The sequence below is a fragment of the Stegodyphus dumicola genome, chromosome X2 (assembly GCF_044657685.1).
Source record: "Stegodyphus dumicola isolate Sdum_Otavi_A_Nest chromosome X2, ASM4465768v1".
Classification (NCBI taxonomy): Eukaryota; Metazoa; Arthropoda; class Arachnida; order Araneae; family Eresidae; genus Stegodyphus; species Stegodyphus dumicola.
In genome coordinates, this window is record NC_140781.1 from 38,847,612 (window position 1) to 40,001,044 (window position 1,153,433).

Below are 1,153,433 nucleotides of genomic sequence, written 5' to 3' on the forward strand. Positions count from 1 at the left end.
GAAGAAGACCTTCGCTACAGGTTTTTCTCCCTGGCCTATTTCCTATTTTATAAATCAAGCCCTGAAAATAATGCCCTACTATATCTGTTAATAGCTTTATAAAAGCAGTTTGCTGCGATGTGATTATTTGCCAGGTGCGAACGTTTTGTTTCGACTGGGTATACCCCTCTTTATAATTACAAGCACAATATTTCATAATAAAATTCTATAAATCAATTTGTGATGCATATTTTAACAATTTTCCACTCACAAAGTATTTGTCAGACTTTTAATGGGTAGGGAACTCGCTCTTGCAGGTGCTCGTAACTGTGAACGTTAATTGTTTAAACACCGGAGGTAAGTGCACAGTTTATTACATTCTACTTGGGACGAATCTTAAGATTCATATTACCTTTTAGCACCAGATGGCGGTGCGTAAGATTTGTTGCTTAAATCGACTTGTTGCGCAGTCCACCGAAAGCTGATACGAAACACGTTCCCATATGTAAACTGGAAAACTAGGTGTTTAGGCCGTTAAACTGTTGCTGTGGTAACTAAATTTGTGGCTTAGTTAATCGCTGGTATACTAACTCTCAATTCCTTAATCAACGCAGTTGAAATATGTCATTCTGGACGTAAATACATAGGTATGTAGGCATTTCATCATATATTAATTTAGAAAGCAAAGTTCGAAGATCTCATAGTTAATCTAGAAATGTTAATAGTATAGTTTTTATGCAATTACATAGACGGACATGCATTCTGATAATCCATTGCAAATGCTGAAAAGGTTAACATGCGCAATATTGTAAACCCTTTCAGGTAATAAATTTAGTACGTTTACATGCACAATCGAGATTTTTGTCCTTTGGAATAGGGTTGAAGGAAGAAATTAGTTTGCTACATTAAATAACAGGATTGTGTATAGAAGATTTAAATGTTAAGTCTGCGTAAGTACCAGTATTTTAAATTTTGGAGTCCATTTAAACTTTGCCAGGCAAAATCAATTTTTAATTTAGAAAATGAGAACTATTTGAACCATGCTTTTCACTTCTTTTAAGCTGATTTAAAAAATTTTATGTGATTACGAAATAAAATTTTTAAACCGCAGTGAGCTGCGAACGAAAAATAGCAAATTTTCATTTGAACCCTACTTCTTTTCCGTTGCTGAATACGTAAATATCCTAGCATTATTTTTAGCAATTATATATATATATATATATATATATATATATATATAAGTAAACAATTTAATGAATCGTAATAAATTGCCTAATACTTGTGCAAAAGCTGCAAGGTAATAAAATAACAATTTATTCACTAATGAGATTATTTAATATATTATTTCCTTCGATAAAGCCGCCCAGTTGGTAATAGTGGTCAGGGAAGCTGACTGCGATGCCGAAGGCCTGGGTTCGAATCCCGTAGAAGGCATGGTTGTAACTGTCCGTCCCTTCATAGGAAAGGCGATGGTGAATGGCCCACCTATTAGGTGCCTGCATAATAAATCATTCGGCCTTGTATAGATTAATGGACTGGGTTGTAATTGTTCACAATCTGCCATTGGAAAAAAAAATCTCCTTTGATAAAGGTAGTTAGAATTCTGTTGAAATAAAGTAACTTATAAGCATATTTAAAAACTGAATCTTGAAGAAAAAATTTAAAATGGAAACGTCAAAAATGAATCTTGAATAAATTGAAAATGGAATTCTTTTCTAAAAGATATAATTAGAATTGAAAATGTAATTAGTAAATCAAGTAACTATCGTCATTGATCGGAAATTAGTTGACTTTTCAAGAGGAGTAAATCAACTTTCGATCAATTAACAATAATTAATAAATGCAAAAGTGTTTCGTCTTAAGTAAGAATTATTATACCGAAAACCTTTTTTAGGAAGCCTATGATCTACGCTAAAGCTGCAAAGTAATAAATAAATAATTTATAACAAGAAAACTTTTCATGTACCATCTCTTAAAAACATAAAACTCTGCAAAGAAAAATAATTGAAAAAAAAAATATATATATGTAATAATAAAATTCCATAGTCAAGAATACACTTCAAATTCTAACTGTATGTTCTTTTCATTTTTAATGGCGACGGTCTCTTATTTGAAAGTACGTGGAATTAAATCCACAGCCCCGTAGTCAAGTTGTTTTTCCCGCCTTTTCTACACGTACAGTTATAGAATGATCTGGAGATATTTAAAGCGAACTGGAATGGCTGACGTCATTTCTTGGAAGCTTCGCCTTTCCAGAGGCTATAAAAGGACTCGCAAAAGAATATCGGAGGCTTTTTCTTAAATGTCACGATGCAGTAAACTTCATACAAAAAGTCATTAGTAATTCTTTTTATTTACTCCGGATATCTGATTTTGTAACTGCTATTTCTCCTGAATAATAATAAATGGATCCTGTTTTTTTTTTAAACTTATCGTCTGATAATTTAACTATGATTAAAGCTGGTACATCATATATATATATATATAGATAGATCTATCTATCTATCTATCTATATATAATTTCTATACTTTCCTATAACAACAAGCACTTTAAAAACACAAATGAATAAGAATGGAACAAGAAATGTTCAAAAATTCCAAAAACCTAAATACTAAACAATTAAATGATTTAAAAACCTAAATACTAAACAGTTAAGTAATTAAATGCAAGTACCAAAACTGTAAATTAAAAAAGTAGTAAAAATTGAAAATTTACCAGCCAAAAATAAAAATCTTAAAGCTAAATAGTAAAATAAAGTAAGATATATAATATATATCTTAAAATATTGGTTTTGGGAAAATATAGAAATTTGAAAAGGGTGTTCTTTTCTTTTTTAATAAAATTACTACGTTGTAATTAATGCTGCATTGTGTTTTATTACGATTTATCAAATAACTAAATTAAATTCAGACCTGGTAATTTTTTTAACCTAAAATTTACAATTAATTGATTATATATATATAAATATTGTAACGTCAAAACCCCCGGGTTGGGTGAAAGAAAAGACAGGTTGTCTTTTAAAATATTTATTTTAAATAATATTAAAATATTTATTTAAAAAACTTAATAAGAAATTCTTGAATAAATATTAAAATAATTGGACCATTTCAGCCATAATTCATACAAAGGCCGCTGACGCGGCTACGACGCTGGATGCGTCTGCTTTCTCTCGTTTACAGCATCAAAAGCTTTTTACACAAAGCTCTCTCCTCGTTTTGTTAAAAACTTGGAAAGAGAATAATTAGTTCCTTATGTCCGGAAACCACACCAGGGGAGTTTCCGCTGCACCTTTCTTCCAAAGGTCTGCTGTCTATTCTGTCGCTGACAAACAGATAGTTCTCATTAAGCACCTGGAAGTCCGAGGGGTGCATATGTCTGAACGTCAGAATTCCTACCCTCCCCGGGGGTGGGGGTTCAGAACTCCAATTCCTCGTACTTTACCACAGAAAGTCTTAATAATAAAAACTAACTAATAATTATTAGCACTAATACTTTTTTTCACAACGCTGGGCTAAGTACCAAGGATAAATATAACAAGAACTATATTGAGGCCAGTAAAAAAAAAAAATATAATCAACATAATACTGAGAACTAAAACTTAATTATACACATACAAATAAAGAACGTATAGTTCTGAAATATGTAACATACATTCCAACTTTTATTATGTTTTTAGCCAGGCTGAAAAGGGAAACTTTGCAGATTTTTAATTTTCAGTTTGTGGTAATCTCTCAATGGTAACCCAACACCTGAAAAAGAACTACAACGTTTGACCTCAAGATAATCCTTTTCCAAAGAATTACTGTGATTGTTTAACGCGACCCAGTCAAAAGAAGGGTTTACGCTACAATATTGTAGGCAGTGACAATTCATTCACCTTCGTTTCAGGCAGAGAGAGATTGGTTTACTCCATCCTTTTTGTGTGAGACAAGACTTCACCCCTTTCTATAATGAGGGAAGAAACTTCGCTTGAGGGTTCGAGTTCGCCGCGTTCAGACTCCAGCGGACAACTTTTCTCGATTTCATTCTTTGATTGACTCGGAGCTCGAGTACCTGTTTTTACCGGAAAGGAAAGTTTATCGTGTTGATCTACTGTTAATTTTTCGGCGATTTTGTTTCCTAACAGATAATGACCGGGATCCACTTCATTTTGAATGATCGCTGCTTTTGTTGTTACTTGGCCAAAAGTTCCTTCTATTGTAACGTTTGCTAAACGTAAACAAATTGGGTCCTCTTCAAACGGGTGTTTTACCCAAACAGTCTCGCCCGTCAGCATCGGAGGAGTGAGATATTTTTTGCATATTACGTCAATGGATGACCCGGTATCTCTCAAAACTGGAAGATCAAAACCGTTCACTTTAGCCATCGTTAGATACGGGGCTAAACAATCTTCTTCAATCTCCTGGACTCTATTTACAATAAACGAATTTTTGAGATCCTTTTTGACTTCCGGACACTTAAGTGGTCTTCTAATATCAAATTGACGCTCATTCTGATTCCGGAGATTTTCCTTTTTCTCAGAGGCATATGCGACTCTTTGGAATTTAAATGATTTTTATTGCCCCTTTGCGACTCCGAGCTATGAACAAGAGATATCTTCTGGGGTTCACGTACGTTTTCATACTCTTCTAGCATTTCCGCTAATTTATCTGGAGTCGTTAAACGACAGATAAATTAGCTCCAGATAAACTCAGATAAATCAGATAAATTAAATTGGACTTCGTCAATGAAATGCTGCCGCACTTCGACATTTACGTGACGCTTCATTTGGTCTGTTATCATGAGATCTTTTAAAAGTTCAAAATCTGTAACTTCCAGATCTGCGATACATTCTTCAAAATAATTCCTTAATTCAAAGGCAAAATCTCTCCAAGTGGTTTGAATGTTTTTCTGGGATTCTGTAAATTTGATACGAAATTTTTCTGGGCTAAGCTGAAACCTTTTAAGCAATATCCTCTTTACGTAAACGTAGTCATAAGCCTGCGGTTCTGGTTCTCGCATAATCAGCTGAACTATGTCAGTTGGCAAAGTTGTCAATAAAACAGAAACCCATTCTGATTGGTGAAGATTCGCACGTTTTGCTTGGCGCTCAAACATAACTAGATACAAACTAATACCGTTTTCTTCAGGATCAAATTTTGGAATAATTTTTTTCAGATCGTAACGGCTTTTTTTAGTCATTTTCTTCATTCCCACCATTTACAGAGTCATTTCTGTTAGCAGCTAGTATTCTTAACTTCGATAATTCAAATTTCATTTCTTCTCTCCTAATTCTATCTTGCTTCTCTTCTTCTTCTCTCCTTATTCTTTCTTGCCTCTCTTTTTCTTCTCTCCTAATTCTTTTCTGCCTCTCTTTTTCTTCTATCCTAATTCTTTCCTGCTCCTTTTTTTTCCTTCTCTCCTAATTCTTTCCTGCCTCTCTTCCTTTTCTATCCTAATTCTTTCTTTCTCAAGCCTCGTTGAAGTGATATTTTCTAACAGGCCTTTCAATAGTTCCTTCTCATAGGATTCATTTCCCATAATCAGCTGTCTTAAATCCAACATCCTAAGTTCAGGGCTAACTTTTTCCCCTAACTCTTCAGCCAAGGATTTAAGATCCCCTTTCCTAACTTTTGCTAAGAATTCCATGATATGAACAAAATTATGCTAATAACCTAACAAGTTTAGCTCCCTCACACTACATCTATATAAAATGGATTTAAACAAAAATCATTTTCACAAAGAGAGAGTAAAATTGAACCCTTAATTTTTTTTCACGACATTTTTTTTACAGATCTTAAACAAAAACAGGACAGTGTACACTATAATATGCACATTATGCGTTCAAATAAAAATTTGTCTACTTGAGGACTTATGATACTACAGATAATATTACCTCTTAAAAGCTTTAAATTCAGTTGCGTTAAACTCGCTTGCTTATAATACAATATACTTTCATCAAAATTTGAGGTATATTAAAATATGCATTCAAAGGTTAATTATAAAAAACATATATCTACATGCTCATAACTAAACATTAATATGACAACCGTTAAAATGAAAAATACTGGGGATTTCTAGCATTCCCCTTTTACTCATTCAATAGAAAAAAAATTTTCTCAGTTCTTACACAAATGTTTGGCACAACTGAAAATTCTAATATTTATAATATTCAAGACGTCTTAGAAATGAATGTCAGAATGCCACCTATCCTCAGAACCTTCAAAGTTACAGTAATTCTCCTTTACACATTCAATTATATAAGCTTAAATTGAACACACACATTAACATTTCAGGTATAAAAAAATCTATTAAGTCAGATTTAAATTCTACAATTTATACTTTCTTATTGTAACATAAAACCCAAACAGTACATTTCTTTAAGCTTTACAGAAAACGAAGTTGTCTTAAAACAGTTATGTGAACTTATATACTAAATTACAGAAATAAATTAAATTACTTTACTGCCTCAATATAAAAATACAAGGTACTTACCCGTCTGGATTGTAGACTCTAATGGTTGATACTTGGAAAAAAGAATGCTGTCACAGCTTAAGATTTTTATGGACGCTGAAGATCCAGGCACTTATATCACAACACACTACAACTTTCACAGCATTTCACCTCACTAAATTTTCTTGAGCGCAAAGATGATCACACACGTATCATTTTTTCCCCCTGACTACACTGTACCTTCACAATGATCTAATGATCTTCGGACAAGGCTTGTCCTCACACTTCTGCACTAATTTTTCTCGAACACAAGATGATCGCACAATTTATGCTGCTGAAGATGAGCTGTATTCAGGAGACTGTCGTTCCTTTTTGTCTGGACTGGTGTCCGTAAACTTCTTCGTGGATTCTATCTCACTGCTTCGAAGAGCTGTAAATCACTTTTCCGAACTGATGTTCGTAACTTTTCGTGCTGCACTTCAGAACCTGACGGTCTGTAATATCTACAAAACACTGATGATGTTCGGACAATGGCTGTCCTACAAACTTGAGATGAATTTCAGAGCCTGACGGGCTGCAATCTCTGCATGGATTTTCTTGTTTCACCGCTGCCACCAATTTAATAAATCTGTAACGTCAGAACACCCGGGTTGGGTAAAAGAAAAGACAGGTTGTCTTTTAAAATATTTATTTTAAAAACTTAATAAGAAATTCTTGAATAAATATTAAAATAATTGACCCATTTCATCCATAATTCATACGAAGGCCGCTGACGCGGCTACGACGCTGGATGCGTCTGCTTTCTCTCGTTTACAGTATCAAAAGCTTTTTACACAAAGCTCTCTCCTCGTTTCGTTAAAAACCTGGAAAGAGAATAATTAGTCCCTTATGTCCGAAAACCACACAGGGGGGGGGTGTTCCGCTGCACCTTTCTTCCAAAGGTCTGCTGTCCATTCTGTCGCTGACAAACAGATAATTCTCATTAAGCACCTGGAAGTCCGAGGGGTGCGTATGTCTGAACGTCACAATATATATATATATATATATATATATATATATATAAGGTAAAAAGGAAATTCTTCATGCTATTGCTTTAAAGCAAATGTAATACTGTGGTTCCCGTGAATAATTTTTAACACTAAGTTAAAATAAATTGCAATTAGATTTTTAAATACAAGAAAAATGAAATTACGAGAAATTACAAGAAAACTGACAAATAAAAAGTTAATGTTAAACTCAAATCAAACTGGAAGTTAAAAAATGTTGATTATAGTTTTAACAATCCTAAAACATTTTAACATAAATACAAAAATTATTTAAGACATAAGCAAAAATACTAAGAAGTGGTAAATAGTAAATTAGCCTAATTCGAATCTCATTACGGACTCTTCAGGGTAAATGATCTTCGAATCCAGCTAATTCCATATCGCGTTTCGTCAAAACAGAAGAATTGAGACTGAACACGAAATAACGTTTTGAATATTTAACCGACAAAAAAAAAACCTATTAAAACCGCACAGCTCTTTTTAGGTTTGGTTAGTTCTTGTTTCTTAAATTTTATATATATATATATTCTCTATTTGTATAAAGCAAATATAAAATTCTCTATTCGTATGAAGCAAATATAAAATTAAAAATTAAAATTTAATTAAGAAATTTTAATTTCAAAGAAATAAAAATAAAACTAATTATTATTGCTGCGAACTAATTTACAGTATCATTTAAATTGTAAGAGCATATGTAAATTAATTGCAGTTATATAAAACCATGAAAAATATATTATTCTAAAAAATTAAATTTATTATTCCTAAAAGTTGCATAAGTGAATAATTGTTGAGCAGGCAGGAGACAGACTTATCAAGAGGAAGTTACCCGCATACCTAACTCTTCAATTACTCAATTCGTGTTTCTCCATCCATATAGGCATGGGTAAAAGTAAAATTCAAAACCAAAAGTAAAATCAAATGTTGTGAATTAAGGAAATTTAAACAGTGGAATTTTGAGGAAATAGAAAGTAAATGTCTGGAGTTAAAATTAAGTAAATTAATAAAAAGTCAGTTAAGAGTAGAAAACCAAAGTACCAAAGTACCTCGTAATTTAGAAATTCTTGCCTACAGTAAACTTCCCCTACACGAATTATGCATGTAAACCTAAAATAAACTATATACAACAATTAAAACAAAAATAATAAAAAGGCAAGTAAATAGCAAGTGTTAATTTAACTTATAAGTAAATATATAAATTAATCGTAATAAATTGCCTATATCTATATAAGAAAAGAAGGGAAAGAGGCATAGAAAATACAAATGTTTTTTTCAAAAACTCGTTAGAGAACATCATGAAACAGTTTTATACACATATACACACCCCTTCCTGTAGCAAAGTTAATTTGTTAATTTTGTTATTTAAAATAATTTTTTTCCTCTCATACACACATGTGTACCATAATATGTTTTAAATTTTTTATCTAAAATAATTTATATTTTTAAAATTGCGATTTTACAGTTTGTGTGCGAGAAAATATCTATTTGTTTGTTAATAACTTATTTGCTGTCTTTAAAAAATTCGAATTCAAAATTTTGATTTGTATTGTATTTATTTGTATAATGTCGTATAGGTAAAATGTAATTGTATGCTGGTTATATTACATATTGATAGCTATGACGTTATCTAAGCGGAAGAGATAAAATTGCAAGGATTATTCTTCCAAAGTAGATGGACCTCGCATCAAGGACTCAAAGAGAATTTCTATCTCAATTTCGTTGCGTAAAAACAACGAAGTCTTTGCACACAGTTTCCCGGGAACAGAAACCCGGGATTTTAAACGCCCACGGGTTTACAGGTGCGTCGTGCATCCGTTTAACTAGATGCAGTATTACTGCTCATCGATCTGTTTTTACAACAAGCTGCTGAAAATTAATTTTCACTTTATGACCAGTACGTTTACATATATAACTGATATCGATAAACAGGGTATTCAGGATTTTTTAATTATTCGTTATTTATTCCAGCGGAATAATATTTTAAGTGATCATGTGTACATTATTTTAAAGATAACATTTATTTTAAAAGATTATTCTTTAATTTTGTACCTTTTCTGTAAGTATATAATGTACAGTATGGATAGAGTTACCAGACGTCCAACGAATAAAACGAATCCAGGACTACAATACACGAATCCAAAAGGATTATGTCCTGAATTGAAAAAATTGCAGGATGTTTAAATGAGTGGCTAAAAGTTACAGAAGAATGAAAGAAATTACAGAAAGGGGATATGGCCGAGAATCCTGAGTAATGTTTCTTCTGGAATGCCGATATTTCCAGATAAAAAATAAGCAATTTTTGGACCATAGGGAATAGTTTTATTAACACACCTTCACAGCAGACCCAGCGTTAGGAATTATTACTTGTGTCGCCTTCTGTTTGGCAGAACTACTTCCTATTTTTTTCACTTCTTTTAGTTCGAACCGATTGTTTAAAGTACGATATTTATTCCGTCCCTTTATCACGGCGTATTATAATAGTTATTTATTGTTTGCTTAAGGAAGCGAACCGGTTCTTGAATTATTTAAATCCTACCATTGCCGAGACTTGCCGAATATATTCACTTTGCACCGCTCGTTATGTCTTACATACTTTTTTTTTTTCCATTTTAATCTGCTGTTTTCATTGTTTCATTCTTTTGAGTTAAGTACGATTTATAAAGAAAATGAGATCGCAGTTTGAGGAAAAGAGATCTCAGATCTTTAAAAGAAAATAACCCCAAATAATAATAAAAGATCTTTTGACAAATCAATAGAAGGGTTCTTCTGTAACCGGAAGCTTGTAATAAAAATCTGCAAATACTACTAGACTCGTAGCAAATTATTACCGAGTCTGAAACAAGTCACATAATATTGAAGCAGGTCAGAGTAACCCTTTTTATTTAGTTGTGAATTTAACAGAACAGACACAACTTTTGCTACAGACAAACCTTCCAATACTTGTGGGTATTTAAATTAACATAAGTTAAATTCAAAAGTATACATCGTAGTAGGCTACACATAAAATAGATTGCGTAAGCTGGCTCAGAATTTTACCGGAGTGTATTAAACAAGACGCTGAAGCTGGAATACTTGTATAACTTCAAGCAGAGCTGACAAGATTTTTGTGTTGTGTGTAAATAACAGAAAGACACGACTGCCAGAAGCTCGAATCTTTACATTCAGTGTTAATGCACCCAGACCTAATTTGCATTGTGGTGAGGAACACGGAAGGGAGAAGTTATAGTAAAGGCTTAAATCATAATAATTGATAATTAAAATAAAATACCTCGCACAGTAATAAAAGATATTTCAAGTGATGCCTAAAGAGTGAAGTATGAAATAAATATCTCATTTGGAGATGATTTTTAGTATATACTTTGACAATAAATTAAATGAATAAAGATGTGCAGTAATCTAAAAATAGTTAGAGGAAAGTTGCTAAATTTCTGAAAATGGTAACATAAAAAATTCCTGGAACTTAATAAAATTATTTTGCAATATATGCCAAGTAAATTTTTGTCATTCCTAAAGAAATTTATTTACGGCCGACAAATGTTAATATTCCAAGAGAGTATTTCTGAAACTGAAAAATTTCTGTTATATGATATGAAGAAAATTATTAAACTCATTCATATTTTGATTTTTCATGTTATTTTTTAATATTCATGTGTCATAAACTATACTTCAGTATTACTAGTTTTCATGATGCACTTTTCATTCATAGGTTCAGTAATTTAATTGATAACTGTGATAAACATGAAAATTGAACTTTTTTATAATTATTAATCCAAATTATGAACTTTATAATAATAATTATCTTTTATAATTTTAATAATAAAAAATTTGAAAGGGTATAAGGAATTATCACAATTCTGAGTGAGTGGTGTAAACGTGGTAGCATGCCCAGCTGGCAGATGGAAAATCCGTGGTTCGTGTCCTCGTAAAAGGACAGTTTATATTCAAAGAGGGGAGACGAAACCCCAATAATCTTATGGTCTCTATAGTGGCACACGAAAAGGGATAACTCTCACCACTGGGGTTTGATCAGCTACCGCAGAATGTCTAATACCGCAGTGTCATGAGTTAATCCCTATTTTGCAAATTACGTTATAGAAAGCGCCCATGATAGAGTATTAAGCCCTTACAAAGGCGACTGGAGAGAGGCACCAGACCCAATCGACCTTTAAGTGGGAGAGAGGGAAAAAAAATCTGCTGAGGTTAAAAAAGTAAATAAATAAAAAATGACATATATACAAAAATGAACCGTTCCCCTTTCTTTATAGAAAAAAGTTTGATCAATGATAATTCGAAAAAATGTATTTAAGGTATTTTCTCTTTTCTTTCCGCATGCCTTCGTGATGTAATTGGAAACATACTGGACGTAGAATATTCGGAAAGTCCGGAGTTCGAATCCCGGCGAGGGCATAGCTCATTTTTCACGTCTCCAACATCAAAAACCCTAATGACTCTACAGTGGCACCCGAACTAAAAAAAGGTAGGGTAAGGTATCTTAGGGAGTCTACCCCCCCCCAAGATTTGGCAGTTAGGTCCCCTAATCCGCACTCGCCCATTAAAAGGGGGCGTATACAAGGAATTTTCTCCCTGCTTTCCGCATGCCTTCGTGGTGTAACTGGAAGCATACTGGACGCGTGTTCGGAAGTTTTGGAGCTCAAATCCCAGAGTTAGCTCGGATGAGCAGGGCTCTGTGGGAAATGAAGTGAAACTTCCCTGAACTAAAAACATCCACGGTTTTAGACGATTTTTGGTCTTTGTTGTAATGGTTATTTTAGTATTGATCTTCAGTGTGTCTGTTATCGTGAAAGCGTTTCAGTTATTCTATAGAATATATAGTTATTTCACGAAATAACTGATCAAGTAAGTTAAAGTGTGTAATTAATTAATATCTAGTTATTTATAACTTTTAACTAGTTATTTCATAGATTAATTAGTTATTCTATAAATGAAGTAATGCTAGACCGTTAACGTATGAAATAAACAATTTAACTGAATTGTGCTGCATACCTAATGCTATTTATACCTCCCAGGTTTTCGTCAGTCGTATTTTATTTAAACGAAAATTATTTCCACGAAATAAAATCTAAACACTTCCTTTTTTGGCAGGAGAGGGAGCCAAATTATCCAAATAAATTATTTTTCCTCTTGCTTGAACGCAACCCATTTCTGCTTCAGTGAAAATGAAAAAAAAAGGAAATTATATTTACGCAGGCGAAGTTTTCCAAGTCCATTTGTAGTAGCTCAAACATCAAGCAAAACTTTCGAGTTTATCTTCAGTAATTCTCGGCGGTTATTTGTGCTTTTTTGTAGACATCTTCTGTCACTTTGTCGGTAATATGCTACGTATAATGACTAATAACACAATTTGGTGGTGGCAGGGAGATAAGAGCTCTTAAGGATTACGTTACGTCAATCTCACGAAATACGCAATATTAACCTTATGCTCATAGATCTTCCCTTCAGCTAAGGTTTAGGAGGTTCGACCTCTTCTTCCGAGAGATGTAGAAGCTCCATTCTTCACATGTGATGATGAAACTGAGCTAGCCCTCCTTGCTATTAAGACAGCACGGAAGCAGAGTCTTTCCTACGAGCTGTCAGTGAACTGATCATGCTATTGCTGAAATTTGTTCTTCAAACTAAGATCGTACTAAGTGCACACAAATAGTCTATCACAGCGGTTTTCAACCTTTTGACTAATGCGTACCACCTAAACAAAAATTGAAAAACTTTTAGCACCACCATTACATTTTACAGTGATTTTTTAATTTCTCTATAGAAATATTAAAAAACTAGCCGCTCAGTCGTTGTAGTGGTTAGGGAAGCTAACTGCGATATCGAAGGGCCTGGGTTCGAATCCCGGAGAAGGTATGGTTGTAACTGATGAGGCGATGGTGGCCCAACTATTAGGTGCCTCCGTAATAAAGAGACCACCACACCTGGCCTTATATAGATTAATGGACTTGGTTACACTGTAACTGTTCACAATCTGCCATTGGGGGGGATATTAAAAAACTATATTTTGCCATTTGTACAACCTATTCGCTATTTGTGTTAAATATGTACAAATAAAAAATATTAGATTAATTGGTTACCATTTTGATTATCAAAATTCAAGTTATAACACTTTGATTTTAAACTTTAGTGTGAAATTTGGGCCTATTTAAGTGAGATCAATTTCTTTATGTCTGGTCTTATCTCACTTAGTTTTAGCCGTAAATTAGGGTCTACTTTTAACTGTGTGCTGTATTTTTTTTTTTTTTTTTCAAATATAACATGGAAGAAAATTGTTATTCACACAAATAGGTTCTGCGAAAAGGCAATCAAAAATTAAGAGCTTTATTTGAAATGCCTTTAAATTCTTTTTCTCTGTTCACCAAAAGTTAACAAGTGTGTAATTTTTGAAATCGTCAGTGAGAGTTTGATCATAGGAAACTTCTGTCAATTGTTAATTTTTTTCACGAGATAAAATTTCAGATACAGTTTAAGAAAATGGATTTAATCGAATTTTCTTTTTCATAATCCACGGAAAAATACATGTTGAAATTATTTATCAATGAAAAATAACGATTTTTACTGTCGGATGCTACTTCTTCTTTTATTTTCAAATTATTTTCAGTTAGAAAACTCTCTCTAAAAGTGGTAAAAAGCTTAAAATATTATTATCCAATTCTTCGATTATTAGCTCGAGTTGTTTTATCATTGCACTTATTTCATCTCTAATATTAAACAAACTAACACTTTGCCGCTGTAATCCTAAATTTAATTCATTTAACTTTTCAAAAGTATCAGCTGAATATGCTAAACGCTCCAACTATACTTCACTAAGTAAACATTTTTAATCGTAAGTATTCTTGAATTTAAAGCTCGGGTTTTAATAAAAATTAGCAGTTTTCACAGCTTGATTCAAAATGATTTTCAGGTTTTCGGGGATTGTTTTGGCTACTAAAGCTTCATGATGAATGGAGCAGTGAGTAAATTTAGTTTTAGGTGCGACTTTCTTTATTTGAGAAATAACACTGAAATGTTTTCTAGTTAAAGCCCGAGTTCTGTCACAGCATACGGCAATGCACTTATTCCAAGGAATATCATTCTCAGATATAAAATAAAATCGTCAATTACCTTGAAAATTTCATTTGCATTTTCTCTATCATGAAGAGATTCACAAAATAATACTCTTCGGCAATTCGTTTATGTTCTTCGAAACGTGTGTAAACTAATAATTGAACAAATTTCGTTATATCGATACTTTCATTCAATTGCAATGCAAATTACTCACTGTGTTTATTTTTTGAATAAGTGTCTCTTTTATGGAATTAGCCATTTCATGAATTCGTCGACTTAGTGTACCATTTGATAATGGAATGTTATTAAGTTCATTAGCCCCTTTCTCGTTGAATAAGAAAAATATTAGATTAATTGGTTCTTAATCGTGTGTAGCACTAAGAAAAACGTTATCTTTCGCTGCTGGTAAAATAAGGTTTTTTTCCAAAACTGTGAGCCTGCCCACTATTGGCAATTCTTAGGCTTGCTAAGTAACTAGCTTCTAAAGCTTTCTCAATTGGAGTAACAAACTATTCATTACTTGTTTAGTATTTTTGAACTCCGATGATTTCCTCTTAAAATATTCTTCAGATTTATCCTTTAATTGGCGTGCTCAGATTCAAGATATCTTTTAAAAAAACGATAGTGCATACTTTGATTGGATAATAGTTCACCGCAAACTATATATTGAGGTTGAGTATCCATTTCAACTACTTTCAAAGTAAAACCAAATGATAGTAGATTGTCCTCGGATCCATCACCTGGTGAATCATCACTTTTCCTCTCAGTAAGCAATAAGAAGACAAAATACTTGCTGTTAGAGACAGTAGTTCGACGTAAAAAAAAAAAAAAAAAAAAAAAAAAAAAAAAAAAAAAAATTTCTAATTGAAAATAGAGCAATATGAGCGCGGAAATAGTGGTGGCATAAAGTGCAAACATGCTTCAATCGATCAACTCTAAAATAATTAATGAGATACTATTATCTTTTTATAGAAACTTATTTTTTATTTCCTATTAAATACAACATCTGTTTCTTTTAAAATCATCATTTATGACAAATTGTGTTATGTCTATGGCTAAAAGAATATTTTGTGACAATAGAAACGGATTATTTTGCTAAAATCTATAAGCGGCTATTGACCCTGAACAAAGCTTACATCGCATAAATTTACGAATGTTAGGGAAACTTAAACAGGATATTGTGGTATTTAATTTTTGAATTTAATAGTTAAAAATAGTCTGTTTCTTTGCGTGCCACCTATTTTTCTCTTGCGTACCACCGGTTGAGAATCGCTGGCTCTATCACATTACATATGTGTAGCACTAAGATTTTTACGAACTTTTTTGCACACTTACGCGTTTTTTTTCTTTGCGAACTTAAGGCTTAATTCATCTTGAATTACGCCGATCTTCAAGGAAGCTGACGTTATCGTTACGATAGTGTGTGAAGCCGTAACCTGTGCTGCTTTATGTCGAATGCAATGCTAACGCGCGAATGTAATGCCACTTAAAAACGTTGAACTCATATTTGAAGTTGTAGATCAGACAGCCGAGAACAAAAGATTTACACTAAGTCGTATCAGAACTCATGCTTAAAGGCTACATTTAATCTACTTGCATTTCTTGCTTCTTACTGTCCGTTTATATACTCCCACAGAATAAATTTTGAGAAGGATCCGTTGGATAGATTTGGTCCTAAGTTCTAAACTGTGTAGAACTTTTCCAGCAAACCTAATCCATAGGTTTGTTAAAATTCCGAGAGCTATTAAAAACGCATGCGTGTATAGCATTTTTTAAATCTATGTCATTTTTCATTTCTACCTTCGTTAATTATAATTCAAAAATCAGTTAATTTGATTTATAACGTCTGAAATATAAGTAAAGTGTTTGCTTTGGAATAGGTCATCCGATCTAATATGAAAAATGTAGTAAAATCATATGAAGTAACAGTTTTTTTGTTCGCTGTTTAAATAACGAATTAGTTGTCAAAATTTCCTTCTCTCAGTTTGAATTATACGAAAAATGTTCCGCTTTATTGTAATTTTATTTATTTATTTTCAGAGCTAAAAGGAAAAGCTATAAAATAATGGGCGCCATTGTTTCGTTGAAATTGCCATTCAGTTTATTCGTCTGCTCCCAGATTGAGTTATTTAACCGTGAAATCTTTTCTTCCGTGTTTAAGATGGTACAATTTGCGTCATTTTGCTTGCTAATGGAATAATATTTTCATTATAGTCAGTTTTATTTGGTTAATTTTATTGAAAGAAGTCGATTATTACAAAAGACTTAATTTTTTTAAACTATATTTTATACTTAAATAATTATAAAAATTGCTTTTTTCTTCAACTCAAGCATTAAATCAAATAAGCACGCGTGAACCGAAATGTTCTTTGAGATTTTGAAGTACTGTATTTTTAAATGCTTTAGAGATTCGTGAACTGCTTTTATTAGCACTTGAGAAGAGTGATTGCGGATATTGATATAAGTTATTTATGATTAATTTATGTTATTTCTGCAATAATTTAATTATGATGCTTTTTATTTTACTTTTGCTTTAAGTTATATTACTTATATTATCAGGTTCAATGTTCCGTCTTAACTTCATCGGGAACATGCAAGGACCTGAGTCGGAAAAGAGAGCTTACTAAAGCTATGTTCAATAACTGTGGGAAGTAGACAGGATACACAAGAAGGGTATACAAAACCCTTTATTTTTCTCTATTTACAATAACTTCCGTACTTCGGAATACAAAGACCCACTACTTGTGGTCTAAACGTAAAAATATAAAAATAAAACTAAACTCTAATTTGACTTTGAAATAATAAACGTGGAAGATTGGCCTTATATTAACAGGAAGCCGTATGTAGTACAGAGAACTGTGAACACTACAATACGTTTAAAGTTATCGAGAGGATTAAACCTCTGGCCTGGAAGGCAACCAGCAACTGAGTAAAACTTCTAAGGTAAGCGGCCTGCTTCGACTAACTGCTTCCTCTCTCTCGCTTGGCAAAAAGCCACAACTTAAATACTTGGCGTTCGCCAGACAAACTTTGCATAAATACTTTAACGCTTATAATTCTGGCCGGAAGTAGAAAATAAGAAGTGATAGTAAAGATTTAAAATAAAATAAACGTTAGTAAAACTTAAGATCCTTACATACTTCCCGCCAGAGTTAATTAGTTTGAAACTGAGGTCTAAAACGACCTTGTTGAAAACTTTTAGCTCTAGAATCTAACGCGAGGCCAATCTTTTACAAACATTTTTCGCTAGAAACTAGAAATTTAAAAGAAAGAAATTTGTTTTTACAATAGCAGCTCCCAGGACACACAATTTTTTCATCTGTACTGCATCTAAACAGGAGCTTTTATTCAAATCTGGTTCCTTCCAGAGATCTGGAAGGAAAACTAGTTTAATGAAATGTTACACAATGAAATGGCAAGTAACATGTATAATTATTTTTCTCTTAACATTCTTATTTCATTCATAACTATTTTAATTATCTCTCCCCGTGCTCTCTGACATGTGTTGTAAAAGAACACCAAACACGAATGTGTTTATGTCTATGTGTTCAACACTTCCTCCTACAATCAAAACACTAACGTGTTAAAATTCAACATACCAAGACCTCGTAACACACCCTAATTTCAACTCTAAACCCTGAGGTACTATTCTGAAAGTGGCTAACTCTGAAGTGTAGCGTCAGAGAGCCTAACTACATCATTCAACCTTTAACACATATTCACCATGATTTAGCCTTTTTACAGTCACACGAATAAAAAAAAATTTTTTTAACATTACTTTCACTTTTACCATATCACGGTATTTCTTAACATTTAAAATAACAGTTCACTTTGTATATAAGAACATATTAACATGCCGTTAATTTTACACATTTGAAAACATACATTAGTAGTGCATTGTTAACTTCTATTCTTTTCAAAGCAAGTGCCAATTCTTTCTACATTGAAATAATACATTTCAAAAAGTCTTTCAGACTAAAACTTCTTTCTTGCCAGAATGTTTTAAATAATATTTATACAATAACATTTTACAATATTTAAGTCTTTACACAACGCTATTATACATCAACTTTAGTTTTACGCACGAGTACTTTAAAAACATAATACCAAAATCGGTAACAACTCATTTCTCGCCCTTTTGGCGATAAAGGTAGACCTCGCATGAGGTAAAACTTCTTGAAATCTGCCACTTGCAGTAAGAATGAAAGATTAACTTAAGTTTGCAAAGTAACATAAAATTTTACTTTGTGATATTCGGACATTCTTTTCTGGGCCCAGTCCTGAAAGGTAGTGCAGATTGTTGTTTGATTTATCCTCCTTCTTGTACGGGCTCGCCCTTCAGTGCCTTCCTCTAGATGCTTTTTTTTTTCTCCAGTTTGGTCACCCTTGAATACCTTCTTTTTCGCCTCTGCCTGTCGTCTTGGCCGTTTGATGGCAGCTGGTCTTGGCGGAACCGGGAAACTTCTTTCGTGTTCCTGCTTGGACCTCGTTGCTGGCCGTTCGAATTTTCCTTGTAACTTTTCCTCCGCCGCTGATGGCCCTTCCGCAGTTCGGCAACATTTGCTGCGGAGAGTCCTGTCGGATGAGTAGATCTTCCGTTTTAGAGCCGGGTTATAGTTGCCGTCATTTCTCCTGGCTCTCTTTGCATTCGTCGTCCTTCTCCCTTCTTCATTCTGGGGGTGTTCGTGAGCTCTCTTTTCTGGACGGTGGAACGGCTTCTTTTTCTTGCTACCTTCAATTTTCCCGCGGGGAAACTTTCTTTTCACTTGCTCCTGCCTCTTAATGGCTTGCCCTTGTACTTGTCGTTGTTCCACCTCTGGAGCTTGTGCCTGCGGTGTCTGCCGTGCCGGATCCTGCAAAAGATCTGTAAATATTTGCATTTTATTACGATCATAGTAGGGTTTGATTTGATCAATGTTTGCGGAGCAGGTTTCACCATTTCTATCTTTTAACACTACTACAGCGTGAGTTATTTTTTCTATGACATATGGTCCTTCAAATCGTGGAAAAAATTTGGCAGTTTTATCTTCTGGTGCTGAAGAAAGTGAATGCTTAATTTTTAAAACTTCATCCCCTACTTTATAAGTTACTCCCCGTCGTTTCAAGTCGTAATACAGTTTTTGTTTTCTCTGTGCTACTTCAGTATTCTTCTTTCCTTCCTTAATTAGTTTTTCTATATCACCCATTTTAAATTCTGGGGCTCTTTGTTGCACATAAAATAATTTATCTAACGGCGTTATAATATTTTTCCCTAAAAATAACTCAGCAGGAGTTTTGCCCGTTGTATCATGTTTTGCGGTCCTAAGGGCGAAAGCAAATTCATTGACATAGTTATCCCAGCTTTTATGAAAATTTTTAACATAACTACGGATAACTTTCACTATATTTCTATTGACCCGTTCCGCTATATTTGATTGCGGCCGATACGGGACCATTTTTAAATGACGTATGCCCAGTTTTTGGCACATGTCTTCAAATACATTACTTACAAATTGAGGACCATTATCCGATATAACTTTTAGGGACGCCCCGTATTTTAAAATATATTTATTTAAAATAGAATCAGTAACTAATTTCGCGGAGGCTTGTTTTAAGGGAACAATTTCGGTCCACTTACTAAAATGATCAACCATAACAAGGAGATAGCGACTTTTATTTAACTGACTTTTTGGGAAAGGGCCCAATAAATCGATGCCAATTATTTCATTTGGAAATTCGGATTTAATACTATTTAGAAACCCGGCCGGGCTGAAATTAATATAATTAACTGCTTGACATGTTGGGCAGGACTGGACATACGCCCTTGTTAACTTTTGCAGTTCAGGAAAATAGACTGCCTCGCGTACGAGTTGGATAGTTTTTCGAATACCAGCATGAGAAGCTAAAGGGCTGTCATGGAGCTCCTGCAGGATATTTAATCTAAGACTAGCTGGGATAACAGGTCGAAATTCGTTGTTGGAATTCGTAGTTTTTGTATAGAATAATAGACCATCATTAGTTCGTAATGAGCCGACCTATTTCTTATCGCCACAATATCTTGGTGGCTAAAATTTTCAGGATCCTTTAAATACTCATAAATGCTTCCAAACTCAGGATCCTTACCCAGTTCGGTTATTACAGTTTCTCGGAAATTTATTGTACATGCTGTGAGCTAACACTAGGCTATCTATTATGGTTTGGGCAGGCAATTATGTTGCATTGTTTACACACCCCAGCATTTGTTTAACATAGGCGACCTGACTGCTATGAGGTATAGACAGGAGAACTTAAAGCCCTGTTTTCGACTTTTAAGGGGCGCAGTTGGTCCGTGGTTTCTGTTAATGGGCGACAACCCTCGTCCACATCAGGTTTAAGTGGTCGACGATTACATTTAAAGTTGAAGTATTCGACGCATGAATTGGCCAACCATATCTTCTGACTTTAACCCTGTATAGCATGTTTGGGATGCTCTTAAGAGGGCAATTTCATCTCGCGACCCTCTCCGAGAGCCATCCTTGAGAGTTGAAAACTGCCTTGCTGCAAGAATGGGATCGACTGCTGCAAGGACTCCTCAAGTGCCTCCTTTCCGGTATGCCGTTGCAGTATGCGACCTGTCTGGCTGTGAGAGCGAACCATACTTCATATTAGACTCATTTTTAGTTCGATATCACAATGTGGTCTTTGGACATCCCTGAACTATGAGTTTTACTGATAATCATGCGTACATAAAATGACTTTTGAATGGTACATGTCTTTCTCTGTTATAAATGCATATTCATACCAAATTTCATTAAAAATATGTTTATTCGTTTTTCAAAAATAGGGTATAATGTGCAAATTCTCTTAATTTTCCACACGAGTATAGATCGTGGCGTGCATTCTACGAAAGTCCCTTTCAAATGATTTTTTCTTAATAAAGCTATTGATTCATTCCAATTTAATGGCACGAATTTCGAGATATGCTTCACTTCGAGACTTTTTATAACTAACTATTCAAGAGAATGAATTATTAATTCACTGAGGGTCGAAGCTTGTTTTGTATGCTTTTTTTCTTGTATGGCGCTGTAAGTACAATAAGCGATATTTAATCAAAGGTCGCTTAAAAGTAACATTATTCAACATGCAAGTAAAGATTCTTGTGTATTTCTTCTGCCAGTGTTGTAGCATAAATTATTCCCAATAAAAAAACTAACTGAACTTTCAGCTGTAAGATTAACGTGTGATTGAAAATGCTGAAAAAAAGTGTTGGTGACTGGTAGGAATCCTTTTTATTGGTGAATTAAAAAGAACCGTTTTTGTAGGTTACAGTATTTCTTAAAACTTAATAAATTGTTTAGTTGCTTTCAAAGCAGTCTAAATATTTAAGTTAGCTATGTGAAAAGGGAATTCTGTCTACATCTAATGGCTTTGATACTTGAGGTATGGTTTCAAGACTCCTATTTTGCAAGATTTTTTTTTTTTGGGCCATGAGTGATCTTTCTATAAAACGAATTATGTAGCTTTCTTTTATAGTTTTTTATGATTAATAATGTGCGTAAAATGCTGTTTTTTTAATGCTTTTTTTTTTTTTTTTTTTTTTTTTTGCAGTTGCCGAAATGAACTTGACTGTTATGAATTTAAGCCGTCTTCGTGATTTGTCCTCGAATTTAGGATGGAAAAACGATGATAATACTTACGTGATTGGACATGATTGTTTAAGTATGTTTATGTCATTTTTTTACTCTTTCTGTATTTTATTTTAATAGCATGCGTATGGCTTCTTGTATAACTTTGCAACATATATCCTATTTATTTATTTATTTATTTTAAAGAGAAGAAATTTTTCCTTCTTTAGAAGGTACGTTCCTGTATACTGAAATTTCGGCACCGCGAAGGAACGTATTCCTCTTCATTGGCCGAAAATTCGGAAGTATTAAAAAATTAAAAACTTTTGTAATTAACATTTTAATTAAAATCTCTAGTAATAAACTAAGATAATTTTCAAAGTACTAAAAATTCCACTAATTCTGTTCTTGAACTCGACGTGTTTAGTGCTGTTAGTACATGAATATCCTCGATTGCGAGTCTAAAGGTTCAGCTGACAAAGCTTGTAAGATTAATTATTAAGAATTGATACTGTATTATACAGTAATATTCTCTGCCGCATGTCCCTATGAAGAGCTTAAATATAGTTATGGTTACGTAGAAACAGTGATTAGATGAAGGTTCTACATGCTGTCGTAAGAGCTGTGGAGCTGGAATATTCACATCAGAAAAGGTGGGGGGGGAGATTTGCGTTTCATGGTAACCTGGACTTTTATAATGAAACATACAACACTGGCGCAGTCATCCGTAATATAAGCATAATCGTTTAATGGTATAGAATTTCATTCATGCGTGTACGTATCGCAAGAACAGTTAACAACACATTACAGGCATCGTGGAAGGGTGAAGCTATACCTTTCCTTCAGTTTATCGTTTATACTCTCTTTCAAAAGGGAAAAAAATCGTCCCTAAGGTTGGCGGATCTCTAAAGTGCGCAATATTTACTGAATGCTCAGTATCTAACTTTTCTTTTTGGCAGGCTTACTTACCCGATTTACGATCGACGGAGAGCATGCAGAATATGATTTAGGGATAAGCAGCCTACTCAGGCAGCACTGTAGTCATTATTAAATAATAGTGGATGCGTATAGAAGCTATAGAGAATGAGTGACAGTTACAGAGCTGCATGTTTAACCATTTATGCGAGTGGTTCTCAACACTTTAATTAATGATTGTTTACTTTGATCTAGCTAAGAAGTCGAGATATCTCTGATTTAGCGAAAGATTTTTCTCGATTTAGTAATAGCTTTTTATAAAACTAATTGCTTCCTAAGTCATATGAAGCTCGTCAGTTCTACTGAAACACGAGGTAAATTCCATGTAAAATAAGTTTCGCTGTTTTGAAATTTTGTTAGAGGTTTTCTTATCTCTCACGTTTGTAGGAGCTTTTAAGAAAGACATGAAGCGATAAATGCACGTGTAGCAACACATTCTAGTTACGAAAATTAAGTGCATAAATTTTGATTAACAAGTTGAAATTCGTGTCTCAATCCTTGGAAGCGATTTTTGGTGAAACAGCAGTGAGTCCGCAATCATTTCGAGTCCGAAAGTGAAGGTGGGATAAAAGTGTGGAAGTCACATCAGTAACAAATAGAGCCTTACAATCTTGTAAAAAACATAGGATGAACAATGATGTGGTGGAACTTTGATTGGATGAACATTGTTTCCAACTCATTCTCTACTGTTGATAAGTCAATGGCTAAAAAAGGCAAGATGAAGCAGAGCTGTATTAAAAAAATTTATAAAATAATATTTTCGACGTATGTATGCGGTTAAAATAATTACTACAAATAATGCATAAAAATATTTGTAGTGACTACTCATTTGCCTGACAGTATCCTCATATCAAGTCCACGAATTTTATCGTGACCAGGAGCGCAGGATTGTGTCTGTCATTGGATGGGCTTTGAGCAATTTACAGGTGACAGTGCGAATTGGTTCATCTCTGTACCAATTTTGAAAGAGAATTCCCAGGAGAACGCATCCATCCTCCCATTTTTCCTACTACCAAACTCTCTCTTTCAACTTGACAATATGCTGAAAATATGCTATTTACTGTACTGATCAGGGCGATACATAAAAATATAGAAGAACTCATAAGTAAGGAAACAAAAATTAGCATTATTTAATATAATACTTTAAATTAAATTAAAAGGCATCCTTAATTTAACATTTTAAAATTAAATTAAAAGGCATCCTTAATTTAACAATACTCCTGATTTAACAGCAATTTTCGTTATTACTTGAAAATTGTAAAATATAATGAGAATTTATGTATTAATATAGATTCTCTGTATATTTGGTAAATATAACTAGAGAGAAGTTTCCGTCAGTTTCGCTGCCCTTAACGGTGCCTACGTTTAGCATATACATTTGTTCTTTGTTAGGATTTAACCATTTTTGCCGTGAGCCTTTTTTTTTTTTTTTTTTTTTTTTAATTGTGGTAGTTGGAATATACCAGTGTGTGATCGAGTATTAATCTCCTTGAAACCATGAAGTTATTCTCTTGAAGGAAATTCACCTCCCTTGAGTATTTCTGATTTATATTTTGTACCACAGTTCATCTCGCAAATAAATTTCATTGCTATAAATCAAGTGTTTTTACAATTTATTTAGTGTTTTTACAATTGCAGCGAATAGTGGTGTATTAATAAGCTCACGTCGACACACATCATCCCAGCACTGGTGAGGAATGCAGATGTCTTATCTGTTGACAGAATAAATTTTGTATTTTGTTAACAGAATGAAACACTTTACGTAAATCGCGTATTGAAGGGGAAGACTTCTGATTGCATAGAATGCTGAAATACCGAATCTGTAATGACTAGGCAGCCGAGTAATACTAAATATTCATTTTTATTTCAATTGACATTTGCGGCTACAATTTACTTGGCAGTCTAATCATGCCAATTCAAGAACATTTACATTTTTGATACTGACCGTTGCGATAGGAAGAGAGCACAGCGAAACAGCGTCCAAGCGGCAACAAATGTAGAAGCTAAAGTGCGCTATTATCTAATATTGCAGTCTATTAAAAGAAAGGTTTTGGTTTTGGTCGGAAAAGTTTCAGTTCTCAAAATTTTGAGTTCAAGTTCCGAATACGTTACGTCATCCGCTTTACGTAAGCTCTGTTGCATAGCTTAATCTAGAAATGGCGCAGTCAGAGAAGTTATTACTACTTTGAGAATACAGAGATTAAATACCCAAATTAAAAATAAGGAATTAAGAAGCTATTACTAAATTACATTATAAAGCTGATTTACGTATTTTTTGTCTTACGTATTTATGTAACCTCTTTTTATATGGATCATAAAACTGATGTTTGCTCTTTGCTTCCATTAAAAAATTGTTCAACTCGCATAATTTTGACAAATTTTTAGCCCAATTTTACATATTACAGAATTTGTTTTAGTTAAGACTTTTTTAGTAGGATAAAGAGCTAATTAAAGACTTTCTAATTGAAATTTTCTTTACAAAAAATCCGTGTATAAATATAAATTATCCGTGTATAAATATAAATTGTGTACATTTTTACTGAAAGGTCTTCATATGACCAAAGCTGTTGCAGTATGAAGGAAAGGATACGTTATTTGATTCTTTTCTAATATCTCATGTAGGCTTGGATCCATGTGATCTAGAGATATTAGGTATACAAAAAATAGATCATGTTGTTCATGAATTTACAACCAACCGTGCAAGAAGTATTTAGTCAGGCAATTTTTCAGGGCACGCTATATACTCAAGATGTAAAACAATATAAAACAAAGTTGAAATTCCATCTGTTGTATATGTGTAAAGCTGTAAAATTTGTATGTACATATTGTGTTATCCGTGGTCATTCTCTGATCGATAATAGAAGTTCTACTACAGTGCTAAAATCATGTGTATTGAATATTCAGCTGTTCAAAAAGGCAGAGGAGTAACTTTAGAAAAAGTAAAATATTCAGGGAATCAGATTTCTGTATTTGAACATATTCCGCGCGTAACATAGCAACCATGACGCTCATCTATTGTATCTTCGTATAGTAGTTTTCTTAGAATTTTCCTTCGTTTATTGTTACAGGTGCCTATTTTTAGTATTTCCTTGCAGTTCCTGATTTCTGTGTATCTCAAATAAGAATATTGTTGTCACCGTCGTTATTTATTGGGAGAGATTTAACGTCTGATCGAATCCGGATTTAGCGAATCGCGATGCAGTTTAACTACGAGGCATATAAAATTCCTTATAACGTGATTATTCGTTAAATCTGAGGATACGGAAGGGATAAAGAGTTGTTGAGCGATGCAGGAAAATTGGGTACGTCATCGGTATGGAGATCATATTAAAGTGAATTAAAGTGAATAAATGGAAGATAGCGTACGTAAATAATCTGAAATCGACGTCGGAACCTACACTGACATGAAAAGTTAAAGGAATAATGAGTAAATAAATAAAAGGCATAACTAAAGAAATTAGAACTTTCATAAGACTCTATGACTTTCTGTCTTAACTTGCCTGATTTAACATCAAAGCATAACTGATTTTTAAAAAATTGTTTTTAAATATAATAACGGGACCTCGGGTATAAACACAATATCATTAACATTCTAGTCATTTTATTATTATTTAATTTTCCCCAGTGATGCGTAAATTAACTTCGATAAATAAAGTAATCTGAAAACTTGCTAGTTAAACAAATTCTGTTTACCATCTGGTAATGTTCTCTTCTGTGATAGACATCAGGCTGCACCTAGTATTAACAGTCTTGTTTTTATTAAAGTATATATACAGCGGTGGCCAAAATTGTGGGCACTTTTGGAAATTTTTATGTTTTTGAACTTTGTATGCTTATAGAAAATGTTACGTTTCGCAAAATGCAAACTTGTATATATCATTTTAAAGAGAATTTATTACTGAATTCAATACAAAACACAAAATTCAATTATTTGCAATACAAAAAAGTTATATGTACTTTATTATAAATAAAAAACACAGTTAGGAAGTGGTTTGTAATGTCTAGCTTTCCTGGCCAATCACTGTTCTTGTTCTGAGAACCAATCAAATGTTAGTAACTGCCAGTAGAAGCTGACATCATGTTTACACTTGAAACAATTCATTATTTTCATTTAATCATTTGTTCTGTAGAAGGAGGACCTGTTTCTTATACACTGCAATTACAAGTAGGAATTTTTGTAAAAATTTTTAATATTTAGTCAAGAAGCAATGACATCAAATAAAAGAGTAGATTGGACACCTAGAAAGAGATGTAATATTATTGTGTTACGAGAAAGTGGTCTTTCCTATGCTGAAATTGCAAGACAGGTGGGTGGTTCAGTGACTACATCTGGAGTCTGAAAGTTTTGTTTATAATATCAGGAGACAAATTCAGTAAAAAACAAAGCAGGTAAAGGCCGAAAAAGGTGCACCACATCTACTGATGACAGAAGAATAAAAAGACTATGTCTCCAAGATAGAAAAATGTCATCAGCGGCCATCAGAAGTGATCTGAATGATGCTGGTGTTTCTGTCAGTTCAAGAACAATCGGAAGAAGATTCCACGAAAAAAGCCTTATCTTAATTTTCAGCAACGAAAAAAGACTACAGTGGGCAAAGGAACACATTAATTGGACAGATGATCAGTGGTCACAAGTTATATGGAGTGATGAAACTAAGATATCGTTATTTGTTAGTGATGGGCGAAAATATGTAAGACGTAGAATAGGAGAAGAGCTACATCCTGACTGCATTCAAGCAACTGTGAAGAACCCAGTTAGTGTTATGATTTGGTCATGCATGTCAGCAGATGGTATTGGTCGCCTTCATGTCATCGATGGGACACTGAATGCCAGGAAATACATTGACACTATTCTAGAACCAAAACTTCTACCTTCCATCAGAGATCTCTTTTCCAACAATGCTTCTTTTATTTTTCAGCAAGATTCTGCTTCTTGCCACACGGCCAAAATATCAAAAGAGTGGTTTCGTACAGAGAGCATTAAATTGTTGTCATGGCCAGGAAACAGTCCTGACCTCAATCCTATCGAAAATTTGTGGCACCGTTTGAAAACTCTTGTCCGAATGAAGGCGCCCATCAAATAAAAGGGAACTAATTGAGGCTATAATTGTTTCCTGGCATCATGTAATAACGAAAGAAGAGCTTAAAACTCTTGTCAGCTCAATGAAACATCGATGTGAAGCTGTTATCAAAAATAAAGGGTACCCTACTAAGTACTGATAATTCACTGCAATCATCACTGTCTAATGTATATCGATAACTATTATCGTTTAACTTTTTTTGTATTGCAAATAATTGAATTTTGTGTTTTGTATTGAATTCAGTAATAAATTCTCTTTAAAATGATATGCACAAGTTTGCATTTTGTGAAACGTAACGTTTTCTATAAGCATACAAAGTTCAAAAACATAAAAATTTCCAAAAGTGTCCACAATTTTGGCCACCACTGTATATTACTTTTTATAAATTTCTTTACTATTATTATACACTTATTGAAAATACCTGATATCACTTCGTTCCTTAAATCGCAGACAAATCTAATCGCACCAAGGATTTAAGTGCTGTAATTCTCTTCGTTCCGTGAAATAGTGGACAAAGCTCATTGGACCAAGGGCCAAGGCGCTGGCTTACGGAGTACCTTTGCTTAATTAAGCAATTACCTCCACATCGTCGTTAAGAAATATCAAATGATTCAGAGTAAGCAATAGCTAAATAAACGAAAGAGAACCGTTACGGGTTTGAAGAATAGAGGAGATGAATAAGAAGTAATCACAATGGGACGAGAATAGTCTTTCAACAGCTCTTTTACCTGAGACGAGGGTAGGAGAAACCTTCGCTGAGGCAAATGAGTAGCGGAAGAGGTGATAATTGAGGCAATGAGTTCGTTGACTTTAAATGTCATAACTTGAGAGTTCATTACTAAATCGTTCAGTATTCTTCTGACTATTAGTCAGACTTACTAAACGATTCCAGTCTTTATAGTAAGTAATTGTATAATATATTAGAATAAAATATTCTATACTTTATTCTAAATAATCGAATATTCCGATATCCAGGAGCCAATTTACATTTTGCAAAAGAGAGAAAAAAAACTTTAATAAGATATTTAATTAAATTATATTTAATTAAATTAAAACTTTAATACAATTTTAATAAGAATTTTTTAAACGATTAAAATTTTGGCATTTCATTAAATTGGGATAAAATAATATTTCTTTGCTAAATTCTTATTGGCAAACGAATTCTTTAAACAGCGAATTCTTTAAACAGAAAACGAATTCTTTAAACAGCAAAAATCATTAAATCCATTTGTACTTCCGACGAATGAAGCGAGTTCTAATTTTTCCTGTGCTCAAAAAAAGTTTATGAAATTTAAAACGTCACTGCCGAATAAAGCATCCAAATTTCGAATTTACAGAATTACTTCATGTGATGAATGTGTATCATCCTTAAGACTATCTTTCGCTTTCCCGTTTAAGAAAGTCCCTAATAGTATCCTCTTTTTTACAAGTTTTAACTGTGCACTTGAAAAAACATGTTTGCGTATAGGGAAAAAGTATAAAATTTGTTTCCTGTTTAGTTTAGTCACTGTTTATTTTTTTATTAAATTGTCGATTTTAATTCAGTTATTGTAGCCATCTTGTTAAAAACAGAGTAGCACATCTTTTGTTATAGTTCTTAGAAAACAAAACGCTGTATTAAAAGAAGAGCCTGTTTGGAAAAAAAGAGCCTCAATGAAGTGGTTTTTAAAAGAAGAGTTTCAATGAAGTGGTTTCCGTTTGCAATTTGTGATTAACTAATGAACATTTTCCCAATAAATTATCAAGTATTAACTGTCATTTACTTTGTTCCAGATGCTTTAAAGAGTCTGGAAGATGAACTATTAAACGAAGATGTTCTCAACCGAAATGTTCGACTTGGTCTACATATTTGCAACACTGTCAAAGAAGTAAGTAGAAATTTTTATCGTTATTTATTTATTTATTTTTGATTTTTTCCCGTCGAATTTTTCTTTTGTCTTGCTGGTATTCCACTCATTGCAAATCTTCCCTTTTTGAGGGGTATAAGATGTATGTTTTTTTTTCTTTTTTCCCCCTAAGGTGGAAAGAAGGTAACATTTACTTATAGTTAAATTTTGTGAATTATTAACGTAGCAGTACTGGCCGAAAGAAAACATTTGCGAAATTTATTTTCACGTGTTAGTGCTTATTTTACCAACGTGAATAAATTGTTGCCTGCGATGCCGTGCAATTGCATTTTATTCACAAAAATTGCAAAAGAACAAAACACCGTAATTAATTTTACTGTCCAAGAACTTTTAATACATTTTCGTAGACTATTGCTGGCCTTCGTTAGCACATCTAACAGTATAGTAACTTACTAATTATTGACGGTAAATGTGCAATAATATGCATAGTAGCAAAAATATTTAGCCCTTCTTTAACACTTCCAACAAGTAGTTTTTGTATAAAAACTGCATGAAAAAATAGAGCACCATAATGGATTTTAATGCAAGAAAAATTCCCAAGAACTGCACATTTGCCCAGATTATTGCTGCTTTTTTTCCAGTTCATCTTACAAGCATATTTTAACTTGTTTGACAGAAAGTCTAGGAAAATATGCTTGTTGGCAGAGTATTTAGACTTTCATTTAACACTTACAGCCAGCGTACTTTGTCTGACTCTGCGTTCACAACATATGAAATACTTCTTATTTAAAGTAATAAAATACGTATTTGAATTATGGCATTGAATTGCAGAAAAATGAGTGATATGTAGTAGCATGTTTTTACTCAATAGCGGTCGTCACCATTGACCATCGTCCTTCATTGGCTGAGTGGATAAGATTGGATAATTCGATCCGGATTCAAACTGTGGTGAATGGGCTGATTGCATTGGTGTTTTCTTGTCCGCCCCTCCCCACGTGTAGCATAAATATGATCCAGTTTCTCTTCGAAAACCCTTCACGAAAAATTAGGGGCACTTTCGCACACATGATTTCCGTGCAAATCGAAAGCAGGAACATTTTCGCACCAAAGAAATAGTCATTGATGGAATGAAATATCGTAGTTTGTATAATTTAATGGCATTTACGCACAAAACCGCAGCCCGTAATTGTCTTTTGATAAACTTGGGTTATAGTCGTCGTAGGTATGCAAACCATCAACGTTACGCAGTAGTCTCGTGTTTTCTTTAGCTGATATAATGCAAATTCACTCGGATGGGTCGTTAGACGTTTCATGCATATCTATTAAGTTAGACAATCTTATGATTTGACTTATAATACGAGGCTGATTAGTAGACAGGACTTACAGGGGGAAACTAGGTAAAAATAGCATGATGGTTCAGCGTTATGTTTAGATATGCTAAAGGAAAGTCTTTAACTCTTCATATGGTGTCTGGAGCACGAAAAGTGACTGCCGAACGTAATGAAGTTCTGGCATTCCTAATGCTTTTCTGACAATTGTCAGACGATTGGTGATATCATGACTCAATCCATCACCAGGCAAACGATTTTTACTTGCCTTGGGCCAGTTGTGTCGCATGCTTGTCCACCTCTTCATAGCTTAAAATAATCGCTTACTTTTGGACTGGTGCCGTGCGCGAGTGACTTGGAATGCAGAGTGACATCAAGTTATCCTCAGGTTATCAAGCGAATCCGGTTTTTGTGCTAGTTCCGACAATGGACAAATATGCGTGTAGTACCAACGTGATGAATGAGATTATCCAGCTGTATATATCAAAGGTACACAGCTCAGAACAAAGGGTATGATGCTGTGGGAAAACATCTTATAGATTATCTAATCTCCTTCGGTGCTGGCTTGCATACCACTTTGCATGGTAATTTACAACTACTCATTAGAATATTTTAGAACGTATAGATTCCTTTTCATAATCGGTGTAATCAGCCCTTGCATTTCAGCTGGGGGAGACAGGTCCATATCCAGAAAACCTCTTGAGAAATATATAAAGGTACCACCATGTTACCATAGCCTGTCAGAGCGCTAGATTTATCTCCTATTGAAAACTGTAGGATATCATCGCACCTATGTAAAAGGCTTAGATAGAACGTCCTGAATAAGAGCAAATCTTTTTCAGTGGGTTGAGGAAACACTGTACGACATTTAGATGCTTCAGGACAGTGACAGGTACCGAAATGCATTGTTAAAAAATAATTTTGTCTGATGTACTTTTTTTTCGGGGAAAAATTATTTTTTTTGCTACACATAAGTTTGTTTTGGTTTGGTTTATTTGTTTACGGTAAAGCACTCGAGGGCTATTTGCCTAAGAGGAGAGATGCCTTAGTATGACTTTTCTAAGGGAAGGCTCGTATACAAATTACGGGGAAAGCCACGAAAACGCCCATGCAGCCAGCCCATTCGCAGGTTTCGAACTTCGGACAGAACAACGAGTATTCAGCTACTTTACCGCTCGGCTGGTGGTGGGCCCTTGCTACCACCGGCCGAATGGTAAAGTGGGCCCTTGCTGCACATAAGTACTGATGCCCGTGAATTTCCGGAATATTACTGTTCCCTTTGTTTGTTTTGCATTGACCTTAATAGTATGTTTGTAGGCTGCTGCACACCTTTAGGCTGTTTGACACAGATCTGTGCCAAGCGCAGAGAGTTTATTCATTACTTTCGTTAGTTTGTATATGAGATGACGTTGCTTTATAAGAAATTTACAGAACGCTTTGCGATTGGTCTGCGGGATAGGTATATGTAGTCTAGTTGTTAGTGGACATGTTGTGACTTAGTGTTCCGGAGTTCAACTCCCTTTGTTTGTTATTGTTGCAGTTTTATTCGGTTGTAAAGTGTCGTTTAGGTTTCTAACCAGTTATTTTATGTTAATATTCCTTCCTATCGATCTCATTCCCATTTTCGTGTCAGAATGTAATGTCGCGCAATATTCAAATGAGGTAGAAATGAGAGACTAGTTAAAGCAAGGTTTTAGAAGGTAGATTTAGAGCCTGTTCTGCTTGCTTGAGAGCCACGTTGCTCTTGCGCATAGTATTCTTCCATAACTGTTAGTTGCTGTAAGCACGAGTTGGTGCCGTCTGTTTAACTTTAATGAGTTAATGAAAGGGTTCTTTACGTCCTTTCCCTGTCTCTGTGGTACTTAGCGATAAATCGCCACTAGTTTTTTAGAATTTAGGTCTAGTTTATGCTCCCTAAGAAGACGGAACTGTATACGGTAGACAATGTATATTCTATTATTATATACTTTTTCCCTTTAATGAATGATTTATGCGGGGCGGAACTTATCCTTGAGTATAATTGCTGAATCCGCATCATAAAAAGTAATGTTATCATAAAAAGTAATGTTAATATTAACGATATTTAATATAAGTTTCTTTTAAGAATTTCGAAAGAGAAAAATTATTGTTATCTAGAATCTTCTTAGACGGCCGAGTGACTGGTGGGTTCATCGGTAAGTCCCAAGTGAATGTTTAAGCAGAAATTATCAAGCTGCTAAAAGGGAGGGTATTAAATATATACTGGGTGGGAAGATGTGATCGCTGAAGACTACATTTTGTGCGTTCATTGCTTTATTATCGAGAACTCCATATAGTTTATTTTATTATTTGTATTTTAATTTTATACTTCCGAATGTTCCTTTATCTGGCTGAGCAGAAAGTTTTTTTCTTTTTTTCTTTTAAAGATACGAATATTTTTTATGTCCTTAATTGCATCACTGGCATATCACAAATTGTTTTCAATGAAATGATGTTTTAGTACTGCATGTGAAGATCTATTTTCATTACTGTTGCTAAATATGATTCACTGGATCTACCTTCGCAAAACGTAATGATGGCATTGTTTGTCAACTTTATGTGGATATTTTTTTTTTCTGAATTTGCAGCGATGTATCAAAAATGGTCTTTTAACATATATAAAAAAGTTTAAAAGAAGGCTAATTAACTTTCTAAAATTTTTCTTCTAAATGTTTCGGAAATATTCCAAATTTTCCTTCCGGAAATTTATACTTACATATTTTATGACGTTGCACTGATCCTTAACGTTTTTTCATATGTTACTCATAATAATATTTAATACTTTTAAAGAGATAGGTCCAGATTTTTCGTATTTGTGAATTTAGGTAAATTTTCTCTTTGAATATGGCAGCGTTTACTGATTCAGTAATAAAAAGCAGGGATAAATAGAAAGGGCTAGCTCATTTCTTTGTTCGACTCCTCGCCGACGCGAGCCTAATGGGGGGACTTGACAGGCAGCAATCTGACGTCACTGTGATGCCACCTGTTCTGATTTCCCGCGTTTAAAACTGTAGTTTCATTCAGCTGCGAGACGATTTTCTAGAGGTTACATATCCCAAATTAATTTTAATCATATATATATCTGTTTTCTAATAATGTATATATTTAAAATAATTTATATATATGTAATTTTAATCAGTTTTTATTTTAAATTCTATATTGTAAAGTATCGTTTACGTAATATGGCTTTTTGCGCTGTAGTAACGTGCTGTAGCACTCACAAAAGTATGAAAGGATGAGATATTTTACTTCATGGGACCAAAGGATCCAAATGAGATTTTGCTTTTGACGAAAGAATGGATACACAAATGTCAAAGACAAGATTATATTAATGTGAAGAGCGGAAAAATCTGCAGCGAACATTTTCTATGCAGTGTTTATGAAGATGATATGAAAAATCGCTTGTTTGGATAGCCACAAAAAGAAACTGTTGAAGTGGAATGCTGTGCCGAAAGTAAATTATAATGACAATAATAAATCAAACTTTAATGATTTTGAAATAAAACTCACAAATGAAAATGTAGATATTCTTGAATACCCTAAGTTTAAGGATAAACAAAAATGCATTGATAATTTGAAGAACAAAATAATATCCTTAGAAAATTGTATTAAAGTATTGAAAAATAGAGAAAAGAAAAATTTTAGAATGTTTGTTCAGCGGCAAAGAAGGTGGAGGACATCTAGACAGAAATTGGTATCAGAAATTAAAATCTCAAAATAGCGAAATTTTGGGGGAGGGGAAGCACAAATCCTCCGAATTAGGAAAAATGTCTAAAGTCTATTTTTACAAAGACGCAGATTAATGTATTACTGAAAAAGAAGGAAAAAATCAGGTGGACTAGTGAAGACATTTCACGTTGCATTGTCATAAGAGCTCTGTCATCTTAAAGCTATGATTTTTGGAAAGAAAAAAAATTAAGAAAATATTGGAATATCTTTACCTAGTATTAGCAAATTAAAGAAATGGTGCGCTAAATTTTAGTGTAGTCCGAGAATTCAAAGTGATGTTCTTACTCTAAAGAAGGAAAGAGGCGAATATTTGTATTCTGTAGAAAAAATATGCGTTCTCAGTTTCGACGAAATGCATATAGATTGAAAATTCTTCTATGACTCTAAACTGGACCAAGTTCTCGGTTCTTTTCAAAATGTGCAGTTTGTTTTAACCAGAGGTCTCATTTCGCGCTCTGCCTCAAATTACTGAGAAACCACGTTTTAGATAAAGGATTTGTTTTAGAAGATGGAACTGTTTTAAATTTTGATATTATTAAAGAGGTTTTAAATAGAGATTGAGAAGAAATCAAATTGTGTCACAAACTAAAACCGAATTATTTTATGGTCAAGGGAAACGAGAGACAAAAGGTCGCTCCAGAGAAAACATTATTTTCAAAAAGTACCGCAAAAGGTATACTCCACCCCACAGGAAATCAAAAAACATCTGACTTCTATGAGTTAATCGATAATATCTTCGGTATTATGAATAGTACCAAAATAGTACCAACAAGAATAACAAGTATTTAACAAATTAATTTTGTTAAGTACTTGTTAAAGTTATTCTTATTGTATCTTTTGTAACTAACTATTGATTAGATTTTGTGCTAGATTAGCATTCTAGATAAAATATAATAGTGTAAAACATCAAAGTAATTGGCATAAAAAGAACTGCTTCCTTTACTCACGCTTTTTAAAAATTAAATAATTGTATTAGGTACTCTGAGTAAAGCTATTTTGTCAAAATTAAGGTAACAATCTTGCATACATTTATTTAATTGTAATATAGATATAAGTATAAATTACAAAATTATTTAAAAATATCTATTATTATATTGAATCGGAAGAGAATTATAAAAATGTAAAATTTACAACTAGGCAAAATATCAAATGTAGGTTAGCAGAAATTTTGCCATATATGTCATATATGTTTAAAACTATGTCAATGTAAAATTGTTTTTTGAGTAAATTTAAACAGCTGCTAATATTATAGTTATCTTAGAAGCAGTATAAATATTCTCTCAGTTAACATGCAGATAAAGAAATGATAAGAAATAAACGTGCATTAAATAAAAAAACCTGCAAATAAAAATAAAAAAAACCCACGGAACTTTATGTTAAAAGAGTAGCACATTTTATCAATTATTTTAAAATTGAGTAAGTATTATTAATTTTTTTAATGGTTCAGTCTAAAATGCATAAAGCAGTAACACTGTTTCTTCCAAATTATAGCTATCTTTCACACACAGCTCATTTTAAACGCTGGTTCAAAAACGCTAATTTCCAAGCTATGAATTGCATCTGCGCGCTCAGTGTCATCATGACTACGTCATCACTTCTCACTTTCTGCTTCAGGGGGAAACGCTCTATGAGCTAGCCCTTCTCTTCTAAGTCCTGAATAAAAAGTAGGGGAAGAAGGGTAAGAAAGCTTATTTATTAACGCTGAAAACTGGAAAATAGCATCGTAATAAATTCTGTATTTTAAAATATTAAGATTGTCTTTTGCTCCTTTAGAATGCTTTTTCCTAATGCAACTTAATGCAATTCGAATATTAATATTGCTCTGCCTTATTAATCGCCCACCAGCGGCCGAGCGGTAAAGTCGCTGAACACTGGTAGTTCGGTCCGAGGTTCGAATCCCGCGAACGGGCTGGCTGCATAGGCGTTTTCGTGGTTTTCCCCATGTGTAACGTATATACGAGTCAGTTTCCCTTAGAAAGTCCTCCACGAAGGCATCCCTCCTCTTAGGCAGATAGCCCTCGAGGCTTTGCCATAATCACACACACACACACTGCCTTATTAATCATCTCATAAAAGGAAACTTTCGGAGTATTTTGTATGTTGGATGAGCTAGGCATTCACGTGATCCCTGCCTTTGGCCACTGGTATTTAAAAAGGCATATCGGAGCCATGCCAATGGTGGGACGAGTGAGACGCTTGTCTGAAATAGGAAATGAGGTACATCTCAAAATTAATATAATAAATTAAACCTGGAAGGTGATCAGGAGCCTATTTTCTTTAGAAAGTTCTCTGCGAAGACAATCATCTCCTTAAGTTGATGAGCGTGCCTTACAGCCGAGTGGGCCGTCCAGACGAGATAGTTGTTAGTGACTGAAACTCCACCAGGAGTGACTACTAAACATTTTCAAGAAAGGTTTAACAAGGTAATGTCACTTTGGCAGATGCTGTCAACTGTAAATAGTCCAACCCTGTCTCGGGTTAGGCCAGTAGTCGCGAAGGCATTTATTGAAATTCAAAGTTAAAAAGAAATAGATTGGAAAACGAGGCCTATTTAAAATACATAGTAACATATACAGTTAAGTTGCGTAGGCAATTAAGCTACATACCTCTTTTATTATCATAATAGCATAGAGACACATAATTATTGATTTTATATTGCTAGTGTAGATAGTGTTACTATAGCTTGCAAATGCAATACTAGGTAAATTTCAGGATGCGCGCGTGCGCCTATGTTACACTCACTGTTGTACCAAAGAACCCGGGTTCGAATCCACGAAAAGTCATGAATGTTTATAAATGTATAATGTATGTGTGGCATGAGGGCATTCAAAATACATGGCGAGCCAAAAATCGTCTTGAGATGTTTGGTGGTAGGGTAAGAGGGGTGGCAGATCCTCGGATCAGCCGCCCCGATGTGCTCTCCTTCAAAACTCGGGCGGAACTAGACAGAATCGTACTGTCTCCTATATGGTGCTTAAAGCTCATGCCAATAACAGACGCAGTCTTGTAGTCTTTGCCACGATAAAATTCGTGCGCTTGTTCTGCTAAGTAAGACAAGTGACATTAGAAACAACATAGTCGAGCGGACGAACGCGGTGAGTATTAATAACTTGAACTCGTAACTAATAGCTCATGATTTTCCTCATATCTTGGTGAATGGGTTAGCTACATAGCAGCAGTCTTCAGGATTTTCTCCATGCATAACCGCAGGGTATCACAACCGTCGGAGGTTTCAAGTAAATAGCTTTCTGCTGCACTTGTGACATTGGGTATTTGGAAGCTATTGTTTACATTATATTTCGCATTTGTTTTGCAGGCATGTATTTATATTCCTTTCAGATTCTTTCTACCTGATAATAAAATTATCATATCATAATTACATGTATTTGACATTGGAAATCTTCACAAGAAATCCATGATGTGTAACTATTAATTAATTATTTTATAGAGGAAACTGGACTACAAAAAAATTCAACCTTCTTGCCCTAACTGCGGCAAAGTCAGTGATACAACAGAAAGTGCTCCTGTAAGCCCACTGGTCCATACTAGATCCCCTTTTTCAAATGCGATACCAATGTGCACTAATGAATTCTGCTACCGGGGCCTTCAAACAGCGAAACAGTAAAATTGCAAAGCACTGGTAGTTCGACCGAGGTTTAAATCCTGTCGAATGAGCTAGAGGTATAGGAGTGTCTTGATTTTCCTCATGTGCGAGTCGGTTTCCCCTAAAACGTTCTTCACTGAGGCATCTATTAACACTTTGCGGCACAGTGTGTCCGGTCTGGACACACCTAAAAATTTCTTTCTGTACGCACAGAAAAATTGAATGAGAAAGGATTTATAGGTTACTCTGAACCTTCTTTATTTATAGTAGATGGCAGCTCAACACAAACCAGTCCATATATTTTAGCCATTTTTAGTTTTTTAAGACCCTCATTTTTCAAAGTTTTAGTTTGTAAAGTGGTTTCATATTGATTACATTCAAAAAATAAAATTAAAAATTTTACGTTTTATGGAACTGCAAAACTCTGAGAAGTGTTTTTGCACAATTCGCCTGAAAAATGAATTTAACGCTGTATGTTAAGCGCAGTAGTAACACTTGCCAATGTGAGCGGAGGCTAAATCCATTGTATCATAGCGTAACGTAACCTTACGGTCCAAAACGCGTAGAAAGACTTTGCTAGGGACGTTTCTATCAGTGTTCTGCCGTCAGTGGACTAGAGGGACTAGGCTAATTCCGTAAGATTTTAGGCAATAACACTTTCGAGTAATACTTATTTAACATTCGAAAACGTTAAAAGGAACATTACGAAGGACTAGCTAGCTTTCACACCTGTTCACATAGCCCCTTTAAACATCCTCTTAAGTATTAGCGGTAGGTCTTAAGAAATTTTTAACCTTTTATGACTCTTATAAGCGAAATTTATTATAACTTTTAGTCGCGATATTTTAATTAGTGTTCATGAAAGTGTTCCTGTGATATGTGAAATAATTCGAAATAAAATATATCGACGTAGTAATTCTGAGCTGAAATTTTGAGAGGGAAGCGGAATAAGGATCGAACCCACACAAGTGATCGCCAAACCAGCGGTCGAGTGGTAAAGTCGCTGAACTCTGGTAGTTCGATCCGAGGTTCGAATCCCGGCGAACGGGATGGCTGCATGGGCATTTTCGTGGTTTTCGTTAAAGTCCTTCAAGAATGCATCCCTTCCCTTAGGCAGATAGCTCTCGAGTGCGTTACCACAATCAAATAAACCAACCAACCCAAACAAGAGATCATTACATCAGTTAAATCGTTTTATGATAACTCGCTGATCCGTTATCAGCATCACAGTCCTGTGGTCTGGGTGACCTGTCCATTATATGCTTTGAGATATTATATTTTGAAAGAAATAGGAAATAATCGCGAAAGATAGGCGATAACGATAGATAACGATCCCCCTTGTATGTTTTCATTTGTACAAACTTGAAACATTATTAAATACAGTTGCGAAATGATTAACGATGCGTAAATTGAGAAGAGTCTGTTTACTGGTCTTGTGTTCTTTTTCCAATAAACTTTTCTTTAATTAATTATGTATTTTTATGACATCCATCAAGTTACAAATTATTTATTTATTACAGCATGATGGCATTGCTTTCTCTACCTCATATGAGCTTAGAAAATTTACTGGAACATATATGCATTATTGTACTCATTAGTCATTGCATTCAAAATACTGTAAACCCTATAGTGGCGACCACGTCTGTAAGGTGATCACCTCTGAAAGAGACCAATATTTCTGGGAACATAAATATAGGTACTATTTCACCTCTTCAAGATGATCACCTTCACTTAAAACCGTAGTCTTCGGAATCGTAGTTGGGAAAGAGAATGAAACTTTTCTTCTTACCTACTCTCCTTTGATACATTTTGTTCACATTACGAAATTTCGCTGTCTGTAGCACTTTGTTATTGAACGCCATTAATAATAAGCATTGTACCATTAATAATAAGCATATCATAATGCTTATTATTAAGTTGTACCATTAATAATAAGCATTATGATTTCTGTTTGTTGTGGATTAGCATGAAATAGAAGTATGCGTAGTAAAGAGTGAAGCACAAAAGTGTCTCTTGCTAGCATTTTTTCCCCCGTGGAGAACAAAAGGAGTTGCGCGAATGTCACTTTTCAGCAACAGGTTATAACAATAATAGGTTTGCTACGCAAAAAGGGCATTCATCTTCATCTTTCCTGCTTAGCGTTCCATTTTCGTTGATTATCTGCAATCGCAAAAAAGACTTTCAATGCCGCGAACTTCAGGTGCTCGATCTGGAATAACCGGTAAATGTTGTGGAATTCGGTCGCAACCCTATAAGAGTAGAAGACTAAGAGAAATGTTTAGAACAATATTAATTTTACTAAGAACCAAGTTAGCTGATTCATAATCAACCCTTTCAGCAAGATGTTCGAACCTCATAGTAGAGGGTCGAGAGTAATTCAGCTAAAAATTTTTTTTATCTAGAGCAATGTTTCTTCAATTTCTTTGGGTCATAGTTCTCTTATTTGAACTTTCCTTTTGGAAATGTTCTTACCCATTCTGCATGTGCGCATATGTGTTATATATATATATATATATATATATATATATATATATATATATTATATATGTATATGTAATATATTCAAACTCAGGAGCAGAAACAAACTTAGAAGTAATGACGAGCAGGAATTTGGATTGCGTAGAAGTGTTGATCCATTATAATGACTATTAAATCGGAGGGGAATGCATATTAAATCTTCAGTGTTATTTTCGGCACATGTTGCGGCTACACACAAGTCGGCACAATAAATGTGCCTGTTCCAAAAGGCTTACATTTTTGATAATTTTGTAGCAAGAAAGCAGATCAGACAGACAGCAGTGTAGCTAGGGCAAAGCGTGGAAAGCAAGTGTGTAATGTTCACAATGAAATCTCAAGTCAGACTGAGTTAGTTTTGGTTTTCAAAGCATTCTGATTGGATGGTTAATATTGCTGTAAAATTATTATTGGCTGTTAAGAGTGTTAGTTGCGTTTACGTCATCAGAATTATGTAAGACTCATATGACATAGAATAGTCCCGAAATGACGTAGTGCAGAAAGAGGTTACTATTTTTAGAAAGAGGAGGGAAATTTACATTGTTAATTTAATAAGATTCTTTATTTTTCTTACACACACACACACACACACACACACACACACATATATATATATATATAAAATATAATACGATGTAATTAAATTTATTAATGCAATTACACTAAAATTATCATCTCATATAACTTTTATTATTCTTGTGTAAAGCGGTACCAGTACAAATAATTTGTAACATTACTTTATTTTTAATAATAATTACATTTAAATTCAGTCATACAAAAATGATAATAATGCAGTGTAATATAATAAGTACTATTAGTTTTAGGATAGGAACCGTAAAATTCAAATACATGGTGAATTTGATGGACAATCAATAGCTTTACAATATAACAATTAAGATTTGTTAGTTAGGAGTCTTAAATCGCCATTTTAAGCAGTTTGGAGTTAAGTTCATGTATTTAGTAAGAAACTAATATATAGAATTTAAAACTTTTTTCTGCTAATATGGCGCTACGAATGAAACTTTTATTAGGGACATGTCTAAAGCGTAATGTTATTTTGTATAAAATATGTTCAAGCTGCTGCATTAATCATGTTTAATCATATGATTAATGTTTATAAAATTAGTGCCATTACTACTTTCTTCTTGAAAACTTAAATCCTTCTGAGTTCCTCCTTATTTTTAACGTTCCTTTGGGTAACAGAAACGCCTTCAAGAGGGTTGTATGTCCTTCTTTAAGAAATATTATTTTAAGGATATGCTATAGACTACTTATTTATTTCTTAGAAATGAAATCGTTTATTTCATAAGATTTAAATCTTTCATTTTTTGTCTACTTATTGATATCGCGCATATCAAAGGAAGTTTCGGTAAATGATAATGTATGGCGCAATTTTCATCACTGATTAGACATATACACTTAACAGTTTGATACAGAATTTATATTGCGTCACAGAATTGTTCCTTCGTTTAGCTAAAGTGTTTTTCCCTTATGTTTTCGTACTGAATAATCATATAACTTTAATATGTTTTCTCGCATTTTAAATATATATGAAGTGTGTTTATTATAACTGTGTTAATTATTTCTGTTTTGTCTTCTTAAATATGATCATTATCACTTTAAACGATCAAGAAAATAAGTCCTTGTTTCGTAATTTTTGTATTTAAAGCAGGATGGATGTGTGCTTTGTTATAAGTGATTACTTATTCCTTTTTACAGGATTTGATTCCTATTCTGACAAATGGAAAAGATGCGAAGGTTCTCTCTACTGCAACCAGGTTAGTTTTATGGAGTTTCTTAAAAGTAATTTTAGATTGATAAAGCTATTATGTATGTCCAGGAGGCTGCGTAGCTTATGTCTGTTATAAAGTTGCTTTTGATAAACTTGCATGCATTTATCATGAGCAGTACTCTAAATCTGTATTTAGTTATTTAGTTTTCGTATGTTTTTTCCATGTGTAAAACTTAAACTACAAGCTGTACGAAATGATATTTAGTTTCGAGGAACGACTTAAAAATTTTACTTAAATATTGCAACCAAATTTATTTATATTGTTAACCGTTGTGATAATTTTCTTATCATCGTAGAACTTATTCAGCTTCATTTGCATAAATAAGGACATACTGAATAATTTTAATACAAAGGGGGGATTTATATTTTTTTCGGAACAGCTGTAATTCAGTAAATTTTAAAAAAATCACAAAAACAAACAAAAAGTAAAAAGAAGGAAAGTAGTTTTTCTTATATTTGTATTTTATATATTCTTTTTTGTATATTCCTACTGCTTCTTTAGTGCTTCTTTCAGCTCTTTCTTTAGTTGGTGGATTGTGTTGAGCTTATTTTATTCATTAGTTTTTTAGCGTTGTATAATTTTGAGGTATAGAGTTGGTAACATTTTCCCTGTTAGATATTTTTTTAATTTTAACATAAAGAATGCACTTCTAGCTTGGTTATAGTACGAAATCAAAATTATTAGTCATTGTTTATTTCATATCATTACCATTTTTAGGAATATTCACTCGTGTATTTTTTTAAGCTTTTAAATTGTCATTTAATTCTGTGATAAAGTTTAAAATTGCGAAGTATGGAAAGAGTCTGCATTTTATTAATGATTTGGTATGGTTTATTTGATTATGGCAAAACACTAGAGGGCTATCTGCCTAAGGGAAGGGACGCCTTTGTGAGGGACTTTCGAAGGGAAACTAGCTCGTATACACGTTACACACGAGAAAAACTACGAAAACGTGCATACAGCAAATCCGTTCGCCGGGATTTCGAACCCCGGTAAAGTGTTCAGCGACTTTACCGCTTGGACGCTAATGGGACATTTTATTAATGATGAGGTAATTGCTGTTTACAACAATATCTTCAGTACACCATTTCTGAAGTTTTCAGTAATTTTTGGTCGGCTTTGAATTTTATATTATGAGTTTTACAGCTAAAACAGTTTCATTCTTTTCTTTGAAAAAGGAATGATAGTCTCTCAAGTTACAATTCTGATATGATTATCATTTCAATGAGTATCTTATTTTTTATTCATGATGATGTTTCGTGCACGATAAAAAATGTAGTTGAGCAATTTCCATCTCTTATGTAGTTGGTGTTTAAATAAATGAAAATATAAATATTTTTGGAAGATCATTATCTTTTAACTTTTGGACTGTGATAACAAAATGCAAAATGATGCTTTGACTCATATTCATTGTATAACTCAGTTAGCATATAAATTATGTTAAAATTGTAGAATATCTAGCTGCATTCTGTCTGCAGTACTTTTCTCTCTCTCTTTTTTTTAAGGGATCTTTGGAACATATTAATGCATTAAGCTTTAAACATGAAATCGTCCAGGAAATGATTGTCATGAAACATCCTGTTTCGTAGTTTTTGCTCAATAATTTGAGATCGTTTTTATTGTTTCTTCCTGCTATGTGATTTCAAGATCATGTGGCTTCTAAGCTACGAAAACATCTACAAAATCAAAGTAACTAAACCGTTTAAAATCGCTCTTTACGCATTTTTTTTTTGTCATTTACAATACTATGTAATTAAAAGTACCTTGTTTTGTGCCACGTTGGTTTATTGATCATAACACACATTCTATTTATTTAGTTGACAATTATGTACGATGAGCATCGTAAGTATCACAGTTTCGGTAGAGAATTTAAAAATATAAAACTTTTCCTAACAAATTACACACGGCATTTCAGCTCTTACATTAAAACGATAGCTTACAGTGTTTTGTTTCTTGATAGATATCTTGCTTTTTTTAAAATAAAACTTATAAACGTGTAATTAAGATTCTTTTGCGAAAATGAATTGCTGCTTTTAAACAGCTGCATCAGCAAATAGTTTAAGGTTAAGTAAGGTTAAAGTGTTGGAGCTATTGTTAGACCTAGAAGATGTCCAAAAATTAGTCAGTATTGTACATATCAAGTAATAGGGTGTGCCCTAGATATGTGTGTAGAATGCCTCAGCATAATTTGCTAATATTATAAGATAAATAAATTATGTTTGTAAGTAGAAAATACTAAAAGTTGTGCATGAAAAGTTTGTAATGAAATAAATACTTTCAAAAGAGACAATATTAAAATGCATAGATATTGATAAATTATGCTTTTATAAATGCAAGTTATAGAAGTGATTATGTTGGCAAATAAGCATAAGGAAAAAGAAAGCAGTTAATCGGACAAACTAAGGCATTGGCCAATAAATGTAGACAGAAGTCATTCACTGTCATGGACACGTTAATCATTACTCATGGGTTATGATGCAAAAATATTGTAGACTATAAGAGACTCTGCAGCTTAATATTTAACTATTATTTGCAGTTTAATGTATAAAATGCCAATTAGGGAACGAAAACAAAATTAGCAAAGAAAAAGGCTAATTTTATTTACATTACAAAATTGTTAAAGGCCTCGTCCCAGAGTTTATCATTAATACAGAATAATGTATAGTACTGTTATCCGATCAAAGTGCGTTTACTTTTTAATCTCCATAGTATGTGGATAGTATGTGAGGTAAATTAAATCAGTCAGTCCGAAAAGCAGTCAACTCTAGCCTCTTTCTCTCCCCCCCATTATTTAGATGTAACTGCGATGGAAAAATGTTTTCTTTTAAAAATTATAATTTTTTTTTTGTCTGGTTATTCATTTTTTGATGTATTGCTCTCTTATTCTCTTCCTCCTTTTTTTTTGAGGTGCTTATCTATTTTAAGTACAGAATTATTAATTTTTCACATGCTTTATTTCCCATCATTATCATTATGACCAAAGGATCAGTAGTTTTAATACTCAGCATAAAGTTTAACAGGCGGCATTTTGAAAGTATATTAAAAATTGATTTATATATTATTTCCATTTTAAAAGTAAACGAATGTCTTTAAATTTGGGGAAAAAAATTAGTATTTTATGAAGAAATTTGTTTTCGGATAAACGAAAATGTTATCTGAATCGCAAAACTCAGAAAGAAATAACTGTGCATGTTAATTTAGAAATCAAACAACTGTTCATGTGTTATTCAATATTAAAAAAATTCAGCCTTGTCTCTTCCCCCCTCCAAAAGCCCATCAATCTAAATAAGTCCCAATGGATGAACATGCTGCAAATTGTTTTCGTAGTTTTCCTTACGTGTAACATAATGAGCTGTTTTCCTTAGCAAGTTGAACTTTTTCGACCTAAAGAGACAATTTCTGCCTTTCCGATTTTCATTCTCAAATTACATTATTGAGTTCTTTTTATTTTAATGCTTTTATTTTATTTTTTTCAGATTAGTATTTTATAATTTTTTCCCCATTTGTAGTACTATTGTAGGTTTGTTTATTTAATTTGTTATTACAATAACATACTTGTATAAACCTTGTGGATCACGAGGAGTTAAAATGAAGTTAACAAAAAAAAAAAAAAAAAAAAAGTCCTTTCCTTTAACCAGGTAATTCTTGTGTTATTTGCCTTAATCAATTTAGAAACCAGCCATCTCTTGTAAAGTTAATTTTTATAAAGGTGTCTAGCTTTTAGACTAATTAACTCGTCTGAAGTGAAACTGACAATAAAATTTAAAAAAATGTATTTCTGTTACGACAAGAGCAATTAAAAAAAATCTGATGTGTAAACCACATGACTTCCTTGTACGGAAAATTAAATTATACGCATTTTTTCTTGCATTTTATTTAAACTTATTAGATTGAATTAAACCTACTTCGCCGGCAGCGCATAAACCACAATAGAATAAATGCATTCTTTGAAATTCACTTTGTTTACCATAGCGACACTCTGGCGCTAGGTTTACTTAACAGTATTACATTTTATTCATATTATAACTCAGAATGCACAAAATGTATATCATTTAAAGAATTATCTAATCGTTGCCACATGTTCTATTCAAATACTATAATAAAGCTCGAACTATGTATAAAAGAAATTAAGTAAACAAAACAAAAAAGAAACAGTTTTTCACAGACGATTGAGTATTTCTCATTTAATTAATTCAGTTCTCACTTCGCGAGATGGCAAAAATACATAAAAACTCAAAATATCTGTATTAAAAATTACGAAGTAAATCTCAAACGCTTATTTCCTCGAAAAAATTCCAGAAAGAATTAAGCATGATTTAATTGGCAATAATAAATGAATGCGTTATCTTTGTTGTTGCGAAGCTAAGTTTCTCTAGATTGGCAACAAATCCACTAGTCTCCTGTTTCAAATGTAAACATCAATGGCCGCCATTATAAACAGGCTTAGCGGCAATTAAACAACTTTAAAATTGCTGATAATTCTAAAAATATTGCACGCAGATTTACTAAAGGCATAAAATCCTTAACCGGAAGATAAAAACAACATAATTCAATCATTTTTAAAGCAAAAAATGTACAATTTACAAACATATAAGAGTAAAGAAACTGAGATTACTGAGCCGGGTAATAGAGTGGATATATATATAAATATATTTATATACGTTTGGTGCGGCCGATTGCAACCAAAATACGAGGTGCACATCTACACGTTATAGCAGTCCTATATGCAAAATTTCAACGTTCTGAGGCTACTCTGTTTTGAGTTATGCGAGATACGTACGTACGCACGAACGTACGTTCGTAGAGACGCCACGAAAAATTCTCTTCAGAATTAATTTTAAAGCAGTTTTATAATTTTTTTTGAAGGAAAAGAGTATTTTATTCTGTCGTTACGTACAGATATCACGCAAAAACATCGTTAAATTGCATTCGATAGCGGTTAAAATGGATATTTTCGTTGAAATATGCTGCCTGAGACTTTTCGCGATTACAATACTTCCTTTTTACTTCGTACAAGGAAGTAAAAAGGAGACTGCTTGAGAATATTCTGTGCGTATTCCTTTTATCTTAATTAACTGTTTTCGTCATTTCACACTTTTTCGTCCCTCCCTCCGGTTTATGTAGAATACGGATATCGCTGTATTGTAAAATTCCATGAAACCTATATATAATCAGCCGAAAAAGTTCTGTCACATGTTTTAGCGCATGACTTTACGCCTGAGAAAACATTATTAGATGGTAAGACTTATCGAATAAGTACGCGGTCACATTGTTAGCGTATTTTTGCTGATCTCTGGAAATCGTTGACAGGTTATAAGTAGATTCCCTTTTTTTTGGGGGGGGAATGATTTGAATAACTGTTAAAGCTATACCGTGATTTCTTGCATACATTGAGGGGAAAAAAATTCTCGTTTCAAAAGCGCGAAAATGCCAACAGGTATTTTGCGGTTTTTCATCTGTTATATCATAGGGTGTTCAATCTTTCAGAGCTTCTGGATCTCGTGTCTCAGCGAAGATATACTGAAGGCTTTAGCGCCGGACAAAATTATTCCAAGGACTACATACAAAACTGAATTCTTTTTAACTGTTACTTTATAATACATGTTATTCTTGCATCTCATGAAATTATATTCACTTTTTAACCGAAATTATATTTATTTGGAAAAAAAATTCTAAACATAACATCTTTTAGTAATCTGTATGAATTTCTAAAGGTAACAGCAGCTCAGCAACGGCCATCAGGAACATTTTTACTGTATATGGAAGCGTGTTACATATCCTCCTGAAGTGTCAACGATGTTTTGATAAATTCCTGTTGTGGAATTTTGATCTCACATATATCTGTCATTCGGAGATACCAGTTGAGCTGGTATCTCCGACTGCTGCTTTTAGTTGTTAAACGACTTACTGCTTTTAGTTGTTGAAAAAGATCCTCAGCCGAATGTCGTTGAATTAGACGATGCAAGATTACTTAAAGAAGATTGGGAATGTCTTTAGATATGGAGTTTCGGTACCACATGGATTGTCATGTACGTAACGTATTCGGAAACTAAGTACCGTTCCATTCTAGCGCCGTCGCAGCGCTGTGGTAGGCGTCCCGCGCATGCGCACTAGTCTTTCTTGTTCACTGACTTTCAATTGTCGCTATTTTGGTTGCTCTATGTTGTGTTTTCAGTTTGCTGTGCACATTCAAAATGTTTAAGACAATTAGTTCTCCCGCTGACTGTGAGATTCGTGCCGTGATTAAATTTTTGAAAGCGAGGAATTTTAAACCGGCCGAAATTTATCGTCAAGTGACAGAAGTTTACGGTGAATACGCGATAAGTGATGGAATGGGGAGAAAGTGGGTAAGAATGTTTAATGCAGATCGAACAAATGCCCACGCCGAGGCTCGGAGTGGTCGGCGTTCTGTTATCACCGATGATTTGGTAAGGAAAGTTGATGAAGCAATTCATGAGAACAGACGCTTCACAATGACAACTCTTTCAGAGGCATTTCCACAAATTTCACGTACTGTTTTGTTCGAAATTGTGTCTGACCGCTTGAATTATCACAAACTGTGGTCCCGATGGGTTCCAAAAATGCTCACTGATGTTCACAAAACAAAGCAACTTGGTAGTGCCCTGACATTTCTCACGTGGTACAGTGATGAGGGAGAAAACCTTTTAAACCAAATTGTGACAGGTGATGAAACTTGGGTGTGTCATTTCACACCAGAATCGAAACAACAATCGATGGAGTGGAGACACACTCATTCTCCGAAAAAACAAAAGTTCAAAGTGGCAATGTCATCACAAAAAATCATCTGCACTGTCTTCTGGGATAGGAAAGGCGTTTTGCTTACTGAATTTCTTCCCAGAGGTGAAACCATTAATGCGGCACGTTATTGTGAGACTTTAACAAAACTAAGGCGTGCCATTAAAAACAAACGAAGAGGAATGCTCAGTAAAGGAATTGTGTTGCTCCATGACAATGCTCGGCCCTATACTGCTGGTGTCACTCAATCGTTAATTTGACAGTTTTATTGGGAGCAGTTCGATCACCCGCCGTACAGCCCGGACTTGGCGCCGTTCGACTATCACTTGTTCCTGCACATGAAGCGCGAGCTTGGTGGCAAGCGCTTTGGATCTGACGATGACACGAAAAATGCTGTGGAGTCGTGGTTATCGAAACTGGCGGGAAGTTTCTTTGACGATGGTATACAAAAACTGGTCACCCGCTATGGCAAGTGTTTGATCATTGGCGGAAACTATGTTGAAAAATAATTTAAGACATGTATTTTCATGTAAAAATAAAATTGGATTCGAAAAAGATTGTTTTACTATTTTTTTTTTTTTTTTTTTTTGAAAACGGTACTTAGTTTCCGAATACGCCTCGTATTTAATAAGACCCATCTTTTCTTCAGCTGTAATACCTTGCTCAGTAAGCAGCGAAAAGAACCATTTCTTCATCGAGCTGTTCTTTGGACTAGAAATATGGGTTCTGTACATTAGCAATCAAATGCAAACAAGTTTTCACGATGTCAGACGCCTTTTGTAATACAGAACACCCAAAAGGTTTGTTGTGTCTTTGGTGGAATACAACAACCATAATTTACTTCGAAGTAATTTAATTTCGTCAGATTATGATTGCAGTCTTCTGTTGTCAGTAACTTGATTGTCTGGATCAAGCTGTTCGTATCAAATATTTCGCAATGGTCAATAGCAGATGATATCAACAGCAATGTTATCCCATTCATGATTATATCAAACTGCATACGTCGCCGAAAGCCCAATCAAAGAAGATGAGGGTATTAGACTAATAAATTTGTCACATTCATCCCATGTTCAATAAACATTCATCCGACAGATTATAATATGTTACGAGTTATAAAACAATTTCTGTAGCTCCCTCGTTCCGAAATATTGACCAAACGAAAGCAGATCACACGGACATTTGCATATGAACTACCTTTGATATAATAAGGAAGTATTAAGCGACATGGCGAACCGTTATGATGATTCTGTAAGTGATTAAGATTTCAAATATTTTTTAGTTACAACTGTTTTTCGTTTACCATTTCAAAACGGCATTGCCATCTGATACAGCTAATATTTTGTTTTTTGTATTCTTTGTAAGAAAAAAAATGTCTTAAAATATACATAGTTTCGAGATGCCATAAGCAGAGACTATTTTTTAAAGATGCAGAATATTTTTCAGAGGTATATAAAACTTACAAGAATCCCCTTAAATCTTTATATAGCGGATATGATTGCAGCACTAGGCAATCAATTTCTGAATTCTCCGATCGCAGTCTTATTGGGCGAGTTTTTTAAAGTTTACAGGGCTGTATCTACAGAGATCCAGGGTGAGTTAATCTGAATTTGCCAGAGTTTCAATTGAATTCCGTATAATGACCTTCTGTAAAATCCATGATTTAATCCCTTCTATGAAAAAAAAAATAGTTTAATGCTTTTGATTTCAATTACTCATTTTTTATTTATTTACTTTTTTATTACTTTATTTACTTAACATTCATGTTCGCTAAAAGTCATCCAGCAAGTTATCATTTTCAAATGCAGCGTGTTAAATATTCATCTTTTCACTTTATGAGTGTAAAAGGTGGGGCATTAACGGGCTATTACTCTAAAACTGTTTAGTATCTGTGTCTCAGTATTTCGTAGTTATGTTGCCTACGTCCTTCTTCTTCGTTAGTTGTGATTTGGTCCTTTTTGAGCAGTTATTTTCGCGAAAATTATTGTATTTGCATTTGCGGTTGCTTTGTTGATTGATTAGAAGGCCAAAAAATTCACGGGAGTACTGATTATTGCGCAAGTAAGGATTGTACATGATAAGTACGGGATATGATTTCCATGGTTTCTAGGATAAGATCTGACTTCAGCTTATCGGAGAGGAAAAGTATAAAAAACAATTTCAGCATCATTTAAAAATGTTTGACTAAATAAAAATTTCCGAATTAAAGAAATTCGACTTAATGAGATAGGTCAACATTAATTTTTGAGGTCTTTTGTGCATGGGAAACATTCAGATTGGCGTATCGAAAATTTCGAATTGTCGAAGTAATCGAAATTCTTTTGTGGATTCGAAACTTGTTGGAAACACTGCTCATTTTCATATTGTTCTAACATGTGCATATGAATGTAGTAATTGTGGAACTTTTTTAAGCAAAAAATTATTTTTAATTGGAAATAAACCATTTCCTCTAAAAATGTTTCGTCGTTCCACTTTAATTAAAAAATAATCAAGGAAAATTATAGAGGTGTAATAACTTCATTACTATTTTCCAGGATTTGATTTTTCAAATACGAAATGTTATTTCTACCAGTGCTGCCTAACACCGAAAAAAGTTAGTTTTACATCGCTTATGATATTTGATGTCAGGCAAACAAAATAACACTACCATAAGGTGTGCAGTGGAGTTACGAGTTCCCCAAGCATATAAGGTCTAGATGTTGTCCTTTATTATTGGCCTCTTTAGAAAAGCAGCTACCAACCCTCAAAATTGTATGTAATCAACCTCGAATCGTATCGTAGCTTACAGTTTACCCTTTCAGTATGATAGAAAGCATACAGTGATACTTCATATTCGAATCTGTAGATTAAGGTTATACAAACATAACAATATAAGGATAGGCGGGGTTAAGGATAAGGATGTTAAACATAACAACATAAGGATATACAAACTTAAGGCCTTTAACATTGTTTTCGAATTTATATCAGCAGTTATTCCCTGGACGTAGTTTAAATTTTCAAACTTTTTTCCGTTGTCGTTCTTAGTTTTCTTCAAGCATATCTACTTTTATAGGTAATAGTTGCGTTAAAATTTCTTTTAGTTGCAGGAGTATGGTTTTCCATTAACTAAATGTGAAATACAAAGTAACTTTGCAGAGTTTCATCTTGTTTTGTCTAGTGTCAGTTTAGTTGCCGCATTCCAGTTATTTATGTTCTTAATGCAGATTTCGTATTAAAGCTTCTCAGATCGTGCTGGAAAGCTTTAGCCGTTTTCAGTATTTGAATTTTATGCTATTTGAACTCTACCCTCGCTCTCATTTAATTTTTTTGACTTTACAAAAATGAATTGTTAAAAAGTACTGTCATAAGTATTGTGTGTTATCTCTGCCCCCTTAACAAAACTGAATACATATTACACTTAAATTTTAGGTTTTCTTTTGTAGAAGGGCATGATGCATTTTTAATGTTTTTGACTTGTATTTGTAGCTGGTAGTTCTGCCCCCCAGCATATTTCCATATACCTTTCTGGTATATTTATCGATATATATTTCTTCAATATTTACCAATATTTCTAATGTAAAATTTGAATTAAAAGGTCATTGTTATGTAAGTTTTACTAAGTCTACTGTGTATTTATAAAAATCTCCTTTTCTTTTATTTCTAACGTTGGCTTAAACTCTTGGAGGACAAGAGGAATCTTTTAAACCGCTTTTCAGTGTTTTTGACATCAGTACTAGAACTAACTAAATGACGTTCATTGTTTGTATTTATTTAACCTGATTTAAGCTATTGTCATTTAAGCTTTGAATAGTTTATCTATATTGCATTAAGTAAACAAAATCTTTAGACCTTAGTGCTATTCTCATTTTCTTCTCGTTAATAATGAATAATTCTGTTTGAAACGCTTTCATGACAGGCACCTAGTTCGCACTTTGATAGTTCTCGTTTAGTGTGGTATCCGTCAGATAACTAAACTAACTAAATTCAGATATCTGTTTCGGAAATTGTTCATTAGAAACTTTCCTCTCAGAGATAAGCGCTTTGCATTCATTTATTAACATCAGGTTTGCAGATAACTACGCATTTAAGTTAAAAATACGCGCTTCAAAGGCCTTTCGCGAGAAAAATCTCTTTTATGCAGCTGATTCTCACTTCACTGAGAATTCAGATAACTACCAACTAACCAGTTTTAGACATTTTCTTAAAAATGTGCACCGCAAGGGCATTGCTGCCTTACAGAAGAATACTTTGTTTGTTTAATTTTTTGTTCAACATAACCTGCTAGTCAGCTTTAGATTATGCATTCCGTATCCTCCCTTCCCAATTTCTTTTTTACATTTGAATGAAGCTTAGAATTATATGCCTTTTTTTGTGTGGGAGGGAGGGATCTATCTTTTAATTGAACTGATCTCAGAATTTTTGTAATTGAAATCATTTACAGACCCTAAATTCTGGGCAATAGAGGTTTCTGTTTATTTATCTACTTATTTTTAAATGCATGATATGAAGGAATATATTCAATATAACAGTTTTTAAGTAGCTTAATACAAAAGTAGCAGTGCGTATTTGAAGCACATTTAGGAGGTTATGCATTGAAAATTTCCGAAAAGATATCCTTTTATGATTATTTTTGGTAACTGGTGAACTATTCATTTATGTATGTTTTATATACTGGTAAAATATTTTATTAATATAATGTTTGATTTAATTTTATGCAGGAATTACAATATAAAAATATGGTTATATGAGTTACAAATATAGAAATAAAATATGTTAAAAATGAAGAAAAACAAAGTGGAAGCGTTAGTGATAAAAATTAAGGAAAATAAAACCGAAGGTTAAGCAGAGAAAGCTAAGTTTTAAATGAAATAAGTGGGACATTTAGTCGGAACGCCTGGCAGGGAGTAAGCTGAGAACTAGCTGAAATAAATTTTTATAATAGAGCGAAACGGAAATAAAAAGTAGTCAAATAAACTAGTTTCAATTTTTCAATGTCGAAGAAACTAACTCAAATCTCGGTCGTAACATTTAGTTGTAACTCTAAATGTAGGGCAGAGATTTAATAATCGTAATGGAATGAAAGTTCTCATACTATTAATACGAATATTGTTTGATGGCTTCTGAACAGTAGCCAAAAACACAGATCTTTATAATAAAATGTCTGTAAAGTATAATTATGAAAAAATTAACGATAAATCTGGGTCTAGTCAGCTTTACTTTTTAGCCAATGGGCTTGTGATGTTTCTATTTAGGTGCATCCATAAAACTGAATAATATAAATTACCGTGTTGTCGCGAATATGACTTTTTCCTCCTTGACGTAACATTCTAGAAAAAAGTCATAACTGTTTTTATATGCGCAGTAAAAAGTAATAAATAAATATAAATTAAAGTAAAAAAAAATGGGGTTGTTTATCCCTTAATTTTTGCGTTAACAGTAGGTAGGGGGAATCACCTCAAGGCATAATTGTCTAGTCTATTGAATTATCTGTCTCGCAGAATACCTGCAACGTATTAAACTCGAGCATGGGAGACCATCTTATATTCAAGTCCTCCCTTCCCTCTTTTAAAATACTTCAAAAACAGGGCGTCGTCTTACATGTGAGGCCATCTGCTGTTGCGGTCAATACGGTAATTATTTTCCAAATTTTATGTAGCTTATTTGTGTCGGTTATTACTTAAGTAGAACAGATTTTTAAAATAATTTGATTTCAGTAAAAAAATTATATATTTTTATTTATAGAAAATGGACATTGGGATGTTCTAATCTCATTTACATTTTTTAATCTCCGCAGAAATTTGAGATTATAAAGTTTAAAATGCAAAATAATTGCTTAGTAATTAATTTATGATTACTAGAGAATTGTTCTAGATATAGAAATCCTATTAGAAATTAGTTTGAATGATTTCATTAGTGAAAACATAACAGTATATGTGTACTGGATGTGAAAAGGAAAAATATATCCTATGCGGATTGGGGACTGCGTTTACAGAATTCCTCCCCCTTCGCATTAAAGTATATTTCCCTTTAATTAGATGGGATGAAATAAGGAATAAATTAATGAAATTTGAAATGCATTCTGCCGAATAATATTTAAAAGCTTAAATTATGAAGTATCTGTAAGCTTTTGCCAACATGGCTCGCCTTGACCATACAACTAATAGTTTAATTTTGTGGTGTTCTTATAATAATAGGAAAAAAGATTATTTTAATTTTCTTTCTAACCTTCAGGGCAAATCCTTGTCGTTGCAGCTTCGTACAAGGAAAAAATAAGTAGTTTATTCTGTTACGCTGCGGTAATCGCTCAGCATCTTCCTAATGTAAACTCTGCTAACAGGAATAGGTAAATTGGCGTATGCGCGGAATACCAGTGACGTATTTCGGTTTGTCATCCGTAGCTGGCATTGCACGTGTTTCTCGCTCACGTGCCGATATTCTTTCAGAATGAACTGAATGGCCCAGTTTTGTTTTTGCTGTTATTTTATCTCCGTGGTTATCACCGTGGTAGTTACTGGTTTCTTTTCTTTTTTCTTCCCCCCCCCATCTACCTTTCTTTCCTTGAAACGTTTTATGCGGGATGAGATATGTTGCATTAACTAGTAATATTAAATAGATGCGATTTATGTGCCATGATATAACTTACAAGGGGGGAATACATGTTTATTGTTGAAATTGACATTTTGCATAAAAATAATAAGTCTCTAGCTACCTGGAAAAATGCTAGTTAATGTTCGCAACAGAGTTAAAATTGGTTTGTGATCGAGGTGCTAGCCGTAGCTCGTTCAGAGTTGGTCGAGATAATGGCCGTTATAAGGAATTAACTGAGCAATATATGCTGAATGTTGTGAAATTCTAGGAGTCAGTTGTAAGAAAGCTGCGTTCTGATTAAACAACTGTGGCAATGTAGTTTAAAAGCAGAATTTGATATTTATGCGATTTGAAATGATTCTTACTTTCTAAGACTGCCGAAATTTCAGTACAAGAAAACCTCGCTGTGACGTGATTAACCATCGGTTTATTGCACGTAAAGCTAGTAAGTTGAACTATAGAAGCAGTTATAATATAACCGTTAGTTAGCGTAAGCAAATAAATGAAAAAATAAATAAAATAACTAGATTTTTACTATTCGAAAAAAGCAACCTTATTAGTGTGACGTATATTTTGATTAAAACTATAGATTTCGATGACAGTCAGACACAGGTCCCTCTTCATCAGGAGCAAAATTTTGCTCTTGAAGATGATGAATCTTTGACTGCTCAAAGCAAAAAGCATGGTTCTTTCACTCATCTTTTTAGCTAATTATATACCGCTATCCAGAAGTTAAAGGGCAAAACTCTGAAGACATATAAATAAAACATTTGACATGGATGTAGATAATAGGATAATTTATAATGCAACAATTGTACATGTTGCACTTCTGAAAAATTATAGCGTTGTTTTTGGAAAGTTCACATAAATGATGAAAGGACGATAAAAGTGCTTTGTTAAAATAACTGAAAAAATAAATTTTAAATAGAATATGTCAACCCATGAAGGGGATGCAAACTTGAGACTTTGAATCCATATCGTCAGTTAAGTTGTCAAACATTTCATTTGACAAAGGTTTTGGAGAGAGGGACGAGGCAAGTGCTTGTCTGGTAAATGGCCTTGTATCTGTTCAATCAAACGAAAGTGTAAATACGAGCCATTTTCCTTCAAAAAGATCTCCACGAAGTTATCTCTCCCGTTAGATAGACTCTCTGATGTGCTTACGGGAGGGGGTATTTAACCGAGGTCTAATGTCCATTTGGCCAGTCCATTCTCTGTATTCTGTGATCTTCAACATATAAGTTGACTGCAAGCAGACATTATCATCCATTAAAATAAAATTCAGTTAAAAAAATAAAGAGAGAAAATCCCTTCCCATAAAATCAAATATATCTCATGCTCTTTTTCGGAATCAGCTGTAAACCATTTTTTGTAAAAATTCACGTTCAGCATTTTCAACCGCAGACCGTTTCTTATAACATCCCATATGTAAGACTTCGTCGTGCACTGGAACTTTGATAATATTGAAGGTATTTTATTCCATCAAACTTTTATTCGTTTAGACTGTTTGTTTCTGATAGGCGTGAAACAGGCTTTTGCAAATAGAGATCTCCTGCAGTTGCGCGGAGTTTGGGCGAAATCACTGATAAGGTCGTGTTTTCTCTTGTCCATGTTGGTATTTAACTTTGAAACGAGAATTACAAATTTGGGATTGAGAAAAAATTCTTGTTGAAAGCTGTTTAAATTATGTTCATTTTTTATAATTTATTTCAGCTAAAGATAGCCGAAAAAAACAGACTAGATATTTTCTGTAGTTATCCACCAAAAACTGAACCTATGCTGAATATACTTGAAAAATCAAGATTATAACCTGCTTAAAATCTACAGAAATGCCTACAGAATAAAGAGACTTACTTGCTACTTCAAAATCAAGGGAACCATTTGTTATTGTATCTGCAAAATCTTGACAATAATTTATTTGGGGGAAAAGTTTAATTCTTCAAGCCTTTGCTGACGTTTTCATTTATAAATTCAAGAGAATAAATAGCTTAAGTTGGTTGGTTAACTGAATAAAGCAAAGTATACGAGCGCTATCTGAAGAGAAGGATGCTATCGTGGAAGATTTTTTTTAAGGTAAACTAACTTGAATTCACTTGAAAATACCCATTCAGTTATAACCCATGCATCGATTTGGTTAGCTGAGGAGGAAGATCTTAGCTAACCTAAAACACATGTAGTGAATTTGATTATTCTTGCATTTTTAATTTTACTCCTAAATTCTAAAATTGTATTAAAATAAACCAAATTAATAATTTTTTTAAATTTTATTTAAAGTGAACTTTTATTAAAATTACAAAATATAATTTTGGATTATTCATATTTTCGTACTCCAGACCGACTTCTTAGGCGGTTATAATCTGAAACATTAAAACCTGAATAATCCTAGAGAACTGAATCACGTTTCATTCCGCATGACTCATTGAGCAATTAAGGATAAAAAAAGAAAATTAAAATAGAAAATTTAAGAAACTATACGCCATATTTACACATTATATGCAATATAATACAATATTTACACTTGTAAATATATATAAATTCATTTTACCACAATTTTAGTTTAGTGCTTTATTGTCAAATAGTAAATAGGCGGGTGAGGACTGTCGAAATACAAGTTTGTAAAACAGAACCCTAGTTTAGAAACCTTGAACTTAACCAACGCCTAGTTAGAGATGTTGATTTAAATATCTAACTCACGTGATAATCGAGTTGAATTTAAAGCATGTGATATTCGTGTTTCGGAGGCCGTCTGTTTCACTTGTTTATTACCTGAAAATTGTTGAAATTCTTAGTATCTGGAAATTTAAAATAAATGATTGAACTTTCATGTTCTAGATGATTATCGCCATACCGTAACTGCCGTCGATGAGTTTATTCATATTTTCAAAATAATGTAAGAGTTGAATCAATACTCACTGTATTCGAAAATAATTACTAGCTAGCAGAATTGTTATTAATTAGTCGCTAGCCGCTCGGTGATTGTGGTAATGCCTTATGATGCCCTTAGTGCTTGCGTGTATTGTCATTATCTCATTTGCTGTTGCTTGTTTCCATTGGTGTAACTGACGACTTTTCATCATGAAGGTTGACTCTTTGAAATATTTCTCTAGATCGCATTGTTTAAGTAATTTTAAAGCATTCGAGAGTTATTTCCCTAAAAGGAGAGGTTCTTGCGTGGAAGGTTGTTTTAGGGAAGTGTCGTATAATGCGTTGCACATAGTGAAAACACGAAGAGCTCTCATGCAGCAAGCCCATCGCCAGAATTTGAACCTGAATCGAATGTACCACTTTTCAGCGTTCTTACCGCTTGCCAAGTAGTGGATCAGTTAAAAGATGGAATATGCCTTAATGGTTCTTAATGTGTCCCTTTAGAGAGTGCATATATAAAAAATACGATTGCTTTGCTCTATGCGAACAGACAACCTGTAATTAACTTTCCGCAATTTCAGGATTTCAGGATCCCTTAGACTAGTACTTTCGAGAACATTCGAGCATGTTACGTAACCGCTGCTATAAATGAAGAGTTCACACCACTTTTCATGAGACTGCACCCTGCCATCGCTGCCATAAGAACTTGCAGTCGCTTCTTCTTCTCTTTGTTCGAATAGTTATGAAGTTGAAAGCTTAAATTTAACCTTATCGTAACTAACGCTTTTCGAATGGAACATTAAAAACGGAAGAACGTTTTTTGGTTACCTTGTACTTTATAGATTAAATCCTTTTCAACATGCACTTGAAAATTCGCTTTGCACTACCTAAATCACCGCCTTCGTTTTAGAAATGTCCCTATATAGAGTTTTAGTTTTGGAAATGTCCCCATTAATTTTCGCGGTTGTTTGAAGTATCGCTTTAAGGTGGCCCTAATTATTAAAAATATTTATTAATTCAAAGTAGCTACAGATAAAGACAGACTTGTTGCCTTAACATCAAGGGGAAGATTGAGTTTGCATCTCCCTAACCAAGGAATCATAATTAAGTGTATATCCTGACAAAGATAATAATAATGAGGCTTCAATATAAGAATCAGTCAGGACAGAACGTTGTTTAGTCTTCGTTAGTGTCAAGTATGAAAATGCCGATTCGTATAGGTATGTAGATCCGAAACAAAAATAGATATATTCGCTACATTTGGTGATACTGGAATATTTTTCTCGGTTGATATATTTCCAAAATTCTTCTTCCAATTTTCGGGCTTGTAAGATTATGTCAGTTTGTAAAATTAGAATTTATTTTCTAATGTCTTTTGACCAATATGAAATATGTCTGAAATTGTTTAGCTAATACGTCTTACACTTAAATCTTTCTTAAAAGGAAAAGATATGAATTCCACAATTTCTTTAATTTTTCAAAATCCTGGAATCTTATCTCAAAACCTTGAATTACTTTTTGGATTTCCACAACATATTTGTCGATCTTATAATTAATACTTTTATGTTTTTGTAGGTTATTCGCCATATTTGGAAAATGATTCAGATTATTTTGTTGCAGATCTTATATTAGCAAAATAATTTTTTTATATGCGTCTATGCAGCTGATCATATCAATTACTGTTTTATTTTTACCTTGTAATTCTAAATTTAAATGACTTAATACTGAAGTAAAATCGGTAAGAAATGCTAAGTCACTAAGCCAAGTTTCATCATTTAAATTTTCACAGCTTCCATCATGTTCGTGAAGAAAATCTATAATTTCTGGCAATAAATCACAAAATCGCTGCAAAACTCAGGGCTGTAGAGTCGGAGTCAGAGTCATGGAGTCGGGCAGATTTTGGGCTAAAAGGAGTCGGAGCTGGAGTCGCTAAAACAGGTCGACTCCGACTCCAGTTTTCGTTGGACAGTTTGAATTTGAAATGAAATTTCAAATTCAAAATGAAATTTTGGACAGTTTTGGAAAAATGAAATTTTGGACAGTTTGAATTTGAAATGAATTGAAAAAAATTAATGACAAGCTGAGTTATTATTTTTATTTATGGACTGTATACATTAATAAATAGTTATTTTCTATTTTATTGACTTATTAATAAATAAATATAAGGGAGGAGGATGGATGTGATATTTGCCATTAGTGATTAAACTGATTCATTTAGTTACAAATCTCACTGATAAATTTAGGTAAGCACTCTTAAAATTGATGCCTTTCTTAGAAAACGTGCAGGAAAAGGAGCAATTATTGACCAAGCAATGCGATAAGGAAGTACATATTTGATGATAAAAAGGTTTTTAGAACTAAGAACTTTTTTAGATGTAGATAACCTAAAGTTTCACTAACAGAAAGACTGTGGAATGATCTTGCAGAATTGTAAACTCATCTTTCAATACCGTATATAGCCACAAAAAAGCTGCAATCTGAAGAATTGACAGGAGGCGAGAATAGGATGTTTGTTCTTTCTGAAATGGGGGGTTTATTGCAGAAGGAATCATTTCTTCAATGAAGAAAAGAGAAACTAGTTTGCTAGGCAGTGATATCTTGCTGGGTTGAATACATGGAGATCCGAAACACCGAATTTTCTTGGATGGCGAACAAATTAAAAAGGCAAAGAAAGTCATTTATGAACTTTATTAAGAATGAAATTCTTCTCAGAACAATTGGAGAATTAGAATCAGGACAGTAAAACTGCAGACATTGCAATTGAGTCTCTATCATCCTTTCCCACTGATGAATTAGATTTTGAGAAATGTTTTTGTATAATACTGAAAAGGCTAAGACAAAGCGAATGAAAATAAAAAACAAGAGCCTTTAGATATAAAAATGAAAAAAATGCAAACAAGATTTCTACATAGCCTTTGAAGAAATAGAGGAATACGATTTCTCTTGCAAGACACCTCTTTTAGAACTTAAAAATCTGTTCTGAAAAGTTAAAAGAAGTAGCCCTAACAGTAACAGCTCTTCCTCCTACTCAAGTTAGTGTGGAAAGACTCTTCTCAGCTCTGAAGTTTATCAAAAAATAAGCTGTAACCCATGTGTATATGTTTACACACACACACACACACACACACATATATATATGTGAAGGAGTCGGAGTCACATTAAAATTCCAGGAGTCGGAGTCGGTCATTTTTCCTACCGACTCCACAGCCCTGGCAAAAATTTACCTCTGCGTAGCCATCTGACATTGGTATGTAGTAATAATTCAGGTTGGCATTCATCGAGCTGCAGTTGGAAGAGACGCCGTTTGAGGGAACTTCCTCGAATTGAATTAACAATTTTAAATGCTATGTCCATTACCTCTTTTGTGTTTAGTCTCTTGCTAGTTAACACTTCCTGGTGAAGTATGCAGTGATAGCTTATAAAGGCAGTAAATTCATCTTCCTTTTGACATTAGAGTTATAAATCCATTTGTGCTACATATCATTGCAGCTGCGCTATCCGTTGTTATTGAAACTAATTTAATAAGTAGTAATTTCAAATCACTGAGCAAGTTTATAAAGGCTTTAAATATGTCTGCACCTCTAGTCCTTTCCTTCAAAGAAATTATACCCAACAATTCTTCTTTAGATGTAAAATCCTTGAAAACCATACTAACGAAAACAAGTAATTGTGCCGTATCACTTATCTCTATCGATTCATCACACTGAAGGAAAAAATAAGAAAAATCTAATAATATCATTATATAAGTGCTCTTTTACATTCCCACTCATCCTTTCAATTCGTCGCATCACTGTGTTTCGAAACAATTGTAGATCTTGAATTGCAGCAACAATTTCATTCTTGTTCTTAAAATCGTTAAAAAGTGAATCTGACAAACAAAAAAAAAAAAAAAAAAAAAAAAAAAAAAAAAAAAAAATTCATCTCCAAATTCACCGTCGGAAAATGACTTACATTTATTTGCTTACATTTATTGCTTGCTTGAATGATGCAGTAGTTACTGCTTGTGACTTCAACCTTGGCTTTTTAAAAACGCTTTGTTGCTTTGTTAATTGAGTTTTAAGATCCCTAACTTTGTTTTCTCAGTTCAGAATTTGGTGGATAATCTGTTTGATACTTGGTATGTGAAGCTAAAAAATGTTTCTCCAGATTACCGTTTTTAGCAATGGCTACTGAAGTAAGGAATATTAAACAAAAACATTTATAATTAAACATTGTAAAAAAGTAATCGAGTTCTCCTTCTTCGTTGAAGTGATAAGTTTTCGATTTCTTCGGTTTACTACTCATGTTCATGGGTATACTGGAATGCAAAGAAATATGACAATTTAAAGAAGAAATATGGAATTAATATTTTTCTAGAAAATTAAAAACTCATGAACTGCGGCCATTATCTTTCTTACATTGAGAGCAATGATAACAATACTGCATACTACGATATCGGATACAGCAATACAAGTGTATTAAAATCTAATAAAGATGTAATTTAATATACAAGAAGTATGTTAAAGTTATAATATATTTATTACGGTTTAAATACTGAAATCTTAATTTAAATATAATTACTGTTATTCCTAAATATATTTGTAATACTGTCCCTTATTTTTCTCTCAGTGTAATAACCGTAGTTTAGAGACCGGTTGCCGAGAATGCTCACTTATCAAGTAAATAGATATGTAAGAAAAGCAATTTGAATTAAAACAAAGAAAAGGTACTTACATTTTAAACATAAGAAAAATTGAAACCCAAAGTGGTCACTGAGGATAAATAAATTGATTAATAATAATACTGTTAATACAAAAAAAAAAGAAGCTACCGAATGACACTACCAAATATTCAAGCTAATTGACTGTGTTCTTCGATGAGACGAACTCTAACAGTTGCGTTCATACGCAGTGCATGAACGCAACTGTTAGGGTTGTTTTGGTGACAAGTGTAAAATATAAGTCAAAATGTATTGTAATGGACGGGAGGAGTGCACAGTGTCAGACTGTCAGAATTCTAGGAATTTATGACCTCGGCAAATTCCCAGAATGCATTAAACTATTGCTAAAATGTTTTGTCTTCTACAACATCTTCAAAGTATACGGAATTCCACTCCAGTCATTGCGAGCGATCGACGAAAATTAGCTTCGAGGTCTACCGGTCGATCGCGATCGTCTTGTTGGCCACCCTTTTTCTATAGGGTTATGGTCAGGAGAGCTGGTTGGCCAATCCATGCGGCGAATATCTTAGATCAGGTAATCATCAACCGGCTGCGCCTATTGTTAACGAGCGTTGTCGTCCATTAACAGGAACACAGGACCAACTGCGCGCCTGAAAAGTCGAACGTAGGGCTAGAAGTCAAGGATCCTTTGTCAAACATGCTGGGATGTACAGCCTTCCAACGTAATGCCTGTAAAGATCGTGAATTATAAATAAAGAAAACAGAGTTATGCTTTGCCGGAATGGCAGCATTAGAAGAAGTTCAACCGATCTGATGTAAAAATCTGTACGAGTAGTTTTTTTTAAGCTGGAGGAGTCATATGGTTGTGCTTTCAAAAGACTAAATAAAATTTAATATTATCAAATATGGCTTTTTATTGACGAGAATAAAATATTTCACGTTATTAAAATAAAGTGCGAACAGATCAGTATGAATTTCCTCCCCGGTAGAACGGTGTACCTTTACACCCGAGTGCCTGGGCTGATGTCCTATTCCGTGTAGAACAATTATATTCTTGCGAATAATGTCAAAAAATAACTAAACGAAAGTCTCGAACTTAGATAAGTTAAAATTAAAGATTAAGTTAAAAAGATTAAGTAAGATTTAGGTAGACAAAAATAATTAATTTAAAGAAAAACAAAGGCAGGCAAATTTTCTAATAACTGCAGGTCGGGAAAGCCGTCGAACTGGTGAACAAGAAGTAATGATTACTGAAAATTAAAGTTAATAAAAACATGAAATTACTCACTAGTAGCACATCCCATGAGCTTCTGCACGGTTTGGAGTACGGATCGTAACTGCTCTGCAATGTTTGCGTTATGTAAGAAACTAAAGAGCTCCAGAATAATTTTGGCAAATTCTTGTATGTTCGGATTATAGAACCACGATAAATGTCCTGTAAGGATTATGTTAATTTTATTAACAGTTAAATTTTAAGTTAAAGTTCCTTTCCTGTCAAATTCTTAACTTCAACTTACTACTTCCGGCCAGAACGTAGTTTTGGAATTTGCTGAATATTTAATGAGAAGGAGGGGTATTTAAACCACGAAGTTACTTACTGAGACAGAGAGAGAATCAGAGTTTCTGAACTACGCGTGTCTGCCTTTTTGGCCGCTCTCTCTCTCAAAGCTGTTTTACGCTCGTCCGTACTCAGGCCCTTGCTAAGCTTCGTAGTCCTTGCTAAGCTTCGTAGTAAAATAAGTTAAGGGGCCAACTCTCATTGAACCTTGATAGCTTTGGCTATACTTAGTTAGTTAATCTTAGTTTTAGTTTAATTCTTAGTCTTTTAAGTTCAAGTCCAAAGTGCGGACTTTATTTGTTCACTCCCAGGCGGAGTTTTGTTAAATCTTATAGAAATAATAAAGGGTTATTTACCCTTCTCTCTTGTTGTTTCCTGTCTTCGAACTCTAGCGATTATTCGCTTATCAGTTCCTAGGTTCCTCACTTCCAACATTAACTTAGAATTTCAAGTAAGGGACCTTACAGTCCTTCTATGATGTTAGGCACTGGAGTTGATTTGTTTTTGACTTTATCATTATAACGGGGGCATATGGGTTGGACGACTGTCAGCCCTAGGTAGTTCTGGAAAGTTCGCGTCAATACTTCGAGAGCAGGTTTCGGTTGAGGTCTCGGTTGATTTTTCTTTCCAAATCTTGCCTTGTAGGCCTCACACCTACGACAGCTGCTCGGGTGTTCTCTACTGCAGAAGATACAGCGAGGTTTTTTGCCACACATGTTTCTTCGATGGGATCCTCCACATTTCACACACCGCTCGGGGTTGTTACACAAATGCTGAGTGTGACCGTAGGCCTGGCAACGAAAACATTGCACAAGCCTTTTCTTGGTTTGTATTCTTCAACTCGCACGTCGAAACTGAACAAGTTGTTCAGTTGAAAGATCTGACTTCCTGCGGGATTACGTTTCAGCACAGCAAAAAATATCGGAAGCTTCATCTGGATACCATTCTTGTTTCTCGCAAACTGTTTGACTTTAACTGCCGGGAATTTCTGTCTGGTCAGGTCATTAAGAATAGCTTCTTCTTGGATAGAAACAGGAAGATCTTTGATAACCACCCTGATGTTTCTCTCACTCTGCGGCTGAAATGTGTGAAAAGCGATACCACGGACACTTAACAGTTTCTTCATATTTTTAAAGTCTTCAGAGTTCTTTACGTACACATGAATAGATTTCATCTTAGCACTAGATTCGTGCGTTTCAGAACAGTTCTGTGTAAACACTGTATCTACTTCTAACCAATCCGGTGTGTCGCTTGGGAATACAGTGGACCGGGGCGTGTCGACTGCTGGCGCTCCTTCTTCATCACTTGCACTATTCAACATCTGAAAGCGGTTCGCTCGGGTCATGTCCATCGGCTCGGCAGGTACTGGGATCTTCGCTGGGCACTTTGGTGATTTCCATTCCGTATCCGTCTCAGATTTACCATCATTAATTTTATTCCCTCTGGGATTTTTCGTAACATTTAGCATCTCCGTCTGGAGCGTCTGCTTGTTGCTTGCACGAGGCTCGATTTTCTGAGCTCTTCTGTTCTCCTGCAGTGTCCTTGCGGCTTCCATCATATTATCAGCACCATGCTCCTTTATCAGTTCAACAATTTCCTTCCCCGTAACGTCAGGAAACATAATCTTGAGCACGAGATCTTAAGAAAGTTTCTGACGGGAATCATCCTTTCTGAGCTGCGGCGGTAACGATTTTGTAGATTGAAATGATTATACAGAATCAATCTCACTAAGCTCATCATCCGAGAAATCGTTGGAGGACATTTTGAAGTACCCGCAGGTACCTTAACAATCAGAAATACTCAGGACAGCAAAAAGTATCCGGATACACTCAAAGAACAACCGTGACCAGTCACTCAATCAATGAATCCCTGTTTGTGTGAGTTCAGATATCCACGTTGGTTATCCGACTTTTCAGATATCTACGTCGGATTATCCGACTTTAATGACGTAAGTCTTTGTTGTGGTGATCAGTGGGAGCTCCCATATTCTGTTTGGGTTTGTCGTCTGTGTATGAATTTCATCTCAGTATGGAATTTTAGGAAGGAGAAAGTTTTACTATGCCTGTCCAATCCATTTACCTCCACCACCATAATGATCCTTTTGCTGCTCCGCAGACACTTATGTATACATCAAATACATAAGCGTATATAAGTACGCTTATGTATTAGACTCTGAATATTTATATAGCTCTTTGGCAGCATAATTAATACCCTTGGTTCAATACTTTTTGTAAAAATAGACATAACTTTTCAAATTCTGTTAATCTTGCACAGAGTATATATGTTTCGAATCGCAATTTTACAGTTTAAAAGTATAGTATTGTATTTAGTTGATCTGCTTGTTTAAATCACAGCTCCAAAATTACAGCCACACGAAGAAAGAATAACATATTCCATGAGTTCTAAAAACAAATTAAAGAAGAAAAGCGTTTCCAAGAAGCAAGAAGTTCCGTAGAATTCCACTTTGGTACTTGTAAGGCGGTAATAGTGTACTGGATATTATCCAAATGACACATCTTATACCGAAAAGTTATTTTTTTCCTTCTTCCTCCTCCCCTTTGTTTTCTTTGGGAAGTTCCATGAAGTGCCTTCTGGTCCTACATTCTCTGCAACTGATGTTTTCAATGAAGATGAGTTTGTGCCCTTTACTTCATTACTTCAGAAGAAATATTTGGCCGAAAGCTTCGTCTTTTCCTTTTTGAAGCTGTGATATACCTGCAATACGTCACGATGGACAGTGAAATAGGAAGTAGTTTTGTCATTTACAAAATCAGAGTAGCTCCGCTGAAGAAGCTGTCCCTTCCAAGATTAGAGCTGATGGGGGCGCTCATCGGAGCAAGATTAGCCTCATATGTGAAAGAACAGTTAGAGAAAAGGCTCCAGATGAATGTATATTTTTGGTCAGACTCTTCTATGACGTTTCTTTTGGATAAAGGGCGATTTAAATAAATGGAAACCATTCATCCAACATCAAGTAATGAAAATACGAGAAAAAACATCACCTGAGTCCTGAAATTATTGCCCTGGAGATGAAAATCCGGCTGATATGCTGACCAGAGGAACGAAGACAAATTCCACGAAAGGAATAACTTTGTCTGAACTACGAAATAGTGACATGTGGTGGCATGGATCTAAGTGGCTATTACAGAGCATCGATTCGTGGCCCAAACTTGCAGAATCAGTAAGAGATTTCAAAGATAATGAAGAGCTTGAACTTCGAAGGGGAGCTATAGTGAACTCAACAGTCACAGGTGAAAATTCCATTGAGAACGAATTCATTAAAAGGTATTCGTCATTTAGCAAATTGATTAGAACTACTGCATGGTGTTTAAGGTTTGCTAACAACTGTAGAACCAATCCACCATTAAGAAAAGAAAGTTTCTAGTCAAACCGGAACATCTTAATGCTATTTTCATACTAAGGAATAAATTCCTTAGTATGAAAATAGCATTAAGATGTCTTAATGCTATCAACATCTTAATGCTATTTTCATACTAAGGAATAAACTCCTTAGTATGAAAATAGCATTAAGATGTTCCGGTTTGACTAGAAACTTTAAATTCGTGATTCGACTTCTTTCATCATGCTAGAAATTATTATCACGTTAGAAATATGCAACCGTATTTATTATTTTTTCAGACAGTATTAATTTTTGTTGAGTAGTAATGGACATTTTGCGATATAAGCGGGAAAAATCACTTAATACCGGTTACGTCCGTCGTGAGGGGAAGGAAAAATATATCTGGGGACATATTTGAATTCGAGTAAAATTCTTTAATAAGCACCATTTGTTTGGGAGTTCTTGATATGAACATGTAATTAATACTTATTTAACACTGTGTCTAGGTTTCTGTTTACGGTAGTGGGTCATGGAACATTTAATTTTGTTTTTCTACTTGTGTGTGATGTTTTTGCATTTAGATAATTTTATTAATTATATGTTTAGTGTTTACTTGCAAGAGGGGAATTTTTATGATATATTTTCATTTCAAGGCCATAACTGGTAATTTTTTGATGCTTTCAGAGTCCTTGTGAACCTGAGTTTGCCAGTAGAGTGTCTTTTACCCAGAGAAGATATTCTAACACCAAGAATCCGGAATGTACAAAAGCAACTTGTGTTATCTTCTTTGGCAATAAAGAAATCATTTCTAGATGCTGCTGCGACTTTATCTCTTGTCAGTATGTTAAGGGAATCCATGATTAAATCAGTAAGTTTTACTCTTTTACGTTTGCTTCCCAAACGAAATAATCATTTGAGATTATACGATGTATAATCTCGTAGTTATGATTTTTGTAAGGACCAAAATTTTAATTTTCAGTATACTTGCAATAAAGACCGTCTTTATGTTGGAAATAAAAGTCCAAATAATAGATGAATATATGTATGATTTTCGTTACACTATCATAGCCGAACATGAAATTACTAAAATTTTAAGAACAGTGATACTCTTCAAGAGAATATGAAAACTGTTTGTAAAACATTAATAATGAACAGTAATTTTCTGGTAAATAGACTTTTATTCTGTGTCTCTATATTTGAAGACTTAATTTCGGAATTGATTGGATTGGATTATTTATAAAGGGAGGGATGCCTTCGTGGAGGACTTTTTAAGGGAAACTGGCTCGTATACACGTTACACATAATTTCGGAACTGAAAATCGCTGGAACCCAATATAAAGAACGCCACCAGGAACCGCCAAAATTTAAATAAAAATTTATTAAACAGTGAACCGTTAATGTTGAATAAATCATTAAGTATATATTAATAAATAATGTAATAAAATAAATTAAATTCATTGAAACATCCAAGATGTCTCTCCATTATTCCGTAGTTTACTCGTACATTGCCCAATCGCCTTAGGTAGCATACATTATTCACGTTTGTGTCCTATGGAATATTTGTTACTTATTAGTTGTCCTCTGTCGAAGGTAGCTGCTATGAGAGATTTCACTATTTATCATAAAATTTGAATGAAATAATATACCAAATGACTGTGTAGATTAATGATAGTAAAACACAGTGCAAAGGAATAAAATAAGTGTCCTCTTCTCCGTTATACGATAAGATAATGTTAAGAATTTTCTAAACGTAAAAAATATGTTATTTAATTAGTTTTTCAAAAACCAGAAAGGTAATAAGTATGACACACTTTAAAAATTAATTCTGTGTTTTACTTTTAAGTCAAGAACGCTATTGTAAGATGGCAACACTTTTAATTTAAAGGGGGCTAATGGGCAGCAGTATCGGCTGGAATGCCTGTTTTCTTCATTCCATTATTTCCATATGAACTCACATAAATAAGAATAAAATATAGAGTCAGAAGTATCCTGGCGCATATATTTTTCTATGGAAAATTATTTGATCAGTAACGGAAAAAATCCAAGAATTGACCTGGATAATTAAATTTAGACTAAATACAGGAGATATTAAAAGAGAAATATTTTGTATAGTTTTTCATTTTATTTAAGATAATAATGTTTGTTTTTAATACAAATATTTCGTGAAAAATCTAGCCATAAATGGAAAAAAACTTATCAGGAAGAATTTAGTATTGAAATAAAAACCATTCCAAATCTCAATCCCTGAAATTTGATTTTTGGGCCTTCCCTAAGTTTACATTCTGTGAAACTTACTGTGGGCATTGTATCTTCCTCCATGCTTCTGTTCTTTAATAACATATCACGAGATAACTATCAACAGTATATCAGTAACAGTATGAACAAACTTATTCAATTCCATCGGGCACCTGGGCCTGGCCTTATCCCAGAGTAACAGCAAAAGCATTTTCCGAATATTAGTATAGCATTTCTAAGGACGAGAGGCAATAATGTTGAACAAAAACAATAAAAAGTTCAGAATGGTTATATTGGCATTATTGAATCAGAAATTATATGGTGCTCAAACGTAACATATGGGTGAAATGGTAGCAAGTTAATTTATTTGTAAGAATTTTAAAGTCCCAAAACTGCATTTCTATCATGAAGGTGGTCGGAGCATAGAGCTGTGTTAGCGTCGTCTATGAATACACGTAACTGCACTGTAATGATGTTGAAATCATCTGTAAGCCAGAGCTAGGAGGAGTAATTGGTCGGATTATAGGGTGAACTTATATTAGTGTGCTAGTATGGGAAAGGAGAAGGCTGTTTTCAATCCATACAAAATTTGCAGGGATACCAGATGTAAATGGGGAAGGGGAATTTTAGAAGAGTTGAAATTAAAACTTAGAAGTACAATACGTACAAAATGAATAGAAAAATAAATTGTCATCATAACTCACATTAGTTTATTTATATCAGAGCTCTATAATTCTTCAGAAATAAGAAATAATATGTACAGTTTTTCAGCTTGCGTGTTCGCATTTTAGAGTTGTTCAAGGTTCTTATGTATTAGGTAGGTTAATTTAAAAATTTGTCCAAAGTCGAATATTTTTTCTATTTCTTTTAACGCTTTTAAACAGCTACATAAAACCAGAAGTAGCATTGGCGTAGGAGTATTTGCCATTCATTTTAGATTGATTAGCATGTGAATTAATTAATTTTCCTGAAGTTCTGCTTAGCACGGGGGTTGTTTAGTGGTTGAGGGACATTATTCTCTGCAATTCCTTTATGCAGCAAGAACTGCAGAGTACGATTTTTTTTTTTAGGTTTGAACATTATTAGTTTTATTTCTGGGGAACTTTTCACACACTCTATATGAAGGCGGGTGAGAATTTTTGAAGTTGGCATATAGGGGATTTTCAATACATCCTATATGCGGGCAAGGAATAGTTTTGTGTTCTGGCGCATTTCAGGCAATGGGAGGCCAGGAAAAGAATTATCCGATGAGTAGTGTCATCTTTGGCAATTATGGCATTAAGGTATGAGGATTTTATTAACATGTTTTTCCACTTGAAAACTAAATAGGAATAAATGCGTTATTTCTTGTCTTTTTTCAACATTACGCGATAGGTATATTTGGTACAAGGGCATAGGTTGTCCGATTCGGCTCCTAGTCATTCGAACTACTTTATGTATATTAAAGCCTTGGTCTGTAAGAATATCAAGAGATCGCCTTCTCATCTATATCTCTTGGCAATTCTCTTATTACAACTTTGATGGGGCGTTGATTCCTAGCGTTTACTAATAATGTTCTATTGCATCATAACGTAGAAGTGTGGTAAGGATGCGATGATCATCTGGCGGGTTAAGGAGATTTTGTTTTAATTCCCCTCCCCCAACTTCACACAAAAATTTTGCTGTGGTTTGCATAGAGAGTTTTTTAAGATAGTAATTAAATTGTACATTTTCCTCGGGTTTAACCATTAAGACTGGGACATTGTCTGATGCTGTACAAGAAGAACCTGGTTCATTCACAATATTAACCGAAGTTTGTGTACCATTAGCAGAGAAGTACAAAGGACTGAATCTATTTTTCACAATAATATAACTAGAAATATCCTTAACAATCGTTAAGTAATTTTTGCCGTTCTAGTTGGTCTAACAAAATCATTATCATAAACAGCATTATCGTCAGAATTTACCCATTCTAGTCGGCTGAACAAGATAAATATCACTATCAATATAATTATCGGAATTATTAGAATTTACATTTCTCTTAATAATTTTTAATGTTCCAGTTGGTTTAACAAGATCAGTATCACAAACAACATTATCATCAGAACTGTCAGAGTTTACATTTTGCTTACGCTTAGCACTCAGGTTACTAGAATATTGAACAGAAATAAGTTTGCACTTACCTCTTAGAAATTCTAATTGTTTCATTTGGTCCCGTATTACTTTGGCTATCAGTGGAATACATTAATCCGTGTCCTAATCCGCACGTGTGGCATCCGTTCATCTAGGCCTTGAGTTCACCAGTACTATAAATTTTCTTTTCCAAGTCTTCTATTTCTTTCATGAGTTGATGAACTGTATTTTCCATCAAAGTCCATAATCCACAGTAGCAGTACCCATGTAATCATAATTATTCACAGGCACACTCTAGTCTACAATATCACGTGATATAGCGTCGCCAACCGTCGTTTGCCTCGCTCATAACAGGAATTAACGAAAGAGAAACCTTTGCAATCTACGACAGAATGCAGAATGCTTTTGTTCCAATCGAGACTTTTTTCCGTATAACACAAACCAACCAAGGCAGCAAAGTTTTCGATATTTTTCCGACTGGTCGTCGGTTGGACACGAATAGCCTCTATGCTATGCTGACCATCGCGATTTTCCTGGATTTTCAGGAACCGCTGAAGATTTTCAGACAGGGCCGACCCTAGCGGAGGGCAAGATGGTGCACAGCACGTGGGCGGCCAAATTTAAGGGCGGTGAAATGATCATCAAACATATATTACTGTAAAAAAAGGGTGGCTAATTTTAATTTGCATCTATAGTCGGCTTACGGCCTTGGAACGGCACTGCGGACACTAGCCATTTTAGGCTTTCGCCACTACTAGGGCCGGGGAGTGGCGGTCGTTTTGGAAGAACCTAACAGGCGGCCACCGTTGCCTCCTATGAAGGGATGGATAGTTTATACCCATGCGTCTCCAGGATTCGAACCCGAGTCCTTCGGTGTTGCAGTCAGAGTCACTAACCACTTTCCCGTCTGGGCGGCCCGCTGAAAAAGTTTTTCATCTGGCCAAAATGTCATTGCTCTAAATTTACTGCTGTAATTTATAGCAAACTGCTGAATGATATCTGTCGACATGATTGCATGGAGTGTTTTTATTACTGCAAGTTTTTATGAAAATGCTGTGTCACTTTGAAAATATCTAATAATAGGAAGAAAACTTCATTTTGCGCCATACAGAGGAAAAACCTACGAATACGATGCGCGCAATAATAAGCTCTCACAGCAGAATGAAATGATGTTCTTTCGTGCCTTACCTAAGCTATAAATTCAGTTAAGTATTGTTTCCATTCTCACAGTCCTTATTCGTTCCATCGTTCGAACAAGCGGATTCGCAGACGAACGAGACCGGTCACACTATTGCTGTGGATATGTCACTGTTGCTGCGGATCCGTGTCACTATTGCTATGTCGTAATAAGACATTACGATAGTTCAGAGATTATTTGCATTTACTGCTACCAGATGTCCCTGTATTTATTCACGGGATTCAGATAACATAATGGGATATTCTTGAGATATTTAAATTTTTCAGTTTTTAATGCATATTTTGAATCGCTGTGATGGCTTAGAAGCTTACTTATTTCAAAAATTTAGTCGTTCTAGTAAACTTAAATATTTGTCATTAACTAAAGTATACTATAAATGTAAAACAAAAAAAAATCACTTCAGCAGTTTAGAAATAGAGTTTAGAAATTTTAAAAATACAGAGCAATTATAACGAAAGACTCGCACAGTTTTCACTGTGAGTGCATTAACTGCACGGTATTTGCTGTCCCCTCCGTTATATACGATTGACTGCCAAACTAAATTGTATATTTTTAAAATATGCCCTAATTTTGATACAAAATGAAACTGTTTTAATGTCATAGCTTGATATTTTATTAGAAATTTTGTGTTTGCTTTGAAACGCACCGCACGCAGTTATATTTTGTACATAGCTCATACAATATTATTTTTAATATATGAATTTGAAATTCATAGCCCTTTTACTTAAAAAGTTATTAAAATAAGTATATATATATATATGTATATATATATATATGTATATATATATACACACATACACAAGGATCATCTGTGCATAATAAATTTTCACAAGTGTTTATGCCATGATTTAAAATATTCCTTCTGTACGAGATAAATGAAAGATACCTCAAGTAATTGCTCATATGTGTACATTTATATATATACATAATTTAAGAAAGGCGAACAAACTTAAAAAAGACCTTTGTGGTCAAGAATTTTGCGCATTGAGCTGCAAAAATTAAAAAACAAGGTAAAAAGAATATTCTTCATGCTTTTGCTTTGAGGCAGAAGTGATACTGTGGTTCCGGTGAATAATTTTAACACAAGTTAAAATAAAGTGCAATTAAAATTGTAAGTACAAGATAAATGAAATTATCACTAGAATACTTACTAATAAAAAGCGAATTTAAAACTCAAATCAAATTGGAAGTATAATAGATTGAAGTTAAAACTATCGTAAAACATTTGAACAGAAATACAAAAGTTATATAAGACATAAGCAAAAATACAAAAAGCGGTAAATTGTAAATTACCATAATTCGAATCTCATTATGGACTCTTCAGGGGAAATGCAATGGTTTTCGAATCCATCTAATTCCATATCGCCTTTCGCCTAAACAGAATAATCGAGATTGTACACGAAACATTTTGATTATTTAGCTGATAAAATAACCTAGTGGGATATGATGAGTCGGATCTCATGCTAGTGCATGACACGTGCGACGCCTGATAAAATAACCTAGATAAAAACTTTAGTCTCAATTTCTCTGTTTCATTCCTCGACGCGTCCGCTTGTTAAAAGTAAATGAGAAACACATTAATGGTGTAAGAAAAAGCTATACAAACTAGCCTGGTTAGGCAAATGTACAAAATAAAATAAATAGCGAATTGTTATTAGTCAATAATACAAGATTTTTACCTAGTTTAAAGAGTTTAAACTTTGTAAAAGAAGGGAAAAACTTTAAAATTAAAACTAAAAGCGAATTAATTTCGGTCTTGCTATGACCAAAAATTAAAACGGGAAAGAAAAGAATTTTTTAAAACAGACCTTGATCGGCGACTTCTGCTGCGAAAAGCCATGTGTTAAAAATGGACGTTTGCCTCCAGAAAAGATAAGAAAGAAGCTCACCATCGAGGTGGAATGACGTAAAAGGGGAAGAAATGTCATGAAGCTACAGCCGATGAAAAGTGACAGACAGTTGGCAAAACCTGACTCAGATAGTGTGGGGGGTTAATTTGTTCAAGAGGGCGTCTTCGTCATCGTAATTTCTAGAAAGTTGGGAAGGGGTGAAATTCAAAATGGCTTATTCCAAAAAATGGTAAAAATTGGCTAGACAGCAAATAGAAATTAGAAAAATACAGTAAATTGTTAATTAAAGTCGGAATTCTTCAAGCTAGAGGGCTTTCAAGCTTCATGAAACGAAAGAGGCCCATAAAATCAATAAAAGGATAGGAATGGCCAGAAAAAGCTTAACCATTCAAGAATAGAATTTGAAGTACTGAGCCAAACGTGGAGAGTAAAATTGAAGTTGTGAGAAGCATTAACTTTATATTTTTACATTAGATCGTTTGAATTAGCCATCCATTAATCACCTTCCCAATGGGATTTAAGTAAAAAATTTCATTATCTAACTCAAAAAATCTAAAAGAACAGGTAAATGCCAGCTTTTTTTAATGAATTTTTAATGACTTTTTTTGGAATAAGGTTGCTATGTCACAAAGACGAAAATTTTGGAAATTCATAAATAATAAATTTCAAATAAATATGTATGTGATATTTTAATTGCGTTAGAATATGGATGCATAAACCAGAAACTTCTAGTCGTAGCCATTTCGAAACATAATTTTTATTCTATGATAATTCACATCAGATAATTTTGGTAGACAAGATATTTATCCAATCATATTTAAATACGATAATTTTTATGTACACGAGATTTAAAGTACGTCGTCATCTTGGATAAGTAAGCATAGCAGCAGAGGTTTTGGATGGCAGGAGAAGTTAAGAAGAAGATGCGATGTAATTGATCGTGGAGCAGTATTTATACGTGGTAGGTGAGCTAAGCTGTGATTGTTTAATTTTAGGTTTTAGTTTTCATTTCAAGCAGTGTTATGTAATTTGAAAAGATCTCGAATTCGGGAGAACAGATGATCTTAGGGGGGACAACATAAAATCTAGTACAGTCAGTTTTGAAGTTAGCAATTATTTCTTAACATAGCCATCGTATTTTATTATATGTTACATGTATGTATAGGGAACTGCTTTAAATTCCTGTTAAGTTAGAATTCTTTAAAAAAGTAATAAATTCTTAAATCTAAAATTAAAATAGGTAAATAAAAATATAAACAAATTATTAGACAATAGCATACACCAGTTGGAACATAAAGCAAAGACAGTTTTACAAATGAACTCTAGAAGTCAAAACTCTAGAAGCACTTCTTGCTTTACTTCCATGCTACTGACATGCACTTTCAGTTTATTCAGATTTTATTTACATTGAACGATTTAATAAATGAGTTTTTAGACTAAGTTTTTTTTTTTTTTTTGTCTCATTTATATGCGTCATCACCTGAACAAATTCGTTGTAATTTGCTATTGAGCTTTTAGTGCATTTCCGCACAAAAACGAATTTAAAAACAGCGTTTCGATGGAAGAAGGAATAAGACTTCCAGAAAAATGTATTCAAAATAAAAGATATAAATATGTGCAAACTAAAAAAATGTAATTAAAAATAGAAAAATACAAATTTAATGCGTTATTTAATGACATAGAATCCGTAAAATATCTCTAAAATTTATTTTCTGAAACACGTTATCAACATTTTACCTGCTTCAAAAAATATTAATGCCATATCACATTTGCTACTTCCAAATCGCAATTTGCATTTGAACAACACAATATTATGAGACGAGCTTTCATTGGCTTGTCCCGCCAAATCCTTCTCTTCTGCTGTTATATAAGTTCGCTTCGGCATTTTTCCAGAAGAGACACGGCTCATCACAATTAAAAACCTGCTGAGGCAGATAACCTTTAGAATTCATAAGCTTCTTTAATGCTCTGATGAAGTTCTCAGCTGTGTTTATGTCTGAGCTTGCTGCTTCTCCGTGGCTTAAAGCGTTGTAGATGCCGGTTCTTCTCTTAAACGTCTGGAACCATCCACGGCTTACCTTGAATGCTACTTCTTCGTCTGTTGATGATCCTGGGGTCTTCTTAACGAGGACAGCAAAAATTAGTTTCGCCTTCTTACAAATTATGATTTCGTTAGTAGTGTTGCCTTGCACTTGCTTCTCGATGCTGAAAGATTCCATATGAAAAGCAATTTTTCAGCATCGAGATTACGTGGGCATGCAAATTCTTGTGGACACCCTCTGAAGCATCAATCTCCTTCACCTTATCCTTATTTTTGATGATAGTGCAAATCATTGATTTAGACCGATTATATGTGCGTGCTAGGTCAGCCACACACATACACCTCTTTATCGCTTCTCAATGCTTTGGCTTTTTACCGATATGAATTTGTGGCATTATCTTTGAGGACAAACATGTAAGCATACTTAAATTTTATACTTATAAAAATACGCAATAATGTGTCTGAATACAACTTTCACAAGCGACAGTAAGATGCTACCTGAACGAGCGCTTAGCTGAGGTGAAAGCACGATCCTGCATGTGATATCACGATGTCTCCACGTCACTCTTTCTACTATTTTTTTTTTTTTTTTTTAACATTTTGTGTCGCTTGTTTTGCGAATCATTCGTTATGGAAGGTGTTCGTTAAGCAAGGTTTGACTGTATTTCAACTAAAAAAACTTCAGTTGCAGTCTTTAGTTCAACTCCAAGCGGAGTTCGTTCGCTGATTGGAAAGCCACATATGCAATGCATATGGGTCGCACTAATGGAAACAGAAATTTAGTGCGATTTTCTTAACGTTACATGAGAGTTTTTGCTTTCTATTTGCCGTAAGTTAATTTATTCTGTATCCAGTAATGTTATTAAAACAATAAATGATAAAAAAAGCTATATTGAATTGAAGAATTGCCACTAAAGCATCGGAATTCAAGGCGCGAAATCGGGGTCGCGGTTTATCAATAAATTGTTTAAACCTTACCCATTTTAAATGATTATTTAGCTTTAAGATTAATATATTTTATTAATAAGATGTTTTAAGCGTCGCATAATATTTTAACAAATGAAACAACATTTGTTTTAACAAACGAATTTTCGAAAAGTGTCCTTGAACGTTATGAAACATTCTGCTTGAATCTTTTCACTTGTAATATAATAGTTGTTGGATAAAGCTCTCTTTCCCCTGAAAGTGTAAATTTAGTGTCTGAAAGCTTTAACTCACCTGTTTGCATTTCAGTACGCATACAGTTTTAAGTACTTTTCAAAGCCTGTAGTGTTATATGATCACATTTGGCCTTGGGCAGTGTATAAAAAATCTTAAAGTTTTTTTTTATATCTATGAATATGAGACGGAAAAAAATTAGCTTGAAGTAATGATTCGAGTTTCTTTTTCTGCATACAGCGTTCAAAATGTTCTAAGCAATCTTATTTGTAATTTCACCTTTGTTTACTTTTCACCTTTGTTTATTTTTTTCAAATTATTGTGAATGAAAATTAAAAAATATATGAGCCATACTGGTAAGTAATTGCGTTTAAGAAATAACTCATGCCGAAACTGGAATTGTATGAACATTCAGTTTTATTTTATAATAAATTGCTAATTCTAGTATTTTTTTTCTATTATTCACAATTGATAGTGAATGTTTTGTTATTTCAGGAGAAACATATGATACCTTTAAAAGATGAGGACTGCAATCATTTAAAAAACTGTTTGAATCTTATGCGAAATCTTTTGCATTTATCAGAAGACACTACATCTTATGAGAAAGGCCTGACACAAATACATTCTGAATTCCTGGCTACTCAGAGCAAATTTATTTGGTAATATTATGAATAGTTTTTATTTGAAAAATTAACAATTCCTTCTATGAAAACTAGGTGGTATTAAGCCTTTTGCCTTACTTTTCGTGTATAGATTATAAATTATTTTCTTCATTGGCAATTTTCAATGTATTAATTTTTATGTATACGTAAATTATATAACTTAAGCGTTTCTTCACAGTTTTGATTATTTAAAATTTAAAAACTGTATAAGTTCAACAATTCCTATTAGTATGTAAGTAGATAAATTGGTTTTGAAGAAATAGAATTTTGCAGAATTAAAACAGGTTTGGAAACTAGATGAAATTTAGGTTTATTATTCTCATCATATAATTTGCATCAACGTTAAATATTAATGTGTGTCATTTGCGCATTTTCACTGAATACAGGCAAATACACATATGTTGTAATTTCTACTCGAGAACCACTAATTTTTAATACCTCAGAAACTGAAAGGAAAATAGAAATATGTAGCTGCTGGATAATGTTAGGACATTTGCAACTGTATTGTTACAAAAATTTGTAATTTTTTAAAAATTCTCTATTAAGTCATAACTTATTTTCAGTTCAGAACATAATTAAACTATTAACTGTCTTCATATTTCAGCTGTGTTAAGAATATTCACAAAAGATAAAATAAATGTGTTAATTATATAAAAACATAGATAATGGCATATTATGCTACAAAAAATAGTGATAAACATCAATACAAGCCAGCTATCCTTAAAAATACTCCATCAAGGCATCCCTTTTCTTAGGCTGATAGACATTGAATGCCTTACCTTGAATGCCTTTAAAGAAAGAAATATTTAATGGTTAGTACTTTTTATAGAATTATTATTGTGTACTTAATTTATTTCATTGGGGGTGTTCAAAATCAGCTAGATATCATATAAGAACAAAATATTATTATTCTAGATTTCAAAAATGTATTCAAGAGCCACAGACAACAGTATGGAAACCAGAGTGATCTGAAATTGTCTAGCTAGTTTTTATCTCCTTAAATAAGATGTATAAATTCTTCAGTTTCCCTGTGTCAGTTGTCTTGTATGGCATTTATATGGTATTTAATTTATTCAGTTCAGTACATTTTATTGATCTTTTATTAAATTTTTATTGTTTTTATCTTTGTTCCTGAAAATATTGTATTGTATCGGTTTTATCAGCTTTTTCCCTCTTTCATCGCAGTTAAAGTTCAGTTCTAAAATTCTTTATTATCCCATAACTCTTAATTATCAGCAAAAAAACAAAATTTAATTTTCCTCTGTGTCTATCTAGATATGTAAATACAGAGTGTTCCAATAAGGTGGAACAACAAATTTTATTTCCATAACTATTTGTCTTGAACATTGTACTTCCATTTACGGAGTTTTTATTATCTCAAAGTAAAGTACAGAATTTTATGAAATAATTTTTAGCATGACTAGTGATGGATTTTATAAGTACAAAGTTTAATATTTTATATGGGCAGCTTCAATATATTCAGTTAACATAATTTTGTCTATGTATTGATGAGTTAAATTTTTTTTTTAAAAATGCCAGCCACTCAACTGTAAAATGACATTACATTAGGCATGGAAGAAGGTTGTTTGGGCTAAGTCAGTACATATATTCAATACGGCATTAGAATTTTTGTGCCATTACATTACACAAAGAAGTACTATAATGAGTTTTGAGTTTCTTTAGCGGCCCCATTCCCTCCAAAAGAGGTTATGAAAGATGAGTTCTTTAATAAAAAGTAAGGGAAATAAAGTGCCAGAGATTTACACTAAAAGAGAAGAACTTAGCCAGGTACTTTTAGAAGGAAACATATTTCATACTTCTTGCCCAAAATTCAAGGAAACTGCTTTCAAAGATACTTAATTAAATTTTATCATTAAAATTTTTAATGATTTTTCTCCCTTCAGAAGTATTGACCACCCTTCCATAAAAAAATATATTTTATTTTCAAATATAAAACCAGTTTTTGCATCTTGTTGATTTGACAAAAAAATTATTACTGTGAATGCTATGCAAATTATATATAGATTCAGTCTCAGCACATCAATTTATATGTCAAACTTTAATTTTGTAATCCATAATCCTTCCAAATTGGATTCTGCTGTGGGAAAAATAAAATATGGCATTTAGATATAAATATCTATCATAAATTTCAGAATTTTAGATCATCTACTTTTACTCGTATAAGATTGACATGTTTTACTTTTCATCATGGCAAGCTTTCAAAACATGTTATGTTACCTGTACACTAAAAATTTTAATCTTTATAATGACCAATTATATTTTTAAAAAATTGGCTGTGATGGAAAGCATTTGAATTGAATTACATAAATGAAATGCCAATTTTATTTCTTTAATTTGCATTGGAATTTTGTCAGCTTTATGATTAATTCCATAATTTTCGTTTTAATTTTGTCAGCTAGTATTTGTAATAAAGTTTTTGACAGAGTTATGATGAAATATAAACAATATTCTTATTCAAATATTTTAGAAATTTATAAAAATTTTAATTTGTTGTAAAGTTTAGTCCAGAAAAAAAGTTTGCTGTTTGGTGCAGTCTGTTTCTTAGAACACTTTTTTTGGTTGGTATGTGTGTCTTGCTTATTAGCCTAATTAAACACTATGTCTACATGATATATTTAATGTAATATATACATGTAAATTACATAAAATGCATAATGGGGAAATATATGTAGTTATACATCCATAAAATTTGTTATTTCATACTTTAGTTTGTCTTACAACTTAATTTTTTTCCCTTTGCTATGCACAATTTAAATTATTTCTTCTAAAGGATTTATAATTTTTGCAGATCTTTTTCATGACTTTCATTTTGTTGTTACAATGCAGAAAGTTTTCTATTTTTATGCGGGTTAATTTTAATAGTTTTCTGTCCTTTATAGATTCACGTTATAAATAAGATTATATAGGAAAATTTTTAAATAATTTTTATTTCTTAGTATTATGCATTTCATTCTTAGTATTAGTTAGTATTATGCATGTATTATTTAGTGCTTTAATTGTGTTGCTTTTCCCGAGTTTTGTGCGTCAAGAAGCATAACAGTAGCTGGAAAGAGCAATTTTGGCATATTACGTTGCTTTTAAAAATCAGCTACAACTTTAGCTGGAAAACAGTGGGTGTTTCTGAATTTTCTTAGCTGTGCTAATTTGAAGGAAGGAAACAGTTTTGGTTATGTGCACATTTTAATGATGATCAGTGTTCTGATGTGAAAAGAATAAGGATATTATGTATGTTTTCTTAACACAGCTGTTCATTGTACAGATGATTCTTCATTTAACATTTCAGTATATTTATTAAGAATTTCTTACTTTTAGGAACTTATTTGTTCAAGGAGTAGATGGTGCACTTTTACTGATGCTCAACAGTAAATATAGAGTAAGGATCTAAATCTGCATACTTATGTTGAACTGTTGAATGCAACTTTAGTTTGATTTAGTCTTTAATGTATTAATTTTTTCCTCATTACATAATTAAAATATTATCTTTATACTTTCAGGCTTACTGGACAGCTCCTTTAGCTCACATAATTGCTCTACTATATAGAGGCCAAGTAAGTTTGCTTTTTTTTATTCTAACAAAATATCTTGATTGCACTTTCTTTCTAACACTTGGAAAAAATTAATATCATAAGGTATCTTGCCTTTAGAATTTTTAAGACATAACTCCAAAATCTTAGATCTGCAAATTTTTCTAATTAAGGGGACTCATATACCTTAAAACACATAAAATGTTCGAATAGGTGACTGTTGCAAGAATTGGGATAACTTATTTATTTTAAAAGCAATTACTACCAACTTTTTACAGCTGACTACATAATATAGCTGCTTTCTGAAATAGCAATCAGAAAGTCTGTGTTGCCACAAATATTTTTATAATTTAATCCGCTTTGTGACAAACTTTTTCGTCATGTTTCCAACTTGCGCGCACAGTTTAAAACATTCTGTTTCATAATTTAATTCCATATTTAATATATAGCTTTTATAACATTTGGAAACTACTGTGAACCTAAAATTCTAAAAATTTCACGTTAAATTTTTATTTTATTTTGAATTGAGTTTATAAAATGCATTTTATTAACAAAATTTGTAATGTTTTCGTCCATAAAATTTTTCAGTATTAAAATATTCATCAGATTGTTGGTTCAGTTAAAAAAGAGTGCTCATATAAAGAATTCCATCGAATTTCAAGTATGTACCATTAGCCATTTTTAAAATATCATGCGCGCAAGGTAGAAACATGACGAAATATTTTGTCGCAAAGAGGATTAATTTACAAAAATATTTGTGGCAACACAAACTTTCTGGTTACTAGTTTCCAAAGCAACTATATTATGTAGTCAGCTGTAAAATGTTGAAAGTAATTGCTTTTAAAATAAATAAAATATCCCAATTCTTGCAACAGTCACATATTCGAAAATCATGAGGGGTTTAAGGTGTATGAGTCCCCTTAAATTTCCTATATTATCATTCTGAAAAGTACTTTTACCCTAAACCGTTGCTACTTTTAAATAGGAAAAGCTGTTGTTATTGATAGTGATGTGCGGTTTAATCACATTTGTTCTTAAATGCATCATATTATAGTAAAATATTAAATTCTAATTAGAGTTATTAAATTCATCAGTAAATATGAGTGAAACAAGATGTATTATAAGCCAAGCATCTTGTGTTTTGAACATATTCTTTTTCATTTTACTTTTAGTAAACATAGTATTCTATATCCTGTACTGTTAAAAAAAACAGCTTATTAAGAGTAGAAATTAAATAGCTGAAGATGAGAAAATAAGAAATATTTTGTGCATTTTTTTTTTTTTTTTTTGCATTTCATTGAAATTACAGTGTGCTGCGTAGTAGTATTATTAGTATATAACTGAGAGGCTATTCTTTCCCGTGTGCTTTATTTCATATTTTACATCATACATTTTTACTGTCACATTTCTTTTTCAGATATGTCTTAATCTATAAAAGCATTGAACTCCGGTTCCTTATTAGTTCTAAATCTCAAATGTTAGATGTATTTTGGCTATGATATGTACATGATAAAAGTATTAGATACTTTAATTTTAAAATAATTAACTTTTTAGTTAACATAGGTAATTGTTAGTAATAACATAGTTAATATTTATGTTAACTTTTTAATGACGAATTTCTTTGTTACAACATTAATTTCATGAATAGTTTTTTAATGAAATAAATATTTTTTTATAAACCTTGGCAAGTTTTCTGCTGCCACATACTTCACTGGCTGTGTATAATTTAAACTGGGCTGGTTAGGTTAGGTTATTTAATTATGGCAAAGCCTCGAGGGCTATCTGCCTAAGGGGAGGGATGCCTTCGTGGAGGACTTTCTAAGGGAAAATGGCTCGTATACACGTTACGCGTGGGGAAAACCACGAAAACACCCATGCAGCCAGCCCGTTCGGGGGATTCGAACCTCGAACCGAACTACCAGTGTTCAGCGACTTTACCGCTCGGCCGCTGGTGGGCTAAACTGAGCTGGAGTATTTAGAATAGGATTGCGTTAAATATAGTTATTGAACTTCCGTAATTCTTTTAAATTACCTTTCCATATTTTAAAAATCTGATACAATGAAACTAGAACTTGGGTGATTTTCTTTCTTTAAAAAACACAAACACGTACATAAATAAATACTACAAAACAAAAAAACTGTTAATCATTCTGTAAAGTTTATCCTTTTGATACTAGAAATGGGAAAAAATTTGCTCTATTTTGCATTAGATAATGCGAAGGAGAAATTTGGTGAAGCTTCGGAAATGAATTGGGTATTTGAATATAATTAATATTAGAAGCCATTTTTTGTATTAATGAATAACTAAGAATAATGAAGTGCTATGTAACATTTTAATGATGAAATCTTGAAGAAGTTCATGAAAATATATGATAATCACATATTTTTTAATACTTTATGAAGGTTTCGTGCAAATCAAGTTTGTATATGTGAATGTTTTGTAATGTTATGCAACATTTTCAATTAATGAATTGCATTCACCAAATGGAACATTTTAAATTTGTTTAAAGCTATAAATAAAAATTGCAGAGTTTTGTTATTTCAGATATGAAACGTAAACTGCATTAGGATGGTTTCAGTCCTTTTAAATACAGATCCTAATAAATTTGCTTTTTAGTGGAGAGATAGTAGCAAATTTTACAGTTGATCTCAAAATGGAAGGGAGCGACAGTTCCCTAGTTCTTTAAAAGTTCTTTAAAAGTCCTGTATTCCTTAAAGAAGTGCATAAATATCTCTGCATTTTTTGAACATAAGAATTTCTCTAGAAACACATGCAAATAAAACATTAAACGATCTGTTGATAATAAGCTCGTGTTAAAAGTATTTTTGCAGTGTATCAAAAATTGCTTTAGTAATATCAGTACATATTTATAAGCAGTGCACTGTGAAGTAACTTCAAACTTTTGCACAAAATGTTAATTTTTTAATCATGAAAATACAACATATATATTTTATTACATGTCTTCTACAGATTATAAAAGGCTTTCATCATTTGAATTCTTGGCTCTACTCTTATATGCGCCCTAATATCACCAAATGTGGCGATATGTGTTCTGCGCTAGGTTTTGGCGCGATTGCGTGTTGTATGGCAACGTTGTTGACGTTGAAAAAGCTTTTCCTGGGGTGGTTTAATTGCTCGTTGGGTCATGTCGTGCGTGTTTTGAAATGGCCTATGTTGCAATGATAGAAGCGGTGGCAAGATTTCAGTCGCGTATTTTAGATTGTGTGGAAAGTAAATTTAGTATTAAAAGGTACGATGTCGGAATTGTTAACGAGTCTTTTGTTCACGGGTGTGTTTATGAAGATTGATTTTTGGAATTTCTGTGGGACTTTTAAAACGGAGTCGGAAATGCGGAGCTGCTATGAGAAATCGGACGAAGAAGGGCGTTTCTGATAGTTCTTGTGTGGATTTGCAGTTAAATGGTTGCTGGTAAAGTATGTGGCTGTCAGCGGAGTTTTAAGATTTGGATTGTGGTTTTTGTGTAGTATGTTAACTTTGGAGGAAGTTATTATCGTTAATTTCGAAATTCTGAATCTCAGAAAGACATGTGATATAGCAAAATCGTGGCACTTTTGTTCAGAGACGTTGTGTGACTGGCGAAATTTTTTCAGGGTTGTATTTGTTTTTTTTTACTTACCTCGGTAAGCCTTGTGTAATACTATGTGGTGCACAAGGATTTAAAATTTTCAATTAAAAAAAGTATTATGGTAAGTGCATTTTATTTTACTGTTTTTATTTTGTAGAATGTTATGTTTATTGTTTTTTTACTATGAATTTCTGTTGTTATTGTTAAACAGCAATAGTTGAATTGTTTGTAGTTTAGTTTAGTTTATTTGGTTGATTTGTGCGCAATGCCTAGACTGGTCAATTGGTAGATGTTCTTTTCAGTTTAAACAGAATGCTGTGTACATGGTATTCTTTGAAATTTATTGTTGTTATGTTAATTTATTGAAGCGAGGTGTGCGTAGCTCGTAGATTCCTTTGCTGCCTAGAATATGAAATTCGTAGATGTGTTTTGAAGTTAAAACGTATCGCTGTGTACATGGATTCTTGTCAAATATTTTTGGTTAGAAACTTTACGTTTTTGTATCTAAATTTTTTTGTTTTTGTTTCGGATTTTTAGCTTAAATTGTGTCTTCAAAACGTGTTTTTGCATGTGCGAAAACCGCGTTTTTGGAGACATTTTAGGCTTAAAATTCGTAATGTCGACAAAAAATTTAGGTAGTAATATGGCGGAGTGGTGTTTTTCGCCAAAAATGTTTGTTGAGAAATTTGGCGACCTGAGGGCGCATTTAAGAGTAGTTCCGAATTCTTTAAAATATTGTTAAGAAACACCTGCCACTTTAATAAGTAACAAATTAGTTAAAATTTATCAGTTCTTTATACAATGGGGCTTTGTGTAAAAAATGTTATCTCACATAAAGAATGTCCTACGTAACAAATGCTCAAATGTGTGCATAGATTAGAAGATATCCTGTATTACGTTAAATATGGAACTGCTTTCCCTGTTCTAAGGGCGTTGCATCAATAAACACCAGAAACAGAGATTGGAAACGTAAAAAATTGTTTTAATGTTATTCTTTTACCACTGCAGATTTGCAAGACGTTAAAGCACGAACATGAGGAATGTCTAGAAAGCAGTTCATTCTGTTGAGCAGAAGGAGAAGGCTAGGGAAAGCTGTATCACTGTAACCATTAAGAATGGGAAGAGAATCATGCCATGCTGGATCAGTGATATCCCCTTAAATTTTAGATAAACAAAACAGCAGATCTGTTTGGTGACAATGCCACTACTGTTTCGTAACTATCCTGAAAAAGACGATACTAATCACTTCGGACAACTTGAAATCTGTACTCCCCAGAAAACTAAAGGCATATGAGCAAGAATATCAAAGAAGACTGTAGCTAGTACTTCTAGTAGTAAATTAGGAAAGCGGAGGCTAAACTAAACTGACAAACTGTTGAGACTGTATACATACATAATGTACATAAATATTTTTAATAACTAACAAAATGTATTAGGGTTTTAAACACTGTTGGTATTTTTAATACTCTCTGAAATTTTTCAGTGTTTCTTGATGTTTGACTGGGCTGGGGTATAAATGAAATTTATTCATGTAGTAAGCAACACATGAGAAATAATCTGTGTCATAATGAGAAATTCACCTAATGAGCAGATTGCATTCATTATGCAAGGCACTACTGTACTTGTTAAGAACTTGATATACTGAGTTCATGAGGTGCAGCATCGAAAGTTAACTAGTTTTTGTTACTCGAAATTTTCTATTTTGCGTCTTAATGCGAAAGAGGATATATCCACTTGCTTTAAGTGCTTCTTTATCTATATACTCTTCTAAAGTATGCTGTTTGACTATTATAAGTTTATACCTGTTTAAAAATCTTAAATAACTTATAATTATGAAATTTATTTCATTGTATTTTCTGTAAATAGTTCAAATCTTTTACTGTGTTAGTTGTTAAATGATAAAATGCTTTTTGATTGTGTGTGAATAATTGTAGTAACTCATTTTTTTATAATGAAATTCAAAATATTTAGTGTACTTGATATTTTCTAGTGGTGTTCATTAATTGATGATCAATTTTAATCTAATTGTAATTGGCTTGATTTACAGAGTATATCAAAAGTTCATCTGGCACTAGAATTAGTATCTTCAGCTTCAGAGAGCTCTGGTGATGAAGAAAGTGATGGTTCAAAGAATTCATCCTCATCATTAAGCAGTGAACCTTCAAAAAGTAATGGATTAAGTGATTCAGGATGTCCTTCAAATTCTGATGTATCTGTTATATTTTCTGATGAACGAAAAGACTGTCTTGAAGAATCCAAAAAATGTGGTAGTTTAGATATTCATACTGAGCTTGAAAAAGTGCAAATCTGTGATGATGATCCAAAATTTAACATTCAAGTGAAACGAATAAATAGTTCAAAAAATGGTGAGTGTAAAATGAAAGTCTCTTCTTATCGGGATAATGATTCTGAAAGTTCAAGTTCATCTGAATCACCTCATCATAAAAAAATTAAAGGGAGTAACAGTTCATCTGATGGGATGAAGTTGAAGGAATCTTCGGAGGGTCCTTCAAAATATGATTCCGCTCTGTGTGAAAGTATGGATCATAGTTCACCTGACATCACGGAAAGTAAATCCTCTGATGATGATCTTTTTGAAGACAAAAAATCAAAAAATCTAAAAGCTGTACATAAACTGAGATGCTTGCAGATCCATTCAAAAATATTAGAAAGTGATTCAAGCAATGAGGATGTGCAAGATGTAAAAGTAAAATATCGTAGCCATCCACCTGCTGGTCGAAGAGGTAAGAGTCCTAGGAGAAATAATGGTTGTATTCCATCAGTATGTATGGATTCTGCCTTTGCTGTATCATGTGTTAGAGGAAGAATGAGGTATCCTTTGTGGGAAAAAAGAAATAGTTTTTCTGCTTTAGTGGATGCCTCTTGTCCAACTCCAACAGATGATGATATCGGGTAAGGACCGTTCTTGGATATGTGTTGATTTTTTAATGAATAAACTTGATGTATACATTGTCATTATTTTGCTTAATGTTTATACAAACGTTCGTGTGCACGCCTTCCTTCTGTTACAGATATATCATAGCTGCTCCATGAGATGTTTGCACAAAAGAGGAACAACAAGCAGTGATCTGATTCCTCTGGTCAGAGGGTGTCAAAGGGTCAGACATGAATAGGCGAATCACTATTGATGAGGTAGCATCTGCTTTGAACATCAGTCATGGCTCTGCCCATCAAATCATACACGACGAGCTCGGTTTTCATAAAGTCTGTGCAGGGTGGGTACCAAGAAAGCTTACTGCAGAACACACGCTCACTCGTGTTAGGGTCTGACAATGGTTTGTCAAAACCATTGTCAGACCCTAACGTGATAGTGCACTTTTCCCATATTGCGATGATAGTTTGCGATGCATGTCTGACCCTTTGACACCCTCCGACCAGAGGAATCAATCACCGCTCATTGTTTCTCTTTAGTGCAAACTTCTAATGCAGCCCCCATGATATATCTGCAACAGATGGAAGAAAAATGGAAGAATTAAGATCAAACTTTCACAGCATTACCACAACAGTATAACAATAAAATATGCGAGGACAGAAGACAATGTAACAGTGTAACAGAACAATGGACAGAAGTGCGCAATGTAAGAAAAGTTATGACAAAAGTGTAGATAATTTTTGACTTGCCCTCGTATAAAATTTTGCATCATTTCTAATAGTAGAGCAGGGCTTTAAATTCTTTTTATGTTTTAAATTGTGTTTTTGTACTACTGTGTTATGTTAATTGCATTGAATTTTGGACTTGGTATATTTTAATGAGAACTTGGTTATCATTTATGCTGTAAGGTCAACATAGAGCTGCGTACAGTAGGTTTCCCCGGACATTCTGTAATTGCCCTAAAGTCATACTTGATTGAAACGCATTAATGTATAGTTGTTCTCATATTCACAAACCACGAGAACTGCTACGATGTTGAATAAACCGATATCATATGAAGAAGCAAGTTGAAAAATAAGAAACGTATCTTTTCACATTTTTTATTGAAACTTAACAACACGTGCACAACATTACAACGGCATTCATAGCTCGCACGCAGAGAAGAGACTTGGTGTTGCCAATATGGTAAATATAAATGTACCAAACTAACAATAGTTACTAGTAGTGTGTATTTAATCATGATGAAAATTTTATTGCATACAGTTTAGTAGGTTAAAAACAATCTTTTATTAGATACAAAAAAATCTTTTACTGTTACATATCATATAGAAGGAAAATTGAAATATCAATGTTTTTTTGTAAATGTAATTAATTTATGTTTTTCATCATTTTTGCCTTTATGTTTCTTCTGCTTACATTGCTTTAGTTATTATTCATACATTTGCTTAAAATTAATTTAATAATTTGTTTGCTACACAGTCCTTTATTATATGTTTAGAAAAGTACTTATTATTTAATGACTTGATTTATACTTTTCAGAAACCTCTTAAAGGAATTTACCTTAAGTTTTATGCATAGTGGTTTTTCCAAGTTAGTTTTGGAGATAAAGGTATGTTTCTGTTTAAATTCAGAAAGCTCTATGATGTTTGAAATTTATATGAAATGTGTTAATTTTAATTCTTTGAGTTAGTTTTTTGCAAATGTGAAATAGTATTCTAGCTTTAATAAAGTCATATTCCTTTCAAATCGTAATTTATTTTTTTGGATAAAATTAAAAATTTTTTAATATTTTTTGAGAGGCAAGAGCATAGCATATTAAGGATTTTTCAAATTAAATGAGTTCATTATGTGAGAAGATGAAAAATTCATAAAAACTAATTTCAAGTTCTAGTAATTTTTAAAATATCATTTAGACACTGAGAGCCTGATTGTATTAATGGAAATGATAGTCAAACAAAATTTCAATATTAAAGACATACTGACAAAATTCATAAATGTAACGTTATTCCATTTCAGAGAAAGATATCATCTCAAAAATTAAATGAAATTTAAGATAGAAATTATAGAATATCTCTTAATTTGCCATTGAAGAAAAACTTGAAGAAAACAATAGTGTCAGTTGTTAACGCTTAGAAAATAACAGAAAATAATCCATAGCATTAGGGCACACAAGTATTTTAAATATAGAGCTCTCTTGTTCTCTTTGCTTTATGATGAAAATATAAAGTTTTTAAGCCATTATTTTAAAATATTATTTGCACTATCTAAAAATATCACTGGAAGAACTCTGAATTCATGTTATTCATTCTGAAAAAAAAAACGTTTAATATTGGTTTTTACCTCTTAAATCCAACAATCTTATATTAGAACCTGCCAGTTGTTAAACCTCAAAAAATAGTGGAAAACAGAAATTGACTACAGCTCTTGTGTAACTATAAACACATACCTAACATCTAGGCCTTCTGAAATACTCCACATTTGTAGACAACAGTTAAGCTACTGGTAGCTTAACTACACCAGTACCTTAACTTCTGTCTTGAAGTAGCTTAACTACACGAGTAGCTTAAATTCAGTCAAGCCATTCTTATCTTATCACCCTATCATACCTCAATCATTTAAACTTAGGCAGCTGAGGATGTTGGTTCTATAGTTAAACCATTGAAACTAGTCCTGCAAAATTTACAAATATTACTCTGATTCTTGTTGTTTGACTTATAACGTTGCGCGCCTCTAACTTGCACGCAACCAAGAGGTGACTGTGAAAGCTTGTATAAACCCCAGAGTCTTATAAAGGGTTTAAGTCCCTTTTTATTCAACGTAATAAATTACAATGGCGTCCTCTTGACGCTTACAGACTGTGCCCACTAGGCAGTCAAATAAAAATAAAAACCTGAAAAGAAAGTAAAGACAATATTCTAACTACGAGGCTCTCTAAAATAACTAACTCACCGCGTTTTACAAATACCGCAGCTAATTCAGCAGACTTGAAGCTCACTGGAACAATTGCAACTACTTCCCGCCAAGCACATAGGCCGCAACGCGGGGTTCTTCAATTCTCGATAACTACCTCCGCGCTCGCTAAGTAAGAATAAATTCTCTCACCGAACTCGTTTCCTTCTATTTAAATCATACTACTTCCGCTGATAATTTGAATGCTTGCGCGTTCTACTCAAATTTACATATTCTGGCATTGGCAGTTCCAGGGGAAAGTAAGGATTGACAGGAAAGATAGTTTAAACTTAAAATAAATGTTAGTTAAAATAAATATAAACCCTACATTTGCCGCTGTCAGAATTTGGAAAACTTGGAAGCAGGTCCTACAAACGACCTGTTGTAAGTTTATCTAATTCTGAACTAACTGGCGAAAGCCTCGTTTACACAAAAAAAATCTTATGTAACAATTATATATTAAAATTCTGTTACTTTTTACAAAGCTTTCTTCTTACAGCAACTTTTCCTGGACTTCATCAATCAATCTTGGTCTTTCCTTCCAGCATCTGGAAGGAATAAGTATCAGTATCTTTCTACATACATTATAATTTACACTTTCTTGATACAATAAATTTTTGTTTTTAGCGTTTCGTTTTTCTTAGTTATTGCTTACTTCACATTCATTCAATTTTTCAAGCATTAATTTAACTTTACCCTGGCTCTCCACCATGTGTGGTGTCAAACGGGAATATTCGTGTTTTAGTCTTACAACACTTCCCCTAACCACCATGATTTGTTAGAATTCAGCAACCAAATAGACACACCTTACTCGACATTCTACAACTCAATAAGCTACTTTAATATTCTTAAAAATTCAAATGTAGGTGGAGAACCCTACAAAACACATTCATTCTAACTTCCCCCTCATTCGTCTTTAAACATGCAGGCTTTCGCTCTAAAGCATGACTTTACAGTTTAATACTTAAATTTTGACTTCATTGCTTTTAAGCATTCACTTTTAGCATCTACAATTTTATGCTTCTAGACTAAATTCTACTTTTACATAACCTTCAAGGATTTACGTACATTTACAAAATTTTAATACATATGCTTTTTACAATTTACCATAAAATGAATAAGAGAAAATAAATTTTTACTTTACTCATTCTTCGCCAAGCTGGCGGCACTGAAACTAAAATTCTTATTAGTACAAGAATACGAAGTTATTTTTATCTTCGGCCAAATTTTGGCTTTAACATAACAGAATTAGTCTTTCGACCAACAGAAAATGCTTGTTTTTAGCTTTTACACTTAAAGAAAATAATACTTTTGCCTTAGCTAAATAAAGTAAAACAAAACTAAGTCTCAACCGAGACATATTGACTTTCGTCAAAACATAGAACTTCGTACTTATGCATAACATTTCGGAACAAAACAGAAAGAAAAATTTATAGAAGGTTTTAACTTATCTTTGTGTTTTCGATGCTTGAAATTCCGTCATCCGTTTTTGGCAAAATTGATCCCAAGTTAGAGGTTTCATGGATGTCAATCTGCTCCTTATTGATCTCCGAGTGTCGTCCCCGTTGCTTTTTCTTTTGCGTCCTCTACATGCTGGCCTCTTGACGGAGTAATCGTCTGGTTGTTGGCCTTTGCGTTTCTGCCTGGGACGGCTGGTCTTGACGTCCTCCGGTCTGGAGTCCTTGAATTTCTTCTGTTCCTCGTACTTCTGTGCCTCCTGTTGGCGTTTCAGTTTCCGGAACGGCGGCCTTGCTGGCACCTGACTCTGTGGCCGTGTGCGCGTTCTCCTTGATGTGTAATTTCTCCTGCCATCTTTTGTAGGTGGTGTTTTCGTCTTTACTACGGTTTCTTTACCCGGTTCATCTGTATTTTTGTTTTTCTTAAACGCCGGAGTTTGAAAATCATTTTTTCTTTTTGATACCGACGTCCGGGTTGTAGAAGTGCTAGGTCTCTCTTCAGTTCTCCGTTTCTTGGGTGGTGGAATAGTTGTTGCAGTCTCTGGCCCTTCTATTTCGTTTAGACTTGAGTCCTGCAAGAAACTTTTAAGGATTTCAAAATCATTTGGATTATAGTATTTTTTCACCTGGTCGGGACTTGCTTTACAGATTTCCCCTCTCTCGTTTTTAAGATATAAGACTACTCCTTTGATTTCCTGAATTACATAGGGGCCTTCAAACTTTGGAGCTAACTTTGCCATAAAATTGTCTGGGGCACTTGATAAAGAAAATTTCCGTTTCAATACTTTATCCCCAACTTTAAAATCTGCTTCACGGCGTTTTCTATCATAATATAATGTCTATTTCTTGCCGTATCCGAGGTTTTAAGCGCCTGATCAATCAACTTTTGCACGTCTTGTTGTCTAAATTCCTGCTCTCTTTGTTGCACAAAGAATAATTTATCTAAAGGCGTAATTAACTTTCTGCCTAAAAATAATTCTGCTGGAGTTTTTCCCGTAGTATCATGATGTGCCGTTCTTAAAGCATAAGCTAATTCATTTATGTAGCCATCCCAGCGCTTGTGATGTGTGCTAACGTAACTGCGAATTATTTTTACAATGTTTTTATTAACTCTTTCTGCTATGTTAGCCTGTGGTCTATACGGAACCATTTTGATATGGCGTATATCAAGTCCATTGCATATGTTTTCAAATATTTGACTAATGAATTGTTTTCCGTTATCGCTAATGACTTTTATCGGTGCACCGTATTTTAAAATGTATCTGTGTAAGAATGCATCTGCGACTGTTTTGGCTGACGCGCGTTTAAGTGGAACAATTTCTATCCATTTTGAAAAATGATCTACTATTACTAAAAGAAAACGATTTTTATTTAACTCGCTCTGGGGGAAGGGACCAAGGAGATCTATGCCTAAAATTTCATTCGGAAATGTAGCGCGAATGCTATTTAAGTACCCGGCCGGGCTGTAATTAATATCATTTATTAACTGACATTGATTGCAGGACCTGACATACGCCGTTACTATTTTGTATAATTGCGGGAAATATACCGCCTCGCGTACCCTTTTTATAGTCTTTCTGACCCCGAGGTGGCCCGCTGTTTTTTTTTCGTGCAACTCCCTCAAAATGCTTAATCGAAGCGAGGCTGGGATGACTGGCTTATACTCAAGATTTTCGTTTGTTGTTTGCGTATAGAATAATAAATTATCTATTATTTCATAGTTTGTAAGGTATTTCTCCCGCTTTCCAAGCGTCCTTCGTGGTGTAGTGGTTCTGCACGCTGGCCGGTATTCCAGAGGTCCGTGGTTCGATTCCCGGCGAAGGCGTTGTTAATTTTTCATCTCTCCGGCCTCCAAAAAAAATATCCTAATGTCTCTACAGTGGCGCCCGAACTAAAAGGGTTGTGGATGATGATTCTCCACACCCAGGATTTGGCAACTAGGTCCCCTAAAACCCTAGTCGCCCTTTAAAAAGGGGAGTATGTAAGGTATTTCTCCCGCTTTCCAAGCGTCCTTTGTGGTGTAGTGGTTCTGCACGCTGGCCGGTATTCCAGAGGTCCGTGGTTCGATTCCCGGCGAAGGCGTTGTTAATTTTTCATCTCTCCGGCCTCCAAAAAAAATATCCTAATGTCTCTACAAGTTTTTTGCTCTATTTCTTATCGCATCGATATCTGTGTGCTCGGAGCTTTCGGGGTCTTTCAAATAAGCATAGATATTTCCAAATTCAGGATCAGCTTTCAGTTCAGTAATAACCGTATCTCTAGAATCTAAAATTTTTGAAGTCAACACAGCGCATTTAAGTTCATTACCTTCATCGTCCAGTTTTATACGAGAAAGTGCGTCAGCTACATTGTTTTCCTTACCCGGTTTATATTTTATTGTGATATTATATTCTTGGAGTTTTAAAGCCCATCTTATTAACCTGGGCGTTAGGTTTTTTCCCGAGTAAAGTCTACCAACAGCCGCATGATCCGAAAAGACTGTTACTGGCGATTTGCCGAAATAAACTCGAAATTTGTGTACAGCCATTAATACGGCTAATGTTTCTCTTTCTGCAGCTGTATAATTCCTTTGTGTTTGATTCAATGTTTTACTAAAAAATGCCAGCGGATGGTTATTTTGCATAAGAACCGCACCCACCGCATAGTCTGATGCATCTGCCGCAATTTCCAGGTTTTCGTCCCCCTCAGGGAATTTTAAAACAGGGGCATTAATAAGCGCTTCTTTTAATCTTTCAAAAGCTGTGTTAGCTTCAGCTGTCCACGTAAATTTACTCTTTTTTCTTTTGATTACTAAGAGTGGTTCAACAATATTAGCGAAATCTTTTATGAAAGATCGATAATAAGAACATAATCCAAGGAAAGACGAAAGTTTCTTGGCGGTGTTGGGCGGTGGGAAATTCTTAATAGCTTTTATTTTTGAATCTTGCGTTTCTATACCCTTTTGCGAAATTTTATAACCGAGATATTTAAGTTCTTTAGTTGCGAACTTGCATTTTGAGGCGTTAATTGTAAGACCGGCCTCTTTTAATAATTTAAAAACTTGTTCGAGGTCATTAATGTGTTGTTACAACGTACTACTCGTTATAATTATATCATCTAGATAAATTAAAGTTGATTTTCCTAGGACAGGCTTTAGAACAATGTCCATAGCTCTCTGGAATGTTGATGGGGCCCCACACAACCCAAAAGGCATGCGTAAAAATGCATAAGTGCCCGATTTTGTTATAAACGCGGTTTTCTGTATATCTTCGGGTCTCATAGCTATTTGATAGTAGCCAGACGTTAAGTCCAAAGTAGACATATATCTCGTCGATTTGATCTGTCTAATGATCTCGTCTATAACCGGCAAAGGGTAAACTGGAAATTTAGTTATGCTATTTAGTTTTCTATAATCGATAGCAAACCTCCAAGCCCTTTTATCCGAAGGAGGAAACTCGTTCTTTTTCCTACATAGTACGACTGGACTCGCGTATTCACTATTTATGGGCGTTATTATTTTATTCTTTAACATCTCCTGAATATGTTCTTCGATGATTAAGTCTTTTTGTTTATCATAGCGATACGGTTTAGTCCTACAAGGTTTTTCGGCATTTAATTGAATCTTGTGAGTCACGATCTGACAGTTTCCCGGTTTTTCTGAAAACAATTGAGAAAAATTACTCATCACTTGCTGTATTGCTTTACTTTCCTGGTCATTCAAATGGCTAAGGTCCAATTCAGGTGTCTCCACCGGTTCCACCACCCTCTGGTCCATCTCCAGCACCATGGAACTATCTTGAAAATTTAATTTGGCCCTCGCGGCCCTTAAAAAGTCCATACCTAAAATAAGAGAGTGTTGGAGGTCTTTCACCACAAAAATTAATACTTTGAGATTTTCCTCTTTTACCTGTACGTTTAATGATACTTTCCCGATGCAGTGACATGTGTTTCCTTGCGCCGCTATAATTTCCGTATTTCTGGTTTTAAAGAGTCGTATCCTATAAAAATTCTTTTTGAAGAACTTTTCACTCATGAAATTTCCTTCTGCCCCTGTATCGATGAGGGCTTCTACTGGTACATCGCCAACCAGGACTTGTATAATTGGTAGCTGTGAGTTTTTTACGATGACTGTATTTAGATGTCTATTTGAGGGTTTTTCTAAAACTTCCGGGGTCTGGACCCTCCCTTTCACAGGCCCCTCTAGTCGTTTAAAGCTTTCCTTTCAATCTGTGTCTTCTGGGTACGCGGATGCTTATTTTCAAATTTTCTTTTTGGGCCTTGACCTTCGAGTTTCGATGCGTTAGCTTGATAGTTCTTTCCCCCATATGAGCGATTTCCATTTCTTGTTTCCTCCTTCCTTCTGGTACTTTGAGAATATGTTTCCCCTCTCGCTCTTTCCGCTATTCTGCGATTTTGAAATTTCACCGCCAATTCGAAAAGTTCCTGCAATGTGGTTGGGTTTCTAATTTCAAAGTAGTCTTGGACAGCGGGTAACAATCTTGGTAATATTATTTCAATTATCTCCGCATCGGGTTTTTTCCCATACAACATATCCGTTAGTTTGATTTTTCGTAAAATAAAGTCCGTCAATTGTGCTGTATCCCGTTGATAGAAACTATATAGCTCGGCTTCCAGCCGTGCGCGATCTTTCACTATGGGGAAGGCCTTTACTAACGATTTTTTGAAATTTTCAAATGTATACGTCGGGCTTCCAAATTCACCTAGTAGAAATTTTCCTATATTTTTCCACCATAGCGCGGCCTGTCCTCTTAGTGCTGATGTGGCGATGGCGACTTTTTGTCTTTCAGACACAGGGTAGAGCTGAAAGTGGTTTTCTATACCTTCTAAAAATACGGACACCGAATTTTTTCCGTCGAAATAGACGTTTGGCTTGATTGATGCTCTCAAAGTCTGGACCAGGTATCCAAATCCTTCTAACTGCGTTGTCATTTCTTGGTGTTGTCCAGCGGCTTCCATCCAGTTTTCGTCCATTTCAGTTCGATAAGTGTTCGGGCGCCAATATAACGTTGCGCGTTATATTGGATGTTGGTTCTATAGTTAAACCATTGAAACTAGTCCTGCAAAATTTACAAATATTACTCTGATTCTTGTTGTTTGACTTATAACGTTGCGCGCCTCTAACTTGCACGCAACCAAGAGGTGACTGTGAAAGCTTGTATAAACCCCAGAGTCTTATAAAGGGTTTAAGTCCCTTTTTATTCAACGTAATAAATTACAATGGCGTCCTCTTGACGCTTACAGACTGTGCCCACTAGGCAGTCAAATAAAAATAAAAACCTGAAAAGAAAGTAAAGACAATATTCTAACTACGAGGCTCTCTAAAATAACTAACTCACCGCGTTTTACAAATACCGCAGCTAATTCAGCAGACTTGAAGCTCACTGGAACAATTGCAACTACTTCCCGCCAAGCACATAGGCCGCAACGCGGGGTTCTTCAATTCTCGATAACTACCTCCGCGCTCGCTAAGTAAGAATAAATTCTCTCACCGAACTCGTTTCCTTCTATTTAAATCATACTACTTCCGCTGATAATTTGAATGCTTGCGCGTTCTACTCAAATTTACATATTCTGGCATTGGCAGTTCCAGGGGAAAGTAAGGATTGACAGGAAAGATAGTTTAAACTTAAAATAAATGTTAGTTAAAATAAATATGAACCCTACAGACTTCTCCAATAGTCATTATTCAGCATGTTATTTTAATCTCAAGTATATGAGCTCAGAAGAGGCTTATTTTTTGCTTATGTTTTCCATATGTTGAGTTCGCCATTTTTTTATTGTATGAGTTTCGGTAGGTTTTTTCCAATTTTTTAAGTTTGATTTATGGTTTACACCTTTTAGTTTTTTGTTTGATTTTGTCCTTTGCTTATCTGATATCATACCTACTAGTTGCAAATATTTTATTTTATATTCAGTTTCAGTCTGAAATTGTTCCAGTGTTTTGAGCTTTACTATTGGTTAGTTAAGTTAGGTTGATTTTCTTCATTGTTTATCATGCCTTCATCCATTAATCGTTTCATTGGCCCTGAAGTGACAGAAACTTCTGAATCACTGTGACTTTATACTAAAGTATAAACGTAAAAAATAGATCCACAATTTCATTCAGATTAAATCGAATCAAAAATCTTCCATTTGTGTTTAAAAAATTTTCTTAAACTGCAAACTAGCTTTGTATTGGTCCATTATCAGGGATACACGTCAACAGTTATCCAAAATTGAGCTATATAAGCTTCATCTGGAACTTGCTGATTCATGTCCAGAATTTACTGCCATTGAACGAAAGTCCTAGTGTAGAACTGACAATGTAATTAACCACCATAAAACACCCTTGCTTTTAAACTCCACAATCACCTTTCACAGTCTTCCAATTTAAGAAATTCAAGAAAATCTTCCAGTTGTAAACATTAAGCCAATAGTTAATACAGTCAAAAGTCGTTAATTCGGACTCGTCGGGACTTCGGCGATTCCGGATTATCGATTTTTCCGGATTATAGATCATCAGTTTAAATCTGGTAAGATGGCATGCAGAAATTATAAAATTAAAAATATCAAAACGTAATTTATGAAATAAAGAGCAATTATGAACTAAAGGGTATCAAAATTTACAAAAAGAAAAAGCTAAATATTTATTTGTTTACTTTATTAAACATTTCTTTCAATGTAAGTTGTTTAATTTGCTCCGTTTCATGTGATAATGCTTTCTCTTTAATTCTATTAAACAGACATAATTTCTTGTTTAGTTACAAAGTTCCGCTGTTCAAGTCCTATAATTGCTGTGTCGAGAGTACCGACTAATTTGTCAATCGAAATTTTTTCGTTTTCAATAACCTCTGAGTCACTTTCTTCACTATCGGAAGCGAATTATAATGACAAGGAACTTGATTTAAATCATATCAAAGACAGAATACATCGAGATGAAATACTGCATTTAGTAAAGAATTATAAGACAAATAAAATAAAAACATCTGCTCTGAAGATAAGGATAGTGCTGACAGATCAACTTCCAATTCATTGCGCGCCCTGTCGTTTCCCTCCCCCCCGCAGAGCAGCGTGAAATTGATAAACATATTTCGAAATGATTAGATAATCAAAGGATATATGCCTTTATCCATTTTTTGCAGGAATTCCACTTTCTGTTTAATGGATTTCGAAAAATACTTTCGCTTTGCAGATCCTTTACGTATTAGTAAATATATATCGGAAATTCTATTTGACATAATCGGAAGTTCAAGATTACTTTTATAAAATTGCTCTAACAGTCTGCAAAAAATAATAAGCCGGATCCAATTCGAATATTAAGGAACAACGCAATCTGCAACATTAACTGAAATAAATAATTAGATAGTTTTAGCTTATACCGTCCGTTATACATTAAACGCGCATGCGTAAACGTATTATGCGCATGCGCACATGTATATTCGCAGCCGTAAAGGTCTTACGCGCACGTACAAACGCCTATGCGCATGCGTGAACGTGAACGCCACGCATGCGCAGAAAGTTTTTAGCTTTGAGGTCCGGATTATAGATAATTCCGGATTATGGGTGTCCGAATTAACGACTTTTGACTGTAATTCTATTGTTAATTTATATTGTTAATTTATATAATTAGACAGAATTCTGAAAAATAATTCTAACTTCTCACAAACCTCAAAAACTTCGATTGCAAAGATTTTAGTTCCTATCGAAAATGTGATTGGCATCTTACCGCCTATAATCTGCCGAACTGTGCCACATTATATGCTCTTCCCAAAATTCATAAAAGCGGTATTCCTTTTCGCCGTATTGTATCAAATTTAGGCACTGCCTTGTAACCGTTTGCTAAATATTTTGTTTCTAAATTTTCAACTTTATTAGATAATAATAGGGGGCCGGAAAGTAATGTCGCTTTCTTACATTAAATTCAAACGAATACATTTTTACAAAGTTTTTATTTTTAATCAGTTATATAATTACCCTCGTTATCAACAACCTTTTGCCATCTAATGTGCAGATTTTCAATCCCGGACCGATAAAAATCAATTGGTTTTTGAGTAAAATATCTCGAGAGGACATTTTGGACATCATCCAAATTTTCAAATTTTTTGCCTCTAAGAAAATGTTGTAGGGATCCGAATAAATGGAAATCCAATGCTGCGATATCGGCCGAGTATGGTGGGTGAGTGTGGCAGTACCTCCTACCCCAATTCATTAATTTTTTCCAGTGTTCGTCTTGCACAGTGCGGTCTTGTATTGTCGTGTTACAGAATGACGCCTTTTCTGTTGAAAATTGATATTTTTCGATTAAAGATTGGTTCACTCCATCCAATAGTTCACAGTAAAGGTCTGCATTAACAGTTTGTTCAGGTTTCGGCAATTCAAAATGAACAATTCCTCGAATACTCCATCAAACACCCAGAAGCGCCTTTTTGGGATGTAAACCCTTTGTAACCCCTATTAAAACTGCCTTTTGAGCTTTGGATTATCATATAGAACTTATTTTTTTGTCTCCACTAATCAAACGATCAAAAAACGGTTCTCTATGGTGCCGTTGAAGCAAAACGTTGCATATGATGGATAGGTTGGCTTTGTTCTTTTCGGACAGATTATGGGGGACTCAAACACCTGCTTTGCTTATTTTTCCATTCTGCTTTAAATATTCTTGGATGGTTGACCGTGGTTGGTTAAGAGTGTTTGACATGGATTTGCTTCCACTTCTGCCCTTAGCATGTTGTTGTCGACATGCGCAGAAATGACATTACTTTCCGGTCCCCCTATTAACAGTGAGACCATAAACATTTCAATAGAGTTTATAAAAGAAATTAAAAGCATTTCTCCTAGAAATATATTCATGGTTTCTTTTGATGTAAAATCATTATTTACCAGTGTTTCAGTGGAAGGTGCATTAAGATGTCTAGAAACCAGACTTTGTGTATTTCATTTCTCCCGCATCGAAATTGTTGAACTAATTTCTCTTACTGAACTTTGCTTGAAACAAACACCTTTTTCCAAGATAAGTAGTACAAGCAAACTGAGGGATTAGCCATGGGAAGCCCTCTTAGTCCCATCTTTGCTGATATCTACATGCATTGTTATGAATCAGAATTTTTTGAAACTTTAAACTTCCTGCCATGGCTCCGCTATGTAGACGATACTTTTACCCTGCTTGAGAGTAATAAAAATGATTTAAATAAAGTTTTTTCAATAGTGAATTCCATTGATCCTGCTATTAAGTTCACTTTTGAACTTGAGATATCCAATTTTCTTCCATTCCTCGACAGTTTAGTCATAAGTAACATGTTCAACTTCAGTACTACTGTTTACCGTAAACCTTCATCGGTTTGCCTTCCACCATACTTCATATCATTTCATCTTATTAAACAGAAATTAGCTTCATTTTATTCCTTTTTTTTCCGTCCATTTGAAGTTTGCTTCTCCAAACTGGTTCTTGATCAAGAACTAAATTAAAAAGGATTTGCAAGTGCTTTTCACCCAACATTATTAACGAAACAGTTAAAAAATCCTCAACATATCAACGTTTTAGGAGATAATGCGAATTCTATTGTCATTCCTTTCTTTTCATCGATTAGAATTCATAAAACTGCATGTATTTTACAGAAATTTAACTGTCAGGTCGTTTTTTCCTCCTATCAATAAAATTCCCATTTCCATACTTAAAAGGACGCCATTCCGGATATGAATTCCTGTGATAGTTACAGGATTCCTTGCCATTGTGGTTTAATTTACATTGGTCAAACTAAGAGAGCCTTAAAATTTCGTGTTAAAGAACGTGAGGCATATGTTACGAAAGAGGAAACAACACTTATGTTCCAAAAATGACACTTTTCATTTTTATGTAGATAAAATTATTCAAAAAACATCTTTTCTTGGTGCATTAGATTTTGTAGAGGCATTTCACATTCAAAAAAAGTGTTTCTGTTCTACTGAACGACCCTAATTCTAATCCATCTTTACCTTCAGCCTTTAAGGAAATTATGTTTTAGTTTTCTTGTTTCATAAATAAATGGCGCCAGTAGCTGTGTTTTCTTGTTCAGTATTAAAATAGAAAAAGAATGCTTAAAAATTTTAATTATTTAATCAAAATTCACAAAATTTTTACACTACTAAAAGTACAGTACATATTTTTAGGTTAAAATAACATGGAGCTTAACTCCTGTCAAGCCATTCTTATCTTATCTTTTTGCTGTATCGTATCTCGTTGATTTGCAATTAGGCACCTGAGAAAGATGGTTCTATAATTCAACCATCGAAGCCAGTCTTGCAAAATTTGCAAATATTGCGCTTATTCTTGTTGTTTTACTTCTCCAATAATCATTATTCTGCATGTTATTTTAACCTAAAAATATGTACTGTACTTTTAGTGTAAAAATTTTGTGAATTTTGATTTAAATAATTAAAATTTTTAAGCATTTTTTTTCTATTTTAATACTGAACAAAGAAAAACAACAACAAGAAATTTAGAAGCAAGTTTCTTAGATTCCCACAGAGAGAGCAGTTTTCATCTCTTCCTTTTTTAATCAATAATCCCTTTTTTAATTCCGTAAATTTTATTTTTTCAGTTTTACTCATCTTTTTTATAATTTATCAAAAAGATTTGCGCAAATTAAGAGTTTGAGTGAATATTTTCTAAAGGTTGTGATAAAAATCCTACACTGTAATAAAAATAGATTTTCATCAACATAAGAAAATGTTATTTTTCTTGATTACCTCAAATAAATAGCTTTTGTGGCGAGATCAAAATATGTCACTTATCAAATCATATCAATCAAATATATCAATCAAAATATCTGCCATTTCAAATATGTCATAGCTGAAATTTTCTTCAGCTCCTGGTAACTAACTGCTATCAGAGAGCAATTTAACACATTGTTCAACCTCTGGCATATTTTAAATGTAAACTTGGTTGTGATTAATAAAAAACGTAGTTATTGAAATTTTTTTTTATATGATCAAAGAGTTAATACTTTTAACAGTAAAAACTGTAGAATGCATATGCTGTTTTAAACAGTTATTAAGGTGCTATAAAATGTGCAGATATAAACATATAAGTGAGATATGCAGATATAAACATGTAAAGTGAGATATGCAGGTATAAACGTGTAAGTGTAACACAGTTTATTAGTGAGCATTCTGTGATTCTTTATATCTTATTTTTCAGGTATTTGTCTCAGACTTGTTTTAAGGAATAATTTTATAGTTCAGTGATATTTATCTATGAATAATTAAATACTGTTTCCAAAAATAAACTTTAAAATAAAAGCACGACTGAATGAGCCTCAGAAGTAATGTTGTACGGAAGTAGGTAAAAAAAATTGCCATTTGAAGAAAAGTTTTATTTCTGAATCTGATTCCTGTATGAAATTACCAAAACTTAAATATCAATTGAGAATATTATTTAACTCAGAGTAATTGATTCAATAATGCAATTGGTGAGTTGTTTAAAAAGTAAAATTTTTTTAAAGTACAGTGGAACTAAAAATACCAAGACTAAATGCACCGCAGTCATTCAGGTGTTTTGGTTCCTGTGCACCATGTGTGTATTAAATTGATTATAAAAAGTTTATGTGTCACATGTTGTTTTCAGCGAAAACTTTGCAATTTAAAAAATTAACATTTTTCCAAAATGGAAAATACATTTTCATTGGAATTATGCAACTAAAGCAAAACAATCAAGTTATTTAATTTATAAACTCTGATACTAAATACCAAATTGTACTTTTATTTTTCATGTGGTAAAATTAAGCAAAGAAATTTCTTTATTTGGATGAAATAAAAACTCAAAAGATATTTTTAAATAAATTAGTGACTAATTAGTTAAGTAATGAAATATGTTATTTAATTTTTGTTAAGTTTGATGTTTTATAGGTTTCAGTTTAATATGTATAGGCTGTAACAAAAAACTGTAAGGCATTCTTATATATTGCATGCATTCATCCAATTCAATCACTTCTTGAAAAGTATGTAGTATCATATTTTTTATTTTATTTCATTCAACATAATTACATAAAAGCAAGTAAATAAAGTAGCATTCCTAATTTAATTGGCTTTGAAAGAGCAAGTGATCAGAAATTTGGGTAATCCAGATAGTTGGAATTTTTGCTGTTTTATGAATGTTTCTGTTTTTTCAAAACTGTAAATGAAGGAGAGTAATGTTTTTTCTTCCCATTGGCAGGATTTACTTCTTCAAGGGCCATCTGCTGTCATTGACAGATCACTTTTTTTCTGGCTTTTGAGTTACTTCTTACATCTGGCAGCCTCAGTGAATATTAGTTTAGATCATATAAGGTAATATGGTAATAAATCATCTTAGAATATTTAACCAAGTGATTGCACAAAGTGTGTTGATATCTTTGCGTTAAAAATGTTTGTAGAAAAATCGGTTAGAATGGACTGAACGGTACCCCTTGTATTATCGCGAAGTTGTTTCTTCATTTATCGGCAAGTTGTTTCGTATTATCGCCAAGTTGTTGTTTCATTTATAGTAACACGAGTAGTTGAATATTCCGTAAATATATTTTTACCCAGAACTGGGTGCTCCTTTGACTTTTTAATTGAAAATATATCGATTTGTACATGGACAAAGTCAAGGGAGTATGCAATGCCAAGTTTATGCAATTCTCTGATTTTTTTTTTTAGTGAAAATAAGCCGACGTGTACATGGCTAAAGTCAAGGGAGTGGGCAATACTTAGTTTGTGCAATTCTGTGATTTTTTTTTTTAAGTGAAAATTGGTTAGTGTGTACAATTTGTGCAATTCTTTGACTGTTTTGACTTGTTATTTTGTCTTTGTGTAGTGGTGAGTTTTGGCAAATCGGCGCTACACAAAGGCAAAATAACAAGTCAAAGAATTGCACAAACTGGCTATCCATGTCCCGCCTAAATTGCCAATTTTCGCCACGGGCTACCCGTAAATATACTTTTACCGAAAAATCATATCATGTGCATGAATATTGCATTATTTGTGAGAGTTTCATTAGTGAACTGTGTGAAGTGACATTTTCTGGGTAGCATAGTTCATGGTGTAGTAAAAATGTAAATAAAATATCTTTCAATTGCACAGTCTGGTACTCTATTTTACACAAATGGCATCTGAACTAAGAAGCTTGAGATTTGATCAGACACAAATCCCTATCATGCTATAATTACCTAATATGCCAGATTTCTTACCTCTAATCCAACTATTTTGTCTTAACAAGATGATTCTATGGGTTAACGTTTTTTGGCAATTCAAACAAAAGAAATACGATCATCTTATGACATAATAAAAGAGGTATTCTGTCTGTGCTTTTGGGAATGGCGGAAGTGCTGTGTGTTTTGATAGTTGTTACTTCTAAGACTGACTGCGTAATAGTTATTTACATTTCAAATAGAACTATTTTATATGCATTTTTGTAAGCTTTTTAAATATAGCTTTATGTTTTCAAACTTAATATAAATATCAAATATGCATATGACAGTTACATCAGATATATTTTTAAGTTAAATATTAAACATATACTGATTACCAAATGTAAGGTCTTTTGACACTATTAAGCATTCAAAAGTTCATTAAAACAATGACGTAACCCCTTCCCATTTTATTATAATGCTTTTCTTTTCTGTAGTTTATCAAATTTTTAAGCATTCTCAGATTCTGTGCCCATTATAAATGAAATAAAAAATGCTTTAAAATCAGATTATGACAGTTACGTCTCATAATTGCAACAGAATTGTTAAAATTTTCAATAAGATGTTTGCTGATTTTTCATAAAACATTTTTTAGAAACAAAGTAGCTTGTTTCCCTGTAGCTTAAATATATTAAAGAAGTATTCCTTTTCAGTGCATGCAAATTTTTGTATTATTGCAAATTGTGTTGTGTGAATCTAGTTTTTAATTTTGTCACCTGCATATTAGCAGCACGGTATTATATATATTTGAGAGTAACCCTCATTTTAATAAGTGTTGGGGGACCCTATGAACTCGTTTACCATTTAATTTGTATAATCTATAAACATTATTGCTCATTCTACTCAGAAACGGCGATGATGATTACAGTAGCCTTAAGTGACAAGAAAATATATAATTTTTATTTCAGTATCACTTAAAATTGTTTTGTGAATTTCATTTGAATAAGATGCATATATTTAATAAAAACTTCTTTAGGACAGCAAATTACCAAAAATACTGCCATTAAATATATGTGGAACGTAAAATGTTTCAGAGGACAGCACATGCTCTGCTCATATTATATTTACTGTGTCTAGCCTTCCCCTAGCTTATTTTGATTATACATCATATATTAAGGAGACAGCTGTTTTAGCTCGTTTATAATGCATTCTGCCATTAACTATTATTATTAAGTTTACCTTCATAACTGCTGATTTTTAAAATAAAATATGTATAACTTTCACAATTAATTTCATCCTTGCTTTATCAGATAATTTTGATGGTGTTTTCTATTTTTATGATTTTAGAAATACAGGACTTATGCAACTAAAATATAAAATTTTATTGTAATAAGAATTGTGTGGTTTGTTTATTCAATATTATCAAGAATATTCTTTTTCTTCCCTCTTTGAAAATTTGTATTGGGGTTTTCAAATTACTGTCAAGAAATATGTGTTGCATGATTTTTAGCTTTTCAGCTTTAATATATAAAATGGTATTAGTATGTATGTAGAGACATTAGGATTTTTTGGAAGCCAGAGAGATGAAAAATTAACAATTGCCTTCGCTGGCATCGAACCACGGACCTCTGGAATACCGGCCCAGCGTGCAGAACCACTACACCACGAAGGACGCTAGAAAAATGGGAGAAATACCTTATATATAGATTTAAGGTCACGCATATTAAGAGTTTGAATGAATTATGTTTGAATGAGTAGATCAAAAAGTAATAAATGCAGTAATTTTTTACGTATTGTAATGAATTTTTTTATGCATGAACACATCAAAAAGGAGCAATCCTGCTCATTCTCATTATCATGTGTTTTATTTCGCATGGTAGAAACTGCAAATTACTCATGAATTTCTTTTTCAGTGCTATCCTTAGCGTTGAAGTTATTTCCTTCTTGGTGTATGAATGCGTCACTGCTTGTGAAAATATGGAGTTACATTGTAATGCTACTGAAAAAATCTGCAAGTATTATTCAGTTCAGTAAGTATTACTCACTTATTACATCATTCATCTATTCACTCACATACAGTGCGATCCAGAAGTTCCTGCACGCTTATTATAAATTGCATTTACTTTAACAACGGAAAATATTCATGAATATTTTTTTGGGGGGGAAATCTGTTCAGGGTTAATGCTAGGCTTTTTTAGGGCCCAGTGCAATCGCTGTGTCTCATAAATTATATTGTGTTACAATCCTTAGAAATTAGGCGTAGAGGTTGCGCCTAATTTTAATATGTTTGTTTGGTATTGTTCAGTGAAGTGCTTATGCACATTTACAGAATACCAGACACGATGATCAAGAGATGGGAAGAAAGGAGAGTCATTGAGCGATGAATTTTATGCAGGAAGAGGGAGAGAAGTTAGCTGTGCTAGAAGTACCAGAAGTTGAAAGATCTGTGGAAACATCATTATACACAACCATACATCATGCACCACTTTGAACAAAGTGCCAAAAAAGCAGTTGTATGTTTGTAAGGATTATGTTAATTTATCTAACAGTTAATTTGAGTTATAATTACTTTCCTATCCTTTCTTAATTTCAAGCTTACAACTTCCGGCCAGAACATATTTTTGGAATCGCGTTTGAATGCAAATGAGGAAGAGTTTTTAACTGTGAAGTTCTACTGACTTCGTTAGAGAGCCAGAGATTCTTAACTAGCACGCGTTGGCCCATTTCAGACTACTCTCTCTCTTAAGCTATTTTTAGGCTGGGTCGTACTTTAGGTCCTTGATAGCTTCGCCGTTATTAGCGTTAAGGGGTCAACTCTGTTAGAATCTTGATAGCTTCGACTATATCTTTTTAGTTAAGTTTTGATTCTTAGTTTCCTAAGTTCAAGCCTGAACGGAGGCTTTATTGTTAACTCCGAGAAAGGAGTCCTCTGTTAAAATTTTATTGGAATAATAAAAGGTAGTTTCACCCTTCTTACATTTTGTTCTCTGTCTCACGAACTCAAGTGATTATTCGCTTATCAATTCTTAAGATTCTTCAACTTTAACTTAGAAGTAACCAGGTTAGAATCTTACATGTGTAGTGAAAAACATAGGGGCATTAAAAGCATCCTCTGTAAAAGACTGCGTTTTGTTCATTTAATGTGTGAATGATTAATCGTACTGGTTAACATTGTAGTCATAAAATAAATTAAATCAATAGTAAAAAGAAGATAGGCTAGAGTTTGGGTCCTTTTAGGTTTTTTTCAGAGTATCTTATTAGCCTGGAGTTTGGGATCTTTTGAATCGCCCTGCCTGTGAAACACTTTGTTTTACTTCTTAGAATGGAGCAGGAGCACTAAGAGAAATATATTCTTTATGTATTTCTTTGGGAACATAAGCCATCTGGTGCTGTGCTACATTACTACATTTATTATACGCATGATTTATACCACATTGTTTTATATTTTCTCTTTAAATTTCTTTTTAAGAGTTGTTTTAAATTGTGTTAAGTACATAAAGACCAACAATGTTTCATTGTTTTCTAACATTAGTTTGATAATATTTTGTGGAACACTTAGTGACTGTTTATGGAACACAGTTTGTGATACACTGCACTTGTAAAGATGAAACAGTGAAGTGGAAGCTTAGGTCTAGTTTGATAGAATGGTTCTGAAACTGAAACGAAAGGAAGAAAAACAGAAAGTGGAGCTAGAGATGGCTATGAGTTGTAAAGAGAGGTTGTATATGAAGCAGAGTACAGGAATGGAAAACAGAAATTAAAAAATAAATTTTTCTAATTTTTCTGTATTTAGAAGTTTACCTGTTCAGTTTTTTAATTCATTTTTTAATCATTAAGTTTCATCATATTAAAGATTTTTGTGTCATGAAAAATTTTCTAAATGGTCTGTTATTTCATTTTCCTTTTTTAATGCTTTTTTATTTTAACAGGTTGCCGTTTTCAATATATATTTTATGTTGTTCATTTAAAATGCACTGAATTTTAAATAGTACTATGCTTTGCATTTTTTTAAAATTGCTAACTTTTAGTCTTTCCTCTTTTCCAGATATTTTTGTTTGTTTGTTTGTTTGTTTGTTATTATGTAGAATTTTTTTTATTTCTAATTACCTTTTTATACAATACAGTTCACTGAGCAGTTATTTTTCATTTTTTAGATTGGATTTACTTGTAAATGCATTGAAAGAAATACTGAATACTGTTGATTTGTACACTCGAAAACCTAGTTCGCAGAAAGATAAATCACATTTTACGGAACTTTGCAGTAAGTTTTCTTTCTCTAATTGAAAAATGATTTTATCATTATTATTTGATTTACATATCCACTATGATTTACACAGAGATTGTTCAAGTATTTTCTTTGCAAGTTTTTTGTGTTTACTCTGTCAGTGTGTCACTTCAACTCTCATTTAGCATTATAAGGCAACCATTCATATAACAAAGATCATAATTGATTGGTTTGAGGAAATAGGATTGAATGAACTCAACTTGAGAACCAAAAGCTCCATTTTTAACTTATTTGAGCAATTTGGGGGTAAGTTGGAGCACCGGATGTGAGCCAAACCAAAGTGCCGCAAAATGAACATGGATCTGTTCACCATGTTACTGGATAAAAGTCTAAACCATCTGCAGATATTTACAGAAACTTAGTAGAAAATCTATGCTGAATGTAAGGCCTTCATTATATTGATACTAACCTTCAAATAAGCATAATCATGTAGATGTCCAGTTATCATTGGCAGTATAGTGTGTGTTTATTAAAAGCATTTTGTGTCTTTTTTTTTAAACTAAAAAACTATTCATCAGGAGTATTGGTATAAATTAAATAATTAGTTTTTAATATGTATAATGTGTACGTAACAATAACTGATTATGAAAGAGACACCAAAAGTTAAAACAATGGTAAACAAATTAGCAGAGTGCAGTTCATTTATTGCTGTATAAGATCATTGCCAATTCAGTTACTTTCGTAGTGTGTGTAACTGTTGATTTGTGTTGTAGTGAGGAAAATGTCATAATTTTTTAATTTTTTTTCCTTTTAAAATAGCTAGAATGTGATGGCTGATACTATGCTAAGAGGTATGGCTGCAAAATTTTGCGAAAAACTAACTGCCGACTTTTTGAAGGCATCCAAACTTTCACAGTTTGATCAGTATTTTATGATGCAGCAGAGGCGTTTTCTGGATTTTTCTACTTGCCTTAACTGAGCCTTAATTTATAAGGAACTGAGGCTTAGCAATTCGGCCATTCTTAGATGAATCTTCCTCGAAAACATAGTTCGGTATTCGCCGAGCGATGAGAAATTTTAAAGTCTGCATTTTTCTCCTTGAAATCGTTGCTAAACTTTTGAGTGTGATTTCGATTTTTTTAATGCTCGCAACATGTTCTACTGAATAGCAAGGGATATTTTTATGTTTAGAAATGTTTCTCATTGTTTGTTTGAAATATCACCGAAGTTAGTACAGTTGTGTGATAATTTTTAATTGATTATTTTCTTTCAGTTTGCATAGTCAAACTGATGAACATTAATTTGCCTTTAATTCCCCCTTCAGCAAACGTTTATTTTCATTTTCAAAATAATTTTTAGTTTCTTTTTTTTAATCTTTTCCATTATATGAATAACGTATAACACACAATTTTCTGTAGGTAATCTAGTATGACCGCATATGCCATTTTGAAGAGGGACAGTACCGAATTCTTGACATTTTCGGCTGTCCCATCTTTTTATTAAAAATGACCATTTTTCCCTGTTATTATTAATGGCTTATCACATCTAACGACACATGAGTCTAGGAGAAACTTTTGCGAGAAACGCTCTTCTCCTTCTCCTACCCGCCGAGACATGTTTCTTGGAACCGATGTTCTAGCTAGCTACATGGCAAGGTCCGTCCATTTCTTTTATGGATCTTGTCTATTTGGGACATTTCTGAACAGAAAATGCTTCACTTGAAGCATTGTCCATCATAGGATTTCTTCGTAGAATAGCTTTTCCCGTAAGTCAACCAATCAGATATACCACAAACGAAAATGCCGAGAATTGTTTTTTTGGTTGTGCTGTTGAGGGTAGCTTATGGATGCAATACCGGTTTAAAGGCTTTAAAAAATATCCTTTTCTAGGCAAACATAAATTATTGTTCAAAACCTGTATTATGAATCAATATTATGAATGCCAAGATAACTATGGAGTTGGATTATTTGATTAGTATCGGTAATTGCAGAACTAGCATTATAGAAATAGTAATTATAAAAATTGTAAGCATTTGAATGCATTGAAAATAAAGAATATTGCTATAGCTGATAGACAAGAGCAAAATTTTTTTAATGAAAAACACAAAAGCTTTCATGTTAAAATGTTCTGAAATGTGGAAAGAATATATTTTAATATGTATTGTATGTGGACAGAGGAGAAATTTATATTAAGCAATAAAACAGTAAAATGTTGTGATCCTAAACTGTATCCTGAAATATGAGAATTATAATTATAACGTGTAGAAGGCCAAACTGCCATGTAAACTCACCAGAGAAATAGTCAGAGCAAATTCATGGCCAAGTATAGTTCACTGTTAGTAAGTGTGCCTAAATATTTTTGTGGATTTTCATACTGAAAAATAGGGGTAAGTTCAATATTTTAAAGTTATAAAGCATTTTATGGCATTTTTCTTTATCCTAATTTATTCTTCCATTACTTCCCTATTTCGACTCATGGAAATATGGTCAATGTGTATATATGGCAACTTAAACCGTCTTGCAAGAAAACATTCTTTTGTTATCAGTTTATTTGAACTGTTGTTTCACTTTAACTGTGGTAAAGTTTTCTTTTGAAACTTTTTGTTAAGAGCACTTACTTTAAAAAAGAATACTATTGTAAAGGTAAGAAAAATACAATTAATTTAATACTTGCAAGTAGGCAATATGAATGCATTTATTTTTTCTGTAGAAAATTTGTTTATGTTATCTTGCAACAAAAAAAAATCCATTTCCACTTTAGTCTAAAGTTTAAAAATTATTAATTTCTATTAATTAGTTATATAATTTCAGTTTGATTTGTAGACAAAAGCGGTGGGAAATTCTTCGCATATTTTTAGCATTTGTATCATAATCCGAAAATATATCAGTTTAGACCTTAAAAGTGTTCCTGGAGTACTACAAATGTGTTTTGATAGCTTTATAGATATTCCTCATGTATCTGTTTGTTACTGTATTTTCTTTTATTAACTAAATTAATTGCTTATTAGCAAAAACTGTAGCTTAAACTATTAAACAACTTAAATTTCAAGTAATGTACTTATTCAAGAAATGTTTCATAATTTTACAGATTACATTATTTCATTTTTATAAGTTGAAATCCACCAGAATATCCAGAATATTTCTCGACTCTTTTTGGATAAATAAAAGATGGTTTCATTTGTCCGTAATTTCTTTTTTTAGGCAAATTAGCTGAGCTTCAGGATCTCAGACTTACTCCTCTCCTTCTGTTTCAAAGTGCAAGAAATAGTAGTAGAAGATGTATGGAGGATATTGTTATTCTTAATCACCAGATATTGACAATTGTAGAAAGAGGATCAGAAAATTGTATGGCACTCAAGAAGATGAACATTGTGACGCATTTAAAGCAGTAAGTTATCATGGAATGCATTATTTTAAAATAGTACTTATCTGAAGCAAGCTGAATGATATATGTTAAAAAAATTTGTTTTTGAATATTTAGATCTCCGACTTTCTGTTTCTCATTGGAAGCACTTTTATAGAAATGGTGCTGTCTGTAATTGGAACAGAGAATATCTGGCTTCACAAAAAGCGCAAAAGAGTTTTTTCCGTATAATTTTTCACAGATAAAAGTCGATCAGTTTTGAATAGATTTTGAATCAATTAAATTTTTGGTTGCACATGGCAATTTTAAAAGCTATTTAAAGCGATCTGGACTTGCCTCAAGGGCTTTATGCAGCCGTGGTATCCGCAGATGAATTCTTCTTAAGTTCATTCATCATGTCCAGCAGAGGAAGATACTTCAGGCAACTTTGAAGCACCTGTCTGTATCTTGGCTAAAGAGACAATTTCTGCTAATTTAGATTACTGAGTTGTCATTTTAATACTTTATTTTTCTTCAACTGTTTTTCTTTCTTTATTATTTTAATTTATTTATAGTTTCTTAATAATTTTAGTCATTTGCAGTGCTATTGTACATTTGTTTATTTTGTTAATGGCATAACTTACTTGTGTAAACCTCGTGGTATACGTTGTGTAATATGAGGAGTTAAAAAAATCAATATTAGAGGGGAAAATGCTCAAATATAAACTACATAAGAGCTATATAGTTTTAGTTCAAGTGGATAGTGCTCATTTTATGATACTAATCTATGGAATTCTGCCATTCATTCCTGTTTATCAATGTTATATGCAAAAGTGAATGCATGATTTCCTAACCTTCAGATCGTTTTATTATGCATTATTACAGAAGTTTCATCTTTTTGCATTTTGAAAAGTTGTCATAGCAGTTAATGAAGCTAGTAAGTGATACTTACCCTAAGTTTTGTTTTAAAATATATGCATAATTAATCTGACGAGTCTAGTTTTATCTCATAAAGAAATAAAGATAACTACCATATTCATTCACATATTTCTTCCCCTATCATTTTCTGTCATTATCTTGATTTATGGTTACATCCTAAATGTGTGCACTGTGAAATCATTGACTTTGAACAGTTTTTATTTCCTTCTTCATTTATTTCACGTAATATATATATATATATATATATATATATTATATATATATATATATATATATATATTGTATATATATATATATATATATATATATATATATACTGCTCTTTGCGGTTATTTTTAAATTTTTTCACAGGAAAATCTCTTAACTTCTCATAACTCATTCATAGGTCACATGCAAGCAAAATGTTTCAAAATAATACTTATTTTCTTGAAAATATCTCTTGAAAAAGACTCATGAAAATTTCACAAATTCTTGTTTTGAGGGAAAAGCGAATCGAAAACCAACTCTAAAACATAAAAGAAGAAGAAGAATGCAATCTCTTGCCACAAAGTCCGAAAGGAATTATTAATCAAATCAAACCAAAGGGGGTTTCATTTTCCCCCACTCTCGTTAATAGATAGCTAGAGGAAAAGAGACTGTAATTCCCAACATGCACAGATGAGAAATTGTATAATTTAAAAAGATGGTACTGAAGTTAATAACTTTAACTAACTTCTTTAAAATGCAGAATGATGTACTATCTGTATGTCTATTCGTCTGGGCTTTTTAATGTGTTATATTCTTCATTTAAGTCTTTTCCTCAAAACCTCTTTCAATTTCAATTTTCAAAGACATAAAGTAAGTAAAAAAAAAGGGGAGGAAATATGTGAGCAAATATGGGAATTTAAAATTTAGGCTACATTTATCTGTGCTCAGAATTTTCTGTCATTAGGTTGACTATTCTGAAGCTGTTTTAAAATAGATATATAAATGCAGTCAGTCTTAACTTTCTTAGTAACATAGCATTAATTTAATCATGAAGTGGGTCTAATTACTTTATTTTGTGAAATATTTTGCTCTTATATTTTGAATATTTATTCCTGGTACATAAAATTATGAATGTTAATATTAAAGAAACATGCTGTCTGAAATAAAGTATTTAGCACAATATTAACAATAACATTATATGATTAACAAGAAATTGTTAATATTCTTACCTTCATTCAAAAATTAATCTTGAAAAATGAAAAAAAAAATAATCATGATATCCTCCTTTTAAAATTTTTGTGACTTTTTAGAAAATTACCGTTTATTTCATCTACATTGTACTATTATTTATTTAGCTTTTGTTGTGGCTATTGCAGTTAATGTGCTGCAAGGTAACTATTATAATTTGAAATAAAAAGAACAATTAGATTATTTCTAAGTACATTATCAGTCAAATTTAGAAGTTCAGTATCAGAATATAGCTTTGTGGATGGATTTAGCTAAAGCTAAATGGACGATATTAGTTTATCTAAATAGGTCTTTTGATGTTTGAAGTAACTGAATAGAATTGTATCTAAGAATCCTAATCATCATTTGTGTTTTGATAATTTTAGGTATCAAATTTAATTAATGTTAAATCATATATATTTTTATCATATTTTTCTCAAAGATATTCTTATTTCTTAGATTTTCTACGAGAAACGTTATGAACTGCTATGGAAATCTGCTTGAAAATTTCAAGACTAATAGGTAATCTGTGTGAGCTAAAAGAAGTTTATATTTTCAGGGTGTCTTGTAAATTCAGTCAGTTTTTTAATATGTAATATAATTGAGTATAGTTGGTGTTCTGCCTCCTTTTTAAATTTAGCTGTAACTTTATTGTTTTTTTCAGCCACTTTTTGAATGAATGTGTGTTCACAATGATGCACCATATAGCTGGAGATGTTCATTCATCACAGTTACTTATTGAACCATCAGTTCTGAAAACTTTTTCCAGCATTCTAAAAGAAGATATGGAGCTTGAACAAGTACGTCTATCATCTTATACAATGTTTCAAAGTGGTGTTTCTGCGTTTGAGCCCGAATGCAGAAATAATATTTTGAATATTTTTCTTGTGTTGATCATATTCAATATATATGTTACTTTCTATAAACTGAGGAAAATTCTGAAACATTTTTATAACTCAACAAATATAGAAAGTGAATCGAAAATAATATTTCTTAAATCTTTGAAATCTTTATTATAAATTAGAAACATTCTACAAAACATGTCTCATCAAAATTAAATGGGCTAAATTGTTAAGTGTAGTACCTGTCACAGCAGTAAGAATTATCGCAGTGATGTTACATACTATTATTAATAGTGTTTAGGAATTCATTTTCTAAGTGGTGGTTCCCAAACGGATATTTAAATATTGCCAAAGATTCAGAAAGGCAGGTTAGAAGCATCACTGGTAAATGCAAGACCAGGAAGTTGGGAATGGGCAAACCATGTATATAGCAGCCATTTCTTGCTATTGTTCTGCCAGCCAATGAGTGTCAAGCGACGCAGCATTATCTTTTAGATAAGGGGAAGATCCTGTTCACTCCTTAAACTGCATGGGAACCCAGCTCTGGTATTTTTCAGTTTTTGAGGTAAATCATAAATCTAGCCAGAGTGCACCAAAGCCATAACTAAGATGTAATATGCTGTGCCACTTCTCTTTACGAACCTAAACCATGATATCAGACGAATATAATTTATAACATTCTGTTTTAGCAAAAAACTAAGACGTAAAAGTTGATATTAATTTCTAAATTCACTGATCTTTCTATAAACCCATAGACAGAAGTTGACACACACACACACACACACACACACACACAAAAAAAAAAAAAAAAAAAAAAAAAAAAAAAAAAAAAAAAAAAAGAAGAAGGCCAAGTGCCCATCCACATGTCAAAAAATTATAGCTTAAGCATGTTTGGGGAGTGGTTAAAATTTAATGGTCATCCTGATCATGCCATTGAATTTATTGATTTGATGTCACTGGTTTTAGTTATCTGCTATTCACCACAGGATGAGGAAGGTAGGAACTTCTATTTATATTTCTAAATGGGCACCAATTTACTGCAGCTTTATGTAATGAAATGCTAAGATACATGTGTCAAACACATTCAACACTAGTGATTTCTCTCAGAAAAGAGTACATACTGACTTTTCAGATCAATGTAACCAAATATGGGACGAAAATTATCATTTGGACATTCAGGGACATATTCTTTTCGCCTGTTTTTGTATCCGTCTTTCTCGATTAAAATCTTTTAATTTTTTTATGCATTGTTTCAAGCATTCTCAGCACTTTCATTAGTGAGGTTTTAACTGTTCTATTTTTCTAATTATTGTGCCAGTGAAAAAAGGATTTGTATTCTATAAGCTTTTGAAATAGTAGATACTGTTTATTCAGAGCTTAAATTCGGTGGGGGATTAACAGAGTCTGACCGCTGTATTCTTAGATTTTGATTGAAACTGTAATTCCATTTAGAACCCCAAATAAGATGAGATTCCGTATTTTATTTTATGATTTAGCTATTTGCGATTAAATTAAATTTTATTTAAAAAATTTTTATTTTATCTATTTATGTTTTATATAATTATAATTGTGTATTTATTTATATTTTCATTTTTCCTGATGAATTGCAATAGGGCTGTGATACTTGTAATTTTAGAAATAATGCTCTGCACATGTTGCATATAAGTATAATGGCCGACATAGAGATGGAAAGCTTCATGGTTATATCTGCTTGTAGTTGCATGTCTTGGAATCCTCATATAGCTCTTCACTGTTGCCAAAACCAATGAGTTACTTCATAAAATATAACTTTCTCAGCTGTTAAAAGTATAATTCTCTTTCTCTGTTGATCTTAATACTGTACGAATCACTCTGTGATGTGAATCTGGACTTTTCTGTTGCAGCAGAAATTTCCATCATTCAAACTGACATGGAATGTAGCTTATATAAAGTTGTTATTTTTAAGGGGGAGAAGGCAGGAGGTACATACATTGCTAGTCATATGGTGTAATAAAAAGAATATATATATATATTCCTTTTTAAGAAATCCTGGGTGCACGGTGGCGGTGGTAGCTGTTATCATACACCTGCTGCTTTTTTATGTTAGAGTAACCATTATAGAGCATTAATTGTGTAATAAAATAAACTGATTATCCACTACATTTGTAACTATGAGCCATTTTTCGCTGTTGAGGATTCTGTTTGAGAATTTTAAAATAAATTTCAAAGTTCACACAATGATTTTTATTATACACTGGTGAGCAAAAATTAAGGACGAAGTCGAAAAATTAGCATATCAGCTGAACGAAGAGGCAGAGCGGACAGAAAGACCACTCAGGAGATTAAGTAAGGTGATGTACGGTAGCACATGCGCAGATATGCAGGTAGACGTAATGGGGGAGTGTCTGAGTAGTATAAAGCATGTTGTCGGTGTAAGATCAGTATTTTTGGCAATGAGATTGCACGCCGTATAGCAGTTAAAATCACACCGAGTTGCTGCCTCAGCGAGAAATGGCGAATAATCAATCTGTTAGACGACATATGGATGCTTTTATCCGAGGTCGAATCATTGGGAAGTTGGAGGAAGGACGCAGTGTGTCAAGTGTGGCTGCAGAGGTCGGAATTGCTCACAGCATCGTTTCACGACTTTGGAGACAATTTCAAACTACAGGAACAGCTATCCGGGGGTTTAGTAGTGGTCGTCCACGAGGAACCACACCCGCAGATGACCGGTATATTGCCTTACAGGCCAGAAGAAACAGGCGGCAGACAGCGGGAGAAATCGCTAGACACACGATACAGGCGACTGGACGACCGATATCGCGTTTTACCGTGGCCAGAAGACTGCACGGTGGTAGTCTGTTTGCACGACGCCCTGTACGGTGTGTACCTCTAACGCCTGCCCATCGGAGAAGGCGTTCTCTGTGGTGCCGGGAACACTGGAATTGGAGAGACAATGAATGGGGACGAGTACTCTTTACAGATGAGAGCAGATTCAGTCTGAGTAGCGATTCTCATCGCATACTCATCTGGAGAGAGCGGGGAAGCCGCAATCATCCCTCGAACATCATTGAAAGGGACAGGTAGGGAGGTGGCGGTGTTCTCGTTTGGGGAGGCATCATGCTTGGTAGTCGTACAGACCTTCACATCTTCGGCGCAGGTTCAGTCAACGGAACCCGTTATTGCAACGAGATTCTTCTTCCATATGTGCGTCTTTTTAGAGGCGCTATGGGTCCGCAGTTCCTTTTCATGGACGACAATGCACCATGTCATCGCACAGTAGCTGCCGAACAGCTCTTAGAGAGTGAGGATATTGAATGTATGGATTGGCCGGCACGATCTCCGGATCTCAATCCCATCGAGCATGTATGGGATTTTCTAGGCAGACGCTTGGCAGCTCGTACCTTACCACCAGTAACGATTCCGGAGCTTCGATTGGCGCTGGAAGACGAATGGGCAGCAGTGCCTCAACAACTCATTGACACCCTCATTCATGTTTCTTGCTGGACACCCATCACAGGGATGTTTCGGCCTTCAGTCGCATTGCGCTCCATGCTACTTTTTCAATAAAGCTTCTTCTTATCTCTCTGATTTCTCTTTTAGTAAGTGTTGCTTACATTACTCATGTCCTTACGTAGTGGGGATCTTACGGTATTAAATGTGTTGATTTGGAAAGCTTTTGTACAAAGTTATATTGAAAAAACCGTCTCGTCCTTAATTTTTGCACACCAGTGTATGATCTGGTTATTTTGGCCTGGCATTAAGTGGTCTCTTATATACAAATAGTGCCATAGCCAGGGCCGTTCCTAGTGGGGGGGCAGCGCATAAAAGTGCGCTGGCCGTGAAAATCAGGGGTGGCCAGACTCTCGTGATACCATGACTAAATATTTTAAATTCATTGTTTGTCGTATGTGAGTACTTTTTATTTGTCGTGTGTAAGTACTTAGTATGAAATAAAAATTAATATTCATGCCGGTTAAAATTATACTTTGGATAAATACATGCAGAATAAAGTTTAAAAAATATGTGTTAGCGTTGTTGAATTGAATTCACAAAAAATTAATTTTTTTCCTCCTCCCTGATTAAATTCCATCTCTTTCCTCTGTACCCAACTTTAGTTGAAATAATCAGGAACTCTTTTAATTATGTGTAGTATAGGGAATGGCGAAAGTAATGATACTCTATGAAGCAGCAGATAAATTGCTAAATGAAGTAAAATTGCGATCCTTATTCTCATGAAGCATTCAAATAGCCCGAGAAAAACTTATCTCATTGCAAGTTGATTGTTGATTTCAAAAAGCAGTGAGTAATATACCATTAATTTAGAATTACTTGTTTAATCCTGTGTTTTCTAAATGTCCCAGCTACCATATACCATTAGTCTTCATATGCATTACATATAATTCAAAAGTTTATAGCTAATTTTATGTGCGAGGAAGAATGAAAAGGTATAATTTTACTAATATATGATTTTAATCATATTTAAGAGCCTTATTATTTATTCCAGAAAGTTTCATCTGCTAATTCTGGTGTAAGCCTTATGGTCTTTTATTAATATGAGCGAAAATAGATGTTAATGTACTTTATCAAATAACTATGTAAACTTTTTTGATATCTGTAAGCAAGAAGTTTTGGAAAAACTAGTTTTTATAAGTTTGAGATGTCTTTGAAATGTATATTTTTGTTACAAAATCCTGAAATAATGTACTATTTTTTTTAATGAATTATGTTTGGTTGTGTATTTGGCAATGTAAATTAGGATATACATGGTGAAAATTTATTTAAATTATTCATGATGTTCTTGACTGAAGAATAACGAACATGCTGATATTTGCTGTATGTATGCTGTATGTTAGCCAGAAAAAAAACCGTCATCTTTTTAAAATTTGAATTGTGTAAAATGGCTGGCTTCTTTTATAATATTGTATAGATATTTGAATTACAGTTATGCATATCAGAGTGCACTTCATCTGCAAAAGAATACAAAATACTTCATAAGAAATGACGATTGGTGTGGTCATCATTATTGAGCACTCCATAAAGGCTTACCACTGGTCAGATGTAAGTCTGCCGGACACTGGGATTCAAGCTGGGTTCGAATCTTAGCAAATAAGCTGTTAGCATGAGTGTTTTCATGGTTATCCCAATGCATTCTGTAAGCTATTTTTCTTTAAAAAGTTGACCCTCAAACCATTCCTTCCCTTAGACAGCTAGTTATCATGTGCTTTTCTGTATGCCAGTAAACAAATAAAAAATATTCCCTTTAATATGAGTTAAGACTTACAAGCACCAAAAAAAAAAAAAAAAAAACTCTAGGCAATTAACCGTAGTATGTATTTGATCAGTGTTTGCTACTCGACCAATGTTCATACACTGGCATTGTAATTTCATAGTGATTGCTTCTTAAGTGTTGACTTATTACTCAAGGACACACTGTTTTTTGTCACTTTCTTAAAAATTCTGTATCTAACCCTGATTGGGAACCCCTGATCTAGGTACCAGATTACAAATCATGAAAAATCAAAATGCAAATATATAGTAATTAATATCCATTCCGTGAATGTATTATATATTTTGTTACTGTGAACTTAATTTTATTTTATTATTGCAAATGCTTTATTTTTATTGTAAATTATATTTTGATATTATGAATTTAGTCATTGTATAGCATTTGAAGATGCTTACAGAGATCATAATTATCTTTTCTCTTTTTTATGAAATAACTTTAGTATCAAGAGGATTTGATTATGTATATTTTGAACAAGTTCAGTATGCAAGTCAAAAGGGAGAGCTTAAGAGTGAGAAAAGCTGAGAAAGTTGATGAAAGTGACTCAAGGTACATTTCAGATTTAAAATAAACTGTGTGATTTTTAGGGTGCTAGTAATAAAAAATAAATTTAATGTTTGAGTGCTGGTCATAAGTTAAAAATAATCATTAGGAGAATAAAGAGTATATAGCATTAAGAGAATAAAGTGACTGAAGCATTGTGGTCGCAGCAGTGTTTATTCAGACAAATACTGTCTGCCATTCAAAGCACCAAATTCATTTGCTAGGGAACTGTGGTTTGTTGCTTGATATTTGGTTGATCATGTCCAAACAAAAATGTGTTTATAAACTAAACCGGACCTCTACAAGGTGCCTCTACAAATATGGCTTCTACTAACTGTAAAGTAAAATCTGACCTGTCATAAATATCGGGTCAATCCATAAGTTCGTGCGCGTTAAGAGTATGTGTGGAATTCACTATGACACATTTACTAAAACAATACAATTTCATCATACAAAAAGTTGTCATCATTTGACTAACATATTATTCAGTTCATCACCAAATTTCGTAAATATCGAGCGCATTTTAGTACCTATAGAAGATATAATATAGATAATCACTACAAACGTGCTGTGCTACATTTTTTATTTTCGTGTGATGAATCTGCCAGGTTTGCAGCGATAAAAATTAATAGTGTACATGGTGAACACACTATTAGTGTAAGGACTGCCCCGAAATGGTTTAAAAAATTTAAAGTTGGAAAAAGCAGCATTGATGAAGAAGCCCGTTTCAGGACGTTTTGAACTGTTAGAACCAAATCAAACGATTAATTCAGAAGTTTATAGTGAACAACTTTGCCGTCTAAACTCAGAATTGATCAAAAAACGCCCACGATTGGTGAATATCAAGAAAGTGTTGTTTCATCATGATAATGCTAAATCGCATACGGCTCGAACAACGCTGCAAAAAATTTGTGAATTTAATTGGGAGCTTTTGCCGCATCCTGCTTACTCCCCAGATATTGTCCCAAGTGATTTTCACTTATTTAGTGCCTTACAAAACTTTTTACTGGAGGAAAAAATTAAATTCTAAACAAGATGTACACAATGAACTTTCAAGTTTTTTTGCATCAAAACCAGTAGTCTTTGTACAGCAATGCCATAAAAATGCCGCCTGTAAGGTGGCGAGACATTGTAGATAATTGAGGAAAATATGTAATTGATTAAAATTTTAAATTGTATTTTTTTATATTATTTCAAAATTTACCAAAAAATGCGCACGAATTTATGGACTGACCCAATAGATACTTTAATTGTGTTTGGACTTTGATTGGAGTCATATCTTGCTGGTATCTTACATAGCACAGCTTACATATACATACATGATACACGTTTGAGTCAGATCAGTTATAATGCCACACATTTGGAGACATTGTAATACAATATTTTTATTTAAAACGTTTGGGGCTTCAAAAAACTAATTTTACACAGCTGTTTTATCATCAGATTCCCTTGGATCTCTTTCATGCAATTATCTTAGCGCAAAAACTTTTTCTTTCACAGCATATTTTTCATCTTTTCTGTTACTAGAATGGATCTAAGATTTTTTTAGCGCAAATACTTTTTCTTTCACAGCATATTTTCATCTTTTCTGTTACTAGAATAGATCTAAGATTTCTTTTATATTCGATTTTACCAGAAAATTATTATCTAAATCGCTAATTTATTTCCAACTAATGTACATTATTGCAGTTGATGTAAATGGGGCTGTATGACTTTGGACAAAATTTTCATATAATTCCTATATCCTTTTTCATTTTTCAGATTTTCCCTTTTACTCATTTTCTTATTTATCTGCTATCTCTGGCACCATTTTAATATTTAACTTATTTTATTTAATTTTTTTAAGTATACTAGTGTAGCAGAAAAATTCCTGTTTTAGAATGGTTATTTGAATTTGCACTGGAATAAGGTTTAGATTGGTTATTTGAACAAAGATAATTGAAAGAGCATTTCTTTTTACGCATTGAAGTGGTACTGGAAAATTTAAATAATGTCACTTAAGCATTTCTCAGCTCTAGACTGATGCTACATGTATTATATTATGACAAATATTTTCAACTTTTGATTGATTGACATTCCAGCTTTTAGCTGTACATTGCCATGAAATGTGTTAATGTATTCTGCTTCAGTGTCATCTTAACAGCATTATGGGCCTGTGGGCAAAATAGTGTCCTAGGGACTGTACAACAGCCACTCATATAATTTCAGTGTAAATGAAATGTGTATGGATTAGCATGGGCACCTGGTAAATGCCCAGCTGGATCATATGTTAAGATGGCCCTTTTTATGCTGTCTTTAAATTACTTTTCAAGCATGCATGCACAGTTATTAGCTTTGAGTAATTGTTTAACTAAACATTCGTGCTAAAACTTGAAATATCACGTATTTTTTTAGTATCTTCCAGCTTCATATCAGTGTCATAACATTGCTATATTTTAATGGCATATATTGATTTTTGTTCAGTGAAAGACAGATACAAACAGTTGTAATTTTTGTTGGATGTGTTTTCTTGAACTGATGATCATTCATCTGTAAAAAGCTTTGAACTTGACTATCCAAGTCCTTGAGCTGCCTGTTTCATTCCATAGTTCTTTTCATAATGTTTATTCTTCAGTTCCCATGAAATAAAACCCAGCACAAATAAATGTTTTTAAAAAATATTTCTCTTAAAAATTAAAGCCCAGTTTTCAGTTATGAAAGTGTATTTACTTAGCTATAATTCCTCATTTTTATAACCTGCACTGAAGGCAATTAAGTCAGGAAAATCATTTTTGGGCCTAAAACAAAAGTTCAATTGATAATCAGCTCAAATAAAATATTAAGTTCTTACCTGGTTCTAGATCTGATGAGCTTCTGAGAAGAAATTGGTGATAGATATTAATCTTTTGTTGCCACAATATAATATGGAACAAGTTACACATTTCTACAACTTACTTCTTTAGCATCAAAGTACTTAACTAACTAAAAAAAATAATACTTCTGCTATATTAATGCTATCTAGATTCTGAAACAGGGCCTATGACCCATAATGTCATAAGTATTAGTCATTGTGTGCCAATAGTGTAGCCATCCTAAATCTTTCATGAGCAGTAATTCCTTAAATATTGCTTCTTTATCTAACTACTTTAAGGATGAAGTAAAATATAACTTTGTTGAAAATCATAGATTATGACCCTTTGACTTTAAATTCTTAATTTAATGTCATTTTTGTGTTTCTAATTTAGACTAGACAATAGAAAGTCTGAAAAGTTTTAAATTAAGATAAATTTTGAAAAGAAATACTAGAAATGTACATGCTTGAATAGATTTTGTTAGATTAATAATTTCAGCAAAAAATTTTCCATCATTCTAGAAATTATTTTAAGCAGTTAAAAAATTCATAAAAGTGTTCTGTTTTGTTCACTCAGTTAAAGAAAGATTCGAAAATCTACAAACTATGGGGAGGGGAAATAAAATTTTTTGCTGATTACAGTTGTGTGAATGTACTTATTGTTATTGTAGTAACTATTGTTTGAGTTTTCAGTTTTATTTTATAATGCTGTTGCTTTTAATTGCACAGTGATGACTCATCAAGCAATAGCTCTGTTAGCAGTAATTGTTTACTCTCTGAAGATGATGATGACTTATTTTGGTGGTATCTGCAATTTGAACAAGATAAAGATCCAATCTCCAGAATTTCTGAACATATTTCAACATCCAAACGAGATGCAAGTAGTAAAAATCTGAATTTGAAGTGTCACGAATATTTTAAAATGTCATGCTTTAAATTTTTTAATTCATAATCTAAATTGTTGCTTGCATTTCTTTTATGTAGTTTTCCCCCATTTTAAAATTATATTGATTATTATTGAAATTTGTTACTAATTTATTAGAGGTAGGTTAATACCCATTAATAGAGGTAGGTTAATTTCATCACATTATTTCTTTAATTACAACATTAACATATTAACATAATTTTTAATTATGTTACATTTTAATTTCAGCTGTAGAAGAAAGCAGCAGCAACTATGTATTAGGGCTTGACATTTTATGAGAGTATACTTTTTGCTCTTTTGTTTTATGTATATTTTTGGCTTAAACTAATTTGATTTTGTATTTCTTAGTCTTGTCTAATGCATTTAGAGAAAAATACTTTTTATTTCCCAAAAGTTAACTTGCTAAAGAACGTCTTCTCTCTCTCTCTCTCTCTTTCTTTTTCTTTCTTTCTTTTTTTTTTTTTTTTTTTTTTTTTATTTTTTTTCAAAAGTAACAGATATTTAATTTTTGCAGGGTGTTTTCTCGTGGGAAGCTCCAATTTACTGTTTACTACAGACAAAATGTATGTGTTATATAAGGTGGGAAAATTTAATTGTGGGAGTACATGTTTTTAAAGAGCTCTTCAGTCTATGCATATGACAAATGCAGGAAAATTCTCACCAAGCTGAGTGTTTTGGGTTCTTCAAATTGCTGAAGCATTTTTGATCTCTCTCATATTGTATGTAGTTTATTAGCAGAGATAATTCTTTTCTCCCTTTAAAAAGAGTCTATGCATTAATATGTGTAGACTGTGGTGATTTTAGACTTAGATTTTAGCATCAATGAAAACACCTTTTATCAACAGATGGTGCTAAGCCTTTGCACTAGTGGTTTGGCCTGGTTATCACTAGAGTGAGTTAAATCTAATGAGTGGGTAATCGTAGTGACATCACATTGGGAGAGCAGACATACACTGGTGTGCAAAAATTAAGGACGAAGTCGAAGAACGAAGAGGCAGAGCGGACAGAAAGACCAATCAGGAGATTAAGTAAGGTGATGTACGGTAGCACATGCGCAGATATGCAGGTAGACGTAATGGGGGAGTGTCTGAGTAGTATAAAGCATGTTGTCAGTGTAAGATCAGTATTTCTGGCAAAGAGATTGCACGCCGTATAGCAGTTAAAATCACACCGAGTTGCTGCCTCAGCGAGAAATGGCGAATAATCAATCTGTTAGACGACATCTGGATGCTTTTACCCGAGGTCGAATCATTGGGAAGTTGGAGGAAGGCTGCAGTGTGACAAGTGTGGCTACAGAGTTCGGAATTGCTCACAGCATTGTTTCACGACTTTGGAGACGATTTCAAACTACAGGAACAGCTATCCGGGGGTTTAGTAGGGGTCGTCCACGAGGAACCACACTCGCAGATGACCGGTATATTGCCTTGCATGCCAGAAGAAACAGGCGGCAGACAGCGGGAGAAATCGCTAGACACACGACACAGGCGACTGGACGACCGATATCGCGTTTTACCGTGGCCAGAAGACTGCACGGTGGTGGTCTGTTTGCACGACGCCCTGTACGGTGTGTACCTCTAACGCCTGCCCATCGGAGAAGGCGTTCTCTGTGGTGCCGGGCACACTGGAATTGGAGAGACATTCAATAGGGACGAGTACTCTTTACAGATGAGAGCAGATTCAGTCTGAGTAACGATTCTCATCGCATACTCATCTGGAGAGAGCGGGGAAGCCGCAATCATCCCTCGAACATCATTGAAAGGGACAGGTATGGAGGTGGCGGTGTTCTCGTTTGGGGAGGCATCATGCTTGGTAGTCGTACAGACCTTCACATCTTCGACGCAGGTTCAGTCAACAGGACCCGTTATTGTAACAAGATTCTTCTTCCATATGTGCGTCTTTTTAGAGGCGCTATGGGTCCGCAGTTCCTTTTCATGGACGACAATGCACCATGTCATCGCAAAGTAGCTGCCGAACAGCTCTTAGAGAGTGAGGATATTGAACGTATGGATTGGCCGGCCCGATCTCCGGATCTCAATCCCATCGAGCATGTATGGGATTTTCTAGGCAGACGCTTGACAGCTCGTACCTTACCACCAGTAACGATTCCGGAGCTTCGATTGGCGCCGCAAGACGAATGGGCAGCAATGCCTCAACAACTCATTGACACCCTCATTCTCAGCATGGGCAGACGCTGTGAAACCTGCCTAGCCAGTCAGGGCAGATCATATCCCCTATTAAAGACCGGATGTTTCTTGCTGGACACCCATCACAGGGATCTTTCGGCCTTCAGTGGCATTGCGCTAAATGCTACTTTTTCAATAAAGCTTCTTTTTATCCCTCTGATTTCTCTTTTAGTAAGTGTTGCTTACATTACTCGTGTCCTTACGTATTGGGGATCTTACGGTATTAAATGTGTTGATTTGGAAAGCTTTTGTACAAAGTTATATTGAAAAAACCGTCTCGTCCTTAATTTTTGCACACCAGTGTAATATGAGGGGCTTAGGCTTTGAAGACTATCTAGAGTATAAAAAGAGAATGGACGAAATTTTTTATATCTTTAGGCTTTTTTGAGGCAGAAAAACGTACATTTGAAGGTTGTCTTAATATTTCCATGCACCTGTGAAATGTTAAGCGTGGCTATCAATTAATATTTTTGTTTGTTGTCTGAATGATGGAATGACATTCTCTGCCTTGTGTAGATTTAATGAATTTCAACTGGAATATTTAAAGATGCTGATTTTCTTTTTGATAGACTCTAGGATTATAAGTTATTAGCACACAAGAACTGCTTGCATCATGATTCAGAAGAGTCATAGAGCCTATATTTTACAAAAGATGGTGAAAACCCACATGCCTTGAAATTAACTAAATGCTTATGGCTTGTCAAAGTGTTCAGATCTTGGGACAAGACAAAGCCAGTAAGAACACATCTGCTACTGTTGGCAACATCAGACACAGTCAGCTTATTAAGATGTTAAAAACGAGAGCACCTGACTGCCAGGTGAATGAAAAAAAAATGGGGAGTAGTTATTTTCAGCATTTGTTGTCATGCAATATGCTGCCAGAGTTCTACAGTTATATTTTCCTATCTTATACATTATGCTTGTAGCAAGTAATAACTAAGGGCTTTCTACTAGTATATTACCCTGCATGAGAAATTCAAACTTTGAGTCTTATTTATATCCTTTGGCTAATAATTTCCTAATTGTTCAATTTTATTATGGATAAAATCTTTAGGACACTTCTTGTTGATTTTTCCAACTTTAACATACATGTGTTATTCTGCTACAGCATCATTCATTGTTGCTTTTTGGCTTTATTGAAATTTTGTTTTGAGTAATTACTCTTCATAGCATACATAGATGAAATTAAACTTAGTTTGAAATTTTGCTTTTGATGAACATTTTAAAACTTACATAAATATATTCTTTTTATTATAAAAGAAAATAAAAGTTTTTAAGCCTTCAATGAAGAGTATAATTTTAAATATCTGTGTATTTAACTCATATAGCATTCATTTGTTTTTATCTTTTAAGAATCTTTTGTAATTTGGAAGCAGATATAACCAAAAAAAAAAAAAAGCAAATAATAATTTACTTTAAATATTTCTTAATAATAAATTGCTTTCCCAACAGAAGTATTAAATTTTTTACATTAAAGTATAACTTAGTGTTTGAGCTATAATGTAAATAATTTAATGGTTTATTAAATTTTTTGAGTATAATCATCTTTACAGCTTTATATTTTATGATAATCTTGTAGCTTTTGTTGCTTGTTATGTTTCCTTGCAAAAGAATCAGGAAAAATATTTTCTTAATAGAATTTTAAGCATTGCTTTATTAATGTAAGTGTAAATATTCAGCATCTTGCTGAAGTTTTTTCTCATTTTAGATCCTTTCAAAATTGCAATTAAAGGGTATAATATCTCCTGAGAAATACCAGCAATTAGAGGCACAAATGGTAAGCAAATCTTCCTCAATATTAGTATAATACTACACATGTAAAAGTTGTTCTTTGTATATAACTAAGTCCTTATTAATTATCTAAAATTAGCTGTCATTTAGTTAGTCTTTTTTTTCATGTGATTTACATAAAAAATATTAATTTTCTTATCATTTTTATTTCTAACCTGGAAGAGTTGCTCAAAGTTTTGATTCATGTTGCACATTACAAATGTTGGTCGTAGAAAGTTTTATCAGAATTTTTAATCTGGGCATAGGTAAGGAAATTCAGCTGAAGTAAGAAATCAGATTTGCGAAACATACTATAACATAACCCTACATCATATCAGTTTTAATAGATTTTTTTCTTTTTCTGCTATGTTTTTTGATAGCCATTGCTTATTGTTTAAACACTATTCTAAGCACTTGTTTTCATTTAATGAATACTCTCATTTTATCTGTGTCTCTTTTACCTAGCTGGATAACCAAAAACAGATACTTGCCCATCAGATTTTGATTTTTAAAGGAATTTAAATTATTCTTATTATCATTAATTTTTTGAAATCGTATTCCATTAATAAGAATAACAATTGACTTCATTCTCTTCTTAAGTTATTAGAAATAGGAATATGGATTTTGAATTTGAACATTAAAAAAATAGATGACATTATTTAGATTTCATAGTATTACCATCTTCCAATAATCTCATACAATGTTTTTTATTGGAGTGATCTTCAACCTGTTGCTTCTTTCATTATTAAATGTGCAATTGAGATAGGATAAATTTAGTTATTTTGATCATTGGCATCCTCACTGATTATAATAAAAATGGTGATTGAAATCATAATTTATGCACAAGTGTGCAGTTTCAAACTTGATAAGTAATTTGTATATCAGAAAGTTATGCTCATTTGCTTAAAATTAAAGTAGTGCTATTTTAACAAATTATAAGAAAAAAATGATGGCAAAATTCTCATAGCTGGTATAAAAGTATCACTTGAAAACAAATTAGTGCAAAAAAAGTTAGCGGAAATAATTTTTCTGCTTATTAATTATTTTAACGTGGCTTCTTTAATAGTTTCTTTAATGGTTCATTATTTTAACATATGAACTTTATAGGGGGTCGAGCCAAGCTTCTTGAGATTTTGTTTTAAAAGAAGGATGAAAATAGTCGGCTTTTAAAGAGAACCGGGCATTGATATTTTGTATGGGGTCGATTCTTCTTGTCTATTGTTGTTATTATCATCAGTATCAATAAATGTCTGGAATTTTTCTAATACAGACTTTATTTCATTTTTTTTTTACATTTTGTTGACATTGTTGTTCATGTTATTCATTCTGTTTCCTTTTGAAGTTTTGGCACATTTATAGACAGTACTCGTATGTTGCATCTTTTAAGATTTTGTCAAGTGGTATTCCCAAAAGCTCACTTTAGAAATCTCTTTGATCTTTAAAATGCATTAAACAAATGGTTGCGTTTTAAATTTTAAACTTGGCTGCTGCTTTGCAAACAGCTATCAAAAGCTAGTCCATTATTTATGAAGTATACAACAGACCTTAACTGCCACAATTTCTGGTCACTGAGCTGCATCCTTGAAAGATATTCCTTCATTAAGGAAGCCTAAGTGAGCTGTCAGAGAACGTGAATAGGATTTAGATGTACATTTTAGTTCTTTGCCTCTAAATCAGTTCATTATCTTCCTGAATATTTGCAGAACGTCATAAATGCAGATGATGGGTAGTTTTTCGAAATGATCGACTTTTGGGTTTTCACAAATGTTCATTCTTTGCTTCTAAGGCATTCAGAATTAGCAACCAAATTAATAAACAAGTCATAAAAAAGATAATTTTGAAATGTAGTGATGTATATTTTCTTAAATTTTGCTTGTAAAAAATAATTGTTTCTTCATTCAATCTTTAAATTAACTATGATGAATTTTATAAGAAAACATTTAGTTCTTTGAATTGCATAAAGATGAGTATGCTGTTTTTCTCATAAGTTTTGGTAAATATTTTTATTGAAGAGTTTTCGTATGCACAGTTCTGTTAGTTAATAAGAGAGCAATTCGGAAAGTAACCTCCATTATGATGTTGTAAGGTTTATCCTAAGTTACTAACAGTTATTTTTAGTTAAAGCCACTGTCCTATCTCTCCTAATTTCATCTTACAATTTCCTGCCAGAGCGAGTTTTCAGAATCGCGGTTAAATCCAAATGAAGGAAGAGCAAGAATTTGAAGTTCTACTGACTACGTTAGAGAGCCAGAGATTCTGACCAGAGCGTGTTCGCCTTTTAGGCTACTCGCATTCTAAAGCTATTTCTACGCTCGGCTGGCTGCATGGGCGTTTTCGTGGTTTTCCCCATGTGTAACGTGTATACGAGCCAGTTTCCCTTAGAAAGTCCTCCACGAAGGCATCCCTCCCCTTAGGCAGATAGCCCTAGTGTGCTTTGCCGTAATTAAATAAACCAAACCAAACCAATCTACGCTCGGCCGTATTTCAGGCCCTTAATAGCTTCGCCGTTTAGTTAGCGTTAAGGGGCCAACTCTTGTAGAATCTTGATAGCTTCGGCTATATCTCTTTAGTTAAGCTTTTTCCTTAGTATTCCTGAGTTCAAGCCCAAGTGGAGGTTTTGCTGTAAAATCCAAGAAGGAGTCAACTGTTTAATTTATTTTGAATAATAAAGGGTAATCAACCCTTCTTACGTTTACGTTTCTATTTTTCTGAACTATGCGATTATTCGCTTACCAGTTCTCAAGGTTCCACACATTTAGCTGTAAATAATGGGTTGGAACATTATAATGTAAATAAAGAATTCCGCGTAGCTTCAACCAATTTTTTATTTACATCTGAAATGTACGGCTGCCCTCTAATTTTCAGCATAGTCACCATGTTTATTCAAGCACTTGCCACAGCGTTTTACTAACTTAATTATCCCTTCATAAAACTGAGCTGCCTGCGACCTCAATCAACATCTCACAGTGGTTTGAAGTTTCTTATCATCAGCGAAGTTCTGTGCCCCGAGCCACTTCTTCATTGAAAGGAACAGATGGTAATCAGAAGGAATCAAGTCCTGTCTGTAAGGGGGGATGTTGAAACATGTCCCATTTGAATTGGCGCAAAAATTTTGTTCATGGAGCACTGTGAGGACGAGGGTTATCGAGCAGGAGTGTAACTCTAAATGTCAGCAGACTGCGACGTTTGTTATTGATGACACTTTTCAGTTTTCTCAAAGTGTTGTAGTGCATTTTAGAATAGATTGTTGTACGCGCTCCATGAATTCGATAAGCAAGATTCCATTAACATCCCCAAACACGCTGACCATAACCTTCTTAGCTGGCAAAGTTCGATGGTCTTTCCTCAGTCGTATCAAAGAACCAGCATAACTCCATGCCATTAACTGTTGTTTAGTCTCAGCATTCATGTGCGCCATCCAGATTTCGTCGCTAGTCACTATTTTGTTAAAAAAATTCCTCATCTTCCTTGTGGTATTGGGAAAAAAAGACTAAGGCATCGCCCATTCAACTAGTTTTGTGGATCTCTGTGCGAATTTTCGGCACCCATCAAGCACAGACCTTTCTGCAGCTTAATTTTCTGGTGACTACCTCATACAAAACAGTCCGGGAAATGTTCGAAAATTATTGTGAAATGTCATCAGTTTGTTTGATGAGATCATCACTCACTACAGACGCTCTCCCGCTCCTTCATTCATCATGAATATTTCTTCTTAATTTGAAAAATCTCACCCACCGACACACTACACCTTCAAACATATAATTCACGATGAGTGTCTGCCAATGACAGATTTTTTTGCCTAAACAAATCATACATCTCTTACCTCGCATTTGGCGGGATTTTCAATAGCAGTGCACATTTTGTGACGTTATAACCAGCACACGCGTGACAGTAGGAGACTCTCACTGAATCACAGATTGCTTGATGTAACAATGCCTCTCCACCCACTAGTACTAGCGCCACACCGCAATAGAGGTTATTTTCCAAATTGCCCTCGTATAGTTAATAACAATGCACCTATGAATTATGGATCAAGTGAATAATATATAATACATGAATTTATTTACATCATGATAGATGTACTGAACCTTATTTAATTAACAAAGGAAGCACTTATAAGAGCATTTTTTAGTAGCACATTTTTATTTGTTTTTCCATGTTCTGTTATGGGTAAGGTGAGTGCTTTTGGTGTCTAGAACAAAATCCTACCTTTGATTGGAACATGTATGTAATTTTCTTTCTTATTTTTAGTATTGTTTTCAATATATTTTATACTGTATTGTTTTATGTAATTATTTTCATTCTTGAGATACCTAACTATTATATGAAATTCATAGAATAAGAGATATTCATTGATTGTCTGCTTACTATTTTCTTTCTGTTAGAAGACTGGTCAGGAGCCTTGTTTGGAACTACTCCCAAATGACAATTTAGCTCATATGACTAATTTTGATGATGATATCACACACCTGATGCGTACTATAGTTCAGGCTGGTGAACGACAGCATCTGACTTGGTTACAAGATGTTTTGCTTGAAACATGTTATGTCAAATTAGGTAAGATCGATAAAAGTAAAGGTTTGATATTTTTTTGATAATTAAGGTATTTTAATTATATAAAATCTTGAAATTGGGAAATTTTACATATTTTATTGCTAAAAATACTATTTGTGGTCTTGAGACTATTTATTTCGCATAAAATGTTTTGATATAATTATTTAGTGCTTATTTTTTATTATATGTTAGCGTGAAAAACTTTACGTTAGCAGTGTTACCTGCTGTTTGGTTTCAATCTCTTTTTGCCTGCAAGGCGATATAACGGCTATCAATCACCGTTGTTTTCCTTGGAAAATGTCTTTGAACGACAATAACGATGGTGATCTGGTGTATTCCAAAATACACTGCCCTTTATCCTGCATGGATGGTGCCATTTAACAGTGCCTTGAGCAGCTATCTTGGAACTGGAAGATTTTTCGATGCTGCCAGATGGAACTTGTATAACTGTGTTTTCAGAATTAATTTATTTCTGTGTAATTGTTTCCACAGTTATATAATTTGCACTATGCTATTCTTTTTGCCCATTCAGTATGAAACACTCTGTATAATTTCTAGAAAGAGTAAAGGTTGTACTAAGGGTGCCTAAAACATGCATTTGAAATATATGTACATTCATCTGATTAATTGTTTTTTTCGTCAGTACTCATTGCACATTATAGGTAGATATTAGCTGGAAGTTTACCTTGTGAAAGGTTAATTTTTTATGTCCCAAAATATTTTTTATTTGAAGCAGTGTGCATTTTCTTCAAGACTTATAATACTTTTATGAACTTTCCGTCAATCCACCAAAGCATTTTAATTAATTGTTTCCGAAATTACAGATTTTTTACTATGCTATTCTTCTTGCACATTCAATATAAAACACTATGTATAATTACTAGAAAGAACTAAGGTTAGCCTTTTTACTAAGGGAGCCTAAAACATACATTTGAAATATATGTACATTAATCTGCTAAATTGTGTTTTTCTTCAGTATTCATTTCATGTTATAAATAGCTATTAGCTGGAAGTTTACCTTGTGAAAGGTTAATTTCTTATGTCCCAAAATAATTTTTATTTGGAGCAGTGTGCATTTTCTTCAAGACTTGTAATATTTTTGTAGACTTTCCATCAATGGACTGAGTCAGTTTTCTGTTTTTATCTTGGCTAGCCAAGTCACAGAAGGCTTAACTTGCTTGCTTATGTTCCCAAAGATTAAAAGTCTATTATTAAGAGTTTGAAGTTCATTTTTCACATACATATCGAGTACCTTCAGTGTTTAAAACATTCAGTATTATTTCTAAATATTATATTATTTCCATGTCAACTAATATATTTTAACTGTTTTCACAGGCTTGAATACATATTTGCCTGAGCCTGTACCATTGTATTCCATTAGTAAGTATTTTAGATTTCTTTAACATATTATGTCTTTAACATATTATGTCTTTAACATATTATGTTTATGCATATTTGTTTACATATTTGTTTTCAGGAACATATTTCAGGTCTTTTACATATTTGTTTTCAGGAACTGAATTAAAGTCACATTTGAATTTTTGATTTAATTTCTTCAAACATGATAAATATCAAGCTTATATCAATGTTACAAAAATTAGTATACATATATAGATAATCATCCATCATCTCAGGGAGCTTTTGATTACCCAGATCTCTAGTATAGTTTGTATGTGAGATGTTGCTATGTATTTCATTAATGCTGCACCTCACATACACACAATACTCAAGATCACTCATACAATTAGTGTTTGAGATTATGTATGATGCTGCTGCATGTGATTAAATAGTATACATGTAGATAATCATTCATCATCTCAGGGAGCTTTTGATTACCCATATCTCTAGTATTGTTTGTATGTGAAATGTAGCTATGTATTTCATTAATGCTATATCTCACATACACCATAATACTCAAGATCACTCATACAATTAGTGATAGTATGATGCTGCTGCATGTGATTAAATAAATTTGAATGAATCTGTGTTCATTTTAAGATAAATTTATACTGTAAACTTGATGTAAATGAATGTGAAAAGTGTAGTTATTTATAATATAGGATTATAGCAAATGAAGGAACTGCAGTAATATGGGCATTATAAATCTTAATCCTGAAGTTTGTAGTTTATTTCTGAGAGATGTATGATACACATTTACAAACACATTAAAACTTATTATGGCAAACATTTCCCAATCAGACAATCTTCTGTAGGCACACCTGTGGAAGAGACTAGTATTTTTTAGAATATAAATAAACATTGAATATCACCCCTCTAATGTGCTGAAAATGTTTAAGGCTACTAATTTCATGGCAGATCAAAGTTTTTTGGAATCATGGAAAGTTTTTTTTAGGATATATCACTGTATATTCATTTTAAGAATCTTTATACAAAATTTATGAAAAATCTATGAATGTGAGGTTCTGCATTTCCTTTATTAGATTGTTGAATTTTATTTCGAATTCTGTTTCACCATAAACATGGTGCCTGATATCTAAAACAGGTGAATGAGATTTATTTATCTGTCATATGCAGCCGTTTTCTTCAGTGCCACTGATTTCATGTTTGTATTTATTAGTTGCATGATATTTATCATCATTAATGTAATTAGTCCAAAAGAAACTCTTGCAGTCATTTTGCAAAAATACTTTATGTTGAAAAACAGGTACTCCCATATAGTGAGAGTGCCATTTCTTAAGAGCATGTTTTTGTACATGTCAGTGATATCATCAAACTTTGGAATCAATCCTACATAAGGATTGCATATTATGTATGATACCCAATAATTTAAATTTTACACATAAATGTAATGATATTAATTGCTCTTATATGTTTATTGGAATTGTCCTAGTAAATTTATGAAATATATTATATTATTTTACATAAAATCTAAGGTTCTGAAAATGTGTACATCGTACAGCTTTTGTAAAACAAAAATAGCAGATGATTAAGTTCTATAGGAAATACTTTGAATGTGTGTTTGGTCAAGTAGTAACAAGGCCTTTGCTTTGCAACTTATTAAAGAGTTAACTAGTTTTCAACTTATTAAAGAGTTAACTAGTTTAGTCTTTGATGATGCATTTTGGACTGGGTTTGATTAGACAAAAGTTATCTACAAAATCTTCAACCACAGTTCGAATCAAGAGAAGTCCCGTGGATTTTTTGCAGTCCAGTAGTTTTGCATCCTTTTCCCCATAATACGAGCTGCCTTAGAGGACTTGATTTTACGTGTTCCTGTTCTGCGTACCAGGGCTTTTTAACTGCAGAGGAAAATTTTCCATTTCAGATAGCAGTTTTTCAGCCTCTCGTTGTAGGTAAGAAATATAACAAGAATTTCTTGCCATAGAATTTGATGAAACATGGTTGAAAACACATGACAAAAAGGACAACGTATATGAAAATTTAAGCATTATATAAGAAGAAGCAGAATCAATTGAAAAATTTCTTTAATTATATCAGAGCCAATATAAGAAATTTCGGGATGCCTTGCAAGCTACGAGTTGGGGGCACCCTAAGAGGATCCCTTTTAATCTTATACTTTCCGTGGCATGATCAGACCTTTCCATAAATTATTATCACTAATCATTTTATTTTGAAAGTTTATTAGAAATTATGTAATATTTTTTGCTTGTGAATAGTTTTCAGAATAATAGAATACAAACATATTAAAAAACTGTAATGTAACACGTAATATTACGAAAGTGTATATATTAAAAAGCCTAGAAGTCTATATTAAAAAGCCTAGATGTCCAGCGTCTTTATTTCCCTAAACTCAAAATTGTGAAACATTTAAGAAGTCCTATGGAAATTTTAAAAATGTGTAAAAAATTAAGCTTACCTTAGTTTATTATATTTTATAGCACACTTCTTTTAATCCATTTTTGTTTTTACAATAAATACTATAATGCACACATTTACTTAAATAGTCAGTTTGATTCAAATTTAATTTTTTATCACATTTCATTTCATTCCTCTTACTTTCACAATATTGTCACATAAATCACATAATATATAATTTTTGTTTATAATATGTGATTTGATATTTTATATTGTTACGTTATTTTTCTTCCCTCACGTTCGTACGGGGTTCATAGATTTGAGTGAATAACGACGACACTTGATGAAGTATCGAAGCACACTTTATTTAGCCAATGTTAATCAGGACAGCTTCAAAGTCACTTTTTACAGTCGTTGAAGATCTACTATAAACACGCTGGAACAATCAGTGACACAGCCTTCAGGCTATCACGTTGAAGACAGCTTCACGGCAAAGCACTAGAGTACAGCTCCTGACTCTTCTCGGTTGTTCTCGGAACTCTACGTACTCTCGAGATTCTCCACGTTACAACTCGCAGTGCACTCGACGATACACAAGAGTACAGCTATCGACTCGGTTCAATCGTTCCCGGAGCTCACCACACTCTAAGACAGAACTCGACGATGCCCTAACTCGCAATACACTAGACTCTCTTGGCACCAACTCGCAATACACTAGACTCTCTTGATGCACTTGACGACCAACTCGGCGCTAGACTTCGCATGGACTGACTAACTCGAGACACTCACTCAATGACTGACTGTTAGCTCGCTAGACGAGACACTAACTGACTGCGGACCAGCAGGTCCGCTTGCGTTCGAAAACATTCTGGGCTAAACTGGTAAGAATTCGTTCCAGAAGGATTTCCATCTGTCCATGGTATATCGCCTATTTTGTCGCTAAATAGGCGATTTCTCGCCAAATGGGTAATCCCGCATTTCCTTGCCATATTGTGGCAACCCTAAACCTGCTTTGCGGGGAAGCTATTTCACCGCGCATGTACATTTCATAACAATATTTTGATACTTTCTGATTTCTTTGTATGGAGAGCATTGTTTTACACATTTGCATAATTTTAATTCTCTTCCTACGTGGTATGCATCTCGGTACTGCTGTTTGTGTGCCATAGAAAATTTGGGCTTTTTTCTTTAGATGCTGTATAATTGCAAATTAGAAATGCTTTATTTTATGGATCTTACTGACGATTGTTAATTCCCAATGTGCAACAAAACAAATGTGAATTTTAATGAGTATGATTAGTATAAGAATTTTTATAAGGCAAAACGAATGAAAAAAAGCAAATGATAATAATTAAATTCATTGGGATATATCTATATATATGTACAGGCTATTGGCATTAATAAATAAAGAAAGCAAGTAAAGTTTATACAAGAACTGTGTTTTGAAGGTATTCAAAGCATGGGTCTTCCATGCAGGAAATTATGACGTTAGATACGAAAATAGTAATAATAAACGTTAGTCTAAAAACTTAAAGTCTGTAACACTTTAAAAGTTATCTTAGCATTTTAAAGTTTTAAAAATGTGAAATATAAAGTTTCATTGAAATAATCCACCGCTTGACATGAGATCTTAATTTTTTGGAGGGTTATTTTCATACGTTCTTATTTACATCATTTTACGTTCAGTAACATGAACATATTATATCTGGTTGTAACGAAAATTTTCCGCCAAAAAATGTTTTTATTATAGTTAGGAAAAAAAATGAAACCAGAACTTTTAGTGCGGGTAATAATCACCACCTGAATCTATGATTTTCTGCCAACGTTTTGGTAGTTTTTCAAGGTATTCGGCCCAGAAACTTGGTGGTTGTGAGTCTAAAAACAGATCAACCTCATTTTGGACTGTCTGTGCAGAATGGAAGAAAGCACCAGTAAGATGTAGCTGCAGGTAGCGAAAAAATGTAGAAGTCCGAAGAAGCGATGTTGGTGCTTATATGGTGGGTGTGGCAAAAGATCCAATTTGAATCCGTACAGAGTCCAGCCAGTGAATGCAGATACATGTGGTCTTACATTATCTTGATGGAACATTATCTTTTCGCGTCGGAACTCAGTTCAACATTTTCCCTTGATAGCAGCGTCAATACGGACTAGCATCTCGCTGTACACCTTACTGTCGAGCGTTTCACCTTTTTTCTGTATAACCTTTATGGATAATACCACGGCATTCCCCCACATGCAAAGCATGGTCTTTTTATTATTCAAATTGCGCTTTGCGACTCTGCCGATGGGCTCACCGGGTGCAGATCATCCCCTTTTCGGGTTATGTTGTTGAGTTGAAGCAAAACCATTTTTCATCACAAGTGACGATCCAGTCCACTCTCCCGACGGCCTCACCGGGTGCAGATCAACCCCCTTTTCGGGTTATGTTGTTGAAGTAAACCCATTTTTCATCACAAGTGATGATCCAGTCAAGAATTTTATCCTTGCGTTGATATTCGAGCAGATTAGTGCAGGCATCTGCTTGAATCAGCTCATGCGGCACTCAGCGATTGAATTTGTACGTTAAGTGCATGCGATGCATAGCGCGAGTAATGGACATAGCATTAACGTCTAACTGCTTAGTAAGCTGTCGAGTGGTTTCATAATGATCTTCTTCCACAAGTTCTCGCAGGTGGACCCCATCAATATCAGTAGGCCGGCCAGAGCTCTGCTTCTTGAAAAGTCATAATCTTTGTTTTTGAACTTTCGGTACCAAACCTTCTCAGTGTCATATGATACAACATTTGTACCTAAAGCTGTACACATGATTTTGGTCACATTCTGTAGCTGACTATTTGCAATAGAACTGGATGTAAATGATGGTTCTAATCTGGTAGCATGATGGTTTTATTTCAAACACCTTATACTTAATGATAACGGTATTTTTTTACAAATTTTACAGCGCAGTGTTATAAAGCAAGTCTCTATCTTTGAAATGCCAAAAATGTTTTGACAAAATATGATTAAACACGCCAACGCGCATTGATATTTAAGGTGGCGGGAAACTTTCGTTAAAACCCGATATTTAGAATTATAAGTCAGAAAAGGCAGAAATATTATAAAAGTCAACTAAATATTTATCATTTTCTCTTAAACCAAATTCATTCATCTTACCACCAACTGAGGAAAAAAACTAAATCTTTACTATCAAATAAAGTAAAAATTCAATTAAAATTAATTTTGAGAAGCTGTACTGTATATATATATATATATATATCTTTCTCTTCTGAATGTAAATTAGTACAAGTAGGATAAAGAGAAAATATTTATGTCAAAAAACGGGAAAATGTGAAAATACCGCATCCGTAAGCAAATTGAAGAAATCAGACATTTACGATTGTCTAGTGCTTAAAGATAATTTGTTCTGCATTTTTATTCTGATACTAGAGTAACTATATCCATCGGACTTTTGGGAATCTTCCACCTGAATGGGGCAATGGAAGTCATTTATGGAGACACCCTTATCGGACCATTGCGTCTGAAATAAGGAGCATGAATGTGAGTTTTAAATTTTTTGGTTCTGAAGGCAAAAACCAGCATCAGTTTGATTGCAAAATTCAAACATTCAGACAAGCATACATTTTTTGCAGTGTTATTTTTGAACTGCTGAGCTGGAATTTCAGTGCATGCAAGACTTCAAAAATTTAAAGTACAAACGTATTGTTTAAGTGAGAAATTCAGTTTAGTTTTATTAAAATTTATGCATGGCTTGGCCTCCAAAACTAGCCCTGATTATATTTATTATATATAAACGAGAAGTAAAAATGCATCAAGTAATTAATATACATACAAATTATACATATTTATTAAAAGTAATAAACCTTAAGTTCATATATATCAGTATAGCATGCTAAGATAAAAACTTTCAATTTTTAGCTTTACCTTTTATTTAAAATGCAGAACTAAAATAAAATTCATCTTATAGTGCATGATAGCAAAGATGCCTTTTAATGCTATGTTTTAATTTGCAGCAGAGAAATTATTTGAAAGACTTCTTTTTATTTTTTATTTGTTTTATTCATTTAATTAATTAATTAATTTTTGTCTGATATTAATTTTAACTAAAATTTTCAACTTATATATAAATAGCTTATTATTCAGTTTTTTTTGCCTTGTTGTATAATTTTTTAGAAAATGAGAGTCTAACATTGCATATCTAAATTTCCTTGTAAAAACAGGATGCAAAATGTGTGAATTGATACAGTACTGTTATAATTATTATTCCAGCACTGCTGCTTTAGATTAGTGTTTCTCAAACTTCTTTTGGTTCAGAGCTAAAATGTTTAAACATTTTTTTTTGTCTGTTGTAACCTTTTCTCTCTGTATTTTTTTGTGTGTATAATTTAATTAATAAAAGTTCACTGTATTTCTCTTATCATTTGATTGCTATAAATATGTTTAAATACCGTCGAAAATAGTAATATTAGTGATAATAATGGTGATAATTCAATGCAGCATTAGTATAGTATTAGTATTACAATAGTAACAATAATATCTTGATATTAAATCAGTAGAAAATTGAGCTTGGCAAAAGGTCTGTTAATAAAATAAGGATTAATATTCATTAAAATATATAGATCATTTCAACAAGGCATTTTTTTTCCTTTTGTCACTTTAATATAAAGCGCTAATACTTTTATGAATGTGATAAATGCAATATTAATAAACAATTACTTCTTTTAACTAAATATGAGTATATTTAAGGAGAAATATAAAACATGGTGCTAGTCTATATGCAGTATATACAAGCTTTACCGTTTTAGCTTTACCTTGATTTATAAATTATGCCTAGTCATCTTATTTAAAACAGTTGGCCCTTTAAGCCCCCTTAGACCACAATCTCATCTCACTTCTAATGTCTGAGTTCTTGATAGATAATTGAAATTTTTTCAAGGGCATAGCGTAGCTCACTCTGCAGAACACTGTTTAGAGCAAGTCTGTGCTGCAATTGTTAGACCATGATTTTAACTAATTACTTAGAAATGCTGACACACTTGTAAAGTAATATGTGGAAATGTTTGTAAGAGAAAAGCTTTTGCTCTTACGAAGCTTCATGCTTTTATTTTAGAGGAGGCAACATACACTGCCCTTCAAAATTTAAGGAACAGTGTGTTTTTGTGTCTAATTTGAGAATGAAGCAACATAGAGACAGGAAATTCAGAGTGCATGTTCACTAAACAGTTATTTAATGCATATGACATAGATTGTTTTCTTAAGTTCAACAGAAACACGAATAACAACAAAAAATTGCACTCATGGCAGAGAAATACAGTCCTCGAGAACATGCAATATTCCATTCTGTCAATTATGAGTCAGTGAAATGGGAAGCAACGATTAGACACGGAGTAATCCTTGGTCAAGTTCACCTAACGACCTCAGAGGAAGACTTAAAAGCAGCAACATGTCTCCCAAAATAATTGAGCTAGTCATTCCCTCCGCTCTATACTCTAGTTATTCCGTAGTAGCTGCTCTACGGAAATTTCGGACTTTGAAGAGGATTGCAAGAATTCCAATGAATGTTAAAAATCTTCGGAAAATGATAACGAAATTGAAGAAACAGGATCGAGTTCATCCTGAAAGACGAAGAAAACCTGTTTCTGTAGAAGCAGTATAAGAGGTTGCGCTTCAGGTCGTAGAGGCCACAGCTTCTAACTTTTAGGTTAGCACCATTTGTCCGGCGTATAGCACGGGCGCTGGATAGACCACGTTCAACTGTCCATAAGGATCTTGCGAAATATCCTCCGATATTATCCTTACAGCCTTTCACTAATGCAGCGGTTGACACGCAGCACATGATTTTAACGCTCGACTCTCAAGATATACTTTAGAAGCCCGAGCTTCCTGCAGTCGCGCATAGTTGTCCATCAGAAGAAATACAGGACCAGTAACAGCGGCATATGGGCAGACGTATTAATCAAGGATCTTGTCTTCATATCTCATACCGGTCAAATGTTCCTGCATGTATGACCACCAAGACCAAACCCAAACCCTTTTGCACCGCCTTTGTAACTGTGTATTTATTTCACCTTGCTGTAATTTTGAGTAAGAGAATCTTAGTTCAAACACCCTTCCTTTAGAATTTTTTTTGAAATAACAATGGTTTTATAGTGCGACCCAAGGACATTATTAAAGGCACATAGTTACCTGGTGTTTTTTCAGGCATATCAGTGACCAGTATAGTGGATACAGGCTTAAACTGATCTTACTCAGCTAGACATAGCCATTACAATTAGCGGTAGTTATGCAATTTAGATTTACAATAATTACCTTAAAAGGTTTATTTAGTATTTAAACAGTGTAATTAGAGTATGACAACTAAACTCCTTCTTCTAAATCTGAAACTACATTTTTAAAATACCTGTTTTTATTTTTCAGCAACTATGGTGTGTTTATAATCCATTGCAGTTTCACTGAAAATACAGGGTGTCTGAATTAAATAAACCTATTTCAAAGCTGCCTACAAGCAAAACCAACAATCAGAAAATTGTGAAATTTTGTGGCTTAATGAAGGGAGTATGATTTCTCTCAGCGGAAAACAAATTAGTTACGAATAGCATTAGTAGAGAGCGAATGGATCCGAAGGATTACCCGCCGCTTCCTCCGCCCGAGATTGTGAACGTTAGTAAAGAAAATCTCTCTGGTTTACCCGAGGAGATATGTGCGTTTGCAGACAAGGTGTTAGGAAAAGGTTGGAGTCAGCTATTAAACAAGGATTGTTACGATGCGGAGGATTATCAACTCGCGCTTCAGCAAGTTCTGCTTCTGAATGTTGCAGTTCATGTAAATGAGCAGTTAACGGAAGATGATCTCAATACATTATCCAGTGAGGAGGATAAGCAAAAACGTCTGGATATACACCAAAAAAGGAGTGGAATAGCCAAAAGACTGACTTTGTTATTTCAGGGTAAGTGCGACGTTTTTAGTGCCCAAAATCCTAGTATTGTAAATTTATCTTGTGATAAGTTGAATGTGAATGTTGTTAAGCATGTCCCTAAGATGCAGGTTATATCTACTGTTAATTCTGTTAACTGTAATGATACTATATCAAGTGTAAAAAATGTTAGTGATAAATCTGGTGCAATTGCACAAATTCCTAGCGGAGAAAAAACAAAAATTTTGCTTAAACGGCCTTCGAAAAAAGGAAAAAGATGTGTGAGCGAAATTCAGGATTCAGAAGGCTCTACACAGCCGCGTAATACGGCTCGGCCTGCTAAATTAGTCAAAGCTAATGCAGAAATTAATGTTAGCAATAAATTTGATAAGCTAGGTGAAAATGCTAATGCAGATAATACTGCCACTAATAATGATATGGAAGTTAGTGAAGAGAATGAGGTTATTGAAATGCAACAACCGAAGGTGAAACCGATAATGGTGAAGCCTCCAATTAAATTTTCGGATTTCTCTAAAAAATTGAGGGCTGAAACTAATTTAGACTTTGCAGCTAAAGTTACTGGTGAGTTTTTATAAGTTTTTCCGAAAACGGAAAATGATCACCGTCAGATAACAAAATATTTGGATGAAAAAAGTGTAGATCATTATTTAATTACCAGAAAGATGGATAGGCCCATCAAAATAGTTATAAGAGGTTTACCTATCGATTGCCCCTCAGATGACATTTTTGAGGAGCTGGTTAATTTAAAGTATAAACCTCGAAAAGTTACCCAAATGCACAGAACCAAATCTAAGGCTCCTATGCCTTTGTTTCAGGTTCATTTAGAGAATGTACCAGGGGTGCAATCTATTTATGATGTTAAAAAACTGCTATGTTTCTTTGTTGAAATACATCCTTATAAAGTGCGTGGAAATGTTGTGCAGTGTCACAACTGCCAACACTTCCATCACAGTAGTGAAAATTGCAAACTACAACCAAGATGTGTGAAATGTGCGGGTGCACATCGTACTGATAAATGTAATGTTAAAAAATTAGACTCTCCTATTTGTTGTAATTGTCTGCAAGAAGGACACACCGCCAATTATCGCGGATGTCCGAAATTCCCCCGACGCATAGTCGGAAATAAAACTGTGAATAAGAGTGCAAACTCAGAAAATGTAAATAATGGTGTTAAAATGCCTAGTACTTCTAATGCAAATTTGAGTTATTCTGCTGTTGCCTCCGGGCGCAGTTATGCTAGTGTAGCCAAGGGTGACGTTCAAAGATCTGTAAATACTGTTAATAATTTTAATGTTGATATGCATAAACAGACTGTCAGCAGTGGTGGTGCTGCTAGTGCTACTGTTGGTTCGGGTATGTTTATGGACTTTCTCAAAATAATCAAAGAGGTGTGTGATGTTTTTAAAGGCACCACAGTTATGAATGTTTTTCAAAAAATCTCGGCAGCCATGCCTGAACTGCGGGCTGCGGAGCATTCAATCGATAAGTTGTTTATATTATTTAATGTTTTTGACAGTGTGTTTTCCAATGTTGAATAATTATGTATAGTGTAAACAATAGGTACTTAAGTATTATTACTTGGAACGCAAATGGTTTGTTCCGTAAGATTAATGAATTGCGGGATTTTGCAAGTGAGCACAGTCCCGACTTATTTTTCCTACAAGAACACAAGCTTGACCCTAAAATACCATTGTGTGTGGCAAATTACTATACCTACAAGTCGCACAGAAGTACTACCGCTCCTCGCCCACGTGGAGGTGGCACTGCACTTCTTGTCAAACGCTGCATTCCCCATTATCACGTGAACATTCCACAGCTCTCAGCCGTAGAGGCCACAGCTATCTGCATCACAACAGACACTAACACTCCATACACTTTTGTCTCCACCTACATTCCTCCCATGAGACCTGTGGCTGTCGTTCAGACAGACCTTGAAATTCTACTCACACTTGGTACACATGTTATTATTGGTGGAGACTTGAACGCAAGACACCGCGCATGGAACTGCTACACTTCTAATGCAACAGGCAGACTGATTTATTCCTTGGCCGCGTCGGCACGGTTTAAATTGGCAGTTCCAAGTACCCCAACACGGTATGCTGCTGGGTCCACCGCAATTATTGATTTTTTCTTGTTGCGGAACACCAGTTCTCCACTGGATATTTCCGTACTGGACGAACTTTCAAGTGATCACAATCCTGTTAGGATTATTCTGGACCTCAGCAGATATACTACATCAGACACCAGGGCCTTTCGTACAGACTGGCAGGTCTTTGCCAAAGCCCTCTCCAACACCCAGTACACTTTACCCACGATACACAAGGGGAGTGACATTGATAGTTTGGTCAAGGACCTCACTGAAAATATACAAAATGCTTATGCGAAAGCACAAGTTGAAGTTAAACCTGGTATGAAACACAAGCCTCAAGAGCTCAGATTATTGATTAAAGAGAGAAATGCTGCAAGACGAGCGTATCAACGCACCAGACACCGTGATGATAAAAGGAACTTCAATCGCCTGTGCGAAGCGGTCAAGTTTCTCACAAATAAACTCTCACAAGATCGCTGGACTAACTATCTCAGATCTCTTTCTGCAGAGGATAACTCCTTATGGAAAGCAGTGAAGAGGTACAAAAAATGCTATAACGCCATTCCGCCCCTTCACGGCCCTCAACGGATCCATTTCACCGGAACTGAGAAAGCAGAACTTTTAGCTCAGCATCTGGAATCTCAGTTCTGCATTAACAACATTTCAGACTCAGACACTGAACAGCTTATTGCTGACTTCCACTCCAATTTTACAACACAGCCATGCACAGACAACATTATCTCAGCCATGCCATCGGAGGTCTGTCTCTATATCATGCGAATTGCGAAAAGGAAGAGCCCTGGAGTAGACGGTGTCACAAATGAGATGATCAAGCACTTCCCTGTCAAGATAATACTCTACTTCACCAAGTTAGTGAATATCATACTACGATGGCAATACTTCCCAACTTGTTGGAAAACTGCCAAGATTGTCCCTCTGCTAAAGCCCAACAAGCCTGCGACTGCTCCTGAGAGTTACCGACCAATCAGTTTGCTAAGCTCAATTAGCAAAATCGTGGAAGCAGTTATTCTACATAGACTAAACATCTTCCTGGATGAGCAGAAGATCCTCATACCCTATCAGTTTGGGTTCAGGCGTAAGCACTCGACAACGCATCAACTCTACACAGTTGTTGAGTTAATAAGCAGTGGGATGCAACAACATCGTGTCACTGGTGGACTTTTCTTAGATGTCGCCAAAGCCTTCGATAGAGTATGGCTGGATGCCCTCATATACAAATTACACAAGCTGGGATTCCCAGGCTACATCACAAACATAATTAAATCCTACCTAACCGGTAGACACTTTGTCGTTCATGTTTCTGGTTCATTATCCACAAACCGGCCCATACGGGCTGGTGTTCCACAGGGATTCCTTCTGGGCCCTACCCTATTCAATATTTACGTGAACGACATCCCCACTACACACAACACAACACTAGCCATGTATGCAGACGACACAGCGATCCTTACGCAAAGTGCATTTGTTAGTTCAGCAATACAACAGCTACAACACCACATCCACTCGCTAGAGACTTGGCTGACCAAATGGAAAGTCAAAGTGAATGTCGACAAGACACATGCCATACTGTTTACTACTAAGAAGAATTTCCCGACTCACCTGCAAATGTATGGTGTGGACATTCCCTGGGTCAAGCAGGTCCCTTATCTTGGGGTGATCCTCAGTAAATCTCTTACATGGAACCCACACATTACACATATTCTCAGGAAGTTTCGAGCTAGTAAAGCTTCACTCTTCCCCTTAATTGCTCGAAACAGTGTTCTATCTATTGATAATAAGTTGCTCATTTACAAAACCATGTTGCGTCCAATTCTTAGTTATGCATGCCCCGTCTGGGCATACTCGTGCAAAAGTTTGAGAAGGCAGTTACAAGCTGCCCAAAACGGGGTATTGCGTATGATATGTAATGCCCCCTGGTACATTCGGAATAGCCAAATTCGTAAAGAGTTAAGAATAGAGGATCTTTGTGATTTTTATTGCCGCCTATCTAGGGCATTTTATGATAAACAGGAACTTCTGGACAATCCTGTGGTTGTTAACTATTGTTATGATACTAGGGACCCCAATTTCAGTAAGCGCCCAAGGGCGATCCTAAATGTTAGTAATGTGTAATTTTGTATATGTGTTATGCAAATTGTTGCTCAAATTCTTTATTGTATATTGTTCTTTTTCTTTCTTTTTTTTTTTTTTTACTAGTGGCACTAAGGCGTCGCACTTCGTATTTTGTTTCTCTTGTGTGTACATGTATTCTTCTGTGAAATAGTTGTTAAAAAATAGTTAATTATGTATGGATTAGTAATTAGGTACTTAAGGAAAAAATATGCATTTAACTATTAGCAATTATGAATTTAAACTCTTGCTCATTTAATTATTTAGCACATTCAGTTACATTTCTCATAATTCGAAACTTTTATCATGTTATTCGATGAGGGGTAGGGCTATGGCGCCCAGGCACCCTGGTGGTTAAGCACCGCAGTTCAACTCTTAGTAGAGAGCGTTTTACTTTGTAATCCTGTGGTAAAAATGTAACTCTTTGTCCAAGTCATGCAGCAGCTGTTATAAAACCTAGAAACCTTTGCGGAGACTTTGTTTTCAATGAGCTTGTTGCTCATATTGACGACAAGTTAACGAGATAGCGCTTTGTTAGTAAAATTGTTTGACAAAACAGTTATTCCGTAGTAGCTGCTCTACGGAAATTTCGGACTTTGAAGAGGATTGCAAGAATTCCAATGAATGTTAAAAATTTTCGGAAAATGATAACGAAATTTGAAGAAACAGGATCGAGTTCATCCTGAAAGACGAAGAAAATCTGTTTCTGCAGAAGCAGTATAAGAGGTTGCGCTTCAGGTCGTAGAGGGCACAGCTTCTAACTTTTAGGTTAGCATCATTTGTCCGGCGTATAGCACAGGCGCTTGATAGACCACGTTCAACTGTCCATAAGGATCTTGCGAAATATCCTCCGATATTATCCTTACAGCCTTTCACTAATGCAGCGGTTGACACGCAGCACACGATTTTAACGCTCGACTCCGGTTCTCACTTCAGTTTCCTGCTTACTTTGAGATACATTCAGAATGGCCTTGGAGTATCCTCTGCACAGACGAAGTGCGTTTCATTTGGACGGTGCAGTGAAGACTCACAACTGTCGAATTTGTCAGAAAATACGTGCCCTGTTTTGCAGTTTCCATCACATTAATCAAAAGTGAAGGTATGGTGTGATTTTCTACGTCATTTTTCTCGGCTCGTACTTCTTCGAGGAATTAACCCTTTGCGCTCGAGGCGCTTTTCTGTGCACACTGTCCATTCTGAAGGTTCAGTCTCTTCTGTACAATCACTTTGGCTTCCAGATTCACTATCTATTATTCGGATTTTTCGTCCTCTTGCTCCTCTAACGTCGTCACTATCTTTATCACTATCTTTATTGGGCTCAGTAACTTTGAAAGAAATACTGCGATCGGCAAGAAGGTTGAGTTCGAACTGATGTCGAAGACAGAGTCCTACCCGCGGTCGCAAGTATTTTTGAGATAAGACATTTAATCGCATAAGCATCGCAAAGACAACCTTTATTTGAGATAAGACATCCTTATAGCTATTCAGACACCTCGTCATGTGATCTAAAAAAGGCCAAGTAGATCTCTCAAGCGATATTCCTTAGGTCAAACACAAATAAACACATCGATTCGAATGGTGCCTCTCAGGCACCGCTCGAGTTATCGCATCACATGCAGTGGTGCCTGAGAGGCACCGCTCGAGTGCAAAGGGTTAAGTTCCGCAGGTCCAGTGATATGCTTGATAAGGATCGCTGTTAGAGAACGAAATTGTTCTGTCTCTGCAAGCACGTCAGTGCCTTGCACACACAATCTTTATGCAACATGGAGCTCCTTCACACACTGCACGGTGTGTTACGAATGTTCTTAAACGTCATTTTACAGAAGAACATGTCATTAGCCGACACTTTCGTATTGTATGGCCTCCCGGTCCTTAGACCTCAATCCATGCGATTTTTGGCTTTGGGGACATACGAAACATCTGGTAAGTCTTGACAACCCAGGAACTTTACCTGCTCTTTAAGCCACGCTACGTGCTCATTTCCCAGCACACACTTCGGCCAAATGTGGAACATGCTATCTTGCAATTTCAGATGGTAGCTGCAAATGATGACCATCATGTGGAACATGTTAAAACTATTGTAAAGGTGTGGCTAATTGTATAATTTAAAAGTATAATGCCCTTTGGTGACGCTATTTGTAACCAATATTTTTTTCCTCTGAAAACAATTCTCATCCTTTCATTAAGTCCACTACAAAAATTTCACAATTTTCTGATCACTCGTTTCGCTTATAGGCAGCTTTGAAATAGGCCTGTTTAATTATAGACACCTTGTATACCCACCAAACACCTTGAAGAGATATTATTGTTTTCGGTTAGTGATAAAATTTTGCCGATTAGAAACATTAGTATGTGTTATTGCCATAGTATGATACGTAAGACTACTTATTTATCTTTTAAGTTTATGAAAGTGCATCAGAATGAAAAAATGAATCATTTAAAACTTACTTTATCTTTAATTCTAAATAATATCATGTAACAATTTTTATATTATGTTGTAAGTCTGGTTAATAAAATGCATGTCTAATATGCTATGAAATATCAATTTCAAAATTTCTAATCTGTGCATCTTCAGCATTCAAAATAAAATCGAAAGGTACTGATAAAATTTTACAGTAATGTAGATTCATCTTTCTGTGTATTTCTTTTTTTTAAAGAGTATTCAAACTCTATACTTTTTTTAATATTTTGATTTTTTTCTTCTTATGCTATTTCTTGTTAAAAAACGAATTGTAGAAATAAATGAAACTTTTAAAAATAAAAATTCTTTTAGTTTTAATTTCATCTTTATTTTTATATTTTACCGTATTTTTTTTTTTTTTTTTTTTTTTAGTTTGAGTAAGGATTTAATTTTTTAAGTTGGAAACTTAATGTATGTTTTTTTATTTAAAAGGCGAAGCAAAATATTTGTATGTTTTTTCAAAATACTTTTTGAAATTAAAAAATTCGTAGTAGTAATCTCATCTTTCAGATGTTAGAGTGTAATCTGTAATTTTTTAATGGCTCAAATGTATTCTATTAAAATTTAAATATTTTATTTAGGAATGATGATGTCAATTCCATTAGTACCATACACTGAAGAACAAAGGTTGATTCTTCGCGATGAAGTATTTTTGCAATTGCTGCAAAAGTTAGGTTTGCACCTTGGTTTAGGTGATAGTCAAATGTATCCTAGAGTACCATTATTTTGGAAGGCTGATGTACTTTTTGCTATTGCTGCCCGCCTTGGACCTATGAGAAAAGGTATATTTGTAGTTAACCCTTTTTATCATAATCTATAATACTTATGATAAGTATTTTTCATATAGTTAAAATGTTCATAAATTTTTATATAGTTTCAGTGTATTAAAAATAGTGAAAGAGGACAAGTTTTTTTTAATGCTTCTGAAATACAAGAACCATATCATTTACAGTGCATAATGTTTGCATGCTTTTCTCTTTCTAATGAAAATCAAGTTTTAATATAGGTTTATGTGATTATGACAAAGCCTCGAGGGCTATCTGCCTAAGGAGAGCGATGCCTTCATGGAGGTCTTTCTAAGAAAAACTGGCTTGTATACACATTACTCTTAGGAAAACCACCAAAATGTCCATGCAGCCATTCTGTTCGCGTAAAAGTTTTAATATAAAAAATTTTGTTTGAAATTATTTAAAGCTATTTCCAATAGGTATTAATGTCAGTTTTGTCAAATTTTAATTTTATTACTTTAAGAAAATATTTTCTAAACTTTGCATTTGCAGACGACTTACTTTTAATTTTCCAAGGAAAGATTTTGAATAATATTCTTTTGAGAGTAGGGGCAGTGCCGGATTTTGTCTCCAGTTCGGCAATCTTTCATTTTCAATCCTTCAAAAAGTAAAACTATGATTTTTTCCAGAACTTTTGATGAACAAAATATTGCTCCTTTGATACTCGATGATTCTCCATTGGAATTTGTAGAAAGTGTTAAGTATCATGGTGTTGTACTTGGCCAAAGATTAACATGAGCATATCGAATTCTTTTCTACTAAATGTGAAAAAATTATTAATGGTTTCCACTGAATTGCCAGACTACTTTTGGACTTAAGCTATGAAGTCAAGATGCTTAAAGAAGGTTAACAAAAGAAATTTGAGAAAGTTTCAACAGAGAATTTATCTTCACATTATTAGTGGTTATAAAGCTTGAGTAAAAACTTTAAGGCCAGTAAAACTTTTTGAGAAAATGGAAACACTTAAACTGAGGAATTAAAATACCATTTGATTGATAATTATTGAACTTAAATAAAAGTAAAAATAGTAGAAAAAATAATTTGCAAATATTTTATTATTAGAAAATATTAGAGAACACACAGATGAATATTTGAGCCTGAGTAAAACTTTAAGGCCAACATAGAAAATAACATATAAGAAAAAATTACAAATTCTTAGAAGGTTGTGTAGGAGCCATTTCTTCAAATATTCTTGTTTTCATGGATGAAACGAGTTTTTGACAAAGGGTGGGGTCGGTTTTATACCATTCGTCTTCGATAGTAGATTTCAGATCTGTTGTTGATGTAAAATGTCTCCCATTTGCATAAACTCTTCTTGCTAAGTCACTCCAAAGGTTCTCGATTGGGTTGAGGTGAGTTGATCTAGCTGGCCATTTCACAGTTTCAACATTGTTGACTTGGAACCAATTTTTTGTGCTGTTTTTCGAATGGACCGATGCATTGTCTTGCTGATATTTCCAATTTTCTCTAGCAAGACATTCAGCATTTGGCAAAAGATGATTTGTTAGGACATTTTGGTATCCTTGTGAATTCATTCTGTCTGAAACGAATGCAATTGAGCCCACACCATTGTAAGCTAAACAGCCCCAAGTCATGACAGACCCTCCACCTAATTGGCGCTTGGAGAATATTTCTTTTTCATTTCTTATATCATGCCAGTAGAAATTCCAGCCATCTGGTCCATCCAAATTCCATTTTTTTTCGTCAGAAAAAATAATTTCTGTCCATTGGTTGTCCCAGGTCATGACTTTCTGGCCAAAGTTCAAACGTTCTATTTTGTGTCTCTGCAGTCACCGAAGCTTAGTCAATTTTGCTGTATAAGTGAACCTTCCAGAACTTCTAATTGTGTTATAAATCGTTTTTTGACAAACTTTTAAACCTGTCGTCGGAATCAGTTTCCTGTTTGAGTACTTTCCAGTAGATACAAGTTGGCAAACTCTTCTTTCTTCACCCGAGGACAAAGCTTTAGGTCTTCCCCCAGTATTCTTTACCATAATTGTCTTTCAATGTTAAAAGATTTTTTACTACAGTCTTTGATCTTCCTATCTTTATCGCTATAGCACGACTGCTCATTCCTATTTAAGACAAAGCTTTAATCTCTCCTCTTTCATTATCAGTTAACTTCTTACCCTTTGCCATTTTCACAAAGATCACCAATACTTCGAAGAAAAGTATGACAAATATGAAAATTGCAGCGTTGTCACAAGCTAGTAGTTGCAATGGTAATTACACGATTATATTATACTTATTTTTAAAAAATGACTGGTGGCCTTAAAGTTTTTACTCAGGCAGAAATACTAACTTTGTAAATAACCAAATGTTTCTCATAACTATGTATTTACAAATTATGTTTATAGCATTTATTTCTTATCAATGAACTTTAATAATTAATATTATTTGAATCCCTTTTATTTTATTTTACATTTTCTCAAAATTTTTACTGGCCTTAAAGTTTTTACTCAGGCTGTAGAACCCTAAGGTATGAGGCTACTTTTGTTCTTGCAGGAGTTCGACCTATTGGTTTCAAAATTGAATATAAGAATCATATTTTTGAGGCATTGACAACTAATACTTCGGAAGACTGCATAAATGGAAATATCTCCTTCGCCGATACTTCTCATCCAGCTACCAACATAAATTTCTGCGATTAGGAAGACAGTATTGAAAAGTGTTTTCATATGGTTTGCTTTACAGATATCAATAAAATGAGCGATAAGGTTTGTTTAGCATTTGTTCTTTTTGAAGACCAATCTGAGGTTTGCTATTTTAAGCACTGTATTCGAAATGAATGCGCACTTTTTAAAGCAGAACTTGTCTGTATTATCTTGTCGTCAAGTGGCTGAAGGATAATGGGATAACATCCTCAAGGTATCTTATATGTTCTGATTCTCCTTCTTCTCTTCACCATTTGAATAATATTACCTGCAGCGACAAATTAGCATTCAAAACTCCCTTAGCTGTTAGTTCGCTTAGAAACAGGAGAATTGATGTCCGTTTTGGTTATGTGCATAGTCATCATAGATTCTGTGGAAATGAAAGAGCTGATTTCTTAGCTGAAGATGCTTTAAATTTACCCATTGATATAAATATTAGCATATCAGATATTATTTGAAGTCCTTTTGATATTTCATTTTGTAATGCAGAGGCACCAAAAAGTTCCTACCTTCTGTTTACCATAGACTGCATTGAGTCTTTCTTCTGTATTAATTTTAAGGTATTTTGGTCTTTATTTGGTCATCGTAAAATTGCAAATTACCTGTTTCGTTTCAATCTAAGATCAAATAATTTATGTGAGTGTTAAAAAAAAGTACCTCAAGATGTGGAAAATTAAATTTTTTCCTGCCCTACCTTCAGTGGATTATGCTTGCACAACGGTTTGGAAAAGCTTGGCGTGACTTGGCCAGTGAACTTATCTGTTTTTGTGAAGTCCAGACTGCTGTTCTGTATTTTTGTTCATTTAATTTGTGCATGTAATAATTAATGTTTTAGTTAACTTACTTTTGTAAGCCCCATGTTGTGCATTTGTGGTGCACAGGGAGATTGTATGCGTTAAAAAAATGTTTAATTAAAACATTTCAATCGAATTTTAACAGATCGCTTCAAAACATTCATTATGTTGTTATACATAAACAGCGTATTTGCAAAATTTGAACTCGTTGGTTTACCAGGTGGTATAAAACTCGATGCCAATTTTTTAGTGATAGCAAGAAAAGCCGTAAGTGAGCTAAATAAAAGCTTATAAAAATGATCATGCCTGTTGAATGAACTGAGCATCAATAATATCATATGTGATTGTATTGGGACTGCCTGGTCCTTTTTTTATAATGTGTTAAATAAAAATTGAATTTTACTGGTTATGCTTATATTATAAATTTTATGCTGAACTAATAATGTTTTTAATTTATCTCCATCGCTTTCAGATAAGCTGAAATTTACGTATGAAGAACTTATGCTGGCTGATCCAAATCATGACCCTATTCTTAGAAATACTTTATGTCCTCCTCTTCCTCCATTATCTTCATGTTGCACTTTGAGGTAAATCTAAATATTTTCAGAAATTACATATTGTGTGCATTATATACCTAAATAACCCATGATTAGTTTTAATAAATATTTTTCTTCATCTAACTTAGATATTAAATTTTTTTATTAATTTGTAACTAGAAGGAAGCTAACTGCTTCACTAATAAGCAGATTTCAATGGGTGCAGTTTTAACAGTTCTTTAGCTCAGATTTTAACTTGTTTTGTGTAGTACATATGTATTAATATGACGTGATAGTCGACCTGCTGTATGAATTGATGGGAAAATTTGGAAACTTTATTTTGCATAATGACTAGAATTTTTAATTGTAATAATTAAATAATAATTGAATTTCAGTTCCTGCCAAATGTTATCCTATATATATTGCAAAATGATGTAAGAATTATTCAAGGTTTGTTTGTAAATATTATAATTGCTTATCTATTTGACTAATTTTTAAGATTTAAATTAATCAAGCTGTCTGCCAAGACATTTTAAGACATAAATTCCTGGCCACTATAGCTGGCAGTAGGCATGCTGTGGCAAATGGCATGATGACTAGTAATGGCTGTGATTGTGCTCCTTGACAGAAGTGTTAAGCAGCTATACTTTTAAAGTTTTAGCTTTCAACTTTGGAAGTACAATTTAAATAATCAAGAATACAGTTTAATATACGTGAAGTAACAACAATTCTTAAAATAGTATTTAAAATGAACTTAACATCATGAAATCCTTTATGCTTCACTTTCATTGCTGTAAGATCTTGTATTCAAATTGGAATTATTTTCTTGTTTTGAGATTAATTTTTAATCTTCTGCAAATAAAGGTATCTAAAATATTTTAATGAAGTGTGCTATTTACTTGGAAGTCATTTTTTAATGATTATTCCATAAAAAATATTATTTTTAAAGATTTTGAAGTTTCTTTATTTAGCTTTAAAGAGAACATGGTCAGTTCATACCCGTTCACCTAAAATAAGAGTGATTTCATTCAAAATTTGAAAGTTATTTTGCATAAAAAAACTTAATTAGTTGTTCTTTCTATTGTATTGAATATGCTGACATTTCATATATATATATTTCCATTCGCAATTATAAAGGCATTTTAAATTATTGGATTAGAGCAATGGTTCTTGACTTGTTTTTCCATACACATCCCTTTCTTCATTGCTAGAAGATCATTCCCCCATCATTTCCAAAACTGGAAAAGCACACACGCATATATTTAGATTCAGATTATTTTTTAAATTTTTAACGTTTATTATAAATTAAACTACAAAAAGTACAGAAAGTGTTGATAAATTCCCAAAACCTGAATAAAAGTACTTTAATATTTATAAACTAAAACTGAATACTTAACAGCTAAATAAAATTCTGGTTGCATTTCCCCCTGAAAATATGATCACAGGGTAGACTTCCTCCTCTGAGAACCCCCGCATTAGAGAATGATTAATACATTAAGAAAATGTGTGTATTGTAAGAATATATGAGTCACTCAGAAGTCAATGTGGTTAAGTCCAATTATTGTTATTTTCTGATTTTTGTAAATCTTGATGAAATAAATAGTATTCTTCTTAGTTACTAAAGGATTTACTCGTTGCTTCCTTTTTTCTACGTCAGACAGCCCTTTTTTTATAACTTCTAAAGCCATTGGGAGCAAGTCCACCTTTTATCAATATTTTTTTATATAAACTTTGAAACAAAAATTAAATTATTCTTCTTCTTTCGATATTTGTTGACAACACAGAAAAACAACAAATTCATAGTAATTGTAACTGTTACTTCTACTATTTAGAATTGTTCGAGTTTTATGTATGTGCTTTCTTTTAATTTGAAATATCTAAACTTTTGTTAAAACATAAAAATATTACATTGAAGTGTTTGTGAAAATTATTGTGTTATCAAAAACATTAAATAATTTTTTTAATAACCATAAAAACTCTGACTGATAAAAATGTCAAGGAAAAAATGTCGAGGGAAATTTCTTATCTTTTTCAGCTACCAAAAGATACAGGTCCTAAAATTTTTAAAATGCTGTCATTAAGACTTTTTTGCACTTTTAAATGCTGAGGCTGAAAATAGGAAAACTAAAGCAATAGTCATGATATTGTTAATACATAAGTATTTACAAATTATCTTAATGTAAAGTGTATCTAAGAGTGTAATAATTTCTTCTGTGTAATTAATTACTCAGGTTCTTCTTTACAGCTATTTTGAACTGTATTGCATATGAAACAATTGATATATTTTGGATTTTTGAAATTACCCTTTGTCCCTTTAATTTTATTTCAAAGTTCCTTTAATTTGATTTCTTTGTTCATTTAATTTAATTTTATTCTTTGTCCCTTTAATTTAATTTATTTTATTCAGTCCCTATAATTTTATTTCAAGTTAGTTATGATTTGCCAGTTAACATTTAAATATTCCTTTTTTAGCTCCTGGTTAACAGCTGTACAGCAGAGTAAGGAATACTACAGAACTTCTAATATAAACAAAACAGCTTTTTAGTATAAGAAAAAGTTTTTAATTTTTAAATGCCTGCATCTCTTTATATCTCCAAGGAACTTTATATTTATAATATAAAATTTAATCATCTGAGTATCATATTTCTGTGGAGCATTTTCTGCCACGAATGTTGGATGTCAAGTAATGTAAGTCACTGATTAACGCTTTTTTTGTTTATCAGTGAAATTTGTAGGTTCTTTTGCTTTTTTTTTAATGTTTTCATATTCATCATTCTTTTTAGGCATGGTGTGATCTTTTGCCATTTCCATAAGTGCTCAACTTTAAATGGTTGTTTTTTAAATATATATATGCAGTATTTAACATGGATGATATTTCTACAGCTGGAAGATGTAACATATTTGGCTTCAACTGGATATTAGTTTTGTATAACAAAAATAAATTAAAAAAATTAAGTAAATCTTTTAGAATATATAAAAGAGATTTTCATGCATTTTTAATGATTTTAAGTCAGGTAGATTAATATTTCCCACCTTGAGGTTTTCTATTTAGTTTTTTTTTTACTGAGTATTTTTTATTTTAATGAAGCTGCATATTTTGAGGAAAATATACTTGTCATGAAATTTATGTAAGCTTTCGACTTGCTTAACCACTAAAGTAATTTTACAAAAGAGATGTTGTACAGTGTTTTTAAATAAGCATACATGTGCATAAAGTTTCAATTAACTAATCAGAAGACTATAATAACTAATTAATAATATATTGACTATAACAATATTGTAATGGTTTGACTTTCTCATTTTTGACCATACCTTAATTATTTCTGAAACCATTAGAATATATTTCAATTACATCATGACTTTTAAATACAAAAGTACATCTATTACATAACTATGTAATATACAGTTGCCCTTCAGACTGAAAACTATTATTAGACTGAATAAATTGGTTGATACTGTAAACATCAAGGATTATGCTTAATAGATTTTGTTAGTTATAACAAAGAAACATTTTTCCATCTATATGTTGTATTGTGTTAAACTGCATTGTATTGATAAAAATTTTCAGTAACTGTATAAGATCACTAAACTGTCTGTTGATCATGAAAATTTGTTAACTGCTCACTTAAATAAGCAGCAATGTTATATAATTACTTGGCAAAATCAGCATAACAGGAGGGTATTTTTTATGTACAAATATTTCTTTCTTCCTGTTTTATTTTAAATATGTATATATAGTCTATATGGATATATTTTATTGTTTTAGGAAAAGTTTTTCTGTTATATTTTGAATCGAATGTTATGAGTTTATCCTTTAATGTTCATGTCAGCATTTAGCTTCAAACTGTAAACTTATGTGTAATGCATTGTAATGTAATTTGTATGTTAATTCATGAAAAATGTCATTTCATTGTAAAGTTAAAATTTTAATTTTTAAATGTGTAAAATTTGAAGCAAATATCTTGCTAAACATTTAATGAGCATTACATTTTTTACTGTAATTCTGGTACATATGTTATATTAATGTATAATACTAGGAATTTCCCTACTTTGCTTGTTAAATCTATTAAATGATTGTGGAGTTGTGTCTATTTTTCTTTACAGAAATATGTTTTAGTATGCTTGGTAATTTATGGTGTTATATTTCAATGTTACGTGTATGTTAATGATATAGAGTTCAAATAATCAATTTCATTTGATTAGTGCTATTTTCAAGCACATGTTTTTGTGTTTATAAAAAATTCGTTTTGTATGAAGTTTAATTGTTATGTTTCAGTGGAAGGTTGTGAAAGGATAGAATTATTTTCTGGTTTTAATGTTATTCAATAATATTTTTACTCATGCTACAACTAAGATTTATGTGGGTTAGTATTACAGGGTAATTTTTAATCCTTATCTCTTTTTTTTATTATGGGCATGTGATAAATTTTATTTTTAATTTGCTATTTTGTGATGTGTATGCAAAGATTTTTATTCAATGTATCATTCATAATGCTAAAATATTTGTATTGATGAATTTTACTTCTATTTTCCCTAATAATCACCCTCCATAACCACAGTTATGTGATGTGTACAGTTGTGTGTGTAATCACATTACCTTTAATTGTATATATGTATGTGTGTACATATACACAAGCAGATGCAAACTATATATATGGTGGGATGTTGTGTTTAGTGAAATAGAAATGTCATTGAATAAGATTTTGAAAATTCAGGATCTCAAGATAAAATTCTTATAATTTTGAAACTCGATTTTATTAAGTTTTAATTACATTTCCTACAATATGCATTCATAACACTTTGAAAATATTTTGGGATTTTTTCTTGTAGGAAGATCAGATTTGATCTTCAAGGCTTATCCACTTTATCGTGCACATATATGCATTGCTGAAAATTAAAATGATTATTTTTTCTGAATAGGGAGTTAACTTTCAGGGCTATTTCTGCCTATTGTTTAATTAGTAAACGGCAAAAACTTTAAGTGTACCCAATGTTATATTTTTAAAGTGATTATTATAATAAAATGTATCATAGGAGTGCATACAAGGGTTTAAGAGCACCTCAAAATTTTATATCTTCTTTTTTACAGTTATATATATTTAGGAGCACCTTGTCTTTATGAATTTAATTTGTTCCTAACAGTGATTCATAAAGCAGAGTGTAGTTGTAGAGTTTGACTATTAATAAACACTTTAATGAAGTAGCAGTGTTATGGCAATCATTCACTAATAAGCTATATTGTGCACTGCTACAGAAATCTGGACAATTTTTTTTTTTTTTAAATTTAGCTTAATTTTTTGTGTCCAAAAATTTAATTATCATTCCAAGGTTTCATAAAGCTGAGGTTTCCAAAGTGAAGTATGACAGCATATGTGTCAGTTTTTCTTCTTACTAAATGAATAATATTTTGCTGTTAGTAAAAATTTTGTTTTTAATAAAGCTTCTTGTAATTTATAAAACAGGATTTATTATTCATCATTGATACTATGTAATTGTTTAATTGCATGCAAAATATTATCCTGTTTAGCAGTGTTTGACTAAATTTAACTTCGACCTGCCCTTATATCAATGTACAAACTTGTTAGAATTGATTGTTTTGCATATGTGAACTGTATATTTTTTGTAATAAAAATTTGTTTTTTTTTTGTACCTGTATCATAATTATTTCATTGTTATTAAGCATATGAACTTGTAAAATTTTCATGATATATAACTGAAATGCTGAGACATTTTATTAACTGCAATTTCATTTTTTATAACTGAATACCTGTTTTAGAGACTTTATTTAAGTTATAAATCTGCCATAACCTGTTTTAGAGACTTTATTTAAGTTATAAATCTGCCATAATCTTTTTAAGCTAAAAATCTTTTTTTCTTCCCTCTACTTGTACCCAACATTTACTGTTATGATCGCAGCCTAGCCGATAGCTTAGCCTATCTTGAGTAGTTGATCATCCCTGACTGCGATGGAGGATGTTGATGACTGCGATGGAGGATGTTGATGACTGCGATGAGTTTCGAGGCCCCTTTAGGCATTTTGGCTCATTCTTCTTGTAGCTCTAATCATTGCTGATAGCTGGTATTATGCTGCCAAATCAGTTTGGGAAGTGCCCTAGAGATGTCCAAGTTTAGTAGACAGACAAAGTATGCTCTTTGGAGGTCAAACCTTACTCTTCCTGATCTCAAGACAGTGGTGTATCTCATTTATCTTCTCAGTGATGTCACTTTACTCATAGAAGTGGGAGAAACCTGGCTTTTGAGCAGGACGTTGACGTCACCACTGGTTTCCCTTCATCGGGAAGAGCAAATCTTTTAGTATAGTAGCCATAGGGCTGTCTCGTGAGTGCCGGGCGACAAATCCAATTGAACACATATGTAGCTGATAGTACATCAAGTGTCTGATACTGTTCAGCTAGTTTAGATCTGGGTACTGTGCGGGATATTCGTTGCATGGAACTTGTCGCCATTACAAGCACTAGAACTCACTAACAAGCCCTTTATATGTACTTTAACTACCCATGTAGATGTCACTTTCCATCTACTTTCAGTGGCCTCTGTGACCTAGCACTTAGTTCCAGTTTGGCTTCTGTTGATTAAATCTAGTTGCGTGAAATATTCTTGGTTTTTATGTATAATATGACTGTAAACCAGTTACTCAGGCAAAGTTCTGCTTATCTCCCCAAGTCATCATTCCTAAAGAAGTCGTTTTTCATAATTTATCTAATCTAACTTAATAATCTATTTTTATGTTAGTCTTGCCTCAGAATAGAAAGTTGTATCTTCTACTTAATATTTGATCAAAACAATTCAGAAAACTGCAATATTAAATTTTGTAATCTTTAAGATGAAAAATACTTGTGTTTGTTCCCAGGCTTTGAATGTCTAAAAATGAAGTATGTAATTTTCTCGAGGCAATGAAAGCCTGGAAATGGAATAGAACAGTTACAGTCCTGAAGGGATGTTAATTAGAGCTACATAAAGGTTTCAAATGAGATTTAAGTAGAAACAAATTTGGAAAAATAATTAGCTTGCAAGCAGTGTCAAAGTGTTTGAAAATTTGAATGGTCGACACATAAATTCATTCACAAAATATTCCAAAATAAAGAACAATTTTAAACTAATGCTTATTAGAAAGTTTTCAAACTGAAATGATATTTAGTATTCTCATCTTTGTAAAGAGGCTTATAAAATCGAGACTTCAAATGCAGATTTCGGATTTGTGGTGAAATAATAATTTTAGCCTTAAGGTAAGAAAACAAAAATTTTGTATAACATAACTCTTCTTCCTTTCACCTTTTCTTAATCATGGAAAAAAGTTTTATCTTGGCATATTATTTTTGTCCACTTTCTCGTAATTTGGGCTAAAAACAGTTATTTTGGATATTGGTAAAGTGCTATATGTAACGAATGAAACAAACTAAGGTTGGGGACAATTTGAAATGAAATGAAACAAGCTAAGGTTGGGGACAATTTATTCTGAAAATGACCAATTACAAGTCTCGGCATACTTTAAATATGCTTCGATTCTTGTATAAATAAAGGTTTAAATTTCTTACATACGTCAAAAACCAAAATAATGTTGTAGTTAGATAACACCATCGACATCCAGAAAAAAATTGTTTGATAATGCTTCACGTGAAAAGTGAAACATCTTTTCTTTCCATTTCAAACATTGAAAACAGTTTTTAACATCCAATTTTCATTTTTAAAACGACAATACTTATCAACAATACTTATTTGACTTCACCAGTTACATTGGTCCACAGGAACAATACATCACGACACCAGATGAATTTGTGCAGCACGTTCACAGGAAGAACGACGCGTACAAAGAAAATACATGCATTAAATACCGATAGTACAACGAACAGTATCATCAAGAATGCTTTCGCTTTTCTTGGCGAAGCAGTTCCATCGCTTCCTTGTCCCAAGTTCTAACAGCCAGTGTAGCCAAGATATCAGCTAAAAAATACGCATCCAAGTTATTGAGAATGCATATGCTTTTCAGAATATTCATTTATATTACATTATAGTATATTATATGTACATACACGCAGGGTTGGCCACAAAGACAATATCACTTAAACGGACATATTAATTTTGCATCTAATTTACATATGTGCGCATTAGATATGGGAATGACACAATGTACATCGCTCGGAGGCAGGTAAAATCATTTCAGTTAAGTTAGTAAATCCGGTACTAATTGATTTTTACGCCCCCCACGATAAATTGCCAAATTATGTAAAAAACGGTACCCAAACGAAGGGCAACCATAAGCACTTTCGACTTCTGTTTGCCGAATGAATGATAAAAAATATTCAATGCAATAATATACCTGAAATAAATCCAGCAATAAATAGTAAATATAATAAAAAGTAGCCGAAATAAATGCAATAATGTAATTGAAACAGACAAGGGTTTGTTCGCGAGGTAAAGAAACAGCGTTGGCAATTCCCCAATAGTGGATATACAGCGGGTTATGCCGTGAAAGTGGTGAGTGCTTTCTTGTTAAGGTTTCAAATTGAGAAGCGAGCACACTGATATCAATGATTGTAGACCACGAAGAATCGACATTATATTCAGATTGTTGACGAGTCTATAAAACAGACGAGCTTGAAAAGGCTGGTCATAGCAACTTAATTGTGAATCACACATTTAATTGTTGCATCCTTGAGCGCCGCACTGACCCATTTCATCCCGCTAAGCAGGTTCAGTACAACAATAATCAAAGGCTTCGTCTTATCCGCACGCTACACGGCGGCCATCATCATTCGTGATATCACGCTGTTGATATCATGGACCTTATAAGAAACAGGCCAACTCAAATGGCTTTTCTCCCTCTTCTGACGCATTCCCGGCTGTCACCTTGACCACATCCGGAGGAGTAGGGACTACTTGCAAAAACTTACAATTGTTGTCTATTGCAGTGTGTATAATTGTCAAGAAAATGTTGGTTGTAGCACCTCATTTCACAAATTAGAATTTTTAGAAATTTTTATTTTTGAAATTGAGATTGATTTTTAAAAATTTAGCATATTTATCAAGCATAATTAACGTTCCAAATAATTATAAAGCTGTTGCATGGTTTCAGGCCTGGCTATTTTTTTAGCTTTTCCTATGCTGTAAGGAAATTTGTAACTACTTCTTTTAGAAAATATTATTTTAAATCTGAACTAATAGAAAATTTCAAACAAAGAATTTTCTCTTGTAATTTTTATGCTTTTTATTTAATTAAATAAGTAAAAAATACTAAAATACCTAAAAATGAATCTTTGAAAGTTTTGGCTTAAAATTCCTAGTTGTGCTGCTTTTTTAAGATTATAGATGAATATTGTAGCATATTTTTTATAAAGGAGTTTTATTTCAATTATATTTCACAATACATCATAGTGATAATCATAGTGATAAACACTTTGTACATCATGGTGTCCATCATAGTGATAAATACTTTTAACACTTTAATAATTTTTATACATTTATTGTAATGTCAAAATTGCAAACTGTGATAATTGATTGTGCTAACATTTTATAGTGATTATTTTTTTAAATTTAATTCTAGTTCTGCATAAGATTTTTTTATTTACTGTGAATTTAAATTTATTAGCCCAAAGGGGCGGGAGCCCAGAAAGGCTATTAGTTTCGAAACGGCATTTTATGCTGTTTCATTATAAACGTCCGTTTCACTTTGCAAATTGTTGCCACTAAATATTATCGCCTTGTATTATATTTAAAGAAATTTAATAATGAATAATATACATGAATACATGTATGCTTCTCGCACTGTGAAAAAAAACGACGGTATCTAGAGCCATCAAATTTTGAATAACGTAATCCTCCACTCGAACAGCCAAATTTCGAATTTGTTTTAATGCATTTCATATTTTGTAAAACTTTAACAAATTTTTTATTAAGAAACTCAAAGAGTTCAAAGCGAGCAATGGCAACACTGTACGGAAAATAATATTTTTATTTTCAGCGCGGAAATTCTAAAGATATATTGTTTTCAAATATTTTATGATACTGCTGATGAATTGAATTTTGTGTGGTTTACGTGCGAAGATCATGATATTCAATAAATAGAGGTAACACACAATGCGTTAAAAACTTCCCTTTGAGCGTAACATAAAAATCTGAGTGCTTCCAGATTTTATTTATTTATTTTCATTACACTGAGAAAAATTTATGCTCCGAATTTTATGGATTATTAAAATAAATAATCATCTTATGATGTTAATAATTAATGATCTATGATCAAATAAATGATCGTCTTGTAATGTTATGATAATTTTAAAAACCACTGCCTGAAAATGCTCATAAAATTTAAAATATATATCAAATTTTCTTTAATTTTGCTTTATTTGTTTCAAAGCTTCATGTAATATCATTCTTATTTAATTTTACTTTATCTGTACTCAAATGTAAATTCATAAATTTTGTGTTTAGAGTTCTTACTGCTTTATCAAAGTAATGATGTTTGTAGAAGAATTACCCGTGAAAAGAAAGCGCAAAATGCAGTAAAAAGTGCTTTAAAGAGATATTTTTAAATTTTATTTGAAAAAACTGTGACCTTCATACTCTCATCACTTATACAACGTATCACATTTAATAATTATAAAAAAATTATTTGATTCAAACGCCATAGGTTTCAGTGTTAAGGTAAACCAGATCGTCCCTACTCTTTCTTGAGGACATGTGGGTGACGCGCGGCCCGCCCACTGGGTTACTCTATCTCTTATAAGGTCCATGGTTGATATTTCCTCGGCTTCAGTTTTGAGTCTTTTTGCTTACTCCATCTACTGTAACCTCCATGGATCCAAACGAAAACCCGTCAGCTGCCTCTTTTGTTTTAGAATAAATGGCCTTAGTCTATACATCTTCGGTCTATCTCTAATAAAGTATGCAAACTAATTTTTTTTAAAACTTATTGCAGCTCCACTTTGCAGAGACTTAATAATGCTATCAAATCTGTCTCAACAGCAAAGCAAGGATGGAAGAATATGGCTAATTACAATATGACAAACCATCACTTAATAACCTCCATGGATCCAAACGAAAACCCGTCAGCTGCCTCTTTTGTTTTAGAATAAATGGCCTTAGTCTATACATCTTCGGTCTATCTCTAATAAAGTATGCAAACTAATTTTTTTTAAACTTATTGCAGCTCCACTTGGCAGAGACTTAATAATGCTATCAAATCTGTCTCAACAGCAAAGCAAGGATGGAAGAATATGGCTAATTACAATATGACAAACCATCGCCTAATAACTGTGCATCAACACAAAGAAATGTACTGAGGTGCAATAACTAGCTGTTACCGAATATAAATTGGTAACTAAAACGCATTGCTTTAAATATAGTTACAAAATAGAGTCAAATGACCTTTCTGGCCCACTTTTCCAAAACCCTGAACGATTCTCTCATATCTCAAGCTTTCTTCAATAAAATATGTCTGTAAACCTCATTAGTTGTAACTGAAATGTGCTAGTACAGCACTACTCTTTTTAAGACTTGAATTGATTTGTGTAACAACGCTTAAGTTCCACCGCAAGTTGTCGGTGCTACCTGTAAAGCACGAATTACGTGCATTTCTGTTCATTGTTTAAAATAATAAAGGGTTATTTTAATCCTTCTTCTGTCCTGATATTATTTCACGCCTGTGCGAGAAGTCGCGAGGTTCATAAGTAGGATCTAGATTAGTTTATGTGGCCAAAGAGAGTTAGATCCTATAGAGGTACGTAAGAATTTTGCTTTAGACCCTGTAGAAAACGATTCAGAATCACTGTTTTAAAGAAATATTTTTTTCATTCAAATCATCAAATTTTTATACTTGGGGTTTAGCATAGACGAATGCATCGGTAAACTGATTTCATAAATTATAAAAGAAAATTGTTTTTCCAAGGGCATAGTGTAAGCGTTTTTGATAATATATAGTGAATTTAAATTATTCACGTGTTTTAACAAAAAATTATCATTCCTGAAAAAGGTGAAATTCCTTTTTGATACATATAATTTAAAAATTCCGAAATTAAATTATAAGTATGCACGTCTAATGTTAAACATGCAATGTGAATTTTCATTTTCGAACAACTAGAAAAAGAATAAGCCACATTGTTACTTTGTTACTAGGAAAAATCAAATTCAAAGAAATACTATTTTGATTCTTCTGAAGTTAAATAGCTGCAAATTTAAATTTCAGGCATGAAGGATATTTTGCATTAATTTAGCATTTTAAGGAATGTTGGAAAATATTGGAAGCTCAACATATTTATAAGGATTACATTTGATATTTTAATTCATTTGACAATGGAGATGCAACTTAAGGTAAACTTTTCTCAATTACTATGTTTTTCAATTATAAATTGTATTTTGTTAGAGAAGAAATATTTATAGCTTCTTACAGCATTCAATTTAAAGATACAAAACATGCATACAATTCAATTATTTAACCTGTCAAAATTTGTAGCAATATAAACATTTCATTTAGCTTCGCAAATGTTCAGAAGAAATAAGAAAATGTCGCATAAAACTTACATTTATTGCTAGGGCTCATGAGAACAAGCTCTAAAGGGTCCGATGTTCTCTCTTCATCCGCACCAGCCAGAGCATGAAGAGCCAAGTAAGCCTCTCCTTCGAAATCATTTTTTCTCATGTAATCGTAATCCATCACCACAAAATTTACGGCTGCAGAAATGGCACCACATATTTCCCATTTCACGGGCCTGGAATGAGCATGAAATTACATATCTTATTAAACTACTACTAAACGAAGAATACGGAGTAAAATCGAAATAACAAACTACACAAAGGCGCTTTCTTATTACGGCGCCAATTTTTGATTCAGAAAAACGTAAAAACTTACATAGCAAACATGTCCACTTTTTGCATACAATTTACGGCCGCATTATTTCCGCTATTGCTTATAATATATAGTCAAAAGTATTCTCACCTCCAAAGGATTTCCAACTTGCAACCACTAAATTTACAACTTTAAATCCATTAGCCTTCAAAATGGTAACCCAACCCAATGCATTTCTAGTGACAGGCAATCTATTAATGACCATGGTTATTACCGACCGTTTGGCAACAATTTGCAGGGCATAGTGTCAAAGTTTAAATAGCGGCGGCCGTATTTATAAGGAAGTGCCAGCACAAGTAATAATACAAAAAGTTTTAAATCTCTTGAGAAGGATGGGACAAACGAGGCTTAAATAGGATGTAATACGATGTAATTTCAAATAAATGTATAAAATTCAGAGATGGGAAGCATCTAGTGTTTGCGTGAAAAATACGCACTTATAATGTAAAAGAAGTGCACATATTATGGAAACATAAGTTTATTAACATATCTTTCCAGCAAGCGATATAATCCAATTAGAAACGAATAAAGATTGCAGTCTTTCAAAGTAAGAGCCACACAGTCACATAATTTAAAACATAATCATTTTAGCTCTTTTTAAGACAATATTTTCTTTCTTTCTAAAAAAAAAATTGTGTTACATTAATACCGCAAAGATATTTCATGAAATCAGAATAACTTTGGACATTTCTTAAAACAGCAAGTTTATTAAATGGCAGTATCTGCGTGAAAAGTCTTTCTGAAAAGAATTAAGTCAATTGGAAATTTATACTTTAAAAGCACGTGAATAAATCTTGAGCGATTTAATGTAAGCATAAATTTTGTCCTTTGATGATCATTAATGAGAACATTTGCAGCTACGAAAGGGGATTTCTTGAAAGATTTTAATGGTAATGTAGTAAATAGCTTCAGGCACTAAAACGCTAATGATAGCATGGAAATTTCTGCTGCCATTTTGCTAACCATTTAAGGTAAATTGATTTAGTAATGAAGATATAAAATATCCCGTGGAGTTTAAACTATGATGTATTTACGAATAACCTCGCAGCCAGTGATTAGACGCCTTATCAAAATGCTTGCCGCTAGAGCACCGAAATGTTAAATTTACAAAAAAGGTATTACAATATACACTGGTGTGCAAAATTTAAGGACGAGACGGTTTTTTCAATATAACTTTGTACAAAAGCTTTCCAAATCAACACATTTAATACCGTAAGATCCCCAATACGTAAGGACATGAGTAATGTAAGCAACATTTACTAAAAGAGAAATCAGAGGGATAAAAAGAAGCTTTATTGAAAAAGTAGCATGGAGCGCAATGCGACTGAAGGCCGAAAGATCCCTGTGATGGGTGTCCAGCAAGAAACATCCGGTCTTTAATAGGGGATATGATCTGCCCTGACTGCTAGGCAGGTTTCACAGCGTCTGCCCATGCTGAGAATGAGGGTGTCAATGAGTTCTTGAGGCATTGCTGCCCATTCGTCTTGCAGCGCCAATCGAAGCTCCGGAATCGTTACTAGTGGTAAGGTACGAGCAGCCAAGCGTCTGCCTAGAAAATCTCATACATGCTCGATGGGATTAAGATCCGGAGATCGTGCCGGCCAATCCATACGCTCAATATCCTCACCCTCTAAGAGCTGTTCGGCAGCTACTGTGCGATGACATGGTGCATTGTCGTCCATGAAAAGGAACTGCGAACCCATAGCGCCTCTAAAAAGACGCACATATGGAAGAAGAATCTCGTTACAATAACGGGTTCCATTGACTGAACCTGCGTCGAAGATGTGAAGGTCTGTACGACTACCAAGCATGATGCCTTCCCAAACGAGAACACCGCCACCCCCATACCTGTCCCTTTCAATGATGTTCGAGGGATGATTGCGGCTTCCCCGCTCTCTCCAGATGAGTATGCGATGAGAATCGCTACTCAGACTGAATCTGCTCTCATCTGTAAAGAGTACTCGTCCTCATTGATTGTCTCTCCAATTCCGGTGTTCCCGGCACCACAGAGAACGCCTTCTCCGATGGGCAGGCGTTAGAGGTACACACCGTACAGGGCGTCGTCCAAACAGACCACCACCGTGCAGTCTTCTGGCCACGGTAAAACGCGATATCGGTCGTCCAGTCGCCTGTGTCGTGTGTCTAGCGATTTCTCCCGCTGTCTGCCGCCTGTTTCTTCTGGCCTGTAAGGCAATATACCGTTCATCTGCGGGTGTGGTTCCTCGTGGACGACCACTACTAAACCCCCGGATAGCTGTTCCTGTAGTTTGAAATTGTCTCCAAAGTCGTGAAACGATGCTGTGAGCAATTCCGAACTCTGCAGCCACACTTGCACACTGCGGCCTTCCTCCAACTTCCCAATGATTCGATCTCTTGTAAAAGCATCCAGATGTCGTCTAACAGATTGATTATTCGCCATTTCTCGCTGAGGCAAACTCGGTGTGATTTTAACTGCTATACGGCGTGCAATCTCTTTGCCAGAAATACTGATCTTACACCGACAACATGCTTTATACTACTCAGACACTCCCCTATTACGTCTACCTGCATATCTGCGCATGTGCTACCGTACATCACCTTACTTAATCTCCTGATTGGTCTTTCTGTCCGCTCTGCTTCTTCGTTCAGCTGATATGCTAATTTTTCCGCTTCGTCCTTAATTTTTGCACACCAGTGTATTCTCCTTTCTATAAGAAGCAATTAGTTAGCTTGCGTATGGTATAAGACGGAAAAAATTTGATAATAAAATATGATGACAAAATATAAATGTTTTTCGATATTAGTTCATCTCTTTTCATTTAACAAGAACGTACAAATTTTAAATTCGAATACTGTAAGCTGAACATTTTTTTTTTCAGTTATCAGAAAGTAATATACAATTTCAATATGAGTACAAAACAGAAAATTAGGCTATCAAATGGAGAAATACGAAGTCTGTAAACAAATTAATCGCGCTGGTTGCATAGTGCTCAACAGGGAGGATCAGCGCGGTTGCCCTTTACACAGCACTGATATCAATCTCTCCTACAGCTTTAGTTCAAACGACAACATCCCGCAGAGTTCATATCTATTCCTTAACTGCGTTTATCATGAAATGAGTTTTCTTTGTGCATCACGAATATGATCCGAATGATCTGAACTTGGAGGAAAGATGCGCCATAAAGCTCTGTTTCAAGCTGGAGCGCAAAGCTACCGAAACTTTTGCAAAACTTCAATTGACCGAGATAAGTAGCAGAAAAGTTAAGTTTAAATCACACGAATGTTCAGCAAATTTTAATGAATGCAACTTTATCATGATAATGCACTCTGTCACGCGGCATTTTTTGTAAATGTGCTTTTGGCTCGAAACTGCATCCCCGTTATTCACAATCTCCGTCTTAGTCCGACCTCAGTCTAATTATTTTTCTTGTTTCCTAGAATGCAAATTCATTTAAAGGGAACCATTTTAGAACCAAAGGAAACAATAAGGAGACTGTGAGATTGTGATTGACCAACTGTAGGCCATTTCAATTTCGGAGCTCCAGTACTGCTATGAAGATTGTCAACAAGAAAATCTACACCTTCCCATAGGAACTATTTTGAAGGAGATCGATAAATCTGTGATTTAAAGTGAATAGGATTGGATTGGATTATTTAATTATGGCAAAGCACACGAGGGCTATCTGCCTAAGGGGAGGGATGCCTTCGTGGAGGACTTTCTAAGGGAAACTGGCTCGTATACACGTTGCACATGGGAAAAACCACTAAAACGCCCATGCAGCCAGCCCGTTCGCGGGATTCGAACCTCGGACCGAACTACTAGTGTTCAGCGACTTTACCGCTCGGCCGCTGGTTGGCCCGATTTAAAGTAAATAAAAGGTGCTCTTAGGAAAAGTCTCAACCGAGGTTTTTTTTTTTCACAATACTCAGCAATTTGTTGGGTGAAAAAAAAAAATAATAACTCAATTCAAGGTCAGCCCGGCCCACCAGCAGCCGAGCGGTGAAATCGCTGAACACTGGTAGTTCTGTCCGAGGTTCGAATCCCTCAAACGGGCTGGCTACACCGAAGTTTTCATGATTTTTCTCCATGTGCAACGTGTATACGAGCCAGTTTCCTTTAGAAAGTCCTCCACGAAGGCGTCCTTCCCCCTATTCAGATAGCCCTCGAGTGCTCTGCATAATCAAACACACACACGCAGGGTCACTCCTTGGTACTTACGCATTATCGGAATCACCTTAGCGCAGTTTTACGAAAGGGAAAAAATACTTTTTTGTAAAAAATGATGTGTTAAATATTTATTTTATGTTTCAACTATATATTTCTTTCAAAAGGCCGTTAGTAAACCTAGTTATAAACGGTTTTTTTTTTCTTTTGTTGCGGTGGACATTTCGTAGCGATTGGTTTGAGAAAGAATTCGAAGCACTGTTCGTTTAGCGATTTTGTGGCAAAATAATGTATTCCTGCAGAACTGTCACCTATTTATTTTCTATTATAGGAAAATCCTACTAGCGCAAATTTTAAAATCTAGTTTAAGACAAAAAATAATCATATTTTTTCTATAAAAGCTGTTGGAACTTGGAATACAACAAAAAGAACACATAACGAAAATAGCGACGTTGGAAACTGAATATTTGTCATCCGCCATGGTTGCCTGAATAATTGCTTTGCGCGTGGTCACCAGTTTGTTGTGTTCTAAAGCTTTGGTGATGTTTTACCAAGGTGGTTGCGATAGTACGTAAATACACATTCCTTTTAGTCTCGATTGCTTTAAATCGTAATTAGCGATTGAAAATTATACCCTAGGTTCACAAATTAAAAATTTACAAAATGAATCATTCATTTCCACAAGTAAGTTTGCTGCTGTCTTTAACACTAATATTGTAAATTTGCTTAAGTTTCTTCTTTAGTGCTTTGACATCATTTTGAAAAATGAGCAAAAACTAGAATTTCGAGAAACTGTCCAGTTTGAAAAGTAAAATAGTGTTTCAATCAGTAGCGCCATCTGTGGATGCAATGTTGTAACAAAGTAGTCAATATTGTTATTTCAGCCGAAACCCCAAATAAGATGAACCCGGTATCTTACTTTACTCATTAACTCTTTGTCAGTAATTTAATCACGATTTCCTTATATTTTATTTTATTTTAATAATCTTTATTTTATTTATTTAATTATGTCTACCTTTCCTGACGGTTTTCCCTTGGGCTCCGGCATTACTAATTTCAGATATTGAGCCCTGGATTAAGTAAGGAAGGTACGCAGATGGTTATTCCAGGATTAAAATTACAAATATATTACCACTCGAAATATTCCTGAAAAACAGGATGAAGAGTCCTCATATGAGTTTTGGTTTTGAAAGTGCTGCTATTAGGAAACAAGTGCTTAGGTACCAGCTGCAGAATCACGAAAGGATCACTCAAACCTGAAATAAACAAAGTGAAATCAAAATAACTTTTCACGGAAATAAAAAAATGTTTACATTTTTGTGAAAGATAATCTCATACGTATAAAAGAACTTTCCCATTTCTTGTGACATTTACGTACTGAGTGAAACGAATGTACATTTTTGCAAATTATTAAAATAAATACTTTCTTCATTTTTAGCTTTTTTCTTTTTAGCAAGAGATAAAAATTTTAGAACTGAAACTCAGGTTAAAAGTATAGTGGCGCCATCTATTGACAAACATAATTGCAAGATGAAGAACGGAATTTTATGTGAATCATGGTTATAATCATGAAATAGCGAAGTGGAGAGAAAATTTTATGTTGAGCTTTTTGTTCAAATTATAACAATTTAATAAAGGACCTCATTTAAATAAATTTCATTTAATGTATTTAAATACTAGATTAGGCTTTATTAAATTTTCTCGAGAAATTCTCGTAGAGCTGACGTAACTGGCAGGGTCGCACCGCGCGGCAGAATTTAGGGGTGCAGACTTTAGAGAAGAAACGAGAAGCAAAATTTTTAGAATTTAGGGGAGTCACCGGACAGCGGAAATTAGCTGTGGCATGATTTTTAGAATTTAAGGAGATGACGGAGAACTGAATTTAGTACCCGCAGAGATTAAACTGAATTTAGGACCTCAGGGATTAAATTGACAGAGAATTTAGAGGCGGCAAAATGTTTAGCGGTGGCCCTGGTCAGAATATGGAATGATATCACGTAGCTTATATCAGAGGAAAAGTTATTTTAAGTTCATGCAGTCAGTCTGAATACTTTATTTAATTTTTTAATGGAAGATAAGGTTTGAAACTCAAGAAATGAAGAAGGCGAAAATCATAGTCATAGGATGAAAAGATGGAAGATAATAATGATCTTAAGATGAAAATCATAACGATAAGATGGTTGAAAAGTATGATCAGTAAGATTATAGTGTTGCGAGGCCCCAACTTATCAGCAACAGTGGTAGTGACTGGTATGAACTGGAAATTACACAAACTCGTAAGAAGGGTTTAAATCCCTTTTTATTCCACTTTAGAAATAACAGCTGCGTTCACTTGACGCTCACAAACTAAGCCGACCCGACGGTTTAACAAAACAAAAATGTGAAACTAAAAATAAATGACAGGAGGAATAAATAACGAGATCCCTACCTACGAGGCTCTAAAATCGTAACTAACTTAACCGCGTTCTAAAATACAGCTGAGATTCAGCAAGCTTACTAATTAAGCAGTTGAAGATTCAACGAACTGCCGAAATAGGCACACAGGCCGAAACGCGCGGTTCTTAAATTTCTACCTAGCAACCTTCACGTTCGCGATTCAAGAAGCACACATACAATCTCGTTTCCCTTCTATTTAAACTCAACTTACTTCTGCTAAAATTTGAATACTCTGCGCGTTCTACTACAATTTACATACTCTGGCATTGGCAATTCTAGGGAAAAGTAAAGGCTTGACAGGAAAGATAGTTTAAACTTAAAATAAATGTTAGTTAAAATAAATATAAACCCTACAAGATAATCAAAAACAGTCTGATAGCGCTCGAAAGTCCAGTTTCTATTATACTTACAATATGGCCTTACTTATCCGAACTTACTAAAACTCATTGGAGAGAAGATGGCTAAAATTCCGAGAAAAGATTACGCAGTCTCTTATGCACCATAAGCTTCCATAAGCACCATAAGCATTCTGTATTTTTTACTTTTGTTTACTGACGCCTCTGAGTTTTACGTACAATTATATTTTATGCCTATATTTTTTTTCTTATGAAAGTATTTGAGAAAATACAAACTGAGTTTTTAAATTCTTCAGAAATACTCATCCTTAAATACTACAAATTATTTGACATTTCTTACCATTTGGGTCACAAGGTATTAGGTCCTTGGCACTGATAACTGGAAAAAAAAGTTCTATATAGTAAAAAGTTCCAAATTATATTAAACATTCATATTAGAAATTTTATTAAAAGACATGCACATTTTAAAACAATGTGTATTTCATAAAAAAGATTAGCATATAAGTAAGAATGTCCATAGGTATTTACTAAAACTGATGCACTTGAAAAAAATGTTTTTGAAATTTACTGATAATTTTCGTGGATTTAAAGAAATCAGTTTTTATCCCTCTTTGAATATTCATTCATTACTTTTATAATTGAGTTTATGCTGATAGTACGTTAAAGGAAAATTTTCGTTTGGAAGGTTTAAATTAAAACTGAAATTGCATTATTCCTTAGCATAAGCATTAGCCAATAAATTAAATCAGTAAATTAAATAACCAGTAAATTAATTAATAATAAGAGTAACTAATCGTAATCCAACTTAAAGAGCACAACTTTCGGATATCAGAGAGAAGGTAATAGTATATTTAATTAAAAGCGATTAAAAATAAGGATTTTGAAACCTTACAGAAGTAAAAATAGTACGAAATAATAGCAACAGAATACTCTCTTTGCCGAGGAGGAAAATTTGACCTAATGCTAACAGTTAACTTCTGGCAGTTCGGCAGATTTAAGTCATTAATGGAGAAAAAAATAGTATGAATATCATGTTCGTTTGTTCTCCTCAAAAGGCTGGTTTGGTTCATTTGATTACCCCAAAGTATTCAAGGGCTATTTGCTTAAGGGAAGAGCTGCCTTCGTGGAGAAATTCCTAAGGGAAACTGGCTCGTATACACGCTACACACGGGGGAAATAATGAAAATGCCCATGCAGCCAGCCCGTTAGCGGAATTCAAACCTCACACCGAACAAATAGTGTTTAACTATTTTACCGTTCGGCAGCTGGTGGTCCTCTTGAAAAGAAAACAGTTATAGTGATATAGAAGTAGTGCAATCACATAAGATAACATTTAGGGCGTCTTTATTAAAAGGCAGATTTAACAAGAAAAATTAGAAATAATTTAAAATACATTGCCTGTATGGTGGGCAATTCTTAAGCTTTGTGCAAAATGAAACTTTTGGAGAAACGCTTTTTAGTTTAAAGAAGCGTTTTCAATCTTCTTCAAAATAAAATAATGGGTTGATTGGTTACAGCGAAAAATGCAAGAATAAAAGCATCGAAGAATGCCTTAGCTTTCTACCAGCTGAAGTGACGAAGTTCATAAAAAATAAATTGGAAGATTATTTCGATAAAATAACGCATAACTGGCAATTGAAAATACACACTTTGCAGAGAGGTATTTTGCAACATTTGATGTGAAATTTTGTGAAAATTTGGAAGAACATTCTGTTTATTTTCAAATCGATCTTACGTATATATGAAAGCCAAAGAATCTTCGCAAATAGTGCACTAACTGTTACAAATTTTTCTGAAGAACTTTATATTCTGTTTGACTTTCGAAACTGAGTTTTTCAATATTTGCATTTATGATGAGGGAACGTATTTGAGATATTGAATTTATCGTAAACATTAGATAAATTATTAAAATGAAAAACTTGAGCTACGAAAATTGATTTTACTTTGAGTTTTACAGAATTTCATAAGATCTTTCCGAGGAACATTTTATTGAAAAAAAAAAAAAAAAAAAAAAAAAAAAAAAGCTGCTTTAGCTTGCAAAGTAAAGTAATATTTAATATGCGCAATGTCGCATTTCTGCAGTTCTCTGATTTTTTTAAGAGAAAACAGATCTCCGAGTGCATGACATATTAAACATTATTTGCATTATCACTGCACAGCTTTTCATGACACGATAACAGGCTACCATATTTGGCGCTTTGGCTCACATTTCGCTCCATTAATAGAAAAGTGTCGTTTCTTTCTTTCTTTGGGTTCTAAACCATGATTACCTCATTACCTTGATATTAGCGTTGAAATGTACAATGTTAGATTAATTAGTAGATTCCTGCTTTACTGAAACTTTTGCAAATGAATTTTACAGAGACACCTTTTACCTTCATAGCAAGATAGTTTCCTTTTATACTTGCCAGTTCTGTTGGCATGAAATAAAACAAAAAACTCATAAACTCAACTTGCATAACTCATGAAGGGATGCACAATATCCGAAAAAAAAATCAAATTCCATTGAATAATGAAAATGATTTTCAGTGCTACAGTTTCCCGTTAATAATATGATCTTTGAAGCAGTCTTCTGAAGATCTTCAGTCCTGTAAGTTTACAATTTGAACAACAGAAATTCATCTATTTTTAAGCAATTTGTTGTCTGGTATACAAAGCAACTCTTAGCGCGAGTCTTTGCTGCTTATTATTATTACTCTTTGCGTTTTATTATTATCACTCTCTTGATTATTATTATTACTCTTCTTTATTGCGACTTTTATTAATTACGTAAATATCACTAAGAGCAGGCACGTGAAACTCATGGCCGCAGGGCGCATGCGGCCTTTGCTGCCCATGGTTCATCCCGAGAAAATAACAAAAGGTATATAATTATAATACAGAGGGGGTTTACGCACTTTTAGAACGATTTCGATAAAGAACTTAAAAAAAGCAAATGTCTTAGAATAAAAATTTATTGTTTAAAATGAGAATATTGTTTGCTTTTTAAAAATTTATTCGTCTTTTAAAATGTCGCATGTAAACAAGCTGTGGATTGAAGGATATGGTTTTGCACTTCTGAACATTAAATATTCCTTTTCCGTAATTCAGAAACACCGTGTAATGCATTGTTTTAAAATTTATAAGCGCAAAGTAAGGAACATTATTAATCGTAAAGGAAAAAACCGTCAGTCATTACTTCTACGTGGAAAGAAGACTCCAAACGAACATCCGAAAAGCTACGGACTGTTTCTAGTATTTCTAAAGTTAAATCGTTGGTAACAGAAAATCCGCCACCGGAAATTGCAGAGTTTTAAATACTCTGTTGCGGTTACAGGCAAATACGCCGCGGAGGAAAATGTCTCGGAGTAAACAACGCAAGATGAAAAGATGGTCGGACAAAACATCGCGTGAAAGAAGAAAAGAAAGCAAGGAGAAAACATCGCGGTTCTGAAACATCGTAATACAAAACATTGTCGTCAGAAAAAAAAAAAAAAAAAAAAAAAAAAAAAAAAAAAAAAAAGTAGTTCACAAACTTCGCAATTTCAAAACATCGTTATCGAAAATATCGTCGTAAAAAATAAAGTACCTGTAAATCATAACATGACGATAACATTGCAGCTATGCATTTTTCAGATTTTAAAAGTTGTAAATGCATATTCGAGCAATTATCTGTGAGCGCAAGTAGGAGTAACCAATATCTTTATTTTGTATTTTATATTTTTCAATGAACTAATGAATTTTTCCTGATAAAGTAAGAAAGAAACTTAATCAGAAACTGAAAATGAGTATAAAATAAAATCAACTTGCATCAATTTAATAAAATATTTAAGCTTACATAGTTAACTAATAAAGGTCATTAATTAATTAAACTCTTTTATAAAGTTTTATTAATATTTTATAATGAGAAAAGTAATCTAAAATTGATTAGGAAAAGGAAGATGAGGTTACTTCGGTTAAAATTTTTCAGTTACTTATCAAACTATCAGATTATTTTCTTTCCCCTTTGTTAATCTGACATTCCTTCAGTGAAAAATTAAGTCTTGTTTTGTTTCATATCATTCGTATTTTTAAAGTGTCATTAGCATTTTCATGCAAGGAGTGTAGTTAATTGTTTGGATGCTGAGTCGTTAGTTATGACGAAACATATCATCTACATAATATTTCAGTAAGGGCTTATGATTTACTGAATTATGGCGAAGCACCCTAGAGCTATCTGCTTAAAAAGCTATCTGATTTATGGAGAACTTTCTTAGGAACTGGTTTAGACCGATGTTATACTTTAGGCAAACTACGAAAATCTCATGCAGCCAATTCACTCGCCGGATCGAACTACCAGTGTTCAGAGATTTTACGGCTCGATTACTCTTGCTGGTTAGTTCAGAAAGGAACATTAACGGCAATCTGTTCGCTTTTAGCATCAGTCACTGGATAGACTCGAATTTAAAAATATACTTCATTCCTCCTTCTTGCCGTCACAAATCATTATGTAAACACGCTGTTACAACTTTTTTAAAGCCTAAAAAACGTATGTCTGCGATTTTATAGTCATACGATGATTTGTAGGTGCTTTATTTTTTACCACGATATTTTCGATGACGATGTTTTAGAACTGCTATGTTTTATCTTTGCCTTTTTCTCACCTTCCTACGATGTTTTATTCGACGACATTTTCGCCCTGCTTTATTTTCTCCGCGACGTATTCCTCTGCGATGTTTTTGGCGGACACCATCTGTAGCAGCAATAAATAAAATAATAAATCAAGATTTCTAACTTAAAAAAGCTAAAAATACATAATGTTCACCAGCTTTTGCTGAGGATGCGTCTCAACGGAGAACAATTTGTAGAACCCCGTATGAAAACTATTTAGGAATTAAATGGATATACATTGTGACATTTGATGAAGCTTGAATTAGCCTAAATGAATGCAACAACAACAACAATAAAATATATATTTATTATCGAAAACAGAGAGAAAAAAATGTACGTACCTGGTTATGTGAATGCAACGAAAGTTTCAGTAAGGAGTTTATGATTATTGCAGGATTCTCTTACAATGGCAAATTAAAAAAAAGAAAAAATGTTAAAATCAACTCAACCTACTGGCAAGAGAAAACCTTTCGTCCTATACTTATACAAAAAATGTTCCATTTCTTTATGACATTAATTTCACAGAATGAAACTTCATCAATCAAAGCAGCAATTCATACTTTGGAAAGTACCGCTATATTTCTTGAAAAGCGAAAGACTGGTATAGGTACTGCATTTATACCTTTTAAACATATTCTTGTAAAGTCTTCCCATGATGTTTCACCTGTGTACTATTGGCTCTTTGGTCTCTTGATAATAGATCTTTCTAAGCGTAAACCCGCCACGATTGATAGACTCTGGAAAGTAGTGGAAGAGGAATAGAAATCAATACCCCTTGACATTTTTATGAAAAGCCCATCTATCATCGAAATCGCAATGCAGACCTATAGTCTAGAAAAAAGGTTATCAGATCGAACATTTCAAAAAATATTCTTTATATTTTAACACTAAACAGCACTGAAATCCTTCTAAGAATGTGTAAACACCTTCTGTACGTTAATAAAAACCAGAATTCCATCCCATAATTGAGGCGCATATACAACATTGGGGGATAAAAAGGTCTCTTAACAAAAATATTTTCTCAGCCGACATTAACAAGGTGCTACACCATTTACAGATGGAATTTTTAATTACTTTAAAGCAAAAATTCAGTGAATTCAAAGGCCAGTATGTAAGGCATTTCTCCTGTTTTCTTAGCATGTCTTCGTAGTGTGGTAGCCTGCGGTGCCCGCCGAAAACGTCGCGGAGAAAACAACGCAAGGAGAAAACGTCGCGGTACAGAACATCGCGGGAGAAAATATCGCAAAGAGAAAACATCGCAGTTCTAAAACATCGTGGTACAAAATATCTTGGTCGAAAATAAAGCGCTTCAAAAACTTTACTGTTTAAAAATATCGTGGTAAAAAATAAAGTACCTACAAATGATCACATGACGATAAGATCGTACACATGCGTTTTCAGGTTTTGAAAGTTGTAAATACATGTTCGTATAAAGAACATACAGCGCAAGAAGAAATGAGAGATTCTTTTCTTCTATATTTCATATATTTGAAGGAATTAATAATTTTTTGGTGAAAAAATAAGAAGGAAACTTAAGCATTTAAAAATTGAAAATGAGTAGAAAATTAATGCAACTTAAAAAGTTTAATAGAATATTAAATTTATATACTTAATTAAGTATATAAATTTAAAATTCTATTAAGCTTTATGTCATTAATAAATTAAGCTTTTTTTATAAAGTGATAATATTTTATGAAAAATGCTTAGAAATAGGAAGATAATGGTGTATTTAATTATGGCAAAGCACACGAGGGCTATCTGCCTAAGGGGAGGGATGCCTCCGTGGAGGACTTTCTAAGGGAAACTGGCTCGTATACACGTTACACATGGGGAAAACCACGAAAACGCCCATGCAGCCAGCCCGTTCGCGAGATTCGAACCTCCGACCGAACTACCAGTGTTCATCGACTTTACCGTTCGGCCGCTGGTGAGCCTAAATAGGAAGATAAATAACTGCATGAGGTTCCCTCTAAAAAATTGCTTAGTTCATGATCAACTTATTTTCTTTCACATTTGTTAATCTGATATTGTTTTAATGAAATTTACAAATTGTTTTGTTTCCGTTTATTCTTAAAGTGTCGTGAACATTTTCATGTATAGCGTGCAACAAATGTTTTGGATGTCGATTTGTTAGTTATGACAAAAGTCAGTTACATATGCGATGTGAAAAACGTATGTATGCGATGTTATCGTTATGCGATGATTTGTAAGTACTTTATTTTTTACCAGGATATTTTTGACGACGATGTTTTTAAACTGCTTTATTTTCGACCACGATATTTTAGGACTGCGATGTTTTCTGTTTGCGATGTTTTCTCCCACGATGTTTTGTACCACGACGTTTTCTCCTTGCGTTGTTTTCTCTGCTACTTTTCGGCTGTAGCCGTGGTCTGCACGCTGGGCGCGTATTTCAGAGGTCCGCGGTTCGTTCCCCGGCGAAGGCGTTGCTCATTTTTCATCTTGCCTGCTTCCAAAAATACCTAATGTCTCTACAGTGACGCCCGAACTAAAAGGGCGATGGATGATGATTCTCCGCACCCAGGATTTGGCGATTGGGTCCCCTACCCAAGTCGCTTTTTAAAAGGGGAGCATATAAGGTATTTATCCCGCCTTCTTAGCATGCCTTCGTAGGGTGGTGGTCTGCACGCTGGGCGCGTATTCCAGAGGTCCGTGGTTCGATTTCCGGCGAAGGTGTTGCTCATTTTTCACTTCTCCCTGCATCCAAAATACCTAATGTTTCTACAAGTAAAGCAAAAATTCGTGTTTCTCCGAATTTTACAAACACTTGCCTGCGAGGCGATCAGAAACTAGCAAGTTCGTATTGTGCGTGATATCCATGTTCGGAAATATGTATTAATGAGAACAAAGTTTCTTATTAATGGAAAGGAACAAATCTCCCAACGAGATCGAAGTTAACAGGCGTTCATCTGACTTCTAAAAATCGCTAATGCGAGCAGCATGTCTCCAGACATCTGAAAGTTAGTTACAAGAAAACGATGCCAGTTGTCAGGAAAGAAACGCTAGCTATAAATCTACCTTGAAGGTCGTTTTCATGTACCTCCTTCTTTTTCTTCTTTGAGAACTACAGTATTAGGTAATATTTTATGCATTTATTTACTTTTTAAATTTATCATTAAGTGTGAAAATAGCCTTTTCCCCGATCTTTGCGGCCCGCGCTCTTGTAACTATGAGTATTTGGCTCACTAGCGGCAGTTGGACATGCCGGATTAAAAGAACAAAAACATAATTTTTAGACACTTCATTTTCTCACCTTCAATACAAACACTTTGTTTCATTACATCATAATACGCATTCACCGTCAAACTACCAAAAGGAGCATGGTGCAGTTTATGCTGAAAATAAAAAACAATAATTATAAATAAATTATAAATCAAAGAATTATTTTGCAGAATCAACATGCTTGGAAAAACAGGTGTTTGAATTTATTAGCTGCGCAGAAAATTATAATCTTTAGCTAAGTATAAGATTATTTAAAAGATTTGGTACAAGCTAGGTATATACTTACTTGGCCTATGAAAAATAACTTAGGAAAGTTTGTCGATCCCTTTGCGTGGAAATGTGTTTTCACATAATTTTAACTTACTCTCACATACTTTGGACTTACTTCTTTATTTTAATTTAGAGATGATGGTGAATAGTCTGCATTTAGAGATAGTCAGGAAAATCAATATACATGAATTAATCTTCCCATACTGGAGACACAAGAAGATTCAATCAGAAGCATGATTTGTAGATGAAAAGGCTGCATTCTTCGAAAAAGAAGAAATATTTAACAGAAGTCATACAAAAGTGAGATAATGAAAGAAGAAAGTATTACTTAAGCTTAATTCTATGTCACAAAACTTTACAAATAGGTAACAACCCTATTCGCTTGTTTATATCAGTGAAAAGCACCGTCATTCAAAGTTTTAAATCTTTTTTGCATATTTACGTTTACAAACTAATCTATTTGAAGGAGCTATCAATGGTGAATTTACTGCTTTAAGCGGATCTCAAAGACCGTTTAGTTTTGGGGTGAGCTTCGTAGTTCATAAAATTTGTTCAAATAATATCGGCAAACATTGATTTCTTGTCGATTTATAGTTCGCTATCTCCGTCTAAGCACTTGTTTGACTTTTCTAATTATATGGGATGTTTATTTGTAAGATTTCTTACTTACATTTACAGTCATAGTTTAAATTTCTAAACTTATTTATGTTTAAGTCCTATAATTTAATGTCTTGATAACATACTTTAACAGATGCATGCGTGGAACTAATGGGACTCAGTCAGTATCAACAGATACTGAGTTTTGATGCTATGCTTGATTCAAGTGCCTTTTTGCATTATTCAGACTATCTGTGCATTGAGACTACGTGGAATCACTACGCATTTAGACTATCTGTGCACATCTCTCCGAAATTTATGAATGTTATTTTATTAATATTTTTGTAACAAGCATTTTATTTCTGTTTTGGAAAGAATCTCAAATTCCTGTTTACGCTTTTGGAAAATTCAGACGTATGAAATTAACTACGGGTATGTACACCTCTGCGGCTATATATTGTACTTCTGTAGCAATTAACAGGTACATTATAACAAGTAAATAAGGTAACAAGATAAGTATTTTGCTTATTCTTGATCCAAATATCCTGTAAAATACTTATCTATCTATGGTAATAAGTTAAAAAATGAGATAATGAAACAAGACAGTATTACTTAAGCTTAATTCTATGTAACAAAATTTTACAAATAGGTAATGCAAGTCTGATTACCTATTTGTAAAATTTTGTAAAACAACAGATACATGCGTGGAACTAAAGTGACTCAGTCAGTATTAACAGATACTGAGTTTTGATGCTATGCTTGATGCAAGTGCCTTTTTGCATTATTCAGACTATCTATGCATTGAGACTATGTGGAACCACTACGCATTTAGACTATCTGTGCACATCTCTCCGAAATTTATGAATGTTATTTTATTAATATTTTTGTAACAAGCATTTTATTGCTGTTTTGGAAAGAATCTCAAATTCCTGTTTACGCTTTTTGAAAATTCAGACGTATGAAATTAACTATGGGTATGTACACCTCTACGGCTATATATTGTACTTCTGTAGCAATTAACAGGTACATCATAACAAGTAAATAAGGTAACAAGGTAAGTATTTTGCTTATTCTTGATCCAAATATACTGTAAAATACTTATCTATCTATGGTAATAATTAAAAAAATATTTAATTCCTATATTTATAAATCATGTCTTCCAAATGGGTGGCTGATCCAACTAAGCCGCGGGAAAGCGGAATGCATATCAGGAAACTGACGAAATTAGCTTCCATGTTGAATTTAGCCAGCAAACATTGCTACATTGTCAGTGCAAAGTCTGGAAATCACAAATTAGATAATCTCAATGACGACTGGTCGAATTGCGCGTTTATCTTTATTTCAAACATTCAGTTACATTAATCTTCAAGAGTGGCACGATATGTGTAGGAGATGGAATGCAATTCGAGCATATTATCTTCAAATTGATCTAGATATAGAGTAGCTCTGCTTAACACCTGACAAGTGACATCTCATACTGGCAGGATATGCTATCAATGTTGGGTATTTCTCCTTCAGTAGTAATTTATGTATAATTGGTAACTAATTTATAAGTTTATAACTAAAACTGGCTTAAAAGCACATTTTGTACCTGTCACACTTCCTTACATAGATGTAATTTTTTTTTTCATTTCTTAGTGCTAATTACCTAGCAGACACTTGATCTTTTTTCCTATGGGTTAAGTATGAAACCTAATGTTGCTGAAGATACAGATAATCTAAAGTAATATATAACTTTTAACAGATCAGAAATCTATTAAAAATAATTAGCAGTCATCCGCTTAAGTAAGAGACACAAAAACCTGAAAGAAAAAAAATTGAGAGCACTCAGAGTAATACTCATTCAATGGGGCTGTAGATTTCTTAGCTGCAGAAGCTAATAAGCATTAAATGCCCGATTTATTTACGAAAATTAGGCTAGATTTGAAATCATAACTGATTTATCGTAATGCTAAACTACGATTTGAAATAAACGCAATGATTCATTTTATTTGTGGAAATGATCTCAATGATTATCTGTTTTCTCCCCTTTTAATTACCACAAGGTGTCGCTCGATACTAAGGTTGTAATACACCAGATGCCTGGAATGTCCTTTGAGCTAAAATGAAATGAAACTAAATCATAACTCACAGTCATACTGTTTACTACTGACACTGAAGAAAGTATATAATTTTTCGCATAATTAATTAACTTGTTGAATTAACAACAGCAGTGTAGTTTTCAGAAAAGTGAAACTGGAAGACTACCTGTATTATTGAAATGAAATACACTAAATTATCATAATTAGATTAGTTATATCTGCGCCGAATTGGTGCGAGCTTCCTTTGCTGCTACTATCGCGTGGCGCTACCTGTTATTAAGGTTGGAATATGAAACGCTGCGGATGCTTCAGTATCCCTGAGAGTGGTAAGTAACCTTGGAAGTGATACTGAGGCCTGCTAGGTAGAAATGAAGTATCGTACCTACAGTGAAAGAGTACTCTTACGCATTCGCTGCCAATATTTGGATCAGTTTCCTGTTGCGAGATTTGATTAGTCGCTGAGCAACTGCAGTTACTTTTAGCATGATTTTACGTAATAGCTCGAATATTCATACTGAGCAGGAAATTTGTTTAAATGTTACAGTTTTGTTATATTATCTGGGTTATTAGTCTTATTAAAAATATCTATCTACCATCAATCTATGTGCTTGCTAGTATATAGTTTTCTCAACCACCTCTTCTACTACATAAATTAAAAGTTAAACTTCGGAAGAATGTTTGGCTGACACCTTCCCTTCCTTGTTTTCTTTAACAAAATTTCATACCTGGTCTTCCATTCTTTGAAGATAATACATATCTATCAGCTGGGTTGTCTCCGCTTTTTGAAGACTCAATTCTTTTTCAAGCCGCTGTAAAGAGAAATAATTATTTAGTATAAGAATTTATTATCCTACATATTTTTTACTATATACTTCAAGTATAGATATCAAGCTTTCTATTTTTCTTCTACAGATACAATTTTTAGAGGAAAAAAATGATCTTTTAGTTTCACAGTCAGAGTACTTTCGAAGTTTAAAATGTCTTCAAAGATTCATCCGCTTGAACATGTTTCTGAGATACACTCGAAATACTTAAACAGTGACAGTCGTAATGTAAAATGTATGCAATGTAAACAATGTAAGTGCAAACAATGGCGTAGCTGCAGGAGGGGACAAGGGGGGCATCCAGAGTGCAACATCAAGAGGGCGCCAAATTGGTATTACGGATTTTTAGAATGAAATTTTTCCATTCTTGGCAAACAGGAAGGGGAGCGAAATCTTCAGTTATCCACGGGTGGTTGACATCCCTTTCTATAACTATGAGTGTAAACCTAAAATTGGGTATTAATATGTAATTCTCTGGCATTAAAAATTGTAACAACTATTCAAACGTTGCACAGACCACAATAATTATGCATATCATAGAAAACTATGAACGTAATCCAATGCAGCAAATAAAAGCCGAAGTTATATGAAAGATAGGTAGCTATTTCATTTCGCTTTCATTTAATTACATTAATTTTACTTTGTGTAGATTGAGACTGAAAAGATGGAAATTAAAAGAAAAAAAAAATTGAAAGACGAGTTTTTATAAACTAAGATTTTATTTAAAATTCATAAAATAATCAATAAAATAAAAGTAGAAAAATAATTCATCTTATCGTTTAATGGTGTCAAGTGATTAAATAATTTGCAGCATAAATTGATCCACAGTTTTATGTCAATAATTAAAGCATGGTCGCCTATGAAATCGAGTTTCATTATGAAAAGTATAAAAGCGTGGGACGACACTTTGGTAAATTTCTAAAGTATTATCTTTATAAATTTGTTAAGGCTGGCAAATGCTTTTGTAATCGTGATATAATATTGTATACAAAAAATTGATTTCTTGTTCCCATTAAACTAGACAATAAATTATTTTTTTACTTTTACTTCATTTATTATCTTATGAATTTTAAATAGAAGCTTATTTTATAAAATCCTTTTCTTCATTTTTAATTTAAATTTAGTGTCTGAACTTTTTAACATTTCCTTCAAACTCTGCCTTTTAAAAAGTTATATCACTTTTTATTTTAAAAATTTCTTTTACACTACGCTATTCACTATACATAAGTATCATAATGCATGAGTTTTTATGTACTTATAAAGTTTACTAATCCTCTTTGCTATCATAAACTGTAACCAAACTTTAGACAGATTCAAAGTGAATTATCGCTAAGTCTAAAATAACAATTGAAACTTGAGAAGAGTGTAAAAGTACCATTTATTTTAAACTAAGAACAATAGAAGGCGTACGTAGTGCTTACAAGCTCAGCCAGCCAGCACTCATGACGAAATAACGTAAAGTTACAGTCAAATACAAAATTTAATTTCAAGTAAATTAGAAGCAGAAGGCTACACAGATCAGTTTAAAGCCAAGTTAGCTGAAACCTAGCCCGCGTAGAGATTAAATATTGGTAATTATAACGAAAGGTCGAAGACTACTCATCTTATCTGAGCTCGCAACCTAGTAACGTGGTCTCGAGAGGCAAAACACTCTCTGTCTTACAATTTACTTAAAGACACCCGAGCTAATTTGCATTCTGGTGTGTAAACGGAAAGATGAAGAGACAGTAAAGGTCTAAATCTTAAAATAATTAGTTAATTAATGCTAACAAACTCTATATGCTATCTATACACTACGTACTATATAAAGTTGTATACTATTTAATGATATCACATGAATATACTTTTCTTGACATTGAAATGCCCAATCCCAGTGTTTGATCTTGATCCGGTGATCCACCTAGTCATACACTTATACAGATCAGATTTACTTCTTAACCTAGTGTTTGGTCTGGTCATATATTTATATAGAAGAGTTGGCGAATCTATGCTAAAATAGCATTCAGTGCAAGAAAGAACTGCAATTTTGTATAAATTAACTGTAGATGCATCGTATTTCCTTGTTAGTGCAAGACAAACGGAGAAGCTTTTAGAAATTCGTTAAGTACTAAAAATTTCGTATATTAGCAATTTGAATTAAGACACAGGGAAATATAATTTTGACTACATCATGCAGTTTAAAACAATGGCATTTTTTGACAATTTACCAAGATAGCACTCACTACATCTTAACATTATCTACAAGGCATTCGTATAAGACATTACGCTTTTCACTAATTGAATTTGCGTAGGATCCTATTGAATGTCGTTAGCAAACTATCCTAATCCGTTTTAAATAGCTAAGCAATGAATGCCCGAGGCACTGATTAAAAAATACTGGATTAATAGCATTAATGCAGAATCTTCAAGGGACAGATTATTATAAGATAAGCAAAATGACTTCACTAAGCAGCCTGTGAATGGCTGTGTCTTAAACTGAAAATCAAAACATATGGCGAATTTGATGAGATAAATAAAGTGATTTCACACACTACATTCGTTCACGACTACTCTTTCTGTGTATGAGAATTTCATTGTCAAGAAGAGCATTCAAGAAATTGAAATAAAAACGGTGTTTTTGTTACTAATTAACAGAAACCAAATAAAAAGAATACCCGATATATTGGACTATGCACTTCGGAGATAGGTAGCATATATTCATCTCTGTGGAAGAATTCTGCTAGCATATGCAAGGAGGTAAACAGTCGACGGAAGAAAGGTGATTTTTCTTTCTGTATAAAAAGAAAAATGCATCAAGTTTAGAATTAATGATTAGAAACTACATTTAAAAACTTAATTAACATAAATTAGTGAGGCTTTAATAACTACTAATTACTTACCAGTTTTATTAAATCAGTTTCGCAGTTATTATTAGTTTTAAACAAAAATTAAGCCTCATTTGAGTTAATTTCACTGAGGAAAATAGAATTTTATCATCTTTTAATGTTTAAATTGGATATACTGAATTTACTCGAGTATTTCCCCCCCCTTAACAATTTTTAGCCTACGAAAATAGAGAGGGGGAATTTGTGCAAGTAACTTAATTTTTGAAGGACGTGTTTAAAATAAGAACATAAGAAATGAAAAGTATTCATGGATAAACAAACTACTGGTAACTCTGAGAATACTATTTTTTTTCAAAATCCTATATTTTAATAAGAATACATAGTAATATTAACATTACCAGTGTTTAGTTATATATTCATTTATACTTTGCAGCGTGAACTTCGCTTGCTGTTATTGTTGTCCGCTGCTATTATCCTAAGTAACAAACCAAGTCTGTCTTCTTCCGTGAAATGATCCTCAGACCATGATGAACATTAGACATTCCCATAAGCTCTTTAAGCTCTTTATTATTCCTTCACCATTCAGAGCACATGCACCCAAAATCCACAAGCAAATCAATCAGTAAGACGAAAATAATCACTACATAGTCAACCCATTTTAAAATTTAGGAAAGCTTGCTTTCTGAAAACCCCGAGAAAGGGCAAAATTATGTGAATAGTTAATAAATTTTGAGAACCTTACGCTAAAAAGTTAAGTGGAAAAATACGGCATTTCTTCACATCTATTACACAGCTTCGACGTGCGTTTCAAAAGCATTTTGAAAGATTAATAGCAAGGAAAATTATTTGTACTACAAAATATGATGTGCTGTAAGATCTTTCTTACCCTAAATATGCATTTCTATAATAATATAGTGCAAAAATAGCATTATTTGACACAAAAAATAAAAATTAATACCCCAATGTTTGATTTGGCCGTTGCAGATATTTCTGAAAGTACTTGATCCCAAATAGACAGCAGCAGCCTTTGGAAAGTAGACTTCAGAAAATTCGAATTCATCTCTCTGAAAGTTTTTTCCAGGTACTCCAATAATGGGGCAACACACTATGTGAAAAAGACATAAATTAAAAACTATGCCATAAAAAGATACTGGCATGAAGAGTAAACATAGTCAAGCAGTTAAATACTATGCTTTAAGTTTTTCCAACTTTTTTTATCGTTATAAAGACTTTTCAACTAATAATCTTGGATATTAGAATAAAAGTTGCTTAAATCTTGTGTGAAACTTCATTAAAACTGATTTCTTATTAACACACATAAAACATCTGTTGATTCTAAAAATAAGTTGTGCATTTATTTTATTAATTTATTTAAAAGACTGCATAGTATTATAAGCTAATAAAATAAGAATGGAAGTGAATTTTGTAGTGAAATGTTTTGTAGTGATTTGAGTTTATTTTCGTTGAGTTAAAATAACGTTTAGAAAAGATTTATAAATTTAAATACAAAACACTGGGACAGAAAGTACACAGGAAGGATTAGTGGATTTTACACAAACTCACATTATGTAGGAAAAGACTGTATAAGAAATTATTGTGAAAGAAAACTCTGTTTAAACCGTCGACACACATGTAGGATAGATATTTAACCCAGCCATCCTGTTTTATCAAAACATTTTGCACCAGTCTTAATTCTCTCTATGCCTTTTAAAGCCAAGAAAGTATTGTTAAAAGTTCTTTTAGTAAACAAATGAAGACATTCAATGTGAATTTAACATAAGTAAATGTTTCGTTTAATGTGCAGTAAATATTATGCTTATTTGTTGTAATTTTACGCTCAATTTCTTCATTTGTTTACTATTCGCATAGCGCAAAGCTATGTACCTCCTAATAATCGTAAAACTGGTTTTGTTCGTCTGCTTCTTCGCCATTTTTGTATTTTTGATTCGGGACTATTATCTTAATCGCGCACTAAGGTAGCAAACTAAACTACAGAACAGAGCAACAATGGCTTCATTTTCAAAGAGATATACCGTATTTGACGGCATATAAGACGCAGTGGCATATAAGACGCACCCTTATGTAGACGGCCACACAAGGAAAAAAAGAAGTTTCAATAGCGTGGTTTCTTTTAGTTCTCACGTTTCGTAAAAGCCAAATAAATAATTATTGAATGCAATTACCTTCACGTATAAGACTGTATCCTTCACGTATAAGACGCAGGTAACTTTTTTGAGACCAAATTTAGGAAAAAAAGTGCGTCTTATATGCCATCAAATACGGTATTCCAAAATTACTTTTAGTTTGGGAAAAATGAAAAAAAAATGGAATGAATATATTTTTGAAAAATATAAGATGAACATCTATGCGACTCATTAGACAGCGTCAAAAAAAGAATAGAAAAAAGTCTGATGAGCCTAACGAAATACTTGCTTTTTGATGAGGTTATAAGGAACAACCAAATGGTCCCTACCATTAGGTTGTATGTTGAAAGAAATGAGAAGAATCAGGTATGTTCTCTCCAGGTTTGAGCCTCAAATCTTTCAATTATAGCTGGACGAACTAACCACTTAACCACAAGAGCACGCACAGGGGAATGCAATAATTTTTTACAAGTTAAATTAATATTTATACTTTATTAATTAAAGAACTTCATTTTGAAACGCGATGCGGTATATATTGAAGTTACTTAATGAGAATGAGAAGCGTTAGCTGTATCACTTTACTATGCTGGTATGTTGACATAGAGAATGCACAATGTTAGACTCGACAGTGTTTCCAAAACTCTTCAAACTCCTGGCTCACACCTCTCAGAAATAAGCAAGGAAATCGAGTCTAAAATTCTAAGCAATATTCATGCTGTTCAGACTCCTCAATTTACTTTGTCTCCAACAGCGCGGTTTGGAATGAAAAGCTCTTTTTTTTATCATTGTAGATGATTCATTTCACTTTATTTTATTTCGAAAGAAGTTGAATTCACGTGGAACATTTTTAGTTAGATAATGGAAAAAAATGAAATTAAGTTCTTATGAATATTTGGTTTCATAAATCTTATAATTTTTTCTACTAGTGTAAGTACCGAACAAAAGGATTTTATTCATCTCCAGATTTGAGACCCCAGAAAAATCACGAGATATAATACCTGTAAATTTTGTCACCATCTGATTCCCTTAATACAGGGGTTGCCAACCGGTGGTCCACGGACCACTGGTGGTCCGTAAAACGTTTTTGATGGTCCGCTGAAAAATTGGGACAATATTCATATTTTTACGAAAATTCAGTTTAAAAAATGACGAGTAACAAAAACCTATTATGGAATATGGATTATACTTCTTTTTTAATTTTAGTGCTACTTTTAGCGAAATTTCTTCTGAATTTAGCGACTTTTAGCTACTTTTGCAGGTATATCTAGCGACATTTGAAAGTGAGAATTGGCATCCATGTATGCCTCTATTATCAATAATAGCGCGAACAGGAATTCTCTTTCCTTTTCTCCGTGTCAATAGGCAACTTAATGGATTTTTATGAGAACCATCTGCATTCTTGTTTATAATTGCATCACTGGAAGTTTCCGTTTTAGTTTTCTCTAACTGTTGATCGATTGCACCACTGCTGAGCAAGAGATGATTATTATGTTTACAATAATTAAAAATTGGCCTCATAATAATATCAGCTTATTGATACTGATTTGCGTTTGCCGGTTTGTTCTTGCTTTTTGTGAAGTTCCTTTTCAGTAATATAGAAATATGAAGCTTTCTGTACAAGAAGGTAAGATTTTTTATACTTTCATAGACACTCTTTGACCAAAAAAAACGACACACCAAGAAAGAGTCATCTGAATGAAAATCTGTAGAAGTGATGCACATGTACAGAAAAACAGATGATTACAGTTTGAGAAAAGTTAGATGATTTATTGAAGTGATAGAGCTTCACAAAGTGAAAAGGTCAGTAACGCGTTTGTCCACTTCTGGTCCTTATGCAAGCAGTTATTCGGATTGGCATGAATTGATAGAGGTTGCGGATGTCCTCCTGAGGAATATCGTGCCAAATTCTGTCCAGTTGGCGCGTTAGATCGTCAACATCCCGAACTGGTTGGAGGGCGCTGCCCATAATGCTCCAAACCTGCTCAATAGGAGAGAGATCCGGCGACTTGCTGGCCAAGGTAATGTTCGGCAAGCAATAAGGCAAGCAGTAGAAACATGTGCTGTGTGGAGGCTGGCATTATCGTGTTGAAATGTAAGCCCAGGGTGGCGGGATTTGAAATGCAACACAACGGGCCTTACAACTTCGTCGACGTACCTCTGTGCTGTAAGGTTGCGACGGATGACAACCAAGGTGTCCTACTATGAAATGAAATGGCAGCCCAGACCATCACTCCTGGTTGTCGGCCTGTCTGCCGGAAGACAGTCAGGTTGGTATCCCACCGCTATCCAGGGCGTCTCCAGACTCGCCTTCGCTGGTCATTGGGGCTCAGTTCAAAGCGAAACTTATCCCTGAAGACTATTCTACTTCAGTCAGTAACATTCCAGTGCGAATGAGCCCGTCACCACTGCAAACGAGCTTGACGTTGTACAGAGGTCAATGGTAGTCGGCGCAAGGGGCGCCGTGACCTCAGCCCCCTTTCTGTGAGCCGTCTACGAATGGTCCTTGAGGTCGCTGAAGCAGTAGTTGCACGTACAATCGATGATAATGATGCATCTGGGGCTGTGAGTGCCGCTCTGACGATTGCTCGGTCTTCGGGTTATGTCGTTTTTCTAGGCCTACCGCTTCCTTCTTGACGCTGTGTGCGGCCATGGTTCACCCATTTCTCCCAACATCGTCTAATAGTGGCATCGCTACTGCTCAAATGTCGAGCTATTCGCCGATAAGACGCCGGCTTCTTTGAGCTCAACTACACGACCTCTCTTTAACTCTGACATCTGCGGATATCGTTCGCGCACCTGTATGCGAGACATAGTTACTGTCTACCAGAGTACATGGAATGAAATTCGTGAAGAATTTATGACCTGGAATGGTAATTTCTCCTCTTAAATATCCTGCCAGTTGCGCAGATTAGATGCGCTGTAGCGCTGTAACCGTTCATTAACTGGCAGCCAAAATGTAAAATTTTGCATTTTCCGTCGAAACCTGTATGCATATCAATTTGTGTCTAATTTGCTTCATATCTTCTCGGTGCGTCGTGGTGCGTCGCTTTTTTTGTCTGAATGTAATTTTTCAATGTGAACGAAATATGTGTAGTTTGCTAATTATTACTGTATAAATGCATTTACCTTTTTTCTTTTTTTTTAAAATTCCTATTCGTGGTCCGACAAATATAAAATTATATATGTAGTGGTCCGTGAAGTTCTAAGGGTTGACGACCGCTGACTTAATATGTGAATTCGCTTTTCTTCTCCACTCGACCCTCAAAGATTTATTTTGACTCTCGTACTTTGAAAGTTTAGAAGAATATTTTTTTTCACTCCTGATTTCTGTCACCACTTGACTTTCTTCAAACTAACTTCTCTTTCCTTCTTTTCCGACCTTCAAGCATTTTACTTTACCCTGAGAAAGTTCACATGCAAATTTTTTATCATTCATGATTTCTCACATAAGACACACAGTCGATATCAAGGATTTTTATGTTTTATGAAACCATTTTTTCCGTTATTCACTTGATATACATACGTATTTCTGAAGCACATAAATGCTGTGCATAAAAATAAATGTCTATCTAATTTGCCATTTGGTATTCCATTTAGGTTTTCGTATAAAAACTTTTATAAATATAAACGAAGCGTGCTTTTTCCTGGAAATTAAAAAAAAAAAAAAAAAAAAAAAAAAAAAAAAAAAAAAAAAAACGTTGCACCCAAAAATTAAATTATGATAAACTGTTATTTATTGCGGAGTGTCAATATGTAATTCTACGAACATTTTATGACAAATTACAAAGGCTTTTACAAATTTTTAGAACATGTTTTTGCAATAAAATTGGCGTTTTAAACAACAAAGTTATATTAAAAACTTTTTCTCTGATAAACCTTACTCTAAATTAACAAACTTCATTTTAAAAAACATGAGATCTTCAATTAAAATTAGGTAAGTTATCTTTTGAACTTCTCTTCTAGCGCTTTCCAAAGAATATCCAGTTTTTTAGGTTTGACTTTTAAAAAGCCTTTTCTTTTGCTCCAGAAGCACAGTAATCTATTGGTGAAGCATTAGGGTATTTTGGAAGCATACAAGTATACGAACAGCAGATATAAATTTAATACCAGATTATTTTGATAGTTTGTTATATCTATTGTTTGATTTAATACCAGATTGTTTAAGAAGATTTACCATGGTGGAGTTTTATTCGCTAAGCAGATATATATAAGAAGATCGTATTACTTTAAAAGAACTAGGAATTCTGCAGATTTATGTTAAATTTAAATCCCTTAAATATAAGAATTTTTTAAGTATGGGAATCTTACATATTTATCATCTACATAAGTCTACCTATCTGTCTGTATATATCAATATATATATAAATATTTTTGTCAATCTAAAACGTTAATTTTAAACATTTTTCTACTTTTCTTAATTGGAGTTTTTTTTATAGCAGAATCCCTTTACTGAAGTGTCATTTGAGTTCTTAATGCAGAGTTGTTTGGTTTTCCATAGGCTTTTACATAGTAATAGGCATGAAGAGTCAAATCTTATTTCCATTTGTTTTCTACTAAAGGGTTTTATAAATGAGTTTTACAACACATTATATGTTTAAAGCGTAGGCAAAAGACGATGAATATTATGCTTTTTAATTGGTTTAAAAATCTTTGCTGAAAATTCTTTATTACATTGCACTGATTCTTGTTGCTAATTTTTATCGTACTTTTAATTAAATTAATTGTTTATGAATTATTTTGCTTATATATGATACAGAAATACTGAACGCACTAAAATCGGTTTTTTTGAGTGGAAAGATTTCTATTGAGATTAGAGACTTTATATTTGAAATAAAAAGAGTACGCTATTGCTTTGAATGACAGTTCGTTGCTTTTTTTTGTAAAATATTAATTTAGTAGCAGATACAGAAATTGGAGACACAGAAATCGACGTTTTCTGCTTTGCTTTAATTGATCATGAAGTCAAAAGTGGCATTCGTAACGTTTTTAGCCTTAAAGCGAATGATAAGTTAGCTGAACTGAGAACATTATTTGAAGTCGAGTTATAAGTCCATTCTAAACTACGAGTTTGTGTAAAAATCTTGATTTCGAATTGAAGCAAGAGCACAGCTTAACTAAAATAATAATGAAAAAATTAGTCCAAAATGCCATTCAGGTAATGCTTATAATATATTTCTGTTAATGCTTTATAGAAAGCAATTCTGCAATAGCAATATAAGACGGTAAATGCTTAATATTTCGTAATGTTGGAAGAGAAAATCATAATAAATCTTGTGACTAAAATAAATAAAGAAAGAGTTGAAAAGCCTAAATGTTCCCAACTATTAAAGTATCGCTGAAACGTTTAACTCAAAACATTTTTTAATAAAGGAATTACGTTTAGTTGAAAAGCCTAAATGTTCTTTACCTATTGAAGTATCGCTGAAACGTTTTACTCAAAACATTTTTTAATAAAGGCATTACGTTTAGTAAAACAAATCATTTTGAAAAATGCTCAGTCAGTTTTAGGCTTATGAATTATTACGATTTTCTGTCGTAAAATATACAATTCAGAGTACATTTCAAGCAAAGAAAAGCATGCTTTTAGTCTTTAAAGAAATCTTTAGAATAACTGTTGAGTTAGTTTCCGTTTCTTAGGAAATTTCCGAAAATATGCTATTCTTAACGTTTTATAGGGATTTTAATTGTATAGAAGATACGCATGTGCTTATTTTCTTCTTACTTATATCAATTTACCATATAACATATGAATTTTTCAGTCTGCTGCATAATTATTGCAGACCGCTGAATGGCATTTTTATAAGCAACATGGCTGTGAAAATACATGCATATTATTGGTATATAAATGTATTATACACGTTTCCCATTCATAATATACATATATTTTCGAAGCCGGGTTTAATTTAAAAATATCGTTTTTTTATGACATACAATCTATTGCAGTAACAAAGAAAATATGCTTATTCTCTGTTAAATTCAGGATGAAAACATCTTAGATACAGAATACAGTCTAAGAGAATTATACTTTAAATACCTTTTCAGATTCCAGCTTCTCTGGAGCCCAAGCCAAATGGAACATCAACTTTTGTATTGCAGGTCTCATCTAAAAAAAAATATTAAGGACTAAGTAATAAACACTGAATATAAAAATTATAAAACTTCACATATGTTACATATTTCAGATGTCATAGAAGGGAAATAAATCAGCTTGTTGAATGCTGTATCCAATCTAACATTTTCAGAACTTTTAATGACAGTTATTTTCCATTTTATCATTCAAATTTTCAAAAAACGAAATAATTTACGAACCAAACTTAACCAAAAAGGCATTTTGTTTTAGGGTCTTGGAACAGATATTGTATTTAGCAGACTGTAGCTCCTAAATTATTGTAACTGAAGTAGTTCCAGTACTGTAAAAAGGCATATATAGGATGTTTCGAATGTCATGGGCAACAATTTAAACGTTGATAAAGGTGCGTATTAGAAATGCTTTCACGAGTAAAGGTGCATTCATCCGTGAATAACACATGTGCACTGAAATCAGGCTGCGCTGCTAGCTGTTGCAAAAACCAACTTGCAAACTCGACACGTGGCGCATAATCTGCTGGTATCAAGGCTTGCACTTACTGTACATGACAAGGTTGTAATGCTCCGACCCTTAATACTTGCCAAACAATTGAGTGGAGCGCATTTACGGCAAGGGAAACCTCTCGCGTGCTAATATCCGGACGACAATCTTCCACTCTTTGTAGAATGTCCCCTACAACTTAAGGCGTCAGCACACTCCTGCCACGCCATGTATCATGCAGGCCGCTGACAAAGCATTCTGTTTCACACAGGCATCGATGGAATCGCTCGAACATTTTTCAGTCTGCCACTTGGCTTCTCGGGAAACGCTGCCTGTACAGTCGTTCGGCTTCCAGAGCATTCCCATTGGCAAGATCATACATAAAATTCATGTCCACCTTTTCCTGATTACTGCACGTCGACATGCCTTACGAAATCCACGCTAGAAATGACAATGTGAAACAAACTCACACTCAGTGGGGTTCACACTCAGTGGGGTTCATGGAAATTTGCAGTTTCTAAGTTTGATACATTATGAACTATGCGTCTGATATTTCTTTCTTCGAAAGTAGGTGGAATTACTTTTAAGATCGTGTCAAGTTTTATTGCATATCAAACTGTATTATTATATATCACTAATACTAATCTCTGCATTTTATTATTTTATTAAGTAGATAATTTAATACAATTTCATAAACTGTGCGGTATCTCTAACTAATTTTCTGTGAGTGGAAGATATCGTTAGCGTTGAATAGGCTTTCTCGAAATACTGATTACTGTAGATAATGGTAATACATCTTGAGATCTGAATTTAGTGTTCAGAACTTCTATTTTAGCATTAAAATGCAGCAAAGTTAACTATGAGTTACAGATAAAAAGCATAAATTAAATTTTGATACATGAAATACCTTTTTTCTTCACTTGAAGCATAATCTTTCTCTTCCTTCATTCAGAACCTGAAGCACGTTTCTGAATTTGGTGGGTGATTTCTCTTCACAAAGAAGAGTGGATGGTTCGAAGTTTCCAGAGAAGAGGATGAAAGAATAAGCGGCGATAAAAGATACCAGGTAATTGATTTTTATTCTTTTTGACTCCATCCGGTTACTTATTATTTCTAGAATAATATTTGTCGAGTTCGACATTTTATCTTTCTTTGAAAGGAAGTTTAAGATCATCGAAAAATATTCCCCCCTTCGAAATTGAGTTTACTTTGAGTATAATAATAGTTCTGAACGTAAACATACTTTCGGTGAAAGGCATAAAGTGACTTAATACTAAATTATAATTTTTATTTTGTCTTAAAACGAAAAGTTTAGTAAACATAGTCACATCGCTACAAAACGCAGATTTAAGGACAAGAGAATCTGTGAACAATTTCCTCTTTTTCTTTTTTCCCCCAGAAACGAGATACTTAATTAAGTTGCTACAAAAATGAAGGTGCAATATCATATATTAGAGGTAAGTAAATAGAGAAAAATTAAAAATTTTCAAGTGATAAAGGATATTGAGGCATAAAAGGGGTGTTCAATAAGTTCTAATCCTTGAGGAATGACGATGCAGAGTGAAGCGATTGCATCGCCCTTGGAAAGTGGGAAACGAAAACATACACAATAAGCATTATTTGAGTTTTAAGATGCTGTTAGATGTTGTCCGTCAGTTATGCTTGCTAATACTGAAAATACAAAACATTTTTATACCATTCAATTCTTAATAAAAGACTTTATAACACCGACAAAATACTATTGAACGCATGATATCCGTCTTTGGCGATGCGGCAATTGTCTTTGCCAATTTTGCAAATTTTGAAACCCTATATATGATTGATTCAAAATTAAGATAACAGAGCATGAATATTATTATTTCAATGTTAGCAGATTTGACCAAATTAGAGCATATTTTAAGATTTCCGTGTTATTCTTAACCTGATCAAAAACTGAAGAAAATAAAAAAGAGGGCCTTTTTTAAAATGCACTATACAATTTAATCGCATGTTGCTTAAAACTGTACCTGTTAGAGTTATTTCTGCATGAAAAGTTCTGGTTTGTGTTGGTACCTTAACTTCCTTCTTTTCAGTTACTAGATTGATTTTATTTTGACGGAAAATGAAGAAAAAGAGATTAGAACTAACTTTTCTCTATTTCAGAACAGCCAGTTTTGCGATTAGAGATGATTAGAAAATGACTCAGTTTCAATTTTCCAATCTCTATGGATCAAGAATGTTTACAAAAGAAATTAGAAAGAAATTTGGATAATTTGTTGGTATCTGGAACCTAATAAACTAAGTAAAGTGTTTGAAATGGTTAATTAATTTTCAGAGGTTATATTCCCTCATGTCAGCATTTCTTAAATTATGACTCGCGAAAATTTAATTTAGATAAATGAATTTAAAGAAATATTAGTCTCAATCCATCTTTAATATGTAATTTAATTTAATATGTAACATTTTCTGTAGAGCGCAATGGTAAAATCGTAATACTGACCACTTTCAATTGCACATTATATTTACATATTCAGAAATATCACTAAGCACATCATAATAACAGTGTCATTTTGCAATTTCAGAATTTAAGTTATTTCAGAATCAAAATATACCCCAAACTTACAATAGTTTACGCTTTGTGCCACAGTTCTGCTGAGAATAAGTTCGGCGCCGCTATGACTAATGCAGTAATAACGCTTTCGAGTAAACTGAAACAAGTCTAGACTTAATCGCTACAAATATGTGCATCGCAAGGACAACACAAAATTGGATTGAATGTTGCTCGACTATTGTTGATATTTATTTGAATAATTACTAAAATATTTTTTAAAATTTATATTTTAGGATAAAAATATTTTTTACTCATGTATAAATGGCTGAACTTAAATAGCAAAAACAATGACACACATAGCAGTGCTACAAAATCTCTTTAAGCAGGATCTGGTAACCATTACGAGGCATTTAAGATACAAAAACAAAATAGGATGAGACATATCTCCTATTTGGTTTTACTTTCAACAGTCGTGGTAGTAATGAACAAACTCTTTGTTTTTAATTTGAAAGTGTTTCTCTTATAGGAAGTATGACACTATCAAAATTACAAAAGGCATCCTCAATCCAAGGATCCTTCACACATCATTAAATCAAAAGAATATTTTGAACGACTGTTAAACCTTTAAAAAAACAAAACGCTATTTCGAGAAATTTATAACAACTAGCGAAAAACATTTATTCGCGTCATACGGATTTCCACATCTGATTCTTAAAAATAAAAAGCCATTGCTATTATTGAAATGGCAGAAATACTTCGAAGTAAACAAGGTGAAAAAATTTGGAAAATTTCTTAATCATATATCATTGTCGATAATATAATTTTAGAAATTAGTAACAACAAACTGAAGAGCTTATTATCAGACGTAATGAAAGCCCACAGTTTGCGATTCAGTTGGACGAAACAACTGATAGTTTAAAAATAGCTCAGCAGTTGTTAGTATATTTCAGATAAATTTACCAGGAAAAATTACATTAGAGTGTGCACAGATATTGCAAAAGCAATGATGGACGAAAAAGTTATTTGATAAAGCTGATGGTAATGATCATATAACTTTTATACAGTTCTCTGTTTCTATCCATCGGGAGGTCCTCGTAGGAAAAACATAGTATCAGAATTGAACGATTTGAACGATCTGCTTTGGGATGCAGTCAGAATTATAAACTTTATTTAATATTATGCACTTGTAAAGTATATGTCTCTTTGGAAACATATGAAGTAGACTTTAAACGGGACTACTGAAGAATTATCTTCTAGCCTTGTGAAACAAAAACAGAAATCAGAAGAAGTGTGTATTCCCTTTCATTCAAACATAAAATTAACAAATAAACCAACTTGGCTCATTTGCTGAAGAAGCCCAGCCTTTATGGTTTGACAGAATAACGTAACAACTAATAATTTCAAACTGTGGTAGATTAGCCTAACGGCTCACAGAAAATTTTAACCTGCAGGAAGAGTTCTGGTTTGTAGTAAACCGGCGAGACAAGGCTAATTAATGCCTAGAACACAAAACGCCGCTAACGCAAGTCGCTAATAATCACAGCACAACATGGCCTGGAATAGGCATACCATTTACATTCTGGTATGAAAAACGTGGTTGAAAAGAGAATAATAGGAAAGTGCTAACTTAAAATGAACAATTAGTTAAAAATTAACCGATAAACCTCCCACACTTAAAAGCTGTTTATTTTTAGATCTTTGAAAAGACACAGACTTCGAATGCAAACATTTAATATTGCATTCAGAAGTAAGATGAATATTAAGAATACGAAATTTAAGAAGATTATTGTTATTAAAATGGAAAAATATTTCACTTTTAACTGAACAAAAATTTAATCTTGCTGTTGTTTTTCAGAGTGACTTATAGCTACATATATATAGCTTATGCTGTTTAATCAGATATTTTTGAGAATCTAAACGATCTCAACTTGTCTCTTCAGAGGAAAAAATGGCAATATATTTACTTCGAAGGATAAAAGTGAAGGTTCACTGAAAGGATTAATAGTTGGAAGATAAAGTGGAAAATGATTTCTTAGAAATGTTTTTGACCGTCGACAGATTTTATAATTGAATTTTTATAATAATTAAATCTTATTATTTAAAAAATATTAAAAATTGTCTTTATAGTTTTATATTTGAAAAAAAAATATTTTATAAATAAAATTATTATAAACGTTTAATGATAAAAATTATTTCAAATCACATTAAAAACCCTAGAAACAGGTTTTTGCAAATACTTAATAACGAATTTTGATTTAATAAAGTTACCTTGGATTCGAAAACCTTTTTTTATTGACATCAGTTAGATTAATCATTTTCCATATACAGCGCAAGAGGAATTTATAGAGCTGTTCACTAAGTTAAATATTGCTCCAGGATTTAGTGTCAAGACTTAATTTGTTATGCAGAAAAAAAGCAAGCATACCCATCTCATTAAAACATGATTTTATTTTATTAACTTAATTAATACTTGAAATAATTCCTAAAACTACTTTTTTCTATACTTATATTGTTTACCAAAGAAATAAATTGTTGTGGGAAGATATTTATAATTTTATCTTTATTCTATATTTAATATCTGGGATCGCGAAAAATATCGATGAGGAAAAGGTGTCATGTATGAAAAAAGTTTAAGAAGCATTGCATTATGTCATTATTTAATCTAATCAATTAAGCAGCTAATGTTGAACAGTAAAGTAAAGTAATGTTAAACAAGCAAAGTAATGTTAAACAAGCAAAGTATTGTTAAACAATTAAGTAAAAAATGTTAAATTGCAATAAAATAATAATTATAAAATGGTTATTGAATTAAATATAATAAGTTTTAGGGAATTAAGTAAGCCATGAAACTGAATAACACATAACTGGGCATACATCCAGAAATTTATATAAGCCGTATTGAATGCCGCATTTAAATGCAGCTCACAGCGGACTGAAGATTTTGCCAAGAATTTTAAACGATATGCTTCAAAAGAAGAAACAAACCTAGAAATTCGAAATTGATGATAGATCTCTAAAACAATGAAAAATCGCATGGAGAAATGTGCCATGAGTTGAGCAGGTGCTCAAACAATAAATTACAAATCTTCGCAAAATTAATTTTAGGACTCTGGGTTCGTAATCCCAATAATAAAGCCAAAAAACTGTGCAAACTAATTCCAAAATAAGAGTTCCAGGTTGCTTGAAAAAATCCAGCAATCTAAGGACAGAGTTCTTCATGATGAAATCATTAGGTGACTTTTAAGATTTGCTTATCATTTTAAGATAAAAATTGTTCTTAGCTTGGAAAATGAAGGTAGAAAACGAAAATAATTGTCCCCAGGTTGCCTGACAAAATTCAACAAACTAAGGATAAAGTTCTTCATGTCGAAATCTTAAGAAGATCCTTAAGATCTGCTTATGATTTCAAGATGAACATTGTTCTTATAAAATCAAGGTAAACAAATCCTTGATATCTTCTTCAAATTAATTTAGATTGAAGTGTTCAAAAGAGGACATATAAAAGTGTAAAGTTTTAGATAACTGTTCTTTTCACAAATAAAAGCAAATTTGATATATTCATTTGCAAAAGTCGGGGGAAAATATGAAGGAAAACAAAAGAAAACATGAAAATTGAAAATGTTTTGTTTACAGTTAATCGAAGTGGCAGTCTAATATTTTAGGCTTTATTAAATATAATATGGATTCAATATAATGTTGTAAAATACTACGGATTAAACAACCATCATGTGTTTAATCAACTTAGAAATATCTAATAAATTTTTTAATCAACTTAGAAATATAGACGATACGGTATTTCAACAGCATAATAATAAACTGCATGAAGCTTTGCATATTTGCTTGTGAATGGTGAAACAAGTTTAAAATTAGGCTAAAAAAAGCAATCTTAGATTGACATAGATTTCGAAAAAAACCTCATTGATTTCAAAACCCATTGATATATATGTACCTCTTATTCAACAACAAACATAAAAAATTCAAAGTTGGGAGGAGTGATTCATAAGAAAAATATTAGGCAGACTAAAGCACAACAAACATAGAGCCATCTGTCAAGGAAAATGTAATGAAAGGTGAAAAAGATAAATAATTGGAATTTTGAAAGGCCTTTATGATTAATATCTCAATCTAATGAAGATAATCTTTTGGGAATGTGAAAGTAAGGAAATTAATTAGCCAAAAGAAGAGGATTTGTGGATGATTTTAACAGAAAAATTGTGGTTAATTAACAAACTCTGATATATTTATCTGATGTTTTTTCCTATTACTGAAGATCTGTTTATTTCATCTTTTCAAATATAGAATTCGTATGTCTTGTCGCAAATTTAGTTTGGCCGATATATGTCAAACTACGCTAATAATATACACTGTAATTTTCCAAGAATTAAGATCAAATATGGAATCTTTTAGAATCGAACAACTAATATAACTGATAGAGAAAATCACATGAAAGTTTATCTTTTTATCCGAGAAGTTTTTTAACTAATAGAAGCATGAAATGGGATTTCTTTTCGATACAGATTGAAAGAAATGATATCTTAAACCTACACTGGTGTGCAAAAATTAAGGACGAAGCGGAAAAAATAGCATATCAGCTGAACGAAGAGGCAGAGCGAACAGAAAGACCAATCAGGAGATTAAGTAAGGTGATGTACAGTAGCACATACGCAGATATGCAGGTAGACGTAATGGGGGAGTGTCTGAGTAGTATAAAGCATGTTGTCGGTGTAAGATCAGTATTTCTGGCAAAGAGATTGCACTCCGTATAGCAGTTAAAATCATACTGAGTTGCTGCCTCAGCGAGAAATGGCGAATAATCAATCTGTTAGACGACATCTGGATGCTTTTACCCGAGGTCGAATCATTGGAAAGTTGGAGGAAGGCCGCAGTGTGACAAGTGTGGCTGCAGAGTTCGGAATTGCTCACAGCATCGTTTCACGACTTTGGAGACAATTCTAAACTACAGGAACAACTATCCGGGAGTTTAGTAGTGGTCGTCCACGAGGAACCACACCCGCAGATGACCGGTATATTGCCTTACAGACCAGAAGAAACAGGCGGCAGACAGCGGGAGAAATCGCTAGACACACGACACAGGCGACTGGACGACCGATATCGCGTTTTACCGTGGCCAGAAGACTGCACGGTGGTGGTCTGTTTGGACGACGCCCTGTACGGTGTGTACCTCTAACGCCTGCCCATCGGAGAAGGCGTTCTCTGTAGTGCCGGGAAACCGGAATTGGAGAGACAATCAATGAGGACGAGTACTCTTTACAGATGAGAGCAGATTCAGTCTGAGTAGCGATTCTCATCGCATACTCATCTGGAGAGAGCGGGGAAGCCGCAATCATCCCTCGAACATCATTGAAAGGGACAGGTATGGAGGTGGCGGTGTTCTCGTTTGGGGAGGCATCATGCTTGGTAGTCGTACAGACCTTCACATCTTCGACGCAGGTTCAGTCAACGGGACCCGTTATTGTAACGAGATTCTTCTTCCATATGTGCGTCTTTTTAGAGGCGCTATGGGTTCGCAGTTCCTTTTCATGGACGACAATGCACCATGTCATCGCACAGTAGCTGCCGAACAGCTCTTAGAGAGTGAGGATATTGAACGTATGGATTGGCCGGCAGCATCTCCGGATCTCAATCCCATCGAGCATGTATGGGATTTTCTAGGCAGACGCTTGGCAGCTCGTACCTTACCACCAGTAACGATTCCGGAGCTTCGATTGGCGCTGCAAGACGAATGGGCAGCAATGCCTCAACAACTCATTGACACCCTCATTCTCAGCATGGGCAGACGCTGTGAAACCTGCCTAGCAGTCAGGGGAGATCATATCCCCTATTAAAGACCGGATGTTTCTTGCTGGACACCCATCACAGGGATGTTTCGGCCTTCAGTCGCATTGCGCTCCATGCTACGTTTTCCATAAAGCTTTTTTTTATCCCTCTGATTTCTCTTTTAGTAAGTGTTGCTTACATTACTCATGTCCTTACGTATTGGGGATCTTACGGTATTAAATGTGTTGATTTGGAAAGCTTTTGTACAAAGTTATATTGAAAAAAACCGTCTCGTCCTTAATTTTTGCACACCAGTGTAGAAGTGATACGTCATTTTAACGGGATTATGATAAGCAGCATATCCTCCGAAATTTTTAATAAACTTTTATATCATGTTTCTTATCAGATCAATTCAGCTTTGTAACCATCCGAACTGAGATCGGTATTTCAAATATACATGGATATTAAAGGGCGTAAGCAGGGTTGTGAAACCATTTATTTTAATACAGCCAAACAAAGACACATGTCGCCTGTTATATGTTAATAAATTTCACGACTAATTTTATCGTGCTAGGGCATAGATGCCGTAATATCAAATAATATCCTATAAGCAGTGGAAATCGCTCGATATAAACCTTGTGAAATATACAGCATGTGTATAACAATCTCACGCGGTCTTTATTTTCGCAACTGTTGGTCGTATGCATGTATCTCCAGTTACAAAAATGTTTTGAATGAAGCAAATATTCATATTAAGGCCTTTTTTTAATTGTGAAAACTACGAAATTTAGCATTTTATGCGGTCCCTTTGTCCATATAATATATAAAATCTTATTCTTACATGAACATGTAAAAAAACGTCGCATTGCCGTTTGATGAAAATTGGCTGAATTATTTGATTTTTAAATGTCATTATTTTTTAAAAGACTTTTCACTGCCAAAAATCCAATTTTTCGGCGTTTTTGAGGGCTTGGTTGAAAAATAATCTGAAACCGTTTTACTTCTTTAATACCATTCAGTGATACTCCTTAGTGGTTTAATAGCGAGAAGTATTCACTAATTCATTATTTTGTTACTTTAGTGATATCCAAAGTATTTGTATGCAAGCAATATTCGAGGTTTTAAATGCTGGAAATACGTCAATGCAGTCACATGCAGTTTTTTTGGATAATAATCAATAGCCATAGAAACTCGTAATAATACTCTAATAGCCATAAAGACTAAAAATATTTTTCAACTTTAATTTATGCGAATACTGTTACGAGTTGGCTATTTGCCAATACTTTAAGCCTGCCATCATTTTCTAGAATACGAATTCCATAAGAATTTGTGAATAAGATCTCTTTTTTTTGAAAAAATATGTATGGCTTAAAACAACGTTCCTTGACCCTCTACTTGTTAATGCTTGTCATTTAATCTATTATCACGAGACATGTTTTGTTAAACTGATATTTTATTTCTAGTTGTATGCAAATTTATATATTTCTCTTTTCAGTTTGTGTACGGCCCTTAAATTCCCAAGTAACATGATCTCAAGCTTCAGAACTAAATTTTTCAGCCAAATGTTTCTTACAGGAATCAAGTTTTAGAATGAGTATGAATTTTTATCAAACATAACAATATGAACCACTGGAAGAGAAAAGAATCGGTTTCGTAAGTTTTAGAAAATTGGGTTTTCACATATAAAAATCTAATAACACGAATATTTGCTTATTTAAAATAATTTTTCTATCTGGAAGTATATATCTACGACAACGGTTGCGAAAATACGAGTAAACCACAGAATAAAGGCCGCGTAAGGTGTGTGTGTGTGTGTGTGTGTGTGTGTGTATTATGGCAAAGTCTCTAGGGCTATCTGCCTAAGAGGAGGGATGCCTTCGTGGAGGACTTTCTAAGGGAAACTGGCTCGTATACACGTTACACATGGGGAAAACCACAAAAACACCCATGTAGCCAGCACCATGTAAGTGTAACTGGCTCGTATACACCTCACACATGGGAAAAACCACGAAAACGTGGATTCGAACCTCGGACCGAACTACCAGTGTTCAGCGACTTTACCGCTCGGCCGCTGGTGGGCCTAAAAGGCCGCGTAAGAATGTATACTTTATAAAGTTATTATTTAAATTAACCGGTTATTTTTAATTTTAGCCTATACTGTAACTTCTCCTTTCCGTTTTCCTCACCAGAATGCAAATAGGTAGCCAGTATATAATTGAGGTTTTTGGAATTAAAGACAGAGAGAGTATTCTGACTTTGCGTGCATGATACGCGTAAGTCTCTGCCAGCTCTGATAGTTGTAATTATTTGATTATTTGGCTTTGCGTTAGGTCGCTGCCGATACTTTGGTTTTAACCCTGTGGTAGAGTTACTGAGCCAGCTTATAGCAATATTTAATTGTGTAGTTTTTGACTATAGTTTCCCATTTGACTTGACTTTGACTGTTCTTTTATTTGCAGCACTACAAGCTGTGGCTGATACTATTAGCACAAGAAAGTGCGTTTATGTTGTAAATTATGTTTAAAAGAAGATTATTTAAACCTTCTCAAGACTTTGCAGTTACTTCAGACATAGCAATAAATCGCTTTACGTCCGTTGGAGCTAAGGGACTAATTATCAGCTTAAGATTAAGTAAAACCCCACAACTAGTTGTATATGAAAAAAAAAAAAAGGGATTTATATGAGGAAATTAAACGATAAAAGAGAAATTTTTCAAAAACATTACACTGTAAACTAACAAAATATTGTTTATTTAGATACCTAGAATTAAAAAAGAGAAACCCGGTGGTGCAGTGGTTAGCGCATCGCGCAGCAGCACCACAGGTCCGGGGTTCGAACCTCGGGCTGGGCAAGGTCGACTCAGCCTTTCATCCCTTGACTTCCATCCATTGGGTCGATAAAATGCGTACCAAGTTCGCTTGGGGACTAAACACTGGGGGTCCGGCGACAAGCTGACCACTTGTTACGCACCCCGGGGCCCACGGTCAAGAAAGCAGATTTAGGGCACTGTAGGCCTTGGCCCATTAGGGTTGTTTGTCCCACTGAGTTTTTTTTTAGAATTAAAGAAGTTATACAAAATATTAGTCAAAACTATTTTCGTTTTTTACACAATTAGTAAGAAGACTTCTAAATATTATGCTTAAAATATTTTCTTTTTTTTTATAATTCCTGATGGGTATTTTAATTTTTTAATGAATAGATTTTATATATATATATAATTACTCTTCTATAGCCCTTTCTTTTTTCAACGCTGAATGCTTAGACTGAGCACATAGATTTTTGCGACCGTACAGATATGACTACTGCTTGATTTAACTACTGCGTTTTGAAGAACTTATGTTAAGTCAAATTGCAGACAGTTCCGAATCTCCTACAGTGCTTTTCGATAATTGTCATCATGAGTTTATCTTATCAATGAAGCGAATGAGAAATATTTAAACTTATAAATTAATATTATTTAAAACCATTTTTTTTTCTCTAGCAAATGGTATCTTACTAGTAGTTTAAGATCGAGTAAAGAAAATAGGTAATAAAAGCAATTAGTATTTAGTCTAATTTCAAGTAACTGCTCAGTTGTTTATCACGCAGTATTTTAAAATGAGTTATTTAATCCATAGTATCTTCGATTAAAACCACTTTTCGAACCTCGTATTCTCAAGCCACTCCGTAATCTCTTCCTTGCGTAATTGCAAGTCCGCACACATCATTGCACTCCTTTCTAGCTAAAAAATGCTTTTTTTTTTTTTTTTTTTTTTTTTTTTTTGTAGTTTCTGGCAGAATTAAAGTCTCTGAATAAGGCTTAGCTTACTATTGCGACAAGATTTAAAATACCATCTTAGTGAGATGTAATTTATTTCACCTGATGGATTTAAGAAATTGATTTGGCATAGGAAATAGTTTTATATTTAGAAGTACTTTCTCTTATTACCCTTTTCTACAAATTATTTTTAGAAGTACATCCTCTTGTTACGCTATTCTAGATTCATTTGGTTTGACTGAAAATAAAGATTGAGGTTCCCTTCGTTGAAATTTTTTAATCACAGTTACTCAGGTTTATGAGATTTACTTTTATGATTCGAAGACGGAAGAAATTAAAAGCTGAATATACTCAGTTTTGGATTTATTCAGTCTTCGACTAGGTTTTACAAATGATGATAAACAAAGATTATTGTCTTTGGTTTTATAATCTGCAAGATTTTAAATGATCGTACATTACTAGAAGCTTTCTAGATTCTGTGTTAAGATACTATAAAATACTTATATCTATTCATAACGTTTAATACATTTTAAAATATATTTAGCTCTGGGTTCTTATCGGAACTGTAAATGGAAAAAGTTTAATTATATTAAGCTGAGTGGAATATGAACTCATCTCCTTTTAAAGTTATAACTGAAATACATCGTTATTTCTGCAAATGTAAGAATGATTTTCTGTTTGCATTTCTTGTAATTTGTGGTAAGAATTACCCAGGGCTAAAATTTATCTGGCAGTATTAATATAAACCAACTCTGTTACATTTGAAGGAATTCATATTAGCTTTAGTTTTAAACTCTACTCTTTTGTTTAAAATATCAGTTATATTTGGAAGAGATTATGATAGACAATATATTTATTTTGTTAAATGATCTTTTTTGAACAGATGAAGCAAAATCTCACTTGATCAGCAATGTTGTTGACAACACTTTGTATCTTGTGATGCACGTGATCTTGGGCATCGAAAAGCAGATTTTCGAGTTCGCACCGACAATTCTGCGACACCTTCTGGCCTTCTCGCATTTCTATAGCTTGAATCAAGGCTTCCATATCCAAATCTTTATCCAAATTTTTAAGACCATCAAGTACGTATTCCATATTGTTGATGTACAACAGCACCTGAAAATAGAAAATCTTAAGAAAGAGAATGAATTTTAGAAATATTTCAAATTTAGGTAATAATAACAAGAATATACTTTTAAACTGAATTCAATAAAATGAAGGAAAATTAATTGTAGTTTGCAGTAGCTTTTTTTGAAAGAGGCATTTGTCACATAAATCTGGCTAATGGCAAAACATCTTTGTCTAAAATAAACAATTATTATCCTCAAGTATGTATTCATTTTTGTCAAAAAGTTAAAAAAAAAAAAAAAAAAAAAAAAAAAAAAAATTAAATTTTGCAGTTGCGACCGTTTTCAAATTCTGAAATCTAATGGAACTGAAAAACTAAAATAACATGTAATTATCTAATTAATGCCCTGAAGGGTGCTTTAAGCTCATGAATCATGATAATTTAATTAATAACCCCATTTAAAATTATTAAGACGGAAACCTTTGCATGCTATAAATAATGATACCAAATTGTCTGCTGTCTGCGAATGGGTTGAGTCCTGAAGGTTTATGTGATTTTTCCCATGTGAAACTTAAATATGAGCTAGTTTTCCTTAAAAAGGACTCCAAGGAGACATCCCTTTTAAGGCAGATATAGCTGTCACATGAATCGCCTTAGTTAATCAAATAACTATTCAAAACTTTTCCGTAGGTTGAATGCCTAGCAAAAATAATTCAAGTTCGTTAGCATAGATTAATTAAACACATGCACACATGTGTACATACATATATATATGCATGCGCATCTTTGAGTTATAACCTTGAATACCAACTACTAGACGTCAAAGCTTCCGGAATTTCTCATTCCATTCCTTCAAAAATGCATTACAGCATGCAAAAACACTCAAATAACATTATTTCAGAGCTTTATTATTTATTGTGTGCAGAATAGTATAACGACTTTCAAAATACTGTTTGGAATTTGAATATGCAACCTTATTATCATGCTTCGAATCAAATACCTTCAACTCCACAATCTCACGATGTAAATATTTTTGAACATATATGCGAAGGAATAGAAAAATGTGTTGGAAAACTTGGCAAACAAACCAATATTCTTTGAAAAATGCTTTGTTGAAGGAATCTTTGAAAGAATAGAATTTGAAAAAAAAAGAGTTGAATGTGGAAAGATGATGAGGAACTGCGTGGCGATTTTATAAGAGCTTTATAAATTGAAATACTTTCTCCTAAAAAAGCATTCCATTGCAACACAGGAAACAACCTTCAGTTAATGTTGTGGTTTTTATTTGCTGATAATCAAGAGAATTTCTGGTTTGACTGATGAATGTTTGCAGATGTGACAAAAATTACACAGAAATTTCATTTTTCAATAATTTTTGCATTCAATGCAATCGAATCGCTTGTCTTCATTTTAAAATTTGTATTTACATCGAAACAATGAAACAATAAAATAAATTGATTTAAAAAAGGAAAAATACTTGTTTTTGGATTCATTGATGAAATGTCATTTTTCTTCACCGCTTTTGGATGCGAAAAATTCAATTAAACATGATTTTCCTGCATTTACATTTTTTACACAGTAAAATATTATCTATGTATGATAACACATCTAAGATCAGATTTTGCATTATGATATTATAAGAAAAATTAACCTATGAGAAGAAAAGCGTGTAATTCATTTCATAAAATCCTAAGAAATATGACCAAAGAATACAATCTTATCTCAGAAATAAAAATATTATCATTCACATAAATGGATCCAAATTGGTTCTTTGTGTGGACAAACGGTGAAAGAAAATAATAATTTATGTTTAAAGTAACATCAGTTTTTAATGCCTGATATTTTGCATTTCATCAGAATATAAACAGGTACAGGGACAAGCACGCAGGGCATCAGTTAGTTAATCAGAAGTATTCCAAGCAACAAATATAAATCTTACAGAGGTATTTAAGCATTATGCCATTTCACTTTTACGAATGATCTACATTAATAATAAAAAAGAATCTGGAGAGGTTTTTCATTTCTTAAAAAAATTCTGATGTGTACACCACATGACTTCCTTGTACAGAATATTAAATTATACGCATTTTTTCTTGCATTTCATTTAAACTTATTGGATTGAATTAAATCTACTTTGTCGATAGCGCATAAACCACAATAGAATAAATGCACTCTTTAAAATTCACTATATTCGTTTACCATAGCGACGCTCTGGCGTTAGGTTCACTTAACAGCGTTACATTTCGTCCATATTATAACTCAGAATGCATATAAATTTATATCATTTGAAGAATTATCTAATCGTTGCCACATGTTCTATTCAAATACTATAATAAGTCTAGAACGTTGTATAAAAGAAATTAAGTAAACAAAACAAAAAAAGAAACAGTTTTTCACAGACGATTTAGTATTTCTTATTCAATTAATTTAGTTTTCACTTCGCGACAGGGCAAAATTACATAAAAACTAAAAATATCTATATTAAAAATCACGAAGTACATCTTAAACACTTTTTTCCTCGAAAAAATTCCAGAAAGAATTAAGCATGATTTAATTCGCAATAATAAATGAAGACGTTATCTTTGTTGTTGCGAAGCTTAGTCTCTCTAGATTGGCAACACATCTACTATTCTGCTGTTTCAAATGTAAACAAATATGTCCGCCATGATATTTAAAAATTAGTCTTAACCACACTTAAACAGCTTTTAAATTGTTGATAATTGTACAAATATTGCTTGCAGATTTACTAAAGGCGTAAAAACCTTAACCGGAAGATAAGAACAACATAATTCAATCATTTTTAAAGCAAAAAATGCACAATTTACAAACATACAAGAATAAAGAAACTGAGCTCACTGAGCCGAGTAACAGGGATTTGGATTATTCAATTATGGCAAAGCTCACGAGGGCTATCTGCCTAAAGGGAGGAATGCCTTCGTGGAGGAGGCATTCCTCCCTTTAGGCAGATTCTAAGGGAAACTGGCTCGTATACACGTTGCACATGGCGAAAAACACGAAAACGCCCATGCAGCCAGCCCGTTCGCGGGATTCGAACCTCGGACCGAACTACCAGTGTTCTTTACCGCTCAGCCGCTGGTGGGCGGAGCCGAGTAACAGAGGGGATAAATATATATATATATATATATATATATACTTTTGGTGTGGCCGATTGAAACCAAAATACGAGGTGCACATCTACATGTTACAGCAGTCCTACATACAACATTTCAACGTTCTGAGGCTACTCGTACGCACAGACGCCACAAAAAATTCTCTTCAGATTTCATTTTAAATCAGTTTTAGAATTTTTTGCAGTCCTTTAATCTGTCTTTACTTGCGGATGTCACGCAAAAACATCATTAAATTACATTTGATAGAAGTCAAAATCGATATTTTCGCTTAAAGATGGTACCCAAAATGTTTCGCGATTATAATATTTCCTTTTTACTTCGTACAAGGAAGTAAAGAGAAGGGTTTTTCAGATTTTAACGGTCGCCCAAAAGGGTTTGTTAAGGTTTTTATACTCTCGCTGAGCTCGCAGTCTACCAGTCTGTAGTTGCACTCATTTCTGCTAACCCATTTTTTTCTCACGTCATATGCAGTTCAACAGCAAAATCACAAAAAAAAAAAAAAAAAAAAAAAAAAAAAAAAAAAAAATTAAAACCAGTATAGCAGCATGTACTTAGAGTTCTCGATGCAGTGTTAAATGTTGCCCTACATTTTTATATTTTTTCAGTCTTTTCTCAGCTCATCATATCATTGTTCAGTTTTCTCAGTAAGATGACTTACAAAATTTTTCTTTCGTCTTTTTGTTATTAATATTTTCTCTGTTAACTTTATTTATTAAATATCACTTTCCAACTTATGCCACATAAGATTCAATTCAAAAGCAAAATCACAAAGTATTTAAAAACAGCATATCTTTAGAATTTCCGATAGACATTCTCGCGGGCTGGAGTTAAAAATATTTTATTCTGTACAGTATTGCCACAGCACTCTTTTAAATCGTTGAGTTGGTTAATCAAAAATTCATTAAAGTTTTACAAAATCTGAAATAAATGGTAAAAGAATATGTAACGTTTTTCCATGAAAATATTGAATATTTTTAATTAGATAAATCAGAATTCAATACGTTTTTATTATTTAAAACAATCCGATTCAAAAGTAAGAACTGAATGTTCTTAAGAATTGCCTCTATTGCTTTCACAGAGCTTAGTGTTTTCAATCTACAACAGACAGATTCAGTTTGAAAGACAAATATCTCACATTTTGCGTAATGACAACAGACTCGAATGAAAAGTGAAATAAAGCATTTATAGTGATTCGAAGCAAAATCCCATTTCGAGACTATTCCGTTTGGGATAAAGAAATGGGGTAAATATCGTTCATATTTGGTTTTATGGAATATCAGCGGAAGATTTATTTATGAAAAGCAGGCAGATTTGAGGGTGCTTCGACTGTCTACAGAGATGGTGAAAAATATGCATCAGGTTTTAGAAGACAGGCATACTGCTGCACATTACGACTTTTGAATCAGTTAGAGCAAGATGAAAAACCTCGAGCTTAAGTCTAGCGCTTTGACTATTTTAATATGTACAATACTGTGTTCGGATTGCTGCAATTAGATGCTTTTAGAAAATAATTAATATTGAAAATTTTTTAACTCTGAACAGCAGGAAATAATAATTATTATAAATAGTTTATATCTAATAGCTTTCTATCAAGCCTTCAGGTTTTAACAGGAAGTATGTCTAGTAACTGAATGCCTGTGAGATTCTTCCGAAATCTGAGAGTTACACATTTATTAAAAACTGCAAAACACATAACTGTTGCTCTCGTCTATGGCATTTTTGTGGAATCAAGGTATTGAAAAGTAATTAATACTGCTCTGAATTTAAGCGAATATAAGTAATTTTACTGTAAAGATCTCATTTTATTCTAACCAATTATTTTTAGTTTGACTTCCCTTTCCTTCCTGATTTCAGCTTCCTGCCGGAATGTAAATTGTAGTGACGTAATATGCAAAATCTATAGAAGCAGTATTTAAGCTGTTCAGAACCAGTATTTAAGCTGCAGTTTCAAGAGTTCGTGAGCAGTAGTAGTAGCGGAATTAGTTCCGAGTTTTATGCCCCGCGTGTTTGAAATAGCTCTCTTAATTGGTGTTAACCATCCTCTTCAGATTATATTGATAGTCCAGGCTCGGCTTTGCAGTGTGCGGTCGATTTAGCGGCTTAGATAAACAAAGAGCCAGTCGTTTAGCCATAAAATTTAGCCATAAAAATAAAGAGCCAGTCGTTTAGCCATTTTTTAGTGCAATAATTCCTACTTTTTCTTATTTTAATTTTAATTTATTGAGATTTTACATTTTTATTTTCTGTTAAATTTATTTAGCCACGAGTGGCGGGGAATTGTGAACACCGAGCGAGTAAATCTTGTTACGTTTAGGTCAAATAAAAAGGTTATTTAAACCTTCTTCTGCAGTATTTCTTCTTCAAAGACATTGCGAGAATTCGCTACTTCGTCTTTAGTAGAGTCTATAATTTATGCTCGCAAAAAGACATAGACTCTACATTACTACAAACAGTATTGTAACTTAGAAAGACAATTTTAAGAAGCCAAAAGTTTCTTTCTAAACGAAAGGAATTGCTAAGTGGAAATTATCTAATCAAAAATAGATGATAAATTTTTCATTCATCATTAAATCCTGAAAACGAATGCTTTCCGTGCTATTCATTTTAGGAGTTGAAAATCCTTAAAATCTTTGGAAAACGAAGTTCAAAGAATCGGGGATTCTATTTAAACAAAAGGAAATGCCTAGTTAACTGAAACGAAAGGCGGTGCAAAGTGGAAATGCTGTAAGCGAACGGAGGTGTTGAGTCTCTCATTTATCATTAATTGGCAATAAATAATAATTGTAAAAAAATGAAAATATTATATTCAGGGTAACTAGCGAACTAGTGAACGTCGGGCACAAACTGCGGAACTTCAGTAAAATCTATAGTAACAATTTGGTGTGGGCTCTTACCTACGCGGAGAGTCATAGCTCAGACATAACTACTTTTCTTCCGATAGCTTTTGTCTGAGAGATTGGCTGTCATTATTTCATGCTGCTGAAGTAGTTTTGAGAAAGAGAGTAGATACGACTGAATACTGTAGTTTTGCTGATAAAAATTGAGGGATTTCGCTAAAAAATTCTTGAGTGCAATAGTTAGTACTTTTTTTTTTTTTTTTTTTTTTGCTTATTTGTAATACCGCTTTGAATCAAATGAATTTGTCGAGACATTAGGTATTTTGGAAGCAGGAAAGATGAAAAATATGCAACGCCTTCGCCGGGAATCGAACCGCGGACCTCTCAATTACGCGCTGAGCGTGCAGACCCCTACACCACGAAGGCTCGCTAAGAAGGCTGAAGAAATACCTTATAACTAGATAGAAAATTTTTTTAATGCTAAGGAATACAATGAAACATCATTGGATATTCAGAGTCATGAAACGTGATAAGTCAGCTTTTCGCACTTTCGAGATTCGATCCACGGATCTTTAAACTGTTAGCCAAAAATAAATCTCGAGGGCACGTATGACGGAATGCGATAATTCCTTACATTTCTCTCTATTAAGAGGGAAACTGGGGAGAGGGACGAAATCCGGTTAGTTATCCGGTTGTCATCAACCACAATTTAGTTCGGTTGTCACTATAGAAATGTTTTAATCCTTTTTCAATGTAAGAAGCATGAAAAAAGTAGCTTATGCCCTCTCCGGAATTCTAACCACAAAATATCCGATTACAAAGCCAGACGAGTTATTACAAGAGCATTCAGGAGTGAATGCTGCTGTTCAGTGTAACAGAGCACTGTGTGTAGTATAACAGTGAATTCAGTGCATAGAGCATTGAAAAAAGGTTGAAAGTTTATTAAGTTCTGAATTTAAGTCATCAATCTTACCTTTTCGAAGACTTAGAGGTTCTACTTTAGGACTATTGCGACAACTGGATTTTAAAGAGAACTTTTTGGAAAATTAATTGTGTCTTTGCTTGGATTCGAACTTTGGACATCTGACTTACCAGATAAATGTGCTGACGTTAACATTACAAAATCATATACGAGTTATTACTTTAAAACTTACATTGCTTATCTTTCCTCCTTCTTTAAAGATTCTTACCGGTCAAGGAAATTAAAATGGATGAATTTTTACGTACTCTTTTTTTAATTTGAATTTAATGTGGAAACACAAGAATTTAAGAGAAAGGTCACTTAAAAATTGATCCTGCTTTTGCTGAGGTTAAATTTGAGAATTAGGTAAATATAACTGACAGATTCGCTGACCTGCTGCAACACAAAACAGGTAGGTTAGAATGCGTTTAAACTCCTTATAGGAAATACACTCATGTCCATAAATTAAGGATAATTCGGAGTCACGCGGAAATCAAACTCTAAAATAAATATATCACCTTTAAAATCACTACACACATCTTCAAGAATCCTATGGAAATTTCAGGAAGTAACCAGATGACACCGATGGTACTTCACAATGACGAGAGTGTAAGGGAGTGATATATAAGGAATACAGGCAAAGAAGTAAAATTGTTCGCAGGCGCTTTATAAGCATTTCAGTGCAATAACCGAATAGTTACGACACAAAGGACGCATTTGGATGATTTTTTACGTGGTAGAATTATCGGCCGTCTGGAATGTGGAAGTATCAGACGAACTTGGAATTGCCCAGAGTGTCATCTCCAGGCTTTGGCAACGATTCCAAGATGATGGTAATGTGAGTAGACGTCACAGCACAGGTCGCCCCAGAGTTACAACGCCGAATGAGGACCGGTATTTGGTAATTACTGCCAAAAGAAACAGGCGGAGCACAACCTCAGACCTGTCTCGTCAGCTCTCTTCAGCCACTGGTACGACAATTTCAAGGCAGACCGTGTACAGACGCTTATAGCAGATTGGTCTATATGCTCGTAGACCTGTCAGATGCGTTCCACTTACTGCAACTCACTGTCGCTTGCGGTTAGCCTGGAGTAGAGAGCATGCATTGTGGACACCGCAACAGTGGGCTTATGTGGTGTTTTCCGACGAGTCCAGGTTTAGCTTGTAGTCTTATTCTCGCCGGAATTTCATATGGAGAGCACCAGGTACCCGTTACCACCAACCAAGAAAACATCATTGAACGACACCCTTACACGGTGGTGCAGGAGTGCTCGTTTGGGGTGGAATTATTCTGGGTTCCAGAACTGACCGGTATGTTCAAATTCGAACCATGACAAGCCAAATCTATCGGGACGTCATTCTGGGACAACATATACGTTTGTTTTGGGGCGCCATGGGCGCACAATTTGTGTTTATAGATGACAACGCCCGTCCTCACCGTGCAAACATCGTAAGCGAATGCCTTCAATCGGAGGATATCACGCGTATGGACTGGCCAGCATTCTCACCGGACTTGAATCCAGTAGAGCACATGTGGGACATGCTTGGTCGACGAGTTGCAGTCCGTCAACCTCCTCCTACATGTCTACCGGAACTTCGGAGAGCATTGCCTTTTGAGTGGTGTAATATCCCCCAAGATCAGATCGATAATTTGATACTCAGCATGCCTAGGCGTTGTACGGACTACTCTGGGAGACATACAATGTATTACCAATCATACCAACCATGTAATATTGTTTTTTTGTAAATAGTTTTTTTTTGTAATTTGCTCCAGGGAGAAAAAATCGCTATTTTTTTAATAATATCAAACATATAGCATCTTTTTTTGTTCTTTACCTTTCGTTTAATAAATAAGCTTTACAAATAAGTCAAATTTGTTTTACTTTTAACTCTTCCTTTGCCTGATTTTGCACTATCCTTAATTTATGGACATGAGTGTAATAGCAACAATTAGTTTTAAAAAACTTATTCAGGTACCTCATAAGAATAGATTTCTTCCTAAAATCTTCCTTTTTTTCCTAAAATCTTGAAATTTAATATCTTGCCCATATTGCTACGAAACTTGAGAAAAGGAATCATGTAATTCTACATGTAGAGAAATATTTCGTAAGAGCTAATAGATTGTGGATACAATACGTGTACAGTTGCCACGCAAATGAGAAAACAAATTTTGAGAAGAAAAAACAATTCCGACTAAAATTCCATCTGAGCAGTTACAATAGGCGTTTTATTAAATGTTAAAGGGAGACAATTACGAAAACACATTGCTTATACTAATTAACGTCATTTATATGCATTTATGCTTATCGAATAAGAGCTTGTTTGTTTTAGGTAATAATTATTCACGTTTCCTTTGGAGAATTAACACATCTGAGGGGAGAAAACAATTAAGAGTATCCATACCGTTTTTAAGGGTAATGTTTTTCTTTTTTTTTAATTCTCGTTTCAAAAGACTTTCCATTCATTCTGAAGATCCTGCAGTCGTTTGTACTGCAGAAAATTAGCATCCTTAGTGAGGTTTTATGGGTGTATTATTGTTGTTTTAAGAAGTCATTTAAAGAATAAACTCATTTATATAGTATCCTGAATCTTTAATATATTGATTTTAATGAGCTGAACATTTTATGGCATGACTGGCGAAAACATTCCCCGTTCGTATACGAATAAAAGATATGAGAGAGACAAAGTTGGAAGAAATTATGCTTATGAATAATCATTGCTGAAATACTTTACTTCAGTTAACATAATTAAAAGAATTCTGCAAAAATGTCATTGCATACGCATGAAAAGAGTTCCTTTGTCGAACCTTAACTACATTTGTTTGAGAGAAAACCATTTAATAAAACATTCCAAAAAATTCAATTTTAGCTCATAAAATATGCAAAATTTAGCCATAAAAGTTTAGAATTCACTTTAATTTATACAATGATATGTAATTTTTGCTTAGCTATTCTTAATGTATAGCATATTGCGAATAGCTAATATTGCGACAACTGTTCTAAAGTTTTGAGTTAAATTCTATCCCATCTCTCTTCGTCGATGACATAAGTTTCATTCAGATAAAAAAGCTCTGCATGTTCAAAGGCATGCGGTATAATTTGTAGTGTAGTGTTTAACCTTAACTGTGGCGTACTGGAGTGTTCGCCACTGTGTCAGTGAGTAGCAGTTCCTGCAGAAATCGTAGAAGGCCAAATGCTGAGCTGTTGGTAAGCGATTTACATGATTTTATGTAGCATATGCGTAAAAGGTATTCACTTTTGAATTAAAATACCGTCTTTTAAATCAGATGATTCAGCTCAAGGACAAATCAGCCTCATAAATGTAATAATTTTATTACAATTAGCCATCGCTTTTGTCTACGTAGTAATTTCAGTTGTAAAAATCCAAGAATAGCTTAATATATTTTGTATGGATTTTAATTTACTGGGTTTAAAATTAAATAGTTGTTACAAGTGATAGCTCGCGAACATGTTCACAACTGGAGCATTGCGCATTAGCCATTAGACTGAGTGTTTACTTTAAGCTAATTTGATTAGGTTAAAGTAAAGAATTTATTTTAATCTAATTTTAGACAGTGATCTAAGTGATGTAATAATCACTTTAGATTATTATCTAAAGTGATATTTAATGATCACTTTATTATCTAAAATGATATTTAATAATCACTTTATTATCTAAAGTTATATTTAATAATCCCTTTAGATTTACAAAGTAATAAAAAAGATCACATTAAGCAGGTTATAATCTATTCAATTTTTAAAAATGCAGTGCCTAATAAAAATCATAAATCATTTGAAATGCGAAAACTAATGGTTCGAAAAACTTTTTTTCTCTGATGCTTTTTTATGATACATCAGAATGCCAGCCCCCAGTACATTCTAATTCATGTCTGTATTCTAATTAACAAGTGAAAATTTTATGTTGTTAAGATGTAAATTAGAGTTTTATTGCATTTCGTAAATTCGTATTTCCATACATGTGCTGTTATACAAATTATTATATTTAATAAATGCAAATAAGGAAACCTTTTCTTTTGATTTTCTCTTGCTCACAGAAGGCTTACGTTTAAGCTTTTTAACAGATTTAGGCCAAATTGTAAGAAATTTTTTCCCTCTTTAACTCTGCGGTCTAAATGGAAGTATGTCCGGCTAGTTTCCGGAGATCCGGAGCTCGAATCTCGGCTGGAGCATCACAGATTTTTAGTGTTTCCTAACCCAAAATAAAATTTTGCCGGAAAAAAAAAAATGTGGTAGACGATAATTTGTCGACACCAAGAACTGGCGACTGGGCCCTTTCCTCTCCAGTGATCCTTTAAGTGAGGGGAGGGAGAAATAAAGAGTTTCTGTCTTCTTATCGCATGAATTCGTGGCGTAATTGGAAGAATGTCCGGCTAGCAAGTGGAGATCGGGAGTTCGAATACTGACGAGGTGATAGCAGATGTTTCGTGTTTATTGCCTCGAAATAAACCTAATGACTATACAAAACGATTCAAAAGATACCGCAGTCGGTCTTTGATCTGAACAACCTTTTTTATAGTTTGAATCAAACAGTCTGAAATCGCGCAAATCTTTTCAGAAACTGGGGAATTCTCTTCTTCCTGGTTCAGAACCGTTGTATAATTCGTTTTACAAAATTAATTTGGAAACAGCAGAGCTTATATTGACATAAATTTAAAATGTAATTCTTGTGGGGATATAACTGTCAAATTTTTAATTTGACATGCTACAGTATCAAATAATACTGACTCATAAATATAAGAAAGGTACAGATTAAAACATACCTAAGAAGAAAGAATTTTTCATAAACCTGGAAGTTTTCTAAGTCTAAAATTTTAGGGTTTCATCCTATCGCTGTATTTCAAGTTTAGAATAGTTTCCCTTCCTTTCGCTCGAATATATATATATATATATATATATATATACTTTGGACATTTTATTTACCGTCAAAATTGTAATTAATATTAAGAATACTTAACAGTAGTAAATGATGATTAAATAAACAACGCAAAACTCTTTGGAAACCACAGCTGATATCCTTTTACATGTGATAGTTGTTATGAGTTTCTATCATAATGACGGTTGGCTGGTTAATTAATTTCATGACAAAACACTCCATTACTGTGTGTCTTCACAGAAATCTTTCCTCGAGACTTTGCTTAAACTAATAATAGTTGCAGAGCTAGATTATCTTCATTACAATAAATTATCTTCTTCATAGTGCTCCAGGGTAGTTTTGCATAATTTATTTTCAGCTATATTTTATAAATAAATATCTCGATAGAAGAATTTTTCTCAGTTTTCTGAATAATATTAGAAGTCTGCATCTCTTCAGATATCAGAGCTTATAACCAGTTATTTTGTTTGATTTTATTTTTTGATGTCTCCGTAACGACGCATTTTTCTTAATTTTTTTATCTGAATACTTTCCAAAACTTTTTAAACTTTTGATTAAAATTTATGACGGCAATATAGCGATTTAATTCTTTAGATAGTGGCCTCATTATAAATAAACTTCCTATTTCCTTCATCAATTTGCTTTTTTAACTCGCGATAAATTTACCACAACGTAAAAATTGATATTCTCATAAAAATGGCTTAGAAGTATTAATTTAGCAATAAGTTGATTAATTAATTTCCTTCCCTTCCTAAACTGTGCAAAAATGTTTCTTTTTATATTGCAAAAATAAAAAAGCAACCCGATTTAATGATTATGGGAACTGCTTAATGTTTTACCAATCTATGTTTTAAAAAAAGAAGTCTGATGAATATATATGAGCACTGGAAATATTACTAAAAATTAAATCACAACATGAAACAAAATTATACACATTTTTAAACGAAACGATAAAAGTTTATTAGCAAACCAGATTAGAAAAATCGTCTATCTCTTATTTTACTTTAAAGGTTATAGTTATCTTAATAAATGACAGTTATTTGATAATATTCTAATAAATGTTTTATCTGATACTGACACTAACGCTATACAAATAAATGTAACTAAACTTCCTAAAAACGAACCCTGATTACGTAATATCTGTGCGCTACTATATGTTTAAAAATATTACAGGAAAAGTATACAGAGACAAAACTAAAGTAAGTGGATAAAAGAATTTCTGTATGCAATCTGTTTTGCGGTGTAAGTTAGCACATGCAAACGACAAATGGTAGACCCATGGTTCGAATCCTTACGAAGGTACAGGTCATTTTTCATGTTTCAAAAGTTAAAAGAATAGCCTGAGGAGAAGTGATAAACAAGAATTTATTCTTGAGAATATTGAATCAGATTATATGCGTAGAAAGTCGTAATATTTTAGTTGGTATTTAAGAGCTGGCTTACTTACAATGATTTCGTCGATTTTTTCCTATGTACTGATAAAATATTAACTAATCATACACAGGCATAGAATAAAGGTAATAAATTTATACATAAAAACAAAAATTCTGTTAGTAATAACAACTATGGTCCAGAAATTACAGCCAAAGCTAGTTATTAGTATTAATGATAGTACAGGTAGTAAGTTTCTAAAAGCTTGTAGAGTCATTAAGGATTTTTTGATGTTGGACTCGCCGGGACTCGAACCTGGACCTCTTGAATGCGTGCCGAGTTTGCTAACCATTACACCACGGAGGCATGCCAAAAGGAGAGAGAAAATACCTTATATACTTCCACTTTAAATGGGAAATTGGCTATTATTTTTCGTTTCTTTTGACCTTTTTGCAGTTACTGACATATTCTAAAATTTCCTGGTAAAGTTTCTCTCCTGTATAAGCAAATACATTAATTTCGTTACAGCAAGAGCATAGTGCAAGGTTACGCCGAGCAACAGCGAAATGGTACTCGAAGACAAAAACACTCAAATTTAGTTTATCTGGTTAAGTTTAATTTAGTAATTAAACAACCAAGTTTAATAAAAACAATAAAGCATATTCAAATTTGAATAAAACTTGAAATATGATAATTGAAGTTGCTTGTTAGTTCAAGTTCAAGATTGATCAGAGAGTATTTAATAGAAGATTGAGATTATGTTGCCACGAATTTCGTATGTTTTGTCTTTTTTTTTAAATATTTTTTTTTACCATAATTTCTCTTGCAAATAATACTGCAGATATGTCATACATTCTTATGTCATTTATTGTCTTATTTTATGGGAAGTATTTCTTATAGTACGTCAGAATGTTAATTATACAAGGTGAAATACTAGTAACACTGTAACAATTTCGGGACAAAATTTATCGTTCGAATTATATGTCCAAAACTGATTTTTGAGTAATTAATTTATTTCAATTGAATTTGTCCCCAAGACTGAAACTTCGGCAACTTAATGAAGTTTATCTTTTAGAGTTATTCCTTTTAAAGGCCACAAATTCCGTAAAAATTAAATTTAGCGTCGTTTGGAGTAAAGCATGGTTTATACATCTTTCAAGGTATCATTTTAGTTTGTTTTGTGATACTCGTATATTAGCTTTCAAATTTTAATGCTAATATACAAATTGAATTTTATTAGCTAATTTTTTAATTTGCTTAAAATGCTATCTGAACCTTAAAATATCTCATTTTTAAAATCTGAATTCAAATTGTATAAAACTTACCATGCAGATGAGAATGATCGTACGTTTTTCAATTGCTTACCTTAAAATAAAGCATTATTTCTTCCAGAAAGTTTTGAAGATAAATGCGAACTTTTAATTTAAAAAAAGATACCAAATGACAGTTGAAATACCATTTAATTTTCAGCCTTAATCAAAAGTACTGTAAATCGAATTAAGTTCCTGAAAAGTTTCACACTGAAGAAAGAAATTTCTTAGTGTGTCAATGTAATGCACTCTGTGTCTCGGAAAGAAGGTGGTATTAATATTAAGTTTCTTTCTAAATCCCCACTACGTAAATGTTCGTACGGAAATCTGTTTCCAATCAGTTCGTTACCTGTGCATAGTTCTGACATCATTAGATTGGCACCGCAATTCAGATTTTGCTGAAAATTAATATTTGTTTCAAAGAGTTTCTAGTCCCCTTCATCTATCCCAGTTTCATCAGCACGTTTGCTGTCAACCATTTTTCCCGCTTTTTGGATTTTAAAATCATCCTTTGATAAAAATTTTATTATTATTTTTTTATTTTACTTGAGTCTCAAACAGAGAAATGATATTCATAGCCCAAAGTACGTTTATCTTTCTCTGGCAATGGTCTGAAAGGTTATAGGAAAAAATGCGTATTAATCCCTTTCTGTAGAACATTTAAAAAAAGTTCTTGATTATGCCCGGTACGACTGCAATGTATTTGCACAATGTAGTGGGAGGATAATAAAGTAAACTTGATTGCAGATCGTCGTTACACTGATCCAAGAAAAGAATGGATAAGTGTTCCGTTGATCCATGAATCAATAAAAATATTAGCACAGTATTTTGCAGTTTTGCAGTTTCTCATAATTTTTGCAGTTTCTCATAATTTCCAAAATTTCCTTCTATTGCATAAAAGTGTCTGCAGTCAGCGCCAATTTTTTATTTGTTTCATATGACGTTGGCAGAATTTTAATATATTTGTAAACGCTTCAGTTTTTGTGTTTATCTTACATCTAGAGGCATAATGTTTCCCGTTTCATCAGTATTTGCAATCGGTGAAAGTATAAAACTGCTTTTCTCTTTCCTCTATATATTACAATGATTACCTTTAAAATTAAGGTTTTTCGAAGGCATGAGATGAAAGGAGAAATCACTGCCATCAAAGCGAAAATTCTTTTTAGCTAATATTTATCGATTTCTTTAAATAAATTCTTGAAATAATCTTTAAGAATTCATCTAAAAAATATCTTTCAATTTTCGACTGATGACACGCCGTGGCGCAAGCGCATGGCGCAGTTTAAATTAAAGTAGACATGTAGTTTAACTCTTTCATAACCAAGTCCCCGTTACGTCCATGCATACGCATATTTGGGAAAGTTTTGTACTAGTTATGAAAAAATAATATTAAAAGAAGAATGACTGCCGCATTACAAAAAAATGACCAGGATATTTAATTTAAAATAGTTGCAACTTTTTATGTCATTTTCAACTTGCTTTAAAAGGTCGTTTAAATTAGAATAATTTGAGGAAATAAGTTTCAATGAAGGGCAGCAAAAAATCTCTATAATTTAACATGCCGTAGAAGGAAGTCACGTGGCGTCCACATCGGATTTTTGACAAATGTGAAAGTCACAAATAATTTTTTTAAATAATAAATTCGTTAGACTTGATTTAACTATAAAATTATAAAGGAATAAATATTGAGATGCATTGCATTCGTACGTTTTTCTGTAAAGTGAAAACTTCATCGAAAAAAGAAAATTTAGAAGTTGGAGGTAAGGACTTAAAAGAGCGAAAATCAAAACAGTAAAATGGGGACGTAACACTCAAATTACATCATTCGAAGGGCAAATAGCACCGTGTTAAGCATCTGCAATGACTAACGCTCTAAAATCTATTTAACAATATTTTTATGAAATTTGAGGGCTACCAATTCTTAAAAGAATTTTATGTGTATATTCGATGACTCTTTGATAATAGTCATAAATAAACATCAATATCAAAACAAACATATCTCATATCAAAACAAACATATCTCATATCAAAACAAACATATCTCATATCAAAACAAACATATCTCATATCAAAACAAACATATCTCAAAAAAATTTAGTAACCTTGTAGAGACATTAGGTTATTTTGAAGCAGGAGACGTGAAAAATGCGCAATGCACTCGCCGGGACTCGAAACTCTAGACCTCTCGTATACGCGCCGTGTGTGCTGCCGTTACACCACGAAGGGATGCTGGAATTTATATACTCCCCCTTTTAAAGGACGACTGGCGATTAGGCCAAATCCTGGTGATGACGAAATACCATCCACCACCTTTCAGTTCGGTCTCCAGTGGTAAAGCCATTAAGGTTTGTTTAAGCAGGAGACGAGAAAAATATGCACTTCCCTCGCCGGGACTCAAACCCTAGACCTCTAAAATACACGTCGGAGATGCTTCCAGTTATATTACGAGGGCATGCGGACAGCAGGGAGAATATACCTTATACACTCCCCTTTTAAAGGTAACTGGGGACAAGGGGACCCAATCGCCAAATCCTCGTGGTGACGAATTATGGCCCGCAACTTTTATTTCGGGCGCCACCTGGTCATTAGGTTTATGATACTGGAGTCGTGAAAAATGTTCAATCCTTCGTCGGGACTCGAACCCTAGGGTTTCTCGAATACGCGCTGAGTGCGCTACCGTTACACCACGAAGCATGCTAGAAAGAGGGAGAAAATAACCTTATAACCTCACTAACAAAAGTCAAAGAAAGGGTCGCAAATGCAACACTTTGGATTCACGTTTAAAGACCCTACAGTGACACCTCATCTCACCGTATGTGTAATGACCTTTCTCCCCAAAACGTATCTGGGATAACCGCATGTAAGCTGATACAAGAGTTACAGATGAAGTCTGGGCTTCATGAGTCACTGAATATTCCTTCAACGACTTAGCTGTGTTTTAGGAACTAAAGATTAATCTCTGTTATTATAGGTGTACAGATACCTTGTATTTCCATTGTAAAGAAATAAAAGCATCCTTCTCAGGTGTCATTCTGGTTTCGTGGTTAGCACATCCAGCTAGCTATAGGAAAATTATGAGTTCCAATCCCAGCGAAGGTTAGCTTTTCAAGATTAAAACCGAATGATTCCATACCGTTACCTCAACTAGTTAATGATTTTAAGCTTTCTAAGCCACTTCCAATATCTCTTTTTGCTACAAATTTCTGAATAATGCTTATTAATTCTTCCTTGTTAATATTCATTCATTTTTTACTGGGACAGATATTATTAATAATTTTTATTATTATTTCAAAGTGAAATTCGTAATATTATACACAGACAGCCTGTTCTGCCATTAGAGATTAAGAACTTGCAGGGTTTATATTTATTTTAACTAACATTTATTTTAAGTTTAAGCTATCTTTCCTGTCAAGCCTTTACTTTCCCCTAGAATTGCCAATGCCAGCGTATGTAAATCATAGTAGAACGCGCAGAGTATTCATATTTTAGCAGAAGTAAATTGAGTTTAAAAAAAGGGAAACGAGCTTGTAAGTGTGCTTCTTGAATCGCGAGCGTGAAGGTTGCTAGGTAGAAATTTAAGAACCGCGCGTTTCGGCCTGTGTGCCTATTTCGGCAGTTCGTTGAATCTTTCAACTTCTTAATCAGTAAGTTTGCTGAATCTCAGCTGTATCTTAGAACGCGGTTAAGTTAGTTACGATTATAGAGCCTCGTAGGTAGTGATCTCGTTATTTATTCATCCTGTCATTTATTTTTAGTTGTACTTTTCTATTTTGTTAAACCGCCGAGTCGGCGTAGTTTGTGAGCGTCAAGTAGACGCAACTGTAATTTCTAAAGTGGAATAAAAAGGTATTTAAACCCTTCTTACGAGTTTGTGTAATTTACAGTTCAAAGCAGTCACTATCACTGTTGCTGACAAGTTGGGGCCATCGCAACATTATAAACTATTCGATTGACAGGAAATAAACAAACCTCAAGGATAAAAGTTCTCCCAAAAATTCAATAAATCAGAGACCTTTATTGGAAATAAAAAGGAATTATTTTAGGTAAGATAAGTACTCATTGCTCGAATATTTATCGCATACATAGAAAATATGCTTTGCATTCTATCAGACATCGAAAACTGAATGCACTTCATTCGAATATTGCTGAGATTTTTTGCTGAAATCTAATCAGTCAGATGAAAAGAACCTAATGAATACTGGAAATTTTGAAAGCGATTTAATCCTTCGGCGAAATCAATGCCAAACATCATCAAAAGTAACGAATGATAAAAATTCTGTTATAACTAAATTTGTTATGTGGATGAATGCATTTCATTTTAAAAGAATGTTGTAAGAAGCCGAATTAAATTAGCTCAGCAACTCTTTCCTAAGTGCGTACTGTAATCATGCATAGTTTTCTTTCCTAAAATATTCAACTGAAAAGTATTTCGCCTTCACATTAATAAGCTTATAGCTGCTATTGAATTTTAAGAAATTTAATTTTCATTTTAAATTTAAATAGCTTATATTGAGAGAAAGAAATTCTTCTGGATAATGTTTTTCTTTTTTAGCTTCAAGCATTTTAGTGACACCAGCAACAAAAATTGCATATCACTAGTTTCCTCAATACTGGTATGAAATATCAGTATAGAGTGAAACGTTTAAATTAAGCCTTAAAAGCTAAAATCTTAGAAAAATAAAAAAACATGAATACAAAACATCATAAACAGAAAACATTTCACTGTAATGAAACCAATACATCGGGAAATAACTTTCCCCCCATCCACTCAAGTCTGCGATCTTGATGTGATGGCATAATGATATTTAAATTTTTAAGTGGCATTAAAAGTTTAATTTAGACTTCCTCCATTCTTTTGTTTTCTGTCCAATACTGTCTGCCTCCGAAGTGCTCAGATTTGTTTAGGACAATGAGTGCATCACTATATAGAAGTTTACAGTTAGCATTTAGCGGCTTTCAGTGAAGCTGTGAAGGATGGACTTTACAGCAAATCGTGTCCATACAAAAGAAGTTACAATACACACTGACACACACAAAAAACAATCATTATGTCATAAACTATTTTATTTCCTGTTATAAAAATCTTTAATATATAAGTTAATGGAGTTCAGCTGAGAAATATAATTCATTTACCTTATTTGAGAGCTCAATGCGTCCTCTGTCACTGAAACAACTGCTATCATCCCGAAGTCGCTTCCATACTAAGTTGCAGTACAATACTACTCCTGATGCAATAGCCTAAAATATAAAATAATTAAGATAAATACATAAAAAAGCAAAGTTACCTAAGTTTATACTGTCACTGATGTATATGGGTGTGACTTTCATTTCCAGTAGTACAGAACTTCCAAGGCGAAAGAAAACGAAAAACTAATATGTAGTTAATTGTTTTCTTACAGTACTTCTAATTTGTTTTTTTATAAGAGCAATGTACTTACGATTTGGAATAATTTTCTCCCTGTTTACGTTACACATATATCGGTTTCTTAGGCAGAAGTGAATAAAGTGGTTTTTCAGAGACGTAGTATTTATCTAAAGAAACTTTTTTTTCTAAAAGACGTAATTTATGATCATAGAAATGTGACAACCAAAGAAAGCTTTCTTTTTTACATCCGAGCGGAAACGATAAGCTGAAATTTTCACACAAGAAGAGTAACGATATACAATTCACTCAAAAAAGGTAGCTACAAGTTTTAATTACTTAATAGATACTAGACATGTGCTTCGATTGTAGAGACATTAGGTATTTTTTGGCAGCAAGCGAGATGAAAAATATGCAACGCCTTCGCCGGGAATCGAACCGCGAACCTCTCAATTACGCGCTGAGTGTGCAGACCACTACACCACGAAGGCTTTCTAAGAAGGCGGGAGAAATACCTTATACGATTACGAAATTTGTCAAATCGAGGCAAAAAGTTTTAAAAATAATTTTAATATTTGGGAGGCGTTTTAAATAAATACAAAATCTAGCAATTTACATGTTCACCGACGATTAAAATTCCAACTTGTAGAAGAGCATTTAACAAAATATATGAGCAAGAAACAACTCAGCGTAAAATTAAAAAAATCAAACTTTAATGGGTGCTTTCTTTATTCAAAGCGCTATCGATTTCAAGGTAGCCAGGTAACGAAGCCCATTTCCTTGAAGGAGCAATATTTTTAGTTCTTCGTTGTTGCAGCTTTGATTGCTCATTGAAAAAGAGGGACACCTTTGCCTAATTTTCTTGAAATCTATATTGTTTTCTACAAAACAAACGGCAACTTAAGAATCATTTTTGCTTAATTTTATAATTTTTAATATGTTAAATATAAAAATTCTGAGATAAAACTTAAACATTTCGCGAAAATATTCAATAATTAATTAGACCGCATTTCAGTGTAAGGATTATACAAAGTTTCTGTCATGTGTAATGCAAATATGAAGCAGTCTGACGTTTAAAAATGTTCTCTTTTCCTTTACGGAGGTAGGTAGCCATTGATAGTTTTGCCTAAACCAATCAACCTTATTTTAGTGCCTATTACTAAGATTCTAATTAAAATATTTTTCATGAACTGTACTTTGTAGAAGTTCATTCAGCTCACAAATGATTGAAAGGATAAAATCCTCGAATACTGATTATTTATCAGGGGTTCGAATTCTGGGAATGACGAAGCTGGGCTGCCTGGATTGGCTTTCTGGAATTTTTCACATCTTCGTTCTTCTAACGAATGGTGTCTAATGGGTAACTTATGTTTCTGCATATTTTTAAGCTGATCTGTACTAAGATCAGTGCTAACGAAGATGAGAGCTTTGCTGAATTAAGTGAAGTTCGTCAGCCCCTTCCCAGCATGCTGCATCAATATCACTTTTGTGGAGGAGAGTAATTTATTTCCACAAATACTTCCGAAGAGCCTTGTCTTCAATGAATGCGGGTTTATAAAGCTACATGATTATATCAGAGAAGGACAGACTGCTCGTAAACCTCCTCTTTTTGAGTTACATGTCACATTTTACATGTCACATGAATTACATGATATTTAGGGTATCTTTCGTGAAATTTTCTTGCCGCAGGAATTTAAACTTCTGTATTTAATTTCGTAGTGCTGTAGGGACTACTCCTGGAATAAAGCATTTTTGAGCCAGATTTAAACGAATTCATCAAGTACTTTTTAAGATACTGCGTAGTTTGTGTTTACACCTTAATTTAGGTCACCAGTGTCTTATAATTAAACATTTTGTTGTAGTACAATATAAAATTCCACTCTAATATTAGATAGGATCGACTCATTATCTTTGGATCAAAGCCTAATGGTTCACTGACGCTATTAACAATTTACACAAATAAATTATAAAATATTTTTTACTGTATTTTACAACGTGCTTCACTAATTACCTGAGAAGAAAATAAACAGAGGGGTTAAAGCGATACTACCCTTAGTGCAATTTCAGTAGGCATGGAAATGAAAGTTGAATTTTGGTTCTTGAGTTATATTTGATGCCTACATACTAATCTGAAGCAGTTTACTTTATTTGATGCAATTTAGATTAGCGTTTTGAGTTTAATACCTTTACACAATAGACTTTAAACCTAAGAATTTAAATGGGAATATGTATTACGTAAACTCATATATAGGCGCTATTTTAATAAAATTTCTTGAAAGGGTATATTATTTGATTTAGGTTTTCTGTGATGATAAACTAGCCTATGTAAAATGCCATAACTTCATGCAAATGATTCCTCTAACTCTGAAAAGAGTATCAGATTATCAACGATAAATGGTTGCAATATTTCTGAGCGAAAGATCATGTAGGAAATGTTACAAGGCTAAAGACATGTTAGCTTAACAAGGCTATACATTTTACAGATGAAAAATGCTTAAAGCTTTTGCTGTGTTACGTATACTCTTTCACATATGCATAATACACAGGGCGATGCATACATATGCATAATAAAAGCCCAAAGGAATAACCCAGAACTTTTTGTTTATAACCGGATTCCATTTATATACTCGGTATGTGGTTTGTTTTTTACGGCTTGAGGCGTTGCGTTTTATATACTTTAAAAGTAAATTTGTGTTTGCTTTAGTGTAATTTTATCTATTACATAATAACGTGATGATGTCGTGTCTATGACAAAGTGCAATTATATAGCTCCGAAGCTGTCAAAGACAGCTTTTGCAACCTCGGCAGCTCTATCAGTATAAAGTAGGTCCACTGGGTCTTCAATGCCGATGTTAAACAGTCTGGCCTGGATTACTGGGCAGCTGGAGATGTGATGGCAATACAGTGGGATGTCATCTTGGCAATGAGGACAAATGTTGGTGTAACTACGCTGTCCGTCTGCAGAAATCCTCATCCCTTTCGACATGGCTCTGTCACAGTTCAATTCCGGGATGGAGTTTCCTTTAACTTGACCGATTTAGTCTTTGGCTGGCAACTGCATTGGCATCAACGAGGGTTAGGCAGTTGGATGGCTGAGGAGAATCACGGGATGCCTTTGCAAGCTCATCGGCCAACCAGAAGTCCAACCTCTTTGAGGCTCTGGCAGCTTCTTTTTCTATGAATTGTCCAATATCTGCTAGACATAATAACGTGTTACGTACTATTTGTTTTTAAAATTTATATGCAGTGTTATTTACGGTTTTCCTCCGCCAAGATGCATTTAAAATTTGAAACACAGTGAGCTTGCATTTTGACTGCTTCAGTTAGCTGCAATATTCCTGTCGCTTTTCGATGGTGAATTGACGATTTCGGTTAATTGAAGTATTCTTACTAAATCAAGTAAAAGAGTGTATAATAAAAAATTTTAAAAAGAAAGCAAGCGAAACATATTCTAGAAAAAAATTCATTCTATTGTGTGGAAAACAAACTAGCTCAGTCGTCAATATAAATTTACAATCAGCTGCAAAACATAAAATTTAAATTTTAAAAATTAAAATAGGCACTGCTATTTTAAATCCGTTGGTACCAACAGAAACCGAGAAGAGCGTTTGGGCTTTTTGAAAGTAATTCTTGTTTTTTCCCTCAGAGGATAAAACTATTTTGGAAAAAATATTACATTCTACACAAATAGAAGAGTGTTGATCCATTCATGATTCATCATTTATACAGACAAATAGTTAACTTTTTACGCTTCTGCAAATTGTAGTGAAATCATTGTATAAAGTACACATGTCTTCTGAAAGATACTCTGCTTCGGACATTGAATTAAGCAGTATCGGATTAAATTAAAATTTTCAGTTAAATTTATTAGTCTTTAATCTATAAGGTGTTTCTCCCACTTTCCTAGCGTGTCTTCGTGGTGTAGTTGTTCTACACACTGAGCCGGTATTCCTGAGGTCCGTGGTTCGATTCCCGGCGAAGGCGGCTCCTAAGTTTTCCTCACTCCTGCTTTAAAAAAATACCTAATGTCTCTACAAACCTAAATCGATTATACAGATAATTTTGTAATCATATGACATATATTTACTTCTTCTCAACTAAACAGTTTAAAACAACAGCACGATCTTCATTTATGTCTCATGTAGTACAGTAATGTTTATATATATGCTCCAGTTTAATTTCGTTTCGTAAAGTTAAAGTTTTCTCTGCTGTCTTCATTTTGTTTCAATGAAATCAGCTTGCAACTCAGACATTAGCCGAAAAGCTTACAGAGAATATCATAGGTTATATGCAGTCTTCATCTTACATTTTTATTATTCAGTTATTTTTTAATAATAGATTAGTTAATAAACATTAATGGATATCTTATGGCAATATAAACAATTAAACGTAGATTTTGTAAGTTTGTAAGGATCTTAAGTTTTACTAACGTTTATTTTATTTTAAATCTTTACTATCACTTCTTATTTTCTACTTCCGGCCAGAATTATAAGCGTTAACGTATTTATGCAAAGTTTGTCTGGCGAACGCCAAGTATTTATGTTGTGGCTTTTTGCCAAGCGAGAGAGAGGAAGCAGTTAGTCGAAGCAGGCCGCTTACCTTAGAAGTTTTACTCAGTTGCTGGTTGCCTTCCAGGCCAGAGGTTTAATCCTCTTGATAACTTTAAACGTATTGTAGTGTTCACAGTTCTCTGTACTACATACGGCTTCATGTTAATATAAGGCCAATCTTCCACGTTTATTATTTCAAAGTTAAGAGTTTAGTTTTATTTTTATATTTTTACGTTTAGACCACAAGTAGTGGGTCTTTGTATTACGGAAGTTATTGTAAATAGAGAAAAAATAAAGGGTTTTGTATACCCTTCTTGTGTATCCTGTCTACTTCCCACAGTTATTGAACACAGCTTTAGTAAGCTCTCTGTTCCGAGTCAGGTCCTTGCATGTTCCCGAAGAAAGTAAGACGGAACATTGAACCTGATAGTGGCGCCCAACGAAGAAGAATAACCATGGCCGAGTTTCAAGAAGAACCTGTGCTGCCTGCAGAAGCGGCTCAGAATCCAGAAATGCCAGCTGCCACCCTGGAAGGATTTGGTTACATCGTCCAGACCATGCGAACTTCGATGAAACCAGAAGCAACATTTAATGGAAACTCACCGGTAACCAGTTTTTTGGAAAAATTGGATGACCACTTCATACCCCGTGCACGAATTTCAAAAAGTTACCTTAGCTACCAGCGCTTTGAGGGGCCAAGCGCTTAATTGGTTCAAATGTATAGGCAGAAGTCTCTTGGGTCAAGCAGGAAGTCCCACCTATACTTACGAAAATTTCAAGACTGCCCTACTAAAAGCCTTCCTTGTTGTAAGGGATCGTGCGAAATTAGAAACGGAACTTTTTAGTATATATCAGCAAAGAATCGAAAATCTCTCAAGCTTTATTTTAAGAAAAATTCACGTCTTCAAACTCTTGTATGGAAACCGTCCGGATCCTGAGATAATTCAAGTGATTTTGCCTAGGTTACTGCCCCAAGTGCAAGACTTTATAGAATTAAGAAATCCGACTACACTGGAAAAGTTATTTGAGCTAGCAATCCAGTTTGAAAGTAGAAGAACGGCGGACATTGAAAGAAGACGCCAATATCAACAGCGAAACCAATCTGGTGCGCCAAGACTACAGCAAACTCAAGCACACGGCTACGGAAGCAAAGCGAATCAGTGGGCAAGGAAACCCGAGCATTCAAAAACAGCCGGCGAACGTCGACAGTTCAATAGCAATCCAGGAAAAAAGTCTCAAGGCCAGTGGAAAAAGAAGGAAAGAACGGAAATGAAAAATAATTTAAACTAAAACGGATTTCTGCTGACGGGAGGGTGCGGAAATCCGAAGGTCACGAAAACCCCTCTTCCTTCAAGTTAAATACAGTAATGGTGAAAAATTTGACTCTTCCGAAGATTGAAGTGTTGGTGAATAATATCCCAGCCACCGCACTCCTGGATACAGGCGCGCAGTGTTCCTGTGCGGCAGAAGAATTTTTTAGGAAGTATTTTCGGAAATACCGCATATATAATTCGGATAATACGACAGTGTTAGCGGCGCAAGGAGAAAAATGTAAGTGTATAGGTAAATTACCGCTGTATGTCCGTATCAAGGACGAACAAGTAAAGGTGATGTTTTTCATAGTAAAGAATCTGCAAGCACATATTATTTTAGGAATAGATTTTCTTTCAGAGGCACAAGCAACGCTGGATTTTAATGAAGCGTCCCTTAAGCTGACAATGAAACGAGTTCGTGGAGAAAAGGCTGAACCGCCGATGTTAAATTTGACCACCTGCCTAATGAAGAACAGCGAAGAATCCGACAAGTGGTAAGTGAATTTGCTTCGGTATTTAGTGATATTCCAGGATTTACTCAGGTTACTAACCATAGTATTGACACCGGAGATTCAATACCAGTTCGCCACAAAGCATACCGGTATGGTAAGAATAAGGAAAAAATTATAGAATGGCATATCACCGATATGCTACGTAAAAAGATCATAACGCCCAACTCAAGTAGTTATGCTAGCCCGGTGGTTTAATGTAAGAAAAATAATGACTATCCTTTGACACATCCAAAAAGGTGGAGATTCGCAATTGACTACCGTAAATTAAACACCATAACTAAATATCCGGTATATCCGTTACCTATTATTGAAGAAATTCTAAGGAACATAACATCCACCAAATATATGACGACTTTAGACTTAACGACTGGTTATTTTCAAATAGGGGTTAGGCCTGAGGACGTGCCTAAGACTGCTTTTATAACCAAGTCTGGCACTTATGCATTTTTGCGTATGCCGTTTGGCCTTTCAGGGCACCGGCAACATTTCAGCGATGTATGGACATTGTGTTAAGGCCTGTTCTTGGAAAGTCCACATTTATCTATTTAGACGATATCATTATTACTAGTGATAATCTCGACCAACATGTACAGGATTTAAGACAGGTGTTTTCTTTATTAAATGAGGCCGGTCTAAAAGTTAATGTAGAAAAGTGCAAATTTGCTGCCCCTGAATTAAAATATTTAGGTTACAAAATATCTCAGAAAGGAATCGAGACAGACGAATCAAAAATAATTGCTGTACAAAAGTATCCGTCTCCAACCACGGCGAAGAAGCTCTCTTCTTTTCTAGGACTTTGTTCATATTATAGGTCCTTTATAAAAAATTTTGCAGCTATTGCTGAACCATTGTTAAAATTAAAAAGGAAAAAGGCAAGATTCTCGTGGACGGCCGAAGCCAATAGTGCTTTCGAAAAATTAAAACAAGCATTAACGCAAGCCCCTGTGTTGAAATTTCCTGAAAAGGATGAGAATTTAGAAATTTCAGCGGATGCTTCGGATTATGAGGTAGGAGCGTTACTTCCGCAAAATCAGCAGCCCGTGGCATTTTTTAGCCGAACTTTAAATCAAACACAAAGAAACTATTCCGCGACCGAGAGAGAGGCACTTGCAGTTCTGTTAGCAGTGCAAAAGTTCCGAGTCTATTTTGGAAAGGCGCCAATAACAGTGTACTCTGATCATGCAGCGGTAACTAGATTGTACTCAAGGAAAAACTTATCCCCAAGGTTAATAAGATGGGCACTCAAGCTACAAGAATATAATCTGGTAATCAAGCATACCCCCGGAAAGGAAAATATCGTAGCAGATGCCCTATCCAGAATTAAAATAGATGAAGAATGTAATACCGTAAAGGTGGCAATGCTCACAGCATGTACAATAAATTCCCGAGAAACTGTAATAACCGAACTGGGTAAGGATCCTGAGTTTGGAAGCATTTATGAGTATTTAAAAGATCCTGAAAATTTTAGCCACCAAGATATTGTGGCGATAAGAAATAGGGCGGCCCATTACGAACTAATAGATGGTCTATTATTCTATACAAAAACTACGAATTCCAACAACGAATTTCGACCTGTTATCCCTGCTAGTCTTAGATTAAATATCCTGCAGGAGCTCCATGACAGCCCTTTAGCTTCTCATGCTGGTATTCGAAAAACTATCCAACGCGTACGCGAGGCAGTCTATTTTCCTGAACTGCAAAAGTTAACAAGGGCGTATGTCCAGTCCTGCCCAACATGTCAAGCAGTTAATTATATTAATTTCCGCCCGGCCGGGTTTCTAAATTGTATTAAATCCGAATTTCCAAATGAAATAATTGGCATCGATTTATTGGGCCCTTTCCCAAAAAGTCAGTTAAATAAGAGTCGCTATCTCCTTGTTATGGTTGATCATTTTAGTAAGTGGAACGAAATTGTTCCCTTTAAACGAGCCTCCGCGAAATTAGTTACTGATTCTATTTTAAATAAATATATTTTAAAATACGGGGCGCCCCTAAAAGTTATATCGGATAATGGTCCTCAATTTGTAAGTAATGTATTTGAAGATATGTGCCAAAAACTGGGCATACGTCATTTAAAAATGGTCCCGTATCGGCCGCAATCAAATATAGCGGAACGGGTCAATAGAAATATAGTGAAAATTATCCGTAGTTATGTTAAAAGTTTTCATAAAAGCTGGGATAACTATGTCAATGAATTTGCTTTCGCCCTTAGGACCGCAAAACATGATACAACGGGCAAAACTCCTGCTGAGTTATTTTTAGGCAGAAAGATTATAACGCCGTTAGATAAATTATTTTATGTGCAACAAAGAGCCGCAGAATTTAAAATGGGTGACATAGAAAAACTAATTAAAGAAGCAAAAAAGAATACGGAAGTAGCACAGAGAAAACAAAAACTGTATTACGACTTGAAACGACGGGGAGTAACTTATAAAGTAGGGGATGAAGTTTTAAAAATTAAGCATTCACTTTCTTCAGCACCAGAAGATAAAACTGCCAAATTTTTTCCACGATTTGAAGGACCATATGTCATAGAAAAAATAACTCACGCTGTAGTAGTGTTAAAAGATAGAAATGGTGAAACCTGCTCCGCAAACATTGATCAAATCAAACCCTACTATGATCGTAATAAAATGCAAATATTTACAGATCTTTTGCAGGATCCGGCACGGCAGACACCGCAGGCACAAGCTCCAGAGGTGGAACAACGACAAGTACAAGGGCAAGCCATTAAGAGGCAGGAGCAAGTGAAAAAAAAGTTTCCCCGCGGAAAAATTGAAGGTAACAAGAAAAAGAAGCCGTTCCACCGTCCAGAAAAGAGAGCTCACGAACACCCCCAGAATGAAGAAGGGAGAAGGACGACGAATGCAAAGAGAGCCAGGAGAAATGACGGCAACTATAACCCGGCTCTAAAACGGAAGATTTACTCATCCGACAGGACTCTCCGCAGCAAATGTCGCCGAACTGCGGAAGGGCCACCAGCGGCGGAGGAAAAGTTACAAGGAAAATTTGAACGGCCAGCAACGAGGTCCAAGCAGGAACACGAAAGGAGTTTCCCGTTCCGCCAAGACCAGCTGCCATCAAACGGCCAAGACCACAGCCAGAGGCGAAAAAGAAGGTATTCAAGGGTGACCGAACTGGAAAAAAAAGAAAGCTTCTAGAGGAAGGCAGTGAAGGGCGAGCCCGCACACGAAGGAGGATAAATCAAACAACAATCTACGCTACTTTCCAGGACTGGGCTCCGAAAAGAATGGCCGAATATTACAAAGATAAGTAAAATTACGTTACTTTGAAAACTTAAGTTAATCTTTCATTCTTACTGCAAGTGGCAGATTTCAAGAAGTTTTACCTCATGCGAGGTCTACCTTTATCGCCAAAAGGGCGAGAAATGAGTTGTTACCGATTTTGGTATTATGTTTTTCAATTACTCGCGTGTAAAACTAAAGTTGATGTATAATAGCGATGTGTAAAGACTTAAAGATTGTAAAAGTTATTGTATAAATTTTATTTAAAACTTTCTGGCAAGAAAGAAGTTTTAGTCTGAAAGACTTTTTGAAATTTAGTATTTCAATGTAGAAAGAATTGGCACTTGCTTTGAAAAGAATAGAAGTTAACAATGTACTACTAATGTATGTTGTCAAATGCGTAAAATTAACGGCATGTTAATATGTTCTTATATACAATGTGAACTGTTATTTCAAATGTTAAGAAATACCGTGATATGGTAAAAGTGAAAGTAATGTTAAATTTTTTTTATTCGTTTGAATGTAAAAAGTATAAATCATGGTGAATATGTGTTAAAGGTTGAATGAATGTAGTTAGGCTCTCTGACGCTACACTTCAGAGTTAGCCACTTTCAGAATAGTACCTCAGGGTTTAGAGTTGAAGTTAGGGTGTGTTACGAGGTCTTGGTATGTTGAATTTTTAACACGTTAGTGCTTTGATTGCAGGAGGAAGTGTTGAACTCATAGACATAAACACATTCGTGTTTGGTGTTCTTTTATAACATATGTCAGAGAGCACGGGGAGAGATAATTAAAATAGTCATGAATGAAATAAGAATGTTAAGAGAAATATAATTATACATGTTACTTGCCATTTCATTGTGTAACATTTCATTAAACTAGTTTTCCTTCCAGATCTCTGGAAGGAACCAGATTTGAATAAAAGCTCCTGTTTAGATGCAGTACAGATGAAAAAATTGCGTGTCCTGGGAGCTGCTATTGTAAAAACAAATTTCTTTCTTTTAAATTTCTAGTTTCTAGCGAAAAATGTTTGTAAAAGATTGGCCTCGCGTTAGATTCTAGAGCTAAAAGTTTTCAACAAGGTCGTTTTAGACCTCAGTTTCAAACTAATTAACTCTGGCGGGAAGTATGTAAGGATCTTAAGTTTTACTAACGTTTATTTTATTTTAAATCTTTACTATCACTTCTTATTTTCTACTTCCGGCCAGAATTATAAGCGTTAACGTATTTATGCAAAGTTTGTCTGGCGAACGCCAAGTATTTAAGTTGTGGCTTTTTGCCAAGCGAGAGAGAGGAAGCAGTTAGTCGAAGCAGGCCGCTTACCTTAGAAGTTTTACTCAGTTGCTGGTTGCCTTCCAGGCCAGAGGTTTAATCCTCTTGATAACTTTAAACGTATTGTAGTGTTCACAGTTCTCTGTACTACATACGGCTTCATGTTAATATAAGGCCAATCTTCCACGTTTATTATTTCAAAGTTAAGAGTTTAGTTTTATTTTTATATTTTTACGTTTAGACCACAAGTAGTGGGTTTTTGTATTCCGAAGTACGGAAGTTATTGTAAATAGAGAAAAAATAAAGGGTTTTGTATACCCTTCTTGTGTATCCTGTCTACTTCCCACAGTTATTGAACATAGCTTTAGTAAGCTCTCTGTTTCGAGTCAGGTCCTTGCATGTTCCCGAAGAAAGTAAGACGGAACATTAAACCTGATAAGTTAGCCTCTAACCCACACTCCATACGCAAAAGTTAATGTTATCACACAATTTATATATGCCCACGTATTAGATCGAAAGTTTTAAATATATATTAGACCTCAATTATGCATATATCCACTTTTATTTACATATACATGTATACATATATGAAGAGAGAGACAGAGAAACAGGGAGTAATATACATATACATATACATATATATATGGTTAAAGAAGAGCATGTATGTAAGTTTAGTATCTTTCTGACATGGAGAATTTAAAACATGTCGAGCCGAAAGTCCGTTCGAAAGGTTGAAGGCAGGGAAAGAGCAGCATGAAGCCCTTGATCAAAACTGCGATGAAGATGAGGCAGATACCCCTTCTGTGCTTGCCTAAATCCAATCCTATCTAATCCTCTCTCTCCACTTCTCTCTCTATATATATATATATGCATAATATATGCAGAAAAACGGATAAAGAATATGTACTAGGCAATTATTTTGAAAATTCAAACATATAAGCGAAATCTATTTAAATTATTTTAAATCTATATTGTCTTTTGCTTTAAAAAGGATTATATTTTCAATAATAACTAGATAACTATAATTTACAAAAAAAAAAAAAAAAAAAAAAAAAAAAGATCGCAACTGATTTCTTCTTTACTAGCCTATCTTAATTTTAACTTTTAAAAAATTAGACATAATACGTCAAAAATTGTGGATATATTAATAATTGAATAATTTTGAATCATCACAGTGATGAGGCTTTATAAAAACGTATCTAAATTACCTTGTTATGGGGGGGGATAATTAAAAAAAAACCCAAGGTGATTATTTGACATGTATCTTACTCAGAGACGATTAACTTTTGGAGCATGTATCATCCTTATTTAACATTGCCTTCCAGGCTTTTCTTAAAGGTGAGAAAATATTCTGCTTTCTTTTTTTACAAGCATAATTTGTTTAATTAAAATCTCTAAAGAATTAGATTAATTATGAAAGACTTGTTGACGGCATCAACTCAGCAGATGATTAAAAAGGCTGCCCTTTGGAAAAGAAATCTGTATTTCGGGTCATTAGTGTATTGATACCCTTATGTTTTTCTCATTATTGCATGCGAAATATTTAATTTATGCAAAGTTTAACTATTCTTTGCAAACTATAACAGTCAAATTTCCTAAGGAAAGAAGGAAAAATCAAGTAAATTTTTAATTCTGATACTTTCATATTTAACAGTTTCAAATATTTCTGTGATTTATACAGTCACATTTCAAGCAATAAGGGCAAAAATAAAATATTCGAAATTCTTTTGTACATACAGGGCGTTCCATAAATATTAGTTCACACTTTAAGGGAAGGTAATAAAAGTTAAAAGGATTGAGAATAGCCTGGGAAAGTGGTTTCAAAGGTACAAGAAATGAAGGGATATAAGGCATTTCTCCCGCCTTCGTAGTGTAGCGATCAGCACGCTGGGCGCGTATTCCAGAGGTCCGTAGTTCGATTCTCGGCGAAGGCGTTGCTCATTTTTCATCACTCCTGCTATAAAAATATCCTAATGTCTCTACATTGGCAGCGGAACTAAAAGGGTAGTGGATGATGATTCTTCACCACCTGGATTTGGGGACAGAGTCCCCTAAAACCCTGTCGCCCTTTAAAAAGGGGAAATGGTATTTCTCTCGCCTTTTTAGCAAGCTTTCGTAGTGTAGTGGTCAGCACGCTGGGCGCGTATTCCAGAGGTGCGTGGTTCGATTCCCGGCGAAGGCGTTGCTCATTTTTCATCACTCATGCTTGCAAATAACCTAATATCTCTACAGGGATACAAGATAGACAGTACTGTAATTACTTATTGCTTCTTAACACAACATGATATTGTAGTAAATGTTCATTTCAAAATGTTACAAAACTTATTCAAAGTTTTCACCATTAATAAGCGATGCATGGGTGACACCGACAGATTATGGGCTGGCGAACACGGCCCAAAACATCTGGATTTACTTGATAACTGCAGCAGCGCAGGCGATTCTTGCAACCAGATCCATTTCAGACTGAATAAGTGTTTCATACACGACAGCTTTAAGTGTTCAAGAAAGAAATAAAAGCTACTCAAATCCAAAGCGTGTGGGGCCTAGGCAACAGGTCCATCATCCGCAATCCACCGTTGACCAAATGACACACTCAAATGTCTCCGAACACATCTTTCATAATGGGATGGCACTCCATTATGCCGAGGCCGCATGTTGCGTTTAACACTTAGTGGCACAAGGTAAAGTAAGTCGGGTACAGCCTGTTCTATAAAGATGAGATCTAAGCAATCAAACCAGTCCAACAATTGAGAACAGTACCTCCTGGGGATGTACGATGAATGTTCTGCTTTAATGTTTGTACCAATACTTAGGGTTCACCCTGTATTAATGTCTGTTAGAATATACAGTTGAATACAGAATTTTATTTTATGTTTTAATATCTGTTAATGTTTTTTTTCATAAATTTTGAAAAATTAGATGAATATCCGGCGAATAATTGAGTGCTGCAAGAGTGAGTGAGTGAGTGAGTGCACCGCTATGATGGCTTCCGAATACGGATATGAACCAAACGGAATTATATACCATCACGGCGGGGAAGACTCCAAAGTAACAAGGTTGAATATTAAATACTAATAACAGTTTTTACATATTGATAACTGCAAGGCACTAAGCGTTATTCTGGTTATCTGCTTTAAGTTCTGAACATTTAAAACATAATATTATTCACGGTTGTTTCTGCTTAGGCAGTGTCTTGAGATTTTCTCTATTTTATCAAGGGCTATTCTGTTTTTGAGTGTGTTAGACGTCCACATTGCCCAGGCACAGTCCACTGGTTTCTTCAAGTGCCAGGTTCTTGTATGTACACAATGGAAATAATAATGGTCCGTGTCGCCTTCCTCTCCGCATTCGCAGAAAGGAGTATCCCTAAGTCTGAATCTGTTCAAGTATACTGGGAATGGTCCATGACCTGTCAAGAACTGTGTTAGGCTAGCACAGTGGGTCTTTATTTCTATGTTAACTTTTGGCAGTAAGCGAAATGTTCTTCGTCCTACCCCTTTGCCTCTGTCCATCTACGCTGCCAATTTTGTAGCAGACTTGTCAAAGTTGTTCGCTTAATATGAGACCAAGGAAGTTTAGTTGGTCTTTCTAATATATCCGTGCAGTTGGCTGCCTGCTTGGCCAACAGGTCAGCGGCTTCATTGCCTTGAATCCCTGTGTGAGCGGGAACTCATTTTAAAGTGGGTCTTTGCGAAATAGGCATTGTCAGAAGCTGTTTCTGAATTCGGTATACCAATGGACTCCGGTTGTTTTGACTTGCGATAGCCACCAGACTTGATGCCGAATTACTGAGTATGGAGAATTTCTCCTGTTGACATGTGTTCGCATATCTAATTGCAGCACTGATAGCTAGAAGCTCTGCTTGGTATACCGAGTTGTTCAAGCCTAGTTTCCTTTTCCACTCGAATGTTACAACTCCATGTTCCAGTCTACAAAAGGTGTTGCCCGTGCCGTTGTCAGTTTTGGAGCCATCTGTGAAAAGGTTATTACTGTTCCTCTGAATTGGTTGGTCGTTTATGCTGATACTGTCCGAGAGATTAAAAGCTGCTGGATGAAAGCTATTGCAGTTGTTTTGCTCCTCGTAGTCCGAGTGATGAAACGTTGGGTATTGCGGCAACAGGTAGAAGTCTGAGAGTTTGTAATTAACGGTGTAGATTTGCTTCAATTTGATTTGTTTAAGAATAGTGCAGATACATTCGGTTTTAAAGATTTTTGACTATTTTATACCAGTTAATGATAAATTAAAATGATAAAAATGAATGAATTCATTATAAATGTAATGTAAATAGACGCAAAAAGATAAATTAATTTATTTTATACTCATATTTTTTGTATTAGATTTAAGCAGAAATAAACCATAATATATTATATTCTGAAAATAGCGCATAAAATTTACCTGAACTATTGAATGGACGTATGGGTATGATGAACATTTTTCTGGCCATGCTAGCTGATGCCAGAATTCCTTCAGCTGAAATTACAAATAAATCTTTTAAATGAACTGTTTGCTTGCGGAAACTGATCTGCAATAATTTACAAGCATCAAAATATTAAATTTATCTCAAAAATTAATTCTTAAGAAAACTCTTTTCAATTAGTTGTTAATCAGTACGACATTTTTAATATTAGAGATTTCATATTTAGGCAATAGTATAAAAGATTTTAAAGGAAGATAAAAAGTATTGTATTTTGCTACAAAAATAACATTTAACAGAAATTTAGCGAATAAAATGCTAATGAGATACTGACAATGAATCCCGAATTTGTACCTCTAATTCTTGTCTCGCATTAGTAAAATCGAAATATTAGATTGCACAAGTATGACTATTATCTACATAATTTTGCTAAATAGCAGGTCAACTACATGCATCTTTCAGACGTAATCTTTTTAGGAATGTTTGGGAAGTTAGTTACCTGTCAATTTATTATGACTATTTTTCTATACTTTAAGAGCATTTGATATGGTTTGTGCCCTCTTCAAGATAAAAAAAAAAGCTTCTTTCCGATCTTGAATCCTTAATATTTCAAAATATTAAATTCAATAGTTCTTATTTATTCCATTAATATACTCAGCTGAATGTTACTGCAGCGTTACTAATGTCCTGTAATTTGAATCCGAACAGCTATAGTGAGAAAGAAATTGAGAAATTAAGAGGCATCAGGTGTCTCAACTTTATAGATATAACTAAGAAAACAGAGCAATCCAGCAACATCCCGACTAACCATAGGGTTCATGATAGGTAACAACCCGAGATCTTGGCACGGTGCTCTCAAACCACGGCTGCTCTCCATAGTCACCTCCGATACTCACTGAAACAGAAACTTAGTGAGCAGTTCGCCAATACCGACTAATCTAAAAACAAAACACGTAAAATACCAACGACAGTGGATTTACGCAAAGACTACATAGACGGGATTTCACAGAAACTAACAAAATGATATAATGTTTTTAATACAAGAAGCTATGACGGAACATTCTTACTGCAGCGAGCATATTCACAAAGCCTACAGACCGTTTCCTCCACTGTTTGCTCCGATTGGTTAAAACAGAGTAATGTGAGAATTACAGAAACTTGTGATTGGCAACTTTTGCTTTTACCAACTGGCTATTTGATGATAAAGTGCAAGATTTTCTAAAAAACATTATCATACTTATTGAAAGAATCCGCAAAGCCAGGATTGTTACTGATAAACTTTCTGCAGGTTTCAAAGCTGTTACGTACCTTATGAAGATTGCGGAAGAAGAAAATTGAATTGTTCGGAGTATGTCACATTCTTCCTTAATTTCATGATTTATCCAACTGTCATAGGAATATTACCACCAGCTCGTCGGTTTACTGACCTGCAGTGACTTATAAACTTAAATTTGTGTCACGTACAGCTTTCCCATTTCATATTCCATCTTCGATGCTTAGTTTATCATATGTTATTACTACTCTTCAAAACGCATTCAAGATAATCACCAGGTTCTTTATGCATCAACGTTAGAACTTCCTAAACTGTTCTTTCCCATTTCATATTCCATCTTCGATGCTTAGTTTATGATATGTTATTACTACTCTTCAAAACGCATTCAAGATAATCACCAGGTTCTTTATGCATCAACGTTAGAACTTTCTAAACTGTTCTTTCCCATTTCATATTCCATCTTCGATGCTTAGTTTATGATATGTTATTACTACTCTTCAAAACGCATTCAAGATAATCACCAGGTTCTTTATGCATCAACGTTAGAACTTCCTAAACTGTTCTTTCCCCTTTCATATTCCATCTTCGATGCTTAGTTTATGATATGTTATTACTACTCTTCAAAACGCATTCAAGATAATCACCAGGTTCTTTTTGCATTAACGTTAGAACTTCCTAAACTGTTTTACAAGGGGTAGGGCCTTTGGCCCAGGTACCCTGGTGCACCGAAGCACCGTTCTACTGGAGGCGACTTTTGCTTCATCGCCTTTATTCTTTGTATATGAGCGTGCCGTATCGAAAAGTGTGTGAAAACCTGCGGAGAACTGCAGCTCAGCGGTAAGAGCACGGCAGAAATTCTCGGACTTCTAGATCGCCGGTTCTATCCATGCTCGTAACTTTTGCAAACCCTGGCCTTACACGGATTTATTTCTATCCTCACTTTATTGAATTGACTTTGTCATTATTGGTCTTTTCGCCTTCGGGTGCGGTGTTAAAAATTTAACACCTTTATTTTCTCAATTTTTGTTTCTGCTAATTTTCCTTACCGTATTCACTGGTTTGTACTCTTTGTAGTAGGTACCAGCAGCAAGATCACGATCCAGGATCCCGAAAACCGTTTCAATGGAAATAGCGCATAATGGAATAAAATATAATTTTAGTCATACTTGCTCATAATTTAGGTAATAAGATAGCCGATGAACTTAAATGCTTATTGAATGTTTTCATTTGGTTTATCTTTTTAATATTTCTTTATTTGTATAAATTAATGCGCTATGAAAATTTACACAACAGACTCTTTCTAATAGAAATGACGAAAACATACATGTACCATTTCTATATAAACACTTTTTCTTGCAAAATAATATCGTACTTTTAACAGTTTAAATTCAAATACAGATATACTATTAATAAGATCAGTATGTTATTTAAAATATACTCCACACAATTCCCCATTCACAAAATAAAAATTATCGAATGAAATAAACGCTGTTTTTCCTCGCTTTATTGAAAGCCTACAAGGTTTGTTTGGCATTAATTACCACGCCTACAAGGCGATAACTCGCCATTCCAAATATGACCGCCAAGCATATGTTTCATCCAATGAGAGCAGACCGTAGAGGACATGGTCTGTAGTCTTTGTGAATATGCCTGCAGCGAGCTGGGATATCCATTTTTGTTGCGCTATGCGCGTGTGCGCTCATCATAGTGCGCCGCATAAAAGATGACAATCTGCGCAATTATTCTTTAAACATATAATCAAGATTTATTATTGATTTTCATTTATTTACTTTGATCCTGTAACTAAAATGCATATTTAATGCACTATAACTTGTAAGGAAATACCATTATTGTTTTGCAATGGAGGGGTTCTGTTTTGCATTCTCAACGCCTCTCTCTTTGGATAATTCCAGGGGACGTCATTGTCATGAGCTCATGGGGCACCATCTCAACGGAGCCCGAACACGTCACAACAAACGTGTGATATTCTCAGCTTACAGAATAACTTAGAATTATTCTTTAAATATCTGCCACTGCTTTAAGCTATCTAACTACAGGTTGAAACATAAAGGTTATATGCCTATCCTTGCAGTTCGACTTTCTCATCGCCCCCTATAGATGGCGACAGCGAAAGGTGCGAGAGAGGAGCGTCTAGCTTTAGCATGGTTTATGCTTCACGCATGCGCAATAGGCATATTTTCAGCATGGTAATCTTCGTTGCTTAACCAAAGAACATCTATGTATGTTTGGCTTGGCGATGAATTCACAATTCCTCCGATTTCTCTTCAGAGATTTTCCCACGTCCGGAACTTTATACGTCATGTGCCTTCGGTCTTTAATTCAAGAACCGGCAAAGTTACTCCCTGCAATAGTTTAGAATATTAAAGTATCTAAGTCTAAGAATTCACAATTCAGACTCTGCGATGCGTAAGTGAAGTGCTGCCGAATGTGTGAAATTTGATGACTTTGTGCCCAATTATGCGAGCAATTATTTATTGGGGACTTAAAAAAGCGTATGGGGTGAGCTTTGTGCCCAAATATTGGAGAATTTACTTACTGGGGACTTTTATGCGGAAACAGACTTTATTCTTTTTTCATTTGTGTTGAACCGCTTAAATTAATGCTGTAGATTTTTTAAACGTGCAATAATCAATTAACTTAACCGTATTTTACATTTATTTTCAAATATATTTTTGTTTGATAGCTCATCTTATATTTGCTGTAATCAAAAAATTTCTTTTCAAATTCATGCTTTCCACAAAGGCCTGTCTCATCAAATAATCAATTAATTTAACCTCATTTTACAATTTCTTTTTATTTCATATTAGCAGTTATCATAAAGGTTCATCTTTTAACAGGCATTCAGCAAAATAACTTACTTTGGTCCTCTTTTTTCGTATTCTTGATTACATTGTCTTACCTTAGTGGTAATTCAAAAGGTAATCTAAGATAGATCTTCGAACATTCCAAACACACAATATTGCCTTTCATACTAATCATGCTGAATATAAGAAATCAGTAACAGATTAACTTCTTCCACGCTTCAAGCTTCTTATACAAGCTTAACTTCTGCACCGTGACTAAATTTAGTGGAATAACAACATGTCTTTACTTGCCAATCTCATGATACATCGCCAATTCTGTACAACGGACGCCAACCAATAACGCTAACGAAGCTCGTCATTGCGCATGCGTGAAGCATAAACCAAGCTAGGGCTAGGGCTACTGGTGCGAGAGCACTTCCGTTTTTCTTTTTGGAGAACTTCTGATACTACTTATCAAACTTATGTTATTTCACGGTATTTAAACATAATGCTTGACAGTAAAAATAAATAAAAAACATAAATCACAAATTATATAATAAATAACAATATTACAAATAGGCAACTTGAATAATTTCCATGTGCTTAATAGTTTTACAGTAAGTTATTTTTTATATCGGAGCATTCCTTTTGATAATTTTGACATTTCACTTTATGGCATGCACTAAGAACTAAGAAATAAATTTAGCATTGAAAATTAAAGAATATTAAAAAATTAAAATAAAATAAAAAAAGGCAAAGATAATACAGGTTGACATTCCAGTATATACGGGGTGTAAACAGAAATTCTGATTGGAAAATATTGCAAAAAAGAGAAATGAGACACTAACCTGAATGAAGGCCAGAACAGTATCGATGGCCGACACACTGTATTTGATGCGTAAAGGGGCAAGTTGTAACTGCAACAAGCCAAAATTTCAAATAATATTGAAAACCGTTAGAATAGTATACATGCATAATATGCTTAAATCGTTTGTAAATAACACTTAAAGATTTCACATACATTAAGAATTTTTGAGATTTTTATGTACTGTACAGGCAACAATATATATGTAATTATATACTACATATAGTGCATCACATAACATGCATATTCACACGCTCTTGTACAGTGAATGAAGAATCAATGTGCAAAGAGCCAATCAGAAAGGATATTAAAATAATACTTGATCAAGAAATTATGACACGTATAAACAGGGAATTAAAATTATAAGGAAATCATGTGAATTTTATGATTTGGAAATATTTCAACAATACGCAAAGCTTTTCTGCTAGTTTTTAACAATCAGTTAAAAAACAATTATTGAATGAAAGTAAAACAAAGTTTGTATAAAAGAATTTGAAAATTTGTTCATTAATAATAATTCATTAAATTATCAAAAGTTGGAATAACCAAAAATAAAGATATATTGAATATAATAAGACCAATACAGAAGTTTTTGGGCTTACATTTCAAAACATTCACTAATAAAAAAATTTAAAAATATTTATTAATATGATTTCTTTCTGGAATTTCCAAAAAAAAAACTGCAGTAATTAAATAACTACCTGTTGGCTTTTGTCAGTTGGTTTAAACTCTTTTGTAGGTGATTTATTTTCCATCAGGGCCTGCGAATATTAAATCGATATATCAAGATATAATTATAAATCTTATAAAGCATAATGCATTCGATAAATTCATTAACTCGCAGAAGGACATTTTTGAATTCTAATTACAATTTATTTTATTTTAACGTGCGTGCTCTAAATAGATAAAGACTACTTACATTTGTTTTTGAAATATTTCTGTCCTCTATCTTAATAATTTCAAGCACGATAGCTATTACAGCTTAATTTTTTATTTTTCTAAGTCTAATCTACAAAATAGACTACAACTATAATAAATTGAAATTTGTGGCTTCAGTACAATTTTCTACGAAGATACGTACTTTGTCGTGTTCAAAGGCGTGGTAAATTCTACCACGCACTTTAGTTTTGGCGACGGAAAACCATTGATTGACAGCATCTGCGAACCACACGTGACAATTAGCGACGATTAAGTTCGATTGATCCCTGAAAAGAAAAGAAAACATTTAAGTGCAAATTAAAAATTATTTACGGACAGCAAAATTAAAAAATAGTTCACTTTAATTTGTTCAGCAGTAAAAGTAATTACTGTGGAGTTTTCCTTGCATTAGCAAACACGTAAACAAGCAATAAGATTTAAAAATTAGGGCATATAATTTTTTTTATAAAATTGCCCTTTTGCTAATATGCGGGGCTATTCAAAACGATTCATTACATTTCAAATTACCTATATGTTTGAAGGTTTACAATCACAGAGTAATTACTGATGCATCAAAGAAAAAAAGAACGAAATGTTTAAGAAACTAATGAAAAAGCAACAAGAACTGTACTAAAGGCTGAACAAAAACCTCCGCACGTAGTTAAAAGGAAGATTCTATTTCACATTCTAAAGTAAAATTTTACCCATTTACTCCCGTTATGCTCGTTCTTCTTATTTTTTATTAGGTTCTTAAACATTTAGTTTCTCAGTGTGTTCTTTCTGTTATAAAAGAAAGTCCAAAGTTTTCACTTCACCTCATAAGAGCCGCATTTAAATTCCGGCTATAGGAAACATCAAGGCGATTATTACGTATTCACACTACCGTTCATCGTTATTACATATGAGTAATTATGTGATTTTCGAGCTCATCTAAGATTATGGTATAGCATTTGTTGCGCATATATCATCCTTTCCCGCAATTTAAATGAACTCAAAAATCGCAATTTTATTCTAGGTGAGAAGTTTGTGAAGATAGCCACGTTAGCGCAGTTAATGGGTTGAATTTTGACATTGTTCATGTAATTATAGTGTAATATCCTAACATAATTAGATTTCCTTGTAAGCTAGATTAATAATGAATTATGTAGCGACTATTCGTTGACTTCTTGTAAGTGACAAGTCCAGAGAAGGGTTAAAATTACTCTTTACTCCAATTCAAAATAAATGAACAGGGCCCCCTCTTAAGCATACTATAAGCCTCCACTTGAGCTTTAACTCAAAAGAGAAAATTTGAAACTAACTAATCCTAAATAGAATTAACCAGCCGAAGCTGCACAGAATCAGCTAACGGAGTTGGCCCTTATTTAGTGATCATCGGCCTATCCCAGCAGGGACGTAGAAGTACGGCCGTAGAATAGTAAGCTTAGACTAATAGCAACAACGTGGCCGAAAGGCAGAACACTTTCTTCTACTAAAGTGACGCAGTTTAAATACGCGTTTTTAACTCATTTACATAAACCATAAGCCTGAAATTCATTCTGGCAGGAAAACGTAGGTGGAAAACGAGAAGGAAAGGCTTGTTCCCAAATAAAAATAACTATTAGAAAAATAAAGTAAATCCTACAGTGGGAAGATATATAAGACTGGTTTTGATTTATTTGATTATGGCAAAGCACTGGGAGCTATTTACCTACAGCATATAGGAGAGACGATATACTTGCTTATATGAGTCAGAGACAAAAATTATTTTTGTCTGATACATCATTAGTCTCTTTAAGTTTTAATTGCAGTCATTAAAACCTGAATAAGATGTTATGAAGAAAAATGTACTATAAATAGTGAAAATTTATCTTTCCGAATTTTTTTTAACATTGGCATTGGTAGAAAAGTGTTAATAATTTCATTCGGATTCTAAGAACGGAATAATCATAAAATTTGGTATTATGAACAACGTAAACGTAAGTATAAAAATAAAACGCTGGAAAGATCTTAAAACTAAATTGGCTTAAAACATAAACAAACTTAAAATTTGTTTGTAAATAGCTATGAATATATTTAAGCAATGAAACATTTTATCTAATTAAAAGAAATACATTTCAACCTATAGAGATATTAGGATTTTTGGGAGCATGCAAGATGAAAAATGAACAATCGCCTTCGCCGGGAATCGAACCACGGACCTTTAAAATACCGGCTCAGTGGGCTGACCACTACACCACGAAGGCAAGCCAAAAGAAGGTGGGAGAAATACCTTATAAACCTAGTTCAGCTCTTTCAAAATAAAGACCAGTTATGCTTTTAGGAAGTTTCTCTGATTAATTTATGCAGTAAATTTGTAATAACTCAATATAATGTAGATGTACTAAATGCGCATATGCACATTTATTTAATCGAATACTTGGTAGTAATGCGATACAACGAATCATCTGAAACTTAACAAAAACAATATAAAATGCAACTATGTCTTGCGTGCAAATACTACAATATATTAAAAGAGGTTATATATGCTCGCCGAAATTTACAAATATAGTATTAAAAATTGCACTATCCTAAAAGTGAGGACAACTGGTCGATAAAATGTGATCCTCTGGAATGTTGACGCAGATATTTTATAGTTGATTTTATGCTACAAGATAACAAAGATTTAAATAAAATATCTGTAAGATGGGCACGAAAGAAAACCATCTTTTAAGTTCCTTTTGGCATTAAGGAAGGGTGCAAAGAAGCGAAGAAAAGAAAGCGTTTCTGAAAGATCATTCCACACGCGGATTATTCCTTCAGGCCAAATATAAACGGAAGATTCCGCCCGCAGAAACATACACATCTGTTTATGACAGTTTGATTAAACTGTATCGGTATTCTAAAACTTCAAATCACAAACTGGTTGACGCTGAATCATTGAAAAATCTTTATAATTGTTTTGATGATTTTTAATCTTCAATCGTCTAACCGAAGATTCTTGACATTTTGTAGTCACAGAAAAAGATACGATACCAGATTATTCTTTGACATTTTTAAAATTTGGTAGAAAATAAAGAGAAAGAGGTTTAGTCATGTGGTTTCGTGGCCTTTTGCATGGAATGTTAGTACTATTTTATTGATTATGAGTGTTATAAAATAGCAACTCAAATACGCAAATCTTTAACGTTTCATTAAGTATTATACATAAATTTGTGGTTCATTTTATGTACCGTAAATGTCTTTTTCATCTCATGATTTCATATAAATTTCTCTTTCTATATATGTATATTTTGTATAACTTGTAAATACGTATTCTTAATATATTCTGCTTCCAATGTAGGAAATATATTGCATAAAAATGAAGAAAAGCCAAGACATATTTTTAAAAAATGGAGAATAAGTCTTGCTTCCAAGAAGGGAAAACTTCTGAAAATATTTATGTACTAAATGTAATAACTTATCTTGCAAAGTGCGAGGAAAGCTATATAAAAGACCTAAGCTTAGTGTTGTGGGGTTTCCCATATTTTGCATAGCAAATTTATTTTAAGTTTGATACCTTTTCTGAACTTCACAACACTCCCTCGCATTTTCTCGTCAGGATGTAAGTTTAAAGTTAAGTGAATGAGTATTTAAACGGGTGAATCTCTCAGTTTATTCAGAGCGTATTTTTGCTAGCCAGCGCACAGTTTGTTGCTATTTCGCTGTTACGCTAGTAAGCCTTTTGGCAATTTCGGATAATTGTCAGGCCTGTTAGGTTTTTGTAGCGTCAGCCTGTTAGACAATAACTTAACGTGCTAATTCCAACATTATTCTATTTTACAATTGAATTGATTTATATTCTACGTTTAAGTTTCACCGCTAGTTGACGATGTATTTGTAAAGCACGAAGATCGCGCCTTTCTGTTCTCATATGAACTAATAAAGGGTTATTTTCACTCTTCTTCTGTGCTGGCAATTAATTCATGCCTGGGCGAGAATTCGCCAGGTTCATTGTAGAATCTAATTTAGTTTATGTGTAATAGAAGAGACAGTTTTACAGTGTAACTAAAAGTTTGGGAAATGAAGCTGGTTTTAGCTGCAGTAGAGGATGAAGGCACCGAAGAATATTGGCAGAGGGTAGAATGGAATTGAAAGACAATGTAAGATGTGAAGAAAGAATCTCTATAGATAGTCTAGAAACATCATAAAAACTGCAAAAATTAACGAATGGTAGTAGATAAGTAACGACATGAAAAGGAATCAACAGCGAATAACAGAAGTTTGGTACTAACATTCCGCGCAAAAGGGCACAAAACCACAAGATTGAACCTCTTTTTCTTTATTTTCTACCAAATGTTAAAAATGCCAAAGAATAATCTGGTATCATATCTTTTTCTGTGACTGCAAAATGTCTAGAATCTTTGGTTAGACGATTGGAGATTAAAAACCATCAAAACAATTCTAGTGCTGCTCGAAATGAGAAGAGTTTGAAAGAGAAAGTATATTTTATGATGAAATGAGATATGCTTGTATATACATACATATATGTAAATTCAAACGTCAACACAACATCTTTGTGAAACCTCGAGAAAAATAATTTATATTGAGAAAAGCTTTCGTCAAATATTCTAGAAATAGTTATCAACAGATGATCTGAAAACATAACAGGAAAACATAAAACAGAACACACATACATACACGTCCGTATGAAAAGAGTCTTAATATGCATGTTCATAGCAGCAACAGAAAACATAAACTTCTGTGATCTAAAAGAAAAACGTGAAAGTTAGGAAACTACACTTGCCCCCCCCCAAAGCGAGCTATATGGCTATATGTATAGACTGCCCTAAAAAGCATTATCAAATTCTAAAATATTGATAAAAACTTGAAAAACGTTTGTATCAAAGAGAAATATTTTACTGAGAAATGTTATACTGAGTGAAAAATGCACTGTTTTTGGGCTTCGTTTAGGCAGCTTTTTCTCCGAAGAACGCTGTATCAGAGGAAATGCAATATAGATCAGTTGTAGTCTAAATACAAGGTCGTCCTCCAGAATCACAAGTTTTTCTGTATATTTGCTGTTGGTACTTATGATCCCTTGTCTGACGTAGTCAGCCCAAGCTTATGACATTCCTCGTGGCAAGGAGCGCAAGATTACGCCTGCCCTTGGCAACAGCCTTGAGCACCTTACAGGTTGACAGTGCATTTTATGTATATTTACTGCTTACCATATGTCTGCTTTTGAATATCACGTTCTTTACTTTATCATCGGTCTGGTTTTGAAGATTACGTTTTTTACTTTACCGTCGGTCTGCTTTTGAATATTACGTTTTTTACTTTACCGTCGGTCTGCTTTTGAATATTACGTTCGCTTAAAGAGCGTTGCTTCAACGGCTCCTCTCCAATTGCTCATCAAACGGCTATGTTATAAAATAACGCATACGGAAAAGGCTCAATGCGACTCCAATATTGAATTAGACGCAGATGGAGCCGAAGAATTAAATTCGGCTGTTGTTTCAGAAAGAAGTGATGAATAATATTCTGATAATTCTTGTTAATAATCGAATTCTGTTATAACAAACATATTTTCAGACCTGATATAGTTTTCTTTTCAACTTCTGTAGGATGGAAATACTTTTCTTTTGTTGATGGCATTGAAATTAAAACACGTGTCTTCCAATTGACTACATCTTCGAATTTAAGTGTGTGTGTGTGATTATGGCAAAGCCTCGAGGGATATCTGCCTAAGGGAAGGAAATGCCTTCGTGGAGGACTTTCAAAGGGAAACTGGCTCGTATACACGTTACGCATGGGGAAAACCACGAAAACGCCCATGCAGCCAGCCCGTTCGCGGGATTCGATCCTCGAACCGAACTACCAGTGTTCAGCGACTTTACCGCTCTGCCGCTGGTGGGCCCTTCTAATTTAAGAAATATGATTATGGCAAAAGGTATAGAAATCAACATAAATATATCTTCTCCAAATATGAACATTGTAAGTTTATTAAAATATATACTTAATTAAAAATATATTGTTCATTGCTAGCAGTACACTTGTTACAGCATGTAGGAAAGCAGTTTATTTTACAAATAAATGTGATCGCCCTAATGGAAGGCCATCTGACTTAAAAGATGAAATAATTAAAGATGCAAATTTAAGATGCGGAACATGCATAAATCAGTAACTCGAGGATTCGTTACCTACAGCAGCAGCAGCTGTATTAAGGTTTGGTCGTGGAATCGAATACAGTTTGGATAATAGCTACGGGTATTGCAGTTCATGCGGCTTCAGTTCGATGCGAAAATTTATTTGCCGTACTAAGTGTTGGGTGCTTAGTGCACAGGCCTGATCGACTTAGGGAGACATTGAGGACAGAACCTCCCAACCTTGTGCCGTCCAGCAGCCCAGACCTCCAAAGCAGCTGGATTACAGCACCACGCCACCGGTGCCGGTCACTAAGTGTTGGGTGTTGGCATGCTTGTCTCTCTTCAGCCCTTGATTAGATTTTATCAACTATTGAGTCATCTTGAAGACGCGACGGTCAAGAAGATAGACGAGAGCCCTATGTAAAGCAAAGGAAACATTGTCCTTGTCCTGTTAAGAGGTGAGGTGATTGAAAACCAAAAACTATGTCAAAGTCATGTGTTTTAAAACCTCAGTAACGGTGGCCGTCCAAATTATCACACATTTGCACTAGATGTGAATGGAATGTACATCCTATTGCACCCAAACTATCAGTCCAGTTGGACCGGTAAGGCAATGAAGAATAATAGCTTCCAACGTTTGTTCCTGTCGATCCCTTTACACATGGCTGTCATGAAGAAACTTCTATTATGTGCTATTGGCCGTACAACAGCACTGATTACTGAGCTATAGCATCAATGGAAGCCGAATCATTTCTCACCTTGCTGACACTTCACGGTGCGTCATTTATCTATACATGCAGACATTTGGCACTGTGCTACATACCCAATTTTCTGACCCAAGATATGTGATGTGGCTGCACAATCTCTAACAACGATGAGAACAAGATATCTGTTGTCCTGGGCATTGGTGACCAGAGGCCGATCCCACAAATTGCCCTGTATATCCCTCTTTGATGAACTGGACGATTTTAAAATAGACAAATGAAACAATGGTTTTGGTTTACTTAATTATGGCAAAGCTTACTAGGGCTATCTGCCTAAGGGGAGGGATGCCTTCGTGGAGGACTTTCTAAGGGAAACTGGCTCGTATACACGTTATGGGGAACACCACGAGAACGCCCATGCAGCTAGCCCGTTCGCGGGATTCGAACCTCGGACCGAACTACCAGTGTTCAGCGACTTTATCGCTCGGCCGCTGGTGAGCCCCAAATGAAACAATGAAAACCAGAAGAGGGAATTTAAACTCTTCAGGGAAATTTAAGAATTAATTTTATAATTCTGTAAAATTTGACTTGAATTATTCTACAAATATTGAACAAAGAAGGAAATGAAAACAAGTGTTTGTTTGAATGATAAACAAATTATTTTGAAGCAAGTCAGACAATTTACCTGGAACTTCTTTATTTTTCTCTCAAAGAAAGTAATTAATTCTTTTGAACCATAGCAGATAAAAGAAGAATCCGCACAGCTTTGAAATTTTATGGTTGCACCTGCTAACTTCAGATGATAGCAGGGCAGATTATGGATGGACGGGCGGATCTTTATTTTTATTGGACTTTGGAAGCAATTAGCAAGGGCGTCCTTTTCAGTTATGTTCTGTATGTTAATGCATATACTGTTCACATACTAAAGTATGTTTGTATAATAATACTGAATCCGATGTCAAATTTCTCCTTGATCGTTACGTTGACACAATTCTACTACCTAAATATAGTTACTCAAAACACACTGTTGGGATTCATTTAATTTATCTAACAGTTAATTTTTATTTTAAGGAAATTTTCCTTTGGTACTTATTTTCACCCACACTTTCTTTCCAGAATGTTAGCAAGCTAGCGCGCATGTATTCAAATGAAGAAAATAGAAGTAGTATTAAGGTTTTAGAAGGAGATTTTAGGGAGCGTGTTTTGCATGATTGAAAGTGCTTGGCGTTGAGTTCTTCTACCTATTAGGCTTGTTTATGCCGACTTTTATGAGTCAGAGCCTTCTTGCGCGTTAAATTATCCTGTGAGCCGTTAGGCTAAATTTACTACATTTAATTTTGAGTTCATCGTTACGTGTTTCAGATAAACCAGAAGTGTTGGTTTTAGTGTACTCCCAAATAGGGCCATCAGTAAACTTATATTAAGTGAATAAAGGATTCTTTACATCCTTCTTGGGACTTGTCATAGTTAAGACTTGAGGATAGTTCCTAACACAGTCTTCTAGGTCTTGTTAGTTTATGTTATCGAAGAAAGCGAGACTGTATGACACTGTGTTATATTTCTGAATACTTCGTATGCATTAGCTCCAAATCGCGGTTATTATCCTTTGAATACCTGAATAGCTGCGAAGTAATAAATTAAGGCCAAAGAGTTCCCTGCCACTTCTTAAACTTTCTCCATGTACTTGATTTTAATTAGGAGAGCAAATGACGTCATTGTACATGTTCGAAAGAAACTCTTAGTAAATTAATATTTAATAATTCTGCAAAATTAGGAATATGATCCTTTTAATTTGCAACTTAATATAAGGTCAGTTATATGATTGATCTGAATTAAAGATATCCAGCAATCTATATGAAAGCTATGTTCAGTGCTATCTTGTATGCTATAAGCTGTATATTCAGTGCTATCTTGGCTAATGATATGAGCATGGACACATAATTCTTAGATGAAATGAAACAATGAAGTTTCATGTTGTTGTTGTTGTTGTCATATGCATATTATATGGAACAATGGTTGACAGAGCCTACTCCGAAGAGAAGTTGGACTTCTATTTTCCACAATTTTTTATTTAATTTTGAAGGGGAGCACCCCCGGGGGAAGAAGTTTCAAGTTAATTATACAATATGTAAAGTCCATTAGGCTTCTCGAAGCAAGAAACGCAAAAAATCTGCTGAGATTTGATTGCGGAGATATTCTCCGAGATTTGAACTCTGGATCTTTTAATTGTTAGCCGGATGTGCTACCCACTACGCTCCGAAGGAGCGCAGGGAGGAAGGCAAAATCTCTTACCTTTTCCTCTCCCCAGATATGAATAAGAAGGGGGATAGGCATTTTGGAGCGAGAAACGTGTGAAAGTCAGTTTTGCTTTCGCCGAAATTCCAGTTCTGAATCTTTGGATTTCTAACCGGATGTGTTTCCAATTACATCCCGAAATCTTGCAGTGAAAAAGAATAAAAGTCTTTGTAAATTCACCATACCATCTACAACGTACAATAAAAATTTGCCTCAAATGTGCAATCACATTTCTGACTCCCTGTTAAAGAAATGGCCGAATCAATCATTAGTTGCACATTTTTCTTGCCATTTACTTTCTTTTTCGTTTTGCTTTTAATACAAGATGACGTATTAAGAAACACGATGCAAATCTACCTCTGTGTAAATACAGTTAAATAATTTGTCAAAGGTATGAGAACTAATTTTTAATAAAAATAAAAATTGTTAAAAAATAATTTCGGCAGACTTCTCAGCCTCTGCAAAAACGGAGAAGTAGAAGAGACGCGTTATTTTTGCCTGAATATTCTCAAATGCGAACAGCGTAATTACTTCTTCCTATGGATGTAAGCGATTATACATCCCATCTAAGGCAGAATATTACTATTATTACTATCTGAATATTACTATTATTATATACAAGGTGCTTCACAAATCAGTACATATTTTAAAAAGATCATATAAAATTAGCAGTTATGCAATAGAGTGCTGTTTTCTCTTACAGACTGATAAGGCAGACTTTTTTTCATAATGTATATTTAGTGTAAATATTTATCGATAGATGGCGCTGTATCTTCATTATCGGAAAAATTAGCACATTTAAATCTTTTTAAAGAAAACGTGAAACTGCGAGCTGTACATGAACTGCTGTATTTAAAAAATAGTATAATTTTCCCGCAAATGCGAACAAACAAGTGCTAAGTAGTTATAGTGTTATCTTTCTGTTCTTATATTGGATACTAACAGTGCCATTTATGCATAAAAATTTCAACCAAAATACGAGTATATCTTACGGAAAAAAAAAAAAAATCCGCATCAACTTTTAGTGCAAACTGCACTCTAATTTTGCTGATGTTATACGTTTTTACTAACAGCCTGCGTATATAAACACATAGATATGCTTATCCTCACGCCACTATGCACCATTTTAAATTTTGATTAACTGTTACAGAATTACAAAAGCAGGAAGGGGAAAGCAAATAAGTGCTGTCTAGTCGTAACGTTTATAGTTTGTAGCACACAGGCAGAGCCATTAGGTTTGTCGAAGCATGAAACATAAAAACACGTCCAAAGCCCTTACCGGGATTCGAACTGATGACCTCCCGAATTCCTGCTGGATGTGCTTTCTAATTACACCCGAAGCATACAATAAGGTGGTCGAAAATACCTAATAGTCACCCCCATTCATGGATGACCGGGAAGAAGGAAACCCCAACCTTGAAGCTCTAGTAGTGACGAATTAACATCCATCCTTATTAGTTCGGGATGGTACTGTAAAGTCATTACATTTGTCGAAGCATGAAACATTTTCATTTTTCTCACCGGGATCCGAACGCCGGATGTGCCGATTGCCAGTCGGATGTGCTTTCCAATTACACCCCAAAGGAAGGAGGGAGGAAATACCTTACACATGTATTACCACTCACTAAATGAACCTTTCTTAACATATTTCTTCCCTTATTATACAGAAAGAAAGATAAATGAAAATAGAATACAGTCACTTTATGTAGATCCCTTTAAATTAGTAAGTACTGAGTCAACGAAGCAATTTGTATCTGTATTCAATGCAATATTTATTATTTATTGCTGACAAAGTTATTTTAAATGTATTAAAATTAGCTTATTACACGTATGCCACTTGTTTAAAATATTTTAATACTAAGCGAACAATTTGGGTAATTAGAGCACTTTTCTCAGTCAACCATGTTCAAGATGTGTTTACATTACACGCCCTTCCATACTGAAAAGAGAAACCTCGAAATTTTGCAACTGAAAAATTTTGCCTACCTTGGTTTGTTTCTCATATAGGAATTTTAAAGTTGTCATTCCGTCGCTAGAGGCGCTGCAGTCGATGGTCGCTTTTGTATTATTAGATATCTTTGCATTTCACTTTCATTGCACTTTCATTGAAAGTTAAAGGGGAATATAAGTATTTAAGGAGGAAGTCAATGTATATATGCAAGAGCAATGAGAATAATTTCTTCCTCGAATTAATTATTTTCTAAATAAATCCAATTTTTTATGAAAGAAGCCTCTTTTAAACTAACCAAAAGAAGACGGTTACCTTCATCGTCATTACCTCTAAAAAAAGTAAGATTCGAGAATAAATTTTTAACTCATCATTTTATGCTATCGAAATTAAATAAATACACAATTCAGAAATTATTCCGTTTTTAAGAGGCAGATTTCAAACTGAAAACACAACTTGTTTTTAAAAGAGAAAACTATTCATAAAAAGGAAAACAAAAAGACAGATAGATAATCCTGCCATCTGAAGAAAATGATCCAAAACTACTAAATGAACAAACAGATTTGATTGCAGAAGTCAAATATTTTCATTTAGGAGCATTTTTAAGGAATCGTTCTGAGAAAAGACATTTTTTATAAAGCAATTAAATTTGTTTGTCCGCTAAATTTGTGAGGCTTACTTCTCTTAACATTCCTCTTCAATTATGCAGAATGAGTTCGATATTAATCTTTAAAGATAGTACGTAACATTTTATGAATTATTGAGTAAGAAGTGGTTTCATCGTCTGAATTATTAAGAGAGGTTTCTTCATGATTAAATAAATTTCAAAGTAATGATTAAATTAAATGCTCAAAAAAGTTTATAAAGTTATTTTAAATAATCAATTGGATCTTAGTTTTGATAACCAAGTACTTCAGTTTTATTTAGAGCAATCTTTTAAATAATAAAGTACTAACATCAGAGAAAGATGTAAAGCATTTGCATGAATGAGCTTTACAAAGTATTTTATGCAAGAAAATAGCATTTTAGTAGCATTAATGATTGTTAAATTTCAGGGTTTACAATTCATATATTATAATGTAGATAATTACTGAGAGAACTAGATTTTTGTAGCGTAGTTTACGTGAGATGAGATCACTTGGGGTCACGTGATATGAACCGGCGAATCAGGATGTTGAATCATGAAAGCATAGTAAATTCTTAAATTAAAATCTTTTTACAAATTTATTGTCTTTATTTATTGGCTTTTTACAAAATTTTAAACTATATTAAAATGTTTATGCCTCCAAAATAAAAAAAAAAAAATTCTTAGAACTAACTTTTGTTATAATTTTTTTATGTGTATACTTGTATACGGTATGTTGTCGCCAATAAAGTCTGCTTGGCGAGATTTGCGCCGGCGAAACGGAAAAGTACCCAAAATTGTTAATAACCAGCATCATATGATTAATTGTTCATTTAATAGTTGATTTAATCGCTTTTAACTTATTTCCTGTCTAAATGTTCTACACAGAAATAACTGGTAAAATTTATTACGTAAATTAATAATTACAAAATTTCGCTTACTAGCCCTTACATTTAATCTTCCGTTCCAGTTTTTCGCTTCAGTAGTTTCGGTTTAGTTTATGCATCTGAGCTGCAAAAGATGATTACTTCGAATCTCCTCGCTATTCCCTTTTTCCTTTTACAAGGATCATTTGATGCATATTCTTTTGCATTTTCGTTCTCTTGCTGCTAAAGACTTTTGTTGTTCAGACAAGGTGAGTAATTTCAACACTAAGCACTTGCAATGATGTATATTGGAAACGTTATCGTCTATTAGCTGCTTCTACGTGTTCTCTTTCACTAATATTTACTCAATGAATTAATGAGATACAAGCCCTTCGAGTAATTGTACAACCTACTTATTACTCAAAATACTACTCGTTTGCGGTTGAACATGCTCGTGATCTGTATCATATTACTCAAGTAAAAGTCACCGTCAAACAACACGAATATCACTTGCAAAAAAGCACTTTATTGCATTAATGCGTTGTTACCTCACAGATATATTACACTTGTTGATATATGGTTGTAAAGATGCGATACTGTAGTTATTGCAGCCATAGATTTTTAAACACCCTCTTCTAGCATTTGCGAGCGATTGGAAAATGCCACACTTTACAAAGTTTCATAGCAAAGTTTGATATATTTCCTTGGGAATAATTTTAATTAAAGTTAAAGATAAACGAAAGCTACAGTATAATACTTAATTATTATATTTATTTTTATTAATATCAAATTTGTCTGAAGTTTGTCTGAATTTTGTACAGAGCATAGTTGTCATTTATTCTTTGTAATGAAGCTAATGATTTTTATTTCGAAATTTCCATCCAAATTGAGTACATGGAAAGGATGTCAACCCTATATTAATCTTTAAATAAAATAATGTATTACAGCACCTTCCTCAAGGTTATAAAAAAAGCAATTGTTACATCTTCAGTTATTTAAATAACTTCGTTTCTTAGGTATTTATTTAAAAAGGGGGGCAAAGTAATAATGATAAAAAAGTAAATAATGATAAAAGTGTCGGTTTCATCACCTTGTTTAATATTCATTAACTCCATTATCATTTAGATGAAGTGAACGATATGTTAAATGAAAGTAATTATCCTAATGAGCTACAGGTGAGCATGCCAGATTTAAGAGTGGAGAAACTAAAAATCGAGATCTAGAAAACGAAATAATTTTCTTAACATCTGTAAAGGTAACAGTATAAGGCATTTTCTCCCTTCTTTCCGCTTGCCTTTGTAGTTTAATTAGAAGCATACTCGGCACATATTCGAGAGATCCAGTTCGAGTCCCGGCGAAGACAATGCCCATTTTCCATCTCTCCAGTATCAAAACTCCTAATGAATCTAAAAGTGGCGCCAGATCTAAAAATTGGTGGACGATAATTCGTCACTTCTAGGATTTGGCGTTTGGCTTCTTTCATCCCCAGTCAACCAATAAAAGAGGAAGTATATATGATGCTGTCCGCATGCCTTCGTAGATTAATGGAAAGCATCCGTGACGTGTATTCGAGAAGCCCAGGGTTCGAGTCCCGGCGAGGGAAGTGTTTTACGTTATTTTTTACGTCTCCTGCTTCAAAAAGACGTAAGTAATGACTCTGAAAAATGAGAGAAGTCAAATACGATTGATTATACGGAAGCCTACATTTTGATATAGAACGAAGAAAGCATCTCTCGCGCGCCTGCATTCGAAAATACAAAAATCAGAATGGTATGTGAAGGGAGTAGCACAGAGAGTATATTAATTACAACTCCCCCCATCTGGGTAGGGAATACATAAATTACAATACATGTTAATATAAACTGGCAAAGTAAACCCAGTGCGAGTTGTGTATCGCATTTCAGACATTACTATCTGCACAGTTTTAATATTTTTGAGAAGTCAAATTTCATATGGCTTGAGTAAATCTTTCAGAGTTCAGTCGTTTACCTGAAAAGATTTGTCTTAATTACTTTAATTATTGGACCTCAGAATTTTACATCCTCTAGTTACCCCACATTTTTTTATAATTTGCCATTTACAATCTTATGCTAATTGTTTACACTTTATATAATTATAATTGCTCTCATGCTTTGACTTCAAAGTATAGCATCAATGTTAGTATTAACCCGGATTATATAGCGCTGCGTTGTTTTGCTGCACTATGTATCATTATAGAGAGCTGCATTGTTCTTCAGTTCCAGCTATTATTGGGAAAAAGATTTTGCGCAGAAAATTGGCATGGTATTGGATCACTCATTGTGTATTTTCTCCTTCTTTACGGAGTTTTTTCATGGTGTAGTTGGACGCATGTCCAGCTAGTAGTCGGGATACTCAGAGCTCGAATCCTGGCGTGGACACTGTAGATTTTTCATGATTCCTGCTTCTGTAGAAACCTAATGACTCTATAAGCTGATCTCTAATTAAAATGTGGTGGAAAATAATTTATTACCACCTGGATCTGGCACGCAGTTTCGCCTTCCTCAGTGACTGAGGGAGGAAGAATATAAGGAATTTTCCCCTTCCTTATATCGTGCCTTCTTATTGCAAGTATGTCTGGCTGGCAATCGAGATTTCCTGACTTCGAATACCAACGAAGGTACTGCTGACTTTTCGTATTTCCTGTTCCGATACAAAACTAATGTTTCTACAACATAAATTTCTGATGAGGACCATAAAAGCTTCACATATAATTGAAAAGCTGTAACTATACTACGAAATTATAGTAATTTAGTAACATTTTCAGCTTTGGAAAATGAAAGAAAATATTCATTCCACGGTGTCGTGATCTGAAATACAACTAATAAGTCACTGCTGAAAGAGAATTTGTAAAGTTAGCTTTTGTGATGTTTTGGCATTTTGCAGCGCCAGTGGAGAGGCCGATCCACTGAGGTGTTAGCACATCGTCCAGAAAGGCTGCTGCGACGCAGCTATCATTATTTCCATGACAGAGCTGCATGCTTCTAGTCGCTGTGTTGGACAACGGCGAATAGGCTGATGACGAAGGACGTGGTTTCAGCGTTTTGGATTTTAGCTAGATTATATAGGGGAACATGGGTGGCGCTGTTATTAGGAGTAAACAATATGTCTTGCTTTTATGAAATTTAATGTAAGTTGTGATACAGTGACCTTAAACGTAATAAAATTATGTGATTGAACATAGATTCGTACTGAAGTACTTAGAAAATAAAGGATGCTTTTATATAACGGCATTTTAAAATGCCGAGTGTCCAATAATCACCAAGAACACGATGAACTTAAATCCTAGCGAATGGGCTCGGGTGCAGTGGCATTTTAAAAGTTTTCCCCATGTGTAACGGGAATACGATCCACTTTACCTTATAAATTCTTCCACAAAGACATCGTTCTTCTTAGGTTGATAGCCCTCAACTAGCTTTACCGTAATCTATTAGCGTATAAGGTATTTCTCCCACCTTCTTGGCATGCCTTCATGGTGTGGTGGTCTGCACGCTGGGCGCGTATTCCAGAGGTCCGCAGTTCGATTCCCGGCTAAGGTGTTGCTAATTTTCATTTTTCATGCTTAATTAAAAACTCCTAATGTCTCTACAAGCGAACCAATTAAAATGCCGATGTAAGCAAACCTAGCCGTGTTGCTGTGTGCCTCATGTCGTGAAGACTGATAGTATTCTTCCCTATTCTCCATTTCCAGATGTAATGCTAATGAAATGGAATTATTGACACGGCCGCCCAGACGGTATAGTGATTAGGAAAGCCTGCTGCTGTAACGAAGTGCCCGAGCTCGAAACCTGAAGAAGGCACGGATGCTTGTAAATGTATAGTGTATTTGCAGCATGGGGGCCCTCTAAATATATGGCAAGACGAAAGTCCTCTCGAGAGATTGGTGTTAGGAAAAGAGGAGTGGGCGATCCTGGGACCTGTTTTCTCACGATGTTCGCCATCAAAGTAGGGGGCGAAACTCTGCGAAGTTGCGCTGTCACCTGTATGGTGTTCAAAGCTATTGCCAGCGACAGGTGCACTCTTGCTCTCCTTGCCAAGATGAAGTTCGTGGAGTTTTTCTGATGTTACTGTTATACAACGGAGATAAGTAACAACAAAACAACAACCATTAACACCCGATAGCGTAAATGAAAGGACACACTTTAGCACATCAATATTTAGATGTTTTTATTAATAAACGGTCTTTATACATGGGAAGTCTTTTCTCAGGAGCAATGAATATGCACCGCATAGCAATTTGCTGCTTAGTATATCCTAACTTTGAACGTAAATTTATGATTCATATTCAAATATGTATATAGTCAAAAAGTGTCGTTAGCTTAATAACGTCGGGAAACGAAGTATATATACATTTTCTGGACAAGATAAATTTTAAATCATTAATAAATTGCGTTTAACATTTTTTTAAACATTTAACAAAATTTGGTTTTTTTTTACACAGGTAAGAAAACTTTAATGAAAAGCAAATTCCATAGAGTTTAATTAATTATTATTTTCATTAATACTCAAAGGAAGTATTCATTTTAGGAGATTAATTTGAGTTGAACAATTCAGAAGAATATTATTAAACAATCGATAGGGTAAGACATTGGTAAAGTGTTATAAAAATGCAGTCAAATAATAGCGCAGATTTTTATTTTAGTTTTTGTTTTCCAAAGTTATATTTCTTACCTTGAGTATCTACCGCCAAACCAGGATAGAGGTTAGTGAGTCTGACTGCCGTACCAAAGGGCCCGGGTTCGAATCCCAAAGGCATGGATGTTTGTAAATGTATAGTGTTTGTGCGACATGGAGGCATTCTAAATATACGGCGAGTCGAAAGCTCTCTCTAGAGGCTGAGGTAGGGGAAGATGGGAGACGTTCAGATTCGTCCCTCCGCTGTGCTCTTCCTTCAGAACTTAGGGCGGAACTGAGCAAAGTTGTACTTCACCTGTATGGTGGGTCCCCAGTGCTCTTGCTAACGACAGGCGCAATATTTCCACTTTACCATGATGAATTTCGTGGGCTAGTTCTGATATCAGACAAGCGTAGCAACACAACAACCTTGAGTACCTACCATATGAGTCATCATACCAACAAATTCTCCTCAAGGCTTAATCCTAGCTGGGGAATGTCTCACCCAAATGTTGTGAAATTGTGTTGCAAGAATATTTTGTGTTTGTATTAATTTCTGACTTGAAACATACTTGAAACATACTTGAAAACAATTCACCCTATACCTGTACTGAAGGTCACTGAACTGTTACTTTTATCTCATCTCTTTTCAGATCGTGCTAGATTAACTATCTGGTCCATAAAGGTCAAAAGTCTCTGGAGGTAAGGGAAATTATAGGTTTAGCACATTGTAAGAGAATTTTTTTATCATTACTCTTTAAGTAATCAGAAACTATAAACATTAGTCTGCAAAGTAACTTAGAAACTTGTCATACTGAGTTTTCAGAAGTTCTCAAAATAATGCAAATGTTTCCTACCTTTTCTGCTTTTTTAAGCGATTCATGAAGAGTTAACGAAACTAATAACAATGAAATCGTTGCATGTGGTATTATAATGAATCTACTCAACTAAATATGTTTTCTTGTTTTAAGTGTGAATGTGCATATTTGTAGATAAAAAATTCATTCTGTCCAAATAAATGAGGTAAAAATAAACAATGGAGAAAGTATCTTTTTCCGTTTACCACATTAAAAAAGTCCTCGCCGGATATTTGCTTTTTAAATCCTGATGGATATCTTTCCTGGAATGAGGCAGAAACATCGCATATGATGAAAAGAAGAGTGATAATGTAATGTAAATATGAGTGTGCTGCAACTCTTCTGGCCGATAAAAGAATAATGGTATCCAATGTCATTTTTCATTCGATTAGGATAGGTTAGGTTATTTGAATGTGGCTAAGGCAGTCAACCTATTGTTCTGGGTTCTAACCCAGATAGAACTATCAGTATTCAGCAGTTCTAACTATTCGTCCACTGATGGGTTCTTCATTCGGAAAATCGAATTTTTTTGTTTTGGATATTACATTATACCTCGTGTAAACAGAAGGAGCTCATCCCAGTTCGTCTCAGATTACAATCGTAGAGTAGCTTACTGAGACTGCGGATTATCTCATTGCGTAGTTGCTGTTGCGTTGATCGAGATCTAATCACTAAGAATTTGAAAACGACGAGTCTAGAAGGACCACACGGAATAACGTGCGGATATCAATGGCCCTCCCTTACCAATGCCCGAAATGCCAGACATCTTGGTTGCATCAGGGTTAGAGATCGTTCAACAACATTACGTATCCTTAATCGCTGCAACAATGTCAGTAAAGCAATCGATTGTCGGGAAGTCGACAATAACTTCAGCTTTATTTGATGCTATGTTAATGAAATAAGCGTCTACAGTGGTAATTCCAACAATGCACATAGATATGTCAATGACGTGAGGCCATCTTTTCTAACGAATGGTTTCTGCTTACAGCATCAAGATGACTACACTCAAGAGCCAAAACATTATGACCACCTGTCAATAACGAGTTGGGCCACCTTTGGCGTGCAACACAGCTTCAAGCCGCCTTGGCATGGATGCCACAAGTCCTTGATAGATGGCCGGAGACAGATTGTACCAGATGTTGTAGCAACGGTCACGGAAATCCGAGATATTGCGAATTGGTGGTCTTTGACCTCTGAGCTGCCGTCCCATAACATCCCAAATGTGTTCTATCAGATTGAGATCCGGTGAGTTAGGCGGCCAGGACATTAACTGGAAATCAGCATCATGTTCCTGGAATCACTCCAACACAATTGTAGCCTTGTGACACGAGGCGTTGTCCTGTTGGAACATTTCATTTCCAGCTGGAAAAACAGAGGCCATGTATGGTTGCAACTGGTCCGCAATGATGTTCAGATACCCTGTAACATTCATGGTCTGCTCTACTGCAACCACGGGTCCCAGAGACGCCCAAGAGAACGTCCCCCAGAGCATAATACCGCCACCACCGGCCTGTGTATGACCTACTGTTCATTGAGGGAGCAACTGTTCGCCTGGAAGACGGCGTATCCTGACACGACCATCGGCGTGATGAATGACAAACTGTGATTCATCTGACCAGGCAACTCTCTCCCACTGATCCATGGACCAGTCGCGATGTTCCCGGGCCCAGCGCAGGCGCAGTTGGCGATGACGCTTGGTCAGCAAAGGCACACGAGTGGGACGTTTGCTGCATAGCCCCATATCCAACAGCGTCCGCTGAACAGTGTGCTCCGATACTTTTTTACTTGGCCCTGCATTGTATTCGGCTGTCAACTGAGCCACTGTCTGATTCCGGTTTTGCTTCACTATGCGAGACTGTCTCCGACGACCTTTTTCTTTGATAGCGTGTGGACGTCCAACACCGTGTCGTCTACTGCTGGTTTCACCGTCATTCATCCACTTTTCATACGTACTAACAAGTGTAGATCGCGAACAACCCACGAGTCGTGCAGTTTCGGAAGTACTTGTTCCGAGCCTTCGAGCCATTACAATCTGCCCTCTATCAAAGTAGCTTAGATCCGCAGCCTTTCCCATCACACACAGAAGTAAGTGAAAGAATGATTCTTCAGACTCTCCAGCAGCAGTTAAATACCACTTCCACCTGATCACGTGCCTTCCACGTCATCCAGGCGCGTTCATCGCAAAATGTAGGGCTGGTCATAATGTTTTGGCTCTTGAGTGTATATTGGAGTATGGAAGCACCGAGGAGAACAAGTGTTGGAAGCTTGCATTCTTCACCGTCAAAATGGACAAACATCTGGATTGATGGTATAGAGTGCCACAGTTTAAAACATCGTGTTCTTCTGTCTCCTCACTTTTGAACAGGACAATGCCAGACCGCATATCGCCGACGGTGTCTTACGTTTCTTCAAAACACAGGCTGGATACACATGGAGACTCCTGCTTTGGCTAGTGCCTTTTTAAGAGCAGTACCCCAAAACTCACAATTCAGCACGACAGATAAACTTTGGTGTAGACCTGAAGCCACATGGACGTCACTAGTTGTAATTACATTCCGAGGTCCTTTTGACTTTTGATTTCCAGCCGTTTAAACAGCTGCTAGTTGTAGCAGCGTGGTTACCGATTTCCCCAAAATTTTAACAATTTAATTCTATTACAGTGTAATTGTATAGTAATTATGAGCCTATTAACTTCTTTCCTTGGTGCAGCAATTTTATGACCAAAATGTATTTTCATAAAAGTAGTTTACCTTATTTTAAGAAACTTTGTAATTAGAACTACATCACTAAGATGAATATTTAAAAGATATTAAAGGCCTTTTCCTAAAGTCCAGTGAAAAGTCGTATTTGAAAAAGAAATAAGAAAAGCTGCTTCTAAGTTTTTGTTTATTATATTTAGTAACTTTAAGCTTTTAGTGACTTTAAGATTTAGCTGAGAAGTTAATAAAGGAATAACTTTAATAGAGAAACAATTTTACTTTTGTATTAGTTTTATTTTTTTTTGGGGGGGGCATGCTGTTTATATTTATTATTCAGAAAAAAATATTTTACTTCCCAACTTTATAGAGCTTATTACTAATATTTCTATCAGCACAGAATCCCATATAATTAAAAAATCAATAAAAATTTACTTACTCTTTCGGCAGACAATCTTTGAAGCGGCTAAACTCCTGAAGGACTAAAAATAACTCAAAGACATCAGTTTCCGACATTTTCGACAAGAATTTATTGATGTAATCACGATTTTGTGCTGTTACTACTGACTGAGAATTGTTGATCTCTTGAAGGGCCTGAAAGGAAGAAATTACTGCAATGTATTTAAAACGTTTATTGTATTTTATTAGCATATTTAATAAAGGAACGATTAGAACTTGAAGGAATATGTTACACTTTCAAACTAGCTTTACTTTTTATGCAATGAAGAAAATGTTTATACTTTTCTTCAATATTAAGAGATCTGCATTCTAATATTTATAGTTAACGAAATTTAATTTATTATTGAAAGAAATATATGTTTGGATTCAGTTTAAAAACCCTATTTAAGTAAGCTTTGCTTAACTGAAACAATGGATAAACTAACACGAATCAGTGAAGTCCAAAACAGTGATCTGGCAGTGCTTTTAAGACTAACTCTTTGACATCATTTCATTCTTCAGAGATAAGTATGTACTTTTACTCTGAAAACGATTGATCTCTATATGTTGTAAACGACATTACTTATACACATTGATGGATTATGTCAATTTAATGATTCACAAATATTGCTAAACTATCGTAAACTAAAACATCAAGGATTTCAACAAATTATAGAAAACCATTTTATAAATCGTCGTCTCAAATGAGTTTTTCTCTTTGTATAAAGAAACGTGTCAGCATATAGTTGCTAGTTCATAACTGCTATTCACATACGCCAGGAGAGGATTTCTTAAACTTGAAATTTAAGGATTCCTGAACTGAAACTGAAATTCGTCAATATACAAGGGATGTTTTCTGCAATCAAAAGCTGGGTTTTAAAAAAAAAGCAAAGATAGATCACTTATTTAAAACTAAGCACGAACACAACCTTACACTTCATCACTTTCAAGGACGACTTGCCGCAGGTCTTTCATCTTCAGCAGAAAAGATATTTTACTTTTTTGTCTTATTTCCAAATTAAAAAAAAGTGTTACATTGGTGCGCTCTTCGTCTAGCATCAGTCATTATTTTAATTGAGTAACGCTAAAATGCAACAATATCATATAAATCGTGACTCATATAAATCGTCAATCAATATCATATAAATCGTGAAAAAGAAATAAGTCGATTTTGTAATTTTTGCCTATAAGTTTGTCTGCCAACGCAGTTTGACAACCACCACCACTCTAAGGTAAATGTGAAATCTCTTACTTCTGTTGTGTCCTACTAGTGGTGTAGCTACAGAAGAGGAGGGCGGAAGGAGCGGTCAGCCCCGGGGCGCACATTTTTGGGACGTCATTTTCCCCATGAAATATAGTATAGGCGATATCTATATGGATCTCCAGAGCAGAAAGACATACTAAAATTTATTGAATTATATCAGAGTTCACTACGGTTATCTGTCTAAGAGGCGGGATGTTTTCGTGGAGGAATAAAATTCTCCGTGAAGGGCTTAAGAATGAGAAATGGCTCATATTCAAGTTACGAAAAGGGCACTGGATTATATTCATGTCATTGCATGCGTGAATACAGTTTTACTTACCCTACGTTACACATTAGTTAAACACCAAAAGGCAGCCAGCCCGTTGTTGGGATTTGACTTCAAGACGAATTACAGTATTCAGCTATCTCACCCACTCGATCATTGACTAGAGGAAGAACGACTAGATGCCGAACGGTGATATAAAACTGATTTGAGGAGAGAACTTTTTTACACCGGACAAAGTATTTCAAGAAATGACAAACAGGATTCAGTAACTTCATGTTTTTGCTATAGCTGCCTTATTCCATCAAAACCTTTGAATGAAAAATACGAAGAACATTAAATTATTATCTTAATGACGTAAATAAGGAGGAATTCCACAGTGAGAGAGGAATATTTCAAAATTTTATCTCTGTTACTTCTTAAAAAGACAAAACTGAGAAGTGAAAGGACAGTTACTTTGAATTTTTACATCTTATTCTAAACCTACAAAATCTACAAAACGAAACTCCAAATGTTGTAATTCTACTTCCTCACACTTGCTTAAGTATAACTTGTCGTAATTTCTATGTGAAACCTAAGACCTAAGAACCTACCTAAGACCTAAAAAATAAATAAGTGCCATTAATAAGTATTTAACAATACTGTTTTGTCAAGAAAAGAGCAACTGCTCCAAACTTCCTGAATGTCATCGAAGACTTTGCTAAAAGAAAAAAAACAAGCAAAATAACATTTAAAAATGTCGGAATTAAAGTTTCATTTACTATATAAACACGGAGCTTTTATTTATTTACTAGTACGTCGTTTTAATATTTCATAAATATTATGTTTTGGTGTGCATTGAGAAGGGCGGTAAATGGACCTCTCCGGGTGCAAAAGTTCTCCCTACGCCACTGTGACCTACTATACGACGAAAGGCAAAGCTAACAAATACTCTAGTATTTGTATCGCAGATCGGTAGAACTGGATAGTTCTATGGTTGTTCTTCCGTGTTTAATCTCTACGACAAATATATGAAACATTTCCCCTAAGAACATTGTAATGTTCCCTAAGAACGTCTTACATGAAAGTATTCTTGCTTCAGATATAATCCCTTACACTGGTTTTCTGTTATTAAATAACTTAATGTAAATTTTTTTCAGGATTTACATCAGACAGGAGACAACTGATTAGTTTGAAGATCACGAAATAAAGCACCTGGGATTGATAAATCAGTGAAACAAAGCTTCAAAGTTTACTTTTTATGATGTGGAAAATGAAGATCCACTAAGCCTATACAACCTTACAGTTTCTGAAAAACAACGCAGCATATTTTTTTTAAAACCGAACTATGTTCGAAGTTTTTATTACCTTAAGTCTTGATTTATGAAAGTGTCCGCTTTCATCTGTCCAAGTGGAATCGAGTCTGAGAAAATATAGCAGTTTCTGCACCATCTGCTTAAGTCAATATTAATAACCACTTACCTTTGGAAACATTTTCCGCATAGAGCTTATGTACGGTAGATGCGAAACTGCACCCCTCATTGTAAGGATTAAGATAATCCGATTTGCGTTTGCCAAATTGTGAGCTTAATCATTAATATGAGATTTTCAGGTCCATTCCAGAAAAGACAACATCGACAGCTACCGTCGCTAGATCATTCAAACGTCAAAATCTTATAAACTGGAGAAATTTTAACTCTTCAGAAGCAATTTCAAGGATTAAAAACCATTTGTACTGAAACATTGTAATAGTAACCACTGTGTTTTGTCACTGGTTATCGATATCATTTATGAGGTATTATAAACATGTACACGTATAGTGTCACTAAATACATTCAAAAGATTCTAGAAAATAAATTCCTAAGTAATTTGATGAAACTTCTTTCCCTATAACAGTTTTGAAAGCGCTTTCTCTTGATTATGGTTTAGGAAACGAAGTTACAGAAGACTAATTCCCATCCATTTTTATTTCACTAATGAAATGAAATTCGTTTTACTTCAAATAAGTATAAAAAAACAGACTATTTTATAAAAAAGTATCAAAAGTTTTAAAATCTGAGAGTATTTTCAGACAGTATTCATCACATTCTAAAAAATTTGGGATTTCTTCTATTTGAATAAATAAGGTAAAAGAAAAAATGCTGAGAGATTTTCTGACAGGAAATTAACGTATTATTTTGCAATAAATTTAGCTAAATAAAAAAAGGATTAATTCTATGCGTTTTTACGGTACGTATGAAAAAAAAAAAAAAAAGAACATGAAATAAGTATTATTTTTTAAAATTTCTCTTATAAAAAATACGTCAAATATTTTTGCACGACAGTGCGCTGCTTAATATTCTTCCCTACCTACATACAGAAAGTTTTCATTCCATTTTTATCATGAACACCTTTATGAAACCAATTTTTTGTCCCTTCTTCAAGCATATGAAACAATCAATGAAATGTTTCGTTTCCGCTTATTTTTATATGTTTTCCTGCGGTTTTTCTATACGAGTATCGGAGCTTCGCAACTAAAGTTAGATGACAGTAGAGAACCTGGGGAACTTCAACAAATTTAAAATATTTCATTCACAGGTTAATACTTTTTGATACTTACTTTTCTTCCAATTCTTTTCGATATTTCTTCATAGAGCTGAAAGAAAGTAATATCAATGAGAAACCAGAAGAAACTGAATTAACTGCATGTGCATAATTGATGAATAAAAATATCTGAATGAATTTTTTTTGTCGTTTGCATGTGACTTTTGTTCTTGCCGTGACTAATCTCGCTTGTCTGATATCATAGCTTTCCTCCCATTGGCGGGCACTTGGCAGACTTAGGCTTGGCCACAACTAAGGCCGGAAGCGGTAGCCACTTGTAGAGGCACCTAATAGGTGGGCCACCGTTACCTCCTATGAAGGGACGGACAATTACAATCATGCCTTCTCCGAAATTCGAACTTGGGCCTTTCGGTACAGCAGTAGGCTTCCCTATCCACGACACCGTCTGGGCAGCATACGATATCAGAGCAAGCTCTCGAAATTCATCGTGGCAAGGCAAGGAGGCAAAGTTTGCGCTTGTCGTTGGCAAGAGCCTTGGGCCCCAAACAGGTGACAGTACGAATTTGCTCAATTTCGCCCCCCCCCCAGTTTTGAAGGAGAATAGTCCGGAAGGTCGGGTCCGAGGGTCTCCCACCCTCTTGAGAGAACGCATATCATTTTTATAAAGTATAACCTTATTTTACGCTCTTTATTCTCTTTTGTATTCACATGTTTGAATTTTCTCTATGTAAAGAAATAAGATTTATCTCACAATGAGATTATTTTTTCTTAACCCGCCGGAAAGCGCGTGGGGTGTATCATACCCCAGCCCTACATAAAAGGGAATATCCCTAACTTGTGAAACTGAAATTCTGTGCTGCTTTCAGTAGCTGAGTGTCTAGTTGTGGCTGACGTTCAGAACCGCTTTTTCTTTGCCTGTGTGTTTCAGAAAAAGATTTATCGGTATTTTGTTGGAACTGGGGATGACACACCCCACGCGCCTGTCCGCGTAAGTGTTTTTATGACTGAATATTTAGTTCAGAAATTTATTTCTAGAGTGTAGCAGTAAATATTTCTACTCGAAAGTGATTTTAAAGTACTTGACATTAAATTCTTAAAAATTTCTAACTGCATTATGATGAAAAGAATGACTCCCTATGAATAGAAGATACAACGCCTGTGAGATTTATTAGAAATATTTGAAAGCGATGAAGATTGCATTTCGGAAACTAAAGATGAAGCTAGGAATAATTTCTACACTGTTTTGGTTTCGAAAAAGATAAAACATTAATTCCTGATGTTCCTAAAAAAGTAAAAACTGTTCTTTTGCTTTCAACATTATATAACGATAATCGTATAGATGATACTATTGGAGAAAATAAAACGTCAGGAATTATATGTTTTATAATATGACTAAGGCCCACCAGCGGCCGAGCGGTGAAGTCGCTGAACACTGGTAGTTCGGTCCGAGGTTCGAATCCCGCGAACGGGCTGGCTGCATGGGCGTTTTCGTGGTTTTTTCCCATGTGTAACGTGTATACGAGCCAGTTTTCCTTAGAAAGTCCTCCACAAAGGCATCCCTCCTCTTAGGCAGATAGCCCTCGAGGCTTTGCCATAATCACACACACACACGCACACTGTATAATATGACTAAATAAGCAGTGGATATGGGGGATGAAAATGTCAGCCAATTATTCAATTGCCAGAATAACAAGGTGGTGGCCAATGGCAATTTTCTTTCCTGCACAGAATGTTGCTGTAATAAATACTTGAATTATATTACATTCAACCGCTAATCCACCAACCAGAAAGAGAAGTCTGCCTTTGAAGGACTTAGCATTACAATTAATGAAGAAATAGTATTGAAAAAAGAACAGAGATTGATACTTTATGAAGAAACTGACGTACTGTATGCAAAACAAAAGCAGAAGTTTCGACGAAGAATTAAAACGAATATATGAAATTCGAAACAACTAAGTATGAAAGATGTTATAAATTTTTTGCTCTCGCGCCAAGGACAGAAAAACGTGAAATCAATGTGTAAAATGTGAAAACATTTTGTGCGAAGAACACATGAATGTATTTCGTTTAAAGTGTGAAGAAATAAAATAAATAAGCATTGTGTAAGAGATGCAATGAAACTTAGAGGCATGATGTTTATTTTTTTATTATTTTCATTTATCTTAATTTTAAGTCTAAGATTATTTTGGAAATTAATTTTTTGAAACCCAATTATTATTCATGTATTTATAATACACGAGAACAAGAAAAACAGCTTTAAAACTAAATAAAACTATCTTTATCGTATTTTAAATATTGGGGTATGTGATACCCCACGCACCCGCTCTAGTAACTTTTCTTGGTGCGACTTCCGCCGGGTTAAGTGTTTTAAAATCAGCTCTCCTAAAAATTTATCAGCCGTTTTAATGCAGTTTTAGTCAAATAGATTGTACATTTTATAATTACACACATAAGAATGTTAAAATTCTAAATTTCAAAATTATACATTCTTTCGCAGGATTCTGTTCTAATATTGGTAAAACTTTATATAAGATCATAAAAGTTAAAATAATGTACGGCAGATTTCGGTTATTTAAGTATATTGAAAATTCAAATACAGTAACTAAAATTTAATTCTATAGATAATTCAACATTACATTATTTATAATATTTAACAACACAGTTGATTAACATTGGCGGAATACTCTAGAGTTACATGCATAGGGCTCTTTAAAACATCAAGCTTATTAATGAAGGGGAAGAATATCTGCGTTTAATAGCCCAATAAAGTTATAAATTAAAGTGAGATGTTTGAATTATAATAATCAGCTCACTTTATGTAATAAATTACGTCATTATCTCTCTTTATAATTTTTCAGAGTCATTAGAATTACTTGTTTTCGAGCAGGCCTAGCCTAGCCTGCGTGATTATGGCAAAGCCTCTGGGCTATCTGCCTAAGGGAAGGGATGCCTTCGTGGAGGACTTTCTAAGGGAAACTGGTTCGTATGCACGTTACACATGGGGAAAACCATGAAAACGCCCATGCAGCCAGCCCGTTCGCGGGATTCGAACTTCCAGTGTTCAGCGACTTTACCGCTCGGCCGCTGGTGGGCTGTTTTGGAGCAGGAAACAAGAAAAATGAGGTAAGCCTCGCCGGGATTCGAAATTTCCGATTGTTAGCCGGATCTACTTTCCGTTACGCAATGAAGGCACGTGGTGAGGAATGAGAAAATTCCTTACAACTTTAATTACAATAAAATAATTAAGATATTCGTCCTTACAACATGCAAAGTTTTACAATAATTTTAAACCAATACTACAATAGTTTTTATAAAACAATGGAAGAGTGTACTTTTATTGATAATTTTTAGTTATTAAAGTCTACTTAACCGAAAATTTAACACGCATTTTTAGTAGAATTGACTTACATAACCTGCTTTCCACTTCCATCTCATTTACATTTTTAAACCACTTTAAAAAACAACATTTGAAAAGTATTTTTAGACTTTCCATTCGCCTTTTAAAAATAAACCTTGAAGAACACTTAAATTCAAGGGTTATCATTTTTCTCCACTATTTCACAAAATGTTTCGTTTTATGTGTTAAATGCTTAATATCACAAAAGTAAAAAGCTTTTATTTAAGAACATCATTGATCGTATTTAAAGGAGCTTTTTGAATGATTTTTAAGAACCGTGAATTCTAATTGCAGTGAAGGAAAAGGGTACTTAAAAGGGATTTCGGTTAATCTTTTTACATAAATTTTATTTATTATTCGGAAGGAAGAATTCATTACCTGTTTTTCCATTTGCTTGAATACGAGAGCTGAGTAGTTCACTCTGACTATGCTGTGAAAGGAAAGTAAAAGGCATTTTAAAATCATTGACACAAAATACTTTTTAGAACTTGATTGAAAAATAATTAGGTTTGAAGCTTTTATACAGTTTATAGATAGTGAAAAGCTTCACTGCAGAGAAGAGAATAGATATGAATTTTTAAAACATTACACTCTTAATTACATTTTACAGATTCACAACTGTAATAATAACAAAACACTTTAGATTCGGCACATATTTTGCTATAATATTTACACCAGATGAGGCAAATTTACTTCCAGTGGAAGAATTTGCATACCAAAAGATGATCACTGAAACTACCTTCGCGTCATGCTAATTTCACGCTACTGGAATCAAAGTTGGCACGTGCTAAGGTTAAAAGCGATGCAATTAATACCTGAATAGGAATTTTCTCAGTGTTTCATTTTATCTCAAGAAAGTTAAAGGTTTTATTTAACTTTTGAAAAGATACATCTGGAACAGCGACATTGGTAAGCTATTTACGGTTAAGTAGTTAGTACACGTAAACCATAATCCGAAATAAGTAACACTTGGAGCTTTCCACAAAGAGTGTTTCAGTCTCGTTTTATTGATGCCGGAGTTGGCTCATTTTATTCAGAGATCTAAAACAAATATTACAGCTGATATTACAAGTATTTTCAATGTCAGTAATGGGTAGATCTGCTCGTCATAGCTTTATTTTTCCTTATTTGTGTGTCTATTCTCTTAATCTTGCGTTTGGTAAAGTTCAGAATAGGCACTAGTTAAAATTAGATCACTGATAACTGTATAAAGGTTACTAGGAAAATGACTTTTCACTTATTGTAACAAAACAACAAGTAGGAATTAAGACGCAACCAGTTGAATGGAGAGGAGTAATATTTTCTTGGTAAACAATTGGACACATTATCTATATTAAAAAAAATTCTCACATCTTATGTTGTGGTTAGATAAAGTACACACCTTTACAATAGAGAATGTCACCCTGGGAATAGAAGTAGAACAATATCTGTTATTTTCAAAAAAGACCCAGTTCTTAAGGTATATATATATACTGCAAGAAAGGCAGAAGAAAGGACATTATTTTTCTAAAAATGTTAGGGTAAGTTTCCATATATGTGAAAACGAGCTCTTATTGGAAAAAGCGGCTAATTCACTGATCATGAGTATAATCGAGAGTTTGATGATTCAGTTTAATTGAGAGGCTCAATCTGAGCTGAATCAAATAATCAAGTCAATATATGAGGAATTTTCGGTTCCAGTCCTGATACCAAATATCATGAGACATCCATAAATACATTGTTGAATCAATGTGCCGTTGAGTGGCGACTAAAGAAAGACCCATATTACATCATCCACATAGTTTATTGGATGATAATACATATAACATACATATAATAATTTACTATAAGTATGTAATCAGCATTTAAATTTATTTTCCTCTTTTGAGTAATCAATAAAATAGGGAAATAAATAACTTAAGTCAATCTTTTTAAAAATGTGTTTGAAAAAAAAAATGAAATCATGGCGCAGAGTCTGTCGACAAGTTTATTACTTTAATGCATATTTTACTAGTTTTATTATTAAATTTGAGCCAAACGCTTATTTTAGCAGTTCTTATTATTTAAATATGAACAAAGGCTCTTACCATCTGGAAACAGAAGTTTTACAGTCAACTATATAAATGTTATTAAAGCATTAAAACTACTCTTGTACTCTGTAAAGTGAGCAAGAATAGGTACTTCTCGCCAAACAGAGCCGGGACAAGGGTGAGGCAGGTGAATCAATAGAAAGGGCGGGCGCCAAATTGGCCATACGAATTCAAAAATTACTTTAATTATGTTTTTAAATTTGTCAGTTATTATTAGGAGAAATAAGCTTCAGCAAACGTAAATTAATAAAACAATAGGAAAAACTGCAAGAAAATCTGGAAATTAATGCAATGTGCATTTCGATGTTATTTTTTAGTTATCAAAAAAGAATTTTTTAACATTTTCATTTGAAAGTTATAAATAATTGACTATATTATTTTTCTGAATTTATAAAGCTACGATTAAAAATACTTTAAGAATTATTATATAATTATGCTATAAGAATTATAATATTTTGATTTAATAAATTTACTTTTGTTTAATACAAATATAGCTATTTTGATATATATATATATATATATATATATATATATAATACAGAGGAGCGCATTTACCTTTTTGCCTCAGGTGAAAAAATATCTTGGCACGGCTCTGTCGCCAAGTAATATTGTCCTTCGCTGAGATTCCTAAGCAAAAAGAGCTAACAGCTGAGTGAAAAACAAAAAAATAAGGAGCTCAAAAATGTATTATTTCGCTGTTGTTCATTTTTCTTTGGATTTGACTTTCAAAAATTCAGATTTAATTATTTTCACATCTTAAAGCAAGAAGATTTAATACATAGATTTAATTGTCATTGGTTGTTACATACATTAAAGTTGCATCAATACATTTCACTATCGTAATTGCAGAATATGAAACGCAGAACTGCTAAGTTGAACCTATAATGCTTTGCCAAGTAAATGATAAGAATGGTGGTCCATCAAGTGTAGTCTGTTACTGTTGACGAAAAGAATGGAAGAAGCACATTGTCACGCATCGCAATGTCTGTTTTATTCACTCACAGAAGTGCTACTGCTACTTTGTGTATACTGTAGCGTAGCCGGAAATGTTGTTGTGAATGGTCGGTTTGGTAGCCATCGCTTCTTTATCACTATCGGTATCTCATCAAATAACGTAGGCATGTAACACATTCCTTTCAGTAGTGGCTATTTATAATAACAGTGAACCAAGCTATAACGCCCTTGAACAGAACATGGTTCTTTGATGCTATTAAATAGTATAAAGTAATCCACATAAATAGTCCAAATTATTCAAATAGTTATATATTCTTAAGGATATTAATTGAAGTTCCGGAAATTTATTTATATATTTTGCGATTAAAATTCACTTACCTTTCAAATAAATGGCAATAATGAGATGTAGCTTTCTGTAAGTCAATATTCAGCAAATCGATAAATTTAATAAGTGCGCGAATAGAATTCCCTCCAATTTGCTGAAAAATGAAGAAAATTACAGTCAATCTTTGTATGAGGCATAAAAATGTGAAAACACTGAAGACATTGGAGACCTACGGATCTTTGACGTTGATCTAGAATAAAAATAATAATGCATCTATATTTCTGTTTATTAGAGTACATCTTACTTACATATGAGGTAATCTTAATTCCGTTTAACAAGATACTGAAATTTGGGAGTAACGGAGGTGCATGGAGGAACCCTTGCACTCCTCTAAACAAATGAATGTTTTTCCTTGCTCAGATATTAACCAGCAAAAGCTGCCGAAAAATTTGTTCTCTTATTATTCTGTTAAATGTTTTTGTTGCAAAAATTCAAGGATCCCTGGACCGACAATCTTTTCCTTAACCTCACAATTTGTCGTGTAAATAATCAACAGTTGGCTTCTCGTTTGTTATCGGGATAGCCTTTTATGTTATCTCATTTTAAAAGCTACCAATTAGTAGCGAGTAAATTGGTTGTTATTTCAGGAGATTTCTGTTGATACTATTGGCTTTTTGTCATTAATATTAGCTGACAAATGCGTACATAATATCCTCAGTAGCCTTGGAGGTGGAAGGCCAAGGGAAGCCTGTCTTTGAGAAAAAATAGGGACTATGCTACTTGAGAGTCTCAGATCTCTTTACTGCGTTAATGAGAAGGGGAGAGAAAATATCGCAATATTACCTTTAATTTCAGGCCTTACGACAATCTGAGTACAGAATCCGCCTAAGTAGTTAGCTTTAAATAGTTGTAAGAAGCATATGCTATACAGTATAGTTAACTCGTTGAATCTATAGAAAAGCATTTGCACGTGGAGCTGAAAGATTTTTCATCAAACAATCAGAATACAAGAGTGGTCATATACGCCACGCAAGTCACTGATATAGCCATGAATCTCAATTCTCCAGGCTGGTATTTGCTCTAGGAATGTTTATTCCTTATTACTCCAAACTTTTATATTATGGAAACATATACAAAATTAGTGGGATTTGTTTGCCTTTCTACACGTCAGAGATCTCCCGTTAGCCACCTTAGTCACAGACTTCTACCTGGCAAAGGGGGTCATCAACATAATCATCGATGTAAACACAAGGACGGACGTCATAGTCGAAGCATGATGTAACAGGTCTGCGAACCTGGTCAAGACCAAGCAGTAGGACATGACCTACACCGTAATGTAAATAGTATTGTAAATAACAAATAGTGTCCAACTAATGTAATAACTAACCCTTAAACAACGGACACAGTTGACAAAGTCTTACACTAACCCATCTAGATGTATGTAAAGTGTTTTGTATTGTATTGTAAGTGTTATATAAATAAAGGATAGTAAGTGCACACAAAGCAGTAATAGGCGGCCTAACTGCCTAGATTACTAGCGCAACGATCAGGATGATTTCAAGCCCTTCTGTTTGAAATGGCAGAGCTGGTTAGTGTCACAAACACTAATTACCCTTCAGTAAAATGTAAAGTGACTCAGTTTAGCGTAATTACTGATTTTAGCGCTGTAAATGATATGGTGGTCATAAGAAATATTTTTGGAGATAACTTTACCAGCTGTAATTTGTTTTACCAAATTACTGTCTGTAACTACGGCAGGTGCAATAACTAACTTCTTCGGCTTAGCCCAGTATCAATTAGAATAAATGTCAATTATTGCTCCCGAAGCCCAATTAACACAGTCTTATGCTTTCAGTGTCTCCTAATTCCCTTCAGGGTCACTTTCGTTTTATGCAAGAGAAAGGTAGGGTCATGAGAAATTTGGGACCCACCAGCGACCGAGCGGTAAAGTCACTGAACACTGGCAGTTTGGTCCGTGGTTCGAATCCACGTTTTCGTAGTTTTTCCCATGTGTGAGGTGTATACGAGCCAGTTACCCTTAGAAAGTCCTCCACGAAGGCAGATAATCCTCGAGACTTAATAATTTAATATCACATAAGCCAAATCAAACCATGAGGAATTTGGGCCCTTTTAAAACGTGAGCTGAAGCTTGGACCTTGTATCCTAGATAGTAATCAGGTCCTGCTGCTCGATTATTTGTGAAACACTCTAAAAATACACGCGTACTTCTTGTAATTAATATTTAAAAATCACTTTAAGTCAGAAAATAGTTGAACTTAGCGATTTTGGAATAAATTGAAATAATTTATATGGTCAAAACCATTTTTATGAGTCTAATATATACGGGGAAAAATAATGGAGCGTAAAGGCGTTTACTGAACCAATTAATTTTACTAACCAATTATTTTTAGTTGTGCAACTTTCTTTTCTCTTCTGATTTTAGTTTCTTGCCATAATGTTAATTTTAATGACGTAGCATGCAAATTCTAAGTGAGTTCGGAATCAGTATTTAAGCAGCGCTTTCAAGAGTAGTAGTAGAAGCGTTAGTTCCAAATTGATGCTGCGTATTTAAAGCAGCCTTGTACGTGAATAGTTGGTGCTTAGCCACTCTCTTTAGATCATATTGATATCCTAGGTTTTTCTTTGCTGTGTGCAGCTGATTTAGTGGTGTAGATAAATAAAGAGCCAGTCGTGTAGCCCATCTTAATTTATTGTGATTTTACATTTTTATTTTTTGTTAGAGTTAGCCACAAGTGGTGGTAATTTGTGAGCACCGAGTGAGTGCAATCTTTGTTAAGTTTAATTCAAATAAAAAGGTTATTTAAACCTTCTTCTTCAGTATGTGTTCTTCAACGACATAGCGAGAATGCTACTCAATCTTTTCGGTAGAGTCTACCCGGAAAAGAGCAAAGAGATTCTACAATCTTTTACTTTTCTATTACTGACACAATTTCATTCTTATTTTTAGCTTCTTGAAATGAAATCTCAGATGATGCAAGTAATCATTCTTTAATTATGTTGCCACCCTCGAAGGAGTTTTTGTAAATTGCATGCTTATCAGCAACCTTAAATGATGCAACACTACCAACCTTCATTTTATTTGTGGACTTCGTAAACATTGCTTGTTGCGCGGCCAATATGCTTTTCAAGTCTTTCGCTTTACATTTTCTTAGATTGTTGTTAGTGGGTTGTTAATGTTGTTTTTTTCTTTCAGAAACTGTTGAACCACAAATAGAAGAAGTACTCTTGCTCATAAAATGAATGAAAAATAATTCTTTCCCCATTCATCGTTAAAATTATAATGATAGTTTTTATTTTTTCAGCTCGTGTTATGACATGATTAGGACAAACATAAAATCATTTATATCTAAAAAACTAATGATCAACGTGCATAGACGAAGCGAATATTTTTTATACTTGTATTATGAAACCACCAGGTGACAGGTGAAGGCAGGGCCCGGACACCCGGACGGATATGACAAATCGGGTGTCGCCCGGTATCCGCACCTATTTAGAACAACACAACCCTGGCGGCTTCCTGCGAGGGCTGCATAGGGAATATATTAATGGGGAATATGAGGTATTGACGTGGCCAAAGAAGGGCGTGAGCATATATGCTTCAATACACAATTAATAAAAAGTTTCCTACACAGGTAAATTGGCTGGTATAGGTACATTGGATACATATGTATATTGGTCTAAGTGTTTAATGAGATAGGCAAACAATAAGCACTTATACATTAAAAGAAATGATACACTGATAATGCAACTGGCGCATTAATACAGAAGATGACAATTAATGAACAATTAATGAAAATTAATGAGCTGTGTGTAGAGTAGTTGATTTGGTATGAAACCACCAAATCAACTACTCTACACACAGCTTCGAAAATGTGTTTTGTGTTCGCTGGTGGGCGTTTCATGCAGGCTACGGCAAGACATTGTGGCGCTGTAAAATAACTAGACGTTGCGTGGCAAAGGTACTAATAAGCATCAGAAAATTAAAATGCAATATACAGTTAAATCTGAAGCAACCCACCACAGTATCAATCCTGACGCATGGAATACAATAAACAATGCTGCTGCCCAACCTTCAAAGTAAAATAGCGTGTCGACTGCGCTTTTGAGTGTATGGCGTAACTGCAATTTGTCTGTTCCGTTTCCTCTCTTGGCACTTGACTTCACAAGACTGAGAATGGACCAGATGCACAATACGAACTACATTAAAAGGTTCCGAGAGCCACATGTGGCTCATGAGCTAAGGGTTGGGCATTCTTGCATTTGAAATATTATTTTCTGTTCTATGCAATGGTACAAAGACCAAAATTCTGCGACAATTAAAACATGGATATGAGAAAAAATATCATTAATAAATAATCAAAACATTCCTTCAATGTTGAAACCTTTCTTTGGAATAGTGTACAATCATAGCAAGTAGGTGAAAAATTTCAAGAAAGTCCGGTTGGTAGAAGAATCAAAATTTGATTTCAAGATTTGATCCAAGTAAACAGAGAAACCAAGTAAAACATAACTTTGTCAAAAAAATAGTTCATAAAAATGAAATTTAATATTTTGATATGATTTGCTAACTATTTGTAAGGAGTTTTCTCTTTTCTGGGGATGCAACTTTTAAGCAAATTCATCTGTTTTTTTCCTTCTGGTTTTCAATTTTTTTAATGTATTTGGTTTCCCCAGTGACCGAATAGAAAAGACAAAATTTTAGGTAATTTGACTCGTTTGGAGTTCTGAAGCACTCGTGGTCTTGTGGTTTTCCCCATGTATACGGAAAAGAGAAGCCAGCTTCCTCTAGAAAGGCATCCACGAAAGCATCTCCTCCCATTGGCAGATTGCCCTTACTTACTTTACTGTCATCATATAAATATAAAAATTCAGCGCGTTGTATGCTTTGTTTAATTATTTTGTGCGAATGAATTATGCATGATTTTTTTTAAGAATCTTCCTACCATGTAAAATTAAAATTTGGCGAGCTTATAGATTTATTTTTAGAGTTTCAATATTTTACAGCCCTCCGTCTATCTTTGTTTGTTTACGTTTCTATAGTAGTTAATCATCAATCTTAGCCAGATAGAATACCAGTCTCACATACTAATAGGGCTAATAATAATAGCAGACGTAGCAATATTATTATTGTGCTAACGTTAATACATTAGTTCTTCCTTTTATGTCATATACTATTGATACGAATCTACCATTACTTTATTCCTATGAAAAAATATGCTATCATATCCTGTTAATTTCTACTTACCTATTTCAAATTAATTTAAGCTCCCCTAAAAAAGGAAACAGTTTTTCGCTGATAATTAAATTTTCAAAATCTTTGTACATTTTTGGCTATTTCAGTCTTTCAAATCTAAAATAAATCTTTTATTCAAAATTTTGGAATGATTAGTAGTATTGACGTCAAATAAAAAGTTCCATAGAAAATGTGGCTGCTCAAATTTAATGGACTTGTGTCAATCACCTCGTTGTCGCTCCAGTTGCACACTTCTTTTTTTTTTTTTAATAACTTGTTATTTCATGTTTCTGTTTATCTACATTAAATCTTGAAATAATGACTTGCTTTGATATTAAAAAAAATGCAAAAAAAAACTATTACTTGAATTATTTTTGGACCAATGCATTCATTAAATTTCCTATGTATGTTTTTAATATAAATTAATATTCAGAAACTGCGTTATAAACTCGTTTTTAATAAACATAACGCTTCGAAATTTTCCTTAACTACTAATTTTAAATTTTAGGAAAAACTATCTTTTTCGCTTTTCCTGTTATTAAACTTTTTATGAAAGATCTGTGAGATACGGAATTCAGAAAATTCGAGGATTCAAAAAGCTTTGGGATTCATCCCACTAATTTTTATTTTCACAGTTTAAGCCCGCATCTCGAATCCAATACTTTTCTTTAATACTTTTTTTGCCTACTTTTTTGAGATATTAACGAATTACCCAGACGTTTGTGATCGATCAGTGTAGCGGTACTTTCTGATCAGATACAGTTCTGATAATTTCTGGGGAAAATAGGAATATTCTGGTTAAGTGGCTCCTGCTACTGATGTGGTTACAAATGATATTAAAATTACCTCCAACATTTCAGAAAAGGTAATCGGAGTCTTTGCTGTTAATGATAATTAGTTCAGCATAGCAGATTGGTAGTATAAGTAGAAACCTCACTAAATTTAAGGCATTTATGAAAATTGTTCTGTCAAGAGTTATAACACATTCGTTAAATATACAAAAATATATTCAGTATTTTAACTTTTAACGAGATATAAAAAAATATCTCGTTAAAAGTTAAAATACTGAATTGTCTGAAGTATTGAATATGGTTTTATGAATTTCGAAAAACAAATGTTCAGGTCAAGAAATAAATAATGATTTTTAAATAAATAGTAAAGCATATATTAATCGAAAATATAATGATAAAGTTAAACTCTAAGTTTGAAATTTAAAAAACGAAAAAGATTATAAAGAATGGCTGGAAGTTTTTTGTAATGTCGTACTCCCTTTGCTATCATCAAATGTACTCGACTTTGAAGGTTGTTTGGTGAATTATCATCAAGTCTTTTGAAGTACTACAAAGTAAGGAGAAGGAAATTATTATTAACTCCAATAAGGTTTACAGTCGGCACCAACTCGTGCTTATAAAAGCCAGCAATTTTAGGTTAACTCAAAAGGTAATGAATAACTTAAAAAAATTAATGAAGTTAAGTATAACCTAACGGCTTCCCAGTTTAACTATGCCGCAAGCTAGCTCTGATTCGAAAGTTCGGCGTAAACCAGCGTAATGGCAAGAACAACTGAAAGCAACATAAATCTAATCGCTAGAGAATCAAGTTTTGCAACGTGGCCTTCAAGCAGGCAGAATACGCTCTGATTTTACCTTCCAAAACCTTCCTTTAAATACTTCTTTTCTTCTGCTTAATTTGAATACACGAGGGCTAGTCAATTTGCACTCTGGCAAGGAATTATGAGTTGAAAGCAAGAGCGATAGGATAATTGATTGAATATAAAATAACTTTTAAGTAAATTAAATTACCCCCCACCCAGTTTAATACCCATTTTTACACAATTACACTTTCAATTTCAAAATTGCAATCTACACGTATAATGCGGAAGATTTATTGAAGTATAAATTGGTTTTTAAAAACATCAATAATCATTTCAGGCTTTAAAGTAATTATTTTAAACTTCATAGAATACTGATATTATGCGTAAGCTTGTTAAAACGTTTTTAGACCAATTCTTTTGTTCAAAACACGATCATTCTTGGGTCCAAGTACTTTTTTTTAAATATAACTTCTTCAGACTAAATTATTCTTTTGACAGAAACACGCGCAGAAATACAAAATAAATTTTTCCGAGGCAATCTATTTAGCCCTGCGGGTGCAGTGATTTTCACTTCCTCGAAATTTGAAAAAAAAATCTCTCCTTCACTCCCATGGAATTACCTTTTTAGAAAATGCAGAAATCATTAAGTCATTATATGTAAGCTATATGTAGAGTATTCTAAGAGATGACAAATCAATTTCACTCGGTGCTGCCTATATCACAGCAAAAGCGTGCATTCGGGCATTTTTCTGGAGCAAAATCACTGCTTCAAGAGCAAACTCGGCCAATTTTTCCTCGGGTGATACCTCTTTTACCGGCGAAATATTGAAGCATTTTATCCCTATATACATACAGTAATCTTTCAACTGTTTCCCTAGGGATCTTCCCGATTTAAAAAAAAATTCAATAATTTATTTCCGTTGAATTTTCACAGTGATACTGAAAATAGAGAGAAAGTATATACTGGATATTTCCACTAGCTGCGACCAAGTACAGAAGGTCATGGCTGTCCGACTATAAATCCAAACACGTCAATGTATAACTTTCACAAAAGTCAGTACTGGGCTACTGTGAATAATATTCAGAAAGAGAAATAGAGGTAGATACAGAACTTTTAAGTAAGCCCCATAATTAGTACATTTGGAACAGTTTAACACTTCTAAAATATGATCGGTTGATTAGTTAATTTAACGATGGCGAAGCACACGATTGCTATATGCCAAAAGAGGTATGCCTTCATAGAGGACATTTAAGTGAAACTAGCTCTTATGCACCTGACACCATAAAAACGGCCGTATAGCTAATTAAGCGTTAAGATGGAATGTTTTTCCAAGGGTACTTCTAGGAAAAGTATTTTAGAGGAAACACAATTCTTCACTGACGGAAATAATTTTCCAGCATCTTACGCATTACTGATTGAAAACGAATTAAGGAATATTTTTGTAAAACAATTATACATATTAAAAATATATAAATGGTTACTATTACGGTTTTGACTCATCTTTAAAGATTATCCTTAAGGTCATCTTTAGGGACAAAAAATGTTTCTTTTGGAATCTCTTCTATTTTTGCATTTATCGTTGTAAGGAGTTAAAAACGTTATGTTTTACAGTCATAGTCACTTACGGAGTAGTGGACGGCAAGTGGAAATTTTTTGTAATTTATCGGTTCAGTTTCAGGATGTCTGCTGAACCTATTCATAGACATGTCAATTCCTGTGTTGAAGATATCTGATATTCCAGATTATTAGATACTGTAGTCAGGCTATTTCCGTAGTCAGATCCTTAGATGAACCCAATGCTGTGTTCTCTGGTTCCAAAGAGATGAAAGTTTTCTGTGTTTTAATTTTGCTCCTGCCGATAAACACTCATGAACTATGAAAGTTCTTGCTTTCATAGAAGTATCGCCTGTAAAATTATATCTTCAAGATTGTAATATAGAGGGTTAAATAGGTTAGGTTAATTAACTGAAACAAAGCATATGCGGGGCTTCCTGCCTGAGAGAAGGGATGCCTTCATGGATGACTTTCTAAAAATAACTGATTCGTATTCATCATAGCATAGAGGGAAGCCTTCGATAATCACTAATTTGAGCAGAACAAATTTCGTTAAACTGTTTCGTTAAATCACATATAACTTATGGACTATTTGTTAAGGAATAATAAACATAACGCACAATCTACCAGTTTTCTTTTCATAATTCATTAAACTTACCTACATTTCAGTTAGTTACATATTATTTTCTAAATCATATCTTAGACAGAAAACTTAAAGTAAAAAAATTATACACGGCGAAAATTCTAAGTTAAATTTCAAGCTTCTGCGTGTAAGACGTGTTTGGATTTTGAGATACATTTTTTAGCGAAAATATCCGGTCTTATTAGCTAAAATAGGATACATAAATCAGTTTAATAATAATTAAAGACTGTAAAATTGACTTCATCTGAAATTCATACGATACAGCACAACAAATCTGTTTCAGACGAGAATATATATACAATATTGCAGATTTTCGACTTCAATCGAAGAAATCTTTGGACATTGATAATATTTTTGTACATTATGTTCCAGAGAATCTATTAAGAGATAAAATTATCAAGGTACAGTCATAGGTCTGGATATTCCGATGTTTCCCTAGTGTTGCAGAGAAAATATTAGCCATTTACTCTTAGAAAAATTTTTGAAGGTACTGTAGGACATCAGTTACCTATAGTTATTACTATATATCGTAATATACTATTTCAAACAAATCACGAATTATAAAAAAGAAAGGAAATAAAACTGAATAACCAGAATTCCTAATTTAGGGAAAAATTTTATTTCGCCCTAACTTTATTTCGCCTGATTTATTTCGCTTTTTTTTAATCTGTTGAAACTTAAGGTCAAGTATTTTTTTTAATTAGGAGTTCTGTGTTATTTTATTTGAGAGGTAATTCTTGCAAGTCTTACACGGTAACGAAGTTACCGAGAGAATCGGAAAATTTAATAAGCACCCCCTTTCAAGAATAAGTGCTAGCTTGGAATTTTTATTGAGATTAATTACACTAGCCTCACTTCCTCAAAACTCTAGTTTAAAACAATTAAAATGAAATGAAATGCTTATTGTTTCGATGCTTTATTTGATGTTTTATTCCGAATGATATTCAGAGATTTTCATCATTTTCTCACGCATAAATAATTTTTATGGCACTATAAGAATTGAAGACACTGACAGGAGATTAATCTTGACCTCATAGAAAATACAAGCATTATCTTCTTTCTAATAATGAATACATATTAAATTTTTCGTAAGAAACGTTGGTAAGTATTGCAAAAATATTTCTGAAAATTACTGAAACAATTGATTTAATTTACGTACCGGATCCCGACGGAATCTCTTTTGGATTTCCTGCATCCATTCCATTGTACCTCTCTGCAAAAAAGATAAATTTATAAGCTTTTTATTTTATATTTGATTTTTTTTATTTATAAGACATTTGAGCTGATTTGTAACAAAGATGCAAATTCTTTATATTATCATCTACAGAAAGTAATGAAGGGGAGAAATGTAATTCTGAAAACTATAAAACTGTTTTATTAATTTTATTTTAAAATAGTTTTGCAACTAATTTAAAATTATTTTTCTAACTAACTTGTTTAAAACTGCTTTTATAACCAGTTTTTCATTACTTAAAAATGCAGAGAAATAATTCTAAGTAAATACAAAACTATTCTTATAAACAACTTTAATGAACATAGTAAGGGTTTTAATTTTATACAAGAAATGAAATAATTTTTGAGCGTATACGTTTTTATTTCATAACTTCTCAGAAATGAAAATCAGGATTTTTTCTTTCAGCTTAAATTATTTGTGAGTTGGAATAATGCAGCATTTTGCCTTTTGAAATGTTACATTAAATTTTTATTGAAGATTTCAATCCTGAAACAATTAAACTGCTATATCTTCGGCACTAGAAAAATGAATTGGTTTTACTCTGCATATTATTTCACATTAAAATTATTACATTACTAACTAGTATTCTACGATAAGAATCTTCCTTTAACTGAGAAATATTTTAAGGTTTTATTTTAGGTTGTGACAGCGCCAACTGTAAAAGGTCATCATCCTGCTATTAATGTTCATGAGATTCGGTATGTGAAATAGTGTCAAAATCTATAGAGCTAGACTATTCAACTACGGTAATACTGAGCCCATACTTGAAATCACGTCAAAAGCTATAGAGGTAGACTACTACGGAGAGAATGAATTTATTATTGAAACCACGTCAAAAAGTATAGAGCTTGTAAAAGTTGAGATTTTAAAAGGTGTATTCAGTAAGATCGCACAGAACTTGTATAAGTAGGTCGTACCAAGTTTTATTCGACTTTTAATCCTTAAATGTGGACTGCTATCGAAGTGCAGGCTTCGACAGCAGATAACTTCATCAGGAATACCTATTTTCGCAAAGAAGAACCTTCAAATTCCATACTCGAAGTCTTTAGAATGTTCATCTTCACTTTACGTTTGCCAGTGTTCAACGTTTCATTCCAGATACATTTAATATGCACTGAGTACCTTACATTGCCAGATGACTTTTCGTCCCGTCTTGACTTAAGATCCTAAAGCCCAAAATAATAACAAGAACCTTATAGAAACTATTAATATATTAATTGGTACTTTAATTTGAAGATTATACCTAAATAAAATAGTCAACTAAAGTTCGGTTGCTTACGGCTTGATAGTAGAAAACAGCTCATATTTACAAATTAAAATATTAAAGACTAAAATCCCAGCTTCTGTGTTAATGCGGTAACAATTAAGTGAAAAGTTTACTCACAACAAGCAGTAGAACACTTCTTCAGGAAGACACAAAATCATCAGGCTTTAAGTCTAAGTTGCCAAAACTCTTTCCCTAAATTTAATTAATTCTCGCTTGTTAATTAAACTCACTTAATTTACATTTTCTGGAGGAATAGATAAGGGAAGGAAAGTTTCATCACATGAAATAACGTATTAATTAAAATAAACTTAATTAAAATAGCAAACATTACTGTCTGTTATTTTTGTTAGCCGGTATACAAAACCATATTACGCATTTAAAAGTTATAGGAAATGTTTATGATATTCGATAGCATGGACATGCAGATATCTTCATGGATGTCTGATTTCCATTCTTAACATAAGACCACTTTTAGTCATTCAGAGTGCCAGAGAATTTCGTATCTAAATTGTTTCTTTAGATGAGACTTTAAAACAGATGTTTTATTAAAACAGTGGAGTAGAGTTAAGTTGCTTCATGTACCAACGATGTACATGACATAATTATGAAAGCATGCCAGTGGAGTTCATTACATTAAATCACGAAAAGTTTGATCAGAGTACGGAAACGTCCGGGACGCACTGTATATTATCTAAATGTGCGATGTGAAACGATGGTAGGTAGTTCAGCTATCCCTCCAAAAGTTTTGTTCCTTTGGACATAGTTGAAAAGATCTAGGCTCCAAATAGATCGAACTAAGAGCCTTTTCTCCCAAGACCAGCTGTTATACAATCAGAGCTATTTAAAGCTCTTAAACGCTTTCGAAATAATTTCTTCTGACTTATAAAGTCTCGCGTTAAGTGACCTTTGCAAACAGATATAACCATGATGTGACTGGGAGTGTTAATCAGAAGCCTGCCTGTTTATTATATAAGGTGATAAGAAAGTAGTATACAACTCAAATTTTCAAACATTCTGGAAATTCTAAAATTAATATTAATGGCAGATTCTTTCAATGGATAACACACTTATGCTATTACAATTAATATATAACTTAAAACTTCAGTTGCAGCCTATGCTGTTAACTTTAAAAACCGTTTGATTGTATCAAACGGAGATGAGTTTCTAAACAAAATAAATACATTTGAATATCGGATCACGAACGCATTTCATCGCCAACTATTTGGTTCACGAACAAATTATCTGAACAAAATCTGTCTCTGATGACGAACGGTATCTCGAATTACGAACATGCAAGTCTGCAATAAGTGGTTTTCAGAGGGGTTTTAAGATAATCTATGGCACGGATTTAACATGCAGGGATTTATGGATGCATAATTTCTAATATTTCTTGTTGCTTACATCTCCTTAACAAAGCCTGGAAGAAAGTGATGAACGAGATTATGGATTAGGCTTAGTGGAAATTATGACAAAATAGCCTGTAGACAAAATAGCAATTTAAAGGCAATTATTAAATTATGACAAAATTAATTACAATTAAATTATGACAAAATAGCAGTTTAAAGGCTTCGACAACTTAACGACTTATTTACCTTTTGATTATGTGTGATATTATGCCTGTATCTCAATTATGGAAATTTAAAATGAAGACTTGGAGAAATTACTAGAGGACCATAAAATAACAACAAAGAAATAGAATATTTTCTAAAGCAGCAACGAAAGATGATTGTGGAGCAAATAGCTTCAGTAGAAAGGAAAGGAAAAAATGATGATCCCAGTTATTTGATCATCAAAGTTTGTGCAAAACGTGGTAAGATTCAAAGTTTTCATTTAACTATATCACACCTTGATAAAGCAGAAGCAAGTTACAGCATCCGCATTTTCAATGATAAATGATGTCTTTTACTTTAGAAACTATTAAAACGTTGACAATGACAAACCATCCTGGACGAAATTTGAATAAAATAAAGATGCAGTGAGGCTCAGTCTGAATTGAAGGGCGCTAAGAAATACTAAATAGGGAAACGCTTTATCCAAACAATAACATATCTTACCTTTCTGTTACTCATCACTTTTGACTCATGTCATTGACGACTTATGTCGTACACGTTACGATAATATTAAATTAAGCCATTTTATATTTTACCTTCTTAATTGTGCTGTTGCTATAGTTTAAACAAGCAGTTATCTTTGTTTCAGGAATGAACTAATCCATTTTACATTAATTCTTATTGGAAATATATTTTCCTGTTGGGAATGGTTTAGTTGACAAATGGCTTAGATTCGCAAACCGAAGTTTTGCTGTACATAAATATTAACTTTAGATCCGGGTTGATGAAGATATAATATGATATGAATAGGGTTTTTGGGCTTAACAATTTTCTGTATTTCGAAATTAGCCTCAAGGGAACAAATGCGGATGTGACATTGATGCATATAAAATGCAGCACTTCTGCATTATTTTTATGCAAAAAAAACTTTGAACTGCACAAGCTTTCTTCTGAAATAAAAATGTGTCTAATTTTTCAACACAGCTCTGAGTACGAAAGCGAATATCTTTTTGTGTGGGTAAATAAAATGTTTCACACAGGTAGGTCATACACTAAAATCTATGTCAACCTGTGTGAGACATAAATAAAACGTCTCACCTAGATTGACATAAATTTCTCCCTCTCTCTCTTTTTTTTTGGTTTGCTATTTAGTCTTCCAAATGAAAAACTCACTGGAATTTATCCTATTATTTTTTATTAAATTCTTTCCTTGGAGTGGTTTATTTTAGATAAAACTACTTGTATAATGTAACATAATTTATTAAATTTCTATTTCTATTTCTATGTATTTCGTTATTTAATATTTCGAATTATCATTTTGTTATTGGACAAGAAATACGGGACCAGACCTTAATATATACGTTAAAACTTGTGAAGAGTGGACCTTTATTTACTATACAGATAGAGCAGAAAATTTAACAGGTTATTTCGTCACATATAGAACTTTTATAACAGGCCATTTAAATAGAAATAAGTACTTAGACATCTATCCGAGAGAAGAAGGAAGTAAAGGAATCAAATGCAGTCTGAGATCAATTCTTCTCAAGATTACATATAAATATTCATGGAAAATATCATATAGGATTATGACCTATGTATTTATAAATAAATATTTAGATAGATGCATTAACGAATACAGATTGTTCTTGCACTGAGGGGATTGTTAATTGTACTTTTCATTTCAAAAATACTATTCACTGTCTCACGCATTACTAATAAATTTAATGCATTACTTAAAAGAAAACACAAATTTTAATGCTTTACCTTTAGATTGCCTGTCACTTCAACATGCAGCTCATTCCTAAATGGAAAGCATGACTTGAAGGCGTTCATCGAATACAGAAAGGACACACATCTAAAGGAAAAAATTATAAGAGAGTTTGAGCGCCTTTGTGAGATCCATTAATTTTTTTAATGGTCTCAAATCCTTATTTTTTATGTTTATCCTTAAAATCTCTTTTATTTCATTTTGTGCTTCTGTAAACACACAAAACGTTGGCAAGATCAGTCCATTAGTGTTCTTTTCGTTTCTTCCATTAGCAATGTTCTTAGTATGATTTATACCATAATTTAAAACAAATATTTGTGTTTTTATTGTAAATTTTATTAAAGATTTTATTTAAAGATTAAGGAAAATACATACATCTGGAAATTTAATTATACCTTTCCATACATTCCTGTTTTAAATCTATGACAAAGTTACATTATAACCAATAAGCAAGATATTTTCTCCTCAAGTTTTTATTTAAAATATGAGAAATAAAAGCATTAGTTTTCTGATTATAATTCAGTTGCTGAGTTGTTATTCTTATTTTAGCTGTGAAAAATTTAATTTCAAATATGTGGCAGCAATTTAGTAATTGCGAAAGTTATTTAAGTATGCCAAAACATATAGTTACCTCTAGTAGCTTCTAAAGAAAGGTTTAAATGTTTACCTTAAAAACAGGATATTTATGTCGTATTAAATTTATATATTCAGATGAAACAAAAATATTTTACATGGGATTACAAAATAGGTAACTAAAAGCACTGCAGTTTCTAAAGATAAACAACTGTTAAAATTTATACTTATCTAAACTATATGTATACCTAAATTACATTAAAGTCTACGCAATTATTTTTACTTCTTTGTATAAAGTACAGGGTATATTGCAATCGCGTAAAATTTCGGGTATCATATTTCAACGGAAATATCCAATTTGACTGCTCCCGAATCCATTTGGAAGATTTTTTTTGCATTGCGCTTGTCCGTACGCACAAAATAAAGGACTCTTTTTTTTTTTTTTTTTTTTTTTTTTTCCAGAACGGATTGAAAAATGGATTTAAGATGGATTCCAAGGGATGTTTTCTTGACCGTGTGTGCGTACGTACGTATGTATATATCTCGCGTAACTTAAAACCGATTAACCGTAGAACGTTGAAATTTTGTATACGAAATTGCTATAACATCTAATTGTGTACCTCCTCTTTTTATTACAACCAGCATTACCAAGAGTATATATATATGTAAGATATAATAAAATACGATGGTTGTTTTAAGAATACTTGGTGACCTAAATTCATCTGTTCTCCCAAATTCGAGATCTTTCCATGTTACATAACAACCTAAAATTAACCAATCATAGCTTAGAGTACTCTCTCCATCATACATAGTATAAATACTCTTGGCACAACAACTACGTCATTCCGCTTATGCCGTCCTGTCCAAAATACTTACGTCATACTGTTAAAACCAGTGTTTATGAAAATTATCGTACTTAATTATGATTGGATAAATCTCTACTATGATGGTTTGATGCGCGTGAAAATAAAGATGGCGTTACTTCAAGCTCAATTGTGTTAACTGCGTCACCCTAAGCCACTACTGTCTTCTCAGTCATGACAGATATTGAAAGCTGTTAAAAGATCCAGTGTTTACTTCTACGCATTAATATATATATATATATATATATATATATATGTATATTTATATGTACCCGCTTTCCTTATCCAGCTTAAAAGTTCGTACCCGGCCTTTGTTATCGTAATCGTTGGTCATAATCTATTACAAAAGTGTTTTGAATAATAAAAATATTTATGTTTTGGTAATGTCAAATGTAAAAAAAATTATTTTGGACAAATAACGAAATCTAACTTTTAATGGCCGTCTCTTGTTTCCTATACTTACACCTGGAAAAGTTTTATACTCGTTATAAGAAAGTAAAAATCCAAGAAATTTAACTTCTTTACGACAAAAATTGGCCGGGATATTTAATGAAAATTTGCAGTTTTTGATATCATTTTCAACTTTTCTTGAGAGATCGGTTAATTAAATTAAAATAATTCGAATAAATAAGATTAAATGAAGTGCAGGAAAATGTGTGTATAATTTAATAGGCCGTATAAGAGTCATGTAGTTGTTTACTTCAATTTTTTTTATAAATTTGTGTTTCTAACATTTATTTAATATACCTGAAATGCGTACCATTCTATGAAATCCTTCGTTTATAACCCAATATTTAAACTAGTAATTAATACACATGAATATAAATACCAATATGTCATAAAAGTATGAGAATTAAACTGAATTTATGACCATATTTATTGATATAATCAACTTCCATAGAACTCTTTCCGTATTTTAACACTTTGCACCCTATTGTGTCTCTATATATACATACAAGATAAGTCCTTTAACACCTTACGAAAGCCTGATCAGAGATAAGAAAAGGTTTTCTATTGAAAGGCTATATTTTAGTTAACCACGATGTTATTAGGACGCATGCTGAGAATTTAATACACGAAAAATAGATAATTTCGGTTGTTTACTGCATAGCTTCGAACTTAATTGTATAAGGAGAATGATAATAATGTTAACCTAGAAAATGACAAAATTTACCTTAAAATATTTTTTATTCATTGTCTTACTATGAAATAAAAGGCAGACACTGTATTGTTGAGGTTTCTGTTAATAGACGTTCAGAAGATAATGTGCGTTTTTAAATATGCAAGAAAACCTCATTTATGGTCAATGCAGCAGTTCTGCGAGAGAGATTGCAACCATATTCTGCACAAAATTGTAAGAGAATACTATTAACTCGAAAAATGAAAGACTGGAAAATTTATTAAGATTCTGAAAATAGCGGAAATTAAAATGCGCGAACTGTAAATTATATAAAGACATCATTATAATATAAAAGAAGGCAGTTAAAGTAATTATGATGCCGAAAGCATTAGTAATTGTAAAGATGTAATATAAAGAAAAGAGAAATATTTGAAGAAAAGAAAAATATTGAAGTAAAGAAATATAAAAAATAAAACTATTAGATATAACGAAAAGAAAAGAAAAAAAAAACTGAAGACGATTAAAATATAGTCTCGCTAAGCAAAGGAAGTACATGTGCAGGTGATATGATAAAGATGACAATGATTAATGAGATGATATTACACAAAAGAAGATATATTTTCCAGGTAAAGTAAATTTTATAATAATGCTTAAAGTCACCGAACCCTAAGTTTTCTCAAACGTAGTATTATTTTATTTATTTTTTGTATTAAATGGTGGATAAACTCATAAAGATAAAACGTTAAAACCTATTTAAGAAGGTATTGCAAGCATTTATGAGTACCGTATATTTTGGCGTATAATGCGCCCTGGTGTATAATTTCAAACTACATATTTGAATTTTTAGGTATATTTTCCGTATAACGTGCACCGTTTTCTTTATGCTCTAATCTTCTGAAGTCATTCATGCGAACATTTTCCCCAGAATTTCGAACAAGGGCATACGGAATGGACAAGCGCTAAGGGAAACGATATGTATGTGGGGGAAATGCTTAATTAAATAATTCTACAAAGAGGATGGGTTGTATTCAGTGCAGCTGTGTACAAGAATATTAGTTTAGGGTTTCGCGATAAGGGGGACATAACACGGGGTAAGAACTTCGGACGCGAATGAATTCGCGCAATTAGGAGTCATATGTTTTCTCTGAATGAATGAAAGCACAATAATTAATATGCTTTATGTAAAGGAAATAATTTGATAATGAAAATTTTTAAAGGTGCGTCATTTCTTTTAAATAAACAACATTTATACAGATATAGAAATCTGATTTCTGTATACTCTTCTTTTCCTAATTTTTATATATATATTTATTTATATATCTATATTTTTATATCCAGGCACCCTTAAATTTCAATCTTATTTTTTGTATTAAAAGTGCGCTTTGTGCTCCGGAATATACGGTAATTAGAGTGCTAGTTGTTCATCATAAAATGTCTCGAAATGCAAAATTAATATTATTCTCAGTTAAAAAAAATATAGAATTTTACTTCAGAGCATAATTTTAATAATAATGATAAAGGGTATTGAGTTTATTACCATCATGCGTTACTCTATTTGTCCCATAATGCGTAATCCTGAAAGATGCGACTTAATTTGAAATAACTGCACATTCCAATTCAGAAGTAAAATTTACAGTCGACCTGCCTTTTAAAAATTGGGGAAAAAAACATTAAGAAAATTTTGAAATTTAATTTCCTATTTGCTTAATTAATTCTTATTCTATGGCCTCTGTCCGCCCCTTCCCCGGTGTACTGTTTGTAGCTTAAAAGTTTCATAATATGGAAATCTGATGCAAAGCGTGGAAAGTAAGGAAAGGAGGAAAAACACGTAGACAGACTTGTATTTTTACGTCAGAAGGTTATTTATTTAGTTGAAAATTACTTTCAGTTGTCTTTGTAAACTTTCAACACAGTAGCTTTTTGGATATTTACGTTAGAAAAGAATTTTATTTCCAAGATGAAGTACGAGCAACTTAATAACTCTTCCGGCCATAAAAGTCTGGCGCTTGTGTCAAAATCAAAATCCAGAATCGTTTTTGCCCTACGAATTATTTTCAAATGATTCCTTTCGCTAAGTTCGCTTCTATCCGCAAACTGAGTTAAAGCGTCTTTCCAGCGTTCGGTTCTAATTCCCATTTTGATCAGAGGGCTTCTCAGTAAAGAGGTTTGAGTTGTCCTTGTTATGCCACGGTTCCGTTATTTCTACGATTTCTCCCTCTTTGACTTCTCAGTCCTTTCTTATCAAGATGGTTTTACGAGGTCAACGTTTTCAGGCAACTAAACTAGTCAAAATGACGCAGAAATTACTCTATGGAAAATTGCCGAAACTGGCATTCTACTACTACTTCTAGAACTACCAGAAGCGATGGAGCAATTGTATGAGTTTTAATAAGTATTACTTTGAAAGTGATTAGGTAATAACTTTTTACATTTCAAGCAGAACTCTTCTACAGCCATGCTTTGCGAATGTTTTGAACACAAAGCCTTTTCTAGATTGTTTGGTTTTAAATCAAAATTTTAATCTGGTCATTTTGCAAGCGAGAAGAAAACCGAATTAAGTCCCTTTGCCTTGCTGTAAGACTTTAATTATTGTAAATTCAGTTATTTGAATAGCTCTTTTGCAAGACCAAACATGAATATAGTCACTTCGGGGGAAAGTACATACAACGCACATTTAATATTCTGCGTAGCTATCTTCTACTATTTGCTGTTGGTACTAAGTTATTCTCTGGTTGGTGAAAAGAGGCGATTCAAAGTCATTTCTTTTATCTTGTAACCATTGTAATGTCTACCGCTAACAGGGTTGAAGACATTAAATTCCCTTTATATCCATTTAGGTTGGGTGTTTAGCGCATACGGATAAAAGAAGACTTGAAATGAAATCTCAGATGAAGTGGCGAAGATCATTTCTTGGAAACAGCATAGCTATGGACGAGAAAAATCTCATAGTCTTGGCTTTGGCATAGGGAATCAATACCATATCACTGTTCTGGATAAACTGTACAAAATCTCCATATTATGATTCTTCATGCCGGTATTTAAACTCACGTGAATGCAATGGTCACATTTGGGAGCTTTACTTATTCTACAAAATAAAATATGATTATTACTGTAAGAGAATAAAATGCCACTTCTTGAACAGGAAATTCTTATAATTCTTTAGAAGCGCAACAGGACGCAAGTAGAAAGTTTGCAGCTCACGTATAAGCTTAAAAATCCACGATGTGGCTGCAAACAGTTCATGCGGTACGGCCCTGTTTATTGATTCATAACAAGGATTGTACACAATAAGGATTATATGCAACATACAGTATGAGGGAATATATATGCGCATATTCCCACACTACAATTGGTACGTTTTCCCTTTGCGTTACTTTTACTAGAAATAAATTTATATATATAGAGAATATAGTTCTACAGCATGTGGCTCAGAATTTTACATAACTTAGTTTATCAGTATTTCGTGTTTATTAATTTCGTACGTAAATAATTCTTTTAGTTAAAAAATTATTTTAACCCTATCAAAATCCATTATAAATTTTGAAAGACTAATAAACTTTTGCACAATATTTCTTACGCAACATGCATTGATTCATATCTCAGAGTTTTCCTGTAAAATTATGTATCAACAATAAATTCTGCTTCCCTTGAGTTTTGCATGAGAAAAATGTAAATTTATTAAAGGAACAATAAAGAAAATTAAACAGCCGTCTTTTATTTATTTCTGAACGATTTACGTATGAATTTCATAATCCTATGTCCACAGATGTAGATTTATTGAGTTCTAGAAACCTTTACATTTTTCTGTAATGTTCTCTTGAACATAACAATTATTAATAATTAAAGTGAATGCAGGAAATTGGAATATGGTACTACAAATTAAAACAATATGTAGTCCCTTTTACCTGCCTGTTAGAATGATTTGGTATTGTCATTAAAAAGTACTGATAAAATCCTGTATTATTGTAAAATGTATTATTGTATCTTATTGTATCCTGTATTATTGTATCTTATTGGTTTTAAGTTGACAAAAAAAATACCAGCATTGATTATATATTTCTACTGATATACATGATTTTATGTCCTTAGTTTTTAAACAGATCTTTTTGTTCACCTAATTTTATTCAATAAATAATTTAATCTGTGCAAAATAAATTTTATCAGAGCAAAATAAAGTACCTAGAGATCTAATCACATTTTATGGAGAATACAGCATGGAAATATGAGCTTTATTTAATAGATAATGGTTGTGATAAAGAGATAACTTGAAAAAAAGGAACACATACTTCAGCAGGAATTTCAACTTGTGCCAGGCATGAGCGTTGTGAGGAGGAAAATATTTACGATGTTCACGCAGTAACTCAATACAACGTTCTGAAAACTCGTTGAAGATATCTGCCGTATCAGTTTCCTAGAGAGGAAAACCACTAAAGATTTATTCAAATATGATTTCAGCACATGAAATACGATAATTCCAGAAAACAGTAAAATTATTTATACCCGTGCAAAAATAAGAATTATCTCTCTTAAAAAAAAAAAAAAAAAAAAAAAAAAAAAAAAAAAAAAAAAAAAGATTAATTCAGACAGCAAACAAGTATGATTAACACTGTTTAATTTATTTCAAGCTCAGCTTGGATATTTTTGTTTATTAATATAAGAGAAAATTTTTGAAGTTTGCAGTCTGACAGTTTCACAGAAATATTTACAGTAATAACAGTAAACGAACTGAACCTCATAAAATGTATGTCCATGCCCACTTAAACATCTTTCTACTGACACATTTAAATGTAAATCAAATTCATTTCTAGGCTGTTTCACTTTTGGATGATTCCTAATTCTTTCACAGGAGAACTCTTATTAACTACTATAGTCTATTATTTTAAAATAGGAATTTCAAGTTGTTTCCGACGTCCGACTAGACTCGAAACCATTAGAAGAACAACAGCTAAGAAGAAGAGGTCGAAGCACTTTTTCCCACCCATTTTCATTTCCGTGTAGCGAGTTTTGCTTCATGAAAAGCACGCGAATGAAGGCTGACTTGAGTTACACTTTGAAATTATATACAGAAAATGCTGTGTGGTGATGACGACAGGGGTTACGATAGTAAATGGGGAGGGAATTGGCAACGGTCTTGAAGTTCCTATTTTAAGTTAACAGATTATAGTGGCAGTCAATGATTAAAGGAAGTTATGAATAGTCCCAGCTAATCTCAAATTAATAAATTACATTTTAAAATAAGTTATACCTAAGTCTATATTCTAACTTTTTGAATTTCATTCATCCTTTATGTCTGGAATGAGTTGGTGAAAACATTCATGCGAGAACATGAAACAAAACGCTGACTGATTAGAAAATACAAAAATGTTCCTTACAATAATTTTATGAAACGAATTTAGTCAGTTTTCTCGTTTACATTTTGAATAAAGCGAGAAAAATTAGTCTGAAAATGTTTTAGATTATTTAAATCTCATTTTCTATACAAGGTATTCATTTTTATCTGCGGTTGTGAAAATTCTGTGCATATAAGACTCGAAACAAAAATGCGACTGATCAGAAAATAGAAAAACCTCTTTACAGTAACTCTACTGCACGAAGAAATTTGTGTTTCGTCGTCAACAGGCTTGATAAAGTTGAGATACACTAGTCATAAAATTGTCGATGTTATTTTACTATTACTTTCATTTTCAACAAAAGGTGTTTCATTTTTTGCACCTAATATCTGTCCTTTGCAATAAGGTATTTTAGCATCAGGACTTCCAGTAGAAACTTGTAGAGATCGATCATTTATCTCGCTTAGGTAGTCCTGTTCAAGATAAATGAAGAAGCGAAGAATCTGAGCTATCCTATCGCTAGTGGCATCTGAAGAAAGCAAGTATTCAGTGGCTTGGTATTTGGGCTTAAGAAACATAAAGTCCAAGCGGAAAAAAGGTGTAATGTATTATCTGCAGAAAAAGAACAAAAGCAATCACCGAGGGAAATCAAAAGTGTTTTCTTAGAAACATTATGTGAAGGTGAAAATTTTCGTTAAAGACCATATGTAATTTAAAAGTTTGGTTGAATCCATGGCTCCAAGTTAATAAATGCATTGAATATGTTAGGGTTTCAAAGTGAGAAAAACGTGACCTAAAGATTGTGATATTATATGATTTTTCTTGTTTAAAAAATGGCCTGAACAGCCCATTTATACGGACGTAAAGCACTTCAATTATGTTAGATGAAATTTTTTAACTATAGCATTTCTAGGAAAAGATATTTGTAAACCATATATAGCCAGGTTTTTCTGTAGCTCTTATAATTTTAATTCAGGAATTTACTGGCGTAGTTATCTTTAATGATATTTGCATATTATCTTCAATTTATGTTTGTAGCTGGGAACATTTTTCGCTTTAGAGAATGAATACTGTTTCTTTGATTATTTTGACTATGAAAAACTTTCTTAACATTGATTTCTTTTTTCTACGGCTTCCGAAAAATATTTAAATTTTGAATGTTTTTTCTTAAAAAATATAAAGCAACAAAAATTGTAGAAGCCTGAAAACTTAACTTATTACAATTCATTTGTTAAGCTATAAGCATAGGTTTGTGACCAACCATTTAAATGATATTTAATCCTGCAAACCTTTTAAAACAACCAGTACATATTTGTATTTTACACATGATTATTAATATTTATTGTTGTTACGTAGTTAATGTAACCTACTTTCAAGCTGGTTTTTATTATTAAACTGCTAAATTATTTTAATATTAAACTGGTTTATTATTAATTAATTTTTCAAGTTGGTTTTATTATTATTACTATCAGTTTATATTTTCAGAAGATTCTCTTAGTTAGCCAATTACTCTTATGATAAATTTATCCTAAGAAAAGATTCAACCAAAATCAGGGCTAGACTATTCTACTAATTGTAAAGTTTCCCATAAATTTCTGTAGTGAAACACGTAAAATATGCAAGGTGTATAAGTTTAAAGCGGACCGCACTTGTATGGAAATTCCATAAACAAAGTAACGTGTCTTTTTATAGGGGCATTTTTGTTTACATCTAAATTACAAATCCACTCAATCTCCTTCAAAGCAGTTCTCTTGGCAAGTTGCATGTTGCCCGAGACGTGAAGCCGACACTTCATTGCAGTGCTGATACTCCAAACTCAAAATATCCTTCACTTTGTCGATCACGGCCTCTTTAATATTTTCTATGGTTATTAAATGGTATCCTTTTAAATGGGTTTAAGTCTGGGGAATAAGAAAAGGTCATAGGGCTGAAGTCAGGCGAATATGGGCGCAGAGGGTCATTTTGAGCCAAAATTCCTGCTACGAAAAGCGTCGTGTGAAGGGTATATTGTCATGAAACATCTTAGTTTATTTGTTAACTTATAAGGCATTTCTACCACTTCCCTAGCGTGCCTTCGCGGTGTAACGGTAGCACGCTGGGCCGGTATTCCAGAGGTCTATGGTTCGATTCTTGGGGAAGGCGGTTGCATATTTTTCATCTTTTCTGCTTCCAATTAACCTAATGACTCTACAAACTGACCTCACACAAACCACCCGCTTTTGTAGTTCACGATTTATCATACAATCTGTTCGAAAAAATCCCTCACTGTGTTCACATTTTAATGTGTTTTTTTAGATGATGGCTTTTGAAGCAAGAAACGTCTTCAGTTGATTCTAGGCCTTCTGAAAAGGCCTCTTGAATTTTTCAAAATCGCGTTGTGCCCCAATATGAAATGAAATTCCACAGTGCATTGTTGCTAAAACTTTATATCACTCGTTTTAGGACGCATGATAAAATTTCGTTTCTTGAAGAAAGCAACAATATAGCACATGTGAAATCTGCGAAGTTAAACTAGATGTGAACCTGAATAAAACATTGGCCTGAATGTTTTTTAAGAGCAACAACTTTCATCTGCTGTTAGGGCACTATATGACTATTGATTTATTTATAGACCTCGTAATTTTATGTTTTTTCATTGTTTGCAGTTAATCTTTGATTGTTGTATTTCTCAGTCATCTGTAGGAGGTTGATAAATCAATTTTGATGAGTATGGGGGACGGAGAATTTCTCAAAACTGGAAAAGGGTTAGATAACGTTTATAGTTTTAAAACTATAAATCCTTAATAATAATAGTTAATAGACACTTCCAGCTAATATCAGGTGTTTTTTGCAGATCAGCCATGGTTTCGTTTAAGTGTATACTATATCTATAGCAAAAATTATACAATATGGGACTATGGAAATCTGAATCTATCGAGTTTCCTTTGCATTTTGTAAAACTGATGTTTGATATGCCATATCAAGACGACAAATAATCGAGCACCTGTTCTTGACAAACACGGGACACTAAGAACTACGAAGATATCAACTAGAAGCTCGTTGCTTTACTGCAGAAAATGAGCACCACTTTTGGTTATAACTACATTATGTTACATACTACATAACAGAATCTACCTTGAATATATTGGAGGAGCCTTTTAGCAACAGAGGCTGTGGCCTTCAGATCTTACCAGTTTAGATCATTTTTTGTAGAGTCATTTTGAAACAAAAAGTACGCAAACAAGCACATACTTTGAAAAAAGTGAAAATGAACTTTATCTATACTTGCTCTTTTTTCTAAGCTTTACTTTATCCATACTTGGTTTCATCCAAGCATAGATAAAGTAAATCTTCGTGAAGGTATTAGGAACATGGTGAAAGGCTTAGAAAAAAGGATTAGAATAGAGAGACGTCATTGCCAGCATACGCTTTGGTAAGGTATTATGTCTTATAAATATTTATTTGTCTTATAAATATTTATATATAAGGTATACCCATCGTTTCCGTGAAAATTCCACTTTTAAGCACTAGAATATACTGTATGAGTAATGTTTCCTGTTCAGAAACAAGCTACTTTTTTACAAGAATAATTTCGTTCTTTTTATTCCATAAATATACCTTTCTTACCTCTTCCAATGTAAGAGCTTCTTCATTTCTATCCCAGCTTGTATTTAGCTCATCAAGTTGCTGGTGTATGAGGGCATAATCAAGAGTTACTTCCCGGTGTTTCCGATAGTAAGCAACCCACTGACTGCAGAAGCGACGATTCGTGTATTGAAAACACATAAGAAACAAACATGGAATTTTGTGTTAGTTTAAAAAGAGAAATTAGGGTTTACGTAATTTTAAAATAAAAGGCTTGAGTAGTAATCTAGTAAAAATACTTCTTGATACAGTAATAAAATTCTAAAATAAAATCAATAAATAATTCCAAAATAAAAGGCTTGATTAGTAATCTAAAAATAATTCTTGATAACATCACAACAAAATTCAGAATAAAAGAATAATTAAATAAAACAAAATTAAATTTCATATTCTCTTTTCTTAATAAAAAAGAGCATAAATTTGTTTCCCTTTTTAGCCAATAAATGTATTTCGCACTTTATCGATCACTGGAAAATTTAAGGCAATAATAATTTTAAAAATATGAAAAATTTTTATAATCACTGAAATCAAACAATGAATAAATATGTTGATAAAAATTAGAGCATACAGACCACCAACGCAACTGGCAGCTGGAGGACTGGAGTTCGATTTTCGGAGAAGATATTACTCGATTTCTCATGTTTCTTCAGTCCAACAAATTCTAAAACAATCTTTAGTGGCACCCGCACTGAAACATTGCATACAATAATTCGTCGCCACCAAAATTTGGCGACTGGATCTCCTCCTCTCCAGTCACCCTCGAAGTGGGAGATAATGTAAGGAATTTCCTCTCTCCTGTGTGGTGTCGTGTGGATTCGTGTTGTAAATGGAAGCACGTCCAGCCAGCAATCGGGAAGTCCGGAGTTTGAAGCCCGGGGAGGGCATTAATAATTTATCGTGATTGCTACTTCGACAAATATCTACATTATGAACAAAGCAGATCTAAAATTCCATAGTGAAAGGAGAAGTTACTAAAGAGTGACTTTAACCAAAGCTGCCTTACAGGGGATTCGGGATCCACAAACTCTTATCTAAAATAGTCACATTTTTATTTCATCTATGATTTATTTTGTTTTAAGTACATAGTTTTAATCCTTAGAATTTTAAGTTGCAGTGCAACTTAATAAAGAGTATCCGTTTATAGCAAATAATGGAAGTGACAATCATAGTTTTCAGCATGTTCTCACTGTGACTAATCGCTAATCCTTCCACCTAAGCTTCATCCAAATCAAGTCTAGGAAATTTTATCGTGGTCAAAGGGGGAGGGGTAGCGCTTATCGCTAGTATAGACCTAGAATATTACAGGCGACAGTATCAGTTTGCCTAGCTCCAGTTTTTAATGGGGACCTCTCGGAAGACGAATCCGAATGTCTTCTATCTCTCATCATCTGCCATCATCCTCTCGAGAGGACTTTCGGATAGACAATATTTTAAGTGTGCTATGCTGCAAAGGCATTACATATTCACAAATGTTTATGTCTTCTGTGGGATTCGAACCCAGTCCAAGGCTATAGCAGTGGACTCTTCTATTACTATGTCAACAGAGTGGTCTTCTATATATAAATACATTGATAACATAGTACGTTTCTCTCCATTTTGTTCAGGATATCAACTGAGATATCATGCAGAGCTATTTATGATGATGCTCCTACATCCCCCCTAACATAGCAAATTTCGGTTTTTGTGTGAGACTCATGCTATACTAATTGTTACCTTCTTCCCTTCCGCTCACCGTTCTTGGTATTCCGCCCTGTTAATGATCGATGACTCTTGAATAGCACTGGAGAAAATAAAGAGTGTTAGCGTTTTTCTCAAGTGAGAAAAACTACAAATACCATTTCGGATTCACTACTAAATTATTTTCCTAAATAAATTTTTAAATACTATCAATATAATTTAACTTGGCTTAAGGTAACAGGCTTCATATTTCATCTTCAGTAATTTAATATTGCAGAGAACTAAATAATTAACTTTTCTTACCAGAGTGACTGTTGTAATTCGGTTATATCTCCTTGTATAGCATGCTGATGCAATATAGTGAGTGCTTGTTGGGGTAAATCACCAGGCCACTCATAACTTGGGCCCTGTAAGAAAATTATTTATTAGATTGGAATCCAAATTTGGGAAAAATGATCCTTATAATTTGAAGACAGTTAGCTGTATTTCATTTCTTAAGCCTGTGTTTGTATCAAATTAATTATCTTTATATGACCTAGACAGCTCTTTTAATACAGACTCTCCTGCAAATAACTGCTAAATAGTGCTGAAGGCATATTAAAAGCGTGTGATTCGAAATAACATTCCGGTTTGAAGTTTTACTTTTATTTATAAGCATACTATGATTAGTGTAAGCAGTAATGGATGGCTTAACACAAGACAACTTAACTTCAATCTTTAGATTACAGTAGAACAGCTTACCATTAAATTTCAAAAAGTTAGAAAAATATTAAAAAAAATAAAAACATAAAAATCTTAATGTATAAAATCGCAAATGGATTTTAGGACCCAGATTTCAGTTTAATACCTGATGCAATTTTAGACAAAGTAGATATGATGAGTTAAACTGTTTAAAAATCAGTCATCTAAAAATTAAAGATATGGAAAAATAAATATATTTAATATAAGCTGTTCAAAATGCCATAAATAAATGATATAATCAAACTTGTTGCGCTGGTATTTCATCCTAACGTAATGCCACATGGAGACTTATGCGCTTATTTAATAGCAAATGACTGATTTCGCTGGGTCTCTTGTGCATAAGGCAGCCGACAAATATTCGGTTGTTGCAATGGAAATGATCACTGAATTACTAATTACTGAGTCTAAAACTAAGAAAATACCGAATTTAATGCAAGTTTTTTATGTCATATGACAGCGTTTCCCGTTGATGATGCAACTGTAGTTTTTGTTTCATTCAGCGAAAATTAAATAGTGAATATTAACGACATCTAGTCAATCATAAAACGAAATCCAGTAAACAAAGGCTTCTATACATTTACGAGCTCAACATGGGAAATTCTTCAGAGACTGTGTGCTTAGTGGAAGAACAACTAATGGGAGATCAACTCATTGTTCGTTAGCAAAATTTCTTTGCAAGAGAAGGAAAAATAAATTCGAGGCTGAAAAATTAATCTCGTGATTATCATCCTTCATCCATTGATTCGAATGAATTAAAGGATTCAGTCTAATCATATCCATGGTGAACTGTACGGGGGTGTTACCTAGGCATGAGGAAGCTTAATCTGTGTGTGCTTCACGAATTCATTGATGTAATCAAAGTAGTAGTTTGGTAGTGCGTTGTTCTCTCTTAAGGAAAAGTAAAGAAAGAAGAAAGATCTCTGCAATGAATTGTGAATGTGGATATTCTAGAACAATCTCACATGTTCGTCATACTAAATGGAAGCTAAGGGCGGACCAAGAAGGACTACGAAGGCGTCTTTGCTTCTAAAGAAGACAATGTCTACTGCATGGTGGTCTTCTTCTTGAGTTACTCACCATTAATTGCTTCCACTAGGTCAAACGATAAATGCACCTCGATATTGTACAGATATCTGGCAAATATACGATAAATTGGGCCTTAAGCAATCAATATTTGTGAACAGATATAAAAGCGTATTGTCCTAAGGTAACGTCCCGCCACATACGACACTGTCAACCATACTCTCCTGATATTTCTCCAAATGATTACCATTTTTTAGACACTTGAGCCATTTTTCTCTAAGAAATGTTTCGTCAGGGATGCATCAACGTATCTCGCAATGGAGGATTTCATCACTTTTAGAGACACTGATTTTTATAATCGTGGTATAAATGACTTTGCCATAGGTTAGTAGCAATGCAATGATGTTGTTGGAGATTTTTTATAATCTTCTTTTTCAGTCGTACTTAGAATCGACCATTATCTTTGCAACAACCCAATACTTTGTTCAAGAGTACTACTTCCTAGTTCGCAAAATCCTCAGAGCCTCCAATTGAAAATATTAAACACATTGAAAAAGCTTCCTTTGAGATGCATAAGAAATGTACGATGATGCCAATATACGTGAAATGTGATTTTGCTTCCCCAGTTTACGTTCCAGTTTAGTACGCAAACTTCTGATTTACCTTTTTTCGCTCTATTGATGAAATTAATATGAAGCAATTAAGCCAAGAGCCAGGAGAAAGAGTTTAATATTAGTTTATTCAAAGCGCAGTCCATGAAATACCTGAGCGATACAGCAAATATTCTGAATAAAATATAAATTGACATGCATGTAACTCGTATAACTTAATTTAAAAAGCAAAAGTACTTAATTTAATTAAAAGAAATAGATTCTAAAGCGAGAAATTTTGATTTATATTAAGCTCATTCAGGATAAGCGTCTACAAGTAAATCTCGACAACTCGTGACCGAAGGTAAAAGAATTAAGCAGCGAAGCGGTAGAAATTCTTAACTGCAAAGAATTATATGAAATAAGCAGTAGTGTGTGGTAATTCGTTTTAGTTCACCTTTATTGTCTTACCTTTATTCCTGCCATTTAAAATACTTTTAATGGCTGAGAGTACCGGCGCTAAAATTTAATAAGAATGATTCAATTGAGGTAAATTTGTTTGAAAAGGAATAAAGTGAATTGAAGAATTTATTTTCACTTTCTCCGATATACTGGGTTTCTTTTTTATATTATCATATGAAACTCCAAATGAATCCTAATATTTTGAAATTGTAAAGCCGTTTTTTTTCTGACAGAAATAAAAGGATATGAAATATTTTTTAATCATTTACACTAATAGTGTTGCGTCAACATTATGTTAGCTGTCTCAGAATATTACATGCATTTAACCCTCAGTTGCATACTCTTGTACTATGCAACATGATTTTATATTATAAATACAATGTGTTATATAATTTTAGCACCATATTTGGTAATATGAGATAGTCATATTACAGAATAATGTACAGATTGATAACTGCAGACTGAATGCACAAGTCCGATAATAGGTTAATAAAATTTATCCTTGTCAAAAGAAATATATCAGAACGCTTGAATTCTTCTCAGAGATATTTGTACAGGTGGACACAGTATTGAGCAGTATAATCAGTAGCTATACTTCAAACTACTAAAAACGTTAAAACACAACGTAATGCAAAGAGTTATCTAAAGAGAAAGCTAACTCCAGATTATCTCAGTTTACGCGAAACTGCAAATCGCAAGAAGAGTAAATAAGCAACTAACTAAACAACTGAGATGAGATGTCTCTCTTCGACTTTAAACAGTTTTCGACAGGCGGCGTGAGGTAGTTTTAGCATTTTCTGCTTCTCGAGATTGCTGAAAACCACTAAGAGGATGGAATTACTGTTACAGCTAACATAGTGGTCAATTATATTGATTCAATTTCAATACAGATTACCGAGATATCCATTTAGTCAATGTTAAATGCATGTTCTCCTATATTTTTACTTTTTCTGCATTGCTTTCTCTTAAAATTAGTCTCGCTGTACATTGCACGGAGAAATACAACAATTTTAATTATAATTCTACTAAAATTAGTCATTTAAATACAAAATTCGTAACAAGCTTTTCGTAGCAATTGTAGCAATCTTTAGCTGCGAGAAATTTTCTGTTTATCCGCACTCTTTGAAGATGTCTTGCGTTTAGTCGAACATTTACGTTTTTAGAATAAAGGATGTTCTTAAAATTGTATCAGCAACTATAATAATAATATCATCAATTTAAAGGAAATATAAAAAAATGAATGCTTTCACAACCAATTATTTTATTTTGTACTTTGCAGTCTTATCTTTTTTGAGAAAAATATTTGAAATGCAGATGTTCTGGCTCGAAAATTTCAGACATCCACGAGGAAACATATTCAATAAAGAAACGATTTTCCCCTAATTTATGGAACAAGAATATATTTTTATTTTATGGTTATTTTCTTTTCTTACTTCAGTAAGTTCCGTCACACAAATTTTGCATCATTATGAGTTTTAAAAGACGTTTAGAATTTCTCTTCTAAAAAATGAATTGCAAAAATCAATTCAAAATTTCCATCTGCAGATCCTAGCGGACAAAAGAAAAATGGCGAGCAAAATAATTGAAAAGAGCTAGTCATCCGAACTTAAATAAGACCCGAAACAGGATTTCTGAATTGAATTTTTTAAATTCATGTCATAGCATAAAAGAGTAAATAATTAACTCCCTGAATATAATAAAGGTATTTCATTTCCTTCTCACTTTTTAAGGAATTAATTACTCAGTCCTTTATTATGCGACAGATCTGTGATTACTTATGATTACAAGCAAAATGATAAATATTGCTGTCATTATTATAAGAGAATAAACATTCCTTAAAATGAAATATTTTGGGGTAAAAATGATAATAGTTTTTGAAATCTTTTGATTATTTCTTCTTTGTACATCTTGCCGATTTTTGAAGGTTATTTAAAATATATTCAAGGCCAAATTCAGCGTTTTCAGTTCTAAAATACGAGCGATACACCTGGATTCTGCTAGAAGAGTTTTAAGATAACCTTACATTTAAACTGTAAATGAAATGAGTTACTGAACTAAAAAGTTAGTCGAAAAATGTACAAATATGTACATACGAAACATGTACAATGAGTTCAGCTACTAGCACAGTGTAAATATTACCCTTTGAAAACTCTAATACTTATTATTCTAACGTCGATGAATGAGTCACTTTATGTCTATAAAAGCATTTTACCAGAGAAATTGGAAATCATTACTTAAAAGAATAAGTAGTTTTCAGGTGTTGATTTCTCCCATTTTTGCCCTGTCACACAATTTAAGTAAGCTGCTGGATAATGATAAAGGATAAGAATTAATTTCAAAGAAATATCCCCGAGAGACTCTTCGTAGCAAGTAATCATTTAAAGTGTTTAGTTACTGCGTGTTTACTTTTCCTTTTAATACCTGTTCTGACCTAAGAAAGGCAAGGAGGGTAATTTCAGAATCACAGATGGAAAATTTGATTGACTAGAAAACATTTGTCGTACTTTAATGCCTTTATTAATGTTACAGTAGCTGATCTAACTTGCTTTTCATAGTCTAAAATGTGAAGTAAGCATACGCTTCTTAATAAGGTTATTAATTCTGAAAATATGAGGAAGAAGCACCTGATTTTTACCAAAAGCCAGCTTTAGTTACATATTTAAGAACAAACTGCCTCTGCAGATAAATGAGAAATTGTGCTACATATACTAAAGTTAGTATTTTTTTGATAATGTGCATCGAAAATCCTTTGGCTTGGATACTGTGAGAGAAAACTAACGTCAAATAGCATATTGACTACAGACAAAAGATTTGGCCTAAATCAAATTTAAGTACATTTTCCCAACTTCAATCAGTGGAATTCAACTTAAGAGAAACATCGAGATAAATTGACTCGAGAAATAAAATCAAAAAATGCTTAAGAATATTTTAATATTGTAGAGTCTCACTCTTTTTGGCAATATACATTAAGTCAAGACTCTAAGTAGAACTAAGCGACTTATCGCTAAGTCTAGAACGCAAACAGAAACGCAAGAAGGGAGTAAAAGACTCTTTCATTAAGAACGTAACTAAGTTTAACAGAACGCACGCCCGGTGCTTACAAAACCAGCCAGCGATTAGAGCGTAACTCAAAAAAGTAGAATTTCAAATTTAAACTAAATCTAAGTCTTCGGGTTAGCTAAAGGCTATGCAGAAATATTTAACACGCAAACCTACACCGGCGTAACAGCACTATTTGCAAGATTAAAACAACGCATTAGACAGGAATGCTGTTGTAGAATTTCAAATAGTAACGTAGCCTTCAACAGGGGGTACACACTAATCTCAAACCGTCACTTAAATACGCGGGAGCTAAAATTTGCATTCTAGCAGGAAAACGGAAAGGGAGAAGTGACTGTCTAGATTCGGAACATAAAATAGCTGGTAAATAAAAATAAATGAATACGTTACAATATGTTTAGTTTAAAATTTGTATCTTAGTTTTAATCGAAATAAATGTCTGTGTAGCATGCTGTACAAAAAATTGTTTAGACAAAATTAAAACTGAAGTTTTGAGCCCCTCAGAGCTACAGTCCCGAGTTAAATATGGGTTTAAGGTAATAGAACATATTCTTTAATACAGTTTTCTACAGTAGATAGTGTATGTATAAATAAACGTAATGTGTATAAGTAAAAGATTAATAATCATACATAAGGATTGGTTAATATAACAACATGGCGCTTCTCAGCCAAGTTACGAAGATTTTTAAATATACATTAGCAGTTGAAGTACACTAGTACTAGATAAACACTAGCAATTGATATACAATATAGTATATTTGAACAATTCTTGTAAACATCAAATAATGATTCTTGAAAATATCCGTGATTGCAACGACTTCGTAATTTGTTTTCTTTAGATTTACTGCGTTTCCGAGTTTGCATTCCATCACATATTTTGTTACAGAAAGCTTTACATTTGCCAAGTTCTATAACCGCTTAAAGTTGTGACCATCAGTCTGTTACACCCTGTATTACATATAGAGAGAGGGATATGAAAAATCAATACTAATCAGCTATTAAATATTGCTTAGTTTTAAATTTTAAATTTATAACTTTATCTTTAATTTATTAATTAGTCAGTAAACTTCTTTTCCTCTGTATTGAATGAAAGAACAGCTGTAAGAGTTTTATTTATTTTCATTTTAATTATTCGTTTTATTCGTCGTAAAATGAAAATCAATTTATATCTTTTCTTCGTTTTTTGTTGAGTTTGAATTGACTACATTGTGAAAACTATTTGCTTTTAATTAACTAAGAAATTTCTGATTTCGTTATCCGGCCATATCATCATCGGTCAATTAGTCAAGATCAAATTATTTTATACGGCTATGTTTGTAAATGTAAAGGTCAACTCACTACTTTTCAATCGTAAAATATTAACGGACGTCGTTTCGTCCAGTCAATTTCTGATTAAATATATCATAACCAAAGCAAACGGCAAGAAAAAATATTTATTATTTCGTCAATCTGATGATTACACAAACTGAAAAACATAACAAGAGCATAACTTCCCTAACTTAAGCTAACACATATTCTAGTTTAATCGAATGTGGTGTATAACGCAAACCTTTGCTTCCTAAACCTTTGCATTTGGACTAATAATCGTTTGCGAAGAATCACAGCAAGCAAATCTTTGCTCGTAAGCTAAAGAGGAAAATTGAAAATTCAAAGTAGAGTAACAAGCAGTCTAAACTGCGAAATAATCTTCTGACGGACTTTGAAACGACATGTATTTATACTTTAAACTAATTTTCATTCTGGTAGAAGGAAAGGAGCATATAACTTTTCAGTTTATTCTACCGAAAATCTGCTTACCACCATTCTTCTGAAAGTTGACAAAAATATCTGTATGGAAAAGCCAAAACACTAAGATAATTGCTTTGTAAATATAAAACCTTCCAACTTGAGTCCTGCGTTGTTAAGAGGAAACCAGCTCCATATACTTCAGCTGGTAAGAGCATCTGTCAGTGAAAAAGAGCTTCGATTCGATTCTCAAGCGACTCTAAGGTCTCTGAAAACTTACTTTTATATCACTTAATTTTGATCCCGACAATGACAATATGAACTAATTAGTAAATTTTAAATTTTAACCAATATTGTTTGACAAAAAAGATAATTTAATCCTAGGCTCTCAATATTTCTGAAAAAAAAGTGTGGATGAGACGATTAATGTAAAATTACCTAATGATAAAAATAGCTGCTTGTTGATAGACATAAAACGACAAAACACAATAATTTGCGAATGCACCACTGTTTTGCGATTTTCAAAAATTTTGAAATTCTGTTTCCCTAGTTAAGTTAAACGAATTTTGAAAAGGAAACGTTTAAATGATGAATGAATAAATTGAATTGAATACATACATGCGAAACTTTTAACTTTCACATATTTATCCATTTACGAATTTATTCATTTATATTGCATTTATTATTTATAGTTGCTAATATATTTGTTTTCCGTCAGAGCATACTCAAACTTTTACAACAGCTGATACAAGAAGCCATGCATTGTTTTCAGTAATACGATTTCATTTAAGACTGCAAACGATTCCGATCAATTAAAATTCTTAGAATGTTAAAAAAATCTGACGAGGACACCATTTGACTGAAATGAATTTTTTGATTTTTTGCTGCATTTCACTTAAACTTATTTTCTCGAATTATTCGAACTTAATTAGACGTCTCTCAAGGAAAATTGAAAATGACATCAAAAATTGCAATTTTGAAATTAAATATTTTGGTCAATATTTGTCATACGGGAGTAATACCGTGTCATACGGGAATGGTCTGAATACAGCCAATCCCCTCGAAGATCTTTTTAATTATATCCACCATGTAGCGCAGGACCACAACCAGGAAAGCCGACAAGACAGTACCATATGGTCCCTACCGAGCCTGATCATACCATCGGCGAGCGATGATTCTAGTCCTATGAAGACTGATTTTATACTAACGATGCCGAGGCTGCCTAGGTACCTATACCAACCAGCATGCAAGAGAGTTCTCTCCGTCGACACCCGAGGACGATGTCCGTACGTACAGATAGTTTCTTTTTGTATGGCGTCTGTCCGCACTTGCAGATTTCAAGCAAAGCAAAACGTTCAAATGGATTCGGAAACGGTCAAAATGGATATTTATGTTGAAATATGATATCCGAAATCTTTTGCGATTACAATACTTCTTTTACTTCGTACAAGGAAGTAAAAAGTAGTTACTACAATCAGTGCAAGCTAACATACGTAACTATAACTCTATTTGGCAATGCAATGCTCTATTACGGTTTCTTAACATTAAAATGTGCTGCTAAATATTGTCTCAAAATACGCCTTTTGGGATAAGAAACATCACATTTAGTAATTTTTCTGTATTATCTCTTGTGATTTGGTAGCTAATTTTAGCTAATTCCCTTTGTATAGCAGGCATGGTATCTGCTCTAATTTTTTTTAAAACCAGTTCGAAGTTGAGGGTTGTAAGACTTGTTTTACATATATTAAAGAGAGAGATCTTGCTGTTCTAGCTCTGCTTGTAATTTATGTAGTGCATATTTATGAAACATTATTTACGTTAAATTGTTATATTGGAAAAATGCAATACAATTTTTAAGAGCAGTAAACATTTACACTGGAATCTTTCTTACTTCGAAGAAAGTATTTGAGCTTTTCCCTTGAAATATCAGTACCTTTAATTTTAAGATATAGATATCTTAAAATTTATAGGGTTCCAACCTCTTCTCTTAAGCTATGTGTGTGGAAGCTCGAGAACTGGTAAGCGAATAATCGCTTTGGCTCAAACAGAAACGTAAACTCAAGAAGGGTTAATTACCCTTTATTTTCCAAAGTAAGAATTTACAGACGGCTCTTGTCTTAGAGCGTACAGAAAGCCTCCACTTGGGCTTGAACTCAAGAGTACTTAGAAAGCAAACTTAACTAATGCTTAGCTAAAAAGATATAGTCAAAGCTATGACAAGTCTATGGAGTTAGCCCCTAAGTGTTAACTAAACAGCGAAGCTATCCAGGGTTTGAAATGCGACCGAGCGTAGTAATAGCTTAGATAGAGTGTAGCCAAAATGCAAACGCGCGCTAGTCAGAATCTCTGGCTCTCTAACGAAGTCAGTGGAACTTCGACATTCCTGATTGGCATTAACCGCGATTCTATAAACACACTGTGGCAGGAAATTGTAAGCTGAAATTAAGAAGGGACAGAAAAGTAGCTTTAACTAAAGATAAATGTTAAAACTTAGGATAAACTTTACAAATTAATAAACGTAAAAGAAATTGAGAATATTTGCAGAAATTTTGAAATATTTCTTCTCTAAAAGACAATTTCAGGTATTCAAACGTCGGATATAAATTCAACCTAATATGATGATTATTTTAAAGAAGGGATCAGAAGTTTAAAAATATTTGAAGTTACTGCAAATTTTCGTGTAAGAAAAGTACAGATTTCTTATATATTTAACAATTTGTTTCAGAAAGACTTTTTCGCTAAGATATTTGTTTTCAAATATATTTCACATATGAAATACTTAGAACATATATTTCATAAATTTTATGCATGTTTATACTTCGACCATTTATTAAAGTTTCTCATATACCTTCAAAAGCCTATTAGATTTAAACTTTCATATTATGAAAGAAATAAAGACCTTTTTTTCCAATTCAATTCATAATTCTGAATTGCTTTCAAAGCACGGAATGCGTATAAAAATAACCGAAAGGAAAACTGTTACGAATTTATATTTTCAGAATTGAGACATATTTCACCTGGCAAATAAATCAAGACATGTTTGCAGATTTCACGAATTCACTTGTTACAGAAGTGTGACAGTCAAAGGGAAAGCTATCTCAAAAGGAAAAAGAATCCATTTACCGAAAAAGTAAAATCCGGAACAAATTGTAGATAAAAAAACTAAAAATCTTTACCATAAAGCGCGTCAAATCTTCACTCAAAAGGCGTGCACTGGATTTTTAGATTTGAGAAATATTTAAAGAAGAAAAACGACGTGAAAGAGTCTTGTGCGAGGCGAAAAGAATTTTAAAGACTTTAACGTTAGAATCTACTACTATTGAAGAAGAAAAAGAGAAAGGAGAAATGTCTGAAACGTGATGTATGGAAAATTGAGAGAAAGAATGAATAAAATAGAGTATAAATTTAACGTGGTGGGTGTGATCCCACTCAGCTGAAGGAAGAGGACAGCAGGAACGTGGTGGGCCTGGAGGAAAAGACGCAAGTGCCGAATAGAATGAGACAGTGCGTAACTTAACAGTGGGTATTTGTTATATGAGTGTATTTCCTAGAAAATTTCCTGCTGCAGAAGGAATTGACGTGAGGTATGTTTTCCTAGGTAAACGAAGCGAATGAGGCTTGAATATTTAAAATTCACCCGAGAGAAATTTGCTACGTAAGATAGAGTTCAGTTGAGAGAATGTGTAAATGTGAGAGGTTGCATGAAAAGGAAAGTTCGCGAAATTCTTAATGATGTAATGAATGAGACGTTCAATGGATATTTTTAATAGTTGCACATCGCTAAAATGTGTCACATGCTCGAATGCTGAATAAATATATGTATAAACCGCTTTTATGCGTATTTTGACTAAAATGTGTTACATGCTCGAATATTGAATAATTATATACATGAAATCGTTTTTATGTATTTCGTTTGATGCTTGCGCTTGGATTGGATAGGCATAAAGACCAACAGGGCAAAGACCAAACTGAAATAAGCAGCTTACTGTAAGAATTCATTTACAGTCAGCATTTTACAAACTTTACTATTTACTACTATGAGAGAGTTTACTATTACGAAAGAGAAAACATTCAAACAGTTCCTTTACATTAGGGAAATAAGGGAACACAACACATCTTGCTGACTATCAGAAACATGTCAACACCTACATCTTGCACGCATGCATACACTAATTAATAAAATCATAAGAACTCGACATTTATAATTCTAATGTTTTGAGCGTGTTAGAGTTGCTATTGTATCCGGAAACTAAAGTTTTAAAATCACGCAGACCTTACTAGACTAATAATGAGTTTTCGCTACGTCTCAACAATTTTCGAATCTAGGAAAAGGTTTTAAATAACCTTTTTATTTTAGTCGGTATCTGAACATAAAGGCACAACTTGTGCTACAAACAAACTACCACTTGTGGCTGTTCAAACAAAGCAATAACAGACAATTAAAGTCAAATGCTGATAACATAGTTTACACATCCAATAGAATAAGAAATGAGTTGGCTCGGTTTGTTTACCGGCATATAAGTTTAAGGCTAGCGAGAATACTAGCCCCGGAATATCACTTTTAAATAGAGCTAGAGGAAAGTAACAGAAAACGCGAGTGGCGGAAGCTTCTAAACTTCAGGCCTAAATTCAGTCAAAGCTAATTTGCATTCTGCTAAGGAATACGGAAGAAAGGAGCTATAGTAAAGATCAAAATCATAATAACCTGCTAATTAACATAAAATACATTATACATGACATTAGCTTAATATGAAATATGTATTTTTAATTTTTAATCTAATTATTTTTAATTTTTATAGCTTCCACATCCGGAAATTTATAGTAAATGAGAAATTTTCCAAAGCTTTTACTTAAAAATATGATAGTTCTAAATATAAGTTCCATTTAAGTAATTATTGGAATAAACGAGTTACTATGTAAAATATAGAAAATAAATAATTTAAATAACTTTTCTGCATACTTTTTCTTTTGGGAATATTGGCGGATTTAAAGGAAACCAATGAACATTTAGTTAAGACTTCGTATTTTGTCTTTTTTTCTGTACAATCATTGTCAATTAATTCTTAAGAACAGTGCTTCCTGACCAGTAAAACTTCTATCGCAACATGTTAAGAAACGTGATTGGCCCACCAGCGGCCGAGCGGTAAAGACGCTGAACACTGGTAGTTCGGTCCGAGGTTCGAATCTCGCGAACGGGCTGGCTGCATGGGTGTTTTCGTGGTTTTCTCCATGTGTAACGTGCATACGAGCCAGTTCCCCTTAGAAAGTCCTCCACGAAGGCATTCCTCCCTTTACGCAGATAGCCCTCGTGTGCTTTGCCATAACTGAAACGTATAAACGTATATCTCGTTCTTCGTTTTACATGATCCATATCTCAACGGACAAAAAGTTTTAGAATATCAGGTATTCTTTCAATATTTTTACAAAAACGAAATATTTAGGAAAACTTTCATTTAATGAGTTTTCAAGTGAAGAACTAATGTTGAAAGTCACTGCCCCGAATATCATAATTTTTATAGCTGTTCCATTTATTATAGCTATTCCATTTATTATAGCTATTCCATTTATTATAGCTATTATTTATAGCTATTCATTAATATGCCTGTGTACAAGCACTAAGACAAAAACAGTATATTAGAAAATATAACAAAACAAACCCCAAAACAGTATATCTAAATATCACCCAAGGTTTTAGTCATGTTTACAAATAACTAGGATCATTTAATCAGCAGTACTAAATTTTGAAACTCCAAATTTTGCTGCTGTAAAATAAATTAGCTCTTAATATTTAGAAGTGACTCTATTTTAAAACTGTTCAGTTACTTCTTAACTTTAAAAAATCTGTTTATATAAGCTATAATATATGCGAATGAATTATCTATCTATCTATCTCTCTCTCTCTATATATATAATTTAATTAGTAACGTATTATTTAGTATATTATCTGCTTTCATAAAGGCAGTTAGAATTCTATTGAAATGAAGAAACTTATAAGCATATTTAAAAATGAATCTCGAAAAAAAGTTTAAAATGGAAACATCAAAAATGAATCGAAAATAAATTCAAAACGGTAACTTTTAAGAAAGTTATAATTAAAATTGAAAATGCAATCAATAAACCAAGTAATTATCGTCATTGACTGGAAATTAGTTAACTTTTCAAGGGAATAAAACCAACTTCCGATCAATGAAAAGTAATAAATGGGAAGATGTTTCACTTTTTACTCAAGTAAGAATTAAAATGCCGAAAAGGTATTTCAGTAAGATCAGCTAAGTTTAAGCAAGTAGTTTTTAAAGTAAAATTAATTTATTTAAGTATTTTAAATATATATATATATATATATATATATATATATATTATATATATATATATGTATGTGTGTGTGTAAGTATGTATTTGGGAAAATATTTTCTCTGTAAAATCATACGACTCGAATGCTAGATTATAGTACTTATGTTCTTTTTTTGCTATTCCAACTATCCGCTGCACACATTCATTTGGGATACAGTGAATATCCCTACGGGAAGTGTTTTACGATACCAGGGGATAAATTTCTGGCGTAATCAATCATACGCCTGCCTGCAAATACATCTAAGGTGATACAAGAGCGTTAATAATATACCTGAAAGATGGGGAAAACAATGATGATCGATACGATCATGATCCTAAGCATTTATAAGCAAGCATTTCCCTCCTTTGTCTTTTCAATCGAGACGTTCCACATGTCTGAATGTTGTCTTCCATTATGGAGAAGTACTAGGTTGCAGAAAATATTAAGCAGTAGAAATAAGGTACTAACCGAGAGACAATGTAAGCAGATGGTGGGCGAAATAAGCTCGGTAAAGTAAAGACCAGGATGCAAATAATGGAACTCCCTCAAATCCTTATAAAAATTTTGGAGTTATTTAAGATAAAAGAAACCAAAGAAGAAATATAGTATGAAAAATTCCATTAGATTACATTTTTCCAGTCTCTAGGTTGCAATATCATACATTTTTATAGAAGCGAGAAGTGCATACAAAAATGTATATATATATATATATAAACTATCATTTGCATTTGTACATATTTGAATATATACCGTATATATTCTTTTCTAAGCTGCATCACTCAATTTCAGTATTGCCATCAGAAACGGATTCTGATTCTAAGTAAATGACATAGTATATGAAAGATGTATCTTGAAAATTTAAATTAGATAAAATATCAACATTAGAGTTATGTAGATTTCAATTAAAACGATATCTTTTTCGATGGTGATCAGATATAGGTCTTTTTTGTAGGGGCAAATATATTTTTGCAAAGGTGGGAGAAGCGACAAACATTTTACATGGAAATGAATAGGTGAAACAAAATGAAAATGAACGTAGAGCAATCCGTTGAGAAAAATAGTAACTAAGCATGAAAAAGCTAAAATATTAAAATTTATAATATCTTAGCTTTTACAGGTTAATTACTATTCTGATATCTTAAAGTTTTTACGTTTAATTACTACTTTACGAGATAGGTTGTGGTATGATCATTTTCACTTTGCTGCGCCCGTTTTCCTTATAAAAATGCTGTCGTTTCTCATATCTTCGTAAAAATTTGTTTTGGCCTCTAAATAAAGGGATTGATTGCTCTTGAAACTGACAGAGTTTTATTCAGAATCCGAGTAGCTTTTTTTTGCCTAATTCAGAATAAACGTTGTCTTTTTTGCCTAATTCAGAATATACGTTATCCAGTTATATTTAGCAAATAATTATAATAATAGACCTTGGTTTATTAACAAAGTAATATAGCTATTTAAATCGGTATTTTGGAAAAGCATATTTTCTACCTTCTTCCAACATGCTTTCGAGGTGTAATGGTAGCACACTCGGCGCGTATTCGAGAGATCCAGTTTCGAGTTCCGGCGGGGGCATTGCACATTTTTCACATATCCTGCTTCAAAATAACCTGATGACTCTACAGTGGCGCCCAAACTATGAAAGGTGGTGGGCAAGAATTTGTCAAAACCAGGATTTGGCAATTGGGTCCCTAATCCGCAGTCGTCCTTTAAAAGGAGGAGTATATAAAGTATTTCCTTCCTCGTTCCAGCAGGTCTTCGTGGTGGACCTGTAGCACATTTGGCGCGTATTCGAGAAGTCTAGGTTCGAGTAACGGCTAGAGCTTTGCACATTTTTCACATCTACTCCTTAAAAATAACGTAATGACTCTACAAGTTAATTATTTCGGAATTACTATCATTTCGGAAAAATTTATTCCAAGATGCCATCGATTCTAAGACATACTCCGTTTTTATAGGTAAAGAAAAGTGGGCTTGAGAATCGAAGACTTACGGTATGCGAGTTCTATGTACAAAGAAAAGGAATGCAAAAATTATTAATTGTAGCATTTATTTCGTATGTAATTCTATTTTAAAATCACTTGAATCGTAAGAAACAAATGTGTGAAGTATACATTTGAGGATATTTTTCAGTTTTCGAAGAACAAAAATTAATTGGTCAAACAAAAATTTCACCTTTTATTACCCATAAACTGGATTTTATGATATTTTATGCTTGATATGCGGTGGTCTATAACAGGAAGAGAAACATGCCAAACGATGTAAATTTTAAAACTGAGGAAAAAAATAAAGCAGTGTTAAATTGGCTTATTTTGAATAAAAATATTTTCATTTCTATGGCAGTCAGACATTGATGGTAAGATTTTTTAAATTTTGAAAACTTTTTTTCTCCCTGCTGAGGAGTGCGGACTTGTATCTGATCGCGATAGAAATATGAGTTTTATTCAAAATTCACACTAGTCCAAGTTTGCGTTTCTGCCTGTTTCCAGAGTTAGCCGTATGTTCTTAATGTTACATAAAATAAAACACTTAAAATAGAATAATCATTCTGAATAATATCAGAACACGTTTAGTTACGTAAGTCTAAAAAAAGGCATGAACATAAAGGGGAAAAAAGAAGCATCCTTATGGCTTAATAAATAAATGATGTGATCCTTCACTTCAGGGATACAGACCTTCACAATCTCACCTCATATTTTCCGGAAGGCTTTTAAGGAGTTCCGAGAGCCATATATGTTATGCTGTCCGTAAGAGTTCTCAAAGTCAGGAGGCTTTTGAAGGGCGTCTGAAAGCTGTCTCCATAAACGTTTAATTGAATTATGGCCAGATGATCGTTTTGGCAAGTGCGTAAGTTATACACTTTCATTTTCTGGATATTTCGCCATTAGATGATCATAATCAATCGCTAACATAACGTATGGATTATTACACCTAACAGTAAATAAATATAAGATGCTATTGATTTATTATCAGTACTAGAGAGCTGTTAGATAAATTCTTTCGATCAAACGAAACTCGAAACTTTTGATAATGTGAATGCTTTCTGTAACTCTTGGGTCATAAAAGGAACATGAATGCTTTCTCAGAAAATATTAAAGAACAATATGCCTTTTATATGTAAGTTATCGTGAAAAGTCTGATGAAAGGCTTAGGGTCATGTTTGTTTGTTTCTTTTAAATACTAAAATAAAAAATACATTCACTTCTTTACCATCTTTTCTCAAAAAACTATCCTCTTTTAAATTCTAGTTGAATGCCCCATTTGTTTAAATTTTCTTCATTTATAAAGAAACGAAAACAATAAAATATAGAATTAATTTTATTAAGCTTCTGTTTTTTGTCTTACTTCTTTTTTATATTTTTGGTTTCGTGCGTTTTATGTCTGTCAAATCGGACGCTCGACTGAACAACCATTCTAAATAAAAACGGGGAGCGAAGAACTAACGAGTTATGAAACTGAAGAACACAACAACTGAGAAACGAAGAAAGAAATCTGATTATAAAAAGAAGTAAATGGACTCGTGTGGGGACTGTTTATTTACAATGGAATGGAAATACGTAGATAAGTTTGTGCTAGTGTAAACTGAGTGTAAAAATTGTTAGTGCAAATTATGGAATAGTAAATGGGATGACAATAAAAGAATTGCATGGATTGGGTGAAATAGTCTCATTTGGGTCCTACAATCTATGAATTTGTAATTTGTGTGAACATCTCAAAAGTATCGTTTACGAGTCGCCATTGAAACTTCTGATAATTTCGTCGCTAGAATTAGTGTTACTTTTGCAACTGGGCACGAGATAACTGGTTATTCCAAAATGTTCACAGTTCACTCCGTCTATGTTACGAGTGTGTTTCATCTATGTTACTATCTTACTAAGTGCGGTTAACTTAGTTACGGTTAACTTTTAAGCTTTTAAGAATGAATTACTATAAATATTCATTATTAAGATTCTTTTATATGTTCTGTGTCATGTGTTATTACTGTGTTCCATTTACTGTATTTACGCGTCAGGACTTCACTTTCGGGCATACACTCTTATAATGAAGAAAGATTATTTTTGTGTACTCTACCACTTACCTTTTTTTCATTCCTTCACACAGCTAGTGGTATTTGTATTCTAAGTTAGTTTAGGTTATTTGAATAAAGTAAAGTCCACGAAGTATCTGTTTAAGGAGATGAATCCCTGATAGAGGACGATCTAAAGGAAACTGGTTACACATGTAGAAGGCCACAAAAACCAACTATGCAGCTCGTTCGCCTCGTTTCGAACACGAGATAAGCTACCAGTATTGAGTGATGTTCACCACTCAACCACCGGTAAATCTATATATATATTTAAATCTCCTAAACTTTCTATCTTAAACCGCATGTTTAAATACAAAATTAGTTTAGTAACAAATAATTCTGTTAGTATGATAAATATTACGGAAAATACGTTCGTCATTTATTAGTAGTTACCAGCTTCATTTCGTAACTTTTACCAGTGCTTGAAACATAAAACGGTTTATTACGTACATTAGAACAAAACTTTCGTTCAGTGTTAGGTTCAAATGAAATGTATCCTTCACACAGAAGTTTTTGATACTGTTTATCTTTAACTGCTTAAAAAACACAAGTTATGTTATTTCCTTTCAGAAAAACTTAGGAAAATATATATGATACGTCAAGATTTTTTTTAAGCGTGTTGCAATTTGCTTCTTTTATATACCTTCTGACTTAGTCGTGCAGTTCCTTTCCTACAGATGGTTATATAGATTTTTGGAGCGAGAGGGCTGTCTGAAGTATGTCAGCCGAGTCTGGGTTTAAGTGTGACGGAGACCCTAGAAAGCAGTATCTGCTAATTATTGATGTTTATTTCTAGCCGAAGTAGATTATTCAGGAGAAGTCCTGATTAAATATCATTAAGTTAAAGTTTGAAGGTTAGCACGATAAAATTAATTAAAATTAGAATTGGGGTTCCTCTTAGAATAAAACTGAATTGTGAATTTTAGCATAATCATGTGAAATGTTATCTGTATAAATTTTGCAAATTCTCAAGTACAGACGTATTAAAGTTTTAAGTTAAATGGTACTGAGTCTTTATCTGCGTAGAACTATCTCTTTGCAGAGAGATTAGGTTATTTCGAAGCAGGAGAGATAAAAAATGAGCAGTGCCCTCGCCGGGATTCGAACCACTGACCTTTCGAATACACACCGAGTATGCTGACCACTACACCACGAAGGCGGGAGAAATACTTCAACCTCGATAACTCGAGAAAGGAGCTCAGTAGCACATAAAATGGAACACACAGAGCTATCTAAACACACTCAAAGTTAACAGCCAAGGTGCAATAACTTAAATACTAAAATTAAAAGAAATACTTATTTTTTAGTTTAAACATTACTTATAGATACTTGTACTATACTGGGAAACAAACTGCACATGGTACTATCCTATAATACGTATGTAGAAAATTTAATGAAGGTAATATTAGAAATCGTTAATGGCGCTAACTAGTCATGACATATTAAGGTGTGATCTATTTCGTAAGTTTTAGCAGTTGTCATGTAATGTGTAGAGCTTAAATTACGAAGCATTTCTAACCTTTACTTCATAGCTTATTTTAAAAAAGTGGAGTTTCAGAGCAAATATCAACAGCAAAAGCAAGAATTAGATGACTTTCATACATTAGACGCACATTTTCTCGGAATTGGCAAAACTGTTGTTTCACTGGTATAAATTCAGCATAACGTTCGACCTTAATTTTAAATACCAGTGTACAAATATTTCAGTTAATAGAACTAAGTTACTTTACCTGAAAATTTCTCAGTTCATAATCCACGAAAATATATATCAATTGTTGATGCTCCAAAACCTCTCGCAAATTATCGTCTCCCGAAGTAATTCCTCGATCTTCTCTAGTACCAAGCTGTAACTTCAGATGTATTTGGCCTTGCACGTTTGAACGGTGACTTCGGCCATGAAGAGTAAACCAACGATCCACTCCAGCTGCAGAGATTTCCTAAAAAACAGTTTATGGTTTTTCTGTCCTTTAAAATGGAACTCTTATTATTGTCAGTAGATAGAAATTAGGGCAATGATTTATTATTTTTGACGGTTCTATTTTGAATTATGCATACTGTTAGAGCCAGTCAAGAGCAATACAGTTAGCCTTTCAAATACTTGAATGGCTGGCTGTACTGCTCTCGAATGACTAGCCGTCAAATATTTCTTGAGTGAGTGGTTATAAATAGTTTGTTTCAGTTTCAGAAATGAATCAAATAAGGTAGGCTTTCAGACCTCGACAATGTTAATTATTGGCACCTTTCACTAAAATATGTGAAACTTAAACTTTTGATACGGACTCCGTAGAAGGCTAATGAACAAAATGATTTGCATAATTTAATTAATCAAATGAAGAATCTGTTCTCATTGCATCAAATTTACCTAAAATATCTGAAAGTTATTGCAGTCTCTGTATAAGCACTACCATAGACAGCAACGCTTGTGAGATTTCGATTGGAAATGTCTAAATTTAAAATTCTGCATTAAAAAACACAGATATAAAAGGATAAATTCCAAAATAAGGGAATTCTTAGAAAATTAAATTCTTATACAACCTTTATGATCAATGCTTTGGACGATGTTCCTCTGCAGGGTGAATGCGGCTTAAGTTATATAATTTCGGCACATTTTCAGGGTCAGTTTTGCTTTTTCAGTGTCTTGTTACTGTAAAGATTATACGTAAGTTAAGGAACAACTTACTAATCAGAATATTCTTTGTAGAACGCTCCCCTCCTCCTCCCCAAAAGTGTATAATTTTACTGTACCGTGATCAAAATTGACATCGATCGGAAGATTACTTTATTTGATTTATTTTTTCCCTTTGAGCAATAAGCCTACTAAAAGATGAAGAAATATTTACCACTGCAGCTTCTGAAACTTTCATATACTGTGCATGAGATTTGAACTGATTTGGCTGTGAAATTAGAATGCAGGGTATTATAATAAAAAAATTAAATGTCTTAGATGTCTTGTACTTATATAATGTAGAAAAAAATATGCTAATTTCAAGCGCAATCAAATAACAAAATAGATGATATAGTAAAGTACAAGTTATTTAACTTAAATTTTGTCAATAAAAAGTAAATAATTTAGCTCTACGCGATAAATAATTTAGATTCTGTTATATATTATTTTTATCATTTAGGAAGTTTTGTAATAGTATAGGTAAAGTATCTATAGCAGTTTGTTTTTAGCAAAATTATTTTCAAAGTGCTGCAAATTATTTCAAAGAAAGAGTCAAATATAAATTTACTTTGCTGTGTCATTGTAATTACGTAACACGTAAATCAGCATCACAGAGAAGAGTGATGTAATCATTTGAAATACATTTATTAGAAAACTTACTGACGTCAAAACTATGAGTGCTGTTTTTGTATTTAAAGAACTGACTCACTTAACAAAAACTCAGTTATTGCTTTAATAGATTTCAAGCATAATTGCTTCCCATTGGACCTCGGGAAACAAACGATGTCATCTCCCAAACATGCATTTTTATTTGAAGCCAGTGCTGAAATTTTTGACAGGTTTGAAAGTTCATACTGACGAACAAATCTTGTCTTCTTAGGAAATTATTTGAAAAGCAATTAAATGATAAGAAAAATAAGTTTTTATTAATTTGCATTTATAAACATCTCATAAGATTTATGTACTTAAGAAAATAAAGAATTAGTTTTTAATCAATTTCTTGGCGAATTATCTTTTACTTGAAATACGCAAATAAGTTATATGGGAACATAACTTGAAAGTGTGAGATTTATCTATTTATTTTTAGCTAATAGTTATTTTAAGTTGAAAAGCCTTTCCTATTTTACTCTCTTTTCAAACACGCTTTTCATGCTAGAATGTAAATCAGAGAGCGAGAGTTTATTCATTTTAAGGTAGAATGAAGTGTTATTTAAGCAAGAGTTTCGGAAGTCAGTTTTCAGAGCGTGTCTGCCTATTCTAGGCCACGTTGTGCTGTGATTATTCGAGACTTGCGTAAGCGGCGTTGATGTGTTCTTGACTTTAGGCTTATCTTGCCGGTTACTTTAGACCAGACCTGCGCGTTAAAGTATTATGCGAGCCGTAAGGCTAACAAACCTTGAAATTATTATTTGTAACACATTTCTGTTAAGCCAGAAGTGTTGGCTTCGTGTAACCCAAGTTGGGTCATTTGGTAATTTTATGATTGATTATTTGTTAATTTTATGATTGATTTTTATGAAAGGGTCTTATACACCCTTCTTCCGACCTCTGTTTAGTTTCACACGTCTAGACAAGATAGTTCTTCAAAAGACCTTAAAAGTTTATGTTCCCAGACTTTTAAAGGTTTGATTTCCTCAGAAAGATTTAAGATTTTTCTAAACTGGCAAACACTCACATTACAAGTGGGAAAAACCAAGGAAAGTTTTTCTGAGCAACTAATTCAGGAGTCATAAGCAAAATCAGGACAAACTACCCCTTTCCAATGGGCCTGTCAACTCATTTGTTGTTGCGACATATTTTATCTTAGTACCTAACCTTCTTTTACCTTAGTATCTTAGTTTTATCTCAATACCTTTTATATTAGCACAAGAAAGTGTAAAAAGCACATTTATTAAGTTAGGTTACTAGACCTAACTTAATAAATGTGCAATAAATAGCATTTAGTTACCTAAAACACATATTACTGTTTGAATGTTAAATGTTGAAACTAATTTTATTATTAATAAGTGAAAATGAATGTAAAGAGGTGAATAAAGAAGAGAGAATAAAAATGCAAAGAAAATGTCTCATTATTAGGCAACACAAAAGATGATTTTTATGTAAAAATAAAATAAACGGAAGATGTATAATACACTGTTATTTTGTTTGGGGAAGTATAATTAATGTAGTGATTATTACATATAAAATATTTTAATCTTCTGAAATTTATATTTAATAAGTAAGATGGATATATAAGAATAATACTAACGTCCAAAGGTATATTGACGCATCCCAGAAAATCATCTTGGTTTTCTCCAATACTTGTCCTAGCTGACTGCGCAACTTCTTTAAAATATCTGAAAAATAAATGTTTTATAAATCAGACGAAACCAGTTCCCAAAAATTGTACATCAGAAAATAATAATTCTTAGTTTAAGGTATTAAAGGCTGTCTCGGTGGCCTGGTTGATACGGTAGAAAATATAGTTAACACGGCTATAAATAATACATCCATACATTCGCGTCCGATTAAGACGTTTACGTTCTTAATAGCCATGTGCAGAGATTGGACATTGTTGCTGTTGAGTCGATCGCACACTTCATCTTGCGTAATCCTGAATAAAATATCATAAGGTATCCATAGGAAAGGACCATATTAAAGATTAGGAAGTAAAATATATTTTACGCGGCTTTTGTTTTCTCATCGAAATGAAAATGTAAATATCTTGAGTTAAAAATGCATTTTTCTCAGCGAATGTTTCTCATTCTTTCATACATAATAACATTCCGAGCGCAATCGCACGCATCGTAATCAAGAAATTTCTCGATATTAGAGTATTGGACGACAGTTCTTGCCAACTGAGCTATTTTTCTGTTAGAAAAGGTGCCTTTCTGGAGGATTTTTTAAATAAGCTCTTATGTTACAGATGGGTAAAGTCATGAAAACACATCTGCAGCTATCCCATTACTCAGGGAAACTTACTTTTGATAACACAGACCATTTCAGCGATTTGAAAGAATTCCTTTAAATTGCCAAAATCAACTTATAATTTAATTAACTAATCACGTTTGATATAATTTTGACAATTTCAAAAACTCTTCTGTGAATAAGCAATACACATGATCGTTATATGTGGGTTTGTCGATAGTATTACGTGTTTTTAAGCAGTACGAAGCCGCCCAACCGGCATAGTGGTTAGCGTCGCTGACTGCTGTACTGAAAGGCCCGGGTTCGAATCCCGGAAAAGACACTGGATGTTTGTAAATGTATAGTGTTGGTGCGGCATGGCGGCACTCTAAATATGCGGCTAGCTGAATGTCCTCTTGTTTGGTTTGGTGGAAGGAAAGAGGGTTGGGAGACCTTCGAACCAGTCCCCTCCCCCCCAAAAAAATCAAAATTGGGGGCGGAACTGAGCCAAATCGCACTGTCACTTGTTAGGTGCTCAAGGCTGTTGCCATCGACAGGCGTAATCTAGAGCTCCTTGCCAAGAGGAATTTCGTGGGCTTGGGCTGATTACGTCAGACAAGTGATCATAAGCAACAACATCAAGTAGTACGAGAAAACATGTTTTCCTGGTAGCGCTTCTTGTAAAAGAGTTTTCTTTCCAGGAGTTCCTTTCTGGTAGTGAAGACCTTTTCATGGTTTTTTCTAATCAGTGAGAATTGTGGTCACCGATTTCATTTCTCCAAATCCTGCAACACTTTCCATTCATTATTAAAAAAATACAAGATTTTAAAATTACCCCCGTTCAGGATATCAGGATGAATATTCCGTCGCCTCCATTTTTCACATGTTCTTTAAATAAAGTCTATGCGAGACAGATATGACACCCAACTCTAGGAGAGTGAAGATACATTAAGCATATCTTAAACAGCATACATGATGACTCTCATTCCCTTCAAATTCCTTGAATGAACTACCAAATGGACCTCTATTCAAGGTTCATGCTGGGATGGAAATTTTAGACTTTTCGCTATTCAGGGAAAGAGGAAGTAGTGAATTAATGAATTTGCTGTTTTACAGTTTATTGTTATTTTAGGGAATGAAAAGTTTGTTTTGTTCGAGTATAAATGCTGTCAAGTTCTATCCTACGATTATAGGTTTTGTGTTCTTTAGTTATTTTGCAAGACATAAGATATGTTTTAGAAAGATGTTTAAATCTTTGCATTACAATCTTACATATCTTGGCGCAAATGATTGTATTCACTTGTTTTAGTAGAGGTGAAAATGGTAATAAGTTTTTTCCTTTATTCATCATGTAATTTTGCACATTTTTGTGAGATTGTAGAGACATTAGGTAATTTTTTGGAAGCAGGAGAATTGAAAAATTAGCAATCGCCTTCGCTGGGAATCGAACCACGGACCTCTGGAATACCGGCCCAGCGTGCAGAACTACTACACCACGAAGGCACGCTAGGAAGGCGGGAAAATACCTTATATACTCCCCCTTTTGAAGGGCGACTGAGGATTTTAGGGAACACAATGGCCAAATCCTGGGTGGGGAGAGTCATCATCCACAGCCCTTTTAGTTCGGGCGCCACTGCAGAGACATTAAGGTAAGAGGAAAAATATGCAACGCCTTCGCCAGGAATCGAACCACGAATCTTTGGAATACCAGCTCAGCGTGCAGAACCACTATACCACGAAGGCACGCCAGGAAGGCGGGAGAAATACCTTTTAAGATAATCAGTTTTCTTATCGGATCGGATACAGCGAACAAAACTTCTGGTTCCTTGAAGTTTGATGTAATGGTGTTCGACTGTATTCAATAAAACAAATAACTGGAAGTCATCAAACAAGATATTTCCTGCAGGTATTCTACCTTTGCTCAAATTTATATCATCTCTCATTTAATAAAATTAAATCATACATGATGGCACAAAAATCTTCGAACTAGTTTTCGTAAATTCCAGTAGCTTTCAGATTTTACATTACGCCAAAGGGACGTTTTTCTAACGTTTTGTGTGTTTACTTTATTTATCAAATATCCTGTTGTTCGCACTTAAACCACATAAAATTAAATTTAACAGCAATATCAAAAAATACTTAAAAACAGCATATCTTTAGAATTTCCGATAGAGAGTTTCACACGCTGGAGATAAATGTTTTTTTTCGTATAGTGTTGCCAATGTTCGCTTTGAAATCGTTCAGCTTGTTAATAAAAAATTCCTTAAAAGTTTATAAATATGAAATAGGTAATACAAAAAAAATCAAAATTCGGGCTTCCAGGTGCCCATGCTCGGGTGGAGATTACGCTGTTCAAGATTTGATGGCTCAAAGTACCGTCGCTTTTTCACAGTGCGAGAAACATACATGCATGCACACAGATTCTTCACTATTTAATTCCTTTCAATACAATACATGACGGTAATATTTGGTGGCAGCAATTTAGAAAGTGATAAGCCATTTTATAAGGAACCGACGCAAAATCCCATTTCGAGACTAAAAAAGGTTAACGCGTGGGCTAACGTTGTGGGCTAACGCTTCTTTAGGCTAAAAATATTTGATTATATATGTTGTAATGAAAAAGCACAAAATGTTTAATGTAACAATGTGGTTCTAGTCTCACACTTGTACAGAAATATGGACCAAAAAAAAAAAAAAAACAATGTAAACAGTGTAAGCTACCATATGAAAGAAAAAAACGTTTCACACAGTTCTTTAGTAATGCAAAAACGATTCTTTGGATTTCATGTCTTGTTTTACTCATTTAATAACTAATGCACATATTAAATAGTTCAGTGTTTATTTAATTTTGAAAAAGTTACCTTTTAATTCGGCGAAATGTAATTAGCCCAATTTTTAATTAGCCCATCATAAAAAATATTCCTTCTGCCCAATCATATCATATTAGTACTAGTCGAAAAATTCAAAATTGGATCATGCAAGAACTTTTTAAGTAAGGTTGTAGAGTCATTAGGTTAACTGGAAGCAGAAAAGATGAAAAATATGCAACCGCCTTCGCCGGGAATCGAACCACGGACCTCTGGAATACCGGGCCAGCGTGCTGAACCACTACACCACGAAGGCACGCTAAGAAAGTGGGAGAAATACCTTAAAAACAGCAAAATACTTAAATACTTAAAAACAGGATATCTTTAGAATTTCCGATAGAGAGTTTCACACGCTGGAGATAAATGTTCTTTTTCGTATAGTGTTGCCATCCGCTTTTTAAAGGGCGACCAGGGTTTTTAGGGTACCTAGTCGCCAAATCCTGAGTGCGGAGTATCATCATTCACAACCCTTTTTAGTTCGGGCGCCACTTGTAGAGTCATTAGGTTAATTGGAAGCAGAAAAGATGAAAAATATGCAACCGCATTCGCCGGGAATCGAACCACGGACCTCTGGAATACCGGCCCAGCGTGCTGAACCACTACACCACGAAGACACGCTAGGGAAGTGGGAGAAATACCTTATAAGGTATGCCAAATTTATTAGCACATAATATTCATATGATAAAACATCTACATCAATAAAGCTTTAAAAAGTGCTTCTAAATTGTAATCAATAAAACACAGTTTCAGTAGAATGCAAAAAATATGCTTGTCCATTTTCTGTAACACACTTATCCAAATTATCAAGTCTAAAATATCACTTCAGTCTTTAAGCACATTGCTTCATAGGATAAAAGTAAAGATGGTATATCAAGTTAACGCATTAGGTTTTTAATGCTAGAGAAACTCCATTTCAGAACTGTTCAATTGCCTGTAAAGTTCACTGAAACGTTAAACTGGATTACACGTGCATGGCTGTACTGGAATTTCTTTGCAGGTAATTTCATATTCACAAGCAATGCAGCTATTTTACTATTCGTTATAAACATCCAAAGAGTAAAATATATTAAAAATATTATTTATTGCGTTACCGCAGCGTACCATCCATCAAGACAATAACACAAACATTCGATAACAACATTAACAAGAAAGGCACCACGTTGCTTGTTTCGCAGTTTCTATTTCTGAAAGAGGAAAGAGGAGAAATTTTTTTCACAGTTTTTCAGCGTTAACACGGAGAAAAATAGTTTTACATTTATCAAGCTATGAATGAAAGTGATGACGTTAATCAGATGATGTCAATACCAGTGCTTATTTGCACTCTCCGAAATGTTGATATATGGGTATATGTGTGCGTTGCGTGTTATATGTGTGTATTAAGAGAACCAACTAGTGACAGGACTACCTCCCTAAGGTGTCCGCCTCTAAAAGTGACCGGTATTTCTCAGAACATAAGTATATGTGGGTTCTGAAGATCCTCTTTCTAAGGCGTTCATCTCCAAAGAAAATTCTGGAAGTGTGGCTGGTCGCCTTAGAGAGACTCATTTCATGGAGGCAAATTTCCCCAAGACGATCACCTCTAAAAGATAGAAATATTTCTGAGACTTTAAGTATATATTTGTAATGAATATCACCAAGGCGACCGTCAGCAAAGAAAATTTTTTTATGTGTGGCTGGTCCCTTTCGAGAGACCTCATTGTGTGTTATAGCTCAATACAAAGATCTCATTATATATAATTATTGGTGTTTTTGTTGCTTTTCCTCCGGATTCTGACGCAGTCAGTCAAGGTCCAAAAGATAGTTGACTTTAAGAAAGTCAAGTAGAAGTAGAGGATTGGTATAAATATTCTCACTAGAGAGGTCCAAACAGACCAATCCAAAGAAACCATGATATATACTTATGTATGTAAGTACCGATTACTGTTATTGTTTTAGACAAAATATTTTAAAAACAAATAAATGAGCATATATAGTGAATCCTTCCTTAAGACGACGATCTACGTTTCTGGGTTACTCTGATGGTCTAATGGGTATGGGAAATGGTGGAGACAAGAAGGTTCACTGTAAGTTTTTTAATTTTAAGCGTTCCTATTGGTGAGAAAATTGAAATAATCTTAATCTCAACAGTATCAAATAAATTAACAAAATGAAAATAAGTAACTAAATAATTTAAAATAATCATTAGACAACAAGAATATCAACGAATTTTGGTTTAATAAAACCAGTATTATTTTTATTGTTTACAAGAGCACTATAGACATCAGTTAGAAAATTCGTATAAACCCATAATTTTGGTTGCACTGATATCAATATCTATTGATACCAGTAAGAAAAACAGTATAGGTCATAATAAACCGATACAAACCAGTAGAAAGTTCTCACATTGAAATGTTGAATTGTATAGGTGCCAGTTAATGCCAATAAGAAAAACTCACAGAGATCAACAGAAACCATTAAAGGCAATAGAAACCAAAAGAGTTCTATGGATGCCAGTAAGAAGATTTTACTGGCTATTGTTGGGCATTTTGATACCAGTAAGAAAAACCAGTAAAGGTCAAATTCAATAGAAAACCATAGAAAATTTTGCTGTTTCTATGGGGCATTTTTAGCAGGGTGTATTGTACAGCATTAGGTATTCGAACGATGACTTTAGTATCAAGGTTATTAGTCAAGTGAATATTGATTCTGTTTCTATTGGAATTGCTGCACAAGAATTAAATTTTATAATGGCGAGTTTAACAACATACGTCAACGCATCACTATAATGACATCGTCTTTTCCGACGAATCCCGCTTTGGCTTACAGCATCATGATTTAAATTTTCAGTTGGAGATATGGAAGGACATTGAAGGGAATGCTGGAAAATTGCATCTCTTACTGTTACATCGACCAACACCTAGACTGATGGCATGAGATACCATTAGGAACACACTTCATTCACCTCTAGTCTTCAAATCCAGTAATTTGAACGCGCGACACATTACTCAGTCTTTTATGCTCGTGTTTGCGTCATATATTCAGGACCTCCGTCACCTCCTTTCAGGAGGACGAGACAGCATTGCTGCCCATGACGTCCTACATTTCCTCAATATACCTTATGTTCGACTCCTACCTGGATCGGCTTCTTTTCCATATCTTTTACTAAATAAACCGTCTGATCAACAATTGCAGAAAGGATGGCACGATGATACCCGCCAGCAAATGAGACATATATTGCTGGCATAGAACTGAAGCCGCAAGAACTGCAAAGCCCGGAACTGTAAAGTTTGCTTCACTATATAACAGCATCTATCGGTACCAAAGGCGGATGCACGGGGTGTTGATTTGTCGGACCTCGAAATTACCTGACATTTTAAGTATTTCATTTTCCATTAAAATGCATTTATAAGATAAATATGGTTCCACTAGCTACTTTCCCTTATGGTGTAGTAATTTTAATGGCCAGTAGTGTATATTCAAAATAGAAATTGTCAGTGAAAGTTTTGACTAAATGGATTCAAGGTTAGTAATTAAGAGACTACAGAGGATTGTTCAGTAATAATTACCTGAAGACACAAAACTTACTCATAAACCTACATTTATACTACATTAGTAGACACAAAACTTACTCATAAACCTACATTTATACTACTTACGATAAAGAAACATCTTAAATGGGGACGAAAATTAAAGAATTTCTCTGAAAATGACTAAAAAAAGTCAGTGAAGCCTTAATTTTTAAATCAAAAGTTTTGAATACCCTAGTTCTTTTAGTTTTGTAAACAATTTTCGATAATTTATTTCCATTACTTTTTTTAGAACTAGGTGTCCTAGATGATGATTAAAAATTCCAACGTTTTAAGATGAGGAATCAGAGATGAAAATTTCATCATGAAGGTATTGTTGCGTGCGTACGGGTTCGTTATGAAATGAATGCACAAGTCCGATGAAAAAAAATGAACAAAAATTTATTATTATCACAACAAAAATGCTTAAATTTTCTCAAATTATCACACAGTATTACAATATCTCACAGTAGTTTTCTTTTAACTACTCAAATGTCCAATAGAACGTAATTCAAAACAGCTAAAGAACGCTAATCCACGAATTCGCTACAATCAACAACAGTAGTTTTTTTAAACAACAACAAACTAAGCAACTACTACAAACTGAGATGTTTTCCTCCTTTTATAAGATTTTAAAATCACGCGCTAGAATTTTCCAGTACTTTCTCGAAATCAAAAAGAGATATTTATTTATTTAATGCACGCGCTCTTGTATTTTCAATTTTCCGGCTTAGCTTTCTTTTAATATTCGTCACGCGCTGCACTGCGCGAGAAATAAAACCAATTAATTTATAATTGAACTAATATTAGCTTTTTAAATACCAAATTCGTAACACTGCCCCCTTCCCAAGGACTGCACGTCCCGGGCAGTACAATCCCTGGACAGGAAGCTAAATTTACAACTGTGGCATAAATGCAACTGAGGCATAAACATTACATTACAATATCAAACAATATAAACAATAAATGCAATAACTAACTTGAACAAATCAAATGCTATCAAATACTAAATACAAAACAAATACTAAATACAAATCAAATACTAAATACAAATCAAATACTAAATGCAAATCAAATACTAAATACAAATCAAATCAAATACACATTTATAAACAAAAAGGACCATGGTCTTATACTATTTACAATTATTTACATGATGTACTATGGCCATAGTAATGTGCTAACCTGTCGTAATGAACGACTTTAGGTTTAGAGTTCGAAGACTTACGAATCCGAACCACGACGTCATTCAGCCTGTTTAGGACTGTGTACGGGCCATCCCAAGGTGACTGTAATTTCGGACAAAGTCCTTTCCGTCGAGTCGGATTCCACAGCCACACCTTGTCTCCTTCGTGGAATTGATGTTCAGTAGCTCTTGTGTCGTATCGGGTCTTCATCTTCTCCGTCGCCAAGTTGACTCGCTCTCGTGCAAAGTTGTGCATCACTTCAAACCGGGCCTGGAGATCTTGAATATATTTCTCAGACGATGAAGGAGCATCCGGAGGGCGGCCAAACAATAGATCACAAGGCAGACGAAGATCACGACCGAAGAGCATTTGTGATGGAGAATAGCCGGTAGTGTCGTGGACAGCACTGCGGTAAGCCAGTAAAAAGAGTGGTAATTTCTTGTCCCAGTCCTGTTGGTTTCTGGAAACCACTAATGAGAGGTTATTAAGGATGGTTCGATTGAACCTCTCTACCATGCCGTCCGATTGGGGATGCAATGGCGTCGTTTGAGTTTTGTCAATGCCGAGTAGTTTGCATAGTTCTTTGATTACTGCCGAGGTAAAATTCCTTCCCTGATCGGAATGTAACTGAAGAGGCACTTCGAACCTGGAAATCCAGTGCTGTATCATTACCTCAGCTACTGTAACAGCCTCTTGATCAGGAACAGGGTACGCTTCAGGCCACTTGGTGAAGTAATCAATGACAACGAGTATGTATTTGTTGCCATCAGCAGTTCGTGGCAGAGGTCCTAAGATGTCAAAGGCGATACGTTCAAAAGGCGCCCCTACGTTGTAACGTTGCAGCTTGCCTCGGCTGCGTCTCTTCGGTCCTTTCCGACCTGCACAGGCATCGCAGGATCGGCACCACTTTTGCACGTCATCCTTTGCATTATTCCAGTAAAAGCGCTCACGAACTCTCTGTAAGGTCTTCATTATTCCAAAGTGACCTCCCGTAGGGCTGTTATGTAGTTCTTTAAGGACATCAGGAATGCGGGATCTTGGAAGTATCAGCTGCCATCGGAACCTCTTCCCATCATCCGATTCAAATTTCCGGTATAAGACGCCGTTTCGAATGTGAAGTGAATCCCAGAGTGCCCAATACTGTTTGGTTGTAGGACTACAGATAGAAATGTCCTGCCAGGTAGGTTTTCTGGTTGATGACTTCATTAAATCAATTATCGGTTTAATGTCGCGGTCTTCCAGCTGGTCTTTCCTGACTTCATCATCACTCCACGGTTCTCGATCAGCCGATGTTGATGTTGTAATTTGTCTTGCGACCGGAGTCAGCAGCTCGTATTTCGCTTCCACCCTGGAACAATATCGGCAGCTTTCTTGGCAAGATCTTCTAGACAGGGCGTCGGCGTTTCCGTGTGATGATCCCTTACGATGACGGATAGTGATGTCATATTCTTGGAGTCTCTGTATCCACCTGGCTATTTGACCATCAGGATTCTTGAAATTTAAAAGCCAGGTCAATGATGCATGATCGGTGCGGAGCAGGAATTTTCTGCCATATAGATAGTGATGGAACTGTTCTACGGCTTTGACTATGGCGAGCAACTCTTTCCTGGTGACACAATAATTCCTCTCCGGTTTAGACAGGCACTTGCTCCAGTAGGCCACTACACGTTCTTGGCCGTCTATTTCTTGGGACAAAACAGTACCGACACTTTCATTGCTCGCGTCGGTGTCAAGAATAAATGGTCGGTCGAGCTGAGGATACGTCAGGATTGGAGCAGATGTTAAAGCCTCCTTTAAGTTGTTAAATGCATCCTCGCATTCTTTTGTCCACAAGAATCTTTGCTTGCTCTCTGTCAGCTTGTGAAGGGGTCTTGCGATGAAAGAAAAGTCCTTCACGAATCTCCTATAGTAGGTGCAAAGCCCTAGGAAGCTTCTCAGCTGATGGACATTTTCAGGACGTTTCCAGGATTTAACCGCTGATACCTTTTCAGGATCAGTGCGCACACCTTCTGCAGAGATGACATGTCCCAGGTAAGTCACTTCCTTTCGGAACAATTTGCATTTAGCGGGACTCAGCTTCAGATTGGCTTCTTTCAGTTTCTGAAGCACCTTCCTAAGATTTTCTAAATGTTCTTCAAAACTCTTTCCGACGATGATGATGTCGTCCAGGTATATCAGGCAGGCTTCGTAGGAAAGACCTTTCAAAACAGTCTCCATAAGACGTTCGAATGTTGCCGGCGCATTACACAGTCCAAACGGCATCACCTTGAATTGCCAAAGCCCTTGTCCCGTAGTAAATGCCGTCTTTTCTCGGTCTTCAGGCTGTATTTCTACCTGCCAATAACCACTCTTTAAATCAAGTGTTGAGAACCACTTGCTTCCAGAAAGAGTGTCTAGAATGTCGTCAATTCTAGGAAGAGGGTAACTGTCTTTCTTCGTAACCTCATTCAACCGGCGATAGTCAACGCAAAATCTTGTTGAGCCGTCTTTCTTTCTGACGAGAACGATGGGAGATGCCCATGGACTCGCTGAAGGCTCGATGACATCGCCTTCTTCCATATCTTTTAACAGTGTTCGCACCTCTTCCTGTTTAGCAAACGGTAGACGTCTTGGATGTTGCTTGATCGGGGGATGATCGCCGGTATCTATTCTATGTTGTGTCAAACTAGTTCGACCCACGTCAGAAGACGAGCAGGAGAAAACAACTTGAAGATCTTTGATGACGCGATCGGCAGCATTCTTCTCTTCATCGTTCAATTGCGCATTCTGCAATAACTCCGATGTAATGCTCTCTGATGAGGACACGGATTCTTGGATATTGCTCTTTCTTTCAACGCTGGTTACTGGAGTACATGCTGCAACCACGTCGCCTTTCTTAATAACTCTCGCCTTCTCAGTTACATTGGCAACTCTCACCGGGATAACCATTCTCGATAGGTCGACGAGTGTTGAGGCTACTAGTACTCCTTTCGGGCTATTACAGTTATTGGGATATTCTATGATGCCGTAGCGGAAATCTCTGTTTTCGGCTATAGATCCAGGGAGTAAAATTTCTGTTCTAGCCGGTATTGTGATATTGTCTTGTGCTATGATTCTGTGGACAAATTTAACTTCTTCATTATTAATTCCAAATAATGTTATGTCCTCAGACGCAGAATGCAATTCGTTATTTTTAAAGTCCAAGGAAAAATTGTATTTCCTTAGAAAGTCCAATCCGAGTATGCAAGAATCAGTGATCTCTGCTACATATGCCGTGTGATGGTAAGCGGCACTTCCAAACGTGATGTTAACATTTACTTTCCCATTGATGTCGATCTTCTCACCGGACACAGTCTGTAGGGTAACGCAGGGCGGCGTCCAGATAAGTTTGCTTTCCAGTTGTTGAGCCAAATCTTTTCGGATGATGGTAACGTTGGCTCCTGTGTCTATCGTCATATTGCAGGGGACTCCGTTAATATGTCCTATTATGAAAAGTCCATTACTGCCGCCTCTCACTGCAGAAATCTGAAGCGCTTTAAACTGGGGCTTTTCATTATCTGGCAACCTCCGCCCCGCGAGATGGCCACTAATTAGTTTCCCTGCTGCTTGTTAGAAGCGGTCTTAACATCCGTACCCTGGGGTATTCTGCAGTTTCGTCGTATGTGTCCTTCAGCACCGCAGTTCCAGCACTTAACGGTCGGTTTCTTCTCACCAATATTCCGTCTCAAGGCGTTCAGTTGTCTAGTTAAATCGTCTAGACGAGCGGTGACTTGATCCCCTGGCTCCTGGACTTGAGCAGCTCTGACTGGGTGGCGGTCTCGACGAGTGGCTTGCTGGGCTGCCTCGAATTTCATGGCGTACACTAGAGCGCTTTTTAAATCTTTTACATCCGCCATTCGTAGAGCTTTTTGTATTTCAGTATCCCGGATGCCATCGATGAAATATTGCAGGGACAGGATTTCCCTTGTTTCTGTCGGGCACTCCGAAAAGGCGTGATGTGACAGCCTTTCAACATCCGTGGCGAGCTCCTGAAGTGATTCAGTGGGCTTCTGTTGACGGGATTTTAATTGAAGCCTACTGTAGTCTTTTAAACATTTCTCGCCAAAGCGCCGGACAGAGCTTCGAAATCTAACCTTTTGTTTTCGGGAAGAGTCTGAAGGATATCCGCTGCGTCGGCTCTTAAGGGGTCTCACGACCTTTAAATCTTCAAAAATATCGATTTTTTGAAAAACATATATGTTTTAGTTTGAACATTTCTGCGCACTTTAAAAAAACCGTGTTAAAATATTCCGTGTAGTTTAGGAGATATCATTAAAAACGTAAAGGTCACTGACACGAGAATCCTTCATCACGTATGTAAATAAACATTTAAAGGGACACGTCATTTGTTCACAGCTGTCATAGCCGTTATATAACTGAGTGTTGCTACATTCTAGCCTACAAGTCTTATTTTTATTTCGTCAGCAATCAGTAGCAATGATTCTACTCAACTTAGTACTTATTCTGAATGTTTACATCGTGTTTCCGTAAGGTATTACTACGTTGTTTGATTCTGCAAAGTTGTATTGACGTTTGCAGCATTTATTTTGTGTATATTGAATTTTTGATGCGTTAGTCTTTTTGCTGCAATAATAAGTATATTTATATATTATATTTGTGATGGCAAATAATAAAAGAGCTTCTGGGAAGCGAGCTAAAAAACGTCGCTTCCACGGCAACCGCTACACGAATATCAGATCTGAACTTTCTGATAAAAGCTTGGTTTCATCAGGTGATGACCATAATACTCAAATTGAACATGTAAAAAGTGCATCCGAGAAAAAGCTTAACAATGCATTATTTAATGAAAGTGATACTGACATTATGAATCGTTTTCATGGCTATATAATTATGGATAAAGACATATTGTTTACATTTTTGAAAGAGAATGTACTGTGCAAATTGTGCTGTAATTCTGTCAATATTTCTGAGAGAAAACCCTTTGGATTATTTTCAACAATTTCTTTGAAATGTGAAAAGTGTAGTTTTAAAACAGAATTCAATAATTCAAAGTTGATTGGTGAACACAAAAATGTTCCTGAATTAAACAGACGAATTGTTTATGCTATGCGATGCATTGGTCAAGGTCTGGAACCTCTAGAAACATTTTGTGGTGTAATGGATCTAGGTAAACCTGTCACACAGAATGCTTATGACAAAATCTGCAAACATATAAATGCAGCTTCAAAAACTGTCGCCATTCAAAGTATGAAAATTGCTGCAGAAGAAGAGGCATGCAAAACTGCATCAAATTCTGTCACCGTAAGTGGTGATGGAACATGGAAAACGAGAGGACATACTTCACATATTGGAGTATGTTCTGTAATAGGTGCTGAAACAGGGAAGGTTTTAGATGTTGAAGTTCTCTCGTCCACTTGTAAAGGATGTGATCTATGGAAAGCAAAAAAATCTGGGAAAGCTTTCGAAGAGTGGCAAATGAAACATTTGCCAAATTGTCAGAAAAATCATATCGGTTCTTCAGGAAAAATGGAAGTCGATGGTATGGTAAAAATTTTTCACAGATCAGAAGCAGAAAGAGGTCTCAAATATATTAATTATATTGGTGATGGTGATTCTAGAACATTCCCTGCTATACGTGACAGCAAACCATATGATGATGAAACTGTTTCAAAACTTGAATGTGTTGGTCACGTACAAAAAAGAATGGGAACTCGACTGAGAAAGCTAAAACAAGACTATAGATGTAAAAATCTGGAGGACGGTAAACCTTTATCAGGCAAAGGACGACTGACAGACACCATGATAAATAGGCTGACTCAGTATTATGGAAATGCAATTCGCTCAAATGCTTTGTCAGTTGATGAAATGCGTAAGGGTATTTGGGCAGTTTATTTTCATACGAGATCAACTGATGCTGAACCATTACATACATTTTGTCCTGCTGGTGCAGACTCATGGTGTAAATATCAACAAGCAGTTTCAAATGGCTCAGTGGGTAAATTTCATCATAAAGTGACTTTACCATCTTCAGTCATGGATGTTATAAAACCTGTTTTTAAAGCTTTATCAAGTCCAGATCTTTTGAAACGATGCCTTGGTAGCTTCACTCAGAATCCGAATGAATCTTTTAATTCCCTCATATGGCAGATGTGTCCGAAAACTTCTGGATCTGGGAAACGAATTGCAGAAATTGCTGTATATGAAGCAGCAATTTTATTTAACTTGGGAAAAAAGGGTAGGCTATCTGTCATGAGGCAAATGGGTATCCATCCAGGTATAAATGCAATAAAATCTCAACTTCGCAGTGATATGAAACGTGTAAATACTGCTAAGAAGAGAGCAATGCAAAACACTATAGAAGCACGAAAAGCAAGGAAAAGATCCAAAACAAGTTTAGAACATCAGCAAATTGATCAAGAAGGAATAATGTATGAACCTGGAGGTTTTTAATTTGTGTATATAAATATTATAAATAGTAACAGTATTTTGTGATAAGTTATGTGTGTCGACAAAAATTTAAACATCTTGTTCAAGAAACTGATTATTAATATATTTTTATTCTCAGAAATATTTATAGGTTTATAACACAGTTTGCACATTGCATTCTCTTTCATGTATGTGAAAAATATATCTTTATCTGCAATAATGTATCCTTGATAACGGTTGACTGTGTCATCACTTTCATTAAACAATGCATTGTTAATTGTTTTTCAGATGCAGTTTCCTTATTATAAATATACATTCTGTCATTAACTTTATTCAAAACACAAACAAAAAGCATAAAATACAAATTAGGTACCAAATAGTACGAGTTAAGACTCATTAAGTCACAATGTTACTCATTTTTATAGCGATGCAAACTTTACAGGTCTTTATCTCAAAACGTATTTTTTTAATGCGTCGCGCATGATATTTCAAAAACTTTTTAATGTATCTTTCTGAAATTTGTACCATAGTATTATCATGTTACACTAAATTAATTAAACTAAAATTTTGGTATTTTAATGAAATGTTTCAATTTTATAAGGTATGTAAAAATCAAAATATAGCAAAAAAAATTATATTTAATATATATATCATAAAAAAATTAAAAATGCATGAATTGTGTAATATTTTTAGTTCAGTTATATTCTCAAACATTCTTCTGCATAAAAAAAGAAAAATTAAACATTTTGGTACAAAACATTTCTTGTACATGTGCGCGCAGTGTGTGTACAGATTAATTAGATGTGAAAAATGTCTTATAATTTAACATTTGTTTTTACAATTTTTATTATAATTTTCAAATTTCAAGTACATTTAATTAAAGAATAGACATTAAATTAATAATGAACAAAATATTGAGTATTTTTGATAAGAATTAAAAAAGTTGCACAAGATTGAAAAAAGGTAAAAAAATTCATCTTTCGACTCATTCAAGGGTCGTGTGACCCCTTAAAGAAGCGGCGAGATGACAGGCCTTAGCTTGGGAATCCCATCCATTCGCATCCGCAACGATAGAAAACTGGGTCTTGTACACTTGCCAGGATGTCTTCCCATCATATGTGGATAGCTTCAGAAATGGACGAGCAGGCATCGGTAAGAATTTAAAATCATCATTCTTGCTCCCTGCCGTCGCTACGAATTTCTTTAACGTTTCCATTTCTTTGGCAACTGCAGAAACTCTCTCATCAATTTGTTGTTCGACTTGGTGTTGGACGGCACAAACTCTTCCTTCAATTCGTTCCTCCACAGCCGAAACTCTCCCATCTATATGTTCTTTTACAGAAGAAACTTTTTTTTCTATTTCTTCTTTCACCGAAGAAACTCTTTCTTCAATTTGATCTTTTACGAAAGAAACTTTTTCTTCAATTTGTCCAACTTTATTTTCAACTGTGTCAATTCTGCCTTCCATAGCTTCAAATTTATTTTCTATTATGCAGGTAATTTCTCTTTTCATTTCTTCTTGACATGCTTCAATCTTTTCTTGACCAGCTTGAACGGCTTTCATTTCGTCCTTAACGGATTCCTGGCCCAATTTCATTTCTTCCTTAACGGATTCCTGGCCCAATTTAATTTCTTCCTTAACGGATTTGACGGCCCCTTCCATCTTTTCTTGGAAAGCAGCAAATGCAGTCATCATTTGCCTGAATTGTTCTTCCATCGCTCTTGTTATTGGCATTCAAATCCCACTTCTGACACCAAAAATTGTTCGTGCGTACGGGTTCGTTATGAAATGAATGCACAAGTCCGATGAAAAAAAATGAACAAAAATTTATTATTATCACAACAAAAATGCTTAAATTTTCTCAAATTATCACGCAGTATTACAATATCTCACAGTAGTTTTCTTTTAACGCTAATCCATGAATTCGCTACAATCAACAACAGTAGTTTTTTTAAACAACAACAAACTAAGCAACTACTACAAACTGAGATGTTTTCCTCCTTTTATAAGATTTTAAAATCACGCGCTAGAATTTTCCAGTACTTTCTCGAAATCAAAAAGAGATATTTATTTATTTAATGCACGCGCTCTTGTATTTTCAATTTTCCGGCTTAGCTTTCTTTTAATATTCGTCACGCGCTGCACTGCGCGAGAAATAAAACCAATTAATTTATAATTGAACTAATATTAGCTTTTTAAATACCAAATTCGTAACAGTATTGTCTATGCTACCGTTTTATTTTCATAACGGTGTAGCCGCTAAACAAAGGCCACAGAAGTTTATTTATGAGGAAAGAAACTACAATATTTGAAAAATACAAGAAGGTTTCGCAGGTACAGCTGCTTATGAAAATGAAGTGGGTGAGCTGGACAAAGAGGAAACCCCATTTAGTGCATAATAATATGTCTGCCGCAAAACCAAGATTATAAGCAAAATATCTAGCCAAAACTAATTCTGCTGCACTTGATTGTCTGAGGAACTCTCCAGATACTAATTCTGTAGAGAACATCTGGAAGTTTGCCAAAAAATAAATTGGTAAAACTCTTCCTATTACTATAATGGATCTTATAAAGGCTGTTAGTCAGACATTGCACCATAGACAATTCATCAAAAGTAAAATGGAAACTCAGTATAAAGCATACGGCTTGTTTATAAAAGTATTACTAGCTGGAAAGAATGCTCATGCAAATTATTATATTCATTTGTTTATTTTTTATCTTATTATTTAAAACTCTTTACATGAAAAGCACGAGATAATAAAGATTAATATTTTAATGTGACTAATTACTTTTACATGAGTTATAATTTTAAAAACATTTATTTCTGACAAACAAAATTACTAACCAAAAACAAATTACTAAAAACAAATGAAGAACTTTCTAGTATGCATATGCTAATTTGAAAATTTCGTACATTTTCAAAAGTCATCAATGTACTTCCTGGTATTTTTTCACTTCATCATTAAATGTAAAATGGAGATTACTGAAACGATAATATTTCAGTTTAAAAAATCTACATCTTTCTAAGAAACTGGTTTCCTTCCAAAGAAATCTAAAATGCCTGATCTGGATGGGGTATTTAAGGTAACAACACAGCACTTATACAACACATTGCATTAATTTATGCAACAGACCACATAATTTTAATAGTAATTATTGATCGTTCAAAAACAGAAAATAATATTCACTGTGCGAAAATCATATCAGTAATACCAAACGTTGTACTCCTGCTTGAATTAATTACAATTTTGAAAAGCCATTGAATATTTGATAACTGAAAACTTCACTCAAATAATCATTTATATGAATGTAAGTCATACACTTCACCCACGAAACATTTAACAAATCCATTACCAATAGTTAGATTGATTAATGATGTACGCGGGTGGGAATCCATTTATAAATCTATCATTATCCTGGATTACATTATTCTGAATTTCAATATTCGGATTGTCACAGATGACGAATTTGCAATAGGAACAGCGCGAGATAGAATACTACTAAAAAAAACCAAATCTTTAATGTATTGACATTTACACTTTAAAGACAAGTACCACAATTCCGCAAACAGAGTCGTCATAACGAAAATGAACTCTTATGAAATTTCAACACTTGGAATTTATTATACAATCCTCACCTGAATAGAAATATTTATAGAGTAAACCCTCTTTTCTATACATTCTCATAGACATCAACTCTATATATGTTCACTGTATATGCAAGGAATGGGAAGTTTCAATTATTATTTACTTAGCTAACATTTAGCAGTAATAATCGTCTTAAATAGCCAAGTCCTGAAGCCCCATATTTCAAAAGATAACAACGCTAGTTTTTCCAAAAATTTCAGAAGTGTTAAGAAAGTTAACACGATAGATATGTTTTAGTTTTACTGATTTCCAATGGAGTTTTTCAACAAATTTGGCACTGTTTAAGTGGATATTCTCAAACTTCAATAATACACTGACAACAAAAATTTGCCCTTCGTCAATATTTGCTTAGCTATATAACGTGATAATAAGATGACTTTACGGTACTTTCGGACACTGCTAAATTTGATTGAAAAACCACCTGAAATACTATCACATTTGTACCGGGAAAACGGGCAACAAATTATTAAAACTCAAAAAGATTCCAATAATTTAATTTATTTATCTTTTAAGTAGGAATTTAAAAAAATGTTTCATATTTATTTGGATATAACATTTCTTTTATTGAGAATCGTGGAAGTACTCATTCCAGCAAGACCAACATCTTAGTTTTAGATTCCTCGGACTATCATTCCCTGCAGCAATAATCACTGGAGCAAAATGGAGCAATATCATTGGACCAAAAATACTGCTTCAGTTATTTAATTTAATCGGAATTACCAGTGGAAGGGTTCCTTCTGAAAAACAAATAGAAATTTGTGAGTTTTAATATAACAATGGGAAAAATAAAAAAAGGTAATCATGTTCAAAGGTAATTATCTAAAAAGTCTGTACGAAGTCAGAATATCTAAAGCACGTCAAACTAAAGCAAAACCAGCTCTCAATGAAGCTTGCACATACCTTATACAAATCACAGCACGCTATTTCACAGGAACTGTTGAGGAGAAGTTTAACGTTGAAGGGCCAGATAATTATTCGCATAGTTGGCGCTATCTGTTGCTAGAACTGAACTTTTAAATCAAAAGACAATTTCAGTGCCATTTCAGTGATGATACAGAGTACTTTGAATACGAATTTGGTGTTTATGATTGAGCTGAATGCAAGAAAATATAAAGCAATGCTTGAAGAACATACCTTATAAGAAGAAGAAACTTAAAATATACGGAGAAACCAGGACTTTCCAAACGGACAAGGACTTTTCGCCCAATTTTTTCTCTACCACAACTTGGTTTCGGTTTCACAGTATTAGTATGACAACGTGATTACCACATAACCTAGATCTGAACATTATTGAAAATTTGTAGGAATGGTGAATTGATATGTTCAGAAAATCTATACCATTTTAGATATTTTTGTAAAATTTTGATCCTGTAGTTTTACAAACTTGTATAAATTCTATTATTTTTGAGTTTGTTTTCCATAGTCTGATAGGTAACATTTTATGAACATAGATATACACAAAGTTACAGCACGCCCTCATATGTGGATAATTAATAAATGGCTGATAATGTATATCCAACTTTTCTAACTGACATTGTTCTGGATGTTATGCGATTGCACAAAGCTTGTAGAGTATTTACATTTTAATTAATACTGTACTTCTAAGCTTAATTGACACTGTACTTAGCCCATTCTGTTATATCTAATCAATACTGAAGTAAGTGCCTTAAAATTTCTAGCAACAAATACAGCTGGCTATAACTTCTTAATTGTCGACATGTAGAAGATAAACTTAGTACGTAGTTTCTATGCATGTAGTATGTAATTATGTAATTATATAATACTGCTTAATGCAGGTACTTGAGCCTGTCGGAACAAAAGGTTGTAGAGACATTAGGCATTTTTGGAAGCAGACAAGATGAAAAGTCAGCAAAAGCCTTTGCCGGGAATCGAACCACGGACCTCTGAAATACGAGTTCAGCGAGCATGACCGCCACACCACGTAGGCATGCCAAGAAGGCGGGAGAAATACCTTATATACTCCCGCATTTAAAGGGCGACTAGGTTACCCAATTGCCAAATCCTGGTTGTGGAGAAACATCATCCACCACCCTTTTAGTTCAGGCGCCACTATAGACACATTAGGTATTTTTGGAAGCAGGCAAGATGAAAAATGCTCAAACGCTTTCGCCGGGAATCGAACCACGGACCTCTGGAATACGCGCCCAGCGTGCAGACCATCACACCACGAAGGCATACCAAGAAGGTTGGAGAAATACCTTATAAGGTAACGAACTCGTGAACATCACAGCGACAGAAGCTTTAGAAATGTCCAACCGACTCATCTCTTTTGGTGATACGTAGTAGTATCGAGAGGAAAGTGTTTAATAATTGGCTACATGAGTGGGACATTCAGATCAACAATAAAACTGAGAATGGTAAAATCGATCAGCAGTGAATTGAGAACTCGAATGATGAAGTTTCCTTGACTCGTACGAGAAGCTGTCATTCTACAGTGATTCATCAATACCTTTTAAAAGCCGAGAATAACCTTTTAAGCACGTACTGTAAGACTGTGTTATCTGCTCTTCCTATTTTACTGATTTGTTGATATTAAGAAAATCCCATTTGAACCATTTTAAAGGCGATCATATGGCTCTTATTTGGCTATATTTTAATTTATTTCCTTACTTAAAAAGCACTATATTTTAATTTATTTCCTTACTTAAAAAGCACTATATTTTAATTTATTTCCTTACTTAAAAAGCACTATATTTTAATTTATTTCCTTACTTAAAAGACATTTAAAGACATTTAGCTTTACCATTTCATACGAACTGCATGTCAGAATATTTTATTGAACATATTTAACATTGTATTTTAATATATATGTACGTAGTTTAAGTATTAAGGTTTTAGCTAATTTGTAATATACTCATCTTGCTTATTTGATTTACGTGTTTGTATCATGCATGTTCTTTCACTAGATCATTATGGCATGGTTTTATTTTAATGTGTATACTAATATACAGATACACCGTAAACTCCGGCGTATAACGCACATCTATAATTTCAAACTACATTTTTTTAATTTTTAGATATATTAGCCGTATAATGCGCACCCTTTTATTTACAAAGAAAACTGAAAGATATAGGTGAGATCCTCTTATCTTTAAGCTATTCATTCGAATATTTTCCCCAGGCTTTCGAGCAAGCGTTCAAAACGATCTCCTGCCAAACGGGATAAAAACAATACTGGATTCAGATGCAAAGTCATTCAGTTTTCGAAAGAAAATAGAAATCGTGCTGCAGCAAGGATATTTGGCGCTGGTGGAAAGCTCTACACATGAGTGGAAGAAAAATGAAATGGTAATAATTAATAAGCTAAAGATTAAATGTCCTTTGCGTAAAGGAGTATCGAAATGGCCTATCCTAGAAGATTATGTTGCGAACTAGATCCTAGAAAATTATCGGAATTAATTAATTTTAACAAAAAACAGCGTACGTTTATTTGCCTTAATGTAAGTAAAAACGAATGCAAATGAATATGAAATTTTAACGCAACTTTGAGTTGATGTAATCGATTTGTGACACGCAATAATTTAGTTCTACAGGAAGAAACAAACGTTTGTAATGGCTTCTGAATGATTTGGACAACAAGTTCATAAGTTTTCAAAAGTATATTATTAATCTGGAAGGCCAAAAAAATCATTTTCTGTCACATATTGGAAAATTAGATGAAATTACAGCAATGTTCCTGTTGCCTTAAAGAATCCAGGAAGCTTATCTGTTGCAACATGCTCAGATTCCATCTAGCGGATAATACAAGAAACTGTTTAAAGAGGGTAGCAAAAACATGGCAGTTATTCCAGACGGATTACGCTGTTAGTTCTTCAGCCTTTAGACGTGTGTATCAATACACCAAATTCAAAAAAACATTTAAAACGGAAGTGGAATACGTAGATGTCAGAAGTTTGAAAAAAGGAAACCAAATGCGACAAACCAGTCTAGAAACAGCGTGTGAGTGGATAATAAAATCATGGAATGAAATTAAGGCTGACATAATTCAAAAGTCATTTAAATATGTAGTATGTCTAACAATTTAGATGGAACGGAAGATGATTATTTATTAATGGATCAGAGTTATCCGATGATGAGAAGTTTTAATTTCGTAAGGTACGTCATTCGTTTTAAATAAATAGCATTTAAGTATGTGTAAAATATTTGATTTTTGTATGCTCTTTTTTTCCTAATTTTAAAAACTATCATTTTTATATGCGACGAATAACGCGCAACCGTAAATATCGAACTTATTTTCGGTAATAAGAGTGCACGTTATACGCCGGAATATACGATATATATATATATATCGTATCTTATATGCACGTCCGGCGTATAACGTGCATATAAGATTATAAGATTGTATACACATGGCCAATTAAGCACACAATATGTATATATGTATATCTATGTCTCTCTCTCTCTCTCTATATATATATATGTTACAGTGAAACACCAAAATCTGGAGAATGTCGACTTTCCCCGGTGAATGTCAACATTCACATAGTCTCTTGGTGTATGTCCGAAATATTTTCCTAATACTCTTATTTCTGACTTACACCGGTCAATGTCGACATTCACCATGTACTAATGGTGACTGTTGAGCATATAACAATATTATATTTTCTTCTCCGTAATTCAGTCGCGAATAAACGCACTTGAAACTTGAAATAAGAACTTAAGAACACGAGAACCTAAAACACACAATAAATTCAAAATGAGAAAGGAAGATAATAGAAGTTAAAAACTTACTTAATTATACAGTACGTTCTAAATGAGAAAATAAAATAACAGTAATAAAAAACTTACTAAATTATGTGATTCAGATCTTATTTATTACAACAACTTAAACTATTATGGCACTTTATGACCTCTCTTTTCGACTTTCACCAGGGTATATCTGTGATTGTCGACATACACCGGTGAGGGTCCGAATATACAAGAATGTAGTGAAATATTCGGTCTTTCACCGACGTATTTGGTGAATGTTGATATTATCCGGTTTATATGTTTATAAGTCGGTTTATAAGTTTATAAATTTATAAGCCGGTTTGTAAGTCGACATTCTCCAATTTCGGTCTTTCACGGTAACATATGTTTATATTGTGCACTATATTGGAATGTATTTAGATCAGGATAATTCGTTAGGCTAAATGAGAAAAACGTGCATCAACCAGCTAAGCCTTATCTCAGTGAAGCCTTTATTGGTCACCAAACTCAGATATATGCTTTGGAACTAAATACTATCGGTATGAATGTGAAAAGGTAAATATATTCAAAAAGGAACTATTGAAGGATTATTTCATAAAGCTATATGATTTTATTTTAAAGAAATTACTTCTTTGGATTATATGTTTTATATATTAATATTATAAATGGTTTTAACTACTGAAATGAAATTTCATGATGGATCAGAAGAAAGTGCGGAACGCATCTTTATTTAGTTATGAATCCACCAACAATATAAACAGTAGATATGATACATATGTATGCATAGTGCATTCGTTTTGTATAATGTACATTATGTTGACAGACGTTCATTTCCCGGTAAAACTTTAGTGGAGAGATCACAGAATATTAGTTAATGTACAGTACAGGCGCCTCTTTGCACTTCCGCCCATTTACCCTGTAATATTTCTAACTACTTTTCCTGTGCTTAGTGAGAACCTTGTTCAACTATGTAGCGACTTATCGCTGAGTCCAAGTGGGCAAATGAAAAGTACAGAGAAGTGGTAAACCCACCCTTTACTATCTCAAACTAAGAACACAGATGGCCCCTTTCTCGGGCTTACAGAAAAGCCTCCATTTGGGCTTTAACTCAAGATAAGAAAATAAGAAACTAATCTAATGCTAAACTAAACTGAACTGAGCCGAAGCTGAACATAATTATCTAACGTAGTTGGCCCTAAGGAAATTAACCAGCGAATATCAGCAGGCGCATTCAATACGGGCGAGCGTAGTTAGCTTTAAACAGCGAATTAGCCTGACGGCAAACACTCGCCACTAAGCTCTTCTGCTGAAGTAAGCGAAACCTTCCTTTAAATACTTTTCCTATCGGATTTATATTCAACACGATACTAAAAACTTATTCTGGTAGCGAATAGTAGGTGGGAAACGCTAATAAACAGTAAAGCATGTTTAAAAATTAAAATAACTGTTAGAAACTTAAAATAACTCCTACAGCCAACAAAGTTTACCAAATGACATATGAGATATCCAAAGGAAACTTCTTTAATTTTCTGTTAATATTATACCAATAAATAAGAAATTTGATTTAGGCTGTAAATAGTTCATAAAAGCACAGCAGAAATTTCTAACCTAATTTATCGACCAATCTATACATCATTAAATTAAATGAACAAGTTGGTAAAACAGTTTAATTTTTACCATACTTCTGAAAACACCATTTTCTTCGGTTTACTGTTTCATTATGTTATTAAAGATATAGTTTAAAAATGTAAATTTTCTTTTTTTAAATTGATTTCACTGTTAGCTTAATTTTACTTTAGATATCAAATTTTCAATTAATATATATATATATATATATATATATATATATTTTAAAAGATAAACATTAAATATAAAAAAATGTAAAAGATATATAGGATCTTAAATATTTGTAAAGAAAGTAGGTTTGTTCGGTTCATGTACCTGCGAAAGATGCCGGGTGAGATAACGTTATAGGAAGTCTTCAGATAGATGATAAGGCAATAAAACTTTTGACAGATATTATTTCTCGATTAAGGGTCCAACTTCCAATCGAGAAGGCATTTTTCTTAATTTTTTTACTGGATAACGTTATTGTTGCGTGATAGCGTCTTCTTTGCGTATTCAGCCAGAATGTCGTTACAATAAAAAAATAACACCTGCACTTCAGTGGACAGCCTAAATAACATTAAATATGTAAGAGTAAATGTTAAAGTAACACGCAAAACAGAAACTTAAGCGATCAATAAAACGATATTCGGCTACAAGACGAAGGGAAAGAGCATTTTTATGATTTATCATTCTTCAGAAATATATTAAAAGTTATAGCTGAATTATTAAAAAATTGCCAACTACTCGTGCGTATTCCCAACTCCTCCAGCATATATGATACATTTAATTTCAAGAATATGTTCCCATAAAGGTCCCGGATCTCTATTCGATACAAGATGCCAACTATACAATTTATTTTATGGTTTTAAGTCTAATTTTTATGATAAAAGATGGGATGCAAAGGAAAAACGGTTCCACTTTATGTAAGAGCCGCACATGAATACTAAGCGATAAAAAATTATTATACTAAAAGAGAAAATGTTATGTTTTAAAATATTTTTGCTATGCTATTTAAGAAATTCATCTATCTATGTATGGGTTTCAATAAATGAGTAGACCAGAGAAATAAAAGATGCATCAATGATATATGACAGTGGTTAATGTGGTAGGCATACGTTTTCACATGGTCGGTACAGCTAGTTAAGATCAAACTAACCGAGTCTCATGGTTAAGTGGAGATAACGAGGCACTAATTAAAGACAACGACGTCTGATTTGACAACAGCACTAGTCAATGGAAAGAAGATTCTGTGCTCAATCCTCAAACTGGGCTAAACTTTATAGTAACACATAGCTGAAGTAGAACATTTCGGGGCCCTACATTCTTCTTCCACTATTGTTGCATTTGGCTAGCCATGTAAAAATAGAAGAAGGGATTGTGCCGATTGATTTTAACTTGGTTTTTCAAGAACGATCAACTATGAAATCAATGTTTAATTTTATGACTAAATAGGAATATTTTTATGGTAAACTTAAGTTAAATTGTAAGGTATTTTCTCTTTCACTACCGTGTGTTTTCGGGGTATAAGTGGAAAGCATGTCTGGACAGCATTCAGAAGGGTCAGAGTTCGAGTTGTGGCAAGGACACTGCACATTTTTCATGTCTCTTGCACCAAATAAACCTAAAGACTCTACAGTGGCGTTCGAACTAAAACGTGGTCCACGCAAATTTGTTACTACCAGGATTTGGTGATTGGGTCCCGTCCTCCCCAACCGCCCTTTAAGTGCAGGAAAACGAAAGTTATATTCTCCTTCTTTATCTCATGCCTTCGTGTTGTAACTAGGAAGCCTCTCTGGCTAGCATCGGAAGGTCCGGAACTGGAATCTTGGGGTAAGGCATTGAAAATTTTTCATATTTTCTGCTCTGAAAATCCTAACAACTCTATAAATTTATGATAGTGATTATTTTTCTTATTATGTAGGAATAATCCGGAGCATTTTGTCGCTATATATCAGATGAAAAGAGCACTTCTCCGTGGAAATGGGGTCCTGAGTTCAACACAAAGATAATTTCTATATATAGGAATAAATAAATATTGACTGCTGTCTATTACAGAAACAGTAGGAAAAGCTTTTAAAAATTTCATGAAGTTTTTTTATACTGAGAAGCGTTTTAAGAAATGTTCCAAGAAAATTATATTAATGCCATTTGCCATTTAGACAGCTGTAGTTTGCGGTAGAACCTGAGTTTATAAAAGTTGAGGGCAGTTTTGTCAATTGAGGTATTTCGAGATAGAAACTATAATATGACGCTTCATTTGTTTCTTAAATGAGTGATGCGACTTCAATTAAAATTTCTTGAATAATTTATAAGGTATTTCTCCCGCTTTCTTAGCATGCCTTCGTAGTGTAGTGGTCTGCACGCTGGGCGCGTATTTCAGAGGTCCGTGGCTCGCTTTCTGGCGAGGGCGTTGACCATTTTTCATCATTCCTGCTTCCAGTAAAAACCTATTGACTCAACAGTGGGGCTCGAACTAAATGGGTGGGGGATGATGATTCTCCACACCCAGAATTTGGCGATTGGGTCCCCTGAAAATCCCAGTCTCCCTTTAAAAGGGGGAGCATATAACGTATTCGTCCGGCTTTTGGTATGCCTTCGTGGTGTAGTGGTCTGCACACTGGAAGCGTATTCCAGAGGTCTATGGTTCGATTCCCGCCGAGGGCGTTGCTCTTTTTACTCCTGCTTCCCCCCCGAAAAAAAACTAATGATTCTACAACTTTTAAAAAATACTTTCTTTTTAATATGTGAAGAGAAATTAGAGAATCTTAAAGAGAGAAATTACGCAACCACAATCAGCAACCTCTTTTCCATTAGTAATCACTGTACGTATAAACACTTTCGTATTGCACAGCTGAAATTCCTTTCTGGGAGAAAATGTTTTCTGATCTGCATTTGAATGTTGCAGGGGTCATCAAAGAAACATCAAAGTTTTCATTTCATAGTTTAATGACCTTACTAAGATTGAAACTTCTACCATATTAAAGGAAAAGTTAAAAAAACAAACAGTGTATAAAATGTATTATTGTCCAGTACAGTAATGCATCCAAGTCTAAGACTGAAAAAATAATAACATTAAACCATTAGACATATGAACAAATTATGATGAAAACTGTATCTCTATAAAGTATTTGCACTGAAATCCTAGACTTACGTTCAGAAAACGCATTTGATGAAAGCGCTGATAATTTGTAATTTCTCATACGATTTCAAAATACAAGATGCAGATGGTAAATTAAATACGTAGACTTTTGTTATTTAATGTGCTTTATTTATACTTCTAATTCATGCAGAAATTAAGAAAAGCACAATGAACAAATTTCAAAACGAAGACCAAAACAACAACAACGAAGAGCTGAAAATATCAAGACATAAACCATCGCCATGGGCACTTAAGCATAATTCTAATGAAACTTTAAACAAAAGGATGCGGCAGAGAAGATTTTCAGGAATTGAGCCTGAAAATCGATATCGAAAGAAAATGAGAATGAGCCTATGAAAGAAACGTTTGGAAAAGAGCAAGTAATTGGTCAGGGAAATTTGACAAAGACCAGAACAAATAAAGTAAGAGATTTTTTAATAGCAAATCAAGTCAGGCGAAAATGAACAAAGCCAAAGAAAATTTTTACAATCTGAATTTATAGCTACTAATGGACACCTTGTATAACTTTATAAGGTATTTCCTCTCTCCTTCCAATATACTTTCGTGGCGTAGCGCTAGCACACTCGGTGCGTATTCGAGAGTCCTGGTTCGAATCCCGGAGAGGGAATTGCACACTTTTCCCTTCTCATATTTAAAAAAAAAACCTAGTTACTCTGCATGTCCTATAAAAAAAAGCAAATGATTTCCTCAAAAATGTCTTAGTACAATTTTTTAAAAATAAAGTACTGTTGAATAGCTCTAGTGTAACGATCGAGAAGAGACAGGATGTGGCATATTGTACTACAAAGCGTCCACGAGTATTGAGGCATGGGTTTAGAAAGAAATAACTTAAAAATATTGAGAATTAAAAATGAGTTTACCTAAATTAAAAAATTAATGTGTATTTTTCATATACACGTCGGTATTCTGTATCAGTTTCCTTTGGTTGGTGTCTAAAACCACAATATCTTTATCTTCAGGCATTTGCTCTACCATTGCATCACCGAAGCCATTAACTACGTTTTACTAATGCCTAGTTTAGCTTCCGTGGACAAAAGGGCCCTTGCATACTCTCTTTTGTTTCAATCTATTCGAACTTCTTTAGACGAAGTCCTTATAAAATCTCTCTTTTGTTCAGTGCTGGACCATATCCAGTTCTACGAGGTTGTGACATTCCTTGGTATATCAGGGGTGATAGTTAAACTTTACTTTTATGAATTATTATTGATTTTATGATATCTGGAGTTTTCAAATATGCAAGAAATATGTGTATTTTCTGGCATTTGATACTGTAGGCTAGCCACTAATAACTTAAGATTACTTTTGTTTGGATACTTAAGGCTAGTCACTAATAACTTAAGAACAATATTTTACTAAGTACATATAATTCCTTTTTTAAAGGTATATGTTTATTTTTTAATAAAGCCCTGTAAACGGTAATAAATACAATGTAGCCTTCGACAAATAACATCTTTATAAATCTGAAAAAACTTCCTGCATTTTGAAACTGCAATTCAGTTTGAGATCATCGGCACTTAAATAAATGTGGATTTAGGTATGTTTTATGCAATGTGAATCTCTCACACTGGCCAAGCTCACATGCGTTTGAGGATAGCAAAGCACTTTACCAGCATAAATGCGATAAAACTTTTCACAACAAGTCTAATGACAAAAAAGTGTTTATTTGCTTATTCAAAATTTTTCTGATGGAGTTCTGTTGTGAAACATTCTTAAATCTAGCAACTGTTTTTAAATGTTCCTTAGATATAATGTGGAACAAATTCACCGGAAGAGCAGTTTGGATAGAAAGTTTATTTGAAACATAGAATATGAAAGGGAAATATGTTATTTATAAAGAACTTATAAAGCTATTGGTTAAAGGTTATGCGTGTCACTCTAACTCTGTGAACTAATGGATCAGCAGAACAGACCATAAACGAACGCTTAAGGAGACTTTTAAATACAGACGCTTTGTTGCAATCACGATAATGGTTGGTGAAAGCAAGATATACAGAGGATTTTTCCTAATAATACGGGCGGTTGGAGAATTCCTACTATAGCAAAAAGTTCTGCATATAAAAAGCATATATGATGATTGAAACTGCTGAGTTAATTTCAAAATTTGCTAATTTCATAAGCATTTAAAACAATGATGTATCACTGATGGTTAACGTTTTCAATTTCAGCAGTAAGCAATGGATACTGAATTGCTCAGCAATTATACTTGCAGCTACATATAATCCCGGGAAATCCATGGTATTGCCAGAGCCTGACTAAGGCAGGGGCATAAGGCGCAGTTATCCAGGGCCTCCACATCAAAGGAGAGCCCCAAATCGAATAGAAAGTTTATTTTACCTTTCTTTCTTTAAATAACGTATTTTAAACAAAATATCAGTACAATGTAAAATCCATCAATTTTATGTTAGCTTTTTCATTAATCTATCGTATGAACACAAAAAAATCTATATTTCGTTAAAGCCATTGATTTCTAAGGCAGAATTCAGCTAAAGTTTCGCAATTACGATGGACAAATGTGACCAATCAAAAGCCTGTTCTTTTACATTTTCTAATTACAAATTTAAATAGCATTTTTGTCAAATTTTGGCTCTTCAGATGTTCTGTCTCATTTTAATGATGGAATAACTGTCAGAAAATCAATAAAATGGATAGCACGATATTTCGTCTGACCATTGGGAAGGAAGTGACTTTACAGCTATTTTAGGTTTAGTCAATTTTCTTGTTATATATCTATAATGAGGTGAAAATTTTAAATACCTCTATAAAGTTCGGTTCTTCATTATTTAAGTAGTGAAGCAAAGGGGAAGCCCCCAAAGAAGTTTTTGTCCCGACCTCTAATTAGGCTAAGTCGGGCGCTGGGTTTTGCCAAATTATTAGATTAAAACATAAGTGAAGAAAAGCTCCACAGTGCACAAAATATTAGAAGCATATATGAAATGTGAGGAAATGGCAAACTGAGTTTAGATAAATAACGTGTTTGTCTTTTCGGTTTAATTTTAGCCGAAGCTGCTTCAGTGGTTTTATACTATCACCTTCTTTAACTCCAAGTAAATGAAAGGCAAGAACCGCTAACGGAAAGTCAGATTAATGCATTTTCAATAACTTGCTAGTATTTAAAGAACAAATAGAATGAAATGTATGAAAATTTAGTTGCAGCTGAAGAGACGTTGATATTTGAAAGCGATTCTGCTAAACTAAAATTGAACTTCAGAACATTATTTATTTATACCCAATTTTAATTGGCTTTTTATTCTTTCCAATTTCCCTGGTGAATACCTTTTGAAGAAAAATATATTCTGCGCCCTAGAGAAATATGACTGGCGGAAGTTCTGCAGCGATGATAAATAAAGAAATGGGAGCAAGAAGTGAAACAGAATCATCAAGAAGATCTAAACAAACAAAATTTCAAGTGCGTGAAGTTATTTGGAAGACACTTGAAAATTAAAATTGTAATAACAAGAGGTAAAAGAATAGAGTGAGATACTTTAAGGAATCACCAGTTATAGAGCAACACGTACTAATAATAGGAATCAGTCTGAAATTGAACTTTGTAAACTTTGAGAAGGGAATAGAGGCATAAAATACCATGCTTAGATTAAGTTCTATATCAGATTTGTTTATTTGAGAAGAGGGAGAAATTAATATTATTTTATTTTAATAATTTAATTTAAATATTTTGAAAATTGTTTTTTGTATATTAATAGAAACATAATTTAAGGAATTTCGATCTAAAAATAAATTTTTTAGACTAAGCTTTTTCTAGCTTTAATGAATTTTTAAGGCTAATTTCTGGTCATCAGAAAACCTAAAACTGGATTTCAGTTTTATTTAGAATGCTAGGAAATGAATTAATATCTGAGGTAATATTAGGATTTAAAAAGATTGATGAGATTTAGATTAAAAGTGATCAATTTTTTCTGTGTGCTAATGTGTGCAAAGAAAAGATAACATTTAAACCTAAATTTAAGACACATAGAGTTTATTTAAGAAGTTAATGAACTGTTTCTTATAAATATATAGTTCTTAATATAAGAATTTTAAATCTTGATTTAATGGGAAAGCTATGCGTTTGCATACATCCCTCCCTTACTTCCATTAATAAGGTTTCCAGCTGTTAACAGAATGAACGTAACATCACTCCCAGAATTATTAGGCATAAATGTTTAAAGAATAATTGAGGAAAGACTTAGGAATGGAGCTGCTATTGAGAGTTTGAACTGCTAAAGTTAAGCCTTCATAAACTGATGCATGTATTCACAAATGCTCATTACATAATCACATCAATTTTAGAGACATGATCCTTAATTCGACTCCTGGCTAACGCTGCATAGATATCTTCCTTAGCATATGTATCATTTAAATAGATTTATTACAAAATAATTAAACCTCCCTCTCTACTCTTCATTATACATGAATCATAATGAATAACGACAACATTATATTTTTATGAATCACTACAGTATTACAAGACTGTAGTCACTTTCAAACATAGAAATGTGATAGACCTCTAAACAAACAAAAAACCTCGAATAAACGAAATAACCTCTTTAGTATACTAATTGTTGACTAATATTATCAAGATCTGTTAACTGTCTTAAATTTTACGAACAGTTAGATTTGTGTTAAATTTTATCCTATCCTTCTTAGCTAATATAAAGATATTCGCTCAGCACAGAAAGGATGGAAGCCGTCGCTGTTGCCTCACCAAATATAAGTTATTGCTGTGCTCGAGAACTGCTAAAGTTTAATCAGCTGTTTTGTCGTTGGCATGTGCTTTACGAATTTGGAGATTTTGTAACCGACCAGATGCTTAAGTTTGAATTTAGAAGTTTGTTTGTAAATAACTGAACTTTAGAGACCAGGCTAAGTAACTAAATACTGTAATATTATTTGTAGTTTCCGGTTTAAGTTGTGAAAAATTTTGAGTTGTCATCTACGAGGGGTGGTTAAATAAATTTTAAATTGATCATAATTTAAATTGTGATCACATCTAGAGGATACAATATGTCGAGCTTATAGAACAATTTATCTCTTAAAAAATTTTAGCGGGTTCCAACTGGAGCTGCCCAAGATCTACTCTAAACACCAGGTATTGTACCTATTTTTGACATATTGTTGTTAACCATTAATCGCTTCCTCTAAGCAAATTCTCAATAATCCAGAAACTCTCCAGAATCAGGTACTGCGTTTAATTACAGGTGCAGCGAAAGAAACTAATATTGATTGCATGTAGTTATGCACTAATAACAGACCTTCCGGTACTTCCTTTTACTTCCTTGGGCGAAAATTATTAGAACACAGGGATGCCTGTCCCTTTGCGCCTGAGTGGAATCTAAAGACATAGAGCGCTTTTATCCAAGAAGTTTATGAAGTGATTTCAGGTTTAAGCCTAAATTTTGAGGTTGAACATTTCTTACTATCTCGTAATTTTGTTAAAAACAAGGGTTTCTCCCTTCGTCTTGGGCTTGATCAAGAGGTGTTCAAAACCATGACTAATGAAAATGTCCTCAAAGCTTCTGTTTTTATTTAATAAAACGAAGACAAACTCCTCGTGTTCCACGAAATCTTCCACGAGGCTTAGAGATATAAGTAAATAACTCATTGCAACACTTTGGCATATGAAAATATAAATGCTTGCTACCCGGAAGAAGAATGGTTACGAGTGTATACTGATAGCCAGTTGGTGTATGTGCGTGGAAGGGAGAGAAAACCATACGCAAATAAATGCATTTTCTTATGGGCTCTTGTAATGTAATCGCCAGTACATACGTTTTGTAGTTCGAAAGTCCAAGCTCGAAGGAGTCTGAGGCTAGTGAAATGTTTCAATAACACCTGGTATTCAAATTAGTTTTCCTTCACGGCTTATATTATTTAAAAATATTTTTTGTTTTTCTTATAGTTTTTACACATGTTATTATTATAAATTCAGTAACATGCTATGTAATATCTTCAAGAACTGAAATAAAACTTTATGTACTCTTTTTGCAAATTGAAATAAAATATAATAATACAAGTTTGAAATCACGAGAAGTAAAGAAACAATTTATGATCTCTATTCCTTTTTTTTTTTTTTTTTTGTAATTGCATAAGAATATTTTGATTTTTGATATCTCTTGTTTGTATAAATTTCACTTTTAGACATTTTAGATTTTACAGGGCTGTTTCTAAATATAGCTTAGTTGTTAGGAACCTGGCTGCACCAAAATTATAATTCAACATCCCTCAACTCTATTTTCAGTTAATCAGGTAAGATTAGATTAGCTTGTTTAGATACGGAAAAACACACGACGGCTATTTGCCTAAAAAGAGAGATGCCTTCGATGCGGACTTTGTACGAAACACCGGCTCGTATTTATGTTACACATATAGAAAAACACGAAAACCAATCATGAAGCCAGGCCTGTCGCCCTGGGTTCAAGGGCCTGAGTCGAACTACTAGTGGTCAGGGAATTTAGCCACTTTGCCATTTGTAAGTAAAAAACAACATTTTCTTCGTTAAAACATTAATAGTCAAATTCTTAAAAGTCATATTTAAAGTCATTTTTAAAGTCATATTCTTGGTTTCATTTAAAGGTCACAAGAAGTTACTTATTCATCGCCTAGTAGGCTAATAAAATGTACAGGCAAAATATTTACACTTACATTAGTTGAGAACTTGTACAGTTCCTCACTGGGTAATTTTAAGCTACTGTTGAAAGTGAAGGATCTTAAGAACTAGTAAGTGAATAATCGCTTCAGTTCGTCTGACAGGAAACAACAAGAGGGAAGAGTAAAATAATCTATTATTATTCAAAATAAGATTTGATAGAACTCTGTCTTAGAGTTGTACAATTGAGCCGACACTTGGGCTTGAACTTAAGAGACTAAGAATTAAACTAAACTAAACTAAAGAGGTATAGCCAAAGCTATCAAAATTCTAACAGAGTTGGACTTAATGTTAATAGACTGCGAAGCTATCAAGGGTCTAAAATACGGCCGAGCGTGATAATAGATTACGAGAGAGTAGCCTAAAATAGCGGACGCGTGCAACCAGAGTACCTAGTATCTCTCTCACTAAGATCGAAGAACTTCGCGTTTAAATACTGCTCTTCCTCATTATGTATTCAGACGTGATTCTAAAAGTACGTTCTGGCCGGAAATGGTAAGTTGAAGTTAAGAATCGAAAGGAAAGGAAATTTAATTGTTAATAAAATTGACATCATCCTTACAAACTTTAAAAAGCATTTTGAAAAAAAAAAAAGTGTTAATTCTGAACCGTAAAATTGATATTAAAAGTATATTTTAAGTTATTTTTTAAATATCAACATATTTCCTAAAAGTAAAAATATTTTTTTTCCTTTGAAATGAAGGGGAAATGTTCTGAATTTTTATTTCCAATTAAAGGCATTTACCTTATGAAATATATTAGAAGGTCATGATTAATAACGCATAGCTTCGATTCCTACATACATAGGTGGGAGTGGAATTAATTGTAGAGCTTTAAATTTAGAAACACATCCTTCGTTGATGGATACATGTATTATAACACACTTATCCTAAACCGAATAAAGGTGCTGTTGCTATTAATTTAACATTTGCAAAGGCAACAGAGATATGCTCTGCTTCATGAATACTTACGGGTGAGCTTAAATAAAATGCTCCTGTAGTTACCTGCAGCCCTTTAGAGTAAATGACAATGTAATTTTACTCCTCTCTCTGCAAGGGTTTTCCCATACTTTGTCGAGAAATGAAATTTTATAGCCTTTTCTACCACCACCAGTCTTTGGAGAGAAATTTCCGATTGATGGGTTTTAAGCATTCATATCCAAGAATACAGTTGTTGTGTAGCAAATTTAATATAATTAAGTGAATCATAAAAATCAAAATTTTAATTTGTAAATATTCAAAATTTTAGCTACACAACAAGTTTGGATATATTCATTTATTTGGCTTATTAAGTCTAGTGTAATCTATTTCGGTTATTTGGTTTTTCGCGAACAGCGTCTTCAATCTTGTACACTCAGACAATGGATATAGGTGAATTTTCATGTAATAAACTCAGTTTTTCATGATAAAAATTAAGTCGATTTCTTAGTATTTAGTATCTATAGTTGCAGAAAATTAGCTCTTTAATTTGATATAACTTTTGTTTTCCTAACTGTAATTGCATTTTAGTTATGAGCTTTAATTAATAGATTTTTTTCCGTTGTCATTGTGATTTCTATTCTGGGGGAAAAAGTGTTCTCTTTCCGGTAAAATAGTCGTTTTTTCGAGTTTTCAGCGCTCCTTCGTTGGGACTGCGTACAGGGTTGTTGAAATTCCACGTTCTCCCCTTTCGCGAGGCGTGGCTGATTGGCGACGGCTTAGCGACTTAGAATTTCCGTTGGGGTTTCAAAGTGGTGGTTTTGGCGAGATTGTTAACATGAAGGAATGCTGAATTTGCAACTGGTTTAATTTTTGGCGGGGAGTGAGCAATGCCAAGTTGGTATTCCAGCGGTCCCCTTTTAACGGGCTGTTTTGAGGGACGAGGTCACTTTTTGGACTTTTTTCACTTGCCACTTGATGTTGTACTAGCCGGCAGCTGATTTTTCGGAATCATGTTCGTGAGATTTCCACTTTTGGAAGGGCCATTGTTGGGCCGTTGCTTCCTGAGGCTTACCTAATGATTGTCAAAGTAGCGGATTCTCGTGGCCTTCGGCCCGATAAATTTTTCTGCGTCCGTTCGCCAGTGAAACATCGGGATGAGATAATATATTTTTTAATACCTTAAACATCGATACTAGCTAAAACTTCCATCGTACTACTCATTTTTTTTAATATGTCATCAAGTACTTCCAACCCTGGGTTTAACTGCCTTGAAGAAAACAAATAATACACCGTTCCCTGAGATAAGTGAAGATCCTCATATAGTGCCATCAATTTCTTGCTCCTCGGAGTTCAAGGAACTTTTCATCTTATATGTTGCTTCTGGAATGAACTTTCCTCTTAAGCGTGGGTCAAGACCCACTTCAGGTTCGAATTTAACTAAAATATTCTCTGGGATCATCTGAGAGTCATCTTAATGGAAGTATGCTTCTACTCAACTGATCTTGCTGTGATGTCTACCTCCTTAAAGGATGGGTTTCCTGCGGTCCCCGTCGCCCTCCCGAATTGATTTGTCACGCATCTTGCAAAGTGTTAATGCCACTCTCAAGAACTTTTCCGCCTGCTTCTTATTAAAAGTTGTTGCGTCTAATTCAATATCACGACGTCCTTTTGCTTCACCGAATTCTTCTCATTGATATGGTTTTCATCTCTCCCATCCCACAGCTGCCCGTCTGGATTCTTCAGCTAAGTTTTTTTTTCTTGTTTGTTTTAATAGTCTAATGCAGTGCTCCACAACCTTTTCTCACATGTGACGCACAAAAAATCTTTCTGGAATTTCATGGCACACCAAAGAGTTCCGAGTTATCAAGGAAGTGCCAAAAAAATTCAAATGCTGACACACTTATAATCACACACACAATCACACAACAGTGAAATATATAAAAACATTTAAAATAGACATTATTAAGGGAAAAATTGTCATTGTGTATTAAATACATGATAAAAAATTGCAAAATGTCAAATACATGTATTTGATTGCGGCACACCTATATCCTACTCATGGCACACCAGTGTGCCGCGGCACACCGGTTGCGGAGCACTGGTCTAATGTTTATAGAACTCTGCAGTTAAAATGATTGAAATAATTTAATTTGTTGAATTTCTAATTTTTGTAGTTGATAAATTTAACCTAACTCCATTGAAATCATTTTTGTGTGTCGATTAAGTAAAATTATTAGATTGGCTAAGGAACTATAACCTATTTTAAATTTGTAACTTAGTTAAATTGGTTAAGGAAAAATAAGTTCTTCATGAAATTATTTAATTGAACTTGGGGATTTCTTTCTTGGTGAGGATTGATTTGTAAAAGTGTCATTATTTGAGCTTCTTTTCTCCTCTCAGGGATTAACCTTGCTTTTAGGATGTAATAGCATGAATTAAATTAATATTTTATCCTGTTAAACTATACTTTTAAAAATAGAAAATTATTATGTGCAATAACTCAATTCCTTTATTTTTAATTAATGTTACTAAGTGCAATAATCTGCAGTATTCTTTTAGTATTGATTATTCTGTGTGAAGTGTTTCTATTTTTTTTTTTTTTTTTGGAAAAGTGTAATTTGTTAAATTTTTTTTTCTCCCCCGGGAGGGTATTATTCATTTATTCAAAGTTTTATTCTGATATGTTTACTTGATTGTAATAGTAATTATAGCTGATATTATAAAGGCTAAAGTTAAAAGTAATATTACTCTGTAAGAGTGGATTTGTAAAACTCAATATTTTACAGTACTGTTTGAATATAATTGATTTTCTAAGTAATGGATAAAGTAATTGCAGAAGAATTTAATAAATTGGTTCACTTTTTCTAGATCAGTCAAATGGTTATTTTATTTGTGTGCTCATGATTTTCACCAGTCTACTTCTCAAATTGATTTCAGGGTTAATCCGGAAAACACAACGCAAATGTTTGATTTTATTGATACTAGTATATTAATGTTGTAAGAGAATTTTAAGTGTTACGGTCAACTAGTAGGTTACCTTACAGGTAGATCAAAAAACTACATAACACAGTCACAAAAGTAAGTGACTCACTTAAGATTCCGTCTCGAGCTCAAAGGTGTAAACTTCAGCTACCGCTAAGCTCTGTTTCATCCGAGGCGACTTTTTAATAAGTTTATTTAATCGGGATTTGAACCTGACAACCACGATGTACTGGAAGCCTCCGCTAATCACATATCAACCGCGGCGGGTAGAGGAAGTGAAGAAATATCCGGTTAGAGCTGTGAACGAAGAACGTTAGGGTGCTGAGAATAAACTGAATGAACACACAGATTTTTAAAGCCTCATTTTTGAGTAAACAAGCTCACGTTCATTTTTGGAAGCTTATAAAGAATGAAAAAACATTTACTGAAAAAGTTGCGATTATGTGATCCAGTTGAGAAGTTTGTAAAAATTCAGATGCTACTTAAAAAGCAAGCGTTTCACATGTATCACAAAATACGTCTAACATTAATATATGCAGAAGCACTTTTAAAAATTTGCATGCTTTTAAGTATTTAACAAGCGCTAATTTATCTAACAATAAATGATATACTGGCAATAGTCGGCCTCTAAATATAGAGGCCGACTAATTACGATAATTATTACCTAAGTTATTCTCACTACAAACTTATCAGTAAAATTTTAATTACTTGAAGAATTAATGAATGCGTGTTATGTCCTAGTTTTATCAATAATGCGCTTGTTTTCCTCTACGCCCGCATTAAAAATTTGCTCTGAGAAGGAAAATGCAAGAGATCCATTTGCGATATTATTTCGTGCTTTTAAGACCATGAACTGCTTGCTTCGCTTGTTATAATTTCAAGGCTGAAAACTGCGCATGTTAGTGAGCCCTCAAGACATTCATTTCAACTCAGACAAGTAGTCCAAACTACAAATATTTACTTCGGAGCCGACAGAGATCACGAATTCATTTATTCAGCTCTGGCTTATGTTTACCGTACTTAAACACGATGGAGGTCTTTGGACACGCCCTTTATAAGTCTTGCTTATTTTTTGCGAAAATTAAAAAAAAAAAAAAACAAACTGGAAAGCATTCCTCATAAAAAGGGAATCTGTTTTCTATTCAAGTTATTCTTATTGTTCACGAAGGAGAATTTCAATTTTAATCATAAGGGGCAGATTTAGAATTTTAGTAATCGTTATCATTTAAAACACTCTATTAAGGTATCCAAATGAATATGTTATAACATAAAACTGTATACAATGGTTTATGAATATGTAATATTTAAAATAATTAATCAAAGTAACAGAAAAAAAAATGAGAGCATCTGATTTACAAAATTCTTTTCAAAAATAATTTAGGGAAATGGAGCCAATAGACACTGATGGATAATTCTGAAACATATTTAAGAATCCATTAAAATTAAGTATGAAATACATATTCTATTTCATGAGTTTTTGCGTCCGAAGCCCATTTAAAAAATAATTCGAATAAAGATAACAAAAATGGATTATAATTCTTACCGTCCGAGACCTTTCAAATTCGACACTTCATTGAGCTTCTTGGCAGCATCAAAGACAGATGTTTCATCATCATGATCCCTGCAAAAGCAATATTTGTATATGTTTAGCTGGTGCACTGAAACATGGAAGAATATATTACATTAAACATAAAATATATACATGAACTTTCTTCAAACAAAGAATAAAAAATTGCTTGATGTAATTAAAAGAATGGGAAAAATTTCAAAGTTCTGTTACACAATTGTATTAATGAAACAGTTACAATTTTACACTTTTAATATTCTATTATAGGAAAAAAAAACTGAATATTGTTTTCTTTCTTTTTTGGGGTGGGGTGTTGAAGATTTTACTTCGAGTATTATAAACTATTTTGAATAAGCTAACTATACCGAAATACTGCTATACTTCTATATAATTCTGCAACATTGCCTTCACGAAGTTTCTGGACATAGCTTTAATTATGTTTTCGTTTAACTTCTGTGCCAATATTTTCAAGTGTTGTTGCAGTTATGGTTTCTGTTCGGAAGTAAATCTCATTTACACACTGTTTAAACTGAATTTCTTTTCTCCTAAATTCCCCCATCGTTCGTTTCCTGAAAAGTTTCAAAACTCATCCTTTTCAGAGTGTGACGTAGATTATTGAATCAATGAACGCGTAGATTGTGAATTGAACTTCAACCTTCCTTTCTCTATACGTTATGTTCCGTACAAACAGACGATATACCAATTTTTTTAATTATTCAGCAGTAATTTTTAAAAATTAGCTAGTGTTAGCCAATGTGTTGTTGCGGATATTAAAAATAACCAGACGCTCGTAACTTAATGAATTTTTCAGAAATGACCAACATTCTTTCGTCATTTAGCCATCGCGTCACTACACAGAATTGGAATTCCCATCCCAATTCTGAAGGAGAACACCTCGGAGAATGCATCAGGGAATCCCTCATCCTCCTTCCCTGCCTCCAGACCTCTCGAAAGAACTTCCGGCTTTCCAGTATTTAAAGTGCCCTAAATCTGCACAAACACAAAGACACATACAAACAGAAGCTATACTTTTATATACATCCAAGCTTTCCCCGCGACTCGAATTCTGGATCCAATATATAGCAGCTAGCAGCGCTAACCACCATATCAATTAGAGTGTCAAATACGTATGTTATTCTGAATATAACATATGTTTGCCAGTCATGTACCTATGTCACGTCCATATTACTGATTAAAAATGGCGACTTATTTATTACAGATCAGAAACCTGCTATTACTTATTTAGCTTTTAATTGTCTATTGATAATTGTCACTGAGAATTGCTAGTTCGGGGCTTCAGACGCGATTTGGCAATTTACAACCAACAAGACTATTTTTATTATTATCAAGGCTTACTGGCAGTCAGTTTAGATACAGATAAGCTGCCCTACCAGTGAAATAAAGTAAAATTATCTGTACATTATTATCAGTACGGAACTCACCTCAGATATCACATTATAAATTATTCAATAATAAAATTTTACCTATTAACCAACAGCTTCTTTTAATTATTTCTTAACATTCTTCAGTAGTTAAAATAATTTCTCTCTGTAAAGTTTAGGAAAGCTTTAGTTTCTGGTGCGGCAACGTATAGAAAATACCGTTTCTATCATCAATGGAATAGGTATCACTGGCTCAAAATCTAAGTGATATTTTGATCATTTCTTTGATTTATGTTTATTGCAATACTAGGCCATTAACATTCTTTTCGCCATGAAAGTTGTTCCAACTTCAGCAGAAACTTTCAGCGTTTTTCATCTTTAAGAAGCATGACAGATACTTTAGCTACTTATAGCCTCGATTATGCTCAAAATTCTGCCTTGTTTCATTTAATTTCATCAGTCTCATTTCATTTCATTAGTAGAAATTATTTCAAATAATGAAACTAAAAATAAGTAAGGATGCCTTTTTTAGCTTAAATTTTAAAAATCTGTTGATGTATGCCAGATGTATGCAAACAAGGATTTACGATGACTGAAATTTCTCTCTTTCGTTTTCTCCAAGTACATTCAGTCGTTCTAATCATATTTGTAAAATTAATTCACGCAATTTCTTAAAGAATGAGAAACAATGGGAGAAAGGTCGTGCATTCTGTTATTCTATATAAAGTACTGAAATGCAGCCCGCTTTCATACAGTCCACCTGTGGCTAATTGTGTACTATTTTAAATTCGACCCAGTTCAAATCTTAGCGAACGGAATAGCTTCGTAGGCGTTTTTGTGCTGTTTGCACATGTAACGTGAGCAAATGTCCCTTCAGAACATGCCCTAGGAAGAAATTAGGCTTTTTAAGCAGATAGCCATTCAGTGATTTGCCATAACTAAAACAATGCAGTCCTTCTCCATAAAAAAGGAAGAAGGCTAATGCAAACTGACTGCCTTCACGAATTCGCTCTAAATGGAAACAAAATTAGTACGCATTAATACCACAGCTTTGCAGTCAGTCTTAGAGGAACAAACCAAGCGTCTGTTATCAGATGTTCTGAGACAGTCTTAGAGGAACAAACCAAGCGTCTGTTATCAGATGTTCTGAGATATTTAAGTTATGATGTACACAATACAAATTTCATTTGGAAATAAGCCCACCAGTGGCCTAGCGGTAATGTCGCTGAAATCTAGTAGCGCGGTCCAAGGTTCGAATCCCACGAAAGGGCTGGTTGCATGGACGTTTTCGTAGTTTTCCGCTTGTATAACGTGTATACGAGTCAATTTCGCTTAGAACGTCCTCCATGAAGGCACCCCTTTCTTTACACAGATAGCCCTCGAGTTCTTTTCCATAACTAAGTAAGTAAACCAAACCAACCATCTGAAAATAAAACAAAAACAATCAAAGGGCCTAAATTGTTGTTTATAGGGTTGTTTTTTAAATTCTTGCGCTTATTTACTAGGTATATTATCTGAATTTAAGCAATAAAATATGAAATTGTTTGTAATATGTTAATGTTTGGAAATTGTATGTCGTGTTCTGAAACAGTACTTAGTTGAAATTTCACTCCTTTTCAGAATTTCTTTACAAAATAGGCTTCTTTTCTCCTTTTTACTTCCTTGTACGAAGTAAAAAGGAAGTATTGTAATCGCGAAAAGCTTCAGGCAGCATATTTCAACGAAAATATCCACTTTGACCGCTTTCGAATGCAATTTAACGATGTAAGGACAGAATAAAAGACTCTTTTCCTCCAAAAAAACTAAAAAACTGCTTTAAAATGAATTCTGAAGAGAATTTTTCGTGACGTCTGTACGAACGTATGTACGTACGTATCTCGCATAACTCATAAACGATTAGCCTCAAAACGTTGAAATTTTGTATATAAGACTACTATAAGATGTAGATGTGCACCTCGTATTTTGGTTTCAATCGGCCGCGCCAAACGTATATAAATATATTTATAAATATATCCACTCTGTTACCCGGCTCAGTGATCTCAGTTTCTTTACTCTTATATGTTTGTAAATTGCACATTTTTTGCTTTAAAAATGATTGAATTATGTTGTTTTTATCTTCCGGTTAAAGTTTTTATGCCTTTCGTAATTCTGGAAGCAATATTTGTACAATTATAAACAATTTAAAAGCTGTTTAAGTGCGGTTAAGTTTTAAATAACATGGCGGACATATTTGTTTACATTTGAAACAGCAGAATTGTAGATTTGTTGCCAATCTAGAGAGACTAAGTTTCGAAACACAAAAAATAACGCCTTCATTTATTATTGCGAATTAAATCATGCTTAATCCTTTCTGGAATTTTTTCGAGGAAATAAGTGTTTAAGATTGACTTCGTAATTTTTAATACAGATATTTTGAGTTTTTATGTATTTTTGCCTTGTCGCGAAGTGAAAACTGAATTAATTGAATGAGAAATACTCAATCGTCTGTGAAAAACTGTTTCTTTTTTGTTTTGTTTGCTTAATTTCTTTTATACATCGTTCTAGCTTTGTTATAGTATTTGAATAGAACATGTGGCAACGATTAGATAATTCTTTAAATGATATAAATTTTGTGCATTCTGAGTTATAATATGAACGAAATATAATACTGTTAAGTAAACCTAGCCCCAGAGTTTCGCTATGGTAAACAAAGTGAATTTTAAAGAATGCATTTATTCTATTGTGGTTTATGCGCTGTCGGCGAAGTAGGTTTAATTCAATCTAATAAGTTTAAATGAAATGCAAGAAAAAATGCGTATAGTTTCATATTCCGTACAAGGAAGTCATGTGGTGTTACACATCAGATTTTTTTACTGTTACGATAGCGAACCGGCTTTCCATAGTCATGGCATAAGTGTAGTTACTTTCTATATCCGTGCTGTATTTAATAGTGTCTTGTTTCTTCTTAGTTAGTTGCTAAGTTCAAAGAGACAAATCTAATTTAAGATTCCTAGGCCAACGGCACAATTTTAGAAGCGCAGTTCCTGTACAAATGAATTGAATAATAAAAATTGACACTATAATTTAGACTAAAATTGGGATTTCTAGTTGCGACAATTACAAATTATTAATGGAACAAGAATTACTTATTAATTATGACTATCCATGAAATATTAAAAGATTTAATTAGACCATTGTTAGAAAATACTAGACACATAGTGAGGGCAGTATTTAGTTTCATTACTTCTAAATTCCCCCGCTTTCTAAATCTAATCATGTCAGTTACCATTCTAATTTTTAATACAACTACTATTTACAAGCCATATATGTTTTTTTTATAGATACAAAGATACATTCTAAACGAAGGCAATAGTATGGTTGACAATAAATGCAGTTATAAGATAAGGTTCTATTATACGTTTGAAGACGCATTAAGTATTCTTTTGAATTCCGTTTGCAGCTGGAAATAAGTTTGTTCTTGCTATTGACTCGTCAAGAACTCGTGAAATGAAGTTCCTTAACTTTTTTTTTAACCATCTATTGTTTCGCGAGCTTTTAAAGTTAGTTGAATGATCCAGTTGAGACCTGCGATTGATTTTTTGGAGCAGCAGATGGCAAGTTTTATTCTTTAGCTGTGAATACTAATGCGGGTAAGGCGGATGCTTTTAAGTGATGTTACTTAAGCTCTCTCCTACTTTGTATCTGAAACGGAGCTGTTCGTATAACTCAACAGCTTGTTCGAAAAAAATAGCTACGAACTCTACTTTCTTAAATTTTGGTCATAGACATATCTACAGATAAAAACGTCGAATGAATAAAGCGTTCATTAAGCTTCGATAAGTTAAATCCTAAATTTTTAGCAGCAGAATGCTCAAAGATATTACAGATATCTTCTTGATACCTGCTTTTTGTTAACTTTATTTCCTCGAGTATACTCCACAAAGTATACCACGAATCTTAAGTAAGCTATAGCAATAACATAATAAATAAATAAAGCACAATAAACATTTAAAAAAAGAATGGGTGAAAGAGTTTAAACAACAATTCAACAGAAAAAAAAAACCTTTTTAAAAATCTGAACTAAAGAGAGGATTTCGGAAACGAGGAAGTTATTTCTCTATTCCGTAAATAATCATATTACGATCGAATTTTGATCAGATTAAAAGAAAATTTGCTTATTTTTATTGAACATATTGCATTTGACAGAAAATAAAATCAGTATTTTACTAAATTAACTTTATGCTTTCTGATAATTATATTTGAATACCCATCTACTCATGTGCTGAAAGTGCTTTTATAAAATTCTGTGCTTTTTTAGGAGAAACGTCATCCATGGTGCATGTTTGGACTAATATTTAAGAAAATAAAACCTGTATTCATCTTTTATGAGTACCTTGCATATTATATACATATTTGCGTTTTTACTGCAACTTTTTCCTCCCTGTTTTTAAAAATGAGAATAATGTTTGAATATATAAAACTGTGAATCGCACAAACCACAGTTATAGAAAAAAAAAAAAAAAAAAAGTCATCCTGAAGTCAATTTTTATATGAAAGCAAATCTTTTCAATAACGAATATCGTACGTGTTACTAAGGTATGGAATTAAGATCAATAAGTACCATCAACAACAAAGGCAGTGTGATACTTTAGGAAGAAGGAATAGGAAAAAGCATGTAAAGATATGCTTGCTAGAGGTTGGCGCATGGGACCACTATCAAGAAGATATGATTGGTAACGTATGATCCACTGCCAACATTACCGATATCTTTATATTACGTAGATATTAGGTTGATATTTACCGATAACGTTGAGTTGTTCTTCATAAAAATGGTTTATCTTTACAGTTTCCGATACTTGAATGTATTGGGTTCTTTATATAAATTGGATTCTTTATATAAGTCTTACACTTTCGACTTTATTAACACTCGGCAATTCAACATTTATTGTGTAAGTAGTACTTGCAAAAAATTCATCGTTTTCATCAAATGTATCCGTTAATATTAATTTAATTTCTCCTTTTTATTCCTATTTTTTATTAAAAACTTGGATAAATTTATTGAGTTTATATATTTGATAAAAGCCAAATGAACTATGAAATCAACACACCGAGATTAAGTTTATGAAGGATTGCCTGATTTTAGGGCTTTTCTGAAAAATGAGATGAATATAAATCTAAAGATGCTGCATGTTTCTTAAAGTGCAAATTTACGCTTTTGCCTTTGGAAGTTCAAATGTTTTGCATAAATATCAAAAGCGAGAATTTTAGTGCCTGGAGAGTCCTAGGAAGGTGCAATGTCATGTTCATTGCCTAAGTCATGTAAAATTGTGTACTGGGCAGCACCAGTGTTTTTAGAGCATCTTATACTTCTGCCTTTGAAAGCTCAGACAATTTTCGTAACTATCAAGGGCTACAAAATTAAACTGCACCATTTCTGGTACGTGATTTGAAAAACTTTATTTCAGGTAAGCTTTTGAGATAAATTTTGAAACAATCTTCATTACTACAACATGTCAAAAGTTTAAGTTACCGTAAGAATTTCTAGCCACACTCTAGTTACACTTCCAAAGTTTCAATATGTGCTTAAAACTTCATTCCGTGTAAATTAATGTATCAACAATCATATTTCATAAAATAATTAAAAAAATTTCAAATATTAAAATTTCATCGTAAAAGATTAAAATGACTTCAGATTACTTCAGTTTAAAAAAAATTAAAAATAAGTTTCAAAATAACACAAAAATATGAAATATTACAAAGGGATAATTACTGGGGTATGATAAGGACAGTATTTTTATAAGTTAGCAAGAGATTACATTATAGCAGCATGACAACTTATTTAACAACGAATATAGTACAGGAATTTTTATTTTTCAGAAAGTTTCAGACTACGAATGGTCTCAGTAGTGTCAGAGCGGTTAAACCGCTGAACTCCGGTAGTTCTACATGAGTTGAAACCCCGAAGAACGAGCTGGCTACACAGTGGTTTCGCGGATTGTCCCCAAGAATAGTTCACAAATCCTTTGAGGGTTACGAACGTAAAATTCTGCATGGAAGGATTTCTTTCCGATTTGTTATACATAAAACTTTCTGCCAGCTCCTGATGTATAGATTTGGGGTTGGGTATATTGGAAGAAAAGAAGTCAAGGGATAAATTAAGGGTGTCATTTTGAAATTATAATTAAGAAAATACTACTTATATATCACCAGGTTCAAATCCGTAATCCTTATGAGGGTTAAAGCGTAAATCACGAAGGGAATCTCTCTTCTTAAGCACGCGTGCTCTGTCGTAATCCCTCCTCGCGTGCTTTGTGGTAATCCAAACAATCCAAAGCGGACTACGCGTAGCTGTCGAGAAAATAATCATATTTGACACATTTTTGCGAAACCTTCAACATGTTGTATCTCTTCGCTTTCCTCTTCCACGTCCAAGAATTTTTATTTACAAATTTACGATAAATATATTATTCTTAACTTTACATTAAAATTTATGTATATTATCTGCCGTATAAAATCTTGCATTTAATCTTAGATTATTTTGGGAAGTATGTTCGTATTATCTTCATTTCCGCTAACACATTATTATTTTACAGCGTTTTCCCAGTTAGCTCTGAGCTATCGAGCTTCTGAATTTTAAGTCCTTTTTCTGACATTTTTATTATTCATAATAGAAAATTGAGTTGAATGAGGTTTTTTATTAAATTTTTTAGGAGTTTTAAATAAAATATTACTTTATAAAAGCTTTAAACATTTTTCCAGTTCCAAATATGTTTCAGGTTTAACCGCCCAGATGGTAAAGTGGTTAGTGACTCTGACTGTCATACCGATGGGCCCGGGTTCGAATCCCGGAGAAGGTACGTATGTAATTTGTCCGTTCCCGCATAGAAGGCAACGACAGTCCAGCAATTACGTACCTCCATAATAACGAGACCAGCGTTTCCGTTCTTAGCAGTGGCCAACGCTTATAAATGTCTAGATCCCACCATTGGAAAAACTTAAGTGTACCTGAGCAGTGCATAAACCTGAAAACCAGGTTTATGCACTGCTTAAGTCATAACTGCCATTCAGTGCCACTTTATCGCAGTAGCACAAGTTACGGACTTTCAGCTACTCACGGACCCACGGTACTGTTGCGGTAACAGTTAGTTTCGTATTATGCTGAAAACACTGCAGATTTAAAGAGAACTATTTTAAAACAAAATTTAGAAGAATAAAAAAGTAAGGAAAAATCGCCACAGATGGAGGGAGAAAATAATGTTAGAATTTTGTGCTTAGAAAGATAAGTGGATGGTATTGAAAGAATTTCGTTCATCAGTAATCATCAAGCAAGAAAAAGAGTATTCCCATGAAGTGACGTTTTCTTGTACTGAACCTTCTTTGCAACAGAAGTAGTAACAATAACTGTGGCGTATTATTTCCGTTCGAATTTTCTATTTAATTTCCACCGAAAGTTAGTATTTCTATATTTGACCTGTAATCAAGCAGAATGTGAAAATGGCACTAGGTTTTTTATAGCCTGGATTTCCAAAGACAGAACGCCAAAACCAAATAGTGTTACAGTCTATAGAAAATCTTTAAACCTGGCTTTATTAGTTAAAGGATTATCCAACTTCTCTCGTGATGTAAGTGGACATCTCTCCTGTAAGCAGCAGAGTCATGATTTGAATCTTGCCTAGGGAACTGTTGATTTTTTACATTTCTCCTTTCGAAAATCCTAATAATAGGATGAAGCTAGTGTCGATTGTAGTGTAAAAGTATGCAGAGTAAAACTTGGTGTTTATTGCTTTTAGTACTAATTGCAGTGAAATTTTAATTTCGGAAATACAATTTAGAGTTTTTTCTACTTAAAATGGAGAATTGCATGAAAAAGAGAGAAATTTGACAAAGTAGAGTTGTATTAAGCTAGTGGTTCCCAGTCGATGTTTTAGAAAATTTATAATTTAAATATGCATTTTATTCCATTACGAAAAGGCACTGCTTAATTCTTTGTCATGTTTATCACGAAACCATTAACGCAGTTTATTTTGAGGTAGCTTAAGAAAATATCAACACTGCGCAGCTGAAAAATGTTGAGAATCATTGCAATAAACTCATTTTTATTCAACAGCTATTTTAAAATGAATGGAAAATGAATGAAACAATAGCAAAGAAATGATTTCTGATGTGATTTGACATAGGTCCAACAGTTCTTTAATATTTAACGTTAATACAAATGTTTAAAGTTATCAGGATTTGTCTATTTTTAACTAACCAGTTATTTTATGTTAATTACCTTTACTGTCTTTTCCTCTTTCCTTTTGCCTGCCAGAATACTTCTTTCTAGCTTGCGCGTATTCAAATGAGGTAGAGATAGAGAGTATTTAAAGGAATGTTTTAGACTGTAGAATCAGAGCGTGTTCCGCCTGCTGAAGGTCACGTTACTAGCTGATTCTCTTCAGAACAGTTATCTGTTGCGTTGTGTTATTCTCACCGTTAGGCTTGTCAAGTCGATATTAGGTTTGAGTCAACTTGCGCGCATTCTGTTGTGTAGCTTTTGGGCTGGCTGACTTCGAGTTAACTCAGTCAAGTTAAATTCTTTGCTTTTGATTTACTTCCTAAATGCTAGCTGGTTCTGTAAGCACAATCTATGCTTTCTGTTAATCTTCTAATTATTCTATTGTTAATCTGCTATTACAAGCTGTGCCTTGTGCTACTGATCCACAGAGACAGGGAAAGGTTCTTTTACACCCTTTCCAAGTCTCTGTTGTAATTTCCAAGACACAGCGAGAAGTTTCTTACGTCTTCCTGACTTCTCATATAGTTTATGTTACCAAAGAGGATGAGACGTTAACACCTTTAGTATAAGCTTTAAACAAAAACATGTAGTCAAAACTTTTAATTATTACTTACTGAACCACTATATCTCCTGTGATTGTATTGAAGTTTACTAATTATATTAACTTTAGGACCAATTTAGATAAGTTTTTTTGATTTATTTTATTTGATGAAAATAATATTTATTTTATATCGAACTATTTTCTTCTGCTGCGTTTTTATTATTGTGTTCATAAGAATAAATCTCTGTCTCGTTTATAGTTGTTATCCTGTTTATATGATTCCGCTCTTTACAATGCCATAGCAAAGTATTATTTTTATCTGTAAAAATGTACAAATATGTTATTATAAGAGTTATGCCTTTAGCTTAATGAAAAGAAAAGCACTTTTAATATCACATTTATCTTGTATCTTCCGCCCCTAAATTCCTTTATTCTCATAAAAGACGTCATGGTAGTAAAGTGATATGATAATGAGCAATATTTAGTACTTTTCATCATTATTACTAATTTGATCTCTTTTAATAAAATGTATGCTATGTATTTAAATAAACTGACTATGACTAGCAATGGTAAAATAAAAAAATTATGTTATACATTTGTATTTAGTAATTCTTTTAGGAATAATTTAATTATTTATCCAAATAACTATGAGGTTTTAAGAAAATCGAAGAAATTATAAAAGCATTTAATATTGACAGAATTTAATTCTATCTACTTATTTAGCTTATAATCAGAGAATTACCTATGATAAAACTGACATTACATATTAAAAACTAACATTTATTTGAGATTTTGGCTAAAGTAGGTTAACTTAGTTTAATTAAATTAGTTCATTTAAACTTAAAAAAAACCTGAAAAAGTAACAAATCCTTTATTACTTAATTCTATAATCAACGAATAGTATTTCCAACTTAAATACACATTGGTACATTACTCTAGCGTTAGAAAGAAATATTATATGAAGTCAAGAAAAATTTTCAAAACAGCTTAATATGTAGCAAACCCGCACATATTATCTGGTAGTAATAGCATAATAATTTTCAAATTTTCCAACATGCAATGAAACTGCAATTTTAAAAGTTGTTATTATAAATTAAGAGCGCTTTCAGAATCTTCCTTATTAAATACTGACGATGATTTCATCTGAAGTGTAAAATATGTAAACCCTGTTTATGTTTCTAACATTCAGGTAATGCTTCTTTGCCATATTTTGGAGAATCATTAATACGCGTAAACTTCTACAATTTTAAGCTCCTTTTAATAAATTGCATTTGCTTTATGAAGTATGTTAAAACGATTAAGTAGCAATTTATTCTAACACAAATCATGTTTAGCATAATATTTTAACATGATGTGATATACGAGGAATTTTATGTTGCTCTTGAGAAAAATACTCGATTATAAATGCACTATCAGGATTATGAAGAAACTGATCTTTTACAAATAGAAGTTATAATGCTTATATTGGTATTAATGGCCATGGATTTCGATATAGAGACACTTTTATATGACTGGTACGTTTAAATGTGAAGCATAGTTGTAGATGTGACTAATCTTGCTGGTCTGATACCGAAACAAGATTACGAAATACGTCGTGGCAAGGAGGCGCCTGTCGTTGGAAAGAGCCTTAGATACCATACTGGTAACAATACCACTTTGCTTAGTTTAGCTCCCAATTTTGAAGTAGAACACCCAGGGGACGGGTCCGAGGGTCTTCCTCTTCCTCCCTTACCACCAACCTCTGGGAAGGACTTTCAGCTCGCCGCATATTTTGAGCGCCCCCATTCCCCCCAGACACTATACATTTACAAGCATCCATGCCTTCCCCGGGATTCGGATCCGGGCCTTTCGGTATGGCAGTCAGAGTCCCTAACTGCTATCCCGGTCGGGCAGTGAAGAATAATTTATATCACCATCAAGAGAAACTTTGTAATACACACGATTTTCTTTAGTTAAATTTTTTAACTAAAGAAGTTAAGTTTTAACTTACTTAAAGAAGTTAAGTTTTTACCTTCTCAAAAAAACTTAAAGTTTTTTTGAGAAGTTTATAATTTAACTTATTTTTATAATAAATGTCATGCAAATAGATTTAAGGGGCTCGTACACCTTAAACCCCTTAACACCCTTCGAATATGTGACTGTTGTAAGAACTGGGATATTTTATTTATTTTAAAAGCAATTACTTCCAACTTTTTATAGCTGACTACATAATATAGCTGCTTTGGAAGCTAGTAACCAGAAAGGTTGTGTTGCCACAAATATTTTTGTAATTTAATCCACTTTGTGACAAAATGTTTCGTCACGTTTCCACCTTGCGCGCACGATATTCTAAAAATGGCTAATGGTACATACTTGAAATTGGATGGAATTCTTTATATGAGCCCTATCTTTTAACTGAACCCAAAATCTGATGAATATTTTAATATTAAAAAATTTTATGGACGAAAACATAAAATTTTGTTAATAAAATACATTTTATAAACTCAACTCAAAATAAAATAAAAATTTAACATGAAATTCTTAGAATTTTTGGTTCACAGTAGTTTCCAAATGTTATAAAAGCTATATATTAAATATAGAATTAAATTATGCAACAGAATGTTTTAAACTGTGCGCGCAAGGTGGAAACATGACGAAACTTTTTGTCAAAAAGCGGATTAAATTATAAAAATATTTGTGGCAACACAAACTTTCTGATCACTATTTCAGAAAGCAGATATATTATCTAGTCAGCTGTAAAAAATTGAAAGTAATTGCTTTTAAAATAAATATAAAAATTGTAGTAAGCTCGCCTAAAAGTTACCAAGAGCTGCTGCTCCAAAAGGTTCAACACGTTTTAAAAAAACGTTTTCTCCCTCCTACCAGCATGCCTTCGTAGTGCAACTAAGGGTGGCACATTAGGCGCATATTGGAGATGTTCAAATTCGAGTCCCGGAGAGGGCACTGCTCATTTTTCCCTTCTTCAGGATCAAAAATCCTAATGACTCTACAGTAGCGCTCGAGTTAAAAAGTGGTGGACGATAATTCGTCACCTTCAGGATTTGGCGATTTGGTCTCCTAATTGCCAGTCGCCCTTTAAAAGAGGGGTTTTCTCCCTCCTTCCAGCATGCCTTCGTTGTGTAACGGTAGCACACTCGGCGCGTATTCGAGTGGTTCAGGTTCGAGTCCCGTCGAGCGCGTTGCTTATTTTTCACTTCTTCAGCATAAAAATTCCTAATGACTCTACAAAATAAAATTTAACTATGCTGCATTGCTTAAAACTAGATTCATAATTTGAGAGAAGTAAATATTGTAATTGACTCTTGGACAGTCTTATGCAATAACGAAACAAAGGTAAAAATTATATGTTTGTGCATTATGAAGAATTAGACGCTTCCGAGAAAGTAATTTCTCTCACGAGGAATGATACATTTTACTCACAATAATATCAATGTTATTGCAAATTAGGAACGTAGCGGTTCAGACATTATTTTTCTGGCTTTCCAATATTTCTGAACAATGCAACAGGCATGTCAATACGCTTCTCCTTTATAAGTTTTCCACAGTTAAATGCGGTACAGATACGAAAATCCTTAAGTTTAATCTTAATCAAATGGATATTAAAACAATCGTGCCCAGTTAACATGCGAAACAAAGCGAGAAGAATTTGGATTATTTGGAAAGCTCAAAGCAGTCACTGGTCTTAGCCTCATTCGAAATGTTAAAAATGACAAAAGTTTTTAAACCGCAACTGTATTAATAGTTTTATCGAAAGAAATGGAATTAACTTGTGCGGCCTTAAATGTTAGTGGTACCTTTCTTTTATTAAAATTCTAAAACAACAGGTGTTTATTACTTAAGATTATAATTTAATATCGTACTGCAGTGCTTTATAGTATATGTACCATGTATATAATGCTTATAAATCCAATGATTACTGCGTGCCTAATAATTGTATATACGTGTTTTAGTATGTATATAACTTAATCCATGGCTCCGCGCATATCATCCTATAGCATGGCACTGTACCACACAGCGTTAAACTAGGATCTTACACTAAAACTAACAGCACCAATGAATTGTTTCCGCATTGTACTAATCTTATGTGTACGTATATGCATAGTGCATCTAATTATTATGTACCCTATGTTAATTATGCACCTAATATTTGTATATTTTTATATATATAGTATTAACAAGTAGAAATATTACTGTATTCATGCGTCAGTATTTAACACTGTGTAACATCGTTTCGTAAAGTCGTTTCGCATAGTAATAGGTAAGCATTGTAAATAGGAAAACGGTATAGCATTGTATACAGGAAGCTGTACCCATGCACCCGCATACATTTCTACGTAACGTGACACAATAAGGCAAAATATCAATCTAGTGTCCTATTATGAAATTAATAAGCACCTATTACTAGTTATAACATTATTTTATGGATCTAGAGTTTAAGTATATGAAGTAAGTACCAAATGTTTAAGTCACCAATGACTATTATGTACCAAATATAAGCGTATATACGCTTTTGTCTATATGTAATTGTGTATGTCCTTGTATATATGTAATTGTACCCATGTATCTACTAGTGTTATCACATATCTTGGCACTGTATAGTTAATATACATCTATTACGCACTGAATAATCATGTACCTAATGTGTCTGTACACAAAATGTCTGTATATATGTATATGAATTTATGTTCTGTATACAAAATGTCTGTATATATGTATATGAATTTATGTTCCGTATATATGATAATGTAACTATGCATCTGCGCATTTTATCCTGTAACACGGCACGGTATCGCAAAGAACTAACTAGAGCCCCACTCTAAAATTAATTGCACCAATTATCTGTTCAGCATTGTATTAAGTACCTATTGTTAATGTATGTTAAAGTAGCACTTACCTAACGCTTGGGTATCCACTAATTACTGTGTACCTAATACACATGTTTTAATATCTTTGTACATTGGTTAATGTACTTAGGAAACAGTACAAATAATTCAGTAGCAAGACACTGTACCACACAGTACTAATCTAGGGTCTAAATTTTAATTCACTGTACTAATTACTTATTCCAGCATAATATTGCGCACCTAATATTTCAGCATGTACATGTCTTCTGTAATCTAATGATAATGCTTCAAAGGATCATAGTGTACTCAACATATGAGTACACACGTTATGTATATATGCTACCGTATCCATGCTTTCGCATACACCTTGTAACATGGCAATGTATTATCCAGTGTCTAACATTAATTAGCTTTAACGCCACTGTATGAAGTACCAATTTGTATGTATGTTTATATATTAATATATTAGCACAATGAACACGTATGGTTATCTAGATAAAGGTGGACGTGCCGCTATACCGATTAACAGTATTGGTAGAGGGGTGGTGCCCATGTCCTCCGTCGCACGTCGCATGCAGTGCTTTATATACGATGACTTAAAAGAAACTTGTGCAATGAAAGCTGAAAAGAATATTTTTGAAAGTAATGAAAGTATTTGAAACTAATAAGATCAGTTTCATGTTGAATCAGAAAAAGGTTGTAAAAATATTTAAGAATTACTTAGCCTTACTACCATTCTGTGTGCTTGATTTTTGAAATTTATGATATACAGTTTTTCATTGTCTCATTGAGATGCGTTCTGTTATTATGAGTCCTTAGTTCTGTATAATCCATGCTGATATTATTAATTCTTCGCAACTACTAACCCCGCGAGCACGCGCGCCAGGTTATCTCATATACGGGGACATATTTTTTGTTGATCATCTCTAACCCCCTTTCTGGAAATGGGCTAAACCTTTTGTAACGAATTCAAGGTCACATTCTTGAAGCTGGGAAGTCCGTGGAGGGATTCTTGGAATACTTTTCTCAGAATAGTACCGTCGGGGTATGTGACACCCGCGCGTCATCTCGCGTACCTGAGATTTTATCTTCACTCTCTTATTTAGTCAGTATGGTGTGGAATCCTATGACAAAGAAAATATGTGAGAAACCATTTCAACAAAAGATGAATCTTTAGCAAAGAGGAGGAAGAATTAATATATGAAAAATACAACAACAATGATAATTCATCCAAAGAGCAGTGATACAGACACTGAATTAGATAGTGAATGAGAAAATGAAAAAAAGTTCGGAAATTATATTGATAAAATGGCCTGATATGAAAGAAAAGTAAATTCCGAACGCATGTTAGGACTAGTTTTAAAAAGATTATCTTTAAAATTCCAAGAAATACAGGTTATTCAAGAGATGCATCAACACCGTTGGATTCGTAGTCTCCGCTCATCGACAAAGACACGAGAGAAATGATAGTTCCAATGTATAAATATTTACATTAATTCTATTCAGGAGAGGTTTGCACTTGAGCTCGATGCAAAGAAAACCGCCGAATGTGAAATCAAAGCACTTTTGTGTCTTCTGTACATATGTAGTGTTCGCAAATTTTCTCAAGTCAGTGTAAAAGATCTGTGCGCAGCAGATGGAGATGGAGATTTTCCACAAAAAAAGCGATACGTTTTCTACAAAAGTGCCTTCGGTTTGATAATACCCGAGATGGTCCGAGTAGAAGACATGTGGATAAATTGGCTCCCATAAGACAGTTTTTTGAAAACTTCTTTGAGAACTGTCAGAAAGCCTACACTGAAGGTGAATACATAACAACTGAAGAAAACGTAGAGTCGTTGAGGGGACGATGTGCATTTAGGCAATATATGCCTAAAATAACCTGCCAAAATGAGGCATAAAGACACTTGCGTTGGATGGTTCCAGAGTATTTTATGCATGGAAAATAGAAATATATGTCGGTCAACAGATAAAGGAGCCGTTTCAGTTTGATAACTATGCAAGCACTTTTGAAAAGCTTTTGTGGAACCATTGTAAATTTCTGGACGGAATTTGACTATCTCAAGACCTGCTAAGGAAGAAAATAACTATAATCGGAACTGTGAAAAAGAATAAGAGTGAAATTCTGACCAATTTTCTAACGAAGAAACGGGACATATATTCTTCAATTTTTGGTTTCTAGAAACAGCGATTGTTTCTTATGAACCAAGGAGAGAGATAGAAGCTTTCTTCAACAGCGCCTTGATTACCATTTTCTAACATTTCAAAAACATTTATTTTTTTTTATTTCTGTTTTCTTGACCGATTCTTTTTCCAATTCGTAATTTGTATTTATGAAGTATTTCTTGAAGTTTGAACTTCTTTCGGTGGAAAGAGTTTTACTCAAAAATTCGAAATCAATTTCTAGGCCAAATACATGACTTGGTACATGTTTTTATGATAAAAGTTTGCATATTAAGGCGGCTTTCTAACAAAAGTTTTATTATTATCACTTTTCACCAGATAAACGCCTTAATGTTTTCTTACATACTAGACTTAACCTTTTACTCTAATATACGCTTTACCACTTATGGCTAGAATTTTAACGAATTTTGGACAGTTTCCACCCCCCTTATGTTTGGTAATTCATTCTTGTATATTTTTAGTTCTCACAAAATTAAATTAGATTAACTGGGAGTAAATATAAAAGCAGCACTTAAATAAAATGATACAAAATACTAAATAAAGTAGAAGCGAATCACACGCTTTGAACTGAAACTACTCCATTTACTGAAAGCTAGTTAAAATGGCGAGTGAAAAAAGATATACACTATTGTTTTACGCATTTGTCTCTGGGGTTATCCCGGATTCTGTCGAAATCTCGATGATGAAAATGGCCTTTGTGCATTCTTTTATGTTATTTCATTAATTATTCCTTTCCGTGCCACGAGTGATTTAAAGCGGCAATGGAAATTTAATGCTTTCTAAGCTTTTTTATATTTATTTTATTAACTTCAAATTTCGTGGAACTATAAAAGACAGGCTTAGGAAAAAAAGTAAAAAATAATTATTTTCTAGAATTTATTTCTGTAATACTTCCGTTACATTATTTCGTGTCTTACGAAAACCTTTCAGCTGCTTAGCTAGAATAATTATCACTACAGATTGATATGACGGAGTTTCGAAACCAAAATGTGCTAGAATAAACTACATCATAACGTGCAGCAGCATATTACATCTGGGAAAAATGGCAGATCTATTTATAGCGTGCTGAGGCCTTGAATCAGGGCCTCTAAGGATTAAGATTTTCCAAAGGGATAATAAATTTTGCATACCTTTAGAGGAGCATCTAGACTATCTCAAATTGCAAATAAATTAAAGGCAGTTATCCATGGAATTAAAAATTAGGATAATGAGTTGAACGTACAGATACGTACAGCTGTCTCATTCTTTTTGCGATTTGAGAAACATTAGGTGTTAAATTCGTGTGCAACATCGCATACTAGAAATTAGGGTACAGAAAGAGTTGTTTCAAAGTTATTATTTTTTACAAATTTATTAGAGAAAATAGAAACAAAAAATATGTCTTATGGCTTTAATTAATTTACAATTCACCGAACAGAGAAAGAGATTAAAAAAATAAGACAGCTATGTTATAATAAACAAATGAAACGTAAACGTAGGGCTAATATTGTTACAAATTTATACAAGCTATCTGTATTTCTTTTCTGTTTATGTAACTGATTTTTTAAGTTTCAATATAAGAAATATCTTCTTAACCATTTTAAGAGTGTAAATAGTTCTAGTAGGAATACGACACCATTTGGAGACATTAGAGACAAATTTATCAATGGAGTTAAGAGGAATAATAGGAAGGGAAATGTAGAAATATCTAGTTCTATCACCTGAATATTACCTACAGAAGGAGGCTAACTATGCTGCTGGACAATTTGCTCAAACTAATTTTTTAGTTAAGTAAAGTGCTCTTTCATTATGAGATTTTAGTTTTGCTTTGGTCACATTATATGGATTTAATCCAAAAACGTATTTTCAAATAATTTCCGCTTGGAATTCTCGATTTATATAGTTTATTTTAGAAAAAGTTATTGTATAACTTACTCGTATTCTTCAGAAATGTTTTGGCAATTGTCTCGTGATAATAGAATAATGAGTTACAACCACTGGTTTAGATCATAGGGAATATTCTTTTTCTTCCCTTAAAAACTTCCATAATGGTACAAAGCATTTTCTCCCTCCTTTCTGCATGCCTTTGTGGTGTAACGGTAGCACACTCGGTGCGCATTCGAGAGGTCCAGATTCGAGCCCTGGCGAGGGCATTGCATATTTTTCAGCTTCGTGACATCGAACATAACCTAATGTATCTACAGGTTGAAAGGTGGTTGATGATGATTCTTCACCACCAGGATTTGGCGACTGTGTCCCCTAATTCCCAGTCGCCCTTTAAAATGAGGGATATATAACGTATTTTATCCTTCCTTTCTGCATACCTTCGGGGTGTAAAGGCAGCACACTCAGTGCCTATTCGAGAGTTCCAGGTTCGAGTCCCGGAGAGGCCATTGCCCACTTTTTCCCGCATCAAAAACACCGAATGACTCTGCTGAGTTAGCGATCAGTGAGATCATCCTGTTCTCCAGAATAGGTAACATTGTGTATTTCGTCTGAGGATGATTATTCAGAAAAACTATTAAATCTACATAAATATCGCAACTGAAGCTTATACAGTATCTTCAAAGATATTTTTCTGTATATGTATCATCATGTATGTGTCATGCAATATTTAACGTATGAATATTAATTAAGCACTTTTACGTGTTTAATCCAATCATTAATCGGCTCACTTTGTAGTACTGCGCATACTCACTTGGAAATTTGTTTCAATAGTTGTGAAAAAGAGCTAAGAAAGTGAAACGAGGTATATAAGATTCTGTTCAACTGAAAATTCCTTTCCACCCTGGAAATGCATCAACTTGCACTAACAACAATATGTTGGGGAATTAAAACTTTTATCTTGTTTAAATTGAATGCTAGTACTTTTGGATACAACTGCAAACTTGAAATCAGCTATTTGATTTCTATTGCAATGTCTAGAGGTAATAAATATAAAGAATTGCGCTAGATAAAAAATTCAGGTAACATCTTTGGCTATAACCGTGAACTCAACATCGGTAGCTATACTGGGAATTTCGTCACTGAGAAAATTTAAAAGCAATAAATATCATCTCGAAATTTGTGTGTATGTAAGACAGAATCAGGAAATCTATAGAAGGAACGAAAGAGAAAAAAAAAGTCTTAATAAGGAAGAGAAAAATAGAAGCCAGAGAGAAGTAGATAGAGTCATGAAAGTAAAAGCTGCATTGTGAAAAAATACCATATGTTATGAAGCTGAAGCAGTGGCTGAAGGCAGAAACATGCAGATAAGTAGCTAATATTACATAACGAAACGCATTTAGTAGGCAGGCAAATGTAAATTGGCCGCTAGAGAAAAGGCATGTATCTATATCCAAATGTATACCTTCGAGTCTAAATCTGTTACACGTACACATATGTTCAAACTGAAAATCGGGAACTAATAATGTGATAAACACTCCAGTAAATTCAGTAGTTGTCAATTTTTAGTTAATTTAAAATTTTTCGATTTTTACTCAGCAGTATTGCTTTCTTGTTGCATTTGTTCATTCTATATATATGCTGCTTTGGATTGTTCATTCGTTCATTCTATCTCTCTGACTGACTATGTGTAAAATAGCAGTTATGTATAGTGCAACAGTATATGTGTGTAACGCAACGGTGCATTGCAACTATGTAGTATATTCTTTAACTGAAACAGTATTTTGTTTCATATTCCGCACTGAATAACCCAATATGAGTGAACTGCGATCTGAATGTTGCCATATGTACAATGTATTATGCAATTGTGTATCATATTAATGTGTAAGCAGTATTTGTCAGTATTTGTATCATAATAATGTGTAATTATGTATCAAATTAACGTGTAATGTAGCATGTATATGTAACCGAGCATCATATTAATTAATGCACCATATTAATGTAATCATATTAATGTAAGCAGTATTTCATGTGTAAGCAGTAATTTATGTGTAAGCAGTAATTCAGGTACAAGCACAAGCAGTAACTTATGTGTATGCGATAATTTACGAATAAGCAGAATTTATATGTTATCAGTAGGCAGTAATTTATGAGTAAGTAGTAATTTACGTTGAAGTATCGATAAACTCCCGGTGCGCCCTTATGGGGCCACAGGGAGTTGTTGCGTCTGGATAGGGGAGGGTGTGGGACATATGCCTGTTTACCTCTGTTAGACGCCAGGCGTCCCCGTCCTCCGTCACCTGTCACCTGCCAGTCTGTTTTTTGTCTGTCTCTCTTCCTCTCTATACATGCGTGGGTGTGAACAGAATTTTTAATTACCTATAGTATGCGTACAGGCTATTTTAGAAAGATTACACGAATCAGTTAACAATTGTCTATAGACCCGAATTTCCGGTTTAAAAAAAGAAAATCAAAGAAAAAAAAGCTGTTTTTCAAAACAAAGAAAAAACATTCATGACAAAATTTACTATAAGTTTAGGAAACCGTCACAAGTAATTACTTAAAGCATCTACGCATGTAAATATTTGAATACAAAATTTAAGAAATACCTTCCGAATCAGAAAAACATAAACAAAATGGAATGTAATCAAAATAACGTCTAATATCCTAAAAATGATGGATTATGAAATGGATAATATTTATATCAGAGGGGAAATATGTGTATATTGCTTCACTTATTCCGCAAACGCTAATACCAATCTCTTGGTTTATGTGAAAAGTATTTCAAAAATTCTTGCGCAGCACTTTTAGCTAATCCAATCAATCCTGTAACGAGTTCCCTTTGCTTTATTGCAGAAATATAGGTGAATATCATAAAATAGGACGACGTAAGAGTCGCTAAAATAGCTTTACTACACACAAGCAATTTCAGTGACGGCGAAGTAATGATTCAAGCCGAGGCATTTTTAGCTAAACTGAAAGCAACGTCGTAACTTCAAGTAGATGTTATGATCAGCATTCGCTTATATGACCCGGAATTTACATGCATTTAGGCCAGTGTTATTTTTGTTCCTTGAATATGAAATCCGTAGCTCTCTAGGTACTGGCAGGTAATTGAATATAGTGTAGGGATCATATTTCTATCATTATACGAGTAGCAGGGGACACATAAGATGCTTCTTAAAAGTCTAAAAATATGAAACATCATTATAGCCAACACCCGATTCACATACGGGAGATTAACCGTATTGCTGATTAATCAGGTCCTAACTAAGAAAAATATTTTAAATTTGTATTATAGAAAGACAGGGAAAATTACCTCACAAACCAAAAAAAGGTATCTAACAATCTTTTTATATGTGAGTTAAAACTCACTGACAGTTTCCAAGTTCTCTTATAAATATTACTCTTTAGTACCACATATAACTAAATTTCTTCGCTTCTGATGATGTTTATTCTTACGTTATTTACAGCATTTCTTCAGCGTTTTCAAATCTGATCTAAATTTATGTAATTAAATTTACTTATGCTCCAGATTAGACTATTTAAAAGTACAGATAAATTGCTAGTAGTATTTTTTAGCTAATTATAACAGTTGATTTTCTTTCTTGCGCTTTGTAACTGCCCTCAGATTAACCACAATTTAGAGTTAATCGTGGACACTGTTATCGAAAATTTCCCAATTAATTGGGATTTGACTGTAGTTTAATTTTAGTTAATCTTCCATCTTAAGCGGTTGTACGAAATCTCAAATGCAAAACAGTCAGGGAAAATGCAAAATTTATGGAATTCGTTCTATTCTAAAGATAAATTAATAATGTACACAAGTTGGGTTTAGCTTTGCAATTTGATAACAGTGATTAGAAGTATACGGAGATAAGTAAAAGCAGCGCTGATGTTTGCAACACGCATTGCCGACTTGTCTATTTGAACATTTATGCAGTAACAAACATGTAAGCAAAAAGTATCAAAAAACAATTAACACCATAAAGACTTGTATAGCCTTTCGTAGGCAAGAATTCTTGGTAAAGTAACCGTCATATCTCCGGTACTCGAATCCAAAACATTCTAACTCCTGGATATACTCAGTGCTACTTCACAGAAGGAATACCTTTATTTCCTTGCATTTCCCTCCCTGAAGAGCAGTTGTGTTAAGAAGGCGAGCCTCAGTTGACCAAATCAAGTTGGAGACTAATTATCGTCAACAAGATCTTATTTTGAGTGCTGCGATAGTCTCATTAAATTTTATTTTCTGAACAGGATTTTGAAAATAACAACAACGGTTTTCTTACCATTAATCGAACTCGACTTGTATTTGGATGCAGTGATTACTGAACCAGAAGGAATGCCCAAGTATTCAAAATATAAAATAATATAATAAATGAATGATAAATGAGTATAAATTATATGAAAAATTAAGAGCAACTTATAGTTTTAATGCACTTCTGTGTTGTTGCTAACTCTTGCTTCTCCTTTTTACGTCGTAGCTACCTCTTTTTTATAGACTTACTGAAATTCAGCAATTAAAATCTTGTTTAGTCTAATTGCAATAAATTGAATCCAAATGTTGATTATCAAGTGTTGCACCATTGTTGGAGAGCTGACTGATAAATAATTGCTTCCATATGCAAATTAGTGCGTTGTTAAAATGTGATAGTTCATGTAGTTTGAGGAACCTGTTAGATACCCAACTCTAGAGAAAGCTGGCCTCGGTAGTAAATTTTCAAACAATTTAAGGATGGTCCCGTTTCGTATTCCAAGCACTTTTAAAAGGCTAGTGAAAGAGGTGATAACAACAGCCTCTGCTATTAACCGAGAAACTCGACGACTCCCAGTTGAACGTACTGGCAAAAAAGGTTATACATTTCTCATTTTGCATGATCGTTTGCATACGAGATGCGTCTGTGCAAACTCCTGAACAGAAGAAAGTGCGGGTGTATTGAAAACTTTCCAAGCCTTGCAGCGGAACGTAGCGAATCATGCTTTAACTCCACCTTTACTGTAGATGACTGTTTTAGATGCACCTCTTACTGGCCAGTATTAAGTGACACTTCATGATTATGAGGGATGATCATGACTGAATAAGTCTAAAGAAAACGACTTGAACTGCATGCATCTGGCTGGCGCATATATCAGGATAAAGCACACCGCCCCATTTCCAACTTTATTGTTTAATATTTGGCTTGGGAAAAATGATTTAATATGTATCGTACACTCAGTGTATAACTCGAACCTATTTCTTGCGATTAGTATCATTTCCTTGCCTAAATCCAGAATTTCAAAGCCACTGTCTCAATTTAGCAATTTGGGGCTGTTTTGAAGAAAATGGAGGTGGTTTTAAAGACGATAATGAAAGGTGGGTTCAAGCATGTATTCCAAGAGTGACATGTTGCGACAAGTACATAGTAGTTAATGGTGACCAAACTGGACTTTGTCTAATAAATTTTCAGATTTTACTTTAAATGAAAGGCCATAAACTTGCTTGGAATCATTTGTCGGAAATGGCCGAATATAGTAATCATTTAGTCATCTTTTTACAAGAATGTTTTCCAGGACACACCACAGGGATAAACTGAAATTACATTCCCAGCAGGGTGAAAAGACACACATGTAGAGGCAAGACTTGGGTAGATGTCGAACCCGCACCTCTGGTTTTGGGTTAACACGCAACCTTCAATAACCACTGTACTCTCCACACAGAATTATATTTCAAGATAAATATTATTTATTCTCCTTTTTAACAAAAACTATTAGCTAAATCATTGATCATTTTATAAATGTTGCCTTTCTATCCCATAAGTACTCACCAAAATGAGTGATTAACTTTCTGTCTTCACACATAGTTATCCACAATAACGCACAGTCAAAATATTCATTCATAAGATTCTTTCACATAATTGCTTATAGAACTCGAAATGCACCAAAGGCTATTTACAAAGAGTGTACAAAAAATAAGTTATCGCCATGGTGTTTTCTTATGCAAAAAATGGATACAAGCCACATAAGCGAAGAAGACATTTTGAAAAAGAGCATTAAAGCTTTTGGCTGCCGGACATTAAATCGATGATTAAAGACATAAAAATCAATATTCGTAACGCTCATGAATGTTGAAAAATATATACCAGATTGCAGAGAATGGCAAAAGCAATTGTTTTTAATAATCTACTGAGAATGAAAAATCTCTAAATACTATAGATCTTTTTTCATAAATAATTTTTTCCTTTATACAGCAGCGTAATGAAATAAAATATGTAGCGCTGTGCAAAAATAGAAGTGTAAATATCGAAATGCATAGGCAGAATTATAAATTATAAGCTATGATTTAAATAACTCCTTAAATATAAAAGCGGCTGGAATAATCTATTTATATAAAAAGAACGATACGCATAACGTTGGTTAAATTACTTCAACAAAATAGATAAAATCACAAAGAGCAGATATTTTTAAAGGCATATTCTTCTATTAAGAGAAGTCGAAATATTTTCTTTATTTTTATGCGATAGTGCAGTGTATTCGGCCATTACATGCGTATACTGCAGGGAATAATTTTTGCAGTTATATAAGCATGTATAATGAAATAAGATATATCAGAACAGGAAATACGATATTATTTTGCAAAGATTACCAAATGCAATGCACAAAACAATGATATGCAAAGACTACACATTTTTATAGAGTTTACACATTATTATAGAATTTCATGAAGAAATCGAAATTACTTCGAAAGAATTACTTGGCAGTAGCTTACTGATCCAAACAGTAACTGTACAGTTTAATTAGAATTTCTGAAGCATGAAAGGTCCGCAAAGCCATGGCCGGGACCTGCAGATTACTAGCCGAATTTGCTTCCAAATACACCACGAAGCACACGGTAAGAAGGAAGGAATTATTTTTCAGGCAAAATGACTTAGATCATTTAGAGAAAATATAAAGAAACTACCAAACATTACTTTCATATGGGCGATAGACAGCAAACTAAGGATACAAAGGAAATGGCGCAATTTTACAATTGTTCCAAAAGTGAAGCCATTAATCCAAAAACTAATCGCTGCTGCTTTAAATCTCTATCAATGGTAAAAAAATAGTAACTCAGATGACGGCGAGAGAGATTTTAGCCTTAAAGCTAAAACGCATTTAAAAGAAATTAAGTTTAAATCTTAAATTTTCTTTTAAGATGCTTTTAAGAATAAATATCGGAAAAATATCTTAAAACTAAAAAGAAAAAAAAAAAAAAAAAACTCCTCGTCATTTGTTTAGTAATGTAGCTAAAAGCGTAACATGTAGAACATTTTATAAAACTCATTTAACTGGAGATCAATGGCTTTTTTATGATTGTTCATGAAGCTTGAATTTATATGGATCAATAAAAGTCTGATTATTCAAAGGATGGTATATGATTGTTGCTTCTTTCTTGTACAGGCTAAAATTTATGAAATTAGTTCACAAAGTTACAAGAAGTCGGAAGCGATGTTAAAATCAATTCTTTGCATTACGGAAATAATATTTTAAATCTATCTGAAAATTACATTCCATCTTTTTAACTGCAAGAACAGTTAAGACTACAATTCCATCAAGATTAAAGAACGAGTTACACGTCCAGATCTACCGATATAGGTCTTGACAACATAATAAAAGAGACAGATAATAAATCAACATCTCTTGTTCATATTCTGTCAAAGTCTTATTTTTTCCCACTTATTATCGTGCCTCTGGAGTCATAGAAAGAGCCCTTGTTAAATGGAGACTTAAAACACTGGATGGACTATAGAAGATAACGGGAGGGAGAGCCACTGCTAACTGTAAGATGAGGTTTTTTATGTTGGAGACGTGAAAAATGTGCTAGGCCCTAGTCGGGACTCGAACCTGGAACTCTCGAATACGAGCCGAGTGTGCTACCCGGTACACTATGAAAGCATGCTGGAAGGAGGGAGAAAATATATTATATACTCTGCTTTTTAAAGGGCAACTGGTGATTAGCGGACCCAATCGCTAAATTCTGGTGGTGACGAATTATCGTCCACCACCTTTTAGTTCGGGCGCCACTGTAGAGTCATTAGTTCTTTTTGATGCTGGAGACATGAAAAATATGCTATGATCCTGGCCTGGACTCGAACCTGGACCTCTCGAATGCGCACCTAATGTGCTACCGTTACACCACGAATGGATGCTGGAAAAAGAGAGAAAATAGAGAAACAGCCATTAAAACAAATACTCGAGAGAAGTAATTTTTAAGAAAAATAATGATTATAATGCCTCGGATTTATTTTAAAACTATGAAATAGTATCTGCATTGCTTGTTACACAAAAATATGTTTTTTGTGAAAACTATTTCTGAATCACCTGTAAAAAAGTGCACATGAATAATTGCTCCACATTTCGGGTTTAGTATTTCTAAGGATTTCCTTTTTATATGCAAGCATTGTTTAAAAATAATGCCAAAAATCCCTTGAACAGGTGGTAATTTCCTCCATTCAACAAATGCTTACGCTTCATAACATATTCAAACTTAAATGATTTTTTTTTTTAATTTGGCAAAACAGTGATCTAATTTTGGAGTAGATTTTGACAAATTAAATAAATTCTGCAGAATATTTTGCTTTTGAAGAAAAGCCACCTGTATCTGACCATCCTCAGAATCGTCAGAGTTTTAAAACTCTACAGGAAAATGAGATTGCTGTTTTGCTAATTTTAAGTTTTACCGTGGCGTACTTCTCTTCCTGTTTGATTATTTGATTTTTATCGAAGCTTCGTGTGAGAGCAGCAATACTCTACAATCAGATTTGTAGATATATAGCTAGTTTTAGTATATAAAACGGTATTTACAAAGACGGAAGTTACAATTAAAAAAAAGGAAATCCTTGAAAAGTTTTCGTTCCGAAAGTAATCATCAAAATGGATAGTTGTGTATTATAATACCTGTTACTGATATGATGTTCTCTGAACGAAGTAAAACTTTTATACAAGAAGGACCAAATCCATCATTTGCGATCTCTTTCAGCTGTGGTGTGAATTTTAAAAAGAACTTAATTTTGAGAAGAAAATTTCCATGAAATCTCAGTTTTCAATTTAAAATTCTGCAGGCATCTAAAGAAAACTAAATAAAGTGTATTATTCTTGACTTCAAGGTGCTCATAAAATGCTCTGCTGAATAGTACATTATGCCTCTTTAAGTGGGCCTTCCATAAAAAAAAAAAAAAAAAAAAAAAAAAAAAAAGGATTATATGATTTATAGCAGAAGACGAGTCGCTAAATTCACAAAATAGTTCCTGCTTCTTGGAAAGCTAATAAATCCAGTTAATAATTTACCACAAACACGTAATGGTCATACTCGTATATCCAAACCAAATCACATTAATCACTGAAGTGGTTAGATGATGGATCATGTGTATTGCTCACCTAAGCTGACAGGGTTGATCTGGGGTTTCTGGTTTTTGAACGGGTGGAGTCGTATTACAAGAAATTGCTGGCGGAAGTTAAACTGGCTTATTTATTTAAGGAAAGAAGCTGGAAACAGGGTAATTCGAAAGAGAGGAGAGACTACAAAGCAACTCGCGTGACAGGTCAAAACTTAGCTTAATATCCTAAATGATATCTATTACATGGAATGCTGTTGAATAGCTGATTTCATTAGTAATGTGCAAAGTTTGGCTTTTGCGCACCTCTTAGCAGTTCATCAGATATGTCATATTCTCAGAACCAACAAAAAATAATCTAAAACACGCAATTTATTTTTAGTAATTAATTTCAAAACTTGAAATTACTTTCGAAGTGGAAGCAAAGAAAACATTTAGGATACCTCAGACAGTTGCTTGTTAAAACTCCAGATATTTTAGATTTAAGACTCGCAGATTTGAGTGCCATTTTCTTCATATTTGAGTGCGTAAGGGGCCGAGTCGAAATAAACACTAAACGCTGGTAATTTGTTCTAGGTTCAGTGTATGGGTTCAGCTACATGGAGCGTTTGTGGAGTTTCTTATTTATAACTTAGAAATGAGTAAGATATTCCCTCAGAAAATATGGGGGGTCTTGATGATTTTGAAACTTTGTATTAATGTGCTTCAGACCTTACTAGACCGATGCGTGTTATCTCTTAGTCTGAAACAAATTACAAAGTCTAAAAATTAAAATAATCTTTTTAAGTTTTTTACACTTTTTTTAAAATAACTTTTTTGACTTTGTTTAAAAAGGTTAAAATAATCTTTTTGTTTAAGTCAAATGAAACGAAAGGAAAATAAGTAACAGCAAGACTAGGCTGCCAGAATCTCTCATTAAACATTCAAATCCCTCAGCTTAAATACACAAAGAACTAATTTGCATTCTAGTGAGGACTACGGAAAGGAAAAGTGACATTAAATGTTTAAATCATAATAATTATTAATATAATATTAATATAATTATGGTGAAATTTAACCCTGAACTAATCAAATATGAACAGGAAATGTATTTTATATTATGCAAATTTGTTTCTTAGTTTAACTGATTATTTCTTTAACAAAATTTAAAATATGGAATTATTTTACGTTTTTACTCAGTTATATTTAAGAATTCATATATATATTATATATATTTATGTATATATAAGTTGTATTTATTTATTTTAATTTATATGAAAATCACTTAGTTTATTCATTTATTCACTACATGAAAGCATTCGATTGGGTCATTTTCGAGAATTTCAGTATATTTTTGGAAAAATGAACATTCGATTGGGTCGTTTCTGCAAAGTTCAGTTTTTGCCAACTTCAGTTTCAGAATATTGTAAGCTTACATATCACAGAATAATAGAAAATGCGCAAGTTGCCTGGGCTTGTTGGTAAATATTGCTGATTGGTATTAATCATAATTACTAGACTCTGATTCCGTATCTGATAATGTCATTTTATCATTTATTTTCTTTGTTAGCAGATTATACGGTCAGATTACGCAACTAGAATATTCAAGTCCACATTTCATATCCTCAAGAGTGAATAATCTAAATCTCATTCTTAAATGGAAGTTACCCTAAGCGAGTTATCATATTTAGAAATTCAGTAGGTAACCAAAACCTGACAGTATTGAGCAAGATATCGTAGCTCAAACCCAAGCAGAAAACCAAGTCTATATACTTAACTTCATGCAATTTTAAGCACAAGAATTGAAGGGAACCCATGGAATAATTCTTGCAATTATCTTCTTCCGTCAAGAATCGGATATCAGATGAAATTATCCGTATTCAGAAATTTTATCCGACTGGCCATGGTGGTACTTATTTCTTCTAACATTATGAATAAATTATTACCAAGCAGTCAGCACTAGCAAAGAAATGTTTTTGAGCATTATCTATACATAAATTTTAAATATTTCAGGTGCATTTTATATTTCAAACTTTTCTTAGCTTTAAACAGTTGTACTTAAAATCCGAAATTTTGAGTTCACTTGTATTTCACATAAAAATAGCATTTGAAACGTTTTAGTGTGTATTATGTTAAATAATCAGATGTCTTGTAAAATCATAAAATTTAAATTTCGGAGGAGGGAGGAGAAACATGAAAAATTAAGAATGATTCGAGCTACAGACTTCTCGATGCTAACCGCACGCACGTACGTTCAGTTACATTACAAAAATCAAGCCATAAAGAAAATTGGTTTGGTTTATTTGATTACGGCCAATTATACGACGCCGATTTGCCTAAACGGTACAGAAAATTTGGTTTGGTTTAGTTGATTATGGCAAAGCACCCAACAGCTGTCTACCTAAGGAACCTAAGGGACCTTGTCTGCCTTCTGGAGGATTTTCTAACCGAAATTGGCTCGCATGTACGTTAGACATGAGGAAAACCACGAAATTCCCCATACAATCCATTCGATTCGAACCCGTTAAGCTGGAATTGAACTCATGTCGGAACTACCAGTGTTGGATGATTTTTACCGCAAGCCGCTGGTGGACACACGGTAAAGAAAGAGGAAGTTCTTTTCAATCATATGATTTGGTCTGTGCTTTTTCTTCTACTTTCGCCGGCCACTCAATGCAAATCAGTTTATGTATTAAGCACGAAATTCTTGAGGTCAAGGAAAGTTTGCTTTTTCTAGCATACATTTCGCGTATGCAGGGCGCAATTTATCTTTCTCACTTTGTTGAAAAAATTGCTCGGTATTCATTTAGAAAGTAATAATGAGCTTGTAAAAATGTTTGAAAAAAAAAAAAAAAAACACCAATCTGTATTCGTTGAAGTAACCGATGAAGCTTCGTCAAAGCAACTGAAGAAGCTTCGTCAAAGCCACTGAAGAAGCTTCGTCAAAGCCACTGAAGAAGCTTCGTTGAAGCAGCTGAAGAAGCTTCGTTGAATATATCTCATATAAAAATAGGCTCAAAGTACTATTTTACATTAAGCTGCACGACTATACGAGGACCCATTAACAGCATGCAAATTATTACTTTTATATTATAAAACAAAAAAAGCATGAAAAATGCCGTTAACAATTGTATACCTTGGAAAATAATTAAAAAGGAAAACCATCCGAATAGCCAAATTCATAATACTAGACAAACCCACCAGCGGCCGAGCGGTAAAGTCGCTGAACACTGGTAGTTCGGGCCCAGGTTCAAACCTCGCGAACGGGCTGGCTGCATGGGTGTTTTCGTGGTTTTCCCCATGTGTAACGTGTATACGAGCCAGTTTCCCTTAGAAAGTCCTCCACGAAGGCATCCCTCCCCTTAGGCAGATAGGCCTAGTGTGCTTTGCCATAATTAAAATACACACACACCATAATACTAGACACGAATTATTTCAAGTTTCGGGATACAACTACCTTACAAATATCACGTATAAAATTCAGCATCCTTTGGGATTTTAATGCCAAAAGCATGTTCGATTTTATAAGCTTATATGTATTCATGGAAAGCCCAAGATATATTGAATTATCTGCAGGTGTGATTTCTTCAATTGGCTTCTCCAATTTAGCTTTTTAATGGTATGTCCTTTTTTATGTTTCTTTTTAGTTCAATGCGTGTTTTTAGAAACACAAGAAATCGTATATAAATATTGCTTTAATTTGCTTAACTAAATTAAGAAAAATGTAATTCTAATAAATCTATTTAGACTATGTGCGTTTAAACAGTTAAAACATCTTTTTCGTAGAAACGAGTGTTTCAAGAAATTCTAAGAATTAAATATTTCTTCCAATACTAAAATAGCCAAATTAAATTTATGTTTTAAAAATAAGTAACGTAAAAATTTAAGAATATAGCAAAAATAATACTAACCAAAACTTACAACTAGAAGCTTAAATAATATGACAATTCAAGTAATTATCCACCATGCTTTGAAAGGCATTTTTCGACTCATTTTTCATTCTTTTCTTTTCTTTCCCTTTTTTTTTTTTTTTTTTTTTTGAAGTTTACGAAAATTTAATCTGATAATTCACATGCGGAATAGTACATGCCAGAAGAAAAAACATATCAATAAGTTTAAGATTGATAATTACATCTCATATTTAATTTGAGATTGAAATAATTTATTGGTTATTGCAGTACATAATGACTCAAATTTGTACACTGCTATTTGGTACAAGTTTCAGCAGTATCAGCTTAATTTTAGTGTGCAAATCCAGAAGAGGCTTAAACAGTTTTAAGATATTTTGATTTTATATAAAGCGTATGTGTTTATTAAAATAATTGAGCATCTGAAGCAATAATTCGCTAAAGGCAAGTCAAGACTACAGAGTTAGTGGTGAAATTTGTAAGGTCGTCTTGAAATTACAAAAACGCTATTCGTGGCTGATAATGCAACGGTATTTCAATAATTTATGAAAAAACATAGAATACGAACCTGGCTGCTATACTAACTCCCTTTCCGATGAGCTAAAAGAAAAGTCAGAAACCATACCTCATTAATAATCAGCAGAGTTCTATGGATTGGATTGGATTATTCAGTTATGGAAAAGCACACGAGGACTATCTGCCTAAAGGGAGGGATGCCTTTCGTGGAGGACTTTCTAAGGGAAACTGGCTCGTATACACGTTACACATGGGGAAAACCATGAAAACGCCCATGCAGCCAACCCGTTCGCGGGATTCGAACCTCAGACCGAACTACCAGTGTTCAGCGTCTTTACCGCTCGGCCGCTGGTGGGCGGAGTTCTATGGAAGAGTCACAGTGCTTCTAGCAGAAGGTGCCAGCAAGCTTTCACTTATATCAAATTCTCCCTCATTTTAAATTAATTTATTTGGCATTTCTGGTGAAAGTGACGGAAAGCAATACAGAATGGGTTTAACATAACTAATATTTTAATTAAATCAACCTCGAAATTTAAAACCCAAATTTGGTTTTATTTACTCAAACATACAGTAAAGCAAACTTTTATCAGGTTCTTATGTCAGTTTTTTATTCTTAACTTGCGTTTCATAAAAAGTGTTTTTGCTATCAATTAAATGTTCTTAGAACTCTTCTAGGAATGATGGTAACGCAAAAAATATGCTGGCAAAAAATGATAAAAAATAAAAAAAAATTAAGCTTTGCTCGAAGTTTAATTATATTACCTTTATAAAAGTGCTTAGCATTCTGTTAACAGATTTCTCAACGATTTTGCTGCACAGAAAAGTTTTGTCACTTTATAAAAAAAATAAGGATTATTTTCCTACGCCTCTCTGCGCTGCAGTTGTCAGCGCTAGTAACTGAAAAGTTTCGGGGTCAATATCCATCGAGATACATTTGATTTTTCAAGATTTTTGTTCCTAATGAAATCTCCAAAGGCCACCGAACAAAAAATATGTTGTGATCCACAATTTGTCATCACCTTGATCTAATCGCCTATGTCTCTCCTCTTCGTCCCAGAGGTCCTGTAAATATGTTTGTGCATATGTCAGGAAATAGTAAATAATTTGTCATCACCTTGATCTAATCGCCTATGTCTCTCCTCTTCGTCCCAAAGGTCCTGTAAATATGTTTGTGCATATGTCAGGAAACAGTAAAGAATCAAAACCATTGCCCACATATGTCCTCTGGATGACATTTAATGGTCAGCACATTCAGCTAGCAAACTGAAAATCACGGATTCGGCTCTCGGCAAAGGTGTTCCCGTTCATTCGGGTTTCCGTTCAACAACTCAGGCAACCCTTCATCTGGGTTTGAACCCAGGTCAAAATCCCGGTATTCAGCAGCCTTAACCTTCGGCAATTTGTAGGCCCGAGTTATTATAATTCGAACAAGATAAAATGAATAAGAATTTTTCTTACATATTTTTTGGTACCAATAATATATTGTTATGGTCGAAATGATATCCACAGTATTTGTATTCATCTCAAAATGTTATTTAATGCAATATTAAGGAGAAGTAAATAGTCTTGTAATAAACAGGTAATCCATTAAGTCATTTTCGATTTTTCTTTCATTTTGTCTCCCTTATTGTCTCTAGAATTACTCCAAAGCTTTATCTATTTTTACTCCTAATGAGTTAAAGCTTATACGGTGAATGCTTTACTCAGAGACAAGGCCTGAGACTCTTTCTCCCCAGGCGAAAAAAAAAAAGAAAGAAACAGCAAGTTAATTAAGATGAAATCTGTAATCTTAAATACTGCTAAATATGATCTTCATAATTAAGTACGTGCTTTGGAGTAAAAGACCGTTAAAATAACCTGAGCTTGAGGCTATTTAAGTAATTTGCATTTTTTAGAGAATATTAGTTTATAGTATATTCAAAACGCGATCTGGATATCGAAATGCATATCTTTATAAAAAAATTCCCATACGCATAAAATAAACAGGGAAGATGACAACTTTGTTGATTTAAGTTTTTGTTATAAAAGTATTATAAACATTAATCAAGGGAAAATGTGAAAAAATAACAAATAATAGGAATTATTTCCCGGAGGAATTAAGAAAGTAAATATTTGCAAAAATAACAAAAAACAACGTGTATTAAATATGAAACAACAACCCAAAATCTTGAATTAAAATATTAATTTTTCAAAAAAAAAATATTTTAAATGAATATCCATCTCTTTGAATTCTGCGCCGACACGCTAATATTTTCTCTCGTAGTTCTGTTCAAAGTAATGAGATAAAAACTGCGTTCATAAGGAAAGAGAAGTTCTGAGCTGGATTAAAACACTGTTATTTATAGCAGTATATACTAAAAAGGAAATTTATTTATTATCTGAAATTTATCACAAGTGACAAGTTCCCTTTAATTTTAGACTTATTGAACTGTACTACACTTTTTAATAGCCAAGTGGATTCAGCATTATGTTTTACTTTATTTCCAAATAAATGTATTATTTTTTGCGAATATTTAGCTAAAAATGCTTATGCCAAAATATTTCCTATTTCCAGTTATGCTTTAGAAAAAATGAAATTTGAAAGGAAAAGTGGATCGTTAACAGTTAAAGTTTCAACGGAGTAGAAATTGTAGAGACTATTGAGAGGTTTTTAGAGCTGGGAAGTATGAGAAATTAACAATAATCTCGCGGCGTTTCGAACCTCAGATTATGAAATTGTCAGCTAGAAGTCCGAACTACTTACAAGAAAGCAACTAGAAGAATTACTCAGAAGAACTAACGACTTAGAAGAACTAACTACTAAGGGGACTCATACACCTTAAACCCCTCATGATCTTCGAATATGTGACTGTTGCAAGAATTGGGATATTTTATTTATTTTAAAAGCAATTACTTCCAACTTTTTACAGCTGACTACGTAATATAGCTGCTTTGGAAACTAGTAACCAGAAAGTTTGTTTTGCCACAAATATTTTTGTAATTTAATCCTCTTTTTGACAAAATATTTCGCCATGTTTCCACCTTGCGCGCATGATATTTTAAAAATGGCTAATGGTACATACTTGAAATTTGATGAAATTCTTTATATGGGCACTATTTTCTAACGGAATCAACAATCTGATGAATATTTTAATATTAAAAAATTTTATGGACGAAAACATAAAACATTTTGTTGATAAATACATTTTATAAACTCAACTGAAAATAAAATAAAAATTTAACATGAAATTTTTAGAATTTTAGGTTCACAGTAGTTTCCAAATGTTATAAAAGCTATATATTAAATGTGGAATTAAATTATTAAACAGAATGTTTTAAACTGTGCGCGCAAGTTGGAAACATGACGAAAAATGTTGTCACAAGGCGGATTAAATTATAAAAATATTTGTGGCAACACAAACTTTCTGATTACTATTTCAGAAAGCAGCTATATTATGTAGTCAGCTGTAAAAGGTTGGTTGTAATTGCTTTTAAAATAAATAAGTTATCCAAATTGTTGCAAGAGTCACCGATTCGAACATCTTATGGGTTTTAAGGTGTATGAGTCCCCTTGAAGTATGAACAACTTCATTACTTAGAACTACTTAGTAGAACTTAACTACTTAGAACTACTACAAGTATGAACTACCTAGAAGAAAGCAAGAATACGCGATAATTACTTACACTTTTCTCCTCTTATAATGCGATTAAGAAGAGATTCGACACCTATTTGTTTAAATTCAGATGGTGACGAATTACTTTAATTTCACTACTTTTCCAAATGCATATTAGGATTGTCGGAAAGGAGGAAAAAGGTATAAGTGCCTTCCCCAGGATTCAATGCACGAATCTTCCAATTGCAATTTGGATATACTAGCCACTTGCACTAGCAGAGAACGCACAGGGGAATATGATAACTCCTCGCAAAATGATATGAGCACTATGCCCACCACAAAACTTCGCTTATCGACCTGGCTCTTGTAATCGAAGGTTACTGTTCCCAAGATCCGCCGAAAAGGTTATTTACTTCTTGAGGGTTTCGTCAAGCCTTGTCGCAAAGACGACACGTTTTGACAAATAACCAGATTTCGTAAAAGAATTTCCTTTGTGTTCTTGGAGCAAGCGCGCAAGATTCAGCTATATTAGCTCCCTATTCACGAGCTGTTCTAATAACAGATTAGCAAAACCAATAAAATACCTTGAAAATATACTCACAAATCATTTAACGCGTAAACTGATGTTCAATTGAAGAAGCGTTTTTTAAACTGTCAGTAAAATTACTTTGACAAGTGTAAATTCCTGAAGAAATATAAAGCAGGAATGAAATTTTGATAAACTGTGTGTATTGTGAAATATGACTTTGCAAAAGTTTAAGCATTTTTAATACCTTATTCATGCATTGAATTTGATTATTTAAAGAAGAGGGACCTTGTGTCAGTTTCTACCGGCTTGGTTTATAAAAGCACCGTAAATCTTGGGCTGAATCTGGCCTAAACGTTTTTATATCATGTGTCCGTGATAAAAAGTAAAGTAATTATTATACCACAATTTAAAAATGGATTATATTAGAAACAGTACTTTCTCCTAAGAGATTTGCTTCTCGTTTTGCTAGAAGTTTCCTCAACTTATTTAAAGAAAGTTCTGCATCATATCAAAAACTGCAGTTTCTTATATCTTAGATTATTTTACATTATGAAGAAATATAAAACCAAACGGAAATATGTCCATTAATTTCCATGGTTTTGACCCAGTGCTTGATATTTTGTAGTAAAGTTGAGCTCTCTGGCCGTTGGTAAAATGCTTAATACTAGTGTCCTAGTGGATAATTCTAACACATCAAAGTAAATTGATTGTAAAATACAAATAAAGTGTTATTTGTATTGCCATTTATCAATGACTGTTGATTATATGCTGCTAAATGAATGATATTATTTAACTGCTTTAATAAGAAAATGGGAATATGAATCTTAAGTAAATCAAAAGTAAATGCTTTGCTAAGAGTAGGTATATTGATAAGACAATGTTCTCTTGCGTTACAATAATGCAAGGAAACACTTATGAACTCTTTTTACATATGGGAATATGAAACTCTCCTGACATCAGTGACTATCTAGTTAATAGTTGCAAAATAATGTTTACAACATGCACGAAAATAACGCCGAGCTGTTCTGTTTTAAATTTAGAATCAAATTACAGAGTAAATGGAACTTTGTACCATTGTGACATCTTTGTATGCAGCTGACATATGCCTGCTGATAAGTATGCTTTAGGCATTATTGCGATTTTATTTAGTATAAGTTTGAAACTTTGAAAATCGAGTTTGAAATTTCCATAGCAGTTGTGACAACATTCTGAAAACAAGAGCTAAATGCCTTTTTTAACGATTTCAGAAGTAGTCAATAATATTGTTTCATACGATGTGTTGTGTAGAGAATTTGTCTGATAGCGGTATAAAAACTATGTGAATGATTTTCTGATTTATGGAAATCTTAATTTTTATTTGATTATGAATTATTTATTTTAAGGCTTTAATTTTGGGGAAAAACAGATGCTTCTGGGAATATTATTTAGTTTAAAAGAATATTATTTATTTTATTTTATTTGCAAATTTTGTACAAGCTTTGATTCATTGTGAAAGAAGCAGGGAAAGGGAGGCAATTTTTTGCCAAGTCATGATTTCGCGCGCTTTGTCCTTTAGAATGTTCTAGAAGAATTTTCATTGTGTAGTTGACCTTAAGAGATGAAGTACGTGACAAAAAGGTCAAAGGTTGCTACTTGTCTTTCAATGTAAGTCATTCAGGTTTTTGGCGATTGAGGGTCCGGTTGTTGGCCGATCACCCTTATTTCCGCATTCAGGGTTGAAAACGCAAATTTTGCCAAAATTAAGGGGGCGATAAATGAAGCCATAGTGGGAGCCCGCGTTTGTGAAGGAGACGAAGGAAATTCGAGTTGGACTCTCTTTCGGGCTTGCTGGACTTGTGGACGTTACTCTTGAAAACCGGCTTGAAAGAGATCGACAAGATGTAATTCACGACGAGAGATGTTTCCCGGCGGGGAGCGGCAAATATGCTCCCCGGCCGCGTTTTGGGTTAAGAGGCGAGACTCTCTTACTGACTGGCGTGTGGAACTTACTTGGGACGTTACTCGTGAAGCTTGCTCTTGGGATGAGTAAGAACAGGCGGCCGTAATTGCCTAGAAAAAACGTTTCTGGCCGGAAGCTGCAAACACGCTCCCTTGCCGCGTTCTGGTAAAGAGGCGAAATTTGAACGAGTTACCTGCGTGTTGACTTAGGGCTTTCAGGACCAAGCGGATAGCCGTCCTGGCCAGCAGTGCTCCTGTTTCTGTTTTACAGAGGTAAAATTAGTTTCGTCACTATGAAAACCAGTTACCTGCGTGTTGACTTTAGACTTTCAAGACCAAGCGGATAGCCGTCCTGGGCAGCAGTGCTCCTGTTTCTGTTCTACAGTGGTAAAATACCGTCGACAGTATGAGAACCAGTGTAAAGATGAGCCCGGCGGACGTCAACGCTTATGAAGATACGAGTCCTCCACTTCAAGATGTCCAACCAAGTTAAGTGCTATGTTTTTTGTGTTTGAACCTTGAGTGGGTTTTCAATAATTTTTCTTGGAATGTAAAAACAGCGTCGACTCTTAAATTAATTCTCAGGCCTTAAATTGTTTCCCTTTCCCCTTTTAAATTACCAGACAAACCTTATTTTTTTTTATATGAATTTAAATGAAAAAAAAAAAAGGGTAAATGACAAATTGATGACTTCTCCTTAGACTCTCAGATGAGGTTAAGATTTTTTTTATTGTGATGTAATTGAATAAACTGATATTTAATCTGGAAACCTATTACAGTATGTTTTCTTTATATATTTAATATGTTTTTCCTATATATCTTGTATATGTTTTTCTTATGTTTTCGATCCTCTCACGGCGCGGTCCCGGGATGCATTTTTTCACAACGCAAAATGCTTTACCGTTTCACTATACGATCACTAAAAGTTTGGGTAATTAGCAAAAATTCTTAAGAGTTTAGTTTCCTCCCTAAGGGGAAGTAGAAACCTTTCACGGCAAGTAGTTTCATATTTAACATTTAACATATATGAATTTAAGATATAACATTGGTGCCAGACGTCTTTACCAGATAAGTAAATTAAAAAAAAAATTTTTTTTTGGATTGAATTCTCACGGCAAAGCTATATAACAGATGTTCCAGGCTTTCACATATATGGGATGAATATGTCTTGTACTTCACTTATTGGCGTCAAAAGGCTAAAATAGACATGAAAAAAAAAAAGGTGATGTGCTTTGAGAAAGGAAAGCCTGGAATATTAATTTAATAGTAAGAATTATTATTAATTTATATGATAACATAAGATAGCTCAAACATAATTTTAACAGCCTCTTTAGCTAAATTTTAGTTTGACAAAAATAATGAATTTTTTGCCGTAAAACATAATGCACTTTCGAAAGAAATATTGACGAAGTTGATCTTATCTTAATTTTAATGCTGTGCTTTACTGTCATTGACAAAATTGGAGAAAGCAACTTTTGTTGTGCTAAGAAAAAAATATCACGTTAACAGCCGATATAAAGTTAAGAACGATGGGGTTAATTACTGCAAAGTTAATATCTTAAAGCAATTTGTTGGTTGCGCCTTAACGTTTATGTTAAAAGGAAATATATTAGCTGCTTCTTATTCGAAACTGTATTAGATCATTTAATCATCGTTTTTAGAGAATAACCCATCAGTCTCTTATGTTTTAGATCATCCATTATTTAAGGAATTTTTTTCCTCTTTTAAAAGAGTTTTAAAACTCAAGGCCATCTCCTATAGATCATTTTATATTGAGAGCATCCCAGTACATATTTGCTTTATTTTAAAGGCTGCAAATCTAATCAATTGCTGCGATGAGAGTTTCGATTCGCTCTCTCCGGACAGTGTAGATATTTTTGGTGAATGTATATGTGAGAAGTTAATAAGAAAATATCCCGAAATCATTTATGATTTCCTCGCAACAGCTTTCAAGATAAATAAAATATTTAATTAAAGTTTCATGAGGTTGATGTTGGTAACAACTGAGCATAATGTGATAAAGTTTTATTACTATATTTATATGCTAAGTTAAAAAACGTGCTTTCTAAATCTTCAATTAAAAATGCAAATTATCACTTTATCTGTTCTAACAAAGGAATCTTTTATATTGTCAAAAGTGCAGTTATATTATTATGCAGATTCGCAAATCTGTTTTGGGTGAATTTTAATTAAAGAGATAATATGCAAAGATTTAGAAGAATTTTACTAAATTTCTTTTGACAAAGAAAACTTTATACCCATTTCTTGTATGAATCTTACATGAAAATTGAAATTTATCGCTCCAACTATGTAATAACTATTAGGTATCTGAGTGAAGAAAATGTTAAAATTTAACTGTGACAAGTTCAAATCTTCCACTTGCTGGCAGAATGTTCCAGACGTTTATAAGCAAACAGCAAACACAAGAAAATGCGGAAACTCTTAACATTCCCCCTATTTAAAGGGAGACTGAGGAGAGACACGTGTTTTAATCAAGCCGAGCACAGGAAGCTCACCATAATTTTATCTCAATCGTTACTGTAAAGAGTATTAACCTTTTCGGGATGGAAAATGTAAAGAATCAACTATGCTCTTACCTCTATTCAAACGACGAATCATTCAACTGCTTGATGGCAAAGTCGATATTAAAGAAGTTCTTTTTAGACTCCCAAACCCAATTTCCTTGTTTTCGTGAAAGACGAAACTGGATTAGGAGGAATTATAAAAAAAAATTGAAGCTCCTGAAACTTGAGGTTTTAGATTGAGAAACTTGAGGTCTTTTAGCCTTAGGTAATAAACAGCCCGTGTGAGCTCGATGCTCTAATTATTTACACCACAACATTCCTTACAACTATCCATTATATTTAATTGTCAAATGTATATTTTTTTGCGTGTGAAATGTTACTGGAATCAAACATAGCCAAAGACGATGGGCGAGAGTTACTGACCTGCAGTATAATTCCACTTTAATTTAATGCCCACTGTTTCGCATATCTGTTCAGAATTGGCAGATTTACAACTATTAAATCATAATTATTGACCACTTAATCATAATTATTGATTTCAATTCAAGCACTAAAAATATCGTATTAAGGTATATGTTCATGACCACATCCAAGAAATTTTGGTTTACCGTGTTTTACAGAGCGTATACTTTATAAAGTCGGAAAATTTGAGGCAATATATGGTATTCTGCAAAAGGAAAACTAGCCTCAGGTTCAGTTAAAAGAATTTCAGAATTAAAAATATCTCCAAAAGTTTTATTTTTTCAAGCTGCTTTTTAAAACACCTCTTTAAAAAAAGCTGTCGAAGTTCATATTATGAAGAGACATTTTCATGCTATTTTTATTGTTTTTACATATAAATACAGAAAAAATATTTTTAACGCATAATAAAAACCTTTGTATAGGTAACTTATCGTCTTTGATTTGTCACATAGATAATTTTTAGAAATGAAAAATAAATTATTTGGCAGTTAAATTCTAATGAAATAGTTAAAAAAATAATAAAAGCAAAGATAATGCAACGTAAAATTGGAAAAATACCTTGAAATGAATTCCTTTTTTTATAACTGAGAGATACAGCAGAACTAGGAAACAGCGTTTCATGGGTGTTTATCAAAGTAGTATTTTAGATTGCAATAAATTATTACATAGCTCTTAGGTGGAGATTCAATGCTGAAGAAACAAAACACTTGAAGTTATAACTGCATTTTTTTTCGTAATGTTTTTTCTGTAAATGCGAAATTCTCACGTTAATTGGCTTTTATTAATTAAGGAACTGTCAAAATATTCACAGTACTTCTCTAAAATTTCTTCCGAAATAATCAATGAAATCCGAAAACAGTCATTTTATAGGAATTATCTCAATACATCGCATGGTAAAAAAATTTCCACGAATGTCATCCGCCGGCTCTAGATATACTAGAGTAATCTGCCTCTTCTATTATTCATAAATTTTGGAAACATATTTTTTTAACATAGATTCCTTTTCCGGAAGGTTCAGATAAACAAGTCCTTCGGATGACACCTCCCGTGTAAGACCGATATGTGGGATTACTTAAAATGGAGGAGACCATCATTATTTCTATGGGAGTTATCGGGAGTATTTTATTAGATTTTTCTGAATGCATAAGGCTTCTTGATGGAGGTTTCTTTCCTAGGCGGCTAATAATTTATGCATTGCTTATCTCATATTAAAGGAAAGTGAGGTTGCATAGGGCAGGGTATAATGTAAAATAGGCTGAAGACGAATGAAAATTCGTACGTTTCACTGGTAACTCCAGATATTGACTGAAAATTATTACAAGGCTTCCTAGACGTAAAGAGAGATAGTCATTCTTTATCATCCCAATAACATACCTCAAAGAACTTGTTTCGACAGAGGATATATGGATGTTTCTGGTGTCATTCCGTTAGACCAATCATTGTTGAGTGAATGACTGACACCTCAGTGCTCGAAAACAAATTTCTAGAACTTTTATGAATATACCTTTCTGCGAGTTGAATAGATGAAGCATTCGTATAACAAGTTGATACCTCTTACTCAAGCCACTCTCGCAATGGAGAAATACTTTCAAGAGGACCCTTGTGCGCAAGGTTTCACAGAGTTCATTTATAGACATTAATTCGATCGAGCAAATATGGGATATTCGAAAGAAGCAAGTTATTATCGTTAAATTAATAGTCGATACCGATACCAGAGGATACTTTATACATTTTCGAAAGAAATAGTAGTAATTATTCCTTACTTAACCGTTTACGTCATCATAAGTACTATAGAGCCTCTTTGTTAGTCTTGGATTTCTGTAAGAGGTTCTATACCAAAGTACCATTACCACTAACTTGTGACGCCTCATTCCTTAGTAAGTTCCAGTTTGTGGCGTCAAATATTTTTGGTATTTTATCCAGCTTTTTATTTATCATGACATATTTGATTATTCCTAATTTAAAGTAGCCAGTAAAAATTTAAGGCTTTATAATTTTAATTGAGTTGGAAATACTCACCAAATATCAAGATGCAATCTGTCGGAACGAACATCATCAATGTCCCTAGAAAAGAAAATATGTAGTTAAAAGTCTGTTACTTGAAATACAGGTAAATTCTAAAACAAGTCCTAAAATATGCGTAATGATACAGATCGCGAGAAATTTCTTTCTCTTATTCTGGCCTTTTATTTTCGGATCTGGTTATTTGTTTCCACGAGTTGTTTTCTGTAATCGCATAAAGATGTTATAATATAAAAATTTCTCTTTCAAGACAATATATTTTGGTTTGCACTACTGAATTTTTCGATGAATTTACAGAGATAGCACTTGACCTATCATGTCTGTACTTAAGTTTACTAATAGTTGGATTTGATTAAAAATTTTATCTTAGCCTATTTTTCCAGGCCCATGTCACAATATTCGCGAACACTTGACCTATCATGTCTGTCTTAAGTTTACTAATAGTTGTATTTGATTAAAAATTTTATCTTAGTCTATTTTTCCAGTCCCATGTCACAATATTCGCGAACACGTGACCTATCATGTCTGTACTTAAGTTTACTAATAGTTGTATTTGATTAAAAATTTTATCTTAGCCTATTTTTCCAGTCCCATGTCACAATATTCGTTAACACTTGACCTATCATGTCTGTACTTAAGTTTACTAATAGTTGGATTTGATTAAAAATTTTATCTTAGCCTATTTTTCCAGTCTCATGTCACAATATTCGCTAAGACCATAAACCTATGCAAATTTAACGGAATGCGTGATAGTTTAAAGGTAGACGATTAATCTTAACTGGAAAACTTGAGAATTCGGCACGTTGCCGCTTTGTCTTACATAGGATTAGTTCCTTGTACTCGTGAAAAGCTAAAACTTAGTAAATCGTTGAAGTCATCTGTAACTGCCTTATGAGCTTAGAATTAGTAAAGACAACCAGGTATTTAGTTTGAATCTAAAAACGTTTTTTGAAAATAATTGAATCTTAACTACCAAGCCAAGTACCATCGTCGGAAAATATTATTTGTAGGATACATCCACGGTTTACTTAGTTTGGATTAATATTTCCGTTGAATACTCATGAGCAATGGCTAAAATAAATATTTGCTTGAATTTTAATTATACGTTAATTTGAGCTGACAGTTAAATAGTTGTTAAAGGTGACAACTCACCGACAAATTAAGATAAATTTTTCCTTCCGTAGTTGTTATGTGCAACATTCAGCTTAAGTAAAATTTCATACCAACAAACGCACAAACTGCAAAATAAAAACATTTTTTAATTTTTCAGGTTATGAATATTTTTAAATTGTAAAAAGAGGTCAAGCGTTGTTTTTAGTTTGATGGCCTTGGCCATTCATCTCTTGTTTGGCGTTCTCATTCTTTCATCCAACTAATTCCTTTCTCTGCTAATCTGCCTACTCTAGAAATATGTAGACATAAGTAAATGAGGTTTAAGAATACGTCTAAATATGTTCTTGATTTAGATACTGATTATTCAAGTTCGGCCCGTAGAAGTGCTTTAAGTTAGATTACTATTTATGGCTAATTTGTATTAATGAGATATTCTTGCGGAAAAGTAAATTTAATCAGAGTTTAATGTTTGAGAACTGTAAAAAACTGGTGCATCTATCCATTTTCTAATAATTCATTTACTGTGTTACATGAACTATATCTCATATATATTACGAATTTATTGTTGCAATGAAAGGTTTTCTTCCTACTTGCGCAAAATAATGTCACTTATTATTACAAAAATTCGACTGACTTTTATTTGGAGATTATTATTTTCAAAGCAAGCAATGATTCTGGAAATATAACTTACAAACGAAACTTTTCTCTCCATTTTGGATTAAGAGTTGCATTTTTTACCGACGTAGTTCTAATGAGCTTTGCAGGAAGCGTCTCGCTGTTTAGTGCCGGATTTTTGCGGTCTCGTTTCTTGAAAGAAGCACCGAATCTCTTCAGACTCCGCCTTGCTCCACTCTCATCCTCTCCTTCAGCCCGCCGTGCCTCTGCATCTGGTTGAATTCCAAGCATGCAGTAGGGATCGCTGAATCCTAATAAAACAGAAAAGAAATCCTTTTGAGATTATGAGGTTATTTAATCTTCACATGTTTCCTCCACCTAATCAATTCAAAGTACGTGGGACGATCAAACAAAAATTCTAATACTCTTTATGTAAAGAGTTCAGTGCAATTTTACTCGTTAGGTAAAACATTTGTATGTGTGAATTTGCCAATGCTAGTTTCTATTTCCATCACCCCTGTCAGTTGTTATTAACATGTTGGAACAGAAAATTCACAACAATGTCTCGCAGCATTAGAGTTTTGACAAACGAAGTTGTCATTCTGTTTCGCATTTCTGTCATAAATATGTTTGAAGGTAAGGATATCTCTAGGTCTATAGCGTATGAATTGGTGTAGGGCGTTTTAAGAAGGCAGGATGGCAGCTGGAAAAAACCCCACATGCTGTTCGGCAGAGAATCTCAGTCGATAAAGTCGAGCTGACTGTCGTTGATGCAGTAATTCCGGCTTACCATCAGAAAAATCGCTAAGAAACTTAAAAGAAGTGTTCTTAGAGTGGAAGCATTAATTAGTCAAAGATCGTATTAAATTTAACAAGGTGAGTACATGGGTTTGGATCTTTTGATTTCTGAACACGAAGAAAGAATATTAGTTGCAGTATACAACTTTAGCAGAATAGAGGAAAGATCGGAGAAAAGGTTTTCACACTAATAACCTGCAATGAAACTTGAGGAAAATACTTCACTTAAGAGAGGCCCACCAGCGGCCGAGCGGTAAAGTCGCTGAACACTGGGAGTTCGGTCCGAGGTTCGAATCCTGCGAACGGGCTGGCTGCATGGGCGTTTTCGTGGTTTTCCCCATGTGTAACGTGTATACGAGCCAGTATCCTTTAGAAAGTCCTCCACGAAGGCATCCCTCCCCCTTAGGCAGATAGCCCTAGTGTGATTTGCCGTAATTAAATAAACCAAACCTCACTTAAGAGAAAAACAAACAAACATACATTGTCAAAGAAATCCAAGTCTGATGAGCAGGTTATTGACGATATTCAGGAAGAGATGAACATTCAGTCAAATGGCATTTATTCTTCTGTGTCTAGGTACAATAAATGTTTTTATTAAGAATGTCTATAAAATATGTAGTTAAAAGTTATATAGTTAACATCCACTTTAAAGCAGACAACTTTTGCGTGCTTTGCACTAAATGATTGATTAACTATCATAAAAACGCTTGTCAAATCAAAAATCATTTGGTAATATAAACCGTAAATTCGATAAAACTTATTTAATTTAGCCCGTTTTACCGCAGAAAATACAATGAGAAACAAACACTGCAATCGATTGAAAGGGTTAATACTTACGCAAAATAATTCATTAGAAATATTGCTTAACTATTTTTTCAGATAGTATATATTTCGTTTCCTTATATGCACAAAGAATTTTATCACTGGGGCTTTATTTTGAAATTTCTAAGTTTTTCCCCGAGTTTAAATGTATTGATTGAGTTCAAAGTGAAGTGGTAATATGGTAGCAATCACAATAACATTATTATAAATCTGTCTTGCAAAGCCCCTTATAAAGGTAAAGAAAATTAGTTTCGCATTTAGAGAAAATATTTCAGAATTTATCCCAATTACATTTCATTCCTTGTGTTCATAAAAAAAACTAACAACATGCGTTTAAAAGGAAAATTATAGTGATCATAAAATGTAGTGAGGAATTAGTAAAAATGCCATATCTTTTAAAAATTTCACCATTAAATAAAATAAACATTTTCAATGAAAAATTCAGAATTCTATGAGAATTATTAACTAGGTGCACAAAAGGAAAAGTTGGTATGGTGTTTGAGGTGTCCAATCAATTGAAAAATTTGATATGGTATTGGAGGAATCAGACTAGTTGTTTATCTATGGGAATTACACCAACAACTACTTTCAGTTTTGATTTGTGGTCTGTGATGCAAGGATTCAAAGTATCAGCTTGATTGAGAATCGAGTATACGGTTTCTCTTGTTTCTGCTTCCTTCCTTTACACTGTAAGATTCTCACTAGTGTATTTCTCAGTTACTGTAGAAAGTGACGAATCTTAAAAACTAGTTAGCGAATAATCGCTTAAGTTCGTGTAACAAGAAACAACAAGCTGGAAGGGTAACTAACCCTTTATTATTCCAATAAAATTTAACAAAACTCCGTTTTGGAGTGTACAATCAAAGCCGACACTTGGGCTTGAACTTAAGAGACTAAAAATTAAACTAAAACTAAGATTAACTAAAGAAATATAGCCGAAGCTATCAAGATTCTAATCGAGTTGGCCCCTTAACTCTATTTGACTACGAAGCTTATCAAGGGCCTGAGTACGGCTGAGAGTAATAAAAGCTTTGAGAGAGAGAGTAGCCAAAAGGCAGACGCCCGCAAATCAGAAAATCTGATTCTCTCTAACTCTGTAAGTAGACTTCGCGGTTTAAATTAAATCAGAAAGATTCCAAAAATACGTTCTAGCCAGAAGTAGTAAGTTAAAGTTAAGAATTTGACAGGAAAGGAACTTTAACTTAAAATTTAACTGTTAATGAAATTAACATAATCCTTACAACAAGAAAAAGTTTTTTCCGCTCTAAATGTATCATGTCACTCTCTAGCTACACATTGGGTACACTTTCTAGACTACTAGAACTAATTCTTATTCCATCATAAAATTCAGTAGCACAAAGACATCACAACAAGTGTAAACGCAACTAACTATAATATTTATTCAGCTTGAAGTTACAAAACCTAAATTGTTTAACAGAAACTTTCGCTTCCTGCCGCCTGAGTACAACAGTTATACAATTATTTATAAAAATTAAATTAAATTAAGGACGCAGACCAGGATCCTATCCTAACGCGGCTTCTGATGACACTACAAATGAAAGCTATAATTCTCAGCTAGCTCATATAGCTAGAACTATTAACACAGTACATCAGCACATAGAATCACAGGTACACTGCTCCTGAACCAAGTTGCCAAACTCTCGCTAGATTCCCACTCGCTATTTAGACATACTTTATTTTCCTTTCTGGTGAAGTCGATGAGAAGAAGACGTGCAGGAAAGATTTAACATAAAAAACGCGCTAATTAAAATGTACGTCAAAAATGCTGTTCGATTAGGAGGAAAGATGTCAAATGTGACGTAGAATAGGATACACTGTCTCACAAGCAATACCTTACACTTGCACATTGGCTAATTGTAAGAGCTTCTGTTCTGTTGAATTTAGTTCTAATGTTTTTACTCTACCCTAAATAAAAAAAAATTGTCCCCTTTAATCACAACGTATACTTTACCCTCTGAAATATCCTCAGAGTTTCATAAAGCTTTGTGCGTTCCCGAGAAAAGCAACATGCTTGAAACAAATTCTTGATTTTTGCTAATGCTACATTTAAGATTAGCATTGCCAGTTACGATATTTATTTCAATTACAGATAAAGCTGCTCGCAGATAGATACGAAGATAAAAAAATCAAATATTTGTTGCTTTATAAATTGCTTCTTAGTAAAGTAAAAACATTTTTACACTTTTAACATACGTGGAAAAAATAACACATAAATGTATGTGCAAGTTTGCATATATATTTAACAGTAAAAATGTAGATGTTTAGCCAATACTTTCTTTTAATAAAGAACAGCTTGGTGGAGTATAAGAAATATGTGACAAAAATTGGAGTATTACCATTTTATAAAATAAACGCAAGTATTTTGCGATTGACGTTTTAAAGATTACAAGCTTATTTAGCTGAATAAAATGAGAAGAAAATTTATTTAGCTAAATAAAACTGGAAACGTATGACACCTGTCCATGACAGAAGTACAAAACGAGATAATATGGTATTAGACACTTTTATTCTCACCTCATTCTTTTTACTGTATTATACATAGAGGAAGAATAAAATCACTTTGCGACAAACTTTCTCAAAATATTGAGCTTTTTGGCTTTATGTTGCGAGTAGATTAAAGGGTACAGATATACTCATTTCAGATATATATATATATGAAGCAGAAGAAAAAATCGAAAGTTGAAATTTCTATAAATATTTACTGCCAAGTGAAATATAAAAATAATAACTAGCATTTGACAACGTATACAAAATTTCGGAGAAAGTTAAAGCTATTGTTTCCTTACTAACTACGCCCTACTTCTTACTTTACATTTCCTAGCTACTATCAAAGCATTTCATAAATCGATACAAAATGATATCTTATTGATTTTTTTTCTGTAATTACAGCTTTCTTGCATTAATAATTCACACTTTTACTGTCCCATAGATGCAGAAGAAACGCATATTAGAGTTTTGTCCTAGTAGACGACAAAATCAAGCTAATCATCATACAAAAATCCATAAAATCTTTGTTGGCTATAGGCTCATGGACAGGACCGCCCTTTCCTGGAAAGTGGTAGGCGGGGCGATGTGTCATTGAGAAAGAGATAAGATGATAGGATCAAAGAGAGCGATGCCATCTACTTCGGTGTTCATACTCGCTGGACTCAAAGCTCACATACGCTCTTCGGTGAACTCAAATGAACCAGGCTGTGCTGCTTCCTGATGTCGAAGCGTCACGCAATGCCATCTGTTCAAGGATAAGAAATAGAAAAACAGTCGAAGCAACGTATTTTTCTAGTTTAAATTTATCGGAGAACATTCAGAAAAGTTTATTTACATCAATGGTTTCAAAACATTAATGTATTACGAAAATTTCTATACGATAACCAAAACGCTCATGGAAATTGGCATTCCTTTCACAACGTACATGCTCAACATGCATGAAAAATCTTAAGAATCAAACCAAAAAGTCTTACTGCCCAGTAAGCATACTTTAGAAATAAAATTTTGCGTAAGATTTTCCGTATAAGATAATCTTACATGTAGCATTACTCAAATATTCATAATAACAGTAATACCCGGGTAAGAAGTTGCCCTTCTAGAAAACCTGATGTTTTAAGGGTCTCAAAAGATGTAACTTTTTACGGTTATGTTGCTTTTGCTTACAAAATTTTTCCGCTTAAAGAAATTTAATTCTGTGATACGAAAAGTCGAAATTTGTACGCAATTTTACTAGTTTAGTGAGCTTTAAAATTACGCAAAGACAAAATATACTTTAGCTGTACATGCACATTTGCATATCTGGAAAATTCTTTTGCGTTTTGCCTCTGAACTTCAAAAAAAGTTTCAGTCGATTTACTGATTTCTAACAGTCTAACTATTCAACGATCGATATATGCTATAATACAAGATGTTTCTGCTTACGTGTTCGAAAGTCAAAATTTTCTGAAGTTTTCCCGCGGTTTTTAGTTTTATGGAAAACTGAGTTTCAAGAAAAATGAGCTCTTATAATTTTCATGGAGGCTGGATGTCCCTTGCTTTCCTTGCTGGTTGAATAGTTGGCTAAATGGTTTTAATACATTAAAAATAGTCTCTATAACCCATGCGAAAAGGTTAAATCAATTACTTAGCTCATATAATTAATAAATAGATATGGCCCACCAGCGGCCGAGCGGTAAAGTCGCTGAACACTGGTAGTTCGGTCCGAGGTTCGAATCCCGCGAACGGGCTGGCTGCATGGGCGTTTTCGTGGTTTTCCCCATGTGTAACGTGTATACGAGCCAGTTTCCCTTAGAAAGTCCTCCACGAAGGCATCCCTCCTCTTAGGCAGATAGCCCTCGAGGCTTTGCCATAATCACATACACACATACACACAATAAATAGATATGTATTAATGAGTAATACACTCAGTATAAGCTTCACGAGTGGCCCAGCGGTTAAAAAGACTACTGAATACTGGTAGTTCACCCTGGGTTTGACGCGAACATTTCACCTGGATTCAGGCTGGAATTCAGGCGAACGTGCTGGTAGCATGGTGGGATTTCGTAGGTTTCCTCATGTACAACGTGAATACATGCAATTTCTCTTAGAAAGTCCTCCACGACAGTTTTCCTTCCTCTCAGGTAGATAGTCCTAGCGTGCTTATCCATATTCAGATAACCATGACCACTCAGTATATATCTAATGGTTACAGCAAGCTATACCTTAGAAAATGGCTGGAAATGTGTTAATCTGTATGTGCTTAAACACGCTCCTTCTGCAATTAGTTATACGAGAAACGAAACGAAAAGCTGTTAAAGAATATTATGCATTTTGGAGAGCGAAATGTGTGAAAACAACAGCAATCTTGCCTTGAATCGAGTCATGGAATTTCCAATACTAATGGTAGTCAGGGCACTACAAAAGCGTACATAAAGGAAGTCTGCAATTCTTTACAAACCTTTCCTCCCACACTCTCACACTTTGTTTGGCTGATAGTTGGCTTATGATATTATGCCGAAGCACTCGAGGGCTATCTACCTAAGGGGACGGATGCCTTCGTGTTTTCTAAGGAAAATCTGGCTCGTATGCACGTTACACATGAGGAAAACCACGAAAACGCCCATGCAATAAGCCCATTCGCGGGATTCGAACCTCAGACCGAACTACCAGTGTTCAGGAACTTTACCGCGCGGCCGCTGGTGGGACCGCACTAAGAAGGAGAAGAGCAAAACGCCATCGGCCAAATCTAGGTGGTGACCAGTTATCGTCAATGCTTGATTTACAAAACTGGAGGTCCAGACAAATCTTAAAAGAAATCTTACTTCTATTTTTTAATTTAGTAGATATCACTCATAAAAATTAAATTATTTTTAGAAATAGCCCCCTGATTTTCTATTTTTACATTTAAACAAAAGTTCTTTTTATTTTGCTATGAATTTTAGATATGAATTGGTTTCACGGTTATGTACTGCTTGAATTACGGTCTATTTTATGTGTTTTTCTTTCGGAAACATTAGGATGACATAAAGAGTTAGATTGGGTTGGATTATTTAATTATGGCAAAGTACACAGGGCTATCTGCCTAAAGGGAGGGATGCCTTCGTGGAGGACTTTCTAAGGGAAACTGACTCATATACACGGTACACATGGGGAAAACCACGAAAACGCCTATGCAGCCAGCCCGTTCGCGGGATTCGAACCTCGGACCGAACTACCAGTGTTTAGCGTTTTTACCGCTCCGCTGCTGGAGGGCCATAAAGAGTTAGAAGAACATAAATAGGGTTTACTGATTTTATTACACACAATATTAATATACACAAGTTAGCTTTTAACATATAAAACGGTAAACGAATGTTTAATTTTTGAAAAAAAGTCATTGAAACTAAAATCTGAAATTTAAAATTTTGTTCCTCTTCTAATTTTACATTTTTAAAAACTTCGAATTAAAACAAATTGCTTAAAATTTTACGCATTTTAAACAAAGGGTCTTTTAGTAAGAATAATATGATTTTAAAATGAAATAAAATAAAAACTATTTCAGATGAAACCACATTTTGTTATTTTTTTCAAGTACAATTTACGATATTGTTTTCAGTAGAGCTTCGTTTAAGCGTCCATCTCGACATAATGCACAACAGCGAATTTGATGAACCCACTTTTCTATGACTGCATGCAATAACTCGGGTCTGTTGTCACGAATGTTGTGTTTCATGTTTATTCTTTCATGGTTTGTTTGTGAGGATCATCGATTTCAAATTACCCTACAAAATGGAAATAAACATAAAGAAAAACCTAAAGAAGTTAAATCACAACTTCTGGAAGGACAACGAATAGTTGCATTTTATGAAATTATCTCTAAACCAAACATTTCTTGCAATAAGTCGATAGTAACGTTAGCAGTGTGACATGTGGCCCCCGCCTTTGTTGAAACAACATGTTTTCCAAATTCGGCCGCAAAAAATTTGTTAAATTACACTGTAATTGCATCCCCTCCCTCGTCTTAAACGAGAGAGAGAGAGAGAGAAAGAGATTAAAGGGTCCTACGATGCCATTATGCCATAAACGACACCTTACAGCGACCTTTTGCGAATACAAAGGGTTTCTTGTGGATTGTTTTACACCAAAAACGATAGTTCTGCTTGTTAACACATCTATTCAAGCGTAAATGAGCTTCACCCGAGAAGATACATTTTTATCCAAAATTGCGTTCTTGAAGCTTTAATTTAACCATAATGAGCTTCTAGAGCATATTAAATACAAATAAAAATTAGTGCTAGTGATAACATTTTAAAGATGCTAATTTCCTATCTTGTTCATTTGCGGTTTTGCAGCTGAAGATGATGGTTCGGTAAAACCATCGAAACTAGTCCTGTGAAAATTTTGTAGCGGTTTTCATTTGCGGTTTGCATTTCATTTGCGGTTTTGCAGCTGAAGATGATGGTTCGGTAAAACCATCGAAACTAGTCCTGTGAAAATTTTGTAAATTAACGCTGATTTTTGTTGTTTGACTTCTGAATTAGTATTTATTCGGCGTGTTATTGTGTCTTATTTTAAAGATGGTTGTCATTTTGGCTTAAAATTATATCATTCTTATTGGAATGCCCCTTATTTTTAAAAGCATCTAAAAGCCTTCTGAAAGTGAATGCCTGGGCCACACGCTGCTTTAGATTTATACAAACTGGGCTTTGACTATCGAACAACGCATTTTTCTTGGAAAATATTTTAAAGAAAATTATGCATTTTGAAAATGCAAATGTGAAATATTAACTGCATTCTCAGCAGAAATCGAAAATATTGGAAGTATATGACTACGATCAACGATTGCAAAAATAAAGGCCGGATAAGGAAATTTAAGCCGGATAAGATGGATGGATATAGAAGTATTGTAGTATTATAGTGCTAGGATGGATATTTTAGTATTGCCAATTGCAATGAAAAGGAAAATGTCCAACTGGATGATACAGCCAGTCTCATATACGAAATTTTATCGCTCTACGGATAGCCGTTTTTGAGTTATTTGAGACACATAAGGCACGTACATATAGACTGCACAAAAAAGTCCACTTTCAATCAATTTTACAATACGTTTTTGAACAGAATCCTTTATTCTGTCAGTACGTATAGATGTCCCGCCAAAAAATAGTCAAAATTGACTCGGGACTGGTCAAAATGGATATTTACATTAAAATCTGATGACCGAAATATCTCGCGATTGCAATTTATCCTTTAGTTCGTACAAGAAACTAAAAATTCATGAATGATAGAAACTTAGTGATTCTAATCGATGACATTACGTCGATCATGTAACTGTGAAGAGTTTTTTTTTTATTTAATCAACTGTGACGAAAGACATGAAGGCTATCTTTCTGATCGAAGAGACGGTTTCATGGAAAGCCTTTCAAGGAAAACAGTTCCATACTCACTTTACACTTAAAAACTATGGAAACGTCCACGCAGCAAGCCCTTTAGCTTGGATTCGATCCGCTGACGATTTCAAAATATTCTGCCCTCTTATTCACCCCGCCATTAGATGGCAAAAGGGAAATAAAAGAACGCGCAAAGAATATGCTGCAAATTCAAGTTCTGTACAAAAAACAAGTCATGTATAACAGGTTCTTTCCTTTTATATTACACTTTCATTTTTACATAACTTTCAACGTTTCTGAAATGCTATGTCGCAAATAATTTTACTATTGATTGTTAAAGCATTTTTACCGGTGGAAAGATTGTCTTTGACATATTTACTAGATACGTTATCCTTAAGTCAACTTCCGTAGTCACTACGATGGAATTCTCTTCCCATGTTTCCGTTGAGCTTCAGATAATCTCAAAACAAACGTAGAAAATTTATTGAATTGGACCCCTGTCAATCATTTAGCATTTCGATATTTTTTTCGGAAAGACATAAATTGATGACATGACAATTTTATTTATGTCAAGTGAATAAAGCTTAAAAGATGGATTAATTTAAGCAAACAACAGTTAAGTTTTCTATGCCAGCGTACTGAAGAGCTCATTCGCTGATATATGAACTATATTTCTTAGCTGTCCATTGTATTATTAAATAAATACAAAAGCTCCGTTTAAATATAAATCTTGTAAATTACATAGCTCTTGAACACGTAAATAACAGTTAACATTATTGTAAAAATTAAATCAAGAGTTAAAATATAAATTAAAAAATATAATTCTTTAATTTTAATTAATCATCAGCTACATTTATTTTTTTAGTGAAACCAAATCTTTTCTCAATGATTCATTGACATCTTTCACTGCTTTAAAAATTCATAGTACGTTTCAAGAAAAAGGCCTCATTATGTTCATTAAAATACAATTATGTCCGTGATAACATTCATACGTGTAAATGTCATGTATAAATGCACTTAAAAATGAAAATGCCTGAAAAAATAGCTATCAAAATAAGAAATATGAACAGCGTCATTCAGCAGTGTCATGTTCCCATTTGAAATTCTAATTTGAGATAGGATATTGTAAATTTCGAATCCACCGAATCTTCGAAAACTCTGAACTTGAGATTCGAAAGCTCTAAACTTCATGCATTTCCCATAATCCGAATCTTCAGAATCCTAGCCTGAAAACCGTGAAGCCTGTTGTTGTGTTGTGTTGCGACTTATCTGCCTGACAATAACATTAGAACAAGCCCTTGAAATTCATCGGGGCAAGGAAAGCAAGATTGCGCCTATTGTTGGTAACAGCCTTGAGCACCATACAAAACTCGCTCAGTTCCGCCTCCAGTTTTGATGAAGAGCACCACGCGGGAACGATTCTGAGGGTCTCCCCCCCCACTTTTCCTATCATCAACCTTTCGAGAGAAATTTCGTCTCGACATATATTCAGAGTGCCTCATGCCACAATTACACTATACATTTAAAACATCCATACCTTCTCCGGGATTCGAACCCGGGGCATTCAGTACCTCAGTAGGCTCCCCTAACTACTACACCGCGAAGTCTTATTACTTAAACCTTTGGGAAGACTATTTTTACTGAAGTTCAAAAGACGCGTTTATTAAAAAACGAACACGATTGGTAAACATTCATTGGTATCTAGATCAGCGGTTCTTAACCTTTTGACTAAGCAATATTAATACTTAATAGCAATTAAGTATTTTTTCTTCGCCTTTCAAGGAATTCGGATTCGAGAACATGTCTGCTTTCCCAAGAAGATCTGAGTTAATGCAAAAATAAAAGCAAAATTTGAGTTAACGCTTCCTAAAAAAATGTATGAAAGAATGTTTGTTATTTTAAATTTGCGATATGTAGCAAAATGTACGCTGACGTATCTCAATCTGAAACGGTTGGTTGGATGTAATGATAGGTTGCCTGTTAGCAAAAAACTTACGAAGTGCAGGACTGAAATTTTGTTTTGAAACAAACACTGCTCTAAAGCAGCTGGTTACACAAAAAGGGAGTTTTAATTTATGTAAAATGAGTGAATTATTTATTAAGTGAATTAATACAGTTAAAATTTTAATATTAAGCAAAATTATTTTTATCAGTTTTCTTATTTAAAGAATTCGAGGACTTTTAAAAAGTTCGAATTCGAAGAAATTTGGTGTTCGTGACCTTTCGGGTTCTAATGCTCGGAACAGAAGACATGAGTTATGAAACCTGCAAGCTCACACTTGCATTTGCAGAATAAAGTCAAGATTTCAGTTAATACTTCTATAAAACAAAAGTACGCAAGCATATTCGTTGTTACTGATATGCATATTTATTGCTTAACAGCCAAAACATGATAGCACATATTTTTGTTTGCCTTACAAGGCATTTCTCCCTCCTTTCAGCAGGCCTTCGTAGTAGCACACTTGACGCGTATTCGAGAGGTCCAGGTTCAAGTCCCGGCTAGTACATTGCACATTTTTCATGTCTCCTGTTTCAAAAAAATCTAGTGAATCTACAAGTGGCGCCCGAACTGAAAGGTGGTGGATGATGATTTTTCACCACCAGGATTTGGCGACTGAGTCCCATAAGCCCCAGTCGCCCTATAAAAGAGGAAGTATATATGGTATTTTCTCTGTCGTAGATATATGCCTTGTTCATGTAATGGTAGGACACTCGGCATATATTCGAGAGGTCTAGGGTTCGAGTCCCGGCGAGGTCATTGCACATTTTTCACATCTTCTGCTTCAAAAAAAAAAAAAAAAAAAAAAAAAAAGAAAAAGAAAAAAAAGAAACCTAATGACTCCATAGTCTAACCTAGATGATCCACTAAACAGAAGTAGGCTTATTGCAATAGTTTAAATATCTTATATATTGTCTTCGAATTAAAAGATTCTGTATCGTAATTTAATATTTGCATAATTTTGAAATTATACACTGGTGTGGAGAACTTAAAGTTCAGATACTTAATCTGTAGCATACTGAAGACTATTTGCTTAGGAGAATGTCAAAGCAAGCCAATATTCGAACACTTCATTTGAATTTAAGCGACTCAGCCCTCATGTACTTTGACATAATCATTTAAGCTACTTTTCTTAGTGATAACATAAAATCAATAGAAAACCCAATTCTCTGTATCTATGACGTAAATAACTCAACTTCTACCCAAACTTTATGTATTGTCAGGGAAGACAATGTTCGATTGGATAGTACCTGACACGAATCCAATTAAAAGCTTAGGGAATAACTTCTAGAGATATTGTTATACTCAAGCCTGCTCGCAGAAATCCAGACTCTAGCTGGGTTCTTGACAGACGGAGAATAATCATATTTCTTGAAACTGGTAGATACAATATGAAGAAAAGTCGTGAACTATGTTGGGAAGCAGCATATGTCTTACTATTTCTTGTTATGGCTCCTTATTATTTAATGCTTCTCTGCGTTAGCATTTTATATTTGCTTTATATAAGATTGTCACATTTTTTTACTACGTCATTTGATTCGCTTTTATTACATATCAATCAATTTTCAGAAAAGACAAATTTTGCAAATATACTTTGTGTTTCTTTAAAAATTGCTAAACACATTTTGAAAAGAGGAAAGTTATTAACTTATATTTATTTAAAATTTAGTTAGTCATACTAAAAATACCTCATTTTGTATTAATCAATTATTTTTTTACTTTAAGTAACTCTCCTTTCTCTTTTAATCTCAATTTACTGCCAGAATGCAAATTTAAATGACATATATACAAATCTGAATGAATTCGGAAATAGCATTTAAGTAGCAGAATTTAAGCTTCCATAGTAGAAGAGTTAGTTACGAGTAGAACGGATTACGCCGAGAATGAGTTATACCGCGTGTTTGAATATTTGTGCTAGCCACTTACTTTAAATTATGTTGATATTCTAGACTGGGCTTTGTTGTGTGCAGCCGATAAAGTGGATTTAGATTGAAGTAGGAGCCAGTCGTGTAGTTAAAATTTAATTAATTTTGATTGTACATACAAGTTTTGTATTAAGTTACTTAGCCACAAGTGGTGATTAGTTGTAAGCTTCGAGTGTGCATGTTCTTTTCAGTTTACTTAAAGTAAAAAAAAGGTTATTATATAATCTTCGTCGTCAGTCATGTGTTTTTTTAAGACACAGCGAGAATTCGCTCAGTAGGGTCTACATTTTATACTCCCCAATACTTTATGCAAATTTCTGACTATTTTCTAAGTAATGTAATTCTCAGTAGTTAATGAAATTTACCATGTACTTGTTAAAAGGGATTGAAATTGCTTGATAATGTTAAGAAAAAGTTAGTTTCCTTTATATGCTTTTTATCTTTTGCAATTCATTATCATAACATTGTCATAATAAGTCCGTTTTCTCAATCTAAACAATTTTACCCTCAGTAGGATGGAACTACGGTGTTAAAAACAGCTATAAAACTTAGCATGGAAAGAGATCATTCCGAATTCAGCAGAATCTCAATTATCCAACCATAACTTTACCGACATATTCTAAGGTATTTTCTCTTTCCTTTCCGTATGCCTTCGTGGTGTAACTGGAAGCATCTTTGACGCGCATTCGAGAGGTCCAGAGTTCATGTCTTGGCGAGGGCACTGCACATATTTTATACGTCTCCTGCTTAAACAAAATCCTAATGACTCTACAAGTGGCGCCCGAACTGAAAGATAGTGGGCGCTAATTCGTCACCACTAAGATTTGGCTATTGGGTTACTTAATCTCCAGTCACCTTTCAAAATGAGGAGTCTATAAAGAGTTTTCTCCCTCCTTTCCATGTGTCATCATGGTGCAATTGGAAGCATCCTCGACACGTATTCGAGAGGTTCGGGTTCGAGTCCCGGCGAGGGCAGTGCACAATTTTCGCATCACCTTCTTCAAAAAAATCCCAATGACTCTACAATATCATGAAAATGTAATTCATTACATAAAATAATAATAGTAAAAATATATTATTTTTTATAACTCTGTTGAGTGTTTTATTCAAGATATAGTGCTCATATTGCATATAAGTTAGTCACCGTTTTGAGAGCAGCGACCTTCGATATTACCAGTAATCCGATAATAAGGATACAAACTAGATTTCCTGCAATGTAGTTTGCTGAAATTTGCGAAGTATATCCTATTATTTCCTTTGCATCCATTGTGATATATAGTAACAGACGTGCTCGTATATACGAGTGGAGTACTTTTTTTATTTCAATGTTTAGAAATTACGTTTGTATTTGTAATAAAAAGCTATTTTCTATTCCAAGAGGTTAGATCACCAACCTATTTTCGGTAGTTTCTCTTTATCTGACATTACCAATTATCCATCATTCATCCTCATTTAAATTGAAAATCAGGATGCAGCACAAAATTGCTTAATAATGTTAAGAAGCATTTTAGTTTCAATGTGTTTTTAAAGCATTCGTTTCACAAATGAATTTTATATCATAATTAATTATTACTACTAAAGCTAGCTTAAATACAGGTAAAACTCAACCACAGACTGTTCTTAATTTTAAAGGAACACTGCATACTTTTCGAGATATTTTGACATGTATATTTCCTCTTTCAATAGCAAGTGTATGGTTAAATTTTACCACTTTTTGAAACAGTAGTCTTTTAACATTTTTCGGGTATCATCAGTGGCAGCCTCTTCTTATTTTTAACCGCAGCTGGCTAAAAATTCAGAACACAGTTTCACAAAGAACAAGCGTTTTTGTTTCGACATTACGTTAAATAAAAATTGTTCAAGGTGCTTTAAATGGAGCTCAAATGATTTCGTAGGAGAATACAATTATGACTAATTTATTATTATTATTTACGTGTTCCGCCCTAAGGCACAGCATGGAAAGGAGGGATGCCTTCGTGGCAAACTTTCTAAAGAAAACTGGCTCGTATTAACACGTTACACATGGGGAAAACTACAAAATCTTCCATTCAGCCAGCCCGTTCGCGGGATTCGATGCTCGCACCGAACTAGCAGTGCTCAGGAACTTTAACACTCGGCCGCTAGTGAATCTATGGCTAAATTGTTGTACCTTGTTTTAGAACGAAACAGAATAGCTTTAGAGTCTATCTGAATATTACCGAATTAATATTTTTAGATAACCCCAATGAGCTATTTAAATTATTCCTTTCTTTATTTTTCTATTTATACTGCTAAACGTTATTACAAAATATTCATTAAAACGATAAAATATTATTCTAATATAATGCATCTCGGAAACCAAAAATACTCACTTGACGAAGTATAACTTTATTAGTAATCAACATTTCTCATGCAAATAAAATTGCACCCTTACGAAGAAATCACTAAGATTAACGCACTCTGGTGTTAATGGAGTTAATTTAGGTGTACAAGTTAAAGCCACGCGATATTAGGAAATAACGAGAAGGATAATTATTAATGCCTCTCTTGTGAGATCATAATTAGGATACGTAGGTGAGTTAATTCGAACACAGACAGAATAACGGATATGGGATCAGAGATGACACCAGAACTGACTCCTAAAATGTAGAAGCCAATATAACTTCGCTGGAGTACGCACTAGACAAGGCTGCCAGTGTTTGGATTTGTACGAAGAACCTGAAAAATCATGTAATGGATTATAATCATAGTATTGTCTGAGATGGAACGAATCCCAAAAAGGTTTTTGAGCAAATAAATAGAATTGAGGTGAGTCACTGACACCTACAAACCGCATGCTTACGCAGCTAAATTACGAAGACTTTCATTACTGAGATTATTACTGCTAATTAACTCTACTAGCAATAGCTAACATAAAAGATAACATATATCTTCCTTTGTAGTGATATCGCAATAATAGATAATAATATATTCAAAATATATTTATATTATTTTATTATATTTATTTTATGTTGTGAATCTGACATGCTTAAAAACTAAGTCTAATAAACAGCGTTATTAATGCTGGTTCAAGGACTGTTACTGATTTTACGAGATATCTTACCAATTTACAATAGCTTTTAAAAGAAGCATGTGTTATTCTTTCTGATGGACCACTACTTCAGACTGCCATCCAATTCCTTTCGCGTAATGATAGATTATGTTTTCAAAATTAATATACTAATAAAAATAATTAACACAATATTGCAATTAAAGATGATAAACACAGTATCTGCTCATGCTGTTAATTCGCTCATAAATCTTCTGCATTGAATATTGACAAAAATGATATCCTACTAGTTGACAAGAAAGAGAGAGAACTGTAATTTGTCATTTGATGTATAAGTATTCAGAGATTAAAAATAAATGGCATTCCCATTAAAGCACAACACTTAAGACTATGTCCGCTTAAAAGTGCATACAGGGTGTCCCAAGAGGTCATTTACAAACTTATCATGCTTGTCTGTCAAACCATGACGAACAAGTTTTACTTAAGATCTAGCGTCCGAAAATTAAATCGTGCCATGCTGCAGCAACATGATCTACACGCAAAGATAGCTAGTCGATAGAAGCCTTAATAAGACTTTATTAAAAAAAATATTCAGATGAAGGATATAATCATGGTTACAAAAAATGTTGTTTAAAAGTTTTCCGTCCACCGCAACGTATGTTTCACAACGTCGACGCATGGATTCACAGAATCGTTCAGATCGGCCAACTGTGTCATGAACATGTGACGCGGCTTCCACGATCCTGGTGACGAGGCAGATGTGAGATATTACGGGTGGTTTCGTATACTATGGATTTCGTGCACCCCCACACGAAGAAATCCACAGGAGTGAGGTGTTGAGATCGTGGCGGCCTCTCAGTTCTCCTAGCACAGCTTCCTCTACGGCAGGTGTACACGTAGTATTTTTCTGACTCCATACACAGCCTTTTCCCCATACACGTAATGTATATTAGCCTATTTCTCGTTACTGAGCTGATGTGTACTTTTCCTGCAACATCCTCGCCTGAAATGATTCCGTTTTTCTCTCTCCAATATATATGCGAACATCGCATCCTAGCGGCAGCTGATCATGTTTTCGAGCACAATTTTCTAAGTAAAACTTATTCGTTATGATTTGACAAACCAGCCCATAAAGTTTGTAAACGGCATTTTGGATCACCCTGTATATTCCGTGAAAATACTTTCGAGAAGATGAGTTTGAATTTAATTAACACGTGGTGAAAGTTACGAACAATTTTCTTACATAATGAAAGATGAAGATAAAGCGAAGCGATAGATTACTTTGAAACGATCATCAGAGTTACATATTTTTAATAATTCAATACGTCTGAGTATAATGAGTGGCACAATGTTAAATGCAAGATATTTGGAAACCTTATTTAAAACAATTCTTATAACTTAAGACTTATGTTACAATGTCAAGGAAAAGGAATCAATCCAATAGAAGTCTCTTCGTTAATATCTGTTTAGGTTGTTCTCAAATATGAATTAACTCCCGTCATTTTCATGTATTCCTATAAATATCTTCAAATTTTCTTGCGTTTTAGTTTCTCTAATTTCGCACAACCATTAAAATATGACAATATTAAGCAATTTTAAAATCACATATTTTTTAATGATAGATTACCGAAAAATCATATCAATTACCCAGCAATAGGATTCATAAATCTTTTGAATTGAATGATAATAAAATTAACTCAATTCTTCACAGATAATCGTAAAAAATTTTATATTCTATCATCAGGCAAGTTTTCTTAAGCTATTTATCTAAACGATTTGTGAAAATAAAATTTAAAAAAGGTATAATCTTACCATTTGGGTCCTTAGCTTCGAGTCCTTGAGCTTCTACGACAGTCACATTTAAGACAGGTATTGGAGGCTGTGTGCACAGAAAGAAAAAAAAATACCTTTTTATATTTTGATTTTGTTAACTTTCAGTAATCAATTTAAAGATAAATACATCGCTGAAAAATAAAATTAAACTTTAGTTAATTAAACTATATGTAACCTTATAAGTAAAACATGTTATGCTATTATAAACACCAGAAACGTAAGGCCCTGAAATATTTTATACAAATAAATCCGATTCTATAATTAAATAATAATATTTTTATATACGAGAGAAAATAAAAATATTTGAAATTAAAGTACCTTTCTTTGTAAAGGATTACCGCAAATATTAAGGCTGCAGTATAGAGCTTTCTAATACTATGTATTATTTTCAGATAGATCTCTTGCACCACATAGCACGGTACGAATAGAATATGCTGTATTAAAAATGTTTAAATTTGAAAAGTTTATGTTAAAATTTTGTCCCAAAATTTTTATGAATTATAAAACATAAATATATACTTTGTATGAATACTAATAATTTGCAAAATTCAGGTTAAGATGATGCAATTTCATTTAAAATCAAGGCTTTCTGTAATTGAAGTGGTTTGAGTAACTGAATTTACTTTAAGCAACTGAAAAGATTTCTTGTTAATTGCATATGAAAAAACTGGAGACGCTAGGAAATATAAGTAAGTTTAAAATTGGAAAAGAAAGAGTTTGTTATTTTTGAGTTCCCTATGTCTTGAAATAAGACAGTAACTGTTTCTGTCAAGCCGGATGCCGCTTTAAATATTTGAATAACTTTTAAATTCCTTTTAGATACTTGGCGTCTTATGCATTTCCATTTACTTTTTTCTTTGATTTTTCATTAAAAAATCGCTGATGCACAAGGAAAGGCATTTAATGTTACTTTTATAAAGTCTAAATGTATTTATTATTCTTAAAAAGCTTTAAATATTTTACATTCGATAAAATTTTTAAATGCCTTTTTTTCTGCTTTTCTACAAAAGAGCTTTCACAAAGGAAAGCTAAATGTTTTATGAATTGCTGTATATAGAAAATGAATACTTAAATTTGGAGAGTACACTCTACCTGGGATTTCTTTTATGTCATAAGTATGTATATATATGAGATAAAATAAAATGTAAATGACATATGTTTTAAAATAATCCATTTCATTAAAACATTATAACGTTTTAGGCTATTTTGTGTTGATGATCTTACTAAAGATTAAAAAATTATAGAATCCGATTTGAGAATAGAATTATTTTGAGGTTATACATAAATTGAGACACACATAGTGAGGGATTTAAAAAAAATATACCAATCTCTGAAATATTTGATCTGTTACTTTACACCTGTTTATACTGAGATTAATTTATACCACTGTTAAGTGATGTAACACCATATATCAGTAAGGAACTGGTTAAGAAAATTATCAATAAAAATCGCTAGTCGTGGCAAAATAATCAACCCTCTGAAATATATTAGAAATATAGTTTATTACGTTACTCATGAAAAAAAGGTTCATTGCATCTCTTAAGTGCAGTATAAAGGTTATAATCAATGGCGAGCCGTGGTTTTTATCTAAGGAGATTAAGTATGAAGAAAAATTGTAATTCTCTCTAAAACGACCGCGCACGGAGAGTAGTGGCTATCATCTTAGAGAGGTGAAATTCAGTACTAGTATTTATTTATGATGTCCGAAACACTGGTCACATTCAGAAGTGGTGATCTGAGGGAGGTGGTCATCACAACACGATTTATTGTACTTTGAATGCAAATATTGATTATATAATTTGCCTTATGAGTACAATAATGATTAATATGACCTGATAAGTTTTTGAAAATCACTCGGATAAAGAGGGAAAGCAAAAGGATCATACCATTTTTAATCTGATAGATGTCACATAAAAAAGCAATTAGTTAAAATGTTTTTATCTTAAAAAAAAGGAGTACAATGGCTTGCGAAATGGATCACGTCTTTGTCTGCATATCATTAATCATACATGTTGAATTGATCTACCTTTGTCGTTATTTTTTGTGTCTTTAGAAAATGTATGATCCCCTCCGCAAAATCTCTGTAGACCAGCTAATTAGACCACAGATTTGTGATACCGACAGCTGATGAGCGCGTTGTTATAAGACGGCTACAGAAGTTGCTTGCGTATACTCCGTAATGATCTGTTGATGTGAGAGCTAGTTTTAGTACTGCTTTTCTCTCCATAGTTTAAACTTGAAATTACTGCATCAATATATTTTACTTCGAATTTTTTCATGGACCATAAGTTTCGATTTTCGGTTTACTTAATTATGGCAAAGCACACTAGGGCTATCTGCCTAAGAGAAGGGAGGACCTTTCAAAGGGAAACTGGCCTCGTATACACGTTACACACGGGGAAAATCACGAAAACGCCCATGCAGCCAGCCCGTTCGCGGGATTCGAACCTCCGACCGAACTACCAGTGTTCAGCGACTTTACCGCTCGGCCGCTGGTGGGCCCTTTGGACCATAAGAACGCTTTTATTTAGGCGAACTAAAATGTAATACTTAAAGGCTAATTAATTTCGCTTATAAGAGTCACGAAAAACTTAGAATTTCTTATGATCTAGTATGCCCAGTAGTTTACAACATGTCTGCGGCAGCAATGAGAGCAGATGATAGCGTGCTAATCTTCACCCTGCAAAGCAGTCGCAACTCGAGCTCCTTCCGTTCAGGCGAAATCCCGACTATCTCGACCGAAGCGTGGTTTCAAAAAGAGGTAAAATTATGAACCTTTTAAGGTTTTTGAATGCTAGGTAAAAGAGCGTTAATGTCTAAAATGTTAGAGGACTAACCTATTCCTCTAATTCAGGGGTTCCCAACGCTATGCTTGCGAATGTCCCAAACGGAAAGTAGGGATCCGGCGTATTTGTTAAATTTTTTTAAAAAATATCAAATATGATTGTTTTCAAAAACCGAATATCATAATTCAGTTGTTAATTTTTTTTTAAAAATGTCAACTATCATTGTTTTCAAAAATGAATATCACAAAATAGAAGTACAGGCTTTTCGATTTACAGAACATCTTGATGATTGCTTACGAGTAGGAACATCATCATGCTGTCTTAATTATGAAGCAATGGCCTATGAAATGTATTGCCAAATACTACATTAAAGTGACGTATTATGAAGAATTTTTATGCCAATAAATTGGAAATCAAGGAATTTGTGATATTTTGTCTTTACTATTTAGTAATTATTTACTTCACATAAGCATGCAATAAGTAACTGCTAGTTCAGAAAGACTATTAATTTTGTTTTGGCATTTTGCGTTGATTTACTATAAACGGCGAATCACTTTTTTAATTATTGCCACCAAATATTAGAAACCTTTATTATATTTAAAGAAATTAAATAATATAGAATCTGCATAAATGTATGCATGTTTCTCGCATTGTGATAAAACAATGGTACCTAAATCCATCCAATTTTGAATAACGTAATCCTTCACCGAATATGGGCATCTGGAAGCCCCAATTTGGAATTTATTTTAATATTACAGATTTCATATTTCGTAACACTTTAACGAAATTTTGATTAACAAACTCAACTATTTCAAAGCGAGCAATGGCACCACTGTACAAAAAAAATTTATCTCCAGCGCGCGAGATTGTGTATCAGAAATTCTAAATATATGCTCATTTTAACATTATTTTGCTATATTGCCGTTGAATTGAATTTTATGGTTTAAGTGCGAAGAACATAATATTTAATAAATAAAAGTAAACACAAAGCGTTAAAAAACGCCCCTTTGGTCGCAACGTAAAATTTGAAATCTTTCTGATTTTTTTCCCTCTAGGATTTATTTTTTACATCTAAAAACTATGCTTTTTTGGATCAATACTTTTTATACGTTACGTATTTTATTAACTACGGCAACCTATAAAATTTACTTTGAAAGAATAGACATATCCGCCACCCCACCGATAAGTGTAAAAGATCGCACACTCAGTATCTGGCCAATGACTTTTTAGTATCTATTGCTGACAGGATTAACCTAGTAATTAAAAGAAAAAATCGCTTTTGATTTTACATTCCAAACAATGGAAGTGCTTACTACAAATTCTGAAAGCAGTATTACAACGTTTTTAGTAATACAAAGCTATCAATTGGAATACACGCCATAATTGAATAAATAAATAATAAATTTATTTAATGTGAGTGCTATTCTAATTCTATGATTGAAACAATTACTGCATACATTGCCATGTTATGAATCCTGGAATTTAAGTTTAAAAGCAAATTATTTGAATGCAAAAGCAAATATAGAAACTCCAGTGTCAGTCCAAATAACTTTGTTTAAACTGACTCTTCGGTTTTAACCAGAATTAATTTTTCGCTTTTCTGAAATCATAAATCTTACCCAAAGGTCTTAAATAATGTTTGATTTCCTCTACAATGTATTTCCAGATTATTTAACATTATTAATCAAAGCCAGTTAAAATCATTTAGCAAGTAAATTAAATTTGCAGCGAAAAATTGAAACAAATACGTAGCGATTTCATTTTAAATTGAAAAATTTACATGTAATTAAACTGTTACTTAGAAACAGTTCATCTTTTTAACTAGTAAAAATTACATTTCAAATCAGAATTAACTGCACAGCATATATCCGTAGTAACTTATTTGATAGCATCACATAAGCTTCGAGATGGGCTGAAATGGTTAAATCCATGTAATAAATATATGCATTTCATTACTTCTGATATAGATACGTATGGATTTAAAATAAACTTCAGCAAAGTATTTAGAATATAGTCAACTAAGGTGAAATATAATCTTGTAAATAATGAATAATACTTCGATGAATAAATAAAAAAAAACCATTGAAAAATGAAGAATAGTAAATAAACAATTATTTTCAAGCTCCCAAAATCGTTGTCGGACTTTTCTCTCATTTTGAAAACCTTTTGGTTCCTAATGCCATGTTTCTGTGCATAAGGAGCAAATAAAACAAAATTAAAGATGAGAAAAGAAATAATTACATTTTAATTGTGTACTTTATGTGCAATCAAATTGTAATCTGCCCAAAACAATATTTAAAATTAATTTAAGAAATGTTAATAATCCTATTGTGGGATTTTTTAGAGTTTACGTTTTATTCAGCACAATTATTTTTGTAGAATTGTAACTTTTTTAGTAATGTAGTAACAACCGGATGAAGAGATTAGTAAGATGAAACATTTCTTCTGTAGGAGAATATTTCCAATTGAAATACCTCGCGGGAAAAATTATCGCAAACTTTTACGTCAAGATATGCTGTATAATTAATCCTCCTTTGAATTGCAAAGCTGATAATAAAAATTTGTAGCGCTGTATTCTCTTTGAGACGGAATGCTGTTTATTCTCGAGAGATTCTTAACGTCGATGATTTTTATAATTATGCAAAGACTTTATTTTTCTCAGAAACTGTGCTATTTTCGTATGCAGATTATTATTGAGATGGGTAATAACAGAATTTCAAAATTATCTTTCTTTTAACATCTTTGCTCATGCGACCAGAAATTTATTGGATTCATTCAAGAATCATGCTATTAGAAATTCACTTATGAAGCCGTATATGCTTATTTAACCCTAAAATGTTCTCTTGCTCTTACCTGTAACAACAAAAAAAAATTGTTATTTTATTAAGCAAGTTTACAATGGTTACCCGCTAATATATATTTCGAATCCCTCCCTGTGCAAAAGCAAGTAGCAAAAATAATTAATATTAGAATTATTGATTCTATGTTCTGGATTCTATTTGCGGTGCTTGAGGGGATTAACTGGACAAAAATTTTCTCCTCTTCTCCAGTGGTTTCTAATTCCAGCAAGTTTTTAGCAAATCCTGACAAAGGTCTTTCTTATAAGTTAGGTAGACCCACCAGCGGCCGAGCGGTAAAGACGCTGAACACTGGTAGTTCGGTCCGAGGTTCGAATCCCGCGAAAGGGCTGGCTGCATGGGCGTTTTCGTGGTTTTCCCCATGTGTAACGTGTATACGAGCCAGTTTCCCTTAGAAAGTCCTCCACGAAAGGCATCCCCCCCTTAGGCAGATAGCCCTAGTGTGCTTTGCCATAATTAAATACACCACACCACTATAAGTTAGGTAGAATCCAAATGCTTTGTAATAATATATATATATATATATATATATATATATATATTATATACTTAATGTACTTTTCCTACTAATGACACTACCTAAGCAAGCCCTTACGCTATCATTTGCATTTTGAAACTTTCTTTTTATCTTTTTGTGAAATGATGCCAGATCTTTTCTTCCTTGCAGAGGTACTAGCTAAGAAAGTGTAAGGAATATTTAGTAACCCCCAATATCTTTCCTAATTTTAAAAACTTAGGTTGTAAAGACATTATGTTATTTGGAAGCAGGAGACATGAAAAATGTGCAATGCCCGCGCCAGGACTCGAACCTTGGACCTCTCGAATACGCGCCGAGTGTGCTGGCCATTGCACCACGAAGGCACGCGAAGAAGGCGGGAGAAATACCTTATATACTACGCCTTTTAAAGGGCGACTGGGGATTAGGGGCCCAATAGCCAAATATTGGTTGTGGAGGAATCCTCATTCACCACCCTTTTAGTTAGGGCGCCACTTAGAGTCATTAGCTTATTTTGAAGCATGAAACATGAAAAAAATGTCCAAAGCCTTCGCCGGAACTCGAATCCTGGACCTCTCGAATACGCGCCCAGCGTGCTGGTAAACCTTAAAAATGAGTCTGGCTTAAAATCTAGCTTTCTTAGAAAATTTATTACAAGGAGAATATTTCATCATATTACTTTGTGACTGTCCATACTATCGATCCTACTTAACAGCCATTACGATATTCTATTATACGAGCCATATTCTATTATTGTAAGAGGCTACAATCGAGAGATATTTGCTCATTTTCCTTTATGTTTAATTTGCATTTGAAAGACTCAATGGTTTTTGACATTCCAAATAACTCGTTATTGTGATGAGGTGTTAAAATATGGTTCAGATAATTTTTGTCTCAAAATCAGTTGTTAATTACATATTTTAATTTTGTTTTCTTTTAAAAAATCACGAATGCTCATTGGAATAATTCTGACAATATATCTTTTATAACTCTGTTGTAATAATGAAAAGTTTTATCATCATAGGGATTTCTTATCTTCTAATAATTAATTTTTTATTAGAAAATCAGCTTAAGAACATTAAATTTTGGATTACATATTTAACATACTGTTACGGATTTTGTATTAAGTTGGTTATTTTGGTAGTAGAATTACAATTAAAATTGTTTTATATCCTCGTGCAATGCAGCACGAGACTTATTTTAAGAGTAAGCTGCGACAGAAAAGTACAAATACATGTGCACGCACACTTAACATTTAATAAATAGATATCTCGTAATTCTGCTCTTTTACTTTGCAGAAATCTCGAGAAAACGGAACTTACCAGAACATTCTCGTGCACTATTAAAAAGATTTAAAAAGCCGGAGAGAAACATCTCAGGTCAGTTGTTTCCGTGAGCTGTTTTTGTTTACTTAGCTGCTGCAATTGTGATCGGATTAGCTTTATTTGCGCTTTGGATTGCGTTCTATTTAACGTTTTAGTAGTTTAAAATATAACTACTGCGTGATACTGTGTTATATTGTGATATTGCACGAATATCTTTGTGGAAAAGTCCAGCGTTTAGTTATATTTCTTGTGATAAGAATAAATTTTATTAACTTTTTATCGGACTTGTGCATTCAACCTATTACGAACAAGTACGGACGCAACAATATGCAAACAGTTGTTTAAAAAAAATTTAGTAAATAAATTTAGTAAAGATTTAGTAAAGTTCAATGATTTCTATTACATCTAAATTAAATTTTTTTGTTATTTGACGAATTTTATCAATAAATTAAATTACAGTGAAACACAAATAGTGAATGTTTCACCATTTTTTCATTAGTAGAGAAAATATTGCAAAATTCTCTTTACATTCAAATATGCAGGAATGAAAATATGGTTAATTTCATTGATTATTTATTTAGACATTTTACTAAAATATCCCTATAACAGAAACTGTAGGCGGATTTATCTCATTTCGTCATTTCTATGAAATGAAATGAGGGGGTTCAGATACATTTTATTATTAATAGCTTGTGTAAACACTGGAAATAATTTTGCAGTGCTTCTATAATAATTCTGAATAAACATGAGAGATAAATGTATATTACTCTTTTATGCAATTTAATTTTATTCGAAAGAATTTTAAATTTATTCAGAATATTGTTTATTGCTGCATTTATTATCTGTTATATGTGCACACTTGTCTTATGCATAGATATATAAAGGAAAATAAAATTTCCATTACAAGGAAATGCCTTAATAGGATAACGTTAAGTCATATGGCTATGAAGTCCATTAAGAAAATTTAAAAATGTCGATTAAAATGTTAAGGTTTAAGAGCGTGCTATGCGGACTACAACTTACTTATTATATTAAAGGATTCAGCTATTAGAAATGCGTTGTTGTTTTTAAGACTTTAGAATACCTTCTGTATAAAAAATGATGTGTTTTCTTTTTACGAACTGTGCTTGGGCATGATAAATTGAAAAAACCATTTTTAGGAAATTAAATTATACACGTTTATGGTTTTAAATAAATACATTTGATTTATTAATCTTCCTTAGATGTAGACTCACTTAATTCTTCGGCAGAATAAAAGTCTGCTCGTCTTCTAACCAATTCCGGAATTACTGATTTTTAGTTCTTGGCAACTCTACTAAAACACGTTAGAGGTAATTAATTCAATTTAGTTTCAAGAAGGATGTCATACAAAATTTGATTTCTGTTTTCTGTCCATTTTTCCATTCTGTGTAAAACAAATTTTTCATGATTGAAGTGAAAGAACGAAATATTTTCATACTCAATTATTTTACTGTTAGTTCAAACTGTATTTAATTATCACTGATTTGTTAAGGCTGTACGGATGGCAATCATGAGAGAAAATAAGGAAGAAGAAGGGATCGTCCAAGTGTTATGAAAACTGGGAAGGGTAATATACTAAAAAAGTAGTAATTAAAATCCCGGAACTCCGGAACCATTTCATCGTTTAAAACAGGTACTGAAGTGGAAAACGTCAGGTATGGTATAGTCGTCTGTTATTAATGATAATATTTTGAGTTATAATTTAAATCTATAGAAGAAAAAGCGCAAGCTGGAGAGAGGCCTATCATGTAAAAATGCTAATAAAATCAGTCTGAATTCCCTCTGAAATAGGATTTCTCCCCCCCCCAATGGCGGGCATTTGCCTACAACAGCATTGGCCACTACTAAGGCCAAAAGTGGTGGCTATTTTATTGTAAAGGCACCTAATAGGCAGACACCGTTACCTCCTATGAAGGGACAGACAATTTTACCTCCATGTCTTCTCCGGGATCGAGTGTGGGACCTTTGGTATCGCAGTCTGGCGACCCTAACCCTTACACCGTCTGGGCGACCAACAGGTCTATCCTACCTTAAATTTTTGAAAATCTGTATGCACTGAAATTCTATTTTGGCGATAGATCGATGGCAGTGAGACAAAATCTCGAAACAGATTTGCACATTGCTATACTTCGGGTTCAGTTCCTGACTTGTTACGAAGCTAAGATCGCGTAAACTACAGATGGTTTTACTTTGGCACAATGTTTAGGATTCTACCATGAATTTGCCGTTCTGCAGTTGCTTTTAAACAAAATGGATTGTGAGCGATATTTCGCTTTTATTGCTACAAACGAGATAGAAGATCTCCAAAAATCCATCAGATGCCGCTGTAGCGTTAACGATGGAATTCTAAGCCTTCAGGCTATCCTCTCTGATAACATGAACAAAGATCAAACAACTAAATTATGAAATTTTGCTTTGTTCTTCAAGTTACCACCCCACACACCATCCATTTGTAATGTGTGATTTCTTCATACATTACGTTAAAATTATACCTTACGTTTACTTTAAAAATTAAAGTTAATGACTTAAAACTGCAATAGTATATTATAGTACAAGTGAAGAAACTGAAAATTTCACTCACGAATATGTCGGATTTGCTCAATGCTTATAGGGGTCCCACAAAACTTTCGTACATATTATGGAGTCCCTACATCAAAAACGTTTAAGAAAATCTGATTTAAATTACGGTACAGCACGCGAGGGCTCTCTGCCTACGGAAAGGGATGCTTTTGTGGAAGATTTCAAGGAAAATTGACTCGTATTCATGTCACATATGACAAAATACCGAAACCTTCCAAGCAGCCAGTCCTTTCATCAGTATCTGTACCCAAATTGAAATGCCAGTGTTCAGCAGTTTTAGATATATGGTAAACTAAGAAAAACTAGCGTATCCAGTTCATTACACAGGACTCAAACCTTTTTTCGATACAATGTTCAGCGGTCTTAACACTCAGCTATTAGTCAATTCAAATTATGTTAGAAATTGTTGTTTCATTTTGTTCAGTTAATCGGCAGTTTATTCACTCTCTCTGTGTATACAAATCAGTTAAAGGTAATATTCGTAATTATTTGTTCGCTTGCAAAGGGAAATAACTATTTAAAATAAAATCGGAATATTGTTATCCTTCTCTTTTGGTTTAGAAGGCGTTTAAAATACATTTTCTCACAAGAAGTAAAATACTCTTGACAATCTCCTCATGATCTCGTCCCACAGATGATTATCTCTGAAAATGGCAGCATTTCTTATGGCATAAATAAACATAGGTATTCATTATAATGCTATGTTTTTAAAAAGATCGCTTTATAATCCGATATAGATTATTAAATATGATTTATGGAGACCAGTAATATCTCTGATTTCACCGTCAAGTTAAATTACCACGTAAGTCAAAGAGTAGTATTTTCAGTTTTTACTGTATCAGCAAAATTACTGTTATGGAAAAAAGTAGTTAAATAATTATAAATTCATCAGCAGTTTAGCGGTAAAACCGCCGAATACTAGTAGTTCGACTGGGATCCAAATTTTCAAACTTCAGTAGATCAATTTAATTAGTAAGGATAGTTTTGGAGTTATGAAACAAAATTTACGCTTTAAGTTTTGTTAAATATTATTTTTTTGTTTTACACACACACACACACACACACACACACAAAAAATCTGTGTTATGTATTTAAAGCTATAATTTCTCAGAGCAGCGGTGTTAAAATTTTATGACAGTGCGACCCAATAAAAATGCAAACAACGCCAAAAAATAATTTCTTAACCCTAATCAGAGCACCAACTTTAGTTATACACCATCAAGTCATAATTTTAGGACTTTTATCCACCTTGCTTTTTATCCCCCATATTTATATTTTATTCACTATATTATTTGTCTTGCTTTATATCCACTATAAATTTTTGCGATCCCAAATTTTGTCGCGACCGATAGTTTGAATAGTTTGACTTAGAGTAATTTAGAAAAACTGAGCATAAAGTATTTTTTTATTATTACTAGAATATTTACTACTTATCTTTGAGATTAATTTGAACGAACTATATTCTGGTTTATTATTATAATTGAACAAATTTAAATTAAACTTTATACCTAGTTAATTTAAAGTTATTTCGATGACATTTTTCATGACTAATTATCATATAAAGGTAAAACATAATAGTAAAATTGGCAATTTTTAATTCAATCAGTTATTTAAAATTTCTTATATAAACATAAGACATAATAATTATTAATGTATAACTGAAGTGGATAGTTTTGGAGCTTTTATCAAAAAGGAGAAAAAGAATAACATTTGGTTTTGCGAGTTAAAGAAAAAATATGTAAGCTTTGTAGTTTCTGTCTGCTTAGGAAGAAAATTAAAAGGTAAAGCACAATAGTCTTTAATTCAATCTGTTATTTAAATTTAGTCTGTTATTTATATTTTACCTTATGATCTCTGTTCAATGTAAATTGCGTAAGGTGTATCAGTCAAAGCGTATATCCTAAGTGAATGGAATTATTTGTGGTATATTCATAGAAGAAAGGGTAAAAGGCATTTGTTGAAGAAAATTCACGCCAGAATTGCATATTAAATAAACTATTTTTTTAAATACTACAAGATGACAGTGTGATATACAGTAAATAATGTGATCATAAGGGAATAAAGTGAATAACAATAGTGAAACTGATATAAACACAACCTAACTGATTCTGGAAAAAATAATATATCAATTGTAAAGAACAAGGAAGATAATGTTGTAGAGCCTGTAGCTGCAGATTTCTTTGCTCCTGATAAAAAGGGATCTGTACCTGGGTGCCTTCAAAATCGGTAGTCTTGACTAAAATCCACGCCAAGAACAAGGCTGTTGTTTTGCCTAATTTTATATAACACAAGCCATTGAAGAAAACCATTTAAGAAAGAATGTAAACACAGAGAAAAGAGTTGAAATAGAAGCAACTTTATATTATATGACTAAAACTATAGTTCGCTTAGTTTCTAACTCCAGGAAGTAGACGAAAAAAAGAAAACGTTAATTCTTTTAAATGCATAGTGGAGTTAATGGGAACTTGACAGAAGATGGAAACAATAATTTAAGAATAAGTTAAATTAAGTAATGTCTTATGTAACAGTTATTTATAATAAGAGCTTCATTTCCCATATCCAAAGAAATAAAATTTGCTTTAGTTCTGTCACTGTTTTCGTCGGCTTTCATATAGGAAGAAGAAGCAATGTTGATTCACATACTTAAGGAAAATGGTCGCTGTTTATTTATATTGTTACAAATCGTTCAGTTTTAGTAGCGGTTTTCTTATGAGACAAAGGTGGAGGTATTAGAAAGGACTCTTTAAGCTTTTCTCTAATCATGAAAGCAGATAATTTGAACAAATTTAAAGAATTATCTCTAAAAGTCGTAAAGTTACCCTTATTTTGCATTAACCAGCTAATTATATTTACAGCTTTTACTATACCATCTCCTTTCCGTTTCCTCACGAGAAATGTAAATGAGTTAAAGGGTATTTTTCGGATTGTAAGAAAGAGCGTGTTTTTGCCTCTCAAGGCCAGGCTGCATTAGTTTTGCCAAATCTGATAAGATTGTAATTCTTCGGATTTGCTTTATAACTGTCATCTTTTAAATCATTACGCCGGTGAGAAGTTCTGAGCCAACTTAAACGTAATTAAATTGTGTAGTCTTTGACTATTAGGCGAAGATTTAAATTTTGCTCTCTATCATTATGTTTCTAGACGAAAAAAAATCTTCGTTTAAAAGGTAATTCAAGACGAGCTGTGAAAGGCAAATAATGATAACCTTCTTGGACAATTTGAGTTTATGGCCGATTAAGACACTATGTGTAATGAAGATACATGTTTAATGAGTAGCGAAACATAGTAAATTGGTTACGTACCCTAGCAAGGACATTCAAAATGAAATACGTGCAGTGATGTCTCATGAAATTATCTCTAGTATGTAAAATAGTATAATAAGAAACAAATACTATTCTATAGTTCTAGGCTGAAAATCAGGTGTAAATCAGAGAAAAGAGCTGTATGTGATTTAAAATCACATACAGCTCAGAGTTCAACTTTAGGGGGTGTTGTTATTGCCAGAGTTGTATGTGATTTAAAATCACATACAACTCTGGCACCTGGTGTTCTAGACCAGTTACCAATGAATATACATATTTTGTTTTAATCGAAAAAAAGATACCATTAGTAAATATCGCAATGACTTATTGCTGACGGTTTTTATTTGATCTTAGTATACCTCATGCAAACTATCGTGTCAACCACATGATGATGGAAGTAATATGAAAGGAGAAAAAATGGATCATAGGCTCGTATATTTCAAGCAAACTCAAAAGTCTTTATATACCTCGTTCTGCTCACAGCCTTTCTTTTATAACGGCCGGTCTTTTACAATGGATAGTTAGGCATTGATCGGGAAAGGCACGAACTCGTGGTTATTTGTTATGTTGCTCAGAGTGTACCACATGTGCAGCCTATTTAACACCCTTGAGAAAGGGGATGCTTCAGATTAATTTTAATAGAGAATACCCAAAGGAACAGATCTATGGGTCTTCCAAGCTTCTTTTTCAGCCACAGTCCTCATGAGACGACTTCGGAAGAACTTTAACAACCGCTATGCCACAAAGACACTACGCACTTAAAAGTATGCTTTTTCTGAGATTCGAGCCCGGGCTTAAGGTTATGGCAACCTGTTCTCCTACCACCATGGTAACAAGGCAACTCTCTCCTCACAGCATAGATTTAGTTATTTAAATGACACAGTAAATTGCTTACTCTGCTTATTTTCTGCATTTGTGAAACGTTAGGAAATTTTGACTAGTCATATGCACTTGTTGCTGAAACGAGAGATTACAGTATCTAATGCAACGTTAGTTATTATTGAAAGGTTACGGGAAAATAAATATTAAAAAAGTCAAAAAGAAGCAAAAGAACTGAATATATTTTTAGGAGGTGTTGTTCTCTTTATTGATTTCGGATGTATGTAAAAGAGTGAAATGATAGGTTTCTTTAGAACAGAAGGATGAGTCCATTTTAGAAAAATCTATTACAAGTAAATTTTTTCTATGTTAACGGTTGTAAGTAGCGTGCAGATACTCTAACTCAGGTATCGGCAGCCGTTTTCGTGTCAGTGATGTTTTCGTTTTAGAACAGTTTTTCTTGGTGAATAATAAGATAACTGTATCGAGATAGTAATTAAAATATACTTTAAACATAAAAGTTAAAAGCATAATTATAATTATTATAACAACAGACATAACTGAATGAACTTTATTTTCCTCTTCGATATCAATAGCTCTCCTGATGCTGAAATTCTGACGTCACCATAGTCAAGTCTAGCTTCTAGGTAGTCGTCTTAAAATGAATACAAGCATCTGAATTTTCGGCAGTTGAGCTGCTTCTGTTTTTACTTAAAATAAACTTCATGCGTGAAGATATTTGTTCGCACTTTTAAGTTGAGCTGAAAGCGGACAAAGCGTGAAGCCAATTTATTTTTTACTTACGGATTGTGGATTGGGTTATGCAAAACTATTCTTCGGGTATTTTATAACTTATTTTTATATATTAAAATTTATTTTCGGAACTCAAGTAGATCACCTGAAATTATGAAATGCAACATAGGTTGCGAAATTATGTAATGGGTTATTTGATGATCCCTGGATCACAGGTTGCCGAGGCCCGCTCTAATTTATACAAAACAAAACTCAGAAGATATTAAGTGCATCTCATCTCATTGCTGAATTAGAAGCTAGATTCTTCATGTAATCGCAGACTGCCAATAGCTATCTGACAGCATTTCAGTACATATACGAAATGAAATTGAAAGACATTTTCCCGGATGGGAACCAAAAATATGTTTGTACATGCTCATTTCTGCTGTTTCAAGGGAACGCACGTTTTCAGAGTTGAAGTTAAAAGTTTTTTATGATCTTGAGAGAAGAACAATTAGGAGTCTTTTTCTATGATAATGGAGAAAGGCAAAGTGCACGTTCATTAAATACTAATAAGTTACTAAAATAGTTTGCTGCTCTAAAAGCAAGAAATGTGAAAATTTAAGTGAGCAATGTAGACAAAAATGATCTAAATGCAAAAGAAGCCGAAAAGTAAAGAAAAGAAGTTTTGTAATTTTATGTAATAAAACTGTGAGAACATAAGAAGCATTTTATGAGAGGCTATAAAAGGTAATTTTAAAACGTATAAGTCCGAAAAGGACTTAAAGAACAGTCTGTAAAATGTTAATATATTAGGCTAAACTCGTTTTTATATGTTTAAAAAATTCTATATGTTAATTGTCTTAATTTATTGAAAACATGTTAAACACTTCAGATTCTGTTAGGTTTGGGGGGTTCTACTGTGTTTTAAATTGTGAATAAATAAAAAGTATTCTATTAAGTTCCTCTAACTTTTGTTTTAGAAATAAAAATTATTAACGGTAATAAATTATGTAATAGTCTGACCAAGCCATAAAAAGTATAATTTTTCAAGCGATTCTTTTAGAGGTCGCACTTGTTCACACTTGCGGGGACCCCCAAAATTCCTCAAACCTACCTTGGTTTCACATAATCTCCGTCCTCTGCTACAAATGCTCTTGTGCTTGAGATTTACTCTTCAGCAACTGCTTAGAGCTTTTAATAATCTGCCGGTTTAATCCCGAAATATTAGCAAGCGGAATTTTATCCAGATCAAACGGGGTCTTCAGTGTGCTGTGTAATTTGTTTCTTTGGTTAAAGAGTACATGAAAATAATTCAGGAGTGAACAGTTTTGCGAGTATGAGTGATTGCGATATCTGTATAGAATCTAAAAAGTATTGCAGTAGTCCCATAGAAGCCTAAATTTGTTTTAAAACAAGCCATCAGAAATTCTAATTCATTGCAAAAATATGAAATATATTTTATCTGTTGACTGTACAGATTTTCAGTATTATATTTCGTAATGGTATTACTTTTATAAAAGAAGATACGCGAACGTAATTCCTAGAAATGATACATTTTTAAGGGAAAGCAATTACTATTGTCACATTTTGTAAGATTCTAGGTAAATTAAAGTAAGTTACTTTGTTCGCTAGATCTTTACTTGAACTGTGAAGCGACGACTCGCTAAGTTCCGCTGTATAATTAAGAACACATAGGAAGGGTAGAAAGTCCACTTTATTCAACTCAAGAACATTATGTACAGTTGGCTCTCCTAGTACAAGGGCATTGCCAATACTTTTGGCGGCAACGTAAAATAGAAACGTAAATATTAAAACTATACCTAAATTGAATAATCAGGCAAAGCTGCATAGGGATATTTTAACGCGTAGTTGGCTCTTAGCCCTACCACCGACGTAGACTTAACAGGCAATTAATACTCTTGGCCATAAAATATCAAGCTTAAGTAGCAGAGAAACAATATGGCCGAAAGGCAGAATATGCTTTGTCTGAAGTAACACAGCTTAAATAGCAGCTTTATACCCTATTTTCCATAAGGCGCGAAACTGAAATCTCATTCTGGAAAGCGTGAATTAAAAACAAGAGATACAGGAAAGGTTGATTCCAAAATAAAATTAACTGCTAATAAAATTAAGTAAAACCCCACAACTTTATAACTAAATTATTACATTTAAAAAAAATGCATATCAAACATACAGCTGATTAAATTATTAGAAACTAATCCTCTACGCTAAAAAATTATGTCACTGTTCATATGTCCGATGAAATGGTGGAACACATAAAAATTAAATAAATTAAAAAATTAGATTCTGTCTCTGAAGTTAAAGTTTTTACTATGATTACGGCAAAATCCACAGAGAAGTTTAATTAAAACTTCATGATGAATGAATTTTCATTTTAAACAACAGTGAATTTAGTTTTATTAATATTTTTATGGAAAACAAAAGGATTCAAAATTACCTTCTCTTCTTGAGCTACAGCCATAAATTTAGCATGGTCTTCGTCACTCATCTGAAAGCTTTCCCTCGCATATTCATACATATCTTCAGTGTATGCAGCATAGTTACTGCTGTTTGCCCCTAGCTTGTGCTTTATAGTGTATAGCACTTCGACGTACAGTTCCTCTTTCTTAAAAAGAAGTTATTATACTAAGGAAAAAGATTTTCAGTACACATATGAAAATAAGCATAAAATATAGTTAACATCATTTCTTTCCAGTATAAAAAGTCATTATATAGCACAAAGGGATACATCAATGAGAACTCCCTATTCTCAATAAGCGTCGTATTATTCGAGCATTATTATTTCGGATCAAGGGATGTTTCAAAGGAAAAAATAAAAAAAAAGCTTTATTTCCTGGACCTATGAATATAATAATGTAATTTATGGGCCTATAAAGTAATGCAGTAATGGACCTATGAATATAATTTGTAGCGAATTTGTAGCGATATGTTTCCTAACACAACTGCATGTGTTGTGTTAGGAAACTTGAAATTTTTATTAATTATTATTAAATCTTTTATTTGATAGTTTAACCGCAGTAAATAATTATATTATTATTTATAACTCTAATGAACATTGTTATACAAGGTACACTCATGTCCATAAATTAAAGATAATTCAGAATCACATGGAAGTTGAACTCTAAAGTAAGCATTTTACCTGTAGAATTATCGACACATCATCAAGAATAATATACAAATTAAAGGAAGCCATCAGACGACGCTGATAGTAAGTAACAATGACGAGATTGTAAGAGACGTATATATAAGGAATGGGAACAAAGAAGTAAATTGTTCCTAAGCGTTCTGTAAGCTGCTCATTGCCACAACCAAATAGTTATGACACAGAGGACACATGTGGATGATTTTGTTACGTGACAGAATTATAGGCCGCCTGGAATGTGGCCTTACTCAGATGGAAGTACCCGAAGAACTTCGAATAGCCCAGTGTCATCGCTAGACTTTGAAAACGATTTCAAAATAATAGAAATAACAGTAGCCGTTACAGTGCAGGTCGCCCCCCCCCGAGTTACAACGCCATATGACGACCATTATTTGACAGTAACTGTCAAAAGAAGAAGACGGAGCAAAGCACCAGACCTGTCTCATTAGCTATATTCAGCCACGGGTACGAATGTTTCAAGGCAAACTGTGTATAGATGTTTGGGACAGATTGGCCTACATGCTCGCAGGTCTATCAGATGTGCTAAGCTCACGGTAACTCACTGTGGCCAGTGGTTAGCCTGGAGTAAAGAACATGCAATGTGGACATCATCACAGTGGGCCTGTGTGATGTTTTCAGAGAAGTCCAGGTTTAGCTTAAAGTCTGATTCACGTCGGACTTTCTTGCATTTGGAGAACTCCATATACCAGCTACCACCAAGACAACATCATTGAACGACACCGTTACGGTGGTGAAGGATTGCCTGTTAGAGGTGGAATTATACTGGTCTCCAGAAGAGACCTTCATGTTCAGATCGGGACCATAACGGGCCAAATTTATCGGGATACCATTCTGGAACAACATGTACGTTTGTTTAGGGATGCCAAGGACGCCGAATGGGCAGCGAATGGGCAGAACATGGGCAGAACCTGTGACAAAAAAAGCAAAAATAGCTTCATGCAATCCAGCGGCCCTTCCTTCTCAACTTCCCAGGAAGCTACAGCACACCATACGCAGCCCTCTTTCAAACTGCTAACAGCCCACCACATTCCATAAACAAGCAAAAGAATTCCACAAGATGATATCATTCCATCTATCAAAATATAGTAAGTACATCTCCTTAGAATCTATAGCAGAGAAATAAGAATCTCCCGCCCACCTATAAGAGCATATAGCACCTATAACACAGGAAAATAACATCACACTAAGCATGAAGAGAGAAGCAAACGAAAAGAAATTCTCCCCTCTGTATACTACTGTATAGTAACTGGTTCTGGCCTAGAAGAAAGTAAATGCAGTGCAATCAAAATCTACCTAGGCACTTAGTTGAAAACTGAACCACCAGTCAGAAAAACGAAAGAATGTATTCCAGGCAGAATCAGTAGCTTTCTGGAAGCAACAAAATGTAGCATCACAAAACTCCCTAAAAGCAACATATATCTTCACAGATAGTCTTTCATCGATTCACGTCGTCGCAAACCCGCACCAATGGTCAAAATTAATCCAAAAGATTACAAAAAGAACTTAAAAATCACAAAATTAGCACTTCTTTGTTACCTAGCTGAAAGTAAATGCAGCTGGTACATGCTGCAAAAGGTATCGATGAGGCTGACACTCTAGCGAAAGAAGCAGCAAGAGCTCATATTGCATAACATTTATCAGTGCTAGGACCTTGCTCGCACCTCAAGAAACTCGTAATCAATTAATCTAAAGCTGAATGGCAGAACTGGTGGGACAACACCGAACAAGGGAGAAGACCTATCACCTGTTCTCCAAAATAGACACTGCATCCAGTTCAAATCAATTTACATAATCAAGATCTTACCACACAGAAACGTTCCTGTTCCAGCCGGAAACGTGCTCATAATCGTGGCATTGTTCCTTTCCCCACTTATTTTTATGAAAGGAACTAAGCTACATCAGATCAGTATGTGGAGAGAGAGACAATCTCGAATACTACTTATTTAAGTGATCCCTCACAGCTAAAAATCATCTAAAAATTCCGAACTCAAAAAGCGAAATAAATCGTTTTATAAAATGTTCTGGTAGAAACAACTATCTCAGTAAGGAAATTACAAACATGATGAACTTCCTGTCAATAATAGGCAGAGATACGCAACGCAGTCTCAAATAGCATAACAAATGTACTACCTGAATAAAAACTGAAACAGAAACAATGTCGTGTTTTCAGAAATTTCACAATATTTACTGTAAGAGCAAACTACGTATAACTACAAACAATCGAGCAATACAGCTAGCAATGAGACTTTTAACAATAGAAACCTAATGAGAACCTTCTAATTAATCAAATTCAAAAAGTTCATCACAAGAACAGATGTGTGCAAAAAAGTAGCAATTGCACGTTGAATTGTGAAATGCAAACTCAAACCTCGCACTTAATCATAGTAATTGAGTAGACTGCAAATAGAACTGGAACTGCTTTCCTTAGTATGTAAGTGCGAAAGCCACCAACTGTGAAAGCACCAATGTATAAAAAAATTTTAGTTGTTTTCTTTTTGTGATCTACCTTACCAAGCAACAGAGTTCTAGTACCCACTAGAACTAGAAGGAGCAGAGCTGTGTATAGCAGCAATTCTCAGAAAGAGAAATACTGTCTATAGTATATAGATTTAGCATGGTACTCAACAAAGTTATAGACACAGGTGTCCATAAAGCCTAAGATATTTAAAAAAAAGCATAAGGTTTATAATTTCTTTGATGAATTTACTATTTGGATTTTCACAGACTATTAAGAATTGAAATCATTTTACCTTTTTAGGTGTCAGAACTTCAAAAAAGGATGGTGATCTCTGGCCATCCTGCAAGAAAAAGCGCACAATGTATCTTGGCGTTTTGAAAATAAATTTACTGAAACATGAAAAACATTCCAATATAATATTGATTTTTTCATCCATGTAACGGCAGTGAATCATCAGTGATATTTACGGAGACAACATCAGTGCGGGTAAAGGAGAAAAAATGCTGAAAAATGAATATTTAAAAAGCTTCTGACCATGCGTTTCAATTATTTGCATGTAGCTTCCCAATAGTTTATCTACATTTCCTCCACACATAAACTCTATATTTGATCATTTTCTAAGTCTAACAGTATAAGATATCATATGTATGTTCTAAAGCGATAAAAAAGAAAAGAGATTAATACACTTTCTCTATCTCTATATTATTGTACATTTCTTTCGAATGTGTATCGTTTAACTTGCGTGTCATAAGATTTTGTCAAGTTAGTAAGAATTTACTGGCTTGAGAAATAGAGCTTTATGTGGTGAAGAAATAGAGAGTTATTGTCACTAACAGGTGAGCCTATTCTTAGATTCGGCGTTATAAGAAGAAAGAAATGCAGCCAAACCCCGCTGCAGCGAACCTGGTTTATAGAGATCCACGGATAAAATGAGCGAATCTTTTGGTCCATCCAATTTCCTATATGTTTCGTATTATTTTATACGGTTATAGCGAACCTCTAAAGGTATAAAAATCGGATATAAAGAACCTTATGGATATCTTTGACTGAAATAGTTTTTTCACCAAATTTTGGCAAGTTTTAATTGATTAATCTTTAAAAATCGCTCATACATTATTCATTTTTTATCTTCACCTCCATATTTTCTTGTGTTCTAAACGTAGATTATGTAAAGCAGGCGTAACAGTCAATTCTTGGAAAACCAGGACACACAATCAAAGGTTAGCAGTTCGCATAGCTCCACGGAAATAATTATTCATAATTGTAAACTTTGCAGGGAGATAGGTATTCGAGAAAAAGGTTTGAACCGTTTTTTTTGTACTAGGTAATTTATCACATAAAATTAGTAAAACATATGGTGAAATTAAAACAGAACGAAAAACAAATTTACTGACAGCACATAAAGTTATATAAAAAAAACACAGCTTTCTTCTTTTAATTAAACTTATCATTCGTATTTCTAGTAGTAGATGTAAGAATAGTAATGGATAGTAGATGTGAGAATGCTAATGGATGTTTTTACTCATAAGTCAGCTTTTATGTTTTTGTGAAATAATCCATTTTCTTTTTGAATCGAATATAGCGATTCACTGGTAACAGCGAATCAAACTGAAGTTCGTTATAGAGAGGCTGGATTGCTTTCTAAAAACATTCAGGTTGGGACGTCTGTAATCAGATGAGTTTACATTTATTTCGTTTATATTGTATATAGTTTTGTATCGTCGGTTGATTATTTGGTAATTATTGATTAAAATAAGGAAATATTTTTGTTTCTAAAACGTATTGGACTATACTATGTGTTCATATACATCTTCGTGAATGAAATAGCCTTAAAATATTAAAATACAATGCAGAATTAAAATCAGAAGAACAAATCCAAAATTAATCTTAGACAACTGAAATAAATTAATTTAGAGTAGACATATTTTGAATTATCAACCTTTGTTTTCTTGTTAAATACCATATATCGCCATCTTCAAATATTACATTTCTAAACTATATACTATATATAAGTTAATGGTAATTTGAAATATTGACCAGTTAAATATTCTGTATCTGCTATTAACGAAATGAAAGCTGTTGATCATGAAACTTTTGATTTCTTTAGCTGAAATTTGTTGTATTTTTAAGCAGTGCTCCTTTTTTCAGAATTAATAAATTAAAGAACTTGCCACGGATAATAGTTAAAGCTATAGATAAAACAATAAATTCGTGTAACATACAAAATTGCTGTTATTTTAATGCAGACGTGTAAACAAACTATGATGTGGCTGATTGTCTGTCGGAGAAGCGTTCTCGATAAATGCGTGCAGTGGCTTAGCACTCTCCTGTACAGCACCCCCTGGCGGCGTACAGTGGCGTGTATGAGCATGGGTTCCTATGAAATTCTTAATCCTTATGATGTGCCCTACCTCCTTCAGAAGTTTGTCGCAACATTTACGGGAACACCCTGTATGTATATATATATATATATATATATATATATATATATTAATCATAGGGTGTTTCAGCAAATCGATTAGAAACTTTTAGGAGAGTTAGAGTACATCTGGGAGATGGAAAAACACATTGCAATGCATGGTCAACGCTTTCTAGGCGTGGTAGTGACGACACAACGCACAAGAAACGAAGGACACGAACAGGGTGAGAATAATGTTTATTATGCTTTGTGTAGCGTAAACCAAGAAATGAGAACAAAAACAAACGATCGTCATCGAAGGTGTACGAAAACTTGGACCTGGAACTTGATGAAGGAGCCGTGCGTCATGCATCTTCCATACGATCTTCCATGCGTGATGCAGATCTTCCATGCGCCGGAGATGAGAGGCCTGCATCAGGGTACGAGGTCCTAATTTCGAACACCTTCTTTTAAATGACGATCGTTGTCTGTTTTTGTTCTTATTTGTTGGTTTCTGCTGTATTAGACGTAATAAAACATGTTTCGTCACACTGTTCGCGCCCGTCTTTTTTGTGTTTTGTGTCGTCACTACCACGCAAAGAAAATGTTTCCGACCATGCATTTTTATGTGATTTTTCATCGTCTAGTTATGCTTTATCTCCTCTGAAGGTTTATAACCGATTTGCTGAAACACCCTGTATATGATAGAGGAACATCTGGAAAATCCAGCAACTTTTTTTCCAACAGCTGGCACTTGCCTATAACGGCATTAGACACTCCTAAGGCCAGAAGTGTTGGCCATTTCATTGTGGAGGCATATAATATGAGGCTACTGTTACCTCCTATGAAGAAACAGATAATTGTTACATCCACGCCTTCTCTAGGATTCGAGCCCGGGCCCTTAGGTATCGCAATCAGGCTTCCCTAACCCTATACCGTTTGGGCGGCAAAATCCAGGAAATTATCATCTTCGTATAGGAGGTCTGTTTCTGAAATTATGGAGAACAACGTAATATTTCGTTAGTACATAAAAAGCTCCTAAAAAGTAGGAGGGATGCTAGAGTAAATAAGGTAACTATGCTTATAATGAAAAGCAATATTTATAAAAGCAAAGATAGGAAAAACAGAGATATATTGCCTGTTTTAGAAAAGCACTCCGTGCCCCCAATTCTTCTTTTATTTACAGATTATTATACAGGTATTCTTTATTTGTTTTTATTTTACTAGTTTACAATGATCTAACATCAAAAACACCATAACTGAGCCTTGAGGAGAAATGCACTCTTTTGTCCTATAAAAAATGCACTATAATTTTGGGCTATAAGAAATAAAAGTTTCACAAAATTTAAAAGGAATAAATAAAATTAACTGTTTTTAATATTCTTAATTTATTTCGTTTAATAAAGTTATTATATGTAGGCTTTCTACATGTGTCTAAAATTGCTGCATTTAATTTCAGAGGTAAGAATGAGAACTGAAGCACATTAGTTTAGTTAAATGTTTATACATTTTGGTGGAATTAAGTTTATTTTATCAGTGGCGTGCAGAAACTTTTAAACACTCAAATAAATGCAAATTTAAATGTTTGGAAAAGAAGAAATAAAATACAAGGAGAAAAACAACAAAAAACAAAACAAAAAACAGCAAAAGAAATTATGACAAATTACTTTCTAAATGAAATCTTGTTTTTAAAACCACATCAAATTTCAACACTATTAAAGAACACTGAACTTGTTTGAATTTTTTCATGTCCCGTCAGCCTATATACATAGGTAAGAGAGGTAATGTTTTCGGTTCAAAAGTTCGATAGTGAATTTGCAATGAATAATCCCGAATTAGAGTCGCTATAATATGTTTTTAATATTTTTACAATGGCGTCTGCATGTGTGTATGTGAATGACCAATTTTTCGCGCACTATAACTCTTACTTCAGAACTCCAAAAAATATTATTTTTCGTATTTAAACATATGAAGATTTGATTACATTTTGAGTAAACTTACACAGCTGGATGTTGTGATTTTGAAAACCATAGTAGTTATTAATGGACAGTCGGAAGTGGTATTTTAATTGAAGCTAATAATAGCTATGCAGCAATAAAAACTTACTGCTGCATATAAAAACCATAACATATTGCTGCAAATGAACGAACATTGTTTATCGATACCTAAAAATCGCGGAAATACACGTTGAGATCAAAATGAATTGAGATTTGTTGGTACTACAGAAAGGGAAGAAGAAAATTAATCATTTCAAAATATTAATTTTAAATGTATTATAAAAATTTAATTTTCTTTAATTAAAAACCAATTACATTTTGTTATTTAACAGGCCAATAATATACAGTTTTCAATAAAAACTAAAGAGGCAAACATTTGATTACTCAGACAGGAAAACCAGTTTTTACACATGAACAGTTTTTACCTAGTATAATGTAATCCAAAATTTCGTATTGCAGATCTTTCTATTTAACGGAACGAGACACTAGGATTTTGTTTGCAAAGGATACTGAAAGTGATAAATTAATTAAATCCTTTCATTATTTAAAGCATGGAATTGGCAGGAGGTTATGCTTTGGCCCATCAGATCTTTTAATAGCTATTTAAACAAGAAAAGCGTTTGCACTTTTTAAAAGTTCCTTTCTTGCACGCATGCTCATTAAGCAGGGAAGCTAACTGAAAAACAAGCAGTAGAACTTAAGTATTCAGACTAACTGGAATCACAAGCTATCCAGATGTTCGAAAATTCTTAATAATAGGGTTGTCTTTTCCTATGAGGGAAATGCGTATTTACTAAAAATCAAGGAACTGTATTTATTTATTTAGTTATTAAATAATGAAGGAATATTGTTATAAATTTGTTTGAACTTTTATTTTTAATTAATATAGGAAATTTGTTTTCACCTTTTTGCATTTTACAGTTAAAAATAATTTTATTGTATTCTATTTCAACACAGATTTTACAGGTCAAAATATTTACACTTCGGGAAAATAAGAACTGTAAACTAAAAATCAATTAGTTATGGTAACCGATCAACATAGGGCAGTCTTTTATGACAATAATCACGAATGGCCATGTATTTAGACCGCAAAATAAATAAATCATTATTAAGGAAACGAGAATGATCCCACCTATTAATAATCCAGGTGCAAGAAAAGCTGTTGATACCTGGAAAACAGATATAAATGCATGAGAAGAGCTGAATTTAATACCGTTATTAATGGAACCCACTTAATATACCCTTATTCCACTCTCAATTTATATACGAAGGCAAACATATTGGATGTCAGTGATTAAAAGGAAGGTATTCAATAAATTGCGTTTTCTTTCTTTGGAAAAGAAGTAAGATTTAGTTTTAATTTCATTAAATTATAAGTACATTATAAGATTGTATTACTATAAGCAATATGAATAAAGAAACGAGCTACAAGGTCACCTGTAAGGAGATTTTTCAGTTTTTAACTACTCTAACATTTGAGTTGAGGTGAAATAACATTGCGCTAGAATTAGTTCCATTAGCATTAGACTTACATGGTAAAGATTTTTACTAAAACAGTTATTTAAGCTACGAATTGGAATTAATAACTTTATTTTGTACGACTTCCGACTTTCTTCCTTTAAGCCAAGCTCACACTTTTAGGTCTATTCTTCAGAAGACAACTGTTTCCCACAGAAAATGCCCTGAATTACTATTTTCTGTCCCAGTATGAGGCTACATGGTTCTTTTTATTAGCAAGAAAATGAAGTCAAATCTTGTTTTGCGTTACTTTGGTAAAATCTGATATCTAACAATCAATTAGAGTAAATTAATGAAACAGAGTTTATATCAGGATGACGAGACATAGTTTTTGTTGAATGATTTCAATCTTTTGTTTAAGGCCATTTGCATTTTGGATAATTTCTTTCTCAAGTCCTACGCAATTCTGATATGCTTTCTAAAATTAACTTTTTAGTATTCAGAAAAATACTACTGATATCAGCTTAGGAGTACTGCCGGAAAATCGTCGATGTTAAACTTCTAAGAAATACTTTTATCTATTAAATATTATTTTAAAACGTTTTAAACATATATTTATTCTATAGCAATATTAGAGTCATTTGTATGAAAAACCTAAAAGTAACTTTGAAATAGCACTCAAAAAGTAAATATATACATGATTGGAAATACATGTGTTATTACAGTGATAGATTTCTCAATCATACTTTCGAAGCAGCTATATTAATTTATGTGACTACAACATTTTACAACCGAATGGTCGAGATCGAAAACGCAATAAGACTTTGTAATAAAAAATAAAAAAAAATAGTCATTCCTTCTACCACTAATGCAAAAATTTAGTTTGAAATATGTATTATGTGGACGAAATTTACTTGTTTGGGTGTCATAAGGGATTTCGGTACGGGAGGAAACTTCGGCTCTGGTGGAGGAGGCTTGTCCTTTTCACTTTCTTCCTGCAAAAAATAGTACTGTAGATAAGTATTAAATATTTTTACTTCAAAAATTTGACAAGCATTAATGAATAAATGTTTAATTTTTAACAAAATAACATGATAATAATTTAAGTACATAAGAGCTAAAATCCAATATTTATATGCACAAAGGAACAGGTTTCTAATTTGGTGTCCGCCGATAACATCGCGGCAAAAACATGGCGGACGAAAACGTCGCAGAGAAAACAACGCAAGGCGAAAACGTCGTGCTACAAAGCATCGTGGGAGAAAACATCGCAAAGAGAAAACATCGCTGTTCTAAAACATCGTGGTACAAAACATCGTCGTCGAAAATAAAGCGGTTCAAAAACTTCGCCGTTTAAAAACATCGTCGTCGAAAATATCGTGGTAAAAAATAAAGTATCTACAAATCATCGCGTGACGATAACATCGCAGACATGCTTTTTTCAGACTTTAATAACTGTAAATAGATATTCCCATAATAATTTGTGAGCGCAAGATAGAAAGAAGGATAATTTGTTTTTCATATTTTATATTAACTAATAAATTTTTGCTGAGAAAATAAGAAGGAAACTTAAGCATAGAAAATTAATGCAACTTATAGCACTTAATAGAATTTTAAACCGGCATACTTAACTAACAAAGACCATTAATAAATAATTTTTTATAAAGTTTTTACTGGTAATTTTTCATAAAAAGTATAATCTATAAGTTGCATTTAATTTTCTATGCTTAAGTTTCCTTCTTACATTTTCCGCAAAAATTTAGTTAATAAAAAAATGTGAAAGTAAAAATTATCCTTCTTTACATCTTGCGCTCACAAATTATTATGGGAATATCTATTTAGAGTTATTAAAGCCTGAAAAAAAGCATGTCTGCTATGTTATCGTCACGCGATGATTTGTAGATACTTTATTTTTTACCACGATATTTTCGACGACGATGCTTTCAAACTGCGAAGTTTTTGAAACGCTTTATTTTCGACGACGATGTTTTGTACCACGATGTTTTAGAACTGCGATGTTTTATCTTTGCGATGTTTTCTCCTACGATATTTTGTAGCACGACGTTTTCGTCTTGCGTTGTTTTCTCTGCGACGTTTTCGTCCGCGATGTTTTTGCCGCGATGTTTTCAGCTGTAACCTTCTAATTTAAGCCAATCAGTGTAACGACTGTTTGCTTAAAATTTAAATTTGCTCTAACACTGCATTTGATAATTTGTCTGTAAAATTATAAGCCTTTTTTAAGTGAAGGCATATAAGCCTGTGTTAAGTAAAAACGTTTCACCAATAGTTAAGATGCGGTCATTATAGTCATAAATTTCAGCAGCATTAGAGTGGCACCACGGAAGACAGATAAAAAATACATCCTTAGTTTAGTTCCCCGCAGCTGAACGTGCAATAGCTGAATTTTTGTGGTGCTCTGTAGGTATAATGTAAATAACAGTCACCAAGTAGAACATGACTAAGTATATGGGCAGTGCACCAGTGCGAACCTAGGCAAAAGTAGCCCATAAGCAGTTTTAATGGTCTCACACATCTAGAGGCGATCCCGAGAAGCCGAAACCCCCAAGGACAACTTTTAGCAATATTTAACTAGCGATCATACAGCCTGAGACAGACGTGACAGTATCCTACAGCCTCTGTCAAGCCTTTACGATCACTTTAGAAATGGAGGCAGGCAGCTAATCTCCCCATACTGTTCACTTCAAGCATATGGACGTTACAAGTGACCAGCTCATGGAGAGTATATGGGGAAATAAGGCTTTACCGTCAGGGGAGCTTGCAAGGTGTTTTTTCGCTCCTTACCGCTTTACTTCGTAGTTTAAATGGAAAGCACGTCCAGCTAGTAATTGGAACTTCTGAAGTTTCAGTCCCGGTACAAGCATTGCCCATTTTTCACTTCTCCTGAATTGACAAACCTAATGACCCAACAAGCTGCCATAGTTCCATTATTGATACTGTAATAGAACTATTCAGGCCATACTAGAGCCAATAAATAACACTCAGGAGTCGTAGAACTTCCCATTCTAGCAGCCGAGGCTCAGCGTTCACCATAACTGCAGAGCTCAAGAACCACCATCTGGCTGCGACTTCCATTCCGGAATCTCAAATGCAGATGTCCAGACCCAGATAACGCTAGCCGGTCTTTTGTTGATGTCGTTGAAATTTGTTATATTTTGTAGCTATCATTAGATACTAGAATACATATGTTTTGTTTGTGTTTTTTAACATGGTAGCTCTAATACATTTGTTTATGCTTACCCTTATATAAGCATTACATAACATTTATGAACATACATTTCATACATTTACAACCTGAGATAAAACTGATTAAAACTTCCATGTATGCTAACAGTAAAAAGAGTAAAATTTTGGAGCAGTGACCTGTAGCATCTGAAATCAAAAGCTTGAAAGTTTACGGAACATATACAGGTTTAAAATATGGAAGAAAATAATTCACAAGCTTCGGTAAGCCGCCAGTCGAAACACGAACTAAATAAAGTATGCATATTCAGAAAGTTTAATAAAGAAACAACCGGAATAAATTTCATTATAAGACATTAAAGTATTTCGGGATTTCTCTGGAACGTTCTCAAGCGTCTTTTTAGGTTAATTTATGAAATACGTTATCAAATTAAATTTAAAATGTTTTCAATATTCTCCAATTAAAACGAAACCAATATAAATCATACGCGCAGTTTATATAATCTTTAATATATGTAAATTTAATCAGTGTAAATATATTTGCTTTTGTAGCAAGTTGAGTTCAAATATTTTACTTAATAATTTAAGGAAATTCTTGATACACTAATAAATTTTCTTTTAATTTTCTTTAATTTGAAAATTTTTCCTTTGTACAAAATTGTTGCATTGTAGTATGAGGATGGATGAAAAAGTAAAATGAAATGATTTGAAGAAAGAAGCAAAGTGAAGTTTAAACTAATGGTGACAAGAGCTGAAGCAATAATGGATTTTTAAAGGATGTAATGAATAAAAGAAATTTATAAGCTTTTCTAAGGGGTGTCAGTTATCAGGTAACTGAAGCATGGAAAAATGTAACTGTATTCTTGGTCCTTTTTTAAAGGTTTCAGGAATAATATTAATAATGGATGTGAAGAGCAAAATTAAGGCTTTGGAAATTCAAATAAGGCTTTTCTACATATCCTGACAAGACATATTTATTAAATTCCCAAAGAACAAGTTGTATATTCATGTCGTTCATTATATTTAGGTAACTATATTTAATATATGAGGAGTTTAAGTGACACAAATAATGATTAGATTTAAAGCTAAAAATATGCGTTAACATTCTGTCTAGAGATATCTAAAATCAAGTCTGACAGAAAATTCAAATACAGGTTATTATTAATATTGACAAGATCTTAATTTTATTAAATTTCCAAGGGACAATTTGTAAGCATACATCGTTTCATTATATGTATCTAAATCTCAGACATAAAATGAATATGATTAGATTTAAATATGGTAAATATACATTAATAGCTTCTCTGAAGCTGTCTAAAATAAAGCTAGAAGGCAAAATTTAAACTTTGAAATACATGCAGGTCATATATATTTCACACACAGATCACATATTTACAGCAGTGCACTCGAGAATATCATCTTTAGCAAAGTATCTTCGTGCAGGACTTTGAAGATGAACTGATACTTTTCTGTAATATATTAAAAAAAGAAAGAAAGCCAAACTTCATAATTTATTTCCTTAAAAGATTGAAATATTATAATGGCGTTTGAATAACACCTTGTTATTCTTAAATGAAAGCTCTAGTCTTTACAGAACTGAACCTTACCTGAACATAATTTCAGGTATAACAAAAAAAAAAAAAATCTCAAAGTTAGGTACCAGGCAATTGTGGTAATTGAAGCTATGTCTCTTGGTTTTGCTTTTTAGAGTTTGAAGCGAAGATGAAGAAATCAAAAGAAAAAATCTTGGATGTCAAGAAACAGCCGAAGCGAACTATACAAAGATTCGAGTCCAAGTTGAGAACTTTTATCGCCTCCAGACATCGCCAAACCACCAGAAAATCTCCTCGTAATAGCGCAGGATCAGCCCGATGGGGAAAAGATTATCATAATGGAAATTCTTCTCTTTAGTTCCACTGTGACAGCTAAAGTAATTGAAAGCCACGTATTTCTGCCTTTTTCCTTTGCACAAAGAGATAGAACTAAAAGTGCTTACATATTTTTCTGGATATGTATAAACACTCTCTCTTTAGATATCTTTAATCTTCTTATGAGTATAATTCCAGGAAAAATAGCCATACAAATTTGCATTTTATTGGAATATCTTTGCTCAATTAATTAACTTTTATTTTTACTCCCAACGAACTGTTACGTTACATTTAACGTTATTTTTATTTCTTATGAAACAATTAGATAAACTCCTTCTGCTTTTATTTCATAACCAAATTTGCTTTGCTTTAAAATGAAAATACAAGTAATACATTTTTTTACTTCATCTATTTGAGTTCATCTACTATCTATTATCTATCTCATACTTCATCTACTATCTATCTCATAAAATATGATAGCATTTTTGTCTACACCATATATTTTAAATCTGTAAGGTAAACATATTAAAATAAAATAATCAACTTTGTGGTGAACTTAGGCAATTCAGAATAATTTTTAAATCAGATCGAAATGAAAAGTAGCTAATAATTTCTTTTTAAAATTTTCAAAATCTTTTGTTCCTGTAGATTGGACTTAGAATGAAATACTTTTGTCGTTTTACTTCTGACTTGTTTTAAAACTATGAATCATCAAGCGTTTGCTATAGAAGAGACAGTCAGGCCAAGGCTCGTAGACTAAAGTACACTGAGACTCATTATAAACAGTTACACTATAAACATGATTTCAAATTTAGCTCTAGAATGTATGGACAGTATCCCTAAACCACTGGATCGTTACTAAGGGAATCGCATCAGGTAATTTTAGAGTCTTCAGAAAGTCTTACATTTGGTACTTAAATAACAGGTGTTTACCGAGTGTTTCTCTTACAGCATTTGCTTTTTTTTTCTAATTTATTAAAAAATGCATACTCGATCATTCAGTCAAATATACATTCATTTGATATCGAAATATGCATTTATTAAGTTAGTGTTTTATTGATTCAGGTTTAAAAAAATTAAAGAAAGTTTGCAATATTTCGAATTTTTATTCTGAAGGTAAAAGTTGTTACATTAGCATGTGATTGCAGTTTCTATAGTTACTGTATATGCGATGTCAGACATCTATTTGATTTTAACCTATAATCAAAATACAGGTTTAAATTAATGCTTTTGAAAAAAAATGGGCAGAAGCTGGTTTAACTCTTCAAAGGGCAGGAAAAGGCATTTAACATTTTCAGCAAAACTCTTGTTTTATTTACTATATTAGGTGTTACAATGAAATTATTTGCGTCAATTACACATATTTTTTCTTCTAAAGTACACTAAACTGAAACACTAATTTGAAAAAAAATTGTGGTTAGTGTCAGTAACCACCGCTCACAGAACACATCCCTATAAACCAGTCTCTATGGTACTCATGGAATTTTTCTTTTTCAATCAGAGTGCAACTTTGCATGTGCTGCATTCCCACACTGTTCTTGCAGGCTTTTTCTTGGTGCTGCAGAGCGACATTGTCGTGATGTTGTCTTCTATGGCTGATGATTATTTTCTTGAAAAACAATTGCTGCATCAACTACTGGCTTATGTTTCTTAATTGGAATGGGCTACAAGGGAGTAGTGAGCTCTAGTGAGCTATAAAGGGCCGTTCCTACTGGGATTTACCTGAGCTAACGGACACAACTGACGTAACCGACACATCTTCAAAACCAGTTTTTTTTCCCATAGCACAGCAAGTTGAAAAATCTGAACTGAAGGCATGGCGGAGCTAGTCGACACATGGAACTGACTCCGTTAGCTCAGATAAACCTCAGTGGGAACGGCCCTTAAGGGAACTTCGGAAACGGTCAGTCATGACAACCACTCACACGAGTGAGTAAGACGTTCAATAGAAAAGGTGGTTACTGTAGGTAACCCACACCCTTCAAAGAGTTAAATCATCATCTTATACTTTATGATAGCATATGTTATAGTTAAGCATCTTTTAATCATGCATTACAAGAGTACTAAGGATTATGCTCCCGAGTTAATTAAATTTTTGATTAAAAGTAAATGCTAAAATTTCCTGCTAACGAAATTCCTTTGGCATCACCTTTAGATAAAAACATTATGATGAAGCCAGAGAACTGTTGAGGGCCTTAACTAATATTATCCGAAATGTGCGAGCCGTAACTCCCCGTCATAGTTCTTCATTCAATAAAACTATGAGAAATGCCTTTCCTCACAAAATTTATTCATTTTTTTTATAATATATCATGTTTGTTTTGCTAAATGCACGCGCGTTGTTTTACCATAGTGCGCAACAAAAGTTAATTTCATTGGATTTATTTTATTTTTCAAAAATATTTCTAAAAAATAGAAATACATTAAAAGATACATGTACTACTTCTAGTTTCAAGTATGCCTTAATTCCGAAGACTAATTTAATATCTGATAGTATCAAATAATTATAAAATATTATAGAACTTTTTTAATACCTCCCCAGCAATTTTGAGTTTAGGTTAGGTTGTTTGAATATAGCAAAGCTACGAGGACTATCGAATAAGAAGGTACACCTTCGTGGAGGACATTCTGAGGGAAACTAGCTCATATTTACGTTACACATAGGGAAAATAGCGAAAAAAAGCACATAACCATCCGGTTCGTCTGGGATGGAACTACCATTATTCAATGGTCTCAACCATCCAGCGGGCCCACCAGCGGCCGAGCGGTAAAGTCGCTGAACACTGGTAGTTCGGTCCGAGGTTCGAATCCCGCGAACGGGCTGGCTGCATGGGTGTTTTCGTGGTTTTCCCCATGTGTAACGTGTATGCGAGCCAGTTTCCCTTAGAAAGTCCTCCACGAAGGCATCCCTTCCCTTAGACAGATAGCCCTAGTGTGCCTTGCCATAATTAAATACACGACCACCACCACCTTAACCATCCGGCCACTGGTGGGGCCAGCAATTTTGAGACTACTTAAAACTTTAGAACTTTAAAATTCAAATAATATAATATATAGATAGGCAAAATCGAGTCACATCGATAAAGATAATGAGGTAAAGATTATTCGGATTATGGAAAAGCACTTGAGGGCTATCTGCTTTATAGCATATGCAAAGCAAATAAATATTTAAAGTGCCTTAATCAACTGAATAAGAGCCGTTTTAGTTTTTGAAAACAAAATAGGAAAATTTTCTTTTATTTTAAAATATTATTTTTCATGTCTTTTCTGTTCTTTCCCATGTATTAAAAATCATTTCTCTAAACAGATATAGATACTAATAACAAAATATAAAGTCGTGCAGGATGATGACTTGAGAAAATAACTGAATTATATTTCTATGGTGCGTAAGAAAACGATTAAAATTGTTGGTGGGCAAGAATTATAAATTTTTAGTTTGATACACTTTGAATCAAACAGTGATTGATTGAATAATAATCAGAATTATTAAGCAATCGACGACATTATGTTTAAGCTTTTATTTTCGCGTAGTATATCATGTAAAGTAAGAATTTTATAAGCATGTTTATTTACAGCAACGGAAATGTGATATTTTTGCAAGTTAATTCTTTTTTTGCATGCGTTACTGCAGGTTATTTATTGCATACGAGCCTCTTAGCAAGTATTCATGCTACAGGAATTACTTGGAAATTTCCGTGAAAAGAATTAAACGCTAGAAGCATTTAAGACACCTAAATAATCTTTAAATTCTTAAAAACCCTAAAACATCAATAAATTTCTTGTGTTTGCAAGCTGAAAACCCTCCAACAAATATTCATTTGGTAGGTAAACAAGTGTACTTACCAGACTGTAATAATTTGGGATTGCTTAATTATTTGAGCTCTAAAGATTAAAAAATCCTATTCAATTGTTTATCATAGACAGAACGTTTTGGACATTAGATTTCCATAATAGAACTTTTTATGATTTTCACTGTATTAAACAGATGCATATTGACTTGCGATAATTAGTTTTATGTATGACTTTTATCGATAATTTACGTGTTCATTTTGTATGTAAATATTCATAAGAATGTAACTAGAACATAGTTCTTTCATCGCGTGTTTTAGGATTTCCAGCCTGTTTTGCTCGCTGCGCTACGTCGTGGAAAGAATTTTAATTATAACAGTATCAGAAATTGCAAAGAATAAAAGTCTGCATTTCCCTACTGATTTGAAGTTGGAAATACTGTGTCTATTTCTGATAAAAAACAAGGGTCAAGGAAATAATATGCAAATTTAGGGAGCATAAGAGCACAAATTATTGTCACAAAGGATTTAAAAATAATCAGATTTTGATTCATAAGTCCTTCATATTAGATTATAGCTTCTGATACTTTTTTACAAACATAGCTAACAATGCGTTAATTACATATAAATTCCTAATGCATTTTATATTTCCACTAGAAGACATATTAACTAAACCTGAATTTAGTACTTACAATTTTGTGATTAAGCAGGATACATGTTATAATTAGGATCTCTGTTTTGATTCATTTAGACTGAGAGAAAGTTAAGCCTCATTCTTCTCGGCAATATGACAAACAAAATTAGATTTCAGCTGTTAAGGTCTAAAAATTAGTTATTTTATTTGACATTGCTATAGTTATTTGGAAACTGGCCTTGTTTCTCAAATCCGTTGTTAAAACTTCCATCAATAAGCCAAATAGATTGATCTATTTAAATTGCATAGGTTAGTAACCTTGTCGTTATTCAACATTCAAGTAAATCTCATGTCGCAATAAAACAGCTAAATTATAAGCTCAAAAATGTGTTGATTACAATGTGTTATATTTAGTGTCCTTCATAGTTCTTTTGTGATTTCTCAATACTGATGGAAATTTCATATTAATACCTAGCACATACGAAAACTTGTATTACTTCCAAAAGGCATCATTGCAGATTAGGTTTTCGTAACTCATATTGCTTAATATTTTAAATGAAATGGTTATAAGTAGGCGCTGTACCTTTTAAAATCTTTTTCGTTATAGGACAGCATGCGCTAAAAAATATTCTCTAGAAAGGTTTATGCGTTAAAAGCGGAAAAACACACCTTGCCATTAGCTCATTGTAAAATAAGTTTAAACACACGTATGTCTTAGGTTCGCTATTTTGGTAAACAAAGAATCATAACAGAATAGCACATTTTAAAAACATTTTATTGGGATTTAAAATTAGGCAAAACAGCAGTCTTAGTTTGGCACAGATTTTGAATAAAACTCTATCGATTTCAAGGGCGATCAGACATAAGTCCATCTTTTTTAAAATTCTCAAAAACAGGATGAGCGCCGACCGTATTTATATTCAAGCAAGCCTCCTAGATGGTATAGTGGCTAGAGGAGCCCGACTGCGATATCGAAGAGCCCGGGGCCGAAATTATCGCTTATCGCTTATCCCACAGCAACAAAATGAAGTCTTCTGGAAAACTCTTCTTCCCAACGTTTCCCAAAATCTTTGCTTTCAAACTTCAAACCTATTTATTAATTAACCACTCTTCTCTAGCAATCACACCCTCTTTTGAATATAATTGGTCAGTCTGTCTGCCTCAACTGTTTCTGAACCAATTATATTCACGAAATAATTAAGTTCAGGTCCTGCACATTTTTTAAGAAAGACGATATAGGTATTCTCTCTTTGGCTGGCTATGACAATTTTTTCGAGATAAAATGCACCTCAACAAAACGTCCCGCATGAAGCATTAAAGACTTTTTGAAATGCTCGTTTTGTCGGTCCCCGAGGTTTGCTTCTCATTAAGGGACTGAAAATGCATTTTCTCTTTTTCTGTAACAGACGCAAGGACGAAAAGGATCCTTTATGCTATCGCAATCAGTTTCACTGTCGTCTATCGCTCATTACCTGTCACTAGTCTCCGATAATTAGGAAAACCCTTGAATGCAAAATCTGTACAATACCCGCTAGTTGTAGTTCTAGATATATGCAGTTACATATAAAAAAATTCTGCATTTAAAGCAGGCCAAATGATTTATTTTATCATCCTGGAACACATTTCGTAAAATTTAAGCACTGTTAAAATATCTAAAGAGAAAACTAAACAAAAAAAAAAAAAAAAATACGAACAATTCAATTTCGTTTGCGGTCTAAATGACCGCTTCCGTAATTCCAGGCCCACCAGCGGCCGAGCGGTAAAAGTCGCTGAACGCTGGTAGTTCGGTCTGAGGTTCGAATCCCGCGAACGGACTGGCTGCATGGGTGTTTTCGTGGTTTTCCCCATGTGTAACGTGTATACGAGCCATTTTCCATTAGAAAGTCCTCCACAAAGGCATCCCTCCCCTTAGGCAGATAGCCCTCGAGGATTTGCCGTAATTAAATAACCTAACCGTAATTCCAGTGTTAATATGTATCGGGTGCCAAGAGCACTTTCTTTTGTGAGTTGGTATTTACTGAAGTTTCTCAGTATGTAAGCAACATATATACATCTTTTCAGGGCCACGAAGCTAAAATACTTTCATCGATATAAGTCAGTGGTCGCCAAACTTATGGAGCTAATTTGTTTATGAAACTAATTTGTTTTTAAGAGAAGTGTCTCAGTACTCTCTCTAATTAAATTTAATTTGTATTAAATTATTTTATAATTTCCGATTGGTCCAGAGAACAGAAATTGGAATTCAATCCTAATAAATCTAAAATTATGATAATTAAAAGAAAGCATGTCATCTATGCAAACCAATAATTGTTCTTGAATAATACCTTACTCGAAACGCCTTGTGTAATAACTATGTGGCGCACAAGAAATTTAAATATTCAATTAAAAAAACTTATGAAGCTTCTGAGCTACCATACCGTGTATTTAAATCCTACTGTGAGCTACCTAAAAGAACTACCAACTTATTTTTAAAAAAATCTTATATGTTTATTGCTTATAAACTTGCATTTCTAGAAAATTTCAAATCAATTTTAGTTAAACTGTATATAAAAAAAATAAATTGAAATTGGAGTGTAAATAAAAAATAAATTGAAGAGTGCAGTTAGTAATAAATAACAAATGTAATAATAGGCTTTTATATTAGATTGATTAGCACTAATGAGGAGGATGGAACTCTTTTTTTTGTCATCAACAAGTTTTTTAATGTTGAGAGAGTCGGTAGTGTCTAACATTCAAAATACAGCTGTCCAAGTGTTCATCAGTGAGTTTGTTTCTATACTTATTTTTAATAAATTTCATACTAGGAAAAGAAATCTTACATAGGTATATAGACCTGAACATTGCCTTCACATTGAGACAAACCTGAACCAAGATTGGGTATTTTTCTTTTTCTTACGGAAAAAGAGGCCAAATATTTTCATAGCTTGAAGAAAGCGATTTTACAGATAGATCATTTTGAAAATCAATCATTTCCAACTCCACTGCAGCAGGGTTTTCTTGTCAGCGTCAGCACAGTGGAGGAATCAAGGTTAGATAACCGAAGATAGTCAACGCGATCTACCGAAGATGTCCCCGCAAGCTACTGGTAGCTTGCGATAGACGGTTTGGCGATCACTGAGAAAAATGAATTGGAAATGATCGCTTTGTTCAAAGAGACGGATATCAGTATTTTTGCTACATTTTAATGATCAATTTGAAACTCTGCTGAACTTCCACGAGGAAATAAACATATGTTTTCAAATAGAAATTCAGTTTAAAATTTTATGTTGTGATGATACGTAATTTTGCATTTAAAAGTTTTCTAAAACTTTCAATTATTAAAACGTAAGTTGTTTTCTACCAAATCTAATGAAAGTTTCCGAAGACTCCATTGGCGAATTATCCGGCAAATGAATGAATACATGATTTCGGCAGCAATACCTTTTGCATTTATTAATGGATCTCGTGCATTTTAAAAATGGCAATATAATGATACAGTATTAATTTGGGGTTACAGTCATCTAAGAACAGAGCGTTAGTGTACGGAATCCGCGAATAATACTGCTAGTGACATCGCTGCTTCCTTTCGTTTGGTAGTGGAAGAAACGCCATGCTGTTTGCTTCATTATTAACATCACGAATTCTAAACGACTCACAATGACTCGCGTCGCGTGCTTAAAGTAGATTTGAAATTCTCTCTAAGGAAAAAAATCGATGACATTTTCAATTAATCATTGCTTAAATACATTATTCAGTAAAATAAAAAAAATCTATAAATCGCATGTTTGTCATTAAAAGGCATATGCGTAAGTACAGAAAAAATCATGTAGTGACATTCGTGAGGTATAATTAGAAGGTCAGAGAATCAGGTTAAACTAACGACATGGCTCGTAAAGTTAACTTTTGTGAATCATGGCTCATTATCAGTTGTCAATGCTTATTATTGAGATTATTTAGTTTATTGTGAAGAAAGCTCATTAGCTCGCTATTATGTTTTCGTCTGCGTTTTGGATACCTCGAATATAGACTAAAAAAACTTTTTAGGTTAAATGTAACAAATTATATCTAGTGAGCGTTTTTAGAGATTTTAACACACTTATCTAAATACGAATGGAAGTACAAACTTCGCAATGACAGATTCTTTTGGGGAAGGTTATTTAATGATGACAAAGTACTCAAGAGCTATCTGCCCAAGAGAAGGAGATGCTTTCGTGAAGGACTATTTAAGGGAAATTGGCTCGTATAACACCTTTACAGTATATACAGAATAATTCTGAGCCACGAGAAAACTCGGATTTCAGCTTCTGAAATCGCAATAAAAAATTATGGATACGGCAAGACTAACTTTCTATTTTAGTACTATTTTGGTTGTATCGTATGTAAGATAAGGATAAAAATAAGATCGGAATCATTCTGAGCACATATACTCACAGAAATGTATATAGATATAATGATTCAAACGTGCTTTGTTATTATCGCAAACGGCTTGGCACAATTTGTCGATTGGTTGAAGGAGAAAAAGAATGGCAATTTCAAATCGGAGAAAGTTATTTATTTCATATCGTGCATGTTGTTAGGTACATATTTTAACTTTAGTTCGATGTTTATCCCGAATGTTCTATGTTTATTTATAAAACTACTTATAAATAGGCTTTTTGTTTCTTCTTTGTTCTGCATATCCCCCACACGTAATTACTCCAGACTACCGCAGTCTTACCAGGTCTTTCTAACTCTTCCAAGTAAAATTTTATGCTTTGGTGTTTTTCCTGGCATTCAGCAAAATAATTCGTTCCTGCTCTTGCCAGTATCCTCAAAGAATCCTGACTGGGCCTGACATATGATGAAGTCCGAAGATGAGAGTTCTCCATACGAGGTTTCCTTCATTGAGAATTGTGGTGCTCTTCTGTCATCAGGACCGGATTCAGAAATATAATGTATGTATGCACATGTGTTTGTATGCATGTGAGTGTATACATACGATATGTACGTATATACGTACACATACAATACATATATACAACATACGTACATACGTAAATGTATGCATGCATGCATGAACACATAATTCATACATACATGAATATATACATAAATTTTTGAACTCTGTCCCGATAAAGAACAGTACCAAAATTGTTTAGTGTTGTTAAAACAAAGCGGGCAGATGTCTGTTTGGTCAGTGTCGCAAAAACCTGACAAATTCGGCACAAAATGGTGGCTTTTAGCTACTTTCTTTCTTTCCACCGACAGCGAGGCAGCCGGTCCACTGGGTAGTTAGCATATCGGCCAGGTAGCCCCGCTGACGGAAATAACTTGAACAAAATAACACACTTATAAATACATATTGTGCTCAAGACGACTGCTGGGGGCAGTGCAAACAAATGCTGGACGAAGACGATAGTGCATGATGGAAGAAGGGTGCATTGCGGGTGTGCAGAACAATTTCAGTTACAAATTTACAGAGTTATGGATAGGTGGTTACAAATACTAAAAGTAATAAGAAGTAAAATACTAGAAAGTAAAATAATACATAAAAAAAAGGCAAAACAGTGGAAACAATACATAAAATAAGGCAAAATACATAGTTCAAAGTTCATAATTCAAGGTTTACAGTTCAAGGAGATAAATATATACAGGGAATAAGAAAAGCCGAATAAGCTAACTTAAGATAAAATTAAGTTCATTACAGGTACAGAGCATACAGGGGCTGTGCTGGTGACGAGGATGGCTTTTAGCTACTGTAAAACCAAAATACTTTACGAATGGATATCCTTGCTTAGTGAAAGATAAAAGCAGACCAGCTGAAGAAACTGTTAGACAGCTTGTCGTTTATCGGTTGTTTGAGCCCTTTTATAACACCGAAAGAAGTGCTAATGCCAGCAATATCTTTACTCTTTTGAATTTAGTTAAAAATTTGAGAAATAAAACTACGTTGACATAATCTTGCAAAATAAGACAGTTCTCTATCGTTCAATACTATGAAAGATTATTCTAGTAAAACTGTTAACTATGAGAACATATTTCTCATTTCATATCGGAGAAAAAAACATCCTTCTCGTGAGATCATTTTTTCCAACTCCGGAAGTTTCATAAGAAAATAACACCCGAGGTTGGGAGATTTTACAATGCAAACAAATATGCTATAGATATTTTGAATCAAATGGACCGAAAACACTCTGTCACATCTTTAAGCTGACGTTGGTCAGTAAATAGGGTTTATAAAGTCCTTGATATATCCTTGTCCTTGATAATTACTTGAATATAAGGAAACTGCTGGCAATGTAAACATCAGTCGTCTGGATTTTACTTTAGATGTGGCCAGACAGCTGCAAAAAAATTACATTTCCTCAAAGAAGAATTCTTTCGCCCCATTAGAAGTTTAAAAGATGTTACTTCTGCAAATAGGAACAAACAGTTGTGTGATTCTCACTTGTGTATTTCTCAGTTGCCATACAAAGTGAAGAATCTTAAGAACTAGTAAGCGAACAAGTTTGTGCAACAAGAAACAACAAGAAGGTAGGGTAAATAACCCTTTATTATTCAGATAAGATTTAACAGAACTCCGTTTTGGAGTGTAGAATAAAAGCCGACACTTGGGCTTGAACTTAAGTGACTAAGAAGTAAACTAAAACCCAAAAGCGGACGAGCGTTAAAATCGCTGAACACTGGTAGTTTGGTCCGGAGTTCGAATCCTGGCGAATGGGCTGGCTGCATGGGCCTTTTCGTCGTTTTTCACGTGTGCAATGCGAATGTAAACAAGTTTCCCTTAAAACGTCCTCCACGAAGCCATCCCTCCCTCTTAGGCAGATAGTCCTCTTGTGGTTTGCCGTAATCAAATACACCACACCTCTAAAAGCGTGTATAAATACCGGTGGCCCTAGTGAAATATTGTCTTCACATCTCGGCTAACTAATTATTCCAAACTTAAATGAAATATGGTATTTACGATGTTCTTTTCTTATTTGATATACACTATAAATGCGTAAGCCAAAGCAAATGTGAATTACCTGATTCAACAGAGGTACACGTTCGTGAAAGACTTTTTAAGAGTTCATAACAGAGACCAAGATATAGAGATATAAAGTGCGACGCAAATCATTCCTCTTTTTTGGAACGTAAATCATGCATTAAGAAGTAGTTAACATATACATATTCTGTTACTCTCTTAAAAAATTCCATCCACCTACAGCATTAAATCGCACTTTATTTCTCGTAAAATAAACAAATAATAAGTCACAGCATTTTTTAAAGTTAAATACAGCTATTTTAAATTGCCAAACAATAGCAAAATGTGCGGTTTCAGAAGTAGAATGCATTAAGAGATTTAGTATACTTAATGCTTCAAGACTGCATTTTAATATCCGACACAGTTTCCGTAGTTTTTAAACAAGCGCTTCAGAGAATGCATTTGTATAAATTTCTTATAAAATTTGCATTTTTTATACCAATAAAATTGTGTGTATTTTTTACATATGAGATAAAATTTGTATAAGAAGTTTTTCTTTTGGCTGTCCTAAAAATGTATTTATTTTAGGCAATCTTTAAAATGCCAACCAGTGTATTAACAATTTAATTTTATATTTACACGCGCTTGAGCAAATTAGCGATTATTTGAGTTATTACTAAGAGTATTATATTAAATGTTTGGTTGAATTTAATCAGTCTAACAGTTGTTTATATTACTGTAAAAATTTATGACTCTCGCCTGAGTAAGCGTTGAACTCACTTTAATAGTTCATAATGCTGATATATACCAATTTGAATTAGAAACGTCATGCTATTTTAACAATTTAAATAGATTTAGTTGGTTTGGTTTATTTAATTATGGCAAAGCACACGAGGGCTATCTGTCTAAGGGAAGGGATGCCTTCGTGGAGAGTTTTCTAAAGGGTTATGGGATATGGGTTATTCAATTATGGCAAAGTACAAGAGGGCTATCTGCCTAAAGGGAGGGATGCCTTCGTGGGAGACTTTCTAAGAGAAACTGGCTCGTATACACGTTACACATGGGGAAAACGCCCATGCAGCCAGCCCGTTCGCGGGATTCGAACCTCGGACCGAACTACCAGTGTTCAGCGTCTTTACCGCTCGGCCGCTGGTGGCTCTTATATACGTTTACGCATGGGGAAATTCACGAAAACGCTTATGCAACCAGTCCTTTCGTGAAGATTCGAACTCCGGACCGAACTACCAGTATTCAGCGACTTTACTACTCGGCCTTAAATAGCTTTAATACCTTTAAAATTAGGCCAAAAAATAATCTTCGTTTCATGCAGATTATGATTAAAAATATATTCATTTCAAAAGCGATCAGATACAGGACCTTGTCTTCAGGAACAAAATATTTTTTGTATTTTATTGTTTCGTTTACAAAACATGCAATCTCATAGCTTTTAATAGCATATAAGGTACTCCTTCCGCCTTCCTGGCGTGCTTTTGTGGTGTAGTGGTCCTTCCAATTTGAGCTCTACTATCATTTTAATAATTTAATCGTATTTTATATTTGGTTTAATCTCAAATCTAAATAAAGAAGCTAGAGCTATGATTGCTAACTTTGAGCTGAAGCTGAAGTTTCTAAGAATGTACTCAAGAAATAAAAAAAGTTCAGAAAGAACTGCTTCTTTCTTAGCTGTTTGTACAGAATGACTCAAGAGTTAAACGAATGAAATTTCTGGCAAAATATGTATCTAGGCGTGAGTTTAATTCGATTTTCAACTGTTTTTCTATTTAGAACACATTTTTAATGAGAAGTCTCTTCTGGAAGTAACCTGAATTTATGTTTTCCGCCATTTTCTTTTTTATTTAACAACAATGTACTCATTTTGAGATATTTTTACAGACAGAAATGACAGTTTAATTAATACGTAATAAGCGAAGGAACACAATGATTAAACTTTTAGTAATGTATTCAGTAAATAATATTAAAGCAATCTAAACTGCAGAGAATGTTTTTCCAATGAAACGTAATTTAAAGGTTCATATATTTAACAACATAAGCGTCCGCATTATTTTCATTATACCTGCGAACATTTTTGCTTAATTCGTTGAAGTGTTCTCTGATGCTAATTTTTATTTAATTTCGTAAGGAAGCTGTAAATGAAAGGAAACTAATTATTGCTACTGGAAGGAATAACGTTCTAAAGCAATGTATCTAAAACAAACAAAATTAATCGTAACAAGTTCATTTTTATTCCTCGAAACATAAGATTTATAGAAACTAAATGAAAATGATTAACAAATTGAGATGCGATTTGTTGTGAGGAATTTTGAGCTCATCATATCCAAGCATGTTAGAGTTCGAAATATTTTGTCCTAGGAGAAAATATAATTACGGTAGCAATTTTATTCAGGGGGAGAGGGAGAAAAAAAAAAGAGGGGAGAAATTCTTGGTGGTGCCAAGATGTAAATCATTAGGATTTAAAATATTTTGTGTCATAGGATTTACTACAACATTTTCGTGAAACTTTCTCTGCCGAATAATTACGTTAAATCTTTCAAAAGTGTTTGCCACTTCGAAATAATACCACAAATGAAACGCAAACAATTAATAAACGTTATATAAGACCATTTTAAAATTGATACTTTATAAACCAGCCAGACTCCAGTAATGAAAACCTTTATAAAGTAGTAAACCTCTAGCAATGTCACTTAAGCTATTATATGAGATCAAGTTTTTCATTTAAGTGAAAGGTGTAACATACACATATGAATATAGTTATACCTCTCACCTATCCTCATGCTTTCGTGGTGTGATTGGAAGCACGCTCGACTTGTATTCGGGAGGTCCGGATTCCGAGTCCTGGGGAGGGCATTGCATATTTTTCCCGTACCTGCATCGATATAATCGCATGACTCTTAAGTGGCGTCCGAACCAAAAGGTGGTGAACAATAATTAATCACCTACAGGATTTGGCGACTTGCTCCCCTAAACCCCAGTCCGGTGTTCGAATCTCTACGAGGACATTACATATTTTTCATGTTTTTGTATCTGTATAACCTAATGACTCTGAAATATATGTATAAGAAGTATAAAAAATTATTTGTCCCGCAATCTTTTATATATATAAGAGATTATATATATAAAAAGGAAATTATTCTATTAATTATAATAGAATAGTTAAATTACATTAGAGTAATGACTTATATATTTTTAATATGCATAAGTACATTTTATATGTACTTTACAGATATATTTACACACCTTTCGTTGCAACACCCGCTTATGACGATGCGGCGAAAGATGCGAATTTCTTATTTTATTTTTGGCATGTTTTCCCTGCTTTATCTTGCAATTTTCCACTGTGTTTCGGGATTTTCACAGGGTTTTTTTCCCAACTGAAAATGGGACCAGTTTTAAACGTATTATTTATTTTAATTTATTATATACACACACACACATATATATCTTGATGGTATTATAATTTATTTACTAAAGAAATATTGATTATATTATCTCCTAATATAAATTTAGTAGAATGTATCAAAATGAGGGAACCCAGAAGTAGGAAGTTTAATTCCGAAAATTGTTTTTTAAAAGGAACTTGAATGTAAATCGTGAAAAAAACTTTTTAATGGTACTTGAAATTAAATCATGCATAACAAAAATTCAAACTTTGAAAAAGAAATTTAATAAGCCAAGAAATTATCGTCATTGATCGGAAATTAGTTGACTTTTCAAGGGAAACAAACCAACTCCCGTTAAATGAACAATAATTAATAAATGCGGAGGTGTTTCGTCTTTTACTCAGCCCACCAGCGGCCGAACGGTAAAGTCGCTGAACACTGGTAGTTCGGTCCAAGGTTCGAATCCTGCGAACGGGGTGGCTGCATGGGCGTTTTCGTGGCTTTCCCCATGTGTAACGTGTATACGAGCCAGTTTCCTTTAGAAAGTCCTCCACGAGGGCATCCCTCCCCTTAGGCAGATAGCCCTAGTGGGCTTTGCCATAATTAAATAAACCAAAGCAAACCAAATGGAACGTCTTTTACTCAAGTAAGAATGATGATGCCAAACTGGCGAATTAAGTTAGGCTAAAACTGTAGTTCCGTTACGTAACTGGATTTTTATAAACCTTGAGACACTAAAGCCAAATTAGAGTAGCAAAGAACTATATTTGCCATCTTGTTACATGGTAGTGCCACAGCCTCCTTGCACATGGACTGGAATCCGGGAAATGGCATAAATATTTTTAAGTATATAGTCTCTTTGCGGCTTGGCATTTCTTGAAATACAGCGGAACAGAACATCCTCTCGAGAGAGTTATGGTAGGGCAATAGGGGTCGTTTCCAGGGTTTCTCCAACAAAATTGGTGTGGTGTGGTGTTTGGTGTATTTAATTATGGCAAAGCACGCGAGGGCTATCTGCCTAAAGGGAGGGATGCCTTTCGTCTCCACGACTTTCTAAGGGAACTGGCTCGTATACACGTTACACATGGGGAAAACCACGAAAACGCCCATACAGCCAGCCCGTTCGCAGGATTCGAACCTCAGACCGAACTACCAGTGTTCAGCGTCTTTACCGCTCGGCCGCTGGTGGGCTTCCAACAAAATTGGGAGGACGTTTATCAACTGCTCAACAGATACCTATTAAAACCCATTTGCCCTGTCGGTAATGCATAAATATTTTTTTTTAATTTATTTCATGTAAATGATTACATTTTTTGTTATTCTTGATTTATTTTTATGTAATACAAAATTAATTTATTATTGTCTTCTTAGATCATTTATATCTGTTACGGTGAAACACGGAAATCTGGAGAATGTCGACTTTTACTGGCGAATGTCAACATTTACATAGTTGCTTGGTGTATGTCCGAAATATTTTCCAAATACTCTTATTTCTGACTTACACCGGTAAATATCGACATTCACCATGTATTAATGGTGAATGTTGAACATATAACAATATTATATTTTCTTCTCCGTAATTCAGTCGCGAAAAAACGCATTTGAGACTTAAAATAAGAACTTAAGAACTTAAAACACACAGTTCATTCAAAATGAGAAAGGAAAATAATAGAGGTTTAAAACAGAGATAATAGAGGTTAATTATACAGTACGTTCTAAATGAGAAAATAAAATAATAGTAATAAAAAACTTACTAAATGTGATTCAAATCTTATTTATTGCAACAACTTAAACTATTATATTATGACACTTTATGACCTCTCTTTTCGACCTACACCAGAGCATATCTGTGATTGTCGGCATACACCGGTGGGGGTCCGAATGTACAAGAATGTAATTCAATATTCAATCTTTTACCGACGTATTTGGTGAATGTTAACATTCTCCGGTGAAAGTCGACATTCTCTAATTTCGATCTTTCACAGTAACATATCTATTATATTCAATCCTTTGCTGTAGCAGCTTTTAAAGGCTAAGAAATGTATTACCTTTATCTAAAATATTTAATAACTGTATACACACACGTATATGTATTAAGTGATAAAGTTGATGAATATTAAAAAAAATAGGAGCACCTGTATAAAATGGCAGGGCCATCATAACAATTTGACTTGAAACTTCAAATGTTTATTCGAAGATATTGTGAATATAAGCGGACAGATGCACGAATCATTTCAGACAGACACTTTAGCAGAAGACGAAAACGCACATAGACAGTTGCGTCAGTTTGTGCTTAGCGTGAATTTAAGATCTAAAGCGAAGTTCATCTAACGTGATATCCTTATATAGGCTAGTTTAGATATTGCCACACACAAGGATTTAACAGTGGATTATTCTAATGTAAAACAAGAAATGTTATAAGTTGGCTACTGGGTGAAAATTCACTTCTTTACAATGTTAATATACGTAAATTACCATGAAAAACGTATAAGCAAGTAATTAATGAAAATATAAAAACGGATGTAAAAGAAACTTGTAAGAATTAAAGTGTGTTAAAACGATAATAAATTTTCGTATTATACATGTGCTTTCTATCTGTATGTGGATAAGCATTCGGTTCGAGTCTCGGAAAAGACAGAGTTGATTTTTCATGCTGCTTGCTCCGAAAATAAAACGGCCCACCAGCGGCCGAGCGGTAAAGACGCTGAACACTGGTAGTTCGGTCCGAGGTTCGAATCCCGCGAACGGGCTGGCTGCATGGGCGTTTTCGTTGTTTTCCCCGTGTGTAACGTGTATACGAGCCAGTTTCCCTTAGAAAGTCCTTCACGAAGGCATCCCTCCCTTTAGGCAGATAGCTCTCGTGTGCTTTGCCATAATTGAATGATCCCTAACCCGAAAATAAAACCCCGGTAATCTCTCTAGTAATGCCCGAGCTGAAATGCGGTTGATGATAATTCGTCACCACTTGGTTTCGTTCGACTGGGTCTCGTCTTCTTCCCAGTAGCCATTTAATTAGAAAAGAATACAAGGAATTATCCGATGTGACCCTATCCGTTCTCGTAATGTAACTGGGAGCACGTGTAGCTAGTATTGGAAAATACGTGGTTCGAATCCCAATGAGATATAGTTGACTTTTACGTGTCCTACTCTCCAGAAAAAGAAAGAAAGCAAACCTACCGCCTTAAAATCTCAGGGAAGGGGGATTCGGATACTTTTGTCTTAAAAATGAAACGTAAATTGGTGAATTTTACGGTAATTTAATCAGTTGTGCCCTTTATTTCCCCCCTTCTCTTATTAGGAGGCGAACGTGTCTCAGTCGGTTGAAAGAGCATTAAAAAGTTTTTTACCTCTTCTATGTAATGCCTTTCGAGGGAGAAAGAATTTTTTACACTAGGATTCTGTCTGTTTGTTTCCAATCTTAAGATACCATTATAATGCCTTAGATTCGAGTCCACTTAACTTGCTTAGGTATGAGCAGTCGGCGAACAGTTTCGGTAGATGAAACACGAAATATTTAATTTGCTTGACAGTATTCTTTCTCAGAATGAGCCTAATTACTAAAAATATTTTTATTATATAAACACATTAAAAGCATGGAAACGTGTACTTCACGGGGGGATTAAAAACAAGAGCAAATAATTGCTTTTACAGGTCGACGGATCAATATTGAAAAGATTTTATTGAAAGTCGTGTGTTTTCGTTCGTAAAATTTCTATTCCAAGGAATTCTAAGAATTCTTGAAACTTTTCGACTGTTTGCATTGAACATTTTTCGCTTCATATCATTTAAAGATTTTCGGCTCGTAAATTTTTACCAATGCTTCTCGTAAGTGCAAAAGAAAAAAAAATTCTTGTTCGAAAGGTTTATTTGCTGACCTTGAGGTCCAATGTCAATTTCAAAGAACTGAATAATCTTCTTTTAAACCTTCAAAACCGTCAAGACCAGACTTCGATGGAATTCTGAAAGCATTTTGAAAAAAAAAAACCACTACGTAGTCATCCAGTATATTAAAAAATCCACTTGCTTGTCGGTGTTATTATTCTTATATCTTTATAGTTTTATCAAAAACCTTATGTGTAATTTTTTGTCTGGTAGAGGTAAATGAATAGTGAGCGTTAATTAACATATCAATGACACAAAAAATAAGGAAAATTCGAGAAATGATTCAGTATTGATGATTGTCAGCTGCATATCAAATGGATGGTCTTGATTTCGACTGCAAACTGAGATGGTATTTTACAGTCCACCGACTGAAAATACAGGAACACAGAAATGGGGAGATAGGAAAAATATATTTATGATAAAGGTATTGTTATTCATTACGGTAAAGAAGTTGAATGCTGCATGCCTTACATGAGTTACTTTCATGCAGAAATTTTGTATTTCAATGCTACCTGTGTTCGCAGTACATAAGAAGGAAACCCTGAAAACCTCATTCAGGCAACACGTTTAAGGGGATACGGGAGTGTTTCTCAGTGTTCAAAGGCCACCGTCAAGATCATCCAATAGACTATGAGCAAGACATTTCATTAAGATCGTAAGAAAGAAGAATTATTCTAACAGCAATATAAATGAATAATGAAGTATTTTAAATATCTCACGGTCCAATATTTAAGATGCAAGAAAGATAATACTAAGTTTGAATCTGGCTATGTTTGGTTTATTTATTTACGGCAAAGCACAAGAGGGCTATCAGCCTAAGAAAAAGGATTGGATTGGATTGGATTATTGTAATTTGGCACAAAACCTGTCAAGGTTATCTGCGCCAGACAAATGGTAACAATGCCCTAAGGGAAAGGATGCCTTCGTGGAGGAATGTCTAACGCAAACTGGCTCGTATACACGTTACAGATGGGGAAAACCACGAAGACGCCCATGCAGCCAGAGCGCGCGTCTAAATTAGAACCCAGGTCGGAATTACCAGAGTTCAGTGATTTTTAACGCTCGGCCGCTGACACGAATCTCACTAGAGCAATAAATTTAGTTTTAAATACCGTAAAATAACATTTACAATAAACTTTATTTTATGTTTCACTGGAATATCTAGTGTAACTAAATAAGTAAAATATAAAAGTAAATTGAAATGGTGATAAGAAATATTGAAAAATAAAACAATGGAAAATTAAATATTTCGTAATAGAACATGAGTTATAATTCCAACTGATTCAAATATCCATTACTTTAAAATTCCAACTGATTCAAATATCCATTACTTTAAAGGACAGACTTAAAATGCATTATTTAGGGAAAAAAATAAAGGCAGACTGTTTATTTATGAACTGTTTTATGACAGCTGTGAGAAATCACATAGACAGTATGCAGTTTCATGCAGCTCTTTTATCCTTTTGTTTACAGAGCCTTTTCTGACGACATTTAACTACTTCAAGACAATTCTGAGATTAAATGACTTTCGGCGAAATTTCTCAATTTCTCCCAGTCTGAAAAAGGAGATTATATTCTCTCAGTGAAATAATATGCTTGTTTGAAGTCCAGTACATCAAAGCTAAATCTCTCTTTGAGCCGCCGGTAAACGTTTTCCAAAATAGGTTTGCATTTATTGCGAAATATTATTATATTATTAAGAATCGATGCACATTTATTACGAAATGCATTTCTTAAGCAAAAATCGCTGATATTTTGGGTGAGACAGGCTCAATGAATTAAGACTGGAAAATATCTATAGAAATGAATATTAATGGTCTAAATTTTTTCGTCAAGTTAAAAATATTTGAACTCAAAAGTCCCTTCTTGTAAAATTTAAAGTAATTATTAACTGATGCAAGTTTTTAACTTTGTTTTTTCAAGAGTTAGAAATAAAAACTTAATGCAATAAATAAATAACGCCTGAGGTGAGTTTCAATTAGTTTAAAGCCCAACTTTACGTATTTTGGACAAGTTAGATCCTCAACGGTTGCAATAAGTGCTAACATAGTAAACTTATGGTGGGGGACTCTAAATTAAACAACCTGAAATTTATTTCCCCAAACTGAGTTTACATACTTCAAGAATGACAAATAAATAATTTTCAAACAATAAGAAATAAATTTCTATTTGTAGACTGATAATACAACCGATAACTTCCAGTTTACTTGAAATTAATGACTTCGTTACCAAACTTGAGTTTAACGCTAACTAAAACCTGGAAGCAAACACTTTTGTGGATGTCAGTCAAAACTGTTAACTTCCCCATGCAGAACACCTTTCGGAAAATTAGCAACGACAATTCACAGCGCAAATCAGCTTGGGCAGTTAATCACTTGGGAACTCTGGTAACTAAGTGTAGATTGCTATTCTAAACCAAATATCTTCTCTTAGTAAATTCTAGTCAAAATTTCCTGCACTTCTTCCTACATGTTTTCATATCTAAATTTATATTCGCATGTTTGAATAGTAAGACAGTTGTATAAATATATTAATCATGAGAAAGAAAACCGAAATATTATTTGAAAGCAAAAGAGTAATTTTCAATAAATGTAGTCATTTTGCTCAGTTGAAAATAATGATTCGTTTAGTCTTTATGCAAACTTAAAAATATGTACTTTTATTTCTAATTCGAGCTAGAGACATTATATAATTTATACTGATCGAAAAGGTATCACCTATCTTTGCTTTGCGAAATAAGGTAATATTTTACTTGAAAACCATCAACAAAGCTGTTACCTACAACAAATGCTTATTACTTTTAACATGAAAGTAGAAAAACTCAGCATTCTGTTTAAGAAAAGTTCTAAACGTTAAAAGACACGGAATTTGAAATTTACCTTACATTTCTTTTCGAAAATTTTAACCCAAATATTATACTTCCTGTTTGAAAATGAATTATTCATATATGTTCTTCATAATTTATTTATTCTTTCAGAATTCAAATTTGAGCCAGCGGAAACTTAATCCTCTCTTTCCGACTATTAAGGAAGTCCGAATGAAACGTTTCGTTAATACTTTCGGGTAAATCTTCTGTATGTTTAAAACACGCAAACAAAAGATGAAACTCAAAAGTATTTCAGTGTTATCGCACTTCACAAGTCTTTTATCATAAAAAAAGGACATTTCGTAATAAATGCGCAGAGTTTCAATTTTTCCCCTCTTATTTGCGTCCCATTGATGATATTTTGAAACAACCTTTAGTTAAAAATTTGCATTATGCGTACAGTTTCATCTGATTAGCTGACAAATGTATATATTATTAAGAAAATTATTAAGGGTATTTTTAAAACTTTCAAAAGCTTATTAATGTCTCTATTTTATTTAATTTTCGAACCGATAATTTTATCGTTACTTAAGAATAAGCTTTTGTTCAAACAAATTACGCGTGTCCATTAATAGTCGAGCAGACAAAATTACCAATAATTCTTTTAAGGTTCAAATTCCGGTGAACGGGCTGATTCCATGAGGTTTCCACTGTCTCGTATTTATGTAAACATAAATACGAGACATTTTCTCTCAGAATTTCCTCCACGAAGGCATTCCTTTCCTTATACAGATACCGTTGCTTGCTAATGCAATTACCTAACCATTGCCTTAACCTAAAGTAGTATTATAAAGTCAAGGAAAGTAATTTTTCAACTGGATTACATTCCATACCATCGATTTTAATGTTTTAATTTATGAATTATGAAAGTATTTAAATATTTGAGACTTATTTTGAGACTGAGATCACTATGAAATGATTTATCTGTGTTGCCTAGTAATTGTTCTTATTATTGATACCTTGATACTCATTATTCTAAAAGCATAAGTTTTTTTAATAAATCCCTAGCTAGAACTTAATCCCTTTTCCGTAATTACGTTTTAGGTGCTCTTAATTTCATATCTGAATTTTACGCCTGAGATTTATTTAAGTAATTACACATTTCATTGAACAATTGGTTAATTTTCTGAAGCTAGACAATTCATGGTGAAATAAATGGAAGTATCTAAATTTAAGACGGATTAGTGAAAAAAAGGAAATCTTCTTAGGCATATTATTCTCAGCTCAAGGACAGAGCTTAATGCAACATTTCCAGTTACTAGGTTTGTGTCGTGGCTGAGATTATTTCGGCTGCTATGGCATGGCATTTGAGATGGAAAGCACTCGTATTCTCGACTTGGCATTCCCTGCAGCATTAGCTGCTCATATCTCACATTAGTTTACTCTACGATTTAATGAGTTCACTTCCGAAACTATTACTTCTCTCGAACCTCACTCTCATAGTCTCAAATATCAGACAGTCTGTGTAACTTATTAAATCTTTAGATAATGCTGGGGAAATGGGGATAGTCACTCAATTTTAGAGATTCTATAGCTGTGAGGATGAATGAAATATCTTGAACAGAATTCATCGATGCCAGTGGAACGGCAATTTAAACCAGATAAATTAATATAAGTATTCCCGCCAAATATGGTGTAGAAATAAATGCATTGCGTATTGCTAACATTAATGTTGAATTTCTCAATTTTAGTACAAAACCTTGTTTAAAGATGATTTTCTGAATTTGAATTAAAAGACACTTCCTCTACTGAGCATAGTGAATAATCACTAAACTAGTATAATGTTTTCTTCGCATACGACCCACCTTTTAAGCTGCTTACCATATGCTGTTTTTTTCCGGTGTGTTTTCTGGTACTTAGGTACTATCTCAATCACCTTAGCATGAATCGCCAAAGCTTCAGATACACCAAACTCTGCGCATGTAACCCTGAGCATAACAATTATTCAGGCAAGCATGAGCATGACAAATAATTGTTTTCCAACGTCGCCCTTTTCGTATGCTTCCTTTTTGTTGTATTCCACGTTCCAACGGCTTTTATAGAAAAATTATGATTTTTCTTTTGTCTTAAGCTCGATTTTAAAGTTTTTGCTTGTAGGATTTGCCCACAGTAGAAGAAAGAGAACTGGAATTTCTGCAGGTATACATTATTTTGTCGCAAAATCGCTAAAAGAACAATGCTTCGAATACTTTCTCAAAGCTATCGGTACGAAATTACCACCACTACAAAAACAAAAGTCCGTTTGTAACTAGGTTTACTTTTTGTCTTTTGGTATAAATATATCACTGAAACTTAGATTATGTATGTATGTAATATACAGTTTTTACAATAAAAGTAATTGCTCTTTTTCTTCCGTAAGATTCGCCAAACTGCGCCAAAGTGGTTACGATAACACCTGAAGTTAAATGTTATTATATGATAATTACCTGAAAACATTTCATAATAAATGTTATGATAATCACCTGAAGACGTTTCATAATAAATGTTATGATAATCACCTGAAAACATTTCATAGTCTCACATGTATGTTTTCATTTCATTTTTTAAATAATGTATTCTATATTACAAAGATTTAATTATTACTATTTGCACTGTTATGATATGTACGTACTATTATGTTATACTGCTATGCGATAAAGAATTTCTATTATTTTACTGATTAATCTTAAACAAAATGTTTTTCTTCAATAAGAACGAAACAGCACCCTTAACAAGTTTCCGAAAAGCATTTTCATATTATATTTTTACAGTATGAGTTTATTTTATGGATCGTTTAATACCAAATAACTTTTAAAGGTGCCGAAAATGTGGTTTAAAAAGAATTTCAGTGGTTGAGGCTAGATTAATTGATTGCGGGAAAGTAACTCGAGGGCTGCATGCTTAATGCTTATATTAAAGGATGCCTTTGTGGACAAGTTATAAGGTATGTCTCCCGCCTTCTTTGTGTGCCTTCGTGGTGTAGTGGTCTGTATGCTGGGCGCGTATTCCAGAGGTCCGTGGTTCGATTCGAGACGAAGGCGTTGCTCATTTTGCATCTTCCCTGCTTCCAAAAATACCTAATGTCTCTATAGTGGCGCCCGAACTAAAAGGATAGTGGATGATGATTGTCCTTACCCAGGATTTGGCAACTGGTTCGCCTAAAACCCCAGTCGCCCTTTAAAAGAGGGAGTATATATTTCTCCTGCCTTCTTAGCGTGCCTTCGTGGTGTAGTGGTCTGCATGCTGGGAGCTTATTCCAGAGGTCCCGCCGAAGGCGTTGCTCATTTTTCACTACTCCTGCTTCCAAAAAATACCTAATGTCTCTTTAGGATAACTGTTCTTTTCACAGTTTTTAAGGTTATGGTTCAATGTTTGCATGTTTTAAGATTATAAATGTTATAAGTTATTTCTCCCGCCTTTTTGGCATATCTTCATGGTGTGGTGGTCTGCGCGTTGGACGCGTGTTCCAGAGGTCAGTGGTTGGATTCCCAGAGAATGCGATGCTCGTTTTTCATGACTCCTGCTTCTGAAAAATACCTAATGTTTCTATAAAGTTGTTAAGAAAATTCTCTGTATTGAGGTTACATGTGGGAAAATCCCTAAAAACTTTCATACAGCTATTCCGCTCGACAGGATTTGAAACTAGGTCTAACTCTCAGCATTCAGCGACTTTACATGCTTGGCCGTTCGGTGGGGGGCTAATCGGATAAGGATAAAATTTTTAATTAAATTTAATCATTATTTAACTTCAATCATTTGAAAAACTTGTTATTTCTTACAAAGATAACGCTGCAAGAAAAATCAAAGATGATTGCCTTAAGTTTCCCACTGGAGCAGAAATTGCATGTTAATGTAAATATTGACTATTAAAAATTATTTGCAGCAGTGACAATGGATAATATTTCACGTAAATTCATGTTAACAATAGATTTTTAAATTTTAATTTTAAAATAATATTTGTTTTATAACATTTTTAGCTTCTGAATGACGAAGTGATCCTACTGAATATTTACAGGCTTTATTAGGTTAATTCAGAATTTAAAACTTTTTAAGTCCCACAGCCAGCTCTTCATATTGTAAAAAATCGAAATTATGTGTACAGGGGGGATATTATTCATTTCAGTAAACTATAGTCACAAACACTATAGTTGCCGAACGGACCAAAAAAGAACAGAAGGAAGTTGGAAGTGGACACAAGTTTCATTAATTATTCAGGCCGAGCGGTAAAGTCGCTGAACACTGGTAGTTCGGTCCGAGGTTCGAATCCCGCGAACGGGCTGGCTGCATGGGCGTTTTCGTGGTTTTCCCCATGTGTAACGTATATACGAGCCAGTTTCCCTTAGAAAGTTATCCACGAAGGCATCCCTCCTCTTAGGCAGATAGCCCTCGAGGCTTTGCCATAATCACACACACACACACATTAATTATTCACCGTCTGCGCTACTTCTGCGTTCTGTGTATCATACACGAATTTTCATTATTAAAGTATTTGTATTCTACTAACCGGCCATAAATACTTTTCTAAACTACGAAACTTGAAACACTCTACTTTTGTTTACTTTTTTTGTTGCTTTTGTTTCAAAGTTTATGACCTAAGTTCTCTTCAGTAAGAATTTTGAAGATATAATACTGAAAACAAGGTAAACTGTTTTATGCTAAATATTATGCTGTCCCTCCATTAAGATTCTTTCATACTAAAAATTTGATCCTATTGAATATTTACAGGCTTTATTAGGTTAATTCAGATTTTAAAACTTTTTAAGTCCCACAGCCAGCTCTTCATATTGTAAAAATCGAAATTATGTGTACAGCAGGGATATAATTCATTTCAGTAATTTGATATCATAAACACGCTTTAGCATAAAAGGAAGTTACTATGTATTTTATTAACAAATTAGGCGAATAGCTTCATTCCCAATTTATTATTATTCTGTAGGTAACTATACTAAACCAAAGGCTTACATTTCTTCCAAGTTTGGCCCACCAGCGGCCGAGCGGTAACGTCGCTGAACACTGGTAGTTCGGTCCAAGTTTCGAATCCCGCGTACGGGCTGGACGCATGGGTGTTTTCTTGGTTTTTCCCCATGTGTAATGTATACGAGCCAGTTTTCCTTAGAAAGTCCTCCACGAAGGCATCCCTTCCCTTAGGCAGATAGCCCTCGAGCCTTTGCCGTAATTAAATAACCTAACCTATCTTCCGAGTTTATTTAAAAAAAACTTCGGTTTTAGTTCCAAAAAACATTTACACACTATAATTCAGATTTATTATGCTCATGTAAACGTTTTAAGAAATTTATCCCAAAGCATAAAAATTTTCGAGAAAAGCTCACACTTGTAAAATGTATTTTAGTTTAAATTATAAAGTTTTATTATAAGAAATACGATTTCACTCTCTTTATTCTCCTTGGTATTTAAACAAAATCCGTCCTTTGTCATGTATCTGCAGGCAGGTTTAACCCTCAGAGAATTGTATTATTGTTATCAATTGTATAAGAGTAAAATAATTAGATCCTCTCCAATAAAGTCGAACAGAAACCCTTTTTTTTCCTGCCTTCAATAATCCAGTTTCTGAAAAAGGATTTTTCGTCTTATAGGAATAAGAATTTATTGCAGATACAATTTTCTGTTGCTTAACTTAATATTTTTTTCCCGTTTTAGAAAGAGCTATTATATTGTATGTGTTTTACCGCAAGGTGAAGGGCGATGTTCGGTAAGATTCAAAAAACAGCTCTCAAGTTTTCAAAGGATTGAGAAAAATCTTTATAGAATTTATTTTAAGAAATAAGTTTCTGAAATGCTATATGAAAGCACTTAAAGAATAACTGAGCTTTGAATCTGCCGACAGTGCTCTGAATGGTATGAAAATAAACGATGTGAAAATATGAGCTTATTTTGCGTCACACGATAAGACGGTATGTTCCGATAACAAAATTATTCTTGTTTAGAGGTTGCAGTTTCATTTGAATGAATATTATAGATGAAAAAATGTCACACCGGATTAAAATTTTTCATTTTAAGATATTTACTTTTATCTCGTTTTAGGAGAGGCTAATTTTCTAAACGATTAAAAAAGAGTTATTGAAAGGAATAAGATTTAAATTTTAGGTTTGAAGGATACGTAAAATAAAAAAATGTAGCAGTTTCTTTGAAATACAGATACTCTGACTAGTAATAAATATCAAATTTTTAAATAAACTTATAGAACAATTATCCATAAAAATTAGACAGTATTAAGCTTATTGAATACATCAGTGCTCGGATGACATTTAAAATAAACCTCCTTCGTATTTACGATATACTTCCATGCAACCAGCTTGGCTGTCCGTTTAAAAATTTATGTATGTGGAAATGGGAACTCGTTTCGAGAATTTATTTTTAGTTAAAGGTATAATAAGGACCCTCATAAATTAAATAATTAAATGATTAGAATTAATAAACGCATATTTAATATACATTTAAACGAAATATTTGTTTTTATAATACAGCTGACGCTCGTTATAATGCTTCTCGCGACTTAAAAATACGGTGCGTTATATCGGTTTTGGTTTGGTTTATTTTGATTATGGCAAAGAACGTGAGGTCTATCTGATTAAGGGAGGGATGACTTCGTGGAGAATTTTCTTAGGAAACTGGCTCGCTTCTACGTTACACATGAGGGAAAACGCCTCTATAGCCAGCCTGTTTGCTTGAAATCGAGTTCAGGTCGAACTACCAGTGTTCAGCAACATTATAGCTCCGACGCTTGTGGACGGGCTTTATATCGAGTATGCGTTATAAGGAAAATGGTTTTCAATATATTATATTATGATGAAACGAAGACGTTCTGCACCAATCGTTGCAGTGGAACAGTCACTATGAGGAGTAATCATAAATCGACTGTAATTTTTCTTTGGGTCCTTTTTCATGCAGGACTTTGTAACAATTAACTTCACTTTTCATTGGGCCAATAACATTTAAGTATACCAATAACATATACCAGTGCTATCTGCCGTAATTGAGGGATGTATTCGGGGAAGACATTTTAAGAAAAACTGGCTCGTATTCTTTACATACTCGGGACAAACCTCTATGAAACCTATGCAGCCAACAGTTCACTAGAATTAAAACCTGGTTTCAGTTTTCAGTGCTTTATCCGTTCAGCTACTGGTAACCGAAAAATTTAGAAAGCCTTTTTATTTGTTCTCGATTATTTCACCAACAGTTCGGAAAAAAGAAAACGAATACGAGTGCGTTTTTTAAAATTACAAAAGCCACCTACACCTTGCTTTAAAACTTCACTGATCTTCTAACCATCATTTTCCGGCTTTGAATTCCTTTCGCATTATTATAAATCCGCAATGTTTGTACTTCAATTTCTATTTGCAAAATTATTTTCAATTTACATGGATAAAGGGCCGATCGTATTTACAATACGAGAACTTCTACTTCTGCAACGGTCTTCAGTAAGTATGATCAGTAAGATGCACTTTATGATTTAAATTTATAGTGCTTTTCAGTAAATTTTGGAACATCCATTTCATTCTCATGGTCTATTTTAAGGAATAATACATCTTCTTCGTGAAACTTGTTTATATCGAATTTTTATTCTGATAATGGAATTTAAATTTCTGAATTATCGAAACACTTTGATGCTCCTCTTCCTACTTAAAGGGTTTCTCAAGAAAAGCGCCGGATTTAATATACCCAGTAAAATATTTTATTTTTAGAAAGAGAAAAACATTTTTTGCGTTCTTACAGCAAGTACATTTTCCGATCAAAGAATGAAATATAATGTTTGGCATATGCTCTCTACGACTTGTTCTCCAGCACTGCTCTCTTTCCATGAAATTCGTAATCAATTTTTCGCATATCTGCCTATTGAGATGGCCAATCACATTTAATTTCCTGTTTAAGTTCTTTTGTTGTTAGTCTTTCTAGGACTCTAAATCCGGATCTTTTGAGACTTGTAATAACATTGTCATGCACTATTTTCGGTACACCGGTTGGATCCGCAGTGTGATCACTTAATGTCTGCCGACAAACCTGGGTCCTCAAATTGCGAAATTCTGTTTCATTAGGTAAAATGTCAACTCCAAAGATTACATGAAGCGTCCTAATAGTCTGTTCATAACACTCCGCGATTCTTGCCGTGAGGTTTCACAATCTAAACTCGCCAGTCCTTTGCGTAATTTTACATGTCAGCTATTCTCTAAGTTCTCCATGTCTACTAAGCTATAATACAGCTGCGAAATTAACGGACCGTGATAAAATATTATTAATGTCCCCAGGTCAAATTTAAATCGGTATTCTTGAATAGGAACATTTACTTTTTTTTTTAAGTATGTAAAAATATTTTCCATTTCCTAAAAATAAAGAATTTTGTGAGGCATATTGAATCTGGAGCATTACTGAATCTGGAGCTCACTGTCTAAGTGATTAAAGAAAGACATGTTTTATATTAATTACTAAATTTTGCCTTTAATTCGAGTAAGAGAATCTCCTCTAATTTAGTAGCTCCCAAATCAATACTTTTATACCTTCCTTTCATCGCAAAAATCACAAATCTTTAATTTTTTTCCTGTTTTCAAGGGCGTCCAATTTCTGTTTTACTTTTCAACGTTTAGCAATATTGTTACGTGCGTCCGCGTTCGTAATAGATTGAACGCACACAGAACAGATGAGAGTTTGATAAAATTTATTTTAACAAAAAACACTTCACAGTTTTGGAACTTCCCGCAAAAATACTCGAACAGCCCTTTGCGGTATCACAGAGTTACACTTCAAACTACTAATAACAATAAAATCAATGTAAAACGCATCTGAAGAGCGAAGCTAACACGGAGATATCTCAATACTCCGAACTCATGCTCAACTAAACAACTGCAACTGCTGCTCTCATATAGTTTCATGTAGTTTTCTCCAAGGCGGAGAGAAATTTCTAGTACCTTCCTCTTTTTGAAATTATTGGAAGGCTAGAGCCGGATACGATTACAGTTACATACAGGGATCAATTACATTTATTCAATCACAATACAAATTACAGCCATAAAGATACCGGGCCAAAATGTCTTCAAATGGTCGCCAAGTTCGGAAATTTCTCACCAAATTTTGGCATAAAAATTAGTCGCCTAACTTGGCGATTTAGCCAGATAGCCATTTACTCAATGGTAAATAGACTAGACCGATTTTGTGTCATGATACCCAGGTTAGAACAGTGCTATATATAAATCTAATGTATATCCTAAGCCGCGTTTCCGAGACATGAAAACGCCAATTCGTCAATCGGCCCAGTAGAACGGGGAATATCGAACTGTCCCCCCTTTTTTTTTGTACAAGGTGTACATCCTACATTCCTCAATATGCAGCTTAACAGTAACTTAATTAATTACATATTTAATACCAGGTCAATTAGCACTCATTCTCTTATTATAAAAAATTAAGTGGTTGATAGTTTAAAGAATCCGAATCATCTAAAGACACATGCTATTACTATTTAAGAAAACGTTGCCTAAAAGAAGAAGTAATGCTGTCACGAAAGTTTATTTTGCTATAGACAAAAATAAGCATTGCATTCCTTTTAATAAGGGGCCCACCAGCGGCCGAGCGGTAAAGTCGCTGAACACTGGTAGTTCGGTCCGAGGTTCGAATCCCGCGAACGGGCTGGCTGCATGGGTATTTTCGTGGTTTTCCCCATGTGTAACGTGTATACGAGCCAGTTTCCCTAAGAAAGTCCTCCACGAAAGGCATCCCGCCCCTTTGGCAGATAGCCCTAGTGTGCTTTGCCGTAATTAAATACACCACACCACACCACCACCTTTTAATAAGGATCAGTTTCTTTACAAAAAGGTATAAATTCCAAACATAGACAGTCGTAATACTATGCATTTTTTTTCAAAACTGCATTAAAAACCCTTTTTTCAAAAAATAAATATTGCATACTTTTTAATAAGAATCAGTTGCAATCACAAAAAAATGCATAAATTCCAAATATAGACGGACGTATTACTATGCATTTAAAAGGTATGTAATGTTTATTTTTTAAAAAATAAACATTGCACACCTTTTAATAAGAATCAGTTCCTTTACAAAAACTGTATAAATTCCAAATATAGACGGCCGTAATACTATGCATGTTTTTCAAAACTGAGAACAATAGCATTGAAAAAAGTATATTTATTTTGAGAGGATAGGGAAAGTTTAAATATTTGAATGAAATTTTATGTAAGTAAGCACAACACACAATAAGTAGAGTCAGATAATTTATGATTTTCCTAAAAATAATCAATGAAATATATGCAGGAAGAATACAGTTTAATAGGTCAAGAAACTTTCGCCTTCTCCTCGGTGTGTTTTCGTGGTGTAACTGGTAGCACGTCCGTCTAGCAATCGGTAGATTCAGAGCTCGAATACATCCTGGAAAACGCTTAGCTGTTTATTCTCTTGTTTTCATATTCTAAGTATATAAATACCTAAAAGATCTGCAGAGTGTTTTAGAATTTTTCAGAAAAATAAATGTGAGACATCAGCTATACCCCGACCAGTATTTAAATACCAGAACTTCCAGTTACTGTCCGATCCTACTAGCCGTTTAGGCCCCCCAGCGGCAGAGTCGCTGAACACTGGTAGTTCGGTCGAGGTTCGAATCCCGCGAACGGGCTGGCTGTGTGGGCGTTTTCGTGGTTTTCCCCAAGTGTAACGTGTATACGAGCCAGTTCCCTTAAAAAGTCCTCCACGAAGGCACCCCTCTCCTTCGGCAGATAGCCCTAGTGTGCTTTGCCGTAATTAAATATACCAAACCAAACCAACCCACTAGTCGTTACACCACAAGAGCACGCAGTAGGGAAGACTAAAATGCCTAATAAATTTTTAACTAGTGGATAATTACCTAGCTCTTTTTTTATCTAAAAGAAATAAAACGCAACTTCAAAGAAACTTGATAAATATTTCATCACTTGTAGGTCAAGTCTAATAGTGATAAGTTTGTCTGCGTTCCAAGATTTTCGTTCAAAGTCTAGAAACTGTCTCATCCTTTTAAGTGGGAAAACAAGTTTTATGTTAAATTGTCTAGCGTTAGATCTTCGGTCCTATAAGAGTTTCACCGATAGCCATCGAGTATTAGATTTCGAGAAGAAGATTTATTTGATTAGTACTTTACGGAGACCTACTTTCTCAACTATTTAATGCCTTATAGAATTTCTAAGATCCTGTACTGCTGTTAATCTCAGAAGCAAATTTCAGTAATTGGATTTCAGTATAAAAGGCTGAAATCTGACGATGTAACGTGCTAATTAATATTTAAAGAGAACCTGTTCTGTGAATTAATTTATCATTAAATTTCCAAATTTAGTCGAGGTTAATTTAAGATTCAGACTTTTAAGTCTCGCCTTTCAGTTTAAGTTCGGTAAAATTGAAAGTTGACTTTTCTGATGTTTTTCGATGTGTAGCCTTAGAAAAATTTTAACTTCCGGCAATAGTTTCTGTTTTTGCATTCAAGTTTACATTCTTTTTTTACATCACGTTTTTACATTCACCATACGGGGGTATGTTGTTTTAAGAATTAGAGCATTTATAATGAAATCCTTATTTTGTAGAGACACTGGAGTTTCCTCTGAGCAGGAAGCCGTGGCCGGAAATACGTTCCGAATATTATAGTTTGCTAGATTGCGGTGTTACCACTTATACCACAAGAGCACACACTAGACAATTAGATAATTCCTTATATTCTCCTCCACATAAAGCTAGTTGAGAAAATCTGGTAGTGACAAATTATCGTCCACAATTCATTAATATGAGTACAACTGTAGAAGCTAATAGATTTTTTGGAACAGGGAACGTGAAGGATCGACTATACTTTCTTCAAGATTCGAACCACGGGTCCTGTAAATGTTAGCTGGACGTGCTACGACAGGTCATGGAAGAACGGAAGGAAATACGTTAATTCTTTACATTCCCTGAATATAAAGGTGACTAGGAAGTGAAAGACTCAGGGGACCAAATCGAGATGATGATGACTTTTCCTACACCAAATTTTACTTCAGGCACTATTATGAACACTATTAAATATTTTGGAGCAGGAAATTGTTACATCCTCACCGGAGCTGGAAGCTAGTATCTTCCATTTACTGGCTGAATATCTTACTCATTTACACCTCGAAAGCATGCACGGGGGAATGAGATAAAACCTTATGACGTATTCATCTTAATTAAATTTTTTAAACTAGGTTCTCAAATCTAAAGGTCCTTAAGGTTTAAATTGTATTTCGTTGAAGAGTTTAAACTTTATTCAGTACTAAACTCCAGAAACTAATGCAGAGTCATTCATAATGATGCATGATCTTTAAAATAACACTCAGTATATAAAAATGAAGTATGTGTTTGCAGTTTGAATGCCAGCAAAACGAACTACGTATCTGGATTAATTTTATGTTTTTCTTCGTTAGTTGAAATCATAATCTGCAAGCTGAGCTGTGATGCTAGAAATTCTGAACTTTGTGGCTGTGCTCGTTCATAAACCCCAATTTCAGACGAAATTTAAAAAGCATAATTTACAGTTTAAAACAATCTGTTCGAGAAACCTACTCTTTTTGACAAATTTAAAGAGTGGATGTATTCTATGCTTTCTGTTTAAGTGAAATCCTAATCTGCGAAATCAGTTATAAAAAATTATTATACTCAGTAGCTGTGCACATACATAAAGCCCGATTTTCTATTTAAAAATTTTAGGAGAGTTTTTTAACATGCTTTCCAGTGTATAATATTCATATCTAGAATCGCCCACCAGCGGCCGAGCGGTAAAGTCGCTGAACACTGGTAGTTCGGTCCGAGGTTCGAATCCCGCGAACGGGCTGGCTGCATGGGCGTTTTCGTGGTTTTTCCGATGTGTAACGTGTATACGAGCCAGTTTCCCTTAGAAAGTCCTCCACGAAGGCATCCCTCCCCTTAGGCAGATAGCCCTAGTGTGTTAAATCAACCAACATATCTAGAATCCTCCTCTTACAGATATGAACTACAAATACGAGCAACTGCTAAGAAAGGACTACGGTGTGATTCGTGAAACAGATCCAGGTCCATTTAAAAAAATACGCTTTTAAGTCTGGTAAGCCTATAAGTTCAAACGTTAGTGAGTTTAAGATGCCAGAGCCTAGTTTACTTCACAACAGTTTTTAAGCCATAAATAATGACCTACAATGTTCTTTGAAAACGTTATTACCTGTGTAAAAATGAAATATGGTTTTGCAACTTATCTGAAGCAGGAATTTGAGATACGTATGTGGTATCTTGTTTAGGTGAAATAATAATTCGAGAAAGACTTATAAGACTAGAAAATCTGAACTTAATAGCTGTCTTCGTTCAAAAACTCCAATTTTCTGTTTCACCGTTTTAGAGAAAATTTAAATCATATATCAAGAGTTAAAATAACATAAAAAGATCTGTTTGATAAATCTTATATATATTGTGACCGATCTGAAGAACAAGCGTGACCCAACTGCCGAAAACGCGGCTTGGGTTTACTTCCGCCTGTTTACCAAAACAGGTTATTAAAACAGTTTCGCTTTTTTAAATAAACAAAGCTTTCATTTATAAATACATTAAACTTTGATTAGTCTAAGACCTTTAAACTTTAGTGAGTTTTCGATTCCAGACCCTGTTTTATATCAGTTTATTCATAAAGCCATAGATAATGATGTATGATGTAGGTAGGATAATGAGGTAACTGCGTCGTGACTGCGTAAAAACGAAATGCGATTTTGCGAGTTAGAGCAGCCGAAATTTGAAATACGTATGGGGTATGTTTTTTGTTTAAATTAAATCCATGAGCTGAATTGTAAGGTTAGAAGGTTAGAGACTCTGAATTTAATATCTATGTTCATTTATAAATCTGAATTTTAACTTGCTTTTTTTGTGTTTGTTTTTAATCGAACGGCCAGAAACTTGCTTCTCACACATTTGTCACGAATGGCCGAAAGAATTGCTCATTCAACAATCTCACCACCGAGAACGTTGCCCAAGGCATAAACCAACACAACAGTCAAGAGAAGGAGGGGAAGGACACGCATAAATATCGATGAATTCTCAGGATTCGGGTCTAAGGCTGTAACAGTCCACTTCCCGTATCATCATGCCAAGAGGACAGTCCGTTACAGCGTAAAAAACCATCCAACAGTCTGTTAAAAAACTTCTCTTTATTGACAAATCTGAAAGCGGTAAAGAGGGAAAAAATACTTTACATTCTCTCTCACTAAAGGGTGATGGGGAAAGCGCGGACCCAATCGCTAAATACTTATGGTTATGAATTATCGCTCATGACATTTAAGTTCAGGTGCCACTAGAGGGTCATTAGGACGTTTATCGTAGCAGGAAACATGAAAATGAGCAACTCTGTCTCTGGCATTCGAACACCGGCCCTCCCGATTGCCAGTCGGACTTTTTTGCCATTACACTGGCGGGATAAGAAGAAAGAAAATACATTGCAAACTTAAATGAGCTTTGGCTTCATTTTAACTTTCGGCTTTTTACTTCCTTGTACGAAGTAAAAAGGAAGTATTGTAATCGCGAAAAGTTTCAGGCAGCATATTTCAACGAAAATATCCATTTTGACCGCTATCGAATGCAATTTAACGATGTTTTTGCGTCATATCACTACGTAAGGACAGAATAAAATACTCTTTTCCTTCAAAAAAATTATAAAACTGCTTTAAAATTAATTCTGAAGAGAATTTTTCATGGCGTCTGTACGAACGTATGTACGTACGTATCTCGCATAACTCAAAAACGAGTAGCCTCAGAACGTTGAAATTTTGTATATAGGACTGGTGTAACATGTAGATGTGCACCTCGTATTTTGGTTGGAATCGGCCGCACCAAACGTATATAAATATATGTATATATATATATATCCACTCTGTTACCCGGCTCAGTGATCTCAGTTTCTTTACTCTTATATTTCTTTACTCTCAGTTTCTTTACTCTTATATATACTTATCTTATATGTTTGTAAATTGTGCATTTTTTGCTTTAAAAATGATTTAATTATGTTGTGTTTATCTTCCGGTTAAGGATGTTATGCCTTTAGTAAATCTGTGTGCAATATTTTTAGAATTATCAGCAATTTTAAAGTTGTTTAATTGCCGCTAAGCCTTTTTTAATGGCGGCCATTGATGTTTACATTTGAAACAGGAGACTAGTGGATTTGTTGCCAATCTAGAGAAACTTAGCTTCGCAACAACAAAGATAACGCATTCATTTATTATTGCCAATTAAATCATGCTTAATTCTTTCTGGAATTTTTTTTCAAGGAAATAAGTGTTTAAGATTTACTTCGTAATTTTTAATATAGATATTTTGAGTTTTTATGTATTTTTGCCTTCTCGCGAAGTGAGAACTGAATTAATTAAATGAGAAATACTCAATCGTCTGTGAAAAACTTTCTTTTTTGTTTTGTTTGATTAATTTCTTTTATACATCATTCTAGCTTTATTATAGTATTTGAATAGAACATGTGGCAACGATTAGATAGTTCTATTCTTTAATTGATATAAATTTTGTGCATTATGAGTTATAATATGAACGAAATATAATACTGTTAAGTAAACCTAGCGCCAGAGTGTCGCTATGGTAAACAAAGTGAATTTTAAAGAATGCATTTATTCTATTGTGGTAAAATGCGTATAATTTAATATCCCGTACAAGGAAGTCATGTGGTGTACACATCAGATTATTTTTACTAGGCATTTGTGTAATGTTGTTCTCAAAAGAGAATCTTGCTTTCGTTTTTATTACAAATGGAAAATAAGTGTATTGCATTTGTATGAGTAGTTTCCCACGATAAAACTAGTTTTCACTCTACATCGTTATTCTTCTCGCAATGTTTAAAACTAGTTTAAAAAAAAGAAACGTCGCATGTACGTGCCAGCTCTGTAAATAACATACTCGCCCTATTTCTCTCTCACACTTACTGTGCAATAGAAGAGTAATACCTCATTTACTGAGTGGATTCGCTTCAAATGAGATCTGTCCCACGTCTGCGATCGAACTAAACAGGTAGTCTCTGTTTTCGGTTCGCTTTCGTGTGATCAATCTTTTTTCCCTGTTGTTTGTGAGTAAACGCACTCTGAAGGGGAGTTCATAAAACATAAATTGAGGTTAGGTTTGAGTGATGAGAATGTGCACGCACTTTAAGAGGGTCGTTCCATATTCTCATATCTCCGAATTTATTTTCGCTCCGGCCACTGTGTTTGATATACAATACATAGGAGGATCTGAAACGAATTAGCACCTAAATTAGAAATTATTTAGAGGTTTTTAATCCTGCCTTTCATCAATTATTCAATTTACTCTTTATTTTCGTAGTTTCATTCAGAACTCTTAGGTGACAAAATTCTTTGTTCAATAATAATTATTACACTTTAATTACTAGAACGTTCTGACAAAGTTCTTATTCTTTATGTTCTGAAGAATATGTTAAGATCTGGGCTTCAACTCGGATTTTCGGCTCAAGATTTCTAAGTTGCGAATGCAGACCGAGCTTTCCATGTGAAGTACCAAATTTGGTGATTTCTTCGATAGCTCATTTTCTAAGAGCAACTCAGTAATATACTCTGTAAAAAACACGGAGCATGGGTGTAAATTCTTTTAAGGACGAGACTCGGACGATTATATTTTGACGTCGTAATTGTGACATTAGTTCTCTAGCTATGCAGTTTGGCCCGACAGTTTCATACATTTATTTTAAAGCAGATCATGTGTAGAGAAAAATGGATTATAATGTTTTAATGATTACAATCATGGAAATTACCGTTGCAATTACATTTAACAGAATATTTAAGGAAGTTAAGCGTTTCTTTATATGTGTCTTGCACTTTTAGTGGTTAGCCCGTCTAATTAGCAACCGGAAGAGCCAGGATTCAAATCTTGGATAAGGTGTAGCTGGTTTTTCATGTTTCCTGTTGCGGAAAAGACACAATAGTTCTGTAATGACGATCGAAATAAGAAATGTGAAACTCTTCGACTGCTGCATTTGATCGACTGGGATTCCTGTGTCTCCCCCGTTATCCTTCCTGTGGGGGAGAATATAAGGAATTATCGCCAATCACCGTGTGTTCTTTCGTGATGCAAGTGAAAACAAGGGTAGCTAGTTATTAGAAGGAGGCCGGTTTGAAAGTTGGTAAGAGCCTAACAGATTTTCCTTGTGTCCTGCCCTGAAAAAATTTATGTCTACAAGGCGATGTAGTAAGATACTGAGTTTAAATAAAAAATATGAATAAGCAAAAAATAAAATTAGAAGAAAATGAAACTGTTAAAAAACATAGCGATCTACATAGCGTGTTACATTTATTTTTATTATACAAATTTGTAAGCTCATTTAAATTTGTAAAAGCTATAACTGTATATTTGTAGAAGCTAAATAATTTGTAGCTTGCTATAACTGGGCGAGGAGATTATTTCGGCGTGAACCTGAGTCTTTTGTACTCTTGCTCAATTCTATTTTATAAATATGATGTGATTTCTTTTTTTAAAATAAAGTGAGATACCTACAACGGAAAATGAATTATAGGCAGACAGCTTCATAAAGCGACCTTCAGAATTCGTTTATAGAATGCTTAACGAAAAGCTTTATGTATCATCTGCTTTAATACTAGGGGGTACAGAGCTCCCTCTCTTTCTACTTAGATTTAATTCCAACATATTGTATTTGCTTAGATCAAATGGCAGCAAAAGCAGATTCAGATTTTCACTCTCAGTGCATTTTGGAGTATGATGCAGCATTTAATAAGGAATTTTAGGCGTTTTTTTTAAATGCAACTGAAAAACCAACATTTGATTAGACATGTATCATCAGTATACTAAAGTCATTTTATTAAATGAAACAGCTATACATATAGGCGTAAATTTTTCTAGTATGAAACATTTTCTGCATTATTGTACTAAGATCTAATCCCTTTTGCTATCATACAGAGTGTTTAGATCTCTGAGTGCAATCTGGCGACTTCTCTCACAGGCGTGAAAATTAAAACAGCAGCGAAAGTGTGTAAAAGCCCTTTTTATTTATCACAACTTTTGAACGGAAAAGCACGGAACTTCGTCTTCACAAAAACCACCAACTACTTAAAGATAAATGAACTGGTGAAAGATGAATGAAAGGTGAGAACTTCAAGATATATGTAACAATAAATCCGAAATGTAAGAAGGAGTGCTAGACTGCACAATTTAATTTAACCTAACAGGCTGACTCAGTAACCTACACCGACGATAGACTAACTAAACGGCCAGAAAGCGTACCCGTTACAAAGTGTAATAGCTGGAGGACAAAATAACAAACGTGTGTTATACTAGCAAAAATAACGCTCTGTCTAAACTATTCGTTTCATCCGTTTAAATACCCGGTTAATTTGCATTCCGGCGAGGAAATGGTAGGGGAAATAGAGAATTCAGAAAAGATACCAAAATTAAAAAACCTAGCTAGTGAACTAAGAGAAACCCTACATAATTACTTGGAGATATCACATATGGATTTATATCTGCATATATAAAAATTATCGTCTCATATTATATGAAATTTCATCCGAAACTGCCCTAAAATTTGAAAAAGCAATATTAGAATTATATGTTTTTTAATAGGAACTTAGAACTCAAATTTGATTTTTTAAAACCGTACTCGTACGCTGCTGCTTGAAAGCCCTATACCGACAATGTTAAATTGGCCATTTTCGATGTACCTTTTCTCAAAATCTGCAGTAGATACAAGTTTGAAATTTTTTCTGTAATTAAAGTATACCTATGTGATTATACTGAAATGAGCTTTTGAAACATTTTGAATTTTAGAGTAAATTACAGAATATTTTGTTAGGCATAGTAAAATTTAGAACTTTTCTCACACAAAAAAATTAAAAATTTTTTTTTTCTACGTTTATTAAAAAAAGCTCATTTCAGTAAATATTAGAGAACCTAATAAATAAGCCATAAAAAGTTTAGATAACTGTGAGCAGTAGTTCCTGAGAAAAGGTACATCGAGTATAAAAAAATTACTTTGGAGAAAAACGCGTTTTTATGTAAAAATCCTCATTGATCAAAGCAGTAGATGACAAATTAAAACTAGATTTTTTTTACAGTTCTAATTTTCGTAGAGATTAAAGAATGGTGTTTTTAGAAAGATAAAAGTGTAGAGAATTTGAAAATGCAAAAATCCGAAATCACAATTTTTTGAAGATTTTGGAGTTCCAACACCCCTTAAAGACGGCAAATGCAGACTTCTACGAACATTAGAAGTGGGAACCATGAAAAATTAAGTGCTTCCTTTTCAGGATTTTAGCCATGGATCTTCTAATCCCATTTTGTCTTTTAACCACACATATTATGAAGAATATGCGCCGGGAAACAGTAGAACTCTTTATACTCTGCCCGTTTGAAGGTGGCTGGGAAAAGACAACAGACGCGAGTCGACCAAATCCATAAGGTCATAAAATTACTATCCATAACATTTTACTTCAGGTGCCACTGTAGAAAATATAGGTATTTTTGAAGCAAATAAACCCATCGGGACTCGAACCATGGCTCTTTCAATGGAAATTGAACATGATGACACCGTACATCACGAGGACACGCTGGGAGTCTTGAGATAATTCCTTATTGATTGTAGTCAGAAATTTATCAGAGATTATCAGAAAGGAGAGGCTTTAAAATGTCTTAGTTTATACGTATAAAGGTATACGAAACGTTTTATTCAGTTATTCAGTTAAGGAAAATATTAGTAACTGATTCTCTCTTCTTTAATGTCGAAAAAATAAAAAATAAAATTATTTTCTCCAATGATGTTTCCGGCTTAGAAACGCAATAAACATGGTACCTTCCAAAACATTCACACTGATATTGTAGAAGAATAAAGAGCAAAATTAACAGTAATTGAATTTGATTTAATTTTCTGATTGCGATGGAGACGTTCATTGTGACAGAGGAGTCGAAGAATAATTTTTGAACGGATTCTAACTTCAGCAAAAAAAAAAACAAATAATTCCTCCTATATTATTTGTAGCGATATTTTAAAGTTTGGTGAGATAGAAAACTATAATAATGAAGTATATCCTCACTGAGATTTGAATCATGGGTTTTCGAAATTCCTAATTGGACTCGCTTCTTGCACTACAAGAGGAAACGCTGGGAAATGCAGTAATTTTTTATAGTCTCGCCACATGAAGGGCAATTGGGAAGAGACCGGAGTTACAGTCTACCAAATTCACGGTGATGAGTTATCGTATACCATATTTTTCAGTTAGAGCGAGAAACATTATTTTTTGGGGGGGCAGCAGGAAACAATAAAATTCCAGTCACACAATTATCCGGGTTCTGATTCCATTTGCTAATTGGACATGCTAATCTCTTACAACACCGGAATACGTGTGAGGAAATGCGATAATTTATTATACTTTACATTAAGTGTGATTACAACAAAATTTTGATAACTTTAATCATTTTGCTAAATATGATCTTCGTTTAAACGAATTCCTACGGGAATACTTCTGTAGTTAATTTCTAAAGGAAAATAATTAATTAAAGATTTGGTTTGGTTTATTTAACTATGGCAAAGCACACTAGGACTATCTGCCTAAGGGGAGGGATGACTTCGTGGAGGACTTTCTAAGGAAAACTGGCTCGTATCCACTTTACACATGGGGAAAACCACGAAAACGCCCATGTGGCCACCCCGTTCACGGGATTCGAACCTCGTACCGAACTACCAGTGTTCAGCGACTTTACCGCTCGGCCGCTGGTGGGCTAATTACAGAAAGGTTGGTGTTGGTGTATTTAATTATGGCAAAGCACACGAGGGCTATCTGCCTAAAGGGAGGGATGCCTATCGTGGAGGACTTTCTAAGGGAAACTGGCTCGTATACACGTTACACATGTAATTACAGAAAAGAAGAGAAGCCTTTGAAAGCATTGCATTCATTATGTATTTTCATAGAAAAATTCGTTTACGTTTGGTTTGGTTCACTTAATTATGACAAAACACACAATGCTATCTGCCCAAGGGGAGGGATGCCTTTGTGAAGGACTTTCTAAGGGAAAACGGGCTAGTATACTCGTTACACATGGGGAAACCATGAAAATGACCATGCAGCCAGCCCGTTCGCCGGGATTCGAACTCCGGAACGAACTAACAGTATTCAGTGACTTTACCACTCAGCCGTTGGTGGGCTCGTTTACGTTTTAATTGAAAATTTAGGAACACCACGAACAATCCGTATAATGTCTTTTATTCTGCCAGTTGAGTCTAGAAGAAAGTACCGTTTTTAAGGAAAGGTATGTACTCATTAATACAAAATCAAATGAAGTTATCAACCAATAAGAAAACATTTATGTAGTTTTGATATATTTATTTTTCGTTTTGATGAATTTTAAATAGTCCTGTTCACCCTTTTAAAATTAATCGTATGGAACTCCCGCTCTTTTGGTTTTTTGTCTTAGAATACCCTTTTCGGGGGGCGAGGAGGATAAATCGGTATCTTTATTTCCAAGAATAATACAGCCATTTACTTTATTTAACTGCAGAATGTATTATTACATTGTTGCTGAAATTACAACTGAAGCAGCAAATTCGGTTTAAATTAAAAGCAAAATACTTTATGGATTGGACTGGATTATTTGGACAATGGTAAAGTAAATCACACTAGTACTATTTGTCTGAAGAGATGATTGTTTTTGTTGAGGATTTCCTATGTGAAACTGGTTCATATTTATATAAGACAGAACCAAAGTCACCGAAACTCCTATGCAGTCACCTGATCATAGGTCACCGATCACTAATCCTAGAAGAACTCAACTCTAATTACCTAGTACTGAACGATATACTTAAAAACGGTAAAAACGGATGTGGGCTTAACAGTTTTATGAGAAAGTGGAAACTATCACTTATCCCACAGAAAGATAACAATGTACAAATAAGCAAAAAACGTAAGTCAAGCTATTCATACAATTATTCTTTAATTAATTTTTTGATACATTTGAAAAGTTCAGTTTATGGTTAATGTCAGATAAAACTATACTTATTATTTAGATTAAATATCACATTATGGTTGCCATACAACAAATTATAAAATGCTAAATTTTAGAATATAGAATATTTGATTGTGCAACTTGCAATAGTAAGTAAATATAGTAGTGATAAGATATAGTTGCAGTATTATTGATCATATAGGTATAATTATTGAGTATGTATTCAATAAATAATTACTCACTGAACATTCTGTTGAAATACATATATGCATGTAATACTTATGCGCGGTAGAAACTAGCATCCAGAAACATCATGACGATTGTTACAGTTCGTAAGTAGAGCTGAAATTAGCAGTTTCTGCATGAGGATCACGGATGCCTAAGACATTATTGCAGAAGACCACTGAGTATGCATAAAATGTTCGTAATGAAGCTATGTATTTCGCATATCGTCAAAACGAAACTTTAATAATCCGTCAACGTCTAGCATAAAAACATCGCTTAAAATTTGTAAAGGAATAATTTTCAGTTGATCCGCTCAATTATTTTAGCTGAATATTTTGAGCCAGAAAACTTAGAATACTGATGGAAAAATATGGCGAAGTAGCTGCCCGTAAAAATGACTTAATTTTCCGAATTTCAAGTCGTAAAAACTGCTAGAAGTAGATGTAATTTTGAAGAGTTTTCACCTTGGGTTTGGAGCTCTTTTTTGTTTAGTGCATGAAACGCAGTCGAGAATTTTCTAGTGCCGTTGCAGCAAATATGTACCTGGAATAAAAGAGAAGCGTTTAGCCAAGGTAACCAGGAGACGACAACATATCACTCCCGCTCCTAAGCTCTTTTGTAAGAGTCAGATCTGTCATTCCAGCAATGCTTAAGAGTGGTGAAACGAGTTCCATGAATGCGTGTATCAAAATGTGAGGCTTATCCTCACAGTTAATTATGTAGTTAACTCGTCTAAGAGCTGGGAGAAGACCTATCATACATATCAATACACGTAACTATATTTGTATTTGAATATATCCCAGTAAAATTATTTTCGTAATCCAAATTTCTTAATGAATAAGCAAATTCAAACATTCACTGCATTTATGTTTTTAAATTAGTATGCACACATATTGGTTTTCTGAAATTACCTTACTTTTATTAAATTTCAAGATAACGTCGCTTAAATTTCTTCATTATTCTTATTAAATTTCAGTTTTTTTTTATCGTTAATGTTGATAAATGTCATTATCATTCTAATTAAATTTCCTTCCTTCTACTTTAAAGAAGAGACTTTTTTTTATTATGAAGAAAACCTGTATTTCCTCTAATTCAATTCCCCTTGATTATTCTTAAATATCAATTTTGCTCATATTATACTTCAAACTTCTTTTTTTTTTGTACTCTCTTTTTTATTCATATTTTCCTTTCTCCTTAAGTGCTATATTATTTAGTGTTTCTTTTCTCTCGTCCACTTAAGTACTATTTTTCGTCGACGTCCTCGGTTTTCTTTTTTTTTTTTTAATATCTTTCAATATCATGATCTCTCTTTATACTCCATTTTGCTCCCAGTAACCAGGTTATCATGGTCATTAAGGCATTGTCGTAAGTATTGAGTCGCGGTTCACCTAATAATCTAAGGCAAAATGAAGCATATTAGGTACATATTTCTTCCTCATTAAGTCTTATTCAGTTAATGGAAATCAAATAATTTAATTTCTTTTAACATCAAATGACAAGAGCAAAAGTATTATAAAATGAGTAATCCCTTTAGCTTTAAACGAAAGCGAAACATTAACAGATTCTTCAAAAATTAAAATTCTGTTTCAGGAACTTTATAAAGCAAATATGTTTTGGAGTAATTTCTTATCCGAATATTTACTCCTGCTTTTAATTTAAAACACTTTGTTTTAGGTTTCCAAATTAAGAATAAAAACTACAGTTTAAAATCAGTCGTTATTTACCTAAATGAAATTATTGCAGAATAATTAGTAAATAATAAATGGAGTTTTACTTGCAGAAACAACAATTCTCAAAATCGTTAGCAAGTATTATACGAAGTAAAAGAAATTTAATTAACGCATTTCTCTCTTTTGTTTTGTATACAAGAGCTGCTCTACGTTTATGTGTAGCTCAAACATCAAAAGCTCAATAATTCCGGCATAAATTTAAACCCTGCATTTTGAACCTGAATCTGAAAACTACACATGAAAATTTTCCTGAAGATGTAAGATTAACATGCTTTTTTCCTTCCCGCATTTCTACTGTTTTGTATACTCAACCAGAATATATAAATGACGTGCGTCAAAAATAACGAAAGGAAATCAAGTTTAGAGAGAACGAGTTTTGCCCTATGTGCAATGATCCCAATTCTTTTCGCTTTTATGCTGACAGCTGGTGAGTTAATTTTGCACTTGTAGTTACTCGAAAAGACAGTTATCTCAGGAACCAGGTTCTTAAGCTTCATATTTTGATTTGTAAATACATTTGCAAACTACTGTTGTATCATAAAGACTTCAAACACCAGACATTTTATTATTTTATTTAGCTGTAAACTTCAAGTTGAAACAGCAATGAATATTTAGTCTGCTTATACACGTGTTGTTGTCAGTTGTACTGCAGTAGACTAAATAAAGATACGACAAAAAATCATCCGGTTATCTAGTAAGGGTTTTGGTTTATTAAATTATGGCAAAGCTCAAAGATTACTAGGGAAAAGATGCTTTCGTACAGGACATTCTAAGGAAACGTGGCTAGTAACACCGTTACATATGGGGGAAAGCACGAAAACTCCCATACAACCAACCCATTCGCCGAGAATTAAGACCAGATCGAACTACAATTTCAGCGATCTTATCCTGTGGGGCCGCTGGTGAACAGTTTTGTAAAGATTATCAATTTAGTTTAAGTAAAATAAGAGTGTAACATTATAAGCGAGTACAGCATTTGCAGTCTCACTTTGCTCGACATAAATAAAAGACATATTTCCAGCTCCTTGTTTTGTTTAATTCTAATTGCATTTTAATGAAATTACTTGTTTGTATTTTGTTAAATGAAAATTATGTATTACTAATTATCTGATAAAATTAACTTTTCTTATCTTTTTGTGAACACCTTGCCTATGTAAGATGTTGCAGGGAAACCATATCATGCATTTGTATTTTCTTTAAAACTGGAGTTAAAAAATTTCAGTTTTTGAATAAAGTTATATCTCATTTCGAATTGAAAACAGAACAATCACATTTCGAATCGCAGACGTAACAGAATTACTCTTGTATTTGAGAAAATGAAATACAATACGCTTTTAGGTTTCCATAAAAGCTTGTCTGTGGAAGGAATTTCTCATGCTTAAGATTCGGAACAGAGGTGACATGTAAGTCTCATGAAGATCCTAAGCCCGTCAGACTGCATGTTGTTTTCAAAGCCATCAGTATTTGAGAATTGCGTTGATACAATATTGGATACGGCCAGATATCTTCTTGAGTTCGACAACCTATAGCAAAATGGGATGACTGCATGGTTGCATTCGTGATTTCTCCGGCATACAACTCAAATATAAGCCAATTTTCACTAGAAAGCACTCCACAACGGCATCTCTTCAAACATAGATGGGTATTCGGTGCTGAATCATAATAGTTTGTTTATTTTTTGTAAGTTGTACTCTGTTCTATTGATCAGACGTTTCGTTTCAGTATATTTTGAGAGTTTTTTCTGAGAACTTCAGAATTCTTAGGAAAGTAATCTTTTGATAAAAGTCCCAAGTTCTCGATAACAGAAAATTTTTGCTAACTTTCTACATACAATATTCATATATATATTATCCATTTTGAAAGGGTATTTTCTTTCGGTGTTATGATGAGTTTTACCCGTTTGCAGTTTTGATCGTATCTTCGACTGATTGCCTATTTCCACCAATTACTGCTGTGTTTTACAGTTAGTGTCGAAATTTATAAAAAATTACTCTTCGACTTTCGAATGTACATCTGCTTTATGTATTCGGAAGCGGAAGTCATCATTGTGAATTTTCTATCAAATAAATTAACAAAATGAAATATTAAAAACATGTGCAAACTTTCCGCTACAATAGCAACTCTTATACCAAAAACACTTGACTATATAATAAAACAAAATGCAGCCTTCCAATAAATGTTTCTTTCATAAAAAATAATTCCTTTTTAATAAAAATTGAATTAAAAAATAACTCAGCCGTATGATAAAAAGAGGGCAATACATTAAAATAATGCGTAGGTGATAAAGTGTTTCAAAACAAAAACGTGGAATATCATTTTTGCCCTTGCCAGGATTCGTATCCCGAATCTTTCTGTTACTAGCGGAACGTAGAATCTCTTACATTACGAAAGCACACACGGAAGGAATGAAATATATTTTTATTTACTTTCTCCTTTCGAACTATGGAAAGGCATGAAAGCCTGTCGGCCAAATTCATGTGGTGACTAATTATTGCCCACCACATTTTAAATCGTTCAATATGTAGAGTTTACTAGGTTTCCAAAGCAAAAATCATGAAAAACTAACTTTGCCCTTGTCAGGGCTGAATCTGCAGGTCTTTTGATTGCTAGTTAGATGTGCTACTATACACGCCATGAGTAAACACAAGGCGAAATTATATAAATCCTCATATACTCCAATTTTACATATTGTAAGCGCCAGAAGTTGTCCATAGATTACATATTTCAAAGTGCACTCTAGAAGCAACATGCAGAGGGCCAACATAAGCATTAATCCTTGAAAGAAAAATAAGAAAATCTTGTCATTTCGTTTTTATATGAAACTTTGAAAAATTTCAAACAACCTTATTTAAAATCTTCGGAGAAATAATACTTTAAAGCCCCATACAACTATTCTAAATTCTCATATAGTTAGCTTTTAAATATACTAGACTACACTGTCTACCAATAAGTATTTGGACACCTATGCAAATGACGATATCTACGGTCCTAAGGTACGTCACAGATTCCCCCGGTATATATCGTGTAGGAAACAGCATCGGCTTTAGTCGCATGCAAGATGCCTCGTAGTTTGGAAGCTCTCTGATTTCGAGAAAGGTATAATTATCGGTTATCACAAATATGGCCGAACCTTAAGGGACATATCTAGCGATCTGAAGTACCCAACATCGACAGTGGCCTATGTGATTAAGAAGTGGAAGGTGAGCGGTGACTGTCGGAATGTGCCCCCAGTCGGCAGACCAACGAAACTGGGAGATAGATACCGACGAGTGCTGTCCAGAGAAATTCGGAAGAACCGCACCCAACCGATGGCCCTCATCCGCGAGGAGTTTCAACAGACATCCGGGAGTATTGTTTCAATGAATATCATCCGTAAGGAAGCACATCTGCTTGGTTTTCATGGTCGTGCTGCTGTCCATAAGCCTTTGATCATAAAGTCCACCCGCGCTGCTCGGTTAATGTGGTGCAAAGCACATCGAAATTGGACCGTAGATCAGTGGAAACGGGTTCTTTGGAGTGACGAATCAAGGTTCACCCTTTACCGTTCGGATGGCAGGATCTGGGTCTGGCGTCTACCTGGAGAACGTCTCCTGCCAGAATGCATTGTGCCAACAGTCAAGTTCGGCGGAGGTGGAATTGTGGTCTGGGGGTGTTTATCCTGGTATGGGCTGGGACCCTTAGCCCCATTCATGGTAAGCTCAACTCCGATGCCTACTGCACTATTTTGGATGACAATGTGCTTCCTACGTTGTGGCAGTTTTACGGGTTGCACCCCTGTTACTTTCAGGACGACAATGCCAGTTGCCACGTTTCGACGTTAACCAAGGTTTGGTATGGTGCCATTGGAGTTCATTGAATGGACTGGCCTGCCCAGAGTCCAGACCTGAACTCTATCGAGAACCTCTGGGACGAGTTGCATCGCTGAATTCAGGGTGCACTACTTGTGGAAAATCGGTGAAGGAACTCCTATGTCTTCTCCAAGCCGAGTGGAAGAAAATACCACTAGCTGTCATACAAAGACTTGTGGAAAGTATGCCCCGGAGGGTCCACGCTGTAATTACCTCTCGTGGAGGCTCTACCAACTATTGATTTTGAATAAAGTTAGTTTTTCTTTTCTATCACGGGTGTCGAAATACTTATTGGTTGTCAGTGTATTACGCAATTTTTGAATAACCATGCATAAAGTACCAGTGTTTTACGCGCATCTATTTTAAAGTTTTTTTAAAAAGATTTTATGCAGTTTTTAAAAATTTCGCATAACTTTATTTAAGAACCTTTGGGAACATAATACGTTAAAATCCCCATAAAACTGTTCTAAATTCTAGTATACTTAGTTTTCTGTCTATTAAAGTATGTCTAAAGTAATCTATCTATAATGTATAACTATGTCTATAACTAATAACTATCTATTTACTGCACGTCATTTTTGAATAACCATGCATATGAAGTACCAGTGTTTCATGCGCATCTTCTCTTATTTCGGTTATACCAACATTATGCTTTAAAGAATATTTTAACTTATTGCTGGTGAATTTTTTATATGATTAATTTCTTTAGACATAACAACAACGTATGATTGTTTTTCATTTTTGCCACATTTTATACTTTTCCTGTCATCATACGAACCGAAATAATCAGTTGATACACTGATCATTTGAGTTCAACTGATCAGTAGATCAGTTGCAAAACGAAAGATGATACCCAGCATCAGCAGATAAATGGCATAGCACTTTTATGCTCCAAATAACACATAAAATCCTATGAGAATAAATTGATTTTTTGAACGAAACTAGAGGTACACATAATCAAAGAAATTATCTTAAACGAAAATTTAAAAAGTCTATAAAGCAAAGGAACTCTTACCAAATTATTAAGATTTGACGTTTTAAACTAGTGATCTGAAACTCGAATTGCCAGCGTACCCCATGCATGATCTAGAAAGAGAAGACCGAACAGAAACCTTTTAGGTTAGGTTATTTAATTAGGGCAAAGCCTCGAGGGCTATCTGCCTAAGGGTAGGAAGCCTTCGTGGAGGACGTTCTAAGGGGAACTGGCTTGTATACACATTAGACACGGGGAAAACCACGAAAACAGCCATGCAACCAGCTATTCGAACCTCGGACCAAACTACCAGTGTTCAGCGATGTTACCGCTCGGCCGTTGGTGGTCCTCCAAATAGCTGGAGTGAGTGGTTTTGAACATAAGATTTTTCTAACTGTTTAAGTATCAGCTGATAAAGAAGACTTATTGATTACTTGTGAAATTCTGTATCAATAAAAATCAGAAAACACAGGATTTTTACAAATTTCTTCTTTAGAATAATTATTACTGAAAGGGGCACTTTTGCATTTCTTATGAAAACAGTTTTATATGAAATGGGGAAAATAAAATATAATTTTCACTTACGTTTAAATAATCTTTATCATCAAACAATGAAATTTTAAGGTAAACCCATTTTTCTTTCACTCGTGCTCTCAAAGTTATGAACAATGCTCTAATTTCAAGTCCATATCACATATAATTCAAGTCCATCATAATTTGTAGTCCATATCACAAAAGAGGCAGGATACGTACATCCTCCAAATGGTATACTTTAATTTAAAATCGCGACTAATAAAATTATCAAAACGTTTATAAATGAATAATATTTTTTTTCAAAATCACGAAATAGTATATTAAAATATTTCGTTATTTCTTTAAGGTAGTCTTCCTAAATTCGGAAAAGGAAGATTCTTCTGAAGAACTGTTGAAACCTGCTTATCGGAATTAATAGAGGTTGAGCGGTTTTTAATTACAACGTTAAAAAATACTTTGGAATTTGAAAGCACTTAAATACATATAACATGGTTAAGCAAAAACATGTCTGTGGCAATATACAAGTACTTATTAACCTATGTTTCTTAAAACGGTAGTTACTAGACATTTTTGCTTTACATAGTTTACTTGCAGTTATGTAAGATAATTGTTTGACAAATAGCATACCTAAAAGTTATCTATCGGAGTGATATTATGAAAGAAAGTTGGATAGCAAACTAAGCAATGCAGCTAAAGATAATAATGAAGATTTAAATCTCAAACTAATGATTCAATTTGATATAATTTTTTCCACACATTTCGTCAATCCAGTCTGCGTTTAAGCAAATTTAATTAAAAGGAGTTTAAATTAGAAACTAAGCATTTATGTATTCTATCATTTATGCAAGATTGGGTTATAACAACATCACATTTAAGAAGTTAATACTAACCTATTCATATTTGCTTTTATTAAATAGCATTACATTTTGCTCAGAGTGTTACTTCAAATTTACAAATTTCAAGTTAACATAACATATGCAATTAAATGAAAGTTATACTTATTTCCACAAAATATGAAGCCTTGAAAAATTTAATATTTCTTCAACAAAAAACAACAGTGTTAGTTTTATTTAGATTTTCAGCAAGTTACATATTTCAGATAACATCATTTAATTGAACATTAATTTAAGCCATACTGCAGCAGTTATTCCTAACAATTATATTCAAGTTAATTTCTAACTTACTTCCTTTTTGCAGTGTCCAACCAGTGGCCGAGTGCACGCAAAATACTGGTAGTTCGACCCAAGTTCGAATCCAGGGCTGACTGCACTGTAGATTTTCGTGCTTTTTTCACCACGTGCAACATGAATACGGGCTAATTTCTTGACGAAGACATTCTCTCAATTAAAATAGCTCTTCCATGCTTTGTTATTATGCAAGGAACTTAACGTAACCTCTTCTTAAATCTTCACTATATTTGTTCAGACTAGGCAGATTGCATAGTTTTACATAGTAAAAGTAGCATATTAATCTTAACCGGAGCTTTCACCGCGTAAGTCTGTTTCCATCTTGCCTGCGTAAGTCGTTTATAGTAATTTTTAAGCACATACCAAGATATATTATACATAATCGGTAAGATGTTTAAAGTAGTTAAAAAAAGTAGTTATATCGGGTCCTACTTATATATTGTAGGCCTGAGATACAGGCTGTGAAAGCAAATAATTGGAATCTTATCATCGAGGCAAGTCGTGTAAATATTTATAAGTTTTGTAAAGACTCATTTTAGTTTGCATCATCATTTTTTGTTTTGTAAAACCCACCAGGAGGGGCTAATAAACTGAGATGTTACACTTGAGTTGTATGCTGTGCTACTAGTTAAACAGTATCTACGGAGATAACTTTGCCAAGCGTTGAAAGCTACTTCTGTTTTAAAGCTGCCACAGAAATTAGTTATATATCCTTAAAAAAATATTTTCATTTTTTTTCCGAAATATTTGCAATAAAATAATATTCGTTCAAAAACTCGAATTTTTGTCACTATTTTTTAAAGCACGCGTGCCACTCATTTTTAATTTATTCATTTTTACTCATTTATAAATTCAAATACTATTTTTCATTAAATAACCGATTTGAATAGTAAAAGGAGAATTAAATAGCAACTTTTCTGAAAAATGGAAATACCAGATGGGTACTCTTCTGTTTTGAGGGCCGTAAAAAAATTTCAGCGAAAATGTATGCGCGAAAGCGCCAAATCTAGCAAACGCGCCCATTTAACAGCGCGCCAAATCTAGCGTACGCGCTGGTTTCAGATTGCGTAAGTTTATATAGTTCTATATTTCTTAAGACGCCATTGAAATACTAGTTTAATTTTTAAATTCTTTTTTGATTTTAAATCCTTTTTTGATATCCTATGGATTTAACAATTTGGTAATTGCCCATAATGAAAAGTCGGCAATAGAATTTTGGGTAAAGTGCAGACTCACTAACTGCTTGCGTAGACTAATGCATTTTTTAACTATTGAATTCATTACAGAAAACAACCATAGAAACCAAATTTCATCTTTCTTATATGGTCTGAGACTGAAAATTTCAATAAGTTTCAAATGATGTAATGAAAATCCCAGCTTCGGAAACTTTAGCAACTCGAAATTCCGCTTCTATGGCTTGCTTGTAAAATTATTCATCGGAAGACTAAAGTGATCAATACCCCGGTTACAGCGTTAATCTGGCGAAAGCTTTTCTAAAGTTTATTTGCTTGAAGGTGAGGGAAATAAAGAAGTTAAAGCTTTAATTTCTTTCGATATCCTAAAAACACTGTATTGCGTATTGCTGCTTCAATATTAGGCATTTTCAAAAAAAAAAAAAAAAAAAAAGGCTTATTTGAGAATTAAATTTTAGTATACGGTGCTTCTTTTTTTAATCTTATCGTATGAATAACTTCTACTCTTTTCCTCGAATCAGTAAACCTGAAACAGAAAAACCATATAGGATCACAATAAAGGCTAAGGGTATAAAATTATTTCATAAATCGTTCAATATCACAGTGAGTGCAGAAAATTTCAAAGTTGGAAATTGAGTTTCCCCACAATATTACTATACGCGATAGGAGGGCGAAAACCATTCGCTGGAATGCTATCCCATTTTATGAAGAAGTAATATTTTTGTAATACATGTTCGAAGAAGAAATGAAAAAAAAAAGACATTAAAAATATTTTTACTGAATGTTGCTCCATTATTTGCATTTAAAGCTAATAAAAGTATAAATAGTCACCTCTCCTTGAAACGGAAAAGAAAATATTTAGAAAGCACTTCTTCGTTGAAGTGAGTTCACTGCGAGTGTCTTGTTTAGATAACGTGTTGAATGAAATTTACATGGATCACTATTATTTGTCTTGTAGGCAGAAATATAATATTTACCACACACAAATAAACCAAATATAATACATACTACCCACATCAATAACTGATATAAATAATGCAAATTTCGGGAGCTTTTCTGCTGCATACGAACAGCGGATAATCAGTCATTTGTAGCATATTTTTCCTCTTTCATCTAAAAGACAGCTTGAAATAACAGGAATATTTAACAACATACATGAGCATAACTAGCAAATCTGTAACAGGTAATGTTGTGTTCTGTATATCTTCAGTTTCAAAGTAAAATAGGTTTATTTAGCTGCGAAAGAGAATAAATACGAGAAGAGTAGCTTTAAAACGTTTAATTCAAAACCTTATTAACAGCATATAATTGAATTCATTAGACTCGGAAAGAAGATTTCATAGTTCCATTGTATAAGCTAACATATAAAAACTCATTTTCAAAATTTGCCACTAAAAGGAAAATTTTGGCACCATGTCAAAGGATTGTGAATATATTACCTCTTTCCCAAATCAATCATCACAAAATACAAATGGTTGCTACAACGACTAGTGATTAGATGCTTAAAAGTGTATGCCTGAAAGTCGATTTTCATTTTTAAGTCTGAAAAGCCACGCTTTAAAGCCTTATATAAATATCATAAAAGAAATAACTCCAGAGTTTTCTGTTAAAAAATAATGTTTTGTGTGTACCTAATAGAACAGTGTACATATAATATACATCAGAGTGTACATCTAATATACTCCTTTATGCGTATCTAATATGCAGGATTATTTTTAACAGTTTTCCGTAGGGTTTTCGGAATTGTGTTATTCTTATACGAAATTTGGTGTTTACCTTGCCCTCTTGAAAATTTTATTATGCACTCTTGGACATATTTGCAACGTCATGTATTTGATACTTTCTTATTCTAAAAAAGATTTATTAATGAAATTGTTTTATATATTTTAAGATGTTTTATCTCAACAGGATCATAAAAATGAACCTAAAATGCACATTAATTGATATGAAGTTACCGCAGTTTCCTGTCATTCAAACAAAACCTAATTCATTGTAAGCTGCAAGCAGCTTCTATTTGGCTTGATTGAAATTAAAGAAGTAATTACGGAAGATGAGGCAACGGAATGAATCAATAAAGTAATAAAGAATTTGAAGGAAAGAAATGAAATCTAGATTGGGAACTGTATAAAAATTCAACTTCTAAATAGAGATACATTGAGATTACTAGACTTAGATTTGTGTGTGAGGTTTAAAATTTTATACTTAATTCCAGAATGTTTCGTGATAAAAGGGTATTAATTTATTAATCCAAGTAGTAGTACTCAATTCATTTTCAAGAAAAAACAACCACCACATGTGGCTCTGATTTACCCCATAGAAGGCTGCGGGGATTCGGAATCAATGAAACAAAATACCCAACAGCGTCAATCCACCCCATTTTTGAGTGGGTATCTCTAACTCGCAGTTAACTAAAATTTCTCGGAAAAGCTGACGCAATTGTAGACGGAAGATTTAATCGTGAGAGGATCTAGTAGAAAATGCTTAAATCCTATTCACCGATAAAATATATGTTCAGAAGAATCTATGGAATCGTGGTTCTTTTGAAAGAAGTATATCTAACATTACTGTATGAAAATAAGAACGTTCTACTCTCATTCTGTTATAATATTACAGCTAGTAAACCGACATACAACTAAAAAATATTTTGGGGTGAGAAAAATTAGACAAATTTTTGCATCATATTTGGTTCTACTTAAAAAAAGATGTTTTAAGTGCCTAAAGAATTTCAAATACACAAAATGGAAAATTTACGTAAGAAAGTGATGGACTACCGTTAAAAGAATAAAAAACTTCAGAAATAATAGCTTAAATTGAAATGTAAACTTCTTAAATTGAATAATACTCCTTGAATATAAATGAAGCGATGGATGTTTTACAGATAAAATTCTAAACATCATCCAGGGGTAAATATAAGTCTAGTAACTTATATTTCTATTCTTATATTTCTAGTATATCTCGATTTACGAATTGAATTTTTTACTGCTCTAAACCTAGATTACATTTAACTTTCCTTCAAATTCTTTTATTCCTTCTTTATTTTATTCCCTTGCCTCATAATTGGGGCCCACCACTGGCCGAGCGATAAAGCCGCTGAACGCTGGCAGTTTGATCTGGGCTCGACTTCCAGCAAACGGGATGGCTTCATGGGCAGTTCCATAGTTTTTTCCACGTGTAAGGTGAAAACAAGCCAGTTTTTTTTTTTATTCTCCCCGACGGCACCCCTTCCTTTGTCTTGGTTAACCTTCATGTATTTTGCCATAGTCAAATATAGCAAACCAATCATCCCATCCTTGGTAATTATTGCTTTAATTTCACTCCAGCTAAAAAGAAGGGTACTTACGTATTATCGCAACCAGGTTGGCGCGATTTGTAAGTTTGAGTAAAAAAGTATGAATAGAAAGAAAATGTACATTTATTAATTACAGATAATTTTTAATACAGTTATTTTATATTATTTTGTTTTAAAATATAAAATAGCAATTAAACCCCTTCCGGTTTCGAATTTGAATAAGTTGCAGAATTATTTTTTCGGCGGAAATCTTTTGGCTATTGCTTTTAGCACTGATTGAAAACCGTCTTCGCCATTAACAGCCTGAGCTTGGCGCCATATAAATTCGATAAGGTACGAGTCAAGATGATGACGGGCTGTTCCTCTCTGTTTTTTGTTGCGCCATTTGGCTGAGCCCCACATGTGCTCTACATGTTGTGTGTGAACGCCCGTGTTGGGATCCACAAAGTTATATTTGTGATCAACAGTTCCATGCAGAAATCCAGCATTTTCGAACTCACTTGTATTGTATCCTTTCCAGCAATCCGAATAAATGATGCTTCCTTCCTTGATAGTTTTGCAAATTTTTTCAATGAGGGTAACGGAGCTTCTGTTAGGTACAGTAACCAAAACAGTCTCTTTCTTTTCTTGGCAAATTCCGCCGAATTGCTGCCCATTGCTGTGGTAGTACACGCCCAGTGTTATTTTTTCTTTTTACAAATAAACTTTCGTCTAAACACGTAGGGTCGCCAAATTTGGCGATTTATGGGAATTTTGGCCTGGTTGCGTTAATACGTAAGTACCAAAAGAAGCTTCTCTCTTCTCCTCTCTTCAGTGAAACAGATCTCTTTGGATAGCAGAAAGCAGGTGGTAAATTTCATTAATCAAATAATGTGCATTTTTGCTAAGTTTTTATGATTCTGTTCAAGTACAAAATCTTGAACTATATAAAAGAATTTCATACACAAACATTTCTGAAAATAAGAAGATACCAAACGCATAACATTACAAATATGCTATAAAAATTTCAAAGAGAGCGAGAACAACACCACCTAATTTCATGTACAAAATAGTTTAGCGAAATTTCGATAATGCGGCCCATTGGGAACTTTAGATGCCAAATTACCAAATATACTGGGGTAATTGGACTAAAAGTTGCGTAATGCCATAAATTCTTTTTTCATTATTGAATGTACTGAAGAATGAAAAAGAATTACATATAGTAATTCGGCAAATATATTTAATGAATTAAATTTATTAATAAATTAAATTTATTAATAAATTAATTTATTCATAATAATTATATTTAATCATTTTTATTTTGCTTTAAAACCATCGTTATTATAAGTGTCTGAAGATTTTCCAGATAAAATTTCAATGTTTCATAACTTACGATCTTCTTTTTCTTTAATTTATCCTATAGAATGATGAATTTTATTATTTCTGAAATATTATATTTTTTCGGTGAATTTGAAAAATGCATTTTTTGCTTCATCAGCCTCAAGTCAAAAGATCTCAACTGAATCTTCTTCGTCACTATCAATTTCTTTTACTACCTGCGAATGCAGCACATTTTGCATTATGATGTCAATGCCATGAAATTTTAGTGAACTGCAAAATCATATAATTCCCTTCTGTTTCCTTATCAACATTTTTGTGAAGTTTGGGAAACGTTCTAAGTAAATAAAGAAAAAGGCGACATATAAATTCGAAGTTTTAGATAAAAGGTTAACCAAAAATTGTAAATAAATGCAATGCGATTACTGAACCTTTATGAATATTGCCAAATGAAATACTAGTAGAACCATTTTACGGTAAATATGTCGGTAGAAAAAGTGACGGATTATCGGGTGATACGAACAATTGTATAACTAATTATCGGATTTCCTTGAAGTAACAGACCCATTCATTTGAGTAATATTATACATAAACCTCATTTTTATTTACGAAAATGGAAGCTAGTTTACTTCAATCACGCGAACTTCCTATATAGATATATACTTTATATGATTTAAAAAATTGCAAAAAAGTATTTTTATCGTTAATAGTATGCAAGCCTGGAAGTGAAAGGATAACTTGAAATAATAATAATAATAATAATAATAGATATTTTAATATTAACGTAACCTCCTTCGCGCAATTTGGCGACTTTTTACAGATGAAAAGGTAAAAGGTTACTCATCGGATGCAAACTAGTAGTTTTCGCGCCTTTTTGTTTTCAGAAAGACTCCCAAACTATGGATATTTATTGTAATTTGATAAACATTATAAACATATGAAAGTAAAACGCACTTTAGTAATTTAAAATAAAATATGAATTATTAAATAAGGATTAGGTGAATTACACGAAATATTAAAAAAAACCATATTATTCTTCAAATCTTTCAGTAAATTTTTTGCGCTATTTTTCTCCCGAGGTACACAGCGATCTGCTTTTGCTTAAAAAAGCATCAGAGAAGTGCGCAGACTCAGCTTCATGAAACCCTCGACAACAGAGGCTGTCTATGAAACGCATTTCCCCGTTATTCCAATCAAAATATTTTCAGCAAAATTCTGTATTCCTCTAGAAATTTTATTGCAGTTTCTTCCATTGCTGACAAGCCCATAAGCTCATATTCTAAAATTACGTTTAAGGCCACAAAAAATATCACGATTTGTTTATAAAAGAAAATTGGAACTCAGAATACTACAAAAAAGACCACATACGAAAACGGTGGCGTTGCTTGTATGAACGATTGTTATTAGCATAGTTGCCAAAGTTTGACATATTCTAAAAATTTGGCTACTTCTACTAATGTGATTGCGTTAATATGTAAGAACCTAGTAATGATAAAAGAAAAAGAAAGATGAAGATTGCAATCGCAAAAAATTAGAGAGAGTATGAGCTCTTCGTTAGAGAACACCAATGCTTTTTATCAATTTATTGCAGGAATATTGTAGACAATTTTAGTTCAATAATCCAGACCATATTGAAATCTATGAAATGTCAGCTTACGCAGATACAGTTACAATTTTATAAACCACAATGAAAATGCCAAATTTATATAGACCACCACGAAAATGTCTATTTATATAGACCGCCATGAAAATGTCCATTTATATAGACCACCATAAAAATGTCGATATATATAATGACATTTTCTGGTGGTCTAATTCACATAATTCTGGCAATGTTTTTTCAAAGCCAGTTTGACTCATTACAGAGTTCTTAAAACGTTAATAGGCTAAGAAGCAGTTTAATAACTGAAACGTTCTACATTGAGATTTCTCATAAAAATATTAATTTCGTGTATTTTTGCTGAATGGTGAAACATGATTAACATCTTCACAGAAAACCTACTTTTTTCTTAAGCTAGAATGAGGAGCCGTTTTAAAATATATTCTATATATAATAACTGATTGAATAAAATATTAGAAAATGATAAAAAAACGTATAGATTTTATTATTTGACCTTGTGCAATTACTAATATAAGTGATTGAACAATTATCTTCGATACATAAATGTTTTCTGTGTGTATTAATATGTCACTAACGTAGCAGTCAGTATTAATAACCACACATATTGAATGTAATTAATGTATGTACAATAATCATACAAAAGTTAAAATACGTGCTACTCCTTTGTATTCGGTCGTCAAACTTGTAAAAAATTATGAGTAAGTGTCTATTAAAGGAACAGCGTAGTGGTCTATACTAACCCATTTAAAGCATCCAATTTTAAATTTTTATTTCAAAACTACGCATTAAAAATTGAGCCTATATGCCTGCCATTCAGAGGCTTTCTGTTTTATGGATTCCAGTGCCGCTCCAGTAGAAACGCTCATTCACACTGCTTTTGACCTGTGAAAGAAAATCTTCGAAAACGTTTTGAAACCTCTCACACGCAATGTATCACAATCTCGGTTGAATGGTTTTGAAATGAGTAATAAAATTCAATTTATGGATAAAGAAAGCATAAAATCTTTTATTAATAAAAATAAAGAAATAATCTTACGCATCTCTAACACTTCGCGATTCTCAATCAAAAGACTTTTATGAAAGTATGTTCCTACAGGGGAAGTAATAAATTGCTTTCTACAGCTTTATTGCAGCTATGATTAGGTATATATATAGAGAGAGATAGATAGATAGATAGAGAGAGAGAGAGAGAGAGCTTGTTTTAAAGAACCAATTTTCTTTTACCAATACCGAAAAAGTCGCAATATTTTCGAGCGATGTTTCATAAAAAATGTTTTAAAGTGTTTTTGAAGAAATTTTACTCCGACTACGATGTGCATTTGGTGAAAAGAATATAATGAAAGAACAAAAAAGTGAATTCTTGTTCAAGGAATACCGCAATTCTTTTCTGAAGGTCTAAAAATGGAAGAATTTTCGCAAAGGAAACTGAATTATTCTTTGCGAAGGATTTTCTCCTAATTAGGTCCCTTGCAAGTCTCTATTGAGTTTTCTGAATCTCTTTTGAGCGCAACGCCATGTTTTCGTACTGACGTCTTTTCATTCTTCTTTCTGAAATGAGGTACCACAGGAATTACATTCTTCGGGTTATTTATAGATTCTTGAATTTTCTTTATGCAGTTAATATTATGATAGACTATTTGTACAAATCATTTGGGCTCCAGAGTTCTTTTGAATACTTTGTCAGGTGTATAAGGTTACTTAACCTGTCTTGAGGCTTTGCTTTTGCATAAATCTGAGAAAGAATTTTTAATGATATTAAATGTTTTCATGCTATACAGTTAACTAGAATTGACGTAAATATGTTTTGTTCGAAAGGCTGACAAATATTGATTGCAGAACTAAGTTAAGAAATAGAAAATTAAGAGATTTAATTTTTAATTATGCTAAAGTATAATGGAAGCCAGTTTCCTTTAGAAGTCGTGCAAGAAGACATTCCCCCCTTAGGCAGATAGCCCTCGGGTGATTTGCTGTAATGCTGGTAGTTCGACATGGTTTGGGTTCGATCCCAGGCGAACGGGCTGACTGCATGGTTGGTTTTTTTAATTGGTTTTTCCCTATGTACAACTTCAATGCTATCCAATTGTCCTCACAAAGTCCTTCGCGAAAGCAGTCCTCCTCTTAGATATCTCTTGCGGATTTGCCATATTCGAATAACCTAACTTAACGTAACCTAGGAGACACTGGCACTTTTTCCTTAAGAAAACCAACCCCTTCAAACCCTTCGCAATAGAATGCCAGAGCGAACTAGCAGAGTTACGCTGGTTTGGTCACTTGGAATTAAATTGGAGGTCGATGCGTTTTGACCGCCCGGATCTGGTCAGATTAAATTGAAGGGAAATACACTTTTTGCAGCATGTCTATTATATCGCACTTAAGATAGTTTAATTATTATTGAAATGTGGTTTTAAAATAAGTGCACACATGCAAATACAAGTACGCATTTATATAAAATGTAAATGCAATAACATTAAACCTTTTTAAGCCAAATGAATTTTTTATGTTAGTGAATATTTCTAACATCCAAAAAACTAATTTCATTAAAGTACATCCTATAAAAATGATTTTAAGCTGTGTGTTAGGAAACTTTGCCAAGAAATTGCCTTTATTATCTCTCGGACTTCGAAAAAAGGAAAAGTAAAAGATAGAATTTTAAATTAAGTTCATTAGAAGCTTTTCCTTTGAGGCGTCATTTGAAGAAAGAATAAAAAAATCTGATGTGGCCAGTAAGTGACCTTCCGCCAATTCGATGTTTTAAATAACAACGAGCTTTCAGTGAGGTATCACCTCCGGCTGATCTTCTATAAACAAAATCTAATTTATTATTCCAATGAATGGAAAAGGTTTAAGAAATAAAGCAATATGTGTTTTCTAATTTGCTACTTGCTCTTATGCCTAGTCGTCATCAACAATGCAAAAGTGTGCACTTTTTGATAACATGCTTCCGTTACAGGAGCGGAAGGTCTGCGAATGAAACACTGTTATAAAAATCATTCTTTTCTATGCCTTGATATAAATAAATGTCATGTCTATATATAATATATTAAATAGCTTTAATATACGTTGCTTTATTTTAGATTAAATTTTTATTATAATGACTATTTTCCCACGAAAAGCTATTACGAGCTACAAATAAAGTACCACTTCTGGTCCATAATATATAGACAAAGTCTAATATGTTACTTTCAGTCATAATTATATAAACCTGGTATATGCATATGCAAATTTTAAACACCAAATCTGAGAAGTTTAAGATTATTTCATACTATATTTTTGTCACGAAATCTGTTCAAAGCTTCAAGTATCACTTCCGATTTATCAGTTTTAGCCAAAAAATGTTGTTCCCGTTGAAACAGAACAACAGTTTTATTATTTAAGACTTAGATTTATACATAAGTTTTAAATAATAAAACTGAAAAGCTTTGGGTTATATTTTAGTGCAATTTTTTATTAAAACTGCTGTGGGCATCAAGTAAGGTACCAATTCAAGTTGCCCAATTTTCCTGAAATATATTCAATTCTTTGTGTGAAAGCTGAAAGCTTAAATGCGAAAAACGGAAACTTTTGGGAGTGTTATATAAGAGTTATCGTAGACGAACATATCTTCCCACACGTATACACAGGCAGACGGATATTGTAAAAATTAGAAAAGTCGTATTGTCGGAATAGTAATTTGTGCTCATTCACTGAAAACACACTGTCCAATTTTTCGAAACTATTAGATATATAGAAACAGCCTTAATATGAGCTGCATTCTGTTAGATCAAACTCTTATTATTGTGACAATTTTATCACTTTTACCCCCAAACCTAATACGTTTCCAATGAAATAAATGTTTTAAATAATTAAAAACTCTTACGGGCTTCATGTAACGTTACCTGGGCTTTATCGGTTCTTCCCACGTCTTGATAAACGGATAACACTAACAGTTTGACATGCATTACAGAAATTCTGTTCATTTCTCACTTAAGTGTTTTGCATTCTATTGAGTACGAACGGCGATAAATAACGCCCTAGGATAGATGTTTGAACACTGAATGGCTAATTATAGCAAAGTCAAGGTTACTGTGGCAATATCTGAAATGCTTCTTAAGCGTGAGCACTCTAAACTCCCTATTCTAATGACTCCAAACTAAGAAAGCTAAAATCAATATGGTTTGGTTTGGTTTGGTTTAGTTTAGTTTATGTGACTACGGCAAAGTCTCGAGGGCCAGCTGTCTAAGGAGATGGATGTCTTCGTGGAAGACTTTCTAAGGGAGAATGGCTCGTATACACGTTACACATGGGGGAAAAACACGAAAACGCCCATGCAGCCAGCCCGTCAGCTGGATTCGATCCTCAGACGGAACTACCAGTGTTCAGCGACTTTACCGCTTCCACCGCTGGTGGGCCAGCAGTATGGTAGGGTGAATTTCTTCAAACTCAATTTTGTTTATATAAATGCTTTTGTGCCATTAAATACAGTAGTAAATTTTACATCAATAATACCTGATACTTCTCTTTTATTTCTAACTGCGGTATTATCTTTTCTCAGGCTGGAAAGTGAGTGACAGCTATGGAATCTTAATGTTTTTGATTATACACTCGTGTACAAAATTCAGAGAATTTACAAATTATGTCTATTTTTACGAAATGTTTAGAACCAAGATCCTAATTGCATCGCCGAAGAATCGTGCAAATATTCAGAGTCGAATAGGTAAGCTCATACGTACGCTTCTGCGGAGCTATGATTGAGGAAGGGATATAAGAGCACGGGCGATTTTTGGCAGTTCCTGATGATTCGTCGAAGGAGCACACCTGACCAGCTGCCAAGCTTCCTAGTCTGATTTCAAGAGACAAAGTGCTCCAAACTTCTTCTCCGACAAATTCACCTCATATAGAGGATATATTTAATTTCAGATTTGACAAAAATCAGGCCTTAAACTGGAATCTCTAAGGTACTGGTAAGAGCAGGGGAAAATACCTGCTGCTGGTATCGACGAAAGTATCAAAGGTAGTTTCTGTGCTCATAACTCCTTCATGTATCAGGTAAAATGAGAAGCCACGAACGTATGGATGACGAAATGAGATGGAGCATTTTCGGTAGGTTGGAGGCAGGCCAATCACAAGCGCACAAGCACCCAATCACAAGCGCCAATTACGAGCGGCTATGCAGCTCAATGTAACGCCTAGCGTCGTTTGCGATTTATGGAAACAGTTTCAGAACACTAGATTCATCTCGAGAAGACCTGAACAAGGTCGACCAAGCCAAAAATGACGAATAAGAACGAATAAGGATCGTTATTTGGCACTTCCATTCCGGTCACATAGGATTGCTGCAGATTCACAGCTCTCATGTCAGCTGTATGCTGTCAATGGAACCCAACTTTCACGGTCTAAAGTTGTCCGAAGGCTTCATGAGACAGGGCTGTATGCCAGAAGAACTGCTGTTTGCAGCCCGCTAACAGCAACACGCAAGAGAGTGCACTTAGCATAGTGAAGTCAACATGCGCCTTAAACCAGACTTCAGTGGACATTTATTCTCGGCATACCTGTATCTTAAAAGAGCCTTGAACACGATACTATCCGTCAATTTGAAGAAAAATAATCATTACGGTTACTGAGATATAATGGTTTGGGAGGCATTATGTTGGACAGCCGCACACTCCTGCATGTGTTTGACAAAGACTTCCTGACTGCTACTGATGTATAGGGGGAGATCGTAGAGCTCTATGTTCGATGTTACAGGGGTGCAGTTCGTCCTGGGTTTCTGTTTAATGAAAGACAGATCTCGTCCATATAGGGCTTTTCTGATCAACGGTTACTTGGAAAGTAAGCATATTTGTCACATGGATTGGCCATCCAGAACTTCTGACCTTAGTTTTATATAGCATGTCTGGGACGCTCTTGGGAGGATAATTTTAGCTCTCCATCCTCCTCAGAGAACCATCTCGGTTTTGAAAATTTTCTTGCTTCAGGAGTGCGATAGATTGCCACTGGGACTCCTCAATTTTCTCTCCAGTATGCGGTCACGATTGCATGACCTGTCTGGTTGTGAAAGGGAAATACCATATATAAGACTCATTTTCAGTTCGATTTCACAACATGGATTTTGGACATCCCTGCGCTATGAACTGTACTGCATACATAATCATGCGTACATAAAATAACTTCGGAATGGTAAATCTCTTTTTCTGTTATGAATGCATTTTCCTACCAAAGTTCCTTAAAATCTATCCCTTTAGTTTTTTAGAAATTTGACATACTGTGCAGATTCTTTTAATTTTGCACACGAAGCTAATTACAAATTCATTTGCTCTGAGAAAAAGATTAAATTGATGATAGGTACCTTACCCATACGTCCCTGTGACTTTGTCGCTTCAGTTTTCTTGTCTTTGTTTCAAATATTTTCTATGCTTCAGTGGTAGGTAAGTACAAGTTTCAAATCAAAATTGCATGAACCTTCCAAGATTGGCCTCGGAATTTCGTAGCATTAAGATATTTACCAATCGAAGATGCAGTGCAAGATTTGTATTTAACCTAGCTGTAGACAGTTGATGATACGATAACATAAGAATGAGCCTTAGAAGTTTCGACAGACTTAACATAATTAAACTTTCTTCAGCGAATACGCATGAAATGCAAAGATATGCTTGTCTGTCAGTAATAAAGAAATAGAAAAGCATGAGATGCAAAGCAATTCTGGTCTGTAACAAAAAAAGCATAGCTGCTTGAATATCCAAAATTTCTACTTGAGAGAATATATCATAGAAATGCGTATTTATTTAAATTTATAGTATTTATTTAAAATATATTTCGCGCTACTGAAATACAAAATAGCAGCTGGGATACTAAAAAAATTAATGTAATATTTAAAAGAAAAGCAACATCGATTAAGAAAGGAATAAAATATTCATTTTAAATGCATAAGAATAATTGTAATAATATTTTTGATTTTAGATCACATGAATGTAGGTGTCTTACATTTTTACGTTCACCTAGAAAAGACGCAGGTAATTTTATAAGAGACTTATATTTTGCATATCCCCTGAGGTGGATTTATAATCAAGAAGCATGTAGGATTTTTGTTCCTGTTAGTTTTACGTATATTTGTTCTAACTTGTTTTAATCAAAGACAGTTGTTTGGTGATTAATAAGGGAATTATGGAACTGATGCTTTTAAGAGAACACACTTACACTACATCGGCTTCACTGATCATGGTTCCTAAACAGTGACCTAAAGTCCTACGCAAGGGAGCAGCGACATCTATACATTCACCGGAATCTCTTATCTCTAAGCCTTTGACAAAGTTACTAAAAACCAACCGACTGACATTAGTTCGGACAGCTAAGTGCTTTCCGTTTATCTGAAGCAGAGGCCAAAGTAATGTACTGGAACAGTACCTCATCCTTCAATTACCAGGCGCTGTCGTTCCAAAGATACGGGTCTCCATGCATAGAAGGTGTAGGTTGTGAAATTGGGAGAAGATGCTGAAGTATATGAGCGAGACGGGGGAGGGGGAGATTATCAGTAGCATCTCGAATGACCTTTCAGTTTCGAAGAAGCACAACAACAAGAAAGGAGATGAAAAGATAGCTAAAAAGGCTTGAGAAAAATTGGTTAGCGTAATTAAAAGCTGTGGCGCACATACTTACAAATTAGTAAACCCCAAAGAGTTAAACAGTAAACTAATAACAGTATAATTTTAAATATTTACCTGCTTCTCTGCTTAAACATTACTTGCTTTCATGTTATTTTATATAATGTCAATGAAACATTTTCAAGTAAATATTCGTAAAATGATTTTAACAGTCTTTATCAATTATTAAATGTATGATTTACATAACGCATGCATTTGTTTTATTTAAAGTAGCATGTATTTTATATATCTGCGGTAAAATTTAAGCTAAGTTTAGTATAAGAGCAGTATTACAGACACGTATATGTCATTTTTGGTGTTTACTAAAATTTCTGATTGCTACTGCAAATAGTTGTTTGATTTTTTAATTAAGGCGATGCGCACGAGGGTTTTGTACCTTCTGGATTATTTGTTATTCTAATGATTCCTAATAATTTTCTTGCTACACATGACGAAAATCACGAAAACGCCCATACGGCCCGCACTTTCGCTGGGATTCAAATCTAGGCCGAACTACCAGAGGTCAGTGATTTCACTGCTAAACCACTGGTGGGCATCAAAGCTAAAAATAACCTCATGGCAGACGTGTTCTAGGAAACTCGCTTTTATTTTTCTTATACACATTATACGCGGAGTAAACCGCAAAAGTGCTATTCGCTGAATGAGAATTATGAAAATTACAAAATTTAAATATTTATATCTATTGACCTTAGTTTTCGTAAAGTTTAGTTTTCGTAAATATATTTTTATGAATTTGGTATTTGAATAGCTAATGTTAGTTGAACTATAAATTAAATTGTTTTATTCCCCGTGCAGTGTAGAGGGTGACGAATATTAAAAGAAAGCTAAGCCGGAAAATTAAAAATACAAGAGCACGTGCATTTAACATTAAATAAATAAATATCCGTTTTTGATTTCGAGAAAGTTCCAGAAAATTCTCACCTGTGATTTAAAATCTTATAAAAGGAGGAAAACCTCTCAATTCGTGGTTATGTTAGTTAGTTTGTTATTGTTTAAAGAGTTTGTTTAGAAAACAGCTCTTGTTGACTAGCGAATTCGCGGATTAGCTTTGTCTAGCTGTTTTCAATTAAGTTCTCTTGAACGTTTGAGTAGTTAAAAGATAACTACTGTTAGATATTGTAATACTGAACGAATATCTGAGGAAAATTAAGCATTTTTGTTGTGATAATAATACATTTCGTTCATTTTTCATCGGACTTGTGCATTCATTTCATAACGAACTCGTACGCACGCAACAATTTTTGGTGTCAGGAATGCCAATCACAAGAGCGATGAAAGAACAATTAAGAAAGTTGATATCAACCTTTGCCTAGTTTAAAGAAGAAATGAAAGAAAAGATGGATGCTGGTCAGGAGTGGGGTTTGAATGCCAATCACAAGAGCGATTGAAGAACAATTAAGACAGTTGATATCAGCCTTTCCCTCGTTTAAAGAAGAAATGAAAGAAAAGATGGATGCTGGTCAAGCAAAAATGAAATCGGGACAAGAATCCGTTAAAGCAGAGATGAAAGCAGTTAACGGAAAGATGCAAGCTGGTCAGGAAAAGATGGAAGAATCCGTTAAAAAGGAGATGGAAGCCGTTCAAGAAAAATTGAAGCAGGTCGAGAGGAAATAAAAAAAAAGAGATTACTTGTATAATAGAAAACAAATTTGAGACTATGGAAGGCAGAATAGACACTGTTGAAACTAAAGTTGGACAAATAGAAGAAAGAGTTTCTTCGGTGAAAGAACAAGTAGAAGAAAGAATTTCTTCTATAAAAGATTATATAGAAGAGAGAGTTCTGCCGTCGAACAACAAATTGATGATAGGGTTCAGCAGTTGCGACAGAAGTTGATACTTTAAAGAAGATCGTAGCGACGGCAGGGAGCAATTCGAATAGTTTTAAATTTTTATCGATGCTCGCTGGTCCCGTTCTGAAACTATTTACATATGATGGAACGACTTCCTGGCAGGTGTATAAGACACAATATTCTATCGTTGCGGATGCGAATAGATGGGATTCCCAAGCTAAGGCCTGTCGTCTTCCCAAGCTAAGACCATTTCTCAGCAACAAATTAATGACCATATTGAGGAACGGAGGTTGCCAGATAATGAAAAACCTTGTTTTAAAGCACTCAAGATTTCTACAGTGAATGGCAACAGTAACGGACTGTCCATCAATGGGCATATCGAGGGAGTTCCTTGCAATATGATCATTGACACAGGAGCTAATGTTACCATCATTAGGAAAGATTTCGCTGAACAGTTTAAAGATAAACTTATTTGGACGCCATATTGTGTTATCCTTCAGACTGCGTCTGGTGACAAGATCGACATAGCTGGGAAGTTAAACGTGAACATCATGTTTGGAAGTGCCGCCTACCATCACATGGCATATGTGGCGGATATTACAGATGCATGTATACTCGGATTGGACTTTTTAAGGAAATATAATTTTTCCTTAGACTTCAAAAACAATAAGCTGTTCTCAGCATCTGAGGACATGACGAGACATCTTCAAAAAGGATCATTGCCTGGAAACGCCGACGTCTCATGTGAAAGACCCTACTTAGAAAGCTGCCGAAATCATACTAGGATCGGAGAGAAATACCAGACAACCGGCTATTCTCCATCTTCGGTCGTGACCTTCGTCTGCCATGTGATCTCTTGTTTGGCCGTCCTCTGGATGCTCCTTCATAACCTGAGGATGTGTGATGTGATTATGGCAAAGCCTCGAGGGCTATCTGCCTAAGGGAAGTTATTAAAATAAATCGATTAAATGTGAAAAATAATTCCTAAAGTTTGATAAAAAGAATTACAATTAACATTTATTGAGCTAACACACAGAAGCGACTTCAGCTATCGCTTAACCTTTACTGTCGACGCTTTTCTTAATATCTTCTGAATCAGAGATATTCATTAAACTTTAATCGCACAGAAGCTAATTAAATAATTGAAAAATTATTTCTGGGAATGCAATCTGTTTTGCTGTTGAAAGATTTGTGGAAAACTAGTTCAAGATATAAAGACGAAAACGAGTTAAGATGATAAAGAAATGAAATTCCGAAAAGGCATCTAATCGGCAATTAATTAAAACTCCTTTAACTTACTTGTCGAGCAATCTGCAGCCGGTTGTTCTCCCGTCTCCATGACAGCACAGTGAAATTCTCGAAAAAGTTTTCATCGGTAAGTTGAATCCTAAGAAAAAGAAAATTAATTAACATCGCATAGAATAAATTTGTCATTTCACTTGAGTAATTAACTATTTGTGACACCTTAAACCAAGAATTTTCGCTTTCAAGATTACATGGAAGACGAATTGTTAAAAAAAAAAAAAAAAAAAAAAAAGATTCAAAGATCATTTAAAAAATTGGGCTTATTCCGGAAAGTAATGGATGCAAATTGTTTACTAATTTGTTCTCATAGTATTTGAAAGCTCTACAGAATGTCATAAAATGTCTTCCTCGCGTACAAATTTCATTCTTTTTATGCTGTTTCTGCAGATAATGAGAAATACTCCATTAGAAAGTGGCGTATTTAAATGCTTCTAATCTTTTTTTATCTTTAAGGAATAATGGGACAAATATGCAGTGATAAAACGAAACTGTGGAAAATAGAAACTGATTTAAGACTAAAAATCTTTGTTTCCAAAATGATGACATGGCTTATAGCTTTTTATTTCTTTGTCGCGTCTTATCTTTGTTGATTCACGAAACAATTTGTTTGTTCTTGTTTACTGAATAGGCAATGTTAAGTATATTTACATACGTCAAACATCATATGTTTTTCATTGGTTTACACAACACTTGTTTTATTTAAACCAGCTTTAAAATCTTCATTTTAAATTATTTATTTCTTTTAGAAAATAACTTTCATTCTTACATTGTTAATCATAAATTAAAAAGAAAATTTTAACAATGGTCTGGCTGCTGCCAAAGCGAAACATAGTTGATTAAGAAATAAAAGAAAAATCCATGAATAATAATTTCTAACTAAAACAAATGTGGAACTAATGGGCAAGACAGGCGAAAATAATTTTTGACCACTTCGCTTCAGGCGTTTCTATTAAAAGTGCTCGCCTTTTATCTATGAGATAATGATGTTTGTTTGTTTTATCGATTATGGTAAATTACGTGGGAGCCGTGGGTCTAAAATAGGATGGTTTCTAAGCTAAACTGGCTAATATATATTTTACATTCAGAAAAACTACGAAAATCCAATGCAGTCAACCCATTCTGTGAGAATCGCTCGCAGATCAAAATGCCACTTTAAAACAGTCTTAGTATTTATAGAAATCGGTTTTTAAGAGGTAATGTTGTTTCAATTTTTATGAATGATATCGATAACTTTAGTAAGTACAGTTTTATTGTACCTCACTTCTACTAATATGTTTATTTCAAAACTTATGCATAGAGACAAAGGAAGCAAGCTTATAAAATGCAAACATATTCATTAAGAAAAATTTACTTATATATAAGTCCATCAATCAATTAAACAGCATGTGTTTTTTATAATTAAAATACCTGATTGATTTTAGTTTTTCGTTCTAGAGCAAACCAGTTACTGAATAGATAAGGCTGTTGAATATGAGTAATAACTGCCGGGGAGGTCCCCAATGAATAGAGACGCTGAATGAGATTACACTTATTTCCCCATGTGTAGTGTGAATGCGAGTCAGGTTCCATGAAGCTCTCCATGAAGGCATTCCTCTTAGGAAGAAAACGTCAAACCGTTAGCTTATGTAAGCTTGTACATTTTTATTAATAACATCACACAGTTGACTATATTCAAGACTACGACTTCAAGATCTAATTACTTCTAAAATGAATAAAATAAACTCAGATGGATAAAACGTTACTTAAAACTGTTCCAATATACAATTGCTTACTAATTTTCTTGGTGCAGTTTTCTACGAGTACGTGAAAACAAGATAAGTTAGGGGCACTAAAAATGCATCAGTTCACCACTTTTTGAATTTTTATCATCTAAAAATAAAATTTGTCAGCTGAGTGATTTAATACGAAGTTTACATTCAAACCAATAAGAGCTTCAAATCAAGGAATAAATCCTTACAAATATCCTCATGTTCTTATCATTTTGAGGAAAATAGCATGTATAACAAATAGAAATTCTGATAAAAGTTTAGCAGAAACTATATAGTAATAGTCTGAGAAAATTAGTGAAATTCTGTCGTAAAGGGCGTGAAAAATTAATGAATTTTAAAATTTATTTAAAAAGGACTTAACACGTAAAATCCTTCGCTATTGCTGCAAAGAAAAAATTTAATTTGATAGAAGAAATATAATTGAAAAATTATCTCCTAGGAAACTTGAAGTGTAATTTAGAGAGTAAACTCGTACTGTTGTATAAATTAAGAAGTGGAGTTTGCAAATAATTAAATTAAATACAAAATTAAAAAAACATACATATATATATATAATTTAATTTATATATACACACACACACACCCACACACCATATATATACCGCTGATTCTTAGTGAAGACGTTTGACTGTTATACATATTATCTTCTATTTCCTTGGGACTTTCAATCATAGAATATTAATTTTTATTTTTAATATTTATTCATTTGTTTAAATCCAAAATAATTTATTTATATAATGGTTAAAAGGAGATAAAAACGTTCGCCTAACACCTTTACACTTACCTATTTCGAATGTCGTTGTCTACGACTAATCAGTGAGCTTCTTTCGAATTAATTTCTCAATAATTTATATGTAAAGAGTTTACCTCTCTCTCTCCCAACTTTTCAATGGTAAATCTAAGCGTCACTCAAGCGTTGGTTCCAACATCTATTTCGATTAAAAATTCAAAATTACAGCCATGGAAGTTAAACTGTAAATTTGGATTCAAATTATATTTTTGTATATGCATGCAATTAAGATCTTATAGTTATATAATAGTTTTAATTGTATCATAGTCTTACCTGTTTTTATATATGTTGCCAATTTTTAATTTATTCTTCTAAATTCCCCATCAGTTTTCATAACAATATTTTCACATATATGTTCTTTTTTGATCGAGAAACTATCGTGTCGGGAAATTACGTTCATATCTGAATAATATTGATTTATTTCGAAATTCGTTACATTAGTTTTACGCGATTAAAAGAGTTTGTTCAAACATACTAAGGAGACGAAACGCGATCAGTCGCAAATTAACGCGAATTTTTTCGAGAAGTGCTGATTATCGTTAGTAAAATCTAGGAAATCGCCAGTAATTTACTTGCATTTTTATATATGAATAGTTGTACCGTAATTTCTTATGTATGTACTATACTTTTTCTTTTATTTTAAAATGAGGCATGCCAATGCAAATTTTCAACTTCTTTTAAGTTAGTTATAAGCTTTTAAAAGTTTTATCTTAAGCCTGAGTTTTAATATTCCCTAATTTCAATTAGCAATAGATTCATACTTCATTTCCTGGGATATAATCATAAATAAAAAGTTTATAATAAAAATTTATATATATTCGTGATCGATATTGGCCAAAAAATATAGGGCAAAAACATAATGAAGTAAATATCAGAGTTTCTTTATACACACACACACACATACATATATTATATAGTATGTATATATAGTATATACATACATGTATATAGTATACACATACATATATATGGTATGTATATATAGTATATACATACCATATATATAGTACACACATACATATATATTGTATACACATACATATATATAGTATACACATACATATATATTGTATACACATACATATATATAGTATACACATACATATATATTGTATACACATACATATATATAGTATACACATACATATATATTGTATACACATACATATATATAGTATACACATACATATATATTGTATACACATACATATATATAGTATACACATACATATATATTGTATACACATACATATATATAGTATACACATACATATATATTGTATACACATACATATATATAGTATATATTGGCATTTCAAACAATGCACTGGTCCTCAGTCTGCCGAATAAGTAGAAGAACCCTCTGTGTAATAAATAAATGTATCGTGAGGTTTGATAACGAGTTTTATAAAGATACTCAATAAGAAAATTGTAACTAAGTGCAGTTCGTAAGCATTATTGTTTAAATTGAGTCCTTTAAATAGATTATATTCCCTCTGAGCCACATATAGAAATTTTGGTGGTTGCTTTTGAAGGAATAAAAAAGGGAAACCAATTAAGAAATAAGGAAACATTTAACGTTCATGTACTAATCTTGATTCAAAGGGATGGTTCTTAATATTCATAGCTTTGTTTTCCTTACTAATTGCTCTTCCTTAATCTAAACGAGAGACTAGAGTTAAAAATTAATGGAAATCGCAAGATTAATATTTTTTAAATTAGAGAAGAATAAATAATTACAAGCGTTAATTTTATTTTTACTTAGAAAGTAGTTATATTATATTAACCACTGCTAACTTATTTTCATATACTATAAAATATGAGAATTTTATGAAGATCAAATATCTAAATGCATTTCTGTAATTTCTTCTTCAGCTATTCCGTAACTTCCTCGCAGATATTTTGGAGCCGTATGCGAAGAAATGTTCTGAGTTAGAAACTTAAAATAGCTCATACAGAACGAAATAGTTTTCTTCTCCTGTTAAAAAAGCATTTAGGAATGTTAAAAAACGTATAAAACCAAGTTTAAAATGGAATTAAATCGAATAAAAGACCTCAGGGGAACAGTCGTTGGTAGAGGCACTGAAACGCTTTTGCATTTCAAGTAACTAATACTCTTTAGAATAGTTTCAGGTACGGAGTTAAAATATGCTAAAAGTTTAACTCTCTAAAAATACTTTCTTTGGCTGTGCAAACAGTCATTTAGTCATTACTTAAAAACATGAGTTAACATAGGAACTTAACTTTTAAATATGTTATCAATTCTAAAATTTCAGTATTTTGGAATTAATTCTGTTTCACAGAATGATTAAGTTTTAAAAATTTTATTTAGATTGAATTGTTTAAATTACGGCGATGCATCCGAGGGCCGACTGTTTATATTTTTGGTTTGGTTTAGTTTATGATAGCAAAGTACGCTAGGGATATCTGCCTGAGGGACTTTCTAAGGGAAACTAGCTCGTATACACGTTACAAATGGAAAAAACCACGACAACACCCATTCCTTTCGCCTGGATTCGAACTCAGGTCGGAACTACCAGTGTTCAGCAATTTTTTCGCTCGGCCGCTAGTGGGCCCCAACTCTGCCTATGGAAAGGAATGCTTGCGTGGAGGACTTCCTAAATGAATTTGGCATGTAAACGTATTAGCGTTACACATTAGGAAAACTATGAAAACTTCCATGCAGCAGTGGGAGTTTTCATAGTTTTCCTAGTCTTTTGCCCGGATGTGAACCCAAGTAGAATCAGCAGTGTTCACGAACTTTTACCGCTCGGTCACTAGTGGGTTGAGTTTGAGTAAAGAGTAATTACTTTTTTAGTCTGATTAAGATAAATCCATTTTGGGGGGAGGGTTGTATTTTTTGTTTTCTTTCGTTTTCATTTTTAATGATACTAGATGTATAATGATGAAACATGCAAAAAATTGTAGAGTCCAGTATATAAACTGCTTTATGGAAACAGGAGTAGCAGGAAACTACACAAGAGAAGGGTTAAGGTAACCTTTTATTAAATCTTTGAAAACTTACAATGCGTCAACTCGACGCTAACAAACTTCGCCTCTGCTTGGGCAGTAACTGAAAATTAATTAACGAAACTAAAAATTTGAAGATATTAGCAAACGATAGAACTAGACTACAGGGCTCAGCGAGATCCCGTAACTTAAACCCCCTTCAAAACTAGTGGCCGCAAATAAATGCAATTAAGCCACTTGAACCAGCAATAAGCAAACGTGCCCACGGCAGAGACGGCGGCTAGAGCCTATCTCTCTCTTTCTCCTACCGAAACTCGGCTTTTAAATACGTTTTACAAAGTAGACAATTTGCATTCCGTCAAGCGCGCTACAACATTTAACTATTCTGGCACTGGCAATTAGGGGAATGAAGGCTTATAGGAAAGTCTAAACTTAAACTTTAAATTGTTAGTTAAAATAAATATAAATCCCTACAAAGTAACGAAGCTTATTCGCTGTAGGAGTTCTTGCTATCTTTCTTTGTGACAGATTTACCAATAAACGAAGAACCTTTCTTCCTGCAACCCTTGTTCTTCCATTTCATGCCGGGGAATTAGTAAGTGACTAACACGTTAACACAGCGCCTGTAATAGTAAGCTAATAAGTCAAATAAACAAAATTTAGGCCTTAAAATGGTGATGTTTTTATTAAAAACTCTTTCGATATCAACCAATGAAACAGAGAAGGTAATGTTTCTTCAACGAGCAAAAGTATTCTGCTTTTCCTTCAAAATGTAAAATTATTTTGCTTCTTGGAGAAGAGGAAGCTTCGTTGCTTGACTCCTTCCATATCAATTAGTTTGGTTTTTGGTGGTTATGGCAAAGCGTCCAGGGCTACCTGCCTAAGGTGTGTGCATTTAATTACGGCAAAGCACGCTAGGGCTATCTGCCTAAGGGGAGGGATGCCTTCGTGAAGGACTTTCTAAGGGAAACTGGCTCGTATACACGTTACACATGGGGAAAACCACGAAAACACCCATGCAGCCAGCCCGTTCGCGGGATTCGAATCTCGGACCGAATTACCAATGTTCAGCGACTTTACCGCTCGGCCGCTAGTGGGCACCTGCCTAAGGGGAGGGATACCTTTGGGGAGGACTTTCCAATGAAACTGGCTGGTATGCACGTTACACACAGGGAAAACCACGAAAACGCCCATGCAGCCAGATCGTTCTCGGGATTCGAACCTGGAACTAGTGTTCAGCGATTCTACCGCTCGGCCGCTGGTGGGCCCCGTTCCATATCGATAGAGTTATTAATAAAAGGAAGTCAATCTTTATTTGGATTTTTGCTTCTTTTACCTTTAATTTCGGTTCTGTTACTTAAAAAATTAATGAGCTCTGAATTTTTAGTATAAGTTGTGATTTTACGATTTCAAAGACAGTTTCGTTATTTGAGTATTTACTTCTATACTAGCTGAGAACGAAGAAATTCGTTAAATCATAGGTAAGAACTATCTTTACGAAATCAAATTACTGACATCGTAATTTCTTGCTTCTTTAATTTGCTAGTAAACTTGTGGGTAGGACATGAGTTGAAATGTTTTGAGTTAAGAATTGAAAAATAGCGTATATGAGACGAAAAAGATCATTTCAGTTTCCTGCACAGCATCACGGATGAAAGCCTTAATTTCACAAAAATAATAATATAGTCGATGAATTACTTATGTTATTTCATTGTTTCTTTACTTTGCTAATAAACCTATAGCTAGGACATGTGGTGAAATGTTTTAATTTAAGAATTAAAAAGCGCCAAGACGAAAAGATCATTTCTGTTTTCCGATGAAAGCCTTAATTTCACAAAAACGGTATTATAGTCACGAATTTCTTCTTTCATTACATTGCAAAATTTTCCATTTGTAACTTCGGCATTTTTAACGTATTTGCAATGCAAGAAGTAATATAAAAAGATACCCTTATCGGTACTATTCCGTTTTGAAGACCGTAAAAAATTTGCAGCGAAAATGTATGCGCAAAAGCGCCAAATCTAGCTTACGCGCTGATTTAAAATTGCGTAAGTTTAGATAGTTTTATATTTCTTAAGATGCAATTGAATTATTAGTTTAATTTTTAAATCATTTTTTGATATCCTGTGGATTTAACAATTTGAGAAATGCCCATGACGAAAAGTCTGCAATAGAATTTTTTCAAAGAAAAGGCATCATTCATTATAGAAAATTATGTCTGAACAACCAGTGAGATGAAATTATGCTTTAGCGCTAACTCGGTAGCGAAATAGCGATGCAAGAATCCATTCAGTTATGTTTAGCCTTTTTTTATATAAATTATAATAATGATCTGAAACAGTTTTTTACTTTTATGCTTCCATTTAGTTATGTTTAGCCTTTTTTTATATAAATTATAATAATAAAAACATATTATATGAAATTAACCTTTCATCTAAATTAAAACAATTATCTTAGAATATTTATTTCCTATTATACTTCCTTTTTTGCGTTAGGGTTGCTGCAATTATTTTTGGCAGCACTGGCATCAACAATAGTTTGTCGATTTTTTACGGTCCTCAAAACGGAATAGTACCCTTTTATCTTCTCAACTATAACATGTCTCACTGTTATCTCGAAGTATGAGAAGTTTAATATCTCAGTATTTAATAGAATTTTCCTTTATAATTTAGGAAAACACCTAAGCATTCAAGTAATCCTATTAACACTCTTTGGTTTAGATAGTTTTCCTAACATTGCTTTTTTGCAAACATAAAAGAAAAATAATACAGTTTACTTAATACTTACATTTGTTATGCATGCCTATTCAGAGAATATAAGATATCTTATTAAATGTTCTTTCTTTTATTATTAGACAGTTACAAAATATTAAGTTGTATTTTACTGCTTCTTTTAATTGCCAGGAAAATATAATTTAGACCTTTCTATTTTACTCTCAGTTCCACACTGCAGAATTACATTCATTAATCAAACACTTAATTTCACTAAAGTAGGGCACTCGATAGAAATTCTAATAGATCTTGTTTGTTAACAATTATACTGTTTAAAAATTAAGATTAATTTGTCTAGCAAAATTATTACTCCCATCACTAATTTATGTCTTTCCTACTAACATTTAGCAGCTCCTGTTTTTAAAAGCAAAAATTATATAGCTGGTCTTGTAATTATCATTATTTAAATTTGAAAGTGTCTTCTGCTTATAAACTGTGTTCGCCCATTATTGTTGTATTATTAAAGATTATTATCAGAGAGAAAACTACTAATTAAAACATCAGAAGAACTTCAATTATGCATACTCCCTGTTCTGGAATTTAAATTTTCCGTACTATTTGTTCCTTTGAGTTCAAATAGTATTAATATTTCTATTAACTTATTTAAGTGTCTTAAAATGTTTTATTAATTTAAATCATGTAAAAAGATGTTTCAAATTACTTTATATCAGTTTGAGTTATTTATGCATTATTATTATATTATTATATTAATGTAATGTATTCGTTCAGTTTTAATTACGAACAAATAAATTATGCGATTTGCTTTCCTTAAAGCAAAAAAAAAAATCTTAGTTTAGTTTGCTGTAATTAAAATTAAACACGGTTACGCGATTAGGTTTTGAGCCTGTGTAAGTTTATATTTATTTTGCTGCTTTTATTTTAATTCAAATAGACACGTGTTGTGTGTTTAGCAAATAAAAAATAACTTCATTACCTAATTTTGTGGCAAAAAGCGTTTTTATTTTGCTTTACAGAATTTTTTATATTTACGCAGTCTTTATTGAGATAAAATACAGTAAAAGAAAAACAAATGTCTATATTTGTGTGACAGTAAATACGAAGCTGGCTAACAGGGGAAAAAACTAACAGGGAAATACCACGTATTTTTCTAATACGCGGATGGGCTGTAATCTCAGTTAGTCCAAGTACTTTGAGCTGTACTGTATGCTCCTAAGCTTTATTGCTTTTTATGGTTAATAGCACACGGTACGTCAAAGATAATACAACATTTGTTGTTATTGCTAGTATTGTTAATGTTACAAATGATTACAGCAATTTATGCAGATGGCACATATTTGCTTGCGATACCATCAAATAAAAACTTTTATAATGCAAATTTCTTGACACACACTACAAATATTCTGAATGAGATACATTCATATCGTAGCAGACATCCAGTCTGTAGTCTAAAGAAGAAATGGAAATGTATTCTTTACCTGTTACCCAAATATCTACGAGACATCAATTTTTGCAATTTGTTTTTGGTGTATATTAAGGGTACTGCTTTTGTGCCTAATGCCATCTGACCATGGTTAATTCAATATGCATCAACCATGTTGCAGCGTCAGTCACAATTGATATGTTGCAACGTGTGTTGAGTGAATAAGCTATAAATTAAATGTCTTGTCTTGCAACAAAAGGATCTTACACAGAAAATCTGCAACGTGGGATGAGAAACTTTGACACTCAAAGTGAAATTGGATGTATTATTATTAAATAAATGTTTGCCACAACCATTTATTGTTTGATTGTTTTTGGCTTACCCTGTGTAACTACGTGGCTAATCAGACAATAAACAATGCAATAAAAACTGCCTTTTCATTTCATAAATTGAATGAACCAGAATTAATTAACCTCACGATAGTTTTTGAACCACTCTGAAATTTTAAACAATAAATTCGAAGGGTAACCTGTTGCATATAATATTGATTCCGTTTACGTTATCCCTTCTATAAATTCCAAAACTTTTCCGTATTCTAGCTGTTTTTAATGGTATGTTTTGTTACCAGGTACAAAAGTCTGCGTCTGAGGTTAAATAGTTTTATTTCGGAACTGTTCTTTCTCGCTTTTCTGTAGTGAAGCAGATAAGGCAGTGAGGCGCTTAGAGTTGACAGACACTCTAATCCCGCGATGTCAATAAAGTTGGTTTAACCTGTCCTTGCTTTTCTGAATCCATTCTTCAGGAAGCTTTGTTGTTCTTTCAAAGAGTACCACAGCATAAAACGATTGATTTCAATTAATACAAAAACAAGGAAAACTAAAACCCCACCTTTGAGTAAAGTTAGATTTGTTTACAGTGCATTAGGATTTAATATTCATAAAGAGAAGAAAAGGAGAAAATCTCATTTCTATAGAAACTAATTTAAATTATATATGAGTTAAAAAAAGAATATTTTAAAGAAATGGCACAAATGTGTTAGATAGTATACTGCGGATGCGAATTTCAATCTAAATATCAAATGAGTTTATTTAGGAAGAATTAAATTCTTATTTATGATCCTAAATTTGCAATACGATTAATTCACAAGCAAATCTTCGTATTAAATTCAGGTCAATAATAATTTATAAATTATTTTACTAATTGAATATAATAAAAATGAAAGAAATTTAACAAAAATATATTGAGCTATAAATAGGATAATTTAAGTTAAACTTCGCCCATTAGAAATAACTTTTCTTAGAAATGCTGTTATCACATGCTATTTATTGTATTGAACTGCACATATTTGTGTTTTGAAAAGTTTGTTGCTGAAAACACTTATGGAAAAAATACTCACTTTCACCAACTTATCGCAGTTACTTATTTCACGCAGGTTAGGTTATTGGAATATGGGAAAGCGGAGGGAGCTATCTGCTTAAGAGGAGTTATACTTTCGCGGAGGACTTTCCAAAGAAAACTGGAGAGTAGGCACAAAGCGAAAAATCGCGAAAACCCTCTACTCACCAGCCCGTTCGCCTGGATCCGAATTCAAAGTAGGTCGAACTACTAGTATGCAACGGTCTTAATATCTCGGCCATTGGTACGTCTGTTAATCATTTGAAAGAATGCATAAAAATTCAATTTCTGAAAGTCGCTTACATTGTTTTTAATTATGCTTTTTTTATTATAAATCCACATCGGAAACATTATTGGAACACTTTTGGAGAAAATAATTCTTTTGATTAAGTGTAAAATCATTTATAACTCGTTTTAATATTAAACATTTCAATATTTCTAATAACTAAACATTTTAAGTTGTGCATTTTGAAAACAGTGGAGTAATGAGGCATCCATTACTTCAGCTTGTTTTTTGCTTAAAAAATAAAATACCAGTATGTTCAGAATAAATGCTTAGCGAGAAATTTTAAGCTATAAAGTATGTTATAAATGTTCAGTCGTTTTAACATTCGTTTATAAATTTTACACCACTTTAATACTTTTTTTTTTTCATTTTAAGTGAATATAAAATGATTTAACCACTCGTTAATTCTGATAATTAGTGCCATAGAATTATAAATAACATTTGTATAAATATTTGTAAAATTGTATTATGAATGTTCTGTTGTAAATTAATGAATTATTTCGAAACTTGCCATCATTAAGCTTTTCAAGTAAATACTATTAACACATTTTAAAATTAAATTTGAGTAGTTATTTCTTCTTCTAGTAAAATAAATTCATTTAAAATATTTACAACATTAATATTCATTTTTGTTTAGCTGAATAAGCCTACCCTTTTTTTTCCGATTAATCATTAAATTTTCTATTTTGGGAAAACTTAAGAGTTTACTCGGATCCTCAACAGTACTGAACTTTTTAATCATTGATTTATTTTTTTTTTATTTCCTATCACTCCAGGTTTAAAAAACGTTATTCATTTGGAGATTATATGATTTTGTTTTTGTTATTAGCGATTATTTGATTCCGTTCTGTTGGCGACGTTTTCCCTTATTGCCTGGTGTTTATTTGATTCTATTTTTTTTGTTAATGCTTTTATCGATATTGTTTGATGTTTATTATTTTCTTTATTATCGCTAGTTTTTTATTTTTTTTTTCTGTTACTGCTATCGTTAAAATCTGCATTAGTTTTGAGGGATATATACATTTCGTTCTACTGTTACTTTCAAATCTTTGTTGATTTGAAAGCTATTTGATTTTTTCCGATCACTTCTGCTTTTTAAATCTTTGCTAAATGAGTATTAAGAAAGATTGTTTCCAGCTTTGCTATTTTAAAAATCTTCGCTTCTTACTATTTTAGTCCTTTATTGCATCTAGAAGCTAAGAAATGTTAAATGAAGGAATTAAAGAATTATCATAAATAGGGTAAAAGTAACTTGTTTTTCAAACATAACATAAGAAGATACCGATCTAAGAAACGCAAAGAAAATTAAGTTTAAGATTCAACGACTTCGGCCAATCAGAATCCGAGTCGCTGAACTGCGGCACTTCAAACCGGGTTCAGATTCCAGGGATCGGGTTGGTTGCGTAGTTACCAACAGTCAATTGCTTAGTAGTTACAAAGCTGGTTGCGTTTCGTGGATTTCATCATGTGTAACTTGAGTACGAGCCAGTTTCTCAAAGGAGTTATTCCTTTTCTTAGGTTCACATAGCTTGCTTTACCCTAATCCAAATAATCCATTCCAACCCAACACAAAGATTTCGAATACGCAGAGAAGGTGCTTTTTCTAGGCAATGAGAGTTCATAGGTTCGATTACTGGTCAAATTAACACTAATCTATTGCTGGATTAATCATTTTAGGGCCCCTGTGGGGCCGAATAATTAAAACCGCTGAATACCTGGCAGTTCGACCCAGGTTTGGACCCAGATGAACGGATTGGTTGTACGGTTGGTTTCTCGTGGTTTTCACCGTGTGTAACACTAGTACGAATAACACAAATACGAGTCAGTTTCCCTTAGAAAATCATCCCTTCCCTAAGTAGATAGCCCTCGTATGCTTTGTCATATTCAAGCATTCATTTCAAAAATGCCATTTACCTATATATATATATATTACTTTATTACAAAAGGTTTTTCGTATATTATCTCCAAGGAAAATAAATTTAATTAAAGCGATGAATTATTGGAATAAATTTCAGTCAGTGTTTTAGGTATAGATTAGTTAGATTTCTATTGTAGAAAAAATATTTTAAAAACTTTATAGAAATATTATTTTGAACCGTAAAAATTCCAAATAATAAAATTAAAAGTACTATAAGGGTAGCTATTCCTTTTGACTATAGGGCCCACCAGCGGCCGAGCGGTAAAGTCGCTGAACACTGGTAGTTCGGTCCGAGGTTCGAATCCCGCGAACGGGCTGGCTGCAGGGCGCTTTCGTGGTTTTCCCCATGTGTAACGTGTATACGAGCCAGTTTCCCTTAGAAAGTCCTCCACGAAAGGCATCCCTCCCCTTAGGCAGATAGCCCTCGTGTGCTTTGCCATAATTAAATACACACACACCTTTTGACTATAGATTATAAAATATAAAAATACCATTTCACACTGAGCATTTCCTGTATTTACACTGCCAAATGAAATTTTTATAATGCAGCATTTAGCAGTATAAATACATTTTTGACACAGCCTTATACACACACAGTTAAAATAACTGTCATTGCAATTAAGCGGATATAGCACATATAACTACATTTGTTTTACAAAAAGATTTTATCTACATTAATAATATCTATACAAACAAATCAGTTTAGTGCAAAAAATTGTAACTACCATTTCCGCAGTATAACTAATGAAAGAAAATAATGCTTAAATATTACTCTAACTATAAAGTATGTTTAAATTTTTACTTTTGTTCCAATGTTCTTTTATTCCGATTCTTACTTGAAATTTTTATTATATATCATTGTTCTTATGCGATACTTGAGCTATTTTATATGTTTGAATTGATCCTTCCAATAAAGCCGTATGTAACAACATATTTGAAAGTAATGCTAAAATAGTGACCTTACAAGACTCATTTGAAAAGCTTTAGTTTTAATTGTCTTGTAAAACTTTTCAATTACTTCTACAAAATTCATACCCACATAAAAATTACTACATCTAAATCAACAAGTTATACAGTGAAGCTTTCCTAAAACAATTCACCCTAGAATTCTAGATAATGCCAGTTTCTTGTAGCCCTACAAAACTATCAGTGATTTTAAGTATTGTTACTTAATTACGTTCCTGAAAAATATGTCACAGTCAGAGGTGGTCATATAAGAAAATAACCACTATATGAGGTTTATCTTAACGTAGTTTTTTTCAAATGAATAACTCATATTTCTATTTTATACTTCCAAGTTTAACACAATTTGTATTACTATATACACTCTATTAACTATTCACAACTCTTTTTTTATTATAAAAGAAATTAATGAAAATAACCATTTGAAATTTTCTTTATCAAAGTAATAATGATGATAATTAAAATATGCATAAAAATGTTTATGTGTTTTAACAAAATAGCAAAAAATATTTAATGTAACAATGTGGTTCTAGTCTCATACGTGAACAGAAAAATGGACCAAAAAGAAAAAAACAATGCAAAATATGTAAGCTGATCATCTAAATTGTCACGCAATTTTAGTAATGCAAAAAAATTCCTTGGCTTGTATGTCTTGCTTACCTCATTCACTAAGTAACACACACATAAAATATTTCAATGTTTACTTCATTTAAAAAAACTTACCTTTTTTATTCGCGAAATATAATTAGCACATTTTTAAGACATAAACAAATATTCCTTTTGCTCAACCACATCACATTAGTCGAAAAACTGAAAACTGAATCATGCAAGATCTTTTTTTTTTCAAGTAAGGTATGCTCAAATTTATTAGTACGTAATATACAAATGATAAACCATCTACATGAATAAGCGTTAAAAAGTATTTCTAAATTGCAATCAAAAAACAAGTTTTCAAAAATACAGTTTCAAAAGAATGCAAACATATGTTTGTGCATCTGATGTAGCGACACTGAACCAAATTATCATGTCTGAAATTATCACTTTTCAGTCCTTAAGCATATTGCTTTTTAGGATAAAAGTAAAGATGGTAAATCAATTTCACACACAGAAACTCCATTTCAGAACTATTCAAATGTCAGCAAAGTTTGCTCAAACATTAGACTCGATTACACGTGCATCACATTACTAGCATTTTCCTTCATATCATATTCACAGTCAATGCTGGTATTTTATTTTTCATTATAAACATCTAAACAGTGAAAGATAGTAAAAATATTATTTATTGCGCTACTACAGCCTACTATCCACCAAGACTATAACACAAATATCCCATAACACTATTAACGACAATGGCGCCATTTTGCTTCTTATGGAAGCTTCTTCTTCTGAAAAAGGGAAGGGGCCATTTTTCCATTATCGTCAGCGTTAACACGGAGAAAAATGGTTTTGCAATTGCGAATGAACGTGGAGAACGTTAAAGAACGTTAAAGAAGAAAGAGATGATAGCTGATAGCAGTGATTATTTGCACTGTCAGAAATGTTGATATATGCGCATGTGTGCATGTGTGTGAATTCAGAAAACCAACTCGTGGCAAAACCACCTCCCTAAGTCGAACGCCTCTGAAAGAGACAAGTATTTCTGTATAAATAAGTATATGTTGGTATTGAACATTCCTTCTGTAAGACAACCACTCCGCAAAGAAAATTCTGGAAGTGTGACTGGTCACCTTAGAGAGATTCATTTCGTAGAGTCAACCTGTCCAAGACGACGACTTCTAAAAGACAAACGTATTTCTGACAGCACAAGTATATACTGGTATTGAGTATCATCTCTAACGCGACCACTTGCAAAGATGCATTTTTATGTGTGGCTGGTCGCCTTAGAGAGACCTTATTGTGTGTGGTGTATACGATTACTGTTATTGTTTCCGACAAATGTTTTTAAAAACAAATAAATGAACATATATAGTGAAAACACTCTCTAAAACGACAACCTTAGTTTCGAGTTTACTCTGATGGTCTTAAAAAGGTCATATTTAATGCTCATATTTGTTTGTAGTCTTTGAAATACTGATCGTCTTACAGAAGAAGCGGAGGCGAGAGCTTCACTGTATGTTTTTTTTTTTAATTTTAAACCTTTTCTTGGTTGCAAAATAAATCAATAATTTAAAATAATCGGTAGACAACAAGAATACCAATGAATTTTAGTTTACTGATACCAGTATTAATTTCATTGTTTACAAGAAGTCTATTGACGTCAGTTAGAAAATTAGTATAAATCCATATAAATTAACAGAAGATTTATTTCGCATCTATTTCCATTATACTGATACCAGTAAGCAAACCAGTAAAAGTCAATATAAACCAATACAAACCAGTAGAAAATTCTGACATTGATGTTGGTTGCATGGGTGTCAGTTGATACCAGGAAGGAAAACCCACAGAGATCAATAGAAACCAGTAAATGTCAGTAGAGACCAACATAATTTTATAGGTACCAGTAGAAAGTTTTACTGGTTTCTATGGTGCATTTTGAGACCAGTAAGAAACACTCACAGAGACCAACAGAAATCAGTAAAAGTCAGTAGAACCCCACAGAATTTTATGGGTACCCACAAAGTGTTTTACTGGCTTCTATGGGGCATATTTTAGCAGGTACAGCAGTACCCCCATCACTTATGGTACTACAGAGTTTCTAGTCTAGCTTCTACTTGTATGTTCAACTACTACTAGTGCCATGTTACCAAATACTAGTCTACTACTTGTTCTGTGCTGCCATGTTACTAAAATAACAACAACAAGCCCTATCTTTGCAAATTTTTGAAAGCCAATAACTCGTAACTGGTTAGAGCAACTGTATGAAGCTGTCATTCGGTGAATAAAACGTATGGCTCTGTATTCCGCCAAACTTTCTAAAAAACACTTCATATATGTACCGACTAATGTGTAAAGAGGTCACATATTATATGGAAGGCAGTGAGTCTTTACACAGGTATTGCTATAGCTGTGGCGCGATAAAATCGTTTTCCATATCTCAGTTCTTTTATGGTAAATGATCAGATTACTGAATTAGACTAGTTAATTCTTTCGAAGGTAAATGGCCCAGTGATTAACAAAGTTACTGAACAATAACAACTGATGAGAGTAAATAAATTTGAAATTTTTATGCTAATTTTTCGTAACTAATATGATACAATAACTGATGTCTACATCTACATTCAAGTTAACACGAGTCTCATCGCCTAGAAATCAGATATCGCCACGTATCATTTAAACTGTGTTAATCGATCCCTCAGGCAAAACTTCTGATATATTCATTCTTTCGACACGCAGAAGTTTTTGTAGCATTTGTCAGGACGGTTGTAAACTCATTGATATATTCTGATACATGTAGTGGAAAAATCAGCAATGTTATTCGCTAGCTACTACGTGATGCCTTCATTCTCTGCGTGAGGAAAACGTATCGATTTGAAACCCCGTACTAGGTCTTACTCACAATTATACGTTTTTCTTTCAAAACGACAAATCATTTACTGCAGGATACATAAATTTTGACACTGATAAATAGTCCTCAAATATTGTGCAATGCTTTCGAATGATATAAGCCTGATATTTGAATTTAAGTTGCATTTATCTATGAAAATGAATATTAAACTATTCAGAGTATTTTTTCGAGAGAAGCGTTAAATGGCTTTGAAAGTTTGAAATAAAACACACCCCAAAAATTACAAATTTAAATTATTTGCGCTTTCTTGTTTTTGATTTGGAAGTTAACTTATAAGGTATTTCTCCCGCCTTCTTCGCATGCCTTCAAGGTGTAGTGGTCAGCACGCTTGACGCGTATTCGGGAGGAGGTCCGTGGTTCGAGTCTCGGCGAGGGCATTGCTCCTTTTCCATCTCTTCTGCTTCAAAATAACCTGATGTCTCTACAAACTCGTGGTGATATAAAATAAATTTATTATTATTTCTTATATTAAAAGAGTATTCTCCTTTAGAAGAAATTAATAGTCAATTTATAATGTTTAATGTATTATTTAGAGTATTTATATATAGATTATCAGATTCCTTTGCGGTGCTGTTCATTTGAAAATAAATTAATACATAATCGTTTTAAAATAATTATTTAGTAAATTCAGTCATTTTTGGCTCTTCATTCGATTGGAAGGATTCAATGAATTTTCAGAGCTAGAAGATCGGTCTCCCATTTTCAGGAAAATTATGAACAAATTTAAGACATATAAATGTAAATTCTCTTGGGAGTTATGACTAGAAAATGTTTTACTAAATTTGAATTATTATCATTATACCGACAATATCACATTTCTAGGAAATCTGCATTAAGAAGCAATGTTATTCTTTATTATGTGTTATTTTAAATTGTTATTTTTAAATACAAAATCCGATTTGTTGGAACAGCGGTATGACTCGAAGATTATTAGCTCATCCACTAATGTAAAAATAATAGCTTTAGAGAAAGTTTTAAAATAAATTGACGTCTTAGCAACATTTTGAAACATAAATAACTTTATAATTTCAGGAATTAAAGAAAACTTTAGAATTTCGTACAAACTGTGAGCGCTTAAGTAAATTAAAAATTATGTAAACATCCACTAAAGCGAGATCAGAAAACATTGCTCTAAGGCAATTCTACATGCCTCCCACATACTGTACCTTATTTGTTACTCTTATTACCTCAATTTCAGGCAATTTTCCTCTCGCTTAAATGTATTCTTAGTGGCAAGAACAAAAATATTCGAAATAATAACAAAAGGAATTAATCAAATCTTTTAAGCTTGCCTCGAGAAACGATAAAAATAAGCATTTCGAGCATTTTATAGATGACAATGCAATTTTCCAGTTTGATCAAGAGTGGGGAAAATAATGCTGGCTGGAATTATTAGCTACTAAAAGAATTGAAAGAATTATTCTCTATTTTATTGAATTAATTCCATTGTATTTGAAGTTAAATTTATTAACTTAGAACCATGTTTACTTTCCCCTATTTCTATTAAAAAACTCGAATCTTCTTCACCTAATAATTCTGCTCTACGCACGTACATGCATATATAAATATATTCTGTAAAATCTTATTTAATGCATTTCAATCAGTTTTTCTAGGACATAATATTATTCTAATTATCCGTTGAAATCATGCTGGTGCTCATAAAATTCATAAATAATTCCTTTTTAAATTTAGCTGGCAGTAGAAGTAGATAAAAAATAGTATCACAAAAAATTTTTCCTGCAATAGAAGCGATATAATAACTTATTGAGTGATCCTGGAAGAGTAAATAAAGTATCTTCAAATCTGCGAAGTTTTAAGACTGATGGAGTCAGTCTTGGCAGAACTGCCAATTACTGACTTAATGATTACTACAGGGTTTAACATGATTACTACAGTGATGATAATGATTTCTATAGGGATTAATATGATTACTACAGGGAAGATACTGATTACTACAAGGATTAACAAAATTACTGCAGGGATGATAATGATTACTACAGGGATTAACATTGTGTTTTCAAAATATCGTCATTGCATTGAAAGTAGTTTAAGTGCACGATTGTAGTTAAATTTACGCAGCTACTGCTAGTACTTTACTGAAGTGACAATAATACGAATGTCTTAAATAAATCTTTCTTAGTGGCGAAATCTATTGTTTTACTTATAAACCAAAGACAAAGTGATAATTATCTGGCAACAGAAAATTTGCTTCGAGACAGCTTTGGTACAGACATGTAAAACTTTAGGTACAGACATGTAATGAAATTTCATTAGCAAATTTTAAAGTTCTTATATTAATTTACCAGGTATTGGGATTTGGATCTTCACTGCAACTTCTTTCTGTATTTCTCATCAAAATGAAAATAAGCTTCTTACAAGCATTAGAGCATTTAGAGCATACAAGCTGAAAGTTTTGAATCTTAGATCTTTTGGCACTTGTATCGCGCGGTTAGAACTCTTTTCTAGCTCCGTCTAAATGTATTATTGCGACTTTTGTATTGTCTCGCTGGTGGATACATTAAGTTTAAGCGCAGGTAAATTAATTGAGCGAGCTTATAGCTTATTTCATTGAATAAGCTATAAACTGTCTTAGGCTGCGTTACCAAATTTTGAAATGAATTGGCTGTTATCGCTTAATTTACATCACTACAAGTGGTGGTTTATCTGTAACACCTTCTCAAAACCTCATTTAAACCTTCTCAAGACTTTATCACAATATTTCAGACGTAGCGATGACTCGGTAACTTGTCAGAATCTGCAGAACTTAACATCAGCTTTCAGGTGAATAGCAGCTTCGCAAAGTAACTATTCGCTTTGAAGAGAAAGTCATTGAATTCTTTGCTCTGCAAGGAAATTTTACACCTAAATTCTGGAAAGAATTCGTTCCATTAGATCAGCAAGAAGTAGATTTAGTAATGGAATTTTGCTGGCTTTCGTATAATGCATTTATATTCAAGCTTTATACACTACAAAGAAAGATGAACCTTTTATTAATAATGTCTTTACTTATCAGTTTTCAATTGAGCGGACATTTTCGTTAAGTAAAGTGAAGCATTACCTGATTGAATTATTTAATTATGGCAAAGCACACGAGAGCTATATGCCTAAAGGGAGGAATGCCTTCGTGGAGGACTTTCTAAGGGAAACTGGCTCGTATACACGTTACACATGGGGAAAACCACGAAACCGCCCATGCAGCTAGCCCGTTTGCTGGATTCGAACCTCGGACCGAACTACCAGTGTTCAGCGTCTTTACCGCTCGGCCGCTGGTGGGCCGATGCATTACCTGAAGGCTACAATTTTTAGAAACGTTTTTCGAATTTCGTTAAAACACATTGAAAGAATGAAAGACTACTTTAACAGTTAAATCTCGCCAAGATCTCTAAACACTACGAACGGATAAAAGATACTGTTCCTGCCGAAGATAGCTCGAACTTATTTAATGAAACTTAACTTCAGTAAGTGGACTGTAATATTAACAATAACAACATTATTGAATATTAGCACACGCACGTGCTTATACCTATGTAACTTAGCTAAAAGCGAGCAACCATATGCTCTTACATCAAGTCAAAAACCATACATAAGGCAAAAACGAAATAACTTTAGGGTTACACTAAAGCCAAACTCTGCTTGGAGTAAAACAATGCTGCCAAGCAATACTCTTTCAGACACCGAACAGATACATAGCATTAGAATGACAGCATATAGCAAACTAAACCGTAATGAATCTCCTTTCATAAAATATAATTTTTCTTATAAATTCAGTTCTAAAACTTCCTAGAGTAGATGAATGATTATTATCTAGAATTATAACAGGAATGCAATGAAAAATATTATAGATTTCAGCAGCACCGTATATGAGCTTTTATTCATGCATGTAGGATTATTCATGCATATTCATTTATTCATACATGTTTCACGCATTGAGCATAGGCATGAAACACATCGTGAAAACATTCTTATTTTAAAAATCTTTCATTATTTCAAATTTGTAACTTTGCGTTTTCTTTAAATTTTCCCGCTATCAATAAGTCTAAAAAGTTCTAGTTTTGTAGGAAATTCAAACAGGTAATGGACTTCTGACATTGCGTAATCTGTAGTTTATCTGTACGGCTTTAGAAGTCATCTTTACGGTAAGTCGCTTTCAATGATTTACCTACACATTTCTGAGATTTTAAATTGAAGTATTAATAAACAGCGCTGTTTGACATTTAAGATGATGATGGCAATTAACTTCAATCGAAAATATGCAGAAGCGTCTGAAAGATCTGCGGAGCCATCCTAATTTGGATGACAACTTTGGCAATCTGACTGATCATCCCATCCTACTTTATGTCGTGGTGATTGCTGACAAGCACAGGGAACTTTGACTAATGAATTACTCATGCAAAGCGCGGAAAACTTCCTAAATTACTTGTTTTCAATAAAAGTTTATGAAGCACTTTACCATGGCCAATCAGATTTGTGAATTATAAAATAAATTTTAAACACTAATAGTAAACAACAGAACCGTTCCTATGTACGTTTTTCGCCTGAGACAAAGAGGTAAATACTTGCCCTATAGACGATTAAATTAACTATATCTGTACACACTTATACTTAGTAAAGGTAACTCTTTTTATCCTGTTAATTTTTCAACGGTTAGAAATTAGAATTCAGAAGTTATTAAAATTTTCACGTCTCCATTTAGTTGTAATATAAGATTCTAAGTAGTTATTATAAATAACTGTAAGTAACTGTTGTCAGATAAAGCATGTGTCACGTCTTTAATTTATGTGAAAAATGCTTTTTTAAAAAGTGAGTTCTATTACCAACTGATTCTTGACAATCTAATTTATCCCCTTTCATTTTCCCTTCTTTTTAAATTCTGTTGAAATACTCATCTTTAAATAATAAATTTTATAATTTAAATAATTAAAATTTTCACATTTTTCAAAAATATATTCTCTCATTTTCTGTAAACAAGTTAATCCTGCTACTATATTTGTTTGTTTTATTCAGTACAATAAAGCATGCAAACGCTATATGTCTAAATCATGGGATACATTTGAAAGGACTTTCTAGCACTCTCGCGTATTTACAACACATAAGGGAAAATGCTCATTTAAAGGGATTTCAACACCGTTCTAATTGCCAGAGCTGAGAGAATTTATCCACTCAGCTATCTGAGAGGTAAATAGGTTTTGATCACAATTAATGTCTAAGAACTTTAGATATTACTTAATACCAATTATTTTGTAACTTGGTTTATATTTGAATAAACATATTTATAAAGAAAATGTTCTTCAAAACAATGTTTGTTTACGGAGAGTAAACGGGTAGTTTTGAATGTTTGTTTACTGATAGTAAACTGGTACTTTTGTTTACTACTGGTAGTAAACAAAATCGAACACTGCTTTTGGAGGGGTAGGCGTATATTATTGGTATTGGAAATAAACAATGTTTTACTATCTCTAATAATATCAATTATCTTAGAATTAGTCGAAATGATTTAATTTAATTCTTCCATAGCAAAAATCGAAAATTTCAAACCTTCTTTTTTATGCTAAAACACTCAAGAACTTAATAATATTTCAGCTTATCTTTTTACATTAAGTCTTGAGAGAAAATCGAACTAAGATGCAGATTCGCTTAATACCTCTAACAATAATTGCACCTGTTCCATGAATAAATGTAAATGAAATCAAATGTACGTTGAAAAATTAAACAAGATGCAAAAGAGCAAGATCTCAAACTGTATGTCTTAGACAATGCAATTTTATATTAAAAAATGTAGCAAGAAACTGATAATATGGTACATTTTATTTTCAGATATCCTTGTTTAATCTCTTGATGCCAGCCTCTCAGACAGAAAGTGATTAGTGATTACTCTGATTACTCAGACAGAAAGTGATTAGTGATTACTGCCGTACGGAAAGGCTCGGGTTCGAATCCCGAAGAAGGCATGGATGTAAAGTGTCAGTCCTTTCATAGGAGATAACGGTGGTCGCCTATTAGATGCCTCCATAATAAAATTCTAGAGACATTAGGTTAATTGGAAAAGCCGGAGAGATGAAAAATTAGCAACGCCTTCTCCGGGAATCGAACCACGGAACTCTGGAATACCGGCCCAGCGTGCAGAACCACAACACCACGAAGGCACTCTAGGAAAGCGGGAGATATTTCTTATAAAATGACTATCGCTTCTAACCTTAGTAGTAGCGAAAGCCTAAAATGGCTAATGCCCACCATTAAAAAAAACTCTTGATGCCATTTTAATGGATATAAGGTTTGTTGAAATAAATTTTAAGCAGTTCTGCGCTCTCCAACCCTAACTCATAGAGTCTGTAAATCTTGTAATGGCGAAGTTGTCTGAACTTAAATGGATTTTTTTACAGCAGAAATGCAGTAAGAGCTACAGTGTAGACTAATTAGAAGTCAGTACAGAATCAATGATGCTGGTGGCATGGTGTTTGGCTGGGCAAGTTCAGTCTACATATTTCAACTCCACAAATCTAAATCGGCAGCAATAATTTAGTTCCAATAATAAGTTTAATGTTAACAACAATGTATACATTACTTCGGAACCGTAGAACTTTGAAAAAGGAATTAATGTAATTAATTCTTCTCTTATTTCAGCTAGTTAAATTTCTAAAACCAATTTTTCTCAACTTCTTTTCTTGGAATTAATCTAAACCAAGCAATACAAATGCGTGTGAAATTAACCTGATTGCAACAAAATAAGTCATTTAATTCGGTGTTTAACTACCTTTGCTCTTTATCGCTTACACATTAAGCTTTGACATATATAAACTAACCTTATCGAGAAGATAATTATGAAATGTGTAGAAATTAGTCATCCAGCAATATAACAAGAAAAAAGCCATATAGAGAAAAATTATGCTATTAAATTATCGTAAATAGCAGTAATAATGTGTCACTAGTTTAAAAATGTGTACATGCAAAGTGTTTATTACTTTAACACTTTAAAAAAATCTTTAAAACTATGCTTCTTGATGCTATCCGAAGGCTAAGGTTATTAAAAGTGATTTCTTTCTTAAAATGAATTTCTAACTTTTCGTAGCTAATTTGGTGCCCTTTTACAGTTGTTCATACGAAACAGCTGCCTCGTCTGCTTTGTTGGTTTTCCTTATTGAAAAAGTTACAATAAGACAAAAAAATTAAGAAGACTTGATTTAAATTTGCATGCGTTTCCAATTGCTAAAAGTTGCAGTTAACACCAGTATATGAGAAGGATTTAACTTGCATAAAAAGTAAAGAAAGTATAATGATAAGTAGCCCACCAGCGAGAACAAACAATATAAAAAACCATGGCATCTGTACGAACAAGATATTACGGAAGCTACCATGTTTGAAAATTTTGAAAACTAATTATAAACAATAAATTTCCAGTAGCCTGTACCTTTAGTTACATTTAGCGAAATTACATTCATGTATTTTTGCTCTGTAATCTAGATTAATTTTTATTAGTTTCCCAAGAGATGCAGCTACATTAAAACTTCGTATGCTTGCTTTTACCATATGTTTCTTCCTAATAATAATCATCGGAAAGAACGTGATCTTGAGTTTTAAATATTCCGTAATATTAAGGTGTTATAGCAATTGCTTTGGGTTTTAAGTCGAAATTTCCATTGTATATAACATAATGAAGCAAACTGCGTTGTTCTCTATTCAATCTTTCTGATCTCATATTTTACCTGCCCACATTTGAATGGAGATAATAAAATTCTGTTTTTAAGTGGATGCAAGTGGAGTAACTAGACAAACGCCTTGCATTAACTAATTATTGCTAAGTTGCAAAGATGTTATCGCTCATTGTGTAACACATCCCATTTTCCATTCCAAGCATTTCATTACATTTGATGCCATTTTGTGATAAGAATGTGAAATTGCTATTCTATATTTGGTGGTGAATTTCATAATTCTTTGCTTCCACGGAATGTCGCAATTCGCACAGACGCATAGATCTGAGAATCAAATGCTCCAATACTAAACGATTAATTACCCACTATTATATTAAATTCCTTATTATCATCATATGATGGAAGTACCAAAGGATCACTAAAGTAAATCATTCGGATGAATTCTCTCAGTTGAAACTGAAAGATATATTTCAATTAAACGCAATTGATTGAAGGGAGGATCATGGTTATATAGACAGAATGGTTATATAGACAAAATGGTCATGTGAGCAGAAATTTCAATTAAAATTTTAGAATTTATTAAGAAATGTTAATTCGTAAACACTTTAAGAAAAGAAATTGATGCTTTTAGGAAGTGCTTCATCCTTTTTCCAATTTACATTACTGAGGGCTTGAAAATCGCAATATTGCACTATAATGTGTTGTGAGTGTACAGAATATGTTTTAAAAGTCATTAGCGGAAAATTGGAGTTGCCAAAGTAATATTCTTTCACTGATAATTCCAGTCTTTAATTTAAAGTTTTCTGCTTCCTGATTTTCAAAGCTAAATGCGGATCGCTTCTGCTAGACGATAACACGCACCAAACAATTTCGCCGCCAAAAAAGATATTTGCGCTAACTTATACCTTTAGCAGAAAACACATATTTTTAAACAGCTCATTTAAACTGGAAATTTGGGGAAGGTAACTATTACATTCTGTTAACCAGGCTTCAAATTTAATAGCAGTGAGAAATTATAAATGGAAAGTAGCTCTTGACTTGCTAGCTTTAAAGATTTCTACTATACTATTTAAAAAGGCTGAAAGTTTGAGTTACTATTTAAAACTACTTTATAAGACATTTTATGTTAACTAACTCTTTAATATTTGGATCTGTACTATAACTTTACCTTTCATTAACCTTCACCAAGATGCAAATGATTTTTGCCTACTTAAGGCGAGACTTTTGAATGTTTTCGTGATAGAGCTTATGTTAGCATCGCTGCATTAGTTCTGCTCTACTTAAGTTGGTTCAAACTTTCATAGCACTAGGCGAAGTTAAATTGCACCCCGAGACTTTGAACCAAAGACCAAATTGTTTAGTCTCGTACTACGAATTCGTTTTAAACTGTAAAGTGTATATCCTGTTATTTTAATACCCTCGAATGACGGAATTTCGATTGTACGCGCAAGCTGTGCCTTCTATTAAATACAAATTTTAATTAAAGGTTTGTTTAAAACTTTTATACAACTTTGTCGTATTTATACAGATAGACCAATAACTCGCTTGTAAGTCCAATAGAGTCAGAAGGACATTTAAGTTAGAATTACGCAGTTCGGATCGTATAGCTTTTAATTTCACTAAACAGTTTGCTACTACTGAGAAGAAACATAACGGAGATATTTCAGTTTTAAAAAGCTCGCATTATGATTGTTTCAATAATAATTATTGTTTCAGTGTAATAATGAAAACTTGTCAGCAATTTTAAGGATTAGTCACTTAATTAAAAATTTTAACCACGAAATTATCCATGCAGCCAACCTTTTCTTTCAAATTTCCACCCCTGATTTCAGTTATTCACATCCAGTTGGCTACACTGAAATGTATATGTAATACTATTATCTTGAAATAACTCGCGTTTTTGGATGTGCGCAATCCTAAAACAAAAGATACGTGGCTTGTGGTGCCAACACACGCTTCAAAGTGTTGTAAATACATGCAAATTTATATGCACTTATGTAGGTTTGTATGTATTTTTGTATGTTGTAAATATGTATTATTCTAAGCTGTAAAGTCGTAGCATCTGAAGTCTGTCTTTATTATTTATTGTCAGCATTGCAATATTTAAACAAAACAAACAGGTAAAAAGAAAAATTACTGTTCTAGAGAGGAATAAATGAATTTAAAATTATAAAAACAAATATTCAGAATGGCAGAATAAAAGTAACTGTGGTAAAAGTAGGGCTTTTATGTAGTGATGGCTACTTCCAAGGTCCAACCAAAAAAATTACCATGTGTTTATTATGGTATTCGGGGTATGCTTCTTTAGGTCGGCTTAACGAGCATTGAACAAATTAAAAAATGTTTTCAAATGAAGCATTAAATAACATGATTCAAATAATTCCATCAATAATCGTTGTGAGTTCTACTGAAACTATCGCAGCCTTCCTCCCAAAACGCTTTTCCAAGTGGTGTGTTAGATTCCTCTGAATTGCTTTGCATGCACCAAAGTAAATTTAATACTGCTAATAGTTTCCAAAACAAACCGCTATATCAAAGAGTTACTAGGCCTCTTATTACATATTTTGTTTTAATATTCTTTCCCTCAATAGATGGCGTTAACTTTTCGCTATAGTACATACTTAAAGCGAATCAACAAATGTGAATTAGTAGAATAATTATGTCTTGAAGAAGGGTAGCAGCATTCGTTTGTGTCTTGCACAGCAGAGAGCCTATTCATTTAAAACCAACGCCAAATTAAACTTGACTTTTGCCAATTATTAATGTTCAAGTTGGCGTGCAATTCTTGCATCCATCATCAAACTCACAGCGTCCGTTAATTTGACTCTCTTCACGGGTCATTCGCAATTTCACACTCGATCTTTCGGAAAATATTAGATGATCAGAGAAATATTCAGCAACTCCTTCATTATACAACGAATAATGAAATAAGGAACAGATTAAATTAAGGGCATATTAGGATTTTGAAATAGAGACTAATATTTTAGCAGGAATATTAGCTTATGATATTTAAAAAGCATCCGTTGACATTGAGCCAAACTCATTTAAACTACATTTTTTATTAGTACTTAGAAACTTTTATGGGAACAATAGAAAAGAAAATAATTTAAAACTGACACATAAGGGAAATTGACGCATAAATTTTGTATTTACATAAGAATTCCTCATTTATTCGACAGGTTAAAGAACACAAAATTTAAGTTACCAGAAATCGTTGAAATGTAAACCTAGTCTGTTTTAGCTTGAATATGCATTCTGGCAGTCATAAAATGTATATAACGTACAGCGTACCACTTACGAATGTGTGTAAAAAATTAAATACCTTATTTTATACACGCATAAATTCAGTCAAAGAAGCAAAAACGTACCCTATACACTCGCAAAAAACGTGTTCCAAAGACTACATCCAGGCTTATACCATATAAATTAAGGAATTTTATGATGAATGAATAAGTTGAATACAGAAAAAAACTACCTTAGTGGAAGTCTCCAAATTCTAGCAACCATGCGCATAACAGTTCTTTAGGCAACCATATCCACTGTAAGTTGCAATCCAAAAATTCACCGAATTACCTTTTTCCTTCTGTAAAAAATCGCCAAATGCGCCAAGGCGTTTGCGCTAATACTCAAGTACCGAAAAAAAAAAACCTCGCACCTCGAAGCACATGCATTTAGAAAGTAAATCGCGGCGACTAGCGGAACCTGGAACACTTCGAAGTGCGTATGATAAAATGATAAATAAAGAGAATGAGGTTTCAGGGTCACCAGAAAATAATTAAATATAATAAAATTTTGAATGAAATTTATTCTAAAGTAACTTTTTGAGTGCTTTCTAAAATGTGTTTTATTTTCAGTTTGTTTGATAATATAAAGTTTATATTTCAGTTATTTTTTTACAAAATAAAGTTTACTTATCGTAATTTAAAAATTTTTAACACGGAATTTTTTGTACAAATTTGTATTTCGTAGCTAAGAAAAATAATAGTTACCTACATAATCTAGGCACATATCTATATAAAAATCATACAAAAAGTTCAAGTATCGCATTTTTGATTAAGCATTAAGCGTAAAATTCGTGATTTTAGTTTATGATCGATTGTTGAGTTTATAGATCAACGTTCACACGAGATACGGCACTTTCAAGTCTAAAAACAGTAAAAAGCAAATTCGGAAAAGCAAATTACTTATCAAAAGCATGGGTTTTGTTCATAAAAGGAAAGAGTCGAAAAAGCCAATTATTGAAAAGCAGATTATCAAAAAAAAAAGAAAGGAATGACTGCAAATTGAGCTATTTCCATTCATAAATTTCTCTAAAACAGATGACATAAAAATCACATTGTAACAGATTTAAGCGCAATACAATGGGAATTGTAATCCATCTATGAAACCTCTTCAACCTCTTTTCATCCATTGCAATATCAGTAATCAGAATCGATGAATAACTCCATTACTCAAAATTCATAAACATGGCGTACTAATAGAATATAATAGAGCTCTAGGGAATGTGAAATCGGATTCGTGATCAGGCCTCGCATTTCATACTAAAGGCTCAAGGGAAAATGGAAATGAAATGGCAAGCATACCATGTGCATGTTAGGAGAAAAGCATTGTGGAGATTACCTATGAGATTTATGCTTGACGATCGTTTTAAACCTCTTCTAGAAACTCTCTAAAATATTGATATATGTGGTTTCATAATTTCCCTTCTGGCATTCGGGAAAGGAATTTAACGCCTCTTATTATCATTGAGCAACGCACGAAAGGATCTCACCGTCTAAGAAAGTCTTAGACGTCTAAGTAAGCCTGATAATAAATGTAAGCTTCTTACTTAAACCTAACGACTGTGTAAGCTAAAGGATTTATACGGATTCAACTGCTTCTTGGTTGTTATTTTTATAAGTTTTGCTAGAATTTGAACGAAAGTTGTTGCAGGGAAATTAGAAGTATGCAATCATTTCGCGAATTATTTTTTCCCTAATAGTCAGCACTAGGCTTATTGGTCGGAATACTAGTGGCCGGTAATGGCCAAATCCATGAGTTATTTATCCATCTCATCAGTGAGAATATAGTTTTGGAGAACTATATCTTCTTCATTAAGTGTTTTAAATCGAAGTATTTACTACTTTTATTTCCTTTAATTTATATTTAGTTGCTTCGCTTATATACGCAAAATCAACAACTGGAAAATATTCGTTAAAACTGCTAAGGCGAGCAAATTCGTAAGATGTACGTTAAAATTGTAAATGAACTCTGTGAAATGTAAGTGATAGTTTTCCCCCAAATACGAGTGCTTAATTGGTATTTTCACATGCATTATTTCAAGTTAGGTTTTTTATTCCGGAAAATATAAGTTGACCATAAAAATATCCGTCGATTCCTTCATATACGGTAAATAAGGAAATATAGAGGATAATAAATTAAAGCGATATTAGGATCATGAAACAAAGCTTACGCTGTACCATAAGTGCATATATTTCCACATACTTTGTTGAACGCTTAAATGAATCACATATACTTTCGTGGCGTTGAGCTGGATTGGATTTATTTGATTATGGCGAAGCATAGTAGGGCCACCTGCGAAAGGACAGAGATGTCTTTCTAAGGACAACCGGCTCTTTTTTCAAATTATATACGAGGAGAATTCGTCTTCATCACGTATTCGTCCGAAGCGCATCACGTACATATTCCATTTTCATAACATATGGTAATGTATGAAGCATGAATTAAAATCTGCAACGAATTTTTTACTTGGTGGTACATTCTAAATAATATAAAACAAACTCGGGGAAAGTTGAAGATTTCGAAAATTAATGAGATCTGGGATTTGAGTACTTTACACCAAACTACCAGTAATAAAACTCAGTCACTCTCACTGTCTCATATTTTAGTTTCCATTTAAATTATATGACAGCCATAAAATGCGAGTTTGTTTCTTTTTATTTTGAAATAACTTAAAGCGTATCGCAAAGTATATTAAAGTATTAATTTTGACCGTTGATATTTAGACGATAATATCAATGTCTGTTAATTTAAATTTGTTTTAAAGTTTTCATTTTACTTCCGTAATATGAGCGTATAGCATGAAGTTACTTCGGCTACATGAAAATTACCAGTGCATTCACAAGGATTCGAACTATGGACCTCCCAACTACCAGCCGAACATGATTTCAATTATACCAGAAAAGCATGCGCTTAGAAAGTAAAAATTTGCTTACGATCTTCCCCCACATAAATGGCGACCGAAAAAGAAGGGAACTAGTCACCAAACCAGGTGATTACGAATTATCGTCCACCCCAATTTAGTTCGGGTATTGCTTTCATTTAAAAAGATCTTTTTGAAGCCGAGAAACATGAAAATTCAGCGATGCCCTCGACGACATGCTTCCAGTTCCATCACGGAGGCATTCAGTCAGGAAGAAGAAAATTCCGTATAAGCATTCCTGTTGTTATAGAAGTCAAATGTATGAAAAGTATCTGCATCTCTATGCGGAAGATGAAGGAAAGCAATTTTGCTGTTCCTTTAAGCGTAAGATTAATCTAAAATTGGGCTCTTTTTGTTTTAAAAACTATTTAAATAATATCCTTCTCGAAACAAATTAAACTGTGATTAACACCATAGCCAGAAAATGTCGAGCTTACTAATAGCGAAATAATTTCGTCTACTCTAGGGAGAGTTAGAAAAGAAACAAGATCTAAATCTGTATCTTCCCCTTAAATAAGTCAGGAAATAATTTTGAGATCAGCAAAGGTATTTTTATGTATTAAACTTTCTCCTAAGACTATTCGTATAGTAACTATACGAATTCATTCTATGTCATTGTTAACTATTGCACTCTCTGTTCTTCATTAAGCAGAAACTAGTCTTCAGAAAATTATTCTGATTTATAAATCTGTTCGAATACAATACAAGATTGCTTGTTAAATTATAAATTCCCCTTGGAGATCATTAGTGAGTAGCCATTGCACATGTAAGTATTAAATGTTAGCTCGTATATCTTTTCTACGAATTACGCATTAGTTGTAGAAGTCATTACGCCTTAGGCCTTTCATCTCTGAAATGAGTTTTTCTCCATTAATACATAATGTCCTTAAAACGCCCTTGATTAAATTACTTAAAATTCAGATCATACGTACTAGTTTTTGATTTATATAAAAGTGTGAAATGTTAGAGCAAAAGCGTTTATTAAATGTTTTTGCTTTCATAAACATTCCTGAACTTACTGAAAAGTTTTGATATAAGTATAAACCTGAAGTACCTAATTACTACGAAGCGAAGCAAAGGATGCATTATTCTGCCCGTTATACCAGATAGTATCTAACGTAATTATGAGATACTATTATTGCATAAGATGTTATCTGACTCTGTTTGAAAGCGTTAATTGTGTTATGTTATTATTGTTTCTCGAAGCAAATCATAAATCTTAGGTTAATAGCTTCATTCTAAAAAAATGACGTTTAAACTCTGATTTTTACATGCACAAAATGCATTTAGCGATATTGTAAATGTCCTGTATTTCAAGATTCCTTAGAACTGGAGAACTGATATAACGTATAAAATAAAAATGTTAGCACTAGCATTTGAAAAATAATATCGAAATTTGAGATAAGAATGGAGAATCAAGTAAAGAAACACATCATATGCAAAAGGGAATCTCCTTTTCTAAAACATAGAAATAGTGTTATTAAAACAATTTATTTTCTAATTTGCATTAAACCTCTAATATTTAATACCAGTTTCCATTCAAGGACCGTAGAACATATATTTTGTACTAAAGTGTGTTCAGTTGCGACATTTATAAGAACTAATATTTTTTGAAAGAAACTACATCACGTTATTCATATATTTTATTAAATTATTGTTATTATAAGCTCTAAAAATATTTCAAATTAGTCTCTATTTCGTATCTGTTACTATTTTTTCTGAGCAACTAAAATTAGTTGCAGTTTTTTTATGAAAACGTTTTATCTCTTGCTTACATTTTTATTACAGTTTACATCCCAGTTTCACATATTTGTATCCATATTTTATTTCTCAGAGATAATATTTGTGTCATGAACGATTTTTAAACATTATACTGAAGTACCTTTCCACAGTAAGAAGAATCCACTCTGCGAGGGTTGATCAATCTTTACTGTTATTTTCTCTTACTTTATTACAAAATTCGATGATTTTGCTATAGCATAGTAGAAAAATATGTTTCAATGCTAACATATTTATCATTTGCTGAAACATATTAGTAGGAGTATAGTAAAATGGGTAGGTCTTTCAAATGGGTATGTTAAAATAAAAGAGATGAATTTTATTACCCGGGGCAATTCAGTAATTCTTTTCTTTAAATCACGCATGTTATAAATTCACTCCCGTATTAGAAACATGAAAATTTCATAATTACCGAGCATTTCAGACAACCAGTGTACTTTCCAAACGTGCTAAATGTTTGTACAATTTTAAGTTTTCTGCAGTTATTACAGAATAGATAACTTAAAAATTAAAAACTTGAAAATACTCCTGACGATCTCACATATTTATTGACATACCTATAGATATACTTAATTATTAACAGTTAACGTATTTTGATTAACATTAGATTAGCATATAAAGAACACTGCATAATTTAAATTTATGTGTTTTGAAATTATTGCTTTCTATTAATGCCGAAGTTAGAAAAACAAGAGATTCCAACTACGCCAAATTATCTGTGTAAGGAGTTAGAATAAGTCAAGGAAAGCCTTCCAGAGAAATGAGAAAATCCTCTTTCATGGAAGTTAAAATAACATATGGTTTTAAATATACTCATATTGCTTATTTGATCCCATTTAGCTTCATTCCTAATAAATAATTATCACTACCAGTAAAAATGCATCATATCTGGGGTTCTCAGGCAGGGTGGGAGAATTAGTTTTACCTTATGCATATAAAATCTGTTTTTATTTAAATTTTGATATTTATCAACATTATCTATACTTTTTGGTGCCCAGTTTATAAAAAAAGCTGAAAATAATCTAAATCTAAATGTATATGTATTGTTCAATTTTCGTTAAGAAGCGAGGATGATCTTCTAGCGAGAGGGATGCGGGGGGGAAGAGAGGTTGAGAACCACTGTGCTACAAGGTAAAAAGGTTCAGCATAGCATTCAGAGCAGCAGATAGAAATGAAGTAAAACTTAAGGGGAGTTGGAACTCCAAAATCTTCCAAAAATTGTGATTTCGGATTTTTGCATTTTCAAATTCTCTACACTTTTATCTTTCTAAAAATACCATTCTTTAATCTCTATGAAAATTAGAACTGTAAAAAAATCTAGTTTTAATTTGTCATTTACTGCTTTGATCAATGAGGATTTTTATATAAAAATGCGTTTTTCTCCAAACGTGATTTTTTTATACTCGATGTACCTTTTCTCAGGAACTACTGATCACAGGTATCTAAACTTTTTATGGCTTATTTATTAGGTTTCAAATATTTACTTAAATGAGCTTTTTGTAATAAACATAGGAAAAAAATTTTTAATTTTTTTGTGTGAGAAAAGTGCTAAATTTTACTATGCCTAACAAAATATCCTGTAATTTACTCTAAAATTCAAAATGTTTCAAAAGCTCATTTCAGTATAATCAGATAGGTATACTTTAATTACAGAAAAAATTTCAAGCTTGTATCTACAGCAGATTTTGAGAAAAGGTACATCGAAAATGGCCAATTTAACATTGTCGGTATAGGGGTTTCTAACATAATTCTAAGTATCTTAAATGGAAGTAAAGAAAGAAATATTGCACAATTTCCACTTCTAAAGCCAATAAAATGTTTCTTGAAATTCAGCAATGTATATAGAATCAGTCAGAAGTTTGTTGTTAGTTTAGCTTTAAATAGTGGGCTAATTTAAGCTATTTAGAGTACTACTGCAATCTAAATATTCACTAAGTATACTTTAAAGAAATAACAGTTATAGTTTGAATATATAATAAAATGTCATGAATGAGTAAGGATATTAAGTTTTCTATAAACCTCTGCTTTAAGTGATAAATTTAAAGAGTTAGAATATGGGCTTCACTTTAGAGTTATGTTTACTGAGTACAGTTAGAAACGTATCATGATAACAATAGATTAGAAATAAAGAAACAAATTAATTTTATCGTAATTTTGAGTATATGTGTACTATTTTCATCTCTTTTACAAAAGTGAAAACTTTTCCTTAACAGCCATAAAAGTGCAAATTTATCTGCCTAATGGCACACGCAAAAGCACCAGTGATATTAGGTTGTCCGGAAAATAATGCAGGTTTTTAACGTATATATTTAAAGTACCATAACTCAACTCGAAAACAATTTTATTAATCACAGTAAGCACCAGCCGAATTAATGCATTTTTGCAAACGAGATATAAGTCTATTTATGTCGGTAGAATAAAATTCTGGAGTTCTGGACGCGGTAAAATTGTTAAAAGGTTTTGGGCCTCGTCTTGATTCCTGAAGCATTTCTTCTGCAGAATGTTATCTGCAGAAAAAGTGGTAATCGGTTGGCGAGAGCTCAGGCGAATATGGGGAAAGAGGGAGTGTCTCGTATCCCAATTCGTTCAAGTTCTGTAGGGTCAGTTGCCTGACGTGCGGCTGAGCATCGTCATAGAGAAGAACTGGCCTCTTTCTGTTGATTAATGCCGAGCACATGCGTAGCAATTTTTGGTGCATTTCGTTGATTTACTGAGAGTACTTACCTGCCGTAATCGTTTCGCCCACATTTAGGAAGCTGTGATGGATGAAACCGGCCGCAGACCACCAAACAGTCACCATAATTTTCTTTTGGTGCAAATTTGGCTTTGGAAAGTGTTGTGGTGTCTGACCGCGGTCCAACCGGAGCCGAATGTCACCAGTTGTTAGGGAGAATCCACTTTTCATCGCACGTAACAATTCGAGCAAGAAAAGGGTCATTTTGTTGCGGAAAAAAAGAGCAGGCGACACTTCAAAACGGCGTTTTTTTTTATTTTCGCTCAATTCGTCAGGCACCACACCTTCTTTGACTTTCCTATACTATTCAAGTGATCAGAATTGTTGTTTTGCTTACGTCAAGCTCCTCCGCAAGCTCTCGAACAGTTGTGCATAGGTTTGTTTCAACTAAAGTCTTCAAATCTTCGCCATCAACAGCTGAAGAGTGTCCACGACGCTCTTGATCTTGCAGGTCAAATTCTCCCCGACGAAACGTTTGGTACCACAGTTGAACTGTCGATTCATTAACACTTTTCTCGTCCCATACTTCGTTGACATTTTGAGCAGTTTGTGCTGCGCTTCGGCTTAGCTTGTACTCATAAAAGTAAATTTGCCGAAAATCTCGTTTTGACATCTCAACAAAAACACATCGTAAATATTTTTAAAAATAATTTTGGAACAAAATGGTTATTATAGGAATATAGAGCGAAAATAGAGCTTCAAAATGATCTATAAATCAATGTAATTCAAAATGCTTTTGTTGCTAAAAATGTACAGGAAAGATAAACAATTGCAAAAACCTACATTATATTCCGGACAACCCGATATCTCCATTTGAAGGTGAGGACCGTCTAATTTACAGTCGTATTGTATATTGCATAGCATACAGAAGACAAAGGTCATTAGGTGGCACGGTATCTCTAGAACCCTCAAAATTTTTCTCCATCCAAATTCTATTTTGATGTTTTTCCACACATATCCTTGCCTATGATAGAATCTAACAATCTGTACTAAATAATTAACACAGTTATTCTATATCTGGCTGTGAAAAATCTACTATTGGCAATTTTATTGTGACTCTTTAATTTAAACCATATTAATAATCATACTGTAATAATTATTTAACAAATGAATTTTTGAAGAATCAATTTCGAACTACTACGCGAAACAGAAATAAGGCACAGATAAAATAAAATAAATATTATTGAACATAAGAAGTTTCTTTGGATAAAATAATGTAGTTTGTTACCGAAGCTGAGATTTTCGGAGTTAAATCTGACGCTTTTGGTAGTAATGCCCAACCAAGTTTCCGAGGCACGTAGAAATTTCCGATAGTTCACAAAGAAAGGGACTTGAAAGCAATCTGTCATTGGAAAGCCTCTTATTTTTTAGAGAAGTCTCAAAATATGTCTAAATCCACTACGTTGGTCTATAGATTGAACACGTCAGCCATCATAATACATGTTACATGTTTCTATGATAGCTGTTTTCGTAAGTGAAATTTAGTCTGAGAATCTTTATTCAATAATCTTTTTTATTCTTACTAAACTGAATTAGATCTGCGTTAATATTTTCGAATCGTTCCCAGTAAAGCATACAACAATAACTATTCATAACTTAAAATAATGACCCATTTTCGAAAGATTGTATAATACAAGTTGCAAGATATATAAATTACCAAAACCTTTGAAAGAAACATATTTGTTGCATAAATTTTTAAAGCGTACCTGCTAACATTACATACAACATGCTAAAGGAAAGCAAATTAAGCATTTTATTAATAACTTAAAATTATAAATGCATGTAATTAGTTTTCCTAGTAGAATACAAATATTAATGAAAATTTTATCAGCTTATGACAATCTGTTTGAATTTCTAGCACACTGCATATGTTTATGAATAATTTATAAAGAACACATTTAAAGGCTTTTCTCGAAATTACTTTTTTTCCACTAAAGACCATGATTTTTCCTGATCTAGATATTTATTAAAGAATGCAGTTCGTAAACAATAGTTCTTGTAAGCATTATTAAATGAAACTATTAGACAAGCTAGTAAATATAGCTTTAGAATTATTTTAAGTTTCGTTGCATGTAAATGCTATTAACAAGTTCTAAAAATAAAGGTAATTTGATTTATATATCTAAAGTTATACCTCTCTCACGTTTAACTAACTTGGATTGCTTGTCTTCAACACCTAACGGATATCTATATGTAATGGTTGAATTTATATGTAATGGTTGGTTTGTTAATACTTAACTACTAGTACACAAGATAAAAAAAATCTGACATAAACTTTTATTAGCCACAGCTTCTGGGCGGTACATTTAAAATGGAAACAAACTAAACTATTAAACCTCTCGTCAACCTGAAACAAGAGATGCTATCAAAGATTTAGAGATTATTACAACGCAAAATCTACCCGATTTACCCTATACTTCGGGTTGAAATAGAAAACTAGCTAACTTCTTAACACTTATCGCGTACCGTGAAATTTTTGATAATTCTAATCATTACTCTGCGAATGGCTTCACGGCAAAAGGATAGGATCGAGGAAAAAGTTTCAATAATCTAATGGTAAGATTTCCATCCTAATTTTAACTATCAATTTCGAACATTTGTTAACAAAGCTGGCATTCTCCTGCTCAAACCATTGAAATAAATTACTTTATCCATTTCAAAATAGGCCAGCCAGTGGCCGAACGGTAAAGTCGCTGAACACTGGTAGTTCGGTTCAGAGTTCGAATTCCGGCAAACGAGCTCATTGCATGGGCATTTTCGTGGTTTTCCCCATGTGTAACTTGTATACGAATCAGTTTCCCTTAGAATGACCTTCACGAAGGCATCCTTTTCCTTAGACAGATAATCCTCGAGTGCTTTGGCAAAATTAAATAAATTAAACTAAACCAGACCATTTCAAAATAAAGTAGGGAAGATAGAAAGAAATTAAACAACACGCATGAATTAAAAACCTCATGCTGGATTGAACCTCATGTTGGATTTTATGGGAAAGAGAAAGCTGATAAAGCAGGCTGCACTTGGAGATGGATCTTTTATTAGTTACACTTCACAGGCTCAAACAAAAAAGGCTCTAACACAAACGATAAAATAAATTGCTGGAGAATGGCTTCAAAGCTGGTAACTGTCCAAAAAATATTAATTATTTGACACTCACATCATTTCGATAAAATATCAAAATATATAATGACACTGAATTAAATTAAGTGATCAGGAACGGTCTCAGCTTATTTAGGCTTGATTTGAAAGGTTCTTATCTATGCAAAGAGTGTAATATTCTAGGAGATAACAACAAGCACTTGTTGTGTCTTTTAACACAGAGCTCAAGAAAATCTGTAACATTTTCACGAGAAATGATGAAAAAATTTATTAATAATAGAAATATAGCAAGATTGAGATATGAGCGGAAAATTTTGTGTTATCGATTTACTTTAACACGAATTATTTTCCGTTCACATTATTTATAGATTAGTGTGTATGTGGTCAGATCTAATGAGTGAAGGGGTTCTCTCTTTAAATCTACTTCATGTAATACATTTTGGTAATTCTTATTTTTAACCTCTTTTGTTATTCACTTCCTGCACCCTAGCTTTCTTGAATATTTAAAATGATTTCCATTAATCAAATATGAGATAATCTGTATCCCTTTCTATAACATGTATAAGCACTTTCCTATGGCTACTTTCCTATGGCTGAACATCTGTTTTGTTAGATGGGTCACCCTTAAATCCGCTCAAATTAAATCAAATGCTAGTTTTAACTAAGCTGCTTGCCGTAAAATTTGTATAAACTTCTATTCTGTGCAAGTATCTTGAGGAGACAAAGAACATAGGATTGCAGTTAACGTAAAACTATTAACTGGAGAAGAAAAATATCATAAGGTTAGATAAAATATCATCTTCTCTTAAACAAGTAACTGTTAAAAATGAAAGTATACTTTTTCAATATTCCAACAATATGAAACTAGATTTAGCCTCCGATTTCTAAATTTTGATTATTAAAATTTCATTATCTGCCATGACCTGTTTTAAAGATAAAATGTCCTTTTATTCGGAAACAACTGGTTTGGTTTATAAATTTACTTGTAGGTAAAAACTATCAATAAAATTCAAACTGAAACATAGAATAATTACTTTAATATATTAAATATATTACTTTAATATATTAATAATTATTTTAATATGTTAAATTTTGCTGCCCTTATTTGTTTTGCTCGAATTCTTGTATTATTAATTATTAATTTCCCTGTCTCTTCAAAGACTTCTCGTTAGGAAGGGTTACATTATAATACGATCATAAATTTAACAGTGTTCAGCTTGTGCTTCAACATGCTAGTTTAAGCTGAAACGATAATTGCATACTGAATTATCAGTCGAGTAATGCCTATTTAAATATAATTTTCACGACATTTTAACTAATAAATATCAAAGATAGTAGCATATCAATCTATTAATGCCGATGATTGCGTTACTATCCACAAGAGATTACTGAAATCGAAATGCATTAGAACACGGAGATTAAATAAAGAGGAAAGGTGACGTAATGATGAATGTAAAAGTTAATGCTCTATTTGGATCACAAAAAGGCTGTTATGAGCAGTAGGATAGCATAAATTACTGTCACTGTGGCACAAATAGGTGGAAATATCACTCTTTATGGTCATATAAATAGATGACCTGCATTTAGATTGCCTATTGATTCAAACTGTGTATTGTAAGAGACCAGTAATGGAAATAAGAAGCAACAACAGTCAGAATTCAAATATAATCTTAATAACAAGCAGAAACTGAGCATAAATGATCAGCATTTTTGTAAGCAAGGAATGTGTCTGCTAAGTGGCAAATTCAAAGTTAATTTCTTAGTACAAGAAAATAATTTATAGGTTATATTTTGAAGCAGCCCGTTTCTTACATTGATGTTATAGCTGGATTTGAACTCATCCAGTTACAAATTACAAGAAACACACGACCATCTAGAAGAAAGATAAATTAGAAAGCTTTTTTTGGCATATAACCATTTTAATTTACAGAGATAAAGTACTCGGGTTCAGTTCCAGTCGAATAATAAATTCTGTATAAATTTCAAAAGACGGATGTCAGAAGTAAAAGCGTGTCATAATTTTAATGCGAAATTATTTGATCTCCGAGGGAACGAATAAAAATTTATGATTTAAATTTAATTGAGAATTATCTATACAAAAGCCACATCAATTAAATTTCAAGTTTAGATATTTGAAAATATATTTATTCTCAAAAATAGTTTTAAGTGGGTTAGCAGATAAATGGAAAAGTATAAGGCAAACCAAAAGAAAAGAAGTCGCAAACATTAACCTTTCTTCTTAAATTAAATACTGCTCTCGCGCTGCTTTGATGTGAAATATGCTAATATATATTCTCCCTCCCTCCCATTTTGAATTTTTTTTTCGGGGGGGGGGAATTACGAAACCTAGAGGTCATTTAGATGTCTCATGACTCATGACCAAGAGCATTTTCTAAAGTGCATTAAATGTGATGATTGATATTACACTCGCGAGAAGGGGAAAGGGCCAAAATATAGTATACAACCAAGTTTTACGCTGGAGTCAAATCCATAGTCTTGATTTCGGACTAGTAGTCAACCTCCGCTATCCACTACCATCCACAGTGTAAATAACAAAATTATTAAAAATGTTGCCAAATAGTTTAACTGCATAATTAAAGAACAGCTTCTGTCTGGTCTATATTGGGGACAATACTTATTTTATGATGCACTGACTATACTGCATGCGCATAAATTGAATTTCGTTTTTGAGGCCCTTCATTATTAAAAATACAATTTTTTCAAAGCAAAGATAACTCCATTTATTAATTTCTATTAAAATTAAGTTGCGTTATATATCTCAAACCTTTTCACTTCCGATAGCTTTTGAACAGACTAAGATTCTAGTAAGTTCTTCTCGTCCCATACAGAAAAGATTTAATTAGTTAAAAACATCTTACGCAAACAATGGCTTATTAAAAATTAAGGTTTTTTTTTAATGAGTTACGTACGGGTAACCAAAAATTAAATTAAAGAATAAGGAGTAATCTTAAAATATTTTACATCATACAAGTACTAAACGAAAGATGCAATATTACTAGTAGAATTTAAAATCATATTTACCTAATTATTTATGAAAAAATAACTTTTAACGTATTTGTGCGACTTCTAGTAAATTTTATATGACACCTAGTAGGTTAAATCTCCATTTTGAGAACTCATAATATAAAGCCAAAAAAGTTTAGAAAAGTCAAAGATCAAATGCATCACTAAAACACGTTATATTCATCTTGTATTTATTTCATTTCAAATGAAAGCTGATTTTTTTCATTCTATCTTTCAGAAAATATTAAACTCTGCTTTAAAATTTATAGATTTACAGGAATTTTTAATTTGTCACAGTAACTTGCTATGAAAGCAAGGGACATAAATCAAGTTATCTGTAAAGAAGCCCCACAAAATAAAATAAAGTTTACTTTAGCTATTCTGAGGTCGAACATTTATCCCCAAAACAAATTGCGTTAAATGAGGATTGGGCAAAGAAAGGCTTCTCTACTTATAGAAAGACATTCATATGGATTCTTTAGAATGAACGTTCGTTGTTAATCTGCACAATTCATTCATGTTCTGTAGTAAACGAAATCGTAATTCTCCAGTTCCTTCTTTGTTATCTTGAACAAATATTATGTTGAATAATTTTTGAAGTATTTGCCCACAATTTTAAATGAGCCTAGTAATTTACATTTTCCACTTAATTATTGATATAAATTATTCGTTATAGCTTCGAACATTACCACCCTTTAACTCATTATATGCTGCTTGACAAAATGAAAGGCTAATTTGAAAACGTACTCACTGAGTAAAGTTTTCAGTTAATACCCAGTAATGCAGTTATTTATGTCAATTACTCAGAAATGAACTGAAATTGTATCTTTATGCATAAGTCAGGACATGATGTTAGGCGATTGAGGACGTGTTGCGTAATGGTCGCATATTGGAATTCAGATGTGTAGAGCTACTTAAAGTTAATATAGTTTCAAACAGTGATTAGTAATCGTTAGTTATGACTGAAAGGCATCATTTAGTTTGGTTTATTTGATTATGACAAAGTACTCAAGGGCTAGCCTTCGTGAGGGACTTTTTAAGGGAAACAGGCTCGTATACACGTTACACATGGGAAAAGCCATGGAGACGCCCATGCAACTAGCCCGTTCGCCGGTATTCGAACCCCGAACCGATATACCAGTTCAGCGACTTCACCTCTCGGCCCCTGGTGGGCTCCAAAGCATCACTTAACACGTTGAGCACGGCGCCGAATTTGTTGTTCTTTCCGTTCAGCCGGCAGCGAGCTAAGCTGTAAAGCTAAGCCGTATTTTTGTTTAGAATGTTTCAATACATTTCATTAAAAATATTGATCACATTTCATTGAGACTATATTTATTTCTTAACTTTAATGCTGTTGGTCTCGCGAACTGACGCCAGTCAAACGAGAATTCCAGTGCCGGTTCCCCAGGGACCGACGCCGGCCACACGGAAAGTTCACTGCCGGTCCCCAGGGACCGGCGCCGCGCTCAACGTGTTAAGTGAAGAGAAAAAGTTGCGGTTAATTGGTAGCTTCAAGGAGGGAAGAGCCAGAAACAAACCGAATTTGCCCAAGATTTGATTATTCCCGCAAAGTATGTAAGGAATTTTCTCCCTCCTTTCTCCATGTCTTCCTGGTGTGATGAAAGCCAACTCGGCGCCTATTCGAGAGGTCCAGGTTCGAGTAACGGCGAGGGCATTGCTCATTTTTCATAAACTCTGCTTCAAATTAACCTAATGACTCTGTAGTTTAACCCGAACTAAAAGATGATGGATGGTGATTCTTCCTCACCAGGATTTGTCTACTGGGTCCTCTAATCCGCAGTCGCCATTTAAAAGGGGATTTCTCCCTCCTTTCTGCATGCCTTTGTGGTGTAGCGATAGCACACTCGGCGCGTATTCGAGAGGTCCAAGTTCGAGTCCCGGCGAGTGCATTGCTCATTTTTCATGTCTTCTGCTTCAAAATAACCTAATGTGTCTACAAATATTACACCAGGAATATGGAATCGATATTTGAACATTGAATCAGTTAATTAACTGTCTGTCCAAGGACGGTCAAGAGCAACTACTGCATTCGAAGAAAGTTTTCTGTCCTTGTTGGCTTAAAGAAACTGCAAAGCAGCTATATGGAAATTGGTTTAGGTCTTGAGGCTTACATAACAACTGGAATCAACCGAGCTACTGTAACGAAGGAGTCGCGAGGTAAAAACGGAAGAAAACCAGTGCTTTGTATCTCATTCACTTCATCATTCAAAAGGCTCTATTTAAGGGGGTATCATAATCACGTTCAATGATACCGAAGCAAATACCTAAACGATATAGGCAAAACTGTGTTTATAGACGTCTTTTAATCTGAAGAAGGAGTGGGAAACAAGTAACTTGCCTTCCCCTACTCGTGAACGATCTTATTTTCACCGGAAGAGGTTTCATATTTATGGGTAGAATCATCAAACATTTTCGCACCGAGTTGCATATCTTTGATGGAGATTTTATAGCTGATCACAAATATGTGGACATGATCTCGTAATTTCATGTAAGGCTGTTTACGTAGGCCCAGAAGTTTCGTTATGCTCATCTGCATAGAGTATGCCTGGTGTCCAGATGTACAAGATGTCTTAGACTGCACAGCTGCACCCTCCCCGAAATTCTCAGCATCTAAAAAAGTGCACTTTGATAAGAATAGAGTGCAGTTTGACAGGAATGGATTGACAGTTTGATAAATTCCATGAAATTAAAAAGCAAGGTTTTAGAGGTGACTCCGAATTCTTTTTTTAAAGGAAAGATGAGACAATGAACTATGCCTTTGCGGGATTCGATTTCTAGACCTTTCAACTAAGTTAGGTTATTTAATTACGGCAAAGCCTCCAGGGCTATCTGCCTAAGGGGAGGGATGTCTTCCTGGAGAACTTCCTAAAGGAAACTGGCTCGTATACACCCAACTACTCTAAGAAGGCCCACTGTAAGAAGGAGGAATATATATTACATTTACCCCCACGGTAAAGAATGATTGAAGAAGCGGGGACTCTAAATGCGAAGTCCTGGTGATGACGAATTATCACCCAACATATTTGGGTTTAGGCGCCACTTACAGAATCATTAGGTTTATTGAAGAAACATGAGAAGAGAACAAAGCTCTTGCCGAGATTCAAACTCAGGACTTTCCAACTGCAAGCCGCACGTGTTACGACACGAACGCACTCGGTAAACGGGGAACAACTTACAAGAAAGATTTATTGCAAAACACGGGAGCTCATTTTCCCATCATTTATAAATTTCTATTGATTTAATTTTAAGTTCAATAATCTGAGATTATCAACTGGTGAACATAGTATTTTAAGTTAAATCATGCTTTTATACAAAATAATTAAGTTACCATTTGTTTATGTCAGCATCTATTAATTTTGATGAGAACTGATCATAATAAACCCAGGAAGATAAAATGTTAGCCTGAGTGGCTAAAGCTGTGAAATCCAGGAAATGCCATCTGAGATTTAATGCCTAAGGATATGAAAAGGCTGCAGAACTACCTCCGTGGCTTTCTGCATGTGTACCATAAATACATCATAAAAAAAACATGTTTATTATTAAGCTTTATTATTTTCACCAAAGATATTCCGTTCAAGTCTTAGGCAAACTCTGAGTGTTTTGTAAAGGCTAGTTAATACAATTTAGACAAAGTGCTGCATCAAGACAAACATAGATTTTGAAGCCATTTATAACTAATTAATTTTGATTTTTCTTGGGAAATTAATTATATTTGGATTTATTTGTAGTATAACGCTCCAAGCAAGATGGTTTTTCACTGTAATTTTTTAATTCAGTGTCAAAAGACAAAGGAAATAACTAATAAAGAAAAAAGTACACAGATTGTTTTATAATTGCTTAGCACAGTTTGATTACGACATTCGCGAGCATGAGGAAGAACATGCATGCGCCAATTTATTTACGAAATAGGGTAGATGGGAGCGATTCACGAAGAATAAGAAAATAAATAAGATCCATTGAGTTACTGCGTTAATCCCTGCCTGTGCTGTTTCTTAGCTAACGCTATTTTATAGGACTAGTCGAACTGTTTTGGCAGAGCACCACCAAGGTTGCGTTAGCCGTGGTCAGACTTCAGAAGCTGATTAAATATCATCCAGTTTGTTTCAAGTCTGTGGAGTCGTAATGAAGTTTTTAATTTTATAGACCTTATTCTGCGAATTTAAATACTACGTCCAATAATAGCTATTAAAATCGTAGATGTAAATAATAGAAGCTACCGTCAAAATTATCTTTTGCAATATTGAATCGATGAACGAAATCTTTAAGATAAGCTTTAGAAAACTTCGATCACAATCCATGGCATATTTATCTTCTTTTAGCTCGCTGGAAGTTTTCAGGTTCAAACGAAAAATAAATTCCTAGCCTCAATTTTGAAAACATTTAATTTTTTCCCTTTGATGGGAGTTTTATTATTGAAGATGAAGAATTACATACTCAAGGTTATTTAAAATTTAGGATCATAACATTTTGTTGACAAAATTAACGAAAAAGAATAATTCCTGAATTATATATAGACTTATGACGGACATTTGTATCTAATTTGAAGGGTGTTTATTTTTGTTAATATTTTATAAGGGATTATTCACTTTTGTTATATTTCACGGAAAGGTTATTTTAAGCGAAAGTTAATTTACAATCCTTATTTTATAAACTTTAATGTACTTTCTTTTTACTATTAGCTGAATAGTTGTTCCAGGGGTTAAGTATTGCCTATATAACTCATAATCAAATGTTAGCCCACCGGAAACATGTCGCTGCCAGTTTATTTCTAACGTTTCAGGTACTACTCTCATTTTATAAATTAATATTTTTTTTCCAAATTTCATAAATTAAGCACTTTTGCTTACGTCTTGAACGTCTTCTGTAAAATGCTTATTATTTTAATCCAAGGAGACAACTCTCTTCAAGAAGATTTATTCAAACATCTTTGTTTGCAGACTAGAATATAGCACATACAGGGTGTCCGGGAAGTCCCCAAAGTTATAGTTTGGCTATCACAGAGAAAAAATGTCAATATAATTTTAGTTGCAGTATTAGCTACTAGCAGCATTGCTTTCGTGTTAACGAATGAACAACTTTATTCGCAAATGTTGTAAACACGTTCAATACCTAAGCTGCAAAAGAAGGGAATCATGGATCATGTGTGGGTATGGGTGCAGATACGAGTGAGCGGAATATAAATATTTCACCATTGGTCGAATAAATGTAGTCCCGCTGCATTAACTGTACGGAACTCATATGTCTGGGCGTAGAGCACGATGGGGCATATACAGATCCACTAGATACATAGTTCATAGATATAAATACCTTAATATGTACTAAATAAATGAACAAAAATTACATAGCCATTGTTTTTTGCTCAAAGGTAGGGGATTTCTTGGACGCCTTGTACATTGTTAATGCTTCGGAAACAACTGGAGGAATATAGTAGGTATGTGATCTGCTATAGGTACGGTTGAGAACGAAGTTGTTATTAATGTAAAAATTTTATTAAATTGGTAAAAGAAAAATAAAACTGGTATGCCTAAGTTACATTACATATGCTATTAAAAATCTCTGTGCTTATCGAAGCATTTCGCATTGCGGTTATTCTTACTAAATTAATACTGTTTAACTTCAATAAGGCAAAACTGAAGGGAACAGAGGAATATCAAAATAACAAGACTTTCTTAAATTTACACTTAAAACGTATCTGAAACACGTAACACATGACTGTATTGACGAGAGATAACATACTTATTTATAATGGAATTATACAAGTATTTATAAAGAAGGCTTTATTGTTCGGTCCTCTGAAGTAAACTTTATGATCTGACGACCCTCGATCAATTTTAGTTCTCCATCAAAAGTCTGGTTGCATTCTCCATGTAACTGCTACGGTGAAACACCGTAATCTGGAGAACGTCGACTTTCACCGGTGAATGTCAACATTCACATAGTCTCTTGGTGTATGTCCGAAATATTTTCCAAATACTCTTATTTATGACTTACACCGGTCAATGTCGACATTCACCATGTACTAATGGTGAATGTTGAACATATAACAATATTATATTTTCTTCTCCGTAATTCAGTTGCGAATAAACGCACCTGAAACTTGAAATAAGAACTTAAGAATATGAGAACCTAAAACACACAATACATTCAAAATGAGAAAGGGAAATAATAGAAGTTAAAAACTTACTTAATTGTATAGTACGTTCTAAATGAGAAAATAAAATAACAGTAATAAAAAACTTACTAAATTATGTGATTCAAATCTTATTTATTGCAACAACTTAAACTATTAAGGCACTTTATGACCTCTCTTTTCGACTTTCACCAGAGCATATCTGTGATTGTCAACATACACCGGTGAGGGTCCGAATATACAAGAATGTAGTGAAATATTCGATCTTTCACCGACGTATTTGGTGAATGTTGATATTCTCCGATGAAAGTCGACATTCTCCAATTTCGGTCTTTCACGGTAACATAACTAAAGCTAAATGAAGAAAACATGTGAGATAGCTTCATATTCTAACTTCCAGTCATGAGATAACAGAATCAATAAAACCTAATTAGTTTTTGCTATGAAAAACAAAATAACTTAAAGTAATAAAAAATTATTCTCATTTGATGCATTTCTCTGCAACATTTAATTACAGCGTTCAAAAATCCTTCATGCCATAAAATGAAATCAGTAAAAGTAATTGAAAATCATATCCTGCTGACAATCGTATAGTCCGGAATTCAAGTTCTAGAGAAAATATGGCACATTCCTCAATTTTCTGGCTTCGAAAAAATCTAAATCGCTCTACAGTAAAGCTTGAACTAAAAGGTGGTGCACAATAATTGGTCACCACCAAGGGTTGGCAACTGGGCCTCAGCCTGCTAGTCCCTCTTTAAATGGGTAAGGATGTAAGACTTTTCTCTTTCCTTACCTTGCGTCTTCGTGATGTAACCGGGAAGCACTTTCTGTTAGCAGTCGGAAGGTTTGGAGTTCAAATCATGGCGAAGACACTGCACACTTTTCATATCTCCTGCTCTAAAATAAAATGCCTACTAGTCTTTACAACCTTCATATTTAAATAGTATTCCACTATTAATAAAGTCACAGAAATTTGTAATCTGGAACTATAACTACATGTATTTATTATTATCTGAGCCATTATGCGAGAAATCTAATCACTATAATTGCCTTTATAGTTCTAATAGGAAAGGTATCAGTTTTCTTAGAATAAACAATGTAAAGGTCAGCTGCTAAGTCATAATAAATAACAAGCACCGTGTAACATAACTTTAACACAAACAAAGTCTTAAGAGGAGGAAAGAAATTCTAATCCAAGATTTACGTTTGTTTTTAGGGAACCTGTAGAGATGTTTATAATTCTGGAATCTTGATTTGTTCTTATTAAAACTGTTCGGATTTTTAAAAACATTTTTGAACTTGTTTTTCCATTTTAATCTTGTTTTTCAAATCTTATTTCGATAGAGAGAGACAGGTATCGGATTTAAGTTTCAAGTCCTGACTAGGAATTCCAAAAAAAGAAAAAATGAAATGATAGATTTAAGAAAAAGAAAAGCAAAAAATTATTTTGTGGCTTTTATTCAAGGAAAAACGTAGGTATCACTTCCGCATCTATCGGACTTGATTTCCTGTTTACGCAAGACCTGGGCAAGGATCAGAAACTCGAAAATGGTGTTTGACCAGGAAATGTTGTTCGACAATATTTTTCTTTGAATTCCAGGTTGTTCAGCGGCAAAGTATTTCGCTTTCATCTTCGTTAATAAGATATAAAATACTAACAAAATATATTTCACTTGCTTTTGATGTGAAACAGGATATAGATCTTGCCATACGTAATTATTTAATTCATTCATTTAATTTAATTTCATTAATTTCTACTAATTTTAAGATTTTGAGTGCTTAAGTTTCTATCTGGCTTCTTCAGCAAAAATTTATTAATTAATCCAAAATTGTAAAATGTGGAAGTAAAAAGGTTATCCATTTCTTGTGCTCAAAAATCCTTTTTCGAACATGCATTTGAGACTTTCATTGTCAGAAAACGTATATATGCGATAATATATTCGTGAAATGATCTGCATGTGTCACGTCCTTTTTTACCACGTTATTTTCACGACGATGTTTATAAACTGCGAAGTTTTTGCAGTTTTATTTTCAATTATCATATTTTTAGAACTCTTCATGCTTTCTCGTTGTTTTCTATTTTCTCACAATGCTTTATACAACATCATTTTGCCCTTGCGTTGTTTTCTTCCAGACGTTTACTCTTATGCGAATTTAAAGGCAATTTTAAATTAATTTAGATGAATGCATATGGCTTGATAACACTGAACCATAGCAAGTGCTCTCTTTCTGAAAATATGATAAAACATTTCGTGAAGTTACGTAAATACATTTTTTAACCTTTTTCTAATTCAAAAATGCATTGCAAACTCTGCGTGCAAAAATTTAGTAATATGTTAACTTACTATTGTTTTATTATTTTGCGTCATTGCAAAATAATGTATTAGCTTAAATTTAAATTAAAAAAATAGATAAAGCGGGTTTTTTTGGGGGGACGGGAAGGAGGATCATATGTTAACAAAAATGTATTTCTTTATTTTAAAATATAAAAGAAATTATGTTTCATTTTAAGGGTGCATATTAATAAAAATTAATTCAACTGCTTTATTTCAATTGAAATAAAAATAGGGTATACGACTAGGCAAATAAAAAATAATTTTATTTTTTTAATTTGGTAGATAAGCATTTTTTTACTTGCATATTTTAATTTATGGAAATAAAGTATTTAATATTTAAGGTATATAACCTTTGGTGAAAAGTAATTTTTAAATGTAAACTTTTCATTGAAAGTATTTCGTTTTCTAAAATGTATTGTTGAAATTGAACAATTAAAAAATAAAATTTATTACCCTTTATTTACTCCCTATTCATTTTTCAGTAAATACGTATCTGACGTGCAGAAACAAAAATAGTTCACACAATAATAATAATAATAAAGACAGAAGAATACCGAAAATGGAAGCCCATTTGTCCAGATTCTTTTTAATATCCGAATAGGCTTCGGCCGTACTTAGATTCTCATTTGGAATTCTATCATTCTTAAACAAGTTTCGCTTGCTAAACCTTATAACTGATCATCAGAGTAAAGCTTTGAGAAATTTGATAGTCATTTCTATGATCGCAAATTGAAATTTTAGATAATTTAACTGTTTTCATTAAGAACATTTTCAGTTTTCATGAACGAACATATTAAGAGTCAGTCATATAAATTCTGTTTCTTGAGTGATAAACATCTTCCATGAAAGGGATGAATATTAACTTCAATCCCATTCTCGTAAAATTTCACATTATATCTTCTGAAACGAAATTTTTACTTCATCTTCTTTCTGGGATTTGATGCTATCGACCAATCATTCAGTTCCTTTCTTCGTCACATTTCAGCCGAAATTACTATTTTCCCATATGTTTGCTTTACACAGTTCGACCCTCTTTATGTAGGTTGAACACTGTTGCGTCTTGAAATGCAAATGTTAACTTTAGAAAATTACGTTTTTGGAACTCAGGTTTGAATATAAAGCTAAGGAATTCTCAGATTTTCTATGTAGGCTAGAAACCATTAGACTAGTAACCCTTTAAAATTGCAGTTTACATGCAGGTAGGTTACGTCTAGACTTAGTGGAACAATGAAATTAGTGGAACAATGAATGCCTACATGAATTGGATGTTTAGAAGGTTAAGAATTTATGAATGCTATGCTGGATGCAGTCCCTTGTATCCTTGTATTTTTAGATTTCTAAATATTGAAACAAAAAGTGCCTGAATTCGGAAAACCGAGTTAACTTTGTAGAACTTTGTTTTATTATCACTTTAATTCAAAGCCTCTATAAAAAGTTCAAAACATATAATTCAAACAGAAATTAACAAATATAAGAAAGACCTGTCATTGTTTTCACTCTGAGGAGAAACAATCGCCTACAGTGAAGAAAGGAAACTATTGCCAACTTATACACCATAAAAAATCTTTCGTTTTTACTACAAATCATAGCAGTATATTGCTTGCAGAGTAAGAATTTCTCTAAAGCTCTTGCTTGTATACTATTAAACCGTCTTCTACAAAAATAAAAACACAAATATAATAATAAAATCAAGTCTTTTAATCAAGTCCATCAATGAAGTGCATTTATCGTAATCATAAATTCCATTGGTAATCGTAGGAATTTCTTTTAATAAAAAACCGTTCTAATTTAACTATCTAAAGACTAGCAATATTTAAGCAGTTCAAACTAAAGAAGAGTATAATACTAAAACAAATATGCCATATTTTGTATTTAATGAAACTGAAATAGAGTATTTTTAAGGGCTAATCCTTGGAATATGGTAACAGATAGTTTGGCGACATTTTGGTAAGGCGATAAAGGTTACTAGCTAGGACTTTAGCAGTGTACATGGATAAAGTCAAGAGTGTGCGCAATGTCATTTTTGTGCAATTCTGGGATGTTTTTTAAAGTGAAAATAGGTCGACGTGTACATGGATACCGTGTATGTGCAATTCTTAAAAACGCGGCAAGCAGTGGGCGATTCTGCACTTTCTCCCAATTTCGCACCTAATCTTCGTCATGATTAAGCACTTTTGTTCCATAAAAGTTCTAGCATAAGCGTAATTCGGCTAACAGATTGTTGTAAAAAAATGTTGAGTTAAAAAAAAATGCCTTTATTTCGTGAAAACAAAATGGCGTCCAAAAAAAAAAAAACTAGCAGGTTGCTGTAACAGGGTTGGTCGCCAAATTTTCGTCAAAAAATCGCCAAGTTACCATAATCCGAAGATTAACCTTTTTAAGTATATTGTTCAGGTAGAATATTTGTAACAACCGGATATTGTTTCAAAACACATTCTTATGAAATTTAATGAGCTGACCCTTTTTGCTTAAAAAATATGATTACACTGAAACTGTTGCTAATACTTTTTTGTTTATCCTTATTTTTCTCTCAATGCATTTGATTTTACCATCCTTCATTTCATGTTTCAGTCATTTAAAAAATATTTCAGGTGTCTCATTACTGCATTGAAACCGTTTCCAAATTCCATTATTTAAAATTATGTTTTAAGGAGAAAACATTATTGAGTAACGCAACACAAACAAGGAATATTATTCGAGCTAAAGTACAAAAGAATTCTCAGGAACAAAGAAATAAAGCTAAGAATGCTATCGGCGTCTAAGTAAACTTAATAAAATACTAGAGACTTTCCAAAGCAACTACGCGTAGAAAATACGATAATTGCAAGCATATTTGTTAAAATAAAACCACATAATGCAGACAAAATAAAACTTTTAAGATTCAGAATTGAGAGATTTTTAAAACTTGAGGAATTGAGTAACTGAAAAGGTTTAGAATAAAGGTTTTTTATAATTTATTAAGATTCTGTGGTATCAGAGATCGCTGATGGAATAATAAAGCATATTTGGATTTACAATTTCTAATTTTGTATCTATTTGAAAAGTATTTGAATCCAGAATTAATTTTATTAATGGAGAGTATGGCAATCTCATATGTATAATTACCAATTGATTTTGATATATAATTTCGGGCAAATGTAGCCTTACATAAAGGAATTATAAACCCGTCTTTTTTATTGCTGTAGCAGGCAAGTAAAGTTCTTTCCGGGTAACAAAGGATTAGATCAAATAGCAGATGTGTCAGCTTTCGCTCACCTTCTGCAAAAAGATTGTAAACTTCTAGATTATATTTAACAGAAAAGGAAAAGAAGTCTTTATTAACCTACGTACAAGACGCTACATGCTTTACTTCCTTAAATATTCATTTCGGACATGTACTTGAAGGGCTCTGTTTAATTAGAACTTCACTATTTATCTAGAGCCTTCAAAATAAAAAGGCTAAACACAAACGTTCTCATTACGATGCTAACTTCGATATATTTATGTGAAAAACTTATTAAGATATTCGGAAATGAATTTATTTACTTAGGCGATTTCTCTGTAGCTATTATTCACATAAATCGAAACATTTGAGAACAATCTTACGGATCAACCACAAGTAGAATTGTGTGTTGTTTAATGATTTTGTCTAAAACAAACCTTTATTACATTCTAGCCTCTTAAAAGTATTTGATAAATATATGCGAATATTGCACATAAATTCATAAACAAATTCGCTTTATCTGACCAAAGGATAATGAATATTTTACTCTTTAGAATTTTTGCCCTTTAAGGACAAAGATAAAGTAAGGTTTTTGTCTTTACTGAACCTCTAAATGATTCTTTTAAACGATTGAGTACCTAAATATGAAAGACATCTTATGGGGCAGCTTTATTCCATAAAAATTATACTAATTGTTAAACATTAATTAAGAAAATTTCACGTTATTCTTATATTAATTATTTCCTGCAATTTATATTTTTTCCATTAGGCTAATAAACTTGAGTTTAAGTAGCGAGGGAATATGCAGTGTAAAAAACAGAGAGACTGTCGTAGGCAGTTAGCTGTATATTTCATGAGTGGTCTACTTGTGTGCCGACTGTTTTTGGTCGACTAGTGACTGTTTTCGTATGGGACGAACACTTCAGTAGGTCACAAGGCAAGGATGTTTGTAAAGGTGTAGTGTTTTTTCGGTATGGGGGCACTCTAAATAAATGGCCAGCCGAAAGTCCTCTTGTGTAGTTTGGTGGTACGGTAGAAGGAGATGGAAGACCTTCGGATCCCCCCGAAGTGCTGTTCTCAAAACTGAGGTGAAAGCAGAAGTCCAATCACCTTGAGGCTCTGGCAGCCATTCTTAGATGGGATATATGGACAAGAAAGACAACATGAAACAATCAACGTTAAACTGCGTTTTTAAAATTATGCTGCATGCTTTTAAGTTGTAGAGCTATTAGACTATTTCGAAGCAGGAGACGTGAAAATGAGCACTGCTCTCGCCGGGACTCGAACCTCGGACCTCTCGAATACGCGCCGAGTGTGCTGACCACTGCTCCCGAAGGCGGGAGAAATACCTTTATACTCCCCCTTTTTAAAGGGCGACTGGGGATTGGGGGACTCAATCGCCAAATCATGGTAGTGGAGAATCATCATCCATCATCTTGTTTTCAGTACGGGCGCCACTGTAGAGACATCAGGAGTTTATTGAAAGCAGGAGAGAAAAAATTAGCAATACCTTCGCCGAGTCGAATATTAGATCTCTCGAATACGCGCCGAGCTTGCTGACCATTACATCTTGAAGGCAAGCTAAGAAGGCGTGAGAAATACCTTATAAAGTTTGCAGAAATATTTCTGAGCTAAAATGGTGACATGAACTAAGAGAAAAATGATAAGGTTTAATTTAAAATATAATTATCAGTAAAACTTAGGATTAAGTGTCACAAGTGTAATGAGAAAAAATATATTTTCTTTCTATAAGTATTTAACGAAATTTGAAAACAATAAAAAGTAAATTTATGAAAATACCCTTAGAATATTTGAATACTTCAAACAAAAATGTCTAAAGGAATATTAAATTTAAGCCATAATAAAAAATTCTTGACTATAATGGCTAGACGTAAGAGCTCACCGCTACTTTATGGCCCAAGCCGGTGTAATGGTTAGTAACCTGACTGCTGTAACTAAGGCCCGAGTTCTCATGCCGGAGAAGGCATAGTTGTAACTGTCCTTCCCTGCATGAGAGGCAACAGTTGCCACATATTACGTACATGCTTCCTTAAATGGCCACCACTTCCGGCAATTGTAGTGGCTCAAGGCTAATGGCTATTAACCTAAGCTCCCGGCTTTAAAAAAACATTATTATCTATAAATTATACTTATATTTGTACTCGTACTGGATATTTACTTTGTGTTTTACATTTCCCATTTGAAGCAGAATTGTCGGGTACGTTTCTTTATATCCTGAAAAGATATCTTTAACGATGCTTTACGTTTCGAAGCTTTGTTCCTTAAAATAAAAAATTTTAGGTTTTTCAATCATTTATAAATATATATAAATTTTTAAGTTATAAATCATATATAAAGTTTTAAGAGATACTGTTCATCAATACTTAGTTTAACATTAAATGCTACTCTTAACACCTTTCTTTGGCTCTTCCTTTTCTTGCATTATTAATTATTTATTTCATCTGTCATGTGCCCATCTGTCAACAAAGAGACATCGATTCTTTTATTGACTTCCTATTTCAATATTCTCTCAATATTTGCAATTGTCTTCCTTAATTAGTTGTGGTATTTATTATTCATTGGGTACAAGATGTTTTACGTTCTTAAAATGTGTAGAACGCAAACAATAGATTTAAGGAAAAATAATGTAGCCTTGAAATTTCTTCACCTGTCAGTTTTGTATTTTAGGGAACTTTATTAACATTGTTTAAATTACAATTTTTTTTTATTTCTTTGGAACTAACAGTACTCTTGATGCTTAAGAGGAAAATGAATCAAAATATATGACGCTAGTCAATGCAGACGAGTTAGATAAGTATCAAGATTTAAAGTAAGCATTTAAATTGTTAACATGTAGTTTGAGAAGTGTGTACAGTTGAAATACTTTGTAGAAACATTAGGATATTTTTGGAAGCAGGCAAGATGAAATCTTAGCAAGCGCCTTCGCCGAGAATCGAACCACGGACCTCTGGAATACCGGCAAAGCGTGCAGAACCATTACACCCTGAAGGCACTCTAGGAAGGCGGGAGAAATACCTTATATACTTCCCCTTTTAAAGGGCGACTGGATTTTTTTTAGGAGACCCAATCGCCAAATCCTGGGTAAGGAAAATCATCATCCAACACCCTTTTAGTTCGGGCGCCACTGTAGAGACATTAGGTATTTTGGAAGCAGGAGAGATGAAAAATATGCGACGCCTTCGCCGGGAATCGAACCACGGACCTCTGGAATACCGGCCCAGCGTGCAGAACCACTACACCACGAAAGGCACGATAGGAAGGCGGGAGACCTTATAACTTAACTGTTAAATTTTGTTTTAACAATGTTTAGTATATACTAAATACCACTTAGATAAATTCTGCTTAACTGAAACAGTGAAGAAAGAGAATAAAAGTAAATAAGTATATTCGAAAATCAGTCAAGTAGTTTTAACGTTTAAATTAAAATGTTATTTTATTTTATTTTTACTTTATTATTTCCTAGGTGTAAATATATATTTCTTAACGGAAACAAAAGTTGTTATAAGGTGAGCTCATGATCTTTGACTAGCAGATTTCGCGAAAACTCAGCGCAGTTTTAAAGTATCTTAAGAAATATTTAGCTTTGAAATTAATTTATCTTCGATATTCTTGCTTATGCAATGTCCTCCAAAAGTTAAGGAAAAACATATATTTCAGTTTGTAACTTCGGATAAGATATATAAGCCTAAATTTTAGCACATGTAAAGATAACACAATAAATTTAACCTTGCAGTTTTAAAATAAATTGTGTGCTGTTTTATTACAACACACAATTCAAAATTCACACGAGTGATGAAAAATTAAAAAAACGTGTTTTCTAAAAGCAACTAAATCAACTTTAATGCGAAATAAGTTTATTCTTTGTGTGAATGAAAGTTTGCTGCATTTTCTATATACCGTCAATCAAATTATCAGACATTTCCTTTGGAAGCAAAACCATGCACGACTATCTTCCGCTGCAGTTCATTCAATAATCTTAGAGGAAATACTTTATGAAAAACAGCAAGAAGTCAAAATGTATAAGAGATAAGAAAATAATTTTTCATCTTTTGTATCTCTTTTATTGGCCGTAGACTAACACAGTAAATTAGTGATGTATCATAGTTAACTGCTAAATGAGCATCAAGAAAACAGTGGAAATTCCAAATTAAAGTTTAGAACCTTGCACCTCAAAGAGTGCTAAAACAATTGTTACACCTCACGAGTGCTAAAACAAAAGTATTGAAAACTACATTATTGAAAAAGTTTTTTGTTCCTGTTACCTAGAATGCAAAACCTGATAATACTTTGGAAATAAGATAAGAAAGCTGTGAAGTTAACTAACAGTAAACTAACTAATAAATAAACTTCCATGTCTTTCACTCAGATCATATCAGAGGCTGAAGCAAAATAAAGCTTTTAAAAGTCCCTGCACAACATGGTCTTTCATTCTTCTTTTGTATTGCATTATTAAACTCTATACGTTGGTGTATGTGAGACAGAGAGTCATTTAGAAGTGGTATTTATCTTTTTAACAGTATTTTGCAACAAGAGCGTTTAAGGTTTATGTTGTTAACATAACAGGTAATATTTCTAATCTTAGTGCATTAGGTACGTACTTAGGAAAACATTTGCATTTTTGTGTGGTGTGCTTTAAAGATAAAACCATATGATACTTGTGGCTTCTTCAGGAACATAAAACCTGTATAAACAGCCAACGTTATTTTTATTATTACTAGATTTTTATAACTATTCTCAAGATGATTCTGACACGGCTGAAAAAGAGCAAATATTAATTCTGCAATTAATTCAGTTTCACCAATAGCAGAATATTATGTTTAATGTGTAAGTCAAATTAAAACATGGTTTATTGCAAATTATTTCGAGTGAATGATAAATTTTTCATCCAAATAACTAATAATGGCTACACATGCAGTCCTATTCCCCTAAAGGAGGAATGCCTCCCAAGGGCCAATTTTGGAGGGAAATTAGCTCGTATCTTCGTTATGCATGGGGGAAAAACACGGAAACTTCAATGCAACCAAGCTATTCGTCGGATTTCGAACCCGTGTTCAACCATTAATTTTTAGCTTCTTCACAGTTCAGCCACTGGTGGGCCAAAGGCACTGGGTTATTAACAGCAAATCTTTTGTTTACATTTAAGTTTGACGATATCTCTAACGAAGGTGAGAAAATGCTCAAATTATGAATGAATCAAAATCATTTCCAACTACCAGGAAGGAATCCAAAATTCAGAATGAAAGGTAGTTCATTATCATTATCACATAATTTTTTATTATTGTAATGGTAGGAAGAGAAAATGTTTGCTCATTCACTTTAAGCGTCTAAATTACAAAATTCTAAAGTGAAAATAATGTTCATGACATAATGCTCTCGTAACGTTTTGAACGAATTTATTGACACATATCCATTTTCCAGAAATAATTAAGATATAGCCATTTAACGTAAAATTTTTTTGCATAATTTTTTGCAGGATAATTATTTACAGCAATTGAAGCTAGAAATGAATATCTGGCTGAAGGAGTTTTCTTAAAAAACATAAATAGCTAAGTCTTGTAACTATCATCATTTTCGATAATACACTTTTCATATACTATGATTTTTAATAATTTCTGTTTCAAGCATTTTATTTTCATTAAAATTGCATAAAGGAAATGGCAGTTAATGACGAAAAAATAAATATTGAATTTTAATAGTTATTATAATTATTGCTTTTTATTAAATTCCTGAAACGATGTCTCGTGAATGAAAGTGGAAATGATACAAATATTGTTGTAGCTTAATCATATGAGTATTTAAAAAAGTACAATTTATAAAAATATGAAATTGAATTGAATTAGGACTTTACTTGTAAAGAAAGAAACAAAAATTATAACGCGCCATAAACAATTGTAAGTGCTTAATTTTAAAAAAAATCTCTCCTGGAGTTTCGTCATCAGTACCTGTCAAAATAAACACTAACTAATAAATTTCCTCACAGAAAGGAGCAAATCCTTTTAAGCTATATTTCAAAATGTTTTTCTGCTAATTTATTGGCATCTTCAACTTTTGGTTTTTGGTACCTCAGAAATCTTCATGCAACAATTTCAGTAGCCTGTAAAATTAAAACTTAATGATTCTTAATCCATAAATAAATGTTTAGGTTTGAAATCATATTCTGAGCTGATATTTCATTCACCGTTTGCTTTTCTGCTTACAATACACTGTAATGTCTCATTTTCATTATAAAATACGTATTTATCAGTGGAGAAAGAAATGTTGAAAACATTCTAGAAAATATTCCGATGTTGTTGTTGTCTTGTCCACGTAGTTCATGAAAGAATGGTGTCCAGAGCCTCAAGAAGGTTGTAATTTTAACCCCACCCCCAATTTTAAGGAAAAGCATCCGGGAGGGTTCGAAGGTTTCACAACCCTCTCTCCTTCCGCCAAACCACACGAGAAGACTTTCGGCTCGCCATATATTTAGAGTGCCCCATGCCGCAAAGACACTGTGCATTTACAAATATCCATGCCTTCTCCGGGATTCGAACCCGGGACCTTAGGGGCCGCAGAAGGTTCCCCTAACCACTATACCGTCTGGGTGCAAAACATGTCTGATGATAACTGTTTTTTCACTCAACGATTTCCTCATCTGTTTTTCAAAGTTGAATTTAGCGGTAACTTACAATGCAATGATATATTACACTGAGTTAATTGCCGGATAGCACTCTCTATCCCACTGCTTTCAAGTCCGTGGTTCAGCTTTTCTATATTCTACTTATTTCACTTCTTTTATTATTCAAGATTTCTATCTGTACCTTATCGTTAATATCTGTGTCTTTACAACTGATCACTGAGGTTTCTAATCGTTACATTAATTTAAAGTAGAATACAAAGACCTTTTATTAGATTAAAAATATCCTTGCTTTTAAGCAGACTTCAGAAATTTCGTGTCTTTTTATAATATCCAAGGTGTTCCTGTCTTTACAGGATGTTAATGACAGAAGAATTGCGTGATTAGAGGACTTGTGACGCAGTTAGGAAGCAAATTTGTAACCAAATTATCTTTCCCAGAAACTTGAAGAGAGAATTAATTAATTTGTAGCTGCGCTTAATAAGAATAATGCTTCATTACACACCATTTAAACATCTTTATCTTAACTGATGGAATTCTTATGTGTGACAACAAATCACAAATTGGTAAGTGTTATTTCCTTTTAACTGAACATGCAATCTTGAATAATGGTTTCTAGGCTTACGCAATGGTTAATTTGTTAGAGCTGTTTGAAAATAATTACAATGGAGAGAAAATGGAAAGTGCTGGAAACTATTGATTTAAAGTTATTAACTGCATTTTTCATTTTGAGAGTAGCTATTTAAATTTAACAGCGTAGCTATTTAAATTTAAGAGATCACCATTGAATGAAGAATAACACATCGACAGCAAAATACCTGAATTTGTTTTCCATTATTCACACTCTATGTGGGAAGCTTAACTTCGACGAAGAGGTTATTACAGTACTGACAAACATTTATGTTTTAATTTTATGACATTATGAAACTTATAATACCATAAAATTAAGTACTATTATCTATCTTAAGCGCTTATTATCAGTATAACTTAGTAAATGCCACACCTCTAAACAATAATGAGCGGAAGAAGTTATCATGATTGTGGGTGAATCATATTGCATACACCTGCATTATCTCTTAAAATTAAATTTAGATTTATTTGTTGCTTTTCCTTATTTCTTTGTACTAAGGTAAAACTCAAATAAAAAAAGAATTAAACAGGAAAAAAGCTTGTTTGACATCAGAAAAGTGCTAACCATTTGAAATAAAAACCTCAAAAATCTTGAATTTAAGAGAGAAATATAAATATAAATCATATAAACATAGATTCAGTTCTGTCCATATAAATGCATAAAAGACCCAGAAATGTTGCAAGTAATATAGCTTGAAATGAATTGAGAAACTATATCAAAGTATCAACAAACCTTCTACAAAATATGGAAACATATTAACTTGTAAAATATTACTTTGTGCTGACCCAGACTATGATATGTCATTAGAAACTTCCTGGATTCCTGGCTGAGTGTTCAGGCTACCGTTATACACTGAGCTACTGAAAATAGCAGTCGGCTTTGGGTATTTTCTGTTTAAATATCAAATTCAAAACTGAGAGCTGAACTTAGTAGCATACTGACAAAAGCAGCAATTTTACTTTGTAATTCGACTGTTCGTTTATTTCAACGCTATTTATTTTTATATTGCTCAAGTGCAACAACAGAAGGAGGCCTGCATATTCCTAGAGCTTTTCTTTAATCAAATGCAACTGCTAAAATCTAGGCTTGACTGAAAGTTGAACCCATAAAATCTGGCTCCATGAAATTAGTTAATGTTCTTATTTTCAAATAATTTCAAGAAACCAATGTAATATATTAAACATACCTAAATCCAGGTATAAAGTACCAGGGATATTTTGGCATGAAAATTTTTAAAATAACTCTTTATCATGGCAGTTTTCGGAAAATTGGCTTTCTTAGTGAAACCTTCGGGTTGGCCAGTAGGTTACGATATGTTTATAGACTAGTTTAGAAACATTATTTAATATGAATCTAACTCTACTGAGCCCTGTCAAGCTTAAAAATATATTAAATTTCATTTTACTGTCCGCTATAAGTTTTAAAAATATCTTATTAAATATTAGTTCATAATTTCGAGCATGAGATCACCTGCTTGTGGGTAAAATGGTAAGTAACATAATGAAAAATTCTTTTGTTGTTATTTGTATGTCAGGTAATGTTTCAGTTTACTCTCATTCTCATAAAATTTGTTATTTACTATTTTAACAGGATTAAATCTTGATAAAAGCGAATATTCCTTTTCCTTTTTCCCCAGTTTTATGTTATTTTACATTTTAGCTGAATCCAAAATCAATCTTATTGAAAGCAAATGCTGAATATGATTACTAAACGATATACAAAAATATACACCACTAAAACTTAATATAGAAATATCATATTTATTAGAAATTAAAGTATCCATTAACTAAGGAACTTCAGAATCTACTGCAAAAAGAAACCATTCTTTGCGCAGCAATGGAGCAAATAGTTAATATTTCCTTCTTGCATTAACTCACTAATAGGCATGGTCCTTCGAGTCTTCTAACATAATCCTAAACATCTCTTGAGAGAGACTAATGCAACTCATATATATAAATGTACTAGTAGCTGCTGATTTTCTGAACATAAAAGACAAAAAGTGTATAAAAACAATATATTTCTTATTGTTTCACCATATCTCCTACTTTGCCCGAAAAAAAAGAACAGAGAAATATCTGGTAATCTTGCATCCTATTCCTCTGCTTCCAATAACTCTTCTTTCACGGTGTAATAAATGTGTTTCTTCTTCGAAGGATTTTTATGTGATCTGACTACAGAACCCGTTTAGTGATGTGAGTAATGTTTTACACCATCGCACAACGTAGACAGTAAGCACATATTTCGCAATGACTGAAATCCTTGATGATAATGGAAGGAAATCAGAAGAGTCCCAACAGTAAAATGAAGCTAAGTGGAGATGTGTAATGAAAGTGTTGGGTAAGAGGCAAAGCTGATACATACACAGAAAATTACTAGAATGCTTTAGCATAGTACAAACTTGTGAAAACAAAGGAGTAGATGAATTTGCGATGACAAAGACAATTTAAAATTCGTCCTAATCGTGGCTTAAGGTATTGTTGTATGTATTTTCCAAAAGATAACGAAGGTAGAGGACATAAATACAGTCTGGAGAGCAGAAGAATTAAAACAAATATAGTCAATTAAAATATCCTAGAAGTCAAAGCAACAGTATGTAAGGAATTTGTAAAATAGAATGAAATGCATTTTTAACTTTGGAACAGTTTCTCTATTTCGATGAAGAAATGTGAATGAAGATTATTCCTTATGTTCCTCGTGTAATATTATTCACAGCTCTTCAGTAAAATAAAATTGTTACTAAAGGTGCCTTTTAGTGAAATAATATTTTGACTCGATGTACATTCAACTTCAGTCTTTCATTATTCGCGATGTGAAACTGTACAGGAATTTTGTAAAGAGAATTATTTAATCTCCTGTTAGCATTAAACTACATGATAAGTTCTCTTTCTCATTTTAGTTTATTAATTACGAATTTTATATAAAAGCTTATTTTATAAAAAAACCTTTCTTAAAATCAATTTTAAATCAGTATTCTCGTAATCGGTATTTGAGTTTACTTTCAAATCTTTAGCGTAAGGAAATGTTGCAAAATCAATAAATACAAGTATGTTTCTTCGCAATAAATGTTCCTTATATGCAGATAATTTTTATCACAGATATTAATGCCTTTTCTATGTTTTAATTACCCTTAATTTGTAAAAATAGGCCATTACTTTATTGATTTATTTATTGCAAAATTTATAAAGTAGTCTGTCAAAGAAAATTTAAATACTCTTGTTAATGCTTAAAATATTGTCAATATTCGTGCATTAATGTTTAAATGGATACTTGGTATATTTGCATGCTTTGCAGGAAAACAATCATATTCAAATTACCAAAGGAAAGATAAGTCTTTCATACCGAAAATTGTTTCCGAGTACCGCAAGATAATTTACCAATACTTTTAAACTTTATGGAAATTTCTATGCAAATTATTAACTTAACTCATAGTATAAGAAGTCTGAAACTCCTAACGTATACAATATCTATTTTACCAAGCAATGTTATTGGTAAGTTTAGTGTTGCTACCTAGTTTCGCATTATGAAGGAAACAAGCACCTAATATATGACATAATTTCTTGAAAAATTTTCTAGAAGTCTTTTGTAAAAGCATATTTCACTCTTTTGGGCGAAACATCTTAGTATAAAAAGGATGAATAAACATCATTATATTTAAGCATTTTTCTCCACAAAGATACGAATGAAATCATTCAAAATTTATTCTTACATACATTTTTTTGTGTGCTTAGGAACAGTAAATAAACATGAAATGGCATTTTTCTAGCATCACGAAAGCGTTGTTGTATGTTTGATCAGCAACAGTCAAATAAAGAAATTCTGTACACAACTGTATAAAAGAAACGAAGTTTTCATTTTCCCAAATTGGTATACCATGACGGTTTCTGAAGTAAACAAAAGTTTCTGATTTAATTTTTTTAATTTTCGTTTGCTCTGCCTCAAAAGCTTCCTAAAAGGACTGATGGTAACGTTTTTGTTTGCGATGCATTAAATGTTCATTTATGCTTATCAAACATTTCACTTTGATCTCGCAGAAAAACCAGATAATATTGGTGTATAAATAATATAAAAAATTCAAAGTAAAAACTAAAATAGAATTCTTCTATCTAGTAGTTAGGTGAAAGAATTCCAGTATATGCAAAACTAAATAATGATATTTACTGTAAAAAATTCCTAAGGTATGATTTTCAAAGAAAGGATTAGTAAGAAAATAATAAGAACATATAAAGTTTTGAAACATCTCAATTTCTTATGAAAGAAATAAATAAGAATGAAATGAAGACTAAGAATAAATGAAATAAATAAATCAGAGAAAATGGTAATAAAAGAAATAAGACAAGAATAAGAATAAATATAAAAAGAATAAAGAAAAAAAGTAAAAGAAATAAAGAATAAATCAGAATAAAATAAATAAATAAGAATAAAATAACCAATAAAGGCTTTTAATGTTCATAAACTCAATCATATGTTTTTGCTGGAATAAATTTTATTGCTACAATAAAGCTTAAAAATACGTTAAATTTCATTCATTTAATTTCTCACCGTATCTTAAACAAACTCAGCAGTTATTCGTAAGACAGATTCAAGAGAAATTTACTTTCAGTTTGCTTTGGAACTTTCTTAATTATGAAAGCCTGAGAATATATTTTTAATTAAGAAAAAGAGAGCTTATATATATATATTTAAGGAAATCCGAATTCTTGAAATAAGCTTTTAAATGAATATTATATTATATTTTTCAATAAGTACATTAATAGAATTCATCTTAAAATCCCTTTACTTTATCAGAAGCAGTTACATGCATTAAAAATTTCATGAACTATTTTGACATCTAAATACATACGATTGATAAAAATGATTTGGAAAAAAAATGATATTGCAAAACATTTTAAAAAGGATTAAATTATTGTAAATGACTGAAATCCGAATGAAGCTTTAAAAGCGCTCAGGTGATTACGAAGCTTTTTATTCTATTTTGTTATTGACTTTTTTACTTTTCGGTATCTGGAAACATGTAAAAAAGCGGGTATATTTATGTTGTCAACATAATTATGAGCGTTTCTTAATTGATGTGATATTTATGACATTTATGTAATCTTATTTTTTAAGTAAGTATGTTATGTATTTTAATTTTTTATTTTATGTAATCTTAGAAATAAATAGAAACGTAGAAATACATTCCGAGCAACTGTTGATTGATTTTATTTTCGCGTTCCTGCTGTAAACAATGGTGTCTTTTGTTGTTATTATTATTATTATTATTATTATTATTATTATTATTATTACTATTATTATTATTACTATTATTATTATTACTATTATTATTATTACTATTATTATTATTACTATTATTACTATTATTACTATTATTATTACTATTATTACTACTATTACTATTATTATTACTTCTATTATTACTACTATTATTATTACTATTATTACTATTATTACTATTATTATTATTATTATTATTATTATTATTATTATTATTATTATTATTATCATTATTATTATTATTATTATTATTATTATTATTATTATTATTATTATTATTATTGCAGATTGGAATGTTCATATGTCATGGTTCTAATGACAAAGTCTTCTAACAACGGTGAGATAAATGGGTTAAAATACAAACAGATCCTCTCGCCTCCATATATATGATAAAAATACTCTGAAAGCTATTTTAAGTTATGTTGAAAATTAACTGCTATTAAGACAATAAAGCCATGAAGCATAATGTTTGATTACAAAAGTACTCTTAATTATTCCTGTACTACAGGAATACAATCATATGTCAAAAGAAGTTTGCAATTTATGTCTACTATCCAGAATGCGCATTGAAAGTTAGAGTTATTATAATGAAATAATATTGCTGTGAAAGCTATAATTAGCATTTATTAACTAAGTAGATTAGTAACCAACCCTGGAGGGTGAAGATTGGAAAATTTAATTCTAACTTTCCAACTTCATTAGAGAGCAATGTTAAATGCAGAGCTGGACGATGCAGCGAATGGCCTCAAAGGACAAAAGCAATATATGCATAAATTTTAATAATGCTGCTTCATTTCTTATTTTAAAACCAATTTTAAAAACGAGCTGTTTGATACCAAAGTGTTTAGTTTCTAGAAAAACAGCATTTATTTTTCAAATCTCAGCAATGTGTGACTTTCCATTGGCTTCCCTTTCTTTTCAAACATTTTATTTAAAATTCCCGCATAAAATACTTGGTTTTTATAAATTTGCTTCAGTCTAGTAATAGATTATATAAAGGCTTTAAAGTTTCATTTAAATGTATATTTTGAGTGAGGCTGATGTCATATCCTGTTCCCAACTTATGAAATAATTTAAATGAATCTTTTTTTCCTGTTACAATTCTATACATCGATGTCCTGAATACATCAGTTAAGTAGCTTTATTGCATAAAGCTATACATTAAAAGTAACCATATGAGTACTTTCTAAGTGGATATATTGGAGACGACGTGAAAACTATAATATTTTGCTACAGTTAGACATTTCTGTACTTTACTTTCTATATTTATTTCATGCTCACTACAGGAATTTCAAAATCAGTTATAATAGAATAGGTTAAAATCAATATTTGAATGGAACGAAAGACGTTTATATTAACCTGTAAGGATTTCACAGGAAAGACAGTCCCTTGATTTTACAGTGGAGGTTTAACATTCTTTCTGCTAAGTCTGAAGTTAATTTACCAAAAATTAGGACTGAGAAACAGACTTTTCTCTTTATGTTTCAGTTAGGAGTTGAATGTTAAATTATTTTTTTACAGTCTGAAAACAACACTTTCCATCTGTTCTTATATTCCTTCATGAACCTAGTTGTGATAAAAAAAAATTTAGCAGTATTTCTGTAAGGTTAAAAAGAGTCATAAGACTTGAGAATTTAAATGAAAGATTGAGTATTTAAGATCAATAAGAAGCATCCACTCAGATAATCATTTTACTACAGGAAGATTTTTAATTTCGTTCAGTGTGGCATGTGAGTCATCAATTTAAATCAAACTGCTTCTACGAATCTAAAATTCACTGCCAGTTTAACAGGCACCTATTTTGATATGAAGTGTTATTTGTTTGAATAAAATACAAATAACAAGCAAGTTCAAAAACCTAGTACTTGGAATTTGAACAATTATTGATAACTCGGGCTGCAGTAAAAAGCTACAAATTAAGGAAATAAATTTTTCATCTTGTATGAATGTGTATCTGTTTCAGTATTTTTGATATTATTCTAAACGTATTTAAGACGGCTGTCTCAAAATAAACGGTAAATAGATTTTGTTGTAATAATGATCGAAAAATCGAGATTCTGAAGGAATTGTATGTCAGAATTCCATTCTGGGAAACAATATGTAACATACTCGTGGAGACTGTTAACTCACTCACACGAATTATTATTCCGCAGAGCCTTCTGTTTGCAACCGTTGCTTACTTATATGTCGACGCTTTCCAACTTTCCAGGGCCCACCGGCGGCCGAGCGGTAATGTCGCTGAACACTGGTAGTTCGGTCCGAGGTTCGAATCCCGCGAACGGGCTGGCTGCATGGGTGTTTTCGTGGTTTTCCCCATGTGTAACGTGTATACGAGCCAGTTTCCTTAAAAAGTCCTCCACGAAGGCATCCCTCCCTTAAGGAGCCTCGAGTGCTTTGCCTTAATCTAATAAACCAAACAATCCAACTTTCCAACTTACAAATTTTCTTGATTTCTTATAGTTTCAAATAAAGTAATTTTAATTTTCAAAGTTAGAATTAGAATTATTAGTTTTCTTCTGAACATGAATCTTGAAAAGCAATTAAATCCTTCGAGGATTTCAAACCAGAGGCATTACATTTCTAGCTGAATTGCTGAACAATACACAAGAATACACGGAAGAAATGCATTTACTCCCTACAGTATTAATTTTATGTAATTTTATAATTACTTAATGTCTTTGTAAAGTATAAATGCATATTCTAAGTATATTTAGTAAGTATAAACTATCTAAGTATATTTAGTATTTATAAGTATAAACCCATATTAATATATATTTATTATATATTTTAAGAACATTTTAGGAAGAATTAAAATATTATGTATTCATTTATTTTAATTATATTGATGGCTGACATTTAAATTTATAAATCAAAACGGAAGAAAATGTTTCTTAAGAAACATATGTAAAATATCTAAATTTTCTGAAACGGATGTATTAAGGTAAAAATATAAATATTTTACATTTCTTCCTTCAAAGTCGTGTTTAAAAATATCACGCATCCTGAAAGAGCTTTATGAGCACTATTAAGTTATTTATAATTCAGATTACGTAGATAGAAGTTTTAATGCATATTTCAAACGCTCTAATTTAGAATTTACTAAAAATATTTTACACGATCCTGAAAGTAATCTGTTTGTTATACTGATCTCTGTAACGAAATTTAAACTAAGGATGTTTTCGTTTTACTGTTACCTGTTATACATTTTGCATACCATTTTGAAAACGCCTCTCTTCTTTCATTAAAGAATTAAAATGTCTAGCAACGCACAGGATCTTTTCAACTGCTATTCGTTGTAGCGCTTTCGATTCAAAATGTCATTCATTTTTTGTTCATCTCCATCAGTATTCTGATATACTTAGAAAGCTAAGTATATTTCCTTAAAGTATGAAAAATTTCGAGTAACGGTAGCTCTTAAAATTTAAATAAATTAAATATGGATAATATCGAGTTCGCCTTTCGAGTGCAAATAAAATCTAAAATAAAGCGAAACACTTTAGAGAAATGTTTTAATATTGCATAAATATTATACAGCTTTGTTATTTGGTTCACACTGACAAAGATTTCAGAATACAATGTCTACGCTCTTACTTGCTAAAGTTCAGACGAACATTAATTTCTATCTCAGAATTCGTTCTGAAAAATCCTTTTTCCGACTGATACTATTTATATTAATTATTATGTAAGGTTTTATGTTAATAAATTAAGAATTGTACGAAACAAGATCATGCCGTACAGACGGTCTACGCATTTCAATAAATCCTGATATGGATGACTTGAAACACACAAAGATTTTATACAAATCCAGCATCAACTTAAGTTTTAACTAATTTTGAAATTCAGAGTTAATGCTAAGTTATGTGACCAGTTTTACACGAACTTACCGCTAGTTCTTCCATATTAATATTATTATTGTTGTTATTTTAATGGTAAGAAAGCTAAAAATAAATGTTAATTCTGCTTTTGAATTTTTTTAGCAGAATTTAAACCAACCAAATTATTACGCAAGTGCAAAGATGAATTTGTGTCTAATTTCATTATTATACTCTTTCCTTTTAAACAAAATGTAACAATTTCAGATACTTGAACATATATTTACTATGGCCGGTTTCAACGCTTCTACAACTAAAAGCTTCTTATTGACAAATATTACTTTTTACCGTAAGTTATCAACAATTATTTCTTCTCTTATGTCATAACCGTTCTCCTTTTTTATTTTGTCCGCCTTCACTCATGAATATTAATAAGTCTTTTTCACTTTTATAATTACTAAGCGCGTTCTGTTTTATTATGGATGAGTCTTCTCGTCAATAGGATGCTTCATCATAATTGTCTGTTTTCCTGACATGGAATAATGTAGTTGCATTGGGCTAAAGTAATCGCAGAATTAAATAAATTGTGACATAAACGTGAAAAAGCTGTCGGAATTATTCGGTCAGATGTTTTCATTTATTGCGAAAATAAACATCACATTAATTACATCCAGGATTAAGTTCCGCCGCTTAAATTCTCTTACGCTTATTGCATTAAACTTACTAAATTCATTAGCAATTAAAATTTGATAAGAATTTAAACTTTGATTTCTCGTGCTTTAGTGTAGTTAAATAATAGGAAAAGTTTACAGAAAATGTAACCTGAAACCTTTTGTGAAAACAAGTAAATAATTTAATGTTTATGCATAAAATGATGTTTTTTATAGTTACGGAAAATATCATTAGTAATCTGCTTGTACCATTTTAATGTTTTCAAAGCAGCTTGTTGACATTAAACATGTAAAAATAAGAACAGATACTGAAACAGGAACTTTCTAATGCAATGCGGGCTCGTTTCTTTTGTTGTAAGCAAATCTCATTCAAAAATTACTGTTCAAGAAGTAAAAGGGCAATCTGAAATAATTCCAAATAAAAGAAACTTAGTATTCTGCTTAAAAATTCTTATGTAATTGCGCTTTACTTTTTGTTAGTAAGTTAAATAATTTTTAAAATGTTAAATGAGCTCCTAATAAACAACAGAAGTGTAATATTCGCGGGCGAAATTCACCTAATGAACTGAAATAAGTATAGTGTAGTTATTAATAAAGTACGAAATAGTGTTTAAAAGGTAACAAATTCTAAAGATGTGTTAAAAAATTGCAGAGTGTGCAAGGTTAAAACATAGGATGATAATCAAAATGCGCATCGCTCAGTAAAAGAAGGAAACTTTAAATGAATGCAGAAAACTTCATAAAAGTCTTATCCATCATGTGAAAACATTCTTGATGACTTCAGGAGAAGAAAAATTAAGCCCCGATTCGAGAGGCTAGGAATTTCATTATATGTACGGAATAAATTCAAGGTAAACAAAACATTACTTCAGTAGTTTCTAAGCTGACGTGTGTTGTTTACCTTAAGATCTGAGAAGTCATTAAGAACGCAAATAATCGGATTAATAAATAAGCTGTTACAATAAAAAGCACTTGAGTTTAATAGAACTAAACCGCTTTCCAGCGTAACATTTGAAACCTTATCATTTTATGCATCAATAAGTACTGAATTTAGATAACAGATGAAACTGTGTCTTTTTCTACATCACCGGAATAACATTTTCATTGCATGCCTCCTTGAGTATCGAAACTATGAATTATAAAATATAGAAAGCAAAATCTGGAAAAAGTTGTAAATTAACGTTTAATTGATTGCATTTGTGTTCTTACGTATTTTTGTCATGTAAATTTTTGTTTTTATTTACTTATTGAAATATACGTAATAATTTACTGTTTATTTTTTGTCAAACATGTAGTAATTTAATAGTGTATAATGACGTATAATAGTGTATAATGTATAATAGTGTATAATGACGTAAATTCTGTAATTCTGAATCGATCAACACTGCAAATGTACAAATACCTTAATCAGAAACTGCGATATAGGCAGAAAGTTTCTTGAAGGGACTTTGGCGACATTTAACCTCTTTTTCGGCCAACTTGCCGACATTGTGGACGTTTACTAACACTTATAGTATATAAGACTTTAAAAAAAATCAGGAATATGAAATATCAGTCTTGCACTCGACAGGAATCGGAGTCCAAATCTTGCGATCGCCAGTCGAAAATGATACCAGTTACATGACCAAGCCACGATGTGAGGAAAATTATTTGTTTTCTGCCATTTAAAGGGCGACTGGGGAGGAAGGACGTCCAATCGCCAATTCCACGGGGTAACAAATTCACATTTTAGTCCACCACATTTTAGTTCGGGAGCCCCTATTAGAGCTATTTGAATCATATGGAGAGAAAATGTTCAGAAGGAAGCTATGTCCTCAACTCGATCTCCGAATCATCCGATTGCTAGCCAGATATGCTAACAATGACATCCCGATGGTACGAGTGAGAAAAGAGAGAATTCTTTATAAACTCATTTTTGAAGCCCTAGGAGAGATTTTTCCCAATGCTTCCAAAAATGCCCTGAGTAATGTTATAAATAAACTAATAGCCATCCAAAATGCAGCATCATGAAGGAAGCATGTAAATAGTATGAAACTTGCATCTATATACTGCGATGAACTATATAAATTATTATATTTCAGCTCACGTGCTCCTTATGGGCGACTGCAGCACTCCTTACAATCCATATATAAAGGAAGAAAGATTGCCCTTTTGAGTAATGTGAATTGTTCTCTCGTGTGATTGTTTTGTGTATGCAGCTTCAGTATGCCTCACAAAAAACACGAGCGTCATTCTAGTACGATTCTGAGTTTGAACAAGAGAGAATCTTTGCATACAGAGAGTGTAGATGATATCTTTCCGGGGAATCGATTATCTTGTTGGACGTAGCCAAGCAAAAATCATGCGAATCGGTGGATGTACTAGAGAATGACTGACCGACAGGAACAATTGCAACCGCCTCGCAGCCCCACTTTACGGGAATACAGACATATTGTGCAAATGGCAGTGGTAAAGCGCACTGCCATATGTGCAACCATATCGCAACGAATGCAGTCCATAACACTGCATTCTCTGCAGCATCCCACGTTATATGTAAACTGATTGACATATTACGGAACTTTTCGGACCGCTGCGCCTATAATAATGCAAACTTTTCTGCTTCCTAGTGTCACACTAACACATTATTGTTCTCAACATCAGTGTTCCTGTCTTATTGTATCATATGTAACTGTATCTTCTGTACTGTATCATCTGTAACATTTGTGTTACTGTATCATCTGTAGAATGTATCATCTGTATCATCTGTATCATCTGAATCATCTTCTGTATGAAACAATTTTAAAGCTCAATGCACATATTATGCTCCCATTGTATCTTAATTATTTATGTCTACCTTGAACCTTATGCCTATTGTCATTGCCATTGATATAAACCTGATTTTTACTGATTTAATATTTGCACATACTGTACTATTCTCTTTGATAACTAGTCTGTACATAATTTGTTATTGTATATAGTATTTTTGTATATTGACTGTATTATAAACTTTCTGCATGTATTTTGCGTTATGGCAAAGATGTCTATAATACTACTATACTGCCAATGTCTCTGTACCTTTTGAAATATGCTCAATAAATGCCCGACTGACCTGTCTCCACGGACTGAACAATTCTAATAGGAATTCATAGGTCAGAAGTTCAGCCCGTGGCGCTCAGTACGCTCAGTCCATAACACTACAGTCGTTGTCTGCATGAACAATTTGACTTCGTTTACAGTATAGTGGACTGTCCGCTAAGATTCATTGCTTCGCTTATCTGTACCTTTAAACCTTTTAAACCACAAGTGTTTACGTCTAAAGTGGAGCACTAAAGGCAGAGATGGACATTCGAATGGCATGGCATTGTGTTTTCGGACGAATCATGCTTCTGCCTTCAGTACCAGGATGGTTCGATTAGAGTTTAGAGACACCGTGCTGCTCGACAGTTGTGTTTTTCATCCTCATATTAATTCTTCTTCTGGTGTTATGGTGAGGAGTGGTATTTGATTCCACTCCCACACCTTCCTAGTACACGGTATCGGTAAATTTACCAGCCAACGCTATATCCCTAAGATTTTGCATCCTGTTCTCTTTCCTCACTTTCAGGACATGCCTTGAACTACAATCCAACAGGGCTATGCGCGGCCATACGTTGCAAGCAGTGATCAAGCATTTCTTAGCTCACTGTATTGCATTATTACCCTTGCCTGTCCGTTCTTCAGAATCTCTAAGCCAGCATGCCGCACCCTCGGGAAAACCAGATGAATTTTGGTTATGTGTGAAGGCAGCATGGGCTCCACTCCCAACAGCACATCCAAAGTCAATGCCGCGGCAAGTAGCAGCTGTTATTGACAAACGTTGGCACAGCACTCATTACTGATTTTCTCATCTTCTTCACCTCAGAAGAAGGCTGTATTTCAAATCAGTTAGTATTGATACTATGTGTAATCTCTGAAATAAATTTGTCTTTGATATATTCTATCATTGTTCGTGTTGTACTTTGGATAACTAGCGGGATACATCTGTACTGGATCCATGAAGGTAAGTAGTTTTCTTCTTATCTTTATGGCTGCAGACGTGAGTCAGTCGAATCAATTATTCTTGCCAAATCGGACGACTAAATGAGCTTGTGGATAGTGATAACTGCTTGAAACTTTGTTCTGCGAGTGACTGTGGTAATCTTCAGTGTTCTTCATGTGTTAAGGAGACTTTGCTTTACATAAGTTACTCTCCTTGAGATATCTATAGCTGATTATTTGCTGAACGATCTGTTATTATTTAATAAAATATTAAATTTCTTGCTGCTCATCTGACATAATTATTAAAGAGATCTTTACGACGTCACAGTTGGAAAAAAAAATCTGTGCTTAAGATGAAAGCATAATACAACTATTTAATAATGCTGTAATATCATGAATTTGAAAAGTGTAGTTTTTATGAAGCAGCGTCTCTTTTGTGTTTACTAAAATCACCACTACGGACTAAAATTATATTTTTAATATTAGTATAAAAATTTTGAAAACCTCATTGAATTCACATCAGTGAGCAAAAATGTCTTAAGCTTATAACTGTTTTTTACTTAAAAGTTATATATGACTAACAGAAAGAGTTAGTCTGACAGGATTCTAAACCTTAAATTTGTCAATATAAAATAGTTTCGTGATTTTAATAAAATTAAAAGTGTCAGATTATTTATTCTGCTTCGCTTTAACAAAAGTCTAGTTAACAGAATTCAGTTCAAAATGCTAAAAATCCGCTTTTTATAGTCTAACATTAACAACCTAATGAAGTTTTAACAGAACTTTTGGCTGAATTTACTTAAATCACCGCTCATAATCCATAATTTACAACATAATCTTTAATTACTTACAGACATAAGAAAACCATAAATTTAAGCAAAGCAATAGCCTTGTATGTGGCGTAGATGTTTCGTTATGACTTCATCGATTTCAACAGAAGAGAACCATAAAGTTAGGCAAAGCAATAGCCTTATATGTGGCGTAGAATTTTCTTTAAACCGTGGCTTTCGGTGTATCAACAATGTCTTTCCCTTCGTTACACATTTCTTTGCTCCTGATGAGGAAAGATCTGCACATGTTTGCCCTTGAAATCGGAGTCTTGACTAAATCTAAGCCAAATAGAAGGTTGTGATTATTTGAGTCAAAATATTAAAACACTATTCATATTTAGAAATGCTAAAGGGACAGTAAATGACAATGTGTAGTTTTAAATTTCTAACATTAAAAGAGCGTCTGACATACAGTTTACTAATAAATAAAAAATAATAGTAATAAGTATTAGGGTAATCGCAGCACTTCTTTGCCATCTGAGCTGTGTTCTTTAAGGATCCATTCCATCGAAAACTTAGCTCGAGAGCTGATTGAAAAGTTCTGTCTGTTAACAGCTGGTACGAAGCAGAATGCCCCATGCAGTCTCGGCAGAGTAAGAAACCTTTACACTGAACCATTTCCAAGATTTAGAAGTGGGCATATTAGAAACTTGTGTTTCTCTTATGGTATAAAGCTTTATCCGACTTGTCCTTTTTCTTTTCTCGAATCTTCTGAACATTTTATTAATTACATGGGCGAGTCTAAATGGCAGCTGCTGGATGAGAACAAAATTAACTATGTAGGTATCAGATTTGATGAAATCTTGCCTTTTCTTAAAAAAATAAAGAACAGAAACGTAATTTTTGAAACGTAAACAAGGGCAGCAGCTTTATAGCATATTTTCATTAACGGAATGCAATGGATGGCATGAACAAATATATGGCGAATAACAAAGCATTTTTTTCGAATCACTCTCATTGTGTTTATTCAAGATGAAATTCTAAGCATCAGGTTTTCACTTGTTTCAAGAATAACGAGTAACTGAAACTTATTTGAAGAATAACGAAAACCTGAAACGTATTTCAATCATAAAGATTCTATAGGTACATCTCCCATATTTTCCAGAATGACAATTTTCCATCTTCCTTAATTTTAAGAAAAATGATTCTGTAGTTTCATATTCCATATTTTCAAGAATAACGATTCCACAGTTTAAGTAATTTCAAGAAATATTCTATTGTTTCTTACTGAAGGAATGGCGGTACTTCAAGTAAGCAATTTACCAAATATTTACGTAATGTTGAAATTAAAAGATAGCATCCAAGCTATCGCCACCAGTATCCGTAGCGATATTTTACGCCTTGTAATGCACAAATTCTAGAATCATAGATTCATTCAGATGAATGTGTAGCAAAAAAATACCTGTCATTTCGTATGAATGATATGCAAATGGTCACTGATAAATAGCAATTGGATTTATCTATGACTTCCAGAAATTTACTTTGTCTCGTATCAATTATCTACTTATCACATCATGCTTTTGAACTAACCAAAAGTCTTTGTTAGGCAGATATTGATGTGGCACATCGCCCAAAGGCACGTAGTTCTTTGCATTTAGCTTATAACTTAATCAATATTCTGATAACTGGGATTTTTCTTTCTTTCTGCGGGGATCATATAATATAATTTTAAATTAAAAGAAAATTTCCTTCTATAGAGTCAAACTGTTGTCAGTATTTAAAAAGATTAAGCTCAAATAATTTTCATACCTTTCGTATAGTACCTACTTTCCATTAGCAATACAAGATCAGTAGAAAGCCGCTCATATTGTTCAATCAGATTGCACTCACATAAATCCTTTTGTATAATACTGTACTATATATCCTCTTCCACAGGAAAATGAGCCGAAAGCACTTGAAAATTGTTAAGAACACAAAGTTTTATTGCTTAAAGAAGCAATGTATATATTAAAAATTCTTGGATTGCTGAAAATTGTTCAATAAATACTGTTAATGGATGTCTCAGTATTCTGTCTCTTAATTTTAACAAAGTAATTACATAACCAAAATATTCCTCAAATTAATTTGCGAAATTTGAATTAAATATAATTCTGTGTCTCTGACATTCCTAAACATTGCCTTCTAAATATTAAAAAGCAATTACTTTTTAAACATTTTCCGATACAAACTGAATATTTTCTTCCTGTTAGGAGTTCTACAGTATTTTAGTCATGCAATAAAGTTTACATTGCTCCTGAAATTCGTTATTTCTTTCGTTAACTCTATTCTAGTTCATCTCGTATATTATTAATAGTTCATCTCGTCTATTATTAATTTAAATAAAATGCCTAAAGCATTTATATTTTTCACAAACGTATAACAGCTGAAAGGATTCATTTTACAACTGATAGAAATAACGATAGATATCTGATAGAAATAACGTATTCTTAAAATATGATTGCGTGTGAGTATAAAAATTTATACTGTTACTAGTATTTTATTATATCCTTTTTATTTTTATTACTTAAGTCAGGTATCCGAAGCTCTCAGATATTTCTCAAATCAGAAGTTTGAGACAAATTTCTGTTTAATCTTCCATTTAAATGTACCTTGCCTCTTTCACCAAACGCTCTTAACTAGGTTTGGCAAGAATTGTCTGAGCTTGCGCATATTAAAGGCTTAAAACTTTAAAAATGTCAAACTTTTTCGTAATTACTTTATGTTCTCTTTCGTTTGAATCTCTTTCATGCTTTCTACGATTTCTATTCCTTCTCCTCTTTTTCATTTCTTTTATGTGACTGAAAAAGCGTTTTTAATGTCTGCTGCACTTTACCCTCATTATTGGACATAAAAGTTTCTCTAGAAAAGGAACTTGCGCTACATAATTACTTTAAAATATTTTACTTAGAAAGACATTGCGCATGAAATATCAATGCAGAAAGCTGTCTAGAAAACACGAGACGAAACCTTGGAGTTTTATTACGTTAGGTCTGTATTTCCAGTTGTAAAATGCATTTATTCCCCGACTGTAATTTCATTCTTGATTTACATACACATCACTTTAATTCTCACAGTCCTAAAATCTGCATGACTGTCTTTTCATACGTGATTTCAGAAAGATATATGACTATGTACGATAATCATATATCTAAAAATTTAATCAAATATGGTCAAGAAATTATGTGGTTTTGTTAATTTTGAAAAAGAAAAGTAAAAAATATGATGCAGATACTACATGACTTCATCCTATGGCCTGTTAAATTAGACATAATTTTGCTGTACTTCATTTAAACTTCCTTCTTATAATTATTCCATCTTAATTAACCGATAGCTCAAGGCAAGTTGAATATGACATCAAAAACTGAAAATTTTGAAATTAAATACATCGTTTAATTTTTGTAGTGCGGAAGTGAAACTTCTAATAATTTTTTCATAACGAGTGTAAACTTTTCCCAAATGTAAATATAAGACCCGGGAGATAGCATTAAAAGTTAGATTTCGTTATTTGTTGAAATTTAATTTTTTGTAAACTTGACCGAAACACGAATATTTTCTCCATTTAAGAAGCTTCTGTGATAGCAGTCCCATATACAAAATTTGAACGTTCTACGGTTAATCATCTATGAACTATGCGAGATACCTGCAGCTGTCACGAAACAAATTCTTTTTTAATCCATTTTTAATATATTTTACGATCGGTCTTGGAAAAAGGAGTCCTTTATTCTGTCCGTACCTACAAACATCATGCAAAAAAATCGTCCAAACAGGGACTCTTGAAAGGTTAACATAAACATCTCCGTTGTCATGATTCCCGAAATTTCTCGCTGTTGCAATATTTCTTTTAGTGCGTAGAAGGAAGTAAAAAAGTAAAAATATGCTATTGACTTTGATAGAAAAACTGAAGACAGTCTTGAATATACTTACTGCTACAAACGTTTGCCAAAAATCATTTGTAACTGGGAATTTATATTTGGCAAGACTGAGTTTCCGTTTTAATACATTATTTAATTTCCACTGTGGTATCAAACAAGTATCGGTTATGATAAAGTATATTTCCTTTGAAGAAAGAAGAGAAACAGGTGACAGGTGAGAGCAGGTCCGGACACCCGGAAGGCTTTACATAGACTAGTCAGGTATTGTCGGGATCCCGCAACTATCTGAAACTACACTCCGAAAACAATACAAGGGCAAAGTACATGGCCATACAAGGGCAAAATATAGATTTTTCTGCATGCGAAATTAAACATTTTCCTGGCTACATGGCATGTTAACACATTGCTACACATACTTACTACAATAAACATTTCATAATATGCATTGCACTGTACTTAAGGCACATTTGCAACTCAATGCTACACTTAATACACTATACTTTGCAACATATTACGCTGAACATTATTCTTGACAATTCAACATAGATAATAAACAATGTAATTGTTTAAATAAGACATAACTGGATTATATAGTACATAACTTCGTTATATAAGACAGACTTAAATAAATAACTTGATACAACAGATAAATAAATTAAGAGCTCTTAAATAAAGAGCAAAATTGCACATTACAAACAAATTACACATATTGCACACAGAAATCCTCTTTGTTTACTTTGTGCTGTACTTATAATATACAAAATACAGATTTAAGGACACAGTACAGCCCATATTACTTTTGATTAAATAACATGTTAAAAGTTAACTGTGGCATAAATTTTGCTGTATTCTTGAAACATACCAAAAATAACTTTGTAGTTAAACATTCCACTGGTTACATTGCACTTTAACATACTGCTATATATTGTAGGGTTTATATTTATTTTAACTAACATTTATTTTAAGTTTAAACTATCTTTCCTGTCAAGCCTTATTTTCCCCTGGAATTGCCAATGCCAGAGTATGTAAGTTTTAGTAGAACGCGCAAGGATTCAAATTGTCAGCGGAAGTAATCTGAGTTAAATAGAAGGGAAACGAGTTTGAAAGTGTGCTTTCTTGCTTCACGAGCGTGGAGGTGGCTAGTTAGAAATTGAAGAACCACGCGTTTCGGCCTGTGTGCTTGCCTCGGCAGATTGTTAAATCTTTCAACGTAATATTCAGAAGTTTGCTGAATTGTCAGCGGTATCTTAGAACGCGGTTAGGTTAGTTACGTTTAGAGAGCCTCGTAGTTAGTCACTTGTTATTATTATTTTTTAGTTTCTTATTTTTATTTTACCGCCGGGTCGGCGTAGTTTGTGAGCGTCAAGAGCACGCATCTGTAATTTCTAAAGTTGAATAAAAAGGGATTTAAACCCTTCGCAAGACTTTGTATACTTTCCAGTTCATAGCAGTCACCACTATTGTTGCGTGCGGGTTGGAAGCGCGCAACATTACAATATAAAACACTCAATACACTAAAATTTTTATAACACATATTACATTGAACACTGCACTATATTTAGGACACCTTACAAAACTCATTTCTACACTTAATGCACTGTGTGTATTGGCTACTTATTGCATTGAACATTACTCTTGATTAAATAATATAGGCAGTGGTAGTAACTCTTTGTTATCAACACAATTCTTAATACAAAAAGCTTAAACAGGTCAAAGTAAAATATAAAATTCGACAAAGTGACAGCCTTCTGATTGGTGTATATTTTAACCAAGACTCTATCCATTTCGAGGGCGAACAGGTGTAGGTTTCACATCATCAAGAGAAAAGGATCATGCATCTTGTCATCCGTTTCTCCTGATGATGAAAGACCTGCACCTATTCTTTCTCGAAGTCAACAGAATCTACGTTAAAATATACGCCAAAAAGAAGATAATTGCTTTGCCTAATTTTGTACGTTTCCTTTATTTTTAAATGCCTCGTAGGTATTTTATAAGAAAAACGTACTTTAACATACTGCTATATATGATGTATTTTAATACCATTTTGTAATATCCTTTGTATTCATATTTGTGTTGTTATTTGTTTATATATGAGCATTTGATTATGCAAGAATGTATGAACCCAAAAAAGAAAAAATCAACACCTTTCTTCCTTTGTTTTTGCAAAATTCTCAAAACATGTACACATAAAGCTAGAACAATGGACTAAAATTTTCTGAGGATTGCGCAAGTAAGTATTACTGGGATGCATCACACCGTAAACTGTCGCTGTCGGTACAATCCAGAGAGCTCAGCTTTATCCGGAAAAATAGAAAGCTGCAGCGAAGGAAAAGAAACTAAACCCACAATGCTCTGCAGAATAAAAGAAAAAAATAGGAAGTGTTACGTTGGGTTGATTCTACAGGGAAATCATTGTATCCGGTTAAAAAATGTTTTCGTTTTCGAGGGAAATTGAAGCCTATTATAGCTTGCTATTCACGCGACATTTTATTTCTTTCTACCTCTGGTGATTAAGGCGTATTTGTACTGCAATTTCTGAGGTTTCTCTTTTCCTTTTTAACGTACTTTTTTGTGCCTGAAAACAAAGAACTCATTCAAAATTGCACATATGAACTACAATAAAAATTAAGTAATTCATATAAAAAAACCTTTCACGTGGCAGTCAACATTAAATTTTATTCTTATCTCAAGCATTAAAAGTATGGTTCATTTACCTCTAAAACCTTGGAGAAATAACACTAATTTTAGATTATAAATTTCGTAAAGAGTATGTTTCGGAATAAAAAACAATGTTTTAAAAATATTGGAGAATATATTATGTAAAACGAATATAACAGAAATAAACTTTCACAAAAGATTGATCAAAAGTATCTCTAGCACAATAAATTTTTACGTAAAATGCAGATACTTTGAAAAATTTAAGGTTTAATCCTTTAGTTAGCCTTTTCGATACGCTGTCTAGACTAGTGAAATGAACCCCATTGGCTGGCATATGGTTTATGTAGGTTACTCATAATCTGAGAAAGCTTTAAGAGGACTCATACACCTTAAAACCTATAAGATCTTCGAATATTAGACTGTTTCAAGAATTGGGATAACTTATTTATTTTAAAAGCAATTTCTTCCAACTTTTTACAGCTGACTGCATAATATAGCTGTTTTCTGAAATAGTAATCAGAAAGTTTGTGTTGCCACAAATATTTTTATAATTTAATCCGCTTCGTGACAAAATATTTCGTCATGTTTCCACCTTGCGCGCACAGTTTAAAACATTGTGTTGCATAATTTAATTCCATATTTAATATATAGCTTTTATAACATTTGGAAACTACTGCAAACCTAAAATTCTAAAAATTTCATGTTAAATTTTTATTTTATTTTGAGTTGAGTTTATAAAATGTACTTTATTAAAAAAATCTGTATTGTTTTCGTCCATAAAATTTTTCAGTATTAAAATGTTCATCAGATTTTTGGTTCAGTTAGAAAATAGTGCCCATATAAAGAATTCCATCCAATTTCAAGTATGTACCATTAGCCATTTTTAAAATATCATGCGCGCAATTTGGAAACATGGCGAAATATTTTGTCACAAAGAGGATTAAATTACAAAAATATTTGTGGCAACACAAACTTTCTGGTTACTAGTTTCCAAAGCAGCTATATTATGTAGTCAGCTGTAAAAGGTTGGAAGTAATTGCTTTTAAAATAAATAAAATATCCCAATTCTTCAACAGTCACATATTCGAAGATCATGTGGGGTTTAAAGGTGTATGAGCCCCCTTAACTTTAGAAATGAATTATTTACCTGAAAAGATAGAAGCCAGAAAATTTTTCAGGCTCAATAAATGAGAAACTATTTTCCTGAATATGCAGTCTAAGTTACAGCATGGTAATCGTATGGTGAAAGGGTTTATGGTGAAACATATCCTTTGACTTTATTCTGGTTTTTAATTTCGCCTTCCTGCTCAACTTGCTTCGGTGTTACCCAAAGAAGAGTAAGTATAAAAATAATTCTAAGAGCTCTGAGAGATTTTTAGCTCTATATAATGCGTGCAGTTCAGAAATGTTGTTCCTTGTAATGTTGCAACGCATTAATTCTATGGTTCAAGGACATAATTCTATGGTTAATTTTACGATGAATAAAAATAACTATAAATATACTTTAGTGTAATCAGAGATATTCCTCTTACATTGTGTGAGGTGCAGTAGTCAGCAAATCTTGCAGGTAAAAACGATTTTTAAGATCTGTTTATTTTCAGGTTGAGTTTCAAGATTGATTTTTCAAGCTCCAATCTTACAGAAACCTAATGGAGTTACATTAAACTGCATGTTTTTGGCATATCTGAGTATAAAAGAGTATAAAAATGTGAGGTCATATTTTACTTCCTTCTGAGCATTTAGCCATATTCGGATTTAAAATTTATATGAAATTAAATAATTTAATTTTTAATTTTTATGTTTACCAACTAGTTTAAATTTGACTTACCTCTTAAATTTTATTTCTTTTCAATTTTAGCACGAACAATCATTTTGTAAATGAATTTACTCACATAGAGGTAAATGCTTGGTCATAATATGCTGGTTTTGGTTTTAGAAGCTGTGTTATTGGAAGCAATGAGAAATAGCTATACTTTTAAGTTATTAAGCTATTAATAAATATACTATTAAGTTTTAAAATCTTACGAAGCTTTAGTATTGCTCAAACCAAAATTAAAAATATAAATAGTCTGTTAAAACTGGAATAAAATTTTCAAAAACAGGAAAATTAAAAATTTGCAGAAATCATACAACAAAATCTCTTTTTTTTTCACGTTTAATAATAAAACGCTATTAATCTTTACTTACAACAGAAATTATTATAGCAGAATACTCTTCTACATTTAAATAGAAACAAGCAGCGACGTTAAAAACTAAAAAACAGTTGCATCGTTGCTAACATTTAACTGTATTAATAGCTAAATGTATTCCAATATTTCTTACATTATGCTTTTATTGATCGAGTCTTTTGATACAAATGATTAATTCCCTTTTATTAATTTTAAATTTAATGAATTACATACTAAGATGTACTTTCATTCAAAATATAGAGTACTTATCGATCTATAATCCTAAACTCTCTTTTTATTATTGCTTACATATCAAAATAGTCAAAATAAGAGTAAAATAAAAATTAAATTGCATTTTCTAATTTTACAAAATTTTAAATTTGAAACTTAAAATAAATAGTAATTTTGAATTGACAGAAATGTATTTACACACTCCTTTTATTTCGAAATAATAGTGCTGCACTGTAGTCATTAGGCCTGTCTGGAGTAAAGTGGGCGTATCCGATCAAATAACTGCTCTTAGAGAAAAATATGATAAATTATAAATCTAATTTTACAACGAAGCGATTTAGAAGGAAATTACCAATTGCAAATACATCATCTAATTATTACCAGTCTACATACAGAAATACAGTAAAGGCCAGTAATTACCAGTTAAGCATCTTCGAATTCTAACTAACTAAGAAACGGATTAATTTGACGCAAGCCTTTCTGTAGAAGAAATTCTGCCATAATTGATAATGTTTTTATCCTTTGTGATAACGACCATACTATTATAAAACTCTCCTTACATATTTAGATGATAATGTGCGAGCCTGACGCATCGCCTATGTGCTCAGATTTGGAATGGCGAAGACAAATCCCAATACAGAGTCTCCGGAGTTAATGAAGCCTTATGCCTGCCCAGCTGTGGACTTAATAACCATATGTTTTGTAAAGCTCAGTATATCCGATATCAGATCTGTAAATCTAAACATTTCTAATCTAAACAATCTAAACATAACGACTCTAAACCCTGTGAAGTTATAAAACTTCATGGAGAGTGTACTAGTGATGGCAGGTATTATCACAAGCGCTATGTACAGCGTCTTTATCTGTCCACTTACCACTGACAACACCACTTCTAATTCTTTTTTTACTGCCCCAGAGAAGTGAGTAGAGTAATGTTACACCTACTACCTCGCAAGCATTAGATATTCGCAAGTTCTGAGTGACTAAGGTGGTTCTGCCTTGGAGCATGACCTAGCTCACTGAAAACCTGAATGCAAAGGCGACGAAAGTGCTTGGTAAAATTTAACTTAGGATTGTACTCATCCTACATCCTAGAGATGTAATTAAAAATGAGACTAATTTATCTGTAATCATGTATCTACTAAAGTGCTGCATGATGCAAGAGTTTCATGTTCAATAATATGTAAATGTTAATTAATGCGTATTAAGCTTACTTCGCAATGTCAGTTTGCAGCCATTTGATCAACCTGTACTGTACATTTGATCAACCTGTACCAAACTGTACCAACACTTATTTTCTTTATGATTAGGTTAATTGATTAAGACAAAGCAACTCGAGCGCTATCTGCCTATGAGGAGGGATGTTTTCGCGGAGGATTTGTTTAATTTATTTTTGATTATTGCAAAGCACAAGAGTTCTGTTTGCATTAAAGGAAGAATGCCTTTATGGAGGTTTTCTGAGAAAAACTGACTCGTATCCAAGTTAAACGCAGGGGAAACCACAACACATCAGCCAGCATGTTCGCCGCGATTCAAACTTCGGTCAAACTGCCAGTGTACAAAGATTTTGCCACTTGGCCACTGATGGAATTGTAACTTCATAGAGGGTATTTTATCTGCGTTACGTATGGGAAAAATTACGAAACCATCCATGCAGCGAGAGCTCTTTTTCGGGACTTCATCCGGAGTCGAACTAGCAGTGTTGAGGGATTTTTACCATTCAGCCAATGGTGGGCAGTTTTTATTTTTTTTACCTAGTTTTGTTCTACAGTCAGATTCGATAAGGTTCCGGAGGTTTCTTCTGAAGAGTGCTAGAGTAATTTTTATTCCATCGGACATATCCACTTTAATAACGACAGAACTGTGGAATAGATTTCTAACCCGGTCGTTAGAAAACAGCAGGGATACACGGGGATTTGGGAGGGGTTGTACTGTAGGGACATTAGGTATATTTTGGAAGCAAGCAAAATGAAAAATTAGCAAACGCCTTCGCCGGGAATCGAACCACGGACCTCTGGAATACCGGCCCAGCGTGCAGAACTACTACACCACGAAGGCACGCTAGGAAGGCAGGAGTCGCCAAATCCTGGGTGAGGAGAATCGTCATCCAGCACCCGTTTAGTTCGGGCGCCACTTTAGAGACATTAGGTATATTTTGGAAGCAGGCAAGATGAAAAATTACCAAACGCCTTCGCCGGGAATCGAACCACGGACCTCTGGAATACCGGCCCAGCGCGCAGAACCACTACACCACGAAGGCACGCTAGGAAGACGGGAGAAATACCTTATAGTGCTGCATAAGTATGGCCTCATTTACAGGGTGGGCCCATAAAGTAATTGGACAAATTAGACCAAACGATAACATAAAAGATGGATGTTTAGAAACAGTGACAGCTAGACTCTTGTAAAAGCCACTTTAAACTGGTTATTTTGGCGTTTGCATATGAAAACACCGAAGTCATTTAGTTTTACTGAGAAGACGTTTAAATTTGCTCCAAGATACAATACCATTGTAACATTCAATTTTGTTACGAATTACGAAAATCTGCTATCGAAACATTACAGATGATTAAAACAGTATATGGTGATGCACCGCTATTAAGAACACAAGTGTAGAAACGGCAAAACTGTTTAAATGTGGGCGTGAAACAGCTAAAGATGAGCGAAAGATAAGGCGATTAAACTTCAGATGTTACGCATATTTTGCAAACTGTTAGCTGCAACGCCTATAAGCAGTGTCTCATGGCATAAAGGAGGTCCATCAGCGGCCGAGCGGTAAAAGCCGCTGAACACTGGTAGTTCGGTCAGGGGTTCAAGTCCCGACGAAGAGGCTGGCTGTATGAGCGTTTTTGTGTTTCTCACCATGTGCAACGTGGATAAGAGATGTCAGTTTACCTTAAAACGTCCTCCACCGGGCATCAATCCATTTCCGTGTAATCTCTAAAGGCGGAGCATGTAATAAGTTAAAAGATGACGTGAAGAAATGTTGAAAAAACTAAATAAACTTCTCTCTCTTATTTTAAAGCAGATAAATTTATTTGAAGGTTAGTAATATTTTTCTTATTTATAAGAAATTTTCCGTTTACTTTATGGACGCATCTTGTATATAGAAAGTTAAAGGACCTTTATGACATTTATTTGCGATAACTACTCTAAAGTACTTTTTTATTAATTATTTTGCACAATTCTTTCTTTGATGTATAAAGACTCTCTAGAACCGTTTCCTTCCAAGTCCTAACCATTATTATCCCCTTATTCATCCGTCTATCACGCAATCCTAAGATGTATCGAAGCTCATTTCCAAAGTAATTGCGATGCTATTAGTTAAATTCTGCTACCAGACTGAATGAAAGCTAATCCAAGAGGTTCGGCGGCAGGCGTTGGTTATCGATGTGCTTAAACACCGGATAAGGAACATTCCTAGCACCTCGTTAATTTCCATACCAAACTTCCCCCCACGCAAACTGCTCGAACAAAGGCGTTAAAACACAGAAGATGGAAAGGAATTGGGAATTTAGCGAGAATGTTGTGTTGCTGATAAACTTTGAAAGGCACTTCTATACAAAACCTATGTTATTCATAGCCAAATTTATTAGAAATCACGGAACATCTGAAGCTAAGGAATTCGGAATTCCTTACCAGCATATTCCCTCATAATTGCTAAGTAAGACGACTTTCGAAGAAAATTAATTTAGAAGAGATGCAAACAAACATTTTAGAGCTTAGAGGGCAAAAGTAAGCAAAACTTAGAAGTTCATAACAAATCTGCAAATATTAATTACGTTGATAAACGACTACAAAACCAATCAAATTAAAATTCCTCGATTGTTAATAAATTTTGCAAGAAAATAAGTACTTTCACAGAAAGCTTAGTCTCAGACTTATCCTGTTTATGCAATATCTACAAAATATCATAAAAACGGTTACAGGTTATGTTTAATAAACATGTAATTTTATCTTTCTTATAATTAACAAACACACGAAAAGGACATTTAACTGTCAAAATGAATAAGATAAGATTCAAAATAATTTTGCCTTTAAGTTAGTTGCTTTTATCCTTTATTAAAATTAATTTTTTATTAGTTGCAGTGTGCTTCATCTCAAAAAGCAGTAACATATACTTTCTAGATGGAATAAAACTTCTAAAAACTATCGTATTATCATTCAAAAAAGGAAATGTGAAGTTGAAATTGTTTTGCTGCAGTACATTGTTGAGACCTTAGGTTTCAATACGTAAATGGAACAGCAAAAATCTAACTTCAGTGAACAGAAATGCATATTCTGGACAAAAATTTTAGGATAAGTTTTCTTTGTATCTGCCGTAACAGAAAGCTAGGACAATGAAAATAAAATGCAATGTAGTCTTTACGTTCCCTTGGGAAACGAAAGAGAGATATCTCAGCTTTGCTAACGGAAACGTATTTTCCCAACCGAGTAGCTACAAGCGCTTTCAACTTTCTTTTATTTCTTTCTATACGTAGAGCACCAAATGCCTGTATAAAGCACATAAATATTACATTTCATTAAATGCTACAATTCAACTTATTTTTTTATTCTCAATTAATGGGATTATATGGGGATATGGGAAAATAATTTTAAAATATAACTTTTTTACTAAGTCTTTTGTTTCTGAACTTGGTTTTTGTGTGAAATGTAACTCACGTGAATATTTGTGGCATCTGAAGCAGTTTCAGTTACTTCTACAATTTTAATTAAACGAGAGCTGCAGATTTATTTATAAGCTTTGCATTGTAAGTAATAATTAGCTTAAAACCATTTAGAACAAAAGAAAGTAATTGCAATTGTCATATTCTTCGGGCACATTATTTAAATGTTTGTAATTTTCACGTTAAAATAGGCTTTTACTAAAAGCTCCAAAGTTTTATGTTACTATCATGTATGGATTTTGTCATTAATTAAACTACGTTACTGTCGTGAATGTAAGAAGATATCAGATGACTCTAAATATTTATAACTGCTTTGAGAAACAAACAAATAAACAATGGGTTTAATTAGTCACATAAGAGAATCACACATATCAGCTTAATGTGCTGAAGATGTTAAAAAAGGCACTTTTTTTTTCAATGTAGGGTACCAACGGTAGGCGTTGGCCACTACTAAGGCCAAACGTGGTGGTCATTTTATTGTGGGGTACCCAGTAGGTGGTCCACTGTTGCCTCCTGTGAAAGGAAAGAAAATTTACATCCACACCTTCTCCAGGATTCGAACCCAGCTCCTTCGGTACGGCACTCTTCCTTTTGGAACCACTTTTCCTTTTGGACGGCTTCAAAAGGGCAGTTGAAAGGTCCAGAGGTAAATTTTAATAAATGCATTTTCTTGAATGTAATCGGAAATCTAAATTGGTAAACTTTCTTTTGATATAGTAAGTTATTAATGTACTCGCATTAGTAAATGCGTTTTCTAATATAATTTATTAATATTTCTAATATAGGCTACACATATAAACTGGGTGTGATTTTTCCAAATGTGTGACATAAGGTCTGAAAAATGAACATCAATCAGGACGCTCAAATACGTTTTCCAGAACATTTACTTCTACATATAATTAAAAAATTTAAAAAAAAAGAATATTTTCAGATAGGATATTTTTACTAAAGGTTATAATAAAATACCAATTAAAAACATTCACATATTAATTTTTAGTCAGTAGAGCACTATAATAAATAACTTACTTATTTCAGGGGATTCACATTTTTACGTATCTCCAATTTACGAACTGAACTTTTTCAAATTCACTGGTATCGAAAAGTCTCATCGGCATGATTATGATTTATGAACGACACTAATATTGAAGTATTTCTGAAGTTTTAAAAGCAATTTCCTTTTGAGAACGATTTTATTAATTTTTTAGGTGTTCCTACGAATTTGTAAAATTAAGAGTTCCTCTATAAGTTAGTAATCTATAATATTAGAATCGCTACGTTTTTCATAGCTCACAAATGTAACTTCACAACTACGGTTCATTCTCAAAGTGATATTAATTTCTTTCTCTTATCAGCTAGCTAAAGTTCTTAGAAAACATATAAAGACCTAGATCCCAGCTTAGATTTGACTGAGCCCAGGCATTTTATGTTTTCTCGTCGCTTTCTATCCGAGGTAATTTGAGATGATAGTCAGGTTCAGATATTTTTTACTTATCGATCAAACTTTAAACAGCAACCTTGACGTCGTGACTTGAATGGCGTTAGATTATCGCTTTAGCTGCGTAATCTGTGACAAACACGGCATTTTTAAAGTATGAAAATACGTTAAAAGTTAATTGATTACGTGATTAAGCCGCATAGTGAGCAATCTAACGATTACATGGCGTTTTAGTAAAACGTTTTCCTATACGTATAGATTGAAGTCTGTCAAAAACGTTAATTATATTTCTCTGCAAAAATAAAAATTCTTCCGGCATTTATTTCCGGTAGATAATTTCCTAATAAATATTTATTTATTACTTCCTAATAAAACTGTGATATATTCCTTGCATAACTGCTTAAGGTGCTTTGGGAAGTCTTATCAAGTTAAGTCTTAGAACCTTAAAACATACCTTTTTGCTAGAAATTCAAATGAGGAAAACATCGAGTCTTCCATGTACCGGAAATCTCGGAAAGTAAATACGAACTTAATGTAAAACTTTTTTGTTAGAAGTAAAGGAGTTATCTCCCCCAGAAAATGCAATTAAAATTCTAAACAGAATTCCCAAGTTCCCGAAGCAGCGCATACTAATGCAAGTAGCATTAATCTTAAATCAGAGTGAAGGACCAGTCGCCTGATTTAAGTAAGTGAGTTCATTTTTTGTGAATAATGGGAAGAGTACAGATTTCGTTTTTAGAGTGACGTAATATATAAACGTAACAAAAATCTTTGCAATTTTTTTTCCTCGATCTGGAGTAAAATATCCATCCATACTAAAATAAATTAATACAAAGCTTTCTACTATTAAAAAACTGACTAAATACTTTCTGCATAGTGTTTTAGAAATACATTAAAATGTTGCCTTCAGTTACTTTTGGTCACTGAAAACTGGTGGTTACACCTGTCCGGAGCGTATCAGGAAAAGCCCATTTCTGGTCTGACATACATAAAAAGATCATAAATAAGATGTACGATGACGAGGTTAAAAACCAATTTTCTGGTTTGGTTGAGATATGGACTATTGTCTAGAGAGGTAAATTAATCCGATGTAGTATCGAGAAAACATGCACAGTTTTATTTAATTTCCTTTTTTAATTTACAGCGTGTTTTACCCACGCTTTTAGTTAAAGTAAACAAGTTACATTTGTATTAAATTCTTCATCAAAATTGGCTTCATAGATTAATGTTTATTTTTCTCCACAATTATGCAACTATATTAGCATAATTTTATTACACTATTTTCTTACGTGTTCGAAACACGAAATTACACCACAGCTAATTAAAGCTTTACAACTATAAAGTTGTAGAGACATTAGGTTATTTCGAAACAGGAGACATGAAAAATTAGCAATGCTCTAGCCGGGACTCGAACCAACGACCTCTCGAATACGCGTCGTGCGTGCTGACCACTACACCACGAAGACATGCTAAGAAGGCGGGAGAAATTCCTTTTAAAGACATAAATAAATTGTCTCTAAAAGGCTATAATGAACAAGAAAATATGCCTCAGGAACGCATTTAAAAGATAAATAAGCAGTATCACCACTAAAGAACAGCTGTTACAATACCAGGTCCCAAATAAAACTTAAGAATATATTTAAACATTTGTCCAAATCTTAAAATTAGGCAAAACAACAACCCTGTGTTTGGCGTAGATTTTAACTGAAACTCTCTCGATTTCGAGGGCGAACAGCTGCAATTACCTCGTCAGAAGGAAACTGGAAAAAAAGGAGTATACTGAGCAAAAAAAAAAAAGAATTTTTTATTTGTGAAGAAGAAGACTTGAGCATTTTAGCCCTCGAAATCATACAGTTTCAATTAAAATCTACTCCGAACACAAGGATGTTGCTTTTCCTAATTTTAAGTTTTACTCTGGCGTGTTTCTCTTCTTTCTGAATTTCTTTACATGTCCATAACCTTTGTAATTGCGCCTTCTATAACCTTATAATTTCATGCATTAACGTCAAATATGGGCTAACAAAGATTAAGCTTATAATGGCGGGGGTTATTTCATCCCATGTTCTATTTCCTCAGGGGCCCACCAGCAGCCGAGCGGTAAAGTCGCTGAACACTGGTAGTTCGGTCCGAGGTTCGAATCCCGCGAACGGGCTGGCTGCATGGGTGTTTCCGTGGTTTTCCCTATGTGTAACGTGTATACGAGCCAGTTTCCCTTAGAAAGTCCTCCACGACGGCATCCCTCCTCTTAGGCAGATAGCCCTCGAGGCTTAGCCGTAATTAAATAACCTAACCTAACGTAACCTATTTCCTTAGGATGCAAGAATATCTTTCTTATCTGTTACAAGCGTAATTGTATACTGTTTAGTTTTCCTTAAAACGTACTCCCCGAAAGCACTTCCTAAAGCACGCGATCATACGTGTTTGGCCAAGTTTGATAGCTAAACAACCAACAATATTAAATACGCATTATGATAACAATAATAATTCGCATTATGATAATAATAATAAATTTATTTGATTAATTTGTAAACAAATTATTTCATTGGACAGATAAGAATCTTAAATTATTATCAAAGGCTACGTGGTATAACTCAATGCTAAGAGGTGCAATGAGAATACAGATAAAACTCGTCGCATTTTTTTAATGATTTGATATTTTTGTCACGTACAGACTTTCCTATACGATGAAAACTGACGAATCCAGTTGCTGTTTCCTTGTTGAAGTGCGGTGGTTTGTGTTTTGAAGCTTTCATTCTTAGAAACAGATCAGAAAATTTCCTTTGCTACAGTATTTTATAAATTGTTAGATTTTCTTGGATAATAGTTGCTAGAAGATAAGACTGTTGAATATTTTGTCATTAGCGGTGTTTCTAAAATGTTTTGTAAATGAATATTTCATGTAGGATGGAACTATAAGCTCAAAATGCAAAATAAATAATTCTTGTAAGGAAATGACTGTATGGAAATAATATAAGAATCATTATAAAATTAAGTTGCAAATCTATATATAACTTCAATTACTTATTTTAAATACAAACACCCGGACGTCGCTCAGAGTACTAATTAAGAGATAAGGATAATTTTTTTTTTGTTTTCTAAAAGTATAGGAACATTTTCTTATTCTACACGTAATCCAGTATAATCTCTAATAATAGAGGCAGTGTTTATTTAAATATTCTTATTATTCTAAAATATACAGCATGGATAATGCAAACAAGTTTTATCAAATGTCAATAAAAGAGAAATAGTTCGCATTGTGCTTGAATTAATCTTACTGAAGATTATAAAGTTGCAGTCGTGGTATACATGAATAATGCAACTTAAATTAAAGAAAATAACGTTCCTGTTTTAAAACAAAATGCAAGGAAAGAGCAATAATGCGTGAGAACGAATGTCAACTTACGACAATAGGTTGCAAATGTGGTTATAGTATAATTTGACTTTATCTTTTCTGTTTTTATTGCCTTTAGCTTTCTGAGGTGCTTAGTCATTTGTTAATTGACATATGTTTATTTAGAAATTTTGCCTATAGCGCTCCTTTGATATTAATTATTTTGTGTAGCATATTCAGTTTGTTATTTCAGCTGCTCTTGTTGACGTACTTTTATTCAACTTTCATTCTCAAATCCTGTTGTATCTTTCCTGTTAAATTATGCTTGTGTATTGGGTTGTCTGAAAAGTCATGACGCATATTTTCTATGTTCTTCAAATGTACTTTATATGTACACTGAAAAATCAATAGAGTATTTCCCGTTTAATTGGATAGCGTTTTACTTTCTTTTAATAAGTTTCATAATTCCTCAATCACAAAAGAACTAAGCTTTATCGGCGAAACGCTCAACAATGTGGTGATTTATGGTTTCGTCTGAACTAAATGTTATACCACGAAAGAAATTTTGAAAAGAGCAAAACAAGTGAAAGTCTGAGAAGTTCAGCTCAGTATGATATGCATGCCACCGCTTTCATCCAAACTCCAATACTTTTGTCAGTGATCAAACTTGTGTGTGATCTCGTTTCCAAACTCCTTCCAACCTAGCTTATTAATCAGTTTGAGTATGTGCTGTAGACAAATAGACAGTGTCGACTAATTCATCTTCCAGAAACTTTGAGAGCTTATAAATTCCATAGCATTCCATCCCGATAAAGCGAGACCACACACAAGTTTGATAATCTGACAAAAATTATTGGACTTTTGATTAAAAGCGATGCCACACGTTTCATGCTTTTCAATTATTTCGCTATCTTCAAAAATATTTTCATGGCGTCACATTCAATTCAAATGAGGCTGTAAATCAGCACCTTGTTCAGCTTTCTCCGATAAAGCTAGGTTCTTTTGTAAATGAGGAATTGCGAAGCTCATTAAAAGAAAGCAGACAGTTATCGAACAAAACGGGCAATATGCTATTGATTGCTTATTGCTCTTTATGAAAATAAAAGACCTTTGAAGAACATAAAAAAATGTGTCATGACTTATCAGACAACCCAATAATATGATACAAACGTCAACAAAATGTACATAAAAGGGAAAGAAACGTAACAGATGAAAAGATAAATATTTCTGTGACTGGTATATATAAGCATCTTTTATTAATTAAAATAATGCTGAAGACTTTAATTCAGATTATTAGTTGGATGTATTATAGATTATACTTACTTAAATTTAATCCAATTCAATTAAAAATAATCACTGTTCAGCGATAATTTTCAATACTCTTTTGATAGTCATTAACGTGGAACCTAACTCCAAATTAATAACTATCTGCAAACAGAGAGTTCCCCGGAAGTAATCTTTCATACTTATGTAAGATTTGGGCTTCTACTGAAATCGAAATTCATATCTTGCTGAAGCAACTAGCCAATTTTCAGCAAATCTGTTTGAAAAACCTGAAAAAAGAAGTTTCTTCTTGAATTTAGATTTTATATGGTATGAAATTCACATGTCCGGCCTTCTGTTTGAAGAGGAACGAGTCCTGATGAAATACAACACAGACAGAAGTCCCATTTTTAGTAATTATGATTATATCATACATTCCCGTACCCATTCATGGAAATGGGTTTCTATACCAAAATTACTTAAACTAAAACGTATTCACTTGCAAACGATCAAAATTATCAGAGATTATCATTAATTGAAACTTTAATACACCATATATAAATATTTTTCAGTACAAAAGTAAAGTTTTAGATTGCAGTTTTTAAAGCATATCTTTTAATATATTAAACAAAAATGAATATCTAAGTATTGGTTTTAAATCAGTTAATTTTTAGAACTGCTGGAATTCGAAATATATTTTCTAGCAAACAAATTCCTATTTCATAAGGCCCTGAAATCGATATCTTGACGTTTCTGTTCTTCAAGCAAAGGGGATGTCAGTTTTGACAGCTTTTTGAGGCACGTTTTGTATATATAAATTTTGAGAAATCTTTTATAATGAATTACTCTCTCTAGCCTTTATAGTGAGCACGTATAACAATTTAAATTTTACGAATTTCAATTAAAACTTTTATGGGCGACCAAAACTGTTTCAGTCTAAACACTTCTGTCATTAATTTATAACTTAAATTGGAAATATGTATGTCTACCTCTAACATTCAAGCACATGTCATGCAATCCCTTTCAGCTACCTTGTATGATTAAATTAACCAAACGCCAATTTTTTCTCATTCATTTTATAGAACGTTTTTATTGTCTAGAATACTCTTACTTCTTGAAAAATATTCTATCTATTAAGAATGATATATATTTTTTGTCTTTGAAGAAAAAAGAATTTCTCAGAACCTCCTCAATTTTCCTCAAAATTAATAAATTAAAACAAGCGCTAATTTAAGGTTGAATTTTTGTCTTATTTTATTTCGATATATATATATGCTTCTTTTCAACACATTTAGTACGCACAGAGGGTTCAAAATACAAATTGCAATTATCGGCGTCACTTGACAGAGTTACGAAAAAAGAAAATACCCCGCGCACTCAAATAAACTCATAACCAAACCTTCTTGTAGAAAAAATTTCACTGTTAGCAGAAACGAAGCACATATTAGGCATTACAGCAAAATGGGAAATTAAAGTAAAATTTACTCTAAATCTGAAACACATGATACAGTACAAGTTTTGAAAACAAACCTTTCAGCTGTATTAAGATTCATCGTGAAATTACGTAGCCATATCAGGCAAAAACAAAGGATCCCACCCACAGATAAATAATGATGTTGTCAGTTCAAATCCCACAGCTGCGAAACGATTAACACTGATCAGAAAAAGAAAGACACGAACTTTGATTACATAAATAATTTCTAGAAAGCTAATGAAATATTTGACGACAATTGCAAACTGACAGAAACCTGGATGGACAACAATTTTCCGACGACGAAAAGTTGCAAAGCGTATTTTACGATAGCTTCTTGACCAGTCGCAGATTTCTATCGTTAGGGAACTGAACGTTTAAATGAATTTTCAGACAAGCGCTCCCGGAGTATAGGTGATTGTAGGGAGAGGCGGGGAACAACACTATGTACACTTGTCATTCTCTATTGCAGAGTGTAGTTCAAAAAAGTATTCTTGACCTGCAGTAAGAAAATGTAACTAACTATATGAACTCTCCTTATAATTTCATTACGGGCAGTAAGTGTAGATAAGCTTAGAAAATATTTTAAAAAGAGCAGTATCAAATTTAATTCTTAGATATGATCTTCAGAAAAGAGAGAAAAAATGCTAAAACAATAATTTGAAACTACAAATCAGGCTGTGTAGTGGATGAGCTGTGTCTTACTTCTTGCCATTTTTGGGTCCCCCCTTAAGATTAGAAAGCAAAGCTTCTTTCACCACTGGTGAAACTCGTGATCAGATTGAGTTTGCTCTGCCAATGATCTCTGTAAAGAATGTTATAGAAACTATTCTTCCATCATCGTCTATTGTGTCGCCTGATTGTGATTCCTTCTTTTCGTGTCTAAGATGTTTGCTTGCATTCGGAGAGGTTCACGTTGGTCACGTGACATTTGACTCAATTCTAGATGGCATTTTTATGTGACAAGGGAGAGGGGGGGAAATGGAGTTTTCTTTCTTGCACTAGACAGCGGGGTTTGTCTTACCGTTTAAAATGGAAGAATAATGGGACATACTTTGCATCATTCTATTGGTTTCGCTTTATTGCTGAGTATGCAAGAATTCATAATCTTCATATACTTTCAAAAGCATCTTGTACAATGTTTTAGAGGATCCCTGAATGACAACTAATCTTCCACCAATTTTGTTTTTAATTCCATTTCTGAGAAAACAGGTTTTTAGCACAACATTTCAGCTGAGTGTTGCAATGTAGTAAATAATTTCATGTGATGTTTTATCAAATAAGCAACATGTACTCAATTTTCATTGTCGGTATCGAATACTCGTCTATGTTTTTCTTACAAATCTCTGATTTAAGAAAACTCGAATTTAGGATCCTCCAAGTCCCCTCTTATCTTTATATTAATATCGAAAGATCTGAAAATTTAAAAAAAATTCGCTTTAAGTTTAAAGACTAAAATCGAGAAGTAACTCAAAAATTCCGCCTTCAAATTGAAAAGCCGCATTTACACCAACAGAAGCAAGCTAATTAGAAGATAAGGCATTCTTCTAGAAGATAATGTATTTACAGTTTAAATATTGAATAAACAAAAATTTTTTTAGACAACAGATTTGAATGTTGTTAAAAATTTATTCTATACTTCTCATCAAAGTTTTTAGCAAAGCTCAGTAATCTACGCTAATTGCATATTCAGATTCAGAGTCGGCAAACAGTAAAACAACCAAAAAAGTCTGTTGGTGAGTACGTATTCAGACTAGGAAACAGCTGTACTTCATAAAGCACAAAATGCAAATTTGCACAGCATTATCCTCAATAAAGGTAGAGTACTTTGCAGCAGCCAATTAGCGTAAGCGGTACAATAGATGATAAATTACGTGAAGATTTAGAGTTTAACCAAAATTTATCAGTTACACTCTGTTGAAGATAACAAGTCATGCATCAAACTTTCACAATCAGCGAAAACGAATTTTATTTTTATGCGTTGACTATTTAATCAAAATATCTCATTTGTTTTCATTCAATCGCATAAAAAATGGCAATTTTTCCTTTTAATATATATGATGCGATCAAAATATTCAGAGACTGTACATTTTTTACTTTAAGGTAAAAAAGATTCTGAGGTTTGTTTCACTGCATTGCTAATTTATTATTAAAATGTGCTTTCATGTGATTTAACTTTCTTTCTTATTTACTTTCTGTTCAGAAAATAAAAGTAATCTCAAAATGATGCTTCTCTCAATATCTTTATGGAGTGAAGAAAAATTCCATTTCTGCCTTTTCATCATATCATAGCAATATGCAAAGTTCGGAACGTTGAATGGGATTAAATTGAGTTCCCTTGTTTAATTTAAAAGAAAGCAAATCAAATCTGGTGAAGCATAGACCTTCTGTTACAGATAAGAAATGTATCCCTATATTATGATCAAATTTGTGCAATTTTTATGAAATTTAAAAATGAACTGTAATAACTCGGAACATATCTTAATCTAAATGAGCAACTTAAAAGGAGATTTTGTGAATCAAACATCTATGTTTTACAGGTATTTCTTAATCCATTACAGTTCAGATGTTTGAACACAGTCCGAATTCTAATATAACACCCAGAAATATTAAATGCTTGCTTTGCTGTACAGATTACGGATGCATTTCCTGAAAATCGCCATATAATTTATCAAAGAAAGTTTAGAATAGTTTTCTGGAAACATTTTTCAGCCTTAGTGACTCTGTGGAATGCGTCATGTTTATTATAATTCTTGAAGGTCTCATTATGAATTTAAACTGCTTAAGTTCTTTAATTTGAGACTGCTTTAGTTCTTTAGTTTAGTTGAGAAAATTACAACAGCTGAAAGCGAACAGACACTTTCACTCATTTCCATTTTTGTGAAATTCTAGTCAAGGAAACTGCATTTCTTTTTCCTTAAACTATGATTCCGGCTTCTATAAATCAATCTCCAACTCTGAAGTTAAACATTCTTATTTTTTTCCTTTTCTTTTCAGCTTCATGTGTCAGTGTCGGGAGAAAAATAAATAAAAATTCTCTTATCCCGCGGCACTTCCCCGGAATGTTGTTGTTCAAGAAAACGAGAGAAACATCCATCTCGACTAACGCTTCATGCCTAAGGATTCAAGAACTTCTGTAATGTAGCCGTTTGCCACAACAGTTGTAAAAAAGCTACGCTTTTCCTAAAGCATTTGAAACTCCGATATTGTATATTATGTAGTTGGCTGGTAATTCCTATTTAAATTTAAAGGTTCATTTAAAAGGAATTCAATAAAATTCAGTTAAAAGAAATATTTAATTTTAATTATGTCCCTCTTTAATACGTAAATAATACGTAATACGTATATATACATATATATATATGTTGCGGTCAAACACCGAAATCTGGAGAATGTCGACATTCACCGGTAAATGTCAACATTCACATAGTCTCTTGGTGTATGTCCGAAATATTTTCCAAATACTCTTATTTCTGACTTACACTGGTCAATGTCGACATTCACTATGTACTAATGGTGAATGTTGAACATATAACAATATTATATTTTCTTCTCCGTAAATCAGTCGTGAATAAACGCACTTGAGACTTGAAATAAGAACCTAAGAACATCAGAACCTAAAACACACAATAAATTAAAAATGAGAAAGGAAAATAATAGAAGTAAAAAACTTACTTAATTATACAGTACGTTCTAAATGAGAAAATAAAATAACAATAATAAAAACTTACTAAATTATGTGATTCAAATCTTATTTATTGCAACAACTTAAACTATTAAGGCACTTTATGACCTCTCTTTTCGACTTTCACCAGAGCATATATGTGATTGTCGACATACACCGGTGAGGGTCCGAATATACAAGAATGTAGTGAAATATTCGGTCTTTCACAGACGTGTATTTGGTGAATGTGGATATTCTCCGGTGAAAGTCGACATTCTCCAATTTCGGTCTTCGACGGTAACACACACATATATATATATATATATATATATAACAAAATGTTTTAAATTAGGGTTTATTTAATTATGATTCATAGATGTAATCATATTTATAATCATTTATGGTATCTGTATAAGAGTGAGATTTTGGGTTATAATCAAAATGGATGTATTAGTTCGGGAAGATTCCTGAACAATTATGAATCGCACAGCTTCTAGACAAAACGAATTTTCTTACGTGAGAATGTAAAGCACATAGTTCATTTGAACACAAAATAAATCAAATAAAATAATCAGTAATAACTTTAACTAATAATCAACTTAAATAGTCTTAACAAGTTCAATAATTTCATTGATCTCTGTCGCACTAGTGGTAAAACAGTACTATTAAGGATATAACCTTAAATTATCTTATGAAATGTTTAAGTTCATGATAGATATCTATCGTTTAATCCCTAATGAATAAAATAATTCTTAAATTTTAAAATAAATATAGCATTATCATTAAAATGCATTTGTTTTGAAATTTGATAAAACTCAAAGTAGTGTTAATGATTGAGTTTATGATAGCTTTTAGGTTGTCTAATGTTTAATGTATGGGATACTTTCTAAATTTAACTTTTAGAGCAAAGTTCCTCAAATTATGATACGGTGATTTGTGTACAATAAGAGACAAGTTGGTCAAGGATCTTTAAGTAATTACAATAGTTAAAGTTATTTAATAAGAATATATTTGTGTTATATAGCATCCCAAATTCACAGTTTTTGTTTTCTTGAATTTTTCGCATATTTATTATCATGTATTTTTCTAATAGTAAACATATTATGAAAAGTTGAAATTCTTAAAATAGTTAATGTAAAATGGAAATTTTTTTTAAATGTCAACAGAATGTGAAATACTTGATGCAATAAGAAATGAAACACTTTTGGAAATAAAAGAGATAATTTATAGCTACTCTAAGCTATCCGCAAAATAGTTTTTTTCATTTAAGAGAATCTCCCTAAAACGAATTCTAAAGAAACACTGACTTTAAGATATAAAAAGAAAGCCAACTCCTCGAGGCGTGATGTTAAAAAGTTTCTATTAGTTTGCTTAAAACTTATTTTTTTATTTCTAAAATAATTTTTTGTATGTGTCTACCATGAATTTCACATAATAGTATTTAGACCTCAAATTTTGAAGAAGGTGATGTAACTTAGGAGAGATTATTCAACATTAGTCACAATCTCATAATTTAAAAAATAAAACAAAACTAGCTTTATTTTAGAGTAAAAGTAAAAATAGCTGTGAAAGTTTTTCTAATAATGCTTTTAATGCAGTGAGGAGAAAGAATAATATTTACCTAGTATAAAAATAGTACTACGCAATTATCTGCAAGAGGTTTATTGAATAATTATTTTATTACTTTTATATAATCAGCCAAAAGGTAAACATTTTACACATTATGAAATTATTATTTTTTCATAATTATAATTTATAATGAATAAAGATATAACTTTCAAATGTCTTTTTAAAAAACTGTTCTTGCATTTTTCCCAAAAGAAGCATTTTAGATCAGTGTTTTCACAACGTTTATTTTAAGAATTAAACCTAATTGGAAATAATTCGCATAATTTAAAATTAGAACGCATGTACCAAAATTTACTCTTAAGTACGAACGTAAGTTACGAACGACATATCTGGATTTATTTGGTGCTGAGAAAATATTCATTTTTTTTTAATTGAACGAACGTTGTTCTTTATGGGAAATATCCCTTTTCATATTATACAAACAAAACTGAAGAAATTTATTTAATAATATAACCACATTTCTATCAAAAGTGCATGAAATACACGCTTATATAGAAATATAGTTAGCTTAATTGATTTAGCTTTAGGTACTTTTCTGTTAGTCGTAATAGCTAGCAGTAAAGTAAATTACTGCACTGAAATATTGAGAACTATTCTCCATACGAATGATGATTTCGTGAAGGACTTGCTAACAGTATTTGGACTTGCACTTATTTTACATATGAAGAAAGCCACGAAAGTAAAGAGTGACTATCATATCTTTTTTGATTTCATAGCTATTCCAATTTAAAATATTTTAAACCATCCTTTTATCGGATGAAGTTGGAATCGTAAGTGAAATTTTATCTCAACTATTATATTTCTGCACCTTTTACTATTACATACCTGTTTATCTGACATTTTTGGATTTTATAAGCTGCTTCTCCCCGCCTTACCATCAAACTCTAATGTTCACTATATAATGATAACACTCAGCTACATCTAAAAATTTATTAATTATTATCAAATTGATTTTCTTAGAATATTTCAAGAATATTTTTGTCACAGTTATCATTGTTACAGGCATTCTGAATGAATTCCATTTTGCTACTCAAGTCGCATATAAAATGTCACTTTTGTACTATAGAATTCTGGCCTTCCTCAGGGTCGGGACACTTTTCATGAAACGCTGAATGGTATTTTAAGGAACAATTTAAATAGAAATATGTATCTAGGATCAATACTTAAAGCAATATAATTCATAACAACACTTTCTCGAACACTCTGTGCACGTCTACTTTTTATAAATAAGCTTGATATTTTGTCAACACTAGGATTTAGCAATTGGGGCCACCAATCCTCCGTCGCCCTTTATTTATTCGAGAGGCCAGGAGTTCGATTCCCGGAGAAGGCACTCACTGTGGATTTCTTCAGTTTCCTGACATCGAAAAATTCTAAATGACTCCACAGGTGGTGCCCGAATTAAAAAGCCGGAGAATAATTTATCACCACCAGGATTTAGCGACTGGGCCACCTGAACCCCAGTCGCACTTTGAAAGGGGGAGTATTTTCAACCTTCTTTCCTCATGCCGTGATGTAATTGGAAGCATACCCGCCGCGTATTCGAGAGGTCCAGGGTTCGAGTCCCGGCGAAGGCATTGCAAGTATTTGAGTTCTCCTGCTTCAAAAAATAATCCTAATGACTCTATATATATTTATTGCTATTTTTAACATATTGTACATAAATGCAAAAGGAGAAGTATCAAACCAATACTCTACTAGCTCCAAAAATTTCATTTTAGGGATAGATGTTTATAAATAGCGAAATGTTAGCATTCTAGTCTGATTGGAATCCTTAAAGAAGAAAACACGTTACATTCTGTTTTAACTCATAATATTTGCCGAAAAGATTTACTTTCGAACGACATTAAAAAAATCCATATTTCATTAAATATTAAAAAGCCTGCACTGGCGTTATTCTCTTTCCAGTATTCGCGAAAGAATTTGTATTTAATTCATGAAGATGTAGGAAGAAATACAGCAGTTGTAATGGAGTGAAGGTACGACGAATGGTTAAAAGAGCACTGTTTTACTAAGCAAATTAAGTATCAAATCAGCTGAAGAATTTCTTTGGGTAACAGCTGTGTTGTAATTTATTAATAAACAATATTCAAGAAATCTAAAAACTAAAAATTCAGCGATATTTGATACTTACGATGTAATGAAAAATACAGATAGATTTGCTATATTATTAGATTTTTGTCACCCATTTTTTGCGATTTCTTAGATATGTGAATATTTTCAATCTCGTCTTCTTTAGCAGTTTGAAATGAGTTTGTTGACGGTCCCAAAATTCAGTTCTTTTTTCCTTAGGCAAAGCTAATGTCAAATAGAAATGATTTAAAGTCACGTGGCAAGAAGCTTTTGGAAAGAGATCCTCTCCCCGAGAACTGTTTCCCTAACTCAAAATAAAGAAAAATAAAGAAATGAAGCATAGCTATCTCAGAAGATAACAAATTAGTGTTACAGAAAGAATAAAAAAAACGACATGAAAATTGCAGTCTGAAATATTTGAAATACATAGCATGTAACTCTATTATTAACGCACTCAGTTTTGGGCTCACGAAGATGAGATAAAAAAAGAATCGTTTTAATTGATTTCGCTGGAATGAACATTTTAGCTGTAAATGTTCCAAGGACTTCTTTTTCCTTCTGTCGAACGTAGAACTAAATGAAGTGTTTTGATTCCAATTGTTATGCTAATGTACATTTTTAATTAAATCCTAATAAATAAGATTATAAAATCTAGACAGACTTTGATAATACTAAAACAGACTTTGATAATCTGTTTTCGTCTTTCGCAAACTTACTTTGAACTGGTATAAAAATAATATTTTTTAATTTGCCCGAATAAAATAAATCAGCTATATAAAGTCAATTCTTTTTACTGTTTAATGCTAGGTAATTACTAACTCCCAGAATTTAACGTTGAATAAAATTTCTTTTTGGAGAGCTGGGCCCAGTATAGCATAAAATCCATATCCTGAGTTTGAATTAGTAAGTCAAGAAATATTTTTAAAATATGACTATGTTTTTACTAAATTTGTATTCTATTAGTTAATGCAGGTTTATTTGATTCTATAAAAACAAATATACAAATTTCATATAATACTGTAAAACTTATCAGTCTTACACTTGATTATTTTACTTCAGAGCAGTTAACGTCAGAAATACAAAATCTAGTCTTATATTTTTTGCAAAGTTGTCAGACAAAAAGGATTATCCCTTATTATTAGTATTCTCTTCAACTTTTTATACCAGATAACTCAATAGATATGTTGATCTTTTTAAGCTTTATATGTAATACATAAAGGCCTTTTACACAACTGCAAACATGTACATCTTTCAGGGTTACACAAGAACTACAAGAAAGGAGCAGATCTGAAAAACAGTACATACGTCTCTCTTTTATACATATGTCTCTCAGTACATACGTCTCTCAGTACACTAGTAGCGGAATAGTTAAAACCACTGAATATTGGTATTTCGACCTAGCTTGGGTTCGATCTCAGGAGAACGGGTTGTCTGCATGAGTGATTTTCGTAGTTTTCCTCATGTGTAACTTGAATATGAGCCAACTTCCATCAGGAAGTCCTCGACGAAGGCACTTTTCCTCTTACGAAGATAGCCATTGCGGCTTTATCATGTTCAAACAAGCTAAAGTTACTTTTGTTGAATAACAGATAAATTTTATTTTTGTATATGTTTAAATCAGTTACGTTGACAAATCTTACCCAATTGTTTTCGTTATTTTGAAAGAAAAAATGAAAAGGAAATTATTTTAATCGAAAACATAATAACACGAGAAATGCTAGAAATTCTTTTAACTATATGCGATTTTTAGTGCATATTTAAATCTAAAAACTTTAGTATAAAAATTAAACTTAAAACGATCCAGTTAATTTACGTGTCATTGGCTACTAGAATCTTGGGAAGGAGTCTAGCGACTATTCACTGGTCTTCTTACAACTATAAGGATAAATCCAAGGAAAGGTTAAAATACCTTTTCATTCACTCGAAAAATATTTGACAGATGGCCCCGTTTGAGCTTACAGGAAAGCCTCCACTTGGGCTTTAACTTAAGACAGAAAATAAGGAACTAAACTAATTCAAACTAAAACATGGTCAAAGCTGTACAGAAATAACTAACCGAGTTGGCCCGTAATTAAACCTCACTGGCAGATACTAACAGGCACATAAGGCCATAGCCGAACGTATTAAGATACGCTTAATGCCACGGCATGGCCCGAAGGCAGAATACTTTCTAAAGAGATTTTCTGATCTATTCTATAGAAGAGACTGAACTTCTCATTAAATACCGATTCTACCTCATTTAACGCGATACTGAAAATTCATTCTTCCAGGGAGTTGTAGGTGGGAAACAGGAGCTTAAAGGAAAGGGTTTAAAATTAAATATAACTATTAGAAAATTGAAACAATCCATACAAACTTGCTGGGTATTTTAAAATTTTTTAACATTTAGTTATGAATGGGTGTTTTACTATTTTTACAATATATGTATAACCTAGAGCAGGATTTACTGAGACAGACGCATTCTATAAATATAGTACTTGGTTGCAATTTTTTTTTTGCTTATACGTAGCACTGTTTCAAACCTTTTGCGACTGTCTCGCTAAATTTAGGGACAGGAAAATATTTTATATATAGCCGCCTTCAAAATAGTAATCTTCCCTAGTCGTATTCCTACCAGTGCTTTTAAAACGGTCTTCATCCAATGTACTATTTCTTCTTACAATGCATTGCTTCTTTTTTCAACCTCACACCGAACACTGTTAAACTCGTGATTTTCAGTGCTTACATTTAGTAGATCCATCTTATTTATAATAAAATGCACACACAACATTCGTATGATATTTAAAGCAATTTTTACTGTGCCAAATAAATACAAATCTTGTGTTATGGAACATGACATAACACTGAAACATCAACTTCTATGAATGACTGTTAGTAAACATATAAGGTATTTCTCCCGCCTTCTTAGCCTGCCTTCGGTATGTAGTGGTCAGCACGCTCGACGCGTTTTCGAGAAGTCCTTGGTTCGAGTCACGGCGAGGGCATTGCACATTTTTCACTTCTGCCTGCTTCAAACTAACCTAATATCTCTACAGCGACGCCCGAACTAAAAGGTGGTGAATGGTGATTCTTCACAACCAGGTTTTGGCGACTGGGTTCCCTAAAAACCCCAGTCACCCTTTAAAAGGGGGAGTATATAAGGTATTTCTCCCGTCTTCTTAACATGACTTCGTGGTGTAGTGGTCAGCACGCTCTACGGGAATTCGAGAGGTCCGATGTTCGAATCCCGGCGAGGGCATTACTCATTTTTTCTATCTCCTGCTCCGAAATAACCTAATCACTCTACAGAGGCGCCCCAAGTAAAAAAGATGGTGGATGATGATTCTTTATCACCGGGATTTGGCTACTGGATCCCCTAATCCCCAGTCGCTCTTTAAAAGGGGCAGTATATAAGGTATTTCTCCCACCTTCTTAGCATGCCTTCGTGGTGTAACAGTCAGCACGCTCGACGCGTATTCGAGAGGTCCGTGGTTCGAGTCTCAAGGAGGGCATTGCAAAAAATTCCTAATGTCTCTACAAACACATATTTGATAGCTCCAGATAACCCAATTTAAACAATTCTTATCTGCGAATATTTAGTGCGAATTAAAATTATTCATTAACGTTAATTCGTACCTTTTTATAAATAATGGTAACTTTACAAGAAATTTGAAGTTTTTAAACGCTTTCTGAATTTTTTATATGTCACCATTCACTTAGTTTAAATTTCCCATATTCGAGACTAAACGTTTGTAGAGTCATTAGGGCTTTTAATGCTGAGAGACGTGAAAAATGAGCAATGCCCTCGCCGGGACTCGAACCTTGGACCTCTCGTCACGCGCCGAGTGCGGTGGCCATTACACCACAAAGGCATGCTAAGAAAGCGGGAGAAGTACTTTATAAGTTGATGACCATAAATCTCAGAAAAGAAACTACATTTAAGACACTTCATCATTACAGTAATTTTCTTATAGGTGAAGAGGCTATTTCTAATACAAAAAAGTTTAGATTCTGAAAATCACTGACATAAATGCTATGACTTATATGATGTCATACGATGTATTCGGAGAAAATGAGCTTTATAACCTTGAGCATTTATTTTTACATACACCTTTAGTCCCAAAATTTCTCAAATAAAATCTTGGTTGACAAACTATGCGATATGTAAAGTATTCATTATGTTCTGATAAGTAAAATGGTCCCCTGATCGGTATGAGGGTTAGCAATGCCGACTTCCAAATCACTGGTCCCGGCTGGAATCCTATACAAGGCGCTGATATTTGTAAATGTTATGACTCCTTGCGATATGGGGCTCTTAAGTACTATGCAGCCTAAAGTCCATTCTAGAGGTTGGTTGTAGGGTAGCATGAGTAAGAGATCCTTGGGTTCTATTCCACGGAGTGTTCATCCTGAAAATTGGGACAGAGCTGGGTTAAGTCATTGTACACATTATACAGGTGCAAAAGAGCTTGGCTAACGACAGCCTTTACCTCACTTCCTTGCCAACATAAAATTTATGAGCATAATTAGGAATCTGTTCTAGATCAGATATATTAAAAATCAGCAAATTAAGTTATATATTAAATGTCCATTCTTTAACGCGCAAAATTCGAGACGATATTCCATAATGAATTTATTAATTTAAATCATATTTCAGTGCATCTCAAAGTATAAATTTATTATTTGACCATTACTAGTACCGCTTTGGTTAAAACAAGATATTAACAAAAAAAAATATATAAAAACAGGATACATAAAATTATACTGGCCCACTGAATCTATAAAATACGCGTATCTGTGCGTGCGAATTTTGCACGTAATGGTGTTGAAAGTTTTTAAACTTCTTACGGAAAAATGCGCATTTATTTAAGGAAGTTTTTGGTATATGGAGACTTATATAAAATTATATGCTATGTTTTCAAATCCATCCTATCAACCTAGTAAGAGACTGTTTTCAAAAAATTGTGTATCTTCTTTTGATAGATTTTATAACTCAAAATAAATGCCCAGGTTCATTGCTTAAAAAATAAATCAAGTCTCTTTTCACCTTTATTTTTCTTTTTGTCAAAAAAAGTAATAAATAAAGTTTGGGATTTTTTAATTTTTATAATATCTGAGTAAAGTATGCAACCACAGTTTCAATTTGCTATACTATCTTTTGGTCGCCTAATTCGCGAGAAGCCAGTTTTTTGTGACTTCAGTCACAAATGCTTTAACTTCAGTTTAGGCACTGTAAGTTATTTTTACCTTCTTTTTAATTATTATATTCCAATTCCTGTACTAAGAAATCTTTTCTTTATTTTTCTGCGAAGGCCCACCAGTAGCTGAGCAGTAAAGTCACTGAACACTGACAGCTCGGTCTTAGGTTCGAATCCTGGCGAACAGACTGGCTGCATGGGCGTTTTTTGTAGTTTTTTCTATGTATGCTAGCCACGTGCCTTTAAAGCGTCCTCCACGAAGGCATCTCTCTCCTTAGGCAAAAAGCCCTCGAATGCTTTACCATAACTAAATAAATCAAAACTCTATTTTTCTGCGAGTATTTCAATGTGTGCATAGCATATTACATTCTTTTTTGTGCTACCGCACTTTTTTGTATAAAGAAGCCACTACAAAAAGAATACCTGATCCTTAAATCTTTGAGTCTGTTTAGTAACTGAGAAATTTACAGCTTTTTATGAGAAGTAAAACATTCAATACGACGCTCTAAATAAAATCTTTACTTTGAATTCTCCAAAGACCCAGTTCTTTTACTTTGACGTAGTCACTATTATAATTAAACCATTGCTTTGGGATCTTTAGCATTAAAGACACTTTGTGTGGGAAAGAGCCCGCAGTTATCCCTCAACGATTGAATATTATGTTATTCATCATGACTTTCAATGGAAGATAAGAGCTGATGATGCTCCAATGTTTATGAGTCTCAAAGGCACCAAGTTCCTTTTTATTATTTCCAGACTAGCCTGAAGTGAAAATACTGCAAACACTCCATTCCATACCTACACATATAGTGTTATTTCGTTTATTCAGCTTACTTCATCACCGTTAGGTACATCATTATGAATCTGAAAGCAGATAATATGCGGACAAAATAATTCGTTTTCCTATGCAAGCAGAAACTTCACTCCTTATGAATGCAGTGATTGAGAGAGAAGGAGTGGATTTATTAATTATTTGAAGGTTTATTTTACAGCACGGCAGGGCTTCAGGCTACTTATGCCTTGAAATTATTTTAAAGCATAAATGTAGTTCGTTACATAAAGCCCAAAACTGTCAATTGATTTCAGGATTTCGGTGCAAAATGTCAGATGTACTCCATTTTAACTGAATCATAATCCAAAATAAGTATTTCAGGAATTATAAAAAATCTCCACAAACTTCCTTTTATCTCTGCGTATGTAGATAAAAAATGAAAAACTACTAAACTGTATGTCAAACATTGTGGAAAAGAAACAATATATAATAATAAATAGTCTCAAAGAATACATTCTGAATAATTAGTATACATAAGGTTTCTGAAAGAGAGATTTAACTTGTAATTTAAATGTTACTCCTATGCAGGGTGTCCAGCAAGGGATCCCTGTTTGTAAAATTAGAAATCTCGAAAACAAAGAAGAATACAACAAGCGGTATAATTATTGTGAAAGGTGTAAGATTGTTATACAGAATTTTCCAAATAATATTTACAAAGGCTGCAAATAGATGGCGCTATAATCGTAATACACAGTGGGTATTTATACCCACTACGCTTAAGACACTCCAAAAGACTAATTAGAGCTACGGATTCCGTAGGAATATTTGCACTACAAAGCAACTGATGAAAACTGCGGAATTTGCGGGTGCCGCAATTCTTAACAAACAATGTGTCGCTCTACTTCCCTTGAATGTTTTCAGAGCCTTCGACTGTGTATTGTACAACGATCTGGTTTATAAATTAATTCAACTAAATTTTGATAATGCAATTGGGTAATTAATACACTCCTTCCTTAATCATCGCAGCTTCATCCTTAAGCAAGGAAGAGAATATTTATCTCCTCGACCAGTCAGAGCGGGCAATCCACAGAGTTTGATCCTCGGATACCTGTTTTACGTTCATGATTTCCCCAAACCGGGTGATGACTTAAACTCATTTCTCGCATGCTAAGCATATGACACTGCACTAGCGATTAATCCACGAGCCTTAAAGATGCCATTCAAAAAATTCAAATAAGGATTGTGGATATCGTATTCTGGTGCACACAATGAAGGATCTGCATCAAGGCCTCTAAATTATAACGTCTTCTTATACAGAGACATAAGATCAAGAAGCAGATGATTTGTAATATCAAGTTATTTAATGGAAATGAACCTAAAGTACGTGTAGTAAATTACCCTGCTTTATGATTAACCGAAAACTCACCTGCTCTGGCCATACGAACATTATTCGCAGCAAGTTGAAAGCAATCATTCACAGCCTCTACCCATTCCTTGGGAAATACCCGGCTTTATGATTAACCGAAATCTCGGCTGCTCTGAACATGCAACATTCATTCGCAGCAAAGTGAAAGCAATCATTCACAGCGTCTACCCATTGCTTGGTAGGGATTTGGTAGGGAGTTTTGGTCACAGGAAAACTAGTTTTTCCTGAAAATGTTGCAACTAATTCTGGAATAATTCAGCAAAATCCAAGGAAAGCGTAAGAATTGCAAAAGAGACTAGTTTGAAGCATTCCAGCACGCAGAAAATACTAGGAAATAGCCTAGATATTTTTCGGCTCAAAATCCAAAATCATCATCGCCATTGTTTGGCAGTTTTTGTATCTATTACTTCGAAAATTCTACATAACAATCTTACAACTTTCCAATAAATATACTCCTTGTTGTATGTCTCTTTTGCTGAACACCCTCTAGGTATTATAGATTATGCATGGGGAAGTTTTGCTTAGATGCATGAGTTTATTTAGATGCGGAAAAATTACTTATAATACAAAATTATTGATCCGATTCTAAATCAGCATAACTTCTTACTAAGCATTATTCTTCTTACTGATCTTTAGCATCACTTCTTGCTGAGCATTGCAGTGTAATAATATCATTTTTTTATAAAGCAGGAAATCTCCAAGGTTCAAAATATCTCTAAAATATTCCACTCTATGAATACATCATTCTAATAAATTACCACATTTTTTAACTAAATTATCCTTTTACTTACACGCGCTAAAATACGTTGCAGTGGATATGATGGTTTTATAATCCGTACCTGCTTCTACGTCCTCGGTTCGTCCTGCGTGAAGTAGATAAGAATACCATGTGTCAACCGAAAACATCGCGGATGAAATCCTCGCGGGGAAAACAAGGCAAGGCAAAATCTGCGTCATACAAAACATCGTGGGTAAAAAGAAAGCAAACAGAAAACATCGTAATTCTAAAACAAACATAGTCGTCTAACAAAACATGGTCGTCTAAAATAAATCGGTTCAAAAACTTCGCAGTTTTTAAAGAGCTTCGTCGACAATATCTTGGTAAAAAATAAAACACCTGCAAATCATCATACGGCAACATCGCAGACATACATTTTCTCAGGCTTTAAAATATGGCATATCCGCATAATGATTTGTGAGCGCAAGGCGAAATGAGAAATGGTTTTAATTTTCAAATTTCTGAATTAACTAAAGAATTTTTTCTGAAGAAGTGAGAAGGAAACTTAAGCATCCAAAAACTGAAAATGTATCGAAAAGTAATACCACTTATAGGAGTTAATAAAATTTAAATCCTCTACTGAAATATTATTAAATAATATATTTCATCAAAACTAACAAATCGCCATCCAAACGAGTAACTATACGTTGTACACGAAAATGTTAGACACTTTAAGAAGATACATAAACTGAAACACAAAAAGATTTTATTTTCATTAAAAGAATATCAGATTAACAAAAGTGAAAGAAAATAATATGACAGACTGATAATTAATTAAAAAATTTTCCTAAAATGCAGTTATTCATCTTCATGTTTCTAATTTAATTTAGATAATATTTTTAATGAAAAATTAACAATAAAACTTTTTAAAAGAGATTAATTATTTAAGGACATTTATTAGCTAATTATGTAACTTCAATATTCCGTTAACTGCTTTAAGTAGCATTAATTTTCTAGTCATTTTCAGTTTTTGAATGCATAAGTTAGTTTCTTACTTTTTCAGAAAACCATTTATTAGTTCATTGTGAAATATGAGATATAAAAATAAAAATATTCGATATTCCTTCTTGCGCTCACAAATCATTATGCGAACTTGTATTTGCAACTTTCAAAGCCCGAAAAATGCATGTCCGTGATACTGTCGCCAAGCGATGATTTGTAGGTGCTTTAATTTTTACCATGATATTTTGGACTACCATGGTTTAGAGCTGCGATGTTTTATCTTTGCTTTATTTTCTCCTACATTGTTTTGTCCGAAGACGTTTTCGCCTTGCGTTGTTTTCTTATCGATGATCTCACCTGTAACCTTTACCAATGTATTTAAAGGCTCTGCAAATGAGTTTTGCAGCGGCGTATTTTCTCTTGTTACCAATGATTTGAGTTTAAAAATATTAGAAACACTGCGTCACTTTTTGGGGTATTTATTTGGACATAGAAGTAATGATTGACGATTTTTCCTTGCTTTCCTTCCTCTCATGATGACTGCGTTTCTGTCTTGCGTTGTTTTCCCTGCGATATTTTCGTCCACGATACTTTTGCCCGTAATCGAGTAACAATAACTGATAGTTTGCTTCTGGTTAAAATTTTCATGAAGTTATTGGCTGTGTGGCCTTTCTACTTTTCCCCATGTGTTACGTAAATGTGAGCTATTTCCTTAGAAATTCCTTCATGAAAATGCCCAGTCCCTTAAATAAATAGCCCTTGCGGGCTTAACCATTTAACTAACTTAGATCATGTGGTGCGATTTTTAATTTTGATGATGCGTTAAAAATGATGCATTCTTTCGTCTATAATCACATGATATTAAAATCTAACCTAGGTTTTACTTGGAAATTAACCTAGGTTTACATTGTTACTGCTACACGGACAATTAACAAAGAAAATTCTGGGACAAGTATGAAATTAAGCCAATGATAAAAATTAATAAAATTAGTTTTATTTTCACCTTGATAATTATTCATGTAACCAAAGTAAATGATCCAGAAATCTTACAAGTAAAACTTTAACAGTTTTGATTCAACTTTTGACTTTTTGCCAAACATTTTAAATTTCTCTATAATTCAGTATTGATATTAAAAGTGTTTCCTTTATCATCACACGATTTTATAAATCGCTTTATTTTGTACTGAATTAAATGTAAAATATGGATTATTTTAGACGGTGATAACTAGATCTTTTTTAGAATGCAGTCGAATATTTCCAGGATTTTCTGAATATCATCGGCAGGGCATAGCAAAACGTTATCATTTTCAACTAGATTCGCCTCGAAGATTTTGGGCAATGGTCATGCGATCTCGGAAGCAATATGTATAAGTCTGGTAAGAAGGCTAATTGAATTACTTTATTTTAAGTCCGTTTTTGCATACGTTTGCATTTTGTCATGCTTTGATAAAGTTACTATGAATTACTGTTTCTCTGTCGGTAAGTAATGCCTTGTTTCGTATACCTTTATTAAAATAATTCTGTAGCCAGTTAATCTAAAAACGTTGCAGGAAATTAATAAAATCAAGCTACAAGCATGAAAATCAACGTCATTTAAGAAATGTTTACAACTTTATGAATTAAACTGATTATGCTCTGAAATATTATAATGTTAAATATGCGAATATCTATAAAGGTAAATTTTTGCATTCGAGAACTTTCTTAAAGTAAAGTTACTTTTCATATTTTATCTTCTCTTCGATTAACAGACATCTTCAGAAGAAAGAAAAATACCACACCATATACTATTCATAGACACTAATATTCTTTGTTCACGAAATATCAGCAGATATCATTACCCTTAAAATTAATGCATTAATAGGAACTTTAAAAAAAGTGTTTTGTTTTTCCGTTCGTGTGTTTAGTAATTCTTTTATAAAGCCCTGCTCTGTTTTGGATATAAAAATCCTTCTTCAAATATTTTTCTTGTTCTCTAAAAGGAAAAGAGCTTTTAGCGAGTTCTGTGAAAGAAAAGAATTTTATTGCGGAACTCCTTGAATTAAAAGAGAGTGTAATATAAATAGAAAACCTATTTTGGAGCTTTAGTATAAAGCGTGTTTTAAAGAGCTGGTAAAAAGCGTATTTGAACAAGCAGTAAATGGATTGTTATGTGTTCTCAAACATTACATTCAATGCAGTTGCAATTACTGCGATTAAATAAATGTACAGTCTGTGAAAGCCATCCAAACTGGCAGGGTTTGCTAAAGTATTGAAAAGCAGACACGGTATTTTCAGTTTTGTATTTTGTAGTTAGAGGACTAAAGCTATTAAATCTCGAAATGCCTTCAATTAGAAAACAGGATTCCTAATATTGAACTCACATTTATTGAAATACAGCAAGAAGAATATTTCACACAATACTTTATGTTCAGTCTTTATGGCTCCGTATAATTTTCGTAGACATAACGTGAGAAAAGGCTGTGTTCTTGTATCCCTAAAATTGTATGCATATTTTTGGACGCGTGCAGATGATCGAACATGACTTTAGTTAAATATGTTGCACCAATTCTCTGCATTTCTGAAATTGTACCGTAAAATTAGGTCTAATTAAAACTTCAGTATTACTAATTTAGTCACTTTCAAGTGTATTTTATAATAAATCCTACTTATTTTACGAAATTTCTTTGAAAGAAATTTCAAAGAAAAGTACTTTTCTGATAAGAGTGTTTATTTTTCCTTATATTAAAAAACAATATAAATCTAATATATTCTACATGTAGCAGAGATAATTGTTAATCTATAATATATGCATATAATTTAACAAATCAATCAATTTATGCCTCCTCTAACCGCACTCAAGTTTAAATTTCGACGAACAAGATGGCTGCATGGGGTTACGACGTTTTTCTCAGTGTATACAAGCTAATATCTTTTAAAACGTCTTCTACGAAAGCATCACTTCGTCTAGGCGAATAGTGCTTTCCTATAATTCAGATAATCTTAATATTAATTTTAACGTGACCTTGGTTTGGTTTATGTAATTACGGCAAAGCCTCCAGAGCTATCTGCCTAAGGGGCGGGATGCCTTTGTGGAGGATCTTCTAAGGAAAACTGACTTGTATACACATTACACATGGGTAAACCTACGAAGGCGCCCATGCAGCCAGCACGTTCACTTTAACATGACATACATGAGGAACAGGTTACTGTTTTAAATATGTGGTTTATTCTTGCTCTTAACAGAAAAACAAGAGAAGCTAAAAGCTTATCACACACACACGCGCGCATATGTATACGATAAAAATACGTTAAGGAAACTTTAAATTGCAATAACCCCTTAATTATATATTTTAGTTCTGGTGTTTCTCTCTGCCATCGTTTTCACAATGCTGGTGTTCGCTTTGTGTTTCTTTTGCTAACTAACCTGCTGCTTCGTCTAGCTTCGAAAGTATATCTTACAATTTTATGCAATTAATTCAAGAACAGACACGCCTTTCTTAAATATGTAAATTAACTTCCTTTCAGTATATATATATATATATATATATTTGTATATATATATCAGTATATATATATATATATTTGTAATAATAAAATTCCATAGTCAAGAATACATTAAAATTTCTAACTGTATGTTCTTTTCATTTTTAATGGCGACGTTCTCTTATTTGAAAGTACGTGGAATTAAATCCACAGCCCCGTAATCAAGTTGTTTTTCCCGCCTTTTCTACACGTACAGTTTTAGAATGTTCTGGAAGTATTTAAAGCGAACTGGATTGGCTGACGAGTCTGACGTCATTTCTTGGAAGCTCCGCCTTTCCAGAGGCTATAAAAGGACTCGCAAAAGGAATATCGGGAGCTTTTTCTTAAATGTCACGATGCAGTAAACTTCGTACAAAAAGTTATTAGTAATTCTTTTTATTTACTGCGGATATCTGATTTTGTAACTGCTATTTCTCCTGACCAATAATAAATGGATCCTGTTTTTTAAACTTATCGTCTGATAATTTAAGCTACGACTACATTTATGATTCTTCAACAGTCTATTTATTCCTGACAAAAGCTGGTACATCACATACATATCTTGGGTACATACATGCTACTTTGCAAAAGATATGGCATAACTAGAAGAATATTACACTTTATTCTGTGAGCTAAAAAATAATTAAAAAATCCTATACTTTTCCATGGGAGGGAGTCACAAATTTACTCACAATTTCTGTCTTGAAAATTCAACCTTTTTAAAATTTTGCACTCTTTGTGAGTACCTTGAGTTTTCTTACCCAGGTGACAACATTATAGTTCTTGATTTCATTTTCTTCAAACATATTGCTTATTAAGCTATATTGCTTATTAAGGCTATATTGCTTATTAAGGCTATATTGCTTATTAAGGCAATGAGAGAATTTGATGAAAGCTACTATCGCATACTCTTACAAACAGAAAATTACATTTCCTCTTTATTTTTCTTAATTAACATTATGTTAATATACGTAAAAAACAAAACTCATCATTTGAAAACTTCCGTACATTCTGACTAACGATAAAATATATCAGCTGTCCACTGTTACCCTAAAGAATTATCTAAGATCTATTTATTTGCAACGAATAGATTGATCGTATTTTACAACAAAGTGGTATTTGAGCCATTAAGTAGCAAGCAACTCTTTTTTACTTATTTTATTATCGCTAAGAGAAGAATTACATATCTTGTAACTCAGCAATGCTTATAACATAGCATGAGAAGAAAAATTGTTTTGCGGCATTTAATAACTCGCAGGTGTTTTGTCACGTGCCGAAACTAAACAAACATTGAAGAACAACTTGGCAAACCTTTCTCCGTATGATGGCTGTTGCTAGGTGCTAAACATTAATTTTTTTATCAAAGGATGTATCTAGTCTTGTGAAAAAGGTAACAGGTTATTTTCTTCAGTATTTAATAATTATGATACAGTTTCAAATGAAAATCTTAGCATTCAAAGAGCATTCATTTGCAGATTTTATCATTAGCATGTATTTTAATAGTATAGTTACTGTGCTATAACATATATTCACTTATTTATTTATTAAAATGCTTTCACTTAAACACACAAGCCATTAGCATTCCTGCTTCCCAGTACTTCTGGATGGCAGAATTAAAACTATTAAATGCAGAAGTGAGGATTTATTGTCCACCAGGTTTTATTTCGGGCAACACTTGTACAGTCATTTAGAATTTTTTTAATGTCAGAAAATTGAGGAAATCCGCAATGCTTTCTCCGAGAATCGAACTCCGGACCTCCCGATTACGTGTCAAGCGTACTTCCAACTACATTACTAAGGCATACAGACAAGAGGGAGAAAATAGCTGATAACTATTCAAAACTTGCTTACAGGCACCAAGTGTTAAATTTTGCATAAATATGTAGGAATAATTATGTGCATATTTTTAGTTTAAGTTATTATGATTTTCTTTAAATGCACTTAATGTAAACTCTATGTAGCCTTCGCAGACAGCCAGACGTAAAATCCAATAATATAAAGTGATTGCAACAAACATAAATGCTACTGCAACCTACTCTGGCGTGAAGTTACCAAAACTAAGCTGTTTAACAGAAACTTCACAACAGCTTCCTGTGAGTTGATAATGCAAGGGTATTTCAGTTATTTATTAAAAAAATACCAGATTGTAGAATAGGAATCTGGTTCCTATCATAGCGCTTCATCTAACTAACGGACAAGCAAAGTCGAAAGCCAGAACTCATCAACAATCAGGAAAGCACTAGGAGGTAAAATCTGAGACTTACGTCGAAATTCCAGGATCCTTCCACTTAACTTAAAACCTAAATCGTTATATTAACTCACTTAATTTCTATTTCTGGTGGAGTAGACGAAGAAATAAAAATGCAGGAAAGTTTCAACATAAAAATAAAGTGTTATTTAAAAAACACTTGCTTACTTATCTACTTCTAAGTACATGAGGTATCATGTTTACTTACTTAAAATTACTTACTTAAAATTATCATGTTCATATATAGTTAAAACTATTGCCTTTTATTATTTTTATCTATACTTCGACATGCCTGTTTCTAACACTGCTCTTAGAAATCTAGTCAATAATTATAACACATTTGAATTAATTTTAATAATAATCCTCTATTCGGTGCACCATTTTATCAATTTTATATTATGTAGGTTCAAGTTAATTCAAACGACTATAGTTTAAGTAACAGAGGTAGAATAGTACAAACATGAAACATGAGCGACATTACAATCTAAAGCTAGTATTTGAAACTTTGTATGAAATATTTAAAATTGAGAAAGCGATAGAGAATTTCATGATGCGTGACATTTAAATACCTTTAATCTATGCTCCATTTGTACTCCGCCCACGTGCAAGAATTTTGTTGGTTCGTTGATTTGTTTCTCTACAATTATTTTTTACCCTCGAGAAATGAAAAGACGGGAGCTTGCTGCTTTACATTTTGCGTGAGAGTGGGGAAGATAATTTGGAACAAACCCACAGGCTTGTTGTACTGAAAGGTACGTTTAACGATGATATTTAGCGATAACAGTCATTACGGTATGAATGCCTCGAATAATATCATAACAGAATAAAATTTTATTGTCGCAAAATAGAATTAATTATGAAGCAATGATATGATGGCGGTCTCTCGAGCATAAACTTTCTCGAGATTTTCTCTGGCATATTTGCTTAGTTCTTGCTCTTTATATTTTTTACTTCGTTATTAATCTGAGCTACAAGATTAAATAATGTCATAGAGTTCTATGAATTCTTGTGATACATATTAGAATAAATTTCTGGGAGTCATTCAAATTTTTAATCAGTAAAGTCACTACAATTATATATGAAAGCTGATAGAAATGACTAAACAAACTTGAATATGTCTTCATAATACTACATCGATGTAACCGAATAATACTGCTTTAATTCTGGAGTAAACGCGCATGTATTTGGAATCGTATGGTAGTTAATGTCACCCAATCGTATAGTAGTTAATGATTTTAACTGCCGTATCGAAGGGCCCAGACACAAATCCCAAAGAAGGTACCGATGTTTGCAAATGTATAGTGTCTGTGAGGCATGAGGGCACTCTAAATATGCGACGAGCCAAAAGTCTTCTCGAGAAGTTGGTGGTGTGGGAAAGGGGGAGACTCTTGAACCCGTCCCGTCGGGTTGCTCTCTCTCAAAATGGGGGGGGGAGAGAAACTGAGTTAAAATCGGGATGTCACCTATATATCAGTTACTTTTGATAACAGCACTATTATTAAGCAGAAATCCACCATTTAAAAACATTATTGTATCTAACATTATGTCTTGGGTTTGGAAGTGTCGAACTCACTATAATAATAAGCTTCCTTATAATCTGATACTATGTTATGACGAATATTCACAATACTGGGATTTCAAGCTTGATTTCGGATATATCGTTTCTTCATTGGCAATTGTTCTATCATAACTCCTCATAAGTGAGTAGCATTCGGCATAATGAGGACTTTTTAGAATCAAATTTTATGTTAAATTCTGAAAGGGGAAAGTGAAAAATAAATAGTTCTGAGATGAGCCTAAGCAATTGTGTAAAATCATGTTACTTAAGTATTTAAAATAAAAATTACAGTAACAATCTGGACTAAAATATGATATTTAAACCTTGAGAAAAAAATGATACAGCTTACCCCATTAGCCGCTGGTGTTGCGTTGACGCAACGGTCAAAATAAATGCGTATATAAATATAACTACCTAAGATATTTTATGCCAGCAGATGATTTTGTGTAGGGAATATTATGAAGATTATTTCTGTAAAACAATATTTGCCTTCAACAATTATTTTGTTTATAATAATTAATCTCATACTTTAAGAAAAATTTAAGCAAAATTTGCGACCGGGTATTTTTGCTAAAAATATTTAACAAGAAAATCGCCGTCTTTATGAGTGATCTATTTTTTGTCAAGGTCACCTTTTATCAGAACATTACATCAGTAAGATGTTTATATTTGTGTTGGGAAGGAAGGGAAAACAGGTGTTGCGCTGACGCAACGTCAGCAGGAAACGGGTAGTCAATCTCCTTTTTCACTCATTCCTTTCTATGTTCTGGTTCATGTTCTGGTTGTTTAAAAATGCCTAGAACGAGGTATCTTACAATAGAAGAAGGCCTTCAAAGATTTTTTGATGAAGAAACAGATGATGATAATGTTAATAATGACCAGAATGAAACAGATATTGTTGTTGTTCCCCCAGAAATTGCAGAAACTAGTGACGAAGAAGAAAGGAATGGCAATGTTTTAAATAATGATAATGATATTTTACCAAATGATACTGCTGGGGAAGTTGAAATTCACGTAAGAAGTCAGTTTCAGCCTTCTAAAAGCAGTTATAGTCATACTAAGTTTAAAAAGCAGAAGATTGAAATCTTGAAGTGGCAGGAAAAACATGAAAAGAGATAGAAGAAAAATTATAAAAGACAAAATACAAGGTAAAATTAGTGCAAAGATTTTCGATTTTTTTTTTTTTTTGGTTTAGATATTTACTCTCTGATATTTTAACAGTTTATATCATTGTATTTCACGGGTCCTCATTGAGTCATGAAAAACGGGAGAAGCGTTTTTAATAAATCCATTTTATTGTAAGACGAATTTCGAAAAATGTTTATTTCGTGGATAATGAAACATTCTTCCCTTGTATGCACCTAAATTACATTTTTTCCTAATTTACTTAAATTCACGTTACTACTATTTTACTAATCTAAATGTTGAAAATCTATACTTACGTCAAACGTTGAGGTATTTCTCTTAAAATTTAGATATTTAGCTCAAGAACTATATACACTTCTAATCAATTCGTTAAAAAATTTCAAGTGGAAAGAAAAATACATTCTTTGACCAAAGTAATTCATTTTTCTCCTCATACAGTTAAATTCAACGAAAATAATAAACTGAAGCTCAATCTAAATTTTTCACATTTTAAATCGTTTCACACAAAACCTTAAAGATATATTTACTGCAAGTACTTTATCAAAAAAGTGTATTTCTTATACTACTTCTCAGTGAACTACTTGGAGTTTTTACCACCTACTGAAGTTCTAAAAGTATTGCATTTTAAGGAATAAAATAGAAATCGCATGGGTTGTTTCTTTTCATTGTAGCGAGCAAGCGTTTCGTTCTTACTTATTTTTTACGAAATTCTGAACAGAAGTAGAGAAAAGAAAAAAAAACTTTGCTTTTCAATTTCAAATGCCAGACCAAAACACATTCCAGCACCGAGTTATACTCGTATGTTTTTAAATCGGGCTTTTACGCATTTAATTCTCTTTTAAATTTCTGCAATGCTGTTCAAAACATCTTTTCAGGCTAACTGAATTAATGGCATGAAGTACGGAATTTTAGAGATTATTTTTAGTTTTGTAATTATTACTTAATGAATGCTTTGGATCTATGAGCTAAAAGTAATCTGCAACAGCATTACAATGTGGAAATTTACATAAGTATGAAACATACCTGTATGTTATTCTCTTCAGTTTAACAGAAATTTAAACTATGAGAAATTAAATTTTGCAACAGTTAGTTTACCTGAAGATGGTAAAGAATACGAGGGCTACGTGCATATGGAAAGCGATGCCTTCGTGGAGGACTTCGTGAGAGAACTGGCTTGTATTCGCTTTGCACAGGAGGACACAATGCAACCAGCCCGGTCGGTTTGGGTTTTTGTGTCGAAGTTTCAGTCTTCAGCTGTTTTAACCGTTCGGCCCACTGCTAGGGATAATTTTGAAATGTTGACCAATTTGCAAATAAAAATTTTAGTTCTCTCTTTAAGTTGTCTTCTTCATTAATAGACTTTAAATACACTCTTTTCTATAAAAAAAATATCGAAGCACCATGCAGGAAGCGATTATTTTTGATGAAATTGAATATGTGTATAGTTCATACACAGATTATTAAATGATTAAAAAATCAAGGTCATAGAACCTATTCACGGCTCACAATCACCCATTGAGTGTTCAAATTAGTAGTTGGTCGAACCGCCGCTGCCGGCAATACATGCTTGAATTCGCCGAGGCAAGGAGTGGTAGAGGTTCCTAGTGTCATCCTGCCAGGCATTCATGAGATGTCTCTCCAGATTTGCGATATTTTGTGGTGTCCGAAACTGGCCGGCCACCATGCCCCAGACATGCTCGATTGGTGGAAGGTCTGGTGACCTTGCTGGCCAAGGAAGAGTATCAACTGCACGGAGACAGTCCAGCGATATGCGAGCAGTTTGTGGCCTGACTTTATCTTGTTGAAAAATGGCCACAGGATGACGAGCCATGAAGGGTAATGCAACCGGCCGCAGGATGGCATCAACATATCGCTGAGCTGTTAAAGATGTACGGAAGATAATTAAAGATGACGTGCTTTCATAAGAAATAGCGCCCCACACCATCATCACCTGTATGCCTTTGTAAAAGAAAGCCTGATTGGGACCACTGGCTCCGTTCTCTCCACACGCGAACTCTGTGGTCATCTGCTTCAAGAGTGAAGCGGGATTCATCGCAGAAGACTGTACGATGTCAGTCTGATGGCAGCCATGATGATCAGCTACGACACCACTCCAGACGACTCCCAAACGACTTAAAGGCCTCTGCGAGCGTAGCCCCACCTCGAACAAGTGCCATGAGATGGTGGACGGTACCACGGGTGGTATACACATGGCTGTAGTACGTTGAATTGTCGACAATGATACCGTTGGGGCGGTTTGAGCCTGACTAATAGTCATTCTATCTTGCCTCGCATTTGTGCTCCTTGGTCTTCCAGAGCCTTCATTTCGTCGGCAATTTCCTTGTAGCAACCATTGCTGCCAACATCTTTGCACAGTAGTGTCTGTACGCTGCAGGTGGCGACCTATTGCTCGGTATGACCACCCAGCTTCACGCAATCCTACAATGCGACCATGTTCCCAATCCTACAATGACTTATGACTTAAGTCGTTTAGTTGTCTGTAAGGTTTTAGATATCGTCGTAAATGCATCTTCAGTTGTTTCTTTACGGAATTACAACGGCAACAACAACAAAAAAAGTTAAATTTTCCGCCTCTGTTGCTCGTTGTATACTTTGCAAATATCGCACTAGAAATGCGTGCTATGATCGCAATTCCTGTTCATTTGCCTTGAAACTTTGATCATTTGCATGTTTGTTCAAGATGTTTTTGCATACCAAATTTCGTCACGATCGCAAACTTCTTTCTTGGCGCTTCGATTTTTTTTTCCAAAAGAGTATAGTAGAAAGACGGCATCGCCTCTGTAAGCTTTAAAACGTAGGAACAAATTTGTAGTATATCTTAAATATAATAAAAAAGCTTAGGAAATCGAATATTAGAAGATAAGTTCCTTTAAAGTTTACAGTTATCAGAGTTAAAGGCGAACTAACTTTAGTTTTTAGATAACTGGAAAGTAACAGAAAGTATTAACCATTACGAGAAATCAGTAGAATAACTGTTTGCAAGTAACGTAAATTACATTATCCTTAAATATTAAAAATGCAAGTTATCAATTAAAAAAAAGCTACACCATAAAGTTTTTAACTACTAAGCACCATTCTGTTTTGCAATTATAGAAGAGTATTTAATTCAGTTAGAAAATATTAATGTAAATCATCGACGTTTATTAAGAAACTTTATTATATTAGAATGATTGATACATATTTAAAATTTTCCAATTATTAATTTTTACAAAAATATACATGCAAATTATAAATTTTAACAATTAAACGTTTTTTAGACATGCTCTTGAAAAGCACTGCTAATAAATGTTTTTAAATTTATTCTTAAAATATTTATAAAGTTTGCATGCTTTACAGGTAAAAAAAAATACACTAGTTTCTTTGCATTGTCTTCATCCGATTTTTTTTTTCTAATTACTATTTTTTATGACATAAAAAAGGATAGTATTTTTTTCTTTTTGGCAATAATCTTATTCATCGGAATTCTTACAACTATGAAGTAGGCGGAGTAAGAATGCTCTTGATGTAAGTAAAAAATACACCTTCAGCTAAATACCTTTCAATGCAGCTCCTGAATTTTCTCACGCATTAATGCATTTAATAGATGAATAGGAATTCCTTTTCTATAGATAGTAAAAATTCTCTGATAGATAAAAATAAGGGCTTAGCTTCAACTTACAAGAAAAAAACCAGGAATTCTAGAATCGTTCTGCATCGTTCATAGTAAAATTTCAGTTCCAGAAATTAATCGAAAACATTAGAAATTTATGCAAATTTAACGTAAACTTGTAAATACAACTCTTAACTTTTTTATCTGATAAAAGAATAAAATTCTCTGCAAAATCTTGTTATACTTCAATTTTTGGATAGTTAATAGCAAGTAAATAAACGATTAAAGAAAAATCTCAAAAGACATCTCTTCTGCTTTTGGAATTATTTTTAAGCCAACACGATTTTGTCAGTTACCTTCAGTCCTAGATAAGAAGTAAAATTATGAATTACTTGAAATTCTTGCCCTTTCTGGCATTTTTATACTGCCAACTGGGCACAAATACCAAATCATATTTTCGGAGGATGACAATGCTACTTTCTTGATATCAAAGTTTGTAGTTTGCTGCTCAAAGCTCAATTTCATTTGCCTAGTTAGTGGCGGTTTTGAATGCAATACTTATTTAGGTTTATGAGAAAGAAATATTAATATTGTAATAGTATTCGACTTGCGTGTAACATATTTACGAGTGAAATTTTGTGTAATATTGGTAAGAGTTCTTTCAAGACATGATGTCGAAACTAAGGTTTCGTGACCTGAGTTATAGCGACATCATTTGTTTGTCATTATTGCTCAGCTTTAGACCTGTTGAACGAAAAGTAAAAATTCAAGAAAAGTGTAGACAATACCACAATGACGTTATCACAAAAATGCTCAGAAAGGTACAAGTGGATGTTGCTATTCAAGAATTTCGAAATTTTCCCTGTGTAGAGTCATTAGGTTTTTGATGCAGGAGACATGAAAAATGAGCAATGCCCTCGCCGGTATTCGAACCTGGACCTCTCGAATATGCGCCGAGTTAGCTACCGTTACACCCCAAAAGCATGCAGAAACGAGAAAAATATGCCTTATACCACTTTTAAAGGGCGACTGGGGATTAGGGGAACCAGTCGACAAATCCTGGTGATGAAGAATCATCATTCACCACCTTTTAGTTCGGGCGCTACTATAGAGTCATTATGTCTTTTATTTATACTGGAGATGTGACAAATGTGCAATGCCCTCCCAGGGACTTGAATCTGTACCTCTGGAATTTTATTTTGTCAGAATTCTTATGAGAAGTAAGCCTTCACTTTTGTATGAAGTTTTAATTCCAAAAGCAGATTTGAATTTTTTAGCTTAAAATTGCAGTTTTATTGAAATGTGACGAAATCAGCTCTAAGTTTCAAATTCATGATAATTTATTTTCGGCTTCCGTTAGCATTCGTACCATCAACGTAAAATATTCACTTTTTCTTATCCATCGCTTAGAGTTATTGACTTCACTCGCAAATTAAGCGGTATATAGTGTCAGATAAATCAGATTTATGGGTAGATATGCAGTCGTAACAACCATTTAACCGATACCAACTCTAACACCTGATTTACTGATCGGAGCTCTGATTCGTGAGGAACCACTTCACTTTCATAAATTTGTGTATATTTCAAAGTATGGAAAGGAATCGATCTGGACCCAGAAATATCTTACACAGAAAAAAATAGATGAAATTTATCTTTCTGGTCGATTTCAAGATTCCTGGTAAGTTTCTGTGCTTATAGAAAACAATATTTTCTCACATTTAAAAAATAATGTTCACAAATTGAAGGCAAATTTAAATAAAATCGATGCGTAAATTATTTTCAAAGGCCGTTTTAATGATACAGAAACATAGAAGTCTATATTCGCAAGTTTTGAGGGCAGTTGAACATAAAGTATGCAATGAATTTTAAACTCTTGATTAATTCATTACGAAATGCAAATTACCTGTCATTACAGAGACATTCTTAAATAACTCATGCATTAGGGAACTAATATCCATACCTTGGTACCTACAAAGCGTATTAGTTAATATCTTAAAAGTGCTTTTCAAATATGAGAGATAAAACTATTAGAGTTTGGAACTTTGATTCTGCTTACGGATTCAGTGAGCGTTAATAGAAATATTTATTTCGGCGTTTGCTTGCGTTAATGAGTAATCTTAAAGAAGAAAAGAAGCTGAAGTTGAATGGAAATGAAGCCTAGGAATTTATTTTTAGTGACTTAAAATTACATTCTATTTCTGCAAAATTAGTTTTCTTTATAAAAAAAAGGAATACAGTTTACAAAATAAATCAGTCCTAAGGGATTGGTTGACCCAAAGGATGTTACCACAGACATTTTTAAACGCATAGAATAGTTAACGAAGCAATTTTATTTCAAAGACATGAATAAAAGTACGCACCAAGTAAGCAATCTCTTCGCTTGTTTTGTCACAAGCAATTCCTAACTTATAAAAGCTATATTCTAAAATTTTAACAAGGCTATTCAAATGCAAGCCCGCATCCAATGCTGAAGATATATCTAAACAATAAACTAAGATATACTTTATAGTGACTGAGCTCACGCATGCTTGGTAACTTTCGCTTGGTAACTATGTGTTTGGTAACTTTCGCAGTTTCAGTTAATCGGAAGGTATCATTGGCTGCGATCTAAATTCATTTTTATTACTTAAAATTTTACATACCTTTTCTTCTATTTTTTAACTTACTTAGTTTTGTATGTTTACTTATTCAATATTATGTAAAATTATTGTCGTTCAAGAAGAGTCTATATAAATAAGAGATTAAAGTAAATATAAGTAAGCAGTTAAAATAAATGGAATTGTATTGGATATAAAGAATTGTAAATATAGTATATTAAAGTAAGTTTATCAAATTGGAGAAAATGTTTTAAAAATAAAATTAATTTAGAAGATTGTGCAAAATATATAAATTCTTTTCCGATATATCAATAAATACTGAAAATGCGATGAGTACATTTTTATGTGCGTTAATGATATATTTGGAAATTTCAAGGACAGTGCATGCATTTTGTATGCAAAGCAAAAGAAACTTCTCCCGTTGTATTGCATTGCAAATGAATGGCAATTTGTGCTATATTCACATTATTCAAAGAAATATTCAATGGTAAATTAAAAATGAAGCTCTGTATCTCAGAAAGCTTTTAGAAGATCTGATATTAACTAAGAATTTCGAATGTACTGATAATATTCATATGCCATTTGATAAAAGTGAGATAAGAAAACCAAAATGCTGTAAAAAAATTTACAGAAAAAAAAGGGGGGAGAAATACAAAACTGAAAATTACAATATTATTTTTCCCTATTACTCTAAAAGTTGCGTGAAAGAAATATACTTAGACAAGTGATTTTCTGCTATCTGCGAATAATGTTACTTTTCTAGATTTAAATTCTAATATATGGCATAGAACATTTTTGTTAAAAGTCTGAAAGTGCAGAAACGTAGTGGTTCACTCTGAGGTTTTTACTATTGAAGGAAAATACCTAGTTTTCACGCGATTGTGTCATGAAATAAAAATTCTTATTTGACATATTTTCTGATATGGCATTTATCCAAGTATGCTGAAGTCTCATTAATCATTTTTCATATAGCATTTATCCAACAGTATCAAAATACATGAAAACTAGAATTGCTAATTAAAGTAATATATTTCCCTCCGAAACGCAAAAAGGTGAAAAAAAGCGTAACGTAGGAACTTTACGCTTCAGAAACGTAAAAATCTGAATGCTTTCAGATTCTACATTACGCCCCAAAACGCGTTTTTTCATGTTTTGTGTGTTACCTTTATTTATTAAATATCATGTTCTTCGCACTTAAATCATAAAATTCAATTCAACAGAAATATTTCAAAGAGCATATATTTAGAATTTCCGATACACAGTCTCGCGCGCTGGAGATAAATTTTTTCGTACAGTGCTGCCGTTGCTCGCTTTGAAATCGTTCAGTTTCTTAATCAAAAACTCATAAATGCTTCACAAAACAGGTGTGGTGTGGTGTATTTTATTATGGCAAAGCACACTTGGTCTATCTGCCTAAGGGGAGGGATGCCTTCGTGGAGGACTTTCTAAGGGAAACTGGCTCGTATACACGTTACACATGGGGAAAATCACCCATGCAGCCAGCCCGTTCGCGGGATTCGGACCTCGGACCGAACTACCAGTGCTCAGCGACTTTACCGCTCGGCCGCTGGTGGGCCCTTTATAAAATAGGAAATAGGTTTAAAGCAAATTCCATATTTGGGCTGTCAGATTGCCATATTCGGGTGGAGACTTACGTTATTCAAAACGTGATGGCTCTAGCTACTGTTGTTTTATCACAATGCGAGAAACACTCATACATGTATGCAGCTTCTTCATTATATAATTCCTTTAAATATAATACAGTGAGATAATATGTGGTAGCATACAATTTAAAAAGTGATTCGTCGTTTATAGTTAATCAACGCAAAATGCGAAAATGAAATTAATAGCCCTTCTGGGTAAATTGTCCCTTTGGACTACAAATGACTAAACTCAAGCAAAAATAAAACCAAAATAAGAATATTAAGGTTTAATATATAAATCTTAAAGCTTAAATTATTCATTATTTTACTTTATACATTAACATCCACTTACATTAGTTGTTTTAATTAATGCCTTTTCACCAAAATATTTTTGCGAGTAATATTACTTGATGAATGTATACCGCTTATTACATTTTCCTTCAATCAATTTCATGCAAGCTCTCGTGTAATACAGAAGTTTAACCCATTTCTACGCTCAGAAATTATTACTATGAATACAGACGCAATTCACAATACATACATTTTAAGTTCAAAACTATGTATGATAATGCCTTTGATAAAACAATATGCTTTTAATCTGATGATTCTAACATAATTATATTTGGAATATTTCACAATATACTCTTTCAAATTACAAGTAATAACAATAATGCGTTAAGTTACCGAACATAACACTTAAGTGTCCAATATTTCACAAATATCGTAATAAAGTCATTACCACTTCTCGTCCGTAATAATCAACTGTAGAAGATACTTTCTTTAATAAGGTCAAATGGCAATAGCCCTGATAAAAATAGCTTTCCTGTACTTTTTTCCAGTATGACAATCTGGGTTTCCTGCGGGTGCATCATTAATCAAGCAACAGTCGATTTCTGGAAAAGTTACAATCTCCCACACCTTTCATTTTTATCCAGATATAACACGAGATTCACTTCAGATTTTCGCAATGGGAAGCTTATTTTTATAATTAATTATTAAAACACATTTCCCAAGTTTCAATGGATTTCATACGCAGTTTAAAAATGTAAGAATGACGCACATAAGAAATATTTATTTATAAGAAAGAAAGTTCTAATGCTAAGCTTCAAAATACATACTCTTAAAAATTATGCTGTAAATTGGCTAAAACCTAAGTCACAATATCACAATCGTCTAATACAACATTAAGCGAACCGATGTGCATTTAGTGCGAAAATTAATGCTCCCTGAGGAAGTTGTAAATACTTTTATGAAATTATTTTTCTAATTACAGCTTCGAATTTTTCTTGCTTTTTATAGTCATATGTTTTATAGTCTTCTGATAAGTTTAATAAGCTATGATTTCCGATTGCGTGTGGCTTGTAAATGTATTCTAACGGGAATATTCCAGCCAGAACTATTTCTATAAGACGTCAGAGCTCGTAGCCACAAATACATTAGAATATTATGGTTTAAACATTTAAATTATAAATTACTAAATATTTCGTAAGCGTATGAAATGGGATATCATGTACGTAAATTCAAGTAGGTTTCCATATCAAGTTGTGATGATTTAACCTTTAGTGCTACGGAGTATGTGATTATTACTGTTATTAATTAATTACCACGAACAGAAGAGGGAAATATTACAGACGCATCCGGTCATATCGTGGTCAAATATTAATGGCTAATAAAATATATGTCCACTGGCAATACGATATAGGGTTCGACTTCTAGTTCAAGTTCAAAATTCGTTTAATAATGCTACGTAGCTAAGGAACTTAGCCCCCCTGTTTGATTATTTCGTTAAAAAATTCGCATATAAAAGCCTTAAATTTCTCTCTGCATATAGTTACGTCATTAACATTTTGCAGTTTATTGTTAACATAACAAAATAAATGTTTCACTATGCTCCTGAATGAATCAATGAACTACCCCAGGGTTTCCCAAAGGAATCGGTATGGACCCCTTGAGTGTCGATGAAATTTTAGACGGAGTCAATGATAATCAAAGGGGACGACCGAAGGTCGATAGCTGAATATGCACCGCCAAATGATAGGCATAATAAAGATATCATTTATTGAAATAAAAGTACTAATTAAATTGGTAAATATTTAATTATTAATGTAAAGCTATATCATGATTATCTTTCGGTTTTGTTCTAAAATTGACTTGTCTATATCAGCACTGAATCGAAAAGCGTTCTATTATTTTGATAAATTAAACTGATTTTCCTCTATTGAAATCTGTTTCCTCAGAAGATATAGTGTTATATACAAATCACTTGCAAAATTTAAAAGAAGATTTCAGTGTTCGCTTCTAAGACATTGAAGATTTGAATGTGCCAGTATAGTCATAGAACCGCTGAACTGCGATGCATCTAATCTTTATATCTTGATACATTAATAACTGATTGCACTGAAGGAGACATTCAAGCACAATTTCTTATTTAAAACATACAGGTACACTAAGGTTTCGTATTTAAAAGTTATCCGATAGAAATATCGCCAAATCAAAGTTGTTACGCAGCCAACATTCTTGACTTTTCCATTTTTTATAACCTTTCCGTTACCTTTAACCTATTTACGTTCAATTATTTTATTAGAGTTATATTGCATGCTGTATGCTATAGAGAAAAATTTAAGAGTTTCGATGAAGAAAACCGTTCTTATAAAAGAGATCGATTGAGGAAAAGATTGAAAATTCCTGAATTAGACTAACTTCACAGCCACCATAAGTATGCAGCAGAGAAAACCGATTTACAGTAATAATAATAAAGCCCCATAAGTAAGTTTTAATAAATTCTGAGTTCGCACGTTAAAACCGTAAAAATGTACTGTTAAGTAAAAGTAAACGACAACTAAATCATACTAAGTAAACTTTTTTAAATCTCAAACATGCGGAAGATGCTGATGATAATCCGCACATAAACGTTCAGTTTTCCCAAAAATATATTTCATTTTTTTGGCAATGATATGATATGATACAGTCAGATAAAAATGATAAAGTATTTTCCATTTTATTATCACGAATGCGTAGCAAGGGAATTTAATATCTATATTGCTAAAAGCCGATGCAGGAGAATAGGAAACACAGAAAATTTCTGAAATTTCTGAATTCACAGAAAATTTCTGAATGATTCAATTTCTTTTTATTATTATTTATTTATTTTTTTATCTGCTCGCGAGAAAAAAGGGAAATGCGAAATTTAACTCCAATACATAGTCCTGCGAAAAAGGTGCATCTGAACAAACTGCCCCAAAAATTTTAGATATTTTTGGAAATCATGTTTCCTGAGGAAAATAAAAGTCAGATAGTAGTAAAACGTAGATTGTAATAAAATTCCTCTTTCATCAAAGAAACAGCGATATAATGCAATGCGCGTTTCTTTTAACAATAACGCGTGACCCAATTATACTATTTGAGACATGGGGGAAGTGTTTTATATTACCAAAATAAATTAATTCATTATCCAGTTACAATGCCTGAAACAATGGAGAAAAAATTATTTTTATCACGCATGAAAATGTTGGAGGTGAGACTGGAAGATTCAAATACATATTTTTAATCCTGCGTATGTAATTTTGCTTAAGTCTTTGAGTAATAGAAAAAAATCTCGTGTGTACATTACATGACTTCCTTGTACAGAATATTAAATTATGCACATTTTTTCCTGCATTTCATTTAAATTTATCGAATTCTAACTCGTCGGTAGCAAATAAACCACAATAGAATAAATACACTTTCAAATTTAAAATTCACTATATTTATTTACCATAGCGACACTTTAGCACTAGGTTCACTTAACAGCGTTACATCTCATTCATTTCATAACTCAGAATGCACAAAAATTATATCATCTGAAGAATTTTCTAATCTTTGCCACATTTTCTATTCAAATACTATAAATCTAAAACGATGTATAAAAGAAATTAAACACAAAGAGAAACAGTTTTTCACAAACAATTCAGCAGCGCTTACCAAATGTTCATGTACTACTCGTAAATATTCTTCTCTGACAGAGTAAGACTGGCGACAGTATTTGCTGGTAATACGAACACTTATTTCCTCGAATTTCGTTAGATATATATTTCTCATTCAATTAATTCAGTTCTTACGGCAAGGCAAAAATACATAAAACCTTAAAATATCTTCATTAAAAAGTGAAAAATATAGACAACATAAAACAACAAATACAGTTAAAAGAATTAGCAAAACAATTTTTACAATTAAAATTAGAGTTTAATTAGAGAAACAAGCTTTTTCGGGGCACCAAACTGAAAGTTTACGTTTTCGGTGCACCAAACTGAAAGTTTTTTCGGTGCTTTTTCGGTGCACCAAACTGAAAGTTTACGTTTCGTCTCACTCGGCAGAAAGACACTGAAGGCGTAGAAACTGATTTAATTTGTTGTGGACGCTATACTGAGTCAATATATGGAATAATTTAATAACTTAAATGAAAATTACAGAATGGATTAAGCATAATTTAATTCGCAATAATAAAAGAGGACGTTACTTTGTTGTTGCGAAGCTTAATTTCTCTAGATTGGCAATAAATCCACTATTCTGCTAATTTTCAATTGTAAACAAAAATGGCTGCTGTGGTAAAAAATTAGGCTTAAACAACTTTCAAATTGTTGATAATTATACAACTATAAGATGCAGGTTAGCTAAAGGCATAAAAACCTCAACCTGAAGATAAAAACAATAATAATTCAATCATTTTAAAGCAACAAATGCACAATTTACAAATATATAAGAATAAAGAAACTGAGCTCACTGATCCGAGTAACAGAGCGGATATATATATATATGTGATGTACCAGCTTTAGTCGTAATTTAAATTATCAGACAATAAGTTTAAAAAAACAGGATCCATTTATTATTATTCAGGAGAAAGAGCAGTTACAAAATCCGGAGTAAATAAAAAGAACTACTAATAACTTTTTATATGAAGTTTATTGCATCGTAACATTTAAGAAAAAGCCCCCGTCAGTCTTTTGCGAGTCCTTTTATAGCCTCTGGAAAGGCGGAGCTTCCAATAAATGACGTCAGCCTTGTCAGCCAATCCAGTTCGCTTTAAATATTTCCAGAACATTCTATAACTGTATGTGTAAAAAAGGCGGGAAAAACAACTTGACTACGGGGCTGTCGATTTAATTCCACGTACTTTCAAATAAGAGAACGTCGCCATTAAAAAATGAAAAGAACATACAGTTAGAATTTTAAGTGTATTCTTGACTATGGAATTTTATTATTACAAATTTATATATATACAAATATTTATATACTTTTGGTGCGGCCGATTGCAAAAAATTTGCATGTTATAGCAGTCCCACATACAAACTTTCAACGTTCTGAGGCTATTCGTTTTTGAATTATGCGAGATACATACATACATACATACCTACGCATGTACATACGTACGTGCAGACGCCACGAAAAAGTCTCTTCTGAATCCATTTTAAATTAGTTTTATAATTCGTCTGGAGAAAGAGGGTCCTTTATTCAGTCCTTACGTACAGATGTCACGCAAAAACATCGTTAAATTGCATTCGATTGTGATCAACATGGATATTTTTGCTGAACTATGGTACCCAGTAATTTTCTTGATTACAATACTTCCTTTACTTCGTACAAAGAAGTAAAAATAAAGCTTAAGCAGCAGTATTTAACTGGCTTTGAGTGCAGCTGTCTAAATCTCTTGATAGGAGACTTAAAAAGGCTCAAGCAAATTGAATCATCTGAACTGTTATTAAGGTTTAAGTAATAATTTTCATATCACTTTAGATGAGAAATTTGAAAACAGTAGTTAATTTTTTCTTTAAAGATAAAGAAATTTTGAATCGAGGTGTTTTATTTTCGAAGCTAATATTGACCAAGTTAATGATTTTTTCTTGTAAGTATTTTCGACATTGTTGCAAATATTTTTTATTCAAACAAGTTGAGTGTGGTATTAAGTATTACTCTTTTGGAAATACTGGAGTGTCAAATGGATGAGTTTTATAGTAGGGAAGCCAAAATCCCTTCTTTTGTCATTTTTAATATCTTTAAAATTGATAATTAGCAAATCTAAGTAATTAATATCTTCTTGTTGAAAGTTAGTTTTATTTAGTTTCACACATGGAAGGATAAATACAATCGTATTCTGTTTGATACTAGTTGTTGAATGTAATAATATCATCCATGTATCTGTAAACGTTAGAGTAATATAAACGTTGTACTTGACATAACTGTTGTTGGAAATGAAATTCCTTGTTGAAAATGTACAAATTACAGATCGCGGAGCTCGAGCAAGTCCCCATCGTGATACCGTTGATTTGTTTAGAAAAACATTATTAAATGCTATGTATTTATAAATAGAATACTTTTTAAATACAGTTGCCATTCTTCTTTGGAAATAACAACAATAATAACTTGTGGAAATAAATCTGGTAGAGTGTAGTGATCTGGAAGTTTTTCGAAAATGTGTAGGGAAAATTCTAGTACATTTGAGATTCGAGTTTTCGGTTTTATATGATTTCTTAAGTCTTTAATAAAAATTTGATGAAATATTTTTATGATTTTTGATCTCAGATGGACCAGGAGAATTAAACAAATTTTCGAAACATATTAATCGACTTTTTTCATTTTCCCCTGATGAGTTCTAAATTCGAGTTTCAATAAAAAGGGGATTAATTTTTATTTGTAGAACTTTGTATATTTTTTCTTTTGCATTTTTATTTTTCGAAATTGTTTTACTATGAGTTCTTTCTTTAATTGAATTAGTTTTGATATTGTGTTAAACCTCTTATACACGGTTGCAATTATTATATTATAGAGGAATTACTTTTCTTTTATTCCAATTTACTAATTAATTTAGATGTTATAAATTCAATCCTGCAGCTATAGCGCAGGACGGGTTTAATAAAATGTTTTTATTCTAACTATTTAATTCTAATTTTTAGCCTAATTTTATATTTAGTTATAAATATATATAATTAGTTCGTAGCAATAATTAATCATTTATTTGTATGCAATTGAAATTTCATAGTTTAAAATTAAAATTTTAATTAACTTTAAATTTGATTTATACGAATAGAGAATGTTTGTTAAATATATATATATATAAACATATACAAAATTGTTTCACAAAAAAAATAGTAAAGTTAAATTAAATTTAAATAATTCTCTTGCGCCATTGCTGCAAGGAATGAAATTTGAATTTAATAAATATTCTCTATTCGTATAAAGCAAGTATAAAATTCTCTTTTCGTATAAAGCAAATATAAAATTAAAATTTAAAATTTGATTAAGAAATTTTTATTGCAAAGAAATAAAAATAAAAATAATTATATTTGCTGCGAACTAATTTACAATATCATTTAAATTCTAAGAGCATATATAAATTAATTGCACTTATCCAAAACCATGAAAAAATGTATTATTCCAAAAAATTTAATTTATTATTCCTAAAAATGAATAATTGTTGAGCAGACAGGAGACAGACTTATCAAGGGGAAGTTGTCCCCAAACCTAACTCTTCAATTACTCAATTCGTGTTTCGTCATCCATATAGACAAGGGTAAAAATAAAATTCAAAACCAAAAGTAAAATCAAATGTTGTTAGTTACAAAAAAAGAAATTTAAACAGTGGAATATTGAGAAAATAGCAAGTAAAGGACTAGAGTTAAAATTAATTAAATTAATTAAAAGTCAATTAAGAGTATAAAAGCAAATTTTTTAGAAAACCAAATTTTAGATTTTAATTTTATATTTGCTTTATACGAATAGAGGATTTTATATTTCCTTTATACGAATAGAGAATATTTGTTACATACAGATACACATATATACATTTTATATGCAAACGTAATTAACCCAAAAATATTTATACTAATATTATGAGCCTAGAGATGTAGTGAGATGTCGTTGGAGATATCTGAAATGATCTTGTGTTTAACATGTAAATGTTTACGTCAAACAAATTCTAAAATGTAGCAAAATGTAATTCTAAAATGTAAACAAATTCTAAACTTCCTTTGAATTTAATTAAATATCGAATTGTTGATGAGAATTTGATAAACATAAAAGGGAAAAATAACAGAAAAGTAAAAAATAACTCTTTAAATAAAATTAAACTAAATATTTCTTTCAGTATTCTTTTTTCAAAAACGCAGTTTCAAGGATTATATATTTGCAGCGCTCTAGACTCTTCTCTCAGCCGATGGACAGCAAAGATTATTTTACTCTGAAAACCATTCGCTTTGTTGAGACATTTTGTCAGTTTCGTAAAACCTACTACGCGACAGGTTAACCAGGATTCGTGCACATACATAATACCGTACATTCCTGCGGACAGCAAAGTTATCAGGAATAAGCTAGCAACAAAACTTTCTTTTTTACTTTTCTCTCAACGTTGAACCTGAAAATTTCCATTAGTGTATTACAGATAACATTTCATAAGTTAAATTAATATATGTCGCTAAATGAACTCTTCATGTACTTGGATTAAAGTTTCCGTAAAACATGCATACGGCGATATTTTATTGTGTTATCTATTTTACTTTATTTTGTTATCTGTGTTACTTTATTGTGTTTTATGGAGATATTGTATTGCTTTATCCTTAAAGGTTAGCAATTCATTTCTAATCCAAAGCAATAAATGCTATTTCTATACTATTTCTTCATACTGCGAGGGATATTTTATCTTCAAGACCCAATATTAACTCCGATGTGATCCGAGAAAGATTTTTCTTCTTAAATAATCCCGGTTTTTATCTCCGGTGGTCTCTTTTTGATATTCGGTGGGAACCGTTCTTCCCTTCTTAGCAATCGAAACTCGTATTGTTTGAAAAAAAAGCCAATAACTGCGACACTGATTCTCTCTTCGTAATTACTTCCGTCATCTTTTGGGTAAAGGAAAGGTCGCAGAAGGTCAGTACCAGAATATGGTTTTGAAAAGAAAAAAGAAAAGATCAGATGAAACGATGACTGGACTCCTTTAAATGTCTGTGGAGCGGAATTCCGGTCCGCGAAGTATTTTAGCTAATACTTCCCCCGTTTTGGAAGAAAGTTCCGCGGTCGCTTTCAGAAGTTCTCCATTTTTTCCCCATGACCAGAATATCTTTTATAATATATGCCAGGCCTTTGAAAGCACAAAACTTCAGCACAGAGTTCTGAGATTTCGCTTCAGTCGGAAGGGGTGATAAGTATTACGTTGAGATCATGTTCGTTCAATAGAAAAAATAATCTTAATATTTAATTTTGTTTGTTTTTCTCTTTGGTACTAAAACAACAATAGGATAAACAATTGAGACGCTGAAAACTATCTGAATATCGTTATTACGCAGAATATTTATCCTGAACTAAATTTAAATTCTTTACGAAATGCATTAAACTCCTGGACGGTAACCAAGTAGAAACACACACACTAGTTAGAAACGTTGGAATAATAAATCTAGCTACCATTTTCCTCAAACAAATGAAAGCCAAAAAGTAAATGTTTACTATTAGGAGAATAGTGAGATTCGCCGTAAACGACTAAGCAGCTATTCATACTGAAAACTGTATTCTGCCCCAAAGCTGAATAATAAATATCTTCTGCTTAAAATTCAGATTAGTTCTTACTACTTCTGTTAACTTTTGATTTTATTTATGTAAATTATACTTTGCGAATAAAATCAGCTGAAAAGTGTTCAAGTATTTAAGAATAATGCAGGCAAATTTTTTAGTTTCTTGGAAGCTTTACATTCTCTGCTCATCACGTGAGAAATATTTACTTGGCGCAGTTTTACATACTGAATTCGCAAGTTTTAGGTAGCAGTGCAAATTTGCCGTCCATCATAAAATAGCTTTGCTTTACTAAAATATGTTCAAAATATTTATTTTAAAACGTATTCGCTGAAAATAAACGCAATTTTAAAACCAAGTCTGAAATCTTTGCCGCCCAGACGGTGTAGTTGTTATTGAGCTTACTGCGATACCTAATGTCCTGGTTTCGAATCCCGGAGAAGGCATGGCTGTAATTCTCTGACCCTTCAATAGGAGACAACGGTGGCCCATCTATTAGGCACTTTCACAATAGAATGGCCACCACTTCCAGCCTTATTAGTAGCCAAGCCTAAGACGACATTTTTCCCCACTGAAAGCTTAAAATCTAAAAATGGCAATTAGAAACTGGAATGGCTTCAGAGGGGAAATTTAATCACAAAATTGTTTTGTTGCCTCGCTCCAAATTTCCTCAGCATAAGAGATTAAATCATTCAAGAAATATTTAAACATGCAATCGTTTTAAGAAATCCTGCATCTCCTATCTATAATTTCAATATTTGCAACACATTTGGACCTGTTGTAAGGACAAGCCTCGGACTTCGATGCAATTAATTTATTAGGCTCCTGTCACCCCGCGTGACAACTACTGGTTCGACGAATTTGACTTCGCTCCAGGCAATGTGATCTGAAAGCGGGTACGACGAGCACGTCGTATTCGATCTCTCACCACTCAACCTCTTTGATCCAAGCTCAGTGAATTCTAACATACGGTAATAATTGCAGACTTCAGTGCTTATTTTTCTACAAAGTATTCGTTTTAATTTTGGGGCTAAAACTCATTCTCCCAAGGGGTAAACAAATTCTCCTGTATTATCAGGAATTTTGATTATTTTAATGCAAAATATTTTCGGAGTGGATTTCACTCCATTTTCATAGGATTTTAATCAGCATTTTTATGGTTTTGAACCAAAGATTGTCTTAAAGCAAGAAAAGAGGAATGATAAGAAAAAAACTAAAATAAAAACAGTGACTGAATAGTCACTTTTTTCCATGATCATTTCTCCAGGAAATTTTCTCTGAATTTAATATTAATGCTTAGTGAGTAAGATCGAAGAAGCTTCTCCTCTCTTGATAGACTGCATCTGTTCCTATACTTTAGTACTGCTATCAGAAATGCCATATCATTCAGATAAAATATGCGATGTGCAGCCTTGCCAACGGACAGTCATCATCACTATGTTATATATGTACGAAATATTGCATGGAGTCATCAATCATATACTATCAAACCCCAGTAGCCCATAATGGTAAATGCGTATTTTTGTTTAAGATCGCATATGACGTACAACTATAAAATGCTTATTTCTAATGGTATATGAAATATAAAAAAATGTTATAATTTTGTTTAATATTTAAGTAAAACTGTGTATAACGCTCTTAAAATATGCTACCAGTTATAGGAAATAAATTATTATATATATATATATATATATATATAATAATTTATTTCCTAAACAGTATTGATTAATTGATTATATTATCTCCTAAGTTTAATTAAAGTAGAATTATTTTAAAAGTGTGCATCCATACTGGTAAGTTATATTTTGAAAGATGTTTTGAAGTAATTTGAAAGCAAAATGTTAATAATGTTTTAACGGGGACTGGAGTTAAATCATCACGAAGAATAATATTACAATTGTAAAAGTAAAAATTAAAACATGTAATTATTGTCATTGATCGGAAATTAGTTGACTTTTCAAGGGGAACAAACCAACTCCCGTTCAATGATCAATAATTGAAAGAAATACGTAAATATGAAAGTGTTTCGTCTTTACTCGAGTTATAAGTTAAAGCCAAACCGGCAATATATATGACTTACTATGTCAGCATATGACTGAAATTAATAAGCGCTGCATAAATATGATTAAGCTTTAATCATATATGTATTTAATCTACTTATAGACAATACTTCCATTTGTAAGTAAATAAAAGGTATCATATAAGCCCGAAAGTAAGACGCATCTCAATTTATAAAAAGGCTATTAATTTTTAAGGTGTTTTATCGGGAAAAAAAGGTTATAAGGCGAACACATATATTCTTAGATTGGTATCTAGAAGTTTTTTTGCAAGGACCATAATTAATTGATTTAAATACCATATTCTAGAGTAAAGCTAAGTAAATGTGTTTTGTTAAAGGTAAAAGTTAAAAGATAAATTAGGCACCTGTGCATAATTTTGCAAGACACGCTGCATATATAAAATAGATATTATTTCCACAAAAGCATTTAAAAAAATTGTGGTCTTATCAGTAGTTTACTTTGCAACCGAACTTAAATAAATGCTATATTCTAGAGGAATTTTTATTTTAGTAGATTTGAAACCCACCCCTTAGTAAAGTATAAGCCCACACATAGTGTGACGCACAAATAAAAGACAGGAAAAGAAATAATCTCGTGAGTCATTTCTCTAGATAACATGGAGGAAGGAGGAGAGAAACTCAAATAGTACCGTAAGAAGGAAACACGCATCTCAAATCTGTAAAGGAAATGCATAATACAAAAGCATAAAACGTGCAAAAATGTTTTTTCGTGTATGAGATCTCAGGTAAAATAAAATTCGGAATTTCAGTGGACGGGGAAAATGTCAGTAGTACTTTAAAAGCATTGAAGGAAATATTGATAAAAATTAAGGAAATAAAAAATTACATTGAGAAGGCATTTCAAGCCTTGTAGATAAAGGATTTATAGAAATGCATGCAAATGATCATAGCTTTCTTAGAAAATAAATATTTCATGTTAGAAAAAAGGCTGATGTTTTTCATATGCTTGAGGCTCTATTTCACATGGCATGTTCAATCAGCATTTTCGTAAAAGTTTCTAATGTTCATCAAATGAAAGTAAAAATAATTTAACAATAATGAGAGAAAATTCCTCTCCGTTTTTATGTTTATTCTTTTTCTGATATTTCCAAATAGTTGTAACAGGTACATGATAACCATTTTCTAATTATTTACCTGGCCTTAAATTTTGTATAAAGCGATATGATTTTAAAACGAGACAACAAAATATGTTCTATTTATCTTTCGGTGGGTCTTCATATACTCATTCAAAGAGGGATAATCGATCAAAAACGAAAATGAAAACAATAAATAAATAAAAATAAAAGATAATGCTATATTCCATGTTGTTGTGACTATTAATATTAGAAATATTAGTCGGGTTCCTAAAAAGGATTCTAGAAGCCATGAAAGCACTTTTTCTTTTATGTTAAGAATTTCTGAAACTTAGTACGTATTAAGTAATAAAATGTACTTCAAATAGTTCTTGACTTTTTACTCAATGCTCATTCAAACCTCTTGATCGGTAGATAAGGGTCAGATAAACTAATTGATCTGCTTATCAGAGCTATGTTAATAGACTTTGCAAGAAACAAGGAATCTCTTTTTTTTTTCTTTCTTTCCAAATAGCCGGATGCTTGCTTCTCAAGCATTTGTAGAGAATGGACAGATCAATCTGTCATTTAACCTTCTTACTACGGACAGATTGGCCCGGGATACACTATAGAACGACAGAGCGTTATTATACATGCAAAAAAGGGGGTGACACTATGCGAAAGTTGAACACGCACTGTGGAGTTCGAATTAGTAGTCATCCTGGAGTTCAGACTGGCAGTCATGGAAAGGGTTCGGTACACTCTAGATACCGTCTTAATTAGTGTGTATTTCACTGTAATAATTTGACTTTTTATTACTACATATGTAAAGACTCATTTTAAAGTATCCCATAGCAAGTACTGATGAAGCTATAGAAACAGTTAAAGTAAGGGGTATTTAAAGTTGAAGTAAGGGGTATTAAAGTAAGGGGATAAGCATTTAAAAATAAGGTACTCCAGCCTTAATATAGGGTGGAACATTGTAGAGTTTTATTTATTTCTACTAGTAGTTTAATTTAATTAGGTAGCCTTTGCTGTTTTTTCTTATTCTCTTCGCGTTTCTTGGCCAGTATGTAAATTAGTTAGGGTGAACGATTGTATTTAAACTGATGTAGCGAAAATTTTAGTCAGAGCGTTGTTCCGTTACTGTTAGCGCATGTTTTTATTTCTACCAGCTGTTATCCTTGAATATCGGCTTCGCATTCTTGCCTCCAAATTATTATCTTACCGGTTTAGGTTCTGAGTCAGCCTGTTAGATTATACTGAACTGTGCAGTCTTGCACTACTCTTTACCTTTAAATTTAGTTTTACATTATCTTTTGAGGTTTTTGCCGCAAGTGGCCGGAGAATGCAAGCACGTAAGTTCATGCCATCTTTAAAATATTGTATTCAATAAAAGGACCTTTTAGACCCTTCTGGTTGTATTCATCTTCCGTTCTTTTCTAGAAGTAGCAAGGATTAACACTTAAATAGATCTAGTTATATTGCATGATAGCGATGAAGACTAGATTCGGCAACATTATCTTCATTTACTTTACAGGGCTTGTTTACCACTATTTAACTGAATGTTCACCAAATAGAATACGAATTTTACTGACAGAGTTAATGTAATTTTTTAGCCTGATCGCAAATTCTTACACCAATACTATACGGTTACGACGTTTTTATTTGTAATAATTTACATTTAATTTCATTTGAAAACGCTCTATAACATTTGTCTGTGTCAAACTACACTACAAACTACTTTTACTAACTGCTCACCCTTAAACGTTAACTTTTGTGTGTCAGCAAGATATCGCCTTTACTTAAAATTATAATCTGACTATAATATTTAATCTGACTCAGGATATTCATTGTCTCTCATTTTAACCTACTGAGCACTTACAGCAAGAAACGAAACATAAGGGAAAGAATCAATATAATATTATATGTTAGTAACCTTAAGGTCAAAGCATCACAGCTTTTTTTAACCTGTAAATAGCAGTATTTACTTCAGATTTTAAGTTTACGTATTTGAATTTAGAGAAATGTTGGAATTCTTTAGAAATAAGAAATCATCTAGGAAATATATGTAAATAATTGCTGATGAGCTTGGAACATGGTTAAAGGATTTTTATATGCAGCTAAATTTCTACAGTACCCCTGCATACAAATAAATTATTAAGCATTGAAGAATTCTAAAGTGAAGAGAGGCCAAAATCTCATAGTTTAATAATTAAAAAAATATGAGTACTTCCGATGTGATATGATATAGTGTTCTCACAACAGCAAATATTACTAACTTAAAAGTACTTTAACAGTCTAAAATCAACTTCCGAATTGCAATAAAATAAAATTCTTAGCATTTTTTCCGTTTGAGTAATCTGTTTCTTTCATTAGGAAAAAGACAGAGAAAGAATTTTCAAGGTATTCGAAAACCTAAAAGAAATATTCATTTTCTTTCCAAAGACTAGGTATTTGGCAATTTTGCATTCATCAACATATGGCCAAACTGATCGATCACTTTACTAAACATTCAGAACGTTCCTTAAGGGAGCACAGCATGAAGGATTAATATTACATCAGCATCAGTGTAATAACATCACAAAGAAAAACATATTAGAGTATTACATAAAAGGGGAGAGATAACCTCTAAGACTTACTAGAGTGTCAAAATCGAGTCTTGCAGCATCGAAACCAAATTAGTATATTCTTTAAATATCCAGAGAGGTCATTCTAAGCCGTGCACATTTTTTATCACGTATGAAGTTGTTTATATTCAATGAGAGCTTGAATAGTCAGAATCATTCACTGTTTAATTTCAGTGAGAGCTTGAATAGTTCATTGAGAGCTGAACTATGAAGACCGTATCATGCATTCAAAATATTTCGGAAGAACAACTGGTAAGTGGAACTTTCCTGCTTTGTCTCGTCATGTACAGCAGCCAGTCACCCATATCACTTTGGGGTTACCACGTGAATGGGAAGACCGTTCACGATTACAATCACTGAGACTACTAACAAAGACTTTCCATTCAAGTTCTTTAGTTCGATGCTAATTAAGGGAAAGCGTACAAACTATAACATTTTACGGAAAGGAGAAAAAATTCTTTGGTCTTTCTTTCAATGATAAAGTCGGTAGAGAAATTGTTTGAAAAACTTAATAATCCGAAATAGCTCCGTAACCCTAACGTCTTGAAATAATAAAATACTTAACTACTTGAAATAAAACTGTCCTTCCTGTCAAGCCGAAAACGAGATTGATATGCCTGATGTGTATGCAACTATGTTTTACAGAAGCATTCATGGGGAGATGTTTCAATTTGTTTCAACATAACTACAAAAATAAACTTGACAGGAGTTGACACTATCGGAACTAGAGATGAAAACATAGTGAGATGCGAATTTAAATTTTATTCGACACACTTTCTGTGTTTAAGTTTAAAGGAAAAATAACAAAAGTATTTTACAAATAATATTTTACCTTTTGCTTGAAATGAATACTACCGAGTGGTTCTCTGAAACTTACAATATTTAAGATTATTGAACTTGTAAACAAAATTTCTTCCGAACTGAGAAACTAAATGAACTCATTTCCTTTTCTTCCATCCAGAAAAATATTAAGCTCATCACAAATGTACTACATGGATATAAAGCGCAATTCTGGAAATATTGATTAACGATTTAGATCCATTTTAGGAATACCACATCTTGTCCAATATTAGGCCGAGACGAAGTATAGGTAGAGTCGACCAACAGAAGTTAATATTCAATATCATGTGAAAAGTATTGATGTAGAAAGTTAAAAAGCGGACCTCTCTTGAGACAGAAAAAATGACATTTCTAAAGTAGAAGAAACGTATACCCTGCATTTACCGATATTTCTCACGTATATCTCACATCGAATAGCAAACAATAGAAAATGACTCGTAAAGCATTAATATTTCAGTACTTGCCATGCTCGGAATTTCTTTTGTGGGTTATTCAATGCAAAAGTACTCGTAAAACCTCCAGTTTATGAAATAAAAGGAGATCGAAATTTTTTTTTCAATTTTTATGAAAAACATGGGTAATAAAAAATCACGAGAATTTTTTGGAGAAAATATTCTGTCTTTCTATTTGTTTGTACACTGTACACGCATACATATATATATATATATACATATATATGAATGTGTGCGTAATATTTTTATAATAATTATTATAAATAATATATATGTATATATATAAATCATTATTAACAATATTATTTTTGAAATTTGTTTATACTTCTTAATTTTTTTAATTTATTTAAATTTTAGATGCTATAATTTTGCCCATTTTTACACTGCTTGCTTAATATTTTTTTCGTATGAGGGAATTAAAGGCATTTTTTATTTTAATTCATTTTGCGTTATTACTGCCCCATTATGCTGCTTTTAGAGCTTAATTGGATCAGGATTTGAGCTGCTTTTTCCTTTGTATTTATTCTTAATTATGTAATTTAAAAAAAATGCTAAACCTTTGACATATTGTCATATGTTTTCCTTTAGAAGGATAACGTACTTAAATGTTTTGTCAGGACAACCAAAGATTTTGCATTATGTATGATTTACTACTTCTTTCTCAAAACTTAAAAATTCTGCGATACAGATCCTGCACACCACGAAACTCATCAAGTATAATTTATATGATCTCAGAAATTCACAAATCAGAAAGATGAAAAATGCTGTGTTATGTATGTGTATGAAAGGCTTAAAACTTTCGGTCATTTACGTAGCGTCGGAGAAATAAAGTATTATGAAATGTAAACTTTTAATACTTTTAGTGATTTATTTAATAAAATCAATTTAGGATGATATCTGAAAGAGTTAAAACGTTCGTGTATTAAATATTCTGGGCTTAATTTCTGCTTGGTCAGTTTCTGTCTCCACTCTTTCAATTTCAATAAAATGCCCACCAGCAAAATTAAATAAAAATGCAAATATTTAATTTTAAATTAATAAATGATTTTCTATGCCTGAGATCTTAATAATATTGAATTTAAATAATATTTGTTATTTCTTCAAAATAGAAATAAATTGCTGAAAAAATTTCAGTAACCCGTATTTCTACTAAATTTGAGCTTTTATTTCCAAATACGCTTCTATAACAATCTTCCGTTTAAATATCAGTGGGAGAAGTGACGCTTCGTTTAACAACTCATTATGCTAGTCACACATCATTTTATCATCATGATACACTGATTTTATCATTAGGTCTTGGAATTCATCCTCCTTTAATGCTTAGGAACTAAAAATGTCTTGTTGAACAATTCCTCTTCTCCTTTCACAAGTGTAGAATCCTTTTTTTTTTCGCTCTGGGTTTAATGTTACAGATACACTAGTAATTAGAATTGAATAAGAATAATCTGTTTCGCTTGTAATAAATCTGCTCTTTAATGTTTTACTAACTGAAAAAAATCGTAACTTTACACAAATAAATGATTTATTGGACGTTAGTGTGCGGTAACTGTGGTATACTCATTATCATTTATTATTCTGTGTAAAAATGAAGACATTGTATGATTTCAGTTGAATCCATGCAAGTATTTCAGAGACAAACAATTAATAAAAAATTGGATAGATCGCGAAATAGATATTAATAAGTTAAGGAATGTATGATAAAAAATTAATGATACACTAACGAAAGCTAATTAAAATCAAGTATGAAAGACACATTGAGAAAAATAATTTAAAATCACTGCTAATTCCTCTTTCTCGTATTTTTCCTAAAATATGTCTGACATGGCGGATGTATGATTAGTATATCATCTATGTAATATTAATATACATAGTGTTTCAGATAAATCGTAAGATTAAATATTTTTTGATGTGTGCGGATAGACAGATGTTTCCAATTTAAGGAAAGGATCGCATATGATAGTTTTTCAGATGTTACGACTCCTCAAGTCACATGACAACTTTTAGTAAAATTATACGAAATTAGAACTTTTACAAGAAGAAAGTTCTCATTAATAATTTATTTCCGATCTAATAAAAAATTGTTTATAAAAGCAATTGCTTCTGTTTTATGCAAAGCTAGGCTTTAAAAAGCTGTCAAAATTATATAATAAAAGATTCATTAACCCAATAAAATGAAAACCATTTTAGATGCCCGTAAAAATGCATTTTTGTTATACAAAAATATTTAAATTTTAACATTTCTAGGAATGGAAATTTAAAATTAATGCTTCCATACTTATTTTTCTCTGACACAAAAGGCATATTCTAAAAATTACTATTTAAAAATTTAACATGCATGTTGTTGTCTTGTCCATATTACATGGAACAGTGGTTGCCAGAGCTTACTCCAAAGAGAGGTTGGACTTCTATTTTCCACCCCGATTTTAGCGGAGAGCATTCCAGAGGGGATAAGAAGGTCTCCCAACCCCTTCCACCAATCCACACAAGAGGATTATCGTTTCGCCGCATATTTAGAGTGCCGCCATGCCTGACCCCATTTACAAACACCCACTTAAACTTAACATGTATAATTGCCCTTATCAATATTTGTATACGGTCTTTAGAAATTTTAATAAAAGGTATTTGGGATTAATGGTATTTTTCCGCCTGTTCGACTAATTATGGTTAGTTAATTAGTAAGTTCTGAACACTGTCTCCCAGCCACTTCCAGTCACACTTCCAGTCAGGCAACAGTCATCGACGAAATGCTTTGAATCTCCGGATTTATTACAAACTTTACATATATCATTTACATATATCATTACATATACCTTCCATGTGCAGTGAGAATTTGACTGACATCTGGATCTCCTAAAATTCCCATTTTTTGTTAAGTTTTAAACATTTTAGATAGTTTTTGTTTCTTTCAGAGAGATCCCATAATTTTTTCCAGTCTCTAATAAGCTTGTCATGTATACACTTGCCATACATACCAGCTTGTCATACTAGTACATGTCTTCTTTTTCGAATCTTCAATAAAAAACTTTTCAGTCCCAACCCCCAGAGCGGCTTCTTTTGCTAGAGCATCCACTCTCTCATTCCCATAATGACCAGCGTGAGCTTTGATCCAATGTAAATTCAAAATAGGCATCTTTCGTTGTTCTAAATATATATTCTTAATTTCATTAACGATATTATTCTTTTGAAAGCGGCGGGAGAGCGCCATAACACCAGATAAGGCATCTGAGTATAAATTAATGTAATACCCCACGTATAATTTCTTGATCTAGGATATAAGCTATTTTAATTGCCAACAATTCTGCTTGATAAACTGAATTTCTTGGTTTTAAAGTAAACGTTTTGTAATCAATTTCAATATCGTGGAAAAATACAACAAAGGCACAGCCGATGCTCTCCGCAAACCCTGATCCATCTGTACAAATTTCAATTTCTCCAGCTGAAATATAGTCTTTATCGTAGGATATACCGTAATATTCGCTAGGATGGCTAGAAGTCAGATCATGTTCTAAAAAAAGCCTCGCTGGTAATTACTTTATCTTCATACATTATTTTCTGTTTTATATTATATTTCAGACAAAATTTGTCATAAGTAAACTTAAATTGTAGTGAGCGAGGCGGTACACCAGCCAGTAAGCACGCAACTTCTGTCGGGACTGTTATAAATGATCTTGTAATTGCAAGTGTCCAGGCCTCTGCAATGAGTCTAATTTCTGCCTTGTCTTGACCATCTCCCCTGCTCGATCACCCCATGCGCCAATACCATAAAGAATTTTCGGTATAATAACATTTTTGTAAATATCCCTCAGGGTAGAGCTTTTGTCAGAAAGAGGGATTGGAGTAAAAGTATTTTTATAATAATTTAATATTTTTTCTATCTTTCGTTGTATTGACTTAAATTGCTCTATAAAATTCAACTTATCATGTATCACTACATCCAGCTATTTAAAGGTATTCACAAATTTTATTATTTTTTTATCATATTTCAATCTGGGGGTTCTAACATTTCTCCCTCCCCGAGGTAAAAGCATACTATTTGTTTTTTCAATATTGAATTCTGTATTTTGCGCAGTATTCCATTTCTTAAAAACATTTTCAAGCAGGTTAAAAGTAGCCTCTATTTTTCTGAAGGAGTCTCTTGTAATAGTTACTATAATATCATCGGCATACAATGCGACCATGTTACAATGCGACCATGACTTTTTAGAATTTGGAATTGAATCCAGAAGTGTAGTAGCAAACACGTCCACAAACCATCATACCAATCAAATTGCCAGAAAAACAATCTGAAGCAATTTACTGAATTTCTAATGTGTTATATGATAAAAAAAATTAAAATACCACTTTGTTTCATGGATCATTGATATGTTACTGCCAGTTTGATTGCTGGTGCTCGTTCAATGTTTAAACCTATGCAGCTTTATCATGAATATGAAATCATGAAGAATTCTCACGTACGGTTTCTTGGAAAAGGAGCAAAACCGATTTAAAGCATTAAATTCTGATGTGTTTTTCAGTCAGAAATACGTTTTGTTCACTCCGCTGCTTGCTTAATTTGGATTCACCAAGTGGCAGTTATGATAGTAGGATCCACTCTCATGTCATTCGCAAGAGGAGCATTAGCTCCATTGACTGCCGTGGTCTTTTCTAAATGTATTGCTAATGAAAGCACGTGGGCGCCACGCCCACCCCCAGCATGTGTCTATTACTCAGACGCTTGGGAATACTCTGGTATTGATTTTTTTTTCACGCGGCTAACATCGATTGTCTCTTTTCTTTTCTTTGTAGATGATGGAAACTTTGTTTCACCCTTTACAGATTCCATGACATTTAAGGAGTGATCAGTTAAGTTGTATTGCATCATTACTTTTGTTCACAGTACATTCTGATTAATGTATGCATTTCGAAATATTTAAAGAACAGCTGACTCTTCCTTTTATGTCGTTCGGCTGTTATTTTCCATTAAACGCGTGCAGGTGTTTTTTGTGTTTGACTTGAAAAGTGAAAGAAAATAGTTCTGTGAGTTCATAAAAATGTTCATTAATTCTCTCCGATAGAATTTAGGAGTTTTGAATATAACAGATATTAGAGATTTAAAAATTCAGATTTTCAGGCTTTTTTTCTCACTCGAACCTATCGAATCCTAAGCTAAAATCCTGATAAATGCTTAAACTCAAGCTTTGGGAAGATCACTTTTGTTTACATCGAGTAGAAGTGTACATTCGCGACTGTTGCAATGTCAGTAACATCTACAATCGATGTCACATCGTAATGAGCCTGGGTGTTTCACGCTTTGGTATATAAGCGTTGCGAAACGCGCATTACCACAGCTGTCTATTACTGCCATTAGTACAATATTTGAAAAAGTTCGGCAGTTGTTTTACGTCTTTTTAGCATTTTCAGTTATTCTTGCTTGATATTGAGTTGACATGGTTTATTTTTTAGCTTTATTTACTTTGAGTATTTTCGAAATTTGATAAAACTACTGATAACAAAATCCAGTGGAAGCGTATGACTTTAACAATTCACCAAAACTAGATATTGTTAATTGGCAAGAAAAATGCAACTATAGTAGTATTATAATAAAATAATTTGGTATTATATATTTTAACTAACATTTTTAATGTCAAAAAGCAAAAAAAAAAAAAAAAACCTACAAACTTCATAATCATTAGGGCCCACCAGCGGCCGAGCGGTGGGCCCTAATAATCGCTAAAATCGCTGAACTCTGGTAGTTCCGACCCGATTTCGATTCCAGGGAAATGGGCTGGCTGCAGGAGCGCTTTCGTGCTGTTTTCTGTGCATAACGTGTATCCGAGCCAGTTTTCCTTATAAAGTCTTGCACGAAGGCATCCCTCCCCTTAGGCAAATAGACCTAGTGTACTTTGCCATAATCAACTAAAGCAAACCAATCATAGTCATTAATGTTTCCAGAAATACTATATCAATTTTTTCTTTAATTTATTTAATAATGCGAAAAATCATTTTGCAGAAATATACAACTTTAGTCAAATAATTCGGTATTGATAATGTGCCAGATTACCGGACGTTTGCTATATACCTGGAACATATGAGATGCATCTTTTCATAACAGACAAAATACAGTCTACAGTTAATTCCAAACAAAAATAACTGCTCAAAAAATGTCAAATAAAAATGCCTGTCCAAAACCATACAAAATATTTTCTTTTTAATGTATTTTTATTTAAAACCAGTGCCTCACAAAGACTAAATATTACAAATCATTAAAATTCGATTTCTCATGCATTACTTAATCGAACGCATATCTTTTAGAAATTTCCAAGAAGAAATTCTTACAGAATACGAATACTTATGCTAGTCGGAAAATTGGTAATAATAACCTTCCGAAATTTCAGCAAAGTACAATTCTTCTTTCCTTCTACTTCGAATTAAGTAAATTGCCGTCTAAAACAACAATTACATTTTTCCACAATTTATGGTTAACTCATTATTTCTTCATCATAAATTCACAAAAATAAGAACTGCTCTTATTTTTCATTTGAGAATATATTACGGTTTCCATTAAAGAGAGAATTATAAACTGCATATCTTATAGATTATATTTCTTAATTGCTTTCGAAAGGAGATCTGAAACTCGCTCTCTTTCTCTCTCTCTCTCTATATATATATATATATATACCGTCTTTTTCCGAAAATAAGACACTGTCTTACTTTCTTTTTTGGTCCAAAATTCACGCTAGGGCTTATTTTCGGGGAAGGGCAGAAATAAAAGTATATTTATATATTTTTATTTAATATTTATATTACACAGAATACAGAAATTTAAATTTATTCAATTACAGTCATGTCATCTTCTTCTGGAACATCGTCATAAATAAAATTCTGAATTATATTCTGATTTTCTTCTAAATCCATTTCCTGTTGAATCATTGGTTCGAATCTCTCATGTCTTGCGATATAGATATTGTTAAATGAATACTTCTTGTTTAAGTAGTCTGTTCGTAGTGCATTGGAAACATCACTATCAGTTATTTTGTCCCATGGAATTTTTTACCCACCAATTACCCCTTTTGATTTTCGACTCATTCTGTGAGGGTTGGAAAAAGGTCGCTGCGTCGTATGTGTCTCGGGGGTTACGGTTCAGCCCAAATTTCACCTCGACGAGAGTCTGCCGACGCTAATGGATGACGATGCCTTTCCTGTGAACGTATCTCTCGGGGCAAATGGTTAACTGGTTAAGATAAATTCCAAGAATTAATTTGAAACGAACTGTAGAGGTAAACAATTAATTTCTCGGAATATTTTGTTTCAAACATTTCTCTGAAATACGAGTATTAGGAAGGCTAAACATATTATTACTTATACTTAATAAATCAACAGCATTTTTTAACGAATTCTTTTTGTCACATTATTTTAACTAGGGATTATTTCCGAAAATCACAATAGGGCTTATTTTCAGAGGATGTCTTATTTTCAAAAAAAGACGGTATATATATATAGAGAGAGAGAGAGAGTTTTATTTTATAAACTTTTGTGGTTGATTCCGAGAAAAGTGGTATTAATAAAAACTAATTCTTTCTTTATAACAACGTAAATGTATTTTGTCTGTTCAGGGATTTCTAAGCTGAAATTTGGGCAATTAGCTCTCCAAAAGTATTATTTGAAATCCAGAACAATGCGTCGAGTTACCGTTTTATTCATAAAATCATAATTAATATTTTGCGAATGAAGGCGGCATGAAAATTTTTAAATAACAATTATCCAAAAATATTCCAAATTATAACATTAAAGGAATCTAATTCTTCATCAATGAAATGCATTTTAATAACCCACCAGAAGCAAATGAATTTACTGCATTTACATCACCGGCACTATGGAGATCTATCTAAATGGAATGCAAATTTCCGACATTTTGTAAATTACTTTTTTTTATTTTGTTAATCTTGTAGGATTTTTCTTGATCTGGTAATCATTAATCAGTCTAAAACCCCTAATAGACGTAAAGCAAATTTTGTCTGAATGTAACTACAGAGACTTGGAAAGGGTTTGAAATATTTTTTTTTTTGTTTAAACATGAACTTAGAACATAAATGCACGTTCCTATGCTAACAAAGTCAGCCACAACACATAGTGATCCAACTAAACTAATAGTCAAATTCAATTTAAAACTTATAATAGTAGTCCAAGACTACACAATTAAATTTTAATCTTTCTAATCGGTGCATATAATTCAAATGTAGGCAACAATAGTGGCAAAGCTGAATAAATACAACTTATCAGAGCTGGCAGAGCTACATTAACGCGCCCCGGAAAGGCAGAAACATGCTCTGTATTACTATCCAAAAACCTGAACTTAAATATTATCTAACTGATTTGCATTCTGGTGAGGAAATAGAAAGAAGAAGTTAAAGTAAAGGCTGTAATTAAAAATAACTTCTTATTTTAAAATATGAATCTGGTTGGTTGATTGGTGTCGTGTCCTTTGAGAAGTCGAATGGATCCGATCCATGTGAGGAAATATCAGCTTTTGAAGAAGTGTTCTGGAGAAAGCTCCGTTTCGGGACAGTTTCTCCAAGCTCTATATGATCTGGTACCATCGTTTCTACAAGTTCTATATGATCTGGTACCATCGTTTCTACAAGTTCTGTATGATCTGGTACCATCGTTTCTACAAGTTCTATATGATCTGGTACCATCGTTTCTACTTGAACTGCCTAGTAATAATTATTGAAATTATAGTAATATTAATTATAGTAATATTAATATTATAGAAATTATAGTAATATCAAGTAATATTATGATTACTTGAAACTGCCTAGTAATAATTGTATAATTATATTTAACGATCCGTATTTTATAATTTTGCAATAAGCAAATGAACACATAGTAATGAGAGGCATATTTTTCTGGCCTAATGATTCTATTTACTAGAGTAAAAGCGGTAAATACTAAAGCTTCTGAAGCCTATTCAGCAGAAGTGTTGAGATATATCATGCAGTTTATTCAGACGTATTTATATAATAACTGCTGAATTAAGAACGTGGTTGTATCCTAGGAAGCGAAAGAGTGCATGCAATTGCTTGGGAACATAACTATACTTTTTGTGGGCTAGAATTCGTTTAAATTATTATGCATACTTTAATAATTTATTTTGTTTTAACAAAGTGTATAATCTTCTGCTTCTGTCACTTCCCGGCGCATTTAATATGCTTCACTTCATCCTAGCATTTTGTAATTTATAACACTAAAAGAAAAGCTTTAGTTTCTGCAAAAAATTATAAGATACATTTTTATTATTTACATTCCTCCATATCAATGTTTGGTATAAAACTAAAGTGCTTTTGATTAAATTATTTAACTTTTGGTATCTTTATAGCAAATTATGAGTAACGTGTGTGCCATCTGTTACCTCAAGAAGGATAAAGTGTAAAAAAAGCGTTCGTGGAGGACTTTCTAAGGGAAACAGTCTCATATACGCGTTACACATGGGGAAAACCACTAAACCCTCATGCACAGCCAGCCCATTCGCGGGATTTGAGCCTCCGACCGAATTGCGAGTGTTCAGTGACTTTTCCGCATGGCCGCTGGTGGGCCTTCGTTAGTCGAATGAAAAGAGTTGCTATTTTTGGAAAACCACTCTATCTCTTCTTTTGTTTTTACTATACTATACTTACTGTACCTCTATTAAAATAAATTGGTAATTAAAATCAGAAGAAAATATTTAGTATTATACCTGAAGAAGACGTGTTCAGTACAACGTAAGAAAGTTTAAAATTTGCAAAAATATACTTTCCTGAAGGTCAGCCAGATGGGAAAGTGCATAGTGACTATGACTGCCAGCACAGGTTTGAATCATGGAAGGTGTGGATAGAATATATATGTCCCTTTACAGGGGACATCGGTAGCCCACCTATTACTTGCTTCTATGATAAAGAGACCACCGCTTCCGGCCTTTGTTGTGGCCAACCCCTATAATGGTCAGTGTCCACCATTGGAAGAAAAACTTGCCTGAATGCAGTACAAGAAGAATTATTTACTTATATCTATGCTAAATTTTGGTTTCTTTAGATTGTAGAGACATTAGGTTATTTAGAAGCAGGAGATGTGAAAAATGAGCAAAACCCTCGCCGGGAATCGAACCACGGACCTCTCAAATACGCGCCGAGCGTGCAGATCACTACACCACGAAGGCACGCTAAGAAGGCGAGAGAAATACCTTATTGTATTACGTCAAATGTATTAAAACTATCTGTCTCAGAGCAAGGATGCTATGAAGGAGGACGTCCTAAAGGAAACGCTCTTGCTTTCACATCAAACAAGAGGAAAATTTAAACAAAGGCTCATGTAACCAGCCTGTTTGTAGGGATTTTAATCCGAGGCGAGCCACCAGTGCTCTTCGAACCTATCTAGTCAGCTACCGGTGCACCTAGATTTTTCACTAAAAAACTGTATTATAAAATGAGGTATTAGTTTTAAATTGATTGAGATATATCTTTCTATCAAAACCATTGTACTGATAAATTTATAGTATAAATATCTATTTGAGGTGCTTGGTAAATTGACTTTCAGCTTCAGAAATTTAACATGCGGCTTCTATTGACATGAAGTTTGGCCACCAAGGTTTTGGATTGTAGTTGGGACTGTATCCTAACGTCTTTCGGATAATGCTTTAGTAAGGCACATTGCACATTGCACAAACTTGACAGTGGGAGTTCACTACCTAATTACCCATCCCCCTAGTCTGAGTCGTATCAAAGCTAATCCCACTTCAGTCACGTGTGTAGAGGATGAATCGTAGCTTTACGGATATCATTATTTCCACCATTCAATTTTTCGGCCCCGTATGAAAACATAATATTGAACGCAGAAGTAGCTTTCAACGCTTCAGTTATTTCAATAACAAGAACATAACTCCCACTCACTGTATAAAAAGCTATGCAACAAAGTAATTCTTTGAACGCGTTTTTGTTATTTTCGAACTAAAGCAAATCCCGGTTTTCACTTTACGCGCTGCACAAATATAGAGACTTTGCTTCACTGATTTTTTCTCCCATAAATAGTTTTCTCCTGCAATTTTTCATAAGGGAAAAAATGTATTTGATATTTTGAAACTTTTCTTGGACGTTATTTGATGTAAAACAGAATAAAATGTTTGGAATTCAATAAATGATCAAAATATAATCATGTCCGTATGCTCAATAGGATGAGAAGGACTAGAAATTCTGAGGACAAACGTCACAAAATGCCGTGAAATGCTATTCAACTTTGTGTAGATCAATAAAATGATGCTTTGAATAAAAATGCCCCTAAAAGTTATTATTCTTAGAATACAGGTTTTTCTGATGCATAAATAGTTCAGACTTTTACGGAGTGATTTCAGAATATCTAGGTTATAGCTTTGTGCTTGCGTGAACCGTCATTCCCCGAGCGGATTTTGAGGGGTATGCATCGCTACTCAGACGCAGAGCTCGCCAGTATGCATTAAATCCAAGGAAATAAAACGAAACAGCTACTCAAAAAAAGTACAAAGAAAGATTCCCGAGTACCGTCACTGAGGAGGTACTCCGGTTCCGTTCGCAGACCCATATATAAAATTCTTACCGGTGAGCTCTGCGTTCGTGTAAAGATTCTCACTGTTAATGACGATTTACGCCAGCAGAATGCTGCTCAATAGTACCTCTCACCAACCCAAAGCGCCATTTTCGCATACACATTCATTACAAAAACTTACCTATTTCACTTCCCTATTCCTGCCTTTACATTTCCGGCAGGTGTTTTTGAATCAGCCTGGATATATGTACAGTAGCATAAATTAGATTATTTCTATTTTGCTTTAAATATGAGTACACAATTTGTATTCTATCACGTGCATATTTATTACTGAACAATACAGAATAAGATAGAAATAAGATCACACTTATGATCGCGTCGTGTTATGGTTAAGAGAACTTAGATACTGCTGCTCGAAAACGAAAACTTCAGTGTAAAGAACATTGCACACCAGTATAATAAATTATCTGAGTCAAAATTCTGTCTCTATTTTGTGTGATTCTAAACTATACTGATGTTCCTATACCATTACTATTGTGAGTTATTTCAGGAGATTTACTTTTCTGGATGTTTCTCACCGTAAGCAGCCGTTTCTCCCGTTTCTCATAATCGACGACAAAATCAGCTCTCCAATCTCACGGCCTCGTTACCATTCTGAGCAATAATCAGTTATTAGCTAAACAATTGCCTCCAGTGAGCACGGAAATAATCATTTGTAGCATGGACTATTGAAAATACCCATATTACAGCTGTGAGTTGGTGCTATATACATATTAAGCACCATCATAGTTAGTGCCATAAGCTAGCACAAGTGAACTCTTGTTTGAAATGAAAAAATAAATAAGCAAATAAAATAAATGTTTCAAATTTAATGCATTATTCGCCATCTCCTTTTATATTACTCAGTATCAGACTGCATTTACTTCAAATGAGAAGTTATTTTTCTGATTCACCCTATGCCGTTCTTAATTCAATTAAGTTTCAGATCATTTATCTGTCCTGTGCAGTACCCTCATCGAGACTTGAACCTTATATACCCCCTTTTAAAGACCGACTAGTGATTAAGGGACCCAATCGCCAAATCCCGATGGTGATGAGTTATTGTCCACCACCTTATAGTTCGGGCGCCACTGTCGAGTCATTAGGGTTTTTGAAGCAGGAAAAAAAATGTGCAGTGCCCTTGTGGCGACTCGAATCCTGAACCTCTTGAATACATGCCGATTGTGGTAACCGTTACACCTTGAAGGCATGCTGGAAGGAGGGAGAACATACCTCACAAGGTATTAAAACATAAACAGAAATAAAAGTAACTTTTACTTCCTGTAGTCGAGAATAGAGACAAATGTCTAGAGAAAGTGCATCTGATGATATTTTTCAGCTATTCGCTTAATATTTACGAAACTCATTTACATTAGGTAGTCGCCCTGACGGTATAGTGGTTAGGGAAGTAAACCGCTGAGTTGGCTTCCGACCCAGGTATAGATATATCCATGCAGAATTGGTTACCAACTCAGCGGGAGTTAACCACTAGCTGCCAGGCCGCAGCCCTGGGCAGCCCCGACTGAGCAGACGATATTTATAAAATGCAAAAAAGAAATATACATGTGCATGCATGGCACTTGAAGAAGAGTACAATCAAAATATATGTATATACATATAAATACCCACTCAGATACATATACATATACGTTATCATGATATTTAAAGTTTACATGAAGCATGCCATTGAAGTACGCGTGATCGTTAGTATAAATTAGGTACCATAAATAAACGATATAAACATGTTCAGATACAGTACAGCATTCAGATACAATACAAACTTTGTGTATGAAAACCTGTCACAGCATAAATACAAAATTACATGTTGAACATACATTTCACATACTCTGTTGCTTACATATTAAACTAACGTATATAGTTCTAACGGGCATACTGCTATGCTTTGCAGAGCAAGTAATCCGTCTTCAGGTTAATAAATGTGCCAGTGGTTAGGGAAGCCTACTACGGTATCGAAAAGCCCGGGTTTCAATCCCAGAGAAGACATTGATGTTTGTAAATGTATAGTGTCGGTGCGGAGGGCGGCACTCTGAATATGCCGAAAGTCCTCTCGTGTGGATTGGTGGAAGGGAAGAAGAGTGGAAGACACCCCGGATCACCCCGGGTGATCTCCCTCAAAACTGGGGGTGGGGGGAAGTAGAAGTCCAACCTCTCTTTGGAGTAGGCTCTGGCAGCCATTGTTCCATGTAATACGCACAAGACAACATTTATATTAGGTACTTGCAAAATTTCGTTGGAGAGTAAATAAACTGGAGTTACTGGAAGATGAAAGGTTTACTTTTATAAACATATGCAAATTAAAAATGTACTTACGACCTTAAAACGTACCAAAGAAACTCTTATTAGAACTAAGAAGCATAAACCGTTTTTATTACATTAGAGGCGAGTTTATTCACACTTATTGCGGTGGAGCCATTTCGGATAGTAGTTATTTTCGGGTAACCCTTGGGGACTATTTTCATCAGTTAAAAGAAGTAAATATACTTTTAAGTGAATATGTTATACATGGCTATAGTGATACTTCTCTTGTTAAAATATGTCAAGTGATGTTTCGCTTTTATTATGTGCTATCAGAAGCCCTGTAACATATGGAGGCAACAGAATTTTTATATTTCTATCTGCCTTAACAAGTGCATTGTTGTGTTTGCAGCTCGTTGCAATGAGCTTTCAGACTCTTCGCTTCAATGAAGCTTTAAATTTTTTTTAGAATGAATTTTCAAATTTTCTTTTGCAGTAAATTTCAAAATTTGCTTAGAATGTTTTGAATAAACTACATAAGAAATTCAAGATTTTTTATCTTCTCATAATATTTTACGCTTTCAAACGCCATTAAAAGTTTAGTTAAGGTCAAGATTCTTCTCCTGATTTCTCAAACTTCCCAAACCTGTAAATAACAGATCTTAAGCTTTTTTTCATTAATTAAGATGCAGGAACTATGTAAAGAGTAAATAATTTTTAATGTAATGTAAAAACCAATTTTTCATTTCATTTGAATGATTGTGGAGAATGTCAAACAAACAGAAAAAAAAAGAATTACCGTACTTCAAAGAACATATCTCCTACTTTCTGTCGCCAAATTGCTGCAGAATATTAGCTATTTAGAGCAACAAATTCTTTTATTAGTCATTAGTTATGTCTGAAGCAGGAATCAAGAAAAATCATCAGCTATGCTCTCTTCGGGATCTGAATTGCTAGATGGAGGAATTTTACACCACGAAGTGCACCCCACGAAGTACGCGGTAAGGGAGAAGAAATTTCGTTAAAAGTTCTTATTAAAATTAATAAGTCTAAATGACTATCTGTAGCTTTCTCTCTTTCTTTGATACAAGATAAAGGATTAGGATTATTTAGATTGTCGCAGACCACTCACGGGCTACCTGTTTAAGGTTTAAGGGAACCATTCCTTCGATGAGTAGGGCCCACCAGCGGCCAAGCGATAAAGTCGCTGAACACTGGTAGTTCGGTCAGATGTCCGAATCCCGCGAACGGCCTGGCTGCATGGGCGTTTTCGTAGTTTTCCCCATGTGTAGCGTGTATACTAGCCAGTTTCCCTTAGAAAGTCCTCCACGAAGGCATCCCTCTCCTTAGGCAGATAGCCCTCGAGGCTTTGCCATAATCACACACACACACACTCCTTCGATGAGGACGCTTTGAGAAAAGCTGAGTTCTATTCACGTTACACATGGCGAAAAGCTCGAAATCTCCCGTGCAGTTTACCTCTTCGACAGGACTTGAACCTGTGTCGAACTATATGGATTAGGAATGTTACCACTCGCAGACTGGTGGACGGCAAGAAAAAGCAAATGTCAAGCATGAAGTTAATGTAAATTCCTAGTAAGTGTTAGTAATTCACCAAGGTTCCTGTAACGTTTTAATATTTTGCTTCAAGCAGTCCTTCTTCGTTTGATGTCATCGAGTTTCAGTAAAGAATTTAAAACATTGTTCTTAATACATCGGAATATGAAAATATTCCGTCTTTTATCAAGCAATATATTTGTATATTGAATATTAATAAATGTATTTTCCTTATACTGATCTTAATTACGTTTACGATACGATAAACAGACATACTTTCAATTTAAAGGAGAAATAAATGCCTTTTACTTCCTTTCCAGTATCATTTTACTCTAAATTCAGTTCTGACACGGATTTGTTTATTGTTTATTTTAAGCAAATGCTTAGTGTGATCAGAAAGTCATCAATTATTGCAAACTGTAAAGGTTCCTAAAATTATTACCAATAAAATTTTATCAGCTTTCTAGTTATGTTTCCTGATATTTCTCATTAACAAAGTACAGGGGCATTCGATTTCATTTCTAAACATAGTTTGCCAGAAAAGAAAATTGTCCGACATATTCTGCTGTAAAAATCTATTTCCAACAGCTGTATTTAATACATCCCTCTCATGCAACTCTCCAGCACGCGATTTTTGGTCAGTTCCATGAAGTTTATCCTTGATTTCCATCTGATAATTTCCCATAAGTTAAAAATATTTCTGTCAAAGTAAAGTTTGGAGTTTCAGTGAAAATGAAAGCAGGAGTTGAATTACATTAAGAGAAACGTAATTGATGCTACAGAAAAGGAACATAGAACTATATTTACAGATTAATCTTCTCGGTATTTTTATTTGTTTTACAATATGTAAAGTTTTACTAACGATGACTTTAAGTTAAAACATGTTTTCGAAGAAACACTTTTAAAGATTAAATGTCTGCAACAGAGTAATAACAATTTAAAATAAAAAAACAGCTTGATTTGAAAGTGAAGCAAAACACGTGGTCATGAATAAGATGCTTTAAATCAATCACTAACGACTTTACTAAGCCTTGAAATGTTCAGGATGCATAAAATTTAAGCATTTCTTCAGGAGTTATCGATAATACTAAAGAAGCCCGAATTTTCTCATTACTGTTGGGACTTAGCCATTATACATGGTTAACACTGTATAGGAACCACATGAAAAGCATTCGATTTGAAACGACGTGCTTTATAATGATTTACTGTGAGCGGTATTACCTATTTTGAAAGGAGACTTAAGAGTCTGTTACTTTAATTTAAAATTAGAATTTTATCTTATATATTATCGTTTCATATACTCAGCAAAACTCGAAATACCGTTTATTGATATAACGTTTCTCACTGTGCTATGTTTTTCCAGAAAGGTTTCATTGAAACAAAACCAAAACCCGTATATTTTTTACTCGATATAACTCTTCTCGTTGAAAGAGCATTTTTTTCTTGTTCCCGTTGACATTTTCTAGTTTTTCTTGTACATTTTGCAGTGGGAAGGCAAAGTAACCAGACAAGTGGATGAGTCATACTTCTAGCTGCAAATAAACACGGTTGGAAACAACGGAAATCAGTTTCCGAGAAACGTTCTGAGATTTCCTAGAAACGTTCTTCTTCAGTAACACTTCCACGTAAACATTCTGCTCTTTTTTAAATTCTGTACTTGCTTTCTTTCTCAAAAATTTCGCTGTGTTACCCATTCCTAAAGGTTTGTTCAAAAAGAAAACGCTTTTGTCATTCGACGAAAAGCTCAAAAGTCTTCAAATCGATAAATATCCGATGAGGAAAAAAGTTGAAATTGCCAAGCGTTGAACATTCCTGTAACAAATCTCCTAGCCACGGTGAAGAGCAAAAGTGAAATTAAAAACTTTACTCCTGTTGCTGGGAGAAGAAGAGAAGAGTTTAAAAGAATTGAAGAAAAGACAATTTTCGGATATGAAAAAAGTTTTAATAGCAGAGTTTCAGAAGATATAAACGAGTTGCAAGCTCCCTGATTTTGAGACCAATACTTCAAGAAAAAGCTACGATTCTGAGAGAAATATTTAACATAATTTAAGAATTTGAAATATTTTTAATTGACTAATTTTAAACTGCTTTGTATTCTTACCACGAAAGAAATTATTATTGAATCTAAAGCAGTGCACAAAAGATGTAGTTTTGGGAAAACACGCGTTACTACTCTTGTTTTAGTTTTTTCAATTGTAAGGTTATTAGGTTATTTTTGAAGTAGGAAACGTGAAAAATGTGCAACGCCCTTGCCGGGACTTCAACCTGGACGCTTCGAATATGCGCCGAGTCTGCGACCGTTACACCATGAAGGCATACTGGAAGAAGTGTGTTAATACTTTATATACTCTTCCTTTTAAAGGGCGATTGCGGATTAGGGGACCCAATCTCAAAATCCTGGTGGTGACGAATTATTGCCCCTCATCTTTTAGTTCGGGTGCCATTCTAGAGTCATTAGGTTGTTTTTGAGACAAGAAATGTGAAGAATATGCAGTGTCCTCTCTGGGACTCGAACGAGCGCCACTGTAGAGTCATTTGGTTGTTTTCGAGACAAGAGATGTTACCAATGTGCAGTACCCTCTCAGGGACTCGAATCTGGACACCTCGAATATGCACCGAGTGTGGTACCGTTACACCGTAATGCATACTGGAAGGAGGGAGCAAATACTTTATAAGGTAACAGATGGAAAGCATACGATGAGTATCTTTTGATAAGTTCGATTATTATAAGAATCCAATTCTGTTTCATTTATCTTCCTTTATTCTAATATAAAATACTGTATATATATATAAAACATAATAAAATATTTATAATATTAATTTTGAAATGAAAAATAAGACAAAGTCTGTAAAAACATATAAAAATATAACACATTTTTAAACAAATGTACTAAGTAAATAAATAAAATAAGATAAAATGTCCTTTATACTTTTATATCAAAACATCCTTATAAATGTTTGTTATCGCCTCAGTGGTAAACAAAGACAACAAATACTGAGACTTATTTCAGTTGTCTGACAGTAACATCAGATCAAGTCCACAAATTTTATCAGGGCAAACAGAGCATAATTACGTCTACCATTGGAATAGGCCTTGAGTTCCTTATAAGTAATAGTCGACTTTGCCCATTTCTGTCCCAATTTCGAAGGAAAATCCTCGGGGTAGGATCCCAAACATCTCTCACATCTTTTCCCTTACCATCAAACCACTCGAGAGGACTTTCCGTTCTCTGTGTAGTTTAAGTAGCCCCACGCGGCAAAGACACTATTTATTTACCAAACATTCAAGCCTTCTACGGGATTCGACCCCGGGACTCAATGATACTGCGGCTACCAACGCTAACCACTATACTCATCAGAGCTGTATGACAACAAAATTAATGTGCATTATTTTCTTTCGTTTCCTAGACGACATATTATTTTATGCCTTCTGAGAAAAAAAAGTAAATTTTATTTTCTGATTAAAAACAAATTTAACTTTTCTACTTCTGTCTATTTTATGTTCTCCTTAGCACAAGCGAATCGAGCCTTTATATCGTCTTGCAATAGAAAAGGACTTTTAATGGGATACGTCTAATCAATTTCGCTTATTTCAAAAGACGCATTTTAAATACAAAGCTTAGACTCAAATCTTCGTTTTCATTCAATTTATCATTAATTTGCTTTGATATTCCAATAATTGGGAGCCAGTCGCTTTTTGATCACTTTATCAGCCTGATATGGAGGTCTTCCTATCGTTTTGGCATACTTATTATTATAAACATGTTCCCTTTCTTATCATTTCAAACGCTTGTAGAGACATCAGATATTTTGGAAAAAGGAAAGATGAAAAATTAACAATGCCTTCGCCGGGAATCGAACCGTGGACCTCTGGAATACAGGCCCAGTGTGCAGACCACCACACCACGAAGGCACGCCAAGGAGTGGGAAAAATACATTATATGCTTACCATCTGATCTGATAGTCCGAAACCGAGAGCAGCTTGAATTTATGTACGATCTCCTTTAACAATAAATAAAATCTTTCCTACAATTCAACAGAGTCCTACGCTAAAATTCAACAGAATACTCTCTCTGTTCTTGAATTCTTATCTTAACTCTGAAAGGTATCTTACGCTGAGAAGAGCAATACAGTTACTTCAAAATGAGTGTTCCCTAGACGGGAAAGTGTTTAGTGACTCTGTTTGTGGTACCAAAGGACCCGGGTTCGCGTCTTGGATTTAAGTTGCCCGTCCCTTCTTAGGGGGCAACAGCAACTCACCTATTATCATGTGCCTCCATAAAAAAGAGACCACCGCTTCCGGCCTTAGTAGTGGCCAACGCCTATAATTCTCTACAGCCTGCCATTGAAAGGGGGAACTTAAATGCTGTTTATACAACTAAAAGCCACACAAATCGCGGAAACTGCGAGCAGTTAACATCAATGAAACAAAGATTTTAAATTTACTCACCAACTATATACACGGGACAGTACAATCATACAAAATTAGTGTAAAATGGCTAAAGATTTACGTTCAGGTCTTCTTTTTCAGTCTCTAGATAGCAAATTTAAAGCTAACCTAAAACATATTTTAATCATTGAAATTCCTTTATGAATTTCCACATGTGTGATACAAAGACATGTAAATTTAGCTACCTGCATATTTGTAATTTATTTCGAGACTGGTTGTGGAGGTACTTGTAATACATCCTAGTTTGATAAGTAATTTGAAATTTTAATTAGTAGTTTAATAATCTTAAAATAAAACTGGCATAAACCATCTCCTGGAAATACTGAGAATCCGCATTCATATAATGAAGGGAAACTGCGCGCGTAAATTGTGGAAAGAGAGATTAAACGCATGAACAGATACGAGAAATCTGAAGAAGGATATGTGAATTCGGATACCAGAATTCTGGCTTGGGTGGGTGAATCTCAGAGGCGAAAGTATTAATCTCATTTTTACCAAGAATCAGTAAAGGAATCGTAGTCGAGAATCCAGCCGTGATAATCTACTTAATTAGAGAACTCATGGTAGCTTAACAGAAAGTGATTTAATAAATACTATTCTTCAGCTCAAACCCCCTTCAGCTACAATTGTTATATTTCGATTCCAGTAGTCAGGTTTGGTTTCAGTGGTAAATGTCAAAGATTTTCGTTGTGTGGAAAGAATACATAAAACTTCTCAAATGCCGTCAAAATTTTAACATTGTCCATCTACGCAAAACCGAAACTCTCAAATGCAGTCCAAAAGGTCGTTTTAACATGTTCCTCATATTTTATACTAAGATATATTTCTGTCCTTTTATGTGATTTCTGCACGGATAGTCACGTTTGTTTTTCTGTGATGTTGCAAGTGAAATAACAATCATCTAAAGCATATATATTAAGAAAAAAATAGGAACTTGATAGTTAGTTATTTGGCAAATAACGTGCCGGAAGATGTGATACTTCAGATTAATTTTATCTCTGAGCATACAACTGAATTGTAGGAAGATGTGATACTTCAGATTAATTTTATCACCAGCGGACTGTGCCTGGGCAATGTGGACGACTAACACACTCAAAAACAGAATAGCCCTTCATAAAATAGAGAAAATCTCAGGACACTGCCTAAGCAAAAACAACCGTGGATAATATTATAATGTTTCAAAAGTTCAGAACTTGAAGCAGATAACCAGAATAACGCTTAGTGCCTTGCAGTTAGCAATATGTAAAAACTGTTATTAGTATATAATATTCAAACTTGTTACTCTGGAGTCTTCCCCGCCGTGATGGTATATAATTCCGTTTGGTTCATGTCCGTGGTCGGAAGCCATCATAGCGGTGCACTCACTCACTCACTCTGAGCATACAACTGAATTGTAGGAAAGATTTTATTAAAAAAATCAAATATTAAAGTAATAAGCCTTCTGATCTTGTTAGAATTCGATAAAACGCAAGCAGTTTTCTCAAATCAATTTAATAACTATGAAGCTTTCATTTATATTTAAAACTTTAAACTTTATTTCCTATCTTCAGATAAACAAAGGCATTCCAGTGATAAATAAAAAGAACATACTAAGAATTATTCAGTATAAATACAAATATGCAAAGGAAAAATGTATAAAATTTTCTGTTTCAGCCTAAATTTGCAATACCTATAAATTGCTTAGTTGTTCTCCCCTTTCTGCCTCGTTTCCAATTCAGCTCACTTCAGAAGTATACAATACAATCTTAATTATTATTTAACAAGTTACGAAGCGCATGATTTAGCAATCAATGAGAAGGCTGTACAAATCTCTGCTATTCGGGACCTTATAGTATATTAATATATTTGCTAGAAAGGTAAAAACACTTAAGTGCTTAGTGGTATTAACACAACTCGTTTAACTTATAAATTGCAACTGGGAGAAAGATAAAAACTAAAGTTGAAATTCATACCTCACATCGGTTAGTCATTTCAACTTTTAAAGGATTCTTTATTGCATTACTTAGATAGTGAACAATCAGAATGAATGGCATGCCAAGCAAACGTGATTCTAAGAAAATCAACAATAATTGGGGCAAATTTTATTCTAAGAGAAATACTTTCAGTGATTCAACCTTATCGCTTTCTTCCGTTGCAACTACTTGCACCTGAAAATAAATAAAACAAAATCTCCTCTGCAATAAAATAAAATCTAATCTGTTAAAATAAAACCCACGTCAATTTTCGTTCATTTCCTTAGAATCAATTCTAAAGGTAATTGAATCAATTCTAAGGTGCGTAACTTTTGTCTGGATTTTTGTCTGGATTGGAGATTTTGAGCTGAAAATTATTTTAGTTGCAGAATTAAGAATAAGTACCAACAAATAAGGGTTAGATTAAGCTATTGCTTCTTTCTGTTTGTATTACTTTAAATGTCTTCAAGTTTTATAACTCGTCACGTGTAGTTTAAGATTAGATACGTCAATATAAGGAAGGGAAAGACTTCAAAGAACTAGACCTTGTAGAATCGCATGAATTGCGATGGAGGTGGATATAATTAAGTAAAGATTTAAAACATTTGTAAAAATCTAAATTAATCAACTTAGTAAAAATTTTCGCTTTGACGCATTTTGCCAATGGATACAAGAAGTTTGTTGCAGAAGAGACTTATTCAGAGATTTGGTTCTAGCATTATAGAGCTCATTGTTCTATAAAAAAGCTGAAAAAGAATGAAAAGTCAAGAAAAATTCTCTAATATGTTAAAGATTCCGTTCGGTAAACGAAAGTAAAAAGTCAGAAATGGAAAATGTAACTATGAGAAATGTTGTTGAATTAACTGGGATCAAAGAAATTTTAAAAGGAGATAACAGAATAAATGAATTGATAATGAGTTACTTGGACAGAATAGAACTTGTCCGATTGCAATGAATTTTTTTAAAGAAAAATATTTCCCTGCTAGAAAAATAACTTCGTTCATTTAAATTTATAAAATGTCTATAAAACTGTTACTTTTCCAAATAAACGTATCTGCTCTCTTTAAGTTATTATATTGTTATAAACTTATGAATTTAATTTAATTGGCTATGCAATTATCCCTGTTTAAGCCCTTGTTTGCTTCAATGAATTTTTGCCTTCGCACTAAACATAAGACTAACTAAACTTCAATAACGCAGAAAAGAGTAAACTTTAACTAAAAGGTTTATTAAAGCTACGTCTAATACAAATAAAATTTAATAGTTATCTAAGGGATTTCAGAAACTCATATGTTTAAAGCAGCAAACCAGTGCACATCGCCTTTCTCCAGTGCACATTAGCTAACTACATTATTACTTTAGACCACTACTACCAAGCTGAAGCAAATCATTCAGACTCTAAATAAAAGCAACAATTAATTTTCTGAAAAGTGCAATATAAAGTCCAATTTAAGCTAACAGAAGAAACGTTTTTAGAACGAGAAATAAAAATGACTCTTCTTAATGATAAAAAGTCGAAGTTGAATCATTCGCCATAACGAATCAAGTAACGTGGAGGAGTTAACTTTCTGGAATGATTCTCTCTCAGTTTTTTCAGTTATGTAGCATGTTCAGCATATAATTTCTCTTCGGTAATAAAAAAGAATAAAAGAAGTTATTTGAGCACGCTTTTCTATTCCGAAAGCATATATCTTGGACTATTATTATTCTAGATGGATATTAATATCACTGAAGCACTTAACGTACCACGAAACGAGTATTTGTATCTGCGGTCATTGTCTGCTGGAACTCTTCATTCTCTTCGCAATGCTTTTCTTCCTAAAACTCCTTTAATTTTGGGAAAAGATGGCCATTGCTGGATGGGAGCTCGGAATAGTCCGTCGGCTGATCCATTAGTTCCCATTGAAAGTTCTGACGCAGATGTTAAGAAGATGATGTGACTACATGAGACTGGATTTTCTCCTACAGGATACTGAAATTACTGGTTGAAACCATATTGTTACGAAAGAAGAGTTCCAACTGTCAAATCATTAGGTTATTTTGAAGCAGAAGACAAGAAAAATGTCCAATGCCCTCGCCAGGAGTCAAACCCTGAACCTCACGAATACACGTAGAGTATGCTTCCAATTAGACCACGAAGACATGCGGAAAGGGGGAGAAAATACCTTATATACTCCCACTTTTAAAGGGTGACTGGAGATTAGGGGCCCCAATAGACAAATCCTGCTGGCGACGAGTTATCGTCCACCAGTCTTTTAGTTCGGGCGCAACTTGTAGGGTCATTAGGTTTTTTTTTTTGAAGCAGGAGACATGAAAAATGTGTAGTGCCCTCCCTGGGACTCGAACTTTGGATTCTCGAACACGCGTCTAGGGTGCTTCCATGCACCACGAAGGCATGCAGAAAAGAGGAAGAAAATACCTTATACAATAAAAATGATAACAACTTTTCTCAGTGGACAAGCGGCGTTACTGTCTGATGACAGTACACAAACCTACTGTCTTCTGGTGCTATAAGGTCGTTAGTGGCACGGATGCTTATGTAGAATAAAGCCCAAGGTATAATATAGCCCAAGATATGCCCTTTCAAAATAAAATGGTTTTATTCAACTCAAGTCTTTCATCACATTTTTATCACGAAACGCCACATAGAGCTTTTTAAACATACCTCGCACCTATCTATCCATTTAGCTTCCACGATAGATGTCTTCTGTTTACTCTTTGTGCTAAGTTTTTTTCGCTCGAACACAAGGCAAAGAATAATATTAATGAATCAAATCCAAACAAATGTCAAATAAGCATGCATATAAAACACGTCAGTTTAAGCAGTCAAGGGAAAAATTCAATTTGCTTTCGAAAATATAAGTGTGAAATTCACTAAACGATCAGTAGTTCCTTAGTTAACCGATTATGACAAAGCACAGGAGGGCACTCTGTTTAAAAACTGGAATGCCTTCATGGAGAAATATCTTTGGGAATTAGGTTAGTTTTCACGTTATACCTTCTTAAAATCATAAAATCGTCTGTTTTCCCTACTCGTTTGTTGATATTTGACCCCAAGATCGAGACCATGTTCAGTAGTCTCGATCACTCTGCTACTGTTTCTACCAGTAATTTAAGTGAATCAATATCATCAGTATCATCATTAGTATAAGAAGTATTGTTATTTTTTTCGTAAGCTTCATATCCTCTTGCAGGCCATGTACCTTTGTCGTTAGATTATTGAACCTCTAATTTCTTTCCAATAACTTCATAGACAAGTTAGATGACCATTATATGCCTGTTTCCTAATTCTGTAAAATATCAGCTTCGATTGAAATTCGACCTAAGAACTCTCCCTTTCAAGAACGGACTTGCTTCCTATAGTATAAAAGTCAGTAGTCAAATCGTAGGACTTTTAACTAATGTTTTGCATCTAAGCAAATTCATTCTGACTGTACTGAATTTTACTATGAGCTAAGTGGGTCCAGTACTTCACATATCTCGGCCAAATTGAGCATTTATTGGAGGATTTTCTATCCCCGAAATGTTCTATAAGTTCTGTGTCACTGTACGATCTGGGCTGGAATTGAGACTCTAAGCTGCTGGATAGCGAAATGGATTGTATAAAGTTTCACAGGTAGCCAGCTTCTGGTGATTTCTACTTGTACATTAAAACGGTATGAATTTCTTTCTTGACCTTGGATTTGACCGAGATTTATGTGCGTTCGTTCTTCATTATTTCACATGTGATATAATACTATAGGCTACAGATAAAACTGCTCACTAATTAACCTTTCATAATAGCCTGCTAATTGAGTTTATATGGCCAAAAAGGAGAATTAACTCTAATTAAACGCAGGCAAAGCTAGCCGAACAATTGACTGATGTTTATTTAACACGACTTCTCGGCCACAGATTAAATCTTTTTATTCTACATATTATTTTCATATTACTACGAATTTAAACTTAATTCTAATTCGAATTATACGAACCTGTGCATCCTATAACTTGTGCATCGGTTTAGGTTGTTTTATTTCACCGGCATAAAAATTAGAAGTTACTGTATACTTAAAAATCTGTTTGTTTACAAAAGTACCACATGGATATGTTATTTTACATTTCTTCTGTATTTTTACAAAATAAAGATAATCATACAGGTTGCTATGCATGCAAAACAATCAATGCAAATGATTTCAATTTTTATAGTTTATAAGTAGACAATGAATATTAAAGACATCATTATGAAAACAGATACTACTTAAGATATTGTATAGTTATTGGACTCTATTAACATTTTCCAAGAACGTAATCAGTGTAGAAATAAATTCTAGACTCTTAAAAACAAATTTTTTTAGCTTTCTCATGACACAAGATAATAAGTATAGATAGAAAGCTTTTTTCGTATTTAATGAAACTTTCTGAATCAAATATGTTAACAGATTATACAGCAATCCTTCTAAACGAGGGATAAACTTATACTAGGAACCATAGTTTAATAAATACTTGCAGGAAACACTTTTTAACACGTTCGCTGCCAAAGCTTATTAAGTGTGTCCGTTCATACGCCCCAAGCACCCTCAACGCTTGTTCGAGAATCCGAGCTTCGAGTCCCAGGGAAAGCACTGCACAGTTTTACGCCCTATCTGCATTTTTATACTTTTAAATTCTTTTCTGTTGTTTTATTATTAAAATATAGACATAAAAGCAGTGGCTAAATTCACACAAGTACCTAGTTGGTATATGAAATAATATTTTTGCTCCCTGAGGCAATTCTGGACAATCAAACAAAATTCCTCAATTTTGATATGTTATTTTCGATCAGCCTTGCATGAGTCACTGAACAAGAAGAGCTCTAGCAGTCCGCTTATAATGTTTCCCAAATGAATAAATCAAAAAACATTATTTTGCGTTCTATACATTTAGTTATGGCTTTGTGAAACAAATGATCCAAGTGATTGTTTAGTCCCTTCTTGCACGGCAAATACCTAAATATTGCATGAATTTACTACGGCGATACTCGCAATACTCATACTCGTTCATTTAGATAAGGCGATCAGTAACGAGTTATCTCGTAGGTTGCAAATCAACCCAGTTTGCAAACTACGAGTATTCTCGTAAGATGGGAGCAACCATGTTAAGGGGAATTGTTATCTATACAAGTGATGATAGGTATTTCTGTGATAATTATTATGTTACAGTATATTTGAAATCTTTTACGAGGAGAATCGTATAAGCAAAATATTTAAGCAGAGTTTCTATCTCGAAATATCTCGTTTTACAGATAAATGTAAAATAGATGCTACAGTGGTTCCAAGAACATAAAATGGGAAGTGCTAATAAATGGAAATATGTACTGTTATCTACATAAAATAATCTTTACATTATTTTTCATTTGAGGACAAATTTATCTGCCTAGCATAGAGCAGAACTTTGGAATGTAGACTGTTTGTTAATCATGTTAGTGGTTCACCTGTGTTTTGAGCTATTATATCATGGTTCGCAGTGGGTCCAATTAGAACTTTTAAAATAAAGAAACACTTTGGCTACATAACTGTCTGCTTCCTGTAGTAAGTCATGTTAATGGTTCACCTGTGTTTTGAGCTATTATATCGTGGTTCCCAGTAGGTTCGACTACCACTTTTAAAATAAAAAAACCACTTTGGCTACATAATTGCTTTAAATGCTTTTATTCAATTAACGGTATAAATACACTTTCCTACGAGCAATTTTCGAGATGATAAGATTCAAGTCAGATTTCTCAGCTGTTATTAGAAAATCATGAAGGTAAAGCTACACTCTTCTCTGGACTGCATAGTCAACAGACTTAGATACTGAGCCTGAGTGGTTTGTTCTGAAAAAAGAGGGAGATCCCTTTTTTTCATCCCAGCATCTTTCCAAATTTTAAAGCAATTTCTGACAGACAAATTGCATAAAATAGCCTCTACTCCCAATTCAGAATTTTATATCTCCGTTTCGAAAGCATTTGGAGCAGTTTTGGACGTCAATTTTGTAACATTTGTGTAACATTTCAGAGGTTCTGACTTAAATTGATCTTTATAATTCTATCTCAGACTGCAGCTAAATATAAGATAAATGGATAGTTAATAATAGGCTTCCTAATTTAGTATATCAAATTAATTAGTTTATCAGAGAAGAAGAGTAAAACTAGTTGTTCGCATCAACGAAATAAATTCATTGCTCTTCGCATCAAAGAAATAACTTTTTTCCTGTTTGCATCAACGAAGTAACTGTACTGTTGCTCGTATCAAAGAAATAAATATGCCATCTGTCATTTCAGTTTGCATACAAACGATCAGCTTCTGTCTATCCTCTGCTGATGGTAACAGCATATGAAAATCAGATTTGGTTTATATTTGTGCTCAAACATTTGTTGTTTTCCAGTAAACAAGTATCTACTGTTAAGTGTTTCATTTTTCGATGCTTTGAAGATGTAATTAACGAAAACTGTTAACGCTATTACATGAATAATATTATCAATATTTAAATTTATTACGACTGTGTCAATTTTGCAGCTTTCTAAAATCTAGTCTCGAAAAATATTATTTTACCATAATGTGTTAAATATTCTTTTCCGTTGGAAGTGCGCTTACGTTATTTTAAAGTCTCACACAAAACATCAACGCATGTAATAATAGACCAAGAATACGTGGTCTCGAAAAAAATACTGTTGTTCATTTAATCAAATGCATTAAGGATTATATGCTACTGCTAGTATGGATATTGACAGAAATTTATATCCAGCTTAAATACGAGCTACATCGGTTAAATATTTAGGTTTATCAAAAAGCTTCTTTAAATTACTCATCTTTTTTAAATTTGAAACGTACTTCAAAGGCTTTATAAAGGGTCTGCCCGTTTTGGTTACCTTCTAATTAGTATCATTCAAATTTATATTGCTTCTGTGCATTGCTCTACTTGCTTCAGAGGATAAAATTCTGATCTTTTCACCTTGTCTAAAGACTAGTATTTAGGGCCCCCCTTAGGAATCTGAGAAGATCCAAAAGATTCCTTGTTGTTTCTAGCGGTGGCGAGGGAATACCCAAAGCTTTGGAAATCAGCTAATCGTGTCCTACACCCGGATCTGACGTAATACGTCCTGTGAAGTGAAAGCTGTCAGTGCCAGCGTGCGTGCCCCACTAAAGCTTTTATCGCTGTAGGTGGCTGCAGAAACAATGACGGCCGCCAACGGGGGGAGAACTCGAAATCCTTCGGATTACTGCAGAAGAAGTAGGTCTTCTAGTAATCAATCCATTTTATTTGAGTTATTGGGTGGTTCTTACTCTGGTATCATTCTGAGAGCTCACAATGAGGTTAATAACAATAACCAAATGTGAATAGTAGAGGGAAAACTATTAACCATAACTTATCCTTAACTAAAAAGATGTAAGTGAGCTTTAGATCCAGTTCAGTAGTTGTTTTCGGAGAAGAGGGTTGATATGCTATTAAAAGTGCTCAGTATATCAGATTCTCTCCAATGATTTTGATGATAATGAGGACGTAACTTGACAAGTAAACATTTTTTCACGGTATTATAGCTTTTATTTCATTGATTAGATGTTTCCTTTCGACACGTTTTAGCTTTGTTATTTTCTTTCTCTTTTTGCTCTTTCCATTACGCTTTTTTCAGCACTATTAACGCTCTTTAGCTTACAAAAAATTTGAAATTTCGTTTAATTTTTATTATTATCTCATATTCATGGATAATAATGCAAAAGGAAGGAAATGGAAATGCAAAAGAGAGATACAACGGAGAAAAGGGACAAGGGAACACCCCAAGGGAAAGCAAAGAGCCATTTAAAATTCTTGAAGGAATAGAAGCGTTTATTTCGGAAATTTATCTAATAAAAGCTGTGAGATTAATGATATTAAACCCCCGAAACGCATTTTTAAATGCACGTACGTCCGCGAGCGGCAAGTTTAACATGTCTGCTTTAGATAGTGGTCTAAGGAGGATTTCCCGTTTAAAATACACGACAGTAAATGTTCACTGTATAATTAATTGTTTAAAAGGGTCTCTAATATTGCTAATAATTAATTGCTCCCATTTTGAACTCAGTCTGAGATGCCTTAAGAAGCAGGAACCATTGTATAAATTTACAGAAGCTATCATGAATACGTTTTCAGTTGTTCAGTTGTGTTCTCCGGGTGTATGACACACCATTGCTAAGGAAATTTATCTCCGTTTATGCTTCTTCTTATTAATACTTACTTTCATGTATTATTCCTATTAGTATGACAGATATCATGAAATGAATATTTTCTTTACATTGGGGATGGGGGAATTCTTTCTCATCGAATTTTCCCATTACGCAGAGATTTTGCTTTTATACAGAGATTTCACTAAAATATTTCATCAAATTATATTTAGATTCATCCAAAACATGTTATTTTAGTTACAAAAATATTACTGTTCTTTTTAAATCAGCAAGGAAGAAAATTCATGAATGTCCCAAATGCATTACAAAACAGTTTTAACAGCAAGACTCGGGAAGGCAAAATATAGTTATTTGATTAATTGTGTTAAAAGTAGTTAGGCGCTGAAAATAAGATAATCTATTATTTTATTATATCTAATCTTTATGTATTGTCAATTCTTGTTGTATGCTATAATTAACTTAGTTTTACTAATGCTTTCCATAATTACTACGACGTCTTGTAACCTTCTTATACTAACATCAATTTTCGGATTCGAAAAATTATAATAATAATTTACAAATTTTACATGAATAAATCATACAGTTAGATTTTTTTTTCATCCTGACATTAAAATATAACAAAAATTTTATTATTCGCATTATTCTCGTACATTGATGTATAATTAAAATTTTATCTAAGATATGTGCAAGAAATGGTCTGGATTTTTTTTTCTCGTGAATAATCATTTCTTACCTAAAGAGAAAGGATTAAATTTAGAAGCACGGAAATTATTAACATTTAGTGACAAAAATAGTTGGATTTTAAATAAATAAAACAAGCATTTGATGATATTATTATTGGAGAATTTATTTTTGTTTTACAAAATGTCTTAAATTTTCTAAGGCAAATCTGCGTAGGAAGTATAAGGTATTTCTCCCGCCTTCTTAGCATGCCTTCGTGGTGTAGTGGTCAGCACGTTCGATACGTATTCGTGAGGTCCGTATTTCGTGTCCCGGCGAGGGCATTGCTCATTTTTCATGTCTCCTGCTTCGAAATAACCTAATGTCTCTACAATGGCGCCGGAACTAAAAAAGGTGGTGGATGATGATTTTCCACCACAAGGATTTGGCAATTGGGTCCCCTAATCCCCAGTCGCCCTTTAAAAGGGAGAATATATAGTTGAGCACGTATAGCCTTTAGCAAGCAAAATAAGAAGACAAATAAAATTAAAATAATACTTTTTACCATAATGAAAGGGTTAATTTCAGTTGTGCTTCGAAAAAAGCATCAAGTTCTTGCATGACTACCATTATGTCCTTATTAAGTAAAATCATTATTAAGATTTTATTTCCTTACAACATAGGAAAGACTTATGCAGAATAAACACACAAACTAACCAGTAATCACTCTCACATATATCATAGGTTTAGTAAAATTTAAAATGTTCTCCTAGCAGATAAGTATATATTGCCCTTTGCAGAATTCTTACTCTGAATGGTCCACACGTTGGAAATGTTCGAGGGTTCGAATCCTACGCAAATAAAGACACCAGGCTAAAGTAAAATCATTTAAATGTACCGGAAGGTCCTCGTGTCACTGACATATTTATTTGCTTGCTACGCGTTTCCCCGCAAATGAAACAGGAAATGTGACTACTTTCCTGCTTCATTTCCTGTGCCTGTAACAGAAATGATCAAATAGTGGCTATCTGCTTTGACAGATCAAACAGATCAGTTATTTGGTAACCATCAGCAATCAAAAAATACTCTAAATTCGAATCGCAGTTGAAGTCCATATCACTATAAATTACGCATTTTATATTAAGTTGGATCAAAATGAGTTTTAAAAAATAATGTAAATAGTTTATAGTACATATATACCGAAATCTATTGACACTAATAGGTTTTTTATTGCCAGAAACGAGAAGAATCAGCAGCGTTTTCTTTGGGATTCGAGCCATGGAACTTCCTATTCTTTATATTATATATTAACTGCTTACACTACAAAACCCCACACGAAGAAAATGCGATGACTCCTAATTTTTGCTATAATGAAAAACGTTAAACCATTATTGATACACTTTTAGATTTTATACGGAGTTAAGTATTACAGTTATACAATTTCAAAAATCATTATTTTAAATGGAAAAGTTTAATGTTTTATCGGTTTTAAAGATACTCAATTTGAGCTGCTTTCGTGATGCGATAGGCGATAGATGTCTAATTGGCAGGCGAAATCATTCAAAACGATTTTCAGTGTTTTTTGTTTTTTCATAATCTCTACTGTTGCTATGAATCTGAGCTACAATTCTTGAGTATCCAGTGGATTAAGAAGAGCAAACTCAAAAAATTCGCTTTTATATTAGCGTTCACGCGATTAATTCTTCAGTTGGCTCAAGCACTAAAGCAGCATTCTAGTAATGATATCAGCATACAAATCAAACTTTAAAGCCAGATAAAAGCAAACATAGAAGGAATAGATGCAAAATTCATGTTTAGAAGTAGCGGAGAGAATTAGGTGAAAATCGCGGAATCATAACAAAAATTAGGGGTAGTCAGTGCACTTGAAATTTTATGATAATGGTTCATTAACAAGCGAAACACAAGATATAGAGATTCCTGAATTTAATCTGTAAGAGCAAAGTCTAAAAGCCCCGCTTGAATTATCATTATGCTATCACTAACTTTTTTATATGAACGTGTATACGAGCAAGTTTCCCTTAGAAAGTCCTCCACGAAGGCATCCCTCCCTTTAAGCAGATAGCCCTCGAGGCTTTGCCATAATCACACACACACACACACACAACTTTTTTATACGTTCGTTGAACACTGTCTTAACATTAAGATTCTTCCTGATATATTGTTTTGTAAAAAAAAAAAAAAAAAAAAAAAAAGTAAGGAATTTTCTGATCTATGATAAATAATTTTCAGATCAGAATACATTTAAACCGAAGGATATAAAGCATTTGTTTATTGAAACTATATTAAAAGAATTAAAAGTTACAGTAATATTTTTTAACGTAAACAAGTGAGTTTCTTCACCTTCTTGCCTATATTCTATTAGTTAATTCTTCTTTTTATCGTCGATAAAATTTTTGACGTATAAAATTTACCTAAGTGTATATATTCTTTCACATGAAATAGGACATATATTTTCATGTAACATTTGTCACATTGTACGGTACAGTGACTAACAGAGGCTAAGTGTTAATCTGAACTTCAGGATGCGGGTTCAAATCCGGCGCAAAGTTTGTTATGTGTCGTTTCTCCTCGTCACGGTTGTAGAATGGATCAGTTTCCAGTAACGAGACGGCTAAATGAGTATTAGGTTTGTCCATTCACGACAAATAGTGGAGAAGAAAGTGGGTGTCATTTGAAAAATTAATCACTTATCTTCTAAATTTCTGTGCTTCACATAAAATAAATAGTATGCCAAATTGTAAATTAAATTTACAGAAAAATATTCACCTTGTAGAGACATTACGTTATTTTGAAACAGGAGACATAAAACATACGCAATGACCTCGCCGGGACTCGAACCTGGACCTCTCGAATGCGCGTGTGCTACCGTTATGCTGGAAGGAGGGAGACAATACCTTATATACTCAATCTCTTAAAAGGGGCCTGGGGATTAGGAGACCAAATCATAGTGATGACGAATTATTGTCCTCCGGGCGCTACTTGTAGAGTAATAAGAATTTTTTGATTCAGGAGAAGTGAAAATTATGCAATGCGCTCGCCAAGAATCGAACCTGGACCTCTCAAAAACGTCCCGAGTGCGCTACCACTACACCAAGAAACCATGCTGGAAGGAGGTAGAAAATACCTAATAACCTTTTTTATGAGTCTTAAAGTTTGTTATAGTTCAGTAAATTAAAAATTAATTTGTTTTGAAACAAGTAACTGAAAATTTTATTAAACCGAATATGAGTTTTGAATAAACTACTCTGGAATTTTAGTTTGTTTTAGATCTTAGCAAAATTTCGGATTTGTAAAAAATGGGCGTAATTTGAAGGAATATATGATGCGGTTCCGTATGAAAATTAATTACTTTTTGTTTTACCGGATATTGCACTCCTACTCCTCTATTTACCTTCTACACATTAAGCCAATCTAATCTACTTTAATTTCAGGAAAGAGAAAGGGACGCTGAAGAACTTACAGAGCAGAAGCATGGAGAGATAAGGATTAATTTTAGACCATCATTTCACTTTCTATGAAAGGATGATTAGCATACACCGAATCAAATTCTTTTCTTTTGTTTTCCTAAGTAATGTGAATAAATTAAAAAAGTTAATCAAACTAAATTAAGCATAGTAGCACATTAATCCTATTAATACGTATATAGGGTACTCTAATGTCTCTACACATCTGGAGGAGCTGCACATACAACTAGGTTTATCTGAGAAGAAAAACGAAAGTCATAATTACTCTAATTAAGTTACATTATTATTACTTTAATCGGGTAAATTATGCTGTATATAGCATCTTATTAATTTGCCATACATATGACGATTTTGGATGTACGCTTTAGCCACGTTCCCAACCTTATAAAATATTTTCTTCCTCTTTTCTACAAATCTTCATGGCGTAACTGGAAGCAGACTCGACCCATATTCGGGACTTCGGGAGTTTGAATCATGGCAAGAGCACTGCACATTTTTCACGTCTCCAGAATCAAAAAACTTAACGACTACACAAACCTGTAATAATAATGAATGTCATAGAAATAAAACGCGATATCTATAACTGGTATCTCAGGATTGTAAATATGTTTTTATGCTCAATCTGAACTAAACTGTACTGACATTATTCAAATTCAAAAGACAGATACGCAAACATAAGTTATTAATTTGCCGTACATACGAAGATTTTTGCTGTACCATTTAGCCAAATTTCAATCTTATAATAATAATGAATGCTATAGAACTAAAATGTGATATCAGTAACTGGTACCTGGGGATTTGTCTGTGCTTAGTCTGAACTAAATTGTACTAAAATTATTAAAATTCAAAAGCCAGATAATAAAACAACAGTTCAATGTCAGACCCAGATAATTTATATACATTCGTATTAAAAAGATCTTTCTGTTGAAAAAACAAAAGCTGTCTCCTCGTTTTTATGGCAGAGAATCAGCAGCCGAGTGACTAAATCCTTGAGGCACGGATAGTTCGTAGGATTTGTATTGACAGAGGTTGGAACAACTATCTTCATGAGTGTTTCGTAGTTTTCTTTATGTAAAATATAAATACGGATCAATTTCCATTACAACGTCCTCCGTGAAGACATGCTTTTCCTCTACGTGTAGGTAACCCTCGTTCAACTTGTCATATTATCCAACTCCATCCATTTTTAAGTTCACTTATTTTACTTTAAAAGGACTTCAGTGCTTTCCAATTAAGATATAAAATAAAGCAAGCAATACTTCTCCATTTAATTACTTCGAGCTATAAATATAATACAATTCCATCAAAAGAGCTGAAAGTAGTTTATTTGAAGGCAAAAAATGCTATTAAAATTTTATTGAAATGAAACATTTTATTGGGAATTCATGAGATTTTATTGCGAAATCATCTCTCTGTAATACACAGAACTTAATTTATGTGGTACCAAATTTTATTCGAAATATTTTCTTTCTGCTTCAAAGAATTGATACTGAAAAGCTGAATATAATAATTAATAAAGGAAGTAGAAAATTGACTTTCAAAAGAAAACACCAGTTCGCATTTAGGAAAGAAACTTGGATTTTATATATAACAGATTATTTCAAATAAAAGGTTACTTATCTTTTTCCTATTTTCTTCTCATTCATATATTTATGTAAACAAAATGAAAAAACTTAGTGTTATATGCGAAAATAGATTGAAAATATAGGGATGAAATTTACTGATTAATTTGAGCATGAAACTTTTCATTAACTTTACAGCTCTTCTAATGCATTTCTATTTTCCTAATAAAACATTTCTTCTCTATGGAAAATCTTTCTCTCTCAAAAGCATTTTAATTTTACTCCAAGTAATACATAAGATTAAAAAAATATCGGAAATAGCTGAATAGGTTTCTGAAAACTAATCTTATAGTAAAAAGAACCTCTTTGTGGATAATTTTGTCCTTTGAAATTCTAAATGGGAATTTTTTATTTCCAATGAAATATTTTAAATAAATCAAAAATTCTTTATATATGCACTAGCTATTTGATAAATATTTTCAGAATTTACTTCATGAAAGAAATAATAATAAAAATGCTATAAACACGTTCTTAAAACAGGCTTAACCTCTCAGAAAACACATAAAGGTCTTGCCAGAAAACACCACTCGGAGTTATACACAACGGAATAATGTTCCTTAATTTGGATAATTTGTACATGAAATGCATAGCTGTATAAAAAGCATAATGTGTTTCACGAATAACACTAAACACTTATGAGCGACAATTACGAGAATTTAAGGGCGATTTAAAAAATTAAATAAATAAATAAAAATAAAGGAAAATGTATCTCCCTTCGTTTATTTTTATTTTCCCCTTCGATGGCTTAATTAGTAACGCTTTCGACCCAACTGGAAAATCCAGGGTTCAGAATTCCTTTACTGGTTAAAATAAAAGTTTTCAGTAGCAAAAGCGTCCTCAGTCGAGACTTGTCCTCATTGGTGCGGGACTTGTCAGCAATATAGCCTGTTTCATATTCAAGGTTAATTTTTATACATAAGAATACTTGTAGAGTCATTAGGTTATTTTGATGCTGGAGACGTGTAAAATAAGCAATGCCATCGCCGGGACTCGAACCTGGACCTCTCGAATATGCGCCGAGTGTGCTACCGTTACACCACGAAGGCTTTGAGAAAAGAGGGAGAAAATACCTTATAATTTCAAGTAAGAAATAAATGCAAAGAATTAATCTGTTGTGCACCTTTTGGTGACATTACACTGAGAATTTTCGGTTCATATAATATTCATCATTTTACATCTTCTGCACTCTTAAGTTATTGAGAAGAAAATTCGCAAACTTTAATTTTGAAAGATGTCTTTACTGAAACGTTTCGGTGAAAATAAACATCAGTCTAGTATTTGACAGGTTTTAAAGTTCTGGTCGTTGTGATTTTATTTCTAGTGTTTATCTTTGCTTTTTCTGCTTGTTGGAAGTATTATATATTGGTTGATAATTTTGTACTAAAGTTAAATAATGCAAGAGTCTGCCGTGATGATGAGTTTGATTTTTAATTATTTGCATGTGAGTGACCTCTCACATGCAAATAAATACTTCTCACATGAAACCTCACTTCAGCGTTTGATGACATTGAGAGTGGATTCAAAACGTTAGAAATTAGGAATCCTCTTTCGCATTCTTTAATTATTATTTTGGATAGCACCGTTATCTTGTTTCAAAATTTTGGCTAATAACTTATATGAATTGATTTTAACGTTTTTGTAATAAGAAGCTCATTTTTCCTGCTTCAAAAGTAAATCCTAATGACTCTACATATTTCTTAAGATAGATTAGATTAATTTAAAAGTAAAGAAATTAGGATACATTTCTTGGATTTTATTCATTCTTTCTATAATTCTTAGGAAATTAAATGCAATAAACGTGATGTATCATTAAATCCTGATAATGAAATTAAGTAAAATCGTATTAGACAAGTTAGAATAGTTCTCCCTACAAAGGCTTACATTACTTTGTGAGTTTTAAAACAATACAAAGCAATTCTCAATGTTTCATATTAATCATTGTATAAACTTGGCAAGGAAAAATTACTTTAACGTTCCTGTTTAATCAGTAAAATTGGGTGAAATAATAAATTATAATACTTTTATACTAAGATTTGCACTTAATGTCTCAGAACAGCTCATTTTTTAATTCAAAAATTGTTTTTCCAAGGAAATTTTTACCACTAATTATTTTGAATTACAGAATTTTATGTAGTGAGGGGAAATGTTCGGGAGTAAGAATGTGTCCTGAATCGAAATTAAAAATTTTAATATTTTGTAGAGATATTAGTTATTTCGAGACAGGAGACGTGAAAAATGAGCAATGCTCTTCCTGTACTCGAACCTCTAGAATACGCCCCGAGCGTTCTAAACACTACTCCACGAAGGCATGCTAAGAAGGCTGGAGAAACACCTTATAATTTTAATTATAAAAGTTTACGCAGTGAGTCCAAATTTTTGAAAATGGGAATGGATTTTTAATATGAGTGAAGAAAATATAAGCGTTTTTAAATTACTTGGTGTGTTTCTGTCATTTGTTATAGATACACGATATGGAAACTTAATTTTATTTTAAGCAACTTATTGTAAACTGGATTTTAAAAAAATCTTTCAGAACTAAATGAGCATTTGGTCAAACTGTGATAAGTAAAAACAAATACCACAACTAAATTTCTTGCCTGCTGCCAAATTTGTGTAATAATTTAAGATTTATTCAGGATCTGGTATCAGATATTAAGATTTGAAAATATTCTGTCTGTCTGGCAGCTTGATATACACTAAACGTATGCAAAGGTGTAAAATCGAAATCAGTGGACAAAAATTCTGAGTAAAAATTAAAAGTATAAATTAAAATATCTTTACGTGAAATAGCATCGTATCCTTACTACATTTTCTAATCATTCTTTCCTAGTTATTATTTAACAGCGCAATTTCCTATTAAATCTTTCTAAGGTAACACAAGCATAATGTTCTTGCTGCCAATGCTTGAAATTATTAAATCATCTAAATTAGAATAGGCGTTAGATTTTAAAATAAGAACAGCAAAAAAATTTGAAAAATAGATATTAATACATTTAAAGTAGGATATTATATATTCGAAGTACTTTTTAATAACTCTTAAAAATATTTTTATTAAAAAAAATATGTACTTATATTGAAGCTAAGAAAAATTGTTAAATATTTTATAAAGAACTTCAGAAAAATGCCATGAAACCTGTGAAAGAATAGCCTGTGAGGAAAACCTTGAGCCAGTAAACTTGAATATGTTCAACAGGTATAAATACCTATATGTTTAAAACATGTATAAATGTTAGAAATTCAGAAGTAAGCTATATTCCGTAAATTTTCAGAAGTAAGCTATATTCCGTAATTTTTCAGAAGTAAGCTATATTCCGTAATTTTGATAATACAAGAGTCCCAAATGCGTGAGGCTAAATGTGGTAAATGTTCTTTAATGGACTCGCCTTCTCTCGATTTTTAGTCCAGGTAATATCGATGGGCCTAAAGCTCTAAATTAAGATATGCGTATGCTCGGCTGTACGGCATACACAAAAACTGAATCCAGCTCTTACCTCCTTTCCTTATATTCTCTGTAAAGTGACTGTTCTATTTATGAGCAAGCAATGGTAAAATGGCTAAAGATATTAGGTTTTGTGATGCTCATAAACGGAACTCTTGAAACGTGTACCTAATAGTGTCTATATTATAATTCAATTTCGTTTTCATTGTAAATTTCATAAATAAAAAGGGTAAATGAAAGATTTAAAGATTTTTTTAGTTTTTTTCATCACAATGTTATGTCAAAGTGTGAAGTAAGTAAATGATTTTGTATTTTTTAAAAACATTTTGTTTAATCAGCAATTCAATGCATTGGATGAACATGAAAGATACCTTGTATGGTCCAAGGTGGGTTAACTTCTGTTTGTATACAGGAGTAGCAGGAAACTACACAGAAAGAAGGGTTCAAACCCTTTATTAACTCTTTAAGATTTGCAATCAGTCAACTCGAAGCTAACAAACTTCTCCTCTACTTGGGCGGTAACTGAAAGTCGAATAATTGAAAAGGAAAAGTTGAAATGTTTAACAAGTGCTAGACTAACCTACAGGGCTCAGCAAGATCCCAAACTTCAACCCCCTTCTAAGCTAGTGGCAGTAAGGCAATGCAATTAAGCCATTTGAACCAGCAATAAGCAAACGTACCTACGGCAGAGACCGGCAGCTAGAGTCCAACTCTCTTCTTTCTCCTATCGAAACTCGGCTTTTAACTACTTCCATCAATATATAAAATTTGCATGCGTTCACGCGCGCTACAACATTTAACTATTCTGGCACTGACAATTAGAGGAATGAAGGCTTATAGAAAAGTCTGAACTTAAAATTTAAAATGTTAGTTAAAATAAATATAAATCCCTACAACCTATAGGCTTTTCATTAAATATTCATTTTAAGAATGTACTTCCAGCTACAACGTGTAAGGTAAAGACTTTCATGGTGCATTAGGGACGGGATGATTCTGAAAATATAATATTTAATCTTTCGCAAAAGTTTGAACAAAAGGCCTAGGAAAGAAAATGTTAATTACACTTTATTAAGCTAAACGCAAAACAATCCGAACTTTTACAGGAAGAATTCGCGAAATTATTAGGAAATAAATTTGCTGTCTAAGGTAATATTTCAACACAAAATTTTGGTCTAAATTAGAAATTTCCTAAAGTTTTTCTTTTAACTTTAGAGAGAAATTGTAAAGCAGAAGTAGCTCATTTGATGATTAAAAACTCCGCATTGTACAAACACTTTAATATTCAACTTTCTAACTGGTCCCAAGAAAATTTTAATTTTCTAATAGAGTTTTTGCTTTGCAGGCATCATACAAAAATTAAATCTGGTATTTTCTAAGCCGTCCAACCAATTTTTCAGAACCTTTGAAATATTCATTTCTTTATAATTATGTTACATCAAACAAAATATATATGAGGAAAAGGCTGTATCTGAAGGCTACATAGAAGGTACTATAGTGAGGAAAACAATTTATCCTGTGCATGTACAAAAATGGATTAATAATTACAATAATAAGATAATAGACCGAAATAAGATAAATATTGTATAAAAATAATTGATACTTAGGCATATAAAAGCAAAATGAAAACTACTGAGGACGAACTCAAACTACTTTTAAGAGTACATACACATGTCACTTCATTTAACTGTTGAATTCGAGCTATATTGTCATACCGCGAGCATGAGTTTTTCACGTAAGATTTAACTCAATTGCTTCACATTCGAGTTTAATACATGGATAATTATATTCAAGTGAAGAAAGGGGGTCAGCAAACGGTTTCGAAAAATACATCCTGTATTGAAATTTAGTATTCGAAAAATTTATATCAGCTAATGTGTAGTTAAGGAAATCTAGCGGAATTCAGTTACAAAAAAAGTATCAGAATGTTATCTAAATGACCCGTAAAATTTCATTCCATTAGTTGATCGATTTCTAATCTTTACGTCAGCGTCAAAGGCACTTAACGAGGTTTAGGATATTTTCTTAATTTACAATTTTCCTCTCTTTCTTGTTGGTGTCTTTTTGTAAATCTCAATCCCTTTAATGGTACTCATTTGAGTTTCATGTTCTATAAAGGTAATGCTTACTTGCCTTGCTAACGACTGTTTTCAAATACCTGTTTCATCATAATAAAAAAGTAAATAAAGTAAATTCAAGGTTATATTAAGTTACGTTAGTATTGCATTTTTCATAAGCATTTGCTCGGCTATCCTATTTATGCACCTATTACTATTATTGAGCCATGTTCTTTATCTAAATTCAATCTTGCACTTTAATATCTCTTCTGCGTGTAAAGTTAAGTAATTCCTCGTTAATACCTAATTTAAGCCACCTTTCATGTAAGGGGAGTATAAGAAATTATATATATTTGTTGTATTAATGATAAGTATATTGATGCGGTGTTGAAAGTTCCTCCATTCAACTCTCACCACACTCAGTGTTTTAAGATTCTTTTCTTACAAAGTTCTCCGTTATCCAAAAGACATGCGATAATTTTCATGTAAAGCAGAATAACACAAGGCTATTCTACTTCATTATAGTTATAAGAATAGTTTGAAAAGTATTGTGAATTTTGTCCTTCACGCTATAAGCTTTCCCTTCAAAACGTGATATCTAATGCAAGAGAAAAGAGTTTTAATGGACTATTTAAAATTAATATTATTTATTTTAATATAATGTGATTATAGTTGTTCGTGAATTATTAAATAAAAACTGTTAAATAAAAACAAACTGAGAATACAATTCAAATAAATCAAAGGTATATGTTTCAGTTAAAACTTATGGTACATACGTATTATCCGGTCGACCAGTTGACTATTGCCGAACCCTGAAAGTTGTCGGAGATCTCGCCAATGTTGCGCCTCTCGTTCGTATGGAATTCTGAAGGAGCCGACGCTCTTTGTTTAATCAGTATTTGACCCACTTTGTAAAAGGGTTTTTGACGATTTCTACTATTTCGTTAAACCCTTCCATTTTAATGAAAGTTCTGTTTAGAACGCCATGAATACAAACAATTGTTGTTGGGTAATTGTTCTCAATTTTTAACTGTTTTGTCAGCCGTCTTCAGGTGACCATATCGTGTTCTCCTATTCATTATTACACGTATTTGTTATTGGTTGTATTCCGTAACTGTGAGAACAATCCACTGCTTGCCGTTCTGAGAGGGCAAATCCTTAGTTTTAGTGATTATTTTTTTTTTCAGAATGGAAGAAAAATGCAGCAATAAAACAGTTAATTTATATCTGAGTTCATAAAAACAGAAAATGTCTTATCCAGAATCAATCAAAGTTACATCAAACTAAAGTGCAGATTTTTCAATCGTCTTGCTACATAACGCTTATTCATAATAGACATTAAATTGTGTTAAACTGTTACTTTTGAGTAACTAAACTGTTACTTTTGAGTATTTTAAAAATTCAACTAAATAGCATTTAACCAAACAAGGAAAATATACTTATTTCCAAAATGTATTTGGGCACAATATTTCAGATTGGAAAAACTTCCTACTTATTTTGTAATTAAAAAAAATCTGAAGGCAGCATAAAAAAAAGAAATTAAAAAAAGTCCTTTATTTTGCACTGCTATTACAATGACGTATAAATTTATAAATTACTTGAAACAAATTTTCTTGTTTTGTTTGCGTATACTTTTAAAAGGTCATAATACTTCTTTGAAATTCAAGGTACATATTAAGCATAATTTTTTTATTTTTCCAACAGCATATATTTGATATTTCCCTCTATCTTCCTGGCGTTTATTCTCTAGTCTTAAATGATGTAAATTTCTCATCTTAAATTATAAATTTTACTGTCAGGGTTTGTCAATCAAAGATGAAAGGTTTGATAGTTTTGAAAATCAAATAGGTTTTAAAGAAGGAAGCTATTGGAGATACTGAAATGGGCTACTCAGAAATTCTTGGTTGACTAACATTTACATTTAAAGCATATATGGTACTGAATTTAAAATGCCCTGAAATAATCAATAGAAAATTGAAAGGTTTAGATTTAACTCTTAAATGCATAATTTTTAGTCAGCTTAAGTCTCAATCTTTAAATTATAGGTTACTGGCAAGTTATGTTAAATATCATATTATAAACTTTAATTTACTCTTAGCTTCAAAATAAATTTGTTGCTAATGTATAACTTAAGCCCTGAAAATATTTTAAAGCCAATGCGATAAACAGAGAAACCAAATTCAATATATCTCTTAGAAAAGGGAAGTAATTTTTATTCCAACAAGTACTATTATTATTGTTTTTCAGAAAACTCTAAAATATGAAAAATAGCAGTCACTTTTATAAAATCAAAATGCTTACTACACGTCAAATGTATCGGCCATTTTACCAGTACATGTAGACCACTCTTTATTTCTGTCTGTTGGCTAAAAGTGTTCTTAAAATATTTGTGTGTGCATTTCTTATCAGTGTCATATACATACAGCTTACAAACATTTTGCAAAACTGATTTGCAAGTTTGAAAGTTGATTTAATTTGAATTGCCACACAAAATTTCTACACTTTCACAGAATTTTAATGAATTCACAAAGTTTCAAAATGTTGCATATCTACAACAACCAGCATTTATATTTTATAGCATCTCGAAATAACCAAGGGAACAAATTTGAGTTTTAAGTGTCAACGTAACATCAGCATGGAAAAGAAATTATATGAAAGTGTTTTGGACGAGGCAACTAAAAGTGTGAATGAATCACTGAATTAAAGGAAAACGCCAAATTAGCCAGCTATGCAAATAAAAGACCCTGTTGCTCTGTTATGCATTTCTATGGAATTTTTGTTATATATTTGTTGGTGGAAAGATTCGAAAAGTTTTATTTTACTAGCGTCATAAAATGTCACGTTCTTTTCAGGAAGTAATCTCTTCGTGTCATATTCTTGACGTGAAACGATGAGAAGTCATGCTCTTTTGACATGCTTGCCGTTTTTTTCTTTGGAATGTGACATAGTTGAGCAATAAAACATCCAAACTATTATTTACTAAAAGAGCTTATTTAAATAACACTAAAGGGAAACTGCAAATCAGTAAATAACCAATACCGTCTTTTCTCTTAGAATATTACTCCCAGAAAAATAATAGATCAATTATTCCGAAAGCTACAATCTTGGGCATCAACAAAATAAAAAGACACTAAATCTTTTCTAAACTCTATTTGTATATTTTTGCGTACCGAGTCTATTTGCTATTCAAAAATAAAATCCTATCTTCAGCCCTTTTTACTGGTTTTCAAATTTCATCTAGCATTTGTCGTAAGAAAAGGAAAACATACTCTATATGCAGTGGAACATCTACTTGAGACATTTTATAATCTGCAAGCATGCACAAGAAGGTGCACTCCAGATAAAAGATTTTTTTTAAATGACTAAGTTCCTTTTTCTCTATTTTTATGTTCAACGTATTTGAAGTAAAATACTATCTTCTGTTATACTTGTAACTTAAGGGGACAAGGGGTATTCAAATTTTCAAATTTATTCTTTATTACCCCCAACTCCACAAAAACATAAAATAATGTAAGTAATAAGCACAAATGATAATTTTCAAACTGCGACGATGTTTTCTAATAATTATATTATAAGACATTGTTGCTACGGATGATTATTTTAAAGTTTTTAAAGATAATTTAGATTTGGGAAAATTCTAGGTAATTAAACTGTCCCTCGTGTTTCAATTTTTATCTCACTGTCTTCGTAATTCATTTATAGGATTATGATACTATTCATAAGAGAAATATGCATGGCTTTTAGTATCGATAAGCGTTTGCGTACATTATTGAGCTTTCCGTAAAATAATGACCATTTAAAACTTTAAAAATGTGTGTAAAATACGGCTAATTCATTTTTCATTGGGTTTTTATCTTATTTTAAAACCGATGCGCTGATGCGATTTATTAGCCATTTCATTTAAACTATTTATACAAAACATTGCAGATTTCTGATTATATTTGATGGTCTGTATGAATATAAGTCTAAAAATATAAAAATAATTGCTGTTATTTTAATTTTCAGCAAAGTATTAGCTCTGGCACTATGAAATTATATATTTATGTAAAGGCGTGCATAATACACAAAACATTTTGAAGTTTGAACAAAAGTAAGAATTTTTTTTATTTTAACCTCCCTTTGTTCCCTTAACTATAAGTAAAATAACTTAATTTAGAATAGAATTGCTTAGAATAGAATGACTTAGAATAGCAAAGAACTTAGAATCTTAAATATTAGCAAATTTGTCTCTTAATGTGCTTAATTCTTCTATTTCTGTGTCTGTTAGAAGAGTATTCTGAAGTATTTAAATGCGATGATCTTAAGTTTTAGATAAAGTTTTGCATCTATGCAGAGGATGAATTTGAGTCTTTTAATTAAACTGAAATCAGACTACATTGACATCAAGATAAATGACGTTTGATATTTTCATTGCAATATTATATTTACTTCTTCGACAAGCACTTCAAAGCATTTAAAAGGTTAATTTATCACATTTTCAAGAACTGCACAGTCCGATTCGACATATATTGTTGTGATAAATTTTCCTTACTTTCTTCTAGTTTACGTTATCATAATTTTGGTAAACTTTTTCATTCTCAATGCACATATAAGCGCTATAATGTGATACGAAGTGCATTTTCTGGAAGTACAGTAATTGTTTTGCAATAAGAATTAAATCGCATTCATATGAAAGATATTCCATGCTAAGCAGAAATTGCAATTGCATTTTCAGAAGATTGTCTTGGAAAATCAAAGTTATTGCAAGCATTCTAAAGACGCTGAGAATAACTAAAATAATGGAAATCAAAATTAAGGCTTTGGTTTCTAGGCATAGGCCTTTACGGAAGTATAGATGTAATAGCGTTTGCTATTCTTTCGCTAAAATAACAAGAAAAAAAGAAACGCTTTACTTCTGTTCTAACTCATCCATATAACATAAGCAGTGTTCAGCAGATTAATACCTCCATACGTTTTATAAAGTTCTCTAGAGAGATTAGGTTTTTTTCTTTTCTTTTTTTTGGGGGGGGGATGCAGGAGACATGAAAAATGAGCAACTCGCCGGGACTCGAACCTGGACCTTTCGAACATGCGCCGGGTATGCTACCGTTACACGACAAGGCATGCTGGAAGGAGGGAGAAAAGAACCTACATACTTCCCCTTCTAAAGGGCGACTCGGGATTAATCGCCAAATCCTGGTGGTGACAAATTATTGTCCACCAGTTTTTTTATAGTTCGGGCGCCATTGTCGAATCATTAGGTTATTTTTATGCTGGAAATGTGAAAAATGAACAATGCTCTTCCCGGGACTCGAACCTGGACCTTTCGAATACACGTCGCTGTGTGCTACAGTTACATCCCGAAAGCATGCCGAAAGGAGGGAGAAAGTACCTAATAAAATCTTAGGCGAAAGTTTGCAGAATTTGAATGAAAACTTCATTCGGTCCCTAAATTTACTTACCTTACGCATTACATCACAAAAATAACGTTTTCGAACTCGTAACGTGTAAGTCGCCTATAGAAGTGTCGATATTATGCTAATGCTTTTGAATAAATGCTGAGCAAGGTTTCTTGATCAATAAGAATAATTCCGATCTGTTTGCAAACATAGTCATCCTAATCTTTATGTGACCTACCTTCAACTAAATTCAGCTTGCGAAGAAAGAAATAATGCTTTAGTAGACATGGAAAAGCTTGGTGTTTGCGATACGCTGTTGAAGGAATAACGAAACAATATTTAGTCTGATTTAGAGTTATGGATTTCCATTTTATATAGCATTTCCTAAACTGAGAATTTCGTATACCACTTCAATAATGGGCGGACAATTCATCAATCTCTACTATCTTACAGAATTGTACCTTTAGCTACTCCGTTTGGCTCTCTAATTGAAAGCTCAAGAATTCTTATTATAAAACAAAACCCCTTTACATTTAATTTCTATGGCTAATATGTTTGTCAGTCCACATTAGAATTTATCGACTTTATGATTTTCTTGAATGATAAATGAACATGAAGCTACCAGTCACGGCCTTTAGCAAAATGTAAAACTGGTGAAACAAATTTTATATTTTGATCTAAGAGGATAACTAAAGCATGAAGAATAGAAAAGAATTATTAAACATGTAAAAATTATATCTGACAGGCTCTTTGATATTTTTATAATAAAACTTAAGTGTTTGCATCACTTTTGTGGGACATAACAGAACAATTCGAAAACATAGATTTTCCATTTTTTCTTCAAACTTAAATTTTGACGCTTCCAGTTAGTGATAATAATTCCTCTTCAACTGTCTGCATCCTTTTAAATACCCCAAATTGAGGAACTGCTTAAATATAATCATAATTTAAGTTTTAAGATACGCCTTTTTTATTTGCTGTTTCTGGATGTATATTTTTAAATATCTATCTTGTGCTTAGTTCTTGCATTACTAATTTATGACAGTAATTATTAAAAAATATATACATCATTTCTTTTTGTTAAATTTACTAGAATTGTGAAGAAAAGAAAATTTTTATTCTCCTTCGCGTTTAGAATATGACACGCTTAATTAATTAGCAATAATGGATTGTTTTGCCGTAAGAAATGCAGTACGTGCGTCTGAGGCAGCTCTCGAATATACTACAGCCTATCATTATCTTGGAAATTTTCAACCGTTCTTTAATCGGTAGGAGTTTTAATAGTTTCTAAGTGAACAGGAAGACTATATAACGAAATGTCTTTCTATTCCATTATAAGAATAAATTAACACCGATATTTAAGTTTTCTCAATCCAAAGGAGAAATTCGAAGTTGTTTTCATTTAAAAAATCATGTGAAATGGGGTGTATAAAGTCTTCTCTCGAGGTTTCATGGTAGGAGAAGTAGAACGGGAGACGTTTGGGTCTGTCCTGCGGCGGGATTCACTTTCAAAATTTGGCGGAGCTCGGCAAAATCGTGATGTCAGCTATAAGATGACTATAACACCCTTTCCAAATACACAGAAGGTAATCGCCAAGATGAAATTCGTAGACTTGGTCTGATGTTATTGTCAGACAAGTGAGACAAGTCATTTTTAACAATAACAACAGAAAATATGTACTTAACAGCGTTGGCTAGAAATCGAAATGATTTCTAACTCTGTAAGATAGAATAGCTAAAATCATGAAAGATTAATTTATTTTTGTTTTCTCTCACTCTCTCTTTTTTTAGCATTAGAGATGCTACTAGGCTTGAGCCTCTTCTTTTTTTTTCTTTTGCCTGTATTACTTATGTGCCCATGTCGCTTTTCAGATAAAAAGATGTTTCCACCAAATGTTCTAGCCATGCATTATTTTCAAAGAAACTATAAGGTATTTCTCCCGCCTTCTTAGCGAGCCTTCGTGGTGTGGTGGTCTGTACGCTCAGCGCGTAATTGAGAGGTTCGTGGTTCGATTCCCGGCGAAGGCGTTGCATATTTTTCATCTTGCCTGCTTCCAAAACAAAATACCTATGTCTCTACAAAACAATATAGCGAATGCAAAAACAATGTACAGTAAGACCCCGCTTAACGCGGGGGATACGTTCCATCAAAGTAGAGCGTAATGCGAAACAGCGCTAAACGAGGCTATCTTTACATGTAAATATTGGGGTTAGGGGAAGATGGCTAGAAAATTGGTTAGGTATTAAATTTAAAAGTATGTTTTTTTAATAAAAATAAAACCAAACATTTATTTCTTAAAGCCCAAATTAATACCACATTATTATTTCTTGCTAAAATAAAAACAAAATATAAATAACAAAACGAATATTCTTAAAAAAAAACAAATAAAATTCTAAGTCAGTCATATTTAGTTAGCCTTCCGCGTTTTCAGTGTTCTGCCTTTTTGTGACAAAAGCATCTAATGTTGTTTGCCTTTTTCTTTTGCGTTGTTCTCTTAAAAGTTCTTCATAAACGGATAGAGCATCTCTAACACCACGCCTTACTTTTGAGCTCCTGTCAAAATTCGGATCATTTTCAATGAATTGATCCATTATTTCAGTTATGGTAGACAAACTCCTTTTTACAAACGCCATCGAAAGTTCTTTTTGCTCTTCTTCTGAATCACTGCTGTCAACATTTTTGTTTTCTTCTTGTTCAGTTAATTCCTTGAGCTCATCATTAGAAAGACTAACCGCTGCTTCTTGAATTATTTCTTCGACATCTTCCACATTTACCCCTTCAAAATATGTCTGTACAATACCGCACCAAACAAGAAATACAAGTACACTCTTTCGGATATGTATTTGAAACCTATCGCTGCATAATATTTCAGGGAATCCCCGTATCCTGCGAGCGATTTCGTGGAATCCCCGGGTTGAAATAAAAGAGCGCTAAACCGAAACAGCGCTAAACGAAACAGCGTTAAGCGGGGTCTTACTGTATAGCAATACTTAATATTCCATACGAAAATTTAAAGGTATGCTGTTTTAAGAAAATTAAACATTGATATAATGAACTGAAAAATAGAAAAATGTATGGCAACATTTACCATTTTGAAATTTTTAAAATATATTACTTTAAAACATTTCGTGACTTTACTGTTAAATTGTATGTCATGTAAGGGCGAAGAAAGCGATGCTTAATAATATAGTTTCAAAAAAAAAGTTGCGTTAGTAGGAGTGAGTCCAAGAAAAGCTTGGTAAATTGCGAGCTAATAGACAACATAAAAAAAAAACCTTAACACTCTAGTGTGACATTAAAATTTGAATCAATTTACAATTATTTTTTCAAGTTCTCTCTACATCGATTCGTGATTACCTTTGACGAAAAAAACGAATAAGCACCTTTTTCCTTTTCAGTCGCAAATATTAACATGGGTTTTCTCATGTTTTTCAAAAAGTTATTCAGCTGGATGAAATAATTAACTTGCATTGCATCTCATTTTTTCATTTTGATTTAAATTTTTAATGATGCTCAGCAAAATCTCAATAAGAGAAACTGAGAAAATTTCAATAGCTATATTAATTCAATCCAGATAGAGGAACACATGAGTATCGTAATTTCCCTTCCTAATAGTGTTCCGAATGCTCTATATGTTTTTTTTTATTTATTTGTAAAGACTTTTGTGTCTTCTGAATCAAGAAACATGAAAAATTAACTAATACATCGTCAGGATTCGAACCACTGCTACCTGGATGTTTTACCACTTATCACCTAAGAATACATGTGCAGAATGAGATGGTTCATTATACAGTAGCTAAATTGTAAATCTTGGACTTACCTAGCCGTTGATGAACTTTTCAAAATCCTATAAAAATTTAAGAACTAATCTATTTATTTTCTGTTTTTTTAATTATGTGAAATAATTTAGTTTAAGAGAAGAGGAACGCCATTTCATCCCAATTTTAAAATGCCATGTAATAAAACTTTTATGTTATAGGAAAGATTAACTTTTGCTTATTCTGAGTTTACTTTTTATTTAAAAATTTAAATAATGTGTATATTTAGTCTATAAATTTTGTAACATTTGATATTGAATTAAAGAAAACATATGAGTAGATTTAAAGGCCAACTTTAATTTAAGTACTTTTTTGTTATTTATATAAGTAACTCATTTAAATTCAAAACATGCCTATAGGAATAATATCACTGAATGCACAGCGTTTTGTTACGAATAACTACACTTTTAAATTTCTTAGTTTTGAGATTTAATTTTTATAAAAAAATCTTAAGCTATTTTTTCTGTTCATATATTTTAAAGGATTCAGAGAGGTATTTCGGTAAGCGAATTTCATATCTTCGCAAAATGTTAAGTATTATCACTTGTGAAGAATATTCGTTGCAAGTAATGAAGTCAAACACATGCACAGCTATGTCTTGAATAATTAAGTCTTTACTTTGTGCAATCATTATGATTTTTTTTATGTGTGAGACGTGAAAAATGAGCAATGTCTCCACAGTGGCGCTCGAACTTAAAGGTGGTGGATGATGATTCTTCACCACCAGGATTTGGCGATTGGGTGTCCTAATCCCTAGTCACCCTTTAAAAGGGAGACTACATAACGTATTTTCTCCCTCCTTTCCAGTAATGTCTCCGTGGCATATCGGTCAGCACACTCGGCAAGTATTCGAGCGGTCCCGGTGTGGGCACTGCTCATTTTCTATGTCTCCTGCTTCAAATTACCTAATGACTCTACAGAGACGCCTGGACTGAAAGGAGGTGGTTGATAATTCTTCGCCACCAGGATTAAGCGACTGGACCCCCTAATCTCCAGTAGTTTTTTAAAAGGGAGATTATATAAGGTATTTTCTCTCTCCTTTCCGCATGCTTTCGTGGTGTAACGGTAGCACACTCGGCGAGTATTCGAGAGGGCCAGGTTCGAGTTCCGGCAAGAGCATTGCACATATTTCACGTCTCCTCCTTGAAAAATATCCCACGGACTCTATTAATAAGTGCACAAATCTTGTATTTGTGACATTACGTAACGATAAAACAATATCGCAGCAATTATTTTCTACCATTTGGCTTTGTCAGTTTGAAAGCCCATTTTAAATATAAGATTTTGATGTTCTAAATTTGGATTCTGGAGGACTAATTATTAATCTAATAGGATTGCCTTAATTGCTTAGCTTAAAGTTATTCTGGAATTAAAGTTAAATCTGCGTGCTAAGATAAGATTAGATTTTTTTTTCAATGCTATGATTTTTATATTCTTAATCTCTAAATATTTTTTTAACTTTTTGAAACGTTAAGTTTTTTTGACACGCTAAATTTTAATCTGAAGTTTTCAGATAGCACTCTTTTTTATAATTAATCTACTTACTGATTGTTGTTTTCTGCATTTAACATAACAAATAATTTTATTCAGCTTTAAAAGCGAAACATCACAACTCCAAAATGAAATCGATTTTAAAAAACAGCCAATGAAAAGATAAAAATAAATAAATCGCTACCTTTTTAATCAAGAAAATCTGTACTTTCCTGTAACCAGTGGACGCTCTTTTAAGCCACAAACCTGCGAATTCATTATAATCAATTAAGCTCTTTCTGGATGAAAAGAATTGACATTTTAGCAACTACGCAACTTTTCTGTAAGCAAATTAAGCATCAGAAAACGTAGCCCCCCCCCCAAAAAAAAATTCAAAGAATTCAGACCTAATTTAGGAGAAGAAATATTAAATGAATCTTCAAAAATCAAGTAATGGGTGTGAATTTTCTCATTTTCTAAGAGGAAAAATATAGATTCTCTTATGGTTAGAGACAGGTATTTCTTAGGAGGATGAAATGTTTTAAGGAAGAAAATCCAGGACACTTTCAGTGTTTTTCCAAGATACTTTCAATAGGTAAATTTCAATATAAGGAAATTGCCGCCCAGACAGTGTTGTGGTTAGGGGAGCCGACCGCGACACCAAAGGGCCCGGGTTCGAGTCTCGGGGAAGGCATGGTTTTATTTTTCCATCCCCTCATAGGAGGCAAAGGGTACCCACCTATTAGATGCATCTATAATAAAGTGGCCACCCCTTCTGACCTTAACAGTGGCCAACGTCTGTGGACGGTTTGGCCCGCCATTGGAAAAAAAAAGCATATTAAGAAATTTGTACATTATATAGCCTTGCGGGGTAAATCACATTTGGTACGAAGGAATTAAAGCAAACGTTCAGTCAAGAGATGCAATCAAAGTATTGAATATATCTCGCGATAGATTTGTTTAGTGGTTAGGTTCAAAGGATTCAAACACTGGTTCGCTACTTCAGGTAGGCTATAATTAACCAGATAAATAGCTATAGATTGAATTAATAAATATTGTATTTTAATGTTTATTACAGGTTCATCGAACTGAAAACATTTAAGGAAGCTGTTATGTCGAACCGGGTGAATCCAACAGCTCTGTCTGTTGTCAATAAGCGGGTAATATGATGGCTGATTAAACACATTACCTGACATAATACAGCCATCTGTGTAAAAACACTACTCATGTTTCACGCCCTTGTCCTCTTTCTGTAAATTAATGATTCTTCAGTTTGCGTAGCCACTCATTTTAGGAGCTTGGATGTTTTACAAGCCAGAACATAATCCTGTAAATAGTAATGAATTCAGGAGCGTCCGGATCAGTTCTTGAATCTGCGCTAAGTAATGTATAAATTTCAGTTGAAACAACTCTTGCAGTCCCTGATATTACTCTCCTTCCGTTCCGCCTGTTTGAATTAAAGTTCACCCAGCCAGTTTCTGCTTTAAATCCTGGTACCTTTTCCTTATTCTTGTCAGCTTTGCCCTTTACATATGTATGCAATTTTAATTAAAATTTAAGAAAATGCAGCAGGCGTTCAGACAAACTATGAGGCAGCTTAGTAGGAATGAGTGCTAAGCTGCATGATTTCATGCTAACGTTTTGTACCTGCGCTCACCTTAGCAATATATTTAAATAACGCCAGAGGATAAGAATTTGTATGGTGCATATAACGATAAATTTGTTTTAAAGTACTAGTGGCAAACCAAAATTCGGCAAGGTTTTAAATTTCCTTAATCGTCTCTTCGACTGAATTCAAAATCTGTATGCAGGAAGGAGCAAGGGGTAATAGCTTTTTTGTTACCGTTCTACAAAGGGTTAGAGTTCAATAAATTTTTCGATTGATTTTACTTGTCGTTATAGTATAATGCTATACAGTTGTTAAACATTTAGTCGGTTTTACTTACTCTTACTCTTCTATTCTACTTTCTATTTCAAGTTATTAGTGTGTACTTGTGAACTGTTAGCAACAAGAACGTGCAAACTGTTAATAGTAGCATTATAAAAAAAAATCATGTTATATATCTTTACGGTGTTACTGGATGAAAGTCTAACTAGTAAAGAGGGAGATCCAGACTTTGAATCCTGGCGAGGGCGTTATATGCTTTTCATATTTCTTGCTTCGAAAATCATAGATTGTACAAAATGTAAGCTGTATAATGATTGATAAAGTCCTTATAACTTAACATTCTCGCGAGAAAACGTCTTCCTTTATAATAAAAAATACATACAGTATTAATAAATCAGTTCCTTATTACATCTAAATAGTAAATGATGATGTATGCGTCATTTATATGCATAAAATATGTAATATGAAAAGTAATTTTTCTCCAGTGATGGAAAGCAGACATTCGGATAATAAAGTTTCAAGTAATTTTATCTATATATCATTCTCCTTCTCAAGAATTCCATATTTATCTGCCAATAAGTTTCATAAAAGGAATTTCTTAACATCAATAAATCCAATTTGTATCTGCTATGTGGCCCATAAACTTTTCGTCTCGTCAATACTGATATCTGTCTTTCTCTTTTACTAACGAAGATTGACTTTTAAATGAGTATTTCTATTGTCTGCGCTGGCTTTGCGTATTTCTGAAAGTTTTTAAGTTTTAAAGCAATAATATTTATTGAATTTAGAAATAAAAGGAAAAATTTAATTTGCAAAAGCGGAAGTTTGAAAGCAATGGGGAGGGAGGATATGGCAATTTTTTAACAAAGCAAAAAACGCTTACATAAAATGTCCAGACAGTTGTTTGAGTAATATTGGGCAAATTCTTATCTGAATTATTTCGGAATTTTATTTGAGCTACTAAATAACGAGAGACGTTGCCTTCATTAATAAACAAAATATTACTTATTATTATTTTCATATTAAATTGAATATCCAAATTCTATGAAACCGCTGTCAGTTTCCCGTATTTTCAATATAAAATCTCTTAAAAATAAGTTCAGATTACTTTCTCGAAGCTGCACACAGCATAGTTCAGTTGTTATCATTCTCTGGCAGGAGTTACACAGGCCGATGTAGCACAAACGTTTTGGTACACTTTTCACGAGCAGATTTCTCAATCAAAAACTGAAATAAATGTAAGATTCAAAATTAATTTATCATTTACAGTACAGAATCTTTATGCCCTTTCCTCTCCACCCGCCAAAATTGTGCAACTACTAGCTTGGAAAATGGATAACATTGAATAAAACGGTTTGAAAATGGTATATATAACATAATTTAGTGCTTTATTTATAAATAAAATCCCTTCATTACCAGAAGGAATGAGATTTCTAAATTTATCTAATATTCTATAAGGCATCCAAGGTCCAAAAAAATGAATATAAACCTCTAAAATTAAGAAAATAAATAAATAAATAACATTTTCGATACCTTTTTGAGTAATATGATATGAACAGTAATTTTCAAGATGGTATACTTCTGCGAAAGTAATGACCAAATAATTGTTACGTTGAATGAGAAAAAATTACATTAATTTCCTTACGACCTAAATTGATTCTGAATTTTCCCGTTTAGAAAGAATCTCAGTAATGATATAAAAAATGAAATCTGGTATGCAAACGAATAGCTTATTCTTTGTCGTTATAAATATCTGCTAACGCATGTTTGATGTTATTAAAATATTTGATGCGAAGTCTATGACATCGTAAAGGGAAAGTCTAAATTTTGAAACACTTGCAAACAGCAATTTTCTGATTAATAAATTACACTCAAAGCGTAAAAATGATAAACAAATGCTCTAAGAAAATATTTAAAATGAACGTTACGTTATGTTATGAGTAAAAGCATTTTTAAAAAAATAAAATATCAAGAGCTAAATTAGTATTCACTCTAACTGACCTTAAGCTTAACTTTGTAAACGAAATATGCGAACGTGAAATGGAAGGTATTCCCACAGGATTCTCACGGTCATGCCAATTTCCACAGCAGCCTACCGATTATAGTAGAACGATCTGCCTCTAAATTATGAATTACTCTTGCCCAGCCCAAAACACCAGGAGTTAAATTAATATAAAAGCATCAGTTCAAACAAATTATAGGGCTATATTTACTGGCACCTAAAGTAAATGGTGCGATGGATAGTTTGATGGTGCACTTAAATTTCCTCTGGTTGCAGGTGTGATAAAACCATTTACTCTGAGGTTTAATTTTCGTTATTGGTGCTACCCTTTTGTCACAGTTTAATTAAATTTTATTGAGAATTACAAAACTTGTTTCTAGATTTCCCGTGGTGGTTTGCAGTTTTTAACGTTTCAACGTGATGGCAGACATCATTCCTACACAGAACGTTGATTATATATCGGTAACTGACCATCAAATGAATTTTTATTGTTTCAGTACTGATCAATACGTTGCTGATTTTTAAATAAAATGTAGGAAATCCCAACGAAACTGTAGTTCTTCGTTAGTTATTAAACGCTATGTTGAACTAAAGTTTATAATTTACATGAAAATATTAAAATTAATACACTTGACAAGGTTCTGATGGTGATAATTTGAATCTTACCTAACCTTGGACTAATCGACACCTTACCTAACCTTGGATTTGACCTTGATCTGTCTAGGTGGGGCTTTAGATTTTCCCATTGTATTGGGGTGGGAATGTCAAAGCTATGTCCCGCTTCGTTGACGCCTCACCATTCTCTATGAATTATACCTTTAATACTATGCCAGTGCAAAATCTGATGTTCACTGAGACTCTTTATTCGCAGATAGATGGCTAAACTATGTATGTGTTACTGAAGCTGTGGTCAGCTTCTGATAAGTTTTTCTTGAAGTGATAATTTGAATCTAAAAGATTTTTGACCTCATCTTGTGTTTGGCTGTAACATATCCAGATTTTCCTTATTAAATTCCTGGTATATTCTGGTACTATACAAATATGGTACTATTCTGGAGAGACTGACAGACAATTTAACATTTATAGAAAATCTTTATTTAAAGAAGTACCACTTTACTATTACCTGCGGCAGGCTTGTTAAAAGGGAAGGATGGGCAGTTAAGGCGGTATTGTTCGGGATCTCAGCCCCAAATGGGCACTTGTCATTTTTTCACAAACCAAATCAGTACAAATAGTTAGGGAGCATGTCTTCTCGTCTACTGCGTTGTACAAAGCTACTTATTAAGTGCTCGTTTGCTTCTAGGAAGAACTTATATGCTCTCTTTCCAGTAGTATTGGCTTCCCAGTAATGCTGCCGTCTTTTCAACTTATTTTTATCCTTTGATTTTAAATGCGAGAGCAGAAACAGCAGTCTTATTAGGATCGGTTGGCTGTTTTAAGCAGTGGCATTGGTTACCTCATTACCTGTTATTCTGCGTGCAAATATTGCTATTCTGGTAGGGCAGAATCCTACTAGAATTTGGGTTTGAGATTTGTTGTCATAGCAAACAGAAACTATGACTCGAACTACAAGATTTTTGCATCGTCTGCCTTGAATGGTTTATAGACTAGCAGAGCCCGCAAATTCGCTTTAAACTGGCCATTCAGGTAAATGTAGTAAAATGTTATCTTTAAAGCAATCAGCCAGGAAAACTGAGTTATGATGATTTAATTATTTTTCAGAGTCTGTGAAGTTTATATCACCATTCACTGCACAATCCCCGCTGTCGATTCCATACTCGGTTTGGATCATCCATTTAGTGCATTTCTATCAGGATCTCTAAAGCCATTGACAGGTTACAAGCAATAGTTATACTAAACCTGTCAGGTGGCGAGACATTTGTGGAATGCTGGATTCCTACTCCGTATGAATATATTATGTTTTGAGCCGGATTGTGCATTTTCTTCAAGTCTCAGTACATAAACAATGGGTGAGGTGGAATTGGAGCAGTCCTGACATTTATATTAAACAAGAAATTTAAAGTCACTGAGTTAAAAATTAAACTTTCAACTAAATTTTAACATAAAAATCAAACTGAGAATAATATCTGCATGGTCATAATAAACAACTTGACTTTTTTATGAAACATTTATAGCTAATTTCAGGAAGAAAACGATGATTTTTTATAGTATGTATTTTATGTGATAATAAATTCGTCTAAGGAATTATAAATTATAAATTTATATGTATTCTTATAAAAAATCTGTGCTTTCAGCAGAACTTCAAATACATTTGTGAGGATTTATTTAATTTACTTAACAGTTATTTTAAATTTAAGCAGCTTTTCTATCGCTCTTGTTTTCAACTCACACTTTCTCGCCAGAATGCAGATTGTCGAACGCGCATGTATTCAAATGAGGTAGAAAGAAGTTAGTATTTAAGGAAAGGTGTTGGAAGGTGAAAGGCGCGTGTTCTGCCTGCCTGAAGACCATGTTTCAAACGTTTGATTCTTTGGCGATTAGAATTCTCTGGAATTCAGGTGCTCTTACCATTAAGCTTGTTTACGCCGACTTTCGAGTTGCAACCAGCTTGCTCGATAGTAAACCTGTGAAGCCTTTAGGCTGTACTTATCTTCATTACTTTTACATTATTCATTACTTTTTGAGTTAACGCAAAAGTGTTGGCTTTTGTAAGCACTAGCTGGTGCCAACTGGAAACTTTAGTTGAGTTAATAAATGGTTCTTTACACCCTTCTTCTGACTTTGTATTACTTTAAGGACTTGGTGATAATTCATCAAACAACTTTCAGCGTCGAATGCATTTTATGATAGCCAAGCATACAAGACGTTACACATTAATTTATTAGCTACAAAACTAGCAACCATAAGAGTAAATACTATTTAGCCTCAAGAAACTGTTGTACACACAAAATGGAAATCGGGTAAAGCCTTCCAGTTCTGAGTCTAATTTTAGGTCCTTAAAAATTTTAATGGGCCATAGAATGATTTAAATTCGTGCTCTTTATACCTGGATAAAATATGAACTGTTTTTATTGCATGATATGACTTGGACCATATACAATTACACAGTATGGAACGTAAAATAAAATTCTTTATTTTACTCTTAATCAATTCCTCATTGAATCCGTATACTTAAAAAAAATCATTTTCGGTGAATGTTTTAACTCGATAGAATGCTTTTAAGAAAGAAGAACCCATTATACGTTAGAGAACTACCCGAAAAGCAATGATATCTTTTTTTTTAATTTAAAATTTAGTATTAACCTACCATTTGACCATGAACCATACTAATTAAACAGGTTATAATCAACTACAAAAATGTATTCTCCCAACATAAATGCTGGCTTTAAAAACAAAACCTTGCTCTGTGTAATGCTGAAATGTCTTCTGTTGGTGAAAAATATCAATTAAATCATAAAATGTTCCGTTTATAGAAAACAAAGAAGGGTGCAAAAAATATCCTCCTTGAAAATAATGCAGCAGAAACGAAAGAAGCCTGTTTTTCCCAACTTTGGGAAAATATTCATTTCGTAGCAGGAAGCACTGTGCTTAACAAATACTTTTAAAATTTATAAAAGGCTATCTCAAGAATTGGAAGTATTTTCAAAAGACGTGTATCCAGTTTTCTTAATTTCTGCTGCCATTCATGGTTAAAATAAAGATAGACCAAATGTTTTTGTGTCATTACAGAGAATTTCTTTTATACTTCATTAATGAGGATTCTTTTTGGTTCATTAGTGAAATTACTGGAAATAAGAAACTGCATTTTTCTGAACCGTTAAAAATAACAATATGGCCTACCATAGGCATACGCCGTATTTGCATTTTATATAATATTATTGCGCTGCTTTTCTTTTATTCATATGAGTTACTGTCTAAAAATTTATCATATATTCTTAATGAGTATGTGAGGCTAACTAAGAGTAAGGAGTAAAAAGAGAAATAGAGAAAATTTAAAAAATACTATCTTACGCTATCTTTTGCATTGGTTATAAATTTCCAGAACTAATTGGGTTTTATTTATTTATTTTTTATGTATTCAATTATTTATTTTAGTAAATTGAACAGAAGTTATGACATGTAGGTTTTGTAATATAAAACGATACATCTCATGTTATAAAGATAATTAAATGAATTCTGAATATATGTCATGTTATCGTGTGCTTTATAAAAATATTATTGCCTCATGTTTCTGTATTTCAATCTTCTGTCAAATGTTACTGTACTGTATCAGTTCTATCAGTAAGAACTAAGGTTAAAACCTATTATTGTAAACCATATATTTTTTTTCATTAGCATTCGCATTACTTTATTGTTTATCTCTTAAAAAATTCAAGCATTACAAAAAATTAACAAAATATTATTGCAATCAGTTGTTTGATAGATATCATTACCTGAATGAAAAACGACCATTGCTGGTACATACAGTATGATTCATTGCAAGGAGCCATCCTTGATCATGACGATGATAGGATTATGAGGCATACGTCCAGATAGGGACAAAATAATGCGAATACGTATGTAATAAGAGAAAATCTTTATTAGTGGGGGGGCGGGAATACCCATTGACTGAGATATACATTGTATACTGTGTGGGACGGGTGCGCAAAAGTCTTGCATAACATTTAAGGTAATGGAAGGCTATTTCTCCTGTAGAACAAGCTAATTCTGTAAGTGTAACTACAAGCGACTTCGAGCAAAAAGTTTCAACTTTAAGTATCCCCATAAACGTTCACTTGGTCAGGTAATTGAGGAATCCAGACGATATGTCGTACTTCCTCATCATGCCCTTACAGCCAGGTTCGAATGCACCTAGCAGAGCGGATAAGAGCGTTGTCGTGTTGAAAAAAATGGTCGTTCTCTCAGGAATAAAGGGTGGACGAAAGGATGGACATGACACAGCAAGATGCTCTATTAGCGATCGGCTTTGATCTTTCCATGACTTATAACACGCAGGCCAAGATCACACTAAGATACCACACCCCATATCATCTAAGAGCCACTTCCATGCGTCATAGTTAGCAAGAGGCCGACAAGAGTAAGTATTCTCTGGGTGTTCTGTGACAAAACGACAGTGGTATAAAATAAAACGAATGCTAACTCATTAGACCAGATGACTTATTACCTCTGCTGTGAGACTCAGTTTTGGAAACCTCTGCACCATTGATGTCGCTTGAAAGCTTCACGTAATGTAACCAACCACTTGCGAATTGTCATTGTTATAAATATTCGCAGCAAGGAGTTCCTTTCTAACAATTTTGGTTGAAACTGAGTCCTGGAAATACGTTTCCATTTCGGGTGTTATGTGGGATAACGACTGCTTGTGCTTTCAGCACACTCGCTTCAACACCCGTCTGTGATTGTAAGTCAGATTTTGTCTTTCATCCACTATTGTGCGTCGAAGACGCCATTTTGCTATCTTTCTTATTCTCTGTCATAGTAGTTCATATATTAGTCCTTGCACTTCCACAGCGTTTTCCTGCTTCCTTAACCGAGACTCAAGCTAAAAGGGCTCTAGCAATTCTCCTCCTTCGGAAGACTTTTAGGTCTGGTATTTCAGGGTCTCTTTTAAAGTACGGTCGGAGCATGCAACATCTATGATAGCTTTGAGAAAGGATTCTTTCGTCTTGGCAATCGCTACGTGGTAGGCGTCTGTGGCTGTACTGCAGTTGTGAAGTGCAGAATTTAACTGCAGTTGGATAATATACTGTACACTTTTCGCAAGTGTTAGTATTATTTCGGACCCCATCTGTAGCAAATAAGACGTTAGAATTATATCTGTTGCACACAGTGAAGCAACAAGTAAAATGATAAGCATTATTTTAAAAAATATATATTTGATTCTTAAAAAGTTTTCATAAAATAATAAATGAACTAAAAATGAATAATTTATCATATAGTTTAATAGGAACAAGATATTGAATAACTGTCTTTACAAAATTTCTTCACACTTTTATATCACAAATGAAAAAGGGTGATGCACCTTTCATAAACTTATAAAAGGAATAACTTATATTTTTTACAATGAAATTCTTTCATTAGATTTCGTTGCGAAATGCAATATATCATTTTAACATTAAATTTAAAAAAAAAATAAGAAAACATTATATCACAAAATTCAGCGATAAAAATTAGAATCTTTGCAAAGAACAGTGATTTGGTTAGGCTCAACAAACAGTGGAAACCGCGCGATAGTTATCTGCCTTTATGGATTACTTTCTAAGTTAAACTCCCTCGTATTCATGGTACACATGAAGAAAATCACAAAAACTAGCTGTGCAGCCATCTCGTTCGCTTAGGATGGAATCCTGATCAAACTTCCAGTATTTAGTATTCTTAACCTCTTGGTCATTGCTGAAATACGGTGATTTTGATAATGGTTTTACACATTGGCCCTAATCCTAGGTAAATCAAGGAATATAATCGGTTTTCAGCTAAAAATAAAAATAATTAATTAATTATTTTATTTTGCAGCAAGCGTTATCGCGATGTTAGTAAATTACCTTATACAGTATTATTTTTCTGGTATGGCAGATTTTAAAATGTTACATGTTATGTTCAACTATTAAACAATTAAAAATACAATCTGTGCTTGTTTAACATGTTGCCAACATCTGTAAATGATTGTTTCTTTTGACAAACATTGCTTCAAATCCACGTCTAAATTAGCTAAAAATACAACTGTAACGTAATACAATTCCTATGCATATGCACTGCTTTTCAGTGTAATTGCGCTTTCTAGAAGTAGTAAATAAACAGAACTAAAGTTTTGCATACATTTGGATAGCTGTACGTTATTTATGTTTTACGTCACTTGCAACAAACGTGGAAACTCTTTGAAGCTTTTATACAATGTCATACAGAAGGCACTGTGAAGTTATGGACACATTCTGAAGCATACAAAAAACGTTCCCAAAGAGACGGTCAAATATAATTGATCTGTTTATGGCAGTTAGCTTAACAGTTGCCTGAAACGGTAGCGACTATCTGCACGGGACAACATTGCTACGATTGATAGTAGGCTTTAATGCCTATCTTCCTTTGATTTCCACTGAGTCTATTGTTTTGCTGAATTATTCACAGTGGTGCAGAGAGAAGAAATTCTGAAGAGTTTTTATTTATCTGCATTACTTTCAATATTCTGATAATATTCATGCATTTATCTTGAAGTACGAGTAGTGCCCGTATCTGGAAGTGAGAGTGTTATTACCACATTTTCCCTGTGTAATTAAATAACCGCTTTTAAATACTCGATTCGGACGTTTTTAAATACTCGACAAATTCCCATTTCCCATCAATAATGCGTAACCTTAATTTACTCACTTCTAACAGGTGACAGCTGAGATCAGATCCGGACAACCGGACGGTTTACATAGACTAGTCGGGTATCGTCCGGATCCCGCAACTATCTGAAGCTACACTCCGAAAACAATACAAGGGCAAAGTACATGGCCATACAAGGGCAAAATATAGATTTTTCTGCATGCGAAGTTAAACGTTTTCCTGGCTACATCGCATGTTAGCACATTGCTACACATACTTCCTACAATAAACATTTCAAACAGTGTTTCAAACCCGTTAGTCTTACACAGTTCACCAAATGTGTCCCCTATCACATATTTTCTAGAATATCATTGCTGATACTTTAGGCCTTATAATTTAAATAGCAATACGCGATGAGTTCTTAATACGAATATATGAAATTAGACTCTATATCCTTCAAGTTGAAACTTAACACTTAACTCAGATACGTCCTTGTGAATTTATTTCTTATTTTGACGCTCACAGTAGTTATACGGACTACTACATTTCGTCATAATTTCTCATTAAATCATTTTGTAGTCGATAAAATTTATAACTTATTACTGTATTATACGCACGTTAGTCACTAGAGTGAATCTGCCTTATGTTAAAGCAGCAATTGTAGGTAGGCAGTTCCAGTAGTTTTTCAAGTATATTGAATGCAGTTGAAGCTATATTCAGTATATTTGACCAAAAACGGTAAATTATCAAATTACCGAGAATTACTTCGCGGGTGAAAGAGGAAACTGGACGATCTAGTTTTTAGCTTTCAACTGTAACGTTTTTCTACATGTGAAAAAGACAAAAATACCTTCCAGATTTGTGTAACTCGGATTGGTGCCTAATTCATCCTTTAACTAAATCTTTAACTTCCTCCTCTCTTTTGATACAGCCTTTGGATATTGTCGCATTGTCCTAACTGTCCAATGCAACACCGTTCGTTGGTATAGTTCCATTAGCTCTTCTGAAAGACTAAGAGCTTCAGATTATTTTATGGAAAGTCCTCTGGGGAATTACTTACTAACGCAATTTCAAGCGAAACTCTTCTTTTCACCTTGCAAGTTAGAATTAGTTTCTTTTGCAATAGTGTCAATTACTTCTTATCTAGACTTTACTCCATTACTACTGTGTACTTCAACTTAGTTTGAAACAATGTCCGTATCAGTGATGCAGTATATAGATTGAGGAAACTTGCGAATGAAATTTTGTTTAAGTGTTATTCTATGGATGACAACGTATACTGAGCCAGTACTGCTATAAATAGCTAGACATTTAATTTTAATTTACTAGAAAAATGCAAAATGGCTTAGGTGGATTATTTAAATTTAGGCAAAGCACATGTAGTTTGTCTTCCAGACCGCTATTCCACGTTTGAACTAGAATATTTATCATGAGAAATAAAACTTGTAGGAGAACTTATAAGCAAACTTATATCCTATATTTCAATTTGTGGATTATATTCAGCTGTTTCGTTACATATAAAATCACGAATGAAACTTCCAGCGTCGAACTATATTAAAGACTTGGCTATTACTGAAAGTGTGCTTAAAGAAGACAGCTAGATAAATAGATATAATTCATTTATAAATGCTCCTGAGCTGAGGTTCAGTAGGTAAAATTCAAATTTAAATACTTCATAAAGTGGATTAAAATAGACTGGTCTGAAATCAAATGTACAAATAAAATAGTGAAATAATTATACATTTCTCTATTAAAAATGATGGAAAAATATTAGATTGGTGATAAATCTTTTAAAGAGTAAGACAGCTTTTATACATTTTATAACTCATAATCTTTGGGAGAAGAAACGCACTCTGAATAATCATATGCATGGATATTTAGGTAATTAAAATGTGCAGTGTTAACTTCGTAGCACTAATTTTGTTTCAAATTATGTCACCTGGATTTTTTGGAAAACAAAATCAGAGATTGGTTTCAACGAATGTTGTACTGCTTTGGAGGTTACTAAATTTATTTATAAAAGTATTTCATCAATCGATGGTTTGTTATTTTTATAAATGTAATAAAGTGATCGTTTAAAAATTCTAAATTTATCTATCTGTGGCTCGCCACGCAAAATAGGTATCACCGAAATTGCTTGCGTCAGAGACTGCTGCTTTTGACGGGATCAGTTTAGCGAGGAAGGTAGGGTAATCAGGTCCTAGGGTCTAAGTTCGGCAACGAAGAAGTCAGCCAAGGAGAACTTCATAGGCTCCCTCTATTTGCAAGCATCGCCATTAATACCTAACTGAGTAGACCAGGAGTAATTGGTTCACAGTACCAATTATAAATGACGGCAGGAGACTCGCAATTTTTAAATAATCAGCAGCAACAACAGCAAATCACGCAGCCGCATTGGTGACTCTAGTAAGTGATTTTCTGTTCTGCAGACAACCAAATATATCACAACAGCGTCTACCTCAGCAGAGTTAAAGAGAAGGGCTAGTTGATTCCTTTGAGTAACACCTCGCAGACGCAATCCTCGTAAGAAAGAGTTAATAGGAAGTAGGCTGGGGTCACTGTGCTGCATCAACTCGGTCTTCGCGCGTTTAAAACTGTAGTTCCATTCTGCTGCAAAGTAATCTTCTAGAGATGTGGACATCTTAAATTAATTTTAATCATATTTATTTGTTTCCTAGTAGTTTAAATATTTAGAATTTTTCATCTACAGGTTTAGTCAGTTTTTTTATAAATTCTGTTTTGAAAAGTATCGTTTATGTAATATATCTTCTTATGCTGCAGCCGTAACGCTCATGAAAGGAAAGAACGGCATGAAAAATTGCTTGCTTAGATTGCCGGAAAAAAACTGTTAAACTGTAATGCTGTGCCGAGAAAGGTAAAGAAATGAAGAGTACTTTTGAAAGACTACACGAATTATGTCCGAAAGAATATATGATTAAGTCAAATAGGAAAATAATGATGATAATAATAAATTGAATGTAAATGATTTTAAAAGATAACTCTTAAATGACGATTTAAATATCTCTGAATGCCCTAACTGTAAAGATAGATAAGAATGCATTGATAATGTGAAGAAAATTTAATACTGATAAAATTGTATTGAAATATTGAAAATTGCAAAAATAAAAATTTTAGAATGTTTGTTCCGTGGCGAAAAAAGCTGGATGTCCTCTAGAAAAAAATTTAAGTCAGATATTCAAACATTAAACTCTCAAATAGCGAAATTTAATACACAAAGCTAGCTGAGCATTTTAGGTAACTTATAATCGTATAAAACATCATAAGTAACTTCGCATAAAAAAGATCTCTCTCCTTAACTCCTCTTTTGAAAAATTAAAAAATTACCTTTTTATACTGTAATTAAATTTGTTTTGTAAAATTTCAGACAACGATTTTGCATACTGTATTTATTTAAATGTAATGTATGTGTAAAGATTTGAGTATAAGATAGAAAATTATTTTAAAAATACCTGTTATTTTATCGAATGGAAAGAGCAACAAGCCAATGTAAATTTCATGCTTAGCCCAAAAAACAATCTTAGATTTTAAAAAAATGTTGAATAAAACTATCGATTTCAAGGGCAAACAAACATAAGTTCCCCTTCTTTAGCAGCAAGGAAAAAAAGGAACTGCCATATATGTTTCCAAGTACGTCAATCTGGTGTTATTTTTTAGCCTAACTTTAAAAAGCTGTTATTATAGTTATCAGAAAGAGTAACAGAACTCTCCCAATTAATAGACAGATGAAGGAAAGACCATGGATAGTTGCATAAGGAAGAGAAAATTGCAATTTTTAAGAAAATGAAATTTTATAGTAAAAGAGTAGAGTATTTTATCAATTATTTCAAAATTAATAAAGAAGTATAGCTAACTTTTTACACTTTTAATGTAAAATGCATACAGGAGAACATGATATCTTCTAAATTATAGCTATTTTTCAAGTACTTTCATTTTAATGCCGGTTCTTCAAATTTAAAACTTTTATTTCTTTGCTGTGAATTGCGTCTCCGAGGTCATTGCATCCACATGAGTACGTCATTACTCCTCATCTCCTGTTTCAGGTGAAAAAGCTCTATGAACTAGCCCTTCTCTTCTAAACCCTGTACCACACGCTTACCAACTGCAGCACAACAGCACATACCAGGCGCTCAACCTCGATCCCACAACCTAACGGCGACACACATGCCAATAGACGGAGGTCTCTCATTCCCGCCTACAGCTTCACTTTGGCCACCATGCGAATTGTTTATCAAAATATCACACTTATCAAATTAATTTGCTGGGAGAAGATAATGAGGCGTTGTGTTTGCCGTGCAGTAAAGATGCCGTCAAAACTGCTCGCCCCAGAAATAGCTGTTTCTGATATGATCGGTTTAGCGATCAGGCTACGATAATCAGGATTCCGGGTTCTAAACCCAGTGACGAAGCAGGCAGCCAAGTCCAGAGACCTTCACCTAGCTGCCTCTACTAGCATGCATCGCCATTAAAGTCTAACTGAGAAGACTAAGAGTAAATATGATTTCCCAATATCAATTACAGATGACGCCACGAGACCTGAAATGTCTAAAACAACACCTTGCTTGGTCCCGGTATAAATAACACAACGCTCTTCCAGCCTTACTATGGTCTAAAATTTGAATTATGTGAAAATGGATCTAAAAATGGATTATAAGAAAATTCAGAAATAAGAGAGTATGTTTCTTTCAGTCAAGGTAATTTTCAAACGCTTTAGTTGTTTAATAAGTGAACCAAGTAAATGTTGTGTCCAGAAAAGGCGCAATATTAAACCTATTGATAACATCATTTCTTTGCGATACATTAATGGCTAATTGATGTTCCATTAAATATGCGCGATGTCTTGAATATAATTATGAATAATATATATTGAACTCCTATTTAATGAAAGGCTCATCTAATTTTATTAATTAACGTATTACATGCGCCTTCGGATATTATTTTTATGCAAACTGTTTCTGAAGAAAACTGCCTTATTTTATTCCCATTTCATCAAGTTATTATAAGTAAAATAAATACGGTAAATTCCGCATGATTCTCTGTATATGAAAGTTACAAAATGAGATGAATGACGAAGGGATGCATGTAATTAATATCAGCCGAAAAGTAAATATTTAATTGTATTCTAAAATAAAATCATTAAACTTGAACATCTTCTATTATGTTTGATGAACTATTTGCACATTTTTACAGTTCAAAGTACAAATGAACTCAGGAAATCCTATATAGGAATCTAGATTTAGTACGGTACTTCAACTTAACTTTAGAGTCCTAAACTTTACTCTTTGTTGGAATAATCGGCTACTTTGAATATGAATGAGAGGAATTACTTCGAATTTCTACTCTCTGTTCGGAGAGAACTGAGAACGTAGATTGCAAATGTATGTGCCACAGACTGCTTTCGTATTTAACCTGTCATTTATCTGCTCTGGAACTCTATTTCAAAATAAAATAAAATTTTCAAGTTTCCACTATAAAAGAAAAATTTTATTTCTTATTCAAATGAAAGACTCTATGTATGACTTCAGTCTGGTTCCTTTGCTTTCAAAACTAATAGGCGAATGTATCTGTATCCCTCATTCAAATATTTTGATAACTGATGATGATAATCAACACCGTTCAATAATTAAAATTAAAGGCTATGAATTGTCGCTCTCTTGAGTTCAATTTGGTGTGCATCCTTTGCATTATTAGATCAGCATCAAAAGTTTGATATTGGCAGAAAAGCTGCCAAAACTTTGTATATCAGTTAATGCTGCATTTCGTTTTATTTCAAATATGTATGTTTTAGAAAGAATTTCTAGATTGATTTCATGTGTATAGATAGCTTAAGATTTAATTAATACTATTTTTTTCATATATATATGTGTATGTGTATGTATGCGTGTGTGAGGATGTGTATTCCCAGGCGTGTTTTTCCCAAACATAATATGTATATATATAATATTGCATAGCCATCTTAATATATGATATTATTCAGTCAATGCTCTCTCTATATATATATAGATAGATAGATAGATAGATAGATAGATAGATGTAAATATATATAGATATATATATAGATAGATAGATAGATGTAAATATATATAGATATATATATAGATAGATAGATAGATAGATGTAAATATATATAGATATATATATATCTCATTGACTGAATCAAAGAAAATGACTATCTTTGTTAAATAAGACATTTATCTGGGCTATTGTATTTTCAGTTACCACATATCTCCCACGAACTTTCTATCATTGCATTCAATTTATTGAAGCAGAGTGACTTTTCTTGTAATTTTATTAAAAATTATTTGAATGCTAATTTCCTCATTCGAATTCACGAAACTCGAGTATTGCTGTGTAGTTAAAAAAAAATGCCCTCGCACTCGGTGAAAAATGGAAATGATAGCTTGCCATCGAAAATAAAACTTCAGATTGCAGTTACTCGGAACCCTCAAAGAAACAATTGCTTCTCTCAAAGTCGTCCGGAAAATTCCGGAGATAGATTTTTACGTATACATGTATTCGCTTTTCTTTTCACAGGCACTCTCGTGTTATTAAGGAACAGGAAATTTCTTTGAACAATACCTTCTGACTTTTCAGAATTTTCAGATCGAGTTACAGGCAGCGACAGGGAAGTTATTTATACGTCCTATGCATTCTTCTAAACAGAAAGAGCATTGGCTCAATACCGTTCTAAAGGTATTATTTTGGTACTTAGATTACAAAAAGAAACGAGCGTCTTTTAAAAATCTTACTTTAGTTCCACAAAAATACAATGCTCTAATTTATGAAGTAAAGTATCTCAAAGATTATTTTGTTCAAAAATGGGTAAGAATTAGCATCTGACTTGAAATATAACGTAGTAGAAACAAGAAGGTTTTTATGAAATATTTTGCAAACTAAAATGGCGTAAAGCATACATGCAATCCCTGTTAATTTGGAAAATTATTCTGACCATTCCCAGACCTCCAAAAGTTTATTAAATCGTTCTGAACATTACATAAAATCTACAATGACTCCAAAAGCCAAAATAACTTTCCATCGAGCTCACTGGAGCGGTTAGAGATGGGAAAAATAACACTGGTGCATATAGTTACCACCTTTCACATTCTATGAGAGAATGTTAGGTAAACTGAATCGTCAGAGATTGAGTAATGAGCGGTACGGGAGTTTAAGGCCGTAGAATGGATAGGATATTCATTTGTACTATCACTGCATCTGTAATTTCTAAATGTACCTAACTGAGATTTGGGAAAAACATTTCCCTTCTGTTTACTGTAAAACGAGTTTACTTAACAGCTTATATTGACTTAAAAGTTTAATCATACGGTTTTTATCGTTATATGAAACATGGAAGCTGCAAATCTGGCTTAAGTCTCCTTTTTATAAACAATATTCAAATTTCTTCCGTTAATTGGAAAGTATCCTAATGCAGATCTCTCAAAGAAGCGCAAAGGACGTTCATAAAGCTATAGATACATGTGTCTTATTTACTTCAAAGAAATCAGTAACATATTTAAAAGCAAATAAAAAGCTAAATAAGTAACGCTCCTTAAACACGTACACTAGCCGCTCACTTCAATTAAATCTTACCTATTAGTGTCCTTAAGCCTATTTTAGAAGCATTAATTCTTCCACAAAATGGTTTTTGTATTATAACTAGGGAACTGCGACCAAATTATGAATTAATATGTCATTCAGCACACATGGAAGTTGTAGAGACATTAGGTCGCTTTGAAGCATTACTCATGAAAAATGTGCAAAGCCCTCGCCGGGACTCGACCCTCGGACGTCTCGATACGCGCCGAGTGTGCTGACCATTACACCACGTAGACATGCTAAGAAGGCGGGAGAAATACCTTCTAAAGTGTTATGAAATGTTAAATTTCACTGCAGATTGTTATGAAAATACAATATAAAGTTTTTAATACTAAGCTTATTTAAATTATTACTAATCGTGCTCATAACTAATATAGTAAAATTTCAGTTATTCGAACTAAAAGGACTGAATCCATTTCAGACAACACTTTTGTATCGGATAACTGAAGGTCAGGCCTGCTTTCATAAAAAATGGAAATACCTAATTTTTGTTCATACCATTTTCGATAATAATATTATTTTTGGATGCATTTTGCGTATTCTGAACTTTAAAATTGCTCTTTACGATATTTCATTCCCATTTAAATCACATCAACGGGGGGGGGGGAATGGGCCTCTTTAATTACAAAATTACAAAAAAAACTTGTTATACTTTACTTTTTTTACTATAGTTGAGATTTGTAAACTACTGAAACCTTGCTTCAGGTAAAATGTTGGAAAACCGCAGCATGTAAATTAAGAGCACTAAAGTCTAATCGTGTAATAACGTAAATATATTAAACAGACACGAAAAGAAACTAAAAGAAGACTCATCATATTCTAAAACATAAGCATAAATTTTCATTACTAGAATTCTATCTACATCAGTAATACGTCATAAGCAAATTTCTTCACAGAACACTGGGAAATTCACTTAAGGTGCCCTGCAAGATTTTTGTAGTGAAATGGAATGTTTGATATGCATCCATTTCCGGTAATTTTCTCCTTTAAATAACGTTATTAATAGAAAACAACTTTTAACTGATATTATTTATCAGTTAAAGGTTGGGTACTTGAAAATCCCTCAATGTTTACAGATACTACTGTCTTAACGCATAATATACTGAATCACTTGGTACGCATAGTACATATAAATCATTGTTAGCTCCTTCACTGCAATCACTTGTACAAATCACAGAAAATGTATTTAGTTCTAAAAAAAGGAAACAGCGTAGTAACTAATTTTAAAGCAAATGGGGATCGCTAAATTTTTAGAAATACTGATCAGATTATTCTTCACCTTTTCAGATAAGGTGTTTTCCTATTAAATGAAATCCAGGCCAAGGGGCAAGGCGTTTTGTTGACGGGGTACGTATTTTGAAGTAAAGTTACAATAAACCGCACATCACCTAAATATTAATTTAACGTAGTTTAAGCATTCGCTAAAGATTTTAAAGAGAACCATCAGAGTTTAACAACAAAAGAAGCGAATATGAAATAAATTATAACACTTTCTGGAGTAGAGATCAAAAAGGTGAGTTTGCATCGATTGAGAGTCGAAGCCGGGTCGCCAGCAGGGCAGGTGAGCATTTTACCACAGAGCGACCGATACGGTGTGTCGTTTTGTAGCATAGGGTTTTACTAAAATAAAATAACACTACCATTATATTCCTTACCCTTTCGGCTTATGTGATTACGACAAAACCTCGAGGGCTATCCGCCTAAGGGAAAGGATGCCTTCCTGGAGGACTTTCTAAGGGAAACTGGCTCGTATACACTTTACACATGGGGAAAACTACGAAAACTCCAATGCAGCCAAATCATTCGCTGGATTCGAATCTCAGACCAAACTAGCCAGTGTTCGGCAACTTTACCGCCGCTGGTGGGCTTATATTCTTTACGTGTGATTACTTAAAGCATCCTGAGATTCTGCTTTTTAATATGCAGAATTCTTCAATTATGACTGACTAACCATAGAGAATTATTTTTCTGAATTTTCTGTCGAAAACAAATTTCAATTTACCATTTTCTGCATATGTGTTCTAAAAATAAAACAGTTTTCTGCCATTGAAAATCAAAATATTTATCATACGTGAAAGCAGGAGAAGAAACTAATATTTTTTTAATTACTTTTTCGCTGAACCGTGTCCTATTGATAAGCAATTTAATGAAATGTACGAAGAAACAAATTTCTTTAAATTATATTCGATAAATGATTCATCTAGTATGAAAAATAAGAAAATAATTTTTTAAAATGTAAAGTTAATAAATTATTTACCGATTTTTTTCTCTAAAGGAAGAGAGTCTGCAGATGCTGAAAAGCATTCTACAGTATTTGCCATGAATTCTGTACAGGAAGTCGGAAACATATCAGCCCATGATGAAATAATAATAGCTGTTTAAAATTATAGAGCACGAGGTAAAATTACTCTGACGTATCGAATCATTGGGTACGCCCTTTCCCCTAAGAAACCTTCAAACTGCCATAGCCATAACAGTTTCAGAACAATTGATGGGAAAATAACTGAATTTCGTAAAAAAGGTTTACCTAAAGGGAAAGTTTTAAGCAAACACTTTTTTAGATAGACGGGAAAGGTAAAGAAAATAAATGTTTGTCATTGCATTTATCGTGTGTTTTCTTTAGCCCATCGTCTTCCCAGCTCTAGTCAGTCTACTTCCTTCGTGACAATGATGGCTTGGTTGTAATCTTCTCCATATGGAAAATGTCTTCCTTTTCAAATTTTTCACTCCTTTGATTGATTGCTTCATACTGAAGTAATATTTTCACATTTAGCGAAGAAAAAATATAATTTGAAATTCCAATCTGTGTGTGGGAGTTCTACGAGATTCTTGGAGGAAACCTCAGCACACGTGGAAACATAAACGACGCGGATTGATTGACCAAATGTGTTAATCTTTTTGCAATTTGCCTTTCTGTTTGTTTACTTGAGATAAACTGCAATTCAGAATTTATGAAATGAGTTACTATGGAACTCACATTTCTACATTAGCATTTTGCACTAACGCAAGTCCACAGCATTTTTAATTCTATGAAATCAAATGCATCATTACATAATGAATTCATGATCAACTTCAATGATATACCACTTTCGGGCCTGAGTTGAATTAACAAACAAAATAATATAGTCTAAGTAACAGAGATGTAGTCTAATGAGAGGTATAGTCTAATAACAGAGAAATCTGCATAGTTTCTGAATGGTTACTTCCATTCTTCAGTAAATTCCTACCGTTTAGATAAAAGCAAAAATTAGCTACAGAGGAATGAAACCAGTTCTCTATTAATGTCTTAAAAACAGAAACTATGAAAGCTATATCTTAATAGTACTTCAAACATTTTGGCAAATATAGCCATTAGAACATTCATGAATGAAATGTTTTTATTTCCTTACTTAAAAACTGAATTTAGTTTAAATTTCAGAAGCCTTCTGGAATTTAAACGTTTAGTAGCATATAATTGATTGTTATACTACTTACATTATTCATTTCTCCATTACTGAAGGATATGTAATTTTTATTAAAGCCATAAATAAAGCGTAATAAACTTAGCCACTTACGTATCGTTTGAAGTGTTAACTTATAATTATATACTCTTTATGAGTTTGTCATAAGCTTATTAAAATATACTATTTTAACAAGGCCGATAATAATCATGAGGCCGATTATTATCGGCCAGGAGGGTTGCAGCATACTCGTAAACTAAACTATTTTAACGAACAGGTTTTTAATTGCATTAAAATCTCATAAGAATTTAAATTTTAATATATATAATAGCTATTTTTTAATATTAAACCAGAAACAGCAGGTCATGAAAATTAAATACATAACTCTCTGATAAACAGACTACTTTAACAACGGTCTTTCAGTTACATTGAAAGTTTTTTAATTTTAATGCATTTAGCAGCCGTTTATTTAAACATTAAACACCAAAACAGCAGTTCATGGAAATTAAATGCGTAGCTCTTTCGTAATTAGGAATTTTCAATATCATGCTTAAGATACCGGTAGCAAGCTTACTGAATTTATCAAAATCAGTTTAGTAACTGATAAGCTTCCCTCTTTAATGATGTCATAACATTGGAAAGAGAACCAATTTTTGTCAGATACTAATTGCAGAGAGTAAGATTTTTTTTTTTTTTTTTTTTTTTTTTTTTTACAGAAGAAGCGAAGTATCAGCTTTTTCCTTGTTAAGAAACTCTCTAGTAGCGTTGCTATTCTGAGGTTCTCATAAGCTTTTATTAGGATACTCAAATTCGAAGGATAAATTTCCTGTTCCGGTCTACCAGCAATATCATAGCAATGGTTTCCCGTTAATTTGTCACGACTAAAGGAAATATATTCAATTACTTTTAATTTACATATTTAAAAACAGATGTTTACAGTTGACTTATTAAAACTAATATGCAGAGAACTGCTTTGTTCTTTCTCCGACTAGGTTGATTGAAACTGAATATAAAGAATAATCAACGAAAGAAAATCAGATATAAATATATTCATTAAAGTGAAACATGCAATTACTGTATTTATCTTATCTGAAGCATATTTGAGCAGATTTCAGAAAAGGCATCGAATTTAAATGAAGCTTCTTTTGATCAAAATCAACGATAAAATATTCGTATGTTTTTCTAACTATTCTGAACGAAACATTAAAGCAAACAACAGGAACTGCGATGAATTTCTACATTTCATGAAAACTGGGAAGTATTTATTTCTTTAAAAAGACTAAAGAATTTATTATATTTTACATTAATGCTAAGGTATATTACGCATTTTTTTCCCTGAAGAATGAAGACGAAGAGTACTGAAACATTTTTTTTTTTTTAGTGCTAAAAGTATTATATATTTTCCTTTTAAAAGCTGCTAGAAAATAAGTTAGCAAACTATTAAAGAGCTTGCTCTTAACAGTAAAAGTTTGCTTATCTGTGGAGTTATGAGCTACTTTATAATGTAACAGATAAATTTTTAAAAAATATTCAGTTAACTGTGATTAGAAAAACTGCAGAGAAATCTTTATCGATATCTTAACGGTTATCAGGCAATACGAAAAATATTAAATAGTTGTTTTAGTTTTGCATTTTACAACCTGACGATTGAAACAAAAAAGTAAAAGTTATTATGAAGTATTATTTTATGAAATGAAATTTAAAAATATTGCATTTTTTATTTAATATTTTTTCAAGCTATTATTGCTTTAATGCAAACGAAATTCTACGGTTAGTCACAGCGCTATGCGAATGGTAATCGAAAGCTTTGAAGCAAGAGATTTTATATTCATTTTTTAAGCTCAATTTAATAATTTTTGCATGAAAATTACACCTGCGAGGTATCTGTTTATTTCTTGATTTTTGCGAGTTATCAGGACATCAAATATCTTTTCTTGACCTGTTGGTTGGATAGTTTAAATAAAAGCAAAAGACTAACCATTCGTCGTCATCCACAGTGAGGTCCGTCTCAAGGTGGATTTCCCTGTGCCTCTTTTCGGTTCCATCATTGTCGCTTGAGAAAACAGAAATTTTCCGCAGTTTCTGCAGAAAATTTTTGAGAACGCTGCTTGCCGCCACGATGAAATTTCGGACGTGCCGCTGGCTAAAAGAGAAAATTCAGCGGATTCAACTAGCAGCGGCGACGCAGATCCATCCGCGCTCTGTACTTGTGGAAGAAACTTAGGAGTAGTGATCTGGAAAGTTTGGAGCCACACGCTCTTGGTAATATCTCCGAAGCGCTGTTTGCCTCGCCTGTTCGCGCGCTGATCAGGGGCGCCATTTGGCGAGATTTATCGCCATTTGTTAATTGTCTTTCTAACTTTAAAATGTTAAGACTTTTTTTCCAAGAAAGAAAAAGAAACAATAAAAATTATGCGCTGCATTCACAATACCTGAAATTACTTCAAAACAGAATGATAAACGACAACAATAATCATACAGGTAATTCAATAAGTGTATTAAATCATCATATACTAAAATCATTTTACCTGCCGTTTAGTAAAATAATACATAACTCGTCAAAATTAAAAGAAAATCTGAAAAAATATATTCACTGAGTAAAATTTTCAACCCTCGCCCAGTGGTGCATTTATTTATGTTCTGTCTGCTGCATCGAAAAGCAAAACTAGATTTTTGCACGTAAAATAGCTCATAAAATGTGCAAATTAGACGACTGGCAAAGAAATGTGCAATATGGACATATATTAACGCACACTGGATTTTGGTTTGTAGTGTTGTTTAATGCTAATGATATTTTTGACTGTGGTTGACTTATGTCTAAAATGCATCATTTAAATAAAGGACGATAATGGCTGTCATTTGGTAGACTCGAGGAGGAAGCAAACACAAATGGAGGTTGCGCATGGATGATCCACAGAGCGTCACATGTTTGCGAAGAGAACAAGAACTTGGAACCTGTTTTTAGGCAGTGAATCTATCAGCTGCTATCCTGGTCTAGAGCAACAACTGCGTAGTACGAGCGTTTTTTTTGTCATTATCGGTTTTCCCCATGTGTAACATGTATACGAGCCAGTTTTACCTAGAAAGTCCTCTCCGAAGGCATCCCTCCGCTTAGGCAGATAGCCCTAGTGTGCTTTGCCATAATTAAATAAACCAAACCAAACCAATTTGTCATTATCGGCTTGAAGAACTCGGAAAGCGATGAAAAGAGATTTTGTTTTGAAATGTCAGGCTACCAAAGGAGTTTATATCAACCATTCTACTTCTGCAGTAGGCTTCACATATCTGCATGACTTTATTCGAGAAATCCAAACGTATGGTGTCCAATTCATTTGATTTACCAAAGGCCCTCCTTTTAGTGGTGAGGCATGATCAGCAGAGCCAAGATGAATGAGACCCTACACTGCTTACTCGATGAATCTAGATATAGTCTTAGCTATTATTCTAGACGTGGTTTGATTTGAAAAGAGTTGATGAGCACGCAATTTATTTTCCCTCGTTCGTAAAAGATCCCGTTTCCACGGAAACTGCTTCATGGCTTTTGATCGCATCATCAGAAATTGCCGCAACGAGCTGTATACATTTGACGAAGGTACTATAACCAGTCATGGATAGCCGAGGTCTTGGATCCTCAAGTAAGTCTGTTTAGGAATGCTGGGATGCTGTTGGGACAAATGTGTTAATTAATGACAATGCTCATACGCATTGCATTCTGTACCCCTTGGTGTTAGAATGATTGGAAACAAAATATATCACTCGAATAGATCGACCAGATTACATACCAGACGTGAATCTGTTTGAGCATGCGTGGGATGTCTTGGGCTACCGAACTGCATCAAGCCAACTAAATGTCTCTGCAGATATTCCACAGTCTAAAAAAGGGCACTTTCAGAAGAGTGGCGCAACAATACAGCTTGATCAACAACTTCGTAAATTCTATGAAGCTTTGCAGTTTTATGAGAAGGTGTAAAGTATTTTCTCTTTCTTTACCACGCGCTTTCCTGGTGAAATTGGAAGCGCGTCCGGCTAACAATAGGGAGGTCCTGAGTTTGAATGCTGGTAAGAACAATGCTCATTTTTCATGTTTCCCGACTTCAAAAAAATAAGTCGCTCTGCAAGAGGTTACGGAATTTGCACTATAATTCGTCAGCACCAGGATATGGCGAATGGTTCCCCTCCTCCCGAGTCAGATTTTCAAGTGTGGGAGTATGTAAGGGATTTTCTTTCTTCTCATCCCGTGCCTTCATTATGTAGTTGGAAGCACGTCGAAATAGCACTATTGAGGTTCATAATTTCGAAATAATGCTTTTTCGCAATATTTTTAAGTCATTTTTCAATGAATCTTAGCTACGTTTTTAATTTGTCAAAATCTTTAATTTATACTATTCATGTAGAACTAAATTACTAAAGTCAATACCCGATTTAAAGAGGTGATACCGGGTGGATTTACCCCCTTAAAACGAAGGACGATTTAGTCAAAGCTACGGTTAATCCGTAGGCAGGTCAAAAACACAGGCAAAAAAAAAGAATTACTCAAATTAGAAATAACAGAAAAATATTATTAGCTATTCACCAAAACAAAATATTGATAACGTTTGTATTGTATTTTCGAGCAGTTTAATTTCAACAAAAAGTTCTTTTGTTTACAGTATTTTCCCTTTTTTATTTTACTTTGACAGTTTCGCTTTACGCTGATGGTTTGTTATAGTAATTTTTCCATCGTTTCGCAATAAAAAACTAACCGGTCTTCTTACGCATGTCTGGGTAACACACTACCAATGCGTCTGATTTCGCGGTAGAAACTTATTCATGTTTAGTAAAACTCTCAACCAAACCCAAAGAAATTAATTGCTACCGACAGAACCTTAAGGGTGCTGTTGGCTGTGTAGAAATTTAGGGTGAATTTTAGCAATGTCGAGATATTCCCTTCGGTTGAGAGTAAATTTTGTCTGTGCTTAAAATTTTTTGCTTAAGAATAAATTATTTTAATCTCAGCTACAAAATCTTAAAAACATATTTATTAACAATTTTGACTTTTTTTTCAGAAAATATTGTGTACTTAGTCATACCTCAAAATCATCATACAGAAATGAAGTGCTACTGAATGGAAATACACGAAAATAAAATAATGCCATTGATCAGTCTTTCTTATTCCAACATCGACTATATTCCAGGTGGTATGGTTTGGAAATAACCTTATACAGGGTGGTTATAATTGAACTTACCCTATTTAGACCTTATTTTGTTGAAACTTGGTATATACATCATATGGACAATGGGGAAAGGAAATCGGCAATAAAAGTTAATTGTTCAAATTTACACAACCATGTAAGAAGGGGATACATAAAGAATATAAAACACAACTGAGAAACATGAAATACAGAAAGCTCGTTGTGAAAATTTGAATCGTTTTAAAATGTCAGTAGTTAAAGCCCTAAAAATCATTCCTCGCCATGCTTTTAGAAAATTGATCAACGATTTATGAGAATAGCAGAAGTTTTTTAACTGCACTGCGAAGATATTGATGTCTTGCGAAAGGGTAACGAAAAGGGCAAGTCTCCAGGCAGAGTTTGAAAGATCATTACTAAATTTGAAGAGACTAAATAGTTGCCTATACTGCGAGAAAGAGGATAGTAGCAGATTTGAAATGAAACATTGGAATAAGTTGCTCTTTCCGTGGTCGGAAGAACGTCTGGTTCCCAATATTCTTCGACAAGTGCTCAAGAGGTATCGCATGATTTGTCTCTCCCCTTAGTGGACAGTACGAAAGGTTCTGCGATCCATTGTAAAGTGGCATCTATACAAGATCAAAGTTCTGCAAGAGCTGCACACAGGCCTTTTTCGTGAGCCTTTCAAGTATCAATATCTTCGCAGTGCCGTTTTCATAGATCGTGTATCAGTAAAGCTCTATCTTTCTTTTCTAAAAGTATGGTGAAGATTAATATTACGACATTAAACTACTGGCATTTTAAAACGATCCAAATTTTCATACCGTCGTTTCTACTATTGTGTGTTTCCCACTAGTATTTTACGTTCTTCATGCGCCGCCTTCTCTCCTGGTGGTCGAAATTTGAACTATTAATTTTTATTGTCGATTTTTTTTCTCCATGGTCGATTTCTTTTTCCCATGGTCTGTTCCACACCATGTTTAATGAGTTACATATAACGGGTCTATATAACCTAACTATTAACCCTAAAGACAAATAATGCGGTTGAAATGAACTGATTATGAAAGTATGTTTTTCTCACTGAAAATATCAAGTTGGCAAATATAACTTTCTGGAGAAAATTATTTGGCGTATCTTCCCTTACGGAAAAGATCCAAAATCTACGAGGAAGGAAAATGGAACGCTATAATTAGCTAAATAAAGCGTTTATAAATGCGTTTCAAAAGAGGATCCTCGAAAGAAGTTTATGGCGTGAGAATATTTTTTAAATATTTTATAAGTACTTTTTTTATGTTTTTCTAATTTTAACTTTATGTAAATTTCATTCAACAATAAATTTCTATTAACTTTCTTACGACAAAAAGTAAAATTCAGATAATTTCGTAATCAAAATCATTCAAAAATCGAACTTTTCACAGATGGCATCGGAAAAACCCCAGTGGTGATGAATGAAAAAGAAGTAAAAAATTAAGAAATTATGTTCATCAAAGCTATGCTTTACAGTTACACGCCTGGCTGGAGAAATGCGGAAATTCAAATGAAATAACCAATTCATCAAAAAAATAATAATAGGTAGCTCAGAAAAAAATGTGGTTGAAGTTGGAGAATATATCAACTTTGATACTAATAAAAGCAAACAAGTAATTGAAATTTCTGGAAACGATGCGGAAATTCAAATCAAATAAGTAATGCATCAAAAAAATAATAACAGATAGAAGAAAATGCGGTTAAAGTTGGAGAATATATCAACTTTGATTCAAATAAAAGCAAACAAGTAATTGAAATTTCTGGAAACGAGGAGGATAAAGTAACCATTAAACTAATTAACTTCAATGATTAACTGACTAACATCATGGCCAACAATTTCAGACAAAATAAAATTTTTCTTAATAGAACATGGACCAGATCAAGGACAAGGTACTGATTTTATAGAATCTACTTTATAAGTTGGCAGAAGATTTTCCAGAGAATGATTTTTTAAGAAGTGTTCTAATGGGGAGGTGTAAGAACACGTTTTTAAGAAGTGTTCTAATGGGGAGGTGTAAGAACACGATTTTAAGAAGTGTTATAATGATTCTAACCCATTGCAACTGGCTTATTTATTCAAAAAGATCTCTGTCGTCATTCTGTTTTCCATGCGTTCTTTTTACTAAATGTAAAACAGATTCTACTATTTCCAATCCAAAAAGAGGTTTGAAAGATTGGAAAAACTTAAACCAAATTTCCGATCACGAAAATTCTGTATCAGCGTGATGCTTATCTTCAACGGAAATGCTTTGAAAAAAAAATTAAAGTGGGTTGTTTTCATATATGATTCCCTTCATAAAGCAGTCGAATCAGAAAAAGAAAAGTAGCGACATAGTTTACGCGTTATATTAGACATCATTTTGTTTTGTGCAAGACACAATTTACCTCTTAGAGGCACACATGAAATTATTGGGAGTTCAAGTACAGGAATGTTCCTAAATTTAATTGAATTAATAAGTCATTATGATAGAAATATTTCCTATAGCTAATCACAGAAAGGGATCCTTTTTTTATCTGTCTAATCAAGTACAAGATGAATTTATATTACTCTTAGGTAATCATGTTCGATTTGAAATTCGTTCTAGGATCAAAAAAGCGAAATATTTTTCTTTGATACTTGACTGTACACTAGATGTTTCGCATCATGAGCAACTGTGTTAGATTATTAGATACGTGTACATAAAAGACAAATCAATATTTATTGCAGAAAGCTTCATAGATTTTATAGAAGCAAAAGAGAAAACTGGTAGTGGTTTGACAAATAAAATTATTTATAAGTTAGAAAAGGATGGCCTCGACATTCAAAATGTTCTAGGACAAGGTTAAAATAACCAGGCCAATATGGCTGGATTGTACAAAGACGTGCAAGCCATTATTTGTCAAAGAAATGATCAAGCTACATATATTCCTTGTTCGGCTCATAGTTTAAATTTAGTATGCAAAAATGCCGCTTCAATAAATTCAAATATGTTAATATTTTTTGGCACTGTACAGAGGATTTAAATTTTTTTGCATCTTTAACGAGTAGATGTTATGTCCGTTATGTCGTTTTGTCGGTTTTTGTTGTTTGTGTCGGACATAAGTTTGAGTAACTTATGTCCGTTTTGAAAACAACATTAAAAGGTCATATGGATACAAGATGGTCATGAAGAGCAAATGTTGTTGAAGAACTAGATTACAAATAACAGAAGTACATAGATTATTGAAAGATATGGGGCATTAAATCATTAAATCACAAATTTTTTCAGTGGGCTGAAAATAACAGCATTTTGAAGCAAATTAGTTTTAAATTTTTATGTTTGTTATCTGCGTGAAATTTAATACTGCAAGAAATCGAAAAAGAAAATAAAACCTTACAGTCAAAACCTATAACTGTCTATAAAGCCGCACGCTTAATAGATTGACTATGTCTTTCATTATAGGAAATGAGAGAAAATATTTCGCAATGCATTTTTGAAAAATGTAAAACTTCAGCTTGAGAGATGAATATATCATCAAAAACCGAAAACGAAAAGTTAATAAATCAAATTGTGAGGAATCAATTGATATAAATTGTAGTTTTTTAGAAAAATATTTTTTTATATAAATTAAAGTAGTTTTCGACGTTTTAATTTCATAATTAAAATGAAGATAAGAAAAGTTAAATAAAATCTCTTCCGATTTTCAGTTTCTAACTGGTAAACAATTAATGTCATTAGGTTTAAGTAATTTAAAGGCAGCAGTATATAACTTAGCACTTAAATATCCGAATGATATGGACGCTGAAGAAATTCAGTCAGAAATTTCTAGTTTTAAAAACCATGCTATTTCAATAATTCGGGGCATGAAAGCAGCTAAAAGCTTAGAACTAAAAATAATTGACGATTATAATTTAGTTCAGTCCTATCCAAATTTGGAAGCAGCGTTAGAAATCTTTTAACGTTGACAGTTACTGTAGCTAGTGGCGAAATAAGCTTCAGCCAACTTTAAATAATAAAGAACTATATGACATCTTCACTAGGTGAAGAAAAACTTTCAAACATGGCCATTCTCTCTATAGATCATGAGTTAAGTAAGCAAATAGATTTTTTAAAAAAATTATTTATGACTTTGCTTCTTTAAAAGCAAAAAAATTAAATTATAAATATGCTTGAAAATTTTATGACATCAAATTTTGAGCAGATGTTTTATTTATACTACTTAATATTATTTGCCATTTTTCAAAAAGCATATTTTTAATGTTGTCCATTTCCAAATTGTTAATTATTATATATGTTTCACTTTTGTGGAATATACAAAGTTATAATTAAATATTACTGCAAGACTTATTGCATTTACACTTGAAATAGTTACTTTTAATGTGCATAAAATATATATAAAAATATAATTAATTTGTTTTATACGTATGATTATATGTGTATATATGCAATAATACATAGCCCACCAGCGGCCGATTTCGTGGTTTTCCCCATGTGTAACGTGTATACGAGACAGTTTTCCTTAGAAAGTCCTCCACGAAGGCATCCCTACCCTTAGGCAGATAGCCCTCGAGGCTTTGCCATAATCGCACACACACAATAATATATACATATATATATTGTACGTGTTTGTATAATGTTATGTTTTCAAACATCATTTTGTGTCATTTATTTATTCTCCCTCACACACACACACAAATAGGTAAATAAATAACCTTGCATTGTATACAAGGGCGTACCTTTACCGCTTTGCCTCACGTGAAAATATATGTAGGCACGACTCTGATACCAAGTTTCAAATAGGTTTACCAGATCGGGTTCTACATAGGTCTAAAGAGGGAAACTTTAACTGTAACTACCCTTTATTTTTGGAACCTGCTAAAGAATTAGTTCATTAATGGTATATAAACGTTTTATTCTTCTCTTTTCCTTCAATAACATATGCATAATTTCGGATCTATGCTGCATGGGTTCGAACACTTTTGGAATTCGTTGCTACTGTTGTGACTTATCTCACTTGTCTTACAATAACGCCTCAAACTTGTTGAGGTTTGTTCATGCAAAAGCTTATAAAGATTATGGCGAAAATCTTAAAAAAATAAATGGGGTAACGAAAGCTCATCGAAATTTTCCATTTTTCTCCTGATGCTCATTAATTTAGTTCTTGGATTCCTATATATTTTCCTAAACATCGTTTTTGTATTCACCTAATCAAATCTACCTCAGATTTTTCTCAAAACAGACAAATTTCTTTTATTACCTGCTGTATTCTTCGCGTCGTAATGAAAAAAAAAATTGTTTCGTAAGCGTATTATTTCTAATTATGACTTCTTAACTCAAAAATAATTAGGATTTTAATTAGCAAAAGTTAAATTTCATCATTGTTTTGCAAAAAAAAAAAAGATGAAACAATAAGTGCGTTGAATACGGATTATAATGTCGGAAAATTAAAAACGCACATATATTCTTAACGTATGTGTTTTTTTCATTCGTTTAGTTTAGTTGAAAAAGTGGTATAATTTAATATCTAAATAAAGTACCTAGTGTCTTCAAAATGACTGTTTAGCTAACAAAATAATAAATTACTGATAAACACTCGTTTTCATTCTAAAATTAATGCTTTAATTGAAATAACTAATTCTCATATACGTATAAAAACCGAATTTGTGTATTTATTCTCATCCCATTCAATTTGGATAACAGAGGCTCTATACATCCGTCAACGAATAATCCATTATAAGAATATACGGATGTGTGTACTTTAACATTACTCATAAAAAAACTCAAACATCAAATAAATAACATTATACTTTCTTTCGCTGTTCTCGTTCTCTTTCTGTTACGTCAATTTTTTGTACTATTAAAAGGATCGTTTGTACTACTCAGTTTATCATGGTATAATATCAAGATAATTCATGTCTTCCCGCGAAGAGACCTAATTTTTTAGTGAAATATTATATTAATTTGCTACGGGAGACTACAAGTCCCAGTTTCCTCTGCCATCAGTGAATTTCTGATGACTTCAAGTTGAAGACATTGTTTTTATTGGAAACTTAACAAATCTTGGTTCTTAAACGAATAACTCTCATGGCATCTCATTTTAGCACTCCCGTAAAAAATATGCAGTGACGCTCAATTCTAAAAGTAGTAATACTACCCCGGTGTAAAATGTGGGCCTTCAAATGTGTCAGAATTCAAATAAAAATAATTATTTGCAGCCAGAAGCATTTAAGTAAACGGTACTGCGCCGCGAATGTAGGGAAAGATCCTTTCTCAGGATTGGTCACAACATAAATGGCATTTGGACGCTGAGTAGTATAATAGCCATTTGAACACCATACTTCCGTCGCTTTGTTTCTGGTGTGTAATAATACCAAATGAGCCGCCCAGACAGTATAGTGGTTAGGGGAGTCTGTCTGCGATACCGAAGAACATGGATGTAAAAATTGTCTCTAGCTTCATAGAAGGTTACGGTGGACGCTCATTAGATGCCTCCACAATAAAATGGCCACCACTTCTGTCCTTAGGAATGCTCAGTGACGTTATAGGCAAGTGCTCCCCTTTGGGAAAAAAATAATAATGCCAAACGAAAAAAATCTTCCATTTACATACATTTTTGCAAATGTCCTTCATGATTTATGAAATAATAAAACTTAAAAGACTGCGGTGAATTAAACCAACAAGAACATTGATTAATTTCTGTTTATTCGCATATTTAAATGCCGCACCTTAACGTTAAGCAATAATGTGTTTTAATGCACTGTTTTTAATATTCATCAGTAAACGGTAATAAAATACACAAAAAAAATTTAAATCGTAAAATAAATATTTTTTTTTACATATTAACGAGAATAAAGGGTACAGTTTTTTACTTTTTAATATTTTAACTTAAATCATGCGATTTATGAAGGTTTTTATACATTTTATGTTATACATTTAACCTACAGAATGTTAGAAAAATAATAATAAAATCAGCGCCTTTGAATCAGGAAAGCTGCTCTTTTTAATCAATGTAGCAGATATGAATTCTTTTTTTTTTTCAGCATCTGCCGATTTATCCTGTAAGGTATACAAATTTGATTTTACTTTGTCAGCTAAGAAACCAGAACTGTTTTAAAAAACTGCCTAAAATCGATAAATTGCCTCATAAATTCCGAAAGATTTTCGTTGAAAAGTTTTTTTCATCTACCCACACTAAAGATCGAAAATCTGTGCTCATGTGATTGACAGTTAAATAAGAATAGGCTAGAATAATTAAAATCTAAAAAACAAATTTTCAAATTTTGAAAAACCTTCCTGTTGAATATTGTATTGTCACTGTAAATATGTATGTTAGAAAAATTTCGGGAAATTTGGATCTGCAGAAAGGGATCAAAAATTAATTTCAAGATTTGACTCAAGGAAACAAACAGAGAAATTAAGTCAAACGGAATCGTTTAATTACCTTTCTCGCGGTACCAAATTTTGTCAGGTTAGATAAAGAGAAAGATCGGTTTATTACAAAAATAATAAGTATAATTTTTGTTTGATGGAAATTATCTTAAATTCCGCAGAATACAATTCCAAAATTTTGGAATTCCACGTTTAAATAAAAAAAATAGTGTTTGAAATATTTTTTACTTCATTTTCTGGAAGAGACGTAGAGTAGTGGCTGTTAAATTTCATTAAGGAAAACCAATTGATTACTAAATATACTATTTATTCATTTAGCAATGTAGTGTAACTAGAACAATAATTTTAGGCACGTAAAAAAATATTGAAAAATATGACGTTTTCTAGGATGATCGCTTATATTACATGTTGCCTCCTTAAACATTAGCCAGGGAAGACGTTGTTGAACAATTTTACAGACATGCACAGAAATCAATCAAAAATGTTTAATTCAACAAACCAGTACAGAGACAAAAAAAAACTTAATTCAACAAACAATACAGAGACACTAGTCGACATAGTATAGTATGCAAAGTATATCCTACCTTAGGAGGAATGCGTTCGAGAAGAAATTTATAGGGAAATTTGTGTTACACATTGGGAAAATGCCAATCTAACTGCCAATGACCAAGCAACGAGCGAACTGCCAGTATTCCTTTGCGTCATTCGCTGGATCATTGCTGGATCCCTGTCAAAGAGGTCTGAGTATTTAAGTATTAATAAAGTATCTTACTTTTTCAAACGTTTACAAAGTTTTTCATTTCTTTTTATATGTAAATGGTTTAAGTAAATATTTATAAATACAGATTCTTAGAAACAGTTAATCAAATATTAAATTATTCAAAAAGTTTCTTAATTGCGCTGTTTACATTTTCTCCTTATCTTCTGTTACCTTGAATGAACAAAAAGGTAAGCAAATTTATCGTCATAACAACACTGACTTTAAATCTCTTTTATGATAAAAGAACTTTTTTTTCCATCAACACTGGCAAATACTCAGTGCCTATTTTGCAAACACTGATTTTGAATAATGAGATATATATTATATAAAAATGCGCTGTCCACTGAAAGAATATAAAAAAAGAAATTAAGGAATTTATTCATATGTAGCCTTACTTCTCAGTTTCAGGTTTTTCATTACTTTAATTTGAAAATCAGATTTAATTTTCTTCAGAGAGATTCACAACAGTTTTATAGCTTGTGAAAACTGACATTTCTTTATGCTTTCGGAGTTTATTTTTAAGGTATTTCTCCCTCCTTCTTAGCGTGCCTTCTTGGAGTAGTCGTCTGCACGCTGGAAAGCGTATTCCAGAAGTCTGCGGTTCGATTTCCGGTGAAGGCCGTTGCTCATTTCACTTTTTCCTGCTTTCAAAAAAATACAGTAATGTCTCTACAGTGGCGTCCGAACTAAAACGGTAGTGGATGATGATTCTCCCCACCCAGGATTTGGCGATTGAGTCCCCCTAAAAACCCCAGTCCCCCTTTAAAAAGGGAAGCATATAAGGTATTTCTCCCGCAATCTTAACATGCTTGAGTAGTGTAGTAGTCTGCACGCTGGGAGTGTATTCCAGAGGTCCATGGTTTGATTCCCGGCGAGAACGTTCCTCATTTTTCGTCACTCCTGCTTCCAAAATACCTAATGTCTCTACAATTTTTGTAATGTAACTTAATATGACATATGAAATAGTAAAATAATACGACTTTACTTTTAATATGAGCAATTTTAAAACCTCAAAATTCGTTGATTGCAAACCTTTTGTTGCTCTAACCTTTTCATTAATGTGCATCTATGGATTTATGTAATTAATATACATGTAACCATTGCAATCATCCTCTTTCAAAAAAAGTTGAATCGTTTTTATTGAACTTATCACATGTTAGTGCAGAAAGAAATGCAATCGTCCGGTAAAACATACGTGACACATTTCCATAGTAATAATAGTCTTTTTAATGCTCACATCGTAATCCAATGCTGAACGAAAAACGTAAAAAAACTTTCTGGAGATGTACTATGAAGTCCGAATGGCGCCAGGGCTTTTTCTAACAGAGAAGGAATGATGTCATTCGAAAAGCGTATCCATTCACGAGAATGGAGTTCTCCGTGTTCTCTGTGAAGTACGGTTTGCTTAAATACTGCCTGTAGAAATATTTCATCATTCATAAAACCCCAAGCACCCAAATTATTCGGTCGTTGCATAAGCTTATAACAATTTTTCTGGACTGAAAACATTGCTTTGCCAAGCGTGCGTAATCTGTTATTCCATTGTTATTGCTTAGTTTGTAGTTTTTTATTCGTGAAAACACAATGTATTTTAACTCTGAGTTCTTTCGCATATTTGGCAAACGAAGCAAATTTAAGTGTTATAGGGTATTTTCTCCCTCCTTCGAGCATACCTTCGTGGTGTAATGATAGCACACTTGGCGCGTATTCGAGAGGTTCCGGTTCGAGTCCCGAGGGAGGCACTGCTCATTTTTTATGTATCCTGTTTAATAAACCCTCTATAGTGTAAAGTGGGCAAAGAGAAGCATTTTCGCCACATTCTAATCTGAGTTTAATCAAGAATCAAGGGTAGCAGGAGCGGCGAAAACAGTTTGTGTTGTAAATGGGACTAATGTCGTTGTTGAAAGTATAGCAAAGACATGGTTCTATCGGTCCTGGAGTTGGTAGATGGTCATTGACAATACAGGTGAGTGCTTTTACAATAACGTGGTTTCATATATCTACATGTGTATTTGTGTCAATTAAGTAGTGTATTCCTGCTAACGTATGCATCAAACATTCGTAGTATTTTTAGTGTTACCAACCTAATAATTTGTAAAAGTTCCCATCGTAGCTAGTATGCTTAGAATGGTCTGTTGCGTAAATTTTGGTTTGTTTCATTTAATACAGTTTTCTTCTCGTTTTAAATGACACGTTTGCAACTGCACGCTATAAAAATGTAATAGAGTTTAGAGAGCGTGTGAATAACTAATAACACAACTTTTCTCAGAATTATTTTAAATAATTTTCAGTCTTTGAAACATCAAAGTTCATGTTCTCGATCGATTCTTCGATCTGCCGATAAACGCATTAACCATAGACTATATTCTTTCAAAACTCGAGGATTAAAAATATCGGAAAAATACCAAAATCAAATTTGTCGATCATTTTAAACTCTGAAAACATAATTTATTCTTAATAAACTAAGTATGCTTGCTTAGAATGTTTTATTTAGAAAACATCGATATGATTTTAAGAGTGTCTTCTTTTGTGCCAGATAAATTCTATAATCTTTATTTTATACCAGGTAACCTCTAAATACATATATTGATTATAAATGAATATATAACAATTTATTGTACTCTAATTCGTGCAGTGTATAAAACTAAGTGAATTAAAAATGTAAGCCGTTTCTTTGACTCATATTAGCAGAAATTTTATGATCCTCATCTAGGATAGGCAAATTGTTCATTGACTCGACAAGCATTAACAAAGCCATTGCAGAATACGTTCTATCGATTCGATTTCGATTTATATGAAGAGAAAAATGCAAGAAATATTTTTCCTAACTTAATTGATGTGACTCGCTTTCTAATATTAAAATTTCGTCAATCTATATAACAAAGGGAGTACCACAAACTTATAAATGAGTGTAAAGTTTTCTCGACAACTTCCTTATTTCTAAACGTAAAAAATACTACTCCCTTGTAAGGTTTATCCTAAGTTTTTAACAGTTATCTTTAGTTAAAGCTACTTTCCTGTCCCTCCTAATTCCAGCTTACAGTTTCCTACCAGAATGTGTTTTTAGAATCGCGTTTAATGCAAATGAGTAAGAGTGGTATTTAAGTCGAAGTTCCATTGACTTCCTTGGAGATCCAGAGTTTCTGACTAGAGTGCGTTCACCTTTTCGCCTACGCCTCTGTCTGTCTAAGCTATAACTACGCTCTGTCGTATTTCAGGCCCTTGATAGCTTTCTTGCTTATTCGATATTTAGGAGCCAACTACTTAGCTTCGGCTATATCTTTTTAGTTAAGCATAGTTAAGTTTTATTTCTGATTACTTTGAGTTCAAGCCCAAGTGGAGGCTTTGCTGTACGCTCTGAGAAAGGAACCGACTGTTCAATTCTTATTTTGAATAACAAAGGGTAATTAACCCTTCTAGAGTTTTAAGTCTCTGTTCCCGAAATCAAGCGATTATTCGCTCATTTGTTCACCAGGTTCCTACATATTTAGCTGTCAGATAAAAGAGTGGAACTCCACACCCTGATTATATGGAGATCTTTTACCTTATCACTCAGAAGCGAATAATATGTTTCAGTCAGAAACTATTCATGCTGCCAAGCTTTTTACTTTCAGTAACGGATTGGCCATGAAGTGGTATCTCTATTTATATTGAAGTGATGCTGCATTTCTGATGTCTTTTCTTATTATTTCATATTCTTCTCAAATTTTGACAGCTGTTTGAAAAAAAAATTGTAAACAAATCATGATTGTAGGCATCATCTATACACTAGAAATAAGTTGCTTCTAGCCACCACAATTTATAATGTCATGATCATACATGTTATCTGCATGATTTACATGCAGATAACATGTACTGCTAGACAATAATATAATTTCTGAAAACCAATTAACATAAAAACGTACGTTAAAACAAATAATGAATCGTCAAAATTGAGCTGTTAAAGTTTCAGCACAACTTTACAACAGTACTTATATGTAAGCTTCGTAAACAATTTTATAGTTCTTAATTAATTCTGATATTAAACAGATCATGTTTACAAAAATGATTTGTAACGTGGAAGCAACATGCCTGTTTGTAATGCAATATATAATGTCTTGAAATATGTTGCCTGTACCCACTACAATAGATAACATCTTGAAATATGTACCTGCACAACTATCTATATCGCAATGTATATCATGTAATTTAATCCCTTACTCGAGCTAATTTAACGCTGAAAGGTTAGGAGTACCGTTGATGCCGCCGCCGGTAACAGTACTTGTAGTGCTCACTGGAGTCACAATTTCCATCACGACTCGAGGAAATGATGCCAGAATGTTCTTAGTTTTCTACTTAGTGTGTGGGGCTAATACCTGCTTACTTAGGGTAAATATTAGGTGGCCCCCTCACTTCTTCATAACATAACATAAAAAATCGCTTAATTGACGGTGACCTTTAACAAAAACATTACAATACACACTGCCGAACTGACATAAAGTGAGAATATTAACAAAGCATAATGAGCTTTTTTTTCCATTTTCTCTCAACATTTTCGAATGATGGCCATTGCGCGTTTCCAGATTATGATGTATATAATCCTTAATAGCCAAAATGTAGGGAAGTTTAATTCTTTTTCTCCGTGCCTAAACATTTTCAGCAGTCAGTAGGGAATATATGAAGGCTTTATGGGAAAGGGATACAAGAGTCAGTCCAAATTATCATATTTGGGGTTATCGATTTAATAAATCTTTCATATTCTTGGCTTTACTACATTTTGAAATTCTCTTCGGAAGCCTACATTACATGAATTTTATATATATCATAAAGAAGAATGTCGCATTCTACATGATTTCAATTTTTACATGATGGAGAGGAAATACAATTAACTTTTGTCTCATTACAGTATTGATGCTAATCATTTATGAAATGTGTAGTCAAGCACTAAGCAATTTTTCTTCTTGTAATGAATAATAAAAGTTTCGAAATGAAGAATAGTAGGAAACGTTTCTGTATCTTTGCTTGAAGTCGAAATAGATGCATTTTAATTATCCTGTAAGGTATATTTTAATTTTATAGCATGCTATTTTAATTTTAAAGTACTTGCCTATCAATTCTTGTTTCCACTTTCCTCTCAGAATGCGTTTTTAGAATCACGTTGAATGCAAATGAGTTAGAAGTAGTATTTAAGGAAGGTTCAACTTACGTCGTGAGAGAGAGCTACGCATCCTGAGTAGCGCGTGTTTGCCTTCGGGCTAAATTCCTCTTGAAGCTGTTACGCTTGGCCGTATATTAAGTGCCTTTTGATATTCGCCGGCTAGTTTAAATTAAGGGCCAACTACTTTAGATATTTGTGTTAGCTTCGGCTAAGTCTCTTGGTTAGTTATAGTTTAGTCTTTATTTCTTATTCTCAGTTTAAGCCTAAGTGGCGGCTTTGTTGTTAGACGGAGAAAGGGGCCAACTGTTCATCTTATTTTGAGTGAAATAAAGGGTAGTTTACCCTTCTTGAGTCTACGTCTTTAGTAATTTGAATTCAGCCATAAGTCCTTTAACAGTTCACTAGGTTCCTCGACATTTACTTTAGACAAAAAGAGTGAGGAATCCTACAATCCATTAATTATTTCATTAACTAGAGACATACGATCTATCCATTAGCTATCAGTATAAACCGAATCATTAGTTACCCACAAGCACAAAGAAGGAATGCCTCTAACTTTTTTCATTAAAAATATTGGAAGAGGAAGTGAATTCAGTTCTATTTACTATTTTATTCTTTCCCAGTAATGATCTCATTTAGTTCTCACTAAACCCTGTATGTAAAAGCCGTTGAATCAGCTTTCAGTTTTAAGGTACCATAATGTCAACATCTCTGTCATTATAAAATTCAGCTCTCTATCCAGTTTTCACTTCAACTTAACCAAGGAATCATTTTAACCTGACTAGCAACAGAGGGATATTTAGATAACGGTACATTTTATTTCTTAAATCAGTTGTCTTCCTATTTTGTTCAATTTAATTATTTTCCATGTGTTTAATTGCCTCTCTTATTTAATATGCAATACAGTATGTTACCACTTACAAATATAAATAAAAGAACTCGAAGCTTCCTGGCATTGCAATTATTAAGAGCGTTATCTTAAATTATCCATCTTGAGCAAGCTAACTATTACCTCCAATCAAACATTAACCACCATTACATCACAGACATCTGATATATCACATTAATGTTATTGCTTACTCTGTACGAAGGTCATCTTCAAATCGTTATTTGAATCTTTAATCTGCTGTTGATTCCAACATATGTCAAGGGATCATCGAAACATCTTCCTTAAAATACCACAGCAACTGTCAAATTTCTTAATTTTAACTTACTGTCTAGAGAAATAACCTTATGCGATGTATCGACGGTTCTGTGATATAGCTTTCTGATATTACCTAAATAAATGCTTGAGTTTAAAATTCCGATGTACAGGGTGACCCGAAATTCCTTTAACATTTGAAAATTCAATACTTTACAGAATAATGTAGCTAGAGAGGTAAAACATGCTTGAAATGACGTGGGGTTATATTGAAAGAAAAATAAGAGGGAAATATATGGGGCTGGGCAGAAAAATGTTAATGACGCCGTATAAAACTCGTGCATGCAATGAGCTATTCTGAGATAGGAGATCAGTCCCTTCATGACTTTGTCATATTTTTATCCTCGCCTCCGGGTGTTGGTCACGGTGTGATGTGGATTTATCACATCAATCGTGATCGGATCCTTTTTCTTCTAGAAAATGCTTGGTTCTGCTATTCAAACTATCAGTGTGACGGGTGCGAGGTGCGCTGATATGTTTATCATTCCTAGTCTGGCTGATAAACACCTGTTGGAAAGTATGACTTTCATGCAGTATGGCGCTCCATCCCATATTGCTACACATGTGAAAGTTCTCTTGCACACATCGTTTGGGAAGGATCGCGTGCTGAGCCGTCATGCTTAGCCTCTAACAATGGGTACCACGACGTTGGGATCCGGGAGGACGTACGCTTCGCGCCGCTCCTCGAAATTGCATATTTCTCTTGGAAATACCGCAGCGCCAAGTGATTTCTTATTATTATCTGATGTATAAAGGATTCCCCTTCAATTTGGTATGCGTTTTGTGCATCTAAGTGAATAATTAAGAAAATTATCATTGTTTTTATTAATTTCCAACGTGCAGCAAAAGTGCCGTGCCTGTGTGCACCTTCCAGTCCCACCCTCGACGGAGAGGCTCGCGCTTGTTACCACGTGGTGCCCGAAGTAGGGTAACGTGTTGGTGATTTTTTTTTTCTAAGTTCCATCGTTGTTTGCATAAAATTGTCCAAGTCCAGAAATTGTGTTTAAATCGTAAAAATTCACAACTTCGAAACTATTGGATATTTTGAAAGTGCTCAAAAACTGCTAAGATAGGCTTCTTTTAATTTATAATCAGAGCATAACTTCAAAACTTTAGGACCATTTCTACTCATGTTGTGAAAACTTATTTTTATTCTAATTCATCTCCGGCAGCTGAACCGATGGCCGCCATTACTGTTTTGAATCAGCAACACCTTAAGAGTAGCCATCGCCATATGTTTTAATTACGCATTTGTAATATATTTAGTTACCTTTACTGTATTACTATTCTGTTATTTTTATGTCTGAAGTTTTTTAATTAAGTTTGTTTTATACTACTGTGTATAATTACTGCATTTAAACCTTTTGCATAACACTTTATCAGCTGGTTTGTAATTAATTTTCGCCTGTCTACTAAGCGTGTGTCTGTATGTTTTTTAAAAGTTATTTTTGTTTTTCGGCACGTTTTTTTTATTACTTACAAATAGTTAAGAGTATGTGCCTATTTATGCCATTATTGTACGCATTTTTGTTAATTAACCTCTAATTGAAACTGCCTAATTATTGTCTTATGCTCGGATCTTCTCTAAGTTGCATAATTGTGATTTTTATTCTAAGTTTAACATGGTACTTTAAAGGAAAATTCTCCAAGTCAAAGCCCTGAGCTTAGAAACGCATTTTAAAAACACTTAACCTTAGCCCCCCCCACCCCCAATTTTTTATATTGCTCGCAGGTCCTCCAAAATTTAATACAAACTTTCCTTTTTGGTGTCATTGAAGAATATCTAACCCCTATCCCGCTAACTCATCTGGAAACAGAGTATTCCCATTTTAATTCAATTTAATTTCCTTCAATATCGTTTTATTTTCCATTTTTCTCCTATCCAGTCCGTCGTATTAACCTCTAATCCATTTTTCTTAACCTCCTATTCAGCACCTTTCTGAAAAACCACACATTTATTAGTATAAAAAAATATTGACCCCCCGTCCCATTTTGATATCAATTTAATATTAAACTCTAATTAAAACTTGAATAACTCCGGTCCTAATTAACATAGAAACCTAATTCCTTTAGCCTTTCTCTTCTTAGCCCCATACAAATTTAACAATATATATCACTTACTCGTAACCCTCCTTCTTTCACCCTCTCCCATTTAGATAACAACTTAATATTAAACTCGAATTAAAACTCGAATAACTTCGCTCCTAATTAACATAATAATCCAATTCCTTCAGCCTCCTTCTTCTTAGCCCGATACGAATCCAATGATTTATAACACTCCCTCGTAAACCCTGTCTTCCACCCCCTCCCATTTTGATCAATTTTACATTAAATTCCAATTATAACTTGAACAACTTCGCTCTTAATTAACATCTTTAGGATCCAATTCAATTAAATATGTGATACTAGTGACTTGAGTTATAGTGAAATAGTGATTTTGTGACAACTGCTGCTTCAATGACATATACACAGTAACTGGCTGTGCTCTAGTTTAGTATTTGTGCTATTTTTTTGGTTTACATTATAGTATTATAATAGTATGTATACTGTAGTATTACTGTATGTATAACTATGTCGGTTTAAAATTCTATTAAGTGCTATAAGTTGCATTAATTTTCTATGCCTACGTTTCCTTCTTATTTTCTCAGAAAAAATTTATTAGTTAATAAAACATATGAAAGTAAAACTTATCCTTCTTTACATCTTGCGCTTATACGGATATAACGTGGTTACTGAGAACGCAGAAGTTGTTGTCAACTCAGACACACTGCAAGAAGCATCTCATATTTCTCCTCATCATCATACCTTTGCTGAAATCCTGAAACAACGAAGTCCCTCATTAAGACAGACTAAACAGCCCAACTTGCTGATTGTGCCAAAGAACATTTCACACACTGAGCTAAGAGAAGAATTACGCGCAAAGGCGCCGATTTCTAAACTTCCAGTCGCTGTGGAAAAGCTTCTACTGCACACGAATGGCGGCTTCGAGGTGTTCTGCAATTCCCCGGAAGACCTCACACAACTGGAATCACAAATACAAAGATTGGAAGTTCCGGCCGAAATCCAACACCTTGCAAGACGAAAGCCATACACAATGTTGCAGAGGACACGAAGCCTGAGGAACTCGTGGAGAAACTCAGCCACGGCAGCCCCAGGAAACACCTTTAGGCCGCTCTTCAAGCTCAAGGAACGCAGGGAAAAGAACATCAAATGGGTCTTTGAATAGCTTCGCAGCAACTCTCCGAATCAAACACGATGGTATGCACACACCATCCGCGAATATCTCGGGATCAAGCGCTGTTTTAAATGTCAACAGCTTGGCCACCTACAAGTCTCGTTTCCTTGCAGATACCAGTATTGTTCCTTGCAAATACCAGTATACCTTCTAAACGACACTCATGAGGTCCACACCACGTGGAGACTGCCACGCACGAAAACCAACATGCACCAATTGTGGGGATGCAAATCATAAGCACGGAATGCAGTACGATACCAGGCACCCAGCTTACCACCATGCCTGTCCTGAGTATCAGAGAACAGCAAAACGAGTCAGAGATGCCACGGAATATAAACGCAGACAATAATGGCAACGCCCAGTCGCAAGACACGTCTGTTGGTCACTACTCTACACAAGCAAATCCACTGATAGATTTCTACATACGACACATTGACCAAAGTGCACTAAAAATAGTTCAGATTAACCTCCAAAGAGCCAGATCAGCAACGGCGCAAGTAAATCAGTACGCCATGGAAACGGAAGCAGAATTTATCATAGTCCAAGAACCTTACCTGTACGATAACAGAGTATCCCGATTTTCCCCTCTCGTGGACTGTAATTCAGGGCAACACTGCAGAAGGCCTGCGAACGGCAATAATAGGCTGCCAACAAAAATGGTCTCCCACCATCATCCTAGCCTCACGCGATGTAATAACAATAGCTGTAGAGACACTAAACTTTAATGTGCTTATCACGGATGTGTACCTTTCACCATCTGAAGACATGACACACTACTTGGAACTAATTCAGAGAATTCTTATACAATATCCCAATGCATCACATGTGCTTGCAGGTGACTTTAATGCGCACTCGAAAGTTTGGAACTATCCAAGCACAGACGCAAGAGGGAGAACCATAGAGGATTTCGTGGCCAGCAATGATTTAACCTTGCACAACACTGAAGACAGTCCTCCAACGTATGACACTTTTCATGGTACGGACTGGCCTGCCCTAACCTTCATTGGCACCATTTATCCAACATTAGACGGTGCAAGACTTACTATCCAACTCTGATCATTTGTATATTCTTTGCAATATTTGCCATCCAAATACGAGAAAGTCCCTCAAGCGCTATAAGTTTACAAAGCGAAAGACTGCACAATTCCTAAACAAAGTTCGCTTTTTCCTTAGCAGCGCAGAGGAAGATCTCACAGAATGCACTACATTCCATGACCTGGAGTCGTTCACCAGCTTTCTGATCTCCACAACACAAGACATCTGCAATAGTACCTTTTCCCTGAAGACGCCGAAATCGCTGCATATGCCCAACTGGTGGACGAAAGATCTCCGAGCGCAGCGCTGTAAAACACGCGCAATGACAAGGCGCATGAAAGCAGAATACGATCAGGAAGCTAGGCTGGCACTCAGCATCGCATACCGAAAGGCGCAAGCGTAATATAAAAGAGCAATTCTTATATTCCAAACATATCTATATCTATATATATACATCTGATATTTCAAACAATCTTTTACAGTTATTTAAAAGTTACCTCAGCAACAGACAATTCATAGTTGTGCACGACGGAGAAATCATTACCAGGCAACAGACCAGGTGTTGTCCACAGGGATCATGCGCTGGTCCTGTCCTATGGAACGTGACGTTCAATTCGATCTTGTGCACTCAGTGGCCGGAGGGAGCGAAGGCATTTGCATTTGCAGATGATGCTACATTCATCGTCAGAGGGCACAGCATGGAAGTTATTGAAGCCCGCCTCAATGACGTCATCTCGCAGTTTGATATGCTCTGCAACCAAAAGAAGCTACGAATCTCGGAGCTTAAGTCGAAATATATAATAATCCATAAACCTGGGCAGACCCTCCTTCGCAATCCATGCATTAACCTTAGACAAAAGAGAGTAAAACGAGTGAAAGAGCTAAAGCTTCTCGGCTTAACAATCGAGGAAAACTCTCTTGGCTCCCTCATCTGCGAGCTCAACGCATTAAAGCCCTTAGAATAGCCTCTCGAATAAAGAGCATATAAGGCTCAGATCGGGGGCTCACCCCCCCCACATTCTAAAGATCATATACAGCATAGTGGTCCATGAAATACTTATCTATGGAGCGGCCATATGGGCACTTCCAATGACTACGAGGAAGTAGCAAATTTTGAACAGCGTTCAACTCCCATTTGTTATGGCCATCACGAGGGCCTACAGGACCACAGCGACTGCAGCAGCCACAGCTGGCTGGACTTATTCCACTGCACATTCGCGCCCAAATGGAAGCGGTCATCGCAAAAGTCACTCTATTTAAGCAACCTGCCCAATACCAAAACCTCCATTTCTCACCGGAGGATTTTGATAACAATCTACAAGTTAAAGAATTACACCCGGCCCTTTTCTGCAAGAATGTCCATGCTTACACAACGATGTTTATATTTAGGGATATAAGGATTTATACAGACGGCTCCCAGGTAAATGGAATGACGGGCTGTAGCTATACCATCAAACGAAATGGAAGCACCTTAAGGTCTTGGAAAGGCTTTCTGGGCGCAGGCAACTCAGTCTTTCAGACGGAAGCTGAAGCCATACGCCAAGCATCCCTAGCAACGAATCAATTTTGCTACTCCACCGCACATATACACACCGACAGACTGTCAACAATTAATGCAATTCGGAATCCTTTCACAGGTTGCTCATCATAGGGCACATTCAGGAAACCCTGCGACAGTGTGAAGAACGCATCCTCATCTTCTGTATTAAAGAACACGCTGGACACCAGGGAAATGAGAAAGCATATTTACTAGCCAAAGAAGCCGCGAGCAATCTCGATGCGAAACAACTGGCAATAAAGTTACCAAAATTCTATGTAAAGAATGCTGTTCTAAACGACGCACTCAAGCAATGGCAGGAAGACTGGAATTCTATTCCGCAAGGAAGAAGGACCCATGAATTCGCTCATAAAGTCAGCCTTGACAGATTTAATATTTCAGCCACACATCACCAGATTTATAACGGGTCATGGTTCATTCCCGGAATATTTTCTAGAACGTAGAATAACAAACACCAACATCTGTGTGTGTGGCCAGCCAGGTACCCCGGATTACTATGTCACCTCCTGCCCACTAACACGAGAGTGGTACATGCCGTTTAACAACACAGGTCCAGCATATAAAAGATTCTTTATTCGCCAACCAAAAGTAAAACTCAAAAGTATTATGGACAGACTGCAGGCATTAGACCATGACATGTGTGAGTCGGCTTAGCCTTAACTCTATCATTTCCACATAACCAGCCCATATATCCAATGTGCTTATGTATCCAATGGACTTATATTAAGCTCCGAAAGTTACCCGTACCAAGTGTTTCAATTCTATTCATGTATGTATAGCCATGTAGGATAACGCATGACAATGTGACTTCATTAATTGTTACTCCTTCTTATCCATGTCATTAATTGTCATTCATTATTTCATTATTCACCAGTGCATCATCAACAATTATTGCATACATTACTTAAGTTATTAACTACCTAGATCAACGCACCTACATCATTCATTTAAGTGTATCATCCCTGTCTATATATGTAAAGCCATGTAGAATAACACAGGATTATGTGTTATCACTAATCATCATATATCGTTTTACCGTACAAGCACCATTTTCAGTGCATCATTTGTAGTAATGTATCAGTGTTTAAGCGTATCATTTCTACTAATATCTGTATTGCCATGTAGGATGACGCACGATTATGTATAATCATTAATTGTCACTTTTTGCATTAATGCACAATTCAGGGTATCATTTTTATTAATGTATAGGTGTTAAAGGTTTCATTTCTAATAATGTATACATAGCCATGTAGGATAATTTATGTTTATGTATTTTTATTAATCGTCATCTTTCATATTAATCTATAAGTATCATCTTCAGTGTACCGTTTCTAGTACAAATGTTTAAGTGTATCACTTCTACTAATGTATGTATAACCACGTAGAACGCTACACGATTATGTGTATATATTAACTATTATTACACTCAGTGCAACAATTCTATCAACGTACAGGTGTTTAATTGTCTCATTTCTATTCATGTACGCATAGCGCAGTAGGATAATACATGATTATGTGTTATTAATCGCCATCTTTCGTATTAGTGGGCAAATTTCATTGTCATTGTACCATTTCTATTAATCTGTAAATGTTTAAGTGCATCATTTCTATTACTATATGTATAGCCACATATGATGATACACGATTACGGGTTACTTTTATTCGATTCCCGACGAAGGCGTTGCTCATTTTTCATCTCCCCTGCTTCCAATGACTCTACAGTGGCACCCGAACTAAAAGGGTGGTGGAAGATGATGATTCTCCCCACAAAGGATTTGGCGATTGGGTCACCTAAAAACCTCAGTCGCCCCTTAAAAAGGGGAGTATATAAGGTATTTCTCCCGCCTTCTTAGCATGTCTTCGTAGTGTAGTTGTCTGCACCCTGGGCGAGTATTCCAGAGGTTCATGGTTCGATTCCGGGCGAGGGCGTTGCTCATTTTTCATCTCTCCCGTTTTCAAAAAATAACCTAATAGCTCTACAGTGGTGCCCGAACTAAAAGGGTGGTGAATGACTATTCTTCACACCAGGTTTTAGCGATTGCGTCCTCTAAAAACCCCAGTCGCCTTTTAAAAGAGGGAGTATATAAGGTATTTCTCCCACCCAGGTATTTATTTTGATATTTACAGGCAGTTTAGTGGTTATAACTAAAGTAAAGATGCCGTGTGTCTAAGTAATTATTCATCGCAATCTCTGTATCAAAAATTATATATTTATTAATGTTTTCCTTTTTTTTAATTTTAGGCTTTACTTCTTTAATTTTAAAATTAATAAACGAATGTAATAAAATTATAAATAAAAAGAGTCACAAATATTTTTACTGTTTCTTCTCTTCAAAAAGAGATACACTTCCACAGTAAAAGGAGAAAATTTTATCTTCCATATACCACATAAAGAAAAAGACTTTTTTATTAGCGCATTGTTTTATGTGAAGTTGGTTTATTATTTTTGATAATTTTATCGCAATTTTTAACTCTAAAATAATTATAAAAAATACTTGCCATAGTGTTCAATTTATTACCCTGTTAGTATTATTTATTCTCCAGACTTACCAAAATATCGACGTGACGTAACTGATACCTCATTTTGGAGACAATTTCAAAGGAATGCAGAAATTAATGATCTAATTAGATAACAAGATTTCCCTCCTTTCTCTTCCTCTGCATGTGACATCTCATCGCTACGAATAACGATTCTAAAACCAAATAATGAAGCAGTAAACCGTGTAGAACCAAACAAGTAAACATGCCCTTTTTCAAATCAATTTTCCTTAAAACATTAGAGGCGCTGGAGGTCCTGGGAATGCTTCATTTAGATTTCGATTTAAAAATAGGTATTAGCTGCAGTCTGGAGACGTTTTAAAATTTTTCTCAGAGCAATCGTTGGGGAAATAGGAAGAAATAGGCTCTGTAAATGCTGTTTAAGTAATGAATTATACATAATAAAAGCAATAAAATGCATGAGCTACATTGCAATTTATGTGCATTTAATCATCCAGTGTTTTCGAATTGCATCGCAAAGCATTCGATTTATATAAAATCAAAATGATATATATTTAAATAATATATATAGTAAAGATATGCATATATATCTTAGATACATCTATTGCCTAGTGTTTCTGTTATGAGTTACAGTTAGTTCTACTATACGGGTATATAAAGTCGAATCAGTTGAGATCTGGCGAGGTCGCCTAGAGGTAAAAATACGTTTTGGTCAAGTACTATTTATTTTGTATTTTTAATGTTTTTTTATTTATTAAATGTATGGGTTCATTTTAAATACCATATTTACCCACGTATTTTTGCCTTTTTCATTATTAATTGACCAGTTCAAAAACAGAGAGGGGGAAAATACGTGATGTATACTATTTCTGAAGAGACAGCTTAAATCAGAAACATAGCACATTAAAAAGCGCACTTAAAGATGCACTAATATATCTCATGTATATTATAGTATATATATATTACTAATATATTATGTATATTGAGGAATTTATTAGTTATTAATAATATTATTTTTACTTAAACAAGTACTTCTTTATTTGTGCAAACATTTTACATTGTTGCCATAAATCAGAAGTTTGTAAATCATGTGCTGAAAATACTAGGGACAAAATACTCAACGGCGAGAAATATGCAAGTAAAATACGTTATATCTTCGACTTTTAAAAGACATTTGCTGCCTTACAATCATCCCCTGGCCATCCAGCATCGAGTACTGTTACTAGTATTTTCTACGTTTTCAGAAATACTTAGATTATTTTTTTATGTAAGGACCGTTTGTGAATGCCGTTTGAAATTTCGCGGGTACGTAAAAATTAGTGAATGCTTCCGGCATTTTTTGAGCAGAACTTGATTTCACTTGCTTTAATGGCGTCTAGCTGTAAGCTACATACTGTGGCGTTAAAATGTTTAAGGAAATCGACGGCTCCACCAACTATGATCCGTTCGTTTTAATAATGCATTACATCAGTGACGATCAGTATCATCCGTGTAAGATTTTTAGTGATGTTCAGTATTCATCCGTTCAGTGGTGAACAGATCAACTATGATCCGGTCACCACTGATCAAACTAAGTCTCCGGTTCCTAACAGATCAGTCATCCGGTTTCTAATAGTAAGAAACATGAACACTACGGATATTCATCACACGATATATGAAGTCTACGGTGGTAGGGTTAGTTAGTGCGAAAATGGGTAAGATTTTTCAAGGAAAGTCAAAACACTGATGAAACATAAAATGCACGTGAATAACTGAGTATTATGACAGACGGCAGAGTTCTATGACGAAGGCATCCCGAAACTCGATGTTCATTTCTATAAATATTCAAATTAACAAATTTATATATAAAATAATAAAAATTCTATATAATATTCTATATAAATGAAAATCTCTTTAGAAAATTTTAACTTGTTTCGTTTTTATTGCAAAATAGAAATTTCTTAAAAGATAATACTCATGTAAATGAATCGTAATATTTTGGAGCCCTAGGAGAAAATTCTTACAATAAGATTGTAAGGATTATGTTAATTTTATTAGCAGTTAAATTTTGAGTTAAACTTCTTTCCTGTCAAATTCTTAACTTCAACTTACTACTTCCGGCCAGAATGTAGTCTTAGAATTTCTGAATACATAAAGGAGCAGCGTATTTAACCGCGAAGTTCTACTTGCTGAGTTAGATAGAATCAGAGTTTCTGATTAGCGCGCGTCTGACTTTCTTGCTACTCTCTCTCAAAGCTGTTATTACGCTCGGCCTTACTCAGGCCCTTGATAGCTTCGTAGTCATCTCGTGTTTAAGGGGCCAACTCCATTAAAACTTTGATAGTTTCGGTTATATCTCTTTAGTTTAGATTAGTTTTAGTTTACTTCTTAGCCTCTTAAGTTCAAGCCCAAGTGTCGGCTTTTATTGTACACTCCAAGACGGAGTTCTGTTAAATCTTATTTGTATAATAAAGTGTTATTTACCCTTCCATCTTGTTGTTTCTTGTCACACGAACTCAAGCGATTATTCACTTATCAGTTCTTAAGATTCCTCACGTTCAACTCTAACGTAGCATTTACAAGTGGGGAACTCTACAAGATGTTTCTGGTTTGACTCTGATATTTAAATATGTTTTTCTTATAACAATTAATATGCAATTTAGATATTCTGCACTATTTCCCAATGTTATTTATTGAGATTTTCTTCAGCACTAAGATATATAGTTTTCATGGAAAAGCTTAATAGTAATGGTGCTAAGTAATAATTAATAGCTTCAACAGGTAAAACTATTGTTGGCAAAGTACTCGAAAGCTTCTTACCTATGAAAGGGTTTGGAGGGTAAAACTGGCTGTTATATATATTGCACAGAAGCAAAACCGTAAAAATATTCAAGCAATTCGCCCTTCTGTCTGGGGATTCAAACCCTGAAGAAACTGCCGGTATTTAGTAGCTTTACACCTTCAGCCAACGTCAGAAATGGATAATTCTTATTTTTCTCAGTGGAGGCAATCACTTGCCTTTTTCTTAGCACCATCAATTACGAGTAGTAGAGTGTCTTTTCATTTTCTCCTTCAGTGAAGTAATTTTTCCTTTCTGTACTTAAGCAGTAAGTCTTAAGTGAAGGCGAGATAAATGACACAACCAGGTTCCTGTACTATTAAATGCCTATAGATTTCTAACGTGATTTACTTCCAATGAGAAAATAACCGTTTATATCATAAATAATTAACTGTTTACGCTTTTAAAAACAAGAAATTTTGCATCCAGATTATTGGCTTGCATATATTTAACCATTCATTAATTTCATTATTCCGAATGGCAAAACCCTTTGAGAATATACAACATTTTATATAACATCTCTCCTTAGAGAACATATCATATCCAGCACATGACTTCCAAATGTCTACTTCCACTGCTTGATTAAACCGATAAAACTTTTGCCTTATTAAAAAAGTTTATTAAGGAGTTAATTACCAGAAACGGAAACTTCATCAAAAGTGCGAAAGCAATGAAAAAAATGGTTACCTGGAACCTGACGATACATCACCAGAAGCACCACCTGTGACTTCGAATCTTGCGAGCGTTTGCAGTCCTAGAAGCTACTTCATATTATTCTCTACATATTTTTTCTTTTCTTGTAAATATCCTGTGTCTCTTTCTTTAGAAGGGGCTAAAGGAGGGTGAATATGGCGATCTTTTTACTTCAATATCAACTTCCATCCGGAGACTATCGCTCACTTCCAAACGATAGAATGCGTATAAGAATGAACAGAATGGTAGAATTAGCAGAAATGTGGTACAGCTCATCTACACGTTTTTCTTCCTTATCAAAATTCATATTAAACCGAAAACAAGCCACGGAGACTTTTGCACAGACGAAGGAGGCAGCCGATCAGCTGGGCTTTAGACTCTGGTCAGCTGATCTCTGTCATTGTATTTAATGCGTCCCAGTTTTAAAATAGTTTCCACATAATTTTTCTTTTAATTTTTATCTATTTTTTACAGTGTAGGGTTTATCCTAAGTTTCTAACAGTTATCTTCAGTTAAACCTACTTTCCTATCCTTCCTAATTTCCGTTTACAATTTCCTACCCGTATGCGTTTTTAGAATTGCGTTTAATGCAAACGAGTAAGAGTGGTCTTTAAATCGAAGTTCCACTGATATCGTTAGAGAGCCAGAGTTTCTGACTAGCGCGCGTTCGCCTTTTGGATACGTCTCTTTCTAAGCTATTATTATGCTCGGACGTATTTCAGGTCCTTGATAACTTGCTAGCTTATTCGATATTTAAGGGCCAACTACTTAGAATATTTATAGCTTCGGCTATATCTTTTTAGTTAAGTATTAGTTAAGGTTCATTACTTATTACTTTGAGTTCAAGCCCAAGTGGAGACTTTGCTGTACGCTCTGAGAAAGGAGCCGACTGTTCAATACTTATTTTGAATATTAAAAGGTAATTAACCCTTTTTAAGTTTACGTCTCTGTTCCTGAACTAAAACGATTATTCGCTTAGCTGTTCACTAGGTTCCTACACATTTAGCTGTTAGATAAAATGGTGGAACCCTACAACAGTTTTGCCTTAATTTCAATTTAGCTTTCCCATTATTTCTTAAACTTTCTTTTTTTACAATTTTCCCACTCTTTGTCCTTTGTTTGACTCATTTTCTTTTTTGGTTTACTAATCTTTCTTATATCATGCGTATTTCCGAAGGACGCCAAGCCGTCTATGCGTGATAAGCAATAAAGAACAGAATGAAGATGAGTTCTTTCAGTAAAGCCTTCATGTATTAACATTTCGTGCACTGTAGAGAGAAATAAAACCTTAACTTACTTTAAATATATTTAAACATTCATTTCCTTATTATGAAGAGATAGCATAATATTATAGGACATGCGTTTTGAAAAGCTATTATTATGACGACCGTTGGTTTTCCTATAAATTACACATATGTCGATTTTTTTCTACTATGATACGTTTGAGATCCTTTTTACTAACATAAGCGCTTAATGCAATATCTTTTACGGTCAACCAGCTGTTTAAGAAGCGAAAATAAGCTGTAGCCAGCTTTTACATTTCCCATATCTTTATTTCCTGGAGAACAAAAATATTTGTTGCTATATTTTATCATTATTGCAAAATATGTTTATATGTTTATTATAACAAGTACTTAACGCTACTGAAATTTATATTCGCTAATTTTTCAGCAAGTGAAGATGAAATCAGTATATATGAAAATCACTCTTTCAGGTTATTGCCTCCAAAGTCCATTTCTCTTCATTGCTTCATTTTTTAGAAATAGTACGTATTTTGTAATGAAAGAAATCATCTGAGTATCTTATATACAGCAATAGTTGTCTACGAAAACTGTACTTAATTAGAGTCTAATTGTATAATTGCAGATTATACAATTAGACTAATTAATTAGAGTCTAATTGTATAATATCATATCGAGCAGATGACTTGAATAATGTCTAATTCCACTGCTTTATTGCTCCAATAAAACTTTTGCTTTATTAAAAAAAAAAGTTCCTTAAAAGGAGTTAATTGTCAGAAACGGAAATCTCTTCATCAAAGGTTCAAAAGCAATGCAAAGAATGACTACCTGAAACCTGCTGATACATCACCAGAGGCATCACCTATGACTTCCATTCTTGCGAGCATTTGTTAACCTTAGAAGCTATTTCATATTCTTCTCTCTATATATTTTCTTTCCTTGTTAATGTATCTTTCTTTTCTTGCAGAAAATCTAATTAATAAAATATTTATAACTCTTTCTTTGTTAAATAAAGACGTTTTGTTTGTTTAATTATATAATTTGAGGAGGTACTCGAGAATGAATTTACCTACATAGATTTCTTTTTATATAAAAATTATATAAAAAAATTTAACACTTTTTTTTAACTTCCCTAACCGTAACTGGTGTTGAAAGTGCTTTCATAAAATTATGTTTGTTATTTTGAGAAACTTTGTAACTGAGGGATATTTCTAAAATTAAATATTAAAAAAAAAATTAGCTACTTTTTCTAACACTCTGTATAAATTTACTGCTTAAGTAATAAGAGATCTAAATTTGAACCTTGCCATAATATACTCTACATTAGGGAAGTTAAGACCAAATTAGAAAAGAAACATGACAATGCAAAATTAATATTAGCCAAACATCAGCCATAGTTTAGTATAGATTTTCAATAACACTATCAATTTTGACGATGATCAGACACAGGCTGCGGACCTGAGTCTGATTGCGCTCGAAATTGGTAGAGCTTCATTCAAGATTTACCACCAAAGTAAGGTTGATTTCTTGCCTGTTTTCAAAATGTAGCTACTTAAAAATACAGTGTTATGTGGAAGTACATCCTTGTAATTATGATTTTAATGCACTTAAACTAACAGTTATATATACATCAAAGACTTCTACAGCATAACTTTATTTGTCAATTTCTTTAGCCTTGTAATATAAATTTAAAATGTATATTTTTAATAACAAAATGTATTTGATTCGACAAAAGAGAAAATAAAATGCACGTTTTCCTCAGCTATCTCAAAACGCTAGTAAATATCGCGTATTTTTTCAAAATCTTTGACACTGATACTGAAATAAATATCGTGTAGTAAGATTTCAGAACATAGGGAAGCACGCAGAAAACAGCCGCATCAATTTTCTTTCCGTGATCATTTACACATCATGAGGGAACGCTTTCAAAGTTTTTTTCTTTTTAAATCACTCGTTGAAAGCATATCAGTATAGTGTTTCGCGTTCTGAAGCAGCCTTTTGGAAAAAAAAAAAAAACTCATGCAGCGTACACACACGGCAATTTTCCATTAACTGTTTTCAATAGATGTTGGTAAATCTGTTTTTTCTTTAACACGAGAGGTTGATGAATCAGATAAAATGGTTGCCAGCTTTTTTGGTTCTTCTTTCTGCTTGCCCGTAAAAAGCGCCAAATAGTTAATTCGTTTTCTAATCCGCCCATACTGTAATTTTACATTAGATTTTATCAGCAATAGAGATCGTTGTTGAGGAGTAATATATATATATCGTAGTCTATTAGTACAATAATGTTTATTTCCAGCTTTCTACTATATCTGGTCGACAAAAGATAATAGTTATTTAGGTTTGATAAATTATGACAAAGCACACTACGGCTATCTGCCTAAGGGGTTGCCTTCGTGTAGGACTTTCTAAGGGAAACGTACACGTTACATATGGGAAAATCCACGAAAACGCACATGTTGCCAGCCCGCTCGCCTCTAATCGAATATAGGTTGGAACTACTAGTGTTCAGCGATTCTACCGCTCGGCGGCTGGTGGGGTTAGGAGTTTTAAAGGTAACTATTATACAACAGGATTTTTCTCTTGCGTGTTTGAATTAACCTTTCTTGGTAACACAAAGTACTGTTGTCAAATTTACATTTTCAGTAAAACATTTTCTAATTAAATGTACCTTTGGAGTGCATATACTCTTCTACAAAGAGATAAAGTTTAAAAAAAGCTTCAGAATGCGAATATTTTTTTTAAATCTCGCACTGCAATTTTTCGAATAATAAATTAAATTTTTCTGTCTGGTATGTTTTGAATTTTTCTTTCTTATGTTATCAAACCTGCGTAACATTTTTCGAAAGACAACCAATGAGTTCTGTTTAATCATATAAAACTCCCATCCATCAAAGGCTCAATGACTGGACACCTGCTCAGGAGCAGTTCGTCGGAAGTGACCATACTTATCGGCTATTTAACCATCTCATCACAAAGAACGTTGTCCAGGGTGCAACACTGGTGGCACACCGACACTGCATCCATAGAAGACGGTAGGGATACACAAAAAAACCAAGCCCTGCACGGAAGTCGAACTCCTGAGCAGGAGTTCAAACTCGTGGTCAGCCTCGGCTGGCTACCAAGGCGAACTCATGAAACATTTACATTTTTTTCTTTTTTCTTTTCTCCATTTTTTGCACTTTTTCAGAGAAAGAATCTAAATGAGTTCAGCAACGAAATAAATATACATTGCTGCATGTAGCTTCTTTCCGTGTCTATTTATGGATAAAATTTAAAGAACTATTTTTATTCCTGTAGTATTGTATTACTTATTCAAGTGAAGCAACTTATTTCCGTGAGTTCATCATTTTATTGCAATGAATAGGGAGCCCAGAAGATATAGTGGTTAGGGAAAACTACTGCGGTACCAAACGGATCGGGTTCAAATCTCAGAGAAAGCATGGCTGAAACTGTTCGTTCCTTCATAGGAGGTAACAGTGGCTCACTTATAATGGGCTTTCACAGTAAAGTGGCCACCACTTCCGGGGCCTTAGTAGTGGATAGGCCTAAGTCGGCTAAGTGCCCAGCAATGGAAAAAATTGGTGAATAGTTTCATCAAGTAGTTCATTATTTTCTTCTGCTTGCAGACTTTTGAGTATATCGTTTATTATAGTATATTTTGAAAAATATTCGTAAAAGCCCTAAACATCAATCTCAGTTACAAAAAAAAATTTTAAATAAAATAAAATACCAGAGCAAAAAACAAAAAAGAAGAGATAAAATTGAAAAAAAGAAAGAAAAAAATCTTCATAATAAATTTTCAAAAAATTTCATCATCAGTGAAATTGAGTATGTTTAGAATAGGATAAGATAGAAAGGTGAAATAGAAAGAAGAAATAAAAATTGGAATGCATAAAAGAGTTTTACATCCTTAAACAAAAAATCACCTGCCATATATCAAGCAATAAAAGTATTCTGTAAACGGAAATATAAGCTAAATTTAAAAAAACAAAAGGGAGAAATTCTTAAATTAGGATGAGAAGAAAATTAGCAAATAAAAGAAACTGACTACATTATTCAGTGAAATATGGATATTTTGCTGTCTTTGGGGAATGCTAACAAATTCAAAAAATTGGTTTTTAAATCTCGACATTTACAATATTTTGCTACTCGTCCAGTAAGGAAATTTGCAAATTAGCTGCTAATAAAAGAAAACGAAAATCTGAAAGAATTTCTGATGTCGAGTTAGCGTGCCTCCTTATTGTTGAACAGTAGTTGTTTCTTGCTGAGATTTATTTGTTTTCTCCTTCCTATCGTTCACTTTGTAATCTGATTTTTGTGTGGCTATTAAAGGTGGTAAGACTATCCTTTTATTATTAAATGAAGTTTAATTCCGTTAAATTTAGTGCAGAAGAAGACTGTGGTCAGAAATTTGAGACGCTCAGGAGACCTTTAGAGTATTAGAACATAGCTTTTTAATACAGTAAAAAGTAAGTATTTGATTTTAATATAGTGACTTATTTTAATTACATTTTCGTTTGTGTTCTTTTAGACAAATATTAAAATATCTGACTTAAATATTTTTAATGATTATTCTTTTATATTGCTTTGACCTCACTTTAAGTTTTCTAAGTTTTTTTCGGGGGGGAGGGGCGATGATTAAATAAACAAAAGAGTGAGAAAGGCACAAAGCAGCTTTTCTCAACATTTTTATTCTTGTGAAACTCTTAAAATTTTGCTCACGTCTCAGAGAAACCCTACATAAACGTTATTCTTAATTATCCATAAATTTATATGCGATTAACCTATTTACAACGAAATCTCGTACAACTTCTAGAGATTTTTAACTGAAGATCCAGAAACATCGGCTGATGAACTCTAGTGTATAGGGCAATAAATAGCCGGAGAGTAATTAAATCTGGCTGCAAAGATAGTACAGAGCAATTAATCACCAGAGACAAATTAAGTCTGGCTAAAATTTAATGACGTCTGGCTGGAGAACCAACTAGTAGAAACCCCTGCTGAGAAGCGCTGATATAGCTGGTAATAAATCGCCGAAGATTAAATAACTCTGGCTAAAGAATTAGAAGAATATTCTAAATCACCAGGGACTAATTAAGTCTGGCTAAATAGATAGCAAAATATGGTTTGCTTAGAGTGATTATCTGTATTAAATCCCAGTTACCTTCGTTTTTTCAACTGTGATTGAGCTGATTGATTACATTTCCTTCATTTCTCCTTTTTAATTTACATTTTCCCTGTTTTTGCTACTTGGTATATTTCTGCAAAGGTTGTAAAAGCAAATTTTAATTTTATAGCAATCGGCTGTTGTGCCGAAGTGAACATCAAGTTCTCAAGTGAGGAGTCAAAAGATAGCTCAGTTTTTATTGTATTTATAAGAACAGCACTATTCTGTACACTGCACGCAGACATGCAGTTGCTTGAGCTACTAATAGTAACTACAAGTATAAAGACCATTTCCTAACGTTTTATATTTTAATACCATAATGCAACAGAATGTTTTGGCTTAGTAAATTGATGAGTAATTTAATATTTATAAATTTAATAATTTTATTTTTAACTTGAATAGTTTATTGGCGTAGTTTTTGTTTCTTTTGTAAAATTCTCTTCTGAATCACTTTTTCTTTATTAATGAGGAACATTTTCTGAGTAGCTTCCTTTTCCGGTGTGTTTTGTCCCTAGCACATTACCGGTACGTGGTTTTCGTCCTGTGTAATGTTAATATGAGCCAGTTTTCCTTAGAAAATACTCCACCAAAACATTCCTCTTTGTAAATAGTGTACTTTGCCATGATCTAATAAATAAATCTTTTTTTGCTGCTGGCTTTTCAGAGTACTTTCTTGAACTTGCTTTTCTTGTGTTTTCTTCTTTATTTACTCTGTCACTTTCTCTTCATAACTGTTATTTTGGAGCGGAAAGTTGGGAATAGGGCTTTCGATGAGATTTTCTTTCATATAAATTAATTTCGCTATTCATTTACACTTAGCTTTCTCAGACAGATATATTTTAACTCTTTCTTCTTTCTGATTTTTCTCGACTGAAAGATGCAAATAAATACAATTTAACATGCTTTAATTTTTAACAGGCTGCTTTATATGCTTGAACTTGCTTTTCTTGTGTTTTCTTCTTTATTTACTCTATCACTTTCTTTTCATAACTGTTATTTTGGAGAGGTAAGTTGATCTCCTATTTAGGTGTTAAGCACAACGCTCTATTAAAATATTTTAGCCCATTTGGTATTTTTCATATAAACTTGATTGCTGCACTGTATAAATTACTTTATGTTTCAAAATATTTTGCTCTCTGATATTAATTAATTAGTAAACTATTAATTATTTACCGAAATTTAATAAAAATATTATTTGTAAATATAGTCTAAACTCAGGGGCTCCATAAATCGCTGCTACTCATAGGGTTAAACATAAATGCAACCTTAATTTTATATGAAAGTATTGGAATCAGCATCACTTGCAAGCCAAATATCTTAGTCTTAATTCAGATCGTCCCTAAAAGATTATGTTTAAGATAAATATTCCAGAAGGTATGCGTATTTTATATAAATCATCTTCAAAGCAAAAGTACAATATTTTCTTCTAACAAATTAAAATTAATATCGGTGGGAAAAAATACTAACGAAGACAAAAATTCTGAAAATACACTCCCTCTGTTTAGTGTTATTTAACTAAACATTTTCATTTATTATAAAACGGACATAAAACGGAGAGTAAGCGTTTGATTCAATTAGATAGGGCGAGTTCAGCTTATTAACGATATTTCAATCCTAAACAACACAAATGGGAAATGCAACTGCCATAGAGTGAATAGGCTGATTTGATGTTTTTAATTAACAGATCTCTTAAATTGTTTTCTGAGAAGAAATTCTAGTTGTTTTTATGTGCTCTATTCAAGAGCAACTAACCGGTTATTTACTTAAAGGTGAACCTAGATTTGGAAACTTGATTAATATATCGCATTCACAGGAATACTTCAGTAGCATCCCAAGCAGAGAAGAAAAATATATCTTTCCTTAGCTATTAAATCCTACAAAAGTTTTCTCAAAATTTTCTTTTCACTCCTCTTCACTTCTTCGAATAACTATCCTTTTGCATAATAGCATGAATTTTCGTTTTGTGCAAGAACGTCAAACCAGCGTATTATTGTGACTGGTTTCTCCAGCTTTTGTTCAATGCGTATTATTAAATTAACCCTTTAACTGTTACCAATGTGTTTAGCGCTTTTAACGGCTTCTTTTGTCATCTGAGTGCATTGTTGACAGAATTTATTAGTTCTTCGACGTTTCCGTCATTCGCGCAAGATGCTTCAAATGATGTTTTTAGTTACTTTTGACCCTTTTCTGTAAATGGCAGTAGTTGTCTAGGTTGAAATGCAGAGCAATAAAGTAGCATACACTGATAATTGCTTTAATCTGAAGCTGAAGTTAATTCTTCGGGTTTCAAAAAACAGGATTTCTAATGTTAATACCGAAGAAGAAAACTCAAAAGGAATTTCCTGAAACTTTTTTGAAAAACATTCAATTCATGAAAGGTTTATTAGATATTCTTGAAGAAAATGAAGAGGAATCTACATCTGTCAAGGATGGATGTCAACGTAAATTAAACAAAGAAAAAGAAATGAAAAATTTTAAAATAAAGTAATTTATATTTGATTGCAATTTTAAATCAATATTTGATTTTAGTTTAAATTCAAATTTTTGTGGAAGAACACATTATTGTAAACGACATTATACAAGGAACCTGGATGGGTAAGGCGTTTATTTTCATTCATTTGTAGAGACATTAGGTATTTTTGGAAGCAGAAAAGATGAAGAATAGCAAACGCCTTCGCCGGGAATTGAACCACGGTCCTGTGGAACACCGGCCCAGCGTGCAAAACCACTACGCCACGAAGGCACGTTAGGAAAGCGGGAGAAATACCTTATAAATTTTTGTCGTGTTCCTTACCTCTGTTTGCTTTATTGCTGAATATATACGAATTTCTCTCTTATCATTTAAACATGCAGAAACAGCGAGAACTTTGAATTATTTTCTGAAATGAAAAGATATTTTTCAGACTGAACTAAAAAGAAATCTTAACTGAAAAGATATTTTTCAAACTGAAAGGAATTAAAGGCATTTACTATACGTGTCCTTTGTACTGTACTTGTCAACAAATCCAGCTAGCAACAGAAGTGCCCTAGGTTTGATTCCCGCCAAGGGTACTATTGGTTTTCAAGATTTCAGCTCACGAAAAACCTAATGATCTTACTAGAGCCGTTTCTAACTTTTGATATTCTAATCGTAGCTTTCTATATTTAGCAAAATGATTTTGTCTTAAGGACAGAACAGCCATATCTGAAAGTTTTCCTTCATGAAGTGAAGATTTTGAATAATTTATTATGTTAAACTTGGTGAAGTTTCTCTGAATACTAACAACAGTAAAGGTCAACATTATATATTCTTAACTCAACTTTCTAATTTCTATACGAATTAACTAAACTGCTTTCGCGAGTAAACTTAAAAAAAAATATTTAAAAACAATCAGCTGAAATAACTGGCTTTTAAAACTAAGCAGCCTTTATACATTTGGTTGTTCTAAGTGCTAAATTATAAGCCGTTTCTTTTAAATTGCCTGAATCATATAATATTAATTTTTAACTAGTTAGGAAATTAAAACTGAAAGATATTTGGTTTAATTTTTCGTATCTTAATTTTGGAAGTTCAAAATACCGTTTACTTTATTTACTTTGTAAGATCTAGCCGTCTTTACTAGCGTAAACTTCTATTAAACCTTCTTGAAAAATATGTGTAGCGATTTACCGCTATGACTAGAAGATGAATGCAAAAAGGTAAGAGCGTAAAAGACACTTTTATGGAACTCAATTATTTACAGATGGCCCGGTCTTGCGTGCTTACAAGTTCACCATCCACTTGTGGCGATAAAACTAAAGATGATAGTAAACTAAACTAAACTAAATTTAAATATAAGCTTGTAGTTCAAACTACACAATTTAATTAAGACAAAATAACACGCCGAATAAATAAAAATTTTGTAAATATAACGCTGATTTTTGTTGTTTGACTTCTGAATTAGTACACAATTTAATTTAGCCTAGGAGATTGACTCAGAAAACTACACCGGCGTGATGCTAACTACGGCGGCAAAAATGCGGAGTCGAGATTCAAAATTCAAAGAGCTGGTAGAATTAACAACGTGCGCACGCAATAGCGAAAGCATGCTCTAATTAACCTTTCGCTACTTCAGTTTAAATGCAATCTTGTTCACCCTAGCTCAGTTACATTCTGACGAGGGAAAGCAAGAAAATAAATTAAAGGCTAACAATTTAAAATCACTAATAATAAAAATATTATAAACCCTATAACTTGTACACACTGGCGTATTTATGAAGTGGGAAGCTCATAGCGACTGAACTTTCGCAGCATTCTCACCTTAATTCAGAGGGTCTATTTTTTATTTTCTTATATTAATTAGCAAAATGTGGGGGCACTTTTTATGTGTCTTTTTCTCTACAATAAATAAATATTTCCCCGCAATGTTAGCTTCTTCGTTAATTGATGTTAACTGATTCTTCCTTATTTGATTTATTAATTATTCCTTTTCGCTTCTCTTCAGGTTCAGTTCAGATAGTCATCTTTAAAGTTAAGTTTTCATATTTCTCTAAATAATTCTCATAAATATTCTTATCATTTTCAGTAAAACCGTAATCCTTCTATCATGTCCGTTTGCTTGGTTTACAATGGCAAAGCAAACCAGGACTATCTGCCTATAAAGGGAGGTCTTCGTGTAGGATTTTCTGAGGCGTACTGACGAGGGTTTACATCACAAAACGGGAAAACATCTATGCAGTAAACGCGTTCGCTAGGACTCAAACCCGAGTTAATCCTTCTGTTAACATTGCAGCTTTATGAAGAGTTACAGGTTTAGATTAGAAGCTTCATTTACTGTTTCTGTTCCTTGCATTATTAAATTCTCTACATGTAACATATACAAAATTTTTAATTGATTTGCTTCAAAAAATATTCTTTTCAGTCCACTACAATGATATATCTATTAATGTCTCATATGTAGAATTTGATTCATTAATATTAAGCAATAAAATAAGTTGGAAGTTATATGAAAAAGACGATACTGTTATTTCTCTTTCCCTTTAAATGTTAAATAATTTTAAATAATTAAAAAGGAATAAACCGAAACCGAAAGTCAATCTTTCGGTTAAACTCAAATTGAAAATAAAATTTTCGGTTTATTTGAGTCACTGATTAAGCCAAACTAGGCGGGTTTTATTTTCTTTAAAAGGAAGACTATCTTCGAGACTATCTTCCTGTAAAAAGGTAGCTCGTATTCATATTACGCATGCGAAAAAATGTAAAAACACGCATGCAACCTAGTCGTTTACCAGAATATGAGCCTGGATCGAACTACCTTTCTTTCTTTCCTTTCTTTTCCTACCTCTTTTACCTACCTTTTACCTACCTTTTTTCCTACCTTTTTTACCTTTCTTTTCTTACTACCTTTTTATTTACACTCCAGTGGTCTTTCAGCCACCGGAGTGTAGATAAATCTTTTATAAAAATTAATTGCTAAGAACCTTACTTTCTTACTAGGTGTTATCCGCTGTTTTTATAACTTAATTTCTGTTTTAGGTTGTTTTGGTTCGGTTTATGTGATCGCGTCAAAGACTCGAGGGCTATCCACCTAAAGGGAGGGATGCCTTTGTGGAGGCCCTTTTAAGGTAAACTGGCTCTTATACACGTTACACATTGAGAAAACTACGAAAACGCCCATGCAGCCGGCCCTTTCGCGGGATTCGAACCTTGGACCGAATCACCAGTGTTCAGCAAGTTTACCTCTCGGCCGCTGGAAGACAATTTTTGTTTTCATAGAAATGTTAATACATAAAAATTTCTATTTTTACTACAGGTACTTACATAGAGATATTTACTTGCTACCACTATTATCAGTGTTACGAATACATTTTTTCTGTTTTACAGGTATTTGCGAATATCGATGCATGTGCACTTTTAATAACAGTTACCATAGAATTAAGCGAAACTGTCTGCCCTAATTCTTTTTACATAATTTTCGAACTTTTAAACTTTGGTTTTTATTTCTTTCGTAGAAAAAACTTCATTTTATAGCTTTAAATATATTTTTTTCCTGAATTATTCTATCTTTGCTTCTTCACATTCCAGTTTTAACAGAAAACTAATGCGCCGATTTGTTCAATCCATCTGGCAATGATTATTACTGTTCTATTAATAGCCATGAACGAAACAAAATGCAGTGTGTTTTGAGGTAAAATAAATATGGGTAAAGCAAGCCATAAATTCAATCTATAGGTTTCGTTAATAATGAAATTTTTCATTAAAAATGAAGCAAAGTCAAACTTTAAAGTATAATGCAGAAAGAAACTAATAATACGGAACATTTTATTTCTAAGGAATCCTTTCTTAATTTCCTACTGTTTTATGCCGATCGATTTTTCAGCATTAAATCTGCTTAAATAAACTTTAAGTAATTTGGTGCCATGTTGAGCCCATTCAGATGGTGAATTCTAAAAAGTTTGTTTTGACCAAGTGAGAGCATTAAGAGCAGTAACTCAGATTAAAAGGAGACAGCCAAAGAATTACTGATGTGAGCCGCATGGTGTTTCTTAGGCAAGTTTAGTTTCCACCTCTCATTATCATGAATATAAATAAACTTCAATACATTAGTTCCAACAATAAATGCTAATGTTGGAAGACAGTGCACATTACTGTGAAACTGCAGTACTTCTGCGAACAATTTAATTTTGCTAATGCTTTTAATTCAGTTGAACTACTTACAATGCAAAATTCTTTACCACTTTCTAGGAATTAATGGAAACCATTCAATGAAATGTGTATATTAAAGAAGTTCATTTTAGTAGGGAAATAAAATAAATCAGCTAATTCATATTTATATAATATTGCAGCTTATTATATTGTGTCGAACCATAATCTGAGAAAGGCCATCCTAGACGAAATGATGGTTACAAAAATATTACTAATTGGAACCAAATCATTAGCCAGATAGCAGAGAAAAATGAAAGAAGTATCAAGAATGCAATACTATTAAATTTTATAAATCATAATTTTTTTAATATGATGCTTCAAAACGTTGTTTCTTATGTGTTTCAGAGCAGTATGCTAACAATCGTAATATTTTTGTAATGAATTTTTAACTTTACACAGATAATTTGGAGCCCATCCAGTTGTTCACCTGAGGAAAATGTCTCTCTTGTCTCATCGTTGTTCCAACTCTGGGTTTTTATAAATTTAACACAACTTAAAGTATGCATTACCGCTTTACTTTTATTATTTAATTCTTCCTCGATTTGGTTTTAAAAGCTGCATTCAAACTATTGTAGACACAATGTCTGTCACAATGTTGGAAACCTCGAGAGACTTTCAAAATATCGCCGAAACTTAGTAAATTAAGTTAGACGTTTAAAATAAACAGCATGTGAAAGACTGTTTTCCTCTACATCCGATGGTGAAAACAGAAATATTCTCAGATAATTCGTTTATTTCTTAAGCCAAAATATGGAAGGAAAATCTATCAAAAATCATTTAAATTAACATTAAATAAAAATTCTAAATCGAATTTTAAGAAACTCATTTCAAGGTGCTTCGTCGTCCAGAAAACTTCTGCGCCACATATTGTAGCTCTATGTCAGTGATTCCTAACCTTTTTGTCCTTAAGAGCACAATCGAGAATATCTGTTGAACGGCGGGCACCATTTACTTTTCAAGGTGAACTTATGGTTAGATAGAGTTAATAATACATGCACATAGAAAAAGAGACTGGTCGCATACGCTTTGTGCTGGTATCTCTGTTGGATGAAATTTCTGTTTCATTAAAAATGGGATAACTTTCACAGAGAATTTCTTTAAAAACTAAAGCATTTTATTGTGATCGTACAGCAGAGGGGGGCACACGTTAAACGATTGGCGGTCGCCATGGGCATAGGGTTGGGAATCCCTGCTCTAAGTTATACGTCTCTGCGGAATGCGATACATGCATACGAACGAACAAGCTCTGTGTATTATTATTATAGATAACTTAAATTGAATGGGCAATATCTAAACGTATTTATAAACGAAGGCTACCTAGAATGTAAGATTGCTAATATAGTAGTTTACACCTATATTAAGTTTATCGTAGAAGTTTACAAACCATTCCTGTTATCCCCATACTTCTAACTGTATCTGTACCTATTTATAAATATCAGAAATTCACAATCCTGTTGTAAGAATTATGTTAATTTTACTAACAGTTAAATTTTGAGTTAAAGTTCCTTTCCTGTCGATTCTTAACTTCAACTTACTACTTCTGACCAGAACGTAGTTTTAGAATCACTATTGAATACATAATGAGGAAGAGTGGTATTTAACTACGAAGTTCTTCGGTCTTAGAGAGAGAGATACCAGGTATTCTTGCTGCATTCGTCGGCCTTTTTAGGCTACTCTCTCGTAAGCTATTATCACGCTCGGCCGTACTTTAGGCCCTTGATAGCTTCGCAGTCTATTAGTGTTAAGGGACCAACTCTGTTAGAATTTTGATAGCTTCGGCTATACCTCTTTAGTTTAGATTACTTTAGTATTATTCTTAGTCTCTTAAGTTCAAAGCCCAAGTGTCGGCTTTATTGTACACTCCAAGATGAAGTTTTGTTAAACCTTAGTTGGAATAATAAAGGGCTCCCTTCTATCTTCTTATTTCCTATCACACAAACTCAAGCGATTATTCGCTTATCACTTCTTAAGATTCTTCACTTCCAGCAGTAACTTAGTATTACAAAGGAAGAAACTCTACACTGTTCTTCTCAATAACTAAATGTTTCCCTCTTCAAAGATAGTGCAATTAAAAAACCTTCATGGCCAGATTAAAGAAATGTTCCACAAGTTATATACATATAGGATTCCATTTCGCAGTGCAGCGAATAGAAATGACATTCAATTCCAAGATGTTTTATAAGGGTATGATTTGAACTGTACCATATCTCTTATAAAACGAAACGTCATGTGTTTCTGTTCTGTCCTTCCCTTCCAAAAGGCATGAAATCATGCAAAATTGAGGAATTTTTATAGTTTTTATCATAGTTTCTCAAAGTTACATTCTTTAAATGGCTGAACCGAAATATTTTGAACTTTTCTTATATATGTATATATACTTTAAACTTAATAATTCCAAATTGGAGACAAACGTCTAGTTTATTCTTCGTTATAGGAAGAATGCTTTATTTTATAGTGATTAAAGAAGGAAAAAAAACAGATTTTTCAGTCGTGCAAAAAATGTATTTTAAAACCAGACAACAAATTTTAAATGCTACCAGTTCAAAATAACGAATTTTTAGAGCTACGAATTCAGCGTACGTATTTATGCCAAAGCTAAATGCTATCTAGATTTGTTTCCCTTCTTAATACAATTGCTTTGCTACATTACTAATAAGCTGAATATTTTCCTTTCCTGGTTTATCTAGAAAGTTGAATCGCGAGGAATGGGTGACTATCTGGATCCAGGCATGTATAACTCAGATATTCAGGTCCTCATATTCAGCCGAATCAATTGCGTAAAGCGAACTTTGTAATTCGTGAAACCAGAGCCTCGACAAGGGTGAGGCACGTGAGGTACTTGTCTGAGGTGAACAACTAGAAAGGTCACCGAATTTGCGAAAATTTAAAAATTCATTTAAAGAAAGAAACAATAATTGTTCACTTTCAATTTTAAAACGTATTAAGAAGTATCAAAAGACTTTTGTGTTATAAATAATCCAGGTGAATTAAGCAAAGAATTGGTAACATTACTTGCAAAAATATTAAAATCCGAGGTTTCAGTTCTGTAACTACTGTTTTCTAGCATTAAAAATATCGTTCGAACTAATGCATTGAATTTAATTTACGCTTTCTGAATGACCTGCTTGGACTAAACTTGCTTAGAACGCATCTCGTTGCCGACATTAATATTCTCTATTATCCTCCTTAAATTTGAACTGAGTGTCTTCACTATAACAAGTTTTCTGAAGTCCACTAAGTGATTGCATATTGCAGCAGACCTATTGAATAATATAATATTAATAGGTATAAAGGCCTATTGAAATAGCATTGGAAGACTAAGAAAAGATGTTTGAAAGGGAAATGTATTATCGCTTTTGCTTCACCTTTTGTGTAAAATGGACAGTTGGAACAAGACTGGTGATTCGAAGTTTTGTCTTTTTGTTTATACGTACTTGTTATTTCCGCTGGAATTATCTTGCGTTGGAAGTTGACTTTTTTTGCGATTATCTCTGGAATAGTCATACTGCTGGACGTATTAAATGAATCTCACATTAGTTTTATCATTCTTTGATAAGCCTGGAATGTAAACAAATATGGGATAAGACAGGACTTCTTTTATTTTTCATTTTTCTGGAGGGGGGATGTTCTCGTATTAGTTATAATGAAATAAATTTAATACTAAAGAATTAAAAAAGAAGAATTGAAATTTCGTGGAAGATTTAAAACAAACTATTGTGGCTTATTCTACTATAACTTATACTGATATCAAAGTAACCACGATAAAAATGTATTGAAAAACATTCTGTTCATGTAAAAAGAATTTTAAGTTTCAGAAAAATTGAAATATGAAGGAAGAGGAAAAATGAAAGCCATTAAGCTGTTGATTTAGGTATTTTAAAAATTGAACTGAACTTAAAACATCAAAAATCGTATAAATTAGGCGAGGCCAACTTGAAATTCATATACATAAAAATTAGTTTGTAAGCACCTAATATTTGCGAAATTTAACACATTGAAGTCTTCTCAGATTAATGATGACGCGAGATAAAAGCATGAAAAATCCTTAAATGTTTTCCTTTTAAAACTGTATTTATATTACAATAACATGATCAGAACAGGAACCTGTAAAAATATAATCTGATAACCATTCATGATCCCGACAGGCCATACTTAATTGAGACTTGTATTATAAAGTTTTGCTCAAGCTCGTTTAGGTCTTTCTTGCTATTAAAATTCAATTGATTGATATATGATGTACAAATATTGAAAATTAGTTTGTTTATTATAGTTCGTTGATTAATGATGAAGGAAGATAAAAGCATGAAAAGTCATTACATGTCTTTCCTTTTAAAACTGTATTTATATTGCAATAACATGACCAGAACAGGAACCTGTAAAAATATGATCTGATACCCTTCCATGATCCCAACAGGCCATACTTAAATGAGACTTAACTTGCATATGAAGTTTTGCTCAAGCTCGTTTAGGTCTTTCTTGCAATTAAAATCCATTTGATTTATATATGATGTATAAATATTGAAAACTAGTTCGTTAATTAATGATGAAGGAAGATAAAAGCATGAAAAGTCATTAAATGTTTTGTCCTTTTAAAACTGTATTTATATTGCAATAACATGATCAGAACAGGAACCTGTAAAAATATAACGTGATAGCAGCCTTTCATGATCCTGACAGGCCATACTTAAATGAGACTTAACTTGTATATAAAATTTTGCTCAAGCTCGTTTAGGCCTTTCTTGGTATTAAAATTCAATTTATTGATATATGGTGTACAAATATTGAAAACTAGTTCGTTGATTATAGTGCTCGCGAGGTTATATCAATTAAGTGAATGCTTTCGGGAAGGATATTCTAAAGAAACTGCCTCGTATTCATGTTCCACATTGGAAAAGTCCGAAAACTATACACATCCAACCCGAAAGCCATGCAACGAACCGTATAAGCTGCTATTGTTATCTAATTGACCACTTGCGAACACGAATATTAACCGAAAATCCAAGATCATAGAACTTACTACTAAGCAATTACGAAGAAGTTACAGTCAGGAATGTTTCTTAAAATGAAAGTTGCAAGTTTTATTTAATTATATTGAAAGCAAGTGCTTTATAGTATAGTATAAATTTTCCTGCTGGAATGTGAACTGTTCCGTTTGTTTAACTTCCGTGACCGGAAGCTATCTCAATGGTGCACTCACTCTGTTAGAAATGGAAAAAAAAGGAAATGTAGAAATTACAAAAAATCATTACACTTAACGGTACTCGAAAGAACTATAGGAGCATGTTAGAATAAGTTTAGGTTACGCGCTAAGTACAAATGATTTCAACATGAAACTCACGTTCAGTCTAAGTCAGTCTTACGTTCTTACATAGGATTATTAACGCAAATTCTGATTTGCTATAGGTTTCGAAGCGTGAATAAATTAACTGTGACATCAAATTATTTCAAAATTTATGTAATAAAGATACAACTCGCATTAAAATATGGAATATTCTTTGTTGTATCATAGCATGCGTAAGACAGTTTTCTAAAGAAAGATATAGTTATATGCGAACAGTCTCTATTAGCCGGGGTTAAGTAAAACATATTATTCTTTTATCTTATAATAATGTTCTGTTATTTTCAACGTACGTATTTCTAATAAAACGTTTTTGAAAAGTGCATCATTGTACTGCTTTCATCATTTATTGCAAAAATTAACATAAGAGACATACTTCGTATACTTAAAAACTTCGCCACGGTCAAAATGAGATAGCTATGCAACAGCTTATAACTTAACATTTAAATATTCGAATGATAAAGCTGAAAAAACTGTTTCAATAATCCCAGACACTGTTAATCAGCTACGAGATTAGATATTTTTAATAATTTAAATAGTTTAGTTAAGTTGCATCCGAATTTTAAAACAGCTTTAAGAATAATTTAAATTTTGCCAGTTACTGCTGCTAGTTGTGAAAGAAACTTGAGCAAACTTAAAATAAAAAATATACAAGATCTTTGTTTGGTCAGGAAAATTTTAGCATGACAGAACTACATTTACTACATGACAGTTCTACATTTTTCTGTAGAACATGAATTAAATGAAAGCTATTTTCGAAACAAAAATATTATAATGATTTTACTTAGTTAAAGACAAGAAAAATTCAATTATAAAAAAGGGCTATGAAAATTTGTACAGCATTTTTTGTCCTAGCGACATTACTATTTATGCTCTTTCAAAATTATTTGGCATTTATAAAGAAGGAAATTTCCAATGCTTTTCATTTAAAAACTGTAAATTATTACATATATCATTTTCTAACATATTGATTCTGTGATTAAATGTTATTATGAGAGTTATTATTTCAAATAGTTTATTATATCATTATCATTTCAAATAGTTTCCTTTCCTGACTATAAAAAGGGTACAAATATAATTAATTTGTGTTGTATATATAGGTATTTATATCCGATGGCAATTTTTATTTTCATTAAAAAATGTGAAAAGCAGCCAAAGCTTTCAAAGTTTAATTTTGAAAGAACCCTTGCATTTAGGACATGTTCCGGGAGGCTAGTAACGCCATCAGGTAACTCATAAACAGCAAAAGGCATGAGGTCAGGCAGTCAAGCATGGTTCTGTATTTCAAGCCTTCCAGACCAGCCAAAATAGATGACGAACATTTTATTCAACATAGATGAAGATGCAAAAATGGTTGTTTTTTTAGAGCCTTTCTACTTCATGAACTGAGATAATGAAGAAATGTTAATAGATATTTCTTTTCTAACAACTCTCCAACACTTTCCACTAACCTAACTTCGATAAACCGGCCTAACATACTCAGACCTTAATTTCTAAAATTATAAATGCCGCAGCTTTACGACTGGCCGTCGGGAAACAGGAACAAAAATGGATAAATGAAACATCAAATAATTAATATTAAATGAAATGTAAATAGCTAAATAAAAGTTAATAAATTCAGTTACAAATAGATAAATAGTAAGTATAAAATATTAGATCTCATCATATTCGGGGTCATCGGTTGGAATTAGAGTGTAATTTAAAACTAAGAAGTATCAGAGCTTGACTCTGGTGCGCTTCTATTAAATTTAATTCTTGAATATACAGAGTTTTTTATCATTTCAAGGAGCAATAAAACATAAATCTTACTTTTTCAGCTCACCAGTCAAAAAGGAGCAAAACTTTTGAAATCTCACTAATAAGTGTGGAGAAAATGTTAGAAACAGTATAATGCAAAGCAACTTTTCTTTAGCTCTGGTAACACTAAGAAAAAGATTTTAACGGAAGGGTGTAGGTACAAAACAATGAGAAAAGAGCTAACCTATCTCTGACTACGATTCTTTGCCGATATAATTATAGCAGGAAAGAGAGAAGTGCCCCCTCCCCCGATACGAGGATATATCAGTAAACTTAGAACAAAATAGGATTCTGTGTAGGTGACCATTTCCATTCCCCATATTGGGTTACATAAGCTCTCGAGTCCTCCTTTCTATAGTGACTAACATCTGTTTAAAATAAACACTTCAAGGTAGTAATGACCCACCTTTTCATTTGTGATCGTAAATTATATCGCCATCACCAGAGAGCGAATTAGTGGATTTTAGCAAATTATAGGAGTCTACCATCTTTCGCGGCTATTGTTCCCATATTTACGAGGCAAACTAATAGATAAAAAGGGCCTTGAAGTTCATAATTTTAAGTAACAGACTATAATTCTGCCCTTGCTTAAGAGTTTATCTGAGACCCTTGTCACTTAGCAGTCGTTTAGGAATATAAACGACGGTTTTCCATCCCCATCCTGTTGTTAACGGAGATACATAAAACGCCTGATTCTGAATCAGCGGATACAACAATACGACCAGGCTGATTACGAAAATTTACCCGCTCCCAAACAGGCTCTGGTAAATTCAATGCATTTCCTGTAGATTATGGTTTTGGTATGTGAGTGGTAACTTTTCTTTTCTTAATCGTCTCAACTTACATCCACGGATTTGTTTTTCAAAGAAAGAAAGATGTTGTAGAATCAATAGATTATTTTGAAGCAGAAGACATGAAAAATGAGCAATGGCTTCGCCGGAACTCAAACCTGGACCTCCTAAATACGCGTCAAGTGTGCTTCCAATTACACCCCGAAGGCATGCAGAAAGGAGATAGAAAATGCCTTGTATATTCCACCTTTTAAAAGGCGACTGGATTAGAGGACCCAATCAACAAATCCTGGTGGTAAAGAAGCATCATTAGCCATCTTTTATTTCGGACACCACTGTAGAGTTATTAGGTTTTTCAATGTCAGAAAACTGAAGAAATGAGCAATGCCTTCACGGAGACTCGAACCTGAACCTCTCGAATACGCGCCGAGTGTGCTACGGTTACACCACGAAGATATGCAAAAAAGAGCAAAAAAATACTCCATAATGTACATTTGGAAGCTGTCATCGGTTTACTTGTTGCTAGAATAAAATGGTACGAGAAAAGCGTTTTATGCTGAAAATGTGTTTTAGTTTTACAAAATGAGTGCCTGACCACACGTTTTAGGGTTCCGGTGCACTCTGGCTGGAAATATGATTATCTCAAAAACTGAGAAGTACCAGAGCTAGGCTCCGGTACACTTTTAGCATTAAATATACTATAGTCACCACCTCTACATTAAATGCCTTCCAGAGAGGTTACCATTTTTCCGATTCTCAGTAATCAAAGCTATCATTATACGTATATTTTACCTACTTCCTACGGCAGTAACGTTATTCTGTAACTGTTATTTTAGATTATGTTTCCTTATTATTATACTTCCCCTTATTTAAACTGCTGAAGGTTATCGCCAAGTTTTAGCCCTTTGATGCTTATGAACGATCTGATCTCGCATTCCAGTTACTCACCGCAATAAGCACAAATGGACAAGCTTTATAAATAAACGATTGAGAGATATTGCGCGTATTTTGGAAGAAAGAGTTATTTAATCTTGCAATCACTGAAGGGTTAACTAAGATAAAAATAAAATATTACATAGCAAACTTGTTTATTTCTCACGTACAATTTATGACTGCCATATTTTCGCGATTTCTAGTAATCTGCATCGAAAGCATTTTCTCGCTTAATTTATCAGATGGTATACTTTTCTTCCACTGGTAGCTTTTCATTTTGCACCGCCAAATGGTTTCTCTGATACATAGTTCCATTTCATAGCCTTAGGTATTTCGCTAGCTTTACCATACGGCGAATACCCTCTTCTTTCAGAAAATCGTCAACTAAGTGATCTCTGTGTGGCCTTTGGTTATCATAGATAAAATCCAGCAGCTCTCTAGGAAAGCCTCACATAAAATTCAAATTATCATTTCTATAAAGCAGTGCGGTCACAGCGCTTGCATTGAAGATATGCAGCAGTATGCGTTGTCCAACAAAATGCCTCCCTATGCAATGATTCTACTTTCACTAAAGTGATCGATTTTCCTTTATTTTGTAGGAAAGATAGGGGGCTTAAGGCTCTCTCCAGATAAAGACTTGTTGAAAATTATGAAGTGGGTTGACTGTCTACTCATAAGTGAAGAAGCTATAGCTCTATCTATGTCCAAGAATGGTGCTCTCGGGTGCGCAAAAGATGAGCTTTTTCTGTTATTTGCTGAAGGGGAGACATATACCTCTTGCGTCGTGTGAAAATGGCACGTACAGCTAGGCATCTGCATACAGTTTGCTTACAAATCGTTGTTCCAGACACAGCATAGAAGTCCAAGAAAAGCTCTCTAACTGGCATCTCTCTAAATCTTCCTGACTTTAATACCACGTATCAATCCTTTTCAGGCATGCTGGCCCTAGGCAGCCTAGCCAGTCTTCCTGCTGATGGTGGCCATAGATTGGTGCCATAACTTGACATCATCATTCGAGACACTTACAACTATCGTTCGACTTCTGCTTCCTCTATCCTACCGATGAAGGTTCATCTCAGTACATCGTCTATGCGATCATAAGAACAAATTTCAACTGGCGTAGGTCAGTCTTGTGATTTTTCACGCAAGAATTCCACAGACAAATTTCAGAGATTCAAAAACCAGTTATTTTTACGTTTTCTTAACTGTATCCCTCTAATTTTTCAACCAGCCCAAAAGGCTTATATTATAACCTTGCCAGAATTGCATACTATAATAATTTTAAAGCATTTCTAATTATTTTTAAAAACGTGACTGTATCCTTAATTTTGGTTACCAGCGCAATTAACGAAGTTATTTGGATGTACGAAGATTCGAAATAATTAAATAAGTAAATGTGGAAAAGTACTTATCCACTTAAAAGAAGGAAAACCTATGGAAGATATTAAAAAAATTAAATTAAAAATTTATTTCCTTCGCTCACATTTACTTAAAATACATGAAGAAAATCCAACTACAAAAACTCCTTTCAGCTAGCCTTTCAATAACCTGGAACCGAATTCGATACAACTTTCCAATGGTTCACGGCTTTACTGCTTAACCGTTTGCGTGGCGAGGATAAGAAACAGTTCCAGAAAGTTACTTATAAGTATTATCAGTAAAATTTAGTACAGTAAATTCACATCATTAAACTTGCTTGAGTTCATATAAAAATAACTTTTGGGTTCATATATCAATGCATAATTATATGTTCGTTTGCTTTCAGGTAAAATTGTATAATTTTTAAGACACTTGTCTACGCAGAAGCTTTCGGCTTCCTCTGAAATTGCTTAAATCCAGTTCTTAATTAATAAGGTTTTGTGTCTGTTTTTAATGTACTATAGTAATCAGTTTTCACATAATGTATTCCCAGGTGAACATTACTACAAAGATAACTCTAATGAAAATTTTTTGGGGCAAGGTACATACTTAAGATTAGAATGAAAAGACATATCTTCAAAAGGAATGATTTATACTCATCACGCTAAACCTTTTCTCTCAACGCTAGTGATAAGAGTTAGACTTTATCTCATACGAGTGATAAAGTGAGCTCATCTTTCTATTACTGAGAGAAACAACGGAAAAAAAGGGCAACCAAATAACACAAGCAACGAAGTCTGACTCCTGAAAAAGTTGTACAAGAAAAGTCTATCAACGATTGAATTCGGCTAACTCCTACACAGATACGTGACTACGTTCATAACAAGCTCCGCTGATTTACGGCTTAATATCAGATGTAGTATAAAAATATATATAATGGATTGAATAAGCCACATGAGGCAAACGCATTGATTTTGAAATAGTGATTTAAAAAACTCTGAAAAAGTGTTTTAGTAGTTTTGTAGAGGCGATTAATTGGAAAAAGCCGAAGAGGTGAAAACTTAACAACGCCTTCGCCGGGAATCGAACTACGGACCTGTGGAATACCGGCCACTACACCACGAAGGCACGCTAGGAAGGCGGGAGAAATACCTTATATACTTCCCCTTCTAAAGGGTGACTGGGGTTTTTAGAGGGACCCAAACGCCAAATCTGGATGAGGAGAATCATCATCAACACCCTTTTAGTTCGGGCGCCACTGTAGAGACATTAGTTATTTTTTTGAAGCAGGCAAGATGAAAAATTAGCAACGCCTTTGCCAGGAATCGAATCACGGACGTCTGAAATACCGGTTCAGTATGCTGACCACTACACCACGAAGGCACGCTAGGAAGGCGAGAGAAATACCTTATAGTTTGAGTAACGTAAATTCCACTTTCAGATTGAATTCCAAACTTTTAGCTTTCTTTTTAATCTAATTTTTTGACAATAAATTGAAAAAAAGTCAAATTTTATCGTGCTCAGATATATCAAAAATCTTAACACGTCAGCATGTAACATCTTTTCAAACTTCGGGGTTTGAACCCCGAAACATCATGTTCCATGTAATCAACCTATTTCTACCAGAACTTCCAAACTGTACCGACTTCGGATAATACTTACATAAGATGAAGCTCAACACTCTGATGCTGTGATATATAAATATAAAATTTAATTACATAATCTGATCCGATTAACCCTTAACAAACACACCGTGGGGTAATTTTTGGCCAACTAAAGCAAATATCTAAAATCATTGCGCTAGTAATTGTAGAGTTAAGGTTTCAACCTGCAGTTTTAAACTTGTGCTGACCTTTTTATAAGCCCAAAGACTCCTCCATGTGTGATCATGCTGCTCTTAACCACTGACCAACAGCAGTTGGTAATCAGCTTATAAGGTATTTCTCCCACTTCCCTAGCGTGCCTTCGTGGTGTAACGGTAGCACACTGGGCCGGTATTCCAGAGGTCCGTGGTTCGATTCCCGGCGAAGGCAGTTGCATATTTTTCATCTTTTCTGCTTCCAGTTAACCTAATGAGTGGCGCCCGAACTAAAAGGGTTGTGGATGATGATTCTCCGCACCCAGGATTTGGCGACTAGGTCCCCTAAAACCCTAGTCGCCGTTTAAAAAGGGGAGTATATAAGGTATTTCTCCCACTTCCCTAGCGTGCTTTCGTGGTGTAATGGTAGCACGCTGGGTCGGTATTCTAGAGATCCGTGGTTCGATTCCCGGTGAAGGCGATTGCATATTTTTCATCTTTTCTTCTTCCAGTTAACCTAATGACTCTACAAGCTTTATATAATTTATTCTTAATAATATAATTCAAAGGATTTAACCTTGACTAGGTGAGTTGAATAATTCTAACTCTTCTACCCGCATAATCTTACCAGATTCGTTCTTCAGAGCCGTGCATGTTAAATAATCAAATAGTTCATGAACTAAGCCAAAATGGCACAGAGTTTAAAACCATAAGCAATATATGACCTAAAACGAAAATAACGCTGAAAATTTAAAACCACAGAGCACAATAGCTAACAAAAAAATGCATTAAATATAGTTTTATGATGTAACCAAACAAAAAGTAATGATTTTAATTTCCTAGTACAATTTTGCTAAACATTTTAATGTATTAAGCTATATGTTTTTTATAAGTTAAGCAATTACACAAATAATTGAACTAATGAAATTAAATTAGGTTCTAGTATATTTATTATAATTTAGAGCTAAACGTATAATAAATGTTCATTCTTTATTTTCTTACTTGTTTCATATCTGTAAGAGTAAAAATCGTTGTAATTAAAATATATGCACATATACGCATATATTCGTACAAACACATATATCTATACATAAATGTACATTCATACATACATAAATATATGTACATATATATATATAAACAGAGAGTGATTAATAGTTTTGATTTGTTTCTTCCATTAATACTGTCTCAAACTTTAATTACCAATGAGTACATTTTTCAATCCAAACTTTAATTACTCTCAAAGAAAAAAGTTTCATCTGCTTTACCAATAAACATATGACAATATTATTGCCCAAAAAAATTTTTCCCATGATGAGGTAATCTTTTTAATAAAAAAATTTTAAAAACTCTTATAATAGTTTCTTATATATATATAAATAAACAGCTTACCACTTTGAAATCAGATTTGAGCTTTGGCAGTTAAATAAATTGACTTTTCTATTCAGTTAAAAAAATAAAACTGAATTTTTTCATATCATCTTCCAAACTGTAAATAGTAAAAATACTCTTAAACTGCTAACTGCCTAATTCAGTCTTATCTCGACGTAACGTTACCTGAAAAGTATTAGCAGCAATTATTAAGAACGTATTGGGATGAAATTAATAATTTATGATTTCGATTTACATCTAAATATAAACTGTGACGTGAACTATTTTTCTGAGCTGTTATTTGCTTTTATCATAGATATGAAAAGAGAGATAAACTGTCTTCGGGAAACAAATGGAAAATCCGACTGAAAATACGCAAAAATTAAAAAATGTAAAAGCAAATTCAATAAACATAACAAGAAAGTTTTAAAAAATGCAAAATCCTTTAAATATAATTTGAGGTGAAGAATTATTTTGATTTTATCGTATCACTGTTTGTCTTTGAGTTTCTGATTATATTGTCTTTTGAATAAAGTCATTCAACTGCGCTGATAATCAAGTATAATCGCACTGCAGAACTGTAAGATTTTAAGAATGATTTTATGTATTAGCAAACTTTTATCAATCAGTATCAGACTGGTTATCTAGACACCATTACCCTTATTTTTAATGACAAAAAGCTATCTTATTTTTTGTGTTAGGATGTCGGCAAATTTTTCCACTCTAATATCCGGGCGATATCATTTGTAATGCGACTGCCAAATGAAGAAAAAGAATTCACTTACCATTTAAGATATCACAAGACTCGATGGGACCTCCCAAACCAACACTAGTTCTTTTCCAAACTGAGTTAGCCGGATCGGCGCGCAGAAGCATAAACAACGAGAAACCTGTGTATGCAGAGTAGTAGGATGTGCAATTAACCTTCAATAGTATTTTAAACTTCTTGCGCTGGTTTATATTTTGCATAGCATTCTGCTCTGAGCGAATACATATGACGTCAATCAAGAGAAAATGTGACGCGGTTTAATTCGAGCTTAACTATTAAGAATTTAAAATAAGCGTCACACAGTCAATTTACTATAAGCAACGATCTGTTTACTTTTTCGAAACAATGTTTAGATTTTTCTAACTTGTAGTGTATAGAATGCTATTAAAATTATACTGAATTTTAATTCATTTAAATCTCGATCAGTCAGATAACTGATTTTAAATTGATTTAAAGCCTGATGTAGGTCAGGTAAAAACTTCTATTTTATATGTATAAATCTATGTGATATTAAAGCTGCGTTAATTATCAAAGACTAAACAAAATGTCCCTTAATGACATTCATGTCTATCCTTTTGACTTTAACTTAAACGTCATTATTCTAAACTAACCAAATTTGCATCTAGTTAATAGAAATTTTCTTAGGAAGCTTCTACTCCATTTATGTACAGGTAAAAATATCCCCTATTACACCCGTTAGTTAGTCTCTCATCAAACCAGCACTCTCCCAGTAATCAAAGAGCACTTAATTTCTTGATGATCAAAGAGCACTCACTTTCTTAATTTCTTGATTTCCAGTCTGTTTGAAATCATTATCAGTAAACCCAACCGAAAATAATTTTCAAAATTTCATTTTCTGTAAATAACTAGTCTTAAAAGAATGGTGGCGTTACATGGGACAGACATTCAGTTTCGTTTAAGATGCTCTGATGTCTGTTTCAATGTTTTTATTTAAAAGTAATCTCAAAAGAAAAAGAAACATTTTATTAACTCTCTCCTAAATCCAAAAATAAAAAGGATTGCTTTAGCTTTTTCGATAAAAACAATTAGTTCGTTAGGCTTCTCTAATTGTGTTGTGGGTGAGAAATGCCACACTCTGCGATTCCAGGTAATAGAGTTTTTAAATGACATACGGTTCATTGCTACGTAAATACACAGTATCGATCGTAACTGACATTTAATCACGCAACATCCTTAGGTAGCAAGTGCCCAATGCTACAAATAAGAAAATTAAGAATGTAATTGAGATCCCTTTCTACACTGTGCCAATATTTGAAGTATTCCAAAGAACTGGGTAAGTGTTTTAAATATTATGTTCGCTAGTTGAATTAATACGGCAAAGCACATGAGGACTCTGTGTTTGAACGAAGGGATGTTTGTATGGGGGGCTTTCTGAGGGAAACTGGTCCGTATTTATATTACACACGGAGAAAACTATATAAGCACCCATGCAGTTATCCCGTTTACCATGATTCGAGCACTAACGAAAATACCGGTGTTTAATAATTTTAAACACTCAGCCAGTGGTGGACCTAAAATTGTGAATAATTTCCTCTTTCATTGTTATGCATAAGCATATTTTTACTATGGCAGTGTATTCGCATTTATTGCAACTTGGCATATGGAAGACTCAAAATTGCATTATCAGTTTTTCATTCTTTATTTTTGCATGAATACTCGGTGTGATAAATTTTTATGACAACTTACCACCTTCTGGAATTTCGTTCAAAAATGTTAGCATTAATCACTTTATTTATATTTTGAGCCGCGATTCTGCTGATATCTAATAATTTATTAACTGTTTATTCGCAATTATTCTCTACTGAAAACACCGAAAAAAGAATTATGTACTTTAATTAATTATTTTTCAGAGAGCATAAAAGCTCAAATATATATTAATTTTCTCCTTCTTGTCTGAGAGGATGTCATCATTTCCTATTATTAAGCATTTTTTTCGCCAGGTAGGAATTTTTTAACCTAAAATTGCGAAAGTATTTATTTTTCTGCCAATGTAAAGGAACTATCAAAGAAATGTTGCAACAGATTCCGCCGAATTCATTTAACAAAATATTCAACTCCAGACGCACAGGCAGACGTTGAAAGAGAGACAGAACAAAAGAAAAGCTTTTTTAAGTATAGAATTTCCTCTTTAAAGTCATATTGCATAATCTTTAAGTACGAATTCATTAACTGCGTATCTTGCAATAAAAATATTCAATAAAATGCAATGTTATGAAAAACAATATTAACCACATAAATCAATAATAGTTAAGGATATAAAACAAGTGAACTGTCTTATCTCAGCAAATTACTAATAGTTTGCGTTACTTATTTGTCTTATTTTGTATTCGAAAAAGATTTAGATGACATTTTATTCGGATTTTAATTATAGCTAATATTCAGCGAATCTGATAAGCACGGAATTTATTATTAAAATAATCTGTTTCAATGAAAACATTGCGTATTAAGATTTATATTGAAAGGGCGTTTTGGGGTATTACTGCCACTTTTTTCAGCTTCTTGAGAAAGAGACCAAAATATTAAAAACATTTAAAACAAAACGTTCAATACTTTTTATTAGTAATTGTTTCATAATGTTCTAGAAATCAGATTATAAAAATGTGGCGCAAATTCACTCACTTAAGAAAAAGCATATGGATGTTCTCAGATGATAACATAATACAAAAACTGAATTTGTTTTACCATGTTCTCAAGTGTATGGATGTTCTCAGATGATAACATTGTAGGGTTTATATTTATTTTAACTAACATTTATTTTGAGTTTAAACTATCTTTCCTGTCAAGCCTTACTTTCCCCTGGAACTGCCAATGCCAGAATATGTAAATTTGAGTAGAACGCGCAAGGATTCAAATTATCAGCGGAAGTATTCTGATTTAAATAGAAGGAAACAAGTTCGGTGTGAGAGATTCTCTTACTTAGCGAGCGCGGAGATAGTTAGCGAGAATTGAAGAACCCCGCGTTGCGGCCTATCTGCTTGGCGGGAAGTAGTGGAAATTGTTCCAGTGAGCTTCAAGTCTGCTGAATTAGCAGCGGTATTGTAAAACACGGTGAGTTAGTTATTTTAGAGAGCCTCGTAGTTAGAATCTTGTCTTTACTTTCTTTTCAGGTTATTATTTTTATTTGACTGCCAAGTAGGCACCGTCTGTAAGCGTCAAGAGAACGCAATTGTAATTTATTACGTTGAATAAAAAGGGACTTAAACCCTTCACAAGCTTCTATCTTTTATACAAGTTTTCACAGTCACCTCTTGGTTGCGTGCAAGTTGGAGGCGCGCAACGTTATATTGGCGCCCGAACACTTATCGAACTGAAATGGCCGAAAACTGGATGGAAGCCGCTGGACAACACCAAGAAATGACAACGCAGTTAGAAGGATTTGGATACCTGGTCCAGACTTTGAGAGCATCAATCAAGCCAAACGTCTATTTCGAAGGAAAAAATTCGGTGTCCGTATTTTTAGAAGGTATAGAAAACCACTTTCAGTTCTACCCTGTGCCTGAAAGACAAAAAGTTGCCATCGCCACATCAACACTAAGAGGACAGGCCGCGCTATGGTGGAAAAATATAGGCAAATTTCTTCTAGGTGAATTTGGAAGCCCGACGTATACATTTGAAAATTTCAAAAAATCGTTAGTAAAGGCCTTCCCCATAGTGAAAGATCGCGCACGGCTGGAAGCCGAGCTATATAGTTTCTATCAACGGGACACAGCAGATTTGACGGACTTTATTTTACGAAAAATCAAGCTAACGGATATGCTGTATGGGAAAAAACCCGATGCGGAGATTATTGAAATAATATTACCAAGATTGTTACCCGCTGTCCAAGACTACTTTGAAATTAGAAACCCAAACACATTGCAGGAACTTTTCGAATTGGCGGTGAAGTTTCAAAATCGCAGAATAGCGGAAAAAGCGAGAACATTCTCAACATACCCGAAGGAAGGAGGAAACCAGAAATGGAAATCGCTCATATGGGGGAAAGAACTATCAAGCTAACGCATCGAAACTCGAAGGTCAAGGCCCAAAAAGAAAATTTGAAAATAAGCATCCGCGTACCCAGAAGACACAGATTGAAAGGAAAGCTTTAAACGACTAGAGGGGCCTGTGAAAGGGAGGGTCCAGACCCCGGAAGTTTTTAAAAAACCCTCAAATAGACATTTAAATACAGTCATCGTAAAAAACTCACAGCTACCAATTATACAAGTCCTGGTTGGCGATGTACCAGTAGAAGCCCTCATCGATACAGGAGCAGAAGGAAATTTTATGAGTGAAAAGTTCTTCAAAAAGAATTTTTATAGGATAAGACTATTTAAAACCAGAAATACGGAAATTATAGCGGCGCAAGGAAAAACATGTCACTGCATCGGGAAAGTATCATTAAACGTACAGGTAAAAGAGGAAAATCTCAAAGTATTAATTTTTGTTGTGAAACACTTGCAACACTCTCTTATTTTAGGTATGGACTTTTTAAGGGCCGCGAGGGCCAAATTGAATTTTCAAGATAGTTCTGTGGTGCTGGAGATGGACCAGAGGGTGGTGGAACCTGTGGAGACACCTGAATTGGACCTTAGCCATTTGAATGACCAGGAAAGTAAAGCAATACAGCAAGTGGTGAGTAATTTTTCTCATTTGTTTTCTGAAAAACCAGGAAACTGTCAAATCGTGACTCACAAGATTCAATTAAATGCCGAAAAACCTTGTAGGACTAAACCGTATCGCTATGATAAACAAAAAGACTTAATCATCGAAGAACATATTCAGGAGATGTTAAAGAATAAAATAATAACGCCCATAAATAGTGAGTACGCGAGTCCAGTCGTACTATGTAGGAAAAAGAACGAGTTTCCTCCTTCAGATAAAAGGGCTTGGAGGTTTGCTATCGATTATAGAAAACTAAATAGTATCACTAAATTTCCAGTTTACCCTTTGCCGGTTATAGACGAGATCATTAGACAGATCAAATCGACAAGATATATGTCTACTTTGGACTTAACGTCTGGCTACTATCAAATAGCTATGAGACCCGAAGATATACACAAAACCGCGTTTATAACAAAATCGGGCACTTATGCATTTTTACGCATGCCCTTTGGGTTGTGTGGGGCCCCATCAACATTCCAGAGAGCTATGGACATTGTTCTAAAGCCTGTCCTAGGAAAATCAACTTTAATTTATCTACATGATATAATTATAACGAGTAGTACGTTGGAACAACACATTAATGACCTCGAACAAGTTTTTAAATTATTAAAAGAGGCCGGTCTTACAATTAACGCCTCAAAATGCAAGTTCGCAACTAAAGAACTTAAATATCTCGGTTATAAAATTTCGCAAAAGGGTATAGAAACGCAAGATTCAAAAATAAAAGCTATTAAGAATTTCCCACCGCCCAACACCGCCAAGAAACTTTCGTCTTTCCTTGGATTATGTTCTTACTATCGATCTTTCATAAAAGATTTCGCTAATATTGTTGAACCACTCTTAGTAATCAAAAGAAAAAAGAGTAAATTTACGTGGACAGCGGAAGCTAACACAGCTTTTGAAAGATTAAAAGAAGCGCTTATAAATGCCCCTGTTTTAAAATTCCCTGAGGGGGACGAAAACCTGGAAATTGCGGCAGATGCGTCAGACTATGCGGTGGGTGCGATTCTTATTCAAAATAACCATCCGCTGGCATTTTTTAGTAAAACATTGAATCAGACACAAAGGAATTATACAGCTACAGAAAGAGAAACATTAGCCGTATTAATGGCTGTACACAAATTTCGAGTTTATTTCGGCAAAGCGCCAGTAACAGTCTTTTCGGATCATGCGGCTGTTGGTAGACTTTACTCGGGGAAAAACCTAACGCCCAGGTTAATAAGATGGGCTTTAAAACTCCAAGAATATAATCTAATAATAAAATATGAACCGGGTAAGGAAAACAATGTAGCTGACGCACTTTCTCGTATAAAACTGGACGACGAAGGAAATGAACTTAAATGCGCTGTGTTGACTTCAAAAATTTTAGATTCTAGAGATACGGTTATTACTGAACTGAAAGCTGATCCTGAATTTGGAAATATCTATGCTTATTTGAAAGACCCCGAAAGCTTTGAGCACACAGATATCGATGCGATAAGAAATAGAGCAAAAAACTATGAAATAATAGATAATTTATTATTCTATACGAAAACAACAAACGAAAATCTTGAGTATAAGCCAGTCATCCCAGCCTCGCTTCGATTAAGAATTTTGAAGGAATTACACGAAGCAAAAACAGCGGGCCATTTAGGGGTCAGAAAGACTTTAAAAAGGGTACGCGAGGCGGTATATTTCCCGCAATTATACAAAATAGTAACGGCGTATGTCAGGTCCTGCAATCAATGTCACTTAATAAATGATATTAATTACAGCCCGGCCGGGTACTTAAATAGCATTCGCGCTACATTTCCGAATGAAATTTTAGGCATAGATCTCCTTGGTCCCTTCCCCCAGAGCGAGTTAAATAAAAATCGTTTTCTTTTAGTAATAGTAGATCATTTTTCAAAATGGATAGAAATTGTTCCTCTTAAACGCGCGTCAGCCAAAACAGTCGCAGATGCATTCTTACACAGATACATTTTAAAATACGGTGCACCGATAAAAGTCATTAGCGATAACGGAAAACAATTCATTAGTCAAATATTTGAAAACATATGCAATGGACTTGGTATACGCCATATCAAAATGGTTCCGTATAGACCACAGGCTAACATAGCAGAAAGAGTTAATAAAAACATAGTAAAAATAATTCGCAGTTACGTGAGCACACATCACAAGCGCTGGGATGGCTACATAAATGAATTAGCTTATGCTTTAAGAACGGCACATCATGATACTACGGGAAAAACTCCAGCAGAATTATTTTTAGGCAGAAAGTTAATTCCGCCTTTAGATAAATTATTCTTTGTGCAACAAAGAGAGCAGGAGTTTAAACAACAAGATGTGCAAAAGTTGATTGATCAGGCGCTTAAAGCCTCGGATACGGCAAGAAATAGACAAAAGTTATATTATGATAGAAAACGCCGTGAAGCAGATTTTAAAGTTGGGGATAAAGTATTGAAGCGGAAATTTTCTTTATCAAGTGCCCCAGACAATTTTATGGCAAAGCTAGCTCCAAAGTTTGAAGGCCCCTATGTAATTCAGGAAATCAAAGGGGTAGTATTATATCTTAAGAACGACAGAGGGGAAATCTGTAAAGCAAGTCCCGACCAGGTGAAAAAATACTATAATCCAAATGATTTTGAAATCCTTAAAAGTTTCTTGCAGGACTCAAGTCTAAACGAAATAGAAGGGGCAGAGACTGCAACAACTATTCCACCACCCAAGAAACGGAGAACTGAAGAGAGACCTAGCACTTCTACAACCCGGACGTCGGTATCAAAAAGAAGAAATGATTTTCAAACTCCGGCGTTTAAGAAAAACAAAAATACAGATGAACCGGGTAAAGAAACCGTGGTAAAGACGAAAACACCACCTACAAAGCATGGCAGGAGAAATTACACATCAAGGAGAACGCGCACACGGCCACAGAGTCAGGTGCCAGCAAGGCCGCCGTTCCGGAAACTGAAACGCCAGCAGGAGGCACAAAAATACGAGGAACAGAAGAAATTCAAGAAGGACTCCAGACCGGAGGACGTCAAGACCAGCCGTCCCAGGCAGAAACGCAAAGGCCAACAACCAGACGATTACTCCGTCAAGAGGCCAGCATGTAGAGGACGCAAAAGAAAGAGCAACGTGGACGACACTCGGAGATCAATAAGGAGAAGATTGACATCCATGAAACCTCTAACTTGGGATCAATTTTGCCAAAAACGGATGACGGAGTTTCAAGCATCGAAAACTCAAAGATAAGTTAAAACCTTCTATAATTTTTTTTTCTCTTTTGTTCCGAAATGTTATGCATAAGTACGAAGTTCTATGTTTTGACGAAAGTCAATATGTCTCGGTTGAGACTTAGTTTTGTCTTACTTTATTTAGCTAAGGCAAAAGTATTATTTTCTTTAAGTGTAAAAGCTAAAAACAAGCATTTTCTGTTGGTCGAAAGACTAATTCTGTTATGTTAAAGCCAAAATTTGGCCGAAGATAAAAATAACTTCGTATTCTTGTATTAATAAGAATTTTAGTTTCAGTGCCGCTAGCTTGGCGAAGAATGAGTAAAGTAAAAATTTATTTTCTCTTATTCATTTTATGGTAAATTGTAAAAAGCATATGTATAAAATTTTGTAAATGTATGTAAATACTTGAAGGTTATGTAAAAGTAGAATTTAGTCTAGAAGCATAAAATTGTAGATGCTAAAAGTGAATGCTTAAAAGCAATGAAGTCAAAATTTAAGTAGTAAATTGTAGATAAAGTCATGCTTTAGAGCGAAAGCCTGCATGTTTAAAGATGAATGAGGGGGAAGTTAGAATGAATGTGTTTTGTAGGGTTCTCCACCTACATTTGAATTTTTAAGAAATTAAAGTAGCTCATTGAGTTGTAGAATGTCGAGTAAGGTGTGTCTATTTGGTTGTTGAATTCTAACAAATAATGGTGGTTAGGGGAAGTGTTGTAAGACTAAAACACGAATATTCCCGTTTGACACCACACACGGTGGAGAGCCAGGGTAAAGTTAAATTAATGCTTGAAAAATTGAATGAATGTGAAGTAAGCAATAACTAAGAAAAACGAATCGTTAAAAACAAAAATTTATTGTGTCAAGAAAGTGTAAATTATAATGTATGTAGAAAGATACTGATACTTATTCCTTCCAGATGCTGGAAGGAAAGACCAAGATTGATTGATGAAGTCCAGGAAAAGTTGCTGTAAGAAGAAAGCTTTGTAACGAGTAACAGAATTTTAATATATAATTGTTACATAAGATTTTTTTTGTGTAAACGAGGTTTTCGCCAGTTAGTTCAGAATTAGATAAACTTACAACAGGTCGTTTGTAGGACCTGCTTCCAAGTTTTCCAAATTCTGGCAGCGGCAAATGTAGGGTTTATATTTATTTTAACTAACATTTATTTTAAGTTTAAACTATCTTTCCTGTCAAGCCTTACTTTCCCCTGGAACTGCCAATGCCAGAATATGTAAATTTGAGTAGAACGCGCAAGGATTCAAATTATCAGCGGAAGTATTCTGATTTAAATAGAGGGAAACAAGTTCGGTGAGAGTGAGATTCTTACTTAGCGAGCGCGGAGGTAGTTAGCGAGAATTGAAGAACCCCGCGTTGCGGCCTATGTGCTTGGCGGGAAGTAGTGGAAATTGTTCCAGTGAGCTTCAAGTCTGCTGAATTAGCAGCGGTATTGTAAAACACGGTGAGTTAGTTATTTTAGAGAGCCTCGTAGTTAGAATCTTGTCTTTACTTTCTTTTCAGGTTATTATTTTTATTTGACTGCCAAGTAGGCACCGTCTGTAAGCGTCAAGAGAACGCAATTGTAATTTATTACGTTGAATAAAAAGGGACTTAAACCCTTCACAAGCTTCTATCTTTTATACAAGTTTTCACAGTCACCTCTTGGTTGCGTGCAAGTTGGAGGCGCGCAACGTTATAACATAATACAAAAACTGATTTTTTTTTACCATGTTCTCATGTATATGGATGTTCTCAAATGAGAATATTGTAAAAAATGAATTATGAATTTGTTTTATCATTTTTAACCAAATGATAGTTGCGATATTCATGATAGTTTCTTTTGATCTCAGTAATGTTTCTCCCTTTAACCAGACGGTAACGAAAGAGAGAATGAAACAAATGTAAACTGTTAACTGTAACTAAGGAGGTAAGAAAGTTCTTTTAACATAAAATAACTGGTTAAAAACTAAACTTAAACTCTACAGTCCTTACCGACATTTACAATTTTGTAAAAACTACGAAATCTAACTTTGTACAGATAAACAGTGACATTCAAATTCACAGAGATGATTAGTTAAGACTGCTGTGAAGTTGAAGATAAATTTTATTTTTTGCACAATATATATATACAACAGAAGAAATAAATGTATTATACAAAAGTAAGGCTTCTGCAATGGCTAATTATCCATTTTTGAAGGGGATACTGCTCAATATGGTTTCCACGTTTTCAAATCTAAAATTTACTTTGATGAACAGATGTTCATCGTTACTATCTTAACTACCATTGTTAGCATGTTGAATCACGCTGTCCTTTAAATCTGCCCGACTAGAAACACTGCCATGATAGCTATTGATTTTTAGTACCTTCAAAGTCACATTGATTTTTTTGTATCTTCACCTAAAGTAATTTAATTTATAGAAGTGAAATGACAAGCTAATTGAAAATAACGGCAAAACACTCTTTCTTTAATGAAATGCAGTACTTTTTTACCGGCAGTGCAATATGAAAAGTACTTCATCGTTCATAAACATTTCCAAAACTAGGCAGTATATAATGAAGGATGTGTGAATGTAAAGAATCTAGCTAAAGCTGTACTGTGATTTGTCGTTGAGTTCATAGTTTCCCAAATGATTATAGATCAACGAAACGTTCATCACATCCAATAAGATCCACTTCATCAATAAACAACTAACTGGATTTTTCGCATAGGTAAAAACAAATATTACTATGTAATGAATTAAATTTCCTGACCTTGTTTGCAACAAATTTAATTTATATTTAACTTGAAGGCAGAGTTTTTGAATTATTTTCGTGTGAATTTCAATGTTATTCCCGTTACATATACCATCTCGACCTGGTGTTTTGCACAGCACCATAATAATATTCCTCTGTCGGTAATCGTAAGAAATGTTCTTGGTGCATAAGTCTTTTACCTGTGTCTTATCTTGTAGGAATTTTAAAATAATTAAGTACCTAATTACTTCTAAAAAGCATCATAAATCACTCTTTTCATGATATTAGTGGAATAAATGGTGTAAACAAATGCCGCAAAACATATTGCACAGGCAATGTACTAAATAACTGCATTGCAGTCACAGCAAAGTCTGGTGTCATTTTGACATTTGAGTAACGTTACCGAAGGCTCTGAAAGTTAGAGAAACTTACTTTATGTACTGAGCAAACATGTTGCCCAAACAAGGAAAATAACTGTACTGAAAATACATTCAAGTTTAGTTTAATTTTGGATCTCAGGTAATGTTACAAAAAACACTGAGTAAGATGCTTATTTTATGACCACCAGGTACTTTCTCGAAACCTGTGGCAACCTCGACCACAGTCAATATCATTTTTAAAATACCACAGTTTTTTGTCAAAAGAAACTTTATGAGGATTAACTGCCGAGTTCTAAAGCCAATCTGCAGCGGAAGAATTATCACGCTTGTAGTAACGATCTGTAGCCATACACGGCTGAAAGTTTAATATTTTTATTTTCCCGCTTCCCTTTGATCACAACTAATACCACTGTCACTTTCCCATTTAGGATCATCCTTCAAAATTATCTCCTCTATTTAATTTTGTACCTGTCATTTCTTCTTTGTGTTTGTTTTCTTATCTTTATGTGAGCAAAATTATATAAAGTAAGTGTCAGGAGAAAATTTATTTTAATGAACTTTTTCAAATATCTCCATCTTCAAAAGTTTTTAATCAGAGAGGGAAAAGAATGTGTCCCTAACTGAAAGTTTTAGATATTTTTATGTCTCACATGAATTACTACAACTTTATTTAAAACTCATTATATTTCCCTTTCAAAACGTTTCTTTATAGCACTAAATCTTGATTAGTAGGTTTGATGTGTCTCTTCAGCAGTGGTTAGTGAATAATACCGAAGATTACTAAAAGCTACTCTTGTCTTATCGAAACGAAATAATTAGTATCGTATGTTTTGTTTTCCTGGATAATAATTGCTTTCTATAATTTAGGTTGCGATTAAAACATTTAAAAGATTTACAAAATTTAGGAAATGATTAAATGGTAGTCTAAAGATCTTCTAACCAATTCAAATAAACATATACATTTTATATGATATAGAAATTAAAAGAAAACTTTATTAAGAACCCACTAAGCTTAGAAAATACTGAAGCGGAAAGCAGAAGGATGATTAATTAATAGAATCGTCTTCTGAAAATTAAGAGGTCCCATACTGAGACTACATATAGAATTCGAGTTAATGGGACACGAATCTTCGGTTTCCTTGCACACAGCCCTCTTTATGCAGCTTGTTGATATCGGTATATCTGGATAGCCGACTACCCTCGCAGTCTTGTTAAACATCAGCTGTTTACATCTTTTAGACATCATTGATAAATTACAGTCTTGGGAGTCTGTTGTGGCACGTTTTTGACCTCGGTTTGGTTGTCTGCATAAATCATCGGAGTCTTTAAACCATTTCCAGATTCATGACTTGACGCTTGGAACTATTTTTAGATCTTTACAGACCTTGTAGAGACATTAGGTTATTTCGAGGACGGAGAGATGAAAAATGAGCAAACGCCTTCGCCGGGAATCGAACCACGGACCTCTGGAATATGCGCCCAGCGTGCAGATCACCACACCAAGAAGACGGGAGAAATATCGTATAACCTGTGTCAGTCTTTATGCTTTTATTCTCCTACTCACACGCCATTTAAAACAATCTTGTTGTTAACCTTGAATCTTAACCCTGATTTTCTTGATCATTGATTGACCCCAGATTTTAGAAGAAGTTAGCCAATTCACTTTATTTATGACTAGAAACTAAAATTAAAGGAAATATGTTTACACATATTTTTATCTTTATACTTACTATTCACAGAAAAATATTCCCTGTGTTATAAAAATGAAACAACTAAGTCATATTCCATATGACTTCCTAATTTTGATATAAGCTTCACAATGACGTTTCAGCTTTTCAACCAGGTGATACTGTGAAGCTGAGGGTAGAACTTCCATTCCTGCATACAGACATTTTACAGTTCTTCGAGAATAGTTTCAGAGTGATGCAGAGCAGACACAGTTCTTCTAAGGGAATTCAAAATTGTATTTTCGAAGGGATTGAGGTCCAGAAATGCACTGGCTATTAGATGCAAAAACATTTCTCTCTCAAGATACAAATTCCTTAATTCTACTCTGTCTGAGAGTTTATCGTTCATCAAACAAAAGATGGACTCAGAACGTAAAGTCTCATGAAGGATTCAAAGAGTTGCTTCTCATATTTTTTCGTCATGACAACATCCTTGCGAACAGAAGTTTTTCAATGAGATATTCCAGTGAAAATACAGTCTATGCCGTCACATTGCTAAAACGAAAAGTTTGGTTTTTCAGTCCCATTATTGAGATGATCGTGTATTTTTTGTTCTTTTCAAATCTTTATGTGTTTATTTTCCAAGAAAAACTTTTACACTTCCGTGAAGCATACATAGGACCACTAAGCTTCTGTTCAAATCCTACACTGATGAGATCGTTTCAGTGGTACTCTTCTGTATCTAATGCTCAAATAGACACAAACACTTAGAGCCCTGACTTACTATCAATTATTACTACCCGTCGCTTCAATATACTAACAGATATTAATTTTTTGAATTCGTCGCTTGATAGCTTTCCTTCTTAGAACTGGTCCGGTAGCTTACCAGTAAAAGACTTTTATAAATCAAAACAATTTAGGCAAATTTACGTCAGCTCATTTTTTTCCTAAAATTAACATTGCATATTTAGGTAATTGTTTTCTACCACTATAGTCTGACTTTAAAAAAGAAACGTAAAAGTGATTTTGCTTCAACTTGCCTTCTAATCCCGGGAACAACTGAAGCAGATGTTTCCAGTCACCTAATTTTTTCTTTCGGTCCATTTCCGTTTCAACTGTTTAGCTTCATGAACAGCGCTTGAATGAAAGCTGATTTGAGCTACAAATTCAAATCATATGGAGAAAGTAAGTACTGTTTGATAATGACAAGACCCGTTACTATAGCAGATTGGAGGGGGCGGAAATGGTCTTGAAGTTCCTATTTTAAAGGAAATTAACTATAACTTGGATCGGATGCCAAATGCAAATCATTAATCTCTCTATTCTTTGGCAAAGTAGAGTTCCGATTCTCCTTTACCTTCTTTTCGAGTCATCGAACAACTTTTAACACCTTGCTAGAACAATATTTTAGACCTCCGGGCAAAATATTCCGATAAGAATCAGTCTTTGAAACTGGTTCTACAAAAGTACATCTCGGGAAATAATTCTGCAACTGCTTGTGACTCTGAAAGGCACTTAAAACTATATGTTTACCATTAGAAAATACTGTAGCTCTAAGACAATGTGGAACGATTCTCTGGGTAACTGTATGACGTTTTTAAAATTGTATCCAAGAGAAAGAATGGAAAAAGGGTCTTCAAAGACAAAAAGCGAAATTAACAACTTTCTTAATGCCATGCCTTGCCTCAAGCTTGTAAGGATCTTAAGTTTTACTAACGTTTATTTTATTTTAAATCTTTACTATCACTTCTTATTTTCTACTTCCGGCCAGAATTATAAGCGTTAAAGTATTTATGCAAAGTTTGTCTGGCGAACGCCAAGTATTTAAGTTGTGGCTTTTTGCCAAGCGACAGAGAGGAAGCAGTTAGTCGAAGCAGGCCGCTTACCTTAGAAGTTTTACTCAGTTGCTGGTTGCCTTCCAGGCCAGAGGTTTAATCCTCTTGATAACTTTAAACGTATTGTAGTGTTCACAGTTCTCTGTACTACATACGGCTTCCTGTTAATATAAGGCCAATCTTCCACGTTTATTATTTTAAAGTTAAATTAGAGTTTAGTTTTATTTTTATATTCTTACGTTCAGACCACGAGTAGTGGGTCTTTGTATTCCGAAGTACGGAAATTATTGTAAATAGAGAAAAAATAAAGGGTTTTGTATACCCTTCTTGTGTATCCTGTCTACTTCCCACAGTATTGAACATAGCTTTAGTAAGCTCTCTGTTCCGAGTCAGGTCCTTGCATGTTCCCGAAGAAAGTAAGACGGAACATTGAACCTGATAGTGGCGCCCAACGAAGAAGAATAACCATGGCCGAGTTTCAAGAAGAACCTGTGCTGCCTGCAGAAGAGGCTCAGAATCCAGAAATGATAGCTGCCGCCCTGGAAGGATTTGGGTACATCGTCCAGACCATGCGCGCTTCGATGAAACCAGAAGCAACATTTAATGGAAACTCACCGGTAACCAGTTTTTTGGAAAAATTGGATGACCACTTCATACCCCGTGCACGAGTTTCAAAAAGTTACCTTAGCTACCAGCGCTTTGAGGGGCCAAGCGCTTAACTGGTTCAAATGTATCGGCAGAAGTCTCTTGGGTCAAGCAGGAAGTCCCACCTATACTTACGAAAATTTCAAGACTGCCCTACTAAAAGCCTTCCCTGTTGTAAGGGATCGTGCGAAATTAGAAACAGAACTTTTCAGTATATATCAACAAAGAATGGAAAACCTCTCGAGCTTTATTTTAAGAAAAATTCACGTTTTCAAGCTCTTGTATGGAAACCGTCCGGATCCTGAAATAATTCAAGTGATTTTGCCGAGGTTACTACCCCAAGTGCAAGACTTTATTGAATTACGAAATCCGACTACACTGGAAAAGTTATTTGAGCTAGCAATCCAGTTTGAAAGTAGAAGAACGGCGGAAGTCGAAAGAAGACGCCAATATCAACAGCGAAACCAATTTGGTACGCCAAGACTACAGCAAACTCAAGCACACGGCTACGGAAGCAAAGCGACTCAGTGGGCAAGGAAACCCGAGCATTCAAAAACAGCCGGCGAACGTCGACAGTTCAATAGCAATCCAGGAAAAAAGTCTCAAGGCCAGTGGAAAAAGAAGGAAAGCACGGAAATGAAAAATAATTTAAACTAAAACGGATTTCTGCTGACGGGAGGGTGCGGAAATCCGAAGGCCACGAAAACCCCTCTTCCTTCAAGTTAAATACAGTAATGGTGAAAAATTTGACTCTTCCGAAGATTGAAGTGTTGGTGAATAATATCCCAGCCACCGCACTCCTGGATACAGGCGCGCAGTGTTCCTGTGTGGCAGAAGATTTTTTTAGGAAGTATTTTCGGAAATACCGCATATATAATTCGGATAATACGAGAGTGTTAGCGGCGCAAGGAGAAAAATGTAAGTGTATAGGTAAATTACCGCTGTATGTCCGTATCAAGGACGAATGGTAAAGGTGATGTTTTTCATAGTAAAGAATCTGCAAGCACATATTATTTTAGGAATAGATTTTCTTTCAGAGGCACAAGCAACGCTGGATTTTAATGAAGCGTCCCTTAAGCTGACGATGAAACCAGTTCGTGGAGAAAAGGCTGTACCGCTGATGTTAAATCTTGACCACCTGCCTAATGACGAGCAAGGAAGAATCCGTCAAGTGGTAAGTGAATTTGCTTCGTTATTTAGTGATATTCCAGGATTTACTCAGGTTACTAACCATAGTATTGACACCGGAGATGCAATGCCAGTTCGCCACAAAGCATACCGGTATCATAAGAATAAGGAAAAAATTATAGAATGGCATATCACCGATATGCTACGTAAAAAGATCATAACGCCCATCTCAAGTAGTTATGCTAGCCCGGTGGTTTTATGTAAGAAAAATAATGACTATCCTTTGACACATCCAAAAAGGTGGAGATTCGCAATTGACTACCGTAAATTAAACTCCATAACTAAATATCCGGTATATCCGTTACCTATTATTGAAGAAATTCTAAGGAACATAACATCCACCAAATATATGACGACTTTAGACTTAACGACTGGTTATTTTCAAATAGGGGTTAGGCCTGAGGACGTGCCTAAGACTGCTTTTATAACCAAGTCTGGCACTTATGCATTTTTGTGTATGCCGTTTGGCCTTTCAGGGGCGCCGGCAACATTTCAGCGATGTATGGACATTGTGTTAAGACCTGTTCTTGGAAAGTCCACATTTATCTATTTAGACGATATCATTATTACTAGTGATAATCTCGACCAACATGTACAGGATTTAAGACAGGTGTTTTCTTTATTAAATGAGGCCGGTCTAAAAGTTAATGTCGAAAAATGCAAATTTGCAGCCCCTGAATTAAATTATTTAGGTTACAAAATATCTCAGAAAGGAATAGAGCCAGACGAATCAAAAATAATCGCTGTACAAAAGTATCCGACTCCAAACACGGCAAAGAAGCTCTCTTCTTTTCTAGGACTTTGTTCATATTATAGGTCCTTTATAAAAGATTTTGCAGCTATCGCTGAGCCACTGTTAAAATTAAAAAGGAAAAAGGAAAGATTCTCGTGGACGGCCGAAGCCAATAGTGCTTTCGAAAAATTAAAACAAGCATTAACTCAAGCCCCTGTGTTGAAATTTCCTGAAAAGGATGAGAATTTAGAAATTTCAGCGGATGCTTCGGATTATGCGGTAGGAGCGGTACTTTCGCAAAATCAACAGCCCGTGGCATTTTTTAGCCGAACTTTAAATCAAACACAAAGAAACTATTCCGCGACCGAGAGAGAGGCACTTGCAGTTTTGTTAGCAGTGCAAAAGTTCCGAGTCTATTTTGGAAGAGCGCCAATAACAGTGTACTCTGATCATGCGGCGGTAACTAGATTGTACTCAGGGAAAAACTTATCCCCAAGGTTAATAAGATGGGCACTCAAGCTACAAGAATATAATCTGGTAATCAAGCATACCCCTGGAAAGGAAAATATCGTAGCAGATGCCCTATCCAGAATTAAAATAGATGAAGAAGATAATACCGTAAAGGTGGCAATGCTCACAGCATGTACAATAAATTCCCGAGAAACTGTAATAACCGAACTGGGTAAGGATCCTGAGTTTGGAAGCATTTATGAGTATTTAAAGGATCCTGAAAATTTTAGCCACCAAGATATTGTTGCGATAAGAAATAGGGCGGCCCATTACGAACTAATAAATGGTCTGTTATTCTATACAAAAACTACGAATTCCAACAACGAATTTCGACCTGTTATCCCAGCTAGTCTTAGATTAAATATCCTGCAGGAGCTCCATGACAGCCCTTTAGCTTCTCATGCTGGTATTCGAAAAACTATCCAACGCGTACGCGAGGCAGTCTATTTTCCTGAACTGCAAAAGTTAACAAGGGCGTATGTCCAGTCCTGCCCAACATGTCAAGCAGTTAATTATATTAATTTCCGCCCGGCCGGGTTTCTAAATAGTATTAAATCCGAATTTCCAAATGAAATAATTGGCATTGATTTATTGGGCCCTTTCCCAAAAAGTCAGTTAAATAAAAGTCGCTATCTCCTTATTATGGTTGATCATTTTGGTAAGTGGACCGAAATTGTTCCCTTAAAACGAGCCTCCGCAAAATTAGTTACTAATTCTATTTTAAATAAATATATTTTAAAATACGGGGCGCCCCTAAAAGTTATATCGGATAATGGTCCTCAATTTGTAAGTAATGTATTTGAAGACTTGTGCCAAAAACTGGGCATGCGTCATTTAAAAATGGTCCGCAATCAAATATAGCGGAACGGGTCAATAGAAATATAGTGAAAATTATCCGTAGTTATTTTAAAAATTTTCATAAAAGCTGGGATAACTATGTCAATGAATTTTCTTTCGCCCTTAGGACCCCAAACATGATACAACGGGCAAAACACCTGCTGAGTTATTTTTAGGCAGAAAGATTATAACGCCGTTAGATAAATTATTTTATGTGCAACAAAGAGCCCCAAAATTTAAAATGGGTGATATAGAAAAACTAATTAAAGAAGCAAAAAAGAATACGGAAGTAGCACAGAGAAAACAAAAACTATATTATGACTTGAAACGACGGGGAGTAACTTATAAAGTAGGGGATGAAGTATTAAAAATTAAGCATTCACTTTCTTCAGCACCAGAAGATAAAATTGCCAAATTTTTTCCACGATTTGAAGGACCATATGTCATAGAAAAAATAACTCACGCTGTAGTAGTGTTAAAAGATAGAAATGGTGAAACCTGCTCCGCAAACATTGATCAAATCAAACCCTACTATGATCGTAATAAAATGCAAATATTTACAGATCTTTTGCAGGATCCGGCACGGCAGACACCGCAGGCACAACTCCAGAGGTGGAACAACGACAAGTACAAGGGCAAGCCATTAAGAGGCAGGAGCAAGTGAAAAGAAAGTTTTCCCGTGGGAAAATTGAAGGTAGCAAGAAAAAGAAGCCGTTCCACAGTCCAGAAAAGAGAGCTCACGAACACCCCCAGAATGAAGAAGGGAGAAGGACGACGAATGCAAAGAGAGCCAGGAGGAATGACGGCAACTATAACCCGGCTCTACAACGGAAGATCTACTCATCCGACAGGACTCTCCGCAGCAAATGTCGCCGAACTGCGGAAGGGCCACCAGCGGCGGAGGAAAAGTTACAAGGAAAATTTGAACGGCCAGCAACGAGGTCCAAGCAGGAACACGAAAGAAGTTTCCCGGTTCCGCCAAGACCAGCTGCCATCAAACGGCCAAGACCACAGGCAGAGGCGAAAAAGAAGGTATTCAAGGGTGACCGAACTGGAAAAAAAAGAAAGCTTCTAGAGGAAGGCACTGAAGGGCGAGCCCGCACACGAAGGAGGATAAACCAAACAACAATCTACGCTACCTTCCAGGACTGGGCCCAGAAAAGAATGTCCGAATATCACAAAGATAAGTAAAATTTTATGTTACTTTACAAACTTAAGTTAATCTTTCATTCTTACTGCAAGTGGCAGATTTCAAGAAATTTTACCTCATGCGAGGTCTACCTTTATCGCCAAAAGGGCGAGAAATGAGTTGTTACCGATTTTGGTATTATGTTTTTCAATTACTCGCGCGTAAAACTAAAGTTGATGTATAATAGCGATGTGTAAATACTTAAATATTGTAAAAGTTATTGTATAAATTTTATTTAAAACATTCTGGCAAGAAAGAAGTTTTAGTCTGAAAGACTTTTTGAAATGTAGTATTTCAATGTAGAAAGAATTGGCACTTGCTTTGAAAAGAATAGAAGTTAACAATGTACTACTAATGTATGTTTTCAAATGTGTAAAATTAACGGCATGTTAATATGTTCTTATATACAATGTGAACTGTTATTTTAAATGTTAAGAAATACCGTGATATGGTAAAAGTGAAAGTAATGTTAAAAAATTTTTTTTTATTCGTGTGACTGTAAAAAGACTAAATCATGGTGAATATGTGTTAAAGGTTGAATGATGTAGTTAGGCTCTCTGACGCTACACTTCAGAGTTAGCCACTTTCAGAATAGTACCTCCGGGTTTAGAGTTGAAATTAGGGTGTGTTACGAGGTCTTGGTATGTTGAATTTTAACACGTTAGTGCTTTGATTGTAGGAGGAAGTGTTGAACACATAGATATAAACACATTCGTGTTTGGTGTTCTTTTACAACACATGTCAGAGAGCACGGGGAGAGATAATTAAAATAGTTATGAATGAAATAAGAATGTTAAGAGAAATATAATTATACATGTTACTTGCCATTTCATTGTGTAACATTTCATTAAATTAGTTTTCCTTCCAGATCTCTGGAAGGAACCAGATTTGAATAAAAGCTCCTGTTTAGATGCAGTACAGATGAAAACATTGTGTGTCCTGGGAGCTGCTATTGTAAAAACAAATTTCTTTCTTTTAAATTTCTAGTTTCTAGCGAAAAATATTTGTAAAAGATTGGCCTCGCGTTAGATTCTAGAGCTAAAAGTTTTCAACAAGGTCGTTTTAGACCTCAGTTTCAAACTAATTAACTCTGGCGGGAAGTATGTAAGGATCTTAAGTTTTACTAACGTTTATTTTATTTTAAATCTTTACTAGCACTTCTTATTTTCTACTTCCGGCCAGAATTATAAGCGTTAAAGTATTTATGCAAAGTTTGTCTGGCGAACGCCAAGTATTTAAGTTGTGGCTTTTTGCCAAGCGACAGAGAGGAAGCAGTTAGTCGAAGCAGGCCGCTTACCTTAGAAGTTTTACTCAGTTGCTGGTTGCCTTCCAGGCCAGAGGTTTAATCCTCTTGATAACTTTAAACGTATTGTAGTGTTCACAGTTCTCTGTACTACATACGGCTTCCTGTTAATATAAGGCCAATCTTCCACGTTTATTATTTTAAAGTTAAATTAGAGTTTAGTTTTATTTTTATATTCTTACGTTCAGACCACGAGTAGTGGGTCTTTGTATTCCGAAGTACGGAAATTATTGTAAATAGAGAAAAAATAAAGGGTTTTGTATACCCTTCTTATGTATCCTGTCTACTTCCCACAGTATTGAACATAGCTTTAGTAAGCTCTCTGTTCCGAGTCAGGTCCTTGCATGTTCCTGAAGAAAGTAAGACGGAACATTGAACCTGATAAGCTTTCCAACAGAACTTTAAAACCAACGTTGGGAATATTACAGGCATGTTCTTTGTGCCGTAAAATGCTAATCCCAATCAAAATCACCACTATCTGTCTTCAAAAAATTTTATCGAGGATTGAAACTCTCAGACACAAACAAATCGTTTACATCCATGACTAATCTGCATGTTTGTCGGAAGAATCTCTTTTGGACGCGACGTTGTATGTATACATGTCTCCATAGACGATAACGGTACGTTCGTTTAGTAAAACCTATGTACGTGCTCGCATTTAGGGAATGTGTGAGGCATAATTAACCTTGTTGAGGCACCACATTATTGAATTCATTCCAAGGTGTGCTAGAAGGAATATTTTAGAAGCCTGGGTAAAATGTTACGGTAGAAATCAGTCTTTCAAATTAGTTCTACAAAAGTATACTTCGGGAATCAATTCGGCAAGTGTTTCTGAATGTGTTAGACACTTGCCGCATGTGCAGTTGTTCGAAATCAATTATGATGAATTTCGCATCAAATATTACTATCTAATCTAACTTATGGATCCTTAGTTTCCCCAATTTAAGGATTTAGAAAGTCGATAAAATGCCTAACATTTTCTGAGATTGCCTCAGTTTTTCAGGCTGAAACATATCCAAATGTACATCATTAAACCGGCAGTGTTGCACAATTTATTGTATACCTAAACATGCTGCAAGCTTTCTCTGGAATAACAGGTTTGCACTGTTGCATGGAAAGACATAAGACTATTTTTTACAACTTGTATATTAATAGTATTTGTTCAGAACTAAAATAAATATACTCACTTTCACATATGCATACTCTGGTGGCATACTATGAGTAATAGGTTTCGGAATTTCCTTTCATGTATTTTTGCACAAAAAAGCATCGAAGCCTAGGCGTCAATTTTTATATAGCACTAAAGAAGTAATTTAATTATTATTAGAAATGTCCATAAATTGTTTAATTTAAATGAGCTATTGAAGAGTTTGTTAGAAATCTATAGGAGTCCATAACAGGCCTTTCAGAAATTTTCTTCTTTCGACATTCATTTTTTACTTTTTTTTTAAAGAAACCGTTGCAATTTAGTCAAGTAATAATATTTCAGTTATTCAGCGTTTGATAGTATGAAACATATGTAGAATTCTTAGTTTATAAATAAACCAGGTGTCAATATCAGTGCAAGCTGTCCAAATGAAATAATATCCATAGTTGAAATGAGCCAATGACAGAAGAGTATGGCACAGACGCAAAAGGAAGTGATAGCGAAAAACAAATTACTTTCGTGCTGATATTTACATGTTTAAGTAATGTGTAATGAACTGATATTTAAAGTAGAATTTATTGGTTTTTAGTTTTATATGTGTTACCGGTAACGTATGAGAGCCAACATTCTAAAGAATACCTCAACATTTTGTAGAATGCCGAATCATGGCCAGTAGTGTACAAAAGAATTAATATTTCACATATTTCCTATGCACTCTTCAGAATGCCAAATGACAAAGTGGCAAAGTATGAAATATCAAAAAAAATTTAATTAATTCTGATAAAAAAATTCCCCATTGCTTCTTTGGGAAGTAATGTGGGATTTCCTATTTCTGAAGTCGACAAGGGACGAGGCGCACAAAATATTGGCAGTTGTAATCAGAGTGACAGAGGTAGTTTCTTCAGATTTGGAACTTCTGAAGGAATTTTAAAACAATAAGCGAGATTACAATTCACTATAAAGTGAATTGTAGAACCTAAGAACTTACTTAGAGTTGAAGTTATTTCTGACCACGAAATTCCTTTCCGGTCAGTTGCAGTTGCAGTCCAGTGGGAAGCGGCCAAGGACTCGTCATATGTACGTATAAAACAAAGTGTCAAGATACGAAATGTCCTTGAGTGAGAAAAATAATGAAAGGTAATTCAAAATATCATTCAAGCTTAGCATGTCGCAACAGCGAGATTGGTTTACATTTCTTAATTTTTATAAGAAAATTTTGTTTTCTGCAATAAAAAAGGTATAAACTTTGTTTTCTATAACTTTCATTTTTCTTTACTAATTTTGAATAAAGAAATTTTAATGGCAGTGTTTTGTTGCTTTTTCAAAATAACATTTGTATGTATGACGAATGCAGGTCTTTTTAAATAAGAGTCTTATTATGACCTGTTTTCATACTCTGACTAAATAGCATTTGTCATTCTGTAGAATGCATGGGTATTATATAGAATGCCTAAGGAAAGTATATAAAAATTCTCATATTTCATACTTTTCCTAAAAATATCAGGCATCCTGTAAAATGTCTATATATTCTATAGAATGCTAGTGTTTTATACATTGCTGGGGAAGAGCGAGCATCGCATCCTTGTTCTAAAAGTTTCATTTTAAAAATACTTTTAAAACATTTATGTGAATTCAGAAAATTATCAAAAATGCATTTATTAAAAATATTTGAATTTTGCAATCAGTGAAAATGCATTTATATTACAAGACCTTCGCATTTCATGCAAGAGTCATTTATTATTCTTTTACTTAATCCTCAGTATTTAATAAACAACGGTTGATGCAGAGAATTAACTTTAAAATTAAAAATAGTCTTGGTACCTAATGCAAGCAATCAAAAGGTATTAATCGCCCTAAAGAGAGAAAGGTTAGAATAGTATAGAATGTGCAGCTTAAAAGTAATAGTAAAGCGTAGCGATAAGTAAAATGGACTCGTAGGAGCTCCCAATGGCATTGTCCACTTCAATCACAAGTTAGTGATTGCTTTCTACCCGCAGACTCAATAAATGGAGGTGTAATGCTATAGGTCTCTAGGTGAATCGATTTAATGCCACATTCACAGTAATGTGTGGAATGGAGGGAATAAAACTTTTATGCTTCTAGAATGAAAGTTTTTAAAGCTCTGTAAAAGATGCTTATTATACCGCTTGATTAAATACTTAATTTTTGAGGACTTACCCAATTGGCTAAAAATGTAAAATAAGACTTGGATTTTTATATAATTTTTTCCAGTCAGCTAAATGAGTTATGACTTTTACTAACTCTGTAAGAAAGTATCGCATTCGCCTCGGGAATGTTTTTATACTGTAATTTAGAGTATCCAGTAGCAAACTAAAAGACTCGTGGTCCAAATCTCGGCAAGTGTGGTATTGGAAAATAAAAGGTGTGCTATAATCATGTACAAAAATTGATAAAATACAAATTTTAATCTTACTTCCAAACGAACAGTTTAAGAGTCAAGTGCAGATGCAAACACTTTTACCCAGACTCGATTTGATAAAATAATTCAGAATTCTTGAACTGTGCTGTCGTTGACAGGAAAAGGCATAATCATAGCTACATGAATATTCATTTTTTATATAAGTCTCTGAGTATCATTTTAACATATTAAATTCACAATAAACATAAAAATAATGACTTTAAATAAAAGACCTAAACTCCTTAATACTTACATATTAATACTTAGTTTTACGTAAACATTACTACGCGTAAGGAGAAGATGAAGATTACTTACACGAGCAGACTTTGGAATTCAAAACGAAATTTACGTAAAGGTGAGGAATAATACACTGAGAGTCAGCCTGCAAATGAATTGAAGTAATTTTTCCTTAATTATGTCTGTCACAATCCCTAAAACAGTAAAAGAAGCAGATTTACGGATCACTTGGACTTTCTGAAAACAATCTCCCTTCAATATCAGTAGCCAGGATACTCCACCGCCGTCGGACACAGATATTTACCCCTCATTCATTTCTTAAACATCTCCAAAATCGGTGGTCACATGCTTGAACCTACAAAGAAAATAATCCAGACAACGAGACACTGTAACAACAGACAGAGGATTTATTATCATAAAAATAAAATAACGTACCATGACATTAGAAACAAAAGGGATGGTGGTCCATAGCTCTCGGCGTGACCTTCAGTACAGAAATTACTGGGCTTTCTATAACAGTAGCAATGCAGTCAAAGCAGCGTGGCTATTTGTAGTTATAGCAAGCAGCTTAAACGCATAGCTCGGAATTAGCCACAACGAGAAATCCAAACATCGCGTCCAGCCGACACTCCATTGTCTAGTGCAGCTCCCACGCGGCCCGCCACCAACTGGAATCACAGTCGTACAGGAACATTTTATCCCTCACTCAGTTCTTAAATGTCTAAAATTGAAACACTTCACCCGTGTAGGACTGGAAACTTTTCCACTCAGTCGTTTCTTAAATATCTGTAAAACTGGAATACTTCATCCATGTCAGACACCGCTCAGTCATTTCTTAAATGTTTGTAGAGCTCGAGTACTTCATCCTTCAGATTAGACCCTCATAGATCAGTCGAATCCAAATCATCTCCAAAAAATGTTTTTTCTCCATCTCCAAACACTACACTCTTTTTTATCAGTTATCAGCCGTATATTTTCCTTCTTCGTGTTGTTAAACTCTGATGGTAACACCAGTTAGAATTTCTCCTTCCTGGTTCATCCACTCCTTACACTATCATCCTTACATTCTCATCCAAATTATAAGCAAAAGCCCTCTTTTCGAGAATATCTTTCCTGTTTAACTCCTAACCTAATTATTAATTAAAAGCCATCTCCTGGTGCAATCACGCCTCACTTGAACTTAATTGGTCAATGAGAGTCACCCTACAAGTTTTTAAAAATCAAATCTAACCATGCAGCAATCTAATTTATGCGCCACACATTTTTTTTCTTCTTCTCACCAAGATAAGGAAACTATGCTCACCTTCACGCCGCGGGAAACCCAGCACCCGATAAAATGTATCTGAAGAAAATAACTGTAGATCTAGCAGACAGTATGTTTATTTTTTTTATTTACAGTCCAAAGACTCTTTTAATAATAAAATGACGCCATGCTTTAAGTCAAGCCTTTTTTTCAAAGCTTACGCTACCGTTGACCATCTATAACAAAATAATTTTAACTTTCCTATCCAGGCTTTCTGACAACTCACGCGTAAAGAAGTCTTCTTTCAAAGCCCACGTCCACTCCTCGAAGCAGGCCCTCGTGGTTTGCTTCGTTCATTAGGCAACAAAATGCATTCTCCCTTTTCACAAAAGCGAAAGTATCCCTTTATACACAATCTTTATTTCTTCACCTTTCCGCTGGCGTCTAAAACTTAACCTCTCAATCCCCAATAATCTCTATCCCAATGTCCATCTTATCACGGGAAAGCATACGATTTAGAATTAGCCCTGAAGCCAGAATCTCTGTGTAACCTCTCAGATCATTTCTCAACTTTCACAGTTCCGAAAAATTGATAAGCTTTATAGTGGCACCCGACCTAAAATAGGATGGACGTCAGCACCTGTATTTGGCAAACTGCCTCTCGTGTCTGTCCCCAGGACAGACACAGACCATTAATGGGAAGAGTGTAAGTAATTTTTCATATTTCTCTGTGCCTGCTCTATGGTATAAGGGATTATAACGTCCTGTTAGCAAGTGTATAAGAAATTATCACATACTCTCATGCTTACTTTCGTAGTAAACTAAGTAGTTTGTCTAGCCAGAAATCCGAAACTCCATGATTCGAGTCCCGGCGAGCTCATACTTGATTTTTCATTTTCCTTGCTGAGAAAAACGCCTAATGTCTTCTCTACAAGTGGAGGAACAGTGGTTCGAAACCTGGTGAGGTCACATTTCACTTCTCACGTTTTCTGGCACCGTAAACCCTGACAGTCTCTATCATGGTCCCCTAAATAAAAGCTGATCGACGATAATTCGTCACCACCTGCATTTATTTGATTGGGTGTCGTATCTTTTCCCATTTACCCTTTATGTCGGAGAGAATGCAAGGAATTATTGGATTCTCCCATTTGTGTTCTTGTGCTGTGAGTAGTTAGTACATCCAGCTACCAGAGTGGAAAGTCGTTTCTTCGATTCCCGGAAAAAACTTAATTGGTTTCTCAAATTCCTCATTTTGTCTGCAGACTGTATAAATAAGTATTACATAAACATTAATTGCAAACCAAAACTCTAAATTATCTAGAGTTATCATTTTTTGATGACCTCTATTAATTTACGAAAACGTTTCTGAAAATGCAGAAATTTATATTGAACTATTAAAAACTTAGAGAATTAGATAGAACATCATCTTAACCTACTCTTCTTTAAAAGGATATTAAATATTAATAAGGATTTCGTATTCACTTTTTCTGAAGCTTCTGTTTTGAGAGTTTTTATGATTCTCTTCGTATGCATGGGGAAGAATACAACGGCAAGATTGCAAAATTTTAGACTTATTTTTCTACATATTCAAGGTCAAAAGAAAATATCACAAAGCACGAAAATATGAAATTTAATAAATAATTAATCCCTTTTCCCTAAAAATGAGATAGCATGGAATGGGTTGCAAATTCTCTTCACAGTAAACCTAGATTTTCTATATTTTTCTATAATTTTTTTTCATTTCTTAACAGCAGTACTCTAAACGAGATTTCTATTTGTCCTAATATAAAATTATACGTTATTTAACCGATGTTATGAATTACTCAGGATTCCACAAAAATTTTCAAATCCAATATCATCCATCATCCATCATTTCCTTCTTTCAAATTCAATTATACCTAGTTCTTAATCCATTATAGTAGTAAACAATACGCTTGAATGGATTTCGCTTGTGTCTGCTCCGGAAGAATGCACATTCCAATGTAAATCGAGCTGGTGATAACACGCAATAGCTGAGCATTTGCTTGTATTTTTTTTTTTTCCTTTTAAAAACCACATCAGTAATTTAGCTATATGTTTTCACTTCAAAAAAGTGAAAACACATAGCTAAATAGTTCTTTTCAAAAAGCTTTTTTTTAATAAATGATTAGTTTAGTCATTCAGATACTTTGCTGCTCATTCCATTTTCTGTTTCTTGAAGAAAAGGAAAATAAGCCAAAATGTTTCGCATGTTTTTTTATCATTTAATTTAACTTATCACTGTTTTAATTCCGTTTCCTAGTTACCATTTTCTTGTACCTATCATTTCCTGAGCTATTTCTTTCACAAAGTCTTCCCTGAGAGACCATCAATCTTTTTCCGTACTTAAATGTTATAAATGCCTTACAGTTTATCTGTAATGAGCTGTTAATTTAATCTTATTAAGACTTACAACCTTATTCTCCCATTGTTATACAATTCCACTTTCTCTTCTGCTCCCATTTAGGAATTTTGGGAGACCTTTTAGAATATTTTCCCAAAAACAGCCATTTGAATTGCTATAGAGTAAGCAAACATCATGGGAAACTCTATTCTCAAGATAATTAAGTTCATTCGTGGAGATGATGACCAATTAAACGTCCGTCTGCTGAACTATCAAGTGTTGTGTCCTAAGTGAAAAACCTGTTAAGACATACTTTATCCATTTATTAAAATACATTATGATTCAGAAACTGCGAGACTGCTTTGCCCATTTGGAACAAGGAAATTGAAAATATGGGAACTTACACGTTTGTTATTAAATGAAGTTTTTGTTTCGAATGTCCGGACATTTGCAACTTCAGGAACGGCCAACATCCATCAATAATTTAGCCGGCTCGTCACCCAAAACGTTCCCCAAGTGCACCACAGAAGGTGACCGATTTTAAACTCGCGAGAACGGAGACGTTTCATCCCAGCTTTGATGGAGTACATTCCGGGGGATCGATCCCTTCATCTGTTATCACCATATCACTGAGAGGACTTTCACTTCACCGTATATTTTAACTGCTCCCATGCTGCACAGACACTATGCACTTAACATCCAAGTCTTCTCTGGACGTCGAACCCAGGCTTAATGATACGATTGCCAGCAGCGCTAACTACTGGGCTGATCGGCATATATTTTTTGACTTTCGTCTCATTTACAAAAGAATGATCAATATAATCAAATCGAGCATATATGTGATAAAAAGAATGACACAAGAGGACGACGCGTTGTAAACTGTTCTAAGATAAGCGGTAAAGGCTTACTTTTTAATTTGAATTTTCATATATTTATATTTTTATCTAAATTATGTAACATAAAAAATTGTAGGGCCATACTTCATGATTAATAATTTGATATATTTATTCTAATCAGCTTTCAAGCCAGTTATCTTGTGTAAGGAACTGAGGTTTTTACTTACTACTGTACTATGTAAGCATCCAACAGCTATCAACAAGTAGTTACGCTGATTTGTTTGTAGAGGACATGCCCGTTTTCCATCAGAGTTTATTTTATTACTGTACTGTATTCTGTTACTTTTCTATGTTTATTAATGTCTAAAGTTTATTTTACAATAAGAAAATGTATATTGAGGAATGTATATAAGGAATAAATAATTAATTTTAACAGAATTTCGCGAATATGTAAAACAAATATTTTGGGATTATATTGAATATAACAGTTTTTAAGAAAGACTTTCAAGAACAAAACTGTAAAAGTTACGTTATAATATTCAAACAAAGATTTCCAAGAACTATGTAATTTTACTATTATTTCTTGAAAAACTTAGAACTTCAAATTTAGAACAATTTTTATAATATTTGGAAAGAACATTTGAAGAACTTTAAAAACTTGTAGACGTCATCGTAGATAACAAGACGCAATTTTACTTCTTGATAACTAATTCAGAGGACACATATTCTCGTTTTTACATCACTATGGGTACGACAAGCACTCTACAAGTTTTCGTAGCATATTCCATTTTTTAGAAAATGGACAACGTTTAGAGAACAAAGCGATACAACAGCATATCTTAGCATAACAAAAGTACTCACTCAGTCACTCAGTCAGGCAAACTGAGTGAGCATTTCAGCAAGAGGTACTTTTGTTTAAATTTTGAACGGTTGTTCGACAAAAGCTAATCGCATTTCAGGATTAATAAGATGACATAATGCTGATTAGTTTTTCAGATGACGGAGTTTAGATTCATAGTTCTAAAGCGGAAAAGGGATGTAGCCAAATTAATATGAAGAATTAAAAGGACTATTGCTAAATTAAAGTTAACACTTTTCTTTCATATTCTATGTCTCATATATAATTAAAATTCAAAACTGAAGTTAATTAAAAAATCTATACAGACTATAAGCATCCGTTCAAACTGCAGCGTACATCAGTTTGATACAACATAATTAAGTAAAGTATTTCAAACTTCTTGAGGATTTTGTTAGGCTGAATATGTACGGATGTTGATTGACAGTAAAATAATCATCAGAACAGGAAACAAATGACAGAATTTGATGAACTGGAAGATGCCCAAGTGAAGCAGTAAACAGAAGGTAAAAAAATTCATTAATAATAGAAATTCTCTATCATGCGCTATCTCATCGAAGGGGGATCGCAATACATAAAATTAATCATTTCAAGTCACGTTTCTAAGTTCACAGCTTGAACTTTATGCAAGTTAGGGAAAAAGGAAAGTAAATCAGTTAATAATGCTTATTATACAGCTAAAAGCTGTACACATCTTCCCTACGTGACTTCTCAAAATAGTGAAATGTATAGCAAGGTGAACAAGCGTGAATGAAAATGGTTAATGAAAAAGTATATATATGGATGTATAACTATTTTTTTTCCAATGACGGGCACTTGCCTATAATGGCATTGCCCACTCCTAAGGTCAGAAGTGGTGACTATTTTATTGTGGACGCACCTAATAGGCGGCCACCGTTACCTCCTATGAAGTGACAGACAATTTTACATCAATTCTCTCTCCGGGATTCGAACCCAGACCCTTAGGTATCGCAGTTAGACTTCTCTAACCTTTGTACCGTCCGGGTGACGAGGAGTAACTATCAAGACTTGTAAACAGCTTTAAGTCTGCAATTGCACCAAAAAAAGAGCCATAAATATCTAATAGAAATGTAAAAGCTAAACACTGGTGTAATTTCATTTTAGCGTAGCGAATAGCATAATCTGACAATGTGGCAAAACTTTCTTTTACATAAATTTATTGGAAAAGTATTGATGAAGAAGTAAAATAGTTTACAAGCGTAACTGGCTACAGACACCTAAACTAATAAATACATCAAATAACTTTCTAGGCAACAGCCCCTATACATAAAAAAATCCGTTGCGAGTGTAGGGATATCAAAAGATTAATCAGAAATTCATTACACAAAAAAGATTAATCAGTTTTTAAAAGCCTTGATAACAGTACCAAAATGTATAAAAAGCATTAATGTCAATGTGTTTTAATCTAACAATCAAAACAAAATGCTAAGAAATCGGATAGACGAGTAAAAATAATCGAAAATAGGCTTAGCTTTTATTGTACCTTTTTGCTAATGAATGGATTCAAAATTAATTGAAAAAAGTTTAATTAGAGTTTGAAAAGGTAATAAAGTGAACTGAAACACTCACCTAAATAAAATGAAGAAAACATATGTGAAATGAAATATAAAGCATACTATATGAAATCAATTTTGGATATGGGCCTGTTCATTAGATAAAAAAATGAATTTAAAAAAAATATGTTAAATGGCAGCTGAAACCGCACTAAATATTTCCTAGTGTTGATTGTGTAGTTTTGTTCTTATTTGTCAGCTTTCGGTTTTTTGTAGATAACTTTTGGTTTACTTTTGCTATACAGTTTTAGTTTCTTTTACATTCCATTATTTACGTTCCTTCAGCTAATGTAAAGAATTACGTTATCATAAAATTGGTTACTTAAATTCATAAACAATATATCTGTTTCTGTTTGTATTCAAAGAAAGTAAGATTGAAAAGCAAGTAACTCCAAATATATAGTATCCCAAACCCTTTTCCTTAGACTTTCGTCCCATGTGTTTGTCCTTTAACACTTTACCGCAGAAGTTACTACGCATATGCATAAGTACAGTAAAATATCGTCCACTGATGAATCTCCCCCCCCCCTGAAAAAAAATCATCAGTCAGATGTTTTAAAGCTTCATATTCTTAAATGTATTAACCTGATGGGTGGCAAAGTGTCGCTTCCAATACTGAAGTAAAGAAATAAAAAATTGTTAATGGAGAGCCCGAAAAAGTACAAAAAATGATGAATAATGAATGCATGAAATAAAGATCATCGTAAATCATTCTAGCTAAAATTTCAAGACTTGGATATTATGTTGTCTTTCACATAAATTTCCTTCCAATAAACAAAAAGCAACATCACTGAGTACACACAGATGTATGTCATTTCTTAAAGCTATTAAATAACCAGCGTTATTCAAACACTGCAAATGTATAAAGGATTAGCATTTAAAGTAAAAGTGTATATCTTTATTCACTATTGACCAAGTTCTGTCTTAAAGATATTGTTATAGATGCATCAATCTTATTCTTATACTTTTCTTGCCAAGCAAATTCAAAACTTCTATTTCCTAAAGGAATCCTGAGCAGTAAGGTCGATCCTCACATGTTATCCGTACAAGTTACGAACCTGTACAGACCATTAGGCCTTTCGAGGAAAAAAAGAGAAGAAAAATTTTAAATCAAATGTGTCCGAACCGATTTTCGAACCAAAGATTGTTAACACTTGCTAGTTAGATGTGCTAATTTCCTGTAGTATTTACACACTGCAGAAGGTGAAAGTTTCTTACAAATAAAAAGGTGTCTGAAGCTGTATTTTTAAAGTACATACCTGGGCAAATTAATACAAAATGAAGGATTTGCAGGTGTGCCCCTGAAATTAGAGAAGTAATGGAAGAAATGTAGTGTAAAAAAATTTTTTTGAAAATATGTGAGCTATATTAATTTAAAAACAATCGTGTAAGATATGTTTCAGAAGTACTGCAGTTAAAAAAGCATAACAATTTAATAAAAAATTTCAACTATACCAAAATTCTAAAAAATTCCGTTTCCGTTATTTAAGATTTAATGTATTTTCACCCTTCAGAAAATATACATTCATAGTGTAATTGGAAGCACGTCCATCTAGTAATCGGAAAGTCAAGAGTTTGAATCCCGCGAGGGTATTACACATTTTCCGCGTTTCCTGCTTCGACAAACTTAATAGCTCAATAAAAACTTTTAGCGAAATCCTTGTGAACCATCAGGTAAGGCCTATCATGAAATGTCTACAAGCACAAATCCTCGCTAATGTTTGTGTGTACTCAGATAGTTTTATTTTGGACTTCATTTTCATTTTCTTTTTTAAAGTTTTCATGTCTTCTTTATCTATCTATTACAAATAGATTATAAATAGTTTCATAAAGTTTCTTTATAAAATATAGCACTTTATTCAATAATAGACATATTTTGAACTGAGGAAAAAAGATTACAAACTGGCAAAATAAATAACTTATATTAAAAATTAATGTACTAAAAATGTATATTAAAACAGTTTTATTTGAAATTCATTATTAGCATCGTTTTTGAAAGTGACATAATGATTGTAATTTTAATCATTAAACTTCTGAGCGTAATCTCAATAATAGTTTATTAAATAGGTCTTTTATTACAAATTGATGATAATGCGAAAAGATGCAAAATAGCCACTGTAGAGAAAATGCGCAGAATATGAAAGTTGATCGTATATATTTAGTTACAATGCCTTTACATGGTCGAGTTTTGGTTTGTGATTGCTTTTCAGAAACACTGTGTATTTAAGCCTCAACAACAACCAACCTTTGAGACCCCTTATATTTCATATACGCGGTCTGCCATATTATCTGAATTTTAACGAGGCTAGTTCAGAATCGCGTACGATGAAACCCCACTTCATAAAGCCTTCCATTAGGACACCGAGACAGGTAGAAGCTCCAGAATGCCTTAGCTGCATTACCTCTAAATATTTCTCGGCAAGTCTTTAAGACCTAAGCAGACCTGCAGCAATTATTTCATAATGCTGCTACGAAACTGTGGCAGCTTATTCAACTGATGTTGATGGCAGAGTTAGTCAGCTGTGGATATACCTGAATATCTCTTGGGAACGTTGTTAGTGTCTCAGTGAAATGTCTACAAAGCTGAAAATCTATGGCTGAAACAATTATATACACGTGCAGCTGCTTCATGCTCGTTAATTTAGTATTAAAATGTCGGGTTTCTGTGAGAATGTATAAGTGTCATACATCGAGCTTATGTTTTGCATGTATATAACTTAAGATTCCTAAATACTATAGTCTTTTTACTGAGCAGTATTTTCTGCTAGCGAATTCATATATTAAAATACTTTGCAAAAGTTTTAACAGTTTTTTCCAAATTCCTGTGAGCATGTAAAGAGTATATTGAACAAAATACTCCTTTCTTTTAGTGCTGAGTGCACAGAATCGGCAAAACAAAAATATGGTGCAAGTGTGTAAACGTATGAATTAATTTATTACAAACGATAATATCATTTATAATTTTGTACGGATTCGTAAATATATATATATATATATATATACGCATCTAAAGATCAGATGCAATGACATTTGGCATTTCAATGTTTCTTTTCCGATCAATATTAAATCAGATATCTATCGCAAGCTTAGAGCGTTAGTTGTTTTTGTCATCATTAAATAATTAGAAAAAATATACCAATTACCTAATCAAGTATTATAAAAATTTCATTTATTATGTTGTGCCTAGGTCACTGTCATAAACAATTCTTTATCCTGTGTCAAAATTAAAGTAAACACGGACTTCTAAATAATAGCTTATAGAGTCTTACCCTCTAAGAAAGCATAAACTAAATTGAGACTCAAGCTGGATTCCATGCGACTGATCGTTATGTCCACTAAGAGGACACAGAACGTAAGAATGATGTAAAAGACCATTTTACATTATTCAATTCAATTAATTTAACAGAAGGCACTTCTTGTGTTTACAAAACAGCCAACATTTGTGACGTAACTCAAAATGATAGAGTGTGTATGTGTATTTAATTACGGCAAAGCACACTAGGGCTATCTGCCTAAGGGGAGGGATGCCTTCTTGGAGGACTTTGTAAGGGAAACTGGCTCGTATACATGTTACACATGGGGAAAACCACGAAAACGCCCATGCAGCCAGCCCGTTCGCGGGATTCGAACCTCGGACCAAACTACCAGTGTTCAACGACTTTACCGCTCGGCCGCTAGTGGGCTCAAAATCACAGAAATCAAATTAAAACTTAGTCAGCCAAAGGTTACACAGAGCTTATTAACGCGCAAGTTGGCTCAAACCTATACCGGCATGACAAGCACTATTAGCAAGAATAAACGCAACACCAAAGACAAACTGCTATCAAAGAATTGCAATTAGTAACGAGGCCTTCAGCACGAGGAACACGCTTTGACTAAACAATCTAAAAACTCCCTTTAAATACTATCTCTTTCTACCACATGTGAATACATGCCAACTTAAATTTAGCGTTCTGGCAAGAAAGCGAGAATGACAGTAAAGATACTGAACATAAGATAGCTGGTTAGATAAAAATAAATAAATTCTTACAAACCAGTACATTTAACCGTTTCAGCTTACAAATCAAATAAACACTCTGCATCTTGTACCAGCAAAACGAAATGTGTGCAGATAATTTAGTCTTGTGCTACACAGACGTAACTTAAAAATTGTATCTGACCCCTAATTTAAACTTTAAACTGTAGGTATCAGTGAAGTGATAAAATTCTCAAAGCATCGAAGACAAGTACGTTTCCTCCAGAAAGCTAGACTAACTCATGAACAGGTAATTTAAAGCAGTAATACCAGTTATACATTTTTGAATGCTTAATTTAATTGGTATGTTGCTCAAGAGCAAAGAAACGTTTGAAGCTCAGTAAAGTAAACATAGCCTGTTTTTTTTTTTTTTTTTTTTTTTTTTTTTTTTTTTTTGTGCAGGGTAATTTATTCAAATTATGTAACAAAATCACTAATTTCAGTCAGTTCACGTACTCAAAGTCGAACGCTTAAGCATAAATCACTGTTGCCGATGTCGGTAGCTCCTTGGATAAGAGTAGACTAACCGCGTGGAACAAGAACAGGTCTTTGCAATATTAAAGTCGACCAGTAAGGCTCCTATACACCAGGCTAAATCACCAACTTTCTCCTCTTGGCGAGAAAGAGAAAGCGCTGTTAGTTTTGGCGCGTTTATCGCAGACGTTGGCTAAAGTCTGCTGTTTTTTAAAGAACGATTTTAGAGACGTGCAGAATTTCGTGCATATAAACTTTTCGGATAATTTTATAGTTCTCGAATAGTATATAGACGTTTTGACTTAAATAAAAATGTCACGTATAGTTTGTAAAACATATTCAAAGTAATTTATGCTTTAGATGTTTATTTTCACTGTTTATTTTCAGTTTCAGTTGAACTGTTTATTTTCAGTTTAGCTAGTAAAGTAAAATAATTAAGATATGAATAAAAGCATTCAGTTGTGTCAAATGCGGATACAGTTAAAATGTAGAGTACTCAAATAAGTTTATCTTAATGACATTTTAGCAAAATTTTCAATAAAAACACTGTAAATACATACTCAAAAAATAACTTTAGAACATGTTGCCAATTAAGTATGAGATAAAACAAGCTTATAGTCACTTTCTTTTATGGAAATAACAGTACAGTAAGACCCCGCTTAACGCTGTTTCGTTTAGCGCTGTTTCGGTTTAGCGCTCTTTTATTTCAACCCGGGGATTCCACGAAATCGCTCGCAGCATACGGGGATTCCCCGAAATATTATGCAGCGATAGGTTTCAAATACATATCCGAAAGAGTGTACTTGTATTTCTTGTTTGGTGCGGTATTGTACAGACATATTTTGAAGGGGTAAATGTGGAAGATGTCGAAGATGTTTCTTCAAATTCAAGAAGCAGCGGCTAGTCTTTCTAATGATGAGCTCAAGGAATTAACTGAACAAGAAGAAAACAAAAATGTTGACAGCAGTGATTCAGAAGAAGAGCAAAAAGAACTTTCGATGGCGTTTGTAAAAAGGAGTTTGTCTACCATAACTGAAATAATGGATCAATTCATTGAAAATGATCCGAATTTTGACAGGAGCTCAAAAGTAAGGCGTGGTGTTAGAGATGCTCTATCCGTTTATGAAGAACTTTTAAGAGAACAACGCAAAAGAAAAAGGCAAACAACATTAGATGCTTTTGTCACAAAAAGGTAGAACACTGAAAACGCGGAAGGCTAACTAAATATGACTGACTTAGAATTTTATTTGTTTTTTTTTTAAGAATATTCGTTTTGTTATTTATATTTTGTTTTTATTTTTGCAAGAAATAATAATGTGGTATTAATTTGGGCTTTAAGAAATAAATGTTTGGTTTTATTTTTATTAAAAAAAACATACTTTTTAAATTTAATACCTAACCAATTTCCTAGCCATCTTCCCCTAACCCCAATATTTACATGTAAAGATAGCCTCGTTTAGCGCTGTTTCGCATTACGCTCTACTTTGATGGAACGAATCCCCCGCGTTAAGCGGGGTCTTACTGTACAAGTCTCTGAAGAAACACTTTCTTTTAAATGTATGAAATATTTCATAACATATATGGAAGAAGAAGGCACAGCATTCTGAGTTCAGGAACCTTCTGAATACGTAGGCAATTTCTTATTTACGGATAGCAACACAAAATAACGCTTCAAAAAATATTATTTATCGTGTATAAAAATCTCTTTTGTGACACAGATCAGTAATAACTGTTTATCAGTGTAATGAGGATTTAATTGGATGAGATTAAATTTTTTTGAAGTACTGAATTCATGAAATGGTTTTGACTCGGCTTTGAAATTCATCACTACAGACAAATTTATTTCATTGTTATGCATGCATTAAATACACCACAATTATTTAACGAAAAATACTCATGCAGAGTTTTCACAAATTTAATGTGCTTATCTGAATGTTCTGCATTCATTTGTAAATTTTTACTCTATTGCCAAATTGAATAATACTGTGATTACAAATATATAGTACTTTCACAATCCTTGCAATTATTGAAAGCAAATATTTTGTCCCACAGAATTCAATTTATTCTATTGATTTCAGACCTCAGTGTCAATATTCTGGAAATTATTTTAACCAGAAATGGTAGTGGGTACCATGCATAAGCAACGCATCTAATTTTCAACAATAGTGATTATAAAATAAGCAAAACACTTAGAAGTAATGTCTACGATATTCAAACTCATTATGTTACATATATCTTTGGCAAACATTCAGATTTTAACTTTAGTTGCTAAATTATTGTTTACAAATTATCATTTATTTTTTAATAAATTTCAGTATGCTAAGAATTTTCATATTACATTACTATAATTTCCATAATTATTACAGGAAACCAAAATCTACATATTAAATTAGAAGCGAAATTTCTTTTCCAAATTCAAAACATCCGCATTGGCGATGTTTAGTGCCGGGTACATTAACCCTAAACCAATTTAATTATAGCTTTTATGACAGAAATTAGCACATACTTAGGTTATCTTACACAAGAATTTCACTTTACTTGCACATTATAAACATTTGAGAAGATATAAACTCTAAATTAAGTCGTAAATAATATTATACTTACTAAGCAAAGTCGAGCACCTGAACGAGGTTCCCAATTATGTCTTCGACAATTATTTACCCAAAGTTTTCTTTTTTCTTCATGTTTAGGAAATTTTTACCACCATATGACCTTTCCGTGAATGACTTGAGCAATTAATAGCTGCACATCCGCCCGTTTTACACAAAAAAGCACAAGAAATTGTTGCACCGCTAACTATGCAGTCCGCCATTAATATTCCCACTTGCGCTCCCGAATGGCGGATGAATCAGCCTGGTATATAAGAGCCTTAACCGCCAGTGGCTAAGCGGTAAAACCGCTGAATAGCAGTAGTTCAATCCGGTTTCGAAGCTAAAGGAAAAGCTGGCTTTATTGTAATTTTAATGTTTTCTTGGTCCCCCTGCGTATAACCTAAAAACGAGCCAGTTTCCCGTAAAAGTTTCCCTTCAGTTTCCCTTAAAAATCCTCCACGAATGCATCCATCCTGTTAGGCAGATAGTCTTTCAGTGCTTTCTCATAAACAAAGTAATCTTTACAATATTTAGAAGTAATGTTTTTCATTCCTCATCTACTGATTGTAGAAGTGTGGTAAATTCAGTCCACGTAGCATAAAAGCAGTATCCTTATGTGTTGAGCGACCTGAATTCATCACACTTCTAGTATCAGTCTCCTATATGTGAATATGTGTGTGTGTGTATCCGTGAATATGTGTGTCCGTCTATCCTATCTAATATGTGTGTGTGTCTGTCCGTAACATAAACTAGCCTCTCAAAGTACGGTGTTGTACGTTTTGTGTGGGACTAATCTCACTCGTCTGATCTAAGCAGAACAAGTCCATGAGTTTTATCGTGACAAAGGAGTACAAAATTACATCTGTCGTTGGGAAAAGCCTTGAGCACCATAATGCTGACAGTATGACTTTGTACAGTTCCGCCCCAATTTTGAATGACAGCAAACTATTAGACGAGTCCGAGGGTCTCCCACCCATCTTTCCTTACTCTAACCTCTCGAGAGGACTTTCGCATCGCTGTACATTTGAGTGTTTTTATGCCGCGCAGACACTATACATAAACAAACACCGATTCCTTCTCCAAGATTTGAAGCCGGGACATTCAGTACGACGGTCAGCGTAACTAACCACTTTCCGTCTGGGCGGCAAAATAGTACGTAAGTATGGTAAAATATGGCCTTGTAAATAAGCTAAGTAAATTACTATGAATTAAAATTTTCAGCGACTTTATCGATCTGCTATGAAGTATTTTTAAGTGCAAAAATGAATATAAGGTTGTTCCGAGTTTAAATAAGAGGAATCAGGTGTCATTTTAATGCATGTTGTCATAAATAACATTATGTTAAAAAGCGTTTCGCTGAACAACCTTCTCAAAATAAACACGCTCCTCAAAGTAAATTTCTTCGTCTACATTTCAATACAATCGATCCAAACGCAGAAAGAGTTTTAATAGTGTATTATTATTTTGAATTTCTCTAAAGTGCTAGAGTGCATGTGCAAGTTCTAAAGATTAAATTTTTGAAATCTCTGTTTCTAAAAGAGTTCCACTTCTGAATTTGGGAAAATGCATGAAGCTTTGAAATATTAAAGCTGGGTTTGCCGCTATACGTAAACAAGACATAAAAAAATGGAGAAAAAGTTGTTTAAAACGAAAGAATAAATTTTGAGCACTCAGCGTAATGAAGGTCATATTTATTAAGTCACCGTAGTTTCTGCAGCTTCAAAAAATGCTTTTTCATCACTGATATTAAATGTCATTACTTAATTGATTTAACTCTGGCTTTGATTGACTTCCCTTTCAAAGAGAAACATAAAGCTTAGCAGAAGCTTGAATTATCGCCCTAGTTGAGTACGTATGATTTATAATTGTGAGAAGAAACGTATTTCAGTTACTTAATTTTTCATTTTAATACGCATTTGCAAGGAGATATCTCATTTCTCCATGAGTGCTGTCGTGGTGTACGGGTTTATAACGTCCAACTAGAGTTGGAAGATCTGTGATTTGAATACCAGAAAAGACACAGTTGATTTTTCACTCGCTACCATTTTTATTTGGTAGACTGGATCACATGCTTCTCCTCAGTCGCCCTTTAAGAAATAAATAATAGAAGGAACTATTACATTATCAGGAGCTTGCTCTCATAGTGTAAGTGATTAGCAAATCCAGTAATAGAAGATCCGTGGTTCGAATCCTAGTGAGCATTGAAATCTAGTCTGAATTATTAATTGAATTTTCGCGTTAGAGTGAGAACACTCTAAAATTCCTGCCGGTCTGTCCACAGATAGTGCGTTTAAAGCTTCGGTTAGTGCTTGTGCAACGAAATAAAGGGGAAAAGAGGTAATCAATTCTGATAATGTTAAATCTTTCCAGCGTCATTCAGCACTCTTTGCTAAAATTGCAAAGTATTCCCATATGTACTCTGTGTACGTATTATATAGTACCATCATGTATGTATTGTGTATGTCAAATATTGTGAAGTTCTTACGTCTTTCGAATCAAAAAATCTCAACATCTTTATTAAATTGACTTAAATCCAGTCTGAGTTAACGAATATTTTGCTTACATTACCAGCTGCCTTATTGCCATGGTGTTAGGGCAACCGTCTGCCATAACCTTGAGCCTAGGTTCGAATCCAGGAGAAGGCATGGATGTTTGTAAGTGTATAAAGCCTTTGCAGCTCAGGGACGCTTAACATACTGTCAAGCCGAAAGTCTCTTGAGAAGTTGGTTGAAGGCAAAAAAGGAAGGGGGACTCTAGGGTCCGTCGTCCGTGGAATTATCCTTAAACCTGAGGCGGAGTAGGACAAATCTGCACTGTCACCTAAAAGGTGCCTTAGACATAGGCTAACAACAAACATAATTCTTGCTTCTTGTCGGCAATATGTGCATGCTTGATCTGATGTCACAACCTGATGCTGTCGAACCAGTTGAATACGCCATAATAACAAAAATATTGCTTTTATATTTCGTAAAGCTAATAAAAAAATACTAGTTAATTTTCCTGTGTGTATATATACATATATATTTATATAAGGTATTTCTCCCGCCTTCCTGGCGTGCCTTCGTGGTGCCAAAGGACCGTGGTTCGATTTTCGGCGAAGGCGTTTGCTAATTTTTCACCTCTCTTGCTTCCAAAAAATCCTAATGACTCTACATATTAATAACTAATATTAACTTGATTATCACCTAGGAAATTATAAGAAAATACCAGCGTAATGGGAGATTTTTAAAAGTTAAAATTTAGCGAAGGTTAAGCAAAAGCTGGAATGTGTATTAAATTTAATGAAAAGGCTCAAATATTAATAGGGCCCACCAGCGGCCGAGCAGTAAAGTCGCTGAACACTGGTAGTTCGGTCCGAGGTTCGAATCCCGCGAACGGGCTGGCTGCATGGGCGTTTTCGTGGTTTTCCCCATGTGTAACGTGTATATGAGCCAGTTTCCCTTTGAAAGTCCTCCACGAAAGGCATCCCTCCCTTTAGGCAGATAGCCCTCGAGGCTTTGCCATAATCACACACAAATATTAATAATTAAGAAGAGAAACTGTTGCTGATGCCATAAAAAAAATCCTGACTTTTCTAGGAGTTACTTTCCCTAAAATCACCAACAATTCAATTCGATCGCTCTTTCGCATTTTTGAATAAGTATCCTGCACCAGAATGAAAAAAAAAATGCAAAGTAATATAATATTTAGATTTAAATTTTTAATTTTCAAAAAATGCTTGATATATGTATATATATATACGGAAAAACCCAGGTATAGAAAAGATATTACTAGAAGGAATATTAAGACAAGTATTTAGATATATGAAAATGCCGAGCTGTAACAAAAGAGCTAAGAAAATCTGGCTATTTTATTTGTAATCCCGCATCCCATTTTGTCGCATTATCTAATGTGTCTCAAAGGAGCGATTTTGGCAGTAGTGACGAAACCCATTCAGAACATCAATCTCCATTCACGTCATTTTGCTATGATTCGCCTATTTTAAGGAAATAGCGAAAATCTGGGATAAAAGTTTGTTTAGCGTTTATACCAGAATTGAAGTTCAAGGTGTTCTGCGGTGTCGAGTAGTTAGTTACAAATGTTAATACTAATCTCTTAAACTGCAAAATCTCTAGAGGAAATGAAATAACGTGTTTCGACTTGACAATGAGTAAAGCGATGTGAAACATGATCCTGATTACTAGTAGATTCTTTTCTGGGTAGTGCGTAGGAAGCTACAATAGAAGCAAAGCTTAAGTTGATCTACTTTTAGGATAAAACCTTGTGATTTCCAAAACCCAACATAATATTTTTCGACGTAGGGAAAATAACTGGTCTAGTTAACAAACAGTACTAGCATACATATCATTCCAGTTAATAGAACTGTTGAACTGTTTTTTAGCGTATGTTCTCAAAAATCATACTTTCAAACACGAGACCTTTTGAGTAAAATGGCTTTTGATAATCTGATGTACTTGAATTTGAGTAAAAGACTTATTTGAAAATCTTAAAATCCAGTAAACATTAAAATTAATGAGAGAAAATTCAAAAGTTTTGATGTAAAATGACAGTTTTATTTTAGCGCAGCTTCAAGGATAAGACCTAAATTAGTAACCAAATATTAACCAAATAAACCAAATAAAGTTTTATATACGTTATTAGAAGAAAAGTTGCGTAAATATTTTTCATCATACTAATCTTTGAGTGTTTAGCCTGATAACACCGCAGGAACATTCAATGAAAATTTCGAAGTATCGTTTATATTTGAATAATTTATACTTTTTCTATATAGTGGTCGAACACCTACCGTAGAGCATTCGTCAGGAATGGCCAATGCTTTGGTCATTTAATCGTCTCTTAGCCAACAACGTTCCCCAAATTGGCGACCAATATTACACCAGCAAGAAGGGAGAAAGAAACCTGTAAACATCTATGCATTCTCCAGGATTCGAAGACGGACCTTGTGACTTGGCAGCCAGCTCCCTTAGCCCTCAAACTGAACATGGCGGCTAACTTATACTCATCTCTCTCAAACTGGAATGTATATAAGAAATGGCCAAAAAATTAATAAATTTAAAAAACTGAATAAAGGAAACGGAATTGCAAGAATTCTTGAAAATAGCAGCCGTATCGAGCTACGTATTAACTTGGTTATAATAAGGATATAGAATCTCATATCCTTAGCAAGCATAAACTAACGAGATGGTAGCAGACTGTGTGAGGAATGATCCTCAAGTCTTAAATATGACAAAAGTCCAGAGAAGGGTGTAAAGAACCCTTTATTATTAACTCAACATCATTCACAGATGGCACTGACTCAGGCTTACAAAAGCCAACACTTCTGAGTTAACTCAAAAGATAACAAGTAAAATAAAATTGGATTAAATGAGCTTAACGGCCTTTCACTCGTTACTTAACACGCAGACAGGCTCTCACACGCAAAAGTCGGCGTAAACAAGGTTAATGGCTAGATGCGCTCAACGCTCCAAAAATCTAATCGCTAGTAAATCAAAGGCAACGTGGCCTTCAGGTGGCAGAATACGCTCTCCTCTCTTTCTGAATTCACCTTCCAAAACCTTTCCTTTAAATACTAACTTCTTTCTACATCATTTTTTGAATACACGCGCGCTACTCATTCGGGCAAGAAAGCGTGAGTTGAAAACGAGAATAATAGGAAAGATTGCTTCAGAAATAAAATTAACTGTTAGATAAATTAAATGAATCGCCACAAAGACATCGCTTTGGAGTTAACAGCCAGTATTAGTTATTAAACTTAGATGTATGAAAATGATTTAAAAATCTAATATCCATGAATTTTCTCTGCTTTCTAGAGTTGTAAAAAAGAAATGTTATACGATGGTAAGTGAATACCTAAGTCATAAAAACAGTTACAAAATATCCTAACGAGATACCCGCTTGAAAATTATTTTTATTTTTCTACATAATCTGCATAATTATTTATACACTTGCTCTATCGTTTTATCAGTGCTTCATAAAATTTCTTGTGTTGATGTCTCAGCCACATTAGGACTTCATTTTGAACGTCGCTATCATTTTCAAAGTGACACATTTTTTTCTATAAAGTGGAAACATTCATCAGGAAACATTTAGCTTTTGCAGGGAAAAGCCTTTTGCTTCCCCCCCCCGAAAGAAAAACAAGCGCGCTGCTCCTCTCTTGTACAGTCATCAAGTTCCACTGGCATTTTCAAACTGAACCACTCATGAACAACTGGTATTTAGCAACTAACGAAATGAATATCATGAACTAGGACCGTTATGCTGCTATTAACATACATGGGAAGTACTCACTCTTGTTTTCAAATATATTATTCCAATTTGTGACATACTTATTGACTTCTCCTCCTATCTTCTTTTTTTTATATATTTTAGCATAAAAAATTATTTGTGAATACAGATATACCCAAGTATTTGAGTATATTTATTACGTGAGTAAGTGGGGCAGACGTTCTGTACAATCCTATTTCTTTTTTTCTATAGATTTTAACATAAATAATTATTTGTGAATACGGACATATCCAGGTATTTGAGTATATTTATTACGTTAGTAAGAAGATTTGCGTAATTGAAAATTCGCATAGTCTGAATGATATGGAACTTAGAAAAATTACAAGAATTTACCCTTTGTGTTACTTTAAGGGTACTTTAAACATAGCTTTACAATTGCCGATGCTAAAAATATACAGTGTCGCGGAAACATAAGAAATTTAGAAAAGGAGTTTCTATATAACTGGTCACTGGTACAGCCCGATGGAGACTAGCATGATCGTCTATCAGGTGTAGTTACTACAGTTTGCACGCCTAAGCATCGTGACATAAGGATCAAAAACTTAATCCTTGAATATTTCAGCGTTCATAGCTGCACTTGTAAAAATATGTAGGTCAGTGCGGCCATTCAAAATGACACCCGCCTATACCATAATTTCACCGTTTTTGTACCGATACTCTTAGAATGAGTCATCGTCTTTCGTTAGCGCTGTAGGTCGACATTTTGTCGCTCCGTCTTCCAAGTCCTTTTCAGCGGATTACTTCAGTCCACACTGCCAAAAGTAACATCAACGGAAGTGCATTACGTAAGGAACATAACAATACCAAATTTTCGATGCTGTGATCATTAGTTCCTGTTTAATTAATTTTTTCAAATATTCGTAATATCTACCATTCACCGCGGACTTTCATCAGAGCTTAGAAGCCCCTGGAGAAGCCCTTGCTTTCTAGACGTCTAAGTGTCTTACATCAATATACGCACGACATCCTGAGGAATAATTTGGTGCAAGTTTCAAGTGAATCGGTCGATTAGTTAATTAATTACGAGCAAAAGTATGGTTTTCAAATGTTGCAAGCACACTGAAGCGCGAGTCATCGCATACCTCAGCGACCGTTGACGACGGTTAGCAAAAGGAAGCTCCCCTCCCCCAGAGCAACAAAGGGAACTGAGAGTTTTTACTTATCTTCATAACCCTGCTAATTACAATCGTATCTTAATAGTACCAAGACGGAAGTTATTTCCATCGCCTGAATGACACAAGATTCGAAATTTCAAGTTAATCGGACAATTAGTTGAATTTTTACAACTTTTCGCCTAATTTTCGGACTTAGCGACTGTTAACCAAAGAAAGTTGCCTCCCTCCGCAATACAAGGTACTTGAAGATTTTAATTAATTCAATTACTCAACTAATTAGCATCGTACCTTCACAGAGCCATGTCTAAAGTCGACCTCATCGTTTGCGCGACACAAGTTTAAAAAAAAAAAAATTAAGAAAATCGGTCATTTCTAGAGGTTTTTTTTTTTTTTTTTTTTTTTTTTTTTAACTATTTCTAACGAATTTGTGCACTTCAACTAAGTGCCTCATTAATTAGTGCCTGGAGTTTTCTTCGTGTTTTAGTGTTGTGCTTGTGTTGTGCCAGTGTTTCAGCTTTGTGCGATCAACAACAACGCTAATTGGATTCCAATACACAGTGTGTTTCTTCAGCTTACTTGTGTGTTTCTAACTTCTTGTGTGTTCCTTACTGTATTACCATTATACTTACAAGCACAAAAGAACAAATGAAGTTTTGTGGCCAAGGTATGCGACTATTTACATACATTTAATTACGCTGTCAGCTAGTTTTAATTATCTCAATTTTACCCAGAATCTTTGAATTTCTTCTCAAATTGCCTTAATAGTGATTATGCTTACTTTCATTCAAATTTTAAATCTATGTGTTTATATTACATCTAAGTATTTTTGACAATATAGTTCTTCTGCTGACAACTTTAATTGGTTTATTAGGACACAACTCATCTATTCAGTATTATTAGCTTTATTTCATTACCTTACCATTTATTAAATCATTATAAGAATTTTTTAAAATTTTTATTTATTTATTTATTTATTTTTTATGTAATAATTAGCTTTGTAACTTTTCAGTATAGCAAATTGAATTCCCATAAGCTAGTTCTTGCATAGTTGAAATTACGATCTGACTGGTCCTTGTGTAATTAGCGTTAAGTTTTGCAATTTAGTCTTTTGTATGGCCTACCTGTTTCTGCATAAATAGTGTTTATTTTGATCGGATTACCGGTACAAACGCCATTTTCAAGGATTATGCATACAAATGTAATGTCTAAACCATTGCACTAATTGGCTAACTAATTGTACGAATATGTGTGTCCTCAATATCAAAGGCCAGGATTTACTGAAACCATTAGCAATTATAATAGTAAGCAATACTTCCTAATTGACTGTATTCTGGTTAATCTCACCATATCTGATTCTTATATATGAATTAATCCATTCCTTGTCCTTCATATTTGATTTATACCGTATCCAGATTATTATTGATTGTTCTTATCGTTATATGATTGATTTAATCTGTATAGCTACATTTAATTGATTGCCCGCAATTTATTGTTCTTCCCTGTATTCCTGTTACATACCATTCAAACACCCGCAATCGATGAGCACACAACTTACCACACACATTAATCATCTGTAAATCTTTAGTGACTGTCAACTAGTGACTCTGTGACTTAGTGACTTCCAACTATATAACAACTCCTCAGTGTCTGCCATCGTCTCTGTGACTTTGCGAAGTAGTGACTACCAACTATATAGCACTTCAACTGGGTCTCTTCAGCAAATGCGCGTGCAATAGTCCGTGCGCAACTCTAGTGACTCGACCTCTCAAGCAATTTCCTAGTGTGCTTACCACATTTAGGGACTCTAAGCTTGGTCCTTGCAGCGCACAGCGCAACGGTGCTCCTTCACAAAATGCCAAATACAGATACCTCATACTACGTCAGCAAACTCAATTTGGACGCAATCCTAGACTCCACCTCTCTCTCTCACGAAGATAAAATTTCTGCCCTGCACGAGGAGTGCCTCGAAATCTGTACATCTAAACGAACCGGCCGGCACTTACTGCTTAAGAGAAAGCCAGCACACGAACTTAAGAGAAACTTTAGTGCGGTTCCTGCAAGCGCTCAAGACCTTAGCCCTAAGCGGCTCCAATCTAAAGACAACAAAAGATTGCGCGACCAACACGGACCACGTCCCTTCTCTACCAAGGAATACTACGGACTTTGAATTGGCAAGCACCAACCAAAACAGCAGGCTCTAACCAGCCTGTCACCCAACCTACGCTCAGGCTCTGACCCACGCATTTCAACCCCCGCCTACTCTTCTCAACTACCCACAAGAACAAGCCACGAGCAATACACTACGACATAAACTCGCAGAAGAATTTCCCCTTTCGCAGATTGGCATCAAGGTGCGCAAGATCCGGCATATACAGAACGGAGGTATCGCTGTTGAGTGTGCCACCCAAGCAGACCTCTCCAAACTCTCCACCACGCTTCAAAGCGACAAAGGCAAACAGCTCGTCTCAACAAAGTTTCCTGTCACAAGATCCCCGCGCATAGCCATACACAATATCCCAACCTCCCTGCAGAAGGAAGAACTCGCGAACATCATAGAATTGGAATTCAGCTTCAACAAAACAGCGTTCAAACTATTACACCGGCTTAAAGACAAGAATAATAATGTCAAGTGGATCGCCGAATGCCAACCACCTGCCTTCAGACAAATTATGCAAACTGGCCGCATCTACATCGGATGGCATGCGCACAGGGTCACAGAATATTTCAGTACCAAACGCTGTTACAGATGTCAAGAGTTTGGCCACCTACAACAAGACTGCCACAACAAGGAATACTGCGCCTTCTGCTCCGGCGCACATAACGTCAAAGACTGCGCCACGATCCATTCAACATGCATCAACGGCGCAGATTTCAATCACAAGACAAAAGGCACAATCCCTTGTGGACACCCAGCGTACCACCCCACCTGTCCAACCTACCAGAAGTACATCCAGAGGATTCGACGCAGCACCAACTACTAATCTTACCATACCCCAACCAAGTCAGTCTTACCAAAATTCTGCACAAGCTTACAGTCTCCCACTTCAGAGCTCCAGATCGTGTCACAATCTGCCGCCAGGTGACTCCCCACCAGTTATATGCAATTTAACAGTCACAACTCCAGACAGCCTCCTCAAGTGCATTCAAATAAATTCGCAAAGGCGGCAACCATACAAGCAACAGCACATGCCATTCAAAACGATACCGACATCCTTCTCATTCAGGAGCCTTATTGCAAGAACGGCCAAGTAGCTTCCTTCCCGCTTTCCTGGAGAACAATCCAAGTGAACGAAAATACCCAAGCCCCACGAGCAGCCATCATAATATGCAACCCGATTTGGACTCCCGTAATAGTAACAACAGAAAGAGACTGTGTCGCTATCCTCTTCGAAACTTCAGACATGAGTTTCATCCTTAGCTCCATCTACTCCTCCCCCGCGAACACCATCACAGAAGCAACTGCCGCAATGGACAGAATTCGTCTCAAATGCCCTTCCGCTCCCACCATCTTCAGCGGTGACTTTAATGCCCATCACACAATCTGAGGCTATACCGACATCAATAGGAAAGGTCAAGAATTTGAAGACTACATAGCCGCCAACAACCTCCACCTTCACAATTCCATAGATGCTCCCCCTACGTTTGACAACACCTACAGCAAAGGATGGCCAGACCTGACCCTTACCAGCAACAACGCCAGCCACTTATTGCAAAACTGGGAGGTGTCAGACGATTGTAGCCTGTCGGATCACAAATACATCCACTTCAGTATCAGCACAAGCACCACCATCCCAATACTTAAACGCTAACTTCACGACCTACTTAGCAGAAAACTTCCATCACTGGAGAGCTGCCACAACGCCGCAGACCTCGACCAGTACACAAACCATCTAACGCAGGAGCTACAAAAATGCTGTGACAGTACTCTCCCCATCCGCACAGCCAAGAAAATCCAAGGTCTTTCATGGTGGTCGAAGGACCTTCGCCAGCAACGCCAAAAATGCCGGGCACTAAGACGCCGCCTTACAAAAGCAGACACCCCAGAGGAACGCGCCTTCTTCCTAACACAGTTGAGAAAAGAGAGAGCTACATACAAACGAAGCATATTGACTGCAAAAACTACCACCTGGAAGAAATTCTGCAGCGAGAACTCTGATCCCTTCGGAATTCTCCACAAAATCTCAACAAGCAAAGTTTTTCGACCCCACCAAACCTACTTGCAGCAACAGACTGCTAACTCGAACACCAGCCTTACCTCAAACACTGCTGCAATTATCTTGAGCACCGTCTTTCCCTCAGATAACCCAGCTGATGATTCACCGGAACAAAAGCTTCTTAGAAACAACCACGCAGCACCGATGACCCAAGACGACATTCCCTTCACCAGGCAAGAAATCACACAAATCTATCGTACCCTGCCCAAGAAGAAAGCACCAGGCCCTGACGGCCTAGACTATAGCATCCTTAAGGTCGCCTACAAATCACATCCCATCTTCTTTCTTCACTTCTTCAACAACCTACTGAAACATGAGCTCTTCTCAAGCGCCTTTAAAACTGGCCATGTAGTCCTCTTCACTAAAAAGAACAAAGATCCCCAAAGCCCAAGCTCTCTCCGACCGATCTGCCTGTTGCCGGCTCTAGGGAAAGTCTACGAAAAACTAATAATACAAAGACTCATCTTTCATCTGCAAGATAACCGCATCCTAAGCAGCAGGCAGTTCGGCTTCCGCTCCGGCCTCTCCACACTGCATGCTTTGGAGGAAGTTCGACGGATAATCCACCACAACAAAGAACAACAGCTTCACACGGCCTTTGTGTCAATTGACCTTCAGAGTGCCTTTGACACCCTCTGGTGGCCGGCCATTAAACAAGCTCTCCGCTCATCTCGATGCCCCCGTAACATCTATAGCATATTTGACAGTTACCTCCAGAATCGTTTCCTCTTGGTCCCACACAACAACGGGACAACCATCAAACAGGTGACAGGTGACGGAACAGCAGGAGAGAGGATGCCCGCAAGGATCTTGCGCCGGCCCAGTGCTCTGGAATCTAACTTTCAACAGCATCATCTCCACCAACTGGCCACAGCATACACAACTAGTTGCCTATGCAGACGACGTTGCGTTCCTAATCCAGGATCGCACCAGAAACGAATTGGAACACAGAAGCACTCAAATATTACAAAAATTCAGCTTCCTCTGTCAAGAACTCAAATTAACCATCTCCACTGCCAAATCAACCGCTCTTATCATTCCCAAGCCAGGCACCAACCCAAGCAGAAATCCATGTATTAAACTCCAACAGAAAAATCTAAAAATCGTCAAAGAGCTCAAGTATTTAGGCTTAATATGGGACAAAGGCCTTACATGGATCCGACATCTACAGCAACTCAAAATTGAGACACAAGCCATTGCACGCAAGGCCCGTCAATTTCAAGGTATAAATTGGGGACGAAACCCATATATTAACAAGATTTTGTACATGACAGTGATTGAACCCATAGTCCTGTACGCTGCGGCAATATGGGCGAAGCCGATGCAAAGCCGGAAACGTAAACAACTACAGACCATCCAAAGACCTTTCGCACTAATGATGTGCAAAGGTTTTCGCACCACAGCCACCTCTGCGGCCATCATCCTTGCAGGCATACCGCCACTATATCTTAGAGCCGAGCAAGAAGCTACAATAACCAGAGTCCTGCAACTACGCAAAGACGCCACTTTCCACGATACAACCCACAGTCCGACCTTATATGAAAACCCTCGCCCCACCCAACGCCCACACCCGGGCATTCAAGGAAGAAACTTCCGCATCACCATAGACAACACTAGCAATTCTAGTATTCCCAACGCTACGTACGTCTACTACACCGATGGATCCAAGATTGAAGACGGAGTAGGTAGCGCGTACATTTGCTACCACCAAAATGATGAACATACCAGTTAGAAGGCAGCACTGCGGCACTTCAATAGCGTATTTCAGGCAGAAGCCTTGGCCATCCTCAACGCCACCAACGACATACTAAGTAACGGCTACCACCAAGCATGCATCTGTACAGACAGCCAATCTTCACTCCTGGCAATTAAAAACTTAAGCCACACCTCCCCAATTATATCCGAAATCCAAAAACTACTCTCTCTAAACCACCAGCAACGCATTCACCTCACCTGGGTTAGAGCGCATGCTGGTCTAGCTGGAAACGAGGCAGCAGACACCCTAGCCAAAGAAGCCGCCATCAGTTCTGAAGTTCAGCAAATCCGTATCCGTGCACCACCATCGCATCTAAAGAGGCTTCTCAAAGAAGACCTACTCAAAATATGGCAAGAGGAATGGAACGCGTGTGACACCGGACGACGGACCTACAATCTCCTACCCAAAGTCTCTCTATCACGCCTCATAGCTATACCCCAACTCACCCGGTTCATAACGGGACATGGCCCCTATCCAGCGTATTATTATAGGCACAACATCTCCACTACAGATGCTTGCGTGTGCGGCCAACTTGGATCACCAGACCACTATATCTACTCTTGCCCACTCACAGCAGACAGCCACATTAAGCATCCCACTCCTCCTACAGACGCCTTTCAACGGTTCATTATTAAAAACAAACCTGCAATCAATAAAATCTGTAAGGTCATTGACCAGCTCGCCGCTATGGGCCAAGGTATATGCGACGCTGCATAATCCCACAACGTCCGCCACTAACAGAAGTCAACATGAACATCACCCTGTGCTGCTAACATGTCACCGCGCTCGGCATGCTCATATACTCAGTAACCTATGCGCTCCACAAATATATATTCGCCGGACCTCTACGTGTCCCCCATATCAATGTCCAGCAATCACATGTTATTCCCATCTTATGGCCCCTCGACTTTAAACACACCCCACAATGTACAGTATATGTGATCAATGAGGCCAAATATGTATCTGACATGTGGTATATGTGTATTATTATAATAATAATGACAGATAAAACACACTTAAAAAATAATTTATTTTTTAAGTGTGTTTTATCTGTCATAAGTCTTCAGTGTTAATCAAGTGTATCCCTCTCCCCCCTTTTTTCCCCTCTGCGTGTGTGTTTTCTGTACATTTTAATGTTTTTGTGTTTTCATACATTTAGTATTTAGCTCTGAGCCCCTCACCTGTAAATCCGTCTCACAAGTCTCATACCTGTAATTATGTAATTAGTCAAGCAATGTTAATAAGTCGCCCCTGTTTGGCCATGTAAACTCCTGCACCCTTAATAAGCTCCCGGTGTGGACTCTTGAGGCCACAGGGAGTTGTTGCCATTAGATAGTGGAAGGCGAGGGACACATGCCTGTTTATCTCTGGTAGCCACCAGCGTCCCCGTCTTCCGTCACCTACCTACCTACCTACCGATACTCTTTCACAGGTGTTTCCAGGGTGTTTTGCTCTTCTCAGATTATAGCATACCTGTAATCAATCTCCAGTAAACCATGACTCATTAGTAAAGTAACTTCGGCTCCATTACGTGGTATTCCAAACACGATGATTTCTACATCACTGCAACCGTTCGCATTTCAAAGCTGACATTATTGGCACTTAAATCATGGGTTTCCTTGCGTATAACCTTCTTTTATGCAACCTCGGTATATCTGGATGGTCGAATTTCTGTTGCTGCAAAAAACTCTCTTGCAGTCTTGTTTAACGCCCATTGTATATTTCGTTTAGAAATCATTGCCAAATAACAATCCTGAGAGTCTATTATGGCACTTTTTCGACCTTGATCTGGTTGTATGCTTTCAACACTAGTACCTCTAAACCTTTTCCAGATTCTTCATCTGATGCTTTTGACTACGATTAATTATTTAAGGATTTGTGTCAGTACCCCTCCTGCGTCCATTCTCCTAGTCTCAAGCCATTTCTCACAACTCGTCAAATTCCTTCTCACAACGTATTCCAACTTCCACATGTGAAACTTTTATCTAGCTTCTCGTCTAATCTCTCAAATTATAATTTGAAGTATCTTTCGCTCTCCTTTCTACAAATCCCGAAAGAAAGAGCTCAAAAATATACATACGTCTGTTTAGCGAAGGCGAATGCGATTGGATTACGTGATTACGTTGAGGGCGAGTAATATAAAGCACCTTTCTCGTTCCTTTAATATTTTCTGTAGTATATGGTAGTTTTACTTTATAGGAGTATTTAAAGACCATTGGCCATCTCCCCCCCCCACACACACACTACAGGATCTGCAATATTTGTGACTATGTGCTCAATATGCCATCAGAATCACCGGCATGGATTTGATAAAGCAATACGTATGAAACGAATATGATTACCGTCCTTTTGAGCAAACACAGCATGACAGATAGCTTCCCAAAAAAATCATTAATCTTTTTTATGTAGCAAAAAGTTATGTTTCTTCTGGGCAGAAAAGACTCTATCATAAATAATTATTTATGCTAAATATGCAAACTTGTTTCATTTCCATTTTTTTGTATTGCTCTATGCATATATATATATATATATATATAACCGTTAGTTCTGCATATTTATGTATTTTCTTGTTAAATATCATTTTTCTCCTCAACAAAACATATTTTTAATTGACAGCTTTTCATCCTATACAATATTAGGTTTCTTTTCAAAAGACGTGATAATTGCATTATTTAGTTTTCTTATACAAAATATTTTTTCCAAGGGCAGGTTCTAGCCGTTTATTAGGCGTTCGCCACTACTAAGGCCGGAAGCAGTGACCTCTTTATTATGGAGGCACCTAATAGGTGGGCCACTGTTGCCTCTTATGAAGGGACAGACAAATTGCGCCCATGCCTTCTCCGGGATTCAAACCGGGCCCCTACTGTACAACATTCATTGTCACTAATTACTTTCCCATCTGGGCGGAGTAAAAATATTTTTTGCTTCTCGATTTATTTTAACAGAGTTAATTAATGCACATGACAGTATAGGATTCTGTTAAGTGTTTAAGCTTGTCTTAATGTCCTGCAGACCTTACTAGACTGAAAGTAAGTTATCGCTTTAGTCTGAAGCAATGACAATTCTTAAGATGTAAAATAGCGCTTTGATTTAATTCTTAAACGAACAGAAAGTATTGTTTGTGCAACAAACGAACCTCGGCTACCTACAGATATTAAAATTAACATAAGATAAATTACTGTATAGGTAACGTAGTCTAAGACTGCACACGAATAGAGTACTTAGGCTGGTTCAGGATAGTTCACAGGGATGTATTTAAACGTTTGCTAGGAAGATGCTAAAGCCAGACTAACCTTTTGGCAAAGCTGGTTAAAATACGCAACTGCCAAGCGAGTCTACCATTAGTTTTAATTCTGAAACATGCAATCCTCTGCTTAAATACTCGGTAACTAATTTGCATGCTGGAGAGGATCATGAAAAGAAAAAAAATAAAGTAAAAGCTGAAAGGAAAGAAAAAGTTAAAGTTCCAACTCATATAATAGCTAGTTAATTAACATAAATCCTACGACACCCTGTTAAATATTACGATAGAATTTTAGTGTTTTGAGCATTCATGTTTTCGTAATTTTTATTTATTTCGTGATGCAATGAATCTTAAAAATTATTTTATTATTTGTATATTCGAATACTTTTATTGCAAACATCTTTCCACTCCATGCTTAGTCTCTTTTAGAAATTTTCACAAGATTTCTGAACACACCATTGCAAAACGATGTAGAATCTGAAAGCACATGATATTCTAAAACAAGTGAAATCTAAATTATTACGTAAAAATTGTTCAATCGATTCTCTATACAACCCTTTCGTTTTCAGATAAAAATAACACCCTAGGTTTTTATTGAACATTCACAATTCTGTCTAAGATATTAAAAGTGATATGTCAAGCAAGAATAAAATGTGTTTGAGAAAGATGGGATTTAATCACGCAATGGAGATCATGTCGAATTAAATTTCTCTGACTGCAGTAACATAGCGTGTGTACACTGGGAACAGAGCTGATTTTCTGACTGAAAAGAAATGACGTTATCAGAATCCAAATAAAAGAATGTTTCTTTGCTTTATATTGATTCAGTTTCCCGATCTTGAGAGCGTAAATTTTAAGTGATAGCCAAATCTTATTTTTTCTTTCGAATCAAGTTTGTTATTGAAGTTTATTATCAAGAATTGGGTTTTTCTTTGATCTTCATGATATTTTTTTGAAATTAAATCAAGTTAGTAAGTTAGAATACACACGACAGACCACGGTTGAAAACTGTATAATCGAACTTTCTGAAATCCATTTAAGGTTAAAAGGAAACGAAATTCTTAAAATGAGGTTTATGACAAAAGCATTGAGGTATAGCGGTATATATATATATAGCGGTATATATATATATATATATATATAAGTCAAAGCTCTTGTAAGACCTTACTACCGTTTACTTTAACATAAGTGCTCAAAAATTATCTCAGTCTTACAGAGCACTCATACGAGGGCTTTCCTATCGCAAACGGTATTGACTGAACTTCGTTACTAGGCAACCGGACCTTGCTAAGTCCCAGAAAATGATATAAGTAATTTGTCTAAATGTCCTAACTGTTCAGCTTTTTGTTAACTTTATATAAGAACTGGCTAGTCACGGTAAAGAAAACGCGAACTGACATTCGTTCGCGCATATCCATATTTGCGCAGCTTTACCTTCCCAGATTAGCTACGGTTTAAGCCTTGTCCCATAGGTGTCAACAGAGTTAATGCCTTTTACTCCTTAGAATTAAGACAGTAATGACTACTAGACCATTATATGAACGTTCCCTTAGAGGACAACTTTTTAAGAAAAATTACTCGTATCCTACGTTACCCATGCGGAAAATCCTCAGAGCCCAGCTCAGCCAACTGTTTCCTCTGCAAGTGAAACCAAAACTAATTTCTAGAGTTTAGCAGTCTTATTCTCTTGGCCACTAGTAACCGGATACCTCAATAAGGCAGTACAACGTTAGGAAGAAAATCGCAAAATGCAGAAGGTCTATGACGCTTTAAATATACATAATATAATTAATAGCTAATTCACCTAACATCGAAAGACCTTAATATGGTGCCTAAAGTATTTTAGGTATCCTTTTCCCAAAGTGAAGCCAACATCATATTAGACGCTGTACAAATGCTGTTTGTTCGAATAATCAAAATGACGCCATTTCGTATCTTTTTCTTACAGAATCCTTATCTTACCAGTATCTTTATCTTACCAGTATCTTTATCTTACCAGTATCTTTAGCTTACAGAAAGTTATTGTATTAGACGAAAATCAAGCTTGAGAGCAAGTAACTTAGATTTAATTTAAAGCACACGGAGATTTTTCATATCCTTCTCCGAATAAAATCCGGATCATTTTCTCCCTAAGTACTGTCTATTTTTTAATTCCCTTAGTAATCATATATATCATTTAATATATGTTATCATTTAATATATGTTACAAAGTACGTAACTGCTTCTAAAAAATTAAACAACGGGAAAAACTGGTTTTAGGAAAGCAATGGAGACACAGATTTTCGAACTCACTGAATGTTTTTTATGATGACAGTTTCGACTAAATCAGATTTCGGTTAAGCGAAGTTATTGACACAACGTTCATTTTCATCCCTGTTTCGATGGAATCGGTTTCGCTTAAGAGCAGTTTATCATAACTCAACATTGACTACGTAATGTGCAGTATAAGAAAATCATTACCGTCCTTTACGTGCAAATGTTTCAACGCAGTGCTCAAAGTACTCGTATTTTTGCAGCTAATATGACTTATAAATCTAGCAGATACCAAAGTAAAAAATAAACTTAATTTTTCCTCATAACTTTGTGATTTTTGTGGTATTTAGTAATAAAACCTGGAAGATTCCTTTTCATCTTCTTTTAAAGAGAATTATATAATATTCCTGTTTGTAAAGTAATGTTTTTAAGCTCAGAAATTTCAACGGGCACTCTATTGAATATTAGCTATCTCTAAAATTTATAACTAACGTCCAATTATTGTTCTCCAATATTTATCATTTTAAAGGAATCTCCTTTAAAATAATATGAATCAACGACTCTATTCACAAGCATTCAAATACCATTTTCCTTTATCTTTTACTTTTGAACAGTTAATGGCTCAGTTTCCAGATCAGAGATCAGTTTCTTTCTGCCGTCAGTGTCAGTAAGGGCCAATTAGTCTTCGAAATCCTGAATGCAGCAGGTCAATCAAAGCATTACCTTTACTCACTGTGCCTCTCAAAGATAATCGCATAGTTTATGTAAGATTAATTTTAGTACGAGAAGGATCCTTAGACTATGTCTGCGTGGTAAGAAAAAGGTGGATTAGTCATTGATAATTGGTTTCTAATTACTATAAGAATCCAGAAACTCCGGCAGGCTTAAAGCAAGTAACAGCTTCTGCCTTTATCGGTTTAGCACTGTTTACTGTAATTTATAGATGATCTACTCATTACAAATTACGAAGATTTATTGACAGAATTACTAGAACTTACTCTAAAATTTTATTACCTATGTGACAATTATTTTAAATTTTGTTAAAAGCTAAGTTTAATTTAAACACAGTCTTGTCTTCCCGTTAGTTCACACGTATTCGCTCAGACCAGGAGGATATGTAAATTAAAAGCATACAAAAGAAAGTATAGAATATGTTAATTCCAACTCATACTTTGTAGACTGAAGAACTGCAGTGCTGGCTGTAAGGAGTACCACAAGTATGTTTGTAAAGAATAAATATTTCTCGGGGGTAACATTGATTCCCAATTACCTCGCAAGATCAGTAAGTGCCTCTATGTAGTGATTAGCTATGAAGAAAATTAATTAAATATTTTGCTTGAGAAGAGTTGATTTTGAAAGTCGTAATTTTCGGAATGCGTTGCATAAATGCTAAAAGTTGTTGCTAAGAAGTAATCAGCCTTTTTATTTGTAAACTGTCGCTTTAGTTGTAATCCACCAGGAGTAGATAAATGAAGTTTGTCGTATTTAAAATCTGTTTGTAAACTGATCGTTGTAAAGGCGATAAATCACCGATTATTTAGAAATATCTCTGAATTAAGTACCGCTAAAAAAACAGTCTAAATACCAAAACTACATCTACGCAAAAAATACCTTGATAAAATCATAGTTTGTTTTCAAAGAAAACCTAAAAGAAGACCGTAAAATGTAGGAAAAGATAAAAATACACAATAATTTAAAATTTCTAAGAGTGTTATAAAATTCTCAAGCGCACCGTACTTTTACAAAAGAACTAGAATTAATTCTAAGTATTTGAAGTGATTAAGAAGTTTGTCCAGGTGATGTTAGAATACTTCTGCATCAGACACGGAACAAAAAAAATTGGCTGTGCATTGCAGTTACAAAAGTTAGTCTCTCAATTGTAATTTCTCAGTAAAAATGATGTTGAATTGAGAACATTTTTTGAAAATTCGTGAAAGGGAACGAAACTAAATGATCCGAAAGTTTCAATCATTCGATGCTTTTTTGTGCTTAATCATCTTGTGAATTTAATCCACGATAGAGCTCTTCCTTCTTGTTCTAGTTAAATTATCTCGTTTCATTCCTCTTTTTACTTTTTGCAGAACATAAGAAAATGGCATTTTAGGTGCTTCGTATGATACACAATTTTAAATAATATTTATGTAATAAAAATGCTTTGCCCTAGTGGAGGATATTGTGCTTTTTAAATAGTATTGTGCAAATGTTATTTTTATAGGAAATATTTGAATTTTTTTTTATATTTTATTTGCTTGCTTTTATTCAGCTTGTATTATTAGAACTCAAAATGGACATATTATAATTAATGATAAATGAAAAGCTTTTATCAACCTTTCGCAAAAATTGTTTCATTGTTTATCAACCCAAATAAGAGTACTATTTACGAAATTTTACATCGTATTTAAAAAACCTAAAATGTGAACAATTTTCAAAAGTTGGTGCAGCTGTTCTAATCTAAGAACATCCCTAAGTTTAAAACCAGTATCCTTACAGATTAACATCTGTCTTGTTCAATTCCCGCGTAAAGTTTATCTAAGAGACTTGGCGGTGTAGTCTTTGAAATATTTCCTGCGGCTGCAATCTGACAACTCTTAACTAAAATTTTATAAGAATTCTTTCCAAGTTCAGATTTTATCTAGTTTCAGGAATCTCTTCGGGTATCCTTGAAGCTCTATTTTAAACTTCTCTCACTTTAAACATTCTAAACCCAGTATCTCCATTTTAAGTTTCCTACATTTCACTCATACGAAAATTAACATACCTACAAGTCGATAGGTGAACAGACTGGCCGAGACCCGGTATGAATAAAATATACTCTCTGATCTGGATTTTCGGAATCATACAAATTTATTAAAAGAAATTAATATTGAAATTATTTCCGCAGTTATAATGTTTACTAACGTAATAAATATGGGAATATTTTAAGGAATGAAACTGTTTCAAGTTTTTTGAACGTTTCATATGCCAAATCATTGAATTATATTTGAAATTTATATTCCGGTTAAGATTTATTTCTGGTTAAGAAGGGAACATTTATTAAAAAACAGAATGAAATTTCGCATTGTTTCTGATAAAGAATGATCACTTAAACTCACTCTAAACATATTCAGCATTTTTATAGTCACACTTTGGAAAGCTATACTTTAATTGGTTACAGCCGAAAACATCGCGGACGAAAATGTCGCGGAGAAAACAACGCAAGGCGAAAACGTCGTGATACAAAACATCGTGGGAGAAAACATCGCAAAGAGAAAACATCACAGTTCTAAAACATCGTGCTACAGAATATCGTCGTCCAAAATAAAGCGGTTCAAAAATTTCGCAGTTTAAAAACATCGTCGTCGAAAATATCGTGATAAAAAATAAAATGTCTACAAATCATCGCATGACCATAACATCGCAGACATGTTTTTTTTTTTTTTCAGGCTTTAATAATTGCAAATGGATATTTCTATAATGATTTGTGAGCGCAGGATGAAAAGAAGGATAATCTTTACTTTCATATTTTTTATTAACTAATAAATTTTTGCTGAAAAATTAAGAAGGAAATTTAAGCATAGAAAATTAAGGCAAATTATAGCACTTAATAGAATTTTAAATTGACATAGTTAACTAACAAAGGTCAGTAATAAATCATTTTTTATAAAGTTTTTACTGGTAATTTTTCATTAAAAGTATAATCTAAAAATGTTTAGAAAAAGGAAGCTACTTAACTGCATGACCTTATCTATAAGAAATTGCTAATTATGAGATTACTTTCTTCACTTTTATCAATGTAATACTCTTATAATGAAAATTATTTCTTGTTCTGCTTCAGTTTATTCTTAAGTATTAAGTTTCCTTCTTACTTTTCAGCAAGAATTTATTAGTTAATAAAAAATATGAAAGTAAAAATTAGCTTTCTTTCCATCTCGCGCTCACAAATCATTATGGGAATATCCATTTACAATTATTAAAGCCTGAAAAAAGCATGTCTGCGATGTTATCGTCCTGCGATGATTTGTCGATACTTTATTTTTTACCGCGATATTTTCGACGACGATGCTTTTAAACTGCAAAGTTTTTGAACCGCTTTATTTTCGACGACGATGTTTTGTACCACGATGTTTTAGAACAGCGATATTTTCTCTTTGCAATGTTTTCTCCCACGATGTTTTGTAGCACGACGTTTTCGCCTTGCGTTGTTTTCTCCGCGACATTTTCGCCCGCGATGATTTTGCCACGATGTTTTCGGTGGACACCACTTTAATTTCACGTAGCACCTCATCAGTAGCTGAGCGATTAGAGACCGCTGAATGCTGGGAGTCAGACAATGGCTCTAAGTCAAACAAGCAGGCTAGCTGCATGATTATTTTTCCTTATTTTCTTCACATGTAACAATAATACGAGCCGATTTCCCATGAAAAATCCTCCATAAAATGTCCTTACGCTTAGGCAGATAGTTCTAGATTAAATGCTTTGCCATATTCAAGCAACCCCTAAATCTCTTCCTTCCTTGATTTCACTTAAACTAAATTGAGTAACCTTACTTGACGCTCACGTGGAATCTAAATACAAGAACTTCGAAACCTTCTAAGAGATTCCATCCGTGCTATCTGATTAAAATCTAGCTGGAATTAAACTTAAGTGTATTAAATGTACATGTAACACTAGTATTCCTTTGCATATTTCACATTACTGCAGGAAAGTTTCATTCATGTTCCTCGCCTGCGTGAAGTTACACTCTAATTTTACTTAACCTTACTAAAGTGCTGGATGATTTTTCATGCTTTTTAACTCAGAGTACTACAGCGAAAACTGAGGCAATAGCCGTGTAAAAACAATTAAAACTTTTGTTAATGCTTCATTTGGAAGTTTACAGCTAAAGAGAATAACAAAAACTACTTTCGTTGCTTGTGGTCAGGTTACACAATATTCAATGTATGGTGCTCTAAAGTTATCTCTCTAAACTTAGATTCTCGCTCTACTATGAATACAGTGGTTAGCGAGGCTCCCCCGTTTGATTCAGGTTCGAGTCCTGGATAAGACATGCGCATGTGAAATCTCTTCCCCACTTGTTTTTAGAGGTAATATTGTTCAATCCCTGTTGTATCCCTTAGACAATGTTCTCAGTCGTGAGACGTTGAAATAATAGACGGCCGAAGCCATCCTTCAATGAATGCAAACGTCTGAGCCGTAAGCTAAAAATAATAGTCGCACTTATGTACTGTGCAGTTTTTGATGGTATATTTTGTTTTCAATAATTTTAAGCAGTTTTTCATTATGCTGAAAGTTTTTACTTCACTTACATTGTCGATGTGGATTTAAACTGAGTTTGTTAACTGAACTTAGCGTGGGAATAAAACCCAGTACCCCCTTTCCGAGAGCAAGTGTGCTTAGCTAATAAGCTATCTAAAGCTGATAACCACCTCCTGAAAAACAGAACTGTGAGATGACTAAATACTTCCGTCATGTTTCATCCTTCGATTTGGAATAAGAATTCCTTATCCCTCCAACAGTTCTATTTTAAGTAGGGCGCCACTATATAATGATAGGATATCAGCTATAGATCAAACCTGGAATCTCTTCTCCATAGATAGGTACTTTTACAAACTGAGATACTCGGTATCAGTAACCAGTTCCGAATAATTTACATTTAACTATAAGACTCGCGGGTTTTGACCTTGACTAATCAGTCTGACAGTGAAGAGACCGGTTGCACCTCACATACGCTCGCTTTTATTGTTTCTATCATTTCTGCTTGTGACACTCCCTTTACCTTCCGATGATTCGTAAATACGTCATTCATTATTTTATCAAATTCATTTTAGCTTAGACTGAAATCAAAATCACTTATTTTTGAGATCAAAATGAAGTTTTTAAAGTTTATTGTGTAGAGAAATTAGGATTTTTTTTGGAGGCCGGAGAGATGGAAAATTAGCACGCCTTCGCCGGGAATCGAACCACAGAGCTCTGGAATACCGGCCCAGCGCGCAGACCACCACACCACGAAGGCACGTTAGGAAGGCTGGAGAAATATCTTATAATTGAAGAAGTAGATTTTTTAAAAAATATTTGGAAAATACCGACTTCAGCCAGATACAAACATGATTTACTTGCTGAGATCTTCGGCGTAACGGCAAGCAAATTATAACGAAAGGATATAAAAAAACCATTAAGTTCGGTTTCAAGGTTTCGAATAATTTAGAAGGTATTTTCCCTCCTTTCCGCGTACCTTCGTGGTGTAATTGGAAGCATACTCAACGCGTATTCGAGAGGTCCAGGATTCGAATTCCGGCGAGGGCTTTGCACATGTTTCACGTCTGCTGCTTTTAAAAAAAAAAATTATGACTGTATAAACTAACTCAAAGAATGTGATGTGAGGAAAATAAAAAATACTAAGGTTTAAAATTAGGTAAAATTTAATTTAAGTTTGGTGCTGGTTTTAATTAATGTTCTACGCTTTTCAAAAAATCCATTTTTATGGACGACTGTGAAAAATGTCATCCATGTCCATTTAACCGAGTTTGTTGCAATAAAATCTTTTATCGTTTTTCGAGATCTTATTGTTTGAAGAACAGTAAATTTTACTGATCTATAAAAGATAGTACAAATAATGCTTTGAGATACTGGCAGATTATTTTTCTTGGTTTTCTGCTTCTCTGAAAAGAAATCAGCTTAACGGTAGCCTCGGATAAAGAGCGTTTAACACTATTGTTTCAACCAGAACTCAAATCCCTGTTAATGGGCTAGCTTCGTGTACATTTTTGTAGTTTTCACCATGTCTAAAGTGAATGCAATGCAACTTGCTTTAGAAATTCCTCCAAAAAGGTATCCTTCTACTTAGGTAGATAGCATGTTTTTGTATAGCATACTTTGATATAATCCAAGAACTTATTCCTGGTAATTAATATACTAGAACAGTTTGACCGGAAAATAATTTTTTTAAAGAAAATCAATCACTGTTTCAAAGAGGGGTCATTCATGCAGAACATCTAATCTCCTTTACTAATATCAGTAACAGCCACTTGCATAGATTCTGCTTTTAAAGCCTTAACAAGCACTCTATTATCAGATTCATTTCTTTTCTTCCTGTTGCAAAATAGTTTCTGTTGACTCATAATTTGCTTCTTCAAGCCATTTAAGACAGGACGGAGAAAAAATCATTTTACTGTTTGCAGTGCATGTGAATAGCATTTATAAAATAAAAATATGTATTTTAATTTTTTAATCCAATCAACTACGTGTAAATAATCTAACTACATGCAATCTTTTTTCAGCTAGCAAAGTTCTATAAAATATTTTTTAATCCAGAGACTAAGCCTTCGCCGATATGCTTACGCAGCGTCGGTTAACTGTCTGGTTCAATAAGAAAACAGAAATACCATATAGCTTTGCCTTCTTTCAGAGAAATGGATATTTCTTATCAGAGTCAATAGTTTTCAGCATATCTTGCATCCCATAATCTCAGTTGAATGGCTTCGTAATTCTAAAAATACGTACTCGACCAATCGCGGTAATTGCCTAATTTTTTAAGCGTAGGCAATACAAAAAAGTGTTGAATCAATTACTCTTTGCTAAACTGCCTATAAGTCTAAGTCACCTTTGATATTAATCATGAAAATAACACTACGAGGATATGCTGTTTATGATAAGCTCAAAGTGAAATTGGTATGACTCATTAAAATACGTCGCATTATATCGTTTCCTTCACGTCGCCTCTAGCAAAGTCGGAAAGTTATTCAGCAACTAGACGTAGTACTCTTTTGATAACCCACGCTTCTGCTCTCTGGATAACTTTAATTTATTCTTCGAGAATCCACGTCTGTAAGCGCTCAAGGAAATCAGAATCTTATTTCAAACTTGAAGCTTTTTAAATTTATCTGCCTTCTTTGTAAGATTTTAGTTCTTTGTAACTTTTTTCCTAGCCATTGGCAATAAAAAAAGGAAGAAATTTATCTGCTTTGTGAAAAGACTGTGGTAATAACTAAAAATTTTCTATTTTATTTGTTTCACTATAATTCAATAATCCCACTTTTCTATTGACAATGTTCGCATACGCACTCGCATTAAGGGGTATTGAAAGCCAAAAATGATGATTTGGGATTTTTGCATTTTAACATTCTCTACACTTTTAGCTTTCTAAAAATACTATACTTTAATCTCTATGTAAATTAGAACTGTGAAAAATTTAGTTTTAATTTATCATCGAATGCTTTGATAAACGATGATTTAAACATAAAAATGGGTTTTTCTCCAAATGTGTTTTTCGAAACTCAATGTACCTTTCCTTAGGAACTACTGCTCATAAGTATGTAAAGCTTTTACGGCTTATTTATTATATATCCTAATACTTACTGAAATTTAAAAAAAAAAAAAAAAAAACTGAAAAAAATTTCACTTTTTTTTCGTGTGTGCGTGTGAGAGAGAGAGGAAAAAAAAGAGCTAAATTGGTACTATTCCTAATACAATATATATTACTCTAAAATCCAAAATGTTTCAAAAGCTCATTTCAGTATAATCAGGTAGGTGCACTTTAATTACGGAAAAGATTTCAAATGTGCATCTGCAGCAGGTTTTTGAGAAAAAGTACATTTAACATTGTCTGCATAGGGTGTTCCGACTCCACTTAACAAAAGTTATTAAAAGTAAACTAATTTTGAAAAAAAAAAAAAAAAAAAAAAGTTGCGTCGGAAACTCGCAAAACTTTGCATGCTGCAAGCTTCTAAACTTACAAATTTTAACAAAAAATGTTCCCATTTCCCGTGGTTTTTCTATCAGGTAATCTGATTAGTATGGTGGTTAGCGATGATGACTGCCATAACTTTAGGCTTGGGTTCGAATCTCGGAGAAGTATGTATATAATGTCTATAAATTTATAATGTCTGTGCGGCATGAGGATACAGAAAATACTGGAGAGATGAGTATCATCTCAAGCGGTTTGGTGTCATGAGAAAAAGAATGAAGTGTCCCCGTCTCACGGGAGCTCTCTATCAAACTTGGAGTAGAGATTCACAATTAGCGTGGTGGAACTATACTAGCAATGGTGAAATTGTGGTACGATTGACACGAAAATAGATACGACTATTTACAGCCTTTGTTTTCAAAATATGTGGATCGAGGGGAAATCTTTGTTCGTTTCCTTTAAATCACAATAATAAAATTTTACTCTAACTTGATTACTTAGTAGCGAAAATGCTTGTTGTTATTAGTACATTATCTACGAAGATGCTTTTTATAAACCCTCAGAAATTCTTTCCGTGGAAATTGGACTAAAACGTTATTCAACTGTTTAACCTCTTTACTATTTTCCCCCAATAAAAGACATATTACATATTTTTGACCACTGTTATGTCATAACTGTGAATGAATACCTCTGTTTAAAAAGTCCACGAAAAAGTCATGCTACGTGTATAGAATTTGAATACTTGAATTCAGTTGTTAAAGGGAGTTAGCATATATGAAGCAGGCAGAGCAGCATAGTTCATGTCGTAGATCAAACAGAATTAAAGCATCTGTCAACCATCTAGCATAATGTCACATTTGAAAGAAAAGGACATTTGATTAAATCAGTTTACGTTTCTTTAAGCAGAACTAGATTCCTCACATGCGTAACTTTATTTTTCAAATTTCTCACTTCTGACTGCTCTAGGAGGTCAACATTTAGGGACAGCTCTAGAAGGTCAACATTACGGATTTCTCGAGCTATCCAGAGCTATGCGAAGATTAGTCTTTGCCAAATACCAAAAGAGGCATTCCACAAACGCTTCCAGGAAAGTCGTCAGCGCTGGAACGATATGCGTTTCCATAAATGTTACTTCGAAGATGTCTAGGTAACAATGCTTTGCGTATAAAATAGAAGTGCCCTACAAACGTTTCAAGCAGAAGAGCATATACGGTATCGTGTGTCCTTTTATTTTCGGAATTTATTTACTTTCGGCTTTTATTATGTGGGCTTCTGGTCCTTTAACTTACATTTAGTATAGTAGTTTATACTCATTCTTAAAAATAGGACACAAAAGATATGACCTTTCATACAACAAAATATGGACCTAGATATTTAATTTTAAAATTTCAGATGTTTGCCAACGTTTCAGCTTTCTTTGAGGAGTTGATTGAAATACTGTGTTTCCTCTCGTATGTTCTCCTTTTTTTAATTAATTTTATCGTCCGAAAGTCGAGAGGAGAAAATTATATGAGTAATTTAATTTCTGAAGAACTTAGTTATAGTTAAAAGGTAACAAATTTTAAACAGTAGTCATTCATAAACTACTGGTAACTATCAATACCATTTCTTTAAAAGAAACCTCCATTCGAATACGAACACATAGTAATACTAACATTACAATATATGACGGATATTGAGCTCATATCTGACAAATACTGATGATGATGCTAGGAGGAGTCAAATACGTAGCACCGTGCTCAATTCCCTTGTAAAGCCCTAGGAATACCTCATGTGAATGGTTTATTTGATAATGGCAAAACACACTAGGGTTATCTGTCTAAGAGGAGGAATGCCTTAGTGGTAGACTTTCTAAGGGAAACTGTATCGTATACACGTTACACATGGGAAAAACCACGAAACCGCCGATGCACCCAGCTGGTTAGCCTGAAATCGAACAGGTCTGAACTACCAGTGTTACACGATTTTACCGCTCGGTCGATGGTGGGCTTCTCACATGAATGACTCCTGACCGCAGTTTCCAAGAGGGAAATCGTACAAGAAATGGGTACACAAAAGACTCGGATTTCGAAAGATCGAACACATCAGCAGTAGATAAGGCTACAATGAGCTAGGATGTAAATAATAGTAGAATTGAGGTGAAACCACATGCTCGAAAAGATTTTTAAATGTAAGAACACCTGTCATGTTCGGGAAGCTTAAAGAAAAATCTGCTCAAAATAAATTTAAAATAATCCTTCCCCAATGGTCCACCCCGGGGGTCGACGCATTGCGCTCTGTGGAGTATTGGCTAGGATCTGCATCTAGGAAGCCTCGGCCCCAGGGATATAAATTTATGAACTTGGCAGTTCCCAACAGTCCATGGGGTGGGTCCTATACTCACTCTTCATGGGCCGGGTGGTGTCAGTCCCCTTCACCAGGGTATTGGTTGCCAAATAGCACCTGGGCCATTGAGCGTCCGGTCACTGCTGTCCGTGTTATTCCATATAAAGCCTAAGGAGAGGGGCTTCCCGTGTAGTGCTGGCAGGTAGCCATTATGAACGGCCAATCATCGCTCCACGTTCTCAAGCCCACCCCACCATGATCTCGATCCGGCCGGGACGGGGGTTCTGACTGGCCCGTGTTTAGCGGTGAGAAAAGAGGGAGCCAAAAATGTATTGGTGTCTCGGGGGTGTGAGACACTGGGCCCAGCAGGAGTGTACAATGTCATCTTAGGGTGACGTAAATACTGGTGACGTACCAGTCCCCGAATGTGATCAATTTCACTGGTCGGCGGTATAAAATTACTTACTTCCCCAATGGTGGGCTCTAGCCACTATGAAGGCCAGAAGCGATGGTCTCTGTAGCATAGAGTCACGTAATAGGTGAGCCGCAGTTGCCTCCTAAGAAGAGATAGAAAACTACATCCCCGGCCTTCTCTGGGATTCGAACACGGGTCCTTCACTGCAGCAGTTAGAGGCATCAACCGCTTTCCCGTCTGGGCAGCAATAACAAAGTCTAGGCGGTGTTTCAAATAATAAATTCAAGAGGAAATGAAGTTGATGAAATGGTAATACAAAAAAGAAAATTCAAATTATATAACTGAATAAAAATAAAAAATTATCAGTGGAATACAATTAGAAATAAACTAAGCGTCAGAGGGAAAACTGTGTAGAGTACAGGAAGAGGTAAATTATGCGAATACTGTAAAATTTTCAGACCTTAGCGCTAAAAAGCTACAAGGAGAAATACGCGAGGAAGTATGGTATATATTCGAATAATTCAAGGATGATTCTTTTCCTTTTTAGTAGGATTTACTAGTGTGTAACATTCTTTAATTTATAATTTTGTTATATTAGGCATTTTCATGCAAAATGTTCACGAAAATTGTTTTCACGTGAGCAGTTTATGGATTTTTAAATGATAAAAATGCGTTAGTAATATTCACATGCTGTTTTATTTCTTTAACATAACAATTTCAGAATCATCCTAAAAGTACCTTATTTAACTGGACATTTTCTTCATAATTAGTTTACACAAGCAACGTTTCAAATTGGCTATACCACTACTGAAGCCTCCTACTGTTTTCTAGACACGAAATACTAAAAGAATCTACGAGCAGGATCTTCCTTCAGGGAAATCTTGTACTGAAAAAAATCGTTTAACAAAAGAATACGTAGAAGTTCGTGTCACTTAATTTGTTAGCACTAGAAACGTTTTTTTAAGTGACATTTAATTTTTTAGTTGTTTATAAATTTCAATATTTCATTCTTCTATTTGTGTGCGACTTCTAAATAAGATATAAATGTCTCAACAAATTTTCGTCGTATCGGAGACAAGCGTTTTTGTGTTTTATTTTTTACAATGAGAATAAACATTTATCGAATATAACATAGGTAAGTGGGAAAAGTTTAGATTTCTTAGTTTTTACTATGTTTTAAAAATTAAAAATTCCATAACAGAAATATTTTTCCTATTTATAGCATTTGCTTTTGTAATTAGATACATACGTTGTAGGTTTGCTGTTGTAACTGGAAGCTAAAGTCCTGCAGACCCTACTACACAAACAGTGACTTATCGCTGCATATTAAATAACTCATAAATACAGATGAAGGCTTAATAACTTTTTTATTTTGTCTAAATATAACACAGCAGGCACAACTTGTGTTATAGACGGAACTTTCACCATTTATGAATCATTAAATCAACTTAAGAGACAGTTCAAATTAAGCATTGATAACGTAGTTCAAAATAACCTGGCTCAAATATTTTATCAGAGCGAATTTAATTAAATCATCAGCTAGCGAGGATGCTAAAGCCGGGATATCAGATTTAAGCAGAGATGGCAAAAAATACTAAAAGAAGACACGATTGTCAAAAGCTCTAATCCAAAAGTTTTAAACTCTCAGGTTAAATACACAATTGTAATTTGCATTCTGTTCAGAAACACGGAGGAAAGAAGTTATAGGAAACTCTTAAATTATAATAACTGGTTAATTAACATAAGATACTTTACAATGTCTAATACCAATGGCTGTAAAAATAAAGGCCTCATAAAGACTTTTATGGACTTTATTCGCAACTTTTGTCGCTGTCTCCATACTATGAAAACTATCAAACTCCTATATACATGAAGATGCCTCTTTGATGTATACAGCCAGCGAGTAACATATCTTAAATCAACTGCTTTTAAGCTGCATACCATATCCACAGATATGTTCCTCTAAACCCAAGATTCCAGACAAACTTGCACACTATACTCTTTTGTAAGCCCTTGAAACACTTACAACGTTTTAATGACGATGAAGTACCCGAACTTTCCTGTCATATTATAAATATAAATTAAGTAATCATCAGGGCTGCAAAGTCGGTTAACTAAGTATATTAAATTAGGATTTAAATAGTAAAAAGAGAAAAAGATTAAAGTTAGGTTCGCTTTCAATAAATCACTCACTAATGTTATGCACTTATAATTCTAATTATCGTTTATATTTGATTTGATTTCATAAAGGGCTATAATCTTGCCCTTTGAGTATGGAAGTTAAAATTCTTTACATGCAAATGAGTAAAACGGAAAATGTTAATAGAATCATTTTCCTTGTCGATATCTTGTTGTCTGAAACTAAAGGATTAGCAAATATTTCGTATAATGTGTCTCTTTTAATCATACATGATGCTAATTGAATTACCTGGATTTTCTAAGTAGCTAGGAATTAATTCTAAGATAAAAGATAGGCCTCTCTTTGACAATACGTCCCAGCGGTTGCAGTGTTAGTGAAATTAAATGTACAATATAACTGTTTCAATAAACTGAATTAGAAACATCGCATTCATGCTTCTCTTTTGAACCGAGAATTGTGCAAATGTCACCTAATGACGCCAAGATCACTGAAATCAAAGTGAAATGGAAATTTCAGAAAAGCGGGGTAAAAGTTTCCTATTAGAAACTGTGAGTTACCTTAAAAATTAAATCCGAACTCAAGACTACTTTCACTACAAGCATTTTGTTTGCGAATTTGGAAAGCATTTTCCATTCTGCTCATTAGGAAGTCTTAAAGAGAATATGTTAGAGAATCATATTAATTTCTATTAAGAGAATCAGATAAGCAGAAATCACCTTAATGGGGAATGGACTAAATATTGTTTCATATGCAAGTACGATGCAATTCTTTACATCAAATTAGTAGGTTTTCCTCGGTCGCTCACATAAAGCTCAGTTTAGTCAGTGACTGAAATGAGAATCTTCAGCCTGTTGCTAATAGGGTATTTCTCCTGTCTTCTTAGTATGCCTTCGTGGTGTAGTGGTGAGCACACTCTGCGCGTATTCGAGAGGCCCGTGGTTCGAGTCCCGGCGAGGGCATTGCTCATTTGTCTCTTCTCCTGCTTTAAAAAACACCTAATGTCTGTACAAGCTAAACATCTTATGCTCATTTGTGAAGCTGTATCCACTCAAATTATATCACTAAGAAAGCATTAACGTCGTTCAGGTCTCGTCGTCAATATCGAATCTCTCAAGTCTCCTCCTTAAACAGAAACAAATCAAAACCGCTCGTCAACTTGAATAGTTCAGAGGGAAATGGAACGTACTTGCGCAAGGCAAAAGGTTATATGTCCAAATTCTATCGAGAATCTGGGTTTTTGATGCGTTCTTAATGCGATCTTGCTTCTTAATTTCTATTAAGAAATGTATTCTCTTGTACATCAGAAAATCAACTACAGCGAATCTATTAAAAAAGGTACTATCATTAAAGCAATACAAAAGATGTATCTCAAAAGGGTTTTTGTGTTAAAAACAAATTGAATGGCTGGTCGTAGACACGTGGCTCCAGTTTATGAAATGTATCAAATAAAGTAAACCGTTAAGACTGTGACGGTTTTGGTAAATTGGCGCATCTTAGTAAAAACATCAAAATTAGCCTGACCTTCCATAAAATGTTCGAGTTATAAGTTGCTCTTTATTTTACTAAAGATGAGTTTAAATAAAACATTATGTAATATATAAAATCTTCTCTGAAAAAAACATTGTGACAATCTTATGATTTATATGGCGGAGGGAGGAGGTTAAGACAACTTAGAACTATAAGAATTTTAACATTTTTAGTGGGAATTTGTAACCCATGCTAACTGAATACTTTTTCCAACAATGCTTAATTTTTCGATACTGTTATGAATTTGCATCTCAGACGGTCACCATTGCGGAGAAAATAAATTCATCTGGACCTGGCTTTAATGAAGTTTTATTCTACATTTGGTTTTGTTTAGTTGATTATGGCAAAACCACGAAAACGCCATTCCAGGCCAAAGAGCCGAGCCCTTTCGCCTGAAATCGAACCCAGTTCGGAGCTACCAGTGTTCAGAGCTTTTACCGCTCGGCTGCTTGTGGGCTGTTCTATATTTGTATACGGTATCTAAAAAAGTTTTCTTAATGACATTGCAGGTAGTTTTAATATTTTGGGCTTTGTGTGTTTGACTGATTTTGAAACATTTGTTCTAGCTCATAATCTTTTTGAATGGGGTATCATAGATATTTGTAAAGTTTCATGTATTGTCATGTGACCAAATTTCTTCCAGTCTGAAATCCAGTTTATTGGAATCATTTTTAATATTGGGATCTTAAATATACAAGCAGCCACTCAAGAGTTTAGTCTTGAATGTATTTAAAACACTTCATAATTTTACGGATCAACATGTTCATGTCCTTAAGCTGCGTGTTGATGGTAAGTGTATGTCTCTGAAAAAATAATTAAAAAATAGATAAATAATTTACAAGAAAAGGTAAACGAATTTACAAAAAAAAGTAAATGAATCCCTAGAAATTTTTTCATAAACATTAATTTTGAACTCATAATTTTACGCTCTTATTTCATTTAAACTCAATTCTAAGTAACTTTAACAGACTGCCGAACTACTTTTTGACACTTGTTAATTTAGGGTACTACAGTGCAAACTGAGAATAGCAAGAGTGTAAAAAGTACTAAAATATTTATTGATGCTTCAGTTAGAAGATTACAAAACGTGAATTCTGCTGCTTGTGGCCTCTTGTTACAGTAATGGCTCGATATTACTGCTCAAATTATGACAGGCTCAGAAATTGGCCCCTGTGCTAAGGTATCTACTTCCGTAAGTACAAATGGAAAACTAACTCACCAAATAGTGAGCACTCATCAACAAATTAAATCAGAATCATCGTCTCCGATATCTAAAGTGCAAAAGCTTTTAGACTCTCTTTAGTTATTTAAATTCATTTAATTTGCATTTTCTGGTGCAATAGACGAAACAATAGATGTGAAGGAAAAATTCATCACAAAAAATAATGTTTCAGTTAAAATAAAATCTACAGACTGCAATTTTTGTCTTTCTTAGTTTATGGAAAATATAGCTAATTGTTTTATTTCCTCTTCTGGCAATTACTTTTACACGGAAAGGTTAATGTTAGGCTCTGGAAATCCTTTTGAGGAAAAAAAATAACCATAAATATCTTCTCTGATTAGAGTATTTCTTGATAAATGCTCCTAAATCATTCCGGAAGTTCTATGAAAATATCTGTCATCTCATTTACAAGACATACAAGAAAAGCATATCTTCATCCAGAAGAATGTGGTTGATCTATTGAAATCATCAGCTTTGCTTCTGGAATTAGTCCAATTTATTCAGCACAAAAGGAAAAAATTAAATGCATTTTGATGAGAAATTTAAGGGCATGCACAATCCTTGCTTTTTCAATCAAGAAGGGATTTAAATGGCTCGGACTTTATTTATTTTTTTATTTTTTAAAAGGATGACATGTCTAATTCTTTCAACACGGGAAAAAATTTTCGTTTCTCCAAAGAATATGTGAAGGAAAATGAATGTATCTATTGTAGTTTTATATGCACTTTTCCATTAACTGCCACATCATTTTCAATCACATTATATATTATTCTATAGACCTATATATAATTGACTTCTTTTCATTCGGTCTTGTTTAATCGGCCATATAATTATTCATTAAGACATAAATCAAATTTCCGTTACATCTCCTGGCAAAACGTACTGTACACCGTATTGAAAAGAAGCAACATGTACACAAATGTGCCTATAAAGTTGCAAGCCAATTTTTTTAACTCCAACAAATCTGTCAAATGATAACTAACAGCGTTTATAACTGTGACATCTCATCCTGATTTCCCTGAAATATCGTCTGTTTACAGACAAAATTTACCATGCAGTTAATCGATTGATTTGATCTAGTGAACCTTTGCTTCCATGGACTCGAAAGCTGAGTGACAAATAGCAATAACGTTTTGCTGTAAAGCGGTAACAACAACAACGAATATAATTGAAATATTGTGTAATGCATATGCGTATCAAGCATTATATCATTGGTGCAAACACTTTCTTAATGGCTGCGAAAATGATGTTAAAGAACCCAAGAGCAATCTTCCTTCGCAGTCTCGAACGGATGAGAACATCAAAAAAGTTTGACAATTATTACTGTTACTTATCGCTCATAATAATTGAATAATTAAAAGGAAACAAATAAAAGGCAGTCATCAAGAATCTTGCGCTGATCCTGTACTATGGAATATCACTTTTAACAGAGTTTTTCAGCTTAATGGCCAACCTATGCTGTGATAGATTATGCGGATGATACAGTATTTATTATTTAAACGTAACACTAGACAGCAAATGGTAAGTCATTTCAATACTATTATTTACTTAGTCTATGCATTCTCTTCCAAATATGAATCAGCTATCTCAAAATATAAAGTCTTAAGCTCTTATTATCAATAAACCTGGGGGGAAGGGCATGAAAAGTTACCCTATTTTTAAACTCAATAGAAAGAGAATTAAGTGTGTTAAATAATTAAAATATTTAGGTTTAATACGGAATGGAAAGTTCAGTTGGTTACCACATATGCAAAAATTATTGCATATCCTATTTAAAGATTTCATTGCATAAATGGGGTTTGAACCTATATATACAGAACCAGTTATATGGCACTCTGTTAGAAAAAACTAAAAAACTGTTACTTATGCAGTTGATATCTGGGCATTTCCAACACAAGACAGAAAAATGAAACATCTACTAAGCATTCAGGGTCCATTTGTCCTCAAAACTACCAAAACTTAGCTTATATTTCAACTGCTGCAGCTTTTGTGCTTGCATGTTTGCCTCCATTGTAAACCCGAGTACAGCATGAAATTATTCTCGTGACAAGACGGGAAAGGGCGAGTAAACTATGTGGAAGAACTATTTAACCCACTCTATTTCCGATATACCACAACTTCAGATAACATTTTACCAAAAAAATAAGCAAGCAGTATATTGTTATACAAACTGAAGAACTAAAAATATTTTTATAATACCATCAAAAATGTAGGTCTACCGATGTTTTATATGATTTAAACTTCTTAAAATTATCTTTCACAGAGCAACTGATTTAAAACAAATATAAAAGAAAATATTTGAGCAACTTTTAAATGCAAATTCAAAGTGTTTTGACATTTCTCTGGTAAACCAAAGCTTGATTTTTAGAATCAGCGTCCTCAGGTTTGATAGTCACTCGTAATAAAAAAATTCTTATAATAAGAATTAAATAGAAAAGGATCGCTGAAAATGTAAAAGGTATTTACAGAGTAGGTAGGGACTATACACGAAAAGGTACAGGAAGGTGCAAAAGCGAGTACCCAGTAATAAAACGTATAAACGGAACGTAAATTATAGTACAAAACTAAATATGACATAATGAAGCGTGCAAGGAAAATGCAAGTTGCAATGCAATATAATTTTATTATAGGGATTCCCTATTCGTTAAATATTTCCTAAATGTTTAAACTGTTGGTCTTCGATATTTAGACAATCCGGAAATCTTGACTAAACACTCAAGCACATTTTTAGACAAAATTCTCTGTTATCGACTTCCTGGCAGGTGCCTCTAATGAAGTAAAACATGTTCATCATCACCGCTTTTCTGATAGATAAATTATTTTTAACAACATCTCAAAAGAAAAAATATGTAGGGATAAAATCTAGACACCTTGACTTTTGTTATCCCATTCCATCTATTGAGAAATTCTTGGTCAAGTAAGTAGTGCATAGTAAGTCAAACGTTTTGATTGTATACTGCCTGCTTCCTTTCCTTTACTACAAACTTGATATATAACTCTATACCTACTTCTGCACACATACACCCCCCACACCTGCATATTCCAGTGGCTCTCTGCCTGTGGTTTTGTTACAAAGTATTGTACCCTGGATCTATTGGAATTATACTGACAGAGTAGGGCGTAAAAGTTTTTAACGTAAACCATGAGAACTTAGAAGTCTATCAATCTAGTAGCAAAGGTCACTGAGTTGGCAACCCTGCTACTGATTAATTTATGAAAATTATCTGAGAGACAAAGCGCTGAGCTGCAAGTCATTGTTTGCACCGCGTTTGTCAATTCTCCCTTCACTCCCTGTCAAAACTCTGATCTCTTGCATAACAGAGATTACCTAGTAAAATATTCATAATTCTATCAATTTACTTGATTAGTTTCAAGTCAGTTTTGAGATTATTGATGTATATATTTGTGAATTCAAAATAAGTGTATAGTATGTATTCTCTTTCTTATATTATAACTTAAGTTTTATCACACAGTATAAGGGGTACTCCACATACAGACACATTTTCAGGAGGTAAATAAAGAGTAAAGATTGAGAATCACTGATATTTTGATCATTAAAGCTAAACAATGGTGATTAAAAACGTTTCAAAAATTACTATTATTTTTCATAATAATACTAGCTAATTTTCTGTTATAGAAAAACATATTTAAGCTGCTTTGTCATCCAAAATTATTCCATATCACTTTCTTGAGAAAAACAGACTTAAAATTCGTAACATCTGATTTTTATATTTCTCCTAAATTTAAGATCCGTATCCGTAGCAATCATGCTAAATGAATAATTTAGCTGCACAAATAATCTGCATAAGCCGACGATCTTTTTAAGCAAGCATTAAATAACAGCTGAATTAACGTTGTTGGGAAAAGACTGGGCTAAACTTTCAATTCTTTCTTGTTTTTCCAAACCTTACTGAAGAAGATATTTTTTTAATTTATTTTAGTACTTAATATATATACATATCTATACACATTACATTGACAGATTTCATTACTTTTACTGCAAGCGGAGTCCAAAATTGCGTTTAGAAAGTAAAACTCAAGATAGCATCACATGGATGCTTTAAAAATCCGAAAACTAGAGCATTATGTTTCAGGAAATGGGAATTTATTTCACAACTCCGGCTTATTAAATTTGCACTATTGCAATAGCAACAGTGCGGTTGCATTTGGCAATGGTGTGGTGCACTGGCCTGCTGAATCGTCTGACCTATGCTGACGTTTGATTATTTCTTCTGAGGGTATATGAAATCACTGGTGTATGACAGTGGCGAGAAATTGATAGCACGCATCGTAGTAGCTGCCGTGGAAGTCTGAATTCAAATTTAAAACCCGACTATTTGATGACACAAGATATTATCCGTCTGTCTAAGGGTCACTGGTCCAATTCTTTTCATATGGTTCGAAAAACCAATGGCAACTGATGTTCTTTTGGCAACTACCGCCAGCCCATTGCCAACAGAGTATCTGACAGATACCTTGTACCCCAAATACAGATCTTACACAACAGTTGGAAAAAACGTATTTTCTGCATTAAATCTGCTTTTCTAAGTGGTATTCAAAAATCTGTGATGAATGCTTATGAATTATATGAAAATTTTTATAGGCCGTTTGGATTTCGTAACACTGACCCAAAAGTTCTACCAACATATTCACCGAATTCTTTTTAGGTTTGGATTACCACAGCCATTTAGTTTGATGACATTCTTCTAGCTCTCTCTAGCAATGCACATGAACACCTTTTCACCTCAGACAAGTTTGTGTCTCTTAAAGAATACGATCTAAATTTAAATCCCGCAGAAAGTATTTTTGTCCAGTGTTCCATTCCGTTTCTTGGTTGCTTAATAATAGCGCCAGAAGTAAACACTACCCACAAAGATTAAAGACAGGTCTGAACCCCAAACAGTCTTACTTATCATGATAAATTTCCTGTTTGCTATATCGTTGGTGCGAGGACGCACACGCGACGAACTGGAGAAAAACGGCACAGAAGTCTGCACACTTTTTGCTGACTACATCACTCGACTTAAGCTTCAAATATCAACAAAAAAGTCAACAGCGTTGATCATTCCAAGCCCAGGAACAAATCCAACATGACGGGAGAAATCCTAAGATCGTTAAAAATCTGAAATATCTAAGAGTAAAATGATATCTAGGAGTAAAGACTCTGGTCTAACCTGGATTCCTCATTCTTTTCTCACATATCAGAAGGCCAGATTAAATCTAGAACTCTAAGCACAGAATTCTTTCAAGAACACCCAATACTTCTTTTCTTGTTTTTGCAGAAGAGCAGCTAGGTTTTGAGGAATCACAGGATTATTTGGGGGCTTCTTATAGGGCTTTAGGTACGGGCTTTGCTGACTTAATTTATAATCAGTTTCTGCATATGGGCAAAGCTCATGCTTCCAAGTCATTTTCTCTCCTGAAACGGAACACAGTACAAACTACCTTTATTAAGTGGTGTTTATTATCTATTTGGTTTCAGATGAGTTTGTTCAGAGAAAGAAAGTTGCTATTTAGTGCTTCCTTTAGGCCTGATTTTTAAGATACATGCTATAACGAAGGTAGGAAAAATGTTCATAAATTAAAATTAATTAAATTAGTATAAGGTTTATCATACTTTAAAAGAAGCATAGTTACTTAGCTCCTATAATAAAAGTATATGATCAAGTCAGATTTTCAAAATTAAATTTTCTTTCAGAATACTCCTCGGAAAACTCTTTAAGGAAACCTTTTTTATTCCTTCTATTCAGAAAACGTTTTAGAAAAAGTTTCTTTTATAAAGGTATTATCAATTGAATGTGCCACATAAATTTTTGGTACCTTTATTAATAGATTCCTCAAGCATAATTATAGAAAATTTTGTTAGTGTTAGGTACTACTAAGCTACAGTTTAGCAAAATTTTAAATAAACTCAAATAATGCAGAAAATCTGGATAAAGAACGTTTAACATAGCTGAAATGTGACATTTTTACCTTGATTTATAATGCTGCTCGATTGGCGGAATTTTTGATTGAGATCTGCATCATTTGGCGAGTATTATGCTATTCTAACTGGCAACCCTATGTTGTACGCATGACTCTGCGTTCCTATGACAACCCACCTTCACGAAACTAATACCTATGTTCCAATATGGCTGACTTTATGAAGTAAACAGTTACTTACCAAATCCATTGTCTGTGTCATAAAGTCTCGATCTACCCGAAAGTTTACCTATTGATGTTTACCTCAGATACCGGTAATGTTGCAAACCTTTTGCTTACGCCTCTAAGGGAATTTGGACTGCAGAAACGGGCTTTTCCTCTTTTATTTTAAATATGCAATCAGTGAGAAGGCTAAGATTATGTCAGCAACAATTTTCTAACAAGAAAATAATTTTAAAGTTCATTTTTTTTAATCAAATAAAGCAAGTGGGTGATGTTTGGAGTAACCTCATAAATATGATACTATTGTTTTGATTTGAAAATGCAATCAACGAAAAAGCAATTTCAGCAGCAGTTTTATAATAAGTAATTAATTTTAAATTTTGTTCTTTTAAAACCAATTAAAAAAGCAGTTGGTTTTTGTAATAAGTAGGAAAGGGTTTTCCCACCCCCTCAAAAATGCTTTCAGGGGAAAAAAATTACTTTTTACTTTGAATCTTTAAACTGTTGCGCTCGAATATGTGTATTTGCATGCATTTGTTTTCATATTTTTATCTAAAAATCAATTTGATTTAGGTAAATGTTATATCTAAACAAATCCACACATCTCTCAAATATCTAATCAACTTTTAAGAAAAGAAAGATATTTCAGTTTCATGACTCAATATATATTTATTTAATAATGTCTTAAAAATTCTTATAGGACGTTTCATTTTCTAAAACCTTAATTTTTATTGCTATTGCTAAATTTAGTGCTTTTATAAGAGACGAGTAACTCTTTTCCCAATTAAGCAAAATTTAATTACTTCTATCAAATATTTCCACTTTGAATTAAATAATAGCCTCTTTGTATGAAATAGATATTTTCAGGCGATTAGTCATTTAATTTTCAACTGAAATAAAGCCAAGAGTTTGCCTAATATTAGCATAAGAATAAAGAGACTACTTAATTGATTTATTTCCAGAACAGTGGAGTATTTTAAGAATAATTTCAGACGAATCGCAATCCGGACATAATCTAACACAATTTCCTTTCGCTGTAGATGAAAGTTTTAATTATTTGACCATTGTGCTATTGATATTTGGCCCTTAGTACACATACAAGAATATAAACAAGAGTGTAAAACCACTGTCTCTCTTCTATCTATATTACAATGAATATACCCCGTTACAAATACTATGAAGAAGCCATGTGTATATAGAGCTTGTTCGAAATATGGCTTCCCTTCCTTTATTTCTTAGATATGTACTTACAGATTTCGTGTTACATAAAGCGCAAAGTACTAAGATACAAATTTTTCTCAAAATGAAATAGGCAGCCTTATGGAAACTGTTTCAGCAGTGTAGTTGGAAGAATAATGTAATATACAATCTAAAAACTTTTACGGTCTCGGTAGAGCAAACTTTACAGTTAGCAAATTATTTTTCATTTTTCAGTATGTTAAGTACGAAAAGCTTTATACCATTATGTGCAGTAAACATACGTATGTCTGTAATTACACACATCTAATTACAAATGCATGTAATGAGACTACCAGCGGCCGAGCGGTAATAGACGCTGAACACTGGTAGTTCGGTCCGAGGTTCGAATCCCGCGAACGGGCTGGCTGCATGGGCGTTTTCGTGGTTTTCCCCATGTGTAACGTGTATACGAGCCAGTTTCTCTTAGAAAGTCCTCCACGAAGGCATCCCTCCCTTTAGGCAGATAGCCCTCGTGTGCTTTGCCGTAATTAAATAATCCAATTCAATCCAATCCGTATGTAATGAGTAATTTCGCTCGGTGAAATATGAAAGAAAAAAAAGTGTACTATTCGAGTATGTGTACTTGCATACTTATGTAATGGAAAATTAATCGTGAAAGGGATAAACGTCGGTAGTGTCTTCCTTAACTGGATTAAAAGTGTGAAATTTGAATTGGCAGTAAGCACTAAAAAGTGATCTAAACCAATAAATTTGCTCTCGAATAGCTCCCCAAAACTCTCACGCAAAATTATGAAACAATTTGTACTATGCTTATTAGAGTATAATAAAAATCTTAATAATTGGAACTTTTTCTGCATAAAACGTTAGAGGCCCCATTTTTCGAACACTTTGTATATATCGACATATAGATAATTATAGATATAAGGAGTTCGTATAGAAAATAAGTATTTCAGTAATTTGCAATGTATAGTAACTCAGTGCTGTTACTAAGGGTTTCTTAAAGAACATTATTATGCAATTTTTTAATTATAATTACTTTATTCACTCGGGCTTCATCCAAAAACGAGAACAAAATATTTCATATAAAAGCTTAATATTGCAACTATCATTGAGTACTGTCTAAAGAATACTACAAATTTTACTGACTGAGCAATGTTTGCGTTAAAACGTGTCAACAGCAAGAACAAGATGAATTCAAGATTATTTGATACATTTCATTACACGGAGTCTATGAGAAATATTAGTGATATTATCAAATCTCTGTTCTCCCATAACTAAAGGCAGTCCAGCCCCTCCCCCCCCAAAAAAAAAACATAGGCTTTGGTTTTAGGAATTGGGATGGTCACTCATGCTAAGAATGGAAAGAATCGCTTCTTCTTAAAAATTCACAATAGGAATTGTTTACGGAAGAAGCAACATGGAATGACGTTGCATTCTGCATGAATGTCCTAAAAACCAGCATCCACGAAAATAAAAGGATGTTTAGTTACAGGTTAGCGTCGAGAAGACCTGCGGCGGTAATTATTCAGAAATAGAGCCACAGATTCAGGATCCTATGGTATAACTAGTGGATATTATGCATATAGCAGGGACTCTGGTGCATGTAAATATATCTAAAAAATTTACATAGTAAATTTCTTTAAAAAAAAGGGGGGTAATTTTATAGTATCATTTTAATTACGTCACCATACGGTGTAAATTGACTAAAACAGAAATCTTTAAATTTTTTAATATTTAGATCATCTTTTCTATACAAAGTGATCTAAAGGTCACGCACATTAAACTTTCAAAACCTGTGGAAATCCAAAAGGGATGTTAAGGGCAAATCAATGGCAACGCATTCTTACGAAAAAACTGTTGAAGCTTTTAAGAAGAGTTTTTCAAATTTTCCAAGTTATGCGCTGCGAAGTAATGCTCACAAAAATTCACTCAAACAAACACGTTTTATAACTAACAACTGCAAATGAAATTGCAGATGATGCATTACTTGTAACAGTGAACAATTTGCCATTAATATTCGTTTCGAAATTTCCACACTCTTTGAAAGTTTGATGTGTGGGACTTTTGGATTACCCTGTATACATACTATGCATCCACAAAGACCAACATGTAGTCTTATCTTCATCATGTATCTTTAAAATACATTAAAATTGATTATTTTTTATTATTGCTTTTCTTGGTTCTTAATGGCACATTATTTTACGTCTTTGAATTATTTATCCTCCTTGTGGCTAGCCGAATAACCCTAATAAAAAATTAAGAAATTCTAAAATGCATTTAAAACTAGTCAATATCTTATCTTAATCTTATGTTACTATTGTAAAATTTTAATTCCTATTTTAAACAAGAAAACGCCTTTACTTTCAATAATTATAATGACTAAAAACAGTATACATATAATAAGTAATAATGAGTAATTATAAAGAGTGATAAATTATAACAAGTTACAATTATAATGAGAATAATAAATAAAAATTCGGAGAAATTGAACAGGAAAATACCACGTGTTTTAAAACGTTGAGGCTCTAAAATTAATTTTACAGGAAAACTACATAACATCATATATCAAAGAAATGATTTTATAAATTAGCATTGTCCAAGTTTCCCTGAAATGAGAAAAGTTTAATAACATGTTTCAGTATAAAGTTGCTTATTAAATGATGTGAACAGTGCATAGAAATACATGGAAATTATATAGAAAAAACTTTTTTTTTAATTTCCAATGGCTAGGCAGAAAATTACAAAGAAATTGAAAAATATAGTATTAAATTTTTTCTGTTTCTTTCATAAGTATATTAGGTTATAAAATTTTGGATCTACCTGTGTAAATCTGTATATCTGTGTAAATTTGTCCAGAGCATTAAAAGCAGCCATCAGTTTGGCAAAATATCAATTAGGAATAAAGGTCAACATATATAGCGACTCTGCCTCAAGTTTGGAGTCTATCCGAGGGCATAAGACAAGGAGTCCTTTGGTGCAAGATATTCAGAAAATTCTTCTAAGTATCCCACCAGATGACAGACCTATCCTGATCAGAGTTCCAGCTCATGTGGGTATTACTGGCAACGAAGCGGCGGACGTGCTTGCGAAATCTGCAGCCAATGACTCTAGTAGACTGGAAAACGCAGTAAGTGTTCCGCAGTGCTAATTTTAAAAAAATCACGACCAATAGCCTTTTACAAAAATGGCAGAAAAGATTGGAAACGGAAAGCACAGGGAGAAGAACCTACAAGTTCTGTCCGAAAGTTGCGTGCTCAATTAATACATACAGCGGAGCACAAACTCAATTCTACACTGGCCATGGTCCCTTCCCACATTATCTGAAGAGATTCGGCAAACGAGCATCAGAATTGTGTGAATATGGTGCGGTAGGTGATGCAGATCACTTCCTCTTCAACTGCCCACAAACCGATAAACTGCATTTAAAAATGCCAAGCAGTGAATACTGTCCACAATGGGCGGAGAATACCTGCGGCAACGAGTAGACAAACTAAAATAGAGGAAGTACTAAGAAATTCTCCCTCTCGCTTGAGAATTGGATCTTCGCAGTATAATTTTAGTAGCAATTCAAAATACTACAACAACTGAAATCAACCCTAGAAAAATAGCTCATCCCGTAGAATAGTAACAGAACTGTAAGAGCAAAACTACTGTAATGTAAGCATATTACTATCCAGTTTGTATGTACTTGATAAAAATAATATTGTAAAGCAGTTTAAATGATATTGAAAATCCAGTCAATGTGTAAACGAATTACAAGTTTGCTTTGATTATCTCAGTAAAAGTATTGTAAATATGAATTCAGATAATGTTTAAATGTACACATAACTGTCATGATTCTATATAACTATCACATGTAACTTGTACAAGACAATGTTTGTAATCAACATATCTATGCTTATACACAGGTCTTGTATGCCCATGTAATATTTATATTTTTACACGGAGGAAAAATTCCCTTTTGCCAGGATGACTATTAACACTAATACTTTTACAACAAAGTCAGGTCAGTGGTTATCTCAGGCAGCGCTCAATCTCCTATAGCAGGGTTTCTTAAACTTTTTCCAGTCGCGACCCCTTTTTATCACTGACATTTTTTTTCGCGACCGCAAGACCCCCCCCCCATAATATTTACGAAACTTTTGTGGGACACCAGAAGTATTGAGCAAATCCGACACACGCGTGAGTGAAACTGTCAATTTTTTCACTTGTACTGTAATATATTATTGCAGTTTTAGGTCATTAACTTTAATTTTGAGATATAGAACAATGTGAAAATTTTAAATAAGCAACAGATGAAATGACAGCGTCACGTGTAAAGCAAGTAAAATGATATTATAAAAAGAATGCGTCGAAACATTTTCGTTTTTTATTTGTCTGTATTGTCTTATCTTTATCTATATTCAGATACATTGTGTAAAAATATTTGGTAATTAAATTATTATAATAAGTTAAAGAAATATCAAAACTAAAATTATTATAATAAGTTAAAGAAATATCAAAACTGCTAAAAATTTTGGCGACTCCCTGCTGCAGGCTCCGCGACCTCCATGAGGGTTGCGACCCACAGTTCCATGAGGGTCCGACCCACAAAGTAAATCTGTTCTATAACAGTAACAACATTTTAGGAAAAAAGGAAAAGTCAAAAACTTAAGGTTTTAGCTAACGCTCACCATGAACTCAAAACAGTAAACTGAAAAAAAAAAAGGAAGATATGCAGTGCAGATTCACTTTTTAATTGCTAGAAAATAAAATGGGTAGGAGAATTCTGCATTGAGTGAACAGTCATCTCAGAAAGGGGTAAGCCAAAGAACCTGCAAAACACAGAATGGTGCATCAGCAAATAGCAACTAAACTGAGGATATTTCAATATTCATAGAATATTTATTAAACTGCCATTAGTGCATTTCGTTTCCTATAGAATTCACTTCATCTTGATTTGTGTCAAAAGCTAAAAGTTCTCAGGATTCCTAATTATTGAAATCATGTGGCAAGCTGAAATATATGCATATATTAAGGGGAAACTGAAAATATTTTGTAAAATATAATGGCATGGAGCAAGTAGAAAATAATACCCAAGGAATGACTAAGCAGCAGGATACTTCCACAATTTTGTAATACGATATATGAAACTAGAATAACTTAATTTTTGAATTCAGTGGCCATGCAATTTTCTTTAATGTCTAACTTGTAATATTCTAATTTAATAGTCCTTGAAAGCTAGAATACTTATTAACTGTATATCGAAGTATCGCTCAGTTCTCCTACTTAAACGGAAATTCCAAAGAAGAGTTAAATTACCCTTTGCTCCAACTCAAGGGGATTCACAGATGGTCCCTTTTCGGGCTTACACTTTAGCTTGAGATAGAAAATAAGAAACTAGTTTAATGCTAACTATAATAAAAACCAGCCGAAGCTGCACAGAAATAATTAAAAGAGTTGGCCTTTTTTAGAGATCAAACGGCGAATACTAGCAGACACGTAACAATACGGCCGAAAAGTAAAGATTAAACATAAAGCAAAGACGTGGCCAAAAAGCAGAATATACTTTACTAAGAATTTCTAAGCTCTTCTACTGAAGTGACCGAGACATTACTTTAAATACTGGTTTCTACCTCATTTATATTAAAACGGGATCCCGAAACCTCATTCTCGTAGGGAATCGTTGGTGGGAAACAAGAGAATAAAGGAAAGACTTGTTCCAAAATAAAATTTACTATTAGGAAATTAAAATAAACTCTTACAAACTGATACACATGAAATTATTAACTTCATCTGATTCTTTTTTTACTTCCTTGTACGAAGTAAAAAGGAAGTATTGTAATCGCGAAAAGTTTCAGGCAGCATATTTCAAAGAAAATACCATTTTGACCGCTTTCGAATGCAATTTATCGATGTATTTCCGTGATATCTGTACGTAAGGACAGAATAAAACACTCTTTTCCTCCAAAAAATTATAAAACTGCTTTAAAATGAATTCTGAAGAGAATTTTTCGTGGCGTCTGTACGTACGTACGTACGTATCTCGCATAACTCAAAAACGAGTAGCCTCAGAACGTTGAAATTTTGTATATAGGACTGCTATAACATGTAGATGTGCGCCTCGTATTTTGGTTGCAATCGGCCGCACTAAACGTATATAAATATTTTTATATAGATATCCACTCTGTTACCCGGCTCAGTGATCTCTGTTTCTTTACTCTTATATGTTTGTAAATTGTACATTTTTTGCTTTAAAAATGATTGAATTGTGTTGTTCTTACCTTCCGGTTAAGGTTTTTATGCCTTTAGTAAATCTCTAGGCAATATTTTTAGAATATTCAAAAATTCTAAAATTGTTTAAGTGCCGCTAAGCCTAATTTTTTTTTTTTTTTTTTTTTTTTTTTTTTTTTTTTTTTTGATGGCGGCCATTGCTCTTGTTTACACTTGAAACAGCAGGATAGCGGATTTGTTGCCAATCTAGAGAAACTTAGCTTCGCAACAACAAAGATAACGCCTTCATTTATTATTGCGAATTAAATCATGCTTAATCCTTTCTGGAATTTTTTCGAGGAAATAAGTGTTTAAGATTTACTTCGTAATATTTAATACATATATTTTGAGTTTTTATGTATTTTTGCCTTGTCGCGAAGTGAGAACTGAATTAATTGAATGAGAAATACTCAATCGTCTGTGAAAAACTGTTTCTTTTTTGTTTTGTTTGCTTAATTTCTTTTATTCATCGTTCTAGCTTTATTATAGTATTTGAATAGAACATGTGGCAACAATTAGAAAATTCTTTAAATGGTATAAATTTTGTGCATTCTGAGTTATAATATGAACGAAATATAATACTGTTAAATGAACCTAGCGCCAAAGTGTCGCTATGGTAAACAAAGTGAATTTTAAAGAATGTATTTATTCTATTGTGGTTTATGCGCTGTCGGCGAAGTAGGTTTAATTCAATCTAATAAGTTTAAACGAAATGCAAGAAAAAATGCGTATACTTTAATATTCCGTACAAGGAAGTCATGTGGTGTACACGTCAGATTTTTTTCTTTAATTAAACTGTTAATACATGTAGCTCTTTATTTTCCAGTTGTCCGAATAAGAATTAATGTGACCGAATTAAATTTATAAAAGTCACAAGTCCTGAGAGCTTGCAAATATTCTTCGAGTATTTTTCACACTTTTTACTTCCTTGTATGAAGTAAAGGAAGTATTTTAATTTATTAATTTATTAATTATTATTATGTATTATTTTTAAAAATTTCGGGTATCATATTTAAACGGAATATCCCTTTTGACCGTACCTGTATCCATTTGGACTATTTTTTGCGTGACGACTATACGTACGGACAGAATAAAGAGCTCTTTTTTTCCCAAAGCGGATAGTAAAAGGGATTTAGTCTGGCAAGGTAAAAATAATTTTTAACTTCTTTAATAAATCTTTTAGATATGTGAAAAAAATTCTATGGAAAAAAAAAGTAATTTCAACTAATGAAAAGCAAGCTATCAGTAGAAAAATGTAGAATGAAAAATCATACATAGGGAGAGAAAATAAGAATTGAAGAACAGAGGTATCAAATATTAGATGTCCATTTGTGCGGTACATTATTCTAAATAAAAAGTTCACGGTGAAGAAGTCCATCGTTTTCTCATATCAGCAGCTGCGAAAGTTTTATTGGAGCCTTCATGTATTCCAACTTTCTGTACTTTATAGCGGTCATGTGGTTTAACACTTGACTTTGTAGAGTCCGAAAATTTTTGGGCGGAGTTTCATTCCTGTTCCAAAGTGAGTGCGTTAAAGTACTATTTGATTATAAACTTTATACTATAAGGTTGTTCGCTTACAGCGCTTCTTAGAGTGACATCTCTTTCCTTCTTGAATGTTGTTGTTTGCTTCGTCGCTTAATCTTTCTTTTACTTGTAGGATGTGCTTGAAGGGCTTTATTGTAGGATGTGTCAAAGTGCTCCTTTTCAAGAATTTGCTTAATTTTGGTATCTTCTTTATTCTTCATCTTAATGCCAAAACATAACTCAAAGGGTATGAAGCTGGTGGTTTGAGATGTAGTGCTAATGATGATTCTTTACGCAGAGGCAACGTGTTTAAATCATTTTCGGGATCTTATAAGGATAACGTGGTTAGGACGGGAATCAAAGTATTGTGTATGTGTTCCGGCTGTCCGTTTCTAAGTGGAATGCTAGTTGTTATTGTGATGTGTTCAATATTTTTATCACAATAATTAGTTTGGAATTCAGTTGAAATAAAAGGCGGCACCTTTATCTGAGAAAATGTGTCTAGGATTATTAAAAGTTGTTTTTTGCAGTTTCAGCTTCCCAAGACCCTCTTGAGTGGTTGTCGAATTAACAGAATATCCAAAGAAACTCTGAGAATGCATCAACAACTTATACGGTATTTTCTCCCTCCTTTCCGCATGCTTTCGTGGTGTAACGGTAATACACTCGGGCGTATTCGAGAGATCCAGGTTCGAGTCCCGGCCAGGACATTGCACATTTTTCACTTCTCCTGCTTCCAAATAACCTAATGACTCTGCAAAGGCGCCCGAACTATAAGGTGGTGGACAATTTTTCGTCACCGCCAGGATTTGGCTATTGAGTCTTACCATAACTCTAATCCTCAGTCGCTTTATAAAATGGGAAGTATATAAGGTATTTCTCCCGCCACCTAGCATGCCTTCGTGGTGTAATGGCAGCACACTCGGCGCGTATTCGAGAGGTCCAGGTTCGAGCCCCGGCGAGTGCACTGCACATTTTTCACTTCTCCTGCTTTAAAATAACCTAATGACTCTACAATCTGTAAAAAGATATTTGTAGTTCTTATTTGCTGAAGGTATTGATCCCAGAAAGTCAATATGATACGTATCAAGTGGTGTTGGTGTACTGTCTTTAGGGATTGGGGGGGAGAAAACATTCTGTCTTACCTGACTTTTCGCAAGAGAGAATGCATGGGACGCAGTTCAAAATGATTTTTTGAACAACTTCAGACAAATTAGGGATGCAATAATGACGTTTAATAATAGCTTCCTTTTTAACAGTAGAGAAATGACCTTTGAAGTCAACACTTTATGCTATTTTCGTTTTGTATGGCATGAGACAGACCTAACAGTTCTTGGTGTTTAACAATTATATACGAAACCCCCGTTCTTTAAAGAGTAGTCATTGAAATGGATTGTTTCTAAAGTGTGCTTGATCCCAATAATGAAATCATCAGTTGATAGTGCTACAATAAACTTTTCAGTGGCAGTGTCGGTGAAAAATTTACATAAGAGAGACACGACAAAGCATCGACATTTTACGTTAGTTGTTCAGATCTGTCTTTTATTGCGTAATCAAAATCTTAAGGTAAAGAGTCCATCGAGCGATTTCAGGTGTTATATCTTTTTTAGACACTTTTTTTTTTCAAAAGCAGAACAATATGTAACATTGTCAAATTTTGTTCCATCTAAATAATGTCTAAATTTTTAAAAGGCTCAATAATGGCTAGGATTTCTAACTCACAGCTGGAGTCTTTCTCTTCTTTCAGGATACGTTGTTGGTAAAAGTGTGGAACAGGATCACTAGAAAATGCTTATTTCAGCCATGAGAAAGCATACTGTTGAGCAGAACCAAATTCACACGGGGTGAAATCTTGTACTGTCACTGAGAGGTTTTGCGATTGTGGCATAATCTTTACTGAATTTTCGAAAGTATGCTGTTAAACGGAGAAAATTTTGAACATGTTTAGATGTTCTGGGGTCAGGAAATGACTGTATAGAGTGCGTTTTGGATGGTGAAGTTCAAATGATACTCAGTAACATAACCCAGGAATTCAACTTTTCCTTTAGGCAGTTGCATTTCTATACCATAGTTTAAGGCAATTGGAAGGACTCATCGTTAATTTTTGAATTCCTTCATCTTCATCTTTCGATAAACTGATTGTGTCATCCATATAAATTATAACAGTCGAATCACTAATGAGAGATCAGAAACAGTAACAATAAAACTTTGAAAAACCTAGGAGAATTGCACAGTCTAAAAGGAAATTTAAGGAATTCATACTAACTTTCGTGAGTGACAAATGAAGTGCATTTGATGCTTTGGGAATCCATTGGAACATGAAAAAAGCCAGTTTTCGAAGTCGATAGCTTTAAAGATTTTAGCACCTTGTATTATGAAGAATTGCAACCTAGACGGGAAAGTTGTCAGTGACTCTGACCGTCGTACTGAAGTCCCGGGTCTGAATCCAGGAGAATGCATGATTGTAATTTGTCCGTGTTTTTACAGGAAGCAAAGGTGGCCAACGTATTAGGTGCCTTCATAATAAAATTACCATTGCTTCCGGCCTTAGAAGTGGCTAACACCTATAATGGCTAGTGTCCGCCATTGGAAAAATAAAATTATCAAGAATTTGCTCTATGAGCGGTAAAGGAAATTTTTCTTTCACTATTTTCTTGTTAAAACGCCTGTAATCTATACACAGTTGGTAAGTTCCATCTTCTTTTATATATATATATATATGTGTGTGTGTGATGTACCAGCTTTTGTCAGGAATAAATAGATTGTTGAAGAATCATCAATGTAGTCGTAGCTTAAATTATCAGACGATAGTTTTAAAAAACAGGATCCATTTATTATATTTCAGGAGAAAATAGCAATTACAAAAATCTGATCTCCGTAGTAAATAAAAAAGAACTACTAATAATATTTTGTATGAAGGTTTACTGCATCGTGACATTTAAGAAAAAGCTCCAATATTCCTTTTGCGAGTCTTTTTATAGCCTCTGGAAAGGCGGAGCTTCCAAGAAATGACGTCAGCCTCGTCAGCCAATCCAGTTCGCTTGAAATATTTCCAGAACATTCTAAAACTGTACGTGTAGAAAAAGGCGGGAAAAACAACTTGACTACGAGGCTGTGGATTTAATTCCACGTACTTTCAAATAAGAGACCGTCGCCACTAAAAATGAAAAGAACATACAATTAGAATTTTAAGTGTATTCTTGACTATGGAATTTTATTATTACATATATTTATATATATATAGGGAGCGGTAAAATCAGAGCAACCAGGTTTTTATTATTCCATCTTTCAGCCATTGCTGGATTTGGGCTTCTACAGTTCGTTGTTCAGGTATGGATAAGTGTCGAGAACTTTGACAGATGAGGATTTCAATCCGTTAAAATTAAAGACGTTTTTAAATCAGCTGTTTTAGCTTTATTGGGTTTGTAGGTGGAAAGTAATTCTATGATTTGTGAGCGAGCGGCCGGTTTGTTAATCTGCGTAAATCAGGAGTGTCAGATTCATCAAAAATATTTACAATGTTAATTAGAAAATTTTGTTCAGAAGTTTCTGTTTCTATTAATATAATACCATGTTTCCCAATGGGAAATTCAGTTTGTTGGATACAATCATTTCCGATATTTGCGTCAACGGATATTAAATTGTCATCAGTAACATGTATGTCAATTTTAAAATTTGTATTTTGAATTTTGAAGCAATCTGTGAAAAAGGCTTTTGGGAGCACAAAGCGATCACCAATCCTGATAATGATCTTTTAATTTCTAATAGTGCGTAACACATATTTTAGATGTGCTTGAATAATCGAGAATTAGCATACATTCCTCTTTCTGTTCTTCCTAAAACTTCCTTTATCTTAACAATTGTATGTTTGGAAATAAGTTAGTTTAATATAATTAATCTAATTAGAATCTTTATGGAGTATCTGTTACTGAGTAACTGATGTTTTATATATAGAAAATACTTATATTTTGGTGACTTTCACTCAATTATTCTATTGTATAAATACTAGTATTAGTTTGTATTTCGCATGTGTATGTTAAATGTAATAAACAATAAAGTTATTACTATTAGTGTATGAATAATGTTTTCCTTTGTATATTATTTGCATCCAAAATTTATTTACAAAATTCCATTTGTATTATATTTGCATCTCGCTGAAAACATAGATCACGTTGGACTATACTTAATACTTTTAATGTATTTCTTTATGTAAATATTGTATATGTGTGTACTCATGACTCACATTCCTCTGTAAATAAAGATATGAATAAATAAAGTCAGAAAATTTAGTGAAATTTACAGCAGCAGTCGCGTCTATATTGCGGGAAAGTAATTTATGATGTTTGACGACATAAAATAAACCTACCCGTTTATGCTAAAATTTTATATTAATTAAACTTGAAGCGACAGATATGTTAATTTTATAAAAAAGCTCTGAATAATATTCCACTTGTTAAAATTGCAACTTTATTAGATGCTTAATAAAAGTAAGATAAGTAAGTAGTCGAGAAAACGCACTGTTGACGTTGTTTAAAAGGGTAAAAAAACAAATAAATATAAGACAAAGGAGTCTAATAATTAATGCAAGTGGTGCTGGAAATGTTGCATAGTTTATGTTAAAATTGTGATCTTGCATTAAATGATAAATTTGTAATACGCAGAAGCATAAATCTATTACATGCACAGAAACGTTAGGCATAGCATATATTATCCAATGTTTTTACAAATTTAAAAAAAAAAAAAAATCAGCTTGGCAATGTTTCTTAAATTTTATTCTAATGGAGACCTTTTTTAAAAATTATGTAGCTTACGGATCACCGTAATCTTTTTTAAAGCAACTTTTTAATACTTTTAAAATACATTTAATTAAAATTTATTTAATTTTACATTAGTATTAAGTAATGAGTTAACAGAAGAAAACCTATATCTGTTTTTAATAATTTGAGACTATTAGAGTATGTATAATCCTTACCTTAGTAACTAAAAATTAAATATAAATGCTGGTATTCACATTATTGAAGTGGATGAGCCTGCCGATTCTTGCATAACTGTTCTATATTCAGTTGTAGTTTCGTAAAAAGCCCCACATTCATGGTGCTTTAGTCTGGTTTATTTGATTATCGTAAAGCAGTCGAGAGCTATCTGCCGAAGTGGAGGGATGCCTTCGTGGAGGACTTTCTAAGGAAAACTGACTCGTATACACGTTACACATGAAGAAAACCACGATAATGACCATGCAGCCAGCCCCTTCGTGGGATTCGAACCTTGGACTGAACTACCAGTGTTTAACGACTTTAGAGCTCGGCCGTTGGTGGGCCCCCCACTATACTTTAAATCTTTCTTCTATTGCTAAAGTCAGAGTGGGAAGTTCGTAGGTGGGATAACCGAAAATAAATTTCATAAAATAGCTGTTTAAGGAGAAAAAGTGTAGATGCTTGCCCTGTGTAATTTCTAAACTCTAAGATTTTCAGCTATATTATCGTGTATGCAGCTCATTTGAATTTTAGTTTTAGTCTTTTTAAAAAATCTGAGAGGACAGCAACGGCAACCTTTTTAGTTTGCTTTATTTCACCTTTAAATATAGCTTACTTTGATTAAATTTTACTTTAACCTTTCTAGGCTGCTGTTACTCATGTATGTCCATTTGCTTCAAAATTGTGTAAGTCAAATTGTGTAAACTGAAAATATTAAGATCATTCACAATCTTACATAACTTTCAATCGCTGTCCTGTACTCGTGAGATATTATCATTTATGTGTTCCGCCTTAAGGCGGAAGGAAGGGATGACCTCGTGGAGGACTTTTTAAGGAAAACTGGCTCGTACACACGAGGAAAACCTCGAAAAAACGCCTATGCAACCAGCCCGTTTGCGGGATTCGAACCTCAGACCGAACTACCAGTATTCAGGGACTTTGCCGCTCGGCCGCTGGTGGGTCTTCTAGTGAGATAAGGGCTTAAATTTGGTTGCTACGAAGGAGTCGCCTTGAAGCTGAATCATTGTTGGTAAGTGTAATAAAACCAGTAATTTTATTACAGAATAGTTAAGATGAAAGCCAAAGCCTCCATCCAGACTGAGTTAAATGTCTGTGTTGTTATAAATAATTAAATATTTATTATGTTGTGTAGCTGCATGCTGATTTTAAATTTCAGAATCTTAGCTAAAAAGCTTAATTTGTTTTGCTTTCAGTTAGTAAGTTTATTTAGAGATTAAGATTTCGATTTAGACTTCAATTATTTATCTAAACGGTATCTCATTAAAAGGCAAGGCAAAGACTAAAACTTATTTAATGATAATTGGGAGAATCCTTATATTAAGGCAACTCGTGCTGAAACAATGATACATATCTTTCGTTATTTTAATAAATGCGAAACACATAAAGAAAATTCAACCTTATTAACCATGATGTTATTAATATATTTTTCGTTTAATTAATTAATCGAAAATGTTTTGTTTCCTCCTTTTTCCTTGTTTTGAACAAAGGAAAATAATTAAAAATGAACATCTCAGCTGAGTGCGCTTAAATTTTAATTAAGCGAAAACTGCTTTGCTTTATTGGATAACAGGAAGACAAATTTCTTTCCTTTTTCCCAACAAAGCCTTTTATTGAAAGCCTCATATTAAAAATTAATTCACTTGATTTAAAATAAATGTTATTGAGATAAATTTTCACATTTCATAGAAAGCAGCTAAATCATCTCGTGGAGAAGGTTATAAAAACCGAATACCAATCAATTTCTACGTCGTTTATTAAGAGTAAAATCATCGCGCTTCTTGAATGCTTTTTTTAACCAAACAAAGAACATTCGGTTTGATAAGACCACACATTTCTTCCTCGGCTTTTCAGAAAAGAGAGAAAGAATAAGAATAATGCATAAGAACTTATTATTACCAGGAAAACAATTTTATTTTTCTGCTATTTAGGATAAAAATTGCTGTTAAAATTACGTTAAAACTGCCCGTAAATCAATAGCATCTGCAAAGCTAAATTTATAAGATTACGCTCTAATTTCACTTAAAGTATATTGAATAATCTTGCTAGACTGCCGAACGACTTTTCGTTCTGTCGTAACTTAGAATATTGCATTACAAACTGACAGCAGGAAACGTGCAAAAGTAGCTAAAATATTTATTGATGCTTCAGGTTGAAGTTTACTACTAAGAAGAATAGCAAAACTAAAACGTCGACTGCTTGAGATGTGGTAACACAATAATAGTTGCCGATTTAGAATTTAAAATATTTAAGATTAAGAATCTGGCTCGTGAGCTATACGCCTTTTCAGGTAACTGAAAGTGAAGATTTAAATCTCCTATAATCAGCGCACCAGTAAGGTGGAAATTCATCACTACTTTCTAAGCCTATTTCCAAAGCTTTTTCTCTGTCTGTCTGTCTAAGCACAGGTTCTCGCTCGTTATTTGAATTGACTTAATTTATAATTTCTGGTGGACTAGAGAAACAATATAAATGAAGGGAAAATTCAACATAAGAAGTGGCATGTTAATTAAAATTAACCTTATAAGTTGATCCCGAATTTTCCTATTTGAATTTTAAGTACGACATGTATAAACTAGCATGTAAAACGGGGAATGTACATTTCCAGGAGCAGATTTTTCTTTTCACATTTTTCGAATTTTTTCGTAGTTATTGTTTGCACTACAGTAGGTGCCGTTTAATGTGATTAAGTTTGTTCTAGACTATTTTGATAACATTGACCGAATAATAACATAAAGTTATCAGAAAACATATAATAATAGTCTTTCGTCGCTCCAATAAACAATTAATCAGATGGTTGAATTAGCGCTGTGGTATTTGCTGGTAGATATAAAATTTCAGTATGCTAATGAAAGACACTTATGTTATGCGCTGTATTCAAAATAAGAAGAAATATATTATTCTTCAGTTAATTATCATACTTCAAAAGTCGTTCATTAAAAGTTACTGACATTAATTATATCTATAGGCCACTGGTAAACTCTTTACTCCTTTAAAGGGGGGGGGCATCGGAGATTCCCGTTACTAACAGTTTTCTTACCACACATATTCACAGTTACGTGATCTTTCAATATTTTAAAACCTTCAAAATCGTAAAAACAACCTTGTATTTAGCGTAAGTATATTGACTAAACTTTGAGTGTTTCAATATACTTACGCTAAATACAAGGTTGTTTTTACGATTTTGATTGTCACATTAGCGTGTTTCTCTTCTAGTCTATTTTAAAACCTTTTGAACTTTTAAGTAAATATATATTTGGAGATAATACAAGATACTGTCGTCCTATTTCATCTCCATTATAAAAGTCAGTAAATTATAGTCACTTTAGGCTATTCATTTGACAACTTGCAGCGGGTAAATCAACATCTTTTTCTTCGCTATAAATGCGTTTATAAGCAAAATTTTCCTCAATTGGCTAAATCAGCCAAATATTACCATAAAATCATCTTTTCCCATTTTTATGGTTTTAAGTATTTAACTTTCTGCCGCATGAATGGGCCGCTAACTCTCACATCCTTTTCATGAACTTTTTAAAATCAAAACTTTTTGCTTTTTCAACATTGTGACTTTTCCCTCTATGCCTCCGTTTCATCTTATCGTTTTGATTTTGCTTTTATTTACCAACAATATCTTCACATTTTTTTTTAAATCATGCAAAAGAAACGTTGAGAAATACTTAACTTATGAGCAACATTCCACTGACTGAATTTTAGCACATCATAGCGGTCTACTAAGTCGAGTGTATCCCTCAGACTCAAATCATTATGCCTTTCACTAGTCTCCATAGATTTAAAATAATCGAAAAAAGGAACAGTAATAACAACCAATAGAAGTAATAGAAATGACTAAATACAATAAAAAAGAGAGCTTCATAGAACAGAAAATGCATAAAAAGTAAAGCTGAACAACCAAAGAAGAGATTTTAAGAGGCATAAAGGCGAAGTTACCTAGAACTCCAGTTTCTTTAAACTGGTTAGTCCAGCAGATCTTCGCGAAACTTGAAAAAAGGATTCTTTTATGCACAGTTGACTCAATCAAATTGGAACCGAACATACTAATATATATTAAACGTAGAATTAGGCAAAAACAAAAAGCAACTTGAGTTTGGCGCTTCCAGGAAGAAAACAAACAAAAAACGAATTCGGAAGTAGAGAAATCTGTGTCCGATTGTTCTCGAAATTGACCTATTCAAAGTCTATACCAAACTAAGGTTGATTTTTGCCTAATTTTAAATGGTTGACTAAAATCCAAACTATGCTGTTTGGTAACTTAATCCTTTACTTAGAGACATTTCTCTGCCATTTGACAGTTTTCATAATCTAATTTGACCTTTTTGGCGGCTTTATCTTTTATTTGGAAGCAAAACAATTCACTCTATAATATTTCGATATTATAAACCGGATTGCTAATCAGAGTAAACGAGTTATTTTCTAAGTTTTCGGTTACAAACAGGTGGGACTTCGCCATTTCAATAACTATATCCGAATGATAATATTAATCGCGGCTACATTAAACGACGTCTATTGTATTTTAATCCAATTTCTGTTCAGCTTTGATATATCTGAGTACTTTTTGAAATTACTCTCGGTTTTAATTTTGTTTTTAATAACAGTATCACCTCAAAAATTACTTATTTTTTGAAGATATTTCACGTATAGCAATTTGGTGAAGTGATTGTTTCCCAGTTTCGCGCTAATACCTTTTGGTTCTATTTGCTATATCTTAATATGATATTTAAACTTGCTTTTTATTTTAATTTCATTTTAAATTATATACATATATACATATATATATGCAGGATGAGGTTAGGATTAAAATAGAGGAAGGCAGTGACATTTTTAAAGGTTTTTAATGATGAAAGAATAAACATGATTATTGTATGTACAAAATGAAAGGAAGTAAGATAAAAAGTTTGATTCATCATGAAACGAAATTATATCGTCAATCAACGTTCTCGAGCGGCATGGTTCAGCTCCATCCAACGCCACGTTCTTACATCATCGGAATGCAAGTCTGTCCATTTCCTCACGCAGCTTGAAGTATCTTGCTGCTGTCGCTGTTACCAGATTCAGGAAAAGGCGGACGAGTTATAGGAGCGAATTACCACACGGCCATTCTGCTTTGCCGGGCGTCCTCGCCTGGGGGTCGATCTGAAAAGAAAGAAAAAAAAAAAAAAAGCAGAGAAAGTGAAAAAAAAATCAATGTCCAGGTGGCGAATGTTAGCTTTGTGCACCACCGGTTCATCTTATCAGTACAGGTTGACATCATAATGGTATCTTCATGGCGTATCTTTCGTACTTCGTAACAATCAGAGGGATGTACTGTCTCATAAGGACCGAATAATTTGGGACGAAGTTGAAGTCCAAGTTTCAGCTCAAGTCGAAGATTTAGTCCAAGTGGAAGTTTCAGTTAAGGCTGGATTGTCATTTGGTGTCCATGTTTATATTTGCAGGGAGGTTTGTGACGTTTCTTATACTGTCGTATATGTGCTTGCTGTAAACGGAGGAGGTTCCGTTGAGCTTCAATGCATAATGCAGCTTTTTCATCATCATGCTGAGTCAGCAATTTCATTGTCTTTGAAGTTCGTTTAAATTTGCTTCGTTTATACTTCCAGGCTTTCTTCTTGCGTTTCTTGGGGTGTGAGGTAGATAAAGTGTATGAAACAGTAATTTTGATTCCAAGTATTTCAGCATTCTTTGTTGCCTCAAAAGCTTCAACTGGAATGTCAGAAACAAGTTGTTTCCTTAGATTATTTTTCTGTTCTTTGGGAATTTCTGCACTTTTAGCAGGTGTTTTCTCGTTTGCTTGATCAGCACATGCTTGTTCAAATTGATTCAGTTTATTTTTCACAGTTTCTTCAGTATTCTTCACGTTTGGATCATTATCGACATCATCATCATTATCATTAGCTTCATGACTGTCATTGACATGATCTTCATCAACAACAGCAACGTCATCTTAATCAACATCATTAACATCATCTTCATTAGCTTCCTGAGTGCCATCATCATCATCAGCACCATTAGCGTTATGATTTTCGTCATCATCAATAGCATGATCTTGATCCATGTCGTCGTCTGCGTCATCACCATTTTCATCAACATCATCGTCATGAGCTCCATGATTGATATCAGCATCATCTTTGTCATCGTGATAATCCAAATCCAAATTGTCATCATCTAAATCCAATTCTGAATCGTCATGTGTAGCATCATCATTTTCCTTACTTGTTTTCTTCAACTGATCTTCATTTTCTGTTATTTTCTGAAAATCTTCCATAGCAGTGTTAACTTCGTGTGGGTTGTGAGGAGTAATGATATGTTGAACTTCTTGGAAAATTTCCGATTTTGGGATGTGTGAAAGATCAGGTGGAAATGTGTGATCATGAGTAACAGTAGCAACATTAACAAAAATTTGATCATTATTATTGCTGCATAAATGAATACCATCTTTATCAAATGTAAATCGAGTTTGTTGCAAAAAGTCTACTCCGATAATGGCATCAAGAGGAATCATAATTTTTTACTACATGGATTTTAGCAGGTAAAATAGTGTTTTCAATTTGAATGTAGTCCTGAAAGAATCCAATACTTTGAACTGTGTCTCGGCCAAGTCCTGAGAATGTAATTCTGGAAGGATGTAATAGTGGAGAACCAATTTTGCGGTATGTTTTCTCCGTAATAAGTGTTGCTTGTGAACCAGTGTCGTAGAGAGCAGTTAACTGAGTTCCTTTAAGTTGAATATCAACATGCATAGGATGTTTAGAAAAATTTTGAGTAGAAAGTGCATTTACAGTACTATCAGATGTAGAAAAATTAGGAGCAGATTCCGTGGTAGAACTACCAGAACGTTTGGGACAATTGGAATGAACGTGACCATAATTTTGGCAGCCATAACATAATTTGCCATTAGATTTATTGGGACAAGTATTACTTTTGTGACCTTTTAAACCACAAGAACAACAAACTGGTTGAGTGTCTGATGTACGCTTAGCATCAATTTTAACATTGGAAAGGGAATTTGTAAATTACTTTGGAGTATTCTGCTTCGAATGTCTTGAATTGTTAAAGAGTTTTTCATAAATCTTCAGTTTTTATTTAAATTCAGGAATGGATTTACAACCGTATAAAATTATTTTGTTGTTTGATGAATCAGGAATACCATCGATAACATAATCAATCAAAGAAGAATCATCCATAGAACCTTTGTATGCGAGGTCTCTCATAGCTAAAAAATATTCTTGTAAAGTTTCAGATGTCTTCATGTGACGAGATTCCATTATTTTATGTAATTGAAGGCTATTAATTTTTTCCGAAAATTCATCTAATAAATGGTGTTTTAATTGTTCCCAATTAGTAATTCCACGAATTGATCTGATTAATGTTAAAGCTGGACCTGTAAGACATTTTTTAACAAAAATTACTTGGTGTACAGGATTCGTGATTTGATAGAAATTAAAAATATCTTCTATGTCAGAAATAAAAGTTTCAACGCTGTAATTATCCCAAGAGGAAAAGTGTTTGATCAAATCAACAATGTCTTTTAAGCCAAAACATTGAAACGGAACAGTCTGTCTTTGTGAAAGCAATAAATTTCCAAGCGCGCTTTCAAGAGAGATTTTTGCCTGCATTTGTTTACATAACGATTCATCTGGAGCGTGATTAATGTTCGTTTGGGTGACGCCAAAGCGTCTTCTTCAAGGTCGCTGTAGTCAGCGGAATCTGATTTTAATAATGATACATCAGCTAGATTCGTAAGAATCTTGTTAGTACAGTTTTCAATACCGGTGGAAAATCCTAAATGCAGTACGCTACATATGGCAATTAAATCTGGGAGAGAAAATTCTTTTATAATTTTTTGTTTCGTTTCTTCAAAGTTTGGTTTGGGAAAACCAGAAAATTGCGTAACCTAGCACGATTCTGCCGATCACCATCTGAGCCAAAAAGTAAACGATGTAAAAGCTTGATGTGCTTTTTACTGGCAGTTTTTAATGACTGTGCAATGTTGGGATAATCGTTAAGTGTAGCCATTATTTATCAGTTTCGTTTTAACCAAATATGAAATTCACAAAATATGTATGTTTCGATTTCATCAAATATTATTTATCTGGTTTCAGATCTTAGTATACCAAAATATACTCTTCATTTTTCATATTTTTCAAAATAATATTAATTCTTCTTAGTATATTACACAATAACTATGATGTTAAAACACTCAAAAATCATACATGAAATTGTGAACATATGATTCAAACAAATGGTAAAATATATCGTCAAACAAACCTTCATATAAGACTAAGTTAAGAATGGAAAATAGAATTTCACGTTAAAATATGATATCAAAATTAATAACTTAAAATAATATTCTACAGTCCTTGTAAAATATAGGCATCACAAGAAATAAGAAATTTATGCACCAAATTAGAAAACGGAAGTAATTCTTCAAAGTAACTTTTTTAATACATCACAATTCTGCAAATAGTTAGTAATGTATTTCCATCAAAATCAAATACCTTTAGTTTATTCAATTAATCTTCATCAAAGCTGTTTAATTAATTATCATCAACATCAAATTCGAAAACGGAAGTGTTAATTCTTCAAAGTAATAATCATTCAAAAATAAATGAATTTTCATCAAAATCAAATGCCTTTCGCTTCATCAAATAAACTTCATAAAAAGGCGTCATCAAATATTCATAATAACTTGAAAGAATATTACTTCCTCATTAGTATTACTTCATCAAATAAAATTAGCTCTACTTACGTGCTGACGAATCACAACAACTGGAATCTTGCGATATTATTCCACAGTAGTACATCATTGATAGTTATATTCGGTGGTAGTCTAGGGGATTTAAAAAGCTGAAGAGAAGAACAGATTTTAGTTCAAGGAGTCGAAAGAGTTCGTGGGGCCGAGCCCCCGTGTAGGATGAGGTTAGGATTAAAATAGAGGAAGGCAGTGACATTTTTAAAGGTATTTAATGATGAAAGAATAAACATGATTATTGCATGTACAAAATGAAAGGAAGTAAGATAAAAAGTTTGATTCATCATGAAACGAAATTATATCGTCAATCAACGTTCTCGAGCGGCATGGTTCAGCTCCATCCAACGCCAGGTTCTCACATCATCGGAATGCAAGTCTGTCCATTTCCTCACGCAGCTTGAAGAAGTATCTCGCTGCTGTCACTGTTGCCAGATTCAGGAAAAGGCGGACGAGTTATAGGAGCGAATTACCACACACACATATATATATATATATCAAATGTTGTATGATCTTAAATCCATTTAGTGCGAAAACAAGTTATTACTACTTGCGCAATTGCTGCAAATATATCCGCATCACAAAATATACAATATGATATACAAAACTAGGAAGTTCTCGCACTACACGGAGACGTCATTTCAAAAGACTCAAAATTCATTTACGTTCACTTTACAATGCATGATTCAGGTTATTGAACTATTTATTCATAATATGGCTCCGATGTAAAATATATAAATATTTTACAAAATATTTTAAATTTAATGTTCTTTGGCTTATTTCATTTTGTAATTTTCATACATTTTTGTACTGAAAAAAATCCTGAGTGGGGAAGGAAAACTTTTAAATACCAAACTACTTTTAAATACGATGAAAACTAAATTAATAATATATGCACATATTATTGTGCTAATAAAATTAGTAATGTACCATATATTGATGTGAAACATAATAAATAGAAATATTAACTGATTAAAGTTTGGCTGAATCTTCATAAAATGTTCTACAAATGTCTATAGTATGTTAAGTAAATTGAGATCAAATAAAATTTAATATGAAAAATTATGCTGATAATCACTAGAGGTGGGGATTGGCATTTCCACAATTTAAATTTCATTAATTCACTAAATTTTATTTATTGCTGTCAAAATTTGGCTGAATCTTCATAAAATGTTCTACAAATGTCTATAGTATGTTAAGTAAATTGAGATCAAATAAAATTTAATATGAAAAATTATGCTGATAATCACTAGAGGTGGGGATTGGCATTTCCACAATTTAAATTTCATTAATTCACTAAATTTTATTTATTGCTGCCAAAATTTTTCCTTACCAGTTTTCTTTAAATGAGGACAAAAATTAAAACCCGAAAGATTCCTTGAACTGCTATGAGATTTGAAAATGTGATGAAAAACTAGTAAAGTTGGTAACTATGATAATATATATGTTACTTTAAAAGTCCGAAGTCTGGTAAATCATAAGTTTTACTAGTAAAACCTAGCTTTTACCAAAGTGGCTTGGTAAAAGTCCGAATTAATATGATTCCATTTCGAACTTCTGCCAAGCCTTTGTGTTAAAGTCTAGGAGTTACCAACGCCTTCCGGTAAAAGCTCGAATCGAAGGATTACTTACGATAAGATTCTTCATTCGCAGATATATTGTATGCAGTGTGTCCCAAAAAGGTTAATACACACTTTAACTTTTTAATTTATGATATAAATTGTAAAAGTGATAAGAATAAGGTATGATTTAAGATTATGTCGATGAAACTGTCTTACAATTATTTTTTAAAGAGTTACAAGAAATAAAAATTTTTAAAAATGCAATATTTATACCATTTCACAAATAATATCCCATGTGAAAAAGCTGAATTAATGCACAGTTCTCTCGATAACTACTGAAGAGATTTCAATAATTTTTAAAAATAATTTTGGCAGTAGATAACAAAATTAAATTGATAGCTCAGAAAAAGATTAATAAAAATTATGAAGTTTAAAAAGTATAAAAATTGCAGTATGTTTTCCTTTAATCCATCTAATACTTCTTACTACCTGCTATAACAAGGTTGACTGTTATGGTATTTTGAATTAAAAAGTAGATCAGCTGATTTGCTCAAACAAATCTTCGTAGTACACTTCCTTGAACCGTTGCATTTTCTGAGTCCTTGTCTCCCCATTAAAGAAAGTTTTTTTACTAGTTCGTGTACACTTATTTCTCCTGTCCCAACTTCTTCGATGTTGAAAATATTTTCCTTGCAAAAGGTAGCCTGGTTTCTTGCGCACAACGATTTTAATTTACCAATAGTACGAAAAACATAAAGCTCATCATCTTTAATGTTTGTAACAACGGCTATTACATATTTTGAATCCATTTTCGATCTATCAATATCAGGTACTTTTATTTTAACATTTTCTCCTAGACTAGGTTTCGGAAAGTTTTTAGCAGACACAGGTTTCATCTTCTTTGCCTGCTTCTCAAGTCCTTATTCAGCTGTCTTTCGAAACACTTTCACATTTTGAACTTTTGTTGATAATTGCACCCATTGTGTCAGAGTATTTATCTGTTTCTTTTCTTTATTTTTCCGAATTTGAACTTAAGCATCTACTTCTATCGTTATGCATGCTCCTTTTTCACATGTATTATTATTATTATCCTTATTTTGCGATTCCAAATCAAATGGTCATTCGAGAAAAGTGCCTTCCTCTTCTGTATTAACCATGCATTCCTTATTAATATATATATATATAATTTCCTAAGTTTAATAGTTTAAGAATAGTTTTCCCTAAGTCCTCTTCATTGGCCATGTTACTAATCCAATTACGTGGAAAAACTGAGTTATCAAGTCCCAGCTTTATAGGACAACCAAGCATAGCTTTGTAAGGGGAACATTTGATTTCCTCGTCATCTACTTTGTTTTTCATTGCTTGAACAAATTTTGATCCTTCCGACCACTTGTATGCCTTATTTGTTTCTATCCATGTTGACAACATTCATATCACGACTAGGATTTGACTGCATATTGTTACGAATTTTGTATTTAGATAGCTAATGTTAGTAAAATTGTAACTAAAATTGATTTATTTTCCCGTGCAATGCAGAGCGAGACGAGTTTTAAGAGAGAGTGCCAGAAAAATTAAAAAAAAAAAAAAAATTACAGGAGCACGTGCATTTAAGATTGAATAAAAGTTTATCTCCGTAATTTATATTTAATTTGAATAAATGTAATTGATTACTATGTTAGCTGTAAACGTAATTCTACTCTATTGGTTTCCAAAAATCTCGAGAAGCAAAGGAAATTACTAAAACTCTTTCGCGACCGATTGAAGTCTTACAAAGCCGGAGAGAGTCATCTCAGCTCAGTTCTTTAGTTTGCTTCTGTTGTTATTGTTGATCGGATTAGCTTTCTCTGTGCTTTGCGTTCTATTTAACGTTTTTAATAGTTTAAAGCATAACTATTGGTTGTTACTGCGTGATATTGTGAACACTTGTACAAATATTTCTGAGAAAACTTCGGACTTTCTGTTATATTTCTTTTGATAAGAATAAATTTTATTAACTTTTTATCGGACTTGTGTACTCAACCTGTTACGAACTCGTACGCAAGCAAGAATATCTATTAGGTCGACTTGGCATCGAGAATTCATTTTGCTATGCACAACTGGTTTGATTACAGTCCCCTTTCTCACAGTTTTTTGTTTCTTCTGACATGGTTCACATAGTCTCAAATATGTGACGATATATTCTACTATTATATTCTTGTACTTGCGATTCAGTTCCTTAATTACATGTTCTTCCACCATGGCCAACTGCGGTATGAGCGTTGTGTGTGACGTGGAAGATTTCATCAATTGTAACATATTACAAGATTTCTGATTTTTCTGCAGATGGTGGTGCTATAAGTTTGTTCTCTCCTCCAATATTTAGAATATCATAGTGTTTCAACCTTCTACAATGAAGTGATTGTTTCTGCTTCACAAATTTTGCTTCTTTCACTTCATTTATTAAAGTGTATTTATCATTTGTTAAATAAAAGCTATTATCGTGCTTATTGTTTACAGATCCAGACAAAATGTCGTAAACCTTTTTCTGCATAACATCACTCATTTCCTTTCAGGAAAACAAAAAACACAAAATAGGGTGAAATGGAAACAAACTGTATTTTAGATCGTAGCCGCTTACACAATGACTTCTCGATTCTAAATAGAACCGAAGTGAGTATGCATTGCTTTTCCTGTCTTACTGTTGCCTGATTAAACCAGATGTAAAACTATGTGTATATCGAATTAGTAGAGCGGGTTTCGCACCCCCTAGTGCTGTACCAGTTTTAAGCACACAAAAAAATTGCTGAATAATTGTTCCTGTGAAAAATAAAAATGATGTTTTAACCATCAAGCCAGTTGTGATTTTCGAACCAGCCGTCATCTAAGCAACAGTCTTCTCGGCCATGACTTAAGGGTGATTTGGGTTTCATCTTTCCCTCAAAAATCACATTATTACATATGTATATATGTATATATATATATATGCATATATATATGTGTGTGTAAAATGTAAAAAATACGATGGCTTTGCTTTATGCGTACAGGCAACGTATAATTAACTTTCCGCAATTTCAGGATCTTCCCCCAGACCAGTATTTTCGAGAACATTCGAGCATATTACGTAACCGCTCCTATAAATGAAGAATTGACGCCATCTTGCGTCAGAGACCGCTTTCTCCCTCTAACTGCTGTTAAAAACCTATGCTGCCGCTCTTCTCATCTCCCTTTGTTTGAATAGTATGTCGCAGTAAATTTAAAGTTAATACTATTTAGTTCAAATTACTATCGCATATGTAGTCTTGAATGATCTGCCATGTGCATTGAATAAAGAGATGGAGTTAAAAAGTTAAATTCTTCTGTGTCTTCAATTCTGATATTTTCCACTTTTGTTTGAATAGTATGTCGCAGTAAATTTAAAGTTAATACTAGTTAGTTCAAATTACTATCGCATATGTAATCTTGAATGATCTGCCATGTGCATTGAATAAAGAGATGGAGTTAAAAAGTTAAATTCTTCTGTGTCTTCCATTCTGATATTTTCCACTTTCGCCACGACCACACCCCACCCGGACTCTGATGTGACCAGATTGCTAAGCTTCGTCATTTCCAGTGCCTGCCTGCCAAAATATTACATATATGTGTGTGTGTGTTTAATTTTATTTTAAAAAAATTATAGGCACATGCAGCGCACGCAATGATGCAATGCATTCATCAGAATTAAGAAACTTCCTGGGCGCTGGAATAAATATATCGCAGTGGCAGATAATTACCATGTGTAAGTAAATAATGTTAAGTCGTTTCCTTATAGTCGATAAATAAAATTTAGCTGATAAATTCTCATTTATGTTTTAACATCCCTCAATAAAATAAAAAGGGAGCACTCAAAATACACGTCGAGAAACACACGGCCTCTTGAATGGTTGGTGGTAAGAAAAGACGGGGGAAGACCCTTGCGCTGCCTATCCCGGGAGCTCTTCATCAAAACTGGGGTGGAGATTAGCAGTTAGCAATGACCAGCAATATATGATGTACCCAAGGTTCTTTAATATACTAAGGTTAGGCCAGGAACGGAAAAAGCGTGCCATTGGTTGCTGGTAGTGACGTCACCCGGGAGACAAGATGCATCGGCCGACGCGTCTGCTACATGATTTTGGTAATGGAAAAAATGTAAACTAAAGCAAAATGATCATTTTATATGTGGTAGATACACCGGAAATACCGGGTATATACTTTCCGATTAAGTATTTTGTTAAAGAAAATGTTTATTTTATGCACAGAATTAGTACGAATGCTGAAAATAATTGTAAACATTAAATTCTTTTCGTAAAGGAAAGCATTAGAAAATGAAAAACGATATTTAAGTTAATTAAGGGAAATAAATATTGTAAAACAAGGTATTTTTCAATATTTTTTCGTAGTATTGTTTGCACTAAATAAATCTTGTTGAAAAGAACACATGATGGCATAACTGCTAAGACCATGGTAAAAACATAATCAAAAAGTATTATTCTATTTATTTTCATTGCTCATGCACTTTTTTTAATGCAAATGAACTTTGACATTCCATGAGAAATATATGATCGTGTTTTTCAGTTTAAATTACATATCTCAACCAAAAATCTATATAAAAAGATTTGACTTAACAAATTCATATTTAAATACCATAAAATTCTACAAATTTCTTAATATCCGTCATTATACTTTTAAATAGTATACTTATCGCATTCTTCTTAAAGTCACTTCATACTGATTCACTTCAGATTTTAGCAGAAGTGCATATATTTTCAGTATAATCTAAAAGTACTCTTATAATCCCTTACACTCCCAAGATTTCTATATAACATTTATCCTGACGTGATTATTTGCTATAGTAAATAATCTTCGATATTGGCATCCTATTCTTCCTTCCATACATTAAAAATGGAACAATTAAAATACATTTTCTTACACATATACGCACAATAATAATAAGAATAAACTTGCCCTACATCTTAGTTTCGGCCCACCAGCAGCCGAGCGGTAAAGTCGCTGAACACTGGTAGTTCGGTCCGAATCCCGCGAACTGGCTGGCTGCATGGGCGTTTTCGTGGTTTTCCTCATGTGTAACGTGTATACGAGCCAGTTTCCCTGAGAAAGTCCTCCACGAAGGCATCACACCTATTACGCAGATAGCCTTAGTGTGCTTTGCCATAATTAAATACACCACCACATCTTAATTTCAATTCAGTCTGTACACAAATTAAATATTTTTAATTACTAATGTATTTTTATCAGGTTGTTTCTTAAAATACTTTTGTTATACTCGAAATATGTGTTCAATATTGAATTATTTTTCTTTCTCTTATAATTAAAAACAAGTTATATGGAATCAAAATTAAAACATATGCAGCAGTTAAATAACACTGAACAGAATATTTTACTTACTTGTATTCTAGCATTATACACAGATTTGTTTTCCTTCAGGTTCAAGCATGTGTGAGTTATATCAATTAAATTACACCACACATACCTGTATGCATCAGTTAAATAACACTGAAGGAAATATGTCACTCACTCATTCGATGTTTGCATCATAGTCTGGTCGAGAAATTGTTCTTTCCTCACGGTGAGGCATGTATCAGTTTACTTAGTTCGCAAAGCTTAACCCAGACGCTGCTTCAATACATAGAATTACGTTTGGGATGTAAAGAAAGTAACTAAAACATGTGAATGAAGTTGGATACGCGAATTTATTAACTAATCATTCAGGTACTCAGTTTTGTTAAACATGACACTGAATTTAAATATCTCACTACGATGTAAGTCTCATACACAAAATGAAGATTATGATAAAAAATGATTTAAAATGAGAAATTTTTTCAATTTAAATGTAAAATAGCAGTAAAATGAAAAATAAATGTAAAATTACATCACAGTTATGTATGAAAACTACATAAATTCATTAAAAAATAGTTATTTTATCTGGTTGTAAAGAGTTTTTTCCGCCAAAAAACGTATTAACGTGTATAATTCTGACACAACGCTATAGCACAATTTTCCACTTCCGCCTAGGTATAATAGCAAATTAACAACACAAATCAAATCAAACTGTTGATGCAAGTAAACAAACGCCAAGAACTAACGCTGTCACCCACATGACGTCATGCGTATGTGGCATAACTTTCTCCCTGCACTGCGCATCGCTCTTGGGCCCCCCCCCTGTGATGTACCTACGACAATGCACAGGAGCCGGCTTTTCTTCAACCCATACCTGCCTAAGGGTAGAGATGCTTTCGCAGAGGACTTTCTGATGGTGTATTTGGTGTATTTAATTATGGCAAAGCACACGAGGGCTATCTCGCCTAAAGGGAGGGATGCCTTTCGTGGAGGACTTTCTAAGGGAAACTGGCTCGTATACACGTTACACATGGGGAAAACCACGAAAACGCCCATGCAGCCAGCCCGTTCGCGGGATTCGAACTACCAGTGTTCAGCGCCTTTACCGCTCGGCCGCTGGTGGGCCGAGAGGACTTTCTGAAGAAAACTTTACTTATCCTCACTTCACATTTGAGAAAAACTACGAAATCGTCCATTCAGTTAGCCCATTCGCCTGGTTTCGAACTTAGGTCAAACTACCAGTGTTCATCTATCGTATCCACTATTCATGAAAAATTATAAAAATTCTGTATTTTTATTATAATCTGTATAGTAAGCAATAAAGCATAATTTGTTTTGGTATAAATACATATATTTTACATTTTATTGAGGAAGAAAAGGTCAAAATTCTGTTATGTTGTAAGTTTTGTAGGCACTTGTATGAAAGCGACGGAGTAACGGGGAAAAATTGGACTATTCAAAGTGAAATTTCTAATCATATTTTTGGTTAAAAAATGCGTTTTTACTATTCAAAAGCATTTCTTGTTGCGTATACATACATAATTTTAGAATTAACCATGCATCATTTTGAAAATAAAGAAACTGTATTAAAAAAAAATCGAGTGTAAAAAAACTTTTTTGAATGTGCTAATAATGCAAGATTCTTATGCAAATTAGTCAATGTTTAACACCAAGTGGAGAGTAAAGGCTGATTTTTTTGCGATCAATTCTTCTAAAAAGAAAGCTAAATCGCTCTCTCTAACATGAATTAACAAAAGAGTAAATCGCTTTCTCTAACTTTGACAGAACGCAAAAAAATCAGGTTAGGTTTGCCCCAATCATAGAAAGTCAAACTTTCAGTTACAAATCGTGAAACCAGGTTTTCAATTGTAAAGTAAAATGCCCGTCGAAGTTTTAGACATAAAGAAAGAGAAATAACTGGCTTCCGTGAAAGAACGTTTTATTGATATAACAACTTTAAATTTTAATTATGTAAAATAAACAGTCTTCGAAATTTTATGTTACGAGTGACTACTCGGAAATGTTTAGAGGAGTATGCATCAAAATCATTTTCCAGTTTATTAAATTTAATATTCGGCAGCGTATGTTAAACTTAACATCGTTTGGCTCTGAATGCATTTACTTTGCTTGGTTGAAATGAGCGTAGTTGGTGGCGCCATCTATTTAACCGAACATCGTCCGCTGTTTGAAACGCTTCTTAATCGTTAGTTTTGAAATGCTTTCGTGGGTCCCATGCTGATAACAATAGATCGTACGAACAATTCATATGCGGCGGTAAATGAAAAGATTTTGATGTAACCAAGCTGTTGAAATTATCTTTAGGCAGCATTTATGAAATGAATTTCGTAATACACCTATCAAGAGACACGAAATAAGTCAGTGGTAGGTTGCTATCGCGAAATGGCTAAATTTTGATCGCTCTGTGGTAGGCAGAATGTTGCACAAAGTCCAACGAATTATTTCAACTCAATGGTTTGGTTTGATTTATTTAATTATGGCAAAGCACACGAAGGCTGTCAGCGTAATGGGAGGCATGCCTTCTTGGAGGACTTTGGAGAAAACCACGGAAACGCCTATGCAGCCAGCCCGTTCGCCGGGATTTGAACCCCGGACTGAACTACCACTGTTCAGCGACTTTATCCAATCGGCCGCTGAGGGCTCTAGCATAATGAAGGCGCAGCCAAGGTAGACTTAAAGCAATGATCTCTTCAGATGATTAAAGCCACGGCTTTAGGAAGTTCAGCGCAAGACTGCAAACATTTATATCATCACGAATCCGAGCTTGCTGCATCTACAAGATCAGCCTTAAGGGCATACAGAAAGTTACATGAACAGAGTTAGCCCTTCATTAGAAAAACAGACTTTAAAGTTGACACACAATCAAGTGAATTAGACTCAAGGTGAGCGGAGGTCCGTACCATTGATGGATAAGTCGCAATTTGCTTTCAAATGTGATTCTCACCGTTTTTACATTTGGATTGAAGCAAACACTCGATATCTTCTATTTAGCATGCAAGAAAAATATGGAAAAGGTTACATGCTTGTTCGTTTTGGAGGTACATTCACAGATACAGTACCTCCCCATACAAGCACATATTCCCACACGAAAACTTCGAAGCTGAGAGAGGAGATTCTGAATTACATTGTACGCCTGTATGCGGACACAGTTGGCGATACTTACATACTGTAGCCAGTAATACCCGTCCTCACACAGCTCACCTTATGCAACAGTATCTTGAAAAGGAAGCATGCAACGGCCGCATGTTCTTCCGACTTGAATACTACAGAATATGTGACGCTTTCGGGAGGTGAATTGCTGATCTCCAATCCCTTTTATGGGAACAGTGAACATTGCTAAGCCTGGAGCTCAGTGATACCATTATTAAGAATATCGGAGCTCGTTGTTAGGCCTATATTGCTGTTCGGAATGATCACAATCAGAGTCGAAATATTTTTCCATGTCTAATCTGCATAACCGTATTTCGAGATTTTTATGCTACGTTTGATAATTTTTCAAAATGTAAATGGTTTGCGACACATTTTCTCATTTTTTTTTTAGTTACATATAGATGATAAGGATTATTACCAAGTTCCATCTAAATCGGATGTATTCTTTCAGAGTTGTTTTGATTTTACCATTTGTTGCTTAATTTATGGAATCCAATGTATTTCAGCATCAGTTACTCATTTTATAGTTGAATTTATCGTGTTCAGGTTAGATAAAAATATGTGATTCCTGAAAAAATTCTGAATTATTAGCAGTTATAAGCGGATCTGAAGCTAATAAGTAATAGCGAGCCATCTTGCATCGGCTTATACCAGTTTACATTGACTTAAACCAGCTTGCATCGATTTATGGATTGGATTCTAACGGCAAAGCACGGGACAACTAGCTGCTTAGGGAAGGGATGCTTCGTATAGGAATTTTTAAGGCAAACTGGCTCGTAATCATGCGAAGGAACAAAAGTATGAACAAAGCGATATTTTTCCCTCAGTCTAAAGGTAAGCTCTCAAATAAAATAAAACATAGTGAGAGAACTCACGATTCAATCCATATAAATTATCAAACTGTATGTTATTATTTCAAGTTGGTTTTAATCTATGTTCTTGAAATAACAAACATTCTTCAGATTGGCACTTCTATTTTTAATCTATGTTTTTGAGAAAACAAAGATTTAAAAGATATTCGTTAGAATCATTGAATCTGTTCAAGACATCTTAAGAAAAATACTATTATGACAATCCTAAACCGAGGTTTTTAAGAACACAACTTGATTATTAATTCAAGAACACCTTTTAAAACTTAACCTAAAAACTTAGTGCCATCCTCCACGGCTGTTTTTAAAGATTACGAAACAATCACTTTGACAAGCACTGCATTAGGTGGATTTTCTCTGATGAAAGAAAGAAGAGGAGCTTAGTTTCGTCGCTGAGAGAAGATTTATTCTTTCATCTGCTTTTCTTGAGACAGCCACAAGAAAAACAGAAGTTTAATTTCTTTAGAAATGGCCATTTTGTTATTGCAAAATTTCAAAATACCGAGACAATTTATTTAGTCAGCTAAGCTTAAATAAAATTCATTATCGTCAATTTCAGAGTAGTTTGCTTACATCAGCCCAGCTGCACTGTTGTGTAAAATTAAAGAATAAGTTGCCAAATGGTATTTAACAAATAATTATCGATTAAACCTCTGTGAAAAAAGTTATAAGGTATTTCTCCCGTTTCCCTAGCGTGCCTACGTGGTGTAACGGTAGCACGCTGGGCCGGTATTCCAGAGGTCCGTGGTTCAATTCCCGGCGAAGGTGGTTGCATATTTTTCATCTTTTCTGCTTCCAATTAACCTAATGACTCTACAAGTGAGCATGGTAATCTGGAAGTAAGAAAGCATGCGCCGCTATTAATGTATCTATTTTAATGCACTGAATATGCAAACAACGAGATTGCGAACGAATAAGACATAACTATTAAAATTCACATATATATTTTACTTTAAACATGTTTATGATACTCTAAATGTCTTTAGATATTGTACAAAATGTCTCACGGACATCATTTATGCAAACATCAAATGTGACATGTGATTGGTATGCTGGAAAATATCGGCCACAGTCAGTTGCCTTCAAAGACTATATCCATAAATGTCATCTCAACAGCATTTAAACGATTTCTTACGGCTGAAGAATTTAGCCGTTAACCTGACAGAAGTCAAGGTCTTCCAACGGTTTCTGCAACATCCGAGTGCATGAAAGACAACTAATGCACAGTGTCTTATTCTTTTCTCACCGAAGAACGCTTTAAAAGGATGAGTTTTTACTTGGTCTTTATTTGGACTTCATTATCGATGACGTCCAAAGGATTGGGTTCAAATTCCCTTTACCAATAAGTCGAGATTCAGTTTAAATCCTGATTCACAGTGTGCTTTCATTGGGATAGACTATGGAATTCGATACTTTCCCTCAAATATTCGTGAAATACTATTTTCCTTTTCGGCTGTTTATTTGCCTGGGCAGAAATCATGATAAATGGTCACACTCTTCTGCTAGTTACAAAAATAGTTCTATAACGGCCCGAAGGTGCATAGATGAAGTCCTGTGTTCCAAAAAAGTTACACTTTTCGGAGATCTGTACACTCACAGCTATTCTTCACCGATTTGCTGTGCTGGTAGAATGACTTGGAAGTAAGGGCTTTCTTACTGTGCTGACCAGCATTCACGCCTCAGCTTAGTTCTGTTGAACATGCCTAAAATGTCTAAAATTGTCTAGCTGCAAAACACCAGACCTCTCAGAACTGAAGAACTTTCAGAAGCTCAGACTGGCATTCCTAGGAGAGTGGTAATGAGCCCTATAGGTTTTAATTCTCAGTGTAAGACTAGGACTTTGCCTACCTGAATGTCAGTTTGTGAGGATATCACATGCCATGTTAACTGCTTTTATTCAGGACAACTGAAATGCCACGATTTGCCTTTTTCATAATCACGTGTATGTTTCCTTTACAAATTTTTACTACGCAATTCTGCATCTTGTAAAACCCCTGCATTAAAGTTTATGTGCCTACTTGTCATTCTCGTTCATGTGTCAAAAGTAACATTGAATATTTTAATTTATCGTTTAAGTTTTTACATTAGTAAGCCAAAAGCTCTCTGCCAAAAGCTATCAGTCAAATCTCATTTTCTTAAAACTCAAATTTTGACGAAAGCAAACATTGGTCAGGCTTTCATAATATTAACAGAAAAAATAAAAAATTATTCGAAGTAAATTTATTCAAAATCGAATAAAAAATTTTAAAAAGGCTCAAGGTTCAATTTTATTCTTCTAAAAAATTAACAAATATTTTAAATTCCAGTCTAAAGTCAAACCAGATTTAAAGTAAGTAGAAAATCATTTTTAGAATATCACATTTATGATCAGAGAGAGGTTTGAGAAATATAGAATTTTTATGTTTTGCTCGTTAACTGATTTTGAAAACTCAACAGATTACAGTAATTTGGATGTAAACTATTGTACATTATAATAAATTTTTAGTACTTTATCGGTGATGAAACTCTAGGGACAAAATGCACTGATTCTTAAGTTTTGTAATCGAAATACACATATGCGTACATTTTAACTTAAAAGATAAAAAGTTGTGCTACAAGTGTGGACTAATATAAAAGCAAAAACACTTGCCTAAAAGAAATATTTTTCCGCTCTTCGAAGAGAAAAACTTGCATATTCTTTCAAGTATCTGATAGTGTTAAACAACTGTAGAAATGCCATTTTGCAAAATTTTCCATACATTATCATACTATCGATGTCTCGAATAAGACAGCCTACTGCTTCTTTATATAGCAAGAGGAAAATTTACAAATAAATAGCAAGTATTTTAAGCAAATCTAAAAATATTCTGCAGAATCATATCCCAATCAAGACAGACAGGCTGAGACACGAGGCACAAAGCTCTTTCAAGAGGTCCCCAATACTCTTTTTCCTTGTTAAGCTAACAGAAAACGGATTTTGTGGACCTAGATGTTAATTTTGCCTTTCGGATCTAGATGGTGACCATAGTGGAAGAGTCACAAAAATTATATCCCATGAAAAGGAATGCATAACTCTTCATTAAGCGCAAAATAACGAAGGCCTAACCACTACTCACAGTTTTGCATAGAAAAGAAGTCGTGCATGAAACAAAAGAGTGGAATGAAATCGTATAAAATATTTCTAGAATAACTAAGTTAAAATGTTTTTGATGAAAAATCTTGAAAATTGGATTAGTTTTGACAGTTTTTCATATTTCTTGAATGAACTAAAGACGAATTTCAATGAAATGGCAATAAGGATTCTCAGTTATGTCATTTTTATGGAGCATTTGTTTATAGTGTTAAAACGGAATGAGTGGTAAATTAGGCTAATGTGAATTCTTTAACACATTGAGAACTTGTGTCTAAGGTTTAAAAACAGAATGAGTGGTAAATTAGGCTAATATGAATTCTTTAACACATTGAGAACTTGTGTCTAAGGTTTAATTCAATTCGTCTTGTATATTGGGGAAAGTGGTTAATGGAAACATTAATGAATGAAAATGAAGTTAAAATGCTAATAAGAGAAACAAATAGACAACATTGTAAGCTTCAAAGGGAGAATACAGCCCACCAGAGGAGTTAATAAGATCGCTAAGTACAGCCTGTTCTAACTGCTTTCAGATCCCGCCGAACGAGCTGTCTGCAGAAGATTTTCGCAGCTTCTCTCCTTAAATTTTACTTAGTACTAAGTAAATAGTAAATAATTACTAGTAATTTTACTAAGTAAATTTTACTTAAACATTCCTCCTTGAAGACATCTCTCCCTTCCGCAGATATTTCTCGTGTGCTCTGACATTAATTAATTAATTAAATTACAGGGATAATACGAGGACATTTCGAAAAGTAAAGATACAATGGCTCGCATTCCTTAAAAAGTCATTTATTTAGAAAACGTCAGTTACATCTTATTAACTGAATTATTTATTATTTTTTGACATAATCATCCCCGTTATCCAAGCATTTGTTAAGTCGGTGCACAAGCTTTTGTATCCCACAGTCATAGAAGGTTGACGCCTGTTGGAACCCAGCGCGCACACAATTTCCTGTACCCTAACATGACAGTCACAACTTCATAAAGAGTTGTCATTGACACTTCCGGTATGATCTGATGCAATTCTTTCAATCTGAGACGTCTATTCGCACGAATTGCTTCCTCTGTTCTCTGAAGAAGGGCATCAGAGATCACAGATGGCCGACCTGTTCTTTGTTCGTCATGAACATCGGTCCTACCTTCAGATAAATAACGACACCATTTCGTTACATTTTGTCGATTCATAATGTTCCCATAAACAGAAACAATTTCTTTGTGAATATCCGCTGGTTGCTGACCTTTTACATGAAGAAAACGTATGACGGAGCGCACTTTGCATTTGGCGAGATTCTGAATCGGCGCAGCCATTTTAAACACGACCTACTCCAACCAGAATCAACGTTGAAATGCCGAATGATCGCGAGGAGAAAGCTAACGGTTCAAGGTTAACACCTGTGTTGCCAATTTGCTCACCAAAAGTTTTCTTTTCCTCTGGCGTACGGTGTATCTTTACTTTTCGAAATGCCCTCGTACTAATACTATAGAATGACCTGCAGGTTTGGTTTGGTTTAGTTGATTATGGCAAAGCACATTAGAGCTATCTACCTAACGGAAGGGGAGACTTTATAGAGAACTTTCTGAAGGAAACTGGCTCTCGTATACAGGTTACACATGGTGTACGAGTAAAGTACGTTTTCCAAAACCACGAAAAGCTCATGCAGCCCACCCATTCGCATACAATCGAACCCAGGTAGGAACTACCAGTGTTCAGCTACACTCACTTCCAAAAGTTAAGCACGGAGAGAAAAATGCTAATTTCCGGAAGCCAATCAGAATTGAAGAGGATGCAATTCGCTGCAGAGGTAGATGGAAGTATGCAAATATGTTAGGTAACAGTCAATCGCGCTTAGTCGATCACAGATGTTGCTCTTTTCTTCGGCGGCGTTCATCATTCTGTAATTTCACGTTTATGGAAACAATTCCAAACCACACAGACAGTTGTCCGAAGGCCCGTAGCCGGTAGCACCCCGAAAGATCGATATATTGCTATTATAGCCAAGCGGAATCGCAGAGCGACCTCCACGCGTGTGACATCTATGGTTAGAGCATCCATTGGTAAGGCAATATCTGGAGCTACTGTACGCCAAAGATTACATATGAGTGGACTGTACGCCCGGGTACCTCGAGTTTGTGTTCCTCTATCTGTCCAATCAAGAGAGGCACGATTACAGTGGTGCCGGGAACATGTCAAATGGAATATGTCTGACTGGAGCAATGTCATGTTTACTGATGAGTCAAGATTTGCTCTGGAGCCGGATGACAAGCGTATAAAGATATGGCGTGAACAACGATCCCGCAATCAGTCCCAAAACATCACGGAACATCACGCATTCCGAGGCGGAAGCATTATGGTGTGGGCAGGGATTTCATTAGGATACCGCACAGACCTGCACATCTTTAAACGAGGTTTTTTGACGGCTGTCCGGTATCGAGATGAAATCCTAGAACCCATTGTGAGATTGTACGCTGCATCAGTTGGCCCTACGTTTGTTTTAATGGACGATAACACACGTCCCCATAGAGCTAACATCGTCGATGACTACCTGGAGAGTGAAGGGATTACGCGTGTGGCGTGGCCAGCATATTCGCCCGACCTTAATCCCATTGAAAATCTTTGGGATGCTCTCGGCTGTGCTGTATCTTCACGTTTCCCACCTCCAGCAACTCTTATTGAGCTGGAAACTGCTCTACAAGAAGAATGGCGATTGCTTAATTCTGCGGTGGTTGACCATCTAATTGAAGACATGGTCACAAGGTGTAAACTTTGTATGCAGATGAGGGAGAATCACATACCCTATTAATGACCTCTTTTTTTTTTTTTTTTTTTTTTTTTTCCCATTTTATGCTGTTTATTTTCACTTTATACATAATTCTGTTTAAGTCTCCAGTATGTAATTAGGCCCACCAGCGGCCGAGCGGTAAAGTCGCTGAACACTGGTAGTTCGGTCCGAGGTTCGAATCCCGCGAACGGGCTGGCTGCATGGGCGTTTTCGTGGTTTTCCCCATGTGTAACGTGTATACGAGCCAGTTTCCCTTAGAAAGTCCTCCACGAAAGGCATCCCTCCCCTTAGGCAGATAGCCCTAGTGTGCTTTGCCATAATTAAATATACCAACACCAGTATGTAATTATCTGATAACTTACAAAAATTTAATATTGTTTTCATTTCTGTATATAATTACTGATTTTGTTTTATGCATAAATATATATGCTATTTTCCTGCCGAATTTTGTGTCAATCAAAGCAGTATTTGTTGATTTTTTTGCATTTTACATCTTCATGCTTAACTTTTGGAAGTGAGTGTATTTTACCGCTCCGCTCGGACACTAGTGAGCCTGAAATGGGCTGCAGGGAACAAGGATTTTAATCCTCAAGAAGTTATATGTTGCATTCTTGTTAATGTAATCTGTTTTGAGAATAAGCAGTAAGACAAAACAGAATCCAAAGTAGCTGTTATGAATAGATTTTGAGAGAACTCGGCATTTTTAGTACAAGCGAGGCAGAGTCGAATTGAGTTCGGAACGTAAAGTGTGAGTCCAAGGTCCTCAGAAACATTCCAAGTAGCCATTTTTTTAATGGATCACAAATATTTATAAGCTACATGGTAGTAAGTTGCAGTACTGTACATTAGTAAACATTGTTTTAATTCAGATTTATATTATTATATATTGCCATAAAAAATAAATTAAGTTTTCAATATGATTATGAATATATGAATATGAATGTGATTTAAGAATAAAAATATTAATAAATAATTACTTTAAAAAGAAAATTTTATTACCTCATTTCCATAGCAAATTTATTGTGATGAAAAGATTAAAGTGGAGTAAACTGGTTTTCAATTTTTTTCATCTAAAAAGCACTATTTAGGATTTTAAAAAAATATATATTTACTGTTTAATCAAGTCTCATTCGGCAGTTGTTTATGCGGACTGAATAGTTAATGAAGAAAATATAATTTATCCATATTTTTTAGTTAGCATGTAGAAGTAGCATAAATGTTTACTCTGTGTTAATAACAGTTACGGTTGAAAAGCTAGAATTTTGTGTCTTCTCATCTCTTTTCTTTCTGTGCCATGTAGTGCACATTTTCATTTTCCTTGACTTTCTCATTATAACTAAACAAGTTCAATTAGAAAAGGCCTAGAAGCTTGTGTCAAAATCTGCAAGTTGTTTTATTAGTCCATCGGCATCTGGAAAAAAGTCCAAATTGTTTGTGACATATTCCTTTCGAAGTCCAGTTATGCTAAACTTTTCGTTTTATTTAAAATTCGGACTCTAAATTACACCAGCCACCTTCAGCAATTTTCAACAGGAAGTTAACTGCCGAAAGTGATAAATGGGTTAAAGAAGGAGTTTTTTAATTCAGCCAGGATTCAAGTTATCGGTCAAATATCAATTTCAAACGGCAAAAGTACTGAAACAATCCCCCCTATAAAAAATCGGAAAGCTTTCAGATTTTACATTGCGCCCAAAGGGCCGTTTTTTAACGTTTTGTGGGTTACCGTAAATTATTAAATATCATGTCCTTCGCACTTAAACCATAAACTTCAGTTCAACAGCAATATCGCAAAATAATTTTTAAATGAGCATACCTTTACAATTTCCGATACACAATCTCGCGCGTTGGTGATAATTTTTTTTTTTTTTTTTTTTTTTTTTTCCATACGCCATTGCTCGCTTTAAAATCGTTGAGTTTGTTAATCAAAAATCCGTTAACGTTTTACAAAATATGAAATAGATAATAAAACAATTTCCAAATTTGGGCTTCTAGATGCCCATATTCGGGTGGAAATGTACGTTATTCAAAACTGGATGGTTCTAGGTACCGCCATTTTATCACAATGCGAGAAACATACATATATTTATGGAGATTCTTCATTGTTTAATTTCTTTAAATATAATGCAGGGCTCTAATATTTGGTAAGTGAACCGATATTTATAGTGAACCAACGCAAAATGCAAATGTCCTTCAGTGCAAATTGCCCCTTTGGACTAAAAAAAAAAAAAAAAGAGAGAGAGAGAGAGAGAGAAGGAGGGCTCGGATTTGCCGAATCTCAAACCAAATAGTTCATAAAAGACTTCTCCAATTCGAGTTCTCCAAAAAGGGTCTTATTATTGAAGAGAATGGCATTTTTTACGAGAAGTGTGGAGACCTTTGACGTAATCTATCTCAGAAAGAGCGTTAAATATGATCTATCAGTAAATTATTAAGTTGGCAATGTAATAAACAGTAGCTCTAAATTATTTTTGTAATTTTCTTACGAACTTTTCCTTTTAATTTCTATAGAATAAAATATATTTTGCACACATGAAGTTCTAACTTTTTTCCTGTATTGATGATTGTATTTCTGGTATCAAGACAAGTTATTTAAGTTACCTAAATCAAATACAGCCAGCATCCATTTCCTGGCTCTCATTGGACCATTTTTATGTACTTTCAGATTTGGATTCAGAATTCAGTTAATGTCCTTGACAAAATGGTTTTCTTACTGTAAAAAAAAAATCTGCTTTATTAGGAAAATTTAAATTCAGTATAATTCCTTTGTTTTAGCTTAGTTTAATTACTTGTCACAATGTGGAAATAGATGATAAGTAAAGCTGGCTTACGAAGTGGGCTGCGTATACTGTATGTACAGATCGAGACTAACATACTGCTCATACACCTGATTAATTAGAAAATACACATCTTGAGATTGTGACTAATATCTGTGCATTAGGCTATTTCATTATTATATAAATGGAATGCCTCTGAATTGCTTTCTTAGATTTGTACAATAACTACAACCAAGAGTATCACCAGGATCCTAGGATAAGGGAATGCGATCACAAATCTATGCACAAGCACCGCATACATAGCTTTTGATAAAAGGCTGTGAAAACAGACTACTTCTTATCATTTTATTAGTCCAAAAGGGGCTATTAGTCTCAAAATGGGATCTTGCGTGAAATCATTATGAATGCGCCCTTTCACTTTTCATTCGATTCTGTTGCCATTCGGAAAAACGTAAGATAATTTATTTCTCAAACTGAATCCGTCTATTATGGATTAACAAATTAGGCTATTTGAAAGCAATAAATACAATTCTTAACAATATTCATTTCTTGCATTTGAATCGATTGATTTAAATAATAAAAATGCATTTACTTCATGATCTAGCTAATTAAATACATTCAATATTTTATTAAACACATTCAATCAGATTGAATGTAAAAGCATGAAGATTCAGCTTTAAATACCCATTTAAAAGAGAATACTAACTGATTCTTGGATTTAGAGAGTATCTACTTGATCAAACGCAGTGGATGTTTCTACAACCTTTAAGTACTTTTTTATGTTTCTTCTGAATTGCTGTATTGATGTCTATAATATCAATAGCCATTTCAAAACACGAGGAAATAATAAATTTGCCATGGAAATAGTTTCTCCTAAGAAGAAATTATCGAAGACACTTCTCGTTCAAGATTCTTGTGATATAAATAATGATTGGGCGTCTCTCCATATGTGATGATAACAAGCTGCGCAGAAGCTCGGCTCTCAGTTTTTTAAATAAACTGTAATTCTAATCGGCGCGCACTGGAGCCCTAAATAAGAATGTTCCGGCATTTCTTTTATGTAACTAAACCACATTTTCGACAGAAAATTCTTTTGATCTCCTAACATTTTATTTTAATGATTAGCCTTAAAATTCGATACACTGTGTCCATCATAAAAGTCCTTATGCAGCCTTTATTTTCACCACACTTAGTCGCAGACGCATATTTCTGTTATTTTTATGGCATCTGTAAATGAAAAGAAATCAGTTTTGTAAAATTTACCATATCTTTTTACTCAGCCTCCGGTCCTAGTAGTTACAGCTAGTAGAAGTCCACCCATATTTCCAAAAAATAAAATACAGAAAATATTTGATTCCCGCACGATGAAAATTGATCCAGATCACTGAGTTTAAAAGTCTGAAATCATGTTCAAAAGTCGTACATAGACGGGAGTGCGAAATGTTTGGATTTGTATGTAAGTAAAAATGATACAGTAGTTTAGAAAAGGTGCCTGATGGTTAATAGATTAAGTGACAAATATTGCTATGCACACTGTCTTAGAAAGTGTTGATCAACAAAACTTTTTCAAAAAAAAAAAAAAAAAAAAAGAAAGAAAGAAAGAAAGAAAGAAGGAAAGAAAAAGAAAAGAAAAGAAAGAAAGAAAATTATTCACAGACTTTTCATGAATTCGCTTTCTTGAAAACGGTGGCAAGCTTCAGTATAGACATATGTAGCCAACTCGTAATATTATTTGCATAAATTAAAAATGAAAAATACTTCTAGTTTAATCATTTTTGTATGACTATTAGCTTATGATTCTAAAGTAATTAAACTGCATTAGAATATTAATAATGCATTTTAAGCATTTAAAAACATATAAATTACTTTTGTGAAAATAATTTCGGGACATCATAGATACAAAAATCATAAATTTAAAAAATATTAATAGTAAATCACAAACGAATATCATTAAGTGGCATTAAAAAGGAAGAAGAAAAAAACTCAAATGATTCTAATTTACTTTACCTATCGAGATAAGCCGAAAAAAGAGGACAAAAATTCCAAGTTTTGAAATTAAATACATTGTACTGTTGATTATGTCGGGAAAGGAAGTCATGAATAACTGAAAAACACGTTAATCCAAATTATCAATTTTCATGCTTACTGTGTGTATTGATTTCTTAAAATGTCAGAAGTTTTACATGTTTTTGAGAAAGATTAAATATTGTTGAATTTCTCTGAGTATTTTTCAGAGTGCTGTATCATCACTGTATAATCTAATTATTGGTATCTTCTTCTCTTGTATTTTCAGTATAACTCTGTCTTTTCTGCTTCTTGTGGCATTTGATATAAGTTTTTGTCTTAATATTAAAACAACTTTCTTGCGCTTAGTACTCGTAACGTGAAAATTTCAAATCAATTTTTAAAAGAATGAGAAGAAAATATGCACAAATCCCAGCGGTCACGTGCGAATCAAAAAAAATTACCCTAGCGGTCAATCAAAATGATGTTTTTGATTATGCACATGCAGAACGGATTACACGAGGCAATCGTTGAAACTAAACCTAAAGACGCAATTCAGAGGGGTTTTTTTTTCATAGCGTACTCAAACCTGTCCTCGTCTGTTTTTTACACACTCTCGCGCATAGCGTTGAGTACAGGACTTAGAGGAGATCTTTCTATTATCCTTGGTTGAGCGTGCCTGCGTGAGTACCGCCATGCACTGATAACCCACAAACTGGATAATGCTCAGCGTGATAATCGACAGTACACTGTACCTTGATCAGTTTTCGCAGTATGGGAGTTAAAATTTTGTGTTTTATTCTTTATAAAGAGCATTAAATTTTCACTAAACGTAACTATAGCGAAAGAGAAAAACCGTATAAGAAATTAGATTTTTTAATTTTTACAAATTGTGTTATTTAGTTAAAAAATGTCCAAACATAAAGACACTTTTGTTAGCTGGAAGTATTTATGTTTACTACCAATGTTTGCAAAAATAAAGGCCACATAAGGACCTTTATGGACATAGTATATATTGCTGATAGTAATATATACATTATATATAGTAATATATAGAATTTTAGAGTTTATATGCATCATTGGCATAACGAAAAAGAAGCGAATTAAACAGTCATCAGGCTCATATAATAAGTAAAATATCCACATAACCTAATCGCGTATTCTAAACATTTCTATAGTCCGTAGAAACTTATACGCTGTCATAACCGCGTATTCTAAACATTTCTATAGTCCAAAGAAAATTATGCGCTGTCAATAACTATAATTCTCGTTAATATAGCAGTAAAAATAGTACAGTGGCTTACTTTCAGCTAAACAAATGATATGAAAGAATGGACCTAAAGTGCCATCTAGTGATTAGAGTGGAGAATAAAATTTAACATTTTCACTTGTTGAATACAAGTGAGAGTGATACTTGGATACTTTTTATGCTGATTATAAATCCGTTTTTAAAAATTTTGCATCACCTAGAGCATCCATGAGCAACTGAAAATTCTAATTAAATTTGTGTAATCAGTATACAAAAGTACTCAAAAAATAGTATAAATTATACATTTAAACAAAATTACTCTTAACTTGTGTTACAGTTCTGATGTGAGTCAGTAGAAGTACATAAGAATCAGCATAAATTGTGCAGCTAATCTGTTATAGTTCTGATACGAATGAGTGTAATTTAGGCTCATTATTATGCATCTTTGTACGCTGATCATAAATATAAAATCAGTTTTGAACCCCCGATCTCCCAGTTTACTCGTAATCTAAAATTACCTTTCCTCATATTTACCTTTAATTGTTATTTTCCCTCATGCGATAATTTAAATACCCTGTGAGGTGAATAAGTTTTTTTCTGGAGAGGGGGGACAGGTTTAGGAAATTAATAAATTAACATTTTAAAAATTATGTTTTTGCTTGTTAAATAGAAGCAAAAAGGTGAATATTACAGTTTTATCCCCTGCTCATTTCAAAGTCGCTTACAAAGATATTTGAGTAACCGCACAAGGGAAAGCAACAATAACGATAAATATGAGAAAATGTAATTCCATATTACAAATAAATGTGAAATGTGTGAGATAGGAAAAAATATCTAGTTTTATTTTTGGAATCCGTAGACAAAAGTGCATAAGAATAATCAAAATTTATACATTTAACAAAATCCTTGCTGATTAGTGTCATTTTTGCGTAACTGCAAAACTCTCGGGTCGTTGAGTTGAAACTGAGGCAATCGAACAGGCCTCGTAGTCTAATCGACTATGATCAGTAGTCTAATCGAACTATGATCAAGTACTTGAGGATGACGTCTCCGCTAGGACGATGTAGTAAGCGGACAAGACAGTTTTGCCTTTATTTACAGGACAGTGGATAAAATGTGAGCTCAGTTGTTGAACATGTTATTTACGGTCTTTCTAAGCATGCAAAAATAATAAATAAATTCTAAAAGCCAACTAATATCTTTACTTATTTCAATGACATGAAAAATGGCAGATTTTTAAAGATGTATAAGTAAATAACTAAGACAGATAAGTAAAATGTTGTTAAAATATTGACCATTTTCTTACAATAATGTATGAAGAGGCAGTACCTTTAGTTTCATTTTCATCAAAGAAATTCATTGCTTATAAGTAACTGCAAAAGCGGAGATAAACAAGAAAACTAAAACTTGAGTTACAAAAGAAAAAAAATATTTAAGTTCACTAAAAATTACATTATAAATAAAGTATGAAAATTAATATTTAAGCCTTTTGTCATTATTTATTTGCCAAGCAACTTAGAATTTTGGTTATGAAACTTTAGTAAGCATACTTGACTTTTAATGTTTCTATACGCATCTGTTTTAACAGGTAAATATAAACTGTAGTCATTCTTCCTTATTTGTTAAATTATAAGTATTAATCTTATTTTTCGTATTTAATGTTCCTTTCTATTTCCGCCTAATATTTTGAATCATAAATCCGCTTACATTTCTTTTTATGTTTAATTTCCCAAGGAATGTTCCAGCTAGATAATTAAAATTCTGAATAAATTACAAGTAATTTTTTTGTATTAAATGTTTAGTATCAAGGATTAAAGTGAGCAGGAAGTAATGAAAATTTGTTCGGAATGTTCTTGCAGCATTTTAAATTAACACGTCTAAAATTTCAATGCAAAATACAATTCCGTTGTAGTTTTGTATTTATAATAGCATTCATTAAAGAATTTATATTAGAAACAGTTAACAATTAAAAATGCAGCATCCTGTATAATGCACCTAACAAAGTGAAACTAGTATGTTACGTCCAAAGTGCAAATGATTACCTATGCACTATATATGCGCAACATTGGTATTAATATCGCCTTCTGAAAAACAGTGTAACAGAGACACACAAAGATGTTATGTAAAAAAAAGGTCTAACAGAAGACAATTGAAAACAAATTTTTCATACAGGAATCTTTTTTACTTACTGCTTGAGCGTATCCCCACTTCTGCTCTGACCAAGGCGTCTGACCAAGCGGGGGTGCAGCACATAAATGTAAGCGGGTGGCGAAAATCAGGGGTGGCAGAATTCTCGCGAAACCACGACTAAATATTTTTAATTATTTGTAAGTACTTCTCATACGTAAGTACTTTTTATACAATTTGTCACATGTAAATATTTAGTGAGTATGAAATAAAAATTTTATTAATCACTGAGCATATTTTTATTAATTAGATGAGCAATCTGAGCAAAGTACGCGGGCAGCCAATGACTTTAGGAACGGTCCTGCTCTGACTAGAGCGTTCACAGGATTTTTTCTTGACTGAACACGTGTGGTCCCTGCACACAAATAAACGATAACGATCACCAGTATTTCAAGAGAAGAACTGGCAAATAACCTCAACACCTGAAATACCCTAATCAAAGCTTAACCTCAAACTTAAAAGGCCTGCCTATTTTACAATGATTCCCTAATTCTCTTTTATACTACGACAGTTTGGGCCACAGTACCGAAATCTTTTCGTAAGAAACTTTATGTTTTTCAAAATAAACTACTTAAAACTATCACGTATGCACCGTGGTGTGTGAGGAACCAGATTGCTCAAAATGATCTCGACATTCTCCCAGCTCATGATTATATCCTTTGAAGTTCACATTTCTTTAAAAGTACTGCAAACTCTCCTTATGCCCGTGTACCCAGTTTAGGGGACTACGATCCAACCACTGAGCATCCATTTAAACGTCCTAAGACAATTCACCACAATGCTATTTATTAATAGCTAACGTGTATATATTTGTATATACTTTCAAGTTGCACTGTATTCTAATAATTTATTAATTTTCAATGCAGTTGCACCTTGTATTTTCCAACACATCTGCTGTATTCTCAAGGACTTATTTCCTCCTTAAAGACTACTGCCACTTATTAGTGCCACTTCATCATCCTATTTTCAGTTTTGCCTGCAAGCGACTTTTACAGCTCGAACAAATATTCTCGCCGTATAACGCTGGCCCTCTCAGCAATTATTCTTTAACACATTGAGCCCGGCGCCGTTTTTGCTGTCTTTTCCGTTCAGCCGGCGTGAGCGATCAAGATCCGCGACTTCAAGCACTAAGTAGAGTTTATCTGTTAATCAGCTTTGTCGGCTACTGACGTACAAGCACTGCCTGTGCGTGACAAAGCTCGTGGTCGCGAATGTTAATACTGTCGCTCCGGCGGACCAACGCCAGCCAAGCGATAATTCCAGAGCCGGTTCCCAAGGGCAGTCGTCGGCCAAATGAAAATTCCAATGTCGGCCAAGCGAAAATTCCAGTGCCGCGGCCACACAGAAAGTTCACTGCGGGGCTCAACGCGTTAAATATCTTCCATTGCCTCCAGACATCTAATTACAGGTTAAAAGGATCACGGTTGTATGCCTGTCCTACCACTCAAATAACGGTACAAAATGAAATTAGTTTGGAAGGATTTTGAACGCTAGAATATGCAATTTAACTTAGCATCCAAACTTCACAAGCTCATAGTTCGGCAGCCGTACGTCCTAGGACAAAAATGCATAACACCATTTTTTGTAGGAAATTTTGTCAGCTTCAATTAGGTATATAAAGCATTTTTCTCTAGGAGTGATAGTTTTCAAGATTTAAGCGAGAAACTGAAAAAAGGAACCTTTGAACTCCTCACCCTCAGGGACTTTTGGCACACATCAACCGAAGTCTAAAGGAAGAGTTTGAGACCATTTCCAAAACTCTAGGATTTTTTCCTCCATCGATTGCCCTTCTTTTTTGGGGGCGGGCGGGTCTAATCTCAGTGGGCATCTGGACTCATTATTCTATGCCCAGACCTAGAGCTGCAGTTATTTCTGCCCTACATGTGGTATCATGCACAGAGCTTCCAAGCTATCTGAAATTCTAATTACACCATCCTTGTACTTTAAGTTATTTATAAAATTAAAGTAGGTTTCTTTTCTTCTATCCATCATAGTATTACACAACTTATTTCGACGGAGTCTTCTATACCTGTAAATTTTCATCAGCATTTTCGCATTATTTTAGTCTTAAATACTGTTATTTAATTCTCAGTGAAATGTTCATTTTTCCACTAAATTTCGGTGCAACTTTCAGTTTGAATAATATTGAATTTCTAGAAATCAAAACTGTATTTTGATACGTAGTTGTTTCTAGTAACAAGAAAAGATAGTGGTGCAGTTGGCAGGAAATAAATAAGAAGCAAAAGAATAATATCGAAATAATAACGTGCCGGAAAAATATCATTCTAGAAGAAATCAAATCACTGAATTAAATGAATCAACCCCATTCAGGTATCCACCTGAGTCGGCAATATTAAATCCAAAGTAGTAGAAAAATTTAAATTTTACGTTTTCGATATCGAGTTTTTTAAAACGTTCAAGCGTTTTTAATCTTAAATGTTTCCAAGAAGCAAAAGTAGAACAAATCAGTATAATATTTGCTAACAGTTCTCATTTTTACATTCCACAACGCTCTTAAGATGCATATTAGAACAGAATTTTGACTTGCTAATAATGAAAAAACACACTCCTGTTTTACAAAGTTTTTTAAGTCGTCTATTACAACAGAATTTCGAAGGGCCCAAAAAAAAAAAAAAAAAAAAAAGAGATAAATTACACACAAAAAATTATCCGAACTTATCCAAAATAAAATGTATTTTAACAATTGTGGGGTTAAGAGGGGAAACTAATTCCCTTCCCCTGGACATTTCTTTTCGAACACACAAATTAATTGTATGTGTACAATAAACGGGAGGACCAAGAACTGGAAAGGGAAAAAGAAGCTTCAAAACGTTGAACAAACCTTTACAACTAAAGAACTGGATTTCTCACAGCTTAAAGAAATTACAGCCATCACACATGTAATTTTGATAAGCTGCCCCGTATTTGCTAAGGTAGAAATCTTCATAAAGGTGATCTGGTATAAACGTGTTGGGGGCACTAGTGTGAAAATTTCTGCGTAGACACTAACCTACATGCAGAACGATGCCTTATCTATCCATCTTTCTAGCATTTATTACTTGATTCCTAAATACTGACAGACATCTAAAATATTAAGAGTAATTTTATAGCATTCTAATAACAGGTTTTGAGGTCAAACACTCAAATTAGAACAAAGGGAACAGTATAGTTTATTTGATTATGGGAAAGAATTCAACAGCTATCTGCCCAAGAGGAGAAATACCTTCATGGAGGTCCTTTCTAAGAGAAACCAGCTCGTATACATGTTAAGCATGGAAGAAACTAAAAATGTCCATGCAGCCGGCCTGTTCGCTGGGATCGAACCCCAGGCCAAAACCGATCAGCCACTGGTTGGCCCAAAGAGAACGAAAAGCAAATTTCTGATAAAAAAACTTCTTGGAAACAGTGTCTGGAACAGAAAATAGCAATTAATAAAATGACTACTGCTGCTCACGTAATAAATGTTTGGAAGACTGAATTTTCATCTTCAGTTTAAAGCTAAGCAATTTGGAGATAAAAATTAGAATAATGGCACACATTTGGAATCAGCAAACTTTCTACAGGCATTTACAAGTGTCAAGAAGTGCTGCCACGAAAAACAACATAATCAAATGCGGATAACAGCCACCATTCCCAAATTCACGTATAAGCTCAATATACTTTAAGGTATAGAGATAATGAAGAAATTACTAATTGTGTTTGAGATAATAAATGTATCAGTTTCATTTGGTACAAAAGTACACAAGGGCTGTCTGCCAAATACAGTGTTATCTTTCTGCAAAAAAACTTTCTGTATTAATGGCTTCTGTTTATTTTAGACAAAGTAAAACCCATGAAATCTTTTGTAAATTTATATTGTACTGTACCAGCCGATTTTGTTATAAAGCACTGAATCTGCCATAATATATCGGTGTTTTATGATTTTAGTCACTTAAATAATGACAGACTACGGTAGCAGCAAACAACATAATCAAGTGCTTGGCATGAAAAATCAAATTACATATGACAGAATAGAATGCAGGCCATCACTAAAATTTCGGTTTTGCTAAATTTTGAAAAGGAAATTCAAAAGTTTTACATTTTTTTCACAGGACATATCCCGGTTGTACAGGGATTTAATGGAAGACAATAAATATAACTAAGCATTAAAAACATAAACAAAAAAGTAAAGAAAACTAGGAGCTTCAAAATCTACAATAATTACACTACCCTCCAAAATTTAAGGAACAGCATGTTTTTGAAGGCTCATCGTTACAAAAATGTAAGCAACATAAATTCACAGTTTATACGCATGATAGTAATGAACTTAAAGAAAGAAAATATATGAAAAAACAATAGCTACAACTTTTATTTTATAGAAAGGATTACTTATATAGGAATTCGAGAATGCAAAAATTATGAGTTTTGTTCACGGGTATTGGTCTTCAATTGTTATTAGGAATTTCATTGATAATATCCAGGAGAAGCAGGCAATCGAATGGATGGAAATGGGTATGTCACGAGCTCATGCTGCTAGACATCTCAATGTCTTTCATAGTGTGGTTCAAGGACTACAGAATTCAGGTTGAAGGATTCTGTGTCTAGAAGACATGTTCCATGCAGACCTAGAGTTACAACACCTGCAGGAGACCATTATTTAACTCTTTCAGCCCGAAGAAGTACCATTACTGTGCCTTTGCACGTGGCAGATCATTTAGTGGCAACAGGAATAAGAATCTCAGCTACTACAGTGCGCAGATGCCTGCACTATACAGATCTGTATACAAGACAAACAGTTGCTTGTGTTCGCCTTGAAACGATGTCATAGAAGTGTCCGTTTAATGTTGGGCAAGAGAACACTTATCCTGGAAGTCAACAATAAACGTCTGTTCTCTTCACGGACAAGTCCAGGTTCACATTGGAGAATGATTCAGATCGTCAGCTGATCTGGAGGGAACAATGCTTCAGATATAACTAAACCCACATGTGGAAAGAAAAAGTTACAGAGGTGGTAGAATAATGGTTTAGGCTGGGATCTCTCGGTGTTCACACTAACCTGTATGTGTTCCATAAGGGAACTTTGACCGGTGTGAGATATCGAGACGAGATCTTTGATCAATATGTCTGCCCAAATGCCGTTGCTATTGGTCCTGGATTTCTTCTGATGGGCGAAAATGTGCGACCGTACCGAGGTCGGGTTGGTGAATAATATCTTGAGGGTCACAGTGTGGAGCGGATGGCCAGCTCAATCTCCAAACCTTGAATCCCATAGAGCATCTTTGGGACTACCCTGGGCCGTCCTAAAGCATGTGAATTGTTTCTGGAAATCATGGAAACAAATTTACCTTTATATTTTAGATAATTCTTTGGTCCATTAGTTGAGTAAGGCTTGCTATGTTAGGTACCAGAAACACTAATTTATGTCACAGTATTAAACAAATTTCATTTTCCACATTTAAATCTTCAGACTGCTAGCCCATTATATATTTTTTAATCTTAAACACCTAAATTTCAGACTTAGACTTTCAAAAGTGCCATTGCTTAGATATTACCAGTTAACTGGGTGCCAATTATGAGAGATTTTACAGTATTCCCATACATTTTATGACGAAGATTTTGCATCCTGTCTTTAAATGCATTGTCCTGCAAATTGTTAAAAGGAAAACTTGCTCTCTTGTTAAAATGAAAATGTCTTCTTTAATGACGAAATCCTATTTCACACTTAGTAGATATTTAATCCCACAACAGCAAGATATGCCTGATGAACATCTCCATGCAACATTTTACAAACTTAGCTACAGTTAATATTTGATTAAAGTCTTAATGCCCCCTGAAAGCAAGACAATAGGTAACAGTCATTGGTCATTTATATCACCACATTTTTCTAAAATCATAATTATCTTTGCAGTCTATTCAGCAATAACTGGACTTAAAGGGCTCATCATGAAAGTCTTCCTCTTTTCAGTTCTTTGCCTCAGATTATAAGTCACAGTTAGGAAACACTGATGAACTAAAAGTTCATATTTAAAATACTATGAATCAAATTTCTATACTCTTAAAGGTTTTCAAGTCTCACTCAGCAGATCTGGCAAATGGGCATTGAACTAACTGGAAACAATGTACTGAAATGCACTATAATTATTTCATACCTATCTATCATATATTTCTGAATTGCTCTTCTGTCAATAAATACTTCCTCCCATACTAAAGTCTAGGACTCATGAAGCACCCTATACTAGATTACTGTACATATGTGGATAACACTTTGAAAATGCATATTAAAATACATGCAGGAGATTTACATAGACTGTGCTACTTTCTTACACCTCCAAATAAAATATTTTATTATCATACTTTACTTAAACTTTCTATAAATATGATAGATGGTTCCAATATCTTTTCTTTCATTTCTGAATTTATGGTACTTTACAAAGTGTTTATATGCAAAATAGGATAAATATCAATAAAACTCAAGCACAGAATATAACTATTTATTATGTCATATCAATAAATTATATCTTCTGAAAAAGAAATAAATGATACCTGGAAAAAAAAAGTCTTTCCAAATACTTACATAGCCCTAAAAATATCAGATTTACAACAAACATAAGCTTATTGTATCTCCAGTTTTAAACAACCTTGCATGTCGTTCCAAATCAATTGTGGTAAGGTATGTATTTGACCATACCCCTTGGTTGTGTTTAAACATTTCTAATAAGACATCTTGGAGAAGCATATAAATAGAAACTTTACTGAAACTTATTAATTATATCATTACAGTCAAATCTTGCAGCACCATTATTCACAAACTTCATCAACGATTGAGCTGATATTGCCTCATGTCTAGGCTTTTCTAGCAGAGAGATGAGAGAAGTATGTATGTATATTATTTAACGGTTTTCACAAAATTAACTTTTTAGTTAAAATAACCATACTCTAAATCATCACAAGGAATTATTTCAACATGCTAGACTTTGACTGACTTTTCATTTTAAATACTTAAGATAAAAATGTTTAACTATCCATCAAATATCAAAATAACCCAGAGAAAACTTGCAGAAACTAATAAGATTCACAAAATGAATATTTGTATATCATGATAAAATATAAGTTTATTGAAGAACTCTGATCAAACATACAATATAAATAACTTTGTAAATGTCTGGACATATGAATATACAGCTTTTAAAATACACGATTAAAAGCATTTCATACTTTAGAATACTTATTTGCATGCACATTATATATATATTTATGAATATGTATGTATGTATATAAGCAGTATGAGTCACAATGTCAAATTCTGGAAGTAATATAATAAAATTCTAATCACTGTGATGAAACTGTAATTAGTATACTTACAAATTTATGCAACTATAACCACTGCAGGCAGCTTTTACGCAAAATCACAATAAATTTTAGCACAGCATACCATACTCTCAAAGACACAATTATATACAAACTTTCTGAAGATGTAGTTGCCAAATGAACAAATTTATACAAAGAAGCCCATTACTACTACTACCACCTCCATGCAGTCTGTGAAACTGACACCCAAATATCATACCCTCCCCCTTCAGCTAGGCCAAAAAACCTTTTTTTTCCTTAATATCCCAATGTAACAAAGTCATTACAAGACTAACAGCCAAGTTCTATACCTATATGCTCATATGCGAATTATTGTATATATGCAGATCTACATAATATACAAATGTTAAACATATATATATACACATCTATACTCTTTCAGTTCTGCTAAAATTATGCTACATATATTTTTTATTATAAATTTATTTCTTATACTATTTCTCTTGATCATTTGGACTCAGATATACATACATACATATATAACAAGCCATAATTTAATTTTCACCACATACTAAAATAGATTACTCTAAAAAGGAACATAAGAAACAGTTGCATATTATTCAAACACATTTTTCAGTTATCCACCAACCACATGAACACATCCACACCTCCTAGAAATTTGCATACTTTATAAGGGTTTTTAACACCATCCGATTCCATAAAAATACAGAATGCATCCTAATGACATGATAGCAGTGAAGAGCAAGAACAATTATATTACACAACTTTTTAATACAAGGCTTGAAGATGATTATATACAATATACTAAAAATAATTTCCTTATGATCTACGTTGATCTCTCATTACAAAGCACTTCAATCTGTTTCAATACTCAAATAAACCTCAGCTGAAAATGAATGTACAATTGATTTCAGCTGTTAGTATATATTTTGATTACAGCTTATAATAAACATATGTTATCAGAACATGCATGTGACCATTGTGACCACAATACTTTGGTTACTGAAGCACTGGAAGGATAGAAGCAATAATGTTCATTATATGTTTAATAAAACGATTAGAATACTAAAATATCACTAAATCAGATCTTTTAGAGAAACAATTTATAACTGTTCACTTTTAAATACAGATTATAAAACAATAAATGCAAACAATCTGTGTTCCTCCACAGAGATATATTTTAATAATGTACATTTAAAATATATTTGATCAAATAAATTAACTCCTAGGCTTTCATTGTGCCAATAGTTATACTACTTAATATATTCATATTTAAATAATTACACAATTTGTTCCATGTTATATACATACTTTGAGAAATTATATCTAAAATACTTAAATGTGTACTATAAATTTTCATTCTATCTTGTCCAGACTTTCTACATTAAAATCTGTAACATCTCCACAGCAGGAATTAGGCAATTATCATTCTCATCTTCAAAATGAAAAATGATTGCTTTTATCTACAAATTCTATTATTAAGATACAATTTGCATATGATTTCTCATGTGAAACATTTTTAAATACACCAGTGAAATTTATTTCCTTATATAATGAAGTATGCCCAGAGCAAAATGCTACACAGCTTTTCACTGAAACCAGAATAACAGGCATCAGTTGAAGAAGTGAGGCACACAGCTGTAGTATGGAAGCATGTCTAACCTAAAAAAGCAAATGCCTAAAGAAAAGGATTGTTCATCTGAGGGCTTGAAGAGAAAGAGTTGACTGCTGGGACTCCCATTGAAATTCCAGGTGTAGGCATAACAGGAGGTACTACCATAGCAGCTGGGATAGGTGGTATCATTTGCATTTGAGCTCTTAGTTGATTTATAGTAGGAGGTGGTGGCCTCATTGCTTGAAAAGGATTGCTAACTGGAGGTGGAATGCCAAATGGATTGCCAGCTCCTGGTTCTAAAAATTTAACAGTTATTCATTTCTCAATACAATATAGAAACAGCTTTATATAAGATACATTCAATCACAATAACTGCATATAAAAGTATTCAGAAAATGTTAGACCACCTATAGCAATGATCTACAGGATGTTGGCACAGCAATAATTTGCATATGAAATTTACAAGACAATGAAGTACTCTCCTATATTAAGTCACAATAAAAAACATGTTAAATATTTAAGTATAGTAAAAGCTCAACTATAGCTTAACCAAGACCATGAGCACAAACATGCATGCAACACTGGGACAAATTTATTCACAAAATAGTGTGGATGGACGTGAGTCAAGTCACAGGCATTTTTTCCATTATTACTTTCCTCTAGTTTATTTTCACTGCATTTAAAAACCAGACTTAAGGAGGTGGAAAAATACATTTAAGTAATCTAAAACAATAACTGGTCATTATTTGTAAGTAACTGTTTGATTACATCATGTTTTTCACATTTATTCATTTATTATTGGGGAAAATACGACTGTTTTCAAAACTCAATTTTGCTTTATATACAGTGTCTGACATTGAAAATGCAAAACCAAGAAGGCATGGCCAGAAAGTTATGAAACTCGGCAAACGGAGAGAGACAGCAAAGAACAATAAATTACCTTTATTTTGAAATGATGTGCATAATAGAGTGAGAAGAGTATCAGCTCAAAATGGATGGTTAGTGACGGAGGTTCGGACGCCTGATATCTAACAGAGGTAAAAGGCATATGTCCTGTGCCCTCCACCAACCAACTCCCTGAGACTTCAAGAGGCAGCCTCAAGAGTTTATTAGGATGTTAATGAGAGCATTTACATGGCCAAACAAGTGCACATTGTATTTGTTTTACTGTGTTGATATTTTTTGTTGCTAATTGCTATGGTAATTATGCATATTTGTAATAAAATTGAAATAAAAATATAAATACAAAAATACAGTTATAAAATAAAAGAATTAAAATACAGGCTCATGAGTAAAATCATTAAGTATTATGCATATACCAAAGAGGAAACATTAAATATATGCTGGAAACATTTGACTGCACATTATTTGATTAGTGTCTGTAATAGAGTCTTATGTAAGTTTTATGGGTAGACTTATGTGTCTGTAACTGCCGGTTTGTGCTTTATAAGGAAGCGGTGATAGGCTTCTCTATTATTGGTGGGAAGAGGGAGGTGATTTCTTACTGTCAGATGGTATTCAAACACATAGTGGTATTTGGTGGCTCCATGAATATTTGCACTGGCTGATATATTTTATTTGAGGCTAGCTTATGGAGGATTGCATATGGATTGCTGTTTATGGTACAAAATTTTCTCCAACTGGTAATTTTGACCAAATGTGATTTTTGTATAGAGTGCACTCTCTGTGGAATGCCACCACCAATAGTTGGACTTTCCTATCTTCATTAGTGGTGGTACATATGTGGCATCCGATAGGTCTGCATTTTTGCCGTTGTTGTCCGAGCTCTTTCGTCTACCACGTAACTCCTTGTATTTTCTTTGCTGTGTGGGTGGGGAGTAGTTCACTACAGGCTGCTTTAAGGCTTTTAAGTAATCAGTCTGTGACAATCTACATGCCTTCTGGGCTACTGTGAAGTGTAAGGTTGTCTTCCTCATTACTTAAGATGCATGTGAAGGAGAGAATCTTGTTGCCTGGAAGCCTGTACCTACGTAGGATTGTGATTTTTGCATCACAGTTTATGAAAGTGAAGGTATTTGCGATCAGAGCAGCTCTCATCATCGACCACAGTTCAGTGTTGCTTGAACAGAGGGTGAGATCTGGCCATCCCATGATAGGTATTATCAAATGTTAGGTGGTGAATCTGGCGTATTTAATAGATGAATATTATTGGCTGCCAGAAAGTCCTCGAGCTTTGTCCCTTCGTAATAGTATCTGCATATCCTCATATGGTGTTGTATAGTTCTCTGCTATTACACACATCCTCTGAGACAAGAACAAATTTTCTACAATGATTTCCCTAACAGAAATATGGATAGGCAAATTGAACATTCTGCACATTTCTTCCCTTATAGCTTCTTTGACGTGTGCTGGAAAACTGCATTTCACATCATTCGCATAACTCAGTGACATGCATCTATCCCAAAATTTAAATTTTGGGGCCACTCCTTCTCGGTTTGCATTTTTAATGCCAGGTAGCGTATATAAATTTATAATAAAGTGTAATAAATAACTATTATTATATAGTAATTGTTATTATTTGTTTTATTTTATTGCATAATTTTCATTAAACTGTCATTACAATGAATTATAGTAACATAACAATTTTACAAAAAAATTATAATTAAACTGTAAATAATAATTATTAAATTATTATCAGGGTTGCCACTCAAACAGAAGAATGAAATTCCCTGACCTTTCCAGGTTTTCCAGGTATGTTTCGAGAAAATTCCAGTCTATCCGCGTAATGTACGTTCGCAGTGCTAAGAGGTAAATTAATTATGGTATTATTTGTACTGTGTAGCAAATTCACTTAATTATTCAATAAATCCCAGAGGACATTTATTCTTAATTATTCTTGGTACACTTTGTTTGATAATTTTGTTTACTTTTCCACTTAAGAAACTTAATAAAATTTAAGACATATACATTGGATAACAATTGTACGTTTTATTTAATTATTACTCATGATCATCACCAGTTCAACATGAGGCTAATCCAGTTCTTATAAATCACAACGCAATGCTAAAAGTTAGGTTAGATTTTAGGTAAATTTAATTTGTGTGAGGTGTCTTCTTAAAAGGCACCTTAAGACTTGAAAACACCAATATAATTATAATAGGAGTTGTTTTCTCCACTGAAGATTGAGATTAGAATCTGCCCAATCTGGAATAAAATAAGGCTTTTTTTGCAGACATTCTGCAGCTAAATGAAAGAAATCTTATTAATTAATTTATTATTAATTAAATTATATTTAATGATATTTTTTACTAAATTGAGGTATTTTATATTTATTTCGCAGCATACATAAGGAAAAAATATGTGCATTAAATTTCGTGATGTCATCATACTGCTAGAATTAATTTCAGGATTATGCCAGAGAAAATTTCCTGAAATTTGGAAATATTATTTACTAATGATAAATAAATTTAGAGGGAAGAAGCAACATTAAATGATATGAATAACATAAAAATAAAGATAATTACTTAAAAATTGAATTAGAATAATCAATGATATTTTAGCGAATATAATTATATTACATGGTTAGCTTAGATGACAGATTACTATTTTTTTATTTTACTGCAAAACGACAAGGTATTTATTAAAAAGAAAAGGAAAAAAAAAAAAAAAAAGATTTTGCAGTAAAATCCTAGTATACAGTACGGCCTTCGCACGATTTTGAAAATTGTCGCCAAGAACAAAATGACCCGTTTACTGCTCATCATTATGTCGCCAAATCCCGCCGTACCATACACGGAGATTATTCTAACCAAAGAACGTCTATGTAAAGAAGAAAAGGTTCCGTGCATGTAAATGCTATTACGCGGCTAGAAAGTGGAGAGAAAATTTGCCAAGGGATTTGGCGACGGAACCTGGCGGCCTGAATTTCCCTCTCCGCGATGTGTACAGGAAATTGAGAAACACGTGTTAAGAAGAAACGCTCTTTGACAAAAAAGAAAACTATGAAAATCCGTTTTTAAATTATTGCGAAAAATCCAAGAAGAAACGTTTTATCAAAGAACGTTTTTTCTTGAATTTTTCGCAATAATTTTAAAAACGGATTTTCGTAGGTTCCCCCTGCCTCAAAATAACTAATCCATGAATTAATTTACTTGCGCCAAAAAATATTTCCTTTTCCTTTAGAGTTTAAAGACATTTTAAACAATATTCATTTTATGAACTCTCGATAACGTGACCTTTGAACTTCGACACCGGTTTCGAGCTTTGGCGACAGATACATATATCGCGCATGCACAGCTGTTTCCCGCTATGAGGGAACCGAGACACGTCTGTTGCATAGAGGTTTTCCTTCTTTATAATACATATTTTTTTAATTCTAACCTACATGGTACCATATACTAGGATTAAACCCATTTTGTTTTATACGAGAACAGGTACTTTCTTTAGTTCATGCACTGTACATGCGATTCTCGAGGTTACTGGAAACCAAAAGTTGTGGGAAACTTGCTTTGTCTTTCTAAAAAGACAATCAAATTGGAGCTGCGAAAATTGGCTCTATGCCAGCTGCCCGAATGACACTCACGTGATACACAATTCGCCAAAAAAGTGATCTCTTCTGACGTCGGCGCAAAACTCGCCTTTTTTTGCAGGATCATTGTATGAAATTATCTGACTTTTCCAGATTTTGACTGAAACACTTAAATTCCCTGACTTTTCCCCGAATTTTTTGGTCAGTTTCCGAATTCCCTGACTTTTTCCGGTTTTCCAGGTAGCGTGGCAACCCTGTATTATATAGCTTTCCTACCTTTCAACAAAAATGCATGGACACTGCACAAACAAAAAGATGATTAGATTTATATACATCATTGTTCTAATATAGGTATTTTGACATAAAATCGGACTTTTTCTGAAATGACAAGCCAATTTTTTCCCATATTTCGATTCTACGATTGAAATTATGCCAAACTGCCAAGTTTTGCAAAAATCGCACAAGTAGATTTTAAAACTAGGTAGTATTAATATCTTTTTTTTTATTAAACTTACTTGATTACTTCTTCGAGAATTCAAAATTTTGGCTTAATCCAAATATAATTCACATATTTTGTACAATTTATTTTTAAAATTTGTATTTTTATATATTTTTTATAAATTTTTCAAAAAGAACTTAATTATTAAAACCTATAAATAAACTATAAAATTAACTATTAAAACCTATAAATTTTTACATTCATCTTAAAATAGATGTACTTCTAAGTAGACCTGCAAAAAATTTAGTTTTTTATTCAAATTTCCCAAGTTGCATAATTTAAAAGTATGAACGATGACCTTTTTTTTTCAGCTCATGTACAAAGAGAAAAAGGAAAATAGGCTGCTATAAATTAAGAAGTTCGCCAAGTGAATTATTCTTGGCGCAAACTGAAACAAATGTGTCAAGATAAATTTTTTAATTTCTCCATAAATTTCGCACCAAATTTTACAAAATTTAATATTTAGGCATAGTTTGAGTCATAGAATCGAAATATGGTAAACATTGCATGCCATTTCAGAAAAATTCAGATTTTGTATCAAAATACCTATATTAGAAGGCAGGCGGGTATATGTTAATCTAATATATACCCTACGTCATGCTTTTGATAGATGAAAAACGCAATTTGAATTTTGTTAACTGGCACAGTAGAATGGGAGAATTATTATTTTTTTTTTTGGGGAGGGGGCACAGTGCACATCAATACAAACTGAAAGAAATTCTTAATAATTGGCTATAAGGATTACACAATAACAAATTATTATGATTTTATTACAATAACATAAAATACAAAAAAAAATTTTCCACTAAAAATATAGTTCCACGAAGTAACGAAATATGCACTGCTCATATAAAATTCCTGTAGCATGAAAAAAATTTCAACATTTTTTTATTTTTTACCAAATCAATGTGAATCCTTGCATCTATTTCTGTAAATATGAAACTAAGGTAAGAAAGACAGCTGAAGAGAAGATAACCCAATATGAGGAATTTCTGTCCTTTGGTAGCAAATTCAGCCTTTCTCGTGAAGAGTGAATTGTCACATGACCCCCTAACCATTTATAGCATGTAATTAAAACCCGTCCTAGACAATTCTAAATGTTTTAGCAGAATGTCAAGGTTGCAGTTAACACAGTTGAAATATATCCAGAAAGATTGGGAGATGCTGAATTACAGATAGTTGAACATATAAAAAAAGGGAATTCATGATGTTTGAAAAATCAAATGTACAGAAAAATTTTCTGCTCGAAAATTATAAAAACAATCACCTTATTTGTTACCACCTTGAATATCAAAATCCTACATTTAAAATTATATATGATTTTGTAAGAAAAGAGATTTCAGATTTAAAAGCCAGCATATTTGTTAGGCCTTTAAGTAAAGCATCTGATCCAATTATGAAATCCCACCAAATGTAAAAGTTGGCAGAAATGTCGCCATTAATTTCAGCAAAAGTTAAAAAAAAGCTAGCTTTTTATTTAAGCATATTTTATTTATTTAGTTAAATAATAAAGATACAAATTACAGATATATGGCTTATAATTTTTCATGTTAATCACCATTTCCAAGATCGTGAATCATGATTTTTTTTTTAAATGCCTGGATTCAGTAACTGTGAAAACACTTCATCTGTTTCAAATATTAACCATTTTTCAAAACACAAGGGAAAAACAACTTATATTCTGCTTTACAAAAATTAAACCATTTAGCTCACCAAGAATGAATTAAGTTTACATTAAACCATAACAAACTTTTTATAATTATGTTCAGATGTCATGCTTATAAATTACTGGCAGTAAATCACACTGTTTGGTGACAATGCATTAGTGTAACGAGCTCTATAATGTCATTATCACTCTTATTTATTAAATTTGTGGGAGGGGTTACTAAAATTTAAAAATATTACAGTTGCTTGAGATTTCCAGTTAGTTGTCAAAGACAAGCTAAATAGTCCAGCTTTTTTGTACTAGCATTCCTTATATGAATATTATTTTTTAAAAAAATTAGGGAAAAAAACTAATTTTTAGCACAACTCAGATTAGGAATTTCAGTGTCAAGAAAAGATAATTACATACGCTGCATGGAAAACACTTCCATTTAAAAAATAAAAACTAGATATATCAAAGATATTATTTGGAATTAGAATTTACATAACTGATACAGTTCCTGATTTTATTTCAAATAAGCAAATGAAATTTGCACATAATGTAACACAGGAGCCAAAACAAAATTATTTAAAATACCAATACCTGTCCTGGATTTGAAATTGCAATTTGCAACGCTTCAAGAAACATGAGATACAGAAATTACAGATCATGAATAAAAGTAACCATCTGATGAAAGGAATGACGTCAAAGACTAAAGAAACATTGCAAGCTGATCCAATATAATCAGGTGTTGAAAGAGTGCTCAATGTCCATTGCAACATCAAAAGCCAGTGGCAAATCTATTACTGTTGTAATAGAACTGTTAGCACTTCCCCCCAAAAATTGTATGCCCTGTAGAACTTTTTCATTGCAAAAAACTGCCTTTTCTGTCATTTGTCAAAGAGCAAGATATCACTGAAGATTAATTGGAATTTTGCAATTTTGGAACTCTGCTATTATAGCAAGTTCTTTACACTTTCACACACCATTTCATGTAGGCTTCGTGTGGGTGGATTGGGCAATAATACCTGCATCATTCCATGTCAAAGCCCAACTGAACTGAACTCATAAGCATCTACAGTGGAACCAAGATTGATGAAATGAAGTAATCTTTACAGACAAATCTGTTTAACCTCCTGAATAATACTCTACCAATTTTGACATGCAGAGAACACCATTTCAATACCATTGCAGAGAAGGCAATTCCCTATCATGAGCAGGAATACCCATCAATGACTATACTTACCACTAAATTTTTGCTGGCAATAACAAGAGCATTACATAGTGATGAAACACTACACCCAAATATTTATCCATTTACTATTCAACAGGCACCGATGTGATGCACATGGGAGATGCATGAGTACAAGGAACTTGTGGGTTCAGAGATATCCAGAGGGCAAAATAACTCTCCATATGCAGGGGCCTCTATCATCATCATCCAATCTGAATCAGATACAGCAAGGATGGGAACATCAACTGCAGGTCGATGTCTCACAAAGTACCCCAGATATCTGACATGCACTTCTACAAGAGTACTGTTGCCATAACAAATGATTAGCAATATCACTGAAAGCACAAATCGCCATTATTGAGCATGCATTTTAACTTGGAGGCATCACATATCAAATAAAGAATCCCAGTGAACATTCTTGACCCTGCAATTAGCCAAGATTTTAGCTTTGGAACCTCAATACACTCAAAAATGGCATGAGAAAATTATTTTCTTGGTTAGAATTAAAAACTGCTGCTGGATTCAGTTTCTTCTAATGCATTGTTATAATAATATAAAAACATTTTAAGATGCATATATACCCTTTTCTAAAGATACAAGGAAAAGCACACAGTTTGACCAGCTAAATGGCTAATTCTATAAACATATGCATATTTTATTTTACCTGCTACAATTTTTAATCTATAGCCTAGTCCACAAAAATGTACTTAAATTTCAATTAATGTATAAAATAGGTTTGGTTTCATTCAAATAATTTTGTTCTGTTTCTTATTTTTTGAGCAGCTGCTTATTATGTATACAAAAGCAACTCTAAATTTTAAGATAAATGATAATAGAAATTTCAAACCTCTTTCAGAACCTTGTGTACTAACAAGAGCATCTAAATTAACTAAATTTGAATTTGGTCCTAAGAAAGTCTCTGGTGTCTTTCTCACATTATTAAAGTTGCGATTGTTTTCTCTCATTTGAGAAGCACTTGCTGCCAGTGACTCTTTTAATTCAGCCATTTCAAACGGATTTGGAGTTGTTCGATGAGCACTAGTATCTGAAATAAAAATTTCAAGCTGTAAAATTATGCAATAATAATTTAATAAATATAAAAATTACAGGTAAAAATGGGAACTGCAGTAGATACTGGCATTAGTGATAATCAGAGCCTGCAGTGATAGAGAAGAGTATTTCAGCACCCATAAAAAAATATCAGTGAGCCACTATGGCTCGGTCATCATGAAAGAATAAGAATGCAATTTTCACATGAAATTAGAGTATATTAGCTAAATAATTCATTATAAACACGTAACACATGTATTTTATCAGGCACGATATGGCACAATCACCTCACAATACCTAAATATTGCTAAATACAGCTCAATGGACCTTCCATAATATTACCACTTCACAAAAGCAGTACTGAATGGGAATGTAGTACTTCCTAATGGCATAGGGAAATAATTTTCCATTCCATATTATTGCAGGGGCTAAAATATGATGCTGAAATCCCTCTTGAGTGGAAGCATGCTGGGTCACTTGCCCAAGAAACCTAGAAATATGCCAAATAACACAAGTGAGGTATTACATTTTTCTTAGATCATGAGAACCTACTTTCTATCACACTTTTTGCTTTGGAAGACATCTATTTTCTTCAGCCACTCATGACACAGCTAGGAAACAAAATGTCATTCTAGATAGAAAAGTGTGAGGAATCAATCTAGTCACACATCCATTTTAGTTACTTTAGTTGAAAAGATACCAGTGATCAAATAGAAATCACAACAATGAAGCATATTGTTTCAAAAATGTGCATGTTTCAAAGGAACAGTGCCTGAACCCTCATGGGGATTACTTTTAAGGTAATTCGTCATAAAATCTAGTTATTTGGGTGGCTGCCTTCATTTGACGGGCTCAAAAATAAGGATCAATTAATAAAATGAAATATGAATACAAAATACACATGAAACATTTACAATAAATCAAACATACAAGTACTTGCACACATTTTGTGAACACTTTATTTTCACATATGCCATGTAACTTATTTATTTTCACTTAATGCCACAGAAACATTTCCCGCCATACTGACAATAATTCATGACTAATACACACAATCATTTTTTTACGAGTGGGCTTTCTTCTAACACCTTTCTCCAGTTCTGCAAAGCACTCAAAGTTTGATCTGCAACATCTTTGAATACTGACAACAGAATTGTTATGTTCCAAAAAACATCTGTCATTAGCAAAATAATCACTATCACTGAAAGTTTCTTATTTCTTCTCTTTTATTAAAGCATTGATGATTTCATCAGAGAGTATACCTAAAATAATAATCTCGTTATTAAAGCTGATAAAATAATAAACTTTGATTCCTTTTGGATACTGCATCTAATTACAGCAGCTCACTTGAAACATATTCCCAAGCACATTCATGGAGTAAATAATCCCTATCTGATACCACTTCAATGCCTTTCCCAAAATCCAAATGGTAGAAACAATCAGTACTTCTTGCAGCCAAAACCTTTTGCCAGTACAGTTAAAAGCCACTTTCACATCTTGAAGAACATTAAGAAGTTTCAAAGCATCTGAATGCATTGATTATATGCCCGAAAATGTTTTATAATGTTTAATTATAAACATTATAATGTTTTAAGAAAAGAAAACAGTTTTTAAAATTTAATTAAATGATAATATTATCACAATTTTTAGTTCAGACTGTTGCTATGGTGACAATTTTAAAAAATGTCTACACAGTCTCTCAGATTGCTAGTTTGCTGGATGGATTTAAAAAATGTTAAAGTCATTGGAAAGGGTAAATATTTAATTTAATAAAAATGTTTCATTAGTATCGATTTTTTTTTTTCACAATCATCCTTATTTGGTGACTATACAATCAACTTAGGCAAAGAACACAGAATGGTGGGAAAAATCCCAACTCCTTTTACAGAAAAAATATTTAGAGTGTGAACCAGGAATATCCATGAAATCACCTCTTATCATTTCTCTACAAGAATCGCTTACATAATTCAAGAACATGCTTTTCAAAATCCATTAGCAGCATGCCTCAACAGTTTCTTCATGCTCACTAGTAATCATTTTAACATTTAAAGCACTCAGTTATTTTTAGATTTGCCATGACAAAAACTAATTTCAAATTTGGCTGCAGACCTCTCCAACTTGATGAATAAGTTCAGGAAACATGTTCTAAGCCACCAAATTTATGCTTGAATATTTGCAGAGAAATTAAAGAGAAAAGTACAAAAACTTATTTTGTTTAATTCATTAAAACTGGAATTTTTACTCTACAAGAACTACATTAAAAGATTTTCTTTTTACAAAAATAAATAGTCTCTAAACTAGTCCATACCTAGTTTTAAAAAATTCTAACTAGAAGTTCATGTCTATAATCAGCATTTAAAACCTTCAACTATAGCTTTTAAACATACTCAGCACAAGATATGATTTTTGTGTCTGTTTTAATTAAATTTAGAACCTACTACAGTACAAAGTCTTTAATCCTGACTCGTCAGGGCTTTGACGATTCCAGATTAGGAGTTTTTCAGGATTATAGATAATAAATTTAAATCTGGTAAGACGGCATGCAGAAATTATAAAATTAAAAATACGAAACTGTAATTTATGAAATAAAGAGCAATTATGATCTAAAAGGGTATCAAAATGTACAAAATAAAAGCTTAATATTTATTTGTTTACTTTATTAAACATTTCTTTCAATGTAAGTTGTTTAAGTTGCTTCTTTTTTGTGCTAATACTTTCTCTTTAATTCTATAAACAGACATAATTTCTTGTTCAGTTTCACTGTTCAAGTCCTGTAATCGCTGTGTCGAGAATACCAACTAACTTGTCAAATGAAATTTTTTCATTTTCAATAACCTCTCTGTCACTTTCTTCACTATTGGAAGTGGTACATCGAAACACGCTTTCGCTTTGTAGATCCTTAGGCAGCTCCAGAATCGGAAACTCTTTTTGACATAATCGTAAGTTCAAGCTTACTTTTCATAAAATTGCTATAACAGTCTGCAAAAAATAATAAGCCAGATCTAATTAGAAGATTAAGGAACAACACAATCTGCAACATTAACTGAAATAGATAATTAGATCATTTTAGCCTAGCTTATACCGTCCGTTATACATTAAACGCGCATGCGTAAACGTATTATGCGCATGCATAAACGCATGCACAGAAAGTTTGTAGCTTTGAGGGCCGGATTATAGATCATTCCGGATTATGGATGTCCAGATTAACAACTTTGTACTGTATATCTAAACATTTGAAATTGCTAACAATTTCAGTCAAGTCATTCACATATACTGCTAATTTTTAACACAGATCCTATATTTCTAATGTTAATCTTCAATTTTAGTCACCTTAGTGCGGCCTACTTCATGTATAGAACATAAACAGATATGGATGGTACACTGAGGTTGAAAAGCTAAACAACAGACAAATTAACATATTTGTCAAAAGAAAGCTCAGCAAAATTCGCATGCATGAGGTGTCTAAAAGCAGAAATCAGTCATCAAATATTTTTTACATACAATTATTTCCTTATTGAGAAAATACGCTAGGATAAAAGCTTCCTGTTTTGTACCATGTTTATAACTCCACATGTCACAAGTCAGCAGCCAACTAAACCACAGCCAAATTTTAAAACAACTAAACGATTCCAGGTAATGAGAAGCAACGGGCATCTCAAAGGGAGCCAGTGGCAGTCAGAAATGGCACAAGCACTATATTTTCACTCTTTCTGACATTTGTCATCTGAGCAATGATAATGCAGTGGAAGACACAGAGATGAGGAAACTGTTTGTGTGGTCCCCACAAGTCTTTTCCAGCTATTATAACACTGCAGATGCAATAATTCATTCCAGTTGACAGTACAAGAGACAAAACTTCACGACCAATATCAAGAGATTTTAGCGTTCTGCACTGTGTCTGTCATCAAAGCCTCTCGATTTCAGGAGGGCTGACAAACCAATCATCTTGTTTCTGATATTGTTACAGATATAACAAATCAGAGGATGTAAAATACAACTGAAATTAAGGAGGCGTGGCTACTTCAGTCTGCAGATCATTTCCAGCCAACTACACACCAGAAATTTCTGGACCTCTCAACTAGAGAAACCCACCATTAGCAAGATCCTTACTTAACGAGGACAGTAATCTTAACTAGATTAATTATTTTATGTTTCCCATGTTATCAGATACTGTAATACAGCTTCTCATGTTTTGAGTACAAAATGCACGCAACCTGGACCAATGTAATAAATAATCAATATATGGAGTCATCAGCATGACTTGCCACTTGTTAAACACAATGTATGCAGCGGACCACATAGAGATGAGAAAAAACGTGTGTTCGATCCTTGCAAGTCACTGTTTCCAAGATATTACGGTGTGTCAGATGACATGGTCTGACATCACAGACGCGATAATTTGCTCCAGTTGACAGTACAAGAGACATAATTTCATGACCAGCGTCAAGAGATTTTAGCATTCTGCACAGTGTCTGTTGCCAAAGCCTCTCAATTTCAGGAGGGCTGACGAACCAATGATTTTATTTTTCCTCTGATATCGTTCCAAAATACAAGTTAAAAATTAAGGAGGCGTAGCTAATTCAGTCTGCAGATTGTTTCCAGTCAAACAATATGCCAGAATACTCTGGAACTCTCGAATAGAGAGACCTGCCATTAGCATGATTCTCACATAACAAGAACATAATAACTTAACTACATTAATTTCTATGTTCCCCACGTTATCAGATGTTGTAATAGAGCTTTTCATAATTTGTAATAAATATGTTTTGAGCTCAAAATGCAGTTAAAATTATGCAACCTCAGCAAATGTACTGATACTTACATCAGCACAACCTGCCACCGGTTACTACAATATTAAAGTAAACAAATAATACCTTGAAAACTATTACATGAGCATCCAAGGGCCATAATGCTCAAAATCACTATTTTCTATGCCTGCAAGCAAAACAACATAGGTCAATCACACGAATCAACTTGTAGTGTTGACAAGAATGGTACACCAGCAAGATGCTTACAGACAACTACTCCAGGTCAATTGGGTGAAAGGCGATCGGCAGTTTACATCCCGCAAACAGCCTTGCACAGTGGAGCCCACTTGAATGGACTTGAGATCAACACCAGTGGCTTACAAATAGGATAGTCCAATTTACCAAATGAATCATGGTTTGATTTACAGATTGATTCTGTCTGCTGATTACTGATCTGCAAAAACACCCGGAAGTTGCTATCCTACCAGTAATATCTGCAAAATGAACGCAGGTGGTTTAGCAGACTAGACAGAAGCTCCCGTCTGCAGCCTCCCTAATATTTGCATTTTTCCTCACATTACTGAAGAACCTACCCAGTGGTGAAGCAATAAAGTCAGCGAACACTGGTAGTTCGATCTAGGTTTGACTCTAGGCGAATGAGCTGGCTGCATGGGCATTTGCATGATTTTCCCCATGTGTAACGTGGATACAAGCTAGTTTCCCTTCAACAGCTCTCCATGAAGTCTCCACATGTCTCCTTTGAGATAGATAGCCCTCAAGTTTTTGGACATAATCAAATAAACCAAACTCTCATAATACTCAGATTACAGGAATGTACAAAAATCACATCCTCGTTTAATAAGTTTGGCTATTTCTTGTAACAGTGAATTCTGATGCAATTTTTCTGAATGTTAAATGCTAGTTCACAGGGCTTATGTTATCAGCCTGTATTTAGACTCAACACTACATCGTATAGATTGAAGAGTACTTGAATTACGGATAGCTGGTGTTATGCAAATTTTGATATGTGTACAACCCCGGAAACAACTTTCAAATGACGCAAGCAGCAGTTTGACAAGTAAGGGTATGCTGCTCATGGTATCAGAAATAGTTTCAAAAGCAAAATAAGTAAAACTATCCCTTCCAAGATCAACTGCCACGGACTACAGCATGTGGATAACCGAGGTTGGCGGCAGCTAGGTTGCATTGCAACAGCGGATAGACGGGCCACAGTGCAACAGATTACCTATTAATTTAACGCTGGTGCACAGCAACATGTAAGCTGCCACACCATACAAAACCACCTCCTTTCAATTGGGTACAGAAGTCATCATTCTATGAGAGTCCTTCTGCTGACTGCATAAAAAATGGCACAACAGTTAACACGAGAACATCGCCAATAGAAAGTCAAGATGTGAGAAAAAGCTGCCTGAAGTGATGAGCTGAGATTCATTTTGGCACATGCTGATGACAGAGTTGAGATTCACTTTGGCACACGCTGATGACAAAGTTGAGAATCACTTTGGCACACGCCAGGGTTGCCACTCAAACAGGAGAATGAAATTCCCGGACTTTTCCAGGTTTGTTTCGAGAAAATTCCAGTCTATCCACATAATGTACGTTGGCTGTGCTAAGACGTAAATTAATTATAGTATTACTTGTACTGTGTAGCAAATTCACTTAATTATTCAATAAATCCCAGAGGACATTTATTCTTAATTATTCTTGGTACACTTTGTTTGATAATTTTGTTTACTTTTCCGCTTAAAAACTTAATAAAATTTAAGATATATACATTGGATAACCAACTGTACGTTTTATTTAATTATTACTCATGATCATCCCCAGTTCAACACGAGGCTAATCCGGTTCTTATAAATCACAACGCAATGCTAAAAGTTAGGTTAGATTTTAGGTAAATTTAATTTGTGTGAGGTGTCTTCTTAAAAGGCACCTTAAGACTTGAAAACACAAATATAATTATAATAGGAGTTGTTTTCTCCACTGAAGATTGAGATTAGAATCTGCCCAATCTGGAATAAAATAAGGCTTTTTTTGCAGACATTCTGCAGCTAAACAAAAGAAAGAAATCTATTTAATGATATTTTTTTACTAAATTGAGGTATTTTATATTTATTTTGCAGCATACATAAGGAAAAAATATGTGCATTAAATTTCGTGATGTCATCATACTGCTAGAATTAATTTCAGGATTATGCCAGAGAAAATTTCCTGAAATTTGGAAATATTATTTACTAATGATAAATAAATTTAGAGGGAAGAAGCACCATTAAATGATATGAATAACATAAAAATAAAGATAATTACTTAAAAATTTAATTAGAATAATCAACGATATTTTAGCGAATATATTTTTTTTATTTTACTGCAAAATGACAAGGTATTTATAAAAAGAAAAGAAAAGGAAAGGAAAAAAAAAAAGATTTTGTGGTAAAATCCTAGTATACGATACGGCCTTCGCATGATTTTGAAAATTGTCGCCAAGAACAAAATGACCCGTTTACTGCTCAGCATCATGTCGCCAAATCCCACTGTACCATACATGGAGATTATTCTCACCAAAGAACGTCTATGTAAAAAGCGGAGGGAAAATTTGCCAAGGGATTTTACGATGGAACGGCCAGAATGTCTCTCTCCGCGATGTGTACAGGAAATTGAGAAACACGTGGTAAGAAGAAACGTTCTGACAAAAAAGAAAACTACGAAAATCCATTTTTAAATTATTGTGAAAAAACCAAGAAGAAACGTTTTATCAAAGAACGTTTTTTCTTGAATTTTTCGCAATAATTTTAAAAACGGATTTTCGTAGGTTCCCCCTGCCTCAAAATAACTAATCCATGAATTAATTTACTTGCGCCAAAAAATATTTTCTTTTCCTTTAGAGTTTAAAGACATTATGTAATTTATGAATATAATTCATTTTATGAACTCTTGATAACGTGACCTTCGAACTTCAACACCGGTTTCGAGCTTTGGCGACAGATACATATATCGCGCATGCACAGCTGTTTCCCGCTATGATGGAACCGAGCCACGTCTGTTGCATAGAGGTTTTCCTTCTTTATAATACATATTTTTTTAATTCTAACCTTCATGGTACCATATACTAGGATTAAACCCATTTTGTTTTATACGAGAACAGGTACTTTCTTTAGTTCATGCACTGTACATGCGATTCTCGAGGTTACTGGAAACCAAAAGTTGTGGGAAACTTGCTTTGTCTTTCTAAAAAGACAATCAAATTGGAGCTGCGAAAATTGGCTCTATGCCAGCTGCCCAAATGATACACAATTCGCCAAAAAAGTGATCTCTTCTGACGTCGGCGCAAAACTCGCCTTTTTTTGCAGGATCATTGTATGAAATTATCTGACTTTTCCAGATTTTGACTGAAACACTTAAATTCCCTGACTTTTCCCTGAATTTTTGGTCAATTTCCGAATTCCGACTTTTTTCGGTTTTCCCGGTTTTCCAGGTAGCGTGGCAACCCTGACACGCTGATGACAGAGTTGAGAATCACTTTGGCACATGCTGATGTGTATGGCATAAACGACATGAAGCGATGGATCTATCTGGAACTTGTCTGTTGGAAGTGGTATTCTTATCTGGGGAAGTGTTCATATGAACTGAAATGAGAACCCTGGAACATATGACATCGTCTTTCACAGATAAACATTACCAGGATATCCATGACAACCATCTGTTTCCATATGTTGGTTTTTAATGGCCCAGTACCGAGATTATCTTTCAACAAGACAATATACCATGCCATCACTCCAGAATTGTACTGGAATGGTTGGATAAACATTCCACAGACCTGCATGTGCTTTCATGGCTATCAAGGTCACCTGACCTGAATCCGATCCAGATCTGGAATGCAACTGAGACAGAGATGTTCGAGGCTCTTACCATCTTACATCTAATCTTCGTGAATTGTGTGAGGTTGTTCAGGAGTTGTGGATGCGTATTGGTTTTCCATCACTTGCAGTGCCTTGTTGAATACATGCCAAGATTAATCGCAACTGCCATCAAGGCAAAAGGTGGTGCTATTGACTACTAGACAGGTATCCCTATTTCAATTGCTCTTCATGTAAAATGGCTATTGAGATGCAGCCAAATTTTTTAGTCCCAATGAGCAAATACAGAAAATGCTTGGAAGACATTTTATATTTCTTCATGACCCTCCCTTGACTTTTACCAGCTAAGAATATGACTGCTCCATGAACAAGCAGATACCCTAAACTGCTGTAGATGATCTTATTCTTGGCTTAAATTAATGCTGTCAGGCATGTACTTCCTAAATAGACATCATATTATGTACTGACAAACCTCAACCAATGAACTATTTTACCATCCAAAATCCTATTACATCTATTATTTAATTATTGATTGATAAATTTCCTTACATTTTTCAAAGCTAGTGTCTTCTGACAGGACTCTTAATCAGGTAAATTTCAATGAATTTAAATTAATACCCCTCTTTTATTCCCTTTGTTCACTCTGAAACTTAAGTTTTGGACGTGAGTATATTAAATGCAAAATACAGAGACATGTTAATGACAACTAGCAAAGAATTCTAACTTGATCAGCTAAAAATGAAATTTGAAAAAAACTATCTGAAGTACTGTCAAATGTTAGGTTCAAAGACAATCCAAATGCAAATTATGTTTATCACATTTAGATTTTATGTGTGCTGCAGCATTCTGTGTTAACTAATATTAATTTTTAATTCTGCCTTGATAACTGACATAATTTCACCATAGTACTTGCTTTTTACATATCAGTATACCATACAGCACACAAACAAGAAAAAATGAAAACACATCTGTTAAAAGTAAGATATCTCTCCCTCTTGCCCACAGCAATGTAACCTAATAAAATAACAAATCAATATATCTTCTAAGTGAATTCCCATAATTAAGTCACTACTATAAGTAAGTACTCAAACAAAATGGTAGGAGGAAAAATGGTGAAAATACTTACCTGTTATGAGATTTTACAAACGAGAATTGAGGTGTTCTGAAGCATGCAATTGCACATCAGAGGGTTTTAATAGCATTTATCAGCCTCCTGGCTAAGATCAAAGGGTAGACTTTAATGTTGCTGTCAAGTGCACACTTGTCACTACTCCATGAAGGTTTAAAAGATAAAACTCAAGCTTAAATTACCTTAATGAAACTCAATAAAACAGCACAATTTATCTTCGCAGAAGACCACTTAAACCATTTTCCTGAAAGGGAAAGAACTTTACATCCCTTATTTCCAAGCTGCAAATTGAAAAAGTGGAAAAAAAATGGACTGACACATGCAGAAATGATTATGTGCCTTTTTGCATAAAAGCTGAAGACATAACAATGTGTTATAACCTGTCTTTTACCTAGGCACTTCTTTCCTAGAAAATGAATCAGCATGCAAGACAAAGAAAATTTAAGAGTGATAAAATAATAATAAATTAATAGAAAACCTGGTAACAAAAGCAGCATACTGCATACTTTCACTCTCCTAAAAAGTTTCATATGAGGGTGGAAGAAAAAGCAATAAAATTACCGAGAATGAAAAAGGTACACTGAAATACAGCTGAATATTGTTTTTCAGTATTTAACAAGCAAATATTAACACTTTTATACATACTTATATTTTTAACCTTTATACATACTTAATCAAAATGCATTAGCAATCATCCAACAAAATTAATCAGAATTAAAGAATACACATGGCAAAATACAATACCTGGAGAACTCATTGCTGATCTTTTGCTAAGGAAATCTCTTTCATCAGCATCTCCATTAGACCAACCTCCTAGAACCTCAAATGAAACACTGGCTGAGGTTGACATGCGAGGAGCCCATGTTTGCCCAGCAGACACTGAAACACAATAATGAAAATTGCTCAAGGCGAACAAATGTAAACAGTTCAAAGTAAATCACAAAAAAAGCAAAACAAGTAAAGAGTTCAAGAAGTATCAAATAATCTGTATAATACATGAAAATAAAAGACATCAATACCCATACTTAACTTTACTACCAGTAATGCTAAAAATTATAAATTAAAACTTATGTTTAGCAATAATTAAAAGCATCTATTTTAATATTAACTCATTTTTCCTTAGTCCATTTACTATGGTTGTTAAAATGTCATTATTAATATTTTATTTTTATTCTTAATTCGCCAAAAATATTCTACGTTTTTCCGCTTACGGCAGCATCTCACCAAACATAAGGTAGCCATTACAAAAAGTTCCCCGATATGTGAACCACTAGCAGCCAATCCACTCAACCAATCAAAATGAAATTTCAGATATTGTTATTCAAATGTATGCACTTCAGATTGTGGCGATTTAAAACAATAGAGATCTCATGGTTATGGTTACAGTCAAAAGATTTAGAAATTTTGAAATTGCCACACCCATTTCTTTCCTGCGCAAATTCATTAGCACTGAAAAACTGTGAATGGCACAAGAATGATAGACATATGATAAAAAATCCCAACATAAAACATCTGCAAAGGACTTATTAATTACAACACAAGAGAGGAAAGAGAAGAAACTTATTCGAATTACAAGTTTTCAACCTGCCCATTTTTGTAGATGATAGCACACCACATACAGGAGATTGCTGATGACAATCATGAATGTAACACGGCAGGAGAAATCTTCATAACTTACTATTTGAAGGCATCTTTCAATTCTGAAAAATGTCATGAATTTGATGTGTACACCTTAGATTTTAGGTACCTAGAACCAGAAATTGATCAGATTGAAGTTGGGGCATTGCAGTGGCCACGAAGCTGAAAGTTACGAGATCTCCAGAGTGCTGTTGCAGGACTTGACAAACGCATGTGGCAATATGTGCGGAAGCACCGATTTGCATTCATACAATGTCATCAATGACATTTCGCTACTGCAATTTTGGAACTGTGTAACTCTGCAACATTGTTGTACACCAAGCAAATATAATGCAGCATATTTTCATGCCTGTGGAAGTGACTTCTTAGAAGTACGGACCAAGAATGAATGTGCTGGCAACACTGCATCACACAAGTCACTTTAGCTTCATATAAAGGCACTGGTGTCACACAAACAGGTTTCTTATCAGCCCAGCGAATGCTATTACTGTGAATTATGGAAAATGCATCAATGCACATCCTCACAATGTAGTCTTTGCTCCTTTACATTGCTCTTCTTTGCAAATGTTTTAAGCTAGGGATGCACAACCGGTGGGTAGCCCGCTGAGATCTTTAAAATATTATGTTGTTATTTGACATATCAGTTGTCTCCAGAAGGGGATGCGAGCAAAATAAATTTTCACCACTTCTCCCTCCATTACTCATTCCACTCTGTTCCCTCGAAGTGAGATTTGGCATTGAGCCAAGTTCCCGGAGTCAACCAAAGCCCGCTGCCTGAACACGAAAATTGCTCCTAGCCTGTACGACCAACACCTGTAGATGATTGTGAAAGAGTCTGTAGTATATGATGTAGCACTAGTGTGATTGCACACATGTGCTAGTATAGTGAAAGAGAAAAATATTTGCTCAGATCCGCATTCATTTGCTTGGCATCATTGTACTTTTAGCTTTGTGTCTATACATTGCTATATCACGTGTGTATTTATTTATCTTTTCGAGACCATTAAGATGTTTCATGTTTTGAATATTTCACTTTTTTGTTTAACAGGGTTCGTACATATTTCCTTACATGAAAATTAAGGACTTTTAAGGACCATCAAAGAAAAAATTAAGGACCTATCAGCAAACAAAAAAACGAATAGAATAAAGCAATTATCCATACATCCGACTTCATGCTTGTAATTTAACTTTAAGAAACTAACAGAAGTGTGTATTATGCACTATTATTAAATTCAATTTAATACTTACCACAAAGCAATTTTGAAAATTAAACTAACTCCCTACAAGTTATGAAGTAGATAACATTAAATTAGGAACATAATTTCTTGAAAAACATGTATAAGTGTATTTTACACTAATAACAGTCACTATTTTAGAGATTTAATGATTATTATTTAACTTATTTGATATTTATTTAAACACAGTCAACTACTATTATAATCACAATGTAAGAATATTTTGCAGATTAAAATAACTGATTTGTAAACATGCAATTTATTTCCTTGGTTTTTTGAAAGATACTAGAATAATAAACTGTACAATAAAAGATACAAAACATTTGTGCTTTTTTTTAAATCTGAAATCTTTTCAGCTATTTTAACATCTAATTTATTTATGTCTATTTCCTTTTCTTTAACTATTCTTCTAAGTTCATTTGCTTTGATAAACAAATCAATGTTCCTGCTGGTCTCAGCTTCATCTGCTAAAGCATCTACTTCTTCATTAATATCTTTAATGTCCCTTTGAAGAAATTTTTTCTTCTGCTTCATATAATCAATTTCTTCCTCAATAATATTTCTTTTCCTCTTTGAATTTTCAGATTTAGTTAAAGATTTTTGTTCTAAATTGCTAAAATCTTGACAAATTTAATAAGAAGTCCTTGCAACATTATCTCAAGGATTTCTTTAAAATGTGGATCTTTAGTGATGCGGACTGTAATTGCATATTTTATTTCTTGAAAATCAGATGGAGAATAATTAAAAATTATAAAAGGAGTTGTTTAGGTCAAATGAAAGGAAATTTTTTTTAAAAAAAATCTTTTAGATAAAGATATACTTCTTCAGCCTTCTTTTTTAGGATTTCATTGTACTTCATTCTCCTCTGTTCGGTTAGATTACATTATAAGAATATAGAAAAGGACACAAGAGCTGTCTGCTTCAAGGAAGAGATGCCTTCATGGCACTTTCTAAGGGAAACTGACTTGTATACATGTCACACATAGGGAGAAACATGAAAACCAACCGTGTAGCCAACTTATTCAGCCACTGGTGGGGCCTTCATGCTCCTGGCAGCAGACTTATCATGACGTGCTTTTTTGTCTTTCTCAATAGTATTAAACTCATTATTTAATTTCACTTCAGAGAAATTTAAAAGTGGAACCCACTGTTCCATAAGCAATCCTCTTACCACAGGACAGCCATATTGCCATGCACATGCTTTTGTACTTTGTATTCTTTCTTTTCACTTAGCACTTCTCATGCTCTTTCATTTAAAATAAATACATCTATTAAAATGTGAGCTATGTTAACAGGTAATGCAGCAGTTCTGTTTTCTGCTACTGTTATTTAATGAAATGGGCAACACATAATGATTACTTGTGGTGCTTTCTTAGAAAGGCCGTTAGCCCCTTTTTGATGACTAGTTATAACAGGCACATTGACTGCACAAAAAAAATATGCACAGAAATAAGTAGAAATACAGAAATACAATCAGCATAGAAATATTCTGAACAGAGACATCAGTTAAATTAGAAGACATAAAAATGAACTTTTAATTTTATCCTTTGTCTCACTGAAACAAGTTGCACCAATTGTATACAACTTGCAATTACTTTCATTGTTTCCATCAGCAGACATGATGAAGGCAAATTTTTGCATAGTTATAAGGTGTTTTTGCTGAATATTTGCCTTCTCGCTCAAGTAGAATATCTTAAAACAAGAAAATGGGAAGATATACACTTTGGTTTTATTATATTATCAGAACATTAATGGTATTACAATAATGTTAGTTAAAATTTAATTTTTATAATTTGAAAAAAATTATAGATATCCAAATCACCAACCCACATACTGCTAAGCTAAACTTCCCGCCTTTTTTTAGTAGTTCATAAAATGGTGAATAATCCCAAACCTTGTAATGAAAAGTAGAATGAGGTACTGAAAAAATAGCCCACCATTTCTTCACACTTCCTAGAAAAAAAGTGGACTTGCCTAATCACACAGTGAAGAAAGGTAACACCTAAGTTAACGACGACGTTACCATTCTTTACTGCAGTGCTCCGAAACCGGTGTGCCGCGGCACACTGGTGTGCCATGAGTAGGATATAGGTGTGCCGCAATCAAATACATGTATTTGACATTTTGCAATTTTTTATCATGTATTTAATACACAATGACAATTTTTTTTTCCTTAATAATGTCTATTTTGAATGCTTTTATATATTTCGCTGTTGTGTGGTTGTGTGCGATTGTAAGTGTGTCAGCACTTGAATTTTTTCGGCACTTCCTTGATAACTCGGAACTCTTTGGTGTGCCACAAAATTCCAGAAATATTTTTTGTGCGTCGCAGGTGAGAAAAGGTTGTGGAGCAATGCTTTACTGTATGATCTGATGGTAACTGCAAAGTCTAAAAAAAATGTCCTCTCATAGTGATTAATAACTAGATTTGATATTGCTCTGTCATAGTCATTTGTTGCCAAAAACTGATCTGGCGGGACAATTTTTGGCATCTTCACAAAAATAGAAAAATCTGTTAAAAAAAGTCTTCAAGTGCAAAATTGTAAAATTACACCATTTTCATTAAAATTGCAAAAAAGGTATAAGCTGATACACGTTTGGATTATTTTACTATGGCAAAGCACTCAAGGGCTAGATGCCTAAAGGGATGGATGCCTTCATGGAGGACTTTCTCAAGGAAACTGGCTCATATACCTGTTACACTTGGGTGAAGTCATGAAAACATCCATGCAGCCAGCCACTTGTGAGATTTGAACCTCAGACTGAACTAAACAGCTGGTGCAGATGCTTCAGCAAACATGTAAAGTGTAATTGAAACAAAATCAACTTTCATCAAATTATAAATTGAAAAATTCTACAAGGACTGTACCTAAAAATATTAATAAAGTTTTTGGTGGAAGAACTGCTACAGAATGAATATTGCAACATAAAGATAAAATTCAGAGCATGAGAACATATGCAAAATGAAAATAACTGCTATCCCTTATCTCATATTAATTCATTTGAAACAGAGCATTTACACTGATCAGATCCATACCAAATGATACAAGAGGTTATACAGATGCTAAATATCTACTAATTAACTCTTCCTTGCCAATTAACAATAATATATAAAGTAAAAAAAGCCTATAAATTTATATATGGCACATCACATTAAATCACAATTGAAACAGAATGAAATACTTTTAAGCACATTTTTCTCTCTCCAACACAAGAATAAACTCATCAGTTTCCTTAATCATACAATGGCTACACATGAAATGATTTCATATGACAATTGTAGATATTCAGTAGATAGATGGAATAAAAGAATCTTCAAAAAGTGTTCCAAAACACCTCTATGTACAATGAAGCTAACTGCTCACCACAAGATAATTTTTCATTGCCATACACCAGCCATTCTTCTCATAGCATCAAATAATGATGGCAATTACACATATATGGCACATCACATTAAATCACAACTGAAACAGAATGAAATACTTTTAAGCACATTTTTCTCTCTCCAACACAAGAATAAACTCAATAGTTTCCTTAATCATACAATGGCTATACATGAAATGATTTCATATGACAATTGTAGATATTCAGTAAATAGATGGAGTAAAAGAAGCTTCAAAAAGTGTTCCAAAACACCTCATGTACAATGAAGCTAATGCTCACCACAAGATAATTTTCATTGCCATACACCAGCCATTCTTCTCATATCATCAAATAACGATGGCAATTCAACACTGCACACTAGCAAATGCATTAAAAACTGTAGATTAAACAACCAGCACTTTTTAACACATATTAGTGTTTTGCTACTCTAAAATAATACCAGACCCTACTATCCCACAAAATCAACCAATGAGTATACCATCTTCAAAAACTGCTTTATGTTTCTCGCTTTCCTGATCTTTTTAAGACCACATTATTATTTCTTCTTCACCAAAAACAGCATCTGGAGTGTTTCTGATGAACGCAGGTGCTATGAATTCCCTTCAGAATGCTTTTAGTCATTTATATTCAAATTAAAGCCAATATAGTAATACTGAAAACAATTATTTTAGAAATTTAAGACATTTTATCTTGTTTACAATTCTAACAATTAAATTTCAAAACCTCACCTGAAGCATTAGTAGGTGAAGTAGCAGTACCCCAAGGATCAGTTTCAGTCACGGGACTCACTGACTGCCATGGATCTGGTACCTGGAAGCAAAGTATTTCTGATTTTCACAATACATACAGCAATATATAACTGAATCCCATTTTAATAGAAGCAATGCTTTAAGAACATCATGAACAAAAATAACAGTGAGTCACTGAAATTGAAAAATAGTCATTAATCAATTTTTCAAATCTTTCAAAAAAAAAATCCTACACACACTTCCACAAGTTGCAAGGAATTCCACATCAATAAAACCTTTTTGTTAATGATCCAAATTCTAACCCCTGACATTTAAAGAACTTGATTCCTCATTTGTCTCTCATTCTCTTTTTCATCAATGTGTGATAATAGGTATAGTCTGTGAACACGAGAAGAGACAGGCACACTTAACATAGTGTTGGTTGATCTCAGTCTCCGAATTGACACATATCGGGACTAATTTGCATGCTCTAAAAAATGGAATTTGGATTCACTCACTTCCAACATTGAATGCATCTGTCTTTCTTCCCACAGTGAAATTAACTCTAAGCCTCTTCTCATGCTGAGCAGCCTGCTTCATTTCCTATCACTACAGAGCCATCTCATTCATCTACATTTCTGTCTTGACAAATGATAGCATGTGATTCAATATCTAATTTTCTTACTAACACCCAAAATTACAAAATATGTCCTGCCAATTATTCATTGCTAATTTTTACTCCTTTAGAATAAAGTTACATGGCATTAATTTATGATCCCAAGCCATAATTTACTGTTTTTTAACCTTCCAGCACACACACGTCGTATTTTTTACGACATCCGTTGTTTTACTGTTTGGAGCATGAAAAACGACAGAAATGAAAGAATATTAATAATAAATGTTAAGAAATAAAATATTAATCTTATTATTCCAAAATACAAATGATATCACATTCAAATATAAGTAAATTATTTTTAAGTTCTTATGTTAGTGAGATGGAAATGCAATGATGTATTTCATTATAGAAAATTTTAAATTTATTATTTAATAATTATATTTTAAAATCGAAGCTAATTTTAATATTTAACAAAGACAAGTATAGACAATAAAAAAGGAAAACACCTTGGAAGGAAAAAAAGTAAGTTTAGCATTACGTACTTCTGCAAGGAAATTTACTTCTTACTGGTTACAAAAACGCACTTTAAACTAACTTTAATGTTTTAATTTATTTCTAAAAAATAGAAACAAAAGAAAATAAGGAATGGAAATCGCTATTGTTCTCCCATCCAAAAGTTTCCTTGTCTTCCTTTTCGTCATTAGATCATTCTTGAAGAATCCAAGCAAAATCAGCTGGTTGCTCATAATTTTTCTGCTACAAAAACCGATATAAAATTTACAGAGCCAAATGTATTCAAATTAAAATAATACACGGCAATTAATAACACAAAATGACAAAATATTTTCCGAATTTTAAAACACGACCACAAACGTGTCGTAACTTTTATGAAAAAGCTGCCACGTAGCACAAAAGCCCAGTTAAAAAAGAAAAGTCAAATGACTTCCCGTTGGCACCTTCCATGATGTGGGGAAGGATAGAAAGGAGAAATAGAAATGACCTTCAGACGTCTCAGCTTCGATATGCGAAAAATGTGTATTAACCGCTTCCCTTACATATTTTTTTGAAAAAAATTGCAAAAAATCATCACATTTTTTTTATTTTATTATTAAATACAACAAAATTAAACAAATCAAAATATGTAGGTTTTAAGTTGAATTTTTAATTTTTTGAAGGTGTAAAAGCATTTATTTTTAATATTAGTTTACTATCCCGCGTTATCTTGAGCAAACGGAAAAAAGTGAAATATTAATCCTTGTATGATAGTTTTTGAAACAAGGGACAACACAGAGTGATACCTGACATTCTACACTGGTATCTGGTCTCTTTTCTTACTGGCTTACCGCTGGAATCTCTTTCACAGGAGCACAGAACACACTGTTTCGTTCGATTTGATTTTTTTTTAAATTATTTTTTTCCACCTCTTCATAATCACTATCTGAAAAATCATCGCTTTCGCTATCTTGCATCATCGCCATTATTTTATTTTTTTTTTTACGCATGCATCCTTCTTTATACATTTCTAATCCACAAGCCAATGTATACTATACAATAGGGAAACACGTGACCAATCCCTCCAAAAGAATCGTGCAACCAACAAAATTTGGCAAATTGCCAATCAAAGCTGAATATTTTCTTTCATTTCCTCCAGACCGAATAAAATCGTGATAAAAGAAATCGTACTAACAAATTCTGCTTCGCCCGAGTTTCCTCGGGATAATAATTAACTGCAATATATACCAACCCGAGATAACTTGGGATAATCAGGCAAGCGGTTAAAACTGAATTTGTCATAAATTTTGCGCATACACGCATGCTGGAAGGTTAATCTAAAAAAATAACTATGTATACTATATTAAGAATGATTGCTAATAAATGTGTTAATAAAAAGCTAGAAGTTAATAAAGTCGACATGAAACAAATATATGAAATTATATTTTATGGCTTAGCATCAGCTGAAAATATACTTAATGAAGCTTGATGATCACATTTTGTACAGTTCTTAATTTCTCGAATTATCATGCTTGTTCACGGTTAAAAACTGAGAAGCAATATCTATCAGACACGAAAGTACTAAATATTCTACAAGCCATTTGTGAATAGATTACAATACGTGCACTAAAAATTCTTTGGATACTTGAATTTTCTTCCTTCAGCTGATGACAATGGAAAAGAAAATTCCCAAATTAAGTTAAAAGCCTTGTTAGCAGACTCTTTAAAATATATTTATATTCACATAGTTCTGAATCCCCTAGCAAACATAAATACTATCGTGGACAGAGCATTTGGGATTAAAATATAAAAGAAAATATAATTTTGATTTAAACAGCCGGACATTTTTGAATTTCCTCTTACTATCAAGGATAGAGCATTCGGGATTAAAATATAAAAGAAAATAGAATTTTGATTTAAATAGCCTGGCTGTTTTTGAATTGTACCTTAAATACTAAAGTTATTTTCGCATTCAGCGTTAGTCTAAGGAATTATGGAAACCAATACGGGGAATAACTGATTACAGCCACCCAGTCTCACAAGTAATACAAAATTTCATCATTTTTCACTTCCTTCGGTTTCACCAATATTAAAATTCTCAAGCAGAACAATGCATGAAAGCATGAAGTATGTAATACATCATCATCAAATATCAGTAAAATATATTAGTAAAATATGTTTACACATGAGCAAGAGACTTGGGATAAATTCCCAATAGCTAGGAAATCTTAATTATGAATTTTAAATAAAAAGTTTAATAAGCTGAAAGTATGTTCTAACAGCAGCAGCAAAACTGCTCCAAAAGCTCCTTCTGGCATAAGAATGTATAATTCCCCCCGTGGGTTTTCATGATTTCCAAAAGCAATATTTCAATTTTTAACATCGCATTTTTTATATTTTGAAATCAAATTTTAAAAGCTTTTCAATGCACAGGCAAATACTTAAATTTGAAGCGAAATAAAAGTTTCAAAAGTTTTAATAACAAAAAAAAGATTAAGATATATTAAAGAAAAGAAAACGTTCCTTTCAAAAATATACTTCTTACAATTATAATATCCATTCCTGTAAACTATTTCATTATATGATCATTTCTCTGAAGAGAAATTTGGAGGAACTAGATTTTCTGACTGATAGCTGAATGTGCTTGCTACCTGTGATACCACGAGAGCTTCACAGTGGAAGCAATAACTCCTTACATTCTTCTAAGATTGGGTCTTCATGAATTATCGTCCAGCACATTTTTGCTGACCACCACTATGGAGACTTTTTTCTGAAGCATGAAACATCAACTATGCCCTTTCCAGGACTCAAGCTACTGGCTTTTCAATTGCTAGCCAGATATGTTACTAAGCAAAATACTGACACTGCCATGCCACACACATGTTAGCAAAATGCTGACACTGCCTGCCTAAGGAAAGAGATGGTACTTGATGGGCAACTTTCTGTCCGAAACTACATTGAAGTCATGCATGGTAAAACAAAAAGACCCGATCCAATTATCAAACCCGGGATGAAATTCCATGCTTCTAAAACTTAGCTACTTGGGCACTAGTAAACCAAGTTCCTTTCATTTCTTCTCGATTGTTAAAAAAGGAAGGTGATAAAGTATTGTCAGCACAAACAGAAGTAATTTTTCTTCAACTCCTTGAGCAGGAAGGCATTTTGAATATGATAATAAAAAAGAAAACTTTGCTATATCTGAACTGAAAAATTAATCGTTACTGTCAATACATATCAGTACTAAAATCACATTTGCTATGACTAAAAGAACAAAAATCTTTTCTTTAATTAACAAAAATTTGTAAGCATTTTACTGCTAAAATAATTAGTGACATTTGTACCATTACCATTGCTAATAAGCTACTTAAAAGCCTTCATAATACTGAGGCATGACTATAAAGCTTTTCTTTAACATTTCACACATAACAAATATAATCCTTCTATAGCAGACCCCACCAGTGACCAAGTAATTAACATAGTTGAATGCTGGACATTTGATCGATGTTTGATCCCATGTGATTAGGCTAGCTGTATGGGTGGTTTTCATGGTTATCCCCATGTGTAATGTCAAAATGAGCGAGTCTTTCTTAGAAAGTTCTCCAGCTACCCCAAGGCTGATAGTCCTTGTATGCTTTGTCGTATTCAGTTAACTTAACCTATTCCTAGTGAAGAAAATGTATTACCTTTATTTTTAATAGAAGCTAATATGAATACTCAGACAATATACAGTTAATTATATAACACAGAGAAATAATAATATTCAGACAAAGAACACGATATAATTGCACTGAAAAAGTACAATAATGATTATTTACTTCTGACAAAGGCATTCCCCAAGGATCTGTGTTTTGTTTTGATACTGTCTGACTGCTAGGAGATGAACAGAGAGCCAATAAATCTGTTGAAGCCTCATCAGCATCATCTGAACTAACTCTCTGATAATTTTCTTGACTTTCGTTAAGAGCCATCTGGAGCCTCAAATCATCATTACGGCGCAATCTCTCTTCCTGTTCAGCTTCTTCTTTACTCATGGCTAATGCTAACTGCAACTGCAATTCTTCTTCACCAGCTGTTTGAGGACGAGCATTTTCCAGCTCTGTGCAAACTGCTCCTAATTTTAAAGCATGACTATTAGAACTAAAAAAAAAACAATTATAACTGCATAATAACTTTTGAAAAAATAAGAAATAAATTTTTTAGCTTATTTTTCAAAATGTTACTTAAATTTCCTAAATCATAAGAAAATAAATTAATTTCATACTTCAACAATAGGAGTACAACAAAAGCTGATTACATAATTTCAACATTTAGAAAAAAAAAAGACAAGAATAAACTGATTTTTTTTTTTTTTTAAAGTAACATAAATACAAAGAAAATTTCAAACTAAGCCCCAACAGAAAATTCATAAAAAGTATTCATGAGGCAAAGCAATATGTCACAATACAGGTAGTATTTTTTTAGACATGTATTTTTGACATGAGCCCAATGCACGAGTTCCAGCGAACTTATTTTGTGCAATTCTGATTTTTTTCCATGCAACAATAGATCACTGCACAGAAGGGAAGAACAACAGTGCAAAAAATAAAGATTTCTTGAAAAGGGAAATGTTTTGTTATTGATGTTTCTTGCTCTTTTAATTTTACTGACTCGTTGCTCTTGTATAGAATTCTTAGTGTACTGCCATTGTGAAAATTGCTTTTGCCTTTCATACATTAGATAGACGAAAAATAGTCACCAATGATTTCACAACTGCTCTCCAAAGTCAGCAACACGTTTGTGACTTTTCGCTGATGGATGCAGATACTCGTAAACTACTGAGAAAACTGAAATTTTTTCCCTCAAATATAAGCAGGTTTTCTGTATTAATACAACTAAATACTAAGCTAACAGTGCATCAATATTTGTTTTGCACACACTTGTGTAACTGTAACATGATATATGACACAAAACTATACAGATATCTTTTAGTACTTGTAAATTTCTACATTTAAACTGAAAATATCACACTCACATATGTGGCATACTAAGCAGCAAGTTTTAGTATAAACATCCAAAGATATTAATATAACAGTACATAAATATTTACTTTGCACAGACATATGTAACCGTGTGCAAAGATATATGACAGAAAATTGTACAGTTTAATATTTCAAAATATCTACATTAGAACTTTAAACACTACATTTAGTTATTTGGCATCCAAGAGTTGCCATTCAAAGATTAAGAAATCTTTCACGATCTAGTTAACCTCTTAAATTGGAGGCTTACTGTCCAAAATTTTCATCAGGAATTCAGATTGGAATTTTTTAAGATTTTCTCTGCTGCCACAGGGTAACTAAGGATCCTTGACAAAAGCTGAATGGATAAAAGCACACGACTAAAGCCCACAATATAAAAAAATAATAATAATAAAACACTGTAAAGATTGCCCATGTAAGATAAATACAGATAAAATCACACATGGATATAAGCCTACATTAATAAAAGGACACATGATTTTTATTAACATAAAATATATTTCCGGCTATAATTGTAATAATTGAAATACCTGAGCCTGATTGTTGATGCCTTAAAAATATGCCTGTATATATAGTTTATCGCTATATTGTGTTTATATAATTAGGTCAAAAACAAACTTTTCTCCTTAAGTGGTTAACTTTAATGCACACATGCCAAATTCATGGACTGCATGCAGCCCTCAACTCATTTTTCTACAGTCCTCGGTTCACCTTAAAAAAATAACGAAACATATATAGTTGTAGCATACATAAACTTGGAATTTAATTCAATATCGAAGCGTATATACAACTTTGAGCACTATAAAGGGCTCTTGAGATGGGTCTCTACAAAAATATTTTCTGAAATGTTTAGAAAGTGCCAGCCAATTTTGTGACTCTAAAAGTAAAAAACTGAAGAGGGTATCAGCAAATTTTACCAATGCCTGGCTGCAGAGTTCCCAGAAAATCACAAACTTGCATCTTACGCTATTTCTACTTTACACAGTGCACACACACAAAAAAAAAAGCGTTTTTCCTGTCTCGAAAGCACCACTGAGGATATATATTAGATTTATATATATCATTGTTCTAACATAGGTATTCTCACACAACATTGGACTTTCCTGAAATTACAGATTTTTTTTTTCATATTTTGAGTCTATGACTCAAATTTCGTCTAGATATGAAACTGTAACTTTTGGTGAGAAATTTAAAAATTTATCTTGGCACATTTTTTTTTTTCTGTTTGCACCAAGAATAATTCACTTCGTGAACTTATTAATTTATAGCAACATATTTTTCTTTCCTTTTTTCATTAAACACAAGCAGAAAAAATTTCATTGTTCATACTTTCAATTAATTTTAACAAAGTGTGTAAACCGCATTTGGTGGTGTTATTGCTTATAACGAATATGGAAAACTTTAAAATGCGGCAAAATGTAAATTCATGTATATCTTAAGAAATTTTGAATAAAAAAACTCTAATTTTGTATGCTTAGAAATACATCTTACTTTAAGATGATGGTAAAAACTTTTATAGGTTCTAATTCAAAACTTTTTCGAAAAATTTATAAAAATTATTTAAAAATACATATTTTCAAAATAAATCATGAAAATGAGCAAATTTTATTTGGAATGAATAAAAATTTTCAAGTGTGAAAGGAAAAATCAAATAAGTTTAATTAGAAAAGATATAAACATAATATAATTCAATTAATAAGGAGGAGCTAAGATTTTTCAGAACTATTTGTGAGATTTTTACAAAACTTGGCACTCTGGCATAATTTGAGCTGTAGAATCGAAATATGAAAAAAAATTGGTATGTTATTAAGTCTGATTTTTGTGTCAAAATATCTATGTTAGAACAACGCTATATATAAATCTAATATATATCCTAAGACGCGCTTTCAAGACTTGAAAAATGCAATTTGAATTTTGTCATTTCGCCAAATAGAACACGAGACAAAGAAGTCCCTTTTTTTGTGCAGTGTGCATGCACGTAAGATCCATAACACGTATCAGTACGAGTAGCTTTACTCATTTATGAAAAAGAACAAATTCCCAATGAGATAAAGATTCGCAGAGATTCATATGACTTCTGAAAACTGCTTGTACAAACAACATGGCTTCCAAACAGCTGAAAGCTGGCTGTAAAGGAAAAAAAAAGATGCCATGTGCCAGTAAAGAAGCAAAAGACTACTAGGATTCCCTTATTTCCTTTTAATTTTTCTAAAGAACTACAGAACTAGATTTAAGTATTTATTTCCTTTTTAAATACATTATGATGAGAAAAGGTTGTTTTTTTGTTGTTGTTGTTGTTGTCTCGTGGCCCATGCTGTTTTTAAATAATGACTATCTGGACCACTTGAGATACTGAGTTTGACATGCCTGTTATAATGCTTCAAAGATAAATGTCGGACATGTCTATTTTGTGTATAGGTGTTATTTTTACATGAGAATTAAGAACATCCTTATAAAGTTCCTCAAATGCTATTTTTAACATTACATGACTAACACAATCTATACATACGATTCAGTATTAAGTAATTGGGGAGATGTTATTTAATCAAAAAACAGAATAAATTATTTTTAACAGTTCTAACAGAGTATTTTTAAGCCTCTTTTATTTCTTCAATTTAAAGCACTATCTTAAAGGACCAAAACATACTCAGAGTTATTTAATCTCTTAACAATACCATTAGAAGTAATTAAATTTTCAATATTTATAGATAATCTATTTTTTTCATTTACAGTGTATTTTTATAAGAAAAAAAATTACAGCACTGGCTACTGCATACATCATTCACTCAGGTGAGTCAGACTTGGTTGGTTAATTATCATTGCAGATTATTTCACTAACTAGGAATGAGACAACCTTGGAGAAGCTTAAACAGAGAGTGGCTCATATTTACATTACACATGGGAGTGAAAGCACAATAAATCTTGATCTGAAGTTATTAGTTTGCTTTAGTTCATTAGTTATTTCAAAGCAATTCATATTTCATGTAAAAATTAAAAAGGAGAAATGTAAAATAAACTTATGAAGACATAACCTAAAACCAACAAAATTTACTACTAATATACACAAGCCTTTGTCCGAAAATGTGTGATTTAATGGAATTCCACTGTAATAGGATTTAAAAATGAGAGAGTGATTAATTCAGCTCTTAATAATTCTTAGATAACAAAAGCAAATAAGTGCTCCGATGAACATTTTATAAAGATTTTTCTAGAAAACATTAATCATTCTAATTTTTTGATTACCTGAACCACCCAAGTTTTATTAAATTGGATAACTAAGATTCAATTGCAACATCAAAGGTTTCAATGCACTGTAAAAACGTTATGCAATATCGTACATTGGTGAAATTTTGCTATTCTTCTCACAGGACAACTACCATTGGTAATAATTCTGCAGAGAATTTTTGAAACTGCAGACCTAGTTGTTTATGGAGTATTACAGGTTTGTATAGTTTAATAGTTTTGGAGGGATGGGCTGCTTTCTTAAACAGATCCATACAGTTAAACTGCTTACTTTTCAACATGTGGATGTGGACTTCCTTTTGTAACCCACATAATACTTATCTAACACCTTACACATGTAAATTTTAATATCCATAGGATATCGATTTATTAGTTTCAAGGAAATATAAATTTGGTAAATTTCTATACTGACAGATGCATGCAATAAATAAAAGCAAAAGAAAATTAAAAGGAAGTTTAGAAGTTTATATTGATTGCAGACTATATTCGGATTATTAAGCCTCAGGCAACTGTGAGATTGAGCAATTCTTTCTTCCCACATACTTGCGATATCTGTCAATCATTAATTTGTAATGCAAGCTGAGCTTGTTGATGACATCAAATGGTTAATGCCAAAAATAATACATACAAAATGGAGTAGTTTTCCTCTTTTATGAAAGCAGTAATAATCTTGTATTATCTAGAAAATGGTTCCACACTGAACAGGGTTCTATGTCAACACAGTTACACTGCAAATAATTGTCTCCTGTATTTTAAACTAATTTTATCTTATTTTAAACACTGCAGCCAGGGAATCTGATGACTGATTTAACAAAATATGCCAATTTAGCGATTTTTGCAAAATAAGTGATTTCTTCATACCTGATTGAAATCTATATGGAAAAATTCACTAAGATTATTAATAAAGCAAATACAAAAAAGACAAAAACTGAGTAAAATTTCTTGTGTATGATCTAAGTTTTCGATCATTACAAAGCATAAAAAAGTGTCAATTAAAATATCTGACCTCTAGATGATGGTAAGCCATCAGGAGATGACTCTAACGAATCTTTGCCACCAGGTGAACACTATAAAAATCAGTAATAAATATTTATTACCATTCAGTAAACATGCAAAATTAATAAACTGCGTAATAAATAATAGCATATACAGGAAGATAACATCAAGCACTTCTCCATATAAGAAAATCTAAATATTTCACCAAAAATTCCACGGTAATAATCTTAAAAACTGCACATATTCATTGCAACAGATCACATTAAAATATACAGAGGGTATTTCAAAGCTGCAAATTAGCATTTCAGAGTACGATTAAAAAATATTTTCTCAATTACCTTAACATGAATTATTAAAGCACACAATTTCCCTAATTAATGATTTATGCTGTAATTTACTTAATATTTTATAAACGGGGTGGTCATTAGACAAATTTCAGAATAACTAACCCTTTTTAATGCAACATATTGCAGCTAACAGTGTGATAACTTTCAGTTTCAAGCAAAAGCATACTAATAATTTGATATTTTACTTTATGATTTCATTACAAATTACTAATTCTACAAAAAATACTGCACTTTTCCAGATTAAAAGAAGAATACAAATATAAGCCTTTTCTTCCAAGCTATTAAATCAGGCAAGGCAAAGATAACTTATTTTACGATCTGACAAATTTCATTATTTAGAACATAAAGAAATCAAAGAAAAAAATCATTAGCCGCTCAGAAATTACCAGATTTTAAGAACAAAAATAATTTGAGTGTCTGTATTTATGGAATGCAGCAGAAAGGAAAGGAATGACACCAAAAGATGAGTCACAGGAAATACTTTGTAAGGTTTATCTTAAGTTCCTAACAGTTAATATTTAGACAAAGTTACTTTCCTGTCTTTTCTTAATTTCAGTTTACAACTTCCGGCCAGAATGTATTTTCAGAATCGTGGTCAAATGCAAATGAGGAGAAGAAGTATTTAACTTGGAAGTTCTACTGACTTGTTAGAGAGCTAGATATTCTAAACAGCGCGCGTTCGCCTTTTAGGCTACTCTCTCTTAAGCTATTATTACACTCGGTAGTACTTTAAGCCCTAGATAGCTTTGCCGTTAGTTAACGCTAACTCTGTTAGAATTAACTCTGTTAGAAGGGGCCAACTCTGTTAGAATTTTGATAGTTTCGACTATACCTTTTTAGTTAAGTTTAGTTAATTCTTAATATTCATGAGTTCAAGCTCAAGTGGAGGCTTTATTGTACAACTCCAAGATGGAGTTCTGTTAAATTTATTTTGAATAATAAAGGGTATTCAACCCTTAAGTTTATGCTTCTATCATTTTGAACTAAGTGATTATTCGTTTACCAGTTCTCAACGTTCCAGACACATTGCAGTAACTTCTAGCTTTGGAATCTTACAACTTTATGGAGGTTTTTTTAGGGAAAACATGTTTGCATTACAAAAGCTAGAGCGTATGGAACATATTTCAAAGTCTTATCAGAAAAAGGAGTCAACACTTGAGCAAAGGAGCATAAAAACGACTGCAAAATGTAGACACAGTAGGATTTCATTTAAGTGGTTCTGATGACCACATTAGGAATACTGGTTACTTGCCACTTTTAAAGAACATGATCTCAAATGATTTAAGGTGGATTCCACTGCTCATTCTTCTACAGTTCTCATATATAGAACAAAGCATCAAGAGCTTTCAGAAAGGTTTGGAATAATGTATGCTTCTGCCTATAGCCAAATACATGAATTTTATGACTTGATCATGCACCTTAGTATACATCATACATTAGAAAATCTGATTAAATTCAGGACATATTAACTTGTTAGATGACTTGCACTACAATCTTAAACTCAACGAGATACGTTTTTTGAAATGATTACAAAACAAGAAAATAAATTCCAAATCATGGGTCACTTGAAAAAATTCCACATACAGATACCAGCTCAAATGATGAAGAATCTCTATTTGCTTTTCAAACATTTTTTTATCATTAATATTATTATTTAAAAGAAGTAACAAATAGTGCTTTTTTTTAATAGAATCAAACCAATTATTTTTATAAGTGGCCCACATTATTTTTTCCAAAAAAAAGTAAAATATTACACTGCAAAATTGCTTTCCTTTAATAAGTAAATTATAATACTTGAAATGCAGGAACACATTTACAATGAAAAGAAATACAGTAGAATCTCCAGTCAAAACAATGCATTTTTAGTATATACACCTCTGTTAGTAAGGCCATTCCGAAACCCCTAGATCCTCTAGTAGAGACAACTGCACTTTCTTTCAAGAGATACTCTCTGATAACAAAAAAAGGCCTTGGTTCCATGAGTGTCTGCCAACAGGAGATTCAACTGTATTTAACTTTGACAGTTTGAAAAAATAATTTTTAAAAAAAGAGAGAAATACTAACTCCAGCAGCAGCTTCATTACCAGCTCGTGATGAAGCTTGAGCAAAACGTTCTTTTGCCTTTAAAGCTCTAGATCGCTCACTCTTAAGCCTCTCGTCATCTTTTAAAAGAGATGCTAACTGACGAGATTTTTCTCTCACATTCATTCCCTGATCTTTATTTTCTTCAACATACTGAAAATCTTTAAGAGTTTCAATTGCATAAAAGTTTTCTTTACATTGTTGAGCCACCTTAAAATAAAATGCCACTCAGATATTTAATATTCTAATTTAACACATTCATATTCTAATGGAAAATTAAACAGTAAATTCATTAAGTAAGATAAAAATAATTTGAAATCACAGATTTCAACATTAAAATTAAACATATCATGTTAAACAAACAGCATAGAAGGCTTAATACATACAACAATACCCTTTCCCAGTATTAGCACTTATTTTATTACTTTGTTCAAAATACTACCTTCATCAGTAGACTCAGATATAAACCCTAAGAAACAGGACTAGGATGCTAAAAGAGAATTCACAGATCACCTTGGTTAGCGGCAAATATTCACTGCTTCAAAATATAAAAGCAGATATAAATAAATATTTTCATTTGAGTGTAATAACAGAAAGTGATTAAAATGTTCTATTTGCTGCCATATAAAAGCAAGAACTCCCATTTTCCAGATTTAAGGCCACTTTGCACCATGCCGAAATGCGTGTTTTCAACAATTATAGTAATGCCAACTTACAGTATATCCTTTGTAAAAGGGATATTAATTCATACTGTTCTTCCCAGAAAGAATGAAATTTGGTAGCATAAAAACAAAAGATCATGAAGGCTTTAAACCATTAAAAACAAACCTGTCATCAGCTGAATCAAAAAACCCCATTAACCTATGACAACCAGGTGAATCAATAATACCACTTATTTCCTTCTAGCAAGATGTAAACTGCTTAAATAAAAAAAAATATGGCCCAGAAAGGTCTGCAACATTGTTATGAAAAATACAAACGAAGAAGTATTGAATCATAGAAGCCATTTTTTCCCTGACTTTTCCCTTTCTCCAGCAGCTAGAAAATTCATTTTTTAAAAAGTCAAAGTTTATTGGTAAAGAAGTTATTGAGGTGCTGTTCGACAGTGTCCAGAAAAACTTGAGGCTATTAAGAGAATTTTAAAGTGACCTGAAGAGATGAAAATCCAGGATGAGCAAGGTCCGGTGAATATGAAGGGTGACACAAAACATCCCAGCCATATTCAATAAATCTTTGTCAGGCATTCATTAAAATATGAAGTCTAAGCCTTTATAAGTAATAACAAAATAAGTGGAAGAAATGTGCTTCAATATGAAAAACCACTGTCAAAATAACTTAATAATACTGAGTCTACTATTTACTGAGGCAAGAGTATATCATATTCCAGTTATGAGGGCAAAAGCCTTTTAAGGAATAAGTGTGAACTTAAGCTGGCCAAAGTTCCATGTTTGTTTGCTATGTTTCCAAAATGGAACCTTGTCTCATTCGCACAAAACATAATACCAAGCTCACTCTATTTTGGTCTTAAATTTGTAAAATCAACTGCAGAAATGTTCATTTTTCTGCTAATCACACTTCGAATTCAGCAACTGATGCAAAATAATACAAATGCAAACTGTTTTTTCAGCTGCCTGTTGACAATCACAGAATATTCTTAACAACAAAGAAAGTTTGTTCTAACTTGGTATTTTTTTTTATCCTAAACGCACATGCCATAATGGCAAACTTCAAGAGAAATGCTATCCAGTTATTATTACTGGCAAAGTCCTACCAGAAAACTATCTCAGGAAATCTCTTTTGATGCACGTTACAATTAAAACAAGGTCTCTAATGTTTTATTAATTGGGCTTTTCCAAAATTGTACTTATGGAATCCAGGAGATGGCTTAGATTTGCTCAAAGGAATAAGGAATTCATCATAGCAACAAAACCACATGCAAATGTCACAAAGCTTAAACAAATGTTCAAATACCAGCATATTAAAAGATTGCAAATTTTACCTAAATAACAAAATACAGAGCAGCATTGGATGCAATAAAGAACCATAAAAATTATACTCACTGGAAAACTTTACTCATTGCTAAAATATTTGATGCCCTCAAGGTAATACTTCTGATTACCATGTAATACACATGTTTTAATTACTGTTGACAGTTTATATTTTTAACCATTTCACATCAGCAGAGGTCAAAATCTATTTCAGTCAAGCATCTGAAACAACCGTATATAGGTATTGTTGTTGGAATGGATTTCCTTCCCCAATGACAAGTAGAATGCTAAAGTGCTAAAAATAACCTACTTAAATAAAGCAACAGCTTCTTTCTTGAATGCTTTCCCCACTGTGTACAGTTTCCCTTGGAACAGGATTGCAACTTCGGGCATCAATAACTGAACATTGACAGTAAACACAGGAAAAGGAAGGTGCATTAAAATAACAGGACTACTTTTAGTTGCTTCAAAGGAATGACTGGCATGTCATTTAACAACTCCCAAAAGCAATGAGCAATGCACTAATGTGATGAGGAAAACCACTAGGTAGAAAATGATTCAGGCGTTGGGGAACCAGCCAAATGTCTGAATGGTCAGGTGTTTTGGGCAAATTTGATGTGAAAGAGTAAATACATGATATAGCTTACTACTTATTTGAAATAATGCTCAATTAATAAATTATTCACAAAAATATTTCCAAACTGATTCTATTTATAGCAAATAAAAAATCTGCCAAAAACAAAAAAGGCAATATGCAAAATTTTCATAAATTTGTCAGTGACCAAATCAATGTGAAAATCAATAATCTCACTAACATGCTAGCATCAAAATAACCCCAAGAAGAGATAAACTATCTTTACAACAGAAAAAAATATGTAATAAAATGCAGAGTTTCTTAACTGATGTCCATTTTGAAATAAAATTCAATAATTTGCATACAGATGCAGTTTCTTTCAACAGAAAGCTAAATGCAACCACACATTTAGAAAAAAATTAACATTAATCTAGTATTATGCAAAGATAGAAATCATAATAAATAATGATTCATGAACTTAATATGTTTTAACATATATGTGAAATCTTCTATTCTGCTGTGACAATTTAAGTATTTTTATGATAAAACACTGAATTAACCAAGAATTCAATGCCAGCTGAGATACTTCTACAGAACAGCAGTCATCAGGAAAGGAAATTGCCACCTCCTCAATTAACCCTCTAAACTTCAGGACATTTTGGATTTGTTTACACACTAACTAAATTTCAATAATTAATTATTTTAGTCTCTGTTTTCATAAATTTCTATTCATTAAGATCTTATTTAGATCATTAAGTATAATAATGATGAAAGTACAGTAAGACCCCGCTTAACGCTGTTTCGTTTAGCGCTGTTTCGGTTTAGCGCTCTTTCATTTCAACCCGGGGATTCTCCGAAATTGTGCGCAGCGCTAGGTTTCCAAATAACATATCCGAAACAGTGTGGTTGTGTTTCTTGCTTTGTGGACGCATTTTTATCATTTGAAACATTTGTTGACATTATTGTAAGTTTAAATTTGTATAATACTATAACGATTAATACAATGACAAATATTATGATCTTTAGTTTTTATCATGGGTGATAATAAAAAACAAGAAAAGAAAGCAACCAGAAAAAGCATTTCACTGGAAACTCAAATGCAAGTGATTAGAAGATTAAATTCTGGTGAACGTCAATCTCAAATTAGTGCTGCATTGATTTCGGCAACTTCAACAATAAGGACAATTCTTAAGAATAAAGAAAAAATAGTCATCGGCAACTGCAACTATGTCAAGCTCTGCAACTAGAATTGCCCGTTCTAGAAATAACATTATACAGGAAATGGGAAAACGACTGTCTATATGGATTGAAGACGAAATTGAACGCAATATGCCATTAAGCCAATCTATCATAATTCCTTCTTGACAAAAAGGCAGAAAATTGGAAATCCAGAATAGACTGAATGATCTGACTGACAATTTTATTTGTTTTTAAAAGTATATGCGTTTATATTGTTTTTATTTTTGTAAGAAATAATGTTTGATTTTATTTTTATTAAAAAAACATTATTAAATTTAATGCCTAACCATTTTTTATCCGTCTTCCCCTAACCCCATTATTTACATGTTAAGATAGTCTCGCTTAGCACTGTTTCGCATTACGCTCTACTTCGATGGAACGTATCCCCCGCGTTAAGCGGAGTCTTACTGAATTTAAAACATACTGTTTAAAGGTACAGGTATAAGAAAGGCATTCATGTTGAAAATAGGTTCCACAGCTCCTGGATACAGTTTCTAATAACACCGTGGTTTGTTTCCTATTGAACAGAATTCATGTCCATTAAATGGTACTGGAAGCAGTTAAAAATGCAACTATTATCTATAATAGTCATACGAGAGCTACTTAGAAGATTAACAGTACTTGTATGTTACAGCACTGTGAAAGTTATTTCCATGCATTTCCTGCAGAGGTTTTTTTTCACACTGTGGTGGAATATTTGCATTCTGATACGAATATTTGCATTTTTGACATTTGTATGCCGTACCCATGTTTGCTGTGCTGTACCTGCATGCACTCGTTGTAGTGCGAGTATAAAGACGAACTTTTCATCAAAACACACACTCTTCACCTGTACTTAACTGTTCCTGTTTATTCGTGGTCGACATTTAGCATCGACTTATCACCACATATTTAGTTTTGTATTTTACCTTTTAATTTTAAATGAAGTTAATTTCATGTTTTACCTTCTTTTAATGAACCTTCCAACAAGCTTGGAGTCTTGTGTCATAAACCATCACCACAATACTACATATTATGTGGTTGGCAATTTTCTTTCCTAATGGACATTGTAACTTACAAGCACTATATTTGTATCTCCTCAATTCAGGTCAAAATCACTTTTTTCTTATCCTTCGTTTGATTCTTTTGTATTTTTGCATTTGTGTTCTATGATTAACATTTTAATATATATCTGGATGGATCCCACATATGTCTAAATTTTTTTCACGGTGTAATTTTAAGGCTGGTTAGGCATTTTGGTGAAAATAGGTCATACTGCAGTAAACACAAGATCAATAAATGCTAACATAAAACTAAATATAATATATATAAATAATGGTGATACATCTCATAATTTTTTTTTTTTAATCCAATGGAGGATACTTGCCTATTCAGCATTGCCCACTCCTAAGAACCACTCCCGGAAGTGGTGACCATTTTATTGTGGAGGCACTTAATAGGCAGCCACCATCTCATGAAAAATGTAAATAATGATACATTTCATTCTTAATGAAAATATGCCCTAAGTAAGCATTCTGTTAACTCATTAATGCTCATGCACCCAAGAAAACAATCAAACCTCTAAACCAACAGAAAAACCTGGATGTAAATGGCAAAGAATATAATGCAGCTGTAGCATTAAAACATGGTTACAATCACAATTGATTAAACACTTCCTTTATTCTTGTAAAAATATTCTTGACAAACACAGCCGAAATGAAGGAATTAGCATGCCCACTTCTGAACAGCCGCATCATTATTTTTCACGTTTTTATGATATGTTTCAAGTAAGAAAGATAAGCAGCAGAAAGCAAACTTGCAGGCCAGAAAGGCAGAAATTAATTCCAGTATGAAGGTAAGGTTAATAATAATACAGTAATAGTTTAACTTTTTGAACATTCTTATTTAATAACCAATACTAATGAATAAATTGGGTATGAGAAATAAGTAGGTCAATTTTATACCAACCCTTCACAGTGAAACAGCATGCCACACATTAATGAAAGATAAAAGGGAATGCAACTTGCTGCTAACCTGCTGATCTTACAATACAAACATTCTAGTGGTTGATTAAGTGTTCAAAAAAAAGTACTGCTTGCTGAAGAGGAATAAAAAAAGCTGTTCTTGCAGTACAATCTTACTCATTCGCAAGAAAACTTATGAACAACTAACTACATCTAACAAAATAGAAAATCGTAGTCTCACAACATAACAACTATAAAAGCATAGCAATTTACATCAAATTTTCAACTTACAATGTTGAAACTATGAACCAGACCAAAAGAAACATGCTGAAGGCACATAATTTTCTTCAAAATAATACTGCCAACATTCCATACGCTTGTACACAATCAGTGCAAACTAATGTATATTTAGCATATTTAACAGCAATGAAACTAAGAAAGGCTTTAGAAGGCAAAGCAGTATCATGTTTACTATGCATAGTAAAAAAATTCAATCAGACTGATTTCTGTACAGCTCCAATGTGGAAATTAAAATGCATCAGTGCATTTAGTCAGTATTTATGCATTAACACAACCACTCTGGCACAATATAACAATGTTTTAGGTTAAAAGGTAGAAGCTACTTATCAGGTGGTGGTTTTTTTTTAGGGATTCTCAAACTGTCAGTAAACATTAGTAACTTACTTCAACAATTTAAAATGCAAATTCTAATTAAATAAGGATTACATGATACATTAAAAAAAAAAAAGACAGAGGATTATCATCAAGTTGTTATTTCATTTATCACGAAGTTGTTGTTTCATTTGTGGCAACCTGAGTGGTTGAATGCTATGGAAACCCTATTATGATGTAATTGGTTGCGTGATTGCGGTGAATTTGAATGATGGGGGAAAAGATTTGGAAAGGCTTGTTTTGTGTGTCAGATACTGGATAAGAAGTACGTTGTTATTTTGTGGTTTACACGGTAAAATGGCTGAATGTGGTAAGATTAGTGTAAGTTTCTGTATGATTTAGAAAAGGAAACAAAGCATTCATTGACTGGTGTGTAAATGCAAGTTTACTTAGTAGCCATTATAAGTGTCATGGTTGTAGGGAGGAAATGCGCATGGTCGAACGATACTGGCACTACGGAGGATATGTTTTACTATTATTTTTGTGAATTATGTGGCGACGCCAGTATACAGATTCTAGTTCAGATAATTTTTAGAGGGTTTTTGGGATGCTGTTAATGAATTTTGTTTGACTGAAGACACAGAAATTTGTAAATAAGGTAAAAAGAATATTTCCTTTGTGTAGTGCTAAAATGAATTTCCCATTTTATGTTATTTCATTGTTTCATTTAAAATATAGTTTATTGAGATTATATATTTTTTGTTCGCTGCTCCTTTGACTTTTTACGTGAATAGAGATTGATGTGTACGGGGACAAAGTCAAGGGAGTGTGCAATGCCTAGTTTGCATAATTCTCCGATTTTTTCAAATGAAAATAGATCTACGTGTGCATGGATACAGAGTTTGTGCCATTCTTTGACTTATTATTTTGGATTTTATGTAGCGGCAATCGCAAAAGTCGCCGCTACACAAATCCACAAGCTAAGCGATAAGCTGTCAGCATGCAGACGAAGAGGCGAAAGAGAGAGACAATGCTGTTATTACCTATTTATACAAGATAGGTGCACAAAGTACAGCTAATCTGCGATTGGTTAATTTTGGGTTTTAGTTCCATTTCTCGAGCAGCATTATGCAATTTAAGGATCATCAAATCTAGAATGTTAATTTTTGAGATTGCCAATTATTCTTAAAGCAGCCATCATATTTTGTTATATCTTACATATATATATATAGTTTAGCAGGTTAAAGAATGAGTTTAGCAAACATGATTTTTAACAACTGCTTTATAATTTTCTTATGTCAAATGAAAGCTGATTGCTAATTGTATGCACACTAATTGGGATTATATGTAATGTATCACAGCATGTTTTTCGCGTCAAATAACAAGTCACTGTCCAATTTACAGAAAGCCAAAGGTCTCGCAGATTCATATACAACACAACTATAACCACCACAAAGTAACAAAATATTCATATTTACCTCACAAGAAAATTGACTACTGAGACTGATATACGTCGTATATGAACATCTAAATCACAGTTAAGGCTGCTTTCGGTTAATTTCAAGATAATTAATGTCCGAGTCATGATTGTTAAATATATTTTGTTGACTAAGATATATAACTGAAAATACTTAGATTGTTTGTAAAAGGGAAGCAATGCATTCACATGGAAACTTTAAGGAAAAAAATTTGCATTACTAGATATGAAAAACTATGAAAACCTTATTACAGGAAGCCCAATCTGCTGCCAGGAATCAAGCACAGAATAAAAATTCTAGTTTGGGCATTTTTTTAACCATTAGAACAGTAAAAGGTCATTTTTAAAGGGAGAACTGCCGTAATATTCCCAAAGACACGCAGATTTTTTTTTTTTTTTTTAAAGGCAATTACAACAAAAATAAAGAAAAGTTGTACCTTTTCTGATCCAGTTTTAATGAGGTACTCCAATAAAACTAAAGCTTTATATACATGTCGCCAGTTCTTGCCATGATCATTCAGGCGCTTCCATATCATTTGCATAATTTCAGAAAAAGCAACAACATTGTAAGTCAAATCAGCTATTTCACTCATAAGGGTACTAGATGGCCCCCATGGATCATTTGATGTTGCTTCCCTTACTTTCACTTGTGCGTCTGTATAATTTTTGACAACATTCTTCACATTCCGTCTCAAGCCCTGGACATTTAACATGATGTATGTTACTATTCAAGCTTTGTAAAAAAACACTTTCAAAGTCAATGAATCATCGTATTCCAAATGACTTCATTACATGCAGTTATAGACACCTGAAAATAAAATATTTATTTGTGAGAGAGAATCAAGAAAAGCATAAAATTTAGTTCAGAATAAAAAATAACTGCACAATACGGGTAACCAACTGAAGTGCAAAAACATACTGGCTTCCAAATGTTAATCATGCAATGCAAATGAACAGTTTTTAGAAACATAAGTTAAAAATGCCTGCAGTTGCAAATGACAATATGTAAATATCACATGCTACAGGCAATCACAACTGACTGTCCGAACATGTGCTAATTAGACAGTCACTGAAGACACCAGAATTCTGAAGAAAATGCCGATATAGCTTTTATACAACAATTTTTTTATGATATTCATATTTCTATGGTTGAAAGAAGACAAATGGCAGATAGTGAGCACTAGCATGCTGTTGGATGCATTGAAGCAAGACAGTCAGTCAATGTCACACTGATCATCTCAATGTGAACATCACACAGTTATCTGGCGACCTGTGCCAGTCAATCAAAGGTTACGATCCCTTCTGAAGATAGATATATTTCTACAGTAGCCAAATGGAATCAATAACAGACTACCACAACTGCTATATGCATGCTTAATGCATCACTTAATAAGACAATATCTGCCAGCATTGTGCACCAAAGGCTTCATATGAAGAAACTGTATGCCTGAAAACCAAATATTTATGTTCCACTAACTACCCAAGCCAGAGAGGCAAGATTAAAAGGAGATGTCAGCATTTCAATTAAACTGTCTCAGACTGGCAGAATGTCCCAATCACAGATAAGTCCAGATTTGCTCTGGAATCATGAATAAGGATCTGGAGAGAATGAAGTAGACAAAATTAGGCCAGATCATCATTGAATATCACACATCCAGAGGCTAGGATTTCAATGGGATATCATATTAAGATGGACATCCTTAAGGATAGTTCTGTGATGTCTGTGCAGTATCGAGATAAAGTCACACATAAGACTCTAAACTACAGTAGTAGTTCCTGATTTCCTCCTTATGAATGATAATGGCCATTCCTATTAAACTAACATTGTTAATGAAAGCCAGTCTTAGATACTTAGAAACTGCCCTAATGGAGGAATGGCCATTTCTAGCTCCTGCGACGGTTGATCACTCCATTGAAACAAGGGCAATCACCTTAAAGTTTCTGAGGAGGTCTGGGATAGTCATACACCTTATTAATGTAAGTTATGTTTGTTTTTAGCTTTAAGCAATAATTTGTTAATAAAGGAAATGTGACATGTTCATACGATTTGCGAAAATTAAATATTTTCATCTTTGTACATAATGTTTTTTTCTTTGACAGATAAATCCATTTAATACCTTTATGTGCAATTTAGTGCTAATAAAAGATTTACTTTTCAATTTTTATTGATTGTACCATTGCATACATAACTTCTGGAAGCCAGTGCACATTTGAAAGTGAGATGGTATTGTTGCATAGCACTTCTAGATTTATCTTCTAGAAAAAATACATAAGATGTATAACTCTTTACATGAAATCCAAGTTTTCACAGAAAAGGTACCTTTTTGGTGGTTTGTTTAAACACAGTAAAGCATGCAAAGGCTACCTCTCTACCAATGTTCAGAAAACGTATTAACATGACCATTGACAGGGAGATATCTTTTGATAGAGGTATTCTGCTAATTTTTCTATGGACATAAATTATATTGCAATAGCCTTATGTCCTTTTTAAACTGCAGCATAATCTCTTATCCCTCATATGAAGTTATATCATAATACAAGTATGTCACAAGAAAACTGTAATGCCACAATATTGCTTGCATGTAATCTTAAATAATGCACCAATTCAAACAAACATATTTGCCGTCAAAAACTTCTTTCATCATACAGAAATAATCTGAATTATGTTTACTTATACAGTCAAAAGTCGTTAATTTGAACACCCATAATCCAGAATGATCTATAATCCGGACCTCAAAGCTAAAATCTTTCTGCACATGCGCAGCGTTGACGCATGCGCACAGGCGTTTTACGCGTGCACGCAAGACATTTACGACTGCGCATATGCGTCTGCGACGTTTTCGCGTGCGCGTTTAATGTATAATGGACGGTATAAGCTAAAATTATCTAATTATCTATTTCAGTTAATGTTGATGATTGCGTTGTTTCTTATCTTCGAATTGGATCCGGCTTATTATTTTTTGCAGACTGTAAGAGCAATTTTATAAAAGTAAGCTTGAACTTTCGATTATGTCAAATAGAATTTCCGATGCTGGAGCTCCTAAAGGATCTAGAAAACGAAAGTATCCTTCGATGTCCATGAAACAAAAAACGAATTGCTACAAAAAATGGATAAAGGCATATCCTTTGTTTATCTAACCGTTCCGAAATCTGTTTATCAATTTCACGCTGCTCTGCGCGGGGGGGGGGGGGACATCGCGGTGAGCAATGAACTGGAAGTTGATCTGTCAGCACTATCGTTATCTTCAGGGCAGATATTTTTATTTTATTCGGCTTATAATTCCTTACTAAATGTAGTATTTAATCTCGATGTAGTCCGTCTTTGATATGATTTAAATCAAATTCCTCGTCATTATAAATATCACGAATACAAATCAAATAGTTTTCTGGCTGAAATTTTCTAATTTCGGCTATGCGTAAGGTATGCTTTACGCATGCGCGCGTTGAAAGAAATGTTTAATAAAGTAAACAAATAAATATTAAGCTTCTTTTTTTTGTAAATTTTGATACGCTTTAGATCATAATTGCTCATTATTTTATAAATTATGGTTTCATATTTTTAATTTTATAATTTCTGCATGCCATCTTACCAGATTTAAACTGATGATCTATAATCCGGAATCGCCGAAGTCCCAACGAGTCCGGATTAAAGACTTTTGACTGTAGTTAATTCCTCAACTACACACAAAAAAATAATTGCTCATACAAAGTGAAAAAGTTTATTACAAATTCAAAACAGAATACAGTACAAAGTCCGAGATCCGGACTTGTCGGGAATTTGGCGATTATGGATTTGAGATTTTCCAGATATTAGATCATCAGTTTAAATCTAGTACGATGGCAAGTAGAAATTATAAAATTTTAAAAATGAAATCATGATTTATGAAATAATGAAGCATTTATGATTTAAAGGGTGACCAATTTTTTTAAAAAAAGCTGAATATTTATTTGTATACATTATTAAAAACTTCTTTCAATGCAAGTTGTTAAAGTTGCTTCATTTTTGGTGCTAATACTTTCTCTTTAATTCTATAGACAAACATAAAATTTCTTGTTCAGTTACAAAGTTCCATTTTGTTCAAATCCTGTAATTGCTTGGAACTAATTAATCAATTGAAATTTTTTTGTTTTCAATTACCTCTCTGTCATTTTCTTCACTATCGGTAGCAATATTTTTTGGATCTAGAAGCATACTACAGATTTCACTGTCCATTACTTGAATGATGATTGGGGCTTTGTCATCGCAATGAAAAGCTTCTTTTAAATCATCTTCATTCATTACTACTTCTCCACATTTCTTTACAAAATCCATTAATTGGAAAATTTCACATCATCCTCACCATGAAATAAGGCAGCTGGCCATACATTATGCCAAGCATTTTTAAAAAGTATCTGGAGACACATCTTCCCACGATCTTGCAATGCTCCACACAGCAGATATTATGCTAAAATATTTTATTAATTCTTGAACAGTATTACCATTATTCAAGAAATTTAACACAGACTTTAAAAAATGTTACTTTATATTTGCATTTCAGCATGTGAACTATTCCGATATCTATATGCTGAATGTTGGGGGTACAATTTGGGGAAAAGAATATGAACCATACAGTTGAATACGATCAGGTCAACTTTTGCATCATCAGGTAAACCCATGGAGGTAGGAAAGGAAGGAGTGGCCAACCGGCGCTAGAAGTGAAGCACTGCTTCGAAGCTTCGGTCACCAGATGGGGTGTTCTTTGTTTACATTCAGAAGCTCGCTTGACAGTGTCTGATGGTATTTCGACACACGACAGTTCCATACAAATCGAAAAAGGAACACTTTCGCATGAAAGAAACATTCATAGTGTGATGGATAATAGCAATTTGTATAGTTTAGTGACATTTACGCAAAAATCACATCTTGGTTATTTTTCGATAACTAACAACAGCGATTTTGATTATGAATTTGTTTTATAAAATTCTAAGCTGTTGAACTACAAAAATATAGGATTTAACAAAAATGTTATACTTAAAGAACGAAAAATATCTTACGGTACCTTTAAAATTGTATACGTCTTTCGATACCCTTGATAGAGTATTCGCTACTTTTATTTTATGTTCCAAACACCAAAATGTTTTAAATAAAATAAATTTTTTTCACATCCATATATTATTGTAACATGTACCTTTTAAAATTTTTTACAGGAGAGGCTTTACTGCTGCTCATTTTAAACTCATCATTTTAATTATATATATCTGAAAAATAATTACTTTGGGCTTACACGTTTTACTTATTTGGGTTAATTAAAAATAAAATTACCATCAAATGCTGCAATCCTTGTCAAAATTAATAAATATACACACAGATATGCCAATAAGTTAGCTTTCCCTTGATTTGGAACCACACACTTGTAATATAATAAAGAGTAAGAAAGTAATAAAGAGTTTTGGAATATGTATTGTTGAAATTAAGGGTAAAAAAATCTGATAAGAATAATTAAAAGAATTATTCCCCTTACATTTTATAATAATTCAATTACAAGTTTTAAATAATACTTAAAACAAAAAACTTATTTTATTCCCTTTCAGAAATGTTCAGAGAAAGTTAAGTACTATTTAAAGTATTTCGGTAATATCTAATAATTCTCTAATTTAAAATGAACCGAATAGAGCATTAATTATAAATTGACTTACATTTTTCGATTTAAAAGATGCCTCAGAAGCCAAAAAATCATGTCATATTTAAGAAAGTATTTTAGGAAAAAGCTCTATAAATAGAAAAGAAATAATGCATAATTTTAATATTAATAATACAATAAACTTTGATCTTAATTTTTGTACCTTAACCGAATAAAATCAAATTACCTTAATTTTTTTTTTCTTATGTAATTAACGAAAACTTGTGAAAATATTTCATCCAAATTAAACCATTCTGAGAAAACTGTCCTGTGAAAAGTATAGCATTTAATTCTGTTCAGAATGAAATGTTGTTTAAAAATATGTTGTTTTCATATACTTAGGACTATGAAGTGTTGTAGAAAAAGAAAATATATACATTTATATGTATATTTACGACGTAATTACAAAATATTTACATCCGAACGCGTCAAATCCCATTGAACTCAATGATAAATGACCCAATATTTTGGTCACCACGTAGGGATCGCCAGTGCTTCAGAGCAGGGTACGGGAGAAACTTGTTTAAAGCGACTCCATTTTACTTCCTACCTCCATGGGTAAACCAAACGGATTCAAATGTTGCCGAGCCTCGGGTATGAAATGATTTCCATACCAATCATTCATTAATGCTTATGTCATCCATGCTCTTTTACTTGCACAATATATAATGGGGAAAATCTTCACACTTTTAAATGCTCAAGGTCGTGTATTCTTTAAGATTACAAAAAGTATACACTTGTGTGTTGATGCAGCATTGCACATGCGCACTTTGGAATCTTTGACACCAGTTGGAACCTTTTCTGTAGAGGCTGCCAAGGTATTTCACAGTACAGATTGCCTGAAAGGACCAGTTTTATCAGTATTGGTTTGGTTTATTTAATTACGGCAAAGCACACTAGGGCTATCTGCCTAAGGGGAGGGATGCCTTCGTGGATGACTTTCTAAGGGAAACTGGCTCGTATACATGTTACACATGGGGAAAACCAAGAAAACACCCATGCAGCCAGCCCATTCGCAGGATTCGAACCTCAGACCAAACTACCAGTGTTCAGCGACTTTACGACTCGGCCACTGGTGGGCCCTCTCATCAGTATTGTAAATTTGTTCTGGAGATAACTTTGCATCGTTAGTGAGTTCAATGAATTCATCTGCAAATAGCTAAGCAGCTTCAAAATAACCTGAAGTTTAAGTTTATCACCTGAAATTTTTAATTGCCTTGTAATGTGGCAATTTTTTAATTTAGTTAACCCTTTGCGGCACAGTGCGCCCATTTTGGGCACTCCTGAAAATTCCCTTCTGTATGTACAGAAAAACTGAATGAAAAAGGATTTAGAGGTTACTATAGGTTACTCTGAACCTTCTTTATAGCAGATGGCAGCTCAACACAAACCAGTCCATATATTTTAGCCATGTTTAGTTTTTTAAGACCCTCATTTTTCAAAGAAAACTTCCAGACTTTTTTAGGGTACAAAAGGAGTTGTTTGAAAAGAAATTTCTATGTTACTTTTTTTTGGGTTGTATGCTAATCTCCTTATTCTATATTAGTTTTAAATTTTTACCTTGAAATTTTGCCTAAAATCAAACAGCGAACGCGAGGTGTTCCCAGACCAGGCACTGTAGGACAACTGAGAGACTGTATCCTTTGTTTCTCCGCATCTCATTGGTCAGTTCATTGACAACAGAAAGGTGGGTCCACATCTGTGTTTCATTTCCTGTTTTGCTCTCTCTCTTTTTTTTTCTTTGGAAGGGCACGTTTGGTTATTAACTAACAAATTGTTGGGGTGATTTTTTGAAGGTCAAGGGTAATTTTATCAGTTAGCTGTTTGGTTTTCCGCTACAGCAGTTCTCTTTTGCTTTCGTTCAAAGTTTCGCTAGTGCTATGTTTAGCAGTCTTCAGTTCTAGACTTAATTTTATTTATAACCTAAATGTAGATATAGTATTAATTTATTTTTCGGATTTTTAATTATTTTCCAAATGGATCGAAAACAGCTGACCATTTCAGTGCTTCACGAATTGCTTCAGATAGTGAATCTGATACGGATCCCGGCACATATGCAAAACATACAATATTGGGTTGTGCTTTTTCAAAGGTGATGTCACTTTCTTTGAAAAGTACCACCATGAAAAAAATAGACTAAAGTGTAAACATGAAATGTAAATATCATGTACCCAAGTTACTTTTTTTTTCCCATTCATATGCATGTAATCATCATATACCGCAAAAAGAGCTTTTTAAGGAGTCTTAGAGTAGCAGGTCTCCCCATGGCACACCCTACGTAATGCTAAATCTGCTACAGTATTCAGAATCTTGTGTTTTTTAATCATAGGCAAAATCTCTTACTCTTTTACGCGCTCCTCAGCAATGCTCGTTTCAGCACTCTTTTTAAAGCTTTATTCAATCAGTGTGCCCGCTTTGGGCACACCCACAGAATTAAAATGATAAGTGCTATCTTCACAAAATTTTACTTGTGTACTCCTCTAGGCATATAGGCATCGCTGCATGAGTCATTACTCAAGTTATCATGTGTTGATAAGCATGCAGTGATGAAAGCAAATACAATGATTTGCCAGGTTGGCGTCAGGGACATAAAATATTAGTAATGTAAAATCAACAATGTTTCTATGTAGAATGTTTTGCTTTGAGACGTACGCCAAGCAGCTAAGAAGCCAAATTATTGATCACACAAATTTATGCAAAAATGAGAGTTTCTTGAATAACGAAGTAATTTACTCTCTATAACAAAACAAACAAAAAAAAAAAAAGACACACCAACAAAGAGTTGTCTGATGGAGACAAAAATTGGAGGATAGAAAGATTATGTACAGAATAGAAAATGATTAAAATTTCAGAACAATTGAATGATTGGCTAATCTTTGGAATATGGTAACAGGTAGTTTGGCAACATTTTGGTAAGGCGATAAAGCAAGGACTTTAGCAGTGTATATGGATAAAGTTAAGAGTGTGCGCAATGCCATTTTTGTGCAATTCTGGGATGTTTTTTTAAGTGAAAATAGATCGATGTGTACATGGATGATACCGTGTATGTGCAATTCTTAAAAACGCGGCAAGCAGTTTGCGATTCTGCACTCTCTCCCAATTTCGAACCTAATCTTCATTATGATTAAGCATTTTTGTTCCATAAAAGTTCTAGTATAAGCGTAATTCGGCTAGCAGATTGCTGGAAAAAATGTTGAGTAAAAAAAAAAAACATGCCTTTACTTCGTGAAAACAAAATGGAGTCCAAAACAAAACTAGCAGGTTGCTGTAGCAGGGTTGGTCGCCAAAAAATTGCCAAGTTACCATAACACAAAGATTAACCGAATTATTTATTTCAGAGTTACACAATTACAAAGTAACGAGCTCAATAAGGTGTTGACCCATCTCTAACCTGGATGGCAAGCTGCCACATGGAGTGGCATACACTGATAAAGCTCCCAGATGATCTGCAGTATTTCTTGCCAAATTTGCTCCAACTGTTGAGCTAGGTCATCAACATTCCCTGGTAGATGCAGTCACCTTCCCATTATATCCCAGATATGCTTGATGGAAGAGAGATCTGGCTAGCCAACAAAGGGCTTGACAAGCTGTAAGACAGTTCATAGCAACAAGTGTCGCATGTGGTCTGGCATTATCTTGCTGAAAAATAAGACTTGGGTACTGCAAACGGAACGGTAGCAAAACAGGTCTCAAAATGTCATCGACGTACTGCTGTGCTGCAATTATGCCTCTGATGATGACCAAAGGGGATCTAGATATCAAGGACAAAGGACAAAAAAAAAAAAAAAAAAAAAAACAAACCACCTGCCCAAGGTTTTCCTAGTCCATTACAAATTGTTTAAAAGTCAGATCTGCTGCTTCTTTATAAAATACTAATGCAACTCATCTTCTCTTCCCCCCCCCCCAAAAAAAAAAAAAAAAAAAAAAACTTTCTAAAATACTTCTTATCTCAAGAATAATGAACAGTGGAGTCTAAGCGTAAAGAATTTAATAAATAACATCAGTTTCTTATATCTGACCTTAAAAAATCCATATTTCTTTGTTAAATTGTCCTCTGCTCAATATACAGGATCATACCAGATAGTCAAAAGATATTTTAACTCTCTTAGCACAACATAAGCTACGATATCCTCGATGATATTTCTTCTATACAGAGAACTGCTAACACCTTCCAACAAAGCAATTTTCGTGCATTCCACAAACTTTTTTAATACAGTGGTATAATTATCAACGTATAAAAATATCACCATTTATTTATACATTAGCTTTTATTAACATTTTATGTAGTTACTAATTTTCTCTTTTCTACCATTTCATGTATCTATACGATGAATATTAAAGGACTGAAATTTTTACTCCTTATTCCACAACTTTTAATAATTTTCCTCGTTTAATTTCAGATACTTTATATATAAACAATTCACAGGGTTTCTTGACTAAACCTTTGACAATATAAATTATAAAAAATTATTTTATTATACATCGAAAGAGTTATTTGTGAAGTGATGAATGTAAACAATGCATGAAATACAAAATGTAAACATGGTTATTTGATTATTGCAATGACAGCACAACTAAAATTTAAACTCGTATGAGAAATGTTTTAAAACGTTTTTTGGGTAAAGTGCAGAATCGTCCACTTATTTGTTTGGCGCTTTTTACAAGAGTAAGAATTGAATTTTTGTCAATTTTCTTTGACTTTTTAAGTGAAAATAGGTCGATGCGTACATGGATAAAAACAAGGGAGTGCGCAATGCTATTTTTGTGCAATTCTGGGATTTTTTTTTAAGTCAAAATCGGTATCCATGTACACCGAGTATGTGCAATTCTTAAAAACACGCCAAGCAGTGGGTGATTCTACACTTTTTTTAAAGGTGTTTATTAATCTTTACATTAAAGATAATATATATAATATTACAATATGATTTAAATCATTAAGAAAGTATAATGCTAGAAAACCATATACTTCACTCTTCATAAATAACAATAATTCTACATTCCTTCATCATATCAATTTCAAATACTACGACAATAAAATACGAAATAAACATAATAAATACCTAGACAGCATTCCTTTACCCAAATGATTTCCTCACACTTTACGACGACACATCTGGAATTCATTTCACATTCAAAATACTAAATGAACACATTCGAAATCACACATCGAAAAACATCAATATCTTACTGTTGTTTTGGTTTTCGTAGTATGCAGTGTCAAGCTCGATTACCCAATTACCTTCATCATCATTGTTTAGAATAAAGCAAATATAATAATTTTAAAACATCGAAAGAAATAAATGTTTTTGCTCATAAGTATTTCAAATTTCAGAGGAAACATTTACGAATGCATTCCACGAGTAATTACACATTAATGGCTGAGTGATCGCATTATTTAACAGCTATCACAAACTTCTAAATTCACCAAGAGATCCACACCCACGATTCATTTAGAAGTTAGTCTTGAGCACTCGACTTCATGGACAGCTTGACAAGAAAAAATGTTAACTATGAACCCATGAATCAGAGTCTATTGTGCGTAACCAAGTTCATACCATTAAGGACACTCACCTCCCTCCTTAAGAACTTGGACGTACGTTCATCATCTCTACGCAATAGAAACTACCGAAATGTTGTAGGAAGTAATGTATAGAAATAACATTTAAAATACATATACCATTTCTTGACAGAAATCTCTCGCTCACAGCTAAAAATAAAAAAAGAAAACAAGAAACGGAAAAGCACCCAACACTGGAGCCGTCACCGCCGGATATCAGATAGCAGCAGTGCTGGAAGTATTCTAAATGTTGCCAATCTGACATTTCACATCATTATTCCATCAGTGACCACAAATGACAAATTGAAACTGAAAGTTTAAGTAAATTCGGAAGTAAAATCTAATTTTTTTTTTTTTTTTTTTTTTTAAGTTAACCTAGCACAAACCAATGAAATAAAAGAAATAAAAGTCCCTCTGAATCATGTGGAATTAATTTGCCAAGAAATTTGCCTACAAATAAATCATTTTAATAAAAATTCGTTTAAATTGGCATTTCACTCTGAAATAGATACAAATAAAGAAACTCTGAAATAGTTAAAAAAGAAACATCAAACACGGGCAGTAATAGATTCTATTATATATTATATTATCCACTGCAGCAGAAATACATTTCAAAGAAAGTAATAAAGAAAAGCTGTGTCACTCGTTATTTGTCGGAACTTCTAAAGGTAAAACACAACACGATATTTTTACTGTATTTATATCCATAACAGATTGAAACTATCTTCGCAATTTTCAAGGCTGTTGGTCAAGATGTTATTTGCCGTACTGCGCTTCCAATCTTTTTGGAGAATGAATAGGTGAATTAGGGAAAAAAGGTATTAGTCTGAATTATCAAAATGCTGGTCTTAATTAAATCTTAATAGGGTTTAATGTAGCGAGTAAGCTAATTACGGGAGACTTCCTACTTCTTGCTTCCGGACTTGCGGCCATAGAGAAGAAATTAGGTTGAACTGCAATGGGTAAAAATAAAGATTCAGAGATCCCGAATAACTCAATATTATTGGAAACATCAATATCGAATAAGGAGGTGTTAATATCCGACTTATGGTGACTTGATTCGATAGGGATTTTAGAATCTTACCATGCCTCAAAAACTTGTATCCTTACAATATAATTTTGATTTTGCTACTGAAAGATTAAATAATAAAGTCAAACGACTAAAACTTGGAGACCTATATGAAGCTTAGGAGGAATACCAAAAGAGAGGGAACAAACAGGAATGATAGAGCAGAACTGAGAACTGAGACGTATAAATTTGAGTACACAGCACTTAGAACGCACTACTGCTGGGTTAGCACTGAGACGTATAAATCTGACATTTTTAAGGCCGCGTTAGTTAAGGCATTCGGTAAGTAAGGGAAAAAGCTCTGTTGGAGAATATCAGGTGCTAAGAGAAGAACTGAAAGCATTTATATATTGAGAAAAATAAAGATTGCGAAAGTGCTGTATGGAAAAAAGCCGGTTGGGGAGGATATACAATTTATTATGCCAAAACTGTTAATTCACGTGCAGGATTTCGTAGGACTGACGAACAACGGCACATTTTAATTTGAGTTATATGGAGAAAATGAAAGCCGTAGGGTGGTCTAAAAGGGTTGTAGAGAGGAATATTCGGATAGGTACGTCAGTAGTAGCGGTAATAGATTTGACGGAAGTGGTGACGCTGAAGTCGATAGGAGAACGAGCGACGGATTCCGAAAGAGCAACTGACCGAGTAGCAAAATAGCAACCTCTAAGGTGGGATGGAAATAATTTTTATACAAAGAGGGTTTTGAAAAATAAAAAGAGTCTTTTAAACTAGGAAGGAGTACTGAGGATCATTACGGTCAGTCACGCGAAATAAGCAGAGGGCCTTCCAAATACAATTATCGCAACGTTGTTGCTAAAAAACGTTGAACAATCTCAAGTGCAAGTAGTTTTCAAGATAATTGCGTCATCAGGGTTGTTGGATACAGAAGCAAAGAGTAGATCCTTGACGGATATGTTTTAACAAATGCTTCAGTAAGTTCTGTTTTTTTTTTTTTTTTTTTTCCAAGTTTTAAGGAAGTCGTAATAGCTCAGGATCAATATTTTCAGTGTATAGGCAGTGTGATGTTGAATTTGCAGGCTAAAAACGAAAAGCATCACGGATTGTATAAATTTTATGCAGTTAGGAATTTCCATCCGAATGTAATATTGGGTTAGGATACTGATACTTTGAAGTCAGTAGGGAAGAGCAATGATTTTCATGCAGACACAGGGCATTTGAAGATGAGTAGGATAAATAAAAAGTAAACAGCACCATCAGCCCTGGATCTGCAATACGTACCGCCGAAAGAAAAAGAAAGCTTCAGAAATTGGTAAGAAAATTTTTGGCGTTGCTCGATGAACACGCATATTTATAATTGGGATAGATACAGGGAATAATTCCCCATGTACAGCAAAACGCTACGGGCACGCTAAAGTTAAGGAACAAATATCAGAAAGGAATATCGAAGAAATGGTTAAAATAAAAAATAATCCCACAAGTAGTCAATATGCGAGCTCAGTAGTTTTGCCGGAAAACGAATAATCTATCTCCTACAGATCGACAATTGTTAGCTTTCCCCAATCACGTTAAGAAGCTAAATAGTGCAAAAATATCCAAGATATTTACATATAGGTAGTGAAGCCTAGGGACCCACTGAAAATGCCGATCATCACCAAATCGTTCATGTAAGGCGCACCAGCGGTCGAACGGTAAATTTACTGAACACTGCTACCTCAGACCGGCCTTTGAATAACGGCGAGCCGGACCAGCTTCATTGGCGTTTTCCTTTTTTTTTCCCATGTGTAACTTGGGTAACAGCTAGATTTATTTAAAACATCCTAGACAGAGCATCCCCCCTCTCTTTGGCGGATACATCTATGTATGTTGCCGTAATCAATTAAAAATGCTGCGTCTATGCACTTTAAGATTGCCATTCGGATTTCAGCCCTCCCACTAAGTTGCAGAGAGCCATGGGCCCAAATTAAGCAGATCAACATTATCTAGATGACATATAGTCACTAGAAACACGATTGATGAGAATACTGAGGATCCGTGTTCAGTTTTAATGTTTCTAAAACGAGCAGAATTTAGAAGTGAATGTGTCCAAATGTGAATTCGCGGCCGAATACGTTCATTATTTGGCTACAAAATATCATATCAAGAGAGATATAGAGTGTTGTATATTTGATACCTCCTAATGTTATCAGGTTCAATGTTCCGTCTTACTTTCTTCGGGAACATGCAAGGACCTGACTCGGAACAGAGAGTTTACTAAAGCTATGTTCAATAACTGTGGGAAGTAGACAGGATACACAAGAAGGTTATACAAAACCCTTTATTTTTCTCTATTTACAATAATATCCGTACTTCGGAATACAAAGACCCACTACTTGTGGTCTAAACGTAAGAATATAAAAATATAACTAAACTCTAACTTGACTTTGAAATAATAAACGTGGAAGATTGGCCTTATATTAACAGGAAGCCGTATGTAGTACAGAGAACTGTTAACACTACAATACGTTTAAAATTATCAAGAGGATTAAACCTCTGGCCTGGAAGGCAACCAGCAACTGAGTAAAACTTCTAAGGCAAGCGGCCTGCTTCGTCTAACTCCTTCCTCTCTCTCGCTTGGCAAAAAGCCACCACTTAAGTACTTGGCGTTCGCCAGACAAACTTTGCATAAATAAGTTAACGCTTTTAATTCTGGCCGGAAGTAGAAAATAAGAAGTGATAGTAAAGATTTAAAATAAAATAAACGTTAGTAAAACTTAAGATCCTTACATACTTCCCGCCAGAGTTATTTAGTTTGAAACTGAGGTCTAAAACGACCTTGTTGAAAACTTTTAGCTCTAGAATCTAACGCGAGGCCAATCTTTTACAAACATTTCTGGCTAGAAACTAGAAATTAAAAAAAAAAAAAAAAAGAAATTTGTTTTTACAATAGCAGCTCCAAGGACACGCAATTTTTCATCTGTACTGCATCTAAACAAGAGCTTTTATTCAAATCTGGTTCCTTCCAGAGATCTGGAAGGAAAACTAGTTCAATGAAATGTTACACAATTAAATGGCAAGTAACATGCATATTAATATTTCTGTTAACATTCTTATTTCATTCATGACTATTTTAATTATCTCTCCCCGTGCTCTCTCACATGTGTTGTAAAAGAACACCAAACACGAATGTGTTTATGTATACGTGTTCAACACTTCCTCCTACAATCAAAACACTAACGTGTTAAAATTCAACATACCAAGACCTCGTAACACACCCTAACTTCAACTCTAAACCCTGAGGTACTATTCTGAAAGTGGCTAACTCTGAAGTGTAGCGTCAGAGAGCCTAACTACATTCATTCAACCTTTAACACATATTCACCATGATTTGGTCTTTTTACAGTCACACGAATAAAAAATTTTAACATTACTTTCACTTTTACCATATCACGGTATTTCATAACATTTAAAATAACAGTTCACATTGTATATAAGAACATATTAACATGCCGTTAATTTTACGCATTTGAAACATACATTAGTAGTACACTGTTAACTTCTATTCTTTTCTAAGCAAGTGCCAATTCTTTCTACATTGAAATACTACATTTCAAAAAGTCTTTCAGACTAAAACTTCTTTCTTGCCAGAATGTTTTAAATAAAATTTATACAATAACTTTTACAATATTTAAGTATTTACACATCGCTATTATACATCAACTTTAGTTTTACGCGCGAGTAATTGAAAAACATAATACCAAAATCGGTAACAACACATTTCTCGCCCTTTTGGTGATAAAGGTAGACCTCGCATGAGGTAAAACTTCTTGAAATCTGCCACTTGCAGTAAGAATGAAAGATTAACTTAAGTTTGCAAAGTAACATAATATTTTACTTATTTTTGTGATATTCGGACATTCTTTTCTGAGCCCAGTCCTGGAAGGTAGCACAGATTCTCGTTTGATTTATCCTCCTTCTTGTGCGAGCTCGCCCTTCAGTGCCTTCCTCTAGGAGCTTTCTTTTCCCTCCAGTTCGGTCACCCTTGAGTACCTTCTTTTTCGCCTCTGCCTGTGGTCTTGGCCGTTTGATGGCCGCTGGTCTTGAAGGAACCGGGACACTTCTCTCTCGTTCCTGCTTGGATCTCGTTGCTGGCCGTTCAAATTTTCCTTGTATCTTTTCCTCCGCCGCTGGTGGTCTTTCCGCAATTCGGCGACATTTGCGGCGTAGAGTCCTGTCCGACGAGTAGATCTTCCGTTTGGGAGCCGGGTTATAGTTGCTGTTATTTCTCCTGGCTCTCTTTGCATTCGTCGTACTTCTCCCTTCTTCATTCTGGGGGTGGTCGTGCACTCTCTTTTGTGGTCGGTGGAACGGCTTCTTTTTCTTGTTACCTTGAATTTTCCAACGGGGAAACTTTCTTTTCAATTGCTCCTGCCTCCTAATGGCTTGCCCTTGTACTTGTCGTTGTTCCACCTCTGGAGCTTGTGCCTGCAGTGTCTGCCGTGCCGGATCCTACAAAAGATCTGTAAATATTTGCATTTTATTACGATCATAGTAGGGTTTTATTTGATCAATGTTTGCGGAGCAGGTTTCACCATTCCGGGCTTTTAACACTACTACAGCGTGAGTTATTTTTTCTATGACATATGGTCCTTCAAATCGTGGAAAAAATTTGGCAGTTTTATCTTCTGGTGCTGAAGAAAGTGAATGCTTAATTTTTAGTACTTCATCCCCTACTTTATAAGTTACTCACCGTCGTTTCAAGTCATAATACAGCTTTTGTTTTCTCTGTGCTACTTCAGTATTCTTTTTTGCTTCTTTAATTAGTTTTTCTATATCACCCATTTTAAATTCTGGGGCTCTTTGTTGCACATAAAATAATTTATCTAAAGGCGTTATAATCTTTCTGCCTAAAAATAACTCAGCAGGAGTTTTGTCCGTAGTATCATGTTTTGCGGTCCTAAGGGCGAAAGCAAATTCATTGACATAGTTATCCCAGCTTTTATGAAAATTTTTTAACATAACTACGGATAATTTTCACTATATTTGATTGCGGCCGATACGGGACCATTTTTAAATGACTTATGCCCAGTTTTTGGCACATGTCTTCAAATACATTACTTACAAATTGAGGACCATTATCCGATATAACTTTTAGGGGCGCCCCGTATTTTAAAATATATTTATTTAAAATAGAATCAGTAACTAATTTCGCGGAGGGTCCTTTTAAGGGAACAATTTCGGTCCACTTACTAAAATGATCAACCATAACAAGGAGATAGCAACTTTTATTTAACTGACTTTTTGGGAAAGGGCCCAATAAATCGATGCCGATTATTTCATTTGGAAATTCGGATTTAATACTATTTAGAAACCTGGCCGGGCGGAAATTAATATAATTAACTGCTTGACATGTTGGGCAGGACTGGACATACGCCCTTGTTAACTTTTGCAGTTCAGGAAAATAGACTGCCTCGCGTACGCGTTGGATAGTTTTTCGAATACCAGCATGAGAAGCTAATGGGCTGTCGTGTAACTCCTGCAGGATATTTAATCTAAGACTAGCTGGGATAACAGGTCGAAATTCATTGTTGGAATTTGTAGTTTTTGTATAAAATAATAGACCATCTATTAGTTCGTAATGGGCCGCCCTATTTCTTATCGCCACAATATATTGGTGGCTAAAATTTTCAGGATCCTTTAAATACTCATAAATGTTTCCAAACTCAGGATCCTTACCCAGTTCGGTTATTACAGTTTCTCGGGAATTTATTGTACATGCTGTGAGCATTGCCACCTTTACAGTATTACCTTCTTCATCTATTTTTATTCTGGATAGGGCATCTGCTACGATATTTTCCTTTCCGGGGGTATGCTTGATTACCAGATTATATTCTTGTAGCTTGAGTGCCCATCTTATTAACCTTGGGGATAAGTTTTTCCCTGAGTACAATCTAGTTACCGCCGCATGATCAGAATACACTGTTATTGGCGCTCTTCCAAAATAGACTCGGAACTTTTGCGCTGCTAACAGAACTGCAAGTGCCTCTCTCTCAGTCACGGAATAATTTCTTTGTGTTTGATTTAAAGTTCGACTAAAAAATGCCACGGGCTGCTGATTTTGCGAAAGTACCGCTCCTACCGCATAATCCGAAGCATCCGCTGAAATTTCTAAATTCTCATCCTTTTCAGGAAATTTCAACACCGGGGCTTGCGTTAATGCATGTTTTAATTTTTCGAATGCACTATTGGCTTCGGCCGTCCACGAGAATCTTGCCTTTTTCCTTTTTAATTTTAACAATGGTTCAGCAATAGCTGCAAAATCTTTTATAGAGGACCTATAATATGAACAAAGTCCTAGAAAAGAAGAGAGCTTCTTCGCCGTGTTTGGAGTCGGATACTTTTGTACAGCGATTATTTTTGATTCGTCTGTCTCGATTCCTTTCTGAGATATTTTGTAACCTAAATATTTTAATTCAGGGGCTGCAAATTTGCACTTTTTGACATTAAGTTTTAGACCGGCCTCATTTAATAAAGAAAACACCTGTCTTAAATCCTGTACATGTTGGTCGAGATTATCACTAGTAATAATGATATCGTCTAAATAGATAAATGTGGACTTTCAAGAACAGGCCTTAACACAATGTCCATACATCGCTGAAATGTTGCCGGTGCCCCTGAAAGGCCAAACGGCATACGCAAAAATGCATAAGTGCCAGACTTGGTTATAAAAGCAGTCTTAGGCACGTGCTCAGGCCTAACCCCTATTTAAAATAACCAGTCGTTAAGTCTAAAGTCGTCATATATTTGGGGGATGTTATGTTCCTTAGAATTTCTTCAATAATAGGTAACGGATATACCGGATATTTAGTTATGGAGTTTAATTTACTGTAGTCAATTGCGAATCTCCACCTTTTTGGATGTGTCAAAGGATAGTCATTATTTTTCTTACATAAAACCACCGGGCTAGCATAACTACTTGAGATGGGCGTTATGATCTTTTTACGTAGCATATCGGTGATATGCCTTTCTATAATTTTTTCCTTATTCTTATCATACCGGTATGCTTTGTGGTGAAGTGGCATTGAATCTCCGGTGTCAATACTATGGTTAGTAACCTGAGTAAATCCTGGAATATCACTAAATAACGAAGCAAATTCACTTACCACTTGTCGGATTCTTCGTTGCTCTTCATTAGGCAGGTGGTCAAGGTTTAACATCGGCGGTTCAGCCTTTTCTTCACGAACTGGTTTCATTGTCAGCTTAAGGGACGCTTCATTAAAATCTAGCGTTGCTTGTGCCTCTGAAAGAAAATCTATTCCTAAAATAATATGTGCTTGCAGATTCTTTACTATGAAAAACATAACCTTTACTTGTTCGTCCTTGATACGGACATACAGCGGTAATTTACCTATACACTTACATCTTTCTCCTTGCGCAGCTAACACTGTCGTATTATCCGAATTATATATACGATATTTACGAAAATACTTCCTAAAAAAATCTTCTGCCACACAGGAACACTGCGCGCCTGTATCCAGGAGTGCGGTGGCTGGGATATTATTCACCAACACTTCAATCTTCGGAAGAGTCAAATTTTTCACCATTACTGTATTTAACTTGAAGGAAGAGGGGTTTTCGTGGCCTTCGGATTTCCGCACCCTCCCGTCAGCAGAAATCCGTTTTAGTTTAAATTATTTCTCATTTCCGTGCTTTCCTTCTTTTTCCACTGGCCTTGAGACTTTTTTTTCCTGGATTGCTATTGAACTGTCGACGTTCGCCGGCTGTTTTTGAACGCTCGGGTTTCCTTGCCCACTGATTCGCTTTGCTTCCGTAGCCGTGTGCTTGAGTTTGCTGTAGTCTTGGCGCACCAAATTGGTTATGCTGTTGATATTGGCATCTTCTTTCAATGTCCGCCGTTCTTCTACTTTCAAACTGGATTGCTAGCTCAAATAACTTTTCCAGTAGTCGGATTTCTTAATTCAATAAAGTCCTTCACTTGGGGCAGTAACCTCGGCAAAATCACTTGAATTATCTCAGGATCCGGACGGTTTCCATACAAGAGTTTGAAGACGTGAATTTTTCTTAAAATAAAGCTTGAGAGATTTTCGATTCTTTGCTGATATATACTGAAAAGTTCCGTTTCTAATTTCGCACGATCCCTTACAACAGGGAAGGCTTTTAGTAGGGCAGTCTTCAAATTTTCGTAAGTATAGGTGGGACTTCCTGCTTGACCCAAGAGACTTCTGCCTATGCATTTGAACCAATTAAGCGCTTGGCCCCTCAAAGCGCTGGTAGCTAAGGTAACTTTTTGAAATTCGTGCACGGGGTAGAGCATGAAGTGGTCATCCAATTTTTCAAAAAAACTGGTTACCGGTGAGTTTCCATTAAATGTTGCTTCTGGTTTCATCGAAGCGCGCATGGTCTGGACGATGTAACCAAATCCTTCCAGGGCGGCAGCTGGCATTTCTGGATTCTGAGCCTCTTCTGCAGGCAGCACAGGTTCTTCTTGAAACTCGGCCATGGTTATTCTTCTTCGTTGGGCGCCACTATCAGGTTCAACGTTCCGTCTTACTTTCTTCGGGAACATGCAAGGACCTGACTCGGAACAGAGAGCTTACTAAAGCTATGTTCAATAACTGTGGGAAGTAGACAGGATACACAAGAAGGGTATACAAAACCCTTTATTTTTCTCTATTTACAATAATTTCCGTACTTCGGAATACAAAGACCCACTACTTGTGGTCTAAACGTAAGAATATAAAAATATAACTAAACTCTAACTTGACTTTGAAATAATAAACGTGGAAGATTGGCCGTATATTAACAGGAAGCCGTATGTAGTACAGAGAACTGTTAACACTACAATACGTTTAAAATTATCAAGAGGATTAAACCTCTGGCCTGGAAGGCAACCAGCAACTGAGAAAACTTCTATGGCAAGCGGCCTGCTTCGTCTAACTCCTTCCTCTCTCTCGCTTGGCAAAAAGCCACCACTTAAGTACTTGGCGTTCGCCAGACAAACTTTGCATAAATAAGTTAACGCTTTTAATTCTGGCCGGAAGTAGAAAATAAGAAGTGATAGTAAAGATTTAAATAAAATAAACGTTAGTAAAACTTAAGATCCTTACAATGTCACGAGATGCAATGATTAATATGATTTCCTTTCCTATATTAGCTTGTGTTCTCCTCACAGAGCGTTAAATGACGTAATCAATGTTTTGGGGCAATCTGCCAACTGTAGGGGGACACGACACTGCATTATTGAGCATCATATTAACACGGGAAACAGTCCCCTGTTTCAGTTTCTACATATCGGATGAGCCCAAGTAAGAAAGAACTGCTGAAAAAGGAACTTCATTCTGTGCTAAAACAAGGTAGCATAGAAAAGTGTGAAAGCCCTATGCCTCTTCTGTGTTTTGATTCCCAGTCCGGATGGAAAAGTTATCAGGTTCCGTGTTCCGCCTTACTTGCTTTGGTAACATTCAAGAACCTGACTCGGAACAGGGAGCTTACTAAAGCTATGTTCAATAACTGTGGGAAGTAGACAAGATACACAGGAAGGGTATACGAAACCCTTTATTTTTCACTCTTTACAATAATTTCCGAACTTCGGAATACAGAGACCAACCACTTGTGGTCTGAACGTAAGAATATAAAAATATTAACTAAACTCTAACTTAACTTTGGAATAATAAACAAGGGCCTACGTGGAAGATTGGCGGTATATTAACAGGAAGCCGTATGTAATACAGAGAACTGTTAACACTACAATACGTTTGAAATTATCAAGAGGATTACACCTCTGGCCTGGAAGGCAACCAGCAACCGAGTAAACTGCTAAGGCACGCGGCCTGCTTCTACTAACTCCTTCCTCTTTCTTGCTTGGAAAAAAGCCACAACTTAAGTACTTGGCGTTCGCCAGACAAATTTGCATAAATAAGTTAAAGCTTTTAATTCTGGCCGGAAGTAGAAAATAAGAAGTGATAGTAAAGATTTAAAATAAAAGAAACGTTAGTAAAACTTAAGATCCTTACATACTTCCCGCCAGAGTTAATTAGTTTGAAACTGAGGTCTAAAACGACCTTGTTGAAAACTTTTAGCTCTAGAATCTAACGCGAGGCCAATCTTTTACAAACATTTCTCACTAGAAACTAGAAATTTAAAAAAATTTGTTTTTACATTATCAGCTCCATAGACAATTACTTTTCATCTGTACTGCATCTAAACAGGAGCTTTTAGTTGAAATCTGGTTCCTTCCAGATCTCTGGAAGGAAAACTAGTTTAATGAAATGTTACACAATTAAATGGCAAGTAACATGCATATTTATATTTCTGTTAACATTCTTATTTCATTCATGACTTTTATTTAATTATCTCTCCCCGTGCTCTCTCACATGTGTTGTAAAAGAACACCGAACACGAATGAGTTTATGTACCAGTGTTCAACACTTCCTCCTACAATCAAAACACTAACGTGTTAAAATTCAACATACCAAGACCTCGTAACACACCCTAACTTCAACTCTAAACCCTGAGGTACTATTCTGAAAGTGGCTAACTCTGAAGTGTAGCGTCAGAGAGCCTAACTACATTCATTCAACCTTTAACACATATTCACCATGATTTGGTCTTTTTACAGTCACACGAATAAAAAAATTTTAACATTACTTTCACTTTTACCATATCACGGTATTTCATAACATTTAAAATAACAGTTCACATTGTATATAAGAACATATTAACATGCCGTTAATTTTACGCATTTGAAACATACATTAGTAGTACACTGTTAACTTCTATTCTTTTCTAAGCAAGTGCCAATTCTTTCTACATTGAAATACTACATTTCAAAAAGTCTTTCAGACTAAAACTTCTTTCTTGCCAGAATGTTTTAAATAAAATTTATACAATAACTTTTACAATATTTAAGTATTTACACATCGCTATTATACATCAACTTTAGTTTTACGCGCGAGTAATTGAAAAACATAATACCAAAATCGGTAACAACACATTTCTCGCCCTTTTGGTGATAAAGGTAGACCTCGCATGAGGTAAAACTTCTTGAAATCTGCCACTTGCAGTAAGAATGAAAGATTAACTTAAGTTTGCAAAGTAACATAATATTTTACTTATTTTTGTGATATTCGGACATTCTTTTCTGAGCCCAGTCCTGGAAGGTAGCACAGATTCTCGTTTGATTTATCCTCCTTCTTGTGCGAGCTCGCCCTTCAGTGCCTTCCTCTAGGAGCTTTCTTTTCCCTCCAGTTCGGTCACCCTTGAGTACCTTCTTTTTCGCCTCTGCCTGTGGTCTTGGCCGTTTGATGGCCGCTGGTCTTGAAGGAACCGGGACACTTCTCTCTCGTTCCTGCTTGGATCTCGTTGCTGGCCGTTCAAATTTTCCTTGTATCTTTTCCTCCGCCGCTGGTGGTCTTTCCGCAATTCGGCGACATTTGCGGCGTAGAGTCCTGTCCGACGAGTAGATCTTCCGTTTGGGAGCCGGGTTATAGTTGCTGTTATTTCTCCTGGCTCTCTTTGCATTCGTCGTACTTCTCCCTTCTTCATTCTGGGGGTGGTCGTGCACTCTCTTTTGTGGTCGGTGGAACGGCTTCTTTTTCTTGTTACCTTGAATTTTCCAACGGGGAAACTTTCTTTTCAATTGCTCCTGCCTCCTAATGGCTTGCCCTTGTACTTGTCGTTGTTCCACCTCTGGAGCTTGTGCCTGCAGTGTCTGCCGTGCCGGATCCTACAAAAGATCTGTAAATATTTGCATTTTATTACGATCATAGTAGGGTTTTATTTGATCAATGTTTGCGGAGCAGGTTTCACCATTCCGGGCTTTTAACACTACTACAGCGTGAGTTATTTTTTCTATGACATATGGTCCTTCAAATCGTGGAAAAAATTTGGCAGTTTTATCTTCTGGTGCTGAAGAAAGTGAATGCTTAATTTTTAGTACTTCATCCCCTACTTTATAAGTTACTCACCGTCGTTTCAAGTCATAATACAGCTTTTGTTTTCTCTGTGCTACTTCAGTATTCTTTTTTGCTTCTTTAATTAGTTTTTCTATATCACCCATTTTAAATTCTGGGGCTCTTTGTTGCACATAAAATAATTTATCTAAAGGCGTTATAATCTTTCTGCCTAAAAATAACTCAGCAGGAGTTTTGTCCGTAGTATCATGTTTTGCGGTCCTAAGGGCGAAAGCAAATTCATTGACATAGTTATCCCAGCTTTTATGAAAATTTTTTAACATAACTACGGATAATTTTCACTATATTTGATTGCGGCCGATACGGGACCATTTTTAAATGACTTATGCCCAGTTTTTGGCACATGTCTTCAAATACATTACTTACAAATTGAGGACCATTATCCGATATAACTTTTAGGGGCGCCCCGTATTTTAAAATATATTTATTTAAAATAGAATCAGTAACTAATTTCGCGGAGGGTCCTTTTAAGGGAACAATTTCGGTCCACTTACTAAAATGATCAACCATAACAAGGAGATAGCAACTTTTATTTAACTGACTTTTTGGGAAAGGGCCCAATAAATCGATGCCGATTATTTCATTTGGAAATTCGGATTTAATACTATTTAGAAACCTGGCCGGGCGGAAATTAATATAATTAACTGCTTGACATGTTGGGCAGGACTGGACATACGCCCTTGTTAACTTTTGCAGTTCAGGAAAATAGACTGCCTCGCGTACGCGTTGGATAGTTTTTCGAATACCAGCATGAGAAGCTAATGGGCTGTCGTGTAACTCCTGCAGGATATTTAATCTAAGACTAGCTGGGATAACAGGTCGAAATTCATTGTTGGAATTTGTAGTTTTTGTATAAAATAATAGACCATCTATTAGTTCGTAATGGGCCGCCCTATTTCTTATCGCCACAATATATTGGTGGCTAAAATTTTCAGGATCCTTTAAATACTCATAAATGTTTCCAAACTCAGGATCCTTACCCAGTTCGGTTATTACAGTTTCTCGGGAATTTATTGTACATGCTGTGAGCATTGCCACCTTTACAGTATTACCTTCTTCATCTATTTTTATTCTGGATAGGGCATCTGCTACGATATTTTCCTTTCCGGGGGTATGCTTGATTACCAGATTATATTCTTGTAGCTTGAGTGCCCATCTTATTAACCTTGGGGATAAGTTTTTCCCTGAGTACAATCTAGTTACCGCCGCATGATCAGAATACACTGTTATTGGCGCTCTTCCAAAATAGACTCGGAACTTTTGCACTGCTAACAGAACTGCAAGTGCCTCTCTCTCAGTCACGGAATAATTTCTTTGTGTTTGATTTAAAGTTCGACTAAAAAATGCCACGGGCTGCTGATTTTGCGAAAGTACCGCTCCTACCGCATAATCCGAAGCATCCGCTGAAATTTCTAAATTCTCATCCTTTTCAGGAAATTTCAACACCGGGGCTTGCGTTAATGCATGTTTTAATTTTTCGAATGCACTATTGGCTTCGGCCGTCCACGAGAATCTTGCCTTTTTCCTTTTTAATTTTAACAATGGTTCAGCAATAGCTGCAAAATCTTTTATAGAGGACCTATAATATGAACAAAGTCCTAGAAAAGAAGAGAGCTTCTTCGCCGTGTTTGGAGTCGGATACTTTTGTACAGCGATTATTTTTGATTCGTCTGTCTCGATTCCTTTCTGAGATATTTTGTAACCTAAATATTTTAATTCAGGGGCTGCAAATTTGCACTTTTTGACATTAAGTTTTAGACCGGCCTCATTTAATAAAGAAAACACCTGTCTTAAATCCTGTACATGTTGGTCGAGATTATCACTAGTAATAATGATATCGTCTAAATAGATAAATGTGGACTTTCAAGAACAGGCCTTAACACAATGTCCATACATCGCTGAAATGTTGCCGGTGCCCCTGAAAGGCCAAACGGCATACGCAAAAATGCATAAGTGCCAGACTTGGTTATAAAAGCAGTCTTAGGCACGTCCTCAGGCCTAACCCTTATTTAAAATAACCAGTCGTTAAGTCTAAAGTCGTCATATATTTGGGGGATGTTATGTTCCTTAGAATTTCTTCAATAATAGGTAACGGATATACCGGATATTTAGTTATGGAGTTTAATTTACTGTAGTCAATTGCGAATCTCCACCTTTTTGGATGTGTCAAAGGATAGTCATTATTTTTCTTACATAAAACCACCGGGCTAGCATAACTACTTGAGATGGGCGTTATGATCTTTTTACGTAGCATATCGGTGATATGCCTTTCTATAATTTTTTCCTTATTCTTATCATACCGGTATGCTTTGTGGTGAAGTGGCATTGAATCTCCGGTGTCAATACTATGGTTAGTAACCTGAGTAAATCCTGGAATATCACTAAATAACGAAGCAAATTCACTTACCACTTGTCGGATTCTTCGTTGCTCTTCATTAGGCAGGTGGTCAAGGTTTAACATCGGCGGTTCAGCCTTTTCTTCACGAACTGGTTTCATTGTCAGCTTAAGGGACGCTTCATTAAAATCTAGCGTTGCTTGTGCCTCTGAAAGAAAATCTATTCCTAAAATAATATGTGCTTGCAGATTCTTTACTATGAAAAACATAACCTTTACTTGTTCGTCCTTGATACGGACATACAGCGGTAATTTACCTATACACTTACATCTTTCTCCTTGCGCAGCTAACACTGTCGTATTATCCGAATTATATATACGATATTTACGAAAATACTTCCTAAAAAAATCTTCTGCCACACAGGAACACTGCGCGCCTGTATCCAGGAGTGCGGTGGCTGGGATATTATTCACCAACACTTCAATCTTCGGAAGAGTCAAATTTTTCACCATTACTGTATTTAACTTGAAGGAAGAGGGGTTTTCGTGGCCTTCGGATTTCCGCACCCTCCCGTCAGCAGAAATCCGTTTTAGTTTAAATTATTTCTCATTTCCGTGCTTTCCTTCTTTTTCCACTGGCCTTGAGACTTTTTTTTCCTGGATTGCTATTGAACTGTCGACGTTCGCCGGCTGTTTTTGAACGCTCGGGTTTCCTTGCCCACTGATTCGCTTTGCTTCCGTAGCCGTGTGCTTGAGTTTGCTGTAGTCTTGGCGCACCAAATTGGTTATGCTGTTGATATTGGCATCTTCTTTCAATGTCCGCCGTTCTTCTACTTTCAAACTGGATTGCTAGCTCAAATAACTTTTCCAGTAGTCGGATTTCTTAATTCAATAAAGTCCTTCACTTGGGGCAGTAACCTCGGCAAAATCACTTGAATTATCTCAGGATCCGGACGGTTTCCATACAAGAGTTTGAAGACGTGAATTTTTCTTAAAATAAAGCTTGAGAGATTTTCGATTCTTTGCTGATATATACTGAAAAGTTCCGTTTCTAATTTCGCACGATCCCTTACAACAGGGAAGGCTTTTAGTAGGGCAGTCTTCAAATTTTCGTAAGTATAGGTGGGACTTCCTGCTTGACCCAAGAGACTTCTGCCTATGCATTTGAACCAATTAAGCGCTTGGCCCCTCAAAGCGCTGGTAGCTAAGGTAACTTTTTGAAATTCGTGCACGGGGTAGAGCATGAAGTGGTCATCCAATTTTTCAAAAAAACTGGTTACCGGTGAGTTTCCATTAAATGTTGCTTCTGGTTTCATCGAAGCGCGCATGGTCTGGACGATGTAACCAAATCCTTCCAGGGCGGCAGCTGGCATTTCTGGATTCTGAGCCTCTTCTGCAGGCAGCACAGGTTCTTCTTGAAACTCGGCCATGGTTATTCTTCTTCGTTGGGCGCCACTATCAGGTTCAACGTTCCGTCTTACTTTCTTCGGGAACATGCAAGGACCTGACTCGGAACAGAGAGCTTACTAAAGCTATGTTCAATAACTGTGGGAAGTAGACAGGATACACAAGAAGGGTATACAAAACCCTTTATTTTTCTCTATTTACAATAATTTCCGTACTTCGGAATACAAAGACCCACTACTTGTGGTCTAAACGTAAGAATATAAAAATATAACTAAACTCTAACTTGACTTTGAAATAATAAACGTGGAAGATTGGCCGTATATTAACAGGAAGCCGTATGTAGTACAGAGAACTGTTAACACTACAATACGTTTAAAATTATCAAGAGGATTAAACCTCTGGCCTGGAAGGCAACCAGAAACTGAGAAAACTTCTATGGCAAGCGGCCTGCTTCGTCTAACTCCTTCCTCTCTCTCGCTTGGCAAAAAGCCACCACTTAAGTACTTGGCGTTCGCCAGACAAACTTTGCATAAATAAGTTAACGCTTTTAATTCTGGCCGGAAGTAGAAAATAAGAAGTGATAGTAAAGATTTAAATAAAATAAACGTTAGTAAAACTTAAGATCCTTACAATGTCACGAGATGCAATGATTCATATGATTTCCTTTCCTATATTAGCTTGTGTTCTCCTCACAGAGCGTTAAATGACGTAATCAATGTTTTGGGGCAATCTGCCAACTGTAGGGGGACACGACACTGCATTATTGAGCATCATATTAACACGGGAAACAGTCCCCTGTTTCAGTTTCTACATATCGGATGAGCCCAAGTAAGAAAGAACTGCTGAAAAAGGAACTTCATTCTGTGCTAAAACAAGGTAGCATAGAAAAGTGTGAAAGCCCTATGCCTCTTCTGTGTTTTGATTCCCAGTCCGGATGGAAAAGTTATCAGGTTCCGTGTTCCGCCTTACTTGCTTTGGTAACATTCAAGAACCTGACTCGGAACAGGGAGCTTACTAAAGCTATGTTCAATAACTGTGGGAAGTAGACAAGATACACAGGAAGGGTATACGAAACCCTTTATTTTTCACTCTTTACAATAATTTCCGAACTTCGGAATACAGAGACCAACCACTTGTGGTCTGAACGTAAGAATATAAAAATATTAACTAAACTCTAACTTAACTTTGGAATAATAAACAAGGGCCTACGTGGAAGATTGGCGGTATATTAACAGGAAGCCGTATGTAATACAGAGAACTGTTAACACTACAATACGTTTGAAATTATCAAGAGGATTACACCTCTGGCCTGGAAGGCAACCAGCAACCGAGTAAACTGCTAAGGCACGCGGCCTGCTTCTACTAACTCCTTCCTCTTTCTTGCTTGGAAAAAAGCCACAACTTAAGTACTTGGCGTTCGCCAGACAAATTTGCATAAATAAGTTAAAGCTTTTAATTCTGGCCGGAAGTAGAAAATAAGAAGTGATAGTAAAGATTTAAAATAAAAGAAACGTTAGTAAAACTTAAGATCCTTACATACTTCCCGCCAGAGTTAATTAGTTTGAAACTGAGGTCTAAAACGACCTTGTTGAAAACTTTTAGCTCTAGAATCTAACGCGAGGCCAATCTTTTACAAACATTTCTCACTAGAAACTAGAAATTTAAAAAAATTTGTTTTTACATTATCAGCTCCATAGACAATTACTTTTCATCTGTACTGCATCTAAACAGGAGCTTTTAGTTGAAATCTGGTTCCTTCCAGATCTCTGGAAGGAAAACTAGTTTAATGAAATGTTACACAATTAAATGGCAAGTAACATGCATATTTATATTTCTGTTAACATTCTTATTTCATTCATGACTTTTATTTAATTACCTCTCCCCGTGCTCTCTGACATGTGTTGTAAAAGAAAACACCGAACACGAATGAGTTTATGTACCAGTGTTCAACACTGCCTCCTACAATCAAAACACTAACGTGTTAAAATTCAACATACCAAGATCTCGTAACACACCCTATCTTCATCTCTAAACCCTGAGGTACTATTCTGAAAGTGGCTAACTCTGAAGTGTAGCGTCAGAGAGCCTAACTACATTCATTCAACCTTTAACACATATTCACCATGATTTGGTCTTTTTACAGTCACACGAATAAAAAAATTTTAACATTACTTTCACTTTTACCATATCACGGTATTTCATAACATTTAAAATAACAGTTCACATTGTATATAAGAACATATTAACATGCCGTTAATTTTACGCATTTTAAAACATACATTAGTAGTACATTGTTAACTTCTATTCTCTTCCAAGCAAGTGCCAATTCTTCTACATTGAAATACTACATTTCAAAAGTCTTTCAGACTAAAACTTCTTTCTTGTCAGAATGTTTTAAATAAAATTTATACAATAACTTTTACAATATTCAAGTATTTTCACATTCCTATTATACATCAACTTTAGTTTTACTCGCGAGTAATTGAAAAACATAATACCAAAATAGGTAACAACTCATTTCTCGCCTTTTTGGCGATAAAGGTAGACCTCAAATGAGGTAAAACTTCTTGAAATCTGCCACTTGCAGTAAGAATGAAAGATTAACTTAAGTTTGCAAAGTAACATAAAATTTTACTTATCTTTGTGATATTCGGACATTCTTTTCTCTGCCCAGTCCTGGAAGGTAGCACAGATTCTCGTTTGATTTATCCTCCTTCTTGTGCGAGCTCGCCCTTCAGTGCCTTCCTCTAGGAGCTTTCTTTTCCCTCCAGTTCGGTCACCCTTGAGTACCTTCTTTTTCGCCTCTGCCTGTGGTCTTGGCCGTTTGATGGCCGCTGGTCTTGAAGGAACCGGGACACTTCTCTCTCGTTCCTGCTTGGATCTCGTTGCTGGCCGTTCAAATTTTCCTTGTATCTTTTCCTCCGCCGCTGGTGGTTTTTCCGCAATTCGGCGACATTTGCGGCGTAGAGTCCTGTCCGACGAGTAGATCTTCCGTTTGGGAGCCGGGTTATAGTTGCCGTTATTTCTCCTGGCTCTCTTTGCATTCGTCGTACTTCTCCCTTCTTCATTCTGGGGGTGGTCGTGCACTCTCTTTTGTGGTCGGTGGAACGGCTTCTTTTTCTTGTTACCTTGAATTTTCCAACGGGGAAACTTTCTTTTCAATTGCTCCTGCCTCCTAATGGCTTGCCCTTGTACTTGTCGTTGTTCCACCTCTGGAGCTTGTGCCTGCAGTGCATCCCATGCCTGCCGTGCCGGATCCTGCAAAAGATCTTTAAATATTTGCATTTTATTACGGTCATAATATGGTTTTATTTGGTCAATGTTTGCGGAGCAAGTTTCACCATTCCTGGCTTTTAACACCACTACAGCGTGAGTTATTTTTTCTATGACATATGGTTCTTCAAATCGTGGAAAAAATTTGGCGGTTTTATCTTCTGGTGCTGAAGAAAGTGAATGCTTAATTTTTAATACTTCATCTCCTACTTTATAAGTTATTCCCCGTCGTTTCAAATCGTAATAGAGTTTTTGTTTTCTCTGAGCTACTTCAGTGTTCTTTTTTGCTTCTTTAATTAATTTTTCTATATCATCCATTTTAAATTCTGGGGCTCTTTGTTGAACATAAAATAATTTATCTAACGGCGTTATAATCTTTCTGCCTAGAAATAACTCAGCAGGAGTTTTGCCCGTTGTATCATGTTTTGCGGTCCTAAGGGCGAAAGGAAATTCATTGACATAGTTATCCCAGCTTTTATGAAAATTTTTAACATAACTATGGATAATTTTCACTATATTTCTGTTGACCCGTTCCGCTATATTTGATTGCGGCCGATACGGGACCATTTTTAAATGACGTATGCCCAGTTTTTGGCACATGTCTTCAAATATATTACTTACCAATTGAGGATCATTATGCGATATAACTTTTAGGGGCGCCCCGTATTTTAAAATATATTTATTTAAAATAGAATCAGTAACTAATTTCGCGGAGGCTCGTTTAAAGGGAACAATTTCGGTCCACTTACTAAAATGATCAACCATAATAAGGAGATACCGACTTTTATTTAACTGACTTTTTGGGAAAGGGCCCAATAAATCGATGCCAATTATTTCATTTAGAGATTCGGATTTAATACTATTTAGAAACCCGGCCGGCCGGAAATTAATATAATTAACTGCTTGACATGTTGGGCAGGACTGGACATACGCCCTTGTTAACTTTTGCAGTTCAGGAAAATAGACTGCCTCGCGTACGCGTTGGATAGTTTTTCGAATACCAGCATGAGAAGCTAATGGGCTGTCGTGTAACTCCTGCAGGATATTTAATCTAAGACTAGCTGGGATAACAGGTCGAAATTCATTGTTGGAATTTGTAGTTTTTGTATAAAATAATAGACCATCTATTAGTTCGTAATGGGCCGCCCTATTTCTTATCGCCACAATATATTGGTGGCTAAAATTTTCAGGATCCTTTAAATACTCATAAATGTTTCCAAACTCAGGATCCTTACCCAGTTCGGTTATTACAGTTTCTCGGGAATTTATTGTACATGCTGTGAGCATTGCCACCTTTACAGTATTACCTTCTTCATCTATTTTTATTCTGGATAGGGCATCTGCTACGATATTTTCCTTTCCGGGGGTATGCTTGATTACCAGATTATATTCTTGTAGCTTGAGTGCCCATCTTATTAACCTTGGGGATAAGTTTTTCCCTGAGTACAATCTAGTTACCGCCGCATGATCAGAATACACTGTTATTGGCGCTCTTCCAAAATAGACTCGGAACTTTTGCACTGCTAACAGAACTGCAAGTGCCTCTCTCTCAGTCACGGAATAATTTCTTTGTGTTTGATTTAAAGTTCGACTAAAAAATGCCACGGGCTGCTGATTTTGCTAAAGTACCGCTCCTACCGCATAATCCGAAGCATCCGCTGAAATTTCTAAATTCTCATCCTTTTCAGGAAATTTCAACACAGGGGCTTGCGTTCATGCTTGCTTTAATTTTTCGAAAGCAGTATTGGCTTCGGCCGTCCACGAGAATCTTGCCTTTTTCCTTTTTAATTTTAACAATGGTTCAGCAATAGCTGCAAAATCTTTTATAAAGGACCTATAATATGAACAAAGTCCTAGAAAAGAAGAGAGCTTCTTCGCCGTATTTGGCGGCGGATGCTTTTGCACAGCGATTATTTTTGATTCGTCTGTCTCGATTCCTTTCTGAGATATTTTGTATCCTAAGTATTTTAATTCAGGGGCTGGAGAAAATAACCAGTCGTTAAGTCTAAAGTCGTCATATATTTGGTAGACGTTATGTTCCTTAGAATTTCTTCAATAATAGGTAACGGATATACCGGATATTTAGTTATGGAGTTTAATTTACGATAGTCAATCGCGAAACGCCACCTTTTTGGATGTGTCAATGGATAGTCATTGTTTTTCTTACATAAAACCACCGGGCTAGCATGACTACTTGAGATGGGCGTTATGATCTTTTTACGTAGCATATCGCCAATGTGCCATTCTATAATTTTTTCTTTATTCTTATCATACCGGTACGCTTTGTGGCGAACTGGCATTGAATCTCCGGTGCCAATACTATGGTTAGTAACTTGAGTAAATCCTGGAATATCACTAAATAACGAAGCAAAGTCACTTACCACTTGTCGGATTCTTTGTTGCTCTTCCTTAGGCAGGTGTTCAAGTTTTAAGATTGGCGGTTCCGTTTTTTCTTCTCGAACTGGTTTCATGGTCAGCTTAAGGGACGCTTCATTAAAATCCAGCGTTGCTTCTGCCTCTGAAAGAAAATCTATTCCTAAGATAATATGTGCTTACAGATTCTTTACTATAAAAACATAACATTTACTTGTTCGTCCTTGATACGAACGTATAGCGGTAATTTACCTATGCACTTGCATCTTTCTCCTTGAGCAGCTAACACTGTCGTATTATCCGAATTATATATGCGGTATTTCCGAAAATACTTCCTAAAAAAATCTTCTGCCACACAGGAACACTGCGCGCCTGTATCCAGGAGTGCGGTGGCTGGGATGTTATTCACCAACACTTCAATCTTTGGAAGAATCAAATTTTTCACTATTACTGTATTTAACTTGAAAGAAGAGGGGTTTGATTGGCCTTCGGATTTCCGCACCCTCCCGTCAGCAGAAATCCGTTTTAGTTTAAATCTTTTTTCATTTCCATGCTTTCCTTCTTTTTCCACTGGCCTTGAGACTTTTTTTCCTGGATTGCTATTGAACTGTCGACGTTCGCCGTCTGTTTTTGGATGCTCGGGTTTCCTTGCCCACTGATTCGCTTTGCTTCCGTAGCCGTGTGCTTGACTTTGCTGTGGTCTTGGCTCACCAAATTGGTTTCGTTGTTGATATTGGCGTCTTCTTTCAATGTCCGCCGTGTGTAGTCGGAGTCCTTAATTCAATAAAGTCTTGTACTTGGGGAAGTAACCTCGGCAAAATCACTTGAATTATCTCAGGATCCGGACGGTTTCCATACAAGAGTTTGAAGATGTGCATTTTTCTTAAAATAAAGCTTGAGAGATTTTCAATTGGTTTCTGGTATATGCTGAAAAGTTCCGCTTCTAATTTCGCACGATCCCTTACGACAGGGAAGGCTTTTACTAAGGCAGTCTTGAAATTTTCGTAAGTATAGGTGGGACTTCCCGCTTGACCCAAGAGACTTCTGCCTATGCATTTGAACCAATTAAGCGCTTGGCCCCTCAAAGCGCTGGTAGCTAAGGTGACGTTTTGGAACTCATGCACGGGATACATCATGAAGTGGTCATCTAGATTTTCCAAAAAACTGGTTACCGGTGAGTTTCCATTAAATGTTGCTTCTGGTTTCATCGCTGCGCGCATGGTCTGGACGATGTAACCAAATCCTTCCAGAGCGGCAGCTGGCATTTCTGGATTCTGAGCCGCTTCTGCAGGCAGCACAGGTTCTTCTTGAAACTCGGCCATGGTTATTCTTCTTCGTCGGGCGCCACTATCAGGTTCAGTGTTCCGCCTTACTTGCTTTGGGAATATTCAAGAACCTGACTCGGAACAGGGAGCTTACTAAAGCTATGTTCAATAACTGTGGGAAGTAGACAAGATACACAGGAAGGGTATACGAAACCCTTTATTTTTCACTCTTTACAATAATTTCCGAACTTCGGAATACAGAGACCAACCACTTGTGGTCTGAACGTAAGAATATAAAAATATTAACTAAACTCTAACTTAACTTTGGAATAATAAACAAGGGCCTACGTGGAAGATTGGCCGTATATTAACAGGAAGCCGTATGTAGTACAGAGAACTGTTAACACTACAATACGTTTAAAATTATCAAGAGGATTAAACCTCTGGCCTGGAAGGCAACCAGCAACCGAGTAAACTGCTAAGGCACGCGGCCTGCTTCTACTAACTCCTTCCTCTTTCTTGCTTGGAAAAAAGCCACAACTTAAGTACTTGGCGTTCACCAGACAAATTTGCATAAATAAGTTTAAGCTTTTAATTCTGGCCGGAAGTAGAAAATAAGAAGTGATAGTAAAGATTTAAAATAAAATAAACGTTAGTAAAACTTAAGATCCTTACAAAGTGCGACTCTACATTAATTATCGCAACTTGAACGTTCAGACTGTTCCTGACACTTATCCTTTGCCACGCATAGACGATTTGTTTAATGAAGAAAAGACCACATCTTACATGTCAACTATTGATTTAAGGTAAGGTTTATCTTCTAGCACATCAAATAATTATAAAATGCATAATCCTTCCTTTCATAGGAGTGTTATGTACTTTGATGTGATCTGTGTTGGCACTTATTATATAGTTATGAATGTTTTTCCTTATAGAGTTTATGCATTTATTGTACATATTTATATCATGACTTATTATAAAATTTTTCTTTTAGAATACACTACATTGTATTTTTTGATTTGATATATTTAATTTATATCATTATGTATTATATAATTTTTCTTTTAGAATATATATCATTGTATTTTTTGAGTTGTTATTAGAGCTATAGTGTATTTTCTCCCGTTCTTTTGCTTTAAAACGTCTTTTGAATCACTTTCTATTTCAGCATGCATGCAAAACTTACTTGACCTATATATTTCACATGTTAATGCAATTTATGTGAATGGAATGTCTTTTAGGTTAGCTATTTTCATAAAGGAATTAAAATAAGATGATACCCTTTAAAGACTTTCATATATAAAACTCTGAAACAATAGCGTTGAAAAACCAAAGAGGGCACACCAAACCTGAATTACAACCCTAAAGAACGGTTACGACGAGTCAGTCTGCATTACTAGGAGCTCTATCATTGGTTACTTCGAAAACAATGCAACTTCCGAGCACGTGATAAACAGCATCGCGCATTCAGGTAACCTCTGGCAACCCCTACGAGTTTGGTTGGTAGGGAAGTGTTTCAGTTGAATAGGAAAAATCACCCATTTTCAAATGTGATCGCTAATGCTGGATATAACGAATCGCTGTTTGAGTGATCATCGGTGTTTCAATTGAATAAGGCCTTAAAATTCTGCATAAGAAGAAATATTGACTTTATTTCTCCCGCCTTCTTAGCGTGTAGTGGTCTACACGCTGGGGCGTATTCCAGAGGTCTGTGGTTCGATTCCTGGCGAGAGCGTTACTCCTTTTTCATCATCACTCCTGCTTCCAAAAGACCTAATGTCTCTATAAATTGAATTCCAAATAATGATACAACATAACCGAAAATTTTTATTTCATTTTAAATTGAGATACGCTTTTCAAACCGACATTACTTAATAATGAACACTTGTGGCATTTTAACATTTAATGCCTTATTCAATTGAAACATTTATCAATCGTTAGTCGTGATAATCAGTTGCGATTGGTTTTGCTGTTTCGGTATTCATTTGAAACATAAAGAAGCTATCACTTGTAGGGTCGCGCGCGGCTGCGCGGGACAATTCTGAGAAACGAGATTCTAGTAGCACTGCTTAAAGCGGGAGGCTTCCGAGAAATGTTTTGTCTAGCTAGGAGGAACATGTCTCGGCTACGAGCAACATTTTAAAACTTTTGCGAAAATGTTCCGGCTGTAACCGTGTTCCTCGAACGTTCAACCAATCAGACGCAAGTTCTGCTTCTGAAGGATCACAGGTAACTTTCAATATGGCGATAGCTCTCACTGTGAAGTCATGGACGGTGGAAATAGAGGCCGATTTAATTATTGCTGTTTTGTTGTAATACAACTACCTGAATCATTTTTTAAATGTGTATATATTCATTAAATATATAATCGTGGAAATTTCAGAGTTGACAGTATTTTACGACGTTCTTACAGTTCGAATTTGTTTACAAATTGTTCGTCGCCAAAAGGTCGCCAAATTTGTCGTATTTTGTGCTGATCGTGTATTATCACTGTTATATAATAGAATTTTATTTCTTAAATTTAAGTTGAATAATTTTTTAAAATCCGTTTGTATATGCGCGGCTTTTCTCCTAATTACTTATCTTTTAAATTGTTAATTGCATAATAAGTGACACATTTTAAACAGCATAAAAGATAGATAAGAAAAGAAAAGCGTAGCTTATGTAATAATGAGAATACTCGTTAAATTTGTCTATTATTTTCATGTTATTAATGAAATGTTTTTTCGATTATAAATACATTAGAAACTATACTTTTATTGTAAATGCTACATATTGAAACATTGGAAATTTATGGATTTATTATTATTCATGATGAAAAATATTTGTATATACATTCATTAACATAAATCTTATTCATTACATTAATACTAATAAATATATATTCACAACTTCTAAACCATCGCATCTCTCTATCTGTATTTAAATATATGACTTATTAGATGTGATATGTATGTATGAATACAAAAATGAACATTGCCAAAAGGTTTATTTGAAGTTACTTTTAATTCAAATAACGATCATGTAATTGGCAGTTACTGTAGTCATCAGTTCTTTGCAAATTATTATGGATATGTAATAATCAGTTGATTGGTTTATTAGATTACGGCAAAGCACTCGAGGGCTATCTGCCTTAAGGGAGGGATGCCTTCGTGGAGGACTTTTTAAGGGAAACTGGCTCGTATACACGTTACACATGGGGAAAGCCACAATAATCAGTTGAAAAATAATTTATGAGCATTTGAGTACTAAAGAGTGTACACATTTTGTTATTGGGTTAATTCATAATTATATCATATGTATGATCTACGTAATATAAACATGACTAATAAACAATAAGAAATGTAACAGCTGTGCATTTATAACATTTGATTACTTAAAACAGTGCACAACTGATTATCACCTTCATATCTGTTTACATAATGAATTGTACTTTCCCATTAAGTGCACGGGCCTACTAGTGGCCGAAGCGTCGTTGAACACTGGTAGTTCTGTCTCAGGTTAGAATGCCGCGAACGGGCTGGCTACATAGGCGTTTTCTTGGTTTTTCCCATTTGTAACTGGTATACGAGCCAGTTTAAAAAAATCTTCTACAAAGGGATCCCTCCTGTTAAGCACATATCCCTCGAGGCTTTGCCGTAATCACATAAAACAAACTCATGATGTGCACACCTAATTTCTAGAGTTGGTATAATTAATGTGTTTTAGGTATATTACCGAGTGTTCTATGGGACAGTAAACAACTCGCACATGTTTGATTGCTCATGTAATTATATGCTTTATTTGATCTTCATTTTGCTAAATAGTATCTGCTGGCTGTGAGGATGTAAATATCAGCCACATAGATTTTTGTCATAGAAGGTTTTTTTTTTTTTTTTGGTCTGTTTGTTTGAATGGACAGAACAGTAATTATGATCCATAAAGTTAGTCAAGAAAATACTTTCACCAGGTCACAAATTTTCCAGTGAGCCAAAAAATTTCCATTGAAATGCAGACAACAGAAACCACACATAAGTGATGTTTGATAAATACACTTATCCAGCACACGTTTTTAACTATTCATGAGCCCCGTTCACAAGAGCAGATTCGACCGGTAGCGAAAACCGGTTCTTCCAACGTGTCCCGTTCACATGGGACAAGCATTAACTGCCTCGCCGAATTGGAGGTAGAACTTGGTTGAATGTTCCTTACCTCTCGGGAGCAGGGCAAATGGGGAGATTTCCCGTACCATACTGCGCGATTCACTTAATTTTAGTTACTGCTCGCTGGACTGTCAGCGAAATAATAGCGCTGATAAATGTCTGGCGATGTGATAGCATCCCCCAAAAATTAGATAGAACTGTACAAGATACGGAAATTATAGACAAATACAGACAAGGCTATCGTTCAAATTAAAGCTAATAAGTTAAGACAAGTGCATATAGGCTTCAACGCGAAAAGGGGCTCAGTATCTTTTGAATGATTTTTTTAAAAAAAATTTAAGCATTTTCATCTACTTTTTATGAATATTATTAAATAGTTTTGTGAGACAAAATAATTTTAAGCTGAAAAAGCGTTTTTGCTAGTATTTTTTTAATTTAAATTTTTGAAGAAAACTTTTACAATTAAAATGTCTTTCTTCTCCTACAATTTTCAATGTCTCCCAGTTTTTTATTCTATTTATTAGAGTGTTCTTAATAACTTCCAAGGAATGATTTTGCAATTAATGAATCAGTTTCTGAGGGGGGAAAATACGCTTTTATCTAAAATCTTTAAAACAAATATGATCTCAGTCACATTTTCATTTCAAATAATTTTTTCCTTTCAGTATTTTGCAAAACCCATCCTTGTTTCTATAAAGTATATAATTTTATATAAGCAGTAAAAATAATAAAAAATTTAGTCCATACCTGTATATGTTTTAGGACTTTAAGTAAAAGGATTTATTGAAAAAAGTGCAAAAGGTTTCTCAGTTTGCATTTGCAGTTTAAAGAATACAAACTGTCTAAATAGATATTTAATCATTTCAAATCTTTAAAATTTTATTACTGAATTTCGATACACACATATGTATATAAATCAAACCTAGTGCTATTTATTCAATTGGTAAATATAAACATAAATTACAACCTTTTTTTAAAACCTTATGTGGCCAGAAAAATTGCAAAAACTCATAAAACGCAAGCAGAATTCTTATTTACCTGTTTTTGTTTTGTAAAACACGTTCAAAACAACTTTAATACATTAATTAATTATAATATTGTTGCGTGCGTACGGGTTTGTAATAGATTGATAATAATTCGTAAATGATTGTCATTTCACTCAAATCCGACGATAGCTTAATTAAATTTATTTTATCATCATAAACACTTCAAAGTTCTGGAATTTTCCACAGAAATACTCGTACAAGTGTTTAGAATATCACTAAGTATAATCAGTAGTTATGCTTCAATCTAATAAGAACGTAAGAAATATCTCCAATCTCACGCTGAACTAACAACTGGTAATAATAACAACTTATATAGCATAAATAATGTCATAAAAATAATGTGGTATAATGAGATTATTACTTTGAAACCGATGTTTCGAATTGAAGCCCAAGAAGAACCAATATTTCCCATTCTGCTTTATTGCATATCTTTCAAAAAAGTAAAAAAAAAAATCATCCGATTAATTTCCTTTATCATTTTTTTTAATGCGAAAGCTTGTTTTATAAGCTGTGAAAATGTCGGAAGTTTGTAACCGATATATTTTTAGATATGAAATTTTAAAATTAATGGGCGTCAAAAAGTCTAAAAATATGAACGATTTTCAAAAATTCTCCCAAAATATTTTTTTTTAAATTACGCTAAAAATTTCATTTAATTTTTTTTCTTCCACAGTGTGTTATGGTGCAAACTATAATACTCTGAGATTCTCAGTTTATTAGTTAATATTTGCAAAAGTCGTTTCAACTTTAAATTTGAAAAAAATCTAATCCTCTAAAAATCAAAAGCGTGACACCACATTCACAAGCAGTGTATGTACAAAGTTTGAGTTATATATTTTATCGGGAAGCAGTTTAAAAATCCATTACCATCTTTTAACCATAGCGACAAGCACCAAGAGTGAACTAAATAACAGCTTTTAAAATAATAATAATAATTAAAAAGCATATATTTTTCAGGAACCATTACGAAAGTTCAGGTACCAGTTGCGAAAGTACAGATTACAAAATTAATAACAGTAAACCACGTTAAAAATGTGCAAACAGTATTAGAAATCTGCCAATTCGGAGACGTGATTGTTCACAGAGGCTTTAGGTGTAAAGGGGAAGGAAGACGGTGGTCTTCTGAACGGGTCCTAAAGACGAAACTCTTTCATGTCTCCTTTTTCTCCCCTTGCTAACGGCAGCTGTGCGAAGGAACGTTGCATGTGAACGGGGCTTTAGTGTATACAGAATTTGGCTATCACTGATGTAATTGATTGCTATAACCAGAAGTGTGTTTATCTGTTACTTGAAGTGCCAGAGTGGAGATCAAAGTGATTAACTTGATAGCAATCACCTTTCTATTATCTTCCATTATTAACAATAAAGTTTAAAACGAAAAGAGTGTGAGCGATACAAAACAACCCGAAGAAGCAAACGTCACTTGAAAGCAAACGTCACTTGAAATGAAACGTCTCTTTCGCCAATCTGAGCGATAACTGATTCTTGTTTGGCTTTCAGCCCGTTTACCAAGTGAAGATGGTAACACTCTTTCGCGAAAGAGCGTTTCTCAGAACTGTTCCACCAAACGTTTTATTCCGGCAACAAATATCGTATGTGATAGGGGTTTTGGAATTTAAGGGCAATCCTTTAGATCTACTGGATGGGCAGCAATTTATATCAAAGTACAGGGTGCATAATGATCCCAACAAGGGGAGCTGACTCATCATTTTTGTTGTATCCAAATGAAGTGCACTTGTTGTTAGTGGACATTCATTTAGCTTTGTGTTGTTTACATTTGTGTTGATGCACTGCGATCTAATTTCGAGAACTATGGGTGGATGCGCTGCATCAAATTATTCATATCATTTCAGAAATAACTTTAGTATGTTCTGTTTCCCGAGGAATGAACAAATACGATGAAAATGAGTAATTAATTCTCGTCGATTGGAATTGATTCCGAGCACAGGAGCGTGCGCTTTTGAAGTTCAGCTTCGTATGTTTCCATAATTGTTAAAAAAATAAGTGTTCATGTTTCAGCAGAATGTGTATTTTCAATTAAGTATTATTAATTTATGACAAATTGATTTATATGTACAAAATGAATTGCAGAATGTGTCTGTGTAGTCAAAGTCGATGCCGATGTGATTTTTTTATTGTTATTATTGCGAACGGAAAACGTTTAAAGAATTATATTTTACATTTGATTTCAAATTTGTGCTTGATTAGAATTATGAAGTGCGCTTTTTTAAAATTTTAATGCGGGATTCATAGTTTAAAATTGTATGCTATTATTTCACCCTGCTATATTGTCGTCAAATCTCTCAGTAGGCCCCAGTGTAAGAAAAGTAAACATCGGATAATATGATTAAAATTATGCATATATATCTTGCCTTTAGAGAAACATAAATATATTGTATTTATATTCATTTTGAAGAATGTAAGCATCAATTTAAGTATTCAACGAATAATTTTGACTGTATTTTATACATCATGCAGACCATATTTCCAGCTCTTTCATTTAGCTTCAATTCCTGTCAATTTATTTCCAATGTATGAACATGAAATATGTTTTAAAATGCTGTACAAGTTTAGTCACTCATTCTTAATTTAGTTCAGTTTTCATATAAGAATTAATATTTATCAGACAATTGCTTTCTTAATGTGTAATTAAAATAATGTAGCAGTATATGTTACTGTAATTTAATACTTTTGATTTTAATGTTTTCAGAAATTTGCTAAATCAAGTTCATTTTTGTGTGACCTTGTATCAAAGGAGCCAATAATAAATCTCTTTTGGCATTCACTGCTAAAATTTTTAATGAAAAACTTATTACTGATGTAAAAGAATGAATAAATGGTACTTGGTAATCAGTGTCCTATGATATTGCCATAACTTAAAAGGCTTATTATTGCTTCTTAAGTTGCATAACTTGTTTTCATAACGTCTTGTCATCTTTATGGTTTACTCGCCTATGTTATTAAATAATTATAAAAGGTATATTTCTGATCTATCCTTCTTTTCATAGCAGTGTTATGTATGATGTGATATGTGTTGGCATTTATTATATAGTTATGAACATTATTCATTATAGAGTTTTACGTATTTATTATATATTTTTTAATTTCCTTTTAAAATTAGTTTAAATTTATTTTCCTTTTAAAATATATCACAATATATTTTTTGAGTTGTTAATAGAGCTATAGTGTACAATTTTCTTTTCTTTTGCTTTAAAACGTCTTTTTAATGATTTTTTTCTTCAAGTATGCATACAAAACTTACTTGACTTATATTTTTCACATATTAATATGATTTATGTGAATGGAATGTGTTTTTAGGTTAGCTATATTCATAAAGGAGTTAAAATAAAATGATGCACTTTGAAGACTTTTCTTATATAACACTTTGAAACAATAGCACTGAAAAGCCAAAGAGGGCACACCAAATCTGAATTGGAACCCTAAAGAATGGTTACTACATGCCTGACGAGTGAGCTTGCGTCTCTAAGAGCTCTATCATTGATTACTTCTAAAAAAAAAAAAAAAAAAAAAAACGCAACTTCCAACCACGTGATAAACAGCATCGCGCATTCAAGTAACTTCTGGCAATCCCTACGAGTTCGACTGGTAGGGAGGTGTTTCAGTTGAATACGAAAAATCACACGTTTTCAAATGTGATCGCTAATGCTGGATGTAATAATCGCTGTTTCAGTGATCATCGGAGTTTCAATTGAATGAGGCCTTTAATTTGTCATAAATAGCAAATAAAATTATGCACAAATATCATACATAACAGGTGATATTGAACAGAAACTCAATATAGCTATCTAACATAGTCAGCCACTTAAAAAAATTTGAAACTAGTAATTAGTATTTAGTATGACTTAATCTTAGAAAGAAAACAATATAAAGAACACATAAAAAATATGCTTATAGAGCAAAAAAGAAAATTATAAATGTGAGAAAATCCTACATTTAAAACAGAAAAGAATAAATTTCATGTCATGATTTATATGTTATGAATTTAAGTCATGATTTAGAAAGCCAAAATAAATCTATGTCCTCATCAAGAAACAAGTACGCTCCCATGAAAGAAGTGGCAGGTTCGAATCCCATTTTTTTAAACCTCGTGCGATTACATAAAATTTATTCATTAAAACTTGCTAATTAAATTAAATAAGAAAATCAGTTTAAAATAATGATTCCTAATTATAAGATTAAATAATTAAAAGTAATGAAGTACTAAATAATTAAAATTAATCACATATTAAATAATTTAATATTATAAAGGAAAACTTGTCACTTGAAACACGTGGCTTAAGAGGTCATTTCCAGAAAACCGAAAAAAATCGTCGTTGCGACAAAAAATAAAACTTTGAAAATATGTGATCGTTGCTACAAAATAAAAACGAAACTATGTATGATGTCATTCAAGCATGACTACATCATTTCCGTTTGTCACGTGATTCCAAGAAGCGGATGCCACGCCCCTTTTCCGTGACGTCATTTCCGCCGCGTGTTTGCCTGCACTTACTACTGAATAAGGTGTAGAAATCAAGGCATTGCAGATCAGCGCATGCGCAACTGTGAAAGTATATTTGGGAACTGGTCTATATGTCGGTAATTTGGAAAGTTTTTAGGGGCAGCTTCTGAGGAGAATCACACAAGCAAATCGGTAGTGAATCAGCTCAAGCAGAAGCTAGATGAAACAGCGAATGAGTCTAGATCTATAGTGGGCAGACCAAGGAAGAGGAATCAGCCCGAAACGAGGTTGAAGATTGAAAAACGCCTAAGCGGAGTACAGCGGAAAAGACAGCCAATGGTGCAAGAGAAATAGTAAAGTTCCAAAGCCCAGTGGAAAAAAAGACGCAGCTTCCGCCATCGACAACAGTACAAAAGTCCAAGTACCAACATTCAAGTGTACTTAAATACCAGGAAAATGCAAAGAAATTCCTCGGCCAACTGTGTCAACATCGGAAGAAAAGATCAAGGCAATCCAGAGCCGAAGGAATATTAAGGCGATCCAAGAGATTCTTCGATCAGCACAGCAGGAGGTGGAAAGAAATAACCCAGGAACCAGTCAATATCTCCATTCAGTGTGCCGAAGAAAAAGACCGACGTACCCAGAGGACTTGGAATCTCAGCCTCGATCCACGGGGTTGCGCGCGCAAGAGGGTTGAAGGGAAAGACCCACCGATGATGAGCAGCCCACACGTAGACTCAAGCTTAACTGATTACGATGGTCGATCTGGGATCAGGTTCTAGCCTTGCGAATGCTCAATAGGGAGAATTCATGTAAGAACTTCTTCAAACAGAAAATAAGGTCAAATTTATTTATTTATTTCCAAGTGAATCTTCTTGTATATTTATTCATGTAAGCAAAGTTGCTAATATGTTTTATCTCAAATGATGATTTTCGAATCGTAAATTGTAGTACCTGGAGCGCTTTTTACGGAATTTAATGTGTTATGTCAATTATTATTCGATAAGGAATTTCAAGTTACTGTGCAAGAAAATGTAGTGTTAAGGAAGATGCATTTTCGTAGCAAAAGTAATTTATTTGAAATTAAAAGTTATTAGGATGTTGCTGGTGAAAGCTCCAGAAACACTATATTTTGCTAATAATCTGAATCAAAATGTAGATATTAGGTTAGGTTTTGAGATAGGATGTTTTTGATGTCAAGTGTGTCCAGCGATGTCACCCTGTAGAATTTGGGATGGTAGAAATTGTTTTGTGCAACATAAAAATACCCGCTTATCCATTCGTTATAGAGCTAGAGAGCGAAAGGATTTAAGGTAAAGTAAGTGGTAAAATTAAATTTTCAAGCCATGTTCTAAATGTGTGATTTGTGTGATCAGAAACGTCATTTGTGATACTACTATATTTCTTGGTTCAGGAATCTGGACGTAGAAGAGACTGAAGACCAGTACCGTATATAATACATTGCTCGACATTGAAAATGCAACACCAAGAAGAACTGGTCAGAAAGTGATGAAATTTGGAAAAAAGACAGATAGCAAGCAGCAATAAGTGATCTTTATTTCAAAAAGGTAGTCAGAATACAGAACAAGAATGCCGTCGGCTCAGTAGGTTGTAGAACCACCGCGGACAGCGATGCACGAAGAAACACGTCTAGGCATAGGGTCAATAAGAGTGAGGATGGTGTCCTGAGGGATGACTCTCCATTCCCCTTTAACCATTTGCCACTGTTCATCTTCTGAACGAGGCAGGGGCAGAGTCTGCAAACGGCGTCCAATCACATCCCACACATGTTCGACTGGTGACAGGTCAAAAGAGTACGGTGGCCAGGGAAGTATCTGTATACCTTGCAGAGCATGTTGGCAGATGCGAGCACTGTGTGGTCGGGCGTTATCCTGCTGAAAAATTGTATTAGGCAGTCCCTGATTGTAGGGGATCGCCACCGGCCGCAGTACATTATCCAAGTATGGTTGGGCCGTCATAGTGCCCTGAATACGAACTAGAGCTGACCTGGAATCATAGGCAATGGCGCCCCAAACCATTATGCCACGTTGTCGCGCGGTGGGGCGTTCCACAGTTACTGCCGGGTTAGATATGTCTCCACGTCGACGCCACATACGTATGCGACGACTGTCACTGGATAAACAGAAGCGTGACTCATCTAAGAACACGACGTTTCGCCATTCTTTCATCCACATCGCTCCAGTCCGGCACCATTCTAAACGTTGGCGTCTATGCTGTGGGGTCAATGGCAGTCTTCTTAACGGACAACATGAGTGCAGGCCACTTTCAACTAATCGACGGGAAATGGTTCTGGTAGACACGGGAACATCCAGGGTATCTTGCACATGCTGCAGAATTTCGGTACAAGTGACTTGCGGGCCTGCCACAGCTTGTCGGCAGATGCGTCGATCCACGCGTGCTGACGTCACTCTGGCTGCACCTGCACCCCTCCTTCTTCCCACATTTCCTTGTTCCAACCATGTTCACCATAGCCGAGGCACCGTGCTCGCATCCATGTGGGTACCAGCTGCGATTTAACGTAAGGACCAACCCGCCCTTCTCAGTCTGATTCCCATACCCCTCGTAAAATCGTCTATCTGCAGGAAGTGCCTTCGTTGACTGCGGCCTGGCATTCTCTCCTATTACACGTATCCTCCGGGACAAAAACAGACTTTCTTCGATAATTCGTCTGGCGGAAATAACGACACGAATATTGCCCATTCTGCACGTTCCTTCTCTTATATCTTACTTCACGTGCGTCGGAGAGCTACGCATTTCACATCATTCGCAGAACTCAGTGACTTGCGTCTACTCTAAAATTTGCATAAATTTCATACCACTTCCTCTTGGTGTTGCATTTTCAATATCCAGCAGTGTAAATAGGAGTTAAATTAAGGTTTAGTCGAGTACTACTCTATTTGTAATACATTATAAACATTTTGATCCAATCTTAATTTAGAATAGTAAAATTCTCTCCCAAAGTTCTTAAAACCTTTGTTTTCGAAAAATTAAAATTCTAGTGAGGGCGACTCTAAGATTTTTATGACTGTGAGGTTTGTGTTTATTAACCCAATAGCTTACTACTTTATCTTTACTATCACTTCTACTCTCGCCAGCACCTACTAGGATGGAAACATGGACCTTATAAGAGATAGACCAACCCAGTGGCCGGGGCGCGCGTCACCGACATTTCGGCAAGAAAGGGTAGGGACAATTTGGTTTACTTTAACACTGAACGTTTGTATCACATAACTATTTTTAATTATTAAATGTGATACGTTGTATAATGATGAGATTATGAAAGCCACAGCTTTTTCGAAATAGGATTTAATATATCTCATTAAAGCCCTTTTTAACTGCATTTCGCGCATTTTCTTCATGCGTAATTCTTGTACGAACATCTTTACATTGGTCAAACGGTAAAAACTCTAAGCACAAAAATTATGAACTTAATTTTGCGTAAAAATAAAGTAAAATTAAATAAGATTACGCGATGCTTTGAAATAAATAAGGTAAAATTAAACAAGATCTGATAATCTTTTTTAAATTTAATGACCATTTTCAGGCAGCGATTTTCTAAGCTGTAATAACATTACAAAACGATCATATTTATTTGATTATATGATCATTAAATTATTAACATTAAAGTGGATTAGTTATTTTAATAATTCATAAAATTCGGAGCATAAAATTTTCTGAGCGTAATGAAGGAAAAAAAAAAAAAAGATAAAATCTAGAAGCAACTTTTTTAAAGTTTTGTGTGTTACCTATATTTATTGAATATCATGTTCTTCGCCCGTAAACCACATATATTTGAAAACAGCATATCTTTAGAATTTCCGCGCTGGAGATAAAACTTATTTTCCGTACAGTGCTCGCTCTGAACTCGTCGAGTTTGTTAATCAAAAATTCGTTAAAGTTTTACAAAATATGAAATAGATTAAAACAAATTCGAAATTCGACCGTCCAGATGCCCATGTTCGGGTGGAGGATTAAATTATTCAAAATTTGATGGCTCTAGATACCGTCGTTTTTGTCACAGTGCAAGAGACATTCATGCAGATTTCTACATTATTTCATTTTTTACATATAATACAGAGCGATAATATTTGATAACAACAATTTGCAAGGAGACATGGACACTTATAGTAAAATAGCGCAAAATGCCGCTTCGAAACTAACAGCCTTTCTAGGCTACCGCCGCTTTGGGTTAATAAATTAAATTAACAGCAAATAAAAAAATCTTATGCAGAAATAAAAATAAATTAAAAAAATAATCACTATAAAATACAAGCAAAATTAATTATTACGGTTAAATACAATTTTAATGTTAGAATTAAATGTACAAAAATTAAGATGTCAAACGTGCTTATCACTATGATGTATTATGAAATATAATTAAAATAAAATTCCTTTATAGAATTTGTGCTATAATACTCATCTATAATTTTAAAAAAGCAGCAAAATTTAGAATTTAAAAAAAAGTTTAAAAATTCGTTTTTAAATATTTTAGTATTTTTTACATATTTACACCAATAAAAAGCATAAAAATTGCAAGAGAAAATTGTTTGTTTGAAATTTTCTGTTAGTTCAGATTTAAAATATTATTTTCTAAAAGAAGTAGTTACAAATTTCCTTACAGCATAGGAAAAGCTAAAAAAATATCCAGTCCTGAAAACATGCAATAGCTTTATAATTATTTGGAACGTTAATTATGCTTGATAAATATGCTAAATTTTTAAAAATCACTCTCAATTTCAAAAATAAAAATATGTAGAAATTCTAGTTTGTGAAATGAGGCGCTACAACCAGCTTTTTCTTGACAATTGTACACGCTGCAATAGGCAACCAATGTTAAATTTCTGCAAGTCGTCCCTACTCTTCCGGATGTGATGAAGGTGACAGCCGGCAACGCCTCAGACGAGGGAGAAAACCCATTTGGGTTAGTCTATTTTTTATAAGGTCCATGGATGCAAATGAGTGACGTATATAAGAACAGAATTCTTTAAGCTAATGGATAGCTTTCGGCAGCGACCGCTGCCTTCTTAGTACTATTTACTCCCAACTTGGATCGGGTTTAGCTTTTTGATAACCGTGTTTGCTCGTACAATTAGAGAGTCTTAGTAAATATTTATTATAGGACTTTTTATCGTCTGAGCTGAATATTTTCAATTACTAGAGTTTTAATTTGAAGTTTATATTCTGTGAAATCCAAGAAGCTGCTGTGAATTGCCCTAATTTGTTAAGCTGAAGTTCTAAGAAAAACGTTTATTTTAAACCTAGTTATGAGTTTGTAGTCATTTCGCTGCAGGTCTAAGAAGAGGAATAAGTCGGTTGATTGTGTATTAAAGTAAATTGCTAAAGTAAACGGCTAAAGTACGGAACTAAAATTAGGTTTGGAGTGCACTGCTTCCGAATATGTTACTATAAATATTTGGTAATAATTAAGCTATTTCGTGTAATTCTGATATCATTAAAAATTGCTTTAAAATTTGAATTAAAATAACCTGCCGAATAACGATTACTGGAGTTATTAAAGCAAAGAGGACCGGCGTAATATGCATACATCTGCAACCCTACTTTCGAAAGTTTAGCTACAGAAGTGCAAATGACGAAAGAGAAGCTAGTGCTCAGGCAATAAGAATGAAAGGAAGTGAAGCTACTGGCGCCAACTACTGATGAAAAATAAAAAACAACTATGAAATAAATATTCCTTAAAAGTTGAAGGCGGATTGGAATTGGGACCGTTAAAGAGATCTGAAAGATTTTTATGAATGTGAAACGGCTCTAGAAAATCTAATTCGCCAATGGAAGGTTTCTTTTTAATAATTTTGGCTGCAGAAAAAGGAAAATGTTATTTTCCAACCAACAGTATTGGGCAATAGAGAATTTATGTGTTTTCCCCTTACATACGCCTCATGTTCCTCAGCTCGAAATTTTAAGGCTCTGTTAATTTGACCAATTTACATTAAACCCCACTGGAAGGAATCCTAGGAGTTCATATCCGAGATGGGATTCTTAAGTACGGAATTACGAATTTTATTCATGGAAGAGAAAGCGACACAAAAATTGAGTTTCTGTAAAATACATGCAATTTTATAGCTAACAGATGGAAAAAAAATGAATGATAAGATAATTCTTACTAATTCCCTAAAACAAGAGGATGCTTTTCGATGTGTTGAGATGACATTTTTTAACCGCTTGATCAATAATGCTATGTAAAAAAAACCTCTGTCAATAGCAACTGCTTTTAAGTAATCCTGAAAATTTATGAATATTAAGCTGCTTTCTATTGCTTTGACTTTTCCAATAATTACTTTAAAATATTATGACTACTGACAGTATTGATTGATGATAATATTCCACAGTGTTATCATAAGAATAATTATACCATTTATTATTCTATCGCACATTTCGAAAATCTGAAAGCTTTCAAAGTCTACTAAATTTTTGGTAGACTTTGAAAGCAGGTTAACTTCCTGTAAGTTCTAGGTTGCGCGTCTAGCAATGAAGGCTAGCTTTGAAAAGTAACACAATAAATAACGTCTACTCGACATTACTTTGGTAACTCTTAAACCGAAGAGATAGTATGACACGTAACAAAGCACAATTTAATTACATGAAAACCTCCGTTGAACATAGAAACATTTTTCTGACTAATCTGGTTTGCTAAGGAAATTACATCTCTCTGCTAAATTATAAATATTGTTATGTAGAGAAATTATCTGATAGCGTTATAAAAATTAGGTGAATGATTTTATGATTTATGGAAATCTTAATTTTTATTTGATTATGAATTATTTATTTTAAGGCTTTAATTTTGGGGAAAAACAGATGCTTCTGGGAATATTATTTAGTTTAAAAGAGTATTATTTATTTTCCTCTATTTGTAAATCTTGTACAAACTTTTATTCATTGTGAAAGAAGCAGGGAAAGGGAGGCAATTTTTGCCAAGTCATGATTTCGCGCGCTTTAGAATGTTCGAGAAAGAATTTTCATTGTTAGTTGACCTTAAGAGAGGAAAGTACGTGACGGAAAGGTCAAAGGTTGCTACTTGTCTTTCAATGTAAGTCATTCAGGTTTTTGGCGATTGAGGGTCCGGTTGTTGGCTAAGTGAAGAAAGGCGCGCATGCGCGATCACCCTTATTTCCGCATTCTGGAGTTGAAAACGAAGATTTTGCCATAATTAAGGGGGCGATAAGTGAAGCCATAGTGGGAGCCCGGGTTGTGAAGGAGACGAAGGAAAATTCGAGTTGGATTCACTTTTTGGCTGACTCTCTGACTGACTCGCTGATTTTCGGGCTTGCTGGACTTACGGGCTTGCTGGACAAAATGTAAGTATGAAGAAAAATGTTTTCCCGGCGGGGAGCGGCAAATATGCTCCCCGGCCGCGTTTTGGTTAAGAGGCGAGACACACTTACTCTTGACTCACTCACTCTTGGACTCGCTGATTTTCGGGCCGGCTGGACTAGTGGACGTTGCTCTTGAAAACTGGCTTGAAGGAAATTCGAGTTGGATTCTCTCTCTTACTGACTGGCGGGTGGAACTTACTTGGGACGTTACTCGTGAAGCTTGCTCTTGGGATGAGTAAGAACAGGCGAGGCGTAATTGCCTAGAAAATGCGTTTCTGACCTGAAGCTGAAAACCCTCTTCCTTGCGGAGCGCTGGTAAAGAGGCGAAATTTGAACGAGTTACCTGCGTGTTGACATAGGACTTTCAGGACCAAGCGGATAGCCGTCCTGGGCAGCAGTGCTCCTGTTTCTGTTCTACAGTGAAAAAAAAATAAAGTACCAGTGTCAAGATGAGCCCGGCCGACATCAACGCTTGATAAGATACGAGTCTTCCACTTCAAGATGTCCACTCAAGATAAGTTTTTTTTTTTTTTTTTTGGTGTGTTTGAACTTTAGGCAAGTTTTTCAAAAACGTCCTTAGCAGTAAAAACAACGTCGAATCTACAGTTTAACTCTCAGGCCTTAAATTGTTTCCCTTTCCTTTCTTTTAATTTACCAGACAAACCTTAAGTTTTTTTTATGAATTTAAATGAAAAGACTCTCAGATGAGGTTAAGATTTTTCTTATTGTGATGTAATTGAATAAACTGATATTTAATCTGGAACCTCTTACAGTATGTTTTCTTTATATATTTAATATGTTTTTTCCTATATTTCTTGTATATGTTTTTCTTATGTTTTCGATCCTCTCACGGCGCGGTCCCGGGATGCATTTTTTTCACAACGCAAAAATGCTGTACACGTTTCACTATACGATCACTAAAATTTTTTTAGTTGGCAAATTCTTAAGAGTTTAGGTTTCCTCCCTAAGAGGAAGTAGAAACCTTTTCACGGCAAGTAGTTTCATATTTAACATTTAACATATAGGAATTTCAGATATAACATGGTACCCTGAAGTAAAGCTATTTAACCTTGAAGTCGAAAGCTTTTTTCTATATAACACTGGTGCCGTGACCTCTGCTTAGTGAAGGATCGAATCAGTAACTTATTTTTTGAATTTATTTACTTTGTATAACTTACTGTTTTATGAAAGTGTTAAATTTTATGTGTGAGGACTAATTAAGGTTTTGATTTGAATTATGTTTGCTTACTGGTTACTGCAGGATATTAATTCTCTAATTTAATTTAAGAATTGAATTTAAGATTAGGTAAACTGTTTTTGTATAATATTAACCAAAAAGATAGTGTTTTGGTAGGTGTGATTCGATGATTTCATACTGTGCATGTTAGGTTGTTGACCAGTACAAAAGTATTATGTTCTGAGAAGGTGTGTAAATTGATTTTGAATTTACCTATTTTTAGTAATTTACTGTTTTAATGAAGTTGTTAATACTAGAGGATAAATTTTGAGAATGTGTGTGAATTTCAGGAATTTTGGACTTTAACGTTAGGCAAACAGAATTGAACTTTAAAATTAGGAAAAATATATTTTTTTTTTAATGTAGCAGAATGGGTACTGTACTTTCTTACTGTTGAAAATCCTTGAGTGTTTTCTAGATGTTTTTTTTGATTTTCGACGTACTGATTTATGATACAAGATGGAAAATGAATTATTTCACGATAATCCTATGCTATTTGTATATCCTTGTAACAAGATTCGAGTGCTTGTCGGTAAAAACTGGACTCATTTTTTGAGCACTTCTAAGAGAAAGAGATTAAAGACTCTAATTATTTTACTGAATGAGACAAGCCATAGCTATGCGTAGCTAGAAATTTGTGTGTGTGTGTGTTTTTGCTACTTATTTAACCTAGAATCTTGAGAAATGTGTAATTGTGAGGGGTAACGTTAGAGAAATTTTGATTCTTTTTGACTTAATTGAATAATATTTTGTGAAATGTGTGTAATGTTTTCATGATTCTCTAGCGTAGTATATTATTGCTTTTTGATTTACAATGTTTTGTTATGATTCCAGTATATTGTGTAAGGTGTTAGAAAATTAATTTAGTATTGAGCAATGAATTTTATAAGTTCTTAAGACATAATGATACAAATGAATGAGTAAAAAATTGTAGATTGTTTTTATTGAAAAATTCTGTTTTAAAGTTAACATGGGTTAGATTTGGATTTTTGCCTGAGATCAGCAATAGTGATGTTTGGTTATTTAATTTTTTTTTTTTGGATTGGATTCTTCAGCTTGAGTGAAGTTCTAATTAGTTTAATGAGTCAGAGTAATTGAGATTAGTTATCTTCTGAGTTTTAAGTTTGTGAAGAGTTGTCATGTGAGAAATGTTTAAACAGTAGAAATTTAGTCTTGTGAATTGCAGAAAGTGAAGTTTAATGAGAATTTTGTGACAACGGGAATTTGTTTTGTGAAAATGTTTGAAATAAGTTTGAGAAGATTAGTTACTTTTGTTCTGTACTCATGAGTGGGAATTTTCGGTTGATTACAAGTAGTTTGTCTTGAATTTACTAGTGGATCGTAATAGATTTGATTTGAGTTATTGAATTTTCTTTCTTGGTTGGACTTGTTGCTGAATTTGGGGTTAATTCTTGTTTTGGCTTAAGTTTTGTATTTGAATTGGTAGTATCAAGATAGTTGTATCAGGTTTTTGTTTTATTTTGGTGGTTTTTGCCAAGGTCCGTAAAATGTAAGTTCTCTGATGTTTAGTTTTTGTGGAAGAATTGAGATTTCTGTGGTTATAGGAAAATAGTAGAATTTGAGTTATGGATTTCATTTGTGTGATTTTTAGGGATTTTGAGTTACGAGTTATGAGTATTTTTTTTAGTTTAGCACTTTTGAGAACTTTGCATTTGTTGCTTGCAGTTAGGTCTTGCGTGAAGTTGTAATGTCCTGAAAGCTCGTTTTCTTGTAAATACTTGCACTTCATGGTGGCACTTGACCTCTTACACCGGGGCAAACAGGAACTTGTTATCTGAGAAAACTATTGTTGTATCTTTTTCATTGTGTTGGTTCAGGATTGTAACGTTTCAGTCGGCGCACTTTTCTTTCCGAGATAAGGGATCTTATGTTCTCTTTCAACGTGTCTGGAGGTTTGCTTGATACGTAAAGTTTGAGTCTGTCATTCATAATACAGCGCTTTTCTCAGCTTACATGGACGCGGTAAAGAGTTACTTTGTTTCTTTTGTTTGGTTGGAGGTGTTGCTGATGGCTGCTACTTAGGTTACTATACAACGTTTTGAAAAAGTCTGATGCAGAATAGATCTCAGTTTTCGCCTAAAATTGGGGGGTTTGTTTTGAACACTTTTTTGATTTGTGGTATTTTATTTAGTGTTCTAGTAACGTGCTTCAGTCCAGCTTTGATTGATTTCTTTGACTAGTTGAAATTTTTTCGTGGACCTAATGGATTTTTAGAATTACTGAATTTTTTTTGGTGTTGTCTTACTAAGGGGACTTAAGTTTGGTGTTGTTACTCACTAGTGTTTATCGTGAGGTTTGAATTTTTAGCGACACTTCACTCTTGCTGGTTGATTTTTTTTGGCTTGATTTGAATTACAGAGAAATATTTTTTTGACTTGATATGGTTTAACATAATGCTTATGTGTGTATTTGTTTAGGTATTGCAGTTTAAATTTTTTTTTAAGTATCACTGATCTCATTGCTCATTGGAATTATGTGCGAAGTTTTTTACAGTTTAATTGTATCTTCATTTTTTGTGTATATGTGTATCTTGGTAGTATCTGTAAATATTGGCCAAACGTTATTTTGTACATGCTTTAGGTTGTATTATTACTATTATTTTTTGTGTGTTTTGGATAAAATTCTAATTGGTATTTGCACAGCGTATTCGTTATGTTAATTTTCGGAATTGATTTTGGTTGGATTGAATTTTTGGACAATCACGTTTTCTTTCTTTCTGATTTTTTTTTTTTTTTTTTTTTTTTTTTTTTTTTTTTTTTTGTGTGTGTGGGGTATTTTCGGCTGGTTCCGAGGTTCCTTGTGTTGTAACGTTCTTTTCTTTTCTAATGCTTGGCCCTGATCAGGCCGCTTCTGTTCTTAGACGTGACTGTTTGGGATTCAATCTTGGAAGTTATTCAATTTCGTAGTACTTAGGGGTCTTTACTCCTTATTTGAAAAGGTTCATGTGACATATTTTCTTTGGAATTGTTTGAATTATTAGTGTGTTTATTTTCTCAGGAATGTATTATATGTATCTGCGGCGCGTTAATTATCTTATTGATTGATCTTAGACATATTTTGTTTGTGATTAGCGCCTTATTTTTATTTTTATTTTTGTATGTGTTCTGAGTATTTCTAGGTTTAATTAAGTGATTTAATTGATGTTTTTGATTAATTATTTTTGATGATCTTCCTTGAGTATTTTAATTAGTAATTGCTTTGATTAATATTGTTGTTTTACTTGCACATTTTGGACTTTACATTTAATGTGTCAGTAACGTCACTGTACCAAGGAGTCGTAAGAAATATTGTTACATCATGTTATCCTTTAGCCTTATTGCACAGTATGAGTCATGGTATTTCAAGAAGTGTCTGTCTGCTAAATTTTGGTAAACCAAAATTTAATTCCTTAGGGGAAAGGAATGTTATGTAGAGAAATTATCTGATAGCGTTATAAAAATTAGGTGAATGATTTTATGATTTATGGAAATCTTAATTTTTATTTGATTATGAATTATTTATTTTAAGGCTTTAATTTTGGGGAAAAACAGATGCTTCTGGGAATATTATTTAGTTTAAAAGAGTATTATTTATTTTCCTCTATTTGTAAATCTTGTACAAACTTTTATTCATTGTGAAAGAAGCAGGGAAAGGGAGGCAATTTTTGCCAAGTCATGATTTCGCGCGCTTTAGAATGTTCGAGAAAGAATTTTCATTGTTAGTTGACCTTAAGAGAGGAAAGTACGTGACGGAAAGGTCAAAGGTTGCTACTTGTCTTTCAATGTAAGTCATTCAGGTTTTTGGCGATTGAGGGTCCGGTTGTTGGCTAAGTGAAGAAAGGCGCGCATGCGCGATCACCCTTATTTCCACATTCTGGAGTTGAAAACGAAGATTTTGCCATAATTAAGGGGGCGATAAGTGAAGCCATAGTGGGAGCCCGGGTTGTGAAGGAGACGAAGGAAAATTCGAGTTGGATTCACTTTTTGGCTGACTCTCTGACTGACTCGCTGATTTTCGGGCTTGCTGGACTTACGGGCTTGCTGGACAAAATGTAAGTATGAAGAAAAATGTTTTCCCGGCGGGGAGCGGCAAATATGCTCCCCGGCCGCGTTTTGGTTAAGAGGCGAGACACACTTACTCTTGACTCACTCACTCTTGGACTCGCTGATTTTCGGGCCGGCTGGACTAGTGGACGTTGCTCTTGAAAACTGGCTTGAAGGAAATTCGAGTTGGATTCTCTCTCTTACTGACTGGCGGGTGGAACTTACTTGGGACGTTACTCGTGAAGCTTGCTCTTGGGATGAGTAAGAACAGGCGAGGCGTAATTGCCTAGAAAATGCGTTTCTGACCTGAAGCTGAAAACCCTCTTCCTTGCGGAGCGCTGGTAAAGAGGCGAAATTTGAACGAGTTACCTGCGTGTTGACATAGGACTTTCAGGACCAAGCGGATAGCCGTCCTGGGCAGCAGTGCTCCTGTTTCTGTTCTACAGTGAAAAAAAAATAAAGTACCAGTGTCAAGATGAGCCCGGCCGACATCAACGCTTGATAAGATACGAGTCTTCCACTTCAAGATGTCCACTCAAGATAAGTTTTTTTTTTTTTTTTGGTGTGTTTGAACTTTAGGCAAGTTTTTCAAAAACGTCCTTAGCAGTAAAAACAACGTCGAATCTACAGTTTAACTCTCAGGCCTTAAATTGTTTCCCTTTCCTTTCTTTTAATTTACCAGACAAACCTTAAGTTTTTTTTATGAATTTAAATGAAAAGACTCTCAGATGAGGTTAAGATTTTTCTTATTGTGATGTAATTGAATAAACTGATATTTAACCTGGAACCTCTTACAGTATGTTTTCTTTATATATTTAATATGTTTTTTCCTATATTTCTTGTATATGTTTTTCTTATGTTTTCGATCCTCTCACGGCGCGGTCCCGGGATGCATTTTTTTCACAACGCAAAAATGCTGTACACGTTTCACTATACGATCACTAAAATTTTTTTAGTTGGCAAATTCTTAAGAGTTTAGGTTTCCTCCCTAAGAAGAAGTAGAAACCTTTTCACGGCAAGTAGTTTCATATTTAACATTTAACATATAGGAATTTCAGATATAACATGGTACCCTGAAGTAAAGCTATTTAACCTTGGTGTCGAGTCTTCTATATAACAATTTTTCAAAAGTCCCAGTAGTAGTAAGTGCAGGTAACCGGTAGGCGGAAGTGATGTCACAGAAAAGGGGCGTAGGCAGTATCCAGAGGGGCCTAGAACCGGAAGTGACGACACCAGCGCCATCTTGTATCACGTGATGGAATGACATCATCAAACTTACGTTTTTATTCTGTGGCAACGATTTTATGTTTTCAAAGTTTTTATTTTTTGTTGCAACGAGCCCTGGAGCTACGTGTTTGGCATGACATATCTTTTAATTTATTATTTTTAATTATTTACTCTTTTTTAACAAGCATTTTAATTATTTATTACGTCATTATTTTAAATATTACCTTTAATTAATTTTTATGGAATTTAATATTATTTTTCATGAATTTTAAACATAACTCCACGAGCGGGGTTCGAACCCGCCATCTCTGAGATGAAAGACCTGGACGTTGCCACATGGCTACCCGTTCGTCTTATCAGAATTGTTATTTAAAACCCTCTTTGTCCCTTTGACTTTTTTGCACTATTGATGTCATAAGGCTGAAAGTCTGCGTATGCGCTTTGATCTGAGAACCGCGTCACACATTTGTTTTTACACGACGGCTAGGATTTCTTTTGGCTTCTTAATCATTACTTTATTCATTCCTGTTTTGAATGTAATATTTTCCCACAGTTTAATTTTTTTATTATTAAGATATTTTTAATTGTTTTCATTTTTCATCTCATTCGTACTATTTTTTTAAGTTATTAGTTAAATTATTAATTTTTTATTTCATTTTTTTCCCTTTCTCAAACATAAATTTTATTTTTAACTTTCGCAAATTGACGTTTAATTCCACAAAAGTGAATTAAAATTTTCTTTTTACTTTTTATCTTGCAAAGCTTTTTTTTTTCAAGTGTATTCCTTTTTGTATTTTTACTATAATTTTTTTTACATTTAACTTTGTTTTTTTGGTTTTACAAAAGTAATATTTTATTCTTACGAACTTATTTTTTTCCTTTTCACTTTTTTATTTTGCAATTTTTTTTTTCCAAATTTATTCCTTTTTTGCATCTTTATTTTATCTTTTTATTTACATTTAACTTTTTTACTTTAAAAAGGGGTTTTTTTTTGTTTAAACTTTTTTTTTACAAATATGATATCTGTTTTTACAAATTTAATTTTTCCTTTCCGCTTTTTATTTAAAAAAAGGTGTTACTACATTTTTAACTTTGTTTTTTACAAAAGTAATATTTAGTTTCATAAGTTTAATTTTTTTCTAAAGTTATTTGTTTACACAAATGCAGTTTTTTGTTTTTCTCTTATGCATTTTACTTCCAAAAGTATTTCCCCCCCCCTTTCCTTTAAATTTTTTTTTTTTTTACATTTTTAATTTACCCTTAACTTTTCCCCTTGTTTTAAATACAACATCATGTTACACTTCCATTTCTCCAAAAGTAAATTTACCTACATTTCTCCGTCTTTGAAATTTTAAGCTGGAATTTACATGCATATAACTTCACTAGATAATATTTTCTGTAATTCTAAACCAATATACACAATGTTCATTCTATATAGTTTAACTATATACTCTATATAGCTTAACTGGAATACTACATTTCTTACTTTTTTACTACTAAGTTGGAGATACTCAGAACTTTTCCTTCTAATTTATTGTACTAACTATTAATGATTGTATTAAATTTTTGGCCAACTGTACAAAACTTCGCTGATTTTCTTTTACACGTCTTGCTTTTATTCAAAGGATTCACCAACCTATGTCTGATAAATGTAATTTTTACAATTTCCATTTACACATTTACCCTTATATTTAACTTCTAAAACAAATTCATGCTGTATTTCTGAATTCCTTTTCCCCCGAAAAATTAAATATAGTCTTATACAAATTTCGTTATTTCAAGACCTGCTGACTTACAAATCGTTATTACAAGACCTGCTGCTATACAAATCTTATAAGAAACAACAAATGTTCATGGTATGAAGTCCTCTCAAACCAATGAATAGGGCATTTCTACCCAGTTAACCAATAGTACTTAATTTCTTCTTATTTTACTCTACAGACATTTATACATATATATATATTCAGAACACTCCCTTTTATTCAGTAAGATTCATTTATACTACTGACACAAATTTTGCTAACTCTTTGAAATATTTTACAAAAATATCTTGTATTTTCTTGCACACATCCTACTTAAATCACCAAACATACATTGAACCTTGATTTTTCCTTCATATGAAAACGTCACTCGGATTCTTAATATGATTCCACCATTTACCGCAGAACTTTATAAACACTACTATATTTGAACTTATTACAGCCTTACTCTCTTAACAAGGTACAGAAGATTGAATTATATTTTAACTACAGAGAAGAATATCCACATTGTAACGTATTATTTTAAATTTGAATTATAGTCACATTTTGTGAAGGAGAACTTAAAGTCTATAATACACAGGGAATTAATATTCAGCCATGGAAATGAAACTTTATCGCCTTTTTCCCAACTTGGAATATAAAAATTTGTTAACTTGGAATATTTTTAACGTATCCATTGTAACTTAACTGAAAGATACCCATATTTTACATTGTCCTAAATTTATTCAGGAAACTTACTGAACAGCCTTTTGAGAACGAAATTTAATTTATCATACCTGACAAATAATTCCTAGATAGTTATAATACATTACACGAAATATTGAGCAGACTTCCAAATAATGATCCAACATAGTTATAGGGTTTATATTTATTTTAACTAACATTTATTTTAAGCTATCTTTCCTGTCAAGCCTTTGCTTTCACCTGGAATTGCCAATGCCAGAGTATGTAAATTTTAGTAGAACGCGCAAAGTATTCAAATTTTTAGCAGAAGTATTTTGAAATAAATAGAAGGGAAACGAGTTTGTAGGTGTGCTTTCTTGATTCACGAGCATGAAGGTTGCTAGGTAGAAATTTAAGAACCGCGCGTTTCGGCCTGTGTGCTTGCTTCGACAGTTAGTTGAATCTTTCAACTTTTTATTCAGAAAGTTTGCTGAAATTTCAGCTGTATCTTAGAACGCGGTTAAGTTAGTCACGTTTAGAGAGCCTAGTAGGTAGTGAATTGTTATTATTCATTTTTAGTTGTACTTTCTTATTTTTATTTAACCGCCGGGTCGGCGTAGTTTGTGAGCGTCAAGTTAACGCATCTGTAACATCTAAAGTGGAATAAAAGGGAGTTAATCCCTTCTTAAGAGTTTGTGTACTTTCCAGTTCATAGCAGTCACTGCTATTGTTGCGGGCAAGTTGGGGGCCACGCTACACCACATAGTAATTAACTTAAAAGACCTAACACAAATAATTTTAAGATAGAAATTTCAAACTGACATTGCTTAGTAATGAACATTTACAGCTTTTTTGACATTTAAATTCTCATAGATAGTAAATAAAATTACACACAAATAATTATACAAAATAGGTATTAATGACAGAAACTGCATATAATGATCTACTATAGTCAGCAATTTTAAAAATTTTAACGCATTTTAATATGTCATAAGAAAGATCGCACTTTCAAAAAGCATTATTTTAATTAAACATTGGAGCCACACAATCCTGCTCACATGTATAACATTTTTATTTATCACGAACATGGCACATAATAAGTAAATAAAATACATTTCACAAAGTATTTTCTCTTTTAACCGGTTGAAGAACGCATTTTCTCTTTTAACCGGTTGAGTAAAGAGAAAGAAACGCATTTTCTCTTTTAACCGGTTGTACTCTTAAGAAAAGATGCAGTATGGAATGCTTAGAACCACTCGGTGCCACAGTTCCTCATTTCCACACGCATTGATCAAAATATATGTGTACTTTAAAAATCAGTTAAACAAATTCAAATGCAAATATTCAAACAGGAATACTTTACAAATTAGATAAAAGATAGGTACACAATGAACTTAAATGATAAACACAGAAAAGCATGTAAGGACCAAGAAACAAAAATGTATTCGCGCAGAACTTTTTAAGATAAAGTTGCTCTATTTTTTTGCACATGGGTTGCATTTTTCTTTTCAGATTAAGCAAACATTCAAGATAATTACTGTATAGCTAGGGATTTTATTCACATGTGTTAGTAACGTAATTTATTAGAACAGTGACAGACATATAGGAGAAGTATGCCATATCCATGGAAAAAAAAATTCCGAAGCCAGACTGTAATAGTAAAATATAAAAGGGAATAAGAAAATACCATATTTCCAACAAAATTAGTATCTGAGTATGCAAAACATGAACAAGAAATGAATATTTTTTTCTGAAAATTTTCTGAATGTGATAAGTCAGGAATAAGAATCTTGACTAGTTTCATGAACAGAGCTTAAAAAATAATGAAGAATTTTTATTTTTATTTTGTTTGTAGTAAATTTACTTATACTAAATTCTTCCACTTGGTTGACTGTACTTTACATTTAGACGCAAGTTGATAAATGAGACTGATTTTGTGTTTTAAAGCTTCACATTCAGAAATAATACGGCTCAAAAGCAAAAAGATTAAAACGGCAAGAGAATATACTGTAAACAAGCGAACGTGATAAATGACATTTTGGGGCTGATTTTCATGAATTCATAGATCGATAGCAAAATTTTAATGCATTGTATATGAACTACTTTTTCAAATGTATTAAGATCACTGTTTTCCAACTTTAAATAGACTTTAAGTAAACATTTAATATAAATTCATCGTTTTTCCTGAGATTTATCGACGTATTTACTTAATTTTTGCATTTTGTTTCCAATTATAATACCAAAAGGACATAAGAGAACATTTGTTTCTTGAAAACGTCCATATTTTTACACAACTGTTATTTCTTTCATATCTTTGAAGTAACCTATTAAATACGTAGTTATCTTGTATTACTCAGACAACCGATGGTCTTGCCAATGTCTGAGTCACAAAGCTAGAGAATTTAAGTGATATTTTATCATTGCGGAGAACCTCTTACTGCGTTTTTGATGAAAATTGGCGGAATTTAGTAGTTCGTTACCGATCTAGGAGCCTTTAACTATTTCTATTAAAAAGAAACACACTCACACTCAGAAATTATCATCAAGATTTTCCATACAGATATATTTGTCTAATTTTCATGCCATTGCATTTCCAATAAAATATGATTCATTGCCAGATAATTAAATGCTTGTTATTTTTCTCGCATCCGAATGCTCATTACATATTATTTAACAAAATTGCAAATAAGTTAAATGAGTATTTCCTGAAATACTGAACATTTCATTTCGGAAAGTTTGCATGAGTATTTTCATTTTGAATCGTTTAATATTTCTTTTCCTGCACCCCAAGTAAATTTTGAACATAAAATTTTCAGTTTTGACGAGAAAGTTAATTGCGGATGGCTGTGATGCTATTGTGTTTTCATAAACAGTTTTTTGTGAAGTACCTTTTCGATAACCTTTTGAACACTTTGAAGATTATCCCTTTTACATTTCTGCCACTGCAAATCATTGAATTTTCAAATATTTTCCAATTTATTGTTTGCAACGCTTCGTAAAGACTTGAGAACAAATTTTTACTAAATAGTTATATTATTTGAAAGAAGAGAAACCTTGTTTACAAAACAATGATTCTTGTTTTCCTAGTAATTCAAATCAAAGCGTTGATGTTTCTTATGAAGATGAGATATTTTTTAGACATGTTTCTAATGAAATTAGTATATAAACTTCTTTTAAGAAATAGTCTTTACGAGAAAAATCTATGACAATGCAAGTCAGTGATCGTGGTGACTTAGAGAAAATATTCGAAGTCTGTATGAGCTGGGTTAAAAGTCTCCATTATCTACATTCGAATACATCTAAGTCAGAGAAAGGTAATCTATTCCTATAGTATACTAAATTAAAAATTCCATTTCTTTTCTTAATTTCTGGTTCAGCGTAGTAGTGTTGTTAAATCTTCTAAATGTGGTTCACAATTATTAAATCAAATAATATAACTATTTAGTAAAAATTTGTTCTCAAGTCTTTACGAAGCGTTGCAAACAATAAATTGGAAAATATTTGAAAATTCAATGATTTGCAGTGGCAGAAATGTAAAAGGGGTAATCTTCAGAGTGTTCAAAAGGTTATCGAAAAGGTACTTCACAAAAAACTGTTTATGAAAACACAATAGCATCACAGCCATCCGCAATTAACTTTCTCGTCAAAACTGAAAATTTTATGTTCAAAATTTACTTGGGGTGCAGGAAAAGAAATATTAAACGATTCAAAATGAAAATACTCATGCAAACTTTCCGAAATGAAATGTTCAGTATTTCAGGAAACACTCATTTAACTTATTTGCAATTTTGTTAAATAATATGTAATGAGCATTCGGATGCGAGAAAAATAACAAGCATTTAATTATCTGGCAATGAATCATATTTTATTGGAAATGCAATGGCAAGAAAATTACACAAATATATCTGTATGGAAAATCTTGACGATAATTTCTGAGTGTGTTTGTTTTTAATAGAAATAGTTAAAGGCTCCTGGATCGGTAATGAACTACTAAATTCGGCCAATTTTCATCAAAAACGCAGTAAGAGGTTCTCCGCAATGATAAAATATCACTTAAATTCTCTAGCTTTGTGACTCAGACATTGACAAGATCAACGGTTGTCTGGGTAGTACAAGATAACTACGTATTTAATAGGTTACTTCAAAGATATGAAAGAAATAACAGTTGGGTAAAAATATGGACGTTTTCAAGAAACAAATGTTCTCTTATGTCATTTTGGTATTATAATTGGAACCAAAATGCAAAAATTAAGTAAATAGGTCGATAAATCTCAGGAAAAACGATGAATTTATATTAAATGTTTACTTAAAGTCTATTTAAAGTTGGAAAACAGTGATCTTAATACATTTGAAAAAGTAGTTCATATACAATGCATTAAAATTTTGCTATCGATCTATGAATTCATAAAAATCAGCCCCAAAAAGTCATTTATCACGTTCGCTTGTTTACAGTATATTTTCTTGTCGTTTTAATCTTTTTGCTTTTGAGCTGTATTATTTCTGAATGTGAAGCTTTAAAACACAAAATGAGTCTAATTTATCAACTTGTGTCTAAATGTAAAGTACAGTCAACCAAGTGGAAGAATTTAGTATAAGTAAATGTACTAAAAACAAAATAAAATTAAAAATTCTTCATTATTTTTTAAGCTCTGTTCATGAAACTAGTCAAGATTCTTATTCTTGACTTATCACATTCGGAACATTTTCAGAAAAAAATATTCATTTCTTGTTCATGTTTTGCATACTCGGATACTAATTTTGTTGGAAATATGGTATTTTCTTATTCCCTTTTATATTTTACTATTACAGTCTGGCTTGGGAATTTTTTTTTTCATGGATATGGCATACTTCTCCTATATGTCTGTCACTGTTCTAATAAATTACGTTACTAACAAATGTGAATAAAATCCCTAGCTATACAGTAATTATCTTGAATGTTTGCTTAATTTGAAACGAAAAATGCAACCCATGTGCAAAAAATAGAGGAACTTTATCCTAAAACGTTCTGCGCGAATACATTCTTGTTTCTTGGTCCTTACATGCTTTTCTGTGTTTATCACTTAAGTTCATTGTGTACCTATCTTTTATCTAATTTGTGAAGTGTTCCTGTTTGAATACTTGCATTTGAATTTGTTTAACTGATTTTTAAAGTACACATATATTTTGATCAATGCGTGTGGAAATGAGGAACTGTGGCACCGAGTGGTTCTAAGCATTCCATACTGCATCTTTTCCTAAGCGTACAGCCGGTTAAAAGAGAAAATGCGTTTCATACTTTGTGAAATGTATTTTACTTACTTATTATGTGCCATGTTAATGATAAATAAAAATGTTATACATGTGAGCAGGATTGTGTGGCTCCAATGTTTAATTAAAATAATGCTTTTTGAAAGTGCGATCTTTCTTATGACATATTAAAATGCGTTAAAATTTTTAAAATTGCTGACTATAGTAGATCATTATATGCAGTTTCTGTCATTAATACCTATTTTGTATAATTATTTGTGTGTAATTTTATTTACTATCTATGAGAAGTTAAATGTCAAAAAAGCTGTAAATGTTCATTACTAAGCAATGTCAGTTTGAAATTTCTATCTTAAAATTACTTGTGTTAGGTCTTTTAAGTTAATGACTATGTTGGATCATTATTTGGAAGTCTGCTCAATATTTCGTTTAATGTATCATAACTATGTAGGAATTATTTGTCAGTTATGATAAATTAAATTTCGTTCTCAAAAGGCTGTTCAGTAAGTTTCCTGAATAAATTTAGGTGGTGTGGTGGTGTATTTAATTATGGCAAAGCACACTAGGGCTATAAGGGGAGGGATGCCTTTCGTGGAGGACTTTCTAAGGGAAACTGGCTCGTATACACGTTACACATGGGGAAAACCACGAAAACGCCCATGCAGCCAGCCCGTTCGCGGGATTCGAACCTCGGACCGAACTACCAGTGTTCAGCGACTTTACCGCTCGGCCGCTGGTGAGCCTGAATAAATTTATTTAGGACAATGTAAAATATGGGTATCTTTCAGTTAAGTTACAAGGAATACGTTAAAAATATTCCAAGTTAACAAATTTTTATATTCCAAGTTGGGAAAATGGCGATAAAGTTTCATTTCCATGGCTGAATATTAATTCCCTGTGTATTATAGACTTTAAGTTCTCCTTCACAAAATGTGACTATAATTCAAATTTAAAATAATACGTTACAATGTGGATATTCTTCTCTGTAGTTGAAATATAATTCAATCTTCTGTACCTTGTTAAGAGAGTAAGGCTGTAATAAGTTCAAATATAGTAGTGTTTATAAAGTTCTGCGGTAAATGGTGGAATCATATTAAGAATCCGAGTGACGTTTTCATATGAAGGAAAAATCAAGGTTCAGTGTATGTTTGGTGATTTAAGTAGGATGTGTGCAAGAAAATACAAGATATTTTTGTAAAATATTTCAAAGAGTTAGCAAAATTTGTGTCAGTAGTATAAATGAATCTTACTGAATAAAAGGGAGTGTTCTGAATATATATATATGTATAAATGTCTGTAGAGTAAAATAAGAAGAAATTAAGTACTATTGGTTAACTGGGTAGAAATGCCCTATTCATTGGTTTGAGAGGACTTCATACCATGAACATTTGTTGTTTCTTATAAGATTTGTATAGCAGCAGGTCTTGTAATAACGATTTGTAAGTCAGCAGGTCTTGAAATAACGAAATTTGTATAAGACTATATTTAATTTTTCGGGGGAAAAGGAATTCAGAAATACAGCATGAATTTGTTTTAGAAGTTAAATATAAGGGTAAATGTGTAAATGGAAATTGTAAAAATTACATTTATCAGACATAGGTTGGTGAAACCTTTGAATAAAAGCAAGACGTGTAAAAGAAAATCAGCGAAGTTTTGTACAGTTGGCCAAAAATTTAATACAATCATTAATAGTTAGTACAATAAATTAGAAGGAAAAGTTCTGAGTATCTCCAACTTAGTAGTAAAAAAGTAAGAAATGTAGTATTCCAGTTAAGCTATATAGAGTATATAGTTAAACTATATAGAATGAACATTGTGTATATTGGTTTAGAATTACAGAAAATATTATCTAGTGAAGTTATATGCATGTAAATTCCAGCTTAAAATTTCAAAGACAGAGAAATGTAGGTAAGTTTACTTTTGGAGAAATGGAAGTGTAACATGATGTTGTATTTAAAACAAGGGGGAAATTTAAGGGTAAAATAAAAATGTAAAAAAAAAAAAAAAAAAAAAAAAAAAAAAATTAAAGGAAAGGGGGGGAAAAATACTTTTGGAAGTAAAATGCATAAGGGAAAACAAGAAACTGCATTTGTGTAAACAAAATACTTTAGAAAAAAATTAAACTTATGAAACTAAATATTACTTTTGTAAAAAATAAAGTTAAAAATGTAGTAACACCTTTTTTTTAAAATAAAAAGCGGAAAGGAAAAATTAAATTTGTAAAAACAGATATCACTTTTGTAAAAAAAAAAGTTTAAACAAAAAAAAAAAAAAACCTTTTTAAAGTAAAAAAGTTAAATGTAAATAAAAAAATTAAATAAAAATACAAAAAAGGAATAAATTTGAAAAAAAAAACATTTGCAAAATAAAAAAGTGAAAAGGAAAAAAAATAAATTCGTAAAAATAAAATATTACTTTTGTAAAACCAAAAAAAGAAAGTTAAATATAAAAAAATTAAAGTAAATATATAAAAAGGAATAAATTTGAAAGAAAAAAAAACTTTGCAAGATAAAAAGTAAAAAGAAAATTTAAATTCACTTTTGTGGAAGTAAACGTCAATTTGCGAAAGTTAAAAATAAAATTTATGTTTGGGAAAGGGGAAAAAAATGAAATAAAAAAATTAATAAATTAACTAATAACTTAAAAAATAGTAAGAATGAGATGAAAAATGAAAACAATTAAAATATCTTAATAAGAAAAAAAATTAAACTGTGGGAAAATCTTACATTTAAAACAGCAATGAATAAAGTAATGATTAAGAAGCCAAAAGAAATCCTAGCCGTCGAGTAAAAACAAATGTGTGACGCGGCTCTTATGTCAAAGCGCATACGCAGACTTTCAGCCTTATGACATCAATGGTGCAAAAAAGTCAAAGGCACAAAGAGGGTTTTAAATAACAAGTCTAAGATAAAACGAACGGGTTAATAAAACGAACGGATTAATAAACAAAGATAAGACGAACGGGTAGCCATGTGGTAACGTTCAGGTCTTTCATCTCAGAGATGGCGGGTTCGAACCCCGCTCGTAGAGTTATGTTTGAAATTCAGGAAAAATAATATTAAATTCCATAAAAATTAATTAAAGGTAATAATTAAAATAATGACATACTAAATAATTAAAATGCTTATTAAAAAAGAGTAAATAATTAAAAATTAATGACGTATTAAATAATTAATCACGTGTTAAATAATTAAAAATAATAAATTAAAAGTGATGTCATGCCAAGCACGTGGCTCCAGAGCTCGTTGCAACAAAAAATAAAAACTTTGAAAACATAAAATCGTTGCCACAGAATAAAAACGAAAGTTTGATGATGTCATTCCATCACGTGATACAAGACGGCGCTGGTGCCGTCACTTCCGGTTCCAGGCCCCTCTGGATACTGACCACGCCCCTTTTCTGTGACGTCACTTCCGCCTACCGGTTACCTGCACTTACTACTGCCAGTTCATCACGCGACACGAGTCTTTAACTCGTTCAGGCTGGCGAGTGCAATGATACCATTCGCAACATATCCTCTCACCTTTTGAGCTGCTGGATAGCTCCTCAAAACAGTCATTAAAACTTCAATTCAGTCTCTACGGTTTCCTGAGAGCACGACCAGATCGAGTCACCATCTTTGGAGATTTTCTGGATTTGTCAAATGTGCTGGCCGGTCACCAGAAGAATAAATCTTTCTAGAAACAGGCTTCACGAGCAAGTCTTGCCTGTGAATCTCTGGAAATAATTCAATAACTCTGGCTAAAGGCCCATCTAAGCGGTTTTTGAAATCATCTCCAGACAGGACGATGGTGTTGACTTGTATACAATATATTTGAGGATTTTGTCGATGCGTTTGGATAAGTTGCCCTAAATATTGCTTTCTATGGCATAATCACAAATTTTCAGTTAACTTATCAAGATACTTTATTCTTTTCCTCTAAATGTTACCATCAATATCGTAGATATGTGAAACTTCTGAATTTGGTCTGTCGATCAAGAACACGGCTGGAGTTAATGGAATCAGATCTTTCATGTCTTGTGATAAATATGTTGAAGGTCGGGAATTTATGACTCGTTCACAATCACATATTATTGCCATAACACTTCGTAATTTATGACAGCTTTTCCTAAAGATCTTCTAAGGAGTTCTTTAACCATTCTGACAGGTCTTTTACACCAGCCTGCCATGGGAAGAAGAAATTTCCAAATAATACGTTGAACCTCAGTTAATCGATTTATTTTTCCTTTAGATTCAAATTTACAATCTCCATTGCTTTCCTAGTTTCTTGAATTAAAACACCCTCGAAACATATCTGTTGAGCCTTTTGAATAAATGTTTCTTGTTCTTTCACATCTGGCGCAACTGTCTACATAAAACGAAGATTTTAATTTTTTTAGCAAATTATTTTAATTCAAATGGCATATTATCTAGCAAATTCGAAATTGAGGCCGCCAATAGAAATGGGCTCGAGGGGAAACCAAACATTACTCTACAATGTTTGCAGACAATTTCCTCATTTTCAGAAGTATAGGAAAATCGTAAGAAATCTTGATGTTCAGTCACTACAGACAACTGTAAAAACGATTTTTCTATATCAGCTGAAAGTGCAATTGGATAACTTTGAAATCTAACAATAACATCAGAAATGATCTCTATCAAATTAAGCCTTTTGTATAAAAGATCATTTAAAAAATATTTTCTAGAACTTACGTCAAATAGGGTCTAATTTTTGTTGTGCTGTCACATTTAATGACAGGCCGATGAAATAAAAAATGACCACTTTCGGTATCATTTGTAACCCTTTCAAATAATACCCAATTTTTATCACTCCTCAAATACATACAAAAATAATTATTCATTTGTGCGCTGGCACATTCTCTGGTGACACTTCTAGGTTAATTCTTTATTAGAAGGCATGTGAGTTATATTTTTACTAATAGTTATTTTAATTTGTTAACCTTTTCTGTCCTTTCTGATTTCCCTCATGTTTCCTCGGCAGGATGTAAATGATTTATGGTGAATGAGAATGTACTTAAATAGCGAAAGGGTTAGTCAGAGCGTGTTTCGCTTTTGAGTGCGCACGTTGTTACTTCGACCAATTGTTTAAATTTTGAATCTCGACTTCGCATTCTTGCCACCGAAACTGTATAATCATTACGTTACTTTTGAAGGTGTGTTGTGTGTTTGTGAGTATGGCAAAGCCTTGAGGGCTATCTGCCTAAGAGGAGGGATGCCTTCGTGGAGGACTTTCTAAGGGAAACTGGCTCGTATACACGTTACACATGGGGAAAACCACGAAAACGCCCATGCAGCCAGCCCGTTCGCGGGATTCGAACCTCGGACCGAACTACCAGTGTTCAGCGACTTTACCGCTCGGCCGCTGGTGGGCCTACTTTTGAAGGAGATGTGAAAATGTGCAATACCCTCGCCAGGACTGAAACCTCGACCTCTCGAATACGCTCGGAATGTGCTACTCTTACACTACGATGGCATGCTGAAAGAAGCGAGAAAATACCTTACATACACCCCTACTCCCCCTTTTAAACGGCGACTGCGGATCAGGGGACCCAGTCCCAAATCCTAGTAGTAATTAACGTCCACCACCTTTTAGTTCGGGAGCCACTGTAGAGTCATTAGTTTATTTTGAAGTAGGAGACATGAAAAGTGAGTTTTGCCCTCGTCGGTACTCGAACCTGGATCTCTCGAATACGCGCCGAGTATGCTATCGTTAACCCCCAAGTAGCACATGACGTAGCAAAGACGTTGCTATGACCACTTTGCAATCTTTCGGACCAATTTGCAACGTCTTTGCTACGTCATGTGCTACTTGGGCCACGAAGGTATGCTGGAAGGAGAGAAAAAATACCTTATAAAGTTAATATCACGCCAATTAGCCTTCTGAGTCAACCTGCTAGTTTAATTTGTTCCCTGCTAGCTCGTTACCAGGTAGTTTGACCTGTTAACCTGCTAGTTTAAATTAATTTGTGTAGTCTCTTAAATTACTAGATTACTTTTTAATTCAGTTGTTACCATTAAGTTCCTCCCCACAAGTGGCTGGTGAAATTGTAAGGACGTAAGTCCGTGCCCTCTGTAAATATCTGTGCACGTAGATATAGTAGCTGTGTATGCTTATCAAGAATACTAGACGATACGTTAGCGTCCGAATTAAATCCAGTACGATGGCCTAGGATCAGCCCACCTTCTCGCTGGACTCACTAACTTTACAGAATCCATCGGCTCCAGTAAACCTTATGAAAGGGTTTCGTTTCGTAATGGATAGGGCTGCCCCCCCCCCATGAAATCCGCCTTAACACTTGATGGGAGAACATCCGTCACTAATATTTTGAAACAGCTGTAGCTGTACAACCACTTCTTTCTGTACCCGACCCAGAATTTCAAAGAATAGCGATAGTTACCATAGCTCTACGAGGACAGGCTTTAAGCTGGTGCAAAGAGATCGGTAAAGTTTTATTAAGAGAAATAGGTAGTGAGATGTACCCATTTGAAAGATTTAAAACCGCTCTAGTAAAAGCATTCCTCATAGATAAAGACAGAGCGAAATTAGAAGCTGAATTATTCGGAAAGTATCATATGAAGATTGAGCAGCTGACCGAATTTATTTTGAGAAAAATTCAAATTATGAAGTAGCTGTACGGGAAAAGGCTGGATAACGAATTATTCAGATTACTTTGCCCCGAATCCAAGATTTCATTGAGCTAAGAAAGCCTAGCACTCTGGAACAGCTGTTTGAGCTGGCGGTCATATTTGAGAGTAGGAGGGTGGCCGAAAGTAAGCGTAAACTAGATTATGGCCAGAGAATCCAAACGACAGTTTCCTAAACTGATAGCGGAAAACATGCAAAGATTTAACAGCGGGAAACTTTCAAAAAAAAAAAAAAAAAATTGGCGATTGCCAAAGTAAGCCGCAAGATGCTAGGGGCGGAGAAGCAGCAGTTAAACTAAGCGGGGTGCTGATGTAATGAGGATACAGTTACCCCACTCGTATTGAAATCATTCTAAATTACAATTAAATACAGTGGTCATAAAAAATTTGACATTTCCGTCATTCAGGTTTTGCTAAACAATGCACCAGCAGAGGCTCTGCTAGATATAGGGGCGTAAGCAAACTTTCCGTTTGACAACTTTTATATTTAAAGGTATCGAACATTTATTTTTAAATATAGATGTTATTTAATTTTAAAAGATGTCTTCTGTTTGGTGTATAAAATACGAAAGTTATTGACATTAAAACTCTTTACTCCTTTAAAGCAACCGGGAATTTTGTTCTTTTTTTTTTTATTATTAATAGCTTTTGTATCACACATATTGTATCAACATAAAACGGTCACAATCTTTCTATATTTTACTTTTTTCTGAATTTTCAGTTTTAAAATGCGTGAGATTATAGATCTGTTTCATCTACATTATAAATATATTCAGGACAGTATTTTGCTGACAATTTAAATTTTTCAGTTCACAACCATGTTCATTCAGCAAGTAAATTAGCATCGTATTCTTAACCATGGATGCGTTTGTACCCAATGTTTTCTTTTTCCTTCCATTAGAGAAACCAGCCATCAATTGCTACTAAATTATCTTTTCCAGTTTCTTTTTCAGTTTCCACCAGCGGCCGAGCGGTAAAGTCGCTGAGCACTGGTAGTTCGGTCCGAGGTTCGATCCCCGCGAACGGGCTGGCTGCATGGGTGTTTTCGTGGTTTTCCCCATGTGTAACGTGTATACGAGCCAGTTTCCCTTAGAAAGTCCTCCACGAAGCATCCCTCTCCTTAGGCAGATAGCCCTAGTGTGCTTTGTCATAATTAAATACAAATACACACCAGTTTTTAAGGATAATTTTTCAACTTTCTGTTGCATTAATTGGCAGTTGACTGCCACATTGTTTTCATGAATATTTATAAATCAAATTTTCAGTGCCTTCTCAACAATGTGATCATTCCTGTTAAGCATCCTTTTCATGTTTTCGTTTCTAGTCTTCTTTGACTTGCAAACAGTATTTTCATGTATCTGCAAACTTTTGCATAGCAGGGCTTGAAAACTATTTAACTCAAAATCAGTATTCCATTGGTCATAGCAGTTTAAGATGTCAACTTTATCCTTCAAATAATTTCCCTTTTTGTCCTCCATGGGAAAAATGACTAAACAGGATAAAAAAGACGCCTTTCCTAGAATAAAATATACATAAAAATGTAGAACTCAAAACAAATGAAGAGATTTTGGCTCGAAAAGCAAGTCATTTACAACCGGTTACGTTAAACTGGTTAGACGAGTAGACCTTCCTAGAACTTGGAAAACGGGTTTCTTTGTACATGCTTGCCTTAAATCGCTGCTTGGCGATATGTCTGTGTCATCTAACGACTTCTATAATCTATTTCGAGGTGTGGCTATTAGATATTACGTGTCATCCTGCATGCAACTTTAACAGTTCAACGATATGTTGTTGGCACCCTTGCGTTACCCTCCTTGGCACGCCATCCTGGAGTCATTTTCCAAGAGGATAATGTTAGACCCCCGTAAGGCTTGAATAACTTTAAATTGTCTCCTAGCTGTTGATACTCTTCTTTGGCCAGCAAGGTCACCAGATGTTTCGCAAAGCGTACATGTATGGGATATGGTAAGCCGCCAGATCCGGGCATCCCGAAATTTCGCAAGTCTGGGGCAACAGTTGAGGAATACCTGCCAGAATGTATCGCTGGTTGAGATTAAAATCTTTATCACTCCTTACATCAACGTTTACAAGCATGCATCATCATCGGGGGTTTCATAAGTTACTGATTTGAACATTCAATGTACGGTTGCTAGCCCTTGATGAGTTTTATGCTTCAATTTTTAATCTTTTCATTACCTGTGTATAAGCTTTACGCATATTTAATTTCAATAAAAACAGTCACTTTGTTAATGGAGCTTCTTTTTTTTTCAAATGTGTATATTACACAAGGAGCTCAGAAAAGATAGTTATAAGCTGTTTTTTTTTTCCCACATTAAGTATTAATGCTAGATAATCTTGCACCTTTCTTGCGAAAGAGTGTATTATACAAGGGACTCAGAAAAAATTGTTATAGGTTAGATTTTCCACATTAACTATTAAATCTAGATAGTCAGATAGACTGGCCCCTAATCTCCTCAGGAAATTCGTTTACTAGGCATTACTTCCCAACCAACGCGTGCTTAGTCGCAAAAGATTATGTATTGACCTAGTTATCATAATTTACCACTATTCTTTCCTTTCATTTCTTAATGAAGTTTTGTCTGATATTCAGGATTAGCTTAATTAGCATAAACAAGATGATAAGATTTTCAACTAATCATTTCCTGTTTTTAGATCCACATTTCAGATTTAGAAGCATTTGCATTATTTTACGCAATTTTAAATGAGCTGATATTCTTTTAAATTCATATGATTAGTTTCCTAGCTGAGTCAAAGTCTGTATTAATTTAAAAATATCCATCAGTTTGATGCTAGGATAAATATTTATACATGAAAAAAAAAGTTTTAACCATCTGTTAATTCTAGTGCAAATGTATGTTAAATTAAAGCTTTTAAACTCCTGATTTCTCAAGATATGAGATTTCTTAAAAAGTCTTATAAATCCATATTTTAAATGATGAAGTAATGTTTACTAAAATATAACTTATCCAGTTTGTAAGTAAAATTGAGTAAAATGCACCATTAAGCTCGGATTTTATTTAAGTAGTCTGGCAAACAATTTTTTTTTCGTGAAGAAGAGGCACAGGTAAATCGCCCTCGAAATCGATAGAGTTTTATTCAAAATCTAAGACAAACTAAGGTTACATTTTTGCTTAATTTTAAATTACACTGGTCCTTAAAATCAACGGATAATAAAGGAAATAAAAGGTAACTGATACTTTGTAGAGATTTATATATATTTTAACTAATAATTTAAAGTTTAAGTTCAAACTTTCCTATAAGCCTTCATTCCCTTAATTGTCAGTGCCAGAATAGTTAAATTTTGTAGCGCGCGTGAAGGAATGCAAATTTCTACTTTGTAGAATGTATTTAAAAGCCGAGTTTCGGTAGGAGAAAAAGAGAGTTCGGCTCTAGCCGCCGTCTCTCCCGTAGGTACATTTACTTATTGCTGGTTCAAGTGGCTTAGTTGCATTTATTTGAGGCTACTAGCTTCGAAGGGGGTTTAAGTTACGGGATCTCGCTAAGCCCTATAGTCTAGTTCTATCGTTTGTTAATATCTTCAAATTTTTAGTTTCGTTAATTAATTTTCAGTTACCGCCCAAGCAGAGGCGAAGTTTGTTAGCGTCGAGTTGACGCATTGTAAAGTTTCAAAGATTTAATAAAGGGTACTTTAACCCTTCTCTTGTGTAGTTCCCCGCTACTCCAGTTTCAGACAGAAGTTCACCTATTGGACTCTACAACTTAATGAAAAATTATTAATAGAAATTTGTACAAAACCATTAGTTAACATAAATTACAATGTCTGGCAGTAGATTATTCCAAAAATATTGCATTTAAAAGTAAATTTATGGAAATTGGAAAATGATCGAAAAATTAACTTTTGTGGAAAACAAATTTCTTTAATAAGGTACAATGGTGAGCTCGGACAGATATGCATACCTCGCATCTTGATTTCATAGACGTTATCAAAGTGTTGATTAAGTCTTGTGGAATTGCATGCGGCTGTTCTAAAACTGCACTTTCAGTTGCTGGAGAATCCGCGGCGGAATATGGCACCCGAAGGACGAAATTGAGCGCCCAAAATCATCCCACACATGCTGAATTGGGTTTAAGTGCGGTAAGTAAAGCGGCCAATTTACTCGAGTGCAAATCCATTTTGTTTGCAAATATTCTGACACCACATATGCCCAATGAGGTCAAGCATAGTCATCCATTAGCAAAAACTCTGAGCCAACAGCACCCCTAAACAGTGGGATTCCAATACCTCCTCCACATATCTCCGTGTGGATACAGAATTCCTTGAACGATATGCAGCTCGCTGCGGCCATTTGTCATGATTACTTTCCAAACTACTAAACGGCGATTGCGGAAACGGGATATTTCACTGACAAGGGAAGGCCAGTTAAGTATTCCTTCCGCTCCTTCAGATCAAAATACGCCTAGAATCTTGGTTCAGACTATGTCTGGACTCATCAATAAACAATACTCGGGCGCAGTCTTCTTGTCAACGTTGAACATGACGACGGCACCAGTTTACACGGGCTTCTCTGGAAGCTCGAATGAATGGGACTGGGACACAAAACATGGGTTTTTTCCGCATACAGTTCAAGCTCATTAAGCCTTCGTGAAACAACAGAACGACTAATTTGAGTTCCTGTGGTAGCTTGAAGGTCTAAAACCAAAGATCTCTTGTAATCGCTTCGCGGTTTCTTCGAGCCGATAACGACAGAAAACGGTTTTCTGATGCAATTATTGCTCTCGGTCTTCCTGAACAGACTGTCTATCAACTGATCCAGTGCTTAAAAAGAGGCTCTAGTCTCTTAATAGGATACTTCGAGGGATGTTCAAATCTTGGACGACCTCCATGACCTTCACTTAAATTATGTTTTGAGTTATAACTATTGAATACTGATTCCTCTAGGAAACCAAATTCACTTTAAACAATACCAATATGCGTCCATTGCGCACCACATTGTCAGTCACCGAATCCGCCTATTTCCGTCATTAATGTGTGCGCGGAAGTGCAATTTTGTGGTCAATTGTAGTTAATCAACTCAACATAAATCTCGTATTTGCAGCTTTGGATATTGGTTGCAACATTAACAACGTGAGTATATTTTTTCTCATTATCCTTTAGTTTTGATGACCAGTGTAGTTTCGCTATATTATTGCACTGATACAGCAGAAATATGAGATATGCTCTAAAAGCAAATTGTTTGGCTATACTAATGCCTTGATAGCATTGAAATGTATGATGTCTATTTTATTTCATCTCTGAATAGGATTTTTTTATGCTAAATTATTTTAAAAGTTTGTGACTATTTAGAGAAATATTAAACCATGAATGTGAATTAACACATCATTTCTCAGTGCCGTTTGATTGTATAAAATTTAAAGGAGTTGGGAGCAACAATTTTTACACTAATATTTACACTACTACTTTACATTAAGTACCCTTTATACATTTAAAACTAACAGAAATTTTGTTTAATTTTATTCAAGTAGTACCATATATTCTACATTTTATTGACTGTACTTCTATAAAAGCACTCACGATCAGCTATATTTAATTTAATTAATTATTTTCAAAATATAATATATAAATAATATTTCCGTTTTCTGTTTTTCGTTGTTTATTTCGTAAAGCATTTTATAATAATTAAATCGACAACTTTGGTTCTGTGATATGATATTCAGTATTCGATGACGATGAAAACTTGATTGTCCTGAATCGAATCGATAAATGAAATTCGTCGGTTGATGCGAACAAGCTCCCATCACTCTTTAGGGATCCGTGTCAGAATCAAACAGTACGACAAAGTCAAAGGTTCGCTTTAATCCAGTTTTCGTCCGGCTTCATCGTGTTTGTTTTCGGTATGAGCGCCGCTGTGCAGGGAGTACCCCGACCTGCTCAGCCCATGTTAGGCGGAGGTGAGTACATTTTTCAGTTTATATATAAGTATTATTTTAAAAAGCAGATCTTGATAAGAGAAATCTGCTCCTTCTCCCGGTTAACAAGGCGATCAATAAAGCAAGCTGCGCGTTTTGATAAGAAATAAACACACTAGCAAGTATCGACCCATGCTAAGCGAGGAAGATTTTTTTCCTCGATCTGCAAGGCAAAATTAATTATTCAATATTTTTTTTCATTTCATAATTTAAAATTGTTTGACAAGAGAGATTGAATGAACTGCTTTGAATAGCATTTTATTTACAGAACTGTTCACATGAAGCGCATAAACTTGCAGAAAACTGACACTGATTCTTGCAAATTAGTGTAAGTATAGCATACAATATTATATGCATGTGATTAATTTAAAAGAAATTTTTCACATGCAAAAAGGTACTCGAATTACAAGAATAATCTTATACAATTAAAAATATTCGTGTTTGCGCGTGGGTGGGTGGGCAAGTCACCCTAATACCATTTTTAAGGTGAGTGAAAGATCTCTCAGTTATTCTGAAAGCGATAAAAATTAGTAAATTTTCAATATCATTTACGACAGTCATATTCTTAAATCTATGGACAGTTAATGGTGCAAGAAACAGCCACAAACGTATGCGCATTAAATACTGCCAAAAAAAATAGAAAAAAAAGCGCCTTTCATTATAACAGCGCATTCATATTTCCAAATAATTACTTCCTTTTTGCTAATTTTCTCTTAACATGATATTTTAAAATAGTAAAATATAAGGCCTTTCTCTCATGTATGGTTTGGCTGTTCGCAGTTTTGGATAATAGTTTTAAGAACATAACTAAAGCTTTCATGCCTCTCGTACTCTTATTAATTTGAATTTAAAGAGTAAACTTTTTAATCCTGACATAAGTAATACAAGTATTAATTAATACATGTATTAATACATGGACAGCTAGGAAAGTAAGATGAAATTTTAACTGGAAGTATTTCTAAATAATATAGGTTATTTTCTTAAAAATTTCAGAAATTTAATGATTAAACAATAATAATGTATAAAAATGTAATTAATTTGCTAAGTATAAATCAAGAATTGAGATTTAAGAAGCAAATTTAACTAGAAGCATTATTTAAGTTGGTCATTTAATAATAAGAATGTACTCAATTTCTGAAAAATTAGCCTTAAATACTAATTACAGAATGTGGTAGCTTTCTTAATACTATCAAGAAAATTTCGTGAATGTTTAATAAGGTTGGATTCGCTTGAATTAGGTTCTTAAATCATTATTAAGCATTTTATTTCTAATATAGTAAGTGGATACATTAGCTAGCTGTTTTAAAATTATATTTTCAAGTATTCGAATTTTGCAAAATTAAATTTGACTGTTCTTTCCTAATTTAGGTATTGTATGGAGTCACACAGGACAATAATTTGTTTCAAAAAATAATTTTACCAGAAACTCCTACATATTTAATTTCTTGATCTTAAATAACATTTCTCGTATAGAAAACACGTTGCTGATGTAAATTATTCTGATCTCATTAAAAAATAACAGCTTAAATTTAATTTTTGTTTCCTTACTGATACCATATTTCTTAATACTGCATATATAAAATGATAAGTAACTAAAATTGTTTATGGTCAAGTATGAAAATATTGAAAATATTTAAAAGGCACTAAAATCTTATAGCACTAACTAACTGGAGTGAGGGGTTCCTTCAAAATTCTTTGGAAGTAGTATAATACAGTAACTCTTATTGCAATAATAATTTACTCAAAATTAATACTCAGCTTGTTCGATGTATACGATAATTGTAATAGCATTAGACATCATATTAATTTAGTTTTATTCAGTTACATTCCTTTTGCTATTGTAATTTTATTCTATTCGCGTTTAATGCGTATTATATCATTTCAAAGAATGTTTCATGATTTCAACTACATGTCATAAATTTTAGAATTTCGTTTTCATTTCCAAATAGTGAAATGGGGAGCTAGCTTCTTTCTTAAGTAACAAGTATTTTATCGAGATCTAGTTTTTAATACTGCAAAACACTACTTGCTTTAGTAATCGTGGAGGACTTTCTACAGAAAATTGGCTGATGTTCACGGTACACACAAAGACAAAAGTATGAAAGCTTTTAATTCTCGAAATCCATCAAAATATTCTTCAACAATTTTAGGAAATACAATTCTAAAAATATTTATATGTTTAATTGAACCTTTATAGCAGAATAACATGAAAGGAATAGCAGAATATCATTTATAGCAGAATATCAGTTTCTGTATTTTTCATTACTATGTATGTAAATGAAAAAGATTTTTCACAAATATCCGCTATTGTCAGTTATTAAAACTTAAATAAGTTCTTCAGAACATATTCTTTATACAGAGAATTTAAAAATTCCTATAAAGACATCGGAAGAATCTTTTAATTTAACTTATCTGGCGTTAAATCGGACAACTGATAATTCAATATCTGTAGCAGATTAAATGGATTTAAAACGCAGAAATTGATTATCCGCATAGTTTCATTATCTGTTGATTTTTAACTTCGAAAGTTTGAAATTTCACTACGAATATAAAGACTACTTTTGATATGAGGAAATTAAGTTACATCAAACTTTCTTCTGTCAGCAATGCGTGTTATTTACTGAGCAGAAAAAATATTAATCAGATCCAAATTTAACACATCAGTAGGACAAATAGCAGTGGGGATATGTTACATTTCATTCACTTTTAATTCAAACGAAATACATCATCAGGATTTGCAACTCACAGATTCAGATCGAAAGAAATGACTTCATAAAATGAAATAACGCACATGACTGAGCAAAACTTACAACAAAAAATACAATTCTTTAAGAAAAATAAAGAAAATGAAATAACGCATATAGCTAAGCAAAAAAATACAATTCGTTAAACAAAATTCAAGATTTCAAATAATTTTTTACCTCTTATTTTTTTTTTTTTTTTCTATATAAATACGGGTGCCGAATTGTAAAATTCCTTGGTATGTAATTTTGGAAGCTTAAGCTTAAGGTATCTTCTTCTTAAGTAAGGAATTTTCTCTTTTCCTATCGTATGACTTCGTGATGTAATTGAAAGCCCGTCTGGCTAGTATGAAAGCCCGGAATTCGAATCCCGGCAAGGGCATTATTGATTTTTTACGTTTCTCGGTCTAAAAAAGCTAATGTTTCTATATGTGGCTCCTGAACTAAATTATCGATGGTAATTCGTTTGGCGACTAGGTTTCGTCCGTTTTCAGTCTCCCGTAAAGTGAGGGAGAATGTAAAAAATTGTCTCCTTAGTTGTCTCGTATTGTTTTTATGTTGTACTCATAATGCTCGTCCGTCTAATTATCGGGAAGTCGAATCGGGTCGTCTAATTATCGGGCCGAATCCCGATGAGAGCATCTCATTTTCGTGTCTGACGCTTTGAAATAAACTTAATGACTCTACATTCCTCTTTCCGGTTTAAAACTTCCTTATTTTAATTTTCAGTTTGAAATTAAACTTTTGCAATATTTATTTTATATATGTTCTCTTAATTTTCATAGAAAATTCTTATTACAGTTATTACTTTAATGGCATTTTTTCCCCAACCTGGGGCCCAAACCGTCCACAGACGTTGGCCAATACTGAGGCCAGAAGCTGTGGGCCACTTTTGTCTCCTATGAGGCGACAGATAAATACACCCACGCCTTCTCCGAGATTCGAACCCGGACTCTTTAGATCAGTGGCGTAGCTAGTGTGGGGCAAGGGGGGATATCTGTCCCTGGGCGCAGCATCCAGGGGGCGCCAAATTGATGTTACAAAATTTTAGAATGAAATGTTTTCCATTCTTGTCACACACAAAGGAGCGCAAAATCTTCAGTTGTCCCCGGGCGCTGAAAACCCTAGCTACGCCTCTGCTTTTGGTATTTCAATCGACTCCTCTAACCACTATACCATCTGGGCGACAACTTTAATAACAATAACGATCGTTTTGGCTCTTATGAGATAATATCGAATTCCTTCACATTAAATCAGAGCCTATAGTATACAGAGACAGATTCTAAAGATGAGACATTGATGCATTCAATATAATGATGTGACCTAATTATAAGAGATACACATTCATATCGCACAAATGTAATTTTACTTTCCTGATTATTTTATTTAAAACAATTTGCCGACAGATTGTGTTAAATAGGAAGAGTATAATTAATGAGAATACACTGATGAGCGAAAACATTATGACCATCTCTATATTTTTCAATGAACTTGCCTGGATGAGGTGGAGAGCACCTGATTATATCGGAATGGTATTTAACTGCTGTTGGGAGAAGGTAAGGAATCGTTCTTGCACTTACTTTTGCGAGTGATGAGAAAGGTGTTGATTTAAGAGAATTTGATTGAGGTCAGACTGTAACTGTCCGAAGACTCGGAAGGAGTATCTCTGAAACTGCAGGACTGGTAGGCTGTTCACGATCCTCCGTTGTTAGTATTTAGCAAAGTGAATGAATGACGGTGAAACCAGCAGTAGACGCCAAGGTGTTAGACGTCACGCTTCATCAAAGAAAAAGGACGTCAAAGACTATCCCGCTTGGTACAGTAAAATCGGCGCAAGGCTATTGCTTAGCTGACAGCCCAACACATTGCAGGTCCAAGTGCAAGTGTTTCGTCACACACAATTCAGCGGACACTGTTGAATATGGGACTACGCAGCAGACGTCCCACTCGTGTGCCTCTGTTGACCAAGCGTCATTGTCAACTACGCCAACAGTGGGCCCGGGAACATCGAGATTGGACCATAGATAACTGGAAGACAGTTGATTGGTCGGATGAATCACAATTTCTCATTCATCACATCGATGGTCGTGTCAGGGTACGCTGTCTTCCAGGCGAACAGTTGCTCCCTTCCTGCACGCAGGTCATGCAGAGGCTTATGGTAGCGCTATTATGCTTTGGGGGACGTTTCATGGGGGGCTCAGGGATCCTTAGTTGTGGTAGCACAGATCATGAAAGCTGCGGAATATTTGAACATAACTGCGGATCAGTTGCACCCTTAAATGGCGTCTGTCTTCCCAACTGGAAATGGAATCTTTCAGCAAAGCAACGCCCATATCACAAGGCTCGATCTGTCTTCGAGTGGTTCGAGGAACATAAGGATGAATTTCAGATGTCCTGGCCACCTAAGTCGTGCCCACCAGCGGCCGAGCGGTAAATACGCTGAACATTAGTAGTTCGGTCCGAAGTTCAAATCCCGCGAACGAGCTGGCTGCCTGGGCGTTTTCGTGGTTTTCCCCTACGTGTAACGTGTATACGAGGCAGTTTCCCTTAGAAAGTCCTCCACGAAGACATCCCTCCCTTTAGGCAGATAGCCCTCGTGTGCTTTTCCATAATTAAATAATCCAATCCAGTCCAATCCTAGCTCATTGTACCGTAACACGATAGAACACGTTTAGGATGTCATGGAGCGGCAGCTCAGAGCTCAAACACCACCATGTCGGAATATCTCGTTTTTGCGTGACCGCTGCTTAGACATTTGGCACAGCCTGTCTTCAGTCATCTACCAACAACTTGTGGCATCCATGCCAAGGCGAGTTGCAGCTGTTTTACAGGCCAGAGTTCGCGCAACGCGTTATTGATTAGGCGATCATAATGTTTTGAGTAAGCTACCCTTTAATGTAAACTATTGTATACAATTGTAAATGCTATGGAAATGAGTATTAGCGCTAAAGATAACGTGAAGGAGGGAGGAAAATGAAATTTCTTAGAGGTAGCATAAATGACTACTGCGATTTTATCAAGGAAATATTCACCCGAGTTCAGAGTTAATTAATGTGCTTTATAAATGGTTACTTCAGTTTCAGACTAGTTTTTCTGTCGTTCAGTGGTTTTTCAACATGACTGTTAATTTAATATTAATAGATAAGTAAATCTTTAATAGTTAATGCTTAATTTCTACAGACATTGTTGTTTTTCCGCAGCAGAAAACATGAAAGTCAACTATGCCCTCGCTGGGATTTCAGTCGGATCTTTCAGTCACTAGATGGACATGCTACCCACTTACAGCAGAAGAATAGGTAGGGGGGATGCAGTAATTATTTATGCTTTACATCATTGAAAGGGCAATATAGATAGAGGCATGGTACCGAATCAGCCAAGTTCAGGCAGTAAAGAATATTACCATCACATATTATTTCTGGCGCAGCAATAAAAACATTTAAATTTTTCGGAGCGAAGCAAAATGAAAAATTAGTTATGCCCTCATCGGAACTGGAACTTCAATTACTACCTGAGTGTGATGCCACTTACACCACGAGAGTACACAAGGAGATGTGTGATAATTTCTTGTAATTGAAATAATATAATTTCTTATATTTCATACATCTGAAACAGAAACACTTTCATTAACACTAGAAATATTTCCCTGATTAGGAATTGATAAGTTTTACTGATTTTGAAGTTTCCAAAGAGATAGCAATTATAGTACAGGAATTAATGCCACAAATAACTCAGGAAAAACTATATGAAGTTTCTTGATGTTAGAAGTAGGAAAATGGATGCTTACTCTGGATGTTTATCAGCGAAAAAATAAGAAAAGAAACGAAAGGAGGGAGAATGAATAATCATGCTCAAATCAGTGAATATGGCACATAATATACAAAGTCTAGTATCCAGCATTATATCTGTTTTAAACATTTAATTATTTTATTAGTGAAGAGGATTTTATAAAAAAAGTTTTTTTTCGGGGGGGGGTATTTTACCAATAAAGACAGTTGCCATTATGAAGAAATCATCATGTATAAGCAGAGCTTAATTTCTAAAATTAGACAAGCCGAAGCCCTACGGAAGGTTGAACAAGAAGTCAGAGAGGATGAACAAAAATAAGTCAATGAAATAATTAATAATTAAAATGCAATGAAGTGTAAAGAGATAAATAAAAAATAATAAATTAAAATTAATGGCAGGTAATTAAATAATTCATTAAAATACTCAAGTTCATTTTAAGGCTCTTGCAGAATGAACAGTTTCATTTCAAATCGGAGAAGTAGTATCTCAGCCGGGCTCATTTAAACCGTCTCGCGTAGCTAAACGCAGAGTTCCTCATCATTTTGTATATGCTTTTCGATGGCATCATTCCTACTTTGATCAAGGCCTCGGACTTCGTTTGAATTAGGAGCTATAGCTCTTCTCTTTCTTTATATTTTGTTTTCTGAATTAGATTACGATTTCAGCATTAAAAAAACTGTTATTACTAGCGAAGTGCGTTTTATTTTACCATGATATTACATTTCTTATTGCATTGGCATGTGACAAGTTTACTATAAAATTATGCTAACATTTTTAGAAGCGTGTGATTGCAATCTTTGCATGTAAACTAATTTCCATAAATATGTGTTCATTCTAAATTCATAGCGAAACATAAAAGCAGCAGGCCTGCCAATAAATGATGTTTTCAGGAATTAAAATCTTCCACATTATAAGTAGGGTAATTATTCTCTCATTATTTCACGTGAATTAATATATCTGCACTATGCAGATGCAATTCCGAAAACATGAGATACTATCAGTTTCCGCAAATAGTAAAATTCTTGGGAATCTGTCTGAAGAAAAATAAAATCTTGTATCAAAATTAGCTGCTAAAATTTGGAAATGGCAGATAAGTACGCATATGAATGAATCGTTTAGTTTCAAATTTTTTTTAATATATGAACATATTTCATGTCGTTGTATAAAAGCAATCAGTGGCTGCCAAGAAAGAAAATTTTTTCCTACATACATGTAAAATACAGCAAAATGTTTTGCTGTTATGATAAAATTGCATATTCTTTCTTTCTCTTAAGATGGTAGAGTACTGGAATAGCAGCCAAAAAGCGCAATTAAAGAATTTTGTTTTGAAATATTTTAAGACCCTTTATGTACAAAGATAAATGAAAAACTGTATATAGTGTTCAGTAACTTTTGTAAAATTAAAGCGTGCTATTAATACTTAATGTAAAAATCCGATCTCAATGGCAGGAGCCGATCCAGTGAAAAAAATTATTGAGCGTTAATTTGGGGTTTGGTGCCTGGCATTTACCTATACATAAGGTGAACACGAGTTAATTTGCCTAAAATTTCTTCCCGAATACTTTAGTCAGATTACATCAAATACTTTATTACAATCAATTAACCAGTTTCATTTCTTGATATTGTATGTCCAGTTTTAATTTTTTATGATTAATTTTTCTAAAAAGTAGTACTAATAAAAAATTTCATTTTCCTCCTTTAAATTTTAATTAATTAGTATATAGTACAAGCTTTCTTTGCAGAAAATATTAGGTTTTTCAATATTTATTCTGTCAGTTATGTTATTGTTCTACTTACGGTATACTGATGCCCTGAAAAAGGTATACTTAATAGTAAACTATTATTACTTTATATTTGAGATTATGAGATTCAGAAGCAACCGTTATATACCTGCTTTAGAAGATTATTTTTTACGGCGGGCACTAGCCATTTTAGCCTTTGGCCACTACTAAGGCCTGAAGCGTTGGTCATTTTATCATGGAGTCACCTAATAGGCGACCTCCGCTGCCTCCTATGAAGTGACAGACAATTCACATCTATGCCTTCTCCTGCATTAGAACCCGGGCCCTTTGGTTCGGGAATCAGGTTCACAAATGAACTTTTCAGCCTGGGCGGCCCTGTTTCAAAAGATGCAAGTAAAAATGTATATCCAATGCTAATTCTGTTTAAGTTACGAATCCAAAAATTTTGGAATTTTGTTCTTATACGAAACTTATAACAATCACACCGAAGCAAAAACCATAGGTATTATTTTTATAATAAAACCGATCTTTCTGTTTACCCTGGTAAAATGCGGTAACGAGAGAAAAGTATATTTAAACAGTTTTGCTTAACATTGTCCCTCTGTTTGTGTCAAGTTGTGAATTTAATTTTTGGTCCCTTTCTACAAACCCGATCTTCCTAAAATGTCTTACACACACATATTTACAATGACAATAAAACACTTAAAATAAAAATTTTCAAAATTTATTTATTTATTTGTTTTGAGTTGGTCAAACTAATCAACACGGATTTTCGATCTTTATTCTACAGAAATAACAAAAAAAAAAAAAAAAAAAAAAAAACTCAGCCAAGTGAAAAACTTTTGGAATTTCTGAAGTAACTTTTCAAATTTTAGAAGTTTTTCAAAAAACGTTTTTATTTACTGTGCAGCTATTAGTAACGATGCATTTTAAAATCAAAAGATTTAATTCTTCATTATTAACAGCCTTAGAATTTCAAGTTTTAATGATATCAGATTTCTAAATCAAACAAAAGATTAAAGGTTAAAACATACTTCATTGGGACAGATCAATAGTCCCTGGAGAAGGAGGGATATCTGCTAAACTGATTAAAAGAAACATTTCCCTGTATTCAAATTACGAGATTTTCTTTCTTCCTAATTTTTTCCGCATTCTGTAGGCTAAAAGCATAAAATAAAATATGTAGAAGAATGTTTTTTAATTGCATGGGTTTAATTAAATGCATAAAGGACCATTTTTTGGTGATAATAGTCTTGATGACATGTGACAAAAACTTTTATTTAAAAATTTTCAGTTTTTACGCATCTTATTATTGGTTGTATCCGTCTCTTACATGTAACATTAATCGTATACGTCTTCTAGTAATTTCGAGAAATGGAAGGTACTGGAAATTCCTCGACGGTCGAGGGAAAACTATGAAACACGGCAGAGAACATCAGTTCTCAGTTTTTAGTTCCGAGGCGATTATGGAGTATTAAGAGATCTCCATGGAAGCTTCCCTTTTTTACATGAGCTTTGCACTGCATTGTGTTTAACGTTCTTTGTAGTTTGAAGTGGTGACTACTTTTTGTGCTATGTCCTATTGAGAAGAGCTGTACGAACGCTTTTGCGGAAAATTTCCAGAGCTCTAAAGTGTATCTTTTCGGAAAATAAGTTGTATGTATTCAACCCGTTACGTACCCATACGCACCCCAAAATATACATTAGTGAGCATACGAGTATTAATATAAAGACTTGAAGATAATGTAATTTACTTTTTTGTTTATATCTGTTAGTCTCAGAGATAGATTTTGCTTTGATGTTATGTTTTAACGCCCTAAAAATTACTTTTCGAGTTTTTAACTATATACTGCCTAAGAAATCATCTTCAAAATAACTGATTTGATCAAATATTGATGAAAATCAATGATAAAATATTTTAAAACTCCTAAAAACAGATACAGTTTAGATAATGTTATACATAGATTATGTAATCATTTGCCCAAATATTGTTAGGCCCATCTTTACAGCTTACATCAGTGTTACAAAAATATGGAATTTAACTTTATTTATTTATTTATTTATTTATTTCGGTAGGGCGAACGGCAGGTTTGTATCCAAACATGAGACCGCCGCATTTGAAACATACTCACTCAAAGACGCAGATGGAAGAAAACAAGGGAAAGCCAGACTGCCAGAAGAAGAAATAGATTGCCAGCCGCATTTCAGATTTATCAGGTAAGTTACACGTTAGGGGGGGGCTCATGGCAATACGTTACTACTTCATACGTTGTTATGTATTTGTAATCATCGTCTCGCTATACATTCATAATAACCATATTCGTGTTTAATCCCAAGCAGCTTTCTTTATTATAATTCTCCAATTATATTATTGACCCATATCACACGGCGTTTGTTTCACGTGAACAACTGTTTCGGACAATTTTTCTGCCTGTTTTACTATTGAAAGAAAGACGTGCGACTTTTTCCTTCCTTTCGAAAAAAGTTGCAAGTTGTTCGTTTTCAACCAATCAGCTATCAGCGCCGAAACGCTCTTAGCTTGTTTGTAATGGAGAACCAGTTTCCCCTGTGTTAACCGCAAAGCGAGCTGTGGTGATTGGCTGTTGTGACAAAGCAGAAAAATTGTTCCAAACAGTTGTTCTTTCGAAACAAACCGACGTGTGATAGCAGCCTAAAAGTAGCCTAAAAAGTACTACTGACGTTTTTAGACGAGGGAAGAAAAAGAACTGATGCTTTTTTGGATGATCTAGTACTGGTAGTTTACTAATTAATTTTAACTTATTTAATACATTCTTTGATAAGCTGCTTTTGAGTTTAGTGCATTTTTAGACAACGTTTATCGAAACTGGTACATGTCACAGAATTTAACATGAATTTAAATATATGAAAAATATTTACTTTCTCCTATTATGCGAACTGAAAATTTATTTATGGAAAAGGTAATCATCAAAATTTAAAATGCATAATAAAACAAAACAAAAAAAAATAACGTTAAACAAAATCCATAATAGAGAGTATTGCTAAGAATTTAACAGACAATATGTTCTGCTGAATTTACTTATTTATTTATTTGATGCTGAATTATTTATTTATTTGATACTGAATGTAACGATACATTTTGTTAAAGCGACCAAGGCATAAACACGGTTTTTTAGTATAACGTTTTCAAAATGTATAATTACCGTTTCTACTGTAGCTTTGGAAATTTTACTAACGATTATTCTTTACATTTTGCTAGAAAATCAGCAGCTTCTTTGTACCAGATTGCTATTGCACAGTTAAATGTTATGTCATTATATGCATTAATGAATATTTCTTTACCTTTGTACGATTATGTCGAAGTCCTATTAGTTTATCTGTATATGCAACTAAAATGATAAATTAATTACAACCTTACGTATTTTCCTTTATTTTAGGATAGTCTTGAGAGTTACTCTATATTAGCTTTCTTAATTATTATACTTCGAGATGTCTCTGTATAAAAACTGTAAACTCTTTTCCTAATCTAGATTAATTTTCGTCTTTTCTTTACCTTTTCATGAGAGTACAAATGCCTTATCAAAGTAAATGCGAGCGACTATTGAAACCGTCATTGCACAGCTGAAAATTCAGTACTATACAACGTGTATTACCACTACCGACGTATGCTTAAAATGGGCTGAAGCATGTGATAGCAATGTGAACAATTGTGTTCATACAGTTCCAAGTTCCTCATGAACATGTTAAGGGGGCATACCTTAGAAACCAAGATTTTGGTCAAAAAAACTTCCTTTTTTTTCGTAAGCTCGATAAAAGTCTTATTTCTTATGTTTCCAAAACTGTTTGAATTTTGTTCCGAAATTCATTTAAACCGGAGTTATGATACTTTATTTGACACCTTGTCCTCGAAAAGCATACCGGAAGTGCACAAGACATAAATATTTAAAAGGCCGAAGTGGGTGCCAGAGTTGTTTACTTTTATCTTCGGGGCTTAAAACTTTATTTAATTGCATTTTAAAGACCAGAAAGTATTTTTATGATGGCAACAAAACAAAGTCCTAGTATGTTTTCAAGCTGTGTGTTATGAATTCACTAACGCATTTTCGCTCGTGTTTTGATTCCCTGTTTACATTGCTGATAAGCGTTTTTTTTAAAAAAACTTATTACTGAGTAATATTCATTAATTTTTATAGGTATAGATAGATATTGGTATAGATTAGGAATAGATATTGGTTACTTACTGCAAACGAGTATGAAAGGTTCGATGTTGACCGTATCGACAATGCGAAACGCCATTCCCCGATTTGGCTTTAAAAGCAGAGAAAAATTTTAAAAGCTGCGAGAAAAAAGGAAAAAAAAAAAAAAAAGAAAAGAAAAGAAAAGAAAAAAAGAAAAAGAAAAAAGAAAAAAAAAGAAGAAGAAAAAAAGAAAGGTAAATTCTGAAAAAAAAAAAAAAAAAAAAAAAAAGAAAAAAAAAAGGGCATTAGTTATAAATTAGGGGTATTTTTAAGTTTACAAACTAATTAAAAGTAGGTAATCGACTGTTTGAATTCTTCTCTTTATCTCGTTTTTCATATTTCGTGTTTTAATGCTAACAAGAAACACAATATCTTTAAACATTATGATTGAAATCTTATTCAGTTTAGTATACATGTTAAAAACACTCTATGTAAGGCGGTAAACTATTTACTAATTGATAAATGCATTTTTTTATAAAGTTATTATGTGTTAAGCATGAATTTTAATGAGAAAATATGCTTTTTCTTTGTTAGTATATTACACATTCTAGCTTAAAAAAATTGTAAATAACTTCCTAGCTTTAAAATAATAGTATACCCCCTTGAGAATATCAGTATGATGGGTTTGCATTTTACAAAATATGAAAATATATTATACTTTTTTTAACAGAGTGTTTCTAATTTATTGTAAATATTGCTGTTTTTTTTTTTTTTTTTTTTTTTTTTTTTTTTTTTTTTTTTTTGCTTGTTTTCTTACTTTGCTCCAAAAATACAAAAATGAATGGTCATTAAATAACTCAGCTTCTTCGTTTTTTTCATCATTAATTACTTTGAAGCCAAAATTAAACGCACAAATTTTAAAAAAAAAATTTTAAAGTGTTCGAAGGTATACAGCCCTCTTAAAAAATATCGCTTGGCCAGAAAATGAGATTTAGTGTATGTGGAAAACAGTACATGCAGCAGATAACAAGTTAAGAAAATTTCTCGAGCATAAAATTTATAACGAATTTTCGCCTTCCTAGCCGCGTTCCTACGTGGGTAATTAGAAACACATCCGTCTAGCAATCGAAAGTTCAGGAGTTCAAATCGCGGCAAAAGTGTTGCTGATTATTCTATTTTCCTCCTTCGACAAGTAACTAATGTTTTCACAAATTAAACAAACCCAAAAAGAACTATATGTGTTAGCATAAGAAAATTATGACGATTGTTAATAATGAAACTGTATAGTAATTCAAATTGCTCTTCAAGGTACTTTTGATTATTCAATGTAAATAATAATTAAAACAAAGATTCTTTCTAAGTTACAAAATCAAAAAAAATTATCACATCCTAAAAAGAATTTTGTGTGAAAACAGCTACATCAAAAACGCACATGAATACTAGTAGATATGTATGAAATACTAGTATTACTACTAGAATAAAATCACTAGTTGTAATTATTAGTGATTTTATATAAGCAAGGCAAAAGTTATTTTACTAAACATGATTTTCTTTCAGTCAAATCGGCCACAAAGGGGCGAGCTGGAGCCTAGAATCTGACCTTAGGTTTGAAAAGACAAGGATCAAGAAAAATTTTATTAATAGTTTTTCTCCTCTTTTCAGATATTTTAAACTAAACATTTTAATAAACGCATCTATCCTAATATCAGTAACTTACTCTAAAGTTTATAAGACATCAGTCACTTACTAGCAATTCCGATGAAATAATAAGTAGACAAATACTTTCGTTCTATTTTTTTTTAAATTTATTTATTTATTTTGAGAAAATAGAAAAGATTCTAAGATTACATGTAGAAGCCGAGCACTTGTCTAGCTATAAGCCAAGCCGACATTCAACAGTCACTTGACGCAGTCATATATGATAAATTGGCACTTTCTCAAGCTCTCACTTTAGATATCTGGCATTTCAAACGCTCTTTTATTATTCTGAAGGACATTAAAATTAACTGCATAAAAAAGAGCTATAAATCACGGAATAAGAGATAAACGGAAAACACAAAAGTAGTTCTTTTACTTGAGGTTAGAAAAGTAAAGAGTCACTCACCTGGTACTTGCCTTTAATGGTTCAGTAGAAGATATTAGTGGCACAAAGAAATTTCATGAATTATCTTTGCTGCTTCCGTTAATAAATTTTTATCTAATCCAATAACAAGTAATCTCATAATTATTTTAATTAATTACCTCTTTAGGTTTACGTTTCTTCATTTCTTTTTTTAATTTTAAATTACATTTTGGTCTGTTATGCTGTTTTAGGACATTTCATGTATCGTTTGAAAACCAGGACTTAAATTTATATAGTTTGCTTTATATATGTAAATTGATTTATACTTTACTATAAGTCAAATTATTTATTCCGAGTAAATATCTGAATGTGCGATTAGCTAGTACGTGGCTCTGTTACTAAACGTATTCTATCTGCATCATATAAAATTATTATTTTAAAGCTCTGAAATTCGTAGGCGAGAGGTGAATATCAAAATTAATAATTTCTAATTACCTTTTGAAATGATTACAAAATGTAAAAGCCTGGTATTATAACTATTCTGCTGCGAAAATACCTTTTTATGAATACTAAAATGCTTTTAATTATATAAAATTTGCATATATATAAAGATTTAGAAATTTATTTCTTTAACAAATTTATTCTGGATAAAAATAAAGCAAATAAGAAATATGTTTTATATCATGCTTAACAGAAATTATTCACTTGTTCACTATCATTCTAGTTTAAGTTTTTTCTTTTATATGAATTCTCCAATGTCTACTCCTTAAACCAAACCAAAAGTCGCCAGAAAGGTAAGGCAAATTCTTTGGCAGTAAATATCAAGAAAGGACAAAATATTCTGATATGAGTAGGAAATATATAAGTAATTTTGAAGCATTTTTTCCTGACTAATTTTAGCTTAGAAATAAACGAAATGATTTATTTGAATCGCTTATTAGCATATTTCTGGAAGAAACTGTGAAGGCAGTAACGGTTGATACGTTACAAGGTTTACTGCGGATAATAGTGAAAGCTATATGAAATACACATAAATACTGTCAAACTGAACTCATTATACATTGAAGACATTATACACACTTAATAAAGTATAATGTGCGCTAAACTACGTTATACACCGTGTACATAAAAGTCTTTTCTGAGCCTTTATTATTCGATAGAATTGGTGGGAGACATATACTTCGAATCACAAGATGCATTCAATGAGAAAAATATTCATGTTATGGCATTCTTAAATTTAAAATGTCATTCTTGTAAAAATAATGGGATATAACTTTTTATATAACGCCTCTTCAAGTGGTTATAATTAGCAAAAATGTATGCGTATTCTAAATAATAAACCAATAAAGATTTGATTCAAGTACGACAAAAATTGGTTGAAATATTTAATTTTTTAATCTGAGATCAGTTTAAGGGGTCACACACAAACTAAAGAGCGAAATGTATGCATTTATAAGTAACTAAAAATGAACTATCAGTTTAGGAAAATGTTTCTAATGTTAACAGATTAAGTGACAAGCATTGTTACGAAGACTATCGTGAAAAGCATTGATCAATATATTTTTTTAATACATGAATAATAGGTCTAGAGAATAGTGGCAGGCTTCAGTGTTGGCACCAAGCCATCACGTAACATTTTTTGCATAGATTAAAAAATGAAAAATATTTCTAGTTTAATGACTTTTCGGATAATTTTTAGCTTATTATTCTGAAGTAATAGGAACTGCATAATACTATAATAAGGTATCTTTAGCATTTGAAAACTTAGAAATTGAAAATTCCTTTAGTGTATTATGTATAACAAAATTATAAACTGAATAAGGTTACACTCTGATAAAAAAAAATGAATCCTTGAATTATTCTAATTTATTTTTTAGCCGATCGCTCAAAGACACACGAAAAAGATGGCAAAACTCATAAATTTTGGTATAAAATGTCTCGATCAATTTTATGTCGTATAGGAATGGAACGCTTTGTATTTTACTTTTTAGAATGCGAATAAGATTTAATAATTTTAGAATACTAAATACACCTACAGGAACTGGGAGACCTTATAAAAAGTTAAATTTCTTAATTATTACGAAATTAGTTCTTAAATTTAAAAATACCAACATGCAAATATTTGTGTCATTTTTTTAGTTATTTGTGTCAAAAACGTTTTTGTAGCTGGAAGTACATCTAGGACCAACGATTGCAAAAATAAAGGCCGCACAATTACTTATTTTATAGACACAGTATACACTGTGGCAAATTCGTGCAAATATTTAAATCCATTTGATTGCACTTTTTTTGTATGTGTGCGTGTGTATATGTTACCGTGAAAGACCGAAATTGGAGAATGTCGACTTTCACCGGAGAATATCAACATTCACCAAATACGTCGGTGAAAGACCGAATATTTTACTATATTCTTGTATATTCGGACCCTCACCGGTGTATGTCGACAATCACAAATATGCTCTGGTGAAAGTCGAAAAGAGAGGTCATAAAGTGCCATAATAGTTTAAGTTGTTGCAATAAATAAGATTTGAATCACATAATTTAGTAAGTTTTTTATTACTGTTATTTTATTTTCTCATTTAGAACGTACTGTATAATTAAGTAAGTTTATAACTTCTATTATTTTCCTTTCTCATTTTGAATGTATTGTGTGTTTTAGGTTCTCATGTTCTTAAGTTCTTATTTCAAGTCTCAAGTGCATTTATTCGCGACTGAATTACGGAGAAGAAAATATAATATTGTTATATGTTCAACATTCACCATTAGTACATGGTGAATGTCGACATTGACCGGTGTAAGTCAGAAATAAGAGTATTTGGAAAATATTTCGGACATACACCAAGAGACTATGTGAATGTTGACATTCGCCGGTGAAAGTCGACATTCTCCAGATTTCGGTGTTTCACCGTAAAATATACATTATTGTGAGATTGTATACTGTTATATTCATTTGTTTGTTTAATTTTTGCATTTAGAGTAGTAATTTTAGGCGTTGTTTTCGTGCAATTGAATTTGTGGATACATATTTTGCAAATAAGGACTTATTTCTTGCATAAAATAATAGATTTCGGGATTCTAAATACAAGCTTCTAGAAGGCCTAGCAACACAGCAAAAATTGTCGCTCTGACTGCCAGCAATCAGTCAGTTACTGTTCACCTTCTTAGAGATTTCAGATTCAAACAGACTTAGCAGAATTTCCTTTTAGAGTATATTCGAATGGATATCAGTAATCTACAATACTTCTGATGTGTTGAGGACTTGCCTAGTTTCTGTTTTCTTGAGTTATTTACACTATTTCCGTTGTGTTTCGTTTTAATTGCATGCAATAAATCGTCAATTTCTTCCTGGTAATCTACAGTAGTTATTGGAAGCGATTTCCTTGAAGCCGTAGATCTCAACATATGCTGTCAGGAGGGGTCTCTTTGAATGTCTATAGGCAGAAGTAGGGAACAGCAGCTGAAAACTGTCACTGTTGCTATCAGAAGAATAGGAGTTTCTGACATGATGACAGAAATGAAGAACGCTGTAGCAATAAATGAAGACAGAAATGCAAACTAGCATTACCGCTGCGAGAGGGAAAAATCTGTGAATGCTATGAATAAAGAAGAAACTTGTGAGGATTATCTAGTTACTTTTAATAGTTAATTTTAATTTTAATCCCTTTTCTGTCGCTCTCTTTCGACCCATGCTTTTCAAAATGTAAGTGAGATAGCGAGAGTTTATGCAGATTGAGGAAGAAAGACATTTAAGCGAAGTACGCAAGTTAATTTTAGAGCGAGTTCTGCCGACTTATTAGCGATCTGATTCTATGGCACTGTGTGCTTCTATTTATTAGGCTTGTCTCTCTGGTATTCTACAAATCAGAGCCTTTCCTGAACGTTACTTTATCCTGTGAGCCTTTAGGCTAATCTATTACATTTGATTTAGTTCAACATTACGTAGTTAAGTTAAGCCAGAGGTGTTTGCTTGTGTAAAAATAAGTTCCTGACTTTTTTTTGTTTCACAAGACTAAAAGATAATTCTTCTAGAGTCTTTTTAAAGTCGATACTGTATGCTTTCTAAGAATACAAGACTTTGCAATAGAGAATGTAAAATCAAAGATGTAGGAGAAATTAGAGCCAAGAAATCACCAACATCAGTGAAGAAATTTCAGCAATTTACTTGAGACTCTAGAAAGAAATTCGAAGATTAAAGAAGAAAATTATAAAACCAGCCTAGTTTAAAATAACGTCCCAGCTCAGCCCTCCATGAGTGACACTACGGATCATTCTGCTATAAGTAACTTGCTGTTACCGCTCAGTCATCTAGTCTCAGAACAAGATTTTGCCATGTGAGGGAAAATCTTGGATTGTTAACGAAATGCGATAGGAAATGATTTCGAAATAGGAAATAGGATTAGGTAACTTAGAAGAAGAGGAATTTACGTCAGTGATGTTTTTGAAAATGGAAATTGCAGATTATTCCAGGAGAACCTCCAAGAGATTCATTTGTTGTTAGGGGCAGATGTTGCTGCAAATTTATTTACAGGTAAAATCGAAGCTCTTCCTTGGGGAAGATTAGCTGTAAGTACAAGACTTGGGTGGGCAGTCATGGGGAAATCGAACACTGACAATTATGAAATAGAAAATTCCTTTTCCACGCTTTCGTTATCTTTACATATTTCTGATGCCACGCTGTCAGAACTGTGGAGGCTTGATGTTATCGGAATAACAGATCCAGTCATAAAGAAGGCTAGAGAGGAAAGGGATTTGCAAGCAAAATTACAGTTCCAAAATTCTGTATCTCTAAACGAAGAGGGGCGTTATGAAGTCGCACTTCCGTGGGCGGAGAATCATGTACCACTCTCCACCCACAAGGATTTGGCTTTGAAACGTCTACAATCTACCACCCAGAAACTTCTATTTCAAAATTTATTTTCTTCATACAATGCAGTTTTTAATGACTGGTGTAACTTAGGAGTGATCGAAGAAGTTAAAGAAAATGTAGCGGTTGACTATGGACATTATTTGCCATATAGACCGGTGATCAAAGAAAATAGTTCAACACCAATTCGACAGGTGTTTGAAGCGTCTGCGAGGAAACAATCGTCTCCTTCTCTAAATCAGTGTTTGGAGTGTGGACCAAATTTGATAGAACTAATTCCTTCTCTTTTGTTGAGATTTCGGGAAGGCAAGTTTGCTGCTATAGCAGACATTGAGAAGGCTTTCTTACAGATCAGTGTAAAGCCTCAAGATAGAGACTGGCTTCGGTTTTTCTGGTGGAATGATGTGGAAGAAAAGAAAACGAAAATATCTCGTCATACTAGAGTAGTATTTGGGGTTAAGAGTAGTCCTTCCCTTTTGGCAGCTGTTATAGAATTTCATCTACAAAAGTACACGAAAATTCTCCATATGATACGGAGATCATAGCTAAACTCTTGCGTAGCTTCTACGTAGATAACGTTGTTGCCAGTTTTGACAAAGAATCCGAGATGATCCAGTTCATCGAAAAATCTCGAGAAATAATGTATGAAGGAAAGTTTAATCTTCGAGGTTGGTTACATAACGGAGATAACTTGAAACAGGAAACTATTTCACCCGTATTGGATCTGTTATGGAACTCTCAGAAAGATAATTTAACTTTGAATCTGAATTGGCTAGAAGATTTTGAAATGGATATAATAACGAAGAGAACAATTCTCGCTCTAACATACAAAATATTTGATCCTATTGGAATTGTGAGTCCTGTTCTCTTGTATCCTAAAATACTGTTGCAGAACCTATGGAAAACAGGAATTTCTTGGGATACTGAAGTCGACGAGAGTACAAAACAAAATTTTGTGAATTGGTATAAAAGCTTTTTTCTCTTAAAAGAAATATCCCTCCTACGTCGGATACATACAGCAAGGACAATAGGAAGTTCTGAAGCATTTACACATTCTGTGATGCCAGTAGTAATGCGTATGCTGCTGCAGTTTTCTTGAGAACTGTGACGAATTCTGGAGTTGAAGTTCATTTGTTGGCATCGAAGTCTAGAGTAGCTCCCGTGAAATCTATTACGATCCCTCGTCTGGAATTGATAGCTGCTACGATAGGTGCCAGACTATGCTCTTCTGTTTTAAATGGTTTACAATGGCAAAATGTGGAAACGCATTTTTGGACGGATTCTACAACAGTTTTGACATGGATTCAAAGGGAAGAGATTGTCTGGGCTGTCTTTGTGGAAAACAGAGTCAGGGAGATTAGAAAACTGACGGATCCGAAAACGTGGAAACATATTGCTGGAACAAAAACTCCAGCTGACCTCACATCAAGAGGTTGCACCGCCAAACAACTTTTAGTAGTTAAATGGTGGGAGGGCCCCGATTGGCTGAAGAAAAATCAGGAAGAATGGCCTAGACAAAGGGAAATACCGGATATGGAAATAGTGAATGCAGAAAAAAGGAAATCTGTCATTTCTGCACTAAATACGCAAAGGGTAGAACATTTTTTTGAGAAATATTCATCTTACCACAAAATGTTAAGAATAACTGCTTGGATATGCAGATTTATCAACAACTGCAGAATACCAGATTCTAAACAATCAGGAGAACTCACTGTCTCTGAAATAGAAACCGTAGAAAAGAAAATATGCAAGATAATGCAGATAGAAGTATTTGGCAAAGAACTTAAAGTTAAAAACCTTTGTACCTTTTTTGACTCAGATGGCCTTATTCGGTTAAAGCCCAAGATTACTAGAATTATTATTACTTATTACTTATTAGAAGAGAGGAAAAAGAAAATTTTCTCTGTCCAAATGTATTGCCCTCAAATCATGACTTAGTTCATAGGTTAATTTTAGATTACCATTTGCGACTATCCCACGCTGGTGCGCAATTCGTACTAGCCAATATTTGACAGAAATTCTGGGTCCTGAGAGGAAGAAAAACAGTACGTAAAGTTCTTATGAAGTGTGTTCGCTGTAGAAGATATAGCGCAAAGAATATAGAGACTGTTCCAGCACCTCTTCCTGAAGATCGAGTTAGAGATGCTCTGGTGTTTGAAGTGACCGGAGTCGATGTAGCCTGTCCTCTTTATTTAAGGAAAGAAAAAGAGGCATGGATCTTGCTCTTTACTTGCTCAGTCTATCGCGCGATACGTCTTGAGCTCATAGAAAGTTTATCAACAAATGCGTTCATCTTGGGATTAAGAAGATTTATTGCCAGAAGAGGTCGTCCAAGTATTAGTTACAGCGACAATGGCGCTGATTTCGTTGGAACTGAAAATCTGTTAAGATCGATAGATTGGAAAGAAATAGAATGTCATTCAACTAGTATGAGAATACAGTGGAAGTTTAATCCCCCAACTGCTTCATGGTGGGGCGGTTGGTAGGAGAGGTTGGTACAAACAGTGAAGAAGATGTTGGGAAATGTTCTGGGAAAGTCCTGTGTCTCTTACGAGGAAATGTTGACTATACTTTGTGACATCGAATCAGTGATTAACTCAAGACCCCTTACGTACCTTTCAGAAAATCCAAATGATCTTACAGCACTAACTCCTTCAATGTTTCTACAAGATGTGCGCGAAGTCGGAGTACCAGACTTAGACTACCTCGATACCATCAATCTGACAAAAAGATACAAGTTCTTGCAGAACTTAAGAGAACACTTTCACAAAAGATTTCGTGATAAATATTTAGCTATCCTAGTGCAAAAACCATCTAAACGATCTACTCGGACTATCAACAATGGTATGAATGTAATGCAGAAAATGTTTAGATGTGTAATACTTCTTTGTAAGTATTAATTTTAGAGCATTAGTTACTTTTCATATTTGTCAAAGTTGTACTTGAATTTTTGTTTGGTTATTGATAAATTTTGTTTTGATTTTCCCATCTTATCGTGGTAAAATCAAAAGGTGGGAAGGATGTCCCATTCTTGCTACTAGATGGCGGGCATCTCTTCCTTTTCTTTTTCTCTAATTGAGTTCTGAGAACGAGGCCAGATTGGAATCGTGCTGAGGAGCGTAAAGACGAAACTTCAGACTCAGAAAAACAATTAAAATGTACTGTCTTAAAATAATTATCACCTACCTTGAAAATAGTGTATATTAGTGTTTTATTTGAATAAATAAGTAAAAGCAAGATGGCCTGTTAATTCTATTAGAAACTCTTACTGGAAAACATGATTATTAGAAGCCTGGTGTTGCAAACACTGAAGATGCAGCAGGTAAGGAATTTTACATTAATTTTATTGTAAATAGAAGAGCCTGATGCAACAGATATTTTGAATGGATGAATCCATAGGATAATTGGTGACAATATCAGGATATAATACATCATTAGTTGCACAGCAAAACCTCTCGAAAAGCTGCGCTTCCCTAAAATAAATAAACATTCAAAAGATATTTTAATTGCGGTTGACTTAGTTGACAAAAAAAAAAAAAAAAAAAAAAAAAAGAATACGCCAGTCAGAGTTCCTAGCATAAATGATAGACTACGAACTTTTATGAAAGAATACAAAATTACTTCATGTTCCTGTGACAAGTATGATGAGAATTCCCATCCATCAAAAGCGGACTGCAGCTGAATTTAAAAAAATTAATTGCAAACCCAGAATTAAATGCTTATCAAATTCAAGCTGCAAGTCTTTTAATAGACACGTTTAAAGATATCTTTATATAACTTCGTTTAGTGGCGTTAATTGCACGAATGTGACAGAATAGTGGGTGGACGCAGAAAGCCCTTCCCTTGTCAAGAAATATATCCAGCGCCTTCCTTTCCCTAGATAAAGACAGATACTCTTTGCATAGAGCTGAGAACACTTTAGACACGCTAGTAAAAAAACATTTTCAAATCTGGATCTGAATACGGACTACTGAGAAGTGCAAGTGCATGCCAAAAATCGTGAGAAGACGGCATGTTATGCCTACCTTTCAAAGATTATAGCAGTTTAAAGTAATTCTTTTGGAATTCTGCAGTATTCCAGCGACATCTGAACGTCTGATAAAGAGAATTTCGAAAGGACTATCATATGAAGCCTGTTTTGCATTATGATGACATTCTTACAATCGGGAACCCTTTTCAGAAATATTCAGGATACATCAGAAAAGCTTTACAGACAGACCAACTTAAAACTTAATTCACTGAAATGTGAATTAATTTTCTGAAATGTTTACTATCTCGGTCATATTGTCTCTGCCAAATGTGTAAACACAAATTCTGAGAATCTCAAGGCTGTTTTTGACTGGTATCGCTTTCATGACGTTCATTATGAAACTCTTTCGGCCTCTGTACTTATTCTCGAAGATTTATTAAAGATTTTTATAACTGGCTCAGTCTTTGTATTCCTTGACAGAAGCAAAACAAACCTTATCATAGACTGGTGGGGATGAAGAAGCATTTAAAGCTCTGAAGGAACCATTGACTTCTGCTCTTGTATTAGCTTATCTCCAGCTTGAGTATGAAATATTCTTGATATAGAGGCCAAGCAATGCAGAAAAACGAGCTGTTCTTTTGCAAGAAATTGATAGTCAAGAGCCTTTTATTCCGTTTTTTCAGTAAACGTCTCAAGTCGAAAGATACTTCGTCAGCAGAAGAAAAAGTGTTAGCCATCGTGAAAGTGGTAAAACAGTTCCACCATTATCCTTATGATAGCAAATTCTTGCTGCTCACTGGCAACTCCTCATTAAGCAGGCTACTTAATTTCAAAATTCAAAAGGTCAAAAAGTTAGATGGATGTAGCGGCTACAGAAATACGACATCGGAATTCGGCATTGCAAAATAACTTTGCTGGAAATACTGATACGCTTTTTAGAAAACTTTGGACAGAAACAAGCAAGCAGTGCTCGAAAAGTGAGAGAAAATATCGTTTTGAAATCCCAGTGATCAGCCAAGTTAACCCAAATTTTATAATATCAGATATTGATCCATGGAACTGCAAAGAGCTTAAGAATCAAAAAAAGGAAGATCCTGTTTGAGACTAATAATGGAATAAATATAAACAGCGAATGAAAACCAGCTGATAAGAAATGGCACACTTTAACCCGACAACTACAAAAAAAAAAAAAAAAAAAAAAAGGTTTTATTTTTTCATTTCGCCTGCTCAGATGGTGCTTTTCCACAAATGAGAAGCCGACGACAAAAAGAGTTTCGTATTGCAATTCGTTTTATCGAGATTCCGAATCCCTAGTGTTCTGTCAAAGCTATTCACTGGTGCTGCTGGAGATCATAGCATTTGAACGAACATTTTGCTTTTGGACGCCTCAGTTGCCCAAGTTCTCAAGTACTATCTGATCTCTGTATTATTCGTCTAGCTACTTTGCTCAGTGCCGCCCAGCCCGTATAGTGGTCCAGGATGTGAATCCCGGAAAAAGGATGGATGTTTGTACGCGTATAGTAGCTGTGAAGCATGGGGCACTCAAAATGCAAGGCGAGCTGAAAGTCCTCTCGAGTGGTTAGTGGTAGGGGAAGAGGGGTGGGAGACCTTCGGACCGCTCCCTGGGCTGTGCTTCCTCGAAACTGGGACGGTAGCCTAACAATTGGCTAGGTTCAACAATATCTCAATTACCTGTGATACTGCAGAGGTACTGACCTAGCTTCTACCTGTACTGGAGGTCATTTTAGTGTAACAAAAACACTCCATAAAGTATGTAAGCTTTTCTTCTGGTACAGAGCCAAAACATATGCAAAAAATTAGAATAATTCTGTGATGCGTGTGGGGAAAAAAAAAATGAAACTCCATTTTTCTCCCTAACGCAGAAATAAAAAATGTATAATATGGTTGAATTTGCAGTTAAGAGAATAAGCAGATTGGAGACAAATTTTAAAAAAGAAGCATTAATCAGGGGGAGGTGAAGGTAATCGCGATATGTTTGTAATCGTCAAGCAGAATGTGAATGAAAGGGGAGGGAAGTGCTCCCGAATCTGAATGATAACTCGTAAGCTAAAAACACATCATAAAGTTCCGCAGTCGCTATTTTAAACCCTACATTTAATCGCAGTGATCCAAATGTCGCATGGTCGTGGAAAGATGGGCATACTTGAGCAGCACTTATATATCAGTATTTCACTATGTTATGTCCGATTTAATGACACTTGGACAGATGACACCTAAGACAAATAAAAAAGCAGAGACACTTGCGCACAAGAAACATTCATTGCTGGATGAATACTAGTATGGGTACTAGTAGGTTGTATAGTTTAGTGGCAGTTCCGAGCAGAACCACATCTTCTTGATTATCTTTCGATAACTTAGAGTAGTGACTTTGAGTATTAATTTGCTTTACAAAGTTTTAAGCTACTGGACTGCATAAATATATATTTTAACAAAATGTTTATATTATGTATGTGTTAATGTGCAAAGAATGATAAATATTTTAAGGAATGAGGTACCTTTAAAATGTCAAAATGTGTCCAAAATATTTGCAGATATATTCTGTAACTTTCAAAACTACTTCATTTTGCGTTGTCATCCATCCTGCGTCTTTTAGTTTTGCTTTTGATATATCTCCTCGTTTTCACTTTAGAATTTTAATTAATACGAAACTGCCGATGCCGATAATGGTTATAGACTGCGCATGATTTGCTTTTACATGTTTCAATAAGGGCGAAATTGATTTTACATGAGTGTTCTAAAAGGTACTTTTGTAAAAACATCTAATAATACGCAAGAAACAATCTGAAGAACCATCAGAACAGGAATAGATACAACTTAAGAGAAATCATATCGGTAAAGCACAAAGCTGATTGAGTGTTTCTTACAGTCTGTGCAGAAGTGTCAAATGTTGTCTATAACTGGTTACACCATGTTATAAAATTTCATGTTCCCGAAAGGATGATGTGCGCAAATGCCATTTGTGCGGAACTGCCATGTACGCAAGTGTTACGTCACTGTTATTCCTCGCTGCCACCCAGTGTGGATGAAGAAGTATAAACAGTGCTACCTTACTGTAAACCACAGACGCAAGAGCCCAAATGTGTTTTTAACTTAGCTTTAGGAAGAAACTGAAGAACAGAAGTTGCTTTGATGGCTTCACATTCGGTAAGACAGCGCTTGCTCTTAACTTTGAACTGGTCCCATGATATAAATAATCATGAATATTTCCGCGAATTTCGCATTTTGCAATTCTAATGATTTTTTCTTTAAAATGTATGAAACTTTTGTATTTAATTTATGAAAATTTTACTAAGTGGTTTTTTTTTTTTTTTTTTTTTTTTTTTTTAAGGAGGTCATATAAAAATTTAAATTTTATATTCATAAAGCATTTTATCCTCAGAGTTGCAACCATCTTAGTATAAGTCTGCACTTTATTTTCAGAAATTTCGTAACTGTAAGTGCATACGTATGATCAATATTTGAAGAAGTAATGCTTTTGGTAAAACATCACAAATGCTTGAAAATCTAAAGCAGCTCAGGCTCCATTTCGCCATTCCCTGTTATCCGCAATATAAATGGGGCAAAATGTGTGTATAGATGAGAGATAAAGCAAGAAAATGCACTGGTGTATGTAAGATACACAACTTTCTCGGAAGACGAAATTGTGGATTAAATGTGCACGGATGGTACGTGGTTTACATCTAATAAAATAAAAAGGGGGAGGGAATTATAAACTCAAATGACCGCAAAAGGCAGATTGCTTATGTATCGTGCTGTATTTCATATAAGCTACTAATTAATACGCTTCAAGATTATTTTTATAAAACCATAAATATAAATCCAATAGTTCCTTAAATTTTGACAAATTTACAGAGTTTTCTTTTTTTAGCAAATGTGCTCAATTTTATGCTATCAGCTTGGTTAATTCGAAGTCAGAGGGAAATGCAAACGCTTTCGACTAAGATTTCAGTTTTATCAAAAATGAATTATTTGACTAATTGGTTATTTTGATTAACACTTTCCATTCCTTTCTGTTGAAATTTAACTTATCTCTGCGTTTAAGTACTATTAAAAAAGGAAAACAAATAACAATTTCCATTCCTTTCTGTTGAAATTTAGCCTATCTCTGCGTTTAAATACTATTAAAAAAGGAAAACAAATAGCCGCAAGTACTTCATACAAAGATAATTATAATTTTCATTTTTTCTTCTTTTTATTTGTCTTAACGTGACATACAAAATAAAGAATTTCACATATAAAATGAAATGTTTTAAAATTCATTAAAGCACCATGTTTAAACAAACAATTCATGATCATTTGCGGTGTGATACGTTTGCAAGCGCTGCTTACCATTTAAGTTGCATCAAAGGAGATCAATTTTCGTTTCCACTCACTGCAATCTGTGTTACTTAACAGTTTCAAAACTAATTGTCAACGAAAATGCTTAAGATTCTTAATGATACCCTGATCCACACGCTCACTGCGTATAACAGTCATATTTATAGGAAAGTGAGTAATTTTGATACCGTTCAGCTGAACAATGTTACGATAAGCAGGGCAATTATCAATCAATATCAAAATGCTCTTCTATCTTGATTAGAAAAAATTTTCCTGTGATACTAACCCGTTTCGAAACAGGTAACTAGTCAGTCAAGTCTTTTTGTTGGTTTTCTACTGCACAGAAAAACGTTTCACAATTTAAAGCATATTGGTTGAGGAAGTTTTTCTATTACTCACATCGTAACTTCTCAAACTATCCGTATTCACATTCTATTAAAATTGTTTTCCTGCTTTGTTATTTCGACAACCACAGCGGCCATTTCTACCATCTTTAAATTTAAACGCCTTGTCCAGTAACACTTATAAAAAGTCATCATTATTGAAAATGCTTCTCAATTCACGAATTGCAATAAATTCAAACATTTCTGCAACTACTGATACACTTTCTCAACTTTTTTCCCTCGAAATTCGTTCGAATTAACCACGTTGACCACATATGAAACTGATGGAAGTTTTATTGTGTTATATCAACATTCCGATTAGCTGTGTTGCATGTTTATAGTATATTTTCTAGCATTATTTAAACGACTAAACAAAAACTGAAATTTTATTTACAGGCCCCATCAGAATCGTCCTGAGTGCCGCCCGTTGCACTTCCATCTTCTCTACAATCGGAATGCAGTTATTTCTACCATCCATAAACGCTTGATCCCTAACTCACTGTGTAAATAAAAATTGCAAAATCCTTTTCTTGATTCATTTTTTGTGTTTCACATTTTTATTCATCTTTATTAGTTCGCAAATAAGAATATGTTCAGTCACCTTGACAGTAGTTTAAATTGTTAAAAGTAAAGGTATTAATATTCGACCAAGAATCAATAATAATTTTTAATCTTCTTCGGTTAACTCTACGTTTAACTAAACACAAGAGAATTCCCTTACCAATATTAAATTAAGATTCCCTTAATAAATGTGTCGAGGTCTGTGTTTGGAATGTCACATGTAAGCTGAATTTGATCAATATGATTCTGACCTAGCACTAACTTGTAGTCATATGACCTAAACAAGAAGTGGAAGCCAACAAGAGAATTTTTTCAATATCTCCTATAACAAGAGAAAGTATTGTTAAATAATATTTAGCTCTCCTCGTTGTGGTAAAAGACAACTTTTCCTTTATTTTTATTTCAAATCCAAATGGGGAAGGTGTTCTGATCATTGCTGATGCTGTTGAAAATTTGATATCCGTCTCAAAATAAACTGAATTAATGTTCCCACAGGAAACATTAGATGGATTCCGTAACGTAAAAAAATATGCATTAATCAATCTTTCAATTCTTTTTCCATTAATCAATCATTTCTTCAGTTTGACAGCCTGAGTCAAAATAAACTGTACTATATCAGTTATTTCTTAGGAAAATGTGAACAGGATTCCATGTAAAGTCCCGCCGAATGCCATGAAATCCATATTCAAATTCGAAAATTTCACTCCATACATCGAAGGCTTCGCAAAATACTGCTGTTTCACTGCATACCATTTGGAAAATACTGACCCAAAACATGAGCAGTATTAAATATGTAAAACATAATCATTGTTTAAATATGCTTGAAATATAAGCACATTCAGAGTCAGTATCTCATTCAAGCTCTAAATATAAAAATAATTTTTCAACAGGCTCCTTTATTTTTCATACCAACATACAATAAGTAAACTTACGCGTTATGAATTTTTAGATTTGCTTCCTTAAACTACTAAATTAGCATCACATCACGTTATGGACGTAAAACTCCGCTTTCGTATTGATTACACATGAAAATTTCTGCCAGCTTGCTCTAATGTATCCGATTTCAGATTGCATGTATATTGGAAGAAAAGAAACCAAAGTAAAAAGTGAGACTCGTTTTTTAATTATAGTCAATAAAATACCATTTATTCATGACATTCTGAGAAACTGAGAAATTTCAGGGGTAAACCTTTTGAGGGGTATCAGAAACCCCTATACTGACAATGTTAAATTGGCCATTTTCGATGTACCTTTTCTCAAAATCTGCTGCAGATACAAGCTTGAAATTTTTTTGTAATTAAAGTATACCTATCTGATTATACTGAAATGAGCTTTTGAAACATTTTGAATTTTAGAGTAAATTACAGAATATTTTGTTAGACATAGTAAAATTTAGCACTTTTCTCACACAAAAAATTTTTATTTTTTTTTCTAAGTTTATTACAAAAAGCTCATTTCAGTAAATATTAGGGAACCTAATAAATAGGCTATAAAAAGTTCAGATACCTGTGAGCAGTAGTTCCTGAGAAAAGGTACATCGAGTGTAAAAAAATCACGTTTGGAGAAAAACGCGTTTTTATGTAAAAATCCTTATTGATCAAAGCAGTAGATGACAAATTAAAACTAGATTTTTTTACAGTTCTAACTTTCATAGAGATTAAAGAATGGTATTTTTATAAAGATTTTATAAAGAATGGTATTTTATAAAGTGTAGAGAATTTGAAAATGCAAAAACACGAAATCACAATTTTTTGAAGATTTTGGAGTTCCAACACCCCTTAACGCTTGGAGGGTTAGACTAGAATAGCTCATAAGATTTTTCAAGCTCTGTTAAATTATGTTTTGTTCGTAATATTAGTTTCCTCTTACGAACAGAGCAGCATATCTGTAGTTCAACAGTTTGGCAAAACTCTCATTAGGAAATAATGTGATTAGCCAAATAGTAAAAATTTTATAACTAAATACACGAAGTACTTTAAATTGCATTCCAGAAAACTTGAAAAGCGTTTTAATATATGTCCGAATATTAGACATATGTGTTGCATTTCCACATTCCTTCCCAGCTGAGAATTTTTTTCCATAACTTGCCGCAACTTTTTATGTGATTTTTCATAGGAATTTACCGTCTGACTATAGAGCTAATACGTCACATTAATACAAAGAAACCATTTCTCAAAGACCTTTCCCATCAATGAGCATTTGCTTTTCGTTCTTTAAACATTTTTTATCAGTTCTGCACATCATTATCACTCATACAAGTTTTTTCATTGAAATTACTCTGTACACGATGAATTTCAGCTGCGTTTTGTGTTCACTTTCCAAAGTCTAATAATAGAGCAAATCCTGTAGTTGGTGAGAGCATTGATTTTACAAGCAACATACGCAGGCAGGAAGGGCTACAATGAACAGAGATAAACAACATAATCTAATGTGTATTTAATTCTGGTACACGTTAAAATTTTTCTTATTCCTCAATTTATGTTTAAACTGTTCGAAAATTATTTAAAAACAGCCCTCGTAAATGTGCTTTATACTTAAAGCTGATAAAAAGAAAATTAAAACTTAAACCGCTTTTTATTAATAACTTGTCTTCTTGATCATACTAGCATTTTAAGACCTATTTTTCTACCAATCTGAAGTTAAAAGTAGTCATTGCTAGAGACAGCATTAAGCACAATATTCGAAGTTTTTGCCACGCATTCAGGTTAATATTTTTCGAGCGTAGCAACGTGATTTTTAATGAACGCAAGCCCCTGAAACATATTAAGCTTTCAGTTTTGTTATGAAGACTATATCCATCACATTTTATTATGAATTAAATTACACATCAGAATACCCTGAATCCCTTACGACAGAAGTTTACTGGTTAAAAGATAAAAAAGTCAGCAAAATTAAAGTAGCTTCTTTTTCAAATATTATACAGTAAGAATGATTATAATACATGAAGATATACTGACTTTAGTTTTATTTAAAAATATGAAGCTTATTCATATCTATTTCGGAGATTTTATTGGATTAGTGAATTTTCGCAAAGCACACAAATTCTACCTGCCTAAGGGTAGCGTATATTCTTCGAGAACTATATAGAAGAAACTGGTTCGTATTGTGACGAACACATGTGAAGAAAATTGTAAAAGTTCAATGTACGAAGAGCCCGAATGTTCACTCGCCGGAAAAAGAACTAAATTTGGGGAGAACTGAATTTGCTTCGCCCCACGGCCACCCATGAATGTAATCACTTTACAGAAGTCAAGTTTAGTGTTTGGCCCACCAACGGCCGAGCTATAAAGTCGCTAAACACTGATAATTCGGTCCGAGGTTCAAATCTCTTGAACGGGCTGGCTGCATGGGCGTTTTCGTGGATTTCTCCATGTGTAACGTGTATACGAGCCAGCTTCCCTTAAAAAGTCTTCCACAAAGGCATACCTGCTCTTAGGCAGATAGTCCTCTGCTAATCACACAAACCAAACCTTTGCCATAATCACACAAACCAAATCAAAACAAGTTTAGTGCTGTTAAAAGATTATATTCTAAACTTATTGAACTCGAATGCATGAGAAATAGACTGGTCACCTGTTAATTCCTCAAATCTATTTTACAATTTAATGACGTAAATTCCAACAAATTTAGGACTTCATCACAATTAATAATTTCCTTCTTTCCTCCCAATTTATCATACAACATGTTTTCAATAGATTAAAAAAATATTAACTATAAATCTGAATTAAATCATTCACTTATTTCTAAGACAAGCTATCATTAATTTTTAAATCCTGAGATTTTACCCTAAATTATTTCCTTAACTGGATGCATTAAATAATAGAGGGAATTTCAGAACACGGAAGAATACAGTAAAATATTTTTTTAAATATATATTACTCATTTTTAAAGCTATATTAAATAGGTAAGACGTAAAGAAAGACTTCGAACTTACATCAATGAGCAGTTAACTCAGCTCATAGAAAGAGCTGTAATAACAACCAAATTATCCTTAGCGCAAGAAAAGGCTATAGCTAGTTTGGTTCTAGAAATTCAGTATTGCTGGGTCCGAAAAATCAGCAGCTTTAAAATTGTAAACATAAAATAGAATAAATAAATCTCACATAAAGGAAAAACTACATGGCTAAACTCTAAAGTATTTCTTAGACTATAATCACTAAATTCTACAGCACTTCAGTTAACAATATCAACTACAGTAAATTCTGAACAAAGTAAGCCTCCTCGCAGTATCTTGTGCACAAAGCCCCACAAGAGGCTGACCCTGAGTACAGGTAGTTAGACCAAATTTGTGTTCGATCACAGATGAAAGAGTTGACTGCATGGTTGGTTTCCTATTTTTTCTCATGCGTAACGTGAAGACGAGCCAGGTTCTTTCAAAAGTCCTCCACGAAAGCTTCCCTTCTTTTAGGCAGATAGCCTTAGTGGCTTTGCCAAATTCAAGCAACCTAACTTAACCTAGACATACCACAGTCAAGGTAAACATCATTACCAGAACATTGTGCGCTCAGAAAACAGAAGCGTTAACTTTAAAAAAGCATGTCCAACTTTAATGTCCTGCCACTGAGAAAAACGTTTATCCTCTAGGAAAAGGTCAGATCTACTTAGAAATCAAGTCATTTAACTTGCAGTGTTATCCTCCTTATCTGCTGAAGTATGACAGCATCAGAGATGTATTACATTCTCATGAAATCCCGTCAGGGGGAAGAGAGTTTATAGCTCACAAAGAACTAAGCAGAACAATGGTGTACAAGCTACAGATTAATTACAATGTGCCATGTTTTCCTCACATCAGTCTCTCAGACTGAAACAGAGTTCCTATTTCTAACTACACTCATGTCCATAAATTAATGATAATGCAAAATCAGGCAAAAGAAGAGTTAGAAGCAAAACAAATTTGACTTATTTGTAAAGCTTATTTATTAAACAAAATGTAAAGAGCAAAAAAAGATGCCATATGTTTGATGTTATTAAAAAAATTAGCGATTTTTTCTCCCTGGAGTAAATTACAAAAAAAACCTATTTACAAAAAACTAATATTACATGGTTGGTATGATTGCCAATACATTGTATGTTTCCCAGACGAGGCAATACAGTCCGTACAACGCCTAGGCATGCTAAGTATAAAATTATCGATCTGATCTTGGGGGATATTACACCACTAAAAAAGCAATGCTCTCCGAAGTTCCGGTAGACATGTAGGAGGAGGTTGACGAGCTGCAACTCGTCGGCCAAGCATGTTCCATACATTCTCTACTGGAATCAAGTCCGGTGAGAATGCTGGCCAGTCCATACGAGTGATATCCTCCGATTGAAGGCATTCGCTTACGATATTTGCACGGTGAGGACGGGCGTTGTCATCCATAAACACAAATTGTGCGCCCATGGCCCCCCGAAACAAACGTACATGTTGTTCCAGAATGACGTCTCGATAGATTTGGCTTGTCATGGTTCCAATTTGAACATGCAGGTCAATTCTGGAACCCAGAATAATTCCACCCCAAACGAGCACTCCTGCACCACCGTAACGGTGTCGTTCAATGATGTTTTCTTGGTGGTAACAGGTACCTGGAGCTCTCCATATAAAAGTCCGGCGAGAATCAGACTACAAGCAAAACCTGGACTCGTCGGAAAACATCACACAAGCCCACTGTTGCGGTGTCCACAATGCATGCTCTCTACTCCAGGCTAACCGCAGACGACAGTGAGTTTCAGTAAGTGGAACGCATCTGACAAGTCTACGAGCATATAGACCAATCTGCCCTAAGCGTCTGTACACGGTCTGCCTTGAAATTGTCGTGCCAGTGGCTGAAGAGAGCTGACGAGACAGGTCTGAGGATGTGCTCCGCCTGTTTCTTTTGGCAGTAACTGCCAAATACCGGTCCTCATTCGGCGTTGTAACCCTGGGGCGACCTGTGCTGTAACGTCTACTCACGTTACCATCATCTTCGAATCGTTGCCAAAGCCTGGAGATGACACTCTGGGAAATTCCAAGTTCGTCTGATACTTCCAGTTGGGTACGTCCACATTCCAGACGGCCGATAATTCTACCACGTAAAAAATCATCCAAATGCGTCCTTTGTGTCATAACTATTCGTTTATTGCACTGAAATGCTTATAAAGCGCCTGCGAACTATTTTACTTCTTTGCCTATATTCCTTATATATCACTCTCTTACGATCTCGTCATTGTGACGTACCATCGATATCATCTGGTTACTTCCTGAAATTTGCATATGATTCTTGAAGATGTGCGTAGTGATTTTACAGGTGATATATTTATTTTAGAGTTCGATTTCCGCGTGACTCCAAATTATCCTTAATTTATGGACATGAGTGTATATTAGAGTTTGTGTGAATAATTCATTTTTAAATTAATAGCTTCTTGCTACTTAAAAACAACTGACATGACCTCACTTGAGGAGGCATCCAAAATAAATAGCAACTGTTGTACTTTGCGACATCAAATAAAAACTGAATCTACTAAGGTAAAATAAATTTTCACTTATCTTTTTGTTTTTCGGAATTCTCCCATATGTTTGCTAAGAAAGTTTTCCCAGGAGGGATAAACTTTGACTTGTCGCACTCAAAACCGTCTTCGAGGTTGAGTTTCATTATCTGGTTGAGCTTTTCTCTTTTTGGATCTCTCTCGGAATCTTTCCGAGAAATCACTTGTCCCCATCCCTGAAGATTGTCCGGATAAGCTGCTAGCTTTGTTGGCCTTGAAGTTTCCACTGGACCTTTCGGCTATAACTCAGGTGGATGGGAACGTTGGAGCTTCCTAAGCCTCCTCTGCGGTGCTGACGGCTCATTCGCTGGACGTTTTCTTGCGCAGAACCTTCGGTGCAGGCCTCTCGATGTACTTGGACACAAGTGGTTGATTTTTCTCCCAGTCTGAGTATGCGTTGATTACGCTGTGAGGCATACTATTTCTACTAATACTTATTTTATTTTTTTTGCCTTTCCCGTTCCTTCTGATTTTTCTCGTGTTTCCTCGCCAGGATGTAAATTAGTTATGTTGAACGAGAAAATATTTAAACACTGAAGTAGTGAAAAGGTTGCAACGTGGTTTCGTTATTGAAAACGCACGTTGCTAATTCTAATTTGAACTTTGAATCTCGACTTCGCCAAAATTAATATCTCGCCGGTGTAGGTTTCTGAGTCAGTCTGCTAGATTAAATCAAGTTGTGTAGTCTTACACTACTAATTACCTTTGAATTTAGTTATTACATCTTTTAAGTTCCTCATCACAAGGGGTTGGGGATTGTGTAAGCACGTAAGTCCGTACCGTCTGAAAACGTGTTCAATAAAACGGTCTTTTACACACTTCCCCTCTTCTATTCATCTTCAAGTCTGCGAGAAGTCGCAACATAGTAGATTTAGTTACGTTGTATGTTAGCAAAGAAGACTAGCTTCTACATTTAGTGCCCGAATAAATCTGGACCAATGGCCCCGGATCATCTCGCCTTTCCGCTCGCCCCACCAATGTCATTGACCCCACCGGCTCCAGTAAACCCTATGGCAGGGATTCTCAACCCTTTTCTCCCTAACAGCACATTCTAGAATGTCTGCTGGACGGCGGGCACCATTTACTTTTTCAAGATGAATTTACAGTTAGATAGAGTGCACGTAAAAAAAAAGATCCGTCGCATTTTGCTTTGTGCTGATATCTGTGTTGGACGCAATTTCTATTTCATTAAGAATGAGAAAATTGTCACATAGAATTTTATTGAAAACTAAAACATTTTTATTGTGATCACACAGCGGGGGGGGGGCACACGTTAAACGATAGGCGGGAGCCATGGTGCCTGCGGGCACAGGGTTGAGAACCCCTGCCCTATGGAAGGGTTTGGTTCCTTAGTGTATAGAATTGGGGCCTCCACGAAATCCGCAGTGACATTCGGTGGAAGAACATCAGTTACTCATTTTTTTAAACAGCTGGGCAATCACTTTTTACTGTACCCGGTTCCAGAAGTTAAAAGAATAACGATAGTAACCACCGCCTTGTGTGGATAGGCGTTAAGCTGGTATAAAGGAATCGGTAAATTTTTATTAGGAGAAATAGGCAGTGAGATGCGCATTTTTGAAAACTATACAAAGTTTTCAATTAAAAATTCTAAATTAAAGAAAAAGGTTTCACTTACCTTTCTTCTTCCAAAGGTTCTAATCTGGACCAAGGTTACCTAAATAAAATTTCTATGAACAGTACTTGAAGCCTTTTTTTTTTTTTTTTTTTTTTTTTTTTTTTTTTTTTTTCAAGAAAACACTTTTATTTCTTAGAATTTTTACATGCAGAACACGGGGAAAAAACGTAACTACGAAACACTGCATATCTACACAAAAAAGATGATCGAAAGAGAATTACAGCCAATGTCTTAGATCTCTTTTTGAAATCTGAACTATTGTTGCCAATAATATAATAATGACATAAAACAATATAACATTTCACGCCGCGCGTCACCTCGTGAAAATTATAAATGTCTATTCTTTTTGTTGTTTATAGTTTCCTTCGTCAGTAACATATCAAGTTCCTGTTTTCTTTCAAACAGATTGAATGCTCAAATTATTTGCGACACCCATTTCTTTAACTTAGTATGCATTTATGGAGAATAGAAGTTTTTTTTAGATTATATATATATACACACATATTTATTTATTAGTAACTCATTTGCTTCAATCTTGCTTCCTTTAAGAAAAGAAAGAAAAAAGAAAAAATAAGTAAATAAAAAGGGCTTGTGAATATACTAAATATTGCATTATATACACAATCCACACCGATTTTAAACAATATTCTTTTCTTGGAATTTTTTCCACATATTCACAATTTTACATTTTTTTGCTCTATAAATATTAAAATGTGAAGTATTGTGAGATTCTATCAGCGCTTTGTTCCTAAGAAAACTGCCATGAGGAAGTACGTCAGCCGATGATAATCGTTTATCGGATTATCAGGTTACCATATTGAACCATTTCACAAGAGGTCTAGTGTCAAAGCTAATCCTATTGCGATATTTATTAGAGCTATATTAACATCAATAACATCTTTGTATATTGCAGGTAATATACTTCTGAAAAAGTTTAGTTTAATATTTACATGTTCGAAGAACATGTTACGTTAGTATTCAGTGTTAGTGATTAAATTAAATGGTTAACTGTTATTAGATCATAATTATCTAAAGATTCAAACACCTCTAATATATAAATTTGTTCGATGAGCTTTCAGATTCACTATGACCTCTAATTGCGCATTTTTATTTCGCAAGAAATATAGCACATTCATAAATCTTTATAAAATAACTCTTTTTCTTTTAAAATTACCAGTTTCTTCTCATGTGACGGAAAACGATTATGCTTAACACAAGCAGTAATTACAGCAGAATCTCTCTTAACCGACAGCAGTAGTGTCCCGTCGATTCCGGATAACAGACTTTACCGATAGTTCAATATACATTGCTAGCCATTAAAATTGCAACACCGTGAAGGAAAGCAAACACAAAAGAGGCATTTATTGCGCTTAAACAATATGGCATGAAGACAAAAATGACAGACTTTTTAAGTAGTTTGGAGGTTTATAGGGGTGCGAAATTCCTCATGTCACTGTGATATCTGGCGACTGTTTGGCGATCAACAGAGCATGCTTGGCGCATGTAGCTCTTCTCAGAGAAGGGTTAATGTTATCAAGAGTTGCATGTTAGCCTCGGAAGAGGAAGGTAGTAGATTGTACTATGCGGTAGGAGCGACGTACTTTTCTGAGTCACTATTATATTATGCTTTGAATCATATATTTAATAAATATTTGTTTCGTCTTGCTAAATGGTGCCTTGTTAAACCACGAAGTCATCACAACACGCTCTCTTACGAGAAAACCAGAGAGGTAAGAAGCTTAGAGCGTTGAAAATGGAAGAGGAGTAAAGTTAAGCCTAACTCACTAAAGAAGTGCGCATTTACAAAAGGGAGTAAAAGCATGAGAATTATTTAATCGAGAGTTCAAAAAGCTTGTTTCTAAAGGAAAATAGAAGAAAATGTTCAAAAACGCAAAGAAAGAGGATTTAGTAACAGTTTATTGGAAATTGGCGAAGAAGCATCCCCAGATTTGAAGCTGGTAGAACTGAAACACAAACTCCAGAATAGCAAGGAATACATCGAAGATGCTGATTTCGTGAAAGAAATTCTGATTACTACAGTGGAGAATAGAAAAAGAAAAGAAGAAATGGAAAGAATGCAGATGGAAGAAGAAAGAATAAGAACAGAAAGAGAACACGAAATAGAATTAGCGGAGATTCGAGCAACTCAGAATGAAGGAAGTAGAAGTCCAACACCTTTAATCCAAAACACAGAACCAGAAACCGAAATTTCCCTGGACAAGTTGATCAAAGGAGTAGAAACACTGACTATACCAGTACCGAAGAGAGCAGAAGAATGGAATATATTTTCCATTCTATCGAAAGAGCATTTAAGCACAAGAAGGTTCCCGAAGAATACAAATCAGAAATATTATTGAAATTAATTGGAGAAAAAGTTTCAAATGTTCTTGTTTATATAAAGGAGGAAGATCTGCAAAATTACGAAAAAGTGAAAACTCTTGTTCTGAAGGTGTAGGGTTTATATTTATTTTAACTAACATTTATTTTAAGTTTAAACTATCTTTCCTGTCAAGCCTTACTTTCCACTGGAACTGCCAATGCCAGAGTATGTAAATTTTAGTAGAACGCGCAAGGATTCAAATTATCAGCGGAAGTATTCTGAGTTAAATAGAAAGGAAACGAGTTCGAGGTGTGCTGTTCTTACTTCACAAGCGCGGAGGTAGTTAGCCAGAAATTGAAGAACCCCGCGTTTCGGCCTGTGTGCTTGCCTCGGAGAATTGTTAATCGTTCAACGTGATATTCAAAGTTTGCTGAATTAGCAGCGGTATTGTAAAACGCGGTGAGGTTAGTTACTTTTAGAGAGCCTCGTAGTTAGAGACTTGTTATTATTTCTTTTCAGGTTCTTATTTTTATTTTACCGCCGGGTCGGCGTAGTTTGTGAGCGTCAAGAGCACGCAACTGTAATTTCTTAAGTTGAATAAAAAGAGACTTAAACCCTTAGCAAGACTGTCTATTTTCCAGTTTCAACAGTCACCTCTTGGTTGCGTGCAGGTTGGAGGCGTGCAACTCTACAAAGGAATATCAACCTACTCCTCAAACCTGTTTAGAAAACTTCAGAAGAACTAAACGTTATTACGGCGAAACGCATATCCAGTTCGCTTCAAGACAAACAGCTACATGGGACTATTACTGCAAGTCAAGAGAAGTAAAGGATTTCGAAACACTCAAGGAGTTAATTATTTCGGATAAATTATTCCAAGCTTTAGATGAAGAAACAGCTGCACACGTCGCAATACGCCAAGGAAATAAATGGCTGAAGCCTCAAAAATTAGCTACAGAATGTGATATTTATTTCACGGCCAAAGGAAAATCTTTCGACGAAGTTCGAAATGGAATTAAGCGATCACCGAGATTCCTGGATACAACATGTGCACAAGACAAATATATTCCGCCACCCATGAGAAAAGAATATCCAAAACACGAAAGATCTCACGCGAGAAGAAAAGAATGTTATATTTGTGGAAATTATCAACACATCGCAAGAGATTGCCCAGACAAAAGAAGAAAGAGCGAAACTGCAGTAAATAAGAAAGTAAAGGATGATTCCAAAACTCAAAAAAATTCAAACAGAACATCAAAAGAAGAAGCCATCGTAGCTAAAGTAGACTCATCCCATCTACGATCCGAATTCGCAGAACGCATCGTTCAACCACTGCAAAAAGTAGATATTTTTATTAACTCTGAGAAAATCGAAGCTATCGTAGGTCTGGAACGCAGATAACGATCGTACATTCATCGCTCATTCCAAATTTAGAGGAGAGAGAAGGAGGTAAAATATTGCTAACACCTGCTTTCGGACAACCAATTGAAGCAAAAGTTTGCCGTGTACCTATTTACCATAAAGATCATGGAAGAAATATATTTAATTTTGTGGATACATTAATTGCAGTGACTGATAAGCTAAATGTGCCTTGCCTAATAACTCCAGATATATACGAACTGTTGATTAATCCTGCGTCAGAAGAACCAAACGCAGAAAGAAATAATTACGGAAGCGAAAACGCTCGAACTTTATTCGCCAATGCACAGTCAAACGACAGCGTCGATCGTCCCCCCTCCCGCTAATGCTTATGGAGGAGAAAAACAAAGAGGAGGAAGGGGTGAAGGCGAGTGTTTATGTAAATTCAGACTTCTCGTCTGCTGAACGCCTACGCGAAGAGCAAGTTAACTGTCCCTCGCTGAGAGAAGCATGGAAGCTACCAATAGAAAAAAAAAAGGAAATTATTTACTTATTGATCATCTTTTACATCACCAAGAAAAAATATTAGGACAGACTCTTTTTCAGTTAGTGCTTCCGCTTAGTAGAAGAGTACAAGTGTTGGAATTAGCACATAGTTCCATTTTCGGTGCACATCTTGGAATAAGAAAAACAAAGGAGCGAATACTATATTCATTTTATTGGCCTGGATTAGCACAAGATGCAACCTTTTGCAAAACAACCTTTTGTAAAACGTGCAAAGATTGTCAGTTGAAAAGTCCAGAAAAGCGATCTGACAAGATTCCCATCACACCGGTCAGAAGGCCAGGATTACCTTTCGAAACAGTTAACATCGACGTTATTGGACCTATTGAACCTCCCTCTGCTAGGAAACATAAATATGTGTTATGTCTGGTAGATCAACATTCCCGATGGCCAGAAGCCATTCCACTGAGAAGTTTGACAGCAAAAGCCACTTGCGACGCGCTTTTGGAGATTTTCATGAGAACAGGAATCCCTAATACAATAGCTAGTGACAACGGAAGTAACTTTGTTTCAAAATTAACTAAAGAATTCCAGAAAAGACTAGGTTCTCACCCTAGGTTCTCTACACCTGCTTACAGTGCTTCAAATGGATTAGTAGAAAGATGGAACAAGTCCTTCAAGCAAATGTTACATCATGTCATCAGGACTGATCCTTCGAATTGGGATAAGCACATCCCATACCTGCTCGTTGCATACAGAGAAGTACCAAACTGCACCACGGGTATCTCACCATTTCAGCTGATGTATGGAAGACAACCAAGAGGTCCTTTAGCAGTACTGAAGTCTTCATGGTCAGGAGAAATACCTATACCACCTAATCTAAGTGAATCAGCAGTGGATTACTTACAGCTTTTAAAAATAAGGTTAGAACAAGCAGCCGAACAAGCTAATTTAATTGCTAGTGATAAACAACAAAAATATGCTGAGTACTTCGGAGATCAATACCAAAAAATTTCAAAATCGGAGAACAAGTTTATTTACTCATACCAGATTCAAATAACAAACTCTATGCACGATGGATTGCTCCAGGAGAAATCGTGAATCATTGCCCACCTCATTCCTATAAAGTAAAACTACCTGATGGAAAGATCAAACATGTTCATGCAAATAAAATTAGAAAATTCCAAGCTAGTGTCAATGCAGTTGGAGTGACATTTGAAAATGAAGAAAAATTTGGAGAAATTATAACTTTGCCAGGCAAAGATCTCTCGACCCCCTGGAAGATTTTAAAATACTGCAAATCTGAATTTAGAAAATTTGAATCCGCAGCAGAGAAGAAAATTGATAGCACTTATCAACAAACACCGAGCACTATTCACCGGAAAGCTGAAAATATCTAAAGTTGAAGCTCATAAAATTAGATTAATACCCAATATGGAGAGGAAGAAACTTTACATTTATAGGATTCCTGAAGCATTGAAACCCAAGGTCGATGAAGAAGTAGAAGAATTATTGAAATCGGGACTAATAGAAGAAAGTAATGCAGAAATAGCTCATCCAGTAGTTTGTGTAAGCAAAAAAGATGGAGTTATCAGATTGTGCTTAGATTATCGAGCTTTGAATGCAGTGACGAAGCCAGATGACTTTATGCAAAACGCCATTGATTTAATGTACAGTATAGGAAGAGCCAACGTCATAACAACTTTAGATTTGCTGAAAGGATATTGGGCAATTCTCATGGAGGAACAAAGTAAAGAGTACACATCGTTCAAAACTCATCGAGGTCAATATCAGTTTAAAGTGCTACCCTTTGGATTAAGGAACGCAGCAGCAACTTTTCAGAGAGTAATGAATAACGCGCTGAAAGAATTTCAACAATTTTCAAGAGCCTATATTGATGACATAGCTATATTTTCCACGGATTTCGACACTCATCTCCAACATCTGGATAAAGTTTTCACCAAATTAGAGTCACTTGGATTTACTATCAATTCGAAGAAATGTTCGTTTGCAAAACCTAAAATTAAATATTTAGGACACATTATTGGATCAGGAAAACATCAACCAGATCCCGAGAAAATATAGGCAATCAAGAGGCTGGAAACGCCGAAAACGAAAAGAGATCTTAAAAGTCTGTTAGGATTATGAAATTATTATCGCGATTATATCCCAGGGTATGCAGAGATCGCCTACCCACTCACAGAACTCACGAAAAATAAACAACCGGAAATACTCGAATGGAAAGAAATTCATGAGTCAACATTTCAACAACTGAAGGAACGATTAGCGATGTCAACGGAGTTGATCACCCCAACACTGCAGGATCCGTTTGTCATTCATTCTGATGCATCCCAAATCGGAATAGGTGCATGTTTATCACAGCAAAGGGGAGAGAAGCAATTTCCCATCTGCTACGCGAGCAAGAAATTATCGAAACCTCAACAGAGCTGGCCGACTATAGAGCGTGAAGCTTAAGCTATAGTATGGGCATTGAAGAAGTTTGAACCTTGGATATTCGGTTCATCGGTGAAAATTGTGACTGATCATAATCCTCTAGCCTTTATAGTGAGAAATGCTCCGCAATCGTCCAAATTACAACGATGGGCCATAGCTTTGCAGAAATATAATCTCGAAATAGAACATTGCCCTGGAAAAAAACTGTCAAACGCGGATGCATTATCCAGACTTCCCACCTCTGAACTTTGAACATTAATTTACTGTTCATCTTCACAAGCATTTTGTATAGTTAATGATTAGATAGTTTTTCTTTGCTTTTCATAATCATTTTACAATTTTGTGCAAATAAGATGTTTACGTAATTTGAAATAGATAGAGAAATTATTGGATAACAAATATTCGAGGTAAGTGGTAAATTTAGATATTTGTCTCCCAAGGATATAAATCATGCTGCAGCATCATTAATTAAAAAGAATGTTAACAATATAATTTTATATATATATAAGAAACTTAATAATTTTACTGTCATCATTGGAATAATACTAGGGTATATTTTAACATGTTTATAAAAGAAAATATCAACTTGGTTTCTTTGAATTAAGAATTGATAAATTGTTACAATAATAATAAGGTTCGGAACAAGTGAAGTTAAAAATGAGTTATCTATGTTTATATATAAAAATATGTTATTTATGTTTATATATGTTTATGTAGTAAATTGAGGTGCAATTGTAGGTATTATATTGCAAATGTCTATAGTAATTGAGATTTGAAAATTAGGATAGAATGTATAAAAGTATATGTAGTTTTTTTCTTTTTCACGTTGATCGCAAACAGTTGCTAGATTTTAGTTTCCTGATTGCTGATTCATTTATAAATAATATCAACAACAATCTTACGACGGGGGTGTGATATCTGGCGACTGTTTGGCGATCAACAGAGCGTGCTTGGCGCAGGTAGCTCTTCTCCGAGAAGGGTTAATGTATTTATCAAGAGTTGCATGTTAGCCTCGGAAGAGGAAGGTAGTAGATTGTACTATGCGGTAGGAGCGACGTACTGCTCTGAGTCACTATTATATTATGCTTTGAATCATATATTTAATAAATGTTTGTTTCGTCTTGCTAAATGGTGCCTTGTTAAACCACGAAGTCATCACAGTCACCTGCTTGCATCCGATGCCCCTATGCTGACATCGGATGCAAGCAGGTGACATGAGGTCTTCCCGGAGCCTCTAGACACGTATACGGCCATTAGAATACTGCCACCCCTGTCAGCTAAAACGGCCCTTACCCGGTCAGGCATGGAGTCTAACTGGCCTTGTATGACAGAAATGGGCAACTCATTCCATGCTGTTTCAAGTGTATGCTACACTTCATCAATCGTATTAGCTGGAGAAGGGGTGACGGACCAGTTTCTCGGCAACCCCATGACCAGATGTTTTCAAAGGATGACAGATCTGGAGACCGTGCAGGCCAGGGCAACAGTCGAATACCCTGTGTATCGGCGTGCAACACATGGTCTTTCATTATCTTGTTGGAAGATGGCGTTTGGCAGGCCTCGAAAATAGGGCACAACCACTGGACGTAAAATGTCAGAAATGTACCGATCTGCATTCAAATTACCATCGATACGAACTAGAGATGTGCGTGTCGTGTACCCAATGGCTTCCCAAAACAACGCACCAGGTGCAGGGCCCCTATGCTGACATCGGATGCAAGCAGGTGACACGAGGTCTTCCCGCAGCCTCCAGACACGTATACGGCCATTAGAATACTGCATGCGGAACCGGGACTCATCTGAAAAGACGACATTGTACCACTCCTGTATCCAGCTTTGTCGTTCGGTGCACCAAAGTCGCCGGCTCTCTCTATGCTGCATAGTCAAGGGAAATCGAAGTAATGGTCGCCGTGCTGATGGCCCACGCTGCTGCCAAACGTCGACGCATCATACGAGCGGATACTGGGCGTGTTGCAAACGTACTCATTTCCTGACTAATGGTCCGTGATGTGTTTGTAATGTTTTGCAAACCTTACAATATATCTCTCCTCTCGAACGTTAGTCATGGGAGGGCGTTGAGATCCAGCATGCCATTCAGTACTATCCTCAGCAACCCATTGATTCCATATTTGCATGACAATTGTTGGATGTCGACCAGAGTGAGGGTCGATATCACAGAACTATAATTCACACTCTCGATAAGCAACGATCCTGCCTCTATCGAACTCCGACAGTTGCTGGTAAGCCCTTATTATTATTATTCGAGGCATAACACGGTATTCTGAGCAAACTCAGATCTTACAAAGCGCTTTCCGAATGATTAATCCACTATACAACTTTTCTTTTATGCAGTGCTGCAGATGTCGTTTCTCCCTCCTGTAACATCTAAATGAGCTGAAATACTAATCATTTGCATATCCCAACTTCTTCTTCCTTTCATGTAATTTTGACGTTCGTAAGATCATTCCTTCCTGGTGTTGCAATTTTAATGGCCAGTAGTGTATATTTCTAGAATATGCCTGTTCATATTTTGTGATGTCATCAATAGAAAGTGCAGCATCCGAAATCCGTTGTTCGTGTTTTTCGATCTGTCGAACACAATTAAACAAATATTACCCAAAATCGTACTAGTCACTTAAAATTAAAACAATTACACATGATTTTATATTTCAGAAAACAAAATTAAACAACATTTTAAAATTATCTTATATATTCCCCCATGAAAATCACGAATTTCTTAGAATGATAGCACGTTAACTTCTACTGACTGCTTGCTTACAAGAATTTTTAAAAAATTGCTATCCTGCATTGATATAGATTGACATTACTCGAAGAATCTTATGAAAGTATGCGATCTTTCGTCAGCTTCCTTCCAGGAAACGCGTCGGCTCCTACGTCTCGTATATATCTTCATCCTCCCTCCCTTCATCATCTTTACCCTTTTCCATTATATGTTCTACTATTTCGTCGTAAGAGAACATGTAAACTAAATCCAAAATTTCGGACACGGGCTCCAGACATGTTTTAAAACCAAGGGAATGTTCATCACTCGACTTGTCATCTACGAACATGATCATAGATCACATTTTAAGCCAATAGTGACGTAAAGTACTTACACCTTTTCGAGCAAGAGACAAAGTAAATATACAGAACCCGCCATTTTTTAAAATCTATTCAATTCCAGACATATTTGAGTTCATTAAAGGTTTAGTTTAATAGATGGTGATTTGTGTATTGCAAATCGTGATAACAGTTTTCAATTTTTCAAATAAAATAATAATGAGCAATTAATTTAATAATTAAACCTAAAATATTAATTAAAATTTTAAACCTAAAATATTAATTAAAATTTATGCTTAAACAATTTCGAAACGCATTAGAAGAGAGATTGGCAGAGAAATTACTGTGTCACTAGTAAAGAGTTGCTCACCATAGTTAAAGCCGTAGAACATTTCTACCATTACCTCAAAGGCAATACAGTTCTGCTGCCCACGGACCATGCATCGTTGACATGGCTATTAAATTTCAAGAATCCTGAGGGTCCACTAGCCAGATGGATACAGAGACTCCAGGAATATGACATCACTATCCGTCATCGGAAAGAATCATCACATGAAAACGTCGACGCCCTATCCAGAAGACCATGCCGAGAAAGCTGCCGATATTGTTCCAGGGTCGAAGTGCAATATAACCTGCTTAATCGGGTCACCGGTCAATAATATACAATTTCAAATATTGGTCAGTGGAGTGACGAGGTCAGGAAAGATCAGTTGGAAGACAGCGACATTAAACCTGTAATTGTCTTAATGGAGTCTTCAAATAGGAAACCTACCTGGCAGGAAATTATTACATGTATAGTCCAATGATAAAACAATATTCTGGAACTCAATTCATATTCGAAACGGCGTCATGTACCGGAAGTTCGAATAGGACAATGGAAAGGCGTTCCGATGACAGTTGATACTTCCAAAAGCCCGGATATCCTTATTGAATTACATAGCAGTTCGACTGGAGACCACTTCGGAATAATGAAGACTTTGCATAGATTTGGAGAGCGCTTCTATTGGTTTAATGCAAAGGCTGACGTGGAAAAGCGGTGCCCATCTTGCGATATGTGTGCGGGCTGGAAAGGACCGAAGAAACGCAGCCAAGGGGGCTGCAACGTTACAATGTAGAAAGCGCCTGTTAAACGCACAGCCTTCGACGTTCTGGGACCTCTTCCATGAATTGCTGATGGCAACAGATACATCTTCATTATCAATTATTACTTTAGAAAGTGGCCTGAAGCGTATCCTATCCTTGATAATGAGGCTGTCACGGTAGCATAAGTAATGATACAGTATAAATTTCCGGGTTTGTAGTGCCTTTTTTTCTAATTACGTTCCGATCGAAGAAAAATTTTATTTCAGCTCTAATTAAAGAACTATGTAAGCTCCTCGGCTTAGACAAAACCCAAACTACATCTAAATCCACTGTGGTGTAGTGGCCGAAACCGCTACGCAAATCCTGGGTTGTGACACAGGGTTGAAATGAACTTCATACTCAAGTTTTAACAATAACATGAATTTTAATAAGATGAAAACCTTAACAGTTGCATATTTTGACAATTTGGGACTTGGATATATTTAGTTTCGTAATTTCAGAATTTTGTTACAGGAAAAATGCTCTAACGCATTATACACGAGGAATGATCGTTCTTAGCAGGCCAACATGCTCATAGCTCTCAACAGGAAAGCTTTTCCTCTCTTCTCAGGAAACCACCTTATATACCCCCCTGTGTTTACTTGCGCTGAACTCCCGGGGAGATGATTCTTTCACTCATACATAACAAAGCGTGCATCTGATGAAAAGACTTATTTTACTTCTTTGTCCACTGGAGTGACCTTCGAGGCTGCAACCGGAATTATTAACAAAGGCACAGGATTTCACCACTGATATGAAGACTATTGCTCTCTGAAAACTCATTCAGACACCACACTCAGACGGCATGGTAGAGAAGTTTAATCGAACCATTTTAAACGACCTCTCGCTGATGGTTTTCTAAAACCAACAAAACTAGAATCAGAACTTACCTCTCTTCTTATTGGCCTATCGCAGTGCTGTCCACGAGACTACGGACTATCCCCTATCCCAAGTGATGCATAGTTCTGAAAGACAGGGAGTGAATTTGGTGACGGAGAAGATGAAGACCCGACACAACAAAAGAGCTACAGGACGTCGAATCAACGAAGATGACAAGGTGTGGTTATGGAATCCAATTCGAGAGAATGGAGTTTCTCTTAAACTGAAACGCTGAAAACTCAGGCTGAAACGGTCTTTACGCATTCCTAAACAGGCTGAATGACATCGTATTTCGGATCCATAAGCCATCGCTTTCTAAGCCTAAAATGGATCATTACCACAGTATGTAGTCCCCATACTGTATATAATGTAAATAGTACACTAAGATCATGGTTCTGTTTTTATGTAAATTTCTAAATTTATGCATTTATTTATCATTTGTTTTGTTGTATGTCATTTGTTGGAATTATTGTTTCAGTATTGCATTGATTTGACCAAGTTATGAGTGTTTTTTCTATTCAGGCATAGTACTGCCCGGGACGTGCAGTTATTGGGAAGGGGCCAATGTTATGAATTTTGTATAAATGTAAAATCGTAGTATCTCTCGTATAATGGAACATGAAATGCCTCGAGGCGAAAGTCTGCCGAAAAATAAGGTTATGGGTGCAAGTCTAACATAGTGGAAAATGGCAATGTCCCTAAATTGGCGAGATATCACCCAGTTATTGCGGTACTAATTTGTACCGCCAAATTTGACTACACTTTGGTCCGGTGCCTGTACAACTCTAATTAATCCCTATACATAACTGTAACCATATCCGTCCCTTTTTGAGAAATGGAAGATATATAATCTCCTTAATGTGCTTGTGTATATAATTATGCTAGAGTATCTATATATTTATAATTTAATTATATATATATATATATATATATATGTAATAATAGCAAGGAAAAGACGGAGCTGCATCGATGCGTAATAGCTATATAGGGTAGATCGTAGATCCACACTGAAGAGGAAGAATTCTGATTGCGTAGTATGCTAACATGTTGACTTCGTAATATATAAAGAACTGGGCAGTCGAGGCAGTTTTAATTCCATTTTTATTTGCAACTGACATTTGTGGCCACAGTTCGTTTGGCACTCCAGTCGTGCCTATTCAAGAACATTTACATTTCTGATACTGCGACAGGTAGCGAGCTCAGCAAAATCGCGTACAAGCTCTACACAAACAGCAGCTAAGGTGCTTAGTTATCCAATATGGAAGCACAGGAAGAGAAGGGTTTTGATTTGAGTTAAAAGTTTCAATTCACAATTATTACGTCATCAGCGCTGCGCCATGGACCTTATCAGAAATAGACTAACCCAAACGGGTTTTCTCCCTCGTCTGAGGCGTTACCGGCTGTCACCTTGATCACATCCAGAGGACGACTTGCAGAAATTTAACATTGGTTGCCTATTGCAGCGTGTATAATTGTCAAGAAAAAGCTGGTTGTAGCGCCTCATTTCACAAATTAGAATTTCTACATACCTTTATTTTTGAAATTGAGATTGATTTTTAAAAATTTAGCATCTTTATCAAGCATAATTAACGTTCCAAATAATTATAAAGCTATTGCATGCTTTCAGGGCTGTATATTTTTTTAGCTTATCCTATGCTGTAAGGAAATTTGTAACTACTTCTTTTAGAAAATACTATTTTAAATCTGAACTAATAGAAAATTTCAAACAAGCAATTTTCTCTTGCAATTTTTATGCTTTTTATTGGTGTAAATAAGTAAAAAATACTAAAATATTTAAAAACGAATTTTTGAAAGTTTTGTTTAAAATTCTAAATTGAGCTGCTTTTTTAAAATTATAGATGAGTATTATAGCCCAATTTCTATGAAGGAAATTTATTTCAATTATATTTCATAATACATCATCGTGATAAAGACTTTCGACTCATTAAAAATTTTTATACATTTAATTCTAATATTAAAATTGTATTTAACCCTAATAATTAATTTTGCTTGTATTTTATAGTGATTATTTTTTTAAATTTATTTTTAGTTCTGCATAAATTTTTTTTTTCATTTACTGTTAATTTAATTTATTAGCCCAAAGGGGCGGTAGCCTAGAAAGGCTGTCAGTTTCGAAGCAGTATTTTGCGCTGTTTTACTATGAATGTCCGTGTCTCCTTGCAAACTGTTGTTACCAAATATTATCGCCCTGTATTATATGTAAGGAAATTAAATAATGAAGAATCTGCATGAATACATGTATGTTTCTCTCACTGTGACAAAAACGACAGAATCTAGGGCCATCAAATTTTGAATAATGTAATCCTCCACCCGAACATAGGCACCTGGACGGCCGATTTTCGAATTTGTTTTAATCTATTTCATATTTTGTAAAAATCAAACGAATTTTTGATTAACAAACTCAACGAGTTCAGAGCCAGGCACTGTACGGAAAATAAAAGTTTTATCTCGAGTGCGGAAATTCTAAAGATATGCTGTTTTCAAATATATGTGGTTTACGGGCGAAGAACATGATATTCAATAAATATAGGTAACACACAAAACTTTAAAAAAGTTGCTTCTAGATTTTATCTTTTTTTTTCCTTCATTACGCTCAGAAAATTTTATGCTCCGAATTTTATGAATTATTAAAATAACTAATCCACTTTAATGTTAATAATTTAATGATCATATAATCAAATAAATATGATCGTTTTGTAATGTTATTACAGCTTAGAAAATCGCTGCCTGAAAATGGTCATTAAATTTAAAAAAGATTATCAGATCTTGTTTAATTTTACCTTATTTATTTCAAAGCATCGCGTAATCTTATTTAATTTTACTTTATTTTTACGCAAAATTAAGTTCATAATTTTTGTGCTTAGAGTTTTTACCGTTTAACCAATGTAAAGATGTTCGTACAAGAATTACGCGTGAAAAAATATGCGCGAAATACAGTAAAAAGTGCTTTAATGAGATATATTAAATCCTATTTGGAAAAAACTGTAGCTTTCATAATCTCATCACTATACAACGTATCACATTTAATAATTAAAAGGAGTTATATGATACAAACGACATAGGTTTCAGTGTTAAAGTAAAAGGCCCGTTTCCACTACTGCGTATGCGTTGCGGTGCGTATGCGTTTCTCCAATCAGCGAGCGAATTCACTTTGATTGACATCTGCAATCCGGTCGGTGTGCGGTGACGGATGACATACGGATGGAGTTCAACAATGTTCAACTTCTATCCGTATGTCTGCGGTTGCGTTGGGGTCACGTGGTGAAAAAGGAGCAATCAGGTGCAGTGACTAAAAATTAATGGCGGCAGAAGTAGCGATGAACGCTCGCTAATAGGGAAAGAATGTTTTGCTAAAAAATACTTATTTCTGAATTAACATTATAGCGAGAAATCTGCGTGCTGAAAATGACAGCAATCAGCTGAATTTAGTTTAAAATGATAAGAAAAACAAGATAACTGCAACTACAGTACTTGTTCATTCAAGAAAATCAGCGGCAAAAATTATCATTCCAAGTCCATGAAATAGCAAAATTTGTTCTGATAATCATTTTTTAGTTCTGCATACTCATTTAGCTTTAATGAAAATGAATGTCTGACTATATCAAACTGCTATAGCAAATTAGATATGATTAAAAGATTTGCTATTTTTTTCTTTTGAAACAGGTAAAAACTAAAAACGTTAATTATAAATTAAATTTGATAGCCTTTTAAATACTCCAGTTCATTGAAGAGTATGTTAAATTTGTATTTCCCTTTATAAATATATCTTTTTGGATAACATATATTTGTAAGCACATGAAATATATTTTTAGCAGCCCGTTTAACTTCAATCGGAACGCCACTTTAAAAGATAATGATTTTTCCAAAAAATGTACTAGAAGCTGAAGAACAAACTCTGGTGAATTTTTCAGACAATAGCAAAGTGAAATAGGACCAAAAAACTTAAGTTTTAAGAATTGATTTACTTGATGGTGTATATAACCCAAAATATGCATGCGACTTACGTGTAATCCTAGTTTAGTGGTAAAGTTGATGGTACCGATGTCCACTTTTTGGAGTCGTGAGTTCGAATCCCATACGCTTTTTGCACCATGTCTGCAACTTTCTTACCTTTTTATTCCAATTTGATCTATATTCGTGTTTTATAATTTATTTCTATTATTATATGCATTAAATATATTGTTTTATTTATGCTCTTATTTATTTAAATTTTTCCCGCAAAAAAGTTTGAAAATTATATAATACTAATTTAAAGCATATCCTGTACATATATATTTGAATTTAACAAACATTCTCTATTCGTAAAAAGCAAATTTAAAGTTAATTAAATTTAAATGAAATTTAATGCAAACAAAGAAATGATTAATTATTGCTGTGCAAGTATCAAAATCCATGAATAAATATATAATTCCAAAAATTTATTAATCCTTAAAAAATTTATAAAAATGCATAAGTGAATAATGGGATAGCTTATTAATCCTAAAAAAATTATAAAAATGCATAAATAAATAATAGGATAGATTTAATCCTAAAAAACTTATAAAAATGCATAACCGAATAATAGGATAAATAAATTTTTGGAATTATATATTTATTCATGGATTTTGATACTTGCACTTGATTTACATATGCTCTCAGAATTTAAATGATATTGTATATTAGTTCGCAGCAATAATTAATCCTTTATTTGTTTGCATTAAATTTCATTTAAATTTAATTAACTTTTAATTTTTACGAATAGAAAATGTTTGTTAAATTCAAATTTCATTCCTTGCAGCAATGGCGCAAGAGAATTATTTAAATTTAATTTATTTTGAAACCCTGCAGAGATATATATATATATATTTTCGTTTCACTTTTATGTGAATGTATATACATGTGCTCAGACTTTGGGATGTTTACGACTCTAAACTTTCATTCCAATTAACATGAGACAGTATTAATGCCCTAAAAATTTTTTTAACAAAAAATTACTATAATAATTGCTTTTAAATTCACTCCTCTCCTGCAGAAGCGCAGGAATTAATTAATTAAATATTTCCATTTTCTTTACCTAATGTGTGTATATATAAAGAGAAAAATCTTATTTTTATAACTTCTTGTATAAAAAGAGATATGAATTAAAAATGTTTAAATTAAAAATAATATTTTATGGATTATGTATAAAATATAACTGCCCATAGTGCATTTTAAAACAAACGAGATTTCTAATAAATTATCCAGCTATGACCCTGAAGTCAGCGGTATACAAGCATAGCAAATTTTGCTTAAATATTGTGAACCTTTCCTTACAGTTGCTCTGTACTTTTAAAGTACCAACTATTTTTTAATCCCTTTAACTTTTTTATTTTATGTTATTTATTTGTTTACTTTTTCACTAACAGTACATTTTAGTTTTAATAATATATATATTATTTCATAATATTTAAGGCTTCTAGAAACACAATTTTTTTTTTTTTTAATTTAGTTCAGCTTCTATGGAATTCGTGATGTTCATAATATGCATTATAACCTTACTTATCTAAAATTCCATATCAAATCCAAAACAAACAATACTCGCTTAAGCGGGAAAAATTCAGATGTTCAGCGTCGTAACTTGCGAACTGCTTGCGCCAAAATATTACAGTGACACCTAGCGGCGGAAAATGAAAATACTTTACGCATACGCAGCAGTGGAAACGCTTGTACGGATGCCGTAGGCGTGTCTTCAATTGACGCAACGCGTTCGTACGCAGTAGTGGAAACGAGCCTTAAGCCAGATCGTCCCTACTCTTTCTTGCCGACATGTCGGTGACGCACGCCCCGCCCACTGGGTTAGTCTATCTCTTATAAGGTCCATGCGCTGCGCAGGCATGCAAAATGGAATGATCTTGAAATGAATCAATGCAGAGAAGTTATTACGATTTTTAGAACACAGAGGAAGAATTAAAGGCTTAAAGGGTTACTTTAAATTATAATTTTGATATGTACATATTTTTTATCTTACATATACACCTATTTATATGCATTTACTATTTCTTACATTAATTTACCGTATTTTTGACCTTGCTGATGTTTACAGAAAGCTCAATTTCATTTAATTACTTAGCGTTACATTCCTAATCAGAGGTTTTTCGGTTTCAGACACATACACTTCATTATCCATGAAAGCGCTGCGATCGCAAACGATGGAGGCAGAATCTTAGTAGAGCTCCTGTCTTAGCAAAATTTAGCTTTTCAGCTAGACTTCAACTGCTATGTAACTGGACTCTCCCAATCTTTTTTTTTTTCCTCCATCATCACATCTATCCAGCTTTACCAAACACATTCACTATACACACCTGGGAGACACTATTTATTGTAAATGAACACAGCTTCCTCCCCTTTTGACTACACTCATGGATTCAATCGAATTTTAGGAAATTTTCTACTTCTCCTTTTCTTTCTGTAGGCTGTCCTTTTTTTTTTTCTATTACTTTTGGGCCATTTATTTCCCATCTTTCCTTCCTGGCGTCTTGAATACGTATAAAATGTACGAAGTTCCTCTCCTCTCCTCTCCGAAGTTTTACTCTCCTCTGAAACACAAAATTGCCCTTTTTTGTGTACCTTTCCTTCGCACCTAAGCTTGATTTTTCCCCATCGGTGCAGAAAAACTTAGCAAGTGCAAAACAAGACATCTGTCTACTTTGTCTGTTATTAGAAATTTCTCGGCGGCCAACCTCGCAGACAGCATCATTTCGCTTTTTTTTTGGGGGGGGAAGGGGGTTCAGCTCTGACTTCGGAGTTTTGAGATCTTCATGCGAGCTGCGCTTTGCATTAAGCTGTGTTTAGTAGTTTGAAGTGTTAACTACTGAGCCCTGTGATGCCGATAAAAGCGGTACAATTGCTTTTGTTGAAAGTTCCAAAGCTCGAGCGTTTTTTGGGAACAATAAATTTTATCAAGCTATCATCGATTCTCTGTGCATTCACTCCATTACGAACCCTTATATATATATATATATATATATATATTGCGAATCCACATTTAATAAATGCCAATATCAATATCCATTTTCCCTAGCACTTCGGGAAGACTTCAACTGAATGCGATACACAGCTTGGTTACGACGTTAGGGAAAAGAAATATTTCCCATCAAGTTCTAATCTTAGCAGCGCACCAGGCCAGCCAATACGGGTTTTATCACTTGTTACACTTACTAAAGAAAGCTGGGGCAGTTTCCTTTAGAAAAGGTGTGCGCAAAGCTTTCACTTTTACAGCCCTATCTTCCAAAACTTGACTAAAGGTAGAATGAAAAGTAAAGCACAAAACAGTTTGGCTATTCCCAAGAATGGAAGAATAAGTAAGCATCTGAAAATCCTAACTAGTTTTGTATCCCAGCTGCTACTGCAGAAGACATGCAATTTTTATGACAATGATAACAGATTATGAAAAGTAATTTTATTGTTATTATTTTTTTTAATATTTTCCTTTGACACTTCTGCACATTGCAGACTTACAAAGAAAATTTTGTTTCCAGATTAGAATGAATTATTAATAAATGGTAAAGTTTGCATAGTAACAGCTGCACACCTTTACATTGCTATATTCAATTATTTCTCAATTTGAAAAAATAAAGTAACATACAGGGTTGTTCAAAAAATAAAATTTTTATTTCAATTACAATCATGACACTTTCATGATTCAGTTATGAATCAAAAAAAGTAAATCTCATAAAAGAAAACACATTTTATCAAGGAATAACATGTAAATTAAGGATTTGATGAAAATTTTTTCAAGGTGGACAGCTTAAACAAATTTTTACATTTAACTTTAAAAGAAAAAAAAAAGAAGAGGTTAAAACATATAATTTTATTTTATATTATTTTGATAAATCTAAACAGATTACAGTTAACACGTTGACTGTCGAGCGCATATTACCTGGTTTACCATGAACAAGAATTTTTTTATTATGCGATGTATATTATATTGAAGTATTATCTACAGAAGATAAGGTGAGTTATATAATCGTGTTTAATACATTTTTCGTGTTAGGGGTCCCCCGTGATTTCCGTGGCTCTGTAGACCATTTTTTGCTATTTATTATTGTTCAAACCATTGTAGTAACAATGGTATTTAAAAATTTATCAGTATCGATATTTCCTTTAAGTATTTTTACTATTGGTCGCGTTGCCGGTGACCCCCATGGCGCTGTAGTCAAGTCGAGTGCCAGCCACCGGTGACCTCCACGACAGTCAATGTGTTGATATAACAGCAAGACATTAAAACTCGCATGTCTCATCCCAAGGTTTAAATATACGGGGCAATCAAAAAATTTCGTTTAGGGGCATCGCTGCAGTGTACGTGCAAAGTAGCACAGCGCCAATGCAGATGTTATTACTATGGTATTTCTCTATTTCAAAGGGTGTGTGGAGATGCTCGAATGTTAACAGTGGCAATGTTATTACCATATATGTTCAAACAGAACCAACATGCTGCTATTCTTTTTTGGCTGCCGAAAGCCAAAAATCGGTACACATTTCTCAGAGAAAGAAGCATACCTGTCAAAACCACCGTTGTGGAATAGTGCTCTATGTTCAGTGATGATTCGGAATTCATCTTACGATGCAATTCGATCTGGGAGGCCCTCCACATCCATTACAGACAAAAACAAGTGGGTGGTTGATGTAGGGCGGAACGCTGCATATCGCTTTGTGCATCTCAAAGGATCCCGACATAAGCATTACTGGGCAGGAGTTAGGCTACCGTTAGATCTGCAGCCAGTGGATACCCTGAGCGTTGGATTCCGAACAAATATCTAACCGGATGGCTGTTTGCCTGGAGCATCTCATGTGTTTCAATGTTGGTGGCAACTTTCCTTGAGCACACTGTTGCAGGCAGTGAAAGCTGGTGCAACCATCGGGCACCTGAGTCGAAAGTGTCGACTATGCAGTGGTGTCATCCTTCGTCCCAAGAAGTTCAAGAGCCAATCATGTGAGGAAAACGTGATGTTTATCCTGTTATTTGGTTTCCATTACCCACTGATTTCAAGGATCCAGATGTCACCATCACTGGGGAACGGTACTGCGAAATGTCCGGGGAAAATGCGGAATGGGATCATAATACACAGCCCCATATCGAAATCTCGTAATGTCAAAGTTATACACACTAAAGTGGGAGACACTCGAGCCCCTGCCTCACAGTCGTGATTTCTGCCCATGCGATTATCATGCCTTTTTTAAGGCACCACCCTTAAAAAAGTCCTTGAACGGTTCCAGTCGAATGGAAATGTACAGCAAGCAATTTTGGAGTTCAAGCAGCAGAAAAAGGAGTTTTACTTAACCGTTATATTTAATCTGGTAAAGCAATGGGATGATTGCCTATGTGTTTCAGGCAATTTTACATAGTTGGCATACCAAATCGGAACTTTACCACCTTCGAATGGAAACTTTTTGATCGCCCCTTATATAAAGCAACAAAATACATCGAAAGGGCCTCTATTCATTAAGTAATTTTAAATAAATTATATGCAGTGTGACAAATGCAAAAGCAGCTGATCAAATGATACATTCATCTGTTAAAAATCTTTTAAAACCTCTACAAGTACTTTTACTCGTCCCCCAGAAAAACATAAATTGAGCAAGGCATATCTCAGATAACAGAAATAAGTTGCATGAAATTTAAATGGGAAAGAAAAAGTTCTTACTGAAATGAATAACCATTTTTCATATCTACTTTATATTTTTTAATTTTCTGTATTTAATTTAAATGCATTTAACACACTTCCAGCAGCTGTTCTATGAGGAAAAAATGTTTTAATTATTACCAAAATCAAAGAGGAGGCTATATCTTAGATGGCATTTTAAAGTTAATGCTTCATACCAAGCATGTTGTTCATCTGATGACAAATCATTCTCTCATTGCTCTTGGCCAGCTAATTATATCAAGCAGATGTTTCTAAAATTTGCTGCATTTATAAGAAATCTCATTCAGCAGGAAGAAAGAGGTTATCTACATAACTACAGCCAATATTAAAAACATTTTCCTTCCTCTATATTATCTACTAACTAGCTCCTAATGGTTATTATGTATGTGTGTGTAGGTATGAATAAAATTATATTTCAGATAAGACTCAAATCAGGCTCACAAATGAATGTAGTATAAGAATTTTATAAGGGATAAAATAGATCATAAACAAAGAGGAAAGGGAATATTTTCACCTAGTTATCTTAGTCTAATCAAGGGCCCTAAGGCTTTTGTAGTTTGAGACCACTCCCTACATATAATCTCCAAAAATAATATGCACCTCTATACTTATGAGAACCTGGATAATACCTGTATCTTTAGATGGCAATATAAAAATTAATATTAATTACATGCCTTTCCTTAATTTGTCTGCATAATTAACATATGGATAAGCTGTGCTAAATATTTACTTTTTCCTACCATAAATCATACTACTAATATAACAATGAAAATTTATAACCAAATTTAAGCAAAGAATATTACATGAAAATATACCACTTTTAAATTCACTTCAGTGTAGCAAGTTAAATTATTACAAGATTCTTGCCTCTTGGCAAAGCAAACAAAATAAAATTTTATAATCAATTATCACATATTGTCCTTCATTATTTCTGTCATATGCTGATAAAATGCTTTGCTAATTATGTTACCATTACATAGCTCATCTTACTGTATACAGAATAATGTACCTTTCTGCAACTTTTTTGGCATAAGAGGGAACAGAAATGAATCAGATATACATAAATGCTATATCCTAAAAACATCACAGCACGTGAGAATGAACAAACCTAGTAACATACAAATTCATAAAAAAGAATTTCATTGCAAAAAGTTCTAAACTCATTAATTATACATTTGAACAAAAACAAATGGGTTAAATTTGTTGAAAATTCCCAATAAATATAGCAAGCATACTTATTTATTCTCCCTCCCCTCCACCACTTGCTATTAGTTAATCTGCCCTTGCTGCACACAATTTCATATCCTAATAATTTATTTGTCTACACTCCATAAAACAAAAATGCAAGAACTCATAAAATTATTATTTAGAAAAGGAATGTCATTTTATTAAGACCACATTCCTATATATTCAATTCAAAAGAAAGAATGTTCATTAAACTTAATATTTAATTCAACCTTCATACTTTATTAATTTTCATGTCTTAAATGTGATGGTGAATTTTTCTTTGTCTTTCTCCTTTACATATAACACAGAACTTATCAAACTAGATTACTTTGATCTTTTTATGCATTACAAAAAATTATTTTAGGGAGCAAGGATAAATTTTTCAAATTTTATTCAGTTTTTACTCTACAACAAAACTCAGATAAGCCAAAAATTTCCACAAGTTCACCTGAATGTCAAAATTCAAATGTATATTAACTTTCTTTGATCAAAGCTGAAATGCTGATAACTTGAATTCTCCCTTCATTTCAGTTTTAGCTTATCAAAATGTACATGCGTGTTATTTATAAATTTTAGTATATGCTACATTTATGCTCATTAAATGCATTTGTATAATAAATTATGCTAATTTGTAAATGTCAGAGAACAAATTTTAAACATGTATTCACAAATACACTGTAAAATTTTATGACCATATGAAAAGAACTGCTCAATCAATAAAAAGAAAACCAAACACAACTGAAACAATGCACAGTCAAAACCAGAGTATGACTTCTTATGATAGAATGAATTTCCCAGACTTAATTATAAAAAATAAACCATGACCCACAATCCCAGTTTTCATGCATGGTGGCTCTTCATCCTTTTCCGTCTATAAAATAATTATTATTTAAATTAATATATAACAGCTACATTTGCAACTCTAAGCGAGCTTAAACAAACCAGAAAATGATACTAAAAAATCTATAACATGTAAATAAAAAATTATTCAAATAAACTTGTTTAACAAAAACACAAATATTTTGCGTTAGATACAAAATCTAGGATATTACATCAGCATATGTATCTTCTTTTTTAAGTTACAAACCATGTGAATGATTCACTGTTATTTACATCTCATTATTCCAATTATAAATAATCTGAAAATCACAGGCTATAAATTATGATACAAAACAGATCCAATACCAAGACTGATAAATTTCACACATATATATTTGTTCAATACATATAATATTTTTTTAAATCATACTTCACAATTATGTAACACAAACACATTTAAAACACAAAGGAAGCTTTGAACAAACAAAAGACAAGAAAAACTAATTTTGACAGCCTATAGTTGTTGGACAAAAGCTTAATATGAAATTTCCCTTTCTCAGAATATTCATGCATTCTTACATACACTTTATATATTAACACTTTATATATTAATTTATATTTTTAATAACAGAATACATATTTCTTACCAAAAGAGAAATCAGTAGATGAATGAACAATAATGCAGATAAACAAGAAGTTAATAAATTATCTGACTGAATGTGACTTTCAACATATCACACTACACTAACCATAGCGAGAGATGAATAACTATACTAGAAAATAAAATAAATGTATATGCTCTTTAGCTCTCAAATGAAAAGTAATATCTACAAAAGGAACAATGCTATAAAAGAGGAGGGGAAATAAAATTACCAATTAAAAAATTATAAATTATCCCTTCAGCACAAATAAAAACAAAGCAGAAAAGACACACAATCCTGTTATGAAGATGAAAAGTAACACACACAAAAATAACTTTCTTCTAAAATATTTTCTACATTAGAATATCAACAGGAATAAATTACATGCATGATCTTCAAAATGAAATTTAAAACATCAACAACTGTATCTTTTAACAAATCTTCAAACTAATAAAATAACTAAATAAATGCAATTTTATACACAAATAACATAAGAATTCTTTTTGCTTCATTTATTTGAAATGTTTGATTTCATACTTTCTTAAATAAAGGCTACACTTAAGCATTTCTGAAAATATTGATTTAGATTCATACACGAGATTATAGGAACTTTTCGAGGGTAGTCTATATTTTGGGGTACCACTTGGATTATCGCCAAGCTGTTATTTCACTTATGGCAACCTGGGTACTTTTCGGAAAACCTACTACGATGTGATTGGTTGTAATGTGTGATTTTGATTGTTGAGAGAATATTTCTCATGGCTTATTTCTGCATGGATGTTAGTTACGAAGTTCGTTGCTTACTTTGTGCTTTACATTGTAAACTGAATGCCGGTGGCAAGATTAACCCTCCGAGGGCCATGGTCGGCTACCCAGTCATGAGATTTTTTTTGTCTCTTGGTATATATTAACTTATAAATTACGATATTTTGCTTTCTTACATTCTTTAATAATATAAATGTCATCTTAATAAATGAAAGCTTATGAAAACAGAGCCTGAAGTAATTAAATATACAAATTTAGCTAATAAAGGCTCTTAAACGCAGGTCTTCATGACAGATTCAAAAACAGAGTTCGTAGCCACATTTTAGTTAAAAAAATAAGCACCTATAAGCACTTTTCAAGCGCATTTTAAGGAAAAAAAAAAAAAAAAAAGCACCTGCCTAATTACATTCTGAAGCTTTGGCTATTTTCACTAAGTTGTTACAATAACATGTAAGTACTGAAATGTCTTCATAGGCCACATAAAATTGGTTTGGGGGCTGCATGTGGCCAGTTTGAGACCACTAGGATAGCTGACAATCTTGAGGTTGCATTATGTTGCTTAGAAATGAGATACTTATTTTAATTCTAAAATAAAAAATACAACATTTATTTATTCGAGACCAAATTATTCAAAAACCTATGTTGAATGACCATATATTTTGATTAATTACTTAATCTTACTTTGAAAAGACATGTTTGGCCTTAAAAAAATTCAGGTATTCAGTTTCTTTGTACTTTTTATAAAAATAACAGTGATAAAAAAAAAAAAAAAAAAAAAAAAAAAAACTTTCACATCAGAATAAAACAGATAACAATAACAAAAATTTTCTAAATGTTTTAAGAATTATTTCATAAACATGTTTTCTTAAGAATGATTATTTCCGTCTTTTAAGACAGATTTATTACTCACATTATTTTAATGGTCATGTTCTCATGCTCAAATATAAAACAGCTTATTTATCATCTTGGTTGGAAGCAATATACATAAATGAGTAAATTATTCAATCTTTTAAAAACAGATAATATATACATGCAAGATATTTTTACAAAAAGCTGTAACAGGGTTAAATTTAAGAAAAGAAGCTTGTAATGTTATCACTATTGGAACGTCTAATTCAAACAGAAAATACCAAATCACAAATTTAAGTAAAATGACAATGCATAACTCAGATCTTCGTCATAATTTGGAACAGAAGACATCAAAATAAAGAAAATCCTGTGGCATAATTGCATTGGATAGGAGGCTAAATAACAGATTTTGAATGCCTTACTATTATTAAGTAATAAAAGAAAACTGAGAAGTATCATAAAGTATAAATTCATTAATTAGCAAAGCATTCCACATAATGCATAAATTGCTCATCTTTAGTAATACACAAATCAAAATAATATGACGACCATATAATAATACAGAATATAATTTTTAAGTCTGAATTACAAATTCAGTATGAGCACTGTTTTGATTTATTAGAAGCACAGCTTCTTCATACGAAGGAGGGGGATTTTCAACATTTAACGAACTACTGTCTACATTCATATTAATATCATGTTCTGCAATCAAATGTGAAGTCTGCTGTGTTCCACCAATCACAGTTTCGTAAGATGGAGGTCTAGTCAGATTACTACAGCTCCTGAAAAAATGCTGATCATTAATTCATGTACTTACCATATATACAAACTTTTTACAAAAAACATTAAATGCAATAGATGTTTCCACAAGGGGAAAAAAAAGTCTGTAGCATCTAAGGATGTCTTAACTACATACTGCTTACTTCTACTCATTGTTCAGCCTTAACAGTTACCTGTGCATATCAGCGAGTTACTGCCTTTTTAGACTGGCTGTACATAAAATATACTGCACAAAACGCAAAAGTTAAATTTCCCTACTGCTGGTAAGTTAACTAAAATAATACAACAAAAAATTTAATTTTCCTGGATCATAGCTGCTGGATGGAACTTTATAATATGGTAAATGTCGACAACACAAACTGGGTTGGATATTCAAATCTCAATTAACATACAATATTTACTATCTGTGGCGAATCTCGCTTTTCATGTCTATTCCTGAATCAGCGACAAAAAAAGCTAATGCCGGTTATCTCAAATTAAACTACGCCAGTTGCCCTGAAATCTACATAATCTTCTGGACTAAGCGCTGATGAAATGGGGCACAAAAGGAAAGCATAATCTTTAATTATTAATAAAATTTAACGAAATGTTACAAGTTAGCATGCAGATTATTTATTCAGATAAGCATGTGTTCTCACATTTATTCTCAATAAAATTATAGCATATGAAACATACAAGGTTCAGCTATTAATTTCCAGGACTGACGTAACTGTAGGAGAACAAAAAGTCGGAAGATGGCGCTAATGACTGAATATTGAAGAGCATTTTCTTGCACATGTGCAGTGCATCGGCGCCATTCTGAAGTAAGTGGTTCTCGTGGAAAGGCGCACTAAAATGTAGCTCTTAAATTTTTATTGTTGAAGCGAAAATGGATCAAAGAATTAACATTACATTTTGCTTCAAATTGGGCAAGACAGCTGATGAAACCTACAAAATGTTAAAACAAGTTTATGGCAAGGAAGCATTATCCCACTCAAGAACTTTTGAATGGTTTAAACGCTTTCGGGACGGGCGCGAAAGCGCCGAAGATGATCCACACACAGGTCAGCCGCAGCCTGTATGCACGCCGGAAGGAATTGAAAAAGTTCGTGATATGGCGAAATGTGATCGTCGATTGACTATTCGAGTACTCGCCAATGAATTCAACATGGACAAAGAGACGGTTCAGCAAATTTTGACGCAAGACCTAGGCAAACGCAAGATTTGTTCCAGATTCGTTCCTTACCATTTATGGGACGAACAAAAGCAAATGAGACTGGACGCATGTAGTGTACTTATCAACAACGCTGATGCTGACCCTGTGTTCCTGGATAGGATAGTCACGGGACACGATCTTGGTGTTATCAATATGACCCTGAAACCAAGCGTCAAGGCTCCGAATGGCAGTCTCCAAGTTCACCAAGGCAGAAAAAATTTCGATTTGAGGTCCAAAATCAAGGTCATGTTAATTGCTTTCTTCGATTGCGATAGACTCATTTATCATGAATTTCTTCCTCCTAACATGACTATCAATGGACAGTTCTACACAGAAGTTCTTGACCGACTTCGAAAACGAATTCGTAGAGTGAGGCCTCATTTTCAACAAAATAGAAGTTGGCTGCTGCTACAATGACAATGCCCCGCCCACACATTGCGTTGCCTGTGAGGCGATTCTTAGCCCAGCATGGTATCGTTGAAATGCAGCATTCACCATATTCTCCAGACCTAGCACCCGCAGATTTTTACTGTTTCCTAAGCTGAAAAATTCACTGAAGGGAACAAGATTTCAGGATGTCGAAGACATCAAGAAAACTGTAACGTCACTATTAAAGAGCATTCCAAAAGAGGACTTTAAAACTTCTTTCCGAAATTTGTACAGCCAAGCACAGACGTGCATTACGGCTGATGTGGATTACTTTGAATCATATTAAATAGCTATGTGTGTAACCTTTTTTCTTCCGAGTTATTCCATAAGTCGTGGAAATTAATAGCTGGACCTTGTAATTCTTACCTTGTAAATCCTATTTCTAGAGACGGGTAATGGAATTCCTGCAAGAAATGAAAAATTTAAAAAAATAGCCTTATAAATAAAGTATTTTACTTAGTACATACTTTAATTACTAAAATTAATTTTTTATAAAGAGCAAAATAAATATACATAATCAGTATTAATAATAATGTAATACTACACTGAACAGTAAAAGCTCGACTATCTAGCATTCAATTACCAGAAAACCAGAAAACTCAATTAACTGGAATAGTAACCAGAAAACTCAATTAACTGGAATAGTTCTCAAATAAAATTCAGTTACTGAGATATTTTTAATGTCATTCTAAAGCTCATTATACTATTAGCACATATGCATTATAGCAAACAATGTGATTTAGCACCAATAATGGATAAGCATCACATTACAACCCAATCATGTCACCTTGGTTTTATATAAACCCGATTAATTCTCAACAAGCCGGTTAAATTTTTGCAAAGAAGGATACAAGACTCGTTTCTCCCCCTCACATTTAGGGGAAAAAGATTAATATTTTGGATATCCCTTCTATAGGATGCAATAGAGCAACAGCATGCAACAGAGTATTTTTGAAATCGCAGGAACCCTAGCATCAAAAAGGGGATGATATGTGACTTTATTTGAAAATGGATATACAATGGCAATTTAGCAAGAGAAATTAAGATAAGCAATTTAAGTTTCTTTATACACTCTTTTGCAAAAAAATCGAAGCACTCCATAAAGGAAGTGGTTGTTTTTGACGAAATTGAACACGTGTATAGCTCATACACAAATAATAAAATGATTAAAAAATCAAGGTCACAGTACCTGTTCACAGCTCACAATCACCCATTGAGTGTTCAATTTAGTAGTTGGTCAAACCGTCCCTGGTGGCAATGCATGCTTGAATTCGTCGAGGCAAGGAGTGGTAGAGGTTCCTAATGTCATCCTGTGACACATTCTGCCAGGCATTCATCAGTTGTCGCTCCAGATCTGCGATATTTTGTGGTGCCTGAATCTGGCAGCCTACCATGTCCCAGACATTCTTGATTGGCGAAAGGTTTAGAGACCTTGCTGGCCAAGGAAGAGTATCAACCGCACGGAGGCAGTCCAGAGATATGCGAGCAGTATGTCGGCGGGCATTATCTTGTTGGAAAATGGCCCCGGGATGACGTGCCATGAAAGGTAATGCAACCGTCCGCAAGATGATACTAATATATAAGCTGAGCTGTTAAAGATGTATGGAGGATGAGTAAAGACGACCTGCTGTCATAAGAAACAGCACCCCACACCATCACACAAGGAGTTATGGCTGTATGCCTTTGTAAAACAATGGCTGATTGGGACCGCTTGCCCCGTCCTCTCTAGACACGAACACGGTGGTCATCTGCTTCAAGAGTGAAGCGGGACTCATTGCTAAACACTGTACGATGCCAGTCTGATGGCAGCTATGATGATCGGCTGCTACACTAGTCCAGACGACTCCGCCAATGTTGTGGGGTCAAACGTCTTAAAGACTTCTGTGAGCATAACCCCGCCTCAGACAAGAGCCGTGAGATGGTGGACGGTACCACGGGAGATATAGACATGGCTGTAGTGTGTTGAATAGTCAACAATGATACAGTTGGGGTGGTTCGGACCTGACAAACAATCATCTTATCTTGCCTCGCATTTACTCTCCTTGGCCTTCCAGAGCCTTCATTTCCTCGGCAATTTCCTTACAGCAAATATCTTTGCACAGCAGTGTCTGCACGCTGCAGATGACGGCCTACTGCTCAGTATGACCATCCATCTTCCTGCAACCCTATAATGCGACTACGTTCGAAGTCATTTAGTTGTCTGTAAGGTCTTCGATATCATCATAATGGCATCTTTAGTTGCTTCTTTACATAATTACAATGGCAGCAACAAAAAAGATAAATTTTTCGCCTCTGTTACTGGTTTTATACTTTGTGAACTGTGCACTAGAAATAAGCGCTATGATCACAATTCCCGTTCATTTGCCTTGAATCTTTGATCATTTGCATGTTCGATCAAGATGTTTTTGTATAAATTTCATCACGATTGTAAAACGTCATTCTTTGTACTTCAGTTTTTTTTGCAAAAGAGTGTATTATATATATGTAACTGTAAATTATCTAACTAAATAAAGAACAATTTATTCCTTTAAACTTTAGCTGGAATGATAGGCACAAGTTTGGCCATTAACCAGTTCAGGACCAGAGTCGCGTATACGCGACACAACGATTCCACTCCTACCAGCCCACAATCTGTATATGCGATGCAACGATTCTGCTTCTACGAGCCCAAAGTCCCGTATACATGTCATTAAAACGGAACGATTTATTTGAATTTTTAAAAGCCAGTAAATGGAGCTAAGTGGTCATTGTTTTCACATGGGTTGATTCATATGGCATTTGACCTTCATGTACTGGCATTAGTTTTTGTTTTGTGCTTCTGGTATTGAGAGATTTATTGAAATAAACAAACTGGAAATCATGACTCTTTATAAGTACGCCTGTGAAATAAAGGGGCACAGGCGTTTTTGTTTATTTCGTTAGGATTTTCTTTTTGTTGTTGTTTTTCTATTTATTTTGAAACTTAAGCTTTCTTGTTTAATTAAAAAGTAACATTACAACATTATTACAAAAGAGGAAAGATTATCAGCTGTCTCGACGCATAATGCGTCTTGCTCACATTTCTCAGGAAAGAGCCAGCGTTTTTGTTTTTCTTATTCGATTTAATAGGTCATTATATATAATGCCAAACCTCATTGATGCCAATACAGTTGCCAGCCAAAGACTAATTGGTCAAGTTAAAGGAAACTCCATCGCGGAATTGAACTGTGACAGAGCCATATCGACTATCATAACCAGACTTAGGACAAATCACTTAAAAGGGATGAGGATTTCTGCAGACGGACAGCGTAGTTACACTAACATTTGTCCTCAATTGCCCAGATGACATCCCATTGTCTCGCCATCACATCTTCAGCTGCCCAGCAATCCAGGCCAGACTGTTTAACATCGGCATTGAAGACCCAGTGGACCTACTTTATACTGATAGAGCTGCCGAGGTTTCAAAAGCTGTCTTTGACAGCTTCGAAGCTATATAATTGCACTTTGTCATAGACACGACATCATCATCATCATATAATGCCTTGAATGCTCATTATGTATAATGACACAGGCATTATATTTTGTTATATAATGTATTTTACATGTAATGAAATTATATATAATGTATATATTGACGTGATCAGTAACGGATATCGCGCCAGTGTGGGGGGGGGTCTTTCATTGATCACTTTCGGTCATCATGGACGCTGTTTTCGATTTAGAATAACAGGAAGTTTTCTAATATAAACCTGTTGTCACACAGGTTTTCAAGATGAAATGTTTCTGAGCGTCTCTTGAAGAAGTTTTGGGACATGTGTTGGGGTTATATTCAGTTTCATTCCTTTAGCCATGGCTAAGAGACCTTACTTAAAAACTTAAAAATTTGTCCAAAATCACCAGACACTATACCTTTCCGTCCAACTGGAAGACAGTTTCCGAAAATTTACGTTGACGGAAAAGTAATAAAAGTAGGAGAAGACGCGTTGTGTGCGCTAAAACCAAGGAAAAGCCGAAAGCAAAAAACGTATTTTGAGTGCGAAATATGCAATGTAGGACTGCGTGTCGATCCTTGTTTTGAGTTATTTAACACACAGCAGAATTTTTAAATTGGAATTTAATTACCTACAGGTAATTCTTACTTATTTCTGCATGTATAGTTATGATTTTAGTATTTTGCCAGTTTAATTTATTTATATTAATGTGATATTTTTTATATTAATACACATTAAAAACAAGTACATTAAATACGCAACTTCAAAAATTTAAGTCATAATATCAAGATGCTGATTTTATACGATTTTTTTTTTTTTTTTTTTGTAAAATTAGGCTTAACTGCTGAAAATGCGCAGGCCGGTGGCTACTATCCATTTCAGCAGGTCCGGTCCCGTGACTGC

General features: G+C 33.7%; 5 protein-coding genes and 1 long non-coding RNA gene across 15 annotated transcripts in view; 3 read left to right on the forward strand and 3 right to left on the reverse strand.

The window, feature by feature from the left end:
* Positions 1 to 461: 461 nt before the first annotated feature.
* tim (timeless) lies at positions 462 to 163,941 on the forward strand. 5 transcript variants are annotated; one of them, XM_085809428.1, is made up of 25 exons: positions 464 to 626; positions 17,074 to 17,187; positions 22,081 to 22,191; positions 29,927 to 30,021; positions 42,913 to 42,971; positions 69,414 to 69,597; positions 79,819 to 79,982; positions 83,319 to 83,379; positions 83,501 to 83,554; positions 89,165 to 90,030; positions 91,550 to 91,619; positions 106,586 to 106,698; positions 109,433 to 109,549; positions 111,674 to 111,780; positions 114,945 to 115,131; positions 117,679 to 117,741; positions 117,884 to 118,019; positions 123,770 to 123,876; positions 127,430 to 127,577; positions 131,517 to 131,585; positions 135,964 to 136,135; positions 137,468 to 137,512; positions 154,102 to 154,302; positions 158,229 to 158,343; positions 160,765 to 163,941. In XM_085809428.1, exons 3-25 carry the CDS (start codon positions 22,089 to 22,091, stop codon positions 160,835 to 160,837), a joined length of 3,309 nt encoding a protein of 1,102 aa, XP_085665554.1. In that variant the 5' UTR covers positions 464 to 626; positions 17,074 to 17,187; positions 22,081 to 22,088; the 3' UTR covers positions 160,838 to 163,941. The 5 variants fall into 5 exon arrangements, 4 of the variants coding, with proteins under 4 accessions (XP_035212665.1, XP_085665554.1, XP_035212664.1 ...); XR_004757809.2 differs by lacking the exon at positions 17,074 to 17,187 and having other exon boundaries at positions 465 to 626; positions 160,765 to 160,980; positions 161,076 to 163,941; XM_035356773.2 differs by lacking the exon at positions 17,074 to 17,187 and having other exon boundaries at positions 135,967 to 136,135.
* A 1,789-nt stretch (positions 163,942 to 165,730) lies between these two features.
* Positions 165,731 to 766,163, reverse strand: LOC118186652 (BAI1-associated protein 3-like). 3 transcript variants are annotated; one of them, XM_085808772.1, is made up of 36 exons: positions 765,900 to 766,163; positions 744,714 to 744,832; positions 543,659 to 543,746; positions 469,423 to 469,503; positions 462,948 to 462,995; positions 459,472 to 459,639; positions 442,071 to 442,137; positions 423,910 to 424,144; positions 422,103 to 422,147; positions 378,189 to 378,266; positions 338,333 to 338,420; positions 335,150 to 335,356; positions 315,728 to 315,831; positions 313,730 to 313,853; positions 309,080 to 309,204; positions 302,234 to 302,324; positions 297,578 to 297,631; positions 287,426 to 287,526; positions 284,403 to 284,454; positions 280,683 to 280,718; positions 276,580 to 276,734; positions 255,595 to 255,718; positions 255,215 to 255,274; positions 254,497 to 254,565; positions 249,553 to 249,627; positions 234,036 to 234,140; positions 214,231 to 214,446; positions 200,732 to 200,800; positions 193,512 to 193,658; positions 192,383 to 192,499; positions 189,630 to 189,713; positions 185,988 to 186,069; positions 178,428 to 178,466; positions 176,428 to 176,551; positions 170,827 to 171,014; positions 165,731 to 166,254 (listed from the first exon to the last, which is right to left on the reverse strand). In XM_085808772.1, the coding sequence occupies exons 2-36, from the start codon at positions 744,734 to 744,736 to the stop codon at positions 166,169 to 166,171; spliced, it is 3,555 nt and encodes a 1,184-aa protein (XP_085664898.1). In that variant the 5' UTR covers positions 744,737 to 744,832; positions 765,900 to 766,163; the 3' UTR covers positions 165,731 to 166,168. The 3 variants fall into 3 exon arrangements, with proteins under 3 accessions (XP_085664898.1, XP_085664897.1, XP_085664899.1); XM_085808771.1 differs by having other exon boundaries at positions 214,231 to 214,461; XM_085808773.1 differs by lacking the exon at positions 744,714 to 744,832 and having other exon boundaries at positions 214,231 to 214,461.
* On the forward strand, positions 351,109 to 353,212 carry LOC146992733 (uncharacterized). Its single transcript, XM_085808865.1, has one exon. It carries the CDS (start codon positions 351,208 to 351,210, stop codon positions 352,996 to 352,998), a length of 1,791 nt encoding a protein of 596 aa, XP_085664991.1. The 5' UTR covers positions 351,109 to 351,207; the 3' UTR covers positions 352,999 to 353,212.
* A 190,674-nt stretch (positions 766,164 to 956,837) lies between the features above and the next one.
* LOC118199626 (epsin-2-like) lies at positions 956,838 to 1,017,071 on the reverse strand. 4 transcript variants are annotated; one of them, XM_085809651.1, is made up of 9 exons: positions 1,016,819 to 1,017,071; positions 1,006,025 to 1,006,395; positions 997,737 to 997,964; positions 995,336 to 995,396; positions 989,884 to 990,179; positions 984,961 to 985,042; positions 978,720 to 978,854; positions 968,021 to 968,218; positions 956,838 to 959,602 (listed from the first exon to the last, which is right to left on the reverse strand). In XM_085809651.1, exons 2-9 carry the CDS (start codon positions 1,006,298 to 1,006,300, stop codon positions 959,370 to 959,372), a joined length of 1,509 nt encoding a protein of 502 aa, XP_085665777.1. In that variant the 5' UTR covers positions 1,006,301 to 1,006,395; positions 1,016,819 to 1,017,071; the 3' UTR covers positions 956,838 to 959,369. The 4 variants fall into 4 exon arrangements, with proteins under 4 accessions (XP_085665777.1, XP_085665778.1, XP_085665779.1 ...); XM_085809652.1 differs by having other exon boundaries at positions 1,016,308 to 1,017,071; XM_085809653.1 differs by having other exon boundaries at positions 1,016,925 to 1,017,062.
* A 66,982-nt stretch (positions 1,017,072 to 1,084,053) lies between these two features.
* Positions 1,084,054 to 1,112,800, forward strand: LOC118193145 (uncharacterized). The gene is made up of 3 exons (XR_004758887.2): positions 1,084,054 to 1,084,212; positions 1,094,576 to 1,094,716; positions 1,112,670 to 1,112,800. It is a non-coding gene; the product is annotated as an uncharacterized LOC118193145 (long non-coding RNA).
* A 27,500-nt stretch (positions 1,112,801 to 1,140,300) lies between these two features.
* The window catches only part of LOC118193146 (uncharacterized), an 18,569-nt gene continuing 5,436 nt past the window's right edge, over positions 1,140,301 to 1,153,433 (reverse strand). Inside the window, exons 2-3 of the mRNA XM_035364190.2 lie at positions 1,149,427 to 1,149,464; positions 1,140,301 to 1,147,438 (exon numbers count right to left, since the gene is read on the reverse strand). Of these exons, the coding sequence (XP_035220081.1) occupies positions 1,147,231 to 1,147,438; positions 1,149,427 to 1,149,464 (246 nt within the window). The 3' untranslated portion in view covers positions 1,140,301 to 1,147,230. The remainder of the gene's footprint in view (positions 1,147,439 to 1,149,426; positions 1,149,465 to 1,153,433) is intronic.

Excerpts from the sequence above, each read along its gene's own strand:
- LOC118186652 (XM_085808771.1), bottom strand. The coding sequence starts at position 744,736 with ATGCTGTGTGCAGCTTCGAGAAA. Across the intron at positions 469,504-543,658 it reads GGCTGCAGATTGCTCGACAA|GAAGAAAGTGAAAAGGACAA; the intron begins GTAAGTTAAAGG and ends TATTTTTTGCAG. Across the intron at positions 424,145-442,070 it reads CGAAGCTAAGGACCCAAATG|GATTCAGCGATCCCTACTGC; the intron begins GTAAGATTATAC and ends CTGTTTTATTAG.
- LOC118199626 (XM_085809651.1), bottom strand. The coding sequence starts at position 1,006,300 with ATGTTAAATGTCCAGGGCTTGAGACGGAATGTGAAGAATGTTGTCAAA. Across the intron at positions 968,219-978,719 it reads ATCAGCAATGAGTTCTCCAG|ATACTAGTGCTCATCGAACA; the intron begins GTATTGTATTTT and ends TTTTTATTTCAG. Across the intron at positions 959,603-968,020 it reads TACACAAGGTTCTGAAAGAG|AACCAGGAGCTGGCAATCCA; the intron begins GTTTGAAATTTC and ends TTAAATTTTTAG.
- tim (XM_085809428.1), top strand. The coding sequence starts at position 22,089 with ATGAACTTGACTGTTATGAATTTAAGCCGTCTTCGTGATTTGTCCTCG. Across the intron at positions 91,620-106,585 it reads AGTTAGTTTTGGAGATAAAG|GATTTACTTCTTCAAGGGCC; the intron begins GTATGTTTCTGT and ends TCCCATTGGCAG. Across the intron at positions 117,742-117,883 it reads GAAAATTTCAAGACTAATAG|CCACTTTTTGAATGAATGTG; the intron begins GTAATCTGTGTG and ends TGTTTTTTTCAG.
- LOC146992733 (XM_085808865.1), top strand. The coding sequence starts at position 351,208 with ATGGCAAATAATAAAAGAGCTTCTGGGAAGCGAGCTAAAAAACGTCGC.